This window comes from Lissotriton vulgaris, chromosome 10, assembly GCF_964263255.1.
Source record: "Lissotriton vulgaris chromosome 10, aLisVul1.2, whole genome shotgun sequence".
In the NCBI taxonomy this organism is placed as follows: Eukaryota; Metazoa; Chordata; class Amphibia; order Caudata; family Salamandridae; genus Lissotriton; species Lissotriton vulgaris.
The window spans coordinates 854388417-855541849 of record NC_141698.1 but is presented as its reverse complement, the minus strand read 5'-3'; the positions used below and the strand labels follow the sequence as shown (position 1 = coordinate 855541849).

The following is a 1153433-nucleotide window of genomic DNA, read 5'->3' as shown; positions in this document are numbered from 1 at the left end:
CAGCAAGAGATGCCCTTGTTTTTTTTTAAAGAGATCCCCTGACATTATTCTGTGTGATAAATATTTTAAGGATATCAGAAAGATTACGGTCCACTAGATTAATTTGATTTTTGACACTGTTAAGAATGGAGAAAATGTGGAGGTGGGTGTACAGTATATATCTGATTAGTCTATTCCTGCTTCTTTTTTAATGAAATGTTTATATAGTTTGAATAATGTACTTTTATGGTGTTGTTGAAATGCCGAATAAAGAAATTTTGATTTGATTTGAATTTATGCAACAGTGAGTGTGGTCCCTTGCTCTCTGCCTGCTTACACTGCAGCCAAGCCCTGAGGCTGCTCCGTGCCACCCTTACATGTACTGTCTGCTCTGCCCTCTGGCCCCTTTGCCTGCTCAGGCGCCTGTGCTCTCCGCTGCCTGCTTCATCCACCCTTACATTTACCCTGCCTGCTCAGTCCTCAGGCCTCTCTACCTGCTCAGGCTTCTGTCCTCTCTGCTGCCTGCTTCACCCATCCTTACACGTACTCTGTCTGTTAAGCCCTCTGGCCCCCCTGCCTGCTCATGCTTATGTCCTCTATGCTTCCTTTTATATCCACCCTACTCTTTCCTCCACGTGGGCTCTCTGCCTTCTGAGCCTTCTGACCCCTCTGCCTGCTCAGTCATCCATGCTCTCTGCTGCCTGCCTCAGCCACCCTGTTCTACTGCGTGGGCTCTCTGCCTGCTCATTGTTCTGTCCTCCCCTGCTGCCTACTTCTTCCACCCTGTTCATCCATGTGGGCTCTTCGCCTGCTCTGGCCTCTCTTTAGTTTTCTGTCCTCTCCGCTGCCAGCTTCATCCACCCTTCTCTTCCGCATTGACTCTCTGCCTGCTCAGGCTTCTGTTCCTATGAACATAATGTGTTACATTTGCTTTCTTTTTAAAACGCCTCATCTACTCAAACTGCATTAGGTCGCTGAAGTATAGGTGCAAGCATGTTGCATTGATCTTTGTGTATGCAAATTGATGATGCCTCTCTATGAGGGGCAGATTAATACTATGAATTGGAATCCCACTTGAAATACAGAGGTCCATATAGATTACAACATCAGCACTTACTTCACCTAATATGATCTCTTTGCATACTGTACACTCTACTCAATGCTACATAAATACACTCCACATAATACCACTCAGTACCATATAATTACAAGTCACATAATTACTCTATTCAATGCAACATAAATATACTCCACATAACTGTGCCACATAATTACACGCCACATAATTACACTCTTCTCAATGCAACATAAATACACAGCATAATACCACTCAGTACCACATAATTACACGTCACATAATTGCACTTTATTCAATGCAACATAAATACACTCCACATAATACCGCTGAGCCACATAATTACACACCACATAATAACTCTACTCAATGCAACATACACACCGCAAAATACCACTCAGTGCAACATACTTACCCGCCACATAATTACACTATACTCAATGCAACATAAATACACTCCACATACCACTCAGAACCACATATTTACACTACTCAATGCAACATAAATACACAACACCTAGTACCACTCAGTGCCATATAATTACACCCCACTTAATTACACTCTACTGAATGCAACGTACACTCCACATAATACCACTCAGTGCCACATAATTACACACTACGTAATTATTCTACTCAATGCAAAATAAATACACTCCACATAATACCACTCAGTACCACATAATCAAACATTACAATTACTCTATTCAATGCAACATAAATTCACTCCCCATGATACCACTTAGTGACACATAGTTACACACCACATAATTACACTCTACTCAATGCAACATAAATACCACTCGGTACCTGTTAGAAACAGGGTAGCATGGTGCGGAGCGGGTAGGCTAAGCTCCGGACATTGTGTAAAGCATACGCGCAGCACACACTCACAGGCGACACACTGGGCACACTACAAACGAGAACAAACCAGGTTTCATGAAAATAACTTGTGTATTCGGAAAGAGCACATTAGAATGCAATCACAGGTACATATATACTGTGCCAACCGACGCTGGGTAGCAATTCGCAGGGGATTATGTTCGAAGCAGGGCCAATCAGGCCGCTGCCAGAACCATCACAGCACAATAAGGTTAAATGTAAGACCAGCAATAAATGTGTCTCAGCCAGTAACTCCTGGCAAGATCATGAGCTTGTCGTCACAGTGCAATAAGCCTTAGGCATAAACATAGAACATCACATGAGGCATCGTCATGAGCATAAATGCATGATGCATGAATCCTAGGCCCAGCGTACAACCAGCAGTGCAAGCCTTAGGGAAAGAAAAGCATTATCAGCATGAACATAACACCTGAGGCATTTCAATAGGCACATGAGGAGGAAGTGTAAAACACAGCATGCATTCAGTCTGCACCTCAATGGCATCAATAACATTTGCATAAATCAAAGTATGCACAACATAATCTGGCATGAGCCTAGCACCTCACATTCGAATGAATCCCACTATAACATGAACACTTTGGTACAGGCATAACCTTAGCACCTCATAACATGCCTTAGGCATGGAACATAAGTCATGAGAATGAATCACCTCCTGCATTAGGCTTAAACATTTGCGCTAGGTATCAATAGGGGCATAAACGACACATCAGGCTTAATGTTAGGTACAAACATATGCAGTAGGCATAAACCTGTGAGCATGGAATGCATTAGCCTCAAGCATGAAATGAAAACATCCTGGCATGACATTAGGCGTACCCTTGGAAGCATGGAGGCATCGTTAGGCGTAAGCGGAAAGACATTACGCATAAAAATGGGCGTAATTCTCATTAACAGTGGAAGTACATAAACACTAGGCATAACCAGCAATGTTGCTACCTTGCACTTAACGCCAGTAGCAATGCACCCTATCTTTAGGCGTAGCTCGTACTCGGGGGAGGAGGGGCATAAAACGTAGTCAGTAGAGCCCCCAGGTTACTACTCTTCCATTGTAGGGCCCACCTTATTACTTGTTACGCAAACACCAACATGCCCCTCAAGGCAACTGCCCACTGTCCGGTGGGGCAGTTGAGTAAAGCGAGGCCTCAGGATGCGTCTGGCTAACTTGCGTTGTTTGGGGCCCCCTCTGGGGTTACTAAACTGAAGTGGCCCCACGTTGCGGCTGGAGACCCTCTCCTGGACTCGAATGCACAAATGCCCAAAAAGAGTACTTGCACCGGGGGCGGGCACCAGCAATGTGCCCAGACACAGCCCCAACCACTGGAAGCCTGAGCTCTACTCAGTGACAGTCCAGGGCCTCTCGTTGGGTGACCTCTGCAGTCTCTGGGTACCGACAATGTGCCCCGATAGGTCCCGCTGCCGGGACCTCTTCTCCTCTTCACCAGCGTGGCGGGGACCGGCACCGTCAGCGGGCCTCGGCCCCCTTGCCGCAGGACTCTTCCAGGCCTCAGCTGCTGCTGCGGGGCTCTCACCATGGACGGGAGCCTCGCTTGACACATGCGGGGCTCTCACCAACGCCTGGGAGCCCACGCTCTGGACACGGCCATTTACTCGTTCCTGGGCAGGCCCTGCTTGCCGTCACTCGTCCTGCCTGACTTCCGGTCGGGCTATTCCTGCTCCTCGAGCTGCAGCGGTGATACGCGAGGTAGGCTCCCGGCATAGGAAAGCAGGCAATTGCGGGGTGGACACATGTCACTTCAGCAGACAGCGGGGAGGGCTCCCGCTGCCTTTCCAAAGAGCAGCTCCCTCGGCAAGATGCGGGGTAGGCTCCCGTTACACTGAAGCACACGGCAGGGTAGACACCCGCTCCTTCTGGCGCGTTTGCGGCGTGGGCACCCGCGTAACTGCACAAATGCAGGGTGTGGACCCACGAATATATATATATATATATATATATATATATATATATATATATATATATATATATATATATATATATATATATATATATATATATATATATATATATATATATATATATATATATATCCCTCACCCCACCTACCTACCTACCAGAAAGGGCTAGAACCTTCTAGAAGGCTCTCTGGTAATCCGGTCCCAACTGGTTCTGGGGGAGGTGTAGAGCACCCTAGCTGCCAGGTTTCCCTCTAAAACCTGGGGGTGTGGGAGACAGACGCACCCCAGGGGGAGGAGTCAGCCTTGGTCACTCCGAACACAAGACCTGCAACCCACTTGATGCAGCAGGCCCAAAGCACACGGAAAAGGTGACATTTTAAAAGTGACATTTCTTACAATGGTGAAAATAAACCTGCGTACACCATTGCGCAGCATTTAATATTCACAGTTCACCCACATGCCAAACATGGCATACCTTTTCTCTCCCATGGGGGTTGTTCCTAATGTAAGCCCATGGGAGGCACAACACCCACCCTTTGCACTGCTAACCAGCGCTAAAGTGTCCAACATCCTGATCCCACCAATTTCATCACAGCAAAAAAGCTAGGGGGAAGGCAAAACGTTTCGGGATGACCTGCAAGCAGGGCCAGGTCCAACAGTACCACATAATTACAAGCCACAAAATTACACTCTACTCAATGCAACATAAATACACTCCACATTATACCACTCATTGCCATATAATTACACGACACATAATTACACTCTACTCAATGCAACATAAATACACTCCATATAATACCACTCACTGCCACATAATTCCACAACACATATTTACACTCAACTCAACATAAATACACGACACATCATAACACTTGGTACCACATAATTACAAGCCACAAAATTACACTCTACTCAATTCAACATAAATACACTCCACATAATACCACTCAGTGCCATATAATTACACGCCATATAATTACACTCTACTCAATGCAACATAAATATATTCCAAATAATACTGAGTACCACATTACATGTCACATAATTACACTACACTCAATGCAACATAAATACACTCCACAAAATACCACTCAGTCCGACATAGTTACAAGCCACATATTTACACTCAACTCAACATAAATACACTCCACATCAGAACACTTGGTACCACATAATTACAAGCCACAAAATTACACTCTACTCAATGCAACATAAATACACTCCACATAATACCACTCAGTGCCATATAATTACACGCCATATAATTACACTCTACTGAATGCAACATAAATATATTCCAAATAATACTACTCAGTGCCACATAATTCAATGCCACATATTTACACACTACTCAATGCAACATAAATGCACTCCACATAATACCACTCAGTACCACATAATTACATGTCACATAATTACACTGTACTCCATGCAACATAAATACACTCCACATATTACCACTGTACCATATAATTTCACACCACATATTTACACACTACTCAATGCAACATAAATGCACTCCACATAAAACCCCTCAATGCCACATAATTACATGCCACATAATTGCACTCTACTCAATGCAACATAAATACACTCCACATAAATGCACTCTATGCCACATACCACCAATCAACATAAATGCACTCCACATCATGACACAATTTCACTAAGCATAACTTCACCCAAAATCACAGTTCCAGGCCACATAATTCAACTCCACACATTTCCAATACACACCACATAATTACACACCAAACATATTTAAACTCCACAATCCACAATGTACCTCCAATCCACACCATATAGTTGCACCACCTGAGCACCAAACATCACTCACCACCACCATTTTGCATCAGTGCACCACCTAAGCATTACCTAAACATCATGTCACTCTGACCTCGGAATCTGGCATCTGTTGATTCTCCCCCAGTGCCCGCAGCCACTGTTTTCCAACCTCTAATCCACCGTTATTTATGTCCCGCTTCCCCATAACAAAAAAATTATAACAAACCAGCATGAGAACAGGCAGGAAAAAGTTGCTGGCAGAGCAAATACAAAAAAACTAGAAGAATTTTTTTATGTTAAAATCTTTTTGTAATCCGGTTGTTTAGTTGTATATAATGTTGTCTTGGTTTGTATAAAGATAACAAAAATGCTTAACACTTTTTATTATAACTTTTCAACATATTGCACAGCAGCCACAGTGCTCTACAACATAGCCAACAGTTCAGGCTAAACACATAATGTTCCAAAGGCGAGACCTATTGGCTGTGCCAATGCTTGTTCAGAAAGTAGGTGGAGAGTGTTGAGCAGGGTGGGTCGCTCAGAATGGAAGGTGAGGGCTTTGCACGCTGGTACAAAACGGTGGAGGCCAAGAGGTAGCAACTGAGCTAGAGGTTTGTACCAAGCAGAAGTGTTCATAACTAATTTCCGCCAACTCCGAATTCTGATGTGCTAGGGGCGTGGGGAAGTCGAGGCTTTTTTCCTTTATGTTGTGAAATTAAAATAAAAAATCTCTAAAAAAGATTGATATATCTGAAAGTGCGCTTTGGGAGTGTGCATCGTTTGAAGTGGCAACTCATTATTTTGCGATATAAAGTATTCCTAGAAGGAGTCCTTCAGTCAACGGCCTTCCTTGTATTCATCTTGCAAAAAAATCTGATTTAAATCTGCAAGAGCCACTACGTTATAAGTGATACATGAAACAGTGGTATACACTTGTAGCCACACAGCTTGAATATGAATGTGTAAACTGTAAAATTCAAGAAAAAAGAAAAATGTGTGTGCTCAATGAAACACAAGTAGTTAAAAAGTTTAGAGAGACTTTCCAAAGATAGTTGGTTACTTGACTTTTATGATAGTTTTGCCCCATTCTTATAAATAACTACTGTGGCATAGGAGATAGCATGGCTTAAGTACATGCAACATACGTATGTATTTGGTATTTATATAGTGCAAACCTGAGTGAAAGGCAGCAGAGCTTTGTTCAGGGTGAAGGCAAAGAGATAGTCAACAAGTGATTGGAGGGGTCTCTGGGTTCTGAGAGCAGAGGTGGACTAAATACCTGTGTATTATTATTTAAAGCAGTGTCTTCAGCTGTTTTCTTAATTGGGGCAGTTCTGATAGCTATGGGGATGTTTTTCACGGTTCTGGGTGTGTAAATGGAAAAGATCTTTCTCAGTTTTTTTCGTATTTGCTCGTATTTGTTTCCCGTCAGATGGTATCCTGATGGTTGGTGTGCTGCGAGCCACCAGAGATCGCAGCCTGTGGCCTCCTAGGCAGGGGTGCCAGTCCTAATGGCTTTGTAGATGAGGCAGCTGGCTTTGAAGCTGACACGGGAGGCCAGTGCAGAGTTTGAATAAAAGGGAGCAGGGCTTTGTCACCATCTAGATATGAGATTAGGAGGGCTCGAACAGCATTTCTGAAGTTGCTTCCTGTTTAACTTGTTTAGCAGGGAGAGCCGAGCTCTCATGGTTTTCATGGAAATGTCTTCCATAAGCATGAGTTTGGTGTCCAAGATGAGTCCGAGTGAATTGGCATGTCAAAGTTGTGGTTTTAATCCATCATGTTTCATGTGGTTGACCCTGGTTTGGGATAGTTATTTTGCACATTGTTCTTGGACAATAACTGGAATGCTGCTTAGATGGTGTTAAACTTCAGGTAAGTGCTGATTACCCATGCCTGGATAAGGTGTATGCAATGCTTGAGTCTTTGTATGCGTTGAAACTTTGCAATATAGATGTATATTATGTCCACATCTTCCCAAGGGGCCCAACCTAGAGATTAAAAATGATGGTGGCAAGCTGGAGCCCTGAGTTACTCTGCAGTTAATAGGGATCATCTGGGACCTGGAAGTTCCCATGTAATGAATCCGTAGGAGAACCAATGAGGACTTTGCCAGTGATTTTCCTAAACGATACTTCAAGTTGTGTATGAGGATTTGATCGTCAATGTTCAAAGGCACAGAAATAGCAGGTTGGTCATTGTGCTATTTTCTATAATTCTTAATGTTACGGTTTGCCTTCTGAAACCAGATTGTTAGTCGTCCAGTAGATGATTGGCACCGATCTTGCCAAAAAGGGTCAGTGGGTGATGGGCTGGTCGCTGGAGGGATCACCAGAGTCAAATGTAGGTTTCTCTAGGAGTGGGAATTCCTGCAGTGCATGAGGACCAACACCTATTAGGGGGCAGGTACCCTTCCTGATAATCCCCGGTGAAGTTTATAAAGCCTGTTACCTTAAGTCTTTGTTGGGGGCACCTTGACATGGCTTAAAAGGGGAGTCAATGTCTATGATCTGCTCAAACACTTGTTATCATGATTCCCTAGCTGATGGACAGTACTTTTGAGGTCTGTATGTACAAACTGAATATATTGGAATATGATGGTGCTTTCAGATTTAGTTATTCACTTTTCTCAAAAGAATCATGATTGTACATTTCTTCATATTCATTAATATTTTCATGCATAATAAACGTACATATAAAGTTACTTTTCTCAGCTGTAGCATCAACATAAACAATTTAACATAAATAGTCTGTGCATAGTAGCCCTCAAAAGCAAAAGTACCTGTTTTTTTAATACGCTACATTTTAGTAAAGAAACATTGTATTTATTTTTTTGTTGCTTAATCCTATATGAAGGCATCACGCTTGCATGCTGACCGCATTTCATTCAACCTTAATTGGACCCTCTTATTCACAGCATCTTTCAATAATCAGTAGGCGGTATTGTGCAGTTGCCTCACATAATGCAGCATGTCTCCAATTTAACTACATTACTCGCTAGTCTCCTCTAAGCTCCATATTATAAACTTGGCGATTCCTGAATCAATTACCACAATCTTACAGCTCTACATTTTTCCAAAGGTTTCCCCGTCTATTACCTTACACAGAGAACAATGTCCCTATAACCTTCTGGTCAACAATGCACTGAGTTTAAGAAAATAGCTGGTACCTTGCTGGCTACACAATCAGATAAACTCCGTAGAATGAAAACAGGCACACTCTGTCGATGATAACGATTGTTTTAATGAAAATATAAAGTGAACCAAAAGTGGCACGCAAAAAAGCAAAATGTACGGTGATCTTAATATTTCTTTATTTAACAAACAAAATTCACTAAATAATTAGGTAAGGGTTCACCTATAAAATTTACTTATATTGAGAAGGACAAAGCACACTGCAAGGGTCAAAGGAGGTGTCCCCAATAAACACCGGAAATGCAAAAAAGGCCAATCTATTCAAATATATTAATGCAAAAACATAATATTGTAAAAAAAATTGTTTAGCATCTATAATAAAATAATCAACCAGAACTTCTAATAACCACCAAAGGCCACCACATGCACCTCTTTGCAGCACAGTGAGGACCTGCTACGTTTTTTGAGTCAAAGCTATAAAACATCTGTGAATGTATCTCACTCAGCTATATATCTCATCAGCCCCCTTACACACCTCTCTTCCCTTACAGACCAGTTTTCAAACTGATGAAAGCAGAGCAGGTGTCAAGCCTAATAAAAAAACAAGTGTTTATTAAGGCAACAGAACCATGCACAGCGCGAGGTACTTTTCTCCTTTCCAAGTTGACTTTAAAGAGTGTTAAACATGTCTTCATCAATGAATGGTTTGGGGATTTTTTTAGCGATCTTGCAGGGATTTACAGGAGAATATATATTTGTATATATATTTCCTACTGGCAGTCGCCAGTAGGTAGTTATACCTAGTTTCCAGAGGAAAAGTGTTTTTTTATTTGCCAATATCCTTGGCGTCGGTTGATGAATCTTCGCAAAGATTTCAAAACTAATGCGGTGCTCTGGTCAGCTCCTGTCCTGAAAGTTTCGAGGTGATTCATCAAGCGAGGCCTGAGAAAGGGGGGTCCCAAAATGTGTTTTTTCTCTGTTAATTTCTGTAGGAACTTTAGACAAAGTTACAGCCCTAACTGCTAAACGGAATTACACCAAATTTAGCAAAAAGGTAGCTCTTGGTTCAGAAAGCGTTCTTTTTGTCAAATGGTGTATATCCGTTCAGTAGTTCCTGAGAAATTAAAAAAACTGAAAATATCTATCTGGCTGCAGCAGTGGATCAGCGAACCCTCCCGAGCATGAGCTTGATTCTGATTGGCTGCCAACACTTCAAACCAGAAATTGTTGGCAGTCCTCTTGTGACTGGAAGAACTGAGTCACAAGAAAAAAAGGTTAATAATGAAGAAATGGGGGCAGGGAAGATACACCCCGACCTCTAGGACTGCTCAAAAAAAATGAAGCGCAGGCTCCCACGCTTCATTTTCTAGAAGCCCCTGAGTTGGCCAGGTCCCAGGGACAATGCACCATTATCATGCGGGCCCCCACAGCCCCGGGGACCACCACCTCCCTGCATGGGGCTTTGTTATTATTGTGCAGGGGCCCCCGCAGCTCTGGGTATTGCCCCGGGCTTTTCATAGAAAATGGTGGGGGGAAATCCTGCCCCCCATGCTGCCCCGGGAACCACCACCTCCCCGGGGCATTCCAATATTATGGGTGGAGGGCCTCGCAAGCACCCCCCCCCCACGAGGACCATCACCTCCCTGGGGGTTAAAATGTATAAATTAGTGTGGGAGGGCTCCTGAACCTCCCCACACTGCCCCAGGGACCACCACCTCCCCTTGGCACAATCTAATTAAGGGCGGGGGCCTCGCTGGCCTTCCCCGCACCCCGGGACTGCCACCCACCTGGGGCTCCAAATGAATTAAAGTGTGGAGGGCTCCTTCCACCCTCCCCACACTGCCCCAGGGACCCCACTGGTGCACTGCTGGTGCGGCGATGAGGTCCTCTTTTGTATTGAATACCTCAGCACTAAAGTGGACTTCATCCCCCCCCAAGCAGCAGTGCTCCAGGAGGCACGTTTGCAGAGTGGTGAAAAAATGGAGCGTGGCCTCTGACCACTCTCAGCAATCCAGCTGTGTGGGGCTTACTAGAGATCACAGGAGATCTAGTTGCCCCCCAGGGACCCTCCGGAGGCAAGGGGACTTCATCCCCCAACCAAGACCGGGCCAGGAGGCATGTTTGCAGAGTGGTGGAGAAAGGGGCCTTGGCCTGTGTCCACCTCTCAGCAATCCCACTATCTGGGACTTAGTGGAGATATCAGGTAGGCTAGTTGTCCCCGAAGTACCTCCTGCAGCGAAGGGGACTTTAATCCCCATCCAAGAGCGAGCCAGGGAGCACCTTTGCAGGAAGCACTCCTGGTACCTCCTTTAAGTCCTATGCATTGGAATTCCCATGCGCTGGTTGGTGGCCCAGCCCCCTTTCTCCACTACTCTGCAAACGCAACTACCAGTTAAAGAAGCATTTGTATTGTAATAGGTCTTGTATTTGAAAGAGTTAGAGCTATTGGCGTTGTAAATGGAACCTTTTTTTTTTACTAATGTTTTTGGAGAGGAGTGGATGTGGGTTGTGTGCAGTGAAATTATGTGGCTAGAAAGTATGTGGTATTTAGTGTATAGGAATTATGTAGAGTAGGGTTATGGAGAGTAATTATGTGGTATGGTAGTCTGTGTTGTGGAGTGGTAACCTCAGGTTTAGTCTTCCTCGTTTCCACAGAAGCTAAACTATAAACTCAATGAGACAAAAAAAGGAACCTCTAAGGAGCACTTCTGGACCTAGTGAGAGGTATGAGCAGGGTCACTGGAATAATGTGACTGTTTGACTGCACTGACTTTCGCACAATTATGCATTTACTGCATTTTCCACATAATCCATCATCTACTGCATAATCTGCAGATTTGAACAAAAAAACCTTGTTTCTAGCTCAAACGGCTGAAATGTTACCAAAATTTCAGCGACCCGTGTTACAGCGTGGTGGAAGGCCCCTTTGCAAACTTAGAATGGTCACCTGTTACTTATTGCTAAATGTGGGTGTAAAATTGGTACTAATGGTGTGGAAACCACTCTTGCTTCTTTCTGCGCCTCTTGCATTTTACTGTAATTCTGGTGCTTCTTTTTGCCCCTTTTTTCTTTTCCTGCACTTCTCTTGCCTCTTTCTGCACCTGTTGTCTCTTTCAGCACCCCACTTGCTTCTTTCGGCGCACCTGTTCTCTTTCTGCATCCTCCTTCCCTCTTTCTGCACCCCTGTTCCCCTCTTTCTGCACCTCTCCTGCCTGTTTGTGCACCCCTCCTGCCTCTTTTTGTATATCTGTTGCTTCTTTCTGAAACTCTCTTGCCTCTTTCTACACTTCTCTTGCTTCCTTCTGCACCTCTGTTGCTTCTTTCTGCACTTATCTTGCTGCTTTCTGCACCTCTTTTGCTTCTCCCTGCACCCCTTTTGCCTATTTCTGCACTAATCTTCTCTTTCTACACCTAATCTTTTTCTGCACATCTCTTGCCTGTTTCTGCATTTCTGTTGCTTCTTTCTGCACTTCTCTTGCCTCTTTCTGCATTTCTGTTGCTTCTTTCTACATCTCTTTTGCCTATTTCTTCACCTCTTGCCTCTTTCTTCACCTCTTGCCTCTTTCTGCACCTCTCTTGCCTTTTTCTGCACTTCTGTTGCTTCTTTCTGCAACTCTCTTGCCTCTTTCTGCACTTATCTGGCTTCCTTCTGCACATCTGTTTCTTTCTGCACTTCTCTTGCCTCTCTCTCTGCATCTCATGCTTCTTTCTGCACCCTCTTGTTTCTTTTTGCAACCTTCTCCCTTTATGCACCTCTCTTGCCTCCTTCTGCACCTCTTTCCTTTTTCTGCACCCCTCATGCTGCTGCACTTTTCTTTCTTTTTGTGTCTCTTGTTTCTTTATGCACCCTCGTGCCTTTCTGCACCCTTCTACCCTTTCTGTGCTTCTCTTGCCTCTTTCTGTGCTTCTCTTGCCTCTTTCTGTGCTTCTCTTGCCTCTTTCTGTGCTTCTCTTGCCTCTTTCTGTGCTTCTCTTGCCTCTTTCTGTGCTTCTCTTGCCTCTTTCTGTGCTTCTCTTGCCTCTTTCTGTGCTTCTCTTGCCTCTTTCTGCGCTTCTCTTGCCTCTTTCTGTGCTTCTCTTGCTGCTTTCTGCACCTCTCTTGCTTCTTTCTGCACCTCTTCCCTCTTTCTGCACTTCTTACGTCTTTGTGCACACCTATATTGCTTCTTACTCCACACCTCTTGCCTCTTTTTGCATTTTTGTTGCTTCATTCTGCACACCTCTCGCCTCTTTCTGCACCTCTCGCCTCTTTCTGCACCTCTCGCCTCTTTCTGCACCTCTCGCCTCTTTCTGCACCTCTCGCCTCTTTCTGCACCTCTCGCCTCTTTCTGCACCTCTCGCCTCTTTCTGCACCTCTCACCTCTTTCTGCACTTCTCGCCTCTTTCTGCATTTCTGTTGCTTCTTTATGCACTCCTCTTGCCTCTTTCTTTATTTGTGTTGCTTCTTTCTGCATCTCTATTGCCTATTTCTGCACTACACTTCTCTCTTTCTGCACCCCTGTTCCCTCTTTCTGCCCCTCTTGCCTCTTTCTGTATCCCTGTTCCCTCTTTGTGTACCTCCCCTGCCTCTTTGTGCACCTCACTTGCCTCTTTGTGCACTTCTTTCTGCGCCTTTCTTCCTCTTACTGTACATGGCCTACCTATGTAGGCCTAGTTAGGAATTAGCATTTTAAAAACCTTAGAAATTCACTGCAAAAAAACACCGGCTTCAGTACGTTCTAGTTAGACATTTTACTCGTACAAAACCAGAGAAATTCAGCCATTCTAGTTAGCTCAGAGTTATGGTCCATGCAGTTTAACACAAACATCAGGGAACACCGCAATAAATCCTACGGAGATTATCCAAGCATTCTGCATAGTCAGTTTTGATGTTTCTTAGCTATGGTTTTTACCTAATTACGCCCGCACCTCTGAGTCCTGTAGTTTACAATTCATTGCGCAGGCATTATGGGTGAACATCCATACCTGTGCGCTAGTGTGTGTGATATATATATACACACACACAAGCTACACCTGTGAGAATGAACTTGGAAAAACAGGCGAACTCTGCCTTTTGAAGCAGTGTTAATTTTATTCTTGAAAAACCAGACATCACAGTGCTCATAAATCACGCAGCCCAATGCGTTTCAGAGCTCCTGCTCCTTGCTCACGGGCTCCAGGTAATGTTTGCAGGCAGATAGGTGTGGCAAAAAGAGTCCAGTCATCAGTTCCATTTAGCTTCCTTCTGGTAGGTTACGCCCTCTGGTGGGTTAATTAATGGGAAACTTCAGGGACTTGTAGTTTTCCCACATCAAAATTAATTTTCCTTCAGTGGATTCTGCCTTTAAAAACATCAAATGACACCCAAGTATGCTTTCCAGTAAGCTGCAAGCACTGGCACCCAGTCCCGGCCGAAAAGACTGCACTTCCACTCAAGGAAATGGTGGGCTGCGGCACACAGACTGTCTGTTTCAAGCGCATTGCAGGTCAAGACAGGACACAAAGTAAACGAAGTCCGGGGTTTGTGACTCACCAGAGAGACTGTCTTAATAATAACAATGGATGTTAAACTGGCGGAGTCCACTGGAGGATTATGAATTAAAGCAGCAGGATGCTGATTTAATCAAAATCAACCCACCAGAGGGCGTATCCCACCTGAGGATTATTTAAAAGATTTAATGTGCATGGACTCGGTTTTCCACTTGTTCCAGCCTGCTGACATCACCCGTGAGCAAGGAGCATGAAGCTCTGAAACGCGTAGGGCTAAATTTTAAATACAAGCATTGTGATGTCCGAATTGAATAATAAAGCACATTGCTTCAAGGTGCAAGGTTCGCCTGTCTTTTCAAGTGTGTCTTCACCGGGGGACACCATCTTTAAGCGCATATATATATATATATATATATATAATTTATTTTCAAGGAAAAGCAAAGGTTAGAACTTTGTTTCCTATACAAATCCAATTTAAACTACACTAATTTGAAAAGATTCGAAAGTTATAGTTGTAACTTTCAATTACAATTTATCCACATTCTTCAGTGTATTAGAAGTAGCACACAATCTTTTCAGCTCGCTAAATACGGACTACATCTCGCCACTCTACCATGCACTGTGTTGTGACAAAAAATGTAATTTGAGAAGTTATAAGTGTTATGAATGCTATGATTTCACATGCTAAAAGTGATATAGTATGCAAAAGTATAAACAGTGCATGGAAAAGGCATTGAGTTATAGTTAATGTAGAGTGGCGAGTGAGGTGACAAGACTGTATTTAGGGGTGGGCATTTTATAATATTCTGTAGGTGGTATGTAAATTCTAAATTGAATTGAAGCAATACAGTTTTTTGTTTGTGTATTTTAAGTTGGGTTTGTATAGACCGAATACATAAGGTATTTCTAACTAAAAGTTATGCTTAACCTTTGTTTTTTCATTGTATGTTAATTGCTTTTATTTTTTAATGTTTCAAATCTCAGTGTGGAGTGAAACTGATAAGAGTGTGATAATCGAATGTAGCACAGGAGAGTGAAGGAGACTGTTGTAGAGTGTAGTGACGTGGAGTAATCTAGAGTGAAATAGAGTGGAGTAAAATAGTGGAGTGACGTAGTGTACAGTGAAATATTATACAGTAGATTGGTCTTGTATCGTGGTTTATTGTAGAGTGGAGTGTTGCACAGTGGCGTGTCATCGACTGACGTGTTATGAAATGGAGTCTGGTGGAGGGCCATCGAGTAGATTGGTATAGAATGTGCGCTCCTTATAATAATTTGAAAGTGGTAGATAAATTGTAAATGAAAGTTATAATAATATTTTTAGAATTTGTAAATTTTGTGTAGTTTAAACTTGGTTTGTCTAGGGAAAATAAGATTTCCTAACTATAATCTTTGTGTTTTTTTTAACTGAATTTCAATGTATTTTATTTATTTTTAATTAACAAAATTCAAATTGTAGAGTTCAGTGTTGCAAGTGGAGACTTGTATAGAGTGTTGTACAGTGGAGGAGATTGTTCTAAAATCTATAGTCATAGAGTGGAGTTTTGTAGATTGGCATAGAGTAGAGTATAGTAGCATATCATACAGTGTAGTGAAGTGTTATATAGTGTAGTGGCATGGTGTCTCCTACAGTGGATTCAGGTATCAGAGTGGAGCAGTGAGTTGTACAGTGGAATGACATGTCAAACAGAGTAGGGTGTTGTAAACTGTCATTGAGTGGCAAAGGGTGTTTTAGAATGGACTACGGTGAAGTACATTGCCTTAGAGTGGAGGATCGTCAAGTGGAGCGTCCTAGAATACAGTAGAGGAGAGGGTCATGGACTCGAGTGGCGTGCCATCTTGTGAAGTGGCGTGTCATACAGTGTAGTACAGTAGTGTAGAGTAGATGGGCATAGAGTGTAGTATAACGTTGCCGAGTGAAGTTGCATACAGTTGAGTACACTGTCAAACAGTGGAGAAGAATAGACCTGAGTACAGTACAGTGGCTTAGAGCGGGACAAAGTGTAGTAGAGTGGAGTACGCTAGAGAGGTGTACTGAAGTGGTCATTCCGAAAACCCAACCAGCTTCTTTCCTGCGCAGAATATCGCCCCATCTCGCTGATCAACACTGAAATGAAACTCTTTGCACACTGTATTGGCACAGCGCCTTCACCCCTTGCTACACGAGTTAGTCCATCCGGAACGATGCAGCTTCATGCCCGCCTGCGGCACGCGACACTGTATACGATGCCTCCACCTGGCCCTGGCAGAGCACCACCTACTCACCCCGTACTTGACCCTGCTCCTGATAGACTTTGAGAAGGCTTTCAATACGGTGGATTGGGGCTACCTGGACGATGTGCTGGCTACGATGGGCTTTGGCCCTCACTTCCGACGCTTCATCATTGTCCTGTATTCGAAACCTACGGCAAAGGTCCTGACCAACGGTGCTTTCTCAGAAGCCTTCCTATCCGCAGAGGCACCCGCCAGGGATGTCCCCTCTTGCCGCTTTTATTTGCGCTTGAAATGGAACCGCTGGCGGGCCTCATATGAAGTGACCCTCAAATCCAAGGGTGGTCGTGGGACCCTCACCAGATTGACAAAAATAACCCTGAACGCGGATGATGTCCTGCTTTTTTTCACCAACCCAGTGTCCTCCGGCCCATGCTGTTTGGAGGCTCTTCGGAGGTTTGAGGCAATCTTGGGTCTGTGCCTCAACCCAGCGAGTCCACCATGGGCCCCCTCCACCCCTCGAGAGCCTGCTTTGACTGGCAGTCCTCTATCCCCCTGCGGAGACAATTGTTTAAGTATCTCGTGATCTGGATAGCCCTCCTTCCTGAACCAGAGTGGGCCCTCAAGCTTACGCCCCCTGTCACAAAAGCCAAATCAGACCTTAAACTTAGGCAATCCCTCCTGCTCAATCCCCTTGGCAGTGGGGCACTTTTTAAAAAGATGATACTCCCTTGTTTTCTGTATGGTCTCCAAAATATTACTTTCCATCTCCTGGGCAGTTGGTTTCGTGAATTTGAGAGGGTGCTCACCCAATTCCTGTGGGGGGAATGGGAGGCTACATATGGCCTTGACCCGCTGTCGAATAACTCCCTTTGATGGGGGTATTGGAGGGACCAACCTTCACCTTTATTACCTGCCCACCTGAGTCATTGTCATCCATGACTGGTTTGCTGGATGCTGGTCCGACCTGGCCTACCAGACAGAGCTTAGGACCATGGACTTCCCACAGATTTTAGCCTACCTCTATGGGACCCCCATCATGTTGACCATCCCCCTGATCACCAGGGTGGTCCTCACAGCCTGGTGCACGGCTCTGCGTCACACACAATGGGATAGGAAACTTACTCGACATACTTCATGTAGCCAGGTACCATGCCACAATGGTGTATCAGCAATCCAAGGGTTTTATCAGTGGGATCGGATCGGAATTACGCTCCTCTGGGACGTTTGGGTGTGAGACCACATTCGGGCTTTCTCTGACCTGCAACAACGCTATTCCCTCCTCCCTACTCAAGTCCATAAATGTATGCAACTCCGTCATGCCCTTACCACTCACGTCCCACAAGGTACCTCCCTTCCTGAATTCAATCCATTAGAGGCTCAGGTTATGATGGGCAATTTGGGCAAAGGGGGGTGTTGCGAATATATCGCTCCCTTGTGAACAACGGCCCTGTCACCTTAGATGCATTGAGGACTCGCTGGGAGGTATGAGTGGGTCCCCTGGAGGAAGTGGACTGGCGTGATGTCCTGATGGCTCCCAAGACCCTGACATGCTCTTTGAAACTACGCCTTATTCAGTTGTATTATCGCCACATGAATAGCTCACACCTACACGCCTACACAGGGCAGGTCTGCGCCCCTTGCTGGATTGCACACGTTGCGGCCAGGGCCCACCCGATTTTTCCCATATGGTCTGGCTGTGCCTCAAACTCACCCCCTTCTGGGAGGGTATAGAAACTGAGCTCACAAACACTTTGGGATGGCAGGTCCCACATGATCCCATTCATCTTCTTTTGTGGGTGTTTGGTGGATTAGATGGCTCTCGAGCAGTGTTTCCTGGCTACGGCAGTTGCCAAAAGAGACTTTGCGGCACCCTGGGCACATGCAAAGCCTCCCAATATACACAATTGGCGCAGAGGGATGGACTGGTGCGCGGCCCAGGAAGAACCTCTTTTTGAGGCCTAAGGCTGCCCTTTAGAAGTTTGAGAGGGTATGGGGAAAATGGTTGAACATGATGGGCTGAAATTCATGCGAACCTTACTTTTGCTCTGTGGTTTTATTCTAAGTCTGAGTGAGATGATGCAAGGGGGCTTGTATTGTGATTGGGCTTCCTTATTATTTGTTGCTGATTGACACTGATGCATCGTGCTTTTCATTGCTGTCTTTTTATGTTTTTAAATTCGCGCGGGAGACGGGACAGTGGTGTACACGCAACGCGAGATCCACCGGGCACGGACTGACCACTATCGGGATCTCTACAGAGCTCGAGGCACTGGCCATGTCCATGCGGTAGCTGAATTCCTGGAGTCGGCCACGCTGCCTGCTGTCATGGAGAGCCAGAGAACAGAGCTTGGTGCCCCGCTCCCACTGGAGGAAGTGGGAGAGGCGATCCAGGCGCTGGCGACCGGGAAAACACCGGGGCCCGTCGGCCTGCCAGCCGAATACTATAAAGCAAATAGGGATATCCTGGCCCTCCAGCTACTCCGGATGTATAGGGCATCGATTGATGCGGGCCATCTACCACCAATGCTGCGGGAAGCGTTTCTGGTGTCCCTGCCCAAGGCCGACAGGGACCCCTTGTCCCTAGGATCCTAACGCCCACTGGCGATGCTTAACACTGACTACAAGGTACTCGCCAAACTCCTTGCCGAGCGTCTGGCGCCGATGGTTCTGCATTTAGTCAATCCGGACTAGAACTGTTTCGTACCGGAGAGATCCACGTCCCTGCACCTTAGACGGTACTTCAGGGTAGCAGCTGAGGCGGCGACGGCCTGGCCCAGAGCAGGGTGCCTGGTGTTGGACTTAGAAAAAGCCTTCGATTGCCTTGAGTGGGGCTATTTGTCGGCGGTATTGGAGGTGTACGGACTGGAAGACAACTTCCTACAGATGGTGGGACTCCTGTACAGGAACCCTGTGGTCCGTGTCCGGCTTGGGCCGTGTACCTCGGAAGCAGTGACGGTGGGTAGGGGCACCTGCCAGGGGTGTCCCCTGTCACCGCTGCTATTCGCGCAGGCCATGGAACCCTTAGCTGCAGTCGTGAGACAGCTCCTGGCAGATGGTATCCCACTGGGCGACGGCGCTCATCAGATATCACTATACGCTGATGACCTATTGGTCTTTGTCCGGGATGTGGGCCACATACCGGAGCTGCTAGCCCAACTGTTAAGCCGCTTTGCCGGGGCTCCGTGTAAATGCAGGCAAGTCGTGCCTCTATGCCTTTAACAGCGAGGTTGCTGATCCGGAGTATAGCCTCCATGGCACGCGAGTCCAGTGGTGGGCGGACACGTTTAAGTATCTGGGGATCCAGATCTACCGCCAACCGGAAGACCTGCTGGACGGGAACTTGGGAAGAGCGGTGACGGCACTCAAATCTCAGATCAGTTTCTGGTCCATGCTTCCCCTAACACCCGCGGGCAGAGTAGCTCTGGCCAAAATGGTGATGCTCCCCCATCTTTTATACTATTTCGCGAACCTGCCCTTGTTCATACCTGCGCCTGAAGGGGCACGTCCCGCCACCGTCTGGCACTCGGGAAACAGTTCTTACCCACAGACAAAAGTGGATTGGCCGCTCCCTGCTTTGAACACTATTACCTGGCAGTGCAACTTCAATGTATTGCCCACTGGCTGGCGGACAGGGGTAGGGACACACACCGCCACGGACAAACCGCCCTACATGCTGGAACGGATCACCGCGCTCTTTCACCTGCTGCCGGCACCGGTGCGACCCACCCCGCTCTTACTGGCGGTGGCATACAAGTGCTTCCGCAGGGCACTGCACCTTACGAGGAAGGTGCTCCCATACGCACCTGCGGTGCCACTGGAGGGCTTGCCGGGGGTAGAAGGAGTCCTCACGCACCGCATGCTGGAGCAGTGGCAAGAGGCGGACGTCCAGACGTTAGGAGACCTATACCAAGATGGAGCATTGATTCCCTTTGAGACGCTAGTCGCAGACGCCTGGCTCCCCCCCCTCCCGGAGGGTTCCTGATGCACCGCTCCCTCACGGCCCACATAGCGGCCAAATGGGGCGATGTTGCGGAGGAGCCAGTGCAACACTTGACGGTGCAATACCTGCATGTCATGGGCAGGGGCAGACATCTAAGTGGTTTGCTGCATCCCTACGGACCCACACAGAACTAGATCTGACCCCGCTCCGCGGAAAGTGGGAGCGGGACATGGGACAAGCGCTGGCAGACAAAGAGTGGGAAAGGATCCTTAAAAGCCCAGAAATATGCGCTTTCACCAGATCCACGTATTTATAGTCCACAGGGCCTATCTTACCCCTAACTTAATAAACAGATGCTTCCAAAGGATGGACGCGTCTTGCCCTCGGTGTGGCGAGCTGAACGCGGATCTCCTTCAGCTGCTGTGGCACTGTCCAGGACTTGGCACCTACTGGAATGATATTAGTGTTCTACTTACGCGATGCACTGGCCGTGCCGTCCTTTGCAACTGGACTGAATATCTCTTACACCACATCAAGCGGTCGCCCAAGGATAAGGCATCATCCGCTTTCTGGATTTGGGGATGGTAACGGCGGCGCAACTTCTCACTAGGAGATGGAAGGCGCCCTCCTGTTGGCCAATAGTCTTCTATCCATGTACTGGAAAGCCCAACACCGTCCTCTTCCCCCCCCCCCCCCCTCCCCTCATGGCACAAGGCAATACTCAGTAGAGGAGAGGCAGAAAGCTCTGCACGACGTTGGGAAGAAGCTGGTCTCATACATTAGCGCTCTATAGCCACAGCCTGGGATACTGTGCTCATGCAGTTCTAGGAACTAGCTGAAGAGGACCCACCTCCTTCACTGTCTCAAATTTAACCTTTGGTCCCTGGCTACATTACACCCCCCCCCTTGTCCCCCCCCCCCCCCCCCAATCACAATATGCCAAGAACACCCTCTCCGTAAACCCCCCAATTAGGTTTTTGCATCATTATACAATATCACTAGTACTCCCCCTGGTTTCTTCTTCCTAGTTCTTCTGGAGCCCATCCCCGCTATTCATTAGGTCCCTCCTCATTTTTTTGGACACATTGGGAGACTGTTTCATGTGGCAGCACATAGCTGAAGGATTTAAACATTTTTCATCATTATGAGCCAGTGCATTTCACTCTGTCTATAAGGCGATGCATGAACTGAAACTGACATCAGTTACTTGCTATTTGTCTTACATACCTTGGTTTCTTTCTTGTAATGATATTGACATTTGTCTGAAGAATGCTACCCGTTTGTTATCCTGCTACAACCGCTGAAGTCTAAAGTTGATAAAACCCAAATACAAATTGTTTAATCATCAGATTTAATATGATGTCCTTCTTTTTAGATATTGTATTTATGTATTTGTTTATGGGTTCACATAATCATGTGACCATAAATGTGTATTTTTGGTTGATCATGTAATTTTTGGGCTTCATTGCTGCAATTAGTAGGATTGTGATGCTTATGAAGTCCAAAGTGAATGAAAGCCAAGCATGGCTGTTATAAAAATTAAGATTTTTTTTTCCTAATGGCCAATTATCATGTCCTCCACATAATAGTTTGTGTAGCTCACTGCTAGGGCAGTAATTCATTTTATTGCACAGGGTTCATATGAAAGATGGTTTTTGTTTGGCTTTTTGGGTCAGTTTTATTTTGTGAACCAGAGAGCATGCAAATAAAACGTATGTAGATTAAGATACATTCTGTGTTATGCATTTCTTTATAGGTTTCCATTAGCATGTGGCCATAATTGGGTCTTTCAGTTGTTCATGTAGTAAATCTGTAAGTTTACATATGCATGCTAGTTTATTTTTTCACCATTACAATGGGGTGGTCCTTTGTCCCTCAGAACCTGGGTATGTAATGTCATAGGGTTCTGTTGGGGGAGAAATAAACAATTGCTTCAAACGATTACTACTTTTGTCCTATAACTTGGACACATCAATAAATATTTGCAAACACACAAGGGTCTTATTTTGATGTGCATATTCTTATAGCAAAGTTTACAGAAACACAAAAAAATTTTTAACAGGGATGTCTACCAACAGTGACATACAAGTGAAATGATTGTAGAGTGTGATCAAGTGATTCAAGCAAGAAAACAAAATTACACAATGACATAAAGCAGTAGACTTAGTAAAATGTGTGTTACTTTCTTTATACATCTATTCAGCCATAGGTAAGTGTATTTATTGTGAATGTTTAGCAATGTTCACAGTACATAATGCCTCCCCTGGCATTTTATGGTCACCAGCCGAGTAGGTTTCCAGAGGGTAGGGACCCTTGACAAAATGAGTAGGCTGTCATCCTGGCACTAGCCCTGGTTATCTTTATGCACTCTGGGTCATCGTTTCTGAAGAATTAGCATAATATCAGAATTTCTTTATTTTCCATTTGATAATGCTGACACTGCAGTGTGTTTGTCTTTTCGTCCTATTATGCGAACCCTAGGGTGGGAAAACATGGGCCTACCCTCACTGCCCCCTGAGGGTAAATTTTAACCATTACTAGGGTAAGTAGTTAAAACCACAGCATGTCACTCATTTGCTTTGCTTTAGATCATGGTTGCATCCCACGGCCATCAGGCCATCCATCATGTAATTGGGCTTTTAAGTAACAAATGGTTATTGAAACCACTTGAAAGTTGACTAATCTTGTGTGTGGGATTTAGATTGATTGACAGACACAGAATACCAGCACCACTATGTGGTCCCTGTTGATATTGTTAAGCAAAGCAGGCACAATGTGAGATGCTATTCTGCAAATAAGTGTGACACCTAAAATAAGGACACCACTGGCATTATATAAAGCACCTCTCTGAGGGTTATGAGTGCAACTTCATAAAACACATGTTTGTGGTACTAACATTCCAGGCCATATGTTGTGTTTTTTCAGGTCCTTCTAAGAAGGCAAGTACAGCACAGTCATTGCTTGCAAATAAATATGTATGTGTGCCACGTATGATGTTCATTAGACATAATAGTGCATCTTTGGGGGATCAATTCTCTCCTGATGAAAACCCAGGATCTTTTTAGGCCAGTGGTATAGGGCAGAGACATGTTGGTGTTTTAAATTGGGGCAATGGACGCAATATCCTGAATACCCCTTATATAGTTTTCAGTCTCTCCCAGTCAATAAAGGCATAACTTGGGGTTGGATGAGGAATTTTATTTAGCTGTAAAAAACACTTTAGGAGTCAGGGTGAACCCAATGATGTAGCATGACACTACTAGAGTGGGTGAGGATTATAGAAAAGAAAAAGGTGTTTTTTCCCACCACTGATTGAGGTAGCTTATTTTTCCCTCCTTATATGAGGTGCCATTTTTAGGAGTGGGCTACCTCCAAAAGCTGCAGTCTTCCTCTTCCTTTTTGCTACAGTTTCTTCTGGTTCTCAATTATTCTCCTTTGGGTATATTGTCAACAGTGTTATTGGGAGAGTAGTTTGTTGCATACAAGATATTTTGCTGCTGTTTCCTTTCTATGTATTTGACTGCGCAATTGTTTTTGAGCAATGAAAATTATTAGGTCTAGGAATTCAATTTCTTCCTTGGAAGTGAAGTAGGTTACTGATATTCCCCATTAATTTACAGATAATTCTGAGATATATTCTTGAAGATACAGTCGTCACTGCCAAAACATCAACATATCCTCGATATATCTAGTCCAAAAGATTGTTGTAAATCGCTGATCTTTTTTTGGTCCAGAGCCTGTATTATTCAATCTTGCCCATGAGGCTGCAGGTATACCGGGAGCAAATGTGGTCCCCATCGTGGTTAGTCCCTTATTGTTGTAGGAAGATGGAGCCATTGAAAATTAAAATAATTTTACAAGCAGAAGTCGAGCATTTCCAGAACCTCTGATTCATGTCAGAGGTGTACCAATCTAGTAGAGTGCTGCAGTCAGGCTGTCGGAGTGCCTTATTGATGTGCAAAGGCACGCCACATCTATTGTGGCCAGCATGTAGCAATGTTGTCCAGTTTTTGTAGTATGTCTTTTGTGTTTTATATAGGACGGTGAACTCCTCAAGAAAGGTTGCGACTCATGGCCTAAGTATTCCCCTAACCGAGAGCAGATTGAATCTATGCCTGCAATGATGCATCGTCCTTTTGGAGAGAAATCTGACTTATGTATTTTTGGTAGTATGTATAGGGTGAACTTCACCATGGGATTCTATATACACGAATTGCTTCTCCTCCAGAGTAATAAGGCTTTTATTGTACCATTTGTCAAGACATTTTGATAGGGTTTTTTGTATTTCACTGGTTGGATTTTTGGGTAGTTTTATATGGCATGTTACATCCCCAATTGCCAATGGATCTCCACCATGCAGTCACCAGTATGTAAAATAACAATATTTCCCCCTTTATCAGCTTCTTTCATAATCAACTCTGTTATCTTTGAGATCCTTAATCGTCTTTCTGTCCTTGGTTAATATTAGATGGTAGGTATCTGATTTTACTTCTATATGTTTGATGTTCCCGTTCAAGGTCCTCTAAGTCTGCTGTGTAAAAGAGGTCTGTTGTCTTCCCTGGAGGTAGGATGGGGTTGAACGTTGATTTGGGGAAAAGAAAATTGTCTTTTGTATGAGATGTGTCAATACCTAATTCAGCAGCTATTTCTCTGAAATTAATTGTGGTATCTATTGTAGTAGTTTCTGAAAGATTAATGGAATATTTTTGCAATGCTTTATTTAAACGCTGACTGATTAATTTTAATATTAGCTTGTTCATTTCTAGGAGTTTCTACAAGGTTGTGAACTAAGTTTCTAGTTGTGTTGATATTCAAAGTACACAGTCTAGTAAAAGGAGAATTGAAAGGGCATCAAGCCACGGTCGGTCAGTTGTATTCACTAAGAGTTCTTAACAACAATGAGATTAAAAGTCGAGCAGAGTAAGTAAGGGGCAGTGGCAGAGTCTTCATACCAAGTGACACTGGGGCAAGTCATACAGTGTTGTTTCTCCAGTTCCTATTGAAGGCTACCAGTACTGGAGGCACTTAGTCTTCGTGCTCTGAATTATCTGACCTAATGAGTAGAGAATAGCAGGTCTTGCTATTTTCTGGAACACAGAACTTCATTGTTCTAACAGGAATAGGGTGTGTACCATCTTTGATACTCTTCATAGATTTCATTTTCTGCTTTGTTAGACTTCTAGAGTTAGGCTAGATCTTAGGAATAGCAAAACGAGAGTAGGATTGCTATATATTAATATCAACAATCATGGTGGAGTCATCTCTATTATTCAGTTTTGTCAATTCTTGCTGCTGCCTTATATATATATATATATATATATATATATATATATATATATATATATATATATATTATATTATATTATATTATATTATATGCTCTGGGATTGGGATACTACTGATTGTCCCTGTAACGTTTAATGTAAAAGTATTGTTACCTAGAACACATCTTGCTCAGTGGGTTCTGTAGTCAGTGGCATAGCAAGGGCTGGACAGTCCTCCCCGGGCGGTAAAAGTTCTGGTGGGAGAGGCCTCATCCCCCCTCCCCCACTCTTACCTACTAGTGTCTTAAACTCGGCCGCCGTGGCCAGCAAACGCAGGGGTGGCCATGGGCTGCAAAAAGCCCAACTACACCACTGTCTGCAGTGGTTGCAGTGTAACTGATTTTCTGATTCAGTTTGGCACATTGAGTCTTGACTGCTAGGGGGTATACAAAACAGACCTCTGTTTGTAAAAAGTGCAAAATTATTTCAATATACAATCTGATTGTGGTAGAGCACAGGTACTAGCAAACATTTTCCCAGGAGCCAAAAATATTTATCTGTGGGTGGACGAGGGGTGCACGGATGCCAGCAGGATGGTGGCAGTGGGGGGTTGTAAGGTGTGTGTAGGGGAAGCGAAGTATTAACATCCAGTAGTTGAATTGAATTGCACAATGTGGACCAAGAAAAACTTGATCAAGCCTGGTTTCCTCACTTGACCAAGTTGTGTGATCCTAAGCATTGTTTTATTCCACTTTCTCTCCTTCAGCTTCATCATCACATATAAAAGGACCTTGAAATACATGACTTCAGGATGTGCTTGGACAAAACATTCTCCTGTGTTTGATTCAATGTACTATAGTGTTGTTGATTTATAATAGCAACCCTGGCCACCCAAAGGGTACACATAACTGACTTGCCTTCTAGTTCAGTATCAGCATTGTTATCGGAGTGGGAGGGAAAAGCCTGAATGTTTCCAAGTTCATGTTTAAAAACTATCACTTTTAAGAGAATATTTCTCAATGCTCAGACCTCTAACTTTATATGGTGAAACCGTTCTGCATGTTAATGAAATACACTTTTTTAATTTTAAGAGTTCATCATATTTAAACACATCTTTAAAAATGAAGGTGGTCTTAAAGTTAAGCAGTGCAAGACACCCTGGTTACTTCCTTTCCTTAACTGCAATTAACCATTAAAGAAATGCTTGCTGTTTATTTACCATCTTTTTAATGTTAGTGCTGAGTCGAGTAAACAGAAGCTCTGTGCTGCTATTCTCCAAGGGGCCACATGTAAAGGTCTGGAGGGCTGCAAGCACCCCCTGGGCTGTGCTTTGTGTAGCAGTGTAGTAGAACATCAATGCAATCAAACCAGAGAGGCTTGAATGGCCATGCAAGGATTGAAATCCAGCCCAATGAGTATTTAGTGTTATGGTGTTCCTTAAAGGAGCATCCTTAATCTTAATAAAGTAATGAAAGTAGCAAGGGAAAATTCTATGGGCAAGGTTGTCCGCATTAGATGAACTCAGCTTGAGGTTCAAGAGGAAAGTAAAGGTGCTCAAGCATGAAGCTCAACAATTTGGGAAGAGGAAATCAGCAGAGACGAGGAGTAGAAATTTTTTCTATCGTAGCTGAGCTCTCCTTACCTGACCGGGTCACCCCCTAGCCCCTACCTTCACAAGCCCTGTGCAATTCTCTCAACTCTTTTTTTTCTGACAAAATTTCCGCAATCAAAAACAATATTCCCTCCACTACTCTGTCTCACGATTCTGTCCTCCCTATCTCGAATCCCCATTCTTTCTCTAAATTTCCCCCTATTTCCCTGGATATCTTTCTTTCACTACTTCAGACGGTGAGCTCCGGCTCGCCCAATGATTGCTGTCCCACGTCCATTCTAAGAGCTGCCTTCGTGGCCTGCCCCGGCCCCCCTCTTGATCTTTTAAACCAATCTCTTCTGTCAGGCTTTGTCCCTAATGCTTTTAAAAGCGCTGTGGTGGTCCCCATTTTAAAAAAGCCGGGTCTTGACCCTACTGCGCTGGCTAACTATCGCCCCATCTCCCTCCTCCCTTATTTGGGAAAGGTCTTAGAGACTTATGTCACCCGCTGCCTCAGTGCCTTCATCGAGGAAACTCATTTCCTCGACGATCGACAGGCTGGGTTCAGACCTGCTCATTCCACTGAGGCAGTTGTGGTGGCAGTTATGGACACGCTGAAACAGGGAGCTGACAGGAATCTGGCCCAGGCCCTTGTACTGTTAGACCCTTCAGCCGCTTTCGACACGGTCGACCATGGTATTTTGGTCGACCGTGTCAGAAATGCTGGCATTTCGGGCTTGGCCCTGTCATGGGTGGTATCTTTTCTCCATTCCCGCTCTCAATCCGTCCGTCTTTCCTCTTTTTCTGCCCCTCTATCCTCTCTTTCTTGTGGTGTTCCCCAGGGTTCTGCTTTGTCCCCGCTTTTGTTTAATCTTTATATGCAGCCCCTTCTTGTCTCTCTTCGGCAGTTTTCACTTACTGCTTTCAACTACGCAGATGATCTGCAGCTTATTTTTCCTCTCAATTCTTCTCCCTCCTCCTGTTCTAATTTTCAAAATGCCATGCTCTTTATCTATGAGTGGATGAACCTTAGCCAACTCAAGCTCAATCCAAGCAAAACGGAGCTGGTGGTGACCGGTGGCTCTCTTACTCCCTGGTCTCCCAACTTTTGGCCTACAGCTTTGGGTTCCCCTCCTTGTCCAGAAATACTGTGAAGAGCTTGGGGGTCACCATTTCTAGTGACCTCTCAATGCGGCCACACATTAACACCGTCACTTCGGCTTGTTTCTTTCATCTTCGCCGAATTGGGAAGATTCGCAGGTTTTTATCCCAAGAGGCCCTTATTCTTGTTATCCTTGCCCTCATCACCTCACGTCTAGATTATGCCAACTGTCTATACGTGGGGGTCCCTGCCTGCCATCTTTCCCGACTCCAACTGGTCCAGAACCAGGCAGCCAGACTAATTTTTCAGCAACCTAAACATCAGCATGTCACCTCTTTGCTGAAAACTTTACACTGGCTCCCAGTTGCACAGCGGTGTGTTTTTAAAATGGCCTGCACCATTTTTAAATCCTTGTTTACCTGTGCCCCTGCCTTCATCTCTTCCTGTTTGCACGCCTTTGTCCCTTCCCGTCACCTCAGATCTTCGGCTCATAATCTTCTGATCACCCCCAGGTTCAATCGCAAGAAACATGGGGGAGCCTGTTTCTCTTTTCTTGCTCCTGTTACTTGGAACTCCCTTCCTCTTGCCATCCGTCTGTCCACTGACTATTGTTGCTTTCGCAATTCCTTGAAAACCTACCTGTTCCGTCTGGCGCACGGCTAGCGGCCTTGTTCCTGAATGTTCTTCTCCCACCTGGTCTAGAGCGCCAAGAAACCAATTGGTGTACGTGCGCGGTACCAAATCTTTTTTAATAATAATAATAATAATAGACTTCAGCTAACTAAGTCAGGACTGGTTCTGCTCTACTTTTTCTAAAGATTACACAATTAAAGAATGAAAGAAGATTGTAGAAGGTTCCTTCCTATCCATTTCCACCAAACGTACTAATCCAAAGATATTGGTCCCTGGGAGAAGGCAGACTCTTGTTTTCCAGCTCTAAATCAAAGGAATAACCATCCGGAGACCTTGGATGTAACATCAATCCAGTCTGTCGAATTCAAGAGGGTCTCTCCCACCATCTCAGTCTTTATGTCCAAGGCCAAATTCTAATTAAACGTTCAGTGGTCTACTACTCAAATACAATGCAAAAGAAGCCTATTCTAACTTAACAAGGCACATAATTAGACCCCTTCAAAGAAGAGAAAAAATCAATTTGCTTGCAAGACATTTCATGGAAATGCAACATGTTTAACTTGGACCTGTTTACAAGTTAGGCCAACATGAGATTCAAAATAAATTCTTAATGAGTTAACTGGCTTCTTCCCTCCTTATGACAAATATATGTGTTATAATTCCACTAAATCTACATGTGGCTCTCATCTACTTGGATAAATAGACACTCACTGCAATTGATTAATAAAATGCACATAGATTAATACGGATAAACAGATGTTCAGTACATAGATTATATATTAAAGTGCAGGGGCACTACATTACGCTTCTCCAGGTACACGGCTGTGTGCCCTGGCTCAAATCCCCAATGCATAGAGTGGAAATTACTATCTCCAGTGCTTATGATCACTTTGGAAATGGATTACACAAACCAGACAACCGAGTTTCAGGAGTATCGAGTGTCTTGGAGAAGTATGTATCTGTTATCTCTGCTCACTGAAAGGGGAACTTTACATTGTGTTGGGCAAAACGAGAATGAGATGGTTACATGTTACGAGAACAGGGTAGATTTAAACTCGCGCATTTATAGCCATCTGCTTAACCCATACATTTAGCCATTAACTTATGCACCACAAACGTGCATTCATTCTTCAACCTACTGACACCTCTTCATTTGTCATATATTCCTCCTCACCCTTATATCTGTTTGTCCACAGCACATCTGTCAATCCATTCAAGCATTCATTCATCTATCGATCTCCACATCCACACATTCATCTGCGCAGCCAGCCATCCATACATCTATACATCTGTCTATGCAACAGAAAGTCACTTGCATCGATCGAGATCGATTTGTGTATCCTCCCACCCACCTGCATATGCATTTTATTCATGCATCCGTCAACGTATCTAACATTGCCACTAGTGCACTATTTATCCATCGATGCATTTGAGCCTATGTCTATGTTTCGATGCACCTTTGTTTGGCAGTTTCTCTTCTAATGTGGTCATCCCCCTGGCAACTATAGATATAGGGGAACAGAACTGGGTTACCAAAACTACAACAATCTATGCCGACTGTTGTCATATGGCCCCTATGTGGTGTCAAGACACTGCAAGAAATCCTGGACTAACCACTGATGGGAGGGATGAAAAGGGCGAGGGATTTTGAAGTTGCACATATGCAGAAGAACCCTCAAACCTTAAAAGTAATACAAGGGTCCTATCTGAAGCACTGCACAGTGTACTTGTTTCTTGTACAGCGTAGAGCTGATCTGAAGAAGTGGACTGTCCCCCAGATATGATATAGCTTGGATCCCTGCTGCAATTTGCTGGATTGTCTCTGTTTCTGATGTTTGTTTGAGCCAGCAAGGTCATAGTTCTAGCTCACGACTGTAGAAATAGCTTTAAAGCATGTAGTCATATACTGCTGTAGTAAAATGACATTTGTTGTGATGCTCAAATGACAATGTTAATCCCAAGATGTATACTGCAAAATACAGAAAGTTGCTGAAAGTACTTGCTATTTTAGTTATCAATACTGTGCTTCACCTTTTCATTGTTGTGCGTGAATCGCTCTAAGGAGGATTGGGCATCCATCTCCAAAATGCATGCAACAAGCAAACCAATATAGTAAAGGAAGATAATGACTCAAGGGGGTGCAATAAAGCATGAGGAGCAGGCTTTGGTAACCTGAGAGCTCATGAATCCTGGTAAAAATGGAGAGGAAGTTGGACACTAATGGGCCTTAGAAGGAAGTTTCGAATGCTAGAATCTGCCCTGAACAAGATGGTACCCACCTCTAGATGTGCATGTGTTGCACATGGTCGTGGTGAGTTTACATATTTCTCCCTAAAAAGGGTCCCACGCTATTTGTAACACATTAAGTATGTCAGTAGTTTAGAAGACATCCCATTGGTGGGTGGCATCAAGGGCAACCAAAGTTGTTTATCGACTCACTACTGGATTGTCATTCTCCTATATCCATCATGATATATAGAGCACAGCTTCTCTCCCTTGAGGGTATTCGAGGCGCTGGGAACCTTGCTGCAAGGCAGGGATCAGTTAAACAGCCACATCTTGAGTCCAGAGTTTGCCACATTGCTCTTAGTGGAAAGGGTGAAAAAGCGTGAAAATAAAATATTGATAATAAGGTTATTATCATTTTATTTTTTGTTGCTGCGGGGCTGGGTTAGGACGTGCGCGACTGGTGGCTCGGGGAGGAGGAGTGGACTGTGCACACTAAGTCCGCATGACTGCTTGGCCGGCCGTCTCGGTCTGGCCAGTCATGCCCGCTTTGAATGTTCCCCACCCAAGCTTCATTACAGCCTCGGTGGGGAACATGCACAGGCTTCCTGTCCCCATCTGGGGGCCGAACCACGGTGCTCAGGCCAATCAATGCTGCAATGCAACATTGTGTTTGGCTCTGGGGACCCTGTGTGCTTCTGGACTCTTCAGCAATGACGGAGGAGAGAAAGAGACGTACGCGGTGCAAGGAGTAGGTATTTTTCTTTTTAAACTGATGCAGAGGACCTAACAACAGTACTCTACAGTTGATGCTTACAAACTGAGAATAACCAAATACTGTTGACATGTGACTTTTATCATTTCAGGAAAAGATTGCCAAGCCTCGATCAGTTATCTGGAGACCTCAGTCTTTCTCCAGCTTCGCTTGGCCCCAGCCATTCCCAGGACAGTGAAGCTAAGAATGATGGGCCCAACCTGCTGTGTGATGGTAATTAAGCTTTTCAATTACCAAACTATATTATTTTTATTATGTGAGGTACTATAAAAATATTATAATTGTCTATTAAAATTGTGTTTAAATATATATGTAAAATGACTGAAATACTGAGTTATCGTTTTTTAGGGTCGAACCTGTGAGAGCATGTGTTAGCGAAACACTATTGTCTACAAAAAGGACTTGGAGTCCGCCCATTGCTCACCCTTTGTTGGCTGCAGTTTCCCTCTTCTTTGAAGCCTCCTTTATTGGCCAGTGCGGCCAAGCATCACTTTCGATCCATTCTCTGGATCAGGCACCAAGCACAGATTGATTAAAGTTAATCCCTGCCCACCCGACGTGATTGAGTTACTATTCATTTCCCCTCACCTGCTGCTCCCTCCATAGCGCTTTTTAGGTCTCGCCTGCCGATGCGCTTGCGCATTTGAGCTGGCGCGAGATATAGGGGCTTATCCAAAGTTTAACCAAACTGGCGATTTGATGCTGTGCCAGTGTGCTTTTAGGTCAATGCGCAAGCGCATTGACCTAAAAAGCAGGTGCACATCAAAGCTAGCCATCTGTTCCCCAGCTTGATGCCGCCAGCAGCTTTTCCTCCCCTAATTATTCACGGCCGGCCGGCCGTGTCTCCTTTCATTTTATCTCTTCTTTATTTAAACAGTCAGTGTTCATGTCTGAAACTGTTATCCTTATGCACAGGAAAAGAAAATTTAGCAGAGTAATGTGCACGCTTTTGAATAAACCCCATGAAACAAAAACTGACACTGTTAAGCAATTTATTATTTTTCGTGATTGCTAATACATGAAAAATTACTTGAACAAAACATCCCCCTTTGAAGTTGGGAAGAGTGACAGGGCCTTTTCCTGCCCCTTTCGAAACCCCTGTCCTTTTGTTGACTCGACGTCCGTGACACGCGCCTTGAAAGGAACCCTTTCCCCGTGGCGCTTTGAAACCTCTCTTTCTCCCCCCACCCTCCTGCAGCCCATCTCTGGCTGACAGTTTAAATGCCAATGCTTTCTCGCTGTCTCTGCCTCTCACTCCCTCCCACCCACATCCATCCCTGTTTACAGTATTAACTCCATGTACTCTTTACTCTCGCTACGGCTCTCTGTCTCTGCTTCTCATCATGTCTCCTTCCCTCCCCCCTTAATCTCTGGCTGACAGTAAACTCCATCACATGGCTCTCTCGCTCACTCTCTCTATACCTCTCCCTCACACCCTCCTCCTCCACACGTCTCTCCCCCCTCCCCCAATCCATCTCCGGCTCACAGTTTAAGTGCACATTTACTCACACAAACGATACCCAAAGTGCTGGTGCCTTCCCCGTGCATACCAAGCGGCCATAATTATCTGCGTTATTACAACGAACACTGAAGGAATTCATAATGGAGGGGGGATGGTGGGGATCATGGGCCAACTTTGATTAAACTGCTCCAGGTGCGGTATTATCAACTAGTCTTAGTCCATTTTATGTCACTTTTCATCTGCAATTTTTGTATCTTTTTGGGTTTAACATCTCTTTTCAGCCTACAGATTGAGGGGTAGCTAATCCAGTGAGCGTTGCTCTGATATTATTTCCCACGGAATCGCGGTGTTCGTCAAGTCCACTTTAAAAATGCTGCCTGACCCCAGTTTCCTCCTTCTATCTCAGTGTCAGTGTTGCTGCTGCTTCTTTCTTTTTTCCAGCCTGTGCTGCTTCTTTCGTTTTCCTTCTTTCTGCTCACCTTCCCATTGTCTGTTAATTCTTCACCCCACCACTCACTCTGCCATTATATGTGCTGCCCCCACCCAAATTAAACAACCACTTGTTTTTTTTATACTAGCTGGCGCGCCTTATGTTTTACTGCTTCCAACATGCAAAAGAAGTGGCATGATGCAGAGCCCATTGTGTAGCTAAAACTTTTTGTTTTTGCAAAACGCATACCATGCTTTATCTTTAATACAGCGCCTGATTAAAAAAAATATATATATATTTTACCCAGAACGCATACCGCGCTTTTTCTAGAACACAGGCTAACACTTTCAACGGAAGCATGGATAAACATACTTTTTGAAGCTGTGCCGCCTTTCTTTTGTTTTGCACGGCAGTGTGTTCCTTGAAGCTGTTTTTGCTTCCCCCCATCTTCTCCGCATTATGAGCCCTTCCCCACCCTCTGAGCACAAATTGAGCCTTTCTCAATTAAGCGGCAACGCTCCCTCATTCCTCCTCCTGTAGCCATTCCATGCTCTGCCCAACCACCTCTCTCACTCTCAACACCCCCATGTACAGGTCTCATGGGCGCCTACAAGGTATTGTACATTAGCATGTGTACTGCCAGAGCTGCGAAGAACTGCTTCCACATTGTTCCTGAATCAACATTTCCATGTCACCAGAATTGGCACTGAGTGTTGGACTCGTGGCATGGTAAAAAGTCAACGACAGACTTGAAGAAAGCTTTTGTTTCTGACAAGTGCTATTTAACTTGTGGGACTGAGTGCTCAATGCAGACAGCATGCAATCAAAGGGCGAGCAAACAAATTGCCTTGCCTTCCCTGTCTGCAGAGAGTACTGCCACTTCAGGGCTAGTCTGCTTAAGGACGCTATGTTAACCAAGAGGACTGGAGCGCGACATGAGGTAAATACAACACTGGAATTAAGGAGTAAACTAATCGCCTACCACAGAATTAGACTTCCACTCCTGCACTCTTGTATCTTCTTTTCACTGGCTCTTGCTAGTCTTTTTTAGCCTTTCAGAATGACTGAACCGTTTGGAAAAAAATGTATTTCCCTTAAATCTACTTCAGTCCTGCAACCAGCATGTCAGCCTGAACACAAGGTGGCCTGATCGCTTTACTCGTGATTTTTTTAATACTCTGAAACTATCTATGGAGGTAAAGTGGTTCCTTGTAAAGAGCTTCTTGTTGTGCCCTTCTGCCCTCTGTTAGAATCGTTTTCTGTGCCTTTCTGCCCTCTGCATCACCACATCATCACTCAGCGCCACCCCAGCATCACTCCGCACCACCACATTATCACTCCGCACCACCACATTATCACTCCGCACCACCACATTATCACTCCGCACCACCACATTATCACTCCGCACCACCACATTATCACTCCGCACCACCACATTATCACTCCGCACCACCACATTATCACTCCGCACCACCACATTATCACTCCGCACCACCACATTATCACTCTGCACCACCACAGCACCACTCTGCACCACCACAGCACCACTCTGCACCACTCAGCACCACCACATTATCACTCAGCACCACCACATTATCACTCAGCACCACCACATTATCACTCAGCACCACCATAGCACCACTCAGCACCACCACAGCACCACCACAGCACCACTCAGCGCAACCACAGCACCACTCAGCGCAACCACAGCACCACTCAGCGCAACCACAGCACCACTCAGCGCAACCACAGCACCACTCAGCGCAACCACAGCACCACTCAGCGCAACCACAGCACCACTCAGCGCAACCACAGCACCACTCAGCGCAACCACAGCACCACTCAGCGCAAACCACAGCATCACTCAGCGCAAACCACAGCATCACTCAGCGCAAAGCACAGCATCACTCAGCGCAAAGCACAGCATCACTCAGCGCAAAGCACAGCATCACTCAGCGCAAAGCACAGCATCACTCAGCGCAAAGCACAGCATCACTCAGCGCATTCATTTCACAGAAGTAGCAGGTCAAGTTCTTTACGTATGTTATCCTTCTTGTCATTTTTATAATTCCAGCATTGTAAAGAAACCATACGGAACCCATTTCATAACCTTTAAAAGCAGTATAAATAATGTCACCATTCTCGTGCAGCCACATGGAAAAGAGTACACATTTAAGTGAACGTAAAAAAAGTAAGAAAAGCTACAAATATATTGTATTTTAAATAACATCACTAAGTTTGCCAGGAACACATTGCAGTGCTCCAAGTGACAAATGGGAAAGGAAAAAAGGAAGAAAAATGTGGAGAAGTGGAGATAAAGGGGGTCATCAGAGATAACAAAGCGGAAAAGAGCACAACACACAGCACAATAAGCTCTTTCTTAAAGTGTCAAACTGAATTTCTTCCCAGAATCCATGTCGTTGATCACTGCAACTTATTGGGAGACTCAATGTGTATGAGCAATAAGGAATCCGGGCCTAGATTCACAAAAAGTCATTCAGAGATGGGCTACATCATAAAAAGTTATACTGCACTATGCAACTTTTTTGCCTCATGGTCAGGGAGCAGCACCTGTATGGGAGTGCAAGCGCACCTGCTTGTACATGCTGCGCAGCATAGTGGTGTGTGGAGCGGGCCGGCGGTACCAGTGTGTGGGTCACCAGGGGCGTCAATCTTGTAGCGTGGGAAATCGCTATCAATGACCGCCCTGGGCATAATTTTTAGCCAGTCCCCAAGCGGTGCTTTATGCAGCAGCTAGTAATGGTGACTATGTCTTGCATGTCGCACCACCCTCTCTCTCGGCGAGCGGTGGACAGACTGTTTGTGTCGGCTGTTCTAGTGCCAAGGAAAAAAAATAACCGTGACAGGTAATTGTTTTATAATTCACGAATTTCATTTGTTTTTAAGCAGGGAAACAGGTGGCTAATAGCACGCCACACATAAAAAATATATGGTGCCAAGAGGCTTATTTTTTCCATCACGCCAATCTGAAATTCGTTTTTTGTTTTTTCATCCCAAAATACAGGTTCAGGACTTATTATGGTCTGCAAATAGTGAAAAAATACTTATAGCCATCATTTATTCTCTAAACTGCAATAAGAACAAGTTCACATTGTGCTCTTCCTCTTGCGCTTTAGCTTTTGGGGTTGTTTGTCACGAATTTTGATGCAAAACATATTAGCGGCGGCTAGATATGAAGCGTTTGCTTGACTTGCGTGAATAAAATCATATAGGGAGACTCTCCAATCCACCTGGTTCTCGAGTCAGTTTGGCAGCTCTATATGATTTACTACTCAAATGTACCCGGGCAACTATTGTACCGCGCTGTGATGTTCTACGGCTACGTTTGCGCTCTATACGCCCACTTATAAAACATACATCGCTAATTAAATTGTGCCTCGGGGCTTAGATAATAGGTCAATATTACGCAACACAGAGGCACTCCTTTTTAACTTGGAGAGATAAAAGGCTGAGTAGACTGTGCAAATATTTCAATTTGTGACCAGCTAACACGGCAGATCTCTGCAACAAGCGGTTAACCTACTCAGCCGTTTTGCCATGTGCTCTTTGATTGTTGGTGTTATTTATACTCAGGGCCACTTGAAATTAAGCCACAGAGGGAACCAAATTATGCAGAGAGTTGGCTAAATTATGCGTAAAAAAGGGCAAATTATGCAACATAACGCAGCACATTTTGTGATCTAATGCATTAGTTGTTCTAGCCTGAATGACAGGGGGAGAGAGAGATGGTAGTAAAAGGGAGGGGGTGGCACTTTTCAATTCTCGCCTAGGGCAGCAAAACACCTAGAAACGGCCCTGGTCACAATAAAGTACACTAAACATAATCTGCACTAAAGTTATTTACAAAAGTTTAAGCTATTGCCATTATAAATTACAATCACTTTTATTTAAGTACTAATTATTTAAAAAAGTTAAAAGCCATTGTTATTTGTAATATCAATACATCTAAGTCACGTAAATACAAAACATGTATTACAAATGCTATAGGTGTCACATTTACGAAAGTTATAACTATTGGCATTGTAAATGACAAAGCTATTTAGCTATTTTAAAAAACAACACATCAATAAAAAAAAATCATTTATAAGACCAATAGCTCAAACGTTCCTAATGCGAGACCTATTGCATTTCCAATGCTTGTTTATTCTTGTGTTTGTAAACACCTTTTGTCCGTGACTACTAGGCAGTGAACCAATCTTGCTGCCTTGCTCCGAATTTCTGAGTTGGTCACCCCTTCTCACAGTACTGTTAGTTTTGGTAGTAGCATGAAATCAAGGGATAAACCCGCACTCTGAGCCTCCCTCCATTTGACGTGTTCGTGCAGTGCTTGTGCCCGGGCTCGCTGTATAGACTCCATCTCGTGTGGCCCTTCATGGATGGGTGACTTCCTGCTGCCTTTTCCCAGAGTTTCTCGGTTCAGAGGGCAAACAAGAAGCTTCTCTGATTCGGTTTCTGTTGTATTTTGCTATTCATTATGCAGAACTAGACCCATACTCCCACTTCCCCGTGGAGGTACAAATGGCGCACATTGGTCAGACTCCATTCCTGCAGACTTAACACTTATGATAAGTAAACATCCTGGCCCTCTGCTTAAATCATTGCAGGCATCTCCAGATGTCAAGTGAAGGCGTGGTTGTGTGGAGTGGTTTACTATCAGAACATACAAAACTTAAAAGGACATGTCCAACCGTTTAATTATACAGCACCCTGCCCTATGGGCTGCCAAGTGCCTATCTTAGGGGCGAATTAAATGTAACAAAAAGGGAATTTAAGGCTTCACAAAATTATTTGAATACCATGTTGACATGGCAGTGTGACACTGCATTCAGGCTGCAATGGCTGGCCTGGGACTTGTTTTAAGGTGCTTTATAAGGAGGTGGCACAATACGTGATGCAGGCCCACTGGTAGCATTTAACCAGCAAAACCAGCCCTGGCAAAGTGCTCAGCCGCCAAGCTCTTTGTCAGGGTCGTTTTTCGGCCGATTTTGTTACAGGGACGATTTTGTAGCTATGCAGACAAATCGGCCCTGTAACAAAAACGACCCCCAGGGGCCCAAAACCAGCCCCCCACCAGTGCAGCACACTAGGGGATTGCCCAGTGCCAGCCATGGCCAGTCCGGCCATGCGCACAGGCCCCTGGGTATTTGGTATTCCACTCTACAAGCGACTTGTAAGTAAGTTAAATATACCAATCAGGTATATGTCAACCAAATCATGTTTAGCGGAGTAAGCACATACACTTTAGCACTGGTTAGCAGTGGAAAGTCCTCAGGCCAACAGAAGCAAAATTCCAGCAAAAATTGGAGGTAAGTAGGCTAAATATTTGGGGTAAGACCGCCCTAAGGCTCACTGGTCTAACAATATCCACAAGAGCTAGGCTGCACAGAAGCAGTATCCATCCACTTGCACTCTCAAGCCAAGCCTTTCGCAGTGCCAACTTCTGCCCTTCAGTTTCAGTGCTTCAGTCTTGACTGCTGGAGTGAGGCATACCCTTCCTTTAGTGTACACATGTTGCTCCTCCCCCCCTCCCAATGCCTGCGCACTATTGTCCTTGTAAAGTGTCCTTGCCCAGGTTTACCAATCCGGTTTCATCATGGTCGAGACCAGGCAGACACCAGGCGCAGTGCACCTATTTCAATCTTTTTCTGTCTGGATCCTAGTCCTGTGTGTGCTGCAATGCACTACTGGCTATGGCTCGTGGGTGCTTTCTACCTCTCACAGTAGCTTACAAGTTATTTACAGAATAAGATGGATCATGGATTCAGGCTACAGCAGCATCAAATGAGTACATGGGTGAAGCTGGTAGCATGTCCCTTCCCCGTTATGGTTTACCATTAATCCTAACCTGGTGGTTTTACATATCCTCCAACACGCAAAGGTCCTCTTCTTGGTCATCTGCTGGTCTCACCAAATCTCCACTCCTTGGTTCAAATGTCCCAGACATCCAGGCTGCAGACCACATCACAGACAGGCATCTGCTGCACTCTGGACCTCTTCTATCAGGACCACTCAATTGCTTCTGCTGGGTTTGGGTACAACCCTTTTTTCAATCGATATATTTCAAATTCACGTGGAGGTATTTAGGGTACTTGTAGAACTTAGTCAGCCAATTATAGGAGTCCCTGAAGAGGCCATCCAACTGAGTGCCTCTCTAGACTATGCCTTTCTATGCCGGACAACATTGATAACATTTAAATAATGAGCATCTCTCTGTAACACATTTAAGTGTTCCCTGTAGGATTCACAAGATGCCAGTTTCCTGATCTTTTTATCTTCAAGTAATAAAACTGCCTACAGGGCCATTGAAAATGGAAGGGTAAGCTAAATCATCCGCTGGATAATGACAATATAATGTTGATGTCCTCTAACCTCACTTCTAGACAGTCTCCCGTAGACATTGATGGTTTTGTAATACTAATAGATTGACTTTGATGACTAAGGGCAGCTTTCATCCATATGAAAGCACAATGCCTACTTGACAAAAGGAGAGAATGATCTATTTCTCAATGTACTACACAATGAGAGCATGAAAATCGAGGTACAGGAACGATTGAAGTGAATCAGCATGGACATGAGATTGAGCTCCGAAAGATATCTGTACTGGAGTCAAAGGACAGGCACAAGTTTTTTTTAATGTTACTGATAATTGTATGGTGTGCACTGTGAGCCAGTTAATTGGCCTTGTGGTCCTTGTTGCAGACATCTGTTTTCAGCTGTGATACATCGACCAAAGAATCTCCACTGGGGCTTTTTAGTCCCGAATGGTTATCCTTACATACTATTTAATTAACGAGAGAGGTGTTTTTGCGACTCTGTGATCTTACCCATGTGAATGTCTAGTCTATAGTGGGTTGACTCTACGTGGTGATTTGCAATGAAATCTGATGTCTTGAGGTCGTCCACCTAAGATGTCAGCTATGACAATCTTTCACATGGGGCAGTGGGCCTTGTTGCATTTCAAATAACCTATCTGCTTAGTGTCAGTCTTTTTAGTGAGATGTTTGTCTTTATCCAGCTGCTGATGGCAACATGTAATCTGGAAAGGAGGGAGGGATGGATTTTATTCGAGTAAGCTGTAGCAGGGCTTCCTCTATCTTGCTTAGCTGCTATTCTCGATACAGTCTTGTTGTATATTGTTTTCCAGCCCAAAGTCACTATGTTGGGAAAGTCCCTGTAACCCAGATTCCCTGTGCCCATGTCTGCCTGCATCCTTGTTTTCCATGACCTACCAGAGATAGATTTGAGTTTCTCTTTCTTCAGTGGGCTCAGCTCTGAGGTTCTCATTCTCCAAAGTCTCCTACTCCTTGGTTTTTTGTTCCCTGCTTTCCCCAGACAGACAGGTAGGCAGAGGATTGGTTAACCAGACAGATGTACACTTTTCCAGTGAGAACGCAGTGGAGCAAGCAAAGTTCTGTAATCGTTAACCAGTGCAGGATATCCGGCTGCCCGAGGCCACGGCAGGAGGCCACTCTAGAGGGCGGCCCTCTAGAGGCAACGGGCACCCCACACCATCCACCTCCTCCGTCTGAGGGGGCAGGGACTCTGGGAGTCCCCTTCCAGGGCGCAGGCGGTGCTGTGTCATGTCCAGTTCGCGAGGTTGGGTGAGGGGTATATAGGTCCCCCTCACCACGCTGACTGCCTCTTTGACGTCACACCAGACACTCCACGGCCGCTGCCTCGCAGGTTACGCCGTCACGAAGGTTTTCGCTAGTCGCGGGGCTTGACTTAGCCACGTTGGGTTTCCTTGGTCCCCGTGGTCTGTGTTTACCAGCCTTTTGCGAAGGTTAGTGCGTGACATAGTGCGAGGTTCGGGCAGGGCAATCCTCCTGGTTGGGCAGCCAGTTCCTCAAGCCCATGTGAGAAGGCGTTTGAGATGCCTTGGGTGTGCAAGCGTATGCGGGGCAGTCGCAGTCACCTGGTCCCGTGTACCCGAAATTGATGGCCGCCTTCGTAGGCATTGTGGCTGTGTCCTTAGTTTCCGCGGGACACATTGTGCCTTTGGTAGTTATCATTTGCTGGGGCATGTGGCGGCAAGCAGATGTGCATCCGGTTTTGTAGGTAGGCACTGTGTTAGATTGGACAAGGGTGTGCTGGCGGTGGGGGGGGGGGGGGGGGGGGCGGTCAGTGCAGCTTGGAACGGGCGCTAGGGCACCTTGGAAGCAGCGAGGTGCTTACAGGCAGTCCGTTGTAGGAAGACAATTTGGGGGCCTGTTTACGTGCATGACCGTGGTGGAGGGGTGTGTCTCCTCCCCTCCCTCCCTCCCTCCCTCCCTCCTTCCCTCTTGTGTCTTTTGCCTTTCAGGATGTAATCTCCCTCATCATGTCGTTGGGCCTGGGAGCTTGTGGCGAGTCGTTGTGCCCCCCCTACCCAGTCACCAACCAGTCATTGCTTGGGGAGGCTGTTCCTTTTGTGTGGACTCCTTCCGCCCGGGGGGGGGGGGGGGGGCATGTGCTGTGGGGATGGGGGTGTGCAAATTGTCGGTGTCTGTGTGAGAGTCTGGCCCCCTTTTGGCAGTTTGTGTTCTCTCAGACACTCCCTTGAGGTGGGTGCCCCTGCCCATAGCCGTCTATATTGGAGCCCACTGTTGCCCTCCCGTCTATAGATTTGCAGTCTTCCCTGAGAGAGAGATCAGCCAACAGAACACATGAATAATCTGTCGAAGGAAAGGGGTAGTGCAGCTCTTTCGCCAGTGAGCAGAGCCGGACTAGGAACCCAAAGCAATCCTGGCCATTTTGTCAGGCCAGCCTGCTCGTGGGGTGGGGAGAGACAGGTGAGAGGTGGCTCTGATGCAAGAGTGAAGCACTACTGCTTTTGTTACTGAGGGCCGGTATTGCAGCACTGCAAAACCAGCCCCCACTGCTGCTAAACCGGCACCTACCCTTCCAGCCTCCCGGGGAAATGCCCGATGCCCACCACAGCCAATCCGGCCCTGCCAGTGAGGCATAGCTGTGCTGAAACTTTAGCAGGCGAGGAGTAGTTCTGCTATCTGTGACTTGTGAAGGATACTTGTACTAAGTGAAGAATGGGTCTCCTGAGCAAAGCGGTAGCTCTGGTGTTGTGGCAGGTGGACATGTGGGTTACTGCACCTGTCTCTGTACAGCCGACAGTCTATTCCCTGCCCTGATTATTGGGTTTTCTCAGAACTTGGTACAGGACACCTGAAGAGACTGACCAGCCGAACTGCTCCCTCTCACTAGTGTGTACATTTACATACACACGGTGCAAATTTCCTACTCTCTTACTAATCACCTAATGTATATATAGAGCCCAGAGTTGCAGAGAGTTGACAGATGTGTGAACTAGGTGGTTCGCCGAACGCTTATTTCCCTGAAGTATCTGAGCTCCTGGGATGACAGTGCCACTATGGTTCAACAGCAATAATAGCAATAAAGGTTACATTTTTGTAGGCTTAGAGGAGAGGAGGACCATGAGGGACCAGGGCAGTACATTTGGGAAGTGAAAAGAGAGCCATGTGCTCAATCAAGCTGAATGGGTTATAATAATCTTAATTTCATATTATGAATACATGAAAATGAGTGCATGCAGAGAAATTGTTTTCTTGGATGTACTGAGATGTGACCACCTCACTTCAAGTCATTACAGACACTGTGTCCCGTCATAAACCTTTAACCTACGAACCATTAATTGCAGGACTTTTGGTAAAAAAAAGTTTAAATGACGGAAATCAAGACTTGATCACCCATAATGTATTAGACAATTACACAAAAGTCCAAGACTAAACACAGTGTCTGTAATGACCCGTGGGCAGTGGGCACCCTATCTGTAAATCATAGAAACTGTAATGAAATGGAATGCAATCACTTAGTGATTCATTTAGATTAGCAATTGGTATCAATAGGGCTGTAAGTACAGTTGACCCTGCCGTAGTCTTTCATGACTTCTTTCTTGAGATAACTCAGGAAATGATGTGCTACCACTGAACAGTGTCCTGTAATTCTCTTCTGTGTGATCAAAATTGCAGATTAATCTGTTGCCTTGGTAACTGAATTCATTCGCGTTGGTTAATGGTCGGCTCTGAAAGTAATAGCAGTTGATTTTTGTAATCTAATTTCAGTAGTTACCACAGTCTAAAGCTGGGTACAGCAAGAAGCTTTGTCATAGATTTTGGAAGGTTTGACACTACTAGTTTCTGCCTAGTATACTTGTGTTTATTATCTGACTTGGAAACCGTTGTTAGTAAAATGGCCCACATTATGAATTGCGGTATCCCACCGGGAGCATCGACTCCTGGCAGAATACCGCGTCAAGCCATTAAATGTAGCCTTGTGTCTCCAGAACTGATCATTCCTGGTGAAAACACTGCATGGACAGGGGCTGCACGCACCTGCACGACCCCTGCAGCACCACAAGGAGAGCAGACCGGGACCACACCGAGCCATGGAATCTAAGATTCCTTCCTCCAGTACTGCTGCCCCCAATCTAGCAAACATGATGAGGGTCAATGTGTGTATTTATAGTATTATGTATAGAGTAACTGTTGTATTTAATTAAATGTCCATCTGCATCAGGAAGCTGGACAGAGAGAAGAGCGCAAAATTGAATATAGGGCCACATTTGTTGTACCTTTAAATGGATGTGCTCTGTCCTATTCCCTCAAAACGGGCACTTGTATGGCTGTCCAAATTGCAGAGTGGCAGATGATGGCATATAAACAGAAAATTAAGCATGAGAACCAGATGTATCAAAGGACTTTACCCATTCTGTGTCTAAGGGAAAATGCTTTAGCACTTATTGCCATAGGGTATGTATGTAATGTTTGCTGTACTCCAACTCATTTACCATGAATGCGTCCATCATTTGTAGGGTCCCATTGAAATGAAGATTCATGGAAACCTGAACCGTATTCGGATTTTGGTTCAGAAGGCACCACAAGGCTTCTCCGGAAGACCTCTACTGTATGATTAGGAGGAAGTCTTCCAGCAGCAATAGCAAAGTATCACATTAAAACATTTGCTGATCATGTGCTGCTGGGAAAGGAAGCCCCGGTATTGAGAAATGCTTGTCTGATTTGGAGGAGTCCGATGCAAAGGCCGCTGTGCATGAGCGTACGACGAGATTGAATTACAAGCCTCAGGGGGACGTAACTGAATGGATGCTATATGTGGATGACTTGTTCTCAGCGGATAGAAGACTGTCCTGAAAGCATTGAATTTTATTATGAATTGAAGGCATGCACACAACTAGGAAGTGGGCTTGTATTGGTGGGCCAATGAGTCAAGCACCACACGTGTTCTATGAATGTTATCCGTTGATTTCCTTTAAGACTCTTGAATGTTCTTACATCACCACTGTGAGCCAATGCTTTGCATATGTGTGTTAATGAAAAGAGAAAAAAATCGACATAATAAAGCAAAATAATAAAATTAAAGGCGCTAGAGTCATTATTTCTATATGGAAAACAGAACCCTACTCTTTAAGATGGCTGAGATGGGCTGATCCCAAGGCTAAACATAAGGAACTGATGATCACTGTTTAAAACAATGCAGTGTGTAGTTAATGCCGAGCAACCCTACTATATCCAGTACAAACACGCAGAGTGGTGGAATGCTGGGCTCTGTTAGGTGAATCGGAATACTTCCTATGTGTGTAATAAGTATTGTTATAGCCTTGCTCAGAAAGCATTGCCTAGCTGTCAGCTCTCTGTTCCTCTGGTGTGTGTTTCTGCTTGCGCTGGTGTGCCCAGTTGGAGCCCCGCTCCTTAGCAATTGTTTAGCTCTTACATGGTGGCTTCCTTCAGGCCCTCATTGAAGGGAGTTCTAGATACAGAGCACCACACCAATAATGAAGCGGATCCTCTGCTCAGCTGCCCTACTCCAAAAAGCCACTCTTACTTTCTTTTTCAGTGTCCCAGCTCCAGCCTGTTGCTCTGCTGAGGAGCAGGGCAAGCCAGATCAACCACAGAAGCAGAGAAAAATAAACCCATATTTTGTCTACTTATTTGACACTGGGAGAGACCCTCAACACCAAAAGTGTTGTGCGGTGGTCTGACCTACCCATTATGTTGTGGCTTCCCTTGAGTTGCTGCTCTTGGTCTCAAGGGGTACTTGCAGCCTGTAGCTTGGGCCCATCATTGTGGAGATGGATGATTGACATTGTTACCTGGATCTGATGACAAAAATGCTTAATAAATGTTCTATATACAAAGGACCCTATTACAATTTTGGCCTTAATACCATTTTAAAACACGAATAGTGTTACAAGTCCTGTGATATTACTACATATGTTAGTTTTGCAGTCCATTCATGTCCTGGAATAAATCCTCCATCAAACCTGGAGGACTTTGTCGCCAGAAACAAAGGCACGAAATTGTGGATTCAGGTGCAGAAATCAGTGTAGTAGTGCCAATTTCCGTATATTTTGCATATTCCAAATGTCTTTAGTGAACAAGTGTATAATCCCCTGGTAAATACTGCATTTGGTATTACTTCTACCCCAAACCCATTATTACCAGGTGGAGTTTTACCATATGTTGTAGTTACTCAGGACTTTCGCCATTCATAATAATGGCAATAATATATTGTTTTGTCCATAAGGTCGAAATCTTTTATCCCTTTCAGGTTTTCTAGAATTGACTGGATAACAAAAGCAGCAGAGCTTCACACTTGCATGCCCCCCCGCCCCCTCCTCCTTTCCGGGACTGGTCCAACCCAAAATGCGAGGGCTGTGATTCAGCTCCCAGTCCAGCCCTGAATTTAAGATATCACAAGGTTTTATCATACACAGCCTGTAGGGCATTCTCCACCAGAACAACATCCCCTTTGTGTAATGGACACAGTATACATTCCTAGAAGTAATGTTAGGAAAACTAGATAGATATCTAGATAGGTAGTTAGTTAAAACAATTTTCTAAAGACTGGATGTGCTGACATTTACACACTAAGCCCCTCAGAGGTGTGTACCGCAGGCCCAGTCAATGTCAAAAGGGTCCGCATCACCCTTGTGTCCAGTATGCACTGTAGGTTGAAGTGGATGTAAAGGACAATGTGAAACTCATAATGGCATCAAAGTATTTCTCTTCCGAATATTAGAGTAACTATGATTTACTCCTTCAATACATATATTCAAGAAAAGAAGTATCATTTTGTTTCCCACTTAATACTACAATACATCGGATAGTTCAAGACTTTTCAATTTTGCTTTTCTATTTGTTTGAATAAGGTTTTTTGCTGATAACAGCCATGCATAGATGCAGGGCCGTTTCTAGGTGTTTTGCTGCCCTAGGCGAGAATTGAAAAGTGCCACCCCCTCCCTTTTACTACCATCTCTCTCTCCCCCTGTCATTCAGGCTAGAACAACTAATGCATTAGATCACAAAATGTGCTGCGTTATGTTGCATAATTTGCCCTTTTTTACGCATAATTTAGCCAACTCTCTGCATAATTTGGTTCCCTCTGTGGCTTAATTTCAAGTGGCCCTGAGTATAAATAACACCAACAATCAAAGAGCACATGGCAAAACGGCTGAGTAGGTTAACCGCTTGCTGCAGAGATCTGCCGTGTTAGCTGGTCACAAATTGAAATATTTGCACAGTCTACTCAGCCTTTTATCTCTCCAAGTTAAAAAGGAGTGCCTCTGTGTTGCGTAATATTGACCTATTATCTAAGCCCCGAGGCACAATTTAATTAGCGATGTATGTTTTATAAGTGGGCGTATAGAGCGCAAACGTAGCCGTAGAACATCACAGCGTGGTACAATAGTTGCCCGGGTACATTTGAGTAGTAAATCATATAGAGCTGCCAAACTGACTCGAGAACCAGGTGGATTGGAGAGTCTCACTATATGATTTTATTCACGCAAGTCAAGCAAACGCTTCATATCTAGCCGCCGCTAATATGTTTTGCATCAAAATTCGTGACAAACAACCCCAAAAGCTAAAGCGCAAGAGGAAGAGCACAATGTGAACTTGTTCTTATTGCAGTTTAGAGAATAAATGATGGCTATAAGTATTTTTTCACTATTTGCAGACCATAATAAGACCTGAACCTGTATTTTGGGATGAAAAAACAAAAAACGAATTTCAGATTGGCGTGATGGAAAAAATAAGCCTCTTGGCACCATATATTTTTTATGTGTGGCGTGCTATTAGCCACCTGTTTCCCTGCTTAAAAACAAATGAAATTCGTGAATTATAAAACAATTACCTGTCACGGTTATTTTTTTTCCTTGGCACTAGAACAGCCGACACAAACAGTCTGTCCACCGCTCGCCGAGAGAGAGGGTGGTGCGACATGCAAGACATAGTCACCATTACTAGCTGCTGCATAAAGCACCGCTTGGGGACTGGCTAAAAATTATGCCCAGGGCGGTCATTGATAGCGATTTCCCACGCTACAAGATTGATGCCCCTGGTGACCCACACACTGGTACCGCCGGCCCGCTCCACGCACCACTATGCTGCGCAGCATGTACAAGCAGGTGCGCTTGCACTTCCATACAGGTGCTGCTCCCTGACCATGAGGCAAAAAAGTTGCATAGTGCAGTCAGGGCCGTTTCTAGGTGTTTTGCTGCCCTAGGCGAGAATTGAAAAGTGCCACCCCCTCCCTTTTACTACCATCTCTCTCTCCCCCTGTCATTCAGGCTAGAACAATTAATGCATTAGATCACAAAATGTGCTGCGTTATGTTGCATAATTTGCCTTTTTTTACGCATAATTTAGCCAACTCTCTGCATAATTTGGTTCCCTCTGTGGATTAATTTCAAGTGGCCCTGAGTATAAATAACACCAACAATCAAAGAGCACATGGCAAAACGGCTGAGTAGGTTAACCGCTTGCTGCAGAGATCTGCTGTGTTAGCTGGTCAAAAATTGAAATATTTGCACAGTCTACTCAGCCTTTTATCTCTCCAAGTTAAAAAGGAGTGCCTCTGTGTTGCATAATATTGACCTATTATCTAAGCCCCGAGGCACAATTTAATTAGCGATGTATGTTTTATAAGTGGGCGTATAGAGCGCAAACGTAGCCGTAGAACATCACAGCGCGGTACAATAGTTGCCCGGGTACATTTGAGTAGTAAATCATATAGAGCTGCCAAACTGACTCGAGAACCAGGTGGATTGGAGAGTCTCACTAAGATTTTATTCACGCAAGTCAAGCAAACGCTTCATATCTAGCCGCCGCTAATATGTTTTGCATCAAAATTCGTGACAAACAACCCCAAAAGCTAAAGCGCAAGAGGAAGAGCACAATGTGAACTTGTTCTTATTGCAGTTTAGAGAATAAATGATGGCTATAAGTATTTTTTCACTATTTGCAGACCATAATAAGTCCTGAACCTGTATTTTGGGATGAAAAAACAAAAAACGAATTTCAGATTGGCGTGATGGAAAAAATAAGCCTCTTGGCACCATATATTTTTTATGTGTGGCGTGCTATTAGCCACCTGTTTCCCTGCTTAAAAACAAATGAAATTCGTGAATTATAAAACAATTACCTGTCACGGTTATTTTTTTTCCTTGGCACTAGAACAGCCGACACAAACAGTCTGTCCACCGCTCGCCGAGAGAGAGGGTGGTGCGACATGCAAGACATAGTCACCATTACTAGCTGCTGCATAAAGCACCGCTTGGGGACTGGCTAAAAATTATGCCCAGGGCGGTCATTGATAGCGATTTCCCACGCTACAAGATTGACGCCCCTGGTGACCCACACACTGGTACCGCCAGCCCGCTCCACACACCACTATGCTGCGCAGCATGTACAAGCAGGTGCGCTTGCACTCCCATACAGGTGCTGCTCCCTGACCATGAGGCAAAAAAGTTGCATAGTGCAGTATAACTTTTTATGATGTAGCCCATCTCTGAATGACTTTTTGTGAATCTAGGCCCGGATTCCTTATTGCTCATACACATTGAGTCTCCCAATAAGTTGCAGTGATCAACGACATGGATTCTGGGAAGAAATTCAGTTTGACACTTTAAGAAAGAGCTTATTGTGCTGTGTGTTGTGCTCTTTTCCGCTTTGTTATCTCTGATGACCCCCTTTATCTCCACTTCTCCACATTTTTCTTCCTTTTTTCCTTTCCCATTTGTCACTTGGAGCACTGCAATGTGTTCCTGGCAAACTTAGTGATGTTATTTAAAATACAATATATTTGTAGCTTTTCTTACTTTTTTTACGTTCACTTAAATGTGTACTCTTTTCCATGTGGCTGCACGAGAATGGTGACATTATTTATACTGCTTTTAAAGGTTATGAAATGGGTTCCGTATGGTTTCTTTACAATGCTGGAATTATAAAAATGACAAGAAGGATAACATACGTAAAGAACTTGACCTGCTACTTCTGTGAAATGAATGCAGACTGTTCCAGTAGGCGTTTTATGCATGCACAAATTGAAAAACAATTCCCCCTTTTGCCGCCCTAGCCCTTTTACCGCCCTAGGCAACCGCCTAGTTTTGCCTAATTGTAGAAACGGCCCTGGCTGTGTCTGCAACATATGACGAGGGAACCCGCGCCCAACCATACCCTAACCAGTCTTGTCCCCTATAGCCTCCCTTCTCAAAGCTTAAAGAGACTGGTTTAATGGGGAGAAAAAGAGCTAGTAATAACCAGGTCAAGGCGTATAATGTTGGTGTATGTTATTAACTGCGGAAAACGTTAAATAGGTGTTATTTATTGCACTTGATAAATTCCAAACCAAGCAATTTTAGACTTTATTTGGTGTAGTTAATACCAAACATACCTCTTGGGTCCAAGTGCTAGAGCGGTCCACCTCGAAGCTGGGGAACAGGCTTCGAGTCTCCGGAGGGGCGCTCAACATCCTGTCATTCTAGGCAAACATTTTAATCATCCCATGCCTAACAAAATCAATGTGTTCGTCTGCAAATGTAAAGAGCTCTGATACCTTTGGGTCGAGTTTGTGCTATATAAAAACTCCCCCCAACCCCACAAAAAAAACTTGCTCCCCATTCACCGTCTCTCTCTGCTCTTTTTCCCGCCGGTCTCTGTATAACCTTTCTCTCACTCGCCCTTTACTTTTTTCCTGTTTGTCTGTTGTTCAGCTGTGTTTTTTTTAACATCCTGCATGCTTCTCTCTCACTCTTTTTCCAATTTCTATCATGTGCTCACATTCCGCTACTTTACTCACTTCTCTTCATAACCTTTCTCTTTCGTGCCCTCTTTCTTTTCCCTGTTTGTTTCTCTGTTTGATGTCAGTTCTTCAGCTGTGTTTTTATAATCCTGCATGCTTCTCTATCTGGCTCGCTCTCTTTCTGGTTAGTCTCTCTTCTCTGTCTGGTGTCGAGTCAAAATGTACTTTATTCGGTTTCATTTAGGAGAAAACCATAAAAGTATATACATATCAAATTAATACATTTTCCAGTAGAAAATGACATGAGTTATTTGTTAAAAAACACAGTAAGATAGTTACAAGAAATTTGCAATTAAAAAGCGTGCAACCAAGAGTTAAAGTGCATCAATCTTGAACTATAAATTGGTTCTGTGGCAAATACAGAATTTTAAAAACCTAGCTATATTTAAAGCTAGGAGGTCAGACTCCAGAAATTGGAGGACCATGAAATCGGGTCGACATTGGTGTGGGCCCAGACTTTTTAAAATTGGCAGTAGCCATCGCTTTTAGGTTCAGTGTAGAATTTACAAAAAAGGGTCAGCTGTAGAAGAGACTGAGAGGATATTCCATCACAGGAACTATGGCATAGCATCTTTGACCAGTCATTAGTAGTTGGAAAAGTAACAAATCAATGGAAAATATTGAGCCTAAACCTGGTCAACAGATATCTGTCATAGCTGCTTAAATTCCAGGTTAAGTAAGTCTGGATCTCCAGGGAGGTTTGAATCAACAGGGAATGCTGGGCCGAGATTTTATTGGCTTCAGCCACCAAGCGGAGATCCGCTAAGTGGGTTAAGCATTGATTTTTTAACAGTTTACTAGAGATCTGTGACAGTTCTAAAGGATTATGATATTTCTCCAGACCAAGATCATAGAAAAACTTCTTGACAAAAAAACGTCCTGAAGCCCTCCGAAGCGGTCGCTCCCCACGCTGCTCCCTGCACTGTTGCGGTATCGTAGAGCTTTTCACTGCCAAATTGCTTTTACTGCCAGATAATTGGCGAGCCAGCATTGCTCCTACTTCCATTAGTGCCTGTCCGCTATTAATATTGTAATCGTAGCGCTTTATTTTGAAAACGCGCATTAGTGCCTGTCTGCTGTTCTGCTTACATATTTATCGTAGCTCTATATTCTGAAAGCGCGCACTCAGTAGCATTGTATTGTGCTTGGCTGCCTTTGGCTGAATAATTTCATCTGTGCAAAGCGTTTATTGAAGGTTGTGCCCCAATCCAGTTTCGCTTTTTGGCCTGCTGCCATTTTGTTGTTTGTTGTTGTGCCTCCCTGCCCGGATCTCCACCCTGCTCCCGCCTCCCAGCTGATCCTCCCTCCCACCGATACTGTAGGCCTCACCATCGTGCATTAACGCTGTGACCACCCTGAAGCCCTCAGAAGCGGTCGCTCCCCACGCTGCTCCCTGCACTGTTGCGGTATCGTAGCGCTTTTCACTGCCAAATTGCTTTTACTGCCAGATAATTGGAGAGCCCGCATTGCTCCTACTTCCATTAGTGTTTGTCCGCTATTAATATTGTAATCGTAGCGCTTTATTTCGAAAACGCGCATTAGTGCCTGTCTGCTGTTCTGCTTACATATTTATCGTAGCGCTATATTCTGAAAGCGCGCACTCAGTAGCATTGCATTGTGCTTGGCTGCCTTTGGCTGAATAATTTCATCTGTGCAAAGCGTTTATTGAAGGTTGTGCCCCAATTCAGTTTCGCTTTTTGGCCTGCTGCCATTTTGTTGTTTGTTGTTGTGCCTCCCTGCCCGGATCTCCACCCCGCTCCCGCCTCCCAGCTGATCCTCCCTCCCATTGATACTGTAGGCCTCACCCTCGTGCATTAACGCTGTGACCGTCCTGAAGCCCTCAGAAGCGGTCGCTCCCCACGCTGCTCCCTGCACTGTTGCGGTATCGTAGAGCTTTTCACTGCCAAAATGCTTTTACTGCCAGATAATTGGAGAGCCCGCATTGCTCCTACTTCCATTAGTGCCTGTCCGCTATTAATATTGTAATCGTAGCGCTTTATTTCGAAAAAGCGCATTAGTGCCTGTCTGCTGTTCTGCTTACATATTTATTGTAGCGCTATATTCTGAAAGCGCGCACTCAGTAGCATTGTATTGTGCTTGGCTGCCTTTGGCTGAATAATTTCATCTGTGCAAAGCGTTTATTGAAGGTTGTGCCCCAATTCAGTTTCGCTTTTTGGCCTGCTGCCATTTTGTTGTTTGTTGTTGTGCCTCCCTGCCCGGATCTCCACCTCGCTCCCGGCTCCCAGCTGATCCTCCCTCGCCCCTCCCCCTCCACTACCCTCTTATGACAGATGCCTCCGCGCGCAGCGGTCGCGCCCCATGCGCGCCCCATGCGCCCCCCATGCGCGCCAAAGTTAAGCCCGTCTACGCCTGGACCGCGCCCAGCGCCAGACCCCCTGCCCCCCGCAATTCCCACTCCGCCCGCATAACATACGACGCCACAACCCTCTCAGCCCTTAACCCCGGCCGATTCCCAAACTGCTACCAAGCCGCCCCAGGACACTCCCATGGACCCTTCACCTGCCACTCCTGCAAGTTCGACTGCATCAAGACCCACACCAAACCCACAAACTCCAAAGAAAGCTCCGACACTAACCACCTAAAATGAATCCTGCTCAACACCCGCTCAGTCCACAGACACTCCATTGAACTCTGGAACCTACTCGACACCACATCGCCGGACGTCGCCTTCCTTACAAAAACATGGATGAACGCCTCATCAGCACCCGACACCGCCATAGCCATCCCGGACGCCTACAAGATCATCAGAAAGGACCGCATCAACCAAACAGGAGGAGGCATCGCCATCGTCCATAAGAACACCATCCGCATCACGACCAGTTCCGACGATAACCTCGCTACCGCCGAACACCTACACTTCCAGATTCACACCGACCCCAAAACCACACTCAGAGGCACCCTCATCTACAGACCACCAGGACCCCGCACACAATTCAGCGAAGACATCACTGACTTAATCACCCCTCACGCCCTCCCCTCAGAGGACTACATACTATTGGGAGACCTCAGCTTCCACCTGGAAAAGAAAAACAATAGCAACACCACCACCCTTCTGGACAACCTAGCCAATCTCGGACTCAAACAACTTTTTGACACCCCCGCCCACTTTGCCGGACACACGCTCGACCCTATCTTCACCTCCAGCAAGCACGTCTCCTTTGATCGCACCACAGCTCTCCATTGGACAGACCACAGCTGCGTTCACTTCAACTACAAAAAGACTACGATCCACAACCCCCCACAACCTATTCCTCAAAGAAATTGAAACAAAATCACCACCGACCAGCTCTTCACATCACTTCACCAAAACCCCCCAGCCAAATCATCGGACCCAAACCAAGCAGCCGCTAACATCCCACAATGGATCACCCACAGCGCCGACGAACTAGCACCCTTGAAAAACCATCTAATCAAGCAAGGCAGCAAAAAAGCCCCCTGGTTCAACGACTATCTTAAGAAATCAAAGAAGTTCTGTCGTACTCTCGAGAACCTGGAGAAAAAACCCAACCACTGACAACCTAACCACCTTCAAGAACGCCACCCGCAAACACCACCAATTAATCCGTTCCAGCAAGAAATCAGCATTCAAGGATCGACTTGACAACAATGCCCAAAACAGCAAGGAACTTTTCAACATCGTCAAAGAATTTACTAACCCCACCGCAGGCACCAACGATATCACTCCCTCCCAAGACCTCAGCGACTCCCTATCCTCATTCTTCCACAACAAAATCGCCGAAATACATAACAGCTTTGAAAACCAGTCTGAAGACGAGTCCACGCCACCCACCTCTGAACCTAAACCGCACTCTAACAACCTCTGCGCCTGGAACCCAATCACCACCAAAGACACCATCCGCCTGATGAACTCCATCCACTCTGGATCGCCAACCGACCCATGTCCCCACCACATTTTCAACAAAGCAGACTCCATCATCGCACCCCATCTCCGCGATGTCATCAACTGTTCCTTCAACTCCGCTACCTTCCCGGAAAACTGAAAACTTGCTGAACTCAGCGCCCTTCTGAAGAAACCCACAGCAGACCCCACCGAACTTAAGAACTACCGCCCCATCTCGCTCCTCCCATTCCCTGCCAAAGTCATTGAGAAAGCCGTCAACAGTCAGCTCGGCGCCTTCCTCGAATCCAACAAATCCCTCGACCCTTCACAATCCGGCTTCCGAGCCAAACACAGCACCGAAACCGCCCTCATCGCAGCAACAGACGACATTCGAACACTACTGGACAACGGAGAAACAGTTGCCCTCATCTTACTTGACCTCTCCGCAGCCTTCGACACAGTCTGTCATAGCACCCTCATACAACGCCTCAGCAACGTCGGAATACAAGGGTAAGCATTGGAATGGATCATCTCGTTCCTCGCTGGAAGAACCCAGAGAGTCCGCCTCCCCCCCCCTTTCAAATCAGAGGCCACCGAAGTCATCTGCGGCGTACCACAAGGATCATCACTCAGTCCCACCCTCTTCAACGTATACATGAGTCCCCTCGCATCCATCGCACGCCAACACAACCTCAACATCATCTCCTACGCAGACGACACCCAGCTGATCCTCTCCCTCACCAAAGACCCAAACACCTCCAAAACCAACTTACACGAAGGAATGAAAGAAGTAGCCGAGTGGATGAAGAACAGCCATTTAAAACTAAACTCGGACAAAACGGAAGTCCTCATCTTAGGGTCATCCCCCTCTGCTTGGGACGACTCATGGTGGCCACCGGCCCTGGGAACCGCACCCATTCCTACGGACCACGCACGTAACCTGGGCTTCATCCTGGACTCCTCCTTCTCGATGACCAGACAAGTCAACGCCGTCTCATCATCTTGCTTCAACATCCTACGCATGCTCAAAAAAATCTTCCGTTGGATCCCCACGAAACAAGAAAGACGGTCACCCACGCACTGGTCACAAGCCGACTGGATTACGGAAACATTCTTTACGCCGGAACCACAGCCAAACTACAGAAAAAACTCCAACGCATCCAAAACGCCTCAGCCAGACTCATATTGGACATCCCTCGGCAAGCCCACGTTTCCGGCCACCTCAAAGACCTCCATTGGCTCCCTGTCAACAAGAGAATAACGTTCCATCTGCTCACCCACGCACACAAAGCCCTCTACAACATAGGACCCGAATGCCTCCACACGCAACTTTCCTTCTACACCCCCTCCCGCCAACTACGATCGTCCAATCAAGCCCTCGCCGCTATTCCGCGCATCCACAGATCCACCATGGGTGGAAGATCCTTCTCCTACTTAGCGGCCAAAACCTGGAACTCTCTCCCCACCCACCTTCGCCTTACACAGAACCACCTCTCCTTCAGAAAGCAACTAAAAACTTGGATATTCGACAAGTAAAGCACCTCCCTCCCTTAAGCGCCTTGAGACCCTCTGGGTGAGTAGTGCGCTATACAAATTTTGGAACTTGAACATATTGGAGCCAGCCAATCTTAGTAACGTTTTCAAGTCAGAGACAATCTGTTAAGACAGATTGAGTAAAAACTAACTGGTTTGATGTCCAAAGGCGATGGCAAAAAAGGATTGGCTGGATCTTTATAATGTCGGTGATGTAGGGCAGGCCTAGTTCTTGGTGGCAACTGAATGTAGACGTACTCTGTGGGACAGCAAGGAGAAACCTTAAAAAACTGTTCTCCACTTTTTGGAGAGATTCCGCCAGAACATATCCCCACACCCCGCCTCATAGACGGTGGTGCTGATGCATTTAGCCTGGTAGATACGTATCATTTCCTCAGGGGGTCGTTTGCCTAATCTCTGTGTACAATTTACTAGGGCCATGGTTGATTTTATAAAATTGCAATTTTCTGGCCTCTATTGCTCTTCTCCACATGCCCTTTTCGTCAATTACAACTGAGTTAGGGATAGGTAGGTGTGCTCCACCCTAGAGTTATGTATATATATGTCTCTCCCTTTTCTTAATGTTCAGCCAGAATTCATGATAAACGTTTTTTTATATTAATTTTTAGATCTAAATTTGACATGAATGAACTGTATCGATTTAGTGAGCGCTGGAGTTCGAGGGGAGTGGGGGCAAAAATCACTGCGTCAGGAGAGCGGGGATCGGACGATTTTGACTAGGGGACTAGGGGTAGGTCCTGGCACCCCTCCAACATGGCTACTTCCAAGCCATTTGTGTAGAGGGTAAAGAGGAAGGGGGCCAGGACACAGCACTGTCTTACTCCCTGCTCAACCTTAAAAGGTGCAGTTAGTTCGACCCCCAGGCCAAATTTCACTCTGGCTGTAGCGTTAAGAGTAGATTTCACACAGGTAATTAACTAGCAGAGGGTCAACACCCATTCTTGTTAAAATTTACAAGAGCTTTATATGACCTACGCAGTCAAACGCTGCAGTAAGATCTCCGTAGGCCATATGTAATCTCCCACCCTTTGTGTCCACGTATTTACTCCTGAGTAAAGTCAAGTTTAGAACCTGCTCGATGGTACCCAGGCCTTCCCTAAATCCGTACTAAAGGTCAGATATGATCTTATTATCTTTCCTCCAGTACTGAAGGCGTTCTAATAAAATACGCCCCACAACTTTTCCTAAAGAATCCAGTAATGAAATAGGACAGTAACACGTTGGACTATGACAATCGCCCTTTTTAAAAACTGGAATCAGGATAGTGTCTGACCAGGATTCCAGCAAACCAACTTTACTGGTGGCTTCCAGTACCCTAAGCAGAATTGGGGCCCAAAGATCGGTTTTAAATTTGTAGAGGTCAACAGGCACCATGTCGGGGCCTGGGGCCTTACCCCCTTTGCTGGCATTTAGGGCATGCTCAACTTCAGCTAAAGTAAAATCTAGATCCAGTGAAATAGAAGAAATAGTACTATTGCTACTTGACCCTAGATCGCACTGTACTAGGGACATATTTGCTTTTGCTCCAAATATTTGCGAGAAATGACCTATCTAGGCCAATTCATCGATAGTAACTTCTATCTTACTGTTCTCCCTTGGGCCGGACAGAAATGGAGTGTTTAGGACATCCCAAAAAGCTGCGCTGTCATTTGTTACACAACTTTTATGTAGTTCTGCCCATAATTCCTCTTTGAATTCCAGTTTCCTTTGTCGTAGGGCCTTGTGATAAGTTTTCCTACATTGAATAATCTCTGCCCTGTCTCTAGGGGTTTTATTGAGGGCGGTTTTCAGGTAGAATAAGCTTTCGTACATGTTGAATTGAACAAGCCAACCTTGGGTTTAATGGTTAAGGCTTCTTTAACAGATTTGATTACTACCAATCTCCTGCGGGGTTGATCGATCAGCCAGACAGACGCTAATTGCAGTCAAGGAGTTTTTAACGACCCTTTCAGTAATCTCATCCGGATCTGACTGAGCCCACTTAATGGTGTAACCATTTAATCTGTTCATAGTCAAACTTTCCTCCCCATAAAGACTTGTCCACCTATCCTTCCCTCGTACCAACTGAAGAGAAAGGGTGATTGAGATAGGGAAGTGATCACTAAATACGCAGTCATGAGTTTTAAAATTCGATATAAGGGATGAAGCCCTACTTGCCAGAAAGATGAAATCTATACAACTAGAAGCATCTCCACCGTTGAAGGTTGGGGTTAGAGGAACAGTGGGAGATAACTCATTGCGTTGGCCAGTTGCAGGATCATGATAGTCTCGTTCAAACAAACACCAATCTGGGAGTGGATAAAGTGGGTCATATTGTTTTCGTGCTCATCTAAGAAGCCACATGTGGTATTGCCATTTCGTTCACAGAGGGGTAAATTGAAGTCGCTGCCCCAAATAATGATTGGGTTTTTTCCTTGATGGTGGTTATTAAAATCTCGAAGGAAGTCACAAATTTCCTTCAAGTCGTAATTAACTGAGATTGCTGTATCTTATTGTAAAAATAACTAGCATAATGAGGTCCAGTTTGTTAAGATCTATTGAAATGATCTGGTAGTTAGCCTCCATTTTTAGAGCAGTAATTTGCCCCACTTGTATTAAGTTATAAATATAAACCACTAAGCTTCCTTTTGCACGCCCTGATGGAGATGGATTTGCCAGGGAGAAAAAGGTTTTGTAACCATTTAGGTGAATAGGTAATACAGCCCACGTCTCTTGTAAACAAAGAATGCCATAAGTCCGCACAAATGTAAGCCACTCCCCTTGATTAATCTTAGAACGAAGGCCAACAATATTCCCAAAAATAATACTGAGTGGGATCCCTCTCGTGGAATTTGCAGCAGTGGAAAGGGCTATTAACGGGCCTTCGAGTTCCTTTAAACACATACTACCAGTTAGGGAACCCGTGTCTCGATCTAAGCCATTTTGTTTTTGGGGGGGTCTGCAGTAAAGATCTATTACCAAGATTAATTGTCAAGGGTTCTTCCTCTTGTTTGAATGAGACCGAAGTGGCTTTAGAAGTGAGAGGCCGAGGGTTTACTGCACAGACTGCTACCAAAGGGGGGCTCTGCAGTAAAGGTCTATTACCAGAATTAGTTGTCAAAGGTTCTTCCTCTTGTTCAAATGAGACCGAAGTGGGTTTAGAAGTGAGAGGCAGAGGGTTTACTGCACAGACTGCTACCAAGGGTGGAATAAGGACAGGGGTGATTGACTGATCCCTGCTATTATCTTCGTTTAAGCGGGAAATAGGCCCAGATGCACAAATTAGTTGTCAGTCCACTTCCTCTAGAAGTCATAGCCGCTCGAGCCTGTTAGCGGTTATAACAGAGCCATTTCCTTCCCCTCTAGACCTGGGAACAGGTTTGTAGAAAAAGCCCAGAGTAAAGGCCGTGATAGTTGTGGATAAAGCGGGAAGTTCCTCTTCGTGGTTTAAAAGAAAGCGAACCATTCATTGGGACCTAAAGTTTATAACTATACAATCGCACTGAGCGGGCTTTGAAGAAGGGTCAACCCGCCCCACCCCACTCTGCGAACATCAACATTTCATTTATGTGCTGAGGGTTAAAATGCTTATATTTTGTTAGCCAATCCACCACTTTATTACAAAGGGAAGGCCAGGATTCAGTCTATGCCTGTTTTAAAAGGTGGGACCCCTGTTAAGATTAGTACGTAGGGGCAGGATGCTCGTGGTAAAGCTAAATTATCTCTGCTGGGTTGGACAATAGGGTTGATAAGGTTGTCCCTTTTATCTTGCCCTTGAAAATGCATATTTTCCACCCTAGCGGTGACCTTTAGTTTAGGATCCTCTGCTATATGGCTTATTAAGATTTCTGGTTGAGGTTCCCTTTGGGGGCCAGACTTGGGCTCTTGAGAAGATTGCCTATAGCCACCCTTTTGCTTGGGGGAAGGATTCTTGCTGCTGTGGGTCGTTTCTGAGTTTTCTAGTTGGACACTGATTCAGTTGCTCTATCTTCCTCTCTATGCGGCCAAATCTGTCATCAAGGAGTGCACTCGTCTGGGTTGTCATGGCCCTAATCTGTACTTCCATGATACCTCTAACAAGATCTTCAATAGAAGCCCTCGAGCCTTGTGAGACATCTTTGGAGTTTGATGTGGATAGGTCTTTCTGCGGTTCAAAGTGGTTGGGAACTACCTCTGTTTGAGTTGCTACTGAAGCAGATCCCAGAAGACTAGAGCCATGATGGTCTTTTTTCCTTCCATCTGTGCCCCCCTTGTCTCCCTTCTGTTTTGTTCTTATTACATGCCCTTTCATTAATTTAGTTTGTTTCCGGGTTTGGGGCCCTGTCCCTGCAGAAGTAATGTTGTCAATCTCCTTATCATGTCTCGTGAGGGATTGAGATTGAGTAGCCGGGGGGAGGGTTAGGGGGGGTTTGAACGATGTTCATCTTTGAGGTTAATGGTGTAGTGGAGTCTTCCTCCCTGGTCAATGGGATCTGTAAGGTATCAAGTGGGAGCCTGCGCTCCGTTATTTGAATCTCATGGGTGAGAAGGGATTCCGCTCTCACCAAGAAGGCGTTTAAGGTGCCCACAGTGCTCTTGCGTTTCTCCATCAATCTTATTACAAATGACAAACTCACAAGTTGATATGGGCTAAATGAGCGAACTTGGATACAAACAAACTAAATAACCATTACTAAAGAGCAGAGAAAAGAAGAACGGATATCTCTGGAGGAATGAAACACGTGTTAAGAGGGACCTCGTAGAAGAGTCAGTCACCGATGATCTTACCACTCGGGTGCTAGTCCTCGAAGTATGCAGCCAAGGGACGTGGGCCTGCCCTGCCCCTGACGGGCACAGACGGGCCCGCCCGTGCCCTGACTGGCACAGACGGGCCCGCCCTTGGCCTGGGCTTCGCCCGGCGTGCGCCCATGCATGATCCGCGAATCGGGTGAAGGATTGTTATTTCAAAGAGCCAGTGGAGGGAGGGGCTGATTGAAGGCAGCTGTGTGGCACCGAGGACTCCTGGACCTCGGAGTCCCTGCAGAATGCCCCACAAGTCTCTGGTGTGATGCGTCACCCGGGAAGCGGGTGGCGCGAGCAGTAAAAGTGCAGCCGGTGGAGAGAGGGGCTGATTGGAGGCAGCTGTGTGCCCCCGAGGACTCCTGGACCTCAGAGTCCCTGCAGAATGCCCCACGAGTCTCTGGCGCGATATCTGGTTTCTTTTCTCTCCATTCTTTCTCCTGTGCTCACATTAAACTACTTTGCTCACCTGTCTCTTAATAACCTTTCTCTGTCTCGCACTCTTTTTCTCTGTTTTTGTCTCAGTTTGATGTCAGTTATTCAGCCGTGTTTTTAGGTAAAACACCTTCACAACGCAACTTTCATTCGGCATACCTTCACTCCGCATACCATTACAACGCATGCCATTACATCTTATATGCTTTTACCACGCATGCTTTTACAACGAAGTTCGTTGTAAAAGCATGAATGGAAAAGCATATGTTTTTAATATTTAAGTGTAAGGTAAGTATATGGTTTTAGTTTGGGGTGTTGGGGTATATGTTTTAGGGGTTCAGGAGTATTTTAAGGGTGTGTTTGGGGTGTTGGGGTATATGTTTTAGGGGTTCAGAAGTATTTTAGGGTTTTGGGGTACAGGGGTATTTTTAGGGTTCAGGGCTAGGTTTGGGGTTTGGGGTACAGGGGTATTTTTAGGGTTCAGGGCTAGGTTTGGGTTTTGGGGTACAGGGGTATTTTTAGGGTTCAGGGATAGGTTTGGGGGTACAGGGGTATTTTTAGGCTTCAGTGATAGGTTTGGGTTTTGGGGTAAATCGTAAATCATGCGTTCTTATATAGCGCCTTTCACCGTAAGGTCTGAAGGCGCTTGCTTTGGGAACCCGTCCTGGCCTTTCCCTGCGAGATAACCCCTCCTGGGCATCCCCAAGGTGAAAGCCAGGCATCCCATCGCGGTGGGGCCATAGTGGAGATTAAGCAAGCTATTGCCCAGAGTTGCAGAGTGTAAACCCATGATTCGAGTAGGCACCAAGGCGAGAATTATCGAGTCCGTGGACATTTTGTGCTCAGGACCCTGCCGCGTCGGGGATTGAACCCTCGTCCCGGGTCTGACCTCTGCGTCTGGGTCTGCCTCCTCTAACCGGTAAGCCACACTTCTCCAAAAATACAGGGGTATTTTTAGGGTTCAGGGCTAGGTTTTGGGGTACAGGGGTATTTCTAGGGTCAGGAAGGGTTAGTGTTGAAGGGTGGAGGGGGATTTTAAGGAGTAAGGGTGGGTTAGGATTTTGGGGTGCTGGGGTATTTAAAGGGATCCGGGTGGAATTAGTTTAGGGTGAAAAGAGGGATTTAAAAAAAAAATATATATATATATATATATATATATATATATATATATATATATATATATATATATATATATATATATATATATATATATATATATATATATATATATATATATATATATATATATATCCTACTGGCGGTCGCCAGTAGGTATAAATAGTTAGAATTTTCAAAAGTTCCATAGAGAAAAAATCCTATGTCTAATAACTTTAGCGTTTGTGGACGGAATCGTCTGAAATTTTCAGGAAAATGGCACATTTCATTTCTGAGCAGCCCCTGAAAATTTGGGGGGGGGTTCCGTCAAGGGGGGGCCAAGAAAAAAGGGGGGTCCCAAAACGCGTTTTTCCCATTCATTTTTCCATAGGGCCTTTGGCCTCACTTTTAGCTCGAACAGCTGAATGGATGTACACGAAACTTGGCAAAATTATAGGGACTGTTAGCCCGATGTGCCTTTGCTGGGTCTCAATATATGTTCTCCAGTGGATTTTGAGAAATTAACGTTTAAAAAAACAGATATATCTGTGACAGCGTCCCAGATAGCGCTCCAGATCGCGTACTTTTCGCGTAACGGAGCTTTGCGTAGCGAAGCTGATTGGCTCAGCTCCGGTGTCTGTCAACATTCTAAACAGTCCGGTGCGGCCGCCATCTTGTCTCTCGGTAGGATCGAGAGACAAGAGGATGAGAAAAATGAAGGGGGAATTTAATGAAAGGGGGCAAGGTAGACCCCTCTTGACCCCCTAGGAATGATGTTGGGGTTATTAAAGGGTCCCGTGGGGCAAATAATAAAAATTAGATTTTTCGTGGTAGAAGCGTTTCTCGGTTCGCGAACCGGGTCGCAAACTGGTAGCGAAACGTGAATTCGCCATTTTGTGTTTAGATTTAATTAAATTACTAGGTATAAGGGGGTACGGGAGACGTATCCTGACCCCTTATGTTTTCTGAGGGTGGCTGAGGAGGCTCATATATGTTGATATATGTCTTCCAGCGGCTGTGCGTGAGCGTTTTTTTTTTTTTTTGCTGCGTGACGTCTGTTAACGTTTGATTCGATGGAAATCAGGAACTGTTGACCGCCATTTTGTCACTGCGAGTAAATATTTTGTTATTTTGCAATGCCACACTTTTGTTGAGCACGGCAGCCATTTTAGATGCCTTGACCAGACCCACTCTCTGCACGCCGCCGATCCTCAGCATGGCTCCCCACCCTCGCAAGCATCTCCCCCACGCACTGGTCACCCCCGCTCTCTCTCTCATGCATGGGCCAGAAACCTCCTCCCATCTGCGCTGTTCTTCTCTGAGAATCACACCCTGTGCCCGCCCGACACCTCCCTTTCACCCTATTCACTACCGCACCCTCTGACACTCCTCTTCCTCTGTGTCCGATTGTCCAGGCCGGTCCCAGGCTATCACCTAGCCCTGCAGATGTAGTTTATGGCCCCAGCTGTAGAGAATCACCCCTCCTCAAAGGAGTTACAGTAGATCAAGGCCCCCACCCGATGAGATCCGTCACACCACACGCGTTCCTACTATCTGATAACCATCCTGTATTGTGCTTGGGGAGGGGATTCTCACTGTGAGGGTGTGTGGGTCCGAGCCTGAAGCGGAAGATCCCAGGGATGCCTCTTTGTACATCAAAGTTTTTACAATTATGTGTCACATTAAAAATATATAGCACTCCAACAAAGTAGTAGGATTATAACACTTTAATAACTTATAAATATATACAACGCAACAAAAACAGTAAATACATTTAAACATTTTTTTGAAAAAAGAAGCAACAATTGTCAGTAGCTGTGTTTTGTGCGAGTAGCCCCAAGGCAGCACAACGTGCTGAGTTCTGGACGGCACCCAGGTGATGTTCGCGGGGTGCCGCACTGGTTTTTGGTATCCTACAATGCAGCTCCGAAAAACGGCGCGGGGCGTCCCGGGGGTGCGGGGGGAGGCCTCGTCAGTAGCGGTCTGTTGTGCGAATAGTCCCAAGGCAGCAGAACGCGCTGAGATGTGGATGGCACCCAGGTGATGTCCAGTAAGTTGCTGCACTGGTTTTGGCATCCTACAATGCTGCTCCGAAAAACGGTGCGGGGCGCCCCGGGGGGGGGGGGGGGGGGAGGTGGCGTGAACGGGCCTCCCCAGGTGGAGGCTCGTCTGCTGTACTGGGGCGCCCCTTTACCGTTTCAGTTGCCATTCCGCCCGCTTTTGCTACACTGTGCCTCATCCTCCATTCAGCTGTTTATCGCCCGCTCTTGTGGCTACAGCGTCTCGCTCACCATGTAGTTGAGTTGCGCCCACTCTTGCGGTGCAGCGATAGGCGGCTGCCACAGGACTCTTAAAATGGCGGACGGCTCTTCGGATTTGGGCCTGGTCCACTAAAATGGCCCTGGGACACCTTGGAACTCGGACGTCCCCTGACCCTTGAAGATTTTACATAAGTCTTGGGGGCCCCCGACTCCTGCAGGCTTCTGGTGGGGAGCGGCTGCCATGATTGCTCGCGGAATGACCACGACGGAGCCATGAGATGGTGGTGCTCTCATGCTGACGCCAGCTTCAGTCTGAAACATCCAGAAACAAGGTGGGGCTTTCATCGTTTGGGGAAAAAAAAATGTTTTAATCCAATCAAAAGTGTTATTTTTAGGTCATATGATCAAGCCTTCCATCATTAGGAAACCAAAAGTAAAATGAACCAATGAAAAGTTTTATAAACAAGTCACATGACCTGTTATGCGGCATAGGGCTATAAAAAGCGTAGAAAATCCGTTGGCACGTGAGGCGGCGTCAGTAGCGGACCGATGTGCGAATAGGCTGAAGGCAGCACAACGCGCCAAGATCCGGATTGCACCGAGGTGGTGTCCAGCAAGTTGCCGCACTGGTGTGGCCAACCTACAATGCTGCGCCGAAAGTCGGCGTGCGGCGCCCCGTTGGCCTGTGTGGTCGCGTCAGTCAGTGGGGGCTGTTTGAGGATCTGACTGCATTGGAAAGCAATGTGATGCTGTGCGTCGCCCCCAAGATGGAGGCTCCTCGGCTGCAGTGGGGCGCCCCTTGGTGCTTCACTCGCTATCCAGCCGAGTTGCGTCCGCACTTGCGGCTACAGTAGGCCGAAGGCAGCACAACGCGCCGAGATCTGGAGGGCACCGAGGTGGTGTCTAGCAAGTTGCCGCACTGGTGTGGCCATCCTACAATGCTGCGCCGAAAGTCGGCGTGGGGTGCCCCGTTGGCCTATGAGGTGGTGTCAGTAGCGGACCGATGTGTGAATAGGCTGGAACCAGCACAAGGCGCCAAGATCCGGATGGCACGGAGGTGGTGTCATAGTTGAGAGTTCTGAGCAGCGCTTGTAACACTGTCTGAAGCTTATTTGCACCTGCTGCAGCTTCACTATTGCCCTGGTGTGGCCAAAGATCGCCCATGACATAGGCGGCCGGCTCCCGGGGTCCGGCGGAACTTTTTTCCTTTTCTTTTCTGCATCTTGTCCCACAATCCGTTTGACCTGAAGACACGACCAGGTCCCTGAATGTGTGCAGGGGGACACTATTGATTGAATCAAAATGGCGGCTTCACACAAAGCTGTTCAAGCGTTGCTGCTGATGCTATACAGACAAAAACTGGTTTTCAGTTTGTACATTCTTCAGGATTTTTCCATCCAAGGCTGGTTGAGAGTTTGTAGAATAGCTTCAGATCTTGCCCTCCCCTCTTTTGACTGATGGTTCTTGTTGCCTATCTCTTCTGTTGTCATTTAACTGAACCTTTTTTGACTGCCGAAAGGGGTTCTGGTCCGACCGCTGGTTGGTGGAGACATTTTGACTATATCCTGGACCTGCCCGGCCTCGCCCAAAATGGCGCCGGTATAAATGGGACTCGTAACTCCTTGTTGTGTACTGGTTGCACAACCTTGATATCACGAGATACGTATGCAGTTTTGAAGCACATGGCGGGCGGGGACGAGAATTGATTGAATATTTCGACATCCCTATTGATATTAAGTTCTGATGGGTTATTGATTACTGTACTATTGAAAGTTCGAATTAACGTCACCCATGGTACTTGCCCGCAAATGTAAATCTAGATAATTTTATTGTAAGTGGCCCTGTCGTATTTTAATTACAAAATGTACGTCCACCGATTCCGCAACTGTTAGACACCTGTTAGACACCTTAGTTCTTGCAACCTAATGGCCCGCTCGTTACGTTCCTCTACAGTGTAAATGTCTCCTCATCATATACAATTCCAGTTTGCTCCGTGGCCGGCCCACGTGGTTATAGGCCCGTATTTGTATACTGACATTTTCACAATAAAAGTTTTTAAAACAAAACATGGTAGTAGTATTTACATTGGTAAAGTTTTTAATTTTAGTCACTGTTTTCGAATCAGTAAAAGGCAAGTGAAATAAAGCAGTCCAATTACATGACGGATAAAAGGTATAATACGCAGGAACGCAGTAAAGATAAATGGTCAAGGGCTGTTGTGTTTTCTACTCCTGCAACATTTTCTAGAAAAAGGAATATATTTTACTTGCAGGACAGTTGTAAATTTTCCGGGAAAGTACATTAGCCTGGAACATTATAACATATATGTTTAAGAAAAAATAATGTTCGAAAGCAATAAAAAGCGTAATTTTTAGGTCATATGACCAAGCCTTTCATCATTAGAATAACAAAAGTAAAATGAACCAATGAAAAGTTTTATTAACAAGTCACATGACCTGTTATGCTTACGTTACGCGCTGCGCGCCGCGCCCCGGATCGCTTTCGGGAAGCTGCGATTCGCGCATCGGAGCACTTCCGGGTGCGCTAACGCGGCGTGTCATATAATGCATTACGCGACAACGTAGGTCCAGAATATAGTCAAAATGTCTCCACCAACCAGCGGTCGGAACACAACCCCATTCAGCAGTCTAAAAAGTTCTGTTAAATGACAACAGAAGGGACAGGCAACAAGAACCATCAGTCAAAGAGGGGAGGGCAAGTTCTTCCCTACCGGGTCACGTTGGGGGCACTACCGGAACTGATCGAATTGGTAGTCTACAGTGTTTCTGGATGTTTCAGACTGAAGCTGGCGTCCGCATGAGAGCACCACCATCTCGTAGCTCAGTCGTGGCCATTCCACGAGCAATCATGGCAGCCGCTCCCCACCAGAAGCCTGCGGGAGTCGGGGGGCCCCCAAGACTTTTGTAGAATCTTCAAGGCTCAGTGGACGCTTTCGAGAATGGGGCCCAAGCCCTAGCAGACAAGCGTCCGAGTTCCAAGGTGTCCCAGGGCCATTTTAGTGGACCACGCCCAAATCTGAAGAGCCGGCCGCCATTTTGAGAGTCCTGTGGCAGCCGCCTATCGCTGCATCGCAAGAGCGGGAGCAACTCAACTACATGGTGAGCGAGACGCTGTAGTCGCAAGAGCGGGCGGTAAACAGCTGAATGGCGGAAGAGGCACAGTGTAGCAAAAGCGGGCGGAATGGCAACTGAAACGGTAAAGGGGCGCCCCACTACAGCGTGTCTTCAGGTCAAACGGATTGTGGGACAAGGTCCAGAATGGAAGAGTCATCAAAAGGCAAAAAGTTCCGCCGGACCCCGGGAGCCAGCCACCTATGTCGGGGGTGATCTTAGTCCACACCAGGGCAACACGACTTGGGGAGGGGGCAGGAGCCAAGCGCCCCCTCCCAGTCCGCGCCACCACACCGTATGTTGAAAATCTGAAGCCATCGTTCTACAAACTCTCAACCAGCCTTGGATGGAAAAATCTTGAAGAATGTACAAACTGAAAACCAGTTTTTGTCTGCATAGCATCAGCAGCAACGCTTGCTATCAGAGTGCATGAGTTTCATGCTCGATCGATTGAGCTAGCCGGATCAGGCAACAAAAAGTATAAAATAGTTATGTAAATAGTTATTTAATAAAATGTTTTACCCTGTTACTTTGCTGGTGTGTTGTATATATTTATAATATTTGCATAGAGTTTATCGTTATTTTGGGCGGGGTGGGTGGCGGAGCCGAGCTGTCTTGCAGCCATCATGGTGTGGAGCTCAGTTCATCTCACTAGTTTCGTATTTCTCATGAAGGGTTGTTTCTAATGTTTCTATTTTAGCGAGGTCAAAAAGAGATCCCATTAGTGGCCTACTGATTTTGCTCGATTACTTTTGTTTTTTTACACGATTTTTCACTATCTGCAAAGACTAAACAGAGTATTGCGACTTTGTGCTTGTTTGTAAATAGAGAATGAACCAAAGAGAATCAATTCTAAAACAGTAAATGCTTGGATAACAATCAATCAAATGGAGAGACAAGCAGGCACGACGGATTACAACGGGGGCAAAGGCCTGCGTTAACTACCCTTCACTATCTGCAAAGAGAGAGTACTACTAAGAGAAAAGAGGGGGGGGGGCAGCGTTCAAAGCACATCAGCGTGCATAAACACGAAAATGTTTTTACCTATCACGTACTTGACATTTGACAGCTTTTGATATTTGCTATTAAAAAACCATTGAAATTCACTGAAAAAACCATAGGTTTTAGCCCATATATAGTTAGGGATTAGCATTTACAAAACCTTAATTTACTCGCACAAAACCATAGAAATTCGCATATATAGTTAGATGAAATAACTATATATCGCGCACCCGCAACCCACTGCTGATGATGTCACATATTACATCATTCATGACATGGTCAGTGACATCACTGATGACATCACTGATGACATCACTGATGACATCTCAAATGACATCACTGATGACATCACTGATAACATCTCATTTGTCATTACTGATCACATCACTGATGATATCATTCATGTGATAATACGATCAACCTCTTCAGACTCTAATATAACCTTAGATACAATCAGTGTAAACAGACTCTCACAGACTGTCACTCATCCATGGAGTTACTCACACACCTAGTCAGTCATGCAAAGAATCAATCACACCTCCATTTCCTCAACTATACAGTTATACACACCTTACTTAATCAAACATATACTAACACATATTTACTCTCTTATACAATCCCTGATACAAGTTCACAATGATCCATACAGCCACTCACACATTCACTGGCTCTTATGCACAGTTATTTATATATGTCAACTCTTACATGTACTGTGTTTTACATATGTACTTACTTTGACATGTAGCACTGAGAAATCCAATTACTCACCAATGCACTCATGCAGATAGTCAACCGCCCATACAGCTGTTTCCACATGCACTTTTGAATCAACTGTTCACACATCTATGCACAGAGTCACACACCTCCCAGCCACCCCCACACACTCACTCTCCCATACAAATATTTGGGCAACCAATCAATAACCCATATAGTTACTCATATAGCTACTGATCAACACATGCAGCAGTTTACAGAACTACAGTAATAATGATGCACAAATTAAGACAGTTTAGTCACTAACCCATGCACTCAGTGAGACACATTTAATCATTCTCTCATACAGTCAGTCATGCACCTACTAAATCCTTCATCCAAACACTTATACATCCACTCATTCTTCAATATGTAAGACATATTTTAACTTTACAGAAACATACAGTCACTGGATGTTGTCATTTGAGATGTCATCAGTGATGTCGTCAGTGATGTCATCAGTGATGTCATTTGAGATGTCATTTGAGATGTCATTTGAGATGTCATCAGTGATGTCATCAGTGATGTCATCAGTGATGTCACTGATCATGTCATGAATGATGTAATATGTGACATCATCAGCAGTGGGTTGCGGGTGCGCGATATATAGTTATTGCATCTAACTATATATGCGAATTTCTATGGTTTTGTGCGAGTAAATTAAGGTTTTGTAAATGCTAATCCCTAACTATATATGGGCTAAAACCTATGGTTTTTTCAGTGAATATATATATATATATATATACTCCAAAGTTCACCAGTATCGCGAGTCACTCTGCTGGCGGGTGCTGTCACGCATTGGTGTACCGCGTACAAAATAATTGCTCCACAGCTTTCTTCACAGATCCCTGGGTAGAAGAGAAACTGCAGCACTCACAGGTTTTTTGGCAATTTCCAACAAATTTTATTCAAGACAAACGCGTTTCGGGAAGCGTCCCTTCCTCAGTGTCATAAGGGAACGCGATGCATGGCGCCGTTTTTAAAACAATCAAAACAGTGTAATACCAGTAGACAAAGGACTACACTCTGCACGATCATGGGCGCCATCTTAGAGTGTGTTTTTGATGCGCTTTAAGCATGCATTCTCTGTATCCAAACAAAAACATACAGTTACACTTCGATATTGCCGTGTATCGGCATTGGTGTCTCTCCATAGAGAGACATATGTCCCTTGCAAACACAGTGTTACAATTACTGTTTATATGACGGAGATCGAGGGTGCGCGTCCAGTCCATGTCTCTCTTCATGAACCAAATATATGAAGATTATGTATCACTCATTGAATTATTGAATGGCATTCATGCAGGTAAAAGCCTGCTATTTTTCTCGCACATAACGTGCTTCCAGAAATTTAAATCTTGCCATGGATCGGCAATTGCAGCCAAATGGCTGCTTTTCCTCATATATAAGCAGGAAACATTCCAAGAGACATGTTCTCCAGACTCACACCACTCCATCTTGGATATAAGTGAGCTGACATTTAACACTGTACCTTGATATTATCCATGACCCCTGACTCTGCCATGTCTCCCTGATAAAGCACAGACTACAGTTTTCTCTTGTGGTGAATTAGAGAGTAACTAGGCAACTGAAAACACCCAGAAGTGTGTGTTCAAACACTTAAGACTAGATATTGTACCATTAGTACAGGCAACCTGTTTATCTGCTTTCTCAAGTTTCCTTGTTAATGTTATGCCCAGATGATGATGCCTAAACGCGACTCTTAATGTCAAAACAATAACATTTGTTTTGGCCTCAAAAGTAACCAGATAGCTGTGCTTACAGTAAGGAGCCCAATAGCCCTTTTAACACTGCAAGCTAAACTCGCTTGATCTAGGATACATATATCTCTTACATGTATCACCATTTGGTGAGCATCTCCCTACAACGTGGTGGACCCTACCTAAAGTCAGCGTAACGGGTATATGAGCCAGACAGCCCCAAGTGAATTAGCCTAAAAGAAGACAGGGTTGTCTTTAAACTTGTTTTTACTCCTTATTTAAAAACTGCCTACCCGAGAGTATGGAACGCATCTAGTGATTCTGATTGACTTGTACAATAGACCACCAGGCACTTTTTAAATGCTAAAACATTGTGCAATTCATCTTGTCCCAAAGCTCTACTAAATTTATGGGCTTTAGCAATTATTTTCACTCTGGGAATCGATGAAGGACCATATCCATTCTGACCCTTGCTACAAATAAGAGGGTATTGTCCAGGAACAGCTTTTAGTCATCCCAACAACTTTACTAATGTGTTTTGTAAAATATGACTCTTGGATTAGACTTTGCAATTGGCAGCCCTTGTGACTAAGTAAGGTCTAGATAATTTCCATGATGTCATAAGACGTCTCCTCCAAAGTGGCAAATCACAAGTCACCGTTTCAAGCAGTCACAACTCCTTTGTATGTAGCTCAGCCTTTACCAACCACTTCCTATCCGCAGCAGCATTGGCTCATAATATAATCACTTGCATACTCATGGCCTGCTTGTTGGCCAAAACCTTTAGGCACCATCTTTATAGTACTACCCCCTTACCTGTAGATTCATCAACTGTTCCAATTTAAATTCCTGGTTCAGAGTCATGTATTTGATTTTAATATCCTCTGCTCTAGCTGCCCTTGTTTAACACTGATCCCCGCAGTTAATGCTTCAGATGTATTCTGTATTTTCTCTGCTCAGTCTTTTGGTCTGTCTATTGCTCACTATTCAGCTGGACTACTGCTTCCAGCTCCTCCCCACCCTACAACAATAGGAGCATCTCAATAATTAAAAGCTTAACAGAGAAGTACCTTTAGGAGAAATTATAGAACCTAGAATCTGTAGGTTGCTATAATGAAAAATAAAACCCAAGAAAAAGTATTTTGAGATGAGTAAAAAAACGAAACATTAAAGTGTTTAAAGCTACTGCAGTGTGATAAACTGTTCTCTTGTAGTTTCGTTGCAGGAGTCCCAAATGTTCAGTAATTAATTCGTTATTGAGGTTTTTTCTGCCGGGGCCTCACTCTAAATTCATTATTTTCCGCTGTTGTGTTTTGTTCGGTAAACGTATTTGTCTGCAAAGAGGTTTGTTGCTTATCTGAAGGAAAAAACACAATTGGAGAGGTTTATTGTACACTCGCATGACAACGACCGTCCTCGAAATGTGCGGATCAAAATTAGTTGAGATGGAATATGTAGAGGGCATGAAGGCGGCTGTACTAGGAACTTTCATTCGTGACAATTTCTTTTGAATGGGGGGGGTTCAGCTTTAGAACTACATAAAAGCAAAGTAGACCCTCCACTGTAAGACATCTCTAATTCTATGTCCTTTGTAGTTCAGTCCAGTGGTGGTGGCAGCCTATCTGGGGTGGTAGGGCGGGGCTAAGTGGGGAAGGGTTGGGTAATAAAGACTTAACTGCAACTCCACTAATGCTCCCAGCTGCCTCATTGCTTCTCTTGTCCGGCCCGGATGCGGTTGGGCCTCAGGGCACTGGCACCACGCCCAATCCATACACTGTCCTCATAGGTCTGAGCAGCCTCGTTTGCCATTCAGACAATGCCTTGAAACCTGTGGCTTTTCTCCAACCCAGCTGTGCAATACAGCTGGGTTGGAGAATCATAAGTGTGCATGTATGGTTGGATGGCCAAGGCCGGCCAGCCAAACAGACATGCACACATATAAGTGCATGCTACTCCTCTTCCGTGCCATGCCCCCCGTCCCCAGCCCTATACTTATTGCGCAGCTCAGACAGCAATACATAAAAAGATAACATTGTGTTATCATTTTATTTATGATCTGCTGGCTCTGGGCAGTGGGGCGATGCTCCTCCACCATTACGAAGGAACCACCCAAGCCTAAGTCTATAATTTTGCCTCGCCTGCTCATTACCAACACAGAAGCCCTTGGAGCTCCATATTCATAACCTTTGTAGATGCAACACTTTATATACCACTGTTCGTCATTGTGGTAGTTTGTTCCATGCTTACATTTGGTGACCAGGTCAATGCCACTATTTTGACCACTTTCTATATACTTAAGTTAATCAAAAAGATTTTTCCATATATTTCACCTTCTCTGCAAAGAACAGTAATACCAGCATTAATACTGTCTAAATTAGATTACTGCAATGGGCGATATTTAAACCTACAGGTGCAGTACCTAAATTAATTGTAACCCCTCCAGAATGCTGCTGCTAGGCTCTTGTTCGGAATCCCCAAATTCCAATTTGCTAAACCAGCTCTACGGGTGCTTCATTGGCTCCTGGTCAAACAGTCAATGTCATAGCCATATGGCAAGTTTAGGGTCACCTCTTGGGGTGGCAGAAGTTTCGTGACTGTGACTTATAAACTTTGGAACACCCCGACACTGCATATTAAATCTCAGACAAACTTGCTTTGGTAAGTCACTGAAAACATGGCATTTTACCTATTAATTCAGCTCATACGCTCTGATACTCCGCAGCGCCTTGACGCCTCCGAGCAACTGTTCGCGCTCTATAAAATGAATTAACATAACAGTAAATCCCAACAATCGTGCTTGCACTGTGGCTTCTCAACAGTACACAATAGTTGGATCATGTATGTGATGCATTCACCGACATTTCAAGCACGCTCTCTGCAGCCAACGCACACATAGCAGCAACATAAGATTGAACAGATTCATGTGCTCCACATTTGGGAGCCCGAAATGGGAGCCTCCGGACTAACAAACTTCTAAGAGCATCAAAATGACCTTTCTAACTTTTGTGTACTTCATTAAATTCCAGTGCTTAATTTGTAAAATATGAAGTGCAGGTGCTCACATTTTTTTAGTAGGCCCCACCCACTTCCCCGGCTCCACCCAAAACCTCCAGTGGCTCCACCCATGTCCTTAATTGGCTCAAGCCACATCCACAAGCCTAAACACATTAGAGCTACCTCCTCACTTCTTGAGGTCCGCAAGAAGCTGAAGACCTAGTTCTCCACATAAGCACCTCGAGGATTCCACACCTGCCCAAGGGCCTGGATACCCTCTAACACGACACACATGGCCAAAATCAGGAGCGCCATGACACGTGCTACTGGGTTTGATGGAAGAGGTGGCACTGATAGAGAAAAGTGCGAAGTATTCCAAGAGGTAACCGAGTAGATGATAGAGCGCGCAGGTTACCCAGCTAGGAAATTTTACTAATACTCACCTGGGCCCATAATTTCAAACTACACACCATAACTTTAATTAGGTAACTCACGCACTACTATCAGTATAATTTGTGATTCAAATCTCCAATTCCTATATCTACAAGCTAGCAATGTAGATACTAGGAACTAAAACACATTGGATCGGGGAGTTGACTTTTGAAGTTAGGTACTCAAGAACATTCATAACATTTGTAAAATATGAAATAACCAGAGACTCTGGGTAGGTTCAAACTTTTATCAAATCATCTTCATCATCATATGTCATGAGCATAAAGTTAAAGCAAATTAGACTATCTATAATCAAAATCATGAACAGCGTATAGCTATGCAAGAGATAGAGTATGCAAATCATTCAGGAACTTAAAATAAAGGGAAGGTAGAAACAAAGGAACATGCTAAAATTAGATCAGTCTTTCGCAATTTCAGATTAAAGAAAGGGAACATACTAAACTCAAAGACTTTCGCAATTTCAAATGCCAGTTTAAATAAGAACTTATTGCAATTCGAGATTTTAATTTAGCTCATTACTATAGGGTGGGTAAGATGTTGGAACATACTATTAAATTCAGCTTATCTCCTAAAAGGGAGGGTGAGAAAAGGAACATATACTAAATAGAAACGATTTAGCATTGACTATAGGTGGGGAAAAACTGGGAACACACTAATAGACAGTAATACATGTAAATCTCATTTTAAAGGGACGGGGAAGAAAAGGAACATATGGAAATCGAGTTTTGCAATATTCTAGCAAATGAGAAAAGGAAATTCAATACTCCCTCTCTGCAAGGAATCTGCCAATAACCCCGACTGGGTTATACATTTTATCAGCAAAGTGCTTCGCCAGCACATTCACTTCCCAAAAAACCCTGATTGGGTTCTCGAACCTCCCAACAGAGTGCTTCGCAGCTCTCTGTTGTAGTCACCTATTGAGTGCGTTGGGTCAGTGACAGGTCAGCTATTCGGACAAGTCAGACAATTTCTCTAGCTAAACCTACGCTAGTTATACTATTTTTCGGGTCAGTGTACCACCCCCCAATGTTGCAAGTGCAAGGATCCCCAATTTTGATTGGACAAAGGAGGAGGATAGGACATCACACCACCTATTTTCTAGACTTTCTCAGGCTCTTTATTCAATTTCCGTACCCGTTCCTTAAATTCCAAGTTCTCATGACATATGCTTTTCGGTTAACAATGGTGAATATAACATCGTATACATTTGTTTCAATTGTAGTACAGTTCAGCTTCTTCTAGCTGGGTTGAAGTTCAGGTTCCCAGGAGCATCTTCCCAGTCAGTCAGCTCCTTGGCGGGGATTCAAAGGTCACTGCTCTGGAGACTCGCGGATCTCGCGCAGACGCAGTTTCATTCAAGATGGAGTACAGCGTGATATAATAGGCCAAGTTTCGAAGTGTACATGAAATGGAAAAGAAACCGTTTTAGAACATAGAATAAATGATTTCACTGTATACCATGAACTACTATACTACTCCCATTACTTTATAATAACTAAAGCATTAAGTTTTAAGCAGAACGAACAGCTTAGCGAAAGAGGCAATGGCAAGCTTCAAGCATGTGAGAACACAGAGCAGCCATTTTAGTTCTACTGCGCATGTGCAACTAGTTTCCCACCAACACATTGAATACGTCACGTCACATGGGTATGACCGACGCATGCGCAGTCTAAATTCCCGCGTAGCAGCGGCCATTTTAGGTTGCAAGCGTATTAATGTTAATAGACACAAGCAAGCGTCTCTCGGACACCCAAATGTCGGACAAGGGGCAGATTAATAAGACAAAACAGGTTGATTAGTTAATTAACATTATTTCGAGGTTCATGAATTCAAGCAAGTCGCTTTATGTGCGAATCCTTGCTCCATCATAGGCACCGCACCAGTCACGCGACCGCGAGAGAAGCAAGTAGGCATGCTTTTTGTCATATGATCACAATTCTGAGAGCAATTCCTCTGCGACTTAAAAATAAAAGAAAGAACAGTGCTATGATCTGAAAACATTATTGCATCAGTGCGCTTAGAAATCCCATTTGCATGCATGTGGCTTGTTAATTAAAAGCTCAATCAAGCTGAAAATAGTCAGCTTTGAGTTCAGACAGACCACGTATTGGAAAACAAGCCTTGGCATTTTGAAGACATCGGTTCGACTCTAAAGTTCAGGGAAGAAATGTTTGCTGGATGCTTCAAAGTTAAAAGATCAATGCACAGGTTTGTAATAAACAATGACAAACCCCATAATAGGCCGAGCGCGCGCACTCATTTATGACCTACAGACAGTTAAATCCAAACCCATCAATTCTGAGAGTATATCGTTTTTATTGTAATATTCATTCTAACTCTATCACTCGGGTTTTCTTTGCCAATGCCACGGAACAGTTTTCAGAACCACGGAGGTAGGGTCCACAGACAGAAACAAGATTCTGAACTGTGAACTCGTTGTTATTCTCTGCGCTGCATCTGATCATTGATATACAATCAGAACAATGTAGAACAATCCAAACGTTAAATGAACAAAGGTAATCAAGTTGCCATTTTTTAATACAAAATCAGTGCTAAGTAAAAGAAGCAGCTGAAATGCAAAGGGGCTTTCTGGCTCCTTTGTGGGAAGGGTCCGGCCCCATAAAAGCACCAGACAAAAGTACAAGAGGCATGAGGCACAGACCTAGTCCAGGGTCCCTGGTTCTACGTTCGTGTCAGAGGGGCCAGACGCCAGTGTTGTGATGGCACCAATGCACGCCACTTGTGGATGTTTTACTACCAAAGAGGGGATACAAGAGCCATTTTGCTTGCTTCCATTAGGGTCCATGGCACCCTAAAAACACTAATACAAGGTGGGCCAGAGTTCTAAGACAGGGAGGTTACAGGGCCCAACAGTTTTAAGGAATTAAGTGCCCTGAGGAGGGAGGCTTGGGGTGCCATCATCATTAGTGCATCAGGTGTGGCAGTAAATAGGCCAAGGAATGTAACAGGCCCAACCGACCCCACTGAAGCTAGCCTTTTGCTAACCCATGACACCCTTGATGTGCCAGTGACCGCTTCAAATGCAGGCATTAATGGTACAATATTCAATACAGAAGCCAGAGGAAGATGCCGAACTTAGAGGTGGCAGCGCATACTAGCTGATGTAGTGAACTTTGCCTCCCAGTGGCCGGATGTGCTGAATGAACCCGAAGCCCTTCAAGGCCCTATGTCCGTTGACTCAATACCCAACCCCCCTCCAATTATCAACAACCTATTCCCCCTTCCTAACAGCAGTGTAATGGAAAAGAAGAGCTTAGTGGACGAGTAGAACAGCAAACCACAACAAATGCTTGCCCATAAGTAATCAATCTATGTGTAATTCCTCCCAACCTCAGAATTGACTGAATGATAAAGATCCATCATCACGTCTATCCACATCAGTGTCTCCAAAAATAGATCAAGTGAACAAACACAGAAGTCCCACAATTGACCCTGGTTGGGTGGTATGATTTTGTAGGTGCCCAAAATTATGTTTTTACAAATACCAATCACACATTGTTGTACGCAAAACTTATTCGTAACTCTATTGCAGATCCCGGAAGGACCGTAGTAGTAGGAGCAGGGAGGCCGAATCACGAAGCTAAGTGCAAGGAGCAGCGCATTAACATAAGGCAGCAATTATCAACACAGCACCAAATGAAAAGGTTGTGTTGAATTGGGGATCCAGTAATTCAAAATCTGGCCCTACGAAATACCTATATCGGTGGCTCCTACTACTAACATATGAACTTATTCAAGGAAACTACAAGGTACTACAATTATGTGCAGACCTGGCAAAATGCAGCCCTGTTGAAACCCAAAAGTGCAATTGGGCAGACAGTCTCCCCGGATTTATCGGGATGAGAGTTTTGTACAACTAAGAACTTGGTCCTGAAGGTTTTTAATCGTTTCTCCAAAAACCGAAACGCCGCATCGACCCCTGTTCTTGTGAAATTTCTTTGTAAAAAACTGTTGTTTAAATTTCTTATGTATGAACTATTTGTTTGATGCGTACACCACTGATTTTTTAACATGTTTTTAAACTAGCTACTGTATAAATTGTTTTTAACTACCTGTGTTTTGCGATTGACTTGCGACTTTGAAATAAATATACATTGTTATATTTTTCTAAAACCTAACGTCCTGTCCTTTTTAAAACTGGATAAAACTCAAGGAAAGTAAGAGCATTAAATAATTCCTGAATTGTTTGTATTTAGGTGTTGGCTGCTTCACAACCTAATAGAGTTACGAATAAGTTTTGCGTACAACAATGTGTGATTGGTATTTGTAAAAACATAATTTTGGGCACCTACAAAATCATACCACCCAACCAGGGTCAATTGTGGGACTTCTTTGTTTGTTCACTTATTCTCCCCTGTCCCAGAACTGACAGATAAGGGGGCCTCCTTCATTTGTATTTCCAAAAATAGATCAGCCATCACCTCTCTCACTCGATTTACCAACCCAGCCTGTCTCACCTCTAGAAAGTTCTATGCCACACCCACTTGTGTAAAGACTTCTGATGTCCATCTATTTGACCTCCGAGTTTCGGAAAATTATCGCCACCGGAATTACACCATTTTGAAAATCAGATCATGTGTTCCCCTCTTTTTCTGCTCTGCAATTTTTGGCTTTCAATTCACTGACCCATGGAAGAATATCACGTCAGTTTAGCATATAATCTATGTGCACGAATAAACGTTTGGGTGTACGTGTACCCGTCAAAATGAAAAGTTCTTGGATTGGAGAGTCACCTTTGCAAATGGTAGCACTGCCTTTATAATATTCGATGAACATGTTGGTGCTAAAAAACAAATTACTTCTACAGGGCAGACGAAACTGAGTGAGACAAGCCGGCTGCAACAATCGCTAAAGTATTCTTTAATCTACTTCATGATTAACATTATTTGAAAGGCAGGAAAACACTGCATGATGAAAAAAATAAGAAAATGCAGAGCATCAAGTGAACCAGCAACACTTACCCTGAGCCAAACTTATGACTACGGGACAGCCGCAGCTTGTGGGCCTAGGACAGACTTGAGGCTGAAATTGTTTACCAAAGGCTTGAGCTCTTAGAATGCCACCAGCTGCACCAAGAAAGTGCAAGCGGTGCGCTTCCAGAAGCATCTGCAACCAATTTGAGCCTCCTCTGGATTCTAGTTTAGGCTTAAGACGAGTGACCTCCCCTCCCCCGCAGATTTGTAGAACCAAATCCAGCCTGAGCCCGGGCCAGCAACACCGAACTAACGGCCGCCACGCCGTCAACGGAATACTCAATTTGATTCATGAATGAATCTCATAGCTGCCAAGGTTTCAAATTCCTATGTGTGACATTTTAATATTTTCATTGTAATTATGAGTGACATTTCAATGATTGAGTGACACTTTTTCACGAGCGAAATCAAGCAATGAAGATGAGGGACACATAAATATCAGAAATTACACCCATTTGAGCAACAAAAAACTCCAGGAACATCTTAAAACTCCTGCAAAGCACCAGAAATGTTCTGTCGACGTGGGACCTGGCCCAACAGGAAGGATGTGTGAGGCCTCAACATGAACAAGTTACACACAGAGGCATCTCAGCTGGATAAGTGCCACACTCTCAGCTGATTCACGTGCAGACAGGCTGACGAGCACCATTTTGCATTGTCCAGTCACAGGCTGAGGTTTGCGCAGTAATCTCCAATACAACATAGCCGACACCGTATTATTGTCAGAAACCTGCTTTAAATTACCCCCGGCGGTTTTGAGAAATAAACCGCTAATGTAAAGGAGGAGACAGAAACACACACCTGGTCACAGCTCTAACCACGGCCTTCAGCCAGTTGCCCATTAGCTATTCTCATTCTTTTAGCATTACATTTACAACGACAGTGACATTGCAGACTATACTGTCCTGTTTTGAACATGCTGTAGATTACAGGCTGTTCATTAAGACATCACATGCCATTAACTGCAGACTACACATGTATATATTTGTAAAAGGTGGAGGGAGAGGGATGAAAAGAAAGAAGAAAATAGGAGGCGGTAGAAGAGAGGGAAGGAGGGAGACAATGGGAGTAGGGAGAGGGAGGAGGAGGTAGATAAAAGGAGGAGAGAGTTGATAGAGGGAAAGAGATAGAAAAAGAAAGGGTATAGGTGATATTGGAGGAGCGAGAAAGATGGGCAAAAATCTGAAATGGAAGTGGAAAAGCAAATGTGAGGCATTTGACATGGCTATTGCAGAAAGTAAATATAGCCAGAGGTGCGCTGGCCTGCTTGGTTAATTTAGATACGATCTCGGTTATGGGATGGAAAACGAATGTGCTGCTCTGCTGTGAATAACTGTACTGTTGCCTGGAAGCTGGACGAGCACCCTGCACCTTCCGATAAGTAGTGTGTGTGGACCCCCAAATGTGGGTCATACAAAAAGTGTTCCATCTTTGCTGAAGGGACCCTGTCTTTATAGGCTCTACAGGTTCCGCTGTGCATCCTAAAGTAAATGATCATTGAGCATTCAGGTTGCCAGGGAGTTGTGAGCAGAAATGGTTCAAGTGCAACAAGTAACCCTTTATATGTTTGCTTTGTGCTGTACATTTAAAGAGACAGTTGGCAGTGAGTTTTCTCTCCTCCGAGCCGGTGGAAATTGCTCTAGCACTGAGCTCATTCCCAGCTTCTGACTGAAAGATCCAGGGTTACCAGACCACAGACAGAATGTCGATTTTTTCGGAAAGCAGGCTGCATGCATTAAACAAAATTCCTTCGCAGCTCTGTGGGGGTCCGTCAGGGTGAAGGGGTAGTAGCTGGATGATAGGTAGCGATGTGCAGGCACCAGTGGGCACGCCGCCCATGGCAGACGTCTCCCCCTCAGACTGCACCCCGAGTCTGTTTCTCCGATTATTATATTTTTGAGCGTGAGGCGGAGGGGCCGGCTGAGAGCTTCCTTCTGTTCTAGGCCTGTGACTGAGAGGCCTGTGAGAGGCAGCCCCTGGACCATAGTGCAGCGTGTTCGGCTCTATGCCTACGGAGCAAAACTGGAGGGGATCACGCCATCACGGGGATGGGTCAGAAGGTATAGGTCAGCTCAGAGGCATGGGAATGAAGGTTAGTAATTAGGGAAAGTCTCAGGGAGGAAGACAGCGAGCAGGTACAGGTCAGCTCAGTGAGCCTCCCCCTGGGCATGGCAGTTTTAGTAATTAGGGAAAGTCTTCAGGGGAGAATCCAGCTGGGCCGGTATGAATGCACGTGTGACGGAGCAGAGTAAAATTATATTATTTATATAATAAAGGGTGTCGATCGACATTAGATCATGCAGCCACGCCAGGACACTGCAGATCTTCTGAGCCACTGACTGCAGGCAGCTGCTGATCGCGCGCTGCCTGAAGGAATTGTTCAATCGCACATACCGTGTTTAGCTGCATTTCACCACTTTCTCACGTACTTCTCTGCCAGTAATTCTTGCAGCGACTCTGCTCTGCGCGGTCGGCTCAGGCGGCAGGCCTCGAGCCACCATCCAATTGCTGTTTGCCGCCCTGCTTACTCAGTCCTCCGAGCCAGGCCATTTAGGTCCTCCAGTGACAGTCCTGACCTGATCACTGCTGCTGCAACGGTCACTCCTGTATGGCTCTCTTCGCAATTTTATATCACCGCGGGCGGCGCGGCTGAGGCTCAACTATTTACCGCAGCTTTCTGACTGAGAAGCTACATCCTTTTTGCTACAACCTTTTCCCTCCTGAGGCGGAAGCCGGGAGGTCTCCACTCTTTTCTTGCACATTTTACCTGTGTGTTGTGACTTGCTTGTATAGTCATTTTATTTCTGTGCAGTTTAGGGTAGCGCTTCGCGCTTGATTAATAAGCATTTGCTGTCTTTGTTTGAGACTTCCCAGCGCTCTTAGGCGCTTCGTTTGTTCCCTTCCCCTTGCCTGGGTATTCAGACCGCCCTCGGCCGAGTATTGACGCCGAGGGCTGGGATCTGACTTTGGCCGCCATCTTGGGGGTAGGACTCGCCGCCCTCGCGCTCTAGTAGCGCTATAAAAGGGATTCTGAGCGTTTGCTTAGGGATTACCATCTGCTACAACCTTTTCCCTCCTGAGGCGGAAGCCGGGAGGTCTCCACTCTTTTCTTGCACATTTTACCCGTGTGTTGTGACTTGCTTGTATAGTCATTTTATTTCTGTGCAGTTTAGGGTAGCGCTTCGCGCTTGATTAATAAGCGTTTGCTGTCTTTGTTTGAGACTTCCCAGCGCTCTTAGGCGCTTCGTTTGTTCCCTTCCCCTTGCCTGGGTATTCAGACCGCCCTCGGCCGAGTATTGACGCCGAGGGCTGGGATCTGACTTTGGCCGCCATCTTGGGGGTAGGACTCGCCGTCCTCGCGCTCTAGTAGCGCTATAAAAAGTTTCCCTCTTCCTCCGCGTAGCGGACGCGTACTGCGGACGCACCGGAACTGCGCCGGAGCCGCGCCAGAGTCCTGCCCGTCTGCGCCCGTCAGCGTCCCGGAGGCGCTCGGCGTGGCAGGCTCTCTTCGTCCCTACTTTCCACTACCCCATACCAACATGCTATCCTACTCATCCCAGGAGCTCCACTCCATGAACAAAGTTGCGGAGTCCTGTCACACAGTTTTCCTGGTCGCCATAGGGGCAAGCATAAATGCCCAGGTTGTAATTGGCATCTTACTAGCGTACATCCTCCCACATCTCACACGAAGGAGCGACACTTTAAACATCTTTGCCTACTCCTTAACACCAGGTCAATGCACAGACATGCTCAGGAGATCTTTGATCTCCTGACCACTGATAAACCTGCTTGTCTGATGCTAACTGAGACATGGCTCAACGAGTCTTCCCATCCTGACATTGCTGCCGCCATCCCCCCTGAGTACAACATCTTTAGGCAAGATAGAGCTAAGGGTAGAGGGGGAGGAGTGGCTCTAGTGGTGAAAAAAACATTTACTTGCTCTGTCATCCATACGGAGACCATCACGGGCGCCGAATCCCTTGCCTTCTCCCTATCCCTGTCACCCCAACAATCTGTTAAGGGGCTCCTAGTGTATAGACCTCCGGGGTCATTTTTTGAGGAACTCCAGCAAGGCATTTCCACACTTGTCTTGAGAACTGAGCAGTGTGTACTGGCCGGAGACTTCAACTTCCATATGGAAGATTGTTATGATCCGGATACTATCAAGATGCTTGATGTTACGTCCTTCCTGGGCTTGCTTCCCTATCTTTCTGGCCCGACCCACGACAAAGGTCACACTTTAGACCAGGTCTTCTCCACCCTACCGGTTGAGGTGACTGCATTGCTGCCGGTATTATGGCCTGACCACCGACTTGCTCATTTCCTAATACTAGGCACTGAGAAACCAGCAGCCACCGCTATGAGACAGCAGGGATGTGCTTTTAGGGCATACCATCGGGTGACTCCAGACCTATTAGCCCAGGCCCTTTCGAACCATCCCGTGTCCTACACCAGCGACCTGGACAATGACCTCGAAACCCTGCAGACCTGGCTCCTAGCAACACTGAATGAGCTTACCCCTGCACAGCCCCCTCGAACCGCCACCAAACGGGTCTCGGCACCTTGGTTTACTGGGGGGCTGGCACACTCCCGTAGACAATGTAAAATCGCCGAACGGACATGGAGAGCTCAGTATGATGCCGAGGCAAAATTGACCTATAGATCTATGATTAAATCCTACCATAGACTAGTCCTTCAGGAAAAAAAATGCTACTTCGCTAAAAGAATCGAGGAAGCAGCAAACTCCTGTAAGGAGATTTTCTCGATTTAGGGAATTTACCACCCTGCGATCTAACTCAGCACAGGAAGCTCCGGCTGAGACCTGGGCTGATACCATAGCCAATTTCTTTACCACCAAAATTAGGCAGATACAGGATTCTTTTCCCCCGAAGCCGACAGTCGGTCTCTCGATCTTGCCGGAGGAGCTAGTCCATTCACCCACCTCTGGCCCTGTGCTGGCGGTCTTTCCGCCTCTTACGGTATCTTCATCATTAGCACTGATGATGAATCTCAAATCTGGATCGCCACGTTATCTCTGCCCTGCCAAATTTTTAACCAGAATGGCAGACATTGTAAACCCTCTAGCCAACCCTATCCTGAATCTTTCTTTGAGTCAGGGGGCCCTACCACACTCGTGGAAACAGGCCATGGTCATCCCTCTTCTTAAAAAGCCAAGCCTTGCTCCAGAAGTCCCTGCCAATTATAGGCCCATCTCGCTCCTTCCGGCGCTCACTAAAATCTTGGAGAAACATGTTCATGGCGTGCTCTCCAATTTTTTGGAGTCCAACGAGCTACTGCACACGTCTCAATCTGGTTTCCGACCTAATCTTAGTACGGAAACAGCTCTTCTGGAGGTTTCAGAGATTGTTAAGGAGTCGCTGGATGTCGGAGGCAGGGTGATGCTCGTTATGTTAGACCTGTCGGCGGCTTTTGACACCGTCCCCCATGAGGATCTCCTCATAAGACTTCATGACATCGGTCTGAGGGGGACGGTGCTCAGTTGGTTTTGTTCCTTTCTTGCCAACCGTCGACAAACGGTCTGGTCCTCCCCTGGATCTGCCGAAATGTCGCCATTGGGAGTCGGAGTTCCTCAGGGCTCAGTATTGAGCCCAACTCTATTTAACATCTTTATGACCCCTCTGGCAACATTGGTGGAGTCCTACGGGGCCCAGATAGTTTCCTATGCTGACGACACCCAGCTTCTCTTCACCTGTCAGAAGGGCGAAGAATTCGATGGCGAAGGTATCCGTGAGTGCCTTGGGGCTGTTTTTAACTGGTTCCAACGGAACAGCCTCAAGTGCAACTCGGATAAATCCGAGATACTTTTCTTTGAATGTCCATCGGAACCGGACTGGCAAGGGTGGTGGCCTGCCGACATGTTCCCTCCTGCTCATTCTTCTGAGTCAGTCAAGAACTTGGGAATTAAAATAGACAACGGGCTCACGCTCAAATCCCAGGTGCTGACCTTCACAGGAACATGTTTCGGTATCCTCAGGATGCTCCGGAAGTTCTTTCCGCTGCTTTCTGAGGAACATAGGAGAACACTTGTTCAGGCCCTCATCAGATCCAGACTGGATTATGCCAATATCCTATATCTTGGTCTTCCGGAATACCTCCTACAGCGCATGCAGGTGGCTCAGAATGCGGCCGCACGAGCCATCTTTGGCCTGCATCGACGAGCGAGTGCTTCGAATCTACTGCAAACTTTACATTGGCTCCCCATCTGGAAGCGGATAATATTCAAGGCCATGACACTGGCTCACAAAGCTTTGCATTCCACGGGAGCCCAATACTTACAAAAGAGGCTGGCTTTCTACCTTCCGGCACGATCTTTAAGATCGGAGTCGCTTGCACTAGCAGTAGTCCCCCGTATAAAGAAAGCCCGCATCGGAGGACGGTCTTTTAGGTTGCTGGCCCCTCAGTTGTGGAACTCTTTACCTTTGTCTTTGCGTTCCACGTCCAACTTACTCGCTTTCAGGAAGAGTTTAAAGACCTGGCTCTTTACTCGCTAGAGTCTCTTAGTCCTATCTTTGGTTCTGCCTTTTTATCCTTTCATTGTTATGTTTTGTCTGTTCCTTTCTCTTAGGTCTGGAGCACAAAGTGCCGGGACACTCCTTTGGAGTAGCTGCGCGCTATAGAAGACCTATAATAACATAACATAATAACATAACAAGCTGAGCCACGCGGCGGCCGACGGTGCCCCCAGACAGTGTTGCTGCGCCATGACATTTAGACGCAAAGTAGTCCAGCCCCCTCCCTCAAGTTAACTCTCAATCAGCAGGGCATGACCCCCGCCCCAATGCACACAAGTAAATGTTTCACTTTCAGCCACTAATAATTCAGCCAACCGCGAGCGAGCCCTAAGCATGATATAATGAGAGCAGTGTGCGCTGCCAGCTGCCACTCAATTTTAATAGTTTTAAGCAGCGCTAACGGCTTGAGTGACAGCTGTGGGGCTATGCCTAAATGCGTGACAATACATTTCAGTGCGGTGATGCGGAGCACCGCACTGAAATGCGTTAGTGTCACACACGATGCGTGATACTTGGCAGAACTGGAATCTGTCTCCTCTTGGCTCAGCCAGGGCAGGCCAGGCAGGCTGAGGCTCACAGGGAGGGGTTGGGGGGACCACTATTAGGCTTCATAACATTAACTGATTAGGCCGCTGCGCAGCTTTATTTTTTTAACAACTCTACTACCAGGCCCTGCTACCACCCTCACCTGGTGCTTAACTCAAGTCTCCGAGTCGGAGTCCACCTCAACGGGGCCCAACGTCGTCCAGGTCGCGGCCCGCGCTACTGGCTACTTTGAACGGCAGCGGCCGTTGAACCACCATACTCGCTGGTGCGGTGGTGAGGTGCGGGTATGCTGGGGTGTGACAAAAGCAGGGAATGCGTGCGCATTGCTTGCAATCTGAAAAAAATCAGTGCCCGCTGCGGCGCACTGCCCCAACCCGCAGAAGATCAGGCGCCCTACCCAACTCAGTGTCCCGCCCACTGATCCGAGTCTGCTGGGCCACCAGTGCCTGATTGAGAAGAACATAAGTAGTTAACTCTTGAAGAACAGTGTGAACTTTAAACTAACTTGAAGTGACGTCATGAAGACCGAATCGGAGGATTCTCAAAGTAGAAGTGAAACAAAGTTCTTCAACATCACCACCAGTCTCTCATCAACAACACAAGCAGTACGCGAGGTAACACAGCAGCACTCCTTACGGCAGAGCAGCACAGTGCAAATAATTATAAATCAATTACTGACGTGCACTAAATGCTTGTAGCCCCGGCCTTGATAATTAACTGGCAGTGCTAAGCACCAACAAGCACCGGCACAAATTAAGCATCTCTTCAAAAGCTGAGAAGTGGTCAAAATACGTTCAGGCTCTTCACTCCTGGATAATCAAAAACAAAACTGTTTTATATCCAGGAGCAGAATTTACACGTTGATAGCAACTAAGTTAGTACTGAAGGTCTTAAACCATGTTCTGCTTTTCTGTGTGTCTGCCAGAAGGCAATAAACAAACACGATGTGTCAGTCACATTCAACAGCTTCTCCATTGATGCAGAAAGGTGAACTGCTACACAGAACCTTTCCCCCTCTACTTTTGACCCCATCTTTGTGGTCTGACATGAATGCGTCATTATGCAGTGAATGGTGACCCAGAAACACACTCAACCCAATAAAAGATGCAGACACATTGCAAAGAGGTAGATGCACTGCACTATGAAAAAGACGTCAACCGTTTACAATGGCAATAGTAACCAGTAGAAACTAACTTTGTACGCTTCTGTTCACAGCACCAGATTTGACTTTGAAAAATGGATTGGAAGCCCTATTCTGCGGATGTTCAAATCGATTGCATCCAGTGACAGAACGTACTGCTTGTGGGAAATTGGGTTGTCTGTCGAGGAGAGTGGTAACCCTTCTGAAGCACCAATCATTGTCTGGGTGAACCACAAAAAATAATAAAATGACCCTGTGCTTAACCCTCTGGTAGCTTGGCACAAAAGCAGTTAGGCTTAACTTAGAGGTAGTGCAAAGTATTTATGCAGCACACAAACGGTAATAAAGTGAAAACACAACACAAGGAAAAATTCCACACCAATTTAGAAAAAGACAAAAATATTTAAAAGAATAACACCAAAACAACAAATCCAATCAGTAGAACCGGAATTCTGAACTTTTTTAAAGTTTTCAGTAAAAAATAGCCCATAAAAGATCAAAGCTGCAACCGTGGGCAACTATTTGTGAGAGCCCGGAACAAAGTCAAAAGTTATGGCTGACTTCAATGGGGGTAGGGGCGGGCGATACAGTGTGCTCCTCCGGTGGAACGAGTGGATTTTTGGCCACTCTATGTTAGGCTTGTAATGCAGAGTTCTGGCCAGATTCCACCAACTGCAGCATGGTTGAGTTTTTTCTCCCGCACAGCTCAAAAATGGTAAGTTAGCGTGTGGCATTTGGTAGTCCCTATCGTGATTCTCAGTCACTAAGACACAAGTAGCGGCTGGCATAGCTCGTGGGTGGGGGGACAGGCACGGGTTGCACGGGGAGGGGCGGGTCAATAATTAAAAACAATTATTTAGACCTACCTTTCCGCCGGCCCGGGTCCCGCGTCTTCACTGTTCCTGCTCTCCGGTCTCAGACAGGAACAGGAAGCAGGCAGCCTTCCTCCCCTCCCCTAAGCTACTTGCAATGTCCAGTGGACCGTTGTGATTGGTCGGATGCTGCCCAGCCAGGGGCTGTAGGGGATGGCATGTTCTCCAGGTAGGCTTCAATGCAGCCTGCATGGAGAAGTGCAGATTGCGCATGACTGGTTTGGGCAGCCTGAAAGGGCCGACCAAACAGTCTGTGCACACAGGAGTGCGCAAACCACTCCTGTCCTGCTCGGCAAGCCCCACCCACCCGCAATGTGCAAAGAAACATAATAAAAGGTAATAAAAGTTATTACCATTTTATGTTTTGGCTTTCTTGCACTGCGAGAAAGCAGTGGGACCACTCTCCTCCGCCCTTGGGCACCCAACGAGATTTATCCAACACTGGTGTTTGGGCATAGTTTCAGCTTACCTTCAGACTTAGAAGACATTTCAAAGAAAAATGTCTGAGAAGGTAACGGTAAGCGGGGCAAGCAGGTGGCAGTGTCCGAGGCTGAGGTGTAATTGTTGTGGAGCTGTTAATGTCTCTGTGAAGATTTCTATTTTTGGACTTTGTCACATTTAGGAAGCTGAAAATCTCCAGCATCACAAATCTGCAGGCTGCTGCCGGCGAGACCAGATAACGTTCTGAAGAGGAGCCTCTGACTAGGATATGCTGCTGCAGAGAAAAATGTAGTGAGAGGTACTGCAAAGTCAGGCTGACCGGTGATGCACTGAGGAGGGGGGATTGGTGAGCAGGTACATCCCAGTCACATGTCTGATCTCAGACCATTTTTAGTGGAAAATATTCCAAGTCTTGGATTTTTGCTGTTTGAGCACATTAGCACTAATTTCAAGGGTTCAGGTGGACACGATTTGGAGGGCGGGCCCTTCTTCAGAAAGGGTCCAGGTGCAGGTTCAAGGTTGTTGGAGCTTTTGTGTCCCTGTAGCTCAGAACAGGGGCGGGGGGGGTAGCCAATTAGCACTAGGAATCCCTCCTGGTAGTCCTGGTACCAAGAAGCAAAAAAGACCTCAAGCAGCAGGGCAATCCTCTAAGGTACAAAACATGTGTCAAGCAGCAAGGCAGTCCTCTGAAATCCAAAGCAAGTGAACTGAAGATTTGGTTGGAGGGTACAATATTTATACCTGGCAGCAGCTTTTGAAGTGGAATAAACCTTTAGACTTCCCTCCACATCGAGTTCTGGAATTTTGTTTCCTCCCCTGCATAGGATCCGTGAGGTCTAGGGTGACCAAAGACTGGTGTCCAGTTATTTGAGAATGTGCTGGAGATGGCTCCTTTGAAATGTAAGTGGGACAGGAAACCACTCCGCCTCTCCCATCCTGGAAGGATGGCCAATCCTGAAAAACCTTTTCCCCATTTGTCCACTGTCTGGGGGAACTGTATTATTCACAGTTTTGTGTCAGAGGCTGCAGGCACCAAATGGTTAGGAAAAGAAAATGCCAACTTTCTAAAAGGGGCATTGACAGAATTTACTTAAAATCTGACCTTATGAAACTGCAATTATTCAGGGACCAATCATGACATCTCTGCCTGTTCCTAAGCAAAGGTTAGCACTTCTTAAATGTTATAAGGTAACTCCAGGTTATCCTATGGTAAAGGTAGGCCTCGCAGTAGTGAAAAACGAATTGAGGGGTTTTTCACCAAAAGGTCATGTAAAAGTTAAAAGTACATGTCCAACTATTTAAATACCCTGCCCTATTGGCTGTTTGGGGGCTACACTTGGGGTGACATATGTATTAAAAAGGAGGTTTAGGCCTGGCTAAAGGTTTATTTTGACAGGTTGAATTGGCAGTTTAAAACTGCACACAGGCTGCACTGACCGACCAGAGGCATGTTTTAAAAGGCTTTTTAAGTGGTGGTACACAGTGCTGCAGACCCACTAGTAGCAATTAATGTATAGGCCCTGGGAATATGATGTACCACTTCACTAGGAACTTATTAGTAAATGAAATGTGCCAATCGGGTGTAGCAGTGGTCAAATATTCGTACGAAGTCCAACAAAAACATATGTCCACAAACAGGAGGGGGGAAGTCAAAATGTTTGGGGTGAGGCCACACCAAAGGCTGTCAGATCTAACATTGCTACAGCATAAAATCTTAGCTGGCCTGAAGGCACGAAAAAAAGGCAAATATATGCACAACTTAGCCATAATTTGTAAGTATTTTGATAATTTAGCATTAGCTCGGTCATATTAAAATTGTTACAAGACTGTAATATGAAAATGTACTTCCTTCTTTTAAATGTCTACTGCCTCCTAATGAGAATAACAGTCAATATTATCGGGTGATTTGAAGAAACATGCCTATGTGAAGTCTGTATACATTTATTAACACATCAAGCAAAGTACAATATTGCTAGGCAAAGTGACCGTACGTCCCTTCCATAGCAGTGAGCATCTAATGCTGACCCACTCATCTAACTTTATAGGTTTTCTACATTCATTGCTGTGCATGTGACAAAGTGAAAGTCAGATTAGCAGGTGCACCGCTTTCTCATGAGAACAAAAAAGACTTTAAAAAAGCTACAAGAAATGTAAACTGACAGGCACTGTTAGTCGTTTTTTAATCCTTTTTTGGAGATGCCAAACAGGAGGATAAGCAGAGGCGGGTGCTCTTGTAAAACAGTAGTGGGCTTGGGAGGGGTTTAAAAGAAAAAGGTCACTTACCTGCATGCTGAGACATGGACTGGGAGCCTGGGCATGTTTTCCACCCAGGTTGTAGTACATCCTGGGTGGAGAACATGCAAAGTGTGCGTGACTGTTTGGCTGGCCCAAGACAGCAGGCCAAAGTAATGCACACTTAGAGAGTGCCACAATCCTCCTCCCTGCTCTGCTAGCCTCGCCCCACAACACTGCCTCAGCACTGTAAAATAAAATGATAATATTACGTTATTTTACTTTTTCCTATTTTGCGCTGCTGAAAGGCAGTGGGGCGACTCTCCTCTGCCTTAGCGGAGGAGCTGCTCCTGAGTATAAGGTTGAATATGTTCAATGACCTTGCTATCTAGAGTATAACAAGGACAAAGTACAAAAACAAGATGGCAGTTAATAACTCAGTATGGTGTTAGCAGTTTTCTTGAAGTAACAGTTTATTGAAGTAGTGTGGCTCACTGGTTAGAGGCGGCAGACCCGAGAGCAGAGGACGGCCCGGGACCAGGGTTCGATTCCCGGCGCGGCAGGTTTCTGGACCAGGGTCAGCGGACTCGATAATTCTCTCGCCTCGGTGCCCTCTCTGATCAGCGATCACACTCGGCAACTCTGGGCATTAGCTTGCCTCATCTTCCCTAACGGCCCCACCAGACCGCCGGGGATGCCTGGTCTCACCCTGGAGATACCCATTAAGGGACCATCTCTCAGGGAAGCCAGGAAGGGTTTCGCAGCGGTCGAAGCGCCTTGGGACCCTACGGGTAAGTAGTGCGCTATATAAATGCCTATACATACATATACATACATACATACATACATTCTTCACAACTGTATACTCTGCAAACCCTCCCCTCCTTTCAAATACTATTTCATTATTGGTAGCAGAGGCAGCCTGGTTCAAGGTACCCAAGTCTGAGGATGTTGTTTAGTATTTTATAGATTGTATCTGAAGAACAAATTGAGATTGTGGAGCAAAATCTACCAGATTTTTCAAATGTATCATGCAAAAATAAATGCCCTCTAGCAGAGATCGCAAGAGAAGGAACACCATAACTACAAATAGTAGAAAACAAATATGAGCAATCTTGACATTAGTTAGTAGATGCTGCAAGGGAATAACATTTTCCATTTTTGACAATTTATCAACTACATCCTGAAAAGTGTCATGTCCCTTAACACAAGACACCTTGGTAATAAGTGTCTAGTGACATTAGTGTAGAGTCTTGAGTTAGAGATGATGGGACCCTTTTGGTTCCTGACGGACTCCGTAGAACAGTGACAAATGTGGTGATGATAGAATTCCTAATGTAGAATGTTCAGTTAGCGCGTACACACTGAGGAATAAAAACATGTAATACCAGACTATGTGTGGTGTGATCCTTTGCATGGACCCGGGTTAGGAAGAATGCTACAACTGGCGACATGATAGGGGATAACATAAACTGTGCAACCGAAGAACCGAGAGTGCTCTCTCGTAGATTGCCATAGTTCAGCATACTGCTTGTGCATACCACATGTGCCTAAGTCCAAGTGAAAATCAATGGTTGGGGTATGTGGAGTCAAAGCGTCACTCCAACTATGTAAAGGCCAGTGAAGAACTTGACCAATTGAGAGACTTACTGAAACAAAATGTTCCATCTTGATGGTCACTTGAATGTGAACAAAGTTTCAAGAAAATCAAGCATACAATTGAGAATGTCAATGAAATTGCATTCTTTGATCCAAAATTGGAGACCGAGGTTGTTGTTAATGCAAGCCCCTTAGGTTTGGGTGCCATCCTTGCCGTCCACACAGGATATCCCAATGCCACAAGACGTTGTGGCGTATGCTAGTCTAAGTTTGTCATCGATGGAATGTGCCTATTCACAACCTGAATCAGAAAGCCTTGCTGAAGTGTGGACTGTGAGCATTTTCATGTATTCCTGTATGGAAAGCTTTTCACAGTTGTCACTGACCACCAAGCATTGCTCAACATTGTAGGCAATCCTGAAGCCAAGATGCATTTAGAGGTGGGGGTTGAAATTGCAAGATACGATTGTGCATCGTGCAAGAAAAGATCAAAACCCTGCTGAATACTTCTCATGTGTGCCAATACAGTGTCATGGCAGTACTTCTAAAACAGCTGATGCTTATGTTAACTTAATTGCTAAATCCAGTACCCCTGCTACCATATCGGTGGAACATATTATTGATGCCATGAGCACTGGCAGAGACTTGCTAATACTCAGACATTATTGCACATCAATCGTGCCGAAAACATACTCAACCTCTTCATGATGACCTGGAATACCAGAAATTCAAAAATGTCGAGGAAGAGCTTTCCTTTACCCCTTAAGGCATCATCTTTCGAGAGTCGAATTGTCATACCAGAGTGTCTGAAACAACAAGTTATTGAATTGGCCCATGAGGGACATCGGGGAGTTGTTGCTAATAAACGAACTCTATAGGTCTGAGTGTCGTTTCCTTGTCTTGACGAAAGAGTTGAAAAAGAATTAAGGACATGTCATTTGTGAAACTGCTTGTCATCTAAAACAACCCTGCATCCATTAAACATGTCTGATCCTCTAAAGCATGCATGGGAAAAGATTGCAATTGATTTCTCTGGACCCCTTGACAATGGACATCATCTACTAGTAATTGTTGATAAATATTCTTATTTTCTCCTTGTGAAGATCTGTTATCAACTACTCATGACCAAGTCACTGAGATTAGGAAGTATTTTTGCAACATGGGGTGCTCTTTCAATTTTAAGATCTGACAATGACCCGCCATTCAATAGTTTAATTTAAAGGTTTTTTCACTCTTTTAAATGTCAAGCATCAGAAAAGCACACCTCTTTGGCCACAGACAAATGGTGTTGTTGAAAAATGTATGAGTAGCATCAAGAAGACCATTCAGTGCACTGTGCTGGAAAAACTTGAACTCAAATCAGTTATTCAGTCTACCCTTCATGCATACAGGTCCACTCCCCATTTTACCATGGGTGAAAGCCCTGCCACCTTAATGTTTGGGAAAGCCATAGGAGCCAATTTGCTACAATGGACCACTCTGAGATCTATTGAAATTGATAAATTTCGCACTACTGATTCCTCTCACAAACGCAAAATAAATACACATGGACAGACGCTGCTGAGCTCGGAGCACCATGATCAAAAGAGCAGGCCAAATCATTGTCGGGCAGAAACTGAAATGCAAGTCTGATGCTCCTTTTGATGCGGAACCCGCTGACAGTTGTGACTAGTTTAGGACAGAAGGTGACTGCTCACCGTCCTGGAAAGTCCATTTTTTGAGATTCTTTGCATTTCAAGCACAGGCCGCAACATTTGTCAACACCAAACGTCAGAAGTGGGACTTATCCACCTGAGAGTCCGGAGACCCCAACAACTGTACCAGTGTATGTCACCAATGCCAGTCATGGCCACCACTCCTGTGTCTCTGCAGCCTCACATGACAAGATTTGGGCGATCGATTTGAGCACCAAAATGACGTATTGACTAGTTGTGATGTACATATGTATTTGTCATTTTTATTTGACAATGGGAGAGATGTAGTGTCTTGTGAGTTACAGATGACAGAACCGTTTTGGTCCCTGACTGACTCCATAGAACGGTGATTTAAGTGCTTGGGTGTGGGTGATAGAATTCCTGATGCGGAATGTTCAGTTAATGGTTACACATGGAGGAAGAAAGACATGTAATTCCGAGCAAAGTATGTGGCGTGATCCTTTGCATGTACCTGGGCTGGTTAGGACTCGGTATCTCGCAATGCCAGGTAAAGTGCAATCACACTTTGCAATAGATGGCATCAGTTTTAATAAGTTATTTCAGGGTGCCTAGTGTGACTAGCTACAAAACCAAAGGGTAGATAGGACAGAAACATTGTGTTTTTTGATATTTTGCCAAAAGAGTAGAGAGACGAATTTACAGGCTTCTTTTGAGTCTAGAAAAATATCATTCTTTGCAAGATTTCCTCAGAAGTCCATTAAGGCTTAAGGGATGTGTTTTGTACAGTCATCTGCTCAGAGATTTCTGGTGAAAATCCATGTTATCCTGTGAGATTGAAATCTAGAAACGCGATCTGCTTTTCCATTCGAATCTCCTGCATAAAATGCAGGCCTTTGGTGTTTTCAACTAGTCGGAGCAAAAGCTTATTTTAAATACAGATGGGCCTATGATCAGGGAAGAAGTTACTTTGGGCCCGATTACGATCTTAACAGACACTATAACCCTGTCACAAATGTGACTGATATCCCGTCCGTCAAATTACAGTTACATTATACCCTATCAAACTTTTTGTTTGTGACCGGTATCCCATCTGCCAAGATCGTAATCAGGCCCTTTGTGTTGTGCTCCCAGGAAATAGTCTGCTTTTCAAAAGTGTTGGTTGAACTTTTATTAGGGCCTGAACAGAAATTCTATGCTTGATCCCAGCTAGGGTCCACCGTCATTCATGGCTTATCAATGGAAGAATATGTACCATTTTATCACTTCAAATACCTCTGAGATGCTACAGCTCTCATAGTTAGATGGATGCACCTGATTCAACTATATATGGATTGTCTGGATCCTCTCACCAGCGTCTGCTCCTGACCTGAATTTGCTACCCTTATGCAGTAACTGTGTGAGTGTTGATTTGCCAAGAAATGATCTTCCACAAAACATTTACAAAAGTTAGGTTTACATGAGAACTCCAAACCTCTTCATATTTGTTGGAATAGGTCAATTTGGCAATGCCTATATCTGTTTGAGATCTAGCATGCCCTGACACAGACACCCCCAGGGACAGCTCCTTTCTAAATGTTGTTTTTGAAAAATACATGCCAACAAATGTTATGTACCATGTGATGCAGCTCTATTCTCCAGTACATTGATGATGTCTGTCAAACACGGTGCATAACGATGTACTAATGATGCACTGAATTTTTGCAGGTGCACTTATTGACATCATCTACTAACTTAGTGACTAAACATACTCTGCTTTATACATTGTTTTCTACTCATTTCAACCATGAACCCATGTCATATTATTTAACTATTTGCTCTGTTTACTTGCTCAGATAGCAAAGAGATGAGGGTGCCAGAGATGGCTATTTGGAATTGTGATTTGGGTGCTTCAATCTATGTAGTCTGCGTACATCCATTACTACACATAGAATTTGAATTACTAACGATATAAGTGGTACTGAATGTTGGGGGAAAAAGCGATTTACCTGGTTGTGTTATAAATATTTGTTTTCAATTGGTCCTTGTCTCTCTTTAATAATTTAATCACAACGCTATTGATCATAAAGGCGTCGGAATCTAGAATATGTTGACAGTAGGATTTACGGGATGTCAAGTGATCTTTTTTTTACCTGAACAAGAACCTATGTAACCTTCATATTATCTAGGTGCAGTGACCATGATAGTTACCACAAAGCATATCTAGTCAGTATCACATTCTGTGTACTGAAAATGATCTTTATAGTAATCAGAATTTATATTTAGTGTTTTGGTCCCCGGTCAATATTTTGAATACAATCAATAAGACACAACATCCTAAGAATGAGTTAAAGTTGAGGAGTATAGTCAAATCGCAACATATTCTTTCATGATATCTACTGGACCTTGTAATATTTGCAGATGTAATCTGTGTAATTAAGAAACCTAAAGTTCAACAACATAAAGTCGCTCTGCTTAATCCTTTGGCCACCAAAGATCACTTACGTTATTACCAATTCAGGTCTAATTTCATTGGTAGCACTGAATGAACAGATGCTGTCTGGTGCAAAATATAAATTAAGAACAACAGGGTATGGTGATACTTTGTCACCTCACTAGATGATTAGCCTGGTATCACCTCAATGGTTTATCAGTTTTGACGGCCCTCTACAAACAAAAACATCCAGGATGCATACCATAGAATTGGTTGGTCCTTCTGTTTAGATTTTATTGTGATCTCAAAAAAAAACATAAACAGTGTGGATAGACATGGAGAAACTGTCTATTTCTTGGGTCATCAAATTTTCTTTGTTTAACTGTATCAAACCTCATTAAAATACACCTTTACCCAGTCGGGAAACATCCTAAACAACAACGTTTTTATAACTCGTTACCTGAACAACGAATTCTAAACAACGACAATTTCTAAGCCACGACTACCTAAACCACGACTTCTAAAACAACGACTAACCCATACCACGAGTCTCTACTCGGCACCAGGAAAGGTGAGAAGCAGAGTCTCTTCTCCTGTCTGTTTAAAGATCCAAAGAACACCCAACCTTATTCACAACTGTCTTTATGTAACTTTAACGTGTTGGTTTCTATGCAACCTGTGTGGAACTGGCATGAACAGCTATGATTATTGAGATGCAACACTACCATCTTGTGGCCAAAAGTTTTTATTGGAAAATACGTTAATTTAAGGATTAATCACTACAAATTGTTTATAATTTTTTTATCTAATATTACATTTTTTAAATGTCGTATTGTGTATTTTAAAGAATATAGTGACGAAAAATGGCAATGAGCAATTTATAGATTTTTCGTGGTTAAGGAAATAGTTGTTAAATAATTAGTAGTTTGGGATTGCTCGTTGTTTCGCCTTCGTGGTTAAGGAAGTCTTTGTTAAGACAGTCGTTGTTTAATCATACATCCTACTCAGTCATCAGTTGTTCTGCCTTTTGTACACCAACATAGGCTTCAACTGCATAAAAAGATACATGCTCGGCTCTGAAAGTGGTGGATTTGAGAACCTCTTGTGCTACAATGAATTTGTTGGTGGATTTGAGGTCCTTTTGTACTAAAATGTATTTTATGTTAGGGGGCATGTAAATCCCTTGCTATGCAATCTAAGAGGATTCACTCAAAGTATGTAGTGCCAAAGTTATAAATAACTGTGACATTAATCAATAAGGGAGGAGGAGTTAAGGCTTATGGGTTCACTTAGACTCCAATGTCATTATAAATAATCCAAAGAAATGAACCTAAAAAAAAAATCAGGTGCTCATAAAAATCATGAAGGACTCTGTTGAATACCTTCACCCACTTATTCAACCTCAGAAGCGGTGTGTTGTCTCCCCTAGGGTAACATCATGGTTAGCCTCATCATAGGGTCTTCTCACCATTTTCCAGGTGAGAAACCACCCTCCTTTCTGGAGGCCAGATGTTTACCTTGAAAAAGATGCCATGTGGGGGGGTAACAATTATCTCCAATCCCAAGAGGTGCATTTAATAAAAATTAAGAGGATAGGGATAAGGTTAAAAAGAAGGCAATGTTAGGAAGAATTACTAATCCTACACATCTAGTGCATCAGTTCGACATGTTTCAGCGATAACTATCCTAGGCGGGTCAGCGTCTTTCATCAGGACCAAGTGAGTTTAGGTTGATCGCAGTGTAAGAAGAACCTGTGTAAGGGCTATTAACTTACATACATGTTTCCCCGAAGGCAATTTCTATTCAGACACACTGAAATTAAGGCCCAATCTAGTAGCCTTGCAGTGGAGGTTGCAGAGGTCTCATGGGGAAGGGAAGGACCGCTCTAGTCCATGCACATTTATGTGACCGCTGTAGTCAGCACTGCTCTGCATCTCTCCGGCCCTGTATATGAGAGAACTGTGCTTTCATAAGGTGTGAGTGCAAGTCATGCAATCATTAAGGTAGCAGCATGCACTCATCCAACCCACACACCTATTCCAGAGGATCCGTGGCAAGGCACTACAGAACTATACAAGGAGGTATGTAGGTCATGAGGAATACAATACCACTGTAATGTAAAGTTTTGTCACAAGAATGACAATACGTTTATAGTTTCAGTACAGTGATAAACTTAAATGGACATCCCTGCATGGAAATTGTGGTAAGTGTTGTGTGGCCTTACTTTCAGTTAGTAGGTTTCAGGGGTAGGGGAGGAGAAATATGTAACTATCTTTGTGAAATGAAAAGAATTTTGGAAGTGTACGTTTCTCCTTCAGATCTCTCCAAGTACATTGTTTTTGTATACTTGAAACAAATGAGGTGCACTTGGCAAATCAAATAGGCTGAGGGTTTCCATTTTAGGCTTTTTCATCAAACATAAGGCTAAAATCCAGGAATCGGAAATATACCTAGAGAGGATATGGAAGATTAAAAAGAGACTGGGAAGGTCATGCATAATTTAAAAAAAAGATGAAAGACATGTGTAGTACGGTTTAGACGAGAAGGGATGACATTTGTTCTGTTTTGAAGGTAGGATGTGATCCAGTTTAGCAGTCCCTTACATGCCACATTGTAGAGTCTTTGTATTTGAGTGTCATGGTCGACCTTGTCAAAGGCAGCTGACAGGTCCAAGAGAACTAGTGCAGCAACCTCGTTCCATCAACTGTGCTCTTAAGGTCATCCCAGATGTCAATGAGGGCAGAGTCTGTGCCTCTTCCTGGATGTAATCCTGTTTGGAAGTCTGAAGGTATGCATGTATCTTTAATTAATTGTGACATCTGGGTGAATGCTGCTCTTTCTATCAGTTTTCCCAGGAAAGGGCCATTTGTTATCGGTCTTTAGTTGTCTGGGTTTATTTTCTTTAGTAATGGGCATATGTATGACTTTTTTTTTTTAGATCTTATGGAAATATTCCAGCAGTTAAGGAATTGATGATTCTTCTTACTGGTGTGGCAGCGGAGGTAGTTAGAAAACTATTCTTGAAGGTTTTGGGGTGAACATTCGTCAGAAGGGCTGCCAGCAGGCCTTTTTTCTTTGACCAGGTCCATAAATTAATTGTGTGATATTTGTTGGAAGAATGCTGAGGCTGGGTTAGCTTACGCTTGGAGGGTGTTTTTGAAGAAGGGTTGGTGCTGTTTGTTTTTCTTGTGGTCATGTAACCATTTGACAGCTTGGCTGAGAAATCTTGACTAATGGGATGAGTTCCTTCTTGGCAATTTGGTTTACGAAATTCGGTCCGAATTTTATAGAATTCTTTATTTGCACATTAAGCATTTTGAATTCTGTCTGAATAGTATTTTTGAGTAGCTATTTTGATTGCTGATTTGTTTAACCTTTTTCTGTAGATAAAGTTTGTCTTTATTTGTTTGTTTTGAGCTAGATGCGTTTTGCAGCTTTCTAATTTCCTGTTTTATCTTTTAGCTCCGTATTTCTCCAAGGTGCCTGTTTTCTTTTGTTCTGTTGTGTGCTTAGTGGTATTTGGCTATCAAAAGCTTCCTGTAGGCACTTATATAGATTTGAACAGATTTTATTGTCTAGTTCTGTACTGGATGTTAGTTGTGTTTCTAAGTGTTCAAAATTGAGTTTGTTCCATGGTCGATAGGTGTATGCACATAAGGTGGTTTTAGGTGTGTTGCTATGAATTGTTTTATGTTGGAAAGCAAGCAAATGGTGGTCTGACCATGCGACTGGAGTAATTGCTTGAAAGTTATCTAGGTATTTATTTTCAAAAATGACATGTATGGTGTGTCCAGTGATGTGTGTGGGGTTATGGATGATCTGATGTAGGTTCAGTGCGTCTAGGCCAGTGATGATTGTTTTTGTTTGTGGTTCGTCAAACCAAATGTTTAGGTCACCAAGAATGCATAGGTTTGAGTGTACTGTTATGACGCACACAAAAGTATATCAACATACTGAATACACAAAAATGATAGGGATGTGCTTGACTACATCCAACACTTTCTTTGACCATGTGTTTTCAGATCACTTCCAACATTGTGTGTTCATCCATCTCTCTCACTTCTTCTGGATACCTCACAAGATCATGTATCTCCATGGTTGTGGTCATCTCACTCATTGAATACTACATCAGATTCTAAGGTCACCTCCCACTCAAAACCTGTCAAAGTAAATTGCAGAAAACACAGAACTAAGTTGCCTGACTTATCTTTAATTTGAGGAGTGCAGACCACATCACTCCTAACTTGAAGGCTCTACTATGGCTTCCTGGGATAAATACAAATTCAATATTCTTAGCCGGGTGCAGAAGGGCGTGAATGGCTCAGCCGCATCCTACTATTTCAGACTTTATATTTATCACCACCTGGCCACATGCCTTAGGCCATCCTCCCAACACAGTCTTGCACCACTTTCATCACAACTGAAATGGTTTGGGGGCCAGCCTCTCCACCAACATGGGTCTTTCCTCAGGATCTTCTAAGACCACATCTCAATTAAGAAATCCACATAATTTCCTTCCACAAACCCACCTCTTCCTCAGACCTTAAAAAATGACCCCTGCTGAACTGCAATTATTACCTCACTCCTGATCGAAAGTGTTTTGCAGCGTCCTTTGATTACACAAATGGTTTTCAAAAATACATGAATTAATGAAATAATTATTAGAAAAACGTCAGAGAGGATTAAGTTAGAAGAGGCCCAAGATTTTGTAAGTGGACATCAATGCACGCCATTGGAGCCTTTATTCACATATGCTGAATCTCACCTGATAAAAGTGATTTCTTACCCTCATTCCCAGAGGCTTAAATCTTTCTTTTATGCAACATATTTGAAAATAACATTAGCAGCTCATACACTACTAAACTTAGCCTTTCAATTTAAAATAGCACAGCATGTGCACAAATGGCCTATTGTACGCCTTATGCCAATGCCGGGGAGCTTTCCTCAATTTTCTTTTAGGGTTCATGGTCCTTAACCATCTAAAAGTATTTATTGAAGCTTCACAACAAAAGACTGTACCTAAAAGGTTGTCAAGTGTAATTGCTTTTAAAGGCGAGCATATTTTTCTCACTGACACGCGGGTGCCTTCAAGCGTATAACACTTCAGAGTCAAAAACACTCTTGCATATCAATTTTACCAGTGTGGCTTATTGTGTTGATGAATCTGGCACCCCACGATTAGATGTATTATGGGGCTTTAAGTCTGTTTAGATTCATGAAATCTTATTGAAGCGCAGCAACATCTAAAAGGCAAAGAATCTCAAGGCAATCCATTTATTTAATATTTACAACCTCGCTTTTGAAGGGACTGATGCAGTCTTGTCTTGTTATAAATTTACATTTTAGTGGAATTTGTGGTTACCTCCACATAAATTTTCTTTTTTTTAAATATTAGATTTTATGTTTCCGTATGCCTAGTGTGGTGCATCTTTTTTATATTTATTGCTCCTTAAAAATATTCGAGAATGACTATGCAGGTTACATGCTCTTCCGCCAGGAAGCCATCCCGACCGGCATATCTATCAATCTGTCTGGCAAACTGAACATCTCTAATAGCTCTTGGCAGTACCACAGCCAGTATACCATCAGACTGGAGATGAAGTGAAAAAAACAAGGCAATAGTCCTTCATCTATGCACCGGATGGTTATAGATCGACAACCCTGCATCCATCAGGACTGCCTCAACAATGCTCCGATTGAGGAAAGACCCAAAGCCACACCTAGTTGTACACCACTACATCATAATTCAGTAATAGTCCACTCTTGCCCTTAAAAACCAACTACCTGAAGTAAGTAAACCACAACTGGAAGATGTTAATAACAGTTTATTTCTACAAGTAAAGACGCACCCTAAGCAGGTGGTGCCTGGGTTCTTCAGTGAAGTCGCCAACGTTCCACAGCAGCCATCACTCAACCTTCCATGGGGAATACCAACTGGTCAGGAAGAGGAAGAGAGGGAAACACAGGGGACATACCAATGTAGGTTACAACACTACCCTTCCAATTGCATGTTGTCTTTGCTTTACAATGCCCCTATGGCTATCGGCTAGGTTTGTGCTACATAAATACCATATATAGAAATACATAAAGAAGCGCACATAGGAGGACACTATTCCTTACCATAAGGTAAAATCTTCCTGAATGGAGCTTTTAAAGGAGACAAGGGAGCTTTTGGAGAAAGAAGAAGAGTTTAGTTTTGTGCATGGTACAGATGGCTTTTATTTAGACAGCAGATACAAGTGATATTTTTCTAGAAAAATTAGCTAGCCCTTTTGGAAATAAAAACGGATTTCCAGCAGCCGTTTAGGAGGAATGCATGAATGCCTCTGTACGTCATAAAATTCTATTTTCTAGCATGAATTTGGGTACCCGATTGCACATTATGAACAAATTCACAGCCCAAAAGTGTCTCCAAACTATAGTTGGACGTGAAATTAGTGTGGATCTCTTTTTGCAGAAGCTGTTCAAGCTTGCAGAATCCACCTAGAAGGCAAAGTTAGTGTGCCAGCAAGCTATGCTTTCTCCGACCTAATGCATTGGATTTACAGATTTGTATCACTCTTCCTGTATAGAAAAAAAAAACATTACCTGCGAGCTCCTGAAAATGCTATGGTTCTGATAGATAAAATGCTTGGTTTGTTGTAGTCTGCCTGTCCAATCAATTGATATTGAATATTTGTTTGTTTGCTCATGGATTATGATGCAGCACTGGCGCTTGCAATAATAATGGACTAAGCACTTCAGTTTCTCAAAGGCATTTGATTGAGAATTCTCCTTTAACTTTTTTGTATGTTAATGCCACACTATATGAAGTGTGGCTGTCATCAGTATCTATTATGTGCCATCTGATATTGGAAGCTGCTAGCAAAATGACTTAAAGATATATTATCCTCGTCCTACTCTATTTACCCAGTAGCAAGTAATGTAGAATTCTATGTGAAGATTTCAGGTGGGCAGATTAGCAGACAGAGTATCTGCATGGTATTCCTAAAATTAGGAGTTGTACTCCACAGAATAGGGATTAATAGTGTAGAGACGTTTTTTCTCTCTGGTATTCTGAAAGGAATTGCTGATTTTGCAGGGTTTCATTAGTTTATTACCGGCTTAGAGCAATGTTTGGAATGGATCCTTTGTAGGGCAGGCATGGACGTCTATTCATCAGAATGCGACGGGTAGCAAAAGCGACATCACATGCAATGTGACCCCATCTAATGTCACAGGAAGTGAGATCACACAAACTTTAACCTAGTGGCTTTACCTGCTCGTGGCATCGCAAGGCATTTGACCTGATGACATCACAAAGTGACATCACATGACCTTCGGACCCCATGAAATCAAAGGAAGTGACATTACATGACTTTTGGCTTTGTTGCTATCACAGGAATCTAATGCATCTAACTTTTGGTTACTTACATTACACACTGAGGCTGGAAAAGTTCTACAGATACAAAAGCACCCTATAAACAGACCTACTTCAAATCCTATTCAAAATGCAGCTACATACATTGTTTCAGGTAGTATCTTCAGTTATACAATTAAGATACTGTAGCATTGATTAAGAACCTATCAAATAGTGTACAACAATGGAAAATATGCTACACAAGTTGAAATCTGCCATTATCAATATCAAATACCTTATAAACTTGGAAGGTTGATGGGCCTATAACGTTCAAAACAGTTCACTTGATCATTTGTTTTAGAAACTAAGGACCATAGAACTAGATCTCAGTCTTGGAACTTGGATATCAGTGCTATTTAATGATAGTTAAGTTCTCCCAGCAAACTTGCTTTCAATGACATGGTATACATACTTCTAAATCTGTGGAGCCATTAAACCTTTACAGGTTTACTATCATTCATTTTGTCTACAGAAACATGCACATCACTTGTATAGTACTTGTGTTGATCAATAATATGCTTGTTCTGCATTAGCATACCTTACCAGCAACAAACATCTTATCTAACAGCCAGAATGCCCAAAGACATGAATGCTTGCTTTACAAATGCAGATGTTACAGCCTGCAATTTAAAAGTAACTCCATTTATCACTGATCTTAAAACAAAACGTTCCCCATTATCAAAATCCTTCCCACACACCTACAGAGACCAGGAATCATATGCGTGCAAATCAGTGTATAGAAAATGTTACACAAGACAAGTGGTAGGCACTTTTTTAGAGTGCTTGGTCTGAAACCGCACAAGCTCATGATTCAGAACATAACACAATGGTTAGGGTTAACATTAATAGGAATTTATTTCTACCCAAACAAATCTTTCTTAGCAACATCGGGATAGAAAGATTCGGGGAAAAACATAACTTGTACCATGCAGCTTGCAAGCAGCTCTTAGATGGCTGATCATAGCTCACAGTGCTAGATTACGAATGTAATTTATGAACTGCACAGTAACAGAATCTATGCGACAAAAGCAGTAACCCACTGAGCTATCCAGATGAAATATTGTACTTTGATATGCATGGTACACGTTCTTTGCAGCAGACATATTAACTCTGTGCTTCCTTAGATAAGTGAAAACATTGCAGTGCCTTTAAACATGTTATACTGCTACAAAGCTTGTCCCCGCCCAACCAGCCTTGCAGGGAAATACCAACCTGTTGCAAGTCAAAGTCAAGTCAAAAGATTGTTTATTTAGATAAAAAATATTAAAAACTGTGTGAAGGCATAGCTGCATGATTGAAAATGTTCTACAAAAAGGTAATAAAAATCATTACAAATAACAATATTCCACTAGAATTTAGAAGAATACTTACACATATTTTATACATCTCTTATAAAACAGTTATTAAAAACAACCTTTTTTCTCTTAGACACGTTTTTATAAAATATTTTAAAATATTATAAAATTTCTTTAAATTACTCCAGGCTATTTTGGGGATTCTGGATTACTTTTATGTATTTCCCTAAAGCAATGGCAATTTCAATTGTGGGCATTTCTGTTAGAAGGTTGACCGCCTGTGCCCTTGTTCTTATGGCATATTTTAGAAATATTGGGCGCAGCCACAATTTACGCTCTTCTAATATTGTTATGCAGTCAAGAATGATATGCAACAAATCTCCTTTGGTGCCCAAATTACACCTGCAACACCCTTTATGATTTAACATTTTTATTTAAAATCTTTATTAGCCACGGGTTGATCCCAATTCGCATCCTTAATATCTCCTGTCTATACCAGCGATTTGGTAGAATGTCTAAGTAGGGGAACCAGTTTACCATTGACCATGATTTCATCATAAATTCTACTGATTTTTTTCTTTGCAAGGTATCCCATGTCAGTCTTTCTGGATACTTCTTGCCCGTTAATTTTCAGGTCGCTCTTAGTACACACTATTTGTTGGGTCTTTTGGCACCTCTCCACCTTTAGCCCGTCACAAGCCTGCATCATTCTTTCCCTACATTTTAGGTCACTGGTTTCGATCTCTTTCCTACACCACTGTGCAATTTTTTGCCCTTTTGTATTTTCCCATCGTTTCCAGAATCTAGTTAACGCAACTTGTACTTCTACCCCCCAAGACTTTGTTCCTATTTCCATTCTTATTGCTTGGACCATTGAGGATTGGGGTAGGGATAAGAGGCTTTTCAGGCATTTCCCTTCCTCTAGGTTACCAGACTCCTTTACCGCTCAAATAAAGGATTTCTGCGCCATAGATGATTTGTGGGGGTATCATTGCATTAAAGGTTTTTAATAACGGACGGTGTGACATATCCCCATACTCCCGATTGAACATTTTTAATCCACAGATTGATGTATGTGCTTTTGCTTTTTGGGCTTCCAGATGAGTATGCCAGTTTTAATGTTTTATCAAACCATATACCTAGGTAACGATATTCGTTGACCGTTTCCAATTTTAGATCACCTAAGAACCAGTTAAACTTAATTGCCTTTTACCAAAGCATAACATTTTCGTTTTGTCTAAGTTTACTATTAAACATTTCCTAACACAATATTCATTAAAAGATTTCAACTTTCTTTGGAGGCTGATCTCTGTCTGGTCTATTATTACCAAGTCGTCTGCATATAAAAGGCAGGGCACCTTTTTTCCGTCCATTCTGGGGCTTGCACTACCCTCAACCTCTAAACAGGCGGGTAGATCTGACAGGAATATGGAGAATAGCTGTGGGGCCAAAACACAGCCCTGTCTCAGGCCGTTTGCAATTGGTATTTTTTGTGTTAGTGACCCCTCTGTGTCTCTGATTACCTGAGCCCAATTACCTCTTTGTAATTCTTTTATTATTGTCAAAAGGTCTTTAGGGATATTTCTCTTTATGAGTTTCCCACAAGCAGTTCCGATCTACTGAGTCAAATGCTGCTCGGAAGTCAACGAAACAGCAGCACAGCTTGCTGTTTTGTTCCGTTGACTTCCTCGCCATTGCCCATAGTGCGAAACTGTGATCTATTGTGGAGTGCCCCTCTCTGAACCCTCCCTGTTCAGTGGGTACAATTGAAAACTCCTCGAATCATGCATTTAGTCGGTTTAGCACAATTTTTGAGAATACCTTCTCTCTAACATCTAGAAGGTCGATCAGTCGGTAGTTTTGTGGTATATCCGTGCTGCCTTTTTTATGGATTGGCCTGATTACTGCGCCTTTCCAGTTCGGTGGCATTATGCCTTCTAGAAGTATTACACGAAACATCTGGGCAAACAATCTTGCCCACCACTTTCTCTGATTTTATTATTATTGCAGGAAGATTATCGGGGCCTGCCGCACGGGTTAGTTTCAGTTCTCTTATTATGTTTTCCACTTGCTGTTCATGGAAATCTAATTTAAAATCATCCGATATTTCCTGCCAGGGTTGGGGCTCTGTGTACTCTTGGGGATCTCGTGCCCTATACAATTCCCTTAGGTACTCTTCCCAAGCCACCTCGCTAACAACGCATTTCATTTCTCCATCAGTTGGACCGGACGCTGCTTTTACCATTTTCCAGAATTGCCTCAGGTTTTTATCTTCAATTGATACTAACAAGTTTAACCAACATTTCTCATTATATAATCTTTTTGCATCAGAGACCATTTTTTAAAAATCAAATTTCAACTTATTTAAATATTCTTCTCTCTCTTGGGTGAATTTTTTCTTTTGTCTTCTCTGCACTGCTCGTATCTCCCTTTTTTTAGATTGGCAATCACTAGAGAACCATTTCACTCGACTAACCAGGGTTTTTGCACTTTCTTTTATCCTTTTTTAATTCTATTCTTAAGCCTCTGAACTACTTGGGCTAGCTTCTCTATATACCAATCCAAGCCCCTACTCCCGAAGTCTTCTGGTTCAGTTTTCTGTTGAAAGGCCATTAATTTTTCCTGAGACTCCTCCGTTAGTCTTGTCGTCACAAGTTTGGGGTACTCAACTTCTAATCTAATCACTTTATCTCTATATACCTTTCTCCCCCCTAGTAATGTTAGATGCAGTGGAGTATGGTCACTAATTTCACTTTGATATATCTTAAATTCCTGTACTAGGTGAAAGTTCCAGGCTAACATAACCATGTAGTCAATCGGACATTTTTATGAGCCTATTTTAAAGGTCTTTCCTGCCGGGAAATCTGTTTTGGTTCTGCCATTTAGGCAGAGAAGACCCCTTTCTGCTAGAAATTTTACTAACTCCATATCCTGTTTCGAGGGGTCGCATACTGGGAAACTTGCATAGTTTATTCCATAAACATCCAATAAATCTCTATTCCAGATATCAACCTTCTTAGGGTATAACTTATGTTTGAAATCCCCCATGATTATCAATACATCTGATACATATTTATTTAATAAACAGTCAATATCCTTTTTGAAATTTTCCACCTCAATAGCATACTCTGCAACATTGTCCCACTGCATATAAACGTTTACAACAATCAGCATTTTATGTTTCTTTCCCGATGTCAATAGTTCTAGTCTACAAGCCAATAGCCATTTACATTTCGTTTTTATAGGTGTTACTTCTCTTATTATTTTTGTTGAAACAAGGGTCATTATCCCCCCAGATGGTCAACCAAATCTTTTTCTCCTTGCTAGTCGGTTTAATTGTAGGTAGCCCTCGATGAATGGGGTTTCGTCGCATATCCAAGTCTCTTGTAGGTAGGCAATTTCCATTTTATTTACTACTTCCTTTATAAGTTCTTGTTTTCTCATTGCCAAAACCATTTACGTTCCATGTCAAGAGACTTGGACTCTGCGACACCCCATCCTATTCTACCTCGCTTAGACCACCATTTTCAATCCTTCCCTCAGTGTATCTCTCAGAGGATTCTCCTACAAAACTGCTTTGACTCCAGTTATCCCATGAATCATCCTTTCTTGTATTATTTACCACTATATTCAGGCAGCTGACATCTTCTTCGTTATCTCTTGATAACTTCACTTGTCTCCTCCCTAGACCTGCATGGCACTTCAGGAAACTACTTCCTGGGGTGCCGTTTACTTCTCTTTCTGGTATTATCCTTATTCCTACTGGAGTTATCTCCCTAGATGCTTTAATTATTGCCATTTTTACCAGGTCTGAGATCATAAGGAATCTGATGCTGAGCTACTTAGCACAGATGATATTCCGCTTATATTTCAGAATAACCACCTTGCCCAAGACGATATTATAGTCATTCCTGACCATAACACTTCTGAGCTAAACCAAAATCAGCCAATCGACGTAAGTACTCCTTTACCTAATGATGTAGCACCTCTTCACAATATAAATGTACCTTCCCCTGTATTTACACCCTTAGGATTTGATCATCACCCGATTACTGTACCTGACAAAAAGTCTAAAAAACCTCCCACTAAGGGATTTAATAGTGTTTCTCGTTCACCACCGAGAAAAAGAAGGAAGGGTGGAATCAAAAATGGGAAATGAACTATCCATTAGTAATATGTCCTCCGCGCACAAGATAACTAAGGAAGCAGGGAATGTGGAATCAATAGGGCATTTCACTGCCAATTCGATACTTGCCCCAAGTTATGAAGGGCTAATAAAGGATATTGATTGCCTTATCAAGGCTTTGATTCTCCCACTTACCGAAAGGGTCAAAAGGTTAGGAGAGAAAATGGATCAGATCTTGCAAGAGCAAAAGATAGTAGCTTGCCATAAATCCAGTGACCAAAGTAAAATGCACCCGGTAGTAAAACAGCCTCTTAGCAATCTACCCAAGCAACAAACTGCTACCCCTATATCAAACAAAAAGCCTGCCGTAGTAAAATCTAATGTACTGACGGGTACTAAACCTCTCACAGCTATTGAGAATACAAATAAGGAAAAACCCCATATAGGCATACTAAAAAAGAGGCCATACCACAAATGAACCTCTAAGCAAGTTTATTCAAACAAATAGAACAAAAACTAGAAATGTTGCTGATCTGCCCCCGGAATCTTCAAATTATGTCATCGTTCTTACAGGAGTCCCGGTCATGCCAGCTGGAAATACAGAACATAATTCCAGTCTTAAAAATAAAGTCATTTATTGGCTGCGAAAAAACAGACCACTCCCTATGCATCTAAATGGAGATATAGTTTCAGTTAGGCGATGTAATTGGGTGGGACTTAGACCTAAGGACATCGAAGGGGATGTTATCATCGTCAATTTTAAAGATCATAGACTGGTCACATATATCAGTGACTGGTTTCCAGGGAGATGTGAGGGAGGTATCTCTAAGCGTAACTTGAGCTACTTCTATCCGGAAGCTCTAATGATGCCCCCAAATAATAATAATCCACCAACGACGAACACAAACCATTTTCCTTTAAATAAACTGAGATTTGATGGTTTATATAGATCAAATTCAATCTTGAACCCAGTTCACAGACATTACAATGGAAATGACTCCCCTTTTTTACAACCCATGCCTACTTCCTATCCTCCTAAGATGTATAGATCCCATGCACCATACAGATTGAATTCAATTATGAATCCGGTTGTACGTAGCTTTCACAGCAGGAATAATAATACCCCTTGTTTTTCGCCAATGTACCCAAATCAACCATTGTTTAACAATAACAACCTCTACACCAGTAATTCCGGGGACAATTTCCATACCTATAATCCCAGGGATAATTGGGACATACCATTGTCAAATTTATTCCACCCTTTCACTGGATTGGATGAGAATGAATGACTCAATGTAACATGTTCGAGGGAAATATTGTCTGACGGGCACCTAATGCGTGGTAACGGTAATAGCGATGATATAGGTCAAGCTGATCCTGCCAGCATTCTTGAGGAGCAAAGGGTAAATGAAAACTACCATGAAACTGATAAAGGTAATGAAATCGTGGGGATGGGCCTCCCGGAAATAATCAAAGACAGTGAGCGATGTGCTAGTGGTGGATTAGATGAAATCTCTCGGAAAAAATGGTCCATAACATTTTGGAACATAGCCGGCCTTTGGGCTAAGATAGAGAATCCTGCTTGGAGGCTCTTTACTGAAAATTGTGACATCATATGCCTCCAAGAAACATGGGCAGAGGGGGAACATCATTTGAGTGGCTTCATAACAGTTTCTGTCCCCGCTGTAGCCTCGGCACATGGAAGAGCGAAAGGGGGTTTATGTATGTGCATCTCAAATTGCCTAAATTTAAAAAAATTAGAGCTCTATTTTCACACATCTTACTTTCTTATTGTTGGGGTTCATTTTAGTAGTTCTGTATCTTCCTTAATAGTTAATTTTTATAACAACATTCCTTCTGTAACTATATTGTTGGTACTTAAAACCCTGAATAGCAAGTTAAACAGTATCATCAATGGTTCTAAAAGGCTATTTACTGTAATATGGGGCGGGGATTTTAACTGTTCCTTATGTTCCAGAGGTGGAACTGGAAATTGTGGATTATCAATAGAAAGGGATGTTAATATATCCCATTTTGAGCACTCGACATTGGGGAATGCATTGAATGAAATTCTGTTCACGTACAATTTAGGGTTTGCAAATGAATTGTGTTATAACAGAGTGCCATTTACTGCAACTTTTAATGGCAGAGGAATGATGTTGACTATAGATTATATCCTCATTTCTACTAGTTACCATGATTGTATTGTTAATTATAATGTCCTGAATGTCCCTCTCAGCAATCATTTCACGATAAGGTTAGAACTGATGGATACATGTTTAAATGTGCATAAGAAAGTAGAGGTTTTTTCTGCTGATGTGGATATAAAGAGACAAAATGGGTATGCCCTTAAATGGACTAGGGTGGTCCCTGAGAGATTTCTTAGCAAACTTATGAAAGCATGTAGTATAAACTTCGCATGCTTAGACCAGGAAACTAAGGACTCTGAAATTATAATCAATTTCAGAGAGATTATTGCCAATATAAAGAAAGGACAATGGGTTGATGTTAAGGCTAACAAGTTTAAAGCTAGAAGCAATGGATGGTTTATTACGGAATGTAGCAAAGCTCACAAATTGTTAAAAATGGCTTTGCAGCAGCAAGTGGGAGATCAATCCCTGATAAGGGTTTTACGTAAGGAGTATAAAACAGCACTCAAAACCCAAAAGGAGTTTCTAAAAAATAAAGCATGGTCTGCCATTTTGGAGGCCTCAGAACTAAAGGACATGACTGCTTTTTGGAAAGCAGTCCATGCACCTTTTTTTAAGGATAGTTCAAAGGCCCGTATGGAGATAGCCGTAAGTGAGGAAGATTGGGTGAAGCATTTTGAAACTTTTTATAAAACATCAGTATCCACCACTGACCTTATAAATGAACCTATGGCTAAGGAGAAATATGTAGAAGGCCATCAACTTAACTTCCAACTTGAAGAGGTAATAAAGGGTATCAAGTCCAGTCTTGGGGGCAAGGCACCAGGGCCTGACGGAGTTCCAGTAGATATCTTTAAAAAGAATATCGATCTCTGGGCTCCGATACTTACCAGGATCTTTAATGCCACTTGCTCTAAAGGATTACTCGATACATGGTACAAATCGATTATTATCCCGATATTCAAAAAAGGTGATAGATCCAGCTGTGCCTGTTATCGACCTATATCACTACTTGACTCTACCATAAAAATTATTGGGAGAGTTATTTTAGAGAGACTTCAGAAATGGGCAGAGGAACACCATATCATAAGTGATCTCCAATATGGGTTCCGAGAAGGAGTTGGCACAACGGAGCAAGTACTTAATCTATCAATTTTGATTGAGAAATATACCACGGCGAAGGGAGGTAGACTCTATTTAACATTCTTAGACCTCACTTCAGCATTTGATTTCGTAAACCATGGCAAATTATGGACAATCCTAACTAGCATGGGTGTAGAAGCTAATATCATCAGATTTTTAAGAGAATTATATAATGGAGCTGGTGCAATGGTCAGATTTGGCTTAAAGGGTGAGTGTACAAGGGAATTTAGAGTGGGGAGGGGCGTGAGGCAGGGGTGCATCCTTGCCCCTTTCCTATTCCTATCTACATTAACAACTTAGAGGACTCACTCCTAAATGAATGTAACGATATGCCAAGTGCCATGACTCGCCGGTTACCTGCACTTATTTATGCAGATGATACGGTGCTTATGGCCAGAACCCCATTAGCTATGCAGGCCATGATTTCGTCTTTTAGTGGTTTTATGGATAAACTTGAACTTCAAATCAATTGTACCAAGACATATGTGATGAATTGTGGGGGAAACGTCCGACAAAAGAAGAAAATAATGTTTATTGGGTCAACCCCACTACAGCATACCCCAACTTTTTCGTATCTGGGGATTCTTTTTGACCATACTGGGAACTGGAACAGGGCAATACAGGCCAGAAATTTACTTTTTTCCAAATCCATAATGGCCCTTAAGTCTTTTAGCAAAAAGATGGGCAGAAAGCCAGTCAAAGAGCTGCTATATATTTATAAAAGCAGCTGCATCTCAGTAGCGTTATATGGGCTGGCATCTGGGGAAATTTAAATGTTAATAGTCTGCAAATAAGTGAAAATAAATTCTTACGATTTCTATTGTCACTTCCATCGAGTATGTCAAACTATAACTGTCACACAGAACTGGGTATCCATTTCCTGGAAGACCTAATTAAAATTCAACCGTTGCTGCTTTAGCATCGGGTATGGACTACTGAGAGATGTCATTTAAACCGACTTATCTTGGGAGATGTGCTAAAGTTGGACGGGGCAAAAAGGATAAAATGGTTACACTATATAAAAACTGTTTTTAACAACATCAGACACCCGGAGTATTTTGACGAGCCAGAAACTATGCTCAATATTACTAGGAAGACTCTCAAACAATTGTGCCTAGATTTTATGGTGAACCAAAGAGAATCAGTTGAAATGGTAAAAAAGACTGTGACTTCCCATCAAATGATTACCAAAGGAGGTTCTTTTCAGCCTTATCTAAACCTACAAATGAGTGAATTTGAAAGGTTTTTATTGATAAGATTCAGATTTGGTATATTGTTTAGATTACTGAGCTTCCCAATTACAAATAACTGGTCCACGGTTATGTGTACATGCCCCTGTGACAACGTCTCTGATCAATCGGATATTCATATTTTATTTTTTTGTAGATTTTATGTGACACCTAGAAAGAGATGGATTATGCCAATTTTAAAATATATGAATTTGAGACAGTGTCGCCCTGCATTTCTGGCTATACAGAGCTTTGAAGACATTTTTTCCGTCTCTTCCGTGGTGGCGTTTCTTATAAATGTATTTTATCTGCGTAAGACGATGATAATATGAGTTTTGCTTCTGCATAAAATACTTTGTATAGTTATCATTTTTCCAAAATTGACTGCTAATTGATGTTCGATGATGCTAAAATTTTAATGTGATTTTATGTACTTTTATGGTTATGAAATATAACCGAATAAAGTTTTCTGACTGACTGACTGACCAGGTCTGAGTGAAGTAAAACTTTTGTTATTTCGCCATTTTTATTCTTTATGAAGCCCACCTGCCTCAGATCTTTTGTGCCGATCCCATTCAGGCTACTACATTTGGCAAAGGAAATCAATATCTGTTCCCTGTTTAGTGGATTCATCTTTCTCAATTTCTTTCCCCTTTGACCTGCTTGTACCAATTCCAGATATACCCATTTATTGTTCTCCACTTCTTGTAATATCTCTATTTCGGGCTTTATCTGACTATTCTTTGGTCTCCTAAGGGGTCTCATTTTGCTTCCCACTTCTACTAGGTCTTGCAGTTGTGAGTTGTCTAATCTTTGGTTGAAGTGGGGTTGTTCTCCTGAGGGTGCATATACTCTCTCATTGGCAAAATGGATTTTTGGGGGTTTCCTATTTGGACCCTTACTACTCTGGCTCTTCCTGATACCTTTGGGGTGTTTGTTGTTGTTGTTTTAATCACTGATTGCGGGGATCCAGTCGGTACATAGGTCAGGGCAGAGGCATTTAGGCTCAGTTGTACCTCATTCTCTGGTTTCTTCCCTTTTTTCTTTCTTGTTGTACTAGGGGACCGCTTCTTACTTGCCCTATTTTCTACGGGTACCCTCACATATTCGCGGTGCCTTTTTATCAGCATTGGATATTTGGAAATATATACATTTTCTTCTGCCTCACCAGGTTCACTCACCATACTTAGTTCTGTGGGCTGGGGGGGTAACTGATGGTCTTATCATATTTGGCATATGGCTATTAACCCCCCCAACTTCTCTTCAATCTTTTTTAAGTACAGTTTTTGTGATTTTAAAACTCCATTGTTCAATAATGTTACTTCTAAAATTCCTTACAATGTTTTTTGTAACATCAAAAGTAAGTCCATCATGGTGGATGTAGGTGATGCGAAGAGATCTGAATCCTGTGGATTATTTCTTTCTGTAGTAACTTGACTTCCAGTTCTTACTGCGTCCTGTTGGGTTATATTTTTTGGGTCAATTAGATGCTGAAAAACTTGGTCGGGTGCTGCCCCCATACAGGGCTTGGGCTCTGACTTTCATTCTCCGTATTCCCTTCATTTTCTGAAGTTTGTTGTGAGAACATTTTCGGGGATGATGAAAGACGAGGTGCGGCCATTTCGAGATTTTGGCACAGAAGGGTAAGGTTTATCAATATGGGGTCCCCCATTTCTTCTTCAATCTCCTCTTCTCTTGGTCCTCCCATATCCTTCCCTATTAGGCTCTCCTCCTCAGCCCCCGTGTTTTCTCCGTTCACGGCGCGGTACTCCTCATTTTCCAGGTTTATTATTGGCGTCTCTGTAGTTTTGTAGTGTTTCCCTACAAAGTCCTTTATATATCTAGATGCCGTCGCACTATCTTTCTGATTGGATGTTGAGGTGCAGCCCCTCTTGACTAGCGTGACCTGTTTAGCAGCCCTTTTTATTACTTTCCTCTTCTTACGTTGTCCCATTCTAATGTTCGTGACGGAAACCTGACTTTCTTGACTCTCTTCCAAGGTCCTAGATCCCTCTATTAACTCACTCCTCTCTGGGCTTTCTTCAGGAGCTTCTTTATCTGATTTTTGTCTTCTTTTCGGGGCCATCTTACTCCAGTGATAATACTTTTACTCAGGCGTTGTCGCAATTATGCCCTGTATAATCCCTGGTCTCTGCTGGCGGGAGGATCTAACTGCTGCCACGTCCACGGAAATCAGATGTCCATAAGCAATCTGTGGATACTCCGTGAGCCTGCTGCAGGAACAAACTGCCTCTGTTTCACTGGCTACCAGAGCCCTCAGGCGCCCACACTAGCTCTCTGGCACTTGTTGCTACTGGCTATTAACTCTGCGCAATCACATTAGGCTCCATGTGCCACAGAAGGAGTTATCAGCATATGTAGAGCTTCTGCCACTTTGTAAATAATGTTCGCGGCTTCTACCGCTTTTTAATAAAAGTTTGTGGCTCCTGACGCTTTGGAAAAACTGCTCCCTCTGACGCATACTGAAGTCAGCCTCTTGCGGCCCCCGCTGCCTTTAAACGGCGGCCACTGCCACTGTTACCACGCTTACGGTGACTCACCCGCCCCTGGAAGTGGAAGTCGCGGTCTCCGCTCTGCAATCTAGTGCCTCCGACCGCTTCCAACACAGCCTGGGCGCTTACAGCAGGACTTGGGTGAGCAGAACACAGGCAGCTTTCCCCACTATATCCAACAAGTAATCCCGGGTCTCGGATCCGAGCCGCTGCCGCCGCTGCTTCACCTGCTTCACGCTCCCACTCCTGGGTCTCACGCAAAACCTGGAACGGACCCGCTGTTGCAGGCATGCGCGCACTTCCACACATTAGTTCATGTTAAGACTAGCACGAGAATGTAATGACATCTCGGTTGTAGGGAGCCGAGATGCACTATTTAGTTAACCAACCTGTTGCTATTCCGGTGTAGGTGATGTTTAAAACAGACAATGTCTTGTTGGCCAGTTCACCAGCACTGACAGCCATGCACATGCTGTAGCTACACGGATGCAGTGTTTGACATAAAACAATAGCAATTCATGCGTTATTCACATTACCTGACCGGTGATCCTGAAATGTGTGCTCTTTAACAATCATTCCTCCCGTTCCGCAGGGCATTTGAAAATCTTGTGTCCAGTCCAAAAACAGATGATCTTATCTTACTTTACTTGTTGCTTCTGTTATAGGTTTGTCCAGGGCCCACAACTCACAGGAGTCAAAATGACTGGCACCACCACAAGGGGAGCCAGAGAATCAAGACTCTAGTAGAGTCAGTGTTCTGACTCAATGTTCTGTCTCACTCTCACACGATCTTACCTACCCCACAGCCCACCTGAGGTCTTACTATCCGACTCTGTCAGAGAGCGACAATTAAGTGAAGCAAGTAATGCATGGTCTGGTCCTAAACTTGCATTGATTCTAGTCAGTCTCTCTAGAGTCTTGACACCCAGCACCCATACAGCAGGCACGAGTGCGACTAGACTCCGCATCAGTAGTTTTCAATAGTGAAAAACAAAATTGGCAGCATTTCATTATCAAGATATGCCACACACACCAGAGCATGTCCTGCCTTTAACGTACACTGCACCCTGCCCACAAGTGTACCTTGGGCCTACCTTAGGGGTGACTCAGATGTAAGAAAAGGAAAGGTTGGGGCCTGGCAAGTGAGTGGACTTGCCAGGTCATCATAGTAGTATGAACTTCACACAGGCACTGCGATGACAGGCCTGAGACCCTTTTGCAAGGCTGCTTGTATGGGTGGCACAATCAGTGCTGCAAGCCCACTAGAAGCATTTGGTTTACAGGCCCTGGGCACACAAAGTGCACTATACTAGCGACTTAACAGTAAACCAAATAAGCCAATTATGGAAATCACTAATCCATGACAACAATTTACAGAGGGAGCCCTTGCACTTTGGCACTGAACAGCAATGGCAATATGCCCAAAGCATCTAGACCAGCAAAAACGAAGTGCAACACACAGTAAAAACACTGGAGGCAAAGTCAAAAATACATGGGAAACCCACACTAAGGATGCCAGGTCTAACCGTGAGGAAGAAGCTTCTAGAGTCATACCTTTTAAGTGCACAGATGCTCTGTCTTCCTAGTCCTGGCTCCAGACTAACTACAGGGAGTATGCAGATGTTTATTTAGATGCAGAACACAGCCTATTAAAGTTTAAGTGGGGTTGTGCCCAGCACCGTCCTCCCATCTTGCCAGTAGTGGCCCATCCAGTCACACCTAAGCTCCCATTGTGTGTGGTTGTCTAGAAGAAATAGACAAAGCCCACCTGTCAGCTACACCCAGTCATGTGACACAGAGACCGGCTGTAGGCACCAAATGGCGGAGGCAAGAAAATGCCAACTTTCTAAAAGTGGCATTTTCAGAACTGCATTTTTAAATCTAACTTTTTAGACTAGTTCGGAGTTTAAATTGTGATTCCGCAGACACCAACTATGAACTGGTCATCACTTTCCCATTGGACATTACTAATATTACCAATATTATCCCATCGGAGTGAAAGTTCTTGCAGTAGTGAAGAACAAATGTAAGAGTTTTTCACCACCAGGACATGTAAAAGTACATGTCCTACGTTGTTAATACATAGCACCCTGTTGTCCAGGGCCTACCCTAGGGGTAACTTAAATGTGTTAAAAAGGAAGATTTGGGCCTGGCAAAAGGTTTATTTTGCCATGTCGAAATGGCAGTTTAAAGCCGCATACACAGGCTCTGCAATGGCAGGCCTCAGACATGTTTAAAGAGCTACTTAAGTGGGTAGCACAATCAGTGCTGCAGGCCCACTAGTAGAATTTAATTCACAGGGCCCAAGCACATGTAGTGACACTTTACTAGGGCCTTGTAAGTAAATTAAATATGCCAGTTGGGTATAAGCCAATGTTACCATGTCTAGAGGAGAGCGCACAAGCCCTTTATCACTTGTTGTAAGTGATAAAGTGAACAGAGTCCTAAGGCCAACAAAAACGAATTCAGCAAAAATTAGGAGGAGGAAGGCAAAAGGTTTACGGGTAACCCTGAAAAGGGCTAGGACCAGCAATGCCCAATAGAAATGCGTAGTTATGAGCCATTTCCAAACAGATCTTTTTTTATAAATCTTTTCAATCTCATCAAATGAAAGCAATCCTTATGATGTTGACACATAGAGCACATTCTGCACCAGCCTTCAACAATCTCTCTTGCGCAGTTGGATGTAACTATGCTTGGTAGTGAGGAAGATATTGAGAGGGTGGTTTGTAGCTCTATCGATTTCGGATTGGCTCGACAGTAGGAATCAGCCAGTGAGTATGAACACTGTGCTGGTGATTCGCCCAGGGCACTCCCTAAAAGAAACAGCGGAACCAATTATTTTATTTCTTCATTGCTTGTTTGTACTGCCAAGCTGAGTGGAATTTTTCCTTATTTATTTGATTTATTCACAAGTGCACGCCATAAGAACTATTAGTATGACTGCAGAAAAAGAAGCATTAACCCCTTCCATGCTGGTGACGAACCCCAGCCGTCATGCACTACGGTGCTCGTGTGCTGATGACGGCTGGGGTTCGTCATGGCCCGCCCGTGTTCGGCCGGCGGCCGCACACGGGAAAAAAAGCGGCCGCATCGAAGGGGTTAATAAATAGGTGATATAGAAGAAGAAAATAGACATTTATTTCAAAGAGGCACCTGATGCCTCTACATGTTATGCTCTACGGATGCCGTTCACCTCTGATACTGCATCTGGGATCTCACCTGCAGTCTAACAGGGACATGGTTTATGCTCACTGATCAGACCACACATAGGACGCTATGTTCTTCCAGCTCCGTTACTGCAGAATCCATCAGTTTCCACCTAGCATATGAAGCCATTACCTTAGCATCACTTCACAGTCCTATGTGCTGTCGCTATCTTTCAGTATTAGGGGAATACCGCTCTTTCTATCTGTTACGATCCTCTTCCTCCATATACAGAGCAACAACGGATTGCTGCTCAGGGTATTTTGCCAATGGCTGCCCTTTGCTGCAGGCTGCTGCTGGCATTGGCTGAAGTCTTACACCTACAGGCGTTTGAGTTAAGCATGCACTGGAAACAGGAGATCATTGAAATTAACAATGACTGTCCATCTTAAAGAACCTCCCCTTGTCCAAGCCTCCTTCTGAACAGAAAAAACAATATCAATATTGCTTTATCCAATATTTCCACACATCAGTCCTCTGCATGCAATGTTTAAAAGGTCTCCTAACTTGTCACTCCCTATTTGAAGGTATTCAACCCTATATCTTCTGGCTAGTTAAATCATGCATGGCAGCAAATAGGTGAGTGGCCATTGCTAATCTGACCCAGGAATAAAAAGCCATTTTACAACTGCACTCTACAATTCGCACAATCGTAGAGTTTGCAGGTTTTATGTATGTATCAAAGCCATTTTGTGAGTCAGAAAAGCCTTTTCAAATTTCAAAATGGGTATAGCGAAGTCACTGAATCGCAATTTGGACATGGCAGGAAAGGGGCATTCCCGCTTAATTGCAACTTGGGACCCTTGGCGACTGTCGTACTAATGCTGCAACATTTAATACCTCGCTCACATCAGAAAACAAGAGAAGTTACAATTTGTGACCACTTTTTGCAACATGTCTCCTTATATACCTGGCATCTAATTCATTCACATTACTTTTCATCTTCCTTCTCTAGACTTAGCACTCACTTAAGCTGTGAGTACATTTCTTTTAACCTTACACATCACTTAAACATTCCATAGCTTAACTACTCTGCTGTTGCTCTCCAAGCGGAACTGTAGAGCCATGATATGATGGCTAACCTCTGTTAAATCCTCTTGAATTATTGTAGTAGGAGATTTCAACTTATGGCTTTGTCCAGTTTGAAGATCCTGCTTCATTTAAGTAACTCTTTTTGACATGTGCTTCACCCGATCATTGCAGGACCCCACACGGTGCAATGCCACACACTTCATGTTGTGTTCAGTAGGAATGTAGATTCCTGATAGGAATGTAGACTCCTGGAATTCCTGTGGATTCCCTGGCACAAACTTGATGCTGACTACTTTTGTGACCTCCTCATCCAAACACCTAGTCTTTCAGATAAGCATGACAGGGTTGATAGCATCTTGTCTGACTGGCTCACGCACTCCCTTGATACTTTTATCCCAGAGTCGTAGAACCAAGTCGAGCCCATGGTTCAACGACAATCTGGCCCTGGCCCAGAAAGCCTGCAAAGTCCTGGAACGGGCTTGGACACAACAATATGATCCAGCCCTTGAAGTACAATATCGGGTGGCCATCAAAAAATATCAGAAATCCATCCAGAAGGAAATAGCGGATTATTTTGCAGATAAAATGAATAAATGCAGCAATCCTGCAAAATGCATCTTCTCCTTGCTTAAGGATCTCAAATCTTCAGGACAACCTAACACATCCCCCTTTCCTCCAACCAGCAATGTGAGGCACTCGCTGCATTCTTTATTAAGAAGGTCGAGGACATTTACAAAACCTTTCCCCACACTGCAATAAAAATAGGTCCCTCACTTCAGCCTAGCGTCGCCCCTTTACTCTCTGCTTTCCCTGCGCTCTCCCAAGAAGTCATGCGCACCATTTGCAATAAACTTAAATCAGGATCCCCAGCAGACCCCCTCAAACCGGATCAATTTCAGAAATTCCTACTTCAGCTCCTCTTCCCCCTTCTGCGATCTCATAAATCTATGTCCTCTGCTGTAGTCCCCATCCTGGAAATACACCAAGGTGGTTCCTTAACACAAGAAAACTACACTGGATGATTCAAAGCCAGAGAATTGTCATCCTAGCTCTCTCCTCCCTCTGGTATCTAAGGTCACTGAAGCTTATATTAACTCCATTCTTAACACTTCCATTGACGCTAACAACCTGCTGAATCCCCCCCAAACGGCTTCTGCCAATGTCACAGCACTGAAACTGCCCTACTGGCTTTGACAGAACATCTGCGGAGCTCATAAGATGTAGGACAAACCTCTGCACTGATTTTTCTGGACCTAAGTGCTGCATTTGACACAGTGTCCCATCCGATACTTCTGCCGGGCTCGGAAGATATTGGCATTGGTGGCTCTGCCTAGGATTGGTTTACTTCCTTTCTGTCTGCGAGATCCTTCCAAGTGTCTGTCACCGCCCCTTTTGCTTTCAGATGCAGGCTGTGCACCGAGGGGTTCCTCAAAGCTCTGCCTTGAGTCCTACTCTATTTAATATCTATAGACGCAGGCTGTGCACCAAGGGGTTCCCCAAGGCTCTGCCTTGAGCCCTACTCTATTTAATATCTATATTCAACCCCTGGCAGGGGGGCATGGCCTGACCATGTGAGCCGAGAGCTCTGCCCCAGCCCGTGTGTTATCCTGTTGAACTGGCGGCCGGGATGGGCTGAGAAGTATTAAATTGTCCCTAGAGTTCGCAAGCCGATGGTGTGATTCAGCGATTGCCGGATTCTCCCGCTGGGAACGGCGTTCTGCTGCGTTGGGCATACTATCGTGGTCTGCAGATGGTTGGTACGCCCTGGTCATGGGGAGACTGGCGGGTCAGGGAGTTACACTAGGCAATATTTATTCTCCTAATCAAGATCAGATTGGCTCTCTGGATTCCTTTTCTGCTGTAATGGCTAATAAATTAAATGGTTACTTAATACTTGGGGGGACTTAAATTGTGTAGCGGATGTTGCTGTCGACCGCTTGCACCCTCCCTTGTCAGGGTCTCAGCCACGCCGCATGGCTATGGGATTCCCCATTTGAATATCCCATTGGGGCCTTGAAGACACTTGGAGATTGCAACATAATATAGTCCGGGATTACTCTTTCTTTTCACCTGGTACACAGTAGGCTTGATACTTTTCTTTGCTTCCCTGCCTTTAATAGCTCCATTAAACACACAGAGTACCGAGGGCGCACATTGTCGGATCATAGCCCACTGAAAAATATGCACCAGCCCCCGGGAACGCGACCCCGATCCCTACCTGGAAATTAAACAGAGCAATGCTTGAGGATGCTCCTTTTCCTGGACACGTTCCCCATTAACGCCAACATAACAGCTTCTTCTTAAGTGGAGTGGGAGGCATTTAAGGTGGTCATACGGGGTCATTTTATGGGACAGTCGAGCGGTGCCCATAGGGAGCTCCATCAAGAAATACTGGACCTGGAGGGTTACAACCCCACTTTAGTTAATGTTCGGGGTACGGATGATGCTGCTCGTACTGCACTACAGACCACATGCACAAAATAGAACAATGCACTGGGGCGGCTGAGATGTTACAATTAAAAGTACTACTTGGATAGAGTGCAGAGTGAAGAGGGAAAGGCGGGCCAACTACCAGCAAGGTTAATTAGACCTGAATTAGGGGGATCGCCAATTACCCAAATTAGCTTAGAAAACGGGGACGTGGTGTACGACCCAGACGCGAATAATGACTCCTTTTTAACATATTACGAGCGATTATATGCGGCTGCGGCTTCCCGGCTGAATATAAGTGAGTTCCTGGGTCATCTACCACTCCGTACATTAGAAGAGACTGATCATGAAGAGCTGAGAGAACCAATAAATTCGCAGGAAATCAAAGGCGCCATTAGTGCATTAGCATCTGGCAAAACACCGGAGCCAGACAGCCTCCCAGCGGAATTTTACCAACGCTTTGCAGACATGTTAGCATCGCAATTAGTCAAGCTGTAATCAGCCGCGTATGAATGTGGGGAGTTGTCCTGCTCCACTCAGACTGCCCTGGTGATCCCTCTCCCGAAGACTAAGAAGACAGAGGCTGGTGTGGAAGATTATAGGCCCCTCTCCATGCTTAATCTGGATTTTAAGATCCTAAGTAAGGTGTTGGTTGGCAAGCTAATCCCACATAAGAAGACACTAGTCAACCCTGACCAGAACGGGTTTATACCCTCTTGCAGCACCTCTTATAAGCTTCACAGGCTCTACTCCATACTCTATAATGTCGAGGCCCCAACCAAACACCAGGCAGCGGTTTTATTAGTCGATCTAGAAAAAGCCTTCAACATGGTGGGTTGCGAGTACTTATTTGAGATGATGCGTATGAGCTTGGGGGAGGAGTGGGTGCATTGGGTGTGACTCTAATGTGCTGCGCCCACGGCAAGGGTTAAAACAGGCAAAACAGTCTCCAGATAGTATAAGATATCTCGCTGGACTAGACTGGTGCCCCCTTTCTCCCCTCCTGTTTGTGCTGGCAATCGAGCCTCTTGCTGAAAGGATTCACCAGGGAGGGGACGGGATTGGGTTGTCTATGGGTAGGCGGCTACACCATGTCTCCCTATACGCAGATGACCTGGTGATATAGTTGTTGGAGGCAGTTGCGAGCACCTCTGCGGCCATACAAGTTCTGGACAATTTTGCACTACTTTCGGGCCTGCGAGTCAATAAAACAAAGACATATCTGTTCCTGGTAGCAGGACCAACGCATAGACCTGAGACTTTGATGGCTGACATATTTCACTCGCTGGACGATTTAAAGGAACGAAACCTGGGCAGAGCATTGCGCTCACTGCGTTCCTGTGTGCACTTTTGGTGCACATTACAACTGGCCCGGATCTCCTATCCAAAATGGTCCTGCTCCCTCGCCTATATATATATTTCTTTGTTAATCTTACAGTCCTTAAACAAAGCAGCTGGTTCCGCAGCTTGAATGCCCTATTGCAAGAGCTGGTATGGGGAGGTGGGTGCCCTAGGTTGTCTCCTAAAACACTAAAACGCCCGCTGTCAGAGGGTGGACTAGGGGTACCGAATTTTATATGCTTGCTGCTCAGCTACAGTGACTGGCTGCAATGGGTGGATGGTGTGAATGAGGAGGGCACGTGTTTATCACACCCGGAATCCCGCCATTGCCTAGTGATGGCAAACTACTAATAGCAGCAACACCTACCCTGTACTGCTCATTATTGCAGTGTATGGCCTTCCAGGCCTGGAGATGATGCCAGGGCAAGGAGCAGCGAATCACCAGGTATACTCCTATGCTGCCCCTGGTGGGGCTACCGCATGGTGAACCCCAAATTCTCTTTGAGCGAGCTACCTTGACAAAACTCTGCTCTCGTTTGAAGAGCTGATGGAGGTTTGTGGTCTTCCCCCGAGGCCAGTTCTTACAGTATGAGGCCTTGACGCACGTTTGCACAGCTATGGAATAGAGGGAGGGAGGGAGGAGCCAGAGACACACCAGGTATTACATGCCCTGTTCACCCTCAGGTCGGCAGGGCATCTAGTGAAATGGCTATATGCTACACTGCAAACCGCGTCCGTAAGTCCCTTGAGTGGGTTACAGGCAAAGTGAGACAGAATCCGGGGCAGGGAGCTTACAGACTCAGTGACGTAGGGTCCTGCATTATCCTAAAAAAATCTCTTGCAATACACGCTTAAAATACATACAATTCAACTATACACACGTCCTACATCACACCTCACTGCCTTAACGTGACGTGTGGGGGCGAAGTCCAACAGTGTCCCAGATGCATGCACCCGGATGCAGACTTTGCCCATATGATGTGGGACTGCCAAAGTCTACATTCTTTCTGGGAGGCTGTGCTTGGTAAGCTCACGGAGGTGCTAAGTAGGGTGCTGGCTCCCACAGTGCAGACTTGTTTACTGGGTCTTTTCCCTAGGCCGCAAAAGCGTAAAGTTGGGAATAGCCTGCTAGATCTTGCACTGGGCCTAGCTAAGTGCAGAATAGCGATGGGGTGGAAGTCTCCGAGGGTGCCTCAGTTTGAGACCTGGAATAGAGACGTCATCACGTGGGTGGGGCGGAAGGTGGAGCGCTCAGCTGGGAAGAGTCCAAGGGTATGAGGAAGCAGAACAATGGAGAGAGGTGTTGGCAGCATGGGAAAAGCCTGAAGATACTGTGAGTGATGAGGCAGGTCCAGATTCAGGACAGGGGTCCTGCTCTGAAGGTGCAAACCATGACACCCCTCCACGGCCTCTGGAGGGCTCGGAGCGCTGACCTGAGTGGCAGAGGCCGTGGGAAACAGGTAGAGACCTGCTGAACAGGCAAGGGAGATATTGCGATAGATGGGGGACTCTCCTCCCGACCTCCAGAATTATAGATGGACTATTCGCACTGTGATTTCCCCTCCAAGGGTATCATGTCAAATATAATCTACTTCACTCCAGTCCTGTCTCCTTTTTGGGATTCTATTGGTAATTCACTGACAATATCTCTTGGCTGCCCCATCATAATTATTCTTCCTCTGGTTATATTCGGCCTCTTGGAGGACGTTACAGGAACCGCTGAACAGCTTCTTTTTTATGCAATTTTTCTGGCGGGAAGAGAAATATATAAGAGAAATATATAAAAAATGGAAGGAATCTTCATCTCCCTCTTTTATGGATTGGCAGTCATCAGTTTTACAGGTTTCCAGGATGGACCTTTTGAGATCAGGCAATCAAAATAAGTGAGCCTTCTGGAAGCTTTTGAAGTGGGGGTAATATTGAGACAGTGGACGTTTTTTTTTTTTTCCTCGGTCCTATGATTACGCTGCCCCGATACTCTGTAGATACCTCCGGAGTCATCAGGTTGCGCCCTATGTTGGTTAAACCCGGTAAGGCGGCTCCCCATAGGTTTCCATTTAAGCCTTTGAGAATCCGGTAACACTGGTAGGCGAGTGCCGTAACCTCCAGTTGCCTACATATCCAGTATACTGAGGCAGTGTATCGATATCTCTAGGGTAGAATGGAGCTAGTTGGGTGGAGAATGAGGACAAAAAAAAAATCTACTTCACCCCTCTGCACTGGTTTTACCTACTTCTTTTTCAGTTTTGTTTCTCTTTTTGTTATGAGGTTTGTTTTCAAAATGGAATTTAGATTACTAAAGATATGCGAGGACTCTGGACTGGTGTTGGAAACACCCATTTATAAGTTGTTGTAAACAGATTTCAGTGAAACATGTACTAGATATTATAGTCATCATCTGAGGATGTTAGTAATATGATGGACCACTGTTGATAAGTCCTACATTAAGTACTCTGGTTACAAGATGAGTAATCGCAATGGGATTGTCAGTATTGACTATAGATCGGTCTGTATTAGTTCTAGTTGTGATTTAGCCGTCATCTAGTGTACCGATCTTGCTCACAATGTTTTTCCTTTCTGTATCATATGTGTTGAACATTACAGAATGCCAATTAAAATGTGTAAAATATATATATATATTCAGCACCTGGCAGCAGTCGTTAAGGACAGGGGCCTAACTGTGGTCTCCTCTGAGGATGTCACACAGTTAGTGGTTGCGTTATCTGACAACTCCGCACAGCATGTGCTCAAATTTAAAGATGATTTAGCAGCTATACCAGACTGGATGACTTCTAACTGTCTGCAACTGAATGCCAGCAAATTGGAGATCTGTTGGTGGGTAAAAACTCATCTGTGGAGTGAGCACTGCTGGCCATGCACCCTTGGGCTCCCACCTGCCCCCAAGCATTTGGTTAAAAATCTTGCTGTATGGGTTGACTCTGCATTGACCTTTCAGGCTCAAACAAAAGTGGTAGCCGGAGTGTGCTTTGGGCTCTTACGCGGTCTTAAACCTCTGTTGGGTTTTTTCGATGCAAACACTCTCTAATATTATTCAGGCCACTGTAATATCTAGGCTGGATTACGCAAGTTCCTTGTACTTGGGGGCCAATAGAGCAGAGATACACAGCTTACAAACAGCACAAAATGCTGCAGTTTGGATGCTCCTCGGTCTGCCGAGAACATGTTCTATTTCTAATTTCATCAGCAGATTGCATTGGCTTCCGGTGGAGAAACATATCAATTTCAAAGCCCTTTGTATCTCCCATAGAATTATGAACTCCCAATCCCCCAACATTTAGCTAATCTTCTCACTCCCTACACACCCACCCGCCAGCTGCGTTCTATTAGTCAGCACCTGGCGGTTCTTCCTCTGGTAAAGAGAGCAAGGGCAGGAGGTCGCTCCTTTCATGCTCTTGCTCCTAAACTTTGGAATTCCCTTCCTGCGAGCATTGGAAGTATCCATAATCATGCTCACTCGAAAGGCTATATACAAAAAAAATCCTTAATAATCTGCTCCTCTTCTCGTCAATTTGTTTGCCCCTATGTTGGTTTGAGATCAGCGCTGGGGCAGCAATGCGCTCTACAAATCGAATTACAAAACATAACATATCGGGCTCAAAAACGTACTCTACTCTGTGATAAAATACAGATTTCAGCTTTCTACAAGTGTTTATCAACTCTTAGGCACTGTGAAGATGCCTATCCAAAGATAATCCCTTAATAATCAACATTTCATCTTGGATCCAAGAGATTCTTGATCCTGATGTCACTTTCTCCTCTCAGATTAATACTTAACCAAACCTTTTGACCACTTTACCTCAGTAGAGAATGACTAACTCTTCCTAACCTCTAAGTCAACAGAGACACTCGAGTTAAGTCACATCATGCACCCTGGTTTAACAACAGCTTCAAAGTCCTGAAACCATCACAAAACTTCCCACGTGCACGGAAGATTACAAATGCTAACTATATGCTTAATTTTAATTGACGTCATAGGCATTAGCAAATGAGCACATTTTGAATTGCCCTTTAAAAATTCAAAGGATAAGCTAAACATAACATTTGTCAAATTTAGTACAAATTCATCAAATAACAGTAGTGTTATAGGCAAATTAAAAAGACAGTTTTCCAACTCAAGAAAACTTTAAAATGCAACCTCTTCATGGACAATCTGATTATCATTCAAAATGCTATTTTCTGAAAATATACTGAACGGATTTACACAAAAGAAAGACTCTGGGTACTTTACCACTGCTAAACAGTACTAAAGTGCATATGCTCTCCATGTAAATTGTGTATGATCAGTTTTCCATGATTGGGCTATCTGATGTACTAGTAAATCCCTGGTACAGTGTGTGCCCAGGGCATGTAAATCAAATGCTACTAGTGGGCCTGCATCACTGGCTGTGCCACCCACACAAGTAGCCTTTCAAAGGTGTCTCAGCCCTGCCACTGCTGTGTCCGTGCGCATTTTCAACTGACATGTCGACCCGTTAAGTGCACCCACTTGCTATGCCCAAACGTAACCTTTTCTTACATGCAAGGCATCCCCTCAGTTAGGCCCAAGGTACCCCTATGGGCAGGGTGCAGTGTATGTGTAAGTTAGGACATGTCCCGATAGTGAAATACTCTGTATTTTGTTTTTCACTATTGCAAGGCCATCTGTCCCATAGGTTTACATGAGAGTTGCTTTGTAACATCTTACAAGCATAACTTTCCATTGGGATAAAGTAGAGAAATAGAGTTTAGGCTTCCTGAGCTCAGGATATAAAAATTAAGCATGGGCGAATTTTGCGAATCTGGTGTTCGCAAATTTTGCGAATTTGCGAACTCTCAATCCGCGAATTCTCGCGAATTTGAGGATTTTTTTTTTGTGTTCGCAAGGGTTTCTGCCAGTTCGCGAGGATTTTGTACCAGTTCGCGCTTGCGAACTTACTTGTCGGCACGCAACGGTCGCGACTATGTTGTTTCTAAGTCTTATTCATCATCACAGGTCACAGCACCCTCTGTTTCACCACTGCCACTCTGTTTCACCACTGCCACCCTCTGTTTCACCACTGCCACCCTCTGTTTCACCCATGCCACCCTCTGGTACATCAATTCCACCCTCTGGTTCATCATCATCACTGTAGATTATGGGGGGAAAAAGCAAGCACACCTGCCCTGCTTCAACTGACGTGAATTAATTTGGGGTTGATTTATTAATGTGTCCCTGTTTTAAAATTCCAGTCTGCACCTGCTTCCTTATCTGTAATTTGTTTTCTGTTGCAGTGCAATTTTTTTTTCCAGGACCTTTGTGGCCTACTTGTAGCTATTCTATGATCCATACAATTGTTGCAACTAGCAACTGAACTCTGGAGGGGCCCCAGTCAGGAAGCACTACAGGGAATGGTTACTAATGATGAATTTGAACTTTTGCACCTGCTGCTGAGAGCTTTCAGTTTAGCAAAACTCGTTTTTCTGCAGAACAGCAAATGTAATGCCAACAAACTTACTTGTGAAAGTTTATTTCTAATCCAAAAGTGATCCAAAGTCAAAAGGCCTCAAATCCAAAAAAGGGCAGGCAAATGTCAACCTGAGGAGTTACTCTGAAAAAAATCATCATTTTCAGAAGGTCTATGCTGCTTGCTAGTGGATTTCTTGTGCAGAATTGCAAATTTTGTAATTTCGCGAGTGCGAGATTGTTGCTGCCCGCCGCACCTACATGTTCGCAATTGCGAACTTACACCGCACGCCGCAAAATTGTATCACCAAGAAAAAAAAATCTGCTGCGTGCGAATTTGCGGATTTTCGGTAAATTCGCGAGCGTTCGCGGATTGCGAATTTACCGAAAATCCGCAAAATCCGCGAGCGGAACGGATTTTCCGCCCATGCTTAATAAAAATACATATTTTAGTAAAGATGATTTTGATATTGTCTGTGTTAAAATACCACTTTTAGAAAGGGGGTATTTTCTTGTCTAACCATCTATGTGCCTCTGCCTGTGACGTTTCTACTGTCTGGGTTTTAGGCTGACAGGGGCTGGTTTGAGCACTCACATTAGACAGACACCGGGAGGGGTGGGGTGGGGTGGGGGTTTAAAGCGTGTTCTTTTTTTCCTGGATGACTCATACCCAGGCGGAATAGTCCTGGCTGCATTTAGAGCAGGCGTCTCCAAACCGGTCCTGGAGGGCCCGGATCCATGCCAGATTTATAAAATTACTAAATGTATCTCAATGGGGATATCCCAAAAATATGGCATGGATCCGGCCCTCCAGGACCGGTTTGGAGACCCCTGATTTAGAGTAATGGTAGGAGTTGTTGTTTGCACCTGAATGGACTGTCTATCATTCGCAATGTTGTCTCCGCCCCTGGAGAGAGCCTGGCGGGAGCCAGCAGAACTGGATTATGTATGCCAGTGGAACTTTTTTTGTGCCAACGTCAAAGGGAAATGTGATATAAATATTGGGGCCCTGACCCCAGAACTTTAGATTACTGCTGGTCTAAGAAACCTGCCAGGAATAAGAGCTGAAAGAGCTGTGAGGAGAGACTACCACTTTGCTCTGTTCTTTGCTAGGTTGGCTAGCAGTTGCTGCTTCTGTCGTGGGCAGGGAAAGGACAGGACTGTGCTTTCTGCATCCTAAGTATCTCCAAAGGCTTGGTGTAGAGCTTGCCTCATGTTGGAAGTATCAGGGAAACCAAAGACTTCAACATCCTCTGGGTACCAACTTCTGGAACTGGATGTTTCAGCTACCACAGAGGGAAAAGGTAACCAGGCACCGTCAATGACGCCGCTGCAGACAGTAAGCACAATCAGGCCGCTGGCCTGTCTGAATGGGAGCACGATTCCTGATCAAAATTAAATAATTTATTTGAAATCGGCGCGGCACTGCCAGCATGAGAACTCGCTGATTTCAAGTACATTATTTAATGTTGATTAGGCGGCCGCCGCGCCGCCCGGCCCTATAGTGTATCACGCGCTACCTGATGAAGTCACCCCCTGCTTCAGTCCAGTAACCCTGAACCATGGCGGTCCTGGTGCCCCTGCTCGCCCTGCTGTACTAGAGTCGGCCCTGCTGCTCACGAGATGACTCACGCCTGGAAGGCAGAGACAGAACTGCTAGGGAAGGAGAGCGACGTTATAGAGGGGATAAGACATGCCCAAGAGAGAACAAGATATTACCGGAAGAACTGCGTCCGAAGGTGTTGAGAAGCACGGTGCTCAGCAGACTGAACTACTGCAACTCCCTATACTTGGATGCTCCACAATATATCCTCAGGGGGTTGCAGAGAGTCCAGTCGGCAGTAGCAAAAATGGCATTAAATAGGCAGCGCAGCGCCTCATCTACACAAGCTTTGAGGGAACTTCACTGGCTGCCTATTAAGGAGAGGGTCCAATTTAAGGCACTATGCCTAGTCCACAGAGCGGTACATGACACAGGTCCCATCCCTTTGCAAGACAAATTCTCCTGGTACCATCCCACAAGACAACTTCGTTCCTCAAGTGCCAGGCTGCTGGTTACTCTTAGATTTAAGCGATCTAGGATGCGAGGAAGGTAATTTAGTGTGACCACCGCTCTCCTGTGGAACAAGCCTCCTCAGAATATTAGACAAATGGATTCTTTACTCGAGTTCAGGAAGCACATTAAAACATGGCTCTTCCCTAGGGTTTGATCCTCTCCCTTTCTCTTTAAATGCTTGAAACTAGTTACTGACTGGTCTAACCCCTTTTTGATCAAAGCGCCAGGATAACTGTAGGGTGACAGTCTGCGCTATATAAGAATATAGTCCATTCCATTCCATAGACAAGAGAGGGAGCTAATAAGATAGACCTCGGACCCAGAGAATGAGACAGACCTGAAAGAGAATACGATAACCAGAGACGGTTGATGAAAAAACTGCATATTTCAGGTAATTAACATATCGTATGTACAACATACAGGAGCTTCAGACAAGCTAGTGTATTAAATGTATTACCTGAATAGGACACCTTTTTTAGGGGGCCAGTACATTGTGGTGCACTGCATACATGCCACTAAACCCGATTCAGACAGGAGACTCAGGAGTATTTAAACCCAAACTTGCTATATTTTGGCAGTCTCCCGCTTAGAATCGCATCTGCTTCAATACAAGCTCATGGGGGTAGTACATTCTCAGATTGTGTTTTTTTTTAACTTCCACTTTCCTCTTCTAAAAGGTTGGTATGGATAGTGCATGTAAATTCACCTCCCTTTAGCCCACCATGACTCGGCAAGAATCCGGGTGGAGGTGGTCAATTTCGGGAAGCATGACTCACTGGGAAATCAGGTTTTGTGACTCAGCGAAAATCAGAGCAAAACCGGCCGATGTTTGTTTGTGCAGACTTGCGTTGTAGTGTGACTCATCAAAAAACGAAATCTGACTTGTGTATGTAAAACTAGCCAATGTTTGTGCCTAGTCAGAAAATACAAAACCCATACCGTGACTCGACGAAAAACAAAATCGTGACTTCTGAGTAAGCAGAACCAACCGACGTGTCAGCGCAAACACAAAAAGAGGCGCCATGCTTCAGCAGATCCAGTAATGTGGAATGATGGCTGGCGCGTCCCTACTACCTCTTCTCGGCTCTGCTCTCGCTCGCCTTCCTGCTGGTGCAGAAGGCGCTACCGCTGTGCCTAGCATTGCCCACCCAGAGCGAGGACGGCAACTCCTGCGACTTTGACTGAAGGGAGGTCGAGATTCTGATGTTCCTCAGCGCCATCGTCATAATGAAGAAACGGCACTCCATCATCATTGAGCAACACATGGGGAACATCTTCATGTTCAGTAAAGTGGCCAATGCAATTCTTTTCTTCTGTCTGGACATCCAGATGGGACTGCTCTATCTCACCCTGTGCCTAGTGTTCTTGATGACCTGTACACCCCCTCTCTCCATGGGACCGGAATATATCAAATATTTCAACGACATGACCATCGATGAGGAGATTGATAAAGATAGACGGGTGACCTGGCTCGTGGAATTCTTTGCCAACTAGTCCTCGAAATGTCAGTACTTCGCGCCTGTGTATGCGGACCTCTCCCTAAAGTACAACTGTGCTGGCCTGAAATTCGGGAAAGTGGACATTGGATGCTACCCGGATGTCAGCACCAGGTATAATGTCAGCACGTCTCCTCACAAAGCAGCTTCCCTCGCTGATTTTATTCCAGGGTGTGAAGGAAGTGCTGCGAAGGCCACAAGTCGAGAAGAAGGGAAGGGCTGTACCTTGGAGCTACTCTGTGAAGAACGTGGTACGGGAGTTCAACCTGAACGAGTTGTAACGGAAATACAAGAAACTGCCCAAGCAACGGGAGATTATTCGGTTGTGAACATGCCCTAAACATGCCCTATCGTAGTTGTATCTAAAGCCTGAATGAATCTCTACAGCTACTGATGCAGTGTTACTCCGGAAATATTTTCTAAAACCATATCACCTTTCCCTGAAGTACCAAATCATACATCTACTCCTCAGTGGGGCCCATAACACCGAGTTACACACAAAACACTTCCATCCTACTTCATAGATCGGTGAGATTCAAAGGCGAGCTGCTGTATCATAGTGGAGTGTCTAAATTAAAACTAAATATTTATACTATTTACACCTACAGTTTAAATGAGTTTTACCATGGTTTTTAATAACAAGACATTTTATTTAGACACACCACCATTATAATCGATGAATTTGCTAGAAAAAATTAGGCATAGGAAAATACAAGACCATCTTAATTCTCCATTTATCTAATTTTTATAAAAAACAAAATTTAGCATGTCTAACAGTTTATTCGCCTTATTTATTTCTTTATTCAAAAATAACTTTAAAGGAGTAAAAGTTTTATCTCAAACAGTTATATTCATTTATTTCAGAGATTTCAGAAATGGACATTATTATTTAGATTTCTGGACTCAAATATTCGCAAAAGACAGATAGTTCCCAAAATTAATTTTCTCCTAACTACCCTAACTAATAACCTCATCTAAAGCTCAGTTCTCACTCAAAGAAAATAAAACATTTATTCAAGAATTCTTACATCTCAGGAAAATCAACATACCGACATCATCCCAGGAGGAAATCGGATGAAAGTTTTTTCTTAAAGAAAATCAAGACTTTTTATACCTTTTTCACTAACTTTATCTATCTACAAAAGTAACTATCAGCCCAACTTCAAGTTCTGATTGGACAATTTGAGGGTGGATGAGCATCACCTCATCATTCTAATATTTAATTTCTGTAGCATCAGCTGAATTTTAAAGAGTGCTTTGTTTGAAAGTCTTTGGCCTAGTCACATCCTCAACTAGCTACTACATGATAGTTTCCCACGATCAGTAACTCAAATGTTCATTCTTTTTGGCAGTCATCAGGACTTTCAGGGCAAGTAGTCCTTGAACTGCTTTCATTCAGGCAAAGGCAGCTCACATTCAATCTCAGCCCTGGGCTGCGCATGCTCAGTTCATCTTCCATTCACAGTTAATGAAGCAGCCATCTTTTTACTAGGCCTCACGGGCCAGAATGGGCACTATCATAGAAACAAACACAAATGCTAATTATTGAAATATAGCCCTTATGTTTACCCCCCCCCCATGCTAAGGATTTCCCTATTAGTTGTTACCTAACAAATAAGCAACCTATATGCATGATACACTTATCTCCATGTCTTTGCCACAAAACACATGAACAGAAAGCACATTTATGCCGCTTTTGATTAAATTAAAGCTTTGTATTAATAAACAACATGACGACATTACTAAATTAGTCAGTTATAGATCTCTATGTAAGCAGATTAGTATTACCACGTGTATTTGTGTGTGCATTCTATACTACGTTGATTTATATTTTCCAAACTCTCACAATTAATAAAGATTACAGTTATGAGGAAATGACTTCACAAGGGGTATACAAAAATGTGTTTTTCCACCTCGCTCCATCACTGCCAACTTGCTTGCTGGAGGCTCCGGCAACAGCAGCACTTGTTAGGAATTATCAGGAGCTGGACGGCATCCCTGGCTCTCATCCCCCATAAAACTCTCGTGCATCTTAGGAGACTGTGGCGGCTTGGTATGGCTCCAAAGAATTTGAAAAATCAAAAGGATCTGACTGCCGGTAAAGATGCTGGCAAAACACTCGGTAGTGAAACTGAGGGTGCTCAAGATGGCTCGAGTGAGGGAAAAGATTGCAACAGGAAGAAAGAGCAGACCCCGACCTCTGACACCACTGACATAATGGGGAAACTGGGGCTGCCTCGGCGCGGCGGCCCGAAAAACAAAACAGATCTTAAAAATCACGACGGTACGGTTGCCAGCGGGACACGGCTGCCGACAGCTAATACGTGCGAAGGCACAATGAGGCAGCCTTCTGTACTAGAAGCATTTGAAAGCTCATGTCCTACCTCGACGGCACCTCTAGTTGGAGCTCAGGGTCTATCTGGGATTCCTCCGCATAGTTTTTCGTCCCTCCGCACAGAACAGCAGCAGAAGTTGGTCCGGTTGGACTTTCTGGGAGGGGCACCTGGTGCATTCTGGGACAGGTAGTTCTGGAGCAATGCCTGTAGGAATGGTTGGTAGTATCCTGGGTCAGCATGAAGGCGCGGTCACTGCTGCTGCTCCGGGTGAACTATCTTAACTGCCGACCATAAACATTGCTGAAAGCAGGATTGACGGTGAGAAAGGGGAAGGGGAGAAAGCTGGGGATAAAGCGGTTTGCGACCTAGTTAATCATATCAACCCCATTAACCCCACTGAGCCCATTGTTATTGGTAAATCTGCAGCACCTATGGTGGAGGGTGTTAGTAATGAGACTCATGCAGCAACTGGCAACATACCTTAACCCCTCTCAGAGCCTTGAGATTCACTAGAATCAGGATGATTTTGTATGCAATTCGGCACATAATGAAGGGGCTAGTTTGTCATGGGTTGATGTTACCCCGCTATCCCCTGATGGGGATAAGTTAATATCCGTAAATGATGATACTGACACATGAGATGTTGGTATGCAAGCAGTCAGCTTCGCAAGGGGCACTCTGTGAGGGAGCATATGGGTGGACTCAAAAGAATTGTAGATGGTCAGCTAATGTGATACATGAAGCAACTGGTAATATGGAAAGCCAAATAAAGGGCAAGAAAGCCAGTGTAAATAGAAGCAGCAGCAATGGTGGTCAGAATGTTGTAATATGACCTTACGATTTTTGACAGTAAATATATGCGGCCTTAACGACCAGGCCAAGAGGAACAAGGTGGCAATTAGGCTTAAAACCCTACATGTGGATTTTGTGTCTATTCAGGAAACGCATACTGAGGGTGGTAGAGTACGGGTATTAGAGCAGCTTGGTTATAAACTATTGGTTCATACAATGCAGGGTTCACGAACTTGGGGGGTGGCAATATTAACCCGGAGGAAGGATGTTATGGTGCTGATCAATGGGGGCATTGGGTTTTGGTTGAATGCTCGATAAATCATTTTAAATTTACATTTGCTTCAGTATATGAGTCCACATGTGACGATGCAGAGATATTGGAAGGTCTAGATTCTAATCTGGCAACTTGGCCTCCCCCGATAATTATCAGCAGGGACTTTAATGTTACAGGTCTGGGGGTAAGCTGGGATGACCCGCTTAGTTAATACATAGGGGAAAAAAGGAAAGTTGGTTACACCTTGTCTAATTTAGTCCGCAATAATGGTCTAGTTGATACATGGCTGTACCTGAAACCACTGGAGGCAGGCAGTATTTTTTTTTCTGCCCCAAACAAGGCTGTTTCCGGCCTGGATTACTTCTTTGTGTCTAATCAGTGTATCTCCCAGGCAGGGATTGAAAAGCACCCCCAAACTATTTCAGATCACAATCCATTAGTGCTGAGCGTCAATTTTACCAAGCTGGATAGAAGAAATGTCGGGTGGACCTTCGAACGTAGGTTATTATACGACCCGATTATATCTTGTATATGAAAGGGTGGGTTAGGGAGTTTTCGGGAGCATAATCGAGGTTCCTCTAGGGATGGAATTGTCTGAGATACGTTGAAGGCTGCTGTGAGATGCCGAAATAAGGCAGGAGTTGGTTAAGCTTGAGGAAGCACCGGGGATGGCAATCCACTCTGGTGAAGTGATTGATGAGCTAATGGTGCAATTAGCTATGAAAAAAGCAGAAGCAGGGGATCACTATGCCAATAAAGCCGCTGAGATCTATATGGCGAAGAAAGAACAGAGCTATGAATTTAATGAGCGGGTGGGGCATATCTTGGCCATTAGAACCAGGCAAAAAGCTTCAGCGGGCGAGGTTTCGGAATTTTTTTATGTTAATAGGAGGGTTATTACGGAGGCAGAAGGTATAAGGGAGGTCTTTAGGTTTTTTTATCATCATTTGTATTCCGGCCGGGCAGGGGTGGTGCTGGGGGATATTCGGGAGTACTTAGACGGAATTTTAAACTAGAAAGTAGATCATAAAGGCAGGGAAGAGTTGGAGATGCCATTCTCTCAAGATGAAATAATGGGTGCTCTGCTAGATTTGCCTGCGGGTAAAGCTGTTGGCCCAGATCAAATCCATCTTGAATTTTATAAAAATTTTAAGGATGATATAGGATCGGATTTAATAGAGGTGATGACAATAGCACAAAAAGGAGGCCTGCTCCGGAATCATGGGCAGGAGCAGATGTGATTTAAAAAAAAAAAAAGATGAACCAGCTAGGGAGCCGGGTTCATACCGTCCAATCACGCTTCTGAACAGTGACGTCAAGGTATTCTCTAAAGTCTTGGCTATGCGGCTAAATAGAATTTTTAAAAACACTATTCATCCTTGCCAACATGGGTTTATATGGGACGGGTGACAACACTACATATACGACGAGTGATTATCCTTTTTGATGTAGTGGGGATCTCAGGGGATCCTATGGCCATATTACTTTTGGATGCGGAAAAGGCATTTGATAGGGTCTCCTGAGATTTTTTTATGGGAAGCAATGAGATGGTTTCGCCTCAGAGAGGGGTTTATTCAGTTGGTTAGAGTGCTCTATATGGCCCCTACTGCTAGAATAAAGGTTAATGGTAATTATACTCCTTTGTTTGATATACAACGAGGGACGCGGCAGGGATGCCCCTTATTCCCTCTATTGTTTGCTATCTTTATGGACCCTTTAATTCGTTTATTTTTGGTTAATGGTAGAATCCTCCCTGTGGTCAGTCAAGGGATTGAAACAAAAGTCCTCGCATATGCGGACGACGTGGCCATAGTCTCCTCTGATCCGAAAGGTGGCAGGAAGCGGTTGTGTCGTTAGCATCAGAGTTTGGTATACTCTCTGGTTATGCACTTAATGAATCTAAGACCCAAATAATCACGAACCATTTAATCAACTTTGAGGATCCTCGTGTTACTGACTCTGCTGTATACCTTGGGATATGGATTTCCGCGGATCTTGGAACATTGGTGGCTAAATATATAGAACCAGTTATTAGAAAGGCTAGGCTGGATTTAGACTGGTTGAACAATCTTCACTTATCGTTGGTGGGGCACTGCAATGTTATTAAAATGATCTTTTTGCCAATATTACCATATTAATTTAGAGAGATTCCTTTGGAGTTTCAGAAATTTTGGTTCATCTCATTAGAAGGTTTATTTAATAGGTTTCTGTGGGCACATGGTAAAACAAGGCGGGCATTACGGTTTGTCTTTGCCGCAGGAGAGGGGGGGGGGTTTCGGTCCCTTATCTCAAAAGTGATTACTGGGCTGCTGCTCTACAATACATGGGGATACTTGCATGGGAATGTCCCCCGGATATTGAAGGGGGAAATGAACTGCCTGATGTCTATAAATTGCTACTGGGGGAAAATGCAGGGAGGTGTGGTTTTTTAAAAATTCTCGTAGCCCAGTTACTCTAAAAAAATACTAAGTTTAAGACCCTGATTGCTGCTTCTAAGATCTAGGGGACTGTAAAAACGAAAACTGGTCTGGGCAGAGTCAATCATTATACGGTGCCATACAAAAACCCCACACTGCCAGAAACGTTCTTGGATGATACAATGGCAGGGTGGGACGCCAAGGGTGTCCATAAGGCTGGGGATCTATATGGAATTAATGGTTTTCGTCAATTTAGCAATAAACAGATGGAATTTTCATTGGAGAATAGTAATTTTTTAACTCCATGGCTGCTAAGGCAATTCCCCTCCTGTGCTGGGAATTGCTATTTGACATTATTTTATGATGAGCTGGGCTCGTCATCAGTGTACGAGGAGGCTACACCATGACGAGCCCAGCTCGTCATCAGCTTGGAAGGGGTTAAAGTACCTACAGATTTGTAGTTTTTTTGTAAAAAAACGTGGGGATTGCGGGTTTGATAGTAATGTTATTGTTGATATCAAGGAAGGAATAAGGGGGGTATTAAGCTGATATATGCAGAGGTAATAAGGTTGAAGCAAGATGATTTGATTAAACAGGAGGCCAAGTGGGCTGAGCGAGAGGGAACTGCTCCAGGTGCACTTCTAAGGTCTCTAGAGATGGTTCAGTCGATTCTCTGCTCCGCTGGGCTTCAGGCACAGCATTACAGAACTGTGTTTTCACTATATTACATGCCGGCTAGAATCACTCAGTGGGGAGTTCATCAGGGATAACCAGACCAAGGTGTGGTGGGGTGGATGCTGATCTGGTTCATATGTTTGCAACTTGTCCCCACTTGCAAGAGCTACTGAAACAAATTGAGGAATTTTTAGATCGGTCACTTGGGGTGGAAATTAAGTTAAGCCATGAATGAATTATTTTAGGAGTTATTGGTTTGGCCTATGTGGAGAACATATATCGTTTTTTTTTGTCGCTATGGGTGTTTTGAGGATCAAAATTGCATCTGCCTGGCTAGATACCCTTCCACCCACATTTCAGCAATGGCTGACTCGCCTACTCTCTACATATACAATAGAGAGGGCAATTTATGACAGAAAGGGTAGGAAATCGAAATTATTGGGACCGCGCATCTGGCTCCTTTATTAAAATGTAAAGAAAAAGAATGATTATTGCAGTTTGGGGAAGAATTTAAGGGTGATGATATTCTATTTAAATGCTGCTTCACTTGTTTTCTCTTTTCCTTTTCTCTTCTTTGCTTGGTTTCCTGCTTTTCTTATGTTTAAAATAAAATTGTGTGTTATGGAGTAGCATGAAGATCGCTGATCATGAGTAAGATGTGGCGCTTTTTCTTTTTGTCAGATGTACATATCTGCTGAAATGCTTGCTTGGGGGTAAAAAATAGTTTTTTCGAAAAACTTAGATATTAAAGAAAAAAAAAGCAACGGGAGATTATGGAAGAGGAGGAGCCCTGATCCCAACCTGGTGAGAACCCCTCCGATGAAAGCAAGAAAGACAAGTGATGCTTCCACCGGGACCATCCCCTTCCTCTCCATAGCTCGTCACCTCCTTCATTACCATGGTGGGTCTTCCCTCCCTCCCTGGCGGGTGGGGCGAAGTGGTCTGCTGATTATTGAACTGCATGGTGGTGGGATTGATAACTTGTTTTGGTCTATTTATGTTCTGTTTCTTCATCTGCTGGCTTGAACGGATGTCTGTCCGGCCTCTGCCCCATCCCTACAAGACTAACGTGCACATAGCAGGGAGCACATGGTTTCCCTCATGAGTCTTTACACATATCTGTGAGCCCTCTGTTTACGCCCCCTTTTGAGTGACGCAGCATTCTCCTTCTCCGTGTCCTCCATACTGAATGGTTCATTTCTCCACCTGATTGGGTCTACGTTGTAAATGTTTTTTTCTCCCAGAGCCTGGCGTATGTGTAGTAGGGAAATGAGTATGTATTGGGTGGGGCTGCCGGGTTAGGGTAAAGTATATTTGAGTGGCAATCTGGTCAGAAGTTACTTTATTTGTATTTTAGATTCTCTTTTAGCCCTCTCAATCTGTGGGCCCCCGGTTTCAGTAAATATAGTTCTTGTTGTTAAAATTCTTTTGCTGGACTGGGTGGGTGACCTGTCCCATGAGCTGCCAGCCCTACTCTGGAAAAGATGCAAATTCCTTATTTGTCCCATTGTGAATGAAGAAGGCAGTGAGGTTTGGAGCAAATGGGAAGACCGGAAACAAATTACAAATGCGAAATCTTACGGAGCAACTTACAAATCCAAGAAAAAATATACCAGGCTGATGGAAATTCCCTACTTTCCGGTGTCTTTTTCCAGTTATCTGCCCTCTACTTGCTGCCTCTCTTAAAGCATTGTCTTGCGCTTCCTTCTTTGTATGTTTTATTTATTGGATCTTGTTGTAGCCTTCCTCGCATCACCTCTACCTAGGAGCATGGCCTAGGGTACTTTGCAGTATGGGGTTTCCCTCCTCTAGTCCTCATTCCTTGCAGCCAGGAGGAATGTTCAACATAATTGTGAGTCTTGCACCTTTGGATAGGTTGTTTGGGCTGCTTGGACTGTGGAGGGCTGTCTGCCAGGCTGACGACCATTGTGAGGAGTTTAATGAAGTGCTTGAGACTATTACATGTTCACCTCTTATGGCCTTGCACTCTCGTTTCTATCCTTCAGAGCTGCCATGGACATTATTGGGGTGTTACTTCTGATGGGCCGCAGTATCTCCCTGGCTCTGATGGGATCAGTGCTGCTGAACCACAGGTTGTGATCAGAGCACTATTGAAGAATGGAAGGGAGAACTGAATGGGTGTGATACCGAGATGGTTTCATGTAGAACCAATAATATGTCTGTCTCCTGTCACACTGCTCCCTACAGAGGAGTTCATTAAATCATGGGTATTACAGAGTACACACCTATGACACATCACCACCTGACCTGTGATGCTGAGTCACCTGACCACCATGATGATGATGTCGCTTGTTGTGTAGAAGACGCAGCTCGCATATGTCACCGCCTCCACGCGCCGCTATTTTTTTAAGGGTGGGTGGGTTATGCTGCTAATGCACATGCGCATTGTGAAAGTGCGCGTGACTGAGGCGAGGTAAGCAGCATTCAGAACGACGGCTGAGAGGACAGCCTGGAAAGAGAGTGGCACACCCCGTAATTTAATTTCCCCTGTCTGGACTGTCGCCCGCAGGTGATTGCTTGCATCGGTGCGCTGGCCAGATCTGATTTACTTATGTGGTGGTGCCTGCATTTACGTTGCAGGTGGTCTCTGCATTACTAAAGACAGCGTGAAGATGTTTGAATAGGCTAGCGCCAACTCATGTCATCTATACCAACTCATCCAGGCCTGAACTCGTCCTCGCGTGACCTATATAGTCTTAAGGTTCTGTCACGGTGAATGCATTTCTTACCTTTGACTGGGCTCAACACTACACTGTATGGACTGAGGGTAGGGGGGGCAGCTTCACGTCATATGGGAGGAGGCCTAGATATTGATGCCCTGACTGCCTGGTGTGGTGGGCGACAGGCCTGGTGGGCGAGCTTCCTTCCTGCTGGAGGCTGAAGAGGACTATCCCCAGTTCCATTTGGCAGCTCTGGGCTTTACGCCACATTTAAGTTTAGCATTTCAAAGTACCGTTTGTTGGGAGTTGTATTCCCTGTCTCTTGTTGTTGCAGGAGCGTCATAGATCCACGGGTGTTCTTTTGTTTGGGAGAGAACAGCAGCACCCATGCCTGCTGACTTTCACACCTGTCCGTGCAGAGATTTTTAGGAGCCTCAACCATTATCATGCAAGTGAGGCGATTTAGCAGAGTTTAGGGGCACAAAGACACCCTGGAAACATATTAAAAACACATATAGACCTCCTTTGCTTGAGAATAGCCCTTAGAAGGGCCAAGGGATACCTTTGGATGGCCTGCCCCACTTGGCGATCCCTCTAGATCCCGGCTTATCATACAAAATGACATTTTGTATGGTACATTGTCCACTGATCGTAGTCACTAAGGAGATGTGGCCTACTTGGAATTTTTAGGGTGATCTGCTCGATATTGGATGCACAATAAAGATTACGGCTGATTTCTGCTCCACTAAGTCTGGTCTCTATAATTTCCAGGTTGGCCTCAGTGGGTCCTCAGTGGGGTACCAGTAGGGGCTGAGTAATAGTGGCACAAATCTTGGGGTTATAGCTCTGCAGAAATAAACTAAAGACCCTCCTCTTTAGGTAACTCCCCCTCCCCTGGCGTCCCACCAAATGGTGAATCCCAGCTAGGAGGACGCCCCCTTGTCCTGCCTGTATTAACCACCTCACCAGTCCTCTGTACTCCGACCTTCACCCCCACTTTTCTACAGAGCTCCATTGCTTTTTAGGTAGTTCTAAATAAATACCCACAGGCATAGAATTAAAAGGAGGTGGGTGTGTATAAGAGCAAAAGAATGACACAGCAGAAAAAGAATAAAAAAGACATAAGCAGCAACATACAGAAGGGAACATAGGTGACGTTTGTCAATATGACTGTAAGAGAGGGACAATCAAGTACAACAAGGTAGAAAAAAAGGAAAAATCATGGCATGAAGAAACAACAGAAAAATGAATATAATGTGCATGTTCTGGTTTAAAAAGAGATACTTTATGAGGTTAATGTATCCACTGCGGAGATCTCAGTTAAAGAAAGTGCAGTTCGACGAGTTTCTCTGTTAGAGGTCTGTGTGGTGCCTGCAGCTCACTTGTTTCAGGCCGAGTCAGTGGGATGTCTTGCTTGGTGACCATACATAATGACGAGCACCATGTGTAACCTGTTAAGCTTTCTAATCTAAGCAGGGAGGCTCCAGAGGTAAAGGTAAATGGCCTTGCTGCAGAGAAAGTTCTAGGAGTTACTGCAAACATCTGAATGTAACTAGAATGTGATAGATTCCAATCCTACAGAGAGAGATCAGCAGGTTAATGCATTCAATGCAAATATAGATAAGAGGTTCCAAACCTACTGAGAACGTTCTGTGGGTTATAGCACACATAGTTATTGATATTTTTGTGTAACTCTGAGGTCAGATTTTTCATCTCTAGTCTGATAACTCAAAGGCTGATTGCGACTACTCCAGAGATATGTCTGAGCCTGCAGGTAAGTTGTTCCAATGTAGTGAGATAGCCCCTGCCAAGCACTGCGACAGACGGTGTACTGTGACTGTTCACATGTTGCCCACTTACCTTACATAAAGTTGTACGGTGGTTGATCAGAGTGGTGCAATGAACTGTATGGATGGATTGGGCCCTTCTTTGTGTATATTTATTGCTGCACTACAGATCACTGAGCTCACATGCATACAGTGCACAACATGACCGCTTCCTAGGGGCAACATTACCCTGAAAGCAGCCAGTACAGACGGCAGTCTACCTGCACGACAGGAGCCCAGTAGGAGGGAACAGGCCACTCTCCCACAGGTGGCACTCCGGGCAATGGTAGATTGGTCTTCATGTACTTCTGGTCCTGTCTATTAAGTGGGGGACCTGTATAGAATAATTTAGTTATTTATATTACCTAAAACAATTACAAACGTACAATAAAATGATCGACATACCCAGGTCGTAGTCAAATAGAATTTCGAAATAACTTGGGACTAGATTTAATTCTTGGTGGTAAGGATATTCCCTTGCAATAGCAACAGAGTATCCTCACTGCCAAGAATGCATTTTGCCTGGCAAATTTATGTGCGGATGGGCCTATAGGACTAATAATGGCAGAGACTACTCTGTCTCCTACATGATGAATCCCCTCCGATGGCCTTGCGGAGTAAGAGCAGGCGGAGACTGAGCTGTCATTCCACCCATCTAATTTAGATGAGCTGAATTACAGGTCAGTTTTCACTGCCCATCACCTGCAGGAAACCCTGGCGGTAATGGGCAGTGAAGCGAAATTGTATTTTCCAGTTTGGGGATTTTCTTTCTGAAAATAAAAAAAGAAAATTGTTTGGGACAGAGCTGTGTCTTGCTGACGGAGCCCTGCGTCAAACGGGATTGACAGGAACTGCTCTAATGGCGGTTACCACCAATGCTTTCTACATTACCTTCAATTGGTAGTCATGTATAAGTTTGGCGGGCAAGGTAGTCTCGGCCTGGCAGGAGTAAAGTCCTAAATCAGACCAACTGAAATTACTCCATCTGCAAACATTGAAATCAGGACCTTAGCCTCTGAGTTGGGAGTGATTCACGGGCTATTCTAACAGAAAGCGGCCAAAGTAACACAAGTAACATTTCATAATAAATAAATAAATAACTACCCAAATTAAATTGTTTGCCAGATAAGACATTACAAATATGGCTTAACAGGGCCACTTTTTGCAGCATGTTTCATCTGAATCAACTCGGTTTTTTTTACATTGTTTCATCACGCTAAGGTAATCAAGTTTCATGAAGAGTTTAATCACTTCTTTACAGTTTCTTATTCCGCATTCTAACCAGAAAATTTACCCTTAAGGTTTCAAGTATATTTAAAGAAACGGGCAAAGCATAACATATGTATCAATGTTTCCTCTATAAACCCACGAGATCTATAAGATGTATTACTCTCTTAATGGGAGGGATATAAAATGCCATTGAATGAGCTTTTGCCTAAATCTTGAAGGTAGGGCTTATCTCAAATAATACTGGGGGGACGTGTGTTTTCATGATCTATAAGATTATTTAGTTTAAAATAGACCTCAAAGTTCTTATTAAAGCTAACTTCAGAGCAATAGCATTTTTAATCAGGGTTTTAAAAATCACGCATGCCTGCATCCTGCATCCGATAGATCAGTTAGTACTGTCTGCAGATGGTCACACCGTGGTTTTTATATTGCACCCAAACCATCCATAGTGGAGTTTGGGTCTGCATACCTCCTCCTGTCACAGGCTTGGAATACTGAGCTTCCAAGGAAAGATCTCTGAAGATTGAACTTCAGTATAATGTGAGCTCAGCTGACTGAATTAGGCCTCGCAAAGAGTACCCTAAAACGTCTACACTGGGCTCTGTTTGACAATCTGCACAATTGTCCCAGAATGCCACTGCCCCATAGGTAAAAGTGTGTAAGTATTGTAAGCAAACAATATCACAAAGTAATTAAGCATTTGGGGTGCCTGGGGACATGTAAAGCTAATTTAACTTGTATGTTAACTTTACCAATATATTCATACACTCTGCTCTAGCCACAACTAGCAACACCTCCTAGCTTTCCTCGAACCCATATATATGATTACAGACTCACGAATGCATTTAGAAGGATCGATTTTGCTTCAATTTGTGAAAATAAGGGTCCTACCCCTGGGATTTGTCTACAAATATTTCAATCCGGTTAACTCTGCTCATGATAATGGGAACACGTCTTTCCAGCTTCTGCGAATCCATTCACGTCCAAGAATACATTTATGGTTCCCTCTGGCTTTGAGGATAATGATTGGTGGAGTGCTGCGCGGCAGAATGGTAGTTTTGTTCCTGACCACCTACACTTCCCAGAGACTTGTAATTTGTGCCTTTTGAATCATTCCAGAAGTGTTGGCATGTCATGTGGGCAATGTTGTACAGAACGACTAACTTATTTTCCCTGTATTTCCCTGAGCCTGGTAGGAAGGCAGGCCCTTCCTGGTGGGCAGAAATACCCTGCTGCGGTGGTATATAATCGGAACACAGGGATAAATCATCTAACCAGCCCAAGGGGACTTTCAAATTGTTGTGTTGAAATGTTGCCGGTCTGGCTTCTGAAATGTTAATTGAAGATTGGTGTAAGATTATTAACAACTATGACATCATACTGTTGCAAGACACCTGGGTTTTGGGTGATGTCTTTTATGATGGGTACAAATGTTATAATCTCCATGCCTGTCCAATGCCTTCTGGCCGGGCCAAGGTGGGATTGGCTACATGGCTTAAGTTCAACATTGGTTGTGATCTTGTGCAGTTCTATTCAGGGGAGGCGGGGGAAATGCAGGCTTTTGATTTGAAGTGGGGCCTCAACTTGGGTTTGGTTCTAGTCAGTGCTTTGTAAAATATTTAGTTCCAGGGCTCTGACCAGGAAGCCACTGCAGCTTGCACCACCCATCGCCCTTGTAATCGCTGCCAAAACAGCGACTAACCATCTCTCTTGCGCGTAAATGCAAAAGTTCAGATTATTCCAGGGGCCCCAAAGCTAAAGAAATGGTTGGGGAGGCAGGTATTATCAATTTAATGTATATTGTATTCCTAAACTACCGTTGTCCTGCTAATCTCTAAAATAGATGAGCAGCGCCACCATGTGTTCTAAGTATGGTGCTAACAATTAGGTGCTGGTGCCGGGCACCGGAAACCAATTAAGTGCTGGTGCATAGCACCAGAAAGCCCCGGCTCAAATTAAGCACTGGTTCTAGTACATTTTTATAATAACTGCTTGTGACAAGGTCAACTCGTCATGGGTGTTACCTGCGCTGTGCGTTTGACGAGTTGACCTTGTCACAAACAATGGGATTTTGCAAATGGCAGCACACAGCGGGAATATACGATAGCAACGATGCGGTTAAATTTAGATATCTTTTCCCAGTTGTTGTATTTTGTGGAAATATTGATGAATAGGAGTTCAAGTTCATTTTAATGTTTGGGTTTGCCATTCAATATGATTTTGGCTGGCCATTTCAATGCAAAATTGGGGGCTGCTCCGAATCTGTCTGCATTAACTATTTTTTGGCAGTACATGATTTGGAGAGTATATGGGCTGGTCTCACTTTTACTTTTTTCTCTCTGATTCACTAATTGTGTCTATTTTTGATGCTCTCTGAAAGAATATCTATGGGTACATATGACTGGGTGGGTAACCTGATGTTCTTTAAGGTCATCATCTACTATTTACTGTGCTTTGAAAGTTGATACAATTTGAATATGTAATGAAAAATGTGCTGTAAAATTCACCATTTTGGTCTATCGTTTTGCAAACCCCCCTAATAGCGGTCGGGTTCGCACGCTGCGCGCGCTCGCTATGCGCCGGACGGGGGCTGGTCTGGCAAAATTTGCCAGGGCTGCTTACGTGTACCAGTCCGGCCTGCCTGTGGGGCCCGCATACTACATTGCATTGTATCGCACCGCAGCCTTGGGTCTACCGACGACAGTGCTTCAGCAATCATGACACTGCTGCTTGCACTGTAAAATGTCAGCACCGCAATGAGCACCGCCACACTTCGCATCGCAGCTCCCTGGTCTCACCGAAGCAGCTGGACGATATCACTGAGCTTCTGCCTGCAACTTGACCTGAGATCACCGCAAGTCGCACCTGACTTCAAACTCAAGGAGTACGACCTGCAATGCGCGTGACTTCAAGGGCCCAACTCCCCCTGCACCGACTTCCGGAACAAACAGCTGCCAACGCTGCTCCTTGGATCTCACCGCAAGATTCAACGCCTCGCGTCTCCTAAGGTACTGTTTTACGGGTCTCTGTAGCTGGCCCACAATGCCGCTGTCGGGCAGCACTGTTAGATTTGTTGTTTATGATGCAGGGATAGCCCCAGTCCGAGCTATCGACTTATTCAAAGACCTGTATATAAAGTCTATTTTTGCTTCATTGGTATTTTGGAATACTGTATGGTGTATTTTTATTGTTTTGGTCTTGTTTTACAAAGATAAATATTGCATATTTTTTCTAAAACTGGTGTGGTGTCCTTTTGTACCGTTTTCACTATATTTCTGTTCATGTGCAAATGCTTCACACACTGCCTCTGGGGTAAGCCTGACCGCTCGTGCCAAGCTACCATGGAGGTGAGAAAGGGTGATTTTAGACATTTAATCCCCTTAAATTCATTATCTTTATACACATATGGCCATTTCACAATTCAGTATAAAGTCACAATTTAATTTAATTTGACAATTGATATACAATACTCATAAAAAAACGTTTAATATCTAACTAAGCAGACTAAAACATCCATACCATATAATTAAAAACGTGGAAGAGTGAGCCATTTTAAGATGAACAGGGTTCACAATTTCCAATTATATGCACAGTATCATAGTTATCCAATTCCTCCCAGTCTTCTCTTATGCCTCCAACATTTTGAATTACTTCACTATTGACATGTAGTGAGATCTCATTGCATGTATTGTACTTTAATTTGTGTGAAGTTCTCCTATTTCTCGTTATAAATATTGTCACCTCATAAATTTTGCATTTGGTGTGAGTTGTGGTTTGCATAGCAAGTGTGTGAAACATGAACCCTGAAGTCAACTATACTGGGAACCATATTGAGTGGTTTTCAGTTTTAGCTCATAATTGTAACCACTTTAACTTTGTTTTTTGAGTGAATTTCTGAGATTGTTTTACACGTGCATAAAGGTGTTAAGACAAAAGCTAACCATAACTCTCTGTTAACTGTATTTGTTTAGGACGAAGGAAAATGTGTTTTACTGGTGTTGTATGGCTATATAGGGTTGGTGTGTGGTTGAGTTGGTGGGGAATGATAATGCTTCTATCATGTTGTATGCTACCCTCTGCTTTTTGCAGTTAGGATTGACTGCAGATCGTGCCCACAGGTCAGGTCCTGTACAAATCTCATCTTGTTATTAACTGCCACTGCATGTAGTCTTTTGCCATGTGCAACAGTGGTTTGCCGCAAGCACCAAACCTCCCATGCGGCCAGCAGCACAAGCAGGTTAAAAAAATCAGTCCCGTATTGCAGCATTCATGCCACATGGTAGCAAAGTTATCAAATCAAAGCTTTTTGACATCTTCCCCCTTTAAATTTATACCCCCTTGTCAGATTCAGATTGACCCGGAGATCGCTTCACTGGGCCCACTTTGATATACAGAAAGCTAAACCTTTATACCTCTGAATAATTTTGTTCTGATGTATCAAGAGGTTTAGTAAAAGAACACTTCTTGCACCCCTCCCCTTTAACCATGCTCCCTCTTGACAGAGCTGCATGCAACTCTATATCTCAGATGCAACCATGTCAAGTGTGTGCCAAATTTCGTAGAGATCTATGAGATTTCACCAAAGTTATTTGAAATCAAGTGTTTTTGACAATAGCCCTTTTAAATTTGCCCTCTTCTTTACCAGATGATATATAAAACCATGTCATGAATTTAACTTGCAATCAGTTTGCAAAATGTTTATGCAGCTTAATTGAACAGCTCCATCATATCCATATTTTAATACGTTCCCCTCTTAACTGTAAACCCTTGGTGCATTTTCACGAAACGTAAGAGAAAGCTGAACCTCCTAAACGTCTACCAAGTGTCCTGCAGATCCATGAAACTGCACCAAAGTCATCAATGATTTTTTGACCCTCCTTTTAACTTTGACCCTTCCTTGTCTCATCTCATAAATGATATCATAGAGCATGTCTTATGTGAGGTCATAAGGAGTGCATGGCAGAGGCACAAATTATAGTCAGTGCTCCTAAGTATAACTGCTGAAGTTCTGTGTCTTTTTTTTACTTCAAAACATTAATGTTGTTACTGCGAAATTCACCTAAATAAAACATTACTTTAATATTTGGGTTTTCAGTGAATTTCGAATTACCAAGCATAAATCCAACCCCGCAGGTGTTCGTAGTAGGTTATGGTGAGGGAGTGGCCCCTGCTTTCACACCCCTCTCTCAAATGACTGATTTGCATAGTAGTGAGTGAGGATTGACTAGCCTGTCTTTTGAGACTTCTCTTTCGGATGACAGCTGTGCGTAGTAGGGTTTCGAGAGAGACTGTCGTCTCCTTTCAGACCCCCCTCTCTGATTACGGGTGTGCTTAGTAAGGTGTGGGGAGTGACCCACTTCTGCTTTCAGACCTCAATCTCCGATGATGGGTGACCAAAGTAGGCTGTATGGCTAGGCTGGTCTGTGTTGTCAGATCTGTCTCAGATAACAGATGTGCAATTAGTGTGTGTGGAGAGACTGCCCTCTCCTTCAAGACCTCTTTCTCAGATGACCGGTTTGAGTAGTAGGGTGTGGGAAGTGAGACTGGTCTCTCCGCTGTGATCTCTCTTGCATATGACGGGTGTGCGTAGTAGTGAGTGGAGAGGTACAACTGTTCCCGTCAGACCTCTCTCTCAGATGAGGTGTGCATAATAGGGTGTGTGCATGGACTATACTCTCATTACAGACTTCTTGATCCGATAACAGATGTGTGTAGTAGGGTGTGTGGAGAGAGACTGTCCCTCCCCCTGGAGACCGCTCTCTCAGATAGTTTTTGTGCATAGTAGGATGTAGAGAGGGACTGGCCTTTCTGCCCAGAACCCTGTCATGGATGACAGGTGTGCGTAGGTAGGTGTGTACATGGACTGGCCTCTCCTTTCAGACCTCTCTCTCAGATGACAGATGTGTAGTAGGGTGTGTGGAGAGAGACTGGTGTCTCAGCTGAGATCTCTCTCTTGGATGACAGGTGTGCATAGTATGCACTGTCCAGGGGCTGTCCTACCTCCTAACACTCCTCTCTCTCATAATGAGTGTGCATAGTAGGGTGTGGGAAGAGACTGCACTCGGCTCACAACTGTTACCAAGCCGATGGGCGTAATTAGCAGGCTCTGATAAACACCATCTCAAGTAAGAATCATTCCCACAGTAACAAGTGTGCATACTACAGTGTATTTGAAGATCACCTACTCCTTTCTATTTTTCACGACCCAGTGAGTCTCACAAGATCGTAACATTTAAAAAAAATAAGAATTAAGCATTTACTCATCACAGTACGTTTCGCTTACCCACTCCTTCTCAAAAGAAAAGGCCACAATACGTACTACTACTAATAAAGTGTATTGAGAACTCGTCTACTCCTTTTTACGATCCAGTGAGTCCAGTGAGATCGTAAAAATTCCTTAAAAACAATATAGATTTATTATCTTCACAGTAGTTATCCCTTGGACATCTACTCTCTAAATCTAGGGGGACAGCATTCCTATCTGCTACCCCCTTGTATAGCTTTTTTACTTAATTGCCACAACACCTCCAATTTTGTACAGTAAACAGTAATGGAGGCAATTTCATTTCTAACATTCCAACAACCAGCTAATCAGAATGCTTGCTCTCGTAGGACTCTGCATCTCCCTCCCACAAGAACATGCAGGCTCACTGAAAAAATGTGCCTCTCAACCAATCACAGGGCTCCATTATTTATTTCACGCTCTCATGGGACAGCACAGGAATCTTGTAAGCCCACCTGCCAAAACATGCAATTACATTTGACTCTTAATATCTCAAACACTCCTGAACGGATTTACACCAAATCACAAAAAGCTCAATCTGTTGACCAAAATCTTGCATCTTGGTGAATTTGGGAAAATTCTATCAGCAGTTTTTGCAGTAGCCTTGTCTAAAGAAGTCTATAGAAAATGCATTGGGATTTTGTTATGGCACCCCTATTTTTCTCTCTCGGTTTCCATTGGATGGATTACCATGAAACTTCCCATGAAGGAGCTGAGGTAAATCAACTTTATTTATGGAAAGTTTAGGGAAGATTCATCACACGGAGCCAAAATTATTAGCAAACTAACAAATGCCCCATCTATGGAAAAGCAGACCTATCTATAACTATCTAGTGCACACACAAACCTTATTTCTTTTAACTAATACAAAATGTATTCGTTTAATAACTGTTTGCCTGAAATGTCATTACAATAAAGAACTTTAAGGGCTTTGGTATATAGGCCAATCATACATTATATTGTTTTCCCCCTCACTGAAGGTGACTCTCGAAAATAAATACCTCTTCTTGCTTTGGAAATTCAGCGGTAATCTGAGTCGTTTTTTCTCTTTGCAGGAAAAGAGGACACCCCATCCATGCTCGGCCTGTGCGGCTCTCTAACATCCGTTGCAAGTTACAAGTCACTCACCAGCTTAAAATCCAGTGACTATCTGGGCAGCCCAGCCACAGAAATTACCAGCCCTGGCCTAACTCCCTCTTGAAGATGGGGGGCCTGGGATTAACGAAGAGCCTTCTATGTTTGCTTTCTCAAAGCCACATTCTATACTTTTGATTTTCTCAGATTATTTTTGTTAGAAAGGTTTAAGTAGATGATTAAAGAATAAGATGTTCATAGTTGCTGCTTCCTTTTTATGCATTTTTTCCATGACAGCTATTGTAGTTATTATATTAATTCTAATTGCATAAATCTTGCGAGACAATATGATTGTTGCAGCTATTAAATAGATTAAATAAATGGTGGTTCTCATTTTGAAAGAACCATGGCAGAGTTAACAATGAATGTTCATATAAACCTGCATCACCATACACCTGCCTTGAGTTAGTAGCTGGTCTACTGGTGAAATCATTTACAATAAATATTTTCACTGGTGTTGCATCAAAACTAGCTAATGTCCTGAGCTCACAAATAAAATCCTAAATCTGAGTAGAGAAGAAGCTACTCTTCTCTTCGATCTATGATTATCTTGTGGCTTCCCCAACTTCTTATTGAGGCTTTGATACTAGAAATCTAGACCTCTTCTCTATTTCCAGGTCTAAGCATAGTCTCTTTCCCTAACTACACCAAGCAGAACTTCCCATGGACAATCTGCCTGCTTTGGTTGGGGGGAACAGTGCATTTGCACTTTATATTTTGCGGATTTTGTTCAAGAGGGAAAATTATTCTCACTCTATAGAAACCCCTTTAATCACCTGCAAAACACCTGTGAATCCCACAAAGATCCAACTTTCTGGATATTCTTAAGTTTTGACGACCATCTATTAGCACCTAGTTTCCTTTCCCTTTCTGACACATGGTCAACTATCCTTTTCAAATCCTGATTACAGGAATCAGGATTTCCATTCTAGGAGTATAGTTTTATGCCCCTTTTCCAAACCTGTAGTCGCAAATAAGCATGGGAATTCGCCTCCGAGGTATTCTCAAAAGAAAATATTTCACCCTCTTCATTGGTGCCTGTAGAACAGTATGCACGTCAAAGACACTCTAGTTGTAAATATTTTAATCTAAGGTTAAAAAAATAAGTCAGTCATGTTACAGAATTATTCTATTAATATATTTCCTGTTGGAAGATTTATTCAGGCTTGCCTGCTCTATAACATATAAAACATATGTATTTCATGCATAATATGTGGCTTAAAAACGAGAATACAGGGTAACAAATTGCACCTTGCGTCTGATTTGTATTGCTGTTCTCAATGGGTATCACCTTTTCAATGTGATGCGGAACGTTTTTAAGAGTTTAAAAAGATATAGCTTAATCCTTAATAAAAATATAACCGAGAACGTTTACCTCTACATACTAGTATTTTAATACCATGCTCACTTCGAAAACCACCAGAATCTGCAAGTCATCCCTCCGCATTTATTTTGGTAAACTATATATTTTTTTGTGCCAAATGTATTTTTAAAATAATGTTTACAGGTTTGGCTGCAGCACTGTGAAGAAACTACTGTTGGTCAATCCGACGGATACATGTTTATTGCTGTAGACTGTCCCTTACCAAATTCCCATTTGCAGGAAAAAAAGGCTGCCTAAATTGAAATAGATATTTAAAATCACCAATTCGGGGGAAAAGATCGTGCCGGATGAAGAAATTGGGTTTATTTTGACAATCTATCACAGTCGGCGGTATAAATAACCATGCCCGCTCTTAGTGTACTAATAACAGGGTCTAGTGGTGCCTGTTGAAAAACAGATATAATGAATCCGGCTTTGCTCTCATTCGGATATTGTGCTCATGTTCACATTGGTTGCCAGGTAATGGTAAAACTTGGCACAAAACAGTGAAATCGTGGCAATAACACAGCCATTTGTGTTTCATTCATCATTTTCAACTCCAATGTCTGAATCGAATGCAAAAGCTCACAGGACTTCGAATTCAAATTTAATGCAAAGAGTTTAGTCAATGATTTAGTTAAGGGTATGTAAAGATTGAATTACATATGGGACATAGTCTTGACAAATCCGGAGCAGTGGAAAAAAAAATAAAGTGGTATTCCTCATTTTCAAGGCCAGTGTTTAAATGAGTGGAAGAAGTAGAAGGCAACTGAGGCAAATGTAATATTAGTCTGATAATTGTTGTGCTGCTGCTAAATGAAGCTCTCCCTTAATCGAACATTATTATCCTGTAAAAGGATTAGTAAAAAAGAAAAAAGGAAAGCATTGAAAACAAGTGTTCCTTACTTATTTCAGTGGTTGTTTACTGTAGAGAAAAATCATACAATGTTTGTAAGTCAGGACAAACTAGTTGTTTCTTTCTGTAACATTTCCTATGTATCATTTTTAATGTAAGCCTCGATGTTCGATATTTATGAATAACAGGCGTATGTCCAAACAATGCTATTCGGGTTTTGTTTTTTATTGCTGAAAGTGCATAACCTTTGTCGTGGAGACATTGATGCCAGTGCTGTGTTTTTCCAGTGTTAGCCTGTAAGACACATAACTGACAGGGAGCACATGTGGTGCGACTCTCAAACAGATAACACCTTTCTCATTCGGGAACCCAAATCTACAGAATCAGGCAGGCGTGTCCACCCACAGATGCTTGTCCATTACCTTGCAATGTTTAGCATCCTCGGATGCTGTCAGGAAAACCGAATCAGATCTCCTGCTGGGAAGTGGGCCTTTTTGTAGTTCTCTGTACAGCACTCCGTGCCATTGTGATCATCATAAGCCTTATTATCTTCCTCAAAATACATATATATATATATATATATCTCCAGTATTAGGGGTGTCTTTCATAGATTCACATGCTTGAATATTCCCCGTCGTCGAAGTGGAAGTCCCACGGTACATAAATAGCAGTAATATATATGCATGTATACATGAGAAATATCATAAATAAAATATACATACATATAATGCAATAGAAATGTAAACTTGAAAAAGTACCACAGAACAGAATAGGCCCATTGAAAAGGCCAAGGGAGAATTCACTTTAGTAACATTAGTCATTATGTGTTGGTCCACATTCCAGCCAATCAGGCTGTAGCCTCCTCTAGAACCTTCTCCTCAGAAGCCCAAGTCCTCCGATTTTCTACCGCACGTCGTGTGAAGGGAGTCTCCCTGAGCTCTGCTCAGTTTTTCACCAGTTCTAGCTGTTTTTCTCTTCAGAAATGTCTTCTACTAAGAAAACCTTGTTCAAGGCTTGTCCATCCTGTGGTAAATTGCGCCTTTTTCATGAGGACCCTCACAGTAAGTGTATTTACTGTCTTTACCCGGATCATAATGCCTCTACCTGCAAGTTCTGTCGCACTTTTCCCCCTAAAACATTGAGGGATAGAGAGGCCCGTCTCCTTCTGTGGCTACAGAAGTTGAAAACATCTGAGAATGTGGTTTCTGATGCTGAGAGTCTGTCATCTGGATTTTCAAAATCCTCTCAGAAGCGTGGGTCTGAGACTGAAGTTCCCTCTCCTTTTCTTAAGAAGAGTAAAATGTTGGGTTCCTTCAAGGATGTCTCCCCACAAGACTTGCTTCAGGGCGTGCCTACGGGACCTGGCTCTCTGGCGTCTAGACCCAAGACCTTGCCCTCCTCTTCAAAAACGGGCAATGGCTCGTCGACGCGTCCGTCAACGTCTTCAGCGACTACAAAGTCAGTTATGGCGGTTTCTACGTCGACTACCACTTCTTCCCTGTCAACCAGCTCTGCAACGACGACGACCATCTCGTCGACTAGCAGCCAACAGGTGAGACTCATCTCGTCTATTATTAAGATCTCGTCGACGATCAAACCGTCGACGAAGAAATCATCGTCGACGCTCCTCCCGTCGACTGCTCCTCTGTCGACGAAGAACAAGCCATCGTCGTTGATGACTGCTGCGACGACCGGATCTTCCTCGTTGACTGCCTCGTCGACGATAACATCTTCGTCGACGGTGGCCACTCCGTCGACGACTGGTCCGTCGACGGCTACTTTCTCATCGCCGAAAGCATCTTCGTCGACGGCGAAGACTGCAACCTCGTCGACGACCTCGTCGACGACCAAAAAATCATCGTCGACTAAGAGTAAGCTGCCAATTCATACGCCTGTTTCTGCGGCGACGGCGCAAGAACAACCGGGTGGTGCTAAGACTGTGGAAATCTCATCGACTGGCTCGTTGACGAAGCACCAACCCCTACAGACTACTACCACCTTCAAAGTGGTTACTGCCTCGTCTCTCAAGACTGTTCCACTCATTCAGTTAAGTCCAGTAAGTAGTGGATCTCAGCCTCCGGAGAAATTATTTCAGTCTGGAGAAGAGGAATCCGGAAATGACTCTGAAATGGATCAAACTTATGAGCCAGCATCCAGTCCTTCTGAATTACACATTAAGTGTCAGGAGTATAGAGATGAGGATGTGGATAACGTCGAAGATGGGAATGTACTTTTTCCAATCGATACGGCAGAACCAACTACTTACGAACAGGTTACGCAAATTCCTTTGTCATTGGTGCAAAACCTGCAACATATGCTGGACGACTACAATCGTAGGTTTCCACCGTTGTTGCCTACTTCTCCGGCACCTCAAGTGCCCCGGTCTCAGTCTCCAGCGCCACGACCTCAGTCTCCAGCGCCACGACCTCAGTCTCCAGCGCCACGACCTCAGTCTCCAGCTCCTCGACCTCCGTCTCCAGCACCTCAACCTCCGTCTCCAGCACCTCGGCCTCAAGCTCCGGCGCCTGTCGCACATACGTCTCCTTCGGGTGCTTGCCCTGATACCGATAATGAGAACCAAACTCCTCATAACGCTGGGGATAACGACACCGATGATGACATGCAAGATTGGGACAATTATAGGGCACAGACACCTTCTACTCCACCGGCATCACCAAGAGCTTCACTGCCAGTGGATATCGCGAGTTTCCATAACCTTATGGTTCGTGCTGCGAAAAGGTTCCACTTAACAATCGAGGCGCAACAAACTGATTGTTTTTTATATGATTTTAAGGACTTACCTCAATGGCAAACGCATACCATTCCTATAATAGACCACATATGGGAAGAAGGTCTAAGGTTGATGGAACATCCTAATTCCATACCAGCTGTTCTGCTCAGATTGGACAAAAAATATAAAGCACCACCTACTTCTCCGGCCTGTTTGGTTTCACAACCTAAGGCGGATTCTGTTATCACTCAGGCGGCACAAAAAAGATCTTGAAATCCAGCCATACCTCTGACATATCCGCCTGATCAGGATGGCCGTAAATTAGACTCAATTGGCAACAAAAATTACCACTATGGCAGCGACAACTGTGAGAGCGTCCAACGCCTTAGCTATTCTAGGTCGCTACGACCGTCAAATGTGGTCTGAGATCGCTGGTCTGATCCCTCAGATGCCCGACTCCATCCGGGAAGAAGCGCAGGCCATCATTCTCGAAGGAGAAAAGATTTCAGCAGAAATAATCAACGGTGCCGTCGATATATCCTCCACTGGTTTCCGGCAACTAGCGGGTGCTGCAGTCTTGCGCCGTCAAGGCTGGCTAAAATCGACCACCTTCCGTCCGGAGGTCCAGTCCAGAGTTTTGGATTTACCTTACGACGGTGAATCTTTATTCGGTAAGCATGTTGATGATGCTTTGGAACTTATAAAGAAGGACACAGACACAGCAAGGTCCTTGACAACTCTACAATATCGGAAAAGGCCATTTCGTGGGGCACGCGGTAGAGGAGGAGGAACCTTTACTTTTCGTGGAACAGGCCAATATCGATCATGCAACTACAATGATAACAGACAGAGGGGCTCCTATCAGTCCCAGGGTCGTTCATCCACCTCCAGACCATACCAGCGTAAGTCCAATTACAGAGGTGGTGCGAACAACAACAAAAAACAGTGACAAATCCAAACTTTATCCTCTGGCGACTGTGCATCTTGGAGGTCAAATCTCAAAGTTCTTCTACAATTGGTCAAACATTACCAACGACCAATGGGTCTTGGACGTTGTTTTAAAAGGACATACCCTGGAATTCACGTAAATCCCCCCCCACTCGTCCACCTTCGGGTCCACCTTCTCCCCACTTCAAGGAACTGTTGGCCCAGGTGAAGCTTATGATCAAGAAAGGAGCCATAGAATTGGTACCACAAGGTCAACGTGGCAGGGGGTTTTATTCCCGTTTCTTTCTAGTAAGGAAAAAATCAGGAGAGTGGCGCCCCATCTTAGATTTGAGAGCTCTAAACAAGTTCATCGCATCAAAGACTTTTCAGATGCTAACCCTACTTCAAATCTTGAATTTCCTCATTCCAGGCGAGTTCTTTTCAACAATAGACCTTCAAGATGCATATTTCCGTGTACCTATTCACCCCAGGCACAGGAAATATCTCCGTTTTACAGTCGGCCAATTTCATTATCAATTCAAGGTCCTGCCATTCGGCCTTCGATCAGCACCGAGGGTATTTACCAAGATTCTAGCCCCGGTGGCTGCCTACCTGCGTCTACAGGGCATCCAGTTCTATCCGTATCTGGACGACTGCCTAATAAAGGCCAGGACTTTTCAGTTAACGGAACAGCACACTCAAGTCTGCACATCCCTCTTCGAAACATTGGGATTGTCCATCAATTGCCTAAAGTCACACTTTCAACCATCTCAACAGCGAGATTTTCTAGGAGCCTCGCTCGATTCTCGGCTGGGGCAAGTGTTCGTTTCACAGAAGAGACAAGATCGAATGATAAAGAAAGTACAATTCCTACGGTCAAGGCAGTACCTTTCTGTCCGGATGTACAAATCATTCCTTGGCATGGCTTCTTCATGCATTCAGCTGATTCCCAACTGCAGACTGCACATGCAAGTTCTACAGGAGGAACTAGACAAGCAGTGGAAGCAGATATCGGGGTCGTTCGAAGACAAGATCCAACTGATGCCCCGCATTCGAAGCGCTTTGGAGTGGTGGGCTCATCCTCCAAACATAGCGACAGGTCGTTCATTCAAAGACGAACCACCAACACTTACACTGACAACAGACGCTTCCCTAGAAGGTTGGGGGGCACATCTCGACGGGATGTCCGTGAAGGGAAAATGGACGGCGTCTCAGCGCACTTGGCACATAAATCGCTTGGAGCTACTGGCGATTTTCTTGGCCTTGAAGTCCTTTCAGAGAGTAGTGCAGGGACAAACATTGCTGGTGAGAACGGACAACACCACCACCAGCATGCACTACATCAACAAACAGGGCAGCACAAGGTCTCTCGTGCTATCACAACTAGCACAGGAAATATGGGATTGGGCTATCCATCGGCAAATACATCTCACAGCTGTCCATGTGCCAGGAGTGGCCAATGTTCTGGCGGACTCGCTCAGCAGAGCCCTCTCGGACAACCACGAATGGGAAATCAATCGACCAACGTTGGATTTCGTCTTCCGACAGTGGGGCTGACCACAGTTGGATCTCTTTGCAACTGCTCTCAACAAGAAGTGTCAGCGGTTTGCGAGCCGGCATCCACACAAGGAGTCGAGCGGGAATGCCTTTTCAATAGACTGGTCGAACGACTTCATCTATGCATTCCCTCCACTTCCTCTCATTCCTCGCCTGTTGCACAGAATGAGGTTCCAACCGTGTCGAATAATCCTGATCGCACCCAAATGGCCGAGACGTCCTTGGTTTTCAGATCTTCTTCTGTTCTCTCTGACAAATCCGATACAATTGCATCCTCTGTCACATCTTCTCACGATGCAGCAAGGTCAGATATGCCATCCGGACCCAGCATATCTCCAACTTCATGCTTGGAACCCGAGTACAATGAATTTGCACACATGAATATCGACAAGGATTGTAGGGCGGTGCTAGCAAGTGCTCGCGCTCCATCTACCATCAAAACTTACCAGCTAAAGTGGAAGCGTTTCTGTACTTGGTGTTCGACTAAAACCCTGGATCCCATGTGTGCTCAGCCTGAGCAGATCTTGCCGTTCTTTTTGTCATTAGCAAGATCAGGACTATCACACTCCACTCTAAAGGTGTTTCTAGCTGCAATTTCTCGTTTTCGCCATGATGGCGTAACATCTTTGTACTCCTCAAGAATAATCAGACAATTCTTCAAGGGCCTCTTTCGGATGTTCCCACCAATCCGTCGGCCCCCACCTTCTTGGCGACTGAACTTAGTTTTGTCTCAACTACTTTTGCCTCCATTCGAGCCCATCCATTCTTCCAATCTAAAATTCCTCACTTGGAAAGTGGCTCTTTTGCTTGCTCTGACTTCATCCAGGCGCGTCAGCGACATCCAAGCCTTTACTATACAGCCACCGTTTCTACAGTTCTCCAACGAGGCTGTTACTTTTAGAACAAATCCCAGTTTTATTCCTAAGGTTCCCAGTGACTTCCATCTCAATGAACCAATTGCTCTTAAGACTTTCTTTCCTACACCTCAATCTGCAGCGGAACGCTCTTTGCACACTCTGGATGTGAAGCGCTGCCTCAAGTTTTACATTCAACGCACAGCTACATTTAGAAAGACTAATCAATTATTTGTAGCATATGGCCCAGTGTGCAAAGGACAATCTGTAACCAAACAGACTATCACCAGATGGATATCGTCTGCCATATCCTACTGTCATCAACGGGCTGGCAAGCCCCTTCCTGCTCCGGCTCGAGCTCATTCCACGAGAGCTGTGTCGACTTCTGCTGCCCTCTTTGCGGGGGTACCTCTGAGACACATCTGCAGAGCTGCTACTTGGTCTAGAAGCCATACTTTCACGAAGCACTACTGCCTGCAATCAACAGATGCCGCGGATGCGGCAGTAGGTCAAGCGGTGCTGCGGAATCTTTTCCGATAAAGGTGAGCCTTTGTTTGCTACCCGCCTCCAGTCATAAAGGTTTTTTTTTTGTCATGATTTTGGTATTTATTACTTATTAAGTATATGTTTTGCCAAGACTTAAATTGTATACTTCCTTTATGACTAATGTATGATTTACTGCTTTCTACTCTTATTCAAGCATGTGAATCTATGAAAGACACTCCTAATACTGGAGAAGAACAAAAGTTACTTACCTGTAAACTGTGGTTCTCCAGTATTGGTGTCTTTCATAGATTCACATGCGACCCTCCCATCCTCCCCTCAGAGGCTCTCTTCTCCTCAAGCATTTATACTTACTTGTGCTACGAAAATCTGAGGACTTGGGCTTCTGAGGAGAAGGTTCTAGAGGAGGCTACAGCCTGATTGGCTGGAATGTGGACCAACACATAATGACTCTAATATGTTACTAAAGTGAATTCTCCCTTGGGCTTTTCAATGGGCCTATTCTGTTCTATGGTACTTTTTCAAGTTTACATTTCTATTGCATTATATGTATGTATATTTTATTTATGATATTTCTCATGTATACATGCATATATATTACTGCTATTTATGTACCGTGGGACTTCCACTTCGACCACGGGGAATATTTAAGCATGTGAATCTATGAAAGACACCAATACTGGAGAACCACAGTTTACAGGTAAGTAACTTTTGTTCATATTTTACTTTAGCATCCCTCTTCAGAGTTTTTCACCTTAGAACGACAACTGTTAAAATCTCCAGCAACACACACTTTACACATACTCCAAGGTCATAAAATGAACGGAGGTCTGACCCTGTGCAAGCTCTCGTATAGCCACATCCTGTTTGCGACCAAGTTAGTGTTTCTACTTGTGTGGTACTGCATTGCATCGCGTTGCAAGCCATCTGTATTTGAACGAGATGCAGATGAGCGCCTGTGTTTGCTCCTGAGCGACGCTTATCCGGTCCACTCTAGTCTGATGAAAATTAGCAGATGGCTGTGTTTCCAACATCTCCTACATCAAACTGCTGCGTTATGAGCCTGCTTTATCCCTGAAACCATTCAAGCTAAGGTGCACAACACATCAATGGTTCTGCTTCTCCCTTAGACTTTGTTTGAGCTTGACATTTATTTCTACCGGAAGTGCAGCTGCTGTCGCCTGTGATTGCTTACTGCCTCGAGTGCATACTGTAAAATACAGTTGCAACCCTGTTCTTTCTTATATCAGCAATTGCTCCTTTGAAATAATTACACAGATCTGTATAATGGATTTTAATTACATTAAAATCGGTTCTGGCCTATTATGTCTAGTTCAGTGGTTCCTTCTTCGGGCTCCTAAAGCTATCTTGCACAGGCATTTCCCTGCTTGTCCTTTATAATAGTTTGTTAGTTTGCAGTGTCAGTCTCCTTTCTTTTCACTTAAGGCAATTTGAGTTCCTGGATTGTTTCCTAGTTGATGGATGGACAGAACACGTTGACGCGATTATCTGGTCAACATGTTTCCGCCTGAAGCAAGTCACAATGTACCATCAAGGCATTCATCAGGACCTAAAAATAAACACACTTTCTTGTGACCTTTACTGGTGTGCATTATGGGTCTCATTCAGAAGTGCTTATAACATTGTTTGATAAAATATTAGAGAGCGCTTCACTGTTATCAATAATATCACAATCTTAACAATCCTTCTTCAGCTGCATTCAGAACGTTTCGGCTCCCACTCATACCTGCAAATTAAAATAGTTACAAATAAAAAATGTTTCTTTCTGCTTGAATGAGACAGGTGATGCTCTTAGAGTTAATGCTGAAACCCTCTCTTAAACATGAGGTGATTACAATTAATCACAAAAGCACATGTAAAAAAAACGGGCAAGTACAAATTCAATTGTGCTTATCCATTGTCAAATATACTATAGGAAACTGTTTATTTTTATGTCCTTATAACAGTCCAGTTGGTAGATTATTAGCCATGTGGGGCTAAAACATGGTAAGTGCGTAGGCTAGACAGCGAATACAATGTTCCTAGTACAGTACTGATGTCTTTAGAGAACCTGTTTCACTTATAACTCTACACATTCCTTTTGATTTACAAATGTATGCATTCATTGAAATAATATTGGCTTATGTTTGTAAACAGTATATTTCTTCACAAATAATCTTATTATGCCTATGTTACTCACATTTGTGTGTCAGCAGTTGCTGTTGACAAAACAATTGAATATTTTGTTCAGCACAGAACAGCAAACGAACTGTTAAGTCTTTTGAATTGGCACTGTCAAATTGATGACCTTGGTAGGCATGTCATGTCTTACTCATTGCCGATTGGGTTCCTTTCTTGGTGTTTATGAACCTACTTTTCTGTGTGGGGCATGATCACAGAGAAGTGAGGACAAATAAACGCTGCTCAAAAGATTGCCTGAAAATCAAGTTCTTCAGCTTGAATTTGTTATTTCAATGTGCCACCAAAGTGCTAGGCATAGTTGTGCTAAAGCAGCGTGCCTTAGGCTTTTACTTCTCTCTCACTGTAATTTCCACCTTACCTTTGGTTGTGGGAAGAAGGCATGATTACTGGATTTACGTTCCTGGGGGGGGGGAAGGAGAAGAACCCAGTTCTACTTTTTGAATACTGGTAGAAACAAAAATATCCTGCATGGCTCATGGCAGCCATGGTGTTCCCCGATTCCGGCTCACAAAGGGGAACACCATGGCTGCCATGAGCCACGCGGGATAACACTAAGGAAAAGAAAGAGACGGAAATAGGATAACCTATATTAAACACGCGGCCCGGAATTTAAAATATACTCGGAGCAGCATATAAAGACTGCTAGAATTGTATAGCAGAAATATGTAGAGAAACAAGGACCCCCTGGTAAGAATAGACTTCCTGGGTCAGGGTAAACAATATATGTAAATAAAAACCCAGGAAAAATTCAGACAACCTACTAGCACATGACTGGTGATGAACACCACATAAATAATAATCAAACACTGTTTTTACACATAGAATACAATTTAGTTCTTCATAAAAAATATTTTTTGATAAAATCAATACATGATTGTTGACAGATAGTAAAGCATTTAGCATTATATCATATGCATTCTTTCATATACATAACACTTTTTAAATATAAAAACTCTTTGATGGTTTCCTGTCTACGCGTTTCGACACCTAGCCGTGTCTTCCTCAGGACTGTACCATCGTAGTGCTGTAAAAAAATATATTTTAAATTTAAAAATTTCTTTATAATAAAGTGTTTTAGTGCAAAAACAGTTAATACTCTAAACATGACAATGTGTGCTAGGTAATGGTTCTAAACATACAATGATGATACCGCCTTGAAAATTATTATAGCTTTTCAACATCTTCACACCAGAGGAAATGAAACCCAATTATGTTAGTGTATATTTACATGGTGGGCATATTCCCAACATAACCAATAAATGTACTAATATAATAAAATAAACTTAGCTACATTATCTCATTGCAGATGATCATTTGTCTCGAAATATTTCAACAGTGACTATATGCTGAACCTAAAGTGAAGGGACATTCCAAAGATTTAGAATATCCCCCCTTTAAAAGATTTATAACAAACCGGTAAGGGCGAGCCACAGTAAAGAGTGAAAACATGTTCTCTCTTCTTGATGTAACAATTTAGGCTTACTAGACTAAATCCTTCTCTTGCTTTTTTTCACTGTTTCTTTTTCTTATCTTTTTCTTATCTTTCTACTGATTGTGTTGAAACCTATATGAATGTATGTATGGTACTATCACAAGGTGAATTGTACATCCAGAAAAATTGTTTAATCGTAAATAGTAGACCATATCAAATGGCATCATTATATATACATGTCCATGCTCACGCTAGGAAAATGTCTGACATGTATGTACACTATGTATCACATGGTATTACTAGATGTATATATCTATGCGCATGTTAGAAATATTTCCAGCATATATCTATGGTTATGTTGGGAATATGCCCACCATGTAAATATACACTGTAACATAATTGGGTTTCATTTCCTCTGGTGTGAAGATGTTGAAAAGCTATAATAATGTTCAAGGCGGTATCATCATTGTATGTTTAGAACCATTACCTAGCACACATTATCATGTTTAGAGTATTAACTGTTTTTGCACAAAATATATATTTTTTTACAGCACTACGATGGTACAATCCTGAGGAAGACACGGCTAGGTGTCGAAACGCGTACACAGGAAACCATCAAAGAGTTTTTATATTTAAAAAGTGTTATGTATATGAAAGAATGCATATGATATAATGCTAAATGCTTTACTATCTGTCAACAATCATGTATTGATTTTATCAAAAAATATTTTTTATGAAGAATTAAATTGTATTCTATGTGTAAAAACAGTGTTTGATTATTATTTATGTGGTGTTCATCACCAGTCATGTGCTAGTAGGTTGTATGAATTTGCCTGGGTTTTTATTTACATATATAGAATTGTATACCAGAGCCACATATAAAGACTGCAAGAATTGTATATTGAAACCAAGTCACTATTATCGACTGCGAAACCCGTGGATTTTAAACATCTGGTTGTATTTCCCATCCGCGACAAACGCGTGAAAGTGTCAGCTTCACGTCCACTCCTTAGGTTCCGAATGATGCTCAAAAGGGGTCCACCGGGGGCGTGGCTGAACACCAGCCAAGATGGCCGCATTCTGAGAGCTCTGTGACTGACGATCCCTCCTCTTGCAATCCGCTAAATCATCAGTACCTTTAGCAGCTGCTGCACTGCAGGATTGTGGGTCCCTTGTCCTCCGGTGCAGGCGGAATCTACCAGTGTCCAAATCCGAGGTTCCCCGGAGCGACTGTGCCGTGTTGAAGACTGCGGCCTGCTCTGGCACCAAGAACCGGGGTCTTGCGTAAGGACCGGACCCGAGGTGGCCTGCGCACTGCAACGCCTGCCGCACCCTGCTTGTAGTCCAAAACAGTATCGGAAGACCAGACGCGCTTCCGCCCCACCTACGGGACCTGCCAACGTCCCGAGTGACACCTGTCCCCCACGTTGGCCCAGGGACTCTGCTGAGCTGCGGGCGGTGGCCGTTGCCGACAGGAAGGACAGGGGAGTGGAGGAGCCTCATCAAGCCCCGCCGACACAACGCCACACAGCGCGAAAAGCCCCACTGCCTTGCCGCGGTAAGCTCCTGCTCCGGCGGCTCACTGGGGGTTAAGCGGCTCGCACTCGCGCTGGTAATTGACAGCCAGCCTGCCATTGCTCACGCATCTCGCGGGCCACTTGCAAAGACACTCCGAGGCTGAACAGAACGACGAGGGCAGGGGTGAGAGAGGGCCCTAATACGACTCGGCCGGCCCACGCCAGCAGATCGATCCTGGGGTCCCCACTGGCCGTGGCGAGGCAGAGATCTGGTTTCGAGGCATCCACAGCGGCCCTCGTTAGCCCCGGGTACTCACTGCCACCGCAACACCGGCCTAGTTGGGGGACGGAAGCTGCAAGCAGGCAGAGGCAGCGAGGAGACCACGCACCAAGGCAGAAAGCACAATAGTCCGCCAGAACCACTTAAGGGCGCACTCCGCTATTCACCCCAAGCAACTTCTTGCGCACCACAAACGACATTGGCGGCAATGAGTGGCAGGGGAACAAGGGGTCAGCAGACCTCGAAACTGGAAAAATACGCCTATAATAGGGACCCGCCGGACGCTGCGAAGGGAGACCCCGCTCGGACGCCACCCCAATCCGGGGTGGAGGGGAACAATACAGAAAAGATCACTCTCCACGACGTCATGGCGACCCTGAAGACCATGCAATCCTCAATGAGCACCATCTCAACGGACATCTCCCTGATTCTCGCCGACTTCGCGAAAAATGTCTGACCGCCTGGAGTCGGTCGAGAAGACAACTACAGACCTTGTGGGAGACACGTTGGCATTAAAGCGCAAAGTCCAACGGTTGGAAGACGACAATCTCATGCTAAAAGCAAAACTGGATGACCAGGAAGGCAGCTCGAGGCAAAATAATGTACGCCTGATTGGCGTTCCAGAATCAGAACGCGGCCTAGCCCTGGACCTCTACATCGAGGACCTTGTAACTAAGCAGCTCCAACCCAAAGGACTCTCGAAGTATTTCTCGGTGGAATGTGCCCATCGAGTCCCTGGAGGTCAGCCAAAGCCCGGGGCCTCACCTCGACCTATCCTGGCACGAATTTTCAACTTCAGGGACCGAGACGCCATTTTACAGGCAGCGCGCACTCGACCTCCTATCCAAATTGACAACTCAGAGATTCACTTCTACCCGGATTACACAGCGGCTGTGGCTCAACAACGCTGTAGTTTCACGGAGGTAAAGAAAGAACTGCGTGCTCGAGAACTTAACTACTCGATGATTTTCCCAGCGAATCTGCGTGTGGAATCCGAAGGCAAAAACGTGGTTCTTCGACACGCCACAAGCGACTCAGGGATGGAGACCAGCGAGAAATCCGAAAGACCAGAATCCGCAACGCAAACCCGGAGAAAGGAGCCCTCAACCTAACAACGACGCAGAATGAACAGGGATCGTCGCATTACAATCTCCATCATGGTCACCACAATCTTTCAATCTTTGATTCCCAAACCAGACGTCAATCCCCTCACCAACTTGTTGGTGGTTGCCGGACATGCAGAGAGAGGGTGAGGCGGAGGGCCACTTACGGAGGACCATTTACGGTAAGACTATGATTCGACAGGGCAAGACCCATGTAGGTAGGACTATACGGTTAAGACTAGCACTGCACGAGTATCTACAAAGAGGGGGAAACGGCAACGGACACAGAAGTCTCACCCCCACGAGCAAAGTTCATGTGTTGGGTCTGTAAGCACTCTGCTCAGTTGGGGAGGTGGAAGGTTCATTGTCCGCCGGGCAGGGAGGCAGGGAGGGGGGTAGGGGTTCTTTACGTTTTCACATGGTTTAGTTTTTGTTTCCATAGTCTCTATTTAAAATGGTTGGCTAATTACAGATACGCGCAACACAGACACAGTTTCCTCTTCATGCACTTAGGCTCGAGGGCCTGGCAGGAGCGACCTCCGGGAGCCTCCGGTCACGATCCCGTCAACATGACACCCACCTCACAGACACACCGCTAGACACACGGGAGTATGTTCTACACTCCCACACATCTCGGACCTCGGTCCGAATCCAGAATCCGATGACACTAATGCACTTGCTTACCGATGATCATGGCTGATCATGAGGTCTCCACACCGAGCCCCCCATCACAACCACTAGTTGCCCCCACGCTCACAGTAATATCGTGGAATGTCAATGTCCTAGGCCACAAGATTAAAAGAGGCCTGGACCCTCCAATATCTCAAGAGAAAGGCACCCACACTAGCTCTGCTACAGGAGACACATTTGGTAGGGACTACCTCCAAGGCCCTCAATCGCTGGGGCTTCAAGATGGTCGCACACTCAGAATTCTCGGCGGGTTCCCGTGGGGTTGGAATTCTGGCCCAAAAAAACGCCCCACTCCTTATCCAACGCACATCGGCGGATGACCGAGGGCGGTTTGTGGCGATACATTGTCAATAAGAGGGAAAACCATATAATATACTCTCAGTATACATTCCCCCCACGCTACACCGAGGGGCATTCCAAGACCTGGGTAAATTCCTGCTTGAACTCCCAGAAGGGGAACTGATCATTGGAGGCGACTTCAATGCAGTATCAAACACGGCAATTGACCGGCAACCCCCTCGTGGATCCACTAGAGCTGACCAACTGTTTACCGACTTCCTAAAAGCAATGGGATTGGTGGATATGTGGAGACTTAAACATCCCCATGACCGTCACTACACGTTCCACTCAGGGGCCCACAACAGTCTCTCTAGAATAGACTACATACTAGCTGTATGGCGATTCCCCCAGAAAAGATCACGGCCCTAGAGCTCCTCCCCAGAGGGATATCAGACCACTCCCCAATGCACCTCACCTACACGACACAACCCACCAGACGACAAAGAATATTTCTGATTTACCCTGGTTATCTTAAAAACAGAGCTATTTTGAAAGCACTAAAAACCTCCACCACGCACTACTTTGAGGAAAACGCTGACTCAGTAGACTAGCCCTCAGTTCTATGGGAGGCATTCAAGGTAGTCCTCAGAGGACAGGCTATTTCCACCACTGCCAGGCACAAAAAAGAACGGGCGGCGGTGGAAGCACTGGAAACAGCAGTCCAAACAGCGGAATTGGCCCATGCCTCATTTAACACGGAGGACACAGCGCACACATTAACATTAGCGTCACAGGAATACAAGGCATACGTAGAGGACATAACCAAGACAAAACTGACTGACACACAGCATAGGGTCTACGAGTTTGGTGACAAGACTGGAAAGATGCTTGCATGGATTGAACGTAAGGAAAGGGCCAATAGGTGGATTGCCACATTAGAACGCTTAGATGGCATGCGCACGACCGCTCCCCCGGAAATTGTAGAAGAACTGGCCACATATTATGAGACCGTATACACTGCACGGGGTGGGAAGACGGAGGAAGACTGCTCGCGATACCTGCAGGACTTACCCCTGCCCACACTACCGCAAGAGGATGCACAGACACTTGAGGAAGACTTTACAGGGGAAGAATTGGGGAAGGCAATAGCAGCACTACACACTGGGAAAGCGATGGGGCCCAATGGCCTACCAGTTGAAATCTACAAAACACTATCACGACAGTTGATCCCCCACATGCTCCCGATGTATAAAGACTGCCTGTCGAGAGGTGAGCTCACGGCTGACCAACGGCGGGCCACAGTAGTCGTGATACACAAACCCGGCAAACCACCTGACCAGCCATCTTCCGATAGGCCGATCTCCCTAATGAATGTGGATGCTAAAGTTCGGGCAAAAACTCTGGCGCTAAGACTACAGCCCCACCTTACAGACTTAATACACCCAGACCAATCGGGCTTTATGCCTGGTAGGAATACCTCACTTAATCTACGGCGCGTCAATGGAGTCCTACATCGTGTTCCCCAGCTACGGGAAGACGTGGCCATCCTCTCTCTTGACGCCACAATGGCCTTCGACCTGGTCAAATGGCCATTCCTATTCGCAGTCCTCAGAAAAATGGGCTTCGGCCCTAAATTTTGCAGTTGGGTCAAACTTCTCTACACCGAGCCGACAGCGCAGGTATTTGCCAATGGCCACACTTCCCGCACATTCACACTGAGACGAGGAACGAGGCAGGGATGCCCTCTATCCCCGCTTCTCTTCGCTCTTATTCTAGAACCCCTGGCGGTGCAGGTGCGAGTAGACTCCGTAATTAGAGGAATCACATGGGGGACAGGATGGGAAGATCGCATCTCTCTCTACGCGGACGATGTCTTGATTTATCTGATGTCCCCCACCCAGTCCCTGGCGGCGTTGATGGACCTGCTCAGTGCATACGGCGAGGTGTCAGGTTATACCATTAATTGGACCAAATCACTTCTTTATGTCTTGAGAGGCCACACACCGACGCTGCCCCCTGACTGCACCCTATAGACGGTCACCAGGGGATTCAAATACCTGGGAATCTTTGTCACGCCACAGGGATCCTTATTCGTGGAAGAAAACTTGATGAAACCCCTACTGAGGCTAAAATCCGACGGCACACACTGGCGCTCTCTGCCGCTTACATTGCTGGGGAGGGCCGCATTATTTAAGATGCTATCACTCCCTAGATTTCTTTATGCATTGCAAAGCACACCCTTTCCAGTCCCTCTCACCTATTTTAAGTCCATAGACACAGAAATCTCAGCACTCCTGTGGGATGGAAAGCCGGCCCGTATAGCACACTCCAAATTGATCCGGTCCTGGTATGACGGCGGGATCGCCCTACCTAGTGTTAAATTGTATTACTGGGCGGCACAATTAATAGTGGTTAATCAATGGTTGCAAGCCCCACAACTGGACCCAGCCTTCCGCCTCGACCGAACGGTACTACCACCTGACCAACTCCTGCGGGCACTATACACAAACAAACGACGCCACACCTTTACAGGCCCAACAGCCCACACGATCAAGATCTGGCACGTAGCACAGAGAGCCCTGGGATGGGAGGGAGTGCTCACGCTCGCCACGCCACTTTGGGACACGCAGCGTTTGGGGACACTGGCGAACACAAAGGGCTTCTGGCAGTGGGACTTAATTGGTATATCCAAAATCGGGGACTTATGGAAAAGAGGTGAAGTAATCACTTTCCCAGCCCTTAAAGAAAAATACGGGATGGCAGACACCGAACACTATCGATCTGCACAAATCAAAAATGCACTACAAGGGGCAATTCCGACAGGCACACAACTGGCTGAATGCTCCCCTCTGGAGGACAGACTCCTTACTGAATGCCTAGAGAAAAAAGCGATCTCCCTCACATATAGCAAACTGATCAATAACATGCCCGACCCCACGGCTGTCCTTCGGAGCAAATGGGAAATAGAACTAGGGGACATAGAGGATGAGGATTGTCTGTACGGTCTGGCATCTGCCAGGGAGGCCTCCATCCCATCACGTCTCAAGTTAGTGCAATTGAAAATATTACACAGAATATACTACTCCCGCACACTCCTACACCGGCTGGGCTGCATCCTGGAACCTATCTGCTTGCGCGGATGCGGCCTTCCAGGCACATTCTTTCATATTATATGGGACTGTCCCAGGATCCAATCATATTGGGGCCGAATACTCTCCGAAATATCAGAAGCAAGTGGTGTTGAACTATTAAGAGAACCTAGATGTTGTTTATTGAATATTTGGTCGCCCACGGACATGAATCGTGGAATGCAGACATGGGCAACTTTGGGTCTAGCCCTTGCTAAATTGAACATTGCCAGGAACTGGGGCTCGGGTGTGGCACCCACCTGCACACAGTGGGGGAAAGATATGGACATGGCCATGTCGGCAGAAAAGGCGGTATATGTTCATAGAGGTTGCCCCAAAAAATGTACTAGGATATGGGGTAAATGGAACGAATACAGGGGCCAGCTGTGCGACCCACCACAAGAAATGTCTGATATTGAAAGTAGCCCATGAAGGGGATACCCTGAAGTAACAATGATACATCGACCCAGGGGGATTTGTGCCGAAGGGAGGGCTGTGGACCATATATAGCTATCAACTGGTATGATGGGGACGGAAAAAATGTAAATGACAAAGTTATCCCTCTTCCTTGAGGTTGATTTTCGGGAGCACCCATGGACCGATGTGTTGATGTCTCTCTAGCTGTGATCAAAGGACAACTTAAGTCGGCCTGATGTATGAAAGAGAGATGTACATTGCAAAGAATATCTGTAAGTATCCTATATTTCAACCGAAAGGTCGTGTTGTGCGTCACAAGTGAAAGCCAACAAAATATGTTAAAAAAAAAAAGAAAGCAGATGCTAGACGTTTCGAAAAGCAGAGACTAGGGTTTTCCGCACAACTGCGGATCACGGTAATGGTTAATAACGCCGCCCGACCTCCGGGTTGTGGGCTAAATGGCTGTGCTATACTTATGTTATATTGAAAATGAAACATATCGCTGTATGCACTAGCGGATAATTCAGACTGAAAAGATGTATAATGTCTAGCTTTGCAACAAAAATAAAGTTTATAAAAAATAAATAAAAAAAAGGGGTCCACCTCCAGACGTCCCTAACTCTGGATAACACTACACAGAGTAATAAGGCAGTCAGGTGAGGGAAAAAGGAATTGGGGAAGGAACAGCGGGGAGCGGGAGACCTGTAACAAAAGAATACAGAGTGAACACCAGGGATACACAAACGCTACTCTCATATTATCTCACTAGCCCAAGCTAGTACCTGACAACTGTTCAGAGGAAGAGCCGGAATTCTCATACACCAATTCTTAGAGATACTCCTCTCTTAAGCAAGATGCATGCCTACAACAAGAAATCAGGAAATGTTATACAGCCATTCTCACCAGAACCAGCTCGCAATTATTATGTTACACAGAACCATACATACTGGGGAATCTAACATGCAATCTGGGCTTCCCCCCTACAGGCAAGTATGAACAAAGTTTGCTGTAGGAATTCATCAATAAGCTCTCTTACTCCAGAGAAGCGTAGAATTCTTCAGCGCTATCAACTTCCAGGCAGATAATGTCAATCCAGTAAACGCGCTTATCTCCACTGCGGCGGTACGATTATAAAACATCCATGAAACCGTGTCCCAGTCAGGAACTCTCCGCTATAGTTTTTTTAAACAGGTGACCGGCAACCATGCACATCTCCGAAAACCGCTGCAACTAAAACGCGGCTTCAAAACACACTGCGCTTTTCCCAGCGCGTCTCCTCCGTAACCTGCGCCTTCAGAAACAGTCACATCAAAACAACAGATCTGTTATCCGCGCTTGCCTTCAGCGCGATACCGGGTTTAACAGCGCTTAGTCCCGCGCTTCCATGTCCGTAAGAAAAACGAGTTTCTCAATTCGCAACTCAGGGACATATAATCCAAAACAAGAACTCCGACGACCTAATCCGTGTCAAACAGCTAAACAAACAGGATTACGCTCACTTCCTGTGGCATTGTTCTGGGTGATTTAATGTTGGCTCCTCCCACTGTCTAAGGCTTCTGGGAGTTGTAGTGTCTGGTACAAAATGGTTCGGTAGGCGCAATGGCTAGTGCCTGATAGTATTCCCTCCTCCCAAGTGCCTCCTAGTACCTGGCTTATCCGGACAACGCTGATAGAACGCCCTCACGGCCCTGGGAGCATGGACATTCGAGGAAGGTTTCCAGGAATCGTCCTCCGCACCATACCCATTCCATGCGATGAGGTACCATAGACAACCACGTCGATACTTGGAATCCAACACCTTCCGTACTTCATACTCCAGCTGTCCATCCCGGATCACAGGCGGCACCACCCGACGCCCAGCACCCACCGCAGGTTTCAACACGCTGCAGTGGAAAACCGGATCAATGCGTAAGGAGGCCGGGAGCTTCAACTTGTATGCCACAAAGCCAACTGACCTCACAACAGTATAGGGACCAATGAACTTAGGATGGAAGATGCTGCGATACTTGAAGCGAATGTTCTTGGTGGACAACCACACCCGATCCCCCCACTCTGTAAACAGGACCCACCTGTCGTCGACGATCCGCCCACGTACAGTCTCTTCGCCCGATCTAGAGTACGGCGTATCTTGCCATGTAAAAGCAACAGTCTCTCCACCTGAGTTGCCACTGCAGGTTGGTCCGTGATATCACAGGGTACTGACAGAGGAAGAACCTGAGCATGAAAGCCATGGTTGGCCTTGAATGGAGTCTCTTTGATGGAACTGTGCCAGGAGTTATTATACGACAGTTCCGCCAACCATAGCATGGCAACCTAGGAATCGCTGGCTTCTTTGGCATAACACCGGAGATAGGTCTTGAGAGTCTGATTCAACCGCTCTGTTTGACCATCCGTCTGGGGATGGAAACTCGTTGACGTGGCTGCTTCAATCCTCAGGGCCTTACACCACATTTTCCAGAATCGTGCAATGAATTGCGGGCCCCTATCTGAGACAATCACTCTGGGCAGTCCATGTATCTTTACCACATGAGAAAGTAGCAGTTGAGCTGTTTGACCGGCGGTGGGTAAATTCCTGCAAGGAATAAAGTGTCCCATTTTGGTTAGACTGTCCACTGCCACCATGATGGCATCACAACCCTAATCCAACAGTAAACCTAAAACAAAATCCAGACTTATGGTGTGCCAAGGTTGAGAGGGTGTAGGCATTGGAACTAACTTGCCTTTGAATTTGCAGTTTTCTCCTTTAGCTCGAGCACAGATGTCGCATTGCTTGATCCAAAGACAGATACCAGATTTACTGTTCTCCCACCAAAACTGTCTCTGCATCAGATGTAGTGTCTTGTTACAACCGGAATGACCAGCGACTACTGAATCGTGACACCAATTTAACGCTTTTAGTCTGAGTGCCAGGGAGGGTTAGTATAGACTGTTCTTGTAGAAGGGCAGTCCAAGCTTCAGGGTTCTTTGTGGAATCTGCCTAGCCCATTTCTTCCACCACTCCTCGGTTTGGTGAGTCTTTACTTCGTCAAGAAAGGTCTCCAACGTGATAGAGCACAGTACCTTGTCTGGAGCAATGATACCCTCCGGAACTACTGTTTGTGATTCAAGCACGTCTTCTTGTCTAGATAATGAATCAGCTTTTTTGTTTTCTGACCCTGGCCGAAACGTAACAACAAAATCGAATTCGGCGAAAAACAGCATCCATCGCATTTCTTTGCATGAGATGCCTGGCGGTTTTCAAGTATTGCAGGTTTCTATGGTCAGTGTACACCGTAACTGGATGGTTAACCCCCCACAGATAATGTCTCCACTCTTGGAATGCCTTCTTGATTGCCAACAATTCCTTTTCGGCGATGGTATAATTGAGTTCAGCTGGACTCAGTGTTTTGGACAAGAATGCAACTGGATGTAACTGTCCTGTGTGACGATTGCGTTGAGACAGAACAGCCCCTACTGCGATGTCGGAGGTATCCGCCTCCACCACGAAAGGCACCTCGATCTGGGGATGTTGCAAAATAGGTGCCGAGGTGAATGCCTTCTTCAGGAAAGTAAATGCGGCCATGGCTTTTTCAGTCCAGCAAAAAGGAATCCTCTTTCTCAGAAGGCGTGTCAGGGGCGATACCAACTGGGAGAAGTGTGATATAAACCTCCTGCAATAATTGGAGAAGCCCAGAAAACCCTGCACATCTAACATTCTTTGGAATGGGCCATTCTTGCACAGCCAACACCTTCCGTTCATCCATGCTTAACCACGATGGACTCAGTATCACCCCTAGAAACTCTACCTCGCTCACGTGAAACATGCATTTACTCAATTTACAATACAATCCGTTTTCGAGCAGTCTCTGCAGCGCCTGTGACACATGACTAACATGAATGTCTTGATTCTGTGAGTATATCAGAATGTCATTTATGTAGACAACCACAAAATTGTCTACATAGTCTTTCAGTGTGTCATTCAGAAAAAATTTAAATGCCTCAGGGGCATTACAAAGCCCAAACGGTATAACAAGATACTCTAACAAACCGTATCGTGTTTTAAAAGCCGTCTTCCACTCATCTCCCTCCCGGATGCGAACCAGGTGATAGGCCCCTCGCAGATCTAGTCGAGTGTAGACAACGGCCTCCCTCACCTGGTCCAACAAAATTGAGATCAGTGGAAGAGGGTACCTATTCCGAACAGTGTTTTTATTCAACACCCTGAAATCAATGCAAGGCCTCAACTCGCCATTCGCTTTTTTAATGAAAAACAAAGGTGAAGCTGCTGGGGAGCGAGATTGTCTTACAAACCCAATTTCGATGTAGTGATCCAAATACTCTCGCAGATACCGAGTCTCAGGTTCAGATAAGGCATAGACCCGGCATGAAGGCAACATAGCCCCGGGTGTTAAATCGATTTGACAATCATAACCCCGATGCGTGGGTAATACTTCAGCTTTAGTTTCGCTAAATACATCTCGAAACTTGTCATATTCAACAGGAAGAACTGTTTCTTGCTCAGCGGCTGTAGCTATTTGATATCCCTGTGGCAAAGCTGCTACATGTGGTTGATAAGGATGAACACAGTTAGCTCTACACTGTTCTGATTCAAAAATCACTGTCTTCTTCGACCAGTCGATTGTGGGATTATGCAGCCATAACAAAGGCATACCGAGAATCACCTCATATTGAGGTGCCTCAATGATATTAAATGTTATCCTCTCTCTATGCAAAACATTATCCCCCTTATTGACCAATTCTAATTCTTTGGTGACTTCAGTGATTGGACCAGACTTCAAAGGCTTCCCGTCTACGGCCAATACTGTCTCTGGGATGTCTCTGGGTACACGCTGTAGCACTAATCTCTGAACCAGCCCGCTATCTATGAAATTCCCAGTAGCCCCTGAATCTACCATAACCTCTATTTGATGCTTTCTCAAACTATCCGCAAGAGTCATGAACAAAGTGATATGGGAAACAGAGGTAACTATCTCAGATCCAGCCAATGAGGGTAACTGCAATGCTTGTGACAATGTGAGTTCAGTTTTCTTTGCAATAACTGGTTCTGGGGGGAATGAAAGGGGCACAGAAGTGACCGCAACTTTCTTATTGGTATAGAACCTGCCCGATGTTTTAAGTTTATCCGGGCATTCTCTTACAAAATGGCCCTTCTTCCCGCGGTACATACACAAACCAAGCATTCTGCGGTTTTCCCTTTCTGCTCTAGTCAACAGAGCTCTTACCGCTCCCACTTCCATAGGCTCAGAAGGTAGGTCTGACAAGGACAGAGAAGTTCTATTTCCCTTCTCTGATTTCTCTACCTGATCATACACCCTTTCGCCCCATCTTTCAGCTAACCTATGATCCAACCGCAACGGAAGGTTCATTAAATCAGTATACGTTGTGGGCTGAGGATCAATCTGAGCAAGAACGTCTTTCATGTTGTCCCTTAAACCCTTGTAATACAACAACATTCTTTTTTCCTCTGGCCATGCTGTTTCTGCAATCCACCGGTTGAACTTAGTTAAATAGGATACCAAATCATTCTTTCCTTGTCTTAATTCTAACAGCTCTCTGTCAGCTGAAAAGGTTGTAGCTCGTCTGTCGAAAACCCTTTCAAATTCTCTACGAAGTGAATCCCAATCAGATAGAAGAGAATCATCGTACTTGACCAAAGGAATTGCCCAATTGCCACTTCTCCAGTCATGTACGAGATAGCAAAAGCCACTCTGGAATGATTTGTGGGGAAAGAGGCAGGTTTACATGATAAATGTAACATTATCTGTGTGAGAAAAATCTGTAATTTCAATGGATTGCCCGAAAAACGCTCTGGACTAGCCAATGGAATAGGAGGAGGGACATTGACTTGGATTTGAAACGAAACCCGCGAGGCATCAAAGGGGTCCTAGCTTGATGATCTACTCTTTCTCTAAGAGCGGCTGTTTCAGCTTTAGATGCCTCCAGTTCCTGCTGGACTTGTAATACATCGTCTAGGGTCGCCATGTTTGCGCACCATACGAAACGGAAGGAGTGCTATTTCTTGGGCGCATAATTCTGTCAGCTTCACGTCCACTCCTTAGGTTCCGAATGATGCTCAAAAGGGGTCCACCTCCAGACGTCCCTAACTCTGGATAACACTACACAGAGTAATAAGGCAGTCAGGTGAGGGAAAAGGGAATTAGGGAAGGAACAGCGGGGAGCGGGAGACCTGTAACAAAAGAATACAGAGTTAACACCAGGGATACACAAACGCTACTCTCCTATTATCTCACTAGCCCTAGCTAGTACTTGACAACTGTTCAGAGGGAGAGCCGGAATTCTCATACACCAATTCTAGAGATACTCCTCTCTTAAGCAAGATGCATGCCTACAACAAGAAATCAGGAAATGTTATACAGCCATTCTCACCAGAACCAGCTCGCAATTATGTTACACAGAACCATACATACTGGGGATTCTAACAAATGCAATCTGGGCTTCCTCCCCTACAGGCAAGTATGAACAGAGTTTGCTGTAGGAATTCATCAATAAGCTCTCTTACTCCAGAGAAGCGTAGAATTCTTTAGCGCTATCAACTTCCAGGCAGATGTCAATCCAGTAAACGCGCTTATCTTCAGCGTGGCCGTACGATTATAAAACATCCATGAAACCGTGTCCCAGTCAGGTACTCTCCCCTATAGTTTTTTGAAACAGGTGACCGGCATCCATGCAAGTCTCCGAAAACCGCTGAAACTAAAACGCGGCTTCAAAACGCACTGCGCTTTTCCCAGAGCATCTCCTCCGTAACCTGCACCTCCAGAAACAGTCACAACAAAACAGATCTGGTATCCGCGTTTGCCTTCAGCGCGATACCGGGTTTAACAGCGCTTAGTCCCGCGCTTCCTTGTCCGTAAGAAAAACGAGTTCCTCAATTCGCACCTCAGGGACAGATAATCCAAAACAGGAACTCCGATGACCTAATCCGTGTCAAACAGCTAAACAAACAGGATTACGCGCACTTCCTGTGGCATTGTTCTGGGTGATATAATGTTAGCTCCTCCCACTATCTAAGGCTTCTGTAAGTTGTAGTGTAGCGTTCTAATCTAGGATCCTGATCGATACTGTAACCTTATGCCCCTATTCGGCTATAAATCCATATATTCCCTATATTGGCATAACCGGTCAAGTGCAATATTCAGAAACTCGTCTCTGGCCTCACACGAACAGAGCCACATTCCAGAATAGCTTTCTCTGCCACTTCCTTTGCAACCAATTAGTGCAATGACAGAGCAGAAGTTACTATCTGAGATTCCTAGATTAACACTCCGAGTTCTTCAACAAGATAAAAACTCAGCAAACCTGGAAATCCCCGCTTGCTGTGTTTTGATTAGTAATAGAACTCTAATGAGCACTGATAGACAATCACTTCCTAGTGACATCTTTATTGACATCTTATGTCCAGCAAACTTACGTCAAACAAGGCACCTTTCAGGTATAAATATTACCAATGTTGCCTTAAGCAAACGCTGCTGTTGTGTTCGCTGTTTGCTGCCAGCTATCTCGCTGCTGCTGAAGAAGCTGTCATGCTGATGATACCATAGCTGCTATCGCTACTGCTATCGCTGCTAACTAGCGAACGATGGTGTGGTGAACTTAGGAGCTGAACAGCCATCCTCTGCAAGAGCCCAGCAGATGCAAGCTGCCCGCGGACGCTGCCCCTCCTGCTCCTCGACGCGCTGAAGAAGAGACGCTGTCTTTCTCCTGCCGAGAAATCCAGCTCCGGCGTTTCTAGTCTACCCTTGCGGGTGACTGGGATATCGAGCCCTGAGGGAGATACCAGACCTCCATCATTCTATTCCAGAGGTATGGTGTTGACTAAACCCTTGAGAGAGAATTCTTGAAGCAAACCTTGGCAAAACCAACCTAAACTAAAGCTACTTACTTACTCCCCTCCCAAGTATTAGGCTTAGGTCAGGTACACTGGAGTAGGCGTAGTTAGAAGCACTAGTTGAGTATTTTAGCCTAATGTACATATGAATGTATATATGTTTTATTACTTTTAAACCATTGTATGGCTAAGAAACCATATCAATGCTTTTACAGTATTATTTCGCAATACTTATCTTACTGTACGTACTTTTTATAATAACAAGTCTTGCAATTGTGGCAATTCATTTCTCTTGTACGAGAAGAAAGACTGTTCAATAAATGTTACCTTTTATTGACAAACGCCCATCTCTCTATTCTCTACATATTGTGAAAGTAAACTGCACCAACCTGACTGAGTAAAATAACTGTCTATTGTTTCACACGACCCTAGAGATTGACTCTTGATCTGAGGAGCAAAGTTGTCATGTTGCACGGTTGTTGGAAAACTGAATCCCTTCTTGTCTGTGCCAGGGAAGCTGATCACTTCCTATTTCAGTCAAGAAAGTTTCCAGTGACCTCTGAGCTAGTTGGTAACAAACCCAATTAAGTTTAGCATAGTCAGTGGAGGCCTGGAAGATCCGCACTTCTACGTCGATCCTACTGTTTGTTATTCCAATGCGCAGGGCCTATTGGGAAAATAGGAACTACGCTACATGGCGCCCAACGTTTGGTAAGGCGATAAACTAACGCAAGACGTTAGAGTAACTCAGTCGTGCATATTTCACACAGACCCCTTTCTCCGGTAAATACTCCAATAGACGTCTGGAGTGGGTGAAAGGTTAAAATCCGCCCGAACTCAGTAGGAAGAGATTCCTATGTAAAGCTCTGGTTTATTCAACGTTGAAGGATACAGTGTTACAAAATATTGTGCACCTAATCTTTGTCTCCTTGGAGACCTACTCTGCAAAAAAATTTCTGACAATAAAATGTCAGACTTAGAAAACGAAACCACTGGGGGCGCAGCAGATGCGACTCAGCAGGGTCCCGACAATACTTATCCGGATGCAATTATCATCCCGGTACATTTAAGAAAGTCTATAACTTTAAAACTTATAGAAAACGGACTGATACCACAAGGTGGTACAGTAATTTTCGTGATAGAGGCACACGAATATCGACAGACAGAGGTATTCTATTCATGGATAAACTTTCCAGCGGCAAACGCTAGAACAAAAGAGTTTCACTATTACAAAATAGAGAAACCACCGGATGAGTACGCTCCTTTCGAGGAGACTGAAATCCCACTAAAATTCCAAGAGCACCTGCTCTGGTTTTATGGCGCCCTAAAACATAATGATCATATTACCAGGCTCGGTCCACTAGGTAGACCAGGAGCAACGTGGCCGGTTCTAGCCAGCTACACACCACATCCGGACATTGCAAAAATGTCAAAGGAAGAGCTGTTAGTACAGCTAAAAACATTAAATTAAAATACATAGGCAATTAGTCCAATATGTAATGCGGACTGCAACAGTCCAACCAGCTGTTAATGTACCACAGCTGACCCCTCATCAGGGGAATACTAATAAAATTACACCACAGAACATACAGTCATGTCTTGGTAAAACACCCGTAAAACGGGAACAAATTCCATTCTAGTTAGCACAGAAAATCACTCAAATAGAGGCAGTATTTCCAGATACTACCCCTATTGAGAAACACAGAATCTTGACCATCTGCCTTCCTATGGGAATCGCACCACACGTGGAGGACTGCGACACTTGGGGTACAGTCTTTGCTTCCATTTACACAAAAACACACGGTGTTCCGTCTATGGCGGTAATACCAGAAGTGCTAAAACAGATTCAAAATGAATACGGTCCAGAGCCCGCTTTAACTCTTGGTATGAAATTACAGAAAGACTTCAAGCAGGTCTCGGCTATATTATTAGCCAATATAAAAGGAGAAGCAGCATCTGTGGCGATCCGCCAGAAGTTGAAGGAAACAGATATAACAGATCAGCCAGTTGAGCTTGCCAGAATCATAGAAAAGTGCTATGAAGAATTAGGTAGAGACAGCTTGGGTGGGAAACCAGTAAAGCCCCAACTGCTCGAAAATCCTGAAAAATTATTTATTAAAAATAATTCAAACACTCCTAAAAAGAGCTGGGATGGAAATAAACAATCCACTCCCAAGGAAAAAGTTTTCCAGTCCAGAGGAAGGTCTCCTCGACGGAGGGAAAGAACTCCGACTCGAGAACACCAGTCTCCCCAGAGGGAGCCCTCTGAGAAAAGATATAACCTTAGAAATAGGGATAATTTGAAAAAACCTGATAGATATCAAAGTATTGATACACGTCCCTCTCGATCTTTTTCGCAGAAATCTGAAAGAGGACGGTCAGACCCAGGAGAGCACACCAAATCCAAAGACAAGGAACCTGTTCAGAGTAAAAAATCTCAATTTGCAAAAAAGAAGGTAGTCAGTATTAGAGTAATCAACAATGCAGAGAATACTGAGGACACAGTTGAAAAACGGGGAGTGGGCATTGACAATGTTGGACAGTGCAGCAGAAATCAGTATAGCACGCAAGATCTTGATGAGTCATCTGGAGACAGTGGACATGAATGAATACATTCAGGTTGAAACTGCCGACACCAGACTTAGCGAGCCCCATAAAATATACGAAATAACATTGCGTATAGAGGGTGATAAGACTAGGAAAATAAAGGGTCTATTTTGGGATAAACTCTCAAAAGGCTATGATATTCGGTTAGCTGAAAAAGATTGGCCCCCAGAGTTTGTCAGGGAGTGCCCTTGTGGCGAAGAAATGATTATGCCTGCCTTCTCGAATCACATTCCGATTCACAAAAAATATACATATGCAAGGAAGTGGGCAGTAGCCCAGGTACCGGCATTATATAAAAACCATGTAGGATGGGATGAGGACTCACCTCCTCACAAAATCCAATTAAAAAGTGAACCAACTGCCCAACGGCAGTATCCCATTAAGCAAGAAGCTAAAAAACAAGTCAGGGAGATCTTAGATCAACTTGAATACCAGGGGGTGATTGAAACATGCACCTCTCAAATGAACAATCCTTTGTTTCCTGTCTCCAAGCCAGACAATTCATATCGTCTAGTTTTGGACTACAGACACCTTAATGTATGTTGCAAAACGTTTGCAGTACAAAACTCGCATAGTGCAGCCCTAATGAATAACATAGTTAGGAAAAAATATAAAACGACATTAGACATATCGAATGGTTTCTTTTGTCAAAACATTGCACCAGAAAGCAGATACTTGACCGCTTTCTCAGCATTTGGGTCGCAGAATAAATTCTGTCGACTCCCACAGGGGTTCAAGAACAGCCCAGGACTATTCTCAGCTAGAGTAACAGAGTTACTACAAATACATGATGATGAGGCATTATCTTACGTAGATGATATCTATCTCACAGACGACGACTTGGATACTCACTTGAAAAGAGTGAACACCAATATACTTGGGTTCGCAGCAGAGGGTTACATATTCAACTTTAAAAAGTCTCGAATTGCCCATCTGACAGTACTATTCTTAGGATACGAATTATCAAGTGAAGGAAAAAGCCTAGCGGACAACTTCTTAGAGAAGTGCGCTGTACTCCAAGCTCCAAAAACGCTGAAGAATTTACAATCCATACTAGGTTTTCTGAATTTCGGAAGAACATACATTCTAAATTACACAGAAAGGGTTAAACTTCTCTACGAACTAATTAAACCTGATTTTAAACAAATCAATTGGACTCAAAAACACACAGAAATTTTGAGATCACTGCAAACAGACATGTTAGCTAAAACAAAATTAGATACACGTGACAACACACGCGATCTTGTAATCCGAGTCATCCCAGGAAGATGCGGATTCACGTACCTAACCTCTAATGAGGGAGAAAAGGTACCAATTTCAATTAATTCTCACTTGTACACACAAGTAGAAAAAACATTCAGTCACACAGAAAGAACTGTGAAAGCAGTGCAAATTGCATTAGCAAATGAACGAGAACTAGCACACGGCAAACGGATTAATATCCTCACAGCGGAATCCGCCTTCGAGGCGCTATTCAGCCCAGTAAACCTGCCTACAGTGTCACTGGATCCGAAATGGATACAGTGTGTAGATTCTCTAGGAGCGAAAGATGTGAAATACTATTTCGCCCCGCAATTCGAAGAACTGAATGATTTAGAATATGAAGAAGAACATCCTCTGCCAATCGAAATTCTGCCTCTCCCACAATACACCTGTATAATCTATACAGATAGATTTGTACAGCATTTCAACGTAGAGAGCAAATCCTACGATGCAGCCTGTGCGATTGTTAAAGGTCGTTGGCTGTGGGGTAAATTCAGACCAGAAGTAACAAAAACTGAATCAGTAAGAAACTGTTCGGCTCAGAGAGCTGAAATCAGATGTTTAAAGATGGCGCTCGAAAATGCAGAACGTGAATTCCCGACACTTATCGTGTGCGATTCTCATTTATGCGTCAACTCTTACAATAATAAACTGCAGAGTTGGATTGAAAACGATTACAAAGATGACACAGGTGCCACAATAAAGCATAAATTGCTCTGGAAACAGGTAGCTCTTTTACAGAAAGAACTACAAAAGGCTCACGTGATACACGCATAGAGTCTTCAATGTGATGGCATTCACGTTGCAGGGAATTCATTGGCTAACACAGCCATAGCGGAAGCAACTAAACCGGCTTCCGTAGCCACAAAAAAGCGTACAGAAAAATACATAGACGGGGAAACAATGCTGGCAGTAAAAACGACCGTAAAAGGCGACTGTGCAGCACTACCCGTGAACTATCCACTCATTTATGCATACATAATCGATGCAAACTCAGTTCCTTTTGCTCGAATCCCTGGAGTGGGGGATAGGGTAATTCCAAACACGAACAGGAGAATATTTTTAATAGCAGACGCACACATGGGTTTGGGTCCTAGGCACAGAAAGATCAAGGAATCCCTGACTGAATTACAATCAGTATACTGGTGGCCGGGAATGAGTGTACAACACCAAATATATGCAAACAATTGTGAAAACTGTAACAGGGATCGCAGTAGTGAACTATGCTACCGGCTACCAATCAGAAACAGCGTAACGCTGTCTACACCCCATCCTGCGTCCTATTAATTTTTAAGGCTGAACACACTTAAAAGATGTGGCCTCCAGCGCTCGGCTGACGCTAGAATGGTTATAAAAGATCTGCGAGTCTTTATCGGCACATACGCAATTATCACGTTCCATTCTGACCAGGGTCCTGCTTTCAGCTCTCGAGCTTATAAGGAGGCCGTGGCCAGCATGGGAATTGGGTTGCGGTATTCTTGTCCGTCGCACCCCGAAGGGAATAGTGTGGTACAAAGAAAAAACCGAGACATAAAGCGATCTATAACAGCGAAGGTATTCGGTTCAGGCGCTGGGTGGGTCAAACATTTAATAAGTGTCCAAACCAGTCTTAACAATTTGCCAAGAAAATCTCTAAAAGGTTTCAGCCCATACGAGCTATTGTTCGGAATTAGAATGAGAATTCAGGACTTAGATAGTCGGGTGTCAGTGGTACAAGATAAGAAAACAGACTTTGACATCAAAGATCGTTTTGCTGTTTTACAGGAACTGAATGAAACAAGAAAATCCTTAAGCAACATAAAGTTAAAGCAACAGCCAGATACCACTGACGAGGCACCACAAGCAACAGCCCCAGCAAGGCCTGTCTGGATTCCAAAGATTGGGGATCTAGTCAGAGAACGCGGTGAAGAAGGAATTTGGGCCTTCTTACAGAAAAGCAGTACCTGTCTTGGCAGTCACCGGAACAAGATCAGTAGTACTACCGCCCCTTGCTGGTAAAAAGGAGAACAGAGTCGTGTCTATCGACCTGGTAAAACCACAACCATGTGGCCTATAATCAACAATAGGCCCAGTGGACTCCCAAGAAACAACAGAATACCCAAACTTGCAACAATCCAAGAGGTTCAAACTGAAAGACTAATCACATTCGATCAGCCTACAGTGCACAGAGAAGGACTATGCAATAATGCCATGCAACTCGTGCCTTTTGAGACACAGATTGAAACAGTTCGTCAAGAAACACCAGTCTACAATAATGTGGCATCAGAAAGTGCTACCGAGAGACAGATTGAAAGAACAATCCCAACAATTGACAGAACTGCCTCTGGTTATTTCATCAACTTCGACAACTTCTCTGAAGATCAAAACGACCCCGAAGTGATGCCAGAAACAAAAATGACTTTTAAAGAAAAAGCAACGGAACTCTCATCAACTGAAGGAAATCTACCTTATTTCCCCTTGGTTAGAGTTCTGGTTCGGTCTAGGTGTATTTTTCCTCCTGCTTTGGCTCATCATGGTACTTTGTTTGGGAAAATTCATTGAGGGAAAATATAGTACAATGGACACAGCAAGTCAGAACATCAACCTAGTCCTCAAACCACACAGATCATCCCACGTGAAGAAAAGAGAACTGTCAACAATAAATGTCACAGCCATTCCAATACCCGGTGGGGTAGTATGGGAGAAAGCGGACTATGAGATCTATGGTCCGGTCGAGATCCTGAAGTATCCTTATCAACTGAAGGTTTCCTTAAGTGACTTTGTAAAAGCTAGTACATTCTCTGATGATTGGGACTTTAACAGTATTAATGACATGATGTCTGATTTAGTAATGTCAGCTAGATTCACAGAACATGACTACATACAAGGTTCGTCTAGTTATGAACAGTTATTCTGCTACACACATTATGGCGATCATTATTTGCATAAATCTGCACAGCCTAGAAATGTTTTTAAGTATAATCAATGGGAACATTGTGCTACACCACCGAAAAGCAGTTCTAGAACATTTTTTGAGAAATTCAAGTACTTCTCAGGGTTTAACACCAGTGATGCAGAAACGTTTTATTACAAACTGTTAGATAAAACAGGAATGAAAACAATGCTGACAAACACTAAATTAATATATTCAGAAGCATTTTATGAAAAAATGATGACATTTGGTTTTGATTATTGGAAAAATAACATTGAAACAAAAACCATTTGGGGTACAAAAGATTGGCAGGTACAAGGCCTTGAAGCACTATTCAGAACCTGCATGATACCAGAACAAATGATGTTTTTAAATGACACAATTCACCAAACATCTTGCCTTGGCCTAGCTAAGATCAAAGACCTTAACAGACCGTCTATTCCGAAGCCAATACCTGATAATGCAACAACAGAAATTGAGATAGACGTAACTAAAATTTTACATTTTAACAGAAAACATCCTGATTGGAAAAAGTGGTTAATCTGGCCTACAGACACAAACAACTGTCAAGATAGATTCCTGAACAAAACACAGAGGTTAAAAATTACCAGACAAGACCCTAGATACTCCCAGAGACAACATCCAGGGATAGTAACAACATACAGTGTAGGGAAACTCTGCCTCGAATGGCTAGGAACACCCACACTGGCTGAAATTAAGCAACACTTGTCTTTACTAAAAGATGGTGCTGATTTGCGCGATTTCATTCTTGGACCACGCAAACAGCGTCAAAAACGTTTCATAGCGGCCAGCATCTATGCTGCGTACAACGAGGCTTGGAAAGTCACACAAATTGAAACAGCTGAAAAAATACGAGAAATTGATCGTATTAATTTGGAAAAATCACTTTCTGTAGTGGACAATGGGTTAATGACTCTGTCCTCCAGAATATATTCGTTGGACAATATTGTATCTTCTGCCTTTGACATAATAGACAGAGACTTGCTAATGTTACAGCATGGCCAGTCACAATTACGTTCTATTGTACAATTAGGCTGGATGCTGCAAAATCTTCGTTCAGGCTATGTGCCTTGGCGTTTAATCAACACAACGTCATTTTCCATTTTTAACCTTACTGATAAACAAATCAGTTTGGCACAGAAAGGAGCAGACTATACAATCCTAAGCATCGAAAAACTTGAGAGATTACCATTGACAATGTCAGAGAGTCCTCTCATTGAATGGATAATACACGGAATTATCACTATTCCGATAACAACTTTCCGATTTAAAAAGTGCCTTGAATACATACCTACTGGCCAGTATGAACGATTGGGTAAAGGATATGTAAAATCAGAATGGAAATTACCATACACACATTCATGCTATAGTGACAGCGACAAAAATGTATTTCTTAGTGGTGAAAACTGTAAACGTTCACTAAGTGGTATACTTTTGTGCCAGGGTATTAATTTACACGGAGCCTGTGAAGGTAATTCTAACAACCTTTCATGCCACCAGCTTGTCACACCTGCAACGCAGATGGAGCCCTTCTTTATGCAACTTTCGAATGGGAGTTACATTCTAAGAACGGATCACAGATGTTGTGGCCTTGTTCCAGGGAAAAGTTATCTCGTAAGCGTAACATCCACGGTCAAATGCTGTATGCAAGCATTGTTCCCGAGCGGGCCTGTAGACACAAAGACTCCCATCTGGCCTCGTCTGCATTTCTATTCTATACGAATTGATACTTTAAGCAAAATGAAGTCTGTGCTTTTACAGACAACAGTGCCCATAACGTCATCAAAAGAGACGTATGATCTTCTAGTTGCAAGGACAGCTACGGAGGTTCATGATCTTTTATCAACAAATTGCCCCGTGCATTTCGTAGAAATGCTTAGCCAACTCCTTAACATGTCTAGTGCCACAGGCATCCCAGGCATATTTAAGACGATTTTTACGAGACTGCTAACACCATTTCAAGCAATTCTGGGAATCGTTCCAAATTTTGTCCACTCTGTTTTTGGCGGCATACCCCTATTTTTGGGACTTGTAGCAGGGATTTTATTTTTGACCCTCCTGCTTCGTTATGGCAAGCCACAGCACAGACATGACTCCTATGGGAATGGAAGAGACAATCCTAGCAATGCGCTACTGGGACAGAATAACTAGAGTCCTTGGATTGGCCAGGCTGAGAGATCTAAACATGACCTGGTTCCTTTCATTCAGACCGATATGGCAATCCTGCATCTTACCTGTACTACGATGTATGCTATGCGGAGATGAGTGCGTGTTGGACATCTGTCTTTCACTTCCATCAGCAGTACCAATGGATATCGATACTTTGCTAAGTTCGATAACGGCTCACGCATTGTGTTGTCCCCAGCGGCTACCAATCCTGATGACGGCATTCGTTGAGACTCCTGTGCTACGACTAGGTGGTAACAGTGGAGCGAGTGACAAAAGCAACATCACCCAGGTACGACCTTCTGTGAGCATTGCTGATCCCGACTATGATGACAGCAATCATTCTCACACTTGCCAAGTTACAGCACTATCGAATTTGGTCGAACTGTCACCTGAAATTGTAGACCAATTCTTTGAGAGCCTGTCTGATATGATGTTCTCACCCGAACAGAAATAATAACTTTGGAGAAGCATTCCGACACACAGCGTTCCCATGAACTCTGAATTCGGCCTTCAGTTTTGAACAACAAAAACTGCTAAAAGCGTTGGAACTCTATTTTCCCCGTTCAAGCAATAATTCTTTTGAATTGAACACTTTTTAATATTCACCCTTTTTTGGCACGAAAAATTCTTTGCTTAAAGTAAAAACTATTCATAGAGAACAGAAGCTTCAACTTCTATTTCTAAACACATCTAGAGACATAATAACTTTACACCAGCCTCTAGCACATTTATTGCAACGCATTTATATGTGATGAAATTCTCGCCCTTCTTCTGTTTCAGAGATATTTCATGTGTAATTCTTTTTGCATAATCGTTCATTGATTTCATATGCTATAATTTTTGAATGATTTCTATGCTTCAAAAACGTACAGTACCTACATTTTCACGTATTACAATATACGCCTATTTCAAATGCATATATGTATTTTGGGGTGGGCAATGTTACACATGCATCTTATTGCTCTAGTAATTTGATGGACATGAATTCGTGGAGTGGGTGTAGCGTTCTAATCTAGGATCCTGATCAATACTGTAACCTTATGCCCCTATTCGGCTATAAATCCATTTATTCCCTATATTGGCATAACCGGTCAAGTGCAATATTCCGAAACTCGTCTCTGGCCTCACACGAACAGAGCCACATTCCAGAATAGCTTTCTCTGCCACTTCCTTTGCAACCAATTAGTGCAATGACAGAGCAGAAGTTACTATCTGAGATTCCTAGATTAACACTCCGAGTTCTTCAACAAGATAAAAACTCAGCAAACCTGGAAATCCCCGCTTGCTGTGTTTTGATTAGTAATAGAACTCTAATGAGCACTGATAGACGATCACTTCCTAGTGACATCTTTATTGACGTCTTATGTCCAGCAAACTTACAGCAAACAAGGCACCTTTCAGGTATAAATATTACCAACGTTGCCTTAAGCAAACGCTGCTGTTGTGTTCGCTGTTTGCTGCCAGCTATCTCGCTGCTGCTGAAGAAGCTGTCATGCTGATGATACCATTACTGCTATCGCTGCTAACTAGCGAACAATGGTGTGGTGAACTTAGGAGCTGAACAGCCGTCCTCTGCAAGAGCCCAGCAGATGCAAGCTGCCCGCGGACGCTGCCCCTCCTCGACGCGCTGAAGAAGAGACGCTGTCTTTCTCCTGCCGAGAAATCCAGCTCCGGCGTTTCTAGTCTACCCTTGCGGGTGACTGGGATATTGAGCCCTGAGGGAGATACCAGACCTCCATCATTCTATTCCAGAGGTATGGTGTTGACTAAACCCTTGAGAGAGAATTCTTGAAGCAAACCTTGGCAAAACCAACTTAAACTAAAGCTACTTACTCCCCTCCCAAGTATTAGGCTTAGGTCAGGTACACTGGGGTAGGCGTAGTTAGAAGCACCAGTTGAGTATTTTAGCCTAATGTATATATGAATGTATATATGTTTTATTACTTTTAAACCATTGTATGGCTAAGAAACCATATCAATGCTTTTACAGTATTATTTCGCAATACTTATCTTACTGTACGTACTTTTTATAATAAGTCTTGCAATTGTGGCAATTCATTTCTCTTGTACGAGAAGAAAGACTGTTCAATAAATGTTACCTTTCATTGACAAACGTCCGTCTCTCTATTCTCTACATATTGTGAATGTAAACTGCACCAACCTGACTGAGTAAAATAACTGTCTATTGTTTCACACGACCCTAGAGATTGACTCTTGATTTGAGGAGCAAAGTTGTCATGTTGCACGGTTGTTGGAAAACTGAATCCCTTCTTGTCTGTGCCAGGGAAGCTGATCACTTCCTATTTCAGTCAAGAAAGTTTCCAGTGACCTCTGAGCTTGTTGGTAACAAACCCAATTAAGTTTAGCATAGTCAGTGGAGGCCTGGAAGATCCGCACTTCTACGTCGATACTACTGTTCATGTTATTCCAATGCGCAGGGCCTATTGGGAAAATAGGAACTACGCTACAGTAGTGTCTGGTACAAAATGGTTCGGTAGGCGCAATGGCTAGCGCCTGACAGAAAGTGTTTCCAATTTTGAAGTGTAGAAACAACTTAAAGGTATCAGTTTTTTTTTATCCCAGTCCTGATGAGGCCCAAGATATGTCAGGCTGAAACGGGTCAACCTTTTCTGGAGAAGCCCTATACAAATTGAAAGGACTATAAAAAAAAGTGTGAGAGTACATTTGATTAGAGAAGGACTTAGAATGTGTTGTCCATTGTTGTGCTCCCTGGTGTAAAAAGGGTGATCTCAAAACAGAATGCTTTAGAGTACATATGAGTAGCATCTGTGTTAGTGAATAGAGTAATTGAGGGATTTGTGGCCATCCATAGGATTAGTCAGCAAATGGGGTTGCTGGACTGTTCCTTAGATTAGAAAGTGTGCGTGACTGGCGTAACCAAAGGTGAAAGTATAACACCTTAGGGCATCCATTTTGTTGGAAATATTTGCCTCACACACCCATGCAGGTGTCATGCTTCATCATCGGCGTTGCTCCTTGACGGGGAGGTGGTGCAATCCCCGACGGGCTCACCTCAGAGAGGGGCTCTTTGGCAGAGATCTTTTAAATCCAACTGCCTTTTGGTGAAGTGCGGGTGTGTGGGTAGTTAGGAATGTAGCCTAGGTGGTGATTAAAATGGAGTAGAGGGTACCGGAGACTATTTTATTCAGGGGGTCCCCTACTGCAATTAAAAACGTGAATCCAATAGGCTAGGTGCCAACAGGTTAAGTGCAGTGGCCCTAGATTAGATTTGCAACGGACTGGTCAACATGTTTCTCGCATGGGAGAAGTGCCCGCGATTCATCAGGACCTCAAGTGGGTAAGAGTAAGGTCTACAAACTATAAACAACATGCAAGTGTCATGTGCCTAATGCCGCAATTGTGGGATGCTAAAAAGTTACCTCTGTAGCTTTGTCCTATACCTAATAATCAGGGACTAAAGGCCACATCAATACTCAGCGGGTCGGCGGCGATGGGTAGGTGACCAGACCAGTACGCAGTGACTGAGAGCCAAACCCTAAGGGCCCTGTCCTGCAGTACCGACCCGCTGAGTACAATTGAGAAGTTGGCTCTGTGGAAGGAATAACTAATATTTTCCTATCCATGTATTGGTGATTTTCGTATTGATTCTGGCGCATTTTCTTTTTGTTTCTACGAGTTTATATTTGCCCAGATGCGTTCGGAGTATTAGGGATACCCCCTTTTATTATATTACACTACTTTTTTAATACAGCATTATTCATTATTTTTCTACTGTTATTACCATACCAGTGCTCGATCACCAGCCCTCATGTCAATAAAAATGTATATTTTGTTGTAAATAATAATCCTTGGTATTTAGTACTGCAATAGACTATACACTCATATGGGTGTACATGGATTTCAAACATTTCTCTGAGATGCATTTATAACTGGTTTTAGTATTTCATTAGTAACTCAAATTTCACTTTATATATCTTCAATTGATTCACCTTTTGAGACCCCATTTTGTTTTTATTCAGTTATTAATTCATGTAATTATTTAGGTAAACATATTTGTCAATGCATTTCAGATCATTCAAACTCCTTCATCAAAACTGTTTCTCCAGCAAGTTACAATTGTACTGCGTTCTGCAGGAAGTGGTGAATAAATATCCATGTAATAATATAGTTCTTTCACACATCTGCCATATTTTCTTAAAAATGGTGGGTCGTCTGTTCCAGACCTTAATTTACTGAGTGATCGGCTGTATTGCTGTTTTTTCAGACACTTTAGATAAAAACTGCAGACAACATTTCAACATGCTTGGATGTATTATATATTTCCTGAGAGGCTGACCTTGGATCTTTTATCAGCACGTCTTGTGTGGTCTTGAGTGTCTTATTCACAATTCTGCCATTTAGTAATGTAAGTGCTCTTACTGGTTTAACAGCATCAACCAGTTCCATACCGTTACTCTGAAGTTGTCCTTTTTAGATCTTTCCTGTGTGTATCACAGCACTACCAGAATGCTCCTCTCTATTGCAAAAAGCACTTTTTCTGCACTAAATTGATTATCCTTTTTTCGCTAGCTTACTTTTCTAAACGTCATAATGGCTGATGGAGCAAATAGTCGTCTTTCAATTGCAAAAAGCACATCATATCTTCCAGGTCATTTAACACTCTTGCTATCATCAAATCCAGGATGTTTCTCCCTAGCATCTTTTTCTACCTTCATATGCGTTTACTACCTTGTCATCTATACAATAGCTTGGCTTTTCAAATTTGAAATGACATTTGTCTATGTAAATGACCAAATTCATTAAAGCAGTGTGCTAATGGTAATCTTTTTTAGTAAGCACAGTTGATTTATACTCAATCCATTGCATTTTTACTGATCTAGTTGTCTGCGATACATAATAGACCACTAATTGGTATCAAATTGGCGCGGTAGGGGGCAGTCCATGGCTTGCATGTAGATGGGATCTTGCAATTCATAATCTTTGATGGTTGCATAGAAACAGCACATTGTGGGCACAGACTGCATTACAGTTCATGATCGTTAATAGTCCGTTAAACTCAGATGGAGAGGACATCCTAATAAATCGGCTTGCCTAGTATTAGGCAAATACTTTAAAGACCATGTAGGTTCAATGAGTATATGTATAGTATATGAACAGATGTATATACATTGTCCGATTATTAGAGTAACAATAAAATACTTAATTCAAATGGATTTATAGTTGTAGACTAGTATGCACCAACACTGACAAGGGCGACCAACTAGATGTTAAATTCCTTTCAATTTTGTTCTCACACTTAGTCTGATTAGCAGCAGTAAAGATTTTTTTTATACTCTGCTTTGCTGACAATTCAATTCAAAGTATATTGGCAAACTATTCGCTCTAGATATTCTATTTACAGTAGTATACACCTCAGATCTGTAGGCTCACCTGATTTTTTTTTTTTAAGATGGTAATTGTTCACCTTCTCATGAAAACAACTTTTTCAAACTTAATAGTTATTATATGAGAAACCTATGATAAGAATGGATCTATTAATTTGGGACTTTTTGTTCTGGCACTGTCCATAGTGCAGCACTTCACATGGTTATAGCATTACTATCCCAATGTTAGACAAAGTCTAATCTAAAAGACTTTGGTGTTATGGTATCCATCAGTGATGAACAAAATACGTAGTCACCAGTGGTACTGGAACACATTTCAGAGTGGGGTTCTGCCATCAATGGTCATAGAAATTATGAAAAATCTAAGTGCCACACAAAGAAGAATAGTAGCAAATGAGCCATGCCAATTCAGTAGGAGAGTAGTATGGGTGTAGTATGTAGCCGGAAATACATTTTGGAGCACACTGTTGCAAACATATTACTAACGCATGGCGTGGAAGTGCACTTTCATTTAAATGCAGCATATTTTCCATTGAAATGACAACTACATTTTCACAAACATAGTTGTAGTGATAAAACTATACATGGCACAAAAGATAATGTGTGGAAATTGGGGTTCAGCAAATATTTATTTGTGAATCATCAACTAAAGTGTCTGGACTTGATCCTATTAAAATCTGTTTCTATCAAACTGCAGAATCACAAAAAAATTGCCTCATTTGTACTTTCCTAACAGCTAATATATTTTGAAATATGTGGCTAGTTCATTTAAAGATACTTACATTTTGTTGTATGTTAAAAAAAAATGACTTCCTACAATCCGTTTATGCTCCCTGTATCCCAGCAAGATCGTCATATAGTTCAGTTAACAAACACCTTTAAATTTGGAGTCAGGCAAAGAAAGGTATACACCAATCTCCATGTTATGAAATTAGGAGCAAGGTGCCAGAATACGTTGCCTGAAGTTTGACCTCGATCTTTGAAAGCACAGGAAATAGGACAAGATAAAAATACATATTTATTGCTGATTCACCTCCTGAACCTCAGCATGAATATATTTTGGGGGTGCTGCAGCACCCCTACTTCCAGTGACTGTTAGTCACAGAGCTGTTGTCACAGCCATCTAAGCTGACCACCTTAACTTAGCACCCATGTTATCAGTTTTTGAGCATTCAGGAGAGATGGGGCTCCTTCGGAGTGGACCTCTTTGCAGAGAGATTGAACATGCAACTGACAAGGCCCTTCCACTGACAAGATCCGCAGAGCTGTGGAGCAGATGCCTTCCTGCAGGATTGGTGGGGTTTGGTACCTTATGCTTTCCCTCCATTTGCTATGCTGCCCAGAGTACTTCTGCAAGTACGCAGATGCAGGTAAACTGCACTAGTGGTAACCCCAGTTTGGAGGTCAGAGGCCTCCAGTCATGTTGTAAATGACAGTTGACTTCCCTATCCTGATACTGACATTCAGTGACATAATTCTAGGACCAGGGGGGATAATTTCATACATTAGTGTAACAGGGTCTCCTAGTTTTGATAGTTTGGAAGATTTCAGGAAACAGTGAGAAATTCCAGGGCTTTCAGCATATGCTTTTTGACTCCTGTCAGAGTCCTGGGTATCAGGAATGAGAAAAGCATATTGATTTGCTTGGAAGAAATAGGCTTTTGGTGCATTCACCAGAATTGCTATCTCGTTTCAACTGATTTAGTACATGTGAATGACTACTTAACGAAATTGTTTGGATCTGGACTATCATGCAGAACAGTGAATGTCTACACATCAGAATGCATGTCTGTCAGAATTTATTAAGGAAATTATTAATCGCATGCAAGTGCTGAACCAACCTACAGTGAGGTACGCTTCCTTGTGGTATGTTAGTCATGTCTTACTAGTTGAAGTTGTATGGGGTGATAACGCTAAACTGTTGTTAAAACATATCTCTTACAAACTGACAGTTTCTTTGTCTGATGTTGTTTAGGCGAACTTCTGGCGCAAGGCCTTAGATGTCACTAGTAGGGCCTTAGATGTCACTAGTAGGGCCTTAGGGAATTTGTTTTTATATTAAAAGAAAGACAAAGACTTTGTCTACCACTGTTTTCTTTCCTTACTTTAAGATTTAAATACTTTGCATGGCTAAATGCTTGAAAGAGTATGAGAGAAGAACAGAACATTCAGGGATGTATTCCTTGCATCTGGAGGAGAATTTCATACTCTAGTGGAGCAGGGTCTCTTCATTCTGATGGCTTGGAGGATTTTAGGAGACCATGGAAAATCCCAGAGCTCTGGGCAGATGCTTTCTGACTCGCACTAGAGTCATGAGCATCTGGAACGAGAAAAGCATATCGGCTGGCTTGGAAGAAATGGGTTTGTTGGTGTTGATCGGGATTATGATTCTGTTTCAACTGTTTTAGTACATGTGATAAACTATCACTAACTGTGGAGAAGTGTGGCTCACTGGTTAGAGCAGGCAGACCCTGAAGCAGAGGTCAGACCCGGGAGCAGGGTTCGATTCCCGACGCGGCAGGGTAATGAGCTCAAATGTCCACGGACTCGATAAATCTCACTTCGGTGCCTGACCTAATCATGGGTTCACACACTGCAACTCTGGGCATTAAGCTTGCTTAATCTCCACAACGGCCCCCCCGCGGCGGGATGCCTGGCTTTCACCTTGGGGGTGCCCTGTAGGGGCTATCTCACAGGGAAAAACCAGGACGGGTTCCCAGGGCAAGCGCGGAGATACCCCTTCGGGGTCGATTCTGGCGCTATATAAGAAATATAATAATAATAATAATAATCTAACAGTTGTTTGGTTCCGGTATGTCCTACAGAACAGTGAATGTCTACAGGTCGGCTATAGCTGCCAGGCAATGCTTGGTAGATGGCATATCTTTAAACACAAAGAACTGGACAGTGGATCGATTTCTCACGAGGCACCAAACAGAAATATTTACCAAATCTTAACATAAACCAAACAATCCTGTGGGCAAACCTTTAACAGTGCTCTCTGTTCAAGAGCACCACCCTTACCACAGGGTCAAACGAACACTTTAGAACATGTATTAAAGTTGCACCACCTCACAATATAGTATATGTATTAAGCACAATTGTGTACAGTCTATCCAATAAATGCAATTCCTCCTCTTGGGATTTTTTTTGTATATTCTTCTTTTATTTGATCAATCACAGCCAACGTGTTTTGTTCTTAAACCAGAACTTCTTCAGGGCATATAATGTTCTTTGCCGCAGGTACGGTCATACAGTTATATTTACTTCCTCTTCAAATCGCAAATTGGATCCCATGTTTCATATGGTCCCTGTCGTAATATTCTAAAAAGTTCAATCCAATCCCGTTTTCCTTTTCAATTTATCTGTTTTTCACAAAAAACGACAATCTTCTTCACAAAAATAAATTCTGAAGACTCAATCAAAGAAGTAGTCTATATTCGCTCCCGGACCCGGACCCGGACCCTGCATATATATATAAAGCCTTAAGTATAGGTCCGTCTATCCAGCAATAACTCCCATACTATTGGAAAAAAACACCAAATCCGCAGCCTCTGCAGATTTGGCGTTTTTTTCCAATAGTACTTCAAAAACTTCAAAAACATCATCAAAAAACATTGATCTATCCTATCTCAGGAGCAGGAGTTAAATAACTTCTTCAAAGAAGTACCGATTTTCGCCTATCAAAGAGCAAAGAACTTGGGGGAGATACTCAAACCTAAGAAACCTGAAACAGGAGATTCATATCGGGGCACTGTGCCTTGCCATAATTGTGGACATTGTAATAACATCATTAAAGGTACCACAATTACCCATCCCAGTAAGGGTTACTAGATTAAGCTTTAAGTTTCTGCCTCATACGACTCCATGAATGTGATTTACTTACTGAAATGTCCCTGTGGATTAGAATATGTGGAAGGACTGAAGGGAAAATTAAAACCAGGTTGAACGAATATAAATCTAACATTCGCAACAAGTTTTTCTGATGCTACCCACAGCGACATTCAATTAAGATACACTATTTTGGAAACGGTCAAAAAAAGAGAAGGAGTGGACAATAACAATTTTTTGTTGCAAAGAGTAAACTATTGGATTTATAAATTAGACACCCGGAAACCTACAGGGATGAATGATAGGGTGGAACATAGTTGTTACTTATAACTTCATTGATCTTTTGAGTCTGTCTGATCATGGCACCCCTGTGTGATTTCCCACATGATCACCAAATATTTATTTTATGACTGTTCTTCTACCGATTTTGTTTTTAAAAAAAATGTGATTGATGCATTGTGATGTTTCATATATACATTGACCCTGGACATAATCCAGGAATCAGTCTTTTTCCACTGTTCTTGTGAGTGTTTTGGTGTACCTTTGGTGATTTGTCCTTCATCTTTGTTCACCATTTATTCACCCATCTTTTTGCGCACTTCAAAATGGCCCCCATATCCAGCACACGTCCCTTTATAGTCCATTCACCATTTCGGGGGAATTAGGAACCTTTGAGCAACGAAGAGGACAGGTTAGTGCGCGTTAGTTCGCTTCCCAAGTAAGTTGAGTATGACCTATTGATTCACTTTTTGCAGACTAATCGGTCACTTTTAGTTTAACCTCTTTTGAGGGCCGTTTGGATTTTTGACTTGTTACGTAGCGCATGTGTATAGTTACTCGCGTACACGTTAAACAATGCACTGATTGATTTCAGCTATCGCTTACGTCTCTAAGCATGAAACCATTTTGGAGGTTGGTTTTCACTATGTACTACACGTACACATGTTTATATTCACTTGACTGTTTTAACCATCGCAGATTCTACTAACTCATACCGTAGAATGCCGAAGCATCATTTACAAGTGCACTCCTCTCAATCGGACATTGTTTGTATTGCGTCTGAAGTTTCACATGTTCCGTATTATTAGCGGATCATTTGCACGAGTCAGTTGGTAGATCGAGTACCTTTCTCACTTTGCATATCTCTTTAACCCCTTCGGAGCTGATGACGGCTCCCGGTCGCATCAGTTACGGTGGGTGTGTGATGACGGCCGGGAGCCGTCATGACCACGCCCGCGATTGGAATGTGCCGCACAGGGGCAGAATTCCGGCTGCAGCCAGGGGGTTGAGTAACAGCCGGATTGTTTATCACACCGTTTTCTTCACATTGTCACCTCATCGAGCACCAGTCTTTATTCTACTATGAAACTAGTCACATACATTTCTCTTGATTTTGTCCTCATGTACTTATAGCGAACATTCGTTTTCAGATTCATGCTCCCTGATGAAGGCTACGATATAGCCGAAATGCATTGGAGTTGCTACCATTATGCATATTGGAAATTGTGAACAAATGAGATTTTGAGTGAATTACAAATCTGAATTGGAAAGAATAAACATTATATTCAAGAATTCCAGCAAAGTTTTTTTTTTTTTAAACGTTTTTTTGAATACGTTCTCAACCCCTGGAGGGGATCACGCAGTGACCTGGGGACGTTCCCCAATTTAGGGGCACGCTTGTTTATAATCTTAATTGGCTCACTTCTGAGCTCTGTAAATTAATTCCTACTGTAAACACCTTCTCTGTCTCTACCTACGCCTCTTCTTATTGACTTACCAACAATACATACACTCTTTCTACAAATGTCTCAGTATCCCTTTCATTAACTATGCATAATTACCTCTGAGTTCCATGAATAGCTGAATGCAGGCTTGGACTGGGACAGAAAATAGGCTGTGGTACCAAAATGAAAGTTGGCCCCATTAGCGACCAAGATACCTGAAAAAGTAGCCCACAAATGCAAATTAAGCCAGTTTTGAACATGTAAAGGCACGCTGTAAGGGCATTTTGCATGGGATGGGAGACTGCATGCTTTTGTGTTTGCTTCAAGCAATGCTCACAGCAAATATCAGTGAATTCAACAGAAAAAACGGCCAACCTGGCCATAAATGAAGCCCACAAATGGCTTAAACACCGGCCCACACACTGATCTGTAAGCCCTGCCCATCAGGCACTGCCTGATTTCCCTATAGGCCATTCTAAGCCTGGTTAAATGTTTGTAATGTCATGCCTCTTTTTTTGTTTCATTAGTTTTAGAGTGCTCAGACTCCTCTTAGACTTGTTTGAGCTATATAAAACACAAAAAAATCAAATTAACAAATAAATAGAAAATGCAATCATTTTTTCAGAGGATAGCCACCAAGAAAACGCAAAACATATAGAACTAGTGACCAGATACAACAGCCTTCAGTTTAAAAAGTGGAATACAAGAAAAAAGTGCTAACATTAATACAATTGTTTTGTTGTAAACAAACATCAAGCCATCTTGATTCCACTAATATTTTCTACTTAGCCATAATTTGAAAACACTTTGGACAAACAATTCAGTTTAATGAATGTATTTGCAAAAATTAGCCCCCAGGTGGCTTGTGGCCACCTGGGGGTTGTTCTGCGATGCTGAATACCCAAAGCGCTGAGGTAATTGACTAGTTCTTGACCTTGAAAGGGGGGGACCGTTGTCTGTCCTGAGCTCTCGCATCAGCCCATGTGTAGCCATGATCTTCTCCAGTTTAAGAATTACCTCAGTGGTGCTTGTTGTGGATATGATCTCAACCTCAGGGTATTTGGAGTGGTCGTCCATGGCTGGTATGCCTGCCGTCTGGGAGGCTGCCGAAGTCCAGGCTGACGCACTCCCAGGGAGATTTCGGCCAGGGTTCCACTCTGATCCGTGCCGCTCACTGCCCTTCTCCGTCACCTGACATGCTGCACACGACCTCACCGTGGCTTCCACTAGGTCGTCCATTAAGGGGAACCAGACATTGGTCGTAGTCTGGATTTTGTTTTGACCATTCCTTGATGGCTCACATGGGCCAGTTGCACTACTTGAGCTTTCAGGGATGTCGGTATCACCAGCCGGTGTCCTCGTAGTAGGTATACGGTGTCATCTTCGTTAAGTTCTTCTCGCACATGGTGTAGGCTGTCCAAGATGCGTTGAGCCTCAAGGGTCAATATTTTCCATTCTTCTTTGGCCCTATGCCAATTTCCATTCTGAAGAGCCGCCCAGCCCATTGTAGGCATTCATCATTCCGGGTTGCTTCTGCAATGCTTTCCAGAGATATGGGTATCGGACATGATCTGGCGGTAACACATCTCACGAATTCCTCGGTATCAGCTGCGTCCTCCATTTCTTCCCGGGTGGCTGCTCGGGGGTGTCGTGATAAGTAGTCCACCGGATTTTTAGACCCAGGCTGGTACTCCACTCGGCAATTGTGGTCTTGGAGTTGGAGCATCCACTTCTCGATGCGTGGCCGGGGCTTCGTGGAGGTTCCCGAGAAGAGGGCAACCAATGGTTTGTGGTCGGTGGCAACCACGAAGGGTTTTCCATATACATATAGGTGGAAGTGCCAGCAACCCCAATGGATGGCTATCGCCTCTTTCTCTTATCTTATCTTAGGTGCCATTTGTAAAGCGCACTGACGCCGAGGTTTCCTGGCGCTGAGAGACAGAGTGATTGAGAGGGAAACGAAAGTAGCGGGATTCTAGCTGAAGGAAAAGATGGGTTTTAAGTAGTTTTCTGAAGTTCAGGAGAGAGGAGGAAGATTTGATGGAGAGAGGGAGGGGGTTCCAGAGTCCTGGGGCCAGATAGGAGAAACGGCGGCCACCGAGTTTCTTGGTTCTGATTTTAGGGGTGGCTAGCAGGTGACGGTGAGCAGATAGGAGGTCATGCTGTGGACAGTAGGGGCGGATAAGAGATTTTACAAACGCGGGGCCGGAACAGTGGAGGGTTTTGAAAGTAAGACATGCCACCTTGAAGGCTGCCCTTTGGTCTATTGGGAGCCAATGAAGACTGTGGAGTAGGGGTTTGGCTGACTGCCATCTGGGGGTGTTATGGATAAGGCGGGCCGCTTGGTTCTGGACAACTTGAAGGCGGTGCGTCAGGGAAGATGGGAGGCCGAGGTAGATGGAGTTAGAGAAGTCCAGACGGGAGAGCACAAGTGAGATAACGACTTGGGTAAGTGCAGCGGGGGGAAGTAGGTGGCGGACTTTGCGGATCTTCCGGAGCTGGTACATGTAGGAAGATATTACCGCTCCCACCTGTGCTCTGAGAGAGAGTTCAGCGTCAATGATCACTCCCAGACTCTTTACTGCTTTCACAGGGATTGGGGGGGAGCCTAGCTCCGGAGGCCAGAACTGCGGCCCCCAGTGAGCGTGACTGAGTCCCGGGAGGAGGAGCTCAGTTTTCCCGGGGTTGAGTTTCAATTGGTTCTGGTTCATCCAACATTGGATGTGGATCATGACTGCGTGAAACGTATTGATGGCATGAGGTGAGGTGAGAGGAAGGATGATCTGTAAGTCGTCAGCGTAATTGTATACGACGATATCCCATTTCTGGAGAGATTGAATCAGAGGCCGAAGGTATAGGTTAAACAACAGCGGCGACAAAGAGGAGCCCTGGGGGACTCCACAGTGCGTGGGGGTTTTAGTGGCAGTGTAGGACCCCAGGCGGACCGCCTGTGTTCTTCCAGTAAGGAAGGACTTAACCCAGTCAAGAGCGGTGCCCTGGATGCCAGCCTGCCCGACACGGTGGAGAAGGATGTTATGATCCACCGTGTCGAACGCGGCTGACAAATCCAGGAGGACGAGGGCTTGGGGGGACCCAGCATCCGCATTGTTCCTGAGTGTATCTAGAACTGCCAAAATGTCATGCTCAGTAGAGTGGGCAGGTCTGAAACCGGCTTGATTCGGCTCAAGATGGTTGGAAGATTTGATAAAATTTGACAGGCACCAGGTGACGTGGGCCTCCATCAATTTTGAAAAGTACGGGAGGAGGGAGATGGAGCGGTAGTTTGAAGGCTCTGCGGGGTTGGCGCCGGGTTTTTTAAGGAGGGGCACTAAAATAGCCTCCTTGAAAGAAGTCGGGACGATGCCGCTGCTGAGTGCCCCGTTGAGTAGAGGTAGAATGCAGTCTGGCAGGTTCAGACATATACTTCGCAGGACAGATGGCGGACAGCAATCGTTCGGGGAACCAGATTTTACCCGGGTTGCTAGTTCCGCTAGAGAAGTGGGGTCTAGGACCGGGAAAGAGGAGAAAGTCAAACGATTGTTGGTATAGGAAACCGGTGGAAGTAACTGGGGAGAGGGGGGAATAGAGTTTTAAATTTTCGTGATTTTGTCTAAAAAGAAGGAGTTGAGGGTATCACAAGCCTCTTGAGTGGGGGTCTGGGCTGGGAGGGTTCTGTCATCCGTAGTGAGTTCGTCCATGACTCTGAACACCTCCTTAGATTTGTCGGCTGCCGACGAGATCCTGGTTGAGAAATGTTCCATTTTCGCTAGGCTAATGGCAGCTTTATATTTTTTACGCGCAGCCAGGTAGGTCTGTCAAGCTAGGCCGGAGTAGTCGCGTCTCCAGGTGCTTCTGACTGACGTGTTTTTAGTTTCAGAAGCTTGAGATCACCAGAGAACCACATATGGGAGCTGCGGTGCCTGGTGCTATTTGGGAGTACCTCTGTTCAGTCTGTTAGGGATCGGCTGGCAAACGCTACCGGGGCCCAATCTTGAGGTATTTAATCCTTAGGTTATATATGTACTTTTTTTATTGAAGAATGCAATTTGCAACACTTTTTTTCTGGGATTTTTCAAAAACAGTCTGAGGTTTGTTCGCTGCCATACAACAAAACATAGATTTACACATTTACTGAAAACACTTTTTACAATACATACACAATTGAATTAAATTAGTCCGTTAATTCAAAAACATTTACCACAAAACTACATTTATATTAAGCTCTAAGGTTGTACCCTACCAACTGATTCTACTACCAAGCCTACATAAACCTGATTTCATCTGATTTAAGCCTGGTATCTCAAAGGACTAAACTTAGTATACTGGGGTTCCGTAACAATTGTAAGTGGTGTTTTTCGACTCGCACGAAAATGGTCGAGTCTGGTATCTATGAACCACAAATGACGAGTTTAGTAAGTGTGCGCAGTTTCGCTGTGCTAACTTAAACCGTTCGTTTTGTTATGTGGGTTTTTCATCAGTACCCACGGGTTCCATCTTAGATACGGCATCCATTTTGTCTCTTGCCCTCAAGTAGCCAGCGAACGGACGTTGTCCGCTTCGCGACCCTGGGACTCCCAAGATATCTGCGGAAGACACATGTTCTTTGTGAGTGTCTTTATGATGAGGGGGTTGCTACTGTAAGGCAGATGGCGCCGCTCGAGGCTCATCTTGCCGCACGGACTTATTGTCTCAGCCGTGCATCTCATTAGGCACGTCCCTTTGATGCCTGTATCTCGTGTTTCCCGATACCTCCCCTTTTACACCCTTTTTCGATCTCCCCACTGTCTCCGTCTTCCTCTACACCTGTCCTTGTTCCTATTTCGATCTGTTTTACTGCTGATTGGAATTCGCTAATGGTGGGAAGATGGTTTTTACAGTTGGGAACCGCCAAATGTTTCCGCACTTATGTTCCGGACCTCATGTGTTTCAAAGTGACCAAAGCGACCCCTCTGGGGGCTAATGATGGGAACCGGGTTGTAAACTTTTGTGTTCAATGTTATCCTATGAGTAAAAACTGTATAAAAGGAGCGATCCACAGAACCAATTTGAAGCAGTCTCCCCAAGTTGCACGTGGTGTACTTGTCGTGATCTCTGTGTTCCCTGCAGCAAATAAACCTTGAATCTTTGACGTCGAAGGAAGTGTCCCGTGTCTCTGTGATTCGTACGCCGGAGCAGGTTACCCACGAAGGTTTCAGGTGTTGTGCCCTGGCACCGCTGGGTCTTAAAGAACCCAGTCCTTCAATACATTCTTCATTCCTTTGTATTCAAAAGAATTTTCTAAAGCCTTTGCGCAGAGTGCATTCGTGTTTACGACAAATGTGCCAAAGCCAACGCGTTTCCAAGCCTGTGTTTCATTTAACTGGCTTTTCTTCAGGGCTTATAGTTGGGTACCTGTGTAAAAATAGGGGGGATACTTTAGTGTGGGGCCTTCAAATATTCCGTCGCTGGAAGGAGGTTGTTCATAATTTTTTTATTACCTTCCTGCGTTGTGTAGACAACTCTGTTCAAGGGTATTCAGACTCTTGACTGGCGTTTTGCTGTGTTCTGTGAGATAGAATACAGAAATTGTATCTATTTTCTGTGATGGTGACATTGTATCACAAGGGTTTGTTTGAGGATCGCCCACAGTATAACGTACGTTTTTTATGGTTACAGTTGCTACATGTCATCTGATCTACGCTTTTGCGTCTCTGTGCGAAGTGGCTCACCGAGTTCTGAAACATTAAACCAGAGCGGGTTTAAATTGGTGAATCTAGTTGTTTATTAGAACCTGCAAAGGTTTTTACTAAGAGTGGCTATTACTTACTTAGAGATTTCCGTTTGCTTGCGGAACTCCGAACTCTCGTTTAATGGAGGGCGTCTCCTTTTCTTTTGATCTTTTTTGCCACATGCACTGTGGAATTTAATAAAAACGAACGAGTCAGAGAACTTAATTACCGCGGAGCGGGGTATATTAATTTCTATCTCAGCTTCGGGTGAGTCATTACCTGTATCATTCGTGTATCCTCCCGGTATAGCCACTTGCTTCTACCAGTTTGCTGCTCGAGCGTTTGTTATGCCGGTCACATGAATGGTTTTAATACAAGTCATGTGACCGGGTGTCTTTGCATCAGCACGGCTCCTAGCCCCACGGGACCAGCATCTACGGCTACAAGTGCCAATTTCCTGGGGTCAAAGAAGGCCAAAGTGGTGGTTACGGAGAGGGCTCCTTTAATCTCCCGGAAAGCTTTGGTTTGCTCGGGGCCCCACTTCCAGGGCGCGGCATCTTTAGTGAGTTCTCTCAGTGTTAGCGTTAGATTGGCTAGGTCTTGGATGAATCTCCCACAGTAATTTACCATTCTGAGGAAACTCTGGACTTTGGTGACCGTGGTGGGGGGCACCGCTTCCTTGATGTCCTTTACCTTGTCAGGATCCGCAGTGACACCATCGATCGAGAAGGTGTATCCAAAGAACTGTAGCTTTCACTTTAGGAACTCGCACTTCTCCCGATGCAGCGTGAGACCGGCGTCACTCAATCTCCGAAGTACCTGTGTTAGATGGCTGTTGTGCTCCGGGATTGTCCTGGCATGTATCATAATGTCATCACTGACATTTATCACCCCTGGTATGTCTGCAATAAGTTCTTGTATGACATTTTGAAATACTTCTGCCGCGCTGGACACTCCAAAACTGAGACGGGTGTATCAGCGGAGTCCCATGTGGGTTGAGAAGGTCGTGATGTTGCGAGACTCTTCATCGAGTACCAACTGATGGTAGCCGGACCGCAGGTCTAGTTTGGAGAACCAGCTGGATCCTGCCATTTCCCCTAAGAGGTCATCAATAGTGGTGTTATGTGGCACTCTCGCTTGATGGCAGCTTTGGGGAGTCGCATATCCATGCAGATGCGCACTGCTCCGGGCTGCTTGGGCTTTCTCGTGACTACTATGGGCAAGACCCAGGGGGTGGGGCCAGTTATGTTTTCTATTATTCCCGCCGCTTCCAGTTTAAGCTCTTCTTCGACCAAGGGCCTTAAGTGGAATGTAATTCGGCGATGTCTCGGGGCTACAGGTTGAACCGTCTGATCAATGTGGAGGTGTACCTTTTTTTCCTGTGAACGTTCCGATACCTTTGAAGACGTCTGAAAACTCCGTTATCAGTTGTTGGATCAACTCTTGGTGTACCCCAAAGGCAAACGTAACTACTCCAAGGTCCTCAGCTGCTCGGCACCCTAAGAGCATGCCTTGCCCATCTTCAGATACGAAGACATTGGTGGTGATGGAATTATCTCCATGCGAGATGGACGTCTTAAACTTTCCTCACATCTTTAGAGGTGTGTCTTGTCCATACGCGAAAACAGTGATGGCAGATGGGATCAGCACTGGTAATGGGTCTAACGTTTGATGTAGGGTGGATGCCATGAGATGTATGGTCACCCCTGTGTCAACCACGGCCATGACTTCTTGTGCGCCTACCCGGATACTACACTGAGGTAGCCGCCTAGTTCTTCGAGTGGCGGTGCCAATCATGTGTACCTTGTGCACTGTCCTTTCTTCCTCCTCATCATCATCCATGTCACTTTGGCCGGGGTCCCCTTCTGGTACGGTGTTGACCACCTGTCTGGTCTTGCAAAACTTCTTGGAGCGGCACACCTTCTCAAAGTAGTTGAAACGCCCACACCCTGAGCACCGCTTTCCTCTGGCAGGGCATTCCGGTTCGGGATGGGTTGGTCCCCTGCAGTATCCACAGGTCTTTGGCGACATTCGGGTAGCGGCTCCCGTGCCTTTCTTGGTCCATTTTGTTGGGGATCTTACGGTCACCTTCTTGACGGTCTCAGCCTTTACCGGCGCTTGGAGGGCGGCTTCCATGTGGCCGCTCGGGCCTTTGATAATTCTTTGGTGCGTCCTAGAGTCAGGATGTCCACTAGCGGTTTGCCGGATTCTTCGAGAATACGTTCCCTTAGTTTGGCAGATGCGCAGCCTTGAATGATTTGACCACGTATTTCTTCTGTGGTGTCTGCGAAGCCACAGGTCGAGGCTAGGTTCCTTCAGGCGGGCATAATACGTGTCCAGCGACTCTTCTGGCAATTGCCTATGAATCTCTCATAGTCTTGATTAGCCATGGGCTCAAAGTACGCATTCAGGGCGTTTGAGTGAGTGGTGGTTCTTCGGTGGGACTTCCACTAGAGTCTTGGCTATGTTATGGACATCTTTTCCTCCAAGGACCATGGCGCGTTTCTGATCCTTATGCACTTTGGTAGCTTTGAAGAATATCAAAAGGCGGTCCACCCTGTCCTTCCACTTCGGTACCAATGATGATGGTGAGCCCCCCTAGGAATGGTTCAATGGGGGGTATGGTGGCCAGGATCACGGTGACAACGTGCTGCTTCACTGCACCCAACTATGGTCGTGTAACAGGCTCCTTATTCCCTTGGTCAGACCTGCAGCTTAGTTGAACCACTGCTTGTTGGTTGCTTGCTTGTATTAGCCAAGGATTGTTGACTATGGGTGTCTCCTGCATGTAGTGACTTGCAAATGTCCTTCCTTTGGAAGATCTGGTTTCCACCGTGAGGTCGTGTGGGCTCTCCACCAGCTTCAGGGGCTGCTGAGGCTGTCTCTACACCTCCTCCCAGCAGATGGGGGTGTGTGAAATGCTCCTTGCCCCTCGACAGAGCAGTGATGCTGCTGGGCCTAAAGACGTGTGCTTCCACGTGGCTGAGTGCCCCCGGGGCACCGGGACAGCTGCCTTGGCCTCTCTTCACCTCTCGGAGTGCACGTGGTGTCAGGTGGCGTGTCAGAGGCCCATGGGTCACGCGTCTCCCTTCTGCAGGCCAAGCGCTACGCCGAAGGTGTGATGTATGCACACCGAGTCCCCAATGTGCCGCCGCTGCTCGGAGCTCGAGCGGTCTGCCGGGCAGGATGTACCTCGTGTGCGTTCGTGCGCTGTGTGCCTGTGCGATGTGCTGGTAGGTGCACTGCAGACAAGGGTAGCGCGTTCAGACTCGGCAGGTCGCGGATACAATGCAGCTCACCTCAGATGCCGCTGCGGCCCCCAGCAGGACTCCCGATTGTGATGCCGCACAGCATGCGGTCAACCAGGGTACGAGCGCCGCGAGCCAATGGCAGAGCTCGTGGCCGCCCCAATATCGATGGTACCGACACACACAGCGAGGGCACGCCCACCCTCATCGCCAGCTGTTGTGTCGCTAGGGGGCCAAGGTATGTTGTGGGTGGGGGACCTGGGTATCACACACGTGAGGGGCCTTACAAAGAAACACTCGGACACAGGGTAGATATGATTTGGTCAGCACGTCGTCGCCCTACTGGCTTACGTCCATGCGTGGACCCTCTTTATTCTCTAGGGTCACATGGTGTTACGCAATACGCTTGTTACGTCACAGGCGTGGCAACACTAGAACACAAAAGTCTCATGTGTGAAAAACGTTTTACCTGTGGACAGACAAAAAAAGGGAAAAACATGTCAATATGTCAGGAATGGTCATGCACATCAATACTGCTCGAAATGTCTGACTGTCACTAATTTGGATAAAGTAATGCAAAGTTAGTTACAGCACACAGAAGCTTCAGGAGCGAGGTATCCAGAGCTTTATAAAAGCTAGCATTACTCCCGGATTTCTCTGTTAATTCAGTAAAACTTGGAAATGTATGCAAAATCTGAGTGTAAACCTATGTTTTGTTAATTTCTTACTTCCCAGGTTAGAAAGTATGTGAATTGGACCCCAAATGATCAACAGTACATTTCAGGGTGTCTTTGGTCATTTATCATGAAATACCACACAATCGAAGTCCTTTTAAAAATGCTGAGTTGCCTTGAATAGGTACCCGAGTTTCCAATCATCTGGCACCCTGCACATCTACATAAATGTTTGCCTTAGCTGCTTCCTTCCTTGATGATGGGAGGTTCTGCATTATCTGGTGATATGGTGACTCCTTTCAAATTTTGATTTTGAAAACTAGCATGGCATCATCCCCACCCTGAGATACCCTTCTCCTTGGGCCACACTAGCACTTCTATGTGCTTATGGTGGCACTCAGTTTTCATAACATCGTATCCCCCAATCTAAGAGACATGCCCTCACTGCTCATCAAGCATTGCACAGTTTAGCTTGCAGTGATCAATGTCAGGCAACACTCAAAGACACTTTTGAACCTACTCCAGTTACGCATTTAATTATTTGATAGTTTATTCGGTTCCGCAACATGGTTCCCACTGGTGCTATCTAGAAGCTGGGTGGTTTGGTCACTGACACATTGGATGTTTTTGGACAGTTGCAGGAATCCAAAAGGCCAACAAACAATGATACCAATTGATTTCTTATATACATTGGGAGTGGCCAAAAGTTGCACCTGCTTGGTTTGCTTTTTGATGACGGTGACTCTCACCATGCTGCCCCTGTTTGCAGGCGTCAAGTAGGGAGGAACAAAAAGTCAACCCGGTAACTAGAGCTCTGTTTTCTTTCTGTAGGTTCCACTGCCCTTCCCTTAGCAGCAAACTGGAGACTGCTGTGGGGTGGAAGATGGATCAAGACATAAAAACTGTGATGTCCTATATGTCGGGGATTTAAAGGATATGTTATGTCACTTCCTTTACCCCTCTCATTTTGGTGGCTCGATCATATAAGTGGCAATGTTTTATTTGAATAAGTCTCCAAATACCTCGAGACTGAATAACTATGTATATTTTGCCATATGTTTACATTAGCGAGCTACTAAACTGAATGTTTGAATGTTAAGCTTTGTTTTTCAGCATCACCGTTTGAATGAGCCTATAAAGTGCATACAAAGTGTGCTCCATCTGTAAGACATTACACCAGTGAAACAATTATTTAAAGGGTTTTTTTCCACCATTAGGAAGTGGGAAGAATGCAAAAAAGCACACGTGACTGTGGCTCTTAGATGAAAAGTTAAGTTCTGGTGAAGGTAAAGTCTATGGAGAGCCACAAAGTTTTTCAACATAAAAAATATATTAAAGAAGTATGGGACGACTACAAAGAAGTACAATTGCATAGGTGTTAAAGAGAAATCCAAAATATATACACTTGTACCACTTAAGAAACAGCATAAAAAAGAAACGATCTAATGCTAAACCAGACAATGGAAAGAAAATAAATACATATGATTGCATCAGTCTTCTCGCGGGACAACCTTCCCATGCGTGGTTTGCCGACGTAGAGGCCCCGGACCGGTACAAGATTTATATAAAAAAATTAAGTGTTGGGTATATGACAACGCAAGACTGATAACATGTTGTTTTAGTTTGTATTTCTATTAGCAGCACAAACTTTCCCTTCCAACCTGCTTCTCGATACATCTGGAAAATTACTTTCATATTACTTACAGTTTCAGCGGTATGTGATGCATTTCTGTAGTATACAGCGGTTTATCTCGCATCTCTGTTTTGAGATGAATGAATCCTGACCTCTTCAGAACTCCTTTGTTTTTCAGTGTCCACAAATGTGTCTTTGAGTGAAAAGGCATCTGCTGCCGGTGGTTCGGGGGTGTAAACATCAGATTGTCCTTGCAAAAAACAAATGGTTTTACGTTACATCTATCTATTCCAGATAAAGGTTCCATGTTTTTCAAGACCATTTGAATGCAGAAAAAAATCAAATTGTGTCTGTGATTGTTGTTTTCATGATGTATCGGAAATGTTGCATGTAAATTAAACGTTTCTTATATTAACATTATCCAGGCCCTTGTCGGAGTATGTTAAAGTGCATACAAATCTTACGGAAACATTGTAAGTACTGGTTTGGCGCCCAAGGGCTGCATCTTCCTTGCAGCAAGCATCCTTAAGCCTGACGAAAGTGTACGTAAATGTACAGGGTGATCTCTGTGGGAAGCCCCAAGTGTTGTGTGTGAGGGGCAGAAGGGTGTCCTAGGCGTGTTGCGGCAGATATGGTCCACTGCACAGTCCTGTCAGCGGCCCAGTGGAGTCTCGGACTGATGGAGTAGTGCACGGTTATACAATTGGATAAGCAGCTAATGGTCAGTTTACCAAACGCTGGTCTCTTAATGGATCCTTCTTTGTATGCGATCACTTATTTTCCAAGATGATGAAGTGAAGTTCATATCGCAGGAGGGAACAACCAGGTCTGTATTGCTATTGGGAATTGTTGGTAAGGATTTACAGAGTTAAGGGGTCTACTAAAAAAGAGGCCCTAGAGATGCAGGACTTTCTGAACTTGGGTATGTCCAGAAGAGGAGCTGTTTCTGATCTGAGGGTCTTTCTATGTTGGCATGTGGGAAGATTGGATTGCAGAAAAATTGGCCAGTCACAACGAATTGATTGATTGATGTGCAATGACGATAATCTTGAAAGAGAGATGTCTGACCACAGGCATAAAGTGATCAGAATTGACAGGACTAAAATCATTTAAAGTTAGAAATTGATCAGCAGGATTACGGATCTGCTGTTGATTACCTTTGAGAAAAGCCGGAACTTTCATCAATCAGGGATTTGTGAAGCGCGCTATTCACCCGTGACGGCCTCAAGGTTCTTGGGGGGGGGGGGGGGGGGGGGGGGGGGGGGAAGGGGGGAGGTTGGGGGCGTGCAGCTCTGATTCAGCCAGGCTCTTCCTGAAGGTGTGCAGAGTGGGGGAACATCTGATGTTGAGTGGGAGCTTGTGCCAGGTCTTTGCTGCGATGTAGGAGTAGCCTCTTCCTCCTGCTCTGGCTCTGCGGATGTGCGGGGTTTTGGTGAGGTAGGCGGAGCGGAGGTTTCTCTTCGGTACATGGAAGGAAACTCTTTCGTTGAGGTATTGGGGTCCGGTGTTGTGGAGGGATTTGTAGGTGTGAATAGACTGAAGGTTACTCTCTTCTCAACGGGGAGCCAGTGGAGGTCTTGTAGGTGCCGGGTGATGTGGTCAGGTCATGGTATGCCGAGGAAGAGTCTGGCAGCAGGGTTCTAGATGGTCTGGAGTTTTTGGAGCGGGGGTTTGTTGATTCCGGCATAGAGGGCGTTTCCGTTGTCCAGTCTGCTTGTTTTGAGTGCGTGGGTGACAGTCTTTCTGGATTTGGTGGGGATCGACTTGAAGGTTTTGCGAAGGATGTGGAAGGTGTTGAAGCACGTGGAGGAGATGGCGTTGATCTGTTGGCTCACGGTGAGGGAGGAGTCGATTATGATGCAGAGGTTCCGGATGTGGGGGGGTTGCTGAGGGCAGTGGGCCACCAGGTGTTGTGCCATGCTGAGGGAGTGGGTCAGAGAACTTCTGTCTTCTCCGAGTTGGCCTTCAGACAACTGCTGCTCATCCAGGATGTGACGTCTTTCATTCCTTCCTGGAAGCTGAGTCTGGTGGTGTTGGGTTCTTTTGTGAGGGTGGCGACGAGGGGGGCCATGTAGATCTTGAAGAGCATGGGGCTGAGCGATGATCCTTGGGGTACTCCGCAATTGATCTCTTGGGGTTTGGAGAGGAAAGGCAGGAGTCGGATTCTTTGTGATTGACCGGTGAGGAAAGAGCGGATCCAGTCGAGGGCGGTTCCCTATATCCCAGCGTCTTGGAGTCTGGTGGTGAGAGTGCGGTGAGAGACTGTGTTGAAGGCTGCAGAGAGGTCTAGTAAGATGAGGGCCGCCATGTGGCCCTCGTTAAGTAGAGTGCGGATGTCGTCTGTGGCAGCGAGGATGGCAGTCTCAGTGCTGTGGTTGCTGCGGAATCTGGATTGGGAAGAGTCCAGGATGGAGTTGGCTTTGATGAAGTTCGTGAGGCGGATGTTGACGATCTGCTCTGTGACTTCAGCCAAGAAGGGTAGAAGAGAGATGGGTCTGTAGTTTTTGATGTCCGTCAGGTCTGAAAGGGCTTCTTGAGTAGGGGCTTGCTTCTGCGCATTTCTAGTCAACGGGGAATGAGATGGATTCAAAGGTGGCGTGTATGGTGCAGCATAGCTCGGGTGCTATGGTGGCGGTGGCTCTGTGGAAGATATGTGGTGTGCAGGAGACCGTGGGGTCTCCTGAGTGAATGCTCTTCATGGTGGTGGAGGTGCCTTCAGTAGTGACCGGGGTCCAGGTGGAGACGGTAGGCTGGCTGGCGTTGCTGGAGGTAGGTGTGGTTTCGGTGTCTATTCTTTGAAGTTGTCTTTGAAGGACTTGAGATGGAAGTAGGAGTCAAGTTTGTTGCAAAGGTCCTGGGAAGGTGTGATGTCTGAGGCTTCGATGGGGGGGTTTGGTGAAATCCTGAATGATGCCGAAGAGTTCCTTCAAGTTGCTGGACTTTGCGAGGATTTTGTCTTGGATGAAGGTCCTTTGGGTGGATCTGATGCGTTGGTGGTATTCTGTCATGGAGTTCTTGTAGGTGGTCCGAGCTTCCGGGGTTTTGCTGTTTCTCCATACTTTCTCGAGACGTCTGCAGGTGCGCGTGGATTCTCGGAGGTCAGTGGTGAACCAGGTGGCTTTCATGGGGCGCTGTCTATCGGAGTTTCGGAAGGGGGAGAGCTTGTCTGCACAGTCGGTGATCCATCTGTGTTGTATGTTGGCTTCAGAGATGACGTTGGTTTTGGTGGAAGAGGGATTGTGTTTGAGGGTGGAGTGACCTTGCGCCAATTCCTTCGTGGAGGGCGTGGTGTAGGTTTGTGAGCGGTGGTTTTATCGAAGGAGAAGTGTACGCAGTGGTGGTCCGTCCATAGGGGTTGCGTGGTGTGGCTTAAGTAGATGTTGTTCCCTCCTATGAAGATGGGGTTGAGGGTGTGTCCTGCCTTGTGGGTAAGGGTGGTGACAGGCTGTTTCAGTCCGATGTTGGCGAGATTGTCCTGGAGGGCGGTGGAGTTTGGGTCGCTGAGGTTGTCAAGGTGGAAGTTCAGGACCCAGAGCAGTATATAGTCCATGGAGGCAATGGCGTGGGGAGTGATGAGGTCAGTGATGGTTGTGGTGAACGTGGTCTGGGAGGTCTGTAGGAGAGGGTGCCGTGTAGGGTCGTTCTGGGGCTAGTCTGTATTTGGAAATGGGGGACGAGGAGTCATTCGTGCTGGATATGGGGAGTACAAGGGAGTTCTTGTGCGTGATGGCGAGTCCTCCTCCTGAGTGGTTGTGGCTGTCCTTCCCCTGAATTTTGTATCCGTCGGTGGATGGGGGTAGCGATGTCCGGGGGCAGAGGTGGAGTTTATCCAGATTTCCGTGAGGAAGTGGATGTCTGGCGAAAGGGTGTCGAGGAGGTCCCAGATTTCTACTGCGTGTCTGTGCAGGGAGCGTACGTTAAGGAGGCCATGGGGGTTCGGAGGTTGGTGAAGGTTCAGCGGCAGTGTCAGCAGGAAAACTGGCCATCGGTGGTGGCCAGTGTCGACAGCTTGCAGTTGTTATTTCTTCCAGGGTTGAGTGTGTGAAGGGCAGCCGAGTCGTTGCGGTGGGGAGTCGGAGAACCAGTGTCCCCGGCACTGGTGGTGCACGCGGCCACACATTGGCTGCCATTAAGTAGGGAACGGGGCGGGAGCGCAGCTGGGAGGCGGGAACCGGCAGTGGAGAGGGGCGGACCAGGGGGCAGCAGCATCGGGGAAAACTGCATGAAAAAGGATACAACAAGACAGAGTACAAAAAAGGACACAACAAGGCACAATGGATTGAAAAAGATTAAAAAGAATAATAAGGCAACAGATGGACAGGGACAATAAGCAGAAACCAGACAGACCAAAAAAGTCAAATAGAGACAGAAAACAGAAATGGCTGGCCGAGCGGACCAGCAGAAGAGCAAGGCTCTTCCACTGGACCACCAGGGATGAGACGCAGACATGAGCCTGCGGATGGAGCAGGGCCTCGAACACCTACCTGCGACAGAGAAGTGCTGGAGGCAGTGGAACAATGACAGAGCTGCACGAGGGGAGAGCAGAGTTCCCTGACCAGGAGGTCCGAGGTCTTGCGCAACTCGTTCGCGCAGCGGCCGCGTTAAGTAGAGGACGGGGGAGGGAGCAAAGCTGGGAGGCGAGAGAGGGAACCGCAAGGGGGGAGGGACTGCAGGGACAGAAGCGGCGGAAAAACAGCAAGAAAAAGGACAAAACAAGGCACAATACGAAAAATTACACGCGGCACAATAGATTTAAAAAAAATAAAAAGGCAACAGATAGACAGGTACAATAAACAGAAACCAGGCAGACAGAAAAAGACAGACCAAAAATTCCCTGACCAGTGTTCTAAATGATTTTGTCTGTTGCTCACCAAAAGAGTACTTGACCATGTTGAGTGATGGGGATGCACCCAAAGTGGTATTCCCTCTAACTTAGGAGCCTTCAGTCCCTATGGCCACCCCATGGTGTGATTAATGGTTGGGGCCAGCAGATTAATAGATGTAGGGTGTAGGCCTTTTCACATATTCTCCGGTGAGAAAAATGCCTACCACATTCCTTGTGTAATTCCCTGTAGTGAGTCATGAAGGGGCCCCTGAACCCCCCCCCCCCCCCCCCCGAATGTGTTTTGTGTGAATGAGTTGAGCTTAGGTACATGGGATGTGGAATACTCTTAGGTTTGGGTCCCCCGTACCTATGTATCTTTTAAGTTATTAGGGTGCTCCATATGGTGTAGTGAATGTCAGTGCTGCCGTCAGCCTTTTTTATGCCGGTCACCCTGCATTGCTCCTTTCATTCCCCATCCAGGTAGAAACCAATTCAAATCCAACAGACAATCTATGGGCAGATCTCATCTGAACCTGAAAGTAGCAAGGCACACTTTTATCATCAAACAGGTAGAACAAGCCAGTAAGTCAACGAAAACCCTGTTCAGCATAGTAAAATATTTTTCATCACCTAAAGCCTGTAACCAATCTCCTCTTGAATCCCAGGACCTATGCAATTCACTGGCAATCTATTTCCAGGACAAGATATCCAGAATCTACGATAATTTCCCTCAGTTAACCCGCGCAGCCTCTGCAATTCTGTCCAATCTTGAGGTTAGGGGAAGTGAAATAAACAGCTCCTTGGTGAGCTTTGAACAAACTTCCATCGAAGAAGTCTTAAAAGGCCTCTCAAATGCAACATCTGGGTCGCCTAAAGACTTGTGCCCTCCAAAAATCATGGATCTCCTAGCTACGAGCTGTGCTCCTGCTATCTGTGATATCTTTAACAACTCTATAACAACGGGCATAATCACCGTGCATGGAAAGAGGCGTCTGTGCGACCTATACTAAAGAAGTCATCAGCCGACCCCTCACACTCTTAGAAACTACCGGCCTATCTCCCTGTTGTCACTCTTGGGTAAATTGCTGGAAAGCATTATGAACAGACAACTAAGCTCCTATTTGGAACTAAGTGAAATCCTGGACCCTTCCCAATCGGGCTTCCGTCCGGCTTTCAGTACGGAAACTGCCATACTGGCAATCACAGATTCCCTCAGGCAGACCATAGATGCAGGGGGTTCATTGATACTGATCTTCCTAGATCTCTCTGTGGCTTTCGATACCATCTGTCATATAAAGCTTGCGGAGAGATTATCCGATTGTGGTCTTGGAGGGACAGCCTTGAAGTGGTTACAGCACTTTCTGTCTGAGAGAACCCAAACTGTCAGTCTTGGTCCTTATTCCTCAGTTAAAATGTCCCTGGAGAAAGGTGTCCCTCAGGGCTCCTGTCTGAGCCCCACCCTTTTTAATATATACATGGCCCCCCTGGCAAGGGTAGTGGAGCAGTTGGGTTTTGAGATCATCTCCTATGCAGATGACACGCAGCTCATGTTCACCATCGGGGAAAAGCCTGAACTAGAAAAAATCAGTTTTTACAGTGGTATGAAGGCGAGCTCTGACTGGATGACTGAAAACTGCCTTCAATTAAATCCAGGAAAAACGGAGATCATGTTGATGGGAAAAGCCTCAGACATTTGGACAGATGAATGGTGGCCTATCCAACTTGGCCTAGCTCCTACCCCCAAACTGTCAGTAAAAAATTTGGGTATAAAAGTAGATCGACAGCTATCTATGAAGGACCAAATTGCGTCCACGACCAGCGCATGCTATTAAAGCATACAAATCTTACGAAAAAGTCTTCCATTCATACCTATCCGGCATAGAAGAACACTAGTGCAGGCGATGGTAACTAGTCGCCTGGATTACGGCAATGCTCTGCTGGCAGAAGTAGGACAATCACACCTGGCCAAACTACAAGTGGTTCAAAACACAGCAGCTAGAATGATACTAAACCGCCCTGCGGGTACCCCCTCGACTCCGTTGCTCAGAGAATTACACTGGCTATCGGTGAAAAAAAGATCTGTTTTCAAAATCTTCTGTTTAACCTTCAATGCCTTGAGCAACAGAGGCCCCCTCTACCTACAAAGCAAACTCTTCAAATACTGCCCCTCGAGGAGACTTAGTTCCAGTTCTCTGGGTCTCCTCCAAGTCCCCCGAATTCACCTTACACAGACTAGCGGAAGAGTGTTCTCATTTCTTGCCCCAAAGTACTGGAACCAGCTCCCCCCAAACCCTATGAGAAATCCCCAGCTATGGTATTTTTAGAAAACTGAAACCTTTTTGTTTTAATTCACTCCCATCCTCCAATGCTCCTTTCTCAGAATCCTATACTTCTAGTCAGCACCGAGATGCCCCAGGGTGAGTTGAGCGCTTTATAAATCACTTAACATAACAGTCTGATTTTGAAATCTCATCCAATAAGTAGACCAAAGAGATTTTTTGTATCAAACTCCCTTGGACCAGTCCAGTACCAGTAGGTCAGCCTATGGCCTAGGAGATGAATAAAGCTTCACACCTTGAACAAAGAGATTGGTGTCCTACCACGCCAATCATACTCTGTATTGTTCCTAAGACAAGTGAACATCCAGCAACATGATCTGATTGGACAGAGATACTCTGAGGTTTTAAGTTGGAAACCAGACTGACAGTTCCCAGGGTGGCTGAATGCATTCATGCTATGTGACTTCTGAAGAAAAGGCATCTTGTCCTGATACACTCCCCTAAAAGTTTGGGGCTTGATTATAATCTCAGTGGCTATTTACTTGGAGACCAATCTACATTGTGCTGATTATAAGCTGAACTCTTTGGCTTATCCAGGGCTCACTGTTTAAGTAGCACTGTACAATTATGTAAAGGAAGGCTTGAATCAGAGGCAGAAGCATTGGCTGTTCCCTTTGGAGAGATAGAGAATATACTTGTTGGCGGAGGTAGAATACTCTGTTAATGAACTCTAACGGAGAGCTGAGAGTGACCACCTAGCATATGGAGACCCCTGCCTCAGTTCAAAATAAAGTCCAGTCATAAGTTCTAAAGGTTCAAGCCTGCTGAGATTGTATGCCTGCAATTATTTTCAAGTGTGACATGGGTGAGGGTAGTGTGCCTTTGCGCTTGCTGTGTGCATCTGTGAATGTCTGTGTTAGACCTGTCCGGTCTAGAATGGCCTTCCCCCTGACTTTTTGCCTTCAACCGCCACTTTTTTCTGACTTCGATTTTGCTAGCCTTAGGACTCTTGCCACTTTACCACTGGTAACCAGTGCTAAAGTGCATGTGCTCTCTTCTCTAAACATGGGAATATTGGCTCATACCCAATTGGCATATTTAATTTACTCATAAGGCCCTTGTAAAGTGCACTACATGCTCCCAGGGCCTGTGAATTAAATGCTACTGGTGGGCCTGCAGCCCTGATTGTGCCACATACCTAAATAGCCCTCCAAACATAGTCTGCCATTGCAGAGCCTGTGTGTTCAGTTTTAAACTGCCATTTCAACGTGGTAAAATAAACCTTTTGCCTGGCCTAAATATTCCTTTTGAATACATATGTCACCCTTCGAGTAGGCCTGGTCAGTCCAGAGTGCAGTGTATTTAAAAAACAGGACTTGTACTTTTAAGTTTTACATGTCCTGGTAGTGAACAACTCTTACATTAATTTTTTACTACTCCGAGGCCCATATCTACCATAGGATAGCATTGGGATAACTGTTAGACATTGCTTTGATGGTTGGCAAAGGTATTCACCCTGTCCAAGCAAAAACCACAATACTAGTAAGAGTAAGCTAGATACACAGTAAAAGATAACATATGCTCACTCTCCGGTACCTTGGCACAAATCAGTCAGGCTTAACTAAAGAGGCATTGAGTCAAGTATTTGTGCAACACACACACATAGTAACACAATGAATACACTACAACACAACTCTACACAGGTTTAGAAACATATATTCTGAACAAAACCAGGCCAAAATGACCAAAGTCCTATGTATAGAAATAGAGATAAAAATATTCCGAGACCTGTACTGGAACATGCTTGATGCAAAGAGATTTAGCCGTAGTATCGAACCATCTCTTACGGCAGATTTTCTAGAACTAAAGCATTCTCCGGCCTTAGAGGCATATTGGGATTGGATTACCATCCCAGGGGACAGGAAGAAATATCATCAGCTCAGGGTGGGGACACTACCTCTAAAAGCTTTTACCGCAAAATGGCGAGGGCGACAAAGATTAGCTTGTCCCTTCTGTCCTGATCAGCGAGAAGCCATTGGGCATGTTCTCTTTGCCTGTCCTGAATACAAGGTGCCTAGGAGATCTTGGTTAAAACCTATTTGTGTCCAGTTAGGTCTCAAAACGGGTTGTGAGGCAGTCAGGATTTTATGCACTGACAACTCCCAAGCCGTAGTTATAGCCTTAGCTAAATTTCTTTACTGGATGTGGATAATTCAGGCCCGTAAAATGAGCTTACAGTCATTTTGGCCTAATGATATTTGAAATTGTAAAATGTATATAGTGAGTAATGTTCCTTGTGATGAATTTTTAAATTTTTTTAAAATGCTTGTCTTTTTAATCAAATTTATTTGATTGTAATTCATGGATTTTATGACTGGTGGTTGGCCAATATTAATATTTATAATTGTAAATTGAGAGACAAAGTGATGTATTGTGGATTACACTAGCTGCCAAGGTTTATACTAGTTGTCAAGGAAGGGTAATTTTAAAAACGTTTTCTTCTTTTTTTAAATTGTAAAAATGTCTTTTGGAAATGTTTAAGGTTGTAAATGTCTTTTATGATTGAAAAAATCGAAATAAAGACTTTTTGATTTGACTAAAATAATATTGGTCTCAGAGGATAGTTCTTTTTATTAAATCAATTGTTTTCTTTGCAGATTTTGATAGTTCTCAGGTATTTATTAAGCTTTTCTCAATTCTTTTCTGCTCAAACTTGAAATCAGGGTGGCTCATACAGTTCAAATCTTACATAACACAGTTCATCTAACGTGACGTTCAGTACTTGGTCCACACAATATCACCACTCGGGTACTAAATACCTCTGACAAGACACTCTTAGTCTCTGTGATCTCTGTTCTGTCGATCTTGCTCTGTGTCACTTTTACCAGTTGATTCGGTTTCTTCATTTTCAGGAGCTCATTGATAGAGTAGGTCTTTTGAACTGATTGCAGAGAAACTAGGAATCTACCTAGGGATCAATGTTTGCAATAATACATTTTCTACCATGGGGTTGTCATTTCTTCTGGTTGAGTATGCTTTGACCCATCTTGTGAAGATGCACACTATGACCAGGACATAGCTCAGCTCAATATAGGCATTTTTGATGATGTTCTTTTGCATTCAATTGAAAGGACCTTTTGATCTCCTTATGTGACTCAGTGAAACGTGCAATCTTGTCCCTGCATTAATTTGTTGACATGTCACATATCAATTACTCTCTTCTTCTGCAAGCTTCCTAAGCTTTGGGTGGTACTTATTCTGTCTAAAGTGATGTTTCATGAAATTCCTTCATAAGTGTATGTGTCCATGCATGTGTTGTGTCATTGGAAACAACAAATGATCCACCAACACTGGCTCCCATCATCTGAAATTTGGATGCATTTTATGTTTTTCCCAAAATCAGCTGTGATCCAACCTTGTTCTTTCTCTGAATAATTTTCTTGTACCCTTTTTAACTCTTTCCAAGTGTAAATTATTGACATCAACATTGAATACACAGTGTCTTTCTCAAATTCACAGCTGAAAATTCCATTATATGTATAGGCTAACAGAACATTATACTGGGCAACTGAATTAGCATCTCCATGTCCCATGAATAGTTAGACTGCATGCTATGGTAAGGGCAATCGATTTTGCATCTTGTGGTCGGACTCAATCAGGGGTTCATCATTTGGTCTAACACTGGCTTGTGAACGCTGGTAATCTCACTATTGAGCGGCCACTTTTTGCTTTCCGAAAAAGCTGCAATCTTAAAGATCACCTAGTACGGGCAGCACTACCAACCCCAAGACCCGCTGCCACCCTTGACGCCCATTGGAGCCTAGAACCATTAATTGGGCATGCAAAATGCGGTAATTGTACTGTCTGTGATAGAACCATGGAAGGCAAAGAGTTTACATTTAACAACGTCTCAATCAAATTGAATTCCTTCTCTAATTGTAATACCTGTAATGTTATTTACGTGATTGAATGCTCTTGCTCAAATATTTACATTGGCCAGAACACACGAAAGGTGAAGTTGCGGATCGGTCAACACAGGAGCAGAGTGCGTTGTAAAACTCCGAATGCACCTCTGGTTGAGCACTTCACAGTAGTTGGCCATAATGAGCATGATATCAAATGGACAGTGATCAAGGTTATGAAACAACCCCCAGAGGTGGAGACATAGGCAAGATCCTCAACAAAGAAGAATTGAGAATGATTATCCGCACCAACAGTATCAGAAATGGCTTGAACCGGAATGAGGATTGAACTAATCTGATTTAGAGACAATATTGCTGTTGTACTGTAAACAATGTACTGTTAAGGTTACTGCCATCTCTTGTTTCTGTTTGCACATTTTTAAGGTGAAAGGTTCTAGTAAAGTCTAGTTATGCCATTGTCTTAAATACTCACGCTGTCTCCCTTAGAATTTTATCAATCTGTCACCCTTCTATGCTTAATTGTCACCATTATACCAAATGTACGGTGGTCACAATTACTCCATGCGTAATTGATTTTTGACTTTGCAGCAACCTGTAATGGTTGACGTACTTTCGTCACCTATGTTATTTTTATGTTATTTTTAAGTTTTATTTTTATGGTTAATTCAAGTTTAGCAATAACACAAATGATGTCGAATAGTATACATTCAATTTGTAAATTCCTAATTTGATCTTATCATGACGGGTCACACTTCCCTTGTTGGTCTAGACCAATTCTGCTCATTATTAGTCTTTCCACATTGCCTATTCCCTCACCTAAGACGGCGGCATATCACGCACCTTGCACGTTGTAGCTCGTGGGCTTTTAATCACAAGGAGTGCAGGTACGGACTGTCACTCTAAAGGAATCTCCCTTGGACAACGCAGCTTATTGGTAAGATACTGCATGCCCCTAAACTTTACACTCCATTTGTGATTTACCCATTGAGCTCTACGCCACTATTGAATTAATTATAATTGTATTTTCCCACAGTGCATTGTCACACCGCTGGAACTCCGAATTGTTTTCTGATTCATAACTGATTTCCGATTCAAATTCGTTCATTAAGGTGAGCCTTGCCACAAACTAGTGTCATACAATTGTTATCCTTAGAATGAACGGTCCGCCTAATCTTTACCTTTCGCCCACTAGATCCAATTTTGGTTCTTGTAACCCTGGACCGCCCCTACCATAGGAATTGGTTTTCTCAAAGATCCAAGGTTAGTCTGACCACCGGATCCCCTTGTTGGTTGGTTTAGTAAGGTTGTGCATAGCAAATAGTTCATTAAGCATACTATTAGCCTGTATGAATTTGAGGCTTTTTCTACTTGTTCGTTTGATAAGAGCGTGACACGGAAAATCGCCCATTAGTCATAAGGTTAGCTTGCATGGAATTGACGCATAGCCGACTTGTAGCACAAATGTAAGGTATCTTTCAACCCCATCGGGGCCACTTGGAACGGCTACTTGGACCGCATGACCTCAAGAGAACCTGGCGCAGAAACCCAACACCAGACAACATGACCACCCTCAAGCTTGCCACTCGAAAACACCACCAACTGATCCACGCCACCAAGAAAACCTAATTCAAGGAACGACTGGACAACAACGCACACAACAGCAAGGAACTCTTCAACATCGTCAAAGAGCTCTCCAACCCTAACGCCGGAAACAACGACATCACCCCATCACAAGACCTCTGCAACTCCCTCGCCTCCTACTTCCACAACAAGATCGCAGACATACACAACAGCTTCAGCACACAGCCGACGCACCCCACGACCGCACCGGCACCCCCCACCACCACCCTCCGCGTCTGGACCCCGATCAACACCGAAGAAACACAACTCACAATGAACTCCATCCACTCCGGATCTCCTACCGACCCCTGCCCCCACCACGTCTTCAACAAAGTCGACGCCGTCATCGCACCCCACCTGCGGGACATCATCAACACCTCCTTCGACACCGCCACCTTCCCGGAGAGCTGGAAGCACGCCGAACTCAGCGCTCTACTGAAGAAACCATCAGCAGACCCCACCGACCTCAAAAACTACTGCCCCATCTCGCTCCTCCCGTTTCCGGCCAAAGTCATCGAGAAGACCATCAACAAGCAGCTGGCCGCCTTCCTCGAGACGAACGGATCCCTCGACCTCTCGCAGTCTGGCTTCAGGGCCAACCACAGCACCGAGACCGCTCTCATCGCAGCCATCAATGACATCCGAGCCCTGCTCGACAACGGGGAGACTGCGGCCCCTCATCCTCCTGGACCTCTCCGCGGCGTTCGACACTGTCTGCCACCGCACCCTAGTGCAGCGCCTCAGCAACGTCGGAATCCAAGAGAAGGCCCTTGATTGGATCATCTCCTTCCTCGCCGGAAGGACACAGAGTCCGCCTTCCCCCGTTCAGATTAGAAGCCACCAAAGTCATCTGCGGCGTTCCTCAAGGCTCCTCGCTCAGCCCCACCCTCTTCAATGTCTACATGAGCCCCCTCGCGGCCACCGCACGCCAACACAACCTCAACATCATCTCTTACGCCGACGACACCCAGCTGATCCTCTCCCTCACCAACGACCCCGCCACCGCCAGAGCCAACCTACACGAAGGGATGAAAGACGTCGCCGAGTGGATGAAGAACAGCCGCCTGAAACTGAACTCAGACAAGACGGAAGTCCTGATCCTGGGCTCGTCACCCTCCGCCTGGGCCGACTCCTGGTGGCCCCCCACCCTGGGCAGCGCACCCATACCGACAGACCACGCACGTAACCTGGGCTTCATCCTGGACTCCTCCCTCTCCATGTCCAGACAAGTCAACGTCGTCTCCTCGTCATGCTTCAACATCCTGCGCATGCTACGTAAGATCTTCCGGAGGATCCCCACCGAGACCAGGAAGACGGTCACCCAGGCCCTCGTCACCAGCCGACTGGACTACGGCAACTCCCTCTACGCCGGAACCACTGCCAAACTCCAGAAGAGACTCCAGCAGATCCAGAACGCCTCATCAAGACTCATCCTCGACATCCCCCGACACAGCCACATCTCCGGACACCTGAAAGACCTGCACTGGCTCCCGGTCAACAAGAGAATCACGTTCCGACTCCTCACCCACGCACACAAGGCCCTACACAACCAAGGCCCAAGATACCTCAACAGCCGCCTCAGCTTCTACACTCCCACACGCCAGCTCCGCTCGACCAACCACGCCCTCGCCACCGTCCCCCGCATCCGAAGGGCCACCACAGGAGGAAGGTCCTTCTCCTACCTGGCCGCCAAGACGTGGAACTCCCTCCCGACCCACCTCCGCCAGACTCAGGACCACCTCGCCTTCAGGAAGCAGCTCAAGACCTGGCTGTTCGAGCAGTAGCGGACCCCCCCCTCCCCAAGCGCCTTGAGACCCTCCGAGTGAGTAGCGCGCTATATAAATGCATTGATTGATTGATGTTTTATGCTGCATCTAATTCACGCCCGCAATTTGTCGTCACTCCTTGCAGCATGCTCGGTGTTTCTACACAAGTATGCCGGTTGTTTGCGGTAGGTACATGCACCACCTTTTGCCTCCCACCACTCGTGCCTAGCCATCCATGCCCTAGACATGGTTTTTATCATACACTGGATGCAAGCACCATATCACGCAATTTTACGCGTCTGTTGTAGTCTTGACATTGACTTGGACAAGTGATACGTTTTTGGTTTGGAGGAGTACATTTAGTATTAGACCTCCTTAATTCTTCCCCCCTTTCTTTCACTCTTTTCACAGGCAATTTCTATAAACTCAGGCTTGCACTATTCATTGTCCTGATGATGATCCTGCTATTCGTTGAAAGAATCGAAACGTCAACGACTCATGTAAAACAGCATGCACAATAATCCATTGTGTTAAAAGAAGTGCATTGGCTGTTTGTAGTAAGCTTGATAGAATTTACATTTGACAAGCTACCCTTTCTTGCCTGAAATATCCTTCTGTGTTCTGTATATGTCATGTTCCTTGCAGGATACAGGATTGTGTCACACTATATTGTTGTGTTGTTCACAAATATGTTTTTTGGGATTTATTGCCTTATTAAGTTGATTGTCCGCCTGGACACTCCAAATATAGTGCTGATTCTAGTCTATATTTATCCTGCTCATATCTAACTATTTAAGGACCATTGTTCATATGTATAACTAGTGGGCCTGCAGCACTGATTGTGCCACCCACATGAGTAGCCCTAAAAAGATGTCTCAGGCCTGCCACTGCAGTTTGTTAACTGCCATATCAACTTGGCAAGTGCACCCACTTGCCTGGCCCTCCCTTTCCTTCTCTTACACATTGGACACCCCTATGGTAGGCCCAAGGTACCCCCTGGGCAAGGTGCAGTGTATGTGAAAGGTAGGACATGTACTGGTGTGTGTAACATGTCCTGATAGTGAAATACTGCCAGTTATGTTTTTCAGTATTGAAAGGCTTACTTGCCCCATAAGACAGAATGGGGAATGCTTTGTAACATTTTACAAGCATATCTTCCTATAGGGATAAGATAGAAATTTGAGTTTAGTATCCCTGAACTCAGGAGTTAATAACACATCTTTAAGTAAAAAGGGTTTTCAAATTGTGTGTTTGAAAATACCACTTTTTAGAAAATGGCTTTTTTCTTGTTCACCCATTCTGTGTGACTCTACCTAGTTGTGGCTTGACTGTCTGGCTTTGGAGTGACAGGGGATGGGGAGGTGCAGTGGATCCATGAGTCTGGATGAGTCGGCACTAGGCGGAATAGGCCTGATCTGCATTTGGATTGGAGGGAGGAGTAGCACCTGTACCTGAATAGGGCTGTGCCTGCCTTCCCCGATGTTGGCTCCGCCCCCTGTAGTGTGTCTAGAGCCAAGGCTCACACTGACAATGGATATTGTTGTGCACTTGCACAGTGCCCTCCAGAACTGGTTTGAACTGGGCTCAGAGCCCCTTGCACAAAGAGAACAAAGACATTTTGGGGTATAAGTATCAGACCCAAAACCCCAGACTTTAGATAATTCCTGGAATTCAAGAGGAACCTTTGCCAAGGAGAAGAGCGGGAGAGACTGAGGAGATGTATTTCCCTTGCTGTTTGTCTGGGGTTGGCCTGCAGTTGATGTTTCTGCCAAGGAAAGGAGAGTTCCTTTGCTGTGTCCCCTGCTTGAAGGAGATCTCCAACGGCCTGAAGTGAGCTGGCCTCCTGTTCTGAAGTTTCAGGGACAGAAAGACTTCACTCCCAGCTCCCCTGTACTCTGCTCTTGTGAGTTCTGAGGTGCCTATTCCAGTTTTGGGCTTCTGTAGGTTGTTGCTGCTGTTTGAGAGCACTACAGAAATTGACGCATTGCTCTTCTTGCGGCTGTTTTTCTGATGCATATTAATGGCGCAAAAATAATTTTCACGTATTGCTGCGCCGCTATGGCCAGGGAAGACCTGGCTTGGCAGTTTGGGCTGGACTGTTCCCATGAGGCACAGTGTCAGACTGATTTGCATATGGCCATGTCTGCATTGGGGTGGCGGAGTGAGCTAAAGAACGGTGATGGAATAAACCCAGATCAGTTGACTGGGGGTGAGTGTTTGTTTTGTCAACGCTCCGTCCATCATTCCCTTTGGTTTTTCTTTGTTCGCCCTAAGTTGGCAGGGTATGCTCAGACGTGAGTCCCTTGCTCACTTTGCCACTGGATTCAAGCAAGCCCGGCTGAAGACGGCTGTAATGCCAGAAACCGGTCCTGGGAAGCTTGGTTCCGGTCCATGGAAGATATGGCTTGGCAGTTCGGGCTGGACTGTTCCCATGAGGCACAGGGTCGGACTGATTTGCATATGGCCATGTCTGAACTGGGGTGGCGGAGTGAGCTAAAGAACGGTGATGGATTAAACCCAGATCAGTTGACTGGGGGTTAGTGTATTGTCAATGCTCCGTCCATCAATCCCTTTGGTTTTACTTTGTTCACCCTAATTTGGCAGGGTATGCTCAGACGTGAGTCCCTTGCTCACTTTGCCACTGAATTCAAGCAAGCCTGGCTGAAGACGGCTGCAATGCCAGAAACCGTCCCTGGGAAGCTTGGTTTCGGTCCAGGGAAGACCTGGCTTGGCAGTTTGGGCTGGACTGTTCCTATGAGGCACAGGGTCAGACTGATTTGCATATGGCCATGTCTGAACTGGGGTGGCGGAGTGAGCTAAAGAACGGTGATGGATTAAACCCAGATCAGTTGACTGGGGGTGAGTGTTTGTATTGTCAACGCTCCGTCCATCATTCCCTTTGGTTTTTCTTTGTTCGCCCTAAGTTGGCAGGGTATGCTCAGACGTGAGTCCCTTGCTCACTTTGCCACTAGATTCAAGCAAGCCCGGCTGAAGACGGCTGTAATGCCAGAAACCGGTCCTGGGAAGGTTGGTTCCATTCCAGGGAAGACATGGCTTGGGAGTTCGGGCTGGACTGTTCCCATGAGGCACAGGGTCAGACTGATTTGCATATGGCCATGTCTGAACTGGGGTGGCGGAGTGAGCTAAAGAATGGTGATGGAATAAACCCAGATCAGTTGACTGGGGGTGAGTGTTTGTTTTGTCAACGCTCCGTCCATCATTCCCTTTGGTTTTTCTTTGTTCGCCCTAAGTTGGCAGGGTATGCTCAGACGTGAGTCCCTTGCTCACTTTGCCACTGGATTCAAGCAAGCCCGGCTGAAGACGGCTGTAATGCCAGAAACCGGTCCTGGGAAGCTTGGTTCCGGTCCATGGAAGATATGGCTTGGCAGTTCGGGCTGGACTGTTCCCATGAGGCACAGGGTCGGACTGATTTGCATATGGCCATGTCTGAACTGGGGTGGCGGAGTGAGCTAAAGAACGGTGATGGATTAAACCCAGATCAGTTGACTGGGGGTTAGTGTATTGTCAATGCTCCGTCCATCAATCCCTTTGGTTTTACTTTGTTCACCCTAATTTGGCAGGGTATGCTCAGACGTGAGTCCCTTGCTCACTTTGCCACTGAATTCAAGCAAGCCTGGCTGAAGACGGCTGCAATGCCAGAAACCGTCCCTGGGAAGCTTGGTTTCGGTCCAGGGAAGACCTGGCTTGGCAGTTTGGGCTGGACTGTTCCTATGAGGCACAGGGTCAGACTGATTTGCATATGGCCATGTCTGAACTGGGGTGGCGGAGTGAGCTAAAGAACGGTGATGGATTAAACCCAGATCAGTTGACTGGGGGTGAGTGTTTGTATTGTCAACGCTCCGTCCATCATTCCCTTTGGTTTTTCTTTGTTCGCCCTAAGTTGGCAGGGTATGCTCAGACGTGAGTCCCTTGCTCACTTTGCCACTAGATTCAAGCAAGCCCGGCTGAAGACGGCTGTAATGCCAGAAACCGGTCCTGGGAAGGTTGGTTCCATTCCAGGGAAGACATGGCTTGGGAGTTCGGGCTGGACTGTTCCCATGAGGCACAGGGTCAGACTGATTTGCATATGGCCATGTCTGAACTGGGGTGGCGGAGTGAGCTAAAGAATGGTGATGGATTAAACCCAGATCAGTTGACTTGGGTTGAGTGTTTGTATGTCAACTCTCCGTCCATCATTCCCTTTGGTCTTTCTTTGTGAAATCCGTCGCAGAGCCTGTCGTCGCTGCAAGAATCGACGCAGCGAGGGATCGCAACTGAAGAGGGCCGACGCAGCGCCGCGTAACACCACTGCATCGATCGTTAATGCATCCTGAATTTCCACGCCTCGTACCTGTGCTGCAAGTTCTTCCAAAGCATCACCTGCGGGCCAGAACCAGCACGAAGAATCTACGCAACACTCCCCATACAGACCGAAAGCGACGCAACCCTTCCTCTTCGTGCAGTGGGTCTGTCGCATCACCTCCTCAGGGTCTCAGGAGTGTCGCATCTCTTGGTTTTCCAACGTTGCGGCTGTTTGGCTTGGTGAACTTTGACGCAACTACAGGTACTTTGGTGAAAAGTCACACATCCATAGTTTTCTATTGTACAAGTTCTTGAAACATATTGAAAGTCATATTTTTCATTGTGTGTGTTGGATTTTTGTCATTTTGGTCTTGTTTGGTTTAGATAAAGATATTTTATTTATCTAAACTGGTGTGGTGTCCTTTTGTGGTGTCTTCACTGTGTTACTGTGTGTTATGGTAAAAATACTTCACATATTGCCTTTGGGATAAGCCTGTTTTCTCGCACCAACCTACCAAGGGGGTGAGCAGGGGTTATCTAAAATGTGTATCCCCCTTACCTTGACTAGAAGCAAGGGTCCCTATTTAGGCTAAGGTACCTACCTCTGCCAACTAGAGACCCCATTTCTAACAGTCAGCCTCAGTAAAACCACTTGGGAAAGGTTTGGTATCCACGGTCTATAGCATCCAACCATCCTCAAAGGCATCCTGACTTCTCTCTGAGTTTGAGGTGGATTCATCATGCGAATTGCTCCCACTCTCTCTGGTGACGCCTTTCTAGCTCCTTTTTCAGTTATTCAGTTATGTGTCCCAGATATTGAACTTTTTTTTGGCAGTACTCCTTACTATTCTCATGTAGTGTCACTGAGAAATGAACATGACAAAAATCAATTACAGGAGCCCCTTCAGCACACACAATTTGAAAACGTATGTTGTCATGATTCGGTAACATACAACAGAGAATAATTATTCTTAGGTCCTGTACTATTTTATACTCTTGTTGGGTTTATGTAAACCCATGATCAGAGAGTTCCATAAACTTCTAATCAACTCCCTCAAAAATCCTTTGCTTAGCTTATTTTCAATTACAGGTGTAATTCCTACATCTATCTCTTGTGTCAAATTGTATGATGGGGTTCTTTAAAACATTGCAACTCGTTCTAATGTGACTTGGACTGGTTCTGCACTTTTTATTAATCTGATATCTTTCTCTGTGAAGTCCAATACTTCTGTGTTCACTGTTTCTTTCAAATCAGAGAGTAATTATTGAATTGTCGTTACTGGAAACAATCCTACAGCTGTCTGAAATTTTAAAAACTCCTACAACTTGAATCTTCTTTTCGAAGTGGGGTAGGTCTGGAACTTACACTGTTTTTACAATGTCTTCCTGTCCACACGTAATTCATCAGGCACTAGTGATCACTTTGTCCTCACAGCACATTTGAAACTTATTCAAAATGACTTCATTTCTTTACCATGTTATTCTGACTAAACACATTACATTAGCTACATGAGAAAATTATTCAAACGGGAAACATTAGAACATATTATGACAATGTACTTTGAAATGCTTGTGTGTTACATTCCTACAGTATATAAATGAGGCTTTAAGTAAGTTCTTGAATAGAGCTCTTGTTTAAAATAACATTCTACTAGCAACTAACATGATATGAGTAAGGCTCTGAGATCATTCTGAGCATCTCTATTTCACAGAACTTTTCTACTGTTATCTGCAAGGTCAAATGAAGCTTCTTTGAGCAAGCTGAAAGCCATTAATTCTATTTAGCTGTCACTGCTCTTGTGTAATTTGTTTTCAAAATGTAGAGTTAATTTAATTACAAACAATACACTACTACTGCACACGTTTGATAATTATTGTAAGTTAGAAACGCATTCAATAGTTAAAAATAAAACATAAACTAGTCACATTAACTATGAATTATACTTGTACGTTTTAACATTTGAAAAGAACATGATTTATTATAGGAGAAATGTCTGATTAAAGGCCTTTGAAGCCTTGCATTTTCATTTTGTTCTCTGCGTGTCATTTTTAAATGTCCAAGGAAGATTGTCATTTTAATTTGTTTTGGAAATCGCAATTTTATTGTTTAAGCCTTTCCTACAATTTACTTCAGGAGCCCACAAAGATTTTCCAGATATGATAAAGATCCACCTTCCTCAGATGGTCTGCTACTACTGCCACGCATTGAACACAGCATGCGCTTATCATAGCGTGAAGTGGAAATGTTTTATTGGGAGAGTTACTAAATAATTCAAGACCATCCTGTGCTCGATCACAATAGGCATGTGATGTGCATGTTAAAGGTTTATTGAGCAGTTAGTCTCATTAAGCTTCCCTTTTTCACGTGTTTGTGGTTATGCCTAGAATGGGTCTGAAATAATCTTTTGGACTCCTATTTTAGGAAAAGAAAATGACATTAGTAAATATCTTTGCTCTAATTCTATTGTTTTTGGCTTCAATATCTGTGTCTCTTGATCTGTCAGATGCAGATAGTGTTAGGTTGTCTCCTGGAATGCAAGAGAGAGCACTTTTGGAATTGAAGAGCAACTGTTTTTTACGATATTCAGCATCCAGTTGCCTTTGGCTACATCTTCTCATAGTGGAAGCGAAAGTTACCCCCACATGCGTACTTTACAAAATGAGTGGCGGTTTTATTAGATGTTTTTCTGCAGCTGCTGGAAGATGGCCGTCTGCCTCTGTCTCTACTTGCATAGTTGAATTAAGATTTTTGTTGCTGATGTTGTTGCTGCCACAAAACAATTTCCTGCCTACACCCTTTTTTAAATAGGTTTTTTTTTTCTTTTCCACATCCACTGTTTTGCAAGTGTTTGCCACCGCTTCCATCTTCTGGACCTCCTTATATGCATAAGTTCACAAAAACAGAAGCCGCAGAAGTGAAGCAATTTCTTCCAAGCATTACATTTGAGACCTGCAAGGCACTTCCAGGTTGACCATTGCAAAGAGGTTCCACAACAGTATCTTTGGGTTTTGAGGTCCTCCATATCTGTTGTCACATGTATTTTCTTGTTTCATACAAGCAAACCTCATTCATGAATGACTTCATCGATGTCTTCTATTTTGTCCCTGGGCTTAGATGTTACTCAACATTCGGTGGATTCCTACGGTGATTTAACTATCACTCACTGTCCTTACAGTGCTAGAAGCGCCAAAAGCTTTGATCTCCCTGCTTCCCTGTGGCCACTTTATATGTTGGCAATGGTGTTAGAGGATGAGGGAAGACGGTACTTATTACACAATTCTGAGGCTACCACTGAGCCTTCTGTTCACGAAGTAGGAATAGAAGCTCTACACTCTCTTGCTTCTCTCTGTAAAGCTTTCCTGAAGCCACTATTATGAACGCGTTGGCTGTAGGATTCTTAAGACTGGCACTAATAGAATAAAAAGTTGTGATAGTGCATAAGGTTGTAACAGGCTAAGAAATAACCGAGGTCTGGACTTGTGTCACATAGCACAATAGATGATCTTTTCAAGACACCAGTGAATGTAACCAATGTCTTTTATGAAATACTCTATGATCTGTAAGACATGGTCCTTCTGAAATGACTCTGGAATAGCAATCTTGGTCTACGATGATGTCCCATGGACTCAGATAAGACCGAGTTGTATTTCCTAAAAAGGATTGAATGCAGTCACACTGACTTGAAGGGAAGTTCCAGAGCAGCCTATCCTAAGATTGAACTACGGGTGGTCGTTAAGTCTACAAGTTAGCACTCTGTAACGACACAGGGAGGAAATCCTCTGAAGATGTCAAAGTAGAAGATCATACTGTGCATACACAAGAAAGCCAATAGGGTACACTGCTCAGAAGTCTCTGAAATGATTGCCACAAGTTAAATTGTAAATGTCGGTTACTCTGGCTATATTTCTTCTTGCCTTCAAAGCTGCAAATGCATGACTCCTATCCCATTTTGCGCTAGGAGTATCCCATTTTGCACTTGGAGTACACATCACATCCTCTATATGAACTGCTTTCTTTAAGTTACTAGTAATTTTCCTGAACAGTATTCGAGTCAAGTCAAGTTTAACTTTATTCGGTTATCAGATAAGAACAACCATAAAAGTGCATAAAATTAATCATAAAACAAATATTCATACATAGATCATAACAAAGACATAAAATAACCCATCTTAATTAATTCATTTAAATAATTGTCTTTCGAAATTCAAAAACAGATTTAAAAAATGCAGACAAGTGTGCAATAGTAAAAATGTTATCCGATTTTTGCAATAATAAAAATGCAGGGCGACACTGGGTACATTCCATGATTTTCAACAGGAGCACAATCAATTTTTCCTTGGGATAGTATAGAGTCTACAAGAAAAAAGGATATGTATATCTGACTGCTCTGAGGAGTCGTCGCAAGGACATTTGATCAATTGCTTAATCCAGATATTCACTACAGAGAAGCTACGGGAACGGTGTAACAGATTTAGTCTAAAACGAGTCAGTAAAACCCTTTCAAAATCTCTCATCTTTAACTTAATGTATGGTTGCATGTGATCGGAAATCATGATCAGTTGATGTGTGACTACAGTTTTCTTTACCATTTCTGATTTACGTCTTGAGTCGCACAGATGACTCATACATACGTCTTTGAGTAATTTCCTTGATATTTCACCCACAGATGGGGGATCCTCATAGTATTCGCTATGCCCTATCTTAATAAGGAAAGTTCTCACATAGGTTAACCATGCTACCCTCCCAGCATTCTCAAGACCCATAACATCCTTTAAAATAGAGCGATTGAACACACATTCCTCAGTTAACCAAATCCTATGCCACAATAATACCGGGGCAACCTTTATAATATCCTCTATATACGGTACCCCTAACTCAGCGTGACTGACATAGGTTGATACACTATACGTACTGCTAATAGGGATTTAAAGAAGTTATTCTCTACTACTTGTAGCGTTTTTGTGTTAACATAACCCCATACCCCTGCACCGTATATAGCAACTGCCACGCAGGTAGCTCTATAAACAGTTAAAAGCTACCTGACAGGATTTTTGCCCATCATTCTGCTAAATGTTTTTAATGCTGTAATAGATTTTATGAACAGTAATCTCCCGGATTGTAGTGCGTCATTCCATCTGCCTGTTTCATCAAACAGCACTCCAAGATATGGAAACATTGGTGTCTGTTTGAGTCGTTTGGAGCCGACAAATATTGTTTTATCCTTCTTAAACTTTCTAGGGCCATATGTCATACTAATGGTCTTGGTGCAGTTAATCTTTAAAGTTTAAGTTTGTCATGAAAGCTGTAAAAGAATTGACCACCTTTTGCATGGCCAACGGTGTCCTGGCCATTAAAACTGCATCGTCAGCATAAAGGAGCACTGGGACAGACCTTCTCCCAGCAAGAGGCATGTCCCTGCATTCCTCCAACAAGGTTTTTTCAAGACCATTGATATAGATTGTAAACAGAAACTGAGCGAGGATGCAGCCTTGCCGCACTCCTCTTGATATAGAGAATCGATCAGTACATTCTCTGCTCGTTCCGTACCTGACCCGTGCTGTAGCCCCCATGTAAAGTTCCCTGAGAAAATTAATAATGTCTACCTCCGCACCTAGGTTCCGAAGGACCAACCATAGCTCAGAATGGGTGACAAAGTCAAAAGCTGATTTTAAGTCAACAAATGTTAAAAACACTCAACCACCCTTTACTTTTGCATACTTTTCTAATAAAGATGCAGATTAAGACAGTTGTCAACGGTACCTAGCCCCTTCCTAAAACCATACTGAAGGTCACTTATTACGGACCGTTCATCGGCCCATAATTGCAGTCTATTTAAAATTACCCTGCCCAAGATTTTGATGGTAGAGTCCAAAAGCGAAATGGGACGGTAACAGTGGCAGCTCAATCTATCGCCCTTTTTAAAAATAGGAACTATTATTGACTCGCACCACGAGTATAATAGCCCATAGGAACAGGATGCATTAAAAAGTTGCGTAAGCAACGGGCCCCAAAGATCCATGTTGCTTTTATAAAAGTCAACTGGAACGTCATCGGGGCCTGGCGCTTTACCTCCAGCACTGTCTCTTATACTCAAGTTTACTTCACTCAGTGCAATTCCTAGTTCTAGCTTAACCCTACGCTGTGGCAGCTCAGGCCTCTCGGTATCATCGTTAAGGGCTGGATCATGATTAGTTTTAACACTATAAAGTTCTTCGTAGTGTTTGACCCACTCAGCTTCAGAGATAGCTATCTCGAGCCTAGCCTTTGTATTGTCTTCAAAAAGGGGAGCGTTTACCACTTTCCAAAAAGCAGCAGAATCCTTATTCTGCGATGCCTCACACCGTGCATCCCATGCTTCCTTTTTTACAGTGTCTTGCCTTCATTTAAGATTTTTCTTGTACATCTTTCTTCGCTTTTTCACAAGATCCGTGTCACAAATCTGAGCATTCAAAGCGCGCTTCAGTGTGGAGCAAGTCTTAGTAAAAGCTGTATCAAACCAGCTCGATTGCTTAACCTTGGGATTTTTAGTCTCTACCGACAGGGCATTTATTATATTTCCAGTTATAATTTTAAAATTGGACACTATAACCGAATCATCTGCATTGTCTTCTTGTAACATATCTAGGGCTCTAGTGTAATTTTCCCGATTCATGCCCTTATATAGATATAACTTATCATATCCTTATATAGGCATAAGAATCATAACCATATTTAGACACAGCCAATGCAGTCCAAATATGGCATGGCTACTTCCACTAAGCTCCCAGAGTACAACGAGTTGTTGAAGACAACCTGCCTTCAGCAGTACGGGACTTCCCCTCACTTCAGTATTGATTTGTCCCTGGAGTGTGTAAAGAACTTCGAGTTCTTAGTGACGTTATTATGTCCACCCTTACGTCAAACTCTGCACCTTCCAGGTATAAATATGCCCACATCTGCCCTAGCAAAACACACTGTGGTTTTGGAGCAGATCAACTAACTACTTGCCCGACGCCCTGCTGTATGCGAGTGCCAAAGGAAGCCGACCCTCCCTATTGACTCACTGAGAGAGACGCTGTCTTTTCTCCTGCTGAGAAATCCAGCTCCAGTGTTTCCCTGCTACCCTTGCAGGTTACTGGGAGATCGAGTCCTGAGAGAGAGAGAGATACAAGACCTCCTTCATTCTATAACCAAGGTACGGAGCTGATTAGACCCGTAGAGAATTCTTGGATAGATTCTTGGCTGAAACTATTTAACTCAAGGTACACCTCACTTACTTCTTCCCTTGTACTAGGGTTAGGTTAGGTCCACCGGGGTAGGCATATTTTAGATGCACCAGTTGAGTAATTTTAGTTATTATTTATCATTGTATGTATTTATCTATTTTAAGTATCTTATGGCTTAGAAATCATATAAATGCTTTTACATTATTTTTTCATAATACTCTTTTTACTGTACGCACTTTACTTCATGGCAAGTATTACGATTGTAACAATTCACTTCTCTTGCATGAGAAAGAAGACTGCTCAATAAATAACCTTTTTATTGAAAGCGCCCGTCTCTCTATTTCTCTGCACTTCTGGTGAAACAAGGCATGCACGATTGACTGAGTGAAATAGCCATCTATTGTTTCCGCGACTCTGGAGGTATATTCCTTATTCTTGGGGAACAAAGTTGTCATGTTATATGGTTGTCAGAAACTAATCCCTTCTTGTGTATTCGAGAAAGTTTCTAGTGACCTTTGAGCTAGCTGGCATTCACAATTAAGTCTAACATATTCAATAGGGACCTAGTCGACTTCAGTCCTACGTCTAAACGATCATTTGTTATTCCAATGCGCAGAGCCTATTGGGAATGTAGGAACTACACTACAGACATGCTAAAATATTAAAATTACATTCTTTAATCACTTTATTCAAAAGGTCTTCAGGTACTATTTTATTCTATTTAAGGGTGTATCCGTTCTGCCGATTGAGAACTATGTCCCAAACTTCCTTATTTGGGGCACTTATTTTAGGGGGGTCTTTACCGAATTGGGCAATCTCCAGGCTTAGGGCGAAATGATCGCTCAAGGGAGTTTTGAATTCTAGCACCTCCCCACCATATCACAATAACATCAATAAAAAATCTATGGTGGAATTTGCACCTCTGCCATTAAACGTCCAGTTTACAAGAGAAAATAATCTCATTTAAATAATTCCAGCAGGCAGTGGCTTAGGCTATCTAGCATTAAACCACAAGTGCCCTTTTCCCCATGTTTACATACGGGACAATTGAAATCTCCTCCCCAGATTACACAAACTTTTTTACCCTCCATTCCATCTGATTTCTAATGTCTTTACCCAGGCTTAAGAACGTTTGTTCAAGGGCAGCCACCAGCACATTGTTGTAAAAATTTACAACGACCAAATGTAGATCTTTTTCTACCACAATGTAAATGTACAGGAATTTATATAGCGCAAATCACCGAGCAGTTTCTAAGCGCTTGCTTAGGGAACCCGTCCTGGTATTCCCCTGTGAGATAACCCCGGCAGGGTATCCGCAAGGTGAAAGCCAGGCATCCCGCCGCGAGGGGCCGTAGTGGAGATTAAGCAAGCTATTGCCCAGAGTCGCAGAGTGTGAACCCGTGAATCGAGTAGGCACCGGAGCGAGAATTGTCGAGTCCATGGACATTCTTAGGACTCAAGACCTAGCCGAGCCGGGAATTGAACCCTGGTCCCGGGCTGACCTCTGCTTCCAGGTCTGCCTCCTCTAACTAGTGAGCCACACTTCTCCTAATTATATGGTAATATTGGTTGTTAACAACCATCTCAATCTTGCAGCACCTTAACAAGTTAGACACATAGGTACACTGACCTCCTTTTGCCCTACCATAAGGAGAGGGAATTGCTGGTGAGTGAAAAGTTTTAAAACCGCATATATGCGTGGCTTCTATCACACAAGTCTCTTCTAGACTTACAATATTGTAGTCTTTAATCACATTCAGCCATATGAGATTAGAAAGTTTCGTTTTGAGGTTTAACATTCCAAAACAGAATTGACCAAGATCTCTCTGTAAATATTGCTACCTCCGTGGCAATGGGGTCAGGAGTACCTAGGTTATCTGCTGTCAAGATGCTAAGGTTATTGTCATTGTAAACCGTGATTCCAGGACAGTCTTTGTCGTTGACCTCTGTATCTGTTCCAAGATCCTCCCTACTATTACTGCCTCTGTTGATTGCCTTATCTTGGTTTATACTATCATTACCCTTGGAAAAATATGAAATCGTGCCCGTTATGGTACAACCCAGTCAATCGACTCCCTCCAATCCATGCAGTGTCTCAAATCGATTGAATAAGGGAAGGTAGAACTCTGGCCTATGTACCCTGTTTGGTCGTCTAAATGGCATATCTATCCGATTTCGGGAAAAGAGTGGGGTACCAAACATTGAGCGTGGATAGAAATAGCTCAAATCAAAAGTTTGGATCCCACCCTCCCCGTTATATACTTCCCCCTCGCATATGAACCTTACCACCCTGGGATCCCTGAGGTCAGGGGTGTAGCTAGAGCTTGTGGCGCCCGGGGCTATCCTTCGGATTGCCGCCCCCCTGGGGGGGTGCTGGAGGAAAAACGACGGCGAGGACCTGAAAGAGGTCCGAGAGACACGTAGTATCGCTGCTAATAGTTACCTCGATCATGCAAGTTACATGCACATACAAGACACGGTCCAGGGATAGACAGCCCCGTCTCCAAAATAGTGCCGCCTGGGGCGGACCGCCCCCACCTAGCTACGCCGCTGAAGGAAAAGCAGAAGGAAACCCAAAACTTACATCAGTTCTACCTACCCTTTTTGTGACAACTCACTCATAACATCACAGCTTGTGCAGGACCCTTGTCCCCTGCCCCCTATCTGCCCCGTCCATGACCTCAGCAATGTCTGCAGACTGGTCCACCACACTGGGTTTGACCACGATTCCCCTGGCAGCACCTTCAGGATACTACAGGTGAGTCTAATGCACCCGATCACTAGACTAACTGGAGTTCTTCAGTTGGGGCAGTACCAGCCCTGCAGTGGAAGCCTTTTCACTCCACCCAATCCCCCATGAGAGCTCAGTAGAAGCCATCCCACATGCCCCTCCCAGGAGAGAGCAGTGGAGCCACCCACTGCCCCAGCCGCAGAAGAACTACATACCCTGACCGCCCCCCCATCCCAGGAGAGAGCGGTGTAACCATTCTACTCCTCCCTCCCGCCAACCAGAGAGCATTCAACACCAACTCCGTGTCGCCTAGGATCACACCAGTAAAGTAGTGTGAGTTTTTGAAGACTGTCAGTGCTCCGAAAGCCTTTCAATAAGCTGGAGTGTCAGGCCAGAGAATGCAGTAGAATGTGAAAAATGCAGTTTTTACCTACCCAGGCCAGAAGAGGGGTCTGACCCGTGGCTTATCGTAGAGACAGCCTTGACCCTGCACCTGTCACTTGAGACAGCCCTGACCCTGCACCTGTCACTTGAGACAGCCCCATGCCCGCAAAAAATATGTGAAAATCTACAGAAATATTTTTGTGGGGGGGGGAAGGGTATACTAGGAGGGGACAACCCACAGAATCTGCAGAAGGAACCGTGGCAATGTATACTAATAACAGTATCCCAATGTAATTTTAAAATGAATTGCACCCAAGGTGCCTTGTTTCAATATTCGTGATTGTTTAGAAAGCAAAGTAATTGAATGTGAGTCCTGATATCACGGTATGTGCCTGTCCTCACAAACATCTCTTGTTAGCACATGAGTAATGCCAAGGTGTCTGCACCTTCATATCGCCTGCACTCTTTTTGTGTGTGTTACTAAGAACATACAGGTGTTGCTTGCCACATTCACTCTTCAGCTATAAATGTCCATTTCAGCACAGACGTACTTTGCTGAGCTGACGCTGTAATAAAAACCAAGCACGGGCAAAGCCAAAGGGTCTTGCTTATGAGAGCCATTGCTTTGTAGCCATGCTGTACAGCAGTGCAGATGCTTTGCAGTGTGGCTAAAACAAATTTTAAAGGGCACTAATACACAGCCAAGGCTAATGCACTTTTACCCGATACTGCCCCTTAAACTATTCCAACCATCAGATATCCCAATCTTCCCTCTCACTGTCCCCATCTATCTTCAGTCTAGTACTTCTATGCTCAAATGATCCCTCCCCTTTAAACCTAACCTCCTTCACCCAAACTGCACGAAAACAACCTCTCCAACACTAAAACTACCCAATCTTATCGCTACCCCATACTTTTAGACTACCCCCCCCACTCAAACTACTTCCTATTGTCAAAGAACTCTTCCTACAGTCTAGTATCTCCACTTACTACCTTCTATAACAAAGTCACCCCTTCAAACAAACTACCCCTACCTTCACGCGAACTCCACCTTCAAACTACCCTTCGAATACTGAAACTACCTCCAGTTGTAAACTATTCCAACTCCCTCCACAGCACCGAAGCTACCCTATATATTGTCACATCCCTCCTGACCTCTAAATACTTCCAACGTTCAAACTGTCCCCACCTCCTACTCCTATACTCAGTCACCCAGTATCAACTTACCCTGGACACTCAGCATGACCCATTTTACCTGAGCTAATCTTTGATGTCACAATTTCAGCCTCAATACCCCATGCCCCTTCCTCTTGACTATACCAAGGATTTATAGAAATGGTCTTATTTACAAATATTGAAATTCACCCTCTCTCATCTTACTTTTTATTACTCCATAAATTATAATATATATGTAACAACATAATGTTGAGTAATCTAACTCTAGTTGCGTAGCACAAAACCCACTTCTTGCAAAGTGGGTGTAATGGGGTAGGAACCACACCAACAGGCCTAGAACTCCAAGCAAAGCCATATCAACTAAACTAAAGCCATACAAACTAGTGTAGCCCAGTACAGACAGACAATGGGAAATTCCTAAATATTTCAAAGCATATTAGGTGTTTTTTGCTAAAATTACACACAGTGTCAAATTTACCCTTAGGAGGCTGTCTGCATGAAAGAATTGTATTCAAGGGTTTACTCAAATCACAAAACTCATACAAACTACAAAGTATTGTTTATCTGTCTTTGCATGAATGAAAAATCATATTTATTGTCACAAATAACAGAGTTATTTGCATGTGTGTGGCGGATGCCATCATTGTGACACAATGCGCAGTAAATACAATGCAATGTTAATTTTGGTTGTGCAAGGGAGACTATTGCACATAGTTGCATAGTGTGAATCTTTGTAAATCTGCTCACAAGTGTATTGCATTTATAACGTACTAGATCAGTAAATGCATACAAACATAATTACCCCTTCAACACCCAAACTACTCCATACTCCAACTACCTCTGCCTTATATTAACCCATCCTATATTTAAACTATCCAACCTTTAAATTACTCCTACCCTCACATTATATCACCAAAACCCACACACTACAAAAACTGCCTCTATAGACCAACTCTGCTCTCCTACCTTTAAAGTAAACGTTATCATCTTAAACAACATCTTAAATGTAAAACCTTACCTTCAAAACACTGCTCCTTCTCAGACTACAGAGCCTCCTGCTCTACTAACGCATCTGACCCCCTTGCAAAGCAGCAACAACAAAGAGAAACAAAATATTCACAAGGAGGACCGGCAGAAGTCATTTTTTTTAAGACTGCGAAGAGCTGAACTATTTTTCTTGTAACTTTCCGTTTTTGTGACCCTGGTGGAATGTAACCGGTGTACAGGAGCTGAGACTAGCCTCTAAGGGGCCCAGGTTGACTCTCTTGGGAAAGTCGCCAGTCTGCCAATGTGCTCGGCTGAGAAGTGTGTGTAGTGTGGGGGAAATAGATTCACTTTAACATAGTTATTTTTCAGCCCGATCTTAATTCAGCACAGAAAGATGTTCCCGTTTGCCATGAGAAATAAACCGAATTGTGATTAGAGGGATCAACGGATCTTCTGTTGGACAGGAGAAATAATGTAGTTATCGTGTTGGTCGGAAGTACTGGTTCACAATTATACAATCCCCCTCCTGATCCTTGCGTCTACGTCTCAACCAGCTCACCCTTCTAACATGCAAAATTTCTGCGTTTGTATAGCCCGGAAATGATCTATTTCTATTAAGCCAGTAGATGACTTTATTTTTCAATTCTCTATGGGTTTCTAATTTATCCTGTCGAATCTCTGGCACCCCTGTCAGTATCCTGGTGTATGGGGCAGAGTCTGGGGGTAAATCAATACATGGGTATTAGTCTGTCTAGTCCTACTACGACAGACAAGTAATTAGTCTTCATTTACAGTAGTATTTCCTGTTCTGTATTAATCTCAGACTTTATTTCACGGCTTTACCATTGTTAATCAGTAATATTCTTGATGTTTATTATAAAACTCCACTCAATTATATATGAACTTCCAGTTAAACATTAGTCTTGATGCTCGACCTCTTGCTCCACAGTACCACAAATCCAAGATTGTCGTTCAAGAAAGTAGGATGGTTTGATTTTGATATTTTACCTTGATCTGAAAGCAACCAACTTCTTGATCTTCTTGATCTTCAAAGTAGTTTTATCCTTCCTTAGTTGTCTCCCACGGTGCAAGGTGGCATCATGTTCTATTGTGGGGACATCATAGGTTGGTTAGGTCTCCTTGTCGCTGTGTGGTCATGAGGGTATAGTATGAAAGAAATGCCCTTGTAACATGGATTATGTATACTACTCACTCACAAAATAATAACCATATCCTTGGGATGAAACCTGTTCTTACTCTTTTCTGATTAGCATATCTGTTTAGATTTCTAGTACATGTGGCGAGATAAAGGGTCTCGAGAGCACAATCTGGGTATGTAAATGCCAATTGTTTGGACTTTGGTGTGCAGTTGATGCTACTGAAGAAGTTAAAGTTGCTTGTGCTATCCTTTATTTTTTTTTGGTAAATATATTTTTATTGCAGCAAAAACAGGCATTTATGACAGTTTATGTTCACCCTTCCAGACATTTATCCGCGTGCATGTAGACCCCCATTTCAATCTTCACACAGCCTTTTAGCTCACACCCCGGAGGTTGAGCGGCGCAAATGTAGAGAAAGGTCCATCCTGGGGGTGTCGCATGGATCGGTGGAATTTGTTGTCTGGTAGATGGCAAGGCCACTTTTCGGTCCCCACAATCCCCCCACTTTTGTAACTGGCAACAGTCCCAACCAAACATCACCCCTCTCGCTAAACTCACCCCCCTCCCCTACCCATCCCTCCCAAGACTCCCCCTCTGTTTCAGCATCCCCCCCCACTCTCCCCCCCTCCCCTCTCTCCTTCCTCGGCCCCTCCCCCCCCTCCTTCCCCTCCTCCCCCAACCCCCCACCCCTCCCAGGTGTGTCAGAGTGCCACCAATGCGGATCCGCATATTCTTCTGTAACCCCGAACCTGAGGCAGATTGCCAGGAGCAAGTAACTAAGATTGACGGTCATCACGTAGGAATCAGGGGAGCAAGGGGTGGAGGTCAGGCCAACACCGCCTCAGACAGCTACTCTGCCGGAGCAGGGCTATGCGCTGGGGTATCTTCATCCTCTAGGTCTAGGAGTTGGAGGTCGAGGACCAGCCTCTCCCACACCCTGGCCCTCTCCAGTGCCATGTCGTTATCTGCTCTAAGCGCGGTCTGCATACAGAGTTCCCCTTCACAACGGGCCCATTTGTGTAGTTCAGCCTTCCATTTCTCTATAGTGGGACCCCTACTTGATTTCCATTGGGATGTGATGGTTCGCTTCGCCAAGAGAAGGCCTAGGTCCAGAAATTTACTAGTGATTTTGTTCTTTGACGTGTGTGGGAACCAGTGTAGGATGCAGTGTGCCATGGTGAATTGCAAGTCCCTCTCTGTGATTTCCCCCAGAATATCCACTACCTCCCGCCAAAATGAGGTTAGCTGTGGACAGGACCAGAGCATGTGCTGAAAGTCAGCCACGTCCGCTGGACATCGCGGACAGTTCGCCGGGTGGGACGGGAAATAAGTATGCAGTTTGTCAGGGGTCAGGTATGCCCTGTGTAGGACGTAAAAGTGCACCAGCTGGAACCTAGCGTTGCGCGTCCCGTTCCGGGCCCGTTCCGGGCCCGTTCCACTATGCTAGACCATGCCTCCTAGGTATGTCCGTCATGAAGTCGGCCTCCCACTTCGCTTTCAGAGATAGGAGTGGGGCAATAGTCTCCGAGACCATGCGCCTATATAGGCATGTGACTACTTTGACTGTCCCTGCCATCATCACTATGTATTGGCAGCCCAGCGAGAGCGGCGGTTCTGACATGCCCGTCCCCCAGTGTTTGCGGATCGCCGTCGTCAGCGCCGCGTGGAGGAGGAAATCCCCCCCGCCAGTTCAAAGCGGTCTCGCAAGAGGTCAAAAGGCAGCAGCGCTCATTCTCATATAGGTCCCCTATGGACTCCAGTCACTGCTGCCCCCAGCTCTCCAGTCGGCGCCATGAGCCCCCGTGCGGGAGTGCCCCACATAGTTTGTGGGATCTCAGGCGCATATGGGACCTTGATGCGACCCCTCCATCAGTATCTGTTCCAGCATTTCCGTGCCGTCGCAAATTCCTGGGTGAGGTGAAATTCTCCCAGCGGGAGTCCCAGGACAATCCGGGCCAGCACCTGAACCGGTCCCGCCGGCTCCCCCGATCCGTCTCCCTCTCTCCTGGCTCTCGCGACCCACTGTGTCAGCCATTGGAGCTGGGCCAAAAGGTAATATAGTTCATAGTCCGGCACCGCTAGTCCACCCTCTGCTCTGGGACGGAGAAGTGTGCTGTGTGCCACCCTGCGTCTGCCCGCCCCCCCATAGGAAGCCGATCACCATCGACCGCAGTTTCCGGAAGTAGCTCACCGGGATCCAGATCGGGAGGGTCCTAAAGAAATAAAGCAGCCGCGGCACGGTTACCATTTTAAGTAGCGCCACTCTTCCCATCAGCGAGAGTGGAAGCGTGCCCCAGAAGTCAAAGTTCGTCTTGGTGAGCCGTATTGCCGACCCGATATTGCCCTCGAGGATGTCTGCCTGATCATGAAAGATTGAGGTGCCCAGGTAGCGTAGACTCCTCTCCTCCCACGTCACTCCTTCCGTAGTCTGGGAGCAAAGCCGCGTGGGCGGGCCGGGAACAGGTAGGACTTCGTCCAATTTACCCGGAGGCCAGACACCCTACCCAGAGATTGCAGGAGGGACTTAGCCCCGCGCAGGGATGCTGCCGAGTCCGCCAAGAACATCAGGAGATCATCGGCGTATAAGGCGATGTGGTGTACTTGTCCGTAGACATCCAGCCCCTGATATGCCTGTCCCTGCCTGGCTCGTGCCGCTAATGGTTCGACCGCTGTGGCAAATAATAGGGGGGAGAGAGGGCATCCCTGGCGGGTGCCCCTGCCACCACACACATCTCCGAGATTATCCTGCCAGTTCTAACCCTCGCTGTGGCGTTGTGGTAACGTAGCGACGTCCAGTCCACGAAACCCTCGCTCAGGCCCAACATGCGCATGACCTGGAAAAGGTACGGCCATTCCAGGCTGTCAAAGGCCTTCTCCATGTCGACCGCGAACACCGCCGCTTCCTCGACGTCGTAAGTGTCGGCCTCCAAGACATGTAGGAGCCGTCGTATATTAAGCGCCGTGTTGCGGGTCGGGATAAACCCGGACTGGTCTGCGTGGATCAGCGTGGACATATGAGGGAGTAACCGCGTCGCTAGGATCATACTCAGGACCTTGTAGTCCAGGTTGTGCATGGACAGTGGCCGATACGCCATCCTGTCCCACGGTTGTTTGCCCGGTTTCAGGAGCGGGACGATGAGCGCCTCCCCAGTGGTCACCGGCAGGCTGCCCAGCCGCCTCGCCTCATTATAAAGCCATGTTAAGCGGGGCGCAAGGAGATCAGTGTAGGTGAGATAGAATTCAGTGGGGAGTCCATCAGAGCCCGGCGTTTTATTTCTCGCCATACTCTTAATGGCTACCCTCACTTCTCTCTCTTCAATTTTGCTCCCGAGCAGTTTTGCAGCGTCTTCCTCCAGCTCCGGCAAGTCTAGTCCCTCCAGGAAACCCCGGAAAGCGTCTTCCGGTGGTAGGATCCTGCTACGGTAGAGCTCTGTGTAGTAGTCATAGAAAATCCCATTAATCCCCTGCTGGTCAAAGCGCGCCGCACCCGAGTGGTCTCTGAGCTCGAGGATGACCGAGCTTCGTCGCGCTGGATTGTCCAACCAGGCCAAGAGATCTCCTGACTTATCACGCTCCGAGTGCGCCCGAGTGAGGTAGGCCTTGTAGTCAAAGCACCGCAGCCGCTCCACCGTCGCCACCACTAGTTCCCGCGCCTGCAGTAGAGCCTCCTGAGTGTCTGGACGCTCAGGTCGCACTCGTTCCAAAGCTCGGAGTTTCTCGTCCTCCCACGTAATGTCGGCCAACAGAGTTTTCCGAACGCCCGACGCCGTCGCGATGCATTGCCCCCGTACCACCGTCTTAAAGGCATCCCATTCAATTTTGGCTGAGCCCGCAGAGCCCGCGTTGACCTGGAAGTAGTCCTCGATGTTCGAGGCTATCGTGGTACGGAAAAGCTGGTCATCCAGCGCTTCCAGGCGCAGCTTCCAGGCAGGAACTCGGGGCGGCACTGCGACCAGCGCAAGTGCAACAGGACCGGGTTATGATCGGAGATCGTGCGCGTGAGATACTCGCTGTGGCACACCTCCGCATGCACGTCCCGGGAACTCAGGAAGGTATCAATGCGGACGTGCAGCTCATGAAGAGCGGAAAAGAACGAGTAGTCCCGATCTGATGGATGGCCGGCTCTCCACGAGTCAACCAGATTCCATTGTGATTGCCAAGCGGAACGCGCAAGCGCCAGTCTGCCAGTCGGTGCATTCGGAAGAGGTGGGTGCGATCTGTCCAGCGCAGTGTCAGTAACACTATTAAAGTCACCTCCCAGGAGCAAGGGTTCTACCAGGAAAGGGGCCAGCCTGTTGGACAGCAGAGAAAGAAAGGCCAATTGGTCCACATTCGGGGCGTATGTACAACCCAATGTCAGGTCCCTCCCATCCAGCTTGCCTCTCACCATGACATACCGCCCCTCTGGGTCAGTTAGTTGTTGTGTGCAGTGGAACGGAACCCCCGCCCACACCCAGATAGCCACCCCCCTGGCATATGCAGAGTAACCAGTATGAAAGACCTGTCCTCGCCACCTTCTTTGCAGTGCCTTCCCTTCCTTAGCTAACAGGTGTGTTTCCTGGAGGAAGGCAAAGTGAATACCTCGTCCAACCAGATAGGAGTGGATCTTGTGTCGTCTGTGCATAGTGTGCATACCTCCGACGTTCCACGTGAGACATTTGTAGTCTAGGTCGGGTCCCATTGCAGTACCCATCGTGCTTCACACATCCTCGCGATGACCTCTCTGTCACGCCCAGGTCCCCCCCAGTTCACCCCCAGCCAAACCAAACAAACTCCCACGGACAGACCCCCAACGTGGAAACCCCATCCAAACTCTAGTAAAGCTAGTGTATCTTAACAGTAGAGGGTTAGGGTGGCCAGTACGCCGACCCCCACAGGTCCAAAGCCCCCCGCTCCCTCTCCCTGGAGCCTCCAGGATGCCCCCCCCCCCCACGGCTCGTCCCCCCCCCCCGGCATTGCAGTGAGAAGTCTCAGGAGGGGTGGTTACCCCAGCGTCCAGCTACTGGGGGCATCCGCTACTCACAACCCAGTACCTTATAGATATGACCAGCCTCGTCCAGGCCGCATCAGCTGAGGATTCCGTCCGCTGTTTGGGGAGTCACCACCGGCAGGTCTGCCTCCGAGAGGTCCTGCGCACTGCTGGAGCCAGGACTAAGTGCACTGTTCTTTGACAGCTCCGATGCACTGCTGGAAGGGCTGGCGTCCCCCTGGCTGATGGCCGCGACCGCCAGAACCGCCTGAGCTCGTTCCTGCTGCCATCCCGATGGGGATCCAGGTCTCTTTGTTGGTGTCATCTCCGCAGAGCGCCTCCTAGGCGAAGTCATCAGGGGAGCATCCGTGCTTGACTCCTCTCTAGTGTCCAGCCAGTTCCAGGCCTCCTGCGGTGTGTGAAAGAAGTGGGTGTGGTCCCCAGCGACCACCCTAAGCCTGGCCGGGAACAGCATAGCATATGGCAGCTGCAGAGACCTCAACTTTCGCTTGACCGCCGTGAAAGAGGCCCGTTGCTTTTGTACATCTCTCGTGAAGTCCGGGAAAATCATAATCCTGCTGTTGTCAATCCGCAGGTCCGGCAGGTTCCTGGCCTTTTGGAGGATAGAGTCCCGGTCCCTGAAGTGCAGGAGGCGCATCACTATCGGGCGCAGCGGACCACCAGGTTTAGGCGGTCGTGCTGGGACTCTGTGGGCGCGTTCTAGGGCAAAGAACGGGGAGAGTCCGTCTGGAGCCACTTCAGTTCGCAGCCATCCCTCCAAGTAGGAGACCACGTCCCGTCCCTCCACTTTTTCTGGCACTCCCACGAGGCGGAGGTTATTGCGTCTAGAGCGTCCTTCGCTGTCCTCAGCTCTGAGCTCTAGTACTCGGACCCTCTGCGCCACTTCCGCCAGCGAAGCCCTCAGTGTGGTCACGTCGCCAGGCAGTTCTTTCAGGGTCGCCTCCGAGGAAGTCACCCGCTCCTTCAACTTCCTATGGTCGTCTCTCAGGAGGGACAGGTCCGAACCGATGGTGTCCATACGCTTTTCAATAGCTTCCCGCGGCGCTACAATCGCCTGCATAATGTCACTCAATGAGGGAATCACGCGAGCACGCCTGGCCCCCCGAGCCGGTAGGCAGCGCCTCTTCCTCCACGAGATGGCCTGGGTCATCTAGTTTCAGTGCTTCGAAGCCCTTCTTCCTTCTGCCTCGCACCATGTTGCCTAGTGCCAAGGCAGGTATGCGCCTGTCCCAACCTCCAGCTATTCAGGGCACCTCTGATCTCCGGCGGCGTCGCAGGCACTCAGGACCGTCGCGCCTCTCCTCTTCTCGCTTGGTAGCGCACCAGGTCGCCCTCAACCTCTGGGTGCAGGACCCCACCACACCAGGTCAGGGGGGGTCCCCCTCCAGGCACGGGGCGAGTGTCTCCCCCTCCGGGCCGCTGCAGGTTTATACGTCCTTTACCTCAGAGTGCGATGGCTAGGGCAATCCCAACTGTGCTATCCTTTATGTAATAAGCCCTGCACAGTTGCAAAGTTAGCATCAGCAAAAGGCAAATTGTGAGTTCCCTGATTTGGTTGAGAGCACCGCCAAAAGTTGGATGAGCAAATAGACCCTTCAAAGACTTACTACCTGTAAACACTCAGGAGCAGGAGTGTAGCCAGAGGAGGGGCAGGGGGATAACTTGCCTCCTTGTCGGCAAGAGCCAGGACATTTTTGGCCAGTGGAACACTGGATCTCTGAAGGTGTATGAGGGCACGTTCAACTTCTGTCTAATGACAAAATGGGTATCTCTTTAGATTACACAAATCTCTCTCAATGGCATCTGTGGCTCTGCCTGAGTCTTTGGGGTGAAACAAAAGCCTTTTTATGGCTTGCAAAATGTGTCTAAAGCCACACGACTGACTAAGGGAGTATCAGGGCTTGCTGGGAGGCTTGAGGTCTCTAGGGGGTATGCTGTATGAATCTAAAAGCACACCAACATTCAGTGTTGGCCAATGGAGAACATTTAAGGACAGCTGATATTCTAAGAGCCTCTCTGAGGAAACTTGGGGACACTGAAGCCATGCTACAAATGTCTGAGTGCACACCATGGTTGTCTGAAAGCAGAGTTTGTTTGTTGAAATATCAGATGATGGTATCTGAGCAGCTGTAGATGGGCAGCTCCACCTGTCTGAAATGTAGGTGTCAATGGGACAGGCTAAATGCCATCTGAGGACTCCAAGGGCAGTTCAGAGGTTTCTGAGAGTGGTTTGAGGTCCTAAAGGAATGGGGGGGGGGGTTTCTAGTGGATAGCTGGGAGTCTCTGGACTTCTACTGAGAATGTCTGAAGGCAGATCAATGTTTTTTAAGGACCTATGTTTGGGACCTTATGATCAATAGGGGGTGGATGAGTGTGACCGGGACTGTCAGAGTAAGCTAATGACCAAATAAGAAAGGTTGCTTAAAGGCTTCTGGCTGAGCCGTAAAGTCTCTGATCATATGCTCAGGATCACTGATTGAGGTTGGGACAGAGGTGTCTGGAGTGTGTCAAGGCATATCAAGATATTTACAACTTGGTTTTGGGTCTCTGATACCCTTCTGGAAGTGTCTGATGGCATGTCAAGTGACTCCGAGAGCCAGTTCAGTGTGTCTGCTATAAATATGTGGGCTACTGTGGATGAAATGACACTTTTGGAAGGCTATCTGCTGGTGACCGAGCGAGAATTGCGGCTCTCTGAAACACATTTGAGGGCAGATGGAAGATGTCGCTACATGAAGGTGAGCTGAGGACCACTCCTAGTCTGATGAAGGTGTCTAAAGTGGAGGGTTTTTGAGACATTGTGATGCCTAGATGCTTTAGGTGTCTATCGATCAAATGAAGGATCTTCAAGGGAAAGCTACGGAAGTGTAAGGAACAGAAGGAAGGGCTGGGGCAGTGCAAGCATCTTTGATGGCATACTGGTGTTCTATAATGGGATGCTGGAGATTTCTGGGGGCACCCCAAGAGCATCTGAGGGGAGGCCACTGGTGTTTAAGTAACAGCTGTGGCTAACTTGGGACAATATGAGTGTCAATGATGATGTAATGAGCCTAATTATGCAGGGTGTTCAGGGCAGATAAGAGGGTAGGCAGAGGCTCCGAGTAGTCTCCTGGAAATTTCTAAAAGCAGATGAAAATAGTTGTGTATAAGGACTTGCTGAGGGTTGCTAAAGGCAGGCTGGGGGTCTCTGGTGTTATCTAATAACAATATTGGGATAACTGAAGGGGGGCGAAGGCCTGACTGTGGAAATGCTCTGATCAACTAAGTTGTAGGAATGTGCACTGAGGATCTCTGAGGTTCTTCTGAGTTCATGCCACGAGTCTCAGATCTGAAGTTCCATGGGATATTGTAGGACCCGCTTGGTGCTTCTGAGAGTTAAGGGTCTCTGATGGTGAGAGTGCTGCCCATGGGACTGTTTGGAGCTGGACGAAAGTGAGTTGGGGGAAGGAGGGGCCTTTATACCTCTCTGATGGAGGTCTGGCAAAGTTTAAGAACCAGTGTGAGTTGTCTGAAGCAGGGCTGCTACAAGCATGATGGTGTCCAGATACTTGTTCTCTATGCACAATGAATCTGATGGCCTCAGGTCTGTTATTAATTTCTAGATGCAGAAGGCCAGCAAGAGGTTAGAATCGTCACCTCCCTTTCTCCAAACCGTTCTTTTGCTTGCCAGGAACGTACAAAAAAGAAGAAATGTTTTATAATATATATCCATGAGCCGGGTTTAATGACGATTGGGTGCTTTCAGTTTCACTTTCTACCCACAGTACTATGCTGAAGCCCTGTTTGAAAACTCCACAGCTACTCTGCTGAGGCTTGTGTATGAATTTCCTTCATGCACTCAATACTCCAGGATTGTTTGATAATGTGGGAGTTATTTTTAAGTAGAGGAATATTTCATTAAGGTCACGGAAGGTGAATCTGTAAATTGTTGTGCGTTTCCACTTGTGTTTTTTGTTTGCAAAGTTAGTCATCATGTATAGCCCTTTACTTTTTATTGTCATCATCTGAATAGGTCTGCTTTTTCATTGGTTTATCTGGTGTTCACATTGATATGGCTCATCATTCATGCCAACACTCTCCATTTAGGTTGAAGACTCCCGATTCTTTATTTAAACACTTTTTACTTTTGCTTTCTCCCTCTTAAAACTTTAAACTCCAAAGACAGTTAATGGGTAGTGAACTGTTTTGTTCCCAAAATCTTGAGGTTTTCTCAAATCACATTATCATGAGAACTTTACTTCTATGAAGAGTATTTGACACTCTCTGATTTGTGCCCATTATTGGATGGTCTATTTAAAAAAAGCACACACACAAAAAAAACGGTTTGTGTGCAAAATCCTATTTGCCAAGTAGGCAAATTCCATGTGAGACCTTCAGACAGTCATATTTAGGCAACACAATTTTGTAAGCTAGGATTTTAACTAGCAATATGCATGCACTGCAGACTTCCGTCTAGAGAAATGAAATTTTAATTTGTTTTTTGTGTGCCATGCTTATGTGATAAGATCTATCAGCTCCGATATATATATATATATAATGTACCAGAACTGTCAATGGCTGAACTTATGGGTGACGCTTGGATCAGCTTCTTGGTTTGGAGAAATGGCTGCTTATCTTAGGGAGGCAGTACCAGATGCCAGAATGGTGGCAAGCTGCCAGAGGTTCTATAAAAAAATAACACAGCAAGCAAGACAACAACTGGAGATCAGAAAAACCTTTTAGTTCCTTTAATAGTTCAGACCAGCTTAGGGAAAAATGAGCTTGAAGTGGGAAGGAACATGAAGTTAGTTAATAATAATTTCAGTCAATAAACTAGTAATTATTTGCATGTATAAATATATACGTATAATTATATCACCACTGATTACATTCTGGTCATGGGGTTGTAAACTAAATTATTATTTTCTGTGAACGGTGTATGTCAGAAGCGGCATGCAGGAAACAAAATCTTCCCAAAATGGTGCTGGCTGAGGATGCGAAGTGAGCTCCGCCAAACATGGACTACTCTATTGAGGAAATCAGTGCCACAGTGGCAGGACTAATGGAGGCAGAAGAACATGATACGTCTGTGGCACGAAAAGGTTAGTAAAAACTCTTACACTCTGCCTCCTCATAAGAGCTCCTAATCTAAGAAGATTTCTTGAATAGAACGGTTTGATTCAATAAGGAGGACGAACCTGACTTGTTGGTTACCAGGAGTGGTCACAAGGGTTGTAACCTTTCGAATCGATAGGATATTGCGATTCCTTCAAAAATATCGAGTCACAGATTTCTTGGACTTCGTATTCAGGGTGTCCCTCAAATAGTATAGGGTTAGCTACCTGGTAAGACAATGACTCCTTTGATGAAGATAATGTTTAAGATGGGATACATGAAAGAATGGATGAATCTTCCATGAAGGACAAAGTCTTCAGTCGTACTGTACCTATAGAGATTTCAAAGGGTCCATATTGTCTTGGAGAGAATTTGGAGCAGCAGATAGAATGTGGTAGATGATAATCAAACTTTACCACTCACCTTATAATTAGGCACTTTTTGCCTACTTCTGTTAGCTTGAGACCTCTGTTTTTCTTTAGCAATTTTCAAGTTATGAAGTACTCTTTTGTTTTAACTCTTTTATCTTACATAATTAATCTTTTACTGCAGATACAGGTTCTTCAGTGTCAAGGGGTCAGGGAAGGTTGGAGTGTGAAACCCTGTCAAGGTGCAAAAAAGAATGATACCCTGTGGGGGTATGAACATAATTGTTATATGCAAATACAGCTGAGGGTATGAGGCATTTCCAATTGCCTGCATCTAAGAAACTCTTCAAGAATTTTATAAAATCTTTGTTTGACCATTACACCAGGAATAATAACCAGACGTCAATGCCCCTCGACTGTCTAGTTCACGGCACAAGAATTTCCAAAACATAGAAACATACTGTGAGTGACAATCAGAAATGATATTTGGAGTGGAGATCTATTTCTGAATAAATGATTTCAACCATTTCTGATGATGTTGGTAGTTTAGAAAGAGCAGAAAAATGGACAATCTTGGTCACTGAGTCTATAGTATTCATGATTGTGGTGCAGATGTCAGATGGAGGAAAATCAACAATAAAGTCAGTAGAGATCTTTTTTCAAGGTTTAGTAGGAATCTCGAGAGATAATAGTAATCCTGATTTTCTTTGTGTTTCAGGATTGATTTCCGTGCAGACTTTACAGGTTTTGAATACTTTTAACAAATTGTGGTGGCAAAAAGGCCACCAACATCTTTTTCTAGACAGATCCTCAATTACATGTTCACCTCTGTGTCCGGAAATGAAGGCAAGGTGACACAATAGCAGAATACAGTGTTGATATTATTTCATAGTAATTGTTTACCTTGAACAAAATTCAACCCTTTGTTATCTTTTATCTACAAATGAGCTTTTAGTTGTTTCAATTTGTTTACTTTAAAATGTTTTGTTCATAAGCAGACTGATTTAGGAAATGTTGAGGTCATGTTATTATTAAGGTCCTGAGGGAAAATAATCCTTTCAATTGATTTAAAGTTGACATCTTCTGGATAACGCCGAGACACAGAATCTGCAATAAGATTTTCAGATCCGTGAATGTAGGCAAGTGGGAAATCAAATTGCTGAAGAAAGGAAGAATGGCCAACAGGCTTGTTGGCTTTTACTGCGTCTAAGTGCAGTAACAATTGGTACACGTATCAGGAAGGGGTAAAAGATGTGTTAAGACCTGAATAACCAGGCTTTTACTGCTTTCCTAAAGGCAAGAAGGCTGGGCGCTGTTTTTATACCAAGAGTCAGTAGGTTCCATGTTTTAAAAGCTTCAAATACAATTATTTTACCTCCCCATCATGATTGTTTGAATCTAGGCACTACTAGTAAATGTTCCTTTCCTAACTGGAGATTTCTGGCATGGAGATACTGTTGAAAATTGTGCTTCAGGAACTCTGGACCAAGACCATGGTCTGCCTTATAGGCTAGACATAGTGACTTAAAGGTAATTCTCTGTTTGATGGGAAGCCAGCGTAGATGTTTTAGCTCTTTTGATACTGAGCAGAATTTGGGAATTTTCAACAGATTTCTGGCCACAGTATTGTGTAAGACCTGAAGTTTATTAATATTGTACTTATGAGTGGTCAACAGAAAGCTATTGCAATAATCTATCTTAGACATGATTAGGAAAGTAACTAATGGCTTTTTCAGATTATTGGGTATAAACAACAAAACTCTTTAATGAGTCTGATGGTATTAAACGTAGAGGAAGTAAGTGTGTTATCGTGATCGGAAAAATGTATTTTAGTGTCAGTAAGTTTCAGGTCTTTTCCACTGGGAGGGGAATGGGGCCCAGAGTTGCTGGCCAAACTGATGGTCCCCAAAAAGATTCTTGTGATCTGAAAAGTAAGACTTCAGTCTTATCTGCATTTAATTTAAGGCAGTTGTTGTTTATGCAATCCTGGAATGCCATCATGGAGTCTACTTTCTGTGTCAGTGTCATTTTTTCGTATGGAGGCATCAGGCTGCTGCAGGATGGGAGATTTGATGAATTCAGACTTTTTCTTCTCAAATGCAGAGTTGGCATCTTTTTTCCTACAAAAGGACTTGATAATTTTTTAAACAATCTATAATTGGTGAAACAAGCTTAGAAAAGTCCCTAATGAATTTGCAGTAGTAATTTTCCAGACCAAGACAGCTCTGTGTTTCTTTCACTGAAGACGGAATTGAACAGTTGAGGGTGGCTTTCTCCTCCTTAGAATCCATCGTAATCCCTTGTGAAGAACAGACTTATCTAAAATATTCATAGAACCTTGCAAACAAGCATTTTTCAGGCTTGGCCAGCAACTTGTTCTCCCTAAGATGACGTCAAACCTGCTTGACAGGAAAGGTGTGCTGAGTGGCCTCTTTGGAAAACAATTACACTATCATCCAAGCAAACAACAGTGGAATGAAATATTGCATTTGTAAATCATTGGAACATAGCTTGGGCATACATAGGCATTACTTGGTTTTCAAAATAGCCAAAAGGTGTCCGGAAGGCAATCTTCCAATCATCTCAAGATCTAATGTGAATGAGATAGCAATCTCCTCCTAAGTCAAGTTTTGTAAAGACCTTCGCCCCCTTGGATAACCCCCAGAATATCCTAAATAAGAGGTAAGGTAAATGATCCTTAACAGTTACCCTGTCCAGACCCCTGTAGTCTATACTGGGTGAAAGTTCAGAGCTTCATTTCATTGGTACAAATAGAAATGGAAAAACCTCAGTAGGAGACCTGGATAATGCAATTACACCATTCGCCAGGTTAGCATCCAAATAGTCTCTGTGGGTTAAACCTGGTATTTGTAAAGTGCAAACTAATCACCCGTAAGGGTCTCAAGGAACTGGGGGCCATCGGGGAGATTAAGTGAGCTATTACCCAGAGCTACATGATGCTGGCTAATCTGCCTCCTGTGCTGGGGATCAAACCGTGAGCCCTGCACTCCGAAGTCAGCCACCCTAGCTGCTGTGCCAAACCTCTACCCTTTGGGTTTGACTTTCCGAAGTTGATAAAGAAAAGATTTTCCAATTAGGAACAATGGCATCTGGTAGGATGGCAGTGGCACAGACACAAATTCAATTAGTGGGGAGAGTGGCAGCTGTCAGGTAGTAGATTCTTGGAAGACCTCAAAACCTTCTTGGTAAGTAGCAGGAATTTCTGGGATCTGTGCTATAGAACGATTTACTTCTGCAGGTTGTGTTTTGGGGGGCTTTGATGAGCAGAGCAAAAGGATACACAAAATCCAGACTCAAAGTGTTTTCACAGACCAGTTGAGGTATGTGTTCTGTCTGGCTAACCAAGTGAGGCCTAAAATATTGGGGAGAGAAGATTAAATCAAAAACAAGGTTCTCAAATTGAGTGGCTATCCTACGAGGTAATGGTTTGGTACCCTCCACTACCAGGCCAGAAGCCACAAGAGCCCCATTCATGGCTTCAACAGCCACTACTACTTCCCTTGTTCTGATTGGGATGTGGTAATGTGAGACCCACTGAACGTCCATATAAACATTTGATGCTCCACAGTCAATAAGAACTGGTACTAAGAGATGTTTGGGCTGTATTAATAATTCTCCTTGTAGAAAAATGAAACTGGAAGATTGCAATGGAGATAGCAGGGGTGTCTGGTTATCACTTGCCTCTATCATCTAGGCATAAGCTCCAAGTTTCCTATGCAGGACTGGATGAAAGTCACAAATTCAGGCTGACCACTATGGTGCATGGGCTGGATACAGAGATCAGTTTGGTCCCGCTAAAAGATTTAACTTCAAACGTCTAGTGCAAAGAGTTCAGTTCACTGTGGAGGGTGCCACGAGGGGCAAGGAGAGCGTGGCAGAAGTCGTAGTGCGAAGTGCAGGCCGGGTGCCGTGGACGGTTGCTGTAGCGTGAAGATCCTGTCTGGTATCATGGATGGTCGTTGCTGGAGATTCACATTAGCGGTCACTGTAGGCTGTCGCATTTGTAGTGCAAAGTACTGATCTCGCATTTATTGCCCATAGCTGTAGAGTGAAGTCCCTGTAGTTCAGAACATGAGGCCAATCAGCTGACCCTTCGAGTCACTTTAACCTGGGAAGAAGGGTGCACTTCCAGTCGTTTATCACAGCAAGCAGGGAATCCTCCTTCTGTAGTATCCACAGGTTCAGGAGTGCACTGAAGAGTTGTGTATGAGAATCCAATATTTTTAGAAATGGTGGTCTCTAGTTGGCAAGGGGTTGCACCTTTGTTCAAATAGGTACCCTTCTTCCTAGTCAGTATAGGGGATTTACACTCCTGAAATAACCCCTGCTCACCCACTTGGTAGCTTGGCAGGAGAAGTCAGGCTTATTCTAGAGGCAGTGTGTAAAGCATTTGCACATATCCTACAGTAATACAGTGTAAGCACTACAAAAGGACACCACACCAGTTTAGGAAAATATCCAATATTTTTATATACTTAAGACAAGACCAAACATGATAAAAATCCACAATACAGTACTTACAAATCTTCAGTTATCAAAATATCCTTTTAAAACAGTTCCTTGATGTCGATAACTCCTAAGGGGGCTATCCCGGTGTTGTGAACAAACAAATCCAAACAGTTCTGGCTGACCGATACGTCGCCAGACAGCTACGGTGTCAGAAAGACCCACAAAACAGTACCTATAGAAATGCAGTCTTGCTATGGTGAAAAACGAAATGGGCTGTAATTCACTATCCGTACATGCCACACACACCAGGGCATATCCTACCTTTTACATACACTGCACCCTGCCCACAGGGGTACCTCTGGCCTACCTAAGAGGTGAGTGACATGTAAGAAAAGGGAAGGTTAGGGCCTGGCAAGTGCGCAGTGTGTGCACTTGCCAAGTCAACATGGCAGTCCCAAACTACACACAGGCTCTGCAATGGCAGGCCCGAGTTACATTTGAGGGCTGTTTGTGTGGGTGGCACAATCCAGTGCTGCAGCCCACTAACAGCGTTCGATTTACAGGCCCTGGCACACTCAGTGCACTTTACTATGGACTGACACATAAATCAAACAGGCCAATCCTGGAAAACACCAATCCATAACACATTTTACCACCGGAGCACTTGCACTTTACCACTGGTCAGCAGTGAGAAAAGTGCGCAGAAACACTACGCCAGCAAAAACAGTCAAAACCGGGAGATCAAAAAGCAAAAATTCAGGCGAAACACGCCAAAAGATGCCAAATCTAACAAATATTTATAAAGCTTTGAAGTAGGAGAAGCTTCTAGATGTTTCTGCCCCCAGAGGTGCTTGGAATTTCCTGCCTCCCTGCCATGGCCCAAGCTTGTCTGAGGGCACAATAGACTAGTGTGAAACCCTTTGTGATTGTGTGGAAGGCAGAGTTTTTTTGGTGTGCCAGTTTGGTGGGTGACAGACACCTACTCCCCCTTCAAGTCAGAGTTGGCCCATGGTGCCAACACCAGTTCTACCTTTGTCTTGCTGACTAGTAGTTATACACGATGACCAACTGCCATCTAAATCTAGTCATATGAGACAGGATACAAGCTGCAGGCACCTAAAATGGCAACTTTCTTAAAGTGGCTTTTTTTAGAACTGTGACTTAAAATCTAACTTTACAATTAAAGCAGGTGTTAAATTACAATTCTTTAGATACCAAACTCGACCTTCTTACCTGCCCTCAATTGAAAGTTATCACTTACTAAATGTAATAAGGTAACCCCATGCTATCCTATTTTAGAAGTAGGCCTCACAGTAGTGAAAAAACTAATTTTGGAGTTTTACACTACCAGGACATCTAAAACTTTAAAGTACATGTCCAGCTTTTTAAATACACTGCACCCTGTCCCCTGGGCTGTTTAAGGCCTACCCTATGAATGAAGGAAGGAATTTATAAAGTGCATCGTTTACTCCGAGGAGCATCTTGGCGCTAGAGGGGACATATGTATTAAAAAGGATGGTCAGGCCTGGCAAAAGGTCTATTTTGTCAGGTTGAAATAGCAGTTTAAAACTGCACACACAGGCTGCAATAGCAGGCTTGAGACATGTGTAAAAGCGTTACTTAAGAGGGCGACACAATAAGTGCTGCAGGCCCATTAGTAGCATTTAATTTACAGGCCCTCAGTACATGTAGTCCCACTTTATTAGGGACTTGCAAGTACATTAAATGTGCTAATTGGGTCTAAGCCAATCTTACCATCATTAAGGTAGTCAGTACAAGCACTTTAACTCTAGAATGGGTGCGTGCACAGAGTCTTAAAAGTTAACAAACAAGGATACAGGAAACAGGAGGGTGAAGGCAAAATGTTTGGAGATGACCCTGCAGAGAGTGCCAAGTTCAACTACAAAACCCACTTGTATGGGCTCATCCTCCATTTCAGATGATATTGGACAAGTTTTAAATGATGGTGGCTTTTTAAAGACCTTTGAAACAGATTGTTACCTATGTTCTAAGCGTCTCTCCTGGAAATGATTGTCAATCTGAATCATCAGGTGGATAAGATCCCGTAGGGTATGTGATAAGGGGACTCTTGCAAGTTCCCTATGACCATTTTGAAATAGAATTGGGAGGGTAGAATCAGTCCAGTCTAACTCCTTTGCTAAGCCTCTGAATTTAGAAACTGTTTCTGAAAGTCTGTTGACCTTATGCAAAGTTGTAGAATATCTTCCTAAGTGACACATGTATGGTCAGGCTGGTCAAACATCTTTCAAAGGTGCAAGGAATGTGGCCAAATCATCCAGGAGAGGACTGGCATCCTGGAATAGCCGATGATATTACTGTTGATAAATCCCACCTTTGACTAATAGTGATATGCTCCTGACAAGTGTTTCAGAAGGCCTTGAACTTTCTTGGATTGCCTTCAAATTTCAACTCTGTCTAGCCAGATCTGGATGATACAAAGAACCTGCTTGTAAAATGGCTAGAGATTGGCAAAGGGAAGTATTTTCCGAAGTTAGGTTCTAGACTTGCACCAACAGATTATTAACAGCTGTCAACAGCTCTCGTTCTTGGACCATTACCTGAGCTTTCTCTAATGGGGGAATGCGGTGGCCATGTAACCTGCCAAGGGCAGGTCTTCTGGGTGATGCTTGGATCAGTTTCTTGGTTTGGATAAATAGCAGCTTGTCTTCGGAGACAGTACCAGATGCCAGAATGGTAACATGCTGTCCAGAAGGACTCCTGAAAATAACAGAGCAAGAAGAACAAAAAACTGGAGATCGGAAAAACCTTTAGCTGGAACAACAGGCAGTGCATTAAAGAATACAGGAACTGGAGAAAGGTGGAGATTTCAGGGAGTCTAGTGAGTGAGCAACGGTATGGAATGAATTGCGGCACAACTGTACTTGATGGTGGACCCGCGGATATGAGCAGAGGCAAAAGAGATTGGCCACATTGGATCAGGAAGGAACATGTATGTAGTCAATAGTTTCAGACAATAAGTATATATATATTCACTGAAAAAACCATAGGTTTCACACCAGTTATAGTTACCTGGAAATTTTACTGACATAAAACCATTGAATTTCTATGTTATAGTTAGTTGGACTCACTATAACTTGCGTGTGTAATGCACTGCTGATGACGTCACATATTACATCACTCATGACATGGTCAGTGACATCACTCATGACATCACTGATGACACCATCCAGTGAATGTGTGCCTTTCTGAAAAATAAACATGTTTTATATATGTATATGTAAAGGTCAATGGAAGAATAAATGTTTAAATAAGTGTTTTAATGGATGTTTTTTATTTAAAAAAATGTTTGGGTAACTGGCTTATTAAGTGTATCATAGTGAATACATATATTAGCGAGTATTGTTTAAATATTTAAATGTTTTTTATCAGTGTTTCATTTTGTGTATAAGTGGCTGCATGGGTTGGTGAGTAGCTACATGTGTGTGTATATGTGTTATTAGATGTTTTTTTAGTATCAGTATGAGTGTCTGTATGGTTTGGTGGGAGTGTTACTTAGCACATAGATGCATCAATGACTAACTCACTGTTTGTATGTGTTTTTAAGACCGCATATGTGCAGGACTGTATGGGTGGAAGAGTATGTATATGTGTGTGTTAGTGAGTGAATGACTGTCTCACTAGTGTCTTTATGAGTAACTACATATGTTTTAATCTAGTATATGTGAGTATTGATGTATATAAGTGAGTATACATGAGAGTGAGAGATTGAAAGAGTTCCTGTTTAAAAAAGTGTGTGTTTCTATAAGTGATTGTTTAAGAGAGTAAGTATGTGTAAGTTTCCTTAGAAGTAATGTGGTAGTGTGTGTATAGCTGTATATGCAAATAAATGGATGTTCAATAGTTTATTTGCATGTGTGAGTATGTGTGTGAGTAACTTTTGGAAGACTGTCGGTGTGTTAACGGATGTAAAGGTGTCTCACTACATATGATAAGTGAGTACATGTATGAATGACTATATAGAACTGTTGGTGAATGAGTGGATGTGTATATAAATGGTGGAATTACTGAATTGGTTGTTGTAACTGGTATAGGTATCTCCACTTTTTTGTAAATGTTAGTTTCTATTTTTGAATATGTGTTTCAAGAGTTACATTACACTGAAAGGAGGTCTGTCACTCTGTCACAAGGAGTGAGTCATCAGTGATGGCATGAGTGATGTAATATGTGACGTCATCAGCAGTGCATTACACGCGCAAGTTATAGTGAGTCCAACTAACTATAACGTGGAATTTCAATGGTTTTATGTCAGTAAAATTTCCAGGTAACTATAACTGGTGTGAAACCTATGTTTTTTTCAGTGAATTTAATAGGTTTTTTAAATGCTAATTCTTAACTATAACTGGTGTGAAACCTATGGTTTTTTCAGTGAATTTCATAGGTTTTTTAAATGCTAATTCCTAACTATCAGTCTCACTTTATAAGTAAGACTGTTAACGCTCTAGTTGTTCTTTAGAACACTCTGGTACATTCTATCATTGGGCTATAGTTGGGCAACATATGGCTGATATTTGGGCTACATTTGTTTTTTTTGTCTCTGGTGGCCATCTTTGGGCTACATTGGGCTACATTTGGGCTCTAACATATCTATAGCCCAATGTAGCACAATATATATTTTTTTCAAAGTTAATTTTCATAAAAACCACTTGAGTATAGCAAAGGCACATCGGGCTACCAGTCCCTACAATTTTTCCCATTTTTTTTTTTTAATTTATTTATTTTTTATTTTTTTTTGCCACGGAGCGCTCCCCGTGCGCGCCCCGGTGAGCGCCCCGGAGAGCGTACTCGTTTGAAGCGCCCCGGTGCGCGAACCGGGAAGCGTCCCGTTAGCGCCAATGTCGCTAACGAAAACATGATTGTGACGTATCGTGTAGCTGCGTCCGCGTGATACGCATGGCGTAAACGCACCCGGAAGCATTCGACGCGCTTACGCGATGCGCCCCTGGGCGCGCCCCGGGGCGCGTAACGTAAGCGCGTCGGGTCATGGGACCTGAAACTAACACTTTTGATTGGATCACAACAGTTTTGTTTTCCAAATGATGAAAGACCCCACCTTTTTTCCTCATTTTCACTTTGTTGTTTGAGTGAAGAAGACCTGCATTGTGTAAGAAATGGCTTCACTGGTAGCAGCTGCAGGTGCATCTGCACCACCACCACCTCCACCACCACCACAAGGACCACCACAAGACCACATTGGTGGTCATGAAGAAGAGGACGAAGAGGAGCAGGAGGAGAGGCAATATCTGCCTGAGGACACTCCCCCATACAAACCCAAAGAACATTTTATTTGAGAGTTTTTCAAAATGCCAAGGGGTGCCAAAAAAGTAAATGCAGCAAAGGCCACTTGCCTCATCTGTGACCAAGAACTGTCAAGAGGGAACCCAAACAGGAAATATTCATTTGGGAACCACACGATGATAAGGCATATGCAGAGGAAGCACCCAAACAATTATTCAAGAGCAGAAGTCAGGCAACTGACCAAGAACCCTCCCCATCCTTCAACTTCAGGCACCTCCAACCAACCCACTCCATCGGGTGCAGAGGCTAGGGAGATGGTCCCTAATGTTCAAACCAAGTTTTCAAAATTTAAATTTGTTTGCATATATTGCAACAAAACTATATCTTATGGTGAGCAGAGCATCACTTTACTTAATCGAGCTGCAGACAACCATCACTGCAGCAAGCAACCTTAATTTTTTTCTATTTTTTTGCTCCAGTTGAGCTGTTTGCAATTCCCTGTCTTTTGTTTCACCCCAGAAAAACTACAAAAAAAATATAAAATTGTTCTGAAAATCCAAAAAAAGTTCCAAAAAACAAAAAAAAATATAAAACAACAAAAAGAAAAAAAACTGTTCTTTTCAGAACTACCTCCCATTTATATAAAATGACTTACATTTTTAATCTCTGCCATTCTCTTTTCTCCACGGTGCGCTCCCCGGTGCGCGTACCGGGCGCTCCCACCGCGCAAATCGGGAAATTTTTTTTAATTTTATTTTTTGCCCAGCGGGACCCTTTTATCGCCCCCACATCAAACCTAGGGGGTCAGGGGGGGTCTACTCTGCCACCTTATGGTCGATTCGCCCTTTGTTTTGGCCACCTCTTGTGTCTCGATCCTACCGAGACACAAGATGGCTGCTGCTCCGGACTGTTTCGAATGTTTACAGACACCCAAGAACCAATCAGCTTTTTGCGCGCAAGTCGCGTGTCGCGCCCGGAGCGCGTACCGGGGCGCGCTTATAGATATATATATTTTTTTGAACCTAAATTACTCAAAATCCACTGTAGCACATATCTTGAGACATAGCAAAGGCACATCGGGCTACCAGTCCCTACAATTTTGCCAAATTTGGTGTAAATCCATTCAGCCATTCGGGCTAAAAGTGAGGTCGACCGCCCTATGGAAATTAACATGGGGAAAACGTGTTTTGGGACCCCCCTTTTATCTCGGCCCCCGCTTGACGCATCCCCCCCAAACTTTCAGGGAAGGACTGGAGCTCGACGAGGCCATTTTGGGGAAGTTTTCAGGCAGATTCGTCAACGGGCGCCAAAGTTATTCCAAATAGAATTTTGAGATTTAACATTGAAAAACATCCTAACTATAACTACCTACTGGCGACCGCCAGTAGGTAATATATATATATATATATATATATATATATATATATATATATATATAAAGATAAATAAATATAACCTACTGGCGGTCGCCAGTAGGTAGTTCTAGTTAGGACCTAGTTTCCATGGGAAATCCGCAACATTCTATTGGGAATAACTTTGGCGCCGGTTCAAACCAGGAAGTGAAAGCAGAAAAACAAACGTGTAGAACACAAAAAGGGGGCAGGGTAGATACACCCTGACCCCCTAGGCCTGCCCAGGTGGTCCCACAAGGACCCCCAAGGCCCATATATATTTTTTTTAAACGGGTCTGTTTTTTTTCAAATTACCCCCCGGGGGCACTAAATCACGGGGGCATAGTGATAAAGAAGTGTGTGGGGTCCCTAATACCCCACACACTGCCCCGGGGACTACGCAGCCCCCTGGCGCATAATGGAGGCTCCTGGTGGGCTAGTTGGCCCCCACGGACCCCCAGTATGCAAGGGGAATTAGTTTCCCCTCTGCAAACGCGCCAGGGGGCCGCGTTGCAGAGAGGTGTAAAAAGGGGCATAGCCTCATTACATCTCTCTGCAATGCAGCCCCCTGGCGCATACTGGAGGTTCCAGGTAGGCTTGTTGGCCCCCAGGGACTCCTAGTATGCAAGGGGAATTAGTTCCCCCTCTGCAAAAATGCCAAGGGGCTGAGTTGCAGAGAGGTGTAAAAAAGGGTGTGACCTCATTACACCTCTCTGCAATGCAGCCCCCTGGTGCATACTGGAGGTTCCAGGTGGGCTAGTTGGCCCCCAGGGACCCCCAGTATGCAAGGGGAATTAGTTCCCCCTCTGCAAACGAGGGAGGGGGCTGTGTTGCAGAGAGATGTGAAAACATTTTTTTAATTTATATTAAAAATATGTAATGTAATTTAAAAATAAAATATCTAAAACTAAATAATTTAAAATAATGTAGTAAATCAGTATAAAATATATAACAATTAATACATTTAAAAATGATAATTTACAAAACCATTGAAATTCACTGAAAAAACCATAGGTTTCAGCCACGTTATAGTTAGGAATTACCATTTAAAAAACCTTTGAAATTCACTGAAAAAAACATAGGTTTCAGCCACGTTATAGTTAGGAGTTAGCATTTAAAAAACCTTTCATTTCATTTCATAAATCTTTATTTCGGTAAAAATTTTCACCATAAAAGACATTAATAACATTCATAAAATTACTAAAAATAGGGATTTGTACTTTATAAAATCATCCGTTGTCATTAAAAAACAGAGTTTCTTAGTACAATATCATGTCCTTGGTACATTAAGGTCAGTAGCCAGCCCAGAGGCAAAGTTCAATGCGCTTGGGGCTATTCACTCTGAGCTGTGCACTAACCTGGTAGAAGTGCTGAACCCGGTAGCTAGGCCGAAGAAGCCTAAGAAGAAAAGAGCTACATGGTTCAACGCTTCCTGTAGGAGAGCAAAGGCCGTACTACTAGAGTCCCTTAAAATACGAGAAACTCCCAGTAAGATCAGGGAAAAGCGGTTAGCTTATAAGTCCATCCTTCGTAGTGCCAAAATAGAATGGGACGAGGGAAACTGGTCTGAAATGACAGCCGCCCTTACACTACGAGATGCCCGAAAATTCTGGCAAATCGTTAAGCATGGCTCAGCTGAACCCCTAGCGGCAGTAGAAGCAGACATAGCACCCCCCGTTTGGGAGGAACACTTTAAAACCCTGCATAAATCATACAATCGTGACCAACTGGTGACCCCACCAGAAGATATAATGCACCAACCCAATGAAAGTGTAGCTCCCATGGATGGATTCACTTTGGCAGAAGTTAGTATGGCAATCAAGGGCCTGGCTGCTGAAAAGGTGCCAGGTCTAGATAGGTTGCCAGGGGACTTATACAAACATGAAGTTAAAATTCGGGCCACGTACCTTAGGGTGCTGTTCAACGCGATTTTGAATGGCATGCCAATCCCCCGAACTTGGCTGGGGGCAGAGATAGTCCCAATCTTTAAGAAGGGATCACCTCTGCTCCCAGCCAACTATAGGCCAATAAGCCTGATAGACGTCTCACAAAAACTGTTCGCCAGGCTGTTGTTGGACCGCCTGCTGGATTGGATGACGGAACATGATATCCTGATTCCTTACCAAGCTGGCTTTAGGGAGAAGGTTTCAACCTTAGATCAGGTATTTCGGCTTGTCCTCATTTTTTGGAAAACGGTGCAGTTGGAGGGTGGCAGCCTCTACACTGTATTCGTGGACCTGAGGGCAGCCTTCGACCTGGTCCCCCGTAAAAAGCTTTGGGAGGTGTTGGCCAAACTGGGTGTCCCTGAGGGTTTGCTGGAGATGATTGTTCGTCTCCATAGTGCTAATTTTGCCCAGGTGAGGTGTGGCAAGGTGGGAGCATTGTCTAAAAACCTTTCAAATTCACTGAAAAAACCATAGGTTTCACACACGTTATAGTTAGGAATTAGAATTTTAAAAACCTTTGAAATTCACTGAAAAAAACGTAAGTTTCACACCAGTTATAGTTAGCTGGTCATTTTACTCATACAAAACCTTTGAAATTCCCCCGTTATAGTTAGTTCAGCTAACTATAACTTGCGTGCCCGCAATGCACTGCTGATGACGTCACATATTACATCACTCATTACATGGTCAGTGACATCACTCATGACATGACTGATGACATCTCAAATGACATAACTGATCACATCATCCAGTGGATGTGTGTCTTTCTGAAAAATAAATATTTTTATAAATGTATATCTGAGAATCTGAGATTCTGAGAATCTGGCCCTTTGCGAGCGCAAATTTTGCATTTGGGATTCATCACCCCAAATGCAAAATTCGCTATTATAGAATTTGCAAATCTGCGAGGAATTGCATTTAAGGAATCTCTATTTGAGATTCCTTAAATGCAATTCATGAAACATTTAAAAATTGCGAATTCACAATATTGGGTCGCTATTTACCGCGAAGTCAAACCTCGTGGTAAATAGCGGAAACTTAGAAAAATGCACTTAAGTGCATTTTTCTAAGTTGTATATTACACACACACATGTCCTTGGGACATGTGTGTGCGTAACACCAGTATCCAATATCATTTCAGGGGTTCAACAGGGTATCCTTTGGACACCCCTGCACCCTTGAAATCGCCAACTCAAAATGCGAATCGCTAATAGCGATTCGCACATTGATATGTCTTCCCATTCATTCCTATGGGCCTTTAGGCCCATAGGAATGAATGGGGAGTTATTCCTTATTTGCGATTAGCAATTAGCTAATCGCAAATAAGGAAGCTGTAGGAATCGCAATAAATAATGCAATTCCTACATGAATCCCGTTTTGCGAGTCTGTAATAGCGATTCCTTATTAATTGCTATTACAGACTCGCAAAACATGCCGATGATGAATCTAGGGGATAGTGTTGTAAATAGAATAATGTATATATATGTGATTACTTATTTATTCTATTTTTAAATCTATATATGTATTTGCAGAAATTTGCACAAATTTGAATTTGCACTGCAAAGTATATACATAGAGATATGCACAACAAAATATGGATTGATTGAAACTGCGATGGGGAAGTGGAGGTTTCTCTCAATTAGCAACACTGATTGCGAGTAATATGGTCGACACCTCTATAGAACAACATACCTGACATTAAGCTGAAGTCTGTTGTTTATGTCCTTAGGCCCAGTGGTCAGATGACCGGTATGTGCATGTTAAATGGTGGAAGTTGTTTGACAATGTCATGTGATCAAGGGCTCAAGGGCCCTAAATGCGTCATGGCGGAGGTTGTGTTACACGTGGAATAAAATACTGGCAAATTACCTGGATGGGTCCCTGTTAGTTTTTCTGGGCAAAGGCAGAAGGAGGAAGCAAAGTTCTTTGGATATATATATATATATATATATATATATATATATATATATATGTATATATATATATATATATATATATATATATATATATATCTGATGTGATCAAGGGTAGCTCCTACCCGAAACGCGTCATGCCAGAGAGAAACAAAAGGTGATAATAAACTGACCTTGTGTAATGGATAAGCTGTGTGGTGGTCCTTGTGTCCTGCGTGCCGTGCCTGGAGAAGCAGGAAGGAATGGAATATATATATATATATATATATATATATATATATATATATATATATATATATATATATATATATATATATTCATATTCATATTCATTAATCTTTCAGACAGGACATTGACACAGGATGAATTAAAAGTACTACAAAGGGGCTTAACATTCTGTCCAACCGCCGAATTCGATTTGGTCCAGACCAGGATAGACCTGTTCAAATACATTAGGAAACTGAAACTCCCAAAAATCTTTTTGCTTCACCCAAGAAATGACACCAACATGGGGGACCAGAATAATAGCAATACTGATCCCGGAGAATTAATTGGCAATGATTTTGAAGCATTAATGACCTTATAATCTCTGGAACAAGCAGATGAAATTCTAAATACCATTGTGGGTCTAGAGATAGCAGGTGTTCCACAGCAACGGGAACCCAACAATCTCAAAAAGAAATTGAGAATATTGCCACAAACCTCATACGATGGGGTGGATGTCTTTAGTGAAGCATGGATTTACAAAATTTGGCAAAAACATCCAAGCAACAAGAGAAAGTACACTAACATCTCAAGAAAGGAATGGGAAGCCATTAAATCACTCAAAAGTGATTCTACCATCGAAATAAAACCCTCAAACAAAGGAGGGAATGTGGTGGTGTTCAAGAAGGAACATTACAAACAGGAAGCCATGAGACAACTCATGGACGGGGAGTGTTATGAGAACATACAAAGAACGGAATATATAAAAGGAACTTTGGAATATCAAAAGCTTCTAGAGGGATGGAGGGACCAAGGAATGTTGAACAAAGATGAATTTCTATTCTTACAATGCGAAGCACCGGGCATTCCCACCTTCTATCATCTCCCAAAAATGTATAAAGACTCCAAGAATCCTTCTGGGAGACCAATAGTATCTTCGATTGGGAGTCTCCTGGAAAACACCTCCAGATTTATTGACACTCTTCTGGCACTATTAGTAAAAGATTTATCATCCTATGTCAGAGACACTCAGGACTTCTTGAGGTATGAGATAATGAATGATATAGTATGGGAACCAGACATGCTCTTGATAATGTTAGATTTTACAAACCTGTACACATGAATAAGTCGTCAGGATGGTATATCAGCCATCAAATGGTTTCTGAACAAAAAACCATTACAATTTCACCAACATGAGATGCTCATGACAGTGGTCAGATTTTGCTTATATAATAACATCTTTTTGTTCTCAGGCAAATTGTATAGACAAATACGTGGAACAGCCATGGGCAAGTGCTTCGCCCCCAGCTACGTGAATCTATTTGTGGGCTAGTGTGAGAAGCACGTGGCCTGGGGCAAAGCTAATGAATGTTGGATGGATAAGATCATGATGTGGGCGAGATACATCGATTATCTCTTTGTCGTTTGGCAGGGGACCGAGTCTCTGCTGAGGAGTATGTTGCCACGCTCAACGACAATGAGCTCAGTCTGAAATTTACTAGCAACATAAACAAGACCTCGGTTAACTATCTGGATTTAGAGGTCTATGTGATTGACGACACTTTCCAGACACTGCTCTATAGAAAGCCTACAGCAGGTAATGTTGTATTACACGCAGCTAGCCACCATCCAAGAAGCCTTGTGAGAAACATACTATTTGGAGAACTCCTGCATCTGAAATGCAATTGTTCAGACAAGTGGGACTTCAACAAAGCAAAAAATGAAGCGGTAATAAGATTTCTGGACAGGGGATATTCTGATACTATTCTAAGAGACGCTGCAGGAAGGGTACAAAATATATAATCTATTGGTGGCCAGTACCAAACCAAAGGTAGAAGGACCAACTAGAATGATCATTAACTTCAACACCCAATCAGGAGAATTAGTGCATGTGTTTAATAAAAACTGGCACATTCTAAAAACTAATCACATTCTAAGGAAACACCTCCCGGAACACCCTTCCATTACATACAGACATTGTAAATCACTAGGTGATCATCTTGTACACAGCCACTTTAGCAATGCTTCCAAAACTCCAATCATGAGAAGCACAAAGGGTTTCTGCCCTTGCCTTCGCTGTGAGGCCTGTAAACATAGCAAAAAGAGACTTAGCTACAGAGGGAGACCAGACAACCCACGTCCCACAAGACAGATAACGAAGTTCCTTAATTGTAACTGACGTTACGGTGTACTGCCTGGAGTGTCCATGCTCCAAGTGCTACATCAGAAGCACAATTCACCCCACCAAAAAACGTGTCCTTGAACATTTGCGCGCGATAATAAACAAGGACAAGACATACCCAGTAGCGCAACATTTTGAGAGATATCATCAAAGCGACAGGGACCTTTTACTGTTTGGATGAGGTTGCCAGGAAGGAAAGAGGAGGGGACAGAGTGAAAACACTCAGAACACTGGAATCAAAATATATCATTGACCTCCAGACAAAGGCCCCAATAGGGTTAAATAATGAAGAAGAGACTGTGGTTACACTTATAGAGGGGTGAGTAATAGAAAATGAATGTGAATCACACAGATACAAAAAAATGTGTTAACATCTAAGCCAGAGTAGAGAAATGATGACCCTTCTTTATGCCGCACCATCTAATGTATAGATGTTGATACAAGAGATTTACTTTAATATTATCCATCTACACATGAGTGAGCCCATACAGGGCGAGATGTTCACAATGGGTAGAGTTAGTCATATGTACAGATCACTGGGCACTAACAGGTTAGCCACATAGGATTAATGCGATTCACGCAATATCCCTGAACAATTATTTGCGCCATAGATTCAGTATTATATAAAAATAAGATCAATTATAATTGTACATTTTGTTGCGGGAAAATGTAAATAGTGACGCCATATGCACAAAACACAACATGTGTATACTTTTTCACCCAATGAATTTTAATATCACACAAATGCACTTGCACTTTAGTTCTAATCGACATTTCTATAAATTGTGTCCGATTGGTTACATGTTTTAAGATGGCCGCCATGATTGTAAAGAGAAATGTAGTCAATTATTACTGTTTACCAGTATCCTATGAGGCTTCATGGTATGAAATGATCGCTTTGTTTGCACAGTAACTAACACTGACGAAGCCATAAGGCAAAACACATTTGTATGGGGATATAGGGGGTCTGTAATAAATCTTTTTTGAAATTGGATACCTATGTGCTTTTCTATCAACGCTGAAATGAGACGTTGAAGTTCTTTGGCGAGATATATATATATATATATATATATATATATATATATATATATATATATATATATATATATATATATATATATATAATTGTATGTATGTATCCAAAAACTCACGCTGTCAGACTCCTTCGTAACAGCAGCCACAGACAAAAAACAGACTTTTCAGCAGTTCATGAACAAGGGAGCAAGTCCTGAAACACGTAGAGTAGTTTGCCGATATACTAAATCTTTGCAATTAAACTTTGACTGCTGAAAAGTAGATTTGTGTCCGTGGCTGCCGTTACGAAGGAGTTTGACAGCATGAGTGTTTGGATAATTTGAGGCTTGCCTGCCTCGCCGCGGACCACCGTCGTGAGAGGCGAGGGGAAGGCGTTGCTAGTGCTTGGACACTAGCGTGTGGATTTATATATATTACCTACTGGCGGTCACCAGTAGGTAGTTATAGTTGGGACCTATTATAGGAAAACCACAACATTCTATTGCCAATAACTTTGGTGTCGATTGATGAATGTTCTCGAAATTTTCCAAATTTTTGGTTGGCTTAGTTCCGCTCCTTCAAGTTTGGGGGTGATAGGTCAAGCGGGGGCCGAGAAAAAAGGGGGGTCCCACAATGTGTTTTTCCCATGCAATTTCCCATAGGACCTTTAGACACGGCTACAGCCCGAACGGCTGAACGGAATTACACCAAATTTGGCAGAGAGGTACTCCTCAGTTCCGACTTGTGCCTTTGGCTTATCTGGTGTCAATCTGTGCAGTAGTTTCTGAGAAATTCAAGGTTAAAGTCATATATATATCTATGGGCGCGACGGATCCGCTGATTAAACGAGTATTGTCATCGTAGCATAAGCGCACCGTCACGATCACGTGCTCAATTCTAATTGGCTGTCAAGCGGTTATAAACATTCGAAACCAGGAACTGTTGGCAGCCATTTCGTGCCTCGGTAGAAGCGAGGGTTAAAAAGTCTGTGAAATATGTGTAAAAAACGTGAACAGGGGTAGGGTAGACACACCCTGACCCCCTAGACCTGCTCCGGGGGTCTCATAAGGACCCGTAGGGCAAAAAAAGTACACATTTTGTTTACAAAAAAAGTCACAGGATGCCGTAGGATCCGCGCATTTCGCCGCTGAAAAAAACAAAGCATGTATTTATATCAAGCTTATGTGTATAGATGTTGGGTGGCTCGGGTTAGTAAATATGATGCTTTCCAGTGTTCCTCTGTGTTCTCGGAAACTGCAACTTGGCGACACAACAGCATAAGGTATCGTAGAATTGTCTGTGAGTAATCATATAGAGAGGAACGTCATGATTAAAACTTGAAATATAGTGGCTCAGTGTTTTTAGTCCTTCATTCTGGTTTATAGATGGAAAAGGTACATCTGGGATTAAAATTTGCAGCGTCCTCCAATATGAGGGTCTGGTTACGGACTCTCAGGCGTCTCGACAGGTTCCGACAACCAGTTGCAGTTTCCGAGCACACAGAGGAACACAGGAAAGCATCATATTTACTAACCCGATACCTATGGCAAGCTTTAAATGACAGATACCTTAGCATCAGCGCATGGTTACCATTCTGTGCCTCAGACTGAATCATATTTTTGGCCTTTGTACGACCCTCCAGGTGAATCTAGAGTTCCCCTCTACGTATTGCGGCTGCAATACTAGACTGGTACACTCGGAACACACATCATGGCTTCCTGATGAGGGCTAATAGCCGAAACGCGCGTAGCAATTATAATCTATTTTTAGCCATGTTTTCTGAATAATATTTACCATTTTTGTATTTTTGTATCTTTTTGATTTACTAATGAATTGTACATTTAAATTGTAATTTATTGTGACACATAATAAGTACAAAGTGCACAACATGAGTATAATTGTCGGATCTAAATCAATCAATGTTAGAAGGTTAGATCTATAATAATATAATATAAATATTAATAAAGAATCTTTTAACTACATGCTACAGTGTGTATTGTTAATCCATATTCAGCACTCCCTGTTGTCAGTTTAAGTCCACCTGTCATTCATGTTGCTAAATTTCTGTCTTTTCAAATAATATAGTGATCCCGATTTAGGAACTTCAGTCGGGGATACCTCCTATTTATACACACATTGATGGCGCCCATCCCCACACTCTACCGGCAGTTAGATTAGGTCCTTTGTCCATTCCAGGCGCTTCTTGGCCTGTTTTGGCTGCATTTACCCCACACCCGCGTGCGGGGGAATGTCCCTTACTTGAATTAATTTTATGCCTCTGCTATAGCGGTTATTAGGGTTCATTATATTTCCTGCAACATGCCGGTTGGGGGCCCTGGTGTTGCGCGCATCTAGTTGGGCGAACGGGTTAAAGCATAGTCCCGTACGGGCAAGCGTCCCTAAGATAAGGATGAGATTAAGTATGGGCGAATTTTGCGAATCAGCGGTTCGCGAATTCCCGCAAAATAGTAAAAAAATCAGCTAATTTGTGGATTTCCCTACAAAATCGAGGATTTTTTGGTGATTTTGCACCACCGCTAGTGTGTCTGTGGGGGGGGGGGTGGGCGAATGGGGGGCTTCTATGCAAGTTCACATGCCTCTTGTGTGCATAAAAGGACAGGCACCAATCAGAGCAGCAGATGGGGAGAAAGAAGCTTGTGGTCACAGGAACTGCACGGGGATAGAGCACGTGAAAGTCAAGGATGCAAAGGCCTCCATCAAGCATCATAGCTAATGTTTGATGGTAGATATGGGGAGAACACACACCTGCCCAGCCACGACAAAGCGCACATTTTTTTTGGGCTGATTAACTTTGCCATCGCGCTGAAGGGCGCCGGGGTCCCTCGAGTGAGCTGTCCATCATAGTGGCTAAAGGGCGGGAAGACGGTGCACACCACTAGTGTGTGTGGGGGGGGCAAACGGGCAGGCTTCTATGCGAGTTCACATGCCTCTTCTGTGTATAAAAGGACAGGCACTGATCAGAGCAGCAGATGGGGAGAAAGAAGCTTGTGGTCACAAGAACTGCACAGGGATAGAGCTTGTGAAAGTCAAGGATGCAAAGGCCTCTATCAAGCATCATAGCTAATTTTCGACTGTAGATATGGGGAGAACACACACCTCCCCAGCCTCGACAAAGCGCACATTTTCTTTTGGGCTGATTAACATTGCCATCGCGCTGAAGGGTGCCAGGGTCCCTCGAGTGAGCTGTCCATCCTAGTGGCTAAAGGGCGGGAAGACGGTGCACACCGCTAGTGTGTGGGGGGGCAAACAGGGGAGCTTCTATGCGAGTTCACATGCCTCTTGTGTGTATAAAAGGACAGGCACCGATCAGAGCAGCAGATGGGGAGAAAGAAGCTTGTGGTCACAGGAACTGCACGGGGATAGAGCTCGTGAAAGTCAAGGATGCAAAGGCCTCCATCAAGCATCATAGCTAATTTTCGATGGTAGATATGGGGAGAACATACACCTGCCCAGCCTCGACAAAACGCACATTTTTTTTGGGCTGATTAAGAGTTACTGAATTTGAACTTCAACTCAGGCACCTGCTTTATCTATATCTGTAAGTGCTTCCTGCAGGAGCCTCGTTGTCTACTGCTTCGAGGGTCAGAGCAGGGTTAGAAAACAGCTGCAAGTAGGCAAGGAGGCGCTGCTCAGGAAGCACTTACAGGGTTACAGCAGGTGCCCAAGTTGAAGTTAATTTCTTTGCAACCATTTTGTAAATGGTTACAATGAAATTATCTTTAACTTGGGCACCTGCTGTAACCCTGTAAGTGCTTCTTGAGTAAAATTCGTCCTGCTCGCGAATTCACGGATTTTGCCGCAATTTTGCGCGATTTGCGGATTGCGAATCATGGAAAATTCGCAAGCGGAATGAATTTTTCCGCCCATACTTAGATGAGATGCCTTTTTGGCTTGCCGAGACATTTGACCAACTGGAGGCAGTATTTCCTAATACGACTCCTGTGGAGAAACACAGGATTCTGACAATTACTTTGCAGAAAGACGTAGTACCTGAAGTAACTGACTGTACCACATGGGGTATGATTTTTGCGGCAGGCTATGCGAGGTGCTTCGGCACCTCGTCAATATCTGTCCTCCTCTCCGTCATTAAGCGTGTTGAGGATGAGCAAGGACCGGAGGCGGCTGTTGAATTGGGAATGATAATCGTTGGAGTGTGTGATGTAGTTTACAATCTTGTCCTTGCTAATGTCAAGGGAGATGCAGTGAGCTTCCAGGTATCGAATGCTTTGCGTGATGTTCTTGATGCAGAGAAACCCCATCAGTTAACGAGAATTATCACAGCAGCTTATAAGACTGTTGGCCGTAATAGTTTAGGTGTTAAGCCTTTTGCCAAGACAGCGCAAAAGCAAACCCAGGCGGCGAAGTCTGACAAAGACGTCCCCCAGGTCCAAAACAAAATTGGACTAAAAATAAAAAAACAGGGGAAAAAGCAACAGAATCAGGGGTCCCGTCACGCTTCCCCTATACCTGTGTCTACTGCGCGTACTTATGAATTGTGCAACCGCGCTACAATTAAGTCACCTGATCGTTTTCAGGTTCCTGATCAACATTCTCCTCGCTCTTAGCAGGATTCATCGGTCTCATCTACCGGTGGAGAAGAAGGCGGCAGAGGAAGGGGTGCAAAGCAAGAGCAACCCTGCAAGACGAAGGGTATAGGCAAGCAGGACACCTCTCCAAGTCAGAGACTCCAGTTTCAGAAAAAAAGTTGCTGCTTTAACAGCGAGATATGCCACAGATAGTGAAAACGCAGCTTCGGAATCTGACATGGGCGCTGAAGCTGTTGGACAGCGCGGCGGAGATTACCATAGTGCGAGAGGCGCTGCGTCCTCTACTGAAGTTGACAGCGACTGACACGTGTGTTGTAGTTGAAACCGCTGACACTAGAGTGGCTCCCCCTGAAAGACTTTTTGAAATTGTCCTTTTAATTGAAGGTGATAACCAACATACCATAAAAGGGGTATTTTGGGAAAATCTAACTACTACCTATGACATTTTGTTGGCGGAGGTTGACTGGCCCACCCCGTTTATATTGGTGGCTCCACAAAGGGAGGAGGTGATCCTCCCTAGTTTCGCGCACACAGTGCTGAAGGAGCAGGCCATGCATTTTGCAGAAGATTCGGCTAAGGCGCTTGCGCCGGCTTTGTACCGTACTCACTGTGGGTGGGGCAAATTGTATCCCAGACATGAGATACCTTTACGGTCTATGCCACAGCCTCAACCCCAGTACCCCATGCGACGTGAAGCGAAGGCTCCTGTAGCAGAAATCCTTGAGCAATTGGAATATCAAGGTGTAATTGAAACATGTGTGTCTCCGATGAATAACCCTCTTTTTTTACTGTGACCAAGCCGGATGGCTTGTACCATTTGGTATTGGATTACGACCACTTAAACTCCCATTGTAGTACATGCGCAGTGCAGAATACTCACAGTTCCGCTTTAGTGGATAGTCTTGTGCACCAAAGGTTTAAAACCACACTTGACATAACAAATGGCTTCTTTGCCCACAATCTGTCCTCTATTAGTAGTCAATGGACAGCTTTTACCAGCGGTGGCAAACAGTGCCAATTCAGACCTTTGGCTATGGGCTATAAAAACATGTCCTCACGGTTTTTTGCTTGCTTACAGCATTCCTGGGACTCCGTGTGTGCTGGATAGGTTTCTGGAAGGCTTTCACCTTATGACAAAACGCTCATAGGTGGCCCCCGCTACGGCATCCATGGGGCTCGAACGGGCTGGAACTAACTAGCCCACCTCAACAGTGTTCAGCATGCACTTAATAATCTCCCTAGAAGGTCTCTGGGTGGGCCGAACCCATACGAAATGCTCTTTGGTATAAAAATGTTTGTTCAGGACCTTGAGGGTCTAGACATGGTGGCGTCTGAAATTCGTGAATATCACTGCTTGGCCTGTCTTATACGGTATTGTATGGGATGCTGTCAGATTCCAGATACACGGACCCACAGAGGGTATTAATGTCTCTAATGTACTGCGTGTTTCAATGGGGGATGTGGTAAAACAAAATATTCGTTCTGATAATTGAGACGTCCAAGCCGTAGAGGCTCTGTTTTCTGATTTGAAATATTATGTTGCCTTTGATGCTGAAGATTTGTACTTGGATTCTGCTAATTATGGAGATTTATTTTGTTACCAACACTTTGGCAATCACTCCCTGCATAAAGCAAACACATTTAGAAATGTGGGTAATTACACACAGTGGGAAAATTCCCCCCCCCCCCGTTGAAGGCAGCCCCAAAACTCTTTTGAAAAAGTTTTCATATTTTACTAATTTTATTTCAATCCAACCCTGATGCATTTTATTTTAAGATGGCTGAGAAGTCCTCTTCCAAAGTTAGACTTACCCACACTAAATTAGTATATTCTAAGTCTTTTATAAACCAATTGGCAATAGGAAGCTACGAGCTGTGGAAAGATAACATTGATCTTAAATCTGTTTTGGGTTCAAATCATTGGCAAATGCAAGGCACTGAGGCTTTGCATCGTGCATGTCTCATCCCGAACCATATGTTGTTTCTGAATTTGACAATTTCACAAACCACCTGCTTTGGATTGGCTATGTCTAAAAAATTAAATTCTCCATATGTTCCTGATTTGGGCGAATACTCCAATTGGAATAATTACACCAGTAATTCCCTTACTGATTTACAGACCATGTTGCTAAATTCATCCTTTAACATTTCCAGTTTGGATCTCAAAGGCTGGCTGTTATGGCAAAAAAGTGCAGACTCATGCCAACATCGTTTTCTGGGTTTAGCCCATGGTTATACACAAGTTAGGGTGGACCCCACTTTGTGACTGATCATTCTGTCACTATCTATTCTGTTGGCAAGCTATGTCAGTCATGGCTCAAACACTCCACCTTAGCGTCAGTTAAACTGCATTTGTCTAAATTGACTGACTCCTTTGACTTGAATGACTTTGTCAAATATCCTGCAAAAGGCGGGTCTAAAAGATGGATCTATGCAGTTTACAATGAGGCTTGGAAGCTGTCCCAAATTGAAGTTGCTCTAGGTTGCGAGCTATTGATCGGGCCAATTTAGAAAAAGTGTTTGCAGTTGGAGATAATAGGATTAACACACTTTATTTCTGAATTTACACATTAGATAATATTGTTTCCTCTGTTGTTGATATTGTGCAAGATGATGTCTCAGTTTTGTACCATGGTCAAAATCAATTGCGTTCTATTATGCAGTTCGCATGGACTTTACAAACGTTAAAGGCTGGGAAGTTACCTTGGGACCATATGAACACTTCTTCATTGTTTATGCCCTTTAATCTGACTGTTAAACAACAATTTATCTCAATGAAACCAATTCTGCAGTTTGGTTTATTTATGGGTTAATAACGCTCCCTTTCACCCTGTTTAAATTTGAAGCTTGCATGAAACACTATGCAATAGACAGATATGAACCATTAGGTAGCGCTTACCTCCATGAAGTTTGGTCTCTTCTGTTCACCTATAGGTGTTTGAGGGAGGGTAAAGAAGTTTATTTAAAAGGTGAGGATTGCACATCCACACCCGATCACTCATTGGTCTGTAGGAATTGGACCATTCTTGTAACCAGGAAGCATCGAATTTAGCGTGCATTTTAAAAAGTACACCAGCTCCGGCTATTACACCGACTTTCACGTTGTTAGCAAACGGTAGTTATTTATTATTGAATAATGAATATTGCTGTGGTATGCTGCCGGAAATTTCATACATATTGACTGTTTCCCAACGTGTTGTCTGTTGTAAAAATGTACTGTTTCCTCCTCCACATGGGAAGCTCGATGTATCCATCTGGCCTTCCATTCCGACCTTGAAAGCAGAGTTCAACAAGATGAGTCGAATAAGGGCCCCTTTGTCTCAAAAAGAAGTCACCCTTACATCTGCGCGTGAAACATTCGTCCTTCACGTTGCTAACACTGGTACTGAGGTACATACCTTATTAAACACGGATCTCCCCCTGCATTTTGGGGCGTTGATTCACACTATCTTTAATGCCTCCTAGACCACAGGCTTGGCACACTTTTTTAAAGTAGTAAGTTTTAGCCTTGTTACTTCATTCCAAGCTATATTTGGTGTGATACCGGCATTTTTCCTTTTTATTTTTTTCCAGCATCTTTGGCGGTTTCCTGTTAATTCTCGCTTTGGGTACCGGTGTACTGCTGTTAATTTGCTTACTCCAAAATGGTTGCACGATCTGTGCCCCACAACGGTCTGCCCCGGCTGCTTCAACTTCGTAACCAGATGCTCGAATACTAAGAATCGCTACCTCTGGCCATTCTGAGTGTGGCGTATGGCTTATCTTTCCGGTTTTCATATTTTACATGCGTGCAGCCAGTTTTCCACTGCCTGGATTGCAGATTTGAATGGGCCCTAGATTTGTGTCTGCAACACGGTGTCTCCTAACCCAGATTATGATCTACTAATGAGTCCCTTAGTTGCTCATGAACGAGACTGTTCTGGAGTCAGGATTATGGCCTGCACAGCGGCTCAAGGGGTCCTAGGCAATTGGAACATATGGACTGCAGCCAATGACTTCCTGGCACGCAGTTAGAGGCTCCAGCTGTTGAGGAACGTGTGTGTTCTTTTCCTTTACTGAATTGGATGGCTGAAATGTTCACTGACGATAACAACGACTTCCTGTTGGAGGCGGTTGCAACGTACTGTGCCTATACACTGTTGGATTGAAGTTATGATTTTTCTACTTCATAGACACGTAATAGACAGATTAAATTTTCTCCCTTCATTTTCTTTCTCCCTCTATCACTTTTCAGGTTACAGTGTTTTGACACTATTCATCCCTGTTGGGTTTAAAAAAAATGTTTTGGTTACTAATTCGGATTGTACTCCCAATTATCCACTTTGGCAACATTTTTAACTTGGTTCTGCCTCATTCAAACTTGAACTCTGTGCTCTACAAATTGCCCCAGCTATTGTCCGTTCTCTGATCAAGGGAGGGTGTAGTGTGGGATAGGCCTTGTTGCGCACATTGTTAAGTTAGCATAGGTTTATTAGAAGTTTAACCACCATTTTACCTTTTGCCGCTTTTTGCACATGACACTGCATATAACTGTTGTGAGTTAGGCTGCGTGAAATACTTCACATGAGAATGGCTTGTTTTCAGGATCCCTAGATTTGCTTTGTGACTCTAGTCTGCACACTGAGTTCTAAAGCTCCAAGGTTATCATAACAAGGTAGCTGTTGTTCAAAGCTGATCGGCTCACGCTTTTTAGACATAACACAAATGCAGCTGAAGCCAATGTAATTCTGGCGCCTTTAATATCACACTGTAAGCATGATTTCAGACACTTGGAAGAAGCCCGTTTTTCCAGACAGAGAGCTTTTGCAAAACCTGATGTGATACATTACTGCTGATCTTAGAGGTATTGGGTCCCCCAAACAAGCCTAAGAGACCTTCTATATTTTATAAAACATAGTTCCTATCTAGAGAGGGTGATGTACTAGGCGCTATAGGACCAATTTTCAGCATCATTGTAATATGGCTTCTCCCGTTGTGTTTTATGGAATTGTAACAATGCTGATCATATTATTTGTGATTGTATGTCTGCTTATGTTAGCGAAGATACTGCATCTTAGGGCACGTCATTAAAATAAATATTTTAACTTTGCCTGTGTCTCTATTTATTCCTGTTGTAGACTGGTATGAGAGTATAACGAAAGAGTGTTCTTGTTTCCCACCATTCCTGAGTATAACCTAAGTCGCATGTTCTGGGTTGTCTAATCATTGGTTCCTTTGCTATAGAACGAAGAACTAATGTGACACTGATGCTAGCTGGTTAGAGTTTCTAGGCACTAAGGTGAGTTTTTTGGTACACCACAATTCACTGAGGTCCTGGGTCTCTGTGCACAGTTCTGTGTAGGAGCAGAATCCCTGCGACAGTACACTGGCGTAGAGTGGGGTCAACTCATACAGGAGTGGAGTGGGGTGTTGCGTAGAGTGGAGTACAGTCTGGTAGAGTAGCATACAGTAGAGTACAGTGTTATATAGGGACAGAGCCTGGAGTACAGTGGTGTACAAGGGAGTAGTACAGAGTGGAGTGGAGTGGAGTTTGATAGAGTGAAGGGGTGTAGAGTGTCATGGAGTAGCGGTTCATAGAGTGGAGTGGACTCAAGTGGCACAAACTGGAGTAGCATAGAGTGGAATAGCAAAGAGTGGAGTACCGTACAGTGGAGTGGCGTATAGTGGAGTGTCCAAGACTGGAGAGGCATACAGTGGGTTGGAGCAAAGTGAAATAGTATGCAATGGAGTGCCATACAGTGTTCTTCTTTCCCACCATTCCTGAGTATAACCTAAGTCGCATGTTCTGGGTTGTCTAATCATTGGTTCCTTGGCTATAGGACGAAGAGCTAACGTGACACTGATGCTAGCTGGTTAGAGTTTCTAGCCACTAAGGTGAGTTCTTTGGTACATCACAATTCACTGAGGTCCTGGATTTCTGTGCACAGTCTGTGTAGGAGCAGAATCCCTGCGACAGTACACTGGCGTAGAGTGGGGTCAACTCATACAGGAGTGGAGTGGGGTGTTGCGTAGAGTGGAGTGCAGTCTGGTAGAGTAGCATACAGTAGAGTACAGTGTTGTATAGGGACAGAGCCTGGAGTACAGTGGTGTACAAGGGAGTAGTACAGAGTGGAGTGGAGTTTGATAGAGTGAAGGGGTGTAGAGTGTCATGGAGTAGCGGTTCATAGAGTGGAGTCGACTCAAGTGGCACAAACTGGAGTAGCATAGAGTGGAATAGCAAAGAGTGGAGTACCGTACAGTGGAGTGGCGTATAGTGGAGTGTCCAAGACTGGAGAGGCATACAGTGGGTTGGAGCAAAGTGAAATAGTATGCAATGGAGTGCCATACAGTGTTCTTCTTTCCCACCATTCCTGAGTATAACCTAAGTCGCATGTTCTGGGTTGTCTAATCATTGGTTCCTTGGCTATAGGACGAAGAGCTAACGTGACACTGATGCTAGCTGGTTAGAGTTTCTAGCCACTAAGGTGAGTTCTTTGGTACATCACAATTCACTGAGGTCCTGGATTTCTGTGCACAGTCTGTGTAGGAGCAGAATCCCTGCGACAGTACACTGGCGTAGAGTGGGGTCAACTCATACAGGAGTGGAGTGGGGTGTTGCGTAGAGTGGAGTGCAGTCTGGTAGAGTAGCATACAGTAGAGTACAGTGTTGTATAGGGACAGAGCCTGGATACAGTGGTGTACAATGGAGTAGTACAGAGTGGAGTGGAGTTTGATAGAGTGAAGGGGTGTAGAGTGTCATGGAGTAGCGGTTCATAGAGTGGAGTGGACTCAAGTGGCACAAACTGGAGTAGCATAGAGTGGAATAGCAAAGAGTGGAGTACCGTACAGTGGAGTGGCGTATAGTGGAGTGTCCAAGACTGGAGAGGCATACAATGGGTTGGAGCAAAGTGAAATAGTATGCAATGGAGTGCCATACAGTGTTCTTCTTTCCCACCATTCCTGAGTATAACCTAAGTCGCATGTTCTGGGTTGTCTAATCATTGGTTCCTTTGCTATAGGACGAAGAACTAACGTGACACTGATGCTAGCTGGTTAGAGTTTCTAGCCACTAAGGTGAGTTCTTTGGTACATCACAATTCACTGAGGTCCTGGATTTCTGTGCACAGTCTGTGTAGGAGCAGAATCCCTGCGACAGTACACTGGCGTAGAGTGGGGTCAACTCATACAGGAGTGGAGTGGGGTGTTGCGTAGAGTGGAGTACAGTCTGGTAGAGTAGCATACAGTAGAGTACAGTGTTGTATAGGGACAGAGCCTGGAGTACAGTGGTGTACAAGGGAGTAGTACAGAGTGGAGTGGAGTTTGATAGAGTGAAGGGGTGTAGAGTGTCATGGAGTAGCGGTTCATAGAGTGGAGTGGACTCAAGTGGCACAAACTGGAGTAGCATAGAGTGGAATAGCAAAGAGTGGAGTACCGTACAGTGGAGTGGCGTATAGTGGAGTGTCCAAGACTGGAGAGGCATACAGTGGGTTGGAGCAAAGTGAAATAGTATGCAATGGAGTGCCATACAGTGTTCTTCTTTCCCACCATTCCTGAGTATAACCTAAGTCGCATGTTCTGGGTTGTCTAATCATTGGTTCCTTTGCTATAGGACGAAGAACTAACGTGACACTGATGCTAGCTGGTTAGAGTTTCTAGCCACTAAGGTGAGTTCTTTGGTACATCACAATTCACTGAGGTCCTGGATTTCTGTGCACAGTCTGTGTAGGAGCAGAATCCCTGCGACAGTACACTGGCGTAGAGTGGGGTCAACTCATACAGGAGTGGAGTGGGGTGTTGCGTAGAGTGGAGTACAGTCTGGTAGAGTAGCGAACAGTAGAGTACAGTGTTGTACACGGACAGAGCCTGGAGTACAGTGTTGTTCAGGGGAGTAGTACAGAGTGGAGTAGAGTTTGATAGAGTGAAGGAGTGTAGAGTGTCATGGAGTAGCGGTGCATAGAGTGGAGTGGACTCAAGTGGCACAAACTGGAGTAGCATAGAGTGGAATAGCAAAGAGTGGAGTAGCGTACAGTGGAGTGGCGTATAGTGGAGTGTCCTAGACTGGAGTGGAGCAAAGTGAAATAGTATGCAATGGAGTGCCATACAGTGGAATAGGGTACAGTAGAGATGCATAGAGTAGAGTGGTATACTGTGGAATAGCACAGATTGGAGTAGTGTACAGTACAGTAGAGTGGCATCCAGTGAAGTGGCGCAGACTGGATTGGCATGAAATGGAGAGGTATAGAGGACAGTGGCGTGGAGCAGCATACAGTGGAATATCATATAGTAGCGTGGCATAGAGTGGCGTAGCATAGAGTTGGATAGCATAGAGTGGATTGTCATACAGTGGAGTTCCATACAATAGAATAGACTGGAATGGCGTATGATTTAGTGGTATATAGTGGAGTGGCATAGACTGGAGTGTCATACAGTGGAACAGCATAAAATGGAATAGTGTACAATGGAGTGATATAAAATGGACTGGTATAGAGTGGAGTGAGTTATAGTATGCTGTGGCACATTGAAATAGCGGGCAGTGGCGCAGAGTTAAACAGCATACACTAGATTGGCTTGGAGTGGCGTACAGTGGAATAGTGTTCACTGGAGTTGGGTAGAATGGAATGGCATGGCGTGGAGTGGCATAAAGTGAAATAGCATAGAGTGGAGTGAGGGACAGGTGTAGAGTGGAATATTGTTGAGTAAACTGGCGTACCCTGTAGTGTCAGTCAGTCAGTCAATTCCTTTATTCTCGATAAATTAATATCATATAAAGACAAAATAGCACAGTCATATATACAAACAATTACGGCGAAATTGAATTTAAAATGTACAGTCAGTTACAGTTACAATAAAACTCATTAAGATTAAGAATTTCATAGAATTAGAGCAATGTTTAAATTAAAACTCATTTCCTGTAGTGATATAGAGTGGAGTGGCATTTAGTGGAATAGAGTAGAGTGGAGTGTAATAAAATGGAATAGTGGAGAGTGTAGTAGCGTTGAGTGGCGTAGAATTAAGCAGTGTAAAATATAATAGTGTACAGAGTATATTGTTGTTCAGTAGACTGTTGAAAAGTGATGTGACATGTAGTGGAGTAGCGAACGGTGGAATGGCGTAGAGTGAAGTGGTGTACATAGCAGTGATGTACACTGAAGTGGCACACAGGGGAATAGCATAGAGTATAGTGTCGAAGAGTGGAGTTGGTTACAGTGAATTAGCATACATTGTGGTAGAGTAAATTGAAATGGCGTAGACTAGAGTGTTATAGAATAGAGTGGCGTAGAGTGTACTAGTGTACTGTGGAGTGGGGTAGAGTGGAGTGACAGAGTGTAATAGCATGGAGTGGTGTGGTGTGTAGTAATTGAAACAGACATGTGACAGTATGTACATAAATGTAAATATAATGTGGCAGGAATATACATTAAGAGGTGTACATATAAATGTATTGTATTATTTGTGAATGTTGTAGGAAGTGTTAAAGTTGAGGGTCACATGAGCTCCCGTCATGCTCTGTGACTGAGGCAGTTTTGGCAGGACGGCTGTCTGCGCTGACATGGTGATGCAAAGGACGCAACTATTCCATGTGGATCGTGATAGCAGTGTAGTGGGGTGGTCCCCCACAGGGTGCATGGTGTTCGGGGTAGTCGATTCCCCTTTGATGTTTTCATGCTCCACTCTGACAACTCTCCATCACTGCTCAGGAGGTCCAGACACTCTGTTCATCACCACCCCCTTTTGTAAATCGATTTTGGCCACTATAGGTGTGGCAGGGTATACTCAGACATGAGTCCCTTTCTCACTGCTCCATCAGGATTCAAGCAAGCCGGGCCGAAGAGGCTGAAATGCCAGAAACCGGTCCCCGGTAGCTTGTCTCCTTTCTGGTAAAGAATTGGCTTGGTAGTTCAGTCTGCCCTGTTCCCATGATGCACTGGGCCAGGGACAGACTGATTTGCATATAGCCAGGTTCTGAGCTGGGATGGGGCAGTGAGATAAATAACGGTGATGGATCAAGCCCTGATCTTTGGACTGGGTAAGAGTGGTCTGCTCAATTCAGACACTCTGTTCATCACCACCCCCTTTTGTAAATCGATTTTGGCCACTATAGGTGTGGCAGGGTATACTCAGACATGAGTCCCTTTCTCACTGCTCCATCAGGATTCAAGCAAGCCGGGCCGAAGAGGCTGAAATGCCAGAAACCGGTCCCCGGTAGCTTGTCTCCTTTCTGGTAAAGAATTGGCTTGGTAGTTCAGTCTGCCCTGTTCCCATGATGCACTGGGCCAGGGACAGACTGATTTGCATATAGCCAGGTTCTGAGCTGGGATGGGGCAGTGAGATAAATAACGGTGATGGATCAAGCCCTGATCTTTGGACTGGGTAAGAGTGGTCTGCTCAATTCAGACACTCTGTTCATCACCACCCCCTTTTGTAAATCGATTTTGGCCACTATAGGTGTGGCAGGGTATACTCAGACATGAGTCCCTTTCTCACTGCTCCATCAGGATTCAAGCAAGCCGGGCCGAAGAGGCTGAAATGCCAGAAACCGGTCCCCGGTAGCTTGTCTCCTTTCTGGTAAAGAATTGGCTTGGTAGTTCAGTCTGCCCTGTTCCCATGATGCACTGGGCCAGGGACAGACTGATTTGCATATAGCCAGGTTCTGAGCTGGGATGGGGCAGTGAGATAAATAACGGTGATGGATCAAGCCCTGATCTTTGGACTGGGTAAGAGTGGTCTGCTCAATTCAGACACTCTGTTCATCACCACCCCCTTTTGTAAATCAGGAGGTCCAGGGGGCATGGCGGTGTAACATTGCTCATGGCCATTCAATTTCCTTCAGAACAACTCTTTGCTAAGGCACGCATGGGGCTGGTTCATGCCCCTGTAACAGCTCTAGAAGTTTGCCCGATATTGTGGAAGCAGCGGAAAGCCCTGAATCATGAGCAGCAATGGCGGGAGCAGCGAGAATGAATAAATGAATGAAAATAGTTTTTATATAGCGCAACGTTCACTCCAGGGAGCATCTTGGCACTTTTGGACCTTGGCTGGACAGAGAGCATGGCGGGGAGATCAATGGTGCAGTGCGAGAAAAAGGCGGGATAACAGGGAGTGCTCATATTAATGCTAAAATCTTCTGGTCTGAAGTGCTGAATATCCATGTTTTGAGTAGCTTTCTGAAAGCTGGTTCATTGTCGGTGTGTATTAGTTGTGTTGGCAAGCAGTTCCAGGCCCTAGTTCCGAGTGCTGCCAGGGTTTTACCTCCTCGGGTTTTCATTTTAAAATTGGGGATGGTGAGCAGATTTTCGGCTGAAGACCGCAGAGTTCGTTTGGTTATATATGGTGTGATTTTCTATCTTAGATATTGTGGACCAGTTTCTGTGGTGACTTTATAGATGATGGTCAGGACCTTGAAAAGGATCCTTTTGTGTATTGGGAGCCAGTGGAGGGTTTTCAGGGCTTCGGCCGAAGATGACCGTTTAGGGAGCCCCAGCACCAGCCTTGCGGCGGCGTTCTGGACTACTTGGAGTCTTTTGACTACCATCTTTTGTGTCCCTGCATAAAGGCTGTTCCCATAATCTAGACGTGATAAAATCATTGCCACCTCAACAGTTTTCCTCGCGTGCAGAGGAAGCAGATCGAAGAATTTCCTTAGTGTTCTGATGATTTGGAAACACGTGCCTGCCATAGTCAGTGCCTGTTTATGGGAGGAGAGTGACGGATCAAACTTGAAACCTAGGTTTTTGGCTGTATCTACTGTGGCTGGCAGAGGGTCTGAGTTTGTGGGCCACCATTGGGTGGGGTTGAAATTGTTTGCTTTTCCGAATGGCATAATCTCGATCTTGGAGCTATTGCACCTGAGATGGTTTGACTCCATCCATTTCATGAACGATGTTAGGCAGTGGCGAAATCTTTCTTCTGCTTCGGTTGAGTTTTTGTCCAGGGTGAGGATCAATTGCGTATCGTCTGCGTATGTGATTGCTTCGATATTGAAGGAATCAATCAGAGTAAGCAGAGGGGACATGTATAGGTTAAAAAGGGTCGGGCTCAGGGAGGATCCCTGAGGGACCCCCGAGGATAGTGGTTTTCCTCTGGATTTATAGCTGCCTAGTATAACGACCTGGTTCCTGTTTCTGAGAAAAGCCTGTCCAGTAGGATGTTATGGGAGACAGTGTCAAAGGCTGCGGAGAGATCCAACAGAATCAGCACCGCCTCTTTGCCTTGATCTAGGGCCCATTTCAGAGTATCTGTGGTATGGAGTAGTGCTGATTCTGTTGAATGTCCCGCTCTGAAGCCTGCTTTTTTGGGATGTAGGCTGTTTGAGTTTTCCAGGAATTCGGTCAGCTGTGTATTTACCAGTTTTTCTGCGATCTTACTTAGGCAGGGAAGTAGGGAGTTGGGCCTTAGATTGGAAAGGGTTGTGGGGTCTGGTAATTTCTTCTTTTGCAGGGGTTTAACCGCGGCCGTTTTCCAGATGTCCGGTATTCTTGCTGTTTGAAATGCAGAGTTTATAATTTGGTTTATGACAGGGTTGACTATGTCTATTAGTGCATGGAGAACTTTCGGTGGGCAGGGATCGAACGGGGATCCTGACTTGCATAATAAGATGGCCTTCTTAGATTCCTCTAGACTAACTTCTCTAAAGCATTTGAGTTCTGCTTCAGGTTCTAGGTTCTAGAGCCCTGATTCAAGAGCACCCTTCATACAGGTCAGACCAGCAGTTTTCTGCTATACTCCCTGCACTTGACTGGACATTGGCTTCTAGGGGCTAGATATTGAACATGTTGCTTGCACCTTATATTTTTCTCTTTTTGGAGCCTTTGAGTACTGCCCATATTTTAGTTTGTTTCTCATATTCACAGAATCTTTAAGCCACTGGTACAGGCTGCTATCTGCACTTAAGTGCTCTTGAGCTAGCGCTGGGGGGGTGGCATTAGGCCCCCTACTGCAGCCTAGGACAGGGATGTGGGTCCGGAAGCAGCATATCTCGGTATAGGTTGGCTTGTTATATAATAATAATAAGGGAAATTTGTAGAGCGCCTGGTTACGCGCAACGGCGTGTCCCCGCGCTATAGTGAGTGGAATCAGCAGAGTCACAACCGCAAAGTCAGCCCGGCTTACTGCGTGTAAAGGTGAGTCTTTAACTTCTTCCTTAAGCCAAGTTCAGAGGGCTCCAGGCGAAGGTCCAGTGGTAGGGCATTCCAGCTTTTCGCGGCCAAGTATCTAAAAGACCTGCCCCCCATGCGTGACTTTTTTTATCCTGGGGACCTTCAGTAGCCCTGTGTAGGAGGAACGCAGAGCGCACGTAGGAGCGTACCGAGTAACCAGACCCTGAAGGAGAGCAGGAGAATTACCGCACAAAATGCGGTGGCACGTGCAAAGAGCCTTAAACTCAACCCTGCTCCTCACTGGGAGCCAGTGGAGGGCCTGGAGGGCTGCTTTAGATGCCGATCTTTTAGGAAGCTTCAAGATCAGGCGGGCCGCTGCGTTTTGCAGCACCTGGAGTCGGTTGATGGCCTTTCCAGTGGCCCCCAGATAGAGCAGATTGCCATAATCCAGGCGCGATATGACGAGGGCATGCACAGGCGTCCTTCGGGCTGTCGTAGGTAGGAGATCTAAAACTTTCCGCAAGCTTTTCAGGACGCTGAAGCAAATCCCCACCACGCGGCCTATCTGAGGTCCAAAAGAGAGATCCGCGTCAAGCCACACCCCCAGATTTTTTGCTTCCTGACAGGGTGTGGGAACATCCCGCAAACAGAGTGGCCACCAGGCCGATGACCACACAGACAGGCCCCCCCCTACCATGAGCACCTCAGTCTTGCTGCCGTTTAACTTCAGGCAATCGGTGGACAACCAGGTAGCCAGCTCCTGCATGCAGGCCCTGAAACTGTCCACCGCAAGACTGGGCGCGCGCGACAGGGAGATGACCAGCTGCGTGTCATCGGCATAGGACACTATGTGTAGGGCGTGGCTTTCGACAATGGGTGCCACGGGAGAGACATATAGATTGAATAGGGTAGGGCTCCGGGACGAGCCCTGAGGCACGCCCTGGCCCAAACCAAACTCCCTTGAGTAGCAGTCTTCCTGTCGAACCTGAAAGCCTCTCCCTGTCAGAAAAGACTGGATCCATTCAAGTGCAGCTCCTGATATCCCTCCATCATTCAGACACTGTAGCAAGGTGGTATGAGCTACAGTGTCGAATGCTGCACTTAGATCCAAAAGGATGAGAGCCATAGTCTGGCCCTCATCCACCCCCTGGCCTAAGGTCTCCACTGCCATCAGTAGCGCTGATTCAGTCGAGTGGCGTGGCCGGAAACCAAACTGGGTCCCGTGCAGGAGGATTGCCTCTTCCACGAAATCCATCAGTTGGGTATTTACCGTTTTCTCCACCACTTTAGCCATATAGGGTAGAAGGGAAATTGGCCGGAGGTTCTCCAGTTTTTCGAGGCTGATATTAGGCTTCTTTTGGAGAGGTAGCACCACCGCCTGTTTCCAATCTCTGGGCACAGTCCTGGTCCTGAAGGAGACATCCAAAAGATGTCTAATGTACGGCTCCAGAGCCGGCAGGCTGCCGACTAGTCATTTTGGCGTTGTCGGATCCCGTGGGGAGCCTGACTTTACTGACCCACAGATCTGCATGAGAATCTCCGGGGATGGGATGACAAAGTTAGTCAGCATGTGTTGGTCCCCCCTTGCCCTAGGAGACTCTACAAACTCAGACCCTGCTATAGGATGGATAGGGAAGGCCGAGTTTATTTCTGCTACTTTTTCGGCGAAGAAGTCCGCAATCCTATTGCAGGACTCCACTGAGCAGTCTTCTGGCGCTGTGGGGGGCTTCCCACCTGAAAGAGTTTTGTATATTAGAAACAATTCTTTCGTGGAATTCCCAGCCTCCCCAATCCTGTTGGCATAATATGCTGCTTTGGCCTTCCTAATTAGCCCATGATAGGCACGCCTCCCCATTAAATATTCCTCCTTGGTATCTGTGGCAAATGCCACCCGCCACTGCCTTTCAGCACGCTTGAGTGCTGCTTTAGCCACCTGAAGCTCGTCACTATACTATGGGGCCGTTTTTTGAGTACGGCAACCCCTTTTTGCAAGGGAGAGTGGGGCCCTACAATCTAGCACCTCGGTAATGCGCTTATTGAGATTAGCGTTAGCTGTTTCAGCATCAACAGCCCCTGGACTCCCCCCTCAAATAAGTGCTGCACTAAACTTAACTTGGGAGAAAGTGGCCCATCTCCGCCTCGGGTGGTATTGGGGAGCTGGCTCTGGTAATCTAACCCCTGGGATACGTATGGTAAAAGGTACCAAATGATGGTCCGACCAGGGAATAGGGATAGGAGTCAGGGCATCTACTTCCCCCCGTTGGCAAATATGGGGTCCAGTAGGTGGCCTCGCTGGTGGGTGGGATCTTTCACTTTTTGATCCAGCTGAAGGGCACGTAATTCTTGGCAGAGGTCCATGGCGGCTTTGTTCCCCCTGACAAGGTTATTATTACTTATTTATTTGATTGATTTAGGAGTTTTAAATAGCGCTGGCCAGACCCGAGGGTATCGGAGCACTTTACAACATTTGTAAAGTAGCAATCGAGTACAAAGAGTAGTAATAATAAATACAGTGATTGTTGACGGGTTAATGTTCAGGATTTGTCAGGTAGCAGTCGAGTAAAGAGAGTAGTGTTGATAAGCACAATAAATTGTGGCGGGCCTTGTTCAGTGGGGGGACATAGGTGTGAGTCAAGAGGTAGATGCTGTAAGAAGTTATTCTTGTCACAGTGATTGGATGCTCAGGTGGGCGAGATTCCATCGTGTGTGACCGCTCTCACTTCATAAGGGTTTGATTGAGAAAGAGTGTTTTGAGCTGGCTTTTGAATTTTTTGAAGGAGGAGTTAGTCCTGATATGGACAGGGATGCTGTTCCAAATTTTGGGCGCATTTCCAGAGAAGGAGCGTGATAAGGTTCTTTGTTTCCGGGTTTTTGAAGGAATGAGCAGTAGAGTGTTGGTGCTCCTGGGATTTCTTGGCTGCCCAGCTTTGTTGACTTTTGGAGGCCAGATAGGTGGGTTTGCCAGTGTGAAGAGTTTTGTGGGTGAGACAGGCAGTTCTGAAATTGGCACGTATTTCTATTGGGAGCCAGTTTAGCTCTTCGAGAGTGGGGGAGATGTGTTAGAATTTCTTTCCTCCGATCACCATTCTTCCTGCCGCATTTAGGGTCGCTCTGAGAGGAGCAAGGTGTGATTTTGCCGTGGCTGTGAGGGTCACGTTCCTGTAATCTAATCTGGATAGCACAAGAGTTTGCGTGGCTTGCTTAAGGTCTCTTGGGGAGATGAAGGGTTTGATTTTGTTGAGTAGTTTTAAGTTGGAGAAAGCACACCTTGCCGTGTTCTTGATGTGTTTGACCATGTCTAGGTTAGGATCCAGAGTGATTCCCAGTGATTTCACGGAGTCGGTCAGGATGAGAGTGCAGTTGAGATCGTCAATAGATTTTTAGCCATTCTGATATTCGGGGGTCTGCTCTTTGTTGGCTATGAGGAGGATTTCAGTTTTATCCTGGTTGAGTTTCAGATGGTTTTGGTAGAGCCATTGTTAGACTTCTATTAGGGTGTCATTAAGTCTTTGAATGTCAGCCCTGGTGGAGGTTTCTAGGTAGCTCTGGATGTTGTCAGCATAGAGGTGGAAGGGTACGTTGGCTTTTTTGAGTATGGTGGTGAGGGTATTCAAGGTACTCATATAGTTCGATTTAGTGCCATCATGAAGAGGATCTCTAGGGTTATCTCCGCTAAAAGCAGCCAGCAACTAACTCAGTAGAAAGCATCGCAAACATATCCCTTCCAACAAGGAAGATGAGTTTGATCTATTTAGCAGAGAACCTAGTAGTGGCTTTCTGGTTGAGGCGTCTGGACAATCCGGCAACCCAGAACTTTTTTTGCTAAACGCATAGATGAATGTGCAGCACACTAACAAACAACCACTATCTGGCTCGGCTTTGTTGTCAGCTATGGATATCAGCAACGAGATAGAATCCCCTCCTCAGAACAGTGGAATTTAGATCTCGAAGACGGCTTGCCATGTCAAGCAATTCAGGTGACTAAACTACAAACCGTGTTGGCGGAGCTCTTAAATTACATTCGAGGATGCGGAAAATCAGTCATAAGAGCTATTCTTTATATTACAGGAGTGCCGGAAGGACGTGAAAATAGCCAATCAGTCACCGCTTTAGTAATAGATCTCATCCTCAAATATGTATGTCCTGAAGTAGCAGCCCAGAAGATCGATCTTACAATCACACTGGCTCATCGTGTCCCAGCAGTCCAGCACTCCAACGCCAAGTACCCTCAAACTAACATTGTAAATGTGGTGATTTTAGAGAAGTTAAGGAACGTATTTTGGCATGTGCTATTCGAGATAAGATATATCAGACTTCTGGCAATTTCCCTTTTAAGATATTTTCAGATATGTTTGCATTTTCTGCACGACGTCGGAAGGAGTTTAGAGGCATGATTAATTGCTTCCAGTAGCTGCCCGCATGGGTATTATTCAACAATCAGAGTTCAATGTTTTGTACAAGGGGAGGGCACATATTTTCCAGTCGATTGAATTGGCCCAGGAGTTACTTCAGTCTCTACAGCACCAGGAGGGTAGAATAAGACATGACACTACTAAATAAGACTCCATGGCCCTTTGTACTTTCCTTTTTCTACTTCTCTTTTTTTTTACCTTGAGTAATGCTAATTGCATGAGGATATTATTTGCTGTTATAGTTAAGTATAGCTAAGTAGCCTAGCCCTGTGGCTGTCAGCCGCTCCTTAACTGCCTTGTCACAGTGCCCCAATTCAGGGTTGGGCCTAGGATTGGGGTTGGTTGCGAGGTCGAGTGGGAGGGGGAAGGACACTTAGGAGTAGGGGTGGATACCTTCCTAGGAACCCCAGGCAGGGAGGGCTCCTTTGTTGGAGGAAGGTGAAAGGGGTTATGGGGGTGTGTGGTTGGTGTAGGTGAGAGTTGAGGGGCAAAATAAAACAGAAAAAATAATCAGAACTGGTCAGAATCAACAGGTTGGTCAAGATCTTGTGGAAGGAGGGCATTTTCTACCCAGTCCCAGAAGCTAGAGAGCACCAGGGAGACCAGGGCGTATTCTAGTATTTTATAATGGAGCAGATTATAATAGCTTCATGTAATACTAATGGTATCAAAAATCTGAGCAAATTCAGATCCATTATAGCATGGCTGAAAGAATTGAGGGCCCAGGTAATCCTACTTAAGGAAACCCACTTAAAAGCTTCTGCCAAACTTCTGAGGACGACACAATGCATATCTCAGGTATTTTTGAATCAGCTGCACAGCAATTTGTAGGTTTGCAATTTCATTGAAGATGGTGCTACATCATTAGAAGAAGTGTACAACATTTTGCTACCCATCATGGGACATATTCTCATTGGTGTAGATTTTAATCTCATACAATGAGTAGGGTGGGACTGCTCTCGCTTCAATAAACATCAAAATAAACCAAAATCAGCTTGGGTTTTGGCCAATCTTTTACGAGATTTCTCACTAACTGATCTCTGGTGAGCGGTCTACCCTACTTAACGTGAATATACCTGCTTCTCCAAACGTTTTAACTCCGCTTCACGTATTATTTTTTTAATATTGCATAATTGGCATAAGGGAGGGTCTGGTATTTCGTCAAACCCCTTTTCGGATCACGCTGTCCCATACATAGATCTTAAAATGTGAGATTCCTGTATGGTAAAGCCACACTGGTCCTTCGACAAATCGTTGCTGACAACAAGAGGGTTGGATTGCGATCAACGACCATGCGCACCGGATTGGAGGAGTTTTGGCAGCGGAATGCTAACACCGCACATATTTACTCTATTTGGGGGTTTTGCAAAGCATTTATTAGAGGGGAGGTTATATCCTACACCACTCAGAGAAATAGAGCAAGCAAGGTGTTTCGATACCTGGATATATACGAAGGCATTGATAAATTGTCTGAGGCCAGTGAGCCCCTCTGGAATACTTTCTTTCCTAGGATTTAGTGAACCACTGCAACTACTTCCAAAAAAACTATTAAGAGAACGAGCAAACAGGCTGCCTTTTGGCATGGTGGTTAAAAAAAATCAGAATCTGAGAACCATTAAAAAGATCTGGGACGACTTCAAATTGTTTAGTTTCCGATTCCGCCCAGGTAGGAATGGTCTATGTGGAGCATTATGACCAGCTCTATACCTCGGAATGCAACCCCTCGCCCCTGGCAATTGACACATTTCTTTAATCTATTGTATTCCCTTCTCTCTCGATAAAAATATGAAAGTAATGATTGAAGCCCGTATTACACGGGAGGAAACTTTAGAAGCAATAAAGCTGCTTCCGAACGTTAGAACTTGTGACAACGATGGTATTCCATCCGAGTTTTATAAAATCTTTGCTCAACATATCGTGGATTTTTTTAGAAGTGTTCTTTAATGGTTTTTCAAATGGGGGGTGAGGTCCCTGTGGATTTTGCAGAGACTGGGATTTTTATTTTTCTTAAGAAAGATAAGCCGTCAGAACACCCGGGTTTTATAATCTGATAAGGCTTCTGATTATAAACTATTTGAATGCTATGACTAGTTCCCGCCACGTCATCAATTATACATAAAGACCAAATCGTTTTGTTGCCAGGTAGAACTTTATCAACCACTACAAACCTTTTAATACAAGCCCTAGACTATTATTCTTATAACCAGGTTGAAGCAGCTATAATTATGTTAGACGCAGAGAAGGCGTTTGAACGTGTACAGTGGGATATTCCATTTATGAGCCTCAGGCGTTTTAGCATCCCCTCCAAAGTGGTCAAACAACTAAGGATTCTCCAAGCCAAGGCAATGATAATAGTTTATTCACAGCCGGCAGGAGTAATTTTCATCTTTCGGGGCACGAGGCAAGGGTGCCCAACTGTTTACTCTTTTTGTCGAACCTTTCGCGGTGGCACTGCCAGAGCTTTGGCCACCACTGCCAGACGCTCCCAGGCTGAAGTTATTTGCTGACGACATAATTCTTTACTTGGCTGGAAATGATCGAATATAGATAATGCTTTTCGTAGGGTTCAATCGTTTTCGGAAATCGGGGGTTTAAGATCAATCAGGCCAAGTCAGAAATGCTTCTTTTTCATTGCCACCCACGATTCTTCCTAACGAAGTGCAGCAACATTTCTCAGTTTCCCGCCCCGTCATATATCTAGGTATCTTCACGTCTAACGACGTCCCTGATTAGTTTAAATGCAATTATTCCACCACTCTTAGCAAAGTTTCTGGATTCTTGAATAAGTGGCAGAATTGGCCTATATCTATTATTGGGCGAGTTGTCATTATAAAAATGTCTATTCTCCCGTTATTTGTCTTTTTCTTTTCCGTTGTTCTTATTCTGGCTGAATAGGCATTTATTCTTGAGATTGATCAACTGCTGAGAACATTTTATGGCAGGGAAAAAAACGAGGATGAAATTACAGATGCTCCATATGTCAGTTGCCAATGGAGGGCTAGCACTTCCTAGCATTCGGAACTCCTATAAAGCTACCGCCTTTGATTGGCTGAACTATGCGGCACGGGCTGCCTAATGAGTTGCTTTTATCTGCAGTGAATGCTGAGTGAACATACCGATGTAAATGTAAATGTTGTATACTTGTAAAGCTCACATCTGCCCACACAGCGGGCGTCCCGGCGCTGTATACTGCTGGGGAACCCGTCCTGGCTTTCCCTGTGAGATGGTCCCTTCTGGGCACCTCCAAGGTGAGACCAGGCATCCCCTGCATTGAAGGGGCCGTTGTGAAGATTAAGCAAGCTACTGCCCAGAGTTGCAGAGTGGAACCCAAGGTTAGAGTAGGTGCCGAGGCGAGAATTATCAGGCCCCCGGACATTTTGACCCAAGACCCTGCCGCGTTGGGAATCGAACCCTGGTCCCGGCCGATCTCAGCTTCCGGGTCTGCCACCTCTAACCATTGAGCCACGCCGATATTTTAAAAATCCCGAAGTTGCCCAAGCCCTCACAGTATAAATGTCCACACATAGTGGCAAGTAGATTAAGACAGCTGCAGGCCGAATATAGTTTCCCTTTGACCCATCTCTCTGTACCTTTATCAGAAATTAGAATAGTAGGCTATTTATTCACTCCAGAATAGGATCATCAGGAAATGAAACAAGGTGGGGTATTGTGCCCTTGGTCACTTTCTATTGGGAGGGCAAATTAAAACATGGGCTCAGATAGTAGAGGACAAGGTAAATGTCACGCCTGATTTGATATTCTCCTTTCTCCCAATCCACGAACACCTTCGGACCTATCTCCAGACAATCAATATCGGCAAAGATCATATTAGTAAAGCACATTTTGGAGTTAGACTAATAAGGGTCAGTAGTTGGTGCCAATTGTTATATACGCATGTTCACAAGTCCACTGCTGCCAGCTTCTTCCTCAGTTGTAGAGCATATTGAAGGGAGGATGGACTATGCAAGTTGGCGACGGTACAATCTTATGGCTCTCAAAGCCGTACGTGGAGCCAATTCAAACATATGGCTTTTTTTCAAAGTGGGCTGTATATTATACCCCATAACACACCCGCTTAATGTACTCGTTCGTGTTCGCTAGTTGCTTTAGATGCGGGCACACTTGCGGGGACTGGGCTCAAGTAATCTATTTTTGTCCTAAACTCTTCAATTTCTGGAGTAAGGTTATGGAGGGTTTCAGTTACAAATTAGAAAATTCAGCAAAATCTGATCTGCTAGGGGCAACATTTGAGATTCCTCCTGTTGATTGTTTCTTAACATTACGTCAACAACAGCTTTTTTACATTTGGGCACTAACAGCCAAATCGCTGATTCTGCAGAGATGGAAATCAGGGAACCCACCATAGTTTGAGCTTTGGGTCAAGAAAATGAATTGGGTTAAGAAACATGTGGAACTTTATGCTCAAAAGGTTTGCGCAATTAAAAAAGCTGAAGGCATTTGGGCCCAGTTTAAAGGGAGAGGAAATCATGAAGGGCTACAATCATGATAGGAGTAGCAAATACATTTGCTCTTTAGAGTGTGTGTATCTTGGACCAATCATGTATTTGTATCGCCGAACCCTTTTAAAATTTTTTTTTTTTACTTTGCTTGTATGAATGTATTGTTAGTTCCTGATTATCAAAATAAAGATTTTTAAAAAGTAGTGTTAAAGTTATAAATTGTAAAAAACCTATGTATACTTATCACGCGCGAGCAAAGGCTTGGCGACTTTATCTGGCATGGCAATCGCCGCTGAGTAGTACTGGCAAAACTGTACCTGCCAACCGATAGGGGCGGACTAGGAGGTCCCAACTTTGAGCACTACTACCTCACTGCCCAGCTGCAATGAGTGGCTCAGTGGTTTACTTAATGTAACCTAGATGGCACAGTGATAGACATCTCCTCCGTGAACTTTGGAGTGTCTACTGCACCTCTTTCACCTACTTGCCCATGCACCCATTCCACCAATGCGTCTGTTGCCTATGGCACTGCAGTGTTCTTGCCATTGCTTATGTCTTACCAACACAACCATGCTGTATGCGCCTTTGGTGCTGTTACTTGACATGCCCAGAGAGCACAGACCCACTCAATTAACCGAACACATACTCCAACAGCCACTCCCTCACCCATACAGCCTCTCACTCATACATACAGCCACTCACACACCCACCCACTCACCAAATACAGCTACTCACAAAGACACTTGCACATGCAGCTACTCTTACACCCACTTATTCACCCAAACAGCTACTTACACGCCTACCTATCCGCCCATACAGCCACTTACACACACACACTCACCCACTCATACAACCACTCACACAGCCACTCATTAACCCATACAGCTACTCACACACTCATTCACAGACCAATACAGCTACTCACACACCCACTTATTCACCCATACAGCTACTCTGTGAATGCAATATATTTATTTATTTTTATTTATTTTATTTTTTCCATTTGTAAGGCGCTACAGCTACCCAGAAAGGGTTTCCCGGCGCCGAGACACAGCAAAAGGATGTCAGGATAAATTTCTGGCTATTCTTGTTATTGTTAGAATAGCCAGGTCTTAATGTGCTTTCTGAACTTGACATGATTTTCCTCCTTTCGAATGAAGGGAGGAAGAGCGTTCCAGAGGGATGGTCCAAGGTGGGCGAAGGATCTACCTCCCATTTTTGCCAGTTTAAATCTTGGTACGCAGAAGTTGGCAGCAGATTGCGAGCGAAGATTTCGCTTGGGAGTTTAGGGGTGAGCCAGAGCTAGAAGGTATTTGGGGGCAGTGCCTGCCTTGATTCTGAACATGTAGTTCAGGGCTTTGAAACGGATTCTGCTTTCAATCCTGAGCCAGTGGAGTTCCCGACGGTAGCTCGAGACTCCGGAATTTTTGGGGATTCTGTGCAGTAGTCGAACTGCAGCGTTCTGGGCCAGTTGTAGTCGACTGACTACCGCTTTGTTTGAGTCAAGGTACAGAATGTTGCCGTAGTCAAGCCGTGATGTAATGAGGGCATTGACTACGGTCTTTTGAGTGGAAGAGGGCAACATCCAAATAATTTTCCTCAGCCATTTGATGATGGTAAGGCAAAGGCCAACAACTTTGTTGGCCTGTTGGCTCATGGAGAGGGAGCTATCCAAGATGACTCCTAGATTTCGAACTTGGGTCACTGGGGTGGGAAGATTGCCCATCTGGTTAGGCCAGTGTGAAGGATTCCAAAGATCTTGACGTTTTCCTTTTTTTTTTTTTTTTTAATCCTTACTCTCACAATTTTATTTTATTGAGAGTTCATACAAATACAATGCAATACACAGTAAAACGAATTTTTTCCCATTATAAATACATAAATACATATATACCATCAATGATAAAAAATTTCCTCCAATATTTAACTAATACGACAAACCCGCTGACCGACCTTCCCTAGAATTCTTAAAAATAGTAAACAGACAGCATGGCTGCAATACCCTAGAAGCCGTTAAACTCTTGCCGCCCTCCAGGCCGCTACTGGAGCCCAGAGTCGCAGACCCATTTCCCTTGTCTTAGCTCCCTTTAATTCATAAAGTGCTTCCTCAATATTATGTATACCCAACATTCTACACATCCACATTTGAAACGTCGGTGCTTCTGTATCCTTCCATGCAGCGCTAATTAAAATCCTCAATATTGCTACAAAGATAAAAACTAGAGCTTCCGCCTCAGTGCACATATTCAATTTCTCATCGCACCCAGTGATTATCAGGGTTGGGGATAGATTAATTTTAACATCTAGCAGCCCCTCTAAAAACAGCTCTATCTCAGTTTTGATAGTATTCAATTTTTCGCAACCATAAAACATGTGTATAATGTCAGCTGGTCCATTTTCACATCTAGGACAGTTGCTATCAGCCGTTTTCCCCCAGGAAAATAATTTTGCCGGTGTGTAGTACAAATTGAATAAAGTTTTATAATGTTGGGCCCTAAGAATCGAGGATCGAAGAAATCTTTTGTCCATCGCTAGGGCCTTATCCAGATCTACTTCCGGATCTCCCAACTTTATGGACCAAGCTGATTCCATTTTAACCATATCATTCATTGACCCTTCAATAAATATTTTGTATATGTCCTTAATTCTATGGCCCCCGACTTCAAATACTCCAATAATTCACATCTCCTCATCAGGGTAATACGTGGCCTTATTGATTTAATTCCGTTAACAAGCTGTAAGTACTTAAGCTCTTGACAACCTTGTAACGAATACTGCTGCGCGAGTTCTTCCAAGGATCTACACTCGTCCTTAACCATTATTTGCCCCAACGTGACAATACCCTGACTCTCCCAATACGGCCAGGGTCCATCCCTACTCAGGTTTGGGAAAAGTGTTGAATTCCAGAGTGGTGTGAGATGGTGATACCTGGGTATAGCTAGGGTTTTCTTAACAATTGACCACATGCGCCACACATCTTCCAACGTTCTATACCCAAGTTTCTTATAATAGCTCTTCTGGGTTCTCCTCAGCAACACACCTACTGCTTCACTACCCATTGTTAACTGAAAGATTGATGGTATATCTTCCTGTCTAAGGGTTGGACCCCCTGGATGAAATAGAATTGCCATATCTGTAAGAAGACATGCCCAGTGGTAGCTCCTTAGATCTGGGAGCCCCAACCCACCTCTTTCCTGTGGCAGTGACATATATCTATTTGACCTCCTTATTTTACCATAATGCCACAAGACTTTCATAAATATGGCTTCAATTTCCTTAATGACCTCATCAATTTTGAGTGGGATTGCCCTGAATTTATATAAAACCTTGGGAAACATGGTCATTTTTATGACATTAGCCCTACCAACTAATGACAACTGGAGTGAGTCCATTCTTTTTAGGTCTATTTCCATAGATTGTATGAGTGGTGAGAAATTATCATTAATTATTTTTCCGGGTTCTGCATCTATTATTATACCCAGGTAGACGACAGAGTCTACATATCTGGCATCCTGCTTAGCTACCTTTTTAGAACATAATACTTGTGTTTTATCCACATTTAATCGGTAGCCCGACAAACCACCAAGCTGCCCGGTTATATTAACTAATTCCCTCATAGCTGACTCTGGGTCGTTAGTGATGACGGCTAGGTCATCTGCATATGCGAGAAGTTTCGTCTGGAACCCATTGGTGACTACCGGATTGATGGCAGCGCTATTCATTATTTGGGTAATTAAAGGATCTATATAGAGCTCAAACAGGATTGGTGAGCACGGACACCCCTGTTGCGTACCCCTTGTTATATTTATCTTCCCAGATCTTTCTCCCATCAACTGGATTCTTGCCGTAGGTGTGGAGTACATTGCCTGGATAGTTTGACAGAATCTTGGGCCAAACCCCCTTGCCTCCAGGACCTTCCATAGAAAGCCCCATCTAACGCGATCAAATGCCTTCTCCGCATCGAGGAGGATCATTGCCACCCTTTCACCCCTAGCAGCCCCGATGTCAAATAGGGTTATAGCTCTTCTAATATGGTCGGTAGTACCCCTACCTGGGATAAACCCGTGCTGCCAGGGAGAAACCAAGGTCGCAACAATCCTCCCCATGCGAGCGGCCATGATTTTTGCATACAGCTTATTGTCACTATTTATCAAGGATATTGGTCTGTAGGAACCGGGGTTAGTCTTTGGTATCCCTTTTTTATGGAAAATCGCTATGTTGTTTTCTATCCAAGACTCGGGTATTACAATGTATTCATGACACCTTTGAACAAATCAAAGAGCATCGGAATTGTTTCGTCCCTTAAACTCTTATACATCTCTAGCGGTATAGCATCCGGACCCGCGGCCTTCCCACTTGCCAGATCTTGCAGGGCCTCTGACACTTCCGACATGGTGTTATCTTGTTCCAAGGAATCAATATGAGCCTGTTGTAACTTGGTACCCATGTCTAGCCAACTTGTATTTAGAGCCTCTGCTCCCGCCTCCTCCTGATACAATTCTTGATAAAATTTTCTAAAGGCATCTAGAATTTCACCTGATTTATCATATGTTTGACCCTCATAATCTATTTGTGTCACTGTATTCTTGGAAGCCACCTGCCTAATTCGTAATGCCAGTGCTCTTCCTGCTTGCTCCCCTGTTTCGTATAGCCTTGATCTCTGCGACTGATATTCAGCTGCCGCCTTTTTAGCTAACTGTTTCTGGATCTCTGCTTTTAAAGAATTTACTCTTTGTAGACTCTCAGTGGATTGAGCCCCTAGAATTATATCCTGTCTGTGTTGTGCCTCGGCCTCAATCAACTTGCCCATCAAAAGTTCTCTTTCCTGATTGATCCTTTTCCATACCCGAGTAGTGTAACTAATGGTCTCACCTCTTAATCCTGCCTTGAAACTGTCCCAAACAACACCCCTAGATGCGCTGTACCTATTAGCATCAAAAAAGGCCTGGGACCAAATCTTCAGAGAGAGTAAGGATTCCGGAGGCAAGATGGCGGCCGCTACTAGCGGCTGAGCGGCAGCATTAGCAAGGGCTCCGGACTTAACATGATAGTTTTCATGTATACCTCGCAGATTTCGTGAAATTCCCCTTTAAACCCTCCTCGGAAAGAAAAGAAGGAAACTGTAAAAAAAGGGACGGGGCAGATGGATGTAACATACCGTCTTTCATTAGACCTGCTTCGGGCGTTCTCGGACCTGTATACCGACAGCCTCCCGGCGGCTTCCAGTAGCAGCATACCAATCAGAGCCGGCGGAGCAGGCGGAGTTCGCGGTGCAGGAAGGCGGAGTGGCCTCAGAAGCACCAGAGGCGCCGGAGTGAAGCTCGCGGTCAGAATCAAGGCGGAGATCACGGGTTGGGTGACTACAAGGCGGCGCGGTGTGGAGGAGAAGCGGTGGCTGTGCAAGATGCCCCCGAAACAAAATAATGTTGGTAAAGTCGCTAAAAAGAAAGCGGTGGAAAATATTAATCCCGGGTCAGAAGGACAAATAAATCTGGACGAAGTTAACACCCAACCCGAAGTGAGCGGAAAAGCGAAACCGAAATTGCAGGAATCATCAAAGGAAACGAGACCACCTACAGTGAGGACCAGGTTGGCCACGGCCAATCTGAGCATTGTTGATATGTTCAATCGCGCTGGAAAGGAGAAGGAGACCAAAGCCTCAGGAGGTGAGGCGGATATCGAACTGGAGATTGATGCTGAGAAACGGGGTGAGATAGAACTGCCAGAAACCGGGATAAGCTCAAAAATGACTGGTGACCCTGAGTGTATGGTTGGAAGTATGACTCAGGGCCAGATTCCTACTCTAGACTTGGGCGTACTCTGCATGTCAGGAGGTAATGAGTTTAACCAGGGTGAGGAGCCTGGAGGCGAGACCCAGAGCAGAATAGGGGTCGATAACAGCACCGGCAACGGCCCTATAGTTAAGAAGGTTATGGGCAGCATGGGGAAAAATCATGATAGGGCACAGCCAGGAACCGTGCAATTGAGCAATATCCCCCATACAGACCTGAATCAGGAGCAAGAAAGGGAGGAGGAGAAGACTCCAAGCGAGGGCTTTGTTTCAGTACTGGAGGAGGCAGACTGGTCAGAGGATGAAGAGGAACAAAGCTCAGACATAGATGGAAGTAACCCAGAGACAGAGAGTGACCCAGAGGGAGATCAGGTTACTACTGCGGTTAAGACGTCGGCACCATCAAAAAGACAGATGAAGCTGGCCTGGGATCACTCGCCATCTACACTGCTCCAAGGCAATTCGATTTGAGAACATAACTTCGAGGACTCCCAAGAGGCTACTCAGCGAGCAATGCTGGAGGCAATTCATCACGAAATTATCGCACATCGGGAAGAGACCAGGCAGGATAGCCTGAAAGCACAAGCAGCCATGAGGAAAATGAAGAGTGTGGTCAGAAAGCTGTCCATGGCCACTGTGAATGTGGGGGATAGGGTTTCAAACCTAGAGGAAAGAGTGGTTGCCACCGAGAATGAAGCCGCTGCAGCCACTGCTAAGGTGGAATCATTTGGAGCTCAGGCACAGGATGTCCAGTGGAAGCTGGAAGATTTGGAGAATAGGTTGAGGAGAAACAATCTAAGAGTCCTTGGCATTCCTGAAGGTCGGGAAGGGGGCGATGTTAAAGCCTACATAGTGAATCTATTTGAGAAAGCTTTCCCGGAGCTGGCCAGCTGGAATTGGGCCCTAGAAATCCAGAGGGCACATCGGACACCATTCAGGATACGCCAGAACACGAAAGAAGGTGACAAGCCCAGGGCAATCTTGGTATTCTTTGGGAACTTTATCCTTAGACAATCTGTGGTAGAGAAAGCAAGACCGGATGCAAGGAGAACCGGGGAGGGGGTCACTTTTTTCGTTAGACCGGACTTTTGTCATTCCACGGTGGAGCGAAGATGGAGGCTACGACAATTATTTAGACCCTTTCAAGACAAAAAAATACAGTTCTATCTTATAAATCCGGCTCAGCTGAAAGTAATCTATTTGGGTAAAACAATGTACTTTTCCTCAGAGGTTAAAGCCCAAGAGTTCCTTGATTCTGTATAATTAATTAATAATAGGAAGTGAAGCATTCTAACTACACGTTCTTGTACTAGGGGCATTTACACGGAGGGGAAAGTGCCTACGGGGCAATAATTATAGGTTATGTGAGGATTTGAGTTGATTTATGTTGAAATAGCTGAAAATAGTTTAAAAGACACGTATTTATTTGGGTTTTCTTTCGAGGTATACACTAGTAAGTAGGTTTATTGAGTCCATTGCTATGCTGCACCCATCACATGCACAGACTCTGTCTGGGCGCCTTGCCAGGGAGGGTGCGGGGGGTGGGGAGCAAGGAGGTGGGGGGAAAGGGAAGGGGGGAGGGAGGGATGGAGGGAGGTGGGCGAGGGGGGCGAAAACATAAAAATGAAGAGAGTTTGTACTGTCAATGTGTTCATAAATGCAAGAGTAAATTCGAAACAAAGGACATATTTCCATCATGTATCTACTAGCTATCTGGACAGGTTGATGAGTTGGCAATGTTTGATGTATAGCTATGCCTAAGATCAGGATTGGATCTCTGAATATAGGAGGATTAAATGATTGGAAAAAGAGGAGTAGGTTCGAACAATATCTTAATGTGTTGGGCCTAGATATCATATGTCTACAGGAGACCCACCTACCCTGGAAGAAAAAACATTGGTTAAACCTAAAAGGCTATGAATTGCTGGCTTGCTCAACCCAGACCTCTATGATAAGAGGGGTGGCTATTATCAGTAAGGTCGGGCTAGGGGGGGCTAAAAGGTGCAAGGCGGATGCTATGGGTAGATGGGCTATCTGTGAAATGAACCTGGGTTTTACTATATGCTTGGTATACGGGTCTAACATAGATGAGTCTGAGGTCTTCAGTTGTATAGAAATTGAATTAATTGACTGGCCAACCCCTATAGTATTATGTGGGGACTTTAATATTTCAGCTAATTTCTCGGATGATAGACCCTACGTAGGCAGGAAGCCAAGAGTATACAGAGCAGTAACATCAATGATGCAGTCACATGGATTAGCTGACGTGTGGGGGAACTTAGAGACAGGCGACCCAGGGTATACCTACTTCTCGCATCCCTTTAATAAATACACGAAATTGGATTATTTTATGATTTCGACCACCCAGCTAAATAGGGTCCAAATAACTAAACTTCCAAAAGTTCTGTCAGACCACAATCCTTTAGTCTTAACCATGGATATTAACAAACCATGTAAAGCCCCTAGGCCATGGACCTTTGATAAAAAACTATTAGCGGATATGGAAGATCTTGACGTTTTCCTAAGAGAAGAATCTCTGTCTTGTCTCCATTGAGCTTTAATTGGTTTCTAGTCATCCAGTTAAGGATGTTTTGCAGCCCTGATTTGAGGAGAGAAGGGTATGTCGGACAGGATTCAGATAGGGAGAAAATAATTTGGGAATCGTCGGCGTAGGTCATGAGTGTAAGTCCAGACTTTTCGGCCAAGTCCGCTAGGGGTCGGAGGTAAAGATTAAAAAATAGGGGACTCAGTATAGATCCCTGTGGCACGCCGTGGGGGGCCTTGAAGGTGTCGGAACAGGCCAGTAGGGATGTTATTTGGAAGGTCCATTCCGCCAGGAAGGATCGGATCCAGTCAAGCGCTTTTCCGCGAACACCATTTCTGTGTAACTCCTTGATGAGGATTTTGTGGGATATGGTGTCAAAGGCCGCGCTCAGATCTAAAAGTACGAGCGCGACTGTCTGACCTTTGTCGAGGAGGTTCAGGATGTGCTCCGTAACTCCTAGGAGAGTGGTTTCTGTCGAGAAACCAGCCCGAAAACCCGATTGTGAGGGGTGTAAGAGCGAGTTTTCTTCGGCAAAGATGGATAGGACCGAGTGGACGTGTCTCTCCAAGCATTTAGAGAAGGCAGGGAGCAAGGATATGGGCCTGTAGTTGGCTGGACTTTCCGGATTTGCTGTGGGCTTTTTTAGCAGTGGCGTTATCATGGCATGTTTCCAGAGGTTCGGAACTATAGAAAGTTCAAATGAGGAGTTAAGCGTTTGTACGATGGTTTCCAAGGAGCGATCTTCCAGTTGTTTAATAATTTTAATCAGAATCGGATCCCTGGGGGAGCCGGACTTGAGGTTTTTGAGAATGGTTTTCAGTATATCGACCGATATGGGGGTCCAAGCTTTCAGGGTGTTTTTACAGGCGGGGGTATGTTCCCGGTCGGGAGAGGAGGGTGGTTCATTATTGTTGATGTTAATGTCCCTGATGATTTTCTCAACTTTTTCAGTAAAGAAACTAGCTAGATCTTGGCATTGTTCAGTGTTCAGTGGGGGAGCCGAGGCTGTGGTTTGTGCACCTGCTAGTTCTTTGACTATATTAAACAAAGTTTTTGGTTTATTAGTTGCTTCCGTGATAGTATTAGAATCAAATAAGGCTTGTGCTTTTGCGCAGGCAGTATGGTATAGATTCCTGGCTTCATGGTAGATCTTTTTTGTGTCAGGGGCAAAGTCTTTTCGCCATTGACGCTCAAGTGCTTTGCATTTTGATTTTTCAGTTTTTAAAAAGTCATTGAACCAGGGGGCAGGGTGGCGGTGTCTGTTACCTTTGATATGGGGGGGTGGGTAAACAGTGGTTGGCGGCGTCGCTGAGCCATTTTTGAGTGGCTTCCGCTAGACTGTCCATGTCGTGACCATTTGTGGGAGGGTTTTCTTGAAGTGCTGCATTTAGTTTTGCCAAGTCCAGTAACTTCCAGTTTTTCCTGGATGTAGCTGGAAAAGCAGATTGCATAGTAGAGGTGGGTGGGAGATTTATACTGAATTTTATTAAGTGGTGGTCAGACCAACAAATGGGAGTGGTGTTTTGCCATTTTAGCTCGTTGATGTTGGAGATAATGGGATCGAGCAGATGGCCCGCTTTGTGTGTCGGTCCAGTATTGACTAAGGTCAAATTTAGGGCCAACAGATCGTGCAACAAATTAGAGCAAAAGGGAATGGAAGGGTCCTCAAGGTGTAAGTTTAGATCGCCTATAAGTGAAATTTTTTTTGAGGCGATGAAGTAAGGAGTGATATAGTTGGCTAAATTTGATGCCCATTGGGAAGAATTCCCTGGGGGCCTGTATATCAATATGCATGACATCGTGTAGTTCGGTTCAAAGACATTTTGAAGAAGCCGGCTTCGCAATCAGGGATGTTTACTTGTTCTAACGTACATTTCAGGTCTCTGTTAAAAATAATTGCTATTCCACCTCCTAACTGTTTGTTGCGATCTATCCTAGTGATTGCATAATTTGCGGGGAGGGCGGTAGCGACGTCTGGGCCGGCACTCTCGTGCAGCCACGTCTCAGTCGGGAAGAGGACGTTAGGGTTTTCATCCAATAAGAGATTGAAGATGTCCAATTTATGTTTTGGTAGTGAGTGGCTGTTAGTGCTGTAAAACACGTATTTCAGTGCCTCAGTGTTGCAAGGCTGTTTGCGTTTCCTGTGCCTTCTAGCAGTGTCGGGATAGGGTTGGCGGATAGTAGTAGTAAGTTTGCAGTTATTGCAGGAGGTAACTCCTGTTTTGTGGAGATTGAGAGTTGTGTACCTCGAGTTATTAGGTGGGCGGAGCGCTCTTAGTTCAGTAGGGGATCTTACCAGCCTTTTTTGGGCGGGGGGAGCATAGTCTTCTGCCCCATGCCCCGTACTGGCCCGGACGGGCACAGACGGGCTAGTTTTTGGCGTGTCTTCGGCGTGCTGAGGGCGCGCCCGCTGCGCCTCCGAGGAGTGAGCATAGTTATGGAGAGGAGGGGGGCGTGGCTAGTTCTAAGGGGCGTGGCCTCGAGTCTCGTGGGTGGTGATGGCGGCTAAGAAATCTCCCTTCCTACAGCAGCGCTGTGAAGGAAATTGTTATCAGAAGCCCAGAAACAGATTTGCAAGAGCAGTAAAAACGAACACACAGTGTTTGTGATGTCAACGAAGTGTAAAATTACACTGTTTTTTAAAAAAAGTTAAGGAGCGACACCCCCGGCTTCCGCCATAAGGGTAGCTGTTAGTCAACACCGGCTTGTGGTTCAGCGCGGCGTTTTAAGCGTCTGGGAGGGGGCGTGGCTAGTTCTAAGGGGCGTGGCCTCGAGTCTCGTGGGTGGTGATGGCGGCTAAGAAATCTCCCTTCCTACAGCAGCGCTGTGAAGGAAATTGTCATCAGAAGCCCAGAAACAACAGATTTGCAAGAGCAGTAAAACCGAACACACAGTGTTTGTGATGTCAACAAAGTGTAAAATTACGCTGTTTTTTAAAAAAAGTTAAGGAGCGACACCCCCGGCTTCCGCCTCAAGGGTAGCTGTTAGTCAACACCGGCTTGTGGTTCAGCGCGGCGTTTTAAGCGTCTGGGAGGGGGCGTGGCTAGTTCTAAGGGGCGTGGCCTCGAGTCTCGTGGGTGGTGATGGCGGCTAAGAAATCTCCCTTCCTACAGCAGCGCTGTGAAGGAAATTGTCATCAGAAGCCCAGAAACAACAGATTTGCAAGAGCAGTAAAAACGAACACACAGTGTTTGTGATGTCAACAAAGTGTAAAATTACGTTGTTTTTTTTTTAAAGTTAAGGAGCGACACCCCCAGCTTCCGCCTCAAGGGTAGCTGTTAGTCAAAACCAGTACATTGTGTAGCTGAGATACATTATTACTTGTACAAGTTCACACGTGTAAGACAAATTGCGAAATTACTGATTTATCCCAAACACATCGAACAAGGACTAGTGTGCATGTCATCTCGACATAACATAATTGTTCTAAAAATATAATCATAATAAGTTTAAATATCACTGTTGGCTCTTAAATAAACTTATTGCATAATACTCCATAAAGATAAGGACTATCCGAAGTGAAACCTCATGGGTGAAGGTGCACCAACATCATGTCCAAGTGGGCTGTGGACTCACAAATGAATTTATTGCAAGGTGCACAAGTGAAGAGATGCCCAAGGCATATGAGGCATAGTCTTAAAAATTGTAAATCATAAACGTTTCCGTGTGTGTATGGCACATATTATTCCTAAAGGTATGGGACTATCCAATGTGAAACTTCCTAAGTAGAGGTGCACCAGCATCTAGCCTAAGTGGGCTGTGGGTAACTGAGGTCTGCCATTAAAATACCCTCTGAGAACTACCAAAGTAGCCCGATTGGGCCTATTGGAACACGCATGACTCTTAAAACAAATAAAAATATTAACTAAACGGCAGTGAGCCAAAAGTAAAGAATCTAATAGCAAATACTATAAATTTGAACATTTTCCAAATATACAGAACTAAGAGGGCACATCACTGAAACTTGCTCGGCATCATGCCCAAGTGGGGCATGGTGACTCAAGTCAGGAGTATTCATAGACCATGGATGCGTGTGAGCAGACTATCCTCATCACAGGGCATATGCAGTACCTAGGTGAAAAAACAAACAATGAAGTGATTAAAAATGGGTTAAACCATAACATTCAAAAAGACAGAATAAGCATGTTAACACCTAATATATAAGCCTAAATGTACTGCCATTTCCTCATCAGAATTATTTCCAAATGGTGCCAGTGTATCAAAATTTGAAATAAATCTAGAATCCAAGTTGCATAGTGTCTTCTCTCTTTTGCCCCCCAAACCAATGTTGGGTTCAATGGTGTCCAACACTATAAACTGGAGTAGGTTCTCATTGCAGAAGTGAATTTCCACAAACTGCCTGGCCACAGGGTATTGCTGGTTATGTTGCATTGCCCACATGTATTCTAGCACCTGTTGTTTGCCCTGTGTATGCTTCCTATGTACAATATGTTACAGGGACACAAAGCAGTAAATAGAGTATTCCATGTTGCATGTCACAAATTTCCTGATCACGAATACCTTTATGTGTTAGGGATAGTGCAGATAGAGATGCTACAACTATTACTGCAGGCTTTTCAATTTTTATAGCAGTAAAAGTCTTCAACTTGTTGTATGAGGTTTTGGGTTCAAGTTCTGTGACTGAGATCTGGCTTACACTGTCTCCCAATGAGCAACTTCTCCTAAAAGTAACTTCTGTAGAGGTGCCCACATAGCTATTCAGTGTGTCATCAGTTTTCAAAATGTGCCAGTGTTTGTTGAGGATTTTCCAGACGTAATTCTGATTAGAATAGTTCATAATGAATCTGATCTGCCTATCCCCTGCCTTGGTTGACTTAACTCCGGGGTGGAGGAGATTCTGTTTGAGTACCAGACATCCTGTGAACTGGTCCTTCTGTGCGGAGGATGGCGCCAGGCCATCTTCTCACCCGAGGTAGGAAAGCTCTCTGGTGAGAGCAATTGAGGGATTTCCTTCGGGAGCTGGGGAAGAGATTCCCCAGATCCCAAAGCTATTTCATTATTTTCTCTGAAATTACGATCGGCGAGCGTGACGCACTGACGTCATTTGAGAGAAAGTGAAATGAGCCGATCGACTTATTTCACTTTCATTTCTTCAGAGCTCAGGGGCATTATCTCAGCCCCTTGGACACTGAAGCACACAGAAGCGGTATCATTGGAAACTGTAGGAGGGTGATCCCCAAGCAGGGGTCCACTCCACTAGAAACTAGGGACTTGTTTTTGAGGGGTGGAGCTGCTGTCCCACAATTGGCTAGTTCTTCCCCCTTCCTGAGGCACAAAAATATTTTTTAATAGGCGCATAAATGGATGGGAGCAGGCCACACAAGAATCATGCCTAGCTCCCAACCTTTTTAAATAACCTCAGCAGTCTTTGTCCCTTGTTGGGGCAGATTGGAGGTGTTTTCCTCCCCTGGAAGGAGGTGGAAAGCCAATAGACCACAAGGGACTTTATTTTCAAGGGGAAGAAGCCCCACCGGTAATGGGCTAGTGCTTCCACCATCTCCAGGGCCCAATCATCCTCCTGCCCCCTAGGGGCAGATTTGAGGTTTGTACCTCCAATCTGCCATCAAGGGGGTCAGAAAGACTACTAGACACCAGGGATTCATTTTTAAAGGCAGAATGGGTGTGGGTCGGCCCCACCATATAAACCCCAGCAGTCTTTCTGTCCCTCGTCAGGAGCAGATAGGATGTATTTTCATCCAATCTGCCCCTGGCAGGGGAAGAAAGCTGACTAGACCTCCAGGGATTAAATTAGGAGAGGATACGCCACCCTGGCAATGGGATAATGCTCCCCCCACCCCTCAAATGACCCGCCACAGTCTTTCTACCCGCCCCCACAGGGTAGATAAAAAGTATTTAACTCCAGTCTGCCAGGAGGGGCAGAAAGACCACTAGGCACCAGGGAGTTTTTTTACTGCCAGAAGGTGTGGAGTCGCCTGCCCAGAGATCGAGCCTAGCCACCACTTCTAGTATGACGCCAACAGACTTTCTGCCCCTTTGGGAGCTAAAACATCCCCATCTTTTTGGCAAGAAGGGAAAATCTGATTTTGGATGCTATTTTTTTAAATACATATGGGTAGCAGGGTTGGGCTAAGTCTCAATATCATCCTACCTCTATGCTGAATGACTGCACTTTTTGTGCTTGGGTCAGCTGCCAGCTGGGAAAACCTACCAGACTCGCACATTTCTGAAAACTAGATATCCAGTGGCATCCAGGGCGGTATGATTTGCGATGAAAACCTCAAACTTAGCCTAAAATTGCACTTTTACCTTGCATTTCTGTGTTGTAAGCTTCCGGAATCTGCAGGAATCCACAAAATTCCTTTTACACAAAGTATTCGCTCTTGTGCCGATAAAAAAGCTACCCCATTTGTGTGACTTGGCCTAGTTCCCCAAACAAGCACAAATCAAATCAGGGTCAATGAGAGCCACTCTGCTAGACTCCCATTTATCTTGGTTTGATGTCTGCATGCACTAGGCTCAGCCACAGGTAGTTGGTAGGAACTTTGTGGCTACCTGCGGATACCAGAACCTTCCATCACAGACATGCTAGGAAATGTCCTTTTTAGTGAATGTTTGAGGTTTGCAAGCAATTCTGGGTAAAATAACTTGGTGAGAACCATGCATGTCACCCCATCCTGGATTTTCCTATGTCTACTTTTCAAAAATTTACAGGTTTACTGGGTTGCCCTAGGTGCCGGCTGAGCTAGGGTTCCATGTTACATTTTCCTGTCGCGGGCACGAAGCCTATCCACATAAGTGAGGTACCATTTTCACCAGAAGACACAGGGGAATGCTGGGTGGAAGGAAGTTTGTGGCTTTCCGCAGATTCCAGAATTTTCCATCACAGATATGTGAGGAAAAGGTGTTTTTTCAGTCGAAGTTTGTAGTTTGCAAGGGATTCTGGGTAAAACAGTTTGGTAAGTGCAAGGCACGTCAGCCCATCCTGGATTCCCCTAGGTGTCAGGTTTTCAAAAAGGTAGAGGTTTGCTAGGTTTCGCTGGTTTCCAGCTGAGCCAGGGTCCAAAATCCACAGCTACCCACATTTTTTTGGGGGGGCGGGACAGTTTTATATAGCGCAAACTAGACCCGATGGTACCATGAGCACCATTTGTGTTAATGATGGACACATTCATTTTTAGTGAGGCACGGGTAGATTAAGTGATTTGCCCAGAATCACAGGATGTTGAGCGTCCCTGCCGAGACTGCAAACCGGTTCCCCAGCTAGGAGGTCGACCGCTCTAGCAGTTAGGCAACATCCTCTCCCCACATCGCAAAAAACAGGTCAGTTCGAGTAGAAAAATGTGATGTTACCATGTTGCGTTTTGGGCCGTTAATTGTTGCGGGCATCAGTCCTATCCACACAAAAGAGGTACCATTTTTAACAGAACATATAGGGGAATGCTGGATGGAAGGAAGTTTCTGGATCCCCGCAGATTCCAATACTTTACATCACAGAAATGTTTGGAAAATCTGTTTAGTCAAAGTTTGAACTTTGCAAGGGATTCTCAGTAAAACAACCTGGTGATAGCCTTGCATGTCATCCCCTCCTTTATTTCCCTAGGTGATTCGTTAAAAAAATATTCAGGTTTTCTAGGTTTCCCTAGGCTGATCTAGAGTCCAAACTCAACAGCTATTCAGGTCAGTTTTGAGTGGAAAAATGTGATGTATCTTTGCTGCATTTTGGGCTGTTTCCTGTCGCAGGCACTAACCTTACCCACACAAGTGAGGTACCATTTTTATCAGAAGACATGCGGGAGCATAGAATAGTAGAATATTTATTATTATCAATTGGATTTCACTGCATGTCTGCCTTCCAAATGTAAGCCAGTGTGGAAGAAATTAGACATTTTGAAGAATACCCTTTAAATGATATGCTCATATGGGCACCCACAAATTCAGAAATGCATAAATAACCACTGCTCCTAAACTCCATATCTTGTGCCCATTTCATATATAATTACGTTTCTACCTATTTTCACTCTAAATATTTCACTGCATGTATTAGTCTATACTCCATACACAACGTACAACATTGTACGGGTCAGCTCAGCTGTTGGCTCTGGGTACCTTGAGTTCCTGGAGAACCTACAAACCCTATATATCCCCACAACCAAAAGGGGCTGGCTAACATAATGGTGCATTACCTTTGTAAATCGGCCATCGTGACAAAAGTTACAGATTAAAACATTGTCACAAATGGCTTTTTTTCTACTCGTTTTCAATATTTCAACAGTTAGTTTCTTTGGGAAAACCTTGAGGGCTCTACATATGACTCATTGCTGATTTCAGAACAGTGTGTGCTTTACAGAAATATATAGCTTTCCTTGATCAAACATGGGTTTCTCACTGGTTGCACGACAAACTAGAAGGAGGTTGAAAGCACAAAAAATGGGCTACCTCTTTGAATAATGCCAAAACTGTGTTAAAAAACAAGGTTTTGTGATTCAGCTCAACATGTTCCTGAAAGTGTGAAAGATGGTGACTTTAGCACATCAAACAGTTTGTTGATGCCATTTTTTGGAAAAGAAACCGATATTTTTATCCAGAGAACTTTTTTCGATTTTTTTTCCCTAAAAACTCAAAATGTTGCTGTATTTTAGCTATTTCCTCTGTCCTTTCCATGGAAATCTACAAGCCCTGGTTACTTTTAGAATCCCCCGGACATTGGACCCTTATTATGCGGGCAAAATGTATGGAGGCCTAAGTGGGAATTACCCCAAATTGCCAAAAAAGGCTTTGCCCTGGAAGGCGCGGGGGAGGAGGTCGGGGGAGTAGAAGGCTTAGCAGCGAAAGGGTAAACACTGGTTAGCAGGGTATCTTGCAAAAAAGGGTTCAGTGAACAAATACGGGGTGACCCTACAGAAAGGGCAAATTTTCAAAACAAGGTGTACAATGAATTGCTTAAAACAGATCATGTAAACTAGGTGGAAGTCTCTAACCTTCTGTGGCGCAGAAATGGATCTCAATCTTTAGGTTTAAGTGAGAAATGGAGGACTATATACTCTAATGGAAGCAAATCTACATTTCTGAAATAGTTTACGCAGAGTTTAGGTCGTCTTAGGCCCTAATTACAATTTAAGGGCTAAATCACGATCTCTGTTCAAATAAGCGTTTGCACAGTGAATGGACTTAAAAGTTGTGTAATAATTATCATAGTCTCGCAATTGTCCCCTAGAAAAAGGCCCAGAAACACACATTCAGTGATGACATCAATGATTACTTTAATATGTCATGAGTAAAGTAATATGGAAGGTCATAAGCAGTGCATGACGCTAAATTATAACTGGCGAATTGCAAGGGGGTTTTTATTATTTAGTTCTTATAGCATTTCAACACCTCAGCTATGATGATGTCACTTTATGCTCGGCTTTTTTGTGTGAATTATTTTTTTATATCATATTCTAAGATGAGCAAACGCCCAACCCCGTGGCAACCTGCAGCAATCCCTTGGGGATTGGGGGGAAGGCGCAAACCACCACTGCTCCTGGCCTTCCGTTGTGCGTAGTGTGGGTTGGCCGTGAGGCTTGGCCAGACCAACCCCCTGTAAGTTCCAACCCCAAACTGCGCAATGCTTCAGCCATGTACAGCAGGGTTGGACCAAGGCTAATGCCAGGCTATACGCCCATCCCCCTTTGGGCAGCCAACCCTCTGCTGGCGCCAAAACACCAACTGCACATGGCCTTTTAGTGCAGTTACACATAACTGAATAATTGCAGTGTTTTTTTTCTTTTTAATATTGTTTTTTTATTATTTGAAGATCTACACATAACTCCACTTTGCCCATTTGTATTTTTGGGAATTTCTAAGTTTTTTTAATGTAAATGTACAGGAATTTATATAGCGCAAATCACCAAGCGGTTTCTAAACGCTTGCTTAGGGAACCTGTCCTGGTATTCCCCTGTGAGATAACCCCGGCAGGATATCCGCAAGGTGAAAGCCAGGCATCCCGCAACGAGGGGCCGTTGTGGAGATTAAGCAAGCTATTGCCCAGAGTCGCAGAGTGTGAACCCGTGAATTGAGTAGGCACCGGAGTGAGAATTGTCGAGTCCGTGGACATTTTTAGGACTCAAGACCCCGCCGAGCCGGGAATTGAACTCTGGTCTTGGGCTGACCTCTGCTTCCAGGTCTGCCTCCTCTAACCAGTGAGCCACACTTCTCCACTAAGTTATAATCCTACTGTGATACATACAGCTCCACTTTGAACTTAGGTTTTCCCCTGAAATTCTATGTTTAAAAAAAATATATATACAACCCCAAAGCATTCGTCTGTGGCCAACGCCTCGCACAGACTTCGGCTGGGGGATGGCAGCAGAGCCTGGCCACAGCACTGACTTCTGTTGGAGGTCCATAGGGCGAATTCAACCCTGTATCAAAGAAAGTATCAAGACACTGTAAAATTGTCATCATCATAATGAAACCGTAAATTATCCCCATCATTACCATCTCTGGGTGGTGGTAGGCTATGGTCCGAATCAGAACCAAAAAAAGCAATGGAGCTCTGAGGGAATGTCCGAATTAGTGAAAGCATAGAATCAGACTCCCGTTGCATGGTGACCGGGTGCGCTGTAGTGATGTTGGCGTGCAACCTCGGTTCAGTTCGTGCTGAAACCGGCTCAGGTGTGCACATACGAACCACCTCCGGGTTCTCCTCTGGCAGGGTTGACGGAGGGACTGACTTAGGTCGTGGAGTTGGGGTGGATGTCTGCACCCCGTCATCAAAGAGCCAGCTGTCCGAGTTTGTAAACCCCTAAATCCTCTCTCACTTAGAAGCACGATCTGTCAGATCATGAAGGTTTTTAGTAACCCTTTTTTTAGTGATTACTAGACTAGTAATATGTAAGAATCTAGAACTGACTACATTCACATTGTTGTCTTGGCATGAGCACCCCTTCAATGGCGAAATGTGTTATTTTCTAGAGAGTCCCAAGAGAAACAACTGTAGGGCGAGTAACCGCATTTGAATGGCAAGCAACAAAAGGGTACCCTGAGGCACAGGGACTCTCTATTGTTGCAGACGGTTCCATGTAGAATACCTTTGTTTTATGTACGGTGAGAGTCACCACCTGACATGGTATACGCCATAATGAGCCCAGTTTACCTACCACAAAATTCTTCATCTATCGTGGTTATCTGACAGACACACTGAACATTGGCTTTCTTTTTTTGAGCTCCCAGCGCTCATTTACACTGCTACAGTAGCTCTAAGCTAAGTGAAGAACAACACAAGCTGTCTGCACCATTAGCAAGGAAAAGAGATTGAAATCCGACACACTGGAAAAAACCCTTCAAAGGTTACTGACAGCAACAGCTTTAACTTGATCCAGTCATTCCTAGGGCAGTCGGTCAAGTCTACAGTGTGTATGTATGTGTTATTTGTGTAGCACAAACATAGTCAAAAAGACAATGGCGCACTGTACGACATCAAAGGTAAGAATACAGTCTAAATGACTGGAGAGGTAGCTGGTTTTTGGGTGCAAAAGTGTATCGCAACTGCATCGTGATGTTGTGTTCTTCACAGTGCGTCCTCAACTGTTTTCTAATTTGGAGCATGGCAGGGGCGATCCTGATGGATATGTGGCTGTTGTTCTAGATCCTGGATGCACAGATGGAAAAAGCCTACTTTTTTTACACTTCTTTGTTTTTAGTCTGTTTGTGTATGGCTGTGGATGTTAAGAAAGCCACTCGAGTTGGTGAGATTGTCAGCCACATAAGTGGAGGTGTTGAGCACCATGGGCTTGTAAATGATGCAGCTGGATTTGAAGATGGTGCGGGTCAGGAAGGAGCGCCAGAGGACTGCCATCATATATCTTCAGGGCCTGGATCAAGGCATGCTACTGCATGGGGGATGCTCAAGGGGAGCCAGGGTTGAGTCTGGGAAACTATAGAGGAGTGCACCCAGATGTGGGGATGATGGCATGAACAGCAGTTCTGATGGCACTTAGTAGGAAGAATGGTTCCGCTTTCTTAACACCATGCGCGCGGCGGCTTTTCCCGCTGTGCGCTGAGTTTTTAAAAAACCTGTGGTTCATGACGAGCTCAGCTCGTCATGAGCGTACGACAGGCGTAACTCATGACAAGCTGAGCTCGTCATGAGCGTCGAAGGGGTTAAGAAGAGTGAGCTGATACAATGCAATCCATATAATTTTGGCAATGTGTTCCTTGAGGGTGAGTTTGGTGTTTTGTGTGAATGCAAGTGAATTAATACTGGAGAAATTTAGGATTTTATTCTCTCAGGGTACATAACTTTGAGATACAATTTCTTGCTTGTTCTTGGTAAATAAAATAAATTCTGTCTTGGTGCAGTTGAGCTTCAGGTAGATGCTGGACATCCAGGTATGGATGAGGTGCAAGCAGTGTTTGAGATTTTGGAAGTCTGGAAGAGAGGAGACGTTCAAGTAGAGTTGTGTGTTGTTTACATATTTGCAATTCCTGATGTTATCTGTGAGTAGCAGCCCAAGGGTCTCCAGGTGGCGGTTTGATAACTGGGGGGATAGAAAGGAGACCTGGGGGAACAGCACAGGCGATCAGGATCTTCTGAAATATGGAGGTGCTCATTTAAAAGTGTTGAATGGAAAAGGTAGGAGGACCAGTAAAGGACATTAACGGTGAAACCCATTCAAAACTTGAAGTGTGGAGGGGGTATGGTGGTCAACTCTGTCAAAGGTCCACAAATATCAGGAGGCAGGTGGCATCTTTATCTGTGGTCAGAAGGGCATTGTATACAATTAGTAAGGCAGCTGTTCAGTGCTGCAGACTGCTCCAAAGGGAAGATTAGTGGTTATGAAGGAGAAGGTTGGTGTGAATGTGATTATGAAGTTGTGATAATGCATTTTTGACAATACTGCCCAAGAAAGTAGGTGAGCGATGGACAGGTAGTTGGCAAGGTCTTTTAGGTCAAAGATGTAATAAGAGTGTGTGGGTCTGGCCTGTCCTGAGGGCTTCATGAAAGATGCCTTGAGTCAATGAGGCGCTGATAATGGTGATTCGGGGTGATAGACCTTCCCCAGTGACAGCTATGATGAAAGCTGGTAAGACACCATCTTACCACTTGCAGTGATATTTGCAAGAGGTAGGGCACTGAAGGATGACTATCGCGGGATGCTTAATTAGCAAAAGAATACAAAGTTCCCCAGGGAAAACTAAAGAGGTATGTGTGTGTACATATGGAAATAGAGCAGGAGCAGGGAACGGGGTGTTCCCTTGTTGGAACTAGAAGACCTCACACACCCAGTAACCTAGGTGTCATGCTTCATCATTGGTCTCCTGCTCCTCGTCAGACTGGCGCTGCAATGTCCCACGGGCGCCGTAGGCGCACTTTGTTGGAGATCTTTTGTTCAAGCCAATGGTTTGAGTGCGTGTAAGGGGTATGGTGAAGGTATAGTCGTGAGGGAATAGTGAAATTAAAAGAAGGTGAGTCAGTCCACAAGGGACTTTATTCACGTGGCTGACTCCCTTGGTTAAAATGGTGGGAGGGGATATAGGAACCGTGAGGGGCACAGTGGGCTAACTCAACCCTCTAAATAGGTCGACATGTTTCTTGCCTAACTGGCAATTCTTAAGGACCTCGGGTGCTAGGTACTACACAGTGAGAAAAAAATACACAATAAAATAAAGGAGATAGATACAACCTCACTGGGTCAATCAGGGAGCAGGCCAAATTGTCCTACTCTAGAGGGGAGACCCTAAGAGTAACTCTAAAGGGCCCCGCAGTCTGTTCCCGTGGGGCTGCTCGTTAAGGTAAGGTACCTGAAGCATGAACAGCCGGGGTGTGAAACCTACCCCCACGCAAGGCGCCCCGTCGGTGGCACAGAACAGAACTGTTCCGCACCACCGACGGGGCGCCTTGCGTGGGGGTAGGTTTCACACCCGGGCTGTTCATGCTTCAGGTACCTTACCTTATTTAGGAATTTTGTAAAGCGCTTGGTTACGCGCTACGGCGTGTCCCCGCGCTGAGAGAGAGCCTGTGAGAGGGACAGGGAGTTACAGCAGTGCTAGGCGGAAAAGGTGGGTTTTGAGGGCTTTACAAAATTTGGTCTCAGAGGGTTTGAGGCGCAATTCAGCTGGGAGCAGGTTCCAATGCTTGGCTGCAAGGAGCCTGAAAGATCTGCCCCCCATCCGAGCTTTACTGGTTCTGGGGACAACAGCCAGACCCATGCCAGAGGATCTAAGCATTCGCTCTGGTCTATAGGGGGTGATGAGGCTGTTCAAAGGGCCGGGTGCTCTGCCTCCAAAGATGCGATGGCACATGCATAAAGCTTTGAAGGTAATCCTTTCACGGATCGGAAGCCAGTGAAGGGACCTCAAGGCGGCTTTAGAGGGTGCTCTCCTAGGAAGCCTCAGCTCCAGCCGGGCTGTGGCGTTTTGCAGTACTTGGAGACGGTTGAGACTTTTGGCCGTAATACCCAGATATAATAGGTTGGCATAATCAAGTCTCGATGTAACCAAGGCATGCACAAGAGTTTGTCTAGCACCGACCGGCAGTAGGTCAAGGACCTTTCGTAGGCTCTTAAGTATCCCGAAACACATTCCAACCACCCGATTTACCTGGGGAGCGAAAGACAGATCAGAGTCGAATAGAACCCCAAGATTTTTCGCCTGTTGACCCGGCACGGGGGTTGAGCCCAGACAATCAGGCCACCATGCTGAGGACCACACAGACGCCCCCCCCCCCCCATCACGAGCACTTCAGTTTTGGACCCATTCAACTTCAGGCAGTTGTTAGACTTCCAGGAGGCAAGCTCCTGCATGCACGCACTGAAGTTGAGTGCCGCAGTTTCGGGTGCCCGTGACAGAGAGATGACCAGCTCTGTGTAACGAGCAGCCCCACGGGAACAGACTGCGGGGCCCTTTAGAGTTACTCTTAGGGTCTCCCCTCTAGAGTAGGACCATTTGGCCTGCTCCCTGATTGACCCAGTGAGGTAGTATCTATCTCCTTTATTTTATTGTGTATTTTTTTCTCACTGTGTAGTACCTAGCACCCGAGGTCCTGAAGAATTGCCAGTTAGGCAAGAAACATGTCGACCTATTTAGAGGGTTGAGTTAGCCCACTGTGCCCCTCACGGTTCCTATCTCCCCTCCCACCATTTTAACCAAGGGAGTCAGACACGTGAATAAAGTCCCTTGTGGACTGATTTCACCTTCTTTTAATTTCACTATTCCTTCACGACTACACCTTCACCAGACCCCTTACACGCACTCAAACCATTGGCTGGAACAAAAGATCTCCAACAAAGTGCGCCAACGGCGCCCGTTGGACATTGCAGTCTGACGAGGAGCAGGAGACCAATGATGAAGCATGACACCTAGGTTACTGGGTGTGTGAGGTCTTCTAGTTCCAACAAGGGAACACCCCAATCCCTGCTCCTGCTCTATTTCCATATGTACACACACATACCTCTTTAGTTTTCCCTGGGAAACTTTGTATTCTTTTGCTAATTAATTGTCTGGACATGTACACTGGACCCCATTAAACATTGTCCACATTTGGTTCCCAATTTTTGTACTAAATCGCGGGATGCTACCAGAAGTATTGTGTTTAGGAGGTGAAGCAGGTTGATGTGCTGTCGGATTTTTCGCAGAAAAAGAGATTGATGACTGCACTTGTTTTTCAGTCTGTGGGTGGGAGGTTGATACAATACTTTACTCGATGAGCATTCTTCTGTTGGCAGCTTCATTAATGTATTGGTATAGTATTTTGCTTTGGCAAATATGATGAGTTTTCTGTGTGTTGCATGGAGGGCATGTCTTAGTGGTATCCAGGTGGTGATGTGTATTCACCTACCCATTTGATAAACTGTATTTTGTCTGCTACTTGATAATATGAACTGTAGCCAGTTACAAATTTGATGGGAAAAAGTTTATCTAATCCCCTAATCTAATTTTCGAATGCAATCATGGCATTTGGTAACAAAGTTTTTTCTTCTGGAGTTTTATATAGCGCAACTTGACCCAAAGGTAACGGAGCGCTTTACATGAGCACCAGCTACGTTACATGAGGACACATTCATTTTTGTTAAGCACAGGGAGATTAAGTGATCTGCCCAGGATCACAGGATGTTGTGCATCCTTGCTGAGACTAGAACCCGGATCCCCAGATTTGAGGTGGACCGCCCTAGTCATTAGGCCACATCCTCTCCCTTATAAATGTAGCTTTTATAATTTACTATCAATATCAAAAGGGGGGAGAGAGAGAAATTAGGTCGAAATGGATTTGTTCTCCCTTGGCTAATGTTTTTAAACAAAGAGAATCCACTCTTTCAAAGGCGTGTGTATTCTCCAGTGGTGGGGAACACCCTAGTTGTTTTGATACCCCTCACACACCAACAGGCCCCTTGGTGTCATGCTTCATCATCGAGGTCCTCGCACCCCTCTCCGGGTTGCGGCGTGCTGCAACCTACGATTACGTGGGAGCACTTACAAGACTATGTGTTCTGTGAGTGAGGATTTTCTATGTGAGTGCGTGGTGAGGTTTTATTTTTAAGTGAGTGACATTAAAAAGTGCCTGGCTCGTGGGTTGACAAAAAAACTTTATTGGGCCCCCGAGCTGGTGCTATTAAAATTAAGTGTAGGAAGTATAGTATGCAAAACAATGTGCATCACCTCCTCTTTGTGTGTGTCAACATGTTTCGGTTTAAAAAAACCTTCTTCAGGACTGGGGTACACAAATCCCCACCTTACTCACGTTTTTCTACTTTTTGGCAATATTTTTATACAAAAAGTGAAATATATAGTGCAGGTAAATCAATGTACCTAACAAAACGCTGCTTGATAGCTGACCTGTAAAGAGAAGAGGATAAAACATTTTTTTGTGGTGGTCCGCTTCTTCCAAAAAACCGCGGGTATGGTGACCCGTGGGTACAGGTAACAAGGTGCCGTTTTTTTGACTGGAAAAAATATCATACTACAGGTGCAAATTGTGCCTTTAGTGACTTATAGTTAAAAACAGACAGACTCACAAACATTTAACATAAAACACACACACTAGGTTATGGCGAGTTCATAAAGTGTCATTTGTTGTGGTCAAAACGCTGTATCACCGCTGTTAAAAATGGAGTGAAAGTGAACCATTTTGATAGCTCTCCATTCATGTAACATACTGTTTTGAAGGGGTTCAGTTGCCTCATGAGCCAAAGTCCAAACGTAGGGGTCCCTCGTGCTAATCTGCTACCTGAGAGAGAAGCTTGATTAGGGCTTTTGCAGTTACTTACATTCTCGTAGTGATGGTTGCGCTGTTCAGGATATCAATACTCACCAGTTCTGCAAGGTAATATCTCCTGACCGACCCTTCCGCGGCTCTGCTGAAAGTGCCAGGATGGTGTCGGGCGGGCTTTACATACCTTTTACGGCTTCAAAAGTAATTAGTTGATTTGTTAACTACGGTATCCGGTATAGACCTATATGGATTGTCGGTTCTGCTCGCGTCTCCGAGGTTGTGCATCCCGCCAGTGCGCATGCGTCTAGCGCGTGTATCTGTACTGCGCATGCGTGCGGGTTGAACACATCAAGTGCTGCTCTCTGAGATCTGCCTGCCAGTTCATTTGCGAAGGGTGGTGAAAACCCCTTGTGATACATTAAGAAGTAAAAACGAATGTCATCTGAACCTGAATTAATCCAGAACGTTGTCTCGTCTTAACTTTAATGTATAGTTGTGCGCGATAACATTGATTCAGTATACGTTATCGTAGTGGGGAGAAGCTTCTAAAGGCATGCCTTTGAAGTGCACAAATGCCCTGCATTCTAGGCCTAGGACTAAGTGCAGGGGGTATGCAGCCCTTTTCATGGAGGCAAGACCCAGCCTGTACAAGTGAAAGTGGAGCTGGGCCCTGCTTCTCCCTTCCGCCCTGCAAGTGATGGCTTATCCAGGCACACTTAAGCTCCCCTTTGAAAGTAGATGCCTAATAGGAATACACAAAGCACAACTGTCAACTGCAACCAGTCATGTAACATAGAGACAGTCTACAGGCACTAATTGGCTAAAGCAGGTAATTGGCAACTTTCTAAAAGTGGCATTTTCAAAATTCAAATTTAAAATCTGACATTGCCATAAGTTAGGATTTTCCATTACAAATCCATAGAGACAAAACGCAAACTGGTTAGCTGCTCCCATTTGGAAATTACAGCTTATTAAATGTAATAAGGTAACTACAATGCTATCCTATGGGAGTGGAAGGACTCGCAGTTGTGAAAAACGAAGGTAAGAGTTTTTCACTATCAGGACAGGTAAAACTAAAAAGTACATGCCCAACCTTTTAAATACACCGCACCCTGCTCTATGGGTGACATATATGTATTAAAAAGGAAGGTTTGAGCCAAGCAAAAGGTTTATTTTACCAGGTCGAAATGGCAGTTGAAAAACTGCACACACAGGCTGCAATTGCAGGACTGAGACATGTTTAAGGTGCTACTAAGTGGATGCCATAATCAAGGCTGCAGGCCCATCAGTAGTATTTAATTTACAGGAAAGGGCACAGGTAGTGCCTCTTTACAAAGCACTTAAAAGTAAATTACATTTGTCAATTGGGTATAAGCTAATTCTTTCATGTTTTAAGGAGAGAGCACAAGCAGTTTAGTCCTAAGGCCAACAAAAACAGAATTCAGCAAAAGTAGGAGTGAAGGCAAAAAGTATGAGCATAATCCTGCAGAAAGGGCCAAGTCCAGCCAAAAGACTGGGTAGACTCTTCAATGCCTCGATGGGCTGCTCTACTTACACGATAGAACATGGAAGAAGAGACTGCTATGTGGTGCAAATGTCAGTTCTACGCCTCTCTGAGCTCAGTTGGATCCCTCAGTCTACACTCTCCTGAACCACTAAACTGACCCACGGGGAACCCTTCTCCTCACCTGTGGACCCTATCTGTGAAGCACCTAACCCTAACTTGCTCACAGGTGCATCCCAGTAGGCAGACAGTATTAACATGGCCAAAAATTTGATGTGGCCTAATCCACCCCTCGGATCAGACTTCTGCCCCTAACCCAAGGAAAATTCTGCCCAAAAGGAAAGCAACCAACAGAGGCCACTGACAGCTGTCAGTGTCAATAGCCAGGCCCCAGGCCATCCTGGATTCTCATACCTCTGAGTCTGAGAGTGGGGGAGGAGGGCGGTAGCCACCGGCTGTTAGGCATTCTACTTTCAGCAGTGGTATCCTGAGACTGGCCACTCAACCCGGGGTCTGTACCCAGAGAATGAACAGGGGACAGTGGTCCTCCCTCACCCTGTCCCTCTATCTCTGCTCCTGTACCCTCCGCTTTGGAGTGGTACCTCCAGAAAACTGAACTGTCAGGTCGCCCTGGCCAGCCAACTTCTCTTAGTTCTGCTGACACTGAGGGTGACTCATTCCCTAAAATGCAGTCTGTGGGTATCTGGGGACTAACTGTGATCTTTCTCTCGGTCACCTCCCCACTCTACTCCGGGGATACCAGGGCCACAGGGCAGAAGAAGTCCTGCCCATGGGCCTAAGTAACTTTACACACATAGCCGGTGTACTGGTCAGGGGAAACTAGCCTTTCGACTATCATGGTCTGCTAGCCACAGTGTCCCTCAGATCAGTGACAGGGATCTCATTCACTTTCAACTGGTGGAGGTGATGACTCCCACCCTCAGACTCAGAGGGTGCTCTGTGATCCGTTGCCCCAGCTAATGGAGATCATGGTATGGTCTATGACCTGTCCCTTGGGGCATTTACCCTGAGGCCATACTGGTCACCCCTAAAGAGGTTCCACCAGTTGGTGTTTTCTTAGGACAGAGTCCCTCCCACTGGTGTGTGTCCTAGCAGAGAACAATCAAAACAGCAGGGTTGGAAATGGGGAGAGTGGAACAACTGCCCACCAGAAACTCCTCCCTGTTTCTCAGAAGGGGAAAGGGAACCCTTTTTATTCTGGGACCTATTGGTCTCTCCCTTGACTTCCCCCTCACTCTTCTGGAGGGAACCTGAACTACCGTTCTTGGGGGTCACTCCCAGGTACCTTCTTGTGGACCCTGGTGCTGAGCCAGAAGTCTGGCTTCTTAGGAAGCTCCATGGGGTCAGTGAACCTACTATAAACAAAGTTTTGGCGCAGATCTGCAATACAAAGACTGAATATGTGCGCTCTCACAATACAATTAGAGAGCCCCTAGTAATCGTTGACCCAACCATCCAGCGCCTTACAATAGAAGTCATTCATGCTGTTTTTCCACCCCAGTGTCACTGCGCGGTTCACTATCACTACAACTTTCAGTGCACACTTGTGCGGTATGTGCACCATATATAAAATTGTACTGTAGAGCTGTTACAACTACCTACAAATATTATTTTTCACCTTATCAATTCTGTTGTGGTCTCCCTTCCTTTGTTCCCTTTGCTTGTGATTTATACTATCATTCTAATTGCCCTCCTCGAATGACTTCCAGTTGAGACATTGTTGTTTTGTTACAAACTCTACCGGTCTCACCTGGGTTAACAGGTTTACTCCTGTATTTGGTTCTTTGATATTGAGCAACTGCTGGGTTGCGAGAGTATTTCTATATACCTCACACATTAGGCTGTTAAGTAATGTGCAATTAATTTACACACTATGGCTTCCAGGTAGACCCCTGCCTACACGGATGACTACATCCAACGCATCCTAAGTGGCCCTTCTTTACTTTCACACACATCCACTACCCTTCCTGGAGCCCCTAATACCTCTAGGGCTTTAAAAGAGAAACTTGAGGACCTAAAGAAAAAACAGATACGCACCGATCTACACGCACACATGTTAACGGGATAGCGACCGCTGAGCCTGCCCAGGCCTGGTCGCCCCCACGCTCCTCCTGCTGCCTGCTTGATTGTTCCTGTGCTTCGCCTAGGGCGACCCAGCCGCCCCTGAGCCGCCCGCCCGCACCCGACTTTCCCGCCGCTGGCTCCCTACGGCCCCGCCCCCGCCAGCCCATTGGCTGCCCGCTCCCGCCACCCAGCTGACCCTCCCTCCCGGCTACCTTTTTATGTCGCTCCCACGCACGCGCAGCGGGCGCGCCGATTGTGCACCAAAGGCGTGCCAAAGGCAAGCCCGTCTGCGCCTGTACCGCGCCCAGCGCCAGAACCTCTGGCCCCCGCTGAGGCCATCCCACCCGCCGAACTTACGACGCCGCCACACTCAACGCACTCAACACAGGCCGGATCCCCGGATGCTACCGAGCCACCCCGCGACGCCCCCACAGACCCTTCAGCTGCCAATCCTGCAACTTCTCCTGCATCCGGACCTGCACCGCACCCGCCAAGCCGAGCAGCAACCACCTGAAGAGCATCCTGCTCAACACCCGCTCCGTCCACAGGCACGCCATGGAACTCTGGAACCTGCTAGACACCACATCTCCAGACGTCGCCTTCCTCACGGAAACATGGATCAACGCCTCCTCAGCGCCCGACATCGCCATCCCAGACGGTTACAAGATCACCCGGAGGGACCGCGTCAACCAGACAGGAGGCGGCATCGCCATCGTCCACAAGAACACCATCCGCATCACGACCAACTCCGACGACACCCTCACAGCCGCCGGAAATCTTCACTTCCAGATACACACCGACCCCAAGACCACACTCAGAGGCACCCTCATCTACAGACCCCCAGGACCTCGCACGCAATTCAGCGAAGACATCGCAGACATCATCAGCCCGCATGCCCTCTCCGCTGACTACATCCTCCTAAGGGACCTCAACTTCCACCTGGTGAACAACAATGACAGCAACACCACCACCTCGCCAACCTCGGACTCAAGCAGCTGGTGAACACCCCCACCCACTACGCCGGACACACACTTGACCCCGTCTTCTCCTCCAGCAAGGACATCACCTTCAGCCACTCCACCGGACTCCACTGGACAGACCACAGCTGCGTCGACTTCAGCTTCAGAAGGACCACGACTCACCATCACCCACAGCCGGTTCCCCGCAGGAGCTGGAACAAGATCACCTCCGACCAGCTCTCCACATCCCTGAACCAGAATCCTCCCGCCAGATCAACGGACCCCAACCAAGCAGCCAACAACCTCACACAGTGGATCACCAACTGCGCTGACTACCTCACACCCCTGAAAAACCATCCCAGCAGGCCCGGCAGCAAGAAGGGTTCCTGATTCAACGACAATCTCAAGAACTCCAACAACTGCCGCACCCTCGAGAAAGCCTTGTGCAAAGACCCGACCACAGACAACATGACTGCCCTCAAGCCCGCCACCCGCAAACACCACCAGCTGATCCACACCACCAGGAAGACAGCATTCACCCCCTCGCAAGAACTCTGCGACTCACTCGCCTCGTTCTTCCACAGCAAGATCGCCGACATACACAACAGCTTCGGCACACAGCCCACGCACCCAACCACCGAACCAACGCACCCCACCACCATCCTCCGCGCCTGGACCCCGGTCAGCACCGAAGACACCATCCACACGATGAACACCATCCACGCCGGATCACCAACCGACCCATGACCCCACCACGTCTTCAACAAGGCCGCCTCCGTCATCGCACCCCAACTTCGAGACGTCATCAACAGCTCCTTCAACACCGCCACCATCCCGGAGAGCTGGAAGCATGCCGAACTCAGCACCCTCCTGAAGAAACCATGAGCAGACCCCACCGACCTCAAGAACTACCGCCCCATCTCGCTCCTCCCTTTTCCTGCCAAAGTCATCAAGAAGACCGTCAACCGACAGCTTGCCGCCTTCCTTGAGTCGAACGCATCCCTCGACCCCTCGCAGTCCAGCTTCCGAGCCAACCACAGCACCGAGACCGCCCTCATTGCAGCCACTGACGACATCCGAGCCCTGCTCGACAACGGGAAAACAGCGGCCCTCATCCTCCTGGATCTCTCCGCAGCGTTCGACGCGGTCTGCCACTGCACCCTAGTACAACGCCTCAGCAACGTCGGAATCCAAGAGAAGGCTCTGCAGTGGATCATCTCGTTCCTCGCCGGAAGAACCCAGAGAGTCCGCCTCCCCCCGTTCAGATCCGAGGCCACCGAAGTCATCTGCGGCGTTCTACAAGGATCTTCACTCAGCCCCACCGTCTTCAACATCTACATGAGCCCCCTCGCGGCCATCGCACGCCAACACAACCTCAACATCATCTCCTACGCCGATGACACTCAGCTGATCCCCTCCCTCACCAACGACCCAGCAACCGCCAGAACCAACCTACACGAAGGGATGAAAGACGTAGCCGAGTGGATGAAGAACAGCCGCCTGAAACTCAACTCAGACAAGACGGGAGTCCTCATCCTGGGACCATCTTCCTCTGCCTGGGACGACTCCTGGTGGCCCCCTGCCCTGGGCAGTGCACCGAAACCAACGTACCACGCATGCAACCTGGGCTTCATCCTGGACTCCTCCCTCTCGAATACCAGACAAGTCAACGCCGTCTCATCTTCATGGTTCAGCATCCTACGCATGCTCCGTAAGATCTTCCGATGGATCCCCACCGAAACCAGGAAGACGGTCACCCAGGCTCTCGTCACAGCCGACTGGACTACGGAAACACCCTCTACACCGGAACCACAGCCAAACTACAGAAGAGACTCCAACGCATCCAGAACGCCTCCGCACGACTCATCTTGGACATCCCCCGGCACAGCCACATCTCCGGACACCTGAGAGACCTGCACTGGCTCCCCATCAACAAGAGAATCACATTCCGACTTCTCACCCACGCACACAAGGCTCTCCACGACCTGGGCCTCAGGTACCTCAACAACCGCCTGACCTTCTACACTCCCACCCGCCAGCTTCGATCAACCAGCCACGCCCTCGCCGCCGTTCCACGCATCCGAAGAGCCACCATGGGAGGAAGATCCTTCTCCTACCTGGCAGCCAAGACATGGAACTCCCTCCCCATCCACCTCCGTCAGACCCAAGACCACCTCTCCTTCAGGAAGCAACTCAAGACCTGGCTGTTCGAGCAGTAGCAGACCCCTCCTCCCCAAGCGCCTTGAGACCCTCCGGGTGAGTAGCGCGCTATATAAATTTCTTGATTGATTGATTGAATATCTGAAATCTGATACTATACCACTAGGTCTTCAAATACGCAACGTCCCAGTCATATTTACCCAAGACCACAAATTCCGTACTGGTTTCAGCCACCTTGCTACCACCTGCTCTGGGCACTGGATGGTACTAGGCATTGACACAGCCATAGAACACAGTCAGAAAGAGATTGAAGAGATTGGCAAACTTGAAAAAATATCATCCTTTCAGACACAACCATCGCTGACGCTAGGGCTCTACTGGATAACATCAACAACACTATTGCTACATTCCACACTTTTGAAAAGAACAAGAAAATAAACAAAATACAGAAAAACTACAAGCACACGACTTACCCATACCTGCTTGCCACATTTTTCAACACAACTTACCAACCAACTAGGAATAGGAACTGAGGCAGGTATAGGAATAATCAAGCCATTACTTTTTCAGACTTCTCGAATAAGTCCATCCTGGACTCAGACCCTGGGGAAGGCCCCAGCACCGAGTGTCCACAGAATAGACCCCATTTTTTTAGGCGTGAACCGTGGACGTAGACAAACACGACCCAACTATCAATACCAGTACGCGGGCGAGCGACAAACACGTCGGAAATTCTATCAATGGGGTCCGCAATAATGACTGCTCTACCTAGCTCAGCACACAATGACAAAGCAGCCCAGATAAACCATACTACTTCTAACCACACTACCACTCCACATATGGCACCCATGTTGCATCCTACAACCATTGCACAACCTATTGTTGCCACCGGTGTCGATCAAACACCCGTAGACCCTAGCATCTCTAATCGCTCCTCCATTCCCATCTTCAATCTGTCTAAACATATCTTGTCCTCAGATTGAGTTTCACCCCTCAGTAAGGCCTCTTTTCTGTCCAAGCTGACTGCAGCAACTTCTTTAAACTACAAGAGTACTTACTTCTACTTTTCAGGCGCATCCGCCTCAAACAATTTTTTGTTAATAAACCTGATTCCAACAGACCTTATGAGAGGCAGTTCCACCCAGCCTCTACTTTGCTTCCCCCTACTTCAACAATGCCACCCAAAATCCTGACTTTCGAAAGGCTAGTCATGCACGAAGTCAAGGAAATACAACATCAATCTGAATTTGTCCCATACAATCTACCACTCAGAGAGAAACAGGCCCTAAACAGCCTATGTGACAACCAACAAGTTATCAAGCGCGCAGATACGGGTGGCCTTATAGTGGTGATGAATGTGGACAAACATGCCACCGAAATCCAACTCCAACTCAACAACAACTTCCACTACCATGCCTTGCCCACAAACCCACTCCCAGACATCCGCAAACAAATATAAGCAGTTACCACCCAAGCCTTGCAGTCGGATAGTATCTCTAAAAAAGAACATGCCTTCTTGAACAACCCACACCCTAGAACTCCAGTGATTTATGTATAGCCCAAAATTCATAAGAACTCAACTGACCCACCAGGACGACCCATAGTGTCTGGTAGTGTTTCAATACTGGAACCACTAGGAAAATACATTGACTCTATCCCGAAAGAATGTGTTCCTTTGACTGACACATTTGTCAGGGACAGTACACATCTGATTAACATAATCGAAGGCAGACCTCTTGATAACAACATCAACCTTATGATAGGCCTTGATATCGAATCATTATACATCAACATAACCCACACTGAAGGCTTGACTATCATCAAACAACTCTTAGACAAATGACCCAGACCTGTCCGCACCATCTCTGAGTTCATAATGGACCTTCTACTGATTGCACTCACCAACAACTATTTTCTTTACAAAGACATCTTCTTTCTTCAGATCAAAGGTGTCTCTCTAGGCGCTTGTTTTTCCCCAAACTTTGCCATCCTCTACGTACACCAGCTCGAAACCACGCATTTCCTACCTGCACAAAACGAATTTCTCGGCAAAATCAACCACTGGCCTCGCTATATCGACGACATTCTTCTACTCTGACATGGCACACACGATGGTCTGTCATATTTCATATCTTGGCTTCACAATTGCCAAGCCCACCTCACGTTCACTTCTGATGTGAGAACCAATGATTTCCCCTTCCTTGACCTCACCCTTCACGCAGGATGGAGCCATAGGCACCAACCTATACCGTAAACCCACAGAACGCAACACTCTCTAAATGTACTCGAGCTACCACCCTAGAGCCAATAAGGATGGCCTAACTTACAGACAGTTCCTCCGTATCCGGAGAAATTTCAAGGGGCCCAGGGACTACTTCAGAGAAGGTGCCATTCTCTCTGAAGGGAAGTACTTCTTTCTCCTTCATCCAAACGCACCAACTTACGCATCCCGTTTGTGTCAACCTACAGTCCCTCATGCAACATGGTCAGTAAGGTGATAAAAAAAAAATGGTCTGTGTTGCGTACTCATGCCCCCTTCAAGGAACCTCCACTCTTCTCATATAAAAGGGGCAGTAACCTCTCTGACAAACTGGTCCATGCCATCAGCTGGCCCACAAGTGAAAAGAAAGCCCAATCTGTGATTTTCATGTGGGGTTTACCACCGATCATCAGCCATTGCAAATGCCAATCTTGCTTGGTATGCAACCTCACCTACAATACAAAGGAATTTGTCGCGGTTGTCATACATACCAACTCAAACATTTTTCCAACTGCCGCACATCATAAGTTATCTACGCTATACGCTGCCCCTGCAATCTACTGTACATCGGCCAAACCACACAGATGGTTACGCTGCGTACTTCCCAACACCAAAACCGTATAAGATGTAATGTCGAGACAGCACCACTTGTTGTACACTTCAAAGAAAGAAAAATTCTGAAATGGATTTAGTCACTTTTTCTTAAAATAACCCACAAATCAAAAAGTAATTCTCTTTTGTTCTACATTATAACAGTGGTCTACAACCTCAATACTATGCAGTCCTGAAGATGGTCTCACTAATGCAAAACTAGAAACCAAAATATCGACATACACTTTTTACTTTGATATTGATTTGTGGTTTATTTTAAGAAAAAGTGTTGCAATTGTTACAGTGAAGGTTTCAAAGTGCATAATAATTACCTTCTTGTTTCATTGCATGTATTGTATACAAGTACCCTGAAAAATTCTAATATAAAATTCAATACTTTCATATATACACTCATTTTTGTCTGTTCTACACACCTTTCTAAGATTTACTCCATATGATTGTTCGCTCTTGAACTGAGCTGTACCCGTTTACAAGAAATTGTCTAAAAGAATTGACAAGCTGAAAGAAATCAATTAGCAAGCATATCTTCCATCTTGCTCCCAAATGTTATTTTAAAATGAACTAATCATTCAATTGAATAAATCCCTTGAAGGCACATTTACCCATCCCGCTATATTGTAGTGACTCCTGGTAACACTATTGCATTATCTTGTAAATAGCTTTTTGTCTCTTCTGTTGAAGACATGTGATTGATATCTCAATTTGAATTTAATACAGCACGCCCTGTGTACTCCTTATCTCACTAGATGGAATTGCCTGGACGTTTAAACAATGGATAACCATTGATGTACTTAGCCATCATGATTGTAATTTGTCTAGTCCATTATGCAATGCACAATTAAGGTAATTCCCCAATGTGCATATGGTGACTACATGTAACATCACATCGTCAGTGGTAGCTGGCGACATTTGAAAGTGGTGGGGCGTAAACTTTCTGTCAGAGTGCACCGCAGCGAGCGAGGCCGAACATCTTAAGGGGGTTTTCCCCTGAGAAAATTTGGAAAAAAGAGTGGGTAAATGGTGCATTTTCAAGCAAATTTGAGAAGCAAGATTAATAAAGCAATTGTGCAAGTGCAGTTTTTACATTAATAAAGGGATGTCCATAGCAACATGTAGATATAAATGTTTCTGAAGCTAGGCCCTGCCAGTGCCACACACCTCTGAGCAATATACACTAATGGCAGGTGTGCTTGTGAAGTTCATTTACTAAACCCTCAAATACACTCTGTGACCCATACACTGTGGGCCAAGCTGTCTCTCAAAGGTGTAAACAGGCAAAAAATATTGGGGGGGGGGGGGGGGGGGGGCCTCGACAGCCCTTCCCCAACTTGGCCTTTACGAGCCAGTGCTTAGATTTCTAGTTCAAAAGGCAGCTGGAGAGGGCCACGTTGACGGTTTTATGTGCACTCTTCCACGCCCGCCTCAGCCGGTACTAGTGCGCGTGACACTGCACACGCTTAATTTTGCAATTGCTGTTTTACCTTGACGAGACAGCTCAGTGGGTTCATGCAGCTGCTGCAGGGATCAAGAAAATCACAGGCTCCATTCCCGGGTGAGCAGTCCCAGCCTACTATAGTTCCGAGATAGAACTGAACAGGGAAGTTATCTGTTAGTGAAACCGCATATTAAAAGATGTCAATCACTGCTTCCCCACTAGACCAAGTCATGTGAATCTTCGCACAGTGGCCTTCCTTATCTTTTAAAATCAGAAGCAGTTCACAACAGGTTAAACGCTTGAATAAAGCGCTACAAAGTTGGTTACTAACGCTGGGAAGCAGACACACGTAATATGTACCTAGCTTTGTAGCTGAAAGGCAGAAAGTGAGTGTTGTAAAGAATAAGTCATTATTCACTGAACGAGATGTAAAGACAATACAAATAAACACATGTAAAGCCCTAACCTTGCACACATCGGATATGCCCCAAATCCTCAATATGATACGAGATTCAGAGCCTCAGCTTCCGGAAGAACCTACAATTCTTGCTTTCATCTGGAGACTGTGTGGGCGTTTCACAAACATTCTGTGCCAATCAACCAGCACACTGCATTGTATTAAGAATTATGCTCCTATAGTGATTTATAGAATAACATGATTTCATTCGGGTGAAAAAATAGAGAAAATGCAACATTTGCATTACTAAGATATAACATTGCACTTCGAAAACACTTCCTATTACAGTAATTTATGTAATATTATAATTCAATTAGTATGTTACACATATGACGTCACCCCTGCAACAATGTTCAGCGTTTACTTTAAGAGAACCGCTGATCGAGGCATAAAAACGAAATAAAACATCCATTTAACGTTACCGTGCAGACGTTGGCTACAATATGCAGGGGCACATAATGCATGTATTGCCATATCCCAACAGAGGGCCCTTTATGCAGCACTTTTAGTTCCTCTGCAACTCGTGGGAGACGGGAAACATTGTTTCTTTAAAAAAAAATATTTATGACATCACGCAAACTGAACGATAAGTCTGGGCTAAAATGTCAAGCAAACACTAAGCTCGCAGGCGTAAGCCTTTTCCTGGAAGCAACAAAGGTTTCATGCACCACTTGCGCGCAGAATTTTTAATTCATGCAATTAATGTTACGCACGCTTTAATCACCTTGCTATTTTTGCCACTTGGGCTCTTCACGTCTGCCTTGCAGCTTTTCAGAATTCAATAAAACATATAAAATAGGCTGCACAGGTCTGCAGCATCATCTGTTATTGGACTGCACACTGGATCATAGTTCTGCTCCTAGGACCTTTCCCGGTACTAGAGCACACATGAACAACTTGTGCTAAGCCCTTGTCCTGTATTTGCACACAACTGACTGGTTTTAGGCGCAGCTGAAGTATTGTTTTAAAAGCAGACCTAATCATTTAATAGTATTCTGTGAATCACAGCCTCTACAGTTTACATAATTATCTAACTTTTTAGAAACCACTCATTTAGACTACATTCGAAACCAAAAGTATAATTATTCAAACATGTGCAATACTTGATCTATTTCAGAGGGGGTGGGGGGACGCAGTTTTTACTGTCGCTGCTCAATCTCCACGCATGGAGGTGGAGGCTGGACAGGTTCGGGTGGAGGACCATCCCCTGCTGCTGCGACAGAAGATCCTCCCGAAGAGGCAGTCGGATCGGGGGATCGATCGCCATGCTGAGTAGCTTGGGATACCATTATCTTCGTGCCCAATCCTGAGCCACAAGGATGACTTGGGCCCGGTTGCGCCGAAACTGCTTCAGCACTCTGGGCAGAAGTGGTATAGGCAGAAAGGCATACAACAGACCGCAGCTCCACTCGCGACGAAAAGCGTCGTCGAGCAAGTGCCTCCTTGGAAATTCCAACGTGCACAACTGATGACATTGCACGTTCTCTTCAGTGGCAAATAGATCTAGCCAAGGCTCTCCACACTGCAGAAAGAGACCTTGAGCCACGTCCGAGTTTAGACGCCATTCGTGATCCATCGTTCACCTGCAGCTGAGTTTGTCCGCCCTGGCGTTCAAAGAACCTGCCAGGTGTTGAACCACCGAGGTAATGCCTTGATGTTCCAGCCATGTCCAGAGGCATAGAGCCTCCTGACATAGGGTCCAGGACCCCACCCCACCCTGTTTGTTGCAATACCACATGGTGTGGTGTTGTCCATGAACACCTTCCACTACACTTCCCTGGACAGAGGGAAGGAATGCTTTCAGTGCAAGTCGGAACGTCCGAAGCTCCAAAAGGTTGATATGGAGCTGGGACTCCGCCGAAGACCAGAGGCCTCTGATCTCCGCCTCTCCCAAGTGGCCACCCCATCCCAGGATGGACTCATCCGTCACCACGGTGTGCTCCGGTTGGGGAAGGGAGAGGGAACTGCCATTGACCCAATCGGGATTTGTGAGCCACCACTGCAATTGTCGTGCATTGCCCTCCGCGATTTGGACATGATCAGACAAGTTGCCCTGATGCTGTGCCCACTAGAACTTCAGGTCCCACTGCAGAGCCAGCATATGCCATCTGGCATGTTGCACTAGCAGGATGCAGGAGGCCATCAGGCCCAGGAGCCGGAGGGTCATCCTCCGAAACCTGTGATAGAGGCTGAAAGATCGGAATCATAGCCTGAATGTGCCAGACTCGGGAAGTTAAACCCAAATCCGCTTCAAATCCAGTACCGCTCCAATGAAGGAGAGCTTCTGAGAGGGACTCATGTGCGACTTTGGCACGTGGATGGAGAACCCCAGCAAATGCAGGAGGTCGGCCGTAGTCTGCAGGTGGGAGACGGCTGCCTGGGGCGAGCCTGCCTTCAACAACCAGTCGTCGAGATAGGGGGAAGACTGAAACCCCTGATCTGCGCAGATGAGGTGCGACCACTGCCATCACTTTTGTAAACACCCGAGAGGCACTGTTAAGGATGAAGGGGAGCATGGCAAACTGAAAATGCTCCTGACCTACCGTGAACCGCAGGTAACGCCGGTGGGCCAGCAGGACGGAGATATGAAAATATGCGTCCTGCAAGTCCAACGCTACCATTCAGTCTCCAGGGTCGAGGGCTGCCAAGACCTGAGCCAGAGTCAACATCTTGAACTTCTCCTTCTGGAGGAAGCAATTGACGTTCCTGAGGTCCAAGATGGGGCGCAGGCCCCCTTTCTCCTTCTTGGGGACCAGAAAGTAGTGGGAACAACCACATCCTACTTCTGGCCTAGGAACGCGCTCGATGGCCCCATGGCCAAGAGGGCCATGACCTTCTTTTGGAGAAGCGCAAAGTGATTCCCTGACATGCGGTGGAACGGAGGTGGCATGGCTGGTGGGGGCAGTCTCGAAGGCGAGGGAGTAACCCCTTAGGGCGATTTGCAGCACCCACCTGTCCGAAGTGACAGAACGCCAGTGGGGGAGGCGATATTGAATCCTGCCGCCCACCTGTGTTGTGTGCACCCCAAATCTCGGACTAGGAAGGCTTTAATTCGGATGCTGAGGGAGCAAATGTGGACTGACCCGCAAGCTGGCCCCCCTATGCCGCCACGCCCGTGGTTGGTTCTGCGCAGGCTTCTGGCTGAACGATCGTGTAGGGGCGTCCCTTCCATGGCCACGAAAGGCAGACGTGGCCAGGTGCGTGGTGGAGAGACCCAAGGACTTGGCCGTAGACAGAGTCCTTGAAACACTTCAGCGCACTATCCGCCTTATCGCCAAACAGGCGAGTACCATCAAAGGGCATGTTCAAGAGGGAACTCTGAACATCCCCTGAAAACCCAGTGGACTGCAGCCAGGCATGGCTACGTAGGGCCACTGTCGTGGAGATCGCCATACCCACAGAGTCCGCGGTATCCAGCCCACACCAGATGGTGAACTTTGCGGCGTCTTTCCCCTCTGCAACAGCTTGGGAAAGTACAGCCCGAACCTCCTCTGGACACTGGGACAGCGTCTGTGCCACTGTGTCCCACACAGCTTGAGAGTAGCGGCCCAAGAGGCATGCGGTGGTGACTGATCGCAGCCCCCAGCTGGCAGAGGAAAACTATTTCTTGCAAAACTGCTCCAGCTACTTTGATTCCTTATCCGGCGGGCGGTAGGGAATGCACTTTGGGAAGTGGAGGCCTGGATGACCAGGCTCTCCGGAGTTGGATGGTTCGTTAAAAAGGCAAAGTCACCCGGTGCCGGGCGAGGACGCCTGACCATGCTCTTATCCACAGGAACCCCTACGGCTGGTCTAGACTAGGTACCCATCAAAAAATCCATTAACGCCTCATTGAACGGAAGCAGAGGCTCCATAGAGCTTGCTGCTGGCTAAGGAACTTCAGTGGGGAGGTTGGTTTTGAGAGTACAGTAGGCAGATCAAGGTCAAGGGCCTCAGCTGCTCTACGGAGCACCACAGTATATGTGGCGCCCCCCTCCATGACAGCAGGAGAAGACAGAAAACCAGGCTCAGAGGAGAGGTCAGGGCCACCAGCATCCTCGGACTCCTCCGCCCGCTCCTGTTCAGACTCGCACTGTTGTGCAAGAGGGTCCTCGGACCCCTCCCATTCGTCCCCCTCCTCGCTGCCCGAGGCACAGGCTGCTGCGGCGGGGGAGGGACAGGGGAATACAAATGGTCCAACGGCGTAGGGCCAGCTCCATGTCCCAATTAGGGTCCCAAGCCGGAGCATAATCGGGCAAGGGCGGAGGTGGGACGTATGGAACCCATTGCGGCGCCAGAGACGCCTGTGGCATCGGTGGTGGAGCGGGCTGCAAGCAAAGGGCTTCAGCTGGGACCGCGGGGCCCGAAGCCGCGCCAGCGCGAGCCCGAGGCCTGAAAAGGCGGTCCATGGCTGCAAGAATTTTTTGCACCTGGACAGGAGTCGCCGACAAACCCGGATAAGGTGGGTAGGCGGCGGGACTCACAGGCTCCAACGGAGCCGCAGGGGAAGTACCCCTGCCCCCCTCGTCCACATCCGGAGACCGACGGGGAGAAGTCGGAGAGCGTAAGCGCTTCTTCTTTTTCTTATGGCGTTTCTTACCCGATTCAGAGTGTGAAGACTTCGACCCCAAGGAGCGATGGTGATTGCTCCGAAATGGTCCCTGGAGCGACCCCTGACCTCGAACGGCGCGGAGGCGACTGCCGGGCCTCCAGCAGCTTTTGGGAACGCTCCCGCAAAGCCTTCGGAGCCATGGCCAGATAGTCGGAACATGACCGGGAGTCTAGGTCGCGCTCCAGACAGCAGAGACACACCATGGGGATTGCTCACAGACATCGTATGGTGGCAGGCCATGCAGGATTTAAACCCAGGCAACCCTACGTGGCACCAGGAGTCAAAGCCTCAAAAAGAAGTAGAGACAAAAGTCTCAAAAAGTTAGTCAAAAAGTGACTGGGGTACATGCCTTAAACGGATTTGCGCTTGCTGGCACGGAAAAAAAAGAACTGACGTCAGCGCGCATGGGTGGCGCCTAAGTAGTCTCTGTGACGTCCTCTCAGCGCCTACGATACCAGCAACGGACGCGGAGCCGCACACCGCCACCTATCGACACGCATGGGTACTACTGCCGAAAAAACTTTCCGGATCCAGTCGGACGCCTGGGGATATTCTAAGGCAGAGCTTTCCAAACTGTGTGTCCCGACACAGTACTGTGTCGCCTGCAAATGGTGGGTGTGCCGCAGGCAATTAGCATATAACTGCTGCTAATTATGAGGCATTCCTGGACACTCTGCTCTATGGTCTTTTAAAGACCTGTGAAGTGCTCGGGTGCTGCTGTGTGTGTGCCCAGGAGGCTGGGGTGAGGTGACAGACAGAGGGTCACAGACAGAGGGTCACAGACAGAGGGAGGAAGACAGAGGGAGGAAGACAGAGGGAGGGAGACAGAGGGAGGGAGATAGAGGGAGGGAGACAGAGGGAGGGAGACAGAGGGAGGGAGACAGAGGGAGGGAGACAGAGGGAGGGAGACAGAGGGAGGGAGACAGAGGGAGGGAGACAGAGGGAGGGAGACAGAGGAGGGAGACAGAGGAGGGAGACAGAGGGAGGGAGGGAGACAGAGGGAGGGAGGGAGGGAGACAGAGGGAGGGAGGCAGAGGGAGGGAGGCGGAGGGAGACAAGAGGGAGGAGGGCGACAGACAGAGGGAGGGGGACAAGAGCGAGGAGGGCGACAGACAGAGGGGGGGCGAGGCTGGGGCGAGGTGACAGACAAAGGGTCACAGACAGAGGGAGGAAGACAGAGGGAGGGAGACAGCGAGAGGGAAACCGTGGGAGACCGAGAGAGAGGGAGGCAGATCGGGATAGACAGAGGGAGGGAGAGGGAGAGGGAGGCAGATAGAGGGAGACAGAGGGAGGGAGACAGAGGGAGGAGGGAGACAGAGGGAGGAGGGCCACAGAGGGAGGAGGGCGACAGAGGAAGGGAGACAGATAGAGGGAAGGAGACGGAGGGAGACAGACAGAGGGAGGGAGGGAGAGAGAGAGCGAGACAGAGGGAAGGAGACAGAGGGAGGGAGACCGAGGGAGGGAGTCGTGGATAGACAGAGGGAGGGAGAGGGAGACAGAGCGAGGGAGACAGAGAGGGAAGGAGACAGGCAGAGAGGGAGACAGAGAGAGGGAGACAGAGGAACGGAGACAGAAGGAGGGAGACAGACAAGACGGAGACAGGCAAGGCGGAGACAGGCAAGACGGAGACAGGCAAGAGAGAGACAGGCAAGAGGGAGACAGGCAAGAGGGAGGGAGACAATAGGGAGGGAAAGGGAGGGAGGGAGGGAGACAGAGAGAGGGAGGGAGACAGAGAGAGGGAGACAGCCAGAGTGAGTGAGAAAGAGGTAGACAGAGAAGGAGAGAGGGGGAGAGAGAGATGTAGAGAGAGAGAGGGGGGGAGACAGAGAGAGGGAAGGACAGAAAGAGAGAGAAGGAGACTGAGAGCGAGACAGAGAGAGGAAAGGAGATAGGCAGAGATAGAGACAGAGACTGGGACAGACAGAGACAGAGACAGGAATGGGGCAGACAGATAGAGGCAGAGACAGGGACAGACAGATAGAGGCAGAGGCAGACAGGGACAGAGAAGGAGAGAGAGGGAGGGAGATAGGGACAGACAGGCAGATAGAGGAAGAGACAGGGACAGACAGATAGAAGCAGAGACTGAGACAGGCAGAGAGGAAGAGAGAGGGAGATAGAGGGCGACAGAGAGAGGGAGTGGGATGAGAGAGAGAAAGGGAGACAGAGAGAGGGAGACAGAGGGAGGGAGGCAGAGTGAGACAGAGGGAGGGAATCGGGGGGAGACAGAGGGAAGGAGAGGGAGACAGAGGGGAGGAGAGCGAGACAGAGGGAGCGAGACAGAGGGAGGGAGACAGAGGGAGGGAGACAGAGAGAGAGGGAGACAGAGGGAGGGAGACCGAGGGACAGAGACAGACAGACAGACAGAGACAGACAGAGGGATACAGACAGAGGGAGAAGGGCGACAGAGGGATGGAGACAGACAGAGGGAGACCATTTGCCCACTTGTATTCAAAAAAATATTCTTCCGGGGGGAGAACCCCCCCCCCCCCGAACACCCTTTAGGTGGTTCGCGCTCGCTCGCTACACTGCTTTACTGTGTTACAAAATGATGCATCTCCAAAAAGTGCGTCACCAACAAGAAAAGTTTGGAAAGCTGTGTTCTAAGGTAAGGAATCTATCACTAACGTGTCTCTTTAAGATGATATAGGGTTAAGGGTATAAGATGATAGGGTTTAGGTGTTGGAGTAAAGGTTTACCTTCTAATCTTTGGAAAAAACTAAATTTAAAGTGTGCTGATGTTCAAAATACAGTTATTTTTAGTCTGTCTCTCACAGTATCACTGCACCTAATGCATTTCAATGGAATACACTACATTTTCGATGCGATGCAATTAGAAGTGTTGAAAACAAACTGATCTATTTCTAAGTAAAAAAATCTGAATTCACAAGGTACAACCAGAGTTAATTCCCCTGAGACTATTACGTTTGTATTTTGTACCAATGCACATACAATAAGTAAATAAAAACATACATGAAATAGATAACTTAAACTTACCATAACATATATAAATATATAAGTATATGTTATAAAATCATAAAGCACACACATCCATTATACCGATTACATTTCTTTCGTTTTACAGTTAGCAATGAATTTAATTTAAAGTGTGCGGATCATTGTTAGTTATTTTTAGTCTGTGTTCAAAATAGTTATTTCTAGTCCGTCTGTTTTACAGCAACACTGCACCGAATTCAATAGAACACAGCACAGTTTCGAAGTGATGCAATTTGTAGTGTTAAAAACAAATGGATGTATTTCTAAGTTTTTAAAAAAAAGAAAAATAATGAACACGGTACAACCAGCAGTGCTGCCCAAGAAACAATAACGTTTGTATTTTGTGCTAATGCACATCACATAAGTACATTTTAAAAATCCATGAAATGGGTAACACAAAATGACCACTACAAATATAAATAGTCATAGTATATGTCATAAAATCATCAATCATAAACCATTCATGCAATTAAAATGTGTTTGAGATTTCGTTTATTAAAAGAGAACTACGCTTTTAATCTTTTATATAAAGACTATGTCATGATGCAGCCATCATTAGGAATAATTTCCTAGCAAAAATGAAACCAATTTGCTGAAAAATTTATTGGAATGGGATAAGCTAGTTTAAGTTTGAAATCCCAGCAGACTCATTTTCTATGGCTGGTTAAGAATGCATACACCTTTTCATTAAGACACATTGCGCCCATTTAAATTTGCTTAAAAAGGTGTCATGCACATTTGTTAAAAAATCATGGTATAAAAATACTATTTGAAATTCATATTATTAGACTATATGCCTCACAACTGAAATAAAATGAAACCTTATTTTCTAAAAACAATAATTATCCTCTCTTACTTTCCGGCATGTTTTTTTAGAGGTAAAATAATATATTCTTCCTCAAAAACTTGCCACTAGTCAAAGCAGTTGATAACATCATTACTTAGCTCTTAACAGGCTCTTTGCAAAATTAGTATCTTGTAACATAAGAGGACTGATTCACAAAAGATTTGTATTCACGCAGTCGGTGTTACTGACTATGTAAATGCAAGGTTTGCATTTGCAATGCAAAAAAGAGCGTTTTGAGTTGTAATGGCGATCACAAATCGCAATTATAACTATATAACTATAATTCTGTGTGAAGGCAAAAGAAAATGAGAAACCAGCAGCATTAATTTCCCATTGCGATTTGCAAATGAATGCCCAAATGCTTTACAGACATTTTTGCAACTGTAAATCAGGAATGGTTAGTGCTTACCAGGTCAGTCATCAGCAATTGTTAGAGGGCAAGCTGTCAAAATGTAGTACCTATGTAAGCTTGGGAAGGATGTGAACATTAGTAGTGCTATATAGAAGTCCAATGCACACATGCTCTGCCCAAAGTGACATTCATTATGTACCACATTCTGAGGCACTATGACTCCAGTGGGTTTGAGGACTAGGGTCACAAAGGAGCCATGTCATGAATGCTGGGCTGGAGATATGCAATCCTGTGCAGGCCTTCATCCTATCTCCTAGTTTTTGCCCAGTCACATTCAGATTCCTCTCTCATTAATATTCACGATTCATGCTTATTGCACAAGGAGTCTTTTAGGTGCAAACGCTTTCAGAATTCTTGAAACCGCAAAGGGAAAAGCTGGGTGCAGAGCAATGCAAACACTTCTCCATAACCAACCTCTTTTGAGCATCAAGCTACATTTCTCTAAACTTGTGCTGCCCTTGGATATGGGTTGCAGACGATATTAGGAGAATCCAAAGTCCACTATGTGCTGTGGAAATGTTGTAAAGTCCAATGTGATCTTTACTTATGAGTGTGAAAACCAGTTTTTTCATTGTTAGCATGGTGCGAGGATTTTACACTAAGAGAAATTTGAAAGAATTCTTCATTCAGATGGAACTCAGACGATGTTTTTAAGATAAGTACACTCATTACCTTATACCACTGAAAGACAGGCACACAAGTACTGAAGTTTGCATTTCATTTGAGGACACAGAGATAACCAGAAGCCAGCAGTTTAACCCCTTGAGCGCTCGTGACGGAACCACTCCGTCACGAGCCACGGATGCGTTGTGCTGGTGACAGAGTGGTTCCGTCATGGCGCGGCCGACCCTGCCCAAACTGCAGAAATTCCGCGCCTGCGCGGGCGTTCTATTGAGCGGGCGGGGCCGTGACGGAACCACTCCGTCACAAGCACAGCGCACCCGTGGCTCGTGACGGAGTGGTTCTCCCCCAGCGCCGCGGCGGAATTACCGCCGCGGCCAAGGGGTTAAACAGCTTACAAATAAGCTGTAAAAGAACCCAATTCAAACCTCTCTAACATTGGACTTTTGACTGGTGAGGAAAAGTGAAACAGGCCCATGAGGTAGGGCTAGGTGAACTCATTCGAGATTGAAAAGTGCACCACTGTTTGATTTTTGTTGGTTCCAATCACTGTCAAATAAACCTTTCACTCATTAAGTTGACACTGATTCAACAAAATATCTGCCAAAGGACAAAACATGATTTATCGGGCAAGCAAGGAACTTGCTGTACGTTTTCACCCAGTTACTTACTATAGTATTGGGACATACTGGATATTTGTTCGTACTCACAAATATGCTTAAGTTGTCCTGAGAGACGCCCAGGTGAGCTAAGACTGGGTTTCAGGGTAACCCCATGTCCCTCATTAAAAGTTTCAAAAATGAATGAAGTTTAAAGGCCTTGCTGTAACATAGATAGAGATCTTGAGAAGCAATACTAGGCTGGAGCTATGACGAAGTTCAAGCTGTTTTTTTTCCTAGTATTGAACATCTGAAGTACACTTGGGGCAATATGTTTGGAAGAAGGAAAGCATAGAGGAACATACCAGGAAATTGAACATGTGTTTACTCTGCAATGACTTTCGCTCCCTCCTAATTCACAAGGTGAGGGCTAATATGGGGTCCCTCTAGACCCCAAGATGGAGTCCCAATCGTTGACTGAAGAAATGTAGTTTCTTATGCTGCCTACTTTTGAGTGATTACCTACATAATGTGAGACGCCAATGGAGAAATTACTATATGAAATCTTTGCTTCTCATCAGCAGCCTGACATGAGATGCAACTCCTATACAAGATGCTTAGCAGTTTTATCAAATGTTAAGCACTTAAAGCACCTTGTCTGTTATGTCTCCACAGCCTCCCTTTAATTTTTAATTCCCTTTCTGGTCCTTTCCCTTGAATAGCCATTGGGGCTCTGAGATAGCAAACCAGAGAGTGAGTAGCATTAAAAGGTTGGGATCTGGGCACTGTACTATCTTCAGAGAATATCACAGCTGATACCACCATCAAGATTATATTGCATGTTTTTGCCTGTGACAGATTCTTCTTCATACATCTGGAGCATCTCATAGGGTCCACCCACCCCATTTTTTATCTGCTTAAGTAAAACAACTTGAAATACATTCTTCGCTGGATGCCACGTGACTTAATCCTTTTTTACTTTTTTCTTCGATAGGGGTAAATCCCACATCACACATCTTCATCCCACTGTCTCGTAGCGCACCACTTTATCACCACTTTCTTCTTACCTATGTGCCATCAGTCACTGAATACGATTTTCCATGTCACCTTTTTTATTTAAGTAGTTACCTTTCATTACGTTAATCTTTCTCCTCCCTTTCCCCCTGCTAATATTTTTTCTTTTCTTCTGTAGTTTGTATTCCTGAGATTATTGAATCTTTAGTGCCGAAAGTATTCTAGTAGTGAGGTGTACTACATCATCTCTGTGCTGTAAGTCTGGAAGCCTTCTTTTTCTGCTTGTCTTGTCTGTGTCTCGCTTTGTTAATCTAGTACAAAACAACTAAATATTTCTCTTTCAATTTATTATTCACTGAGACATTTTTATGAATACTGCTTCAGGCTCCCCTTATGTTTTCTTCGAAGAACTTGCTTGTTTGGGGGAAAACGTTGTTCAACTTATTTTTTTAAATAAATGTTTCTTGTAAACAGATGAGATTCAAAATAAGGGTTTATAAACTACTAAGGTAGCAACTCGCTGAGGGATGATTAAAAAGGTTCTACCAATTGATAGGGAGATTTTTAGATTTACCAATACTTTTCACTGTAGTTAAAGTCCTAAGTAAGATCCCAGGACATCAAAAGACTCTGCACTATAGACGTGTCACCCAGATTCAGCAAGAACTTGTACTCTTGATTGGAAATATTTTAGAAGGTCAAAACAGTTTTTCAGAGAAGCGATTCAGCACTGGCCTTAAGAAAAAACTTGAACTTTGCTGTATTTTTCCTCCTTGATCATTTTGAAGGAAGAAGCTGAAGCTTTTCCCTTTAACGAGCTCCTATCCACACCATGGGCTGTACCTGGGGCTTACCAGCTAAAATCAATACATCACCCCTGTAAATAGTGTTTATAGAAGGTTTTAGACTTAATTGAGAGACATTTGCCATATTTCTGATCCTTCTTCAAGACTGAAGATTCGCTGTGGGAAGAACACTTTACTAGTACAGCAGAATAGCCTTGAGTGCTCGTGACGGAACCACTCCGTCACGAGCCACGGACGCGCTGTACGGGTGACGGAGTGGTTTTGTCACGGCGCGGCCGCCCCGCCCACGCTGCAGGAATTCCGTGCTTGCGCGGGCGTTCTATTGAGCGGGCGGGCCCTGACGGAACCACTCAGTCACAAGCACATGACGGCACAAATTTGAATGAGGATCTAGCTGATGTTTCAATTGAAACAGACTTCAGATTCCTGGCCTACACTGCAAAGTACTTTAAGGTAGATTTAAACCTTCTTGCATTTCCAGAACCAAAAGTCTTAATGGGTGGTGCTCATGGACACAGGCTTAATGCAGAATCCTCATGTTTATGGGCAAGGTTGAATTGTCATTGGTTGAACAACGCAGAGCACCTCAAAGGAGTACTATTTTTCATATTCTTTAGCTCGATGATGAAAACCACCAAGGTGTCCACTGCAAGCAAGCAAGGAAGAGACCAAGTTGCCATCTCAGGCCTGGGTCTTACCAGGTCCCAGAGGTTTAGGTCAAGACAAAATTCACTTAGAAAGAAAACACACGTGTCAGTACTGGGCAAGAATCAGTAGTTAATTTGTATATTAAAACAAAAATTGCCAGGGTCCTTGTCCGGAGGCCACTGCAGGGTACGCCACATACTGCCCCCGCCAGCAACAGTACCAACACAACTACTAACAATCACAACTATTAGTAATTTTAAGGTATACTGAACGGAGTAATCATGTGGTGGACTGTCATAAGAGGCAGTGTTGACAATTAAGTGCTGTTGCCGAGCACTGGAAACCACCAGCTCAAACTAAGCACTGGTGAAGATGCACTGCTAGAGTGAGTGATGTGTTGGAGAATTCAGGGCCTCGGTTGGCAGGAGATGCTCCAATGATGCATTATTTAATGAAGATTTAAATGGCAAGAGAGGAGTTACCAAGGCTATGTTTGTGTTCAGCTCAAATGGTAACAAATGTGTAGCTAGTGGCTCTGTGATCTTGCAAAGTGGGTCCTTGCTCGGGGGGTGAGAATCCTATTCTTCTCAGAGCCAGTTGCAATGAAGGAATCAATGCTTTTGGCACAGTGAAGGATGGATGGGAACTGTTCTTTTGAAATACATTAAATGGCACTGAAGGGTAGAGCCTAGAAATAGAGCTGGGCTCTACTCCATCCTGTGATCAGCCCTAGCTTTTCAAGAAGCCGTAGAGTTGACTCACAAGTACATGTCTGAACGGTAAGATGTGACTTAGACCACAGGACAGCAAATTACTGGGTACACCACACTCTGAAGTAGGACCAATTTCTATACAACTATACTATTCTTAGAGGTGGAAGGTGACTTGACCCTGGCCAACAGAAAATTCAGTCTTCTGTAAATATGGATCACCACTCCTCTATGTAAGAGACAAGCAGGTACATGCATCAATCTTGGCATTTGCGATTCCTTAATTGCGATTTTTAAGGAATCGCAATTAAGGAATCGCAAATGCCTATGCATCAAGAAATCGCTAAATAAATTGCGATTCCTTAGAATTCCTTATTTGCGATTAGCATTTTGCGAATCGCAATTAAGGAATCCCTTCCCATTCATTCCTATGGGCCGGCCCATAGGAATGAATAGGAAGACAATCTCAATTTGCGATTCGCAATTAGCTAATCGCAAATTGAGATTGCGATTTCAAGGGTGCAGGGGTGTCCAAAGGACACCCTGTTGCACCCCTGAAATCAAACAATGCACATATGTTGTGTACACACATGCCCTAAGGGCATGTGTGCCCACAACATGAAAGTTAAAAATATGAACAAAATTGCATATTTCTAACTTTTCGCAAAATTACCATGAGGTCCAACCTCATGGTAATGTTTTCTCTCTAATTGCAAAATCGCAATTTTTTTTAAGTTTCATGCATTGCTTTTAAGGAATCGCAACATTGCGATTCCTTAAAAGCAATCGCACTTTAAAAAAATCGCTAAAATAGCGATTTCTTCACTTTTAGGTTGATGCATCCCAAATAGTGATTTGGGAATCGCAAACGGCCGAATTTTGCGATTCGCACCGTTTGCGATTCCTAAATCGCTTGATGCATGTGCCTGTATCAGTCCTTCAAGATCCTTGCTCCAGATTCGCAGGCATGGATTAGAAGACTGTGTCCTAGATAAGACACACTATGTCTGTACAAGTCCGCTCTAGCAAACTGTCTGGGGTAATACGCGAATAATTTGTTGAAGCAAAAACATTGCAGCGTTAGCTGCCCTAACCTAGATCGAAGTAGGCAAAGAACGGGAACTAAAAATTGCAGAAGGAGCCATAAGACACTATAGGACAACAAACACAGAGACACCGTTATGAGTTCACAACAATCAGCCGAAAGAAGCCCTCACACCCCACAAACTGAATAAGATGCATGGCACTAACAACAAAACCTGCCCAAGATGTAGTAGTACATATGCAGACTTCTTACATATGACGTGAACATGTGCAGGGATTGTGACGTTTTGTTAATCTGTGAAGGGGGACCGGACATGCCCTTTTGGACGGACAGACAGACCTGATGCAGGCTGAGGTATGTTTTCTGAACCTCTGCCCTAAATGGAAATCTACAAAAGTGACCAATAAGTTCCTGGAACTAGATCAGTATGTACAAAAGACTCACAGCGATGCAATGGCGGTCCACGGGGGTAACACCCCACTGTAGGCGGAAGAGCGATGTAAAACGATGGGCTGTTGCTGAGGAGGTGGCATTGTGAGATGAACAGAGACGAGGGGTGCAAGATAGACCGATAGCAGCCGATTGGATAGCGGTCCTTGCCTCGTTTGTGGGAGCGGAGGACAGCTGATTGTATTATTATATTTCAACTGAGACAGCGTAGGCATTATAGACATCATATATATATATATACTACAAATAGGACAATGCCACATTCATCCACCAATCCTGATTCTGACACACCTGCCAAATTGCAAATACATATACGAGATTTTTTTAGAATCAAACAGAACACTTGTCTGAAAATAGTTTCAAATTTAAAACAAACTGCAATGTAACAAATAACTGTTGCTGCATGCTATGTGATTTGATTTCCACATACTCCAAGATGCACCTGTACAGTGTTACATAAGATATGAGAAAAACTGGAAGCATTGTTAACAACATAATTATGTATGAATATATACAAGATGAAGTGCAAATAAAAACTACAAAGAAAAATACAATCATTGGAAAGAAGGAACTGGCGAGAGTGTACATCTGCATCAGGGAAGTAGAGACATCAAGGTAGTAAGTGTTAACAGAATGACAAATACCCAAGATCTCACATAGGTATGGTTAGGAGAGAAGAGTGATAACTACAGAGGAGAACCTTATTTTCTGTAGTTCGTCGCTTATGAGAAACAAACGAGTAAACATTTGTTCATACAGTTTTTCAGTGGCACAAAAACTGTCCGTGTTTCTTATAGCTTCAGAATCTACTTCTTATTTTTCTGTCTTCCAGTTCAGCAAGTCAAAACATTTACGATATTGCTATATATTTAGTTTTTAAAAAAGTACTTTAAAAATTATATAGGAAAATCTTCTGGTCATTATGGCAAAGGCAGGCATATGTTTTTTATTGAGAAAGGGAAAAAGCCTGCAAGTTTAAACAGAGCATAATGGCATACAGACATCAGTTCATACAGTTTTCCGGAAGTCCAATTACTGCCATGGCGTTTCAATGAAAGTGGTCATAGCTTCAGAATCCACCATCTTGTGTTTTGGTGTTCAATCCCAAATTGTTAACAGTCAAAGGCTTTTGTGATATTTATCTCTGTTTAGTTTCCGAAAGAAGGATTTTCCCAGTTCGTATGTGCTGATCATTATGGCACAAGCAGGCACGACTTTGATTAAGCGAGGGATCAAACCTGCAAGTGTACACCAATGAAACATTCATAAATTGCTGTATTTGTTATGCACATTATAGAAACTCAAGCAAATACAGTGTGGTATCAAGGTTGCGTATTATTAGCTATTTCAATTGAAAACAAACAATAAGGAAAGACGAATGTTAACATTATAGCGAGGCATCTAATTAATATTACCAAATAGTTTTGCATTTAAAAATTTCAATTGATTTTCCAAAATTACAATGTTCTGCAACTTGATGCTCTCCTTTACCAGAACAGAATCAAGATGCCCTTAAATTTTTTTTTTAAATGAAAGATTTATTTAAAGGGTACAGTGTGCGTGGTATGAGGGCTGGACACAACAAAATTAATTATTCTTTTTTTCCGCTCCTGCATTCACCCTGGTCACCAAGAACAGGGTTTACCTTAATTTTAGATCCCTGACATTTCAGCTAGGGATCATTAGGGTGAGGTTTGTGAGTGAGGCAGAATCACAGCAGAGGAACAGCAATCCACTGTCTACATTCTTTTATGTGTAAGTATTGTCGTGTTCTAATCTAGGACTCCGATATGTGACCTTATGCCCCTATACGGCTATAATCCATTCATACCCCTATAATGGCATAAACGATCAAGAGCAATATTCAGAAACTCGTCTCTGGCCTAACACGATCAGAGCCACATTTCAGAATCCCTTCCTCTGCAGCTCATTAGAGCAAATGACACAGCAGAAGCCACTATCTAAGATTCCTAGATTACACTCCGAGTTCTTCAACAAGATAAAACTCAGCAACCTGGGAAAGCCCCGCTTGCTATGTTTTAATTAGTAATAGAACTCTAATGAGCACCGAGAGACGATCACTTCCTAGTGAGATCTTTATTGGACGTCTTATGTCCAAAAACTTACGTCAAACAAGGCACCTTTCAGGTATAAATATTACCAACGTTGCCTTAAGCAAACGCTGCCTCAACGACATCGATGATAGCAATGGTGTGGTGAACACAGGAGCAGAACAGCTGTCCCTTACAGAGCCCAGCAGATACAAGCTGCCCACGGACGCTGCCCCTCCTCCTCCTTGACGCGCTGAGAGAGACGCTGTCTTTTCTCCTGCCGAGAAAATCCAGCTCCGGCGTTTCCAGCCTACTCTTGCGAGTGACTGGGATATCGAGTCCTGGAAGGAGATACAAGACCTCCAACATTCTATTTCAGAGGTATGGTGTTGACTAAACCCTTAGAGAGAATTCTTGAAGCAAACCTTGGCAAAACCAACTTAACTAAAACTGCTACTTACTTACTCCCTCCCAAGTATTAGGCTTAGGTCAGGTACACTGGGGTAGGCGTAGTTAGAAGCACCAGTTGAGTACGTTAGCCAAATGTATATATGAATGTATATATTTTATTCATTTTAATCATTGTATGGCTAAGAAACCATATCAATGCTTTTACAGTATTATTTCGCAATCCTCATTTTACTGTACGCCCTTTTTATAATAACTAGTCTTGCAATTGTGGCAATTCATTTCTCTTGCATGAGAAGAAAGACTGTTCAATAAATAATACCTTTTTATTGAAAACGCCCGTCCCTCTATTCTCTGCATCTTGGTGAAAGTAATCTGCACAACTGACTGAGTAAAATAACTGTCTATTGTTTCACACGACTCTAGAGATTGACTCTTATTCTAAGGAGCAAAGTTGTCATGTTTATGCGGTTGTTGGAAAACTGAATCCCTTCTTGTCTGTACCAGGGAAGCTGATCACTTCCTATTCAATCAAGAAAGTTTCCAGTGACCTCTGAGCTAGTTGGTAACAAACCCAATTAAGTTTAGCATAGTCAGTAGAGACCTGGAAGACCGCACTTCTACGTCAAAACTGCTGTTTATGTTATTCCAATGCGCAGGGCCTATTGGGAAAATAGGAGCTACACTACAGTATATGCCACTCACACTGGTCAATCACATACACCAATGCAGAAAATCGATCTCCAGCTTGAGGGCACAATCAATATGATTAGCAATAGTCACAGTGGTATTATTTCACACTATTCTGAAGTGCTGCTATAGGGACAAATGAAGGGTCAGGGCTAAATGATATCTGTCAACAAGGTGAGTTTCTCTTTCTTTGCTTCCCATTAAAAAAACTAGATAAGCGAAAGAGTTAACTAGTTCTGTGGCATTTATGAAATAAAAAGCACAGACAATTATTTTTCTTGTAAACATCAAAGGCCGCTATTACAATATAGACCAACTGAGGTTCTTTACCATTTAGGTCTGCTGTATCTGCTTTCAGAAGGAATGACTCCAGATCGATCATAGGAAATATTACAAAAAAATGGTGCTAAAATGCATTCCTTAATGCCTTGGAAAAATCTAGAAAGCTCCAATTAATGCAAAAACTAGCCAGGCAAAACACAGTGCACCAGCACAAGGAGAGAGCAGAAATGCTCCATATTTTTGTAAATATGGAGCATTTATGCTCACTCCTTTTCACACAACACAGCAGTGTACTCATCTGTACACCTTCAGACTCAGAGTGATATACCTGCCTCTGTAACGGGACACTCTTTCGTCTTCACTACATCAATGTGGCCACTACAATGCCAGGCACTACTTCATCATAGGGTGGTATAATAAGAAAAACATCTTACTGATTTTCAAATAATATAGTAACTATTTAATATGCAATTAATACTTACAAAACGACCATTAATAGTAACAGATGCAATAAAATTTAAAATAATTAATACACATTACAAATGGTAACCTATTTAAGATAACAAACATTTAAACCACATATATTCAAAATATTACGATTATTAACAATAGATAGCAATACAAGTGTAGAAGATAATACATTACATTCAATAAGAACAATAAAATGAAGGGATTGGTGGGCCCTCAAAATATAATAATTATATTGTTAGTAGGAGGATTACTATCAATAGTAATATTACCAATATTAATACGTATCTACAAGAATGTGTATACATATTTAAGTGGATGGGTAAGGAATAATAACAGGATTTTGTTAATGAGAAAGAATAATACCAATAATGAAACTGTAATTAAAGAATTCTTGTGAGGACAAAGGGTAAATACTTATAATGAATAATTCCGTATTGCTAAGAACCAGGAGGCTCTTAGCAGTATGGGAAACAAATACAGAACTCTAAAATCCACTTTACACTAAGGAAAAAAAATAATCAACAGAATTACCAAAAAATTAAAATGTGGATGTAATTGACTCATTGTGGCGGTCGCATAGGAGAGGAGCTCGGGCGCCATCCGGCCGGCGAGCAAATTCTTATGTTCCCCGTGGTTCCCCAAGCCCCCAGAAGGACGATTGAGTGGGTGGAGGGAAGGAGGTCGGCCGGCCTAATTGCATAGTGTGCCTCAGACTGCCCAAATGTGAGGCAGTGCAGGCGATGTGAGACGGGGTGCTCGTCCCACATGATGCGGCTGCATGGAACCTGGCACGATATGGTGAGGCAGTTTTTCCCAAGGGTGAAGGCTACATAAGGCTACCAGTGGATATACCTGAGCCATTAAAAGGACAGACCAGCAAACCTGAGTCCAGTGGCTTGACGCTATGGAGCCTGGTGATGGTGAGGCCGATAGTAGCATGACCGCGCCACCCAGGGAACCCAAAGCAGAGTGTGGGGGGTGATTGGGTCCTTGGTGGCCCAGAGATTTTGATGGCCTTGTGAGGGCATATGGCCACGATCCTGGCAGCACTGCAAGAGACCGCGACCGACCTGGAGGTCAAGTTTGACAAGGTGGCGCAGGATGTGTGACTTTTAAGAGCAGGCAACCCAAGCTAGCAGATAGGGTGACTGAGACGGAGTCCGCAATCACCCATTTGGCGCTGGCAATGCCTGCGAAGAAAATACATATTGAGGCATTGTAAAGGGTAGTGGGGGCCTTCGAAACTAAACGAGATGATGCGGAAATCTTGCAAACATGGGACTGGTGGGGGTCGTAGAGAAGGCGGAGGGCCCCTGCATGGAGTTGTTTCTGGAGGACTTGTTGTCGATTGTGTTGTTGGAAGAGAAGCACTCCAAGTGGTTTATGATGGAACGACCCACAGTGTACCTGGACGTCCTCTGGTACCTGGTGTGCCGCCGTGAGCAATCATGGCCCAGTTGCTGAACTTCCAGGACAAGGACATTATCCTGCAGGCCTTGGCAGCTCAATCAATCAATCGAACACCATTTTGTAAAGTGCAACACTATCACCCCTAAGGGTATCTGGGCGCTGGAGGAAGGGAACATGAATATCTTCTCCCACTTCATGAGAATTGTGCAGCGCCAGCAGGAATCCTTTTTGGGGGTCAAGCAGCACCACTGACTCCTGAACATTCAGTAAGCCCTTGTTAGACGTGGCATCTTTGGCATGGTTTCCCCAGACTTTTTGCATCTACCTGCTGTATTTTTGATGCTGTGCTGGATTTCGTTTTTGCTGGCTTTGATGCTTTGGGCACTTTTCCACTGCTGATCAGTGTCAAAGTGCAAGTGCTCCCTGTGTAAATTATAATTACAATTGGTTCTTGCTGATTGGCATATTTGATTTACTGATAAGTCCCTAGTAAAATGCACTGAAGTGTGCCAGGGCCTGTAAATCAAATACTACTAGTGGGCCTGCAGCACTGATTGTGCCACCCACAGGAGTAGCCCTGAAAAGGTATCTCAGACCTGCCACTGCAGTGGCTGCGCGCAGTTTTGAACTGCCATGTTGACTTGGCAAGTGCATGTAAGGCACTCCTATGGTAGGCTAAAGGTACCTCCCTGGGCAGGGTGCAGTGTATCTGAAAGGTAGGACATGTACTGGTATGTGTGACATGGCCTGATAGTGAAATTAAAATAATGCCAATTTCGTTTTTCACTATTGAAAGACTATCTTGCCCAATAGGATAGAACAGGAAATGCTCTGTAACATCTTACAAGTATAACTTCCCATTGGGACAAGATAGAGAAATAAAGTTTAGGCTCTCTGAACTCAGAGTTTAATAACACATCTTTTAGTAAAGATGGTTTTTAAATTGTGTGCTTGAAAATATTTTAGAAAGTAGACATTTTCTTGTTTAACCATTCTGTGTGCATCTGCCTGTTTGTGTATTGACCGTCTAGTTTTAGAGTGACAGTGGCTGAGGATGTGCATTCACTGTAGACAGCCACTGGAGTGGTTGAGGTGTGCCGAGCCCTTCCTGGATGACTCCGAGCTGAGCTGAATGGGGCTTGGCTACATTTGGAATAGTGGGAGGAGATTTCCCTGCACCTGAATAGGGCCTGTCTCCCTTGCACAATACTGTGTCCAGCCCCTGTGGTCATACTGCGCCAGTGAGGACAGAACTGGTTTGGACTGGGCTCAGAGACCCTCGCACAAAGAGAACAAAGACATTTTGGGAAATACATTTTAGACCTAAAACCCCAGAACTTTAGACTACTTCTGGAATCAAGAGGAACCTTTGCCAAGGAGAAGAGCTGGAGAAACTGGAGGAGGAGTACTGCCCCCTTGCTGTGCTGTCTGGAGTTGGCCTGCAGTAGCTGTTTCTGCCAAGGAAAGGACAAGAACTTTGCTGTGTGCTGTGTCTCCCTGCTTGAGGAAGATCTCCAAGGGCTTGAGTAGAGCTTGAAGTCTCAGGATCACAAAGACTTCACCTCCAGCTCCCCTGAACTTCCTTGCTAGTAGTTATGAGCTGCCAAAAGGTGCCTGTGACTGTGTTGGGCCTCTGGAGGTTGTTCTTGCTGGAAAAGCAACACAACTACAAGAAAATTGACGCATTGCTTTTCTTGTGGCTGTTTTTCCGATGCAGCACCCCTGTGTGAGAACAATCTCCAAGCATTGCTGCTGCCGAAACAGACGCAGCACCTGTTGCTGCTGGAAGAACCGTCGCATTGAGGGATCACGGCTGAAAAAACCTGCGTGGCACGATGCCGCTGCACTGATTGCTGCTGCATCCCGGATTTCTAAGCACCGTACCTGTGCTGCAAGTTTCCCCGATGCATCAACCAACTCAAAATTGACCCATCACTTCCCCATAGACTGGATTTGATGCATCACTTCTCCTGCGTTCGGCAGAACTGTTGCATCACCTCCCCATGGTCTCAGGAACTTACGCATCACCTTGTTTTTCAACGCTTCCCATCTCAGCGGCTCTTTGGCCTTGTGTATTTTGTCGCAACTACTGGTACTTTGACAGAAATCACACATCCATAGTTTTCTATGTGCCAAGTTGTTTGACACCTTTTTAAAGTCATTCTTATTACATGCATGTTGGATTTTTGTAGTTTTGGTCTTGTTGAGTTTAGAAAAAGATACTTTATTTTTCAAAACTGGTGTAGTGTCCATTTGCGGTGTTATTACTGTGTGTTTTGAGTACAAATACTTGACACATTGCCTTTGGGATAAGTCAGTCTGCTCGTGCCAAGCTACACAGGGGGTGAGCAGGGATTATCTAAAGTGTGTATAAGCCTTATTCTGACTAGAAGCAAGGATCCCTATTTGGACAAAGGTACCTACCTCTGCCAACTAGAGACCCCCATTTCTAACAGGCCTCTTAGATATCTTCCCAGACATGACCTCAATGTGGTTTTACTGCAGGAGATGCATTTTGGTGGGAAATAATTGTAGCTTTCTTAACAGGGGCCGGTACCGGCTCCTGGCCCACACTAGTTTCTCCAGAGGTTTGAGGGGTGTGGTTGTGCTGGTGCAAAGGTCTCTGCCACTGCAGGTGTCCTGTACCTGGGTTGACCACCCAGGATTCTATGCCGTGGTATTGGGTAGCTTCCTGGTATATCCCACCAGTCCTGCAGGGGGCGGGCTGGGGAATGGGTAAAACATGCTCCAGATGCTCTGTAGCTATTGAGGTGTGACCTTCACTTAACACTCAGGGGACAGTTGGACTGATTGACTAACTCTGGGATCCCCGTAGAAAGCTGACACCCACTTAAGTGACTTCCTAGCTGAGATCGGACTGGTGGACATGTAGAGGTTTCGTAATCCGCTCCTTTGCTTCTAATTCTATGCGGTCCATGTCTAGACTGGACTATCTTCTGGTGCTGTATCATATGGTCAGGATCTTTGGGGACACAGACTATTTGCCTAGGGGGATATCAGACCATGCCCCCATGGTGACCATGCTTGAGACGACACTGCGCAGGCCTGGGAGGGGATGGTGATTGGATCCCTGAGAGTTGACAGATGAGAACGCACAGACCTTAATTCGACAGGCCACGGGCCATTATTTTAAGAAGAATGTGGGGTTGGTAAGAGCATAAAATGGTTCTGCGGAGTGAGTTAATAGCCCATATCGCAAAAAAAGAGAGAAAGCGCCTAGAGTTGAAAGCGTGGTTGGTGCATGCAGAGGTCGGGTATGTGTATCATCCTACCATGAGGCAGGTTTGGGACCTGGAGCTTCTGTGGGAGGAGTATCAGAGACTAGTCCAACAGGAAGTACAGCATATTTTCTGAAATAAACAGGGTAGACGAAATAGTGAAGAAGACGTGGAAGCTGTCGGTTTGGCTGGCCCGGACGGAGGAGGGTCATTGATGGGTACATTAGATGACTGGCCTTGGGGGGCTCCAGCGGGAAACTCCAGATGAGATAGCCCACCCATTTGCAGAGCACCTGCATGAGGTGTATAGTTCGCAACTCGAACAGAACCTGATCGATGTGGGGCAGTTTGTGAGAGATCTGCCAGCTCCCTGCTACCAGGAGGCGGCGGCAAGTAGGACCCTAGTGGGTGAACGAATGGTGGACGAGATCTTGGTGGCAGTGTCCCAGTGTTGAAGGGCCCCGGGCCACAGTGAACAGGACGAGGTTGGGGGAGTTTAGGCTGGGGAAGAGGGCCAGACAGGGGTACCCCATCTCGCTGCTTCTCTTCGTGCACGCCATTGAGCCTGGCAACGTTATTTCAAGGTGGTGGTGGTGGTGGGGGGGTGGGGAGGGGTGATGCACAGGTCAGGGGCCTGAGGTGGAACCAAGACAGGGAGAACATGGTTTGCTTTATGTGGCTGATGTCCTCTTGTACTTAGTGGCCCGAGAACGCTCTTTGCCACGTGTGCTGGAAATCTTGAGGTTTGGTACATATGCTTGGATAAACATCCACTGGAAGAAGTAAATAGTGTTTCCACTGACTGAGAGGTTGCCACAGGGTGGGGGGGGGGGGAATGGGGGGGGGGGAGATGGTCCACTGCGATAGGAGCGGATTAGATTTAAATACTTGGGAATCCAAGTCACAATATAGCTGGAAAATTTGGAGCATTTTCTGAAGGACTTTAAGGGGGCGCTGTCCCTCTGGCAGCGACTCTGAGTCCCTGAATTAGGCTGTGCCGCTTAAAAAAAGATGATTTCTCTCCCAGAGCATTTGTATTTTCTGCAGAATTCACCATTTAATGTCCCAGACAAATTCTTTAAAGAGGTAGAAGCAACGAGTAGGTAGTTGCTTTGAGATGGGGCCCTCCTAGGATTGCCGTGTCTGTTTTGACGAAAAAGTAAGAGGAAAGGGGCGCCGCCCTCCCAAATTGGAACTATATTACTGGGCTTTCCAACTACATGTCATCAAGAAATGGGTGAATAGAACGCAGCTGGAACAGTCTATGTATGCAGACAGGAGGGCTTTCGATCCGGGGGACTACCTTCACTGGCTATATGGGACAGTAGGGTGGGCGTCTGTGCCAGACCTGACTACCCAAGTGATTAGAGCCTGGAGGACGGTGACTCGGGCTACGGGTTGGAAGGGATGTGTGATGCTGGAGACACACCCTTTAGGATTTGGCACTGCTGGTGCGCCTGCAACGGGTGGAGGGTCACTAGAAATGGGATATATTTAGGATATTCAAAATGGGGATCATCTGTGGGGAGGGGCGAATGATCCCATTCATGGAACTGTAGGCCCATTACAAACTGAAGGGGACAGTATCGCCCCTGTCAGCCAATTAAGCACATACAGTGGGAGATATGGGGTCCTTCTCCAGGAGGTGGCAGACAAGACCCCTCTAGAGTGGAGAGTGTGGGGGACAAATTTTCACAACCATGTTGTCTCTCAGATCTATGCTCCCTACTGATGTATACCCGGCCGCCACTGACCGTTCTCAGTGGTAAATGGGAAACTGATTTGGGAATGATGGAGGATGACGCCTGGGGTGAGGCCTGTCGATACCCACAGGAAGAAAACAAGTTACTTACCTGTAACTTTGGTTTTCCAGTATTGGTAACTTTCATAGATTCCCATAGCTTGTATCATTTTCCGTCGTCGGGATGGGAGTCCCGGTAAATAAGAAATACCATAGAAATAGGTACAAAAAAATAAAAAGGCCTAGGCCTCATCTCATTTTGTAGCATATCTATCTCTTTTTGCAAAAGAGACCAAATAAAATGTAAAATCAATCAGAACAGCCTCACCCCATAGAACCTTCCTGAGAGAGCCTCAGATTTTCGTAGCCTCTGTGTAACAGTATAACATAAGATGCTAGAGGCTGAGCTTTTCCAGGGGAGGAGGGTGGGTGCATGGGAATCTATGAAAGTTATCAATACTGGCGAACCAAAGTTACAGGCACGTAACTTGTTTTCTTACTCCAGTATTGGAACTTTAATAGATTCCCATAGCTTGTATCAGAATAGCGAGCAGTCAGAATGCACATTTTGTGTAATAATACATTGTTATAAATCTTGCAAGATGTATACAGTCATCAGAGATACAAGATATCAAAAGTAGACCGTGATCATCATGAGTTACAAAATGTGCAAAACCAATAAAAGGAAGGAGGGTGTGGTGGGGTGGAGAAGCAGCCGTGGACCAAGAGTTCAGTTCTTTTACACTTGGTTTATTCGCACATAAGTTTCTAGGTGAAAACAGGGACTATTGGGAGTTGTAGTTCAGGATTATTTTCTCTGCCTAGTTCCCAGGATAACAGGGCCGTTAGCTCCAACTTCTTTCCTCCTCGGGGTTCTTACGATGTCCGGCGCTCGAGAATCGTTGGAGTATGCAAGGGAAATCACAAAACAAAAAAAATACACCCGGTAAGGGTAATGGCTGAGTTTTGAAAGTATGCGTGGGGAGCAGGGGGGAAGTGTTGGGAATAAACACCCTGTCCCGTCACCTGTGAAGCAGGCTATCCTACGCGAGGGGGTGGGGGCATCTGGGGGGGGGGGGAGAGAGAGTGGTTTACATGCAGTCTACAGAGCTGGTTAACCATCCGCCACCCCGGTTCCCCCTCCCTTCGAAAGCTCAAGCCTGCTACCCCAGACCGCCCCCGTACCTTGTTGAGCCATGACCCTCCTGGGCCGTGGCTGGCTTGCTAGTGTTGCCAGATTGGGCCCGGCATTCCGTTTCTGGATCCTCCTGAGGCTTCTTCTTTGGCGTTCTCTTCCGCTGCCAGGGGTTCCTCATCGTCGTAGACGATCTTCCGCTCTCCAAGCTGGGGGCTTCTGCAGAACGTCTGTATCCTCCAGTGGTCCTCGGGGGTCCTCCGGTTCTCGACGACTCAAGCTCCTGGTGAGATGATGCTTTCCTCGGCGTCTTCCTTTTTCAGCCCGTCGTAATCAGCTGACTTGGTCACGTGCCCGAGCTTAGAGATGGAATTAAAGAAACAGTGTCCCTTTGCTGGAACAGTCTGAAAATATAGAAGGGGACAGGGAGAGAGGTGAGTGGGAAAGCGCTTTATTCCTGTCCCTGACGTACCGAAGTCCATGTCTTGTGCCTCCTCCACGCCAAACAGTGGAAGCCGGGAAATAAAGTCAGCGTTCCCGTTGGCAATACCCTAATGGTGAATCACCTCAAAGGAGAACGGTTGAAGGGAAAGGAACCACCGGAGGATCCGAGGGTTGTTCCCCTTGTTGGAGCTCATCCAGAGCAAAGGGGCATGGTCTTTATACAAAAGATAGAGGGCACCCTCCGGATAGTATCTTAATTTGTCAACCGCCCACTTTATTGCAAGGCACTCCTTCTTGATCATAGGATATTTTTGTTGGTGAGGGAAGAGTTTGCGACTAATGAAGAGAATAGGATGTTCTATGCCTTCTGGGGATGTTTGCGAGAGGACCGCCCCTATCCCATGGTCAGAACCATCAGTATGTAATAGAAAGGGTTTTGAAAAATCTGGTGATCGCAGTATCGGGGCTGAGGTAATCATGGCTTTTAGGTCCAAAAAGGGTTTTATCGCTTTTTCTGGTGGTTGTTGGAGGTCTTTAGTTTTGACATGTTTGGCAGTAAGTGTGTTAGGGGGAAGCCAACTCTGAGTATTGGGGTATAAAGCGTCTATAATAGCCAAGGAGGCCTAAGAAAGCCCTGACCTCCTTTTTTTGAAGCTGGGAAAGGGGCTTCTGTTATGCCTTTTATCTTTTCGGTCTGGGGTTCAGTCATCCCATTCCCGAAAAGAAAGCCTAGATACTTGACTTTACGAAAACAAGCCCTAGACTTATTTGCATTAATGTGTAGACGAGCGTGCTGAAGGGCTTGAAAAACCTGACAACAATGCCCAAGGTGTGACCCCCATGTGGGGCTAAAAATGACTATGTCATCAAGATATGCAGACGCATATTCTTGATGGGTGGATAACACTTTGTTCATAAGTCAGGGAAATGTGGCAGGTGCACCGTGCAAACCGAAAGGTAATATCGTAAATTCGTATAGGTCTGTTGGTGTTGAAAAAGCGGTCTTTTCCTGATCTTCCGGTTTGAGGGGCACCTGCCAATAGCTCTTAGTAAGGTCGAGAGTCGTTATGAACTGGGCATCCCCTAACTTTTCAATTAATTCATCAACCTGGGGAATGGGATAGGCATCACATTTGGAGATAGAGTTGACAGCCCTAAAGTCTATACAAAACCGGACGGAACCATCCGGTTTCTGGACTAACACTGTAGTATGGCCTAAGGCCTGCTTGCGCACATGTTATGTTAGCATGGCTTATTAGAAGTTTAAACGCCATTTTACCTTTTGCTGCTTTTGCACACGACACTGCATAGCTGCTTTTTGTACGTTAGCCTTCACAAAGGTCTACACATGAGAAAAGGTTTGTTTTCGACATCTCTAGACTTACATCGTGCCCCTAGTCTCCACAGTGAGTGCAGAAGCCGTCAAGGTTATCAAAACATGTTAGCTGTTTTTCGACATGTTCGAGTAACGCTTTCTAGACACAACATTTTGGCAGCTGTGAGCCAAGTAAGATTCTGGTGCCTTTATTATTCCACACTTGCCATGATTTCAGGCACTTGGAAGATTTCCGTTTCCAGAGATGCAGAGAGCCTTTGCTGATCCAGATGTAATTTACTCTTACTGAGCGGAAAGGTAATGAGGTTCCCCACACAAGCCTAAGAGACCTTCTATAGTTTATAATACATAGTTCCTATATAGGGAGGGTGTTAAAACTAGGCGCCATAAGACCTGTTTTCACCATTATTGTAATATGATTTTTCCTTTTGTCTTTTATGGAATTCTAACCATGCTAGCCATATTATTTTTAATCATATGTCTGCTTATGTTGGCTAAGATACTGCACAAAGATCACATCGTTACATTTTTTAACCTTACAGTGGCTCTTATTTACTCCTGTTGTGGATTGGTATGAGAGTATAACAAAAGAGTGTTCTCACTTCCCACCATTGCTGAGATGGTCCTAAGTCGCATGTTCTAGGTTGTCTAATCATTTGTTACTTTGCTATAGGACAAAGAACTAATGTGACACTGATGCTAGCTGGTTGGGGGTTTTCTAGGGACTGAGGAGAGTTTCTGGTACACCACAATTCACTAATGTCCTAGATCTCTGTGCACGGTTCTGTGTATGAGCAGGATCGTTGCAACACACTACAGGGGAGGACCAGTCACTCTGAGATGGTTTTATGACACCCAGGGACAGCATGTTCTTCACCTCCTGATTTATGGCATCCCTACTGGCAGCAGGTATCCAATATGGCTTTTGCTTAACAATCTTCTCTGGTTGGGTATGAATGCCAGGGAAGTTCGTCCCGGGAGGTCTGACAAAAGGTGTGAAAATGGACGCAAGTTTTCCAGAAGGGAAGCATCCTGTTCTTTTGTCAAGTCTGGGTTGACCACCAGTTGTGATAAGGTGGTGTCAGGGCATGCCGCCTGCTCAGCTGTATGAACGTCTTTAGGAATGGGACCCAGCCACTTTTTTTAACATGTTGATGTGATACAGTTGTGTTCTGTTAGGGGTAATCTGGATCTGATAGGAGGTTAACCCTACTTTTTGAACTATTTTGTTAGGGCCCTGCCAACTGGCTTTTGTCTTTGTTAGGGCAGATGGCATGAGTATTAACACCCAGTCTCCTACAGTTAAGTGTCGCCAATTTTTTACTTTGTTATAGTGCAACTGTTGTGTGACCTGTGCTATCTCTATATTGGCGTCTGCGAATTCCCTCAACTTATGTAGTCGCATGTGCAGACTATTTGTATACTCAAGGAAGGATTTGGTCTCTTCTTTTTCATTTTCCCACACTTCTTTGGTGATCTCAAGCAGACTTCGCAGTTCTCTTCCATACTAAAGTTGGAAAGGAGAACACCCTAAACTGGTTTGGGATTGGCTTCTAACTACGTATAGGGCTAGCGGGAGCAACATGTCCCCCTCTCGGCCTTCTACTGTCAACAGTTTTTTTAAGGTTAGCTTTAGGGTGGCGTTGTACTGTTCGCATAGTCCATCAGTCTGTGGGTGGTACACAGACGTTTTAATATGGGATATGTCTAAGGTGGCACAGATCTGTTTCATTAATTTAGAAACAAAAAGGGTGCCTTAATCAGCGAGTATCTCACAAGGAAACTCATCCGATAAAAAAGCTCCAGCAGTTTCTCTGTGATGTTCTGAGTGGTGGTTTTCCGTAGAAGAAAGGCCTCCGGATATCTCGTGTCATAATCGACCACGACCAAGGCGTACAGATGACCTTTCCTGGTACGTGGGAGTGGGCCAATGAGATCCATGCCAATCCTCTCAAACAGGACACCCACCACGGGGAGAGGCTGTAGAGGAACCGGTGGAGGCTTATAAGGGTTTTTCCTTTGACACAGCTCACACTCCTGACAGAAACGGGTGACATGATAAAAGATCCCAGGCCAGTAAAAATGTTGTAACAACATCTGCACGGTCTTCTGTGCCCCCGTGTCCTGCCAAGAGATGTGAGTGTGCAAAAAAAGAACCTGATCCCTAAAGGTCTGTGGGACTACTAACTGGGGTGTGTCTCCCTGTTTTCCCACCCTGTACAACAATTCATTTTTGATCTGAAAGGAAGGGTAAATGGGGATGGCTTGAGAAACTTGTTGTTGGGCATTTTCCCAAGTGCTTTAGAGGGTGGCATCATTTTTCTGGGCGTTTCTGAAACCTCTATCTGTTATCCAGGGTGCTTGTGTTAAAAGAAAAGGTCTTGCCTTCTCCTGAGGTTTTAAGGATCGTAGTTTATCTTTTAGCAAAAAGAAGAAAGAGGGGTTGTCTTGTCCTATGATCATTTGCTCTGGGAGAGAGGGAACAACGTCAAGTTTTGTGTCTAGAACTTGGCCATCTGGTAGTGATATCGGGAGGGTTACTAATGGATAAAAACAAACATCCCCATGGAAGCATCTATTGGGAACGGTGTCCCCGGTCTCAAGGTCTCTAGTTAGTACGGCTGACTGTAAGACTACTGATTGCCGACACCCTGAATCCAGGAGGGCCTGCAACTTCCTTCCTTGTACCATTACACGTATGTGGAAGCTATTCCCCAATTCTGCGGTGTACAATATAGAGTGAGGTACACAACCAATGTCCATAGACTCTTCTTGAGTTTTTTTCCGTGGACAGTTCCAGCAATATGCCCCCATTCCCCACAGTCGAAGCATTGTGGGTTTCTTAAGGGAGGAGGGTCAGGACGGAATTGCCGAGTTTTTGGTGGTTCAGAGTTGGGCTTTACAGGCTTCTTTTCTTGTTTCATGGGATTTCCAGTGGAACGAGTGGTCTTCTCTACTTCCCAGGGTAAAGCGCTGGGCTGAGCTCTGAAAAATGACGTGGCCATCTCTACTGCTTGTTCAGCTGATATATTATTGTGCTGTTTAAGCCATCGTTGTATGGGAAAGGAAAGGGCCTCAATAAACTGCTCCAAGTATATCATGGACATGATTTCTTCCTTGGTGTGTGTCTGGGGTCTTATCCACTTATCTGCAACCACTTTGAACTTGAAATACAGGGTTTTAGGATTGTCTGTGGAGGAACCTCTCTCCTTTCTAAAACGGACCCTGTAGGCCTCTGCATCCATGCCCATATGGTCTAGAATGATCTCCTTGATTTCCTGGTACTGTGTGTGGCCATTGGGGTTAGCGACCTGATAGGCCGCCTGGGCCTCTCCAGTAAGGAGAGGAGCCAAAAAGAAAGGTCACTTAGCCTCAGGCCAACCAGAGGCGCGTGCCGCTCATTCAAAATTTAGCAAAAAGGCGTTGGGTTCCTCTCCCGACACGTATTTTTGCAAAAAGACATTGGGGCCGTTCCCCGCACGGACTTGGAGCTGTGTTGTAAGTTCCAGGCGATCATCCACGACCTTCAACATCTGTTCCGCCTGATTCGCCATACTGTCCTTCAGCAAAGACCTGTCAGCTTGGGCTCATTTTCCATGGCTTCTCTACAACCCATTCTAATTTGTCCTGCCCTCAAATTAATTGTTGGATTAGGTTCTCCATGGTAGAGAAGGGAAAGGCATACGATTCCACTTCTGACACCACATGTGGCGTGGTGGAGAAGCAGACGCGGACCAAGAGTTCAGTTCTCTTAAACTGGGTTTATTTGCACATAAGTTTTTAGGTGAAAACAGGGACATATGAGAGTTGTAGTTCAGGATTATTTTCTCTTCCTAGTTCGCAGGATAACCGGGCCGTTAGCTCCAACTTCTTTCCTCCTCGGGGTTCTTACGATGTCAGACGCTCGAGGGTCGTTGGAGCATGTAAGGGAAAGAACAAAACAAACAAAAAAACATCCGGTAAGGGTAATGGCCGAGTTTTGAAAGTATGCGCGGGGAGCAGGGAGGAAGTGTCGGGAATAAACACCCTGTCCCGTCACCAGTGAAGCGGGCTGTTCTACACGAGGGGGGGGGAAGGGGGGCGGAAGAGAGTGGTTTACACGCGGTCTACAGAGCTGGTTAATCTTCCACCACTCTGGGTACCCCTCCCTTCGGAAGCTCAAGCCTGCGACCCCAGACCGCCCGAAGCGTCCCCATACCTTGTTGAGCCACAACCCTCCTGGGCTGTGGCTGGCTTGTTCGTGTTGCCGGATTGGGTCCGGCCTCCCATTTCTGGATCCTCCTGCGGCTTCTTCTTTGCCGGTCTCTTCCGCTGCCAGGGGTTCCTCGTAGTCGTAGACGATCTTCCGCTCTCTAAGTTGGGGGCTTATGAAGAACGTCTATATCCTCCAGTAGTCCTCCGGTTCTCGACGACTCGAGCTCCTGGTGAGACAATGCTTTCCTCTGCGTCTTCCTTTTTCAGCCCGAAGTAACCAGCTGACTTGGTCACGTGCCGGAGCTCAGGGACAGGATAAAAGAAACAGTGTCCCTCTGCTGGAACAGTCTGAAAATAAAGAAGGGGACAGGGAGAGAGGTGAGTTGGAGAGCGCTCTATTCTGATCCCCGACGTATCGAAGTCCATGTCTTGTGCCTCCTCCTCGCCACAGAGGGTTGGTAGGGAAAGCTCACCACTTATTGAAAGAGATTCCTCAGGACTGCCTGTCCCACTGCGGCATCACTACGTGCGGAGGAGTCCAAGCAGTAATGATTCGTGAAAGTTTGGGCACTGCTCCATGTCGCTGCCCTGCAAATGTCCTTGATCTGCACTCCGGCGAAGAGAGCAGCTGAAGAAGACATGGATCTCGTAGAGTGCGCCCGGACCAGCACTTCTAGGGGCTTACCAGCCGATTGGTGACAGCGCGCTGGCAATCCATGGGGCACTGAATGCAACAAAGAGCTGTGTAGATCTTTGAAGTCTTTGGTATGCAAGAGATAAAATTTCAAATACCTTTGAACATCCAGCGAGTGACGAGCCTTCTCCGCTGGAGTAGTAGGTCAAGGAAAAAAGGACTTGAGAATAACTGGTTCATTCAAATGAAAGTCTGAAGGGACATTCTGGATAAATTCCTCAGAATCAGAGTTTCCTTTTTAAACTGCAAGAATGGTTCCTTGATAGTGAGATCGTGCAGTTCACCTACCCTCCTGGTCGATGTTAAGGCAAGAAGGAGGGCCACGTTCTATGAGAGGAGTTTAAGGGCCACCCTATGAATTGGTTCAAAAGGTGGCCTCATGAGTTGAGTAAGGACTAAGTTAAGCTGCCACAGAGGTGGTGGAAGCCTAACTGATGAAAAAACTCTAAAAAGACCTTTCAGAAATTGTTTAACGATCCTTGCTGACCAGAGGGAAGGTCCAGAAGTTGCTTATCTGAAGCTAGAAACGGCTGCCAGGTGCACCTTGATAGAGGAGTGAGCGAGACCTGATGTAGCCAATGCCAAAATGTATGGCAAAATCTAATGAGGAGCAGAAGTGAAAGGATGAATGTTCTCTTGCCGGCACCACAGGCAGAAACGCTTCAATTTCAAGTGATAATTTTTATTTGTACTTGGTGCTCGGTGTGAGAAGGTGGCCTGATATGCAGTGCTCACTATTCTAGTGAACACTATGTATCAGTCCAGCAACCCTTATTGATGATTGGTTGTAAGTCAACCTTATAGACCAGCTATCCTAGTAGCGTGGATACGAGCAGTCTAAGGCTAAAGACTCGAGAGGGCGTGTTAAGCCAGCTGTTATACCACACATATACCCCTTGAACACCAAGTGAAAGGACACCACACAAGTGTTATGAAAATAAACAATGTATTTATTAAGATCACAACAGCCCTGTACTCTTTATGAGGACAGGGTACTAAGCACAAAACAAAACTCTTACGAAAATACTTAAGTTAGCACAGTATATACAAATGCCCGAGGGGCACGGAAAACCATATACTCTGAAAGTGGAATGCGAAATTACTAGCAGGTAAGTACAGTACTAATAGGCTTTGGAATCGCTAGGACTTGACTATAGAATCGTTAGATTACTTCTAGGAGACCCAGGGGACTCGGGTGCAGAGTGTGCACTCTCACGCGTGATGCGGGACAAAGTCTATGGTAGCTAGATTTCCCAGAGTTAGTGTTCTCGGGCGAACCCGACCTGGTAGGAAGAAATCGAAAGTGGATTCTGACCCTTGGATAGTGAGGCTATGCTGGGGCACCGAAATGCCGAAGTTACCTAGCCCAGGGGCTGCAGCTGCATATGTCTCAAAAGACGTTGGGAATCCTCGTAGACGGACCAGGAGCCTGGAAGAAAGATGCTGGCAGGCGACCAGTGAAGAGAGTTCGAAGTGATCCAAGCCTGGATCTTGAAGATAGATGACACCTGAAAGCAGAGGGGACCAAGTTCGTGACTACTAGCCAGTAGTCAGGTGGCACCAGGAGGGCACCGGATGGTAGTCACCTCGACTAGGTGAGTGGGTGACGCTGTGCTCGCAGATCTCACGGACCAGGAGGCGTTGTCGGCGACCAGGATGGAGGAGCGAGCTGTCCCACGATGGATGAAGCTGTCGGCGTCGCTGGACCCAGGATTGGGCAACAAAGCCTTGGCAAATTCAAGCCCATGCGGTGGACTCAAAATGGCATCTGGAGTGGACCAGGAGGGTCCGGGGTGCTTCTCTTGAAGAAGGAAGCAAGGGCCAGTCTGGAGCAACCAGACCAGCATCAGTGATGTCGTCGGGCGTCGTTCAGAAGGCCACAAGCCAGCGGGCTAGTAGCCAAACAACGCGGTGAGCAGCAAAAAGCAGAAGGGCCCCACGCAGATCGTGGAGATGCTGGAGGGCTGATCTTCGGTGCTGGAGCTGCTCAGGGTCGGGGCTTCTCGGACCCCAAAGCACTCACCAGAGGGACACTCGGCGGGCTTGTTGTGAAGAAGTCGTGCAGTCTTGGCGATCGTCGGTCCCTCGAGGTCTCGTCGCACTCACGGGTCTCAGCTTGGCTGTAGAGGTGAGTAGAGGTCAGAGGTGCCAGGGAAGCCGGGTCTCGTCGTGCTGGGTCGTCGGATTCCTGAGGAAGGACTTGCAGCAGACCGCAGTGTTCTTGATGGTGCCTGCGGATGCAGGGTGACTACTCCTTAGCCACAAGGGAGAATCTTGAAAAAGAAATCTTGATGTCCTTTCGCAGAAAGTCGTGTCTTGATTCCAAAGATGATCTAATTTGAACAGGGGGCCCGCTCCTATCTTTATACTAAGAAAAGGGGCTGACCCGGTGACTAGGTCCTGCCTATGGGTGGGACTAGGAGGGGGGTGGTTACACCCCTCTCCCATGCCGGACTTTCCCCAGGCCAGGGGCTGGTGTGCCCCTGGAACTGGTTCTGACCGGCCTATGCGTAGTGAGCACCGGGGTGCCACTCAGCAGTCACCTTCCTGTAAAGCCCTGCCTACCCAGGATACACAAAACCCTGTCTGGGACGGTGCTAGCACCGCCCTCGACAGGAAACCCTTTGTCCAGGCTCCCCTCGCTGGAAGGACTCCCAGCTGCAGGGGGTCAGACTCGTGTCTGTGGTGGCAGCATCCATTTTGTGGAGCTGAGGCTTCGTTTAACTTTAACCGGGGTTCACAGTTACATACATGTCGTGTCCCTCTAGAAGGGTGGAATGCTAACCCCGTCGCCAGAATTGGCGAGGGGTTAGTATTCCAATTCGTATGACACCTTACTCGACATGTTTTGATAAAGCAATACCAAAGATAGCATTTAACCGCGAGGATTATAATGCACTTAAGAGTATATGGTATGCGTTATCATGGAACAGCTATTAGGACTTGGTTCCGCAAGCTGCAGACAGGCTCAGCTCATGCCAGAGCACCATCTCACACGATTCCAAGCACTCTGCCTTCAGGATTGTCAAGGCCTGCCATAGGAGTGACTGATAGGAATCTGTGTGTCCATTTTTAGGGTTAGATATAGGTATACTATATCTACAGCAAAGGGTGATTACACGACTTTGCCCCAGCTGTCATGCAGCCAGTTGTGTCAAATTTAGGAGGCCAGCCAGGGGTGGCATAATACATGCTTTAGCCCCTGGTAGGCCCTGGGTACACCTATGCCCTGAGTTACAGGGTCTGATAAGGTGGCCCAGTACCAATTTGTAAATGCACCTAGGGTACATGTGGTAATTTAGAGAGAGAACAGCCAGGCTGTGGGTCTGATTGGCAGGCCCACAGCCAGAGAAAGTCGTAAACCAGTGAAACAAAAGCAAAAAATCTGGGTGATCATAGGATTGCAGACCCTACTCTCCTACATGACCCCCCCCAAACTTTGGGACAATAAGCTAACCTTGACCAGGTGAGTCTTCTTGTTCTAAGTGGAAATATCTGGAGAGCCCATCGGCATTGCCATGATCAGTACCAGGTCTATGTTCCACTGTAAAGTCCATCCCCTGTAGGGAAATGGACCACCTAAGCAGTTTGGGGTTTTCACCCTTCATCTGATTTAGCCACAAGAGGGGCTTATGGTCGGTCTGAATCTTGAAGTGAGTGCCAAACAAGTATGGCCTCAGCTTCTTCAGGGCCCAAACCACAGCAAAGGCCTCCCTCTCAATGGCTGACCAATTCTTCTCTCTGGGGGTCAGCCTTCTGCCTATAAAAGCAATGGGCTGGTCTTGACCATCAAAATTCAGTTGAGATAGAACAGCTCCCACACCCAACTCAGAAGCATCTGTTTGGACAATGAATGGTTTGGAGTAGTCTGGACTCTTGAGGATAGGTGCTGTGCACATGGCCTGCTTTAGGTCATCGAATGCTTTTTGACAGCCTGCTGTCCACTGAACCTTTTTTGGCATTTTCTTACTTGTCAGTTCATTTAATGGAGTCACAATTGATCCATAGTTCCTGACAAACTTTCTGTAGTAACCAGTCAGGCCCAAGAAAGCTCGAACCTGAGTCTGGGTGGTTGGAGGAGCCCAGTCCCTGATTGACTGTATTTTGCTCTCCAGTGGCTGAACCTGGCCTCCACCTACAAGGTGGCCCAGGTATACAACCTGTGTCTGCCCTATCTGGCACTTGGTGGCCTTGATAGTGAGGCCTGCTGCTTGCAGAGCCTCTAACACTTTCCTCAGGTGGACCAGGTGATCCTCCCAGGTGGAGCTAAAGACAGCAATATCATCTAGATATGCTGCACAGAAGTCATCCAGCCCAGTGAGAACATGATTCACCAACCTTTGGAAGGTGGCAGGTGCATTTTTCAGACCAAAGGGCATTACCACAAATTGATAATGCCCACCAGGGGTTGAAAATGCTGTCTTGGGCTTGGCATCCTCAGCTAACCTGATTTGCCAATATCCAGCGGTCAGGTCAAATGTGCTTAAGTAGTTGGCAGAAGCCACTCTATCTATAAGCTCATCTGCCCTTGGTATTGGGTGGGCATCAGTCTTAGTGACTGCATTGAGACCCCTGTAGTCTACGCAGAACCTCATCTCTTTCTTACCACCCTGGGTGTGAGGTTTTGGCACTAGAACTACTGGACTAGCCCAAGGGCTATCTGAGGGTTCAATGACTCCCAACTCCAACATTTTCTGCACTTCAGTTTTGATGCAGTCTCTAACATGATCAGGCTGCCTGTAGATTTTACTCTTGACTGGCAGACTGTCACCAGTGTCAACCTCATGGGTACACCAATTGGTCTGACTGGGTGTCAGAGAGAACATATGTCTGAAAGACTGAAGAACCTGTTTACAGTCTTTCTGTTGATGCTCAGAGAGGCTGCCACAAAAGACAACACCATCCACTGACCCATCATCAGGATTCTGAGTGAGCAGGTCTGGGAGAGGGTCACTCTCTTCCTCCTGTCCCTCATCTATGGCCATGAGCACGCTCATGTCCTTCCTGTCGACATATGCTTTGAGCCTGTTGACATGGAGCACCCTGTGGGGGCTCCTGGGAGTTCCAAGGTCCACCAGGTAGGTGACCTCTCCCTTTTGCTCAAGAATTGTGTGGGGCCCAGACCATTTGTCTTTGAGTGCTGCTGGGGCCACTGGCTCCAACACCCACACCTTCTGTCCAGGCTGATAAACAGTCAGGACAGCCTTTTGGTCATGCCAAGCTTTTTGTAGTTCTTGACTGGCCTTAAGGTTTTCAGATGCCTTCTCCATATACTCAGCCATCCTGGAGCGGAGACCAAGTACATAGTCCACTATGCTGGTTGCAGGCTTTTTGAGAGGTCTCTCCCATCCTTCCTTCACCAAGCACAGGGGTCCTCTTACAGGATGCCCATACAAAAGTTCAAAAGGGCTGTAGCCAACCCCCTTCTGTGGGACCTCTCTGTAAGCAAACAGAAGGCAGGGAATCAGGACATCCCATCTACGCCTGAGCTTTTCAGGTAGTCCATGAATCATCCCTTTTAGGGTCCTGTTGAACCTTTCAACAAGCCCATTGCATTGTGGGTGATAGGGTGTGGTGAACTTGTAGTTGACACCACATTCCTTCCACATAGCAGTTAAGTAGCTTGACATGAAGTTTGCACCTCTGTCAGAGACAACCTCCTTAGGGAAGCCCACTCTGGAGAACACTCCAACTAGGGCCCTTGCCACTACAGGTGCTGTAGTGGTCCTAAGTGGAATAGCTTCAGGATACCTGGTGGCATGATCCACTATCACCAGTATAAACTTGTGCCCTGATGCTGTCTGGGGTTCCATTGGGCCAACAATGTCGATCCCCACTCTTTCAAAGGGCGCCCCCACCACAGGCATTGGTAAAAGGGGGGCCTTTGTGGTGCCACCTGACTTACCACTGGCTTGGCAAGTGACACAGGAGCGACAAAACTCCTTGGTATCCTCATTCATGTGAGGCTAGTGAAAGTGTGAGACAAGCCTGTCCCAAGTCTTTGTCTGGCCTAAGTGACCTGCTAAGGGAATCTCATGGGCCAAGGTAAGGAGGAAACCTCTCTGAGACAAGGGGATAACCAGCCTCCTGGCCATGCCAGGCTTGGGGTCTCTTGCCTCAGTGTACAGGAGTCTATCTTCCCAGTATACCTTGTGGGTACCTGTGGCGTTCCCAGCAGCCTCAGCAGCAGCCTGCTGTCTGAGGGGTTCAAGAGAGGGGCAGTCTAACTGGTCCTTCCCCAGGTCTTCCCTTGAGGGGCCACCTGAACCCAGAAATTCAACTTGATCAAGTTCGAACTCTTTAGGCTCAGTTTCCCTCAATTCCTGTAGGTCAGCCTCCTCTGAGACTTGATCCACAACCTGGGGCAAGGGGGAAGGCAATGCCTTAACCCTACTGCTCTTCTTCTTGGAAGGTGTCTGGTCCATTGTTCCAGGATCCAGCACCTGTTCAGTGGGGCATCTTCTGGCCTGTGACCTAGTCACAGCAAACACATGTGCTGGCAAACCTAACATCTCCATGTGAGTCCTCTGCTCCACTTCTGACCATTGTGATGACTCCAAATCATTGCCCAACAAACAATCTACTGGGAGGTCTGAACTAACAACAACCTTCTTCTGGCCATTTACCCCTCCCCAGGAGAAAGCAACAATTGCCATACTATGACTGGTAGTGACATTGCTTGCATTGGTCACCAGGAAATCTGTACCTGGCATGATCTGTCCAGGGTCCACAAAGTTAAGTGTCACCATGGTGACACTGGCACAAGTGTCCCTATAGGCCTGAGCCATTTTTCCATTTATTAAAGGTGTCTGCCTGTATTTGCCCAAAGTATTGGGACTTATATCAGGGGATATATCCACATCCCCTGTACAGACAAGTCAGCCTGAGTGAGTGTGCCAACTAAGTTGTCATACCCTCAGAACCCAAGGTTAACCCAACTAAACCCTTGGGAGGTGCACTACCACTGCTGACTGTACTAGGGGGCACAGGTGCCTTAGGGGCTGCAGTGGTAGGAGTCTGCCCTCCTCCTTTCTTGGTGCACTCACTAAACCAGTGAGTTTTACTTTTGCAGTATTGGCACCACCTTTTAGATTGGCCTTCTTGATTCTTCTTTTTCTGGGGAGCCTGACCCCCACCCTCTTTGGGTTGTTGGGGACCTGTCGAAGACTTCTGGTCATTTTGTTCCCCCTTAGAATCTTCACCCTTCTGGTCTGCTTTCTTCTGACCACCTTGATTTTGGCCCTGGTTCTGCTTAACTCTTGTTCTGACCCAGTAAAACAAAAGCAAAAAATCTGGGTGATCATAGGATTGCAGACCCTACTCTCCTACACTCGGGCTTGCGCTAGCACCTCTATACACTCTGGCGAGATATTTAGATTCTGAAATTCTCGGTGGTCAGGAGCCATGCTGATAACTGAAGCGAGCTCGGTACCACTTGGCCCTGGGACATTGCTAGCAGAGAAGGAATTGGGCGCAGGTGAATTGGACGATCCAGGGAGAGAAGAAGCTCTATAAACCAAAACTGGTGAGGCCACGCCGGGGCGCCTAGAATCATCCTGCAGGGTTCCGCCTTTGGCGTCCTGAGAAGCCTTGGAATTAGTGGGATCTGAGGCAAAGCGTAAACAAAGGCCCCTGACCAGACCATCAAAAGCGCATTCCCCAATTATCCTGGATGGTGCACCCTGCTTGCGTAGAGTCAGCATTTCTTGTTCTCTGGAGGGGTAAAGAGATCTATGGGCACTGAAAATCCTTTCCAGAGTCTCTTGGTCTAAATCCCACTCGTGGCTCACCGACTTGAGGCGACAGTGTGTCTGCTGTCTTGTTGAGGGCACCTGGAAGATGCGCCACCGAGAGAGATATTTTCTTTTGGATAGCCCATTCCCAAATCTCCTGAGCTTCCTTGGATAGAAGACGAGACCTTGTTCCTCCTTGCTTGTTGACATAATGCATGGCCGTCATGTTATCTGTACGGACCAGGACAGTGGATCGTCGGATCTGCGGAAGGAAGGCCTGTAAGGCCAGACAAATCGCCCTGAGTTCTAACAGATTGATGTGGAGAAGGCGATGCTGGGGTAGCCAGCGGCCGCTCACCTGAAGGTCTTGTAAGACTGCTCCCCAGCCTTCTAGAGAGGCATCTGTTGTAATTATCAGAGGAGCTAGGGTGACCCTGAAGGTGAGACCTTGAGAGATATTGTCTCTGACCGTCCACAGCTGGCCACGTCTTTCATAGGCTGAGTTATTGTGATCTTGTCTTCTAAAGAGCCTTCTGCTTGGCGCCACTGCAAATCCAGTTGCTCTTGAAGGGGGGGGCATTCGCAACCTTCAATGTGGAATCAAGGGAATGCAGGACAAGATTGACCCTAGAAGGGACTTCTAGAGGTGAACTGAAAGTGACTTTCTTTTTAGCAAACGACAGGCAGAGGCCATCAGTCTTGCTTGCCTTTCTTTTGACGGGAACGCTTTGCAACAAGTCATGTCCAGAATGGCTTCCAGGAACTTGACCGACTTGGACAGGCACAGGACTGACTTTTCCATGTTGAGCTGAAGCCCCAGGTGACGGAAGTGCTGAGTGCATGCTTTGACAGCGTCCTCTGCTGCGTGATAAGACGGAGCTTTCACCAGCTAGTCGTCCAGGTAAGGAAAGACCTGGAGTCTCTGTTTCCTGAGAAATGCTGAGACTGGGGCTAGGACCTTTGTGAAAATCCACGGAGCGGTTCTGAGACCGAAAGGTAGGACATTGAATTGAAAGTGGCTCTTGGCTACTGTAAAGCGTGAAAACTTCCTGTGGGCCGGGTGGATGGGGACATGGAAGTATGCGTCCTCGATATCCAGGCTGGTCATGTAATCTCCTGGATTGAGGAGCCGTAAAAATGTCCTGTAAGGAGACCATCCGAAAAGAGAGTTTTACGAGATAGGTGTTTAGCTCCCTCAGGGCGCCATTTGTCTACGGTCTTTTGAACAAGCAAGAACCGGGAATAGAATAATTTTTCCCACTTGGATAGGTGAACCGGTTCTATCGCCCCCTTGGTGGGCTTCTATACGTAGAAGGTGTAGATCTTTGGATTCGGAGGCATGAGGGGATTTGGATGGTGGTTGATGTTGAAATTCCAGAGTTTGGCCTGACAATATAATATTGAGAACCCACAGATCTGATGTTATAAGTTGCCAGTTGTGGAAGTATTGGTATATCCTGCCCGCCACTGGTGTTAACAGGAGACAAAGGAACAGTAGGAAAAGCCAGGAAGCCGCTACTGGCACTTAGAGGAATCCCACCCCTGGCGTCCTTGCCTTCCTCTAGAGGTTGATCAAGAGATAGATGACTGGCCTTGTCGCTGAGAACATTGCGGCCTGTAAGAATGAGAAGGCTGAGAGTATGAGGAATAGCGCCGTTGCTGGTATCCGCCTCTGTATGATTAAAAACCTCTAACTCTCGCTCCACGGAAAGGAACCTTGCGGTATTGAAGAGTCCCAAGGGACTTTGCAGTATCCGTATCTTTCTTTATGTCTTGCAGCGCATCATCAACGTGCTTCCCAAAGAGCATTTCACTGTCAAAGGGAAGATCCAAGATCTTGTTCTGGACTTCTGGCCGGAACCAAGTAGCATAATGCCATTGTTTTCTTCGAAGGACTGCAGCCCCTGTGAGAGAGAGGAAAGCTGTAGTGGCAATATCCATTGCACAGTCAATTGTTTCAGAAGGTGTTCTTTCTCCCTCCTGTAAGATTTTTGGCATCGGCTTTAGCTTTTTCCGGCAGCTGGACCAGATACGGAGACAAATCACGCCACATCTGGAAATCATACCATCCAAGAATAGCCAATGCTTTTGCTGCTCGGACCAAGAGGCTGGACATGGAAGAGAACCTCTTCTTTAAATTATCCAACCGTCTTCTCTCTTTATCAGGTGCCGTGGTAAGAGGTGCCACCAGATTTTTCGATTTTCTCTGGGCCGCTTGTGAAATCAAAGAATCCGGTTTCGGCTGACTGACTAGACAAGCGGGGCTATCATCCGGAGCTCTGTACTTCTTTTCCAGACGAGGAAGCACAGGCATGACAGTGCCCAGCTCTTTGAAAAAAAGGGGGACCCCTAGCGAACAAATGTGCTTGCTATACGTAGGGACAGAGGCCGGCGACTTCATAACTTTTATCCCCTCATCCCAGACATGGCTCACAATAGGGATAGAGCGAACCGACTTCCCGGTTCTTTGAAGTCATACAAAAAACATTCTGACTGTACTGATGTAGTGGGCAGAGCGAAACGTTTAGAAGCCCTTTCAATTAAATTGTGAAAGCCTCCAATATCAGCTGGAGGAGAATCCACCTGATCAGGAATTGGAGAGGCGGGGTCTGGAATAATGTAGTCATCCCATTCCCTGTCCGGGTCAGGAATTATTATAGTGCCTTGGTCATCATCCGATGTATTGTCCTAGACTGTGACCACACACTGCTGAGCCTCCGGCATTGGAATATGAGGAGGCTGAGGTGTACCCGGACAAGCCAGTGGAGTTTGGGGCATTTGCCCTGTTTCTTGGCCAGAGGGCTGAGTTGAAACCTCTTCCTGTAATCCACAAGCATGAATTGCAGGTCTGTGATGAGGGAAGATGGCATGCAGACCATGTCCTGCTGATATTGATCCTGAGATCTGGATTGTGGCACATACTGTTGCTGCTCCATGTAATACTTCTCCGAGTCCTGATATTTAACATGCAGCTGAGATGGACTATCTGCATCACCATAAGGACCGTCATCGTCCTCGGAAAACTCCTCTTCCAAAAGAAGAGCAGGAGGCAGGGGTGTCGCTTTCCTTGGAGAAGTCATTTCCGGAGTAATGCGACGTCTCAGTTTAGAAACTGCCACATTTCGAATCATCGATGAGGTCGTCGACTTAGCTGCCGTCGTAGATGTTTGAGCCGTCGACAAGGAAAGAGCCACCGTCGACGGGACCGTCGTCGAGACCGTCGTCACTATCAGGCTGGAAGCTGTTGACGCCGTCGACACCATTGACGTCGTCATCCTTGTCAACGTGGAAGTAGTCATACTAGACGTCGATGACAGGATAAAAAGTACCTCTGTGTGTGGCGGCGTCGTCGACGAAGCCAATGGAGACGAGGAAACTCATCGACGAGCCCGTCACGGTAAGATGTTTGAAACCATTGTAGGCGGTATTGAAGCCATTGTCGTCGACGAGTAAACTTTTCTGTCAGCTTTCCTCTCAGGCGGGACAGAAGCTGGTTTTTTAAGGCTTTTGGCTTCTCAGAAGGCGGAGAAGAAGTAGAAGACCCTTGGCTTGTCTTCTTCACAGGTGCCACATCAAAAACAAGTCCTTCCCTCTCCTTTACACCGCAGTGAGGAGATTTGATGGGACTACACTTGTCAGACCTATAAGAGGTCTTTTGGAAGGCTTTGGAAGGGGGGCCTGAAGACGTAGAAGGTGAAGACCTATCCCTTTTTTGTGATCTCCTCGACGAAGTCGCAGATTAGGCATCATCACTGTCACTTAAAACAGGATCTTTTCGTGACTTTAATGAAGCCAAGTGAGCAGACGTCCCTCACGGTCCGGCAAGGTCTTAGTTGAGAAGGTCCGACAGATCTTGCAGTTAGTAGCTTTATGGTCCGGATACAAACAACAAATACAGTCTTTATGTTTGCCCCCCACATTAAGTCTTTTTCTGGAGCAGGTGGCACAAGTCTTGAAAAGAGCTTTCTTCTTCTTGTCAGACATGATGAAGATTTTTGAAGAGTTGAGATGAAAAAAGTTGTTGTAGTGTAAAAAACTGAGCAGAGCTCATTAGAAACTCCCTTGCACAAAATATGCGGTAGAAAATCTGAGGCTTTGAGGCTCTCTCAGGAAGGTTCTATGGGGTGTGGCTGTTCTGATTGGCTGTTCATTTTATTTGGTCTCTTTTGCAAAAAGAGGTGGATATGCTACAAGATGAGATTTTTTTATACCTATTTCTATGGTATATTTTATTTACCGGGGACTCCCATCCCGACAACTGGGAATGATACAAGCTATGGGAATCTATGAAAGTTCCAATACTGGAGTAAGTAGCAATCTGGGCGGGTTTCAGCTGGTGTAAGCTGCTTCCTAGGGCTTACACACATGGTCCTGCCATTATCTGATGGGGAGGGCGCACACAGACAGCTGTCGGAGGGGCTGTAGGCAAAAGGGTTCCCTGTTCCATGCTGTGGGCTTGCAAGATGTTGAGGGAGTACTGGGAGGCAGTGTAAGGGAGGATTTCTTCAATCCTGGGCTGCCCCCTTGCTCTTCCCCCATAGCTGGTGATGTTGGGAGTCTGGGGGAACAGGTATTGAGTAGATATCCGCTCCTGTTCTATAATGTGGCATTGATAGCAGCCGCAAGGGACATGGTCCGGAACTGGGGTGGGGTGAGTGGTCCAACAGTGGTGGAATGGGTTTCAAATGTGGATTGGTGCATGAGGGCGGATCGGCTGTTGTACTGTGCCAGGGGGTGCCCACATAAATTTGAGAATGTGTTTTTTTTTAGAAGTAAATTACATAAAAAATTACTTTGGTGATGTAATGATCCACGATGTAGAGCTGTCACACCATATGGTAACATAGATCCCTGGTGAATGCCAGGGGTGAAAAGTTTTTGGGGATTGGAGCTGAAAGGTTTGTGAGCAAAAGCGGGGATTTTATAAACATAAGATACAATCCTACATTTGCAAGTCAACAACAGGACCAAACTTAACTATTCTCTGAGTTGATCGAAGGTTCCTATAATCACAGAGTGAAATTGGTTTTGGACCTACCAAAACTTGCTGACTATATTTTTCTCAGTTTCAAGACAGTTTCTTTTTACTTGTTTCAGAGTCAGTATCATAAGGCTGCTTGGACAGGAGCAATGGAAGGCTACATCTTCTATGCGCTCCAACTCAAAATTCCTGCATACCTGGCAATGTAGTATTTTCAGAACAGTAATCAGTAAGCTTTATGTTGTGGCAAGTATACACTAAGGCTCAGATTTCTGACCTTGGTTTCTCATCTTCTGATAATTCTGAACTTTTAGTAGGTGTGCTATCACTGCTTTTCTCCATTTTATCACTGTCCACTGGATTAGAATCTGGTTCTTGAGCTTCCGGTGGCTGTTCAAAAGATGTTTCAGGAGTCGACTTTTGTTCTAGTTGTGGTTTATAACTTCTTGGGGATATCATTTCATTTTGACCTATTTCTTAGAAGCGACTGGAGATTGCCAGTACAATGCCAGTATCAGCAGCTGGGTACACGAGTGGGCCTGTTAGTTCAGACGTACTGTCCTTAACGTTGGTTTGTATCCCCAGGGAATCCGGATTTTTTAAAAACAAATGAGTAGATAGCATTCCCGCTTGCTATGACTTTGTGAGGCCAGCCAGTGTTTGTGATAAAGCACCTATGTGTCTAGTCCTAACATTGCTACTTTCTAAATAATAGGACAGACCAGATGTCCCCGACCCGTTAAACTTCATTTCCACTATTCATTCCACTACTCTGGCAGACTCCTTTTAAATCCTTTATTTTCAAGCACCACTTGATCAGTTTTGAGTTGGCCTTCACAGCCCTTATATTTCCCTCTTATGGACAAAGATGGCCACACACATGATTTCTCCTTGGCATGTTAAAATATTACACACATTTTGTCAACGTGTGTTTTGCCTCTTAGCGCAGAACTTAAATTCTTAAACAGGCTCCATTTCGCTGGGGCTCTTGGTTCCCAGAGTCATAGATTTCTGGTCAGGCACCTGTACTGGCTCCCTACCAAGACGGGACCAGTGAAAGGGCATCGAGCCAGGAAGCAACCTGCGGTATCAGCAAAGGAACATTTGGAGTGAAAGTTACCTCCACTTCTGTTCAAAGCTGGAGGCCGGTCCACCACTCTTATTGGTGTACTCTTCCATCTTGCCACCAGGCAAGCCCCGTAGCCACATATCCACTTTGAGTGACATAGGATCAAACTGCAGACCACCCACATTGGAATGGGCATCTACTGTAACAGGTAAAGCCAATAATATAAAGGAGAATTTATTAACTTAGCTCTTCCATGTGCACCGTTCAAAGAGCTGAGGATGCCTGGCAAGCTCTAAGCTGTAATTTTTTTTTAAAATAAAGGAACATCTTAAGAAGGCTAAAATAGTTTTGGAACAATGTAAAAGTAATTTGAGAGGTTCACTGGTTAATCACAGGTCTCCTTTTAAAGAGATGCTGTACACGGCCCCAAGATACCAAACTAGAATCGCCTATAAATAGCTGGGGAACAAAAGGGATCCAAGTACAAGACCAGAAAATAGACACTTGAAACTCTATAAATTATCAAAAATGCATCATCTACTCAGATTCAAGCCAAGACCCAATTCTGTAGGTGAATGAGAGATCATAAATTATGCACTCTATTTCAACTAATGCAAATGAAGTACGTTTCAGATCACTGGTATTAGAAAATACCGATAAAGAAATGGAAAGAGAGCAGACGGAGACTGATGGAAGAATCTCTTTCTGTCTTGGAATTATTATCAAAAGACAATTTTGAAATAAGCTGATAAAATCAAGGCTACACAGGAATATCTGAAACAAGAATTGGGTAAGATAAACTCAAATCTAAGGAGCTGTGACTCAGTTACAGCAGTTCTCTCCAAAAATTGTAGCAATGGCAGAAAAATATTAACAAAATTGGTTGCAGTGTCACCTCAATGACACTGTGTCATCGAGGTGACACTGCAACTAATTTTGTTTCAATTTTCAACTCCCCAAGGTCAGAGGGAGTCTACCCAATAGCACCCAGAAGAAGTTTTTTCAAACCACATACTAAATATCCAGTTTATACTAATTCACCAAGGTGTGCCCCGCTCCACGCATCTTTTCAGGAAAAATATTAACAACACTCAAAAGACTTACTGAAAACTGATTTAAAGAAACAGATGTAGCTCTAAAGAAACTCCAACACGATTAATATGCTTCATACCGATCTTTGCACTCATCATCAGCGCTGGGAAGCCTTAGGGCAGCCATGCGCTATACAAATTCCTAAATCAAACACAAAACAGAGAACCTAGATAACGGTTCTTGTAGACAGATTCTAAGATTTTTTGGTACATCCGAAGGTCTGAGGCCGGTCTCCCATGCACTGTGAGTTCAGACTAAACAAAAACAAACTTGAAAGAAGCTAGAGAATGAAGAGAGTTAAAAACTAAGTCAACTTTTCATTATAGCATGGATCTTGATTGTGAATCTTCCCAAAGGGGAAAGAAGATGCAGTATTTAATATCAGGATTTAAAATGTAGAGATACAGATAGTAAAACAGAGGAATCTGAGAGTGTTTTGGAATAAGTATTGTATCCTTTTGCAAAACATTTCTGAAGCTGAAGATTTGTTGAGGAAAATTTAAATGGGGACAAATAATGCAAAAGTATAAAATTTGGTTAAGTAACCGGTTAGAATATTAATGTTGCAGGCAAAATAAGTGTGATACTAATTACCTTAAACTCGCTAGTGGTGCTAGAGGATGAAATTTCTATGTGGATTTACAATCTATTTTAGGAGGAAAAGCTTGTTCAGGTGCTCAACCTGAAACCATCTTTTTTAACACATGAACTCAGCCAAATAGGGGAACAATTGTAAACAAAATGAAAGAGAATTGTTTGGTCATAAGACGAAGGAATAGCAGATGAGTAAACAATTAAGCACAGATGTTGAAAACATTAACACTAAATGCACGAGTTACTTACCTTCGATAACGATGTATCTGGTAGAGACGATTCTAGCTGCAGATTTCTTCACGTAAATGTAAATGTAATCACGCGACTTTGCCCAGGAGCCATCTGCGCATTTGACGTCAGCGAGGTCACATAAGTCCCACCCCAGCGCGCCTACGTCAGTTTTCTTCGGAAAACTTTTCCGTGCTAGAACGCGGAGCCATCAGACAAACTGTGGGAGTATGGGAACAGTGTGTGAAAAGCAGAAACAAGTGGAAAAGGGAATGGCGACTGACCACATCATAAGGAGCAGTTTCAACACTACAGTATTGAAAGGCAGGAAAGGAAGAAAGAACAAAACAGAACAGAGCCCTGAGCAGCCACCCTGCCAGTATGTAGACATGCCCCCCCATTGAGACAAAGACATATGCAAAACATCATGACAACAAGTAGCAGGACTACAACCCCAACCAGGAAACAATGAAGGAGAGCCAGTTCCAAGACAAACAGGAACGACAAACCTCCAAGCAACCTCAGCATAGAGGGCGACCACCCCCTCCCCCCCAAGGAACAAGGGCAAAGGCATGACCAGATGACCCCAGCCCAGAGGGTAGCAGAGGGGCCAGAACCCTTAGGAGGAACAAAAAGCGGGAAGGGAGGGGAGGGAAGAGAATGAAGGCAAGCCCCCAATCCTGGAGCAAACAGAGCAGAGGGGCACAAGATTACCTTTTAAACCAATCCACCAATGCCCCAAGAAGAGGAAGAAACAAGCAACAAGACTAATCAGCCCGCCAAAGAGCGAAAGAATGCACTCACAGAAGACACAGCCCCCACCAGGAGGCGAGTGCAGAAGACCAAGCCAAAGGTCCTCGTAGAACGGGGAGGAAAGGTGGGCTGTGAAGGAATCTGCGGCTGGAATCGTCTCTACCAGATACATCGTTACCGAAGGCAAGTACATGAAATGCGTTACTTACCTGTAACAGCAGTTATCCAGTATTGGTGTCTTTCATAGATTCACATGCCTGAATCATTCCCCGTCGTCGAGACGGGAGCCTCCGGTACATAAAAAAGTAATGTCCTATAGACATACATAGAGAAAATAGGCCTAAGGGCCTCCCCTTAGTAGCCTCTCTTTGTCCTTATGTAAAAAGGACCAAACTCTCACAGTCAGCCAATCAGCTCCGACCTCCCTCTAGAACCTTCCTGGGAGGAGCCTCAGTCCCTCAGATTTTCGTACGCACCCAGCTAGGTTGGCGTAATATTGTCAGAGAGGGATGTGAGTCCTTCCAGGGGAGGTGGGAGGGTTGCATGTGAATCTATGAAAGACATCAATACTGGATAACTGCTGTTACAGGTAAGTAACGCATTTCTTATCCAGTATTTGGGGTGTCTTTCATAAATTCACATGCCTGAATCAGAGTAGCTAGCAATCAGATATGCACATGCGTGATGTAAAGTCGCTCTGCAGACATGTTAGACAATGCATATATTATCATATAACATGGGGACAGCATAGCTGGAACATCACAAGAGCAAAGAATGTGCATACCTGGATGGCGGGATGTAGGAAGGCTCACCTCACTGAAAGAGATGGCGAAGCACCGCCTGGCCCACTGCCGCATCCTTCTGAAGTTCGATATCCAGGCAGTAGTGTCTGGAGAAAGTGTGGGGTGACTTCCAGGTCGCCGCTCTGCATATGTCCAAGATTGGCACCCCAGCGAACAGCGCTGCTGACGTGGACATCGCCCTGGTGGAATGAGCAGTAACATGATCAGTCAAAGGCCGTCCGGCCTTGTCGTGGCAGAATGCAATCGCCGAGGAGATCCATCTCGAGATGCTTTGCTTCGTAAGAGGCAGGCCCATTCTTGGTCTGCTGTATGCCACGAACAGTTGTGAAGACTTCCTGAGAGCCTTAGTTTTATCCAGGTAGAACTTTAGGCATCTCTTGAGATCCAAAGAATGTAGTGCTCTTTCTGCTGCTGTGGAAGGGTTCGCAAAGAAGGACCTAAGGACAATTGGTTCATTGAGATGAAAGTCCGAAGGCACTTTTGGTATGAATTTAGGGTTCGGTCTCAGCACCACCCTGTCCTGTCTGAACTGCAGATATGGTTCCTGAATGGACAAAGCTTGTAGCTCGCTCACTCTCCTGGCCGATGTTAAAGCGAGCAAGAGTGCCGTTTTCCAGGAGATGTATTTGATAGCTGCTCGATGAATGGGTTCAAACGGATGTCTCATGAGTTGGTTGAGTACCAGATTCAGTTGCCATGTCGGAGGGACTTTCCGAGGCCTCGGAAAGGATCTGTAGAGCCCCTTTAGGAATTGCTTGACTAGTCTACTTGACCACAGAGAAGGTCCAGTGAAAGTTCTGGTGAACCTAGAGATAGCTGCCAGGTGAACCTTAATGGATGCATGTGCCAGTCCTGACTGTGCCAAATGTAGGAGGTATGGTAATATCTGTTCAGGGGTGACAGCGAGCGGTCGCAGGCCCTGGCCTGAACACCAAATGCAGAACCTTTTCCACTTCAGAGAGTAGGTTTTGTTTGTACTGTCCGCTCTCGTTTTGCTAGGACATCCCTGCAGTCCTGTGGGATGTTTAGGTCACAGAACTCTCTGTGCTCAGGAGCCAGGCCGATAACTTGAGCGATTGGAGGTTCGGGTGCTGTACCTGTCCGTTGGACATCGTTATGAGGTTCGGGTGCTGCCTCAGACGAATCGGTGACTTGATGGAAAGTCGAAGCAGATCCGAGAACCAGTGTTGCCTCGGCCAGAACGGGGCAATCAGGATCAGGGTACAGGGCTCCGCCTTCATCTTCCTGAGGAGCCTCGGGATCATCGGAAACGGAGGAAAAGCGTACGCAAACACGCTGAACCAACCGATGGAAAAAGCATTTCCCAGTGACCCTTGTTGGGGATGCCAGCTTGCGTAGTTTGGGCATTTGGCGTTCTCCTTGGTGGCAAACAGGTCGATTCTTGGGACTCCCCATTGAGAGAAGATGTGAGCCAGAGCGTTGTCGCTCAGTTCCCACTCGTGGGAGAGGGATCTTTGTCTGCTCAGGGCATCCGCGATGGTATTGTCTTTTCAGGGTACATAGTCCGCTTTGAGCTGGATTCCGTGTATCACCAGCCAGTTCCAGATTTTCTGCGATTCGCGTGATAGAGAGAGCGAACGCGTTCCCCCCTGTTTGTTGAGATAGTGCATCGTCGTGGTGTTGTCTGTTTTGACGAGCACTGGGGAGTTCCGGATGCGTGGTAGGAAGGCCTGTAGAGCAAGATAGACAGCCCTCAGCTCCAAGAGGTTTATATGGAGCAGCTTTTCCTGTGCGTCCCACTTGCCGCTGATCCGAAGGTCCTGGAGAACAGCGCCCCATCCTTCCAGGGAGGCGTCCGTAGTGATCACCAGAGGTGTCGCCGGAAGGAGAAACGGCAATCCTATGGTTAGATTTTTGCGACGCCTCCACCATTGTAGACCTCTGGTTATTTTTGGTGTTATCCGTACAATGTCCTCGGAAGAGCCAGTACTTTGAGTCCATTGGCTCGTGAGAGCTTCCTGCAACGGGCGCATCCTGAGTCTGCAGTGAGGGATGAGAAGTATACAGGAAGACATCATTCCCAGGAGGGATGTGTAAGTCCGGACTTTGAGGTGTGTCTTTGTTGCCACAGCCGTGGCTAGGGACAATATCTTGTCCGTCCTTTCCTTCGAGGGGAAGGCTCTTGTGCACTCCGTGTCCAAGGTAGCCCCGAGGAAGGTAATTTTTGTCGTAGGGATAATGCAGGACTTTTTGAGATTGAGGGTTAATCCCAGCTTCTGAAAAAGATTGGTGCAGGCGCTGGAGGATTCGGCCGCGCCTTCTGGTGAGGGTGCTTTCACCAGCCAGTCGTCTAGGTAGGGGAAGACTTGGTGACCCAGCTGACGCAGAAAGGCCGCCACCGGTGCAAGGCACTTTGTGAAAATCCGCGGCGCGGATTTGAGGCCAAACGGCAGAACTTTGAACTGATAATGTCGGCCTGCAACTTCGAACCTCAGGAATTTTCTGTGGCGCTTGAGGATGGGGATGTGGTAGTAGGCATCCTGGAGATCTAAGGATGTCATGAAATCTCCTTTTTCCAGAGTGCCCAGGATTTCTTGGATCGTCACCATCCTGAACGATTGGCTCCGCAGGAAAGCGTTGAGCGCCCTGAGGTCTAGAATGGGCCTCCACTTGTTCTCCTTCTGTCGTACAAGAAAGAGGTGGGAATAAAACCCCTTCCCCTTTAAGGATGCTGGAACTCGTTCGATTGCTCCTTTCTGTAGCATGACAGAAAGTTCCTGGAGAAGCAGGCGTAGGTGTTTGTGCGCCCGTCTTTGGGGAGGTGTATTGGGAGGGATGGTGGTGAATTCGAGAGAATGGCCGAATCGTATCATTTGGAGAACCCACCGGTCCGTGGTGATGTGTTGCCAATTGGTGAGGAAATGGGTCAACTTTACTCCAATTTGAAAGGATGGAGAGGGTGGTAGGACTGGCTGGAGTAATTGGTCACTGGCGGCCGCCAGTGCCCCTCTTGGGATTCTTGCCTCTGAAGTTAGATCTTCCGTATGAAGATTGACGACCTTGTTGTTGCTTGTGCTGGTATTGGTTCTTGTTATTGTAGGAATACGAGGACCTGTTCTGATAGGAACCTCGATAAGAGGACTGACCTCTGGATCGGTTGCTTCGAAAGGACTGGTTTCGCGACTGCAAAGTGCCCAGTGCCCTGGCAGTATCGGTGTCCTTCTTTATGGTCTGCAGTGCCTCGTCGATCTTGTCCCCAAAAAGATGCTGGCCGTCGAAGGGCATGTCCAGCACCTTCGCTTGTACCTCCTGGCGGAACGACGTCGATTTCAGCCACCCTTGACGGCGCAGAACAGCAGCTCCAGCAAGCTGACGGAAGCCAGTCATGGCTGCGTCAATAGCACAGTTAATTATTTCCGCAGCTGAAGTTTGACCTTCCACAAGGAGAGCCTTGACTTCACCCTGGACTGTGTCAGGCAGTTCCTTTACATAAGGGGCTATGTCTTCCCAAAGTTGGCGATTGTAACGTCCCAACAAAGCGATGGAGTTGGCCACCTTGATGGTCATGGCCGATGTTGTCGTGAATCTTTTCCCAATCGTGTCAAGCTTCCTGCCTTCTTTGTCTGGAGGAGCGGACAGCGGGGAGGAAGGGTTGCGGGAGTTCTTCTGGGCCGCCTGCGTAACCACCGAATCAGGTTTGGGGTGTCCGTTGAGGCAAGCCGCCGCTGTAAGTGGGGCTTTGTATTTCTTGTCCAGGCGTGGAACAACCGCGGGCACAGAAGCGGGTGTCAGCATTAATTTTTTGCCTTGCTCCCATAAGAACTCTATAATTGGAATAGATTTAGTCGACTTTTGCGGCTGCTCTTTGAAATCGTGCAAGAAGCATTCCGTTTCAGTTGATTCCGCGACCATATGGAATCTCTTCGCCGCCCTTTCCACAAGTTTGTGGAAGCCGCCAATGTCCACAGGCGGTGAGTCCGCTTGGCGTGGTTGTGGTGAAGCAGGGGATGACGCCACATACTCATCCTCCTCATCGTGGTCCGAGTGGACCTCCTGGACCTCTCCTTCCTCTAACTCCTCCTCATCCTCATCTTCGTCTGAGGAGTCCACCACCTGAGGTTGGACCTTGTCACGGTGGGTTTGAGGGAGAGGTTGAGACTGTTTTGGGGCGGACGCCGGTGTATGTACCATAGGTGTCTGATTCCCACTGTCCGCATCCGGGAAGCGTTGCTTGTAATCTTGTACAAGGTACCGGAGGTCATTGACGAGAGTCGCCGGTAGGCATATCATGGGGGTGACCTCCGTGCGGACACTAGTGTGGACGGAGTGTTCCTGATAAGTGAACTCCTCCTGTTCCTCATCAGTGCTTTGGCATTTGACATTCAGGTCCGAGATAGAAGTAGCGGGACCCAGGTGGTCATCCTCTTCAGATTCTTCACTTTGGAAGATTTCCTGAGGTGGCTGCGTTTCCACTTTGCTCGGAGACGTTGTTTCCGGGGTAATTTGCAGCTTGGTGGTCTTGCCAGATGTAGCATTTGATCCTGTCGTCGTCGAGGGTGTCGTCGGCGGCGGTAGCGCGAGGGCCGACACCTCCACAAGTCTGGATTTTTTCCATGGTTCAGACAGTGCCATCTTCGACGACGAGTCTTCCGTCGACGGTGCCTTCGTCGTCGACGACGAGTCTTTCGTCGACGGTGTCCTCGTCGACGGTGTCCTCGTCGACGGTGGGGTGGTCGACGGTGGGGTGGTCGACGGTACCTTGGTCGTCGACAACGACTTCGACGTCGATTTTGTCGTCGTCGGTGCACTCGTCGACGGCGAGCCCGTCGTCGACGGTGTCTTCGTCGACGGTGTCTTCGTCGTCGACTCCCTCGTCGACGTCTTCATCGTCGACGGTGGGTTCTTTAGTAACGTCTTCGACGATGATGGGCTCGTCAACGACGACGTCGTCGTAGTCCTCGTCGTCGACAGGGTCTTCGTCGTCAACGACGATGTCAGTAGAATAATAGAGGAGACAGGTCTACCTGATGACGAGGATGTAGTCCTCGTCGTCGACGCTGAAGGCGACGACGCTGATGTCGTCGACACAGTGGTAGTGACTGAGGTAGTCCTCTGGGCATGTCTGGTAGATGACGGAGCAGGCTTTTTAAAGGTTTGATCTTCCTGAACAGACACTGAAGATGTCGTGGATCTTGCCTCTGAAGACTTCTTGTGTGCCTTCTTAGGAGGAGTGTCTGAGGGGCCAGGGGAAGTTACCCTAGGCCTCTTTTTAGAGACTTCTGAGGACTTGGAAACACTGCCTTCAGATGATTCTAGAGTGTCTCTGTCCTTAAGCCTGTCGAGCCAGATGAGAAGGCGACCTTCCCTGTCCCTCACGGTCTTTTTAGGGAAGGCCCTACATATTCTGCATTTGTCCGAGACGTGGTCCGGGTAAAGGCAATATAAGCACAGGTCATGCTTATCATCCACATGGATCCTTTTCTTCCCACATGAAGAGCAGGCCCTGAAAAGGGCTTTCTTCTGTGATTCAGACATGGAAGAAAGTAGTGGAAAGAAAACACTTACTGCAGAACAGTGTAGTGAAGTAATCCTTGAAGAGTTGAGATTGAAGAATCACTTTCAAAGAAAGTTAGATGATTTTGAGGAATCCTGAGAAGAGCTCAGGCTGGAGACTCCCTAGCACAACGTGCGGTAGAAAATCTGAGGGACTGAGGCTCCTCCCAGGAAGGTTCTAGAGGGAGGTCGGAGCTGATTGGCTGACTGTGAGAGTTTGGTCCTTTTTACATAAGGACAACGAGAGGCTACTAAGGGGAGGCCCTTAGGCCTATTTTCTCTATGTATGTCTATAGGACATTACTTTTTTATGTACCGGAGGCTCCCGTCTCGACGAGGGGGAATGATTCAGGCATGTGAATCTATGAAAGACACCCCAAATACTGGATAACTGATAGAGACTACTAGCCGCAGATCCCTTCACGTAGAATAGATACCAAAGCCATACCCACGAGGAAGGAGGGTCTGCGAAAGGGCCCCACCAGCTTGGACATAACGGAGGGTCCCACAGGGGATTAGTCCAGGCAAAGGGAACCCCTACAAGCAGAACACCTCAGACCCAAAGAGGGGCATAGGAAGAAGAAATGAAGGAAGAAGAAGCCCGTTCACACTCAATAGAGGAAACAAGGGCAAGGCACGGGGAGGCCGTAGCATGGCAGGCCCCTACAAGGCAACAGAACCCCCATCCAAGGACAAGGCAAGGAAGAGGAAGATCAAAAGAATGGCACAGACAGCAACAAGCAGTCGGAAGCAGGAAGAGTAGCCCGAGGCACCTAGGAAGACCGGGCGGGCTGCGCCTGAAAGAGGGAGAAATACAAAAATCATCTCAGCCCCCTGGACAGAAAACATAAGAGTGAAGAAAGTGCCCAGACACACCCCTCAGAGAGGGGTCCGCACACATGACCCAAAAAGAAGCAGAACCAGAGCCACAACGCCAAGCCGGAGACAGCAGGTCAGACCTGGCGAACAGCGCTAAAGCTCTGGAGAGGGACACCCCGGGTCGCCACCAAGGTATTCCAACCCAGTAATAAGGGAATTGCACCTACAATGTACATAAACGCCATGGAGAGCAGAGGCCAGAGGGCAACCACAACTCCCCAGCACAGAACAAGCTATACAACAGCTACCACTACCCCACATAGGGTATGTAAAGTCCCAAGACATGGGAACCCTCTTAGGAAGAAACTTCCGCAGCAGAGGACAACAGAAAGATCCGCGGGTAAACCCCCCTGCCGAAGGCTTAACAAGTAGCCAAGAGAAAAAACAGAAGGCTTAATCTCAGGGCCAATCTGGTGTAGATAACAGCAAAAACACACAGTAAGGAAGGGCCGGCCAGCAGCCAACAGAGCCACAGTCCCAACAAAAGAGTACTCACAGGCACATAAAGCACACAGATCACACAACCGGGGTGACCCGCCCCAACAAAAGGACAGCTCCCAGAAACCAGATCAACTCACAGATCACTGAGGGGGAGAAGAAGCAGGAGGAGGCCGAAGCCCCGCCAATAACGTCCGGATCGTGGAAAAAAAGAGTGCCATCGAAGGGAAGATCCACCAGCCCTTCTCGAACATTTTCCGGGAACACACTGTGCCGAAGCCAAGCATGACGGCGAAGGGCAACCAAAGAAGCCATGGCACGACCAAGCACCTCCGAAATGTCCAGAGCGGAGCAAAGAATAAACGCCGCCAGCTCCTGGCCATCCACCGTATGGTGTCTCAAATCAACACCAGCACCCTCCTGAGAAGCTGCAGATCCAAGGGACTCCGCCGAGCCCCACAAACAAGAGGAGGCCCTAGCCAGCACACAAAGTGTTAAGGACCCGCAGAGCCGCACTGGTGGAAGCGAACATATTGCGTCCTCAAAAGTCCAGCCAGCGAGCCTCACGTGATGGTGGAGACAACAGCGACGGCAGGGAGGGAAAGGCAGTCTGCAAAAGGGGGCCACTTGCAGAGGGATAGAGAGAAAGACACACCGGGTCACGTGGTGCTGGAAGGTGCCGGTGCAGAAGGGGTTGGGGCACCGGGTCCCCTGTGGCGGGACGGCTCCAAGACCCCACAAGAGACAAATGCAGCAAACCTTCAAAGAGAAGCAGGAGTTCCCTACCACCAGAGCTCTGATGGAGAACCTCCAGAAGATGATCTGGGGGGAAATGGGCAGCAGGGTCACCCATGCGCAAAATTCCCACGGCCGTGGAAATAGCGTGAATGAAGGCTGCACCCGCCTCTGTGGGTCCCCGCGGTGGGAAAAGCAGCTCCACTGTGGGCGACGGCTGTAGGTTAAGGCCGCCCTCCCCTAAGCCAATCGGAGCAGGGAGTGGCCAGGCCCGGAAAGGAGAAAGAGGCACCAAGGAGTGGGGAACCGCTCTGGCGAACACGGCAGCTGGGGTGACGGCGTGGACCCACCCTTAGAAGACAATGGGGGAAAGGCCACAATGCGGCGGTCCGCCTCCAGCGAGGACGACACCAGCAGGTGCCCAACCTCCGGGGAAGAGGGGACGTCCGAAGACGAGTCCACAACCTGACGCCTGTCTGATGCCGTAGAGTCTGCCACCTGGAGCAGGGCATCATCGTCGTCCAATGCCGACTCCGGACAGGCCTTCACCACATCACACGGCGCAGGAGACCGAGGGTAGGCCGGAGCCGAGGTGGTCAATGGACGGCCTCAGACGAGGCAGTCACCTGCGTGGAGTGACGAGAGGCACCCGGGGAGTAACAAGAAGACCCCTGCCAGCCCCAACCCATGAGGGAACGAGAAGGGCCCACCAACCCCCATGGCGGTGCCAAGGCCGACTCGACCTCCTGCGGGCCAGCTGCCGGCGAGGAGGGACGAGGGGGGCACGGGGAGGGACGAGGTGTCCCCTGCCAGCCTAGACCCATGATGGGACGAGGGGGGGTCCACCGACCCCTATGGCGCCGCCCGGGCCAGCAGATGCCAGTACCGCAGCAGTGTCACCTCGGCCTCAGGCAAGGTCACCGCCTGTCCATAGGGCCAAGAGGGGCTCGGGGATGCAACCTGAGCCCCGGCACACCCCGCAACACCACAGGGACTCCCGCAAAGCAGCAGCACCGTGGTCCGAAGGAGGGACTGCCGAAGGGCCGCACCCCAACGTCATCACATCCTCCAAGTCTGGGAGCGGCACCATGCAAGGGATCTGTCGACATCCCAGGAGGGGAAGGAGGAGGATAAGCCAGTGAGGCCTGCAAAGTGGTCACATATGTCTCCATCTGGGCTCTCCACGCCCCCTCAACGGGAAATGGCGTATAGGGGGACAATACGCAGGGCCGCATCAGCTGCGGAGAGCCCACGCCCCCAACAGGCCAGAAACAAGCCCTCGGGTACAAACTGCGACACTTACCGATAGGTGAGCGATGCTCTTGCGGCACAGGGGATGGATGAAGACGGCGACGATGATGGCTGCGTCGAAAACCTCCGCAGAGGCTGAGCGAGGCGACAAAGCTGATCTGGACATGCGAGACGAGAGAAGTTTCATGCGGCGCTCCCGCCGCGACTTCGGCTTCAGCCGTTGACACGCCTCGCAATCAGTGGAGGCGTGATCTTCCCCCAAACACCACATGCAAAGGGTCTGTCACCGACATCAGGCGTCCACACGACGAGCACATCTTAAAGCCCGAAGGCATTCGCACACTGTTCCCACAAACACACGCAATGGTGAAGGGAAAGGCATAAACAGGCCCGGAGCATGAACCGGATCCGCGATGCACACGGAAAAGGAAAAAACTCACGTAAGCTCGCTGGGGAGGGACTTATGTGACCTCGCGGAAGTCACGTGCGCGGACGAAGCCTGGCCGGAGCCGTGTGATGCTGTCCCCCCCGGCGCGCAGGGATGCTGTGGCAAAAAGTTTTCCGGATCCAGTCTTGCGCCTGGGGATCATTCTACATGAAGGAATCTGCGGCTAGTAGTCTCTATCAGATATGAATGATTTATTAGCCCATGGAAACATAAATTTGAAAATGAACTATTTAGACTAGACCAATACAGAGGTTATTCTATTACAGCAAACAACTTTAACTGACAACGCAAGCAGGTCTTAAATATTTTTGGGTTCAGGAAGCCAGACTGTCCAAAACACAGCAGTAGCTTGAAGAGTTGCAATTTTGATCAGAAAAAGCATGGGTTAATAATTACTAAAGAACTAAGAGATAATTTGGGTAAAAAGATTATAGTAACAACTTAAAAAGCATCTGCGAGGCAGTAGGGGGAGCAAGACAATAGAATTGGAGAGTCAACCTCTCACTCCTATAGAAATTGAATTTGTAAAGTTATTGAAGATTGAGGACCAAGATGGCCACAGAGTAGGAGCTGCCCTGAGGAGCTCCCGGGTTGGGGATTCCTAGTTTGGTTAATATCCCTGTTAAACCTGCAAACCGGCCATCCCTTCCATCAGCCCCGGGACCTCAATGCGCTCCTCCAAAGAAACTGAGTGCAAAAACAGAATCGCAAACGTACCTTCTTTGCAGGATCGGCTGATGAGTGTGCCCTTGATCCATTCCCAACACTGACATGATTTCAGCTCTGGTCCCCGGATCAGTCTGCCGCTGTGGAGCTGGGACATGCCGGAGCGAGCCCCCGGCATTTGCGGCTGTTGGCCCCCTCAGACTCCGCGTGCCCTGCCTTAATGTCCCAAGTCCTCCTTGTTGATGACCGGAGGGCTGTAGTGGCCGGACATTTTGACCGAGCACTTTAGCTTTATTGACTAATGCGGAATTCGCGAGTGCTGTTACCCCGCGGACCCGTCGGCTGGCACTGACACCATCCGACCGTCTAAGCTGGCCCGCTTTGGCTGCCTTCTCATCCCTGTTTGGAGCCCAGCACTGGTTCACTCGTGCCCTGCAACCCTGGCGCCAGGCAGCTGACGCCGAGACAGCAGATCCTTCGCTTCTTGCAGGAGGCAGCAGAAAAGCTGACTGTGGAGCTTCTCCGCCATCGCGCTTTACAAATCATGTGCCAGGTATTTATCTCATCATCTGGGCTTGTTTAACCCTTTTGAGGTACCTTGGCTGAAGTTTTCCCTGCACCCAAAATTGCGGCACTGTAAATCCTTACGGAGCATTTTTCATTGTTCCTGGCTCATTAACATTTCGCAACAATGAATTTTACAAGTATCCCTATAAGCAAGCATCCCCATAACTAACAGTACTGCAGCCTCAGAGTGTGTTCACTGGACTGGTCCGCATATAGCTTCTTTGTGTTCCTTGCCGATCAATGCCTGACCCTAAAATGGCGACGGGTGAAGACATTCTCGAACACCCTCCAGCGCCTGATTTTAAAATGGCGGCGCCTAAAAATTCTACGTACTACACCTTGCTTAAGCCACTCCTGATATGCTGAGAGCGACTTCGCAGTACTGTTGTTGCGCACTGAAGACCCACCTGTATCTTAATCTGCGGTGCTACATTTTTTTCTTAACTTAACTCCCTGCTACTGATATGCAGAGAGTGGCATTCCTATCCTTTGCTGCCCAGTCTAAGACCCTCTTTTAAAAACTCCTGATGTTGAGAGCGACTTTGCAGTATCATTGATGCCTTGAGATGCTACAACCTCACATGGTGTTTCAACTTAAACTCCCCTCTACAGGTAGGAGGAGAGCACCATTTCCTGCTTGTTTGCCCACTCTAAGACCTGCTTTAACACAGGGTTCCTTGAAAACTTCTACATTTCCTGTTCTTGTCTGAAACGCTGAAGCGTGCCAGAGACGTCTAACACCCTGCTTCAGCCACCTCCAATATTTTGAGAGCGACTTCACAGTATCATTATTGCTCATTGAAGACCAACCTGACTATTAGTTCGCGACACCACAATGTTACATGGTCTACAACTTATCTCTCGTCTACTGGTCTGTGGTGAGTGACTGTCCGGACTCTTGTTGCCCACTCTAAGACATTCTTTAACAATGGGTTCCTCGAAAACTTCTAGATTTCACGTTCATTTGAAACACCGAATCATGCCCGAGATGCTGCACCACCATGGTGATTGTTGAGAATTACACCGGATTGACTAACCTCAGTCACTGCTGTCCCTGGACACCCTGCTATCGGGACACCCATCCCCTCTGCTGCCTACTTGTCCCTTTGGTTCCTCGTAATCCTATAGTGCTCTACCCTAACCAATTATGTCAGGTCCTGGCCTGAACGTGAATGGGGATAACTTTTATACTCTAATCTACCCCCCAACCTATCCCAAAACGCTGCTAAATCATTCAAGCATGCCACCCTAAAAAGACACCCCGAGACGTTGATATCCGACTTGCGATGACATCGACACAGTTATTAATGACCTTATCTTCTACTCCAGAAGAATTGCCTCCTGGCACAAAACCTTTGCGCACCTTCTCAATGTTCGCTCTACCAGGAAGATTCCATACGGCACCAAGTTCACAATAGCGCCCTCCTTCACACTGCGAGCCGACCTTACTATCACGCTCTACAAAAACGGCTTTGTTCTAGTCCAAGCCTCAACCAATAGCCTCAATAAATTCACAGACCTTTTCACCCTTCTCAGAAATCATGTGCATGACACTGACAGGGTAACTAACACCCGCACCAATGACCCGCCATCCTAACGTGCCTAGCCACCCACATACCCCATCTCCAAGAGCTTCCGTCACAGTTCATCCCATCCCCCCAGCACATCGCCTGACCCTGGCTACACAATTTCCCCTACACCGAAGATCTCCTCCCACCTAGCACCCCACCCTGACTGTGAGACTAGTACGCTCCCAAAGACCTGTTTCAGACAGAGCTAGCCCTCTAATGATTCCCATCACTGATCACCCTAACCTTTATAGCAAGTCCCCTGGCACCTCCAACAGATTCCCCCCATGTCCCCTGACCACCTACCCGTCAGCCATCCACCCGAGCCGTGAGTGTGGTATGCCTCCAATTTCCCACGTTTCAGCTCGAGCCAACCCTTCTATCTTACCATGCTGCCTGTACTGCTCCTTAACCTTTTCCCTCCCGCTCCCTAGCACCTTCCGCTTATACTGATCTCGAAACTCTACACTCCAGAGTGGCTAAAAAAATACAAGAGCATCCATATCTCCATTCTGGAACTTATGAATCTCCTTCACCTTGCCGAACTCTCCCTTGCTAACCTCAAGCCCCCGCTCATATCCACCCCACCACCACTGGTCACAGAGCCTCCCAAGCAACCTCTACCTCTACCCTTGAGACATCTTCGCCCACGCAAACAATCTTGCCACCTTTCAGAGGAAGATTCCCAAGCTCTTGCCCTCTCTTAGAACTCTGCCACTGTCACCTCAACCCTGCCAGACCTCACTGAAAACGAAATACTAGCCATCCTCCATGACCACAATCCTGCCCAAATCATCCCTTGTCTATGTGATGCGAGTACTGAACATACCATCAGCACGGTCACCATCAACCACAACAGGCCGGCTACCCACCATAACAGAAATGTGGTTAAAAGCAACTTGGCACCTGTACTCCTGTCCATCCAGACCCCTGACACTCCCCCAGGACCCCCCTTATCAGGTCTTCTAATCAACGGCCGATCAGCAGTTAAGCATGCAGCTGACATTGCTGATCTCATCCTGAACAAAATCTTAGATCTAGCAATACGGAATCATAGCTCAACGAATACTCTTCTCCCTGTCTAGATCTATTAGTTCTTTCCCAACTACAATATTGCTAGCCTCGACAGACAATCAAGCAGGAAAGGAGGAGGCATCATTTGCATCTACCACTCCAGCCTCCTTGTCACGGAACTCACGGTGGACACCACTGACTCCTGCGAATTCCTCGCCCTCTCCACTCATTGCATCTGTGCAATTTGCACATCTTTTACCACCCCCCAGGTTTGAATGAGTCTTTCACTGATCACCTCTTGGAAATCATCACAACTAAGATTTCCTCCAACGCTAACAAGGTTTTCCTCAGTGATTTCAACCTGCACTGGAACGACCCTAAGGATCTTCACATCAACGCCATCAAAGATCTCCTAACCGATCAAGCCCTGACTCATGTTTGCTCTCTGCCAACTCACTCAAAAGGGGCCACCCTGGACTGGACCATCGCCAAGCAATCTTCAGTTCAGCTTATCTCCATTGACCCATGTGACTGGTCTGACCACCACGCCATTGCCTTCCTTTTACCCGGGACCCACAAGACAAAGGCACCGCGACCAGTGATTGCAAAACGCTGGATCAGAGACACCAAGAACCTTGACCACATGAAACTGGAGGCTCGCTGCAAATCTGACCTCCCACCCCCGCACATAAATACGGCCAGTGACCTCAACGATGATTACTCAGCTACTATATCGAACATTCTGGATGACCTTGCCCTACTAAAACTAAAAAGAATACAAATCAAAGACAGAAACCCCTGGTTCTCTGGATCCCTCAACACGGAGAGGAGATCCCTCCGGCAATCTGAAAGAACTTGGAGGCAGCACCCCTCTGCTGCGCATCAAACTTCTTCGCCAGGCAATAAACTCCTATAACAAGAACATCCTCAATTCAAAGAAAGAGTACTGCAGATCGGAACTGGGGAATGTCACGAATAGACCCCGCAAGCTCTTTGAACTGTTGAAGTTTTGGGGTTGCAGAGCAGGTCGCCAAACACCACTGACCTCTTCCGCCGTATCGCCCCACCCCAAAACTATCTCTACTGATGAGGGAAACAATCCCGAAACACGAGCTAGGTTCGTGTCTAAAGATGATCTAAACACAAGTACTTACTTGCACCGATTGTGGTGAAAAAACTGAAAATTGAACTTTGAACCGTTCCTGACAATACTTGAACTGCACAGACCATGATGCAGTGGGGCGATACGGCGGAAGAGGTCAGTGGTGTGCTCCCAACTCCGGAATCCCCTTTGATGGCTCCTTGTAGCCATAATAGCTGACAAGCTAGTTGGAGATGCACCTGCGCGCCAGAGGAGCAATGAGGCCCGTGACGGGTGTTTGGCGACCTTTTCTGCAACCCCAAAACTATCTCTACTGATGAGGGAAACAATCCCGAAACACGAGCTAGGCTCGTGTCTAGAGATGATCTAAACACAAGTACTTACTTGCACCGATTGTGGTGAAAAAACTTTGAAAATGTAACTTTGAACCGATCCTGACAATACTTGAACTGCACAGACCATGATGCAGTGGGGCAATATGACGGAAGAGGTCAGTGGTGTGCTCCCAACTCCGGAATCCCCTTTGATGGCTCCCTGTAGCCATATTAGCTGACGAGCTAGTTGGAGATGCACCTGCGTGCCAGAGGGGCAACGAGGCCCGTGATGGGTGTTCGGCGACCTGTTCTGCAACCCCAAAACTATCTCTACTGATGAGGGAAACAATCCTGAAACACGAGCTAGGCTCGTGTCTAGAGATGATCTAAATACAAGTACTTACTTGCACCGATTGTGGTGAAAAAACTTTGAAAATTGAACTTTGAACAGTTCCTGACAATTCTTGAACTGCACAGACCATGATGCAGTGGGGCGATACGGCGGAAGAGGTCAGTGGTGTGCTCCCAACTCCGGAATCCCCTTTGATGGCTCTCTGTAGCCATAATAGCTGACGAGCTAGTTGGAGATGCACCTGCGCGCCAGAGGGGCAACGAGGCCCGTGACGGGTGTTTGGCGACCTGTTCTGCAACCCCAAAACTATTTCTACTGATGAGGGAAACAATCCCGAAACACGAGCTAGGCTCGTGTCTAGAGATGATCTAAACACAAGTACTTACTTGCACCGATTGTGGTGAAAAAACTTTGAAAATTGAACTTTGAACGGTTCCTGACAATACTTGAACTGCACAGACCATGATGCAGTGGGGCGATACGGCGGAAGAGGTCAGTGATGTGCTCCCAACTCCAGAATCCCCTTTGATGGCTCCCTGGAGCCATAATAGCTGACGAGCTAGTTGGAGATGCACCTGCGCGCCAGAGGGGCAACGAGGCCCGTGACGGGTGTTTGGCGACCTGTTCTGCAACCCCAAAACTATCTCTACTGATGAGGGAAACAACCCCGCAACACGAGCTAGGCTCGTGTCTAGAGATGATCTAAACACAAGTACTTACTTTGCACCGATTGTGATGCAAATACTTTGAAAATTGAACTTTTTTTAAAAAAATTTTTATTTTTGTTGCAAAACATAAATAGTATCAGTAGCATCATCAGTCACATAAACACATACATTCGTAGGGTCTTATCAAAATACAAAGTAAATGTAAAGCGGTAGGCGTTGTGATAGTTCCCTGCAGTTACGTTACGAATTCGTGAAGCAAAGTGACCTGATGAAAAGGAACATATATGTACCGTGGAAATTACAGTTTGCGTTTTATGTTTTTTTCATTGTCTTTGAACAAAAGCGAACTTAAACCACAAAAAGTGCACACATAGATAGATCGGCATGCCATTGAGGTAGCTTCGACAGTATCTAGCATCACAGTCATCCTATATTGGGACCAATCAACATTCCTATGCCCCACGCCCCACTCCATCCCCTCCCCACCAAACTCCTAGTGCAAAACCATCCCGCTCCCGTGTGTGTCACCCAGCAACCACCCCCATACCCAATTAGTGGTCGTCTTCACTCTCAGATCCCTCAAGATCTTCCTCATCCAGTGGCTCACATATGTCCCCCCTATAGGAGTTCCAAGGCTGCCAGACCCCATTCCATTTACGTGGGTTATCCCTTAGTTTATACACTGCTCTTTCAGTCAGCATGAGCATGTCCATGTTTCGGATCCATTGAGCCAGCGTGGGGAGATCAGCCGATCCCCACTTCTGCGCTATGTCTCGTTTTGCCGTTACCAGTCCCACTGTGGTCCACGTTCTTGCATAAAAGGTGAGGTCGGTCGGCCCCCAGACATTCAGCAGGCACACCCGCGGGTCTAGAGTAAGTGAGGTGTTCAGTGTTTGGGCTATGGTGCGCAAAACTCGTTGCCAATAGCTAACAATCAGCGGACATTCCCATATCGTGTGTATAAACGAGCCCTCTGCCCCGCAACCCCTGAGACAATAGGGATGATCCGCCCTGTGCAGTTTATATAGTGTTGTGCGAGTGTAGTAAATCCTATGCAGAATCTTTAACTGTACCAGGCGGAATTTGGAAGATATGCCTGCTTCACGTGGGGACGCCATGGCTGCGTTCCACTCGGTTTCGTCTAGATCTCCTACCTCCATCATTCATTTGTCTTTCAGCTTCCCCAGTGGGTCAGGCATATTATTAATCAAGTTACGGTATGTCATCGATGTCGCCCCTTCCTGTAGGTAGTCTGTGAGTAGACGGTCTTCTAGAGGGGAAGATTCTGGTGGTGATGCGTCTGGCGGAATCGTCGCTTGTAGGGCGTGTCTAACCTGTATGTACCTGTAAAGCTCAGTATCCCCCTGAAAATTGAACTTTGAAACGTTCCTGACAATACTTGAACTGCACAGACCATGATGCAGTGAGGCGATACGGCGGAAGAGGTCAGTGGTGTGCTCCCAACTCCAGAATCCCCTTTGATGGCTCCCTGTAGCCATAATAGCTGACGAGCTAGTTGGAGATGCACCTGCACGCCAGAGGGGCAACGAGGCCCGTGACGGGTGTTTGGCGACCTGTTCTTCAACCCCAAAACTATCTCTACTGATGAGGGAAACAATCCCGAAACACGAGCTAGGCTCGTGTCTAGAGATGATCTAAACACAAGTACTTACTTGCACCGATTGTGGTGAAAAAACTTTTAAAATTGAACTTTGAACCGTTCCTGACAATACTTGAACTGCACAGACCATGATGCAGTGGGTCGATACGGCGGAAGAGGTCAGTGGTGTGCTCCCAACTCCGGAATCCCAATATATTTCTAAAGGTTCACAGAAACTTTTTTCAGGACATCATATCTCCTACAGGACAGGAAGTATGTATCCTCAACATCATGCATCCGGTCTTGCTCTCGCATATAATAATCTGAGTATAACTATCCATCAATCAAGATAGAGATATATATGACTATATGTCAGTCACACACATCACCCTATTAAGTATAAATTATTGTGCCATTTTTCCTTAATCTTGGTTCATTCATGCGCAATTATGGTGTATACCAGGTAAATTCTCTCTCCAGACATGAGGTTGGATATGCATGTTACAGTTAAATATAAAATTCAATACATTCTTATACTAACCTCATTCGGAATCTGAAAAATGCGTACTATGGATTTTACATCAGGTTATTATACAAATGAATCAGATTTATTAACATCTCGTATAAATCTTCAGGTAATATATGTTTAGGCAACCTATGGATTGTTTTGAATTGAAATTTGTATAAAGATATGAATCTAGGATGTTAAAACGCTTATTAACAAGGAACCAGATACCTGAGGAGTGTACATAAGTAATTGTCTCACATATGTCTCTCACAATGAAATGTACTGTATTGCTTGACTGTAGACAATTAGTTTTTTAATACTTTTTCATGAAATGTTGTTTGTTAAATGTCACCTATGTAAAATATGTATGATTGTCTGACTCTCACTCACATTGCTTTTAATATTTCAGTGCAATATATGGCCACCTGAAGAAGGCAAGCCAGCCGAAACGCGCGTTGTGACCTACCTTGCCATATTGCATAAATCACTTGTTGTGTTCCATGTTCGTCTGCTAATGGTTTTTAATGTCTATGAATTATAAACAATTTCATTCAGAACTATGTTATAAAATGAAAAAAGATATATTTGTACACAAAGAATATTTTCAAAAAAACGAAAAAAAGAATTTTTCTGACTAAATAAAAATATATTAAATAATGCTTATACATTAGTGAGTGGTGAGTTCATCTGTTAGTATTTATTGGTGTTTACATTATCTGTGGTTCATTATTCTTTGTATTTTCACTTGACTATAGACCTTTACCAAACAGTTTAGTTTCCCTATGTATAGCAAGTGTACCACTATTGTATATAGGGGTCCCCTTCTTTCCAAATTGCTTTAATCTCATAGCCTGTTCTATGAGGGGAATTTTTTGTTGTTTAGTTGTCTCACACTCATCATAATTTTATACACGATTTTACTTCTCTTGTCTACAGTCAACATACACATACAGTCTAGAGGGAGGCGAAAGTGGACAATAGTTGATAAAAGTGCTGTGATGTTGTAGTTATCAGCTGGCTATGACTAAAACAAAGTAGTGATTTGTCAAAATGGTTATAAAGTTTTTATAAAGCGTAAAGACCTAGTGCAAAAGACACCAACCTATCTTAAGGACACACGAGACCTACTGGTGCAAATCAGGGATATACCTTTCAATCAAAACACAATGCTTTTAGTAGGCCTTGACGTGGAGTCGCTGTACACCAGCCTACCTCAAGACGACACCCTACAAATGCTGGAAGATGTCCTTTACAATGAAGAGTGGAACTACCATACACCGAGACATTTTGTCCTACAGTGTTGCCAGCTAGCACTCAAAGAAAATTTCTTTGAATATAACGGAGTTTTATATTTACAAAATCATGGAACTTCGATGGGCAGTGCCTTCGCCCCTTCGGTGGCTGGACTGTACGTTAGCCATTTCGAACAACAACACGTGCTAAATGAGGTCAATCCGTACTCTTCCAGTATTCTATACTGGAAGAGATACATTGACGATATCCTCCTTATTTGGGATATTAAACTTGACCTGGAACTCTTCTTAAGGTGGCTAAATGAGAGAGACCCTTGGCTCAAATTTACATACATGGCCAACAACACATCCATTGACTTTCTTGACCTTACAATCTTTGCCGAAGACAACAAGCTGAAAACCAAAACATATACCAAACCCACTGCCAAAAACAGTTTACTTTCCTACAAAAGTCATCATCCAAAACCACTGAGGGACAATCTGCCCGACAGCCAGTTTTTACGTTTGAAACGGAACTGTACAAAGACAGATGACTACAAAGCCCAAGCTTTGGATTTATGCACCAAATTAAAACAAAGAGACTACACGCAAAGTACCATCCGTAAATGCATGAAACGTGCGAACAACCAACCTAGAGAATGTCTCCTCCAAACGTACCAAAAAGACCCTATACCGGACCTTATGACCTGTGTAACAACGTTTTGCCCATCTACATATGAGGTCCAAAAACTGGTTAATAAGAACTGGAAAATCCTCAATACAGGGAAATTTAATTGGCCAAAACCACGTTTCGCTAACAGAAGAACTAAAAATCTGCGTGATACACTGGTTCACACACGACCACGACAAATACAAAACCAAGAAATAATCAGAAATATTACCATGTCACCTGTGAGTGGCCATTACCCATGCGGAAACTGTACAGCTTGTCAATATACCACCCACTCTAAACAATTACAACTGTCAGAAACTCTAGTATGGACCCAAAAACAACACACAAACTGCAACTCCTCCCATGTAATTTATATGGCCAGTTGTCCTTGTAGAAAATTGTACATAGGAATGACATGCAGGAAAGTTAAAACCAGAATAGGGGAACATCGGAGCAACATCCGCCTAAAAAAGACAACAACCAAACTGTGCGCCCATTTTTTGGAGGCGGGCCATTCTTGTAATGACATCAGATGGACCGTCATTGAAATGCTGACGGAGAGAACCCCTAACGCGGAGAGGATTCTGCATGAAAAAGAACAGAGGTGGGTGGACCGTCTAAAAACAAATGTCACGGGCATGAATGACAATGTCCCCTGGCACCAGTTTGCTGCCCACTGATTGTACACTGATTATCAGTACTACCAACAAGATCACGCTTATGTCATTACCACTCTGACATCTACTTTATCCATTTACCTCCACATATCCTGACTGTGTTACACACTTTGTGTTACACACTTTGTGCAGCTATTAGATGAAACTCACATTTTGAGTTCGCTATATCAACGTGGCCATCGTTAATTATTAGTTTGCTCTAACAACCTCAGAGATATCTCACGAAAACGTTGATTCTCAGGACAGCTATCTGTTACATTTACATAGCGAAAACGAGCAACACCTCTGTCCGTTTCTTTGTGTCAAGAGCGCATAAAGTTGGGTTATCAAAAAAACTCCGCTAAAAACGCCCTCCCCGACACCAGCTTGGTATCCGGGGGCAGAGTCAGCACAAGCGGCAAAGGACGCTACACACGCGGGTAATGGCGGCTCAAACTAGTCAGGGAAATACTCTCTTCCCTCGAGGTAAGGAGGTTCTTATCCCAGTTTACCCTCTTTTTCCAGCTCTGGGCCTCCCCGATGAAAGCTTAAAGACTCCACAAACCGGGGTAAGTCTTCAATAGAGCTTTCTTTCAAATGGACGCTATCCGGTGTTCACTTGCGCCGCCTGTAATCACGAAGAGGTCCGCTGTTCCGTGTCTTTCTGCAACACCTTGACCTCACATTGCTTCCTTTAATTAGGTTGTCATTATTGATATTTCAACACAGCGATTACAATCTGCACAGAGGTCTTTACGCTTTATAAAAACTTTATAACCATTTTGACAAATCACTACTTTGTTTTAGTCATAGCCAGCTGATAACTACAACATCACAGCACTTTTATCAACTATTGTCCACTTTCGCCTCCCTCTTTCCTCTGCCTTTTCAGGTGACACTCCACTGTGTTATGTGTACACGCTATTTCTGCTAATATGCATTCACCTAGTAGTTTTGACTAGAGCTCACTACTGTGCCCACCCCTACTCCTGTAATACTGTGAGATTGTAGGATATTTATCCTTGTACAACATATATGTGTCTATTTTCTCTTTTAGGTTAATAAGACTAGAGTGGCTAATGTTGACCCTCCATATAATCATCTCGTGAATACCACACACAAAGTGTGAGTAGATTTTCTATGTTTGTTTGTCCTCCCTGTCCTGACGAAAGCCCCATAGACTCCGTTGAGCCATAGGGGGCTGAAACATGTCGACACCCATTGGAAATCCACACTTCTAGATCCAGTAACCCGATCTAGTACAAGTACTCAATTTATTTTAACATAAGATCTCCACCAATCCATTAAAAACTTCGCAGGTGTTGATCTTATTTTTACCAGCTTTTTACTTTTTTGCACTTATTCCTTTTTTCATCTCTGGACACTGCAACCTAGACCAGAGGAGCCTCTGGATGAGGCAGGCACCCACACTTTCTATGGTATCCAATGATAACTGCCGAAAACCACAATGTAGGGGCGGATGAAAAGAAATACACCGCAACACCGAAATACATTGGGTCTTTTGAGGATACCATAGTTTTTTCTAAACCATTGGTCTAGAATTGTCACAAGTGTCCATTTTTCCTTCTGATTAACCTTGATATGTTGTAAATAGCACATGAATACTGGAACCATCTTGTGTACATCATTTGTATATACTGATGGAAATCACAAGTACACTGTCACACATTGTGACATATAATTCTATTCACATTCCCAATGATGGTTATCCCTTATACATACTATTGGGTGAGAGTCCATCTGCAGAATCCTTCTGGGTGAATCCCTTCCCCTGTAGAAATCTGGACTGTGACCTCACAGTTACCTCTTCACATATTTATGTCACAAGTGTAGACAATCATTATGTCTACTTTTTTCTATATACTTTCGATTTATTCATAATCCGGTCTTATAAACGTTCGCTAGCTAATAGTGGTCGAACAAAATGATTATGTTTACATTTTCTATCAGTCTCTGTATAAACAGGCTCCTTTATTTAATTTATTTTATTTTTATTTTTTAGAACGAATGCAGCTATTTTTTACTGGATGCAAAGTAATACTGTATTATCCCTGTAGAATTTTCGGCTCAGTCCTTTTCTTTGCGTTTCACCGTGCCCAATGCAGATATATTGTAGTCCTTCTTCTATAGCCCGGATCTCAAGTGCATATACGTAGTATTCCGGTGCCGTCTTGATCCATCCCCAGTCCTGTTTTTATGACCATACACGCTGTGCGTGGTTATTTTTGCCTTGCGATAAATGGCGCTGAAAAACCTTATGTCGGTTACACCCTTCCAGGTCCTGGTTGGAGATACGCCGTCACGTACCTTGACCGAGAGCCATAGCTGGCCGCATTCGTCAGAAGTTATGGTAAGCTCACTGACCTGATGCCTTATAGACTCTCTACGGAAGCAAAGGCATCTTAACATATTTAACTTCACCTCCGTGCCTGTTACATATTTTGCAGAAAACAGGAATAATAAGCTGCCCTTGACCCCTGACTCTCGGAGGATCGTCTCACGAGCTAATTAGGTAAATCGTAGTTACCTTCACTTCTGATATGTGTATTTTTAGTCACGTGTTTATTTTCGTTACACCTTCTTGATACACATAGGTCGCGTATCTCCTTTGTATATGCCCGCTATAGGCAAATATTTAAATATCCTCCTTCTTGGCTTTGCTTAATGTGTCTTTTGCGCCATGAATATCACCCATTAGGAGGTATCACTATCATAAGCAGTGACGCTGTGGTCGTCTATTTATTTCAGGAATACATCTGAGCATTTATCTTTGAGCCTCTGAATCTGCGCTGAATAGCCGACCTTGTTCACAATGACCGCGCTGAATACCCGACCCTGTTAACAGTGACAATACGGGATTAACATAAAGCCCGCTACTAAGGTAACCCGGATTTTATCCCGTTTACCTATTCAGTATCTTTTTGAACATCTGTGACATTCCTACATTTATATTAAATATTTGTCACGTTTCAGCTTCTGCAAACATCTACAAGGAAACTGACACCTTACCAAACTATGTAATATCACGTCGAAGGAATCCCAACCTTTAAGGTACACCCTTTCACTGCATGCATATCCCTTTGTCTGAATGAAGGAATCACATAGGATGTTAATTTATATGGGTTCTTTTATTTTTTTATTTTTTTTATTTTTTCCTTTAATTAGATATCACTTCTAATTCAAGTTTGAAAGGACGTGTAGCCTTTCTTGCAACCTATTTTAGGTAAGCAAATTGCATTAGTCTTGTTACATATATAGCATATCTGTGACAGGAAGCATGTATCCTCAACATCATGCGTCCGGTCTTGCTCTCGCATATATTAATCTGAGTATAACTATCCATCAATCAAGATAGAGATATATATGACTATATGTCAGTCACACACATCACCCTATTAAGTATAAATTATTGTGCCATTTTTCCTTAATCTTGGTTCATTCATGCGCAATTATGGTGTATACCAGGTAAATTCTCTCTGCAGACATGAGGTTGGATATGCATGTTACAGTTAAATATAAAATTCAATACATTCTTATACTAACCTCATTCGGAATCTGAAAAATGCGTACTATGGATTTTACATCAAGTTATTATACAAATGAATCAGATTTATTAACATCTCGTATAAATCTTCAGGTAATATATGTTTAGGCAACCTATGGATTGTTTTGAATTGAAATTTGTATAAAGATATGAATCTAGGATGTTAAAACGCTTATTAACAAGGAACCAGATACCTGAGGAGTGTACATAAGTAATTGTCTCACATATGTCTCTCACAATGAAATGTACTGTATTGCTTGACTGTAGACAATTAGTTTTTTAATACTTTTTCATGAAATGTTGTTTGTTAAATGTCACCTAAGTAAAATATGTATGATTGTCTGACTCTCACTCACATTGCTTTTAATATTTCAGTGCAATATATGGCCACCTGAAGAAGGCTAGCCAGCCGAAACGCGCGTTGTGATCTACCTTGCCATATTGCATAAATCACTTGTTGAGTCCCATGTTTGTCTGCTAATGGTTTTTAATGTCTATGAATTATAAACAATTTCATTCAGAACTATGTTATAAAATGAAAAAAGATATATTTGTACACAAAGAATATTTTCAAAAAAACGAAAAAAAGAATTTTTCTGACTAAATAAAAATATATTAAATAATGCTTATACATTAGTGAGTGGTGAGTTCATCTGTTAGTATTTATTGGTGTTTACATTATCTGTGGTTCATTATTCTTTGTATTTTCACTTGACTATAGACCTTTACCAAACAACATCATATCTCCTAATACAGAGGAAACAGTAAACTCTTTACAGGAATCTAAGCCGTAACAAATCTGTTTCAAACAACAGCAGAGACTATGCAGACCATTAAGCCAAGAAGTACCAGATTTATTCAAGGATTGTGTTGCCCTTGCATCACACAAGTCACAAGGGCAACACATCTTTAAGTCAGATTTACCAAACCCCGCAAAGCCACCTTGCGTGGCCCTGCGTTGCTTGGTAATTCTGGAGTAACACAAGGCAGCGCAAGTCGATGTATTGTGTTAATCTATGAAGGGAAGACGTTATATGGGTGGAGAGTGGGTGTTTCCACGCATACATCCATGTATTTTAGCACATATCCACATAATTCCTGCACACAGTGCGCTAGCGCAGAGCGAGAGCAAGAATGTGTCATATGTTACTAAATAAGATGCATTCCTGCTCGCTCCATTTGACGCAGCGCAGCTAGCTGTCTTGCTCGTTGTGCTGCCTCAAATATTGATAAATCTGCCCCTAAAGCCGCACCGACGCCTGGCACAAATTCATAAATGACGTCTAAAAGAGATCATCTCTCCTTTAAGTATAGTGTTTAATATCATAATGCAAGGAGGGGAAATGCCTACGTCCTTTAAAATAGGTAATCTAGTCATCTTTTTAAAACCAGAAAAGATGCAGGAGAACTGCGGTTCCTACCTACCCACCAATACAATTAACAAATGTTGATTATAAAAATATTTAAGAAAATATTGAGTTTTAGACCGGTAAATATTGCCTCAACCATCATAGACCGAAATCATGTAGGATGGTAAACTTCTTGCTTGCAATACCGGTTATCATAGGAAGGCCATATATTTTGCAAGACATTTTACATAACCACTGATTGTTAGATTTCTGAAGGACAATAAGGCTTTTTACATATTAAACGTACATTTATTTTGCTAAATTCCTTCTCGCTATGCAAACAGAGAAATGGTAGGGGGGATTCAGATTGATCACTATAGCCACATTTATTTTTAATGTTAATTGAGCCCCTCTTTAGTTATGTCAGTAATAATGTATCAATGAAGGATGCTCCTGCAGTTAGCAGTGCTCTGAAAATCACATTGTACGTGAACGGCATAGCTGTAGTTACAGCCCCCAGAGAAAACCAACAATAAAATGGCATTTGACACTATTAATAGTTTTTCTAACTTCTCTGCACATAAGATATATCCCACGAAGACAGAAGCTCTAGCTATTAGCTATGAGGCTGCAGATCTCCCCTCGGAATACTGTGGCATGATAGCAATGCACCCGATCAGATATCCGGGAATACAAGGCTCTTCTGTTTTTAGATGATATCTTTCTTCTCAACTATGGCCATTTACTAATTAAGTTAAGCAAAATCAGGGGCGTAGAAAGGGAGGGGTCGCCCCGGGTGTCATGACTGAGGGGGAAGTATGCATCCTGAAGGTCGAGTGTTGCCATATACTCTCCCGCCGAAAGAAATTGGAGGATTTCTTGAAGTGTCAGCATCCTGAATGACAGCTTTTTTAGAAATTTGTTTAGGGCACGCAGGTCGAGGATGGGACGCCATTCCCCCGACTTCTTGCGAATAAGGAAAAATCTTGAGTAGAAGCCCTTTCCTTTCTGATGATGAGGTACCCTTTCTATTGCTCCCTTCCGAATCATAGTGTTGATCTGGGCAAACAGCTCTTTGAGGTGCGCTGGAGGCGGTCCTTTTGGGGAGCAATTTGGGGGGGGTTTTACGAATTCTAAAATGTGACCTCTGGCTACCACATCCAGAACCCATTTGTCTGTGGTAATTTTGGACCAATTCAAGTAATTTTGGGATATTTGTCCTCCAATTTGGTTCGGGTTGGCACAAAGTGGTGGCAGGATGCGTTCCTCACTTCTTATTGTCTCTTCCTTGATAGTTAGATTTTCCTCGAGGTTGAGAGAAATTTCCTTTCCTCTGTCTGTAAGTCTGCTGCCGATATGGCTGGAATCTTTGGTTTCCCTGGGCGGACGTATAGGAGCGCTGCTGGTTATAACCTCCTCTATTTGAGAAATTCCCTCTTCCTCTTGCTCCACAAAAGGAAGACTTCCGGTATTGTAGAGTGCCCAGCGAACGTGCTGTCAGTATCTTTTTTGATGGCCTCAAGAGCATCGTCAACATGCTTTCCAAATAAGTATTCTCCATCAAATGCCATATCTACAATCCTTGTCTGGACCTCCTGTCGAAAGGATGTTGCCTTCAGCCATCCTTGCCTCCTGAGAACAGCTGCACCTGCTAGCTGACGAAATCCTGTGGCAGCAACGTCCACTGCAGCATCAATTATCTCAGAGGAGACGCACTCTCCTTCCTGAAGGATCTTCTTCGCTTCAGTTCGATCTGGCTCGGGAAGCTTATCCACATATGGCGAGATGTCCGACCACATCTGCCTATCGTATCTCCCCAATATGGCTAGGGAGTTTGCGGCCCTAATGGTCGTAGCTGCAATAGTAGAAACTTTATTTCCGATAGAATCTAGGCGTCTTCCATCTTTGTCTGGTGGAACAGAGACTTGAGATGTTGGATTAGAAGACCTCTTTTGCGCTGCCTGCGCCACCACAGAGTCTGCTTTAGCTTGTCCGATAAGGCACGCTGGAGATGAATTTGGCGCCCTATATTTCTTATCCACTCTCGGGAGCACTGCCGGCAAAGAATTTGGCTTGGACATGATCTTTAGTCCTTCCTTCCAGATGAATTCTATGATTGGAATGGTCCAACTCTGTTTTTGTGGTGTAGACTTGAAATCATACAAGAAGCAGTCTTCTTGTTTTGACTCCATGGTTATCATGAATCTCTTTCTTGCTCTATCCATGATCTTGTGGAATGAGGCAATGTCCACGGGTGGTGACTCAGATGTGGTAGGTTCTGCCGGAGAGGGCGTGTTCGCATTATAATCATCATACTCCGACGATTCTGACCCATTGTCCAGTTCTCCTTCTTCTTGCTCCTCATGATCTGAGAACTCTTCCTCCCTTGTTTGAGGAGCTGTGACTTGCGGCGCAGATAATGCTGAACGTCCTTCCTCCAACGTCACAGAAACCACTGGCTGCGCCTGCTTAGAAAGCGGTGTCGCTGTTTTAGGTCTTGGTGTAGATACCTGAGATTCACCTGACTCTGAAGGTGGGAAGCGTCTGTAATAGTCACTGAGAATATACTGTAGATTGCGAAACAAGTCGTCAGGCATCTGCATGCCGGGAGCAGGCCTGTCTTCATGTGACGTAGGCTCTGTTTCATCCATCTCTTCCTCCATATCATCTTGAACTTTAATTTAGAGGTCAGATGGACTTCTGGCTGCTCCAAAGTTTTCATCCTCATAGGATCCTTCCTCATCGGAATCCAAAAGTTTCTCAGGTACTACTAGTGTAGATGAAATCGTCTCAGTAGTAGCCCTTTTCTTCAACAGCGTAGCTGTAGTTGCAGGTGATGGTAACGGAAACCCTGCTGTCTGCGCTGACCAGACTTGCAAGGTAGTGCAGCTTGATAGAGGCGGCGTCGATGGTACCTCCGTCTGCTGTTGAATCTGTTGTCTCGTCAACGGTATCATCGTCGACGGGGTCGTCGTCGAGGTCGTTGACGGTAGCCTCATCGACATGGTTTTCGGTGTCGACGAGGTCGTCGACGGTAACGTCGTCGATGGGGACGCCGTCGAGGAAGTCGACGGTAGCTTCATCGACGTGGACTTCGTCGTCGACGTGGATTTCATCGTCGACGGTAACGTCGCCGACGAGGACTTCGTCGACGGTACCATCTTCATCGTCGACGGGGAGCCAACCGCCGACGTCAAAATTGTAGACGAGGAACTCGTCGACGGTACCTTAGCCGTCGTCGACGGGACAATTGTCGACGACGAGATAGGCCTGATCTGTACATGAACCAGCGTAGGCGATGAGGCCGAAGACATGACAAGAGTAGGCTTTGGAGAGGAGAAGGTCATAGTGCAGGTGGTAGACGTGGCCACATGAGAGGAAACACAGTCCTTTTTTGACGTTGGAATTGTCAAAGGTGGCAACTGAGGAGGCACAGATTTTGAAGATTTCTTGGGAACTGTAGATTTCCCAGACTTCTTAGAGGGCGTACTATCCACCTTAGTAGGTGGGAGAGTCTTACTTGAAGTACTAGGCCCAGGAGCATCCAGAAAGGATTGGGCCTTCTTCGCCACCTTCGCCCTTGGAGATGAAACTTCAGTTTCAGCCTTCCTCTTAGTAGAAAGAAATGAAGAAACAGAGGCAATGCTTCCTACCTCAGACAAAGGGTCCTCCTTGTCCTTGAGTCTGTTTAGCCACAATAGCAGTCGTCCTTCTCTATCCCTGATGGTCTTAGGGGGGAAGGTCCGGCAGATCTTGCACTCCTTTGCCTTATGGTCAGGATAAAGGCAATACAAACATTTTTTGGGGGGGATCTTCCTTGAATAGTCTTTGCTTCCCACAAGAATCACAGGCCCTGAACAGGGATTTAGAAGAAGACATCTGTAAAACTTGAAGAAACTAAGTGATGTAGAAGAAAAACTGAGCAGAGTTCAGGGAGACTCCCTTCACATGACGTGCGGTAGAAAATCTGAGAGCCTGAGCCTCTGGGGAGAACATTCTGGTGGGTGCTGTCGCCTGATTGGCTGCAGTTTGGACTAACACATAATGACTAGGATAGTCACGATTGTGAAGGTTTTTTCTACTGTAGCTGGTGCTACTTTACTTTCTGGTTGGGTATTTCTGATATTTTCTATATGTATTATGGCATTTTATTACTTTTTTATATACCGTGGGACTCCCACTCTGACGACGGGAAATGATTCGGGCATGTGAATCTATGAAAGACACCCCTAATACTGGAGAAACGTAGTTATTTACAAAAGGAGTATAAGTCTGCTGAAATGTCCGTGTTGACAGCTTGTAGAAAAACGAGAACGTTTAATAACAGTCGGGAGGACTAGGAAAGATCGTGACTTAATCAGAGGGGTGTTAAGGAACTATTGAGCGTGTACTGCGTGTTACGAGGGTGGTATCATATTATTTAATTAGGGGTCAGAGGGTGAACAAATGAAAAAGGGCAACTGGGTGAAGATTACGCTTATTGAGCACCTTTTTTACTTGATGAATCGGATTTAGAATATATTAAATTGAAAATGTTGTGCATATTGTGATAAACTGTATAATCTATTACTGATGGGTTTTCCTTGATTGGTTAATTTGCAGTGACCCCTGACGAAGGGCTGGTGACACAGCCCGAAATGCATTGGGCTTTCAATAAAGAAATGCTGCTCGAAACTATTGGTTGTATTTGGATCATATTTCAGTGAAGGTCTGGATGGACACACGAAAATATCTGAAGCTTCCTAAAATGCAAATAGTGATTGATGTGGACATGACAAAGAGAAAATGAATAATTACAGATACATCATGGATTAAACTTGAGTAAAGAGAAATGTGGATTAAACGATTGGATCTAGTATCCAGTTACGCTGTGCATCCGGGTGTGGAGCGTAGATTCTGCGTTCCCCACTGCAATTAATTTTATTTAGTGCATTAGGCCAAGCACGAAAAACCTAGATTGCACGCATAAAGCACAAGGATGATCATATTGGATTGAACTTTTGAAAATTTGGTGTGCATACCACCCCCATTTGTATTACTTGTATTACTGGCATGCATCTGGACTGAATTTTACTCATCTAGTATGCTTTGAGAGTAAAAAAATACCAATGGTTATTTAAAAAACAAAAAAAAGTATATATACATGCGTGCATTGTATTTTGAGTGCTGTGACACTCATCCGATCCCTCCTCGACAGAGAAGAGACTGTGGCCTCATCCTCTTGAATCTCTCCACCGCATTTGACACAGTCTCACACCGCACCCTAGCCCACACTCCACAACGCAGGGATCCGGAACAAGGCCATTGACTGGATCTGCTCATTCCTCTCCGGCAGAATGCAGTGGGTCCCACACCCACCCTTCCTCTCGGATCTCTCACCGACCACCTGCGGAGATCCCCAAGGATCCTCCATGATCAGGGGTTCAACGTCTACATGGCCTCGCTCGCCCCCCTCGTCAGAACCCACGGACTAAACATTGTATCCTACGCAGACGACACCAAACTCATCCTCTCTCTCACCAATGAACCCGAGGTCTCCAAATATAACTTTCAAGAAAGAAAGAGAGTAGTCACCAGGTGGATGAAGAACAGCTGCCTACAACTCAATAAGGACAAAATCGAAGTACTCCTCGTGGGCCCACACAGCAAAGCCTGGAACGACACCTGGTGGCCTCCCAGCCCTCAGAAACCCCCCTCCCCCATGGACCATGCACACAACCTTGGAATCATCCTTGACTCCAAATCAAAATGGACCGCCAAATCAAAGCTGTCACCTCTTCCAGCTACCACACCCTCCGCCTACACTGAAAGACTTTGAACTGGATTCCCTTTGAGAATAAGAAAACTATCACCTATTTCCTCTTCAGCAGCAGACTAGACTACGGCAACCCACTTTATGCCGGGCTCAACAAGAACCTCACTCACAAAATCCAGAACGTCAAAAACGCCGCCGCCGGACTAGTCCTCCACCAAGCGCGCCACTGCCACATCAGCCATCACCTACGATCACTGAACTGGCACCCTGTCGAGAACAGAATCACTTTCAAGCTTCTCACCCACGCACTTAAGGCCCTCCACAACACCTGACTCGCCTACATGAACCTCCGCCTCTCGTTCCACTCACCCCACAGATCCACCGCTCAGCCCAGCTCTAGCTTGCGACGGTACCAAAGATCAAGAAGACCAGAACAGGAGGACGCTTCTTCTCCCTCCTCGCCACCAAGGCATGGTACGCCCTTCCTCTCCACCTCTGACAAACTCCAACACTCTCCAAGTTTGTGAAGGTCCTCAAGACCTGGCTCTTCGAAGAATCACCATGAACATCCAGGAGCTATGCACTCCCCCCCCCCCCCCCCCCTCCCCCCAAGCGCCTTGAGGCCCTTTCGGGTGAGTAGCTGCACTTCACAAACCCTGACTGATTGATACTTGGCCCTAAATGTTCAGTTTGATCATTTTCTGGCTAGTTGTGGATAGCCAATTTTAATAGCAGCCAAGGAAAGTTAACATTAAATTCTATCTTGGACCATGGGCCCCTTGAAATACAGCTGTGTTTCTTTGTAACATTGTTACGTGGAAACAACTATGCGGCACCACCAGCTCTCTGAGCAGATCTATGCTCATATGAAAATTACAGGAGCAGTACTGAGAGTAAGTAGGATACCCCAAAGAGACAAAGGTAGGTACAGCTTCAAGAGTGACTAATGACACAAAGTGGTAATATTTGATAGTTATTTGGGACAGTATAAAAAAGGTTAAATTGCTTAAGGACTAGAATGAAGGGGATGAAGAAATAATTTTACTCAAATCCAGTTCTTATGCACTTCCTTACATGTCATCCACATTTATCCAGAAGCACTGCAAGAACTGGTTGAGGTAGACCACTTTTACATCAACTTTAATATACACTGCCTTCAGTAACTGTCTACCATAGCAAATGGGAAGTGGAAACAGTGAGCAGCAATACCCTCAGAGAACTGGGAGAACACAGGAGTGCATGCTAAAGTCTAACCTTAAGAGGAATAAAAGCTACTTTTTTGATAGTTTGCTGATTGAGATGAATGAACAGACTTGAGTGCCACCTACGTTTTGCTCATTGTTGGTACTAGACAAGTCATATGGTGATGGATGAACTGAAGGTAAAAACTTCTGATTGATGATAAATGATTATTTAGTTTGTCTGTACTTGCAAAAGACGCAAACGAATATTACATTTGCTTTTGTTCACATGTAGGTGTTGCTTTAAGCCCATTTGTATTCACATGCTAAAGAATTGTGATATTTCGACTAAGAAATTATTTTTAGTTTGTTTTTCATGAATCATGTTGTGTTACTAGAGGAATCACTTCTAACTTGCTCTCATACAACAATCGCCTTGAGATTAGTAGTTTAATGAGTTTCTTCTTTATTACACTGGGGCTTATTGATTTTTCAATGCTTATTTTAAAACATAATAATTAAATATCTAAAGCAAGAAAGGGATTTAAATAAAATGTCTGCTAAGCTTAATGATGTTTCAATCTTAATATTATAACATAATAATAACTAAATATCTAAGGCTAGAAAGGGATTTAAATAAAATGTTTTCTAAGCAAAACACAGAGCACCAGCCTTGTTTGAGGGTATTTCACATTAATCTATAGTTTTACATGGCCTAGAGCAGAGGTTTAAACCCTTTTCAGTGTTAAAAACTACTTATGGCCAATAAAGATCTTCCAGAGCTACGCACTTATTAGAGATGCAATAGTGACCACGTGAGACAAGATTACATACGTGGCTGCCATTTGCAAGATGAACAGCCCTGATCACCTCAGTGATCAGGCACGGCTAGCAATAGTAATGTAAAAAAAGGCTTTGTCAATGTGGAATGTCTTTATATGGGTAACATATAACAGCCATAGATGCAATGGCCCAGGCTCCAAGTTAATAATATTAGTGTAATAAGCCTCCCACGTGCTGCATGATATATAACATAAACATCAGCTTTAAATATATTTTTGAAATGCATTCTTCTCCAAACACCAGCTTACGAGTTCCGAAACTACACAAATCTTCATCTCGAATACACACTTTAAAATCTTGATATATAAGTTTGTAAATTCAGCCAAGCAAAAACCTACTGTGGAGTACATTAGGTTGCAGGGAGGCGGATATAAACTCAATCGAATTATGATTGGTTTCAATCAATCAATCAACCAATCAATCAATCAAGGTATTTGTAGAGTACGCTACTCACCCGTTAGGGTCCCAAGGCGCTGGGGGGGAAAAGGAGGGGGGGGGGGTCGCTACTGCTCGAAGAGCCAGGTCTTGAGTTGCTTCCTGAAGGCGAGATGGTCCTGTGTCAGCCGGAGGTGGGTGGGGAGTGAGTTCCATGTCTTGGCTGCCAGGTAGGAGAAGGATCTTCCTCCGGCGGTGGCTTTGCAAATAAGTGGAAAGGTGGCAAGGGCGAGGCTGGCGGAGCGGAGCTGGCGGGTTGGCAGGTAGAATTCAAGGCGGTTGTTGAGGTACCTGGGGCCCGCGTCGTGGAGAGCCTTGTGTGCGTGGGTGAGGAGTCGGAATGTGATTCTCTTGCTGACGGGGAGCCAGTGCAGATTCTTCAGATGGGCAGAGATGTGGCTGTGGTAGGGGAAGTCCAGGATGAGTCTTGCCGAGGCCTTCTGAATGCGCTGTAGTCTTTTCTGGAGCTTGGCTGTGGTTACGGCGTAGAGGGTGTTCCCGTAGTCTAGGCGGCTGGTGACGAGGGCCTGGGTGACCGTTTTCCTGGTTGTGGTGGGGATCCAACAGAAGATTTTTCGGAGCATGCGCAGGGTGTTGAAACAGGACGATGAGACGGCGTTGACTTGCTTGGTCATCGTGAGGGAGGAGTCCAGGATGAAGCCCAGGTTGAGCGCGGTCTGTGGGTTTGGGGGCGGTGCCCAGGGCAGGTGGCCACCAGGAGTCGTCCCAGGTAGAGGGGGATGGTCCGAGGATGAGGACTTCCATCTTGTCTGAGTTCAGCTTCAGACGGCTGAGCTTCATCCATTCCGTGACGTCCTTCATTCCTTCCCGGAGGCTGGCCTTGGCGGTGGCGGGGTCGTTGGTGAGGGAGAGGATCAGCTTTGTGTCGTCGGCGTAGGAGATGATGTTGAGGTTGTGTTTGCGTGCGATGGCCGCGAGGGGGCTCATGTAGACGTTAAGAGGGTGGGGCTGAGCGAGGAGCCTTGTGGGACGCCGCAGATGACTTCGGTAGCCGCGGACCGGAACGGGGGGAGGCGGACTCTCTGGGTTCTACCGGCGAGGAACAAGGTGATCCATTTTAAGGCCGTGCTTTGGATTCCGGTGTGCTGAGGCGTTGTATCAGGGTGCGGTGGCAAACCGTGTCGAAGGCTGCTGAGAGATCCAGGAGGATGAGTGCAGTGGTTTCCCCGTTGTCGAGCATAGACCTGATGTCATCGGTGGCTGCGATGAGGGCGGTCTCAGTGCTGTGGCTTGCTCGGAAGCCGGACTGTGACGGGTCGAGGGATCCGTTTGTCTCGAGGAAGGTGGAGAGTTGTTTGTTGACCGTCTTCTCGATGACTTTGGCAGGAAACGGGAGGAGCGAGATGGGTCAAAAGTTCTTGAGGTCCGTGGGGTCCGCAGTGGTTTTTTTCAGGAGGGCGCTGAGTTCGGCGTGCTTCCAGCTCTCTGGGAAGGTAGCTGATGCGAAGGAGCTGTGGATGACGTCGCGGAGTTGGGGTGTGATGATGGGTTCGGCTTTGTTAAAGATGTGGTGTGGGAATAGGTCGGTGGGCAAGCCGGAGTGGACGGTGCTCATAGTGCGGGCGGTGTCTTCGGTGCTGACCGGATTCCAGGTGCAGAGGGTGGCGTTTGGGTTCGCTGGTTTGGTATTTGGGTGGTTGGTCTGTGCGCCGGAGCTGTCGTGTATGTCGGCGATCTTGCGGTGAAAGAACAAGGCGAGGGAGTCGCAGAGGTCTTGCGAGGGTGTGATGTCGTCGTTGCAGGCGCTGGGGTTGGAGAGCTCTTTGACGATGCTGAAGAGTTCCTTGCTGTTGTGGGTGTTGTTGTCCAGGCGCTGTTTGTGAAGAGGAATATGTGAATCCATTAAGTCAGTTCAGATGTACGGAGACAATGAGAGTCCATATAATAGTCGCAGTGATGTCGGTACAGTGACCTCCTTAACTCACTTTGAAGATTTTGTGCAAGGGATTCATTCTGATAAACACAATGAAGGTCAGAAACATCATGCATTACATAAAATAAATAAAAAAAAGTCAGTAAGCATGTTTATTCAAGTTTCTTTAATTATTTCTTTAGCATCTATCTAGTTTGTGGTTGCAACAAGAATATTCAACAGTTGACTCTAGGTCAAGGACGCGTTTCTTTAGCACGCAGAATACTTAAGTAGAGCATAAGAACTGCAACACCTCTCCTATCTCCCGCTCCCTGAACTGCAGCCGTCTTAAGAAAGTCGTAAAACGTCTACAATTCAACACCTAGCTGAACTGGAATTATGCGATTTTGCGGCTACAACATTTTCCTCATAATTACGGATTTGCTGCATTTGCCTCATAATCGGTCATTTGCTGTGCAATCTGCAGGTTCCAAAAGCCCCCCCCACTCAAATACGTTTGGTTTAGAAGTTACTAGAAACGTGGTGACGTGTTCCCAGGCAGTGAAAGGCCCTTCCTAAAAGATGACTGGACATCTTTCAGTAGTTTATTGCTGTATTAGGTTTTTAAATTGATACTAATTAGGTGAATTGTTTGTCTAGACAGTGTTACCATGTATAAAAATGTCAAAATAAAGAAGTAATACTGTCACAAAATGTGCTGCATGATTTGCCTTTTCTAGCAACATAATGTGGTCCCTGTTGCATTATTCCAGTTACCTAGTCTTCCAACTATGAAAAATGATTTAAATCCTACTTTAGAACTGTAGTGACTAATCCCGCTCAATAAGGACTACTCTTTTCCCCAACCAGTAGCTCATGAGTTACTGGTAGACCTCCGGCGACCTGCAAGGAGCTTTCTTGTATGCAGCTCAGTTTATTAAATTAGAAACCTTTTCTTGGTTGAATGAATACGAGTATACAAAAAAAGAAAAGTGTGCTTTTGAGACGAAAATGTGTTTATTTTTACAACTCATAATTTACAAAACATATTTAAAGCTGATATTTGTCTAATAAATCATACAGTGGTTGAGACTAATTACTAATATTATGGGGCGTAGCCAAGATGGTGGCCGCAGCACATAGACTTTAAAGACTATAAAGAGCTCTCTGGCCCACCTGTGACATATTCTCATCTATCCTCGCCATCCACTTCTATAGCCTTATAGCCCGCCGTAGAGGGCTATACCGTCTATTAAAGGCCCTCTCCATCGTTAAAGGCCCGAGCCGAAGGCGAGGGCCTTTAACAAGGGAGAGGGACTTTAATAGCCGGTATAGCCCACCTACGAAGGGCTATAAGACTATTAAAACATTCTGCCACTAGAGGGCAGAATGTTCTAACAAAAAAGAACAAAGCCTTATGGGAGCGTGAGGGGATTGGAATCCCCTCAGGCTCCCTGAAGCCTTTGTTCACAGCCAGAGCTGTGAACAAAGAAACATTGGAATGTTGGAGCTCCAGGCTTATACCAGCCATTATAAGCCCGGAGCACTCCCTTGTGTTCAATGGAGCTCCGAACATTCCAATGTTCTAATAATCCGTATTGCCCTGGTATCTAGATTGCCTGTTGTGCCGGGAGTAACGCTTTGCGGGGCGTGGAATCCCTACGGACTTTGCCGGGGGCCGTCACTGGGTGCGCGAACCAGTGTGCGAGCCGATGTGAGGCGTTGCTTGGTGGGGTGTGCTGTTCCGTGGAGGCTGTGCAGGACAGGGTTCGATACTTGCAGTGGGAGAGACGGATGAGTACCAGACCCTCCCAGAGCCACCCCACCAGTTGTCCTGCTACCTGGTTGGTGAGGGAGCATCATGCCCTTTCTGGACGATCTCAGGCGGCTGATTGAGAGTGTGATTACATGGGGTTGGCACTCCCTGCTGTCAATGAGGCCGGGTGGCTCATTTGCCTCTTAGTGCTGCCTGTCAGATTACAACCTGCACCCGTCTTGCCCGCCTCCAATCAGACAGGCTCTCGCCGGGGAATTGTGCGTCTAAGGGCTGCATGGAGATGGTGTCCATCAGAGGGCCTGCGGCGGTCGTGAGGATCCCCTGGCGGGAGACGCAATGACGTCGCTTTGGGTCTGTAGCCTAGTGTACTACCCTGGACACTGCTGCGGGGTGGCGCGGGTCTGCAGTGCGCCAGTGAGTGTGCTGCGCTTCCTGCCCCTGCCTCACGATAGCCATGATTCTCTTTACCTGGCTGCATTAGAGGGCTCAGCGGGGCCACAGCGAGGCAGTATCCCAGGTGAGAGAGCGACCTTGATGAATGTTTGACTACAGGTGCTCCTCCTCTCCAGTAAACAGGCCTATGGAGCACTATACCGAGTAGGGTACAGTATTGTGTGCATGTTTAATGTGATATGCACCCTAATATAACGTTTTGTGTGATTTAATTACATAAACCTTGACATTTAAGAGTGGTTTAGGAATCTTCCTAGGTCCTGATGAGAAGCCAGGGGGATGGCTTCGAAACATGTCGACTGCGGAGGTAATAGCCCTTCATAGCACAGTACCTCCGCTCTTTCCCCACTTTTAACCATACCAGCTAATAGGAACATTAAAGTATAGTTTTTCACATTGCCAGGTATTTTTATCTTTTTCGATTCACTTCACTATCTGACCCTTCCACTGCTACATCACATAGTATTTAATATTCAGTGCTCCCATGTCTTCGTAGGTCGCAGCACGCCCCGTCCCATAGAGGGACGGGAAGAACACGATGAAGCATGCCACCAAGGGTTCTTTTTGTGGGTGAGGGTTATTTTAACAAAGCTGTGTACTCTCCCAGATTAATAGGAGTGATACACCGCATAGGTCACTGGAAGGACCTTTCTTCTTCTGTGTATTTCCAACTAAGGGTGGATCTTTATGTTTATTTCATGTATTGGAGGGCTGCCAGGGTGCAGCGCTACCCTGGTGAATGTGACACAGCAGGCCCCTCGCTGGGGATTTTGGAAGCCTCTTGCGTCCTGCACTTTGTTTCTTAGCCCCTCTAGTGCTCGTGCTGCACGCATCTCGAGGATCGGAGGTGTGAGCGGGTCACGTTTGCTGCCAGCATCACATTCTCTTTTTTTTCTGGACGCACTGGAACCTGGTCCTTGATACTACGGGGCTGCTCGTGCTGCACCTCCCTGTAGGGTAGAGGGTGCATGCGGGCCCTGCTTGACCTTGGAGCTCTTGCTGCCTTGCACTGGTGCATGTGGGAGATCCCATTGGCTGATCCTGGAGGAATCTGTTTCTGTACCCTCCCCCTGGGTTGTGACCTGAATTGCAGCTCTACAGGCAGGGAAGGATTGGCACTGTGGATACTCGGGCATGGGCTCAAGGGCCGTTGTCTTGGTGCACTCTGTGGGCCGTTTTCTTTTTCCCCTTTCCCAGTCCACAGAGAGCACTGACAGGGAAAGGAAAGCCGTTCCACGATGATCAGCTGTGACCTCTCTTTGACTCCCTGACCTGCCAAGCAATCATGTTGATGGTGGGCTGGGGAAGGGTCAGGTTTTGCTCAGGCCTTTCAGCCATTTTCACCTCGGCCCCCCTGGGGCCCACGCAGCCCAGAAACAGTATTTGCATTAACACCTCGCCCACAGCCCTTCTCATGCAGGTTAAAGTGGGCGAGAAAAAATGGGTCTCGCTGTGGAGGCCAGGTGATGTTTGTAACTTGCACCATCCTCACCTCAGCCTCCCCCTGACCCCCATGAATGACCCAGCAGTTGTCTTTTTTGCTTTATCCCCTCCCCTGCCAGGACATTGCCTGAGGCCGTGGAGGGCTGGGAGGGCGGAGTAATTTACAAATAACTGGGGCCTCCCTGCTTTTCAGGTGCTCCTGTGCTGAAGGGCTAGGGAATCATTTTGTAATAGAAAGGGGCCTTGCTGTTGTTCGGGTGCAACTGTGCTGGAGGGCTGAGTAGGTTATTAATAGCAGGGGCCTTGCTGTTGTTCAGGTTCTCCTGCGCTAGAGGGGAATAATTTTGTAACAGAAAGGGGCCTTGCTGTTTTTTTTTTTGCTCAGCTTGTAGGCCATTGTCACCTTGGCCCTGTGTCCTTCCCAAGAACAGTATCCTCCCACTTTCATTCCTTGTGTGTGCATAGGCATATGTGGCCGGACGGCCAGAGTTGCAGAGATGGGGAATCAGGTTCGAGTCCCAGCATCTGCTCAACATCCTGTGATTCTGGGCAGATCACTTCATCGCCCAGGCCCTTCAATAAAAAAATAATGGATCTTGTGTACTGTAATTGGTGCTCATGAATAGAACTCAAATAGCCTTAGTCTTGGGCTATATTCACACATCAACTACTGGCTCTGGAACGGATACATTTTTCAGCATTCTTTACACCCCAGACTGCCTTTTCCTTGTTTGTTAATTCTTACTTTTGCTATTACATGTCCTATACCCAGAGATTCCAGTCTTACCCTTTCTCCTTGACTTTGTACTACTTGTTCTTATTCAAAGTACTTTATTCGGTTAGAAAGTATAACCATAAAAGCATAAGACATAACATTTCATTTACATTGAAGATAAAAACAGTTTTGTATATAGAACATATTTTCCTTGTGATCAGAGAATTACAGTTCATCAATTTTCGCGATATAAAAACATACTTTAAAAATGATGAAACTGATTACAGCAAGTAAAAATGTGTCCAATCTCTATAGTTCTAAAAAACAACGGTTTATAGTTTATTACCTGTTAGGGACAAAATAAGAGAATATAAATTTTCCTACAAAGTAATGTCCGTAACCAATCAATCCGACAAATGTAAACCAGAAAATAAATCAAAACGATTTTAAGTGGGTATGTTATAGCTGCTCGATACGAGGGCTCTACTACCCACCAAGTAGTCATTTTCTGCTTTCGTTCTTGGAGGTGGGAGATAGGATGTTCTAGGGTAGAAGTCAGCTAGTTCCCAGGTTACAATAGGGCTGTCTATATTTGTGGCTGCCAGCTTTGGAGGTAAGGGACGACATGGTTATTCCTGAAGTTCACTATAACCAGGTCTCCACTTATATCTTTTGGGAGAGATCCTAACCAGGCCACCCGTCTGACGTTTAAGATTCTTCCGTCGATGTTTGGTGGAAGGGGTCTGTTTTTAGTTAACCAGAATGATACCTTATTTTTTAGTTCCTGTTGGCCTTCAGTTTTTCCCTTTGTAAGCACAGGCACTCCCGAGAGGACGCACACAAATGGTGCGGCCTCCGGCGGTAAGTGTATGTTATTAGTTTTCCTTGGAAACATACATTTGTTAACGACTATCCCATCCAGGCTTGCGGCTTCTTTGTTCGGATTTACTCTAGGGGCAGGACTCTGTACTATAGCAGGTTTTGGGGTTACTTTCTGAATATTTGAGGCTGGCATGTTTTGAGCTACTGGTTGATTTTGGGCAGCAATATTTTGGGCAGTGGTTTTTGGCGCATTAGTGGGAGCTAAGGTCTGTGTGTACTTATATCCTGCTATTCTTTTTATAAGTAGTGCGTTTGCCTTGGTGGATTCCTCAATGCCCGTCAGTGTTTCCCCTATACTCTTTATTCTTTCTAACAATGGGGATATTAACGAATTAACCAAATGTTCGATCTGCGCCAATAGAGTAGCCTGTGGGGAAGATGCAGGAATTGCCAGTGTTGGACCTGCTTTAGATGCTTTAGGGGTGGTGGTATAGTCCAGTGGGGGACTTGAATGTAGTTTTTGTAGTTTCGATAGTTTCCCCGTCTGTTTAGCACCCTTTCGCTTTCTCTTAACAGAAGGAGCCTGAGGGTGCAATATCGCTTGCGTATTATCTTTAACTGATGGTGAAAGGGGAATACCCAGGAGACTTTCGTTTATTTGAGATGTTATGCTCGGCTGGGGACTTATATTTCCCCTAGGGCAGGTGGAAACACCACTTTGCACGTTTCCCTGTTCCACGAGATCATACCTGGTGTTCATATCTTATTTAATTCCCCCAATAAAGAAAAAGGTTCTACTACATCAACTGGCATCAGAGGGGATCGTTTACTAGGTGTAATTTCTATAGAGAGACGTCGTTCTGCTCTCTCTATTTCTTGATAAATTACCGTTGTTGCCCTGGTTAGGTAGTGGTCCAATGTTCCCTTAAGCAAGCCCCCCTGAGAGATAGTATTTTTAGGAATCCCTTTACGGGACATAGTGTGGCTAGCTTTTATATATTTAGCACAGGACATATCACCACAGCAAACGCCTAGAGCGTGTAGCTTAAAAGCCAATGTTAAGTCCCTTAAGGAGAGCCAAAGTGCACATTGTCAGTAGTCTCTAGGTGAAGGTTAGATCTCTTTACCTCCTTTTACCGGAAGATCTAGGGGGGTGGCCCAGCCCGGCCTCTACAAGCCCCGGACGGCCACAGATGGCCCGCCCTCTGCCCGGGCTCAGCCCGGCGCGTCCCACGGGACAGGAGGTGTTTCAATGTTTGTTGGCGCCTCCGGGCGCGTCCTGTGACTACCCAGGTGCGCCTCTGCCACTGGGGCACCTGGGAGATGTGGTCTGCTGCTGGCCGTTTCCCTCACGGCGCTCGGTGGACTAGCAAGGTGACAGACAGGTGCAGGGCTTAGCCGTTGCCTTCACAGCGGTGTGCGACCCTGCCTCCGCCAGGAAAAGAAGAAAATGCCCCCACAGAGCGGTTGGCGCTCCGATGTTTGTTGGCGCCTCCGGGCGTGTCCTGTGATGACCCAGGTGCTCCTCTGCCACTGGGGCACCTAGGAGATGTGGTCTGCTGCTGGCCGTTTCCCTCACGGCGCTTGGTAGACTAGCAAGGTGATGGACAGGTGCAGGGCTTAGCGGTTGCCTTCACGGCGGTGTGCGACCCTGCCTTCGCCAGGAAAAGAAGAAAATGCCCCCCTTTGTACTAGATTTCTGATGTATGTGATGATCAGAGTCAAGAACATAGCTGGTTGGGAAAGAGCATCTAACAACATTGTGCAGGGCGTTAAGACTGCAAGTACTCAATTTTCAGAACTACAGTGCTCCCAGGCTTTACCAATGTTACTGGCTCTGTAAGCTTTAAAAGGCTTAATTTACAAAATATTTCCCTACAAATTAGACCTCTAAGAGTAACCAAATGGTGTTTCATCAAAGGGCACCCCCGCGAATGTGGGCCAGGCCCTGCGTATGTAGGCCACATGTGCAAATGTGGGCCACTTTTTTCCTCAGTGCCTGGGCCAAATTGTGATCCCAATCTGACCTTGTATACAGGTGCTAGTGGCCGCAGTGGGGGACTCTCAGACTGGCAATGGCTGACCTCTTGCTGGGTGGCACCCCTAATGGGGAAAGATAGACCGCAGAGAGTGGTCCAACAGACTAGAATCAATGAATTCACACCCTGGGGTTTGAGTTTGGCGATGTTCCCTCCTGCTACGGGTCGACTATGACTTCTTGCTGGCACTGCAGGACCCTACTGTAGGCCCGATTGTGGCTGTAATTGAGGCCTCGATTGAGACTGTCCAGGTGAATATTGAGGTTGTATCTCAGGATGTTGGTCTTCTGAGGGTGAATCTTCGTATGGTGGCGGAGCGGTCCCTTGCCACTGAAAAAGACGTCTTCAAACTACAAGGGGTGGTCGCCTCTCTGCGAATCAAGCTGAGTGCTCTGACGGCCAAGACGAGTACCATGGAGGCTTGGCCTGAAGATTCAGAGGGATGCTCGCGCCGCTGCAATCTCTGCTTTTTTGACTTCCCGGCCGGATAACATTGATGATCCCCTTGGCCCAATTGTTCTCCTGCTTTGTGATGGAGAGAGCTTGTCGTATCTTGACACCCAAACTGCCTATTGGGGCACCCCATCCCACAGTCATTGTGAAAGTTCTTAATTATATGGACAGAGACGCTATCCTACGAGCAGGGCGACAGGATGGTGACCCTAACATTTGCAAACCACATCATCTGAATGTTCTCAGATTATTCAAGGCAGGTACAGCAGCACTGCCAAGTATTCGGAGGGGCCAAGCAGAAATTGAGAGCCATGGGACTCTGCTATATGCTCCTCAATACAGCGAAGCTGAAGGTGCTCCACAACGACCTCACACGTTTCTTTACCAGCCCTGAGGCAGTGTGGCACAGGCTGGAGATGTCTGGTGATGGGTGGCTCCTGGCGCTGCCCTCCTGCGGTCCAGGTGACTGGACAGAGGGTTCCCTTCGCTTGCATCCCTTGGGCAGACAACAATAAGGAGGTGGAGCCTCTCAATCTTCCTCTTGTGTGTCGTGGTACAGTGGGATGGAACACTGTCCCCGGAGTGATAGCAGTCAGAGAGTGACATGGTGATCGCATTGGTGGAGATGGTGACGGCCTCCAGCTAGGACGCAAGTGCCGCCGATGTGGTGGAAAAGATCCTGGAACATGTGGAGTCCTGATTTGGCGAGAACTCAGGGCCAGATGTAGGTAAAAAACATTTACCGATTTTAAAATGCCGAATTGTACCGATTCGGTATTTCAAAATCGGTAAATGGTATGTAGGTCCCAACATCTGGATTCGTTACCGAATCCTTAACAATTCTTTAATTACCGATTCGGTAAATACCGAATCAGTAATGCCCATTCATTCCTATGGGCTTTGAAGCCCATAGGAATGATTAGGCATTACCGATTCGGTATTTACCGAATCGGTAATTAAAGAATTCACAAGGGTGCAGGGGGTGTCACTTTGACACCCTCTGGCACCCCCAAAACAGGCACAGGTGCCATGTGGCAGGCATACCTGCCCTAAGGGCAGGTCTGCCTGTCACATGATATAGGTGTGCATGCACACATGTGCATGGACACCGGAATCGGTATTTTACCATCAAATTGGTTTTGATGGTAAAATACCGATTCGTTAAGGCTCCTGGGACTCTGAAGAGTCCCACCTACATATGGATGGCTTCAAATCGGTAAATTTACCGATGTTTTATTTTACCGAATCGGTAAAATTACCGAATCGGTAATTTTACCGATACGGTAAAATATTGCCCCCTACATGCCAAATCTTGTAAACCGGTCGGTAACGGCCGAAAATACCGATTTTCGGCCGTTACCGACCGACCTACATCTGGCCCCTAGAATATTGTAACAGATCTGATATACATTCGTAGTGGTTTAAGTTTACCCTTTCTGCAGAGACGCCATTGAGCTGCCTGGTGGGATGTAGGGCTCGATGGCTTTGGGTGGCAATTAGTGGGATGGGAAGAATGCACCATGGGCAGATGTGTGACAGTGGTGGATGGAGGTTGGTACTTCATAGAGCGGGACGGGCCAGCCCGGCCCCTCTACCTCGCTCCTTAATGTTTGTTTGCAACCCTCTCTTGGATCTTGGGTACTGCAGTTTTGCAGTGTTGTGGTTTGTTGTTGTAAGAGACGTGAGGCTGTCTTTTTCATGTGCGTAGCAGTGTGGCTGGAGCATTTAGTGTGTATGCACGGAGCTTGAATGGGGCTATGGCTGTTCCCCAAGTGCTGCCCCTGCCCCGCACTACTGTCAAGATTGTGATCTGCCTGAGTTCATTAGGGAGGTTTATTTGGTGATAGTTGTGAGTAGTGTCATACCTGAAATACGTGGTATGAGTAAAGTGTTGAGGGAGTGCGTGCAACTAAGAGGTGGTTGTCTTTTAGTGTGAGTGTTTCGAGTGAGTGACGCAGGTCAGGGGTGGTGGTGTACTGCCTAGTGCTGCAGAGCCGACTGGCGCCTGAACTCACCCCTCAGGAATTAGTTTAGCATTGCTTGAGTGTGGAACGATTTGTTGTTAGTGAGGGGTGAGAGCTCTGTTTGTATTTTTTACTTTTTCTTGGTTTGTTTGTTTTTCTATGCCTCCTCTCCCCCCCCCCCCCCCCCCTTGGTTTGGTGGAGTCGTTAATGGGAGTGATTTGGTTATTGCTGTTCCCTAGTATGGGTATCGGGGGTAATGATGATTACTGGGAAGGCACGAGTTGATTTTATTGTGATTACTCAGCAGAAGGGGGATTTTTTTTTACTTGTTTCAGTTTCTGGTGGCGGCAGCGGGCACACATCAAAAAAGATGAGGGGGTGCTCGGGATCAGAGGGATGGCCCACTTTAAATTAATAACATGGAATGGTCTGGGGCTTACCTCCTTTGTGAAACTGTACAGGGTGAAGGCCTAGCTTCATAGACATGGTGCACACTTTACGTTGTTGCAGGAAATGCACTTACTGGAATCAGAGGTCCAAAAGTCCACATGAAATGGAGGGGTCAGACTTATTCCATCTATGCCCGAGAAGTGATTACTTGGGTGGCCCCGCAGGTTCCCTTTCTGGTTCAGGGCTTCACAGCAGACATAGCGGTGCGATATCTCCTGGTGCATGGTCTACTAGATAGCGTGAAGGTCTGCATGAACTAGATTCTCTGTCCTTGCGCCCCGGTTTTGGAACTCCCTCCCTCTCTCTATGCGTTCTATCCCCATTTTCTCACATTTCCGTAAAGCGCTTAAAACATTCCTGTTTGCCCAGGCCTACCCCTGCTAACCTCCTTGGCCCTGTCTGTTCTGTTCTCTAGAGCTCTCAGCGCCAGGAAGCCGTTTGGCCACCGTGTGCTCTATAAATACTTTCATTCATTCATTCATGATGTATGTTTATGCCCCAAATGTAGATGATGGGGGTTTTCATCTAGAGCTGGGGCAGAAATTGCTCCCCTCTGTGAGTGTACCTGGAATTATAATTGTGTACTTGATGGCCCTCTTGACAGATCCCCACCGAGCATACCCACTAAACCTCATATGAAGGATGCACTGTATGCAGTAATGGACCGTATGCACTGCATAGACATGTGGCATGTGCAACATCCCGGGGTAAAGGAATATACCTGCTATACCCCCACACACGCCACATATAGTCGACTCAATAAGTTCTTGGTGTCTAGTGAGGTGGCAGCAACAGTGTTTCGGACGCGCACCTTGGGACACTTCCTATTGGACCACTCCCCGGTGCTCCTGAAGTGGTGATTGGGTGGGTTTCGACAGATTGTTCCCCTGTGGTCTCTCTGACCATAGAAGCTTAGAGACACTTTGTTCCAGGAGGAGCTTTATGGGTACTTTTAAACTAATTGCCTGTCCACCGCTACCAGGGGGACGAAATGGGATGTGCTGAAGTTGGTGACGCGTGGGAAGTGCATGCCCAGAACTGTAGGCATGAGGCAGTGCTTGGATAGTAAGCCGACTAAGCAGGAGAGGATGCTGACTGGCCTGCAGGGTCCAGGACCCCTATAAGGAAGCATTTTGTGCAGCTTTATTAAACGTCAAGCTCCGGATCAGAGACTTTTGGGATAGACTAGATTCCCTGACTAGACACGAACATCACTAACTTTTACATCGGGAGGGCTACAGATCCGGCGACTTTTGGCGTGGCTGTCGATGCGCGAACAACTGCCCCCACTCATACTGTTGCTCAGGCTCCCTGATTGGGTGTAAGCTACCACCTAGGCGGCTGTTAACTCCCTGTTGTGGGATCATTTGGCAATGGTTTATGGGGGACCTGCAGGTTGACACAACTGAAACTAGGAAGTTTGTAGATGGCCTACCCCTCCCATGCCTTACTGAGGTGCACAGAGAGGGTCTTGCGGAGGCACTCAGTTGGGAGGAGCTGCAGGTGCCTGTGAAGAGCATGGCACAGTGCAAAGCCCGGCGCCCAGATGGCTTTCAGTGGAGTATTATCAGGCATTTGCTAACCCCTTAGTGTCACTCTTGCTGGAGACCCTCCAAGGGTGCGGGTGTCCTACTATCCTCCATGCGGGAGGCACAGATAGTCATGCTCCTTAAGACGGGAAAGGATCCCCTTAAACCCGGTTCATACTGCCCCCTGTCCATGCTGGACGTAGATACAAAAATATTGGCTTTGATGATGTGTCTTAGTCCGTGTGGTGACCCGTTTGGTCCACGAGGACCAATGCGGTTTCATGCTGGGCAGAGGGACACATATGAATTTGAGGCAACTTTACCATGGCATTCCCTCTGTGACTGGTGTCAATATACTGGTAGCAGTGGTCGCCTTAGATATTGAGAAATTGTTCAATACCCTGAGCTGGGATTACCTCTGGGAGGTTTTGGGATGGATGAGTCTGGGCCGGTTCACCTCCTGGACACGTTTGCTTTATATTCAACCGATAGCTCGGGTCCGCAGCAGGAACATAGTCTCCGCAAGTATACTTATAGGGAGAGGCAAGAGGCAGGGATGTCTATGGTCCCTGCTCCTTTTTGCCCTGGCAATGGAGCCCCTGGCGATACTACTGCGTCAGGATATGGCCCGGTGGGGCATTGTGGTGGGGGGTGGTGGGGGGCCATAAATGCGTTGTTTCCCACTATGTCAACGATGCACTATATTTTATCCACTCGGAGAGATCAATGCCTACACTTCTGGAGGTCTTGTACTCCTTTGGGATGGTCTCAGGCCTGCAGGTCAATAGCCAGAAGTCGTTTCTCTACCCACTGGTGAGACTGGTTCGGATGGAGGCCGCTGCTCTCCCTGCTACTGCACTCCATTGGGAGTGTGACCACTGTCGATATTTGGGTAAACAAATCACCCATTTGCCTCACGCTAAGTACGCATTAAATGTGGGAGCGGTCCTTACGGGTCTAGATGCCTCCATTCGATTCTGATACCGCCTCCCCCTCTCCAATATAGGAAGAGTGACCCGTAGCAAGATGGCCATGCTCCCCCGTTTCCTCTATGTTCTACAGAGGTTTCTATGCTGCATTTCACACACACACTACTTGTACTTCCCTGAACAGCCTTCTGGTCTCCCTGGTGTGGGCCGGTGGGCACAGTAGGGTAAATGCTGGAGGTGTTAAAATTGGATTTGGAGGCTGGAGGTCTGGGGCTTCTGGATTTTGCCCTGCTTTATTTTGCAGGACTTTTGCAGTATTTAGCGATGTGGTGTGCTGAAGGCCCGAATACTGAGCAAGCCCTGCTGGTGAAGTGGGGATTGAGGGCTGTTCTACCAGGGGGTGTCTGATGATGGGCTCACAGTTGCCTGCTGACTTTCCGTTCGTAGACAGTCAGGTTGCAGGAATTTACGAGTGGGCGGTCACTCTAGTGCTCCGCAGGATCCCGTACGTGCAGATGTTTCCACTTCAGTGGCTGCACAGATTTCGCCAGATACAAAATGGTATGGGCCTTACTCTGTGGTATGATGGAGGGGGCGATCGATGGTTGGGGACCTGCATCCTAATGGTACTTTTCTCTTGCTTGCAGATGCAACTGCCTCCTGTTCAATGTTTGCACTATACAAAGATCTTGCGTACGGCACTGGAATTGTGGGTGGCTTTTCCAGGTGAACCAGAGGAATTGCAGATGTTGCTGTTACTGCTTGACCAGGGCTCCTCTAGGGGCTGATCTCGAACATCTATAAGTGCTTGAAGGTGGACTGTAGAGCTGAAGTGTCAAAAATCCGGGATAGATGGTTGGCGGGCCTGCCACTGCCCACCACAGATGGGGAGTCGCGGCAATGCCCGCATCAAGCTTACGCAATTTGATTATTTGCACCGCACTTATCTGACACCTCAGTAAATACATCAGTTCAAGTGGCGTTGTGTGGAGATGCTGCAGGGAGTCACGGGGATTCGGATCGAACCCTCAGTTAAGCATTGCCTATTGGGTGTGCCCCGACCCAGAGACAGGAGACACAAATGCAGCATTAGTTTGTCCTATTGGGACTTGTATTTTTTAAACGCTGCAGTGCCATCCTATGGATACTCTGTTCCCCCCTCTCCCAAATTGGACAAATGGAGGTCGGATCTGGGTGAATGGGGACGGCCGAGGAGCAGCAACTAGAACTGGTCCGCATTGATGAAAATGCGGAACAAGACCTAGATATCTTTAGAAACATGTTGGAGGGGTTGGTGCCAGGGACAACGCTGACTGGACTATCTGGGACTGCAGGGTACACTTCCTCTGGTGACGCCGACTTTTCATCCCTCCAGCTAATGACTGTTATGTGGAGGTGGCTGCTATCATGGAGGTGACGGGGTGTGCATGTGGCCGGGTGGGGTTGCCTGCGGTTCCCGTCTGTGGCTGGGTGTGTCCTGCGTGGTATGGGATGTTCTTCCTGTGACTGCTGTGTTTACTAGCTTCTAATTTAGATGCGGCCACCTGTTGTCATTGTGGGCTCTACAGCCTCTCCCCCCAAATCCCCCCCCCCCCCTCGCGAAACCCCTCGCATGGAGAGGGTGATAGATCCCCGTTGAGCTCCTGGGACCCTTGATTCTTCTCCCCTGTATACTCTTGCCTGACTGCCATGTGCATATATATCTGTGCGTATCTGCTGTTGCCACAGTTGCTTGTTATTCTGTTTCTTTTAACCTGTGTACTTATGAATATGATGCACTATTTACTTATGCAACTGCTGTGGAACTGTTTATTCCTTTGTGATATTGTTAGTCCTGAGTCGTTGGAACTGGTGCAGGACTAATGTAACGGCTGCCTCTGATATGCTGCTGATTGCGTGGTGCTATGTGCATTGTTCCCATATACGCCATCATGTAATGTAACATACTGTGCACGTCCTTAATAAAACAAGTTAAAAAAATATACTAATATTATTACCTTGGGGCCAGTGGCATTACAGCTATGGCTGTTATGTATTTCCTATGCAGAGGCATATCAAATTGATAAAACCTTTTTTTGATTTTACCTTCACAGCGCTTTTATTTAATATAAATCTTAAAGGAGGCTTACAACCTGCCCTTGCTTTTCATTGGTTTCTGTGCTTGCAACTTATTTTCCCTCTGTTTCTATTGGCTGTAGCAAACAATTTCCTGTTCTACGTGTGTTTCTTTTATTCGTGTTCTGTGGCCCAAGTACAGTTTTCATCCGCTTTGGTAGAATTACTTTTAAGCGTGTCAGCACCCCTGTTGTCATGACAAGATCTGCACCCTTGCTCTGAAGCTACAGCGCTGCCCGAGTGTCGTGGGCTCAGTGCGCTGTGCCAGTCTCAGTGGGGACCTTGTTTTGATCCCAGGTCTGCCTGTGCTTTGTTGGAAGCCAACGCATCCACTGCAACATGCACTCTCCAGTCCCCCAGGGCCAAAGCAGAGACTCATCCTGCAGCCAGCGCAGAATAAGAGGCCGGCGCTTGCAGAGACCCTGCTCGTGTCCATATCAAAGGTATTTGCTCAACTGAGCACGCAGGAAGTTTTAATTTAGTTAACTTTGAGAAAACCTGTCACGGTATTAAACCATTTTCAAAATTTCTTGCTAAAAGCTCACAAACAAACACAGACAAATGTGTACATCTTCAATCACGGGCACAGACACATAGGTACCTACAAACAGAGACACACAAGCAAGCAGATGTTTTCAAACATCAAACATGCATTCATACACATACTTACAAATGCTCACATGTTTTCAAATACAAACACACACGATGGACCAATTATACAACCACTGACAAACACACACACACACATAAGTACACTTATACAAACACCAGCACACACCGAACACACAGAAGCACACACAGAAATCAACACACTTAATCAAACACTGACATATTTGCTATGAAAAACAACTGCTGTATAGATGAGAATTAGTATAGCATGCCTTTGGCTCTCTGTCTTTTGAAGTCACTCCGGACTGACTCTTATTGCCTTATATGTCTATAGTGTTGAATAAAATGGTTTAGACGTGTCGAGGCGATTAGGTACGTTCAATCAAACGAAATTAGAACTCATGTTATCAGCCTCAGAAGGATGACAGGCTAAATACACTACAGTTTGCTTCAAACTCCACTTCTGGAGGAAGGGATTAGGCTTCTGTGTCATACATCTGAACTACCATCATGCCACTTTTGTCATATGCACATATGAAGGCGGTGAGCACCTGATGTCATGTTCTCATGTCACCATTTGTACGTTGTGTACGCCATTGATGTTTCGATAACAGCTCATTCAAAGCAAAGGTTTACTACCAGACGCTCATGTACTTCACAGAAAAGGCATCAAGGGCCTTTCCCTCACCTGTGGCATATTGACACGGTGGTGAGAGCCCCTACAACCTAAACGGGTGGACTTGGTTGCTTCATTGGGGTTTAGCAGCACTTGAACAACAAGTGATTTTGTTGTTTTTAACTGTATTCATTCATCTTCAAAAAGGTGTGGCTCAAACAGGTCATACTTAACACACATGAGGGATAGAATGAAGCCCCTTTGCAGGTACATGATATGGCATACTGCTATATGTCTCTGTTGATATGTTTCACAGGATTTTTAAATTGTTTGTAAAGAACGCATGCAAAATTAGTTATCCTTCGCTGACTGCTTTTTTGATGCCACTGAAACTTTAGCATGTCCGAATAGCACATTCTATATGACAATTTGCATGTTTTATTCATGATATTCTCATTGTAGGAAAGTGAGTTTCTGTTGCAGCACCCCTCCACTTTTTGTCTGATTTCTGAGCCAGAAATAATGCCTGCTCTGGGTGGAGGTGCTTCACATCTACCCACAAGCAGGAACAGCATTCAAGGGAGGTGAGCCTTAAAGGCTTCCTGCCCTTTGTTATGCTAGCCAGGGCCTCTACAGCTAGTGGAGATGCCCGCTCCCTGACCCATTCCCACTTTTAGCTGCAAGGTTGGCCGGGAAATTAGTCAGCAGGAGAGGTGTCCACCCCTCTCATCTAGGACCACTCCAAAGGTGTCCTGAGCTGCCCTCCTTTGAAAATCCTCCATATTGGCAATGAGGATTTCAGCCAACAGGATTGGGGGTATGTCTCTTCCCCAAAGAGAGTGGACAGACAAAGGGTGTAGTCACCCTAAAGGTAAGTAGCCCATTAGCTGCTACCTGCCGGCACTCGTAAAGCCCCTCAATTAAGTATTGAACCTTGATCCTTAGAGTCTTGGCGTCCTAAGGAAGAAGGACTGAAGAGCCGTACCAGCAATGAAGGCTGCAGATGACAATTGACCTGGCCCCAGCCCTACCGGCCTGACTGTAGCCCTCGAAGAAACCTGTTACAATAACGACTTGTCTTGCAAGCCCAGCAACCTCCACAACCCTGGGAGGACTGCCTGTCTTCCCTAAAGACCAAGAATTCCAGAGGACAGCTGCCCTGTACACAAAGAAACCAACAAGTAGAGCTCCAGTGCCCTGCTGAACTGCACAACCAGACCTACCTTTTTTTGCACCCGACGCCTATGAAGTGGCCCCCCTTGCTGGGGGAAATGTAGGGTTGCACCGTATCTTTGTAAATAAGGTGCATCCCAGTGTTTAAGAATGGCGTGGCGTTAGCAGGTTTTGCTAAGGCCAGGCACTGTTATTCTGTTATATAAATGGCCCTCAGTTTTCACTTTTTATACTTAAAAATTGTGATATTGCAAAATGTTTTTACTGCAACTAAGTATCTTTGGTTCCAAGTAATACACAGAAAAAAAGTAATATCTTAAAAAACAATTGGTCTCGGATTTAGTAATTGAGCATGTGTAATCATTTCTTGTCTGAGTCTGTACAACAAATGCTTAACACAGCCCTCTGATAAGTCTAATTGCTTGCCCACACTACCTCAAACGAGAGCATTAGTATTATCTGCTTTAACCTCTGAGGATCCACTGGACTCGGTGCACACTGTAGCTTACTTTGGTATAGTATATACAGAGCCAGCTTCCTACATTCATGCACTGTATTTCACTGTCAGCAGTCTTGGCCCATGGAAGTGATCAGTGATAAGTGGCAGTAGAGAAGCACATTGAACAAGAAAACGAGTCAACATGCCATTAAATATTGGCTACAGTATTTTCACAAGAAGCCTAGTGACCGTGGGGGCCTTTTGGCACACCCCTTTGGGCAATACTTGTTAGAGGGGCGGTCTATAGTGTTATGTTCTCTGTTTACCTTGTATGGTATTTGGAGTTCGTCATACATACATTGACTGCGGTTGTGTTTTTTCAATCGAAATAATAAACGTGTCCCGCTGTGTTAGAAGCTCAGATCCTGCATCGCAAACTCCATCTGATCTTTCTGGTTTCTCTGCATTTCTTCGCATTGATGCAGCTGTTCAGCTGACTTTGCATCCACTACCCTATTGTTCTGCTCTCTAACTCATCACCTCTCCCTTGTCAAGCTCAGCTTGGTATCACTGTTATTCTGCCATGCTGGTTGTCGCTAACCCTCTGGAACCACTTATGTACTCCCTCCCTGTACCCCTCTACATATAACTTGTATTAACCAACTGAAACATATAACTTGTGTTAACTGTATTCTCTAGCTTGTGCCGACTGGTGCATCAAGGTCATGGCGACTGGTGCAAATGTCTCCTATCAACCAATGCTTTGAGTTTGTAGCAACCGGTGCATCAAGTTTGCGTCCTCCAGTGCATCGAGTTTGCATCCACCGGTGCATCAAGTCTGCCTCTTCTAGTGCATCGAGTTTATATTGAAGTATGCAAGAGAAGTCTGGTCAGTAGTAGCCATAACACCTATTTGGAACTTTTTGAAGAAAGGGCAGGCCAACAGGGAAGAGTCTGGCAGCATTAACACTGAGCAGAGCACAGGGCCATCTTGCTCCCTTCAATTAAGGGGCCGGAATTGAGGAACAGTTCTGATCAGGTGTCTTTCTAAAGTGTTAATTAACAGGTAGTATTTGATTTTTTAAGTAAAAAAATAAATAAATCAATAGTCACTGTTGCAACATGGACTTGTTTTCTTCCACTACATAGTATGGCTGCTAAGTGTCCAGGAGAAGTTTTTTAATGATTCTTCTTGAAGAGAGAAGCAGTGCTGCACCATGCGCACAAAAAGGTCACCTTTCAAGAAATGTTTGATTCATTCATTTCTCCAAACCAGACGTTTTCCTTCATCTCTCTTTTATCCTCCCTTCTTATTCCTCCTATAATTTCCTCCTTCCAGTCTGCCTTGAGTCCAACCCTTCTTTCTCTTCCATCCCCTCTGCATCCATCACTCTGTTCTGTCCCCACAACGCTCCTCTTTCTCTTCCTATCTTCCTTATTAATGAAGCCCTGTTCCCAGCTCTTCTTCAATTGTCCTCCTATTTTTTAACATCCATCTTTCGCCCTCTTCCTTCCCCTCTCTTTCGCGCTCCTTTTCTCTCTTTCCTGTGTTCTATCTTTCCTTTGCCCCATATCTTTTTACCCTCCCTTCTATTAAACCCTTTCTCTCCTGGCACCCACTATCAGCTGTTTGTGTCTCCCATGGGATGATGCTTGGTCTCGAGTGCCGTCAGGTGCCGTTGGCCGTATCATAACACTTTTTTTTTAACTTTAAGATATGTTGCACAGCAACCCGCGCTACTATGCAACATGTCTAGTTTGTCTTGGCGCTAAATAATGGAAGGACACAAACTCCTGTACACATTTCTGTAAGTCTTGGGGTTTAAATATAAAATGCCTGATACCTTGTGAGTTTAGTAGAAATATCACTTGAATAGGTCTAGATGTAGCAAGTGCTTTAAATATCTGGGTACTCACCATTTCATAGCACGACCAGTTACAGCACAATATATTTACTTTCTCAGTAAACAAGTCATAACACTTTAATGGAGTTGCACAACTGCTCAACAAGCTACAACAAAAAACAGCCTATTATTAATCACATAGGCGAAACCTATTGCATTTACCAATGCTTGTTCGTTTCTGCTGAAACCCTGCACGGAGATGATCACTGCTGCTAGTCTTGTATAGATTGGCACTAATGTAATCTTGCCTAAAGTGATCACTATTACAATACTAATAATTTTAGTAGCTCGGGATGATTTCCCTTGAACATATGCACGGTGCAGTCGATGTCCCGGGGTTGTGCTGAACGGGGCAATTGCATTTCCAGTGTTAAAGTGAGTCTTCCAGTAGCTGTGCCAAGCACCAGTCTCATTGCCCAGACGTCATGTTCCTTGAGCTTGTAAAGCAACATTACCTGGGCCACTTATCAAAGACTGGATCTGTGCGCCCAGCTTTAGAAACACGTTTCTGTCCCCGATTTAAAAACCCGACTGAAACCGCGGCTGGGACTTTGCGCTTGAGAAGGCGTGTGAATGGTTTCGTCAGAAAGGCTGGCCGCAGCAATCTACGAGCAGCCTTGAGTTGAAAGATCGAATTCCCACGGCTGACCTATCGTCTGTCTGCACGAATAAAACAAACATTGGCATAGCCAATAGATTTCGCCTTTGGGACCTTATAAGTATTTAGTTAGGCAGCACAATATCCTTACTGAAACAACATTAACTGTTGCATGGCTAAAAACTTATAAGGTTCAAAAAGCGAGACCTATTGGCTATTCCAATGCTTGTTTTACGTTGTCCTCGTACTCTGTATTTTCAGCGTTATATGAAAACCCCAAAACTGCCAGTGTAGCTCTGCTTCAAGGAAGTATCTTGTTCATACTGACAGGTTGAGTTATTAAAACACGAAATACTCACCAGCAAACAACCCACGAAACCCATTTTCACAAATGATTGCATTTATTGCCCTCCACGTTGATGTAGACTGTTTCCTTGAACCTATAAGCGATAAAAACCAAATATAATTAAAATAGAGTCATATGCAGTTTCTTATACTGAGAATGTGCAGATTTAAGCAGGCGTGAGCAAACTGTTTAATGTCCGGTGACTGTGGTGGGGTCTGACCATGCATTTCATGTACCCTATTTGTTTATTTGCACAGTGAACAATACAGCCAATAACTGCTTCACAACAGGAGTAATGGGGAGAAGAGTGTGCTTTGGGGCATAAATGAACCTCAATAAACGAGCGGCCTTCTCATGAAAGTCCATTTTTATTACATTTTAGTAGCACTCTGTAATTGTACCCGACATGCGTATAAGGCTGACTGGAAAGGACATGAACCAGATTGGGTGTGTATATTAGCCTATATTAGGTCTGATTAATGGGCAAACAACTTAGCTGCCCACATGCTTTTAGCTGTGAACAGCTGCTAACGTTCTCTGCTTGAATAAGGCCCAAAGCTGCAGGGCAGGAAAAGAACAGCAAACAATGCCCTCGTGGGAGCCGTAAATTACAATTACTGTGCCGAACGGAAGGTAAAAACGCCTACTTGCAAAACTGAAGGCTACTTTACGCATTTACTTATTAATACATTCACATTAGTGGCACACAGATAAGGTGTTTATAAATAAGCAAAAGAAACAGTATACACCATTTGTAATTTTTTTTTAAAAGAATTTCAGCAGGTTTCATGACCCACCCCAGACTAATCTGAGTGCTGATCGTCTAGATGCCCTCTGGCTTGCAGCCTTTCCTCCTCTTTGCTGCTCGAAGAGATATACTGTATTTTTTTCACCCACACCTCCTTTAAAACAAAAATTCTATTTTGCAACGCTTCACTACCTCAAGATGACTTCATTAAAAAAAAGACTTCCGCTGTGACTATAGTGTGTAATGTTATTGCAATGTCATCATTAAAAAGATATTTCAATTTTTTTTATTTCTTGACAAATTTTGACAAAATTGACATTTTGTATATAAAAACAAGGCGATCATTAAAGGACTCTTCCAAAGCGTGTGTGGCCATTAAGTGGTCTATCGTGACTGTATAACAATTCTGTGTAAGAGGTGTGTCGTGACTGGCTTTGGTAGTGGGGATGGTGCAACAGCCTCCAACAAGGCAATCCGCTCCCAGAGATTACTAACCAGGAAAAGGCCACAAGCAGTCCCTGTTCTGTTTCCTTATCCCCTTGCCCGCGTCTAGCTGTCGGGTGTGTGTGATGTGGTAATCTGCCACTGTGCAGTGGTGGAATGGCTTACTACATCCTATCCTTGAACAAGACCCCTTAGGGATCAACAAATGGTTTCAAACATACACAATATTTGTAAGTCTTACACTGGGAGCTTTGTTAGGTTTCAGGCTATAACTCTGGAACAAAGATCCTTTCATAACTTGCTGGGATGCTGGCGGATCCATGAACACTCGTATTGATGTTTCTCGTTCTGATCGTTTGCACGAGTTCATGAGAATGCCTGGTTGGGGCATGTATTTGAGGCCATTCCTATTCTTCTCCTTAATGTGCTTTATTGCAGCCTTTCGGGCTACAAGAAGCTCGACTTCCCATTCATACTTTCTCAGGATCTTCTTAACCCACAAGATGTTCCACAGCACCAGTTAGGTTCCTATGTGGGCGTCCTCCATGGTCTCTTGTATGGCAGTTACAATGCAAAGTCCCTTTTCATAGGGTTTCTGAAACTCTAAGATCCTCTGTATATGTATGTAGAGTTTTGAATGTTTTTTTTCGACAAATTTATATGTTCATTCATTTGAGCAGGAGCACGTACTGGTAACCACGAACCCTTTTATTGAATGTATCTGAATTTGGAGAAGGTACATCGATGAACTCCTAGTGATATGGCGTGGTACTGAGGAAAGATGCAATGAATTTCTATCCTGGTTGAATAATCGGAATGATTTCCTCCCCTTCACGATTGAGGTTGGAAAGGACAGACTGGCATTCCTGGATTTATTAATCACTGCGACCCCAGAAGGTTTGCAGTCTGAGTTGTACAGGAAACCTTTGGCAAAAAATTCCCTGCTATGCTTCGACAGTCACCATCCCAAGTCCTTACGGGACAATTTGCAGTTTGGGCAATTTTTAAGGGTTCAAAGGAACTGTTCCAATGTAGAGGCTTTTAAAACACATTCCTTGGCCCTTAAGGAGCAACTGATCTCAAGGAAATATCCTCCAAGATTAGTACAACGCTCTCTTAAACGTGCCCGTAAGAATAATTGCCTGGCACTCTTGGAACCTTCTGTACCAAAACCTCCCTTGGAAAGGATTACCTTTGTGACTACTTTTGGCACTTTGTCTAATAATATCAAAAAAGTGGTAAAGAGACATTGGTCTATTCTCAACTCCGACAATGTCTCAATTCAGAGTCCACTGTTCTCCTTTAAGAGAGGACCTAACCTCAGGGACCGTTTGGTCCATACACGACCACGAGAGGACAGGCCTTGGGCTCTAGGTTCACTGTGGGATCTTCCTCCAGTCACAGGTCATCATCCCTGTGGGATGTGTCAATCTTGCCCGCAAACGAAAAAGACAACTGAAATAGACATCGGGACTTCCAGACCGTGGATTCAGTTCAAATTCACGAACTGTAACAGTGAGAATCTCATTTATATGATCACCTGTCCCTTTGGGTTAAAGTATATAGGGATGAAACCCGTAAAATCAGAGTAAGAATCTCTGAACACAAGAGCACCATCAGGTGCAAGAGGCAAGCAACCAAACTTACTAACCATTTTTTGGAAGCACGCCATTCATCAACGGCTTTTCAGTGCACAGTGCTTGAACAGCCCTACATCCCCGCACATGTCACTGATGTGTCCAAATATCTTTTACTAAAAGAACAGAAATGGGTTTTCAAGATGGGCACTAACCGGGAGGGTTTGAATGACGGTATACCCTGGTCAACCCTCTGATTACACACTATAACTATGCTTCAAATAGTGCAACTGAATACGAGTCATGGGTATACTACTATTCGGAATGACTCCATCACTCTGAGGAATGATGGGTGACCTTTCAGTTTTAAACCTATCTGCTGTAGCATTTAATAATAATTTTTACACCTGTAAATGTCCCTTTCGTTGGACATGTAGATGACGGCTTATAATAGGTCAGCACTTTGATACCGATTAGTCCTCTCATAATCAACTATAACGTGGAAGTGATGATCCTTAATCCCTTCTTTTCTGCGTAAATATTACAGGACTGCGGCTGGTTGTGAAGTGGCTCCCGTAGTGAAATCTTTGTGTAATTTAAGCAATAGCCCGGAGGCCTCTTGTAAACAGTATTTTTTACATTGGGGGCTTCGCTGCTTATCAAACATATTTCGCTGCTTTTCTGTTTTTGTTAAATATTTTCTCGTTATCTTGTGACGTTTCTACACTCGAACCTCTTTTTTCAATAAAGTTAATTGAAGGTCCTGTATAGTGAAAAAGAGGAAAACATTAGAAATGCTATCACACTAACATAGACATCCCGATTGGCTAGCAGGTTGCCGTCTAGGCCTATCGGAAGCTAGTTGTCATTTCAATGATGGAGTTGCAACACGTGAGCTCCTCCTGTCCAATTATGCGCCATGATATATTCTGGAGCGTTCCCGTCCGTCGGTACCTTCCCGATCGGCTTAGACGCCGGTTTCGAAGTACCGACGGACAGGTAAGGAACGACAACCGGACACTTGACTATTTTGTATCAAAATGGGTAGATGACAACGGGATTGTGAGACATTGAGTTAACGCGCTAACGGTGCAAGTTGTGCGCGGCTTCAGCAGCTTCGTTTTGCCAAAGCGTCTGATATACTTATTCTGTTTTGCCATATGGAAACAAGCAACGTGCGACTGTTTGTGCAAAAGCAGTATTGTAGCAGTCACCATGTGAAGCTGCGTCAGGCTTATATAGACTCAGAATATCTCCATCTTGTACATAGGTTGAGGGTGAGTGGTGCCTTTATTTTACGTGTGCTACTTCAATCCCTTCTAGCAAAATGATAGTTTGGGTGTAGTTAACACTGTGTTGTATTTCTGTAACTCTTTGTCACAGAGCGGTGCTTCCCCTTTTTCCTGAGCCGTGGCCAAGTGGGGTGAGGTCCATACCTCTTACAAGTATGGTAAGATGGGCAATATTTTCATTCATTGGTAGTTATTGTAGGACGCCCAATGATAATATGTGTGCACTTCCTATATGAGTTGGCATTTAATATACATTAGTGATATTTTATTAATCATAAATATGATTATAATACTATACGCTTGGTGGCCTATAGGTCAGCCCTGGGTTTGACTTTCAAATTTCTCTCTCCTCTCTTTTCAGAAAAACTGTACAAGAGGGAGCATAACACCTAGCAATATCAGGTGATCTCTGTATCTTATTCTTTGATTTTGAGCACTTATTTGTATTCACTACCACACAGTTTGCAGTAGCTGTTAGTTAATATGGTCCTGAAGAAAACAATGACGAAGTTGTCACGAGATTGCTGAAACATGTCGACCACATAGTAAATTTGTACAGTCTATATATTTGTGACTGTCAATAACGACTACTTTTTAACAGTGGGAGGTTGGGTAACACCTGAATAAAGTTATGAGTACCCCCCTACCCTATTTTAATATCACCTATTCTTCTTATTTTTCTAATTTTTCACTCGTTTGAGCACTGCAACATCAGTCCCCCAGTTTTGACATCAGAATCCTCAGAACTTGAGTAGCAAGATCACTTTAGACCTTACTGATCGGCGGTGGAGTTCCTCTCTACACCTGGCCCCCGACCGTGATAGTTGTATGGCTATCCAAGTGGTGGTCTTGACGGAATCCCAAATGATGAAGGGCGGTTCCGTGTGGTGACTGATGGGCATCCCTCTATGACCATCTCGGGGATGACCCTGGTTAGAAACACATAGTTTGAGGTTGTCTTAGGGTACCCCTTTAGGTTACAACTGAGCGTAGTTTAGTTGCAGACCCTCCGATATACAGGTTGTTATATTTTTTCGACAAGGGCCTGGTAGACATCACTCTACTTAGGCAGGTCTAACAAGGATTACCACAGCACTAATCTTCTACCCCAAGAGTTTTATCTCAGGGGATAACCAATACCAAAAACCCTTTCTCACTAAATCTGTGACATTCCATGTAACAAAATACTAGTCCATAACTCAGTGTCAAATGACCTTTAAATGCCTATTGGCTTTAATAAATGCATCTCTCAATAAATCAGAGCTGCTACATTTGTTATACATTGTCATAATAAATACATCAGACCTATGACATGAGACATAGCTTATCCCAATGAGACAATCAACACTACTTCCTTCACCACTGGCTTGCTGCCATACCACACTGAGGTATCATGTTATCATGTAATGCAACCATCCAGAACAGTTAAATATATATATATATATATATATATATATATTCAATGAAAAAACCATTGGTTTTAGGCCATATATAGTTAGGGATTTGCATTTACAAAACCTTATTTTACTCGCATAAAACCATTGAAATTCCATATATAGTTATAAGCGCTAACTATATATCGCGCACCCGCAATCCACTGCTGATGATGTCACATATTACATCATTCATGACATGGTTAGTGACATCACTGATGACATCACTGATGACATCTCAAATGACATCACTGATGACATCACTGATTACAACATCCAGTGACTGTATGTTTCTGTAAAGTTAAAATATGTTTTACATAATGAAAGAATGAGTGGATATATAAGTGTCTGGATGAAGGATTTACTAGGTGCATGACTGACTGACTGATTGAGTGAGTGATTAAATGTGTCTCACTGAGTGCATGGGTTAATGACTAAACTGTCTTAATTTGTGCATCATTATGTCTGTTGTTCTGTAAACTGTTCCATGTGTTGATAAGTAGCTATATGAGTAACTATATGGGTTATTGATTGGTTGCCCAAGTATTTGTATGGGATACTGAGTGTGTGTGTGGGTAGCTGGGAGGTGTGTGACTCTGTGCATAGATGTGTGAGCAGTTGATTCACTAGATGTATGGTTTCAAAAGTGCATGTGGAAACAGCTGTATGGGCGGTTGACTGTGTGCATGAGTGTATTGGTGAGTGAATGGATATCTCAGTGCTACATGTCAAAGTAAGTACATATGTAAAACACAGTACATGTGAGAGTTGACATATATAAATAACTGTGCATAAGAGCCAGTGAATGTGTGAGTGGCTGTATGGATCATTGTGAACTTGTATCAGGGATTGTATAAGAGAGTAAATATGTGTTAGTATATGTTTGAATAAGTAAAGTTTGTATAACTGTATATTTGAGGAAATGGAGGTGTGATTGATTCTTTGCATGACTGACTAGGTGTGTGAGTAACTCCATGGATGAGTGACAGTCTGTGAGTGTCTGTTTACACTGATTGTATCTAAGGTTATATTAGAGTCTGAAGAGGTTCATCGTATTATCACATGAATGATATCATCAGTGATGTTATCAGTCATGTCAAATGAGATGTTTTCAGTGATGTCATCAGTGATGTCATTTGAGATGTCATCAGTGATGTCATCAGTGATGTCACTAACCATGTCATGAATGATGTAATATGTGACATCATCAGCAGTGGATTGCGGGTGCGCGATATATAGTTAGCGCTTATAACTATATATGGAATTTCAATGGTTTTATGCGAGTAAAATAAGGTTTTGTAAATGCAAATCCCTAACTATATATGGCCTAAAACCAATGGTTTTTTCATTGAATTTTCAAGGTTTTGTAAATGCAAATTCCTAACTATATATCCACTATAACCTATGGTTTTTTCTGTGAATTTCATTGGTTTTTTAATAGCAAATATGAAAAGCTTAAAAATGTCAAGTACGTGATAAATAAAAACATTTTCGTATTTATGCACGCTGATGTGCTTTGAACGCTGCACCCCCCCCTCCCCTCTTTTGTCTTAGTAGTACTCTCTCTTTGCAGATACTGAACGGTAGTTAACGCAGGCCTTTACCCCCGTTGTAATCCGTCGTGGCTGCTTGTCTCTCCATTTGATTGATTGTTGTCCAAGCATTTACTGTTTTAGAATTGGTTCTCTTAGGATCATTCTCTATTTACAAACAAGCACAAAGTCGCAATACTCTGTTTAGTCTTTGCAGATAGTGAAAAATCGTGTAAAAAAAATAAAAGTAATCGAGCAAAATCAGTAGGCCACTAATTGGATCTCTTTTTGACCTCGCTAAAATAGAAATATTAGGAACAACCCTTCATGAGAAATACGAAAATAGTGAGATGAACTGAGCTCCACACCATGAGGGCTGCAAGACAGCTCGGCTCCATCACCCATCCCGCACAAAATAACGACAAACCCTATGCAAATATTAAAAATATAGACAACACACCAGCAAAGAAACAGGGTAAAACATTTTATTAAAAAACTATTTACATAACGATGGTTTATAAGATGATGTCAGTAGTGGACCGATGTGTGAATAGATCGAAAGCAGCACAAGGCTCCAAGATCCGGATGGCAAGCTCCTGGATGTTGGGTGCCATAGTTTAGAGTTCTGAATTTGAGCCTTTTTCAATGTCTGTGCTTTGTTGAATCAAATTTGCGGCTTGACACAAAGCTGACTCAAGCGTTGCTACTGATGCTATGCAGACCAAAACTGGTTTTCAGTTTGTACATTTTTCTAGATTTTTAATCCAAGTTTGGTTGACTTTGTAGAACGATGGCTTCAAATTTTCAACATACGGTGTGGTGGCGCTGACTGGGAGGGGGCGCTTCGCTCCTGCCCCCTCCCCAAGTAAGATTTTCATACGTGAAAGTACGTTAATGGTTTTGGTCCCTGAGATGCTTCGATGTCACTGCCATTCTCAAATAGCATAAGTTCTGGATGTTGGGTGCCATAGTTAAGAGTTCTGAGCAGCGCTTGTAACACTGTCTGAAGCTTATTTCCACCTACTGCAGCTTCACTATTCTCAAAGTAAGTGAGTGTCGTTTGTGGACCTGACTGCATTAGAAAACAATGTGATATGTTACCTTCCTAAACAGCTTGACGGAGGCCCCTGAGGGGCGGTGTGATGGCCATGGACTCGGAGAAGACGCTTGGCTCCGACACCCTCCCCAAGTCTTATAGCACTGGTGTAGCCTGAGATCGCCCCCGACATAGGCGGCCGGCTCCCGGGATCCGGCGGAACTTTTTGCCTTTTGATGACTCTTCAATTCTGAACCTTGTCCCATCTAGCTGAGTTGCGCCCACTCTTGCGGCTACAGCGTCTTGCCCACCATCCAGCTGAATTGCGCCCACTCTTGCGGTGCAGCGATAGGTGGCTGCCACAGGACTCTCAAAATGGCGGCCGGCTCTTCGGTTTTGGGCCTGGTCCACTAAAATGGCCCTGGGACACCTTTGAACTCGGACGCTTCCCTGATAGGGCTTGGGTCCCATTCTCGAAAAGCGTCCCCTCAGCCGTGAAGATTCTACAAAAGTCTTGGGGGCCTCCGACTCCCGCAGGCTTCTGGTGGGGAGCGGCTGCCATGATTGCTCGTGGAATTGCCACGACAGAGCTACGAGATGGTAGTGGTCTCATGCTGACGCCAGCTTTAGTCTGAAACATCCAGAAACACTGTAGACTACCAATTCGATCAGTTCCGGTAGCGCCCCAACATGACCCGGAAGAGAAGAACTTGCCCTCCCCTCTTTGACTGATGGTTCTTGTTGCCTGTCCCCTCTGTTGTCATTTAACAGAACTTTTTGGACTGCCCAGTGACTCGAACGCGCCGAGATTCGGATGGCACCGAGGTGGTGTCCAGCAAATTGCCGCACTGGTGTGGCCATCCTACAATGCTGCGCCGAAAGACGGCGTGTCCAGCTGAGTTGCGGTCACTGTTGCGGTACAGTGACTCGAACGCGCCGAGATCCGGATGGCACCGAGGTGGTGTCCAGCAAATTGCCGCACTGGTGTGGCCATCCTACAATGCTGCGCCGAAAGATGGCGTGTCCAGCTGAGTTGCGGTCACTCTTGTGGTACAGTGAGTCGAACGCGCCGAGATTTGGATGGCCCCGATGTTGTGTCCAGCAAGTTGCCGCACTGGTGTGGCCATCCTACAATGCTGCGCCGAAAGTCGGCGTGGGGTGCCCCGTTGGCTTATGAGGTGATGTCAGTAGTGTCTGAATTCTCTACAGCTGGGGCCATAAACTACATCCGCAGGGGTAGGTGATAGCCTGGGACCAGCCTGGCATCTAAAATGGCTGCCGTGCACGACAAAATTGTGGCATTGGAAAAAAGGCAAGATGGCGCAGCCGCTGGAAGAGATGTATCAACATATATGAGCCTCCTCAGCCACCCTCAGGAAACATAGGGGATTAGGATACGTCTCCCGCACCCCCTTATACCTAGTAATTTAATTAACGAAGCACAAAATGGCGAATTCCCGTTTCGCTACCAGTTTGCGGCCCAGTTCGCGGCCCGTGAAGCGCTTCTACCGTGAAAAATCATTTTTTTTTTCTTTTCCCCACGGGACCCTTTAATAACCCCAACAACATTCCTAGGGGGTCAAGAGGGGGATACCTTGCCCCCTTTCATTAAATTCCCCCTTAGTTTTTCACCTCTTCTTCTCTCTCGATCCTACCGAGAGACAAGATGGCGGCCGCTCCGGACTGTCACGCAGCAAAATAAAAAAAAGCTCACGCACAGCCGCTGGAAGAGATGTATCAACATATATCAGCCTCCTCAGCCACCCTCAGGAAACATAGGGGATTAGGATACGTCTCCCGCACCCCCTTATACCTAGTAATTTAATTAACGAAGCACAAAATGGCGAATTCCCGTTTCGCTACCAGTTTGCGGCCCAGTTCGCGGCCCGTGAAGCGCTTCTACCGTGAAAAATCATTTTTTTTTCCTTTTCCCCACGGGACCCTTTAATAACCCCAACAACATTCCTAGGGGGTCAAGAGGGGGATACCTTGCCCCCTTTCATTAAATTCCCCTTTCGTTTTTCACCTCTTCTTCTCTCTCGATCCTACCGAGAGACAAGATGGCGGCCGCTCCGGACTGTTTAGAATGTTGACAGACACCGGAGAGCCAATCAGCTTTCTGCGCGCAAAGTTCCGAAACGCGAAAAGTAAGCGGACCGGATCGCTGCCCGGAGCGCTGTTACAGATATATATCTTGATTTAAACGTTAATTTCTCAAAATCCACTGAAGCACATATATTGAGACCTAGCAAAGGCACATCGGGCTAACAGTCCTTACAATTTTGCCAAGTTTCGTGCAAATCCATTCAGCCGTTCGAGCTAAAAGTGAGGCCAACCGCCCTATGGAAAACTCAATGTAAAAAACGCGTTTTGGGACCCCCCTTTTTTCTCAGCCCCCCCTTGACGAAACCCCACCAAATTTTCAGGGGCTGCTCAGTAACAAAATGTGCCATTTTCCTGAAAATTTCAGCCGATTCCGTCCACAAACGCCAAAGTTATTAGACATAGAATTTTCAGAAATCCCATAGGGAATTAATCCTAACTATATATACCTACTGGCGATAGCCAGTAGGTAATATATATATATATATATATATATATAAAATTATAGTTGCCAAACAATAGATAACCCTTGTGAAAAGGACATGACTTGGATTATTAAACTGCAAATCTTCAACTTCATTTGTTTGTCAGAGAGGATAACCTACAGCAAAAACATAGTCTACTATGGTAATCTGTGAGATTCCATGCAACACAATATCTGTCTAAATATACCCTAACATGTCCCTGGGCATTAACAAATGCTTTTCACAATGAATTGGTCAGGCTTACTTAGTTTTAACCTTTTATAATAAACCTATAAGACAACTGGCATCTATTTTGCCGAAGAACAAATTAGGCCTATAGCCCTTATCATTGGATTTTCACCATAACCAACTCAAGACTGCTGAATTTTGGATAACCGTTCACACAAGACAGCCCTAACACATACAGTCAGAAAAGAATAAATCTACACAAAATCACAGTTGACAAAAGAATATCCAATCCCTCATAAGAGGGTTAACATACTATTATACATTTACAATATACTACATTGATAAAACGCGGCGATCTAGGCTGCGCATGTAGGCTTTGCTGTGTTCTTGCTGGAAAATTGTAATTCTTTTAATAACGCGTTGCTGATTTACCAGCACGCTGGTCTTATCATTTTTAAAACGGTAATGTGATTTCCTCTGTTGCAACTTTCTGCTGATTTTAAAAGCACGGTAACAATTTATTTTGCTCACATTGCATATTGTTCATGAGACACTCAAGGGCACTCTCACCTGCCTCTTAACCCCCTTGTGGCCCCGTTCCGCCCCGGCTTGTGCCGTTTGTGCGGAGGGTCAGGTCGAGGCACCGCACTTCCTGGCAGTGTCATCACTTCCGCCCTGCACTGCATCCTTGCAGGTTAGCGGGCTAGTGCTGCCGAGCCTTCCGCCTATTTAAAAAACTGCCTACAGCTTTGCCTCATTGATAAAACGCGGCGATCTAGGCTGCGCATGTAGGCTTTGCTGTGTTCTTGCTGGAAAATTGTAATTCTTTTAATAACGCGTTGCTGATTTACCAGCACGCTGGTCTTATCATTTTTAAAACGGTAATGTGATTTCCTCTGTTGCAACTTTCTGCTGATTTTAAAAGCACGGTAACAATTTATTTTGCTCACATTGCATATTGTTCATGAGACACTCAAGGGCACTCTCACCTGCCTCTTAACCCCCTCGTGGCCCCGTTCCGCCCCGGCTTGTGCCGTTTGTGCGGAGGGTCAGGTCGAGGCACCGCACTTCCTGGCAGTGTCATCACTTCCGCCCTGCACTGCATCCTTGCAGGTTAGCGGGCTAGTGCTCCCTCCCCTTCAGTATTTTATGGCGGTATGGAGGACGCGCAGCGGACGAGCGCAGCGGGTGCGCCGACTTCGCGCCGAAGTCGCGCACAAGTCAAGCCCGTCTGCGCCCGTCCGCGGCCGACCAGGCCCAGGGCCCCGTCGTAATGCCGTTTCAATTTCTTATACCCCTGCCGACCTAAAGTGTTTCAATCACGCTGGCCCCATTCCCGCCCGAGCCGCCAATGCGGCCCTGACATGTGGCATTCTCGTCCCTTCTGACCTCCCACCAACGGTCGATCCTCACGACCCCACCCCCCCTGCTCCTCAGCTCACCACCTCTTTATTGATCTATTATCTCAACACCCGCTCCCTCATTCGACACCAGCTTGAAATTTTTCAACTATTGCACCAAAGCTCTGTTGATATCCTTCTCTTAGCAGAAACATGGATTACCGAAGATTCTGCCCCCGATATTCTTGCTGCTATCCCTACGGGATATTATATCATGCACGCCAACCGGCCTGCTGGAAAGACCGGTGGCGGAGTGGCGGCTATCATTCGCTCTATCCATACCTTCTCGGAGATCACGATGGCCCCTATTCCTAAAACAGAACACCTGGCGTTACAATTCACTTCCCCTAAATCATCTTTTGCCTGTGTTATTGTATATAGACCCCCTGATCCTATGCCTCTCTTCCCCAAACTCTTCAGCGACGCTATCGCTCAACTGACGATCAACCATGCCAATATCATTGTAATCGGCGATTTCAATTATTGGCCAGCGGATGTCCATGAAAGCCACTTATCAGTGGAATTTACTGAACTTCTCAAAGGCATGAACCTTTCACAACATATTCACTCCCCTACCCATCTGAAAGGTCACACTCTAGACCAAGTCTGGACATCCAATCTCGACATCTCACCCCCCCAGTCTTCCCATGCTCTTGGTCCGACCACCATTTCATCTCCTTTCACCTTCATCTTCACACCTCGTGTCCTTCCATTCGCAATAAGAACAAGATGGCCCGCAATTGGAAAAGGGCTAATCTTCCTGACTTCTACGCCTCACTGGCATCCTCAGCACCATTGCCGCTATCCTCAGTAGAGAATCAGGCTGAGAAACTCAATGAATGGTTATGCCTGGCTAGCGATAAAGCTGCCCCCTTGAAAACAATCAAAACAATGCGCCCCCATGATGCTCAACGCTGGTACACGGACCAACTTAAAGCAGACAAACTCGCCCTGCGGCAAACAGAGCGCCGCTGGCGTCGCCATTACGTCCCCCAACTTAAACTCATATACACTGAGTCCTTAAAAACTTATAAAAAATCTATTCTGGAAGCTAAGACAGCTTACTTCTCACAAAAAATTCTGAATTCGAATAATAAAACAAAAGACATCTTTTCAATCGTAAATGAGCTCTCCCTTCCAGACCGAGTCACCCCCCAACCTCAGCCGACACAAGCTCTATGCAACTCTCACTCAATTCCTATTTCATAGAAAAAATAACAACCATAAAACATAACATCCCTACCCCTGCATCTCCTACGCCTCCTCCTCTACCTCCCCAAAACACTAGCACCTTGACCAAATTCCCACCGATCTCTCTACAAGAGTTTATCACTTCTTCACAAAGTCAGTTCGGGATCCCCTAATGACTGCTGCCCCCCTCAGGTTCTCAAAGGAGCCTTTCTTGCTTGCCCGGGCCCCCCGCTAGCATTACTCAACAACTCTCTTGCTACCGGAGTGGTCCCATCTTCTTTCAAGCAAGCTGCCGTTTTACCAATTCTTAAGAAACCCAATGCAGACCCTACCATACTCAGTAATTACAGACCTATTTCCCTCCTCCCCTACTTAGGCAAGATTCTGGAAACTTACGTGACCCGCTGCCTGAGCTCTTTCATAGAACAATCTTTGTTTTTGGATCCTCAACAAGCTGGATTTAGACCCCTCCATTCCACCGAGGCGGTCATAGTGGCAGTCATGGACACCCTCAGGAAAGGAGCTGACAAGAACATCGCTCAAGCCCTTGTCCTATTGGATCTCTCTGCGGCGTTCGACACGGTCGATCACACCATCTTGATCGACCGTGTCTCCAACGCCGGTATCCAAGGAGTGGCCCTTGACTGGCTTAAATCCTTCCTCCACCAACGCTCACAGTCCGTTCACCTCTCCACCTTCTCTGCGCCCTACACTCTCCTTCACTGTGGAGTCCCACAAGGCTCGGCACTATCCCCTCTTCTTTTTAATTTATACCTCCAACCGCTGTTAGCCACACTCCGCAACTCCCCGGTCACAATTTACAATTATGCCGATGATCTGCAGTTAATTTTCCCTGTCGATTCCCTCCCCCCGTCCTGCACTAACTTCCAGTCTACTATGCTAACCATAGCTGAGTGGATGTACCACAGCCACTTAAAGTTAAACCCCACCAAGACTGAGCTCGTCTTGGTGGGTGGCCCCAATCACCCATGGAATGCCTCCTTTTGGCCTACATCTCTGGGGAAGGCACCCATTCCTGTGAGCTCAGTCAAAAGCCTGGGGGTGACCATCTCCCAAGATCTTTCTTTGAGACCCCACATCAACGCGGTAACTTCTGCCTGCTTTTTCCATCTCAGGCGAATCCGCAAGATTAGTAGGTTTCTTAACAAAGAAGCCCTGACCCAGGTAGTCATTGCTCTCATCACCTCCAGGCTTGACTACGCCAACATCTTGTACGCAGGAATTCCAGCATGTCACCTTCATTGACTTCAGTTGGTGCAGAACCAAGCTGCCCGCTTGATTTTCTGCCAGCCCAAACACCAGCACGTCACCCCCTTACTCCGCAGTCTGCATTGGCTCCCTGTCTCAAAACGGTGTATCTTCAAACTGGCTTGTACCACCTTTAGGGCCCTTGAGGACGCGGCCCCTAAGTTTATTTCATCAGCCTTGTCCCGTCATATTCCTGCCAGAGCTCTGCGCTCAGCATCTTTGAATCTCCTTGAGGTCCCCAGATTTAAAAGAAAAAGGCACGGTGGCCTGAGCTTCTCTGTCCTGGCTCCCGCCACCTGGAACTCCCTACCCCTCTCTCTTCGTCTTTGTCCTAAGTACGATAGCTTTCGTACTCTCTTAAAAACTCTGCTTTTTCAAGCGGCTTATGATTAATCCCCCTTTTCCTGGATCACCGCAATCTTTATCAAGAGCGCCAAGAAACCGATGGTGATAGTGCACTGTATAAATATTTTTAATAATAATAATAATATTTTCACAAAAAATAAGTCAGGCATTCTTTGTTGGTTGTAAATGTTCATAATAAAGAAATTATACCAATAGCATCTCACATAACAGATTAGAATAATAGCATTTGGCATAACATTTTCTAATCAACAATTCAGGTTAGAATCTTTATCACTGGCTTGTCACCATTACCGATTTAGGTCAATTGTATTCTGCATATGTTTTCCACAAGGCAACTATTGGTATATAGTCATGAATGTATTATTATGTACAAAATTACAATTGGATAAAACAATTTATAATGAGGATTTCCAAATTGCATATCTCCTACCCCTAGGAATTGTCACACAGGATATCCAACACCAAACTCCTTTTCTATAATTGTAATCTGTAAGCACGACACCTGTATACAAGCTTAAACCGTGTCGTGACAAGCCACCCTTAATGGCCTAGTGGCTTTCACATACGATTTTTACAATAACAACTGCCTTTGTTATTAGTTTTCATAATAACAGATAAGGCCTGTGGCCTTGACCAATGGCTTGTCACCACAAAAAAATCAGTCCTGCTGCTAAGCATATGCTTTCCCACAAGGCAATAGTGCAAGAAAAGCACGTTCCTTCAGCAGAAGCATACAACAGTTACCCAACCAAAGTACACTGGAGAATCATTCTTTGGGTGGTGCAAAGACCCTCTCTCAGTAGTTAGAAAAGTACATAGGCAAAAACAATATAAAACCCTTCCTAAAATTGCATAAAAAGGATTCTCAAAGTGCAAACCTTCTATGTCTTGGAATTAGCACAAGGAATAACCAAAACCATTGCCTATTTAGTGAGATTTGCTGTAACAAAATAACTGCCTACAAGCATCAACACAATGTAACTACAATCCACTCTTAAAGGCCTATTGTCTTTGCACATGCTTTTCACAATAAATAAGAGAGACGTATTGTCTTTGTTGTACATTTTCATAACAAACAGATCAAGCCTATAGCCTTGATCAAAGACTTGTCACTATAACTAACTCAGTACTGGTGTGTTGAGCAGAAGCTGCCGCACAAGGCAAAAATTGCAATACGGGCACTCTTTTTCAAAGGAAGCACGAAAGTGTCCAATCAAAATCTGTACACTGGGCAAGTAACATATGGGTATAGTGACAATACCTCTCGGTAGTACTCCTGAAAGCTCTTTTTTGGGTGTTATTGCGACAGTGGTGCTCTCAAGCCAGTTCTGAACCAGAACACATTGAAAAGGAGTATTATTAAATGAACCATGAAATGTTTATCATATAAACAGGACACACCTATCATACTAATGGTTGGTTCATTGTAGGCACCTGCCCCTTAATTAGGAACTATATGGGGCACTCCATTGGACGTGGGGGTACACAACACACTTTGTAAGCTCTGAAGATGCAGAGGGCTACTGTACACAAGACACAAAACTGGGGTGACAAAAGGAAAGGATCTGAAGGCTAAGGTCACGCTGGCACTACTTTCTTTATTCCTGTTCTTTCCTTCCAGAAATCATGATTGTCATGTTTTGGTAGTACGGATAAATCAAGAATACAACTGCCAGATTGCACTGATATTTCACAAGAAATCGCAGTACTGGGCCTATGTCCCTGTGAAGTGTTGTTAGGCGGTCATGATGGCGGTGATTGAAGGGAGTGGTCTGGGTGTGGCGAACCGGCACGTCCAAAATACCCCGTGGAGGGCCACTGCCTCAGCTTCTGCACTGCTTGGACATGCAATGTATGTACCTTGATTCGCCCACCCCTCCGAAAGAAAATGGGAAGAACAAAGTAAAAAATAAAAACTGTAAATGGGTTCCAGAGGATATATTAGGGTAGGAATAAGGAAACGCTATTACATGGAACAAATTAATATAAGAAAAAAGTAGTAGGAAAACGCATCTCTTGACAACGTCCATATAATACACCAATTTGTAAAATTTATGCTTACAGTGGAAATGAAATTATGTACTGTTGACACCCAAAGTATATGTTAAATTTGTTACAGCTGTGAAATGAGGATGTTGCTGATTTTAAGGTGGTGATGAATTATTTCTATGGCTCTTTTTAATGTACTAATTGTTTGTTTTTAGAGTACTACTTTTTAGATAATGTTCCATTTATCATGTTTATTATTTTTATCGAATGACATACGTGCACTTTATCCCTGAAAAATGCCAAGCCCTATAGACTGTTTAAAAATGAAATAATAATTTTAAATTACCCCGAACTGGAAAAAGTTAATTGATTGTGGTCAACTTTATGCATTGTATCCTGGAATATTCAATTAGGTAATGTGTTGTGTTTGTATTTATTTCTGTCCTTTGTTGTAATGGTTTTAATTAATCAACAAATAAATAAATCAATCAATCAATCAAGCATCTCTTGAGTCAGAGTTTGAAGCTCAGACTCCAAACAAACAGCGCCTGGACAAAGCTGCCTGCAAACGGAGCACTTTACAGTCTGGAGAGGAGTGCAGCATTAGGCCACGTATTAAACTAATGCCACTGTCTAAGAACAGGTCGTGCTGCACTCTGCACTCTGATCTCCCTGCTTTGCGTCGGTCAGCCGATAGATGATGCTTGCCTCTATGAATTCAAACGTGCACTACCTACAGTATCCCGCAGGCCTCGGCCTCTTCTGTTCTAGTGGTACATTTCCTCACCTAAGTCATACATGACCCTGGCAGCCCTTCTTAAAATCCACGGGTGTATTCACCAATTGTTTGTTTATTGGCTATCTTTCTTGCAAGATTTTACACCAATGAAACAACGGAGGAAAGAAAGAGACCACATGGAGGGTTTCACACATCTCAAGAAGGCACTTCCTAACAATCCTGCTCGTTTTTGACCAGTGAGAGCTTTTCGAACCCCGATTACTCATTCACGGGTGTGCCAGGCGTCCTTTCCTGTGTACCCTTTACTATTTGTTTTGGTTATTTCTCGAACATTCTATTCGGAGTTATTGCTAAACATAGCTCTGTCTTTGTCTTTTTGTCAAAAATCCTCATTCAGACCGGTATATAAAAGCCTTACTCTCATTGATCGTGTTTTCGGGGGCCAGTGGTTTATAAAGGGCTCAGTGCATGTGTAGCATTGTATTTTGGCGTGACCTTGTTGGATGCAAGAGCCAGACTCTTTTTAGCAGCCTCCACCCAGGCTATAGGGGAACACCCACCAATCGCGTACCCTGATATTATTAGATCCATCAGCCATATTCAGTACAATTGCTCCCAATATCCACATCAATCAAATGCGACAGGTGTCAGGCATTAGTTACTAAACTGGTTCCACTTGTGTCTAAGTAGGAGAACCGAACTGAGAGTAGGCCTCTGCTCTCTCTGTTTTCCACCTGCCATGATGGAGTTCTGCAAGACCACGCCATGTTCTGAACCTCCTTCCATTTATATGAAGATCCTGGTTGCCATGATTTGCTCCTATGGGCTGAATGCCGGCTCATAAACGGATGACACTCAGATCGAATTCAGCTTCAGTAACTACCCAGAGTTTCCACATGCCCAAATACTTTAAGCTTCAATCACAATAAAGAATTGAAGCACAGATATTGGGCACAAGTTCCTGGTGATTAAATCCACACTACAATTAACAATTAAGAGCCCAAAAACCAAGTCCAAGTCCTGAAGAGAATCCAAGAACGGTTTGGGGTTGGAAACGCGTTGGCTTCTGAGCATTGGGGACTGTTGATAGGGTGTGCACGAGGGAATTGAATAACTATTATTTTCCCTTTCCAATGTTGACAACACCCTCCAGTAGGAGATGTATCTCCATCCTCTCACAGGCAGGACAGTAGACATGTGTCCTTAAATGAGTAATTGTCCGCCTGGTGTTCAGTGGTCAGTGTGAATGCAGGACTGGTATAATTTCAGGCTGGCATACATAATTTATTGTTATTTGTCTTGTGACCATTGGTTTGTTGTATATATTTTTTTTCACAAAGAAGTTTTGCACTATGTATGTGTTGTATATTCTTTCACAAGAAATTGTTCTAAATCATGCAGTCAAATGATTTGGAATTGTGTGATTTACTTATGTGGTGTTCCTTTTAAAAGACATGTCCAATTGATTTCTGAATGTCTGTTTGAAATATCAAAACTATGCGGAATAAATCTTACAAACTTTAGAATTAATGGTCCAAGGTTTATTTTCGAGTACTATTGAAGAACCTCCATAGGCACCTTGTTTGTGATTTCAATATTTGGGTGGTCCAGTCTGGGGAGTTACGGACCCAAGCCTTGCTTGATTACTCTAATGTAAGTAGGCAAGGCAGAGGCCTCCACCCAATAGCTGATAAAGCATGGCAAGCAATAGTAACAATCATGGCCATAAACCACGTTAGGCAGAGGAAACACTTTGAAAGAGAGAAGGCTCCCCGGGACTATCCAGCATATAATCCCAAGAAAGGAAGGTATAAAACACACATAAAAAGATATATATATATATATATATATATATATATATATATATATATATATATATATATACACTCATATATACATAATCATATACACTAATAGTGCTATGATCGGCAGAAAGGGAGGGGGGATTGGGGGGAGTTTGCACTAAAGATGTTATGATTGAATGTTGGGAACACATGTTGTTATACACTATTCTCTTCACTTCCATTCAACACTATGCTAGAACGAATATCTGTGTGAATATATACATTGCATGTATATTAAACTATTAAAAATATGTTTTTAAAAAACCATACATTAATAGGTGCCCAAGAAGGATACATACAATGACAATAACAGGGGCTATGGACCGAAGGCGAGACAAAGCCTAAATGAAAACCAGCCACATGGCCCTGTCTAAAGGGAGACGGTGGGATGGTAGTACACACCCCAGAAAACCATTGCAGCAGACAGAACAGCACTAATGACAGAACGGTACGATTAGGCAGTCAAGAGGGAATTGAAAAGAGAACTGCAAGGGAGAATCAATGGCGCTAGAATAGAGAAATAAAAAACACAGTGGAGGACTGGAAAAATGCCACAAAATCAAAGTCCAACCACAGAGCCAGTGTAAAGAAGAAAATGACAAGTGGTGAGGGAGTGCTTACGGCCTAGGAAACAGGAAGACCAGTGTTAGACCTGGCACCATTGACATGGTTCTCCCTTCCATTTTTTGCTGTTGCCTCATCTATTTCTGCGGGTGTTAGATGCTTTGGGCACTGTGCCACTGCTGTCCAGTACCACAGTGCAAGTGCTCCCTATTGTAAATGGATGTATTAATCAATGGTTCCATGTTTGGCTATTTGGTTTACATGTCAGACCCTAGTACAGTGCACTGAGTGTGCACAGGGTGTGTAAATCCAAATGCTGCTGGTGGGCTTGCAGTACTGGTTGTGCCACCCACAGAAGCAGCCTTGTAAAATGTGTCCAAGGTCTGCCATTGCAGATCCTGTGTCCAGTCTGGTACTGTCACACTTACTGGGCAAGTGCACCCACTTGCCAGTCCCTAAACCTTTCCTTTTCTTCATATCAGTCACCCCTATAGTATGCCCAAGGGCAGGGTGCATTGTAAGTATAAGGTATGACATGTCCTGGTGTTTTGTGGCATGTCCTAATAGTGAATTACAGCCATTTTCGTTTTTCACTATTGCAAGTCTATCTGTTATCCATAGGCCAGAATGGGCTGTTAGAATTATTACATTTTATAATCCTAAATGACTCAGGGAACATGGTAGAAGTTACAGTTTAGTATGCCTGAACTCAGAATGATAAAATACATCTTTTAGTGAAGTTGGGTTAACATTCTGTGTTTGAAAATACCACTTTTAAAAATTAGGTATTGCTCGCTTCCCGTATTGCCGTTATTGATGTGAATGGAGACATTAGAGTAATTGTATCCTTCATCTAAAACCCTTCACAACCTCAACTGACTCTGTGGTTGTGGCCAGATTCTCCTTTAAAATTCGTTCAACTCTCGTGACCGCTGATGATAAACGCTACGGATATCTATCTGAAAGTTATCTAACATGAAGTGATAGGAGCAGCACAGATTCACTCTCTTCCACACGAAAGGCTTACATTTGAGACAATCAAACATAAGCGGCAGTCTAATTGAGATTACATTGGTCTTTTATACAGTTCACAATTGACAACTGTCCTGAAGATGGTCTCGAAAAGTTGTATTTAGGAGACCGAAACGTCGCCCTCCACCTCATCTACCTTCTGTTCCATTCATATCTATATTGATTTTGGATAGGTGTATTTAGGTTCTGTTGAGTCACTTGTCAATGTATCTTTTATATACCTGCAGATAAATTATTTTTGAATTAACTTTATCTGTATATCAAATTATCGACCTTTTTACTATTTGATCAATTCTTTTTTCAATACACCTTTGTGTTTGTTATTCATGTTTTGTGTATGTGATTTTGATCAATGACTATATATTATTAATTATTCAATTTCTGATGAATTAATTTCACAAAAGGATCATTTACTCATCCTATTAAGTCAGTTCAAACCTCTAATTGTCATTCAAACACACTCCCTTGACGGCACTTTTACCCTTTCACTTAATCACCCAAGCCCTCAAGGGTATTTTGGGTTGCTCACTGTTTCTCAAGCATCTGGAAGATATCACGTCTATTTCTTTGCACCTGAACCTTGCCGCATTTCCCTCACTGCAACATTACTTGTTGTGGAAGCGCAACGCATCGTAAGGTACATTGACGCAAAGTGTTGCATCTTAAGAACTGAACTAAGCTAAAACTACCATCTTAAATGTTGTCAAGTGAGCGGTCTCAAGATGTCAGTTATTTTTCTCTAACACATAGCATTTAAATAAATAGCCTGTAAATTAAAAAGGTGATGCAAACAAAGAGTTAAATGGAAGCAAAACAGAACAGAACACCTTACTTGGTGATGTGAAAATGACACATATTTGCAGAAACTCTATTTCCAAACATTATTGTTTGTACACTGTATAGTTTTATCAGTAAAGCTGCATTTCAGTGGGAATGAACGTTTGAGGCCATTTCAATGTTAAATCTGCTGATTTCAAATGACAGTGTGCTAACACTTCATGCTTTAGGTATGTATTTATTAAAAGTGATAGCTTTTAAACATGATTGGAGAAACATTGCTGCCCCTGCCCTGTTGAAAATGTTAATGAACTAAGAGGCAAGTCAGGGGTCATGTGTATCCTATATGTGGCTAGATTTGTATTATATATGGAAAGAAAGTGTAGTCTATTAAATCAAACAAAGGAGTTTTTTGTACAGCAGACATGATGAACTTGCACATTTGAAGGTGTGATAATGAAGAAAATGGCGCTCAATGAATTAAATTATTGGCTCACGATCACATCATTTGAAACTAGTTTTTCAAATAGGTTGAGTAGATGATTTAAGTCCCAACACCAGCAGGTCTAATAACATTTTTGTGATTTTTCTAATGGGCAGAACAGCAAACGTCTGAAAAGAGAAAGGTACAGACAAAGAACTGTAGGCCAAGTACCATGCCAATGTCCTTGCATCTACTAGCAAAGAAGGGCACCAACAGAGTGGAAGAAAAGCACCCTTTGGCAAGTGTGAGAAAATACTCAATAAATGGGGGAGAGGGACAGAAGAACCCCTGTGTCCCAGCAAGTAACACTGTGCAGCCACTGGCATAGACACCAATAGAGTTATAAAGGTAGACACATCCCTGAGAACAACCAGGTACTACAACCTGTCATCGACAGGGTAAAATGCAGAAAGAAAATACCTGCTGGGGCAGGACACCACATCGACAGTATGTGGAGATACAAATCTAAAGAAGCCAACTGGCACAGACCTATAACAGTCCACTCAGAAGGGAATACAGGAGACTATTACCAGCCTGACTGAGTAAGGGGAAAGAAGATTACGGTATGGCAATCAGATATTAAGATATTGCTCCACTTTGACTATCCCAGAAATGGCATAAAGCGGAGTCAGCTTGAGAGCCAAGCAGATATTGACCATCGAAAGGCATGTCCACCACAGCACACTGAACAGCCTAAAAAAAGCCAGAGGGACATAGCCAGGTATGCTGGCGAAGAGCCACGGAAAGATCCATGGCCAGGCCGACAGAATCTGTAGTATCCATCCCACAATGAATCAGTAATATAGCCGTTTGATGGCCATCCTGAATTAGCTGAGAAAGAGCGCCCTGGGAGTCATTCAGGACGGAGTGGAGAAGGAGCAAGACTGAGGGAGTCTCCAGGGGCAGGAAGGTGCCTATGAGCTATAATTCGGTCATCTGAGGCCCTTGAAACGGGTTTAGTATAAGTGCCCAACAGAATATCAAAGAGGGTTTCACCAAAGGGAACTTAGGTTCAGAACTCACTTGGACCTGTTTGAGCACCCCAAGAAGGAAATCAATGGCCACTTCCACAGCAGGAATCTGCAGAACTATGTTGACTTGTGCAAAAGCTGTGCTAGCCTCCGAAGCGAGAACAGGCTCGAGGATGGGGAAGAATATAGGCCACTAGCTTCACCAAGGGCAGAAACCCAATAAAACGCCGAAGAAGGGTTAATCATGTGATCACCCACATCACCAAAATACTGGTGTGTCAAGGAAGAAGTAGCAGGGGGCTCCTCTGAAAGTGGAGGAAGGTAGCGCAAAAAGGACTCATCCACTGTCGCCCTTCCAGGTGTTGATCAGCGCTGAGAAGCCGACAACTCGTAGTCGAGGAGGGAGACAAAGAAGGGGCGATTGGTGCCGGCAACGCCGAAGTCGACACCAGCGGATCCAACATAGGCGTCACACGTAGGAACCCCAAAGGACTGTGTGCCGGAACTGAGACGGAGTCAATCATGGATTCAGAGGGCCTAGATGACACCGAGGGAGAACCAGCCGGTTAGGAGACAGTCGAGGCCTCACCAACCTACCTGGGGCCTAGAAGCGCACCAGAGGGAGATTGAGCCAAAAATGGTATGGGGGAGAGCTAATATTCCCTCATTTGAGCGAGAGTCACCAAGCCCTGGAAAATACCAACAGTGCGGCCCAGATTCTGGCTCCGACAATGAAATCAAAGGAACAGGAGGCTAATCAGGGACACCGCGTATACGCAGTACATTTGGGCAAGGCTGCAGCGCCGACTACCAACGACATGACTTACCAGGCAACTGCGAGGACAAAGGACTTCGGGAGCTGGACCGCAAGCAGTCCTCGGGGAAAAAGGAGGCCGTCGACCATTGTGTCGCCAACAGCGTCATGTGGCGCTCCTGCAACGTATACGACTGAAGATGAAGACATGAGCCACATTGCTTGAAGTTAGGGTGTGTGCCTAGACACCACATGCAGATAGGATGGTGGTGTGGGTCCACATGCAGATAAGATGGTGGTGTGGGTCGACATCGTAGACCTCGAAGATCCTTCGAAAAAGCACACTGTTCGTGGTGATAGGCCAAAATAGCCAGAGGTACCGCTCTCTGGATCCAAGCAGAAAGGAAGAAAATGACGTCCGTGCATCAGAGGAGGGTTTATGTGGACTATGGTGGATGACATTGTTACGGAGATGCTAAATGCCCTCTACTGACGTGCAGAGGCACTGATGTAGAAAAATGTCTGGATCCATTCTGGCGCCTGGGAATAATTCTAAGGTAAGGAATATGAGGCCAGATGTCTATCAGATACCTACTCGACTTTATGACAGACATACAAGTAGGGGTAGGCAAGAAAATAGGGACTGCTTGCTGCAAGTCTATTCCAGCAAATGATGCAGATAATGGAACTTTGTCAGAGGCAATACACCCACTGCATAATCTACAAAACAAAATTGTAGATGAAGGAGGTGCCCCAGATAGTTGGATCAGTGGCAGGGTTCTATCACTGCAATTCTAGATGTCAGGACTGTTAGGGGCTTTGATACCAACAATTGTGATCTTATTACTAATATATTGTGTGGTACAATTAATTCTAGTGTGTTGTAGGAGAATAGGCGCCAAGACGGGAGGGATGTTATCAGTTAGGACACAAACACAAGTAGTAGATATCCTGGGCAACTTCTATCACCTGGTGCGAAGTACAGACCAAGGTCTAAATGAAGTAGTTGAAATAGCAACTAGTGGGGGGACTGTTGTAGGAAATATAAAAGTTGAACATGCTGCAGAAAATATAAAACACGAGAAAATAGTCTTATGCAAATCAGTCTTGACCCTGCTCCGCATGGGAATAGTCCAGCCCAAACTGCCAGGCCAGTTCCTCCCTTGACCGGAAAAAAGCATCCTAGGACCGGTTTCCCTTTCTGAATCAAGTGGCACGGCATGCACGAGACCCACGTCTGGACATATCCGTCCCACTTGGGGTGACAAATGCTATTAAAACAATTGATGGCTGGAATACTGAACAATGTTAAAAACTCAACCCCAGTACAGAGACCTGGGCCTAAATCCATTCTTTATGTGCTCACCGTGCACCCCATGGGGAGCTGGGTCAAGACTTCTATATGGCTGGCTCTAAACTGGGGTGGCGTGGTGACCAAAAAAACCACTAAGGGACTTTAGGCATCTACTGAAAGAAAGTTTGAGAGAGATTTATAGCAAAAAGGTGAGAAATGTTGCCCTCTTCTATAATCAAAATAATGACTTTGGCCTGGATAGTTCTGGGCTATGATTACAAAGTGTGGAGGAGAGGAGAAGTTGTATCGGAGCTTTGCAGACATCATTCTTTTAATGGAAATAACAGTGGTTGTGTGTGTAATGGATGTTTTGTTTCAACATGTTTCACCACAAAGGTTCACTTACTACAGAAGACATCATGTTCTCCAACTTCAATTTGTCTTCGTGTTTTCACCACATCAAATGGCAATGTTGTAACAGCAGCAATCTAAAATACAAAAAAACAAATAGAGTTTCACGTATTGATAACATGCGGTCAAGTTCAAGTACTATCCTAACATGTTTCTTTCTGTTCTCTGCATTGCTTGATAGTGCTTCAGTCATACTTCTATTATTGGAACAGTGCATCCAGGACTTCAAGTTAGCAATGAAATGTAAATGAACATTAAGGCATTTAGCTACTTCCATTCCTCATATGCCAGAAAATCAAGTCAAATAATAATGATATCCACATAATACAAGTGACATCAAGAATTATCAATGATCAAAGTAAGCATTATGTCCCCAGTTGCTTTGTTATAGGTTGAGTCCCAGACTCCTCCAAGTTTAATTCTAGGGCACCCTGCAGGTGCGTCTCAATAAACACTTTGTGGGATATTCAGATTTACGATGCCACAGTAACATGCTTGAGCTAAAGGCAACATTCTCAGATTGGCAAGCGTTTGCACCTTGTCTGATCAAAGTTTAAAAGATGCAGAAAATGCACTAACCTGCTATTTCATCACAAAGTAGGGTTGCAGTAATTATTTGCTTTCATACCAGGCGACAGGCTGGGGCATTACTGGGAGTGGCCTATGTTTTGATGTCTCAAGTTGCAGAAGTGGTCCATTTCAATCCTACTCTTGTGCCAAGGCTTGATATTTCAAACAACATTCAACACATTGATTCAAACTTTCAGTTGTCCATCCAGTTAAGGATAAAACAAATTGGCTGGCGAACTTCCATATATAGTTCCTCAAACAAGGCATACCTTGCTACTGAACAGAGGGTTTGCATTTACGCCAGCAAAGACTTGATTGCTGGCAAGAGGGACTCAGCCCCAAAGAGTGTTTTTTCTATACCACGTTGTCATTCTTCCTGCTGGATTTATGACTTATACTCACAAGATCCACACTCAAGAAAAGAATTCTGGAATACACTAAATCTTGGACACAGTAATCACTGTTGTCCTTTACTGTGCATATATCACTGGAGTACTAGAACCCATTCCGGGTCGGAAATACAAACAGAACTGAGGATCCATACAAAGAGATTAGAGCCCTGAAGAAGTTGCTGAGAACAACAATTAAGCGCGACAAAACAAGTGTTGGCTAAGGATCTCAAGGTTAAACTGAAGTGACTGTTTCCTCTCAGGCAGAACTCCGAACTTCCGCCTCCCCCCTTCCGCTCCAAGGCCACCGAGATCATCTGCGGCATACCCCAGGGCTCATCCCTCATGATGACGCTGTTAAGCATCTACATTGCACCCCTCACTCACGTCGCCCGACAGCACGACCTCAACATCATCTCCTACGCCGACACCAAGCTGATCATCTCCCTCACTAAAGACCCTCACACCACCAAAACTAACCTCCACGAAGGAATGAAGGACGCCGCCGAATGGATGAAGAGCGGCCGACTGAAGCTGAACTCAGACAAGATGGAGGTCCTCATCCACGGCCCCACCCCCTCAGCCTGGAAAGACTCCTGGCGGCAGACAAAACTGGGAACAGCACCGACACCCACCGACCATGCACGTAACCTAGGGGTCATCCTCGACGACACCCTCTCCATGACTAAGCAGGTAAATGCCTTCTCCTCATCCTGCTTCAACACCCTCCGAATGCTCCGCAGGGTCTTCAAGTGGACCCACTCCAAAACGAGAAAAACAGTCACCCAGGCCCTCGTCACCAGCAGGCTGGACCACAGAAACGCCCTCTACGCAGGAACGTCTGCCAAGCTCTTGAGACGGCTGCAACGCATCCAGAACGCCTCAGCACGCTTGATCCTCGACATTCCCCGCCGCAGCCACATCACACCCCAACTGAGAGACCTGCACTGGCTCCCGATTAACAAGAGGGTAACCTTCAAGGTTCTTCTCCACACGCACAAAGTTCTCCACAACACCGGCCCAGCATACCTCAACAGACAGCTTCTACACCCCCACCCGCTTGCTCCGCTCGCCACAGTCCCTCGCATCCGAAGAACGACCGCCGGCGACAGATCCTTCTCCCACCTCGCCACCAAGACAAGGAACACCCTACCCACCAACCTATGGAAGACCCAAGACCTACTGGCCTTCAGAAGACTCTTCAAGACCTGGCTCTTCGATTAGTAGCAGGAACACCCCCCTCCCCCAAGCGCCTTGAGACCCTTATGGGTTTGTAGTGCGCTTTATAAGTGTCTTGATTGAGGAACAGGAGTGTTTTTTATTATTGTCAATGATACATAATATATACTGTTGACGTGTGCAATGGACTGTTGTTTTGGTTTATCAGGGGTTATCCACACATTACGGCGGAGGGTGGCTCTCCCCACCCTTATGCACCGCAATCATAATTGTACACTACTATATACTCACTGTGTATTTCCCAGGAGCGTCATTACCCTACACATTCCACCGACCAAGAAGTCACACACAGAGCCTTGCTTGCTCCTGAATAGCAGTCCAGTCATAATTGCTAGGGCGCAACTCCCCTGCACTTGCAAAGCAATCCTGCTCAGACATGTTTTCCTAACATTCAGCCTCATCTGTGAGGTACAGTCTTAGTTCTTAGGTTCATCATGCATGGCACTCAAGTGTGGTCATAACCCTTAGGGCGACTCACAGAAACAGTAACAAAACTGAAAGAAATGCTCAAGCCAATGCCCTTGGACCACAATGAATCCATCTGCCTGAATTCCATAACATCACTGCTTAGTTTGTCTTTGTCCTCACAGAAGGGGTCTGACCACAGGAAAATCAAGTCTGGACACTGCCCCCATAAGAGCAGTTGAGCCCGAATAGCTTGACCGTGCTATTCTGGATGCGAGCACGAGCAGCCACACATGTTTCTGGCTTTTTGTGCCTTAATGGTGAGTTGCAAGGTGGGAGTCTTGTTATAGGGAGCTCACGACTCATGCCGGAGCGGTGCCCTTTCATTTAGACAGGAAGAATGAGATAAAAAACACATTGTGAAGAACTGCTTGGTATGATGCTTCTTAACCACGAGTAATTCCTGTGGTTAGCCTTTTATGTTGTCGTCTTTGTAGCTTATCTGGGCTACTACTGGGGGAGAACAAGCATATCAAATGTATCAAAGCCTCGCCCACAGAAGTTGTTGCAGTTTTGATTTATTTCATTAAATAATCTTGTTCTTCGGTGGTGCTTTACTTATTAGTACGGGTCATTAAAGCATATACTGTTGCCCCGAAATATTAACTCAATATAATCAGTGTGGAAGAAATAAAGATGAAAGTGCCTTACTCGGTGTACTCACACTCATACTATTAACATTAAATGTTTCAACACATAAACGCTTTTAAATATGGAGAGTTTTATCCCGAATAGAGTTAATTTCCGACCCACAATGGGTAGGGCTCAAGTATTGCCTGTGGAAAGAAACTGTCCCAAATGGAATGTTTATAAAATGAATTTAAACCAAGAATGGAGATAAGTTAATCACTTTATATCTAGGCCCTGAAATAGCTGGGGATCTGGGCTGTACTGGAAACCAAAATGAGCACTGGCAAAAATGTTCAAAGCAGCCCTAGTGTGCAGGAGGCTGCCACTAGCAGGGGGCCTGTCATGATTGGGTCTCAGCTTCCCATTCAACTCTGAAAGCAGCTACCTAGCCTGAAGCCTTCTGGGAGTGACAGGATTGCCAGTGGGCCCTGCTGGGCATAGGCATCTAAACCAAAGTTTGAATCATAAAAACATTTAAGCTAAATATAAGTCAAGATTCAATTATGTACAGTATGTGATGGGAAAAGCCAGCGGTTCTTTGATAAAGCTTTATCTATAGTTAGTATACGTATTTACGGCTGTACACTCATTAAAATGAAAACTGAGTTTGCACTTTGTTCCTTTGCCCTGTTCACCTTTCTGGCGGTGCCCTTCTTTACAGTCTACACTGTTCTTAAGCTGCAGCCATCTCTAGAAGGCGAGCCGCATGGCGGCTATTCTATGCCGAGCCCAGGCAACATCTAACTTAACGTCAGGACTCGGCCCTAGTTTGGGCTCATAAAAAGTAACGTACGTACGTACCAACGTGACAACGACTGTACTTTGATTCGGAAGGTAAATATGGATGAGCATAAACTGAAAGCGACCTCGCAGTGGTAGACGGATACTAAGGAGAGGCAACCCCGGGCACCATATGAAAAATGCCCCCATTAGCGAAACATGGCAGTTTTGAACTTATAACGACAAGCTGTTTATAGTGTTTTGCAGGTTATGAAAGGCTGCATGCATTTGTGTATGCTCCAGACAATGCTTCTGGTAATATGAGAACCCTCAACAGAACAATCCAGCCCATAAAACAAGCCCACAAACAGCCAAACAAGCATTTGCAATGCAATCGGTCTTGCTTTTGGGACCTTATATGTATTTAGCTATGCAGCTCATTAGCCTGGGTGCTGAAACATTACTGTTCTTTAACATGGAGGGAAAGTAAGCACCAAACTACGTGACACAACCGGTATGGGAACACATGGAGAGAAATATTGCCTTTCAGCGGGAAATGGTATAGTCCAAAGCTCTGTTTTTAATAAAAAAAACTGTTGGGGGCCTTTCTCACCTGCTGGTTCCTCACTACAGACGCTGGTCGTCCTACCTGCCCTCCTGTCCTTCCGCCGCCGCGCTCCAAACTCCTGCGGCGGCTGGGGGGAAGACTACGCTTCTCAGGCTCCCTAGCGGCGGAAGCCGCCCACATCATTCCTGCGCTCGGAGGCGCTTTAAATCGCGCTCACCCCCAATGTCGCGGGATCGCGCGCGGGACACGACGGGAGAAGCCCAGGACAAGGGCGGGACCGTCCTAGGCCGTCAGAGGCCAGAGGAGGCCGGGCTGGGCCCACTCTCTTGGCGGCAACTTGAGAGAAGGTACTGTTAATGTCACAAAACTTATTGGAGAAATTACCTCGTATCCCCTGCATTCTCGGACAACATTGACCTTGTGTTTATTTCTCTGGTTGTACTGTTCATCTTCCTTAGTGTTTGGGCCAGTGTTATATTTGATTTATGTATAATTTGACTATGAGCAAAAGGAAGGGAACAGCCGGGACTCTAGATGATTTCATCACAAGAGCTGAACATGTTTTGTCACGTGAAATTTAAATAGCTCAGAGAAGATTATCGCTAGATCCCTCCAAACTTCCCACGTATGCGGCAATTAGGGAACAGCTCCCACTGATAACCACGAGCCCGACAATCAGTTTAGTTGATCGGCAAGAGAATGATAGCATTCCATTGGCCCATTCTAGTTCTTTAACTGGACTAGTCGATGAGAACCCAAGGGCAAGCCCTGGAATCTCGAGTCGACTACGAGGACAAAAGGTAATGGGATTAATGGTACCGAATAATGAGGACCAAATCGAAAAATCAGTGAGGGGGAAGAAATCTTGCCAAAAGAAAAGGAAAACAGGAGGGAAAGAGGGGGTTTGTTATTCGCAGGTGAAGGAAATTGAAGTTATAAGTTACAGATCCAGATCAATAGGAATACAAACCGACAACATTGAATACAATGGTTTAGGACGGGACAAAGAGATAATAGAAGGTCTTGAACAAGTTGTGGCAGATATTATTAAAACAACCCTAACTTCTGTTCACAACCAAATAAGTAGTACAATGGATGCTAAATTAAGGGACTTGAATACTGAAATTGCCCAATTAAATGCAGCAGTACTTCACCTAGGAAAAAGTATAGGTGATGGGAGAGGCATAATTACAGAAGGGGAAATTTTAATAACCACTTTGAAAATATCATTAAAAAAGTGTAGAGACCCCACTGAAACTGAAGGAATATCGAACACTCTCTGAAAGTGGGTTGAAGCAGTCCAGATAGAGTTTGCCTAAGAAATATCAAATAATCTAATGGTCTACCCCTGCAAGGCAAGAGGGCTTCCTCTGCTCTCGATAATGTAAAAACAGGACCAGTGCACAATCATTACAGGGAAATACAATATAGCCCCAAAGGGACAGATCTGATTCCTAATACAGATAGTTTGGATCTCCCGCCTGCTGCATGTCCATATGTTTTAGTACTAGCAGGTGTTCCTGTTTTAAAACGGGACCAGAAAAAAATCCTGGAACGACTTAAAGAACAAGGTTACGGATTGGTTATCCAAACACAAAAAATTCAGTATGTATAAGGTAAATGAGATATTAATGGTGCGTAGGGTAGGCTGGGTGGGGAACTCCCCGAAAGATAGACAGGGAGACTGCAAAGTTGTAAATTTTAGACATCCCCACGTAGTACGTTCTTTATTGAGAGCTCACAAAGAAACACCCATAAGCAATACTAACATTACGCACTCCCATTAGGGTATTTTTTATAAAATCCACCACAATAGAGCGGCAAAAACACCTAATATCTTGAATGACGTTGTAATTCCCAATAGATTCCAAGAGCTATCTCCGCTGGAAGCAGTGGATTGACTACATCAACTTACTGTACTGAATAGCCCAACTAAGGAAGAAGAAAGGTTAGATCCAGGGCTTATTGTGACTTTAGGAAGTTTAGGAAGGAGAAACGAAAGTGGGGATAATAATTGTGATGAGGCATTCCCTTCAAGTATCATGGTTTTAAACTCTGGTGAAAAATCCCTAATATGTTGCAACCAAAACGCTAGCCCTGGTCTAAAAATAATTTCTGGAATATTGCGGGATTGAGGAAGAATACCAGGGATCCGGGGTGGAACGAATTCATTGAAAATGGCGATATTTGCCTATTACAGGAAACGTGGGCTACTGAGATTGTGCATAGAATAGGTTATAAGAGTTTCTTTTTAGCAGCAGTCCCGTCAAAGAGAGGAATGCAGTCTAGTGGCTTAGCCATTTGGACAAAAGTTACCCTCAAGGGAAGTATTAAAAGAATAGAGACGGACTCCCCATTTATACTAGGTATAAAAATAGTGACTAACGATAACAGGGTACTCCATATATATAACATTTATAACCGGCCAGGATTGGTCTCAAATGAGTCAGTTACATTCGATCAATTGGATTCCATTTTAAGTAGAGTGGAATTGGGTATAGGTTTAATTATAGGAGGACATTTTAATTGTAACTATGAGCCTATAAAGGGGCTAGAGGCTATTTACGAAGATGAAGATTTGGCAAATGAGATTCCTGTACTATCTAGTTTAAAATATGTTCCATGTACAACATTAGCATTACAAATAATGAGTTTAATGATGACCTATGGCTTAAGATCATGCAATGGTCGTCTCCCCTCGGACATACCGATGGTCCCCACATTTTTCAGAAATAGCACTCAAAGTAAAACAGATTATCTACTATTATCTTTTGATTTATGGCAATATGCGATTGACCTTAGGGTCAAGTTTAGAGTAGAGAGTGACCATCGGCCACTTGAATTAACCCTAAAGGGTGAATTAATACCTAGTCCATTGGATTGTGATATTGTCCCATTGGCGTGCACTGACAATGTAATAATGAGTAATAATCGTTGTGCAGTCAAATGTGCATATACATTGGATAATGATGTAAAATTGGCAAATATTTATGCCATTTTTGCAAGGACCTTTGGTATTTACACAATCCCTGAAATGGTAATTGAAGGAGATACATTTTTAGATTCACACAAGGGTTTTTTTTTAAGGAAATTGTTCCCCTACTAACTAAGAAAATTAAAGTAAATACAGAGAAAGGAAATCAAAAGCCAATGGGGAAACCATGGTATGATAAAGCATGTCGTTATGCAAAAACTGAATTAATTAATGTCATCAAAAGCAAGAAAAATAGTTCTAAGGTTAAGGAAGCACGACACCGCTATAAGAGGGTATTAGACAATGCTAAAACAGTCTGGGACGAAGCAATCTGGTCAGATATGCTGGATGCAGCAAAAAGTAGGGATCCCATGGCATTTTGGAAAATAGTTGCTAATGGAAATAGGAAAGAAATGGGTTCCAGAGAAGTCTATTTGGATGAAATGACATGGATAGACCACTTCACAAAGTTATATGCAGCCCCAGAGACTATTACCAGGGGAGATGATCTGATATTAGCTAATTCGTGCGAAGGTATTTTAGAATTTAGCCTCCAAGAAACAATTACGGCTATCAACTCTGTTAAAATTGGTAAAGCTCCAGGCTTAGACACGGTTCCCGGCAACTTATATAAGCATGATATGGGCATCTGGGGCCGTATCTTAATTATTTGTGTAATTTTATAGCTGCAGGAGCCGATATACCGGACACGTGGAGGGGGGCAGAAATCATTTGTATTTTTAAAAAGGGCAACAGGAGCGATCCGGCGAACTATCGCCCAATCAGTTTAATAGATGTTTTACAAAAAGTTTATGCCAGGCACATTTTAAATCGAATTAACGTCTGGATTGACGAAAAAGAGGTTCTTACTAAATTCCAGGCGGGTTTTAGATCTAAAATTAGTACAATAGACCAAGTATTCAGGTTTTGCTGTATCTGTTGGAAATATGTTAATTTAAAAAAAGGCCATCTGTATGTGGCATTCGTCGATCTAAAAGCCGCATTTGATCTCATCCCCAGGCATTTGTTGTGGAAAGCACTTGATAGCCAGGGTCTACCGGCCCACCTCTTAGTTCAACTAATAAGATTACATCACAACCATTTCGCAAAGGTAAGGTGGGGCCCAGGTGGCAAACTCACTAGATCAATTCCAATAGAAAGGGGAGTTCGCCAAAGGTTGCGTCCTGGCACCAACTTTGTTTTCCTTATTTGTTAACTATATTCCTTCCTTTTTAAGTAATTGTAGTAACGATGCGCCGAAATTGGGAGGTGAAAAAAAATTCCAGCCCTACTTTTCGCAGATGACACCATTTTAATATCGCAAACTTCTAAGGGCCTACAATCTTTGCTTAACACTTTCCAATTTTATTGTAGCAAAAAAGGATTAGAGATAAACACTGCCAAGACAAAATACATGGCAATAAATCCACATAGTTCATTTAGGGAAAACTTGGCCTTCAATAATCAAAAGCTGGAATATGTTCAAAACTTTAGCTACCTGGGTGTTTTACTTGACTCAAAAATGCTGTTTAAATCACAAATTGAAAAGAGTAAGATGCTACTAATACAGAACACTCGTCCAATATTAAAAAGACATGGTAACAGCCTTAACAAAGCTGTGCTTTCTGCACTCGAGGTGTTTCGGGCCAAAGCGCAATCGGCAGACCTATATGGGGCAGAATTGTGGGGCCCGTCCTGTAAAAAGGCGTTTGAGGTGAAAGAGAATATATTTTATAGAGCCCTCCTAAAGGTACCAGTACGCACTCCCACAATTCCGCTAATATTTGATCTTGACATAAAGCGAAAACAGATCATCATGCTATACTTAGACCCTTAATGTTCTGGGTTAGAATTTGGACAACACCAGAGCTCCTACATTATCGAGAGGCTCTGGTGGAGATAAAGATCTAGATACCTCTTACTGCATAACATGGTTTAAACATACTAGAACACGGTTAGAGAGGGTTGGACTATCACATTTCTGGAGTAATCCATCTGAATTAATGCCGGGGTCAAGGAAGATTTTAAAAGCAATTTTTTGGGTTTACATGAACGATCATAGAACCAATGATATAACAAATGGTTCCTTGACTAAAGAATTTTTTTCGTTCAAGGCAAGCCCAAATTTGTAATTTTTTTAAAATGTTTTTTTTAAAGTTAATCCTCCTTTGGCTAAAACATATCTAAAATTTAGATATGGAGTATTGATGCTAAAATGCTGTTTAGCAAAGAGGAACAAAGATAGTAATGATAAATGTACCATGTGCAGTGAGGAAGCTAGGGAGGATATTGTGCATGTTTTGTTCATTTGTCCTGCTTATTTGACTCCAAGGAAAAGATGGATCAAACCCCTCTGTTTAAATATTGCAGAAAGATTTTTAAAAACTGACACGTGCCAAGTCTTTGTTTTTGGTATCAGTAGGTTTCTGCTAGCAGTGTATTTCCTCAGGAAAAAAGCTGGTGAAAAACTTTGAAATTCATTTGAGTTCCAATATACAAAAAAATTGATGATTTTTAAAACAATGATTTTACTGTGCCTTTTAAATTATTTATGTATAGTTTTAATTATGATTGATTGCTGCCCCTCATGATTAGAAATGTCCGTTCCTATATCAACCAATGACTGCGTAATGATGTTAAGCCTCTTTGTAAAAGCTGTGATTTTTTTTCTTTTCTTGTAACTTTTATGATACAGTGTATTGAAATAAAGAATAAAGAATAAATGAATGAATAAAAAAAACCAGGGCTTTCGGTGGTCATATCATTGAAAATATAAGATTAAAAAAAATATATTATTGTCTGTGGGTGCTCGTGGAAGACAATTTCTATGGACTGGAATCTAGAGAAAGCTAAAGTGACTCTGGTATTTTACTGACCGCTGCTGGTCGTATTCTATCAAGACAGTTAAATAGAGGCAGTTGAACAGAAAATAAAGTCCCTAAGCTGAAGCAGACTAGTCGTAGGGCTGATCTCTAGAGCCCACAACGTAAATACACATATAGATATATATAAGTATATACTAAAGTATATACAAGAGGTCTTGAATGCTTGACTTAAAAAGCAGCCCACACGCAGACCTGTCAGACCAGCCCTTTGGGCACACCTAGATTGCTCTATGGGCCAGTCTGACACTACTTTACAAATACACTTACAGTTAAATAAAAACTATAGCTTCTGCAATGCATTTATAGGAATATTCCTCTAAATATGTATAACTAAGATGCAAACTTACAGAGCCTGAAAATCCTCCAGCAGCAAAACTAATCATGAACGTCGGCTCCAGTTTATTGAACGTCCGACACAGCACATTCTTCCCATATTCATAGTTGTACCAGTAGATTGCTGCGGGGGGGGGGGGGCAGACACAGATATTAAAGGAGATTATCAAGAGCACATGTGCATGATTACACTGCGTATTATCGTTCCAAAGTACAGCAATATTTCAGCAACATAACAAACAAGTCTGGCAACTGGAAGGGTTGTCACGATGTTTGGTAGACTCAATGTGTAAATAGACTTCCATTATGTATGTAGACAAGATGGTAGAACTACATGGCAGAACAGCTAAGCCTTGCAAGCTGCAAGTGATTAAAAAAAATACTTTAGTGCACAAGGTTAATTAAAATCATTACAATATAATAACACACATGTTTAACATATAAATTCCAAAGCACAATAAAACATTCAAAACTTAAGAGCAATCTTTCAATAACTTTAAAAATAGACCAAATAAGTAGGCAGATTACAAAAGCGCTTAATACGGTTACCAAGCAGGCTCTGAATCGGCACTTACCTGCACGAACTAAACTTAAGTTGGCTGAAACATGGTTTTAACCATTTCCTGCTTGCATCAAGCAACGCTGAGCATGTAAATATGAAGTGCAACAACTCTGATGCAACTGCAGAGTCTGCATTTTCCTTCTACCTAGGCGCATTTCCATGCTGGGATAAAATCTATTGACGGAACATTACCCATTCTAAGTAATAAGAATGTTTGCTTCACGTTAATTGAGAAAGTCATTTTTAGATATTGTTGCAAAAGAGGTAAAATATAGGAATTTAAAACAATCGACCCATGAGCTTTTTTGGCTAAAATACCTTAAGGATTAGATGGAAGGCTAGTTTTACACGTTTGTTTACCATCCTTTTGAAAATGGCAAAGTAGACAGCCATACACCAAAGTTCACCCAGACCCAACTCAGTTAATGAAGATTCAAAATATTTGCGGCAAAGGTTGCCAGTTTGGGTTGCACCATCTCCTGCCATATATGGCAGTCCACAGTACTTTCTGATGCCACCTTCATCTTTTTTACTGAGCTTGATACATGCACCTCGCAGGGCTAACTGCTGCTACACAAGCCCGAACTCCAGAAGTATTTATGTTGGTGAGGTGTTCCTTGGTAATCTAAACAAATACTTAAAAACAGACACTTATGGAATCCAGCGATTTCGCGTCCTTCCCTTTACAGATTTCAGATACATATGTCAAAGACGGGCGAAACATGGCATTAATACGTCTAAGAATGGGTTCAAGTGAGGGGCAGTTTAATTTCTTATGTAGCCAAGCAAAATCAAACAAGATTTTAGGCTTCAGCTATACTCCTTGCAAGTGTAAATTTAAAGATTACCGATTACCGAATTTTACTCCCAGATAAATGTAACTGTAGACTTTTTCCAACTTTTTATCTAGAAAACATATCACCTGCTTTTTGAAACAATTAGTAAAGGTCAGCACCGTTGGAGACTTGAAATCGGCTGACCGTTTAACTGAGGTGGGTTGAAAGAAAAAGTATTCAGCCAATCATTTAAAACCACTATGTGCTGATTAAATAATGAGGGTGTCAAGACACATCCTTGTTTAAGGCCAGTGTAAGTCTCGACTCTTGTTGAGACAGTAGAGCCATCCCCCAACTTCACTACAACCCATGTGTCTGTGTTTATAATCTCAAATGTATGTCAGGACCCAGAGGAGAGGATTATGCTAATCTTTTCATCATTTGTTGCTCAGCAGCCATTTTAGATCTCAACATTATCAACATAAAAACGTAATTTCCCATAAACACTTGGGAAAAAAATGAAGTCACAACAGTCTATGCCAAATCAGGTTTCAGCCCGGGGTATCATCCCCCAGTCCTCTGTCGATAACCCTCTATTCTTTGCTGCTCGGAGCCGTGCAAGTTCAGTACAGGACTTAGGTCCTTCTTTCTTCTCTTTTGGTTTGCCAGTGACGGATTGAACACATAGTTTTTAAATCGTTTTTTTTTTTCTAGCGAGGTACACACCTCCATATCTGCGACCAGGGGGAACGCTTCAGCGCTCCTTTCGCAGCCGCTCCTGTGTGTGTAAAGCCTTCTTCAGAGGGTTTGTGGCAAGCGCGGCGATCCTTTGACCACGAGAGGGCATGTGCTCAAGACGCATGTTATGTTATGTTATGTTATGTTATGAGCATTTATTACGCGCACAGCTGCTCCAGCGAAGGAGCGTCCCAGCGCCTGACAAGGTAACAACATAACACAAGCTTAAAAGAGTAGACTAAATGGAAAAAACAGATCTAAGGAAACAAAAAAGTCTTAGCAGCCCTACGAAATGAGAACAAGTCGGCAAGGGTACGTATCTCCAAGGGGAGGGCGTTCCACAGGGCTGCAGCACGTACACGAAATGAACGACCACCGGCGCGACTACGCTTGAACCGTGGGACTACTGCCAGTTCAAGGTCTGATGATCGTAGTGAGCGACCTGGAACGTAGGGAGACAACAGGTTCAAGAGAATCTGAGCAGGGGAACCCTTGAGAATCTTGTAGGACAAACAGAGCACTTTAAATTGGATCCTCTGCTCAATCGGAAGCCAATGAAGAGAGCGCAAGGTATTGGAAACGGAACAAAACCTGGGTAGGCCTACGACTGCTCTAGCGGCCGCATTTTGCACGCGTTGAAGGTGGGTTGAGTTCGGCCTGATTTATCCCTACCAAGAGGGAGCTGGCATAGTCGAGCCGAGAAATCACCGTCGCCTGTACCACGAGCTGCCTAGTCGAGGCGTCAAAGAATTTAAGCACAGGTCTTAAGCTGCGCAGGATGCCAAAGCAGCAGGCAGCAGTGCGCTTAGTGTGGCAGACAAAGCTAAGGGTAGGATCTAGCCACACCCCGAGGTTTTTTATCTCCGAGACCGGAGTAGGAGTGGGGCCAAGCTCTGAGGGCCACCATATATCGCCCCAGAGTTCCGCTTGCTTGCCGAAGATCATAATTTCTGTCTTTTTTTGCGTTCAGCTGGAGACAGTTGGAGGTCATCCAGCTAGCAACCGCCCGTAGTCCATTCTGGAATCTTGGGGCATCCAGCCTTGAATCCCCGCTGATCGTGACCGCCAGCTGAGTGTCGTCAGCGTATGACACCACGGTCATACCCCACTGCTTGACGACCTCAGCCAGCGGCCTCACGTAAAGATTGAACAACGTGGGGCTCAGCGAGGATCCCTGAGGGACCCCAAGATCCAGAGGGTGAGATTTAGACTGATAGGGCGGAATGGCCACGCAAAAAGATCGGTCAGCAAGAAAAGAGCGGAACCACTGAAGAGCGAGGCCGACAACGCCTGCTTCCTCCAGGCACTGCAGAAGAATCCCGTGCGAGACGGTGTCAAAGGCGGCGCTAAGATCTAATAAAACAAGCGCCGCCGTTTGACCCGCATCTAGCACAGCACGCAGATGCTCCACCATGAAAAGGAGGGCTGTCTCCGTGCTGTGCCCGGCCCGGAATCCATTCTGCGTGGCATCCAAGATGTTGGCGCGCGTAAGATGGTCTGTGAGGGCAATGTTGACATGCGCCTCAGCGACTTTAGCCGGCCAAGGAAGGAGCGATATCGGGCGATAGTTCTCAGGTTTGCTGGTGTCCAAAGTCGGCTTCTTCAAGATGGGCATGACCACTGCCTGTTTCCACTTAGGAGGAACCAAACCAGATCCAAGTGAGATGTTGATCAGGGAGCGGACCGGCAAAAGGTTGAAAGAAGCAGAGTCTCTAAACAGCGTCGGCCTTAACGGGTCTGCCGGAGACCCCGACTTGACTTGCTGGGCCAGTATCTTAAAACTTTCCGGTGTAAGGCAGGGAAAAGAGTCTAAGACATCCTGCCTTGGAGGGCGATGAGACCCTTCACCAGAAGGCATGGCCGTTGGAAAGGTTTGATAGATATTTTGGACTTTTTCCAGAAAAAAAGCTGCCAGAGTTTCACAGTGTGCAGTGGAACAGGTTTCATTTGCAGAGGCCTTTTTAGCCACAAGGTCCTTGAGGGCCTTAAAATGGCTTTAGATGGGTTCGTGCTGTTACGAAATTCAAGAGCATAAAATGCCGCACAAGCTCTGCAGACAGCGCAATGATAGAATTTGACGGTGGCCAAATACATGGCTTTTTTACTGATGTCATAAGATTTCCGCCATTCTCTCTCAGCGCGTCTACATGAGCTTTTGAGCACACGCAGAGATCCATCGTACCAAGGACTGAGGTCCCGTAGTCCGCATTTGCTCGCGGTCACCGGAATAAGGGAGTCAAGGGCCCTGGTAGCCCATTCGCAGAAACGGTCATAGCCAGATTCCACATTATCTAACGGGCCCAGCGGGTCCTCAAACAAAAGACGATGGAAATCCTCGAGTTTTAGTTTATTCCAGTGTCGTCGGAGGACAACTCGAGTCGTGGATTTAAGAGGGGGCTCGATCAATGGGCACTGGATCGTCACCAAAAAATGATCCGTCCAGGCCAGAGGAGAGGGAAGAGAGATCCTTACATCTGCTAGATTCGAAAAAAAGGGGTCTAGGATATGTCCACCTACATGGGTGGGATACGAAACCAATTGGAACAGTTGCATCTCTCATATAGACGCTTTATTGGCTGTTAGCGCGCCCGGGCGGAGAGAGCGCGCCAGTGTCACTGTCCGGAATACAACCGGTTAGTGTCCATGCTGTGTGAGTCAATTTCGGTCCTTCAGCCTCGAGTCAAAAACCCCCTTGGGATAGGATCTCAGCAGGAGCGGAGGCTCCGCTTTCAAGGCAGACCGCCAAGGCTGCGTTTGAAGTGCCCATTTAATGTCCAGGGCGTCGGAGCCTGACATTTTTTCCCTCCCACTTGGGAGGGCTTGGGGTTACATTATTGTGAGCCTTTTCCATACACCCTGCTTGTCAGTGTACTCCTCAGGGGAATTTTACAGCTATTGCCCCTAATCTGATAGCATATAGAGTCCCTGCAGGCTCGCTGGATATTAGTGGGTAATCCCCACTGCCTGATATCCCTCTTACCTGGTGGGTGGCCACCTTAGATTATCTGATACTGCTTCACAAGCATTTCCCTCCCCAACGCGTGATACCCCATTGAGGATTACGGGGAGCATTACGAGGAGGGTGTTGGGTACTTTTTGGTCACACATGAGTTCTGTGATGCAGTGGGCGCCTCTATATTGCTAAAGCAGTGTCTGATGCGGTGGTTCCTCTAGAGAAGAAACTGATGGAGCAGGCGCAGAATTCCCTGCAACCCCTTATGCCAAGGGAAGACCGCCCCAGGCCTTCGGCCCCAGGACCTCTAGAGATAAAACCCTCTCCTGCCACTGACATCACTCGCAAGCATTCCAATGACGCAGGGGTGGATTTGGATGCTTTTGCCAGGTTGAAGAAGGCCTTCCTGGGTGCAAGCAACCCAGCCCTAACAGATTCTACCGATCCTGTTGAGCAATCGCAACCTAGTTGGTAAGATCCCAGGCCATCCACCCCGCCTCCTGATCCATCACCCACTATTGGGGTACCGTTGGACACCCAATCAGATTTTTTAGACCCTGAAGATCTTATGCACCCGGCTCTTCAGAGTGGACGCCCTGTGACAAAGTTGCCAAATACGTGTCCAGTAGGCTGCGGAAGCCTCTGCACAAAGAGGTCCAGACCCGCCTACGGGCTGGAGTGCCTCCGTCTGGCGCTGGATGGGCAAGTAGCCTGCACACCACATATTGATGCTCAGATGGCCACATTCCTGGTGAAGTATATAAAGGATCCAAAGAAAGGCACTGACCGTTCATGACGGTCATGTCAAGATAAGCTCATGGACGTCACAGGGCCACTAGTAAAAATCTTTGATATGGCGGAGGACACTAAGGCCTCCGGAGCCCTTATTCCCCCAGATGTACTCTCTAGCTGGGCCCAGGGGACTATCATATTCCTGGGCAATGCTAACTTCGCCATTTCGAATGAGCGGCGCAGGTCCCTCCTTATCAAGACAGACCCCAAACTAGGGAAGCTGGCCACATCTGGAGAAGTGTGGCTCAGGGGTTAGAGGCGGCAGACCCGGAAGCTGAGATCGGCCCTGGACCAGGGTTCAATTCCCCGCCTCGGCGGGTCTTGGGCTAAAAAATTCCACGGACTCGATAATTCTCGCTCCGGTGCCTTCTCGACTCACGGGTTCACACTCTGCGACTATGGGCAATAGCTTGCTTAATCTCCACAACGGCCCCACGCGGCGGGATGCCTGGCTTTCACCTTGTGGATACCCTGCCGGGGTTATCTCACAGGGGAATACCAGGACGGGTTCCCTAAGCAAGCGCCGGGAAACCCACTGCGGGTAGCTGTGCGCTATACAAGCTCAAACACATTTACATTTACACACATTCACATCTGAGGCAAGCCAGGTAGGGCAGGGAGGTATCTTTGGGGACACATTTGTTAAAGAACTGGGTAAATTTGTTTCTACTTTTTGTTCATTGGATAAGGCACAGTCAACGGTTAGCCATATTATTAGTGCACATGTTTCCTCTGGGGCCGATCGTGGTAGGGTTTGCACGGTTGGCCGTTCCCAGTACTACTCCAGAAGAAGACAGCCTTCACAGCATGGACAGTGGCAAGACTTCTTACGCTACGGTGGATTTTATCCCATCAAGGGGCGTTTCCGTTCCAGATGCCAACGTAATGGCCCTGCACTGGAGGAGCAGCCTCCAATTCTCACATTGAGTGTTTTTTTCACTTCGTGTACCCAGTTGGGGGGGGGGGGGGGGGGGGGGTAGCCAAGCACTTTTCGCAGACAACTGGGGCGCATTTACGGCGAAAGCCTGGATGCTCCAAACCATTCAGAGGTTCCACATAGAGTTCTATGGTTCGCCCGTTCAGCCTAATACCCCGCATCCCATCCCCTTCTCCGGGCAGGAAGTGTCCCAGATTGAGCTGGAAGTTCAGGAGCTTCTGAGAAAAGGGGCAGTGTGCCTTACTCAACCACATCCCGCAGGGTTCCTGAGCAATCTGGTCCTAGTCCAAAACCAAGATTGTGGCCAGCGACCGGTGATCAATTTACGGGAGATAAACAAGTGGTTGGTTTGCCACCACTTCAAAATGGAGGGCATCCACCTCCTCCAAGATCTTCTCCGCCCCAACGATTGGATGGTCTGGCAGAACTTAAAAGATGTGTATCTCATGGTACCTATTTACTCGCCTCATTGCTGTTTTGTTCAATTCCAATGACAGGGCCAAACTCTCGAGTTCACCTCTCTACCCTTTGGCCTGTTGTCAGCCCCTTGGTGTTTCACCAAGGTCCTAAGACTGGTGATAGAAAACCTCAGAGCGTCAGGCATACAAATGCAAGTCTACTTAGACGACAAGCTTTTGATGGACCAATGCCCAGGAGCACTGTAGTATCACCTTCAGCGTACAGTCCACCACTTGGAATCCCTGGGTTTTGAAATCAACCAGTCGTAATCCAGTTTGAGCCCTGCACGCGTTCCTACCTCCTTAGGGTTTGTGATTGACTCGAGAGCAGCCACGCTGAGCCTTCCGCCCAGGAAGATAGCCAAGATCCGCACGAGGTGTGGAAAACGATGGCAAGGGAAGAGGACCTCTCTACTCCAGATTGCGAGGGTGGTGGGCCTACTGTTCTCATCAATCCAGGCCATCTTTCCCAGGCCTCTTCACTTCGAGCTCTTCAACGTCTGATGGCGTTGCATCTTCGCCGCAGCCTCACGTACTCACAATGTGCCCCTTTCTCGGACGAGGCCAGGGAGGAGCTTCTCACATGGAGGCGTGGAATGGGCATGCCATTTATGGGTACTTGCTGGATTTGGTGATCGAATTCGCCGCCATCGGCACAAGCTGGGGGGGCTTGTTGTGGTCAGTTCACAACAGGCAGAGAGTGGTCTGTCGCCGAACGGTCACTACAAATCAACTGCCTCGAATTGTTGGCAGGATCTTTTGCAGTCAACTGTTAGACCAGGGACTGCGTTCAGTCCTGCCTACTGCTGAAGATGGACAACGTGGCAGCAGTCTGCTATATCAACCATCTGGGAGGCACCCGCTCCAAAGCCCTCTCAGACCTGGCCAAGAACATTTGGGTGTACTGCCTCCACCACCAATTTTCAGTGAGGGCGTAGCATCTTCCCAGGTTGGTTAATCAGGTAGCAGATTGGCACTTCCGCTAGCTGCGGGGTATAAGCTTCTGGAAGTTATGTCCGGCGGTCTTTCCAAGCCTATCCTCCCTTTGGGGTCCTTTCTCGATCGACCTTTGTGCGTCTCGCCTGGACAGCCAACTACCCCAGTACTTCAGTTGGATGCCAGACCCCGAGGGAGTCGGGACCGACGTGTTTCTGCAGGATTGGTCCCGGGAACAGGTTTATGCCTTTCCACCTTTTATGATAATCATGCGTCTCACAGCTCAGGTGCGCAGGCAGAAGGCAGATGTGGGGCTGATCATCCCGATATGGAAGTAGCAAGCATGGTTTCCAGTTCTGGCAGAACTTTCTTGGGGTTCTCCAACCCGTCTACCCCTGTTTCCACATCTCCTGAGCGATTCGGCGAGGAATCCTCATCAGCTGATGATGAGCGGCAACCTATAGTTAATGGCTTGGAGGATTACAGGACATGATGGCAGGTGCCGGGCCTATTGAGACACGCTGCTAATCTCCTCTCTTGAGCATGGGCTGACAGCACCGCCAAGAGATATCGCTCAGCCTGGTCTCGATAGGTGGGTTGGTGTCTGCAACGGAGTCTGGATCCCATGAGGACCAACGTTGTCCACATCTTGAACTTCCTAGCCTCCTTAGTGAGTGAAGGGTTGGCGTACAGATCGGTGAATACTTTCAGTTCCGCAATATCCGCTGGACATGGGGCAGTTGGGGGCTCTCTAGTCAGAGAACATCCTCTGGTTAGAAAGCTTTACAGGGTGTGAGGTTATCCTTACCCCCGGAACCCAGGTATTCCACACTGGGGGACGCAAACAAGGTTCTTGCTCTTTTATCGGCATGGCCGAGCAACCAATACCTTTCCCGGAAACCATTGTTGGCCAAACTGGCTATCCTGTTGTGCTTGATTTCCTGCCAGAGAGTCTCAGACGTTGGAGCCCTAGATATCACAGAAAGGTCTTTTACTCTGAAGGGGATCACCCTCCATGTTTCCAGGCGAACTAAAACTCAGTCCCAAGTAATCTCGTATCTGGCCTTTCCAGTGGTCCCCAAGTTATGTGTGGTGCGCTGTATTAAGGCATATGAAGCGATGACGGCGGAGCTACGACCTCACGGAGAGAGGCAACTTTTGATTGCTTTTTAGAGATCCTTTCGAGCAGTTTCCTCTCCAACCATCGCAAGATGGCAGGCGTAGATACCAAGGTTTTTGGTGCACACTCTACAAGGGGTGCTATGGCCTCCAAAGCATTTACATTAGGAGGCGTTTGGAGAACATTATGAATGCAGCGGACTAGTCCTCAGATTCACCCTTTAAGAGGGTTTATTTTAAACCAGTCTTCTCCGTTGCTGCTCTTGTGGTGGACAAGCTTTGAACTAGCATAATCCTCATCGCCAGGTCCTGACATAGAATTAAATAGTTCCTAAGTAATGTAAAGGAAAGTTTAAATTCTATTAAGAACTCGAGGGTGAGGATTAACCCACCTCTTTAGGACTGATAACCCACCCCTGTTATGACACAGGCATATTGGGGTAAGTATAGCGTTTACTGTGTTGTTTGCATTACAGATTGTTTTCATGTACGACCATGACTTGTGTTGCATTTTCTTTCCTCCCGCCATGATAGGGAAGGCTTTCCCATCTTGCTTAGCTCTCTCTCTTTATGTTGTAGGGTCGGACTCTTCGAAACAGGAGTGATTAACTTCCACGGGCGGCCTAATTGCAGGAAGATAAAAGGGCTATCGACAGAGGACTGGGAGGATTATGTCCCGGGCTGAGACCGGATTGGTTGAGGACTGTTGGCTGTTGTGACTTCATTTTTTCCCCCAAGTGAAAATTAAGTTTCTTATGTTGATAATGTTAAGATCTAACATGGCTGTTGAGCAATAAATGATGAAAAGATTAGCATAATCCTCCCCTCCGAGTCCTTAATAGAATTGAAACTTTCCTTCACGTTAGCTAGGAAATATTTCATTGCCCTCATCAACGAAGACTGTATATTCCAATTATTTTTTTTGCTTAGCCCACAGCCTTGGTCTCGGGACCCTATCAAAGGCTGTTTTTAGATCCACAAAATAGGTGTGAAGGAGAAGCTTCCCTGCATAAAACTATTTGCAATACAAACAGAAAAAGAGGTCAAGTTAGAAATCATACCACTTACTTTTTGAAAGCCCTCTGTTCTTTTGGAATGACTTTAAGACAATCAGTCCATAACTCTAAGTCTTTCAGTAACAAAGATGCAAACGTTTTTGCCTCTATATTGATTAAAGCAATTAACCTATAATTAGCAGGATTCCCTGGGGGACCAGATTTTAAAATTGAAATAAACTTCTAGAGGAGTAAGGACTTGCATTTGAGCGAAGGTAATAGTTATACAAGGACACCAAGATTTAAGACCAAAACAGCACCTTTTCCTTAAAGAGGGCTGTGTGCAAGCCATTAGGACCAGGTACAACATCTTTTGTTGACTTCATAATGACAGTGCAAACAAGGTTACCATTAAAAATGAAGTCAAACTCTCATTTCAATTTCCAAATGAACTCTGGTCATACACTACTAAAAGATTATTATTGTAGAGTTGTTTACTACCGTTAATCCAGATGTCCTCTGGTATATTTGCATATTTGCACTCTTTGATCGGTTGCTCCCTAGTGATATGCTGGTCATAAAGTTACAAAATAATTATTATTGCTTGTAGAGCATAGCCCAGGTTTTGTTCAAAGTAACATTCTTAGCTTTCCAGAATGATTATTTATAGGAAGAGCTTAGGGCTTAAATTTACGAAAAATGTAGGCTTCGTTCTTCGAGGGAGCATTTGTTTAACTTCTTCTCTCAGCGTCAGTTCTCTCTTTTAAAGTAATAGTGCTTTTGAAAACCACTGATTGTCCCTCACACAAGGAGATATTTCATGGGTTCTGACTTCACATGAATGACCAAATTGCACCAAAAGCAGATTTTTGATTTTAGACCAAGTAGCAGAGCAAACCTCAGTTGTAAGTGCTATATTTCTGGCAGTGCTCCAGATTGAAAAAAGAATTGATTGCACGTACCACAATTTGCTCTTAAATATGACTGAATCACCTTAGGCACCAAGCTTCCCACACTCAGAGATGGATTCAGACATCTTGGGAGTGGGAATGCAGTGGCCCGCTTCATTTTCAAAATACCTAAATATGAATCAGCAAGACAACAGTGAAAGTTTAAAGCCCTGTGCTTTGCGTTTAATGTAAGTCTTTGCACGGACTAGGGTCAGACAGGTTTATGAAAAGATGTAAATGGTATATTCCGGCAAGAACATTGCGCTCAAGCTCAACCTGGAACATGGTGGTCTCCCCATTTAAAAAGGTCACAGTGGGGGGGGGAGGTGGGGAGGGGAGAAGTATTTACAGGACGACAGCAATGCCTAGGAATGATTTGCCACTTTCTCTAAAAACAACTACTTCTATTTTCAGTTTTAGGAAATCACTAAAAATGTGGATGTTTACACAGGATAGATAACGTTTTCTCGCTCCTGTTTACTAAAGTGTTCAGCTCCGCTGTCCTTTGATTAGAATACTACAGCACCAAGACGCCTCTGGGCATAAGCTGCTCTTTATAAATTAAATTTACATTACATTACGAGTAGTGCACTCTGGGATAGCTAAGATGCCACACAAGGCGGAGGTCCTTATCAAAGGGGAAGAAAACCTGGTAGCTCATTGGCTAGTGACCACTTCGTCCCCCCAAAGGCACCTTATAGGCATAAATAGGGCACCCTTGGCTGCCAGACCTCAGGTCACATCTGGGCTGGAGGGAGAACCGAAGGGGGACAGCCTTGCTGACTCCTGGACCCGGTAAGAGAGACTGCACCTGCTGCACCTTGAGCTAGCAAAGAGAGAAATGCGCCTGTGGTGCCTGAGTCTCCCTTTTCTATATATGGCCAATGTGAAAGTCACTCCAGAGCCCCAGACAGAAAAGGTGAACTTCAAGGATCAGTCAGCTGACTCCCTGTTCCAGCATCAGAGCCATAAAAGCTTCGTAGCCCAATCTGACCAGGCAGTAGCCACATTCACCGAATTGCTGACCACCAACGTGCAGCCAAGAACACCACTTATCAGCACTCAAAAGTTGCAACTGACTCTGCTGAACCCAGGAGAGCCATCAGAGTGCAGATTGGTCACCAAAGACAGCCACTATCTTTCACCAGCGGAAACCGCTGGAACTTCTGTGACCGGAGGGAGGCCAGTAGTCTAGTTGTAACTGGACTTCTGCTGGACCAAAGAGGAGTTCGAGGGACATTACTATGTAGCCAAAGTCACCCCACCTCAACCGTAGACCGAGGAATAACCACAGGAACTCCACTATTAAGCGCAACCACAGCATCCTGTATTCTCAGCATCAGCATCACTCCATTGAAGTCTATAGTAGTCCTGAAATACAGTGTTGAAGTGTACTCGAGACCTGATAACTGTCCAAATGCTCTTTATTGGCTCCCCTGACCTTCTCCCTGTCAGAAGTAGTCACCAAGTCCGGACCGGAGTAATCAAACAACTCTTTACAAGTTTTAAAAAGATTTTCACACTTTACGGTTACAAATGCTTGCTTGTGCTTTGGACTAAAAATCTGAGATTTAAGTTTTACTTAACAATCTACACCTGCAGAACACTCTGGTGGAGTCTAAAAATAGAATCTATTTTTTATAAATTGGTGTTGGATTTCTTTTGTATTGTGTAACTTTCTTATTCTGTTGTTTCATACGTCTCAATGCTTCAAGCTAGTTCCTTTGTTTAAGCCTTGTTGCTCGAAGCCACAGCTACCCAGGTTTGAGCTAGAGGTTTTATAAATGTGCCTGAATGGAACCAACATGGTTTTCCGAGTGTATAATACAGTTATGTCGCACAACCACACCATATAATACACCACAAACCTCACAGATGGTGTTTATGGGTGGTGAGGGCTTCGCAAATTAAAAACATCTGAGTAATTGATAGACCATGTAAAAGATATAAATACAAAAATATGTACCCTGAAGTAAAGCGCTGAAATACATACCTCAGACAAAAATGTTTCTGAAAGTAAGAACTGCAACCATTGCGTTTACACCTTAGAAAATAGGCATGAAAAAGGCAACTTCGAAAAAAAAAGACATTCTATGAATTGCCATCGATGAAATGGTAAATGTAATTTACCCTGCACATGTCCACTAAACAGTTTATGTGAAATGGATTCTTATTAATGGTATTCCATAAAATCATTGTTCAATGAAATCACATACAACCCTCTAAGGCACCTTTTTAGAGCAAGGGGCGCACTTCCTGTAGTAGGATGGAGATGCTCTTCTGAAATCTCCTAGTGGGGAAGCGATGTTGGGAGTAGAGGAAGGAAAATGTAGGGCATAACTGCTTCAAATAATAATCAGATTGGCAGTCATTTGTTGCACAACATGACATCTGCCTGTTCCAGGAAACCTGGACAAACCCAACTATTTGTGTAGGCTATTTAAATTATTATGTCCTGCAGTTCCTGGTGGAAAACCTCAGGAGGTTTAACAACTTGGGTGCGCTAAGAGATTGGCTTTGTGGTGCAGGACTTAGAGTCTCATAATAAAGACATACTAGCGCTTAGGTTGATGTGGGGAGTGGGTGAAAAGCTTGATGTCTATAACATCTATGCAAGGGGGACCAAGGGAAGGAAATCGGAGGTGCTAGTAGCTCTGGATACACTTCTTGATCAATATTCTAGGGGCACAGATGTAATATCAGCAGGTGATTTTAACATCACTTTCGATCCTTTTTAAACGGGAACTATAATTTGTATGATGATGAAGACGATCTTTGGAGAATCCCGAAACTAGATATAATCCCAGTAAAAAAATGGACTGAAGCGGTAGTACAGATGAATTCTCTCTGCATGGAGAAAGGACTAAGGGCTACAAATGGTAGAACACAGTCAGACAGAGATGGTGTATGTACTTTTAACATGGCTCCAGTCATAGCCGCATTGATTAAGTATTAATTAATTGCCAGGTTTGGCATGCATTAAAGGACATGAAGGTAATCGAGCGGATCGAGAGTGATCATAATCCATTAACTGCAGTTTTTGAGATAGTGGTAGAAAAAGATGCTTTCCATTCTAGCAGGGAATTGATAACTCTAGATTTAGTTCCTACAAATGACATGAGGTGATTGAAATGGGTAAATTTACTAGCAAAGCCTGAAGTCCTAGATAGGATCTCATTAGATGTAGATGAAGCAATAATAGATCTGGAAAATCTTCAGGCTAACATGGCACCACCTGAGATAGTTATCGGATTTCATGCTGAGTTTTTTAAACACCTTCGTACCTATTTCTATAAAACCATTAAAAATAAGGGTACTCACCATAAGAAGGGAAGTAAATGGTTTAATAAGGACTGTAAGGAGGCCCGTAGTTCCTTGTGGAAAGCAATTAAGGAAGGTGACACGATTAAGGTTCGGTCTGTCAGGCAGAAATATATGAAAGCCCAGGAAACGGCAAAGAAACTCTGGGACGAAAATAGATGGCAGGATCTCAAATGTGCGTGCCAAACCAAAAACTATTTTGGGATGTAGTAAAATGGGGCAGAGATGGTCGGCCTTTAGAGCCGACAAATCCTGTAAGCCAAGATCAATGGGTAATGCATTTCCAATCCCAATATGCTTGCAGCATAGATGATAGGGATACGTTTGAGCTCTCATATACCTACTATGATGGATCAGCTTTTAATAAAGTTGATGTCGATACTGCTTTGGGTCTCTTGATGGGAGGCAAAGCATCAGGCCCTGATGGAATTCCAGCCAATATATTCCTTTCTAATAAAGCTAAATGGAACCGATACATCCCGATTGTAATGAATGAAATTGCTAAAAGTATGTCGGTACCAGAGTCATGGAAAGGAGCGGAGATAATCCCATTATTCAAAAAGTGGGATAAGTTATTGCCTGGGAATTACAGACCCATAAGTTTAATTGATTCATCACAAAAAATCATGGGACGCCTGGTGCTAAACAAAATCCAGGATTGGATTAGTGAGCAGGATATTTTATCATCATTCCAAGCAGGTTTTCGGTCACCACAAGTACCATTGACCAAACCTTTCATTTCACTCTACTTTACTGGAAAACAGTGGTTTTGGAAAAAGGCAGCTTGTATGCTGCCTTTGTAAATTTAAAGTCAGCATTTGACCTCGTTTCCCGTAATAGATTGTAGAGAGTATTGCAAGACCTGAAGATGCCCCAGGAATTACTATCTCTCATAGCTAGACTCCATGAGGACACTCATGCAAAAATCAGGTGGGGAAGCCAGGGCCAGGTAAACCCCCCTCTCAGAGTGAAAAGGGGGGTAAGACAAGACTATGTGATGGCCCCAACTTTGTTTTCCATTTTTATTAATGGGATTGTAAAATCCTTGGAAGATAATACAACAGACGCTCCTATACTGGCGGGTGTAAAAATTCCAATCCTCAAGTTCGTAGACGATACGCTGTTAATCGCCAAAACACTGAGCGGCCTACAGCGAGCCTTAACACTCTTCGAGGAAGCTTGCCACCTGTGGGGTTTAGAGATAAATGTTATCAAAACAAAATATATGACATTCAATCCCCATAGATCCTTTAGAGGAGCGATGATGCTGAATAAGCGTCCATTGGAGCAGGTAAAAGATTTCACATACCTAGGGGTCATTATGCAGGGCGACATGAGATGGGGCAAGCAACTGGACATGGCCACACTGAAACATCACCAGTTGGCAGGTACTCTACTGGCTGAGTTTAATGCATCATTTACAAATCCAGTCAGTCCAGTCCTGAACATTTATAATATGAAAGTTGTTAGTGAAGTACTATATGGGGCAGAGCTTGGGGGTTTTAAAAATCTTTCTTAACTGACTGTAGCTGAAAATAGCTTCCTACGGAAAACCACTAACCTGCCACAAAATACTCCAGCACAATTATTACTCTGTGACATAGGTAGGAAGGCATTGGCTGACAGTGCAAGACTACGCCCCCTGCTGTACTGGCGGAGAATTTGGTCAACCCGTGAATTGTCACCCTATGTTGAGGGCCTAAAAGATCTAATAAGAGCTGACCGTTACAAGAAAATCAAATGAGTACAGAATGTTTAATCTATACTAGTAAACATTGGTATGGTTGCCCTTTGGGAGAATCCTGAGAACACCCTGTTCCCCATGAAAGTACAACTGAAGGAAAGATACTGGGGATGGGTGGATGGCAACACTCTCAGGAAAAGCGATCCCTCGACATTGACGGGCCAATTCCTTATGGCTAAACCAACACAAAAGCTAGAATCTTACTGGGACACCATCACAAAGCCTCATGACAAAAAGCTCTTGTTTCAATTGAGAGTGGGGACATTGCCTGTTAAGTCTTTCACTGCAAGTTGGGGGACAGCAGATGACACTTCCTGCCCCATTTGTCATGCAAATTTGGAGTCTCTGGACCATTTGTTATTTGTGTGTCCTGCCTATACAGTTCTGCGGCGCACATGGTTGGCCCCTATCTGCCGAGTCTTGGGAAAATGTGAGGTTGTACTTAGACTAATTCGTACCGAAACATGGTTACCACTCGTCCTAGCCATTGCTAAAATTTTAGGTTGGGCATGGATTATAAGATCTAAAGCGATTACGGCATTATAACTAATGTATACTGCACACTGTACTCTCTAATCTTTGTAGATATGTACATATTTAAGATCAAAAGCGATTGCGGCACTATAACAAATGTATATTGTATGCTGTATTCTCTATTATTTGTATATAGGTACATTTTTTGAGAGGAGAATATGAATTTTATCCTTGTTGCTTTTATATTTTTACGGATTTTTATACTTAAGGGATATTTCCCCTTTTTTAAACAGTTTTGTATAATTGGTCATTTATTTTGTACTGGGTTCTGCTTTCATGACTATTTGTTGAATAAATGAAAACAACGGGAGAGTTAGGGTCGCTCCGTCATTCCTCTACATCTCAAAGATACTATGTAACAACTACATAAGAGTGACGAGTGGTGCAAAAAACAGAAAAATTCCAAATTTGCAACCATATGTACAATAACCGAAAACACAGGAAAGGTGTGAATTAGGTGAAAAGAAAACAACTTTTTTCTTAAAAGAACCCTCACTCACCACTAGTTGGTGACATGCTTCATCATTGGGTTCCCACTGGGGAGACCGAATGTCCCCCCAGTGTGCTTTAACGCCTGATATACAGCGGAGCTGTTTTTTTTTCGTGATAGTGTGGTGAGGTGGTGCTCAAAGTGTAGTGTAAGTGATTTAAAAGATGACCAACTGTACCCCGTACTGACTTTAATCAGGGGCCAGCTGCATCAATAAAACTAGTGAAAGAGACACTTTAAGGTTTATAAACTTGAAACCCTGTGTCCTAAAAAATTAAGGTTGTCATGTTTCTGCTGTTATGTGCCAATTCAGCTCAGCATTCCCCAGGACCAAAGATTATCCTCCGGTGGTGTACGCACACTAAGGCGCACCCTATCCTTGGGGATATGTGTGTTTAAAAAAATGAAAACTAACGGTATTACCCTTGTAGGCTCACCCAGACTTCACCAGGGCCCACAATCTGCAAGACATAAGGTTAATGCGAGCACAAATAACATGTAAATAACATATTTTTAGATCACATGATAAAAAAAATCACTGGCCAATTGTGCCACTCTCTGTTGTCCCTTAGATGTAATTACACCGTTTTCAACACCCATCTGTGATTTCAACACCAAATGAACAAATGTAGTGCCAGAAGGTCCCCTTATTTAGACCTGGTTCTGACCCACAATTTATAAGGGTTAATAATTTGCGACAAACTGCATTCTGAGCCAGTGTGAATATGTATATAATTATCAATTTCAGTTATATGCCCCCGAGTATTCCCATGGTTCTTGGTTACTCGATTTTAGATAAAATTAAAAAGAAAATGCATGCCCCAGTGGAAGTGTCGTTCCCAAACAAATGGAAAACGACAATTTTAAAGAAGGAAGGTAAGGCCGGAATTACAACTCACTATGAAAAGTAGAAAAGTTTGCTACATGGGCTCCCACGGCAGGGTTTATCTGCACGTCGTGCTTTTCCTGGGGATAACATCAGAGTGAGCAAGTTAGTCACCAGCCAACCCGCGCATATGCGGCCCATGATCCCTGCAGGTTTTGCAATGCCACTTACTTTAAAGACGACGACTCCCCACAGGCTACCTAGTTCATAGCACATACATGGCCCGGAATACACGGAACGCCGGCGAGATGCAGAAGTAAATTGCATCTCGCCGCGGTCACGTGATTGCCGTCGGAAACGTCATGACATCACAAGCCTTAAAGTGGAAGAAGCCTCGATTCTAGAGTGCCGATAAAATTATATTGAATTTCTATTAACAAACTCTCGTATTTTGACAAAAAGTCATGCCTATATTATAAAGTTGCCTACTTTAACACATAGAGAGGTAGGGAGAGTAGTTTGACACTCTTGTTCCCCGGTTAATTATCAATAAACAAAAAAAGAGTGTCTTAAGAAGTAGGCTAAACCACAGTAGGGAGCAACAGACTTAAGAGATGGGAAACAACCACACTGGGATGTTAAGGAAAGCCCTCACTCACCACCTAGTGATGACATGCTTCATCATCGGGCCCCACCAAAGAGACCGAGTGTCTCTTTGGTGTGCTACAACGCCAGAGCTACTGCGGAGCGGGATGGTGAGTTCAGGACGTGTTGAGTGAGAGTAAATTAGTGAGTGATGAGGGTATTAAAAATTGTCAGTAGTGTATCAAAAGTAATTATTTTTCTATGACCACTAAAGACCGTATTTAAAATTAGATATATGTAAGGAAGCAGTCCACTTTTAATTGAGTGGTGGATTCCTATGCGTTAGTCGACATGTTTCTTGCCATCCAAATGGTGTGAATTTACCCGGCAATTCTTCAGGACTGTGTGTGATAAACCCTGGCGGTATGGGCGCGCTAAGGCCCACCCTTACCTAGGGGCGTGAAAGTGAAAAAAACAGAAGGTGAAAAAGTGCAAAAAATTAGGAAGAATGGTTCACTTCCTAATTACTCCTGGTTTAGGAGGCTTCAATTTTACGGTTTCTGCACCAGGAAAGCAAAGGGGACAGAGACATACATGTAGGACAGAACAGACACTTAGTACTGGTACTGATTGCTACTGTAGGTCTAAGGTGCTCCAAATGGTGACAAAAAACAGCTGTGGTCAGATAGCGCTATTGTTATCACCACCTATTATCCCGGGGTTCATATAAACTGGGAGAAGTGCAGTGCACTATTCGTGATATGAACTGGGAGTGACTGTGGATTAAAAAGTGAAAATCTTCAAAGAAAATCTTCACCTGAGTGATCAAAGTAAAGGTCATGGTATGATCGCAAAAGGTAAATTAAAATGTCTCACTTAGTAGGTATTAAAATCAAACACCATGGGTCTCAGGAGGGGAGTGGAAGCGTATTCGGCACACCCTGTAACATGTCAGAACGTAGGGAGAAAGAAAATAGGCATAGCTTTGTGGTTTTGCATGGGTTTTACTCACGCCCTTGACGCTTGGCACCCTCAGTCTACCTGCATCGCCCTTGAACCGGACCCCGAAGATGTCAGAACGGGCTCTGTTTGCAGTTTAAAAGCAAAGCGGCGAGGCGGCGAATACTTCCGGGTGGGCGTGGTCTGAGGCCGTCACACGTCATCGGACGTGTGTAGCCAATCAATGCGCCGGGAAATTTGTGACGTTATGGTCACGAGGGTCCTAGTGGATGGTTGCTACGCCGTCACACGTCATCGGACGTGTGTAGACAATCAATGCGCCGGGAAATTTGTGACGTTATGGTCACAAGGGTCCTAGTGGATGGTTGCTACGCGACCTAATGTAAACAAATGGTCGCGCTAAAAGTAGGAAGTGCTCCTTTTAACCCAAGACGCCGAATGCAATCAAATGGTCGCGCTAAAAGTAGGAAGTGCTCCTTTTAACCCAAGAGGCCGAATATGGATAATGCTTTCGGGTGACTTGTATACGTTTATTAGTTCAAAGGTATAGATACAAGCTCACGATTAGGGAAGGTGTAGCAAACCTTGGCAATGAAAGAAAAGCGGCAGTGTAATATTAGTAAGGGGACACACGAAAGTTAAAGGGTGATTTTCGATAGTTACCCATACCTAGATTCATTGTACCGCCTGTATGGTGTGAAGTGCTTATGTTGTATCAGACTATGGGTGGGTTTACTGTCATCTACACTGTGATGAAGAAGAGGGATATATGATGTTACCAGCGCGTACTTTTAGCACGCATACCATTACCACAGATTTTTTACAACGCAGGTCATTTTACAACGGAAACTTTTACAACGCAATACACTACAACACAGATACTATTACAACGCATACCATTACAACGTAAGTATAGGTAAGTATATAATATTAATATATAATGTAAATAATTATTTTTGTATTATTTAATTTAGTTATTTATTATTTAATTATTAAATAATTTTATTATTAAAATTAATTTTAATTTTATCATTTGTAAATATATATTAAAAATACCCCTGTACCCCAAAACCCAAACCCAGCCCTAAAACCTAAAAATACCCCTGTACCCCAAAACCCAAACCCAGCCCTAAAACCTAAGAAATACCCCTGTACCCCAAAACCCAAACCCAGCCCTAAAACCTAAAAATACCCCTGTACCCCAAAACCCAAACCCAGCCCTAAAACCTAAGAAATACCCCTGTACCCCAAAACCCAAACCCAGCCCTAAAACCTAAAAATACCCCTGTACCCCAAAACCGAAACCCAGCCCTAAAACCTAAAAATACCCCTGTACCTCAAAACACAAACCCAGCCCTAAAACCTAAAAATACCCCTGTACCCCAAAACCCAAACCCAGCCCTAAAACCTAAAAATACCCCTGTACCCCGAAACCCAAACCCAGCCCTAAAACCTAAAAATACCCCTGTACCCCAAAACCCAAACCCAGCCCTAAAACCTAAAAAGACCCCTGTACACCAAAACCCAAACCCAGCCCTAAAACCTAAAAATACCCCTCTACCTCAAAACCCAAACCCAGCCCTAAAAATACCCCTGTACCCCGAAACCCAAACCCAGCCCTAAAACCTAAAAATACCCCTGTACCCCAAAACCCAAACCTAAAACCTAAAAATACCCCTGTACCCCAAAACCCAAACCCAGCCCTAAAACCTAAAAATTCCCCTGTACCCCAAAACCCAAACCCAGCCCTAAAACCTAAAAAGACCCCTGTACACCAAAACCCAAACCCAGCCCTAAAACCTAAAAATACCCCTGTACCCCAAAACCCAAACCTAAAACCTAAAAATACCCCTGTACCCCAAAACCAGCCCTAAAACCTAAAAATACCCCTGTACCCCAAAACCCAAACCCAGCCCTAAAACCTAAAAAGACCCCTGTACACCAAAACCCAAACCCAGCCCTAAAACCTAAAAATACCCCTGTACCTCAAAACCCAAACCCAGCCCAAAAACCTAAAAATACCCCTGTACCCCAAAACCCAAACCCAGCCCTAAAACCTAAAAATACCACTAATAAATGTTTTTAAAAAAAAGATAAACTTACCTATAATTATACTTACGTTGTAATGGTATGCGTTGTAAAAGTATCTGCGTTGTAGTGTATTGCGTTGTAAAGGTTTCCGTTGTAAAATGACCTGCTTTGTAAAAAATCAGTGGTAATGGTATGCGTTGTAAAAAATCTGTGGTAACAGTTACATACCGAAGAAGAGTAGGGAGACTGGATTGATGCCATGACAATGATGTTAGACTCACTATTTGTTCACTTAATCACAGTATTCCATGGAATGTCATCGTTCAGACCAATAAGGTGGGTACCAAGCCTGTATACCCACCTTTGTTCTTTCTCAAAGAGGCGGTTGTTCATGTTGTTACCGCTATGCAGATGTTCAATAATAGCCCATTGCATGTCATTGGTGGTATGATTAAGTTCCAAGAAATGTCTGCTCATTTTTGTGGTTAGTTTTTTGCATCTAATGTTCGAGCGGTGCTCGCCAATCCTTTGCTTTACTTTGCGGGTCGTCATGCCTACATATCGTAGGTCACAAGGACATGTGATAAGATATATCACATTTTGAGTATTGCAGTTTGTATGACCTTTTTGTGTCCATATTTTGCCTGGCTCAAGCTCCAAAGTTTTAGAGTGTACCGTGAGGTGGCAAACACTACAGTTTGCGCAGGGGAAGTGTCCAGTAACCCTTGGTAAGCCCCGACACTTGGGGCTTGAGCCAGGCTTCATCACAGTGTAGATGACAGTAAACCCACCCATAGTCTGTTACAACATAAGCACTTCACACCATACAGGCGGTACAATGAATCTAAGTATGGGTAACTATCGAAAATCACCCTTTAACCTTCGTGTGTCCCCTTACTAATATTACACTGCCGCTTTTCTTTCATTGCCAAGGTTTGCTACACCTTCCCTAATCGTGAGCTTGCATCTATCCCTTTGAACTAATAAACGTATACAAGTCACCCGAAAGCATTATCCATATTCGGCCTCTTGGGTTAAAAGGAGCACTTCCTACTTTTAGCGCGACCATTTGATTACATTCGGCGTCTTGGGTTAAAAGGAACACTTTCTACTTTTAGCGTGACCATTTGTTTACATTAGGTCGCGTAGCAACCATCCACTAGGACCCTCGTGACCATAACGTCACAAATTTCCCGGCGCATTGATTGGCTGCACACGTCCGATGACGTGTGCCGGCTTCAGACCACGCCCACCCGGAAGTATTCGCCACCTCGCCGCTTTGCTTTTAAACGGCAAACAGAGCCCATTCTGACATCTTCGGGGTCCGGTTCGAGGGCGATGCAGGTAGACTGAGGGTGCCAAGCGTCAAGGGCGTGAGTAAAACCCATGCAAAACCACGAAGCTAAGTACCGATCGTGCCATAATTAACGATGGGTGTTACATTGATTCCATGCCTATTTTCTTTCTCCCTACGTTCTGACATGTTACAGGGTGTGCCGAATACGCTTCCACCCCCCTCCTGAGACCCATGGTGTTTGATTTTAATACCTGCTAAGTGAGACATTTTAAATTACCTTTTGCGATCATACCATGACCTTTACTTTGATCGCTCAGGTGAAGATTTTCTTTGAAGATTTTCACTTTTTAATCCACAGTCACTCCCAGTTTATATCACGAATAGTGCACTGCACTTCTCCCAGTTTATATGAACCCCGGGATAATAGGTGGTGATAACAATAGCGCTATCTGACCACAGCTGTTTTTTGTCACCATTTGGAGCACCTTAGACCTAGAGTAGCAATCAGTACCAGTACTAAGTGTCTGTTCTGTCCTACATGTATGTCTCTGTCCCCTTTGCTTTCCAGGTGCAGAAACCGTAAAATTGAAGCCTCCTAAACCAGGAGTAATTAGGAAGTGAACCATTCTTCCTAATTTTTTGCACTTTTTCACCTTCTGTTTTTTTCACTTTCACGCCCCTAGGTAAGGGTGGGCCTTAGCGCGCCCATACCGCCAGGGTTTATCACACACAGTCCTGAAGAATTGCTGGGTAAATTCACACCGTTTCGATGGCAAGAAACATGTCGACTAACGCATAGGAATCCACCACTCAATTAAAAGTGGACTGCTTCCTTACATATATCTAATTTTAAATACGGTCTTTAGTGGTCATAGAATAAATAATTACTTTTGATACACTACTGACAATTTTTAATACCCTCATCACTCACTAATTTACTCTCACTCAACAAGTCCTGAACTCACCATCCCGCTCCGCAGTAGATCTGGCGTTGTAGCACACCAAAGAGACACTCGGTCTCTTTGGTGGGGCCCGATGACGAAGCATGTCATCACTAGGTGGTGAGTGAGGGCTTTCCTTAACATCCCAGTGTGGTTGTTTCCCCTCTCTTAAGACTGTTGCTCCCTACTGTGGTTTAGCCTACTTCTTAAGACACTCTTTTTATATATTATAAAGTTGGCCTGTGAAAGTTTAACCAAGCGCCTTTATTCGCTCCTCATAGGAGGCATTGTATTAGCGAATGCAAGTGCAGAGTAAGGCAGATCAAAAGGAAAACTTACTCCAATGTAAAACTTTATTGACAACATGCCATCGTGGACAGCGGCAGAGGGTGTCAAACCTGAATTCTCCTACAGGAGATGTAATTTTACAGTTGTCCAAAGGGAGAAAGCTCTATTGATTGAATTGAAAAACAGGGGCTCCTGAGTCCACCTTGAATCTTGGAGATGGAATAATCGGGACATTGAGAAATTCATTAATTAAGAACAGAGCCACAATCAAGCCGATGGAATGCTAATTTCAGGGGATATTAACAGTATAACAAGGGTTCAGTTTCTGTACAATATAGCATTCAGCTGGAAAGTGAACAACAGGGATCTACACTACCCCTCCGCCTTATGCTACCCTTCTGCCAAACTGTCATTGTCTCATCAACCGCTCGGTGATTTGCGCTATATAAATTCCTGTACATTTACATTTACATCACTGTTCCCCAAGGAATATCGTCATTGAGCCCTGACTGGTGGCTGGATAGGCGGTAAATCCACCTTTGTTCTTTTTCAAATAGACCATTCTCAGTCCCCTGATGGGAGTTGTTCAATAATTGTCCATCTGATGCTGTTTGGGGTATGCTTCATTTCTAAAAAGTGGGTCACCAGTTTGGTGCTATTTTTCTACGATGCTCACAGATGCGTAGTTTAATATGTCTCCTAGTCATCCCCACATATTTTAGTTCTCAGGGGGAGACAATCAGATATACAACGTTGCATGAATTGCAATTAATATGATTCCGTTGTGGCCACTGTCTCCCTGGTTCTAGGTCTAAAGTCCTGGTACTCGTGGTCAAGTGGCACACACTACATCCCCACAGGGAAAATGCCCAGTGACCGGTGGGAATACCCCAAGCATTCAAGACACTCTCCTCTTTATCCTTCTGATGACTTTTCAGGCGTGTGTGGACCAATGAGTCCTTCATACTTCTTGCCCGTTTAAGGGAAAAGAGAGGTTTATTCCAATCATGTTTGTTACTCTTGAGTATATTCCAATGTTTATTGATGCAACGGCTCACAGCGTTTGACACAGAGTTAAATGTGGTCACACAAGTTAGAGGAACCTCCGCATTCTTATCTTGAGGGTAATCCTCCAGAAGGGCATCCCTATGTTGGTTCTTAGCCCTCTTACAGCTTTTATTTAGGATATGATTCGGATAGCTCCTTAGTTGTAGCTTGCTGGTTAAATCCCGAGCTTGTTCTTTAAAATTCGTTAGTTCACTGCAATTGCTTCGTATCCGAAGGTATTGGACAAATGGGAGGTTTTCCCTCAAGGGTCATGGGTGGAAACTCGAATAGTGAAGGAGATTATTTTTGGCCGTACGTTTATAGTATGTCTTAGTCCGTAGTTGATCACCTTTCTTAGTAATGCTAACATCCAAAAAAACAATATTTTCTTTTGCATACTCATGTGTGAACCTCAAATGCGGGTCACAGGTGTTGACCCAATAAAAAAAGGAGTGCAAGGTGTCCTCTCCCCCCTTCCAGACAATCAGTACATCATCAATGTACCGTTGCCAAAGGATTACATTTGATGAGAAGGGGTTGTCAGGTGCAAGGATGTATTTGCATTCAAAATTATAGACATATAAACCGGCTACACTAGGGGCAAATGCACTGCCCATGGATGTCCCTGTGGCTTGGAGGTAGATGTTCCCTTCGTACTCGAAATAGTTGCGCTTACGGTGCCAAGGTGGCACACTCAACTACAAAGGAACGGGAGGTGGAAAAATCCCATGTGGATTGTTCGAAAACATCTGTTATCACCCTGATGGTATTGTCTTGGCGGATACAGGTGTATAAACTTACAATGTCTAATGACCCAAAAAACAGGGTTCCTCTGGCATCGTGATTGTTCTTAGCATAGCTAGGAGACTTTTGGTGTCCTTAATGTATGTGCTGGTTGACTGAATGAGGGGCCTCAAAAAGAAATCTCAATACTTAGATAAGGTTTCAAGTAACGATCCAATGCCTGAGACGATGGGTCGACCCGGGGGAGGATGTACGTTTATATGTGTTTTAGGAAGGGTATAAAAATAAGGTGTTTTGCCTTCCGAAGTCGTCAGAAAATCAGCTTCTTGTTTTGTAATTTGTCCATCACGTCCTGCTGTTGTTACTAGCTCCAAAATGTCTTCTCTGAGAGTGACTGATGGATCTTTGCTGAGGAGCACATAGTTGGTATTGTTATTCAGCAATTGTTTGCACTCTCGATCGTAGTCCTCCACATTTTGGATGACTATTCCCACACCTCTATCAGCACTCTTAATCACTATTTTGGTGTTATTCTGAAGTGATTGTATAGTTTGCAATTTGGTCGCTGTTAGATTTTTAAAAGATGTCAATTCTTCTAAAGCTTCCACTTCATTAAAGACAGCTTGCTCAAAAGATAGTAGCTCTGGTGGTACTGTATGTGGAGGAGGAGTAAAAGAAGATTTCAATTTAAAACCTGTAGCAATCAAGGCAGTCTGGGATGACTCTGTAGTCCGTTGTTCAAAGAAACTTTTTTTGTCTTAATTTACGAAAGAAGTCTGTCAATTCGCAGTGTAACTTAAAGCGGTCAAGGCGGGGAGTGGGTATAAAACCCAGGCCCTTCTCCAAGACTGAGCTTTCCGCTGGACAAAGAACTACTGAATATAAATTGGTGACTAAGCTCTCAGGTTGCTTGGGCCTGCTTTCTGTTCCTGAGTCTTGCTCCTCGTGTTGTCGTCCACTGTTTCTGTCTGTTCCCAATGTACCTGGTTGGGACCTCTTCGCCTGCCCCTTCCCCTCCGACCCCTCCCTAAAAAAGGCTGGGGAAACATAATCCGGCTGGTATTGTGGGTGTGGGCAAACGCTGGGTTCCACCCCATCATAGGTGGAAAAGGGGGCTGCTGAAAAGCATTATGATGGAAGGTCCCTCCCCCTTGTTGCTGATGGTATGGTTGCCAAGTTTGGAGGTTTTGATATCCCCTTCATCTACCTCGTCCCCTATTTCTCTTCCCTGTACTACCCGCACTTGACACACTGGTGTTGGAATCTTCAAACACATCTGAATTGTAATCGATTCTACTGGGTGGTACATAATCGGGGCTGGCATAGGGGTTAACTTTGGTATAGGACCAGCGTTTGAGATCTTTCTGAAATTTTTGAGCTTTTGATTGGGCTAGATTCTCTTTATATTCAGTTAGCTCTTTATTGAGCCCATCTAATCTTTTTTTGTAACCTGTAAGTGTGGTTTTAAAATTACTTTCTGTAAGTTGGATCTCAACCAAAAGTGCCTCTGAAAGGCGAAGGGCAGTTTACATGATGAGCACTCCCCAATCACGGGTATAGTGCCATGCAATCTGTGCCCATTCTTTTTGAAACATGGCATCATCGAGATAAATTCTAGGGGCATTCGTTACTAGTAGACCTTTAGGCGCTGTGTTATTCTTCACATATTCTTTAAGCATTGTGGCATGTAAAATGGCACGTATGCAACTTCTTTTTTGTTCGCCCAATTTGTCCTACTCAGTTGTCGGTGAGATCGTTTGGGCAACTAGGGGGGTCTGCAAACAGGGATGGATCCCCCAAAAGGGCATCCACCTACACTCTTAATAGGAGAGGCCAAAATCTTCCATGATGAACGTGAGACAGCATTAAAATAGAGTTAAATACTCTCACAGCTGTGCGCTGCCAAATATATGAAAACAACGGGAGAGTTAGGGTCGCTCTGTCACTCCTCTACCCCTCAAAGATACTATGTAACAACAACATAAGAGTGACTAGTGGTGCAAACAAATGAAAAATTCCAAATTTGCAACCATGTGTACAATAACAGAAAACACAGGAAAGGTGTGAATTTGGTGGAAAGAAAAAAACTTTTTTCTTAAAAGAACCCTCACTCACCACTAGTTGGTGACATGCTTCATCATTGGGTTCCCACTGGGCATACCGAAAGTCCCCCCAGTGTGCTTCAACGCCTGATTTACAGCGGAGCTGTTTTTTTCGTGATGGTGTGGTGAAGTGGTGCTCAAAGTGTAGTGTAAGTGATTTAAAAGATGACCAACTGTACCCCGCACTGACTTTAATCGGGGGCCAGCCGGCATCAATAAAACTAGTGAAACGGACACTAAGGTTTATAAACTTGAAACCCTGTGTCCTAAAAAGTGAAGGTCGACATGTTTCTGCTGTTATGTGCCAATTCAGCTCAGCATTCCTCAGGACCAAAGATTATCCTCCGGTGGTGTACGCACACTAAGGCGCACACTATCTGTGGGGATATGTGTGTTTAAAAAAATGAAAACTTACGGTATTACCCGTGTAGGCTGACCCAGACTTCACCAGGGCCCACAATCTGCAAGACATAAGGTTAATGCGAGGACAAACAACATGTGAATAACATATTTTTACATCACATGATAAAAAAATCACTGGCCAATTGTGCCACTCTCTGTTGTCCCTTAGATGTAATTACACCGTTTTCAACACCCATCTGTGCTTCCAACACCAAATAAAGAAAATGTAGTGCCAGAAGGTCCCCTTATTTAGAACTGGTTCTGACCCATAATTTATAAGGGTTAATAATTTGCGATAAGCTGCATTCTGAGCCAGTGTGAATATGCATATAATTATCAATTTCAGTTATATACCCCGAGTATTCCCATGGTTCTTGGTTACTCGATTTTAGATAAAATTAAAAAGAAAATGCATGCCCCGTGGAAGTGTCGTTCCCAAATGAATGGAAAATGACAATTTAAAAGAAGAAAGGTAAGGCCGGAATTACAACTCACTATGAAAAATGTTTGCTACATGGGCACCCACGCCAGGGGTTATCTTCACGCCGTGCTTTTCCTGGGGATAACATCCGAGTAAGCGCGTTAGTCACCCGCCAACCTGCGCAATATGCGCCCCATGATCCCCACAGGTTTTGCAATGCCACTTACTTTAAAGACGACGCTCCCCACAGGCTACCTAGTTCATAGCACATCCGAGGCCTGGAATACATGGAACGCCGGCGAGATGCGGAAGTAAATTGCATCTCGCCGCGGTCACGTGATTGCCGTCGGAAACGACGTGACATCACAAGCCTTAAAGTGGAAGGAGCCTCGATTCTAGAGTGCCGATAAAATTATATTGGATTTCTATTAACAAACTCTCGTATTTGGACAAAAAGTTATGCCTATATTATAAGGTTGGCCTGTGAAAGTTTAACCAAGCGCCTTTATTCGCTCCTCACAGGAGGCATCGTATTAGCGTATGCAAGTGCAGAGTAAGGCAGATCCAAAGGAAAACTTACTCCAATGTAAAACTTTATTGACAACATGCCATTGTGGACAGCGGCAGAGGGTGTCAAACCTGAATTCTCCTAAAGGAGATGTAATTTTACAGTTGTCCAAAGGGAGAAAGCTCTATTGATTGAATTGAAAACCAGGGGCTCCAGAGGCCACCTTGAATCTTGGAGATGGAATAATCGGGACATTGAGAAATTCATTAATTAAGAACAGAGCCACAATCAAGCCCATGGAATGCTAATTTCAGGGGATATTAACAGTATAACAAGGGTTCAGTTTCTGTACAATATAGCATTCAGCTGGATAGCGAACAACGGGGATCTACACTATCAATCAATCAATCAATCAACACATTTATATAGCGCGCTACTCACCTGTGAGGGTCTCAAGGCGCTGAGAAAGCGGGGGCGGGTGCTGCTACTGCTCAAAGAGCCAGGTCTTGAGGTGTTTCCTGAAGGTGAGATGGTCCTGGGTCATACGTAGGTGTACGGGGAGGGAGTTCCATGTTTTGGCTGCCTGGTAGGAGAACGATCTTCCTCCGGCAGTGGTTCTTCGAATCCGTGGGACGGTGGCGAGGGCGAGGTTGGCTGAGCGGAGCTGGGGGGTGGGAGTGTAGAACGAGAGGCGGTTGTTGAGGTATTCGGGCCCATGTCGTGGAGCGCTTTGTGTGCGTGGGCGAGGAGCCTGAACGTGATCCTCTTGTTGATGGGGAGCCAGTGCAGGTTTTTCAGGTGGGCGGATATGTGGCTGTGGCGAGGAATGTCGAGGATGAGTCGTGAGGAGGCGTTCTGTATGCGTTGTAGTCGTTTCTGAAGTTTGGCGGTGGTTCCTGTGTATAGGGCGTTTACGTAGTCCAGACGGATGGTGACGAGGGCCTGGGTGACCGTCTTTCTGGTTTTGGTGGGGATCCACCGGAAGATCTTTCGGAGCATGCGCAGGGTGTTGAAACATGATGACGAGACGGCGTTGACTTGCTTGGTCATCGTGAGGGAGGAGTCCAGGATGAATCCTAGGATGCGTGCGTGATCCGAGGGTGTTGGCGCAGAGCCCAGAGCTGAGGGCCACCAGGAGTTGTCCTAGGCGGATGGGGATTGTCCGAGGATGAGGACCTCGGTTTTGTCTGAGTTCAACTTCAGGCGGCTGAGCTTCATCCAATCTGCAACGTCTTTCATACCTTCCTTTAGGTTGGTTTTGGCAGTGGCTGGGTCTTTGGTGAGAGAGAGTATCAGCTGTGTGTCGTCAGCGTAGGAGATGATGTTGATGTTGTGTTGGCGTGCGATGGCGGCGAGGGGGCTCATGTAGATATTGAAGAGGGTTGGGCTGAGTGAGGAGCCTTGGGGTACGCCGCAGATCTTGGTGGCCTCCGAGCGGAAGGGAGGGAGGCGGACTCTCTGGGTTCTGTTGGAGAGGAAGGAGGTGATCCAGTCCAGGGCCTTTCCTTGGATCCCAGCGTTGAGGAGGCAGGTTATTAGGGTGCAATGGCTTACGGTATCGAAGGCTGCCGAGCAGTCTAGGAGGATGAGGGCGGTTGTTTCTCCATTGTCCATCAGGGTCCTGATGTCGTCAGTGGCTGCGATGAGGGCAGTCTCGGTGCTGTGGTTGGCTCGGAATCCGGACTGGGATGGGTCGAGCGAGTTGTTTGCCTCGAGGACTGCAGTCAGCTGTTTATTGACAGTCTTCTCGATGACTTTGGCCGGGAAGGAAAGAAGTGAGATGGGGCGGAAGTTCCTGAGGTCTTTGTGGTCCGCTGTGGGTTTCTTCAGAAGGGCGTTGATTTCTGCGTGCTTCCAGCTTTCGGGGAAGGTTGCTGATGGAAATGAGATGTTTAGGACGTTCTGGAGATGGGGTGCGATGATGGTGTCGGCTTTGTTGAAGATATGATGGGGGCACGGGTCCGAGGGGGAGCCGGAGTGGATGGAGTTCATGACGTTGGTGGTGTCTTCAGTGCTGGTGGGGTCCAGGTGTTGAGGGTGGTGGTCGCTGGTTTGGTGACCGGAGGCGGAGTCTGGGGTTTAAAGCTGTTGCGTATATCTGCGATCTTACGTTGGAAGAACGTGGCGAGGGAGTTGCAGAGTTCTTGTGACGGTGTGATGTCGTCGTTGCTGGCGCTGGGGTTGGAGAGCTCTTTGACGATGTTGAAGAGTTCTTTGCTGTTGTGGGTGTTGTTGTCTAGTCGCTCTTTGTGAAGTGGATGCATCTGTGGTCGGTCCAGTGTACTCCTTCACTATTCGAGTTCCCACCCACGACCCTTGAGGGAAAACTTCCCATTTGGCCAATACCTTCGGATACGAAGGAATTGCAGCGAACTAACGGATTTTAAAGAACAAGCTCGGGATTTAACCATCAAACTACAACTAAGGGGCTATCCGAATCATATCCTAAATAAAAGCTGTAAGAGGGCTAAGAACCAACATAGGGATGCCCTTCTGGAGGATTACCCTCAAGATAAGAATGCGGAGGTTCCTCTAACTTGTGGGACCACATTTAACTCTGTGTCAAACGCTGTGAGACGTTTCATCAATAAACATTGGAATATATTCAAGATTAACAAACATAATTGGAATAAACCTCTCTTTTCCTATAAACGGGCAAGAAGTCTGAAGGGCTCATTGGTCAACACACGCCTGAAAAATCCTCAGAAGGATAAAGAGGAGAGTGTCTTGAATGCTTGGGGTATTCCCACCGGTCACTGGGCATTTTCCCTGTGGGGGATGTAGCGGGTGCCACTTGACCACGAGTACCAGGACTTTAGACCTAGAACCAGGGAGACAGTGGCAACAACGGAATCATACTAATTGCAATTCATGCAACGTTGTATATCTGATTGTCTGCCCCTGCGGACTAAAATATGTGGGGATGACGAAAAGACGTATTAAACTACGCATCTGTGAGCATCGTAGTAATATCCGATGCCAGAAAAATACCACCAAACTGACGACCCACTTTTTAGAAATGAAGCATACCCCAAACGATATCAAATGAACAATTATTGAACAACTCTATCAGGGGACTGAGAATGGTCTGTTTGAAAAAGAACAAAGGTGGATTTACCGCCTATCCAGCCACCAGTCAGGGCTCAATGACGATATTCCTTGGGGAACAGTGATGAGGCGATGACAGTTTGGCAGAAGGGTAGCATAAGGCGGAGGGGTAGTGTAGATACCCGTTGTTCGCTATCCATCTGAATGCTATATTGTACAGAAACTGAACCCTTGTTAAACTGTTAATATCCCCTGAAATTAGCATTCCATGGGCTTGATTGTGGCTCTGTTCTTAATTAATGAATTTCTCAATGTCCCAACTATTCCATCTCCAAGATTCAAGGTGGCCTCAGGAGCCCCTGTTTTTCAATTCAATCAATAGAGCTTGCTCCCTTTGGACAACTGTAAAATTACATCTCCTTTAGGAGAATTCAGGTTTGACACTGTTGGACTTGGCCCTTCTGGCAGGTTCACCCCTAAACTTTTTGCTTTTAATGGTGACCCGGTGATGGTGATTTTTTGGGTTCTGCGCACTTCCACTGTGTCCCAGTGGAAAGTGCGTGCGCACTCTGGAGTGCGTGGCTAAGGTTGGCCTGCCCTCCCATAGGAATGCATGGGAAATGTATGTGTCCCTGGTAGTTCCTGATGCGTGGGGTGTACAGGCTCGAGTCTGGTATGTGCGGACTCGTGTGATTGAATGCTGCGAAATGATGTATGCGGCGTGTATGTGTCTAGTGTGGAAGTGCCACTTCCAGACATGGCTGTGCATGTGCTGTAAAGGTGCTGGAGCGTGATTGGCTGGAGCCGGCTGGCAAGCCTGGCTCCAGGAAGTCTGGATGGGTCTGCCCAGGAGTGAGTGGAGAGATCAGCATGAGTGATGTGAGGGAAGGCTGCACCTGGTTCCTGAATGGGGCTGGGTTTTCCCCACACAATGCTGGCTCCGCCCCCTGTGGTGCGTCTAACGACCCTAGCCTCCCTAGTGAATGAAAGGGGTGGTTGAGCCATCAAGGGTGCTCCAAAACCAGCTGCGACTGGTTTCTCCCCCACCCTGCACTTACAGACAAAGGATTGTACAGTATAAGAAGGGGCTGTGTCCCCATGAATGTTGTTCTTTTCCAGGATCCTGAGGGGGCTGCTGCTGTTGCTGGGTAGGAGGACCGCCACTTGGACTGCCTCCCTGCCTGGAGGCCCAGTGAGCTGGCTCTGGGCCCAGTCTTGCCCCCCCGGACTTCCTCAAGGACTTTGCCTGGACTTTGCTTCTGCTAAGCGCCTGGGAACGCTTTACTTGGGCCCCTAGCGCTTGAGAGCGCTTTCGTTTTGTCCTAGCGCTTGGGAGGGCTGTTGTTTTCAGCCGGTGCCCAACCGGCGTGTGCCCGCTTGATTTGCCGATTTTGAAGTCCTCTGGCGAGTGCCCACCTCACCAGGGACCTGGCCGCCATAGCGAGAGCCCACCTCGCTTTATATTTAATTCCTGGAGGGAGCCCACCCCTCATTTGCCTCCTCGAGAATCGCTGCCGCCCGGCCCGCGACCAGGAAGTCAGGCAAGCTGGGGGCGGTACTGCGGGACACCTCCGTGACGTCATTCCCGGACCACGCTCTGATTGGCTGCTGGCCCGGGACCTGACGTGCAACCAGGAAGAGGGAGCCTGAAGCTACTCGTGAAGAGGGAGAGCGGTGCCTGCCTTCCCGGGGCTCCCGGGACCGAGGGAGAGCCCCGCCTGCTGCCGTGAAGAGGAGGAGACCGGTACCTGAGTCCAGACCCAGGCGAGAGCCTACCCCGCGCTGGGCCACACCAGAAAGAAGACCGGCAGCAAGAGAACTGGTGAGTGCAGCTCAGAGGGGAAAGGGGGGCCGTCGGGGCACATTGCCGGTGCCCACGCCCCCCCCTCCGGTGTGCAGAGCCTGTTAAGGCTCAGGGGGCATATCTTTGTGTCCGAGCCCCCGAGCGGGGCGCCTACGTTGCCGGCATTTCCTGGGGGCAATTGCAAAGTTGAGACCCCCGTGAGGGACTCCACCAAGGGGGCATTTCGTGGTGCGAGCCCAGGGAGGCTCTGGGGCATTTTTGATATCGAGCCCCGAGAGGCTCACGGCGCCGCATTTGCTCTGAGTCCCCGGAGTGGGACTCCAACGAGACGGCGCCAGTCATATTTCGAGCCACGAGGGCTCTAGGGGGCATTTAGCAGTTTCAGAGCCCACGAGGCTCCTCAAAACATCCCGGGCACATTTCTCCCGAGTCCCCAGAGGGGGGACTCCAACGCCTGGGCAGCGCACCTTTGTGTTTAGAGCCCAGAGAGGCTCTAGGTGGCAATCAGTGTTCTAGAGCCCCACTAGACTCCAACCTGTGGCCCCATTCTTTGCACAGTTGCCCAGCACTTTGTGGGCAACTGCTACGTTTAGGCCCCTGACTTTGGGACACAGGGCACCCTAGCCCCCACAAGGCCCGTTGGCCTATGGACTGCCACAGGTGGTGGCTTATGTAAGTTTTGCGCAATTGGGTTCTTTGATACACCTCAATGTTTTTAGGCATCATGTGCTTTCCTTCCCTGCACCTCTGAATGTGTTTTTATGCGTCATGTGCCTTGTTCTCACACCACTGAATGTAGTTTATGCATCATGTGTTTTCCTTCCCTACACCTCTGAATGTGTTGTGATGCATCATGTGTAATGTGCTTATACCCCTACAGGTATTGTGATACTTAGGTGGTTGTTCTTGCTAGTACAGGTGGTGCTAGTGAGGTCCTAGTTCCCTGTGTGACCTGTTCCTAAGGTGGTTAGGGTTGCGTAGGTGGTACTTATCTGTTACCAGTAGTTACTGGTTGTGTACTAATTTGTGCTACAGTGATTTTATATTCTATGTTCTAAGTGCTAATTCTACCAAGTGCTAAGTTCTAAAAGTGCTGATCCCTGACAGTGGTCCAGGTGGCCCTGTCTTGTACATATCCCCTGTAAATTCTGCCCGTGCCTGTTGGCACATTGTAAAGTGTGTGTTTTATCTGATGTGTTTTGGTATAATACAAAGGCTATTTTTATATATAACCTTGTGTGGAGTTTCTTTTGTGGTGGGCCTTGGGTGTTGTTGCTGGGTGCGCGCGCAAACACTTAACCTACATAGCCTCCAAGTTTAGCCTTGCTGCTCGCGCCACGTTACCTAGAGGGTGAGCAGGGGTTATCTTGGCGTGTAACTCCCTTGCCCTGACTTAGGAGTGGTGGTCTCTGACTGACTTTGGCGCAAGCCCTGGCCAGCCAGGGACCCCATTTCTGACAGACACCCTCTGCCGCTGTCCACGATGGCATGTTGTCAATAAAGTTTTACATTGGAGTAAGTTTTCCTTTTGATCTGCCTTACTCGGCACTTGCATTCGCTAATACGATGCCTCCTATGAGGAGCGAATAAAGGCGCTTGGTTAAACTTTCACAGGCCAACTTTATAATATAGGCATGATTTTTGTCCAAATACGAGAGTTTGTTAATAGAAATTCAATATAATTGTATCGGCACTCTAGAATCGAGGCTACTTCCACTTTAAGGCTCGTGATGTCATGAAGTTTCCGATGACAATCACGTCACCACTGCGAGATGCAATTTACTTCTGCATCTCGCCGGCGTTCCGTGTATTCCGGGCCGCGGATGTGCTATGAACTAGGTAGCCTGTGGGAAGTCGTCGTCTTTAAAGTAAGTGGCATTGCAAAACCTGCAGGGATCATAGGCTGCATATGAACGGGTTGGCGGGTGACTAACATTGCTTACTCTGATGTTATCCCCGGGGAAAGCACGGCGTGAAGATAACCCCTGCCGTGGGAGCCCATGTAGCAAACCTTTATACTTTTCATAGTGAGTTGTAATTCCGGCCTTACCCTGCTTCTTTTAAATTGTCGTTTTCCATTCATTTGGGAACAACACTTTCACGGGGGCATGCATTTTCTTTTTAGTTTTATCTAAAATCGAGTAACCAAGAACCTTAGGAATACTCGGGGGCATATAACTGAAATTGATAATTATATGCATATTCACACTGGCTCAGAATGCAGCTTATCGCAAATTATTAACCCTTATAAATTGTGGGTCAGAACCAGTTCTAAATAAGGGGACCTTCTGGCACTACATTTGTTTATTTGGTGTTGGAAGCACAGATGGGTGTTGAAAACGGTGTAATTACATCTAAGGGACAACAGAGAGTGGCACAATTGGGCAGTGATTTTTTTATCATGTGATGTAAAAATATGTTATTTACATGTTGTTTGTCCTTGCATTAACCTCATGTCTTGCAGATTGTGGGCCCTGGTGAAGTCTGGGTGAGCCTACACGGGTAATAACGTGAGTTTTAATTTTTTTAAACACACATATCCCCACGGATAGGGTGCGCCTTAGTGTGCGTGCACCGCCGGAGGATAATCTTTGGTCCTGAGGAATGCTGAGCTGAATTGGCACATAACAGTAGAAACATATCGACCTTCACTTTTTAGGACACATGTTTTCAAGTTTATAAACCTTAAAGTGTCCGTTTCACTAGTTTTATTGATGCCGGCTGCCCCCCGATTAAAGTCAGTACGGGGTACAGTTGGTCATCTTTTAAATCACTTACACTACACTTTGAGCACCACCTCACCACACTATCACGGAAAAAAACAGCTCCGCTGTAAATCAGGTGTTGAAGCACACTGAGGGGACATTTGGTCTCCCCAGTCGGAACCCAATGATGAAGCATGTCACCTAATTCACACCTTTCCTGTGTTTTCTGTTATTGTACCTATGGTTTCAAATTTGGAATTTTTCATTTGTTTGCACCACTAGTCATTCTTATGTCGTTGTTACATATTTGTTGAATAAAGCATTTATAACTGACTGGCTTCAAATCATTTGCAAGACTCATCTGCCAGTTGTAATGGAGTGCCAACCTAGAAGACAGCGCAGTATCCAGTCTTCCACTGGGTGGGCATGCACAGCTAAGGGCAAACTAAAGCAGTTTGGTGGCTGTTGGAGCAGGGGAGGAGGATGACTGGTATCACTGCTGGCCCGTCCACTGTCTGTCGGATCTGTGTCCCCAAAAGGGATGGACTGCCTGTTGCATCACTAGTTGGGAAGACTGATCCTGTCTCTATGCAAGACCTCTGGAGCGCTCCTTAAATTTCCAAAACTGATGCAGAAATTGTTTGGTGGGGTAACAGCCCCAAGCAATGTGCTATAACTATACTATCATGAAAGCATTCCACATGGAATCCATCTTCTCACCAAGAGCTAAGACCCATTATGGGCATGTCCATCAGCGAAGCTTGCACATCACCGGAGAACCCAGCGGACCTCATCTAGGCATTTCGATAAACCACACTTGCACCAAACACCCAATCAAGACAATCCTTGGTAACCGAACATGCACAGATAACTTATTTGGCAGTGTCTGGCCCTTCATGTATCATCTAGGCCGAAGAGGCCCTAAGATCTTCCGGAATTGCCAGCACAGTCTTGCAAGCCATGTCAAAAGGACGTAGGTGTATTGGCCCAACAGACAGACAGACTCCGTTGCCAGACCACAATGTCCAACTGGATGTAGGAAACAAACTCTTGGCAAAGGGGTGGGGGGGATGAATCAGAATTCACCTTACTGGTGGAGGCTTGTATAACAAGGCACTCTGTAGCAGAGTGCATGTTGGAAAAATTAGGGTCAACAGGCACCAGTCTAAGGTGACTGGCCACATCCATGTTCACAGGTGGGCAAAGAACATGTTTTTGACCGAGTACCCATCAGAGTATCTGTGAGGCATCATTAAACAGAAGAAAGGATTCCAAAGTCACTAGTACAGGCACTAAGATTTCTGTTAAAACAATTGTTTCAGTCTCAACTAAGGGCAGGTGTAATGCTAACACTGTGGCTGTCTTCCAAACCATAGTTGAGAATGAGACACTTCTCTCTATTGGTGGCCCATGTGGCAGGTCAATCTCTGCCGCCAGAGAGGTATCAAGCCCACTGGAATTTAGCAAATCAAGGTATAAGGTATCATCGGTGTAATAGGAAGAAGGGACAAGGCATTTCCCTGACCATTGCACCCAGTTCAGGCACAAGGTCAGAGACAGAACCAAAAAGATAATGGAGCCTCTGCGGACAACTGTAGCATGGTAGAGGCACCAGGTTAGAGTCAAGCTGCATGTCAATCAGTTGCGCTATGTTAGCTAGTTCAGCTATGTAGCACTCCAAGCTAGACCTGAAAGTTAAAATAAAAACTGAACTAATTTTCACAATTAGACTGCTACATTTAACACTGTGCAAGTTAGATATTACTATGTCTTGTCAAAGTCAGACCCAATTGCATAGTACCTGTGCCTGTCACTGTCATTCAACAGCTACATGGCAAAGAGAAACCATGAATTGTGGCTTCTTTGATGGGAAGAGGTATCACAGGGAGACAAAAGTGCCTGGAAGGGATTGGATTCTATTTTTATCTTAGAGGAGCTGGACGAGGTAAGCCTTAGTATGAATTTACAAGTGAGAGAGAGTGAACTGGTGGCCATGCTCAGTTCTGTCATTTTGTAAAACTGAAGTCTTGCGTGCTAATATTGCCAAACTATTCTGTTTTAAATACATTATATAGTGGACATTGGTGAACAGGGATTTGTTTCAGTGCCAGTAAGATATGTCCAACTAATACTTATGGGCATTGTTAGGTCTCTCCTGAGACAGTGCATCCGCTGTTGCCTGCGAGACAGTTTGTTTACTTACTGGGGCTAAGAGCCCGCCCATTGTTTACTATTACTTGGCTCTGCACTCTCATTTGTTTGTTGCTTTTTGGTCAGCACATGCCAACTTGACGTCCTCTTCTTATGTTTGGCCCTTCTCTGAAGTAAGATCCAAGGAACTGCTTCCTTGCTCAGTGTCCTACCACTGCTCGCGCTTTGGAAGCTTCTTTTTATTTCTTGTGGAAACTCCATAAGAGTGCATGTGTTTGCTCTGTCAGTCGTCTTCCTCATCCTAGTCTGCTATTCTCTTGATGAAATTGGTTATGCTTGCCACCTTCCTTTTGCTGACCATTGTGTTACTTGTCCCCCCCCTCCTACAGTGCAACAACGTATTGATAGCTCGCTCTCTGACTCTTTCTGCTGTTCGTTGTGATGCCTGTCTCCTCCCACTGTCCCTGTGTTGGTTGCACTATCACGCTCTCCACCCGCTGTACATGTTGGCCCCGTTCACTCGCATGTTGTGTTGCTTGCTGCATCCACCGTACGACCCTCATGCATATTGTTGCATGCCTCATCCTCCTGTCCACACCCACGTTGTGTTGCTTGCCCTATTCCCTTCCGGGGTTGTGTTGACTGCCTATTCCCTCATGGCCCCCTCCCATCCTGTGTTGCTTGCCCTGTCCCTTCCACCAGTGCTGGCTGCGTCATAGCGTTTTTCCCCCTCACTTTCAGCCGTACTGCCGTACAATATGGAGAAAGATATAAGGAAAGATCAGATGTCAAGTTTTACGAGTGTCTCAAGATAGTTTTGAAGAGGGGATAAAGAAGAAGTACTCTGTTTTGTTGGGTTCGGTTTCAAAGACACCATCTAATGTAAGAGTTTTTCCATGCAGATGTAAGGATATGTGTTTAGCATTTGAGGTATGACGATAGAAATGTTTATTGTCTGCTTATTGATGCATGACTATCTCTTTATCCTGAAGCATTGAGACTAATGGTTCCACATGAGGTTTAAGTGGGAAGGGGCGAGGAATGGCACATGTGGTGTGCCACAATTAATTACTAAGACGGAAGATCTGAGAGTGTCCATTTAAACAAACTGGAATCTAGGTTAGATCAGGGTTAGGCTTTGTGGTGTTCATTGTATTTTGAATCTCTCAGCTTTCTTGCCATATCTGTAAGAGTAATACTCATGTATTGGTGTAAATGCCTGGTGATACCGGTCATGTTTATCAGGATCTGCAAATTAACACCCACAACTCACTTTCTTGTGCATCAAAATTGAAAAGCATTTGCAATTGAGCCGCTGAGAGTTTACTCACATTTCTGTTACATTCACTGTAATACAACTTGCAAGCCATTAAATAGGTCTTTTGTGATTTGATGGCTTTTCACCGTTAGCCTTTCTTCTTCATACTTTTCAGTCCTGAAACCCTAAGAGTACCATGCGACATACTATCCTTCTAAGAAGGTACGTGAACACAAAAAACACATGCTTACAAGACAAAACCACATGTTCCTCCCTACAATCTTTGCTGCATTCAAAAATAAACATTGGACAGAAGAAGGAGCAAAAACCAAAAACAATGCTTAAGTTGAAACAGTTAGACTAAGACAACCAAGTAATAATTAATGGAGCAATCGGAGACAGAAATCACTAATAGTCGAAATGCATAGAATAGACTATGTAATGTTTCAAGGGTTGCAGACACATTCCTGTGCTTGTCCTAATGGCTATTTCATAGAAAAACAATTATAATTTATAGCAACGGGGCATGTTCCAAATACAAAAAAACTTAAGAAATATGTCAGCATCAGCTATGTTTAACCTTATACTAAATGTAAAAACAATAGGCAACATGAGACATTCTCTACTCTTCATTTTGATTACCTGAGAAGGGCACATCTCGCAGAACAGTTGCTCCCCATCCCTTCCACAGAGAACGCCACCCATTCCTAGCCACGTCACCATGGATGCCATGTAGCAAAGTCTTGTACGGCTGTGGCTGGAACTGCTGCTTGGTTCGAATGAGCTCCAAAGGACTGATTACAGTCACCGCACCAACTGAAAAACAAACAAGGAATGACCACCCTGTAGGTGAATATAAAAATGGAAACATTTGACGACGAAATATCATTTCAAGCGCATTTATTTTCACAGAGTGGCGGAACTGGTTCAATATAGAGCAGCAAAGCAATTTGCAACGAGGATAGACAATACGCTGGAAACCAATCAATCAAAGCTTTATGACAGTTAAGTCTTAAAGCACATACATATAATAACTCAAAAAGATACATATACGTTAAAAAGCCTTAGATTTACAAAACAATAAAATATACAATGTGTATATACAAAGTAGAAAAAAGACATAAAAGCCATTTAATTGAAAAAGATATTAAAAAAGATCTAATCAAAGTACAGAGCAATTAATTGGGGCTGTTTATTGTGGGCAAAAGGATTTAGGTATTGCTCAACTTAAAATCAGCCAATGTGGCGCATACGTGTACTCCATAGCCAACTAAGAAATGTGGCCATTGCTATAGCAATAGATGGTGTGGAATCAGAGCAGAGTACTCTCATTGCCAGGGCACACATTCTATGGCCCAGTGATTTACATATCGGTCTTAGCCATGCACGCCGAGGGATAATGTATGTGGGGCAAGCTAAAAGGACATGTGCTACTGTTTCAGTTTGCCCTGGACAGAAGGGGCATTTATCTCATTCAACTTTGCCCCACTTTGCAGTGAAAGATCTAATTGGCAAAGTGCCTGCCCTTAACTGGAAATATAATTTCCGGTCAAAGGGTTTTGTGATAATGTCCCAATATTGCTCAAAACAGGGGGATGATTTAAATTCCATAAATGTACCCATTAATGATGAGGAGGATTGGCTGCGATATGTGTTACAGAACACCATTTCCTAGTATTTTGCCTTTAGTACTTCTTTGGAGGGAAAGGAGGCATTAGCAGGATCTGTCTATAGGACACTCATGCCCATCATTTGAAGGAGGGACTTCATTTCCCGAAACCATTTAATTGTATGTTGGCTATCTGTCAAAATTACGTCCATAATGCCTGACGCATAGTGTTTTAGTTCCTTTGTAGTTCATAGCCTCGCCAATATAAGATTGGGTGAAGTCTAGTCAGGTCCACTATGGATTTCCTTGCAAGGTCATACAGTAAGGGGCCCAAAGGGGTACTTTGTGGGACGCCTATAATTTTCCTTAAGAACTTTGTTTCTAGGACAGAGATCGACCTAAGATTTTCAAAGGCCCACAACTCTACCCCATACAATGTAGAACACAACATTTTTGATTCATAAATTTGTATGACCGGGCTTATGGGTTTAGTATACGACAGCCTATGCTGGGTGTTAACAGCCCCCGCGTTTTGGCGTAATTTTAGAGCAGATATGTCCAATTGGCCCTTCCATCCCATATCTTTTTGTAAGGTGATACCCAAATATACAAAAGACTTAACCTGTTCCAGGGGACGTTATTCATTGTAATACCACCTCTAAATGATCTGTGCTGATTAAAAGACATACATTTTGTTTTGTTGTTGTTGACTTCAAGGCCCTGCGATGTGCAGAAATCGTTAAAGCACCTCAGGGCACGTTGAAGACCACTAGGTGTTTTGGATACAATAAGTGTGTTGTCAGCAAATAATAAGATGGGTGTGCGGATACCGGCCACCACTGGGGCATCTGTAGCTACATGCAAAAAGGAGTCCACTATACCATAGATGTAAAGGGAAAATAGTGCTGGCGCTAATACGCATCCTTGGCGGACTCCTCTGCCCACGGCAAATGAATCTGTGACACTGCACTGATCACCCTATCTTATGTGAGCAAAATTATCTTCGTGTAAACGTATAATTAGTGTTAATAGATCTGCTGCCATCCCCAGCTCAGATAGCACATACCAGAGTTCACTACGAGGAACTAAATCAAAAGCTGACCTAAGGTCAACAAAAGCAACGTAGAGTGATCCTTTCCCCAGGACCACAGTACGCCAATATAACTTTATAAAATGAATAATCTGGTCCACTGTGCTTGTTTTTGCCCGAAAGCCTGCCTGAAAGGGTGACAAAATTGCATGGTCGTCTATCCACACCTGGACAATATGCAAAACCATGCAGACCACAACTTTTTGTAAACAATCTATCAAGCTTATCAGCCTGTAATTTTCTGGTCTCGACTTATCCCCTTTTTTAACCGCATCGCTGCCAGAGATAGTTTCCCCCTGTGCTGGGCCCCTATGAAAATGGGTGTGGTCGTGACGGAATCATTCCGTCATCAGCACAGCCCAACCGTGACTGATGACGGAATGGTTCCGTCACCAGCATCGAAGGGGCTAAAGATGGGTACAATTTCGGCCCCTTTCCATGAAATTGGGACTTGTGCACCTTGAGCAATGGCATTAGCCAGAATAGTAATATACATGACCCAATTAGATTTGTTATTTAGAAAAAGATCCGCGGGAATTCCATCAATGCCTGGAGCTCTACCCTCAGTTACAGCCCCCAGCGCTCTCTCTGCATCTACCGGTAAAAAGGGAGCATCTTTAAAAAATATAAACTCACATTCCTCGAATGCCCTCGCACTATCTTCCTTACTGGCATACTGAGGTTTAAAAAAGTCCACCCACTGGTGTTTATCAACATGGTTCTGTGGGCGTTCCGGATGGCCCCCATTGCCCCATTTAACAAGTTTGCAGAACTGTTTAGTGTCTCTATTTGTACACGCCACTTTTAAGTCCTGATACCTGTTCTCATCAAATTCTTTTTTAGCTAAAGCCTGGGCCCTTCTATAGTTATTATGTGCCTCTCGGACTCTCTCAGGGTTCCTTAGTTCCAGCTCAAGCCCTAATCTATCCCGTGCCACTCTACAAGGCTCATTGAACCAAGAGATCTGAGTCTGTGCAGTAGTTTTTACACTTGAGGTTCGTCTGACAAAGTGGGTGCGTAGCCTTGAGAAAAAAGTATTATGGATTCCAGTAATTTCACCCAGAAAGTCTACGTTTGTTTGCCTTCCAGCCTCAAAGCTGGCTAGGGTGTCAATCAAATCTTCGTTAATGGCTGTCAATGTTTCTGGGCTCTCAAAAAGTGTTGCCCATTTCAAATGACAAGCAGAACAAATCAAGTTCAAAGGTAGAGCATAGAGGGTTGTGATCACTTTCCATGCGCTCCTCTACAAACATATCCTTTAAGAAGTGCCAACATTTAAGATTCACAAACAGTCTATTCTGCTGTTAAAACAGCCATTATTAAAGGTATGAGCTCCATGTGAGTCCGAGGGTGTACGCCCATTTGCTGCCCTTAACCCTTTCTCTAAGCAAAACCCCTTTAGCTGGATGGCTGCATCCGTCCGTTTGCGCACCGGGGGTAGGTTCAATCTAGGGATGCCCCACCTTTCGTCCTCATCACCTACAAGATCAGATTCTCCAGGGCCCAGTGGTTCGAAGGTTGTGTTAAAATCTCCAGCGACCACGACCACTGTGTCCTGGGTATATCCATCAAGTAGTTCTCCAAAGTCAGTAGAACATTTGAGCTTTTTCCCCCAACCATACCCCAGGCATATACATTATAAATATCTATATTGATTGTAGGACTCACAATGAGACGTAGCGCAAGAATATCATTACTCTGGGTAACCAAGGGATGCATTTTAAAGCCAAGATCTTGCCGTACCCAGATAGTGAGTCCTCCTGCCGGGCGACCCTTACTTCCCTTTGTGGCCACTATATGAAAGTTAAGGTAGCCTTGGTAATACATTGGGGTGAGTAGCCACATCTCCTGGAAGAGACATATGTCGTATAGTTCTATAAATTGTTGCCAATCGGGGGAGCTCACCCTACCACTCAGACCAGCAATGTTCCATGATAGTAATGAAAGTTTTCTTCGGTTATGAGTATTTTTGACACTCCCTAGTGGATCAATCACTAGAGAGGATGCAGATGTGGATATGGCCATAGGGGTGCCTTGTTGGATACTTAATTTGGCTTCAGATAAAGTTCTATTGGGAGTGCTTGACGGACAAGTTGGCTGCAATTTAAGCACCTGCTCATAGACCGCCACTCGAGATTTTAGTTCTGTGCTTGGCTCAAAACGAGCGCCGGTCTCAGTGTTACTTAGGCGTGGTAATTTATGGGTACTTTGTTTTATTGGGGGTCAGACCAAATGGGCATTAAATAAGGGTCTACAACTACTAACCACTGGTAGTCAATCACATTCCTCAAGAAATGATAGGGGCTCAAATCAGTTACCCAAAGGAATGCCCAATGGTATCACAGGGGTTACACGCCCCCTCCCTCCTTGCCAAAACTGTGGGATAATGTCCCTATTCACTCTAGGACTTTGGTGGATGGGATTATCATAGAAAAACTTCAGTGTTAGGGAGATTATCTTCGAATTCCTATTCTGGGGGGAATAAAGATTGGGCAACAATCGCGCAATACATCAAAATGAGCAAAATTTATAATAATACAATCTCAATTTCTTTTGATTTCAAACCCAGTTTACTCTCCTTGCCATAATTATTTCATTGGCCAACATACATGTCCCCTTTTCAGTGATGTTCATATTGTTTGAGAACCAATGGAGACATTTATTCATTAGGTTTGTAGTAGTCTCAGTCTGCTCTCTTCGGAGCGGGGGTACGTTTGCCAAAACAAGGGCCAGTGGAGCAGCTGCTGGAGGGGGATTGAGAGTCACAGAAGACTGTTGCTCGGGTTGGTTTTGAAAAGTATTCGATTTTACTGGGCTACGCCCTTTGCGGCTGGAGTTATCAACAACTGTGGGTAAATAGGCGTTGGGATCAATGGTGGGTAAGTTAGTACTTGGAACCGTAGAAATATTAGATTGATCTTGACCCGGCTGAATGGCTAGGGGCACATGGCTAGTGGGAGCTTCCCCAGCAGCTCCCGGCATATCTGTAGTCTGGGGACACGTTTGGGGATTGCGAACCTGTGGCCTAGAAGGTGCAGCCGTAGGTGTATTGGCCTTGGGATTGCGTCGACTCGTGTCCAGGTCCGCTTTCCGCTTTTCAATAAGAGTACGATTTCCAATAGAGGTGCCATGATAGAATCAATTTTTAATACAATGTCCGCCCATTCGGATGACAAATTCTGAGGCGAGAGAGCTGAAGGTTTTGCAGAGATGGAATTGCTGAGAACTACTGGTAATTTTTTTGTTTGGGTCTTGGGCCTAACAACATGTGGTTTCTGGGGCTTTGCTTTCCCAAGCTCAGATGGGCCTCCAACTCTGATGTGTTTCCGAGTCCGAGGTGGTGATAGTGGTTCCTCTGATTCGTCTTGCGAAATTGCCACTATGCTTCCATCTGGTGCAGCACTAGTTTCCATACTGGATTCCAAGGAAGCATTAGTGGGTTGGATCAAGTCGCGAGGGATGCCAGGTGATAATGATTTGCAAAGCAGGGACGGGGAGATAATGGAGCCAGATGATAGTCTTGGGGGCACTGGTAATTCCCCCGATCCCAGCGATAAGCGCCTTTCAGTCATTTCAATTTCATGGGATATCACACATGTTGCTCTGGTAAGGTAGGAATCCAAAGTTGTAACAACCCCCGTGGCCTTATCTTTAAGGCCCCTTCTCCTTGCCATCGTTCTTAACAGTCAAAGAGATAAATAAAAACAGATACCTTATGTTATGGTAGAGGAAAGAGTTGTGACCTAGCCCGGCCTATTCTGGTCGATGACGGGCAGAAGATGGGTGCAAGACGGGCCCGCCCTTGGCCCGGGCTTTGCAGGAGCCCTTTTGAAGCGCCTCCTGGCGCAGAGAAGTGACGCGGCGAGTGTGCACCTCTCAGGGACTTCGGGAAGTTGAGTCCCGGGCGCGTGGGTCACCGTAGCAGTCCTCCGTGGGCTGTTCAACTACAGGGCAGCAAGTAGCGTGGAGGCAAAGGTAGGTTTCTGGGTCCCGTGCTGCGGGAGCCCTGCAGGAAATTTGAAGCGCCTCCTGGCTCAGAGAAGTGACGCAGCGAGTGTGCGCCTCCAGGGACTCTGGGAAGTTGAGTCTCGGGTGCGTGGGTCACCGTAGCAGCCCTCCGTGGGCTGTTCAACTACAGGGCAGCAAGTAGCGTGGAGGCAAAGGTAGGTTTCTGTGTCCCAATAAAACAATAAAAGGAGAACAAGGAAGAAGGAAATCGTAGAGAAATACTGTGAAAACCAACATAGGTGCTGATTGGCGAGAAAGAACCATATGATCAACTGTGTACTTGTTTCTTATTTATTATTTTTTGTACCTATGGAGAGAAATAGTTTATGGCAACACAAAAGTTTCAAAAGTATAATTGGTTCCAGTGGGAGGGAGTGCACAAGTCATGTTCGCGCTCTGTCCAACACACTTAGGGCCCGATTCACAAAGGGCTTCACACTCGTGGCGGGGGTCCCGCACTTGTGGCCGGACATCCGCATGCCAGTTTCTCACTGCGGAGTTCCTGCCACGAAACCTTTGTGAATCGAGCACTTATTGTGGTCCTGCGCTTACCAAGGACCAGAAATATCTCTTCCAGCCTTGTATCCTAGTCCAGTACATATGTAAGCAGCGCTAGTAGCCCAGCAAACTCAAGATTCCAGCCACAATAGAAGGTAGTGGTGGGGGGAGGGGGGAAGAGGGGAGGAAAAAAGAGAGAGAGAGACAGAGAGAGCATAAATATATATACAACGATAGCACCCTTTTGAAATATTATGCCATAGATAATGTAGGCCCACTGAAAAGAGGAGGAGACAGGGAGGGTGCTTTGAGGAGGTTGGAGACGAGATATATATTGGAAATGGATAGCAGAGCCCCGGGAGGGCTTAATTCCACTGAAGACTTTTACACCTGTCTTTGAGACATTTTTACCTTTCTCGGTCTCCTATCAATCCACATGGTTACTAGTGGCATTTCCATAGGATTCACCATTCAGGCCTGGTCCATGTACTTAGCATGTGTGTCCTGTTAATTATTCGGGCTGGATAAGACTGTGCTTTTAAAATATTCCAGGTCCCGTATATGTCTAGTGCTGTAATTGACCAAGTTGTGCAACGTAGCTTAGGCTTAGGCTATGGGATTGTGCAATATACAGGAATGTTGAATTTCATTTTTTTTTTGGAATAGTACTAAAAATGAGAGTAATGGTAAAAAGAAAAGAAAAAAACAATTTGATTCGTACATCACTGTTCACTATCACTTAATGCTATCTCAAAATCTAATGGTAAATGCATATCCTACTATAAGTATAAATGAGGCGAGGCTGCGATATTGTGTTGTATTTTAGATAACATTATCTCCTCTCCTCATTTCACTTTATGACACAGACAGACTAATGGCGTGTGCAATATATTTAATTATTCAAGGATGCTGCGATTTCAGGGGCTGGAAAAGGCATTTATGCAGTCATGTGTTAAAATCACCCGAAATCTCATCCTATGTATATAGTGTGATTCTAGGTCATTGTAAATATATTAACTATCAATATATATATTTTACACTGTGATTTTAACATCGTGCTTTATATGAAATAAATATTGTTATTTATTTGAACACTTTAATTGTTTGGATGACATTATTTGCACTTAGTACTATGTATTTTGCACATTGCTCTTTGCACATTACTTTAGAACTCCATAGGGGATTATCCCAGGATGTGAGTTTCTAACTTCCAAATCTGTTGTCTATGTCTAATGTTGATTGCGTTCTACATCTGACCACATTCAACCAATGACGTTGTATTCTGAATGGCACTATCACTTTAAATTTTGCCTCTTTCCCTGCATGCGTCATGTGACCAAGGCCTCTGTGAAGGCCGAAACGTTATGCTGAGGTGCGCCTTTTTCACGATTGAATAAACCACTGCTCACCTGCACTTTGGGTCTCCTCTCTTCTTCTGCGCCGTCGGTATCCAGGATTGGGCTCCAGGCGAGAGAAAGCTGAGATTGATATAGATATATAGATATAGATATATAGATATATATATATATATATATATATATATTACATACTGGCGTGTCGCCAGTAGGTATATATAGTTAGGATTATTTGTCTATGGAACTTTTGAAAATTCTATGTCTAATAACTTTGGCGTTTGTGGACGGAATCGGCTGAAATTTTCAGGAAAATTGCACATTTTGTTTCTGAGCAGTCCCCAAAAATTTGGGGGGGTTTCGTCAAGGGGGGGCCGAGAAAAAAGGGGTGTCCCAAAACGCGTTTTTCCCATGTTAATTTCCATAGGGCCTTTGGCCTCACTTTTAGCTCGAACGGCTGAATGGATTTGCACGAAACTTGGCAAAATTGTAGGGACTGTTAGCCCGATGTGCCTTTGCTAGGTCTCAATATATGTGCTCCAGTGGATTTTGAGAAATTAACGTTGAAAACAAGATATATATCTGTAACAGCGCTCCAGGCTGCGCTCCGGTCCGCTTACTTTTCGCGAAACGGAACTTTGCGATGCGAAGCTGATTGGCTCCCCGGTGTCTGTCAACATTCTAAACAGTCCGGAGCGGCCGCCATCTTATCTCTCGGTAGGATCGAGAGAGAAGAAGAGGTGGAAAACGAAGGGGGAATTTAATGAAAGGGGGCAAGGTATACCCCTCTTGACCCCCTAGGAATCTTGTTGGGGTTATTAAAGGGTCCCGTGGGGAAAATAAAAAAAAAATATATTTTTCACGGTAGAAGAGCTTCCCGGGCCGCGAACTGGGCCGCAAACTGGTAGCGAAACGGGAATTCGCCATTTTGTGCTTCGTTTTAATTAAATTACTAGGTATAAGGGGATGCGGGAGACCATTTTGTGCTTCGTTTTAATTAAATTACTAGGTATAAGGGGCTGCGGGAGACGTATCCTAATCCCTTATGTTTTCTGAGGGTGGCTGAGGAGGCTCATATATGTTGATACATGTCTTCCAGCGGCTGTGCGTGAGCTTTTTTTTTTTTTTGCTGCGTGACGTCTGTTAACGTTCGATTCGATGGAAATCAGGAAGTTTTGACCACCAATTTGTCAGTGCGATAAAATATTTTGTTATAAATGAATCCTTATTGTTAAACATTGTCTGCGCCATCTTGCCTTTTTTCCAATGCCACAATTTTGTCGTGCACGGCAGCCATTTTAGATGCCAGGCCGGTCCCAGGCTATCACCTAGCCCTGCGGATGTAGTTTATGGCCCCAGCTGTAGAGAATCCAGACATGCCAACCCTTCCGATTCAGGCGTGAGACTACTGATTTCAGTGCTAGTCTCCCGCCTCCCGATTCCTGCAAGCAAAAACCCGGGGGCATATTACCAACAACTAGCGATAATCTTTGTCTCTAACTTGTTTAGAGACAAAAATTATCGCCGCACATCGGCGATTTTTATCGCAGATAAACCTTGCTATTAGCAAGGTTTATCGCAAATGCGATAAAAAACGGCCGCAATGCATGAATATCGCTGAAAAGTCAGCGATATTCATGCATTATCCAGCAAATGCTCTTAGCCATGTTATCCACCTCCCATTGGATAACATGGCTAAAAACTGCTCAGGGCAGGTGTTAGCTTTTGGAGATATTCGCGCTTAGCGCGAATATCTCCAAAATTTGGTAATAGGAGATAGCGATGTTATGGACTGTTTCCAGTCGCTAACATCTTGGCACGCCCACTTTGCATGTCATTAGTGATAGATATCACTGACATGCAAAGCGGGGCCCAAGATGGTCGCTATCTCCTTTTAGCTGTCACTAACTGGAGTTAGCGACAGCTTGGTAATAGGGAGATCATTTTATCTCCGCTTTCTTGGCTTTTAAAGCCAAAAAAGCGGAAATAAACCCCCTTGATAATATGCTCCACGATTCCTCGGGGGTTTCAGCTGACAGGGCTTGGTATTGTGTTACGTGCTAATTCTTCCTGGAAACGTCAGAGGGTCGATGCAGGGGTTCTAGAAGGGGTGATAAACCATTTAAGCCTCATGAACAAGCGCATGGTTAAAGATCTGTGAAGTACTCGGGGCGGCGGTGTGTGTGTGCCCTCTTTCAGGAGCGGGCGGGGGGGGAGGGGGGGGGGGCACTGCCAGCAACTTGCCAGGCCAGGCAGTGTTCAACACTTGCATCACCCTTTCTCTGCCTGCTATTGCGCTCCATGCTTCGGAAAGGTAAGAAAAAGAACGTGCATTTGAGTTTGAAATGTCCGATCCTGTAGCAGTACACTTGCAAAGCACACACATGACAATAACCCGATTCAAGGCCCCATTCACCCGATTTTTTAATAATATATAGTACTCCAAAAAAGTAGGATTATAAAACTTTATTAACTTTTAAATATAACGAACGCAACAAAAACTGTAAATATATTTAAACATTTTTTGACCAAAAAAAACAACAATGGTCCGAAGCTGTCTTTTGTGCGAATAGTCCCAAGGCAGCACAACGTGCTGAGTTGTGGACGGCACCCAGGTGAAGAACCATCCCTTTTTTAAACCCCATGGTGACCAACTAAGTGCAGGTTTTACATAAAGTAGTGTTTACCTAGAGTGGTGCTGTGTAGGACAGTCTGAATGGAAATTAACCAGAACTATAACGATAACAACAACAACAATAATATAACTTTTATGCCCAAATTACGCAAACATTTAGCTAATCTGCTAAAGGGGGGAGTCGCCATTTCTTTTGATAATTTATTCACCCATCCGTAGCCTCTCTATTCTCCATTACAATGTGTTTCTTGCTGAAATTAACCAGAACTATAACCATAACAACAACAACAACAATAATATAACTTTAATGTCCAAATTACGCAAAGATTTAGCTAATCTGCTAAAGGGGGGAGTCGCTATTTCTTTTGATAATTTAGTTATCCATCCGTAGCCTCTCTAATCTCCATTACAATGTGTTTTTTGCTGTCGCTAGCTGATGAAAAAACTAAAGTGATAACTTCCTCATCCTTATTTTGTCTTTCTTCGTTCCTTAAGATGTTATCTGTGTCAACCTTTTCCGAGAATGCTGATGCGTTAGGGATTTCCTTGTGTTTCTTAATAGCATTGGTGTCTGCACACTTCTTTGTCAATTCTGTGAACATGAAAACTGCTTCATAAACAGACGATATCTTTGTTTAGTCATTAGTGTTAAGTGTGTCTGAAACTACAGTGCCCTTCTGTTTTTCTTTCTTCAGGCTCTACAGAGTTTTGTGTGTTGTTCTTTTGAGCGACAATTATTCCAGAGGTTTCAGGTTCACTTGTTTTGTCCTGCAGTGAGTTAACAGCTTTAGAGACTGTGATATTTAGCACTGCAGCTTTAATAGAATCCCAAGGACATCACTAGCCATGTCAATGCATATGTCATAGAATTGTTCTATTTGTGTCAGTTGATGTCTGCTGGCATTGTATGTGGATGGGATCTTTTATTCCTGGATTAAACTTCATTTTATGAACCATATTCTCTCCTGGAATTATTGAGAATACTTCAGAGACTTCATGTTTATTTGCTATGTCCTGCTGTGCGTCAACTGCTTCAGAGACGTCAGCCTCATTTGTTATGTTTCAGTAGATCTTGGACCTGCCCGGCCTCGCCCAAAATGGCGCCGGTATAAATGGGACTCGTAACTCCTTGTTGTGTACTGGTTGCCCAACCTTGATATCACGAGATACGTATGCAGTTTTGAAGCACATGGCGGAGGCTCGTCTGCTGTAGTGGGGCACCCCTTTATCGTTTCAGTTGCCATTCCGCCCGCTTTTGCTACACTGTGCCTTTTCCGCCATTCAGCTGTTTACCGCCCGCTCTTACGGCTACAGCGTCTCGCTCACCATGTAGTTGAGTTGCTCCCACTCTTGCGGTGCAGCGATAGGCGGCTGCCACAGGACTCTTAAAATGGCGGCCGGCTCTTCGGATTTGGGCCTGGTCCAGTAAAATGGCCCTGGGACACCTTGGAACTCGGACGCTTGTCTGCCAGGGCTTGGGTCCTATTCTCCAAAGCGTCCCCTCAGCCTTGAAGATTCTACAAAAGTCTTGGGGATCTCGACTCCCGCAGGCTTCCGGTGGGGAGCGGCTGCCATGATTGCTTGCGGAATGGCCATGACGGAGCTACGAGATGGTGGTGCTCTCATGGTGACGCCAGCTTCAGCATGAAACATCCAGAAACAAGGTGGGGCTTTCATCGTTTGGGGAAAAAAAATGTTTTAATCCAATGAAAAGTGTTATTTTTAGGTCACATGACCTAGTCTTACATCATTAGGAAAACAAAAGTAAAATGAACCAATGAAAAGTTTTATTAACAAGTCACATGACCTGTTATGCTTACGTTACGCGCTGCGCGGCGCGCTCTGGATCGTTTCCGGGAAGCTGCGCCTTGCGCACCGGAGCACTTCCGGGTGCGCTAACGCGGCGCGTCATATGACACATTACGCGACAACGCAGGTCCAGAATATAGTCAAAATATCTCCACCAACCAGCGGTCGGAGTACAACCGTTTTCAGCAGTCCAAAAAGTTCTGTTAAATCGCAAGAGCGGGAGCAACTCAACTACATGGTGAGCGAGACGCTGTAGTCGCAAGAGCGGGCGGTAAACAGCTGAATGGCGGAAGAGGCACAGAGTAGCAAAAGCGGGAGAAATGGCAACTAAAACGGTAAAGGGGCGCCCCACTACAGCGTGTCTTCAGGTTAAACGGATTGTGGGACAAGGTCCAGAATGGAAGAGTCATCAAAAGGCAAAAAAATCCGCCGGACCCCGGGAGCCGGCCGCCTATGTCGGGGGCGATCTCAGGCCACACCAGGGCAACACGACTTGGGGAGGGGGCAGGAGCCAAGCGCCCCCTCCCAGTCCGCGCCATTTCACCGCCCCTCGGGGGCCTCCGTGAAGCGGTTTAGGGAGGCACCGTATCACATTGTTTTTTAATGCAGTCAGGTCCACAAACGGACCCCACTTACTTTGAATAGTGAAGCTGCAGCAGGTGCAAATAAGGTTTAGACAGTGTTACAAGCGCTGCTTAGAACTCTGAAGTATGGCACTCAACATCCAGGACTTATGCCATTTATATAAGGCAGTGACATCGAAGCAACTCAGGGACCAAAAGCATGAACGAACACTCACGTATGAAAATCTTACTTGGGGAGGGGGCAGGAGCGAAGCGCCCCCTCCCAGTCCGCGCCACCACACCGTATGTAGAAAATCTGAAGCCATCGTTCTACAAACTCTCAACCAGCCTTGGATGGAAAAATCTTAAAGAATGTACAAACTGAAAACAGTTTTTGTCTGCATAGCATCAGCAGCAACGCTTGCTATCAGTGCATGAGTTTCATGCTCGATCGATTGAGCTAGCCGGATCGGGCAACAAAAAGTATAAAATAGTTATGTAAATAGTTATTTAATAAAATGTTTTACCCTTTTACTTTGCTGGTGTGTTGTATCTATTTATAATATTTGCATAGGGTTTGTTGTTATTTTGGGCGGGGTGGGTGGCGGAGTCGATCTGTCTTGCAGCCATCATGGTGTGGAGCTTAGTTCATCTCACTATTTTCGTATTTCTCATGAAGGGTTGTTCCTAATGTTTGTATTTTAGCGAGGTCAAAAAGAGATCCAATTAGTGGTCTACTGATTTTGCTCGATTACTTTTATTTTTTTACACGATTTTTCACTATCTGCAAAGACTAAACAGAGTATTGCGACTTTGTGCTTGTTTGTAAATAGAGAATGATCCAAAGAGAACCAATTCTAAAACAGTAAATGCTTGGATAACAATCAATGAAATGGAGAGACAAGCAGGTACGACGGATTACAACGGGGGTAAAGGTCTGCGTTAACTACCCTTCACTATCTGCAAAGAGAGAGTACTACTAAGAGAAAAGAGGGGGGGGGCAGCGTTCAAAGCACATCAGCGTGCATAAACACGAAAACGTTTTTACCTATCACGTACTTGACATTTGACAGCTTTTGATATTTGCTATTAAAAAACCATTGAAATTCACAGAAAAAACCATAGGTTATAGTCCATATATAGTTAGGAATTTGCATTTACAAAACCTTGAAAATTCACTGAAAAAACCATAGGTTATAGACCATATATAGTTAGGAATTTGCATTTACAAAACCTTATTTTACTCGCATAAAACCATTGAAATTCCATATATAGTTAGATGCGCTAACTATATATCGCGCACCCGCAATCCACTGCTGATGATGTCACATATTACATCATTCATGACATGGTTAGTGACATCACTGATGACATCACTGATGACATCTCAAATGACATCACTGATAAAATCACTGATAACATCTCATTTGACATTACTGATCACATCACTGATGATATCATTCATGTGATAATACCATGAACCTCTTCAGACTCTAATATAACCTTAGATACAATCAGTGTAAACAGACAGTCACAGACTGTCACTCATCCATGGAGTTACTCACACACCTAGTCAGTCATGCAAACAATCAATCAGACTTCCATTTCCTCAACTATACAGTTATACACACCTTATTTATTCGAACATATACTAACACATATTTACTCTGTTATACAATCCCTGATACAAGTTCACAATGATCCATACAGACACTCACACATTCACTGGCTCTTATGCACACTTATTTATATATGTCAACTCTCACATGTACTGTGTTTTACATATGTACTTACTTTGACATGTAGCACTGAGATATTCATTCACTCACTAATACACTAATGCACACAGTCATCCGCCCATACAGCTGATTCCACATGCAGTTTTGAACCCATACATATAGTGAATCAACTACTCACACATCTATGTACAGAGTCACACACCTCCCAGCTACCCATACACACTCACTCAGTGTCCCATACAAATACTTGGACAACCAATCAATAACCCATACAGTTATTCATATAGCTACTGATTAACACATGCAGCAGTTTGTAGAACAACAGATATAATGATGCACAAATTAAGATAGTTTAGTCACTAACCCATGCACTCATTAAGACACATTTAATCATTCTCTCATACAGTCAGTTATGCACCTACTAAATCCTTTTTCCAGACAGTTATACATCCACTCATTCTTCAATATGTAAGTCACATTTTAACTTTACAGAAACATACAGTCACTGGATGTTGTCATCAGTGATGTCATTTGAGATGTCATCAGTGATGTCATCAGTGATGTCACTAACCATGTCATGAATGATGTAATATGTGACATCATCAGCAGTGGATTGCGGGTGCGCGATATATAGTTAGCGCATCTAACTATATATGGAATTTCAATGGTTTTATGCGAGTAAAATAAGGTTTTGTAAATGCAAATTCCTAACTATATATGGTCTATAACCTATGGTTTTTTCAGTGATATATATATATATATATATATATATATATATATATATATATATATATATATATATATATATATATATATATATATATATATATACACACACAACCACAAGTAGGAGGAGGAAAAATGTGTCCTTTTCCTTGATTGGCTAAGTAACATATTTTGATGTACGGATGGTAGGTTGCAGACACTATCTTGAAGGGGTTCTATGTAATTCACTTTATAATACTTTCTTCTTTGAAGTAGCATGCACATTTATAGGTAAAATAGTGATATTTTATTGTACAGTAGTAAAAGAGAATGCAAAGAAAACAATGTTTGCAATGTAGGACAGTGCTTCACAAACTGGGGGTTGCGACAAACTGGTGGGTCCTGAGCAGATTTTTGGGTGGATAGCAAAAGTTATGGTCTATATGTAGATAATATTCAAAATAATGAGCCCTGTTTGTGCACCACTGCAAAGGTGCTAAACATTGTCCCTAAATCCAGTTTTGAAACAAATCCTGGCAAATATTTTCAAGCACAACTCTAGATAAATAGTACAGCATGTGTTGGTGCTGTTTTTAACCTCACAAAAACCATTTCACTATACGTGATTATACACATCCATATCACTTGTTTAAGACCTTCACACGTACATTTAGAAACATGAATATGGCCTAATGGTCAGAGCTGCCATTTAATCCTAGGAACCAGATTAGAGTCCTGGTGCTGGCCCCACATCTTTGATACTGGAAATACTATAATCGCCCGTGCTGAAAATACAATGAATGTGACCATGTGTAATGTTATCTGGTGCTCATGTAGAGTGCTCCAATGCCCTTGGCCTGAGTTTGCAGTATATTAAGAGATATATATTACCTATTGGCGGTTGCCAGTAGGTAGTTATAGTTAGGACCTATTATCCATAGTAAAATCGGAACATTCTTTTCCCAATAACTTTGGCGCCGGTTGACGAATCTTCGCGAAATTTTCAAAACTTATAGCGCGCTTTGATCTGCTCCTATGTTGAAAATTTCGGGGTGATTCGGCAAGGGGGGGCCGAGAAAAAAGGTGGGGTCCCAAAACGTGTTTTCCCCATGTTAATTCCCATAGGAAACTTTAGACACGGCTACAGCCCGAACTGCTGAACGGAATTACACCATATTTTGCAAAAAGGTAGCCCTTGTTTCAGAAAGAACTCTTTACGTTAAATGGTGTAAATCCGTTCAGTAGTTCCTTGCAAAAAGATCACACGGCTGGATGATCCTAAACACGTATTCCACACAGGCACCACAGAGCTACCTTGATTTGGGTTACTCAAAAATTGTTTAAATTACATTTTTAAAGTACAGGCTGGGTCTGCTACCCTGTATTTGGCACCTTCCGCACTGGCTAAAGGATAAGACCGGCTCCCTCTGTTGCTTATGTGGTACGGTGCCTGATGACATGCCGCATTTGCTGTGTTCCTGTGACCAATTGCTGAAAGAACGAAAGAATCAGCAAAAATACCATTTTAGCCGACGTGGAATTCGCACACGAAGACAGGCAGTTCTTGCCTGCTTTGCACCAACCGGATCCTCAGCTGAATTGTAGTCTTGTGAGGTTCATGAAGGCAGTGGTAAAGAAAATGCCAAGACTTGACTCTTAACTGTCATTAAGATATTCTTCGCAGCCCACGACTCTCAGTTGAACTGTAGTTTTGAGAAGTTCTTGATGGTAGTGGAAAAGAAAAATGTTAAAGACTGGTTTCGTAATTGTCTTTTGGATAATTCTCATACTCCACGATCCTCAGTTTAACTGTAGTCTTGTGAAGTTCATGAAGGTAGAGGAAAAGAAACTGGCAAGACTTGATTCATAATTGTCCTTTAAATAATTTTATGATCGCACTTATACCTATTCTCTGTCGTTTAAAAACTGGGGTCTTGTGATTTAATTGGAAAGGAAAAATTATGTGTGGTGATAAATTGCCTGAGGAGGGGGGCCACGAGGCCCCAGTCCCCGTCAAAATTGTTTTAAAAAACGGCAGGCTCCGGGGGATTCGGTCCCTGGGGCCAATAGAGGCCTTAGAAGTGGGGGGGCCATGCAGCCTCCCTTCCTATTAAAAAAAAATGTTTGGCCATGCCCCGGGGGATGGGGTCCCAGGGGCGGAATTGGCCATGGGAGGGGTCCCACGCGGCCCCCTTAATTTTGTTATTATTTTTTTAAAGGATCAGGCCCTGGGGGATGGGGTCCGCAGGGCCCAAAAAAGTGGACAGAAGGGAGGGGGGGGGCACACAGGCCCCCTTCTAACAAAAAAAATGAAAAAAAAGACTGATTGTGCCAGAGGCCTCGCCTCTTCCCAGAAACACACAAACGCGCCCTGTGGCGTGTTTTCAATTGGGGAATTAATTTCCCTTCTATACTGGGGGTCCCTGGGGGCCAACTAGCTCACCAGGTACCATCAGTAAGTGCCAAAGGGCTGCGTTGCAGAAAGGTAGTGGTCCAGGCCACGCCCCTCTTTACACCTATCTGCAATGCAGCTCTGTGGCGCTTACTGGAGGTACCTGGTGGGCTAGTTGGAACCCAGGGACCCTCAGGATTCAAGGGGACTTAATCCCCCAACTTAAAGCATGCCACGGGCGCTTTTGCACAGTGGTGAAGGTAGGGGGCGGGGCCTGAGGTGACATGTGTGCAAACACGCACTCTGTCGGGTTTTAAGTTGGGGAATTAATTCCTCTTCTATCCTTAGGGTCCCTGGGGGCCAACTAGCCCACCAGGCCCCTCCAGTAAGCGCCACAGAGCTGTGTTGCAGAGAGGTGTAGAAAGGTGCGTGGCCTCTGAACACCTCTCTGTAACGCAGCTCCCTGGCGTATACTGGAGGTACCTGGTGGGCTAGTTGGCCCCAAGGGACCCTCAGGATTGAAGAGGAATTAATTCTCCAACTTGAAATGCGACACAGGGCGTGTTTGCACACAGGTCACCTCAGGCCTGCCCCTTTGCTTCACCACTGTGCAAACACGCCCCCTGGTGAGTTGTAAGTTGGGAAATTAATTCCCCTTGAATACTGAGGGTCCCTGGGGACAACTAGCCCACCAGGTACCTCCAGTTTGCGCGAGGGAGCTGCGTTGCAGAGAGGTGTTCAGAGGCCACGCCCCTTTTTACACCTCTCTGCAACGCAGCTCTGTGGCGCTTACTGGAGGTACCTGGTGGGCTAGTTGGCCCCCAGGGACATCAGTATTCAAGGGGGATTAATCCCCCAACTTACAACGTGCCATGGGGTGTGTTTACACAGTGGTGAAGGGAGGGGGCAGGGCCTGAGGTGACATGTGTAAACACACCCTGGGGCGCGTTTTAAGTTGGGGAATTAATTCCTCTTCAATCCTGAGGGTCCCTGGGGCCCAATTAGCCCACTATTTACCTCCAGTAAGCGCCACTGCGCTGCATTGCAGAATGGTGGCCCAGGCCATGCTCTGTGGCGCTTATGGAAATAAGTGGTGGGCTAGTTGGCCCCCAGGGACCCTCAGGACTCAAGGGTATTTAATACCCCAATTTACAACGCACGAGGGGTGTGTTTGCCCAGTGGTGCAGAGAGGGGGCGCGGCCTGATGTCACACTGTGGAAACACGCCCTGTGGCACGTTTTAAGTTGGGGAATTAAGTTACTCATAAAGACACTATTGAGACAGTCATTCATTCACTCACTAACACACCCATACACACACTCATCCACCCATACAGTCCTCCACACATGCTGTCTTCAACACATACAAACAGTGAGTCACTCATTCATGCATCTATGCACTAAGTAATAGCCTCCACCGAACCATGCAGACACTCCTACTGATACTCAAAAAACCAACTAATAACCCATATAGACACTCAAGTAGCTACTCACCAACCCATGCAGCCACTTATACACAAAGTGAGAGACTGATGCAGATATTTACATATTTAAACATTACTCACTAACCCATGTATTCACTAAGATACACTTAATCACTCAGTTACACAATTTTACAAACAAAATCAACAATTTAGACACTTATATACCCATTTATTCTCCCATCGACCTTGAGATATACATATATAAAACATATTTAATTTTCAAAAAAACACACATTCACTGGATGATGTCATGAGTGATGTCACCGACGATGTCATGAGTGATGTAATATGTGACGTCATCAGTAGTGCATTGCGGGCGCGTGAGTTATAGTTAGCTGAACTAACTATAACAGGGGAATTTCTATGGTTTTGTAACAGTGAAATGTCCAACTAAATATAATGCCCCTGAAACCTATGGTTTTTACAGTGAATTTCCAAGGTTTTTTAAATGCTAATTTCGAACTATAACGTTCCTGAAACCTATGTTTTTTTCAGTGAATATATATATATATATACAATTGATTTAAAGCGTAATACATTGCGTATATATATATATATATATATATATATATATATATATATTTTTTTTTTGTGTGCGAGAGAGGCACCCGTGTTCGAGTGGAGCGGAGGCTGGTGGAACCTGAGTGCCGAAAAATTGAATTGCCGTCTGGCCCCGCCGGAGCAGCGTGCGAGGAGCACGACTTGGGAACTAAGCGAGATTCCGCTAACACAACCCGGGAAAGAACAACCGACCGTGAGGGAACTCGGCGGCCGGGAAATTCTGGAACGGGTGAGTGAGCGACGCTGTTATTATTTTCAAAAATATCCGGCAAGAACACGCACAGCCTGAGCGAGAGGTAGAGCCACGCGAAGGAATATTAAACCCCTCGGCAAAAGACATGTTCACAGATAGTGAGAGGGAGCAAGCGGCAGACTCTCTGTTTATTCCCCAAACAGGGGCACGGAAGAAAACCACTCCATTGCAGGCAGCAAGTGCACCCGATACATTGACCAAACTATTTGCCACCCTTGAAAAGACATACGAGCGAGAAATCTGCAAGTGGTGGGAGGCCACCAGCCTTCAAAAATATTTGGAAGTTGGGAGGGTTCCTAGGGGATTGAGAATTTTATTGGTCCCCTCTTATGAAAAACCCAACCATGAACTTTTAAAAGAGTGGTCTGAATTTATGAACGATGTTATGCAAGGGATGCTGAAACTGCTGGTGAAACACGCATGGAGTGATCGAAACAAATTGCAGGAAGAAATTAAGGCAATAGAAGCTAAGATTGGCGAAGAGAAAGACACAAAAAAATGCGAGGAGTTACGAGAACAAATGAAGAAAAGGTTAATAGACTATGAAAATACCATAAAATTGAGAAAGCAATCCAAGTTCATCCGCGATGAAAAGGATTATGCAAATGGGAGAATATTGACATTTGCACGAAAATACGACGCCCCTAGAAGAAAGTTACAACAAGATAAACTCAAGAATAGAACCCCAGCCAGTACTGAAGAGTCTGAAATTTCAGAAGACGAGTCAGTCAGAGCAAGAAGCACCATGGAATCGAGAGGTGCAGAAGGCGGTGAAGCTAGAGACGACCTTATTGAAGACAATCCTTTTTTCGAGGAGTACGAGGTCATCAGAGGACTCAGAGAGCGACCCGCAGCAACAACACACCCACCAAAAACACCAAAAGGAAAACGAGGAGGGGGAGGCGGGGCCGCCCAAGGAAGATCGACTCCGGTGGTAACAAGGAGCACCCGAGGGAAGACCTGGAAAGGACCACAATGAGTATGACAGAAAATACTATAATTAATCTCTCGGACCGGATACTGACCCCCAAAGAAGAAGAACTATTAAAACTTGGACTTACCTTTTGTCCGACTCCTGCATTCAATTATACACAAACAAGGATAGATCTTTTTAGATTTATCAGAAAACTCAAATTGCATAAACTACATACTCTGAATCCGAAAGCATCTGATGGAACTAATATTGAAGGAGAAGATCCACTAACAATGATAACGGGCAAAGATTTTGAGGCAATTGTGGTAGCACAAACACTTGTTGGAACTAGTCATTCCCAAGATTGGGAGATTCAACCTACACAGACTCTGGAGGACTGTGGCATTACTCAACAAGGTTGTAAAAGTGGAATGACTATAAAATCCAAAACGAATCCGAGGACACCACATGACGGAATAGACACTTTCCAGGAAACGGTCATTGAGGAATTAAAGTATCTCCAATTGGAAGGTTTCAATGCCAGCAAGAAAAATTTGAGCAAGGAGGAATGGGCAGAAATTCAGAATTTGAAAGAAGATGACAATATAATCATTAAACCCAGTGATAAAGGGGGAAATATCGTCATTCTGAAACGAGGACAATATGAGGATGAGGCCCTATCCCAATTAAATAACAAGGAACACTACGTGGAGATAAAACGTACGAAATACACTGAAAGTATAAAAGCATTCAATGATCTAATTAACAATTGGAAGGATAAAGGCATCCTTGATTTCAAAGACTGGAAAAACCTGAAGTGTGACTACCCACAAATTGCGACATTCTATCACCTGCCAAAGGTGCACAAGAGTAAAATTTGGCCTCCAGGCAGACCCATCGTATCTGCCAAAGACAGCCTACTAGAAAAAACATCGAGCTATATCGACAGCTTCATTGCCCCTTTCGTGAAGGATCTTAGCTCGTATCTTAAGGATACGAAGGACTTTTTGAGAATCATACAGGGTGTGGTTTGGGAAGAAGACATGATCCTTATAACTTTGGACATTGCCAGCTTATACACATCCATCAAACACGAAGATGGCCTAATGGCAATGAAAAGCTTCCTTGAATTAAGACCTATCAAGTATCGAAGCCATAACAAGATGTTATTGGAACTCACGGACTTCTGTCTCCGAAATAACATTTTTTTATTTGCAGGAAAACTGTATTTACAACTGCAGGGGACCGCGATGGGCACGTGCTTCGCCCCCAGCTACGCGAACCTTTTCGTGGGCTGGTGGGAGAAGCACGTGGCCTGGGCGGGGAACAACGAACGGTGGATGGACAACATTGTTCTATGGACCCGCTACATCGACGACTTGTTTTTGGTGTGGTGGGGCTCACGGAATGAGGCTGAGGAATATATTTCTGATTTGAATAAGAACAATCTAAATCTCAGCTTCACCAGCAGCATGAGCCAAAGTGAGGTTTTCTACCTAGACCTACGGGTCTTCGTGGAAGACAATAAAATACAAACCGCTGTCTATAGGAAACCCACGGCGGGTAATACTATACTACACTCACGCAGTTACCATCCCCGTAGCGTCATTAATAACATCCCCCTGGGAGAGTTTTTGCGAATGAAACGCAACTGCTTGACCACTAAGGAGTTTGTGAGCTCTAGGGAACAGTCTAAAATGAGATTCTCTCAAAGAGGCTATGGGAAAGGGATTCTCACACAAGCAGAAGTGAGGAGCGATTTGGTCGAAAGAAAGGACCTATTAACTGACAGAATTAGGCCCCCAGATAACAAGATCAGGCTAATAACTGACTTCTCCGAAAAATCTCCAGAAGTCTTCAATGTAATGCGGAAGAACTGGAAGATTCTAAAAACAGATCCTGTAATCGGGAAGTCACTGTCTGACCACCCTCTGATAACCTATAGAAAGGGGAAATCTTTCAAAGACCATCTTGTAAATAGCCACTATGAAAAAAGAGAAAATCACCTGTTTCCGGCTTCTATCCTTGCATGAAGTGCAAGACCTGTAAGAATTCCCAGAAAGTCAAGGAATACTACATTCCTGGCCAAAAGAGGAAAGGCAGAATAACCAAACTGGTGAACTGTAATTCTGACTACACAGTCTATTGTCTAACATGTCCCTGTGGGAAGAGGTATGTAGGGAGCACGGTGAAACAAACCAAACTCAGGGTCCTAGAACACATGAGGGCCATTTCATCAAAGGACCCCAACTACCCAGTAGCCCGTCATTTTGAACAGGAACATGACAGCAATAGCAATTTATTGACCTATTTCATCTTGGATCAGTTGGTCAGAACAGAAAGAGGGGGCAATTGGGTAAAAAAGTTGAGGACATTAGAATCAAGATTTATTATCCAGTTGCAGACCAAAACCCCGGGAGGGATGAATAATGAAGAAGAGATGTGGACCCACATCTGAACATCCCTCTCACATTTCCTTCACTCTTTTCTCAGAACCAGTAATGTAGATTTGTATATAGTTTTTCTTTAAGCAGAGCAGACTGACAAGTTACCACCAATGTTTCGTATATCATTTTAATTGTTTTTGATAAATGTAAAATGCAGTTATGAATTAGGTGATTAGATTCAGTCATCCAGGAATTGAATAGCCCATTCAGGGCTAGAATGTAAACAATGTCAATGCCCATCCAGGGCTAAATTGTATATAATCTAACTGCAACGCAATTGTGGTAACGTTTAACCATGTGAAATGATGTGACTTTCACGTAAAATTACAAGTGAAACTCGCATCTGTAGGTACTTGCGGCGCAACTACCATCTAGACTTATGGTTTAAAAGCGAGAATGAGTATTTAAGTCAATTTTTCTTTTCATGTTTCAATTGATGTGACAAATGAATTAGCTAATTTGGTTTTCTCGCATTTTGTATATATGTGTATATGTAACATAGTAGATTGCCTGTTCAAAGATGGCCGCCGCGAAAATAATGAATGCATTGCCTTATGTACCTTCGTGTATGTTAATGCACATGAAGTTAGTCACGTGATTAATGACGATCACAGTGTTTCTTGATTTAAATGTAATTTGAAAACAATGTCAGTTACACTGACGAAGGCGGCAACGCCGAAACGCGTTTGTTAACTGACTACCGAGGAGATCTTTGATGAATAAATGACTTGGCTGACCTACGCCGTATTGGCTTTGAGTGCTCTCATTTCTCTAAACCCGAGAGTTTGGGGTTTTGCATATATATATATATATATATATATATATATATATATATATATATATATATATATATATATATATATATATATATATATATATATATATATATAGATATAGATATTTTCCAAAATGCATCATTAGGTCTCATTTTAACACCAAAATTTACATGTGACCTCGTCCCATACTCTGCTGCAGAGGGGGTTTTCAGACTTACTTAAATCACAGGTATCATCAAGCTTTTTCAAAAGTCTACTGATTTTAGAAAAATGAATGCCACAGGCCAGCACCCAACTCTGGCTGTCACGAAAGATGGTTTTCTAAAAATGAGGTTGTGGTACTAAAACATTTTTTAAGCACTGCTGTTGGAGAACTAGTGAGTATAAATTCTGTGACCAAGCAGAAAATATATCTATCACAAATATATCCACGAGGAAATAAAGCCTACTCTAAAAACGGTGGCAGGAAAATGAATATTGAAATTCTAGTACCAGTACATATTAACTCAGATTTAATTACCAGAAAATGGTTCTGGTTCACACTGCAAGTGCATTAGTCACGTTTTTGCCATAGAAGCATTCCGCCGCTTATACTGAGGTGTTAAATACTACCACATAGAAATAATGTCTTTGCGTATCAAATGAAGTTGTAAAGTGCACTTCAGAGCATCCTTTCATGATAGTGTCAAGAACTGAATGATGTAATCACTTCTTTCTGTTTGTATTAATTGTTTGAGGGAAGTGCAACTCTCTCGAGTCAATGCGATGCCACCCTTCACAGCCCAGGTACATGAGATGTGACATTCTAGAATTGGTCGCAAAGATGGAAAATGCCAGGCAGCAGAATTTTTTTTTTACAACGTCTTGGCATTTTTGATGAAAGATGGAGAAAGCTGCTGAAATAAGGAACACAACTCAACCGGAATCAAGACGGAGAAAAGACTGGACAAAGATTTTCTTGAATTCTGGAGTCAAACTCAAAACTTGCTGCAGACAAATATGGCAAAAAATTACAGCAAGCTGACGACGAAGGAATTGAAAAGGTGTCTTTGCATGAGTTGCAGTGCATCCACTCCCAGTCTCAGCTTCCTTGTATGATTTAAACAGGAAGTGATGTTAAAGGAAATTCAAATGGAACCATCTTGGATTGGTATGTTTCATATAGTTATACAGAAGTGATGGCCATCTTAGTTTGGGAAAATAGGAAGGCTCACTATACACCCATGGAGCCAGAGTACAACAATATGGAGTAAGGCGGAGAAATAATGTGTACTCAAATCCCATTCATCCAGACATACTGCACTGAGGAAGGGTGTAAATATAGAGTGCCACTGCCTTTCTCAGGCAGCCGTGTAAGTCCATGGCAAAGCCTCACAAGCATATGCCGCCTTCCAATTTTAGAATAAGAGGGCCCGAGCATGCCAAAGTCACAAGGACACCATTCCCTCTGAGGTAACAAAAACAACACTGTGAAGAACATTGCTGCCTAAGAGGCAGAGATTGGTGCTGCCCATGCATCGTTGACTGGCATCACCTGTAACAACAAATCGCTTCTGAACAACAAGGGGTGCCATACCATACCTCAGCTGTGAGTGGCTCCCTTGGCGCAGTGGACTCTCTCAGCTGGTTCGCTGAGACTCCAGACTATAAATATTGGATCTTTCTCCAACAAGGGGAGAAGGAGTGCTTAGTCAAAGGGGACAAAGGACAAGGGACTAGGCATACTAGCAGGCAAGGTGAGAGATTCAGGGGAGAGGTGATAAGAGCTAGGGAAGTAGACAAAGAGAGAAAGAGTGCTAAATGGGAACATATGTAATTAATGAGTTATTATATAGTGCTGGCTAGACCCTAAGGAATCAGAGCGCTTTACATGGGGAACAATAATGTTGCAATTTACAGCAGTTAAAAGTGACATAAGTGGGGGGCGCGGCTTAGCGGGCGAAGATGGTGGATGCAGCCTTCTAGAGCTCCCACCGGCCCGACATTAATCCGCTCATTTATCCTGGCTCCCGGACCTGACCTTAGCCCACAACAGTAGACGTGGCGGCGAACGGCGGGGGGTGCCTTCCGGAGCAGCTTGTGGAGCTCCCGGGCCCCCTGGAGTGGAGATAGCAGCGGCGGCGGCCTGAGGCCTAGTCCCGGCGAGTGCAGGCGGGGCCTCGATTTTGACGACTCCCGGACGAGAGATCCTGGCGCTGGCTCGCCGCCTCGACTTTTGGACCTGGCCCTGGGCTTTTGACTGGCGACGGAGCAGGGAGTAGGAGCCCTGCAGTGCCCTCTATCGCGTGCGTAGCTGCCCGTGCTGTGGAGGCGCCGGCGGAGGGCTGCGGCCTGCACTGGGATCGGGAGACCGGGGCCTCGAGTTTGGAGGTCCCTGGCTGCTAGTGGTGTTGTACGGAGGCGGCTGAGGCGGCGAAGCAGAGGGACCAACGGCGCAGTGGCCCCGGGGCGCGGTCCTGCCCAGTGTGCCTGGAGTAGCGCTGCCGTGCTCGTTTGAACCCCGGACCGGCGGATGGTCAGAGGCTCACGCAGGGTGGTGCCCGAGACCAGAGGGCGTCCGAAGGCAGTGGTAGCGGCGGCGAGGAGAGAGAAGTGAGTGCTCCGGGGGCCCCCTGTGGGTGGACGAGGGGTCAGGGGGGCGCGGCCCGCAGCTGGTGTGCCCGAGGAATACCCCAGAGGATTGGACAGTGGAGCGAGGGGGCCCCTGCAGTCCGAAGCCTGTGGCCGGCCACTGGAGGGTCTGGAGTGGAACCACAAGGCCCATTGAAGGGCCCAACGTGACCGCGCACACACCTTGGAGATTGGCAGGTGCGGTGGTGTGGTGGCGGCGGCGGTGTGGGGGCCTGGCTGATCCGGGCAACTTGGGAGTACCCTGGGGAAGTCCTCCTGCCGGAGCAACGGTGATCCAGGGTAGGGGCAGCATCCTGAAGAGTGGGTCATAGAGCGGGGGGCATAGCCTGGCCGGGGCCACACCCTATTCTTTGGACAGGAGGGCAGAGCTGCATAGGGGCCTGGGGTGTCCATGGACAACGGAGGACGACTGCGTGGAGGAACCGGGCGCCTGGGGGCAGTGGAGACTGTCGTGTGGAGTGGCCCTTGTCAATAGCGGTGGCACGGAGACTCCCAGCTAAGGCGTCTTTATCTGGTGAAAGCGGACTAAAGAGGGCGGCCTCCCTGTGCAACTCAGAAATGACCAGAGGCGGAGGGGGCAGTGGGCCCGCCAAGCAGGGGCCCATTGATAAATACACCGGTCCTAGTGGGGGTCCTGGGGCATCTGGAGGCGGCCAGGGCACGGGGCCGGACAACGCTGCGCTCATGGCGGCGATAACCCAATCCAGGGACATGCTGGACGCCAAAATAGGCGCGGTTGGGGCTGATGTGACTCTGCTGCGTCAGGACCTTCGAAATGCAGTGACTCGCATCACGGAGGCGGAATCCAGGATCTCGAGTGTGCAGGACGATGTGGGGACCTTAAAGCAGAAAGTGGCTGAGATGGAAAAAATTCAAAGAGGCCTCGCGCTCCGAGTGGAGGATGCCGAAGGGAAGGCGCGCAGGAATAACCTTCGCTTTGTGGGCTTTCCCGAAGGATGCGAGAAGGGGAACGCTTCTTGTCCCAGTGGCTAGAGAGCTGGCTCCCTCCGGATGTTCTATCAAGATGTTTTGTAATAGAGCGTGCACATAGAGCCCTGACGCAGAAGCCGCCTGTCGGGGAGAGGCCCCGGCCGGTGATAGCGAAGATTCTGAACTTTCATGACAGAGAAACTATCTTACGGGAGGCGAGGGCAAAGGAATCTCTTACATTCGAGAACCAGAAGATAATGGTATTTCTGGACTATACTAAGATGGTACAACAACAACGACACTCCTTCATAGCTGCCAAGGCGAAACTGCGAGGCCTGAAGCTCCAGTATTCCTTACTTTATCCGGCCCGCCTACGGGTGGTATTTCAGTCACGGACTCACTTCTTTGATACCCCAGAGGAGGTCTTCAGGTGGAGGGATAAGGCAGTGAGGGTCCGGCCGCATGCCCAGCCGGGCTTGAATCCAGGTCCGTCAAGGGGTTCATCACAGGAGCGGGGCGACCCAAGTGTCCGGAGTAAGAGGCAGAGGAGGTCTAGGTCGCGGACGCGCTCCTCCTCTCGCAGTGGAACACAGGACGGAGCGCCTGCTGACTCTGACCACTCCGGAAAGGAACATTGAAGGACGTTGGGGAGCGAGTTTGTCTGCTGGTGTCGTGGGCCCCTGCTGGGAGTGATCGGATGGCTGTGCTCCGCTGATCGGACAGTTAAGGGCTGAGTTTATAGAGACTGTTCGCTCTGCATATTCGTGGTTGTGTGGGGCTGCTGGGTGGGGTTCGGGGAGCTTGTATACAGGGGCTCATTGCCTTCCACATGGGTGGGAGTTGGCGGGGGGGGGGGGTTCCTGACTGAGTGGGTAGTTCATGGGGATCCATTGGGATAGTGGGTCTCTGACCTCCCGTTGGGGGCCGGAGATGAACTATACCGCGGAAGGTACTTCAATGTTACTGAGGTATGGGGTGGGGGGTGGCGGGGAAGTTGTTGAGGTGACTTGGGACGGGGTGGGGGGTTTGTTGGGTGTGAGTTGAAGGGGGAAAGGGAGGGAGAGATGAGTTACTTTGCACAGTGATCTTTCGAGTCCTATTGAAGCAAGATGTGTGTGTGGGGCCTCAGACACTCGGACTATCCATATTTCTGCCCATAGATGGCGGTTGATACTCCCGAATCGGGCCCACAGAGGGCTTCGATGCGTGTTGTGAGCTGGAATGTACGGGGGATGCTAGACAGGATAAACAGAGGGGCAGTCCTAAGACAGAGGAAGAGAGACAGGGCTGATGTGTTACTGTTGCAGGAGACTCACCTCATGGGTACCAAGACCCTTAGCCTACAGCGTTATGGTTTTCAGCAGGTATTTCATGCTGGGTTTGCGAGGGGATCTCGTGGGGTAGCAATCTTGGTACACCGCAGGCTGTCCTATGTTCATGAGACTCAGTGGGTTGATGCGTAAGGCAGGTATGTGTTTGCCCAGGGCAAGATAGGCACTGAACGAGTAGTCTTCGCGAGTGTATATGCCCCGCCTCCACTGCAAGGAGCTCTTATAGAAAAGCTGTTCGGTGTGTGGGCTGAGATACCAGATGTTATGGCAGTGGTGGGCGGCGATTGGAATGATGTGATGAATGCACGGATGGATCGACGCAGGCTGGGGGGAGAGATGCCTTCAGACACACCTACTAAACTGAATGGCATGGTGAGAGGGATGGGATGGGTGGATGCATGGCGACACCAACACACCCAAAGTCGTGAATACACATACGTCTCAGCGGTGCATAGGTCCTTCTCCGGGATTGATTACCTGTTTGTCCCTCACGCCTGGGTTGGGAGGGTGGACTCCACGTCCATACTGCCACGCGGTCTGTCAGATCACTCCCCGATAGCGATGGACTTACTTCTAGATAGAAGACGACAGCCATTCAGATGGCGTCTTTCCACGTGGCATTTGCAACAAGAAAGCTACCAGACACATATGAGGGAGGCTATTGCTCACTACTGGAGCGACAATGATAAACCTGACACAGATGACATGACCCTCTGGGAGGCTCTGAAGCCCACGCTTCGAGGGGTGGACATTGCTTGGTGTCCAGCTGCCCGTAAGGCACGTAGGGAGGATATAGTGAAAGCTGCGGACCGGGTCAGCGACCAGGAAGAAAGATGCCACACTGGTGGGAGTGAGGAAGATGTGGGTCAACTACTACTATCACAGCAGTCGTACGCCTCATTGCTGCTAGATGAGGCTAGACAGCTGTGGCTGGCGACTCAGAGTAGGATCTCCCAGTGGGGTGATAAATCCAGCTCGATGCTATATAGGCTCTGCCAGAGCACTTTCCATGCACAGTCCCTACCGTGTCTTCGTGATGAGGCGGGGACGCCCATGACGGCCCCAGCGGACCTGGCAGCCAGCTTTGCACAGTATTATGCAGCCCAGTATGCCCCCCAGGAGCTCCTCCCGGCGGAAGATGTCGACAAGTTCCTTGCTGACCTCCCGCCACGAGCAATCTCAGATGAAGGGCGTGCTCGACTTGAACTCCCTTTGTCAGCGGAAGAGCCTGGTACAGCCCTCGGAGAATTAAACGTGGGCAAGGCCCCCGGACTCAATGGGTTCCCTTGTGAATTTTTTAAGAAATTCCACCTCCAACTAGGAACGTACTACGGTAGGGCACTGGAGGCAGCCAAGGAGTGTGGCCGACTCCCGAGGGCACGCTGAAATTGTGGTCTTCTGCAAACCAGGGAGGCCCCCTGACCTACCCGAGTCCTATAGACCAATATCGTTATTGAATACCGAAGCGAAAATATTGGCGAAAGCACTGGCCAATCGCCTCCTCCCATACATTACCGATCTTGTCCACCCGGACCAAGCCGGGTTTATGCCCCATAGAGCAACAAGGCACAACATTAGACGCGCGCAGGTGGTGGTGGAGGCGGCCCGAGCAGCGGGGATCCCTGCGGCACTTCTGCTGGCCGATATAGATAGGGCTTTCGACTCAGTAAGTTGGGTCTACCTCCGCGCACTTCTATCCCGCCTGAATCTCGGGCCCCACTTTCTATCATACCTGCAGTTATTATACACAAACCTGACAGCGTCGGTGAGAGTGGCTGGGGCAGTGTCCGATTCCTTCTCCATAGGTCGGGGCACCAGGCAAGGATGCCCACTATCGCCATATTTATTTGCCCTGGCTATGGAACCACTGGCGGCGTGGGACGCTCAGATGCGAGGCGTTGCGTGGAAGGCGGGACCCTCTGATAGAATTGCACTCTATGCGGATGACGTCCTATTCTTCCTCACAGACCTGAATAAATCTGGGCCGCTGGTCCTTGACATAATGCGGATATTAGGGGAAGTGTCGGGCCTCCGTTTGAACCTACGTAAGTCTGTGCTGTGGGTGCTGGGAGAGCACTGTGGCCTGGGGTCCTGGGCGGCGGCATTGCAGGAAGCGACGGGAGGCCTTAAATATCTGGGTGTTTTCCTGAGAGACTTGTGTGGAGTCTCCTGGACGCGCAATGTTGTGCCCGTATGGGAGCGTGTCCGATCAGACATGACTACATGGTCCTGCATGCCCCTGAATGTATACGGCCGCTCAGCCATATTTAAGATGGTAGCCCTCCCGCGCCTATTATACCAACTACAAAATCACCCATATCCTATTTCACCGCAGTGGTTCAAGCAAGTAAACACGACACTCATTCAATTTTTTTTGGGCCGGGGGAGTGGCGAGAGTAGCACTCCGCACATGTTTCCTCTCCTCGTATTGTGGCGGCCTAGCGACATCGGACATTCTGTCCTATTATCAAGCTTCCCATCTACTGATACTGAATGAGTGGTGGTATGGGGACCGGGGCGACCCGACCTATGCCCTGGAGAGGTACCTGATGGACCCTGACATGCTACATACTATACTTTACTCGGCTAGTAAGAGAAAGAGGCTCCCAGTGGTCACCCAAATAGTGTTTCATATATGGAGCGGAGCACTCCGCCGCATGGGGTGGTGGAACAGGCAAATGAGGGAAACCCCTTTGTGGCAGAATGGGCTACTGCTGGCGTTGACATCCCTACAGGGGTTCCGTGGTTGGGACGCGATTGGCATATCAGCCTTAGGCCACGTTGTCAGGGGCACGACCCTCAAGTCGTTCCAGGAGTGACTTGAGGAGTATGATATGCCCCAGACCCAGTTCTTTAGATATTTACAGTTCTGACATGCTATCACACCCACCCTGAAAGGATTGGACTCATTGCCCGAGTTTAGCCCACTGGAGGCTAAGGTATTTATAGGGGAATTGGAAAGTAAAAAGATATCTACTATATACCAAACGCTAGTTACACATTGTTCATCTTCCCTACACGGTCTGCGGACTAAATGGGAGAGTGATGTGGGTGCATTTGAGGAGGAAGACTGGAGAGAAGCGCTTGAGGCCCCGAGAGGAGCGGCCATTGCGGTACGTCTACGATTCATTCAGTTTAAATATCTACATAGAGCCTATTATACAAGGGAACGACTGTGGAGGGCAGGCCTGATTGCGTCCCCTGATTGTTTGAGATGTGGCAGAGAGGTGGGCACTTTTATACATACAGTATGGTTGTGTGATGGGCTGCGGAGGTTTTGGTCGGGGGTGCGGGACTGCCTGTCTGAGGTGTTGGGCTGGGAGCTCCCCCGTTCGCCACAGTTGGGTCTTCTCCATGTTCTGGAACAAGTGGGGGGAAATATTTATAAACAACATTTGCTGCTGTTGGGCCTCACTGTGGCCAAGAGAGATGTGGCTCGAGCCTGGAAGGACCCCAGGGCCCTCCTGGTGGGAGTGTGGAAAAGGGGACTAGACTTCTACATGGGACTGGAGCGCCCGATCTTTGAAGCCATGGGCTGCCCTCGGAAGCATTATAAGATTTGGAAGAGATGGGCAGACTATAGAGGACTGTGGCTGGAACCGCCAGCGCATGGTGGACCTGAAGAGAGTAATTTGGACGCTGATCCCGGGCGATGAGGAATACACACCGAATGTTTCTTGATATGTTTTTTTTTCTTGTTTATAGACTACTTGGACGCTGTGCAGGGGGCGGGAGGGGGGTTCCGGGTAGGGGGAGTAGGAGGGAGAGGGGAGGGGGGGACGTAGAAAAATTATTTTATCTTAAACTGTTGTTTGAATTGCCTAAGTGTGATTATTACTCTAATGCTCACAGCTCCTCCGGTTCCCGGGGCGCTGTGTTTGTCATGCAATTTTCAACAACACAATAAAATCTTGTTCTGAAAAAAAAAAAGTCACATACCGGTAAGTATCAAGAAAAGCATTTAAGGAACATAGGGGACAAGGTGAATGGAGCGAGGAAGGGTAAGGGGATAGAGGGATAGAGTAAAGGGGTAGGAGAAAGAAAGGATGTAGAGACAAGGGGAAAATCTGCCCAAGGTCCGGCTGGGTAGGTGACAGCGGGGAGGGGCGGCGTGCGGTAGTCCACAACCTATCTCCTCTTTAGCTATATGGTAGCTCCACCGGGCATCAGCCAAATCGCTTGATCTCCACAGTCTGGGGTAAGATCCGTAGGTTCTAAGTCCTGATGTGTAAGCAGGTTAGGGGATAGGTTCAAGGTCTGGTCAATGTCCAATTGTTGTCCCAGGGAAGTAAAACAACATAAAGGGGCCACTATGGAAGCCATCTTGGGATCAGGCAGGGGACTGTACTGTACACTGGTGGCCATCCTAAGGTCAGGCATCTGGCTGTTAGAGTCAAGTGAATGCTAGTTGCAAACCTTTATGCCTGGGAGTGCTGCCAACATGAATGTAAGTGAATGCTATCATCCTTTAAGATATGGACTGCCTTCGAAAGGTTTGTGTTAGACTTGACATCTTTGGCGTGGATCGCCCTAGCTTTTTGCCTTTAATCCTCTTGTTGTGCTGACTTCGTTTTTGCTGGCTTTAGGACTCTGCACATGTTACAACTGCTAAAAAGTGCTGAAGTACATGTGTTCACTCCTTTTAACATGGTAAAATTGGCTTTTACACAATTGCCACATTTAATTTACTTTTAAGTCCCTAGTAAAGTGGAACTAAATCGCTTTGCAATTCCATCTCTAGCTTCTTCTTAAATATAGTGAAACAGATGTTTGAATCCCCTAAGTACAAGACTGATGAGGAAATCCTGCAGGCTGGCCAAACATAGAAGAAACAGCACACACGGTACAGACTGTCTTTTCAGAACTCTCCCAACTCATGACCAACCAAGTTTTATGCTTAGTCCAAGCTCCTAAGTCCAGCTCCCCACTGGATCTGTGTCCACTTTATGTGATTAAACTGGTTCCAGAGATTATGGCCAAAAATCTAACCACAATATTTAATCTGATGTTCAAAACAGGCCATTTTCTTACCTTCAATAAAAAAACGAGCTTAAGCCCATTGGATCCTAGTCACTTTCATCCCATCTCACGTCTCCAGTGTGCTGCCAAGCTAGTATAAAAAAGCCAAGAATACTCCGCTATCTGACTTTATTCAGGCTAATCAGCTGTTCCAGAGATTATGGCCAAAAATCTAACCACAATATTTAATCTGATGTTCAAAACAGGCCATTTTCTTACCTTCAATAAAAAAAACGAGCTTTAGCCCATTGGATCCTAGTCACTTTCATCCTATCTCACGTCTCCAGTGTGCTGCCAAGCTAGTATAAAAAAGCCAAGAATACTCAGCTATCTGACTTTATTCAGGCTAATCAGCTGTTAGATCCCACAGTACGGCTTCAGAAGTGGGCCCATCTGCTCTGATCAAAGCTTCTGACGAGATCAGAGACGCCATGGATGCTGGAGGCAAAGCTGCATTAGTCCTGCTAGACCTTTCAGCATCATTTGATACAATCAATCATGACCTTCTGATTGACCATCTTGCCAAGATTGGACTGAGAGGGACAGCCCTGACCTTGGTGCGTGTGTTCCTCTCGGATTGTGAACAATCGGTCGCACTTGCCTCGTTTGTCTCTGAACCCTTTTCAGTGCCTTGAGAGGTCCCCCAGGAGTCCTCGCACAGCCTCAAATTCTTTAACATATATATGCTATCTCTGGCCTTGCTGATACGATCCTATGGATTTTAACTCACTTCTTACGCAGATGACACACAAATTGGTGTGTCATTAGCTAACCATGATACAGACACAGAATCTTGATTACAAAACTGCATATTGGCTGTCAGTAAATAAAAGGGCAGCAACTGCTTAAAACTTAATTTAGGGAAGACAGTAGTCATCTTCTTTCGAAAATCAGACTTTCTTCTGGTGACCATCCTGGTGGCCAGAGGGATTAGGTACCCTCCTTACACCTCTGTGAAAAGACAAAAAGCCTAGGCTTCTAAAAGGACAGTAAACTCACCTTTGGTGACCAGGTTCCTTTATTCACTGCATCGACCTTTGTCACCTTGAGGATGATTAAAAAAGTCTTCACTACATCCTCCCCCCGATTCTCAAAAAACTGTTTTCATATCATTGGTTCTATCTAAACTTGACTATTGTAATGGGCTCTATCAAAACATGCAGCAACCGCACCTGAACAAGTTGCAAATATTACAAAAATGCTGCTTTGGTATTCCCAAATTTAAATCGGTAACCACTGCCATTCACAATCTTCACTGGCTCCCGGTTAGGTATCATATTAAGTTTAAGGCCCTCTGTACCACCTTTAAGACACTCCATAATACGGGTGCCTACCACCCCAAGCAAAACTTTATATCATATGAACCCAATAGAACTCGTTGTTCTTTGGGTGACAAAACCCTGGTTGTTCCTAAATTCAAACCAACTGGGGTGGTAGACGTTTTCTCATCTGCACTGCCAAGGCTTGGAATCTCTTGCCCTTTTGCATCAGATCCTTCCCTTACCCACTTGCCTTCAGGAAAGAGCTGAAAACTTGTCTCTTCAAGAGCTAGGGATTATCCTTTTCCTCGTTCTAAACCTCAGATAGCACCAGGACACCTTCGAGTAATTGAGCGCTCTACAAATATTTTTAAGATAACTCAACTTGTGCCTGGGGCCTGTCAATTAAATGCTACTAGTGGGCCTGCAGCAATGATTGTGCCAACCACATATGTAGGTTTTTAAAGATGTCTCAGGTCTGCTACAGTAGCATGTGTGTGCAGTTGGAATTATATTATTACATTTAATAAGTGATGATTTCCAACTAGGAGCAGGAACCAGTTCCTGTTTGGTTCCTTTAGAATTGTAATAAAAAAGCCACTCTCATGATGAAGTTGAATTTAAAACTACAATTTTGAAAATTTCAATTTTAGAAATTTGGCATATTCCTGCCCTAGTAAACACAACAGATGATGGACGGAGAGCTGGAACGTTCACCCACGCACCCACAGTCTGGGTTTAATCCATTGTTCTTTTGCTCACTATGCCACCCCAGTTTGGACCCATCCGTATGCAAATCAGTCTCGATCCTTCTCCGCATATGAGCAGTTCAGCCCGAATTGCTAGGCCAGGTCCTCCCTGCCTGGAAACAAGCATCCTGGGACCGGTAGCAACCCCTCATTAGACAGGTTAACTTTAATCCAGTGGCATAGCGAGCAAGAGAACCACGTCTGGGCATACCCTGCCCTAGCCATTTTGGGACCAGATGTACAACCATTCCTCTTAGCGTGTCGCAAATTGCAATATTTTGCGACTAGCAAAATGGAATGTACTAATGTGTCTCAGACACATGCAGCGATCCCAATGGGGTTGCAAATGACCTTCCTTATCAATATTAATGTGGCAGGTCACAATTTGCGAACTCATTAGGAATGGGCAATTAGACATAGATGGTGGCCTGCTGGGGGCAGCAGACCACCATGTCTGTGTTTGCTTTTTAAATAAAGCAACTATTTTTTCCCAAATGCAGCCCGTTTTCCTTAAAGGAAAACGGGATGCGTTTAAAAGAAAAAAATGAAAAGTTTTCTTTTCATTTTTTAAGGGCAGGCAGTGGTCCGTGGGACCACGGCCTGCTCTCAAAAAACAATTTCGGTGTGAAACACGAAGGGGAAGGGGTTCCCTGTGGACCCCTTCCCATTTGCTTCTTGCTTACCACCAATCCAAAATTGGTGGTAACTGCTATTGTTTTGTGACTGCATTTGCAGTAGCAAAACCATCATACATTCCTCTGCGACTCGCTATTAATAAGGGACACCATTGGCATGCCCCTTCCTAATAGCGACTCGCAAACCCTATTTTGCGAGTTGATAATAGGTTACCGATTCGCAAAAATAGGGTTTGTACATGCTACAACTGATTTAAGCGGTCACAAACAGCCCCGTTTTCCGTTTGTGACCGCTAAAAAGGGTGGTACATCTGGCCCTTAGTTCCTGCAGCCTGTTGTTGTATCTTGCTGTTATGTAGCATGCACGTGCCTGGTTTACTTTCCTTTGGTTCTTGCATTCCATTGGAATGTCTCTCATGGAATGCTGAGAGCCAGTTTAGTTAATCTTGCAGTCACGACCAGTGTGGCTGTATGTGCTGTTTCGCTGCTAATAAACCGATATATTCTACACTACAACTGGCCTTGGACTTTGTTACACCTGTCTCTGGGTCACATGACTGGGGACAGCAGACAGTTGGACTTTGTGTATTCGTCCTAGGAAGCCACACACAATACAGAGCTTAGGTGTGCCTGGATGGACCATAGCCGGCAGGATGGGGTGGCGGTGCTGGGCGCAGCCCTACTTACAGAAAAATATGATGTGCCTTGCCTCCACACAAAGGGCTGCATAATGTTGATAGTTAGTCTGGAGCCATGGCAGGAAATCTCTGGAATACGAAAGGAAACCTCTAGAAGCTTGAAGAAAGGCCCAGGTATAAATATTGAACCCCAGACACCAACTTTCAGTACACTTCTGGGCCTGTGGATACTCTGAAAGGAAGAAGGACTACTATACTGCCAAAAGGAATGCCACTCTGCTGGATTGCTGCTCTAAAAGACTGCTACCCTGCTGTGAGGACCTGCTGCCTTCTTGCATACTGGGAAGGACTGGGTCTGCATCTGTTGAACCCAGGACCCCAGAGTGACTCCAAGGGCCTGTTGACTGGCCTCCTTACTAGAACCAAGGGGTCAGAAGGCTCAAACTATCTTGAATCCAGCACCTGACTCTGCCATCTGTGAATCCCATCCTGCTAAGTATTGTCACACTAGTCCTAGACCCTTGAAAGTGGGCCTCAAAGTATGCTGCCAGCTCATCTGTGGATCCAGCTGAACCAGTACATCACCTCTGCTGTGCGACGCAAACCCGACTCATCGTCTCTGCTGCGAGGATTTCTCTATGGCAGCTTCGATGATGCAGGACGTTGCATCACATCTTCACCGTTCCTCGTAACCGGCACATCGCCTCGGTTGCATGACACATTTTCAATACGAGACTTCGCAACACTCTGCAATCAGGATATAAGGTACTTTTGTTCAGTGGGCCTAAGGGAGTCCCTGCAGCCGGCCCGGGCTTCATTGCAGACGTGCTGAGCTTGTGATTTTGTCCCGTCTGACGCGAGCAGGGGGGGCTTTGTGCATTTTGGTGTTATATGTACTATAATCTTTAAGATTGCATTTCTCAGATTCTAATGATTACATTTTTGTCAAATTGGTTTTGTTAATAAAATGTACTCTATTTTTCTAAATTGGTGCAGAATTTTTCTTGTGTTCTATTTTCACTTTATTACTGTTTGAAGTGTTGCACAAATACTTTACACATTGCCTCTAAGTTAAACCGGACTGCTTTGTGCCAAGCTGCCAGAGAGACCTGAGCACAGGTTAATTAGGGGTTTGTAGGTGCCTCGACCTGACAAAGATTGTAGTTGGTGCTTGGGTACGGTTTCACCACACCTCATCCAGTAACCCCATTTCTTACAATATGGCTTCTGAAAGAAACCTATTAAAACAATCAAAATATTGTAAGCCATACAACCCTAACATGAAAATTGAAAAGCAAAGTTCTCCCACAATTATCTCTGCGCTACTAGCATGTTTTAAAAGATGCAAAGTTAACTGGATAGTTTTTAAATTTAACAAAATTTGAAGTGCTGCATCAAAAAACGTTAAGTATGAACTATAAATTGATGCATCTGGTTAAAGTGACAAAAAAGTCTGCTATAATTAGGAAAGCCTTCAGTTTGTCAACAACTGAAGGAAGAAACAGAGAAAGTGCCACATGATTAATAGTCTTCACCCAACTATGGCCTATAAAACGTTATTCTTATGGGACAAATTTGAGTGGGCTAATGTGATAACAATAATTTCCATTGGCTCTACACAAAGCTTTCACTAACTCTAACAGAGTCATTTAAGCAAGTAGATCAGAAATGAACATTCACCTGAAAACAAACAAACTTAAGAGAGCTTGGCCAACTAAGCAGGATCTGTATCATCTCCCCTGTTTCTACAGGTCCACTAGCTTTGGGCCCCATATCTCCTCGCTTTGTTGACTGAATGGTTTGCAGTCCCCCAACCCAGCCATTCAGTTCCATTTTGAAGGTGGGCACTCATACTGGAGTACAAGCCCACTTGTAAAGCATGTGCAGTATAGTAATATGGCATGTGAGATTTAGAAAATGATGGATAACTCCACTATGAAAGACATGTGGGATCCCTTTGCTAAATTTTTCAAGGGTCAAAGGGTTACAGAGAAGTAGGAGATTTGCTTTTTTCTTTGTTCTAGTACTGGGTAAATTATAAGTAATGCAGTAGGAAAAAGGTAACAAAACGTGTCAGCGCATTTCATTACTGAGATTAGGTAAAACAGAAATGAGTTTAGGGGGGGAGCGGATCAAATAATGGTTATGGTTGAACACAAAGATCTGCCGTTTATACAGTTGTTCACTCCTTTTTATAAACCATGGCAGGTTCATATTTTTGCAGCCAATGACTATACAGTCCTTTGTCAAATCCAATTCTGCTATGTCTCTCCTTAGCTAGCTTGGGATTGAAAATCCAAAAACACTTATTCCAAAAACGTTACTAAGCCAAGCTTAGATTTTATTGTGCTGTGTGTGTGCAAGGGAAAATTTCAACATTTTTAGGACCTTAGCGACAATGATCTCTCTCTATTAACGTGAGATCTTGCCTTTTTTGTCATCAACTGCCAGAATAGGGTTCTGAAGTAAACTATCCTTCATAAAATTAATTTGTTCTGACCTCTGGGCGAAGGATAGAATAGGGTGGGACTGTCTGAGCTCAATATCTTATTGTCTGATAGTAGATTCAATGTGACAGTGTCAACATATGCCTACAAGGATTTGCAGGCTGCCACTGGTGGACAAATGACTTTAGGTCACAGTGGTGCATTTCTAATTTGGATCAGGTTTGCTAGTTGGCCGCAACTTTCTTTGTCAGTGAGAGATTTGGGGATTGATGACTGAGAAGCTGTTTTTTGTTTTACTTTTGGATGCTCTACACTTCGATGGCCTTAGTAACACAGCTCATTTTAAAAGCTGGGCGGAATTTTTTAAAATGATACAATATTTTGTATGCAACTCAAGTAGAGCGTGCAACTTCATGGTAGAATATCTGGCTAGGTGAGCAAAGACTGTGTGTCCATATTTTCTTAGCTGTAATCCGATAATGAGTTGTAAAGGGGTATGGAACGGCCCTGGCCATAGCTCTTAAGTACAAATCTTCAGTTATCAGGGATATCATGCAACTTAAGCACAAATTTTAATGGATCCCCACTTTATTAAAGCAGTTCTATTCTGTACCTATTTTCTGCTTTTGTCCACCAATGACTAAATTATCAATGTGCTTTTCTTAAAGACCTACCTGAAGAATTCAGATATGTTGCTAGCAACACCCATGTAACCCTTCACCAAGTTTGACTTATTTTTTATTTTCTCCCTTTTCTCCGGGACTGCTATAGAAGTGATTGGATTTGAGCTCTTCACTCAGACTTAGACATTTTCCTAAAAGCTTAAGGACCATTTTTGTGGTTGATGAAGGGCTCAGCACATGGAATTCATCATCCTTAGGGTACACTTATGATGGAGATGGAATTTACTGTGACCTATAACATGACAGTGTCGAACATTGGGCTCAATATGATTTTGACAACATGCTCCACTGCCTGTCCTGCTCCTCTTTCCCTGTCAGTCCCATATATCTACCGCCTTTCACCTTCTTCATCCTTGCATCTATCTATGGAATACTGTATCTTATCAACTTAGGCACACTCCTTGATTTCTCATAGCATCATACTGCCTAGCCCCCTTTGCACTCCCAGTTCGCTCGTCACTTGTTTTTGTAGAGCACAACAGTCATCCCAAGGAACATCACTTGTCAGGATAGATGAAAACCAGTTTAGGATGAGTTTGGTTGCTTGAGGCATAAACCGCCGGGTTATGAATATTAACCTGTGGACATCTGTACTTGAGACCTGAGAAAAACCACACTTTCAGCCTCTTTCTGAAAATCATGTGCTTATCAATGAGGGGAAGTTCCAACTGGAGTTTGTTCCAGTGAGTAGCCGCCTGATAGAAAAAAGAGCGACCCCACCACTCTGACTTTTTGTATGCGTAAGGTTTTAGGTAGAGCATGATTGCATGATCTAAGGTCTTGCGAGGGGACATAGAATTCCAGTTTGTCCTGCAGGATTCTAGGCCAAAAGTTATATAAAGCTCCATGCGCATAGCATAGTAGTTTGAACTTGGATCTTTGTCTCATGGGCAGCCAGTGAAGCTCTTTCAGGCAGATTGAAGGAGAACTATACTTGTTCCTGTAACAAACCAATTTGGCTGCTGCATTCTGAATGACTTGTAGACAAGAGAAGAAGTAGTCAGCCATGCACACATAAAGTGCATTTGCATAGTCTAGATTACTGGAGTGTAAGGCCTGAGTGATTGTTTTGCTCCAGTTCAGGGGGATCCACATAAAAACTCTCCTTAGTAATGTTGGCATGGGAAAACATTTACCACACAATACTCAGACTTGATCTTGCATGCTTCGTACATTATCTCCTAGGAATCCCTGATTTTTTACAACAAGTTTAGGCTCGGGAGCAGGGACTAATGATTGGGGTAACCAGGTTGTGTCCCAAACTAGGTGCGCGTCACCAAAGAGCCGTATCTCAGATTTCTCTGCGTTTAACTTCATGCAGTGGTCCGATATCCAGCCTGCGGTTACTGAGAGCCAGTTGCTCGAGTTACTCTTAATGTTCTCATATTTTTCCTCAAAAGCTATTAGCAACTGTGTATCATCAGCTTAGGACCAGGTATTAAAACCCTATTTTCCACCACACGTGGCCAAAGCTGTTAAAAAGAGTTGGGCTATGGGAAGCTCCCTGTGGAACACTGCTCTTAATTGTTTTGGGGTTAGAGGAAAAAGAGCCCATTTGTACTGCTTGAATTCTATTAAGCAAAAATGAGTTGAACCAATGAAGTGTTTTTGGAGTGAAGCCTGTTTTCATTTAAGGTTGTCAATAGGAGATTGTGTGATATGGTGTCAAAAGCCGCCAACACGTCCAAAAGGATTGGGCGGCAGCTTTGTCCTGGTCCAGCAAAAATCTAATGTTGTCTAAAACAGCTAACAGGGTAGCCACAGCACTGTTAGAGGCCCCGAAGCCTGTTTGTGAGGGGTCAGGAAGTTCATTAGTCTCAAGATAGTCAGATAATTGTCTATTAATCAATCTCTCCAAAACTTTGGACAGGTAAGGAAGTTGGGAGATTGGTCAATAGTTCGAAAAATTGGTAACATCAACATCAACATTTTTTTGCCAGAGGGCACAAAATTGCTTGTTTCCAAGACTCTGGGAACACAGCTGTATCTAGCGAGCGATTGAAAATGTGTGTAAGGTAAGGGCAAAGAACTGTCATTAGTCAAGATTAAATGTAATGCGGGCAAGGAACAAGCATTGATCCCGATTTGACCTCTAGCATTGCCTTAGCAACTTATTCTTCTGATAAAGGGACAAAATTACTTAAGTGGGATTGAGTACCAGGATGAGGTTCCAGGGCTTCCCAATCAGCGCCCTCTAGGGTAGGCTGTTTTTGAAAGTTAGAGTAGATTTGGGGCATTTTATCAAAGAAAAAATTACTGACTTTTTCCCATTTGTCTGCTGACGTGGTCAAGGTTTGTAAATACCTGCTGGTCTGCACAGTTCCTTCACTATTTTGAATAGGTCTTTGTTTGAATAATTGTTTGCTTTGATTCTTTTTACAAAGTATGGCTTCTTAGCATGTTTAATGGCTGTGCAATAATGTCTTAACTCTACCCTATAAGCTAATTTATCCTCCTTATTTTTAGTTGTTTCTCCATTTATATTTTAAGGATTTACATTTTTTTGGGAGTCTTAGGTCGGTGAATACCACTTTTCGGAGGGGGCTTTCTTTGTCGATTTGATTAGGAGCACGTAAATCCAGTGTAAAAGTTATTTCTGAATTTAAGGTGTCAACCGTTGTCTGGACAGGGAGTGTCTTTATGGTAGTTTGGTCACTTAAAGGAAAATGAGAAGCAAACAGTTCAGGAGTTGTGAGGTTCCAGTGCCTTTTAAACCCTATCAAGGGTGTACTCAAGCTGATTTTATTGTCCGGTGAGGTGAAAGAAAGTTAATTAGAGAATGGTCAGTCCAAATAAGGGGCTCAGGTCGTCCGACCTTTATAGGCTCTTTATTGGAAAATAAGAGTCAAGTGAGTGCCCAGCAACAAGGGTGGGACCATTGACCCATTGTTTGAGCAACAGAATCGGCATATCACCTTTTAGTTGTTTGCCCATAGGGTCATCCCTGTCTTCATAAAGGATATTAAAATCACCTATAACCAGGAATTGATTGTGTTTCAGACAAGAGGGAAACAAGGCACCCAAATTTGGGCATATAGCCGGGGCGGGGGCAGGGGCAGGGGCAGTGGGTAAGAGGGGGGGGGGGGTTGTAAATAACTGCACCTCCAAACCTTTTTTGTTCCCCACTAAAGACCTGGAATGCGAAAATGTTGTGATCTTCTGGTAATGTTACTGGTTCAGGGAGACAGGTAAAACAATCGTTAAAAATGATGGCTATTCCCCCTCCCATCCACCCCTTTCTATCACATTTAAGTAATTTGTAACCAGCAGGAAGAGCAGAGGCGATATCTGGGGAATTATTGTCATTTAACCAAGTTTCAGCAATAAAAACTAAGTCTGTTTTTTCCGCTGGGTTATCCCAGATCTCCACACAGTGTTTGGGTAGAGATCTGGAGTTCAAGTAAACACAATCCAGGTTGCCTTAACTTGTACCAAACACCTGTGGTTCATCGCCTAAAACAAATCTTAAAATGCTTCCTCCTTTTGCCAGGAGTTAAGCACCAGAAGAGCGGTGGTGGTCTCATACTGTGCAGTGATCAGTAGGAGGTAAAAAACAAAGTTATATATCTTCGGAAATGCCTTATCTGGTAGACGCTTTCTAACCATACATTACTTACTGTAGAATATTCACCAGACATCAGCCTAGATTCAGTCGACAGAGCAAAGATGACGCTTGACTAATCTGCTGCATCTCTCACCTCTCCTCCCATGGTATGACTACACGGCTTGCGATTACCTGGACTGAGCCTTGTTGACTGGTACTTATGGTCTGAGCATTCGGCTGTCCAGCTGGATTGGCACCTGCATTTCCTGGCTACTTCGTTCAACCGCCAGCTTTGGTGTCTGGCCTCTGCGGAGCAGGAGAGCACACCCCGCTTTAGCAATGACTCACCGAGGAGGAAAAGTAGCAAAGATGTGATATGCAGGCCCGCCTGCTGTCGGAGCTACAGCCACCTCGGGAGGGGCCCTCATCGGAAATCCGCCTTCAACTGCCTGTGAGCCAAGCAAGGAAGCGAAGCAAGGCGGGGGTCCCGGTACAGCCAAAAAAGAGACTCAAGGGAACAAAGCATTGCTGAGGGCAATAGACTGTTCAGCGCAGTCGGAAGGTGGGTCTATACAACCTTCTATTGCATATCTAGTTGCTCCACTCACCCCCCATACTGGACCCCTAAAATGGCACTTCAAAGATAGAGGAGGATAGTGCCTCAATGATTCCTGTGACGGAAGTCAGTGAAACCATTTAAATTAGTGAAGGAGCGGGGAATAGCCATGGCAGCACTATCACGTGCCGAGCCGACTCTTCCCCCACATTTCCCTGAAGCTTGGGTCACTCAGACAACCCTGAATAAGCCCATGAGCAGTACCAAAGGGATACCTGTTGATACTGCAATGCAAGGAGCAAATGGCGGTGATGGGGGAGGGGAGACTACGGATACTGATACAATGAAGTCTAACACACCTATAGGTTCTGGGCCATCCAGTGCCAGCAATCAACAAGGGGGAGCCCTTTCCCCCAATCTGCCAGGAGAAAGGTTTTTCTCATTAAGAGACAGCTCGGACTCCTCCAAGCAAGACAGTACCTCCCTAAGCAATGATGTTCTCTTGCACTCTTTGCACTCTAGCAGCATTTCAACTGAAGATTTATGACTAACTCAAAGGAAAAAGTCCTCTAAGAAAAAGAAAAGGAAGTAAATCTGAGAACCATTGGCAGAAGTTGAAATGGGATTATTCAGATACCCAGTTAATATTTCAGGTGCATGGCTTAAACTATGACGATACTCCGAACACTATAACACCTTCTGATTTAAGAGTCCCCCCACTCACTACCATCTTTTTGTCTATCAAGCAAATGCAGGAGGAAACCCTGAATGAAAGTCGTTGGTAAGAATTGCCTCCAAAAAGTTACAAGGGGGAATCCGGAAACTAAATTAAACCTGCAGAGAGATCGCCGACCGACTAACAACTGTGGAAGGTCGCGCAGAGTCCCTAGAGAATCTCTGAAAGTGCAGAATGCCTCTCATGGAGCAAGGCATGTCTGATGTTATGTTTAAGCTGGAGGACCAAGAAAATCATCAGCGGAGGAACAATCTACTCTTTCTTGGGATTCCAGAAGGAGTGGAGGGAGGCAACCCCAGAGCCTTTACGGTGGATCTACTGAAAGGCGCATTCCCGGATCAATCCAAATAGGACTGGGATCTGGAAATTCAGCTGGAAATTTAATGCTGAAGAAACATTCACAGAGTGAGTCTGAAAACGAAGAGCAATGCTAGTGTGTTATGGCAACTTTATTTTCCATTTAGAGGAGGCACGAAAAGACCTGTTAAAGAATTTAGGTTACTGACTAATGGGGGGAACTCCTCAAGGGACACACACATGTGGGGTTGCAATTTCAGCCCATAGTGACGCATCATAGTTCAATCAAATTTGGGTCGATCCACTGGGGCAAAAGATTTGCAGGGTGCAGGCCCTCAAGTTCTGCCGCTTGTTAGAACTGGCACCTTGGCATTGGCCTTCCTTCCATTTTTTGCTGTTGCCTCATGTGATTTTGCTGGTTATAGATGCTTTGGGCACTGTGCCACTGCTGTCCAGTGCCACAGTGGAAGTGCTCCCTATGGTAAATTGATGTATGGATTAGTGATTCCATGATTGGTTGATTTGGTTTACTTGTCAGACCCTAGTACAGTGCACTGGGTGTGCCCAGGGATTGAAAACCAAAATGCTGCTGGTGTGCTTGCACTACTGGTTGTGCCACCCACAGAAGCTGCCTGTAAAAGTGTGTCTTAGGTCTGCCATTGCAGAGCCTGTGTGCAGTCTGGTACTGCCATGTTGACTGGGCAAGTGCACCCACTTGCCAATCTCTAAACCTTCCCTTTTCTGCACATTAGTCACCCCTATAGTAGGCCCAAGGGCAAGGACCATTGTCGGTAAAAGGTAGGACATGCCCTGGTGTGTGTGGCATGTTCTAATAGTGAATTACAGCCATTATCGGATTTCACTGTTGCAAGGCTACTGGTTCTCCATATGCCAGAATGGGCAGTTTGATTATTACATCTTATTATCCCAACTGACTCAGGGAACTAGGTAGAAATTCGAGTTTAGTATGCCTGAACTCAGAATAATAAAATAGATCTTTTAGTGAAGTTGGTTTTAACATTCTGTGTTTGAAAATACCACTTTTAGAAAGTAGGTATTTTCTTGTCAGGGGCAGTGGGGGTTTCGAGGAGACAGGGTGAGTCAGCACAGGGCTGAATAGGGAGATCTGCATGCAGATGGGAGGGAGGAGTTGCACCTGGGACCTGAATAGGGCGCTGTGCCTTCCCTCCACAATGCTTGCTACACCTCCTCTGGTGCGTCTGATGTCCCTGACCTGCACTGTGAAAGGAAAGAAAGGGTCTTATCAACAAAGTGCTCCAGGACTGACCAGAACTGGTTTGGACTAGGCAAAGGCCTCTCTGTCTTCAGAGAACAAAGAGAAACTGTGTATAAAAAGGGAGACCCAGACCCCAGAACTTTAGATCACTTTTGAGAAACAAGAAGAAACCTTTGCTGAGGAGAGGAACCAGAGAGACTGAGGAGAGGGATTGATCGGCAGTGGTTGCCTGACTGCCAAAGAGAGGAGAAAGGACTTTGTGCTACTTTCATTCAACTTGTGAAGTATCTCCAAGGGCTTCAGCTAGAGCTTGCCTTCTTCTGAAGTCTCAGGGACAACAGGCTTCACCCACCAGCTCCCCAAGAGTTCTTTGGAAGTGCCTGTAGTTGTGTTGGGCTTTCTGAGAGACTGCGTGGCGCAAGGAGCTAGAAGCGCGACTCACGAAGAAAAAGCAGGTCGCCAAACTGCCGCATTCGCTTCACAACACAAAAGCGCCTCGTATCGCCGGAGAAGAGGATCAACGTCGCACCAGACGCCGCCGCATCATCGGAGAACCGTGTCACAGCCGCAGTCATCGCATCGCTGGGAAAGTGTGTCCCAACTGCAAGCTGTCACATCGTTGCCGAAGTGCCTCGCATCGCCGGCGAAGAGGATCGATGTCGCATCAGACTGTGCAGCATCACCGAGAAGCGTGTCGCAGGGCCTGTTGCGGCTCAAAAGAATCGTTGAGTCACTGCACAGCCGTCGGGCGTGCACGCATCGTGTCGCATCAAGGAGAAGACGCCATTTTGTTCATTGCACCGGATCTTCATCGCATCACGGCGTTGCGAGTTACATTGCCACGGAAGCGAACTAAGAAACAGGCGCATCACCTCCCCACGCCGAGAAGAACAGATGTATCCCCAGCGCATCAGTAGGGACCCAACGCATCACCATTCTTGCATGTAAGGAACCGACGCATCACCTTCCCTGCAACACTTTGGTTGTATAGCGTTACGCATCCTAAGCTACATTGACTCAAAGTGTCGCATTTTACATCTTAAGAGAACTGAACTAATTCTACCATTTTAAGTACAGTATTGTGGATTTTTGTCGTTTGTGGTCTTGTGTTAAGTCTATATAAAAATACTTATTTTTATACTACGACTTGTGTGGTGTCCATCTGTAGTGTTGTCACTGGGTTACTGTATGTGTTCATAAATGCTTTACACACTGCCTCTGACATAAGCCTGTCTGCTCGTGCCAAGCAACCATGGGGTGAGCAGGGGTTATTTTAGGAGTGTACCCCCTTACCCTGACTAGACACATGGGTCCCTATTTGGTCAAAGGTACCTACCTCTGCCAACTAGAGACCCCCAAATCAAGCAATGGTGGTCAGTGGGGAGGATTTGGACTTGCATTTGTGACTCATATACAGTGATTGGTGAACACTACTAGTGAGTGCAAACCAAATGCAACCACATACTTTTGGTAGATTGTTTTTTCTGGGGTTTCCTATTTTTGCAAAGAACTGCCAAGTTTAACCACCATGGAGAAAGCAGCATCCATAGCATCTGTTGATTTTGATTGGGAAGAGGACAAACTAGAATGCTACAATGTAAAACAGCTAAAGCACTTCTGCAGGAAATTTAAAATTGCAATCACTGGTCTCTCCAAGAAGGATGAGTTCCAAAAGGCGCTGAGGGCCTGGGTCGAAGCAAGGAATACCCTGAGAATGAGGAGGGGGCTGAGAATGCAGATGAGCAGCTGGATGGGCCATTGGGTCCAGGTGGAAGAGAGCAACCTCTTCAGCGGGTAGCAGTGTTTCTGGCAAAAGGTCTGTCCCCAGAAGAGTTGGAGGACAGGAAAGAGTGTAGGATGCATGAGATGGAGCTAACTAAACTCAAGTTAAGGGGGCAGTTAGAATTGGCATTGCAAACTAGGAAATTGGCCCTAGAAGAAAAGAGGATGCAGTTAGAGCATGAGACAAGTTTGAGGGAGATGGAATTGAAAGCTAGAAGCTTAGAGATTACTACCTCTGGTGGCAGCACATGTCAATGTCTGTGGAAGCTAGAGTGTATATTCCTAAAGATGTGGTGAAAGAGTTTTATAAGAATGATGACATTGGGCAGTGGTTTAAAGCCTATGAGGTAGCCATGTCTTCCCACCGGGTCCCTGAGAAGGACTGGGTCGCCGGGTTGTAGGGGCGGTTCCTTAGTGAGGGGGGGGATACACTGTTAGACTTGCCCTCTGAAGTCCATAATTCTTATAGCCACATGAAAGATTCATTGATGTCCAGGTATGGGTTGACTCATGATTTGTATAGACAGAGGGTTAGAAATTGCAAGAAGTTGGAGTCAAGCACATGGGTAGAATATGTAACTTACTTTTGCAGAGCATTGGATGGTTGGGCGAAGGGTAGCAAAGTTAATGATTTTGAGGGGTTCTTTGATTTAATTGCATGGGAGCACTTGTCAAGTAATTGTTTTCCAAAGCTTCGCCAGCACCTGATTGATAGCAGGTTGACTAACGATAGGAAGCTTGCTGAGGAGGCGGACCGCTGGGTGAGCACCCGGGTTCACAAGGGTCACGTGGGAGACTCAGCCAAGAGTGGGCACGGTCCCCAGCAGAAGATTGGGGGGGACAAGGGTAAACCGAGAGAGTTCCAGAAAGGGCCCCAAAGTAAATCCCACGGGAACCAAGGGGAGGGTTCCCAGCCTCCTCCTGAGAAGAAGCACGGGGCCGACACGTAGTCCTGTTCCCAGGGGTCTCCTTAGGTGCTTCACATGTGGTGAAGTTGGCCATAAGTGTGTTGATCCCCGGTGCCCACAGTTTGGAAAGACAGCACCCACTGGTGCTCCATCCCGGCAGATGGCGAGTGTAGCCCTGGGGGGGGGGGGGTGAACGGTGTCCAAGGGGGGTGGGTCCCGCAGAGATGTTCCTTGTCTCTTTAGGAGACTGTGAGGTGGTCCCCAGGACCCAACTGCCTGATAACACTAAGTACAGGCAGTGGGTGACCATCAATGGCCATAGAGTGGAGGCTCTTCGAGACACAGGAGCCAGTGTGACAGCTGTCAAGTGTCACCTGGTGTCTGAAGAGCAGGTAGTCCCCAATGCATTTTACCCAGTTGTTGCCGCTGACAACACAGAGAGCCGCTGCAAGGTGGCTCATGTTCCCTTTGAGTGGGGTGGGGGGTCTCTGGTACTCTTCAAGTAGCTGTGAGGCTAGCCATGCCTGTTGACTATTTGTTAGGGAATGATTTGGAGAGCTCACCTTGGGCTAAGGTGGAGCGAAGTGCTCATTTGGAGATGTTGGGCCTGCCTGACTTGGTATGTGTGACCACACGGTCCATGGCAGCCAGTAGGCTGCCATGGACCCAACTGCCTGATAACACTAAGTACAGACAGTGGGTGACCATCAATGGCCATAGAGTGGAGGCTCTTCGAGACACAGGAGCCAGTGTGACAGCTGTCAAGTGTCACCTGGTGTCTGAAGAGCAGGTAGTCCCCAATGCATTTTACCCAGTTGTTGCCGCTGACAACACAGAGAGCCGCTGCAAGGTGGCTCATGTTCCCTTTGAGTGGGGTGGGGGGTCTCTGGTACTCTTCAAGTAGCTGTGAGGCTAGCCATGCCTGTTGACTATTTGTTAGGGAACGATTTGGAGAGCTCACCTTGGGCTACGGTGGAGCGAAGTGCTCATTTGGAGATGTTGGGCCTGCCTGACTTGGTATGTGTGACCACACGGTCCATGGCAGCCAGTAAGGGTGTTCAACAGGACCTGGAGCCTGAGAGGGGGGCCCAGGTGTCTGCCTTAAAGAGAAGAGGCAGGGGGTGCGGAAAAACGGCCCCCAATTTCCCATGGTCCAGGAGGAGGCAGACCCTGATGGAGATGCCCTGGAGCCTACAGGGGAACAGTGAGCTGAACTGGGGGACCTGCCTGAGCTGACCCATTGGCAGCAGGAAGGAGGACCCTCCAGCGAAGAGTTCTGCAAGGAGCAGAAAAAATGCCCTTCACTTGTGGGTTTGTGGCAGCAGGCTGCAGACCATGCAGCAGGTGATCAGTCTGGATTACATTGGATCTACTGGGAGAACGGTCTCCTGTATAGTGAGCCTAAGGTTGCTGAGCCTGGGTCAGCCCGTGTGCTGGTGGTACCCCAGCGCTTCAGAGCTTTCCTACTGGGGCTGGCTCATGATGTGCCGTTGGCAGGACATTTGGGGCAGGCCAAGACCTTTGAGAAGCTTGTCACCCACTTTTATTGGCCCCAAATGCGCAAGAGTTTAGACACTCATTGCAGGACCTGTCAGACTTGCCAGGCAAGTGGAAAGAGTGGGAGGAAGCAGAAGGCTCCTCTCCAGCCATTCCCTGTGGTCAGCACTCCTTTGAACGGGTGGGTATTGACATTGTAGGGCCACTGGACCCCAAGACAGCCATGGGTAACTGGTTCATCCTGGTCTTGATGGACCATGCCACCTGGTACCCGGAAGCCATACCTCTGAGGACAGTGACGGCCCCCGTGGTGGCACTGATGGGAATTTTCTCACTAGTGGGATTCCCTAGAGAGGTAGTGTCTGACCGAGGTACAAACTTAATTTCTAAGTATATAAAGTCACGGTGGCAGGAGTGTGGGGTAACCTACAAGTTTACCACTCCTTACGACCCCCAAGGAAATGGGTTGGTTGAGAGGTTCAACCGAACCCTAAAAGGCATGATTATGGGTCTTGAGGAACCTATGAGGCTTAAGTGGGACGTCCTCTTACAATGCCTGCTGTTTGCATACCGGGAGGTGCCTCAGAAATCTCTAGGATTCAGCCCCTTTGAGCTTCTCTATGGATAACCAGTGACAGGACCTCTGAGTCTGGTCAAGGAAGGATGGGAGCTATGTCCCAGCAAACCTACCCAGGATGCATATAGCTACATGCTGGCCTTCAGGAACCAGACTAGGCGTTTCAGGCAACTCGCTGAGGCGAATCTAGAAGCCAGCCAGGAGGAGATGAAGCAGTGGTACGACCAGAATGCCACTCTGGTAGAGCTTCAGCCTGGTCAGAAAGTGTGGGTCATGGCCCAAGTGGAGCCTTGTGTGCTCCAAGGAAGGTGGACCGGACCATTTGAGGTGGTGGAGCGCAAGAGTCCTGTTACCTACTTGGTGGACTTGCGGTCTCCCAGGAACCCCTTGCGGGTCCTGCATGTCACCGTCTGAAGCCCCACTTGGAGAGATCCGAATAGGGCATGCTTTTAAATACAGATGATGCAATGGAGGAGGAGACTGAGCCTCTTCCTGACCTCCTGTCGGCGACAGAGCGAGATGGGTCAGTGGATGGAGTTCTGCACCCTGACCCCTGAGCAACAGAATGACTGCCGCCAGTTGCTGGGACAGTTTTCTGATCTGTTCTCACTGACAACCGTCACTGATTAGTGCATACATGATGTGGACACTGGAGATAGTCCTCCTGTGAAGCACAAAACTTACAGGGTAAATGACAGGGTGAGAGCTTGCATCAAGGAGGAGGTCTCCGAGATACTTGCATATGGGGTGATTGAGTCCTCTAACAGTCCTTGGGTCAGCTCAGTGGTCTTAGTCCCAAAGGCTGCCACACTGGGTGCCACGCCAGAACTCCGGTACTGTGTGGACTACCGAGGACTCAATTCAGTCACGAGGACTGACACGCACCTCATCCCCAGAGCTGATGAGCTCATCGATCGGTTAGGGGCTGCCTTGTACTTCAGCACGTTTGACCTAACGTCTGGGTACTGGCAGATCGCCTTGGCTGATGGGGCAAGAGAGAGGTCAGCATTCTCCACACCAGATGGGCACTACCAGTTCCGGGTCATGCCTTTTGGGATGAAGAATACCCCTGCCACCTTTCAGAGGTTGGTCAGCCAGGCGTTGGCTGGACTGGAAGAGTTCAGTGCCGCCTACCTGGATGACACTGCAGTGTTCAGCACCAGTTAGGAAGAACATCTGCGCCACCTTTGGGAAGTGTTGATGGCGCTGCGGAGGGCAGGCCTCACGATCAAGGCGAGTAAGTGCCAGATCGGGCAGGGTTCCGTGATGTACTTGGGACACCAGGTTGGGAGCGACCAGGTGGCGCCCCTACAGCCCAGGATTGAGACCATCCTGGCTTGGGAGCACCCCAAGACCCAGAAAAGGCGAGAGCCTTTTTAGGACTCACTGGGTATTACAGGAAGTTTGTCAAGGGGTATAGCAGCATCGTTGCACCCTTGACAGAGCCGACTTCCAGGAAGCAGCCCAAGAGAGTGATTTGGACTGAAACCTGTCAGTAAGCTTTTGAAGCCCTGAAAGCTGCCATGTGCAGGGCGCCCGTGCTCCTGATACTCAACTTCTCAAAAGAGTTTATCGTTCAGACACCAGCTTCAGAGCATGGTGTGGGGGCAGTTTTGTTACAGATAAATGAGTAGGGCCTAGATCAACCCGTAGTCTTCATCAGTAGGAGGTTACTTCCACGGGAACAGAGGTGGAGTGCAATTGAGCGCGAGGCATTTGCTGTGGTCTGGGCACTGAAGAAGCTGAGACCATACCTTGCTGGGACTCACTTCAGGGTTCAGACAGACCACAGGCCCCTCAGATGGTTGATGCAGATGAGGGGTGCGAATCCAAAGCTGTTGAGGTGGTCCATTTCCCTACAGGGGATGGATTTCACGGTGGAACACCACCCTGGTACAGAACACACCAATCCAGATTTTTCCGCCTTAGGGATAAGAAATCCCAGGAGGTAGGGTAGTTCTCCCTACATTTCAGCTGGAGGGGACACGTGTTAGACCTGGCACCTTGGCGTGGGTCTCCCTTCCATTCTTTGCTGTTGCCTTATGTCTTTTTGCTGGTTATAGATGCTTTGGGCACTGTGCCACTGCTGTCCAGTGCCACAGTGCAAGTGCTCCCTATGGTAAATTGATGTATGGATTAGTGATTCCATGATTGGTTCGTTTGGTTTAGTTATCAGACCCTAGTACAGTGCACTGAGTGTGCCCGGGGCTTGTAAACCAAATGCTGCTGGTGGACTTGCAGCACTGGTTGTGCCACCCACAGAAGCAGCCTGTAAAAGTGTGTCTCGGGTCTGCCATTGCAGAGCCTGTGTGCAGTCTGGTACTGCCATGGTGACTGGGCAAGTGCACCCACTTGCAAGTCCCTAAACCTTCCCTTTTCTGCATATTAGTCACCCCTATGGTAGTCCCAAGGGCAAGGTGCATTGTAGGTAAAAGGTAGGACATGCCCTGATGTGTGTGACATGTCCTAAAAGTGAATTACAGCCATTTTCATTTTTCACTATTTCAAGGCTACCTGTTTCCCATAGGCCAGAACGGGCAGTATGAATATTACATTTTATAATCCTAACTGACTCAAGGAACCAGGTAGAAATTCGATTTTAGTATGCCTGAACCCAGAATGATAAAATACATCTTTTAGTGAAGTTGGTTTTAACATTCTGTGTTTGAAAATACCACTTTTAGAAAGTAGGTATTTTCTTGTCTAACCATCCAAGCCTCCCTCAGCTAGGTTGTGTACTCCTTGTCTGGAATATGAGTGACAGGGCTGGGGAAAGAGAAACTGTGTAGAAAAAGGGGGACCCAGACCCCAGAACTTTAGATAACTTTTGGGAAACCATAAGAATCCTTTGCTGTGGAGAATAACCAGAGAGACTGAGGAGAGACTATCCCTAAGCGTGAGGGATTGGCCTGCAGTGGTTGCCTGACTGCCAAAGAGAGGAGAAAGGACTTTGTGCTACTTTCATTCAACTTGTGAAGTATCTCCAAGGGCTTGCGATAGAGCTTGCCTCCTGCTGAAGTCTTAGGGACAACAGACTTCACCCACCATCTCCCCAAGAGTTCTTTGGAAGTGCCTGCAGTTGTGTTGGGCTTTCTGAGAGACTGAGTGTCGCAAGGAGCTAGAAGCGCGACTCACGAAGAAGCCGGTCGCCAAACTGCCGCAGTCGCTTCACAACGCGAATGCCTCGCATCGCTGGAGAAGAGGATCGACGTTGCACCAGATGCCACCGCATCATCGAAGAAGCGTGTCGAAGCCGCAGCCGCTGTCGTTGCATCGCTGGGAAAGCATGTCGCCGCTGCAAGCTGTCGCATCATTGCCGAAGCGCCTCACATCTCCGGAGAAGAGGATTTCACCGGGAAGCGTGTCGCAGGGCCGTTCTCTTGTTAGAAGAATTGTTGAGTCGCCGCCCAGCTAACGGGCGTGCACGCATTATCTCGCATCAAGAAGAAGACACAATTCTTGTTCATTGCACCAGATGTTCATCGTATCACGGCGTTGCGAGACGCTTCGCCACTGAAGCGCAGTAAAAAACCGACGCATCACCTCCCCATGCTGAGAAGAACCGACGCATCCCCTACGCATTAATAGGGACCCGACCCATCACTGTTCTTGCGTGTAAGGAATGGACGCATCACTTTCCCTGCAACACTTTCGTTGTATAGCGTTACGCATCCTACGGTACATTGACTCAAAGTGTCGCATTTTACATCTTATGAGAACGAAGCGAATTCTACCATGTTTAAATACAGTATTGTGGATTTTTGTTGTTTGTGGTCGTGTTAAGTCTATATAGGAATACTGATTTTTATACTACAATTTATGTGGTGTCCAGCTGTAGTGTTGTCACTGGGTTACTGTATGTGTTCTCAAATGCTTTACACACTGCCTCACAGATAAGCCTGTCTGCTCGTGCCAAGCTACCAATGGGGTGAGCAGGGGTTATTTTAGGAGTGTACTTCTTTACCCCGACTAGACGCAAGGGTCCCTATTTGGTCAAAGGTACCTACCTCTGCCAACTAGAGACCCCCAAATCTAACATCGCTTTTACTCCATGTTCAATGTATAGCAGTATTGAAGCTGACCCAGCTGGGCGAGGGACATCAATCAAGAAATCCAAGACCACATGCTCCTGGAGCGTCAGTGCTTGCGCCCTTGCCAAAACCAGTGTGCCCTGTGTGGAACCGAAGGGCTGAAGAAAGCAATGTCCATTGAGGTATCCTGGCGATTGGATCCGTGAACCAAGGTGTGAGGAGACAGCTGCTACACCAATTGGGTCATTGCCTGTGTGCAGGGAAAGGTCAGCGGTTGCTATTAACTGTACTACACCGATCAGAACATTGCCCATGTGCAGGTTGGAAGTCAGCAACCCAGTATGCCAGGTAGGGCTGCCATGAAGATTACTGCTGTGCCGACTGAGAATTAGCCTGTGTGCGGAGTAAAGTCGGTGAGCTCCTATGCCAAGTGCAGCCACAATGAAGATTGCTACTGTGCTGATTAGACCATATTCTGTGTACAGAGTGAGGACAGTGACTATATATACCAATGGGAGCTACTGGACAAGAAAAGAAGTGGGGTCCAGTCAAGACCATTGTCATTAGGAGGAGGCTGCCAAGCCTTGATTGAAAACCACCACCAGGAGCATCGCACCACCCCCACCTGTGGGGAGAATCCCAGGAAACTCACCGGCATCGGAGGAGCATCGAGGACTCTCCCGCTGCTGCCTCCGCAGGAGCGCGTGTGGGAAACTTGAGGACACCTGACTGCTGCCCTCGGGCCACATATGAAGAATTTACCAGAGACAGCCACTGCAGCTTTAGTGCCTGAAAAGGGGGCATGCCCTGAGACTCCTGTTGTTCAGTTCCTGCAGGTGCAGAAAACACAAATTTATAGGCCAGGCGGACCAGGGGGAACTTGACTACCATATAGTGTTTTGCACTGAAACACTTTTGAATTTAGTAAAGAGTCAGAATGGGGCTCCTGAGACTCAGACTACTAGTGGGGCTTAATCTGAATATTGCCTACAGTGAATGAGGAATAACCACTACTGCTAGCGAGAGGGGAATGGGTCTCAGGAACCTCCCTGTATAACACTAGAGCCCTTACGTCGGGGGATTGTGTGTATGGTTTATGAATCCATATCTCACTTTGTGTTTATATTTAAATATTCCTTTCTTCGTAAATGAAAATATTTGACTTTACAATCATTTATTGTTGCTTCTGAAGGTATTTTTAGTTGTAAGTCTGTGCTCACACCCCTGTGTCTAACCCCTCCCGAGAAGCCTTCGACTGATCGACTGTGCTACCACTTAGAATCAAGTGCTGAAGGGGCACCTGGCCCAGTTCCTCAGGATCTATTATAAGTCATGACCCGCGACTTCAGGAGTAAAAGGCCTCAACCTCCACGTTTGGGACCAGTAGCTCATGCTTGCTAAGCGGCCCCTTGAACGGGTTTCTGACAGGCACTTATCTGCAGTCCTACAATTATGGACGACAAATATATGAGATTAATCCCAATATTCTGCAGAGGGTGTTTCTACCGAGCAACTATCTGGCACTCGCTGTAACTACCATGTTAAAGAAATGCATTTATAGCCCTCATCTTTCAGTTCTTTCTCCAGCTTGGGGAGGCACATTAAGAATGTGTGATTCAGATGCCAAAAGCCAGCCACAACTGTGACTGGCCATGATCTCATACATCATCAGCCTCTTGATTCAACTGTGCTGTGGAGAGGTAGGGGTCCATGATGCGAGACAGTGCAGCCACCACTTAGGCAGCCAGACCATGCACAAACATGCCTGTGGAGATATGCTGTAGATATAATGTGCCAACAGAATCAAGCTACACCTTAGTGACCAGGCTTACCTAGGCTGAAACATGTCTGGGTTTCTAGATTTTCTGTTCAGAGGGGATTCAGCCTGGAAGTTGGGCTGGACAGTACATAGTGGTGCAGCAACAAGGCTGATTTGCGTATGGTTGGTTCCTGTCTGAGGTGACATGGTAGGCAAAAAAATGAGAATTTGATGTAGCCGTTACCAGTGGCTGAGATTATTGCAAGCCATCCACGCATTTTTTTTTCTTTTACACACTGTCACGCCCTAAAGTGCAACATGTATGCCCTGACATTGGTCCTGAGTTCATTTTGCCAAATAATCGAGCTATACCACAGTGACGACGCCTAATTAGCCCACACCTAGTCTGGGCTTCTTGTGCTCTCCTGTTCCGAGGGGACCTGGCATGGCAGTTCGGGCTGGACTGTTCCAGCTGGAGCAGGACGTAGGCTAATTCGCATATGGCTGGTTCCTGTCTGAGATGACATGGCGGGCAAAACACATAAGGGACTGGGAATGCGCTCGAGTAATTTTCAGTGGCTGAAATTAGCATTCCAGTCATCACTTTTTCTTTTCTTCTGGGAGGATACATGTAGCAGGTCCCTCATCAGCTCCCTACTCTGACTACACAAAAGGAACCAATATGTTAGTAGTTAATGAGATACAGGCACTATGTGTAAAGAATAATTTTGCATTTATCACCATATATTGTATGACTTACATCTGGCAACAGCTCCAGCAACTAGAGCAGCAATGCTGACATCGCTTATAACTTTCCTGGACAGGATTTCTCGCAGCTGGTCATAGCAGGTGAAGTAAATGGCTGTAGCTGGTATTGCCATCACTCTGAAATGAAATACAACTATAAGCATTACTTGGCTCTTCACATTTGCTGCTTTTTAAAACACGCACTATCTTTTGAGAGGGCATCGGAGGCTAGCTATGCACCAGGATTTCAAACACTGTGTTCATCGGTAATGTGTTCCTTCAGACACTTCCGCAACCACCCACAATTACCGCCTGTGGTATAAGTGTAAATTTCCTTCTTTTACCTGTTAATGGGCAAGATGCTGCTTTGATCTCCGATAATTGTACAAACATGTTTTCTTCATGGTAAAGCAAGATCCTTTAAAGGAAACTTTCTGTTTACTTCTCTAGTGTACTCCACTAGTTTACCTTGTCTCAAATTCCATCTTTGTGAACCCACGTTTTAGAAAACAAAATGCATTTCCAGTTTATAAACATGCTACCAAAAAAGAAGTGGAAACAATGTAAAAGATTTTGATGATTCTTCTGTTCTACTTCCGGAAATACTCATTTGTGATGGATAACAATTCCTTGACAATTTTTAGCTTCATCATTTACCCTGCAAATAAAAAAAAAATTACCACCGCCGAGGCAGCTGACTCCTCCACTATACCTGCTTTTGTAAAACGTCTATTACCAGGGACGTAACTAGACCTGAACTTTGAGGGAGGCGAATAGTTCGAGTAGGGGGGTTTGGGGTATAATTGCAAGTAAGGGGGCGGGGTAACACTTCACGCCCTAACACTGTAATCAATGCGGCAAAGCGACCTCAGAGCCAGTGTGGCAAAATGAAGTAATAAACTGTGCATTGTAAATATAGTAGACAAACCCTATAAGATTAGAACAAATGTGTTTTTGTGAGTTGACATAATATAGGCTACTGCCCGTGATCCTTGTAAAGGAGACTGAGTGCAGTTTCTACTGATTTCAATATGAAGCTTTTTAGAACTGTTGTTTCCTAAAGATATTTCAAGATAATACCACTTTTTGCAAATTTGCCCACAATTCCTCCTGTGGCAGGACAAAGTGCCTGTGAAATATTTACCAATGCAGGTCCAGGAAGGCAGTTCTACCTCTGGACCAGACTGCATGTCAGGATATTCTACATTTGTTTGAAGCTGCACAATTGCATGAATGCTTCCAGATTTGCAAGTCACACCCCCAAAAGCTGATTCTGGTGGGTGTGATTAGGAAATCACAGGTTTGATTTTCAATCCACCTTTGCTTCCTCCTGAGTGTGAGTGCAAATTAGCTGTCTATATTATGTGTTAATTACTATGATGCGAACCTACAGTAAACTAAATAAAAACAAAATAGTTGTTAGTACATCACACTGAGAAGTTTCTCAAGGCATCTGTCTCCTTCCATCTTCATCTCCATCTAAGCACCAAAAAGTGAAAGGCTTTTCTAGTTGTCATGAAAAGATGGGAAAAATGTCCTCTCCAGCAAAAACATGGCATTCCTGACTATGCAGAAAACGGCCGACTGGCCAGCTAGATAGAGATCAGATACAGCATTTCATAAAAAACTGGGAAAATCTACTTCAGACACATGGGTTCTAGAGGTAATAAAAAATAAGTATATGCAATGCAATAGGTCTCGCTTTATTAAAGTTTGAGCTATTGGCATTGCAAATGCGTGTTGGTTTAGCTTACAGCTCCTGTTACAAAATCTGGTTTATGCCATCTCTTGTAATAGGGAGACAATGCAGTCACACCCTGGAGCTTAAATGGAAAAAACTACTTACACTCATCTCGACTAAAAACCTAAAACCACAAGAAGAGACTTTAAATCTAACATACAAACATCAAAATCATCTTTATTACAAACCAAATAAAAGAAACTAATTATCAGACAAAAAAACTATTCCGCTTTGCCAAAACCTAAACAGTCACCTGTAAAGATGATGAAATCCACAAGAAATAGCAAATTTTTTTGGAAAGACACACATTGTTAGCAATTTAAATCTTTGAACAAAGGCTAACTCAGATCTCATCGCATCTGGACCAGAACTGAAAATAATCTCAGATTCCTGCAGCCTGATCTGGACCTCCTGGAGCCTGATCACTTATGAACCGAGAGAGAGAGAAATTAGGATCGCCACCAAACCACCCGCTACCTCTATGGTTCTATAACATCCAACCAAGGCAAAGTATCATGAACACCTCTATCGATCAGTGAGTGTTCCATACCGGGACATCATAAGATCCGGCCTGAAAATGCTCAAAGCTTTCCCTGATAGCAATGAAAACTATTCACCACCTCACAGTCCTGCCCTTCATTACTATGAATATGGAAAAATCTTGAAACAGTTCACCAAATATTAAGAGAATAAGGGGTTGCAGAGGCACTCTAGAGACCATAAAGATAAAAAACCCAGGGCTCACACTGCCATGGAAGTTAGTGAGTTTAAGAAAGCAACAAGAAAACTCAGGTGCTAAGGCCAAGTGACAGGACCTAAACAACTTTTATTAGCAGTAGACTGAGAGACTAGCATAAGCTACAAGCAGCCGCGATAGCAATGAGGTATGCACCTTGATTAACCTATGGAGCCCTGCTGGCGCAAAATTGTTTTACCAACGGACAGCTAAGTTCAGTATGACAAGCATAGAAGTGATCAAAGACCTAAGGTTCTGGCATGCACTACGCATTCATATAAAAGATCAACAGCAGAATCATGATGGCATTCCACTGGAAAATCGGGTGCTGTCCAAAGGCATGTCAACTAGACCTAAAGGTCTGCTATCACTTTTTCTGATTTTTCGAGGCCTGGAAGACATAGCCTGACATTTTACCTCCGTCTTTGAAGCGCAGCAAATTAGACAATATGAACACAGAAATGTAAAGGTATATTTACTTATTGCTTGGATTTGCATGACCCAGCAAAAATCAGCCCCGAACAACAGTTTGGGAACCAATGGGTTAGGGAGTTTTAGACAACAGCCTTTGCATCGCAACAACTTCAATGCATGCTTCATTGTGCAAGACATAAAATTCAAAGTCCCGATTATTGGAAAAATAAGAAAAGTCTTCTAAAGTTGTGCCCTAAAAGAATATTCTCTCATGAGCACAGCTGCTCTAAAAAGTCAATAAAACTTGCCTAATTTTCTGCACACGCCACGTGCAAAAAGAACCTTAGTACCCAGATTGCAGTCAACACAGAGCACATATCGTAAGCACCTCCTATTTAATTTGTTAGATGCAGGCAAATAGAGATGTTGCAGGGCTGATAAGAGTTATCATTCCAGTCCTATTCAGGTATCTTCTTGAGAGATATAAGATCAATGCAAGTGGTGGGTATGTACTTGAGGAATATGTGAGGCAACCACGAACACAGCTCCTAACCTCTAAAACGGACAGGTCACTTCTAGTGTCTTGTCCCATATCGCGACACAGCAGATTAATGTCGGAGAAGAAATGTGCAAAACTTGTTAGACTCCAGGAATTCCAAAAGATCGTTCTAGTACATAGAGAGCAAAACAATACCAACGATATACACAGAAAACACCCGTGTTTGTTTCTTAGGTGGCAAAGTCTAACAAATATACCACACTCTACATTACTTCAGCCCATTAAAAAATTGACAGCTGATGTATTTCGATGACAACCTTTGTAACTTGCTAAGAGGCTCTTAAAAGGTCCATAGCCCACAGCGTACTAGGCATCATGACAGCCCGCTGCATACCTGAATCCTGTTCCATGTTATCCATAACGTAACTGGCAAAGTAACACAGAAGGATGTTGTGCGCTGGCCCACAAATCTGCCCCAGCTCCGAGCACATGTATCAGTGATGCCACGTATCCCGAGCCAGTGACTTGAACTGCCCATCGGAACCCCCTACCTGTCACGTCGTGATGCAGTCTAGTAGTTGGGGGGCGGAGCCGGGAACCAGGAACAGGAATGGGAGGGACAGGAGATCGAGGGGCAGTTAAGAATAGAACATGAATGAATAAAGAAGTATGGAACCATACTCTCCGGCTCCTGTAATGATTGAGGGGAAGGCATGACACTGGCGACGAGGATGGGATAGTAACTGAAGCCCCACACTGCCTAAGAACCCTGCCGCCCGTAGACGGCCAAGAAAACAGAGAGCCTGCAGCCTGTGTCAGCGCAACGCGTGAGGAGCGCGAAGATGAAATGCCCCACACGCCGCGCCTGAATGCTGCCTTTCTTGAATGACCAGTAACTGAAGAAAAGAAGGGAGCTGCCCGCCGAGCACGGTGAGTCTGCAGCCTGTGTCGGCATAGCCTGCGGGGGCTCGGAACCAAGATCACATCCAGCAGTGCGCGCGTATGCTGCACAAAACGCGAAGATTAGCGCTGCTCTAAAGAAAGTGCTGCCCGTGCCCCAAACCTGCTGATCAGCACAGCGGAGGCATTGCCCGCTTACCTGTGTGCCTCCAGAGGGTGATTGCCCGTTTGCCTGTGTGCCTCCAGAGGGTGACCTGACACCTGAGAGTCTGCAGGGGTCCCGACGCGATGCTCAGAAAGAGCGCGAAAAGAGAAAGTGAAGACCGGACTCGAGACTGCCTGCCGACAGCACCAGAGAGGTTTGGGGTGAGTCCTGAGCATTTGCGCTCCCACATAATGAGCCAGCAAAAATAAATAAATCAGAGACTTTGAACTCAGCATTTACACGAAGAAATCTCGAGCAGATACAAGCAGAGTCTGTCTCGAGCGGCGGCCATCTTAGAGTCAGGCGCCAGCCATAGGCCCCCATTAGACTGTACGTGTCGGCCATGGTAGAGTCAGGCAGTTGTAGAATCTGCCAACAAGTGTGAGAACATACAATTCTTGAAGTCAACAGAAAACATAAGCAAAGGCAAGAGGCCTAACAAAGAAACAAGCACAGGCAAGTGCAAGAAGGAAATAAGCAAGATGCAAATGACGAAACAAGACTGACACACACACGACAAGCATTGATGAATGCACGACAAACAAGTAATAAAACAAGACTGCGTAGACACAAGAGATGGAATGAGGAAACAAGCACAAGTAAAAACAACGGTAGAGTGAACAAGCACAAGTGACCGCAGGAAACAACCAGTGGTGAAGACTAGAGGAAACCACAACATGCCTTGGCAAATACAAGAGAACAAGCCCTAATGAGCACACACGACCAGTGCAAGCAAACACGAACGACCAAACACAACAACCACAAACAAAGAATCATACCGCCAACGGCTGAGTGGCGACCAAGCTGATCTCAAGAAATTAAGTCCGTTTACCTGAAGCTTGCATACTACACCATCGTGAGCGAACACGAACGACCAAGTGACGACCAAGCTGATCTCAAGAAATCAAGTCCGTCTACCTGAAGCCTGTGTACCACACCATCATGCCTATGAGGAAAGACACGCATAAACCCAATCCCTGCATTGGAGTACCTCCTCCAGTGGCACAGACCAGCGCTCACTGTTTAGGTCCTGAATGGTCCAAGTGGCTGGAGTCGGTGGACGAATTCCTCACAACGATCGGTGAGTGGAGGGATAGCAGACGTCGACTACTACTGCTTCAGCTGGTGGGTCACGAAGGCCGACGTCTAATCAAAACATTTCTAGCAAAAGACACAGAGACATATAGGGGACTCAGAGAGACGCTGCTCGCTCATTTTTATGCGAAGGAAGACGTGGATCATGCACGCATTGCTTTCAACGCAGCACGGCAGGAACCATTAGAACCCTTACCAAGCTTTATTACCCGACTGCAACGTCTAGTGACATGTTGCCACTTCGACACCTTCACAAATGAAGATGCAATCCGACTGCGGGTGATTGAAGGCTGTTCGAAACCCGACACCAAGCGCAAGATCATTCAAGGGCGGTTCTCGCTAAAAGAGATCATCAGGAGAGCCGAAATTGGAGAGCGGGTCACAGCGAGGGAAGCGTCCAAAGAATTCCATCAAGAAGCAGGAAACAAAAAGAGAAGAAAGGAGACACTCCCCATGTCCGCGAGGAAAGCTCAGGAGTCAAACAAAACCCGAGAGAGGGAGGGCGAAAGCGGACTAGAAGCAAGACACCATGAGAGACAAAGTGACAGGGAAGCAGGAATCGGACTAGAAGCAAGACACCATGAGAGACAAAGTGACAGAGAAGCAGGAATCGGACTAGAAGCAAGACACCATGAGAGCCAAAGTGACAGGGAAGCAGGAATCAAAAAAAAGAGAAGAAAGGAGACATTCCCCATGTCCACGAGGAAAGCCCGGGAGTCAAACAAAACCCGAGAGAGGGAGGGCGAAAGCGGACTAGAAGTAAGACATCATGAAAGACGAAGTGACAGGGAACTCCCTGAGTCACCAACACAAAGGACAACGGATAAGGGTGTGCGAAAGACTGGGACGACCAGGAACCGTGACAACCGGTTTGACATACCGCCGAGAAGCCACCCAACACACTACTCTGGAGACATGCCAAGCAGTGACACGGACCACACAGAGGAGGCCGAAGACAGTCTACTCAATGGTCTTAACAAACACTACAAACACCGGCGAGGGGACAAGTCACGTCCTATTCGGAAACCAACATACTACTCCGGAGAACCATCGAGCAGAGACACAGACCACACAGTCTACTCCGGAGAACCATCAGGCAGAGACACAGATTGCACAGAGGAGACCGACGACAGTCGACTCAACAATTATGAAGAAAGGACCAAACACCGGCGAGGGGACAAGCCACGTCATCCCCAGAAACCGATACGCACGTACACTAGAACAACTCAAGATACATATGCTCAAGCCATTTGTGATCTGGAGAAAACAGAAAAGAGTCAAATACTCCAAGACCAAACCAAGGAAGTAAACACGTGGCCAGCAAACAACCCTCGAACAACTCAAGACGCATACGCTCAAGCCATCCGTGATCAGGAGAAAACAGAGAAGAGTCAAACATCTCAAGACCAAACCAAGGAAGCACATACGTGGCTAGCAAACAGCCCCGTCATAGCAATAACTCAAAAGATGCACCCAGAGGAGCATCTCCTCGATAACGTCGACTCCAGGAGTGCGTCGTTGACCGACTCAGAAAGCATGTCCGGACAATCACTGAAATCAACAGAGCCCTGGTACCGACAACGGTCACAGTGTCCACCATTTGAAAATACAGTGGAAGCAAAGGCCGCCTTCCCTGTCCAAAGCAACACACCTCAGGCCAACAACCAGCAATGTCTGAACTCCCCACAAGACAACATGCCATGTCAGCCCCAGGAACACCATAATGTGAAGAACACACCGTCACCATTGAAGGGGTCAGCAAGGCTTACGCAAAAAGGACACAGAAGAAGCACAGATGCAGGTGACTGTACCCGCTGGGCGGAAAAGGACCACCCAGTCACCATACCCAGAGGGGCCAACACGTTGGGGAAGAGAGGGCCTCATCATCAGTCAGAAGGAAAACGTGCATCTGTGTTGTCTGAGATGCCTGTTCAAGGACAGGAGGACAGTGTTGTCTTTGACCGAATAAGACAACGAGAAATAGAAGTGCATGCAGGCGCGCGGAAGAAAACTAAAACAACGGACACACGTGCAAGCGATCAATTGCCGCTCAAACAAGAACTACAAAAGAATACGAACAGCCGACATCTAGTGGAGCTATCGACAACCGCATCTCAAGAAGCGATACTCCTGTCAATGCAGCCGGAAAGACACAATGAAGTGTCTCCAACAGACTGCACCCTACTGACACCTGAGAAACGGACCGAGTTTGAGCCTGTGATGGAGATGTGTCTCATGACTCAAACAGGCGGGCCGCCACCCCGTGCAGCTGATCAAGATATCATAGAAGTGTCGGGAATCAATTTTGTTTGTTAAAAAGGGGGGAGATGTCACGTCGTGATGCAGTCTAGTAGTTGGGGGGCGGAGCCGGGAACCAGGAACAGGAATGGGAGGGACAGGAGATCGAGGGGCAGTTAAGAATAGAACATGAATGAATAAAGAAGTATGGAACCATACTCTCCGGCTCCTGTAATGATTGAGGGGAAGGCATGACACTACCCTCCCCAGCCAAACCCCTGGCGTAGAACTAACCGGTAGAACTCACCATCCTCTCTTCCGTGACACCAGGTTACTATGGGCAACTACGTCACCCACGCACGCCGGGAACATATGACGAATACAACGCGAGAGGAGGATTAAGAAAACAAGCACGGAATCGAAACCCGAACGCAGCAATCGAAACTAGTGGTGCGCGCGAACCACAGAGGAGCGGGGGGGGCATGGCCACGGCAGCAAGGCGAACGTGCGCTGCTGCACGTGCTAGCCACAGTCGAGAATGGGCGTTTCAAAGGCGGCGCACTGCAACGCTAGGCGCGAGACCTAAACAGATATCAAATCAAGTTCTCCAGTATTGGTACAGATTCTTGGACCATACATATTCCATGACCATAGAAGGGGTTCTACGAGCACTCAAGAATTCAGAGTTGAGGTTGTGCTTTTAACATATGTTCTTTATATGACATCCATTTGTCCATTTTGGCCTCGCCAACACGTGTTATGTCTTTTGCTGACAATGTTGCAGCAAACTTTGGCAGGGCAACAAATATACATATAATCACATTTAGGCAGGAGCACCTAAATCTATGAGCTCCCGCCACCCGTGTCAGAGACCCATTAGGCTCCTTGTGTTTCAGAAATTAGATGTGATCAAATTTGGTTTTAAGTCTGTCAGAGTGGATACCTAGATCCTAATTAGAACATACTGATTCACTTTATAAAGTCCATTAATGTGCCATAAGTTGTAACAAACCGAGTCTGTTATCATTTTGCATTAGATCAAGGTGTTAGTCGAGTCACTCTATGGTAATAGTGAAATCGAAGTCATTGTAATAGTCAGAAAAGGTCTGAAGCCTCACCTAGTCTTCAGGTGATGTATGCAATAATAAATACTCCATGGCCATGTTTTGATTCTAAAAGGCTTGGTGAACTTCAAGCCGTACTACCCCTGTTACAAAAGTAACTAATAGTTCATGTATCCAGACAGGAATAGGGGATCAGAAAATGCTGTATAGTTTTTCTGATTCCTAAGTCAACGGGGATTCCATAGGATCATTGGCCCCAGTGGAATCAATCTATGTGTACAGAAGATTCCCTTCGAAGTAAAGACCCTGCAGAGAAGAATTCCAGTGGTTCCAAAGGGAGCATTCACGTTAACGATCAAACACTTGGATGCTTACCTTTATATTCCATAGCTACACATCACAAAAAATAGGGTCTTGCTCTTTACATGGTAGCTTCCAATGTTGCTCTTCTCCAGCTTAACAATGGAATAGAGGACTAGCTTCTAAATGCTCCTTCTCCAGGATAGACTTTGAAAAAAATAGAAGCTCTTTGCACTTGTAAGATGCTGCAAGCGTTTCTTCTGAAAATGCCAAACAGAGCCATCCCAGAACAGAACTTTCATTGGAGACTGTTAGACCTGGCATCCCTGGCGTGGTTTCCCTTTTTTCTGCCTTCAGACATCTTGTTATTGCTGACTTTGTTTTTACTAGCCTTTGGATTCTGCACACTTTACCACTGCTGAGAAGAACTAAAGTGCTTGTGCTCTCGCCCTAAAACTTGGTAACATTGGCTTAACCGCAATTGGCATATTTAATTTACCTATCAGTCCCTAGCAATGTGCATTACCAGTGCTCAATGCCTGTAAATTAAATGCTACTAGTGGGCCTGCAGTACTGATTGTGCCACCCACTTAAGTAGCCCTTTAAACATGTCTCAGGCCTGCCACAGCAGAGCCTGTGTGTGCAGTTTAAACTGCTATGTTGACCTGGCAAGTTAAAGCTCTTGCCAGGCACAAACCTTTTTTTAATACATGTAAGCCACCCCTAAGGTAGGCCCTGGACAGCCCAGAGGGCAGGATGCAATGTACTTAAAAACAGGACAAATACTTTTAAGTAGTTCTGGAAGTACAAAACTCTTTAAATTCGTTTTTTAGTACTACAAGACCCATATCTCCCATAAGACCACCGTAGGATTACCTTTTTAAATTTTATAAGCATCATTTTTAAATGAATAGATATCACTGGTTCATGTTTGGTGTCTCTGGAATATTAATTTAAAATATATGATAAAGTTGGATTTTAAATCACAATTCTGTAAATGCCACTTTTAGAAAGCTGTTTGATTCACTCTGCCGGGACGATGGACTAAGATGGCGCTTTTTATAAGACACTTCCCTTACAGCTTTTGTTTCAAGTTATGCCAATAACTCACAGCAAATTGATGGCACAAATGTTCTTTGGATTTCAACACCTACTTCGGACCAATTAATTTAAAGTCCGATATTGATCTATTTTCTAAAGGGTCCTCATTCCACATAAGCATCTTTCTGTCCTGAAGATGGTCTTTTAGATGTATCACACAACAAGATCGAACCGTTGACTAGCATAACCATTTTAATAAATGAAACAATATCGTTGAACAAAACTTCTTTTTGGTAATAGGCATTAGAAATGGGTAATTAATTTACAGAAGGGGCTAGCAGATATTTTTCACTTTAAAGATTGTTAATCTCTGTCACTTCTGTGTATGTAAATACTGCTGTGTACCCTTTAATTTGATTTAATGGATTATAAATTGCTACAAAAAAGAATACACCCATTGTTTTTTACTTTTGATTTATTTATTCCTGATTATACAAATTGATTCATAAAATTCATATGTTTGAGGCCACTACTTCGGGTACTTATAAGTGATATTGTCAAACATTCCTTCAATATATCAAAATAAAATCCCTTGTAGGCACCTTTACTAGACAAAATACATTTAGAAGTTGCCATTTTCTTGCCTGCAGCCTGTCTCTGATCATATGATTGGGTTTAGTTGGCAGTTGGGCTTTGTGTATTCCACCTACATAGCCACACACAATGGGGGACTGGGTGTGAATTAGTGGGCTATCCTGACAGGATGGGAGGGAAGAGCTGGACTCAGCCTCACACCTGAATAGGTTGTGTCCTGTCCTTACTCAAAGGGCTGCATACCCCTTGTAGTTAGTCTGGAGCTAGGGCTGACAAGGCAGGGCCTCTGTGCACTTCAAAAGCGTGTCTTTGAAGTCTCCCTTACTTCAAAGGCACTACTGGGTATAAGTACTGGAACTCAGATACTTCCACTTCAGTACACTTCTGGACCTGTGGATATTCTGCCAGGAAGAACTGCCACTCTGCTGGACTACTGCTTTGCTGTGCTGACCTGCTACCCTCTTGCCTAGGTGAGAAGGACTGGACCTGCATCCCTTGAACCAATAACCCAGAGTGATTTAAAGGGCTAGTTGGCTGGCCGCCTGATTTGACGCCTCCGGGACCTAACAAGTTTCCAACCACCTTGCATCTGCACCTCAGCTCTGCTTCTGAAGTCATAATAAGAGAGACATCCATAGGCACAGTGGTAGGAGCCCGTAAGACGATATTAGTGGAGCTCACACAGGTGGAAGAGACGTTGGGTCCCCTAGAGAGAGCAGCGGTAAACAAAGAGGCAGGCCACCAAGCTACAAGAAGCTAGGATCAATTACACAGACCTATTAGAGCTCCTACTTGTAATATACTATAGAACAGATATTCAACGAACCTATGTTGAAGCTGACAAATCTGGAGCACATTTGGCTCACCTAGTAAAGCCCCCACCACAACCAAATTCGGAAACTCGCCATTAACACACCCAAGAACATGCCAGCGGACACATAACTAGATATAAACAGAGCCTTTCTTGAATATTATACTGCCCTTTATACTCCCACCACTGGCTGGATCGGAGCCCATACAAGCGTTCCTCAATACCTTGAACCTTTGCAGAGTAACAGTTATAGAGAGGGAACAAACTATCTCCTACGACAGCACAGGCACTGGATACTTCACTTTTGAAACTCAACAAACACCCCACAAATATGGTATTGTACAGCCCTCTTTCCAACCTTAATACGGAATACAATATTCTCAGTAAAGTCTTAGCTTCCCGACTGCTTCCCCTACTCCCTAACTCTTTCACAGTGATCAATGTGGCTTTATCCCCAATCGTAACACTTCTCTTATTATTCGCCGATCACACCACGTGGACACAGCTCATGAGCACCTCGACTGGGTCGGGCCGTATATCACTAGACCTCAGACAGGCGTTTGACATGCTTAGCTGGGAATATATGTCTGCAACCCTTACACACTATGGCATATCTCCCACATACATCTACTCGGGCCCTACAGCCCGAGCACGTACAGGTCAATGTGTCAGCACCTTACCTGATACAACAAGGTGCACACCAAGGTTGCCCCCTTTTATCGCTGTTGTTTGTACTAGCATTGGAACCCTTGGCTCAGCACTTATGCCAGAAAGTCAGTACCTTGGGCATCCACATAGGACCCACCACACACACCATCTCGCTATATGTGGGTGAAATGATAATATATATCAGAGACTTCTGTCTAAATATGCACACCCTGGCGAACCACTTTGACCTCTTTGCGTCCCTATCTGGATTGTGAATTAATGAAAATAAGTCCTATGCTTTCTCTTTTGAAAATACCTACAACAGTCCAAAGCTGCCTTTGGGGGAGATGCCGCTACAACTGGCCCCTCGAATGTTTCGATATCTGGGAGTACAAATATATCGGGAAACGCTTGATGTCCTTGAAGGTAACTTGCTCAAAACTGTCAAGTCCCTCCTATCAGGTAGGCTTCAAAACCAGGTTGCCATTGTTCATAGCAGGCAGACTGGCCCTAGCCAAAATGGTAATGTTGCACCGATTTCTGTATTACTTTGTAAACCTACTGATACTGATGCCTGTCCCTGCACAATATTTTAAACTCTTAAACACTATTAATCGATTTAATATGGGCAAATGGCCCACACAGGGTTGCTCTAAGCAACTCCATCTCCAAGGAGGTATGTGCGCTCCTGACTTTAAATATTATTGTATTGTGGGACAACTTCAGTGGCATTCCTTCTGGTTAGCTGGCATTAACCTTCCTGAAATTGAATACACTAAAGACAAACTTAGACGAGGCATACTCCATAGATATGTCCAGGAGCCACCATCCCAACGGATGGACCACCACTACTACTACACATAGTCCTCTCCTATTGGTGAATGGTGCTCACCACAAATCCCTTATGCCCCAAACACAGTACTAATGGGGCTCACCATCGGCCACTGGGACGCCAACAACCCATACACTACTAACATGGACGCAAGGAGGAGTGGAGATGGTCTGCGATCTTTTCGTTAGATCATGCAGACTTTATACATGCTCCTAATTTACCACATACTCAGTGGCGGCTCCTCCATGGGGGCATTTGGGCGCCGCCCCCCCTGCTTTGTCGCCGTGCGAGAAGGCAGAAACAAATGGTAGTTATTACCATAATAACTACCATTTGTTTCTGCCTTCTCGCTGTACCTGGTTGAAAGAGTGGGCGGCGTTACTCGAGGGCAGGGGGGTGTGGCTTTTCCACTGTTGTTCATACTAACTGCTTGGGCAGTCTGAGGCCACCCAAACAGACAGTATTAACAACAGTGGGCAAGCCACTCCACCCTACCCTCGAGTAACACCTCTCACTCTCCCTGTTCTCTCTGTATGCTGCAGCGTACAGAGAGAAATGACGCGGGTGGGGCAGCCGGCCACACCAATCACAGCGCTGACTGAGGTGGAAGGGAGGGAGGCTGCCTGCAGCCTTCCTGATGACGAGCTCAGCCCAGAGGAATTCAAATGCAGCGACGGCGGGAATCGGAAGTCTGGAGTCTCAGTCAGGACTTAAGAAAAGCGCAGCGGGAAGCCAAGGTAAGTTATTTATCCCACCTCCCCCCCCCCCATCCACTCCGCCGCTACAACCCCATTTCCACCCCCCCTCCCTTCCCCCCGCCCGTAATGCCGGCCGCGACTGCCTGACCATCTGTTGGCCGAAACGGACCCGTTCTGTTTTCTTTATTACAAAAGCCAGTAACGTGATTCATATTCGTGTTCGAGATGTATTAAAGTTGTCAGTAGAGTTGTTGCTTCTGAGCTGTTAAATGTGGTACGTTATACACTAAGCCAGCCTATCTTCTAATTGTTAAGACTCGAGTAAAGGCCGTAATAATATTTATTTTATTCTGAAATACTGCTATCTTTTTTTTAAAGTAGAGATTTTTAGGTCGAGGGACCTTGGCTCTCACTGCGAAGCAGTGAGGGGCGGAGTCCCGAAGAATTTATGTTTTGGAGTTAGGGGGCTTGGAACCCGCCTCTCTCCTCCATTCTCCTCCATTGGCTGGCTTCCTAAACGGAGGCCAGCCATTGGAGGAGAAGGGAGTCACTCCCATAAAGCCCGTCTCTTTCGGATTCGGGGACGTGTTTTTGGCGTTCTTTACACCTGTGACGTCATCTGTCACTCAGAACGCCAAAAACACGCCCCCGAATCCGAAAAATTTCGGATGTTTGCAGTCGCCATCTTAATTGTGTCCCTTGTTTATCCAACTCAAACCCGACCGTCCCAAGCGAGGAGCAGGTCTCTATCTTTCCCAGGGAAGCTGCAGGCGTCTCCCTGCCCCCATTCCACGAACCAGGGTGCACTGTGACCCTCTCACGGCAGATAGGGGACCAGTTCATCAGGTGGTTAATGGGGATTTACAGAAACACCTGATCCAATAGGCACCATTAGGGACTCGGGTTAAGTGGCCCCGCATTCCGCAGCTGTGGAAGTCTCTGCGCGAGCGCTTGTCCTCCCTGGACACCCGGGCGGGGTGCGGCGCGCGCATCATTCCACCTGCCTATCATGGAGCGCGGCGGGCCGATAGGCCAAAGTGCCACTGTTTTGTCTTTCCACTGTTTAGACTATGGGTTATATAGGCACAGTGCCAGCTGGCGAATCCAAGTAAATGCGCCCTTGATATGCACGTTTGCCCAATTGAAGCTGCTCTCGTTGCACAAGAACAGACCTCCTCTGGTGACAGCCACCGATGCCACTTGTTTGCAGCGCACCGGCTGCTTCCGTTCCTGCTCCATTCAGACACACAAGGTTGTACTTGGCTGGAAGTGGCGGGGGAGGTGGGTCTGTTATCTCTGTAATGGACCTTGGCACCGGGAGAGCTGAGGCCCACTCATGACTCCCCCTCCCCCTCACCCCCCTACACACACACACACTTAGCCAGACTTTGCCATCCTGGGAATTTCGGTTTTCCTGCCTTTGCCTCGCTTCTTAAAAAGCGTTGAGTCACAACTCTATTAGGTCGCATCGTTGTGACCTATAGCTTTGCCAATGTTTCTTTTAGCCACACCACACTGCATTCGCAATGTTGTGTGGCTAAAGTTAAAAAAATACCTTTGATAATATAAGAGACACGATAATAAATGGTTGGGAAGAGTTCATTGTTAAACCGAGTATGAGTGTGTGTGTGTGAGAGAGAATGGGAGAGAGGAAGTGAATGAAAGAAGGAGAAGTAGAGAATCAAAGAGAAAATGAGCGAGAGAAAGGAGGTGAGATGAAAAAGAGAGAGAGGTGATATCGGGACATCAAGGAGGCCCGTAAACTAGAAAGAAAACAAGAGAAAACTGGAAAAAAAGTGACAGAAAGAACGAGAAAAGAAGACACATGGATGGCAAAGAGACTGAAAAGTGTGCGAGAGAATGAACGCGAGGGAGTGATCTAGACTGGGAAAATGAATGGGGTGAAAGGCAAAGAGAAAGAGGGAGTGATGGGGAAAAGATAGATAGAGAAGAAGCAAAGGGGGCTCAAAATCTACAAAGGGAATCCTTTTATGATGTATAGCACTGTACTCAACAATGTTCCATCTGTTTAACACAGTGGGAACTTTGATCTGTCTTTATAGTTATACATTGGTCATACAGAAACCGGAAATACACCGACGTGCCCCTAAAGGTGGGTCCCAATATACTTTGTGCTGACTTCAGTTTCTTTTCGGCTTGGTTTAATTGAGCAAGAAGGAAGGCAACAGGCAACATCTGCAAGTTCTTTCTTTCCACCTGTGACACTTGCAGTGCCTACGTCTCATGGCCCCGTCCTTAAGTTGTTTGCACTTTGACCTCTGCCTTGACAGCAGAAGTTTCCTGCGGCAAAAAGCCACTACGTGCCTGTCTCCACCGCAGAGCGGCAGAGAAGCACTTTTACCAACCATCAAGGGGAGGGTTCTTCGCTTCAAGCACCAACGGACTCTAACAAAAACTTACCTCAAACGAGGCTGGTGACAATAGAAATATTGCCTCACTAGCATAGCTGCTGATAGCGGTCCGGAAAGGGTTTAGAATTGTCACCCCTTTTCCCCGATTGTGCCTGGATATCGGTTTTGATAATAACGAGCTGCAGGGGTGCTGAAATCGTGGATGCAGGCGAAGCCCGAACAGGTTCTGACCTGCGAGGAGGACTTGGCGATACTCGGGACTGCCCATGGTGCGGGGTCGCCTTGGAGTACTGAGATGAGCCGCTGACGGGCGCAGAGGCTGCCGAGCCCGGAGCCAATGAACCTTTCCTTCCCCTGCGAGGTGAGGCTGTGAGCCGGAAGGTAAAGCGCCGTAGGGGGGTGCTGCGGGCTGTCTTGCCGGACACCTAGCCCACCTGACCACCGCATCCCAGGGTCGGATTGAGATCACAATTCGGCCCGGGCACTGACGAAAAAAGTGGCCCACATTCAAGAGGCGTGGCCCATATTTAAGGGGCGTGGCCCACATTCAAGGGGCATGCCTTTCATGAAACACTATTTGCACAGACAAGGAATGAAAGTGGGAGGATACTGTTCTTGCACAGGACAGAAGGCAAAGGTGCCAATGGCCTACATGCTGAGCAACTAAAAAAAAATAGCAAGACCCCTTTCTGTCACAAAATTATTCCAGCTCTCCAGCACAGGAGCACATGAAAAGCAGCAAAGCCCCTGCTATTACTAACCTACTTAGCCCTCCCCAGACCTTCAGCTCAGGAGCACATGAACAGAGGTAAGGCCCCTGCAATTAGTAAATTAATCAGCCCTCCAGGCCTCGGGAAAATGTCCTGGCAGGGGAGCACAAAACACAGCTTTCTGGGTCATCCAAGGTAGCCAGGTAGCCAGGGGGGAGGCTGAGGTGAAGCTGGTGCATGGCATGGGAAGTGCCTTCCCAGTGTGTTCTGGCAGTTTGAGTGTTTACCATTTACTGTAGTATTACCCTTGTATCTGTGTATGGTACCCTTTTGTAACTTACACAAGTCACTTTTCTCTGGTATCACCCTGTATGCTACCTCTCACTTTTGTTTGCTTTAGATACTTGCACAAGTGCCACCATTGCCTATGTAACGTTTGTACTTGTGCTGGAGTGTCTGCCATTTATTGCAGTATTATACCTCTACTTGTACTTTGTACGCTTTTGTAACCTGCACACATATCACTTTTTCCTCCTGTAATGTACCGATTGCTGCCTCATGTATTTTGGTTGCTCACTATTGTCACTTTTGATTCATGTAACTTAACGTTTGCTTTTGTAATTTGTCCATTTGTAATTTTTCTCCTCATGTATTATTGCTGTTCCTTGTGTGAAGCGCTCTGACACCTTCAGGTAAAGTTCGCGCTATATAAAATTGCATAAATAAATAAATAAAATAAAAAAATTCCAAACATCACCTGGCCCCCACAGCAAGACCCATTCTTCCTCGCCCACTATGCCCTGAATGTGAAGGGCTGTGGGCGAGGTGCTAAGACTAACACCGTTTCTGGGCGGCATGGGCCCCAGGGGGGCCAAGGTGAAAATGGCTCAAAGGCCTGAGAAACACCTGGCCCCCAGGGAGGCCGATTCTTGCAAACAATCACCCCTCCCCAGCCCAGCCTCAGCTTGATTGCTTGGCAGGACAGGGGTGAAGGAGAGCCCACAGCTGACAATCGCTGTCTGGCCACACAGCGAGGCTGCTTTCATTTTCTCTGTCTGTCTCGTGCCCTCCGTGGCCCGTTTTTTTTTCTCGCCTTTCCTAGTCCACTCTCTGTGGACTGGGACAGGGGAGAAAAAAACGGCCCACAGAGGGCACTGAGGCACCGGCCCTTCGGCCCATTCCCGAATGCCCGCCTTGCCAATCCGCCCCTGCCGCATCCCCAGCAAGGGAGACAGACTGCCTACCTGCTGCCACCAAGAGGCTGGTGTCGACCCCATACACTCAGTAGACCGTGACTCTGGGCTCCCTCCTATATGAGGAGGTCCATTACAGCAGCGGGAGCCCAGGACTTGAGCAGTCGATCCGGGTCGAGGACCAGTGCATGAGGTGCAGATCTGACTGCCACCCGGCTGAGGAATGAGCTCCCCTGGCGAGAGTCAGGCGGACGGAGAAGAAGAGAAGGGCCTAGGCGGTGCGGAAGACCTGGCCTGGTTGTTAGGTGCAGCCCTGGAAGTAGGGCCCCGGATCGACTTGTGGGCAGAAGGTTGGTGACGGCTAAGGGGGGGGGGGGGGGGGGGGGGGGGCGGTGGTCGATAGTGAGGCAGAGACGATTGCCCAGAGACAATAGTTTACTGGCTTGCTCTCAGCACAACTGAATCCCTGGAGAACAGAAGTGAGTGTAGAGGAAGAAATTCGCCCCCCCCCTTGCCTTGTGGACCCCAGACCTGAGCTCTTGGCCGACCCCCTCCCTCCGGCAATCAGCACCTGCACTTTAAATGTACAGTTGGAGCTAAGTGACTTGCAATACTGCCTGAGCGGGGGCAGAAACTGACCTGGTGCCCCTGGGGAGCATGGGCAGCATCTATAGGAAGGAAACCTGAAACGACGACCCTGGGCACGTAGGATTGACATGTTGGTGGCGTAGGTGGCTGTGGTCGGCTAACCCGATGGCACCAGGAGCGAAGAAAGGTGAAACTAGAGATCCCTGGAGCCTGCATACTGAAGAACTCTATCCCGAAGCCAGATACGCCCAGATACGGTCCTGGTGCTGCACTTACAGTGCACAAGCAGGGGATTAACACAAACTAGAAATGGCGTCCAGCAAAACGAAAAAAGAATGCTCGGTCAAGAATCCCTATTAAGTCCGGCGCAGGTGGCTCGGAGATTAACCCTTCTCCGTCCGGAGACCTCACAGAGTCCGGGCTGGGGGGCACTGGCGCTCCTGTCACACACGACTTCTTGACTTCTTAGAAACCTTAATCGCCTTGCTGAAGGACGACCTTTGCGCAATGAGGAAGGAGCTAGCCCAGGAGATCGGAGAGGTTCGGAGAGACCTGGACACGATGGGCGACAGGGTTGATACAGTGGAGACGCAAGCCACAACGAGGGATGAGGGATTGATCAACTCCAACAGGAGATACTCCATTTACATGACCAGCAACTAAATCTCCAGGCTCACGCGGAGGACCTCGAAAACCGCTCCCGTCAAAATAACATACTTATTCGAGCAGTTCCTCTGGGAGAGGAGGTTTAAGACATTGCTGCTTATGGGAGGAACTCTTTCGTTTTATCCTGGGAGCCCCGCCAGAACAACAGATCAAGGTGGACATAACTTACAGAATGGGTCTGAGAAGAGCGGCGATGGCCCCCCGACGGACATCCTCATGTGTGTTCACGACTTCCAGCTTAAAGAGCGAATCCTCCGAGAGGTCCTAGAAAAACACATGTTGAGTTCCGGACCTCCAGAAGCCTCTTGTACCAGGGCTAGGGGGATTCCACAGTGCAGACGAGGAGGGAGTTCACACCAATCACTGTCCACCTATGCTCTAGGGAGATCCCCTACTCCTGGGTCCATCCTTTCCAAATGATTTTTAAATGGGATGGGAAAACGCATCAAATCCGCACACTGCAAGAGGCTAAACGGCTGTTGAACCTACCTGATGATGACCTGAGCACCTCAACACATGAGGAACCCAATAGAATGTCCCAGAAGCCAGGGAGATAGTGGAGGGTCGGTCAGAGTCAGCCTCGTCTCCGGCCGGACACAGAGACTATAGCTGAAGAGAGACAAGCGGTCATTGCCTCTCTGGAAATAGACTCTGTCAACGTGGACTGAACACTGCCTGATTAAGCTGGTGGGGCGGGAACAATTGCTTCAAGGCCCGCATGGTGCATCTTCCCAGTTCTTATTACGGGGGCTCAGGTGAATCGGGGAGGCGGAATGGGTCCTGCTGACATCTCACGCCTACCCATTGGGTTTTCTACCCAGGGCTATCACTCGGTTTGCCAGTTCATGTTATATTTTACTTATGATGTTATGGGGTTATTTGACTTCCCTCCCCCTCTCACAGACGTCTTCTTGCCCATGGTGACTCTGGCCAGTTTAGGTTTCGGACCCACAGCATCTCTATACACACAAACGAGGCTGCCACCGCCGGTACTATACCCCTATTGACATGTATGGTGCCCCAAGGAAATCACTTACATGACTGCAACCCTTAAGATGATCTCACTTAACTTTAAAGGCCTTTACAGCCCAATTAAAAGGCGGGTGCACACATCTGTTTCCTCCAAGAGGAGCACCTATTGTCAAGGGACACTCATAGATTACGCTCCAGGGGGCCAGTGTATCGGAAGCGCAGCAGACGAGCGCAGCGGGCGCGACGATTGCGCGCCGAAGGCACGCATAAGGCAAGCTCGTCTGCGCTCGTCCGCGCAGAGTCCAGGCCTTGGGCCATTCCCCCTACACCCCAGGCACCAGAGACTAGGCACTACAATGCCAAAACTCTTCTTAGCCTATGACCCCGTGCTACGAATTGTGCACGCCACGACTACGCAGCAGAAAACATTCCACAAATATGTCCCAAATGCAATTCAACACTTAAACCTAGGCCCGCAGCTGCACTAACCCATGATTATCATATGCTCTTGTTAAATTGCAGATCCCTGCCGAAACATAGGACAGAAATCGCCCTGTTATTACAAGAACTCTCCCCGGATATAGTTTTCCTAACGTAAACTTGGCTCACCCCAGAGTCCGACCCTGCCTTAGTTAGCGCTCTCCCTCCTGGCTTTCAAATGACGCGGAAGGACCGGCCTGATGGGAGAGGGGGAGGCCTAGCAATTATTCATAAAGAACAGTTTCTGTGTCGCATCATCCCCAAAACCATCCCTGATTGTGAGAGCCTCGCATTCAGTATCGACCTCTCACCAAATAACTGTTTCTCCGGAACTCTTATATACCGCCCCCCCGGTCCCCTTAAACAATTCCACATCCTTCTTCCGCAGACTGTCGCAGAACGCGTTAGTACCGCGTCTTGTTTTACTTTGCTAGGCGACCTTAATTTGCACTTTGACTCTGCGTTAGATCAGGTAGTCACCACACTGGCAGATGACCTAGCTGTATTACAACTTACTCAATACGTTAAAACCCCTACCCATGTCAAGGGTCACTTACTGGACCCAGTTTTTAGCAACTGTGCATACTTCACAGCTGACCCACCAATCCCCCTCCCGTGGACAGATCACTTTCTGGTGCCCTTCACATGGACCACACTCAAGCCTCTGCAGGCTGGACCCACCACCAAAATCACTAGAGCCTGGTCCCGTCTTTCAATTGACGGCTGGTCATCCAAGCTCGTTATCAATCAACCCTCTTATACTGACGATCCAGGCCTAGCCAACCAGGCCTACGTTAACTGGATTTCGCAATCTCTCGATAACACCCTGCCAAAAAACGAAATCACGCTAAAACGTGTCCACAAAACGGATCCCTGGTACACGGAGACTCTTAGGGACAAAAAACGTATATGTAGGAAAAACGAAAGACGCTGGCGTATAGACTATGCACCAGAAAGTAAAATCCGTTATCGAGAATCAATCCGAGAATACAAAGAGTAAATTAGAACCGCCCAGACTACTTATTTCTCGAACAAAATCCTCCTGGCCAAATCAAAACCCAAGGAAATTTTCCATATTGTAAAGAAACTATCAAAACCCCCTCCTAGCCTGCATGTCACAAAATCCATAACTCACTGCAACGATGTTGCTGAGTATTTTCATCAAAAAGTTAATAACATCTACTCCACCTTTCCCCCCAGCAAGATCACCCCCCCAACTCAATCCAACGCAGTTCGAATTACCCCGGTCCCTCTGCCTCAACCCACTCTGGATCACTTTCCCCCTCTGGATATTGCTATTCTTGAAACCCTAGCCCGCAAAGTAAAAACCGGCTCACCTGATGATCCAGCCCCGCCAGATATCGTAATGTCAGTATCTCAAATCACTCTCCCAATCCTCAGGGATGTACTTAATGCTTCCATTACCTCGGGCATAGTCCCTCCAGATTGGAAACAAGCCATGGTCCGCTCACTATTAAAAAAGCCTAACCTAGACCCGCAAGACCTTAGCAACTACCGGCCCATCTCCCTGCTCCCGTGGCTGAGCAAAATCCTAGAAAAATTCATTAACCACCATCTGGTGAACTTCTTGGAAGACGCCCAGTTGCTTGACCCCACTCAAACGGGATTCAGACCCAGACACGGGACCAAGACCGCCCTCCTCATGGTCATGGAGGAGTCTAGAAAGATCCTGGATCAGGGAGGATCAGTGGCAGTGATCCTCCTTGATCTCAGCGCTGCCTTCGACACGGTCAGCCATGACACCTTGCTGCACCGTATGTCCAGTATCGGCATTAAGAACAAAGCCTGGCGCTGGTTTAAATCATTCCTGGAGGACAGATCCTTCTGAGTCTTTGACGGGGAAGTGGTGTCCACTAGTAGACCACTGAGGTGTGGAGTCCCCCAAGGCTACTCTTTAAGTCCCGCCCTCTTTAACATCTATATGAGACCACTGGCCGATGTCGTCCGCCGTTTTGGGATTAAGATCATCTCGTACGCGGACGACACACAGCTGGTGGTCTCACTGGCGCAGGTAGCTCACACACCAGCGTCAGACGGACTTAGAGACTGCCTTAAAGAAGTAAAAAGCTGATTGTCCGTCCATCATCCCTTAAACTGAACGGGGACAAGACGGAGTTGATGCTTCTGGGCCCCTCCGATCCCCTCTTTTTCAACTCCCTGTGGCCCTCTGATTTAGGCCCTCCTCCAGCACCCAAGGACAACATCAAGAGCCTTGGGGTATGGTTGGACCAGTCCCTCTTCTTCAAAACCCAGGCCACTAAGCTCTCTGCAACCTGCTTCGGCCTCCTCAAAATGCTCAGGAAAATCCTGCCTCTCCTCCCTATGGAGGCCAAACAGGTAGCAGGGCTTGATACAGTCCCGCTTGGATTTTAACAATGTGTTATACCTAGGCGCCCCAGACTATACTCTTAACAGACTTCAGACAGTTCAGAACTGTGCGGCCCATCTACTGCTCGATCTTCCCTGCACACAATCAGTAAGGGCCGGTCTGGTCCACCTTCACTGGCTGCCAGTACGTCAAAGAATTCGTTTTAAATCCTTGTGCATTGCCCATCAAGCCTTCTGGGAATCGGGTCCAATGATCACCCGGGATCTGATCACCCACTATGTTCCCACCAGAAATCTCCGATCTGGCCATACCTTCTTAGCTACACCTCTCAGAATAAAAAAGACCAGGTCGGGCGGGAGGACGTTCGCATATAATGCGGCCAAGACCTGGAACGCTCTCCCGCTTCACCTCCGATCCAACTCCAACCATTCCTTATTCCGAAAGCAACTGAAAAGTTACCTTTTTAACCTTCCCTACTAACTCCCAGGCAGCCACTCCACGAGGTCCTTCCTTTTACATTCTCCTAGCGCTTGGACGCCTCCGGGCAGCAATTCGCGCTCTACAAATGTACTTCCATTTCCATTTCCATTTTAGTTTCCTCGAAGTTCCAAGGTAAAGTGGGACTCAAACATGCTGAAATCAGGGGTGGACTGCTGGCCCACACATTCACACTAGGCCTGCATTCCTCCACCACCGGTACAGAGAATCCCCTGAACGATGGCCAAGAAAAATTCCTCCAAGAGGCGGTGACAGAAATATCTAATTCCCTTGATAGATCGTGGGTCATAGGGGGGACCTTAACTTAGCTTTTGATAATGACTTGGACAGGTCAAGCCAGCGACACGGACAGACGGGGCCCTCACTACAAATGGGAAGCAGCTTCTGACTGAGGCAATGCTGACGGAAAAATGGAGGTCCCAACACCCGTCTGCTAGGAAATACACTTTCTACTCGCACCCCCACAGGAATGTCAGAATTGACTACTTATTAACCAATAATACAATGACCCCGCAGGCACAACAGGTTGAGATTCTCCCCTGCGCCGTGTCGGACCATTCTGCAGTGTGCATGTCTTTGGCTCTTCCTGGCCCTCGATAAGCTCGTCGTTTCTGGCAACTTAAAGAGACGATGCTCCAGCATCCCACAGTAATCCAGTGGATTACTGAGTCTATAGCGGACAACTTGTAACTGAATGCCACACCAGATATCCCCATTGCTACATTATGGGTAGCCCTGAAGGCAGTAGTCAGGGGAGAGTTCATAGCTATTACCGCCTATGACAATAAAATCCGGAGGGAAAAGAGGGACTAATTTACCAGCAAGATGAAAGAGCTGGAGCGTTTACATCAGAGGACAGGAACGCCTAGGTTTTGGAAACAGATTAAGGCGGCACAAGCTCAGTTGGCAGGCCTGGACATTGATAGGGCTGAGTATGCAGCGCTTAGGCTCAGACACTCCTTTGACACTGCAGGGGACAGGAGCGGGAGACTCATAGCCAATTGATTGAAGGCACAGCGACAGGCCTCTAACATATCCGTGGTTACCGACCACCATAGGCACAAACAGGCCACTGATTAGGACAATGCAGAAGCGTTTTGGCAATACTAAGCCACCTTATATGAGGCTCCGAAACTCCCGAATGATGGCCCCGCCCAATACTTAAATGGCGTGAAGACAGCCAAATTAGTCTCGAGTCAAATTGAAAATCTTGAATCTCAGACTGGGTTGGTGGATGTCATTTCCACCATTTCTAGGCTCAAACCGCTTAAATCTCCAGTCCTGGATGGGTTCTCCTGCACATTTTATAAAACCTTCTGTGCCACATTGGCCCCGCTATTTGTTAGGGTATATAATTCCATTGGGTTGTCTTCCCCTACCCCACCCACAATGCTGGAAGCGCCGGTCACTGTAATACCCAAGCCTGGGAAAGACAAGTGACAATGTGCGTTGTATCGTCTTATCTCTCTTCTCAATGAGGATCTTAAAATCTTTACTGGGATCCTTGCACAGTGGCTCTCCCCTTGCCTCCCCGGGCTGATAGACCAGGACCAATCGGGTTTTGTCCCGGGTCGCCAGTGCTTGATAATACTAAGCGCTTCCTACACATTATAGACAAATCCGAAAGTTTGAGGTCTAACACATGATCCTCTCTATAGATACTGAGAAGGTATTTGATAGGGTGCATTGGCCCTACCTTAAAGCAACCTTGTGCCACTTTGGCTTACCAGAGAGATTCATAAACTTGGTACTGAGTAGTTATACCAATCCCACTGCATCTGTTCGGGTGGATGGCCTTATTTTGCATCCCTTCCCCATTCAACAAGGAACAAAAGACAGGGTTGCCTGCTCACACCACTCTTGTTCGCCATCTTTATGGAGGCCATTGCTCAAAGAGTGCATGCCGATCCCTTAATATCCAGGGTGAAAGAATATAAAATCAGCTTATACGCCGATGATGTGATCGCCACCTTGGAAAGGCTAGAGATCCCCCAACTGCCCTTATGACCGAGCTAGAACGCTTTGTACAAGAAACCATAGCCTATCTAGGCCTTCAACTTGCAGCTAGCATACAACCACCACCTCTCTGAATTACATGGCGCTCCTGCGACATATACGTGACTGCCTCTCTAGATGGAGACTACACTCGCTGTCTTGGCCGGGTTGTATAGAGGCAATAAAAATGACACTACTAACTAAGATAATCTTATTTCAGACCCTCCTACTGGTCCCAGCCCTCTAGAGCGTATCACTCGCTGTAGAGAGATTTAGAGTGTATTATTTGGTATTACTTAGTACCAGCGCTCCAGGTTGCATAGAGACTTTTGCTACAGGTCTCCAACCGCCGGGGTTTAGCCATCCAAATCTCAAAGACTATTATAGAGCAGTGCAGCTGAGTCCCCTGGTGGAGTGGTCTCGTCCAGAATCAGAGAAGCATTGGCTATTCATGGACATAGCTTTGGCTAGACAGCCACAATGGGGAGTCCCCTTTCTCACAAAAGCAGCTAGGCCTCACAACCTATATTTATCAAAAGTCACGCACTCTACCCCATTAGCTTGTTACAGGGTTGTTGTTTCTCGAGTGCTCACTACATTTCCGTCTCCATTTACGCCATTAGTCCAAACCCCCAAGTTTACAACTGGACTTGATGCAAGAGAAAGAATTTGCACATTGGACGAAGGAGACAGTTACGAAAATAGCAACATATTGGTATCTCACCCCCTCCACCCCCCCGTATCTCCACAGAGGCAATCTAACACGTAGCCCCCAATGCTGGAGCGTGTGCTGTTCCCTGGGCACCCTGACCCACCTGCTGTGGAACTGCCCTCAAATTTTCGAATTACTGGAAGCAGGTATTAGACGCTATTGCTGCTCACTTTGACACCCAGATACCCTGCTTTCCGGTCTACACCCTCTTAGGGCTTCCTAATCCTCTTACCTTCTCTCCTAGGTCACAGAGGGGTAAGCAGATAGCACTCGCACTGGGACAGCTCTACAAAATAATCTATCCCACTGGGGAATGACGACTTTTCCTACCTACCTTGGTTGGCTCCACAGATTGTGGTGTATTTTTTGAATGGAAAGAATTTCTCTCAGGCTCTCCAGCCCAGAGGCCTCTTTATAGGACCTCTGGAGACAGTGCTTGGCGCTGCTGACCTCGGAGTTTAAAGAACTTATGTGCCCAAGATATCTGAGACTGTTGAGCCTAGCAGATCCACCGCAAACAGCACCACGGACATAGCCTGCAAAGAGACATCAACCCCAAGTCAAGGGGCAAGCCCATAGACACTTACAGTAAAGGCACTATGCTTCAAATGGGGGGGGGGGGTATGTTTCATGTTTCTTGTCATCCAAGCTTACCCGACCTGCAGCAATATCCACAGAGCGATATGTAATCTGGAATGTTGTATGTTTTATTTGAAATTACTAATAAAGACATTTAAACATAAGATAGATGAAACCCATAGTTTGGATGACAAAAAAAAACTCCCACTCTAGCCATCCTTGTGCATAAATGTGAGATTGTATAAGGATGCCAGGTAAGGTATTATCATTCAAATTTGAGGCATGGAGATGAGGATTTGCTATGTATGGCTCCACCAAAAAAATCTGCCACTGCTTTCAATAATCTGCCACTGCTTTCAACTGCAAAGCATTGTCAGATTATTTTGGGGGTCATACATAAGATAAAATTATAGATGGGTAATTGGGGTTCTAAGTGACATCATAGACAACTCGAGCTTCACCTTGGTTTTTATTTATTTATTTTTATTTTATGCGTTTTTATATAGCGAGACTTTACCCGAAGGTGTCAGAGCTCTTCACAAAAGGAACAGTAATGGTATATGAGGAGAAACGTGCAAGTGAACAAATTACAACAGCAAACATTAAGTTACATGAGGCAAAAGTGACAAATGTGAGCAAACAAAATACAAGAGGTAGCAAATGGTACATTACAGGAGGAAAAAGTGACATGTGTGCAGGTTACAAAGGTATACAAAGTACAAGTAGCGGTATAATACTGCAACAAATGGTAGACAATCAAACACAAGAACAATCTTGTCTATTTGACATCACTCAGAACCCTCAGTAAAACCATCCTTGTAATTTACTGTTGCCCATCTATAATGATACATATTTAGGGCTGACGAACAAATGTTAACAAATACAAGTTGCGTCCTAAAGCTAAGAGATACATAAACCTAAACAGCATTGGGTGCTACCTTAAATTGCAATTAGAATGCAGCGTGGAATCAGCCATGAGGAACACTGGCCAAGATGAGCACCTATCTTGACTTACTAAAAGACTCTTTCTGTAACCCATGGTCCCAAGTTATTGGGTTCACTTGTCCCTTTTTAGGGCGAGGTACTATCCGGTTCGTCAGAACCGGAAGTAGCGAGTCTTATGTTTCTTAGTAGGTAGTTCTTAGTGTAGCACGTTAATGCTCATCGATGTGAACGGACGAGCAGGGTTCGAGTCCCGGGTTGGTCATAAGTAATAAGCAATTTGATCCAGACGCTGCCCGAGCATTAATGTTACTCTCGCCTGGCAGAAAGCTTACCTCGGTCCCATTCGTCCTTTTGGCGTGTTGGCCTGTATTGTCGCACCATGCAGCAGAGGCGTTTAGTAATTGGCGTTGCACATATGGCAGCGGGGGTAGCGAGTCTAGGCCATTCATTCAGGGTGTAGCGTGCGTCCCAGGTGCTTAATAGGGGGACCCCAGAAGGAATGCGCGCGAGCGAATGCCAACGTTTTAAACGAAAACATAATGCTTTTATTGCAGAAGAAACATACAGGATGTGGCACAGAGGCAAGATAGCATATAAAGATATGCCACGGAGTTGCCACAAGATGCGCTACACTCCCGTTGTGTGTTCGCTCCTAATCACCAATTGTAAGATAACAAGGGGTGATACCGTCTCTCTGTGGCAGTATGTGTCCTCGCCTGGCGTGGGTTCCTGCTAGGAGGGCTCACGACTTACAAGACAAAGGCTTGTTGCCCTTGGCCATTCAAATGGCGACGTAGGTTTTAGTCATCCCGGACAAAGTATGCAAATCCGCTCTCCTCACTAAGAAGACCGATAAAAACTGCCTCACAAGTGGGCCGCAGAGAGTAAAGGGCCAGATTCGCAAGCTTTTGCTCCTATTTGCACTAGCACAGATGAGCAATCATAATTTATTTTATGCATGAACAGACCCAAGGCGGGCAGGTGTAAATGCGGTATGATTGCGCAATATATGTTTTGGCAGTAGTGTCCCGCTGCAATAGGCTTTATTTTAGGTGGGAAGAAGGGTGCCAATAACGCTGCTTGCGGCGTACCGTTTTGGAATAGGGAAATTAAGTGATGTGCGTCTGGCACATAGTGCATTACCTGGTGCGCGCTAATCTTGCTGCAGAGATTGCACAGCGAAATACCTAAATTCACAGGACATAAAACATAATAGCCCGTCGGAAAATGAGAAATGTACGGCACGTGTAATTTATATAGTGTATGACTAGTGTCATGGTCGGACTGTGACAGGGCAACCTGGCAATTATCCGCTGGACTAGTCAGTCTAGTGCTCTGCACATTGGCGGCATGGGCCTATGTATTGGCCCAAAGCGTCAATTACATTCACGTGCATCGCTGTCCTTGCTGCGACTGCCTCAGGGGGCTCGGCCTCCTCCCCCCTCTTAGCCGGGAATACTTCAGGCCGTTGCACCCTTCGGGGAGCAAGCAGGTCACGAAGGGGCGATAATTTTCAGTGAGCTGGTATTAGCCTGGCGACGATCAGTTAGGCTGTGCAACAAAGGGGACTCATGAATAAGAACAGGATTTTCAGGATAAGAATTTATGTTGTACATCATAGAGACAGGGAATTTACTTTTGACCAAAACACCGATTTTCTCTTGCCGAGAGGTCATTTGCAGGCCCCCGGGTACTTCACACGAGAACTTAGGGGGGAAGAATTTTCAGTTGGCTTAATTATCAGCCTCTGTGGCGCTATCTGCAGGGCTTCGGCTATTAATAGATGGGTTGGTGGTTCGTGCCCAGCCAACTTCAGTTCGTAAATTCATGCTCAAATTGTGCCCGGCTAATTAATCCATGACGCATTATCTGGTAGCACATGCGGGATGGTATTCATGAGCTGATTAACGATTGTACACTTATAGTGTTGTTTGTATCTTCCATTAGCTACAGAGCCTGGTGTTGCCATTCAGGTTTGCCGAGGGAGACGTTATGGATAGAGCCACTCAAAACAATTATTTGTAATGTGAGCCCCGTCAGAGTAAGAATACTCAATGGAGTTTACTAGCTATAAAGATTGTATGTACCTATACTCGCACATCCCGCCGATAAACAAGATGGAATCTCATCACAGATTAAAGGAAATTATATTTTATCTACAGTAGATTAGACGTGGCCTCAGATGAGCACATGGGGATGTGAACTTCGATTTTGAATAAAAAGTTAGGATAAAATGATACGAAGTGGAAAGGATACGGAAGTTACATTAGTTTTACTGTGAAATTACACAAGTATCCAAACACTATGGGCTCTCCCTCGATGGCCAGGCTCGTTGCCCACGAAACAACCGTACAATTGTTGCGATGATCTTTCAGAGGTTATCCATGTACATCGGAATTTCTCTGACTGATTGCATGTCTTGCTCATAACAGCGGAATACCGAGCTATGATTGATTATCTCGGTGTACGGGGTTTACGGCTTGAATCACAGACATCACTTGAGAGAACCCCCCGAGTTAGGTACGTGCTTTAGGAAATGCAATCGCCCGAAACAGTGGTACAGCATCGCCCGGCGCGGATTACATACCGGTGTTTCAGCACAAGGTCTTCATCGAGAGGGCTACAGTAAACAGATGAAATGCGGTAATCTAATGACCACATACTTATTCCACGTGGAATACTGCATGGTCGGAATAATTTATGTAGTATGCCATCTATTGATGCCCAATACGAAGCATCAGAACATATAACTAATAGTGAAGCACCATTTGAGATAATTTAGATAAATAAAAGTGCAGAAATGATAACACCATAAAGGAATGATTACTATTCTAATTAGATGGTTTATATAGCACGCCTTGTGACAAACTTTTACAAATACACTTTGCAACTAACAGATACTACTATTGGACAACCCAAGGGAACTCTGTTATCAGCCTCGCAAGGATGAATGTACATGCGGGTGCTGCAGGGACTTCAAATTGTGACTACAATACAGCATGCAGGGTAGCAGATGGCGTTCATTATGTGAAGCTATCGCACTGACTGAAATCGAGATAAAAGATCGGACTGCAGGAAGGAATAGTTCTAAAGTGTTTCAATTCAATTCATTATAAAGAGGACAAAAAGGCAACTTGCACGTGTAAATGGCATGGCAGCTGTAAGTGCAGAAATAGGTCCAGGGAAGAAAATAAGAGACCTGTACATGGCTGAGTCCAAACTGGGGTGTTGGCTTCCTGCCGTTAAACTAATCGGGCCTCTTTAGTGTCAGGTCTGAGACGTATTCTTTGGCTTTGTAGGCTCGGTCGGAGCCATAAACAAGTCAGAATAATGGCCCTGTAACTTTTCCGCATTGGGTGATCTTTCATCTGCCCTGAGACCATATCCTTGTGCAGAGGCGTGTGTTAGAGGGGCCGGTGTGACTCTGAAAATGCAGTGCGCCACACAGATGCGTCACAACTCAAACTCACTGAATTATTTCTAGGACCAGCAGGAAATAAGCACATTTTAAAGATTTGTACAGATTACATGTTGGAGGAACTTCAAATGCACAGGGCGGCCAGAAGGACTCTGCAACTGATGACACCACAGTGATGCTGCTGACATCACACAACTAATGGCAGTATTAGGTCAGTGAAGGCAGGGGGGGCAACTGCCTGTGGCTCAGTTGGTTAAAGCGCCTGTCTAGTAAACAGGAGATCCTGAGTTCGATCTCAGCAGTGCCTTAACGTTCATTTTATCTCAGTAGTTTTCACGTGTCCTCAGAGGACCCACAGCGGAAACTTGAGCTGTGTTTTGATTCTCGCTGTGCACGAGGTCTGCGGCTTGAATTGCATGCACCCAGTCGGAAAACCCCGAGTTGGATGCACGTGCTTCAGGAAATGCAATCGCCTTCAACAAGCACATCTGTTTTAGGCACTAGGTCTCCATCATGAGGCTCAGTGACAGATAAAATGCGGTAACGAAACGATTTGAACCCGTGTTTTTCAAGTTTGTCGGAAATACATAATATTAGTATCAGCGAACCGCAAATGATCCATTTAGCATATCCTGGTGTTTTCGCTACGATACGAGCAAGAGCACTCCTGGTATGAACACATTTCTGATCTACACACGGCATCCATCTTAGATCATGGCCGCCATTTTGTGTTTCCTTGCCCTCACATATGCAATAGCCTCTGATCACTTCATTCACTCCACTTTGATTAAGGACACGTAGCCTTAGCCGGAGATTCACCTCTTACGTGACACGTGCACCTTAAACCAGATCACGCTGAAACTGCATGACTCGACAAAGGTTGCCTCCTCTGCCCGAGGCCAGCCCACCTGAACTGGTTTTCCTGTCCATTGTACCTGATCATGATTAGGCGGCCGAAGCCGGTAGCCTTGCCCATTTACAACCCACAAACATCTCTTATCCCGCTTTTCTATCTTCTGCACCTGGCTCTGCTCCTTTCCTTCTGGGCCTTTATTAGGGGGAGGTAACGAACTTTATGATGAGGCGGTCCGGCTCTTGAATACAATATTGACAAGGGATTGTGATGGACTGGTGGGAACCCCTCTTCGTGATGTTTGGTATCAGATATTATCGACAGTTCCTGTGTAACGCCAAATATTTATTGTTTAGAGACACAAAAGGTTTGGGAATGTACCGACATGTGAAATATTTGCCTAGAGCACAATTTTTAGTATATAAGGAGCAACCCACCTTGTACAAATCGAACAGGCTCCTAGTCTCTGCCCGTGTGTAGATTCTGTGACTTCTGTGTCCCTGCAGTAATAAACCTTTGGTCTTTGACGCCACCATCGAGAAGCCCGTGTTTCTGTTCATTTGTGCACCAAGGCAGGTGGAACTCCGGGGTCTTTGGGTGTTGTACCCTGACACCTCTGGACGGAACCAAAAAGTCCAGAACTCCAATTGGCGCCCAACGTGGGGCGACGTCATTCGGTACCGGTCCAAAAGCCTGAAGAGTTCGAGAAGCTTCGTGTGAAGATTCCTGAGGGAGGCGCCCCACTTCATCGATCCCGGCATATCGCAAAAGTGGCCCTGAAGTTCTCTTCCACGAGGGTTCCCGTTCAGGACGGCTGCAGTGGGCCGTTGCCTTGACCGTCGCCCTGTCTTGGACCCGAAGTGGTGCAGTCCTTAGTACAGCGAAACGTGACGGGTTTCTCCTTGGTGACGTCTTCAGTGCCTCAGTTAAGTATTTAGTGATAGCTAGCTGGTTACTTTTGTGAGGATTGTTAAAAATCCTTGATCGGTTCTTGGTTTGGTTTGGTTTTGTAAGATTATCTTTGGTTGTTCTAATTACGATAATCTATTTGGTTCAGTTTTGGGTATCGATACATCAGTTTGGTTTTGGTAGGCCTAAGTTCTTGGTTCGAGTGCACATATTTGTTCCGTGTTTGTTTGTTTTGTGTTCCGGACTGAAAATGGTAAGTCGGAAAATGTTGTCTTGTTTTAGTTGCAACAGTGACTCACGATTGGAGGACTCTTGTCTGGTTCCTCCGATTGGGACTCCCCTATATGATTTATATTGTAAGTATGGCGTGGGTCCTATAACTTATAATGAGATATGGGTCCGCTATTGTAAGAAGGATGGTGTCCTTAGTTGGCCACTGCATGGTAGTTTTGAGCAAGAGATTCTTGACAATTTAGAAGCGAAATTGTTTAGGAAGAAAGCCCGGCCGGCAATGTTTGACTCTTTCCGTTATTGGCGGAAAGAATCCAAACAGAGAGAAATGAAAAGGTTGAAAAAAGAGCAAAAAGAACTAGAAGAGTTAACTCTAGAGCAAGCGACTAAACAGTTGCAGGCTAACGAGTGTGAGAAGGCCATAGATGTAGCCATTAGAGAGCATAACTTAGCGATTGACAAGTGCTATCCTGCCTTGCCATCGAAAACAGCTAAGATACTGGAGGAGTCCGAAAACGATCCTCTGTTGTCTTATCTGTTACGTTCGCCTCCACCGTATGCACAAGGTGCTACGACTCCACTCATCCCGAATGTTCAATTGCCGGTTGCTGGACAACCTGGTGTTCCTGTTCCTCAGAATCAAGTTCCTGTAACTCCTGTGGTTAATGTGAATGTTCCTACGGCTCCTCCTCTTCCTGGGTTGCCGACTTCTATACCTGTATCTGCCTCGCTTACACCTACTATTCCACAAACTATTTTTCTCGATACTCCTACTGTTCCGCTATCTGTTCCTACCTCTACTGTGTTTTCTACGTCTGCGAGTGTGTTGACTCCACTTTCTGTCCGTCGAAGAATCACTGATTCTGTTTCTAATATTCTGTCTCCTTTCTATAAAACCTTGATTAAGAATCCTACTCCTGACTCTGTTCAGAGACGGAGTCAGCTTCCAAGTACTGAGGAACGGGGAGTTTTAGACTCCACGGCTCTCAGATGGATTACGAAAGTTAGAAGATATAGTACGAGAGATGTGTTAGAGACATTTATGCAATGGGGAGAGCCAACGCAACGGTACGTCTTTGATGAGATGTGCTCGTTGTTGCGTGAGGAAATAGAAGAAGACGATGTCGAATCAGATTTGGAAGATTTAATTAAAGTTCAAAAAGAGTTTGCTGCAGGAATGATAGTGGGTGATAATATAAAAGAAGCGATGGAACTCATTTTAAGTTTTAGGAATGATCCATCTCTTCGTTCGCCGAGAGATTTAGAAAAAGGTAAAGTGAAGCCAAGTCGCCAATATCCTATGAGGGAGGTTCCTCCAATTTGGCGCGAAGCAGTACAACGTGATGATAATGCGGGTATTGCAGCTGCTCCAGCACAGTTCCAAAGAGTATGGATACATATTCCGTGGAAGCGAGCAGAAGTGTTAGCAGTGAAACAGGCCTTGCCAGATCCACGTAAGAATCCAGCCGGATATTACAAGGAATTGACACAGACAGTTGAGGCTTGTATAATGAACTTAGCCGACATTGATATGTTGTTTGGTAATGTAGTTCCGCAACCAGTGTGGGCTAAAATTCGTAGAGAGGATCATCAGGCTGCATTAGGTGGTGATTGGGCAGCTATCACTGCAGCAGATGGTCAACAAACAGGTGGTGCGAAACCCGAACCTTTGATTGCTAATCTGCCAGGTAGAATAATAGATTTAATGAAGACTCTGATGCCAGCATTGCGTGTTAATTGGGATAAATTATCCGCATGCAGGCAAAAGAAAGACGAAAGCGTCTCCGACTTCTTCACGAGGTTCGAAGAGACTTTTGTAGACCATAGTGGTCAGGACATGAGCACTGAAGGAGGACAGAGATTGTTTGTCGATAAATTTGTGCATAATTTGTTACCTGAATTATGCAATAAATTGAAAGACTCAGAAAGTGCGTGGGCTGTATCTACGACAGCGCAAATACTTGCGACTGCACAGTACTACGAAAATAGGGATAAAGAGGAAAAGGAGAAATCAGAGAAGAAAACGAAAGATTTAAAAACTAAAGTTCTTCTGCAACAGGCGTATCCGCCTCGCACGAATCAGACTAATATGCAACAGAATTCGTATCAAAAGACAGATTATAATTCGACCAGGCCTCAATACCAGTGGAATCAGTGTGCGTACTGTAAGAAAGAGGGTCACTATAAAAATGATTGTCAGATTTTAGCGCAAAATAATGCGGCAGCAGCTCAGAGAGGTCGTGGTGGTTATGCGCAGAATTCTAGAGGTCGAGGACGAGGTGCTATGCCTCCACAAACGAATGATCGTCCTTCTAATCACTTTGATCAACGAAATGTACAGTCAGCTCAACAGAATAGATCTCAGCAATATCTTGTTGAGGATTATTGTGAAGTTGAAGAGGGTTTTCAACAAAATGGGTACTAGGACAGCCATGGACAGAGAGAGGGAGTAGTATCAGTTCCAGTGGATCAGAGTGGGCCTTATGTCGCAGTAGCAACATCAGGTGTAGTCGAACCGTTTCTGTTGGATACTGGTGCCGCAAAAAGTTCTATCATTCATGCGAAACTCCCTGGCGCACCTTTGTCTGGCTCAACAAATGTTTCCGTAGGTTTTTCAGGCGCCCCTGTGTACAACCCGATATCTGGTCCTTTGTCTATTTCTGTTGGACCGTGCCAATTGAAAGCACCCCTGATTTTGACGACAGGTTGTAATGAAAATCTGCTTGGTTTAGATTTGTTAAAACGACTATATGCGACATTGTACTGTTCTCCGGAAGGAGTACAGCTTACTTTGGGTAAAAGACTCATCTCTCCGATGTACTTGTCAATGGACGCACTCCCGCCGGAGCTACGTTCACTCCCTGATTCTCTTTGGGCGACTGGTCCCAATGATGTAGGTCTACTAGAGATTCCACCGTATGTAGTGACTTTGAAAGCGAATGTAAAATTTCCAAGAAATCCTCAATATAAAATATCGAGTGAAGGTGAGCGTGCACTTTTATTGATTGTGCAAGACTTGATTAAGAAGGGTGTAGTTGAAGAAACTAGAGGAAATGTCTGTAACAGTCCTGTATTACCGATTCTGAAACGAACTGATCCTACAAAGCCTCCAGTTTATAGGTTTGTCATAGACCTTAGAGAAGTTAATAAGATTGTAATTCCGCAGTTTCCTGTAGTGCCAGACATTACTGCCTTGTTAACATTGATTCCTGCCACAGCTACGTGGTTCTCAGTTATAGACCTTAAGAATGCATTTTTCAGCATTCCGATAGCTGAAGAAAGTAGGGATATTTTTGGTTTCTGTCTAGGAGGTCGCAGTTTCAGATTTAAACGCGCTCCACAAGGCTACTGTGAAAGTCCATCCATTTACAGTCAAGCTTTAAAAAGTCAGCTAGATTCTTTTGTCCTTCCTCCAGGCTCTGCCCTAGTACAGTACGTAGACGATCTTCTAGTGGCTGCCGATGACAAGGAAACTTGCAAAGCAGCTACAATTTCGTTATTGCGTCATTTGTCTAATTTAAATCATAAGGTGTCTCCTTCCAAGATGCAATACTGCTGCCAAGAAGTAACCTACTTAGGTCATCTCTTGTCAAAGGAGGGAAGGAAGTTGACCCCAGAAAGAATAAAAGCAATTACGCAGATGAGTGTTCCACGCACACAGAGGGAAGTACGTGCCTTCCTAGGTATTACCTCTTACTGTAGGCAGTGGATCCCAAATTTTTCTCTTTTAGCAAAGCCATTGGTAGCTTTGACTGGGAAAAATGTTCCGAGTCCGGTGCCATGGTCTGATGAATGCCAAGAGAGTTTTACTGAATTACGAAAAGCTTTGTGTTCAGCTCCTGTATTGGGCACACCTGATTACAGTAAGCCATTCACGCTCTACGTTCACGAAAGAGAAGGTTGCGCGTTGAGTGTTCTGACACAGAAATTTGGTGACAAACAACGCCCTTGTGCGTATTTCTCATCAACACTAGATCCGGTAGCTAGAGCATTGCCTAGTTGTTTGAGGGCTACAGCGGCAGCTGCAGCTTCCATTCGACAATCTGCTGGTTTGGTGATGAACAATATGCTAGTGGTCATGGTTCCTCATGCAGTGGATACACTCATGAACCGAACGAAGACACAACACCTTACTAGTGCGAGATTATCTGGTTACGAGCTGACATTATTAGCGAGTCATATTCAGATCAAAAGATGCAATGTATTGAATCCAGCAACATTGTTGCCGACTGATCAAGAGTCGAGTGATTCTGAGCCACATGACTGTTATTTCAAAACGGAGGAAGAGACAAAAGGACGTATCGATTTAAAAGATACTCCTCTATCCGACCCAGATGGTACGCTGTATGTGGACGGGTCATGTTTTAAATTGGAGAATGGTGATGTGACTGCTGCCTACGCGGTAACGACTTTGAAGACGATTGTGGAGACTGCAAGAGTGAGTCAGAATTCTGCCCAAGCTGCAGAGATAATAGCTCTTACGAGAGCGTGTGTTTTAGCTGAGGGAAAGAGAGTGAATGTGTTTACAGATAGTCAGTACGCATTTGGCGTGGCCCATAGTTTTGGCCGGTTGTGGAGAGAAAGGGGTTTCATTACGTCCCATGGGACTAAGATTCAACATGGTCAGCTAGTTAACGACTTGTTGGAATCTCTAACCTTACCGACTGAAGTTGCGATTGTGAAGTGCAGTGCTCATAAAGCAATCACGGATGATGTTGGTCGTGGGAATGCCTTTGCTGATGAAACTGCTAAACAGACAGCTAGAGACACGATGAGTAGAATGTATGTTGCAACGTCTGCAAGATGGATCGCTGAGTCTGGAATGTGTGAAGATACAATGGAAAGTGTGAAAGAGATTCAGAAAGAAGCGACTGAGGAAGAGAAACGTGTATGGAGAGAAAGTACGGGCAAATTGGACTCGAATGGATGTTGGATCGATTTGACAGAACAACAGCGTTGGATGTTGCCTGATGCGTATGTGCTTGCAGTAGTAACGATGGCGCATGGAGTGGCGCACATAAGTTCTAAAGGGATATGTAAGATGTTAGATCCGGTCTGGAAGAATGAGGGGATCAGTAAGTGTGCAGAGAGAGTGGTGAAAAATTGTATGGTGTGCTTGATGCATAATCCTGGCAAGGGAACTCCAACTCCAGCTGGTCATTTCGCTCCTCCTTCCTGTCCCTTTGAAGTAATACAGTTAGATTTCATTCACATGGAACGCTGCAACAATTTAAAATACGTCCTGGTGGTGGTTTGTGCTTTTTCCAGGTGGATAGAAGCATACCCACTAAAGGACAACACTGCTCTATCAACTGCCAAAATTCTTCTAAAAGAATTTTTCCCTAGGTACGGAATGCCACGGATTGTATGGTCAGATAACGGAAGTGAGTTTATAGGGAAAGTTATGCAGAGTGTGTGTGCTGGTCTAGGATTGAAACAAAAATTTCATAGTGCGAACCATCCCCAGTCTGCTGGTTTAGTCGAGGGTTACAATGGCACCCTCAAGCTTAAAATAGCCAAAATACAAGCATCCACAGGTTTGGCTTGGCCAGACGCACTTCCTTTGGCCTTGTTATCAACGAGAGCAACAGTGCATTCTAGAATAGGGCTTTCTCCATATGAGATTGTATTTGGCCGCCCGGCAAATGTCTGGGGCGTGCCAAGGCCTAAACAATTCTGTTCCATTGAATATCCTATGTTGATAGACTACCTTTATGACTTGACTGCTAAATTAAGTCTTATTCATCAACAGGTTTTTGATGCTTTGCCAAAGCCTCCGGAGAGTCCAGGGCATCAACTGAAACCGGGTGACTTCATTGTGGTCCGGAACTTCGCGAGGACAAAGAATCTTCAGCCTCGCTACATCGGCCCCTTCCAAATCCTGCTGGCAACGAGGACAGCTGTACGTGTTGCTGGCCGCAAGCACTGGATCCACGCTTCTCACGTAAAGCGTGTTCCACTGCCGCTGCCCTACGACGACTGGGTGAAGAAGGGAATTGGTGCCTCCGAATCTGAAATAACTCCAAAATTTGTCCCTTTCAGCGATGCCGATTTGATTATTGACACTTTGAAACGTGACTCTCCTCCTGAAAAGACTGCTTTGAACATTGAACATTTGTCTCCAGCATCAAAAGAAACTTTGCCATCTGCGAACTTAAACTCTACAACAGCTGCTAGTGATACACTATTTTCCGATCAAACAGTACCAGGAAGGAAAAAATACAACCTTAGAAGCCATAAAACGAACTAATAAAGCAGGCAACTGCATATTGTGATTTTGATATTTATATACATTGGACTTTTGCTTTTCAGCCAGGAAGTTTGCTATTGTTTATTGTTTTTTTAATTGCCTTGCCGTCTGGGTAGCCGTAGGGTCGTGGCTGTGTGCCTAGTTTGAATTTGCAGGGGTCTGACACAAGGTCGATCTTTCTGTTGGTTCTGGGAACTCCCAGGGCTGATAGAGGCATTTTCATCTACGTACACATCATCAGTGGTCGCGAGCGGATTGTAGAAGATGGAACTTCCTGCGCTGCAACGAGAAAATGTGATTTACGTTCGCAGAAACAAACTAAATAGAATTCTTCACAGCAAATGTTTCTTGATGCAATGTGCCATTACATTTTTGATTGTTTTAGCAACATTGGTGGGTGGAATTGTCTTTAGCATAAATTTGATTTTTGTGCCAGTTTCTACAGTGCCTCCCCTTGATCCAGCTATTTCTACTGTTTCTTCTATACACTCTTTTCACTCATTTCCAGAACATGAGCAAGTTCGACGCTCAGAATTCATTAATAATACTTTTGTACAGCTCTTGCACCAACACCAACTGGTAGTTAACACTACAGACTGCTGGGTGTGTGGCTTGATACCTCACACTATGGATAAAGGTATTCCCTATCTGGTTTTGCCTTTCAGCTACAATGGATCATTTCAGGCCCTTCAAACCATCTTTGCTTATGCCCTTGAAACCTATCCTCCACGTCCACCACGCTCCACTAAATATAACTCTGCCAACAAAGCTTTAGTCCAGGGAATTATTGACATGATCAAAGACGTCAATAATACTCCATCTTACCCTAGAGACGAATTGCGAGTATATTTAAGTTGGAATACTTCAGAGTATCGCCTTAGTTTAGGAGAAAGCAAGCGTAAAAGCTCAACTCCAATCTGGGTCGTACCTCACCGAGGTCAGGTCTGTTTGCAAGGTAATGGGAGAAATCCGAGAGCTCAGCTAGGGAGGAGTGAGTGCGTAGAGACTTATGTGTTTCCGGCTAACTCTTCCCCTGCCTTCCTTACTGCTAGGGGTACCTACTTCATCTGTCGAGACAGAGCTTATACATGGTTGCCTACTGACTTTTCAGGTTCATGTTATATTGCTCGATTGTTGCCTCCGACATACACTGCTTCACCGGATTACCACAGAATAAGAGTAGCTAGAGGTGTTTTCAGTAAGGAAGATACCACTGGTCAGGAAGCTGGAGACTTCTTCAAAGGCTTCCTTCCGTTCTGGGGGCCTATGGCCAATAGTAGAAACATACGTCAGCTAACACGGGTAGTTGAATCTACTATTACCGAAACTGCTGGTGCCCTTAGCAATCTGACAGCTGAGCTTCAGGCGGATAGGCTCATGACATTGCAGAACCGTATGGTTCTAGATGTTATACTTGCAGATCGAGGTGGGGTATGCAGAATGATCCAATCGAGCTGCTGTGTCTTTATTCCTAATAATGCTCCAACAGTTTACGAGGCGATCTCTAAGTTGCACAAGATTTCGGACTCCATACATGTAGACAAGGGAAACTGGTCCTTCATGGAGTGGGTTTGGACTCTGATCTCAGCGTGGGGATGGAAGGTTCTAATGGTCATTGGTGTCATCTTAGTATTCCTATTCTCATGTTGTCTGATTATCCAGTGTGGTCCTGCTCTGTGTAGTTTTTGCGCTGCAACTTGTCTCAGAAAACCACCTGCGTTTGGAGAAAAGGCACGAGAAAGGATGATGATACAACAACATGTTACTGACCTGATGAGTATAGAACTAGACTCTGATATAGACTGAGTAATTGCCTATGTAAGGGCAAAAGGAGGGTCTGAGGTTCCGTGACGATTTGAACCCGTGTTTTTCAAGTTTGTCGGAAATACATAATATTAGTATCAGCGAACCGCAAATGATCCATTTAGCATATCCTGGTGTTTTCGCTACGATACGAGCAAGAGCACTCCTGGTATGAACACATTTCTGATCTACACACGGCATCCATCTTAGATCATGGCCGCCATTTTGTGTTTCCTTGCCCTCACATATGCAATAGCCTCTGATCACTTCATTCACTCCACTTTGATTAAGGACACGTAGCCTTAGCCGGAGATTCACCTCTTACGTGACACGTGCACCTTAAACCAGATCACGCTGAAACTGCATGACTCGACAAAGGTTGCCTCCTCTGCCCGAGGCCAGCCCACCTGAACTGGTTTTCCTGTCCATTGTACCTGATCATGATTAGGCGGCCGAAGCCGGTAGCCTTGCCCATTTACAACCCACAAACATCTCTTATCCCGCTTTTCTATCTTCTGCACCTGGCTCTGCTCCTTTCCTTCTGGGCCTTTATTAGGGGGAGGTAACGAACTTTATGATGAGGCGGTCCGGCTCTTGAATACAATATTGACAAGGGATTGTGATGGACTGGTGGGAACCCCTCTTCGTGATGTTTGGTATCAGATATTATCGACAGTTCCTGTGTAACGCCAAATATTTATTGTTTAGAGACACAAAAGGTTTGGGAATGTACCGACATGTGAAATATTTGCCTAGAGCACAATTTTTAGTATATAAGGAGCAACCCACCTTGTACAAATCGAACAGGCTCCTAGTCTCTGCCCGTGTGTAGATTCTGTGACTTCTGTGTCCCTGCAGTAATAAACCTTTGGTCTTTGACGCCACCATCGAGAAGCCCGTGTTTCTGTTCATTTGTGCACCAAGGCAGGTGGAACTCCGGGGTCTTTGGGTGTTGTACCCTGACACCTCTGGACGGAACCAAAAAGTCCAGAACTCCAGAATGACCACACTTTTATTACAATATTCAAATATCATAAAGTTGAATGGGCTGGGGAATTGTACTGATTAATGTTCGGGGTGCCTTTGGTGTTTTAATGCACATCTTGTTAGTTAAAGTAATATTGGCACGGCACAACTGCCGGTGACACATTTCCATACATGGGAAATGTTTCCAATTATCCCCCGAACAGCAGTGATGCGGCTGCTCCATGGTGATCTCCAGTCGCGACGTCACGGTTACGGCACGAGCTAGCGTGTGGACTGGAGATGGGGTTGGGGCTGGCTCTAGGGGCAGAGAAAGAGTCAAGCATTTCTACATCAACGTTCACGAGTAGAGTCAGTATACGTGGACCATTGCGTGGACGGAATAACTTATATACCATGCCAGCCACGGTTGTCCAATTTAATGCATCACAACATATGCATCACAGCAGAATGCAATGAGGAGACCATTGAGAAGTGGAACCTGGAAGCCACTGAAAGCTCGAGCCTGAAGCATGGCTCATGGTCCTGTTGAAGACTTGATCCCATAATGAGAAGAGCTTTCAGGCGACTTCTGACTGCCACCTTCAATCTATTCAGAATGTGGCCTTACAGCCAGAGCTGCTGACATTAGACCTGGGGAGCCGGGTCGGAGTTTCCCCATCAGCTCTTTATCTTGAGTGTCTCAGCTATTCACCAAATCTTCCCATGGCTAAGAAACAAATGGGTGTAACTTTGTGTAATGCGAAGCGGCTAAAAGCCCTCTGTTGTGCTATCCAAAATGCACAGAGGTAAATACAGAGTAGAGTGCTGTGGAGTGCTGTGGAGTGCAGTAGAGTGCTGGGGAGTGCAGTAGAGTGCTGTGGAGTGCAGTAGAGTGCTGTGGAGTGCAGTAGAGTGCTGTGGAGTGCAGTAGAGTGCTGTGGAGTGCAGTAGAGTGCTGTTGAGTGCAGTAGAGTGCTGTTGAGTGCAGTGTGCTGTTGAGTGCTGTGTGCTGTTGAGTGCTGTGTGCTGTTGAGTACAGACTGCAGAGTGCTGTTGAGTGTGTCTGTGGGAAGGTGGCTCTGTGTAGGGTGTAGCTATTGGCATTGTCAATGACAATGCCATTTATATAACGATTAAGCTATTGGCAATGTAAATGACAATGCCATTGATGATTTAAAAAAAAAAAGAAATGTCATGAGCAATGCCAATAACTCTACCTTTAATGATGCCGAGACCATTGCATTGTAAATGCTTGTTACTTTATCCCCTTCCTATGTTTCTTTTTACCACCTTTTCATCATACCTTTTAAAGGAAACATCCTCATCCACGCACACAAAGCACTACACAACACCGGACCTACATACCTCAAAAACAGACTCAGCTTCCACACCCCCACCCGAAGCCTCCGCTCAGCCAACCTCACCCTCGCCACAGTCCCTCGTATCCGGAAAGCCACAGCCGGCGGCAGATCCTTCTCCTATCTCACCGCTAAGACCTGGAACGCCCACCCTACCAGCCTACGACAGACCCAGGACATGCTGGTCTTCAGAAGACTTCTCAAGACCTGGCTCTTCGATCAGTAGCATCCCCCCCCCACCCCCAGCGCCTTGAGACCCTCACGGGTATGCAGCGCGCTTTAGAAATGCAGTGATTGATTGATTGATTGATTGAAACACTGTATTTTCTTGTTAGCACTAATTACTGCTTTCTCAAAACCCTTCGGAGGTATGTCTGTTTCCTCGAAATTATAATGTTATTGAATACTCCACGTATAATTCAGTTTCTTGCCCTTCACTATATCTAAAATGTATTCAGGTTCTTGTTTCATTTTAACTATGAAGAGTGGGCATGTATTGAAGAGGGAGCAGTCTAGAATGTGGAACTTTCCTCCGAACACCTGTCATTTCTGAAGGGAGGCAACAGGAGAGCGGTCTGCTTTCAGCTGTGTGTGCCACCTGAAAGGTTAGGTCATGGTTTTGATGCTCAAAAGCTTAAGTTTGTACTTCTTTTTCTTTGCAAGCGAAAGGACAATATGTTGACATTTTGCTCTTTTTTATTCTCCAATTACAAATCTGGCCTTTTCATAAAGGAATGGGAAAAAATCGAAATCCAAACAAAAATGAGACTCTATCAAGCAGTGTTGATAAACAGAATCCACGCAAGTTAAACAAAAATTGCTTGAGTCGGTGTGAGACAACCAACATTGAAAAGGCGGCGTTCTGCTTGATGGTGAGAATGCTGGAGGAGCACGCGGAGCTTTGAGAACCTAGAGAAGGTTCAAAAGGCAACAAAAGACGGCCACCTGCTCCTGGTGGCAACCGTTAACATTTGAGTTTGTAATTCCACAAATACCAGCAAAATTGTAGGCACAGTTGATCTTAAATCAAAAGAAACTTTCAATTATGTGGTCACGTTTTTAGAAAATGTCATAAACGTGTGAAACTTTCTTCCTTACGTGAGATTTCTCTATGGGAAGGCTACTATTTCTCAGTGGTATGTTTGTTGCAGTTGATGGTATTTCCTAATTTCTACATCAAATGCATTATTATTATTCTTGGCTTCATTTTTTTCGACTTGGATATATCTCCTCTTTCAACAAACTGTATTAATTTAGGATTTAATGGTGTTTCCATTTAAAAGTGGCCTCTAATTTTTGTTATGAGGGTATTTCTATGAATAGATTTTTCGTTTGAATTGTTAATCCATTTTACGGTTGTATGTGTAACTGACCAAAAACGAACTTGATGACACCGGTTCTGAAGATCCATTTTCGCTAACAGGTTTCAATTAGTTTTTCTATTTTGATGACATTCATCAGGTTGAAAAAAAACAAGCTGGTGAATGTCTTTCATTGCGAAAAATCTGAAGTGCAATACATTTTTTGGTAATTAAATTTTCCCTCATGTACTGTTTTTCCTTTTTTTCTGTCTAACCCACCATCCTGATCAAACCTGGGTCCTTTTTTTTTTATTCAGGAAGGGACTTTCTCCTAGTACCCTTAATTCTCATCTCTTGTTTTTTGGCTCAGAACCCACCCAACACATCCACCCCTGTAGCATTGCAGAGACCTTCCTAAAGGAATGAAAACACACAGAAGTAAAACCACCCCTCAAAAAACCATCTGCAGACTCGGAGGAGCTCAAGAACTACCAGCCCATCTCCCGCACCCTTTTCCTGCCAAAGTTCTGGAAAAAGCTATCTACCATCTGAGGACAAAAACATGCTGAATCCATCACAATCCAGATTCCATGCAAATTGCAGCACAGAAACCGCCCTAATCGCAGCCGCGGAGGACATGTGGGCTCTCCTAGACCAACGAGAAACCACAGTCCTGATCCTCCTCGACCTCTCCACTGCCTTTGACACTGTATCCTGCTACACCCTCCTAAAAAGACTCCACCAGATGGGGGATCCAAGGGGATGCCCTCAAATGGATCTCATCCATCTTCATCGGAAGAGCACAGAGCTCCCGCCATATGCCCTACACCTCGGGCCCAAAGGACATCATCTGCAGCATCTCCCAAGGGTCCTCACTAAGCTCCACCCTGTTCAACACCTATAAGGCCCCCTTGGCCAAACTATTCAGGACCTATGGTATGAACATCATATCATGTTTGGACAACACTCAGCTCATCCTCTCCCTATCCGCAGATATCGCTAACATCAAGGCCAACTTCCGCCTGGGCATGAGATGCGTCCCCAACTGCGTGGAAAACAACTGCCTCAACCTCGACAAAACAGAGGTGTTCAGGAGCAACATATCCCGTAGGATGACTCTTAGTAGCCAGCAGAGCTGAAACCTTTCCAGTGGCGTAGCAAGACCTTTTGCGGTCCATGGCATCCGAGGGTGAGAACATGGAAAGGGGGAGGGGGAGGGCTGGAAAGTCCTGCGTTTGCCTCTCTGCAACAGCGGCCCTGTAACGGAGGCCACCCCGCCCCACCCCACCCCCGCTACGCCACTGGACCTTCACTCACATCTACAGAACAACCCAGGAACCTAGGCATCAAAGTAGACGGCAAACTCACCATGAAAAAACAGATAAACCTGCTTCCTTACTTTCCGCGTGCTCTGAAAAATCTTCAAGTGGCTCCCCACCAACTCCAGTCGCACGGTCACCCAAGCCTCGTCACCAGATGCCTGTACTATGGCAACACCCTCTACGCGAGTATCACCGCACAGCTGCTAAACAGACTACAGACCATTCAGAACTAAGCTATCAGGCTTGTCCTTGACCTCCTAAGGCAGGCCCACATCACACCTCACCTCAGAGCACTTCACTGGCTTCCCATCAAGAAAAGGTGGCTGTTCAAGATGCTAACCCATGCCTATAGGGCTCTACACAACCAAGGACCAGCCTAAATCAACCACAGGTTAAAATTCCACCAACCCCTCAGACAACTGTGCTTCACCTCTATTGGCAACCCTCCCCGCCTACCTGAAACAGAAGTGGTGGCAGCTCTTTTCTCCTACTTGGCCACCAAGGTATGGAACGCCCCTCCCCCACCCTGCAGGAATTCAGGAAAGGTCTGAAAACCTGGCTGTTTGATTAACCTACAGCAGCAGCATCAACCCCTAGCGCCTTGATAACGTCACAGGTGATAAGCAGTGCTTTACAAATCCAGTTTAATTCCCTCACCCCACGTCTGTTTCTACTCTCTGGACTCCTACTAGACTTTTCACACCCGCCCTTGTTTACAGTACTTATTTTTGATCTTATCTTTCTGTTGCTAACTTGTTTTTTCCCCTTGTCAACTCTTCTTTTTTCACTTGTCTGGGTTTGCAGTACAGGAGGAATCCTTTTGGTTACTTTTCCCTTTAACTTCAAAATAATTATTCATATAAATCCCTTTAAGAATTTTAAGAAGTGTTTGTTATATTATATTCCAGATCAGGGATTTTTCAGAAATTGATTTCCATATTTAGGTAGTTGCCTAAACCGGACTTCTGTCTCCCTGGTTCTGTCAGGCTGGCAGTCTTCACTATGGAAATATGAGGCAGAAGCACGATGAAGGTCTATGCAAGCACTCCACAGTAAGGAAGTTTTAAGCATCAATTCAGGCAATTTCTAGATCCAATATTCTATATGTATCAACATACAGACATAAAAAATGCAATAAAATACAGGTTTTACTTTTCAACAAACTGGGTTCTGCACAACTCCTTCCATAAGAAATTGTGATCTAATCAAGCATGGTCCATGCTATATATCCTCGAATGGGTGGTCAGGTAATGAACTATTGGCAGTCTTAGTTAAATATTTGTCAGTGACAATACAACATTTTGAGATCATTGGACAACTGTGAAATTGAAAATGGTAAAAAGTGAGGAGAAAAGCCAATATGCAATGCATGTATGGGAGGGGCATTACTTGGAGGAATACAACGAACATTAATCCATAGAGTAGAGAAATGACTGCATTTTGATAGAGGGCAGCTCTTTTAAATCTAAGCAGTGTCATACTGCTGACACTCCAGATGAATTAAAAAACATAACTAGTAGTCATCTAATGAGTGTAGTTTTCCAGCTGACTGCAATTCATGCATTTTTTGTAGCAAGACTGGCGGGGCTGGAGAGCTGCAGACAAATCTCCTGGAAGTGTGGCAGACTTGGAGACTGTTTGTCAAAACAAAAATGAGATACAGCTGAACACTAATATATTTTATGCAGACAGCTATTTCACGATGTTGAATTTAAGGCTTTTTCTCAAGAATCAGCAGAAATATGCTACTGATTAGGCAAAAACTGGCACATCCCACTAACTACACATGATTGTTTTTTTTTTGTGGCTGTATGTTTATATGCTGTCCTAGCTGTTAGGGACAGCAGAGCTCTTTGCAGAGAGCCTGTTGGCTGCACCTGGAGTATCATGAGCAAGAGGTGTGTGCTAGAGTTGAGGATGAATTTCAGAAACCACGTTCTAGTGAGGAAGGAAAATGGCAGGAAAACCAGATAGTGAGATTAAAACCATGTTCTCCATGTTGGGAGGTTATCAGATCAAAGGGGTTGTTCCCCTTTCTGGGTGCATTCTTCCATGTGGACAGATGGCTATTATGGATTTGACTACCATTCACAAAGGCTTTCCTAGTAAGAAACAAAGCAGTATATGTGGCATAATTTCCTGGAAATTATTTCATGCGAAGCAATAGGAGATGGAAGCTGGACTATGTGGAGAACTTTATCTTGGAAGTTGAAAGTTGGATGACATACTAAGAAAATTGGTGAGGGAAAAAAAGATTAATTTCGTTTTTCCCCCATTGGAACCTTTTAGATCCATGGGATAACATGGGAATACTTTATTAATAAAGTATAACTACTGCTAGGGATGCGCAAAAATAATATTTAAAGTGCTTGAAACATTGTTAATGGTAACTCCGACAATTTACTGCTGTAGAATGTACCATAGCTAGTGCAGAAAATAAGTGATTAACCTTTCCATCCTCGGAGCCCATATTTAGGTGATAAGTGGCCTGAATAGAGACAGAGGTTATCTGGTAGGGAGAGATCTGCACCTGCAGAGAACTGGTCAGGAAGGGGCTGGGTAATCAAACTACTCTTCAAAGAGAGCAAGACAGGTAAGAATGCAAGCCAGGCCTACCCCCAAGCCCATACTCTCTAGCAAGATGGGACCACCAAGAGTGGAATTTGCATAGGGTCTGGAAGGGGGAGTGTTAAGGGAAAGGAGCCATACCAGTATGTTGGCTCAACCAGGACTTCATTCCACAGAGAAAGATTCTCCATTTTGAAATTTAAAGTGCAGTACTTTGTAGGACAAACATATGCCACACTATGGAGGAAGCTGCCATGCTTTTGGGTGGCACCCTGCACCCAACTGGAAAGTGGTGCCCCACCCCCCCACTTGTCGCCCCAGCACATTGGAAAAATATGTTACAACTGCACAGCAACTCAGATCTGCTGCCTGAAATTACAAGGAGGGGGACTGCCCTGCTGGAACACTGGCCTGCACAAAGAGAACTGCACCAAGAATGACTGCACCTCGGGCAAACAAAGGGACTACAGCCCTTGCTTCAAAAAGAGAAGGATTGGAATCCCTGAAAGCAACAGATTAAAAGAGCCTCACCTGCCTCATCTCCAGCAAGAAAAACCCAGCTGAACACCTTTAGTTGGACTTTAAAGGATTTGGCCAGGTGCACTGTGGGAATTGTAGCCCAACTTCCAAGGAGCAATTCAGAGACTCCAGACGTTTGGAGCAACATTTGGAAAAAGCTCCACAAGGTGACTGACCTGAAGTCGAGATTCAAACAGACTACCATGCACTACGACCTGGCCTGGATTTCAGGTTTGTCACACTGAAAGCACCAGAGCTCAAGACTTCTAGGAGTTGACTGGGGGCTCCCTCGGAACCAAGCTGATGAAGCTGCTCTGAATCTGACCTGCTGGAGATGCCCAATCGACGGCGAGAGAAAATCCTCCAGAAAAGTTTATTAGTGCGAAGGTAACATTTTGACTGAGGCTTCCCGCTTAGTATATCTGACAAGGGCTCCATTACAGTCGGCCTCAAACTTTGACTTTGTCCTGCTCAAGCACGACCAGATGTCCCAATTTGCGCTATTGGGTTATTAAGCAGTAGAAAGTGTTTATTCATATAAAAAATCATATCTCCGGCTCACTACATTAGATTTTTGTCATTTTCTTGTCATTGTGAAGATAAAAATAATTCCCATTTGTAAAAATTAGTGTTGGATTTTCATTGTGTGTTAGTACTTACTTAATTAATTTATTGGTGTTTTTCAAATACTTTACACAGTTGTCTCCTAAGTTAAGCTTGCCTGTTCGTTGCCAGATACCAGTGGTTGAGAAAGGGAATAATTTACTGAGACCTTGTCCGGACCTATTATTGTGTTGGTGGCCTTATTGCTAGTGGTTGGTGCAGACTTAATCCCACTAATAAAACACATTTGATTTCCAGCGGTCAGGATACGTACTTGTGTTTGAATTACACCAAACAGTAAATTAAGTTAAGATCTTTAAAGATCCTCTAAATTGACGTAGAAAAAAAATCAGATTTTTGAGATTTGGACTAAACTGTTTTTGATTCAATTTTCGATTTTTCTAAATTGTTCTATATCTGTTTGCAAAGTTTTTTCTTAACCCAAAACTAGGGATATCATAAAGTTGGATCTGGCTAATCTAACTAACCTCACAATAGCTGAGCTGAGAGTGTAGGGCCAGGGGGCTACCTGCTGCTCATAGAATCCGAAAGGCAGAGTTGGTTAGGTCCCTTAAGGCCGGGGCAGATTCTGCTCTAGAGAATGAAAGGGAGGGGGTAAACGACCCCTCCATCAACCTCTAGTTGGAGGATGACAACGTGTCCCTTGCTTCTAGTACTAGGTTCAGGCACTCAGCTAATGGTGAGAGGGGAGGCTCCAACAACGAGAACTCAGAGGTGTCTCTTAGAGAGAGAGTTGGAAGCTCAACTTGCTTAAATAGCGGTAGAGAAGGAGAAGCTGGACCTAGCTAAGAGGAAGTGGGCAAAGGAGGAAGAGCACAGAAAGTTTACTCTACTTACTTAAGTAAATGAAAAAATGACAATTTGAAATGAAATCAAAATCAAAAGGATTGATTCATAAAAACCAGATACTGCTCACATAGTGTTCTATTCGTGTGTGAGGAAGACAAATAGATAGGTTTACTAATATAGCAGCATTGGCATCTTTTTGTAGTAGGTCAAACAATAGCAAAAGGAATGCCTAAGTGTGAGACAAGCGGCGAAATGCCCTCGAGTCGTATGCATGTATGTGTAGATATGTTGTACTGTATTGATAACTTGAGAAGTCAGATTGATACAGCAGTGTGTATAAGAGACTTTTAAAAAAACGCAATCAACTCGAGTAGCAATCCAAACTTCTAGGGCAAATTTCCTTGAAGGCAGGATCTATTCGGAGCAGAAGCATTACAGTTGTTTAAAGTTTTTAAAGTTGCCATCACAAATCACACATACAGACTGTAATCTTTAAAAACAGGAGGACCTCTACCAGATGCTGCCAGCTCAGAAACATCACTCATTCTCTAGAACACCAGTTCTGAAAGTGAGGCAAACCATTAGAAATGTATTACTGTTGACTGGAAAAATAATGTGTAATATTGTACAGGGAAACCTTGGATCCTGACTTACAGGGTTGGGGGAAGTCCAGCCCACAGGGCCTTGACACCTTCATTTCGAATAATCTGAGCAAAGGCATCCTATAATAAAGAAAATACTGATTAAATGGCATAGATCACAGCTGATGCAAATACAGATAATTATCCTCACAAGTTTCGTAGTCAAATGATCACATTTAAAATAAAAAGCTACATCTGTGTGGCAAGAACACCATCAAATACCAATGTTCTGTCTTTAGCCCAGCATCCATTACTTTGAGATAATATCTTTTTCAGCACGTAAGGGCAGTAAATACTGCGTAGCAATGAGTCAAGACATTATAAGAAAATAATTAATTAACGACATAGGGGCACATACATCAAGATAAGGAATTGCAATTCCTTAATAACGATTTTTAAGGAATCACTATTTAGGAGTCGCAATTCCTTATGTATGTAGGAATAGCAAATTAATAGCTACACATTCCCGAAAAGAGAATCGTGAATTGCAGGGCCCATAGGAATGAATGGGAAAGCATTTGCAATTTGCGATTATCAAATAGGTAATCGCAAATTGCGAATGCAATTGCAAGGGTGCCAGAGAGCCCTGATGCACCCCCAAAAAAGGTAAGTGTGGGCATGTGTGTGCGCCACATGGTACTTTGAAAAATGCAATTTTGTGCATTTTTCTAAGGATTTGCAAATTACCATCAACTTGATGTTGATGATAATTTGCGAATCCTTAATGCAAAGTCGCATCTTTTGAAATGCTTCATGCATTGTATTTAGGGAATCGCAAATTGCGATTCCCTAAATGCATTTGCAAAATAGGTAATCGCAATTTTTGCGATTATGATTTTGCGAAGGCATTTAGGTTTGATGCATCGGAAATGACTTTTTGCCGGTCCCAAACGGGTCGATTCTGCAAATCGTCCTGTTTGCAACTGGTAAAAAGCTTGATGCATGTGCCCCATAGATCGCAGTAGGTGTGAATACACTCAATACAGATAAATACCATCACACGTTTCGAGGTCAAATTATCACATTTAAAATAAAAAGCCAAATCACACAAGGGCATAGGACTTTAATATCATAAACTATAAATAGATATTGTGTGTAATGCGACCATTAGTATTAAAAACCGCGAGCCCTTTACAAATAAAAAACATCGATAGCTATTAAACAATTTCTGCTGCTGGCCTGTTTGAGTAGAGAAAGCAAAAGAAAATTCATATTTCTTAACTCATACCTAATAAAATGAGTCCGCTTCATGGAAAGAAGCAGATTTAGGACACAGAGGGTGCAACAGCATCAACAGAAATGTCATAAAAGGTAGCTTAAAGTAAGCTAGGGCTTGCACATTTGCAGGAAGACAGAAATTACATTTTTACACAGTTGAACTTGAGTGATAACAATGTTCTTTATAAATATAGGGTGATCCAAGTTAAATAGCGTAAGTAAAATGGGAGAAAATAAGAGTATGGAACTAACTGCACTGACATATTGTCAAAGGAGTAGCATGTGTAGCAGCCTTACACCCCTTAAGGTCCCACCTCTATGTCCTTGGAGGCACAGTGATTTTGCAGTTCCAATATTTCCTTTGCTCCAACCACCATCCTCTTCTTAAGCAGCCTTAGGGGCTCAGGACTATTCTTACCCTCAACTATTTATTCCTCAGCTCACTGCTGAGGAGTGGGGAGTAAACTGCCTCTTCAGCACTCCACTTTGATGCAGTGGTGCGGGTTTCTGCAATGAATGTTTGGAAGATAAAGAACAGGAGGCCCGGTAGAGACGCGTAATCCCCATATACTGGGCTCTGCTAAAATAGCAGGGAAACAGTACAATTCTGATCCCTGTCTTACTGTTGGAAAAATGTTAAAGCAACAACTTTGGTCTGATTGCTCACTGGAAACAGGCACCAGTTTAGCTCTGTGATCGCTGATTTTGTGCCGAAAATTCTGATCCTGTTCCTGTAATGACACCAACACTCCTTTCGGCCCATCTTATTATGGTGAGGAACAAACAGGAAATTACTTGTCAGGCACCCTGGTATTTTTAGTTACAGCTTAGAGTTCAGGCAAACTGTTTGGGTGGAGGTCTCTGGGCTTAGGTGCTACAATTGTCAGGGTCCAATTGTGTTGTTGCACATTCCTCGAGAATGGATTCACCCAAGAACCATTGTAGGGGTAAGTATAGAGGAAAATGGAGGATTGTGCCCTGGCTCGAAGTGTAGAGAGCACTGGAATGAGAGTACTGAGTCATGTGGTATGAAATGAATTTGGGTACTCCCCATCAATAAAGCGATGAATGATGCTAGTCACCTTGAATTTAATTCCGCCTTGTATAGGCAGTCAGTGTAGAGATTTCAAAAGTGAGGTGGACATACAGACCATCTTCAGATAGGTATGTTCAAACTAAGTGAGTTTTCCTCATATAGAAGGTCCAGGAAGGGTTGACCAATGCACCCAGAGCTTTCATTTCAATTTTGCACTGTGAGGAGGGACTCACCGAGGTAGTCCCATGGGCAGACTCTTCCCATTGTCCACGAAGGATCGAGTGTGTCGGGTCGACATCAGGAGTCCCGATCCTGATTTTGAATCTCCATGCCATCTTTCCGTGTCTCTGCAGAGAGCCGGCAGTCAAGACCCGGAAGGGGTTAGGATCAACCCAGGAAGTAACTTTGACCCTCCAATGAAATGCGGAGAACGTGAAGAGGAGGGAGAACTCTCAGCGTGACCGGACCAGCGTGAAGGAGCCCCGAAAAGAAGACGGCGTGGAAGAGGAGCCGGACGAGCCGTGGTGCGAGGACTGGTGGAGTTCCCCGGAGGATGCTGGAGAGCGGCCGTGACTTTGGAGAGTTACGGCTGGGCCAGTGAGTGGGGTGTTACGGGAGTCGGAGGGTGGAATAAGGGGAGGTGGTAACAGGAGGGGCACGGGAAGGTGAAAAGCTCATAGCACTGAAAGCCTGCAATATAGTTCTTGGCTGTAATTCATATCCTGACTTTGATGCACCTTATGCGTACCTACTTTGTACCTAAATCCTGCCTGAACAACCGTTTAGCGTTCCGGTTCTTACCCTACCGCCTGATATATGGTTTCTGATTGGGGTTTGAATACTCGGTTACTCATCCAAATAGGATGTGTTGATCGATGTCCTTTAGTTTCCAACATCCAATGTTCTTTAATACCATTCCCCTTTATTAATTCACTTGACCCAAGAAAGACCCAGAAACGAACACTGTGTGGTGTGGTGACGGTTTATAACCTTTAAGTCACGTAGGAACTAGTGTTCTGAGAGCCCCTTTTTTTTTTTTTTTTTTTTTTTAAACCTTTATTTGGAGATAAGCAAGAAAAATAGGAAGTGCATTCATGTTACATACAGTCGTAAATGGCCAGTACAACATAGCGAATCAATCAATGAGTCCGGATGACAGGGTAACATATGAATCAGTGTAGTCAATAACGGATGATGGCATACATCATTCAGAAATGGGCGGCCCAGAGTGCACACTAACAGGATGATATGTGAAGGCATGGACAGGCATTGGCAGTGCAAAAAGAAAAAAAAAAAAAAAATCCAAGTGAGAGGGAGATTTACTCCGTGCCAACTGATACCAGTACCCTCCACGCATGAAATGGTCCAAACAGGTCCCCCCTTGTCCGCTAACTGAAAGCATACAGGCATTGGATCGCCAACGCTACCACATGAGTGACACAGAAGGGAGGACAGCCCCCCAACCCCGCAAGAAAAGGAGACACTTCACCCCCCACCCAATACCTGAGGACCAGCAAATGCAGTATCATATCTCAGTCACTACGCTGGCGTTGACCAACCCCAACCCGGTCCTCATGTTCAGAATCAGAATCCTGCACAGCCCTAGTGAGGAGGTATACCTGTAGCGGGCTCCAAAAGTCCTTGGGTCTACACCTCACGGGCATCAGTTCAGAGTAGACATTATATTGGTCCTGACAATAAATGAGATCACTCAACCAATCCTTGAAGCGCGGCACTCTGCCACGACCCCAACAACAGGCCACCCTGCGCTTGGCCAATAACAAGGCCACGTCAGCAAATCTACGGTGGGGGGCAGGCACGTCCCTGGAATAACCCAGTAACATCACTAAGGGGTCGAACGGCACTCCATCCTCCGTCATAACCTTGCATGGACTTGGGCCCAGTACTCCAGAACCCCCGCACAACCCCACGCCAAATGCAGAAAGTCGGCACCCTCTGCTCGGCACCTAGCGCACCTGTCATCTTCCGCTAAATGAAACCGAAGTTTCCTCACCGGGGTGTAATAATACCTCTGGACGAATTTGTAATGTATGATTTTCAGGCGGCAACTAGAGGAAACATTGGCAGTAAGACCACAGCAGTACTGCCATTGCTCGTCAGTAATAGGGACGCCCAGCTCAGCAACCCACCGCTCGCGTACACGACTGGACGGGACAGAGCGCTGTCGACGAAGAGCTCCATACAACTTCGATACTAGATGACGACCATCTGAGACCAGAAGCACGTGGAGAGGGAGGGTTACCTCCGGCTCCGAAGGAAAATCCGGCAACAAGGCGCGCAAGCCCTGTCTCAGACGAACATAATAAAACAGCTCCAAAGGGGAGCAGGCAACAGCTCCAAAAAAATGAGCCTGGGTGCGAAAGGCACCCTCATGAAAAACGTCACCCCACGTAAGAATGCCAAGCCGCCTACACAGCCGTTGAAACCCCGTTTCCAGCAACAGAGACAGATCAGGATGATAGGATAGAGGCAGTGCCGGCGAATAGAGAAAGGAAACGCCCAACAAACGCGCCACCCGTTTCCAGGCGTCTACCGTGCATGTCACCGTCGTTTGATGCGTGTCCACATCTGACACATTGCCCAGTACCAATCCCTCCAGTGGGAGCGGATGGGCGACCCAATGTTCAGCCGCAACTTGGGGCATAAACGGCGTGGGGCGCATCCAATGGTAAGCATAATGCGTCTGAGCGCTAAGATAGTAAAGCTCAAAATCAGGGACGTCAAATCCTCCATCAGCATAGGGCAACGTAAGGGTAGCCCAAGCCACTCGAGGCTGTTTGCCCCCCCAGAACAACCGAATGAGCTCAGTACGAAGCCTGCGAAAAAAGTAAGCCCCAGGGTGATACGGAATATTTTGAAATAGATACAGAAACCGGGGCAGGACAACCATTTTGATAAGGGACGCACGACCAGCCATGGAAAGAGGCAAGGACATCCATGTAGTGACGTCATCTGCCAGCTTAGTAATCGCTACACCATAGTTAAGCCTGACCGTCTCCTCGCTGTCCAATGACACAACAATGCCGAGGTACCGCAGCTCTGAATCGCACCACTCCAAAGGGTAGTCAAGAGGAAATCTACTCACCGCCGCAGTAAGCGGGAAGAGTTGGGATTTCTGCCAGTTGATGTGGATACCGGAGACACCCCCGAAAGCGATCAACTCACGCAATAGCGCATTAAGGTTGTCCTGAGGGTCCTTTACATAGAGCGTGACATCATCCGCATATAAAGAGATCCCGACCTGACGCTGAAGACAATTGAAGGCGCTCTGCTGGTGTAACTGGCGAATCCTGCAGGCCAAGGGCTCAATGGCAATGGCAAATAGGAGGGGCGAAAGGGGACATCCCTGACGGGTTCCCCTAGTAAGAGGAAACGGGGGGGATAGCACACCATTCACCACCACTCTCGCCATCGGGTCGGTATATAAGAGCTTGACCCACGAAATAAAGATCCGAGGAAACCCCATCCGGCATAGAACATCAATAAGGTAGCCCCATTCAACGGAGTCAAACGCCTTAGTGGCATCAAGGAAGATGGCAGCGACTGGGAGATCCGGAGCAATGGTCGAAATAAGGGAAAACAAAGTCCGAAGATTGTGGGAAGTAGCACGACCAGGTACAAACCCCGACTGATCGGGCAACACAATAACAGGCATGAGCTCGGATAGTCTCACCGCCAGGACCTTTGCGAGTATTTTGACATCGCAATTAAGCAATGAGAGGGGCCTATAGGAACCCACGTCCAGGGGATCCTTACCCGGTTTGAGCAGCGATGTAATAGCGACCTCTCTCATGGAGCACGGCAGACGTCCCTCCTCCAGGGATTCCTCAAAAACCTCGCGGAGAACGGGGGCCATGATGTCCACATAACACTTATAGAATTCAGCAGGAAGGCCATCCAGACCAGTGGCCTTCCCGTTATTTAGAGACATGATGGCATTCCTGATCTCCTCCACCTCCAGTGGTCTACCCAAGAACGCCCGATGATCGTCCGACAACCAACAGAGCGCCAACTCATCCAGGAATCCGCCATATCGTGTCTCCCCAGATTGCTGTGTCGTGTACAGTTGGGTGTAATGGTGAATAAAAGTGCGTTGAATCTCCGCAGTGTCCCGACAGCGAGTGCCATCCGGCAAAACCAATTCCAGCACGTCCGAACCATACCTTTGATGTCTAGTTAGCACAGCAAGGACCTTCCCTGGCCTCTCCCCTTCACAGTACCTCCTCGCCGTCCAGTACTTCCCCCTATGTTTAGCCTCCCTGGCAGCCTCTTCCTCATACTCGGAGAGCTTGGTGCGGAATTGGCCCAACAGATCGGGATCAGAGCCAGCCTGCAACCTGCGTTCCAAATTGCGTAAATCCCCTTCCAAGCCCTCGAGAGTTCGAACAATCAATTTAAGCATCCCACAGCTTTTGGAGATAGTGACACCACGGATCGTAACCTTGAAAGCCTCCCATATAACCTCGACACTGTCTACAGAGCCCTTGTTCCTCGGGAAGAACGCCTCTACCTCCTCGCCAAGTTCCGCCTTGAACACAGGGTCAAGCAAGGCAGTAGGAAAAAGGCGCCAAGGTGGGCGCGGCCTATGCAGCCCGGGCACCGATAGCACAACCTTCACAGGGCAGTGATCCGAATACGTACGAGCCAGATGTATCGCCTCCCGCAGACCAGCCACCAGCCCCCTGGAGAGAAAGACATAGTCTAGCCTCGCCCATGAGCGTGCATGCGCAGTGTAATGAGTGCCCTCCCTAGTAGCAGGGTGAGAATACCTCCAGCTGTCGATCAGTCCAGCCTCCTCCACAATACCACGCAAAACATCTCTAGCTTGCACATTGTACTGAGGACATCCGTCCAACCTATCCACCTGAGCCTGAAACGCAAAATTGAAATCCCCCCCCCCACACAATGTGAGAGGCATTGACAGCAAGCACATGGCCCCACAGAGTAAGGAAGAAGGCTGGCGTATCAACATTAGGAGCATAGCAATTGACAAACAGCACAGTGATCTGCCCAAGCCGCCCCCATAGCAGTACATAGCGCCCCTCAGGGTCTCCCAGAGATCCCAGTTCTTGAAAGGCGAGCGATCTTTTAACAAGGATAGCAGCCCCGCGAGCATACGAGGAGTACGAAGCAAACATCCTAGCCGTAGCCCACCGCCCACCAAAGCTGGGGGCAGGACCAGGCCGCAGATGCGTCTCCTGCAAGAGGGCCACATGAATAGCATGCCTATCCAAATACTGTATCACATTTCGACATTTCCTGGCATCATTAAGACCCCGTACATTCCAGGACAATATTGATATCTTGTCTATAGTGTCAGTCGACATTAGCCATGATCCGGGCACCATAGTACCCAGCGATAAGGGGCAGTGTGCCCGACTCCCAGCGCCAGCCAGCAGCAGGTCACCAGCCAAGGACACAATCGCCCCCCCACCTACACTCCACACACATCCCAGCCATCTCCAAACCAACCAAACAGAACCCCAACAGCCCCCCCCCAACAGCACCATCCGTGCAACAGGCACACAAGAAATACAACACGCAGCGCACAGCATACACAGCTCAACCGGCCCTCAACACGCACACGCATCCCCCATGTAGCGCGCTCACTACCATTCAGCCAGCGGAGATAGCGGCCATGACTCCCAGGCCTAATGAGCACGAAGGCTTGGGTCTCAGGTCCAATACCGTCCAAGATGACAAGGGACCAGCCGGAGCAACGGAACCGGAGCCGTGCTTGCACACTCAGACAGCAGAAGCAAACAGCGCAACAGCCCAAGGGACCAGGCCGAGCACGTGTCGCCCGCATCTTTCCCACCCCCGCCTCCCACCTGATGAAACCCCAACTATCAGGCCATTCAAACCCCAACCCCCCTCCATCCCCAAACACCCATCCAGACAACCATCAAAGGTCTAGAAACCAAACCAAAGGTACTAGTGGGGTACACCCTCTGGGGAACCCTCTAGAGGTGCACAGTACCACTCCCACACACCACGCCAGTGTCCGAGCCAACGAGTCACACACGGCCCAAGCGCAGCGCGGGGGGGTGGGCGCCCAGAGCGCGAATAAAAAAGGCGCCAACCAGCGGTCCCATACTGACCCCAAGAACCGCCACACTAGCATAAATCAGCAAGCAGTCACGGTTATGCCCCACAATACACGGGAAGGTAGCACCGAGGCCACCCAACCAGTCAAGGTGTAGGTGCACAAGGCACGTGCCAACAACGTCTCATAAATGCTAGATCACCCCAATCAGGCGACTTCCTCCTCAGCTGCCGAATGTTCGCCCTCCGGGTCCCGATCGCCTCTCCGATCCGCAGCTGCTCGTTCACGTTTGAGGCGTTTCACAAAGTCCTCAGCATGCTGTGGGTTAGTGAAAAAGTGTTGCTTAGCCTGATGCGTCACCCTCAGCTTAGCAGGGTAAAGCAAAGCATAGTCCACTTGTAGTTCTCGAAGTTTCTTTTTCACCCCTAGGAACTTACGACGTTGGTCCTGCACCATCGGCGTGAAATCAGGGTACACGGTGAAGGACACCCCATCAAAGGAGAGGGCACGCTTAGTGCGGGCAGCCTGGAGGGCAGCGTCCCGATCGCGATAGTTTAGAAGTCGTGCAATAATGGGGCGCGGTGCAGCCCCAGAGGCCGGCCGAGGCCCCAGTGACCGGTGCGCTCTCTCGACGATGAACTGTGACGAGAAGGCATCCGCACCAACGGCACCCACCAGGAGTCTCTCCACATAAGTCTCCATTTTTCCCACATTCGTGGACTCCGGCACACCTACTATACGTACGTTGTTGCGCCTACTCCTCGCCTCCAACTCCTCATTCTTAGCGGCAATTACCCGCAATATATTATCAATCCTCGCCAACTGTGTGGTATGAGTAGCAGCAGTATCGTCGTAGTCCGAGATGCGCTGTTCCGCCGTTGTTAGGCGTTCCTCGTGCACATCGAGCTTCTGCACCACCGCATCCATGCGCGACGACAGTTTGTCCACTTTGTCCACTATCGTGGCAAACCCTTGCCTCATCTCTTGCATCATTTGTTGAAAGTCCGGGGCTTGCGGCTGCGGTACAGTATCAGCGACCGGCTGGGGGGGAGACCGCGAAGTCCCAGCTTCCTGCTGCAGCGCGTTCCCCTCCTGGCCACCCCAGAGTCAAAGGATAATTTGGATTGCTTAGTGTCCGGTTTCCCCATGATAAGGCGCTATCAGCACGACGGGGCACACAAATCAATAAGGGCCAGTTCCAGTCACGCGACCATTCGCCACAATCGGGGGCACGAGCAGGCATGGACGCCCCGCCACTCCCAGCGAAACAATGGCCGCCGCTACCCTCAGGCCAAAGGGTTCGCCACCCAGGCGCTCAAACGACAATCCGCGGCGTCTCCACAAGTCAATAGTTCCAGGACAGGCAGAGGTGGAAGCCGACATCCAGTTCCATCCCAGGGGAGCACTTCGTAGCGTGCCCGGCCGGCTATCAGGTCCGGAGGAGAGAGGAAGGGCCGGGCCTCCACCCCACGTGCGAAGCCTCGGGCTAGCGTGGAAAGTGTCGCCGGGCTACGGAGCACCCGACATCCAGAGCGCGAGTCGGGGAAACTTTGAGCGCTCGTAACTTCGGCCAGCAAGCTCCGAATGGCACAGGAGTTGGACCGTGGGTGGCCGATCGATAGTGCAGCAGATCTATAGGGTCAGATCAGGGCGCAGTGATGGTCAGCAGGATCAATAGGCGGATAACAGCTCCGGGCAGCAGGAGCCTCACGACAGTGCGGCCATTCTGCAGTGCGCCCTCTAGCGCCCCCCCGAGCCCCTTTTTTCTTGCCTCTTTTATGAGCCTCCGGAGAAACCCTGTGGACTCCGATGAGGAGGAGCCTGGAACAACAGCCCTAACAGCCCTACTTCAAGAGGAAGAAACGCCGGAAGAAGAATACAGTGACTCACTGACCTTTGTTTCCCCTGAACCTAATCCAATTATTAATAAACAAACCTGTTCGCACCTATCTTCAGCCTCCACGCCTGTTTATCCGACCTGCGCTCCCACATGCACCCAGGCGTTTCACAGATTGAGAGCGATTACGGCAGGAGCCAAACTCATGGGGCCACAGTGAGGGATCCATAAGATACTGGTCCGTCCAATGAACAGGATCTTAATATTTTCATTGTTTTAAACCAGTGTAGCCCTATTTGTTTACTGACTTCTGATAAGTAGTTATACAGAGAATTTTATCTCTGGAGTGGCCTCTCAAGCATAGTTGAGGGTTATCAGCTTACATGTTCAGTTGTAGTCCATCTGCGAGTATAAAAGCTGAAAAGGACTAACATAAAGATTGATTAAGTAGGGTGAGCGAGCTAAGTCTGAGGGCTGCCACAAAGGGTTCTTACTGTCAAATGAAAAAAAAAGAGCTGTGCACCATCTTCTGTGTTGTCAAAGAGCGAAAGGAGGTAAACCATTATGTACTTATCCCTCTAACGCAAATCCTTAGTGTTGGACAGGCCACGTGTAAGGCTTGCTCCCTCCCCGCACGACCAGGCCCGAGCCCGGCTCTTCAGGTGTTACACGCAACAACCACCCGTTTCCCGTCTCCTATTGGACCCCTGCCCCTGAACATCTCCACATCATGGGCCCGATTCCCTACCGGCCCTCTCGCCCGGCCTGGGCGCCATCTTGGACACAGCACCACGAGGCCGCGTGGCCTCCGATCGACCCAAATGGGCCTGGCCAGGCCCCGACATACCGGCACCACCATCCACCCAGGAGGTGAGCGGACTACTTGGCAGGTCAATGGGAGAAAGAGGTGTCGATGGCTCTCCCCCACCAGGTGCCGATCGCCCCCAGCTCCCCCAGGCGCTGGCTCCACCCCCCTGCTGGGTGTCTGGACTCCCTCATCCCGGACCTCCCGACCTCCAAGTGCGAGGGTCCGGACATCAAAGGGCGCCAGACCTATAACTGGGGCAGCTCCAGAGCAGGAAGGCAGTTGTATCCTGGAGTCGAGAGACGCAGTGAAGAACTCATCCTTGACGGACTACTGGCGCTGCCGTAGCCCTGCCTTGCGAACTATCGACCTGCCTGCTGGCGCTGCCGTAACCTTCTGAAACCTTCATCGTCGTCGGGACCTGCTGGCGTGGCCGCGGACCGTTTGTAACCACCACCTTCATCGGGACCTGCTGGCTCCGCCGCGGACCGTCGCTACCTTCAACCATCCCGGGACCTGCTGGCTCCGCCGCGGCCCGATCATCTAGAACGCCGAGCTCGAGGATTGTGAGCTATTTCATCTACCACCATATCCACCAGATTGGTAACAAGACTGTCCCGCTACCCCCTTACCCAACCAAGAGACTAGAATAGAGGGGACCCCTGAGTCCAGACCTCCTTGTACCATTTCACCGTACTTAAAGAATTGCTTATAAAGTAACGTTGAACCTTATCCGTGTGTGGTGTACATCTGTGGGGGGGGGAAGTTACTTGTCTGTACGATCGCTGGAGACGGCTCTCCCCGGAGACCTCTCCCCTTGTCCTCGGCCGACCCTCCCGGTCCGTCTAACATTGGTGGCAGCGGCGGGATCCAAATCAACGCGTAATCGTACAGAGAGTAGCTCACCCCACGACAAAACCACAATGTCAACCAAAGAAAGCGGATCCACCGAAAAATTCCAGATGGAAAAATTGGAAGAATACAGCCATCGTGAGTTGAAACAATTCTGCATTGAACTAGGTATCGCTACCACCGGTCTGAGTACTAAAGACGATTTCAAGCACGCCATTGAGTCATGGGCAGAAACCGGGGCCGTCAGACCCCCGGACCAAAATGTCGCAGCAGCAGAGAAAGACACCACGGCTCCCGAGGAGCGAAGAACGGGTCTCTCGCAAGATGAGATCCAAGAACGAGAAAGAAACCGACTACATGAACTAGAAATGGCCCGGCTCAAAATGGATGGCGAACTCAAATTAGCCGAACAAAAACTGAACCTGGAACATCTGCGGCTCCGAGAAGAACGGGAAGAGAAACAGAGACAAAGAGAGCTCGAAGAGAAGAGACTGGCGTATGAACACGAGCGCAAACTAGCTGAGATAGACTTACGCAAGCAGAACAAAAAATTAGGGGTGCCCGAGCAACCGCGCACCCCGGGGGCAACAGAAAAGAAGGTACACATCCCCAAGGATGTCGTGCGAGAATATTTCCGAGATGACGACATACAGCAATGGTTCAAGGCCTACGAGATCGCTATGACCTCCCACCGGATCGATCGAAACGAGGGGAGCCGGTCTATGGGGGAGGTTCGTCAATGAGGGCCGCGATGCCCTGCTACAGCTCCCAGACCATCTGATGACCTCCTATGACCACATGAAAGCTACCCTCCTCACCCGCTATGGGCTCACACCCGAAATGTACCGCCAGAGGTTCCGAGACTGCACCCGGATCCCGGGTACAACTTGGGTGGAATACGTGAACTATTTCAGCAGAGCCTTCGAGGGTTGGATCAAGGGAAGCAACGTAACGACCTACGAGCAACTCTTCAATCTCATGGTATGGGAGCATCTATCAAACAACTGCTTCGTCGAGCTCAGGCAGCACCTCCTCGACAGTAAATTGACTGATCCACGGCAGCTCGCCGCCGAGGCTGACCGGTGGGAAAGTACCCGAGTGGGCCGAAATGGGTCACATGAACAGAACCGGAACAGCCACGGTCAGCACCGTCCCGAGGAGGAGGAGGGGGCCAGGGACGAGGAAGAGACAACGCCCCGGCCGCTACCAGCACCCCACCCCCGGCCAACCGGGGCAACACCCCGGCGCGGCCGGGATACAGAGCCAATGTCACGTGTCACCGATGCCAGCGAGTCGGCCACTACGCAAACGACCCGAATTGCCCACAGAGCCAGACTCCGAGACCCCGCCAGATGGCTGCCGCCGCCCTGGGGGAAGATCAAATCTCCGAAGAACAAGAGGAGTGCGAGCAAGAACACCAAGAGTGGGAGCCAGCCGCCATGGTTCTAGCATGCCTAGGGGGAAAAGACATGGTTCCGCGGGTCCCCCTGCCCGCCAACACCCGGAAGTACAGTCGGTGGGTGAACATTAATGGACGCCGGGCCGAAGCCCTACGTGACACCGGGGCCAGTGTAACGGCCGTCCGCTGTCACCTGGTGACCCCAGAACAGATCCTGCCGAACGTTCTCTGCCCTGTCCGTTCAGCCGACAATTCGGAGAGTCTATGTCGGATGGCCTGCGTCCCCTTCGAGTGGGGAGGAGTCTTCGGCATGTTGAAAGTGACGGTCCGAGATGATGCCCCCGTAGACTGTCTCCTGGGAAATGATCTTGAGAGCTCCCCGTGGGCCGCCGTAGAGAGAAGAGAGCACCTGGGGATGTTGGGCATCCCGGACTGGGCGTGCGTAACCACCCGGTCCATAGCTGCCCGTGCCATCCCCCGACCCGAAGAACCTGAATGGCCGGCACCTCCTCCCCCGGTCGCTCCAGTAGAAGACACCGACCGGGCCGTCCCCCCAGAGCAAACTCCCGAGGGGCTCGCTCAGCCTCAGGACCTTCCCGACCTGGCTCAGTGGCGTCAGGAGGAACAGTTTCGCCACGAGCAGAAGACCTGTCCCTCCCTCGAGGGACTCCGCCAACAAGCCCTCGCCCAGAGTGCCGGGGATACCTCCGGAACCCATTGGGTCTATTGGGACAATGACCTGTTGTACAGCGAACAGAGAATCGCAGAGTTAGGGGCCAGTCGAGTGCTAGTGGTGCCCCTCCGCTTTAGAGACTTCTTGCTAAACCTGGCCCACGATGTCCCCCTGGCTGGCCACCTGGGTCAGGACAAAACCTACAGTCGCCTGGTGACCCACTTTTTCTGGCCCAAGATGAGGAACGATGTACTGCAGCACTGCCGATCTTGCCCCACGTGCCAGGCCAGCGGGAAGAGCGGCCGCAAGCTCAAAGCACCTCTGCAACCTTTTCCAGTGGTCACCACCCCGTTCGAGAGGGTGGGGATAGACATTGTGGGGCCCCTGGACCCCCGTACAGCACAAGGACATCGGTTCATCCTGGTCCTGGTGGACCACGCCACCCGCTACCCCGAGGCTGTTCCCCTGCGAACTGTGACAGCCCCGGTAGTCGGCCGGGCCTTGATGGGGATCTTCTCCCGGGTGGGCTTCCCCCGAGAAGTCGTCAGCGACCGGGGCACAAACTTTATTTCAAAATACATGAAGTCCCTCTGGCAACAGTGTGGGGTCACCTACCGATTCACGACCCCCTATCACCCTCAAGGAAACGGACTAGTTGAGCGGTTCAACCGCACGCTCAAAGGGATGATTGGGGGGTTGGAAGAGCCCCTCCGTCGCCAGTGGGATGTGCTACTGCCGTGCCTCCTCTTTGCCTACCGAGAAGTCCCCCAGAAGTCCCTCGGCTTCAGCCCGTTCGAACTCTTGTATGGACACCCTCTGCGAGGGCCGCTCAGCCTAGTCAAAGAAGGCTGGGAAATGCCCCCTCTAAAGAACCCTCCAGATGTTTTCAAGTACCTCCTAACCCTCTGCAACCAGACCAGACGGTTCAGAGAGATGGCAAAAGCAAACTTGGAGGCCAGTCAGGAAGACATGAAAAGGTGGTACGATCAAAATGCCTCCTCCATCGAATTTGAACCCGGCCAACAAGTGTGGGTCATGTCTCCCACCGAACCGTGCGCCCTGCAAGACAAGTGGACGGGACCCTTCAAAGTAGTCGAGCGCAAGAGCCCTGTCACCTATCTCATCGATATGGAATCTTCACGGAACCCCCTCCGGGTCCTCCACGCCAATAGACTGAAACCCCACTTTGTACGCTCAGAGCTCAGCCTCCTGATGGCAACAGACAATGGAGCCGAGGAGGACTCCGAACCCCTCCCTGACCTCCTACGGACTCGGGAGGACGGTTCCGTGGACGGGGTCCGACTCTCGGAGGCCCTCACCCTGGAACAGCGCCAAGGCTGCCGAGACCTCCTGCTGCAGTTCGCCACCCTGTTCTCCCTCACCCCAGGGGTCACCCCTTGGTGCTTACACGACGTGGACACTGGAGACAGTCCCCCTATCCGCCATCGGGCCTACCGCGTACCAGATCGGGTACGGGCTTGCATCCAAGAGGAGGTGGCCAAGATGCTCACGCTCGGGGTCATCGAGCCCTCAGACAGCCCCTGGGCCAGCCCAGTGGTACTGGTCCCCAAAGCGGCCTTCCCCGGCACCACGCCTGAGCTCCGGTTCTGCGTCGACTACCGGGGCTTGAATGCGGTGACCAGAACAGACGCACACCCCATTCCCCGAGCAGATGAACTAATCGACCGCATGGGAGCTGCCCGCTACCTCAGCATCTTCGACCTGACAGCGGGCTACTGGCAGATCGGTCTCACACCCCGGGCCCAAGAACGATCTGCCTTCTCCACCCCGGATGGCCACTACCACTTCAAGGTCATGCCATTCGGCATGAAGAATGCCCCAGCAACATTTCAGCGGCTAGTAAACCAGGTCCTGGCGGGACTCGAAGAATTCAGCGCCGCCTACCTGGACGATATCGCTGTGTACAGCCGCCACTGGTCCGACCACCTCCACCACCTCCGAGAGGTGCTACAGGCCCTCCAACGAGCTGGCCTCACGATCAAGGCCAGCAAATGCCAAATTGGCCAGGGGTCCGTGACCTATCTCGGGCACCAGGTGGGAAGCGGTCTGGTGGCCCCTCTGCAACTAAAGATCGCTGCCATCCAGTCTTGGCAGCCCCCCATCACCCAGACCGAGGTCCGCGCCTTCTTGGGACTCACAGGCTACTACAAGCGGTTCGTGAGGGACTATGGCAGCATTGTGGGGCCCCTCACGGAACTCATATCCAAAAACCAACCAAAGAAGGTCAACTGGACCCCAGACTGTCAAGCGGCCTTCGAGAAGCTGAAGGCCGCCATGTGCTCCGCCCCTGTGCTCCAGGCCCCCGACTACAGTCGGGAATTTATCGTCCAAACGGATGCCTCCGACCATGGCATTGGGGCAGTCCTTTCCCAGCTGAACCCCGAAGGACTTGACCAGCCAGTGGCTTTCATCAGCAGACGGCTCCTAGCCCGAGAACAACGCTGGAGCACCATCGAGAGGGAGGCCTTCGCCGTGGTGTGGGCCCTCAAAAAGCTCCGGCCTTATCTCTTCGGCACCCACTTCCGGGTACAGACCGATCATCGGCCCCTGCAGTGGCTAATGCAGATGCGGGGGGAAAACCCGAAACTACTGCGATGGTCCATCTCCCTGCAGGGGATGGACTTCACTGTGGAACATCGACCCGGGCAAGACCACGCCAACGCAGACGGCCTGTCACGCTTTTTCCGCCTCGACGAAGAGAGTCCCCAAGAGGATGGGTGACTCTCCCCGCCTTCAGCTGGGGGGGGACGCATGTTGGACAGGCCACGTGTAAGGCTTGCTCCGTCCCCGCACGACCAGGCCCGAGCCCGGCTCTTCAGGTGTTACACGCAACAACCACCCGTTTCCCGTCTCCTATGGGACCCCTGCCCCAGAACATCTCCACATCATGGGCCCGATTCCCTACCGGCCCTCTCGCCCGGCCTGGGCGCCATCTTGGACACAGCACCACGAGGCCGCGTGGCCTCCGATCGACCCTAACCCTGGGCCTGGCCAGGCCCCGACATCCCGGTACCACCATCCACCCAGGAGGTGAGCGGACTACTTGGCAGGTCAATGGGAGAAAGAGGTGTCGATAGCTCTCCCCCACCAGGTGCCGATCGCCCCCAGCTCCCCCAGGCGCTGGCTCCACCCCCCTGCTGGGTGTCTGGACTCCCTCATCCCGGACCTCCCGACCTCCAAGTGCGAGGGTCCGGACATCAAAGGGCGCCAGACCTATAACTGGGGCAGCTCCAGAGCAGGAAGGCAGTTGTATCCTGGAGTCGAGAGACGCAGTGAAGAACTCATCCTTGACGGACTACTGGCGCTGCCGTAGCCCTGCCTTGCGAACTATCGACCTGCCTGCTGGCGCTGCCGCAACCTTCTGAAACCTTCATCGTCGTCGGGACCTGTTGGCGTGGCCGCGGACCGTTTGTAACCACCACCTTCATCGGGACCTGCTGGCTCCGCCGCGGACCGTCGCTACCTTCAACCATCCCGGGACCTGCTGGCTCCGCCGCGGCCTGATCCTCTAGAACGCCGAGCTCGAGGATTGTGAGCTATTTCATCTACCACCATATCCACCAGATTGGTAACAAGACTGTCCCGCTACCCCCTTACCCAACCAAGAGACTAGAATAGAGGGGACCCCTGAGTCCAGACCTCCTTGTACCATTTCACCGTACTTAAAGAATTGCTTATAAAGTAACGTTGAACCTTATCCTTGTGTGGTGTACATCTTTGGGGGGGGGGGAGTTACTTGTCTGTACGATCGCTGGAGACGGCTCTCCCCGGAGACCTCTCCCCTTGTCCTCGGCCAACCCTCCCGGTCCGTCTAACACTTAGCAATCTACTCAAAAGAAAAGTATGGTGAATAGTTTCAAACGCTGCGTCAGATCACAAGGCATTGATCCACCTTGCAGATGTCACCTAGTACAGCTATGGTGGCTGTTTCAGTGCCTCTGTCAGGCGAAAAGCCCGCTTGGACACAATTCAGCACATCATTAAGTTCTAGAAATGAACAGAAGATTTTGCTACAAAGGACTCAAATATTTTAACAGCTGTTGGAAAAATTCTAATAGGATGATAGTTAGCAGTGTTGGATTGGTCCACTATATGTTTCCTAAAAAGGGAGATAATAATGCCGGTCTTAAATAAAAGAGAAAAAGACCAGAAGATAACTGTGTGTCCAAGACAACAAGTAGAAAATAAATGCAGCAGAATATCTTTGATTTTAGGGTGGAAGCAGAGAGAAATAAGATCAAGCAGAAACCCAGACTTGCATTGTTCCAACAATTGGAGTAAGGCTGGCTGATCTAAGAGTTGATTATTTGGTTGAGCAACACCATGAGAAAGTTCTTTAGCAATATAATCTCTAAACCTGGTGATTTTTGACATAAAGAAGTCAGCTAACTCTTCACAGGATATGGATATTTGAGCTGAAGACTAGATATATGATGGCAAATGAGTGGAAGACATGTCATGAATAACTTAAAAAAAAAATTTTCATTATAATTGGCCGCTAAAATTCTAGACTAAAAGTAATGATTAAGGGCCTATTTAATGGGTAATTAATAGTTGGTAACCAGATTGGTGTTGGTATTTTTTTACTATATTTATGTCAATTGTGTTTTTTATAGAAAATGTATAGAGTGCAACTGTCACTCCAGGGAGCATCATGGCGCTACAATGGAAACGAAGAGAGGACCAGGGCGGCGGGAATTTCTGCGAGGTCAAATGAGTGACGCAACTAAAGTGCCCGAGGCTCCAAAGATCCTTGTTTTCAAGGATTTCCTGAAGATAGATTCTGTCTGAGAGAACCGGAGATGGATGGGTAAGGAATTCCAGGCTTTGGTACCTAGGACTGCCACTGATTTGCCACCTTCAGAAATGAGATTGAAGCTAGGTGGCGTAAGGAGATTTGCTGATGAGGATCTTAGGATGAGCTGCGCAACATACGGTTTGACTCTGGCCCTAAGATAATTGGGTCCTGATGACCTAAAAGCTCTGTAAATGAAAACCAGGATCTTGAAGAGGAGTCTCGAGGTAATTTTAGGACAATGCGGGCTGCTGTATGTTGAGCTATCTCTAGTTTCTTCAGGATAGATTTTTTGTCCCCTGCATATAAGCTGCTACACTACTCTAGTCTAGACGTGATCAGCACTTCTGCAACAGCCTTTCTCGCCACACCAGGTAGTAAATCAAAAGTCCTGTGGTATTGTCTTCAGTTTATTTAGCAGTGCATTAAACTAATTTAATGGTATAGATACAGGATGGCAAATCAGTGAAAGTCATATTAAAGCATTAAGGAAAACAACAAATACTTGTTAGGAGATATCCTAATGATCAGAAGTGCTGAGTCATTTAAAGAGCTGGGTGAAAACAGAGATTGTGAGCTGATTTTTAACAAATGTGCTTACCCCGAGATCACGTTTCTGAACAGGGCATTTCAAACAAAAACATTGTAGCTAGAATGACTTCAACCTATGCTCTCTTTTAACCAGGTATCAGTTGTTAATAGAATATTAAGATTTCTATCAGAGGGGGCGTGGCTTAGCGCCCGGCGCGGACGGCAGCTCTGATGTGAGCGCTCCGCACCGGACGGGAGATTCGTCTGCCGTGCACTTCCCCAGCCGTACCTCGGGAGAAGACTCGAACGGCGGAACATGAGGGACGTGTGTCGGCGCTGTTTGTGAAGCGCATTTCGGCACTTTCCCCTCTTTGTCGGCGGATTCCTGTGTGGTCGCGGCTCCCGGACGGCCGCGTCCGCCATTTTCTTTCTAAGAAGCGCGTCTGACGCGCTGCCGATTCACGATGCTGCTGCCTTCCTGGGATGCCGTTTCTCCACAGGCATGCTCGTGGTGAGCTAATTTCGACATTTCTCTTATTTCAGTACGCCTGACTTGCTCCTCTTTGCTCCCACGGGCTTTTTCAGTAAATGCTTTGACTTTGGCGGCCATTTTGCTTCTTATGGACTTTCTCTTCATGTAGCTCACCTACAGAAAAACCTGTTCTCTCCTTGACAGTCATGCAACACCTCCTTTGGTCCTCCCCTGTCTGGGTCTCACCCTGCTTCTTCAGTTTTTTCCGCTAATTGCGCATTTTCTTCAACGGATATCCACTTCAGCCACTTATTAACAACTTGGTCATTGTGCTTCATCAGTTGAGACCTGCGGATCTCTACAATGACCTTTTAACCCAAGGAAGTGAATATTTGTCACCCGTTGACACTACTGCCTGCGTCTGAGGTGCACTGTCTCTAGGCTGCTTGATTTTCCTTTCAGAGCCACTTCCCTTCCTATGGAAAAAAGTTCAAGTGGTCGTGTCTCCAAACCTCCACGACGTGTCTTCATTAAGAACTCGAAGGTCTTCTCTGCATTGGCACGCTTGGAGGCCTCTCAGGACACTATCCTTCAAATGTCGCAGTCTAGTGCAGAGCGCCCTGTTCGATCTCCAGGGAAAACCACAATAAAGCGTCTGAAAAAGGGTCCTCCATCACCGACCGGCTCCACCTCTGAGGTATCTATGGAACTGCTGTTGGAGGAGGTACGTGCTCTACGTCCTTTCATGGAGGACACTAATTCCAAGCTGCAGATCCTCACAGATAATTGGACGCAAATGGATACAAGAGTGACGACCGTGGAGCGCACTGTCTCCTCCCTCCAGGAATCATCCTCCAAGGTGACACACATGCAGTCTCAGATATCATCCCTTCAGAAGCAGGTTGAGGAGCTTGAAAATCGTAATCGTCGCAATAATCTTCGGATCTACGGCCTGGCGGAGAATTGTGAGGGGAATGATCCTGTTGCCTTCTTCAAATCTTTCCTGCCCAAGCTTTTGCACCTACCTGAAGGCACCAATCTCAACATTCAACGAGCGCACAGGCTCGGTCGTATATCTTCCTCTACTGCTACTTCTTCGAGACCAAGAGGTGTCATCATGTACTTTCTAGAATACACCGATCTTCTTAAGGTCCTTTCAGCGGCCCGTGCTTCTCCTCGCCTCACGTGGTCAGGATCCACCCTTTTCTTTGCGCAGGACTACGCCAAGGCCACAGCCACACGCCGTAAAGCTTTCCTGGATATGCGACCAGAGCTTCGCTCTATTGGAGCTAGATATGGCCTTTTTCACCCATGTCTTTTCAGAGTCACCTACAATAACAAAACAACGACCTATGAAGATCCTGTTTGCCTCCGGAGCTTTCTGAATGCATGTCACACACCGGATATGGATCTCTCTGGCTCCTCATCGGCTTTTCCTCCTTGACTCTCAGGACTTGGTGTGGATTACTCTACCAACACGTTCGGTGTTGATGTCATCTCTGCTTAAGCTTGTCCTGTTGACATACTCCTTATATATGTCACCCTTCTCGTTGTTATTTGATCTCCTATGATTATATTGATTGTTCTTTTGTTTTGCTGTTTCTGTTTCATGTTTTGCTCTTCCTATAGCAATTTTTCATTGTCTTTTTTCCCTCATGTTCTTTCTATTTTTCTTCTAATACTTTCTCTTCTCCCTCACAGGTTTTACAATTCACTGTTGTCTCCCCTTCGGTTTGACGGTTCGTTCAGATCGGTTGTCTTGCCTCCTCCAGTTGGCGCTCCCCCCTCCACTTTTTCTCCTCGTCTCCGTTCCCCTTTGGTCATCCCTCCCCAGTTCATCCTCCGTAAGTATGTTTTCCTTCCTCCCCTCGTTATCTGATATTTTCTTCATATTCTTGACCTTGGTTTTTCACCTGAATCTCCTCTGTTACACGGTGTCCTTTTTTTTCTTACTACCTTTATTTTTCCTGTTTTCTCCTTTTTCATGTCCTTTTTTTGTCCCTTCTACTCTTCTATTTTACCTATCTACTCGACTGTCTTTCACCATCACTTTTTTCCGTTATCTTGGTATGCTCCATTTATTTTCTTTCCTTCTTCTTTTCTTCATCCTCTTCTCACCTTTTCTTTTGATGTCTGCTTTCTATTCTCTCTGGGCTACCAGCTCTAAATTTTATACCTTACCTTCTCTTTTTCATTCCCTTACATTTATATATTTTTCTTCACTTTCTTTCTTTTCTGGACTCTTCTTTTCCATCTTCCCTCTCAATAGTTTCTTTACATCTCTCCCAATATGTCGTTAAAAGTAGTTACTTGGAATGTTAAGGGCATAAATTCTCCCATTAAACGGCAGAGAATTTTATCGCATTTGGCCCGTTTAAATGTTGATGTTGCTTTTTTGCAAGAAACCCATCTGTCTGCTGCAGAATCTGTTAAATTGAAAAGGGGATGGGTGGGTGATGTTTATTATTCTCAGGGGGATGGTAAACGTAATGGAGTAGCTATTTTATGTCACAAGAAATTGTCGCATTCATTGCTTGCTCAGGAATCAGACGATTTAGGCCGCTGGGCATACGTTAGACTATCTATTAAGAATGTTCCAATTTCACTTCTGAATGTTTATGCCCCTACTACTGGTGATCCTACCTTCTGGCATACCTTCTCTCACCATATCACCAGATTTATTGACGATAATTTTATCCTAGCGGGAGACTGCAATCAGCCTCTCGACCCCTTTTTGGATAGACACCCTAAGGCCCACTTTATCCCTAACAAATCCCACAAACTTTTTACCCAAGCTGTTTCTCCACACAAGCTCACCGACGCTTGGCGACTGTGTAATCCAGATACACAGGAATTCACTTTTTACTCTCCCTGTCACCATTCCCAATCCCGAATTGATTACATTTTTGTTACCCACAATATTGCTCAAACCCTTACTCATGCAGAGATTGGTCCGATTCTACTTTCGGATCATGCTCTCACTTTGGTTCAGCTTGACATTATCCCCAAATCAGTCGGACCCAAACGCTGGCGCTTCAATAACGCCCTTCTTCTAGACCCCAAATTCACCGCTTCTTTCACAACATTCTCAGATTAATTTTTTTTGTTTAATAATACTCCATCCATTCCCGAGCATACCATTTGGGATGCCTTTAAGGCTGCGGCAAGAGATTTTATAATTGGCTTTGTGGCAAAGAAGCGAAAAAATGCCCGCAAATTTACAACAGATCTTCTTCTAGACATTAAGAGATTGGAGCATTCTTATTTTACTTCCCGTTCGCAAGACAGTTTAACAGCCCTGGTTACTGCCAAAATGAAATTCAATAAGAAATCCACGGAAGATGCGTCTTTATACCTGCTGAAATCGAGTGCAAAGTTTTATGGAGGCAAAAATAAGGCTGGGAAAATTTTAGCCAATTATTTGAAGGTAAAACATAACAAGTTAAATATTGAATCAATTTACGACACACATTCTGTTCTTAAACATAAAGATGTGGATATTCTTGCCGAATTCTCTGCCTTTTACCACACCTTATACACTTCCGAAACCCACCCCTCTTCTCAGTCTTTGGACCGCTTTTTCTCCACCATACAGAAACCATCCCACTTTCCCCTTGATCTTTCTCACCTGGAGTTTAACATTTCCCAACAGGAATTACTTACAGCACTTTAGAGTCTCCAAAAAGATAAGGCCCCTGGTCCGGATGGCTTCACTGTTGAATTTTTCTTCCATTTTCCGAAGATTCTCTTCCAAAACTGCACTCCCTTATTGACTCTTTCCTTACCTCAGGTGCCTCTTCAGGTTCCTTTTCTGACGCACACATATGTCTGATACCCAAAGAGGGAAAAGATCCTCAATACTGTAAAAATTATAGACCAATTTCTTTGGTTAATATTGATTATAAAATCTTTGCAAAATCTCTAGCGGCACGTCTTGACCTTCTTCTCCCTGATCTTTTGGGTGAGGAACAGTCAGGCTTCGTTAAGGGTCGTTTTATTACAGACAACACTAGACTATTATTTAATGTCTTAACTCAATCCCGTCATTCACAACACTCTCTCGCAGCCATCGCCCTGGACGCTGAGAAGGCGTTTGATAGGGTTGAATGGACTTATCTATTCCATACACTCCAATGGTTTGGCTTTGGTCCTACATTTATCTCCTTGATTTCCTTACTTTATTCGAATCCGCGGGCAGCGGTATGTGCCAATGGTCAAATTTCCTCCTTCTTTGACCTGAACAGGGGTGTTCGTCAAGGATGCCCTTTATCTCCTTTTTTATTCAATTTAGCTTTAGAACCCTTCCTTTCCAAACTTCGTCAGAACCCCAATATACAGGGCTTTCAAATCTTAGACTCTCAGGTTAAGCTGGCTGCCTATGCGGATGACATCCTTCTTTTTATTTTTAATCCCACTGAATCAGTTCCCGCTTTCCTTGCTGAAGTGCATGCCTACTCTCAAATATCGGGTTATAAACTTAATAATGATAAATGTGAGATTCTACCATTGACAAAGTTTACGTTTAAACCTGACTTTGCCGCCTCACACTTTACATGGAAATCCTCTCATATTAAGTACCTTGGCCTGCATATTACTTCCTCCATTCCAGATACTGTCTCCCTCTGTTTAGCCAAATGCACTCAAAAATTAGTGGATTTAACTTCCAAGTGGCACCCCCTCTACTTATCCTGGTGGGGACGTCTGGACACTATTAAAATGATGTTATCTCCCATAGTCCTATATACCATTTCTAATATTCCAGTGTCCATTCCTTCTAATTTTTTTAAAAAAATTAATTCTATTTTGACATCCTTTCTCTGGAACAAGAAAAAACCCAGAATGTCCCTGGCTCGACTGATTAGGCCTAAAGTAGAGGGCGGAGTTAACTTCCCAGATTTTCCTGCTTATCATAGGGCGTTTCTGTTACGACAAGCTTCCTTCTGGTTGCAAGTCCCACTGATAGATGCCCTCTTTGGACTAAATTCGAACGCCTTCTTCTCTCCCCCTTTTCGTTTTCTGAGTATCTCTCCTTCTCACGCAAACCCTCCTCTATCTCTACCCCCATACACAAATTCACTACTAAATTGCTCCTTTCCTCCTCCCACCCTCCTCCCTCTACGCTTGCCGACTTTCTCTCTTCTACTATCTGGCATAATACCTCCCTCCTTATTCGTAACAAACCCTTCTTTTGGAAAACGTGGCATTGCAAGGGTTGCTATGGATCTCCCAACTTTTTTCACAATCCTCTTTTATACCTTTTGCTACTCTCCGTTCCCTCTATGGTTTACCTGCCTCCTCCTCCCGCAACTACCAACTGCTTAAAGATGCTACTTTAGCAGTTTACATTCAACTGTCTCGGCTACCCTCCTCTCCCATTGCTTATGATTCCACCACTTTACTTCATACTTTTTTACGCACTACTCCTAAGGCCTCTTCCATTTATGTATATCTTCACACTACTGATTCTATCAGGCCCAAATCCAAGGTAGAGGAATGCTGGGAACAGGATTTCTCCATCTCTTGGCCAATCTCACTATGGGATAAGATATGGAATAAGATTCGCAAATCATCAAGGTCAGCCACGTTGACGCAGTCCTTGTTTTTCATTTATAACAGGCTTCTCTATACACCCTCTGCTCTTCATAAACGTTTTCCAAATACCTCCCATACATGCTGGTCTTGCTCCTCCTCGCATGCAACATTATTTCACATGTTATTCTCATGTACCTTTGTTCATGATTTCTGGATACAAGTTTGGGCTCAAATCAATGTAATATATCATACATGCATTCCTTTTTCTGATGTTAACGTTTTCTTAGGAAGCCTTTCCCCCTGTTGGGATGATGTTGAAATGAAACCCCAAATTATTGATTTACTGCTGGCCGCTGCGTTCCAGCAGATAACAGTAAACTGGAAAGACTTTTCCAAAATTTCTTTTAAGGCGTGGTGGTTTAACGTTTGCCACAACCATAGGCTTGACACTGCCTTTGTTTTCCCGGCTAACATGGCTACAAAACGCATGGACTTATGGCTTCCTGTCACGCTTTATTTGGATTCTTGTGCAGCTCGCAGGTTTACTCTACTTCCCTCACAACAAGAAGTTCTTAAGCCTCCTTAATTGCTCAATACATTCCATTTTTCCTTTTTCCATTGTATTGCTTTTCAATTTCCTTCAGATATTTTCATGCTTTTATGGTCATTGTTTATTATTCCTTTTCTTTTTTGATTCTTTATGTCCAGATTTTGCTTTTATTACTATTTGCAATTTCATGCTTGCTTTATATACCACAGTTTTTCATTGTTGTATATTTTTACTGTATCCTATGCTGACACCTTGTTGTTTCTTTTTTATTACCAAATAAAATTTTTCTTGAACTTAAAAAAAAACAAAAAAAAAATATTTCTATCAGAATGAGCCCATTTCTTTCTAATGCATTTTCATTGCACACTGAAGGATGGAATGATAATTTAGTAATGCTGCTTTTAACCCCTGCTAGGAGGGTAGAGGAAGTGAAGGGTGGTGGAGTCTCTTGACAATAACTGGAAGACAGAATGTTCAAGGAGTCAAGGCGTAAGATAATGTGATCAGGCAGTAAGCCTTACCTAGACCAAAGTGTTAACAGATAGGAGCTTGAGCACACTGTGTGCGGAGGATGACCTTTGGGAATGACCGGATACAGACGGGCTTGCCTTTGGCATATTAATGAAGTCTCGCTGTACAGGGACACATCTGTCAGGATTCTGACATCCTGCCGTTAGGTGGAGCTTACAAGGCCCATGTTGAGTTCTGCTTTTAAAACAGAATTTAACAGAACCCTCTCCTACCCCTTGCCTGCCAAGCTCTACTTCATAATCCATACCAGGTTTCAACACCACCATCCTGATGTATCACGTTCCTTCTAGTGTTTTCTGTTGCCCACCCCCACCTAGAACACATGTTGGTTGTTGGGCTTTGTTCTGTATCTGGGCTCCTGGATCCTATAGTTAATCTGACACTTTCAGAAATTAATTAGGGACTTTTCTCTTTTTTTGTCTCCGTTCCTCAGTCCATTGTAGACATTTTGGTTACTCTTCTTGTGCCTTCTGTTTTTTCTGGTTCTCCACTTTTCAAGTTCCAGTTCAACCTTCCCTTCATCTGTGATTCCTAGCATCGGATTTATTCCTTGCACCTGTGACCCTCTCATTAGCTTCATACCATTTGTATTCAGTTAGCTCAGTGTGCACTGGTTCATAACAGTCCTTACTGCAGAGGCTCCCTTTGTGCTTCAATGCATGCCTGCTGCTCTGCTACCAGGCTTCCTCTTTGATCCTGTGAGCTTTGTTTTTCCTTATTTCTTGTTCCACTTTTCCTGTTTTTGTCTACTTAGTTTTATCTCTTTTTCTACCGGGCCTCTCTGTTCTTGTGGCTGCAATTGTTCCTAGTTCTAACTGCACACTTTCTGACTTGACCTTGTTCTATAAATATTCTTTGCCTGGTGTTCTGGAGTTCCCTGTCCTCTCTATTGACTTCCATTCCTCCCTTGGAAACTGCAGAGTGCAATACTGTTGACATTGTGCGTTCTCGGCGGAGGCAAACAAATCCAACCAAGGCTCTCCCCATTCTTGGAAGAGACCTTGCAGCACCTCAGGATGAATTTGCCATTTGCGCTCCACTATGCATCGTTGGTTACGTTTGTCTGTCCAGGCGTTCAGAGAGCCCACCAGCTGGTGAACCACCAAGGATATAACCTGATGTTCCAGCCATGTCCAGAGCTGCAGAGACTCTTGATAAAGGATCCACAGCAATAGTACATGGCAGTGGTGTTGTCCGTGAACACCTGAACCAGCATACCCTTGATTGAAGAGAGAAAGGCCTTCAATGGCAGTTGGATCTCTCAGAGATCCAACAGGTTGATGTGGAGACCGGGTTCCGCCGGAGACCAGAGTCCTCTGATCTCCACCTCTCCCAGATGACTGCCAAGCCCAGAAGTGACGCATCTGTCACCACAGTCATCTCTGGTTGGGGATGAGAGAGGGGTCTACCGCTGACCCAATTGCCGTTCGTTAGCCACACTGCAGGTCTTTTGCGGTTACCTTTGAGATCTGCACCATGTTAGAGAGATTCCCCTCATGCTTTGCCCATTGGAACTTCAGGACTCGCTGCATAGACCTAATATGCCAGCAGGCATGTGTCACACGAAGGATGCTCGACAGGATATACCAGTAACTCCACAGGTCCCAGAACAGCTCTAAAGAATGGAAGTGTCTGCGAGGGAGTCAGGTGTAACTTCGGCACGTTGCTAGTGAACCCCAGCTAGTGCAGAAGGTTTGCCGTAGTCTGGAGGTGGAAGATGACTTCCTGGGACGATCCCGTCCTCAAGAGCCAAATGTCAAGGTAGGGAAACCATGGAATTCCTGACCTTCGCAGATGAGCTGCAACCACCAGCATCACTTTTGTGAACTGGGCACTTGTAAGGCTGTAGGGGAGCACGGCAAACTTAAGGTACACTTGGCTTACCATGAACCGCAGGTGGTGACTGTGGGCAGGAAGCATGGGGTTGTGAAAGAAAAGCATCCTGCAAGTCCAGCTATACCATCCAGTCTCTTGGGTCCAGAGCAGAGAGGTCTTGCGTGGGCATTTTGAATTTCTCTTTTTTCAGAGATTGAAAAGGCATAGGTATGGTCTAGACTAGGAAAGAGTCCTCCGTCCTTTTTGGGCACTAGAATGTAGTCGGAACAGCAACCATGACCTACTTCTGATGCCGGCACCTTCTCTATAGCTCTCTTGGTGAACAGAGCTAACACCTCCTGACGAAACAAGGAGAGGCGGTTGTCCATCAGCTTGTCGATGTATTTGGCATGGGTGGAGGGGTGGTCACAAAGTGGAGAGAGTAGCACCTTTGGACGAGCTGAAAAACGCCCAACGATATGATGTAATTGACATCCGGTGGTGGAGGTGATGGCGCATCCTGCCTGGGTTTGAAGGCTGCTGCTGCTGGGGGGTGGACTGGCTCCAACTCAGGCTGTCTGTCCCACATGGTCTGTGGGAACCACATCCTCAAAAATATTGAGTAGATTGCTGGCCAGTGTGGTGTGTAAAGATGCAGTTGGAAGCCCCTTCTATGGACATAAAAAGGGGTGGAAGGTGGACTGAGGTTGCCATCAAAGGGCATGTTCATGAGAGAGGCTTGGACATCCCCCGAAAAGCCAGAGGTTCTCAGCCAGGCGAGGCGCTTAAAGGCCGATGACGATGAAATAGCATTGCCCAGCGAGTTGGTCGTATCCAGTCCACATCTGATAGTGAACTTGGTTGCGTCCCTCACATTAGCAATAGGATGAGAGAGTACGGCTCAGGTCTCTGCAGAGGCTATGGGCAGCACTTGCGTGACTGAGTCCAGATAGCATGGGAGTATCGGCTCAGGAGGCACTTGGTGTTCACAGACCGCAGTACCAGACTGGCGGAAGAGAGCATCCTCTTCCCGAAGGTATCCAGCTGTTTGGATTCCCAGTCCAGCGGAGTCATAGGTAAGGAGCAGGGATGATTTTGAAGGTGGAGGCCTGGAGCACCAACCTCTCTGGGGTGGGTACTGGTTGAGGAAATTGGGGTTCCATGGGGCACAACAACAGCAGCAGGCAATCGTACTCTGCACGGGAGCCCCTGTGCAGGGCTTGGACCAGGCCCCAATCAGGGCGTCGTGAGGGCTTCACTGAAAAGAAGAAGTGGTTTGTATAGTGAGACTCCCGGGTGATGCACCGCCATCAAAACATTTGTCTTGACTGCCACTTAGGGCAACTGAAGGTCTAAGATCTCAACTGCCCTCCTCACAACCATAGCGAATGAGACACCCTCCTCTATGGCCACGATAGGGGGAAGAGACCATACACCAGATCCTCGCATCAGTTGTCCTCGGGCTCCTCTAACTGGTATCCATAAGGTCTGCAGACCCCTCCCTATCCATTCTCCCAATCCGGGTCTATCATAAGAACAAGGCACTGGCTTCGTAATGGGGAGTCTGTCCCTAAACCCCCCGTCCCCCTGTCAGATATGGAGCCGGCATCGGACGACGCCTGCTCTGCTCTGTATGTGAGTTGGGGATGACTCTGGGGATGGTGCCATTGTGGAGTCGGGGAAGTCGGCACTGGTGCTGGGGAAGATCGAGGTAGCTTGAATTGCACTGCCTCGGATCAATCAAAGGGGCCCAACTGGAGCCGGGGGCAAACCCCTTGGCGGAAGACTAGTAGGGGCCCCTCTGAGTCAATGGGGCCTAAAGGCGCTCCAGGGGGACAGGCCGCCCAAATAGGAGGTGCATGGCCTCATAAAATTCACCTAACTGGGTGGGGTGCTCTGGCTCCTGGAAACTCTGGGAGGCATGTAGACGACTCACGCGCCACCACAGAACTAGGTCTAAAGTGCAAAAGCTCCCTCGTCTCGTCAGATGACTTCAACGGACATGAGGTTGAAGATCTCTTCAACTTCTAGCTCTTCTTGTGTTTTTGGGACCTATCAGACAACCTCCAGCGCTTGGAATGGATTCACGACTGCTCCTGGGACCTTCCTCTTGAATGAGATCATGAGCGTCGAGGATCAAGCAGCGAAGAGCAGCTAAAGCTTGAGAGACTGCTCCCTCAAGGCCTTAGACTGCATGGTGCAGCAATTGGTGCACGTCTTGGCATTGTGGCCAGCATCCAAACACCAGAGGCACACCAAATGCGCGTCAGGCACTGACATCTGTTGGTGGTAGGTGCCACACAGCTTGTAACTAACTTTCCTAGTTGACATCCTTGATGCACCAGGAAACAAGTCTCGAAAATATTTCGATAAAACATCAAAAAAGGTCAGTCTCTTCATCAGAAAGAAAAGAACTGATGTTAGCCCTATATAGGCACAATGTTAGCTCTATATAGGCACCACGCATGTCACTTCCGGCACGGATGATTGCAACAATGCCACATGGAGTGAAACAACGCCATCTACAGGTGCACGAAGTACTGCTCACAAAAAAGTTTCCTGACCTAGTCTAGTGCCTGGGTACTATTCTATGGTAAAGAATCTGCGGCTAGAAGTCTATATCACGTTTTTACATGCATTTTCTCCAGTTCCTGGAAGAAAACCTCTAATATTTTCCACCTTCTCAGAGCAGTAGGAAAGTGTTAGTGGGAAGGCTGGTGCAATGGGATCATGGCAAGGTTTAAAACACGCTTCAGCTGATCCGGGGAACAGTGTCTACTCTAGGTGCTGCGGTGGGGGTCAAGTGGGGGGGGCTGGGCATTGATGCTGTTAGCAGTCCCTTCACCTGCTGCAGTAAAGACAAGTCTGGTGTCCCCTATCCTGGAATTATTGTGTCTGAAGTTTGCAGACCTGATAATTCAGGGACCTGATAATTCAGGGCCTGGAGACCATTGTAATTGAGAATGTAATTTCCACCAAGAGTTTTTGCTCTGGGTGAAATTTTGCCACATGTAATGAGAAATAAATTAGAATAAGAAATAGAATGAAAAATAATTATATCTTCCTTACCATGGTTCCGCTGAAACGACCAGATGCCTTATACCAGGCCATGCTGTTCCCATTTTCACAGATGCATAGGTGATCCATCAGCCCATTGCAATAAACAAAACATTTCCCTAGAGAATGGTTCCAAAGAGAGACACAAGTAGAAATTCATAATGCAGTACTGTGTTGAGTTTGTAAATTCGAATAACAAAGGTGACAATTTCCACAGATAGCAGGTTTCAGAAGGAACATTCCAGGATGATCTCTTCCGTGCAGTCTACAATATTATAATGTATTTTCACTTTCCTCTAAAACTACAGGCATTATATCGCTTTTATACAGCACATTATATGTTTCACAGAAGGAACTTCATGACAATGTGTGACAAATGAACTTGGGAATGCTGGATGAAAGAGCCGGCTGGCATCAAGAGATAAAGTAATGCCCAAACCTTGTAAATCAAGTCATAGATCCGTGTCAAATATGATCCTTTTGTTTATGTCATTTAACAAACGTAAATTTTTTAGAACATTATTCAGATAGCATTCAGAATTATGGCCAAAAGAATCAGAAGGAGAGAACACAGAAGACTAATCAGGATCGACTTCTGTGTACCAGTCATAGGCGATATCGTTAGATGATCACAAACAACTTTTTACTTTGAATGTTGAGTGCAGGATGGAGGATGGTTGCTGCCCACGAAGTAAAAAGGACAGCACCAACCCACTTCTTTTTTCTCAGCTCCATTTGGCCACAGGGCCTATCTAAGAGGGGGGGTTGCACAGTGTTTCTGTAATGGAGAAACCCCTGTAGAATGTACCCACATACTGCACTGTGTGCACCAGTCCCAACATTTCATTCTGAGAGCAGGACAAGGTGTGTTGTATCTAGAATATCTTCTGACATGGGAAATCCTTGCCCACCCTGGTTATTTCTGCCGCCAAAATTACAAGTACTGTGAATACAAGCAGGAGCACAACTCAAGCTTTTCCAAGGGCAGAGACCTGTGTGGATTTGTCAGGATGTGATGCGAGATGCGCTTCCTCTGCACCAGAACAGGTGACGTCCTAGTCTGAATCACTTAAACATGTGTGTTTTCGGCAGCAGAAGATGGAGAGATGCAGAGCATAAGCACTGCCTGGACAGAAGCCTCAATGGAATTATGCCATCCTGAACACTGAAGTAGAGGCGCAAAGGATTAAATGCCCCAAGGTGCCACAGGACTCTAACAAGATTTGCAAATGGTGGTGGACACCTTGAATGCTTAGAGCATAATTCCTTGTGGTACTTAGTTTCCTTGATAGGTAATCATGATACACAGTTGCTGTTTTCCAGGACTTGCCTTTTAGAAGTTTGAAATTCTCATAACCTGTTATTTGGAGAAGTCGATGACAGATCTCTCTGGAACTGGATGAGTATTCTCGCTCAATGCTTGTATAAACATATATATTAGCAATTGTTTGTTTTTGTAAGTGTCGTCCATTAAGATTAGAAACTCTATTTTACAGTTTATTCCATGTTACAAATAGTTATCAATTAGGTTTAAGAACTCCTATTGTGCACTGTTACCATGACAAGGAGTGGGTTGTCTGGACTAGGAATCAAAATTAATTTGATTTGCTTCTACAAGAGAAGTCACACGAGTAAAAACTTGCAAAGGCTATTTTCCCTGTTCTAGAACAATTTTGGTATGAAGATCTAGCTCAGAACAAGTATACAATTGATGAATGTGTAGGCAAGACAGATGATAATAATCAATGTTTTTCTTACCACAGTTCTTAACCCGTTAAAATGAATGTAATCAGCCCTACAGAATGTTATTGCAGAATGCAGAAGGAAGCGCTCTAAAGCTAACAATACCTATAAGTGGAGTGTGCAGTCATCATTTCAATTTTAATTATATCAAAGATCAAGAAACATATTTTCAGTCGAGTACGGAGATTGTAAAATACAGGGAGTGACAGCAGGTATATCATATACAGCATTAGTAGCCAGTTGCTAAAGTAATTGCCAAACGAAAAGACTTATGGGGCCGTATTACGCATTGGCATTGTTTGCGCCTGACGCACCGTAAACAAGCATTTACAATGCAATGGTCTTGGCATTGTTAAAGTTAGAGCCATTGGCATTGCCCATGACATTATTTTTATTTATGTTTTTGTTTTGAAAACATAAATAAATGATATTGTCATTTACAATGCCAATAGCTTAATAGCTCGCAAATGCGAGACCTATTGCATTTGCACCCACACAGAGCCACCCACACAAAGCCACCCACACACACATACAGAGCCGCCCACAGAGAGCCATTCATATAGAGCCACACACACACACACAGAGCCACCCACACAGAGCCACCTACACAGAAAGAGCCACCCACGCGCACACAGACAGAGCCACCCACGCACACACAGACAGACAGAGCCACCCACGCGCACACAGACAGAGCCACCCACGCGCACACAGACAGAGCCACCCACACACACACAGACAGACAGAGCCACCCACGCGCACACAGACAGAGCCACCCATGCGCACAGAGACAGAGCCACCCACGCGCACACAGACAGACAGAGCCACTCACAGACAGAGCCACACACACACACAGACAGATTGAGCCACACACACGCCTGCCCAAGTTATGTGATCAGTTGTTACTATTACTGCATCCAGATATCAGTGTACTTGTTTGTGATTGAATATCAGTATCATCATGATATACTAAACACAGTTTTGAGTTGGAAATGGAAAGTAGCATCAAAAGAGATAGAAGCTGAAATTATTGGCAAACAGGTCACCTTGTTGTAAATGGGTGCCACTGGTCTAACTGCAAAGCGTGGGGTTGGGGTGGGGCTGAGGGGTGGCGGGGGCCTTCTTCATCGGCACCAGCGCCAGAGGTCCTTAGGCCACAGTTTATAATTCCACATTGAAATGGTGTCGTTTTAAAATACGATTTGTCAATTAAGTTTTACTTTGCGGAGGTCGATAAAATAAACATATTTAATAACTGCACCAATTTACTGAGCACCCAGAGATGGCAGTGTTCGCTCTATGTGCTATAAATATTAGAGATTAAGAAAGACGACATTGTTAGGTTAAAAATCAATTGTATTAAAATAAAAAAGTAGATTCAAAGGCTCCGGAAGTCAGGTTTTAAGTTCAAATGTCTAATTCTTCAATAGATAGATGAGCGCCTCCACCCCATTTTGATTTTTTATAGAGAACTCATGGGAAAGATTACGTCCCGTAAATTCATGTATTTCTTCGAATAACAATTGTTTAATAGAGCTTTAAGTCGTGGGAACTCGCGTGTCCTTCGAGTGGGAATGAAAGGGGAAGTCGATCGCTGGTTTAAAGCAATGTCTGCAGAGCGTTTTGTAGGCGCGGTATAGGGTCGGAGTCTCCTATCCAAATTCACTCAGCCTTTCATCCACTGCACGACTGGTGAAATTAGTAACATGTAGGTGAGGAATCTTACTAAAGCTTCAGATACAATTCAAATTAAAACTAGTGTTTTTACCGAGAGAGCCAGCTCAGTAAATGAACACACATGTGCTGTGAGCAGACCTTGAATGCCCACCGATGTCCCCTAACCTTTGAAAGTTGTGTTAACCCACTTGTTGTTCGAATCAATCCACAAGCCTCACCCCCGCTCCCCAGAGAAGGTCTGTCTGTGATCAACGGCAGCATTACTGTGACACCCAATCTCACCTGTGGTGGAGGCTGGGGGTCCTGGAGAGCCGCAATGCCCCGGTGAGTGGGTGCTATCGAGGTCCGCCCCCGCGGTCAGCTGCGCAGCGCAGCGCAGACCCCAGACTCTGCTCTGGCAGCGCTCAAAGAGAAGAGGACGTCGCAGCACATACGCCATCTTCCTTTGTAGATGGAGAAGTTCTGTTCTTACCCAAATTGTCGATGCTGTTTACAAGCGCCGTGCATGCCAATGGGCAAATATATCAGCCCCTTCATTGAAAACGTGGATGTAATGCAACAGGGTGCTCATGTAAAGCGCTCTGATACCTTTGGGTCGTATTTGCGCTATATAAAACAGCCCCAAAAAAGAAAACACATGCCTTTCTGCTGCCGCGGGGGGGGGGTCGGGGTGGAGGGGTTGCGGGCTACTGGGGAGAGCGGGACCGGGACGTGGGGGTGCTGGGTGAACTCGGGCAGCGCTCGAAGAGGCCGTCGCAGCACATACACCATCTTCCTTTTTAGATGCAGAAGTTCGGTTCTTACCAAAATTATCGATGCTGTTTACAAGCGCCGTGCATGCCAATGGGCAAATATATCAGACGCCCCTTCATTGAAAACGTGGATGTACTGCAACAGGGTGCTCATGTAAAGTGCTCTGATACCTTCGGGTCGTATTTGCGCTATATAAAACAGCCCCAAAAAAGAAAACAAAAGACACAGACAGTGGGCGGGGGGGACGGACAGCGGGAGGGGGGCAGGATACAACCACGCGGACCGGGACGAGGTTAGCAATGACGAAAAACATCTGTGTAAAAAATTTTTTTAAAAAAAAGTAAACGCCCACAATGGCCCACCTCTGAATGACGAAACAGAGGGGGCGGGGCTTAAAAAACCAACAAACGCCCACGAATCTGCTCCAAGAATGATTGACATCATTCTCTTCCAATGGCTAGCCTCCATTTATGGAGCTAGCCAATGGAAGAGAGAGGCGGGTTAAAGCACCACTTTTGAAGTCATAAAATCTTCGGCTCCGCCCACTGCTTCGCAGTGCGATGGTAGCCTCGACTTAAAAAGGTGCGCTGGGCGCAAACAATGCCAATGCACCCTATTATGATCTATGCCCTGCACCCAGGTCAGCTGCAAACTGGCGCTTCCCTGGGGGCAGTGCATTCATGTGAAAACACGTAACTGCCGCTTCGTGTTTTCACAGTGCTGGCGGATCCAATGTACTTTCAAAGGGGATTAGAGATCCCCTTGCAGGCGAGTGAAGTCAGTGACTGCATCCGTCTGCAAGGGGATGTCTGGGGGGTCCATGGGACCCCCTTTACTCCCTGCAGAGGGCTGCTGTCAGTGCGCCACCTTTTGGGCTTCTTTAGCTCAGCGCCTGCGTCTGTAATATGGTGCAGGCCCAGAGTCTATGGAATCCCCTCATTTGCATAGGACACGCCCCTATGCAAATGAGGGAACACCCTCTGAATGTAGTGCTGGAGCATTAAGTCCGCCAGTGCTATCGGTATTATAGAAGGGGACGCACAGGCATCTGCGCCCCTTTCTATAATACTAAGGTGCCCTGGGCGTACAAAGCGGGTGCAAACGCCGGTTGCGCCCCCAGGGCACCTTCTGTAATACGGCCCCTGGTCTTTACAGATCAAGCCTTCTGTAGCGCAGAACAGGCTCAGCTGTGTAACCAGGCAGTGTGATGATACTAAAAATCTCTGTTTTTTTCATGTCCCATTCCCGTTTCCTCGGGTATACTTGGAATCTACATTTGGTAAGCTAAGGTTGTTTATGGGTTTCGGAGTAGCATGGAAGCTCACATCTCTATTGTTGGATCTGAAATGTAGGGTTAGGGCTTCTTGACAGATTGCCTGGTGCATGTGATCACAGCAACCCAGGTGATGGGTTCCAATACTACACTGTCTCAAATTTTAGATTTAGTAAGTAAGCTACAAAGGAGATCAACAAGAAACTAGTTATTTGGTAAACCGTCACAAGAAAGACGCTAGCTAGTCAGGTTTAGTTACCTACAGAACCTACAAGGCTACTGAAAACAGGGCCTTACCACCATCTAAGCAAAGCAGTTATGTAAAGTAACTGGCACACTGGAATGCCTAAAGTAAAAAGTAGAAAAGCCAATGACTAAAGGGGGCCGATCCACGGCCCACTCTCCCTACACTCCTCCTTCCTGTATGTTTTTAAAGACTTGATGGCATGAGCTCATCCAGACGTAAAAAGTAACTACATGAAGTCAGCTGGACATGGAGCAGTTCTAGAAAAGAGGGGTGTTCAATCCACTGAGACCACTGCAAGTTAATTGAAGAATGGGCTAAAGTTTGAAATTAAGGGGCACTGGATTAAAATATGCAGAAACACGTTTTACCTACCAACGAATCCCGTGTACTACTGGCTGAAAATTAATATTGAGATTAATACTGAGAACCTCATGAAGAAGAGGGTAGAAAACTATGAAAGGGAGTGAACAGAGAAGCTAGGAAGGGTTCTACATGTAGCCTTAATGTTATACTGGGAAACATTCTAAAATTGTGGATTTCATTAATTGTTAGGTTCGTATGGTAGGGCTTGGACTTCAGAACGGACTTCACATGGCTAAGCTCCAGTACCATCAATACACCAACTGAACAGTCACTAACTAAAGGAACAAATAAGAGACAATAACTGTCTTCTCTCTTTTACTATTGAGTACCAATGAAGAACCTTAAAAGGTTGTTTCATTGAAGTAAACAAGGTCACTCAGTCAAAACCACAGCCAGTGCTTTCATAGACCATTTACAAAAAGGAATTTCTACTGTTATAGCCCTATTCCAGAAACATGAACATACGGTTTCATAAACTAGGATGCCAGAAGCAAGTTATACATTTACCCTACCAAAACCGAATAAGACAAGTTACAAGTTGTGCTGTTTGGGGGACGAGGTCAAGACAAAAGCAAACACAACATACTTCAGTTTCAGATGGATTGTTTATGCCATCGGCTGTTAAAGGCACAGTTGAAGAGGAGTATTGAAGACCTTGAGGTCCCTTCTAACACTGACAGATTTAACAGAAACATGCCTCTTGTGGAATAGTTTAAGACTGCCAAGCGACCTTTTGTATGTAGTCACACCAACCACTACTGTGTGAATTCTTAAAGCGGGAATCCTCCACTTGACTGTGAATTGAAGTGATAAAGAAATTACATTTACCATTAAGAAGTCGTAATGTTGAATTACTGAAGAAGACATCAGAGATACCAACCTCATATACCAGCCTTTGCTACAGCTAGAGTGTACCAATGCCCTCTGCCTACTTCTCTAGCACCTAGGGGATATTAGGAGCACCCTTAGCATGTGTGATAGGACGTGGTGCGGTATTCCCATTCTTAATGAACAAGCATTGGCAAAGTCGATATGCCTCTCCAGGGCAACCATGCAATAGATATTAAAAGTGCTCAAGGATTTAAAAGTGAAAATGCTACAGTTTAAAAGTGACGTGCTTATGCTTCGAGAATAAAAAAAGGGAAAACATTATCAGTTGCAAAAATCAATAAAAGAAAAAGGATAAAAGAAAAAGGATAAAGCAAAAATGAAAGCAGAGTTTGACCCATCAGCCCTGGCACTCAAGTGGACTACTTTTTAGGTGGGGTCCGCCTGTAAAAGACCCTCACAGTAAAGCAAACCAATGGCTGAAGTAGGCTGACCCATTGCTCTATGGCTGTAGGCTGCGATGGGTGGAACCAAAATATGAATGACATTTAACAGACCAAAAAAGATGAAGAGGGGTGGACTTAGGCTTATTCGGAATTCTTTACAATACTGGGCCTGCCGAAACATCTTAAGCTGTCTGTAGGACAGATCTAAACACAAACCGCAAATGGATCCCTTAAAACTGCTCTCGATGCCAAAGAAAGACACTGACAATAACCTTCTAGCTGACATCTTCCACATTGCATCAACGAGAATCTAGACGCCCACAGACTGCTGTAGTTGTGTTTCAAGGGATTTCATGCGCACATTTTCAATGAGAAGAGGAAGCCTTCGGTCTCAAGACTTCAAGCTGCATCTCAGAGCGACATTATAACCTAAAATCAGCGTCACTATAAACATGAATGTCACAAAATAAGTGAAAGGGTGAGCGAGCGTGTTGGGCCATTGACAGTATGCACTGCTTGAGGCAGGCAGCTCAGACTTTCAACAGGTTTAGACAAAAACACAATGGTTCTGTCAGATGTACAAACAATTTCTTTGTTAAGTTGTAAATCCAAATATTCTTTGTGCATTTCACAATAGAAATTTAATATGCAAGAACACACAGCATAATTCTTACTTTAAAAGATGTTTCTTATTACAGATATCTTGCATGAATCAAACAATTCGAAAATGGCTGTCCAAGAAAGAAGTGACACAGAATCACATACAGGGTGAAATGCTTTTAAGTTACTAGAAGTGACAAGTGATGACCGTGCTATACAAGGAAAGGTGGGATGATATATTCACGTATAAAACATAGATTTTCATCGGTCCATTTTTGAACTCAATAGGCACAACAAAAGGAAAATGCTACTTATCAGTATGCATTTGTTCTTGGCATGTAGAGCTGCAGAGTTACACACTATGCCCGGATGTTTGCAGTTTGTTTTGTTGTAGAAAAGTCTTTGGAAGTCATGGGATAGGTGACTCCTCCTTTGGATAATACTGCAGCGGTTCCATCCCCAGATTGTTTTTCACCATTAGGGAAGTGATGGAGCTGTTCAAGAGGTAGTGATGTCCATGTGATTTGTATCTAATTAAGATAATATTGGAACAGCTAAGGGTAGGCGGGTTGGTGTGTGTAACTCTGCAGCTCTACATGCCAAGAAAAGATGCATACTGGTAAGTAGCATTTTCCGTTCGAGGCATATGAGCTGCAGATTACACACTTTGCAGTTTGTTTTGTTGTAGAAAAGTCTTTGGAAGTCATGGGATAGGTGACTCCTCCTTTGGATGATACTGCATCGGTTCCATCCCCAGATTGTTTTTCACCATTAGGGAACTGATGGAGCTGTTCAAGAGGTAGTGATGTCCATGTGATTTGTATCTAATTAAGATAATATTGGAACAGCTAAGGGGAGGCGGGTTGGTGTGTGTAACTCTGCAGCTCTACATGCAAAGAAAAGATGCATACTGGTAAGTAGCATTTTCCGTTCGAGGCATATGAGCTGCAGATTACACACTATGCATAGATTGTATAGCAGTACCCACACCTAGTGGCGACCACCAGTATCTGTTGCAGTTGTTTGAAATAGTGTTTTTAGTACAGCCTGGCCCACAGTGGCTTGTTGTTGGTGTGTGTAACTCTGCAGCTCTACATGCCAAGAAAAGATGCATACTGGTAAGTAGCATTTTCCGTTCGAGGCATATGAGCTGCAGATTACACACTATGCATAGATTGTATAGCAGTACCCACACCTAGCGGCGACCACCAGTATCTGTTGCAGTTGTTTGAAATAGTGTTTTTAGTACAGCCTGGCCCACAGTGGCTTGTTGTTTAGTTTGCACATCTACACAGTAAAGCTTTGTGAATGTGTGCCGTGTAAGCCATGTAGCTGCTTTGCATATATCATCTAGGGGAAATGTTCCCTAAGAATGCCATTGAAGCCCCTATTTTCATTGTAGAATGGGCTTTTGGAGGAACTGTTAATGTACGTTTGGCTTTGTGGTAACATATTTGTATGCATTTAACAATCCACCTAGCAATCCTTGATTTTGATATGGGGTTGCCTTTATGTGGCGGTGAAAAGGACACAAAAAGTTGTTTTGTTTTACGAAAAGTTTGTGTCCCTTCGATATAGTACAGTAATCCTCTTTCGACATCTAAGGTGTGAAGAACTCTTTCTGCGACTGAGGCTGTGAGAAAAATACAGGCAGCTCAACTGATTGATTTAGATGGAATGGTAAAATGACTTTAGGAAGGAATTTAGGATTGATACGAAGAACCACTTTGTTATGATGCATTTGCAGAAAAGGTTCTTGAATGGTAAATGCTTGCAGTTCACTAACTCTTCTGAGAGAAGTAATTGCTACTAGGAAAGCTACTTTCCAGGTTAGGAATTGCAATTCACATTTATGTAATGGTTCAAAGGGAGGTCCCATTAATCTTGTGAGAACAATGTTTAAGTTCCACACAGGTGCAGGTGGCGTTGAAAATGAAATGAAATAACTCTTTTATAGCGCATGGCTACCCGGAGGCATCCCAGCGCTTACACCTACAACAAGAAAAAGGTCAGAGGTGGACGGGGTCAGAAATCGTTAGTTTATAGGGAAGGGCCAAGTTTTTATTTTCTTACGAAAATAAAGATGATTGGGCTCCTGTCGAAGAGGGGGGGCAGGGAGTTCCACAACCTTGAGGTGTTGTAAGAGAAGAGGCGACCTCCCGTACGAGCCTTATTGATTCTGCTGACTCGTGCCAGGTTGAGGTCGTTAGAACGAAAATTTCTGGAGGTTTTGTGTGTTTTGTTCAAATTGGCCAGAGTGTGGGGGCCTTTGCCCTGAAGATTTTTATGGGCAATACAGAGGGCTTTGATGTGTACCCGTTCTTTTATAGGTAACCAGTGGAGTGATCTCAGCGCTGGCTTGGCTTAGGAGCGGTGGTTAGTGCTCGTCATCAATCTAGCGGCAGAGTTCTGCACCACCTCTAGTTTCTGGATTACAGAAACCGGGGTTCCCAGGTAGAGCGCGTTACCGTAATCCAGCCTCGACAGGATCATGGCTTGGACCAAGATTTTTTTGGCTCTGTCAGGAAGTTGAGGGAGGATTTTACGTATGGATTTAAGCAAGCCAAAGCAGGTGGCCGCGGTTTTTCTGGCTTGTACTTTAAATGTGAGATCGTCATCAAGCCAGAAGCCCAGGCTCTTGATCAGGCTTTTTGGAGTCGGGCTAGCACCCATAGAGGGGGGCCATAGCGTGGGGGAATTGAATGATGCCTTCCTGCCCAGTAACATCAGTTCAGTCTTTTGATTATTAACCCCTTCGCTGCTCATGACGAGCTCAGCTCGTCATGAGGCACGGTTGAGCTGTGCTGATGACGAGCTGAGCTCGTCATGAACAATGGGAACACATAACAGTCAGCATATGAGGAGAATTGCTGCAGCAGCGATGGTGTTAAGTTTTAGCTGGGACAAGCCCATCCACTTTGATACCTCTTCGAGACAGTTACTCAGACTCGGGTGGGACAGTTCTGGGAGGAATTATTCTTTTGAGTCCTTCCATGAAAGCTTTTATAGCTGGTACTCTAAAGAGAGATAGATGTTGTCTATTTTGTAAGTATGCTGCAATGGCAGCGAGGTGTAGTCTGACAGATGTATAGGCTAAATTACACTTCTGAAGGTGTAATAGATATCCTATGATGTGTTGAATAGACACGTCTAAAGGATTTATTTGGTTGTTTTGGCAGTATATGACAAACAGTTTCCACTTAGCAGCATAACATGCTCTAGTAGTGGGACGTCTAGCTTCTTTGATAACATTCATACATTCTGGAGGAAGGTTGAGGTAACCAAACTCCATGACCTCAGGAGCCAGATCGCTAGGTTGAGCTGAGCTGGGTCAGGGTGTCTGATCTCTCCATGGTTCTGTGTTTATTTATTTATTTATTTTATTTTATTTACTGGCTTGTATAGCGCTGGTATCGACTCCCATGGGAGCATCTCCGCGCTTTTGACATCTGCCACAGTGCGATCGGGAGAACGTGAGCTGTCTAGGAGCTGAAAAGGAGGGTCTTTAGCATCTTCCTGAAAGGAAGGTATTCTGTGCAAAGCCTTAAGGAATTGGGAAGGCTGTTCCAAAGAGACGGTCCAGCTATTGAGAGAGCTTTACTGCCCTGTCTTGCCTTCCTTGCCCTAGGCACTACTAGAAGGCCTTGTTCGCTCGAGCGAAGAGGGCGGGAGGGCTTGTAGGGGACAAATTTGGTGGCCAGGTATGTCGGACCCATACCATTGAGACTCTTATGTATGGTACAGCATACCTTGAATTTAGCCCTCTGTCTGATGGGTAGCCAATGAAGCTTTTCCAGTAGGGGTTTAGAAGGGGAGCGAGGTGGCGCATTTAGGACTAGCCGGGCAGCCGTATTCTGGACTACCTGCAGTCTTGCCATAACTCCCTCATTGGCAGCTAGCAACAGGCCGTTACAATAGTCAAGACGGCTTATGACTAGTGCCTGTACCAATGTTCTTCTGCTGGCATCTGGCAGGAGGGGGAAGATTTTGCGTAGCATACCAATTATGTGGAGGCAGGATCCCACCACCTGGTTGGCGTGTTGCTTGAGGGAAAGTTCCTGGTCCAGCCGGACCCCCAGGTTTTTTACAGATGGTTTCGGCTCTGGTACTGGGCCAAGGTCTTGTGGCCACCAGTCCGGAGTCCAGAGTTGTCTTACCCCCCCAAACAACAGGACTTCCGTCTTTCCAACATTGCATTGTAAAAAGTTGGAAGACATCCAGTGTGCTACCGCTTTCATTCCCAAGGAGAAGGAGTTCCTGACTTCGGGTGTTAAGGTTTTAAAGGGAAAGAGGAGTTGAGTATCGTCAGCATAGGATATAGGAACAAATCCATATGCTCTCAAGATGTTAGCCAGGGGTGCCACATATATGTTGAAAAGAGTTGGGCTCAAGCATGAGCCCTGTGGCACCCCCTTGGTGATCTCAACTTCCTCTGACCGAAAATTGCCCATGATTACCTGTTGGGTCCGATTGGTTAGGAAACTCCTTACCCATTCGAGGGCTTCATCTTTTAGGCCGATGTTTTCCAGCCTGGTCATGAGAATGGGGTGAGATACGGTGTCAAACGCCGCAGACAGATCTAGTAGTACCAGGATGACGGAAAAACCCCCATCCTGGTACATATGCAAATCGTCTGCGACTGACATTAAAGCGGTCTCCGTACTGTGTTTGGGCCTAAAGCCCGATTGCGATGGATCCAGTACTCCTGCAGACTCAATGTATCTCGACAGATGTTTATTCACATGTTTTTCTGTGATTTTGCCCAAGAAGGGGAGTAAGGATATTGGTCTGAGATTGTTAAGCTCACTCCAGGAAATGGTGGTATTTTTCCTGAGAGGTTTAACCAATGCCTTTTTCCATCCAAGTGGGACCTGCCCTGTACTAAGTGAGAGATTTATTAATCTCTGGATGGTAGGTCCTAGGGCTTTAGCTAGAGTGGGCATAATACGTGCTGGGATAGTGTCTGTGGGGGAGCCACTCTTTATCTGGGACGTAAGCGCCAGTACTTCCTCAATCTGAATAGGGGGGAATACAGATAGGCGTGGAGATAGGTTGAGTTTTTGGTGTGGTACTACAGACATGTGCAACAACGTGGTGTACCACGGTTGTCTGGCCCAAGTTGGAGCGACTAGAATGAGCGTCAGGGAATGTTGTTGTAGTTTGCGTACCACTAACGGAAGTAGTGGGAGAGGAGGAAAAGCGTACGCAAATAGTTTTGACCAGTTCATCCATATTGCATTGCCTTTGGACAATGGGTGTGGGTATCTGGCGGCAAAGTTTGGGCATTTTGCGTTTTCGTGGGTGGCAAAGAGGTCTATCTGAGGTTGTCCCCACATTTGAAAGAACGGATGAAGAACTTGTGGATGAAGTTCCGACTCGTGGATCTGCTGTGTTTGTCGACTTACCAGATCTGCCATAGTGTTTCGTACTCCTGGGACGTGTTGAGCTAAGAGGATGATCTTTAGTGGTATAGCCCATCTCCATATCTGCTGTGCTAACTGAAAGAGCTGCAGAGAGTGTGTTCCTCCTTGTTTGTTTATGTAGTACATAGCTGTCATATTGTCTGTGCGGACTAAGACAGCTTTGCATGACACTTGAATTTGAAATGCTTTTAGGGCTAGAAACACAGCTAGCAACTCCAAGTGGTTGATGTGGAGTAACTTTTGTTGCGGTGTACACCTGCCTTGCATGGTGTGATGCAGTGGGTGAGCTCCCTAGTCGGAGAGCGATGCGTCCACTGTCATGACTATTTGAGAAACAGGCTCTAGAAACGGTCGCCCTTTGGAAAGGTTTTTGGTGTTCCACCATTGCAGAGAACGATGAGTCTGACTGTCTACCGACACTAGGTCTGTTAGTTGACCTTGAGCCTGGTTCCATTGGCGTGCTAGGCACTCTTGAAGTGGATGCATTTGCAGTCTTGTGTGAGGTACTACAAATATGCAAGATGCCATCATTCCTATGAGCTGCATGAACATTCGAGCTGGTAGTGAGTGTTGCGGTTTGAATTTTGTTTGAAGAGTTTGTACACTTGTTATCCTGGCTGTAGAGGGATACGCTAATGTTAGTTGGGTGTTTATTGTAGCGCCGAGATATTGTTGTATGTGCGAGGGTTGCAGATGCGATTCGGTGTGATTTACTGTGAATCCCAAGTCGTGAAGCTGTTGAATAGTAGCGTGAGTGTGTTGTACACACTGGCTGTATGAGCTGGCTTTTATGAGCCGGTCGTCTAGATATGGGAAGAAATGAATATGTTGTCTTCTTAAGTGTGCTGCTACTACTGCTAGGCATTTGGTAAACACCTTTGGCGCTGTTGTGACTCCAAATGGGAGCACTTTGAACTGGTAGTGCTGCCCGTCTAGCACAAGTCTGAGATATTTTCTGTGCGTTGTGTGGGTGGGAATATGGAAGTAGGCGTCCTTGAGATCTAGAGTGACAAGGAAGTCGTTTAGTACCAGAAGTGGAGGGACTTTTGGAGTGTGACCATATGAAAATGATCCGACTGTATGTAAATGTTTAAAGGTCTGAGGTCTAGGATGGGTCTTAGAGATCCCTCCTTCTTTGGTATTAGGAAATATAGGGAGTATACTCCTTTGTTTTTCTGATGCTCTGGAACTATTTCTATTGCATTTTTCTGTGGAGGGATATTACCTCCTGTCTGAGCAGTGTTAAATGTTCTTGTGACATTTGACGCTGCTTGGTTGGTATGTTTGGGGGGTGGATGTTAGTTCTAGACATTAACCTGACTGAATTATTTGGAGCACCCACCTGTCTGATGTGATGTTTTCCCAAGCTGGCAGGTATTGTTGAAGTATTCCCTCGACAGGAGTGGATTGAGACGGGGGAAGGGGAAGGGAGTTATTGGGCAGGGGTAGAGGCAGAGCGGGAGTTGTTATTTTTACCTCTGCCTTTGTTTTTGTTATTGTTATTGTTACTGCCCTCATATTGAATGTGGGTACACAAATCAGTCTGTCCATTTTCTTAGGTTTCTCTTCCAATAGCGTCTCACGTTGTCTGTACCATGCCCTTTTTCGTGCCCTCTTGAGGAGGCATTTGGGGTACCCTCTATCCCGTAGTTTAGTGATCAGCAAATCTGTTTCTTTGAAATAGTAATTACGTCTAGTGCAGTTCCTGCGCAAGCGTAAGAATTGCCCATAGGGCAGATTGTCCCGCAGGTTTCTAGGATGGTGTGAGTTGTATTGGAGGAGGGTATCCCGATCTGTCGGTTTTTTATATAGGTTCATCACAATTCTGTAGTCTTCTACTTCAAATGTCAGGTCCAAGAATGGTAGCGAATCTTTACTGTATGACATAGTGAATTGGATATCTGTTGAACGGTTATTTAACCATGTGTTGCGGGGGTGACGCGGGAAAAGGAAGGGCACGGAGACTGGACCTGGGTATGTATGGTTTTATTTTTATAAAAGTCTTCTTTTTCCTTTGAGACAGTCACTCTCTTGCTAATATGGCTGGGTTGGCCCCTCCTCCTGGGTTCGGATGGGGTCTTCTGCTCTCTCTCTCTGGGTCCTCCGTTGTCCGCTCTTCCTCGGTTGCTCCACCGAAGTACATGCGTGGGGAAAATGAGGACCAGTATTAGGTAAGGCTCCTTTATAAACTTGTACCCATGGGGAGCCCGGGGTGTGACAGGGACACAGTGAATCTATCAGTAGGAGTAGTGACAAGGGGGGTGGGGGGGGGGGGGGTTGTTTGTGGAGGATAACAGACTATTTACACAATATCAGAAAGATCTTCAAGTTCTCTTCTGTTCCAGTCCAAATCATCACAATATCATTGATATATCGGTTCCATTTTGTTATGCTGTCTATATGTGGGTTCTCATTGGAGTATATGTATGAGTCCTCGAAATCGTTCATGAACAGATTAGCCAGGCTAGGAGCTAAACTAGCTCCCATCGCTACTCCTCTGCATTGAAAAGTAAAATGTGTTTTGAAAATCGAAATAATCTTTAGACATAGCAATTTGTAATAATTCAACCAAACATTCAGTTGGTATCCAGTGAGGTGATGGACGAGTGTCCAGGGTTTATCTAATTACCTCAATTGCTTCTTCCTGTGGTATGCTGGTGTATAGCGAACACACATCTAATGTAACAAATAGCTGTGTCAGTTTATTGAAGGGATGATTTTCAAAGATTTGAATTGTGTGCATCGTCTCTTGAAGAAATGACCTAGTTTCCAAAACAAATGGTTGTAGTAAACTGTCCAGGTATTGGCTCACTGGTTCCAAACCTGATCCACATCCAGATACAATTGGTCTACCCAGTGGTTTACTCATACTTTTATGTATCTTCGGGATGGTTTATATAGTAGGGATCCTAGGGTCAATTTTGTTAAGGAATTTAACTTCAGGTTCAGAAAGGAAACAGTCTTCCAACCCCTGTTTGGTAAGGTACTTTATTAGTTTCGCAATTTCATCGGTGGGTTCTGCCGTTTATCGGTATTCCGAACAGATACAGATGCTAATTAACATTCGGCATATCCTTTTTCTGAGAGATATCCCTTCTGGTCTGTATTAGATACACCCGCTGCCACCATTTATGTGCACATTCGCTCGTTGTCCACAATGGGAGTCTCTCATGTTTTACATACACAATGAGGATGTCAGACGCTTGGCGCTGACAGTGTAAGAGCTTCATTTTTACCACAATGGTAGTCACCATGACTAAGACTTAAAATAAAATACCCACCCAACAGAGCTCACTGATAGACATAACACCGTTCTATGTCTGTTCACGCAGCCTGTATTGGATTGATACTCTTCACATACGTGATTTACTCAAGGGCTTGGTACTCATAGGGGGTCCCTATTGCCTCCTTAGGTGTTCGCTGCAGCGGCACCCATACCTAATTTTTCCACTGGCTGGTGAAGAAATTCATTCATTGCTGAAGGTATGTACAGAATCTGATGCCCCTTTAGCTATTGCATATGCCTATGTCCATGTACTGATAGTCACGTACATATCTCCACAGAAAAACCACAATTATGGATATCTTTGGGAGGTGTCAGCTGATACCCCGTTTTCAGACAGCTATTGAAGACATCTCTAGCTCATCCAGTTCTTTAAAGCTATTGAAGACATCTCTAGCTCATCAAGTTTTCAGGTTAGCATGCTAATTGACATAGCCTCCTTCCTTTTCTTTTAATTTTAACACACACCAATTTCTAAAGTCCTCCTTAACATTTGCAGGCTGTCCTCCAATCCCCTTGTCCTGATGAAGACCCGCCCAAGATGCAAATAAGTCTGCACCACATTTTAGGGTCCAAACGTCGATGTTGTGTTGTCAATCCGTCCATGTGAAGTCACAACTCCAAAAAGAAAATTGTTTTTGTTGTGCCTATTGAGTTCAAAAATGGACTGATGAAAATCTATGTTTTATATGTGAATATGATATAGGCAGGGGAAACCCAATAAACCCTTTGAGAATGTCGTTATGACTGAAATTTAACATCTATTCAAACAACCAAAATGGGTCCCTTACAACCTAACCAAGGAACAACAACAGGCTTTATTCCATCTACAATCCCTCCCTGATACCATCATTAAACCAGCCGATAAAGGCGGGGGTATAGTGCTTGGGGATGAAACAGCCTATAACCTAGAACTGCAAAAACAACTTTCGGTTGAATCCAACTACCGCAAATTACCATGTAATCCCACTCTAAAATTAGAGAAAAGAATCCAGGATCTATCTAGGAGTGGTTTTGATGGAGGTTGGTTGAGTGAAAAAGAGGCAGCTTTCCTTATCAATAAGGCGCCCACGGTTCTGGCAATTTATATACTGCCGAAAGTTCATAAATATCAGACTTGTCCTCCTGGCCGCCCAGTTGTGTCAGGGTGTAATTCCATCTTGAAACCCCTGGCCCAATATGTGGATTTCTTCATCCGTCCTTTTGCCACAGAGAACAAAAACTATATCAGAGACACAATGGCGGTTATCAATAGTGTTGAGAATATTCCATTCAATAGTGACAAGGAACTTTTGGTGTCCATGGACATCGAAAGCCTGTACACTAATATTCCCCAGGATGATGCTTTGACCATCCTGTTGTCTCTACTTGAAAGTAGACCAAGACCCCACTCAGTTCCATCAGAGTTTATCATAGACTGTATATGTATCCCTTTATGTGAAAAAAATTTCATCTATGACAGAACTTTCTATCAACAACAGAAAGGTGTAGCTATGGGTGCAATTTTTGCGCCGGACATAGCAAATATCTATGTCTCTGATTTCGAAGACAAGTTCATTTATGACATGAATAACCCTTTTGCAGCACATCTTAGATGTTGGCTGCATTACATAGATGACATTTTTTTTTCATTTGGCATGGTAACTTTGAAGAGCTAATCAAATTCCATGAATGGATTAATTCCAGAAACAACAACATATAGTTCACAATGGTTTCAAATAAATCCAGCATGGATTTTCTAGATATTTCTATCAAGGTAAATGAGGAGAAGACCCTATATACTACTCTGTTCACCAAACCCACGGCTAAAAACACCCTCTTGAAATACAACAGTTGTCACCCTCAAGCTTTACGCGATGAGTTACCCTTCGGGCCATTTCTACGCTTACGTAGAAATTGCTCTAGGTGAGTCGACTACTTCAGAGAAGCACAACAATTGAAGATCAAATTGCTTGCTCGTGGGTATCCTAACAGATTATTGAAACGCTCATTAAAGCGGGCATGGTACAATGACCGAGAATCACTTCTTCAGGTTAAGGCAAAAACAACTGAACCCAAGCTTGTATGTGTGACCACTTTTGGCACATCTAGCAATTCTATCAAAACATCAATTTCTAAACATTGGTCCCTTCTCTCAGACTTACCTGAACTTGTCGACAAACCGATGTTGGCGTTCAAAAGGGGTAGAAACCTGAGGGATAGGTTGGTACATGCTTATAGGAATAAAGAAACCCACTTAGTGGATAATACGAGACAACTTAGTCCACTGCAGGGCCATTTTAAATGCAATCATTGTACAGCCTGTGCTACCACGAAAAATACCAAACAATTCACTCTGAATAACAAAACCTTTGTCTTAAGAAACTTCTCCAATTGCAACACAACCAATGTTGTTTACTGCATTGAATGCCCATGTGGCTTGAAATATTTCGGTAAGACATCACAGCCCTTCAAAAAACGAATTCTACAGCACCAATCCAGGATCCGCTGCCATACAGAGAATGCTCCACTCGTTGATCACTACTCTGCCAAAAAACACAGCGAATATGAGCTGTTCTGGTGGGTAGTAGAGGCTGTTAAGCCTACAATTAGGCAACCGAATGTTGACCATCTGTTGACACTCAAGGAACAACGTTGGATTTGTATGGAAGAGTCGGTGAAATTTGGTTTAAATTCCAGTACAGAATGGCATGCACTGGCATGCCTTATCTAAACCAACTTCAGCAGTCATCTTTTGCGTCTCTCCAACCATTGTGTAGTATCTATAGATCAGTGATTCTGCATACATATTGCCTAAGATTATTTTTACAATACGTTCGCTATTCTGTGGCACTTGGGTCTATTTACATGTCACTTTTTGGCACGTAGGTCTAAGCACATGTCAATTTTGGTACATACACGGATTTGTTTTAAAGTCTGACAGAAAAGCTTTTTACGTCTCTGTCATTTTTAATTGTCTCTAATATAAATGGCTCTCATTTGTCATCTGAAATTTCCTGATTACGTTGATTTATGTCCTTCCTTGCACCATCATAATCTGTTTAACCAGTACCAACACCTTTCCAATATGTCTGCTGAGCTGACACGTTTTTTAGCTATCTATTAACTTCAACATAGAGACTTCATTGAGGTTCTGGTCCATAAGTGCAGACATTAATTTTATGGAGGTTTTGGCCCATAAGTACAGATTTTAATTTCTGTGACTTTTAAACCCTTATGTCCGTGTAGTTATCGAGTTTAATTTTTGCCCCCGGTGGGCTCACTTAATCAGCAGGGTTCTTACTCAATATGGCGACTGTGGCTTCATTGATTCACTAGCATGGGAGTTTGACTAAGCTAGCCCTTCCTCGATTCCACATTAGTTTAAACACTTCCGGTTCGGAGGGTTTAAATGCCACAGGTTTCTAGTAGCCTTGATTACTTTTGTCATTCTATGACCCGGCATGCCGACGGAAGACGCTACATGTACAATTGCTCAACCCGACTGATGCGAGTAAGTTAGTTTCGTTATTCTGTTTCTTTCCTTTTTTTAAAATAGTGGACACCACTTTGATGGATGCTACTTCATAGACTATCATAATACATACCGGTCTAAATGCCGGATGTCTATATGATTAGCGCTAGACTCGGCCATTCGATACCGCGCAATTCTATGCAACATTTCATTTTACATAGCTCTCTCGGTTTACCATGGGATTACGTGTTCGGAAGTTGCCTTTTAGCTACTATGCTCACGGCACGTTGTTACTGGCTTATACAATATCTTGGTATATTATGCCTTAAACATTGTTACATATATGCCATGATCCTTCTCTCTAAATGAGAAGGACTATCCGACACGTTGATTTCGTTAGTAATATACGATTTGTTCACCCTTATTTTTTATACCTCTTTAAATGCCTTACATTATATACAGGCTATACAAATATCTGCATACTAAGACGTATTGCTTACATTCATAGGTTGCCACAGTTACACTGAGTTTTCAGTTACCAGCTTTTCCAGAACTATTCATTATCGAGCTGTTATATACCTTATCGCAGGTAGACTTTAAATCAAGTCTTTTTCATCAGGTTGTCATTACACAGACCTTTAAACCAAACTAATATAGGCTACATATCCAACTAGATTCATAGTCATCTGTTGGATTTCTTTCCTTGTATTCCTTGCTGTCCATTGAAATTTGAAGCAAGCCTCTTCGGAAATTTCAGGTGACAAATGTGGATTTTTCATCAGTGATTTACCGCAGTGGTTATTTAATTGCATGTATAGTCTGTAGGAGAAAAAATCTTCTCCTATATTTGTTTTGTTTTAAATACTGTTGCACAAATGTCAATACTGTATTGTGTTCCAACTATGCTTTCAAGACATAATAATGTACAGTTTCTCTCTTGCCAATGTTGACGATATGAGAATCTCGATCTATATATCATGTGATGTATCTTCCTGAATCATTATGTTTAATAAGAATTACAAAGTAAAGTTTATAATTAACTTTTTTTAAAGAATGTCTCTACTAAGCATTACTAGGAAGGGGTAACATGCTTAGTAAAATTGGGCACCAGGTTGTTGCCTGACACACAGTGTTTTAAGTTTTTTTAAATTGATGAAACATTGATTATGTACAAGTTTAGTGATTTTTAATATGTATTGTTAGTAATATGGATTTATTGTTTTAATATACGGGGTTTTCCCAGCAACGAATTGTTTTGTCCTGATGATGGTCTACATGACGACTGCATACTAGACCGAAACGTCGACACTTCCATCATCTCCAGAAGCGTTGCGTTGTCACCAACATACGACCATTGTTTATTGATTAATTTGGTTGTCTGTTAAACACTAAGGAGTTGATGTTCAGTTGTGAACTGATGAGTAGATGTTACATATACCTCCGTTCATGACCGTCTTTGCTTGAATTTACTTCTCTGTATTCATCTTCCCAGAATTTGATGCTTTATTACTAAATACAAACGTTTTTTGAATATAATTTATTTCTTCCGTGTGTTCTTTTTCCTTCCTCTGATTTATTCCAGTTAACTTTTAAGTGTGATATCCTGTGGATACACTTGAGTTTGATACGTTTGTACGACTCCTAATTGAAACCTATTGTTTTCTGAATCAAATCCCTTGTAGCATACTTTGACCTTTATTATATGTGAATATGCCATCCTACCTTTCCTTGTCTAGCATAGTCATCGTTGTCCCTTCTAGTCACTTAAAAGCATTTCACCATTTATGTGATTCTATGTTACTTCCGTCTTGGACAGCCATTTTCGAATTGTTTGATACATGCAAGATATCTATAACAAGAAGAATATTTTAAAGTAAGGATTGCACTGTGTGTTCTGTCATTTTGAATTTCTATTGTGAAATGTGTAAAGAATATTTGGATTTACAACTTAACAAAGAAATTGTTTTGTACATCCGACAGAACCATTGTTTTTTGTCTAAACTTTAGAACCCAGGTTCTGAGGGTCACTGGGTCACCCCATTATATTTAATTGCAGACTTTCAACAGGAGCAGCCATGGATTTCACCCCGTCTTGGAGGGAGACTCACTCATCTAAGTGCTGTATCTAAACATCAAATGAAGCACTGTTGTCTATCACTAGACAATTCCAATGTTTGGACACAGATGCAGCAGCTTTAACTCATTCATCTTCAGCAGGAAAATGTAAATGGAGTACTTTGCTTCCAAGGGGAAAACAAAAAGTAAGTCTTACCTTTGGTAAATGGCTTGGTCTGTGCTTGCAAGCGAATCTTTACAACATCGAGAGGTGCCACTAAAGGAAATATAGAAATATAGACATTAATTACCTGTTTAATCAAGAAATTGTTTGAATACATTGAAAATTCATTTATGATATGCTCTTAAGGCTACCAAGGTGACTTGAACTGCAGTTGCTCTCACGCAACTCATGGAGCGCCTGGTAAAGGGCTTCTTTTACTCTTTCACTGTTTTACCGCTTTTAAATCATTAAGCTCAGCACTCTAAATACGGCAGTTGTAGAGCACCTGGGAAAGAGCTTATGTGTTTTAAGATATCTTTTTGCCTGTTTGTAGTATTTTCATTTTGATTTGAACATTAGTATTGCCTAACCTAATTTTTAGCTCACCTGTTGCACTGCAAAACTGTGTCCCTCCCCGGTCCAACGCGGATTGTTCCGTTTGTGTGGAGGGAGGTGCCACCTACCGGAAGTGACTTACGAGCACTTCCGCCTGATACCAGAAGTCAGGTTAGCAGTCTATCTGCATACCTCTATACTTAAACCGATGCTTGGCCCGACGCGCACTCAAGGCGTGCCTAAGGCCAGCCTGTCTGCGCCTGGACGATGCCAGGAGCAGGAACCCCTGCCGGTTTGGACTCAAAGCTAACAAACGGGACGAATGCTTTCCGCACACACACTAACCAGGAGTTGGTCAAGATTAAAAAAGACTATGCCGCTAAACAGATAGCCAACAAGGCATGCACTATATCCACAGAAGCAGTAGGTCCATTCTCATGCAAATCCTGTAAATTCCAAAGTATAAAATTAGCACAGCCACAGAGTGATACCATTATGACTGATCAGGGAATAAATACCCCCCACTGTACCAGTGATAAGAAGTGCTCTCCATGACTTACAGCAGCGAAGGCTGGAACTGTTTTTGGCTAATGTTAGGTCTTTGCCCAAACACGCAGTTAATATATGGGACCTGCTTTCCTCCACACGCCCTTATATAGGGTTCCTGACAGGAACCTGGACTAAACCTTGTTCTAACCCTGCAATTGCTGTGGCACTTCCAGATGGTTATCACATACAAAAACTGGACAAACCGCATAGGGAGGGGGAGGAATAGCCATTGTCTACAGGGAACCCATTAACATTTCCATCTTAGACCAAACTTGCTATGACCCGCTGGAGATTTTAGTTTTCAGAATTGATTTACACACATGACTTAGCTGGAAAGGAGCTTTAGTATATCGGCCCCCGGGACCACTCTCTAACTTCACAACTCATGAAACTCATCTCCCCAAATGCTATCTCAGCCAGGAATTTTTTGCTTCTCGGTGATTTTAACGTGCATAGCGAAAACCGTGGTAACCTAGAGTCGGCCATACTTCTGACAGACCTGTCCACACTCAACCTAACTAAAATAAATGATGAGCCTACTCATCAGGCAGGACACATGCTAGATATAATTCTAACCAACTCCCCCAACATTTCTGACGGGATGACTTGCCCCTTGACATGGTCAGATCATTCAGTGATCGAGTTCCGAATTAACTGTTCCAAGGAACAGACTGTCCCCAAACCATATTCTAAAAAAGAAGTTATAGACAATGGCATAAACTTACGTCGTAACAGTTCCAAGCTTCTTTTATTCCACCACAAACCTCTGAATCCGATAGAGGAGCGCCTAGCTTCCTTCAATACCAGCTTGCTATTCACTATGGATCGCTTAGTTCCCCTGAAACAGTGCCCCACTACCACCAAACGAGATCAGACAGATATAGTACAGAGTCCGCGTTGGTTGCAGTCACCGATAACATCAGATTGCTGTTGGATAATGGTCAAGCGGTACTTTTGGTGCTGCTTGATCTATCTGCAGCATTCATTACTATCTCCCACCAGACTCTACTTAGGAGACTGGGAGACATAGGCCTTAAAGGGATTGCCTTGAAGTGAATGGCTAACTTTCTGTTTGACAGAACTCAGACAATTAACCTAGGTCCCTTACGCTCACAGACCATCAGGGGGACCAAGGGACTACTACAGGGCTCATGTTTGAGCCCTACTCTATTTAACATTTATCTTACTCCCCTGGCGAGACTACTGAGGAATTTGGGATTCATTCCTTTATCCTACGCTGATGACAAACAACTTCTACTCTCCTTCGACAAAACCAATTCCAAAATTCAGACCACCTTTTCAGAGGGTATGAAAGTAATCGCGGAATGGATAAAAGACAATTTTCTTCAGCTTACTGCAGCAAAGTAAGAGATTATGCTGTTTGGTGAAGCAACGGTAAAGTGTTCCCCTAGCTGGTGGCCAGAGGAACTAGGTTCTGCCCCATGTCCAAAAAAGGTGGTAAAAAACATTGGAGTTCGATTAGACCACAAACTCACTTTGGGGTACCACTTCCACCACTGGAGCAGGCTTCCACAGCCTTAGTCTACTCAGAAGAGTGCTCCCTTTCTTACCACTCTCCACACAGAAAACCTTGATCCAGGCATTAGTACAAAGCCATCTGGATTATTGCAACGCTCTGCAGATTTCAGCTAATGAAAGCTCAAAAAGCAAATTGTAGGTAGTCCAGAACACTGCGGCCCGCCTGGTGACCAATCCCCCCCCCCCCTAGAACTGCATCTCTTCCTCTTCAAAAACTGCACTGGTTACCAGTCCCTCTTTTCCACTCTCAAGAGTTTGCCTTGCACCAGGGTGTACCGCAGGGGGCAGTGTTAAGTCCCCTACTGTTTAACATCTACGTCCAGCCTTTGGCTGTGCTGGCAAAGGGTAGGGGCCTGTCACTGGTATAGTATGCTGACGACACCCAGTTGGTGATTGCATTCTCCAAAAAAAGTGCACCAATTTGATCAAGTTCAAAGAGGACCTCTCTGCGATTACGGACTGGATGGCGGTGAATTGTCTGCAGCTCAACGCCAGTAAGTCCGAGATCCTGTTGTTTGGGAAGGATCAGGGTTTGTGGTCTGAGCAGTGTTGGCCGGACCGCCTGAAACCTGCTTCCTCGACCAAGGAGACAGTGAAAAACCTAGGAATTTGATTTGATAGCGGCCTGATTTTTGACGCCCAGTCCAAGGCAGTGGCGGGGGCTTGTTTTGGACTCCTGCATGGCCTTAGGCCACTGCTGGTTTTTTTCTCTCCAAAGGTTTGCCAAACTATTCTTCAGTCTACAATTTTGTCAAGACTGGATTATGGCAACTGCTTATACCTGGGTGCGAACAAGGCCAGAGTCAAGCGCCTTCAAAGGGCTCAGAATGCCGCCGCCGCGCGCAAGCTGGTGGCCCTCCCCAACTCTTGCTCTGTCTCACATGTACTTCGGAAACTTCACTGGTTGCCGGTGGAGAAACTCATCCAATTTAAGGCACTCTGTTCGGCTCATAGGATTCTTTCGCTTCAGGCACCCGTGGAGTTAGCGGGGTTGCTAGGGCGGCGTCCTTTGAGATCGGCTGCCTCAGCTCTGGCTTGTACTCCGCGTGTCCTGAAAGCCAGAGCGGGTGGCCGTTCCTTCCGCAGTCTGGCTGCACAACTCTGGAACTCGCTTCCTGTTTCCATCAGAGTGATCCAGAACCACCTTGCGTTCCGGAAGGCCAAAAAGACCTGTCTTTTTCCGGCATAAACCCCCCTGCTCTCTGGTTCGTGTCTTGAAGTTCTGCCACCTGCGCTGGTACGCCCCGTCGCTCGGGCAGCTATGCGCACTATATATCTGACAAATAAAATAAATATTATTCCATTGTTTCGTATTAGAAAGAGTATTTAACAGCAGAATCTCAAGATTAAAACACTATTAGTACTGCATGCTTTCTAGCTGCAAGACTTTTCATGTCAGGAGTCCAGATGTTGTTACTTTAAGCAGGGTTTGTGTTGAACTTGGCCCTTTTTGCTGGGTCATTCCTAAACTTTTTGCCTTTCTCCTAGTCTTTTTTCTAACATGGTGTTGGTGGTTTTAACACTCTGGGCACTTTAGCACTGGTTAGCAGTGCAGAGTGTGGGTGCTCTTTGCCCTCCATAGGCTAACAATAGGCTATTTTGGCCTGTTCTATAGCGGCCTTATATTCCTCTAGAGCTAAACAATAGTCCTTCCTATGTGTTGTATTGTAATCGGATCTTCAGGTACGTTCCTTGTGCCTTCATTTAAAATTAATCTGTTTTAGCTCAGCCGAATACCAAGGAGATGATACCTGCCTCCCTCTTGAGTGCTTAGTGATTTCAGGTGCCAATCGGTTTGCTGCCAGGCTAAGCCATTTGTCAAAATTGGTAGCTGCCACGTATGACATGCATTCTAATCAATGTATATTTGATGGTTTGATATTGATAACGTGAAGAGGGGTACTCTACAGAGATGGATAAAGAGATAACATTCTTCAACCAATGAAATTATTCATCATTATTGTGTGGGTCTCTCGTTGGCAATGGTTTGCACCTTTGTCCAAATAGGGACCCTCGCTTCTAATCAGTGTAAGGGGCTACACTCCTAAAATAACCCTCCCTGCTCACCCCCTTAGTAGCTTGGCACGAGCAGACAGGCTTATCTCAGAGGCAGTGTGTAAAGCATTTGTGAACACATACAATAATACAGTGAAAACACTACAGAGGTACACCACACTAGTTTAGAAAAATAAGTAATCTTTACTAGACTTAACACAAGACCAAACGACAAAAATCCACAATACTGTAATTAAAATAAGTCTTTACAATGGTAGAAATAGCTTAGTTTAATGTGGATGGTAAAAGCAACACTTTACTCTCAAAGTACCTTAGATGCGTCAATCAAAACAAACAAAAGGGTCCCAGGGAAGGTGATGCGTCGGTTCCTTGCTTCGGGGGAGGTGATGCGTCGGTTTCTTACTGCAGCGCAGGGGAGGTGATGTGTCTGTTCCTTATCGGAGAGGAGGTGATGCGTCGATTTCTTACTGCGTTCCGGTTACAATGCGAAAAGATGGCGCCTTGATGTGATGCGACGATCCGGTGCAATGCGACAAAATGGCGTCTTTGATGCGACAACGTGGATACGATGCATGCACCCCCGACGGCCTTGCAGCGACATCGTTGAACTTTGGAGCCGCGACAGGCCCTGCGACACGCTTCTCCGGTGATGCGACGACAACCTCTGTGGCGGCAGCACGCTTCTCCGGTGATGCCACATTCTTCTTCTGCAATGGGACGGTGAACAGCTGTGGCACGTTTATTCGGTGATGCGACGCAACTGCTGTGGTGGCGACACGCTTCTCCTCGTTGCATCGCGCTACCAGCTCCCAGCAACACGCAATCTCTCAGAGGGCCCAGACAACAAAGGGCTTCTCAATGCAGATAGAATTCCCAACAAGGGAATTCAGGGGGATCTGGTGGTGAAGTCTTTGTCTTCAGAACAGGAGGCAAGCTCCGTCACAAGCCCTTGGAGATCTTCCACAAGATAGTAAAAAATTCACACAAAGTTCCTTTTCTCTTTTCCTTGGCAATAAAGTAGCCACTGCATGCCAACCTCAACAGCAACAGCACAGGGGCAGTAATCTTCCTTCAGATTCTCTGGTTCTTCTCCTTGGAAAGGGTTTGTCTTGATTACCAGCAGTGATCTAAAGTTCTGGGGTCTGGGCCCCAATATTTATAACGCCAAATCCTTTGTTCTCTGAAGGCATAGAGTGTCTTACCTAGTCAAAACCAGTTCTGTCCTCCTGGGTGCAGCTTCCTGACAGGAGGTGAAGACAGCTTTATTTGAGAGCAGACCAAGCCAAGGTAGCTGAAAGGAAATCTCCTCCCCCTACTCTCTATTCTATAAGGGCTCAGGTCAGTGAAAGGAAATCTCCGCCCCCTACTCTACATTCTATGAGGGCTCAGGGTATTGAAAGGAAATCTCCTCCCCCTATTCACTATTCAATGCAGGTCCTATTCAGCCCAGCCCTGACCCATCAGACTGCTGGAGCCAAGGCCCTCTCCAGCCCCCCGTCACTCACAAACCAGACATGAAATACACAAACCTAATAGAGATGGATGGTCAGGCAAGAAAATATCTACTTTCAAAAAGTGGTGTTTTCAAACACAAACGTAAAAATCACCTTCGCTAAAAGATGTATTTTAAAATTCTGAGTTCAGTCATACTAAACTCTAATTTCTACCTTGTTCCCCGGGTCAGTTAGAATTACAAGAGGTAATAATCAAACTGCCCATTCTGCCCTATGGGAACAGGTAGCCTTGCAATAGTGAAAAACGAAATTGCCTGTAATTCACTATCAGGACATGCCACACACATCAGGGCATTTGAAATACAATGAGCCTGCCCATGGGGATACCTTGGGCCTACCTTACGGGTGACTAACATGTAGAAAAGGGAAGGTTTAGGAACTGGCAAGTGGGTGCACTTGCCAAGTCCACATGGCAGTCCCACACTGCACACAGGCTCTGCAATGGCAGGCCAGAGCCATATTTTACAAGCTGCTTCAGTGGGTGGCACACCCAGTGCTGCAAGCCCACCAGCAGCATTTGATTTACAGGCCCTGGGCACACATGGTGCACTATAATAGGGTCTGACAAGTAAATCAAATAGCCAATCATGGAGTCCCTAATCCATTACAACAATTTACAATAAAGAGCATAAGCACTTTAGCAATGATCAGAGTCATAAAACCATCAACAATAGGTCAGAAAAAATATAGGAGGAAGGCAAAAAGTTCTGGGATGACCCTGCAAAAAGGGCTAAATCAAGCAATCATTTTCTGAAAACAGCTGCAATCTGTGGATTTATAATCTTTAAACTTCTTACTTTGTAGCACAGATAAAGTGAACAAAACACATAAAGGGGTACACAGTCAAAACAAAATATGACAACACATTATTTTACTGTAGAGGATTAGACAAAACATTTATATAAGGAGTTACAAAACTATAAGTTTATTCATCAAAAATTGATACTCCTTGCATTGACGGCGCGAGTAGGAGTGTACAGTTTGTATAAATAGGAATTCTGTTAAAAGTGAAGTGAACAAAACATGGTGAAAACAGAATTGAAGGTTGGATTATGCTGCCACCTACTGGCCTGTCTGCTAAAGTGCAGTGGCTGTCGGTTAATTTAGAAATATCAAATTCCGCTAATTGCGACGAACATCAGTGGTCAAATCGAAAGAAGTTAAATCCGGAGCATATCGGGAGATTATTTAAATCACGGTTCTTTACAATAGGGTGCTTTTACCACACAGCTAATATTTAACTGTTTACATATATAAATAGGCACACATATGTATACACATGTAACAATTATTATACAATGGCAATCACCTCGTTTCCTTACTAAATTTCTTATTTTCAGGAGCGAAGCTTCGAGGAGTGTGTGTGTGTGTGGGGGGGGGGGGGGGGGGGGGGAGTGCGGAGGGGGCTGGGTGGTAGGAATTTTCTGGACCCTCTTATCCATACCCCATTTGTGTTGCTGTGCCTAGTGACCTCACCAGGAATGGATTACACCAGGGTCAACAGAAGTCCCGCAGTTCCGATTCAATGACAGCTGCCATATGTGGTATCCAGTTGTATTCCCCTAATTTCCTGCACTGATACATCATTGTCCAATTATTAAATAACTTTCATTAAAAGTTTAAAAAAATGTAAAGTTATATTTATATATTAACTTTAACATTATGTCTATAAATTAAAATATTTTAAATGAGCTTTAAAGATACCTTACCTTAACATTAAATATGTTATATGCACATGTCCTCATTATTCCTGCTGGATTTTCTTCATGGAAAAGCTCATAAATCTTCATTGTCTCCCTATGCAAAAATATGCCTTGCTTGAACCCCTTTCTTTCTTAACTAGCGATCCCGTTTTCCGTTTTGATTGATTTTTACAGATGAATACAAACGAAAACGATTGTGTTTCCCGTATGAGTTTATTTTTAAAAGCAAAACAAAAACATGCGGATAATTCGACTTCTTTTGAGTGACTCTCCAAGCTGAGTTGAACGACTTTCAGGCCAATAGTTGTACATATTGGCAGCATGGGGAGGTACAAATCTCAATGAGATTTGCTTAGATTACTGCATATATGTATTTGTGCTAAAATGTTTTTTTTTAAAGTGAGCTTATTATCTTATTACATGTTTGGCTGTGTAATGTGCTAAAACCTGACAGGCATTGAAATATAAGTGCACGTTTATCCATTGAATAAATGCAGATATATTAAAGTAATCAACTCATTTGTTCATAAAGCACAAAATAAATATGGATAGATACCAATAAAATGTCCCAAAAAATTAATATGGATAAATACAGATGGAAGTGTTAAAATATAAATACCAAAATACCTGGAGCCCTGATCATAACCCATTGTACAATATAGGATATTCTTCCCTTATCAGGAAGCTCTTTAATTTTTAGGTCTCGCGACCTATCGATGCGCGCAAGCGCATCGAGCGTAGCGAGAATTCATGTGGCGAAAACATCTTCAAACCAAAGGGCTTTCAGCCCCGCGGTTTTCATGCAGTGCCCGTGTACATGCACGCGCATCGCATGCAAGCCCAGCCCAGTCCTCCCCTTATTCACGCCCACCCACCAGGCTCTCCCGCCCCCATCAGGCTTCTCTCCCAATCCGCCTGCCTCCCCTCGCGCATTCACGCCTCCCACCAGGCTTTCCCGCCCCCATCCGGCGTTCACGCCTCCCACCAGGCTTTCCCGCCCCCATCCGGCTTCCCTCGTAATCTGCCTGCCCATATTCGCCAACGGCCTCACCTCCCTGTTGGTTGGACGTTGGATGGGGGATGGTTGGCAGCCCCCTGTCTCTTTCTGCACTCCTCAGTCCCACCAGGGAGCTCCACCCGATGCTTCCCTCAAACCTCCTGTGTTTTCCGGACCCGTCCAGCCCACTCAGCCTGGCCCTTCCTCTGTTGATGCCTGGGGCTCACACTGGGTCTCCCACCATCACGTTCTCCAATTTCACACTCCACTCCGTCCATTCTCGCACTGGCCGGTATGGTGTCTGAATTGTCTCCTTCATTACCCGTTTCCCCGGTCTGTATCTTGAGCTTGTCGTGGGCCCTCTCACTCCCCTCCACAGTCTCTTTCTCTGGGGTTCTCCATGCTTTACCAGCATGCGACTGCAATCGTTGGTCCTGGGGCGCTTCCCACTATCCCCCTCCGCAGGCTGCACTACAGTCTTGTATTGTGCCCCCTCTCATCCCTCCGGATGAAGGTCAGTCCTCCACTTGCGGAGTCGCCTCCCACCTGAACTGCTGAAGGCCCCTCACCACCGCCGTCCTGTGCACTTTGCAGCTCCTGCTATCCTACGGCAGAGTCTCTATTTCTGCTCCTAGGCTCCTCTTCCGACTACGTTATTCACTTGCGCCTTCTTTGTGATCCCTGCACTGTTTCGGGCTGCAGAGCGTGGCAGGCAGGGCCATGAGTTCTCTCAGGCCTGTGGTTGCTCCAGCTCACCTGCAACACCTCTCCATTTCAAGCACCACTCGCGTTCTCCCATTCATCACAACCTCCTCAGCTCTTCCTATACTTGCGCGTCTTGGGGATATCTGGAATCCCTACCCCCGTTATTACCTCTGGACTCAGACATCCAGTGCACTCCCTGCAGCCCGCCTTCGCTGCTGTGATTGCGCCGTCTCCACGCCTCCGATCTCACTGAGTACTCTGCCCGCGGGCTCTCGACTTCAGCACTCGTTCTGCATGGCAGGGCGCCATTTTGTCTGCGGCCTCCCGGGATCTTCCTTTACCTAATCCCGCTTTTCTCGCAATCTGCGGCACGAGACTCCCCCAAGGCCTATATTACTTGCTCTGGGGCTCTTCCACTGCTGTTCCATCAAGGGTTTAGTGAGGCTTGGACTCAGGATTCTGGTGGATTCCTAGGGCAGAGCTCAGCGGTCTACTCCCGGCTTCATCAGGGCCTAGCCAAGCCCTTGAGGAAGAGGGCCTACTGTGGCAGCCATTAACCATGTATTCCACTGGGTGGCCCTCAAGTAACATACAGCCATGCTGATGTCTGAATGAGCTTTGAATCCCTCCAAGTCACCCTGGACTCCTTTATTCCATCTTGCTATTGCTGCTGCCATCATAACTTTATCTGGTTCAAATGTAAAATTAACAATTGCTCCTCATCGGTTGTCTGTACTCCTCCATTCTAATTGTTTATATTGTTGCATACATGCTATCACAAAAGTGTGGGTTCTCTTCTCTCCAAACCTCAGGGAAATAATCTCATTCATAGTTTTTGCTCTCCTCAAAATCTGAAGCAAAGCCCCGCCCAGACTGCAAAACCTGCTTCTCAGCTACAATCAAAAATACATGAAACACTTCAAAGTTGCCGACTTCAAATTAATCTCACACAAACTCAAATACTTATTACATAGTTTAAAAAAACATTACCTCCATCTCAAATAACTATACCCAGTCCTTCTTTGCCTACTTTAATATCATGCTCTTAGGCACTCTGCGAACTCAACTATTCTTATTTATCAACCTGTTTCTAACAAAGAATGACTGGCCACTACAGTGAACGTATAACAAGTCACAGTCTTAGAACTCAATCCGTTACTATACAACTCAGAGAGAAAATTAACCAGATTTACCACAGAAGCCTCAAGAAGAATCAAATTCCTCCCCAAGCACCAGGGTACCCACGTTCTCCATGCCTGTCCTTATACCTTCAACTGCTTAATTCCACATATCCTCTAAGAAAGAAGATTCTGTGTCTCTGTTCTCTTATAAGTTAATTTTTATTCCCCATCTACACCTCTTAAAAGCTCTTTGTCAGCTCCGATTAAACATGTCTCCTCCTGCACCATCGTCATCACACATTTGTAAATCATGGCTGTGACATCCAAAATGGTGTCACCACCATCACTCAACACACTCCCTGCCTCATCAACAGACTCTGAATCTAATGGAGGAAAAGGATAACCCATGCTTTTGCTCCAATCCTTAAAAAGTATCTCTCACCAACACGGCACTAAGGGACACCAACACAGCACTCAGGGACACCACCACATCACTGATGTACACCACAAAATCAATCAGGGACACCACCACATCACTCAGGGACACCAACACACCACTCAGGGACACCACCACACCACTCAGGGACACCACCACACCACTCAGCACCATAACACCATCACTCAGCACCGTCACACACCAGAAAAGTCACACACCCTCACTCACCCTCACCCTCACACACCCTAAAAATAACACACCCTAACGCTCCCACCCCCTTACACTCACCCCCTCAACCTCACCCCTCACTCCCTCAACACCCCACCCTCACCCCCCTCACCCCCCCTCATTCACCCTAACACACCCTCACCCTCTCACACACCCCTCACACACCCCATCACTCACGCTCTCACACACCACATCACACACCCCCTCACTCACCCTCTCACGCACTCCCTCACTGACTCTCTCACACCCGCTCAGCCTCACCCTCACTCTCCCTTACACTCCCTCACCCCCTCAACCTCCCTCACTCTGCCTCCCCTCCCCTCACACTCACCCTCACCCTCAACTCCCTCATACTAACACCCCTCATCCACAACAATGCCACGAAAAGACGCAACACTACTCAACTACGCAACGCCACTCAACTACGCAACGCCACTCAACTACGCAACGCCACTCAACTACACAACGCCACTCAAGTACGCAACGCCACTCACATACGCAACGCCACTCAACTACGCAACGCTGCCCACTCACCTACGCAACGCCACTCACCTACGCAACACCACTCACCTACGCAACACCACTCACCTACGCAACGCCACATACCTACGCAACACCACTCATCGACGCAACGCCACTCATCTACTAAAAGCCACTCAACTACGCAACGCCACTCAACTACGCAATGCCACTCAACTACGCAATGCCACTCAACTACGCAACAACACTCACACATGCAACGCCACTCACACATGCAACGCCACTCACACATGCAACGCCACTCAACAACGCAACTCAACTACGCACACATGCAATGCCACTGCCACATGCAACGCCACTCACACATGCAACGCCACTCACACTGCCAACCACACTCACACAGGCAACGCCACTCACACAGGCAACACAAATCACACAGCCAACGCCTCACACACAGGCAACACCTCTCACACAGGCAACGCCACTCACACAGGCAACGCCACTCACACAGGCAACGCCACTCACACATGCAACGCCACTCACACATGCAACGCCACTCACACATGCAACGCCACTCACACATGCAACGCCACTCACACATGCAACGCCACTCACACATGCAACGCCACTCAACAACGCAACTCAACTACGCACACATGCAATGCCACTGCCACATGCAACGCCACTCACACATGCAACGCCACTCACACTGCCAACGCCACTCACACAGGCAACGCCACTCACACAGGCAACACAAATCACACAGCCAACGCCTCACACACAGGCAACACCTCTCACACAGGCAACGCCACTCACACAGGCAACGCCACTCACACACGCAACACCACTCACACACGCAACGCCACTCACACACGCAACGCCACTCACACACGCAACGCCACTCACACACGCAACGCCACTCACACACACAACGCCACTCACACACGAAAAACACTCACCTTGCCAATAGATCGCGCAGTACGACAGGTGGAACTATTACAATGGCAAATAACAATGCCTTTCACTGTTGTTATCATTTTGAATACATAAAGGGCTTTGTCATTTACACAACCAATAGCTCAAACTTTCCTACTGCGAGACCTATTGGCAACGCCAGTGCTTGTTTTATTATTCAACTCATGCTTTATGTTCAGCCTTGGATTGCACTGCTGGATCAAGTGGAGGATTTTCCTGATTTTCTGGCTGCAAAAAAACTGTAACAAGCTCCCTCTAGGTCTGCATCAACTGACAGACTTTCCAGCCCCTCCAAAACTACTTAAACCTGTCTTTCCAAGAAACCTACCTAGTTTGCTGTAAGTCTGAAGAGTTAGTTTTGGCAGTACCAATGTACCTGTAGAGGGTAGCAGTCTGTGCATGCAAATCTACATAACATAACAAGAAGGTGGCCTTTGATTCGATTTCTTTAGCCTAGTTATTGTAGACTGAGAATCTGAAATAAATAATTAAGGTTAATGCAATCCTTGCTATTTGGGTTACCTACTCTTCAATAAGATTCCCCAGTGTAGAAAAGTGCCCCTTTTTGACATGGTCACCCCCACTTTTTGCCTGGTAAATGATGTGATTTTGACTGAAAAAGCACTAGTTTACTGCTAACCAGGTCCCCAGTGCCAGATCCCCCCAAAACTATTCAATTGTGTCCCCAATTGGCAATACCTTTAGCACTTTCGATAAGTCCCTAGTAAATGAAACCCCTAGTACCTAGGGCCTTAGGTACTAAAGAGGGTCCCCAAGGGCTGTAGCATGAATTGTGCCACCCTAAGGGACTCTTCACCAAACTCTTTCAGGGCTGCCATCACAGGCTGTGTGTTTTGATCCAGACAAAAGTGTAAACATGACATGACACATCATGTGTCCCAGGTCCCCTAACACTGCATATAGTATATGTAAGTCACCCCTACAACAGGCTTTGCAGCCCTGAGGCAGGGTACCATATATTACATGAGGACATATCTGCCTGAGCAGATACGACCCAGTGCTGTTCAGCTCCACTGCTGCCAGTACAAGTGACCAGTGAAGTAATTTTAATTTCAAATGATTTTATTAAGAATTATTGGAAATAAAACAAGATATGACACTTGGCTGTTTGTAAATTGGTGACGTTGTACATCAATAACAGAGTCCGAGGAGATGATCTAATGCTCGCACTTTCAGTTTAAGGGGACGTTTACAAACAGACAGCAAATTATAATACAAATCAGAACAAATCAATATAGAAACGAATAAAGAAGTAAATTAAATCAATTCAAAGCAAGCAATGGTTGGCTTGCATGTCTGTAGAATGGATAAGGAGCAAGTAGTTGTACAGAGGTGAGACGAGGAAGAGAATTGTTAAACGAGTGTGAGTTGGTGTAAGCAGAGTTGAGCGGTATACGACAACCTATGATGACTAGCAGATATAGGGACATGATGTGAGAGGGAGAAGACCAGTTGGGAAATTCTAGCGACCTTTCGAGTCAGAGTAGTTTATTTGTGGCAAAGTAGTTATCAAGTTTGTCCCAGATATGGTTGACAGACGATTTCCAGGGAGATTGCTGGAGGGCGATGTTATCTGCGCCCCTGATATGGATAATCCAGTTATTCCAACTTTTCGGTTTAAATCTTTTTTATTAAAGAAAAGAAGAAGACTGATCATGCATACAGCAAGTCGCCGACAACCCTTTGGCGGGCCGGCCGCATGACTGAACTATTAATCGGTATGCAAGAGTGAAGCATTATAAAACTATGAATACACATTAGATTACACAGCAAGTCGCCTACAACCCAGACTGGGCCGTCCGCGTAGAGTGGCAATCATATGTGGTAGATGCAATTTTAGAGCTCCTTCAACTGGTAAGATCACTATAGAACAAATAAACTCTAATGTAGAACGATAAACAAGAGAATAGAAAAGAAGAGAAGTATAAGGGGAAGAGCCCCCCAATAACCCTAGGGTTAGTCCAACTTTTGAAGGAGGCTTTTTTAGTATACTTCAAATTATTCAGGACTGTTCTTACTGCAGAGGTGAGGAGAAGATCCAGTAAAGCCTTATCTTTGCTGGTTTTCTCAGCACTGAAATTAAAATCCAAAATCAGGGAGGAGAATTATCTTTTAAGTTGACAGCCAAAGAGCTTAGATAAGAACTTCAAAACTTTGTCCCAGAACTTTGACAGAGTTTTGCAATGGAGGATAAGGTGGGGTCACTGTGAAGTAATTTTAAACCAAATGTAACTTTCGTCATAGGTTAGGATATCTTTTTAACACCAGTAAACTCTTAAAAACACTTACACTCACTAGATGATGTCATGAGTGATGTCATTTTCGATGTGAACAGTGATGTCACTGACCGTGTCATGAGTGATGTAATATGCAAGGTCGTAGGCAGTGCATTGCAGAGGCTTAAGTTAGCTCAGATAACTGTAACTGCTGAATTTCACTGGTTTTGCACAAGTGAAATCTGAGCCCTACGATAACGTTCCTGTGACCTTTGTTTTTTCCAATATATTATATATATATATATAATATATTGTCAGCCGCAGAGAGTCAGCCGCAAACTTCATGTTTAGAAGCGCAGCCACTCGACAAACCCAGTCAAATAAAACAGCTACACCAACTGCCCCCGGAAGTACGTTAAAAACACTATTTTCAAAGCTTGAAAAAACTCAAGAGAGAGAAATTCGAAAATGGTGGGAAGCAACGTCACTGGAGAGGTATATAGACTGTGGGAGAATACCAAGGGGACTGCGCATCTATACCGTTCCGTCTTATGAAAATCCTGATCCTGCATTGCTTAAGGATTGGGCGGAATATACGGCAGAGTCAGCCAAAGGAATGGTAAGGATACTGATAAAGTACGCGTGGAGTGATAGAGAGAAGTGTCTCCAGGAAATAAAAGATATTGAAGAACTAATATCTAAGGAGAAGGACTCTAAAGAAAAAGAAGATTTGAGAGATACCATGACTAAAAGAATCAAAAACTATGAACTGACTATTCGAAAACGCAAACAATCCAAATTCCTTAGAGACGAGCAAGACTACCTCACAGGGAGGATTCTAACATTCGCCAAAAAATTTGATGCCACAAGGAAGCGCCTGGCACAGACGAATGCCAAACCAACCGAAGACGAAACTGAGGAGTCGTAAGTCTCAGAGGGGGAACAAGTGGAAAGCAATACAGAGAGAAATGAGTCAACTGAAGATCCTTTTTTCGACGAGTTCGAAGTCATAAAAGAGACCCACCTCCGCCCCCAACTACGAAACCACCCACCAGCAGCCCAACTAAAACAAAGAGGAGGACGCGGAGGGGCAAGAGGGGCAAGAGGTGGTGGCCAGCAAGCGACAGCATCCCCAAGAGTCACCAGGAGCGGATCAAACTGCAAGAAGCAAGGGATGAGCAAGACAACAACATCATAAACCTTTCAAAACGAGTGCTAACGGAGGATGAAACCACCATCCTTAAGAAGGGTTTAAGCTTCTGTCCAGCTAGTGACTATGACCCAGTGAAAACACGGATTGATCTTTTTAAATACACGCGGAAACTGAAATTCAAAAAAATCTTTCTCCAAAAATCTGAGAATGAAATGACAACTAGCAATTTCATAGCTTCCACAACAGATCTAGATAGGACTCTATCTTGTGAAGAACTGGCAGATGCTTTGCTGAGACCAACACAAGAACTTATGTCGAATACCAACATGGATGTGACGCAATCACGGAACAACATAGAACAAAAACGTGACCCAAGTCACTGGAAAAACAAATCTAAGAAATTACCAATCTCCAGTTATGACGCAATAGATCTCTTCAATGAGGCAGTCCTAGAAGATCTAGGCAGAGTTGCATCTGCCACAAAAAAACAGATAAATCAAAAGTCATCTAATATAACTAAAGGAGAGTGGCAAGCGATCAGAGCATTAAAGGAGGACACCACGATCGAAATAAAACCTTCTGACAAAGGAGGGAACATTGTCATTTTCGAACGAGAACACTACCTGACAGAGGCTCTAAGACAGCTAAAAGATAGAGAATGTTACACTCCAATAAGAAGAATTGAGTATAACAAGAACATTTTGGCCTTCCACAACATGCTGGATGACTGGCAAAAAGAAGGCATGCTGTCAAAGGATGAATATCTCTTTTTGAAATGTGAAGCACCAGTACTACCAACATTTTACCACCTACCAAAGGTGCATAAACATCCAACTAAGCCTCCTGGACGCCCCATTGTGTCCTCAATAGGTAGTCTTCTTGAGAATACCTCCAGATTTATCGATTCTTACCTGGCACCCTTTGTCAAAGACCTTCCATCATATTTGAAGGACACTCAAAACTTTCTTAACGTCATGGACAATGTAACATGGGACTCAGAAATGCTACTTATCACCTTAGACGTGGTCAATCTGTACACCTCGATTGACCATGAACAGGGTTTATGTGCGATCAAATGGTTTTTAGACCAAAAACCGTTACATTTCAAAAGTCACAGTAACATGATTATGTCAATGACCAGATTTTGTTTGTACAATAACATCTTTATTTTTGATGGTACCTTATACAATCAAAGAAGGGGCACTTCGATGGGCTCGTGCTTCTCCCCCAGCTACGCGAATTTATTCGTGGGCTGGTGAGAGAAGCACGAAGCCTGGAGTGACTCCAATCAAACATGGACCGAGAAAATACTTATGTGGACAAGGTATATTGACGACCTTTTTATAATCTGGCAAGGGGATCGTCAATCTGCAGAAGAGTATATTACCATACTAAACAACAATACGCTCAATCTCAAATTTACCAGTACCATAAGTGCTACCAGTATTAACTATCTGGACCTCGAAATCTTTGTGTATAACAACACCCTTCACACACGCCTGTATAGGAAACCGACAGCAGGCAATGCGGTCCTGCATGCCAAGTCTTACCATCCCAAAAGCTTGGTTAAAAACGTGCCTTATGGGGAAATGTTACGCCTGAAGAGAAACTGCTCTCTGGAGAAAGATTATAAAATAGCAGAGAGAGAGGCAAACATGAGATTTGAGCGAAGGGGTTATAACACTACTACCCTAAAACAAGCCAGTGTCAAAGCCTCAGGAACTAACAGGAGGGATCTCCTGATTCCTAAAACTAAAACGGAGGCTCCCGAAGAAGTACGCATGATCACGGAATTCAGTACCAAATCGGGGGAAATAGTCAATGTTTTCCAGAAACACTGGCACATACTCGCTGCAGACAAAATCCTGAAGAAAGATCTGCCAAAAAGACCACCAATAACCTATAGGAGATGTCCCTCCCTGGCAGATCATTTGGTCCACAGCCATTTTAAATCTCAGGCCAAAACCATCAAAATATCACAGTCAGTGGGGTTCTTCCCTTGTCTTAAATGTAAGGCATGTAAATTCAGCTGTAAAACAACAGAATACCCAAATCGTACAGGTGACAATAAACCGAATATTAAGATCAAACAGTTGTTGAACTGCAACTCGGAATACACGGTACATTGTCTCACCTGTCCATGTAAGCTGCGATACATCGGCAGCACAATAAAACCGGTGAAACTCAGAGTTCTCGAACACATGCGGGCTATTACCAATAACGATAGATCCTATCCAGTAGCCCGCCACTTTGCACAAGAACATCAGAGCAAATGGGAGAAACTGAGCTTTTACTGTATAGACCAGGCCCCCAAATTGGAACGAGGAGGAGACAGAGACAAGTCTCTTAGGATTTTAGAATCCAAGCACATCATTGGCCTCAAAACCATCACTCCTTGGGGACTGAATAACAACGAAGAACTTTGGGTACACTTGTAAATAGCTGTAAAATTAGGGATACACAGTGGACTTAGAAACTGAACAAAAGAAACTTTGCCACTTTCCCTATGACTATGCCTTTTCATTTCTATTCTCATGTATCTCTTGCACATGGTCAAGTATGCCCATTCAGGGCTAAATAATGAACTCAAAATAATGAACGAGAATTGAGCGAATGTAAATGCTTTATTTCTGTTTATGATCAATTTCACTGCGAATATGTATATGATTTAAAAAATGAATAACAACGTTCAATGGTTTTTAAATGAGCACTAAGCACTTTTACACTACCACCACATATAAGTCATGGCATATGTGATAAATGCACGTTACAATATGGCGCCCACCACATTGAGAAAAATTGTCCTTTCTCTATTGTTATTGTAAATGTAATTGACCAATGACTTTAAAATGGTGGTTTTGATTTCATAACAAACGTTGCACTGACGAAGCCTGCAAAGGCGAAACGCGTCTGCGAAGGGTGAAGGGGGGTGAAGGGGGGTTCTGGTAATTAAATTTTGCAAAACGGATACCAGTGTGCCGGCCCTTTCTTTTTTCTGACACCGCATGGAGCCAGGAAATGTGTAGCTATATATATATATATATATTGGTTACGAATCCGCATTCACTGCGATCAAGGATGGCACTGACACCGTGAATTCGACTCAAGTAAAAGTTTTATTCCATCAAGCTGCAACAGACGCGTTTCGGCGGAAGCCTCCGTCTTGCTCACTTCATCTGCCATGAATGACGCTATCAGTTATATACATTCTAGCACATACACAGTTACCTCACTGTGATTGGCTTAACGTTGCCTTGGTTACCATAGAAGTGACGGTTTTCTAAACAACAGACATAGAAGAGTTTAGTGCATACAAAATGCAAATTATAAACGTAAATTCCCCAAATCTTCCTTGAAGGTTAACCCCAGAATTGTGCATTTATAATTTCGTGCAAATTGCCCGATTACCAAAGTAAATTTAAAATACATTTGAATAACGTAGATGTCTACCAAGTGGTATACTGGTTACTTGCACATTTTGAAATATTGGTGTCTGTGTCAGCGTATGCTAGCTAGGGAGAGGAACACCTGATCCTACACACGCGCTATGGAAATATGCACATTCGTGTAACTCCATATGATATTGGTAAACACACGCTTATGTAATGCATTATGTTTGGTAGAGGGCTTGATTAATGACTAATAATAAGTTGACATTCGGTATACCTACGTGTGTGTTTAAACAATTCACATTGCACCTGCAGATGAATACGTATACCTAGTGACCACGCCACACATCTCACCCTGCCCTTTACTATAGAATATAAACAGACAGTTGTTTCAAATATAGAATTTGCAGGAAAGGATACTCAAAAGAGCCTCGTCTCCAAGTGGAGTGAATGAACGTGTGAGGCACTATATATATAGTACAATATGTGGCTGAAAACACACACTTATATACCTTTAAGTACATCTCTGTCCATTACCCTCAGATTGATTACAAACATTGATGTAGATGCAGTCGGTCTCCCTTAGTGTTGAAGCAAGGTCATTATGTGCTATAATAAAGTAAAAAGTGCCGAAATGAAAACAAAGTATATACATAAGTGAAGTTGCAAATGTTTGGGAGTGGGTTGGGTTAAGGGAGTGGGCTACGCTGAACTATAGGTGTACTGTCAGTGCTTCATCTGCATTTAACCCATTAGGGATCTTGGAATCCAAAAGAATTATGTATCTGGATTCCAGACGTCGTAAGGCCAGTCTGCGGTTCCCCCCTCTGATATTTTTTGCAATACTGTCGATGACAAAGTATTTGATGTTGTTACTGTTGCCCGAGTGTGATTTGTTAATGTGTCTGGCCACCGGGTATGTTTCATCGTTGTTACTTATGGCTCGCAAGTGCTGTAGGATTCGGACATGTGCCGGATGAATGGTGCTTCCTACATAGCGTTTTCCGCATTTGCACACAAGGACGTAAACTGCATACTCTGTTTTGCAAGAGTAGCAGCCTCTGATGATAAAGGGCTTGTTTCTAAACGGGACTTTGACTTCTCTGGTGTTAATTCCTTGCTTACACGCTTTACACTTTGCGCACTTCGTGAACCCTTTCTGGCTATGTAACCATTAAGGTGGCTTAGTTATAGTTGGTGCATTGCATACCAGCTGGTTGCACATCGACTTGGCCTTCCTGAAAGTGATTGATGGACTTCTACCATTCCAACGACCTATTACTGGGTCATTCTGTACCAAAGGCCAATGCTTCTGTAAGATTTTTCTCACATGATTGTGGTAGGCGTTGTAACCCGTTCACAGCCTGGGAATGTCTGGTAAAGACTTACTCTGTTTCTCCTTCTTATCTTTTTTGTCTGCAAATAGGAGATCCCTTCTGTTTACATTCTTACATTTCTGATCTGCCTTTGCTAACGTTTGGGGGCTATAACCTCTCTTGCTGAGCCTCTCAAATAAATTAGATTTGGCTTTGTTGGCACCTGCCTGAGTGCTGCAATTGCAGATCATCCGTAGACATCCTGCGTACGGAATGGATTCTTTTAGTTAACCGGATGGAAACTTTGTGCATGAAGCACAGCATTTCCCGCTGTTGGCTTTCTGTAAGTTCTAGTTTGGATTTTATTCTGGTCTACATATTTATTTATTTATTTAAGTAGCTTATACAGCGCGCAGCTACCCCAGAAGGGGTGTCCCGGCGCTAAAACAGAAGCTCAAGAGTAAAATAGAGAACCAAGAACAAGTGCAGGACTAAATTCATGACCTGGAGAACAGCCACGTTTTTAATTTACTGCGGAAGAGGGATTCAGACGGGCAAAACCTGAGGTCAAGTGGGAGGCAGTTCCAGAGTTTGGCAGTCATTACGCCAAACCCTATTTCGCCCATTCTGGATCGTCGGAAGCGTGGAACAACCAGGAGACGTAAATTGTTAGATCTCAGCGATCTAACTGATTGAGATATTACCACTCGCTTTTCCAAGTATCGTGGCCCAAGACCATTGAGAGCACGAAAGGCGAGGGTGAGGATCTTGAATTGAATGCGACTGGCAATAGGAAGCCAGTGTAGCTTTTTGCAGTAGGAAGCAACCGACTGACGATAGGGGATATTACCAATCAGTCTGGCCGCCGCATTCTGCACAATCTGAAGACGATCAATCAGATATTGAGGGGCGCCGGCGTACAGGCTGTTGGCGTAATCTAGATGAGATGTGATGAGGGCCTGAGTGATGGTTCTACGAGCGTCTAAGGGGAGGTACGGGAAGATCTTTTTAATCATGCGAAGTTTCGCAAAGCAAGCTGAGGTGACCTTGTTGATTTGCGCTTTACAAGAAAGCGAGTCATCGAACTGAAAACCCAGGTTGCGTGCTGATTGAACAGGAGTAGGCGGGGGGTTAAGCACTGTGGGCCACCACAGGCAGGGGGATATCAGAGTTTTCTGGTAAAGAAATAAGACCTCTGTCTTATCAGTATTGAGCCTAAGGTGGTTGATGGTCATCCAGGCACAGATATTATCCAGACATTGGCGGAAGTTGGCAAAGGTGGAGTCAGAGGGATCTCTAAAAGAGAATATCAGCTGAGTATCATCAGCGTAAGAGACCACTCTGACCCCACAAGACTCCACCACTCTGGCCAAGGGTGCAAGATAGACATTAAAGAACAGAGGGCTCAGGGCAGAGCCCTGCGGGACACCACACAGAAGGGGTTTACCCTCTGACTTAAAAGGCCTTAGCACCACCTTCTGAGATCTACCCGTAAGAAATGACTCAATCCAGGATAATGCAGAGCCATCAATTCCAACCTGCCTCAGACGATTTAGTAGGATTTTATGTGAAACCGTGTCAAAAGCGGCTGATAGGTCGAGGAGGACCAGCATGGCCTCCTCGAACCTATCCACACAATCACGGATCGTCTCGGAGACCTCCAAAAGAGCAGTCTCGGTACTGAAGCCCGCTCTAAATCCGGATTGAGAATCGTGCAGTAAGGAATTGTTTTCTAGGTATTCTGTCAATTGTAGCTGCACGGCCTTTTCCAGAATTTTTGCGGGTTTGGGGAGGAGGGAAATGGGGCGGTAATTGCTAAATTTTGCAGGATCAGCATCCGGCTTTTTCAGGATGGGGACCAACAAAGCCTCCTTCCACGCAGTCGGAAATTTGCCATGATAGAGAGAGGCATTCCAGATAGAAAGAAAGGGTCTAGCCAGTAAGGGGGCCAGGTCACCCATGACCTTGGCGGGGATTGGGTCGGAAGGAGAGCCAGATTTGCACTGGGTAAACAGCCTAAGAGCAGTCTCAAGAGTCAGCTCGTTAAAAGACTGCAAGGATGCAGTTTCAGGGGCCCTAGCCAGGGGGACCGGGGAGGGCTCCTCGGTAGGAAACGAGGTTCTGATTTTATCAATTTTCTCTAGAAAGTAATCAGACAGTCCATCACATAGTGCCTGGCTAGAGGGGTTCTGAGAGGCCCTGGCGGGAGGGTTAACAAATTCCTTAACAATATTAAAAAGGGTTTTTGAGGAGTTCTTAGCGTTAGAAATTTGTAGAGAGAAATAGTCTCTCATGGTAACTCTTTTTAGTTTAAGGAACTTTTTCAGAGCGGTTTTGTAAATCTCTTTAAATTCAGGGTCATAACTCTGCCGCCACTTGCGTTCTAATATTTTGCAGCGGCTTTTTTCCTCACGGAGGGCCGGAGAGAACCAAGGGGCAGAGGGGCGGGTTCTAGCGGAAGTAATTGGTTTGAGAGGGGAAATGGAATCAATGGCACGGAGCAGCGCGGAATTAAGTTGGGACACATTTTCATCAATATCACTAGACAAAGGGTCCGGTTGATAGTTGAGTAGGGGGTCCAAGGTCGTGCAGGTAACTTTATGCCACTTTCTTCCCGACTCTTTACCAAGAACAGTAGGTCTAGGTCCAGAACTTAGCTCTAGGTCAAAAGGAACAAGATGGTGATCTGACCAGGTAAGAGGGAGAGGAGGATGAACTGTAATATTCGAGAAATTGGAAAAAATAAGGTCAAGTGTGTGCCCAGCTATATGTGTTGGACCCTTTACTAGTTGAAGCAAGTTCAAACTCTGCATAGTTTCTAACAGGTAGTTGGCCTGCGTACAGAGAGAGTTGTCCACGTGGAGATTAAAATCTCCAAGTACTAAGAAGTGTTGGTGCTTAAGGGAGAGATCAGCCATCAGGTGGGTTAGTGCAGTTAAAGAGAGAGACGAAGCAGTAGGCGGGTTGTAGACTAAAATACCCGCCAAGATTACCGCCGCGGTATCAGCAATAGTAAAGTACATAGCTTCAATCATCCCTATATTCATCAGTTTGCTAATGGACAAGTTAAGGTGGGATTTTAGGATGATGGCGAGGCCGCCTCCTGTTTTGCCCCCTTCACGATTGATGCCCTTCAAAAGGTAACCCGGAGGGGTAGCCAGATGGATGTCAGGGTTAGAGGTATCCCTGAGCCATGACTCAGTAAGAAACAAGATATCCCAGGCGTCCGATACAATTGACGTCCAAATCTCATTAGAATGACGAGGCAAGGAGCGACAATTAATCAGACCTGCTTTCAGCGTCGAAAGGTGGGTCAAGCGCTTAGCCAAACTGGGAGGGGGAGAGGGGCGTTTGCACCATGGTGGGAGAGTAAAGTTGCATTGTAAACAGTAAAAAGGGGCGTCCTCCAGGTGGCAGGGACTGCAACGCGTAGTGGACGGACAAGTCGTAGGTTTTAATTGAAGGAGCTGGTCTCTGTTCCAGCAAATACGACTAATGACAGCCCGACCGCCAGGGGGACATACAATTCCAGATCAAGAAATTGGATTGTGCCTGTGCTTGTGGAGCATGTAAATCTTAAATTGAGGGTATTCTCATTGATGGCTGCTGCAAATGCTTGACCGCTCTCCTTTGACCCTTTCCATAGGATAAAAATATTGTCTATGTAGCGCTTATAAATTATCACATTTTCACCTATGCTTGCTGCCTGGGTTATTGCCAATACTTGCTCCTCCCACCAGCCCATATGCAGATTAGCATAACTGGGGGAGAAGCAAGTACCCATGGCTGAACCCTGTAGTTGTTTGTAATGCAGTCAATCAAATATAAAGGTGTTATTGGTTAAGCACCATTCTACCATCTGTAGTAGCATAGAGGTGTGTTCGTACAATGCAATGGGTCTCTTATTAAGGTGATGTTGTAGTGCTTTAAGCCCATCTGTGTGTCTGATGCTTGTATATAGTGACTGCACATCAAGAGTAATCATTACATATTCCTCATTCCAATTTAAGTCATAAATTTTTCGGAAAAAGTCTCCACTGTCTTGAACATATGCAGGTAGATCTTTCACAAATGGTTGCAAGAAACTGTCCACATAAATGCTAGTATTTTCAAAAAGACCACCTATGGCCGAGATTATTGGTCTCCCCGGGGGTTGCATAGCGTTCTTATGTATTTTTGGTATCAGATAAAGCTGGGGCGTGGTGGGATAATCATTCTTAAGAAATTCAAGTTCCTGTTTATTTATCGAGTTCATGCCTTTCCACTTATAGAGTTCCGCATGGTAGCGTTCTTGAATTCCTACATTCAGGGTGGGGCTTACTCTGCAGTAACATTCACGGTCTTGCAATTGTGTCATCGCTTCACCGTTGTACATCTTGAGTGGCCAAAGTACTATATTTCCGCTTTTATCAGACCATCTTACCACTATATCCGGTCTGCCCTTGATTTTAGTCATGAGATTGTTATATTCGAATCTCCTGTTGTGGTCTTTTGTACAGAAATTCTTCGTGCTCATAAGAGATAGTTCCTTTAGTTCTTTAATTACATTTTCAGAGAATAAATCTAATCCGTCTTTCAGTAAAATGGGCATAAATATAGATTTGAGTCTGAAGTTGGTTTTCGTTGTGAGATGGGTATTCAAATTCGATTGGGCGGCTATATCCCCTGCTGACAACTGGCTTAGTGATTCATCGTATTCTAATGCAATCATGTCACTCAGAACCGCCATATCTGCAATAGCTAGTGTTTTTCTGTTTCTGGACCCAAATCTTTCTCAGAGCGCAATTCCAAAAATACTTCTGCAATTTTAATTTTCGTAGGAATTGAAATAGATCTATCTGCGTTTGGGCATAATCAAAGTTTGTTACAGTACAATAAGTTAATACTAGAGACGGAACTTTAGTCTCTTCCTCAGTTAATTTTAAATCCGTTAGGTTCACAACAGTATTGTCCATATTTCCCAATTGCTCGTCTGCCATTATTGTTTCTTGTTCTTTCTGTAATTGGGCTTGGTTTGTTTTGCCACCACGTTTCCCCCAAGCCTCATCTTTGCTGGTTTTCTCAGCACTGAAATTAAAATCCAAAATCAGGGAGGAGAATTATTTTTTAAGTTGACAGCCAAAGAGCTTATATAAGAACTTCAAAACTTTGTCCCAGAACTTTGACAGAGTTTTGCAATGGAGGATAAGGTGGGGTCACCGTGAAGTAATTTTAAACCAAATGTATCTTTCGTCATAGGTTAGTATATATTTTTAACACCAGTAAACTCTTAAAAACACTTACACTCACTAGATGATGTCATGAGTGATGTCATTTTCGATGTGAACAGTGATGTCACTGACCGTGTCATGAGTGATGTAATATGCAAGGTCGTAGGCAGTGCATTGCAGAGGCTTAAGTTAGCTCAGGTAACTGTAACTGCTGAATTTCACTGGTTTTGCACAAGTGAAATCTGAGCCCAACGATAACGTCCCTTTGACCTTTGTTTTTTTCAATATATTATATATATATATATTATATATATATATATATATATATATATATATATATATATATATATATATATATATATATATATATATCTCCAAAGAATCCAAATTGCTGACCCGCGCTATATCGAGCGCCACTCGCCGCAACACTGGACACAGACCCAAAGTAAGTGCTCAAGATGATTTTATTTTCCCGATGCCAAGACGCGTTTCGCAGCACACAGCCGCTTGCTCACTTGACAAATTATGGTTGCTCAGGGGAGTACTTTTAAAGTGACAGTGCACACAATCTTATCACGTGATCTAGTCTACCATAGAAATAGAAAACATATTGCTGACATTCTGAAGTAGTTAGATTAAATATCTGTACAATACGTATTTAAATACATAAAAAATTACCACCATTGGCAATTCAATCACACTAAAATAGTATATTTCCATAATGAACATTTTACAATTTCATTAGTTAACATTTTCGTTTTGTATGTATTCAAACCCAAACTGTTATTGTTATGTCAGGATAAATTACTACAGTACAGATCACCTGAACTAAAGACCTATTATGTGAATATAGTGTGATAATGTGCTAAAGTGCAAAAGTGAAATAAAACAATGAACTTATTTTTATCATTTGATTGATATATACGAACATCAAAATGTTTCTCATGCAATTCAAGCAACTCATCAATGATACATTGTTCCTAACTGGAGACGAACAACCTTAATATAGATCAATTGGTAAATATATAAATATATAAATACATCTACAAAAAGGGGAACATTTCTGCATATATATTGAATTTCTTGTGTTTCAATTAATCAAGTTCATGACTGTGGCAGCGGATCCCTGCTTGTTTACACAGATTAAAATACCTTAGATCCTACTCATGATGGTATATGATATGTAAAAACATTCAGCTCAAATTCATTTACCCCTAGTGTTGTTTGATAGCAGGTGGGTACAATCCTAATATTACCTTGATGAGAAAACACTGCTCCAAATGCCATTTTTAATTGGATGCATCCTACACCAAGGTTTATAAGAGAAAATATACACATAAATATACAATTTATACATATTAAATATTAAATATCAAATGTTAAATACTGAGTTGGAATAAATATAGACTATATAATAATATGATAATATAAAAAACCTATTTAAAACCAAGGTAAAATAGCAAGATTCTATCCCTTCCTGGTATATGCACATGTCTTCACTGAGACCGCTATTTATGTGTACGGATATGGGATTTCTAACAAACAAGCCTGCTAATTGTTGTCTGTGCTAATGGGGTTGTGCTGAATTAGGAAATAGTAAAACCGTAAACTGGACTAGGTGGATATCTAAATATTTAGATCTTACAGACATGTGTACATGTCCTCCGTAATGTTTAATCCGTTCGGGTGTTTAGTATCCAATTGTAATATATATCTTGTTTCCAGCTTCCTGAGTTTACCTTCTCGATCGCCGCCCCTTCTATTAGGTAGAACAGCATTGATTAAGAAGTAGGTGAGGCTTTTGTTGTTTGATTGGTGACAATCTTTAAAATGCCTCGTCACTGGATATGTGTTATCTACATTATTGATGGCTCTAAGGTGTTGGACAATTCTAACATGGGCCTGAAGTTTTGTGCTACCAACTTAGCGAAGACCACATGGACAGGATAAAACATATACTGTATATTCTGTCTTGCAGGTTAGCAATTTCGATATTTTATAGGGTCTATGGCTAAAGGGAGTTGTATATGCCATAGTATTAATTCAGTGAGTACATGCCTTACATGTTTTACAACGGATAAATCCCTTGTGTGTTAGAAGCCAGGAGGTATTGGCCATAATTTCAGGATTTGATTCTACCAAACAATCCCTCATCGAAGGAGCCCTACTATGCGTAATGGACACCCTCCGCAGAAGCAGGGGCCCTATTACGGGATCATTCAGAACTAGAGACCAGGTTGTTTGTATTATTTTGTCAATTTCTTTGTGCTGACTGCTATAACTCATGATTAGGCGAAATTCTGGAGTAGTCAATTTCTTACCTTTAGGGTCACTACATACTGAGTGTTCATGACATGCGCTGGCTGGCTTACGATCTAGTGAATTTGTTTTCACGATTACTTGTTCCACAGTTTACGTGAGTAACCTCTGCTTAGAAAGTGCTGCTTACTCTGTTCTTGAGCTACTGCTAATTCACTGTTGGCACTGCAGATGCGCTAGAGTCTAAGCATTTCGCCATAAGGAATACTGTTTATCAAATGGCGTGGGTGGGCACTTGTGGCATGAAATACCGAGTTACCTGCCGTTTTTTTACGGTAAAGCCTAGTGTCTAACATGTTATTCTCAACAAAGACCTTAGTATCAAGGAAGTTCACACTGGTTTCGCTAATTTTGGCTGTAAATTTGAGATTCAGGGAGTTTTGATTGATCTGAATTATAAACTGATCTACTTCATCTTTTGTGCCTTGCCACACTAAAAATAAATCATTGATGAAGCGAAGCCATACTTTCACCTTGTTCTCTATAATCTCTGCGAATTGTGTCTTAAGGACCAGCTCCTTCCATCTGCCCATATGCAGACAGGCATAACTGGGGGAGAAGCTGGCCCCTATTGCTACTCCTTGAATTTGTTAGAAAAGCAAGTTATTAAACATAAACATATTATTGTGTAAAAAAAATTTGATCATAGCAATTAACATTTCACTATGTTCTTGATAAATATGAGATCGCTGCTCCAAATAATGCTGTGTTGCTATAATGCCATCCTCATGTAGAATACTTATATACAGTGCTGATACGTCAAGTACGATAAGTAAAACATTTGGACTCCTTGTAATGTCTTTGATCTTGTTAATAAAGTCACTTGTATCTCGCACATACGACGGCAATGCGTTTACAAAACCTTGAAGAAAAAAGTCAACATAAACAGAAGTATTTTCAAGTAAGCTACCACGAGCACTGATAATGGGACGACCTGGAGGTTTTTTGCTACCCTTATGAATCTTTGGAATAAAATAGATTGTTGGAATAATGGGATTATCATTCCTCAAATATTTAAATTCCTCATCACTTATCAGGTCCTTTTTGCGCCACGTCGATAGTTTTGTATAGTAGGTCTGATATGTTGCTTTCATGGTTTTTATGTCAGTTCGTGTATAGCAGTTCCTATCATTTAGTTGGTTATATATATATATATATTACCTACAGGCGGTCGCCAGTAGGTAGTTATAGTTAGGACCTCGTTTCTACTCAAATAGCGTTTTTTATTTTTGTCAATATCTTTGGTGCAGTTTGACGAATCTTCACGAAATTTTCAAAACTAATGGAGCACTCTGATCAGCTCCAGTCTTGAAAGTTTCGGGGTGATTTGTGAAGTGGGGGCAGAGAAAAAAGGGGGGTCCCAAAACGCGTTTTCACCATGTTTATTTCCATAGGAAAAATTGGAACAGGCTACAGCCTGAACTGCTGAACGGAATTACATCAAATTTGGTAAAAGGGTAGCCCTTGGTTCAGAAAGACACCTTTTTTTTAAATGGTGTAAATCCTTTCAGTAGTTCCTGAGAATTTTTCAAAAGTAAAATATCGATATCTGAGCACCGAGGATGGTTCGTGAATCGTCCCGGGCACGAGCTTCACTCTGATTGGCTGCCAACATTCCAAACTAGGAAGTGTTGGCAGCCATCTTGTGACTCGGAAACCGAGTCACAAGAAAAGAGTGGAAAAAAGGTTGAAAAACAAGAAAAGGGGGCAGGGTAGAAACACCCTGACCCCCTAGGCCTGTTCAGGGGGTCCCACAAGGAACCCCAGGGCCAAAAAAGCATTTTTTTTTAACGTCAGAATTCGCTTTGGGATAGCGAATCCTGCCATTCTATATATATATAGTTGTGCGTTATTTTTCTAAATTGGTGTGGATCTCCTTATTGTGTCGTGTGCATAATCTATTGACTATTGTGTGCATTTGTGAATGTCTAACACTCCCCTCTGATAAGTTTAAGGATCCTGGACCACACTATCCCTTTGAAGAGCACTCTGGGATTGCTAGAGCATGCCCCTGTCCGTGCACAATACATCTACTTTTTATATATATCATATAAAGAGCCAGCATCCTACACCTGGTTACATATTTCTACAAGACAACATAGTGTTATGAGCTTTTTAGCAAGCAATTTGTCTAACAAAATGTGTTTTTAATTCAGGGGGATGATATAGGAGATGTAAGTGGGTAGCAATGTGAAGTGAGATAAACAGTGATATTTTGATTCAGAGGTAGTTGACGTGATAGATACTACGGCCCTGCGAAGGAACGTCTTTAGGGATGAATGCAATGTAACTGCCATGGGTCATTTTTTGGTCTTTGTGAATGACGGTCTAGACCTCTGGAATAAGAAAGTCGCTTATCACTTGTGAAAGGTTGTAAGACCTGGCAGCCTTAGAGTGGTTTTCCCCCTAACTTTTTGCCTTCCTTCTCCACTTTTGGGTCGAGCCTAACGCAGCACGAATGCGCGGCTCTGAGAAAGGGGCGCTTGGAATTACTCCATACATTCAGAAAGCTTTCAGAAAGCTTGTCCATGTGGTTGTCACATCAATTGGCCTTTGAGTATGGCGTTACCTACAAAGCAGAGAGGAAGGACGCAGCTCCTTATCCTAGAGTGAAATGAATGAATGAATGAAATTTAATTTGTAATGCGCGAACTTAGCCCAACGGGCATCAAGGCGCAGTGCATACGTATACATTCATACAAGACCGAGATGCTTTAATGATAGGCCTGAGAGAAGAGCCAAGTCTTCAAAAGTTTCAGAAAAATGGCCAGAGAGGGTTGGTTAGAGAGTTCGGGAGGGAGGTTATTCCACAATTTGGAAGCTAGGGTGGAAAAGGCTCGTCCACCCCATCTAGCCTTTTTGAATCTGGGAATGACGAGCAGATTTCGCGAGGAGGACCGTAAGGATCTATTAGGAGAGTAAAGACTGACAAGAGTCTTTATACCTTCGGGGGCAGATCCAAACACAGCCCTGTGGGTCAAACAGATGAGTTTGAAGGAAATCCTGGCGTGTTGCAGATGTAAGCCTGGGCAGCGTTAGGGCCATCCTAGCAGCAGAGTTTTGGACTATCTGGAGACGATGTAGGGATTTCTTGTTTATGCCCCTCTATAACGCATTACAGTAGTCGAGATTGGAAGACACCAGGGCGACTGTAGCCTGCTTACGAGCGTCAAATGACAAAAAGGGGTCAATTTTTTCAGCATGCGGATGGTATTGCAGCAGGTGGATACTGTTCTGTTGACCTGAAGGTCGAAGGAGAGGGCCGAGTCCATGAGGACACCAAGGTTTCTGGCCGCGTTGGAAGGTTTAGGGCAGTCACCCAGGGAGGGGGGCCACCAGTCTTCGGACCAGATTTCGTGGTTTCCTCCAAAGACTAGGACCTTCGTTTTCTCCCAATTGAGCTTTAGGTAGTTATGCACCATCCATTGCGACACTGCCTCCATGCAAGATCGAAATTTGGAGGCAGCCGCTGAGGCCTGTGGGGTGGTGGAAATGATAATCTGGGTATCATCTGCATAAGACAGTATTTGATATCCAAAAGATCTTATTACCTCAGCAAGTGGGGTTACGTAGATGTTGAATAGCAGGGGACTCAGGGAGGAACCCTGAGGAACCCCACATTGCACGGCCTGAGAGGGGGAGAGGAAACTACCAAGCTGGACCCTCTGTTGTCTTTGGGAGAGAAAAGATGACAGAAGGCTCAGAGCAGTTCCCCCTTCTCCTATCCCCTTCAGACGATATACCAGGATGGAAGGGGATAGGGTATCAAATGCTGCTGTAAGATCAAGTAGCACCAGTAGTGCGGTCTGCCCTCTCTCCACTTCGGAGCGGATGTTGTTAGCTACGTCAATGAGGGCAGACTCGGTGCTATGAGCAGCACGAAGCCCGTGCTGGGAGATGTCAAGAAGGCCCATCGTCTCCAGATAGGTAGTGAGATGAGAATTGAGGTGGGCCTCGAGTATCTTTGCTGGGGCGGGAAACAAAGATATTGGCCGGAATTGTTTTAGGATTTCAGGGTTTAGGGAAGGTTTCTTTAAAAGGGGCTTGACAACCGCTGATTTCCAAGGGTTGGAAAAGACCCCTCATCTATAACCATGTTCATAACTTGCAGAAGAGATGGAAGAACCGTCTCTCTACAGGACTTCATTAGCTTTAAAGACATGGGTCAAGAGGCGAAGATGATTTGGTAGAGTCAAGGAGGCGATTTAAATCGTCAAGTGTCAGACGTGGAAATTTAGAAAAATTAGACAGGGGGTCCGATTCAGGGGTTTCATTGTGTAAGGAAGGAAAGGAAAGGGGCAGGAGTGCACTATTGGAATCTAGTTCAATATTAAGGGAAGTTAAAGAGGCATGAATATCAGAAATTTTGGTGAGGAAGAAGCTTGCGATGTTGTTGCAAAGCTCCTGGAACTCGTTCACTGATTCAATGGCTTTAGGTACTGAAAGAGAATCAATCACTTTAAAAAGCTCTCTGGATGATTTAAGTGAGGTGGTGAACTTGCTGAAGTAGATCTTTTTTCTTCAGCTATGGCCTTTTTATATTCTCTCAGGGCAGATTTATGTAGATTTTTCCCTGGAAGGTCAGGACATGCATAACAGGCTCTCTCCTTCTGTCTGCATTTCTGCCGTAATGATCTAAGATGTTCCAAGAACCAGGGTGTCGAGGGACGTTTCCGAGTGGAATAGTATATTTTTAGGGGGTGCTAGCAAGTCCACAGCGTTTGAGAGAGTAGACGACAGGCCTAGGGCAGCTTCATTAGCATCGGGTAGAGAGAGAGGATGGTTGTTATCTGCTAAAGAAATGTATTGCCTTTCAGAACGCACACAGCACGCCGCCCTGCTTTTCTTTGAAATGCTTGTTTATTTAATTTCTGTTTATTTTCCAAAGATTGTTTTTAGGTGACCGTCTACTTAACTAAACACGGATTTGACCGTGCGGCAACAGGCAGAGACCTATCCTCCTGATTATCATACGGTCTACCCCCATACACCTGTCGTGAAAAAGACCTGCCGTGTCCACCAACTGGGGCGCATTAGGGTCGAAACGTCGACGCCCACCTGTGGGGGTGCTGAGTGGTGCTGCTGAGTGGTGCTGTGGTGGTGCTGAGGGATAATGTGGTGGTGCTGAGTGATAACATAGTGGTGCTGAGTGATGCTGTGGAAGCCCTGAGTGATGCTGTGGAAGCCCTGAGTGATGCTGTGGTGGCGCATAGTGATGCTGTGGTGGCGCATAGTGATGCTGTGGTGTTCCAGAGTGATGCTGTGGTGTTCCAAAGTGATGCTGTGGTGGTGCTGAGTGATGCTGTGGTAGTGCTGAGTGATGCCGTGGTGGTGCTGAGTGATGCCATGGTGGTGCTGAGTGATTTCGTGGTGGTGCTGAGTGATGCGTGGTGGTGCTGAGTGATGCTGTGGTGGTGCTGAGTGATGCTGTGGTGGTGCTGAGTGATGCTGTTGAGGTGCTGTGGTGGTGCTGAGTGGTGCTGTGGTGGTGCTGAGTGATAATGTGGTGGTGCTGAGTGATAATGTGGTGGTGCTGAGTGATAATGTGTTGGTGCTGAGTGATGCTGGGGTAGCGCTGAGTGATGATGTGGTGATGCTGAGTGGTGCTGTGGTGGTGCTGAGTGATGCTGGGGTGGCTCTGAATGATGCTGTGGTGGCGCTGAGTGGTGCTGTGTTGGTTCTGAGTGATGCTGTGGTTGTGCTGAGTGGTGCTGTGGTGGTGCTGGGTGATGCTGTGGTGGTGCTGAGTGGTGCTGTGGTGGTGCTGAGTGATAATGTGGTGGTGCTGAGTGATAATGTGGTGGTGCTGAGTGATGCTGGAGTAGAGCTGAGTGATGATGTGGTGATGCTTAGTGGTGCTGTGGTGGCGCTTAGTGGTGCTGTGGTGGCGCTGAGTGATGCTGTGGTGTTCCAGAGTGATGCTGTGGTCTTCCAAAGTGATGCTGTGGTGGTGCTGAGTGATGCTGTGGTAGTGCTGAGTGATGCCATGGTGGTGCTGAGTGATGCCGTGGTGGTGCTGAGTGATGCGTGGTGGTGCTGAGCGATGCTGTGGTGGTGCTGAGCGATGCTGTGGTGGTGCTGAGTGATGCTGTGGTGGTGCTGAGTGATGCTGTTTAGGTGCTGAGTGATGCTGTGGTGGTGCTGAGTGGTGCTGTGGTGGTGCTGAGTGATAATGTGGTGGTGCTGAGTGATAATGTGGTGGTGCTGAGTGATAATGTGTTGGTGCTGAGTGATGCTGGGGTAGCGCTGAGTGATGATGTGGTGATGCTGAGTGGTGCTGTGGTGGTGCTGAGTGATGCTGGGGTGGCTCTGAATGATGCTGTGGAAGCCCTGAGTGATGCTGTGGTGGCGCATAGTGATGCTGTGGTGGCGCATAGTGATGCTGTGGTGTTCCAGAGTGATGCTGTGGTGTTCCAAAGTGATGCTGTGGTGGTGCTGAGTGATGCTGTGGTAGTGCTGAGTGATGCTGTGGAGGTGCTGAGTGATGCCGTGGTGGTGCTGAGTGATGCGTGGTGGTGCTGAGTGATGCTGTGGTGGTGCTGAGTGATGCTGTGGTGGTGCTGAGTGATGCTGTTGAGGTGCTGAGTGATGCTGTGGTGGTGCTGAGTGGTGCTGTGGTGGTGCTGAGTGATAATGTGGTGGTGCTGAGTGATAATGTGGTGGTGCTGAGTGATAATGTGTTGGTGCTGAGTGATGCTGGGGTAGCGCTGAGTGATGATGTGGTGATGCTGAGTGGTGCTGTGGTGGTGCTGAGTGATGCTGGGGTGGCTCTGAATGATGCTGTGGTGGCGCTGAGTGGTGCTGTGTTGGTGCTGAGTGGTGCTGTGTTGGTGCTGAGTGGTGCTGTGTTGGTGCTGAGTGGTGCTGTGTTGGTGCTGAGTGGTGCTGAGTTGGTGCTGAGTGATGCTGTGGTGGTGCTGAGTGATGCTGTGGTTGTGCTGAGTGATGCTGTGGTTGTGCTGAGTGGTGCTGTGGTGGTGCTGGGTGATGCTGTGGTGGTGCTGAGTGGTGCTGTGGTGGTGCTGAGTGATAATGTGGTGGTGCGGAGTGATAATGTGGTGGTGCTGAGTGATGCTGTTGAGGTGCTGAGTGATGCTGTGGTGGTGCTGAGTGGTGCTGTTGTGGTGCTGAGTGATAATGTGGTGGTGCTGAGTGATAATGTGGTGGTGCTGAGTGGTGCTGTGGTGGTGCTGAGTGCTGCTGTGGTGGTGCTGAGTGATGCTGGGGTGGCGCTTTAGTGAAACTGGGGTGGTGCTGAGTGGTGCTGTGGTGGTGCTGAGTGATGCTGTGGTGATGCTGAGTGATGCTGTTGTGGTGCTGAATGATGCTGTTGTGGTGCTGAATGATGCTGAGGTGGTGCTGAGTGATGCTGTGGTGGTGCTCAGTGATGCTGTGGTGGTGCTGAGTAATGCTGTGGTGGTGCTGAGTGGTGCTGTGGTGGTGCTGAGTGGTGCTGTGGTGGTGCTGAGTGGTGCTGAGTGATAATGTGGTGGTGCTGAGTGATAATGTGGTGGTGCTGAGTGATGCTGGGGTAGCGCTGAGTGATGATGTGGTGATGCTTAGTGGTGCTGTGGTGGTGCTGAGTGGTGCTGTGGTGGTGCTGAGTGATGCTGGGGTGGCGCGGAGTGATGCTGGGGTGGTGCTGGGTGGTGCTGTGGTGGTGCTGAGTGATGCTGTGGTGGTGCTGAGTGGGGCTGAGTGATGATGGGGTGGTGCTGAGTGATGATGGGGTGGTGCTGAGTGATGCTGGGGTGGCGCTGAGTGTTTATGTGGTGATGCTGAGTGGTGCTGAGTGATGCTGGGGTGGTGCTGAGTGATGCTGGGGTGGTGCTGAGTGGTGCTGTGGTGGTGCTGAGTGATGCTGGGGTGGCGCTGAGTGATGCTGCGGTGGTGCTGAGTGGCGCTGTGGTGGTGCTGAGTGATGCTGTGGTGCTGCCGAGTGATGCTGTGGTGGTGCCGAGTGATGCTGTGGTGGTGCTGAGTGATGCTGTGGTGGTGCTGAGTGGTGCTGTGGTGGTGCTGAGTGGTGCAGTGGTGGTGCTGAGTGATAATGGGGTGGTGCTGAGTGATGCTGGGGTAGCGCTGAGTGATGATGTGGTGATGCTGAGTGGTGCTGTGGTGGTGCTGAGTGGTGCTGTGGTGGTGCTGAGTGATGCTGTGGTGGTGCTGAGCTGTGGTGGTGCTGAGTGGTGCTGTGGTGGTGCTGAGTAATGCTGTGGTGGTGCTGAGTGATGCTGTGGTGGTGCTGAGTGATGCTGTGGTTGTGCTGAGTGGTGCTGTGGTGGTGCTGGGTGATGCTGTGGTGGTGCTGAGTGGTGCTGTGGTGGTGCTGAGTGATAATGTGGTGGTGCTGAGTGATGCTGGAGTAGCGCGGAGTGATGATGTGGTGATGCTTAGTGGTGCTGTGGTGGCGCTTAGTGGTGCTGTGGTGGCGCTGAGTGGTGCTGTGGTGGTGCTGAGTGATGCTGAGGTGGCGCTGAGTGATGCTGTGGTGGTGCTGAGTGGTGCTGTGGTGGTGCTGAGTGATGCTGTGGTGGTGCTGAAGGATGCTGTGGTGGTGCTGAGTTATAATGTGGTGGTGCTGAGTGATAATGTGGTGGTGCTGAGTGATAATGTGGTGGCGCTAAGTGATAATGTGGTGGTGCTGAGTGATAATGTGGTGGTGCTGAGTGATAAAGTGGTGGTGCTGAGTGATAATGTGGTGGTGCTGAGTGATGCTGGGGTGGCGCTGAGTGATGCTGTGGTGGTGCTGAGTGATGCTGGGGTGGCGCTGAGTGATGCTGTGGTGGTGCTGAGTGGTGCTGAGTGATGCTGTGGTGGTCACATCATGTTCACATTTAGACAAGTGTTTCAGAGGGTTGAAGTAAGATGAGCAATCTGCCAGAAACAAATGGGGAAGAAAGGAACTGACGGGGAAAAAGCTGCGGCAGCAATTTAGGGCATTACATCAAGAGTGAAAAAGGATATCGTGCAACACTAAAATGACACCGATATTAGGAACTGTTCTAGAAATCCTGTGGTGAAGATGAATGCTGCAGAGAATGACACCCCATACCAGACTAGAACAAAGAATGATATCATTGCAAACAATATCATTTCATGTTACGGAAAGCCGTGGAAATGTTGGTCCATACATAAATGTTGATGGCAGCACAAAGTGTGAGTGGATCTTCTAAACTATCAAAAAGTAACTTAATCTTCTAATTGTGTACGAGTATTTGTTAGATTCCATGACAGAGAGGGTCTGTGAAGGACGGAGAGGCGACAGGCAGAGGCCATGCGCGGCGGACATCAAAGGAAGGGTGGAAGGGGGAAAACTGATTAGCGAGTGAGAAAAGCCAGAAACACCAGGGGGGGAGGAAGCAGATTGCCTTGAGAAAAGCTAGAAACACCAGGGTGGCGGGGAAGCAGAATGCCTTGAGAAAAGCCAGAAACACCAGGGGGGCAGGGAAGCAGATTGCCTTGAGAAAAGCCAGAAACACCAGGGGGCAGGGAAGCAGATTGCCTTCAAGCTTTAAGCAAGCCCCTTTTACAAAAGCTCTAGACGTGGCAGCGAGTGGGAGGGAGTAAGGGGGAGCAGAAGCCTTTAATGGTACAACTTTGAAATTATGCAACTAGACATGTTAAAAAGAAACTGATGCTATTTCTCAGTTTAAAAACAAAAATCAACAAGGGTCAATCGTAGTGACTTGCAACCGAGGCTGCAATTACACCCTTGACATCACACGAGTTCAGTTGTTTAATGCCCCTCCTTTATCACTAGAACACTACTGCACTCCATCAGACACCTAGCTTCCTTACCTCGGGCACCCTGGTCTCCCCTGCTTCCCTCGTCCCTTCTAACCCCTTCACTTGTTAATTTGATACTTAAATATGGATTTAAAAAGAACAAATCCAGATGGAACGATTCTTGTATTATTTTTAATATTGTGTTTATTTTAACGTGTATGCTTAGTGTAAATATGGACGAATGATTCCCAATGAAAGTATTTTATTATAAAAAGCAGCAGTGCATTGCCTCTTAATTCACCAATGCCCTAATTAGATAGTCTAGAGCTCATGGGAGTAATAAGCAATGTAATAGCACTTGGTAAAGCGGGGTAACAGTTCTGAAGCACATAACATAAGAGGAAACTGAGCTACAAAGGAATTTGCTCTAGATTACATGATTCGCGCAAGCTATGATTCGTCGGGCTCTTTTTCTGGCCCGCCCAATGAAGCAACCGCTGTAACAGGCTCTTGGCTACCGCAGAGAGCCTTAGCGTGGGAGCTTGCTCCAGTGTGCCACCACAATACCACAGGACTAGAAAAAGTGTCATTTAACTGTGAAGTTGCACTTCAGCGCGTAAGCAGTGCTTTAAATGGGCTGGTACTCACCGGTACTGAGTACCGGGACTTCTTTCCCCCCTCCCCCCCCCCAAGAGTACCGGTACTTCTCCGTCACAAAATAGAGTACCGGTACTCACTGTCATGCATAGTAATGTGAGCATGCATCGCATTTCTACACTGCGGCGCATGCTCACACATTGGTGATTTCACACGGAGGGCAGAAATGGCTTGGCTCCAAGGCAGGGCGACGTGTGCCCCAGGCGCGCAATGCCCATTGGACTTCAGCCCAATCACGTTAGCGCCAGGACACCTCCGGGTAACGGAGCGCTCTATAAATGTGAAAAATAAAAAAATAAATAAATAAGAAGGTACAGAACACATTCAATGATTGCTTTTTGTCAAGCATCTGGGCAAAGTTTACTAACCCCACAACTTGAGATCCCCCATAGTAGGGAAGAATCCCAATCCTCCATAACCCAGCTGCAAAAAAATTTAACTTATCATATTACATCTGTAATTCTTGAAACCACACCTAAAAAGTAGCCTTGATCCAATATGATGCTTTTTTAAATGTTAAAAAAAGATTTAGAAAATGGTCTTGAGTAACTTAATTTTACTAGAGGTTTTGCAGAAAAATTGGGGTTAAACTGGTTTTTAATGTATGGATTTGACTAGGTCAGTTTGCAGCTCATTATCAGATTAATTCACTTGTCAGACTTTTCATATGGCTGCCAACTGTACAGTACTGTAGTTAGGAAAGAGCTGGTAAAATAAAAGGAGTGGACAGGAGCTAGTTAAGAGGACATAGAGCACAGACTTCCTTGAGATCGACACTCTTGTGAAAAACTTGGCTGAGGAGCAATCTAGATGTGAGAGTAACAGCTAGCCGTTGGCAGCATTATTGAGTGAAAAAGGGTCAGGGGCGTGCATTCCAACACTACCTAGCTGCGCACTGCCACCACAGACATTGTGACTACGCTCATACTGGTCCATATCAGGCTAAGACTCAATGGGGCTGTGCGGCCCAGATGTAGGTATCCGGCCAGTCAATAGCTTTGCCTCCACATAGTCTGGTCATAGGCCTCTGATAATTGAAGATGCCAGGTCTTTGAAGGTGGGGCTTGTTCTAGGGATTGTGGTGCTGCTGCCTCTGAGCCAAACCTCCTGAGCCAAGGCCAGAAAGAAGGATCGCTGGTTGCAATTTCACGCGGCCAGGATGTCATGTAGGTATTCGCTATACCTGCACCTATAATAACTGCTATGCAGTAATTGGGGGAAACATCCTTTACCACGTGGATTTTACTCCGCAAGGCTTTAACAATGCGTCCATTACAACGCAAGTCGTAACCACGACTTGCGCTAGAGGATTAAGAATAGTATATTTACTATTGCAACACCTTCCCTAGTGGCCACGGGGACTGGTGTTAGAATAGTAAATTATACTATTCTCAATCCGCGCCCCCAACGCAAGTCGCGGTAACGAGGGACGCGTTGTTAAAGCACGCGTTGTGACGGTACACGTCGTACATCCAGTAATTTGACATGTGCTCAGCTTGCTAACGCAATATTTTACCTTTCCCAACATACAAAGAGCTATAGATGCTGCTGCTAAAAGAGAAGCACTAGGTGTGCCAAATATGTGAACAAATTAACAGATCAATAAAATGTTTTTATTTTTAATATGAAAAATGTTGTCTTCTAGTTTGTATTTCAATCAGAATCAAGCTATTTACTTTAGTAGCAAGCAAAACACAATGCTGGCATAAGTTGAAGTGAGAACATCTTACCAATCAATGATGTTAGCAAAGCCCCGGCAGAGGAAGCAATAATCTGTTGAAAGGCTGTTATTTTATGTGGCTTAATATCCAATTCACCAGTTTCCATTTTCTTCTTTCAACAGGGAAGGCCTAAATAAAAATATTCAACAGGAACATACTTCAAATACTGGGGGTTTCCAAAGTTATTTAAACACAGGAATATTACATAAGACACAGAGTAACAATAAAACGAATACATGTGAAAGAAAAAAGTTTAAACACAATCCACCGTTGGACAAATAGATGGGAATGCTTTGTTTGGAGAACACCATTAATCTACTTCAATAAAGTATTGCAGCGACTTGCATCTAGGGAGGTAGACTAACTCCAGAGGCAAAGTTATGAGTACTTCCACTACAACCCAAAAGAGATGAGGGGCTGAGAATGAATATGTGAAGCACTGGTTGGGAAAGGAGTAAAGGGGGATTGCAGGTGCTAGGAATTCCAGTGGACGGAGAGAATACAGTGAATACAGGCCAGCACATGTTGGTAGCAGTGAAATTGTTATTGTGGCACAACTGGAGAAAGTGAAAACAATTCCAAAAGTTGTTTTGCATCTAACATTGATAAGAAAAAATGCTATTACTGTCAAACACTGTGCTACCAATGAGGTTAGGATGTGACGTCTGAATGCAGGTTCAACCAAAGAGACAAAGTGAACGCAATACTGGTGTTGTACACCTCTGCTTTAGCATTGTAGACAGTAACCAAACTTGCACATTTCTTCAAGCATGTGTTTATTTGTGAATACGTAGTTTACATAGTCAATAGCAGTGTGACAACCACTCTTCCTGCATATATATTAATCAATATTAGCCTAACATAGAAAAGTTCTTCACATTCTTTAAATTATTAACATCAGTCAACACATTTTTCGTCCCATTGTGAGCTGCCTGTGACAGGGTAGGCATCCTTTGAAGTGAATTAAGTTCCTGAGCACTGTATAGATGGCCAACTTGTAAGGGGGAGGTCAAACCCTCTCCCTTTGTCTCTGCTCAGGGAGCCACTTCCCACTCAATCAAGGAGCCATTCAGCTTCTGGGCGACAGTGAACCCTGGCATAAAGGCTCATTTGTCTCCGGCAGGAAAATTAGAACTTTCTAAAAGTGACATTTTCAAAATAGTAATATAAAATCCGACTTGACCATTAAGTTGTATTTTAAATTACAATTAAATCATTTTTCTAGCCCACAAATCAGGACAACCTGCGGTAAATAGACCCCCAATATTGCTGTATAATGGGTCATACTTACATTGCGTGACAGAAAGTACCTTCACTTTACTCAGTTTTGATGGGCTGTTGTATACAAGGTTAAAATATGTCAGCTGAATACGCCATAATCTTACAGACACAGCCATTACTATGGGAGCCATTTGCATGTCCACCCAATCTGCATCATCTAAGGGCCCAACGTCCTGCACCAATCATTCTCAAGGGGCCAGATGTATTGTTTAACAATGTACAATATAAAACCGATACCTTAAATACATTTCCCCACAATGACTGATGATGTAGGTTGGCCTTCTACGGGGTCGTCCTCTGGAAAGGACATTAGGTCTCCCTGGTGTGCTTCCAGGGCATGTGCCAGCTGCAGATATATGTGAAATAGTGAGTTGTTCAAAACATATGTCTCTACCAAAGATGCAAATGTGGCCACCCGTCCCTACATCTCCCAATCTAGTAATACCTCTGAAGTCCCAGGAATGGAAGCCCTCAAGTTATACACTATGCCTAAGGCAGGTGCCACACCACAGAAGAGTCTCAGCTGTCAAGACCTTCCCTCATCTGATCCATGTAAGTGCTTGGTAACAGCATAATAAAGTCAAGGTGTCTGGGAAAAGTTTGAGGAGTTGATGATTGTCCACTTCAACCCTTTTAGCTTGACTTCCAGCGCGCAGAATTGCCTCTCTGACTTTGAAATGCAAAAGTTTGGCAACAATCGGCCTAGCTGAGGGCGTAGAAGGGGCATGTGAGCAGGAACATGATGGGCTCTTTTTGATGGAGAAAGAAGGGGAGAGTTTGTGTAGCACCACAAAGATCCAAATCCAGTTTTTCCAGGAACTCAACAGTGTCTAACCCATCAAAGCTCTCAGGCATTCCATTCACCCCGACGTGGCACTCCTTCCGCATTTTCTGCCAGGCCCTCCAGGAATGCACTCGACTGTTAGATCCTGGAGCTGCTGCTATAAATCGGATGCCATTCTGACTGAGTAACCTCTTTGGTCAGCGTTTTTGGTATTCCCAACAGCATCAATTTTTGCTTCAAGTGAAACCGTAGTTGTCCTATTCACGTTTAGGACAGTCTAGATTATCCAACCCAGCTACACAACAGTCTGCTGTGTCCTAGTCCTGACGCTCTGCTAACGGTTGGGCACCTAGTAGGGCCGACTTGGGCTTTCCTATGGCGTCTAAACTCTATAGCAAAAGTTGGTTGTGAGGTGCTGCAGGCAGCCAAATGCGATGAGATGGAAGAGGATCCATCCTCATATGAGAGGGTATCCAAATTGCATGATGGGTTATGAGTAGCTGATGTTAGGCCCACTTGCCGCAACCAGCAATCCCTACTAAAACAGCAGCCAGCCAGTGACCATAGCACGCTCAGCCAGACTCTGCATAAGGTTCAGCCCATCACTGTGCTGGGCTACTTCACAGAGACCCTGCATAGTAAGCTTGAGTTCTGGGATACAGTGTCAAAGATTAATTACAAACCAGACCCAAACAATGGTAGTCGAATCAACCAAAAAAATGAAATAAATTGAGTAATGATCTCCCATTTATCTGGCCATCTGGGACTCAGAAATAGTCACTAAATAGCCTAAATAACGTAACACACTTTAATGAAAATTATACACAAACGTACAGTCTATAAACTAAGAGGGTTTGAGCAGGAAACAGGGAAGTTAGAAGGGTGAGATGCACTATCAAGGCAAGGCTCTATTATTGCTCTCAGCTGACTTCATGATTCAAAAAATAATGTATTTCAAGTAATATTTATAACAATAGCAGACGTGAGGAGATTTTTTGTGGCCAACTTTGCTTTTAAATGTCAAGCAATATGTTCAAACTACTTCCATTTGAGCATAGATTTAGAGTTCCCATTCTGAACTTGTGGGTCTTTTGGGACTGTTGCCTGTTACACCCAAACTCTGACATACAGAATCCATGCAGTATAGTATATTGGCCAAAAGTCAACAATGTACTGTAGGTTTAGCAGTTGTGGGCCTTTTGATGAAGATTGCGCATTTCCCTTCATTATCACTGTTGCTCTCTTCAATAGATTAGTATGCCATATAATTTGAATACATGGAATACTAACATTTTTTTATAACTGACACAGGTTCTCAAGTCACCTCAAGAATTTAATCTGCCTTATGTAAAGAATTAGTTGTGGAAGTTTGTCGGTTTACTAGTCACCACCCTCATACAGGCAGACAGACTGCAAATATTGTAATTGGTTTAATGTTTCAAAGTCATGTCTTGCAACAATAAGAAGATTGTCATAAAATGTTGCGGTCAACAGAATTAACACATAATAGCACAGAACATTCCACCACAGGGATGTGGGACTGTTGATGCTTCAGTTCTGCCCAGAAAGGCCAATATCAGGATTAATGGGAGGCTAAATGGATCCAGGTACCCACCATCCAGGCACCCCACCACAGGAAATTCCACCAAAGTCACTTGCATGCTCTTTTACAAAGTATTAGATTTATTACAGTAGATATAATTAGCATTACAACTGTAATATAACTAGCAATAATAGTACCAATGATCAGTGAGATAGTGTTCTCATGGCACATACATTACCTAAAGAAACAATATACAAGCCAAATTAAAAGAGGATATTCAAAAAGTCAAATCATTAGACTGAGCAACAGAGTGCTCTGCATGAGAAGTCCAAAATGTGCTAAGTGCCCATAAAATGTGCTTCTCTAAAAATTAGCTCAAATGTGCTTTGCTAAAGTATGTTCTAATATGTGCTACTTGGCAATAAATGTAAGTCTTCTTATAGACTGCTGCATAATACCAACAATTCATGCATATAGACTAAAAGTAACTGTGCCACATTTAATACATAACATTTTGTCAGCACCAGGAACTGAAATGTCACATTAAAATAAAAAAAATTTCTCTTGCTTTCCATATGGACAACTGTATCTTCAAAATACGATACGCTATCATTTTCTGTTTGGGAATTTAATACGTTCACATAACTTTCCACCGAAAGGAAAATAACAGCCATTAATTAATTTCTGGGCACAACCAGAGCTTGAAAAATCCACTTGCTATCGCGAGCCAGATTTAATAAGGACGGGCTATTTTTAGGGCCTTCTCACCCATTCTGGCAAGCTGGCAACAGGTGTTCTGCTTGCTCACAAAGTGAATGAGCAATAAAGATGCCTTTAAATCTTACCTTGTCACATTTGCTGGGCTTTCAAAGGCAGAGGTGAAAAGTCAGTTTGTCTTCTTACATTTACTTTACCTTTCTGTGACTGAAGTTGGAGGATTTTGTAAAGTGAGCTTTGTAACCATTGCATTGTGCAAAGCATGTGAAATGAAAGGCTGTAAGATTTCAGGCTTTTTTCCTAACATAACACCGAAATAGTTAACAAGTGAACTGTTCAAACATTTCAAATATATTTCACTAATTATGAAGACACTTTTGTAAGTCTGTGGTGAAAATGTTTTGTAGGATCAAAACAAATCATAACACTTTACTAGGTGATGTGCACATTTTTTTATATTTTTGCTGAACCCCAATGTCTAAACATTGATTATGGATTATACAGTTTTATCAGTAAAACTACGTTAGTGGGAAAGTTCTGTGGCCATTTCAATGGAATATGATCTGTAAATGAATGTGCACTACCACATCATGCTTTATTAATGTATTTATGAAAAGTTCGTTTTTAAACATGAACTGGGAAATATTCCTGCTCCTGCCCAGATGCCAATGCTATTAGTGAACTAAGAGGCAAGCCAGAAATCATGTGTAAATTATATGTGGGAATGATTCTTATTATAGATGGAGCAAATGTTTGGTCTTGTAAATAAGGAGTTTTTTGACAGCAGAAATAGTGAACTTGAATATTTGAAGGTAATCTCTTCTTTGATAATGAAGAAAAAAGCGGCTCCATAAGACAAAATATTTGCTTAGGATCATACAATTTGAGACCAGTTCAAGGGTAAAGTATATTAGGTAGGTCGATTAGATTATTCAAGTTCTAGACCTGCAGGTCTAGGAACATTTTTATGATTTATCGAGCCCTGAATTTTTTGCACATCATCCAGGCGGGAGATAGAATCATAAAATATAATAGTTGTGAGAATATTTGCAGTTCTGTCAAAACATGCTTCAGATTTCAGCCTTCTTATGTTACATCAGCGAATCATGGAACGATACAAGAGACCAAACAGTTTAAATAAAACCAAATTTTTATACTTTACAGAGAAAGAATAGCTGCACATTTGTAGCACAAGTTTGAAGGCTTACTGTGTTAAAAACTACAAAATAAGGTCATGTACATATAATTTTTAACTGTCGTTGGCTATGTGGAGTGCTGGAAGTGAGTACAAAAGTGTAGTTTGTGAATATCGAAAAGTAATATACTTTCTCAAAAGTGAGAAATTACTCAAAAGTGCAGTTTGTGTAGCAGGTCCACAGTATCTAAACTGTTGAACAGGCTATACATAAATGTGAAGCTACTCACACCACTCTGCTCATAGTTAACCTGCAAGGACTTTTGGTCGAGGTACTTTACATGGTTAAAATGTGCGACATGGAAACTTTCTGAATATTCTCTAGATTTAACCTTAAAAACTATTTATCACTGTAGGTTTGTGGAAACTGAGAACGTGATCCTTTTCCTAACTGGTTGAATTATGGCAGGCAGCTAAAAGATCCCTCTGGCTCTAAAGGTTAAGTCTATTAACACGTCGGAGGAAATGCACTTTTCAGGTAACTGCAAGCAAACTCCATTGCTACCTTACAAATAGTGCTTGGATTTAAAAAAATGGGGATGTATCTAAAAGAGGTGTAGCCAATTATCGTACCCAGGAATCCTTTCCAAGAGGCATAGCCTATGAAATTGAGGGTGTGACTTAAAATATGTAAACTAAAATCATGTGCATCACACACAATGCCAGATGACCCCTACTAGGGTGCCTTTGTGTCAGTTTCTGTTATTGTATCTAGACACATTACAATGGACAAATACCCAAATCAGCCAGACCTATTGGCTATGGCAGAGCTTGTTAGTAGGACCAAATAAATGAGTAACAACAAAGGTTTTGTAATGAATAATTAAAATTGATCATGTTTCAATTCTGAAAATATGAAACTGTGAATGAAACATTACCAAGGTCTATGGAAGCGATAGTGGTTTTCGGAATGTCTCAGTCACTCCCATTCTTTCTTTCACACCACTTTACTCAGCAGTCTCTCACTCTGATAGACACAACCTTTTCCTCCCAACATTCCAGCAATATCGTCTATTTCTCACACATCATCTCTTGCCTGTTAAGTAATGTCTTTACATTCTCACCTTCTGCCCATTCTCCAAAATTCCAAGGAACAAAACTCGCCTCACCTTCGACATAAAAGGCATTACAATCAGCTATCGAAGTTGACCCAGTCTAATTTTCACACATGAAAGGATCCTGCATGATGCATCCTGTCGAAAGGACCTGAAATAAGAATGCCACCTGAACCATTTTCAGGACAATTTCCGACATAAATCAAACTGAAGTGACAGAAGCCGCAAGCAGCGCATAGCCATGAGATATCCTGCATAACCCGCGCATAAACAACATCAGACAACACAAATAATATTTTGTTCAATGAAAGCAGTTGCGTGAAAGGGTCGTAAAATGCACCTTTCCTTCAAATAATGTCACCCGAGGTTTTCCTGCACATAACTACGTATTTATGAGAAACGTAAAACATCCGGTATTAAAGGCAAAAAAGCAGTGCACAAACAAATCTGCGGCTCGAGGGGTTGGTAAAGTGTTAGTTGTTTTGTGGGGACCTATAAAGTAATCAATCACTGTGGCTCCAGCAACTAACTTGCTTCAGGCGTTTAACAACCATCAACAAACGTGTTAGTTTGCCTTCTCCAGGTGCCTTCACAACACCAGGGGAAACAAAACATCGATTGACTTTATTTTGGTCACAAAGGAAATCATCGATTGAAAAGTACGGGTGGCAGCTGCAAACTAGAGACATCAGTGTGTCATTGTGACTGGTGCCCATGTAAAGCGCACTGATGCCAAGGGGTCGAGTTTGCGCGATATAAATATGCAAAAAAGAAACATGCACGTGCAGGCACAGACCAGCACAAAGACACAAACACACGGCCTCCATTAGACCCACAGATACCAGACTTGAAGCCTCGGAGGCACCTGCACAAAGAGGGACCCATGCACGGACCATCATAGCAGTTCACTCACACACAGTCACGCCAACTTTAAACAAGCATTTACAATGCAATGGTTTCGCCTTTGGAAAAGTTAGAGTTATTGGCATTGCTCATGACATTTCTTTTTTTTTTACTTATAAATAAATGGCATTGTTATTTATATTGCCAACAGCTCTCACGGCCCACACAGCTCTCTCAGCCCACACAGCCCACAGCCGACACAGCCCACACAGCTCTCAGCCCAACACAGCCCACACAGCTCTCAGCCCAACACAGCCCACACAGCTCTCAGCCCAACACAGCCCACACAGCTCTCCCTTTAAAAAAATCGATGCTCTGCATACATGTTAAGCAATCGTCTTACTCCACCACCATTAAGAACAGGTAGCCCTTTCTCACCGTATCATATATCCATTACTGGATTTTTTTGATAAAGGTCGCATGATCATATCTATGGTCAGATATACTTTTATGTAAAGATATATAAAGAGAAAAGAGTTGTAATGTCGGTGCCCAAGCAACTGATAGCCTGCAGTCTGAATCAAGGGCCTTTGAAATTAAAACACTTATGAAAGTAAGTCCAATATTGCTCTGAGCAAAGTCAAAACTCACTTTGTGTATTTTGTAAAGAATGAGTAACAATGGGTCTTGCAGACAACTGAGCATTTGTGTGGCATGTGGGAAGATAATTAAAAGTGAAGTAAAGAGGGGAGCGAGAAATAAGCGGTAGGGAAGAGGAACAAAAACAGAAATGAGGCAGTGGAAACAATAAGAAATAAACGGAAAAGAGTAAATAAACCGCAAATTGGCAAATGAAAGAGTCATAGGACAACAAACTAATCCGAGAGGGGGGGAAGTGGAAAAGAATGAACGAGACAAAGAAGAGCGGAAAACGAAAAAGGGTTGTACTGATAAAATACAGAAGAATGATGGAGGAAAAATAAAGGGAAACTGGACAAAGTAGAGACATTTATTCTGAGTTGAAGCTGGGTAAAGTGTAAAGGAAACTGCAAACGTGTGACAGGTGGCGCTAAAAAAGTGGAAAGACAATGTGAAATCCCAGTAGTGGAAAAGCATTCAGAGAAAGGCTGAGCCTGTGGAGAAAGTTCCAGCTGGAGGGGAGGGGGCGGATTCGAGCACCCTCGGAGGAGACAGACTTGGCATGTGGGCCGTGAGTCAACCAAGTAGTTTTCGAGAAAATTGAAAAATGCAAAGCGTTCAGTTAATGTGCAAAGTACCATGCTTTCTACAATGCAGGATAGAAGTCATGTTATGTTTTTGTTGGGTATGGAAAAGAAGAAGAGGACTCCTGTCAAAAACACTGTAGAAAGTTGTAAAAATGTTGTTACAAATGTTATTTTCTTTAGTATAAAACTCGGTATGCCGCTTCTCAAATGTATTTACTTCTTAACAGCGATGTTTTGCCTCTAAATGCATTGCCATGTGGCTATGTAATTGAAATAACATTCCCTCCCCATTTTGAACTAAATTGTGCTTTTCATGTCGAGTTATGTTGCTTTTAGGTTTAGGCAGCATGCAACGCCAGACACCCCTCAGAATGCACATGGAAACAGGCCTTTAGCTGGAACTCTCACGAAGCAATAGTATATATGTTTGTAGGTATGTATGTGGGCTAATTGAAAAGGACACATGCTGATGGGGAGAGTTGTTTCAACCACCACACAACGGAATAACGCCCTAAACATGTGATATTAGGGTGGTGCTAAAATTGCCCGGCTGCCCCCCTTCTGTACCCATTTCTGTGCAGCAGTCCTGGCAGCGAGGGGAGGCCTCCGGCGGGCAGAAGAGGAGAGACAGGTGGCGACTGGAGTGGTGCTTCGTCAGCACAGCACAATACAGTATGTTTACAGCATTCGGAGGGGGGGGGGGGGGGGGGGGAGGGTGGGAGGGGGATGACGATGTGTCCGTCAGCCCTCAGTTCGAAACTGAATGCAATTCTGTAGGTCACGCTACTGCCTCCTCGCGTTTTACCACTTACACTGTGACACACATATTAAAGAACAAGCACTGACAAAGTCAACACTTCTTGGCTATGCCAGAAGCTTTTGCTTTGCCAATGTCTTTCAGAGCAGTGCAGCTGCTGTGCAGCACGGCTAAAGGTTAGACAAACTAGCAAACGAGAGACCTATTTCATTGCAAATGCATTCCGCGCCATGTTAATAAAATAAACTAGTTGGCATGCACTGTGACTGCAGTTGGATTTATAAGGCATTGTACCACCCGTCCTGCTTCACTAAACCAAAGCGGGACACCTTGTTCCCGTGTTACAGCGTCGCTGATCTTAAAGCAGTTAAAGCGAGTCGCAGGACCAGGACATGCTCGAACATATAAGTACATATGACGCACTTCAACGCTTGTACATTCTTGATTTATTACTCCCACCGTCTCGAGTATTGCAGCCAACCATGAGGGTCACTGGTTGTAACGGACTGTGATAATGACCAGCGTTTAATACATAAAATATCAACAAACGGTCATAGCGAAGTGCCGCCGGATTCCGTCCTAGTTTCACATTGTTCACCTCCCTAGGTAACAGCATGTCTGTGGAGCGCCGGATGTATGTTTTCCCGCATTGTATGTGGTCGCATATCGCATGAGTTCATGTATGATGCTCCAGGGTGTATCATGTTAGTGGTACACCTGTAGTTGTTTTATAAGTGATGCATTTATTGGACCTGCTGCCGAACTGGATTGGTAATACCTTTCTCTACCTGCATGAAAGTTTCCACGCTGCGACGCCGGGGCTTCTTTCAAAGAGAAGGTCGAGGTCAAATTTATACAGTCGACTCGTAAAAGAAAAACACAAAACCTCAAGGAAGGTTTGCATCCATCCAGGTGTTTGCTTTCTGAAAGAAATGCCTCCGCGTAGCAGGAGAGGTGCGGGGATGGGCGCGCGAGCTGCGTCGGAGTGGCACCGGATCTCCACTGTCCGTGCCTCCGACATGAAGCTCTGGTGCATGAGGAGGTTTCCCATCCTGGAGTGGGCGCCCCGCTACAGACTGAAGGAAAACCTAGTCCCAGACACAGTTTCCGGGCTGCATCTGGCTGTTTATCAGGTAACACACGGTGATTGTACTGCAGATACCGTTACAATTTCAAAAGTGATGTTTATCATTAACGCTATAACGTTGTTTTTAGCGTTCTTTTTATTGATAAGAATTTGCTAAAAATGCTTAGAGTAATAAAACTCATCAGATCAACCCACAAAAAATCTGTTTGGGAACACCAGAACGAAAGGAATTGAAAATAATAGGCTCCCGTTTTTCAGTTTCTCAAAAATCCAAACCAAGCACGCTTCTGGGATCATCTCAACAAATTAAGAAATGGCAACGTAAGCAGGGAGAATGGGGTAGAGTCTCTTCCCCGCCCCCCTCCCGGGGTGCCGTTCTTACCTGCTGGACGGGGGTGTTGGGCCCCAGAAACCTGCTGGAACCGTTTCGGTAGGGTGAGGGGGCCAGGAGCCGGGTCCGGGTGGAGTGCAGCCGCCGGCCAGGAGCCGGGTCCGGGTGGAGTGCAGCCGCCGCGCTGAGTCTGTGTCCGGGCTCCGGGGGCGGGGAAGGAGGAAGGCGGCCATGAGCAAACAAGCGGGAGGGGGCGGGAAAGGGGGAGGAGAGACGCTGACGACGGCCTTGGAGCAGGAAGGCGGCCATGAGGAAAGAAGCTGGAGGGGGCGGGAAAGGGGGAGGCGAGACGCGGCGGGCACCAAGAAACAAGCGGGAGGGGGTGGGAAAGGGGGAGGAGAGACGCTGACGACGGAAGACGGGTGCCGGCAATGCCGGACCAGACACGGGGGCGTTCCCGGCGTCGCGTGACGTCGGCAAAAGCCAAAGAATGTCGGGAACGCCCCCGTGTCTGGTCCGGCATTGACGGACAGGCCCCTCGTCCAATGGCAAGGCTCCGTTTACGGAGCCAGCCAATCAAGGACGAGGGCCGAACAAAAGCCACACTACAGTTCTCAACAGGATTTCGCCTGCGCGGAAAAGCTGCGCAGAGCGCAGCTTCCGCTAGGCGAAACCTAAAAAATAAATAAATAAAGTGAGAGTGGTGTCCCTAGCGGGCGCCGTGCTCAGTGAAGTGATAATATAAAGCACACGTGTGGTGCGCGCCGGGATGATTAAAAACAGATGTCGGAACAGATAGCACATACACGTAACCGCAAGCTTTAGGCCATGGGCGGATACATACACACGCCTTTGACCATTTGCGTGATGTCGATTCGATTCAAAATCTTTATTCGAATATTTGCAAATTCATAAAAGCAATACAAACAATCCCAAATCAAATTACCATGGTTACAAATAGTTTAAAAAACAGCACACTATAAAATACAAATCAATTATCAGTAGGGTTCAGAAATGTACTAAGGGTGCTCCATTGTTTTACGGAGATGAGTAATTACTCTTAGAAAAGTGCTAGTGCGGAATATCAGCTCTTCATTGTTCAGAGTTAACAACATCAAATTAGATTCCTCCAGAGAAAGTGGTCTGTGCTTTTTAAAATACGGTGCTAAAAACCATTTAAGATATTTTTGATAAAATTTGCAAAAGAAGAAGTGTAAGTCAGTTTGCAGACTCATGTCATCACATGGGCACAAATTATTTCCAGATTTTAAGAAAGAGTAGCCTAATGGGAAACATAATAAAAATCTGACAGTGCCTGCCCGGAGTCGAAAGAGTAAAGATCTTTCCCAATTTGTCATTGGCAGCGTAAGGCACAATGGGATTGGTTGTGTGTACAATCTTTATTCACATAAGCCTTGATTGTTGGTTTGGTTAGTTCCCTTGCCAATCTTTCTTCATTATAAAGTGCGTACAGTGCGGATTTTAAATTATTTTTGTCTTTAAGCTCAATTTTGCTAGGGTCAAGAAAGAGGTGTCCTTTGCCTACGCTACTCAGTTTTTTAAAAACTCCAGAGAGCCAGGGGATTAACATTTCTTTTTCGCAGTTAAGGCAGTCTCTTATGATGTCATGGGTTAGGCCAGCCAAGTTATTCTTCCAGATAGCGAGCCAAAACATTGCCGGTCTGGAGGCAATAAAATCTGATATATGGTGCAGGTTCAGTTCGCAGTGGCAAATGTATTCTGAAGAGGAAATGGGTGCTCCGAGGATTTTTCTACAGAAGCGGTTTTCCTCAGTCTGGTGTTTTGCCCAGACCCCAGATCTCTGCCCCGTAAGTAGCTACTGGCACACATTGTGATTTAAAAAAAATTTAAATTGCCTTTGTGGCATCTACTTTCTTAGGCCGTGGAAGGCTAAGAATAGAGTTAATGGATTTTGAGAACTTGCTCGTGGCGTGGACCAAATGTCCACTCCACGAGCCGCTCGCAGCAAAAACCATCCCTAGGTAGGGAAAAGTGTTAGTGGAGTAGAGTTTATCAGAACCCACCGAAATAACACTTAGTTGTCTCTTCCCCGGGCCACAAGACATGATAAAAGATTTTTTTAAATTTACTTTAAGATCAAGTTTTTCCATGTATTGAGCAAAGTATTTTACCAAACTGCGTAAAGCATTCGTAGTGAGACCCATGAGCACCCCATCATCTGGGTAAAGCAGAGTCGGTAGCAATCCCCCCCCCCTTATTTTTGGGACATCTCTAGTTGCCAATTCTAGAGATTTGTTTAATCCATTTATGTAGATAATAAATAACATGGGTGCTAAAACGCACCCCTGCCTGACTCCTCTTTCTACCTTCATGGGCTCTGACACTTCCCCCGCCATCCCGATCCTTACTTGTGTCCTTGTGTCAGTGTGCAAATATGCAAGAAAGTGTACAAGCAGTTCGTCTAAACCGTATTGACCACAATTTTTACCTATTTACTAGGTCAAATGCGGACGATAAGTCCATAAATGCTAGGTAGATTGGTGTCGACCGAGCAATGGTATATTTACCAATTACTAAATTTAGATTTAGACACTGCTCGGTTGTTTCAACCCCACTCCTGAACCCCATTTGGCAGGAGTCTAAGATCCCTGTTTCATCTACCCATTCATTAATTCTATTGTATAATACTCGCCCCAGGATTTTAAAGGTATTATCCAGGAGCCAGATGGGTCTGTAATTTGTTGGGTCTGTTCTTTCTCCCTTTTTATATATGGGCACTATTATGCTTGTGGACCATGTGTCAGGTATTTCCCAGAAAGACACACGCCTAGACCAATACAAAAATAGCCACAAGCACGAGCTTGTGAAAACTGCTGGTCAGCTCCAAGAGGCCGTAATCCTTAGAGAACGCATGCGCGCTGGCTCTAAGGCTCGACCTAAAAAGGGGCAAGAATATGTATAAGCAATATACTGATCTAAAATAAACCAATCTGCCTCTTTCCCCTCCAAATTCCTATAAAAGAAAACTTGATATTGAATCTTTCTTTCTCGACAGCATATGACTGACATAAATTTATGTCATCATGTAGTATTCTAAATATATAGATTTGTCATATTAGTTATGTATGGTCTTTGCTTTGGTTACTGTATCCTCTGTAACATTCTTAGATTCATACCATGTCATGTTGTGTTTCATTATTCTAATTGGAATCCTTGTCTGGTTAACATGTTAATGTCCAGGAATTATCTAGTAGGAATGTGTTGGATAATGACTGTTCCTACAATTTGTCCAATGTAATCTTGACCATTGATAAAGGTCAGGACATTGTTATGGTGGAGGGTCCTTTTTAGGGCTCGGGCCTCGCCTTCCACGAAGTGGAGGCGGAGCTTGCGAGCTCTTTAGTATTTAGAAAAAAAAAAGTTCAGAAAGGGCTCCGGCTGGCACATTCCTTAGTTTTGTATGGCATCTGCCTAGTGATTCGTCTTCGCTGTGCTGTGTATTTAGTAGCGTTGACGTGATAGGCTGTATGTAATGTACGCGTGCCCGATTTGGCATATTCTGTGCGCGAACGAGCACGGAGAGTGATTAATCTTAATTAGGAGCTGTCAGAGTGCCCGTGTAATGCAATCCAGATGTTGTGCGCGCGTTCACCATCTAGCAGTGCGTTTGTCGGGCGCGCGTCAAGCAATGCGAGACGTCAGCACATGGTCGTAGGCAGCACGGAGGGCCAGTCCGGCACTTTAGGGACACATGTCCAGCACTTTTGTGCTCTGAGTTCTAAGGGATCCCCCAGTGCTGTAGAGGCAGACGCCGTATTCCCTGTTTGCAGCCCCAGGCGCTGCTTCCTGCCCCAGCTGAGTTTGATGAAATCTCTTGGCATTCCAGCAAGTTTAATGGGCTGCTGTCTCCCAGCCTGGGACCCCTGGCAGACCGACGGTATGTCTGTGATCACTATTCCTGGCTGGACAGAGATTTTAGGCAGTATTTTAAAGAGCCCTCTTCATGCATTACCCCATTATTGTGTCATTCACGTTTCTTCCCGCCCACTACATATGACTTTGCAGAAATTGACCCACTAAAGCCGATGATAATGCATATCTACAGGCTAGCGATGACAGCGCATATCTACAGGATAGCAATGACAGTGCATATCTACAGGCTAGTGATGACAGTGCATATCTACAGGCTAGCGATGACTGTGCATATCTACAGGCTAGTGAAGCCAATGCATATCTACAGGCTAGTGAAGCCATAGCAATGACAGTGCATATCTACAGGCTAGCGATGACAGTGCATATCTACAGGCTAGCGATGACGGTGCATATCTACAGGCTAGGGAAGCCAATGCATATCTACAGGCTAGTGAAGCCAATGCATATCTACAGGCTAGCGATGACAGTGCATATCTACAGGCTAGCGATGACAGTGCATATCTACAGGCTAGCGATAATAATGCATATCTACAGGCTAGCGACGACAGCGCATATCTACAGGATAGCAATGACCAGTGTTCCCACGAAGCCGCGCGCCTGTGCGCCCGCGCAGATCCGTGCCCCAGAGCGCGCACTTCTGTGTCTGTGGCGCGCACATCCCCAAGGGCAATCATGCCGCCGCTGCATTTAGCAAGTGCTCCCTCTTGCTAAATGGCTTTTGTTTTCTAGAGTGCGGCTGTTGGGGTCTTTGTGTTAAAGGCAGAGCCCGTCAGAAGCTGCGATTAAGCACAAATCTGCCCGCAGCCACACTCTTGAAAACAAAAGAAATGCAGCACCAAACGCAGCGTGTGCTTTTAGAATCACTTAAAATCACACGCTGTGTGTGTAAGCTTGCTGCATTTCTTCTCTAAATAGAACTGGGCTGCGGTGTGATAGTGTGCCTTTTTTAAGTTTTCATGTTAATTGCCCATGAAGGGCGCTGCCATTAACATGAAAACATTAACAGAGGCGCACAATCACCCCGCAGCTGCGCTCTATTATGAGAAGAAATGCAGCAAGTTTACAAACGCGATATTTTCTTCCAGGTCAACCACTATTCTACGAGAAGGGCTCCAGCACACTGCCTCCTCGCCCCATCCACCACAAGGACAGCGCTTGCCTCCAACACAAGAACCCCATCTTACATCCCCCTTCCACAAGAAGGGATACTACCCCAATCCAGTTTCTCCCCGGCCCCCTCCCTGAGTGCTCACTGAACGCCTCCACAAGGAATAGGGCCCTTTTCCCATTGGGCCCTCTGCAATGAGGGCTCGTCCGGTGTATCCACTCCCTCCGCAAGATGGGCCTTTGCACAACACCCACCCAGGCCTGTCCACAACAAGTCTCCCCCACCCTCCGATTCATACATGGGCATGTGCCCCCTGCACCCATCAGAAGTGCAGCTCCTGCCCCCACCCTCTACTTCTAACACATGCGGGCTTTCAAGCACAGGCTGCGGACCTGGTTATATGTTCCCGACTGTCACATAAAACGGAGTTGGGGGAGACACCAAGACAAGAGGTAGATGTTTCCAGAGCCCAGACTGCGTCATAATTCCTCTCATAGCGAATGTGTGAAGAAGCGTTGGGATTAATTGGGAAGGCTAACCCCACCCACCTTAATTTATTGCAGTGTTTATATAGTGTTCTCCACAGTGTGCGTTGTGACAGGAACCAAGGAGTTGTGTCTACTTGCAACACAACAATACATCGAATATAAGAGACACGTAAGCCACACTGTCTTAAATAATTATGCAAGCACAGACACAAAACACACTCTGAGGCATACACACGGAGAAACATCACACATAAACAAAGATACAAATATGCATGCACATACGTAAACACTAAGCTACATAAACGGGAGTATATCACAGGCACACATACAAGCTAGCACCCACCTGTACTGACACAGACGTAATTAAATAACCAAACATGGACGCACACCACACGCACAAAGAAATACATGGACTCACAAAGTAACATACACTCATAGAAACACAAATGCACACATGGACACAAACCCATACCAAGAGACACACACACTGGCGCAGCCATATGTACATGGGCACACGCCATGTACAAAGAAACACACATATTAACACAGCCACACATACACGGGCACACGCTATACACAAAGACACTCTCCCACGCACATTTACCTACATGCGCGCACTCGTGCAATATCGGGCAGGCATTGTTCCTTCCACAGGAGTCTGCATTCGACAGTTACAAATCGAACGCAGCTAGTCAAGCACAAGCAACGTTAATTTAAACAACTTTGTCAGCATACACACAAGGCAACAGCATCGTGTTGGACATGTGTATCTCTGTATTATATCAGTAAGAACGTCCTAAAATACAATATATCCAAACAAGTCCGTTCATCTTGTGCTGTGATTAAGGAGGGCGTGTGGCTGGCTTTCGGGCATCTTCTGCCATTTTTGAGGAGCACAAGAGAGCTTTGGGCTTTTGCTCTCGTTCCATAGGAACAATGCCAGACATGTTGGCAGCTATTCAAGTTAAACACATGACCCAGTAAACTGAAGCAGATTATGCTTTTTGATTAAAAAAATGATGATGAAACAAAAAGTTTATGTTGGATAATGGTTGAACGGTAGGCCAATGGAAAATGAAGTACACACCACCCCTTGCCTGTATCTAATGCCCAGTGGTCTTGAGTCATTGTGGACGCAGCAAAGGGACAGGTTATGGGTAGGACGACGATCCCACATATGAGTGTTAAATGCGCTATTTGGAAGTGATGGTGTGGGTGCGCAATTAAAATGTGTGTTGCGTAGTATTAGCTGAGCTCATTTGGTTCTGGAAATAGTGCTGAAAAAAGAGCCCTTGTAAATGCATGCAGGGTCATCTTTACAGGGTACCCTGTGTTCACAGCTTCTCTCCTTAAGAGAACAGACATTCTTCCTTACAAATGTGGGCCAGTGGTCGATGTGCAGTGCACAGAGCGGCTTTCCTTCAGAGTGAAGCTAGGATGGCTGCACTCGGTTGTATAAGGCTGCACTCGGTTGTGTAAGGCTACGAAACGTGTAAATAAGATGTATGCATGGGACATGTTTAAAAGGGTACCATTTGAAGAAGGGGTTATCTCCTTAAGGGCAGACCCCCTTAGCAAATAGAGCCCAGTGGTCAGGCCTTTCTTCAGAGTGGGTACGGGGCTTGCTGCCCTCAGTTGTTGTGTAAAGCAGGGCTGAAGAAATGAACTTTGTACATGTGTGCAAGGGATGTGTTTCCGGGCTACCCTCTGGACACGGATTCTCTCCTTAGGAACATGTAAGTTTTTACCCAATAATATCTAGTTGTCGGTGCGCAGTGAAAGCTGTGGCCTCCCTTTAGTGTGGGGCGCAGATGCTCGTGTAAAGCAATGCTGAAGAAAGTGTTTACGGAGTCCCCTCTCTCCTTAAAGCAAACGTTTTTAGTTTTTTGGGGTACATTCACCTCACAACAGACTCCCACACATACAAATGCCTTGCAATACACCACACTCTTCACCGTGTGCATACTTCAACAAGTGCTACGAAGCGGCAGTCTGTCACAAGGTGGCCCTTTGCCAGTGCTTAATTTGTCACTAAAGAGGTGCCAGGGTTCTTATTAGGCGGCAGATTTTTATAAAATGTGTGTTGTTTGCCTTCCTAATAAACAGCATAGTATGTGACTTACAACTCATACACACATCCGCTTCCAGACGTGCCTTTTACGCACATCCATATGTATCCCCAATGGCCATATCTACTTTGTCAGCACTCGCGTTTATTTTACTTTCAAAGGTAACTTCCCCCGCAATGCACATGTACCCAGCCAGCTGCAGTTCTTTCTTGTTTGTGGGTTGCCTACAGCCGCTTTGCTACTGATTAATTTGTAAGAAAACAGGCACCACAGCTTTTATCAAACGGCAAGCTTTACACAAAAATGTTTTTCAGGAATAACTTGCACAAAATCGTACAAATAAGTTTTTTATTTATTCACCACGCCTGTCCTCAGCACAATACTGTAACATCACGTTACATTCGCATTTTAAAACGCTACAACTTGGACTATAGCCTAAAGTCCCTGCAAATTGGAAGGCACCTTTCTGAATAGCTCGCTTTTATTCGTTACTTGTCTGTGAGGCCATATTCTGCCTTTGTTCACTACTAAATTGACCTTTTACACTTCACTCTCACATTATATGTGGAGTTTTATCTACCACTAACTAGACCCAGAGGTATCAAACCGCTTTACATAAGCACCAGCTGCATTAAATACACACGCAATCATTTTTGTTAGGCACAGGGAGATTGACAGATTTGCCCAAAAAACCACGGGGCATATTACCAACAACTAGCGATAATTTTTGTCTCCAACTTGTTTAGAGACAAAAATTATCGCCGCACATCGGCGATTTTTATCGCAGATAAACCTTGCTATTAGCAAGGTTTATCGCAAATGCGATAAAAAACGGCCGCAATGCATGAATATCGCTGAAAAGTCAGGGATATTCATGCATTATCGAGCAAATGCTCTTAGCCATGTTATCCACCTCCCATTGGATAACATGGCTAAGAACTGCTCAGGGCAGGTGTTAGCTTTTGGAGATATTCGCGCTTAGCGCGAATATCTCCAAAAGTTGGTAATAGGAGATAGCGATGTTAGGGACTGTTTCCAGTCGCTAACATCTTGGCACGCCCACTTTGCATGTCATTAGTGATAAATATCACTGACATGCAAAGCGGGGCCCAAGATGGTCGCTATCTCCTATTAGCTGTCACTAACTGGTGTTAGCGACAGCTTGGTAATAGGGAGATAATTTTATCTCCGCTTTCTTGGCTTTTAAAGCCAAAAAAGCGGAGATAAACCCCCTTGATAATATGCCCCCACATTCTTGAGCATCCCTGCGGAGACTCGAACACCAACCTCAGTCTACCGCCATAACTGTGAGGTCACATTCTGTCCACATTGTGCCTTTGTTCACTATGTTCGCTATTCATGTTTCCGGCGTGTTTTTAACCTTTTTATGTATTTATAAATATGCTAAATAAATGCATCAAGTGATACACAACTCGAATGCGCATTTGCAATATTAAAGGCTGAATGGCAATTAAGAGCCCAGCCACAGTCTGCACAGGGGAAAGAGCTTGAGGCAGCTGACGATGAATTGCACACCACGACCGATCTGTTTTCTTCAGTTACGAGAGAGAAGAAGTTATTTCTTATGACCTTATTATTCGAGATAACTGAGGACTCATTGATTCCAGGCAGTCAGTCACATGAAGCAACCCAGAGAGGCTGGCCTGTATATTAAGCTGCACAGCTCCTTTACACTGATTCGCACTCACACTTCTTTCTCCCTCATCGCTGCTAGAGCCCCTTATGTTGTGGACAACTCCTGCACAACAACCTACTCCCATGTTTCTGTCTCCTGGTGTTGCCACCTTGCCTCGCACAGCGCACCAAGCACTCCTCTTTGCACAAATACCTTGCCCAGACTGCAATCAATGGATGTTTTCCATTATGAATTTCAAAATGGCCAGCATTAAATCTACCAAGGTTATTGACAGAATCCATGATGGGTTAGCTGCCAGGAATTCGGAGTTATAAAAGGCCCTCTTCCTGCCTGTATTGACATCACAACTTTGCCCTAACACTTTGGCGGATCCCTGCTGTTGGTTCTCCTGATCTAGTGGGTTATTTTCCATCTTCTCTACAACTGGATCTTAGGACTTCGTTGTATCTGCCTTCAGCTTTTTACTTATGAGTTTTTTTTTCTGGACACACTCTCACGTTGTTCCAAGACTTTTCCTCAAGGAGGATCCTACAAGGGAGTAGCCAGCAAGTGAAAAGATTCCCACTTTGCACCATAATCTGCAACTTTTCTGCTAGCATGTCACCCCACCCGAAGTCAGCGCCTGGTGCTATTGCACCGCCCTAGAGCCACCTTGCTCAAGGGTCCTGTGACCTCAGTGACAGAGTCACTGTCACTCTATGGTGTGCTGCTTCATAGGCCTGCCTGCAAGACTGGAGGTGAACTTCGGTATGGATTGTGGTTGACAGGCCTTTACGGTTAACCCATTGTTGCCACTGTTAGGGTAAGCATGATGGTGCATAGACAACAGGGCTTCTAAGGTATAGCAAGGGCATGTGCTCCCTCAGGAGGGTGATCTGGTGACCTGGTCATGAAGGCTGAACCTGGTTCCCCAGTTCCAAACTCAGCAGCTCTGACCATAGTGCCACATCCTCTCCTCCACTGAACACCATACTGCCCCATTGATAGAAACTTGCACTGCCTTCAGCTACAACCCGATTGTGGCTCGCTATAAACTCCTGGATGCGACACAATTAAAATTATGCATTAGACGAGAGTAATATGCTACCTAAAAAAAGTTACAAAATGATGGAGAAAGCAAATACTCATAAGTAATGCAAGTTTAAGTAAAGCATGTGAAATGTAAGTCGAACAACATGGTTACCTTGACGCTTTTACATTAATTGTTCAGATATCAGTGAGTGCTTTTGCCAGCGGCAGAGCAGAAGTGGACACTCCTTCTCTTCTCTGGGCAAGAAGGAAGAGACAGAGTCCTTTTTAGGTTTTGACTGGCCATGCGCTTTGCGCATGTGCCAAAAAACCTCTTGAGTTGTGTGTGTGGCTTTGGGTCGGCCCTCGTCATTGATTGGCTGGCTCCGTAAACGGAGCCTTGCCATTGGACGAGGGGCCTGTCCGTCAATGCCGGACCAGACACGGGGGCGTTCCCGACATTCTTTGGCTTTTGCCGACGTCACGCGACGCCGGGAACGCCCCCGAGTCTGTCCCGGCATTGAGCCGGCACCCTTTCCTGCTTGCGTGAGTGCTTTCCCGTCCGTGTCCCCTCCCGCCCCCCCCCCCCCGTGTCCCCTCCCGCCCCCCGTGTCCTCTCCCGTTGCAGGCTGCAGGAACACGGAGCACGGAGCTTCCCCCGCCGCCGAATACACGCAGGCAGGCAGCAGGAGTCTGGAGGCTAAAGGCTGGATGCTGAGTCGCTTCTCACTAAAAGCGAAGGTGAGTGAGATGGTGTCCTCCTCTCCCCACCTCTCCTCGGCTCCTCAGCTCCTTGTTTTAATGTATTATTTATTTGGTATTTTTGGAATTGCGAACAATTGTCACATTTCAAAGTTGCATTCATCCCACAATAATTACATCAGCGATGTGCAGAATTATCAGATCACTCCGCGTCACTCAGGGCGCAGTGTTCCAGTTCTGGGCCCTTCTTTTACAAATCAATGACCCGCTGTCTCGGTTCTATTGGTCAATTAAAAGGAACCAGGACCACTACTCCTCGAATGCACAGAACTCTTAAAGAAAAATCCTGGACCCCAGCATTGCGCTCTTGCTGAAGCGTAATCTATGGATTTAAAGAAAGGTAGGAAAATGCACTCGCACCACTTTCTTATATCCTTGTGCCAACTTGTGACCGAAGAGCTCCATCCACCCCAAAAAACGTTTCTAATTTCCTCTGCGTCACATTTTTGTCTTCTTCAATTTAACACTGACAAACGTGGTGTTGAAAAATGACTCCACGTCACAGCGTCCCCACTTATCTAGTCTCGGGATGCCATTTTATTGTCACCGAATGCCTTAGTCCGGAGAGTATTTCAACCGCACCAAAACTACATTTCCCAGAAATCAGTGGTATCCCAAACAGAAGAACGGAAATTGCGAGTCTTTGTGACATGGAGCCGTTTGGTATCACCCAGAACCCCAGGGGATTTCAGGTTCTTGCTTGCCCAAGGGATACAGCGGCACTTAAATACCTACAATCACATAATGCAAACCAAACTATCTGCCCCCAAACAGCCAGGGAGCTGAGAGCTTTGCTCCTCCCAGCTTCAGCGCCGAGGGGGGTGGGGGGCGCAAAGGTCTGGCTGCTACCTGCTGACCCGACAGATAGGTCCTCTCTGATGTAAATGTGATTATAAAATTCAGCCCGCTTCCATTGGACACACTTTCACCCTCTGCGCCTCCCTAATCCCCCTCCCCCCGGGCGCTGCCACCTCGGGTGTGCAGGGCCGACCTGCACTTTATCTGGCTGCGATTGAGCTGCTAATTGCCGGGCCCGGGAGATCTGAAGATTCTGGGCCATCTGCCGGAATTTCATTATTCCAAAACTGTTTGCTTTTTCCCCTTTCTCCCCCACTTGCTCCCTGCCCTCCCAGTCCCCGCCCCCTAGTCTTTCTCCCCCAGGCCCCCCCATCGCTGGACCTCTGTCTCTTTGGCTTTGCATGCGAATGGCCCGCTGATGGCAGCAGCTCCCCGGGGCCTCCGTGATGCCTTGTAGTTTCTGATCTGCAGAGGCTTACAGGGATCAGAGAGGCTCACTGGCTGAGCCGGGATCGGATGCCAGGGTGCTCGTGTCCCTCTGTTCTTTGGCGCTTTCCACTTCCCATGGGCGAATTTCAATCCAGAGTCCAGGGGGCAGATTTACAAGCCCCTTGCGCCACTTTTGCGTCACGTTTCCCATATTAAAAGTGACGCAAAAGTGGCGCAAGGGGCTTGTAAATCTGTCCCCAGGTATTTATATGGTCGCTGATACTTCTGGGGGATGACTGATGAGATGAAGGGCCCTATAGCACACCTACATCCCACCCTATCTTTTGATCCTACTGCACTTTGCAGGGTGGGGTGCTTGAGCACGTGGTTTAAGCCTTGCTTGATATAGGGCAGTCTCCCTGACCTGCTGCTAGAATCTTTTTTTAAATATACTTTCCGTGGGTTTTAGCTCTACCCAGGAGAATATCCCTCCTGCACCTTAAGCTGTTGGCTGTTTGGTGATCATTCCACTATTTGGAAAGTGATTCTTTTGGAATGAGTGACTATTTTACACCTGAAAAGTTCACCCAATCATCACATTGTTTGTCACATTCCATTCTTTATCTTTTATATATAATCTATACAGTAAGCACTTTGCTTGTGTTGCCCTCTGGAGGGTGCCTTGCCTGACAGTTTGGGATACACTGTCCCAATGAGAGCATTTTCTGTTACTAAATTTCCCCCAAAAGTTCCTTAGGAGTAATATATCTCAAAATGTTATGTACGATGTGTTGGTAGAATGTTCTTTACAATGTACCCATTGCCAGGGATTTCCCAAGTATTCCTTTGAATAATAATTGAATAATACAAAGATCTATTATATGTTTTAAAGCCACAGCATATAATACCATTATTCCAGAGAGATTGCAGGGGTCAACCCACCCCGAGCCACTATGTTATATTTGAATTTATCATTACTTGGGGACATGACTCCCATTACGCCGTATTGCTTCTCAAAGGCAACTGTTGCAGAGCCAAGTGGGCTGTTGAAAATTGTGTTTTCTCCACCTGCCCCTGTTGCCTGCTTGTGCCTCCGTTTTCGTGCCTCCGTTTTCATGCCCCTGTTGCCTGCTTGTGTCCCTGTTGCCCGCTTGTGCCTCCTTGTGCCCCTGTTGTCTGCTTGTGCTTCTGTGTGCCCCTGTTGTCTGCTTGTGCCTCTGTGTGCCCCTGTTGCCTGCTTGTGCCTCTGTGTGCCCCTGTTGCCTGCTTGTGCCTCTGTGTGCCCCTGCTTGTGCCTCTGTGTGCCCCTGTTGTCTGCTTGTGCCTCTGTGTGCCCCTGTTGTCTGCTTGTGCCTCTGTGTGCCCCTGTTGCCTGCTTGTGCCTCTGTGTGCCCCTGTTGCCTGCTTGTGCCTCTGTGTGCCCCTATTGCCTGCTTGTGCTCTGCTTGTGCCTCTGTGTGCCCCTGTTGCCTGCTTGTGCCTCTGTGTGCCCCTGTTGCCTGCTTGTGCCTCTGTGTGCCCCTGTTGCCTGCTTGTGCCTCTGTGTGCCCCTGTTGCCTGCTTGTGCCTCTGTGTGCCCCTGTTGCCTGCTTGTGCCTCTGTGTGCCCCTGTTGCCTGCTTGTGCCTCCGTCTGCCCCTGTTGCCTGCTTGTGCCTCCGTCTGCCCCTGTTGCCTGCTTGTGCCTCCGTCTGCCCCTGTTGCCTGCTTGTGCTGTGTTGGTGTGTGTGGAGGGCTCTGTGTGGCTGTGTGTGTAGGAAGCTTTGTGTGGCTGTGTGTGTGGAGGGCTCTGTGTGGCTGTGTGTGTGGGGGGCTCTGTGTGGCTGTGTGTGCGGGGCTCTGTGTGGGGGTGTGTGTGGGGCGGCTCTGTGTGTGAGAGAGAGAGATTTGTTTAAATACCAGGATAATTGCCGGCAGCAGCACCCTTGCCGTGTAATGCCTTGTACTACATCTGTGTTAGCAGTCGCCTCAGGCTGTTGTTTTTTTTTATGCAGGGGACGGGATTTGATCATGCCCATTACGCCGTATTGCTTTTCAAAGGCAACTGTTGCAGAGCCAAGTGGGCTGTTGAAAATTGTGTTTTCTACACCTGCCCCTGTTGCCTGCTTGTGCCTCCGTTTTCGTGCCCCTGTTGCCTGCTTGTGCCCCTGTTGCCCGCTTGTGCCTCCTTGTGCCCCTGTTGCCCGCTTGTGCCTCCTTGTGCCCCTGTTGCCCGCTTGTGCCTCTGTGTGCCCCTGTTGTCTGCTTGTGCCTCTGTGGGCCCCTGTTGCCTGCTTGTGCCTCTGTGGGCCCCTGTTGCCTGCTTGTGCCCCTGTTGCCTGCTTGTGCCTCCGTCTGCCCCTGTTGCCTGCTTGTGCCTCCGTCTGCCCCTGTTGCCTGCTTGTGCTGTGTTGGTGTGTGTGGAGGGCTCTGTGTGGCTGTGTGTGTAGGAAGCTTTGTGTGGCTGTGTGTGTGGAGGGCTCTGTGTGGCTGTGTGTGTGGGGGGCTCTGTGTGGCTGTGTGTGTGGGGGGCTGTGTGTGCGGGGCTCTGTGTGTGTTTGTGTGTGTCATTTGCGATAGATAAAGCTAGTGGCATTGTAAATGACAATGCCATTTATTTATGTTAAAAAAACATAAATAAAAATAATGTCAAGAGCAATGCCAATAGCTCTAACTTTAACAAAGGCAAAACCATTGCATTGTAAATGCTTGTTCTTTTCTACCCGCCCTGCCCCGAACGGCCAGCAACGCCGAGCCTCATCTGTGGGCCTTGGCTATTTCTGCCATCCTGGGACACATGTTTAAAATAAAAAAGCAGGGCAATGGAATCTATCAAATTAAAGAAGTAGACTCACAGGAAGGCTGGTTGGGGCACGGCTAATTGACCTGTTAAATTCTGGCCTGCCTGCTCAGCGCTGTTCATGAATATTATATCCCTGACGCATAACATTTTAAATTTAAAGGCACAGTTGCATGCTCTCAAATGTAAGACAATTTGAGCGTGCTGGTGCTGCCTCATTAGCAGTGTGCTTCAATTGCAGTATTGTCAGAGGGGCGCTAGAATATGTGACTAATGCACTTTAATGCAGTGATGCGGACACTAGCATTAAAATGTGTTAGTCAAAAGCCTGATGCAGCCCTACCCCAGCCCTGAAACTGCGAAAAGTAAAATTATAATAACGGTATTATAATTTTATTTTTCCTGCTCAAAGACAGCATTGGTTAAAGTTTTCATATTAATCACAGCGCCCATCATGAGCTGAAATCAACATGAAAACTTGAACAAATGCACACAATCACCCTGCAGCCCAGCTCTATTAAGAAAAGAAATGCAGCAACATAGCTGCTAAGGTTTCAAATTGCTATGTGCGACAGTTTCAAACCTGCCTTAAAACAGTTCACGTGGATCCATATGTTAGGAAATGCACTGTCTTTTCACTTTTTTAAACAAAAGTTTGGAGTGATATTTTGCGCTGCGCACACACGTGCGCGTGGTTACTGGCGCACACAGCCTTGGTTTCAGCGCACAGAGACCTTACACTGCCGCACACAGAGGAAAAAAATTAGAGGGAACATTGGCAATGACAGCGCATATCTACAGGCTAGCAATGACAGAGCATATCTACAGGCTAGTGAAGCCAATGCATATCTACAGGCTAGCGATGACAGTGCATATCTACAGGCTAGTGATGACAGAGCATATCTACAGGCTAGCGATGACAGTGCATATCTACAGGCTAGCGATGACAGTGCATATCTACAGGCTTGCGATGACAATGCATAACTACAGGCTAGCGATGACAGTGCATATCTACAGGCTAGTGAAGCCAATGCATATCTACAGGCTAGCAATGACAGTGCATATCTACAGGCTAGCGATGACAGAGCATATCTACAGGCTAGTGATGACAGTGCATATCTACAGGCTAGCGATGATAATGCATATCTACAGGCTAGCGACGACAGCGCATATCTACAGGATAGCAATGACAGCGCATATCTACAGGCTAGCGATGACAGAGCATATCTACAGGCTAGCAATGACAGTGCATATCTACAGGCTAGTGAAGCCAATGCATATCTACAGGCTAGCGATGACAGTGCATATCTACAGGCTAGCGATGACAGAGCATATCTACAGGCTAGCGATGACAGTGCATATCTACAGGCTAGCGATGACAGAGCATATCTACAGGCTAGCGGTGACAGTGCATATCTACAGGCTTGTGAAGCCAATGCATATCTACAGGCTAGCGATGACAGTGCATATCTACAGACTAGTGAAGCCAATGCATATCTATAGGCTTGCGATGACAGTGCATATCTACAGGCTAGCGATGACAGAGCATATCTACAGGCTAGCGATGACAGTGCATATCTACAGGCTTGTGAAGCCAATGCATATCTACAGGCTAGCGATGACAGAGCATATCTACAGGCTAGCGATGACAGCGCATATCTACAGGCTAGCGATGACAGTGCATATCTACAGGCTAGCGATGACAGTGCATATCTACAGGCTAGCGATGATAATGCATATCTACAGGCTAGCGATGACAGCGCATATCTACAGGATAGTGAAGCCAATGCATATCTACAGGCTAGCGATGACAGTGCATATCTACAGGCTAGTGAAGCCAATGCATATCTACAGGCTTGCGATGACAGTGCATATCTACAGGCTAGCGATGACAGTGCATATCTACAGGCTAGTGAAGCCAATGCATATCTACAGGGTAGCGATGACAGTGCATATCTACAGGCTAGCGATGACAGTGCATATCTACAGGCTAGCGATGATAATGCATATCTACAGGCTAGCGATGACAGTGCATATCTACAGGATAGCAATGACAGCGCATATCTACAGGCTAGTGAAGCCAATGCATATCTACAGGCTAGCGATGACAGTGCATATCTACAGACTAGTGAAGCCAATGCATATCTATAGGCTTGCGATGACAGTGCATATCTACAGGCTAGCGATGACAGAGCATATCTACAGGCTAGCGATGACAGTGCATATCTACAGGCTTGTGAAGCCAATGCATATCTACAGGCTAGCGATGACAGAGCATATCTACAGGCTAGCGATGACAGCGCATATCTACAGGCTAGCGATGACAGTGCATATCTACAGGCTAGCGATGACAGTGCATATCTACAGGCTAGCGATGATAATGCATATCTACAGGCTAGCGATGACAGCGCATATCTACAGGATAGCAATGACAGCGCATATCTACAGGCTAGTGAAGCCAATGCATATCTACAGGCTAGAGATGACAGTGCATATCTACAGGCTAGTGAAGCCAATGCATATCTACAGGCTTGCGATGACAGTGCATATCTACAGGCTAGCGATGACAGTGCATATCTACAGGCTAGCGATGACAGAGCATATCTACAGGCTAGCGATGACAGTGCATATCTACAGGCTAGCGATGACAGTGCATATCTACAGGCTAGCAACGACAGCATATATCTACAGGATAGCAAAGACAGCGCATATCTACAGGCTAGCGATGACAGAGCATATCTACAGGCTAGCGATGACAGTGCATATCTACAGGCTAGTGAAGCCAATGAATATCTACAGGCTAGCGATGACAGTGCATATCTACAGGCTAGCGATGACAGAGCATATCTACAGGCTAGCGATGACAGTGCATATGTACAGGATAGCAATGACAGCGCATATCTACAGGCTAGTGAAGCCAATGCATATCTACAGGCTAGCGATGACAGTGCATATCTACAGGCTAGTGAAGCCAATGCATATCTACAGGCTAGCGATGACAGTGCATATCTACAGGCTAGCGATGACAGAGCATATCTACAGGCTAGCGATGACAGTGCATATCTACAGGCTAGCAATGATAATGCATATCTACAGGCTAGCGATGACAGCGCATATCTACAGGATAGCAATGACAGTGCATATCTACAGGCTAGCGATGACAGTGCAGATCTACAGGCTAGTGAAGCCAATGCATATCTACAGGCTAGCGATGACAGTGCATATCTACAGGCTAGCAATGATAATGCATATCTACAGTCTAGCGATGACAGTGCATATCTACAGGCTAGCGATGACAGTGCATATCACAGGCTAGCGATGACGGTGCATATCACAGGCTAGCGATGACGGTGCATATCTACAGGCTAGTGAAGCCAATGCATATCTACAGGCTAGTGAAGCCAATGCATATCTACAGGCTAGCGATGACAGTGCATATCTACAGGCTAGCGATGACAGTGCATATCTACAGGCTAGCAATGATAATGCATATCTACAGGCTAGCGATGACAGCGCATATCTACAGGATAGCAATGACAGTGCATATCTACAGGCTAGCGATGACAGTGCATATCTACAGGCTAGCGATGACGGCGCATAGCTACAGGCTAGTGAAGCCAATGCATATCTACAGGCTAGTGAAGCCATAACAATGACAGTGCATATCTACAGGCTAGCGATGACAGTGCATATCTACAGGCTAGCGATGACGGTGCATATCTACAGGCTAGTGAAGCCAATGCATATCTACAGGCTAGTGAAGGCAATGCATATCTACAGGCTAGCGATGACAGTGCATATCTACAGGCTAGCGATGACAGTGCATATCTACAGGCTAGCGATGATAATGCATATCTACAGGCTAGCGACGACAGCGCATATCTACAGGATAGCAATGACAGTGCATATCTACAGGCTAGCGATGACAGAGCATATCTACAGGCTAGTGAAGCCAATGCATATCTACAGGCTAGCGATGACAGTGCATATCTACAGGCTAGTGATGACAGAGCATATCTACAGGCTAGCGATGACAGTGCATATCTACAGGCTAGCGATGACAGTGCATATCTACAGGCTTGCGATGACAATGAATAACTACAGGCTAGCGATGACAGTGCATATCTACAGGCTAGTGAAGCCAATGCATATCTACAGGCTAGCGATGACAGTGCATATCTACAGGCTAGCGATGACAGAGCATATCTACAGGCTAGCGATGACAGTGCATATCTACAGGCTAGCGATGATAATGCATATCTACAGGCTAGCGACGACAGCGCATATCTACAGGATAGCAATGACAGAGCATATCTACAGGCTAGCGATGACAGTGCATATCTACAGGCTAGTGAAGCCAATGCATATCTACAGGCTGGCCATGACAGTGCATATCTACAGGCTAGCGATGACAGAGCATATCTACAGGCTAGCGATGACAGTGCATATCTACAGGCTAGCGATGACAGAGCATATCTACAGGCTAGCGGTGACAGTGCATATCTACAGGCTTGTGAAGCCAATGCATATCTACAGGCTAGCGATGACAGCGATGACAGAGCATATCTACAGGCTAGCGATGACAGTGCATATCTACAGGCTAGCGATGACAGAGCATATCTACAAGCTAGCGATGACAGTGCATATCTACAGGCTAGCGATGACAGAGCATATCTACAGGCTAGCGATGACAGTGCATATCTACAGGATAGCAATGACAGCGCATATCTACAGGCTAGTGAAGCCAATGCATATCTACAGGCTAGCGATGACAGTGCATATCTACAGGCTAGCGATGACAGTGCATATCTACAGGCTAGCGATGACAGTGCATATCTACAGGCTAGCGATGACAGAGCATATCTACAGGCTAGCGATGACAGTGCATATCTACAGGCTAGTGAAGCCAATGCATATCTACAGGCTAGCGATGACAGTGCATATCTACAGGCTAGCGATGACAGTGCATATCTACAGGCTAGCGATGACGGTGCATATCTACAGGCTAGCGATGACGGTGCATATCTACAGGCTAGTGAAGCCAATGCATATCTACAGGCTAGTGAAGCCAATGCATATCTACAGGCTAGCGATGACAGTGCATATCTACAGGCTAGCGATGACAGTGCATATCTACAGGCTAGCAATGATAATGCATATCTACAGGCTAGCGATGGCAGCGCATATCTACAGGATAGCAATGACAGTGCATATCTACAGGCTAGCGATGACAGTGCATATCTACAGGCTAGCGATGACGGCGCATGGCTACAGGCTAGTGAAGCCAATGCATATCTACAGGCTAGTGAAGCCATAGCAATGACAGTGCATATCTACAGGCTAGCGATGACAGTGCATATCTACAGGCTAGCGATGACGGTGCATATCTACAGGCTAGCGATGACGGTGCATATCTACAGGCTAGTGAAGCCAATGCATATCTACAGGCTAGTGAAGGCAATGCATATCTACAGGCTAGCGATGACAGTGCATATCTACAGGCTAGCGATGACAGTGCATATCTACAGGCTAGCGATGATAATGCATATCTACAGGCTAGCGACAACAGCGCATATCTACAGGATAGCAATGACAGCGCATATCTACAGGCTAGCGATGACAGAGCATATCTACAGGCTAGTGAAGCCAATGCATATCTACAGGCTAGCGATGACAGTGCATATCTACAGGCTAGTGATGACAGAGCATATCTACAGGCTAGCGATGACAGTGCATATCTACAGGCTAGCGATGACAGTGCATATCTACAGGCTTGCGATGACAATGCATAACTACAGGCTAGCGATGACAGTGCATATCTACAGGCTAGTGAAGCCAATGCATATCTACAGGCTAGCGATGACAGTGCATATCTACAGGCTTGCGATGACAGAGCATATCTACAGGCTAGCGATGACAGTGCATATCTACAGGCTAGCGATGATAATGCATATCTACAGGCTAGGGACAACAGCGCATATCTACAGGATAGCAATGACAGCGCATATCTACAGGCTAGCGATGACAGAGCATATCTACAGGCTAGCGATGACAGTGCATATCTACAGGCTAGTGAAGCCAATGCATATCTACAGGCTAGCGATGACAGTGCATATCTACAGGCTAGTGAAGCCAATGCATATCTACAGGCTAGCGATGACAGTGCATATCTACAGGCTAGCGATGACAGAGCATATCTACAGGCTAGCGATGACAGAGCATATCTACAGGCTAGCGATGACAGAGCATATCTACAGGCTAGCGATGACAGTGCATATCTACAGGCTAGCGATGACAGAGCATATCTACAGGCTAGCGGTGACAGTGCATATCTACAGGCTTGTGAAGCCAATGCATATCTACAGGCTAGCGATGACAGCGATGACAGTGCATATCTACAGGCTAGTGAAGCCAATGCATATCTACAGGCTAGCGATGACAGTGCATATCTACAGGCTAGCGATGACAGAGCATATCTACAGGCTAGCGATGACAGTGCATATCTACAGGCTAGCGATGACAGTGCATATCTACAGGCTAGCGATGATAATGCATATCTACACGCTAGCGATGACAGTGCATATCTACAGGATAGCAATGACAGCGCATATCTACAGGCTAGTGAAGCCAATGCATATCTACAGGCTAGCAATGACAGTGCATATCTACAGGCTAGTGAAGCCAATGCATATCTACAGGCTTGCGATGACAGTGCATATCTACAGGCTAGCAATGACAGAGCATATCTACAGGCTAGCAATGACAGTGCATATCTACAGGCTTGTGAAGCCAATGCATATCTACAGGCTAGCGATGACAGAGCATATCTACAGGCTAGCGATGACAGCGCATATCTACAGGCTAGCGATGACAGTGCATATCTACAGGCTAGCGATGACAGTGCATATCTACAGGCTAGCGATGACAGAGCATATCTACAGGCTAGCGATGACAGTGCATATCTACAGGCTTGTGAAGCCAATGCATATCTACAGGCTAGCGATGACAGAGCATATCTACAGGCTAGCGATGACAGCGCATATCTACAGGCTAGCGATGACAGCGCATATCTACAGGCTAGCGATGACAGTGCATATCTACAGGCTAGCGATGACAGTGCATATCTACAGGCTAGCGATGACAGTGCATACACTCACAAGGAGACCACAGCCAGCTGAGGTGCAATCTGCTCCCACTCACAAGAACGACATCACAGGCAGCAGCAGTGCAAGCTTCTTACACTCACAAGGAGACCACAGGCAGCAGAGGTGCAAGCTTCTCACACTCACAAGAAGGACATCACAGGCAAGTGTTGCAATATTCTCACACTCACAAGGAGATCACTGGCAGTACACACCACATGAACACACTCCATAACACATAGCAACAATACATTGGTATTTACAATGCCATTAGCTCAAACTCAAATAAATCCGAGCCCGATTGCATTTCTAATGCTTGTTTGTCATGCGGTTATTGGGGTCAAGTTTCTCCAGGACATTGCAAAACAGGTGCCCCTATTACTGTTTTGGCAGACAGCACTTTCTACTTGTTATGGTATGCCTCCTTCAAACTAAATGCCCCTGATATATGTCCCAAGGCCTTTGGTGACAAGGAAAGTGATTTCCTGGGATTTTTTCCATGCTGATTTGCAAATTTTAGGCAGAGTTGTTTACACTATGATTTATGTGACCATTAACAGAAGGGATACAGTTGGCTGGCTGGATCAAGCAAAGTTAGGCATACATCTTAGACCTTGTCATAGGAGCCCCATCATACTTGGGGAAATGCCTTTACTTTACTTTTCATTAATGATGACTGTAATGTTGATGTTCTAACTGTGATTAATGTCTAAATTCCTGAGTGTGTTTAAAAATGTGATAGGAACAGTTAATGGGTGAGAATACAAGATAAAACTGAACAAAAATGCAGTGCTTATTGTCCACAAGGTCAGACCTGTTCCAATCAGTGTTCGGGCAGATTTGGGAAAATTGTTAAATAAACTGGAAGGGATAATTAGTCACACTGATTCTTTGTAATGGATATCTCCTATTGTTCTAGCTGAAAAAAAGCAGAGATCTTCGTCTCTGTGTGGACTTAAGATTTTTTAAGCACAATATAATAGTTAACGGACACCCGCTTCCTCATATTCATGAAATTTTATCCAACATAGGTTAAGCTAAATATCTTTCGATGACAGATCTACACTCTGCTGACCACCAGATTGCTTTGAATGCTAAATCCCAAGAGCTCACCTCATTCATAACACCATTTGGGGCTGATAAGAATTTGAGACTACCTTTTGGTTTTGCCTTAGCAGCAAACATTTTTCAGAAGGTTATAAACATTCTTTTTAAAGACCTCAAGAATGCACAAGCCTTCCACGATGACAATAGCATTCTTGATTTCAGAGGTATTACGGTTCAACCTGAGAAGGGTACATTTCTTGTTAAACACTTAGATTACCTTGGTGTATAATCCTTAATCGCATCAAACCTTAGTTTTGCAACGTTGAGGCTATTCTTAATGCACCTTCAACAGTCAAGAGTTGCTTTGAGGTCATTTCTAGGTTTGTGTGAGTATTATATGCGCTTTGTTCCATTATATGCCTCTGCAGCATTTGAGGAATTTACTTTAGAAAGGTGTCAAATTCATGTGGACTGATTAGATTAGTGAGGCTTTCACCAATGTCAAACAACTTGTTGTGAATGCTCCAGCTCATAGCCCTTTTGCTGCAGGTCAAAAGTGTATTATTAGTTGATGCCAGCATGAAAAACATCAGTGCAGTGTTTGAGCAGAGAGTGAAAGAAAAAGAGATCACTATAGCATTTGGGTCCAAAACCTTTCAGGAGGCAGAGACACACGACAGCACCACAGAAAGGGAGGCGTTAGCTTGTGCCTAGGCTGTCCAGAAATTTTAAACGTTATTTGTGGGACTGTTCATTTGAAATCTACACTGACCACAAGCCACTTGTTTTTTTTTCTAATATATTGTAATGGTTTAGGCAAAACGTCTTCCCGCCTTTTACGTTTTCTTTCCAAACTGCAAGAGTACGATTTTACTATCAAGTATATGCAAGGGGAAGCATTTTAGGGCAGATTCCCTTTCACATTTACCTTTACGTACCAGGGATGACATCAAGGATTGTGAATGTGTGGTTGCTGCTTTGGATGTTGTATCTGCTTCTAATAACTTAATTTCTGAAAAGGACTGGGTGTAAGCTATCTCTCAAGATACGGTGTTAAAAAAGCTTACAGAGTATATCAGGAAGGGTTGGCCTCCCATTCGTGCCCTCTCTGATGATGTAAGACCCTTTGCTCTAGTTTCTCCTGAGCTTTCAATTGAAAACCAAATGTACACAAGAAATGACAATTTTATTCCTTCTTACTTGTTGAGACCAAACTTGATTAAAACTGCTCATTAAGGGCATTTGGGAAGCATGGGCACTTGTAAAAAAAATTGAGGGAAAAGTATTGGGGGCCTGCCATGAATGTGCGGGTGGCATCATTTGTAGACTTGTATCCCCAGTGCTTTCTTTCTGATATGCATTAGAAAACTGTACAAAACATTTCCATCCTGTATCTTTACCTGATGGTCCTTGGTTGAAGGTGGCCTTAGATTTTGCTGGTCCTTTCAACATCTACCTTTCTGTAATAAGTTCTTGATAGTTCTTATTGACTACCTTTTGAAGTGAATATATATTTATTTTGTCAAGTCTGCTTCCACTAAGTGCTTTACGTTTTTTTCAAGATGTTTTTTCGCTTGAAGGAACTCCAAGGGAAATAATAACAGATAATAGCATCCATTTTGTCTCCTCACAAATTAGGAAATTTATTTCGAAGTTGGATGTACAACATCTTCAGGTTGCTCTGTATACCCCTTCGGGAAATGGTTTGTTGGAAAGGGCCAACCGTTTCATTAATGGGACTTATCCTCAGGTGTTGATGTGAAACAATTCTTGAGAGAAAAGGTCAATCATTAGAACACCACTTCTCATACAAACAATGGTTTCACTCCCTTTGGAATTATTAAGGGGGAGGAAGAACAGGTCTAAGATTCTACTTGGTTGGTTGGATACTCAGACAGATTAGAGAAATCAAAACTTGGCTACTGTGCCTTCTTTACAGAAAAGTGTTCTTTTGAAACAACAATAACAGAAACTCTATTTTAATATTACTAAACATGTTTCTGAAAGGGAATTTGTGGTGGGTTCCTGGGTTCTCATCAAGAAACCTGTTCAATTCAGGAAAGAGGAGTCTGTTTTTTTTCTCTCCCTTTAGAGTTGAACGTGTAAGTAAAAATGTTGTTCTTATGCAGGGAAGTCTTATCAGAACAAAATTATCTTTTTCCAAGAAAACTTGATAAAAAACACCAAGTATCATAAATTTAGTGCAAATGTCTCTGAACCAAACTACAAGTCTCAGTACTCCAACTTGTAAGGACCCGAGGATAGTCCCTTCACAGTGTCCATTATCCCTAGATAGGAATTCCCCTCTCTCTGTCCTTCCTCTTTCTTCGCTGCTCACGCAGCCAGTTAAGTGTTTATCTTTTACTCCTGGGGTATTGTTGTGTTTCTGCCTCAGGTTGGGGGTTTCTTGTGTATATTTTGGGGTCTGTTGGAGCGCTGTTGCAGCTTTAACCTTTCAGAGCCCCGAGTGCGTCGGGGGAGCGGTTTTCCGCTTCTTTCGCGACCTTTATTCCTATTTTCGTTGTGCGGTGTGTATTGGCCGCTAGAGGGCACTGCGGCGTCTCGTTGGTCTTCAGCGCGGTTTTCTCCTCAGAGGAGCCGCGCTGAGGGGACCAACGAACGCGGAGCCTTGCCCTCGTGTCCCCTCACATACACCCGGTTATGTCTGGGTCTGTAGCCCTTACTTTAGTGATTTTGTGTCACTTTGAACACCCTGCTGAGGGTCTGTATTGCGGTTCTACCGCGTTTATTTCGGTTTTGCCGGTTTCAGCACTCCATAGCTCCAGGTGTGGTAGCGCGCTGTGGGGGGGCAGACCTGGTCCCTTGTGGTGGATCAGTGCGCTGTGTGGGGTCTGAGTGCGCCTTAATTGCAGTCAGTCCCTGACGCCCAATATTTGTACAGTCCTTCGGTCTGTCTGAATACCTGTTGACCGCCACTTCGTTGGGGCAGTGTTTGTGAACCCATTGGGTGTCTCTAGGTCACGTTAACGGTGGGGTTGACTCCCAGGGTGGCTTTAGTCATGGAGGATGAATATTATGAGGAGTCCCATTCATACCTGAATGATGATGAGTTCTATCAAGCGGTTGATAGTTCCATTTACAGGTGTGTGACTGAGGTGGTTAGCCCTATGGAGGACCGCCTTTCAGCGCGCATTGTGGAGGAGTGAGCCAAGTTAGCTCGCGCTGACCTCCCAGGCCCTTCAGGGGAGCGTCCCCCAGCCCCGAAGAAACCTTGCAGGGAAGGGTCTTCGGAGCGAGCCCAAGGGGTGGATAAGGGTGCCTTCGTGATGCATTCTTAGCTAAGGCGACCGCGCCTCCCGTGGAGCAGCCCTCTGCCCCTGACCCAGTGGCACCTTCTGAGGTTGCCCCTTCCTCTCCTGACAGGGATTCCCCAGATTCGGATGAGGATGGTGAGTGTGAGCGTTCCTGGCGACCTTCGGGCTCGGTTGCTGAATTGCCTCGGGATAGCTCGGGCATGCTGGACCCGGATGAGATAATTCATCCGCGGTCAGCTGCGTGGGCCCCGGGCGACAAGGTGGCCAATTTCGTTGTGAGCAGGCTGCGCAAACCACTAGAAAAGGAGGCCAGGGGATGTTTACGGGGAGAATGCCCTAGGCCGTCTTTAGAAGGCAAAGTGGCCATGACTCCAGACCTTGATGCCAAGATGGCAACCTTTTTGGCAAAGTTCATGAAAGACCCGCGCAAGGGCATCGACCGATCTTGGCGGTCCTGTCAAGATAAGTTGCTGGAAGCGGTGGGTCCGATCACCAAAATACTGGATATGGCGGAGGAGGCAAAGGTCACGGGTGCAACTATTTCCCCGGAGGTGCTGTCAAATTGGGAGCAGAGGGTGATTATTTTCTTGGGTAACGCCAACTGCACCCTATCGACGGAACGCCGAAGATCCTTTTTAATTAAGCTTGGCCCGAAGCTGGGGGATTTAGCTTCTTCGGAGGCGGGTGCTGTGGCCCAAGGGGGTCTCTTTGGAAAGCCCTTCATTAAGGAGTTGGGCAAGTTCATCTCCACCTTTACCTCGCTGGATAAGGCAAGGCACAATCCAGCATTAAGCGCGTTTTCCAGCAGCGTTTTTCCTCCGGGGCTGGTCGCAGCAGGGGCTGTGCGACCGGCCGTGGCGGGCAGAATGCTGGCAACAGAGGGCAAGGCTCCAGACGAGGGCAGTATAATACATCTGCCAACTATACAAACTTCTATCCCACCAGAGGACAGCGCTTTGGAGGTCGCGGCTTTCTGGGGGGAGTGGGCACATCTTACTGCGGACGCGTGGGTGTTACAAACAGTCCGCGGTTTCCATATAGAATTCTACGATCAGCCTTTTCAGGTGAGTGCCCCACCTCCGATGGTGTTCTCAAAGTCCGATGCGTTGTTGATAGACGAAGAGGTCGCGGACCTGCTTCGCAAAGGGGCCGTTCGTCGTTCAACACGTCATCCCTCGGGGTTCATCAGCAACCTATTTCTTGTGGACAGGCCCGGCGGAGGCCGTAGTCCAGTTATCAATCTCAGGGAGTTCAACTGGTGGCTGGTGTATCGCCACTTCAAGATGGAAGGGATCCATCTTTTGCGCGATATTCTTCTTTCACAAGATTGGTTGGTGCGGTTGGATTTAAAGGACACTTATCTGGTAGTTCCCATTCATCCCCCGCACCGCCGTTTCCTGCAGTTTGTCTGGAAGGGTCAGGTGTTCGAGTTCGTGGCCCTTCCTTTCGGACTGTCTTCCGCTCCTTGGTGCTTCACGAAAGTGTAGCATCCGGTGGTGGAGTTTTTGCACGGACAAGGCATTCTGCTCATCGTCTACTTGGACGACATTTTGCTTTTAGACCAATGCCCTCAGAGGTTGCGGGTACAGTTGCAACTGGCAGTGTCACTTCTGCAGAGGCTGGGGTTCATTATCAACGAAGCCAAGTCGGTTCTCGTTCCCTCTCAACAGATAGAGTTCTTAGGTTTCATCATCGATTCTGTCGAGGCCAACCTCAGTCTGCCGGCTCGCAAATTGTCCAAGATCCGGCATGTGTTGCGACAGAAGGTGGGGAGGTCCCACACGTCTTTGAGACAGATCGCCAGAGTGGTGGGCCTTCTGTCGTCGTCCATTCAGGCGATTTTCCCAGGGCCACTTCATTACAGGGCCCTCCAGCGCCTCAAAGCCTTTCACTTGCGCAGAGGTTTGTCTTACGATCAAGTAGTTCCTCTCTCGGAAGAGGTGAAGGAGGAGATGACGTGGTGGCTTTCACACATGGAGGCCTGGAATGGTCGGGCGATTTTTGGTTCAGTCCCAGATCTGGTTATCGAATCCGATGCCAGCCGGGCCGGTTGGGGCGCACGCTGCGGAGATTTTTCCACAGGCGGCGCCTGGTCGCCGGAGGAGCAGAGGTTGCACATCAACTGTCTGGAACTTTTGGCGGGGTCCTTTGCCGTACGTTGCTGGACCAAGGATTCAGTGCAGTCGTGCGTCCTGCTGAAGATGGACAATGTCTCAGCCGTGCATTATGTCAATCATCTGGGAGGTCCTCGGTCCCGTGTGCTAGCAAACCTAGCGAAGGAATTTTGGACCTATTGCCTGGACAATCATGTGTCAGTACAGGCGGAGTACTTACCGGGCCAGTCCAACCAGGTGGCGGACTGGCACTCCAGATATCTTCGGGATTTCAGTCAGTGGAAGCTGGATGTTCAAGTTTTTCAGTGGCTGAACGGCCTTTGGGGTCCTTTTTCGATCGACCTCTTTGCGTCTCGGTTGGACCATCAACTTCCGAGGTTCTTCAGTTGGAGACCGGACCCGGCGGCGGAAGCCACGGACGCGTTTCTTCAGGACTGGAGCCGGGAGTCTCCTTATGCGTTTCCTCCCTTCGCCATGGTAACAAGGGCAGCGGCACAACTTCGCCGCCAAGGGGGAGAGCTGGTCCTAGTGACACCGCTCTGGAGGTCTCAAGTGTGGTTTCCAGTTCTTCTGGAACTTTCTTGGGATTCTCCAATCCTACTCCCCCAGTTTCCTCACCTGCTTCTCAGCCCGGATCAGGAACCTCATCACCTCCTCGTGCAGGGTTCTCTCCACCTCATGATATGGAGGCTTTCAGGGGACGCTGGTCGCTCCCAGGGCTTTCGCGGCCGGCTGAAGGACTTTTGTCAAAAGCCTGGGCTCCCAGTACGTCGAAGCTCTACAAATCCACTTGGACTAAGTGGGTACGTTGGTGTCTTCGACGAGGCCTGGATCCCTTGGTCGCAGGAGTGGTTCCCATTCTAAATTTTCTAGCTGAATTAGCTACGGCGGGTTTGGCATATCGCACGATTAATGCCATGCGTTCAGCGATTTCTGCTGCGCATCTGCCGGTGGACGGTTCCCCTGTGGGTGAACATCCTTTTGTATGCAGGCTTTTACGGGGAATCCGGTTGTCCTTGCCGCCGGAGCCTCGTTACTCCGTCCTCTGGGACGTGAATGTAGTGTTGAACCGGTTTCTGTCCTGGCAGGCTAATAGATACTTGTCTTTAAAGGAACTGTCGGCCAAATTGGCCATGCTTTTATGTTTGGTGTCGTGCCGCAGAGTGTCAGACTTCGAGCACTGGATGTGTCCGCACGGGTGTTTTTCGCCTGTTGGCGTCCCCTTTACGATTGGCAGCCGCACAAAATCTGGTTCCAGGACGATTACGTATCCTGCTTTTGTGGATGTTCCGAAAGTGTGTGTAGTGCACTGCTTAAAAGCGTATGAGGACATCACTTGGGATCTCTGCCCTCCGGGCGAGCGTCAGTTGTTGATTGCCTTGCGAAAACCACACCATGCAGTCTCTTCCCCCACCATAGCCAGGTGGGTGCGCTGGGTCATGCAGGAAGCAGGCATAGATACTAAACGTTTCGGAGCTCATTCTGCCAGAGGGGCCATGGCCTCTAAGGCTTTTGCAGTAGGTGCACGGTTGGAAGACTTGATGCGGGCGGCGGATTGGTCTTCAGAGTCCACTTTCAAGAAGTTTTATTTCAAACCAGTGGTGGATGTTGCCCGTTTGGTGGTGAGTAAGCTTTAAACTAGCCTAATCCGAGCCTCCGGTCATGCCATAGAATCGAAATTTGCCTAGCTAGTGTAACGGTAAGTTTCAATTCTATTAAGGACACGGAGGCGATGATTATCCCACCCAGATCGTCCACATGTGACGTCCCACCCGTATATCAGTAAGTACGTAGGTTTTCCAGTTTTCTGTACTGTTGGATTCATGCCTGAAGTTGTCTCTGCTTCTGTTTGCTGACATGCATCTTGTTGTACAATGCTGACGCGGATGCGTTTTCCCACTAGGAAATGATGGTGCCAAGCAGGACCAGTGAAGATGAAGCGTAATTCGCGAAGAAAGAGGAAGGACAGAGAGAGGGGACTTCCTATCTAGGGATAATGGACACTGTGAAGGGACTATCCTCGGGTCCTTACAAGTTGGAGTACTGGGACTTGTAGTTTGGTTCAGAGACATTTGCACTAAATTTATGATACTTGGTGTTTTTTCTCAAGTTTTCTTGGAAAAAGCTAATTTTGTTCCGATAAGAGCTTTTCTTGGGCTGCTGTGTTTTTGTATTGTTAATAAATGGCGGAGAAAGAAAAGCATAATCCTCGCCTCTGTGTCCTTAATAGAATGGAAACTTACCGTTACACTAGCTAGGCAAATTTCGATTCTAGCTTGAGTCACAGGTGATAACCTTGTCAGATAAGAAAGCCCCCACTAGCAACAAAAGAAGAGTAGGCCAGAAGAACCCATGCACAAAGAAAACTAAATCAAGGTCAACTAGCCCCCAAACTAGACCTATAGAGGAAGAGGTTTTTGAAGTTCAAGGGGCCCAAAAGGTAGCTCCCCCAAGCTGGATGGCTCAGGTGGTCACTGACCTACAAACATCTTTAGAACTATTTATAGTTAGCCAGATCAAACCACTAGCCAGCAGATTGGATAAACTCATAAATTATCTATACAAGAGTGAGTATTCCCATATCAGAAACCAGCAAAGTCCTACAGTCTGTCATAACATCTGACCGCATTGTGAGTAATCCACAAAGTGCTACAGAGGATTTAATAGCCTTAGGTCCATCAATACAAACGAATGCCGCACCCCGCCAGGTGGGAGGTACTAGTGTCCTAGACAGAGGGTCTAGCATGCCACCAGCACAACTACACAAGAAAAAAACGTTGACTAATAAACCACCAGAAACAACACCCAAGCCGAGAAATCAACCCAAGACCAACCAATCCCCTACCTAGTATAAATCTCCCGCCTGAGGCATGCCCCTATGTAGCAGTACTTGGGGGAGTCCCAGAATTGAAGCCAGATCAGTCAGAGTCCCACCCGGAACTGAAAAACAAGACAATAGCTTGGCTGAATGAGAACAGACCATTGTTAGGGAATAAAAGTGGAGAAATCTTGCATGTTAGAAGGTTGAATTGGATTGCTAGAAAAAGCAAAGATCTGGTGGGCAATTGCATTATTGTGAACTTTAGGGACACCAGACTAGTGGAGCACATACTAACTAGTGGCTCCTTTCATCCAGCAAGTAACATAAGAACGTTGCCGCTGGGATATTTTTACCCCCTGTAATGTCCCCCCTTGACACAGGGCATTACTCGGGGAGACCGGGGATGGGTCAAAATGTATATGGGGTTCGAGGCTATCCCATGAATGGGGCTGTGATGAAAGATCAAGACGTTCCCAACTGGGGAAACAGATTTGGTCCCCTTATGTCCTTAGAAGATAATGATTGACCACGAATATCATCAGATCAAGTAGTGGTACCGACCAGGAGTGAGGGCGCCAAAACTTGCTTATTGGACCAGGCAGGAAGAGGGTTGAATGGGAGTAAAAATGATGGCTGGCTACAACCCCCTTTGAGCAAAGTATTTTACTCACTAATAAGTCCCAATAGTGAGATACCCCAGGAGACTGAAACCCAACCCAGCAACGGAACATGTAGTATATGGAAAGAGAAGCCGAGGGGGGTACCAGCACAGTCACTAACACAGAGTTCGGGATACAAATTATACCTTTAAGCACTGAGGAAGGGTCAAGAGTCCAAAGTCAGAAAGATAATAATTTAGTCAGGGAACCTCAAGTGTGGGGGGACCGGGGGAGCTACAAATATTATCTTGGAATATTGCAGGCCTGGCAGGGAAATTTAATAACTAAGAATGGAGGCAGTACATCAGTGGGTTTCACATAATTAGCCTACAAGAGACCTGGGAGGTTGACAGTAATCCCTTCCACAAGGTAGGGTACAAATGTTTCTTTGTGCCAGCTCAAAAAGCTAGCTCAGGAAGAGCGATTGGAGGTCTATCACTATATGTGGCCCTAAACCTGGAGGGAGTCTGGAAAAATCCCTTGTGGTCCTCAGACACCCTCCAGGCGTTGGGTTTCACAAGTAGTGGGTTAAGGTTGACTGTTCAACCTATATAATGCAGGATCTACAAAAGGAAATAATCCTACATTAAAAGAACTGGACTATAGACTTCATCAGGAAGTAGCTCAGAGAAAAGGGGCTTCAGAAACCACTACATTAATAATGGGTGATTTTAATTGTCACATGTGCCCAACCCAGTTCCCATTGAATGTAGACTGGTCTCGATGTCCGATTGAGAAGGGCCCACACTTTGCACACTCTCCTGAGGGAACAATTCTTAGCAATCTTCTAAAGACCCACGATCTGGAACATACGATTGATCTGGTCCGCCTGGAGGAAGATGGGTCCCTCACTCCAACTTTTAAAGGGAGAGGATGTTCCTCTTATATTGATTATAGAATAGCTTCCAAGCAAGCAAAAAATTGGATTAGTACAGTGGGGATTGACTGGAGTGCCTTTAGCGATCATAATCCGCTAACCGCAAAATTAACACTGCGGGTCGACATAAGTTATTCCCCCAGGCAGACAGCGAGTTGAAGGCTACCGATCACGATAGGCGACTTAGATGGTCAAAAATCGATGGGGAAGCCTTCTATAAAGATTTAATGGCAAAAGGAAAAGTACAGATTAACAAATGCCTAGATCCCATGATAGAGGGGAGCAACCTGACCAGGGCATTCAGTTCAGTGACCAAATTGGTAGAGGGTCTACTGAAAGTAAAAGCACCCATCAGGAAAAATACGCAGCCGAGATGGTTTGACAGCCAGTGCTCGCGAGCCCTGAGAGACCTAAAATCCAGTCTAAAATCTAAGCCCAGGGATAATTTAACAATAGTTCAGTGCAGGAGAATATATAATCATGCGCTGAAACAAAGAAAGATCACTCTTCAAAATGAAGCATGAGCTGACCTAAGAGAGGCTGGAGAAAGAAGGGACGTGACTCAATTCTGGAGGATTGTAAACAACCCATGCTTTCAAGATAGTGATACCCCAGGGATTGGGACGAACATCTTACCGGAACAGTGGGTATCACATTTTGAGGGACTGTACAATCATAACCAGGATTTAGAGCTGGAGAGTGGGTGGGCTGAACAAGAGGGCCCAGTCATTGAGTTCTCTCTAGCTGAAATAACACAGGGGATTCAGGGCCTCACACGTAACAAAGCCCCAGGCCCCGACGGTTCCCCACCTGACCTGTATTTGAGTAATGTTGATCTTTGGGCTCCCATCCTTACAAGAGTAATAAATGCGGCAGTCTAGCATGGCTTACCTCGCCCATGGTCTACTGCAGTTATTGTTCCCACCTTTAAGATGAGCAATAGGGATAACCCGCAATGTTATAGACCAATCTCCCTGATTGACTTTTCACCCAAAATCCCCTGCAGCGGCTTACAGAATGGACAGAAGATCATCACACTAGAACAGAAATCCAGTACGGATTTAGAATAGGGAGATCTACAAGTGACTAATGCCTTAACCTTTACTTGCTGGTCACAAAATATACCATAGCCAGAAATGAAGCTATGTATCTGGGGTTTATGGACCTAGCAGCGGCTTTTGACCAGGTTAACAGGAAAAAGTTGTGGTGCCTGATGAGGGATATGGGTATTGACCTAGGCTTCATTAACATCCATAGAGAGCTGCACCGGGACACGACAGCCAAGGTTCGTTATAACACGGAGGGGGGGGGCGGGGGGGGGGGAGGGGGGACTCGGAATCATTTCCCTGCACGAGCGGAGTGAGACAGGGCTGCATTCTCGCCCCCTTCCTGTTTTACATTAATAAGCTAGAGCAGGCTTTGACTGACCTGACTACAGATTGTCCGAGAGTAGGACTGCGCCACATACCAGTGCTTTTATACGCGGATGACGCAGTCCTGCTTGCTCGCACCCCGAGGGGCTTACAATGTTTAATCGACGGATTTGTTAAATTTATGGGCAACCTAGATCTGTCAGTGAACCTGAGCAAGTCCTTTGTGATGTTGGCTGGAACCAAGCCCTGTAAGAGGTTCTCTTACAAAATAGGGAACCACACACTTGAAAAGGTACAGTCCTTCTCTTATCTTGGGTTGCTTTTTGACGGAGCACTAAAATTTAAAACCCTAGTGTAGGAACGTTGCAATAAATTAATATCCACAAATGGGGCAATAGGAAATTTTGGTCATAGGTTAGGCCGCTGGTCGCCGGAACAGGTCATGAACCTTTATAGCTCGATAGGCTGCTCGAAAGTCACGTACGGATCAGAAGTGTGGAGCTACGTAAATGTAAACCAACTGCAACTGGAGGAAAATAAATATTTGAGAAGGATTTTAAAAATGTCCCCAGAGTACCCCAGCTGCAATTGTACATAGTTAATTGGGGATACCTTTCATAGAGGACCAAATCAAGTTAAGACCGATTTCGGAATGGTTAAAAATCTGGGTAAACCCTGATGCAGAACTAAGCAGACAAATTTTGAAAGATTGTCTGCTCAGGGACAAAGGGTTACAAATACCACGGCTAAAGTACGTCAAGGTTACCTTGGAGGGTATTGACCGGAAGGACGTCAAGGTTACCTTGGAGGGTATTGACCGGAAGGACCTTTTCATTAACCCCAGCACTATCTCACACCCTGATAAACTGAAAATCAAAAGAAGGTTGTCTGATCAGTTTTCCACACTTAGAGCTGAAGAGGAGATGACTAAACACTCTGTAGCTGCCCACAATTTTATAAAGAACAATGAGGGCATGGAGCCATATCTGTTCTTGATGCATAACGCACAGGATAGGTTTTTAATGACTCGTTTTAGGTTCAATTTATTACCACACATACTGGCTGATCCACCAGGTTTTACATTGTCAATTGAGCAGAAGGGTGCCTGCAGCTGCGACAGTCTGTCTCCGCAAGACACCCTTCAATTTGTACTATTGTGTCCGTTTTTTAAGTATCCTAGGCGTAAGCTTTTGGTGGAGATTTTAAAAAAAGAGAAGTTCTGTAATGCCAAAACTGCTTTACTTTTTTTGCAAAGAGCCAACGACCCTCTGACCCTTTGTTGTGTGAGGAATTTTATCAAGACTGCTGTAAGGTTAAGAAAAACAAGAGGAGAGGGCTAATTAATTGGCCATTGAAGAATATATTTTTACCTGATTTTAAATGCAAATTAAGATGGAGTTCAGATGAAATTTAATACTATTTTTAATTCTGTAGATATGTGTACTTTTATGATGTTTTTTAACCATCGAATAAAGAATTACTGAACTGAACTGTGTTTGACCATCCTGGGTTTGTGCAGAAACTCCACAGAGTTTGTTTACAAATGAAGTTTCCCCACGTGTTTCTGCTGCACGTGTTACTGATGAGCTCCAGATTAGTTTTTTTGTTCTGATGTGTCTCAAACTGTATTACCTGAAAGTTTGATGTGCCCTGGTGTATCAGACTCCACTTCTAATTTAGAGATTTCTTGTACTTGAAGGATTTCGACATTAACAGTGCGTTTTAAAGATTATGATTCATCGTAATTGTTTCCTTTATGGGGGAGGTGATGTAATGTAAATATATAGTTTTGTCGTATTAGTTATGTATGGTCTTTGCTTTGGTTACTGTATCCTCGTTAACATTCTTAGATTAATACCATGTCATATTGCGTTAAATTGTTCTAATTGGAAATCTCGTGTGGTTGCCAGGAGAGCGGTCAGTTTACACTGAACCTTCTCCTGAGCAACTGGATACTTAGCCTTGGGTCCTATCTCTTGGACTTGTGGAATAATATCTTTGGACACGTTTCTCACGGTCTTTGCCTCGGGCTGCCAACTCAACAAATACTACACATGTATTGGTAAAGGTTCACTGGAACAGCTTCACTTGTCAACTTGTGCACTGAAAAGTGCACAATCACTGCACAGCTGCTTGTATTCAGATCAGTGAAGCAGGTGTCTTTAAGTAAGACAACGCAGAGAACGGAAACCGGGGCTCCGTGCCCGTAATATTACCTTGAAGACCCCAGACCATATGTATCTCTGCTCACTCCTCGACACTGCATCTGCTGCCGCGCCTCCTTTTACTCCCTCGTGTTCAGCGTTGAACCTCGACCCTTCTACTATGAAGCAATACCGCGAAAGGGTCATGCGGGAGGAACGCCGCGCCGATAGGTGTGCGCCTGCACAGGACGCCGTGCGGACAGCACCAATGGGAAACCGCTAAAAATGACATTGAAGCGCGAGGGACACACGGCCAAAAGACGTCTACAATACTGGTATCAGGCGTTTGACAAGTGTTCAAGGAAACTAAGAAAGGACTAAAACGTCAAATTGATCCCTGAATTAAATTAATCTGAAAACAGAAGTAGGGCAAGGCTACCCATTAGTGGAAACACGGTGCTTTACTTAGTTATAGTGCTATTTGGAATTTGTACGGGCATCTCTCCTGCTTGTGTTTTCTAATTAGTCTGCTTTTTGTTTCCATGATGTGTCCCGGGCCGCTTTGCACATCGAGTAGAAGCACTTTCAACACACATCGAAACGCTCAGGCTTTGCTAGTAAAAGCGAATAACACACAAAAAAAGACTTTTACCAAGGTGCCGGAGACGGAAGGAAATATATGTTCCCAATGCCGTAGGATCCGTATTCTTTCAAGTTTTTAATTCCAGTGCCCGTGTAGAATCAGCTGTTCGATGCCTCGTTTACTTGCATCACAAAGTGGTGAATCTAGTGATCCACTGAGGGACTACGGCGGGAAAGTGCGAAGTTTGGACTAACTTGAGTAAATCGCCGGGCGAGGAACGGAGACCCAGTACAACTCCTTTTTTACATCATGTATCAACTCTAGCACACGTTTGGTTGCAGCGGGTGAGTCGGTTTCATTCACCCGATTTTTTTATTTTAAATCTCCCACGTCCCTGTCCTAAAATGTTGGCATGTATGGTCGTTATAGGTAAACAGTTGGAGACGGAAAGGTGTTGTTCCTTTCTTGACACCCTGTTGCTGTGTTTAGGGGGCAGGAGTGTCGGATTCAGGGGATTGTGTTTGTTGTTTTTAAATATTTTGATCTTTTTAAAGAGCAACACGGAGACAGCCTGCTGTCTGCCCTGCCCCTTTCAAAATTTGACCCGCCCCCAACTGTTTATATTTGGGGTCTGACACTCAAACGCCTGGAGTATGTTTGTTTTCCGCATGATTGCTTTTATGGATAAGTGTACGGCTTCATACTTTTGAAGGTGCTGTTTTTTATTGTTTTAATATAATGGTTGTTGCTATTATCGTACGGTAGCACTTTGAAATGCAATATGTGTAGTATTTCGCAGTAGAAATTAATAAAGTATTCTTTTAGAGTATTTTTTCGTTATTTATAAGGAAATAGTATGTTGTGCACGCTGTCACTTTAAAATGTTAAACGTGCAATATTATGTTGTAATTACCGATGGTTTGATTTGATTGGTACATTTTTAAATATTATATATGGTACAGTTTTTATATTATGTGAAGGGAAGAGGCTTTGATTGCATTGATTTTGTTGTCAATTAATTTAGTTTTTAACATTATGAAATGTGAAGATGCTGTGATTTGCAATGATTTTTATTAATTAAGCAATAAAGATTATATACTTTGAAGGTGCTGTTCTGAGCAGCAACCGGCCGATCTTGGAGGATTGCTGGCCTTCAATATTGACAAAATTCCTTTGCAGATTGCAATGTAATTGTGACTTTTTCTACGTGTATGGAAATTTCTCGCGCCGGAACGTGGTTTAACACATTTCTGTATTTATAGCAGGTTTATTAATAAAGCTTAACGTTTGCTTTTGTGTGTTTAAGTTGGATCACTTATATAGCATAACTAATTCACTGCAGGGCTCGAAAAATCATTAACATTTTACTAGACCACCTAAAAAATGTCCTCGACGTAACTGAAATACACTTGACCTCGTTTCTGGAAGTGGAGCAAACGTGAAAAGTTAACAAGATTGAAAGGCATTTTTATTGCTCATTCACTTTGTGAGCAATAGATGCCTTTAAATCTTGCTATATTGTCGCATTTCCTCAGAGACAGAGGTCAAAAGCCAGTTTGTCTTCCTACTTGCCAGAAAGGGCAAGTAGGACCTAAAAATAGCTTGCCCTAATTGAATCTGGCTCACAAATGCGAACGGGCAAGTAGATTTTTGGAGCTCTGCACTGGGCCTCTGGTGTAGTTGCACTTACTATTAGAGAACTAAAGCAATGCGGCTCTAATGGGCACACATGCATAATTACGTTATGTGATTTTTCTTTTCTTAAACTAGACAACAATGTGAAAATTTACGTTGTGTAGTATATTTTATTGTACCAACTAATGTGCTTTGAAGGAAGCCTGCCAGAGAAGTTCATGTTATGTTGCAAGTATTGAAAGCTGATGCCGCTTGCTGGTTCAGCTGTGCGCCTATTCATTTTCAAATGGTTAATTGTTCAATCATGCATTCCCCCTTGAATTTAAGTTAAAGGGGATGTTTGTTTATTAATTTTGGTTGGATTTGTTTTAGCGTGTTTTATTAAGTTTTTGTTGGTTTTTTTGTGATGATTGGTTTTTGTCATGTAACTTTTTTTTAGTTCAGTTCCATGTTACCACCTCATTATTTATTTATTTATTTATTTATTTATCTCATGATTTTCTACTTTTCCAAAACTACTTCTGGTGCCGATTTGAATTAACTAACTGTAAGCGGTCCGGGTGTACAAGAGAAAAAGGAACGGGGTCGTCTTTAGACTCTTTCCAAAGTACTTTTTATTTCAGGTCTTAGGTCGATTTTCTTTATAGAGAAGTTTCTCTTAGTCAAGGTTATAGAAATGAAAACAAAAAAAATATTAAAACAAAACAACTGATGAGGAATGTCTGCCTCAGGGCAGAGCTTCTACTTCTTTTTCTGTACTTGGTCTTTGGACTTGCTGCTCTTCTCCTCGCCAGGCTCCAAGGAAGGTGAAGAGCAAAAATGAAAGGGACAGGGGTTAATCACACCTGTCTTTTTAGCGGCTACAGTGTGCTACCATCACCAAACGTGTGAAAGGGAACAAGGCTAAAGAGTAAGGGGAAGGGTGTGCCAGGGAGGGAGGCCGGCAATATCAGTGCTGCCCCTTATCACCCCACCAGAATGCGCCTGATCCAGCGCCCCTAAAGAAAAACTGTCTCAGCAACGCTACATATCTCCACATTACTCACCATTAAACATGAATCACTTACCAAGGCCCATAAACCAATGAGACAATTTTTGAGCAACTGAATCATGTGACCTAATTAAACAGTACTATTCACAAACTATTTACAAAATTATATACAACTGCAGTTTATTTCTTCTAACCATGGTTTAAATCATATAATCATTTAATTAAGTCACTAAGGTAAATGGATCAACTGATGGTAACTAGACCATGAATAAACAAGACCAGCTTGTCGTTTCAAAATCGAATTCATTTATTTTATTATTCAACACAAAGAGCATCTTTAAAATTAGAATTCTTTTTATTAGCAAAACATAAGCATCATTTTATCAAGGTAAGGCATATTAGACTGACATTTCAAAACGGATCAGTTTGCATGGATTGAAGCAAATATATAGTTTTGTTCCCTAAAATTCTATTTCCCTGACTAAAACTCACTTCACCTAAAGAAAGGTAATTTTTGAAGTAGCTTATTCTTACGTGCGCCAAAAGTCCGACAGCACATCACGCCCTTCAGGAATCAGGAACAAGCCAGCAGGCCTCCTCCCATGAGGCCAGGTTTTATACCTTTTCTCTATCTAAAACGAACTAATTCTGCATTCTTTCAACAAAATTCAGGCTTCTAATTGGCTGGTTCACGTCAGTCCACTGTTAGGTCATTTATTTCTGACCAAGTCCGGGGCACATCATAAGCCCTTATTGTTCTTAGATTTACCATCCTTCTAGCTTCCTCGGAAATGCAACAAGTATCCGAACGCAAAGTTCACTTCCTACTCTTGGCAGGCTTTCCAGGCTTTTTGTCCTTGGTCCTTTCAGCAAGACCACAATCGACTCGACCAAATATGCTTTTGAATTAATCTTCAAATAATTTTAGCAAAATAGAATTCTTCTTTCAGCACGTGAGTGAAGGCTTCACTCTGTTCAAGTTTCATATTTTCTTTCGGCACTGCCATCCATTTTCTTTTAGGCCCACTCGGGAACTAATATTTAAACAAACACAAAACATCGATTAATTAGAGAATTGAGACCCATTCTGTTACCCACCCCCTTTGCTAATTATCAAAAACCCATTAGTTTATGTTGCCTAGCTTTAGCACACAAAGCAGCATTTTGTATTTACCATCTTCTTTTTAGGCCATCACGATTCTCCACGAGCCTTTGCCACATAAAAGGCATGACATAAACATAAGCACATAGAATAGGCACATGCTATTAATTAATTAAATTAATATTAATTAATATTTGACAAGAACAATAGACCAGGTTAGTTTATTATTTTCACGTACTTGCATTTGCAACAAAGAGCTTATGAATTAGTCCCATGTGTCGTGTAATGCATTTTTAATCTAGGTTGATTAGTACATTTCATGCATAAACTTATTAATACAATTATTTATTATGGAAGTTTAACTTTACGAGTCAAAACATAACACATTTCTGAACCTCGCTCCATCAACTCCCTTATCTGCTGATTTAAAAATCACCAAACACCCAACATTTTCAGCAAAAATGTATTTTTTAAACATGTTTTGAATATTCACTGTGTTAGTTTTTTCTAAACTTTAGATTCAGCAGTTTGTCTACAACTCTCATATTGTGCTCTTCGAAACTCTTCTAATTCAATTTCCTTCTCTTGTTCTTTTCTGAGTTAATACATTCTTCTCTTTTCCCTCACATACTTCTTTCTTCTGTGTATCATGCAACTCATTTTTAGCAAAAGCATCACTATGACTATGATTATTACAGGATAAAGTATTTTGCCAATAATTGAACTGCCAATCTCTTGAAACCAGTTTCTGATTGCTGCAAATCTTTTGCTCAAGCGTTCTGAAAAATTGTCATCTTCTAAAGGTTCTATTTCAGAGTGTATCTCTGTGATATTTTTGATAAACATCTCTATGTTCTGGCTCTTATCTGGGATATATGTGCAGCAATGCTGGGCATGTAAAATCCCACAAACTCCTCCTTCTTTTGCTAGCAGAAATCTAATGCAAGACGGTTCTGCATTACCATGCTTCTCATGGCAACAAGTTCTGTGTCAACTAATTGAAATCCACTTGCAGTGTCTGTGGACAATCTATCTACAATTGTAGATACTTTACGAATCTTATTTGCATTCAGGGTTATTCCTACCATAGGAATGATTGCTGTCACCCATGATTTCTGAAAAACTTTCCCTCCCGAACCTATTCAGGTGTTTGCCAATTTCAAATGGACCTTTTCCATTTCTGTCTACATGAAAAATCTTTGAAAAAACGAAACCAACGTAGCATGTCCATACCAGTGGCCTGGGAGGCTAAAGTAAGCTTTGTTCCCACAAACAAAATAAATTCCAGACAAAATTGGGTCTTTGCCACCTTTAAATCCCCATCCCCCTATGATACGATAAGGGTCTTCACACTGACTTGCACCCACAAAGTAGTTATCATACAAAGTATTGTCTCTTCTAATGCAGAATTTTCCACTAACAGGTTTATCTATGTGGATAGCAGCATTCTAATTTCTACCATTGAGCTTTTCATCCTCAATTTGCCAAAACTTAGATTTGGTTTGTTTCAGCATCTCATTCCTTTTGTAAATCGCCCTTCTCTCCTCAACCATATTTAAGAAAGATTTTTCTTCAGCTCTCATTTTGCATGTTAAATTGTTTTTAAAGGCATATTCATATGTGAGTTCACTAGTCACTATAAAGAACTCCCTCATCTGTTTGGCAGGTCTTACTTTGTTCAAGCTATTTACAACTTTTAAGTTTGCAAAAATCTCGTGATAATCTGAGTAGTAATACTCCAGACGACCTGTTTGATAGAACAAACTGGCTATAACACTACATGAAATGCATAAGTAAGGGGTAGCATGTTATACGTAACCCCCTCTGAAACAGAAGCAGGAAGTTTCACACAGATGTAGCAGTCTTTCACATCCATAACTTTTACGTATTCAGATAGAAGTCTAGAAAATGAATTACTAGAAAAATCACCAACTGATCTATCTTGGTGGATCTCTGGTTTGTGCTCAATGACTTGATTAGTCTTGCCATCATGATTAACTTGTTTAGTTTTAGCTTTACTTGTCATGTTAGCTTTGTAAATTTCTTTATCCACTCCAAAAGGAAAAATGACAACCAAAATCAACCAAACCAAAATTAATAGAATCACACAAATAGAAGACATTTTACAACATCTTCTAAAGATAGAACATCTCGAATTGTTGTTAACATAAGGCATCTTTTACTTTAAAACAAGAGCCTTTCACAAAAAATCAAAAAACATTTTTTTTTAAAATAAGAAACTTCTAACAGCTTTTCTTCGACCTTGCGTCTTACATCAATGTGTTTTTCCAGCTAACACAATTTCTTCAACCTTGTCACCTAACACAATTTCTTCAGCCTTGTGCCAAATCTAAAATTCAGCTTGATAAAAAAGCAATTTTAATCATTGTCACTAGTTTCTTCTAAATCTTCCTGACCACTGCTACTTATTTCCACTACTGTTGGTATAATGATGTACGTCCACTCAGGGTACTTATACTTCTGATTAGGCTTTAACACTCTCTTTGCTCTACTGCTAATTACTTCTATTTTCTTTCCTATTTGATTTTTCTTGTAACAGTCACCTTTTTGACTTGATAGCTCATTAATCTGTTCTTTTGACTTATTCACTAATTTGAATTTCAGACCTTCCTTTTCATTAGGCCAATTATCTCCTTCTTGAAAGTTTCTTCTTTGGCTCAGTTTGGTTACATTCAGCTCTCCAAGCTCTTTATCTAAAATTCCTTATTTTGGAATCTTCATCGCTTTCATCTGATTCAGTTTCTGAGACTTTGAATCTAAATTTAGGATCTTCTTTACTCGGCAGTTTCACTCTGTTAGGAACATCATCCTTATAGCTGGTACTTGGTAATTCGTCTTCTTCTTCTTCAATTACTTCCAACTTCCCAGTTTCAGAACTTTTGTTCCTGCTTTCAGAGCTTCCAATCTGCTTTTCAATACTCTCCTGATCTTGATTCTTTTCTGGCTCAGATTCTTTTTCTGCTTCTTTTTCTAGCAGATCTTCATAATTTTCAGAATCTAGAATCACAATCTCTAGATCTTTTTCATTCAATGCCTCATCCGCATTTGAATTTTCCAGATGTCGACTTTCTTGTTGATCTTCTGAATCTGGATTTTCTTCAGGCTCTTCTTCAGAATCTGGATCTGTTGTTATGTCACTATCCTCATCAGGATTTTCTGGAGCTGGCACACGAATTGTGTGGCTAGCATGAATCCATCTTTTCAGACCCTTACACTTTACTGCATTTGTGGTGACCAGTATTACCTGTCTTGCTTTCTGCCACCTGGGTACTAGACAGTTCCTTCTCAGATGTACTTTTGTTCTCACCCAGTCTTCTGGTTACAGATCATGAGCTTGTTCTTTCTCCTTGGTTAGCACTTCAGTTCCCACCTGATGGAACACAGAAGTCACCACGTCAGAAAGGTTCTTGCAATATTCCATAATTGCACTTTCATTTATACTTAGTAGCTTATTAACTGGAACAAATGCTTGTCTCATGACTCTGCCCATGAGGATTTCATGAGGGCTTAGACCTGTCTTTTTATCTGGTGTACTCCTCAAAGTCATCAGAACAAGTGGAAGTGCATCCGTCCATTTAATTCCTGTAGCTAAGCACATTTTGGCAAGTCTATTTTTTATTGTGCCATTAATTTGCTCAACAACACCTGATGCTTCTGGTCTGTAAGCACAGTGTAGCTTTTGTTTTATATTCAGGGCTTCACAAATCATTTGTAGCAATCTTTTTAAAATGTGTGCCACGATCAGTTTCAACCGTAACTGGAAAACCATACCTAGGTATGATCTCGCTCAAAAGCAATTTTGTCACAGTAACTGAGTCATTGTGACGAGTTGGGAACGCTTCCACCCATCTTGAAAACAGACAATCACTAAGACATATCTTAATCTTTTCTGGGGTGGCATGTCAATGAAATCCATTTGCAGCCTGGTAAAAGGACCACCCTCCCGTCCTATGGTTCCCATGCTCACAACTGTTTTTCTGTTTGGATTAATTTGTTGGCAGATCGAGCATCTCTGGCAAAGGAATTCTGCAATAATCCTGAATTTTGGATTAAACCATGTTTGCCTAAACAACCTAATCATTGAATCTCTACCTAAATGTCCTGGACCATGATACATTTGTGCCATGTCAGCAATCATGCAGTTTGGCATTATTGGTCTGTCATCTTTGTAAACCCAAACCTCATCTTCTCGCTGTCTGCAACCTGCTTTTAGCCATGTGTCTTTTTCCTCATCATCTGCCTCATCTTGTAGATCTTTTACACCTTGCCATGTATCAACTGCAGATGTTAGCATAAGTGAGTTCAAAACATGTTCCTTGTCTTTTTCCCGATTAATTGAAAAATTGTTTTTCGCACAATACCTCACAATCTCATCAGCATAGGAGTTACCCTTAGTAATATAGTCCTCGCCCTTTTTGTGTGCTGCACATTTCACAACAGCAATTTTGTCTGGTAACTGAATGCCATCGATCAATCTTTTGATTAATTTTGCATTCCTGATCGGTGTTCCCGCAGAAGGCAAATAACCTCTCTGAGACCAGAGCTGGCCATAGTCCTGAACTATGCCATATCCATACCGACTATCCGTCATTATGGTACTCTTCAATCCTTTTGCTCTTTCACATGCACGTATCAAAGCAATTAATTCTGCCACTTGAGCTGAACGAATTCCTTCAAGACAGGAAGCTTCAACTACATCTGCAACTGTGCAGACAGAATATGCTGCTCTCAGAATGCCTTCGTTTGTTCTCAAACAGGAACCATCAACAAAGTAAACAAAATCTGATTCAGCTAGCGGGACATCTTTAATGTCCTCCCTTTGTTTGGTGCAATATTCTAAAACATCCAAGCACTCATGATCAATGTCAGTCTCATTTTTGATTTCAGTAATAGTACCATCAGGCAATAATGTGGAAGGATTTAAATTCACACATCTTGCTATTGAGACATTATCTGTTCCCAGAATAATCTTTTCATATTTGGTCAACCTGTTACTTGTCAAATGCTGAGTTTTGCTTCTGGTAAGAAGAATTTCAACTGAATGGGGTACATATACTTTTACAGGAAAGCCCATTATTATTCCTTCACTCTGTTCTAGACTTACACTTGTTGCAGCCACTGCTTTTAAGCAACCTGACAATGCTTTTGCAACAGGATCAAGAACAGCTGAGAAATAAGCAATTGGCTTTCTGTGTTTCCATGTCTTTGAATCAGAACTGATAATGCACATCCTTCCCTTTCACTGCAGAACAGCTCAAATTCCTTGTCGTAGTCTGGCATCTCCAAGCCTGGAGCTTCACACAAACTTCTTTTTAGCTGCTCAAAAGCCTCTAACTCAGTTTCTGTTAGGGTAATCGGGTCTTTTATGTCTGCTTTTGTTAGTCTCTGCAGTGGTTTTGCAATTACCGAAAATCCACTAATCCATTGTCGACAGTAACCTACCATTCCTAGAAACATTCTGACCTGTCTCTGTGTTGTTGGAGGTTGTATTGCTCGAATCATTTTTATTCTCTCAATTGTCACTTGTCTTATTCTGTGACCAAGATATTTTACTTCTTGTTTGCCAAACAGTAATTTTGCAGGTGACACTTTATGTCCTTCATCTGTCAAATTATTTAAAAGAGTAATGGTATCTGTTACACAATTGTCTCGTGTTTTTGCAGCCACTAGAAGATCGTCAATGTACTGAACTAATGTTGATTTTCCAGGCAACTCTAGATCTTCCAAGGATTTCTTTAACAACTGATTAAAAATGGATGGACTTTCTGTATACCCTTGAGGGATACGGCACAACTGATTAAAAATGGATAGACTTTCTGTATACCCTTGAGGGATACGGCACCATCTTGGAACCTGAACGCAAAAATGTGTTGGCTTTCTGGATGCAATGGAACAGTAAAGAATGCATTGCATAGGTCTATGACCGTATACCATTCTGCATCATGTGGAATCTGATATAGAATTACCGCTGGGTTTGTTACAATTGGGCAACATGGAACAACTATCTGAATAACCTTTCTCAGGTCCTGAACAATCCTGAAAGTTCCATTTGGCTTTTTGCTCCCCATAATCGATGAATTACATGGGCTGCTCTCAATTTCTTTTAAAACACCTTGTTTTATGAATTTTTCAATTACAGGAATGACACCCTCAATAGTTTCAGCTTTCATTTTATACTGAGGAATGTTTGGGTAACCTACTCCTTGTTTTACAGTCATTTTTACTGGGTCCACATGTTTCATTAAACCCATTTCATCTCCAGTTAAATCCCAAATTTTAGCATTGACTGTCTTTCAGTTCTTCAGGTAAATTATCTTTGTCAAAAGCAGGAAATAATTTACTTTCTTCTGCTTCAACCATTAGCATTGTTAGCTTGTAAAGACCATCTTCTTCCTGAGTTTGGAGCTCAATACCATCCGGTGAGCAATATATTTTGCAATTCATTTTGCAAAGAATGTCCCTCCCTAACAGGTTTACAGGACTGCTGTTACAGACTACAAATCTGTGCTTGTCTTTTGAATTTACCAATTTCAACTTTAACTGGTTCTGTTAAATCTTTTTTAATCTGTTGATTAGCTACGCCAACTACTTGGATGGTATCACCAGAGAGAGGAAGGTTTTCTATTTCCACTGATCGAACAGTAGAACGGGTAGCACCAGTGTCCACAAGAAAAGTGATTTCTACATCATTCACTTTACCATTTACAAATGGACCAGACTGGTCTACCTCAAGAGTGGCTCCAAGCACACACTCTTCCTCCTCTCTCAGGCACCGTCATGAGTAATCCTCAGAATCACTCCCTTCATTTTCCTTTAACCAATATTGTTGAGAAACATTTGACACATTCACTCTTGGCGATCTGTTTACCTGTTCACCTCCACAGAATCCTGTTTCATTACTGTATCTATGCACGTTTACACAGTTTGGAAGTGGCGGTTGTGGAATCTGACTTTGCTGATTCTCTAACTGTCGCTGTAGCTGCTGACTTATTTCATTTAACTGTCGCTGTAGCTGTTACTGTTGATTTATCTCACTCTGCATCTGTGGATTTAATGATGTATTTTTAAAATTTCTGGGCGGATTCTTACACTCTCGCTTCCAGTGTCCAATTTCGCCGCAATTAAAACATGGGAGCTTTTGCTAAAGCTCTTCAATATTACCCATCAATTTTGGTTTATTAAAATTACCTTTAAATTTCCCTTGATTCTGATGAACATTTTTATTTTCTACGGTCGCTATTTGCTGTTCAGCTACCTTCACTTGTGCCCACATAGCTTTTTCCTTAAGCTTTTTCTGCTTGGCATCTCTCATCACTGCAGTATTTTGCTTTTCTCAGGATGTCATCAACTGAGAGTGATTGCCAACCTACATTTCCATTTCTAATCATCTCACCAATTTCAGGTCTCAGGCCATAAACAAATCTGTATAAAAAATGGCCCATGTCTTTTTCACTTAATTTTTCATAGCCACTGTATTGTTTAAATACCAGCAGTAACCTTTCATAAAATGAATGAACTGATTCGTTTGGTTCTTGATTTGTTCTGTCAATTTTAACCCAATCAACTTCTTTTGGGGCAATTTTGTTTTTCAACCACACAATTACTTTGTCATATAAATCCATGACATCTGCTGAAGGAGCACCTGTTACTTTATCTCAAGTAGTTTCTTCTTTGGGCCAACTTACAGAAATTTTACATTCTGTCCAAAGATCTGATGGGACAATAATATCAAAGAATCCATCAAGATCAATCCACAGAACTTTTGAAACTTTAATAAATCTATCCACTTGTCGATACCATTCCACTGGCTTTTCTCTCAACCAAGGGAAATCATTTGTGAACAGTAAAATGTCCTGTCTTGTACAAGGGACATGCACATACCCTCCGCCAGCTATTTCTCTCATTGGAAACTCGGTAGCTATTTCTCCTCTTTCTCTTCTGTCTTCCTCTCTTTTCTTTGTCCATTTCAGGCTGGTCAGAGTGCTCCTGAACTGGTTGGGGGGGAGCGGAGGGGGGGATGTGTATTGTTGGGGAGGAACAGACCAATAAGGCTGTGCTTGTCACCCCTGGGGAGGGTGGGGTTTCTACCCATTTTTTTAACAGGTTTACATGGTATATTTGTTTACCTGTAGCCCGATGGGGTAAAAATACACTATAAGTGACTGGTGTTACCTTTTTCTCTAAGGTATATGGACCTTGCCACTTCATCAATAGTTTATCCTCTGTGGAGGGAAGCAATATAAGGACCTTATCCACTGGTTGGAACTCCCTGAGTTTGCTGTTACGGTTGAGGAAAAACAGCCAACTAATAACGAGTGCCCAGGCTGCTGGCGCAAGACGCCTCTAATTTCCCATAGTAAGTAATTACCAAAATAAAGAGACAGGCGCTGGAAGCTGGAACGCAAGAACAGGTTTTATTTCTCATGAGGAGAGCCTGTCATTTCGGACACACACACAGAATGTCTTCGGGAGGTGCTCTAAACGCATCCTCGAGGCCTGGCCTCTTATACACAGGTTTATGGCTTTATTGCATGAAACACATTCTTGTTAATACTTTGATGTACGGAAAGACACCCTCAGAATCCCGCTTCAAGCCTGTTCCCACGCATATTCACAGTAGAAGTCCCCACTCCGGTCATAACAGGTGACAATGGTCACGCAGCTGGGTGTTCCGCCAATTCCCGGAAAGCGTATGGTTGATCGGATCTCATGGGGTGGGGGCTTTGATCAGTTGGATCCTTTGATGGGGGAGCTTCCTACTGTATGGGGGGACAATAAACCGCATCCGCGGGGCTAGGTGACGGCCTGGGGTCGGCCCGGACAATCTGGCACAGAGGAAGGGGTTATCAAAGGAGGGATGCCCATGAAAGGAATGAAGGGAGGTGTTGAGCTGAGAACAGGATGGGGCTCCGAGGCAGGGTGGCGCTGGAGAGGGGTTTATGGCCCAAGCATGTGAGAGCGGGGGCTGTCAGCGCGCGGGGATGATAGCGAGGTTAGGAGAGAAAGAGAGATGCACTGGCTACCAACAGTGGGCAGAGAGTCCATGGGTTTCAAAATGGTTGCCACTTACGCGCACAAAGGGGCCTAAAAAGGGACAAGATGGCGCAGATAATGTTGACATCGCAAACCAGATTTTAACAGTCCTCCCTTTTCAACATATCTAGCCAGCTTGCCTAGCCGATATCTATTCTCATCAAATTCTTAACCACGATATCGTACAATGCTTTCAGGCGTTCTCTTTCAAAGTTCAGAGTCTTAGAGCAGATGGAAATAATCCTGCTATTAATGCTGACAGAATCGTACATAACCATATGTAGTCAATGTGATAGGCGAGGAGGCAGTGCATACAAAATTACATTTGCTGTGTCATACGTTAGACCCGGAGATGGGGACCTTACTTAGATGGTGAAGGAAGCTCGTTCGAATATAAACATGATGTCATACAAAAAATGTTCTGGCAGAATAAGGCCTGTTAAGTACATCGCTTGAGGTCTAGACTCCATGGGGGTCAAACTAGACAGTATATTCATGTGCATGACTGGCGCTCTACAATCATTATTATACAGAGTTAACTTTTTTTTTTTTCTCAGTTATCCACGTACGGCTGAAAGTGACCGATGCACGGTTTCGAAAACTCGATTGGGTGATAGTCAATACAAGGTGGTTGGGAGAGGAATTCAACTTAATACAATACAAGTGACAGTCAGGGGAGTGTAATGTTCAAAATGGGTTCTTCTTTCCAGTGTCTTATTACAGCGATATTTACAACAAGGGGTGGTGAGGGACAGAGTCTCTGAATTAAACAGAATACTCTCACCCAGTCAAGAGATCAGGGCTAGATCAAATATGTCTGTTGCAAATTAGTCTGTTCCTGTCCCAGTGCATGATGGGAACAGGGCAAACCAAACTACAAAAGCCAATTCTTACACTGGGAAGGAAACAAGCTACCGGGGACCGGTTTCTGGCATTTCAGCCTCTTCGGCCCGGCTTGCTTGAATCCTGATGGTGCAATGAGCAAGGGACTCACATCTGAGTATACCCTTCCACGCTTAGGGTGGACAAAAATATTTACAACAAGGGGTGGTGAGGGACAGAGTCTCTGAATTAAACAGAATACTCTCACCCAGTCAAGAGATCAGGGCTAGATCCAACACCGTTTTTTAGCTCACTGCACCATCCCAGTTTCAGAACCTGGCTGTATGCAAATTAGTCTGTTCCTGTCCCAGTGCATGATGGGAACAGGGCAAACCAAACTACAAAAGCCAATTCTTACACTGGGAAGGAAACAAGCTACCGGGGACCGGTTTCTGGCATTTCAGCCACTTCGGCCCGGCTTGCTTGAATCCTGATGGTGCAATGAGCAAGGGACTCACATCTGAGTATACCCTTCCACGCTTAGGGTGGACAAAAATATTTACAACAAGGGGTGGTGAGGGACAGAGTCTCTGAATTAAACAGAATACTCTCACCCAGTCAAGAGATCAGGGCTAGATCCAACACCGTTTTTTAGCTCACTGCACCATCCCAGTTTCAGAACCTGGCTGTATGCAAATTAGTCTGTTCCTGTCCCAGTGCATGATGGGAACAGGGCAAACCAAACTACAAAAGCCAATTCTTACACTGGGAAGGAAACAAGCTACCGGGGACCGGTTTCTGGCATTTCAGCCTCTTCGGCCCGGCTTGCTTGAATCCTGATGGTGCAATGAGCAAGGGACTCACATCTGAGTATACCCTTCCACGCTTAGGGTGGACAAAAATATTTACAACAAGGGGTGGTGAGGGACAGAGTCTCTGAATTAAACAGAATACTCTCACCCAGTCAAGAGATCAGGGCTAGATCCAACACCGTTTTTTAGCTCACTGCACCATCCCAGTTTCAGAACCTGGCTGTATGCAAATTAGTCTGTTCCTGTCCCAGTGCATGATGGGAACAGGGCAAACCAAACTACAAAAGCCAATTCTTACACTGGGAAGGAAACAAGCTACCGGGGACCGGTTTCTGGCATTTCAGCCTCTTCGGCCCGGCTTGCTTGAATCCTGATGGTGCAATGAGCAAGGGACTCACATCTGAGTATACCCTTCCACGCTTAGGGTGGACAAAAATATTTACAACAAGGGGTGGTGAGGGACAGAGTCTCTGAATTAAACAGAATACTCTCACCCAGTCAAGAGATCAGGGCTAGATCCAACACCGTTTTTTAGCTCACTGCACCATCCCAGTTTCAGAACCTGGCTGTATGCAAATTAGTCTGTTCCTGTCCCAGTGCATGATGGGAACAGGGCAAACCAAACTACAAAAGCCAATTCTTACACTGGGAAGGAAACAAGCTACCGGGGACCGGTTTCTGGCATTTCAGCCTCTTCGGCCCGGCTTGCTTGAATCCTGATGGTGCAATGAGCAAGGGACTCACATCTGAGTATACCCTTCCACGCTTAGGGTGGACAAAAATATTTACAACAAGGGGTGGTGAGGGACAGAGTCTCTGAGTTAAACAGAATACTCTCACCCAGTCAAGAGATCAGGGCTAGATCCAACACCGTTTTTTAGCTCACTGCACCATCCCAGTTTCAGAACCTGGCTGTATGCAAATTAGTCTGTTCCTGTCCCAGTGCATGATGGGAACAGGGCAAACCAAACTACAAAAGCCAATTCTTACACTGGGAAGGAAACAAGCTACCGGGGACCGGTTTCTGGCATTTCAGCCTCTTCGGCCCGGCTTGCTTGAATCCTGATGGTGCAATGAGCAAGGGACTCACATCTGAGTATACCCTTCCACGCTTAGGGTGGACAAAAATATTTACAACAAGGGGTGGTGAGGGACAGAGTCTCTGAATTAAACAGAATACTCTCACCCAGTCAAGAGATCAGGGCTAGATCCAACACCGTTTTTTAGCTCACTGCACCATCCCAGTTTCAGAACCTGGCTGTATGCAAATTAGTCTGTTCCTGTCCCAGTGCATGATGGGAACAGGGCAAACCAAACTACAAAAGCCAATTCTTACACTGGGAAGGAAACAAGCTACCGGGGACCGGTTTCTGGCATTTCAGCCTCTTCGGCCCGGCTTGCTTGAATCCTGATGGTGCAATGAGCAAGGGACTCACATCTGAGTATACCCTTCCACGCTTAGGGTGGACAAAAATATTTACAACAAGGGGTGGTGAGGGACAGAGTCTCTGAATTAAACAGAATACTCTCACCCAGTCAAGAGATCAGGGCTAGATCCAACACCGTTTTTTAGCTCACTGCACCATCCCAGTTTCAGAACCTGGCTGTATGCAAATTAGTCTGTTCCTGTCCCAGTGCATGATGGGAACAGGGCAAACCAAACTACAAAAGCCAATTCTTACACTGGGAAGGAAACAAGCTACCGGGGACCGGTTTCTGGCATTTCAGCCTCTTCGGCCCGGCTTGCTTGAATCCTGATGGTGCAATGAGCAAGGGACTCACATCTGAGTATACCCTTCCACGCTTAGGGTGGACAAAAATATTTACAACAAGGGGTGGTGAGGGACAGAGTCTCTGAATTAAACAGAATACTCTCACCCAGTCATGAGATCAGGGCTAGATCCAACACCGTTTTTTAGCTCACTGCACCATCCCAGTTTCAGAACCTGGCTGTATGCAAATTAGTCTGTTCCTGTCCCAGTGCATGATGGGAACAGGGCAAACCAAACTACAAAAGCCAATTCTTACACTGGGAAGGAAACAAGCTACCGGGGACCGGTTTCTGGCATTTCAGCCTCTTCGGCCCGGCTTGCTTGAATCCTGATGGTGCAATGAGCAAGGGACTCACATCTGAGTATACCCTTCCACGCTTAGGGTGGACAAAAATATTTACAACAAGGGGTGGTGAGGGACAGAGTCTCTGAATTAAACAGAATACTCTCACCCAGTCAAGAGATCAGGGCTAGATCCAACACCGTTTTTTAGCTCACTGCACCATCCCATATAATAACGGTGATGGATCAAGCCCTGATCTTTGGACTGGGTAAGAGTGGTCTGCTTAATTCAGACACTCTGTTCATCACCACCCCCTTTTCTGAATCGTTTTTGGCCACTATAAGTGTGGCAGGGTATACTCAGACATGAGTCCCTTTCTCACTGCTCCATCAGGATTCAAGCAAGCCGGGCCGAAGAGGCTGAAATGCCAGAAACCGGTCCCCGGTAGCTTGTCTCCTTTCTGGTGAAGAATTGGCTTGGTAGTTTGGTCTGCCCTGTTCCCATGATGCACTGGGCCAGGGACAGACTAATTTGCATATAGCCAGGTTCTGAGCTGGGATGGGGCAGTGAGATAAATAACGGTGATGGATCAAGCCCTGATCTTTGGACTGGGTAAGAGTGGTCTGCTTAATTCAGACACTCTGTTCATCACCACCCCCTTTTCTGAATCGTTTTTGGCCACTATAAGTGTGGCAGGGTATACTCAGACATGAGTCCCTTTCTCACTGCTCCATCAGGATTCAAGCAAGCCGGGCCGAAGAGGCTGAAATGCCAGAAACCGGTCCCCGGTAGCTTGTCTCCTTTCTGGTGAAGAATTGGCTTGGTAGTTTGGTCTGCCCTGTTCCCATGATGCACTGGGCCAGGGACAGACTAATTTGCATATAGCCAGGTTCTGAGCTGGGATGGGGCAGTGAGATAAATAACGGTGATGGATCAAGCCCTGATCTTTGGACTGGGTAAGAGTGGTCTGCTTAATTCAGACACTCTGTTCATCACCACCCCCTTTTCTGAATCGTTTTTGGCCACTATAAGTGTGGCAGGGTATACTCAGACATGAGTCCCTTTCTCACTGCTCCATCAGGATTCAAGCAAGCCGGGCCGAAGAGGCTGAAATGCCAGAAACCGGTCCCCGGTAGCTTGTCCCCCTTCTGGTGAAGAATTGGCTTGGTAGTTTGGTCTGCCCTGTTCCCATGATGCACTGGGCCAGGGACAGACTAATTTGCATATAGCCAGGTTCTGAGCTGGGATGGGGCAGTGAGATAAATAACGGTGATGGATCAAGCCCTGATCTTTGGACTGGTTAAGAGTGGTCTGCTTAATTCAGACACTCTGTTCATCACCACCCCCTTTTCTGAATCGTTTTTGGCCACTATAAGTGTGGCAGGGTATACTCAGACATGAGTCCCTTTCTCACTGCTCCATCAGGATTCAAGCAAGCCGGGCCGAAGAGGCTGAAATGCCAGAAACCGGTCCCCGGTAGCTTGTCTCCTTTCTGGTGAAGAATTGGCTTGGTAGTTTGGTCTGCCCTGTTCCCATGATGCACTGGGCCAGGGACAGACTCATTTGCATATAGCCAGGTTCTGAGCTGGGATGGGGCAGTGAGATAAATAACGGTGATGGATCAAGCCCTGATCTTTGGACTGGGTAAGAGTGGTCTGCTTAATTCAGACACTCTGTTCATCACCACCCCCTTTTCTGAATCGTTTTTGGCCACTATAAGTGTGGCAGGGTATACTCAGACATGAGTCCCTTTCTCACTGCTCCATCAGGATTCAAGCAAGCCGGGCCGAAGAGGCTGAAATGCCAGAAACCGGTCCCCGGTAGCTTGTCTCCTTTCTGGTGAAGAATTGGCTTGGTAGTTTGGTCTGCCCTGTTCCCATGATGCACTGGGCCAGGGACAGACTAATTTGCATATAGCCAGGTTCTGAGCTGGGATGGGGCAGTGAGATAAATAACGGTGATGGATCAAGCCCTGATCTTTGGACTGGGTAAGAGTGGTCTGCTTAATTCAGACACTCTGTTCATCACCACCCCCTTTTCTGAATCGTTATTACAGCGAGCCATCACTGGTAGGCTCTCATAGTTATTCTTCTTTCGTTGGCACTGTTGAGCACCGGCGGTGGAGCTATGCGTCCAGCTCTAATCCAAATTTCATGTTGCAGGGTGTGGCCAATCTTTGCTCTCGGACCACAGTCCTGTTCGTCCTGTTCCCTAACTAATCTATCATAGGTGCCTTTAGGCGGGGTACCCGCATTCCGTTCTTCTTTCGTGGCAAACCCTATTCTATCTTTGTGCTGTGTCTCTTCTTCAAGGCAAATTCAAAATTCCGTATGGAAAAGGGGGGGATGCGGGGCGTGCTTTGGGAGGCCGAGGGAAGAGAGGGTGGAGTGGGATCAGATCTGAAATGGACCAAGGGGAGCAGAAACTTCAAGCAAGTGGGCCCTTCAATCGGGCTCAATGGGCTGGGACTTCCGGCACGAGGTGATCAATAAGCAGGGGGCTTCTGGACAGCCCTTCTTTCCATCACTTTCCATGTTTGAGAATGGTGCCTCATCCCGTACCTCTTTGCTCCGTGGCTCCACCTTGGTCGAGGTTATAGATGTTCCATGATCTGCAGCCAGGTTGTGCGTCACGTCCGACCCCTCTCCTCCGACAACTGTATGTTATCTGTAAATAAGTACAAAGAAACAAGACTTAGGGAGCTGGCAGGGGAATACGTTTACACACTTCGATCTCTCTCTCAACCCCAAGTAGTCGGGGGAACATTTATCGGTCACACTAGGGTGGATGTCCATTAATCCTTACATCGGGGTCTGCTGTTCACTCATGAACCAGTGCTGTGGTGCAGGTTTGCAAGCATTTCTACAAATTTCCATCATCATGTTTGTTAGGTGTTGATTCCTGTTACCTTAATATTGTGGCAAGAAGTCTGATATCTATCAATTACATGGTCTATCAAATTTAAACCGGTTCCTCCGGTAGAGACTCGTTTTTCTAAAACAAATCCTGTTGAGCTATTTTTTTCCTTCAGGGCCTGCTAATTTTATGAGAAGTATGTAGATGATTTATCTCTTAAAACAAGGTCATCAGCTATATTTCTTAAAATGTTCTGGGACGGCTAGTACAGAACTGGGACTGTTCTGGGAAAACGGGGACGTTTCAGGCACTCTACTCTTGTGCAATAGGTGGGGTGATCTGAACGGTGAAGGTGGTGTCATTAACACTAAAACAAAAACCACTGACATGTAGCTCCTTGGGTGGGCCAGATTAGGAGACATCATTAGTCATACCTGTCCTTTCTTTCTCAGCCAATTAAGTTCCATCATTTTACAGAGAGGAGAGGCAGTAATATGGCAAAATACGATCGTTTTGTTTCTGTCAATTTGTTCGAACACTATCGTGTTCGGCCAATTATACATGTGCCGGCGAGGTACAGGGTCGTCAGTTATTCAAGAGAGAGAGAGAGAGAGAGAGAGATCTTGTGCGCATCAGGTAGGATATTCGGTACACGTACAACATAGAACAGCACGGGTCAGTGTCACGTATAGGAACACAAGTTGAGGGAAACACAGATTCAACGTTTACGTACACCTGAATACCGGATGGGATGTGACAGTACATACATCAAGTACGAGAGCCTAAGACAAAACACAGTTATTTTTGACAAAAGGACTTTTTCATGCATGCTGCGCATTCTCAGTATTCCACCTAATTCATTTGGGGATCGAGCTCTTTTATTCTCCTTCCTTCCTAATAGTAGACATTTTGTTGGTGGCTTCATTTCAAAAATACTCACTCCCTTTTCACTGTTCGGACACTAGTCCAGTCGTGCTTATACTCACGGTGGGGTCTCCCAACCTCTTGGAAAATGATGATCCAAGCTGAGGTAAAGGATCGGTGTCAGTCGGGCGTGCATTGGTACAATTCTGATTTTTCTATGAGGATAGAGGAAGAAGGGGTAAATCTATAACATGACAATATCCCTAATTTCTGGGTTGAGGGGGGGTTTCGGATGAACCCCAACCCGGGGTACTCTTAACTTCTCTTATTTAGTCAGCACATAAATCGACTCGCTGGTGCGCATTACTGTGGTTGTATATTTGTGATATCAGTTGGAGTCGGGTTCATCGTACTGCAATGACCCTTCAACTCTCTGGTGTGAGCCACCCTCCTATTTACTAGCTTCCGGGAGATGGAGAGTCGTTTCTTTAAGTTATGATTTACCATATTCGGGCTTGTTTTCCCATCCCATTGACCGTTAGATCCACACTTCAGTCCTACAAAAACGTTCTCTTCATCGACCCAGACATGTGCAATACATACACATTCATACCGTACAATCAGGGCACGCATGCACAGTCATACCATACAATTTTTCACGCTCCCAGAGATTGTCTCTGCACTCTACGCGCCATCTCATAGCGCTAGTCTATATCTTTCCCCGCATGGAACACGGTGCGGTCCATGTCTACTCCATTCTTCAGTCGGGACTCCGATGTTACCTACAGAAAAAGAAAAGCGGGGGAGGGGGCAGCATTCAAAGCACATCAGCGCGCATGAACACGAAAAAGTTCTACTTACCACGTACCCAACCTATCTCTCTGGGATGCAGTTCCCGGCATTTCGGCCTTGAAGCCCAGAGGAACTGGTAGTGTGGCCAAGATAACCAACGATAGGCCGTTTATTACATGCTTCCGGGGAATTTACATTTGTAGCGTAATTAGAGATTCCTGATTTGAAAAGGGGGGGGGGGCATTTTTGACCCACGAAGGGGCTGCTAAGAAAGAGGTTCGATCTACTGTCCTATTCATTGATATATTTAGATATCAGGATCTTTACCGGTTGCTGATGCTGCAAGAAGGTAGAATACAACAGATCTTGACTATCCTTTTCGCATTATTTTCTGCGTACTATATCTTTTTTTTTTTTCTTTATAATCAGAAATGCCTCATTTTACTTGTCCCTAAATTCGAGTTTCTCCTTCATATATTTGTTTCTCAATTAGTCGTACATTATGGGACAAAATACCATACCTTATATTCGGCAAATAATTTAAGCTAAAGCCAACCATTTTCTAATAACTCTAAAAAGACAGGCACGATGGATAAAGATCTCATTCAGTCCTAAATTCAGACAAAGGGTCCGCATTATCTGTTTTTTACTATTTGGTAATAACAGCCATTATTCAAAACCTTACCAACCTAGACAACTGTTATGATGCTTGTTATGATGCTTGTTAGACCTGTCTGGCCTTTTGCGTAGTCCCTCCAATTTATTATTTATTTTGCCCCTCATGCCTTTATTTATTTTTGTGTCCACTAGATTTTTATGGTGTTGGTCTGGGGGATAGGTGCTCTTTCTCCCTCATAGTTTTTCACCTCAGGCCTAGAGGCCTTTCCTGACAGGGATTAGTACAGATCCACAAAATGGTGGCTTCTAACTTTCACAACTGACACACCTGAGATCTGTCCCATTGGATAGCATAGGGCATTCCAGAACCTTCTGGTCCCTTCTGGACCTTTGAGGGTCAGCCTATAAAAGGCGGAATGCTGGGCAACCATTTTGTCTTGCCAGTGAGGAACAGCTAGAGTGAAGGCTGAGGTCTGGAAGGGGTAGGGTCCTTAAGGGTGGACTGCTCTACAAGGGTTGCCCTCTGACTGGTTTAAGAAGAAAACAACGGTGGAGGATTCCCAACAGAGCAGCACCTAGTCAAATATTCTCCCAAAATTAATTCAAACCCACATTGTAGTATATGGGACAATATGTGTGCACACTTCAAAAAACACCCACCGTTACAATGTTGGTTCAAAACATGAACTATAAAGTACTTTAAACAAGGTCAAGGTGCACCACTTCAATGTTTCCAGAAACTGTTAGCTCTGATAAGGTTAACAGAAAAAATCACATTAGTTGTTACTTGTATTCTTTACAAGTTCTTTTATTCAATTCAGTCGAAAGTGAAAAACACGCACAGGAGCTACAGCCGACGCGTTTCGTCCTCTTGGGACTTCTTCAGGGCGAAATTAATCTCAAGATAATATTCTTAGGTCTTCTCCCGTGGTTATTGGGTACGTAGGTGTGTCCGTGACGTTCTAATATGCTGAATGGAGCATCCTGTTTGAAAAGCAGTTCTCAGTGGAGGAATCTAGTTTGTCAGAGCCGTTCTTGTTATTAGGCGGTGTATATCTGTTTGTAGTCACATTCAGCCAATATATTCCTACAATGAGAGGTATTTCAATCTTGTGCATACAATTTTCATCAAAGTGTGGATTATATTCCAAAATAGTGCTGGAACCAGGGTAGTAAGCATGGAATGAAGATACTGTCTGCCGGTACCTGACGGAGGAGGACGTCGTGTTACAAGCTGACCTAGGAACCAGGGGATGCTTTAATTCACTTTATTAAGAGTGTTCAAGCAGGAGGATTAACAAATATTTCCCCTACAACAAGCACATAAGAATAGACCAGACAGTATCATTCCTGTTGTCCTAGCCGAGTTAGTTTCGTCCTGCTGACCCTGGACAGAGAGGTGTCCCCAGTTAGGTGAAGGGGTCAATCCCAGTGGACTGTGGAGCTGCGGAGATCCCTGCTGTGGGGACCAAACAACGAGTTCTCCTGTGCACCTGTTCCTGTCCAGTATGGAGGGTTAGTGGGTTTCTGCTGTAACTAGAGATTTGGGGGCCCAACCGTGAGGGATTCCACCTCTAACCCCCCTCTCTATGGTGTGAAGCAGTCTCCTGCCCTGCGTGACGCCGAGACCCCCTTACCGGCGTCTGGCCGTGCAGCCTGTAAGCAAACCTCCCCACTCGTGAGGAAGAGGAGTGGGGTGTCAGGGTTTATTGTGGCTGAGCAGTTTTCCCTGATTCCGCCGTGAGCGGGACCCCTGGGGGCGCCGATCGTGCTTTCGTGACAGCGCTGCTGTAAGAAGGAGAGAAGGGGGCTGGTTGTGTAGTATCCGGCGCCACTGCGCATATGCCAAGCTGAACTGGTTATCCTTCACAGGAGGGGCCTAGGACCGAGCAGGCCCGCTGCGGAGCCACTACCCGCGTCAGGCAGGCGGAGCAGACTCAGTTTGCGGTCCGCTTACTTCCCGCGCATGCGCGATTGCGCCTTCGCGGAGGAAACCCTGTCAGCAGCCGGTGAGGAGATCCTCGGGGAGCGGCTCCGTCGAGCATCGGGCTTCCCGCCTAAGCGCTGGGAGCTACATCAAGGAGGGCCTCTGCTTCTCTGAGAAGAGAGGGAGCGGGGAGGCCCGGTTTTCAAAGGAGAGCGCACTTCAAGCGAAGGGGTGCGACTGGTGTGCCCTCTTCCCCTGCCTCCGCTCTAACGAGGAGGAGCGGTTTGGTGCGGGAGAAGAGGGACGAGGGGCCGCGACATCGGCCTGAGGAGACTGGTTCCTTTTGTCTTTCCCCCCAGCGAACGGAGACACAGGCCCAGTGGGCCCAACACAAAACGAAGTAAGGAGAGGTTGTGAGGGGGAAGTTGGAGGCTATAGAGTCTCTCTTAAAGAAGCAAAGACTTCCGGTTGGCCATACAAGGATTGGGCTAGTACTGGGTAATGCCCATCTAGTTTCTTGAAAGGATCTTCTGAGACTTAATTTTGAATGCAGGATGTTCCCCTTTTGTGATTAAATAAATATATACCAACCCCCTGTTTGACAGCTCTAGTGAAGAGCTTGCACAGAGTAACTAAAGTGAGTAAGGCTAGCCAACTCTTCTGGAGTCAAAGGTGTAGAGGGGGTAAATGTATAAATCACTTCAGAGAAGTCAAGTCCAGTAAAGTTTGGAGGAGTCTAAACACTGCTCTTTGGAGACTAATGTAATGTGCTGTTATGTTGAGAAACTGATTAATGAAATAATTTGGCAACTGTTGAAAGATTAATAATTCCCCTGCTTGACATATGGTATTGTACTGCGTTAACTGAAGTTTGATACTAGACAAAAGAGCAAAGTATATTTTTATAAAACAGCTCATATTTTTACACAAACATTGGTGTAGTGTCATTTTTGAGTGATATTGCATTGAATTACTGCTGGGTGGTTTGCAACCTTTACACATGTGCCTCTATTGATATTGTCTTACCCTAGGCCAGGCTACCCTAGGTGACCTGACAACATTAGGTTCGAACAAATTGGTGTCTAGCAGTGGGATCTTGACTGTGGTTGCGACTACTTTGCAGTAATTGAGTGTAATCCACTAGCCTACACCTGGAGTTTTCTTCTAGCGGCCCTCCTAATTTTTACTTTTGTGTTTTTCAAATTTGTTCCTCGTGGTGGGGTGGAGGTAGCTTCAGGTTGCCCTTGTAACTCAATTTTCCTTGTGTGTCTAACTTTGAATTGCCTTTTGCAAAATGGAATTTGCACTGGAAAAACTGGACACTTATTCTGTGGCCCAGCTAAAAGATTTCTGCCAACAAATGGGGGTATTTTTTAAGCATGGTGCCAGGAAGGGGGAACTCCAGACCAGTTTAAGGGCTTGGGTGGAAGCACACAGAGAAGGGAAGGAGGAGGATGAAGGGACAGACCGGGACACGGTTGTGGAGATAGATGGATTATTCCACTCCGAGGTGGAAAACCTACTCCCAGGACCAGTGTCCTACTCTAGGAGGGGCAGTAGTGTCTCCGGGGGAAGCTTGACCGAAGCAGAGCTCACTGACAGGAGGGAAATGAGGCAATTGAAATGGGAGTTGGCCAAGCTGGAGCAGGAGAAGGAAGAGCGGAGGATGGCTCATGAATTCAAGTTGAAAGAGTTAGAACTCCAGGCCCTGCAACGGGGACCCTCTCCTATTATGAATGGTGGCAGCGAATCCAGAGAAACAGCCAGGGAGTCCAGACCCTATTTGCCTAAAGACCTTATTGCTAGCTATAGTCAAGGGGATGATATAGCCAAATGGTTGGCTGCCTACGAGGTCTCCTTAAGAGCCCATGGGGTGCAGGAGAAGCACTGGGGGGGGGGGGGGTGGTCTTTATAAGTACATGCCTCCTACTGGTCGGGACACCTTGCTGGCCCTGGAACCAGAGGAGCAGACCAACTACCCCACCATGAAGCTAGCATTAGTCAGGAAGTTTGGGCTAACCCCAGAGAAATATCGCCAGAAGTTCAGGGGGAGCCACAAGTTAAGCACCCAGAACTGGGTGGACTTCCTTGATTATGCAAGAAAGGCATTGGAGGGCTGGGTAAAGGGCAGTGAGGTGAAAGATTATGAGGGGTTGTATGATCTATTTTTGAAAGAGCACCTACTCGAGAAATGCTTTCCCGAGCTGCGCCAACACCTGGTGGATAGCAAGCTGACTAACACCCGGAAGCTTGCAGAGGAGGCGGACATCTGGGCAAGTACCCGGGTGTCCTCAAAGGGGATTGGAGGGGATTCCCAAAAGGCCGGCAATTGTGGCGCCCCCCAGAAGAAGGAGGGGGGAGATAAAAAGCGGGAGTTCTCTAAAGGTCCCCAAAACAATCTTCAGGGGAAGGGAACAGGTTTCACCTCTAAGGCAAACCCGCTCAGAAACCCTAATCCTGGCCAAAGCCAGCAGCCAAGGGTTCTCCACTGCTTCGAGTGTGGTGGTGTTGGACATTATAAGGGAGATGTCAGATGCCCAAAGAGACCACCCCCTCCTACCGGAGGAAAACCCCCGGGAGTAGCTAGTGTAGCGCTCGGGGAGGAGTTGCCCTTAGATAAGGGGGGTGAGTGGGCGGGTGTCACCTTAGTGTCCCTGGGAGAACGGGAGATGGTTCCTAAGATCCAGGTGCCCCCAAATACTGCTAAGTATGGGCAATGGATCACCATCAATGGCCAGAGAGGGGAGGCTCTGAGAGATACAGGAGCCAGTATGACTATGGTGAGGAGTCAACTGGTGTCTCCAGAGCAGGTGGTTCCCAATGTACTCCACCCCGCCGCGATGGCTGACAGCAGAATGGGCCACTATCCCGTGGCTGAGGTAACCTTTGAGTGGGAAGGGGTTGCAGGTTCACTTCGAGTTGCCGTAAGCCCTGCCGTGCCAGTTGATTGTCTGCTGGGGAATGATATGGAGCACAACGCTTGGAGAGAGGTGGAATACCGGACACACTCTGCGATGCTGGGTACACCTGACTGGGCCTGTGTGAGCACAAGGTCTGCGACTGCCCGGAGAGGGAGTTCGCCTGGGTTGGAGCCTGGAACAATGGCCCAACCCGCTGCCAAAAAGGGACAGACCCGAAGACAGGAAGAGCCTGCTTCGGCTTCCACACCCCATGTGACAGATCGGCCACCTGCGATGGTGGACCAGGAGTCCGTGGAGGGGGAAGTAGTCTCTCTGGAGGACCTACCCATCCCTGCTTAGTGGAACGTGGAGGGAGGGCCTACCAGAGAGGAGTTCTGTAAGGGCCAGAGGGAGTGCCCTACCCTTGAGGGACTGAGGCGACAGGCTGAAGCCCAGGCAGCAGGGGACGTTGCGGGACGTTACCGTATTTACTGGGAGGATGGACTCCTTTACAGTGAACCCAAGGTACCCTTACCTGGTTCATCAAGGGCCTTGGTTGTCCCGCAACGATATCGAGCCTTTCTGCTGGAATTGGCTCATGCAATACCCTTGGCAGGACATTAGGTCAGGACAAGACCTTTGCTCGGCTTGTCCTCCACTTTTACTGGCCTCAGATGAAAGTGGCGTCCAACACCTACTGTCGGACATGTGTATCCTGCCAGGCCAGTGGGAAAACAGGGGTGAAGCTGAAAGCTCCCCTGGAACCACTTCCAGTCGTTAGCACCCCCTTTGAAAGGGTGGGTATCGACATTGTAGGGCCATTGGATCCACCGACAACAGCTGGTCACAGGTTTATCCTGGTTCTGGTGGATCATGCCACACGGTACCCAGAGGCAATCCCTCTGAGGACTGTCACTGCACCTGTGGTGGCTAGGGCCCTAATGGGGATCTTTACCCGAGTGGGTTTCCCCAAAGAAGTTGTGTCTGACAGGGGGACCAACTTTATGTCAGCATACATGCGGGCAATGTGGAAGGAGTGTGGAGTGACCTACCGGTTCACCACTCCTTATCACCCCCAGTCGAATGGACTGGTCGAGAGGTTCAACAAGACCTTGAAGGGCATGATCAGAAGTCTGCCTGAAAGCCTGCGGAGGAAATGGGACGTCCTCCTACCCTGTTTGCTATTCTCCTACAGGAAAGTGCCACAGAAGGGAGTGGGCAGCCCCTTCGAGCTTCTGTATGGGCACCCTGTACGCGGTCCTCTCAGCCTGGTGAAGGATGGATGGGAAAAGTCTCCCAGGAAACCCCCCCCAGGATGTGGTGAGCTACATGCTGGCCTTCAGGAGCCAGATGGCGAAGTTGTGGAAGCAAGCTTCTGACAACTTGGAGGCCAGCCAGGCAGTGATGAAGGAGTGGTATGACCACAATGCTCACCAGGTGGAATTGGAGCCTGGCCAGAAAGTGTGGGTGATGGAGCCTGGAGAGCTTAGTGCCCTCCAGGATCGCTGGACAGGCCCCTTTGAGGTGTTGGAGAAGAAGGGTAAGGCCACATACTGAAGGACTGGGTTCTTTTGGACCCAGCGGTGCCAGGGCACAACACCTGAAACCTTCGTGGGTAACCTGCTCCGGCGTACAAGTCACAGAGACACGGGACACTTCCTTCGGCGTCAAAGAGTCAAGGTTTATTTACTGCAGGGAACACAGAAGTCACAGGAAGTACATCGAGTGTAGTTCGGGGAGACTGCTTCAAATTGTATTTGTGGATCGCTCCTTTTATACAGTTTTTACCCATAGAATAACATGATACACAATAGTTTACAACCTGGTTCCCACAAGTCGCTCTCAGAGGGGTCGCTTTGGTCATTTTAAAACACACAAGGTCCGGAACATAAGTGCGGAAACATTTGGCGGTTCCCAACTGTAAAAACCCATCTTCCCACCATTAGCAAATTCCAATCAGCAGTAAAGTAGATCGAAATAAGAACGAAGACAGGTGTAGAGGAAGACGGAGACAGTGGGGAGATCGGAAAGGGTGTAAAAGGGGAGTGTCGAGAAACACGAGATACCGGCATCAAAGGGACGTGCCTAATGAGATGCACGGCTGAGACAATAAGCCCGTGCGGCAAGATGAGCCTCGAGCGGCGCCATCTGCCTTACAGTAGCATCCCCCTCGTCATAAAGGCACTTACAAAGAACATGTGTCTTCCGCCATATCTTGGGAGTCCCAGGGTCGCGAAGCGGACAGCGTCCGTTCGCTGGCTACTTGAGGGCAAGAGACAAAATGGATGCCGTATCTAAGATGGAACCCGTGGGTACAGATGAAAGGCCCACGTAACAAACGAACGGTTTAAGTTAGCACAGCGAAACTGCGCATACTTACTAAACTCGTCATTTGCGGTTCATAGATACTAGACTCGACCATATCCGTGCGAGTCAAAAACACCACTTACACTTGTCACGGAACCTCAGACGCTCCTTTTGCCCTCATGTAGGCAAGCACTAGTCGGAATCATACTCGATATTCATCAGACCATCAAGATGTCGTTGTAGCATAGCTCTGTCCGATCGAGTCCCCTTGGTAACAGATGGTTGTCTCATACACGTTGTAGCACAGAGGCCACATAAGGCAGGACCACACTGCACACAAAGGCAACACGTGAACAGGAACACTACCACAACCCCGATGATCGTCAGAATCTTCCAACCCCAAGTCGACACCAGGCCCCAAAACCAACCGAGTAGCGTCCAATCCCCTACATCCACGTGTATGGATTCGGAGATCTTATGCAACTTCGAGATGGCTTGATAGACAGTAGGAGCATTATCTGGAATGAAAATGCAACAGCTCGAATGGATCACTTTACATACCCCACCGCGATCTGCTAAGACAACATCTAAAACCATACGGTTTTGTAATGTCATAAGTCTCTCCGCCTGAAGTTCTGTGGTGATATTACCAAGGGCACTGGCAGTAATATTAGCTGTCGATTCTACCACTCGAGTCAAATGTCTCAGGTTCCTACTATTAACCATAGGTCCCCAAAACGGGAGGAAACCCTTGAAAAAGTCTCCTGCCTCTTGACCGGCAGTATCCTCTTCGCTAATTACGCCTCGTACTACTCTAGTCTTATGATAATCGGCATCTACAGTAAACGTCGGAGGCAACAGATTTGCAACGAAACATGAGCCCATGAAGTCTGCGGGCAACCATGTGTATGCACGATCATGACGGATAAAGTAGGTACCCTTGGCAGCCAGAAACACCGGGGACGGGGACATTGGCAGGACGTAACTTTCAGTGCAAGCACTTGCTCCAAGTGAGGCTTGCGAGCCACGATCCACAAGACAAAGATTACCAGTGTGGGGTACGACCCATATTGGAGACGAGCTTTTAAGCTGCTTTTCATTAGTGAACATACTATATTCCCCTCTACTTAGGACCCTAAAAGCTTGTACCTCTTCTCTAGGGATAAGAAAAGGATCATGGATCTCATCTTCCATATCCTCTATAGCCATCGATAGCAGCCTCTGATACGAGGTAGGACCAAAGTTGGGGGAACGTTGTTCTGGAGTGGGGTGGAAACCCAGTGCGCTTCGAAACATTGTTTGGAATGCTCGAGCTGACCCTTGGGAACTATACGGTAACACCAGATATGGAATTCCCTTACCCGTAGTATGTGGCATCAACCCACACACCCAACAATTAGTAGTGTTAACCACTAACTGATGCTGATGGAGGAGCTGGATAAAGGAATTGTTGCGGAATTCTACACGTCTAGCCTGTTCGTGTTCTGGTAACATGTGAAAGGAATGAGGAGAAGCAGTAGAAGTAAGGTTAGGGTAAGGAGTAGGAGTAGGGGTAACAAGGAAAAAGTAAGACATAGTGTAATACACCCCACCCGCCAAAAATGCAGAAGCAGTCAAAAACAAAACAAACAATTGGGATACAAAACATTTCGTACGACTAAGTTTCTGCAGCTTGACTCTATACGCCTGAGCTCCTTCCAAATCATTCAGCTTCGAAAATGCCATTTCCCTACGACCGTCCGCAACGTTTCTTGACGCACTTCGTTCTGTGCAGCAATAGTCAATCCCCAGGAGTTCCTAGGAACCGACGGTCTTTAACCTAGCGTCAAGACCTACTGTCCAGAAGGAAGTACGCGCGCGGCCCTACGGCCCTCAATACACAATATGTATTTATTTAGCACAATATCTCTCAGCTGTGGAAGGAAAAAGATACAAGGAAGAAGCTTGATATATATATATATATACACAAAACAATTTTCAATGATATGAATGTTCACAATTGATCATGGGAAACGAAGATATTGCAGTTATCAATTTCAGCAAAGCAAGCAAATTTATTTGTCCTTAGTGTGAGATCGCAAAGAATATCGATGTTTCCCTGGACGTGTCTGCTCGTCGAACAAAGGATCTGTTGAAGAGACAGCGTCCTGCTGATCAATTTGTTGGTCTGGTCTTGAGTCTTTTGCTGACAAGTATTCAACAATGGCTTTCTGCTGCGCTGAGGGTTCCTCAACAAGCTGTGCGTCGCTAAAAGGTACAAACGCCGGCAATGTTTCTGTTTCTGTTGACGCAATGCCTTTCCTTACCCACGGGTCTGCCGGCAAAGGAATAGGGACTCGCTTACAGTGGGTAGCATGTACCCAATTTCTCCGCCCCTCAAGACGAACGGCAGTCCTCGTGGCCAGGAGCACCTGGTAAGGTCCGGTAAAGCGGGGGTCCAGATTGTTTTTGCGTGAAAAATTTCGGGCAACCACCCAATCCCCGGGCTGGAGCTGGTGGCCTGGACCCTCCGTCTGCGTCGGCAAGGCGTCGTAAACCTGTTGATGAATTAACCTCAGTTTATCAGTCAAGTCATGTAAGTAATCAATTAACATCGGAAACTCAAGATCAGAGAATACACCTGGCCTAGGAACCCCCCACACATTCGCAGGACGGCCGAACACTATTTCATAGGGACTAAGCCCTATTCGGGAGTGTACAGTCGCCCTAGTTGACAGTAATGCTAGAGGCAAAGCATCAGGCCACGAAAGTCCAGTCGTAGCCTGAATCTTCGCTAGTTTTAGTTTAAGGGTGCCATTGTACCCTTCAACCAATCCAGCTGACTGGGGATGATTGGCGCTATGGAATTTCTGATTGATTCCAAGGCCCTTACACACACTCTTCATCACACTTCCAACAAACTCACTTCCGTTATCTGACCACACGACTCTAGGCATTCCGTACCGAGGAAAGTATTCCTTCAGTAGGATTTTCGCAGTAGACAAAGTAGTATTATCTTTGAGGGGATAGGCCTCAATCCATCGGGAGAATGCGCAAACCACAACCAAAACGTATTTCAGGTTATTGCATCGCTCCATATGGATGAAGTCCAATTGGATCACCTCAAAGGGATACGAAGGAGGAGCAAAACTGCCAGGAGGAGTTGGGGTTCCTTTGCCAGGATTGTACATTATACACACCATACAATTCTTCACCAAACGTTCAGCACACTTAGTAATTCCATCATTCTTCCACACATCAGCCAGCAACTTGCAAATACCTTTCGCGCTAATATGTGCTAACCCATGTGCCATTTGCACAACGGCCAGTACATACGCATCAGGCAACATCCATCTTTTCTGATCCGACAAATCAATCCAGCAACCATTCACATCCAACCTTCCCGTACTTTCTTTCCACTTCATCTTTTCAGTGTCGGTGGCCTCATTCTGAATTGCTTTCACACTCTCTATAGTATTTTCACACATACTTGATTCTGTAGGCCACCTAACCGAACTCGTCACATACATTCGAGTGCTAAGGTTCCGAGCAGTCTCCTTAGCAATCTCGTCTGCGAACGCATTACCACGACCAACATCATCCGTCACTTTACGATGCGCACTACACTTAACAATTGCAATTTGAGCAGGCAAAGTCAATGCATCCAAAAGATCGTTCACAAGCTGGCCATGCTGTATTTTCGTGCCATGCGACGTCAAGAAACCACGTTCTCGCCACAATCGTCCAAAACTATGCGCTACTCCAAAAGCATACTGACTATCGGTGTACACATTCACACGTTTACCTTTTGCTAATACACATGCTCTAGTAAGAGCAATCAGTTCTGCAGCTTGGGCAGAATTCTGATTCAGTCTCGCAGTCTCAACAACAGTATTCAATGTCACCACAGCATAAGCAGTAGTCACATCACCATTCGGCAACTTAAAACATGACCCATCCACATACAGGGTGCCATCCGGGTCTTCCAATGGGGTGTTTTTAAGGTCCACACGACCTTTTGTTTCCTCCTCTGTCCGCAAGTAACAGTCATGTTCTGTTACTGCATCTGACTCTGCACTAATTGGTAACAAAGTTGCCGGATTGAGGACATTACAACGTTTTATCTGAATGTGGCTTGCCAAGAGCGTCAATTCGTACCCAGACAACCTCGCACTCGTCAAGTGCTGAGTTTTCGTACGATTCAAAAGAGTATCGACTGCGTGCGGAACCATCACCGTAAGCATATTATCCATGACCAATCCTGCTGATTGTCGGATGGAGACCGCAGCTGCCGCAGCTGCTCTCAAACAACTCGGCAATGCTCTAGCTACCGGGTCTAAGGTCGAGGAAAAATATGCACATGGACGTTGTTTACCACCAAAAGGTTGTGTTAGAACACTCAAAGCACAACCTTCCCTCTCGTGGACATATAACGTGAACGGTTTACTGTAATCAGGGGTACCTAACACAGGAGCCGAACACAATGAATCACGTAATTCAGAAAAACTTTTCTGACATTCTTCCGTCCATGGTAAAGGAGTCGAAACATCCTTGCACGTAAGAGCCACCAATGGTTTCGCTAGCAATGAAAAATTAGGAATCCACTGCCTACAGTACGACGTGATACCTAGAAAGGCACGCACATCTCTTTGGGTTTGTGGCACAGCCATGCGTGCAATCGCTGCAATTCTCTCTGGGGTCAATCTCCTTCCCTCCTTTGACAATAAGTGACCTAGGTAGGTTACTTCTTGACAACAATATTGGAGTTTAGAAGGTGACACCTTGTGATTTAACTCACAGAGATGTTGCAGCAGCGACACTGTAGTAATTTTGCAAATGTCCTGAGTATCGGCAGCCACCAATAGGTCATCAACGTATTGGATTAAAGCCGCACCAACCGGCAACCTAAACGCATCTAGTTGAACCTTCAAAGCTTGACTGTAAATCGATGGACTTTCACAGTAGCCCTGAGGAGCGCGTTTGAACCGGAAGCTACGTCCACCGAGAGAGAAACCGAAAAGGTCCCTGCTCTCTTCGGCAATCGGGATGCTGAAAAACGCATTTTTCAAATCAATCACCGAAAACCATGAAGCAGTAGCTGGAATCAGAGTCAGTAGCGCCGTGATGTCAGGCACAACAGGGAATTGAGGAACCACAATTTTATTTACCTCCCGTAAATCGATAACAAAACGATAAACAGGTGGTTTGGTAGGATCAGTACGTTTAAGAATGGGCAGTACAGGGCTATTGCACACGTTTCCCCGAGTTTCTTCAATGACATCTTTCTCGATCAAATCATAGATGATCGCTAACAAAGCTCGTTCACCATCAAGGGAGATACGGTATTGGGGAATACGTGGCAATCGCACATTAGATTTCAACTGAACAACGTAAGGGGAGATATCAAGTAGGCCCACATCATTTGGACCCGTCGCCCACAAAGACGCAGGAAGAAAATCCAATTCCGGTGGAAGCTTATCGAGAGACAAGTACATGGGAGAGACTACTCTCTCTCCTAACGTAAGCTTTACACCCGCAGGAGAACAATACAAAGTTGCATACAAACGTTTAAGCAGATCCAGACCCAAAAGATTTTCGCCACAACCAGTAGACAAAATCAATGGAGCTTCGAGCTCACGAGGCCCAATTTTAAGGGGCAAAGGGCGCGAAACTGGATTGCTAACGGGGGCGCCAGAGAATCCAACGGAAACATTTGTTAAGCCAGACAAAGGTGCGCCAGGGAGTTTCGAATGCATGATAGAACTTTTCGCTGCACCAGTGTCCAACAGAAAAGGCTCAACGACGCCCGATGTAGCAACTACGACGTAAGGCCCTCTCTGATCAACCGGAACTGATACCACTCCCTCTCCTTGTCTTTGGCTGTCCTAGTAATTACTATCGTCAGTTCCCTGATCGACGTAATAATCGTCTACATTATACTGCGCAGATCGTCCTTGCGATGATCCACGTTGATCGAAACAGTTATTAGGATTAGATGAATTGTCAGAACGGTCGTTCTGAGCACCACGACCTCTACCACGCGATGCGTTCTGTGAACCACCGCGACCTCCTCTAGACGAAGTACCACTAGTACGGTCATTCAAAGCAGGACAATTAAATTTAATGTGCCCCTCCTGTCTACAATAAGCACATTGATTGTACCCTAACGAAGATCTTTGGAAAGAAGAATCATTACGCGGCTGCGATCGATTCGATTGCGACTGCGATCTATTCTGCTGAGGCGCATTCTGATTAGAACGCGGCGGATATGCTTGTTGTAACAACACTTTAGTTTTTAGTTCTTTCGTTTTTTTATCAGCACGGTCATTTTCCTCTTTTTCTCTATTTTCGTAATATTGTGCCGTAGCCAATATCTGAGCTGAGGTAGAAACGGCCCACGCACTTTCTGAATTTTTCAATTTATGGCTCAAGTCGGGCAATAAGTTCGACACAAACTTATCCACAAACAACCTCTGTCCACCCTCAGTACCCATATCCTGTCCACTATGATCAACGAATGCTTCCTCGAACCTCGTAAAGAAGTCTGAGACACTCTCATCTTTCTTCTGCTTACAGGCTGACAACTTGTCCCAATTTACCCTCATAGCTGGCATAAGCGTTTTCATTAATGTAATGATTCGCTGGGGAAGAAGTTCAATCAACTGATCGGGTTTAGTAGCAGCCACTTGTCCCGCGTCTGCCGCTGTAATGGCAGCCCAATCACCACCTAATTCATTCGCGTGATCTTGGTGACGAATCTTGGCCCATACCGGTTGCGGTACGACATTGCCAAACAACATGTCGATATCGGCCAGATTCATTATCGTAGCGTCTACGAGCTGCGACAATTCCTTGTAATACCCCGCAGGATTTTTGCGAGGATCAGGCAAAGTTTGTTTCACCTGAAGCACTTCCGATCGTTTCCAAGGGAGGTGTATCCACACTCTCTGGAAATGCGCCGCCACTGGAGCATTAGCATTAGTATTATCAGCGGGTATCCAAACTGGCGGAACTTCACGCATAGGATATTGGCCAGACCCATCTCCTTTCTCAATGTCCTCAACGAACAATGCATGAGGAATAGGAGCGGGACGAAGAGATAGCAACCGCTCAATAGCACGTCGGACATTAGTGTCGACTATCAGTCCACTTGCGAACTGAAGCCGAAGTTCGGACAGGGCGGACAGCACCTCGTCAGGCGCATTGGCCACTATCTGATCATGTAAGAACTTACACATTTCATCAAACACATACCTCTGAGTAGGTATGTTGAATTGATCAAACGTTTCGAGGACAACACGAGGTGGATTTCTAACAGGGTTTATCATCCAACCCATCGCCATATTGTATAGCGCAACACGTTCTCTATTACCAGGAAGCTGACTACGTCTCTGAGGACCATCAGAACCAGCAGAGCCAAAAACAGGTCCGAGCGACTGGAAGAAGTTTGTCGCAAGGGGAGAATCACGATTACGAGTAGAGGGAGAAGAATAAGACACAGGACTAACAAGAGAAGGAGTAGAGACATTAGCAACAACAGGGGTTAACAACACAGGAGTAGTAGCGGGAACAGGAGTATGTGGAAGCGGAGGAGCAGTAGGAATAGAACCAGGCAAAGGAGCAGGAACAGTCGGAAGAGCGGGTGCAGGTTGAGGAACAGGTGGAGGAATAACAGGTGGAAGAACAGGTACGGCAGGGACCACAGGAGCTGCGGTACCCTGTACGTACGGAGGTGGCGACTTCATAAGATAGGACATTAAAGAATCCTCAACTGCCTCTTCCTTCTTATCCGACTCCGTAGGCAAAGCAGGATAGCATTTGTCTATGGACATACGCTGTAACCTCTCAAACACTTCCTTATCCTTATCCTCCTTATCACGCTGGAACTGCTCAGCTTTCTTCACTATAGTAGCAACATTATCTCGCTCACTGCGTTTATTTTGTCTGATTTCTTTCTGTCGAGCTTCTTTGCGCCACAACCGAAAGGCATCAAACATGGCCGGCCTAGATTTGCGTTCGAACAACTTTATTTCCAAATTATCTAAGATCGACGCTTCGAAGCTACCGTGAGGTGGCCAACGAAGATCGCCGTCTTTCTTTGTATATTTTATCCAATAATCGTTAAAAGCAATCGGGCCTAGCCCATGTTTGCTATATAAATCATAAGTAGGAGTTCCAACCGGAGGTATCGGACACGAGTCCTCCAGCAGGGAATCCGCACCACAAGGTCTAAAGCAACTGAACAAAGTACTACGACCAGGCATCTTGCACACTAGCCGAGTTTCACAAACTTCAAGGGTTACGGGATTTCGGGATTTACCAAGTCCCAGTAAAGAACAAAACCCTCGGTCTTTGGCGGCTGCAGTCGTCAAACAAATACAACAACAACAAAGTACGCTAGCAAAGTGTCACCGACAAAAACACTCACACAGCGTGTACAACAAAGACACCCGCTAAAGTGTCTACAACAAAAACACTCGCTAAAGTGTTTACAACAAAGACACTCGCTAAAGTGTCTACAACCAAGAACTCTGGGAGCGACCCACAAATACTTAACTCAAAGATCAATGGCGTCCTCAGGAAGGCCCGTCAATCGTCTCGCTATACCAAGGTCTACGCCAGGCGCCAAAACAGGTCTACAGTCAGGGCAGCAGTCCGTCGCAGCCGTTAGGAGGCGGGAATCTTCGCGGGAAAAGTCTTCGGGCCACTTATTTCGACAACAGGATCGATGAAGCGGGGTGCACCTTCCCTCGGAGATTTCACACGAAGTTCCTCACGATCGTCGGGCTTGGACCGGTACCACTGATGCAGCCCCACGTTGGGCGCCAACTGAAGGACTGGGTTCTTTTGGACCCAGCGGTGCCAGGGCACAACACCTGAAACCTTCGTGGGTAACCTGCTCCGGCGTACAAGTCACAGAGACACGGGACACTTCCTTCGGCGTCAAAGAGTCAAGGTTTATTTACTGCAGGGAACACAGAAGTCACAGGAAGTACATCGAGTGTAGTTCGGGGAGACTGCTTCAAATTGTATTTGTGGATCGCTCCTTTTATACAGTTTTTACCCATAGAATAACATGATACACAATAGTTTACAACCTGGTTCCCACAAGTCGCTCTCAGAGGGGTCGCTTTGGTCATTTTAAAACACACAAGGTCCGGAACATAAGTGCGGAAACATTTGGCGGTTCCCAACTGTAAAAACCCATCTTCCCACCATTAGCAAATTCCAATCAGCAGTAAAGTAGATCGAAATAAGAACGAAGACAGGTGTAGAGGAAGACGGAGACAGTGGGGAGATCGGAAAGGGTGTAAAAGGGGAGTGTCGAGAAACACGAGATACCGGCATCAAAGGGACGTGCCTAATGAGATGCACGGCTGAGACAATAAGCCCGTGCGGCAAGATGAGCCTCGAGCGGCGCCATCTGCCTTACAGTAGCATCCCCCTCGTCATAAAGGCACTTACAAAGAACATGTGTCTTCCGCCATATCTTGGGAGTCCCAGGGTCGCGAAGCGGACAGCGTCCGTTCGCTGGCTACTTGAGGGCAAGAGACAAAATGGATGCCGTATCTAAGATGGAACCCGTGGGTACAGATGAAAGGCCCACGTAACAAACGAACGGTTTAAGTTAGCACAGCGAAACTGCGCATACTTACTAAACTCGTCATTTGCGGTTCATAGATACTAGACTCGACCATATCCGTGCGAGTAAGATCCAGGTGCCCCCAAATACTGCTAAGTATGGGCAATGGATCACCATCAATGGCCAGAGAGGGGAGGCTCTGAGAGATACAGGAGCCAGTATGACTATGGTGAGGAGTCAACTGGTGTCTCCAGAGCAGGTGGTTCCCAATGTACTCCACCCCGCCGCGATGGCTGACAGCAGAATGGGCCACTATCCCGTGGCTGAGGTAACCTTTGAGTGGGAAGGGGTTGCAGGTTCACTTCGAGTTGCCGTAAGCCCTGCCGTGCCAGTTGATTGTCTGCTGGGGAATGATATGGAGCACAACGCTTGGAGAGAGGTGGAATACCGGACACACTCTGCGATGCTGGGTACACCTGACTGGGCCTGTGTGAGCACAAGGTCTGCGACTGCCCGGAGAGGGAGTTCGCCTGGGTTGGAGCCTGGAACAATGGCCCAACCCGCTGCCAAAAAGGGACAGACCCGAAGACAGGAAGAGCCTGCTTCGGCTTCCACACCCCATGTGACAGATCGGCCACCTGCGATGGTGGACCAGGAGTCCGTGGAGGGGGAAGTAGTCTCTCTGGAGGACCTACCCATCCCTGCTTAGTGGAACGTGGAGGGAGGGCCTACCAGAGAGGAGTTCTGTAAGGGCCAGAGGGAGTGCCCTACCCTTGAGGGACTGAGGCGACAGGCTGAAGCCCAGGCAGCAGGGGACGTTGCGGGACGTTACCGTATTTACTGGGAGGATGGACTCCTTTACAGTGAACCCAAGGTACCCTTACCTGGTTCATCAAGGGCCTTGGTTGTCCCGCAACGATATCGAGCCTTTCTGCTGGAATTGGCTCATGCAATACCCTTGGCAGGACATTAGGTCAGGACAAGACCTTTGCTCGGCTTGTCCTCCACTTTTACTGGCCTCAGATGAAAGTGGCGTCCAACACCTACTGTCGGACATGTGTATCCTGCCAGGCCAGTGGGAAAACAGGGGTGAAGCTGAAAGCTCCCCTGGAACCACTTCCAGTCGTTAGCACCCCCTTTGAAAGGGTGGGTATCGACATTGTAGGGCCATTGGATCCACCGACAACAGCTGGTCACAGGTTTATCCTGGTTCTGGTGGATCATGCCACACGGTACCCAGAGGCAATCCCTCTGAGGACTGTCACTGCACCTGTGGTGGCTAGGGCCCTAATGGGGATCTTTACCCGAGTGGGTTTCCCCAAAGAAGTTGTGTCTGACAGGGGGACCAACTTTATGTCAGCATACATGCGGGCAATGTGGAAGGAGTGTGGAGTGACCTACCGGTTCACCACTCCTTATCACCCCCAGTCGAATGGACTGGTCGAGAGGTTCAACAAGACCTTGAAGGGCATGATCAGAAGTCTGCCTGAAAGCCTGCGGAGGAAATGGGACGTCCTCCTACCCTGTTTGCTATTCTCCTACAGGAAAGTGCCACAGAAGGGAGTGGGCAGCCCCTTCGAGCTTCTGTATGGGCACCCTGTACGCGGTCCTCTCAGCCTGGTGAAGGATGGATGGGAAAAGTCTCCCAGGAAACCCCCCCCAGGATGTGGTGAGCTACATGCTGGCCTTCAGGAGCCAGATGGCGAAGTTGTGGAAGCAAGCTTCTGACAACTTGGAGGCCAGCCAGGCAGTGATGAAGGAGTGGTATGACCACAATGCTCACCAGGTGGAATTGGAGCCTGGCCAGAAAGTGTGGGTGATGGAGCCTGGAGAGCTTAGTGCCCTCCAGGATCGCTGGACAGGCCCCTTTGAGGTGTTGGAGAAGAAGGGTAAGGCCACATACCTGGTGGACCTTAAGACCCCACGACAGCCCCTACGGGTGCTTCATGCCAACCGACTCAAACCCCACCATGAGAGGCCCGAGGTCATCTTAATGATGGTGACTGATGGGGGAGAGGAAGCGGAAAGCGAACCTCTCCCAGACTTGTTCTCGTCTCAAGAAAAGGATGGGTCCGTGGAGGGAGTGATTCTCTCCCCATCCCTAACTCCTGAACAGCGGGAGGACTGCCTCCAGATACTGGAGCAGTACTCTACGTTGTTCTCCCTTGTCCCGGGAAGGACTCACCTGTGTACCCATGATGTGGACACAGGGGACAGCCCACCAGTGAAGTCAAAGACCTACCGGCTGTCCGACAAGGTGAAGGCTAGCATCCATGGAGAGGTTGCCAAGATGCTAGAGCTAGGAGTTATAGAACGTTCCAACAGCCCCTGGTCCAGTCCGGTGGTGCTAGTGCCAAAAGCCGCTCCACCAGGCACCACCCCAGAACTGAGGTTCTGTGTGTATTACCGGGGACTGAACTCAGTTACAAAAACTGATGCCCATCCGATCCCTAGGGCGGATGAGTTAATTGACCGGCTAGGAGCTGCCCAATACCTAAGTACCTTTGACCTCACTTCAGGGTACTGGCAGATCTCCTTGACAGATGGAGCAAAGGAAAGGTCAGCCTTCTCCACGCCTGAGGGAAACTTCCAATTTTGTGTGATGCCCTTTGGGCTCAAGAATGCCCCTGCCACTTTTCAGCGGCTGGTGAATCAGGTCCTCTCCGGGATGGAGGGTTTCTCCGCTGCCTATCTGGATGACATTGCTGTCTTCAGCAGCAGTTGGGAGGACCATTTGCAACATTTGCAAGCCGTTCTCCAGGCCCTGAAACAAGCTGGATTGACAATCAAGGCCAGCAAATGTCATATTGGGCAGGGGTCGGTTGTGTACCTTGGACACTTGGTGGGTAGGGGGACAGTGCAGCCCCTGCAGGCAAAGATTGAGGCAATCATGGCCTGGGAACCCCCCAAGACACAGACTGAGGTCCGAGCTTTCCTGGGCCTCACAGGCTACTACAGTCGCTTTGTGAAGTGGTATGGCACTATTGTAGCGCCCCTCACAGAGCTCACCTCAAAGAAACAACCTCGACGGGTAGTTTGGACGGAGGCTTGTCAGCAAGCTTTTGAAAAACTGAAGCAGGCAATGTGTGCAGCACCGGTCCTGAGGGCCCCAGACTTCTCCAAGGAGTTCATTGTCCAGACAGATGCATCACAACATGGCATTGGGGCAGTGTTATCGCAACTGAATAGAGAGGGCCTGGATCAGCCTGTAGTCTTCCTATCCAGGAGACTGCTTCCCCGGGAACAGAAGTGGAGTGCAATTGAGAGGGAAGCTTTCGCTGTGGTGTGGGCTCTGAAGAAGCTGCGGCCATACCGGTTTGGCTCGCACTTCCTGGTTCAGACTGACCACCGACCCCTTCGTTGGCTGATGCAGATGAAGGGGGAGAATCCCAAGTTGCTGAGATGGTCCATCTCCCTACAGGGAATGGACTTCCGGGTGGACCATCGGCCTGGAGTGGACCACTCCAATGCAGACGGTCTCTCTAGGTACTTCCGCCTTAGTGATGAGGACTCCCAAGGGGTTGGGTAGTTCTCCCCACTTTCAGCTGGGCGGGACGCGTGTTAGACCTGTCTGGCCTTTTGCGTAGTCCCTCCAATTTATTATTTATTTTGCCCCTCATGCCTTTATTTATTTTTGTGTCCACTAGATTTTTATGGTGTTGGTCTGGGGGATAGGTGCTCTTTCGCCCTCATAGTTTTTCACCTCAGGCCTAGAGGCCTTTCCTGACAGGGATTAGTACAGATCCACAAAATGGTGGCTTCTAACTGTCACAACTGACACACCTGAGACCTGTCCCATAGGATAGCATAGGGCATTCCAGAACCTTCTGGTCCCTTCTGGACCTTTGAGGGTCAGCCTATAAAAGGCGGAATGCTGGGCAACCATTTTGTCTTGCCAGTGAGGAACAGCTAGAGTGAAGGCTGAGGTCTGGAAGGGGTAGGGTCCTTAAGGGTGGACTGCTCTACAAGGGTCTCCCTCTGACTGGGTTCATCACCCCCCCATTCCTGTTGCCCTAGCCGAGTTAGTTTCGTCCTGCTGACCCTGGACAGAGAGGTGTCCCCAGTTAGGTGAAGGGGTCAATCCCAGTGGACTGTGGAGCTGCGGAGATCCCTGCTGTGGGGACCAAACAAGGAGTTCTCCTGTGCACCTGTTCCTGTCCAGTATGGAGGGTTAGTGGGTTTCTGCTGTAACTAGAGATTTGGGGGCCCAACCGTGAGGGATTCCACCTCTAACCCCCCTCTTTATGGTGTGAAGCAGTCTCCTGCCCTGCGTGACGCCGAGACCCCCTTATCGGTGTCTGGTCGTGCAGCCTGTAAGCAAACCTCCCCACTCGTGAGGAAGAGGAGTGGGGTGTCAGGGTTTATTGTGGCTGAGCAGTTTTCCCTGATTCCGCCGTGAGCGGGACCCCTGGGGCGCCGATCGTGCTTTCGTGACAGCGCTGCTGTAAGAAGGAGAGAAGGGGGCTGGTTGTGTAGTATCCGGCGCCACTGCGCATATGCCAAGCTGAACTGGTTATCCTTCACAGGAGGGGCCTAGGACCGAGCAGGCCCGCTGCGGAGCCACTACCCGAGTCAGGCCGGTGGAGCAGACTCTGTTTGCCGGTCCGCTTACTTCCCGCGCATGCGCGATTGCGCCTTCGCGGAGGAAACCCTGTCAGCAGCCGGTGAGGAGATCCTCGGGGAGCGGCTCCGTCGAGTATCGGGCTTCCCGCCTAAGCACTGGGAGCTACATCAAGGAGGGCCCCTGCTTCTCTGAGAAGAGAGGGAGCGGGGAGGCCCGGTTTTCAAAGGAGAGCGCACTTCAAGCGAAGGGGTGCGACTGGTGTGCCCTCTTCCCCTGCCTCCGCTCTAACGAGGAGGAGCGGTTTGGTGCGGTAGAGGAGGGACGAGGGGCCGCGACATCGGCCTGAGGAGACTGGTTCCTTTTGTCTTTCCCCCCAGCGAACGGAGACACAGGCCCAGTGGGCCCAACACAAAACGAAGTAAGGTGAGGTTGTGAGGGGGAAGTTGGAGGCTATAGAGTCTCTCTTAAAGGAGCAAAGACTTCCGGTTGGCCATACAAGGATTGGGCTAGTACTGGGTAATGCCCATCTAGTTTCTTGAAAGGATCTTCTGAGACTTAATTTTGAATGCAGGATGTTCCCCTTTTGTGATTAAATAAATATATACCAACCCCCCTGTTTGACAGCTCTAGTGAAGAGCTTGCATAGAGTAACTAAAGTGAGTAAGGCTAGCCAACTCTTCTGGAGTCAAAGGTGGAGAGGGGTAAATGTATAAATCACTTCAGAGAAGTCAAGTCCAGTAAAGTTTGGAGGAGTCTAAACACTGCTCTTTGGAGACTAATGTAATGTGCTGTTATGTTGAGAAACTGATTAATGAAATAATTTGGCAACTGTTGAAAGATTAATAATTTCCCTGCCCGCCATTCAAGTCAGAGGCCACTGAAGTCATTTGCGGCGTGCCACAAGGATCTTCACTCAGCCCCACCCTCTTCAACGTATACATGAGCCCCCTCGCGGCCATCGCACGCCAACACAACCTCAACATCATCTCCTACGCTGATGATACTCAACTGATCCTCTCACTCACCAAAGACCCTAACACCGCCAAAACCAACCTACATGAAGGAATGAAAGAAGTAGCCGAGTGGATGAAGCACAGCCGTCTGAAACTGAATTCAGACAAAACAGAAGTCCTAATCTTAGGTACCTCCCCTTCCGCCTGGGATGACTCTTGGTGGCCAGAGGCACTTGGAAAAGCACCCATCCCGACGGACCACGCACGGAACCTCAGCGTCATCCTAGACTCCTCACTCTCGATGACCAGACAAGTCAACGCCGTCTCATCATCTTGCTTCAACATTCTTCGCATGCTCAAAAAAACATTTCGCTGGATCCCCACCAAAACTAGAAAAACGGTCACCTACGCACTGGTTACAAGCCGCCTGGACTACGGAAACACCCTATACGCCGGTACCACCGCAAAACTTCAGAAAAAACTCAAACGCATCCAGAAAGCATCAGCCAGACTCATACTAGACATCCCGCGTAAAGACTACATTTCTGATCACCTGAAAAACCTCCACTGGCTCCCCGTCAATTAGAGGATAACATTCCGCCTCCTAACCCACGCACGCAAAGCACTTTACGAACTTGGACCCGATTGCCTCAACACACAAATTTCCTTCTACAACCCCTCCCGCCAGCTACGCTCCTCCAACCAAGCCCTTGCTGCCGTACCTCGCATCAACAAAACCACCATGGGAGGAAGATCCTTCTCCTACCTGGCAGCTAAAACCTGGAACTCACTTCCTATTCACCTTCGCCTCACTCAGAACCACCTAGCATTCAGAAAGCAACTTAAAACCTGGATATTCGACAAGTAACTCCCCACCCTTCTTCAAGCGCCTTGAGACCCTCTGGGTATGTAGCGCGCTATATAAATTATTTGACTTGACTTGACTACTGCGTTAACTGAAGTTTGATACTAGACAAAAGAGCAAAGTATATTTTTATAAAACAGCTGATATTTTTATACAAACATTGGTGTAGTGTCATTTTTGAGTGATATTGCATTGAATTACTGCTGGGTGGTTTGCAACCTTTACACATGTGCCTCTATTGATATTGTCTTACCCTAGGCCAGGCTACCCTAGGTGACCTGACAACATTAGGTTCCAACAATGCTGATTCCACAATTTCTTTGAAAACCTTTATTGTGAAAATGTCAGTATACAAATATGGGCCTGCAACCATATATGCCGGTCACGGTGCATACTGGAAGCGCATAAGGTAAGGAGAGATTACACTGTAGTATAAAAATACGTAACGGGCGAGTCATTTAATTGTGATAAACTAAATCTGACCAACAGTTGTAGGGTCCGTGAACGTTAATTTTATAATTGAAAGTATAACGGGATCAGCTGAAATACAGTCATCCAGAAAAACACCGCTGGCTACTATCATGAGTAACACCACTTTGAAGCTACGATAATACAATAATCAATAATGAAAGACCAACATCAATAGGGTTGTTCGCCTGCCCGGTCAGTACCCTTCCCCCGCCCGCCATGTGCAAAAAAGACCGTATACACATCCCCTAACATCCATGCTAAGTAACTGGAACGTCATAAGGAGTTGCAGGTCCCGCCTACATCGGCGCCATTTTGGGGCGAGGCCGGGCTGGTCCGGAGTATTGTCCAAATGCCTCCAACAACTAGCGGCCGGACCAGAACCCCTTTCGGCAGTTCAAAAATAATCCTTAACGCCAACAGAAAGGACAGGCAGTATGAGCCGTGACTCAAAGGTGGGGAAAGCAAAAATCTTCCCTACCGGGTCACGCTGAGGTTCCACCGGAACTGATTGAGTTGGTAGTCTACAGTGTCTCCTGGTAATTTAGACAGAAGCTGGCGTCATCATGAAAGCACCATCATCTCGCGGCTACTCCGGAGAGCGGGACAGCAGGCATATTCCTCCGCCGATGCACTGAACGCCGATGCATTGAATCAGCCTCTCTCACAGCACCAGATGGGGATAAGGCGGCGATCACCCAGGGCGGAGGCAAGTCAACGGGGAATGATCGAGCAATTGTGGCGGTTGCCCCCATCGGAAGTCCGCGGGAGTCGAGGGCCAATGACTCCCGTAGTCCCTGCAAGGCTGAGAGAACGTCTTCAAGAGTGGGGCCCATGCCCGAGCAGGCAAGCGTCCGAGTTTCATGGTAGCCCAGAGCCATCCCAGTGGACCAGGCCCGAATCCGGGGAGCCGGCCGCCATTTTGAGAGTCCCGCAGCAGCTGCCCTTCACCACGGCCACCGGAGTGGGTCCCCCGGCCAGCCAACCGCGGGGGCCCACTGAGTGGAACACTAAGGGCAATCTTGGTGCAGGAGAGGAACCTCCACCTGGGTGGGTCGTCCGCGCCGCCTCTTCGCGGGGCGCCCCACGCCATCTCCTGGCGCAGGTATATGAGATGGCCGGACCGGGCAACGAAGGGGGGAGCCAGCATCAAGGCATCCCCCGCACACCTTGCTGGACACCACCCCTGGGCTATCCGGGGACGTGCCTCAGCGCGTTGTGTTGCCTCCGGGTTGTTCGCACAACGGTCCTCCACCTTAGGCCACCACTGAAGCCACCTCGCCGGCTGATGGATTTTGTAAGCTTTCTATAGCCCAAAGCCGACTAAAAAGTAGCCCAAAAGCAGCCCACTGTTGCTACCCTAAGGCAGGGGCAGCGTCAAGCAGACGGTGAATGCATTGGGGTTGATGTTGCAGCAGGCTGCCATGTAAATATTTGTTTTTGTTTAATAAAGCGTTTTGACATACTACTTTGTTGGAGTGTTGTGTATATATATTCATAATCTGGCAATTAGCACAAAAAATGTTACCGCGTAACCAGGGAAAAATATAGCCCAATTGTGCGTGATCTAGCCCAATCTGGCAACGCCGAGTATCAGCAGATTTTTATTTGTATAGGGTTTGTTGTTATTGGGCGGGGTGGGCGGCGGAGCCGAGCTACCTTGCTGCCATCACGGTGTCGAGTTAGATTCCTCCCATTAGTTTCATATTTCTCGTGAAGGACTGTTCCTAGTGTTTCTATTTTAGCGGGGTCAAAAGGATCCCATCAGTGGCCTATGATCTTGCTCGATTCCTTTTGTTTTTCTTAGCGAATTTTATGCCATATTTTGCTAGGAAGGTACAGCGGCTAATCCGTATTTTATATATATGTCCTCTTTATTAGGGGTGCCCTCCGGTGGAGCCGGATGAGCTACCTCTAACAAATGGTCCGGGTAGAACCAATTACCAATCAGTGGGGAGAAGATAGGCATGACGGGTTGCAACGGGAGACAAAAGTCTGCACTACCTAGCTTTTCACTGCTTGCAAAGACTAGATAGAATATCTCTATTCCACATTATTTGTAAGCAGAGAATACCTCTAAAGAACCAATATCGAACAACCAATGTTCGGACAATCAAACAATCAATGGCGAGAAAAAAAATAGGCACGACGGGTTACAACGGGAGACAAAAGTCTGTGTTACCTACCCTTCACTATCTGCAAAGTAGGATAGAATACTTTTATTCTTCCCCGTTTGTAGACCGAGAATTCTCGAGAGAACAATCCTCGAACAAACAATGTTCGGGCAAACAATCAATCAGTGGGGGAGAAAAATAGGCACAACGGGTTACAACGGGAGACAAAAGTCTGCGTTACCTACCCTTCACTACCTGCAAAGGGAGAGAAAATCTTTCTATTCTTCTCCGTTTGCAGACAGAGAATCTCCAAGAGCAACCAATGTATCAAGTAGCGACCAAGGCTAAACGAACCAACCAACGAATAATACTAGTATTTCCAAACAATTCCAATGCAAACAATCAATCGATTAATCAATCAGATGGATAAAACCATCCTACCAATCAGACGTATTGACGTCCTACTTAACCTTACCCGGACCACGTGGACAGTTCTTCGCCTTCCCCTTCCAGCGCCCGATCGTCCTCTTACTCCAATTTTACCGCAGCACTCCTGTGGGATCCCAGTCAGGACAGTAGGTCACTCGAGAGAGGTCAGTTCAGAATCGGTGAAGTTCATTCGATCGGCAGCCAGACGAGGGTCCTTTCAAGGCAGGTATACTCCGATCGTTTAGGTGTTCACCCCGTCGTCAGGACCTCTCTTACTGAACCCATATGTCGGTGATGGGCCCCGCGTTGGAGCGCCAATTGAGGAAAAACAGCCAACTAATAACGTGTGCCCAGGCTGCTGGCGCAAGACGCCTCTAATTTCCCATAGTAAGTAATTACCAAAATAAAGAGACAGGCGCTGGAAGCTGGAACGCAAGAACAGGTTTTATTTCTCATGAGGAGAGCCTGTCATTTCGGACACACACACAGAATGTCTTCGGGAGGTGCTCTAAACGCATCCTCGAGGCCTGGCCTCTTATACACAGGTTTATGGCTTTATTGCATGCAACACATTCTTGTTAATACTTTGATGTACGGAAAGACACCCTCAGAATCCCGCTTCAAGCCTGTTCCCACGCATATTCACAGTAGAAGTCCCCACCCCGGTCATAACAGGTGACGATGGTCACGCAGCTGGGTGTTCCGCCAATTCCCGGAAAGCGTATTGTTGATCGGATCTCATGGGGTGGGGGCTTTGATCAGTTGGATCCTTTGATGGGGGAGCTTCCTACTGTATGGGGGGACAATAAACAGCATCCGCGGGGCTAGGTGACGGCCTGGGGTCGGCCCGGACAATCTGGCACAGAAGAAGGGGTTATCAAAGGAGGGATGCCCATGAAAGGAATGAAGGGAGGTGTTGAGCTGAGAACAGGATGGGGCTCCGAGGCAGGGTGGCGCTGGAGAGGGGTTTATGGCCCAAGCATGTGAGAGCGGGGGCTGTCAGCGCGCGGGGATGATAGCGAGGTTAGGAGAGAAAGAGAGATGCACTGGCTACCAACAGTGGGCAGAGAGTCCATGGGTTTCAAAATGGTTGCCACTTACGCGCACGAAGGGGCCTAAAAAGGGACAAGATGGCGCAGATAATGTTGACATCGCAAACCAGATTTTAACACGGTCATTGTACCTCTTTTGTGTTTCTTGGTCTTCCCGCATATTATCGTGTACCAATTGCGATTCTCCTATTAACATGACCAGAGAATCCGGATTTCATTGAAGACACAGGGTCTAACATTATGCATTAATCCTTCAATGCAACTCACAGCTGCTTACATCATAAAGATAAGAACTAGAATGTGATGACAACATAGCAACAACATACGGCATGAGCAAGAGTAGAGCTGCCTCTTTTAAATGCAATGAAGCAAGGAGAAAGTCAGCAAAATCGAGGTGCAACTTGGACCAAAAGGCGATGAAGAAGGTGAAAACCAAGGAAGGAAGTGAAGGCAAATCCATGAAGATCCGTTAGGTCGAATTATCTGAAAATAAAAGTGAAAAATTAAAAGGTTGAAAGAACCTTGCAAGGAAAAAGCGAATTGTAAACATGAACATGACCAAATAACATCATATGAAGTGTAAATAGTCAAAAAGGCAAGGAATAGATTCTCCGTCCAAGGGAGGGAGGGAGGGATAATGTTAGCCTCCCTGTCTTTAATGAAATCCAGATTCTCTATCCGGGAGGATAGAAGCTGCTTCTAACTCCTGTAAGGAGATTTTCACCATAGTGAGAAAATTTACTGCTCCTCGCTCCAATACATCTCAAGATATGCCCTCTAAATCCTGGGCGTCGGATCTCGCGATGTTTTTCACCAGCAAGATTAGACTCATCCAGGACTCATTTCCACCGGCGGCGTCCAGGTGGCGGGTTAACTCTGAGGATGACCTGCGCCTCTCGGTTCCAATGGGCCCGGTGTTGGCCGTTTTTCCACCTATTTCAGCCCCTGCTTCCTTAGCGCTGATGGGCAATCTTAAATCTGGGTCGCCTTTGGACCCTTGCCCTGCCAAATTTTTGGCAACAATAGCGGAAGTGATAAATCCGCTGGCGAATCCAATCCTGAATCTCTCGTTGAGCCAGGGAGTGGTTCCGCAGGCCTGGAAGCAGGCAATGGTTATTCCATTGCTGAAGAAGCCTGGCCTTGACCCTAAGGCTCCGGTTAATTATAGGCCGATTTCCCTGTTGCCGGCTCTCACGAAAATCCTGGAGAAGCACGTACATGTGGTGCTGTCCAACTTTCTGGAAGCGCATAAGATTCTGTACGCCTCTCAATCTGGTTTCCGCCCGAACCTCAGTACAGAGACCGCGCTCTTAGAGGTCTCAGAAACCATCAAAGGGGTTCTGGACGCTGGGGGCAAAGCCATGCTGGTGATGTTGGACTTGTCGGCGGCCTTTGACACCGTCCCCCATGATGGCCTTCTCGCAAGACTCTATGAGATTGGCCTATGGGGGACGGTGCACAGCTGGTTTTCATCCTTTTTAGCTGACCGCCGGCAAACGGTCTGGGCCTCCCCAGACACCGCCGTGATGCCGCCACTGGGAGTCTAGCTTCCACAGGGCTCTATATTGAGCCCGACCCTTTTTAACCTCTTCTTGTCCCCTTTGGCGGCGCTGGCGGAGTCGTTTGGGGCCCGGATCGTATCCTAGGCCGACGACACCCAGCTCCTCTTTTCTTGTGAGAGAGGAGGAGACTTCGATGGAGAGAGTATCCGGGATTGCCTTGGGGCTGTTTTTAAGTGGTTCCAGCTGAACAGCCTCAAGTGCAATTCCGATAAGTCAGAGGTACTCTTTTTTGGGTGCGTTGCGGAGCCAGACTGGCATGCTTGGTGGCCCATCAGCATGTTTCCTCCGTCTTGTTCATCCCAGGTAGCTAAGAACCTGGGGGTTAAGATGGACAAGGGCCTTACGCTGAGGTCCCAGATTCTTGGAGTGACGGGCACCTGCTTCGGCCTCCTTAAGATGCTGCAGAGGTTTTTGCCTCTGCTGTCTGAGGAACATAGGAAGCTGACTGTGCAGGCTCTGATAGGCTCCAGATTGGACTACTCCAACGTCCTCTATCTGGGCCTGCCAGAGTATCTGCTGCAGCGGCTCCAAGTTGTGCAGAACGCGGCCGCGAGGGCTATCTATGGCCTGAACAGGCAAGCCAGTGCCGCTGGCCTTTTGCAGTCCGTACATTGGCTGCCCATCCGTAAACGGATTGCGTTCAAGGCTTTAACCTTGGCTTACAAAGCTCTTCATGCTGTGGGAGCACAGTATCTCCAAAGGAGACTGGCCTTTTACCAACCGGCTCGCTCCCTCAGATCAGAATCTTTGTTTCTGGCGGCTGTCCCGCGCGTAAAGAGCTCGCACGGGAGGCCGCTCCTTTGGACTGCTGGCGCCGCAGCTGTGGAACACCTTGCCGCTGGCACTCCGGGGAGCTACCAGTCTGCTCGCATTCAGGAAAGGCCTAAAAACCTGGCTGTTTGCTCTCAAGGCTTTTTTCTTTTCTTCTCTCCCTTTTGTTCTATGCTCTCCAGTGTGTATTTATTTCTGTGTTGTGTTATCTTGCGGTAGGTCTCGCTATTAAAAGCGCCGGGACACTCTTTTTGAGTAGCCGTGCGCTATATAAAAACAAGTAGAACATAACATAACATGTTAATAAGAGAATCGCAATTTCATTACAAGACAAGGAGGCGACATTATGCATATTCGTAGCCTTGAAGAACAACGTCGGACATATGTTCAATAGGTTTACAATAATGATGAGAAAAAGTAGAGGCATTGGACCAATTAGCAGCTTCCAGGATAACAGCCAACTTACCACCAGACCAGAAGGACTTTCTAGCCATGGCACCTCTGATAGAATGAGCTTGAAATTTGAAAGGTCGATACCAGCAAAATTCATAGCTACTTTAACCCATCTGGCAATAGAACAGGAAGAAATGGGTTTAACAAAAGAAATGAGAAGTTGATTAGCATCAGGAGGGCAAAGGTCTTTCATTCTGGAATCGTATTCTTTCATACAATCAACAACACAGTTTTTTGCAGTAGTCAAAACTAGGGTAAAAAATAGTCAGACATGGTTGTAGTTCTCCTAAGGATTTCAAACTTAACACCAAACATGTCATAACATCTATTAGAAATATCTAGTGCTTTCATATCGGAAACTCTATGACAAGAAATTAAACATAAGAGAAGCAAGTTTAATGGAAAGACATTTCCTGTTAAGGAGAGAATTATCAGGCCAAGAGCAAAAAAGGTCAAGCATACGTTTAACGTCCAACACAGATTGGTATTTAGGCCTAGGAGGTCTTTTTAGCCTAATACTCTTAAGAACTCTACAAATAATGACATTCTTACCTACCGTCTTACCGTTGACAAGAGAATGTCCAGCGGAAATGGCAGATCTATAACAATTAATTGATCTATAGGAGAGGCCATTGTCGAATAGTTCAACAAGAAAATTGACTATATGGACGATAGAAGTCTCAACGGGATCCAAGTTCCTCTCCATGCACCAACGAAACCATTTTCTCCAGATGTTATTATATCTGTAGTGAGTTCCTGGTGCCCAGGATTCTCAGAGGAGAGTGAGAGCAGATGACGAAAGTCCAGACAACTCGTTAGATTGCCTGACACTTTCCAGGCAAGAAGGTTCAAACTCCCTGAAAGAACCAGGTGGTGATCTTCTCTGTTTGTGTTTAGAACCAGACCTTTCGATGCAGGGATTAGGAATGGAATGTCGCATGAAAGCTCCAGAGCTATGGGGAACCATGCTTGAGAGGGCAAGAAAGGAGTTATCAGGATTAGTGAGCACTGATCCTGTCTCACTTTTTGAAGAACCCTCTGGATCATGGCGAACGAAGGAAAGGCGTAAGGTCGAAGAGGGGACCATGGTTGGAGAAAGGCATTCACTGAAAGAGCGCCCGGTTCTGGCATCCAGCTGAAGTATTGGGGTAATTTGAAAGTCAATCTGCTGGCAAAAAGGTCCTCATCGAATGGGCCCTAAAAAAGAGAGCGAGAATTGAAAACGTTCACGTTGAGTTTCCAATCGCTGAAATCTTGAGGGAATCTCGAGTTCCAATCCGCGGAGAAATTAGATTTCCTGGGGAGATATTCTGCTCTCAGAGAAATTTTGTGTTCCAAACAGAACATCCAGAGTTTCTTGGCCAAATCGGAGAAGTCTGCTGATCTTGTCCCACCAAAGCGGTTGATATAGGAGACTGCAGAGACTTTGTCCCTTTTCAAAACAACGGATCTGCCCTGAAGAGAGTGTTTGAAACTCATTAGGGCATAAAGACAGGCAGTCGGCTCTAAAAAGTTTATATGGGAGGACTCCGCCCGAGACCAGACGCCACCGGTGTCTTTGTCGAGGAGACGTGCACCCCAGCCATGCAGGCTGGCGTCTGACTCAAAGATAAAGTCCAGAGTCGAATCGAAGATAGCTTTTCCGTTCCACGCATCCAAATTGTCCAGCCACCAAGAGAGTTCCAACCTCGCTTGTTGATCCAAGGAAACAAGGTCCCCGTACCACAGACCGGATCCTAGGGCATTGGCTTTCACTCTCTGGAGGGCACGATAGTTGAGGGGTCCGGGAAAGATGGCCTGAATCGAAGAAAGCAAGCCCAGGAGTCTGGCCAATTCTCGAAGAGTGAGGGCTTGCTGTCTTAGAGCAAACCTGATCTCCATCCGAATTTTGGCGATCTTCTTGTTGGGAAGTAGGGGGAGACATTTGGAAGTGTCCACAGTGAAACCTAGGAATTCTAGAGATTTTGAAGGGGTAAGAATGGATTTTTCTCTGTTGCGACTAGCTGAGATAGGCATCCGTGACCAGGCACTGGAATGGATACATTCGTATCTGTCCCAGAGAACACAGAAGGTGGCGCTGGGATCTGTATCTTCAACACCCAAAGTCCTCAGTTGTGGCGTCCCTCAAGGGTCGGCACTCAGCCCCCTCTTGTTCAACATCTACCTCGCCCCACTCTTTACGTTGATTGCCAATTGGGGTGTTAAGGCAATTTCATATGCCGACGACACCCAATTGGTATTTCCATATTCAGAGGTGTCAGAGGAGTCCTTCTCGAGTTTCAAGGGCTGTCTCCAAGATGTGGCCTGGTGGATGAATACGAATAAATTAAAGCTCAACGCCAATAAAATGGAAATTATCTTTTTTGGGAAAGGCCTCCCTCCACCCCCAGAGCTATGGTGGCCAGCGGAAATGGGACAAGCCCCCTCGCCCAGCCTGACAGCAAAAAATTTGGGTGTGCGGTGGGATGACAGTCTGTCTTTTACCACGCACATCCAACAAGTAGTCAGATGCTGCTTAAGCAAACTGAGGAATCTTCGCAAGATTCTGAGACTGCTACCAGAGAGCTCTCGTAAAACAGTAATCCATGCCACAGTGACATCTAGGCTGGACTACGCCAATGGCCTCTACCTGGGATTACCAAAATACTTAATTCAAAAACTTCAGTTGGTCCAAAATGCGGCTGCGAGACTGTTAATGAGGATTCCTTTTAAGTACTCAGTCTCTCTGCATCTTCGATCACTTCATTGGCTACCAGTTGCCAGCAGAATAAAATTCAAGGCACTTACGTTGGCCTTCAGATCTCTGTTTGGCACCTGCCCAAAATACCTGAAAGCCCGGCTACCGAGATACTTCCAGGCCTGTGCGTTACGTTCCAACTGCCGCGTTCAGCTGGCTACCCCTCGAGTAAAAAGGGCGCGACTGGGGGGTCGAACTTTTTCGGCAAATGTTGCGACACTGTGGAACACATTGCCCCCAGCAATTCAGCAAGCCCCCTCTGAAATCTGCTTCAAGCGGCTACTAAAAACCTGGCTCTTTACCCAACCGCACTAGGCATCTTCACTTCAGTCCTCTTGGTTAACTGTGTTCTTTCAGCGCCGGGACACCTCCTCGTGAGGTAGCTGTTCGCGCTATATAAAATGCTGTATTATTATTATTTATAATGAAGTCAAGGTCCTCTATGAGATTCATGGCGAACCTGAGATCTTCCAAGAGCTGAGAATGAGTTTGTGACATGATGAGAATATCGTCTAGATAGATAATGAGGCGAATACCTTTCGATCTCAGGAGAGAGACAATTGTCCTCATGATCTTGGTGAAACACCAAGGAGCGGATGAAAGCCCGAAAGGGAGGGCTTGAAATTGGAAGAGGTGACCGTCCCATATAAATTGAAGAAAGGGCTGATGTTCTTCTGCCATAGGGATGGTAAAATACACATCTTTAAGATCCAATTTGACCAGCCAATCTCCCTGAAGGAGAAGGTCTCTGAGGAGATGGATGCCCTCCATCTTGAAATGTCTGTACACACGGTATTTGTTTACCTCCCGAAGGTTTATAACCGGTCTCCAACCCTTGTCCTTCTTCTCGACTAAGAAAAGCATGCTCACAAATCTTCTTTGAGACCAAAGAACCTCGATAATAGCACCTTTCTTGAGCATAGAGGAAATTTCCTCTTTGAGAATTTTTAGATGTTCTAAAGGAAGAACCAAAGGGTTGGATGCAATAGTTTGACATGGAATATCCACAAAATCTATTTTGAACCCCTGAACTGTCTCGAGAACCCACGGGTCTTGGGTCAAGGATCTCCAAATGTGATAGAAGTGTTTGAGCCTTCCCCCGACCCTGAGGATGCAAAACGGTGGGGCAGATAGCGCCTTTATGTGAGAGCGCGGAGACATCCGCGTCGATTAACGCCTCCTCGTGCTGGGAAAACCAAATCGGGTTAGGCCGAAACGCATGAGTCGGATCGTCACAGAACTCTACTTGAAAGCCTTGCACAGTCTGCAGAACCCAGGCATCGGACGTTATTGTCCTCCACTCATTCAGAAATTTGGTCAGACGGCCCTCACACTCGCACCAGAGAAGACGTGGAACCACTTACCGGAGTTAGAGGTGTTGTCTCCACCACGGAAACCTCGGCCTCTGGAGAGGCGCCCTCGGGACGGGTAAAAGTTGGAATACCGTGCCTGGTTGTAGGATTGCCCCTGCCTGGAGCCTTGCCCCCTAAAGTTGTTGCTGTTGGTGGGGGGCTGGCCGGTAGAGCGGCCCCTTCCTCGACCGGCCCCACGGAAAACCCAGGATGGAAAAACCTTCTTAATGGGCGACTGGGCCCTGTCCAAAGATGTGAACGTGTACAAAAATTTACCCAGCTCCTTTATAAAAGGTTCACCGAACAAACCTCCCTGGGCAACCACCCCGGGCTCAGTCGGCAAAGTCTCCTAGTTTTGGGTCCACCTTTATCAAGAAAGACTGCCTACGTTCTGTCCCTTGCTCACTGCACCACCAGGATTCAAGCAAGCCGGGCCGACGACGGCTGAAATGCCAGAAACCGGTCCCCGGAAGCTTGTCTCCTTACCAGTGAAGAATTGGTTTGGTAGTTTGGTCTGCCCTGTTCCCATGAGGCACGGGGTCGGGCTAATTTGCATATAGCCAGGTTCTGAACTGGGGTGATGCAGTGAGCTAAATAACGGTGATGGATTAAGCCCTGATCTCTTGACTGGGTAATAGTGGTCTGCTTAATTCAGACACTCTGTTCATCACCACCCCCTTTTCTGTATCGTTTTTGGCCACTACAGGTGTGGCAGGGTATACTCAGACATGAGTCCCTTGCTCACTGCACCACCAGGATTCAAGCAAGCCGGGCCGACGACGGCTGAAATGCCAGAAACCGGTCCCCGGAAGCTTGTCTCCTTACCAGTGAAGAATTGGCTTGGTAGTTTGGTCTGCCCTGTTCCCATGAGGCACGGGGTCGGGCTAATTTGCATATAGCCAGGTTCTGAACTGGGGTGATGCAGTGAGCTAAATAACGGTGATGGATTAAGCCCTGATCTCTTGACTGGGTAAGAGTGGTCTGCTTAATTCAGACACTCTGTTCATCACCACCCCCTTTTCTGTATCGTACGTTCTGTTGAGAGCGCACAATCAGCGTTCTCTAGAAACACTACTATCCTTTGCGCCCACTTGGAGAGAGCATCTGGAGAGATTACGGCCCCAGTAGACTTGGCGTCCTCCACCATGTCCAGTATCATGGTGATGGGGCCATGGGCAACCAGGAGTTTGTCCTGGCACGCCCACCAGGACCGACCTATCCCTTTCTTGGGCTCTTTGATGAATTTTGCGAGAACAGTCGCCATCCTGGGATCGAGCTCTGGCGTTTGCGTGACTTTCCCGTCCAGAGAGGGGCGAGGACATTCTGAGCGAAGGCGGCTGCGAGCCTCCTTGCCCATCGGTGTGCGGATTCTGCCTGATACATAACCGGCCACCTTGGTTGAAGGTGTTCATTCAGAGGACTTTGGGGGCATTAGCAGTTCAGGATCTAACATATCAGATTCTCCATTGGTACCCTACGGGTCGGAAGGGCCGGGGTCTAGAGGGCCCTGGTTCCTCGTCAGTATCCCCTTGAACGTCATTGTCAAACCACTGGGAGGGACTGGGTGTGTCCACAGGTGCCGCGGAGGGAGAGTTGGCTAAGGGAGGGGGTTGCTGGGGGGTGTGCTCTAGAAAGGCTTCTCTCAGATGCTCAAGTGTCTTGGTCCACGCCGGCCACCTTGGGCCGCTTAGCTGGTACAGGATCAGTAATGGAAATCGCTTGCGGCATAACAGAATCTTCCCCCGCAGGTGGGCCCATTTAGAACAAAACTGCTCCAACTTTTGACATAAACGCTTCTGCACGGGAGCCATGACCTCTTCTACGGCGCGGTAGATGGAAGCGTCCACCGCGTCGTAGAAATTGTCATCCCAGGGCAGCTGATCAAGGGGATCCTCCTCCCAGTGCATGTCTCCCTGCTGTGAATTGACCAGAGTACAATGACTCACCCACTGGCTTTGAAGCTGCAAGCCTAGTGGCACCCCCACAGTCAGTTGACTGAATATGTATGTGCTGGGGACCAGCGAATTGTAACAGGGACAAACTGCAATTGAAGGAGGAGGCACCCAGAAGTGCCTCAGTGACACTCTGCAGAATTATGAAAAAGCGGGGAATTCACTGAGAGACTTGTCCCAGCAGGCCCCAGTTCAAGGCCAAAGTGAATATACACCCAGCGGGCTTGAAAGTCAAGCACACACAGACGCAAACCTACTCGACAAAGTCGAGCACCAAATTAGCCAGAGCACCGCTCTACAGACCCTCCAGTTTCCAGGGGTGTGAGGCAGCCAGGCAACAGCGGGCGGAATGTCAGGAATGTGAAGGATGAGTAATTCCGCGTGCCGTTGCCAGCGAGTGGAGCTGATGCGGTAGACACGTGCAACAGCACCCTTGGCGGCCAGGGGGAGGACCGCGCCTCACCACAGACAGTCAGCGGACTGCGTAAGCCCAACATCGGACCTGTGGGCCGAGGCGAACACCATTGTGACCTGAAAGACACAGAAAAACACAACACTTGGCTGACCGAAGCCCGGAACAAGCTGTTGTGTGCTGGAGCGGCCCCATAGCGGTCAAACTCAGAGGACTGAGGTGAGCCGCTACAGCGCACCAGCGCCTCACTCCAATTATCGCGCTCACAATGGTAAAACAGTGGCAAAGCAGTATAGAACCTCATCAGAACATAACAGCAGGCATGGCACTCGGAACGCGGTCCAGAAGCTGCCGAATACAAACAATCTTGAAGAGAACAGAAAACACTCCTCTAAAAAGAAAGAGGATGAGCAAGGGGATGACTAAGGTCTAGGCTGTGGTTCCTGGACAGTGATTGGCTATTTCGAGGTTGTTACTGCTTTTAATAATATTACAATAGGTATACATAAGGAATTGAGATTAAAAAATAAGAACCAAAGGAACAATAACCCCTTAGATGCTCATGACAGAACGGTTCCGTCATTGCGTCGGTTGGCCTGTGCTCATGACGGAACCGTTCCGTCATGAGCCCGTTGGCTCATTAGAACCTTCAGCACAGCGTGAGAATTCGCGCGGCGCTGAAGATGTTAAGGTCTTCTGCCCACAATGGTTTAATCAGGAATGTTCGAAACTGAACAGAGCTTTGAAGGATGAATTAAAGGTTAAACCTAGAAATGGCAAAAAAATTAGAAACCTTAGAAAATGTTATAAACAAGCTTTACATGCCCGGAAAATAGAGATAAGAGAGATGGCTTGAGAAAACCTGGTCCAAGCAGCTGATACTAAAAATTCCACTCTCTTCTGGAAAACCACAGACCAACTGTGGTGACTCCAGAGGATTGGTTGCTGTATTTTGAGGGAATTTTTAACCCCACTAAATGTTGCAATATAAAGGACAAGGACGGTAATATAATCTTGCTAAAAATTGGCAAGATTGATTTTATTACTGTAGACGAGATTAGAATTGCCCTACAAGATTGTGCAAGTGGGACGACGGCAGGGGTCCAAATAGACATTTTTAAACATATTAATTTCTGGTCCCCCATTTTAATAACATTTTTAAATGCTGTTAGTGATGGGGCGTTGCCCGCAACATGGGTTGAAAGTGTGATTGTCCCAATTTTTAACAAGCATTTGCAATGCAATAGGTCTTGCATTAGGAAAGTTTGAGCTATTGCTATTGTAAATGATTTTTTTTTATTTATGTGTTGGTTTTGAAAATAGCGAAATTAATAGCTTTGTCATTCACAATGCCAATAGTTTTAACTTTTGCAAATGTGACACCTATGTCTTGTCTTTTCTCACAACCACGCTATCAAAGCAAATGCTGTTTTATTAGAAATATCTTACAACGGCCTGTCCGTGTAAAATAAATGATGATGGTCACCTTGGCTCTAAGCTACTTAACTCATGCTGCATTTTTCCAGTGTTTCATATAGAAGGCAGTACGTACTACTGCTTCTGGTTTTCCTTCGGCAACACTGTCAGCAAGCATTACATGAGAAGCACATCTTCTACACAAAACATGCCACGTTTTTCAGCATTTCGTACAGAAGGCAGTACTGCTGCTGGAGTTACTTCGTCAACATGGTCAGCAAGCATTAAACGATTTACATGAGATGCACAGCTACACGAAAGCTTACCTTTCTGCCTCCGTGGCTTGGGGAAGGTCCATCTGAGCTCCTTGTCAACTTCCAGTGTTTCTGGGCAACTCACTTAATCCCCCGCTCCACAAAAACAAAAACGAGACCTATTGGCTATGCCAATGCTTGTTGGAATTGACGAGTGTGAATAAATCATGGAGTTGGACTTGGAGTGGGGCAGTTGTGCAGGTTGACATGTATGAAACTGTGCTAGGGGTGTTTAGATATGGGTTTTGTGAACGTGCTGTCAAATTCCCCAGGTCCGCTAGTCCAGTTTTATTTTTGCTTTGCATTCTGGGAGTTGTAGTCCTAATTTTATAATCGTTTGAACCGGCTACAGGTCCCTGAAAGTACCCAGCCCTGACTGAGGAGAGTGTGGCCTATCGACACAGCCAGCCCAGTGCGCTCGTGCAGAAATGAGGAACTCGTCACCTCTTTAAACCTTTAGGGATGTGCCCCATCATGGACAGGTGCCCACCTGGGGCAAAAAGTACATAAGTCACATAAATGCATAAAATACAACATATAAAATTGCCCCTTCTCATTTCTGCAGCTGTTCTTGCGTTTACTATTTCTGTAGGATGGACACGGCTTAAGGGAAAGCCCCTGGTGTCCCCGCTGAGCTCGCCTCGTAATCCATACGAGTGTGGTGTCTTTGTGGTAATCAACATTATAAAGGTCTCCCACCCACGTGCACAAACAGTACAGCGTCCCCCCATAGCTGAAAGTATTTGTATTGTGTAAAACTGTGCTGTGTGGAGGGAGGTGGGGGCGGGGTGTTTACGGAGTGATAATTAGTATTTGAAGTTGCTCTACATGTTGGGGAGTGGAGATGGGATGCAACCCCCCCAAAATGGAAACTGGTTTCATATTTGGGAAATGGTCTGTTCCACGCTATAGAAGTGCTTGGTCCAAGGAAGGCATGGCTTGGTAGTTCGGGCTGGACTGTTCCCATGAGGCATATGGCCTGATTTGCATATGGCCATGTCTGAACTGGGGTGGCAGAGTTGGCTAAAGAACGGTGATGGATTAAACCCAGATCAGTTGACTGGGGGTGAGTGCTTGTATTGTCAACGCTCGTCCATCATTTCCTTTGGTTTTTCTTTGTTCGCCATAAGTTGGCAGGGTATGCTCAGGCGTGAGTCCCTTGCTCACTTTGCCAATGGATTCAAGCAAGCCGGGCTGAAATGACAGAAACCAGTCCTCGGTAGCTTATTTCCGGTCCAGGGAAGGCATGGCTTGGTAGTTCGGGCTGGACTGTTCTCATGAGGCACAAGGTCAGACTGATTTGCATATGGCCATATCTGAACTGCGGTGGCAGAGTGGGCTAAAGAACGGTGATGGATTAAACCCAGATCAGTTGACTGGGGGTGAGTGCTTGAATTGTCAACGCTCCGTCCATCATTTCCTTTGGTTTTTCTTTATACAGTAAAGCAACGAGAAGTAAAAACACCTCCATAAGACAGCAGAAATGCTTCACATCCACTGTATAAAGAGCCGTATTACAGGATTACTGCACCACTTAAGACAGACGTTCTTCTTCACCGTACGCAGAGACACATCTTGAATAGTCGCTCTGGGCCTCTTTCTGTGTATTTTATATTTATATCAACAGTGCACTTCTGCACTGGCATTTACAGTGGCCAGTGCAAAATCAGCACTTGCACTGTCTAGCCTTTGAAAAAAGTCAATTGCGTTAACTTACCAGTAAAAAACAGGTGCTGTTGTGAAAATGAAATAGCCGATTGTATATCGCTCAAGGCAAATGCCGTATTATTTGATCCATCTTTTAAATTATATTTAGTGCACACTGCTCAGCACGTGCTGCGAATGAATCAAAAGTTACTGAAAATGCTGCGATATTTGTTGCTGTACAGTAATTGGTCACCTTTCTGTTGCTTATTGCTGTAATTGGGAGATAAACTGCTGCTGATGAGGTGCTGATAGAGCGCGCAGGTCACCCGACTAACTAATGCACACTTGGGCCCATGAAAATTACTTCCAGATTATTTATTTATACTTATTTAATCGGGTAACCTTACACTCTACTACCAGTAATTCAGTTCACTCCTGTTTGCTTCCGTGTACCTGACTTACCAATCCTCGGAACAGGTACCTATGATCACAATGGATCAGGGAGCTAGCTGTGAAAATAAGTAGACAACACAAATACCATGTACAATTGAAGAATGTTTGTACTCTTTATAATAACCACAGACTCAAGAAGTTTTGAACGCACTTTATCTAATCATCATCATCATCATCATCGTCATCATATGTCATGAGCATAAGATTAACACAGATCAAACTATCTATGACTAGAATTAGAAATATTGTAAAGCAATGAATGAAGGTAAGAATCATTTAGAAATTTGAGAAATAAAGGGAAGGGAAAATAAGGAACACGCTATTTTTGATAAGCAGATTTCCACAACTTCACTAAAGGCGGGTAAAGAAAGGGAACATACTAATCAAAGTAGACTTTCGAAATTCACTAACGGTTCAGAGGAAATTAAACTTAGACAATTTTGATTTATCCAGATGTACTTATCGTCTATAGGGAGGTTAAGAATGGAACAACTATATATGCAAAACGATTTAGCATTTGACTAAAGGTAGGTAGAAAAGTGGAACATGCTAATAGACAATAATGCATAAAAATCTCATTTATGGAAAGACAGAGGGAAAAGGACATATGCAATTTTGCTTTATTTAGGACGTTAGGAAGGAGTTTAGAATGACTAACACCCACGTAGATTATAACTACCTAGGATAGATTGAAGACTAACCCTGGCCACGGGTCAGTTGAAAAAGGCGGTAAAGGACCCTCAAGGACTTAGGTTGCCAGTAGGCGAGCAGGTACAGCTCATGGACAGTCAGGACAGGATAACCCCAGGATTTGGATCAGGACCTGGTTCGTCTAAGGGTACGACCAACACCTGCAGCTTCGGTTGCAATGGCTGCGCTACTCCCTCTCTGCAAGGAATCTGCCAATAACCCCGATTGGGTTCTCGAATCTCCTAGCAAAGTGCTTTGCCAGCACTTAAGGTTTCCCAAACCCCGATTGAGTCTGTGGAAAATACGGACAGAGTGCTCCGCAGCTCTCTGTATCAATCACCTATAGAGTTCGTAGGGTCAGTGACTTGTCAGCTATTCGGACAAGTCGGACAATTTCTCTAGCTAAACCCAGGCTAGTTATACTGTTTTCGGGTCAGTGTACCACCCACCAATGTTGCAATTGAAAGGATCCCCAAGTTCTGATTGGGTGAAGGAGGAGGTTAGGTCATCACACTACCTGAAATCTAGACTTTCTCAGGCTTAATATTCATTTTTGTACCCACCCCTTAAATTCTAGCTTCCCATGACACAACATTTACAGTGAACAATGGAGTATACAGCGGTAAATACAATTGTAGCAAATTTAGGTACAAGTCAGCTTCATCTTGCTGGGTTACAGGTCGGTTCTCATGAACATCTTGGCTTTGGCTGCCAGCTGGCTGAGTTCCACTGCAGCATGGGTTTCTTTCCCTCATCACATGACAAGTACCAGATAGGCTCTTCAAGATGGAGTAGCAAGCGCCTCCCAGGCCCACAGAATACGATATATGGAAAGTAAGCGAAAACAATTTAGAAATACAGAAAAAATGATTACACTGTATACCATGAATGGCTACACTATACCCCTTACTTTATAATAACTATAGCATTAGGATAAGTGCAGAACAAACAGCTTTGCAAAAGCGGCATTGCAAGCACGGAGCATATGAGAAAACAAAGCGGCCATGTCCGCTGTATTGCGCATGAGCAAACACTTTCCCACCAGAACTGCGAGTGCGTCACATCACGTGGTTATGACCGACGCATGCGCAGACTAAATTCCCGCAAAGCAGCGGCCATTTTTAGAGGCAAGCATTATTACTGTTTAGTAAACACATAGGCAAGCGTCGCTGGGACACCCCGTGTAGTGTAAAATGTGCAATATTAGTAAGACACACCGATTGACTACAAAGTTAAAGTTATTTGATGTTCTTGAATACAAGCAAGTCGCGTAACGTGCGAATACTTGCACCATCAGTGCAACCTTCACCCAAACAGTAAAAACCTGTGTAAAAAAGACAAAATAATGAAGCAATACTTTCACAAACTGGGCCGCATTATGCGAACATAATTTTTCCTTTTTATCTGAATTATTTGGTGAGGACTGCTGCATTTTTTGGTCTTCCTCTGCTACACAATTACAGAGCCCTAGCTATATGTCCGCATCTCTATGCATTCAACGGGTGAGAACGGTTACATGGGGAGACAGACGCTTCCTGGTAGCCGCCTCGAAGCTCTGGAATACCTTGCCCCACCATATAACAAGCATTAGAAATGCAATAGGTCTCGCAGCATTAGAGTTAGTGCTTTTAGAATTGTTTATGGGTTTTTTTGTAAATCTTTAGCATGAGGTTGAGGGTGAGTGAGGGTGAGGGGTTGAGGGTGAGTGAGGGTGAGTGAGGGGTTGAGGGTGAGGGTGAGTGAGGGTGAGTGAGGGGTTGAGGGTGAGTGAGGGGTTGAGGGTGAGTGAGGGTGAGTGAGGCGTTGAGGGTGAGTGAGGGTGAGGGGTTGAGGGTGAGTGAGGGTGAGGGGTTGAGGGTGGGTGAGGGGTTGAGGGTGGGTGAGGGGTTGAGGGTGAGTGAGGGTGAGGGTGAGTGAGGGGGAGTGAGGGGTTGAGGGTGAGGGTGAGGGTGAGTGAGGGTGAGTGAGGGTGAGAGGGGTTGAGGGTGAGTGAGGGTGAGTGAGGGGTTGAGGGTGAGGGTGAGTGAGGGGTTGAGGGTGAGTGAGGGGTTGAGGGTGAGTGAGGCGTTGAGGGTGAGTGAGGGTGAGGGGTTGAGGGTGAGTGAGGGTGAGGGGTTGAGGGTGGGTGAGGGGTTGAGGGTGGGTGAGGGGTTGAGGGTGAGTGAGGGTGAGGGTGAGTGAGGGGGAGTGAGGGGTTGAGGGTGAGGGTGAGTGAGGGTGAGGGTGAGTGAGGGGTTGAGGGTGAGTGAGGGGTTGAGGGTGAGTGAGGGTGAGTGAGGGGTTGAGGGTGAGTGAGGGTGAGGGGTTGAGGGTGGGTGAGGAGTTGAGGGTGAGTGAGGGGTTGAGGGTGAGTGAGGGTGAGTGAGGGGTTGAGGGTGAGTGAGGGTGAGGGGTTGAGGGTGGGTGAGGGGTTGAGGGTGGGTGAGGGTGAGGGGTTGAGGGTGAGTGAGGGTGAGTGAGAGGGTGAGGGTGGGTGAGGGTGAGTGAGGGTGAGTGAGGGTGAGTGAGGGTGAGTGAGGGTGAGTGAGGGTGAGTGAGGGTGAGTGAGGGTGAGTGAGGGTGAGTGAGGGGTTGAGGGTGAGTGAGGGTGAGTGAGGGGTTGAGGGTGAGTGAGGGTGAGTGAGGGGTTGAGGGTGAGTGAGGGTGAGGGGTTGAGGGTGGGTGAGGAGTTGAGGGTGAGTGAGGGTGAGTGAGGGGTTGAGGGTGAGTGAGGGTGAGTGAGGGGTTGAGGGTGAGTGAGGGTGAGGGGTTGAGGGTGGGTGAGGGGTTGAGGGTGGGTGAGGGTGAGGGGTTGAGGGTGAGTGAGGGTGAGTGAGGGTGAGTGAGGGGTTGAGGGTGAGGGTGAGTGAGGGTGAGTGAGGGTGAGTGAGGGTGAGGGTGAGTGAGGGTGAGTGAGGGTGAGTGAGGGTGAGTGAGGGTGAGTGTGGGTGAGTGTGGGTGAGGGATTGAGGGTGAGGGGTTGAGGTTCTGTCATCAGACTTTGACCCAGAGCAGGAGTCAGAAATGCAGAAAACAAAGAAAGCAAAAATGGCAAACCCTGCACGATTGAGATCGTCACAGGAGTGGAAGGAAGAGGCGTGAGGTAGAATCCAGAGTAAGCAGCCTTGGTATTAAGCAGCGATCTCTTAAGAAAAACTTTTGGAGTTACACTTTCAATTTTTATAATCGAATTAAGCACTGGGGTTAGATAGATGTGTGTGTGGGCCGAAGGGCGTTATGTTGCGATGGCCTTGCATGACGTGCAGATAAATCAGTTGTGTTTAATCATCTGTGGGCTGTCTGACGTGTTCTGGCGTTTGTTTGATGTTGGGCTGCTGATGTGTCACATGGGCGGGCAGGCCAGTGTCTCACAGTGGATTCTGCTTGTATATCCGGGTTTTCCTTTGTGTTGTTGGGGGTGGCTTTACATGGCACTGGGAGGTGTTTGCATTGAGCGGCTGCCTGGACGGACAAAAGGTGGTGCTTAGCGGGACAACGAATGCTGCCTTCTCTTTTGTTTTGGTGCTGTCATGTATGATGGTGTCCGCCTGAAATGACGTTGTTAGGGACGTGTGTACAGCATCGGTGAATCGACTACCATGGTTGAAGATCTGGAAGGCTTTCCTTCTCTGACGCTGGTTCTGGTCTCTGTGGCGGCTCCCTGTCCCTCGGAGCGAAACAAACAAGGCATCTTTGTGCTTTTTCCCTTGACCCAGTAAGCGCAGCACGGCTTATTATGGCGGACTTAAATGGCGCTCTGGATTGAGGTATTGAGAGCAGAGGGGGAGGGGCGGGGGGACCTTATGCAAGATCCGGATTCGTTGTAGGTGCAATTGGCGTTGGAAGCAGAAAGGAAAGATTGTTGATGCCTTCTGGTTAAGGGCCCCATCAGGATGTGTTTGGGTGGTGAACATGGAGGAAGTGCCGCCCGAGCATGAATACGTGTTACTGGGTATTCTGTTTACCACTGTGCCATGCCGTTCTCAGGCGGGGGAGGGCGGGTTTGGAATGACGAGCTCGCGAGGCGGTGTTGGCGGGGAGGGGGCGGAGCGGGGGAGAGGGTGTGTGTGAACCGAGACGGAGGGGAGAGAGGGGAGGGGGAGGAGAAAGAGAAATGCGACACGGCGGGAGGGGGCGGAGCGGGGGAGAGGGTGTGTGTGTGTTGTTAGGAGACGGACGTGCACGCGCCCGTGACTTTTAAGGTCAATGCGCATGCGCATAAGCTTAATGCGCATGCGCATTGACCTTAAAACTCACGGGCACTGCAAGGAATCGCCACGATTCCTTGCAGTGCAGATAAAGTGTGGATAACTCGCAATAGTCTCGCTTTGCTCGATGCGCATGCGCATCGACAACAGGCGAGACCTAAAAAGCAGTTCCTCACTTATGATTTTCAGAAAGCAAGTGAAGACATGGCTATTCATCCAATAATGCACAGGAGGTGCCTCTCTGTCTGCCCAGCGCCGAGACACCATTCGTGGTATTTGTTGCGCTTTATAAGTTTAATAAATAAATAAAATAAATGTGTAGTGCTGGCTCGCCATTAAGACATTGAAGTCAGCTGCTTTACGCCGCCGTCACCTCTAACGGCCACAAGTAGGCGCCAGATTGCAACAAATAGCCTTGTTATAAAGGGAAACAAGTCGCCTAAATGGCAACATACATTTTTTCCGGAGTGTCTAAAAGTAGGAACACCAACGCTGCAAAACATCCACACACACAAGACAAACAGTGACTATTTCGAGCGAAGCGAGTTAGTGAATACTTCTTGGAACTAGGCTCCTAAGACTTCCTCAAGTTAGCTCATCTGGAAAGCCGTGTGTGGCCAAACACGACGCTCACGTCCTCATTCGATTTAACTGCAACAGATGCTGATATTCCGTAAAATGCCATTGAGCTCCAACGCTAACAAACGCGATGTAACTTTCGCGAGGCGTCACGAGACGCCCAGTGGGTAGCGGGTGAGGTTGGCGCCTCTGGGAGGTCACCTGAGGGGAGAGGTCGGTTCCTGTCGCTATGAGACGAGGTCTCGAGCGTCCAACACAAATAGGTTTTCTAGTCCCTGTTGAGATGCGCTTGACAGAAGGGAGTTCTATTCAAGACAACGTAGAAAGCTGTAGTAAACATGCTTGATCTCTAATCTACCATATTACGCTGTATCAATGCCTGTAGTCAGTGTTTAACAGCCTAAAGCATTCTGGTAGTTGTAGTTAATAAAAGCAGCTGGGACAAACAAACCAGATAAAATGGTTTGCAAGAGGAAATCCATGGCCTGAAGCACTGTGTCTTTAATGACACGGAATCCATTGAGATGGCCGTTCACTCAGTTATCAGTCCTGTTTCTTTTCACAGACACCAAAACATCAACCACATAGTTGGCAGCCCAGTCTCTCTGTATCTATTGCTAATTATTGCCGTCCCTTAGGCCGTAGTGTCCTGCTTTTTTTGCGACAATGGGCTCGCGTAGTTTGGTCTCGCGCGCGTTAGTGCATGGCAGTAGAGTGGTAGCATTTTGGTGCAAGTACATTCCTTTCTTTTTCTTGCAGTCGTTTGAAACCTCGTCACCATGGTAACGCCCAAGCGTTGTGCTTGTGCGTGCATAACGTGATCACTATTAGGTTTTTGCCGCAGTTTTTGCTAGTAACTTGTGTACATTATTTTACAGGAAGTGCATGTACGCTTTGTTTTTCCACGCGAGTGCCGCAAAAACAATTACACTCGTTAAAAAAACCTGATTACTAAAGTCCCCATATTCATTCACTAAGAAGTGCTCCTCACAGCGAACTACTGACCTTACGCGTGTGTTTTGCAGCTTTTGCATGAATTATGCATGTCCGGAGCGGGAAGCCTATGTGACCCCGATGCTTTTACACACATTAAACACAATCTGAGGACAGAGGGGTGGATTAGTGGTAAAGCAAGAACAAGACTAGCGTGTGCACTGGCGAAAACGAAAGCTGTGGTGGAGTGGGACTTCTGTCTTCTGAAGCCCGCGCTCACGGAGTGCCTGGCAGAGAAGCAGTGGAGACGCGGGGCTCCCATGCCCGAGGGAGAGCCCCGCGGAGGCTGAAGAAGTCCTGAGTGGCGCCGATGAGGTGAGTGGGGTTTAGTTGTAGGGGGGGAGGGGTGTGTGTGTCTCTGTACGCTTGTGTGTGTGTGTGCGCGAGCTCGTGTGTGTGTGTGTCTGCTGGCGGGAGGGTTGTCTCTATGTGTGCGTGCGTGTATATGTGTGCGTGTGTGTCTGCTTACATGGAGCTAAAAGGGAGACAGGAGATGGTGAATGAGCCCGTGACCTGATCCGGGCTGCGCGTGCCCATCTCTTGTCTCCCTTTGCTCCTTGTAAGCAGATCCGACGACAATAGGCCTCGCAGCGACATCACTTTGCGATCATCGCAGGTGCGAGACCTAAAAAGGGCAATAGAGCTAGTGCTAAATGTTACCGACTGATTTCCCTCCTTGAATGTGGATTCAAACTCCTGGGCAGAATTTTGCTTGTCAGGTTGGAGCGTTGGGTAAAGGAGGGGAACATATTAACTGAATCACAACCTTATCTTATATTTATCAGGAATACGCAACAGATTTTATTTGACTAGACTAAGGCTAAGAACATTGCATTTTCAGATAGCATTCCCTAAGATGGGCAACTGGAGTGCAAACCCCCCAATGTGCCCCTGCGATAGTGAATCTGCCCAAAGAACATTGCACTTTGTACTGTTCTGTAATTTTTACAGGGATCTTAGAAAATCAATTTTACGCCCACTTTTTATTTCCAATAAGTCATACTCCTATAAAACCGCTTTTTATTTTATTTGTAACTTGGATCATGTCACGATTTGTCATGCGGGAATTGCCTTCACCCAATTAGCTATTAAGTGAATGAAAATGCTCTCATATCTGGAATCACTTGTCTATGAGACTGATTAGTTTACTAAATATTAGGTCTTTTTATTTCAAGATTATTGTAGTTCTATGTACCCCATGAAATGTTTATCCATTATAATGGAGTTCATATATCATTGATGAAATATGTATTTTTTTTAAAAATAAATCTTTTTATGAGGGGGGAACGGGGGATTGTAACTCGATGAAATGTTTTTATTGTTATATTATCTTCCTCAACCTGCTTTTAATATGTAGAATGCTTTTATGGATATTTTTTTAGGTCTCGCTATTCGATGCGCACGCATCGAGCTTGCGAGGATATAGGGCTTTAACCAGAGTTAAACTAACTGGGCGATTTGGTGCTGTGCCCGTGGCTTTTAGGTCAATGCGCAAGCGCATTGACCTAAAATGCGCGTGCACATCTCCAAATCGCCGTCTGTTCCCTCAGCCGCACTCCAGGCCCCTGCTGCTTTCACACCCTCTCCTCTCCCCGCTCCGCCCCCTCCCCTGCCCGCTGTGTCGCATTTCCCCTCCCCCTTCCCCTTCTCTGCCTTCCCCCTCCGTCTTGTTATACATGTGCTGCTCACTCACTGCCCCACAGCCCTTTTTCCATACACTGCCCCACACAGTGTTCCCATAGTCACTTTTCAAGTACCAACATCCCTTGGTCTGACCTCCCACGTATCAGCACCCCCAGTGTGCCATTTCCAGGCCGGCGGCGATATTCATGACCAGCCTGCTTTCCAGCCTCCTGTGTCTCCGCAAGTCTGTTAGCTCCCAGGGCAGAGTGCTTCCCACATTTTCATCAGCACACAGCACCCACGGTTTTACTAATTCCTGAAATACTCTCTTTCAGCTCCCTCCTATCTCTTCCCTTTATCCACTACAGTGACTCATTTGCCATACGGCTGATTCAACCACTTGCAATTAAAACTGACACATCACCTTCATTTGAAAGGTCACTTTCTATTTTGTTAGTTGATGACTCACTTCAACAAAAATTCAGACATCTTCTTCCGCTTTTCAATCTCGCATTTTAGGATAGATGAGTGAGGGCATATACATTATTATATTTTATAAAAACATGTTTTCCTTCATAAACTAGTTTAAAACCCCTTTGTTCATTTTTTAAAGATGACTCCAGTATTATAAAGTCTACCCTCTGTTTATTAAAATCAGATTCAAACAAGACAAAGACTCATGCGCAGATGACCATTTATCTGTCACACAAATTTTATGTTACATATAACATGACATGAAACAACACACCACCACCAATGTTGGTATTTCCCGAAAGCTTTGCTCAACACAATTTTTTTTACTGCAATCATGCATACATCATTTCAGTCTCAGATATTCACGTATTCTCGTAAGGAAATGCCAAATTTGTGGTGCTGTGTGGCATAGGGCTAGAAGTTGGAAAAGACTGGTCACAAAAAAGTGGTTGGAAATTGAGCAGCAACTTTTATACAGTCAGTCTTTAATTTGCGATGCAATTTCTTGAATAATAGGCTGCCTTGCAAAATCCCCAGTGTTAAGGGGTTGCAGAATGACCTGCCAAATTAATATTAATAAGCACGCTGCTATTAGTATCGTCTTGTGTTTAGCCACTAAACACAGGCATGGTGGTCTGCAAATAACAGACCACTATCCCTGGGGTTGGATTTCCAAATGGGAAACATCTTATTTTTAAAGCAGCCCATGTTCCTTAGGACAACCAGTGCTTCTTTTTAAAAAGAAGAAAAACTTTCCCATTTGTGAATACATCAAGGCAAGGATGTAGTGAGCTTACGGACCACTACATACTCCTAGAGGTTGACGAACAAGATACTCACCTTTGGTAACGCTCTTTCTGGTAGAGACTTTCGGCCAGATTCATGAAAGACCCGTTTTGCGAGTCTGAAATAGCGATTCATAAGGAATCGCTATTACAGACTCGTAAAACGGGATTCATGTAGGAATCGCAAAATTAAATGCGATTCCTACAGATTCCTTATTTGCGATTAGCAATTTGCTAATCTTGCACAAAAATAGACAGGCCCACTTTGAAAATATTGTCTCTAGTTACCGCAGCTAATGAGGGCAGCGGCCATGATGTTTTTAGGTCTCGCTATTCGATGCGCACGCATCAAGCTTGCGAGGATATAGGGCTTTAACCAGAGTTTAACTAACTGGGCGACATCCACCGCCACATCCACCACCACATCCACCACATCCACATCCACCACATCCACCACCACTTCCACCACCACCACATCCACAACCGCATCCACCACCACCACATCCACCACCACCACCGCATCCACCAACACCACTTCCACCACCACATCCACCACCACCACATCCACCACCACCACATACACCACCACATCCACCAACACTTTAACCACACCCACCACCACCACATCCGCCACACCCACCACCACTACATCCACCACCCCATCCACCACCACCACCACCCCATCCACCACCACTGCATCCACCATCACCACCGCATCCACATCCACCGCATCCACCACCGCATTCACCACCACCGCATTCACCACCACCACATCCACCACCACCACATCCACCACCACATCCACCATCACCACCACCACCTCCACCATGACATCCACCTCCACATCCACCATCATATCCACATACACCGCATCCGCCACCACCACATCCACATCCACCGCATCCACCACCACCACATCCACCACCACATCCACCACCACATCCACCACCACACCCACCACCACCACATCCACCACCACATTCAACACTTCCACCACATCCACCACCACATCCACACCCACCACCACATCCACACCCACCACCACATCCACACCCACCACCACATCCACACCCACCACCACATCCACCACATCCACCACCACATCCACCACCACATCCAACACATCCATCACCACTTCCACCACCACCGCATCCACCACCACCACCACCGCATCCACCACCACCGCATCCACCACCACCACCGCATCCACCACCACCACATCCACCACCACCACCACATCCACCACCGCATCCACCGCCACTTTCACCAAACCCACCTCCACCACACCCACCACCACTACATCCACCACCCCATCCACCACCACCACCCCATCCACCACCACCACTGCATCCACAACCACCACCGCCACATCCACTGCATCCACCACATCCACCACCACATCCACCATCACATCCACTGCATCCACCACCACCACATCCACCATCACATCCACCATCACCTCCACATCCACCATGACATCCACCATGACATCCACCGCCACATCCACCGCCACACCCACCACCACTTCCACCACCAGTTCCAACACCACTTCCACCACCACATCCACCACCACACCCACCACCACCACATCCAACACATCCACCACCACTTCCACCACCACCACCGCATCCACCACCACATCCACCACCACCGCATCCACCACCACATCCACCACCACCGCATCCACCACCACCGCATCCACCACCACCACCACATCCACCACCACCACCACATCCACCACCACCACCACATCCACCACCACAACCGCATCCACCACCACATCCGCATCCACCACCACATCCACATCCACCACCACATCCACCACCACCATATCCCCCAGATCCACCAACACCACATCTATGTGTGTGTGTGTGTGTGTGGCTGTGTGTGTGTGTGTAGGTGCAAATGCAATGTTCTTGGATTTTCATCACAATAAAATAGACTGAACATAATCTTCACAAAAGTTATTTACAAACGTTTAAGGTATTGCCATTATAAATTACAATAACTTTTATTTAAGTATTAATTATTTACAAAATTAAAAGCCATTGTTATTTGTAATATCAATACATCTAAGTCACGTAAATACAACACACATTGCATTACAAATGCTATAGGTGTCACATTTGCGAAAGTTAAAACTATTGACATTGTAACTGACAAAGCTATTAATTTTGCTATTTTCAAAACCAACACATAAATAAAAAAAGTGTCATTTACAATACCAATCGCTCAAACTTTCCTAATGCGAGACCTATTGCATTTCCAATGCTTGTTTATATACCGAATAAAGCTTGTTTTTACTTGATTGGCTATTTGGACTGAGGGATATGGTGTCCTTTCTTTGTTTTTTTTTGTTGACCACTTTGTCCCGAGGGTGTTTGGTAAATGTGGTCTCAGTCTGAGTTTTAAAATGGCTGCTGTTGGAATAAAGCATTGGAAGTACAGCATAATCCAAAGCCTCCGGTCCTGACATAGAATCACCTCGCACTGTGATTCTTCTGCTGAACTTGTGCATCCTATCCTTTGTGCTGCCTTCATCCCACGCTGTTTAAATTACCCGAGTATATCCTGTCAAACGTTTAATGTGGGCTTACATTTACTATCTTAAATATTAATTATGTTACTGTTGCAGGTACCTTGCCCCGCACATAAAACAGCTGGAAGCATGTAACGCTTTCCAAAAATGAAACGGAGTGATTTGAATAATGGATCCAAAGGAAAACTGAACTGTAAGTTAAAGTATTCCCACCTAAAATGACAAATTCCAGATAAACCATTTATTGTTTCATAATGTGTCATTAAGATCACTGGCCGACGCACAATTCTTTTTACTCTTGTGGATGCAGGCCGTGCTCAAGGGAAAACGGGAAAAAATCAGCAGCCTCAGAGACTTGAAAATAAATTATCAGTTAAAACAGAAGACCCAAAGTGTAAACCACTCTCCGGAAAAGTGTTTTACCTTGATTTACCGCCCAACGTCTTGTCTGAAAATTTGGAAAAAGACATTAAGGCTTTCGGAGGGGTAGGTTACACTTGCATGCGATTACTGCTGTATGACTTGCAGCTGCTGATCTTGAAACCTGGAAGGTGTTCCGAAACATTAACTTCTGTTTTCAGGTCCGAGCAGAGAGCCTTTGTTAATGAGTAAAAACGTGTGTGGAAGGGCGAGGGGGCTCTAAGAGATGCTAATGGTATACAGTTACTTTTGTGTGTTCCCTGGTCTGTATTCAGGAATGCAAGTGTTGTGCATCAGTCATTTGTGTGCTTTGTTTAAACTCGGCCTACGAATAGAGATTTTCTAGACCTTTACATCAATGCCACTTAAGGTTGGGTGTGATATTGGGTATTGTGCCCATCTTTCTGTTGGGTTTCCCACAGGTTGCCTTGGACTGTGTTGCCGCAGCAGGTTAGCTCATAATAGTCCAGCGGTAGATTTCTTAGCAGAGATACCCCTGTTGAACTAGTTCTCTACAATGCAGACGGCATATATTTGGAAGAGTAAAGGCAGTAGTTTACTGGCTGCTTTCACTTACAAACAATCCATTACAGATTCACTTTGTGCTCTACCTTCAAAGCAATAACTTAATGCAATTTCCAGACCCTGGTTAACAATCAGTGTTAATATCCCACAACCCAAAATGCCCAGTATCCTTCCAATAGCATGGAGGATTGGAGAGTGTCCCCTGCCTATTGGCAAAACAGCATCAACACTGCTGTTCTTGCAACATCGAGGTGCTGATGCTGAAACCCATTACTGACAAGTCACTTGCTGGCTATTCTAGCACTATTCTAGTCACTTTTAGCACCAAACCTTCCATTGAGATTGACGTAGCCAGTGCCGTAAGGCTTCAGTTGACCCATCAAAGAATTAACAAATTCTAGCATTGTACACAAAATTTATAAGGAAAAAATGATGATTGGTTACAGACACACACTCTTTTTTTTTTTTTTTTTTTTTAAAGGTTCTTTAGTAAGACTTGATTGGTAGACTATAAAATGTGATACAGTTTTGCCAAACTCTTAGCTGCATGCAAGCTTACAGCCGCAAGGCGTTCTAAGCACTGTAGGTAGACCCAGTCCCAGTCCCAGACTACCTTGGTGAAACAGAAGAAAGTGTAAAAATCCTGAATGGGCCTCTTCTTGTCCTCCAACTTTGAAATGCAGGAACAAGAGCGAGAGTATACCTGACCAAGCATCAAAGCATCTTATGAAGAAATGTGTGTGGTAATATGCTAGACTTGACCACTCCAGAAGATAGTTAATAGACCTGCTTAACTATAGACGAGCACTTAGGGTGCAGTGTCCCTTTAGTAAAGTAGAAAGGTCTGATTATTAAATGGAATTATTAGGTATCAGCAGGGACTCTAATTTACCAAGCATTAAACATTAATAGCAGGAACTCCATTTTCTTTTATAAAGTGTATTTTTCTTTTGGAATGACAACATTTAGGCATTTATCCAAAATGCAGGGATTGCCTACTATTTGTTTTCATTCACCAGTGTGGAACAATCCACTCTTTTTTCTAATATTACTGACAAAGCTTTGTGTCAGTGGTCCAGACAATGGGTCATTTAGGTGGGTCACCTGACTGAAGCAAACCAACTGCTCTTGTTTGAGGAATAAGATTTCGATATAAATTCAGTGATCAATGGTTAAATTAGCTGCAATTAGGAAAAACTGCTTCCAGCTACAGCACAAATGTGAATTGTATCTGTAGAGATCAATCTAGTCTTGTAAACCTTTTCTGAACCTTCTAGTATTACTGCTTATTACAAAACTGTATGGGATGATACAACATCAAATATAGATAAGCATTCGTTATCATGGTGCAAGGAATTAAACATTGATATTAGAGTGAGATTAATCAGCAGTGCACTTAATAATCTAATAGCACATTTTGATGCTTGTTAAACTCCATTTTCAGAATTTTCCACTGTGTACATATGTACTGACACTCCTGGTCACTTTTACAAAAAGGATTGATTACTACATCTTCCTGTCTAAGGTGCGGCGAATTAGATGCCAATAGCTCACATATATTTGCTGACGGGACAGCCTAGGTTCTCGGAGAACATACATTCTAGAATTAAATTAAATATGTAACATCAATTATCAACATTCTGCCACCATTCTCTTCCATAGTGGAGTTCAGAATGATCTATGATTTGTGATCATAAACCATTAATGGCTAGTACAGTGGCATTTGCTTTGTTAATTAATGCGCTGGCATAGAAGGAACAGACCCACCCATCCGTTTCTCCAGTGGTGGCAGGAATATATCCCAGGTCTCTTATTTGAAAAAGTCATTGCAATAAAGAGCCATAGCCAATATTTAAGATATAATGAGGTCCCATAAGGAGGAGTTTCTACTTAAACATTTAAAATCAAATTAGTAATGTTTCTATTTATTTATAGTGTGATGTGTAATATACTCAGTATATGATAATGGTTAATTAACTGTGAGGCTGTTTATATTGTTTTTACTTATTTACTTAAACTTTTCTTTTTGTTTTCTGTGTATTGTTTTCCCAATAAACAAATAAAGTTAAAAGAAATGACACTTACACCTAAGTCGTGTTATTATCAACCACAGCGAAAACATGTTTTCAAAATAGAACAAATTATAACCAGAGAATGTTCAAGATGAGCACAGGAATATGCAAAACGAGAAACGGCAAAATGAGGACTATTTATATTCCTAAATTCAGTCAACCTTTGGGACAAACAAACCAATGAGCAGTACACTGAGGCAGGCTACAGTGCGTGCTTGTGTAATATTTGTGTTTTTTTCCAGCAAGTATAATCACTTTAGTAACGGACTGAGATGTCAGCACAAGTGTCCCCACCCAACCCCCCTTTCTATGACCACACCAGCTGCAGAAAGTGCAACAGTGGTATGGGCTGGCTAATGGTGCAGTTTTTGTGAACAACTTTGTATATCAAAATCTCAAAGGCTGTAAGCATTGTAATCATGTACTCTCTTGGCACCAATTTTTCAACATCAGTTGACTTGGGTGTAGCAGTAGTATCTCTGTCACTCTGAAGTATATAATCATTCATAGATTTATACTGGTGAAACAAGTGTAGTAGTATGCATAAAGTGGAGATCCAACGAGTTGGAACCTCCGCTATGAGTTTTCCTCTGTGTGTAACACAGTGCTAGAAAGCTGCCCTTTGGCCAGATAGTTTACCTTCTTACAAATTTCTGTGAAAAAAGATAATTCTCAGACCAATATAGAAATTGTCTTTCATATTGCAGCCTGTCCTCTGAATTTCCAAACATAATTTGTTTCTACATACTATTTTATGATTTCCAGTTACTGTATCCAGATCCTAAAGGATTGTTGTTTTTTTGCTCAGTCCGATTTGGTAAACTTTGTATTTAATCCCCTTCCATATTTCAATTCTCATATTATCTGTTGTATTTATAGTTTCTGAAGAACAAGTAAAAGTACATTATTTAAGCTTAAGCTCTAGTTCTAGGTGAGTGTGGTGCAAAAGTGTAAAGACATGTTTCCCTCCCATCTTTGGCAAAGGCGAGCAGGGACTTTTATTTAGTAGACTGGTAACGTTACTACAAGATTGAACACACCACTGACACCACTTACTTGATTGACGAGTCAGGAAAACAGTTTTAACAGTGATCAAAAGAGAGGCAGCATTCCTTCCCCCAGCATTGATCCTCCTAAAATAATGTTGTACTCCGATTCCAATTTTACGCCCATCATGTACCCATCCTTCATGTCTCTAATGATATTATCTGCACCTGCAGTGCGATGCTCATAATTGAGAGGGGGAAATCAGAAAGGTATGAAGAAGCGGTGCTAATGGACATAGAACTCAAGGTATCATAAATAATGTTTGGGAAGTGTTTTAAGATTTCAATTTTGAATATATTGCTGTAGTGTTTGTGTGAAATGCACTCAAGTAAAAGATTGAACCTTCATCACATGCTGTGTTTAGCTGTTCTAAAATATGTAATTCCACTCATTTCAGACAGTAGAAGGATTTCTCAGCAAAGACATAAGTTATCTGATTTCTAATAAAAAAGAAGCAAAATTTGCCCACTCTGTCAGACACTTCTCCCCAGAAGGAAGTCCAGAACCTGCACAGAATGCTGGAAATAGCTTGTCTTGTCCAAACAATAAAAGAAGCGGCCTGGATAGAAGTCTACAGAATACTTCGGTGACTGTGAGTTTTTATTTTAATTTTATTTTAAATACTAATGAGGTGAAGACATTGCTGCTTGCCCTTTCATTATATATTTTAAACACCGAAAAACCCTGTCATACCATAATAGAGTGACTTCAGATATTTTTCCCTTGAGTCTTAATTGTGGTTAGCCATAGAAAGCGATGAAGCTTGTGTTTCTGAATGTTTCGGATGTATCTGTTTTGTTTGGCTGTCACAGTGGCAATATAATTGTACGTGATGTTCGAATAATTGATTATCGGGAAAATTCGTAATTGTACTTCCTTCTCTGAATTTTCCTGGCCAGTAAAAATGTGGAGAAAGCAGTTGTCTCATCTTCAATACTGAAAAGCACGCAACATCCAGGACCTCTTTCATTATGGGTTCTAACACGGATATTGCAAAGAAGTACCACACTTCTGTCTTCGCAACAGGCTTCCAGTGAACCACCTGTGCTAGACCGATTAATCTCCTTTTTAGGTCGAACCTAGAAGCAGTTAACTGCTCTGTGAGGCATGCTGTATTCCCTCTTTGGAGATTGAACACGCCCACCGCTTTTCATTGGTTACTTGGTCTGCCTTTACCAAATTCCATAGTTTTCATTTGTGAATAGTGTACGTTTGTCCCGCCTTGTGGCTGTTTTGTTCCGACCCTCGCTACTGCTCCTGCTATGTTGAGCCTTTCACTGTCGACCATACTTTTTGTTTGTGTGGACTACTTTTCCCTTTTATTCCTCTTTTCGCCGGCACACAGCACTACTTAACTTGCGGTTCATGAGGTTTGGTGTTTCCATTCCAACTGCGTTCCACCGGCAGAGCCCGCGTTACATGCAACTTGTTAACAACTTTCGAGAGCGAGTCTGGACCACCAGATGCGCTGTCTGCAACCTGTCGCTTTTTGAGCAGCCCCCGATCATTGTACTACGAGGCGTGCTCATCATAGATCAGCTCCTGAAACTAATTAGTGGTGGCTATGAGCCCTGCTCCCGCAACCAAGACTACAGTTTCTAAAGATAAAATGCCACCCCCTCGCTCTGCTTTCGAGCCACGCTGCGTGCAATTTTTAACACAGTGCTAATCTGCTTGTGGGGATAAGTGGGTTGATGACCTTCCCCCCCCCCCCCCCCCCCCCCCCCCCCCATTCCCCCCTTCCTGGAGAAAGTGTTGGGTTCTATTTCGCTAACTAGAGTACTCAATAGCGCTTCTGCCATGACAGCCCCACCCTTCACTGTCAAATGAAATTTGGAGTTCAGTGAAAGCAACAGATGAGCCATGGGTCTGCGGGGGTGAACCTGAATAACAAGGAATGAGTTTGAGGGAAGGAACCTGGTGCAAGGAGTATAAGAGAGTGGAGGGAAGGTCTGTACAGGTTAAGTCAGGAGTGGCAGAGACTTGCAAGTAGTCATGGCGGGAGAAAGTAGGGGATACCAGTGGGTGTAAGAGAATGGGAGACTAGCTGAGAGACCTGGCACTGTCTGTGTTGTGGTAAGTGTTATGGCGAGTGCAGATCGCCTGGGAAGTTGCATGACAGCTTGACAGCGCCAACTTCCTGCACCCACAATGCATTATTTTAAAAGTTTTCTCCAAGCAGTAAAATGTTTAAAACTTCCCTCTGACGGCTTTTTTTCACACCGGTATCCAATACCGCTTCTCACCTGTTCCATTGTATCATGCTGTGCACCAGTACATCTTTCGTGCTGCTCACATTTGCATGCTTGTGTGTGATACTGCATCCCGCGTAAACATCTTGGATCGCCCAACCGTACCAGCTTCATGCGTCAACTGCTTCAATAGCTGGGCGTAGTGAGAGCCAGGCAGTGTCTAGCCAGGGTGGGGGTCGTGTGTGAAATGCCTATCTAATGTGTCCTTCTGCGGGCTGCCCGTTGCTTGATGTGTCTTTAAGGAGCCTGGTGTTTGCAAAGAGCATGCAGGACACCAGACGAGGATAAAAAGATGCAGAACCTTTTATGTGACCTGGGGCGCTACTACACTCCAGCGGGGACAGGGGCTTGATAGTGGGAGATTGGAGCAGTACAAATATGCTTTTTGAGAAGGGGCAACAGTAGACTTGTACACATACTTGACACCAAGTGTAATGCGCTTCCTAAAGATCACATTGGGAAGTTTTGGGGGATGGGAGGGGAAACTGATCTGCAGCGAGACAAGTGGGTTGGACCACATACTTGCTGTCTGTGGGAGTCGTGTTGGTACCAAGTCTTATTCTTCCATTCCTAGGTGAGCAACATTCAGATTTACATGTTTTCAGCCTAATTAAGAATTTTCCCTCTTATATTTAAGACCCTTGATTCTACTAAGTGACCTAGAGCTGAACAGTCAATAGTCTTTCTCTGTGACTCCCAACAATGGTTCCAGCCATCCAGTGATCACTAAATCCCTCATTCTTTAGCACCTCTATCACATTTGAGCCCCTTATTTCAGGGGCACTTAATCCAGCCTCGTCCACAACCTACGCTCGGCTATCAAGGTCAAAGAAGTCTCCAGGTACATTCTGGAAATATATTCGGCCACTTCCCACATAAAACACAAGTTGGATGCACCAACTATTGACTCCGTTTCTAATGTATGTGAGTGGCAGAGAGTAGAGTATATAGCCTAATGACTAGGAACGAGTCTGTTGGACAACCCACCTCTGCTTACCAAAATTCCACGCCCATCAGATGCTCTGTATATTACTAGGCTGTCTGCATCATATAGAGACAATATCCCTACAATTCCGTCAGCAAGCTCTCACAGCACAACTCTAGCAGCCCACTTCGCTCTGCTGACAGCACCCTTCAAAAAGACCTATGCCATGTGAAGAAATAAATGTTTTTTTCCTGCATGTTCTGTGTAAAATACCTAAGAAACATCAATGCTTTAAGCATATTTCTATCTCTCACAAGCATTGAACCAAGAAACCTTAAAATTAGAATCCAACAGATAGCTAAGAGAGAAGTCTGTGCTTGGTATGGTATGCTTGTAGAAAAGTGTAGAGACTGTTAGGCCATTTCCCAGTTCATACCCTTTCATTCTGACATTGAGTAACCTCAACAGAACAACATAAGCCGACTTCCAGGTCTTTAAACATCTAATGCCATGATAGTTCTTCACATATCAGTCTACTGTTACTGTAATCTGGAATTATGCTGATAAATTCAAAATACCTTATCAAGCCCGTCATTTGTCTTTTGGCTTAGACACAGAGGTCATGCCTCAGTCATTTTTACATTCCATTGCCCAACCTTGAAGCTAAAATAACGTGGTTGATGCCTTTTGTTGCTGCTTTGGGTGCAGATATCTGTGTTCCAGATGGGTCTATGAGTACTTTAACATTGAATACATGCAGTGTTGTCTCAATTTGACCCATTTCTTAGGTTGATTGAATGGTTGAGCATTGAGTTGGGTGATGGCAGGATCAGTTATTGTAGGAATATTTGTATACATGAGTTAACAATTGCTCTGATGTTACTATTGCTAAATACAAAGGGAAATATTAGGTGTTTCTTCAAAGCCTGGTCTGTGATATATTGATGCATGGGATGTTATATTGTGTTGTAGATTGAAAGAAGATCTTAACAAAATATTTAAACATGTTCTTTTTTTAGGCACGGATAAGCAGAGGAAAATCGTTGGTGGAAAAAGTCATCAAAGAGCAAGTAGGTTGATCTTAATGTTTTACTGCTTGTTTGGGTGACATCTAAAAACAAATTTCCATTAAAATGTGGAAAGGTAAATATTTTAGAATCCTGCCCACAAATGTGTCTGTCAAACATATGCATCTTACCTGTGTGAATACCTTGCAAAAATCATCTGTATCATAGTTATTCTATTATTTTGTCATCCATTTCTGGTGTTTTGCCAAATTGTACAGTTCTGTTTGCTGTTTTATTTTTATCAATAGCTTATTAGACTGATGTTGCTCAGTCTCATGATTTAAATTGTTGGGCCTTAATGCATTACGTTTTTGAGAACTTCCTTATCCATCTGTTGTCCATTTCAATTTCAGCGCCTGTCATAAAGCATGCAGCCTCAAATTAGTAATTGTTCTTACACTTAGTTGAGGTTTGTTAGCACAAATGGTTGCACTGAGTAGAGTGTATGACATGCCATAATATATTTTCATTATTCCACCTCGTGTTTCCCACCCAATAAAAATGTATGTATGTTGAAGTGATTAGTATTCCTATCTTACTTCCTGCTGAGCTGTTCCACTGCTATCAGAACTGCATTTCTTTGCACAACCTTCCACTGCCCTATGTGACATAAATGGGTCTTTCCAACATCCCCCAAAAAATGAACATTCTATACTTGGTTGGCTCTACCATTAGGAGGACTCCATTTTTATGTATTAGGTTTCCTAAAAAATACTAGCAACAAAGCATCATCGAAATTAAAAACAGACATGCTAGTATTTCATACTCTGTTAAGTTAAAGCCCGAACATATAGTAAACATTTCATCAAATTTGTAATGAACATGAATACTTCCGGGTCATAAAGGACGTTCAAAAACTAGTTAAAATAATGCATGAACCTGTATTCTTGAGTCATTAGTTCATAAGGTGCATAGCATATTTCCAGATATCTAGTAACTCCCAACCCCCCCCCCCCCCCCCCCTTTTTAGGTCGAGCAATTTATTGCTCTGAACCTATTGGGTTGAAAACAACTTCTTTGACCAAGCAGATTTCTCACAATGCATGTTGTGTACTGGAGCGTGATGCTTCCCCAGGCACGCGCTTGGCCTCACTCACACCCCATATGCCTGCTCCCCCTCCCCCGCCCCCCACGCCTCGCACCAGACTTCATTGAAATGCGCTCCACTCGCTCGCTGCCCTGCCCCCCACCACCTCCCCCCCCCCCCCCCCCCCCCCCCCAACCAGGCTCTTGAAGCGCGACGCTTCGCCGGCGCTTCCCTACCACTCGCTCACTCCCCTGCCCCCACCCCCATCCGACTTGTTTACTACTGCCTCCCCACCGTGGCTTCTGCTCGATGTCCACCAGCAGCTAGGCTTTTTCTGGTAGGATGTTCGTTTTGTTTGTGCTTACTTTTACGGGCGAATGGGTTTGCCGCTTCCCACACCATAGAGAGTGAAATCGCTCTCAGAGACAGTCTTTCTTATTAAACACTGCCACCCTGTGGCCACCACTGGCATTTAGTTTTCACTTGTTTTAATGCAGTATGGTGTCCGTGCTGTCCTTTGATCCCCTACCAGTTGTTATTCTTTTGACTGTCGTCTCTCCTTCTCCACCCTCTCTAGCCCGTCTCCTTGCCCTGGTCAGTGCCCCTCTCCTTCTTGTCCCGGGGCCCCTTCCGCCTGTCCTAAGCGGCTCACCCCTCCCTGCAGTCCTGGCCTCAAACATCTCCCCCCCCCTCAGCCCCGTCAGGCACTTTCTGCTTCTCTGCCCCAGGGTCCCCCACTTCACTCTTTCCGGAGCAGCTGCTCGCTTCCTCTCCAGTCCTGCCCTCAGACGGCCCCTACTCCCCCAACAGTCGGCGGCTCTTCCCCGGACCCCCTTCTTGTGTTACTCAGAACCCCCTCCTTCTAGACCCCTCTTCCCCACCCGCCTTCATCTGCCCTCAAACCTCTTGCCTCTGCCTCACACTCGTGCACCTCCTGCCCACTCTTTTCGCCCTCTTTTATTTTCTGCCCACTCTTTTTTTGACCATTCTCCCGTCCGTTTTAACCCTAACCCCAATCTTTCTTTGACATCTCTCTTTACTCCGGTTTCCTTCTTTCCCACTCTCTGACAACTTTATCTTTCTCTCCCTCTTAAAGTTTAACTAGCCTCCACTCCCCTACCCTCCCCTCCTCCCCCTTCCCTCCTCCCCCTTCCCTTCCCCTCCTTCCAGCCCTTCCTGCCGAATCCCCTCTTGTCCTGTCCTCTCCATCCCTCTCCCACTGCCCTCCAACCTCTTCTCTCTAAGTCTATCTATTTCCTATACCCCACCCCTCTTTCTCCACATCCTCCGTGCTTGTTGTCCTAGCATCTTCCACTTTAGACTACTTCCTATCTCTGAAACTATTATTTTTACCCCCAGATTCATTCTGGATGTTGTAGTCAGATGCCAGAAAGAGCAAAACTAAAACAATAGATTTATAACAAGCTGTGCATGAGATTCGTGCCTCTTCCTTTTATCATTCTACTTTGGTTTTGGTGCAAAATTGCACAGTACATTTTAATATATAACCATTTAGAATCCGTAAGGATATCGGAATGGAGACACATTTTGACTGTTTTAGTCTCCTGCATGTCTTGCAGTCTTGAGATAGAGGTTTTTGTAGGTCTCGCTGAGCCACACACACCACCCTACACACAACCCCACACACACCCCCACCCCCACCACCCCCACACACACAACCCCCACACACAACCCCACACACACAACCCCACACACACACACCACCCCACCCCCACACACAACCCCACACACACACCACCCCACCCACAACCCCCCCACACACACAACCCCACACCCCCATCCCACACACACCCACACACCCCCATCCCACACACACAGCCCCCATACCCTCACACCCACAACCCCAACCCCCACACACATATATATATATATATATATATATATATATATATATATATATATATATATATATATATATATATATAGACTGAAGTTAAAGTTGCTTCCAATTAGGATATTTTTTTTAATGACTACTAACTGAAATTTTAAATATTAAACGTCCTCAGGGTAATCCCATTTGCAAAGAATGATATTGCCCAAGATTGTGTTGCTGTCAAGGATTGCAACCCCTTTCAGAGCAGCTGAAGCAGAAGGAGATCCCATCAACAGAAAAACCTGTTTCACCCCCTATTTCTCAAATGAACACTCTTAATGGTGGTTTAGTCATTCGTCCCTCTGAGGAGTAGACCATTGCCAAAACGTTACACAGTCCAATCTGATGCCAGGATTTGTTTACCCACACATGGCTCTTCAAAATGTTTTAGAACTGTTTATAACAAAGAACGTGTCCACAAAAACATGTTGTGTATTTTGCAGTTTCTAAAAGTAAAGAAATTATCCATTATGATTCATAAATTATTTTTTTAAATCCTCACTCTTAATTTTAGAGAACACCCCATATTAAACCTTAAAAGTATTTCCTACAGCATAACTGTGCATCTTGAAATTTCCTCTCTCTAGTTGACAAGGCTATGTTTAGAGTTCTTGGCCAGTGCTCATCGCTGTGTAGCTGGCCAGATACAACCACCTTTTGTATCTGAAATACTTTAAAATGTTAAGAATGTAAAATAAGTACAAAACATATTTTTGTTTTACAGGAGATCATACCTGCAAATAGTGTCCTTGCCAACGCTTTGTCATGGGGTGTAAAAGTGATTCATGTTGATGGTATGTAGCTTAAATAGCATGGGTAAAAAGCATGAATTGTTTGTACTTGATTAAAGATTTATATGAAAACATGTATGTATTTCTTTCAGGACCAAGTATAAATATTCTTATTTTTAAATGTGCGTGATATGTAAACAAAATGTCTTCAATCTCTGGATGTGGTTGTTTCAAAGCATTACTACCTGTTAGGTGGTTGCCTGATATACGTAAATGTGGGTCTGTGTCTTGCTAATTCTCGTAAGCTTAACCTGAAAAGTCACCCAAAACTCTGTGCATCACAGATTTGTCCCAATATATGACACAATCAAAATAAAGAAGTTGTTCATATAGTGCTTTTACATTCAAATGATAACCTAAGCAATTCAGTGAAAGAAATCTCTGCTAAAGTGATATGATCCCAGATCAAAACCTAATAATGCCTGAAATAACCAGAATTGGTCTGCTACACAGACCTCAACTTTCAACACACAATGAAAACTATTACTCATCCACAAATGGACTGTACGTAAATGCTCAATATTTACACCTGTAAACAACTGTAGTCTACAGTGCAACATTGTGTATTAACACATATTCACACAAAGAAATTCTACTGTACCCATAGTGATGTCATTGCTAATGTGATATGTAATGTTACCATTGAGGTAATTTTTTATGACATCTAGGGGATCATGAGCAGTCCTAAAGCTTTCATGAGGGGGGTTGCAGACTGATAAAGTTAACTTATGTCATGTAATGTCCTGAGGATGAACACTGCTCGGTGCAAATCTCGTGTGGCGGTTTGGGAGTATGTGCTGTTTGATTTCCTATGTATTGCTGCAAGGAGCATTCTTTGGACATATTTTGTACCGAAGAATGTTCATGCAGTAAAGTAAAAATCATATTTTTACAATTTTCTACGTCCATGCCTTTAGCAGAACCTTTCCCTGGTGTGGAGAAAGAATCTTTGAACCAGCATTTTGAGCTAGTAAAGTTTTGGTGAGGTAATCAGCAGTTTCCTTTGCCTGTTGTGCTCTGCCAGTAATACCGAATTAAAATGGTTATCATCCTTGTTTGTCTTCGAGAGGTTCAGAGTCGAGGCCATTTATTAACCTATTTACATCTTTGTTGGTATTAAGCTAGCATGGATGATTTTAGATTTTCTTATCTTTTTTTAGAAAACTGTCAGAGTGTAACATTGGAGGGAAGTGCCTGCATGGAGTGTGTGTAAGGTGTGTTCCAAGACGCAGAGCAAGTCAAAGTTAATTTCTGTTTGAATCTGAGGGAGTGACAGGGGGGGTTCCAATCTTATATTTGATTTGGCCCTAACACTTTTGAGACTTCAAAAGAGGATTCGTTTCTGTTCTAGATGTCTTGGTGTGTTGAGTTTGTTGGTGTCGTAGGTAACAGACCCTGTTTAAAAACACTCAATCAGGCTTCTACGGGTAGCCATTTAGGAATAGCTGTGACAGGGTGCATGTGATCAGTACATCATAATCCCAAACCTAGACAGCCTTTTTTAAATCATTCTCCATTATGAAAGAGGGAGCAGGAATACTTGATGTAAGAACTGCTTTATGTGCGACTCTAGTTGTAGGTTGGAGAATAAAGTGTCGGTGATTTAGCTTCTTTTAAAGCGTTTAGAGAGATGCGTCCAGCCTCTGGGTTTAGGTGTCCACATTAGTTTGGAGAAGAGGTTTTAGATTTCTTTGATAACATCATTGTTTGTATTATGGGTATGCAGCTGTTCTAAGTTATTTGTGGAATCAGTGGTGAGGTGCAGGCGAGTATCCCCCTCCTACAAATAAGAGAATCCTAGAACTTCCAAAAACTCTTAGTGACTGCATGTAGATTAAGTTCACTGAGAGCAAAAGTGAAACCTAGTAGGCTTAGTATGAAACCTTTGTTGTAGGTGAGATTTTGCCTTCACAGTGCATACGTTAGATTCGCTTCATTTTCACTGATGCACTAGTCTTTGAGCCTGTATTGCACTACGCAATACACCTACTTCCCTTATTGAATGAAGCCTTGCATTGGCTAATACCCCCTTATTGTATTATGCATGGCTATTCGCAATTATATTGGTTAATACCCACCCGCCCTCTCTAATGTTTTATCTTCTTTTCCTTTTTCCTCTCTTCTCTCCCCCCTCCCCCACTCCCTTCCCCTTTGGTTTACCCGCCCCCTCTCCTTCCCTTGTCCCCCACTTATGCATAATTATTTGCCTTATTTAGGCTATCTCTCAGGCATATAGATCTCCCTGTCCTGATAATGATTATCCCCCTATTTTAGTTGGGAATCGACACATCGTCGACACTCACACCTTGACTCCGATAAGTTTATTACGATCACAAGATGGAGCACAAGATGTTTCTCACACTGTGACTGTTGTAAATATGTATTGTTGAAAGTCACCATAGATGCAAATGCCTGAGGTCTGGAAAGATGTTGATTTCCATACCCTGTCCTTTGTACCCACTGTATTGTAATCATATTGTGTTCCTCCTGTTCTTTCAGTGGATGTTTAAATAAATACAATTCTTTCCATTTGGATTTATAACAACACAGCCCTATTTGTAGTCCTGTGCCCATTACTTCATGTTCCTTTGGTAGGGACCACTATTTCTTGTAATATAGTAGCTGGTGAGATTTAAGGCATCACGATAAGTTACTACAAAGGAAATTAAAGTCTCCATTATACTTGTTAAATTTTTCTGTAAATGAAGAGGTAGATCCATGTTTAGAAGTAACTGTTTTTGTGTTTGTTGGTGGGCATTGGAAGGCGGATGAGGATAGTCTGGGCTTTCGGTGAAATGTCAGGTTATTCTAGTGGACAAATACCACTCCACTCACAGTCTGATATTTTAGGAGGGGTGTCTGGATAGGAACATTGAGTAACCATCTGGTATGAGAATGTAACAGACAGATTCAGAGTATATAGTGATCCATGTATCTCTGGAGTAGACTGTCCAATTTACTGTTCCCTTTTTTACTGCTGTATCATTGAATACTGTTGATTGACCGGATTTGGAGTTAAAATACAACTATTCCAATGTTGGTTGGATTATGTTGGGGAATATACATTTATCAACTGAAACATCAAGTCTCATTTGAAACAGTATGTATATAAATGTTTCCTCCTCTTTACAGATGTTAAAAGTTATATTGAACAAAAGAAGGGGTGTGCTAACATCAAGAAACCAGCCCCTGCCGCCAAGGTTGTGGTAAGTACGCCTTATAAATGAAATAATGGAATCATTTACATTTGCAATGACAAATTAAATCCAAGCTGGTTGCTACCTGTATGGTGAGGCGTGTTCCCTGACATCAGCGGTGGAGACTGTGTGGATCAATGACACACTATTCATAGAAGATCAGTGGTGTCTCCTTACCAGGTTATTGGATGACTGAACAACTGGTTGCAGCTTATTTTGTAGTGCTGTTGCAAGAGCTTTAAATCTATGCCTTAAGACTGACAAGCGGTGACTACTACTTTCTGCAGGGGATGCGTGGCTAAAAGTTGTGCGTGCTCCCTGAATGGTGTGTTGTTGTTACCAACTCTGTTAGTAACCACCTGGTTGTGTTTGAAGTGTGGGTGAGGTGAAGACCGGTACCCAAGCCCTGATGAAATTGTCAAAAATAAGTGGCAATGAAACATGTTGGCCTTTCTAACTGGAATGGTCTAACACATGCTCTTCTTTTAATCTGAGTGTGTTCACTGCGATCTATAAAGTATGTGTACGTTCACGTGAGTCACAACTCATTTTAGCTTGGAGAAGCAAGTTTCTTCTTTCTCACCATGGGGTCTGATTGGCTAAGAATGACATAAGCATCGATATTGCATTCTCTTTCACTTTTTTTATTCACCTCTAAAAATGAGTACACTACCTTTTTTCTTTCTTCACGATAATGAAAGTTACCAATGATGATAATGTGAGCAAACTGGTGAGTACCAACCAGCAGCTCCCTTGGTGATGCTTACGTGAGGTACTTTCTAACCTCTCACACTTTTTCTAGTTTTGCTCATGATATGAGGTGTTATTTAGTGTATTGACAAACATTTTCTATTTGAACACTGGGAACTCGGTATGACTAGCATCTTGGCGAAACCAGCTTTTTGGCAGAGATAGTTTCAGACTTCCCCTGGTACTCTAAAAAAAAAAAAATAGTGTTCCCTCATAATCAGTCTTGTGTATTATGGTTTTGTGAGTGGAGGGCGACCTGGTTATTTTCCCATCGTTTGCTCCCCTTTTGTTGATGCTACCTGTGTGCAACCAAAGAGATTTTAGTTGTACTATAAATGAGAGTTGGGCTGGAGTTGGTTTATTCAATGTGGTCCATGAGATGGAACACAGTTTGGTTGATGGTTATGTAATAACTGGGAAATTTGGGAAATGTGATTTTTCTTTTAGAAAGATACCTTACTCAATTCTTTGTTTCTATTTTGGCCCACTTATTTCCTGCTAAATTCAATGGAGGAGTGTCTGTAAACTTTATAAACATTCTTCTCCTTTGGGATCTATTGGTCCCGACCTGCACACCCCTGTAGCTCCCTTTAAGATGGTGTTTAGGAGCGACCCTGGACCTGACTGCCTCAGATTTGAGGAAGAAACAAGAACCAAAGAGCTGTGCTGACCCAGGAAGAAGAGACACCATCTGCTTTGGCCCCAGCCCTACCAGCCTGTCCCTAATCTGACCTGTTTGGTTACCCAATAACAGGGAAATGTGGGAAAGAATGTGATTTTTCTTTAAGAAGGATACCTTAATCAATCCTTTGTTTCTGTGTTGACCCAGTTATTCACTGCTAAGTTCTGAGGAGGGGTGGCTGTAAACTTTACAAACCTTCTTCATCTCTTGCTTTCTTGAGAATGGTAATGCACATTGGCTGTGCCAAAGAGGGACCTATAAAGAATAGGCACTTCCTCAGTGATTTGAGATATAAGCATATCTATTGCAGCAGCCAAGTAGCATATTAGATTCCTAATTAATTTCCTCATTTATAGTGTTTGCAACATGACAGAAGTAATCATTTCTGTTGTTATTTCCGCTCTTTGGATTCTAAATGAGTGTAATGTTTTCAATATTCTAATAGTTGCAAATTTACCTGTGTGAGCATCTTCAGTTTGTAGCATGTGTTGGAGACCACACTCTGTGCCCTGTCCTGCCATTTTATGTCACTTTTGAAATATAACAAGTTGTTTTATGCAAGACTTGAGGTTTAGTTTTGAGGATGAATCCAAAATCCTTGACGTTGCAAAAAGTTGATGTCTACTACCTTACTTTGGTGTTTTTTTTCCGCCATTGAGTTTGGAACAAAACAAAAGTTGGGTGTGCTGCTTTGGAGCCTGTTTTTTGACTGGAAAAACTGGATGTTGTGCAGTTCAACCTACAACACATTCTTACATCAGCGTGCCTGATACTAAACATCTCTTCATCAGTGAATGGCAAATCCAACATCCATACATTCTTTGGGACTATGCCAATTTGATTCTTTTGATGTCATAAGAAGTTGGCACAATCCAATTGGCATCAGGGCTTTAATCTTTGCATTCCTTGATATGATGAAGAGAGCAGACATTTGTGTCAGCAGCTCTCTGGAACTGGTATTTCAATATGTGAGCCTACTAGGCAGGCATCTAACACCTACTTGGAAAAAAAACAAATATCATTAGTAATCACTCTCTGTAACTACTTTTCACTGTACGATCACTGTGGGCACCAAACACAGCCATCTCTTCTGTTTAGAATGTACATGCATGTTATCGGTAAGATCACTTTGGGATTGTTTAGCTACCTTTTATCGCATCCATCACATTAGCAATTGATTTGCCAGTGCCTAGAGTAGAGCGTAAATACAAAGCTGCTGCTCTACAAATTCCACTTTTTCTTACTGTATACTTTTCTACTGATTCTGTGGTCATGTATACTGCTCTGAATTGATAACAAATGGCAACAGAATAGTTCCAACCTCGAAAATATGTGCCTTGAAGCAGCGGATAAAAGATTTGTAGTTGCCCCCCCCATACGCTGTTGTATATTGCAAACTCGCAAGCTTTGTTCAGCCACTATTTCCTGTTTAAGTGGGAAAAGATGGAAAAAACGTTTCCAACATCTTTCGGAAGAGAGCAGAGGAAATTGTCACAGAAACAACTTCAACACCAAATGCTCTCAAAATGTAGCACATACGTGATGCTGCTGTGAGTATATGTATACACACATACCATATTTATTTGAATTATCATTATCTGGCACCTTTTATTTGGTACACAGAAACATGAGGGAATTAAAATAATTAATAAATTAGAGGACACCAATGGGCCAAGTTTTTGCGTACCCTCTACAGCCTCTCCCTTTTTAGCAATGCTAAAAGTATGGCACAACTCGTCTTCCATAAGACATTCTAATCAGGGTGACTACCCTTAGAGAAGGACAGCAACAGCTAACAATTGGATATTATTAATGGCACAGAATGTCTACTCTACGCCATTAGATTATCAGAGATACCAAAAAATATACCTCAAACAAAGTACAAGATCAACAAACATCCAATATCTCCTCTACTTGGAGAAATGTGCTTACTTTTAAAAGAGCAAAACAAACAAGATGATGGACGGAATGTTGCACAATGGCAAAACATTCGCCCCCAGTCACAGATCTGGGTTTAATCCATCGTTATTTTGCTCACCAAGCCACCCCAGTTCAGACATGGCCATTTGCAAATCAGTCTTGACCCTGTGCCTCGTGGGAACAGTCCAGCCCGAACTGCCAAGCCATGTCTTCCCTGGACCAAAATCAAGCATCCTAGGACCGGTTTCTGGCTATCAGCCGTCTTCAGCCAGGATAGCTTGACTCCAGTGGCATAGTGAGCAAGGGACTATGCTCAGACGCGAGTCCCATTCTCTCCACACCACTGGAGTCAAGCTATCCTGGCTGAAGACGGCTGATAACCAGAAACCGGTCCTAGGATGCTTGATTCCGGTCCAGTAGAGACATGGCTTGGCGGTTCGGGCTGGACTGTTCCCATGAGGCATAGGGTCAAGGCTGACTTGCATATGGCCATGTCTGAACTGGGGTGGGGTGGAGAGCAAATAAACAATGGATTTAGGCCCAGATCTCTGTACTGGGGTGAATGTATGACATTGTTCTGCATTCTGTCTACAGATCTAGTAACTTAAAACATCTACTCGACCTAACTGTAATGCACTTGACCTCTGTGAGCAAATGTGACAAGTTAACAAGATTTAAAGGCATTTTTATTGCTCATTTACCTTGTGGGCAATAAAAAAAACTTTAAATCTTGCTATCTTGTCACGTTTGCTCTGCTTTCGTAAACAAAAGTCAGTTTGTCTTTCTGTTTGCCAGAAAGGGCGAGGAGGTCCTAAAAAGAGCTCGCCCTAATTAAATCTGGCTTGCAAATGCAACCGGGCTAGTGGATTTTTCGAACCCTGCATTAGCATGATTGTGCATGCAACTATCAAAATATCGCACCCATATATTGTGGGTGCCCATATGGTCTATTCTTTGTGCTCAAATAGTGTCATGAACATGCCACACACTATAATGGGTGACACCACTCGTAAAATAGCACTTGAGAAACAAGACACCATATGACAGTACAACATAAAACATAGAAAAGATAATCCATGTGTCGTATTTCTGTAGATGCTATATTATTGCATTATGGTCAAAGCCAGGGTTAGAGGGGCTTGTAGCCACACTCTAAGAGAGGGAGGGGAGTAAAAGTTCTATATATCATGTACTCTTGTTGCTGCTTAACAGGTGGGTAGCGTACTCCATCTGTAGGAAAAAAAGAAAGGAAGCCCCCCCCCCCCCCCCCCCCCCCCCCCCCACGTACTTCGGAAAAGCCACCTCTGGTACACTAACCTACTACTCTCCCTGGAGACCTCATAATAACTGGTGCATAAGCTGTGTCTTTTTAGAAAAACCTTTCCTAACCATGCGGCGGGAAAAAACGCACTGTCATTCTGCTTCATAATATTAGACCGCTCGGTTAGTTCAACCGCCGTTGCTGGAGTAGTGGCAGCGCCATGTTGGGAGAATTACCATCATGAAAAAACATTAAGTTACTGGAAATGTATGAGGAAAGGAGTTGATCTTAACATGTTTCACGTAATGCAGAATCGAATCCAGCGAAATGCATACAAAAACATTGGGAATTGCACAGGTATAGTATTTCGCCGTTTCCTTGCCCAGAAAACAAGTCCTACTTGGGGGTGGTTAGATGTAATGACTACTATCTAAGTGTGCTATTACTTCAACCAGGCTATTCGCTTATAATGTTGAGCAGATGCTTCCCATGTATGATAGTTTTATTCTTATTATTGCATGCATGTACCCGTGAACACAGCAGTTAGTATTTTACAACATATTTCAAACTAATGGCTGCTTTGTGGGTTCTTTTCAGCTGCTGAGATGTCCCATTATCCGACAGATGTTATCTGAAGAGTATCTGAAGAATAGTAACGCACTATTATCCCACTCAGATGTACCATTGTTAGGCAGATGTATGTTAGAATCTCGCAATGATACATTCCCTGTGTTGTCCCGTATTTCTAATCATGTGTAAGCAGGGGGTCACTGTTTGAAAGTGTCTAGTCTCCATAACACAATATTTTGGTGTGGGACTCCTTCATAGTTATTGTTGGATTGGTCTCTAACGATTATGTCCTCGTGTGATTGTGTACTCTAAAAAACCAGGGTGTTATACTTAGTTATAGAGACTCTTAAAGATGTCTCCACTAGTCTCAATGTTGTGCATTTTCAACGTAAGAGGCCCCACGGGATATTGTCATTAAGTCCCACGGTGTCAGTGTGAAGTTCGTACACCCCCCACTGTTCTTTTTCCAGGAGTCCGTGTACCAAATTATCACTATAACACAGGTGTTCAAGGGGGTTGTCCTTGAACACCTGTGTTGTAGTGATAATCTGGAATAGTTCGAGACCCATCTAACAATAACTATGAAGGAGTCCCACACCAAAATATTGTGTTATAAAGACAAGACACTTTAAAACAGTGACCCCCTGCTTACACACGATTATTAAAACGTGACAACACCGGGACTGTATCATTGAGAGATTCTAATGTACATCTGTCTAACAATGGTACATCTGAGCCGATAAGAGTGCGTTGCTATTCACCGGGAATGCATCAGTGAGAGATCCTTCAGATAACATCTGTCCGATAATGGGACATCTCAGCAGTTGAAAAGAACCCACGAAGCAGCCATTAATTTGAAATATGTATTGTAAAATACTGACCGCTGTGTCCATGGGTACATGCATGCAATAATAAGAATAAAACTGTCATACGTGGGAAGCAACCGCTCAACATTATAAGCGAGTTACCTGGTTGAAGTAATATCTCACTTAGGTAGTAGCCATTACATCTAACTGCCCCCTAGTAGGACTTGTTTTCTTGGCAGGGAAACAACAAAATACTATACCTGTGTAATTCCCAATGTTTTTGTATGCATATCGCTTGAATCCATTCTGCGTTACGTGAAACACTTTAATAGAACCTCCTTTCCTCATACATTTCCAGTAACTTAATGTTTTTCAGGATGGGACTTCTCCCAACATGGCGCTGCCACTACTTCGGCAACGGCGGCCATTTTGAACTAACCGAGCGGTCTAGTACTATGAAGCAGAATGACAGGGCGTTTTGTTTTCTCACCGCATGGTTAGGAAAGGGCTTTAGAAATGGAAACGGCTCATGCGGTCTCCAGGGAGAGTAATAGGTTACTGTACCAGAGGCGGCTTTGACGAAGTAAGTGGCGGGTGACTTCCTTCTTTTTTTTCCTACAGATGGAGTATGCTACCCACCTGTTAAGCAGCAACAAGAGTACATGATATATAGACCTTCCCCCCTCCCTCTTTTACAGTGTGACTACAAGTTTCACCATGATGCAATAATATAGCATCTACAGAAGTAAGTCACATGGATTATCTTTTCTGTGTATTATGTTGTACTGTCACGTGGTGTCTTGTTTCACGAGTGCTATTTTATGAGTGGTGTCACCCATTACAGTGTGTGACATGTTCATGACACACTATTTGAGCACATAGGATAGCCCATATGAGCACTCACCATAAACAGATGCGATATTTTGATAGTTGTATGCACAATCATGCTAATACGACCGGCCAGCACGGCTAACAGGAGACTGTTTTCAATATATCTTTTTGCTTTCTAATTACAGACGAGGATTAATCACTAGAACCGTATGTATACAGTGCGCTTTAGGTGTGCATGGTTTGTGTTCTTATTACAGGATTCACTAGGAGTGGTACACACAGAGCTGGACCTCATGGAGTCCTGATGAAGAGCTTTTACGGGAACAGCTCGAAACATGTTGACAAAATTGACACATTACTGAGACAACCAGGCTCCTTAAGGTCAGGTTTCTTCTCAGTAAAAGGCCCCTGATTTTTAACCATACCAACTAAGGGCGGTTATAAGAGTGGCCAACTAGTTAGGTATTTTTACATTTTCTTTCCCTTTCCACACCACATCACTGCACTACACATAGTCTGCAATACAAAGTGCTCCTACGTAAGTCATAAGTTGCAGCATGCCTCAAACCGTGAAGGATTGGGAGGAACCCCAATGATGAAGTATGCCAACTAGGGGCAACCCTGGTGGTTGAGGGGTGTCTTTATAGACAAGGGATTGCAACAAATTCTTGCTGTATCCTATCAAATTCCCTAAGTGCAGGTTTTCTTCGATATACTCGATTTTTGTCTAACTACGTAACTGTCAGAAGGATAAACCTAGCCTCTACCTCTGCCTCCCTCTACTTTGGCAAATAAAATCTAAGATATGGCATGTAGCATGGATACAAAAATGATAAATTACTACTGGGCTCAGAGTATCAGGGCAATGGGATTTCCAGTATTTTTTTTTAAATTGTATTTAACATGTGTTTATTCTTTGTTTTGTGAAAGACCTATGAAGATCTGCAAAAATATGAATCCGGAAAACCTCCTCACATGTTGAAAGATGACAAATCACGTTCCATAGAGCGTGTTGAAAGTAGTAAACTGAATGCATTTCTTTCTGTGTAATATTATTTTTATAATTCCGACCATGCCAGTTAAACTGTTCTCTTTTCTAACAGGGTAAAGAATCCAACAATCCGAAAGTAAAATGTAAGTATTATCATGTTGACCATTTTTAGAGCACAATCCAGTTGAAAGGGTATGAGGGTTTTAACTGCAGTTCTATTGTTGCTTTCTGGAAGAAACAGTGGGTGCTACCAAGCCGCTTTTTTGTGGGCAGTGTGTTCTTTGATGGTGAGGTTGATGTCCCAGATCGATCCAGGTGACTTAGCATTCAATGAAAGTTGTTAGAAGCAGTCAAGGTTCATATTATTGAGTCAGGATGGTACTGTTTCTTGTTTGTTATTTTCAGCTAGCAGGAATTCTATCTTGGTTGAGTGAGATAAGCTACACTCCTGCGTCTGTCATGCAGTGCTCATAGGCGCACATGATATCACTAATAACATTTTTATATGACGTACTTGATGGCATCATTGGTGACATTTCAATCAATGCTGTTTAGGTTCACAGAAAATGTTGCCTGTGACATCATCCATGATACTGCTGTAGATGACTTCTGATTTCTGTAATCCTATGGAAGATGATGTTGTTGTTGACATAATTTAATATGTATTATTTTAATAATGATGTTTACTTTTAACTTACTGTTTTTGATGTACTTTTAAAACGGTACTGAATAGATTATTATTAGATATGGTTATGTTATTTTGCAATATATGCTGGGTTTATTGTAATAATTTTTTTTGCTCTATAGATTAGTTATAGAGCTTTTAGTTGCATTATGTGTTATATATTGAAACTGGTGTGTGGGTCTTTGTCACAACATTTGTGGCTTCACAGACTAAATGCTACTCTGTTAGAGAATGGTGCAGCGTATATTGCTATATCGGTTCATGCAAATTTGAATGTGCAGGCTTTGGTTGGGTTTGGTTGTACATATGTGATCATAGGACACTCGTGGTGTAGTTGTATTTCATGGCAGTGTTTTTCATACGGTAGATGTGTGCAGTAGCATAATTGTTTGTTTTAATTTTTTATTTTACGGAGTTTTATATATCGCAAACCTGACCCAAAGGTATCCGGTATCCGAGCGCTTTTTATTAGTCACGGGGAGATTTAGTGATTTGCCCAGAATCGGTATACAGACATAATATTGAGTCAAAAATATAGAATGACACAAATATCGAAGTAAAAATATAGAATGGACAAAATATCGAATGGACAGAATATAGAGGTGAAAAATATCGTTTTGAAGGTAAGTAATTTAATATCGATTTTTAAAATATAGAAAGTTAAAATATCGAAGTATATATTATAGTAATTAAGATATATCAAATTTTTAATATCGAATTTATTTAAGTGTATTTTGTTATGTTATTTAATTTTTGTGTAAGTTAATTCTGTAGCGGGTTGTGGGTTTATAGGGAAATAGGGTGGGAAGTAATTTAATTTCAATTAATTAAATCTATTTTATTTATTGATATTTATTTTGAATTAATTGTTAATTAATTCGTAATTAATACATTTTTAATTGGTAATTCATTTTTAATTGGTAATTAATTTTTCTTAATTAATTGATAATTATGTTAATTTCATTAGTTTATTTTCCGTAGCGGGTTGTGGGTTTATAGGGGAATAGGGTGGGAAGTAATTTAATTGTAATTATTTAAATCTGTTAATTTATTATTGGTATTCTTTTAGAATTAATTATTTTTTATTTGGTAATTAATTAATTTTTAATTGGTAATTAATTTGTATTAATTGGTTAATTGATAATTATGTTAATTCAATTAATTTATTTTCCGTAGTGGGTTGTGTGTTTATTGGGGAATAGGGTGGGAAGTAATTTAATTGTAATTAAATTAATCATTTTTATTTCTTTATTGGTATTGATTTTTAATTTATTGTAAATTAATTGTTGATTGGTAAATAAATTGTATTAATAAGAAATTAATTTTAATAACTAATATTTATTTGTATTTTTATTTGATTAATTATTACATAATTTTAAATTTGTAATTTAGTTTAATTAATTTTTTATTGGTATTGATATTTAATTTATTTGTGTTAATATATTAAATGTTTACTTTTCCTACGGTTAAACTCACTAGCGTAGGCATAGTCCCCCTCTTGCTCCTTCCTCTCCTCTTAGACTTAGGTTCTAGCGCCGGGACACCCCTTTGGGGGTAGCTGTGCGCTTTATAAACTACATAAAATAAATAAATAAATAAAAATAGTCATTTTTACCCCTAAGCTATCCAACGCTTTCCCTACTGTTGCACCCTCTGGAGTGGGAATAGTAATTTTTACCCCTACGCTAACCAACGCTTTCCCTACTGTTGCACCCTCTGGAGTGGGAATAGTAATTTTTACCCCTACGCTATCCAACGCTTTCCCTACTGTTGCACCCTCTGGAATGGGAATAGTAATGTTTACCCCTACACTATCCAACGCTTTCCCTACTGTTGCACTCTCTGGAGTTGTAATAGTAATTTTTACCCCTACGCTATCCAACGCTTTACCTACTGTTGCACCCTTTGGAGTGGGAATAGTAATTTTTACCCCTACGCTTTCCAACGCTTTCCCTACTGTTGCACCTTCTGGAGTGGGAATAGTCATTTTTACCCCTACGCTATCCAACGTTTACCCTACTGTTGCAGTTGCTGGAGTGGTAATTGTAAATGTTAACCTCTTGCTATACTACAATAAAAATATTGTATATTTGTAATTAATATTATGTTAATATATATATATATATGTTAAAAAATTAAATTATATTTGTATTTTTTTTAACTTACATTAATTATTTGATTATATGTAAGTTATTTAAGTATTTATAAGTGTTTTAATTAATTATAGTTATTATTTTATTAATTTTAAATTATTTTTAAGATATTAAAATAAATGCAATATTTTTACTAAGTATATATTTTTTTCAATATTTTTGATTCAATATTTTTGTACTTACTGGTTTGAAGATAGGAATTCGATATTTTGTCTTTCTATATTTTTTCTTCAATATTTTTTTCATCTATATTTTTGCATTCTATATTTTTTCAGTGATTCGCCCAGAATCACAAGATGTTCAGCGTCATTGCAGAGACTCCAACCTGGTTTTGCAGATTCGTGGTCGACCGCCCTAGCCGTTAGGCCAACTCCTCTCCTCAAATTGTTCTAATCATTACTGTAGTTCTGTGGTACATTTTGGTCATAGTTTCATGTGGATGTGCAGCAGTGAGTGCTCTCTCTGTTATTTTTAAACATTGGTTTATAGCTTTCTGTATACCTTAATGCAGGCTTTTTAATACATATCTTTTTTATTCTAGTTGTAGGCTCATTAATGTGTGAAATACTTTGTATAACTATATATAGTGTATTCGTAAGCAAAGTGTGTTGTTCTGGAATAAATTGATTATTAGTTAGCCTGTTGTAGATAGTATTTGATTTGTTCATTATAATTTTCCTAAAGAAAAGGTAAAATAATTGGGGTAGCATTCGATGTCATCAGTGATGTAATTTGAAGTCATCAGTCCTGCACCCTTTGATGCATCGGCGCTACTTGCCCACAAAACTCTAAACCTATTCCACCAAACTTTATATGGATTGTGATGTCACAGTTGTTAGCAAACATACATTTTTAACGCCACCTTTTAACTGTCCCTCCTTGATGAATCTGCACAAATTTAAAAAGCCCAAGAATAAGCTAAACATCTACCAGATTTCATGCAAATTCGCCAACCGCGGTAAAAATATGCCAATCAAAAATTGCAGCTTTTCAAATGTCAAGATATCTCTATTCCTAACCCTTGGAAGCCCACCAACAATGTAATGTATATCTAAAATGATGCCCTGAGACGTTCAGAAGAGATTACGAAATCAGGTCATTTGTTGCACATGAAATAAACTGTGGTAAGCATCACATTCACAAGACCTCAAGCAATGAAGAATAGGGAGATTTTTACCATTTATCAGCCCATATATAATCAATAGTTACTTCATGCAGTGAAGTTTTTATGCTAAAAATACTAATATTTAACAAAAGATAAGGAACAAAGGCAATGAGTCCAATTGGGAGACATCTTTGATAAATGTAACAACCACTGGATGGTAAGAATCGCATACAAGGCATGAATGCTAAATATAAATAACAGTAATTAAATGAATGATAAAGTTCATAAAGGACTGACAATAACATACCAGATAGAGGGTCAGAATTCATAATCACAATGAAATATTATAGGGACAAAGTCCCAGTGAGCTAGAATGCAAGCTGCTCGACAAAAACAAGAAATATTTCAGACAGTCAATAAACAAGCATTTGCAATGCAATAGGTCTCGCAATACTGAAAGTTTGAGCTATTGGCGTTGCTAATAGTAATGCAACGCCAATAGTCAAAACTTACAGGAATGCGACACATAAAGGCGCTTCGGCATGCTGTGGTGAGATGCGGGAGGGGTCTGAAGGCGCCGCTAACCGTAAATATGTAAAGGCGCTTCACTGGTTCACTTTTGCAAATTCTTATGAACTGCTTACTATTCATTTTGCTGCTAGTTAGATATATTTGATCTGTTTATGCGAGAAACAGTATTTTAAGTTTTCTAGCATGCATAACATTTTTGAATTAAGTGGAAAATGTGCAAGATCTGTAATTATGTGAAAAATTTCACAATCTTATAATTTCAGTGGCCCTGCTTATAGCTATAAATTCATAACAACAAGTTTTCTCAACAATGCAGCCACATTCTGCCCTGCTGTCTCTATCTTCACGTGCAACCTTACTTCTAAAAGAACTGTGCAATTGCCATTAGGCGACAGGGGGCTACATGAAAACAATAAAAAGCAGGAACAAAACAGTGACACACAACTGAGAGCAGAAATATTTGACAAACTAATTCTAAAGCAAAGTCACTTAGAGACACTTAAAATCTGGATTGAGATAATTGTCTAATAAACAATAAAGGGGGAAACAAGGCTGACGGGGCCTAACTGTTATGGAAACTTTGCGATCAAAGCAAGAAAGGAATTTGTGACGGGTTTAATTACATATTTCTGAACTTCAAGCGAGTTTCCAGGTAGGATAATTGCTACTGTCGAGCCGTAGCAATGGTTGTGCAGAATTCACGAGGTTTACCTGGCACCCCCTTTGTCGTTGACATGTACCAGCTGTACGCGTCTGCAGTGTGTGTTTACCACAGCACGAGGGAGGGTGTTAAGCTTCAGTGTGAGCACTGGCCGGGGGCAGGTGGAGGCATAGACAGGGCTGTGGAGATCAGGACGCCGGGAATGTGAGACGTGGCGAGGGTCTAGAACTACAGGCAAAGTGCCCAGCACTTTCTGACGGAAGGGACAGTCCGAGGGCAGAGGTCGGGAGGTGACTGACCGCCTCCCAGCCTTCAGAGAGATGAGTCGTAGGAGTACGACTGCTTCTGAAAAGCAGTCGAGTAGTGCCTTCGGAGCCCACCTACCCTCACCACAATAATAATAAAAAAAAAGTGCAAAGAGCCAAAAATATAATCAAGGAACGTGGTCGAACAGTGACGTGATCTCAATCACACATAGTGTCAGAAGGGGTTATCTCTTCCTTGGATCTCCACAGGGTGCTCTATACCCTCCCTTGCTTCATTTCCGTTCCCTCTCTCATGAGACCCCTCCTTTTTTGTTCCCCTTTAGCATTTTGCAGTGTCACACGGTCCAAACAAGCAACTAATGTGACCCCCATCAACAGCGTCCTCAGCACATTCTTAAGTCTCCTCAAACCTGCTTTCTTATTCTGTCCTTCTGCGGCACCCAGATACAGCCTAAGCGTCGTGGTTGGCTCTATCCAGGCTACCAGGGGCTGTTGTGTATGCTGCAGTTAGTTGCTCTTCTTTCCTGAAGCACTCGTTTTATCTCCTCAGGAATTATTTATGAATAGGATTTTAAGCGCTATGAATAGAAAAGTTGCGTTTACAGTGTATGTTATACTGGAAGTACTATTTTGCCACCCGCACACCTGCATAGTAAAAGCGGGAAGGCTCATGTCTATGACCCTTCAGAGTGCTAGATGCACGCATATGTCCTACCTGGGTTCAGTGTGTGACTGAGATCATGCATGTGAGAGGGCGACCACTGCTGAGTACAGCAGCAGCACCTGCCGCTAGGAGAGCTCCCGAAATAGCTGGGGTGGTGTGTGTGGCGATCTCAGAGCGGGGCGACGTGGATGTGTAAAGGCACTTTTAAGCGGGACTCAATAAAAAGTAGAAATGGCAGTCTCAACTGCAAAATAAGCGCTCTGAAGTTCGGGCACCATGGATCATTTTGCTGACTCTGTGTACGAAGCTTTCTTTTAAAAGTTTCAGAATGCTGTGGTGGGAGGTGGGCGGGTCTAAAGGTGCCGCTGACCGCAAATACATAAAGGCGCTTTGGCATGCTGTGGTGGGAGGCGGGAGGTGACTGAAGGCGCTGCTGACCGCAAATACATAAAGGCGCTTAGGCATGCTGTGGTGGGAGGCGGGAGGGGTCTGAAGGTGCCGCTGACCGCAAATACATAAAGGCGCTTCAGCATTCTGTGGTGGAAGGCGGGGGGATCTGAAGGCGCCGCTGACCGCAAATACTTCAAGGCACTTCGGCATGCTGTGGTGGGAGGTGGTAGGGGTCTGAAGGCGCCGCTGACCGCAAATACAACAAGCAGGGAATTGAAACCACTGGTGCGTGCGCACCACAAAGGAGCATAGGAGAGGGAGGGTGGCAGCAAAGCGAACGCACACTACTTGGAAGCGCATGTTTAGTATTAGGTCTCAGATGCCGCTGCTGCGCGTAACAGACACCAATGGGACATGGGCGGATACATTTGTAAAGAAGCTGGTACCTGCACACGCCTTTCACCAATGGTGTGGTCTCTTTTTTACAAAGACGCACGCCACAGCCAATAGCAGCTGACGAAAACAAAAGCACACGCACAAGCGTGTGGTCAGCTTTCAGAAGCCCCTACATGAGGTCTCTCGCTGCACGAGCAGTGCTGTGCACTGCTAGGCGCGAGACCTAAAAATAGTAAACAAAACTGCCACAGATAATACCAATACCAGATTGAACCACAACTAAATTACCTTACAGAGTGTCCGGATCAAATTATGGTGAAGTAGTTGAAAGCGAAGACCAAGAGACTGATTGAAACATGCTCTTTTCACTTGATGGGATTACACTAAAAAACATGGAAATAATTTCCAAGTGCAAACTCTTCAATAAATTGACGTTTATGTGTGATATATTGGGCCTAGTGAATCCACGTGACATCACCCAGGTGCATACCAAAGACTCTTAGATTCTTATCTCGTTTTAAAAGGAAATCATTCAAGTGAATCAGGCTCCTTGAGGAGCAGTAGATGATCCAAGTTTCTCTTCTTGTACAGCATTCTTGTATTTTCTACTTGTCGTCAAAACACGACTTCTTGTTGAGCCCTTCTGGATATTGTTTTTGAGGAACTCATCAAGGGTGCTCTCCAGGAAAGTTTTATGGACAGTCTAATGCACAGTGCTCAAAGTCAATGATTTGATATTGGATGAAAGCAGTCAATGACTTTGAAGACTGTCTTTAAAGGATATGGACTCACCCTTCACAATGTCATGACCTAGCCAGAGAGCACCAGCACATTTTAAATCTCCTTATTTGTATTGTTGGGAAAACATCAAATCATATTTTCTTAACTTTTCAACTGTTAATATTTTGTAGCCTGCCTGCTCACTTTTAATGCATTTCATGTTGCCGTATTTAATAGTTATGGGGAAGTATTCATATTTTGAGCTGTTTATCCATCTATAATTAAATCTGCACGATTGCTTACATTGTAAAAACTATTACTGTTCAATTTCATGTTTCTATGGGGGAGAATTAGAATTAGTAACACAATTTTCCTACTAATTGAATTTTTTAGCAGGACGTCTGAAGAAACCCTTTGTGAAAGTTGAAGACCGGAGCCGGTATTTAAAATTTTAATCTTTATGTACACTAAATGTCAAAACCAAATGAAGTAAAATTACTTAGTATAACTTTAATTTGAGATATTTTTATGAAGCATTCTTGCAAATGTAACCGAAATGCCTGACTTTTGGATACTTAATATTACCAGCAGGAGACTGCTGTTGATGGTAAGTTACTGCTCCCATTCCACTTGATGTACCTCACTCCCTACTTGTAGCACTGCCAACCATGATTGGTAGAATACAGATGGGATTTAGCTCTTTCGCTAATCTTCTTCTCTGAGTCTTACCGATGCACCTTTGAGTTCTCTTTTGTTTATTCTCTTACTTGATTCATACACCATTGTCATGCTGGGAGACCAGGTGTTAGAAATTCAGTTATTGTTTGAGGGGGTGGAAAGCCATCTCGAGCAACAACCACAATCCTTATCATGGTGAGACACAAAAGTCACTAAATTAAACTGTGCTTAACCCTCTAGCGGCTTGGTACGAAAGCAATCAGGCTTAACTTAAAAGCACTGAGTAAAGTAAAAGCACAACACAAGAAATATCCCAGATCAATTAAGAAAAATAGAGACAATTTTAATATGTAAAATGTCACCCAAATAAATCCAATCCCGTAGAATCGGAGTTGCGAATTTCTAGATTTTTTGTGGAAAGTAGTGGCTAAAATATCAAGGCGCCAAACGTGGAAATCTTGTTGCACAAGACGAGGTCAAAGTTTAAGGCCGACTACGATGGAGCATTGGTCGGATACAAGGGAGGGATTGAGCCTTGGCTCTGCTTACCTCCTGGCTCACAAATTATTTTCAAGAAAGGTCCAGAAGGTAGAGTTGTACGGGGCAAGGTAGTAGGCTTTGCCCTAGGAGGAGTCTTCGCCGGCCGAAGTCGTGGTAAAGATTTCTTTCTTTGGACATTACAAATTGACACTGGAATGAAGCTTTAGGCTATAGCCAAAAAGGACTCCTCGAGGACTCATAGTGTGGCAGAGAGGTTGGGTTGAACATGATTTGCTGCTGTGGAGACGCTGTGACCAGATCGAGACCCTACCTGTTTTGGCCCGCATCCCGGCTCGAAACCCCAAACGCAGCTCATTTACCTCTATCTGATCACTCCGGCTTTCCATTACCTTCGATCCTTCCTGGCAAGTCACTCCCTTCTCCTGACCGTGAGCGCTAATTTAACTTCCCTGGTAAGCATGCATTCCCGCCACAACTTGCTAGACACCTGGCACCCTCTCATATCCAGAAGGGTCCCTAACAGTCACAGCATCATCCCCATTGTTTGGGCTCTTCACTCTTGTGCCATTGCGCATTGCAGTGCCTCATCCCACATGAGATCGAATACTCTCTCGACGTTGAGGCCACGCTCCCCACTCAGGGCGTATGTTCACTGGCCATTTTTGCCGATCACAAAGCAAATACAGGCTATTGTAAATAGGCATTCTATTTTAAAGGTCGTGAAGATGATCCCAGCTCCTTCTTAAGGGATCGGAACGCCGTAAACACTCTGTACACCATATATACTTTTCAAATTGTTATGATAAATGTGCAATGGTGCCTCATACATTTTGTTTGTTCCATTTGAAATGGGCTTTAAACAAACAAACTTTTTGCCTGAACCCCTAACTTTATGTTGTACGTCCTTTCTTGCTAAGTTGGATGCAGGCTTGTGTCCCACTTATATTGTTTTTCGTGTATTGTCTGTGAAACATTCTTTAATTGCATATTAAATCCCTGTCCGGTTGGACAGAGGTATATAGTACTGACTGAGTCTATATTTATTAACTTGAATCTGATTGTCTAGGGACCATTGTCTTTAGAAACCGTGGAGAAAAACATAGCAGAAGTTACCGCGAAGTCAGGCCAAGTGACGATGCACCTCAACAGATCGTTTGGCAGATAGGTACTGGTCTTCTGTCTGTTCTCCAAGCACATTTTAGTGAATGTTTTTTTAGGGTTAGGCAGGGACAATACCTCAAGCACCACTACCAAGGATCCAGGACTTTAAAGATTGCCGAGCGGCCAAAAATAGTAAGAGGCATACGGGACCACGTCTTTATCTCCGTTCTAACCCGGTCCCAGACCGGCACTATATTGCGCTCCCAGGAGACCACAGCAGATTCAGACAGGAACACTCGTAGGTACTGAAGGCCCCCCGCCGCCACCTGCAATGCTGGCGCCCACGGTCCGATACCCGTACGGTCCCCCAGCACCCAAGGGGTGGATTTACGCAGATTCAAGACCAGACACTTCACCAAAGATTGGCATAATCTCCAAGACACGCGGTCCCGACCTGTTAATGTTAGTGATGAAAAACCGGACATCATCTGCTAAAACGCAATCTTATCTGATGGCCCACCGTCCCAATCAAAGCCTTTTATCTGTGCGTCCATGCGCACCGACGCCGCCAACGGCTCCATGGCCAGAGCAAACAAATACGGCAATAGGGGGCATCCCTGCCGAGTACCCCGCCCTAAGTGGAACTATGCCCTATGCCGTTAGTTCCGTGTAGAGTAGTTTTAGGTATGACAAAAAACGGGGCCTTAGATTAAGACGTGGCAGCAGTGCAAACAAATAGATCCAGCTTTAGGAGTCGAACACCCTGTCCATGTCCGCCAACAGGAGCGCCGCCTGCTCCCCAGTGCCTCTCACCGCCTCCACTGCGATGTGTGCACGTCTAATATTATGGCTTGTCGCCCTATGTGGCATAACCCCAGCCTGGTCTGGATGGACCAGCTCAGTTATATAAGGGAGGAGACAGTTCGCCAGCGCTTTGGCCAGTATCTTCGCTTCTACATTGAGGAGGGAGATAGGTCGGTAAGACTCATGTCTCTCCGGAGGCCTGCCTGGCTTATGGAACACCACAACCTCGGCATGTCTCCAATCTGCCAGAAGGCGACCCTGCTCTCTAGCCGCTTCCAGCGCAGCCCTGTAGTGTGTTCCCAATTGGAGATGGTAGTTCTTAAAAAATTTACTCTGAACCCCATTGGGCCCGGGTGCCTTTCTGGTATTAAGCTGTCCCAAGGCCGTGTCTAGCTCTTCCGCAGTTAGCGAGAGTTCAAGGCGCTCCCGTACTTCCTCCGACACTGCACGTGGTGGTAAGTCCGCAATAAACGTATCCACTGCCTCCGCCGGGAGGTACTCCCACTGAGCATATTGTGCGCCATAATATAGTGCAAAGCTATCCGCTATCTCTTTGGGGTCTGTAATCTAGACCCCGGCCGCATCCGTGATCCCAGGTAGCTCCTGCGCCCGTAGCATGTTTTGGCAGAGCCTATGGAGCATAGTGCCTGACTTATCCCCCCACTGATATATTCTGCTACGTGTCGCCAGCCACATTTGCCGAGCCTCATCCAGTAACAAGGACGCATAAGACTGTTGTGCTAGTAATAGCTGCCCCACCTTTCTACCCTCCTGTGCTCTACTACAGCGCCCCTCTAGTGTCTCAACCTGTGCAGCGGCCCTCACTAACTCCTCTCTACGCTGCCAATGAGCTGCTGCACACCAGGCGATGTCTATCCCGCGCAGTGTGGGCTTCAGGGCTTCCCAGAGTGTCACAACATCCGCCACCGAACCCATGTTATCCTCCCAGTAGTGGGCTATGGCTTCGCTCATATGTTTCCTATAATCTTCCTGTTGGAGGTGCCACATGGAGAGTCGCCACCGGAAAGACTGCTGCCCTTTATCCAGCCATACATCTACCGCAACCAGAGAGTGGTCTGACAGCCCCCGAGGTAGTATACCCGCTGATTTCACCCTACCGATTGCCGCGCAAGGGACGAACACACAGTCTAATCGAGAAAAGGACTTATGGACTGCCGAGAGATATGTATATACCCAATCCAGGGTGTGAAGATACCGCCAAGCGTCTACCCAGCCCAATCCCCTCACCATATCGCCTAGTCTAGTGGATGTGTCCGCTGCCTGTCCACCCCTGGTCTATAGCGATCCATCCGACCATTCATGACGTCATTCAAGCTCCCCCCCCGATCACTGCTAGAGCCTCAGGAATTTCTGCCCACACGGCAAAAAACTTTTCCACTAGCGACCACTGCAAGGGAGGCGGGGCATACACGCTCCCCAGTACCAGGGGCTCCTCACCAATCATTCCCTTAATAAAGATGTATCTGCCTTGCGGGTCAACCCACTGCTTTGTGTGGACATAGGACAACCTGCGGTGCACCAGAACGGCCACCCCCCTGGACCCTCTAGCAAACCCAGTATGGTAAACCTGTTGGTAGCCATAGAGCTGTAGATTAAGCGTTTTGTTGCCTAACATATGTGTCTCTTGCAGCAGCATGACATCCGCACCTTCCCTTTTCCCCCATCGCAAGACTGCTCCTTTCTTTACTTTGTCAAGCATTCCCCGCACATTCCAGCTAAGTATCCACATGGACGCCCTGGGGGTCAGCGGCGTGGTACCCTCACCCGCCATTCAGGGGGACGCATTCCAGGAGCCCCGTAGACGGGCCTAGAGGTCGTATACACAGCCATTGTTGAGACCTCAAATGTATCGTGCAGAACAGACCAAACCCCCTTCCCTTTCCAACTCCCCCCCCCCCCCCCCCAACCCCCCACCCCCATACCTAAAAAAACTGAAGTACCTGTCGCGACCTGGGCAGCCCCCGGTCCCAAACCAGGACCCGAGACCGTCCACACCAATGGATCCCCAAGAACCTACCCATTCACCCAACTCCCTCCCCTAACAAGCTACAAGCCCAGGGAGGAGGCCCGCCCCAGATGTATCTACCCACCCCATCCCCAATTGCCCCATAACCTCGTGTTCACGGTTAGGTAACTATCGCTGATGCCCATTACGGCCCAATGGCTGCTTCGGCAAAGCGTCTCTGACACTTACACCCAAGGGGGAACAAACACACCAAAGTTCCACCTTTCGTTGGACGAGTGTTCAAGGATCTGTGAGCGGATGCTCCGGGGCAGCCGTTCCACCATCCGCTTCTCTCCCTGGATCAGAGCACCTCCTGGACCTAGACCTCCAATTCCCCTTAGTCCGCGAGCTCCGCGCTGTCTGTGCCTGCGATCCACCCAAGGAGGAGTCCGAGTCATGACCCGGCGGTGTATGTGCCCTCAGCTGTACAAAAGAAGTGGGCCCGAGACTGAAACACCACCCGCAGGCGGGCCGGGTAGAGCAGGGCATAGGGAAGCTTAGAATCCCACGAACCTAAGGTTGTTGCGCCGGGCCTGTCCTTCTGCATCTTCCACTCTAAGGGCCAGACCTTTCTGGACACTCTCCATGTCGGACACTTTGCGTTTAAGTGTCGCCACATTATCTTCCACCCCGAGATTCTGGTTTCAGCCTCCGTGATGCGTGCCACTGCGGCACCTATTTTCGCGTCCAGCATATCCCTTGACTGGGTGATCGCCGCCATCAGTGCCGCATTGGCTGGCCTCTGGCTGTTCTGGCCCCCAGTGGCTCCAGCTCCCCCGCTCGGCCCGTATATTTATCGATGGGCCCTTGCTTCGCGGATCCACTGCCACTCCCGCCTCTGGTCATGTTCTTCGAAGGTCGGGGACAACCTCCGCCGGGCTAGGCCACCTGTACCCCCGGATTACCCCTCCAGTAACACCAATGGTGCGTCAGGCTCCCCGATGTCTCCCCCGGCTTGATGCTCTATCCAGCGGGCTGTGCCAATGAATTGCGCACTGGTCACGCCCCACCGGAATATCGATCCCTAGGCCTCACGCTGTCCAGCAACTGCCCCCGGCCACCACCTCGCGTTTAAAGTACTCACGTTGCCACTGTTCTCCCTGGGGCTGAGTTACCTATGCCGTATCTGCCAACGTGTTCCGGCGCATAGGTTGTCCGTTCAAAATTCTCGTGGCGCTGAGCTTCAATGGTGCCACTCTATTCCCGGCCTCGCTATGCCATGTCCCTTGCACCTTGAGTCAATAGGAAGAGTCCCCGACCCCCAGAGGGCTGCAGGCACTCCCTATGGGCGTCCTCTGCCCCCGGTTTCGCCCCAGGGCTTGGGCATATAAGGGACCCACACTGAGACCAGCTCTCCTCAGGCCCTCTCTTCACTCTTGGTAGGCCTCAGTGTCGACTATGCACTCTCCGGTGGCCGCGCCGAGGGCCGACCTGCCCTCCGATCACAGGCAAATGCAGTCCGCCTTCCGGGTGCCCCCTGTCGGCCGGGACCAAACTCCAGTCCCTGTCTGTGCTCCTGGCAGTAGGCCCCGCTGTGGGAGTGCTCCGGCCCCTTCGCCCGAGGTCCCAGCTTCTCGCACAAATGGTGGCCCAGCGACAGCAAGGCCACCCCAGCTGGGGGTCTCCGCTGCCTGCCAAGGATGTTTTGTGCCCTCCAGGGCCCTCCGCCGCTCGTCGCCACCTGCCGTGCCCCCAGGTCGGGGAGCGCGAAACTCGAGGCCCCGGCCAGGCCTCAAGTCGTCACTCTGCCTCTTGCGTCGCAATGGGCCCCATAGCTCCGCAAATGGCACCGGAGCACCGCCACTCCGTTCAGGGCACTGCGCCACTTTCTAGGGCAACGAGAACAAGAAGGGGGACAGGATAGTCGGCGGATATATGATGGGCTGGACGGAGCTCGTCTAAGCTGCGACGGCCCGCCAAGCCACGCCCCCTGGTTACACACTTCTTGGTCTGAAGTTATTCTTTTAATGTGTATAAATTGTGAGAAAGGTAAGTGCTGTTTTAACGATAGAGGTTGAAAGCTACTAAAGCGTAGTGTTGTTTCTGTCTGTCGGTTTCCTGAAAACCTTTGTAGACAAACCTGCAAGAAATTATTCAAGATGAGCATCCAGATATGTGATGCTGAGATTACTGATTGTGTGTATTAACTGTATTCTTGGATTATGGTTTTTCACTGTGTGTTTATATTGTCTCAATAGTATTCCTTGACCCTTCCATATTTGGAAAATGTCACCAATGTATCTCAAGTAGGTGACTAGGTTTTCCTGCCAGGGTTTGCAGTCAAAGATGATTTGGTTCTCAAATGTAGCCATGAAGATGTTTCCCATAGCTTGGGGCTCCAGAAAAGCCTATTGATGTGCCAAACGGCTATAAATAGAATATGTCCTTCCATACAAAATAACAGTGAAACAAGCAGAAATTAGGTATCTCAAAGATGAAATCCTTGATTGTTCGAATAGCATCATCTGTGTTGTAACAATGCCCATTCTACCGCCTACATTTACAAAAGATTTATTTTACCAGGTGGAAATGACAGTTTAAAACTTCACACACAGTCTGCAATGGCAGGCCTGAGACATGTTATAAAAGTCTACTTTAGCGGGAAGCACAATGAGTGCTGCAGTCCCAGGGTACTTGTAGTACCATTTACTAGGGACTTATAAGTAAATTTAAATGTGGCAATCATTTGAAAGGCTACTTTTACCTTTTTTAGGGAGTGACCACAAACACTTTGGCACTGATTAGCAGTCTTAGCGCCAGAAGAAATTAATTCTGAAAAACAGGAGTAAACTCAAAAAGTTGGACACATAACTTGCCTGTTGCCTCCAGTTTCTTCTTGTTCCAGACTGATCTAGTGACAACGCTGCTGATTGGGTTTTCTCAATTGGGTTTTCCTGCTTACCATTCTTCCAGCTCCCGCCACGACCTACGTAATGCAGGCCGCAGGGTGTGGAAATTTTTCAAACTTCTATTGGCCAACTGACAAATGTTTACAGAAATCTACTTGCCCTCTGTAAATATGTGCTTAGCCTACCTACTCCACAAATCACTAAGCTAGGTCTGCACAGAGAGAGCCTGCACTGCAATCAGTACAACATACGTGCAATACATATTTCAAATGCCATTTCAATTATGCAGTGAATGGTGATGCACACTTATATGCAACTGGCCACTTTCCTACACCTCTAACCCTGCTACCCCCTCCAACCGGGATTGGAAAACTTCAACACTTGGATCACCAATTGCGCTGACAGTATCGTTCCCATCAAGAGCAACATCCAGAGTATACCCTCCAAAAAGGTCAGCTGTTAAACCCAAAAACTCCAAACAGCAAAACGAGAACACAAACGATTGGAGAGGAAATGGCACACCAGCAATGACACCCAGACAGGCCAGCCTTCAAGACCTCCCTCAAACCTCTACCACCGCTGTCTGAGCGCAACAAAGAAGACAGCCCTTGCTGCACGCATTGCAACCAGTAGCAACAACACCAAGGAACTTTTTGACAACATTAAGGAATTCTCCAACCTGGCTGCCAGCGCAAACAACACCACACCCTCACAGAAGCTTTGCGACAACCTCTCTAACTTTTTCCATGACAAGATCGCATCCATATACAGAAAGTTATAACCCCAATCCATACCTATGGACTTCCTTGATAGGTACGCCTCCACCGTAACCAACACAAACCACACCCTGTCCACCTGGAACATCCTCTCGACCAAGGACCCCACTTCCAACATGAAATCTATCCACTCAGAAACTCCCACAGATCCATGCCCGAACCACATCTTCAACCTTGGAAACCAAAGGTAGGCCAGGATCTCGCCACCTCTATCAGCACTACAACATTCCTCTCCTGGAAACACACCTTTTCAAACCACTACTCGAAAAAACATCCACCAACCCCAACAAACTCAAAAACTGCTGACCAATCTCCCTGCTCCCTTTCCCAGTGAAGGTACTGGTAAATATTATTGATAATTAACTCATGACACACCTGGAGCAGAACCAGCTTCTCAACGCCTCCCACTCCGGCTGCAGCAGCGATCACAGTACCGAAACCACTCTGATAGCAGCCACCGATGAAACCCAAACTTCTTGCCAGCCTTTGACACTGTATCCCTTCACACACCGATCGCAAGACTCCACCAAACTGGCATGAAAGGGGATGCACTCCGGTGGATCACCTCCAGCCTCACCGGAGGAACCCAGAGGATCCCACCTCCCACCTTTCTCCTATGAACCCAAGGAGATCACCTGCGGAGTCGTACAGGGCTCATCCATTAGCCCCACGCTCTTCAGCTCATATATGACCTCGCTGGTCAACATCGCCATCATTTTCTACACAGACGACCCTCAACTCATCCTCTCACTCACTGACGATCCCGCCACCACCACAACCACTTTCCACATTTGCATGACAAACGTCGCTGACTGAATGAAGAACAACTGCCTGCAGCTGAACACAGATAAGACGGAAGTACTAACCTTTGGCAACAGCAGCAACACATGGAACGACTCCTTGTGGCCATCAGATCTAGGACCTGGACCTACATCCTCCAACCACACCAGAATCTCGGAATCATCGTGGACAACAGGATCACCATGAAATATCACATCAGCTTTGTCTCCTCCGCCTGTGTCAGAAGATGCCAGCACAAAACTTCCACAGGGGCTGACGCAAAGCCCAATGCCCCTCCACCAATGAGCATACCCACAACTTTTACACATGACAGCATATGGCAACAGCGTGGAAGGAAAGGGGAAGTGTAAAGACCAGAGAGATTTCCTTGTAGTGAATCGCTTTTCTCGATTCCTATTCTGCTTTTCTGTGATTATTATTTTTTTTTAAATCTGATTGCACCCTACAATGTAACTGTATTTAAGAAATAAACTTTTACAAACACATTGGATTTATTTGTTAACAATAACTAAATATAGGTTATATTCTAAACATTCCTCAAAGGCTCTTTACTAAAGATTCGTAGTGCTAATTCCTCTCTCTTATAAATAGTGTCTACTTCGAAGTAACACTTGAAATAAGGAACTCAATTGTCTTTCTTTTAAAGGAAGAATTTGATGACTCAGGAGAGAGTTCATGCTATCTGACAGAGACACGTTAGTGATAGATTCCTTAACTTAGAATATCCCCAGATGTCTGACCGGATCCGGAAAGTTTTTTGTCCGCAGTACCCTTGTCCGTTGGAAGGTGGCGTTGTGCGGCTCCGCGTCCTTGCTGGCGTCGTATGCGCCGAGATGACGTCACTGAGACTACGTAGGCGCCACCCAGTCGCACTGACGTCAGTTCTTTCTTTTTCCACGCCAGCAAGCGCAGATCCGGTTAGAGCACGTACCCTAGTCACTTTTTTGACTAACTTTTTGGGGAGTTTTGTCTCTACTTCTTTTTGAGGCTTTGACTTGTGGTGCCACGTAGGGATGCATGGGTCTTGGACCTCAGGAACGTCAATTGTTTCCTCCAGAAGGAGAAGTTCAAGATGTTGACTCTAGCTCAGGTCTTGCCTGCCCTCGACCCTGAAGACTGAATGGTAGCGTTGGACTTCTAGGATGCATATTGTCAAATCCCCATCCTACCGGCCTTACCTGCGGTTCACGCTAGGCCAGGCACATTTTCAGTTTGCCATGGTCCCCTTTGGCCTAACCAGTGCCCCTCGGGTGTTTACGAAAGTGATGGCAGTGGTCGCAGCTCACCTGCAAAAATCAGGGGTTTCAGTTTTCCCCTATCTGGACAACTGGCTGTTGAAGGCGAGCTCGCCCAGGCAGTCGTTTCCCAACTCCAGACTACTACCGATCTCCTGCATTTGCTGGGGTTCTCCATCAACATGCTGAAGTTGCACCTGAGTCCCTCTCAAAAGCTCACCTTCACCGGAGCGGTTCTGGATTCGACGCGGTTTTGTGTTCATCCTCCCGAGCAGCGAGTCCGGGATATTCAGGCTATGATTCCCATCTTTCCGCCTCTATCCCGGGTTTGTCAGGATGACCCTCCGGCTCCTTGGTCTGATGGTCTCCTGCATCCTGCTAGTGCAACATGCCAGATGGCATATGCAGGCTCTGCAGTGGGACCTGAAGTTCCAGTGGGCACAGCATCAGGGCAACCTGTCCGATCATGTCCAGATCTCAGAGGGCACTGCACGACAATTGCAGTGGTGGCTCACGAAGCGCGATATTCTAAGTTTAGGAATCTATCCCTAACTAATGTCTCTTACAGATATATCGTTACACAAGTAGTAACTTGTGCTTATTGGCCAGATGTATCAAATGGTTTTGCTAATTCTGTTTCTATGGGGAAATATGTTGATACATGTGGCCTAAATATCTTTTCTTTTTTGCTAACTTGCAGAGACTCAGAATTCTTCATATTTAGAATATTCAATAGTTGAGAAAATCTCTATTTACATCTTTTTCTTCTGAGTATATGTATATATATATATATATATATATATATATATATATATATATATATATATATATATATATCTATCTTACTTGGTTTCTCTCTTCTTTTTCATTAGGCACCTTGTTCTTTCTTAACTTGTCTTCTCAAAAGTTTGCTTTAGATTGCCAATCGTAATAGGAAGAGAATTGTCTTAGCCAAAACTTTTTGTTACCCACATCATCAAGGACTTGCAATTCTGAGCACGTGCAGAAAAGAGGCTACCTTAAGACTTGGGCTTATTCATCAGGAGGGTAGTGTGAGTTGCCGTTAGGAACACGAGCAGAAAACGGGACACTACCCAAACTTTCTTTAAAATATCCACTCCTCAGCAGAGATAGTCCTGCTCTTATAAATATCTATTAGTCTATTTTAAAGTCTGCAATGGAGGAACAAGTTGTTAATTCTTTGTATTTGATTAACAACTTATCAATTGACAATGTCAACAGTAATCAGGAATTATCTTGGAAAAGTCGTGCATAGCACTTGCGCCGAAAATGGGAAGCTTTTCTTTTATAAGCTAAATTTTCTTTGGGTGAAAGCACGAAGGAGAGACACTACCGGTCTCTCTCAAATGACAGTTGAAGTGCACAGAACTTCTCTTGAGCATGCATATTGCAGACTGTGATATTGCAGATCTGCACATGCCCAAAAGACTAGACCGCTCAACTTCAATCCAAGAGCCATTGCCAGTAAGAGTGTGAAAAGTCTGCAAACACTTCCTTAACGCTTTTGTATATGATGGCGGAATCCTTTTCCAATGCGGGTATTTCTGCATTTTTATTAATTTGACATTCCTTTGAGTTTTATTGCTTCTCTTCCAAATCAATAATAGAGTTCCTGACAGTCTGCTTCCTCATTCTGCGCGTGCTATTTAAGATCTTCAAGTGGCTACCACTAAACACGAGACGCACCATGACACAAGCCCTCGTCACCAGCCGACTGAACTACAGCAATGCCCAATACCGTTGGTGGCAAACCTCACTGTGCTTGTTCTTCTGGTGTGCGCAGCTGAGAATGGCCACAGGGCTTGGCTTATGGCTAGGCACTGTGCTCAACACTCCAGTGGATCCAATAACACCCCTGTACATGGCCTTTGGCTGCCGTCCTAGGCTAGCGGCCAGTCCCTGCACCCTACCCCCAGCTGCCCTTGCTTTAAGTTGCGCAAGGCCTTTCGCTCCTCTCCCTTTCGTATTTTTCTCTCTGCCCTATGCCTTTTCTCTCCTTTGTTTTTTATTTTGATTTTTAAGTGCTGTTTGGCAAAGATATGTGATTTATTCACTCAATAGCAGACAAATACATTACTTTAAATGGCAACCCCTGCAGTTATGCTTTGACTTATGAAGCATGTTATTTTCGGCATTTTGTTCTGGGGGTAGTACTTGAAACTTTCACACCTTCATATCTTCACCCTCTTAATGCCACCCGCATCACTCCCCTTCGTTTGGATACCTCAGAAGGCTGTGTACAACTGGGATTGGGGTCAAAGTTGGTTTGACCAAAGGAGCATCCCACACTCCTCTGTGGCAGGATCTGTGTAGACCAAGCCGGAGGCTATTCCCTACAGCAAATCACAGCTTTAGGCACTTACAGTGGAGGTTGACTACCCACAGCAGTTTGGGTACAGGCCAGACCCTGACGAACTTGCGCTGCATGCAGCCAAAGCACCATCTCAAATCCTATGTGAGACATTGTCTCCAGGATGTGCACAAACCTTGTATAAACATTACATATGGTATTTTTTTTTTCACAACCAATTTTATTGAGCAAATGAGCAATAAAAAGCGTGGCATCCCCAAGACCGAAGATCAACACGACAATATCGGTACAGTAGATCACATAGGCAGCAAATGTTTAAACAGGTCTTAAGAATAGGCTCAGTATGAAAAACCCCCTCTAGCCCACCCTACCCCTCAACCCCGACCCCCCCAGCCCCAAAACTCCACCCCCACCAACCACACGAGTACATATAGCAATAGAATAAAATGTGTAGGTGCAGCGCAACTGGAGCGTCACTGCTTCGGGCCAACAATGTCACTGCAGTCAAATGTCCTCCTCTCGCTCCGCTGGGGGATCCAGGGACAGACCCCGGTAGTCGGCCCATCGCTTCCAAATTTTGTAGTGTTTGCGCGGGCAGCCCCTCGCCTCAAAGATCGGCCTTTCCAGGCCCATGAAATAATCCAGCCCAGCTTTCCACGCAGGGGGGGGGGGGGGGGGCCTCACCGCTTTCCACGCCCGGGCCAGATCCCGCTTGGCCACGACAAGCCCCAAGAGCAACAAATGGCGCTTATATATGTTCCCCCCAATCCCCTCCATGATGTGCAATAATCCCAGCCGATGTGTACGGGGAAGGTCCCAGCCCAGGACCTCGGACAGACAACTCCACACACCCCTCCAGAACCCAGCCAACCAACCACACAGTATGTATCAGGGACCCAGGCACCGCCCCACAGCGCAAGCATTCCGGGGATGCAATCAACCCAGCTCTCCACAGCCGTTCACGAGTATAGTAGGCGCGATGCAAGTATTTAAATTGGATGAGTCGGAGCCGGACAGCGATGGCGGTTCCACGTGGGGATTCTAGCGCCTCCCTCCAATCGTCCTCATCGAGAGGGCCAATGTCCACCTCCCATGTCGCCCGAAGAGAGTGTAGGGTAGAGGAGCAATGAATGACCAACGTCTGGTATATCCGGGAAACCTTTCTGTCCCCCAGGTCCCCCATAAACACTTTCGCCTCAACCGGGCTGAATTCCGGTAGGGAGTCTAGGCTGGCGATGCTCGGGGTGAGGGCATGGCGCAGCTGCAAGTAACGAAAGAACTGGGACTGAGGCATTTGGAACTCTGTACGGAGGTCCTCAAATGATTTAAGGGTGGTGCCGGACATGACCTGGCCCAGTAGCGTAATACCTATGGCTTCCCAGCCCTCAAAACCGGTCAGGGCCGCCAGCTCCGGGAGCAAACCATTGTGCCAAAGCGGCGTCTCGGCCGTTAACTTGCCCCACCAGCCCATGCGGCACAGGGCCTGCCTCCACACAGCAAAGACCACTCTGGTAACCGACGGCAACACACGGCGCAGGCGAGCTGAATACAGAATGGTGTGGAGTGTATGATCACCCATGAGCGACCGTTCCAAGGCATACGCCGGATCCCCCCTATCGCTGTACCACCATTCATTAAGAATAAGTAGTTGGGAAGCCTGGTAGTAGGAGAGGAGGTCCGAGGTGGCCAGGCCACCACAATACGTAGACAAGAAGCATGTCTTCAACGCCACCCTGGCCGCACCGCCAGCCCATAGGAATCGACCCAGCACAGAGTTAACTTGACGAAACCACTGTGGGCCGATAGGGTACGGGAAATTCTGAAGTTGATACAGGAGACGCGGAAGCGCCACCATCTTAAAGATGGCCGATCTCCCAAAGATGGTAAGCGGCATCCTGGACCAAGTCTTGACATCAGCCTGAAACCCGCTCCCACACTGGCAGGACGCCACGAGCCCAAGCCACGACGCACGACTCCGATAGGAAGATGCCCAGATACTTCAGACCATCCGTTGCCACCCGCAGTCCCTCAGCCCAGGGGTCAGTCACAACTCCGCCACCCAGCACCCACAGGGTCGATTTATGAAGGTTGAGTCGAAGACCAGAGATCTCGCCAAAGACGCGCATGACCTCCAGAACCCGGGGACCCGAGCGTTGTAGGTCGGTGAGAAAGAAGAGGACATCGTCCGCATACAGCGCAATCCTATCCACCAGGTCGTCGTTCCAGACAAATCCACGCAGCTGGGCATCTGCCCGCACCCGGGACGCCAGGGGCTCCATAGCAAGGGCGAACAGGTACGGGGATAGAGGGCAACCCTGCCGAGTGCCCCGACCAATGCGAAAGCGCCTGGAGGTGGCCCCGGCCACTCGGACCGAGGCCGTGACGTTAGTGTAGAGCAAGCGCAGGTACGACAAGAACACCGGGCCTAGGTTAAGGCGGGTCAACAGGGTAAACAGGTATGCCCAGCTCACAGAGTCAAAGGCCCTGTCCATATCCGCCAGTAGGAGTGCCGCCTGCTCATCCCGAGCGCCCATGGCGTCAACCGCCGCCTGCGCCCGCCGAATATTATGACGAGTGGCCCTACGGGGCTTACATATGGTATTTTAACATCGGTTGGCACTTTCCATGACAATTGTGCCACTTACTCATGATAATTGCATTCATCATAAGGAGGCTCTGTGTACACTTTTTGTCACCTATATGTCATTTAATAGTGTAGTCAACCTGTTAAATGGATGTTTGGAACCTGGCATCAGAAACATTTTTGATGCACACACACATGGTTTCAAGAGCCAGCCACAGATCTACATTTTAATTAACACTCAAATTGATCATTGGCCTCTTGAGAGCTATACTATGCATGAAAGAATAAGCGCACTTGTCACTAAGCATCTGCAAATTCACCATTTCCACTATCCCCATTTATAATCGTGAGAGGATTCTTCACTCTAAGCGTTAGGAATGCTCTTTTGATCTGTTTTCAGAAGTGATGAATTGCATAACATCCTCTTGTTTCTATTTGATGAAGAATTTTTAGAAGTATTTCCTTTTATTTCTCTTGAGCTGCAAAATTGGTTGTGGTAGCACTGACCTTTTCTAGATCATTTTAATACCCTGTGTTTAGGGATAAACAACCAACTTCAGTTAAGCTCCAATAATTACAAAATGCAGTGGCACAGCTTCACTTTAAGGTGCCCAAATTATGTTCTATCACAAAGAAGACCCAGGAATTAAATTGACTGCCAGTAGCTGAGACTGTCCAGTTTAAGGCTCTCTGCCACTTGCCCCTTTACCTTAAAAAAACTTTCAAGTAGTTCTCCCCTCTGCAAGGATTGTGATCTTCTCTTTCGAAATTTGTAGTCATCCCAAAAATAAAGAAGGCCAGCTGGGGTGGCAGTAGTTTCTCATTCTTAGCCAGCAAACTTTGGAACTCTCTACCTCTATCCTTAAGATCTCAACCTAGTCTAACTCTCTTTAGGAGTTGTGAAAGACCTGGTTCTTTGTCTCTTTTTCTAAATAAGTTGTTTTGAGGTTCTGAGCGCACCAAGACACTTCGGTTTCACGCGCTCTAGAAAATGTTTGCTTACTTACTTTTTCTTACCAGATAGTAACAACATTTGCAAATAGAAAGAGGATTAAGCTTGAGCAAAAATTACCACCTTGAAACAAGCAGCATCCACATTCCAGGTCCCTGACAATCTTCTCTGTTGAAGCTACAGACCATCTTCTTTGCTAACTCATTGATGTTCATTAAAGGGTGGGTCTTTACCTATGACTTTGGCAGCCAAGATGTGAATACTCTCACTTAACATATGACAGCAAGATCTGAGTATAAAACTGAAATTTGTAAATTAAATACAATCTGTGCCGTAAAAGTAGAACAAGCCTGAAGACTATCCAGCAGTGGAGGCAACATAATACAGTTTGGCAAGTTGGAGGCATGAGGTGTAATGCAGCTAGAGATCAGGCTTTTGCCTCAAGCACAAAGTACCAATATGAGCTAATGCTTCATCAAAGACCCATTTCCGCTCTGTGCTGAGGCAGTTCTATGAAGCTTGAAATAAAGCTGCCAGCCTGGTTAAGGAAATGGAAGTTAGGAAAGGAACTTAACAATGTCTGGTGGGAGTTCTCCACTGATGAGTGCATTGCGAAGGCCCTTGGCTGAATATTAGGAGAAACTATACAGGGGCTAGCTGGTAAGGGATATTCTTGTAGAAGTGCGTGTTCCAAGTTTAACAACTGAGTTGAGAGCTAGATTAGAGAAAGATATAAAGATTTCAGAAATCCAGTTCTAAAACTAATCCTGGCTGCATTTTTCAAACACCTCTTTACTCATTTGGGGGAATTCAAGCATAACATGCTTTTAAAGGCAAGAAGGGAGGGGAAACTCCTGGCAAAGCTTCAGCAAACCATTGTTAATGGTCATACCCTAGAATGAAAAAAAAAAGTCTGACTTTTCCTCCTATTGTCCCATTTCCCTGCTCAACAACAAGACCAAGGTGCTGGCAAATGCACTAGCAAACAGATTCCTTAGGGTTATCACAGCTGTGTCCCCTCCCGACCAGTCAGGTTTTTTTCTCCAGGCACTCCACAGGGCTGAATCTTTGCACAGGGGGCAGACGTGATAGATGAACCCCTGTGCGTCCAATCCCTGGGTCCTGAAAAAAAGCATTTGATTCTGTTGAGTGGGATTTTCTCTTTCTGGTACTTGAGCACTAAAGATTATGACCTGAATTCCAAGATTAAGTTAAACACTTATATAATCAAACCACGGCAGCAGCAAGAATGAATGGGGTCCTCTCACCGCTCTTCAAACTAAAGAGGAAAGCTAGGTTGAGGTGCCATCTCTTTCCACTCAGATTTACACTATCCATAAATCCCTTGGCATATTGGGTTACAGGATACCCTCAAATGAGAGAATGGGGATGTTGCTTGTACGCAAGCAGATTTGTCCATGGAAATTCAAGCAAAGTCGCCAAATTGCTACAGATAGTAGAGAAGGAATAATTAAATATTGTGGATATTTTTCAGTAAGTGAACTAAGCCTCAATATATATAATAGTAAAAAAGAAGAGATGGGTCTTGGAGAAGTAAGGTCTTTTGATTGATTGGACAAATGATACAACACCCAATAACATAAATATAAATGCTTTAAATACAGCTCTTGCTGATCTGTAGCTAAAGGAGATCCAGTGGATAGATTATGTTGTAAAGAATTAATACGAGTAAAGCAATAAAAGCTTTTTAAAAAAGGAAAATAAACTGGTGAAAACTGAAAGTCAGAGTGAGGTGTAAGTAAGCTTGTTCCATTAACCCACTGACTTCCTCCCTTGTCACACAGCTGTGCTATGCAAAGTTACAATTTAGTTTTTTCACCTAAGGTTTCCCACATGCAATCATTTTTTTTTTTTTTGCCTAAGATGCCTTGAATCTTTAATTCTAATTTATATTATGAAATCTCAGTACGGAGCACACTAGTCTATAATTTAGTGTGATTTTAGAATGAATATGATGCTAACTTTGAGCCTCGGAAGGTTTGTGACATATAATTGATTTTTTTGTATTTGTGTTTCTTTTCTCAATATAGACACTATAGGCCATTTTATTTGCAACTGTCCAGCTTTCCAGTTGTTAATTATTCAGTTGAAAAGACATGTAGTCCCTTTGATGTGGAAAAAAAGATTTGTACTGCACAAAAGCAAGCCCAGGCTACTTTGAGGTATGTTGAACTGTGACTTTTTAAATGCTTTAACTTTTTACGATTTTGAAGCCAATCAACATAGTAAAACTCAATTGAAATTCTATGACAGTCCAGTTTTACCAGGCCACAGTTTATTATATAATATACTTGTGACTATACTTTTTTCTGTTCCAGCTGTACATCCTAAAATTAGGCCACATAATTGTTGCTTACAATAAGATTGCATTATTTACTTCCACAGATTACATGTGTGATCGAAATAAATATTTTGTGCCCTTTTTGGTATACCCTCCCCTGTATTGCATCCTGTCCTCCTTATCCAGTGTTGAACTTCTTCTCTTTTTTATGTATCACATATTTACAATGTACCACCCAGTTATCCCTGGTCTCTGACTTCCTCTTTATATTCCTTCCTACTGTTAACACACACCTTTGGTAGCTAATAATAAATATGTATAGTAAGGAAGATCGTGTGACGCGGAAGAAAGGCAGTAATCCGTGACACCACATTACAAAGCTGTGATTGATAACAAGGTTAACCGAACAATTTACATGCAACAATCTTTTTTTTATTGCTAACTGCTTTGCCCCAACTTACTAAACCAGCATTAAGTATTTTCATCAAAAATTACAGGAAGCTAATTTTGTTAACACCAAGTACCTTATTTTATCTCTTCCTAATTGGAAATTACGCTATAGAATGTAATAAGGTAATCCCATTATGTGCGGGATAGGCCTGGCAAAAGTGAACAAGCATTTGCAATACAATAGGTCTCACATTTGCGAGCGTTCGATATTTTGGCGTTGTAAATGATAATGTCTCTTACCTGTGAGTTTTTGTTTGGACTGTAGTGTAGTGGATGTTTGTGGTTTGGTGTGGAATTGTGTGGGTTGTTTTGGAATTATTAGTTATGGCATGATGTGTAAATTTGGGGTGTGTGTTGTGGAATTGGGTTTTGTGTGTGGGGTTCAACTTGTGTGGCATTGAGTGAAATGCTTATTCAAATTATTTGTAATAATGTGGAGTGCATTTATGTGGATTTCTGTTATGTGGCATAGTGCATTTATGTTGTATTGAGTAGAGTGTGCAGTGTAATTATGTGGAGCTGCGTGCTATTATGTGGAGTGTAAATATGTAATTCCGACTCCAACTATCCTGTGGCCCGTCATTTTAAACTAGTTCACAATAATAATCTCAATGATTTGAGATATTTTGTTATTGAGGCAGTTCCTTTCTCCAAAAGAGGTGGTGATAGAGAAAGGAAATTAAGTCCATTAAAGAGCCATTATATTGTACTTCTTAATACTAAAATTCCGAACTGTCTTAACATGGGGGAAGATTTACATCACTTTTTATAACACTCTTTATAACCTTTTTAGATATAATTTTATTATATCTATGAGGTGTTGATTGTTTTGTAGCTTTTAAGGTGACATGCTTGTCCCCTTTTAGTCCTTCTCCTCTGGATTTTACCTCTTCTGAGCCTAAATGAATTGATCTTCTCTATTACTTATTCTTTTATGCTTTGTTCTTAACCGTGTTTTTTACTGGTTTTACTGTTTTTACGGTTTTACCGGTTTTAGGCGTGCTGAGTATAGGGTATAGGAATCAGGTGGACTTCATCTTGATTGTGAGTTAGAATTTTACTTGAATATTTTTCTGAGAATAGTAATTATTGAAATTTTCGAATTCTTTGAAGTATTTGAGCGATCTGTTGGTTCCTTCCGTTCGATGCATCAGAGTATTTGTACTCTGAAATTTTCATTCTGTGCCATTCGGTTATGCTTAATATATATATATACAGCAATTTTGCACTTTATTATATCTTTATGCTGCTAATTGTGTGTTGAATAACAGTGAAATATATTATTTTCCGTTTTATTCACTCTATGCACTTTTTTAGCACTTTGCACTTTATCTCGTTTAGTGTCTGCTATATTTACCATATGTTTTACATATGTATTTTTGCTTTCTACAATCTAATATGATTTTAATATGGATTGCTATTGGTTCTTTTCTTTCCCCTATGACTAGCCTCAATAGAGAATTGATGTATTAGGATTAAGACAAATTGGTATTAACAACAGGGAACTTGCCCTGTATTAGCCTCGAACCTCCTTGGTTTTGTTTCAGTGCCTTAATATTAAGATTTGAATATTTTGGCTTAATCATCATTTTACACTTTGTAAATTGATTATTTACACTGATCATGATGGTTTTACTGGAGAGTGTATTTCTATTTTCTCTCCTGTACATATTTGAATGTTTACCTTTTGTCTTGCCTTCTATTTGCACTATGAATGTTATGGTGTAGTATTTTCTCTATGTCTATGGTTTTAAGGGGGTGGGGCCTGATCGGACCATTCTACAGTATTTAAACCTTGGTCTCTTTGATCATGTCATGTGATCAAGACCGGGTTTTCCGGTCGAAACGCGTCATGCTGCTGCCCATTGAGGAATAAAGCACTTCATTGCACTGTCTACGTTGGTAGTCCGTACCTGATTTCTGTGCGTCTCTTCGTGCCTCAGGACTGTGGATTATACATATATATTTACTCCATACTCCATACACATACTTTTTTTCTCTCTCTCCCAACCGGTTTTCTGGGACAAAGATGTCTGCACTGTATTAAAGGCCCATACAGGGTGAAACAACGGGATGAGGGAACAGACTACAGTTGAATATGCCCATACAGGGCAAAACTAAATAGAGCATGTAAAAGTGCAATAGGGAATGTAATACCTAAGAGAAGGAGGATGTTGACATGCAATGCTGTTCATGAATAAACACAATATTGACATGATATATTGGAATAATGAACAGCGTGAAGTTGGCTAATGGCAAGAAGAAAAATATGAATAATTTTTTTTTAATAGCCTACCTCCTACCTCTTTCTCGCACATGAAGGAATTGCACATTTGTGCTATAATGAAATGTAATTGAGACAATGTTGAGTAACACAATGTTGTTCTATTTTAATATTGCACGAGCACTTTACTGTCACCAAATCCCCCTTCATTGAGTGTTTTTAATGTCTTTTTATGAAATACAATATTGCACATTGTAAGATGGCCGCCGAGAGATTCTCGGCAAGGTTAGTCCTCTCTCTATGCTTAGGGGGGGGGAGGGGATATAATGGTGATTTACACGAAGTTATGGTTGACACTGACGAAGCCTAAACGTTGAAACACGTCTGTCGAGGGGGCAGGGGGGTCTGCCAATAAATCTTCTGTGGTGAACATCGACTTGGAGTGCTGTCTATTTTTCACTTGTTGAGCAAGAGTGTGTGGCAATCATATATATATATATATATATATATATATATATATATATATATATATATATATATATATATATATATATATATATATATATATATCAAAGTGAAAACGAGATCACCTCTGAGTATGAGACTGACAACGAGAGCAATCAGAGCACAGAGACATCAGGTCCAGCACCAACCCCAGCACAAGAACTGGCTTTTTTACGACTGCAGCGCCTCAGAACTCTACGTCCACGGATTCCGCCAAACCAGGAAGACGGGGGTGGAAGGAACCGATCGAACGAAAAACGACAACAAAAAGCAGGAGGAGAAAAAACAGGAGATGGGGGACAGCAGGTGCAAAAACAAAACAAACCAGAATACAGATGCAACAGACGCCGATGATAGACACAACAAATGACAACACAGTTATCAATTTATCTAACCTGGAGCTGTCACCACAAGAACTGGAAATGTTATCACTGGGATTAACTTTCTGCAGTAACACTAACTTTGATTATGCTCAAACACGTATTGATTTGTTCGTATATGTCAGAAAACTAAAACTTCAGAAATATTTCTCCAATTCAAGCCAAAACATTTCTGAGACTCCCAAAACGATTGACCCTAACCTAATGCTCAGTGTGGCACACCTGGAAACATTACAAACTATGATCGATCTAGAAAATCAAAACGAAGATGAAAATGATGCAGTTACGCCAAGTGGGGCAGCCATGAGCTCTGACATAGACATTTATCAAACAATCGAAACAGGATTCAAACCAAAATCAGTATTTATGCCAGCAATGCCTAAAGATGGGCTAGACCTATTCTCTGAGTGTGTGACAAAAGACCTGAAAGAGTTGTCAGTACTGAGCACAAAACAACAAAACTTTCAAAACCAAGACCACACACGGAAATACAATGATGTAATGGCAAAAATCAAGGCAAGATCCAACATTGTTGTTAGATGGTCTGATAAAGGGGGCAACATAGTCCTATGGCCCCTTGAAATGTACAATAAGGAAGCACAAAGTCAACTACAAGACCGAGAATGTTACACAAGGATCACCCCCGCACACGTGATAGGTATACAGGAGAAATACCATAACGAACTATATAAGTGGCGAGGGAAAGGTTTGCTGAGTAAAAAAGAATTTGAGTTTCTGAAAAATGACTATCCTGTAACTGCCCAAATGTATCTCATTCCCAAGATACACAAAAATGACAAAATACCACCTGGAAGACCTATCATATCTGCAATTAGGAGTTTATTTGAGAACACCAGTGTATTTATAGATCACTTCTTGCAACCAGAAGTAAAAAAACTCCCTGCCTACATAAAAGACACAGGTGATTTCTTAACCAAGATATATGATGTCAAGTGGAATGAGAAGTATCTATTCATGACTTTGGATGTCCAGGCACTCTACACCAGCAATAGGCACAGAGACGGTCTAAACGCTATCAAACATTATCTGGGGAAAAGACCGATAAATCTATTTGAACATACAAATATACTGCTGGAAATGACTGAGTGGTGTCTCACGAACAATACATTCATGTTCGATAGACTGCATTACAAACAGGTTCAAGGATCAGCCATGGGAACTTGCTTCTCCCCCAGCTATGCGAATCTGCATATGGGCTGGTGGGAGGAGCAGGTTCTATGGGTACTATACCCAGAAATCATGACCAACAATGTGATCATTTACAAGAGATTCATTGATGACATTTTTATTTTGTGGGAGGGCAGTGTGGAGAGTGCGATGCAATTTGCTGAAGGTTTGAATGAAAATGCATTGAATTTAAAATTCACCTGTAATACCAGCACTGTAACAATACAGTTCCTTGATGTAGAATTGTTTGTTCAACATGACAGAATACAAACTCGAACCTACTGCAAGCCCACAGCAGGAAATGTGATTTTACGCACCCCTTAAACAATCAATCCCTTCCGCAGAATGTCTAAGAATGACACGTAACTGTAGTACCACCGATGGTCTGAGTGAAGCTAAACAGAACCTGTTCTCGAGACTTCAAAAGAGGGGGTATACTAGCAGAACTTGTAATAATGCAGAAGCTAAATGTAGCAAAAAAAACCCGACATGAACTGTTGTTCCCAAGTGTGACGGAAAAAAACAGCGGCAAACAAGACAGGCAACCCCCGAGGTTGATAACTGGCTTCAACCGATACCATACGAACCTTCGTAAAATCTTAAGAAGGCACTAGCCATTAATCCGCAACGATCCAACCATAGGTCACACAGTGGGAAAAACACCACTGGTGTCATTTAGGAAAGCCAAATCAATGTGCAGCGAGTTAGTCTGCAATGCCCCTGCCCTCAAGAAACAAGCTAACTGGTTACAATCTCAGAAAGGGTTCAGAAAATGCAGTAAATGCAAAGCCTGCAACCACAGTATAAACACCACCAATGTGGAGGTACCTTTCAGGAGTTTTCCGTATAAAATCAGGGAACTCTTCTCATGCAAAACTGAGTTTGCAGTGTACGTGCTCACATGTGAGTGTGGTAAAAGATATGTGGGATCCACCATCCACCCAGTACACGTAAGAATTCTGCAGCACCTACGTGCGATCGCAAACGATGACCAAGCATACCCAGTAGCGAGGCACATCCACCCAATACATGCAGGCAATGCGGCAGGTCTAACCTACTTTGTCATCGACAGCATACCCAGAAATGTCAGAGGCGGGAATCGTAAACTCGCTTTACGCCGCCTGGAGTCGAGATACATCATTCTCTTAAACTCCAAAATCCCTTCAGGATTGAATGCGGATGAGGCCTTGAGTGTCCACATATGAACCAGCATGTGAGTCCTCCTAGTCTTTCCTTAGTACCCCTTAAGAACATCTGTTGTTCACAAAAAATTTTATTCACGTATATTCACCTCACATGTAAACAAGGGTTATGCACAAACTCCTATGTGGAACGTCACCCCACCTCACGCCACCTCACTTGAATCCATTACCCATTAACTGCACGTCTTTACTTAACAAAACCGATGGGCAGGTATATGTGGGTTCAGCATATCCTCTATAACTAACAGAGGACACGCTCGATTAAATATTCTACATTGAGCTGCTCGCAAATATGACATACAAGTGTGGGTCACCGCCATAAACCACAGTACCATACAGGCACTGGCCTTATCAGCTACTAATGAGTAGAGAGCCAAACACTGTCTCAACACTCACGGCGATCAGTACGCTGCACGAACGATGTACCAGGCCGAATCAGAATAAACAAACCACCGGCCTTCTCGATCAGTACGTCCTTTTGCTCTCACCTCCTGTGTGAGCGCCCAATTACAGACCCACATACTCCCAACATAGTAGAATCAAGCCAATCATGGCCCGTATGTTATGCACATGTTTTGTTACCAGGGGCTGTTTTTCTGTAAACAGATTCTGTTATACAGAATAATAAATTGTTATCGTAAGAGGTGACGTTAAATGGCAACAAACCTATACGTACTTCATAAGGTGTATTTTGAGCACATATCTAATGGTTTTATAATTTTATAATTTGAATGTAAAATGTATGTTAGCGATGACAAGTGAAGAAAGACTAACATGAAACTTAAATGTGCAAGTCACCAACTTGTCTATGTTAATACACAGGGTGTAACCATGTTCACCATAGCAACAGCCAGCTGTAACTGGTTTGCTAATTGACCACATGACAACTCTTACATGTATATATATGTTAAGATTGAACAATGCAGATGTTAGTGAACAAGGCGGGAGTAAGCAGCCGAAACGCGTCTGAGCAGAAACTGAGCATGTAATAAATCGTTTGGATTGAGATTCACGGAGTCCGCGCCTTCTTTGATTGGAAGTTTGGTGTGGTCAATAATATATATATATACACAGCTGGAGGGAGTGTGTTTAAAGGATAATGTTCAGGCGGATGACTAAAGCAGGAAAATACAGGGACCCTGCTTTGCGGGAGAGCCTGTTGTGTCTGCAACAGCAGCTAGGAAAAAGTTACTAGGAATATAGTACTTCCCAACTGTAAATAAGACATGTTTCTGTCTAGCTGCCCTTTCTGCCGAAAGCACAAACTGCTTTCACCTGAGCTTACAATTTAACCTTTTGCTCAAAGCAACTTCATCCAGTCACTTAATCAGAAAGAACCCCGTGTCATCCAAAATCCAACTACCCCTCGTGAACTTGACTGACTACGTATCATATAATCAAAAAATCAAAGTGAAGGGAGAAGGAAGACGTTATCCATTCAGCTTCCTTACTACTGTTATTAACCACGGGTAAAACCTCCGGCTGGACCACTAAACCCAATGATTATGCAAACACGTGTCTACAGTAGCGGAGAATCAAGATATACCGCTCTTATTACCAACCCTACACGTGCATGAGGGTTTTTTTAATTGGGACTTTTCGGAACGTAACCTGCATACCCTGGTAATGCAGGACAAGTGATCCTTCCCCCTTGATTTTTTGATACGTATCATATAAACCTTTTTTACAAAGCAGTCCTAATTATTCAAAATGGACTCCCACCTCCCACTACTGGTGATTTGTACACAGCGATGCTGTTTAAATGAATGAAAAAATTAAATAAAATAAAAGACATAAAGTGCAGTCGCTAAACCAACTCACAATAACAAAATGCTTTATGTATCTTCATTTGACCCAAAAATTATTAGATGTCCATGCAGTATGCGATTAGCACAATATTCCTCCATAAGTGTTAGAAAAACAGTCCATGAGTCCGGTTTTATCTCCTTATCCTTGAATTAAAGCAGCATTATCAGTGAAGTTTTGCGTGGAAGATCGAAAGTCTTCATCATTTAAGGTTCGGGTGTATACTGCTGGTGAGGCAAGAAATTAATTCACAAATACATACAGGAGTAGTAGTTGCACACCATTGTTTGTCCGTTTTCCACGAGTAAAACAATGGTGTGCAACTGCTACTCCTGTATGCATTTGGGAAATGAGTTGTTTTGCCAGGTCGACATGGTAGTGTAAACTGCAAACACTTCTGCAATGGCAGGCCCGAGGCATGGTTAAAGGGCTACTTAAGTGAGTGGCACTATGGGCGCTGCATGCCCACTACTAGCATTTAATTTACAGGCCCTGGGCACAATGGGTACCACTTTACTAGGGACGTATAGGTAAATTAAATATGCCAAATGAGGATGAACCAATATCACCATGTTTAAGGGAGAGAGCTCATGCACTTTATCCCTGGACAGCAGTGGTAAAGTGCACAGTCACAATATCAGCAAAATGGAGGGAGGCAGGCAAAAAGTTGTGGGAAAAAATATCCTTAGGCTGTCAGGGCTAACAAGATGTGTGATACTATTGGCACAATATCATGTTCCTCCGTCTGCTGTTATTCAGGATAGCCTTCCCTCAACTCAGATGAGCCTAATCAAATGATGGTGGGTTGATTAGGATCTAGGGGGTTCCTCCTTAGGGCTTGGCAATCACTTAGAAGAAGGTTTAGATATGGCAAGTGAAGCTGGGTCCTAAGCCACCTGTGACTAACATGCGATTGCAACACTTACAAGGTAAGAGATATTGTGTTAAGTGTACAGTACTTGGCGCTTACTGCAGGGCCTAAGCTTAGACCAGGATTCCTGAGGTCTCTTCAGACCGTGGGAAAGTTAGGAAGTGGATTCAATGAGCATGTTCATTAGACAGTCCCCAAAATTGCTGTGGGGGATTTGTCTGAGCTTAGTTCTTATTTCGACTCCTAGATTTTGCCAGGTTTAGCTTTCCATGAAAAAGGTCTATTTGAGTCACTCCTCTGAGGGTTAAAATCTGTTAGTATTGAAAGCCCTCTTTTTTATTTCTCCTCTTTCCAGTTACTTTTTTTTTCAGCTGTGTGCGCGCGCATGCTGGCTCCCTGCCAAAGCTTGTTTAGATTTATAATTTTCTTTGTTGTGATAGGAACATTCAGCAACATAAAGTATGTGCTACGATACAACAGATATGAATATGTGAATGGCATGAGAGTCTGTTGTATGTGAAAGTGACAGGACAGCTGGGCACCAATAAAACACGTGTTCCCATTCCAATCTGGGCACCACCACCCTTTTAGCAGCTGGAGGAAAAACACAAGGGCTGTTCTCAACAGCTTCGAAGAAAAGGCAAGTCTCGCTGTTTGAGCTTTTAGATTACTACAGTGCATGTCTAATCTTTCTCATGAGTCCTACATTCACCAGCGATTGAATGTTATCTGGAATTAAGAGATGATAAAGTCTGGTGAAAAGAGGATCGAAGTCCCCTTGTACACATTGTGTTAGAAGTTGCAAATTTTACTAGCGTCTATATATAATGTTTTGCAGCGCTTTGCTTGTTGAAACAGCTGTGCAAAGCTTCAAGTAGTCAGTAGCTGAGCTCTAAGCCCGCCGTAATCACGCTTAATTTCCGTGATTTTGTGTTACACTCTTGTTATGGAAAACTCATGCGATCATGCCATCAAGCAAAATCCCCAAATTGAGATTTCATTCGGGTAACAAACTATTGCAGGAGAACAGGAACAAAGGATCAGAACACAAGCAGCTGTTTGTGTCATGGGTAATTTTCCTAGTCTTTTTTTGGATCTAAATATTCAAAATAATGCAAATATGTATTTCGCACAAAAAAGTGCAAAATGCTGGACTGGCATGTTACATAATGCATAATTTTGCTTAATTTTTTGGGCGATATGCATTTCGTGTTACACGCTTGCCATGTGAAATATCGTTGATTTCTCCATTGCGCAACACCCCCTATTTAAGATTTTATTTTAGAGAAAAGCCCATCGCCGGAGCACAGGGACATAATACAGAACACAAGCAGCTGTTCGCGTCACGTATAATTTTGAGCTTTTTTTTGTGCACGAAATACTATTGTGTTCAAAGTAGATGCGAAGATACATTTTGTGGAGAAAAAATATATATATAGTGCTAAATGCCAGACGAAAGTCCCACTATAATACATCAATCCATTTAATTTATTGGACATTTCACATACGTTTTGTAAAGTAACTTACATGTATGTACTTTTACGTCTACTAGGTCCTCACCCGTGCTATGCTCAGCACATGCATTTCCCTGATATACACTTTCTTCGTGCCAGTGACCCATGTTTTTACCTTCTCAGCTAAAGACAGAGCAGCCACATGGTGTATAGATAACACAATGTTTCGTTTTAGCCAGGATTATTCGAAGTATGCAGCTTCCCCACAGCGCAGTGTCTCCGATTACAAGACCAACATAAAGCCCTGTCACCAAATCTTCACTCTGTTTTGCTTTGCCTTGTCCTCTTGTTTAATGAATGAGGCCGTGGTGTCGTCTTGTATTCAGAGCTCATGGAACCTGTGACTTGACATCCTTGTTGTCTTTGTGCTCCACCCGGTCTCCACGGAGACACCCAAGAAAACCCTTGTCTCGAGAAAGCCGCGCCTGTGGCAGGTGTCATAACATCTCCACTAGCCTCGCTGCCCACACTGAGGGTATACTGAGACAAGGACATCAGAGAACCGTGGACAGGAGCCGCATAGGGGAAGAGACTGGAGAAGTGTGGCTCAAATTGGAGAAGTGTGGCTCAAATTGGAGAAGTGTGGCTCAAATTGGAGAAGTGTGGCTCAAATTGGAGAAGTGTGGCTCAAATTGGAGAAGTGTGGCTCAAATTGGAGAAGTGTGGCTCAAATTGGAGAAGTGTGGCTCAAATTGGAGAAGTGTGGCTCAAATTGGAGAAGTGTGGCTCAAATTGGAGAAGTGTGGCTCAAATTGGAGAAGTGTGGCTCAACAGGAGAAGTGTGGCTCAACAGGAGAAGTGTGGCTCAACAGGAGAAGTGTGGCTCAACAGGAGAAGTGTGGCTCAACAGGAGAAGTGTGGCTCAACAGGAGAAGTGTGGCTCAACAGGAGAAGTGTGGCTCAACAGGAGAAGTGTGGCTCAACAGGAGAAGTGTGGTTCAACAGGAGAAGTGTGGTTCAACAGGAGAAGTGTGGCTCAACTGGAGAAGTGTGGCTCAAATGGTTAGAGCGGCAGACCCTGATGCAGATGTCTGGCCCGGGACCAAGGTTCAATACCCGCCTTGGCGGGTCTTGGGCTCAATTTCCTCGGACCTGATAGTTCTCGCCTCGGTGCCTATTCTAATCATGGGTCCCGCTCTGCGACTCTGGGCAATAGCTTGCTTAATCTCCACAACGGCCCCAAAAGCGCTGGAATGCCTGGTTTCACCCTGGGGGTGCCCAGGAGTGGACACTCACAGGGAAAACCACGAAGGGTTCCTCAGCGGTATACGTACAGCGCCGGGACACTACCTCAGGGAAGTAGCTGTGCGCTCTATATATGCTGGTTCATTTACATATAAATGCCGGTACATACAAAAGGTCGCAGGGGGAGAGAGAGAGAGAGAGGTCCATCCCACCACACACTACAGGGCGCGCCACCTGGATCTAAGGACACGCGTGGAGACAGCACAGAGGGTTAGTGGTCCGCGTGCATCAGATGTTAGAAAGCTGAGGCAGTGTATCAAAGGCAGAGAGGACCATCGAGAAGCCCATCAGATGAGTTGGCTGCTTCAATAAACTGCTGGTAAATTGTTTAAGTGTAACTGGGAATTGAAGGGTGTAAATCGATTTGTCATTGGAAGTGTTTTGGTAACAGCTGGTGTAGAGGGCATGTTACTGGAACCATGTCTGGCTGTTGGGCTAAGGATTTTTCAATTGCGACTTGTCTGAGATCAAATAGTGTAGTTCATGTATTATTGGGAGTTTGTCTTGTACTGGTTGGTATATGGCATACGTCAATATTTGTCTGCCTGTTGCTATTTGATTTAAAGACGCCCCTACAGCAACTCGACTTATGCTAGATGGGGTGAAGATTTTCTCTGTTATTGTGTCTGATGGTGAAGCAGGTGTATCTTTGGTGGTGCAACTGATTTTATATTGCAGAATTAATTTCTCATCAGCAGTCTCACACAGCTCTGATGATGCACCTCACGCAGGGGCTCACAGCTGTTATTATTCACACAACTCTGATGATGCACCTCACGCACTGGGCTGACGCAGTTATTATTCACACATGTCTGATGATGCACCTCAGGCACGGGCTCACAGCTGTTATTATTCACACGTGCTGTAAGAACACGGGTTAACCCAAAGAGTCACTGGGACCTGGGCGGATAGTTTATACAGACAAAGTGGTCCCAGATAATCGAACAATTAACTCGGCAGTAAAATCACTTAAGTGAATACAAAGACCATTATAAAAACATTGTTTTTAATCACAACGTGTATCGTAAAAAATCATTCATAAAATAAATACATAGTAAATCGCATATAATGCCCCTAAAGGATGGAAAAGGGAAGGGTAGTGTTGGGATAGTGAAGGTATGGGAATTGCAACAAGGGTCACTGAGACCTGAATACACCAGAAATAATGATAAGTTAACACAATGGAAAAAATAACGCATCAATTGATTGAACAATCATGCCTCAAATAAAGTAGAATCACAAATGATAAATCAAGGAAGAGGCTGGACACAGGAGGAAGTGTCGAAGTTTCGACCCAAGTAGATGCAGGCGTAGTGTAAACCTTGCTAAAGGGTCTTCATCAGGACAGGGGATGTGGAAAATGCGGCAATGAATCTTGAGTTGGTACGGAGGTGCAATGAGTTAAGTTCAAAAACAGTAGGCTCTCAAGGGTGCAACATTGTGGCTGCATCTGATATGATTGTACCGGTTTGCTATAGACAGCGTCTCTCAGTGACGAATTGTCAATCGGAATAACGCGTCTTTTACTGATGCCGTGTATGGTATTAAGATGACGGAGCTTTGCGTGTTATGGAAATCTGTTGGGAGGTGAAACACCGCAAAGAGCGGGGGTTCTGATGTAGTTGCTGTAAGCGGCACACACTAATCGCCGTTGTGTTGAAAGGCAACCGGTTGTTCAGGGGTCGTTTGGATGACTATTGCTCCTCAGAATCCCATTACAAGCCTGTGATCGCATCCCGTGTAAGACCTCGCTCTCTGGATGTAACGACCAAACTACGACCCCTGAACAACCGTTTGCCTTTCAACGCAACGGCGATTAGTGTGTGCCGCTTACAGCAACTACATTGGAACCCCCGCTCTTTGCGGTGTTTCACCTCCCAACAGATTTCCATAACACACAAAGCTCCGTCATCTTAATACCATACACGGCATCAGTAAAAGACGCGTTATTCCGATTGACAATTCGTCACCGAGAGACGCTGTCTATAGCAAACCGGTACAAACATATCAGACGCAGCCACAATGTCGCACCCTTGAGAGCCTACCGTTATTGAACTTAACTCATTGCACCTCCGTACCAACTCAAGATTCATTGCCCCATTTTCCACATCCCCTGTCCTGATGAAGACCCTCTAGCAAGGTTTACACTACGCCTGCATCTACTTGGGTCGAAACGTCGACACTACCTCCTGTGTTCAGCCTCTTCCTTGATTTATCATTAGTGATTCTACTTTATTTGAGGCATGATTGTTCAATCAATTGATGAGTTATTTTTTCCATTGTTTTAACGCATCATTATTTCTGGTGTATTCAGGTCTCAGTGACCCTTGTTGCAATTCCCATAGCCTCTCTATCCCAACACTACCCTTCCCTTTTCCATCCTTTAGGGGCATTATATTTATTTTATGAATGATTTTTTACAATACACGTTGTGATTAAAAACAATGTTGTTATAATTGTCTTTCTATTCACTTAAGTGATTTTACTGCCGAGTTATTATTCACACAGTTCTGATGATGCACCTCAGGCACAGGCTCACAGCTGTTATTATTCACACAGCTCTGATGGTTCATCTCAGGCACGGGCTCACAGCTGTTAATATTCACACAGCTTTGATGCGCTCTCTAATACTCTTTACTAATAACTCTCCTACTCACTATCAACTTCTCACTCTACTACTTACTGTGTGTGTGGGTGCTAATGCAATAGGTCTCGCATATGCACTTGATGATGCTATTGGCAATGTAAATGACAATGCCATTTATTTATGATTTAAAAAAGAAAATCATGAGCAATGCCAATAGCTCTACCTTTAATGCTGCCGAGACCATTGCATTGTAAATGCTTGTTATATTTCTTTGGAATCAAAATCAGTTGAAGACGGCCGCCCTGGGCACCAGGCGAAGCTGTAGGTTGACTAGAGGAGGGGCTACCCCACCAGGAAGTGCTGAAATGCCATTGAGGATCAGAGAAGTTGCCCATCGTCTCTCTTACAGTGAGTGACCGAGTTGTAGAACCTGCCAAACCTTCAATACCTATTGTGCCAAAAGTGAAATTGTCCTCATATGGGTGCGTCATTGCTGAAGAGCTACTCTCCACACTGGCTTCCGAATCACCTCCTCAGAGGAAGCTAGGGCCTGCGGTTTCTTTAGGGCTTAACAGTATATTACCTCAAAGATCATACTTCAGTATTTTGAAGTTGAAAAACGTGTCACCTATTTCTCTTTTAGCCTATTTACTTTGATTTTTTTTTCATTTCAACGACTTGTTTCTTTGGGAAAACCTTGCTCATTCTCCAGACAGCCTCCTGCTAAGATCAGAAGTTTGTCTTGTTTACAGAAGCGTATAGCTTTCTGGGCGGAACATTTTCTTTTTTTTTTAACTATGTCCGTTTCTGAAAACTGGGAAACAGGTGAGGTTTTTCACAATTTGTCATGAAAAAAAGACGTTATTACACATTTTGCTATTTTCTAGGGCAGGGCAACTCCAGGGGAACTAGCAGTCCCTAGTTTCCAGTACAATTCTAAACATATCGAAGGGGATGGGGTAGAGGTGGGGAATATACAAATTTGGCCATATCAGGCTCTCATAGGGTCCAGATTGGACTATGCCAATGCTCTATATCTGGGCCTGCCTGAATATCTCCTCCAACGTCTGCAGATCACCCAGAACGCGGCTGCGCGTGCCATTTTTGGCCTTCATCGTCGCACTAGCGCCTCTAATCTTCTTGTATCCCTCCACTGGCTTCCGGTGCGGAAGAGGATACTGTTTAATACCATGACTCTTGCCCATAAGGCCTTACATGGCACTGGTGCCAAGTATCTTCAGAGGAGGCTGGACTTCTATCGACCTGCACGATCCCTCAGGTCAGAAACCTTGGCCTTGGCTCGGGTACCACGCATTAAAAAGGCTCGGCTAGGCGGCCGGTCTTTCAGCTTCCTTGCTCCTCAGCTATGGAACTCGCTACCGTTGTCTCTGCGAAACACCTCTAATCTGCTTGTCTTTAGGAAAGACTTGAAAACTTGGTTGTTTGCTGGATAATTTTTCCCTCCGGGTGCCCCTTTTCTGTTATTGTTATGTTTCTTGCTCTTTTTCATGGTCAGGAGCTCAAAGCGCCGGGACACTCCTTTGGAGTAGCCGTTGCGCTATAAAAGTCCCATTTTAACATAACATAACATAACATATCTTTTGTGTGGGAAAATTATGAAAACTTAACCCCAGATTACCCAAATTTCAAAACCGAGATTCAAAAGATAGTCCGCACTTAAGGGATTGGAATAATTTATACAAATTAAAGTCTTGGTAGCATAACATGCAAACATGCGCATTAAAATTGCCAGAAAAATGGCCATCAATAATAAATATGTGCTCTACCTAACTTTTAACCTTTATTGTTTTTGTCATAATTCAATATCAACATGTTATATTTAATATAAAGTTTGCATCTTACATTTCAGCAGTCTAAAATTCATTCTGTCCACAGTAATTTTAATAAGCAAGAAATTATTTTACTTTCTCTGTTCCAAAATGCCAATATTTCTAACCTGTTGATGTTAGCAAGAATGACTTCTTAAAATGATATAATCACTTTTCTGTTCCTAGAAATAAAACAAATACAGAGCGGGAAAGTGAAACTCAAGCGCTGCCAAATTTTAAGGAGAGGAAAAAAAAGGGGTACTGTGAGTGTTGTTTGAAAAAATATGAGGATTTGCAATCTGTAAGTATGGATCTCAAATTCATGACTTTTTTTTAATAACATTAACTGAAATTTGTTTTAAGTTTTTGTTTGAAACTGTTCTATGCGGTGTAAGCATCTAATAAAAGCCAAAAGGTAGTAAATTATACCCGTAAACTATGTAATACAGATTCATAATTCATATGACTACATTTCAGTCATGTTTGCAGAGGACGTGTATTCTGTTTAATTTTATGTTTCATAGATGGGTGCAGACCAGTCAATATTTTCAATCAGGCACTATCTTACTTCAATCAACAATGTTTTTAAATTGGTTTATCCCTATGCAAAACATATATATTAATAGGCCAAATGTATTACGTCGCAAATTTATTGCACCATATTTAAAGCATTGGTCCTATTTCTTCCTTTGAAATAACTTAACTTAAGATAAAACTTCTTAAGGCTGCCCACAATATCATCAACCGAGCTGGTTACCCAACCATGTCTACAATGAAATAAGAAAAAGTGAATAGTGAAGTATGTAATAACTAAACAAAAAAAACTTGTCCCAGTGAGACTGTCCTCCTATATCTACATTTTCAATCTATTTTGCATTTATATATCAGCTGTTTTTCTCACATGTCAAATTACTTTTATGATTGCTATGAGCTATTGTTTTCATAAAAAAATAACAACAAAAGAGTGTAACTTTGGTTGAGAAATACACAAGTAATGGAGCACAAGAAAGAAAACAACACCAATTACGTTTGTTTAGAAAGCCCTCGCTCACCGACCTGGTCGGGGACATGCTTCATCATCGGGCCCCACTGGGTGTGACCGAATGTCACCCCAGTGTGCTTCAACGCCAGATTTTACTGCGGAGCGGATAATGTGAAGTTGTGAGGGCTAAGTGAGGGTTACGTGATAAGGGTGTCGTGGTGAGTTTAAAAATGCCTCGATTGTATAAAAAATTGATTTAATGGCTGATCAACAAAGACATATTAAAAAATGTGTTGGTAAACACAGCCAACTAAATTGAAAGGTCTGTTACCAATATCATTAGGTGATGGTCAACATGTTTCTGCCAAATGTTTGTATAATTAACCTGGCATTCGTCAGGACCTATAGTGAATAAACCCCTGCGGTATGGGCACGCTAGGGCCCACCCTACCAAGGGACGTGAAAGTAAAAATTCGTCGGTGCAAGTGCAAATGAGGAGGGGGCCACACCGAACAAAAAACCGGGAAGCACAAACCCTGCTTGTCTCTGGGTTAGAGACTTCAAAAATAAAATGCACTTGGAAGGTGAGAAAGTGTCACCACATAGACCGCGGGAGGGGGTTGATGGCGTATTTGGCACATCGCCCTCAACGCCAGGCACCCGTGTGTAAACCTGTTCGAACCCTCTGAACCGAGTCTCGGCGATCAGACTCGGTTCAGAGGGTTCGAACAGGTTTACACACGGGTGCCTGGCGTCGAGGGCGATGTGCCAAATACGCCATCACCCCCCTCCCGCGGACTATGTGGTGACACTTTTGTTGATTTGTTATTGTTTTCATAGTCTTTACTTACAGTAATATCATTTTTTCACAATCACTTATTAGGAAATTCCACTTTTTGATAATATTTGATGGAGTTGATAATTTTTAAGAGTTATGGCTTGTTTCTTGAATGTTTTGAGGCGTGCTGAGCATAACTAAATGTGTTACCCTATTTGGAACAGTTATTTTCCCTGTCGTTTGGTGCTACATAGTGTACCCGCAATTTAAATTTACAAAGAAGTGAATGCTCCTCTTTCAGAGGAATAATTAATTTCAATAGTTCACAATATAGTTATTTTCTCAATCTTTGACTTCATAAATAACCAATCAGTTGTTTTTGTTTTAGCCTCAGTTTGGGATTCCAGTTTATCATCTCTACTTTAAGCCAGCGCTCACCAGGTTCATGCAAATGTCAAAGCCATATTAAGAGAAAGCAAATTTCTAAGTAACATGTTTTTTAACTGTTGTTCCTTATGATATTTTGGGTAAGCAATAAAACCCTTCAATAGCGTTATCATACCGCTGTACGTTCTTACTGCAGCATGATCGCCTACACCTCCTGGATTTCCTACCTTTATCCTTTATCCATTTATCCATGCCCTTCTTTTTTTATTTTCTGAATGCACTGGTAATTCCAGCATCTCCTATTTCCGTTTCATCCGTCTTTTTTTGTTTTTTTACCTGCGGTTCTCTCAGCTAGCTTTTTTCCCTTCTTGACAGCTTTCTCTTCCACACCTCCACATAATTTTATTATTCTCTCTTTAATCTTTCACGATTCTTGCATACTCTCCTCTATCAGGTGCTGTTCTTCTCTTGATGTTCCTCTTTTTCCTCATGTGCATGTTATTCTCTGTTCCCACCCTTTTCAGAGCATGAAGGATACAGCTACACTTCTCATTTTACTGAGATCAGGAATCAAACTTCCAGTCGACCATGTCCATTTTTATGGGGCTTCAACAGCTAATATTTTAGCAGGTCTCACCTTAATATGTCAGAGGCCTTAAGCACAGAGAATGGTTTACTGGCTGCCCTGCCCTATTATGACCTTGAAGTTTGTGTGTAAGGACCTCTTCTTCCAAAATAGAATAACTTAGTAATACTTCCTTAATGAATCACAAATTAGACTCAGCTTGCTCTTTGACCATTTTACATGGTGTTTGCCTAGATTATTTAGGGTCTTGTCTATAATGGATCTGTCTCATTAGCAGTTAATTAATGGAAGGAGCAACAGCTCAAATAGCAATGGGACAGAGTTTATTGAACCATAGTGACTGTTCCCCTTGTTGAAAATCTAACCTTAAAAAGCAAAGGCTTCCAAGTTCCACAGAGGAATACACTAGAATTGCACAGAAGTTGACTATAACTCTTGCAATAGAATGTTTTGTTTTATACGAACATCATTTTTAGAAACATTAATAATTGACATCAATATCTGTCAGTATGACTTAAAAAGATGTCTCTATGTATTACAAGTTTATCACAAACATTTCAATTTATTTCAGGTGTCTTTGATTATTTGGCCCTTTTGCTGGTAAGATTCTCGTGTTGCCTTAAAATTGGTGACATCAGCATTTGGATTGCCAGTCACCTGTACCTGATACTTCTAACTTTCTTGGTTTTTGCTCTATTTCTCTCAAGATGTGGATGGTCCCACCCAAAATATACAGTGATACACCTAATATGTTCTCTACCTGATCGTGGGTACTACCCCTATTTCTCTACTTTGGTTTGGTCAGACCACTTTATTAAACCATTTATCTTGTTGTCTCCCACCCCCCCACCCTACTGGCCTGCTCCTAATAAGACTATAGTCGAAAGTTGAGCTCTCAGACCATGACGCCTCGCTTGTCTGCAATCTACCTTCCTTTGGCCTACCCATATTGGAGACAGTGAAGCAGACTAATTCACCTACCACTGTTTCTCTGGATTCACTTATGCCTTTGAAGCCTTTAAGCAGCCACTGACACCAGCCTCCCACGTCTTAGTTTAATCTTGAACTTTGTGATAAAAACTTTGCTGATAAAGCCAATGCAAGCATTACTCTCCTTCCTCAGGCTCCGTTTATAATGTCACTAGATAACAAATTAGATCTGGGGGCCAAGTATTCTAAACACCCCCCCTCCCCCCTCCACATCAACTGTGTCTTCTCTTCCTGCTTTACCATATTCGTCTGTTCTGCAGAATCACTCCACTTTTGCATCTACTATCTCTCCAAACTGTGGTCTAAGCCATCATTCTTCCGCATTTAGACTACTGTTATTTTCTCTAGATGGGTCTAAATGCAGCTTCAATTGCTAGATTGTCACGAATATGAAGGTCCAGTTATCTTTCACCTCGCTCGAATCTTTATTCCCATCATGTTTTCCTGCTGTGGCGTTCAATCTCTTGTCGCATAAATCTCCAATTTCTTAACAGTATTTTTTTAGACATGCTAATACTCTATTCCCAAGTTCTTCCTCCAACCATCTTCTTGTGGTCCTTAGGATAAGTCATAATCCTTGAGGTGGTCTTTCTTTTTCTTTTTTGACAACCAAAGTCTGGAATGCTCTACTTAGATCCGCGTTTGATTTACAATGAAAGGCCTTAAAGACTCCTCTTTTAATATCTGTCATGCCACTTTTTTGTGTATTTTTTATGTCGAGCCTATCAGCGCACGTGCTGCGAGGCTTGCTGTAATCCCTTCTATGGGCTTTGACACATCCTCGCTGCTGATTGGTTAAAGTGTTTGACCTTCCAAAAAGCTTATTTCTTTATGGTGCTTAGCGTTATATGTCCCACCTTCCTGTGTCTCGCTCCTCCCCTGGAGTACTGGCATATTACCTGTATCCTCACCCTGTAGTCCTTTTCCCTTTGTTTTTGCCCCTTTTTAAAAAAAATGTTAACCCTCGCACTCTACGGGGCTGTGTGGTTCTGTGTAACCCACATCCGTATTGCCATCTCTTGCACCTGCAATCTCTGCCTTCTTCATGCCCCTCTAATTTCCTTACTCCTCTGTTTCATCCATGTTTCTCTCCCTGCTCTCATGTTGCTTCAACCCTTTCCGGTCCAACCCGCCTTATGCGCACACACCGCATCACCTCCTGCCAGTTGTTGTTAGAGAGGCCACATATTTCACCATCATCCCCTGGTTGCCTCTGATGCTGTTCTTTAGAAGGTACCAAGTTAGTAAGAAGGAGACCGCTGTGATCTTGTGCACTGCCTGCACCCCTGCCCCTCTGTGAGTCACTTAAGCTGCTCCCTCTTCCCAGGTCAAAAGAATAGCAACAGGCAGTAGGGCTGCGTCTTATTATAGCTGAACATGCAGCTTAGCTGGATCAAGCCCCTTCTGCAGAGCTTCATGTACTCCCCGTCAAAACAGGGGGTTCAGGGACAGTTATTTAGGGCACATCCAGCTGAAGTGTAATGATGAGGCAGTGACCCCATCATGATAGACAGTACGGCAAATTAAAGAAATAACCTATGGGCAGAGACTAAGAGCAGTTCAAAAGGAGCAAATATCAGCAGAGTGTAACAAAAGATCCGGCATTTATCACAGTCAGATGTAGAAGAAGAAAAAGCCTGTGAGGCGGCATCTGCAAGTTTCTCAGGAGACTTCCTTGCCAGGTTGTGGAGCAGAAATTCTGTTACTGATTGAGTGCTCATGAAGAGATCTTTGCCCTGGTAGGGTATGTGAAGTCAGGCGGGATATAACCGGGCATACAGGATGTTCGTTTAGCGGAGCTTCTGCTTGATCAGTAGGAACTTATGTCTAGGTTCCTGGACTGCCATGGTGAAGTCTGGATAGAGCATGTTTGCATTGCCACCAAATTGTAGATTTCACACTTCTACCTGGCCATCCTAAGAGCATTATCTCAATCCTGTAGTGGAGGAGATGGGTAATAATTGGGAAGGCTGGAGCGCCCAGAGGCAGTCCGGTCACCAAGGATCGATGGCCTCCATTTTACTGGTGTTGACAGACTCGGTTACTGCCATTATATGCAGATTGTTGCGGTGAGACTGCTTCAAGATCTCCATTCTGCGCCGCTAGGACTATAATAACTTTTTCCTTATTGAACATGGTGTCTCCCTGGGAGGAAATGGTGTCCTCCTGTAGGAAAGTGCCCCTTTTCTGTTTACACAGCCACCCCCACGTTTTGCCTAGTACATGATGTGATTTCAACTGGAAGTGCACTGGGTTCCTGTTAAGCAGGCCCCTGTGCCTGATCTCTTTCTCCAAAATTGTGCAATTGTTTCAACAATACCTGAGCACCCTCTGTATGTCCCTAGTAAATGGTACCATGTAGGGCCTTATAGTAAGCTGGCTCTGTATATACTGTACCAAAATGAGGTATAGTGTGCACAGAGACCAGTGGAACCCCAAAGGTAGGCAGAGGTAAAAGTAGATAGCACCATACTCTCTATTTGTGGTAGTGTGAGCGAGCAGTAAGGCTTTATCAGAGGGTAGTGTTAAGCATTTGTTGTACACACTCAGGCAGCAAATGATGTCACACACTCAAAGACTGTGCTCAGACCAATTTGTTTGTGTAAAACATACTATTTAGTTGTATTTATTTTCTAGAACCAAGCAAGCTTGGTACAGGTAAGTGCAAATGGCACTCTTCAAGGCAGGTTGAACAATACAAGCAAGCTGAACGAAAATGTCTGTTACAGTTTTGTAAATCTTTTCAATACAGTGGAAATTATTGTTAGATTACTTTATAGATTACTTTTCTACTCAGTGTGATATGCCTAGATATCAAACCGCAACATTTCCTAGAGAAAAGGTAAGAAAAGCAGTTTTCAATTATTTGCAGTTTTTCAAGTTCTCACACAAAACCAACTCCACACTTGGAACAGTTTTCTATGGAGAAAATATAGTTATCGGTTGACAGGTAAGTACTTGGTTGTGGGAGTTGGTATTCTTGGGTTAGACCGGAGCGAAGCCAGACTTGCATGTCTATGCAGTTAACGGGCAGCAACTGCGCTTGTATTCAGGGTTGGTGTGACTAGCGATTGGAGAACCCCTCCCCCCCCCCCCCCCCCCCCCCCCCAGGAGGTGGGTTGCCAGTATGAATGCTGATGGCAACCACCTAGCTCAGAATGAAATACTAGTGAGGTAAAGAATGGCCCGAACCCTGATGAAATTGCCGCAAGATATTTGGTAATGAAACATGTTGGCCTTCCCTAATTGAAGAGGTTTGCAACATTGTGTTTTCTTTTTTAACCTGAGTGGGCTCACGACATCTAATTAAGTTGGCATTTTCAAGTGAGTTCCAACTCATTTTTGCTTGGAGAGAAGTGAGTTTTCCTATTCTCTCACTATGGGGTCTTAGTGGGATAGTACACGACAAGCATTTGTTGTGCATCCTTTCACACATCACTATCTATTCCCTCCTTTTTTACACCTCTTAAAACTCGTATTGACTCTGATTTCAATTTTTCACTGTCTCGAAAGTCACCAATGATGAGAAAACATGAGCCGACTGGTGAGCACCTACCAGCAGCTCCCTAGGTGATGCTCACGTGAGGTACTTTCAGACCTTTCACATATTTTTTCTTCGTATGCACTAACATATGGGAATATAAGTGGGATGGATTGACAAACAGTTACATTTGAACACCAAGGCCCATCTGCTAGTGGCATTCTTTAGAAGTCAGTTTTTGGGCAGAGATTTCACTACCCTGCCCTTGGGACCCTTGGAAAGATTACACGTCCATGTACAATCGGGTCTTTTTTATATAATAATTCTGGGGTTAGAACCAGGGTTCCCCCCAGGGTCAAGGATGCACTCTCAAAGCACACTCAGCGGCACCAGGGCAGCTGGGTGCGAAGTGCTGAGGCCCAATGTTATCCAATGGGGGATAGAGGCCTCTGGTTGGTGGCTGCTCACAAGCAGGCCACAAGGTTGTGGGAACAAAGCTCCTGGTGTTAGGCTCAGGGCAAAGTAGGATCCGAGTTAGCACCCAAGGTACAACCGCAGCGGCACAGGGCTGGCTGGGTGCAGGGTGCTGTTTTGGTGTCGGGTGCCCTGTTGTTTTCAATGAGAATTCTCCGGTTGCAGCAAACACTGCAGGTTCGGGGACAAAGATCTTCTTGTGGCAAAAAGAAGGCCAAGACAGACAACCATGAAGTCTGTATACTTTGTCTACCTGAAGAACATAATCCAAGGACCTGTCCTCACTGCAAAACCCTGTCGGGAAGAACTCTGAAGGACAGGGAGAGAATTTGCATCTATGGCCTGGCACATAGGTCATCTAGAGGAAGGTCTCCGGTAAAGAAGGGCTCCAAGAGGTCTTGAACACCGTCTAAGGACAAGACTTCCCGCCCTTCAGCTTCAGCGTCAGGCTCGGCGCTGAGAAAAGATCTACTGGTGGGTCATTTATCTAAAAAACGACCTTCGACAGCGGATTCGCCGCCGAGAAGAAGAGATTCAGGTATGTCGACGTCCAGAATTCAATACCTTCCGCCGTCGTCAACTCGGCGACGATCGGTGTCAAGGACTAAGACCCCTCCGCTGTCGTCAACCCGGCGACGATCTGCGTCGAGGAGCACGAGCCCTCCACCGTCGTCAACTCGACGAACGGCGTAGAGGAGCATCACACCTCCGCCATCGTCAACCAGACGACGATCGGCATCGAGAAGTGTGACCCCTCTGCCGTCGTCGACACGACGTTCGGCGTCGAGAGCCCAGAGTCCTCCGCCTTCGACAACCAGGTGTCGATCGGCGTCGAGGATGAGATCTCCATCGTCGGCGTTCGTTTAAGAGGGTGCCAAATATCCCTCCGCCGTCGGTGCGTAGAACTTCGACGTCGAGATTAGCTGCTCCTCCGTCGTCCCAGCGACGTTCGGCGTTGAGAGAGAGAAATGCTCCGTTGTCGGCTGCACATCGCCGTTCGACGTCGAGAGATCACCGATCTTCACCAGCCTCTCACCGGCATCACTCACCGTCGAGGCATTCGACGTCAAAACACCCGACGTCGAAGCGGCAAGAATCGAGGAAGCATGCAGGATCGAGGTCGAGGCCCTCTTCAGTAAGATCCAGAGAAGGATCGAGGATTCTGGTGACGGAGTCAGCATCCCGCCACTCATCCTCAGCCTCTCCAGAGGCTAGACGTCCTGCTCGCAAGTCACCTTTGCGACGGACGGAGCCTTCTTCTACTGGGGAGCAGTTGTCCCCGAGTTGGAATCTGCCATTACATCACTGGCGGGATTCAGGGGCTACGAGGCGGATGCAGGAATACGCCAGTCCTATGCACAGGTCTCCTCGTCAAAGACTGGTTGAAGAAGCGGACAGACACAGCCCTCCCAGGCACAGATTCCAAGCTGAGAGATCACCTGTGAGGAGGCCTGCTACGTCTCGTTCCCCCAGAAAGGAGGACCGCTCAAGCAGATCACGGGATAGCAGGCACAGTGCTGATCGCAGGAGTAGGAGAACACCATCTACTTCTTCTACCTCCCTACCTACTCTTCAAAGAGGGATTATTCCCCCACGCTTTCGGATAGCCCTGTCTCTAGGGTCTCACTGATTGATGACATTAATATCTATCATGATGTCCTCCAGAGGGGAGCTCAGAAACTCAACATTGCAATGTCTGTTCCCCAGGTCACCACGACAGTGATTTTTGAGACACTTCACCAGAAGTCTGAGTCTCGTCCATCGCTTCCATTGGTTCCAGGCATTGTGGAACCTGTCATGGACATATTCCTGTCTCCAGCGACCATTAAGGCGGTGCCGACTCGCATCCAAAGGAAATACAAGCCAGCTACCTCTGACCCGGTCTTTAAGACTGATCCCCCTGCAGACTCTGTGATCGTAGCAGCAGCACAAAAGACACATGCGGTCACTGCTACCTCTTCAGTACGTCCAGATAAGGACAGCAGATCCCAGGACTCGTGGGGGTCGCAAGGTCTGCAGCTCTGCCTCTGCCTTCTATACTGAAGGTCTCCAGTGCGGCAGTGCGGCCGCGCTTTTAGGCAGATATGATTTAGCCTTAAAGGATTCCATGGAGCGCTTCAAATCCAAACTGCCAAAAGAAGACCAGAAAGACTTTGAAGAGACACTGACAGAGGGCTGTCTGTTTGCGAACCAGATGATTAGCACGGCTGCCGATGGCGCAGTGCTTTCGGTGCATTCGTATGCGCATGGAATATGCGCCAGAAGGTCGTCTTGGTTACGCTTGACAGGCCTCAAACCCGATGCACAGCAACACATCTTAAACCTTCCATTCTCTGGTTCCTCTCTCTTCGGCTCCCACACTGACGAAGAGATGAGTAGAATGAAAACCGAGCTGGATACTCTCAAAGCGATCAGCTTGGAGAAGAAAAAGGAGTTCAAGCGCCGATACATGACCAACCAGCGCAAGGGGGCTTAACAGAGGGTTCAAACCCCTCAGTGGTCCCAGAACAAGAATCAGGGCAAGTCCCAGTTTTATTGGAGGAAAATCTAACAGAGGTAGAGGGGTCACCAGCAACAAGCCTCTACTACAGCGAGAGGAGGGAAGTCCTGAGCAGTGGCTTCCTCTGGCGCTTTTGCCCACTCAAGTGGGAGGAAGTGATTCTCAACATCTGGCAGAGTGGTGCAGCATCACAAAAGATTGTTGGGTGCTGAATATACTGTGCAATGGATACACACTTCGTTTCTGTGCGCTCCCAAAGAACATTCCTCCAAAGAAGTCTTGTCCTCACCAGCTCGATCTGCTCCGAAGAGACATGAAGGCTCTTCTTCAAAAGCAAGCTATAGAAGAAGTACCACCCTCTCAAAGGGGAAAAGGAGTTTACTCCATATATTTTCTTGTCCCCAAAAAAGATCAGGAAGACAAGTTCCAACCCATCCTGGACCTTCGTCTACTAAACAAAGTCATAGTAAAAGAGAAGTTCCGCATGTTAGCTATTCACCAAATATGTCCACATCTACAAGTAGGGGATTGGATGTGTTCGGTGGATCTGCAAGATGCATACTTCCATATTCCAATTGCACTACGTCATCGCAAGTACCTATGGTTTGTGGTCGGCAAAGAACACTGTCAGTACAAGGTGCTGCCCTTTGGGCTCAAGTCGGCCCCACGAGTCTTCACCAAATGCATGGCAGTGGTGGCAGCCTTCCTACACAAAAAGGGACTCTTCGTCTATCCATTCCTGGACGACTGGCTCCTGAAAGGCCCATCTCCTCTACAAGTAGAAAGCGACTTACACGTTTGTCTGCAACAATTGCACAATCTCGGCCTCCATGTCAACATGGAAAAGTCAGTGCTACTTCCAACCCAGTCCATCCACTACCTAGGTTCCATTCTGGACACAACCTTGGGAAGAGCGTTTCCTTAGGAGGAGAGACTTTTTTCGATGCAGCAGAAGTGCAGGATTCTGCCCGAGACCCACAGTCCGACAGGTAGCCTCCCTGCTGGGTTCCATGGCATCCTGCATCTTCCTCATACCACACGCCAGGCTGAGGATGCGTCTGTTGCAGCAGGCGCTGTAGGGCCAATGGGATAAATCGAAAGGACGCTGGGAAGACCGGATCAGTCTTTCCCAGGCAGCGAGATCTTCCATCAAGTGGTGGACTCGGCCTCTGAATCTGTTGGTGGGGGTTCCTTTTCACCAACCACTCCCGGCACAGTCCATAGTGAAAGACACGTCTCTCCAAGGCTGGGGGGCACACATGGGGTGCCTTCAAATACAAGGTCGGTGGTTGGCACAAGAACAGTCCTACCACATCAATATGCTGGAGCTGCGAGCAGTGCATCTCGCTCTCAAAGCCTTTCTCCCCGCAATCGAATCCTGCTCGGTCCTGGTACAGACTGATAACACAACCACCATGTTCTACCTGAACAAACAGGGCGGCACGCGATCACGCCTTCTCTCCCACTTGTGGGACACCCCCGCGCCGCACGGCCACCAGCTGCTGCGTGTGCCCCCTGCCGCCCTCTGCCTCGCTGCCGCCTCGTTTTGCCGGCTCCCGCCGCTGCGAGTGGTTTTTCTTGTTTTTTTTCTTGTTTTGTCGATTATTTGTGCTTGTCTGGATTAACTTGCTTTTTTCCCTGTTGTTTGCGTTCATTTATACCTGTTTGTACTTTATTGTAATTTTCCTCCGTGTTGCCCTCCTTCCTTGTTGTCCGCCTACCTCGACGCCCCCCGCCCTCCCTTCCCGCCACCGCCGCTTGTCCCCGCCCCTTTTGCCTTCTGTAACCCTCCCCGCTCCCGCCTCCCAGCTGCTCCGCCCACCCGCGCACTTCGCCTTAAATGGCGACCGTGCGAACGCGCAGCGGTCACGCGCAGCGGGCGCGCCGATTGTGCGCCGAAGGCGCGCCAAAGGTAAGCCCGTCTACGCCTGGACCGCGCCCAGTGCCAGGACCCCTGGCCCACGAAGACCCCGACCTACCCGCCTGACGTACTCCGCCGCCACCCTCACCGCTCTCAACACCGGCCGACTCCCAGAATGCCATCTAGCCACTCCACGACGCACCCACGGACCTTTCAGCTGCCACGCCTGCAGGTTCTCCTGCAACCGGACCAGCCCCGCACCAGCACCCGCCAAGTCGAACTCCAGCAGCACCCACCTCAAGTGCTTCCTGCTCAACACCCGCTCCGTCCACAGACACGCCATCGAACTCTGGAACCTCCTAGACGCCACAGCCCCCGACGTTGCCTTCCTCACGGAGACCTGGATGAACGCCTCATCAGCTCCCGACATCGCCATCGCCATCCCAGAGGGCTACAAGATCGTCCGGAGGGACCGAAACGCCAACCAGATGGGAGGAGGCATCGCCATCATCCACAGGAACACCATCCGTCTCACGACCAGCATCGACAACACCCTGACCAGCGCCGAACACCTGCATTTCCAGATCCACACCAACCCGAACACCACCCTCAGAGGCACCCTGATCTACCGACCCCCTGGACCACGCACGCAATTCAGCGAGGACATCGCCGACTTCATCAGCCCGCATGCCCTCCCCTCCGCTGACTACATCCTCCTGGGAGACCTCAATTTCCATCTGGAGAACAACAACGACCACCACACCAGCACCCTGCTCGACAACCTCGCCAACCTGGGACTCAAGCAACTGGTGTCCACCCCCACCCACCTCGCCGGACACACACTCGACGCCGTCTTCTCATCCAGCTCAGACATCGACTTCAGCCACGCCACAGAGCTTCAATGGACGGACCACAGCTGCGTCCACTTCACCTTCAAGAGAACGACGACCCACCAACACCAGCAACAGACCGCCCGCAGAAGCTGGAACAAGATCACAGCAGACCAGCTCGCCACCTCCTTGAGCCAACACCCTCCTGCCAGCTCAGCGAACCCCAGCCAGGCCGCCGACTACCTCACGAAGTGGATCAGCAACTGCGCGGACGAACTCGCCCCGCTGAGGACCCCGCCTAGCAGACCCGGCAGCAAGAAGGCCCCATGGTTCACCGACGAACTCAAGAGCTCCAAGAAGAACTGCCGAGCCCTCGAGAAAGTCTGGAAAAGGGAACCGACAACGAACAACAGAACCTCCTACAAACTTGCCACCCGGAAACACCACCAGCTGATCCGCGCCGCCAAGAAAACAGCATTCAAGGACCGGCTGGACAACAACGCACACAACTGCAAGGAACTCTTCAACATCGTGAAAGAGCTTTCCAACCCCAGCGCAGGAAACAACGACATCACCCCATCGCAAGACCTCTGCAACTCCCTCGCCTCATACTTCCACAACAAGATCGCGGACATACACAGCAGTTTCAACAACCAACCAACGCACACCACGACCGACCAGCCACCCCCCCCCACCACCACCCTCCACGCCTGGACCCCGATCAGCACCGAAGACACCATCCACACGATGAACTCCATCCACTCCGGATCACCGACCGACCCCTGCCCTCACCACGTCTTCAACAAAGCCGACGCTGTCATCGCACCCCACCTGCGAGACATCATCAACACCTCCTTCGACACCGCCATCTTCCCTGAAAGCTGGAAACACGCCGAGCTCAGCGCTCTCCTCAAGAAACCAACAGCGGACCCCACCGACCTCAAGAACTACCGCCCCATCTCGCTTCTCCCGTTTCCAGCCAAAGTCATCGAGAAGACCGTCAACAAGCAGATGGCCGCCTTCCTCGAGACGAACGGATCCCTCAACCCCTCACAGTCCGGATTCCGAGCCAAACACAGCACCGAGACCGCCCTCATCGCCGCCACCGATGACATCCGAGCCCTGATGGACAATGGAGAAACAGCGGCCCTCATCCTCCTAGACCTCTCCGCGGCATTCGACACGGTCTGCCACCGCACCCTAGTACGGCGCCTCAGCAACATCGGAATCCAGGACAAGGCGCTGGAATGGATCATCTCCTTCCTCGACGGAAGAACACAGAGAGTCCGCCTACCACCGTACAAGTCAGAGGCCTCCGAAGTCATCTGCGGCGTCCCCCAAGGATCATCACTGAGCCCCACCCTCTTCAACGTCTACATGAGCCCCCTCGCGGCCATCGTACGCAAACACCACCTCAGCATAATCTCCTACGCCGACGACACCCAGCTGATCCTCTCCCTGACCAACGACCCCGCCGCCGCCAGAGCCAACCTGCACGAAGGGATGAGAGAGGTAGCCGAGTGGATGACGACCAGCCGCCTGAAACTGAACTCGGACAAGACGGAGGTCCTCATCCTGGGCTCCTCACCCTCCGCCTGGGACGACTCCTGGTGGCCTCCCGCCCTGGGCACCGCACCCAAACCGACAGACCATGCACGAAACCTGGGCTTCATCCTGGACTCCTCCCTCTCCATGACCAGGCAAGTCAACAGCGTCTCCTCGGCGTGCTTCAACATCCTACGCATGCTACGGAAGATCTTCTGGTGGATCCCCACAGAGACCAGGAAGACCGTCACCCAGGCCCTCGTCACCAGCCGACTGGACTACGGCAACGCCCTCTACGCCGGGACCACCGTCAAGCTCCAGAAGAGACTCCAGCGGATCCAAAACGCCTCAGCCAGACTAATCCTCGACATCCCACGATCCAGCCACATCTCCGGACATCTGAGAGACCTTCACTGGCTCCCCGTCAACAAGAGAATCACCTTCCGCCTCCTCACCCACGCACACAAAGCCCTACACGACCAAGGCCCGAGCTACCTCAACAGCCGAGTCAACTTCTACGCTCCCAAACGCCACCTCCGATCAGCCAACCACGCCCTCGCCGCCGTCCCCCGCATCCGAAGAGCGACTACAGGAGGAAGGTCCTTCTCCTACCTGGCCGCCAAGACCTGGAACTCCCTCCCGTCCGACCTGCGCCTGACCCAAGACCACCTCTCCTTCAGGAAGAAGCTGAAGACCTGGCTGTTCGAGCAGTAGCGGCTCCCCCCCCCCAGCGCCTTGAGACCCTACGGGTATGTAGCGCGCTTAATAAGTGTCACTGATTGATTGATTGATCTCCCGGGAGTCCCGGGCGATCTGGCACTGGCTACTCGCTCGGATCCTCTTGGTGGTAGCAGTGCACCTTCCAGGAAAGTTAAACATCAAGGCAGACGCACTCAGCAGGCACTTCGAAGAGCAACCAGACTGTGTGCTAAACGACGAGGTAGTGGCGGACCTTTTTCATTGCTGGGGTCGTCCAACTATAGACTTGTTTGCAGACGACAAAAACAAAAAATGCCACGCCTTCGCGTCCAGATTCCACCGTCCAGGGACAAGGGGGAATGCATTCTTGATGGATTGGTCAGGGACATTTGCCTACGCATTTCCTCCCCTGTCTCTGATTCCGAAGGTGGTTTCCAAGCTCATCAGATCGGACATGGAGATGATCCTAATAGCTCCGGACTGGCCACGGCAGTGGTGGTACCCAGACCTTCATCTGTCTGTGTGTCCACACAGACGTCTACCTTGCAGGCCGGACCTGTTGACCAAGATGGGCGGGAGAATTCTGCATCCCAACTTCCCCTCGCTGAGCTTGACCGCATGGCTCCTGAAGTCCTGCAATACGGACATTTTAAAAGAGGCTAAGAGGCCTTCCACAAGAGCGTCATATGCTTTCAAATGGAAGAGGTTTTATCTTTGGTGTAGGGAGCGTCACCTTGACCCTACGAAAGGGCAGGAGGATGTTATTCTTCCATACCTTCTTTCCTTAGCAACATCTGGGTTGAAGTATGCTTCTATTAGAGTGCACTTGTCAGCCATTACGGAGTATAGGAAATCGCTGAGCCAAACATCTTTCTTCCAGATGCAAGTGGTCAAGGACTTCCTCCAGGGGTTGAAGAAAGTTTACCCCCCCCCTGTTCGAAATCCTTCTCCTCCTTGGGAGTTGAACCTAGTGTTATCCAAGTTGATGAGACCTCCTTTTGAGCCCATCTACAAAGCCTCATTACAGCATTTATCTTGGAAGGCCACTTTCTTAGTTGCCATTACATCAGCGCGCAGCAAGCGCTGTGTACAAAAGAACCTTATACTGTTTTCCACCACAACAGAGTAGTCTTACGGGCGCATCCATCTTTCTTATTGAAGGTTGTGTCTGATTTTCATATTAATCAGTCCATTTCTCTACCATCCTTTTTTCCAAAACCTGAGACCCCGGCTGAGCGGTCGCTGCACTCTTTGGATCTCAAAAGAGTGCTTACATTTTATTTGGAAAATACCAAGGGCATTAGGAAGTCGGATCAGCTATTTGTCAATTATGGTTCCATGAGAACGGGCTTTCCAGCTGCTAAGAGATCCATCTCCAGATGGATCGTCTCCTGTATTAAATTGGCTTATCAGCTAGCGGGCAAGCCTTTACTGTTGTCACCTAAGGCACACTCTACTAGGGGGAAAGCGGCCACAGTAGCTTTCTTACATGATGTCCCTATGTCAGAGATTTGCAAGGCTGCAACCTGGAGATCAGTTCATACCTTTACAAGGCATTACTGCCTAGAATCTGATTCCAGGGCTGATACTCAAGTAGGACAAGCCTCCTTGAGGAATCTATTTGGGTAGCCTGCTACCTGCACAAGCTTAGTTTTTCTAGGCTTATTAATGATATTACTGCTTTGTTGCTTCTTTGCCCGCAGGGAGATGAGGTGAGGCTCGCTATTCTATTCTAATGCTTATGACTATTGATGAGGATTCCCTGGAAGAGAAGGATTAGTTACTTACCTGTAATCCTAGTTATATGTGCCCCACATATATTTAACCATGAATTAATGCAGGATCTTCATGATCTTCGTGAAGAGGGTGACATCACATCGCAACCACTTAGCCAAATACCTAGCCAACATGTACGTGGGCCCCTCACTAAGTTTAAGTCAAAATCCAAATTTTGTCCGATCATGCTTAGTGATAACATAGATATCTTTCACGACAAGGTAACACAGGAACTTAAAAACTTGTACAAAAAGCAGAATGAAGCGAAAAGAAGATACACGGCAAGTGATGATGCATATCAGAAGCTTATGAAGAAGTTGAAATCCAATAAGAACCTAATCATACGCCAAACAGACAAGGTTGGGAACATCGTTCTCTGGCCGTACATTATGTACATGGAGGAGGCAATGAGCCAACTGAGTGACACAAATTGTTACAGGCGTAGTGAAATGTTAACAGTAAAAGCATCTTGGGACACCTTCTACTCTAGCTTAATAGCTTGGAAAAGTACCGGACTGTTATCAATTGAAGAGTTTCGCTTTCTCAAAAATGACAACATGATAATGCCTGTGGTATATTTTATACCTAAAATCCATAAGAACTGGACCTGCCCTCCAGGTAGGCCAATAATATCTGCATGTGGTAACATTATGGAGAATGCAAGCAAATATGTTTAATTACTTCCTTCAAGAATCTGTACTTGCATTGCTATCCTTTATATTGGACACTGGGGACTTGCTTTGCATATTGAAAAATGTGATATGGTGTGATGATATGCTATTGATCTCTATGGACGTTTCCTCCTTATATACCAGCATACATCATAGGGATGGTCTTAAGGCAGTAGATTACTACCTTGGGCAACGTCCGATTTGTTATTTAGAACATAAGATGTTAATGGCTATAATCACCATGTGCCTTGAGAATAACTACTTTCTGTTTGGGAAACACGTTTATCAACAGATCAGAGGCATGTGTTTCCCCTAGCTACGCCTGCCTACACATGGGACTATGGGAAGGGCAGGTATTATTATCAGATGACAACAAATTTATTAGTACCCACATAGTTCACATGTTTAGATACATTGATGATCTGCTATTTTTTGTGGAAAGGGACGGAGAGCGAAGCCACAATCTTTATTGACTCTCTTAACAACAACAACATGAATTTGCACTTTACCAGTCGCATTAGCAAATCCTCAGTGTTTTTCCTTGACGTAGAAATATTAATCTCAAACAATCTCCTCAATACCAGCGGGCAATTCCCTGCTACATGCGGAGAGTAATCACTCTGCCCAACTAATCCGCAGCATCCCATATGGAGGGATGCTGCGGATTAGGAGAATTTGTGCGTAACAGCACAAAGGGAGTGTCGATTAAGATTCATTGAGAGGGGTTACAATCCTCTTATGATCGACAAAGCAACAAGAAAGAGCAAATGCACAAGATAGGTCTCAGGCGTTGGAGACTAGACGTGAGATTAGATCATGTTCAGGAGAGGATCAACCACTGAGGCTAATATTAACATGTAGCAATCAACATCAAGCTATCAGAAAAATTGTTACAAAGAACTGGCCTCTGATTAGGAATGACCCCGTACTAGGGGGGAGACTAACCCGCTCTCCCAACTTGACCTTTAGAAGAGCTAATGCTATGAGCAACATTCTAGTCTCCAGCAGTCCAGAAATAAAAACTAGTGATCCGTGGATCTTGGGAAGCAAAGAATTTATAAAATGTGCGACATGTAAGGCATGCAAACAAGGGGTTAATAAAACAGAATATTTCAGCCCCTTTAAGAGTAGACCCATTAAAATAGATAAGAAACTGACATGCTGAACCGAATTTGCCATATACGTGCTGGAGTGTCCTTGTGGTTTAAAATATGTGGGGAGCACAAAACCCCAGTGCCATAAAAGAATACTTCAGCACTTACGAGCAATTAAGAACGGCGATAATACATATCCTGTTGCCAGGCACTTTGAAGCAATGCATTCCAAGAACTCAGATGAGTTGAGATACTACATGTTCAGCATACTCTTACCACCTTTATAGAGAATAACAAACTGCTGCATGACTCCCAATCTGGTTTCCGTGCTAACTACAGTACGGAGACAGCTCTTGTGGAGGTGACCGACGCCATCAGGGAGACGCTTGATCTTGGGGGAAAGGCCATGTTGTCTTGCTGGACCTGTCGGCGGCATTCCACACCGTCCCACACGCCGGCCTCCTCCGAAGACTCTGGGAGGTTGGTCTGCGGGGGACGGTGTTGGACTGGTTTCAATCCTTCTTAACCGACCGTCGGCAGGTGATCTGGGCTCCTCCGTTCTCCGCGGAAATGCCTTCGCTAGAGGTGGGGGTGCCTCAAGGATCCATCCTGAGCCCCACCATTTTTAACATTTATGTGGCCCCTTTGGCGAAGGTCGCGGAGGCATTTGGAGCCCGGGTCATTTCATACGCTGACGACACCCAGCTCCTGTTTACCTGCAGGAAGGGAGAGGTTTTTAATGGCGACAGAATCAGAGACTGCCTGAGTGCCGTTTTTGCATGGTTTCAGCACCAGAACCTGAAATGTAACTCGGATAAGTCCGAGTTGCTCTTTTTTGGTTGTGCTGAGGACCCTGGATGGAAATCGTGGTGGCCTTCCGACATGTTCCCCCCTGAGAAACCATCTGCCCAAGTAAAAAATCTGGGTGTGGTATTCGACGACAGTCTTTCTTTTCGTCCCCACATCACGGGCCTGGCGGGGAAATGTTTTGGTATCTTGAAGATGGTGAGGAAATTTCTCCCACTGCTTTCCCTTCAATATCGCAAGAACATCGTGCAAGCACTCGTGGGTTCGCGTTTAGATTACGCTAACGCACTTTTCGCTGGTCTGCCTAAATATCTGGTATCCAGATTGCAAGTTGTCCAAAACTCGGCGGCCAGAGCCATCTTTGGCCTCCCACGGAGAGCCAGTGCCTCTCTACTGCGCGACAGGCTGCATTGGCTGTCTATCCCCAGCAGAATTAGTTTCAAGGTCCTTACGTTGGCGTTTAAAGCCCTCCACTGCATTGGCCCAGCTTACCTCAGGAAGCGGATTGTTCGCTACGTTCCCCGGAGGAGTTTAAGATCTGCTGACCTGGCTAAAGTGGAGATACCAGTGATCAAACGCGTGCGGATGGGAGGCCGGTCTTTCCAGTTTATGGCGGCCAGGTTGTGGAATGAGCTCCCTCTATCACTCCGCAAGGCTAATAATCTTCTGGCCTTTAGAAAGGAGCTCAAGACGCTCCTATTCTCCACCTAACCAGTGGGCCTACAGTGTTTCTGCCGCTGAGTTTTTCTTGGTTATGTTCAGGACTCTCTGCCAAAGCGCCGGGACACCCGATCTGGGTAGCCGTGCGCTCAAGAAATACAGTTCTAACATAACATAACATAACATAACATAGTGGATTGCATTCCCCCTTTGAGGAAAGGGGGTGATAGAAATGCCAAATTAAGAAAATTGGAGACCAAGTATATGCTTGAGATGGATACAAAAAGTCCGAATGGTTTGAATTCCACAGAAGATTTTTTTACATTTTTATGAAATAACTCTGTTTTAAGTGTAGATATCTTCTAGTGTATTGTACATCTATGAATTCAAAATTTTGCCGCTTGCTGAAACATATATATTTAATACTGATTTTAATCACTTTTATACTTTAATATGGTATGGGTACACATATTATTTACACTTGCACTTTATTTGGACAAAATGTTGATTTGCCCACTGGGGCTCAATTAATCGTGTGACACTGCCACATAATCATTTTATGACGCTAGCTTCAAATGTGCGTTTGAATTTTGATGCTTCATATAAATTGTTGCGGTTTTGTTAATGAGGAATTCTAAGCACAGATTTTAATTAATTGTGTTTTATTAATGGATTTTTCTACAAGGTGATATATTTTTTTTTAAATCGTGTTTATGATGAAAGTTACTACTTTTTTAAATATTTGTTATAAATATTTAAATCTTGCATCTTTGCACATATTTTGAAATGTGGCGCGCTTTGACTTTCTGTATTTTACAGATATAACTGTGTGGTAGTTGACACGTAGTCTGTTGTCCGTTTTCATTGCACTGTACTTTGCACTTGCACTTTAAATTGAATGAAGCTTCCCCATGTGACTTGTCATGTGATCAAGGTCCGAGCAGGACCGAAACGCGCCATGGCGGAGGTGCTGGGTGAAAGAAAATAAAATATTGCAGCACGACTTTGGGTCCGCGTTGTCTCTTTGGAGAAAACATTCCTGTGGTGAGACGATATATATATATATATTTCCACCATACATGAATAACATGCATTAGAAACATGAGAAACAACAACAAAGCTTGTTTAGAAACTGTTTTAATGCTCAGAAAGCAGTAGAAATTCTCATAAAACACTGAAAGCCTAGAAAGCTTCCATGCTGCATTGCAAATACACAGTCTAAAAAGACTGAAAAGCTAACCTGTAGCTGCATAGCAATAAACTTACACCGTGCCTTTAAGGCACTCCTGACCCCCAGCTTCTCATCATGCCTCAGGGATGACAGTTAGGTCAGTTGTTCTTTGCGGAGACTGAATAAACCAAAGAACAAAAAGGTTAACAATATTTCCAAAGTATAGTAGTCCTTTGCCCGGGGAGGATACTCCCACACTGATTCCAGTGTTGGGTTTAATAATGCCTGCACCAAGAGAGCGCCTTAGATGTGCCACCTTAAAACCTACGAGCTTCTGGTGTGTTGGCTAACTGCTTTCTGCTAGCCTGCCACCCAAAACAGATTTCTGACCTCCCCGGGTGAGGGCCTATGTTCTCAGGAGGTCAGAAACCAAGCCTGCACGAGAAAAGGTGTTTACACCCCCTCCCTCAGGATGACCTACTGATTAGCACTCCTAGGCCGGCGAGCTTCAAAGAAGTGCCCACCTTTGAAATTCAAATCTGGCTCCCCTCACAGGAGAAGAGGCTTCCCCCATTTGTCAAGAGCACTTTGACAACTGGGCAGGCGGGAAATTAGCTAGTTAGATATGCTAGTACCGTCCCTAATATGGCCATCTTTGTGTTGGTACACATAGGAACTCTGGAACAGAGTTATGCCCACAGGAAGTGATCATATCAGGGACGTAGTGACCCCAGGAGTCAGTAGCCCATTGGCTATCCCCCTACACTCCCCTAATGCTCCTAAATTCAGTATTTAGGGGAGCCCCTGGTACCAGAATTGCAGATCCTTCTGACCTGAAAGAAGACTGACATTAAGAGAATTAAAGCAAGTACAGAAACCCAGCAACTGCCCTAGCACCAGCCCTGCCGGCCTGCCTGCTGACTTTGATAATTACACCAATAGACGACTTGTTCTGCTGCTGCTGATTCCCCAAAGCCCGGGAGACCTGCCAGCACTTCACCCTGGAACCAAGACCTCCCAAGAAACAGCAGACCTGCTTCCCTACATCCTGCAGGCATCAAAAGACTCCTGCAGGAATTTTCTGAACACAGAAATACAACACCTAAAGACACCACTGCACCCGTCGCTCCAAGCCTGAGTTGCAGTGGGCGAATTGTGTCATCCTACAACACTACACGCCACTTTACTCCATGCAACTACATTCTATGATACTCTATTGCAGTACGCCATTCTATGCCACTCCAGTCTACACCACTCCACCATCCATTATACGCCCCTTTACTTCACTCAACTTTTCTGCACTTTGCGCCACTCCACTCTAACCCGGCACCACACTATTCAACTCTGACACTCTACGCCACCTTTATCTACAGTACTCTAAAATACTCTACGACACTCCTCTACAACACTATTTGTCATTCAACTCGACTCCACTGTACACCATTCCAATCTACCCTATTTCACGCCCCTCTGCAACACCATACTCCACTCTACAACACAATATTTCACTCTATGGCACTCTACTCCACGTCACTGTACTCCACTCTTTGATAATCTGAAACGACTCCATTCCATGTCACTACACGCTACTCTATCCCACTCTGACACTCTACTCCGACACTCCACTCCGACACTCCACTCCAATCCCTTCTACGACACGCCACTCCTCTTTGCTCCACTCTGTGCCTCTCCACGCTCTCTACACTACGTCACATTAAGCCACTTTACTCCATGCCACTCACCACACTCTACACAACTCCCTTCTACAACATTCCACTCTACTCCGCTTGACACTACTCTACTCTTTTCCACTCTGACACCGCTCCACGCCACCTTACTTCACTGTGCCCCACTCCAGGACACCTCATGCTTCTTCACTCTACAACACTCCACTCTAATCTATTCCATTGTAGGACACTCTACTCCACCTTACTCCACTCTACGTTCATGGAAGTGCGAGACCGATCTATAGATGTGCCCGGACAGGACCAGAAGCTTGTTTGCCTACCTCGTTGCTCTTTTGAATGGTTTGTGTAGACGGGCCTATCGCTAATGAATAGTGTCCCATGGGACCTTCACAAATAGCGTTACAGATGTATATAACACCAGGGATATTAGCATAGACCTTTTCATTCCCTGGTTAGTTAATCAATAGTCTCCTTTTTGGTGTAATTGTGGAAAACGTTTACACTCGCCAGTTAAGTTTCGCTTGATGTCACCTTCCAACAAACTTTGCTGCTTCCACTGGTACGATTCCTCAGAATGACTTTTTGATGTCGGACGGTATGCATCGTAGTCTGTTGAAAACTCTGGCCCCTACATTCTTTTTTGCCTGTTAAGGAAGTATATTTGTATGAATGCTTAAAAGATCAAAGCAATTGGATCGAATAAAGTTCTGATAAAGTCCTATCTATAAAAACTGATTCGGAGTGTACTCTGGCTATTGCGATAATGTTGTTTAACTAGTAGATTGTTCACAGTTGTATTTATTATTTGAGTAATTCTAGGCCTTTAAAGTGTGCAAAGCTAACTTAAGTCAGAATGCTGAAATAATGAGTACAGTTACGTAGCTCACTTAACGATTTATTGCATATGTAATCCCTGATAAGGATTTAGCTCATTTGTACTCATTGCATTGACCTCGGTACAGTTAATAGCTTATTGTAATATTTGAATGTATGATTTTACGTTTACATTTAGATCTCTACAGTGGATAGATTGTTTCACTGAATGGTCTTAGCGAAAAGGGAAGAATGTTGTCCAGTGAGCAGCGTTGCAAAAAAAAACAAAAAAACTTTGCTACACAATCTTCGAATCACATTGCATAGAAGTGTAGGGCACTTCTAGATGGATACGTCGCTGATGGTTGATCTTGTTGCAAACTGGCAACTGTCAAGGAATGATTCCTCGTTTGATCCCAATTAGCTGATAGCATTGCCATGGGTATGCCCAGACTTGGGTCCCTTGCTCACTTTGCCACTGGATTCAATTTATCTGGCTGATGACGGGTGACACACTGAAAGGATGCTTCTTTCCAGACCAGGAAGGACCTGGGCTGGCAATTTGGGCTGGATTGTTCCCATGGGGAGCAGGGTCATGACTGATTTGCATATGGCTGGGTCCAAACGGGGGTGAGCAAAATAACAATGGATTAAACCCAGATCTGTGACGGGGGGTGAATAGTTTAACACTACATCCATCATTTTATTTTGTTATGTTGCTATTAAAAATATACATGGGTGTAATAACGAAGAAAATTTGTATAGCGCAAAGTGTGTCTTGATACTTGCACATATATAAGTACAATATATCCTATATACTGTATATTGAGTAGTCATTCTATAATCTTTGCCTATGTTTACCACCAAATGCAACATATTTTGTTACCTATTCGATGAGCCCTTACTGTTCTTCAAATACATTTTTTTAAATTCTTTTTTAAACCTTGCCTTCTTTCAAAGAGACTGATAAATTTGCATGATTTAAATTTCTTTATTTTTTTCCTAATTGGCATGTGAAGTGATATAGAATATGAGTGTTTCCCTTTGTATACTTGCAGAACTGTGTGACATCCACTTAACTCCTTTGACTTCTTACAACTTCTTTCCACCTGGACACAGCTCTGGCAAAAACACTACTATTTGTCCTTTGTATGTAGTTACTACACAGAGTCTAAACAACTTTCTCCTTTTATGTATATATGACAAGACCGGTTTTAAAAACTCTTTTCAAAGATATTTTGTGGACAATACCAATACTGGTCAGGTGTTTGACTACAAGTGGACTTCTTGACAGTCTTATTTGCTTGCATCTAATTTGATTACCTTCTTCTTGTCTTTGTCCCTCTGCTGGAGCAGTTTCTTTACCACTTTTTTCACTGTATGGCTTGTATCCCTCCGCAGCTTAAATTGTAGGAACTACTTTTTTCTTTTTTTCCAGCACTTCTTGGAGTGCATGTGTTTTCTTTCTCTTTCCCTCTTGTGCTGCTTCCCCGTGAATCCCTGCCCCACTTTTTTTTTTAAACAGATTTTATTGTGTGAACTCACATGTCGTGCATCTCTCTGACACCCAGAGACAAATGCCACCATCAATGTGTCGGCTATATCCGTAGTCACATGCATAAACCTGAACCTCCCCCCACTGATGAAGTAGTACCACCAGATATAATCAAAAAGCAACCCACCCTCCTACTCCCCGCACCCACTCAGCGTGCCAACTCTCCCACCTGACGCATAAAATAGTAAAACATTACATCCCATGTATATTCCATACCAACTGCCACTGTTCCCAGTCTGTGACCTCAAAGCGTTGGGAGGGTGACCTCCTCGGGTGGCGGGTCAAGGTCCAGGCACCGATAGTCTGCCCACTGTTTCCAAATTTTGAAATGCTTCCGGGGACAGCCCCTTGCTAGGAATACTGGTTGTTCCAAGCCCATGCAATAGTCCATTCCGTTCCTCCAGGCCGTGAGTGACGGTGCCTGGAGGGACTTCCATGCCCTCGCAATGTCACGTTTCGCCAGCGTGAGTCCTAACAACATTAAATGACGCTTATATCTGTTCCCACCAACCCCGGCCATGACATGCAGCAGTGCTAGTTTGGGGTCCCTCTGTATCCTCCAGGCTAATACTTCATCTAGGCAGCGATGGAAACCATCCCAAAACCTTTGTATCGATGTGCAGTCCCACACCCTATGCAGTAATGTGCCAGGCTCTGACCCACAGCGAAGGCAGTCGGGGGACGCCACTAGTCCCGCCTTCCAAAGCCGCTGTCTGGTGTAATATGTGCGATGCAAGTATCTGAACTGAATTAGAGGCAGGCGCGTGGATATGGCTGCTCCCCTGGGACTCGACCCAATCCTCCTCGTCCAGTTCCCCGATATGCCGCTCCCAGCGGGTTCTAAGGCCACTCAGGTCTGCGGTGCAGTGCTGCACTAACAGCTGGTAGATTCGAGATAGTTTTTTGTCTGGCAGCTCCCCCATGAAAATTTTCGCTTCAATGGGACTAAATTCAGGGATCTGTTCCAAGCCCACTAGGGAGGGTGACAGAGCATGGCGGAACTGGAGGTATCTATAGAACTGGGTGCGGGGCATTCCGTAGTCCTCATGTAAGTTCGCAAAGGATTTCAGGGTATCGCCGGATAGGACGTCGCCCAGGGTGGAGATACCGATGGCGTCCCAGCCCCCGAAGCCCGTCAGGATATCCAACTGTGGGAGCCTTCCTTTGCGCCAAAGGGGGGTTTCCCGCGTAGGGACATGCCACCAGCCCGTCCGCCGCAGCGCCTGCCTCCACACGTGAAAGACCACCTGCGTGGCCGACGAGAGGGATCTCCTAAGGGGGCCAAATACAGCAGCGTGTGCACGGACGCCGAACCCATTAAATGCCTTTCGACAGGGTAGGCCGGGTCTCCCCGGTCACCATACCAACAGTCATTCAGCACCAGTAGATGCGCTGCCTGGTAGTATGAAAGCACGTCTGACGTGGCCAGGCCACCAGTGTAGGTTGATAAGCATGTCCGTAGAGCCACTCGGGCCACGCCCCCTTCCCACAAAAATGTACTCAAGGCTGAGTTAAGCTGCCGAAACCAGCGCGGGGGGGGTCACATGCGGATGATTCTGTATTTGGTAAACGAGGCGTGGGAGTGCCACCATTTTAAAGATTGCAGACCGCCCGACAATGGATAACGGCATCTGCGCCCAGACCTTCAGGTCTTCGCATACCCGATCCCATACTGGGGTGATGTTGCGGTCCCGGGATAGTGCCGCGTTCTAGGACAAAAAGACCCCCAAGTACTTCACTCCATCCGTCGCCAACCGGAGGCCCGACGCCCAGTCCCCATCACTCCACTGGTCGCCCAGCAGCCACAACGTGGATTTGCCCGAATTCATGTATAGGCCAGAAGTCTCGCCAAAAATCTGCAAGATGCGCAGCAGTCGCGGGCCAGAACGGTCCAAGGCAGTGAGGAAAAATAAGACTTTGTCCGCGTACTGGGCTATCTTGTCGGTGAGACCAGGTTCCCACCGGAATCCCCTGAGCTGAGCATCAATGCGCACCCACACCGCGAGGGGCTCCATAGCGAGCGCAAATAGGTATGGGGAGAAGGGACAGCCCTGACGCGTCTCCCTCCGGACCGGAAACGATCGCGACACCGCGCCCCGACCCGTACCGAAGCCGTGAGGCCTGTTTATAGTAAGTGGACATACGCTAAGAACCGTGGGCCCAGATTTAGGCGGCTCAGCAGGGCAAAGAGATATGTCCAGCTGAGAGAATCAAATGCCCTATCCATGTCCACTAGGAACAGTGCGGCCGGCTCTCCCAGTCCTCTCCAGGCCGACACTGCTGCCTGAGCCCGCCTGATGTTATGGCGGGTAGCCCGCTGGGGCATGAACCCGGCTTGATCCGGATGTACTACATCCGTAATATGTGGCTTGAGCCTGGTAGCAAGAACCTTCGCCAAGATTTTGGCTTCAGTGTTCAGGAGCGATATAGGACGGTAAGAGGCATGGCTCTCCGAGGGTCTCCCAGGCTTCAGAAACACCACCACCTCGGCATGACGCCAGTCTGGCGGAAGTGAACCGCTCTTGCATGATTCTTCAATCACAAGTCTAAGAAGCGGGCCCAGTTGAACCGAAAACCTCCGGAAAAATACACTTGGAAATCCGCTGGGGCCCGGTGCCTTGCCCAGGTTTAGTTCGCCCAGGGCGGCGCCCAACTCCTCATCTGTCAGAGGCTGATCTAGCGGGTCCCTGACCTCATCCGAGACAGCTTTTGGCGGAAGATCATCTATAAAACGCTGAACAGTGTCAGCCTCCAAGCACTCCCGGGGGGCATATAGGGCCTCATAATACCCGGCAAAACTCTCCGCCATCTCCACTGGGTCTATCATGGGCTCCCCCTCGGGGGTAGCAATGCGAGGTAGCGGCCGGGCATGCATGATGCCCTGGCAAAGACGGTGCAACATTTTGCAGGACTTGTCGCCCCACTGGTAAACCCGACTACGAGTCGCCAACCAGGCCTGCCTCGCCTCGCCCAGCAAGACCGAAGCGTATTGTTGTTGCGCTAGCACCAGCTGTCGCCGTGCCGGCCCGCCATCCGCCTCTCGGGCTCTGCGCTCCAGTGCTTCCTGCTCCGCCTCCCGTCGCACCAAGTCCCTACGTCTCTCCCTTCTGGCCGCCACGTACCATGATATGTCCACTCCTTGCAAAGTAGGCTTCAGCGCTTCCCAGAGAGTAGACGGGGAGTCAACGGACCCCCTGTTCACAGATAAATAGTGATTTATTTCCACCGTCGGGTGCGCTGTTTATTTATCCAGATTCAAGTGCCAGGCCGACATCCGCCACCGAAAAGGCTGCGTGGCCGGGCCGACACGCAACGCGGCTAGCACCGGCGAGTGATCTGACAGGGCCCGCTGTAAAATGTCCACCGATGCAATGCAAGAGGCAGACCCCCTAGGGATAAGAATGTAGTCCAACCGGGAGAACGAATCTCGCGCCGCCGAGAAGTATGTGTAGTCCCTTCGCGCGCCATGTTTGTGTCGCCAAACGTCTAGCCAGTCCAGCCCTGCGATCAGTGCTGACAGTTTGGTGTCGGTTACCACTCTCCCTTGATCCTGATCCGCCGCCACCTATCGCAGCCTTTGTCAGCAACATCGTTCCAGTCCCCACCCACAATAGACAAAGAGTCAGGAATTTCGCTCCACAGGGACATTATCTTTTCAACCAGTGGCCACTGCAGCGGCGGTGGGGCATAGACGCTACCAAGAGTCACCCTATCTCCCCCTGCACTATCACATATCTGCCCTGTGTGTCTGTCCAAGTGCGCTTATAGATGTATGGCACCCTGCGGTGTATGAGGACTGCCACCCCTCTAGAGCCCCTTGTAAATCCGGAGTGAAACGCCTGGTTGTAACCCAAATGCTGCAGACACCGCGCTCTGGTGCCCAGCAAATGAGTCTCCTGCAACAAAAGAACATCCACACCCGCCCTCTTGGCATGCTGAAACACGGCAGCCCGCTTAATTTTGTCCAGCATCCCTCTCACATTCCAATCCATGACCCGTAGGGATCCGGGGCCTACCCGCCCTCCCTCCCTAGCAGCAAACATCTGCACAAGACAGCAAGTATAGGACTAAGAGTTCCAGCATCCAGCCAACATGGCACATGGCAATCAGTAGGCAGTAGAGCGCATGCAAACAAGTCCCCCCCCCCCCAACGCCCCCCACCAACTTCTCAAGAACCCCCATCCTCCCCCCCCCCCCACCTCCCAAACATGGAAGCACCTGTCGCGGACGGATGCCGACCAAGCTCACAACAGGGGAGCAAGCGCCGCCTCCTCCAATGGATCCCCAAGTAACAACCCATAGGAACCAGGCCGTCACTCCCACCCTCCCATGTTGAACAGGACGGGCTCCCAGCCTAAGTCTACATTGCACCCGGGCTTCCATTACGAACATATACATTGATCAGCGTTCATGTCCCACTGTCTTCAAGGCACTACAGGCTGCTGATCTTGTGTCGGGTCGACCTGGCGCGCGGCCGAGCCTGAGCACGAACTTCTGCCTGATCGCCATCCCCTACGTCGCTGACGCTGGCTCCTTAAGCCCTCCTTGGCGATCCTACTCGAGGAAGAGTCTGACTCTCCGTCCCTGGCAGTGTTCAGCCGGATTTTGACCGTCTCATCAGTCCATTGAAACACTTCTCCTGGTGTGTCAAAGAACAGCGTGCGAGACTTATAGACAACTCGCAGCCGCGCCGCATGGAGTAACGCATATTGGAAATTCAGATCGCGGAGACGGGCTTTGGCAGCAAGGAAGGATTGGCGCTGCTGCTGCACCTGCTTTGTGTAGTCCCAGAAAATCATGATAGTGGCGTTGTCGTGTGTGAGGGTACCCTTAATTCTCGCCTGCCGGAGGATAGTGTCCCGATCCGCATAGTTCAGGAATTTGGCAATGATCGGTCTCGGGCGCGCACCGACTGGCTCGATGGGCTCTTTCCACCACGAAGCATCTTGACAGGGCGTCCGCCGGAATCCAGCCCTCAAGCCACTGCGCTATGAAGGTCTCTGCAATGCCCTTTTCACACCCTTCCAGGAAAGCCAACGAAGCGCAGGTTGTTGTGTTGGGCCCGTCCTTCCGCATCCTCCACCCTCAGGACCAGGTCCTTCTGCACTTTCTCCATGTCATCGACTTTCCGTTTAAGGGTAGTCACGTCGCCCTCAACCCCAGATATTCGAGTCTTTGCGCTTGTAATGCTTTCCACCGCATTCCTCAAGTCTTGTCGGAGAAGGGTCACGTCTGCCCCGACTGCCCCTATCTTGGCATCGAGCATGTCCCTCGACTGTGTGATTGTTGCAAGCAACGCCGCATTGTCCGGGGCGGGTGCCGAGGGGCCACCTGTTCCCACCGCCTCCGTGAACTTGTCGATGGGCCCATGTTTGCCCTGTTCCACTCCGGCTCCTCCTCGTGTCATGGCTAGCTGATAGTGCCGCACTGGATGAGGATCCTACTGGTAGCTTGATTATTTCCGCTGCTGACTAGGCCTGGAGGGCCAGGCTCCACCCCAACCAACGGGTATGAGTCAGGAGACCGTATCCACAAGCACTGGCCCAGTGTTGCAACGAGCCGGTCCTGGCCGCGTGCTCGAGTGTCCCGGGGACCCCCACCTAGGTACCCCCTGCTCAGCCAGCGCCCCTCCGGTCACACACAGTCTCTGGGTCCTCCCCACCGGGGCCCGATCCGACCCCCGAAATCCAACCTGGGGGGAGCGCAGCACTCACCACTGGGCAGGACGTCAGTAGGCCCTTTCCTTCCCACCGGGGCTCTCCGCTGCCGCCGTGATGGGTGCTCGGCTCAAGATGGCGGCACGCTCTGTCAGCCCCTCTTGGACTCAGTCCACTCTCATCGGTACGGGGTAATGTGCCTCCCCGCAGGCTCCCAGTGGCAATGACACCCCACAGGTCACCAGTCCTCCCCACCGGGACCCGGCTAGGTCCCCAAGTATTCACAGTGCACACCAGCAGCCCGGTCAGCTAACCGCTCATGCTCCCGGGGGGGGGCGTCCGTCCAGCCAGCAGGGGGTCTCGCCGGACCTGCACCTGCCGGAGCCGCCCGCTCCCAGCCCTCAAAAGGGACAGCAGCTCTCAACACCGCGGCCGACCGCTCTCAGCCTTCTGTCCCACGCCTCTGTCCAAGCGCCATAACCGTCTGGGCTCGTAACTGTAGGGTGGCGGTCCTCCGCTGAAATGGCCGCCTCCAGTGCTCCCCCACCGGATGCTCAGTGGGGCGCCCCCGCAGCTGCCAGGGACGACGGAGACAATAAGGCGCGGAAGGGCTCCGGGTCACCCGAGTCCCCAGGAGAGGTCGCGCACCAGGTCCCTCCCACCGCAACTCCAGCAGACCAACCAGGCAGCGCCAAAATCGATGTCCCTGCGGCACGGGCCCCGCCGAGCTCCACCGGCCCGGCCGCACCACTCTGTGAAGTTATCCACTGGGGATTTGCCACCGGAGCACTGCCGGCGGGGACCCGCTTTCTGCTCCAGGTATGAGTGCCGCACCTCTCTCCACGCCAGCGGCAGCGGGCACGCCTGGACCTGGAAGCCCCAAAATCGAGGTCCCGGCTGCCTAGGCCCCAGCGGACCTCGCCGGACCCCGTTGCGTCGCCCGGCCGCCGCTCCTCCTCCCGGGCCTCTGCGAGGCTGAAAACGCCACAGAGTGTAGTCCTGCGCCTCCGCTGCCGATTACCAGCAAAAGGGAATTTGTGATGAAGCCCAGGGCCAGGATAATTGTTAGTAGTATGTCAGGCTGGTCGGAGCTCAGGCTCTACACGACCGCCATGGTAGCCGGCTTGGCCACGCCCCCCTGCCCCACTTTTTCCATGTTCCTCCTACCATACTCCCACAAGCTCATCAGTTACTTCTTTTTTTTTTAATCTTATGTTTTTTCCAGTCTCCCCTCCAGCTCAATTATTGCTCAACTGTCCTCCGCTCCAATATTAACTTTTCCTTGTTCTTTCAGTTCTCCCCACCCCTTACTGTAGCATTTTCTTTAAAAATAAATCAGGATTTTTTTTTCTATTTTCTATATCCCCAAGAGCTCTGTTATATAGTCACTTCTTTGTGCACTTTCACGCTTATTTGTTTTATTTACTGCTCCAAGATCGTCCTTGTCCATCATGAACTAATAGCAAAAAGTCTTGTTCTTGCTGATCCTATTCCACTTTGGCAAGCAAGCATTTTCTTTCCCATCATTTTGCAGATGTGGGACAGCATTGACAAAAAACATTGGTAAAGCCAAACGGGTATAGTAACACCATTGAAATGCAAGACCTATCGGCTTTGCTATTGGTTGTTAAACATTACTTGGTCCTAGTCTCTACAAAAAGCTCCTGGAAATTTAGTCTTATATATTGGGTCATCAAAAACTAGAAGAAACTGTAAACACAAGTGATTATTCGCCAGTAGAGTCATCAGCAGTTAGTAACTTCATCTGTAAGTAGAGTAGAGCATTGTGTGTTAAATCAGAAATAATACTGTGCCTATTTTTATTTCAGCATGTTGAAAGTGAAGAACACAGGACATTTGCTGAGAGTGACCAATATCAAGTTGTAGATGATGTGATATTCAAGTTTCCTTATGACTTTGTGGAATGCAGAAATGAGAAAATCAAAAGGTATTTGATCTTTCCAGTAAAGGCTAACGTAGGCAACCTTTAATTGCAAAATGTGGTACTTTTTATTATATTTAATATGAACACATATATGGCTTGCATTATTTAATTTTGGGGGTAATGAATACTTATGTATTAGCTTTGTAAACAGTTTGTGTTGATATTTTTTCAGTAACAAGCATTAATTTGAGATTGAGGTTGGAGGATGAATATCCAGTGCAGAAATCTCAGACTTTTATCCCTAAACTTATTTTTGGAAAAACCTTGATCCTGTATTTTCTGGAACTCTGATGTAAACCTCTGATTTTCTTTCCTCTTATAAAACAAATACTTTTGAAGATATTGTAGGGGAGCCCCTTTTATTTACCCAACTTAGCCCTTTGTCTTTCATCTCTTCCAAAACTCAAACCTAAACCTCTCAGTAATCTAACCTAATTCCTGTCCCCAAGACCTATGCCTTAGTAAATTCTTTACCTCTCTTTCACTCGGACGTCCCTAACAGTTGCCCTTGCCTTGAGTCAAACCTTTGCACTAACCATAGCCCACCCCCAAACCTTATCCTAACCGTAAAATTAATCTCAATGGTTCACAATTAACGGTACCCACCTTTTTAGATGCTTATTTTTCTTCGGTGTTTTTTGTAATCTAGCTATCTTTTATTGTTTTTGCTCCAAGATAAGAATGTCCACCTGCCCACATATGTGCCTTATGGTTCTTTATTTGCTAAATAACGGTTTTCGAAAATGGTTTTTCTTGTTTTTCTTTTTTTTTTTTAAATATTATTCCCTTTTGTAAAATGTTGAGCTTGTGACAGAAGAATTCCTACTTTTGGCAATAAGCTAAATAATCCCAGGCGTTAGGCTTGATGTTTTGCTTAGCTGCCTTTCAGCTGAAGCAGTGCGGCAGGCAAGATTTAAGTTGGACACTTCATTATAGCGTAAGGCTAGATATTTTTAGAAACAAGTAAAGGTTGTTAGTCAACTTCTTCCCCAGCTTTGCATCTTCCATTAATTCACACATTCCCCGCTTCCGGACTTGGAGTATTTTTATACATAAGCAGTATATAGTATCTACATGCTTTTAAAAAACTGTTGTTTTTTAGTTGTACATTCACCTCATATTTAACTGACCAAACTTAAGATACTGAAAGGAATGTGTTGCGCTCTGAAGGACCCAATTCTGAAGAATGATTCTAACTGTGGATTCCTCACCTTGTGAATATTTCCCAGGCATTAAAACATATCCAAACACTTTGAAATCAGTACTCTTGCGCATTGGTATGTCGCGCTGTGTATCTCCACCTATGTGTGTGAAAAACAGTTACTGCTTTTCTGCGCTTCTAGACAACGATCTTATCCTTGGTCTTCTGACTGAGCCTTTTCATCAAATTATGCAGCATGCAAGAGAAAATGTAATCTGTCAAAACATGGTTTTAACGACACGTAGGGACTGTGCAAACAGTTATCTGTGATGATGTTAGACCTAAAAGTCTTAGAACGGTCTTTCACTCTCCTCTACCCTCCCTACCCCAATGTTTTGCCTTACTCTACTTTTCTGATCTCATTTTTGCTCGTTTTTGGACTCTCTGCACGTTACCACTGCTAACCAGTGCTAAAGTACTTATGCGCGCTCCCCTAAACATGGTAATATTGGTTCATCCCCAAATAGCATATTTAATGTACTTATATGTCCCTAGTAAAGTGGTACCACTTGTAACCAGGGCCTGTAAATTGATTGCTACTAGTGGACCTGTAGGACTGATTTTGCCACCCACTTAAGTATCCCTTTAATTACGTCTCAAGACTGCTATTGCAGAGCCTGTGTGTGCAGTTTACACTGCCGTGTTGACATAGCAGAAGTAACCTCTTGTTAGGCCCAAACCCTGCTTACCCCCTCCCCTGGCAATACTCTGTTTATTGTATTGGTATGCATATTTTAAATGCTAATAAAGATCTTTTTTTTGTGGATTCCTAATTAAAATTTCATAGATGCCAAACATGAAATGCGTATATGTCCCCAATCAAAAGTTAGCATTTATTAAATGTAAAAACGCAGCCTAATGTTTCCTATGGGACAGGTAGACCTCACAGTAGTGAAAAACTAATTTAGGAGTTGTTCACTACCAGGACATGGATAACTTAAAAGTACACGTACAACCTTTTAATTACACTGTAGCCTGCCCCATGGGCTACCTTAGGGGTGACCTATATATAATAAAAGGCGAGTTTAAGGCTTGGCAAAGGGGTTCTATTTCCAAGTTGAATTGGCAGTTTAAAACATGTGCCAGGCACGCCACTGCAGCCTGGATGCATTTTTAAAGAGCTACTTAAGTGTGTGGCACAATATGGGCTGTAGGCCCACTAATAGCATTTAATTTATTGACCATGGGTTTATAGTATACACTCTATAATGGACTCATAAATAAATTAAATAGGCCAATCCGGTGTAAGCCAATTTTACCATGCTTAGTGGAGGAAGCACAAGCACTTTAGCACTGGTAAAATGTGCAGTCATAAGGCCAACAAAAAGAATGAACTGAAAGGTAAATACAAAATTATGGGGTTGACCCTGCATAGAGGGCCATGTCCAAAACACTTCCTCGTTGGTGAAATGGAAGAAAGTTTAAGTATCTTATCTTGTCATGAGATAGGAATTCAGTGTTCGTTGCACATGATAACGCACACCTAAGTTCCTCCTTTTTAAGTTAATATCTTCAGCCCTTAGAGCCTTACTAAGCAGTATTGTTTCCAGTGACAAAGGTCAATGACACAACATTTCACTTGAGACTTGAAGTGGCTTTCTAGATTCTGGCAGTGAGGTGCCTCTTGTGATTTTCTTTCTTTGCTATAAATTCATTGTATGTCATTTATGGTTGAATCGTCCCGTTAATGTTATGCTCATGAACTACTGTCAAGCCTTGTGAAATGCAACTTAAACACTCATCTTGGAATGTGAAGAAACTTTCTTTGAGCTATCTACTAAAAATGGCATGGACTCTGAAGTCACAGAGGAAGTCCTGTGTGTTTTTTTTTTGTGAATTTAGAAGTGACAATGTTAATATGATGTGAAGATTTTAAGAGTGTTGTTTTAAAGCATAACAATTCAACAATGCATAAGTTAAAGGAAGCACTTATAAACTTCACAAGAAAGTGCTGCAAGTATTTAATGATAAAGAGGGTATTTAGAATTGATTATTTAAGACTAGTTGTTTTAGAGTATTTTTTGTTTCATGTGTAGGCATTCGTGCATGGATAGTAGAATGGGCTACGTAGTACCGGAGATTTCTTTCTCATGTGTATGTTTTTTCTATAATCTCATTCCCATTTCCCCCAATAAGTTTATTTTCCAATCTCATTAAGAAGTATGAATACCTAAAATGACTCCTGCTCAATAGGATGTAGTAGTAGTGCTTTATGCTCTGCATATCTCCTTGCTCACAAAGTATGGAAATAAAAGCTACACACTCACCCCCTCTTGTCGACTCTAATAAAGGTGAAATGCAAGTAGCTTGGCTGTTTACCTGTGCTTTCGTATCATGTAGCACCTTATAATTTTGGATTCCTTGTATCTAAGAGTACTTTAATTTCAAATACACTGTTGATGATCCACCACTTCTCAACATCTGCATAATCTACATTCTAGCATTGATATACAGAAATATGTTTACTATAAAAACAAATTCTTCTCATATAGACGTTTTTCTTGTTAGCATAGTTGATTCACTGTTGCATGGAAGCAAATCATTTCTTTCTTTCTTTAATAAACCTTTCTTTGATTTTTAGGATGAAATGTAGTACTTCAACAAATATCCCTATTGAAAATGTTTTAAAAAAGGATCAACTGGAAGAAAGACTTTATAAAGTGAAAGTTTTACTACAGCAGCAGAAATGTACAAATATACCTACACAAACCATACAAACATTTGAACCTGATGAACACTCCAAAGAAACATTGAACAGTTGTTTACAAAAACCTGCGCCAAATTCCAAAAATAGTCCTCTTAATTTTCATCATACATTCCCTTCAGAAGTAGTGAATAAACCTGAAGTGTCTGAAACTGACAATTATGAATCTGCAAATGGAATTATTGCAACATCAAATTGTTTAAAAGAACTTATTAGAGACAATGAAGGCTACATGGATACATTGCCGGATGTTTGCGACGATCATAATGTAACAAATGAAAGGAAACTGCTGTTAGATAAGAATCATTTAAAGGAAGGAGACACTGACATACCTGAATATAATTCTGTGTCTCAAGCTCATGTAAAAGATTGTGGTGAAGCACAAAGAAGAACTCCAAAATCTAGAGGAAGACTGTCAAAGCGTAAAGTTGATTGCTCATTGAATACACCAGCAAAGTGTTGTAAAGTACAAGAGTTTGATGGAGAAAATTTATCAATGACGGAAATTGGGAAACTCCCCATCGGATGTCCGCCAAAAAATGCCTCCTTCCTTTTGGCATCAGAGGATGTTAAAAACGTAGATTGTGAATCGGTGGTTAGCAACCCCAGTAACCCTAAACTGGAAAATCAACACTTGAAAGACTGTTTCAAAGTTCATGATAGTGGGTTGGTTCCAAGCTGTTTTCCTCTGGACGATGCCTCATTAATTTTCTCAGAAAACAATATCCAAAGATCCCCTTTTGATACAGTGGTTTCTAAAATACCTAATGCATTTGTGTTGGGAACTCCGTTGAAAGATAATTTTACAATTCATGAAGAGAACCAGATTCCACCAAATGATTATCTTAAAGATGCTACATCTGTATTTCCAGCAACGTATTTGCATGGTCCCAATAGTAGTAAAACCAAAAATAATGTTGTTGGATTGCAGAATCTTCACTTGAAAGAAAAGTGCATAAATCTACAAAACCTTCCTGTAAATGAGTCTCAGTTTATTCTTAAGGCAAATGATTTTAAAACTAACTTTCATTCAGTTGCCCTTAAAAGTGCTAAGAGCCACGGACTGAAGAATTGCCCGATCAACGATAACAATACAATTCATGAAATAGAACATAATCTGCAGGAAACTCCTGTAAATACTGCTTCATGCTGCACTGCAGTGGATGTTTCTACTAACTTGGAATTGGGGAATCAACAAATGAGTGAACAGTGTACAGTTCGCGAAGTTGGGCAGGATATTCAGGATAAGACTATGAATGGCAACTCATTTATTTTGCAAGCAAATGATTTTAAATCTATTGGTATTGATCCAGCAGTCAGTAAAATATTTAACAGCTTTGAGTTGGAAAATCACAGAATGAAAGAAGATTGTAGGCTTAACCAACTGCGGGAGGATATAACACCATCTCTTGTAAATGAACCTTCATGTATGGTGGCAGCAAGCAATGTAAAAACATCAGGTGGTGATCCAGCGTTTGATAGTTTTTCTAGTAACTCTGAATTGGAAAATCACCAAACAAATGTTCATTGTACTATTCATGAAATTCTACAGGACCTGCAAAATCCTTCTCTGAACAATGGCTCCTTTAGTTCTCCAGCAAAAAACATAGCTAAACAAGATGTTGATCCAGTTGTTATAAACATTCCCAATGACTGCAGATTAGAAAAGGACTCCATTAAAGACAATTTTGCATTTAATAGAATGGGGCCAAAGCTACAGATGTCCCCACTAATGGATGTTTCATTTGTCATTCCAATAACAAATAGAAAGATAGACGCTGATTCAATTGGTGACAACATTCCTTGCAATTTGAATATAGAGAATCACAAAAAGAAAGAAAATGGCAGAGTTCATAAAATGGAGCAAGATCTACAAAATTCTGATACGGATGATCTGCGTATTTTTCCAGGGAAGGATTTACAAGATGTATACCTACTGGTTGATAAAAGTTACAACTGCTTCATATTGGAGAAACAGAATTTACAGATGTGTAATTCCCCTGTGAAAGATAGTTCATTTAACTTTCCAGCAATTCATTTCCAAGCACCAGATATTGACTTAGTAATTCGTAAAAGTGCAAAAAAATCTTTATTGGAAAATTTTGACTTGAAATACACTTGTCCAATTCATGCACAAGAGCATATTTTACACAACTCCACAGAAAAGAATATCTCATTCAGTTCCCCCGCAAAGGATTTAAAAATGTCATGCCTTGAGAGTGTGGCTGGTGAAATGTCGAATAGCTTCACACTAGAAAATCAAAAATCAAAGGACAATTGCACAATTTATAAAATCAGGCAGGTTGCACCAAATTCACCCTTCAATGATTCTTCATTTATTTTGCCACAAAACATTTTGAAAACATCCGACTTGCATCCCTCAGTAAATAACATTCTTACCAGCTTTGAGATGGAAAATCATCACTTAGAAGGAAATTGCACATTGCATGAGCTGGGAAAGCTTCTCCACGTTTCTCCTGTAACAGATGAACTATTTATTTTCAGCACCAAAAGTTTAAAAGCTTTGGTTTCTGATTCAAAAGGTGCAATTACTCATTGTTTTCTGTTGAATAATTATCCATCGGGTGAAGGTTGCACAAATCAAGAAACCGGACTCCTCCCACACAATTCTACTGGAAAGGAGCACATATTTGACATTAGTACAAATAACATGTCTCCTGGAAAAGTGGTAAGGAAGGTGAGAATGTCTTCAGGAAGGACTAAAAGAAAATATTTAATACATAATGTTGATTTTTGTTCTCAGCTTGCCAATGAGTTGCCTGCTAAAAAAAAAGACTATAGTGCCTTAGGTTTTTCTATAGAACAGTGGCTAGAGTTGTTTCAGACAAGTGAATCCCAAGCAACATTTTTAGGATTTTCAGTTTACTCTGAAAGAGACGGGGCAGACTGCTCAGATGTCTATTGGGAAGAGCAGACAAATGGTACTCCAGTTGATTTGTTGGACTTGTTTCAGACAAGTGAAGCACGTTCTGATTTTTTGGGCTTTATTTGCTCTTCTGAAATAGAGAGTACAAGTTGCTCAAATGATTACTGTGGCGAACAAAGCGCTAGCACCTCAGTAGAAAGTGTTTTAGAATCTTCTAATTATCAGACAAGTGAACCTCATTCCGATTCTTTGGAATGCACAAGCTACACTGAAAAAGAAGTTACAAATTGTCTAACCAGTTTTTGTGAAGAACATAGTACTAATACTCATATGGAAAGTTTATTGAAGGTGTTTCATACAAGTGAAAAACGGTCAGAATGTTTTGTGTTAGCAAACTTGTCGGGACAAGAAGGCCCATGTTGTCCAAACAGTCCCATGAAAGATCAAGAATGCATTAATCCTTAGTCACTGTCTGGATGCTCTATAAGCTTATTTTATGTTTTTTATGCTAATTACAATTCTGCATTTCTTTTAAACCCACCCCATGTGGTTTGTATTATTTTACTGTAAATATGTAAAGTGGTTTTAGTATTTTAAGTTTTTTATTGCAATGGTTTTATCAAAGTATAAACCTATGCTTGCCTCTATCTAAGAGGAATAAAATACTCTTGACATTTGTCTATTGCATTTGTGATTTATGGTTTAGTTTAAGTGATACTACATTATTTTTACTGTTGAAAATAAGTAATTGTAGATATGTTTGTATTGAAAAGTGAAGGGATAGGGAAATACTATTTTGAATTAAAATTTCTTCCTTTAGATTTATGACTTTCTAAAGTATTGCTTCAGATCCTGAGTGAACTCAGAAATCTTGAATAGTCACACGGTAACATTCACCATGGCAACAATACCACAGACGTCACTACAAATACGTTTATGAAACCAACTCATCTCATTTCCTTCCTCAGAAACCATGCTTTCTCCCATAACGTTGTTTTTCCAGTCTTCTGGGGATTGAAAAACAGCTTCATGCCGAACTTGTCTTTGATGTGTGCAGTTTCTGCCTCCAAGTCCACCAGGAATAAGCAACAAAAAAGGTGACCAAGATCCTAGATGCCCTTTCCCACCTGGGTAGGGAAGGCCATCTCTGTCTTTTTATTTGCGCTTTCTTCATCTACAATACTGGTTTGCCTTTTTAGTGAAACTTCATTGAACAGCTATTTCAGAGAAAAAAATATCACCTAAGTTATTTTTAGAGTCCAGGGGCTCTTCCTCCTCCATACTAAATTAAGAGAAAGGGTTTCCCAAGCAAAACCATATTTGAGAACAGGATATCTAGATCAAGAGTTTGAGGGATACTTCTAACTGCAGATTTCTCACCTTGTGAATACAACAGGTGCCAAAAAATCGAAGTTTTTTTCTCCGAAATTCCCTTGTATGCCGGTAGGTAACGTTGTTTGACTCTGCGTCACTCCTAACCTGAAAGTGACTTCAGGGCTACAATATAACTGCCACCTCCACATGTCTACATCCATTACATTTTTTCTGCATTTTACGACTCATATCTGGAGCTTGCTCCTCCGATTTCTGTCACCTGACAGAAAAGTATTCCAAAATGTTTACTGTGTGCAAGGGAGCTTTGGCCCTCTAAGACTACAGATCTCTAATACTGCAAGGATTGCCCCTAACAGATGTCTGTGATGAATCTTCATGAAGTCGGTCTCTGGTGGCTCAGCTCCTCGCATGATTTCAATTTTGCGACAAATGTGCTTGGATATATCCAGAGGTCCTATGGGACTGCTAGGTTTTAGACCGGTCATCCTTGGCCCGACTTTTTGCCCTTTCTCTCACATTTTTGTTGATTCTATTTTTTAGGTCTTAGGACTCTGAGCACTTTACCATTGCTAACCAGTTCTAAAGTGCATGTGCTTCTTTCCTAAACATGAAGACATTTGTGTATACCTGATTGACATCATTGTTGTACCGGTAAGTCTCTTGTAAAGTGGTATACCATATACCCAGAGTCTGTACTTCAAATGCTACTAGTGTGCCTGCAGCACACATTGTGCCACCCACACAAGTAACCTTTAAAACCTGTATAGGGCCTCCCTCTGCAGTCCCTGTGACTGCAGTTTACTACCACTTGGACTTGACATTTACAACTACTGCCAAGCATTAAACTCTCTTTTTATTATTTCCCCTCTAAGGTAGACCATAAGTAACCACAAGCGCAGGGTGCTATGTAAGTAAAAGTTAGGACATGTACCTTTATTTTTTGCATGTCCTGTGAGTGACAAACAGCCTATTTTGTTTTTCACCACTGTGAGGCCTACCCCTCTCATGGGCCAGTATTGAGAATTCCTTAATGTACTTTTAAGCTATAATTCCCAATCAGAGAGGAGTAGATTTTTCATGTCTGATATGTTTGGAATGGTAATGATAAATGCTCCTTTCTGGTGACGTTGATTTAACATTACTGTTTTAGAAATGCCTCTTTTAGAAAGTTAAAATTTCTTTGTACTTGATGCTTCTTGTGCCCGTTAGCCTACCTTTACTACACATCTGGGTTGGGTGAAAGGTACATTTTGTGCATTCACTCTAGATCACCAAAAACACATGAAGGTGAGGTTCATCTGCATTCTGATGGGTCTTTCTAGGCAGAGAAGGAATGGGAAGGGCTGACAATTACACTTCAATAGGTAGTGTCCTATCCACACATAAAGCACTGATTTACTCCCTAGGATTAGCATGGAAGACAGGACTAGGTTGTAAGAAATACTTGTGCGCTTCAGAGAGCGATTTTGAAGTCATCCCCTACACCAGTGGCACTTTTGGGTATAAGTAATGGGTCTCTGACAACTAAAATAAGACACTTCTGGATATTGAACTGAACCTCTGTCAGAAGGACTGCTTTGCTGCTTAAATGACACAACTGGACCTCCTTTCTGATAGGACTGCTTTTCTGCTTGTTCACTGCTGCACCCTAACTCTACCTGAAAGATTCTGCCTTCCCTCCAAGTAATTTCCGAAGGCTTGCTGTCTTGCCTCCAGTTATTCTGAAGTCTCAGAGACACAAAAGACTTCCTACAATTCTGCTTGTGCTGCTGGACACTGCCTTCTGTGACTCCTACCCTAGCCTGAGGTGCCCTCTCCAAGCTCTGGGCCTCAGAAGTGGATTTTGTAGCTGTTTTCATCAAAAACCTGTTGCATTGCTTCGCCTGCGTGTGAAAGTCCGCCTCATCCCCTTCAATGCAGAGGCTGCCCAAAGACAGCAGTTCCACAGCCTGTGTGGCTCGACGATGACGCTTAGCATGGCAACGATCATTGCATTCACTTGAGCGGAGTTCGATAACCCATACCCCCTTTCAACAGTTTGACGACGGTGCAGTAGACTCTCTACGTCGACAAAAGCTCTATCTTCAGTGGGACCTGTCTGTGTCCTGTTGTCATCCTGTTGTTGATCGCAGTTGGCCTAAACTTTGGATTTGCACCAATCCCTCACGACCTCAAGTAACCTTTTGACCACTAGTGACTTATAAACACTCATTTTGACTAATCTGTAAAAATTAATATCTCGACTATTACTGATTGGATTTTTGTCCTTTTGATCTCATTTTGTTCAAAGAAATATTCTCTATTTTTCCAAACCTGTGAAGTCTTTTTTATGTGTATTGATTGTGTTACTGTGGGTGTGTATGTTGCGCAAATCCTTTACACATTGCTGTTGTAGATAACTGTGCCAAGCTACCAGAGGGTGAGCACATGTTATCTTATTGTGTATCTAGCTTACCCTGACTAGAGTGGTGGTTACTGCCTGGCCTGGGTGTATACCTCAGCCTTCCCAGAAATCCCATTTCTAGCACAAAGCTAGACTCTCCCAGCACCGTATGAAGGCCTGGTCCCACTCAAAGTCGAAGAACACTTTCTCAGTCCTGAAGTTGTTCAAGAGAACAGTCTGCGACCTACTCTAAATCCTCATGCAAGTCAAAGAAAATAAAACATTATAAATCCATACATGGCTCCCCTTCTTCACACCACTTTCGCCAGGAGACGTCGTATGGACGTCGGGATACCTCAGGATCTTGGTCCTAGTCGCCCACTACAGAAACTCCTACTTCACTTGTCTGGATCTGGGCAGTGTTCCTGGGTCTACTGGTGACTCCATAGCAGATTAAAGCCATCAAAGAGGCTATGTTGCTGATTTTTGGTAACCTTCCAGAGCTTTCTGGTGTGCCTTTGGGCCACATGGATCGGAGGACGTTTCCAGTAGTGTTATTTGTAGACCGATTAATCCCCAACGCAGATTGTGCCTCTCAATTCCACTCTGGGGTCTGCCCTGATTCCTGGGCCTATGCCTACTCTGACTCCTTATATGGTGTCAAATAAAATACCGGCTCTGTTGGAAGCTGGAGTCCCAGTCCTGCACCACTGTCACCAAATGCGAGACCCAGGACTCCTCACTCAATGTTAGGCCAAGTAAGGACACCGTTTGAGAAAGCACTGCTCACCCCCTTAGTAGCTTGGCACAAGCTGCCAGGCCTATCTCCAAGCCACGAGTGTACAGTATGGACAACCACACCCACAACAACCCACTAGTGACACCACAAATGGACTCCACACGAGTTTTATAAAACGAGTATAAACTTTATATAAATTGATATACGATCACACCACACAATGCAAAAGCCAACAATAAAGGTTAATATTCTTTACTGCTGGCTGGTAGGTTCAAATCCCAACCTCTGCTTTCAAAATACTATTCTGGTCGCAATACTAGAATCACACACGTTGCAGTGGACAAACCATAATGCACTGCGTATCAATACAATCCTGTGCTGGGCAAAAGAGAAATAATACAATGCGTAACGATACACCCAGGTATCTTGCAATGGGAGAAATAATACATTGTGTACTTCTACAATCCTGTACTGCGCAATGAAGGAATATTGCAATGTGTCACACCCCAATCACGTACTTTGCAATGAAGAAATAATGCAATGCGCACCGCCACAATCATGTACTTTGCAATTAAGGAATAAATCTGAAAGAAACAGGTTAGTATTAGACTCCTTACCTTAGAATATCCCCAGGCGTCAGACTGGATCCGGAAATTTTTGCGTAGCAGTACCCTTGCGCGTCGGTAGGCGTCGTCTGCGGCTCCGCGTCCGGCGTCGTGGGTGCCGTGATGACGTCGTCGGAGTACTTAGACGCCGCCTCCGCGTGCTGACGTCAGTTCTTCTTTTTTCTGCGCCAGCAGCGCAGATCCGGAGAAAGTGGTCAAAAAAGTCATTTTTTGACTAAACTTTTTACAATCCCTTTTGATCATTTTTCTCGAGTCTTCCACTCCGGACGATGTCAGGTTTCAAACACTGTGAGGACTGCGGCCGACTGATGTCGGTCACCTACCCTCACCGTCTGTGTCTCCACTGTCTCAGCGTCTACCACGATGACAAGACCTGCTCCGACTGCTGGGCACTGACTTCGAAAGCTAGGCGGGAGCGGTCCTGCAAGCGGCTCGAACTCCGACAGTCAGCACCGCGCCGCGAGAGGTCCCGGTCCGGACGGAGGTCGAGGGACCGGTCGTGGGGTCAGAGTCATCAGAGCTCCGGGAGTCGACATCACTCCTCAGGTGCGAAGTCGTCAGGTAAGCACAAGAAGTAGAAGAGACGCCATCGCTCTTCCGACCCCCCGACGCGGCCGGGGGTTCGGGTGACACTGCCCACGCGTCTGTCTGATTCTCGGGTGTTGCGGCCTGCCCCATACCCTCCGGTCCCTGGGCAGCACGCGATGCCGGAGGAGATCGAGCGCTTCCTCATGGCCATGAGGTCACTCACTCCTCCGGCGGGCTCCGTGGTGCCTTCTGGGGGCCCTAGCGGGTCGGGTGCTTCGGCCGTCGGGGGCTTCGGGTTCGACGCTGGCGCCTTCGGGTTCGGCGCCGCAGAGCCCCACTGGATCTGCTTCTGGATCCAGGTCGTCGCCGGTTGACCTCACGACCTCACCGGTGCCGGTCCCCCAGGTGTCACCTCCGGCGCGGTCCTCGGGCGGCGCCGTCACCGATGCCTCCCTCGATCCGGTTCCGGCGTCGGAGCGGCGCCGCTTTTAACGCCGCTTGGAGAGTTTTACTTCAATGAACCGGCCCCATCTTTTGACAACCCTGATTATCAGGGGATGGGTGATGAGGAGTATTGGGAGGGGTCTGAGGACCCTCTGACACGTGAGTGTCAGTCCCAGGAGGACTGGACAGGTGGACTTGAGGATGCCAGTGGTCTGGACACCTCGCCAGACACTGTTTTTTTCTCACCTCCTACCGTGGCTACGGAGGAGGGGGCAACCTACAGTGTGGTATTGACGCGGGCGGCCAAGGCCTTGGGCCTTGAGCTCCCCGTCGCGGCCTTAAGGACTAGCCTCCTCACTGAGGTCCTTAAACCGCAGTCAAGCTCGGCCGAGCCTCTGCTGCCGTTTAATGAGGCCTTGACTGACATTCTTTTGGGCACTTGGTCCAGGCCCGCTACAGGTTCGCCTGTAGATAGGAACGTGGCCAGACGCCACTGCCCGGCCCCGGGCGACCCATGTTTCCTGTCCACCCACCCCACCCCGAGAGCCTGGTCATCCAGGCCTCAAATTCCCAGACCGCATTCCCGTCGGCTCCGCCGGACAGGGAATCCAAGAGGTATGAGCAGTACGGCAAGAAGGTATTCTCCTCCCTGAGTCTGGGACTGCGGTTTTCCAACACTGCATGCCTCTTGGGCCGCTACACCCACTCTCTGTGGGACACGGTCGCGGATGTGCTGCCAGAGTGCCCATTGGAGGTACGGGCCAAACTCGGCCAGACCCTTGTGGAAGGCCGGGACGCGGCACGGTATTCTGTCCGGTGTGGGCTGGATACCACAGAATCACTGGGCAGAGCGATGGCAACGACGGTGGCGATTTGTCGACACACCTAGTTGAGGTCCTTCAACTTTTCGGCCGATGTCCAGAATACACTCATGGACATGCCGTTTGATGGACGTCGCTTTTTTGGCGACAAGGCAGACCATGCGCTTGAGCACTTAAAGGACTCCAGGGCTACGGCCAGGTCCTTGGCCTCTCGGCCCCGCGCCAGCAAACGGGTGCCTTTCGCTCCTTTCGTGGCCAAGGAAGGGGCGCCCCCACACGTGCTGCCAGCCGCGCACCGCAGACTAACAACCAATGCGGTGGCGGCCGTGTAAACCGCCGTGGCGGTGGTGGGGTACAACAGCGAGGTCAGTCCACACCTTCCCCCGCAGCATCCGCCTCAAAACCCTCCTACTCTGTGCTTTCAGGCCCATGTGACGCCAGTGGGGGACAGGGTTCGCCATCACTTCCACCACTGGCGCACTGTCACCTCGGACAGGTGGGTGCTGCAAATCGTCCGAAGGGGCTACTCCCTCCCCTTCGAGGCGACCCCTCAAGCCATGCCACCGCAATACCACTGCGTATAGGGGGATCATTTGCGACTTCTGCAGGAGGAAGTTACAGCCCTCTTGGCCAAGGGGGCCATCGAGCGCGTTCCTGGGCCAGAAGTAGGGTGTGGTTGCTACTTTCTGGTACCCAAGAAGGGCAAAGGGGGCCTACACCCTATCTTGGATCTACGGAACGTCAACGGCTTCCTCCGGAAGGAGACGTTCAAAAGGCTGACACTGGCTCAGGTCCTAGCTGCCCTGGACCCAGGAGACTGGATGGTAGCGTTGGACTTGCAGGACGCTTATTTCCAAATCCCCGTCCTGCCGGCCCACCGGCGCTACCTGCGGTTCACGGTAGGCCGCAAGCACTTTCAGTTTACCGTGCTCCCCTTTGGCCTTAACAGCGCCCCATGGGTGTTCATGAAGGTGATGACGGTGGTCGCAGCTCATCTGCACAGGTTAGGGGTTTCAGTCTTCCCCTACCTCGACGACTGGTTGTTGAAGGCGGGCTCGGCCCAGACAGTAGTCAGCCACCTCCAGACTATGGCAGACCTCCTGCACCAGCTGGGGTTTTCCATCAATGTGCCGAAGTCACACCTGTGCCCCTCTCAGAAGCTCCTCTTCATCGGAGCGGTTCTCGACTCTGCGCAGTTTCGGGTTTATCCCCCCGAACAGCGGGTCTGGGATATTCAGGCTCGGATTCCACTCTTTCAGCCTTTATCCCGGGTCTCGGGCAGGTTGACGCTGCGGCTTCTGGAGCTGATGGCCTCCTGCATCCTTCTGGTGCATCACGCCCGGTGGCGGATGCGGGCTCTGCAGTGGGACCTGAAGTTTCAGTGGATCCAGCATCAGGGCAACCTGTCCGACCATGTCCTGATCTCGGAGGGCACTGCGAGAGCTGCAGTGGTGGCTCACGGACCGCGATTGGGTCAGCGGCAGATCCCTCTCCCTTCCCCAACCGGAGCACGTGGTTGTGACGGACCCGTCCCTCCAGGGCTGGGGAGGCCACATGGGAGAGGCGGAGATCAGAGGCCTCTGGTCTCCGGCGGAGTCCCGGCTCCATATCAACCTTTTGTATCTGCGGGCGATCAGTCTAGCACTGAAGGCATCCCTCCCCTCTGTCAGGGGGAGTGTAGTGCAGGTGTTCAAGGACAACACCACCGCCATGAGGTACTGCAACAAACAGGGCGGGTGGGGTCGTGGACCCTATGCCAGGAGGCTCTGCGCCTCTGGCAATGGCTTGAACATCAGGGCGTGACCCTGGTGATTCAACACCTGGCAGGTTCTCAGCCGCCGGTGCATGATGGATCACGAATGGCGTCTGAACTCGGAGGTGGCGCAAGGTCTCTTTCTGCAGTGGGGAGAGCCTTAGTTGGATCTATTCGCCACAGAAGAGAACGCGCAATGTCATCAGTTCTGCGCGTTGGAATTTCCAAGGCGGCACTCACTCTGCAACGCTTTTCAACGCGAGAGGAGTTGCATTCTGTTGTACGCCTTTCCGTCTTTACCACTTCTTCCCAGAGTGCTGAAGAAGATCAAACGTGACCGGGCCCAAGTCATCCTTGTGGCTCCGGACTGGACACAAAGGTACTGGTATCCCGAGCTACTTAGTATGTCAGTCGTTCCCCCCGGTTCGTCTGCCTCTTCAGGAGGGCCTTCTATCGCAGCAGCAGGGGACGGTCCTCCACCCGAACCTGTCCAGTCTCCACCTCCATGCTTGGAGATTGAGCGGCGACAGTTGAGGCCATTTCACTTGCCTCCTGAGGTCTGTAATGTTATTCTGGCAGCCAGGAGTACCTCCACAAAGTCGGTATACGCCTGCAGGTGGAACAGATTTGTGGCATGGTGCACAGCAAAAGCTGTGGATCCTCTCTCTGCCCCTCTTTCTGAGGTTCTACTCTTCCTTCTTTCTCTTGCCCAGCAGGGCTCTGCTCTGGGCACTATCAAGGGCTACCTTTCTGCCCTTTCAGCCTTTCTAAGGCTGCCTGATCAACCTTCTTTGTTCAAGTCCCCTATTGTAACTCGTTTTCTAAAAGGCATCACACACATGTTTCCCCCTGTTCTGTTTGTGATGCCCCAGTGGGACTTGAACCTGGTTCTAATCTTTCTGATGTGCGCTCCCTTTGAGCCACTTCACAACTGTCCTCTCCGCCTTCTTACTTTGAAGACTGCTTTCCTGGTTGCCATCACCTCTGCCAGGAGAGTGAGTGAGCTCCAGGCTCTTTCCTCCAAACCTCCTTTCCTGCCTGTCCATCCGGACAAGGTTGTGTTGCGGACTAGACCCTCTTTCCTGCCCAAGGTTGTCACGGCCTTCCATATCGGACAGTCTATCACCTTGCCCACCTTCTTTCCGCCACCGCATCCCTCAAAAGAGGAAAAGCAGCTCCACCGTCTGGACCCAAAACGTGCGCTTTCATTCTATCTGGATTGCACACGCCAGTTCCGGGTGGATCACCAACTCTTTGTTGGTCACGTGGGTGCTAAGAAGGGACGGGCGGTGCACAAGAGGACCATCTTTCGGTGGGTCGTCTTGTGTATCAAGGCATGCTACTCCTTGGCTAAGAAGGAACCTCCTGCTGGGTTGAGGGCCCATTCCACTCGGGCCACGGCGGCAACTACTGCCCTGGGTCGGGGAGTCCCCTTGCAGGACATTTGTCAGGCCGCGACGTGGGCCTCGCTGCACCCGTTTGCAAGACACTACTGCCTGGACAGTCACGTCCGGGTGGATGGCTTCTTTGGCCATTCCGTCCTCCAGGACTTTCTGGTGTGATTATTGGTTCGCAGACCCACCACCAGGTTGGTATGGCTGGGGTATCTATTCTAAGGTAAGGAATCTAATACTAACCTGTTTTTTTTCAGATGAACAAGTTACTTACCTTCGGTAACGATATATCTGTAAGAAACAGTAGTTAGTATTAGATTCCTTACCGCCCCACCCATCCTCCCCGTTCTGCGAACAGATATCTAGGGTTAAGGTCATCCTCTTTTAGGGCCTTAGTTTCAATTGCACCAGTGTTGGTTTTTAACATGGCTCTGCGTTTCTGGTGCGGAAAAGCTGTGTCTAAGAACTGACGTCAGCACGCGGAGGCGGCGTCTAAGTACTCCGACGTCATCACGGCATCGACGACGGACGCAAAGCCGCAATCGACGCCTACCGACGCGCAAGGGTACTGCTACGTAAAAAATTCCGTATCCAGTCTGACGCCTGGGGATATTCTCAGGTAAGGAATCTAATACTAACTACTGTTTCTTACAGATATATCGTTACCGAAGGTGAGTAACTTGTTCTGCAATGCTGAGCTACAATCATTTACTTTGCAATAAAGAAATAATGCAATGTGGGCCGCTACAATCCTGTACTTTGCAATGGAGAAATAATGCAATGAATAGCGCTACAATCGTATACTTTATAATGCAGAAATAATGTCAGGTGTCATAAGACAGTCCGGCAGTTCGTTCGCATCAATATTGGCAATGTGTATTATGACAATCCGCCTCGTTAATATCAGTTGCCCCCCTACACACACACACACACACACATATCAATGATGACATAGAGTATAGCTTCTCATTCGGGCCCCAGTACTGCCACTCCTTTAGTCAGTACGGGCCCCAATCTGAGCCGAAGCAAAGGCTCGCGTTGCCAGAAGGACAGAGAGGCCGAGAGAGTGTCCCTCCGAGCCCGCACCCTGTCCAGGCAGTGATCCACTTTACCTGGGGGCACGACCCCACTCTCCTCTCCTCCTTCAGTGAACTGGGCCTTCTGTGCAGAAATTTCTCAATGGGCCTCAGCGGCTCAGCCTGGCAGCTGCCAGTACGGGCCCCAACTTTTCGGAAGGTCTCAGGCAGCCGCAGGACACATGCCTCTGAGATTACGTTACTCCGGGTGCACGTTCACCACAGCACCCCCTGGGTCTCCTCTGGCACAAAGCCACACACCCACAATGCTGATAGGACTTCACGTCGACTCAGAGTGCACATTTCAGCCGGCTCTCCTTCCTGCGGTCTCAGTTGGCACCAAGACACGCACACCATGCTGCAGAGACTCACTTTCTTCCCTTTGCACACGATGATCAGCCGATCACCTCCACAGTCCCAGGTTGCACCAAAGCACGCACACTGCTTTCCTGAGACTTACTCCAACTCCGGTGCCCCGATATCCAGGCGCTCTTCTCCAACGCCTTAGGCCGCACCACGACACACTCACGAACCCTGCACGTCCGAGACTTCCTTCACCTTCAATGCACATGCTGACCAGACGCTCTTCACCAACGCCTGCGGCCCACCACGACATGCACCCAGCGCAAGATAGACTCACTTCAACTTCGATGCACACGTTGACCAGGTGCTCTTCACCAACGCCCCCTGTGCACCACGACACGCACCCTGCGTGTCTCACTTCTCCTTGTGTCCAAGATCACAGGAGACACCTTCCGAGGCTCTCAAGCTGCCACAACACGCGCCCACCGCGTCGCTTGAAACTCCTCTGGAAATTAATATGTTCCTGAATTTCTAAACTGGGAGACAACTCACCTCAGGCCCTTGGGGTAACAAGACCCAGCACTAAGCACAGTCTTCTTCAAGCAGGGGGACCCAGCGAACACAGCACAGTTCCAACAGCCTCTTCCTTGGTTAAAACAGCAAACTGCAGCCCAGCCCCAGATCACAAAGCAAGGTTTGGTCCTTCCCAGCAGTCTCTTCAGTTGTTCCTTCCTTAGCAGAGGTTCCTCTTGACCATGAAATGGGTCCAAGCCTTTTCAGTCTCAATCCATTTCTATTCCAACGTTCAGGGGCCTCCGCTCTCATAGTTATACCCCTAAATGTCTTTGAAGTTCTTTATGCTCAGGAGTCCCTGGTCCTTGCCTAAATCAGTTTTGGGTGTCTCCCTCCTAGTGTCACATTTCTCCCTTTGATACTGGGGGTCTGGATCCTTAATCACTCAGCAGGAGGTGGGTCAATTGGTTTATAACAGCAGCCCAGGCCTTTTGACCTCCCAGGCTTCTCCTCCCCCTACTATCCAAAGGCAGTGCAGCATGGTGCCATCTCAATCCCTCCCTGGGTCAAGACCTCTCCCAGCCCCTCTTACCTCTCAGATCCAGGCAGTCAATCAACATTCAGCAGAGACACACCCAAATGCTTAAATCACAAAACTCTGCCACTTTCTAAAAGAGTGGTTTCTGAACACACAGTGTCAAAACCACTTTCATAGAAAGATGTGTTATGACCTTGTGAATTCACACTGCACCCTGCCCAGGGGTTACCCGGGACCTACCACAGGGGTGCTCACTATGTGCGCAAAAGGCAAAGTTAGGCCTGACAAGTGCGAGCCTGTGTGGCTCGACGATGACGCTTAGCATGGCAACGATCATTGCATTCACTTGAGCGGAGTTCGATAACCCATACCCCCTTTCAACAGTTTGACGACGGTGCAGTAGACTCTCTACGTCGACAAAAGCTCTATCTTCAGTGGGACCTGTCTGTGTCCTGTTGTCATCCTGTTGTTGATCGCAGTTGGCCTAAACTTTGGATTTGCACCAATCCCTCACGACCTCAAGTAACCTTTTGACCACTAGTGACTTATAAACACTCATTTTGACTAATCTGTAAAAATTAATATCTCGACTATTACTGATTGGATTTTTGTCCTTTTGATCTCATTTTGTTCAAAGAAATATTCTCTATTTTTCCAAACCTGTGAAGTCTTTTTTATGTGTATTGATTGTGTTACTGTGGGTGTGTATGTTGCGCAAATCCTTTACACATTGCTGTTGTAGATAACTGTGCCAAGCTACCAGAGGGTGAGCACATGTTATCTTATTGTGTATCTAGCTTACCCTGACTAGAGTGGTGGTTACTGCCTGGCCTGGGTGTATACCTCAGCCTTCCCAGAAATCCCATTTCTAGCACAAAGCTAGACTCTCCTAGCACCGTATGAAGGCCTGGTCCCACTCAAAGTCGAAGAACACTTTCTCAGTCCTGAAGTTGTTCAAGAGAACAGTCTGCGACCTACTCTAAATCCTCATGCAAGTCAAAGAAAATAAAACATTATAAATCCATACATGGCTCCCCTTCTTCACACCACTTTCGCCAGGAGACGTCGTATGGACGTCGGGATACCTCAGGATCTTGGTCCTAGTCGCCCACTACAGAAACTCCTACTTCACTTGTCTGGATCTGGGCAGTGTTCCTGGGTCTACTGGTGACTCCATAGCAGATTAAAGCCATCAAAGAGGCTATGTTGCTGATTTTTGGTAACCTTCCAGAGCTTTCTGGTGTGCCTTTGGGCCACATGGATCGGAGGACGTTTCCAGTAGTGTTATTTGTAGACCGATTAATCCCCAACGCAGATTGTGCCTCTCAATTCCACTCTGGGGTCTGCCCTGATTCCTGGGCCTATGCCTACTCTGACTCCTTATATGGTGTCAAATAAAATACCGGCTCTGTTGGAAGCTGGAGTCCCAGTCCTGCACCACTGTCACCAAATGCGAGACCCAGGACTCCTCACTCAATGTTAGGCCAAGTAAGGACACCGTTTGAGAAAGCACTGCTCACCCCCTTAGTAGCTTGGCACAAGCTGCCAGGCCTATCTCCAAGCCACGAGTGTACAGTATGGACAACCACACCCACAACAACCCACTAGTGACACCACAAATGGACTCCACACGAGTTTGATAAAACGAGTATAAACTTTATATAAATTGATATACGATCACACCACACAATGCAAAAGCCAACAATAAAGGTTAATATTCTTTACTGCTGGTTGGTAGGTTCAAATCCCAACCTCTGCTTTCAAAATGCTATTCTGGTCGCAATACTAGAATCACACACGTTGCAGTGGACAAACCATAATGCACTGCGTATCAATACAATCCTGTGCTGGGCAAAAGAGAAATAATACAATGCGTAACGATACACCCAGGTATCTTGCAATGGGAGAAATAATACATTGTGTACTTCTACAATCCTGTACTGCGCAATGAAGGAATATTGCAATGTGTCACACCCCAATCACGTACTTTGCAATGAAGAAATAATGCAATGCGCACCGCCACAATCATGTACTTTGCAATTAAGGAATAAATCTGAAAGAAACAGGTTAGTATTAGACTCCTTACCTTAGAATATCCCCAGGCGTCAGACTGGATCCGGAAATTTTTGCGTAGCAGTACCCTTGCGCGTCGGTAGGCGTCGTCTGCGGCTCCGCGTCCGGCGTCGTGGGTGCCGTGATGACGTCGTCGGAGTACTTAGACGCCGCCTCCGCGTGCTGACGTCAGTTCTTCTTTTTTCTGCGCCAGCAGCGCAGATCCGGAGAAAGTGGTCAAAAAAGTCATTTTTTGACTAAACTTTTTACAATCCCTTTTGATCATTTTTCTCGAGTCTTCCACTCCGGACGATGTCAGGTTTCAAACACTGTGAGGACTGCGGCCGACTGATGTCGGTCACCTACCCTCACCCTCTGTGTCTCCACTGTCTCAGCGTCTACCACGATGACAAGACCTGCTCCGACTGCTGGGCACTGACTTCGAAAGCTAGGCGGGAGCGGTCCTGCAAGCGGCTCGAACTCCGACAGTCAGCACCGCGCCGCGAGAGGTCCCGGTCCGGACGGAGGTCGAGGGACCGGTCGTGGGGTCAGAGTCATCAGAGCTCCGGGAGTCGACATCACTCCTCAGGTGCGAAGTCGTCAGGTAAGCACAAGAAGTAGAAGAGACGCCATCGCTCTTCCGACCCCCCGACGCGGCCGGGGGTTCGGGTGACACTGCCCACGCGTCTGTCTGATTCTCGGGTGTTGCGGCCTGCCCCATACCCTCCGGTCCCTGGGCAGCACGCGATGCCGGAGGAGATCGAGCGCTTCCTCATGGCCATGAGGTCACTCACTCCTCCGGCGGGCTCCGTGGTGCCTTCTGGGGGCCCTAGCGGGTCGGGTGCTTCGGCCGTCGGGGGCTTCGGGTTCGACGCTGGCGCCTTCGGGTTCGGCGCCGCAGAGCCCCACTGGATCTGCTTCTGGATCCAGGTCGTCGCCGGTTGACCTCACGACCTCACCGGTGCCGGTCCCCCAGGTGTCACCTCCGGCGCGGTCCTCGGGCGGCGCCGTCACCGATGCCTCCCTCGATCCGGTTCCGGCGTCGGAGCGGCGCCGCTTTTAACGCCGCTTGGAGAGTTTTACTTCAATGAACCGGCCCCATCTTTTGACAACCCTGATTATCAGGGGATGGGTGATGAGGAGTATTGGGAGGGGTCTGAAGACCCTCTGACACGTGAGTGTCAGTCCCAGGAGGACTGGACAGGTGGACTTGAGGATGCCAGTGGTCTGGACACCTCGCCAGACACTGTTTTTTTCTCGCCTCCTACCGTGGCTACGGAGGAGGGGGCAACCTACAGTGTGGTATTGACGCGGGCGGCCAAGGCCTTGGGCCTTGAGCTCCCCGTCGCGGCCTTAAGGACTAGCCTCCTCACTGAGGTCCTTAAACCGCAGTCAAGCTCGGCTGAGCCTCTGCTGCCGTTTAATGAGGCCTTGACTGACATTCTTTTGGGCACTTGGTCCAGGCCCGCTACAGGTTCGCCTGTAGATAGGAACGTGGCCAGACGCCACTGCCCGGCCCCGGGCGACCCATGTTTCCTGTCCACCCACCCCACCCCGAGAGCCTGGTCATCCAGGCCTCAAATTCCCAGACCGCATTCCCGTCGGCTCCGCCGGACAGGGAATCCAAGAGGTATGAGCAGTACGGCAAGAAGGTATTCTCCTCCCTGAGTCTGGGACTGCGGTTTTCCAACACTGCATGCCTCTTGGGCCGCTACACCCACTCTCTGTGGGACACGGTCGCGGATGTGCTGCCAGAGTGCCCATTGGAGGTACGGGCCAAACTCGGCCAGACCCTTGTGGAAGGCCGGGACGCGGCACGGTATTCTGTCCGGTGTGGGCTGGATACCACAGAATCACTGGGCAGAGCGATGGCAACGACGGTGGCGATTTGTCGACACACCTAGTTGAGGTCCTTCAACTTTTCGGCCGATGTCCAGAATACACTCATGGACATGCCGTTTGATGGACGTCGCTTTTTTGGCGACAAGGCAGACCATGCGCTTGAGCACTTAAAGGACTCCAGGGCTACGGCCAGGTCCTTGGGCCTCTCGGCCCCGCGCCAGCAAACGGGTGCCTTTCGCTCCTTTCGTGGCCAAGGAAGGGGCGCCCCCACACGTGCTGCCAGCCGTGCACCGCAGACTAACAACCAATGCGGTGGCGGCCGTGTAAACCGTCGTGGCAGTGGTGGGGTACAACAGCGAGGTCAGTCCACACCTTCCCCCGCAGCATCCGCCTCAAAACCCTCCTACTCTGTGCTTTCAGGCCCATGTGACGCCAGTGGGGGACAGGGTTCGACATCACTTCCACCACTGGCGCACTGTCACCTCGGACAGGTGGGTGCTGCAAATCGTCCGAAGGGGCTACTCCCTCCCCTTCGAGGCGACCCCTCAAGCCATGCCACCGCAATACCACTGCGTATAGGGGGATCATTTGCGACTTCTGCAGGAGGAAGTTACAGCCCTCTTGGCCAAGGGGGCCATCGAGCGCGTTCCTGGGCCAGAAGTAGGGTGTGGTTGCTACTTTCTGGTACCCAAGAAGGGCAAAGGGGGCCTACACCCTATCTTGGATCTACGGAACGTCAACGGCTTCCTCCGGAAGGAGACGTTCAAAAGGCTGACACTGGCTCAGGTCCTAGCTGCCCTGGACCCAGGAGACTGGATGGTAGCGTTGGACTTGCAGGACGCTTATTTCCACATCCCCGTCCTGCCGGCCCACCGGCGCTACCTGCGGTTCACGGTAGGCCGCGAGCACTTTCAGTTTACCGTGCTCCCCTTTGGCCTTAACAGCGCCCCATGGGTGTTCATGAAGGTGATGACGGTGGTCGCAGCTCATCTGCACAGGTTAGGGGTTTCAGTCTTCCCCTACCTCGACGACTGGTTGTTGAAGGCGGGCTCGGCCCAGACAGTAGTCAGCCACCTCCAGACTATGGCAGACCTCCTGCACCAGCTGGGGTTTTCCATCAATGTGCCGAAGTCACACCTGTGCCCCTCTCAGAAGCTCCTCTTCATCGGAGCGGTTCTCGACTCTGCGCAGTTTCGGGTTTATCCCCCCGAACAGCGGGTCTGGGATATTCAGGCTCGGATTCCACTCTTTCAGCCTTTATCCCGGGTCTCGGGCAGGTTGACGCTGCGGCTTCTGGAGCTGATGGCCTCCTGCATCCTTCTGGTGCATCACGCCCGGTGGCGGATGCGGGCTCTGCAGTGGGACCTGAAGTTTCAGTGGATCCAGCATCAGGGCAACCTGTCCGACCATGTCCTGATCTCGGAGGGCACTGCGAGAGCTGCAGTGGTGGCTCACGGACCGCGATTGGGTCAGCGGCAGATCCCTCTCCCTTCCCCAACCGGAGCACGTGGTTGTGACGGACCCGTCCCTCCAGGGCTGGGGAGGCCACATGGGAGAGGCGGAGATCAGAGGCCTCTGGTCTCCGGCGGAGTCCCGGCTCCATATCAACCTTTTGGATCTGCGGGCGATCAGTCTAGCACTGAAGGCATCCCTCCCCTCTGTCAGGGGGAGTGTAGTGCAGGTGTTCAAGGACAACACCACCGCCATGAGGTACTGCAACAAACAGGGCGGGTGGGGTCGTGGACCCTATGCCAGGAGGCTCTGCGCCTCTGGCAATGGCTTGAACATCAGGGCGTGACCCTGGTGATTCAACACCTGGCAGGTTCTCAGCCGCCGGTGCATGATGGATCACGAATGGCGTCTGAACTCGGACGTGGCGCAAGGTCTCTTTCTGCAGTGGGGAGAGCCTTGGTTGGATCTATTCGCCACAGAAGAGAACGCGCAATGTCATCAGTTCTGCGCGTTGGAATTTCCAAGGCGGCACTCACTCTGCAACGCTTTTCAACGCGAGAGGAGTTGCGTTCTGTTGTACGCCTTTCCGTCTTTACCACTTCTTCCCAGAGTGCTGAAGAAGATCAAACGTGACCGGGCCCAAGTCATCCTTGTGGCTCCGGACTGGACACAAAGGTACTGGTATCCCGAGCTACTTAGTATGTCTTTCGTTCCCCCCGGTTCGTCTGCCTCTTCAGGAGGGCCTTCTATCGCAGCAGCAGGGGACGGTCCTCCACCCGAACCTGTCCAGTCTCCACCTCCATGCTTGGAGATTGAGCGGCGACAGTTGAGGCCATTTCACTTGCCTCCTGAGGTCTGTAATGTTATTCTGGCAGCCAGGAGTACCTCCACAAAGTCGGTATACGCCTGCAGGTGGAACAGATTTGTGGCATGGTGCACAGCAAAAGCTGTGGATCCTCTCTCTGCCCCTCTTTCTGAGGTTCTACTCTTCCTTCTTTCTCTTGCCCAGCAGGGCTCTGCTCTGGGCACTATCAAGGGCTACCTTTCTGCCCTTTCAGCCTTTCTAAGGCTGCCTGATCAACCTTCTTTGTTCAAGTCCCCTATTGTAACTCGTTTTCTAAAAGGCATCACACACATGTTTCCCCCTGTTCTGTTTGTGATGCCCCAGTGGGACTTGAACCTGGTTCTTATCTTTCTGATGTGCGCTCCCTTTGAGCCACTTCACAACTGTCCTCTCCGCCTTCTTACTTTGAAGACTGCTTTCCTGGTTGCCATCACCTCTGCCAGGAGAGTGAGTGAGCTCCAGGCTCTTTCCTCCAAACCTCCTTTCCTGCCTGTCCATCCGGACAAGGTTGTGTTGCGGACTAGACCCTCTTTCCTGCCCAAGGTTGTCACGGCCTTCCATATCGGACAGTCTATCACCTTGCCCACCTTCTTTCCGCCACCGCATCCCTCAAAAGAGGAAAAGCAGCTCCACCGTCTGGACCCAAAACGTGCGCTTTCATTCTATCTGGATTGCACACGCCAGTTCCGGGTGGATCACCAACTCTTTGTTGGTCACGTGGGTGCTAAGAAGGGACGGGCGGTGCACAAGAGGACCATCTTTCGGTGGGTCGTCTTGTGTATCAAGGCATGCTACTCCTTGGCTAAGAAGGAACCTCCTGCTGGGTTGAGGGCCCATTCCACTCGGGCCACGGCGGCAACTACTGCCCTGGGTCGGGGAGTCCCCTTGCAGGACATTTGTCAGGCCGCGACGTGGGCCTCGCTGCACCCGTTTGCAAGACACTACTGCCTGGACAGTCACGTCCGGAGGGATGGCTTCTTTGGCCATTCCGTCCTCCAGGACTTTCTGGTGTGATTATTGGTTCGCAGACCCACCACCAGGTTGGTATGGCTGGGGTATCTATTCTAAGGTAAGGAATCTAATACTAACCTGTTTTTTTCAGATGAACAAGTTACTTACCTTCGGTAACGATATATCTGTAAGAAACAGTAGTTAGTATTAGATTCCTTACCGCCCCACCCATCCTCCCCGTTCTGCGAACAGATATCTAGGGTTAAGGTCATCCTCTTTTAGGGCCTTAGTTTCAATTGCACCAGTGTTGGTTTTTAACATGGCTCTGCGTTTCTGGTGCGGAAAAGCTGTGTCTAAGAACTGACGTCAGCACGCGGAGGCGGCGTCTAAGTACTCCGACGTCATCACGGCATCGACGACGGACGCAAAGCCGCAATCGACGCCTACCGACGCGCAAGGGTACTGCTACGTAAAAAATTCCGTATCCAGTCTGACGCCTGGGGATATTCTCAGGTAAGGAATCTAATACTAACTACTGTTTCTTACAGATATATCGTTACCGAAGGTGAGTAACTTGTTCTGCAATGCTGAGCTACAATCATTTACTTTGCAATAAAGAAATAATGCAATGTGGGCCGCTACAATCCTGTACTTTGCAATGGAGAAATAATGCAATGAATAGCGCTACAATCGTATACTTTATAATGCAGAAATAATGTCAGGTGTCATAAGACAGTCCGGCAGTTCGTTCGCATCAATATTGGCAATGTGTATTATGACAATCCGCCTCGTTAATATCAGTTGCCCCCCTACACACACACACACATATCAATGATGACATAGAGTATAGCTTCTCATTCGGGCCCCAGTACTGCCACTCCTTTAGTCAGTACGGGCCCCAATCTGAGCCGAAGCAAAGGCTCGCGTTGCCAGAAGGACAGAGAGGCCGAGAGAGTGTCCCTCCGAGCCCGCACCCTGTCCAGGCAGTGATCCACTTTACCTGGGGGCACGACCCCACTCTCCTCTCCTCCTTCAGTGAACTGGGCCTTCTGTGCAGAAATTTCTCAATGGGCCTCAGCCTGGCAGCTGCCAGTACGGGCCCCAACTTTTCGGAAGGTCTCAGGCAGCCGCAGGACACATGCCTCTGAGATTACGTTACTCCGGGTGCACGTTCACCACAGCACCCCCTGGGTCTCCTCTGGCACAAAGCCACACACCCACAATGCTGATAGGACTTCACGTCGACTCAGAGTGCACATTTCAGCCGGCTCTCCTTCCTGCGGTCTCAGTTGGCACCAAGACACGCACACCATGCTGCAGAGACTCACTTTCTTCCCTTTGCACACGATGATCAGCCGATCACCTCCACAGTCCCAGGTTGCACCAAAGCACGCACACTGCTTTCCTGAGACTTACTCCAACTCCGGTGCCCCGATATCCAGGCGCTCTTCTCCAACGCCTTAGGCCGCACCACGACACACTCACGAACCCTGCACGTCCGAGACTTCCTTCACCTTCAATGCACATGCTGACCAGACGCTCTTCACCAACGCCTGCGGCCCACCACGACATGCACCCAGCGCAAGATAGACTCACTTCAACTTCGATGCACACGTTGACCAGGTGCTCTTCACCAACGCCCCCTGTGCACCACGACACGCACCCTGCGTGTCTCACTTCTCCTTGTGTCCAAGATCACAGGAGACAATTCTAATGTGAAAACGTTCCTGCGGTGGCCTACTAATTCAATTATGCAGCTAAGTTTATAAATATCTAATCAGGTGACAAAGAATAGAAAAATACTGAATTTATTCAAAACGTGTAAAAATTTATTTTTCTCTTTTTATCTTTCAATTCATATGAGTTCTGTTATCAATCAGAATTCACAAGACATACATTTTTCAATTCATATCAAAAAGTTCAGGACAAGTACAGTTAAATCATAAATATCTACAACAAAAAGAATTCTATATACAACATACAAAATTATTTAATAATAACCCTTGGTAACACTCATGTCTCTCAACACACTCACGTGCTAGCAATCATACCACACTCAAAACTCCAAACTAGGATGGTGAAAAGGAACTGAATTGCTATTTTAGCAAGATGACAACGCTAAAAGGAGTTGGGCCAAGATGTCACTTAAGGCCCCCGTCGCAGGTCTACGCGCGTTTCGGCAGCTTAGGCTGCCTTCATCAGGACCATTTTCATCATGACTGTGCAGAAACCAAGGGATCTGGAAGAGATATATATATATGTATATTTACAAAAAAATATGTATCACCGTATTGTCACCACCAAAACATTTAGACAAGTTAAATTTGTTGCCCAACAACAGGGGCTCAACAACATGACCACAGCAAGAAGGAATCTAAGTTCAGCAAGACCTAAGTCTGTTAGAAAAGAAGACCCAACCTAATGCATATACCTGAAATTCTAGACATGGTGGTATATCTAGGGCTAAGCCTATGATGCCACACTACCAGTCATGTTAATCAAAGAGGTAAATTAGTAATTCTAGATTATCATACAAAAAAAGAAAGTGAAAAAAGTCTCAAACCTCAAACTATACTCTCAATTACTCATCTTAGTTCTCCTCCCATAATTATGGAATTATTATCCCGAGTTTATTATTCTGGTTTCAGAAAATGATCACCATATTGAAATCTTGGAGCCCCGCGACAATGTGTATCTCTCGATGGTAGGGCCTTTTATTTTAATTTGTCCTTTTCTGTTTTGACTAAATTAATTACATCTCTCTTAGAACAATAGTACTCTCAATCCTCTCTAATATGTCGCCCACAGCTCTGTCGGATGCCCCTTAGCTTCCACAGTTGGGGTGATTGGTTTAGACAGTCCTACCTTTATTTTTAGTAGTGGGTAGGATTGCTTCAACTAATAGAAACTGTGCGCGCTACTCAGTCCCTTTGTTATGTCTAGTGGGTGACGCATCGATACGGCGTATACAGAAAGCGACCCCACGTGACAAAATCAGCCCTATAGGATCCGCTTTAAAACCTAGGATCAGTCTATGCCAGGAAATCTCCGGCGAAGGAGGCTTCGTGCGGTGTGAAGATACGGCTCGAAACTGCGGTCTACACAGGGTAAGTGAACTTCCACGTTTAGGATAATGAGACCCGCTCGAGTAGGTTTCTTCTAAATCTAAACTACCGGCATTCCCGGCTGCTCGTCAGTTACATCTATGCCTCGGCTGTGCCGGACTGACATGCCTCGAGCAGCTGCGTAATTTCAAGGGAAACATATCGAGCATAGCCCGACTAGCACGAGTGCTGTATGTCTATGACAGTGCATAAACGCCGACATGCATCCTGCGCCAGAAAGCACTTAGGCTACTAACTATATGCCTACTATCATAAAATACATCAGGGAGAGGCTTGCTTTTTACAGCAAATGTCTGGATACTCTGAGTCACGCCGTATTGATAGGACACATTAACGTGTTCTTATTCCACTTTGCAGGGGGCTGACTGTGGAACTACCTCAACATATATAAAGGACCCCTCACGGACATTGAAGTAAGATCATGCTGTATACTAAGATGTACTTGTTGATATCTGTGTCAGCTTAGACAGGGCGACTGTGTGATAGATATTTTAAAAGGATTATTTACTACGAATTTCTTTTTCTATTATGATTACAGATTATGGTGCAAAGCATCCCAGCTGAACGTTGAAGCCCTAAGCCTCCTCCTAATCACAACCTTCTGTGAATAAGCCGTAAATCTTCTCAGAAAGTTAATAAGTTCCTCAAACCCTTAAAGAAAGGTATTTACCTTTTGGTAATCTTGTAAGCCTAAATAGATATGGATTCCACTTAAGTGGTTGCAATGAACCTCACCCCTAAATGTTTATTTAAGATAAAATATGAGACATCTCTTCCCTGCAGCTACCTACTGGCGGCATAGGACGTCCTGCCCCCTGAAACGTACTGAAGACGTTCTCTGGTGACTCTATTGCTGTGTGATGTGATTGGTAAGCTCAAGGGCTACGTCCTTTGGTTGAACTAAGATGAGTAATTGAGAGTATAGTTTGAGGTTTGAGACTTTTTTCACTTTCTTTTTTTGTATGATAATCTAGAATTACTAATTTACCTCTTTGATTAACATGACTGGTAGTGTGGCATCATAGGCTTAGCCCTAGATATACCACCATGTCTAGAATTTCAGGTATATGCATTAGGTTGGGTCTTCTTTTCTAACAGACTTAGGTCTTGCTGAACTTAGATTCCTTCTTGCTGTGGTCATGTTGTTGAGCCCCTGTTGTTGGGCAACAAATTTAACTTGTCTAAATGTTTTGGTGGTGACAATACGGTGATACATATTTTTTTGTAAATATACATATATATATATCTCTTCCAGATCCCTTGGTTTCTGCACAGTCATGATGAAAATGGTCCTGATGAAGGCAGCCTAAGCTGCCGAAACGCGCGTAGACCTGCGACGGGGGCCTTAAGTGACATCTTGGCCCAACTCCTTTTAGCGTTGTCATCTTGCTAAAATAGCAATTCAGTTCCTTTTCACCATCCTAGTTTGGAGTTTTGAGTGTGGTATGATTGCTAGCACGTGAGTGTGTTGAGAGACATGAGTGTTACCAAGGGTTATTATTAAATAATTTTGTATGTTGTATATAGAATTCTTTTTGTTGTAGATATTTATGATTTAACTGTACTTGTCCTGAACTTTTTGATATGAATTGAAAAATGTATGTCTTGTGAATTCTGATTGATAACAGAACTCATATGAATTGAAAGATAAAAAGAGAAAAATAAATTTTTACACGTTTTGAATAAATTCAGTATTTTTCTATTCTTTGTCACCTGATTAGATATTTATAAACTTAGCTGCATAATTGAATTAGTAGGCCACCGCAGGAACGTTTTCACATTAGAATTGTTGCTTGTTCCCCTCTGTTCCTGGGCCACAACTTATTTTTTTGAGGGGGTCCCTTCTTACATGTTGCCAAGATCACAGGAGACACCTTCCGAGGCTCTCAAGCTGCCACAACACGCGCCCACCGCGTCGCTTGAAACTCCTCTGGAAATTAATATGTTCCTGAATTTCTAAACTGGGAGACAACTCACCTCAGGCCCTTGGGGTAACAAGACCCAGCACTAAGCACAGTCTTCTTCAAGCAGGGGGACCCAGCGAACACAGCACAGTTCCAACAGCCTCTTCCTTGGTTAAAACAGCAAACTGCAGCCCAGCCCCAGATCACAAAGCAAGGTTTGGTCCTTCCCAGCAGTCTCTTCAGTTGTTGCTTCCTTAGCAGAGGTTCCTCTTGACCATGAAATGGGTCCAAGCCTTTTCAGTCTCAATCCATTTCTATTCCAACGTTCAGGGGCCTCCGCTCTCATAGTTATACCCCTAAATGTCTTTGAAGTTCTTTATGCTCAGGAGTCCCTGGTCCTTGCCTAAATCAGTTTTGGGTGTCTCCCTCCTAGTGTCACATTTCTCCCTTTGATACTGGGGGTCTGGATCCTTAATCACTCAGCAGGAGGTGGGTCAATTGGTTTACAACAGCAGCCCAGGCCTTTTGACCTCCCAGGCTTCTCCTCCCCCTACTATCCAAAGGCAGTGCAGCATGGTGCCATCTCAATCCCTCCCTGGGTCAAGACCTCTCCCAGCCCCTCTTACCTCTCAGATCCAGGCAGTCAATCAACATTCAGCAGAGACACACCCAAATGCTTAAATCACAAAACTCTGCCACTTTCTAAAAGAGTGGTTTCTGAACACACAGTGTCAAAACCACTTTCATAGAAAGATGTGTTATGACCTTGTGAATTCACACTGCACCCTGCCCAGGGGTTACCCGGGACCTACCACAGGGGTGCTCACTATGTGCGCAAAAGGCAAAGTTAGGCCTGACAAGTGCTTGCACTTGTCAGGACATCATGCTAACTTGGCAAAATGCCGCAGGCCCTACACTGCAGGCCTAAGTTCCCTTCTCCACGCACCTTTGCATTAGTAGCCCTGGCACACACAGTGCACATCACTAGGGACTTTACAAGTAAAGAAAACTTACCAATCATGGCCAACCAATTACTATTACACTTTACACAGGTATCCCTTGTTCTTTGACACTTATCAACAGTGGCAAAGTACCCAAAGCATCTAAGTTGGTAACTCTGTCAGGAAAACGGTCTAGGGGAAATTAAAAAGTTTAGGGAACTTTAGCCAAAAATGCCCAGTCCTACAGATTCCACCGCAGCAAGCCAGCAGTGACGCTGCCAATGCTGTGAAACTGTAGTCCTTTCAGAATTGGAGGCAAAACCGCTGTGTAACCTTTTCTACAATCTTGTTTCAACTCTGACACGCTTATGCTACCCCACAGGTTTCTAGAACTAAAGCCCCTTAATGATGGTGGCAGTGACAAACTGCAAATATATGCAATCTTTCTGGATCTCCAGGAGGATTTTGGCCGTGACACTTCACCTGACATTTGTCTCAATTCTCCTCCTCCTCCCTCTGGAGGAATCTGTCTCATTTGCTATGGTTGTAAGAAGGACGGCAGAAGTTCCTCATCTCCATCTGCCCTCATTAGAGGTTAACACAAACGTGCCTACAAAGGTTCTGCGGCCAGAACAGACTTCTTCGTAACCATTATTGAAGCCCTCAAATACACCTTTTTGGGCACCTGGGTAAAACCAGCATCTTGCCCTTCTGTCAACAATCAAGTAGCCCATGACTCAAGCCAGCTCCTGGGGACCCACCTTTCCTCCTGCAGCACCCAACACCAAGGAGCTGTGGTTGAGGCTTTCACAAGTCATCTAAACCCAAATGTTTTTCAGATCACTTACCAGACTCTCTAGCCTGCCAATGGAGGCATTCAGCAAAGTTATGTTCTGCTCAGCCAGATTTTCTCTCAGGTCCATAAATTCGAGTTGCCTCCTGGGATATTACTTTCACACATTTTGGGACGTGGTGAGCAATATCTTGCCTGGAGTCCCAGGCGACCTTTATGCAAACCTCCCAAAAATAATTCAGGATGGTCAAAACTTGGCGAAGCTTGAGATCTGGTTGTGCCTGGATATTACATACTGTGTGAGTAGGAAAGTTGCTTTGGTGCCAAGCATGAATTAGATCCATGGACTTCTGTAGTGATGTCCAACCATCTCTCTTTGACCTGCTATTTGATGGCACCCGTATGTTTGGAGACAAGGCAGACTCTGCATCAGAGCACTTCCAAGAAAGCAAGGCAACTGCACTCTCCCTTGGCCCTGCACTGCCAGTCTGTCGATTCCCCTAATAATATCGTGCTTTTCGAGGCTTTAGAAGTTTGACACAACAAAGGTCACAACAGACTTTCCCTTTACAAGAACAGACCTTGCAGTCCTTTCGAGGTAGAGGTCGGGGTTTTGGTGAACAGCATCCAGTCCCATTTTGGTATCAAGCTACCAAATCCCCAGCCCCACCCACATCTGCTGCAAAACTCTTTAGTTTGCCCCCTTTGACGCACTGTCATGCTGTCAAAGTCTGAATACGCTGTTATCTCCATGACTGGCAAATCACTGCATTGGATATGCTTTAAATTCTTTGACGGTTATGCCCTACCCTTACTGTCCATCCATTAAACATACCACCTAAACCACAACCGCTTGTGTCGGACCATTTGCACAAGGAATTCCAGCCTTTCATGGACAAGGGTGCTATGCAGAGGGTGCCAGCATCAGAGGTCGGGCTTACCTGCTACTTCAGTTACTACTTTTTGTCAAAGATGGACAGTAGACTTTGTCCTGAACTTCTTCCTCAATAAGACAAGTTCAAGGTGTTCTCTCTGCCTCACATTCTGGCCGGATCTAAAAGACTGGATGGCGGCGTTGGATTTGAGGGATACCTATTTTCACGTTCCTGTCCTGCAGTCCCAGAGACTCCACCTGTGGTTTCAGGTGGACCACAAGCACTTCTCAATGCTCTCTTTTGACCTCACCAGTTCACTTGATGTTCGTGGAAGATATAGCGTTGGAGGTATCTGTCCATCTTTGGAGGCTGTGAATACCCGTTTTACAATACCTCGTCGACTGGCTGCTGAAGGCAGGGTTGCCTAAAATAGTCATCAGTCACTTCCAGATGACTACCATCCTGTTAACTTCTTGGGAGTTCTCCTTCTATGTGATGAAGTGTCTCCTGCCCCGTTCACAGAGGCTCCCCTTCATTAGAGCTATCCTAGATACTGTGCTATTCTGAGTTTTCGCTCCACCTCAACAAGTCCGGGATATTCAGTGTATGATCCTGATGTTTCAACCTTTGACATGTGTCTCAGTAAGATCAGGTCTGAGGCTTCTTGACCTCCTGCATTCTGGTTGTGGACCGCACCAAGTTGAATATGCATGCTTTGCAGTGGGCCCTGAAGACTCATTCTGCACAGAACTAAGAGAACCTTTCAGATTCTATCCAGGTGTCGAAAGAGACTGCAAAATATCTACTATGGTTGTGGATGGCCCGCATTTGGACCAGCGGCAGACACCTCTCACCTCACCCAGAGCTAACGTTTGTGACACATGTATAGAAGCAGTTTTGAAGATGTCATCTTGGAAAGATTGAGAAAGGAGGGGTTTGGCCCTGTGGGAAAGAGGGTAGGTTGGGCCTAAAAGTACAAAACGGGGGATTTTTACCTATGCCTCTTGTGCTAATTAAAACAATTGATGCATGAAAAAAGGATAAATCCAACTTTATTAGTTTATCCTGACACTTGATTTATGTCGTTTTCTTTTCTGATGAATTATAAAACTGATTTCATTTACAGCAAGAGAAAGAACATCATCAACTTCACATTATGCCATACAGAAATGTTGAAACACATAAAATTCAATATTTACAGTGAACATGTGAAAATAAACCTATTTAAATACAGGACAAAAAGTGCTCTCAAATTTCAAAAAAACAATCAATATCATCAAATCATTCAACAGTTGCCAAGAAACAGTACAAAAAAACTGCGAATGACAAATGAATTCACAGGGGGTAAAAAGGACTTTCTGATACCACCCACGTCCCTGTTAAAGTGTTATTCTATTTAAATTCGTTTTACACAGGGAATAAACAAATGCCATTGGCATATTCTCTATAATGAATAAATGGATGCCGACGCGTTTCGAGTCTCAAGGTCTGAATCACAGGACTCACATCAGGGCAGGATAAGTCGTATCCATGGGAACTGTTTACAAAAGAAACAAGCATTTGCAATGCAATAGGTCTCGCATTAATTAAGTTTGAGCTATTGGCATTGCTAAATATTGCAACACCAATTGCAATGAAAGTCTATAAATTGTAGGCCACAAAATGGTGTATTTATTTTTGTAGCAAGGGTGGCATGCTGCGCTTTAGATGAATATGTTTAAAAGTAAAGTGCGCCATACTGCGATTGCTGCAATGGTTAATTGTGGATTGTTGGACTTGGCCCGTCTGGCAGGTCCGCCCCTGAAGTTTGGTGCTTAGTATATGTGTCCGGGGAATGGTGATTCCCCCTCTGAGTGTGTGTGTGGTGAGAGAGACCTGCCTCCCATAGGAATGCATGGGGAATGGATGTGGCCCTGGTAGTTCCTGATGCGTGGGGGCGTGCCGGGTCGTGTTTGGTATGTGTGCGCTCGTGAGGTTGAATGCTACAAGATGATGTATGCATCATGTGTGTGACTAGAAGGGAAGTGCCACTTCTAGACTTGGGTGCATGTGTGCAGTAGGTGTGCTGGTGTATGATTGGCTGAAGCCGCCTGGGCCTTCCCCACCAGGCTGGCCCCACCCCCTAGGGTGCGTCCAGTGCCCCTGACCTGGCCAGTAGCATGAAATTCCTTATAACCAGTTCTGGCTGGTTCTCTCCCTGCCTGCCCCTTTTGGAGACAAAGGGAGCTCCTGTATAAAAGGGGGGTGGGCCCTCTTCTCTCTCTCTTCCTCTCTTCCTGCTCGTCCTGCCTGGAACCCTCCCAGGGTCGTGCTGCTGCGTGGGCTCAGGGTTGGCTGGCCTCCCTGGGCCCTGCCCTGCTCCTGCACTGCTGATGTCCCTTTTTCCCTTCTACAAGCTGATGTGCTCCCCCCTGAACTCCTGGACTTCCTATGGACCCTGCTTTCTATGGCCCTAGCGCTTGAGAGCGTTCTCCTGCTATCCTAGTGCCTTGTGGCGCTCATTCCCGCTTCTAGCGCTTGGGAGCGCTTTCCTGTCGTCTTAGCGCCTTGGGGCGGTGCCATCCGGCTGTCCTAGCGCCTCGAGGCGCTGCCGTTCTGCCCCCAGCGCTAGGAGCGCTCTATTCCTCCAGCCGGTGCCCACCCGGCATATGCCTGTCGTGGGAGGGGGCCCGAGCCCCCAGCGAGTGCCTACCTCGCGTTATTGCCTTCCTGGCTGCCTTATCGAGGGAGCCGGGCCCTCGTCAATTTCCCCTGTGTTTCACCGCCGCAGCCCGGGACCCTGCGTGAAGCCCGCCCCCGGGCCGCGCTCTGATTGGCTGTCGGCCCGGGCTGAGCTGATGACGTTTCCCCGGGCCGCGCTCTGATTGGCCGGCGGCCCGGGGAGCTGTGGGGACGACCGGAGAGAGCCACGAAGGCAGGGGTCGGCGGGAGCCTACTCCGCGCCCCTGCGTTCCACCCGAACCACTGCCGCTTCCCCCCCGGGGGCCCCCAGGAGCGAGAGGGAGCCCCGGAGAGCGAGGAGGACCGGCGCGTCTGCCCGCCGACGGTGAGTGCTGCCGGAGGGGAGGCGGGGCGTCGGAGCACATTGTCGGTGCTCGCCCCTCCCCTCCAGCGCGAGTACGCGTGTGCCTCGAGGCCCGAAGGGCCCCCAGTGATGCCGGGTCCCCCGAGGGGGGCCCCGCCTGCCCAGTTCTGATCCCGAGCCCGCGAGGCTCCGTCACGGCCCCCATTGATGCCGGGTCCCCCGAGGGGGGGCCCCGCCTGCCCAGTTCTTGCCCTGAGCCCCGTGAGGCTCCGTCACGGCCCCTGGGGCCCCCAGTGATGCCGGGTCCCCCGAGGGGGGCCCCGCCTGCCTGCAGTTCTTGTCCCTAGCCCTGCCTGGGCCCCGAGTGGCCCCACCACGTGTCCCTGGCCCTGCCTGGGCCCCGAGTGGCCCCACCACGTGTCCCGGACCCTGCTATGTCCAAGTCCCCCAGCGGCCCAGCACTTAGTGGGCCGCTGCCACGTTTAGGTTTGCCCTGGGCCCCTTGCAGCCCACTCAGGACTCCGAGACTCTAAGGCGCCCTCGCCCCAGGAAGGCCATCTGGCCTAGGGGGCGCTACTGACTATTATCAATGTGTTGCTGAGACTGATTATGTGTTGCCCTGCTGATGGGGGCCTCTGTTGTGTTATGTACCTTGCCATTCCTTCCCTCCTGTATAACCTTGCCTCATGTATGTCTATGCTGGTTAGAGTGAGTTCTATTGCTGGTTCTATGAGACCCCGGGGCGGGACGTATTCTATGCTAAGCTCCTGGTGATTGTGTCCTAGTCCTAGTCCGAGGAAGCTCCCAGTGAACATGTGTTCTAATGCTAGATCGATCATGTGCCTACTCCTGGCAGGGGCCCCTTGGCCCTGCCCTGTTCTTTCCCCTTGTAACCCCTGCCGTACCTCGAGCCCCTTGTAAGGTGTATGTTCCTATGTGTCCTTCGTAATACAAAGACTATTTTCATATATATATTTGGTGTGGAGTTCCTTTTGTGGGGGGGCCCGGGAGGTTGTTGTTGGTGGGTGCGTGCGCAAATGCTTCACACATGTCCTCCGAGATAGGCCTGACTGCCCGCGCCGCGTTACCTAGAGGGCGAGCAGGGGTCGACTTTACATAGGAGTGGTGGTCTCTGACTGGCTGTGGCGCAAGCCCTGGCCGGCCGGGGGTCCCATTTCCTACACTGGTGGCTAGCGGTGGGATCCGGACTTGTGTTTGCGCAGTACCACAACGATAACTGGCCTCCCTACAAAACTCTGCATTGTAAATGGTCGCAAAGAAAGGAGATTATTGCTTTTAAGAGGTTACTTAAATGTCTGTTCTGTGAAAAATGTATTCTGGTACGCTATGGGTTAGGTGGCCCTAGCTCGGGAGGGTAGATCAACTCCCTAGTGCAATGGGTTTTTCTGGATTCACCAGAAGGGTGGGATCCAGTGGTGGCAGCGTAATTGTGTTCAATGTGCATGGTCCCTGTCCCTTCCCTGGAGTAATGATACCTGTGCCACATGGGTCGGGTCAGGTTGCTGAAAATGTCTGTTCTGTGGAAATGTTTAATGATTAATAGAAATACCCGTTCTGTGGAGAGTTTTTTTAAGGTTACTTAAATGTCCGTTCTGTGGAAAAATGTGTGCGTATGCACTGTGAGTTAGGTGCCCCTAGCTTGGGAGGGTAAATCATCTCCCTAGTGTAATTTGGTTTTCTGGATTCACCAGGAGGGTGGGATCCAGTGGTGGTTGTGTAATTGTGTTCAAATGTGAAGGGTCCTTGTCCCTAGAGTAATGGTACCTGTGCCCCGAGGGTCGGGTTGAGGAATCAGGGGCGGTGGAAAACTGTCTTACCAGTCTAGGGGACGGTGTGTGGATGAATGTTGAGGTGCACGGAGTAATGGAGTGTAAGTTCTCTGGGATGGGGAGCTTGCTGAATCACCGATAATCCTGTCCTTCCTTACCCCGTTGAATGTGGTTGACGCATCATGTGTTCCGTATCCCGCTGGATGCGTTTTAGGCGTCAGGTGTCGCCCTGGCTGAATTTATCTTAAGTGGTATCCCTGTTGTGTTCTAGGCGTCAGGTGTCGCCCTGGCTGAATGTATGTTAAGTTGTATCCCGGACAAGGAAGACCTGCTGGCGCGGCCGCGGCTTGCCTTGGGGAGAGCTGAACACTGAGACTCCTCTTGTTGCGTTTTAGGCGTCAGGTGTCGCCCTGGCTGAATTTATCTTAAGTGGTATCCCTGTTGTGTTCTAGGCGTCAGGTGTCGCCCTGGCTGAATGTATGTTAAGTTGTATCCCGGACAAGGAAGACCTGCTGGCGCGGCCGCGGCTTGCCTTGGGGAGAGCTGAACACTGAGACTCCTCTTGTTGCGTTTTAGGCGTCAGGTGTCGCCCTGGCTGAATTTATCTTAAGTGGTATTCCTGTTGTGTTTTAGGCGTCAGGTGTCGCCCTGGCTGAATGTATGTTAAGTTGTATCCCGGACAAGGAAGACCTGCTGGCGCGGCCGCGGCTTGCCTTGGGGAGAGCTGAACGCTTAGTTCCCAGGTGGAAGACCAGTGGAGGGAGGAAGTTCCAAGACTGGTAGGAAAGTGTGTTCTGAGGGTGTTTCTCCTGGGAGAACGCGGAACCTCAGAAGTAGAGGTAGGGTGGGGCATTCTTGCCCGTGACCTCTGGCAAGCCTGGGGGTGCGGACCCTAGGTGGAAGGAACAGTGGTAGTCGTGGCTACCCTGAGAAAGGGAGTGGAGAAGGGCTATTGTGGGCCCGGGGTTACCACCCCCCACTTCGGATTAGCAGGGACCAGTGGTATCTGGATGGCTTAGGGCCTGGTCCTAGTCATGGACAACTCAGGAGTACCAGGTGGGTAGCCTGGTTGGGCCTATGTCTTCATTTTTTTTTTCTTTTTTTTTGTTGTTGTTTTGTTTTGTTAACTTTTATTATTTTTAGTCTGTGTATGTCTATCGGTCCGGCGGTGCGGGCCGCGTCCAAATTCTATCGCCCTGCAGCAGGGAAGTCCATCACGGTAGTGATTGGTCTGCCCTGCGTTTGGGCTGGGAGGGGCATGTGTTGGACTTGGCCCGTCTGGCAGGTCCGCCCCTGAAGTTTGGTGCTTAGTATATGTGTCCGGGGAATGGTGATTCCCCCTCTGAGTGTGTGTGTGGTGAGAGAGACCTGCCTCCCATAGGAATGCATGGGGAATGGATGTGGCCCTGGTAGTTCCTGATGCGTGGGGGCGTGCCGGGTCGTGTTTGGTATGTGTGCGCTCGTGAGGTTGAATGCTACAAGATGATGTATGCATCATGTGTGTGACTAGAAGGGAAGTGCCACTTCTAGACTTGGGTGCATGTGTGCAGTAGGTGTGCTGGTGTATGATTGGCTGAAGCCGCCTGGGCCTTCCCCACCAGGCTGGCCCCACCCCCTAGGGTGCGTCCAGTGCCCCTGACCTGGCCAGTAGCATGAAATTCCTTATAACCAGTTCTGGCTGGTTCTCTCCCTGCCTGCCCCTTTTGGAGACAAAGGGAGCTCCTGTATAAAAGGGGGGTGGGCCCTCTTCTCTCTCTCTTCCTCTCTTCCTGCTCGTCCTGCCTGGAACCCTCCCAGGGTCGTGCTGCTGCGTGGGCTCAGGGTTGGCTGGCCTCCCTGGGCCCTGCCCTGCTCCTGCACTGCTGATGTCCCTTTTTCCCTTCTACAAGCTGATGTGCTCCCCCCTGAACTCCTGGACTTCCTATGGACCCTGCTTTCTATGGCCCTAGCGCTTGAGAGCGTTCTCCTGCTATCCTAGTGCCTTGTGGCGCTCATTCCCGCTTCTAGCGCTTGGGAGCGCTTTCCTGTCGTCTTAGCGCCTTGGGGCGGTGCCATCCGGCTGTCCTAGCGCCTCGAGGCGCTGCCGTTCTGCCCCCAGCGCTAGGAGCGCTCTATTCCTCCAGCCGGTGCCCACCCGGCATATGCCTGTCGTGGGAGGGGGCCCGAGCCCCCAGCGAGTGCCTACCTCGCGTTATTGCCTTCCTGGCTGCCTTATCGAGGGAGCCGGGCCCTCGTCAATTTCCCCTGTGTTTCACCGCCGCAGCCCGGGACCCTGCGTGAAGCCCGCCCCCGGGCCGCGCTCTGATTGGCTGTCGGCCCGGGCTGAGCTGATGACGTTTCCCCGGGCCGCGCTCTGATTGGCCGGCGGCCCGGGGAGCTGTGGGGACGACCGGAGAGAGCCACGAAGGCAGGGGTCGGCGGGAGCCTACTCCGCGCCCCTGCGTTCCACCCGAACCACTGCCGCTTCCCCCCCGGGGGCCCCCAGGAGCGAGAGGGAGCCCCGGAGAGCGAGGAGGACCGGCGCGTCTGCCCGCCGACGGTGAGTGCTGCCGGAGGGGAGGCGGGGCGTCGGAGCACATTGTCGGTGCTCGCCCCTCCCCTCCAGCGCGAGTACGCGTGTGCCTCGAGGCCCGAAGGGCCCCCAGTGATGCCGGGTCCCCCGAGGGGGGCCCCGCCTGCCCAGTTCTGATCCCGAGCCCGCGAGGCTCCGTCACGGCCCCCATTGATGCCGGGTCCCCCGAGGGGGGGCCCCGCCTGCCCAGTTCTTGCCCTGAGCCCCGTGAGGCTCCGTCACGGCCCCTGGGGCCCCCAGTGATGCCGGGTCCCCCGAGGGGGGCCCCGCCTGCCTGCAGTTCTTGTCCCTAGCCCTGCCTGGGCCCCGAGTGGCCCCACCACGTGTCCCTGGCCCTGCCTGGGCCCCGAGTGGCCCCACCACGTGTCCCGGACCCTGCTATGTCCAAGTCCCCCAGCGGCCCAGCACTTAGTGGGCCGCTGCCACGTTTAGGTTTGCCCTGGGCCCCTTGCAGCCCACTCAGGACTCCGAGACTCTAAGGCGCCCTCGCCCCAGGAAGGCCATCTGGCCTAGGGGGCGCTACTGACTATTATCAATGTGTTGCTGAGACTGATTATGTGTTGCCCTGCTGATGGGGGCCTCTGTTGTGTTATGTACCTTGCCATTCCTTCCCTCCTGTATAACCTTGCCTCATGTATGTCTATGCTGGTTAGAGTGAGTTCTATTGCTGGTTCTATGAGACCCCGGGGCGGGACGTATTCTATGCTAAGCTCCTGGTGATTGTGTCCTAGTCCTAGTCCGAGGAAGCTCCCAGTGAACATGTGTTCTAATGCTAGATCGATCATGTGCCTACTCCTGGCAGGGGCCCCTTGGCCCTGCCCTGTTCTTTCCCCTTGTAACCCCTGCCGTACCTCGAGCCCCTTGTAAGGTGTATGTTCCTATGTGTCCTTCGTAATACAAAGACTATTTTCATATATATATTTGGTGTGGAGTTCCTTTTGTGGGGGGGCCCGGGAGGTTGTTGTTGGTGGGTGCGTGCGCAAATGCTTCACACATGTCCTCCGAGATAGGCCTGACTGCCCGCGCCGCGTTACCTAGAGGGCGAGCAGGGGTCGACTTTACATAGGAGTGGTGGTCTCTGACTGGCTGTGGCGCAAGCCCTGGCCGGCCGGGGGTCCCATTTCCTACATGGATGCGTTAACAATTGCTGTGTGCACCGATGGCTGGTGGTGTGTGTACCTGTAGAAATTGTGCACTGATGGCTGGTGGTGTGTGTGCCTGGTAGAAGTGTGCAGTGCCGGCTGATGGTGTGTGTGCCTGGTGAAAGCTTGCACTGACGGCTGGTGGTGTGTGCGTGGTGAAAGCGTGCACTGATGGCTTGTGGTGTGTGTGTGCCTGGTGAAAGCGTGCACTGATGGCTGGTGGTGTGTGTGTGTGCCTGGTGAAAGCGTGCACTGACGGCTGGTGGTGTGTGTGTGCCTGGTGAAAGCGTGCACTGATGGCTGGTGGTGTGGGTTTGGTTGTGGTTGTGGTTGGGTGTGGGTGTGGGTTTGGTTGTGTGTGTGGTTGTGTGTGTGTGTGTGTGTGCTTGTGGTTGTGTGTGTGTGTGTGCTTGTGGTTGTGTGTGTGTGGTTAGGTGTGTGTGTGGTTGTGTGTGTCACTTTATAGTTCAGAAGTAAAAGTACAGGCTCGGGCACGCACTGGGTTCTTATATTAAACCTGGGAAGTTAAGTCCCAGCTTGGGTACGCGCTCAATGCTCTCAATATTCTTCCTAAAGTAAAGTTGTGGATGGGGCACGTGCTGGACTCATATTGCTAAGTGCTCCCTCAGTTAGGCGCTGGATACTTACATTGTGCCAGGAAAAGTGTAGCCTTAGGGCTTGAGCGGTTGACCTCAAAGCGGGGGAAGCAGGTTTGAGTCTTGGCATCAACGCTAAAAATCCTGTGATTCTAGGCAAATCACTTAATCTCCCCATCCCTAACAAATATGAATGTGTCCATTTAACGAAACTGATGCTCCTGTAAAGCGCCCTTATATCTGTGGGCCGTGCTGTATAAAACATAAACCAATTTGTTCTTGACTCGGGTACGTGCCGGATTCTAAATGTATACATTGCTTGTAAAGTAGCTCTGAGGGCACGCAAAGTATGCTCATCTTATGAATAGTTACTAAATGCTCGCTCCGGCAAGCGCTGGCTGCTTACACTATGCCATGGAACTAAAGTTCTGAATCGGGCACGAGCTTGACACCTGTAATCCTAGCAAAGTAAAGTCCATCCCCCTACACCCCCCCCCCCCCCCCCCCCCTTGATCACTCGCGGGATGCTTACAAAGCACCAATGAAGTAAGTTTCCCCGCGCACTATTTACATTTATTGAAGGCCCACTCTGGCACAGCAATGAAAAAGCAATAGATATGAAAACTCGACAGTTCTTCTGGAAACAAAAGCGTTTAACATTTACTGTTGCCTTTCTATCGCTGGCGTGGACAACGCTCTTATGGTGTTAAACACAAATTATTTCTGTGTTTTCCGTAATAATGACGTGCATTGGCAGTCTCTAGAGAAACTGTGCATTGCAATATAATTCTCAAAAAAATGCTGAAGTGAGCATAAGTCTGACAGAGAAATACGATGTATACTAAAAGGTATTGGCTGCCCATGTAATTCTGCATATGTTCAAAGTATACAAAGTCATACATTCGTAGTTTATATGTATTAAACTCAGTGCGCATAGTCTGTTGGTTCAACTAAACGAAGCCCTCCTGTGGGCAAAGCAAACCCCAAACACTAACCACACCCTCTGCACAGAAGAACGCTGCGAGGTCAAGTACCTGTATAACAAGCGTTAGCAAAGCAACCAATCAAGCGGAAAACGAAAGCAGTGGAAAACTAGATGTGCCGGCCGGCCAGCAGTGAATAATTAGGGGGGAGAGAGGGGAGGTGCTGGGGAACAGATGGCCGTGAAGCAGGGGGCGGGGCAGCGGAACGCTCTGCAGTCACGGCCTGCGGCCGTGAATAAGTGACGGCGGGGGGGCGAGGCAGCGGAAGCCTTTGATGTGGCAAATGCTGCTGGCAGGGGGAAGCTCGTGCACGAGGAGCTTGTCACGTGATTTGCTTCTCGTGAACTATTGAAAATCCGGATCGTAAAAAGTGGATGGACGGCATTAGGTCTCTCTACGAGACCTAAAAAGGGAGGAATACTTTTTAGAAAATGAGCCTCCATCCAATGAGGATTACTTCCAAAAAATGCATCCAAAGATGCAGCATACTTTAAAAGACCAAGGGTGCACTGGTCTTATTGAAATGTCATCAAATGCCGTGGGAGTCACACTGCAATAGAGTGAAATGCAAATGAGGGCTCTGCGTTAAAAGTGAGGGCCGCATCCAACTTGTGGGCAAAGAGAGAATCTGAGGAATTTACCTTTATTCTTTTGAGTCTGGTAATGCGTTGAAAAACCAAATCGGATGTGGTTCCTTATTGTGTGGCCTAGCTGCAGGTATCTCAATCACTCACTCCCCCGACCCCAAACTCATAGTCCCTCTGTAGAGTGTTGAACGTTCTATATGCCCGCCCCTTCAAACATTCCGTAGAAACTCCAGACTAATAAGATACCATTTACTATTGCTTCGTAGCTCTCCCCTACTTCCTTAAGTTCGTCACTTTTCCAAAGCCGGGTCATCGCCGTCAACTTATCATCCTTCCGAGATATTTGGTGGCTGCTTTCCATGCACTTATCATGGATTTTGTGTGCACTGGTAGGCCTACCTCTGCCCTCCCATTTTAGAGTAAAGGTAGGTAGCCTCTGGCTCCCATGGCGGCTCTATCAGCTCTGTATGCTGTTTCCTCTCTGTCACTGAACACCCACCCGTTCACTGTGACTAATTAAGAAGCCCAGTAGTACAGCCTAGCATCTGGTATCACCAGTCCCCCCTCATACGCTCCTCTCAGCCGTTTACTCATGGTAAATCGTGCCCCCTCCCCCGTTGGGCGTTGCTAATGAATTTCCTCAATTGATTCCCCAAGTTTTGCTCCAAGAACTCTTGTTGACTCCTGGTCATATGTATCCATAGGTATTTAAACCCCTCTGTTTCCAGTGGGACTCTACATCTAGAGGTTAATAGCGGACGGGTCTCCTATCAATGGGAAAAACGGTGATTTATCCCAGTTTATACGGTACCCAGAATGTTCACCAAAAATATGAAAGATTTATAATATCCTATCTATAGATTACCTCGACCTCCTTACATATAGTAGGATATCATCTGAAAATAGGGAAATACGTTTGTTCCACTCATCCCCCACCGGGATGCCTCATATTAGGGGTTCTAACCCACGCTGCCAGGGGCTCCAGGGCCAATGCGAACAACAGGAGAGACAGCGGGCACTAGTCCCTTTGTGGAGGCTGAACGCTATAGGCACTGTCTCATTTACTCTCACTCCTGCCAATGGCTGTTCATATAGCAGCCTTACTCACCTGATAAATTCTGGTCAAATCCCCAGACGAGTCAGTACTCCCACAAGTATGACCATTCTACTCTATCAAAAGCCATCCTAGCATTCAACGATTGAAGTGGTGCCAGTTCTGTGACATCTTCTGTTGTGGTATGCAGAATCCCAAACAACCTAAGCAAGTTCAGTCTGGTCCCCCTGTTCAGCATAAAGCTGGATTGATCTGAATGACCAAGGGAAGAGATCCCCCACCAAGTCGTGTTGACAGAACTTTTGCCAATACTTTTATTTTGTAGTTTTTGTAATGTTTAATTATTTGTGTTTTATTGTGCGCAAACTTGACCCTTTAGGGCACAGGTACTCATAGTACGGGCCGCCAGCGGCCCAGCAAGCCTCCCTTGGCGGCCCGCGGACTTTGCAGTCATCGTATCTGTATTTTCTTAAAAATGTTTTAAAGAGTGTCAGCAAACACCGCAGCGCGGACTCCGAGACAATGCTGCATGGGGGCCGGGTGATTCACAACAATGCCTCATTAGCAAGTAAATGGTCTTATAAAAACCTGTGAAGTACTCTGGTGCAGCTGTGTGTTCCCGGGAAGCTGGGGTGAGGTGACAGAGGGTGACAGACAGAGGGAGGGAGACCGAGAGAGAGGGAGACAGAGGGCGGAACACAGACAGGGAGGAGGGAGACAGAGGGAGGAAGACAGAGGGTGTGAGTCCGAGGGAGACAGTGGGAGGGAGACAGAGAAAGTGACGGAGACAGAGGGTGACAGACGGAGGGAGGGAGACAGAGAGTGTGAGACAGAGGTAGAGGGAGGGAGGGAGACAGACCAACAGAGGCAGAGACAGGGAGAGGGGCAAGCAGACAGAGACGGAGAGGGAGGGGGACAGGCAGAGACTGAGACAGAGACAGCACCAGCCTTCAAACAGGCACCGGAGTTCTGGGCTGCACTCTTAACTCCGCTCTTCAATCACACCTATTTGACCGCCGCAACCCCCGACTCTTGGAGGGGCTCTATACTGTTTCCAATCTTCAAAAAAGGTGACCGTCTAGAGCCGTCAAATTACAGGCTCATTGCCCTGCTCGATCTGGAGGCCAAGACCTATGCACGCCTGTTACTCAACGACCTAGAAAAATGGGCAGAAGAGGCAAATATAATACCCACGTACCAGACTGGCTTCAGGTCTAAGGCATCTACTATGGATAACGTCCTAGCGCTATCATATCTCTCCGCCCAGGCAACCTCGAAGAATCACCCCCCACTATTCTGCTGCTTTGTAGAATATAGTACAGCGTTCGACAAAGTGGACAGAAAACGCATATGGTGGAAATTAGGAAAGTGGGCGAGACCACCGAAACATCTAAAGGCAATTATGTCACTATATGAGGCCACCTGGGTGCGGGTCAAAACAAGCGCTCGGACAGTTTCCTCCAAAATAGCCACAGTAAATGGGCTGAAACAAGGGTGTGTCCTGGCCCCCATCCTTTTTAATTTATACACCGCGGACCTGGGAGAGGCCCTAAAAGGTGCCAGCCTAGTAGTCCCCAGACTAGGAAGAGTGAGGCTACTGGTTCTACAGTACGCTGATGACAGGGCTATAATGGATCATACGAAGATTGGCCTACAAAGAGCATTAACGGCCCTAAACAGTTTTAACATCGCCAATAGTCAACCAAGGGAAAACAAAGGTCATTATCTTCGGGTCCTATCATCGGAAACGGCATGCACAGTGGCAGCTGGGAAATGCTCAAATACACTCGGTGGCCTCATATAACTACCTAGGAGTCTGGTTCTCGGAACGGGCCAAAGCAAATGTACACCTAAATGTGCAGGCCTCGAAAACCAACAACGTAACACATCTGTTAAGACAACTAAGTCAGAACCTGATCAGTCCATCTGCTAGCCCAATTCTGATAGCCCTAAGAGCAAAACTTCTTCCATCAATCTCCTATGGTCATCTTGCCTTCCCCGGGAAGCTGGCGCCTTTCTCAACTCTGCCCAAGCTAAGGCCTACAAGTCGGTGCTACACATACCTTTACCGGCAAGAAGAACCAGGCTGAGACTGGAACTTGGTCTAGCAAGGCCAGACGTGATCGGCGAGGGGGAGCTGATCAATCTGTATCAAGGATATTAAAGGCCCTGGCTAACTCTCTAAAACATCATCTGAGATCCATCTTTGAAGACTCAGCTTCGACATGGCACACCAGGCTGGGCAACGCAATCAAAGTTTTTATGATAGCGGAAGAAAACTTCTCTCGGCAGGACATCCCACTGACTGCCTGGAAGAGAGCCATCAACAAACAAGTGCACGAAATCTCTTTCGAACTCGATTACAAAAGCCTACGCTGTAGCCCCCAATTGGAACCGCTAAACAACTCCTACACCGTGGGAAAAGCACAACCTTATCTAAGTGAGGCCGTCACAACACAGGTCCGAAGTAAAATTCTATTTATGAGGCTGACCACGCTTGGAATAGCAGACTTCAACCCTGCGTGGGCTCATAGAGGGGACTCCAAAACCTGCAGGCTGTGTACCTACACAAGGGAATCCTGGCTGCATCTTCTCTGCTGCTGTCCTCATCTCAACAATGAACGCCGGCGATTGTTGCGTCCGATTTGCCTCAATCAGAACATAAAAACATGCTCGGAAGCATCGGCCTTGTGCCTGTCAACCACCAATAAAATTACTCTAGCAAGATCGGCAAAATTTGTTCATCAAATCAGGCTAGCCCTAAAAGCCAATACTGAGAGCATTTTAACACCTGGGAAGTCCACTGCAAAGGCCATGGATCAAAGCTGAAGTGATCTCATTAGGTAGTATCATCGACAGTGCCATTTGTACGTCCCCCAAAGAAAGAAACACCTGTGGTAAAGACTAACTCCAGGCATATAAGGCCGGAAAAAGCCCAATTTAATGGCCCTAGTCAGGGGCTGCCTGATCTTTTTATTGTATTTGTTTTAAACTGTTCTTAATCAATACAGGACCACACACTTTTATAAGCAAAGAAGTTTACAATTACTGTTCTATGTACTTTCTCTTTTTACTGTAACAATTTTAATTAATTGTACAGTTAATAAAAACTTCAGACTGAGACAGAGGGAGAGGGAGGGAGACCATCAGAGAGAGGGAGGGAGACCGAGGGAGGGAGACAGAGAGAGAGTGTGAGACAGGGTGTGTGAGACAGAGGGAGACCGAGAGAGTGGGAGACAGACAGAGTGGGAGACAGACAGAGTGTGTGAGACAGAGGGAGAGAGAAAGAGATTGAGGGAGGGAGGGAGGGAGCCAGACGGGGACAGACAGACAGACAGATAGAGGCTGGGACAGGGGCAGACAGATCAAGGCAGAGACAGACAGAACGAGACGGAGAGGGAGACCGAAGAAGGGAGACGGGGACAGACAGATAGAGGCAGGGACAGACAGATAGAGGCAGAGACTGAGACAGAGAGGGAGGGAGATAGAGAGAGGGACACAGAGGGAGGGAGACAGAGAGGGAGACCGGGGCGAAGACAGAGAGGGAGATAGAGGGCGATAGACAGAGGGAGGAGGCCGACCGAGAGAGGGAGACAGGGGTAGCAAGACAGAGGGAGGGAGGGAGACAGAGTCAGACAGGGAGAGAGAGAGAGAGAGAGAGAGAGAGGGAGGGAGACATAGAGATGGATTTAGAGATAGAGGGAGGGAGATAGAGAGAGAAAGATGTGTTTATGCTGATTCTGGTTGCTCAGTGGACGAAGGCATCCGCCACAGGGGCCTGTGTTCAACTTCATGGTCACAGTTTTTTTTTTTTTTTGCTCTAGCCCTGCCCCCTCCCTCACTGACCCTGACCCACCGGTGTGGCCCTCGGCCACAAACCACACTGTAAATTTGGCCCCGAGAGAAAGTTTGTGAGTGCCCATCCTTTAAGGTATCAGAGCGCTTTACAGGATTCACAAGTTGTATACAAGAGACTTTGCGGGGTGGATACATTTGGGATAAACACAATTAAACTTGACCCGTTACCGTATCAGAACGTATTACAGGATTCACTAGTTGTATACAAGAGACTTCGAGGGGGGGTGGATACTTTAGGGATAAACACAAGTAAAACTATACGAGAAACAAGAGGTCCCAGATCCCAGGGTGGGATGCCCGAAGGTGCCAGGTGGATAGCGTCCGGAAAGACCAATGGGAAGCAGTAATAGCGTCTGGAAAGACCAATGGGAAGCAGTAAACAAAAGCAGGACAAGGTCGCGGAGGCGATTTCAGGGCAAAATTTAGTAGAGGAGTTTGCCCATTAGGAAGGTTTAGGCATCCTTTTTAAAGAGTGCCAAACATGGAATTCTTCTAATGGTGGGTGGGAATGAGTTCCATATTCTTGGTGCGGCCCCAAAGAAGGCCCATTTGTAAGTTGTTTTTTTTTCTTTTCCCCACAAGTGTGCTGGTTGGAGCAAGAGGTCTCTGGCGGAACAGGAGTTTCTGGCTCCTCCAGATTCCACAAGTTTCTGGGCAAGAAATGCAGGGGGGTTTAAGTGCAGAGCCTTGTGCGTGATACATGATAATTTAAGTTGGATTCTGGCCTTAAGAGTAAGCCAGTTCAGAGCTTTCAGGCGCTGTGAAATGCGGTCGAATTTCCTTGAGCCTGTTAGAAGTCTGGCGGCCACGTTGAGGCAGGCTTTTATTGGGACCTGGGAGGTCTTGGGTAAACCCAAAAGGGTAAAGCAACCATATTCCAGTCCAGAGATGACTAGTGCCCAGACTGCCATTTTTAGGTTGGGAGTCTTGAGGAAAGTTTTCAGTTTCCTAAGGTAGCTCAGGTGAAATCTGGCTGATTTGGCCATCGAATTGATGTGGTCACGCATGTTCAGGCTGCAGTCAAGGGTTATTCCATGGGATTTGGCAGAGTCTACTATGGTTGGTGGGCTGTTTAAAGCTGTGATCACCTTGATCCATTTCTGAATGTCATTGTTTGTTTTGGGTGGTGAGATTAGGAGAAATTCTGGGGTTTTTTTTGCGTTTAGTTTGAGCTGGTTAGAGGTGAGGCATTGGATTGTCACTTTCAAGGCCTCATTCAGGGAGAGAATCTCCTCAGGAGAAGAGATTTTGATGTAGATCTGGGTGTCCTTGACATTCATGTGGTAGGAGATATTTACAGTGCGTAGTACTTCATAGTTAAGGAGAGAGATTGGTCTGTGGGACCCACACTCATCTAGTGGCTTCCCATCCTTTGGAATGACCACTATTAGTCCTGACCTTTCATCTGTGGGCAGTACTCCACAGATATGGCCTCTCTATACATGTCTAGGAGATGTGGTGTCCATATGTCGAGCAAGCACTTGTATAATTCATCTGGTAATCCGTTTGGGTCCACCACCTTCCATCGCTGCTGAGTTGATTTCCTCTATCAAGTCGTTATCTAGTACAATTCTGTCTTCATTGGAGACATGGGGCAGGACTATGTCACGTTGGAAGTCGCCACATTGTGCTTCGGAGGACTCAGTTGTGGGTGAGTAAAGTGTTTTGTAGTATGGTGCAACTACTTCTGTTATCCCAGCTTCCAGTCGTGCCCCTTCTTGATTAATAATTCCTGCGACCTATCTATGTAATGACTCCTTCCTTTCTAGCCATGCTAACTGTTTATTGGCTTTGTTTCCCACCACATAATCTGTGCTGAGTGGCTAATACTTGCACCCTAGCGCTATTTTCCAACCGCTTACTTAACTCCCTCTGGCATAGCCTTAGGTGATGCTCTACTCCTGATGGAATTCCTGACTCTTGCCCTAACTGTTCTTCCAATTCTTGAATGATCGGTTCCAGGGAGTGACACTGTAGTGTCTTTTCCTTTTTTTGGACACCTATTTGAGCTTGGACGTAACCCCGCACCACCACCTTAAAAGCGTCCCAGATCGTCAACTTGGAGTTTTCAGAACCCTCGTTTTCTGCAAAGAACTGTTCCGCACTGAGCCTTGTGTGTTCTTTGAACTCCTCATCCTTTAGATACCAGGTATCTATCCTATGTGGTAGCGTGAAGTCCCTCTCTGGGACTATAAGCTGTGCCTCTACTGGAGAATGGTCCGACACACCCCACACCTCTTCTGTGACTCCCTAGAAATGACCTAGATAGCTGGACTACGTGATTAAGTAGTATAACCTTGGAAACCCTCAGTGAGCCGCTGACGTGTTTGTGCATTGTTTGAGGGTTAGAGGATGATGACGTCAGATGTCACCCAGTTCCATGGTGCCCAAGATGGTTCTTAGGGTTCCCGGTCGGTGCCCTGTTGACCCCTCAAGTACATCCATTTCTACTGAGATCACATCATTCATGTATGCAGCTTAGTTGGGACATAAACCAAGCAGAAGTTAAGAGGTCGCCCCTCCCAACGGCCTCCCACTACCACAAATCTGCCCAGGTGATCTGTCTGCGTTTTCTGTGGTACAAAGGGGAGTGATTTCTTGCATAGTGTCCCCACCCCTCTAGAGCCTGTTGTATACACTGTATGCGCCACTAGTGTGTATCCCATCTTATTCAATGCCTTGCAGTGATTGCCTTTTAGGTGCATTTTCTGAAGTAGGACAACGTCCGGGCCACGCTTTTTAATAAATTGCATTACCACAGCGCTTCATTTTGTCATTGAGGCCATTAACATTCCATGACCATACTCTCAGTGTTTGAGTCTGTGTGTCGACCATTTTATTGCCCGTCTCTCTCCCTGTCACCCACCTTTTGTCTGCTAGCAAAATGCTTGTACATCTTCCCTGTTCTGCTAGCTATGCGCTGTGCTTTTAATCTTATTTGCATCTGTCCACTTCTTATTACAACATGAAAACATATAGAACCCTAACTCTTACACCAATGTTGACCCCCCACTCTGCTACCCTGCTAAATTGGCTGCGTATCCCCCAACTGCCCTACCCGCAGAGCACCTGTCGCCCAAACCAAAACATTAAGTTAGAACACAAAACTTAGGGGGGTGTTTCAGCCGGGTCAGGACACTGTGTAGCTATCCAACCTTCTATACTCCTTGTCCATACCTCTTTTTAGCAGATAGTCCCCAGGAGTTCTAAGTTGAAGATTTGTTTATTGGGTGGCTGGCTTAGGTGGTATGGTACAGATCTTGTATTAATATATGGGTCCCCCTCCCCGCTTCGTACTCAGTATGTTGTAGTAGAATTGCCATTGTCCTAAGCATCGGGGCCCTATGTGCCCGTTCTACTGAAAAGAAGTTGGGCAGTCCTTTGGGCTGTAGTGTATTCGTAATGAGGTCTTCCACAAATAGCTCCTTCTGGGACACCCACCACCCTTATGTTTTTCCTTCTGGCTCGCCCTTCTTGGTCCTCTAACTTTGCTGCCATTGCCGCTGACTATTACGTCCACACTTGTGCCTCGTTTTGTCTTGTAGTTGAGTTATTTGTGTTGCTGCTTCTGAAACGTTGGTACTCAGCTTATGGAAGTCCACTCTGAGTAAATTGACCTCAACCATCACTACGTCTATTTTAGGTTCCAGGGTGTTTTTTTACATCTTTAATTGCTGCAATAAGGGTACCCGGTGAGGTTTCTCCCTCCCAGCCGCCCTCTGACTGTTGGAACTTCCGGGGAATAGCATAATTGTCCAACTTATTGGAATACGACGGTCCCATGCCCTTCGGATCCCCATCTTTGCTCTGTTTTATGTAAAAGGAGCGCCAGGCACTTACTATACCCTTTACTTGCTGTCTGAAACCGCACTACTACCGCCGCTATTATCTCGACTCGGCGCTGGGCCTAAGGACTTTCGCAGTTACTCTGTCCTGGCTGTGGCCAAATAGTTTGAGGTTCTATGTCGTTGGGTGGTTCTAGGTGAATTACTTGGGCTTATTATGGGCAATTCTTGATTAGGCCAGGTCTTGTGTCCGCTGGCCCCTACCAATCCGGTTGCATTCACTCTGCCTGCCGTCGCTCCACGTAGCCCAAACCAGTGGCATTTTTCACACAGCAACTGTATCGACGAACCTGGCTACATTCCAGAATCTATGCATGTGTGTGTGCTGCACCGGCCAGCAGAGCAAGAAGGAGCGATAACTATCTGCTGGTCCCCTCTCTCTTTTCATGTGTGCGAGTCTATCCATTCATCCATCCATCCAGGGCCCCTGTCCGGCTTCGACGACCTAGTGTTTTTTTATAAAATGAGACTAAATGTTTGAAATCTCGTCACACACTGCACGGAGGCTGCAAAGCTGAGCTGGCCAAATGAAATTCTGGGAGCACAAGGGCACACTGTTGAGCAGTGGGTTGGCTGTTTCCAAATCCGCTGAGCCGAGGATTCACCTCCCACCAACCCAGACAGCAGCCCCAGAGATCCTTATACAGTTTTCTTATAGTTCGGACCACTGGAATTACGCAAATCTGGGCCTGCAGTATTTTATGACAGACGCTTTAAGGCAAGTACAACTGGGGACATAGGGCCCATCCTTCCAGAGCTACAACCAACCCCCTTTCCTCCAGCTCTCCTCGTGCAGTGATCTTTCTCTCACCCTACTGCCCCTTGGTCGATTTTTGTATCAGAACCTCTCCCTCTTCAACTTCTGACACTGTCGCTCTTCTTTGTGGATTTTCGGACCCCATTTATATTACGTTGCACAGGACACAGTTCAGTGCATTCATGCAGGGGCACAACAAATCATGACCTGATAACCGAGCGCAGCTGTGCTACGTCGTGGGAATTCTCGGGCAGCCACACGCTACCACAAAAGCATTAAGATTTCCCAGGCTGCTCAGGCTCCCACCCGGAGGCGCCTTCACCTTTGCTTCGCTTTCCCATTCACTGCGGGGGCACGCTGGTTGTGTGCCTGTCCGGAGGGCTCCACACTCCGTAGTACGTCATTGCAGATTGTGCGAGATAAGCCGCAAACCAACAGCTTTCTCAGATCACCCAATGACAGAGCTGTACTGGCGCGTGCAAGGCAGCATGACGAAGCTTCTGATAAGAAACTTCGTCACGAAAGCCGTAATGCAGGCGACCGAGTCCGAAGGGGTCGTCTGAAAACCGGACAGGGCGGCAACGAAAAACCCTCCTTTCCAATGGGAAGCCAGCGTTTACCATGAACGCTGACGCTACCCAATGGAAAGGGGGGTCGGGGCTTAGAGTCCCTTATGTTGTTTACAAGATCTCTCGCAGGGCGGGGCAGCTTCACTGCCACACCCACGCTCGACCTAAAAATGAAACATGGTCCTAAATATCCCTTATTAAGAGTAATGAAGAAACATGCTGGAGACACATCTATAATGGTGAGCCACTCTATTTCTGTAGGGATTTAGAACAAAATGACACTAATTTGGTATCACGAGACAACGGCCTAGTTGGAACTAGCCATTTTAGCAGGGTTATCCCCAAACTTTTTGCCTACCTCCTGTATTTTTTCTGACCTGTTTTTGTTGGTTTTATGACTGGGCACTGGGGGGCTCTAACTCTTTGCAGAACTCACCTGGGTCTTCTGGGACACTCGCCACTCGCCACACGCCGCCGCTGGGGCCCAAACGCTGCCTGTTCCCCCTGGCGCCAGTGATTTCCAGCCACACAGCCGCCGGGGAACTACAGCTCCCAGCAGGCCGAGCGGGTCACTTCCTGTTGCAGCGCGCCCGGAGGCGCAGAAAAGGAGGAGGCTCCCACTGAGGAGCGGGGGCTCTAACTCTTTGCAGAACTCACCTGGGTCTTCTGGGACACTCGCCACACGCCGCCGCTGGGGCCCAAACGCTGCCTGTTCCCCCTGGCGCCAGTGATTTCCAGCCACACGGCCGCCGGGGAACTACAGCTCCCAGCAGGCCGAGCGGGTCACTTCCTGTTGCAGCGCGCCCGGAGGCGCAGAAAAGGAGGAGGCTCCCACTGAGGAGCGGGGGCTCTAACTCTTTGCAGAACTCACCTGGGTCTTCTGGGACACTCGCCACTCGCCACACGCCGCCGCTGGGGCCCAAACGCTGCCTGTTCCCCCTGGCGCCAGTGATTTCCAGCCACACGGCCGCCGGGGAACTACAGCTCCCAGCAGGCAGAGCGGGTCACTTCCTGTTGCAGCGCGCCCGGAGGCGCAGAAAAGGAGGAGGCTCCCACTGAGGAGCGGGGGCTCTAACTCTTTGCAGAACTCACCTGGGTCTTCTGGGACACTCGCCACACGCCGCCGCTGGGGCCTAAACGCTGCCTGTTCCCCCTGGCGCCAGTGATTTCCAGCCACACGGCCGCCGGGGAACTACAGCTCCCAGCAGGCCGAGCGGGTCACTTCCTGTTGCAGCGTGCCCGGAGGCACAGAAAAGGAGGAGGCTCCCACTGAGGAGCGGGGGCTCTAACTCTTTGCAGAACTCACCTGGGTCTTCTGGGACACTCGCCACTCGCCACACGCCGCCGCTGGGGCCCAAACGCTGCCTGTTCCCCCTGGCGCCAGTGATTTCCAGCCACACGGCCGCCGGGGAACTACAGCTCCCAGCAGGCCGAGCGGGTCACTTCCTGTTGCAGCGCGCCCGGAGGCGCAGAAAAGGAGGAGTCTCCCACTGAGGAGCGGGGGCTCTAACTCTTTGCAGAACTCACCTGGGTCTTCTGGGACACTCGCCACTCGCCACACGCCGCCGCTGGGGCCCAAACGCTGCCTGTTCCCCCTGGCGCCAGTGATTTCCAGCCACACGGCCGCCGGGGAACTACAGCTCCCAGCAGGCCGAGCGGGTCACTTCCTGTTGCAGCGCGCCCGGAGGCGCAGAAAAGGAGGAGGCTTCCTCCGCGTCGCGGAACGCGCGCGGGACCGCGCCGGGCTAAGCCCGGGCAAAGGGCGGGCCCTCTGTGGCCCTCAGAGGCACGAGGAGGCCGGGACGGGCTATCCCATTTGGACTTCCAAGAAGAGGTAAAGCCATTTACTGCCAACTCCATTGACTATCACATTGGATTGTGACTGTTTCCCCTACCTACAAGGGAGCGGATATTTAAAGCTTTCCCCTAGCCACAGCTGTTTGTCTTGTTTTCATACACATTAAACATACCCAGCATGGATCCTTCTATGAAACCGTCCAATACAGCATCTAATCCCCAATGGCTAGATAACCTTAATAGTATGTGTAACATCAAGTACTCCCTTGTTACATCGCCCTACCTGGTTTCTAACGCCAGTCCGCTTGTTCTCAACGATAGTACACAGGGGCCTAAACCGTCTTACGTAAACTTAACAGCAAACAAAACAACTCCCCTTAACGTCATATCTGGAAAAAGGAAACAAGATGGGGTTGGAGAAAGTGGGTCCCAATCCAAATCACCAACATTGCAGCATGTGTTAACAGAATCAAACCCGCCTGCTAACATGGCTCTGCTAATCCAGGAGATGGGTAAAAAAATAGATGACCCAGTATCCTCTCCCCAATTGGTCTTATTGACCATGATGGAACAGTTGATTCTAACTATCATTCACCCCCTGATCGACAAAATTAACAGCTTGGGGGAAAGACTAACGGGGATTGAGGAAACTGTTAAACATAACCAGCCATACACAGCAACATCCAAGTGTTTACCTCAGGCCGGGCAACCTAATTTGCCTAATCTAACTGTGCAAAACACAGCTTCCCCAACACAAGTTACAGTCTCCACTACTGTGTGCTCACCCGTCCCTAAACCACTACCCATACCTACCTCTGAACACATTTTTGAGCCAAAATCAAAAAGCATTAAGACCCCTCATATCAATCTTCCCCCAGAGGCCGCTCCATACGTGTCCATCCTGTCGGGGGCTCTTCCCCTGAAACCTGGTAAAATCGAGAGAAACAGTGATCTGGTAAATAAAGTTAAGTTCTGGTTATCGAAAAACAGACCCCTACCCCATAACCTCGATGGCAGAATAGTCAGCGTGAGGAGAGTGGGTTGGTTGGGTCCCCACCGGAAAGACATCTGTGGGGATCTCATTCTAATTAGATTTAGGAGCAGACATGTTGTCCCCTATCTACAGTCGTGGCTGCCCCAAGAAAGTGATGGCCCTATAACAACTTGGGACCTACACGACTTTTACCCAAGTGAATCATACAACTCCTATCGGGATCAGTCTGCCAATCACAACCCAGAGCTGGCCCATAGATCCTGGCCACTAAACGAGCACAGCTTCCACTTTCATAACCTTTTTCCTCACAGACTATTTAAGTTTAGCAACATACCTCAATCTAACTTTTCCACCCCATACAACAAGTGTCATTATTAGGCGGGTGCATAAAATGTAAATAACTAACTGGATCAGTTAACTTTATTTTACTTAATCCAATGAGATGTTTGTTGACCCTTTTAAATGTATGTTGTTTATTATTATATGACTGTATATTTTTTTTACACTGTATGCTTTTATGGTTGAAACTAAACCGAATAAAGCTTGATGATGATGACTGGGCACTTTCCCACTGCTGACCAGTGCTAAAGTGTATGTACTCACTCTTGTAAACTTGATGAAATTGGTCTGCACCTGTTTGTCATATTTCATTTACCTGTAAGTCCCTTGTACAGTGGTATCCCATACACCCAAGGCCGAAACTTAAATGCTACTAGTGGGCTTGCAGCATTGTGTATGCCATCCACCAAAGTAGCCTTTCAAACCTGTCTCAGGCCAATGTTGCTGCAGGGCCTGCACGCACAGTTTACTGCTGCATTGACGTGGCATGTAAAGTGGTTGACACGTCTGAAACTCCCCTTTTACTACATATAAGTAACCGCTAAGGTAGGCCCTAGCTAGCCCTATGGACAGGGTGCCATGTAGGTAAAAGGTAGGATATGTACCTCAACTGTATGGCATGTCCTGGTAGTGACAAACAACCTATTTGGTTTCTCACTGCTGTGAGGCTGCCCTCTCATAGGTTTGCCTAGGGAATTCCCTGCTATGTGCTTCAGTGGTAATTTATAATATGAAAGGGGTACTGTGGCCATGTTTGGAATAGTAGTAATAAATCCTGCTTACTGGTGAAAGTGGATATATTACTATTTTTGAAATACCACTTTTAGAAGTTGCAATTTCTGTGAGCTAATGGTTCTTTGTGCTCTGCATGGTTGTGTATTCAACGTCTGGTTCAGACTGACAGGAGAAAGGCATGTGCATTCACTCTAGACCCGGGGTCTCCACACGGTCGATCGCGAGCTACTGGTAGCTCATGGTGACCCCGGGAGTAGCTTGTTTAGCCCTTCATGGGCTATTAGCTTTTCTGGATCCATTTGCCCACCCTCACCCAAACCAGCCGCTCAGATTGGAGCTAAGCTGGGGGTGGGGGCGGGCAAAGAGGATGACGCTCCTCTCCTGGAGCTGCAGACTCTTCTCGCGAGAGTCTGACTCCTGTGACGTCATCGTTACCTGAAAACGCGCTGGCATCGCACTGTCTGCCATTGTGCGATGTGTGCTAACGCGGAGCAGTACGGAGCAGAGACGTGACTTCGACCGCAGGTAAGCTCAATGGACAAGCAGATAGATAGTTTAGTGACGTTGGATTCTGTTTTTTTTATGAATGTGATGTTGAATAATTCCCGGTGCTACACTGACACGCCAGGCACAGGCACAAAAAACGCGTGGAACAGAGGGCAGAAGGGCACAAAAAATAAAGCAAAACGAGTGGAACAGAGGGCAGAAAGGCTCAAAAAACAAGGGGTAAACGAGTGAAACAGGGCAGAAAAGCACAAAAAAAGAGGGGAAAACGTGTGAAACTTGTCAGAAAGGCACAAAAAACAAGTGGAACAGAGGGCAGAAAGGCACAAAAAACGAGGGGAAAACGAGTGAAACAGAGGGCAGAAAGGCACAAAAAACGAGGGGAAAAAGAGTGGAACAGAGGGCAGAAGGGCACAAAAACAAGGGGAAAATGAGTGAAACAGAGCAGAAAGGCACAAAAAATGAGTGGCACAGAGGGCAGAAGGGCACAAAAAACGAAGCAAAAATGAGTGGAACAGAGGGCAGAAGGGCACAAAAAACGAGTGAAACAGGGCAGAAAGGCACAAAAAACGAGGGTAAAACGAATGGAAAAGAGGGCCGAAGGTCACAAAAAACAGGGAAACAGAGGGAAGAAAGGCACAAAAAACGAGTGGCACAGAGGGCAGAAAGGCACAAAAAACGAAGCAAAAACGAGTGGAACAGAGGGCAGAAAGGCACAAAAATGGGAAAACGAGTGAAACAGAGGGCAGAATGGCAAGAAAAACTAGGGGAAAACCAGTGAAACAAGGAAGAAAGGCACAGTATGGGCTCTGATGAAATTAGGCTTAAAGTCAATGAAACTGGGCGTGGGGGGGTCTCGGAAAAATGAGCGAGGTGCTTCGCGTTCAGTAGCTCATGACGATTTTCACTGGCCAGAAGTAGCTCTGACTACACATAAGGTTGGAGACCCCCTGCTCTAGACAGTCATTAAGTGGGTTGAGGTTTGTCCTGCCTTTACTGGGTGACTGCGCTGGGCTGAATGACCTTGGCTGCATTTAGATGGGTGGGTGGAGTTTCCCTTGTACCTGAATAGGCCTGGTCTGAATTTAGAGTGGTGGGAGGAGTTGCACCTGAATAGGGTTGTGCCTAACTTTCACAATTCCATCCATGCCCCCGTAGTGTGTCTTGGACAAGGGCTTGGGTTTAGGATGTGAGTAGGGGTGTTATGCACTTCTGAAAAGTGCCCCCAGCATAAAGACTTTAGAACTTTAGGTACAGGGTCTGTGACCCCAGGACATGAAACACTGCGTGGACTTGGAACCAGCCGCTGCTGACCTGCCACTACAGACTGCCCCAGAGGAGAAGCTTTTATGCTGCCCGGAGAAACCGCCACTTGAGCTTTGCTGTGCTGACCTGCTGGATGGAATGCCTCTTGGCTTGCAAGGAACCTGTGTGCTCGCCTGCTACCTTCTACCTGCCTGTGGCCCCAGTGATCTCCTGGGCTTGGTATCCTGCCCTGCGGTACTTGGAAAGTCAGCGCCTGGTGGGCGTTTTCCTTTGTGGGCAGACTAACCAAGTGGGCAGATCGCTGACCTCTCTGGGCACTTAGGCTGATATAAGCCAAGTGCATGCTGTGCACTTCATAATTCAATGAGTAGCTTGCTGTCTACTGTACCTGCAGGTGCCTTCCTAGCCAGGAGAAGCACTCCATTCTGGGAGGCACCAGGAGCCTCAGGTAACAAATGGCTGTGCCCCTGCCTGCAGCGAGTGTGTAACGTTGCCTCTGCTCTTGATGCCAGCACGGTTGTTGGGCATCAGCGTCATGGTCACTGAACACCGGAAAGAAACCTGAGGAGCTGGTCAGTCGCGCTGCACTCCGGCACGGGGAGCCCAATCTTGTGTGAGCAGTCTCTAATGTCCAGCTTACGCCTTGCAGAGACCGACGAGGCTACGCTGAGGGAAGGAGGATCCCTGCTGGGATCAGAAGAGCCGAAGTGTGGGCTTGACTGGCAGCTGCACCGCACGGACGCAGGCAGCTGCCTGGAGGCTGTGACTGCCGGAGAAGGACTGGGTGAGATCTCCCTGCATTGGCCCCATGCTTTCAGGTCACTCGGCATCAACAGCAACCTGCCCGATCACGGGTGGTTGCTTGCTGCACCATCTGACTGGGTGGCATTGTCGTTTCTCATTGGCCTCAATGCGGGAGACCCCGGTAGCTCTTCCCGCGAGATGCGGCATTGCCTGCCCCTACCTTGTGTTGGAAACATACCTTTGGGGGCGCCTGGCTGCCGTGTTAGTAGCGTCACCGGAGCTTGGCGTGAGGGCGGAGTGAGGCCTCGACGGAGTCCCCTGATCCCGGAATTCAAAGGAAACCCCAGAACCTACTGTATTCCCTGTAATGGGGGCACAGATACTTATGTGCCCCACGTTGTGTGTGGGATTTCAATATAAAGTATAGTAGGAATGCAGGAAAGCTGCACCAAATGCATTTATGGAGATGTTGGGTAACTTGTGTGGTTTCTTTCCTCGGTATGGACAAACTACTGCATACTATGCCTTGAGGATAAGCATAATATGCTCAGCACATGATTTATGTTTTCCCTAACTTGCTTCAGTTTTAGGCCCTGATGTGTGCTAATGTCGATTTTACGTTACATAGGTCGGAATGTCTTGCATTATTCAAGAATTTTACTTAGATGTGTAGTAATGATAGTTTTATAACATGTCCAACCTACAAGAACTTACTGGATTGCACAAACTGGTACGGTTATGGCAATTGCCTGGTTGGCAAAGTGATTTTATGCTCTGTGTAGTGTCATAAGAAGTTCCTAGTGGCACAGTGTTTTATGTGATCATGGCTGTGTGTGGGTATTTTTTTGTTTTTGTGGTTGTGTTGTGCAGAGCTGATGCTTTACGCATTACCTCTGGAATAAGCCTGACTGCTCTGCCAAGCTGTCAAGTGGGTGGGCAGGGGTTATCTTGTGTAACTCCCTTACCCTACCTAAAGTGATGGGTTCTGTCTGGCGTCGGTGCATACCCTAGCCAACCAGAAACACTATTTATAACAATCCTACAATAACATTATTCATTTTTTGCATGTCTTGTAATATTTTATTTTTCTGATTTCTTTTAATTTCCCCCCTTTCCTCTGACCAATTCCTTTAAATCCTTTCACATTTTCTCATTTATGCTGGTTATAAAGTATCCAATGTTTTCTCACGGTCACCGTACCCATACATTAGACTTAATCTTCGTTCATTTCAATTCTGTAATTTCTACACAATCTTTCTATTAAAAGTCACATCATATTAATTTGCCAATTCCTCAAGCTTCTCTTATGCATCACAAGCATACTTTGTTGCTTCCTTATTCAGGTCTCTCAATTCTTCCTCATATGATAATACTCTATACAAATAGTAGCATTGATAATTCCTCCAAATTCGACTTTGTCTATAAATGTCAATCTACTTTGTCAAACGCTCACTCAGTGTTAGTACTAATGTACTAGGTCCTGTCAAAGCATTTCCCTACTCTCCAACTCCTCTTTCCTGTGATCTTGTTCCATCATTATACGTAGGCGGTATCAAATTCAACACATCATCTCAAATCCATCCTAATCAGAATTGCTAGAAAGCTATCCATCACTTTTTCAGTTTTCTTTTTTCACTTTTAATATCATATTTATCATTTGTTTTCTTTTCATGTTTCTTTAACAATCGCTGGCATCACTTGCACTCCCTCTTTTATGTTTTCTCCCAATGCTTTCTTTTGTGTACACCATATCACATCGAACCAATTGCTTACGTTTTTAACCTAGCGTTTCGTCATTTTCTTGCACTCCTTATTTGGTACCTGAACCCATTCTTTCAGCGCCTCAAATTATAAACGTGTAGGTTATGTCTTTACCTCATACTTAGCATGCCTGAATTCCTCGATCTGTCACATATTAAAAGTGCCATTCAAAGGAGTTTCCAGATTTTTGTCATCGGAGGTAATCTTATTTGAATCTCTGAGCCATAAATACGTATGAAGTCCTGAGTTAATTAACCTTAAAAGAGCAAGTGAAACCTCTGGTGAAACCGTAACTCCTTAAAATAACTGGGATGTTAGACTTCATCAGAGCAGCACCCATGTTCACTCAAATGGTAGATTGACTATACGTATTACCACCACAAACAACCAACCAATGACAATCCAATTTCAAAATGAGTCTTGAAACACTAAGTACAAACAAAACAATGACCTTGTCTGCCAAGTGGCATTTGGGATGGAAATCAGATTCACCACAAGCTTGCAAATACGCACGAAAAATGGCTCTAGATTGAAGGTGTTCAATTGTATAGAGATAAATTGTGACAGCAATAATCTATTTTAGGTCAGTGGGCATATTCCCGTGTGTAAAGAAATTAACCTAATAGTTCAAACGCAGCTAAACCATTAAGAATTTATAGGACTCAAACCTGTAAACTTTGACGTGATGCCGCATGCCTTCAGAAGACAACTTAAATGTTTATCAGAGTATCTTAAATTTATTTGAATTTGCTAACCAAGTAAAAACAAAAAACAAAACAATTTCAACTATTACTACGCAATTCAAATTTCAACTTCAAAGCTAGCATTGCATGAAACACAATTAACTGTGACACCACCGCAGTGTAATCAGCAACCCTCTACAAAACCAAAAACTGTTGGTACTTTTTGCCATTAAAATTCACGATAAAATTGATCTGGGCTTTGTGAGTCCTAAAGAACAACATTCCCCGACATAAATTAGAAGAAAACCCAATCAATCATGTTTCTTATTAGGCATGACTACTCGCCTGTTAGGGTTTCAAGGTGCTGAGTGTTTCAGGGGGGACGGGGGCAGGTGGGGGGGGGGGGGGCTGCGGTTCAGTTTACCAACCAGGTCTTGAGGTTCTTCCTGAATTGCGGCAGCAATGATGATTGCCTGAGGTGCAATTGCAAGGATTTTGAGGTCTTCTCAACGAGGTAGGAGAAGGTTCATCCTCCAGCAGCAGGCATTCGGTTCCATGTGATGGTGGCTAGTGCCAGTTGAGTGGAGATGTCTGGTGTGAGTGTTGGAGAGTCGGTGGTTGAGTCAGAGAACCCACATAGTATAACACACAAATGAAATCCACACAAGTCATGGTTCGAATTTAAATGAGAAAGGTGTATTTAACATTTAGAGATCATATCAAAAGGCAATGATTTGTCAATTAATTCAAAATGTAAATAAATGTAATTCAGCATAGGCAGTGGGAGCTGAACCCTGTTCTAGTCACAGCTAGAACCGAATATAGCATAGCGCAAAGCAAATATTGAATCCAGAGCAGATGGTCATAAGTGCCACTCAGTTTAAAGGCAGGAGAGAATCATGAGAAATCTCCAAGTATTGCATCAATAAGAAGACTGACATGGAGTCTGTCTGCAACGGGGCGTGGCTTGGAAGCAGATGGAGCTGACTGTGTGAGCGCCGAGCTCCGCTTCCATCCCTGGGTGATCCTGTAAATTATTGGCCCCCTGGACTGCCCGCGTTCAATGTGTGGCTGCGGGGGGGCGCGGACCTGCCCCGGCTCCTGATCCTCGACTGCCGACCCGTGTGTTGTGGGATTTCGGCAGGATTTGCCCCAGGACAGTCCGCTGTGTCGAAAACTAAAGTGGCGGCAAGCTGGCCAGAGAACAAAGGCCATCACTATGGGACAAGCTGGGGCTGTTAGCCGGAGACACACAGAGAGGACCGGCAGTTCAGAGAAGCGGAGGGCCGGCAAAGGGGCTGCCTGCTGCGGAGCCCAAAAACCCTGACGACCTGAGAGCCTCGAGACCCAGTGGGCGGGCTGCACGGGTGGATTGGCATAGGTCGCGGCTGCCCAGTGGGAGTGCGGGGCCCCGGTCATCGGCCTTTGGAGGGCAGCACTGTTAGAAGGGGACAGGCTACGAGCCGCGCTGTGGAGGATGGCGCACAGGTGAATCGCGGCTCAGCCGTGGAGGCCACATGACGGTGGGCCGGACCGGCGCTGCAACATAGATGGGGATCCTGCCCTGGTGCACCGGAGAGGCGGACATACACCGCAGGCAGCGGTGATCAAGTGAAGGAGAGGGCGGGGACGGAGCGGTCCCGCGGTGTGGCGCAGAGCGGAGGACGTGGGCTGAGTGGCAGACCGGAGGTACCTCGCTCCTACTGCGGTGAGTGGGGGACAGCCTGTTCAGCGGACCCGGGCAGCGGAGGTCGCTGCGGGGCTGAAAGGGACAGCCGCGACCTGTGTGCTGTGGTGGGGTGAGGGAGAGGGAATTGGGGACTGAAGGAGTCTCCGCCCCCGTGAACAGCGGGTTGGACGGGGATTACCCCCGCTGCAGGAAGAGGAGCCCACAATTTATCCTGGCTAATTTCTCAAGCTGAAAGAGCAGAGTGGAGAGAGGCCCAGCCCGGGCACGCCATGGACAGGGGAGATGTACAAGAGCTGGATTAGGTGGATCGGCCCAACTACGGCGTCCAGATGTCGCATGGGCAGGGGAACGAGCACAGAGATCTCATTAACAGTGGCGGCATGAGACAGTGGGAGTAATGCTCTGTTGAACGGCTGTGGCGGAATAAGTTGAGTGGTGTACTGAGACCATCAAGGAAGGGGAAATAGAGACCCTACGGTGTGGAAACTTCTGGACTTATTGTTGTATCATCTGTGCTGGTGTGAAGAGCCTGACCCGGCCTGAGGGGATTGAGGACCACTTGTATTGTATCGGGGGATTGGGACATTGCGCGATCCCTTTCTCATCAGTCCACGCTTCAGTGCCTAAACTATGGGGAAGCCAAGAGGGAGACCAGGGGCGGGACAACAACCACCGGACGAGGAGTCCAGATCGCAAACTGATACGGAAGAAGCGGGCCCGTCGCAAGACCCTGGGATGCAACAACAATTTGACAAGATATTGGCAGCGATTGCGGACTAACGCACTGCCCTGCAGCAGGACATTGCGCAGGTGGCAACGGGGTTGGGACTCCTGCGAGCTGACCACTCCAAGTTGGTTGATAGGGTGAAACAAACAGAGGATGCGCTGTTGGAGGTGGTGCCGGCCCATAAGGATTAAACAGCAAAATGGCGGACACACTAGAGCACATACAAGCCTTGGAAAAGAGGGCAGAGGACGCCGAAAGTCGTAATAGGAGGAGCAACATACGAGTCGTGGGTCTGCTGGAAAAAGGGGAAGGGGCAGACATGGTGAAATATCTGGAAGAATGGCTGCTCACAGTGGTGGCGGTGGAGGTGCTGTCACCTTTCTATACGCTTGAACGGGCACACTGGGTGCCGGTTAAGCACCCGCTGCCTGGGCGCCCACCTCGCCCAGTGGTGGCCAAATTGTTGCACTTCCGGGACAGGGACCTTTTGCTCCAGAAGGCCAGAACAGATGGTCCATATCTCGTGGACAACAGTAAAGTGACGATATTCCCGGATTATACCTCGAAGATCCAGCGCCATCGAGCCTCCTTTAGGACAATCAAAAAAGAACTGAGATCGGAAGGCATTCAATATGCGTTACTGTTCCCGGCAAAGTTAAAGATAATGCTAGATGGTGCCACGATGTTTTATGACACTCCGGAAGACGCTTGGGCGTGGCTACAGACATACAGAGCTGGAACGGACCGCAGTGAACAGGGCTACGATGAGTCTGGTGGAGGCCTCCCTCAGCAGCAATCGCTGCGCCTCTAATGTACCCGACAAGATCGGCGGAAACCTTCACAGGCAGAGACTGCACTGAAAAGACAGGAAGCACTTGATGCGGTACTGGCTCTGTCAGGCGAACCTTTGCTGCAATCTCCGGAGGGCACAGACTCGGAAAACGGCAGGGCCCAATCAGAGGCCGAGGCCGAGGAAGCAGAGAGTTTTAGCTTGCAACAGGTCACTCCGGCGACGGCAGACGGACTCTTGGATGAGTAATTGCCCATTCCACGGTATTGGGTTGGCAAAACTAGGGCCAGAGATGGAGACTCGTTCGCAGGCATTGTGTTATAGTAAAGTGGATGCTAGACGAAGACCTGGGGGATGTTGTCTGGGTAGCTGGGTTGGGGTGGGCCGTCGACCCCCGCGAGCTGCACCTGAATTCTGCTGACACAATGCGGGAGTTCTGGGGGGCTAACTGTTATTGTTCGAGGGGTGGGAGCGGGGGCAGTTCAGTTTGCAAGGGTCCCCTGTTGGCTCAAAGTCCTCCCCACAGCCCATAAGGCGTGCCTACAGTGACTACTGATAGGCTTAGGTGTGAATTACGAGTTGAAATGATTTGGATGGGGGCTAATAATGATGTTCTAGGTCCTGTTCTTGGGGGGAGGGTGGGTAGTTAGGGTATGGGGGAAGGGTGCGAAATGTTAATTGCCGGTGTGTTCTGTTGTTTACGAGGGGAAGAGTGCAGATTGTGGTATGACAATGGGGGCAGCACCTGATTTGCATTGCATCACATGGAATGTACGGGGTCTCCACACGATGTCACACCGACACAAGATACATGCATATTTAGTTAGGAGAGGGGTACACGTAGCGATGCTCCAGGAAACGCACCTTACTAAGGCAGAGGGACTGGCATTGCATTGCAGGTGGAGAGGGCAGATATTCAGCACTTCATATTCAGCATTTGCGAGGGGGACACTGATCTGGATCAGGGTGGTAGTCCCATTTCAAGTACTAAAGCAAACAATAGACTCTGAGGGAAGATTCGTAGCAGTCCAAGGACGTCTGTATGGTAGAGAGGTAGCGTTTTGCAGTATTTCTGCACCGAATGCGGACCAGGCACGTTTCCTAGACAGGATTTCCGGTGTGTTAGTGCAATATTTGGCAGGTCCGATAGTGCTAGGCGGGGATTTTAACTCGATAGTGGATCCATTGCGGGATAGATCGCACCCCCCCTTGCTAGATTCCCTGGTTCATAAACTATCGAAATATAGGCGGGATTGGCAGACTAAGTGGAACTTGGTGGATGTATGAAGGGTTCACCACCCGCAGGATAGGGATTATTCATATTTCTCGTCTCTGTACGAGCTACACGTCTGGCTGGACGCAGTATTGTGCTCACAGCCGGTTGTGGCTACTGTAACCAATTCAGAGTACCTTACTAGGACACTATCTGACCATAACCCATTGATGGTTACCATGCACTGGACGAGGGAAAGGTCGGATGAACCGACTTGGAGATTATGCCCAGAAATATTGGAGGATCCTGTGTTCCGAAGAGAAGTGGGTGAAGGGATTATGCATTATTTTGCTGAAAATGTGGGCACATCTTCCTCCAGAGCAGTAGAGTGGGATGCCTTTAAGGTGGTGTTAAGGGGAATCTGTATAAGCAAATATGCTGGAGTACGGAAAGCACTGCTACAGGATGTGGAAAGTGCAGAACTAAAATTGAGACTGGCAGAACAAATGCAAAAAGAGAGACCGGAAATGCAGGCCGAAGTGACAGACGCTAAGGAAGCTGTGGCAGCGGAAGTAGAGAGGCTGTGCTGCTTTGATTATAAGAGTTAGCTTGCAAAGACCCATGTAGAAGGGGACAAGGCGGGCACCCTACTGGCATGGCTGGCCAATCCGACGCCGTGGGAGTCACCAATATTGGCACTAGCAACAGAGACTGGGGGTGTAGTGTACTCGCAGAAAGATATAATGAACAAGTTCCAGGAATTCTATGAGACATTATATGGGAGCAAGTTGGAGGAAGGGGAGGAGGATATTGATTCCTTCTTGGGGACTCTGCAGCTCCCACAATTGGAGAAGGAGCAGGCAACGTAACTGGGCAGAGCTATAACGATCGAGGAGATTCGGAGTGCAGTTAAGGGCATGGCCCATAACAAGACGCCAGGGGTTGATGGGTTGCCAATAGAGTTTTATTTACATTATATAGATTTACTAGCGCCCAAATTATTGGAAGTTTATGGAGAAGCCCGAGACTTCGGGCACTTGCCGCTGTCAATGAGGGAGGCGCTAATTGTTCCACTGCTGAAGCCAGGAAGGGAGGGCACGGATACGGCTGCATATCTGCCGTTATCGATGCTGTCCACGGATTACAAGATTCTCAGTAGGATCCTGGCTACGCTCTTGATGCAGCATATGACCAGGTTGATACATGAGGACCAGGCAGGATTTATTCCAACTAGAAATACCACCACGAATATACGGAGGTTGGTAAGAGTTATGGGGGCAGCCCGCGTTACATCTCCTATGGCGACAATACTGTCGGTAGACGTGGAAAAGGCTTTTGATAGCCTGGAATCGCAGTTCCTTTCCAAGACAATGATGTGCTTTGCACTGGGAGACGCCTTTGTGGGCTTAACAACAGTGCTATATATATCTGCAGGGGCCGGAGTGAAAGTGGGGACGATGATCATATTGCCCGGGTATTTAGTGGCGCGCGGGACTCGGCAAGGTTGCCCATTGTCCCCACTGCTGTTTGCCTTAGCGATAAAACCGCTGGCGGCGATCGCCCGGCTGGGACAGTGGTATGAAGGCTTGCCATATAGGGGAAAACTACAACACATTTTGCTCTATGCAGATGACGTGTTAATGTTCCTGGCTGATGAAGGGAGAGCACTAGCGGGAGCAACGAGATTGTTGGTGGATTTTGGTTGCATTTCCGGGTTAAATGTGAATTGGTCCAACACTTGCCTGTTCCCAGTAATGCCAGGGAGAGGGACGCCGGAACTACCGCGGGCCATGCGATGGGAACCGTCTTGCCTGAACTATCTAGGGGTAAGGGTCTATCACGAAGCGGATGATATTCTGGATGGCAACGTAGGGAGGTGTATACGTGCACTGACAGGGAGCATGGCGTTCTGGAGTACTCTGCCGTTGTCTGTGATGGGGCGGACAGCTCTGTTGGAAATGGTTTCCCTCCCTAGGCTGTTTTATTTATTTAGAACATTATCAGTATGGGTTCTTGGCTCATTATTCAAATTATTGCAGTCCATGGTGGTGGGGTTCCTTTGAGGATCGGGAAGGCGTAGAGTAGCGCTGAAGACAGTGATAAGACCAAGAGCAGAAGGAGTGCTGGCGTTTCCGGATCTGGAGCTCTATTACCTAGCGGCGCAGCTTCAGCTCCTTACACAAGCGGTGGCAAAGGAATTTAGGGGACCGGAGGACCTGCGGGGCAGGGGCATACTTAGGCATATCTTATCCTTCATAGTTCTACAGCAACGTTTAGACCTCAGGGATCTCTCCCTAGAGGAAATACGCTAAGACTGTGCTGGAATCAGAGTCACCGGCGAGCAGGTGTTTCTCGCCCTTATGCACCTGAAATCCCTTTGGGAATGGTTACGGCGTTCCCCACGGGGAGACTGGTCGTCCTTGCGGGACTGGGAGGGGGCTGGTATTCACGTCCTCAGAGATCTATATGAAGATGGTGTGATGCTCTCGTATCAGGCGTAGCAGGAGCGATATGACCTCCCTAGGGGTGGATTCTTGATGCATGCTGCCCTGGTCTGTGTGTTATAAAAGCACTGGAAAGGGGGGCTGGCGGAACCTGCAACGACGATGGCGTGCCAATACGCGGTAATGGCGGCGGGTACTTTTAAGGCTGTTACGTGCCTTTACGCGAGAATGCTGAATGAGAAATTGGTCCCGCTCGACACGCTAAAACTAAAATGGAAAGCGGGGATTGGTAAACCTATACCAGACACAACGTGGGATCAACTATTGAGCACAGCATGGAAAAGCACCAGGAACGCGCGTTTTCAGCTAGTACACTTTTTTATCATACATAGGGCATATTTGACGCTGGGCAAGATAATGAGATATTTTAATGTTGAGCTTGCGGTGTGTCCCAGGTGTGCTGGAATAGGAGTGAAATTGGAACACATTTTTATGGGAATGTCCGAGATTGGGGAACTACTGGAGAGAAGTGGGGGATCTCCTGAATTTGGTTACAGAACGTAATCTAGAATTTGACATTGCTACGTGTGTATTATACTGGTTTCCACACCCCCCCAAAATGAAAGTGACAAGTAAATTTGGAGACATGGGCCTGGTGCTAGCGAAAAGAGAAATTACAATGTACTGGAAGTCTAATGAAAGTCCCAGTAGCAGGAGATGGAGAGCTGAGTTGTTAAAATGGGCTAGCACAGAAGAGGCAGTCAAGCTTAGGCTGGCGCGACGCATGAAGGCATTGGAAACAGCACGAGCATGGGGAGAACTGGTCCGCTCTCTGGTGGAACAGCAGTCACGAGAAGATCAGGGACAACACAATGAACCGCAGGAAGACACCGACACGCCCGAAGGGGGGAATCCTGACTAGAGGCCGCACACTCCATGTGAAATGTATCCGTCGACAAGTTAGAACACACCGACACCGGGGGGGGGGGACAGAGAGGGGGTAAGGGGTGGGCAGCGAAACAAGAGGTTGGGGTTGGAAGGGGGAGGAAGGAGCTGAAGGAATTTAATGTAATTAATGGTTGGGACTGTAGGCTGTGATTTTATACAGGAGTATAGGCTATCTGAGAACATGTTGCTTGGACTCAGTTGCTAGACAATCAACAATGAAAGACTATCTGGTTCCTATGGCAATACTCTGTCTCAACGAGGGGTGGGTTGGGGGGGGGGGTCTCTTCTTTTCTCTTTGAGGGGTTAATAGTAAGATGTACGATTGTTTTGGAAAATATAAATAAAATGTGTTTACAAAAAAAATGGAGACTTTCTGTAACAGTTCTAAAACATATCAGCAACAGAGATTCAAGATTCAAGGCCTCACCATGGTGTAGAGTGTCACTGGGGATTGTACTAAATAAGATACGTTTATATAAAGCAATTATCATTTAGAAGTTCATGTACCAAAAGAAGCTCACTTTAGAAACCCCCCGCCCCCAACTTAATAAAACAATTAGGATTTATAACCTACATTCAAGTGTAAATGACATTGTATTACAGATTGAAAATATGAATAAACCACTGTTCTAACCGTGAAGAAAACACATTTAAACACATTGTATTTGTGTGTTCCTCTGGCAGCGAGCTTGTAAATTATTAGAGCTAAAATAAACATTTCCACAGGAGAGAGCACATTTTATCTATGTAACAAAGTAAAGGAAAAACATGGCATTAACTGAATCATGAACACAGCAGCTTTTAAAAGCCAACTTTTCCGTGCATTCAGGCTGAGACCGAATATTTGTTTTGCGGTGCACTTGTGCTAACCTAAACACACAATTTATTAAATACCGGAGGACGATTTAACTCAGTGCATAGACAGAGAAAGCAGAAAGTACTTTTAAAATGTGCAGTGTAGGATGTTGCAAATAAAGCTGAGGCCTAAACATGTCAACTTTTAAATGGTTCATCATGAAAATAGAGCACAATTACATTATCTGTGTGTCCTTAATGTTATTTAAACACACAATCTTATACATTCTAAAATATCTTCATCACTAGTGGACTGTGATGTCTACAGTTTGACAAGTTTTAGTTGTAATGCCCTCTTTTTGTATTTTCTTTTTTTAAACTGGCTGAGCATATATGTTATGCACTGAAACCAACTAGTCCTTTGTTTTATTTTTGTTTATTTTTTAATGAAAATACTGGTGTTGTGTGTGGGGGGGGTGGCTTACTATCAGGTGGTGGCCAATGACATCAAAGGAGAGGGGGATGACTTGGCGTGGTTCCGGATTTGGGTACTGGATAGCAGAGTGAATGTGCAGCATGTGAATCCAGAGAATTCTCCAGGCTGCAGTATTCCCCCACCTAAGATTTCCACCCAAGGTCCAAGCTACTATCTCTCTTGTACTGTGTAAACTTGATTACGCCAATGGCCTCTACCAGGGATCATCTTTATCAATTATGAAAAGAATACAAACGAAATCAGAACTCTACTGCCAAACTACTTCTACATGTAAAGCCACATCTCCCCTGACTTGACTTCTGTTGCCAGAAGATCTACATTCAAACTGCTTTGTATCACCCACAAAGCAATACATGGAACAGGAGTACTTTTCATCAAGAATAAAATCACTACCTACGTACAACTAAGGAACCTCTGCTCCACATTGGCACCTCACCTCAAAACCTCAGCATACAAAAAAACCATGGGCTGTACACCCTGTCTCTGTTCAAGCAGCCAAACTATGTTATTCATTGTCCCCAACTATAGTACCATTCACAACACTCATTGGGGGTGGACTGGTAGGTATAGTAAATGGAAAAAGAGAATTGCTCTTTTTCTTGATGTCTCCTCACTCACCAGGGTTGCCCCATGGTGACATGCTTCATCATAGGGGCCATCCCAGTCCTCTACGGACTGGGGCGTGCTGCGACTGACGAATCAAATTCAAATTCAAAACAACTTTATTCGGTTTTCAGTATGAAAGCCACAAAAGTACAAATTTATACAGTAAAAAACCATTAAAAACGTTAAAAATTCATGGTATGTTAAAATTGAAGTCTCTAATACTGGACGAAGCATTTACTCGAGTCCATATTAAGGCAGATTCTGTGTTTCTCATAAGTTCATACGATGTTTAAGGCACATTCTAAGGTAGTGTGCCACGGATTTTGACACTAGGGTGTTCTCCAAAAACTGCAATGCCAAGTATGCTGGACGGCATCTTCTGACCTTCATTACTTTTAGAATAGGTAAAATCCACCTCTTACGGAATGGCGTATAAAAAGTGCAAAAGAAAAGGACATGAATTGTGGACTGAGGGGATTTGAAGTCGCAAGGGCACGCTGTTATATTATGTGTCCAGTTATTCTGAGTAGGAAATGAAACCATGATATGGAAAAGATTAAACCTGAAACGGGTAAGAAGTAGTTTTTCAAAATGGGTCAGGTCTTGCTGCAGATATGGTTGTATAGATGGAACAGTTTGTATCATGAGGCAGTGTTGTACTGATGGTTTGCCTATTTCTGTCATCATCTGTAATTGGGTTAGGTGAGACAGGCATGTCTTTTTTAGTTCTTTTTTTGCTATGTCCGTTACTGACTGCGGATCGTCAAAGAACCTCAGGAGGCCAATATCTGCAAGGAAAGATTTTACGTAGTTTAACCACTTTATCTTTTCCATATGCTCTAGGTTCATGCAGTCCTCAATAATTGCTCTTGTAAGTTTGCATTCGTCTGTAGCCCATATTCTACGCCATAACATTATGGGTTGGATCTTAATGAGATCTGAGATGTGGTCCATTCCAAGTTCTAAGTGGCATCCAAAGGTAGTCGTGCTCTTTGGGACAGCTAATAAGAATTTGAGGAAAATGTTTTCAATTTTTTGAATTTGATCTGCGTTTGCTATTCCCCAAACTCCTGCTCCAAAGATGGCCGTGCTATCGAATCACGTAGGAGCACTTATAATTTGACTATGTGCACTCGCCCTGAAGCCGGCCTGGTATGGACTTAGTATCTCCATCTCCTCTATCCAACCCTGTATTCGGTCCAAAGTTACACGTCCCATGAGTTTTTGAGTGGTGTCTATTAGACTGATGGGTCTATAGTTTGAGGGTAGGAGAGGGCAACCTTTTTTATGTATAGGGACTATCTCTGCCCCACGCCAAGTGTCCCGGGGGTCCATGCCCTTCAGGATGGCATTGAACAGGGCTCACAAGTAGGGGACCCAAATTTTGGGTTCCATCCGGAAGAGATCCCCGGGTACTTTATCTAGGCCGGGGGCTTTATTGGGCTACAGTTTAATAATAGCACGCTTCACTTCACCCAGGGTGATCTCACACACAACTTCCAGCTGGAACTCCTGGGAAGGCGTTGGAGAGACAATAGAGTTGCCCACTTCATTATGCTTACCATATAGTGCCCCAAAGAGTGTTTCCCAAACTTCGGGCGCTATATTAGGTTCTAGGGCGGGTCGCCCTCCCCTATCCCCGGAACTTACTATTGCCCAAAATGATTTCAAAACTTTATCATTCAGGGCCATCCTAAGGGCTTCCCACTTCTCCACTTCCCAGTTTTTCTTTTCTGTTTGGGTAATCCACTTATACCTTGCCCTAAGCTGTATGATTGCTGGCCTTTCCTTTGCCTTCACTGCTTTTAGGAGGTCCTCTTTGGATTTGCTGCAACTTGCGCCAAACCAAGGACATTTAGAACGGTTATTTTTACTTGGACTTGTCACTGGAAAAAATGCATCAAGCAATTTTGCCGTTAGCTGCTCATGGATTTTTAGGGGCCTGTCCTGTAAGCCTGTTTGAGACTCACCGCTTCCTACCTCCCCCATTTCGGTTAACAATGGTAGCACATGCTGATATATGATGGCTAGTTTGGGTCGGGATTGCTGGATGTGACTCCATCTCACTCTCCGCCTATTGTTAGATAGTGTTAGTGCATTAGGCTCTCTATTAAGCATTGGTGGGGGATTGAACAAACCCATACTCCCTGCTTTTAGAGTCATTACTGGGGCATTATGGTCTCTGTCCTGCCTCTGGTGGACATAGAAATCGAGGACCCTATCCCAGGTTCTAGTCTCGACCAGAATATAGTCAAGCAAGGAGGCCTGCCCCTCTCTATTAAACGTGAGCTGGCCCGGTCTATCAGAGTTGGTCCCCCCCATTGCAAGCCCTCAATGAGAGGGCCAAGGTGAGCGAGTTAAGTTGCATTACCAGTGGTGTCCAGGCTTTAACCGGTGGAATCTGTTGGTTAGGTATTGACCAATGCTGGTCCTCCTCAGTGAGCACGTCTAGGGATGGATCAATAACAGGCTTGAATTGGCAGTTAAAATTGCCTCCTATTATCAACAAGACTGCTGGGTCCAGAGATGATATAAGATATCCCAGCTCCTCTGTGGCACACGATTCCTGTTTGTTGTTCACAGGTCTGGAGTAGACATTGATTAGGGTTATTTGTGTCTATGAGGAGAGTGTTAACAGAACACATTGGACGTCATTGGTGGAGGATGTAATCTCCTCGGCTTTAACGCCAAGATGTGTACCCACCCAAATATATAAACCGCCTGACGGTCTCCCCCTCGTGGTAGCCAGAATATTAAAAGAAGCGAAGCCTGCTCTCTGATGTTCTTTCGTTTCCCATGTCTCTTGGAATATGCAGATATCATGATTATCTACAAAACATCCCCAATCTGGACAAGGAAATTTGTTCTTAAGTCCAACCAGGTTCCAGGACAGGATCCAGATACTGTTATCCTGTGCTCTGGCTCTACTCTGTGCGTCGGTCGGTGTCGGTATGACACAGGGCCAGCAGATCACTGGGATGCGGTCCATGTGAGTTGCCAGGTGTCCCGCCCTGTTCTCCACTAGGGCCACTCTGTATTACTAAAGGTGATACAACCATGGCCCCCCCTTTCTAGGTAGTCACTGATGCTGAACCAGAGCACGGAGCACCGTCTGCACTACTCCCACCAACCAAGCAGGACCCACTAGACTCCAATGCTGCCCTTTGTGCCTGCCACATGATTGCGGGGTATATATCGTATATCATATTGATATCTCGTAAATCAATAGTAATAAGATGACATTTATATGTTCTTTGATCAAAGTCCGAAAATTATGAGAATTTAAACTCGCAATAACGAATACAACTACCTCCATTAGTTTTTTACTGTAGATGGTAATATTTGTCAATATGAGTTGAAAGTTCTAATAATTCCCAGAGTTCGATCATCTTTCCGAGTTGTTCTAGGTTAAACAGCAGAGAGATAATGTATGATTTTGAATGTAAAATGAGAACCATACAGACAAAAGATGCTGCAGTATACATCAGAGAATATATCAATATCATCTTAATACTATTGATTCATGGTGTAGTATATCTTTCAATCATGTTTCAAACAAAATAGCTTTTTTTAAATTCTTTAGGACACCCCCTAACAAAGGACTGTATGTGGTCCGAAATGCATTGGGGATATTTGAAATGCACCGTATTCCACTGGTGATAGGGAAGTGTTAGAAATTCAGTTCCACTAGTCGGGGGAATCACAAGTACACCCTAAATCAACCTGTCCTACCCTCTGGTAGCTTGGAACAGAGCTGCCAAGCATAACTTTGAGGTTTTGTGTAAAATATTTGTGCAACACTTCAAACAATAAAACGGTGAAAAGGACACACAAAAAAACTCCACAACCAAGTTAGAAAAATAGACTTTGAGTTAATAAATAAAACAAGACTAAAATGGCAAATATCCAATAAGTAGAACTTGAGATATTGAATTTTAAAGATTGAACTGAAAGATAGCACTTAAAATCAAAAAGCGCTATTTCATCTGGTCACGCTGGACCAGTTAAACGTTCAGGCCAACCGCGTTGGAGCCCAGGCTGGCTACAAGGACCCAATTAGTCCTGCTGAACAAAATACCTTGAATCCTGATTGCTGTTCGGTGCGTGGATCCGCTTCGATGATGGCAGAACAGAGCATCGGTTCCGAGAAGGGATGAAGCGGCGGTGCGAGGTTCTGATGCATCGAGAATCGTGTCAACGGAGCTTGCAATGCAAAGACCAGTGTCAAGGATGCGATGCACAGTGAAGACGATGCATCCGTTCCGATTAGTAGTGAAGCTGCAATTCCGAGGTTCAGCATCGTTTAGGCTTTCATTGACTCGGGTTGCGAGGCTCTTGCGTTAGGAAAAAAGTCTCACAGTGTTGGTTCCACAGGCAATGCGTCAGTCCCAGATGAGGGATGCAGCAGTGATGCAAGTCTTTTGCGATGGGTCGGATCTATGCAACAGCGGCGATGAGTCGGTTCTGCTCAAAGATGCTATGCTCAGCTGATGGGATAATTCTGTTCTGCTTGGGGATGCATTACTCAGCAGAGGATGGTTCAATCCCACTGGAAAAGCACCTTAGGCCCACTTACAAAAGCCCAGGACTGGGGTGGCACTACTTAATAGGGCAGACTCATGAATGGCAGAGTCCAGGTGCAGAAGTTACTTAAGTGGTGGTGTCGAAAGTCCAGTACTGATACCCAGTTTCGCCTTTGAAGTGGGAGAGACTTCAAGGACTGGCCTTTGAAGTATGTCTCAAGCCTACCATTGCAGTCTGTGTGTGCAGTTGTAAACTGCCGTTTCAACCTGGCAAAATAAACCTTTTGCCAGGCCCAAAACGTCCTTTTTGAATACATAAGTCACCACTAGGACAGGCCCTGAACATCCTGTACGGACAAACAACAAAATTAAAGGTTGGCTGAGATTTGAAAACCTTTGGTGAGGTGGTACCTTAAGAGATAGAGCTAATACTAGACTAAATCCTTATTATTTGTTTGTTTATAGGTACCATATCTGCTGGTACCATTCATCAAACTGGTACACTGTTGCTGTTGAGTAGACGAGCCACAGCCTCTTTGACTCTACACGCTCTCCCCATATCGACCCCCTTCCCCCTGGGATTTGCCACCGAAGCAGTGTCTCCTGTAAACAGAGGGCAAGTCGCGGGAGGATTTGAGAACTAGCGTCGCCACCCCATTAGTCATGTGGGATCAGGGTAAGTGGCTTATGACCTACAATTGACACATTTTATTTTTATTTCACCAATACACTTGAATCAGACAAATAACTCAATATAAAAATATGTACAATAACATTAAAAAAAAACACATTAACAGTTTGAGAGCCTTCAGCAGAAGGACTAACAAAAATGAAGAGTGAGAGAAAAATGCCTCTTCCCCCCAAATGGGACATGAGGAGTAATTGTGGTTTGAAAACCGATGTAAAGGCAAAGATATTAAAAACAATTCTTTATTCAAACCTCAATGCTTTATGGGCGTATTGCACTTTGAAGGACCAGAAAGGAAGGTGTCAGAGAAGTACATTGAATTTGTATTTTCACACTATGGAACCACTGCTGAAAAAAGTTTTATACCCTTCTTCCAATGTCTTTCTGCATACAAAGTCAATGTGAAAACTGATTGTCTTGAATAAGGATCAGTCTCTTGTTAGTTTCTCGTCAATAGTCCTGGTTCTTTAGCTATAGGAGTGACAATGTTAGATAAGTGATGATAGTGGTGGGATTTCTAACAGCACATGAGATGAGGAAAAAGGATGAGTCACCATCCTATCCTGAAATCCTGTGATTTACCCCCCTCCCTGTCCTCATTTTCCCATTAACCTCATTCTTTTGGTTTATATAGGAATGCAGAGTAGATGTTTTCCCCATAAACTCATCTCCCCATTAAGGGTATTTTAAAGGCTGCATTTGGGATTAACATAGGGCAAGTGGGTGGTATTTCAGTCTGTATCCCTTATATAGTTGTCATTCCTTACTTCTTTCTAATGCGCTCCAATGGCCATGGGATCAAAACAGGCAGGAACTGGAGGAGGAGCCAAGCTGGCGACCAAGATGGCTGCTTAGGCTCCCGGCTCCGTAGACCTCCTCATCCTGCTACAAGATCCTGCTAGATATCCTGTGCCTATGCAACGCTCCCGGGTAGACTAATCGAAATAACGCCATATCGTGGGACCCCGAAAGTTCCACCAGCTTCGAGAACGGAGAAAAGTTGTCTTGAAGTTTGCGGCCTACATCAGCTTTGGAGCCCGGGCCCCGAGTAGAAGTGCAGCCGCTACTAGTTGAACAACGCCGGCCATAGGAGTTCGGGAGGAGCCGGTCCACCGGAACGGAAGTGAAGTTTTGTCCGATCTTAACATTAAACATCCGAACTGATTGGCGCCGAAGTGAAGCAAATCAATGATACTGCGGATGCAAGTTGAGTAATTAATTGACGGAGCCCGGAACATGAACGGCTTTGAGACCGTCTCAAATGCGACCCGATGGATGCGGGCATATCCTGAAGACGGCTCCGAAATATCCTTGCACACAGATGGGTTGGAGCTTGTGTCATCATTTTTTTAACTCTAGTGGGTCTATCCCAACGGGCCCGAAGGATAGACCATGACCGAAATGTATGAATCTGCACCCAATATCGACCTTCGTAATATTTGGACCCGATCCTCCAAGGTGTCCAAAAAAAGTCGAACGGATGACTTGGGACAACATATCCTAACTAAGGGGTCTCCGAAACCCGACCAGAATATCGCTAAAGAGGGGGAACAATCAGCGCTGGCCAGGGTTGAACCTACGCTTGGCGCTCTAATGGCGGGTGTCGGTGGTCGTCACCTTTCCCTGAACCGGAGAGCCCAAGCCCTGGAACACAAATTTGGAATGCGTTGCTTTTGAATCGGGGCATATGAAAGCAGCTTTTGTTCAATTTAATGACACTGTGAGAGTAACGGCGTCCACAGCAACCGGACTAATCAATGCCATCAACCCTATACAACGAGAGATGCGTAAGACTCTGGACTGCAAATCAGCTAATGACCGTGTACTGGGAGTTCCTGCTGAGTTGGAGTGTTCAATATTGATATTGACGGAGGGAAAATCGCGCCATGCAATACATCTGACGGCTCATGTGAAGACTCAGGAGTGGTTTGACAAGGTGGCCCTCTCTCCCTTTCCGAACTCAGTGCAACTGGACTTGAAACAACGTCAGGGGTTCTTATCGGCGCGGATGGGACCCAGTGACAATGAGACTGAATATGCCCAGTTGTTTCCGGCTCACTCCTGTGTTCAGCCAAACAAACACCTCTGGTCCTTTGAATCTTTCAAGATGGCGGCTGTTTGGTTGAAGAACATTCGATGCCTGATCGAACGGGCCAAGGCTGAGAACGGCTTATCGTTTCAAGACATTTGTTCGAGTGGTGGCTGTGCGGGACTCACTTTATAATGTTGGTACCGGGAGACGATGTAGGCGAGTAATGAATCCCCCAATCTTAGCCCGATTGTGTAATCGATAATATATCCGTAATGAGGGGGAGGCTTAGAACTAGAGGGGTGGGGGAGGCCGAGAGCCTGTACGAAGGCCCTTCTCCATTTACTATTTTTAGTTTTTGTAGATTAGATGGGGCAACAGGCGCACTGCTAGTTGGGGTCTGGCGTAAGCTACATGCTGGGGTGCAGGGAGGGGGTTGGGGTGTTGCGCACGTTGCATTTTTTATTTTTATTTTCTTTTCTTATTTATTAGTTATCCTGACTCTGTTTTCAGTATTAAGATGACAATGCGAGCTTTATTATTCTGATTTGTCTATTTTCTGCATACAAATGTCTGTGATTTATCCTGTTCATGATCTTAGTATCGAGGGGCATAATGAGCTTTAATATCCTGATTTTGTGGGTGGCGGGACCGGAGGGCAGCACGCTTTTGTATAGGGTGAACTCCATTAGTTTCATAATCTTGATTGACTAAGAGTGTAGAAGTCTCAGTTTCCTGCTTAATGTGCCGCAAGTATCCTGATTTTTCAACTGTTTGATCCTTTGTATGTACCTGATGGCATTGCACCTGATACGTTCTTATTGTTTTTTGTTTTTAATATCAATAAAAAGATTTATAAAAAAAAAAAAAATAGGCAGGAACTGAACTGCTTTATTTCCTGTATCCTTGTCCAGGTATGTGAGCTTTTGACCTTTCTTTTCTGACGCAATAAATAAGACCAAAAAGATTGTTTGCCTGTCTTTTCCATCAGCGCTGTTACCTGGACCAAGGGACCCCATGTTATCTGCTGTTGTTGATACTATGGTAATTTGACAGCATCGCTGGTGTTCCATCACAGTTTCAGGTTGGACTGACTGCTGAGACCCCAATATCCTGAAAGAGGAAGTGCTTAATAAAAAAGGGCCTGTGACCCATGTGTGGGAAGGCCCCCCATGAAATGGGGACTCTAAAGTATGATGATTAGACAGTTTAAAAGAATATCAGTGCTCCAGAAAGGTACCCTTCAGGCGAATCACCTAAAATGAATAGGGCTGCAGTGCCAAGAGCTTCCAGAGGAGTAGGAGTCTGATATATGTGTATTTACGTAGAGAAAACCAGATGAGAGGGGTGTGATCAGTATATAAAGAACCATCTACCCAACAGATTTCCCACAGACCCTACTGCTCTTTGATGGAGATTCCTTTCCAATATTGCAGTACGCTAGTACATATGGTTCATATTGTCAATTATATAGTATAGTAGTTAATGAAGGCTGTTGTCAAACGCCTGGGATAAGAATCTCCTATGTTCTACAACTGTAGTGCCTGTTTGTAATATGAACAGTAATTGTAAGTCAGAGCATTGAAGCACTTGCTCTCTTCAGATGACATGTAAAAGCGTCTTCTTGGGGTCCCCATGCTACCTTAAGTTCATTTTCAGATGGGAAGGTATAGGTTAAGAATAAGGTATGAAACTTCTTTTGTAGTCTTGAACTCCAAAAGATACCCAAACCTCTTTTATGGAAAGTGTTGGACCTGGCATCCTTGACGTAGGTTTCCCCTAACTTTTTGCCTTCAGTTCTCCTGTTAAGCTGGCTTTGTTTTTGTTGGCTTTATGACTCTGCATACTTTACCACTGCTAACCAGTCACAAGTTCTTGTGCTTTCTCCTTAAAACATGGTGGAATTGGCTTTTGCCCAAGTGGACTATTCATTTACTTATAAAGTAGTACTACATGAACCCAGGTCATGTAAATTAAAAGCTACTAGTTGTACTTCAGCACTGATTGTGCCACCCACTTCAGCAGTTCTTTAAAATGTCTGAAGCCTGCCATTGCAGTTTCTTTGTGCAGTTGTAAACTGCCATTTCAACTGGGCAAAATAAACCTTATGACAGGCCCAGAACTTCCTTTTTAATGCATAAAAGTCACCCCTAGGACTGGCCATGAACAGCCCAGGGGACAGGGTGCGGTCTATTTAAAAAGTAGGACATGCACCTTTAGGTTTCACATGACCTGGTAGTGAAAATTTCCTAAAAAAAATTCTCACTACTGCAAGGCTCACCTCTACCACAAGAAAACATCAGAATTACTGTATTACATTAACTAATTTATAACTAACAATTGGTTGCAGGTAGACAGCGCAAATATGGTGTCTAGAGGATTACACTTAAAATACCAATAGTAAAGTCGCATTTTTAATCACAATCTGAAAATGGCACTTTTCTAAAGATATCAGAATTTCTAGAACCTCTGTTCTACACACTAAAGGCACTACTATGCCCAGAAGGGCTGCCGGCTAGTCCTGTCCAATCGAACTTATACATAAACCTTGACAAATGTTATTTGGTAAACAAAATGTAACACAAAGTAAGTAGATGAATCAGTTCTTTAATCCAGTGATTTATTTTTTAGTAGCAAATTCTTGATGTGAAAAAAATGAAGGCCAAACAAATAACAATGACATATTTTACAAATTGCTCATACGGAGTATGACATTTGACTTTTTTTGGAAGAGTCAAGTATAAGTTTGATTAGACAGGACTAACTGGCAGCCCTTTTGGACATAGTATTGCATGCAGTGTATAGAACATAGGTTCTAGAAATTCTGTAACTATTCATATGTAGGGCTTGAGTGGTTCTCCAACAGAGTGTGCACACAACATTCAATTAAAACACAATAATCAATCTCAAGCTTGATTTAAGAACCAGAATCTTGAGTGGAACACAACCTATTTCAAGTATCATAACCCCTTTTCTAAAGGTGGCATTTTCTTGTCCTAACCATTTCATTTGGTGCCTGCAACCTGATCCTGGGTCATATTACTGAATGTATCTGGCAGTTGGTCTTTGTATATTGCTACTAGACAGTGAGACAATGGAAAGATAGGTGTTGGCAGGATAGGCCGCACTGTGTTAAGGAGGGGCGCGAGCTATCATCTACCACACTTTCACATCACACAGGTCCTGCCTGAGCAATCACAATGGGTGGGATGCCTGAGACCTCTGGGGTGATAACCTCTAGATAACTCCTCCACTTCAAAGTGGATTCCAGGTTTAAATATTGGACCCTTAGAACCACTCATCAGTACACCAACGTATCACCTCTGCTGCGTGGACTCACCTAGCGCAAAGACTTTGCATGACACGTCGAAGCCGACACACTTCAACCCAAGAACATCGCCTCACCCAACGCAGCCCATCGGAACCACTGCCGCATGAGCTTCTCCTTAAACAGGCCTCTGCTGTGTGATGCATCCTCTACACAGAACTCTGCATCTCTTTGCAACCAGTAATATGCTACTGTGTTCAGCACACTAAATTGTGTGTCCCTGTGGCCCGCCCTCCCTCGTGGCCGGCCTGAACTTTTGACCCTGTGCCGCTCCGGCACAACCAGATAACCCCAGTTGGCGCATTACGCTTTTTGGTGCAACTTTTTCACTTAACTCTTTACATTTGCTTATCTCCGGTTCTACTGATTGGATTTTTGTGGTTTTGGTCCCGGTTTATTTATTATATTTACTAAATTGTTCAAAGATAATGTGAGATTTTTCATGTGTGATTTTTTCTCTGTATTAATGTTTGATGTACTAAATAAATATTTTACACATTGCCTCTAAAGTAAGTCTGACTGCTCTCTGCCAAGATTATAGTTTGTCCAATTGTTTCAGGTTACAACTCCATTTTAAGACCGTTAGCTCTGTATGTTGATCTTTTTCATCAAACCTTTTACCAATAATAATCCATCTTTTATTCTTGACACAAGTGAAGTAATAAATACTGTTGAAAATTTCTTTTGATCCACAAAAAGATATTCTGGTACTATGGACATAGAAAGTCTTTACACAAATATCCCACAAACTGGAGTATTGCAACTTATCCATGGTTTATGGTAAACAGGACTTGCCCATATTAAGTTCCCACTTCATTTATTTTGAAATGTGTGGAGTTATCTTTCAGTCATAACTACTTCATCTTTGAAGAGCAATTTTATTAGCAGATCAAAGTTGTGGCGATGGGAACAGTTTTTGCTCAAAATACTGCTATTATCTATGTCACGGATTTTGGATCTAAATTCATTTATGCTCCTTCAAACCCTTATTTACCTCAGATCACTAAATGATTAAGGTACATTGACGATGTCCTGTTAATTTGGCCTGGTGGCACGGACTCACTTATTGTATTCCAAGGATGGTTAAACACCTTGTATCCTAACCTTCGTTTCGCACTTGAATATAACTCTACAAGCATGCATTTCTTAGAGGTAACCATCTAAGTTGAGAACAATAAACTATATACCACTTTATATACTAAAAGCACAGCTAAGACTACCTTGTTTAAATATGAGAGTCACCACCCCTCAAGTGTTAAAAGAAAGTCTTTCCTTTGGACATTTCTTGAGTTTGTGACACAATTGCAACCAGAATATCCACCACTTTTTATAAGCTTAAAATATTAGAAAAACTTAAAGCTCTAGGCTATCTTTATTGATTGTTAAGGGGAGCATTAGGGGCAGGGCATAATGACAGAGTTTCGCTGGCAGATTAGAGATAAACCAAAGTATTCCAGGCTTATATGTGTCTCAACATTTGGGACCCTCTCTTACAAAATCAAGTTATTCATACAGAAACACTGAAATTTACTAAATGATGAATCCATCTTTCATGAAAAACACGTTTGCCTTTAAGCAATATAACAACATAAAAGGCAAATTTCTTAAAGCATATACAGAACCTAGGAAAAGCACTATAAAGCAGTGTTTAAGCTTATCAGTCGTCGGATATTTTCAGTATGGCCTGCAACACCAGCACTTAAGACTTTGTTATTAATGAGCTCACTTTTACCATCAAGAACGTCTACAACTAAAACGCAACCAATTGTGATCTAATGCATTCCACGCCCTTGTGGCCTAACGTATATTGGCAAATCCACACAACCTACACGGATATGCTTCAACACCAGTCCCGTCTCCGGTAGAGAACAGAACATGCTCTTCTAATTAAACACTTTTCTTAGGTTAATAATTCCAATAGAGGCATGAAATGGGGGGTGGTCAATGTAGTGAGACCAACCAGTACAGCCAACAACATTGATTATTTATTAACAGTTTGTTAGAGCAAATGGATTTGGAAGCTGGACAGTGTAATAAAGGGCTTAAACATTGGAGTGGAATGGCCAACATTAGAAATAAAAAAAAGGTTTTTAGAATATTGCTATAGGATTTTTTTTGGGTTAATGATCTTCTCAACAGACCTGCTTTGCCTCATTCAATATTCAAAAAGCATTTGTTGTTGATATGCCCCCCTTTCTTTTGCCTAAAATGAAAAAACTTGATATAGATCTGTTTTTCTTCATGTTTTTCGTCATGACTGTTTCGTTTCATTTCATTATTAGATCATTTGACTTTTTTATATCTTTGATCATACCAAGGATATGGTTTATTGCCCAACTTATGATTTATGATTGATATGCCAATCATTTCTTTCAACATGTTTGCCAATTCCCTGTTGATATTTCCTCAATCTGACTTTTCTCATGTGTTAGGCAAATTCTTTTTGTGAAATAGTCTATGGCTTATTGTTTTGATATAAAACAAAACATTTTGTATTTGAATCATACTTGTAGAACTGATGGAAATCACCTTTGGAACACACTTTTTGTTGTATTTATTAGGCTCTTTTGCAATTTTTTGTTATATTTGATGCCTTTACATTCTCTTCAAAGATGGCAGCGATTGTCAAACTGTATATTCTTGTTGTTCAACATAGCTATCTAGTGTGACAATATTATATGGGCATAAATGTTATACTATCAATCCACCTCGCTTGGATACGTTTTGTAATTTTCACGTTTCAAAGCTTTTTTTTTATAACAATGGACACTGCCTTTTTCTGTTAGTGATCTGAGTCCATATGCAAATAATCTTTTTATTCGACTCAATATCGCTACCAGAGTCTGCGGTCTACATGCTTAGTTCTGACTGTACACCAACTTTACAGTCAAAATGGAGCCAAAAATGCACCACTTCACTTTACCGATGGCACACAGACGGACCGGTAGCTCCTGTACGAATAGATCAGGAGAGGTGAGTGCTTCCTCTAGTTTTGTTTGTTGACTCTTTGGATTTGGTTCACTGCACTTTAAGGATCACATTACATTTTCAGCTTGCCCCATAAATCATTGCTGTAGCAACCTATCATGACTCCATAAGGTATTCTTAATCCAATTGTTAGGTGAGTGGAAATTGTATGTGTTTTTTCCTGTGAGATGATAAACTTGAAGATTGATTGTTGCCATGCACATTTGCTTCTAGAGTATATAATTCATTCTTGAGGAACATACGCCTATGATCTAAATCTCAAAGTAGGAAACCTTCTTATGTTCTTTTTAGTATAGATGCTTTGAGATCCATCACAACTTTTTAGTGATTGACCTCTGTCTTGTAGCACTATCACATTTACTTTGCTTGTAGTGCAACACTTGTGAGCTACACTATTGCCACGTCAAGGGCACTTGTTTCTGTGCAGGTATACTTTTGTGAATATCCTTTTTTAGGTCTCGCCTACGCAGCGCTGCATAGTAGACCTTTATTGATGGATTCTGTTTTGGCCCCAAAAAGGTACACGCGTTGCATTGTTTTCAATGGCAACACGTGCACGTTTGGCGATTACCTAGCGGGAGCAAGCCTTGAAACCTTATAGTTGCTGATCGTTCCCGCAAGGGAAAGAGGCGCAGGCCCCCTCTCCTCTCCCCTCCCCCTGCGGCCAGTGCGAGGCACGCAGGCTTTTGTAATTAGATGGCAGATAGTTGCCAATGTGTGTGTGGCACGAGCACTACTTGGAACAACAAAGCTGCTTTTGGGTGAATGGTTTAAAGATAAACGTAGATACGATGCCCTGTTTTGTAGGTAGTATTTGTTAACATACTTATATTTCAACAGGTAACAGACTGTGGTACTAAAGGTTTACGTAAACTGGCCAGAGCAGCACAGTTTGCTTAACTAGTTGAAACGTGAGCCTATTCACAGCTTACAAAATGGATGCCTTGGATGCATTGCGCTCTCTCTGCTCTCCCAGGGGCCCTGCCTGTCTCCTGCGCATACGGTGCCTGGCACTGCTGCCTGGCTCTCCAGTTACAGGGAGCTCTGCCCCAATCAGTGCCTAGGGGAGTACAAGGTGGCCTCCACTGATGTCCGGGCCGGTCTGAAGCGGCCAGGAGATGGCATGGCCCCAGGTCAGCAAGTTCACTTGCCGTGTCCCCCTCCTGCCCCCTTTCTGAGAGAACCGTGCCCCCGTTTAGCTGTGGCTGTCCCTCCCCTTTCATGGGGTGCGGCTCCTGTCTGTCCGCCCTTAGCTTTATTCGCCCCTATGCTCCCGCAGCCCCCCTTCTGCCCTTGGTCACTAGCCTGTTCACAGCCCTTTCTCCACTCTCTCCTCAAACTCTCCCCCCTCTGCCGACCTTCACACCCGCTGATGCGCCATCTCCTACCTGCAGCGCCCCGGCTGCCTCTTCAGGCCTAGGTGTGCCGTCCCCACCTCCACGCCTCTTCCTCTCTTCAGAGGGCGCTGCACACCCCGGATCCACGTTCAACAGACTTATTTCTACCATCGCCCATATTCAATAGTTAGAATAGTTAGTTGCGAGTGCACACTCCATGTTAGTTAAAAGTGTATGCCTTGCCATGACATATAAATCCTCTATAATTTCTTTCACTACCATTTCGGTCCTTTGGTCTAGATAGGTTGAGTCTGTAGTTTTCAGAATAGCTTACTAGTGCAAATGATACTCACAGGAAGAACCGTTCTCCACACAGTACAGCTGTTGGTTATGGCGCCTGTTGAGAGCCTAGAGCAAATGAATCCCTCTAAGTAATGCATATGGGAAGAGATTAACTGCCTTGCAATATTCTTTACCACCATCCTTCAGCAGGAGAGGTGAGAGCCTTGTTCTCCTCCTTAACTTCATTAATTCAGCCTAACCATGCTACTCCTAAATGCAGGTGGCTTTATTCTATGTTCTGCAGTTCTCACCACCAATATTATTGTTTGCGCGCATCCTAAGCTTTTGACAATTTAGTTTCTGGCATATTGCCACTGCATGCACCTAAGAACTGCAAAGGGAAAGACTCAATATTTCCACCAGCCCATCCCCCAACGAATCCCATTGGTCTGTGCCTTGACTTGTGGTTATTTGAGTTGAAGTGAATGGATTATTCTCCACATGTCAAATCAAGTACTTTTTTGTATTAATATACTTAGATAGTTTTGAGAATAGTGAAACTTTTTTTAAATTGCGGGTGAAAATGTAAGGATCAAATTTTTACACGCTATAGGCAAAATGGAGAGCAGTCTGGAATCATTCTAAAAGTGAAATGTATTGGGAAGAGAAGACCAGGATTTTTGCTGCACTTAATAATTATAATGTACAAAAAAGGGGGGGGAAAAGGAGGTACTTAAGAACAGGTCGTCCTCCTAAAGAGATTAATGTAGCAAAAAAGAGCCCAATGTCTGGGTTCAGGGACCTGTCTCGTGTGGTGGCTAACTTCCAGATACTATCTTAAGTGTAGCCCAACAAGAAAGAAAAAATGTCTTTCTTATAGTCCCCTCACTCACCGGAGTTTCCTCACGGTGACATGCTTCATCATCGGGGTCCTCCCAGTTCTCTACGAAAAGGGGCGTGCTACAACTTGCGAGCTACGTAGGAGCACTGAGTAGTGAAGGACTATGTGTGGTGTAAGGAATGTGAAGTGGAGTGGATGGGTGTGTGTGTGTTTAAAAATACTGTGCTAGTGGGCCTCAATGTTTTATTCTGCTCCTAGACCAGTATGTTAAAAATGGGGTTATACTGTGTACCAACCAATAATGTAGTTGGGTTCAGTATTCGGTCGACATGTTTCACGCTACCCCCAGCGTTTCTTCAGGACCATACAGGGACCAGCCCTGTATTGTACCACTCCTCAAAAAACCTAAAGTTAGGAATTTATTAGTGCAACATATATTTACAGTGATTAACGTTGTCCCTATTCGGTACATACGTGGTTCTACATACATACGCTTGACTTTTAAGGCGAATGTATAGTTCAATGGTGAACTTTTGTTGGTGCTTAATAGCACATCATGGTCTCTTAGGGGGGCGGTATTGCCTCGGTGGAAAACAATGTTCCTAATCAGCAACCCGCGCCGTGTTACCTATCAGCTTCCCCTCGCGAAGATGCGGTCCGAGGGGAAGCTGATAGGTAACACGGCGCGGGTTGCTGATTAGGAACATTGTTTTCCACCGAGGCAATACCGCCCCCCTAAGAGACCATGATGTGCTATTAAGCACCAACAAAAGTTCACCATTGAACTATACATTCGCCTTAAAAGTCAAGCGTATGTATGTAGAACCACGTATGTACCGAATAGGGACAACGTTAATCACTGTAAATATATGTTGCACTAATAAATTCCTAACTTTAGGTTTTTTGAGGAGTGGTACAATACAGGGCTGGTCCCTGTATGGTCCTGAAGAAACGCTGGGGGTAGCGTGAAACATGTCGACCGAATACTGAACCCAACTACATTATTGGTTGGTACACAGTATAACCCCATTTTTAACATACTGGTCTAGGAGCAGAATAAAACATTGAGGCCCACTAGCACAGTATTTTTAAACACACACACACCCATCCACTCCACTTCACATTCCTTACACCACACATAGTCCTTCACTACTCAGTGCTCCTACGTAGCTCGCAAGTTGTAGCACGCCCCTTTTCGTAGAGAACTGGGAGGACCCCGATGATGAAGCATGTCACCGTGAGGAAACTCCGGTGAGTGAGGGGACTATAAGAAAGACATTTTTTCTTTCTTGTTGGGCTACACTTAAGATAGTATCTGGAAGTTAGCCACCACACGAGACAGGTCCCTGAACCCAGACATTGGGCTCTTTTTTGCTTAATAATTATAAACCACGTGACAAACTGAAGTTCATTTGTTGCTTAAGCATTTAGTGTCACTATCAAAGTAAATCTGTGTGGAACAACACTTGACAATAACATGCAGGCAATACACTTTCTATAGAGTAACACTTATACCTGAAATAAATGTTTCTGAGTGAAAATTGAGCGGCATTTAGTAAGCTTGTTACCATGAAATCAGCTCTGGCTCTACTCTGTGCGTCGGTCGGTGTCGGTTTGACACAGGGCCAGCAGATCACTGGGATGCGGTCCGTGTGAGTTGCCAGGTGTCCCTCCCGGTTCTCCACTAGGGCCACTCTGTATTACTGAAGGTGATACAACCATGGCCCCCCCTTTCTAGGTAGTCACAGATGCTGAACCTGAGCATGGAGCACCGTCTGCACTACTCCCACCAACCAAGCAGGACCCACTAGACTCCAATGCTGCCCTTTGTGCCTGCCACATGATTGCGGGGTATATATCGTATATCATATTGATATCTCGTAAATCAATAGTAATAAGATGACATTTATATGTTCTTTGATCAAACTCCGAAAATTATGAGAATTTAAACTCGCAATAACGAATACAACTACCTTCATTAGTTTTTTACTGTAGATGGTAATATTTGTCAATATGAGTTGAAAGTTCTAATAATTCCCAGAGTTCGATCATCTTTCTGAGTTGTTCTAGGTTAAACAGCAGATAATGTATGATTTTGTACGTAAAATGAGAACCATACAGACAAAAGATGCTGCAGTATACATCAGAGAATATATCAATATCATCTTAATACTATTGATTCATGGTGTAGTATATCTTTCAATCATGTTTCAAACAAAATAGCTTTTTTTAAATTCTTTAGGACACCCCCTAACAAAGGACTGTATGTGGTCCGAAATGCATTGGGGATATTTGAAATGCACTGTATTCCACTGGTGATAGGGAAGTGTTAGAAATTCAGTTCCACCTAGTCGGGGGAATCACAAGTACACCCTAAATCAACCTGTCCTACCCTCTGGTAGCTTGGAACAGAGCTGCCAACCATAACTTTGAGGCTATGTGTAAAATATTTGTGCAACACATCAAAAAATAAAACGGTGAAAAGGACACACAAAAAAACTCCACACCAGGTTAGAAAAATAGACTTTGAGTTAATAAATAAAACAAGACTAAAATGGCAAATATCCAATAAGTAGAACTTGAGATATTGAATTTTAAAGATTGAACTGAAAGATAGCACTTAAAAGCAAAAAGCGCTATTTCATCTGGTCACACTGGACCAGTTAAACGTTGAGGCCAACCGCGTTGGAGCCCAGGCTGGCTACAAGGACCCAATTAGTCCTGCTGAACAAAATACCTTGAATCCGGATTGCTGTTCGGTGCGTGGATCCGCTTCGATGATTGCAGAACAGAGCATCGGTTCCGAGAAGGGATGAAGCGGCGGTGCAAGGTTCTGATGCATCGAGAATCGTGTCAACGGAGCTTGCAATGCAAAGACCAGTGTCAAGGATGCGATGCACAGTGAAGACGATGCATCCGTTCCGATTAGTAGTGAAGCTGCAATTCCGAGGTTCAGCATCGTTTAGGCTTTCATTGACTCGGGTTGCAAGGCTCTTGCGTTAGGAAAAAAGTCTCACAGTGTTGGTTCCACAGGCAATGCGTCAGTCCCAGATGAGGGATGCAGGGGTGATGCAAATCTTTTGCGACGGGTCGGATCTATGCAACAGCGGCGATGCGTCGGTTCTGCTCAAAGATGCTATGCTCAGCTGATGGGATAATTCTGTTCTGCTTGGGGATGCATTACTCAGCAGAGGATGGTTCAATCCCACTGGAAAAGCACCTTAGGCCCACTTACAAAAGCCCAGGACTGGGGTGCCACTACTTAATAGGGCAGACTCATGAATGGCAGAGTCCAGGTGCAGAAGTTACTTAAGTGGTGGTGTCGAAAGTCCAGTACTGATACCCAGTTTCGCCTTTGAAGTGGGAGAGACTTCAAGGACTGGCCTTTGAAGTATGTCTCAAGCCTACCATTGCAGTCTGTGTGTGCAGTTGTAAACTGCTGTTTCAACCTGGCAAAATAAACCTTTTGCCAGGCCCAAAACTTCCTTTTTGAATACATAAGTCACCACTAGGACAGGCCCTGAACATCCTGTACGGATAAACAACAAAATTAAAGGTTGGCTGAGATTTGAAAACCTTTGGTGAGGTGGTACCTTAAGAGATAGAGCTAATACTAGACTAAATCCTTATTATTTGTTTGTTTATAGGTATCATATCTGCTGGTACCATTCATCAAACTGGTACACTGTTGCTGTTGAGTAGACGAGCCACAGCCTCTTTGACTCTACACGCTCTCCCCATATCGACCCCCTTCCCCCTGGGATTTGCCACCGAAGCAGTGTCTCCTGTAAACAGAGGGCAAGTCGCGGGAGGATTTGAGAACTAGCGTTGCCACCCCATTAGTCATCCGGGATCAGGGTAAGTGGCTTATGACCTACAATTGACACATTTTATTTTTATTTCACCAATACACTTGAATCAGACAAATAACTCAATATAAAAATATGTACAATAACATTAAAAAAACACATTAACAGTTTGAGAGCCTTCAGCAGAAGGACTAACAAAAATGAAGAGTGAGAGAAAAATGCCTCTTCCCCCCAAATGGGACATGAGGAGTAATTGTGGTTTGATGTAAAGGCAAAGATATTAAAAACAATTCTTTATTCAAACCTCAATGCTTTATGGGCGTATTGCACTTTGAAGGACCAGAAAGGAAGGTGTCAGAGAAGTACATTGAATTTCTATTTTCACACTATGGAACCACTGCTGAAAAAAGTTTTATACCCTTCTTCCAATGTCTTTCTGCATACAAAGTCAATGTGAAAACTGATTGTCTTGTTGTGTGCTGACTAAAATAAGGATCAGTCTCTTGTTAGTTTCTCGTCAATAGTCCTGGTTCTTTAGCTATAGGAGTGACAATGTTAGATAAGTGATGATAGTGGTGGGATTTCTAACAGCACATGAGATGAGGAAAAAGGATGAGTCACCATCCTATCCTGGAATCCTGTGATTTACTCCCCTCCCTGTCCTCATTTTCCCATTACCTCATTCTTTTGGTTTATATAGGAATGCAGAGTAGATTTTTTCCCCATAAACTCATATCTCCCCATTAAGGGTATTTTCAAGGCTGCATTTGGGATTAACATAGGGCAAGTGGTTGGTATTTCAGTCTGTATCCCTTATATCGTTGTCATTCCTTACTTCTTTCTAATGCGCTCCAATGGCCATGGGATCAAAACAGGCAGGAACTGGAGGAGGAGCCAAGCTGGCGACCAAGATGGCTGCTTAGGCTCCCGGCTCCGTAGACCTCATCCTACTACAAGATCCTGCTAGATATCCTGTGCCTATGCAACGCTCCCGGGTAGACTAATCAAAATAACGCCATATCGTGGGACCCCGAAAGTTCCACCGGCTTCGAGAACGGAGAAAAGTCATCTTGAAGTTTGCGGCCTACATCAGCTTTGGAGCCGGGGCCCCGAGTAGAAGTGCAGCCGGCTACTAGCTGAACAACGCCGGCCATAGGAGTTCGGGAGGAGCCGGTCCACCGGAACGGAAGTGAAGTTTTGTCCGATCTTAACATTAAACATCCGAACTGATTGGCGCCGAAGTGAAGCAACTCAATGATACTGCGGATGCAAGTTGAGTAATTAATTGACGGAGCCCGGAACATGAACGGCTTTGAGACCGTCTGAAATGCGGCCCGATGGATGCGGGCATATCCTGAAGACGGATCCGAAATATCCTTGCACACAGATGGGTTGGAGCTTGTGTCATCATTTTTTTAACTCTAGTGGGTCTATCCCGACGGGCCCGAAGGATAGACCATGACCGAAATGTATGACACGGCACTCAATATCGACCTTCGTACGATTTGGACCTGATCCTCCAAGGTGTCCAAAAAAAGTCAAACGGATGACTTGGGACGACATATCCTAACTAAGGGGTCTCCGAAACCGGACCGGAATATCGCTAACGAGGGGGAACAATCAGCGCTGGCCAGGGTTGAACCTACGCTTGGCGCTCTAATGGCGGGTGTCTGTGGTCTTCACCTTTCCCTGAACCGGAGAGCCCAAGCCCTGGAACACAAATTGGATGCCGTTGCTTTTGAATTTGGGCATATGAAACAGCTTTTGTTCAATTTAATGACACTGCAAGAGTAACGGCGTCCACAGCAACCGGACTAATCAATGCCATCAACCCTATACAACGAGAGATGCGTAAGACACTGGACTGCAAATCAGCTAATGACCGTGTACTGGGAGTCCCTGCTGAGTTGGAGTGTTCAATATTGATATTGACGGAGGGAAAATCGCGCCATGCAATACATCTGACGGCTCATGTGAAGACTCAGGAGTGGTTTGACAAGGTGGCCCTCTCTCCCTTTCCGAACTCAGTGCAACTGGACTTGAAACAACGTCAGGGGTTATTATCGGCGCGGATGGGACCCACTGACAATGAAACTGAATATGCCCAGTTGTTTCCGGCTCACTCCTGTGTTCAGCCAAACAAACACCTCTGGTCCTTTGAATCTTTCAAGATGGCGGCTGTTTGGTTGAAGAACATTCGTGTGCCTGATCGAGCGGGCCAAGGCTGAGAACGGCTTATCGTTTCAAGACATTTGTTCAAGTGGTGGCTGTGCGGGACTCACTTTAAAATGTTGGTACCGGGAGGCGATGTAGGCGAGTAATGAATCCCCCGATCTTAGCCCGATTGTGTAATCGATAATATATCTGTAATGAGGGGGAGGCTTAGAACTAGCGGGGGTGGGGGAGGCCGAGAGCCTGTACGAAGGCCCTCCTCCATTTACTATTTTTAGTTTTTGTAGATTAGATGGGGCAACAGGCGCACTGCTAGTTGGGGTCTGGCGTAAGCTACATGCAGGGGTGCAGGGAGGGGGTTGGGGTGTTGCGCACGTTGCGTTTTTTATTTTAATTTTATTTTCTTATTTATTAGTTATCCTAACTCTGTTTTCAGTATTAAGATGACAATGCGAGCTTTATTATTCTGATTTGTCTATTTTCTGCATACAAATGTCTGTGATTTATCCTGTTCATGATCTTAGTATCGAGGGGCATAATGAGCTTTAATATCCTGATTTTGTGGGTGGCGGGACTGGAGGGCAGCACGCTTTTGTATAGGGTGAACTCCATTAGTTTCATAATCTTGATTGACTAAGAGTGTAGAAGTCTCAGTTTCCTGCTTAATGTGCCGCAAGTATCCTGATTTTTCAACTGTTTGATCCTTTGTATGTACCTGATTGCATTGCACCTGATACATTCTTATTGTTTTTTGTTTTTAATATCAATAAAAAGATTTATAAAAAAAAAAAATAATAGGCAGGAACTGAACTGCTTTATTTCCTGTATCCTTGTCCAGGTATGTGAGCTTTTGACCTTTCTTTTCTGACGCAATAAATAAGACCAAAAAGATTGTTTGCCTGTCTTTTCCATCAGCGCTGTTACCTGGACCAAGGGACCCCATGTTATCTGCTGTTGTTGATACTATGGTAATTTGACAGCATCGCTGTTGTTCCATCACAGTTTCAGGTTGGACTGACTGCTGAGACCCCAATATCCTGAAAGAGGCCGTGCTTGATAAAAAAGGGCCTGTGACCCATGTGTGGGAAGGCCCCCCCATGAAATGGAGACTCTCTAAAGTATGATGATTGGTCAGTTTAAAAGAAAATCAGTGCTCCAGAAAGGTACCCTCCAGGCGAATCACCTAAAATGAATAGGGCTGCAGTGCCAAGAGCTTCCAGAGGAGTAGGAATCTGATATATGTGCATTTACTTAGAGAAAACCAGATGAGAGGGGTGTGATCAGTATATAAAGAACCATCTACCCAACAGATTTCCCACAGACCCTACTGCTCTTTGATGGAGATTCCTTTCCAATATTGCAGTACGCTAGTACATATGGTTCATATTGTCAATTATATAGTATAGTAGTTAATGAAGGCTGTTGTCAAACTCCTGGGATAAGAATCTCCTATGTTCTACAACTGTAGTGCCTGTTTGTAATATGAACAGTAATTGTAAGTCAGGGCATTGAAGCACTAGCTCTCTTCAGATGACATGTAAAAGCGTCTTCTTGGGGTCCCCATGCTACCTTACGTTCATTTTCAGATGGGAAGGTATAGGTTAAGAATAAGGTATGAAACTTCTTTTGTAGTCTTGAACTCCAAAAGATACCCAAACCTCTTTTATGGAAAGTGTTGGACCTGGCATCCTTGGCGTAGGTTTCCCCTAACTTTTTGCCTTCAGTTCTCCTGTTAAGCTGGCTTTGTTTTTGTTGGCTTTATGACTCTGCATACTTTACCACTGCTAACCAGTCACAAGTTCTTGTGCTTTCTCCTTAAAACATGGTGGAATTGGCTTTTGCCCAAGTGGCCTATTCATTTACTTATAAAGTGGTACTACGTGTACCCAGGTCATGTAAATTAAAAGCTACTAGTTGTACTTCAGCACTGATTGTGCCACCCACTTCAGCAGTTCTTTAAAATGTCTGAAGCCTGCCATTGCAGTTTCTTTGTGCAGTTGTAAACTGCCATTTCAACCGGGCAAAATAAACCTTATGACAGGCCCAGAACTTCCTTTTTAATGCATAAAAGTCACCCCTAGGACTGGCCATGAACAGCCCAGGGGACAGGGTGCGGTCTATTTAAAAAGTAGGACATGCACCTTTAAGTTTCACATGACCTGGTAGTGAAAATCTCCTAAAAAAAATTCTCACTACTGCAAGGCTCACCTCTACCACAAGATAACAACAGAATTACCGTATTACATTGACTAATTTATAACTAACAATTGGTTGCAGGTAGACAGCGCAAATATGGTGTCTAGAGGATTACACTTAAAATACCAATAGTAAAGTCGCATTTTTAATCACAATCTGAAAATGGGACTTTTCTAAAGATATCAGAATTTCTAGAACCTCTGTTCTACACACTAAATGCACTACTATGCCCAGAAGGGCTGCCGGCTAGTCCTGTCTAATCGAACTTATACATAAACCTTGACAAATGTTATTTGGTAAACAAAATGTAACACAAAGTAAGTAGATGAATCAGTTCTTTAATCCAGTGATTTATTTTTTAGTAGCAAATTCTTGATGTGAATTTTCCAAAAAATGAAGGCCAAACAAATAACAATGACATGTTTTACAAATTGCTCATACGGAGTATGACATTTGACTTTTTTTTGGAAGAGTCAAGTATAAGTTTGATTAGACAGGACTAACTGGCAGCCCTTTTGGACATAGTATTGCATGCAGTGTATAGAACATAGGTTCTAGAAATTCTGTAACTATTCATATGTAGGGCTTGAGTGGTTCTCCAACAGAGTGTGCACACAACATTCAATTAAAACACAAAAATCAATCTCAAGCTTGATTTAAGAACCAGAATCTAGAGTGGAACACAACCTATTTCAAGTATCATAACCCCTTTTCTAAAGGTGGCATTTTCTTGTCCTAACCATTTCATTTGGTGCCTGCAACCTGATCCTGGGTCATATTACTGAATGTATCTGGCAGTTGGTCTTTGTACTTTGCTACTAGACAGTGAGACAATGGAAAGATAGGTGTTGGCAGGATAGGCCGCTCTGCGTTAAGTAGAGGCGCGAGCTATCATCTACCACACTTTCACATCACACAGGTCCTGCCTGAGCAATCACAATGGGTGGGATGCCTGAGACCTCTGGGGTGATAACCTCTAGATAACTCCTCCACTTCAAAGTGGATTCCAGGTTTAAATATTGGACCCTTAGACCCACTCATCAGTACACCAACGTATCACCTCTGCTGCGTGGACTCCCCTAGCGCAAAGACTTTGCATGAACGTCGAAGCCGACACACTTCAACCCAAGAACATCGCCTCACCCAAAGCAGCCCATCGGAACCACTGCCGCATGAGCTTCTCCTTAAACAGGCCTCTGCTGTGTGATGCATCCTCTACACAGAACTCTGCATCTCTTTGCAACCAGTAATATGCTACTGTGTTCAGCACACTGAAGTGTGTCCCTGTGGCCCGCACTCCCTCATGGCCGGCCTGAACTTTTGACCCTGTGCCGCTCCAGCACAACCAGATAACCCCAGTTGGCGCATTACGCTTTTTGGTGCAACTTTTTCACTTAACTCTTTACATTTGCTTATCTCCGGTTCTACTGATTGGATTTTTGTGATTTTGGTCCCGGTTTATTTATTATATTTACTAAATTGTTCAAAGTTAATGTGAGATTTTTCATGTGTGATTTTTCTCTGTATTAATAAGTCTGACTGCTCTCTGCCAAGATTATAGTTCGTCCAATTGTTTCAGGTTACAACTCCATTTTAAGACCGCTAGCTCTGTATGTTGATTTTTTTCATCAAACCTTTTACCAATAATAATCCATCTTTTATTCTTGTCACAAGTGAAGTAATAAATACTGTTGAAAACTTCTTTTGATCCACAAAAAGATATTCTGGTACTATGGACATAGAAAGTCTTTACACAAATATCCCACAAACTGGAGTATTGCAACTTATCCATGGTTTATGGTAAACAGGACTTGCCCATATTAAGTTCCCACTTCATTTATTTTGAAATGTGTGGAGTTATCTTTCAGTCATAACTACTTCATCTTTTAAGAGCAATTTTATTAGCAGATCAAAGTTGTGGCGATGGGAACAGTTTTTGCTCAAAATACAGCTATTATCTATGTCACGGATTTTGGATCTAAATTCATTTATGCCCCTTCAAATCCTTATTTACCTCAGATCACTAAATGGTTAAGGTACATTGACGATATCCTGTTAATTTGGCCTGGTGGCACGGACTCACTTATTGTATTCCAAGGATGGTTAAACACCTTGTATCCTAACCTTCGTTTCACACTTGAATATAACTCTACAAGCATGCATTTCTTAGAGGTAACCATCTAAGTTGAGAACAATAAACTATATACCACTTTATATACTAAAAGCACAGCTAAGAATACCTTGTTTAAATATGACAGTCACCACCCTCAAGTGTTAAAAGAAAGTCTTTCCCTTGGACATTTCTTGAGTTTGTGACACAATTGCAACCAGAATATCAACCACTTTTTATAAGCTTAAAATATTAGAAAAACTTAAAGCTCTAGGCTATCTTTATTGATTGTTAAGGGGAGCATTAGGGGCAGGGCATAATGACAGAGTTTCGCTGTCAGATTAGAGATAAACCAAAGTATTCCAGGCTTATATGTGTCTCAACATTTGGGACCCTCTCTTACAAAATCAAGTTATTCATACAGAAACACTGAAATTTACTAAATGATGAATCCATCTTTCATGAAAAACACGTTTGCCTTTAAGCGATATAACAACATAAAAGGCAAATCTATTAAAGCATATACAGAACCTAGGAAAAGCACTATAAAGCAGTGTTTAAGCTTATTAGTCGTCGGACATTTTCAGTATGGCCTGCAACACCAGCACTTAAGACTTTGTTATTAATGAGCTCACTTTTACCATCAAGAACGTCTACAACTAAAACGCAACCAATTGTGATCTAATGCATTCCACGCCCTTGTGGCCTAACGTATATTGGCAAATCCACACAACCTACACGGATATGCTTCAACACCAGTCACGTCTCCGGTAGAGAACAGAACATGCTCTTCTAATTAAACACTTTTCTAAGTTTAATAATTCCAATAGAGGCATGAAATGGGGGGTGGTCAATGTAGTAAGACCAACCAGTACAGCCAACAACATTGATTGTTTATTAACAGTTTGTTAGAGCAAATGGATTTGGAAGCTGGACAGTGTAATAAAGGGCTTAAACATTGGAGTGGAATGGCCAACATTAGAAATAAAAAAAGGTTTTTAGAATATTGCTATAGGATTTTTTTGGGTTAATGATCTTCTCAACAGACCTGCTTTGCCTCGTTCAATATTCAAAAAGGATTTGTTGTTGACATGCCCCCCTTTCTTTTGCCTAAAATGAAGAAAATTGATATAGATCTGTTTTTCTTCATGTTTTTCGTCATGACTGTTTCGTTTCATTTCATTATTAGATCATTTGACTTTTTTATATCTTTGATCATACCAAAGATATGGTTTATTGCCCAACTTATGATTTATGATTGATATGCCAATCATTTCTTTCAACATGTTTGCCAATTCCCTGTTGATATTTCCTCAATCTGACTTTTCTCGTGTGTTAGGCAAATTCTTTTTGTGAAATAGTCTATGGCTTATTGTTTTGATATAAAACAAAACATTTTGTATTTGAATCATACTTGTAGAACTGATGGAATTCACCTTTGAAACACACTTTTTGTTGTATTTATTAGGCTCTTTTGCAATTTTTTGTTATATTTGATGCCTTAACATCTCTTCAAAGATGGCAGAGATTGTCAAACTGTATATTCTTGTTGTTCAACATAGCTATCTAGTGTGACAATATTATATGGGCATAAATGTTATACTATCAATCCACCTCGCTTGGATACGTTTTGTAATTTTCACGTTTCAAAGCTTTTTTTTATAACAATGGACACTGCCTTTTTCTGTTAGTGATCTGAGTCCATATGCAAATAATCTTTTTACCCGACTCAATATCGCTACCAGAGTCTGCGGTCTACATGCTTAGTTCTGACTGTACACCAACTTTACAGTCAAAATGGAGCCAAAAATGCACCACTTCACTTTACCGATGGCACACAGACGGACCGGTAGCTCCTGTACGAATAGATCAGGCGAGGTGAGTGCTTCCTCTAGTTTTGTTTGTTGACTCTTTGGATTTGGTTCACTGCACTTTAAGGATCACATTACATTTTCAGCTTGCCCCATAAATCATTGCTGTAGCAACCTATCATGACTTCATAAGGTATTCTTAATCCAATTGTTAGGTGAGTGGAAATTGTATGTGTTTTTTCCTGTGAGATGATAAACTTGAAGATTGATTGTTGCCATGCACATTTGCTTCTAGAGTATATAATTAATTCTTGAGGAACATACGCCTATGATCTAAATCTCAAAGTAGGAAACCTTCTTATGTTCTTTTTAGTATAGATGCTTTGAGATCCATCACTACTTTTTAGTGATTGACCTCTGTCTTGTAGCACTATCACATTTGCTTTGCTTGTAGTGCAACACTTGTGAGCTACACTATTGCCACGTCAAGGGCACTTGTTTCTGTGCAGGTATACTTTTGTAAATATCCTTTTTTAGGTCTCGCCTACGCAGCGCTGCATAGTAGACCTTTATTGATGGATTCTGTTTTGGCCCCAAAAAGGTACACGCGTTGCATTGTTTTCAATGGCAACACGTGCACGTTTGGCGATTCCCTAGCGGGAGCAAGCCTTGAAGCCTTATGGTTGCTGCTCGTTCCCGCAAGGGAAAGAGGCGCAGGCCCCCTCTCCTCTCCCCTCCCCCTGCGGCCAGTGCGAGGCACGCAGGCTTTTGTAATTAACTGGCAGATAGTTGCCAATGTGTGTGTGGCACGAGCACTACTCGGAACAACAAAGCTGCTTTTGGGTGAATGGTTTAAAGATAAACGTAGATACGATGCCCTGTTTTGTAGGTAGTATTTGTTAACATACTTATATTTCAACAGGTAACAGACTGTGGTACTAAAGGTTTACGTAAACTGGCCAGAGCAGCACAGTTTGCTTAACTAGTTGAAACGTGAGCCTATTCACAGCTTACAAAATGGATGCCTTGGATGCATTGCGCTCTCTCTGCTCTCCCAGGGGCCCTGCCTGTCTCCTGCGCATACGGTGCCTGGCACTGCTGCCTGGCTCTCCAGTTACAGGGAGCTCTGCCCCAATCAGTGCCTAGGGGAGTACAAGGTGGCCTCCACTGATGTACGGGCCGGTCTGAAGCGGCCAGGAGATGGCATGGCCCCAGGTCAGCAAGTTCACTTGCCGTGTCCCCCTCCCGCCCCCTTTCTGAGAGAACCGTGCCCCCGTTTAGCTGTGGCTGTCCCTCCCCTTTCATGGGGTGCGGCTCCCGTCTGTCCGCCCTTAGCTTTATTCGCCCCTATGCTCCCGCAGCCCCCCTTCTGCCCTTGGTCACTAGCCTGTTCACAGCCCTTTCTCCACTCTCTCCTCAAACTCTCCCCCCTCTGCCGACCTTCACACCCGCTGATGCGCCATCTCCTACCTGCAGCGCCCCGGCTGCCTCTTCAGGCCTAGGTGTGCCGTCCCCACCTCCACGCCTCTTCCTCTCTTCAGAGGGCGCTGCACACCCCGGATCCACGTTCAACAGACTTATTTCTACCATCGCCCATATTCAATAGTTACAATAGTTAGTTGCGAGTGCACACTCCATGTTAGTTAAAAGTGTATGCCTTGCCATGACATATAAATCCTCTATAATTTCTTTCACTACCATTTCGGTCCTTTGGTCTAGATAGGTTGAGTCTGTAGTTTTCAGAATAGCTTACTAGTGCAAATGATACTCACAGGAAGAACCGTTCTCCACACAGTACAGCTGTTGGTTATGGCGCCTGTTGAGAGCCTAGAGCAAATGAATCCCTCTAAGTAATGCATATGGGAAGAGATTAACTGCCTTGCAATATTCTTTACCACCATCCTTCAGCAGGAGAGGTGAGAGCCTTGTTCTCCTCCTTAACTTCATTAATTCAGCCTAACCATGCTACTCCTAAATGCAGGTGGCTTTATTCTATGTTCTGCAGTTCTCACCACCAATATTATTGTTTGCGCGCATCCTAAGCTTTTGACAATTTAGTTTCTGGCATATTGCCACTGCATGCACCTAAGAACTGCAAAGGGAAAGACTCAATATTTCCACCAGCCCATCCCCCAACGAATCCCATTGGTCTGTGCCTTTACTTGTGGTTATTTGAGTTGAAGTGAATGGATTATTCTCCACATGTCAAATCAAGTACTTTTTTGTATTAATATACTTAGATAGTTTTGAGAGTAGTGAAACTTTTTTTAAATTGCGGGTGAAAACGTAAGGATCAAATTTTTACACGCTATAGGCAAAATGGAGAGCAGTCTGGAATCATTCTAAAAGTGAAATGTATTGGGAAGAGAAGATTAGGAATTTTGCTGCACTTAATAATTATAAACCACGTGACAAACTGAAGTACATTTGTTGCTTAAGCATTTAGTGTCACTATCAAAGTAAATCTGTGTGGAACAACACTTGACAATAACATGCAGGCAATACACTTTCTATAGAGTAACACTTATAACTGAAATAAATGTTTCTGAGTGAAAATTGAGCGGCATTTAGTAAGCTTGTTACCATGAAATCAGCTCTGGCTCTACTCTGTGCGTCGGTCGGTGTCGGTTTGACACAGGGCCAGCAGATCAATGGGATGCGGTCCGTGTGAGTTGCCAGGTGTCCCTCCCGGTTCTCCACTAGGGCCACTCTGTATTACTAAAGGTGATACAACCATGGCCCCCCCTTTCTAGGTAGTCACTGATGCTGAACCAGAGCACGGAGCACCGTCTGCACTACTCCCACCAACCAAGCAGGACCCACTAGACTCCAATGCTGCCCTTTGTGCCTGCCACATGATTGCGGGGTATATATCGTATATCATATTGATATCTCGTAAATCAATAGTAATAAGATGACATTTATATGTTCTTTGATCAAACTCCGAAAATTATGAGAATTTAAACTCGCAATAACGAATACAACTACCTTCATTAGTTTTTTACTGTAGATGGTAATATTTGTCAATATGAGTTGAAAGTTCTAATAATTCCCAGAGTTCGATCATTGTAGGAAGGGGGGGTCTCTAGTTGGCGCAGTGCAACACTAGCGACAAGCAGGGACTCTCTCTTCCTCGTCAGGGCTGAGGGTTACCTTCAAGACAACCTCTGCTTACCCTCTAGGTAGTGTGGCTTAAGCAGTCTTAGGCTAATCTCTGGGGCACATAGGGTTAAACATTTGCAATATTACACTGTCACAACCAACCCACCACACAATGACACCAAACTGTATTTGTAAAAATATATATCTTTATATAAATGTCAAGCAGACTTGTAAATACAGTTGTCAAACTTTCAATAGCGGTTCCAGGTTACTTAAGTTCAGGTTGCCACAGTTCTTTCTCAGCAATAAGCAATCTTTTGGGCCTTCTGCCCAGGTTCAACAAGGTTCAGTGTCTTGTAGCGCCTCAATGCGCTTTCCGCTGTCTCCGCCCGCTTCAGAGAGGAGATCGGGCCCGGCCGGCCAGAGTTCACGCTTCCCGCGTGGGCTCCGAGGACCAGGAGCCGCGCGAGCCTCGGTTTCAGAGGCGGCTCGCGTTGGGAGCAGATAGCGCGGTGCGAGCTCGAGTTGCAGGACGCTCGCACCGTGAGGATACAACACAGTACCTTTCCAATTCTTGTGGAGCGGGCGGCTTCCAGGAGAGCTGTCCCACGTCGCGTTGCTTTTCCGGGGTCGCTGTTCGCTGCGGCTCTCAACCGGGCAGGTCACGGTTCATCCGGGGCGGCGGTGTTCAGTGGCGGCAGGGTCCTTCCTTCGTCGTTCGCTCCGACCCTGGAGGCGGCGGCTGTGTGGTGGCGGCAAGTGGCAGTACGGTCCCCAAGTGCAGGACGTACCCAGCCAAGTGCTGGTTCAGCTGTGCGCTCACAGCTGAGCTGTCGGGCAGGATACCGACCAGAGGGGGGTTCTCACAGGGCGGCTGTCCGTCTTCGCAGGTGGATTGACGGCTCGAAGCGCAGTCAATTCGGGAGCTTGGACCGGACGGGTCCTCCTTCACGTTGCTCTCGGGCTCCCGGTGCAGATGCGGTCACGGGGTTCGGGCCAGCGGCGGCTGGACCTCACGTTGCTCTCGCTGTTGCTTTGGGCCCCGGTCACGGTGCTTGGGGGGATGTCGATGCCTTGGATTACAGGGAGCGTGGAAGGCTTGTCCAGCGCTCCCAGACTCCTCCGTCAGTACTGCAGCGATAAGCAGCACACACAGTCGTTTTCTTCAGGGTGTAGCGCCCACTGGTCCTGGGGCGCCGGTCAGGGGGCAAGTTCAGCAGCAAGCCCTTGGAGATCTCTTTAGCAGAGTTTGGCACAAAGTTTCAAAAAGTCTTCTTGTAGTCTTTTCTTTTTCTCTCCTTCTGCAGCAAGGCACCAGACACAGGCCAGAGACAGCACTCCGCCTTGTCCTTCCAGGTCCTTCTCGTCGGGCAGAGTTCCTTCTGTAGCACAAACAGGATCTAATTTACAAGGAGCAGGGCTCCTACTTTTATACTGCATTTCTTTTGTTCTCGCAGGCCAGGGGGGCCTTTGCATAGCCACTTTCAGTCCTCGAGTACTCTGGTGGGTGTAATCCGGCTTCTGCTTTCAGTGTGAGGGGCAGGCGCATCAGACGCCCCACAGGAGGTGGAGCCAGTATTGTGTGGACAGGGGCAGCCAGAAGTACCTTGTTGATGAGGCTTCGCCCTTCCTGGGCCAGGTGTCCGCTGAGTCATCAGTCGCTCCCCAGGAGGGTGGAGCCAGCATTGTGGTGGCAGAGCACAGCAAGATTCAGAGTCAAGAGCCACTCCTACCTCCCACTAAGGTGTCATCTTCGCATTCACCACCTGTCATCCCCCAGCCCTGTCACTCACACATCCCAGACAGTCAGGTACACATACCAGCAGAGGCGGGCTGAAATGGTTAGGCAAGCAAATGCTAACTTTCTAAAAGTAGCATTTGCAAACACAGGATATTAAAATAAACTTTACTAAAAGAAATATTTTATTCTGAGTTCAGGCATACTAAACATGACTCTCTACCATGCTCCCTGAGCCTGCTGGGATTATAGCGTGTAATAATTCCAGCAGCCCATTCTGGCCTAACGGAAGCAGGTAGCCTTCAATAGTGAAATACGAATTTAGTTGTAATTCACTACTAGGACATGCCACACACATCAGGGCTTGTCCTACCTTACACCTACAATGCACCCTGCCCGCAGGCCTACCATAGGGGTGACTAATATGCAGTCAAGGGAAGGTTCAGGGGCTGGCGAGTGGGTGTACTTGCCCAGCCGGCATGACAGTACGAGACTGCACGCGGGGTCTGCAATGGCAGACCCCAGACACATCTTAAGGCTGCTTCTGTGGGTGGCGCAACCAGCGCTGCAGGCCCACTAGCAGTATTGGCATTCACAAGCCCTGGCACTCCTAGTGCGCTTTACTAGGGACTAACAGTAAATCCAATGCACCAATCATGGACATCAATCACATGTACAATTTACAGTAGGGAGCACTTGCACTGCGGCACGGGTCGGCCGTGGCGCAGTGCCCTGAGTATCGGAAAACCAGCAAAACATCGGAGGCACACCAGCAAAAAGTGGAAGGGAAACTCACGCCAAGGTGCCAGGTCTAACATGTGTCCCCTCCAGCTGAAATTTGGGGGGAACTACCCTTCCCCAGGGAGTTCCACATCACTAAGGCGAAAAAATCTGGACAGACCGTCAGCGTTGGCGTGATCTGTGCCAGGGCGGTGTTCCACCGTAAAGTCCATACTCTGTAGAGAAATGGACCACCTCAACAGTTTCGGGTTTTCAACCCTCATTTGCATCAACCATCTGAGGGGCCTGTGGTCCGTCTGAACTCGGAAGTGAGACCCAAACAAGTAGGGTCTTAGCTTCTTCAGCGCCCAGACCACAGCAAATGCTTCACGCTCTATTGCACTCCACCTACTTTCCCGTGGAAGTAACCTCCTACTGATGAAGGCTACGGGTTGGTCAAAGCCCTCCTCGGTCATCTGTGAAAGAACAGCCCCTACACCATGCTCTGAAGCGTCTGTTTGCACTATGAATTCCTTGGAGAAATCAGGAGCCAGGAGCACGGGCGCCGTGCACATGGCAGTCTTCAGGGTGTCAACAGCCTTCTGACAGGTGTCAGTCCAAATCACATTCCTGGGCTGCTTCTTCGAAGTCGGCTCTGTCAAGGGGGTCACAATCGTGCCATAGCCCTTGACAAACCTCCTGTAATACCCAGTGAGCCCCAGGAAGGCTCTCACTGCAGTCTGGGTCTTGGGGGGTTCCCAAGCCAGGATGGTTTCAATTTTGGGTTGCAAGGGTGCCACCTTGCCACTCCCCACTTGGTGTCCCAAGTACACCACTGAACCCTGCCCAATCTGGCACTTGCTTGCCTTGATTGTGAGGCCTGCTCTGCGCAGGGCCATCAACACTTCCCAGAGGTGTCGCAGGTGTTCTGGCCAGGTGCCACTGAACACCGCGATGTCATCCAGGTAGGCGGCACTGAACTCATCCAGCCCAGCCAACACCTGGTTGACCAATCTCTGAAAGGTGGCAGGGGCATTCTTCATTCCAAATGGCATAACCCGGAACTGGAAATGCCCATCTGGTGTCGAGAATGCCGACCTCTCCTTTGCCCCATCGGTCAAGGCGATCTGCCAGTACCCAGACGTTAAATCAAACGTGCTGAGGAACCGGGCAGCCCCTAGCCGATCAATGAGCTCATCAGCTCTGGGGATGGGGTGCGCGTCAGTCTTCGTGACTGAATTGAGTCCTCTGTAGTCCACACAGAACCGGAGTTCGGGTGTGGCTCCCGGCGCAGCAGCCTTCGGGACCAAGACCACGGGGCTGGACCAAGGACTGCTGGAAGACTCAACCACCCCAAGGGCAAGCATCTTGGAGACCTCCTTCTTGATGCAGGCCCTGACCCTGTCAGTCACTCTGTAAGCCTTATGCTTCACAGGTAAGCTGTCTCCTGTGTCCACATCATGGACGCACCAATCTGTGACACTCGGAACCAGGGAGAACAGATCTGGAAACTGCCCCAGCAACTGGCGGCAGTCTTCCTGTTGCTCGGGGGTCAGGGTGGGTGAGAGGTTAACTCCATCCACTGACCCATCTTTCTCACAGGCCACTAAGAGGTCAGGAAGAGGCTCCGACTCCTGCTCCATTCCGTCATCAGTTGCCAACAACATGCCCACTTCGGACCTTCTTAAGTGGGGCTTGAGGCGGTTGACATGTAGGACCCTCAAAGGGTTCCTGGGCGTCTTCATATCCACCAAGTATGTCACTGGGCTCTTGCGCTCCACAACCTCAAATGGGCCTGTCCACTTATCCTGAAGGGCACAGGGTTCCACTGGGGCCAGGACATACACCTCCTGTCCAGGCTGAAGCTCGACCAGAGTGGCATTCTGGTCGTACCACCGCTTCATCTCCTCCTGGCTTGCTTCCAGATTTGCCTCGGCAAGTTGTCTGAAGCGCCTGGTTTGGTTTCTGAAGGCCAGCATGTAGCTATATACATTCTGGGGAGGTTTCCTGGGAGATTGCTCCCAGCCTTCCTTTACCAAACTCAGTGGTCCTCTCACGGGGTGACCGTACAGCAGTTCAAAGGGGCTGCACCCTAGGGACTTCTGTGGTACCTCGCGATATGCAAAGAGCAGGCATGGTAAGAGGACGTCCCACTTACGCCTCATTGGACCTTCTAGGCCCATGATCATGCCTTTCAGGGTTCGGTTGAATCTCTCAACCAACCCGTTACCTTGGGGATGGTAAGGCGTGGTGAACTTGTAAGTTACACCACACTCTTGCCAAAGGGACTTCATATACTTGGATATGAAGTTGGTCCCCCTGTCGCTCACCACCTCTAGAGGGAATCCTACTCGTGAGAAAATTCGCATCAGTGCACGTCCCACCACGGGGGCCGTCACTGTCCTCAGAGGGATGGCTTCAGGGTACCGGGTGGCATGATCCACCAAGACCAGGATGAACCTGTTGCCCATGGCTGTCTTGGGGTCCAGAGGCCCAACAATGTCAATACCCACTCGTTGGAATGGCGTACCGACCACAGGGAAGGGTTGGAGGGGAGCCTTGTTCTTCCCTCCGCTCTTCCCACTTGCCTGGCAAGTCGGACAGGTCCTACAATAAGCATCTGAGCTCTTGTGCATTTGGGGCCAGTAAAAGTGGGTGACAAGCCTGTCATAGGTCTTGTCCATCCCCAAATGTCCTGCTAAAGGCACATTGTGAGCCAGACCCAATAGGAAGGCTCTGAACTTCTGGGGTACCACCAGCACACGGGCTGACCCAGGTTCAGCAGCCTTAGGCTCTGAATACAGGAGGTCGTTCTCCCAGTACACATAATGTGTTTTGGCCTGAACACCATTGGCCTGGTCTGCAGCCTGCTGCCGCATACCCCCGAGAGAAGGGCATTCTTTCTGCTCCTTGCAGAATTCCTCCCTGGAGGGTCCTCCTTCTTGCTGCCAATGGGTCAGCTCAGGCAGGTCCCCCAGCTCGGCAATCTGTTCCCCTGTAGGCTCCAGGGCATCCCCCTCAAGGTCTGCTTCCTCCTGGACCGTGGGAACTTCAGGGGCCGGTTTCCCGCGCCCTCTGCGCCTTCTCCCTAAGGCCGGTTCCTGGGCCTCTCCTTCAGGCCCCAGGACCTCTTGATCACCCCTACTGGCTGCCATCGACCGGGTGGTCACGCACGCCCAGTCAGGCAGACCCACCATCCTCAGGTGAGTGGTCTTCTCCACCTTTTCCCAAGGGGAGTGCTCCAAGTCATTCCCTAGCAAACAGTCAACAGGCATGGTTTTCCTCACACAGACCTGCAGAGTACCAGAGACCCCCCCCACTCGAAGGGAACTTGAGCCATCGGACACTGACTCTCTGAATTATCAGCGTTGATAACCCTACAGTAGGCATGGGGTACAACCTGCTCTTGAGACACCAGGTGCTGCCTTACTGCAGTCACACTGGCTCCTGTATCTCTAAGAGCCTCCGCTTCCTTACCATTGATGATCACCACCTGCCCATATTTCTTAGTGTTAGAGGGCAGGTAGTTCGTAGGGATCATCTCACTGTCTCCTAGTGAGACTAGGGTCATGTGAACGGGATCTCCACCCCCCGGGACCATCACTTCTTCTCCTAAGTGAACACTAGTCACTTGACGGGGCGGAGCACCAGTGGGTGCGGGTTTTCCAAACAGGCGACACTTGGGGTCACTGGAGATGTGCCCCGGCTCACCACATTTGAAACAATTGAAGGGCCCCTTTGGAACAGGTTTACCTGTCGGGGCCCCATTCTGCTTTGGGGGTGGGGGAGGCTGAGAACCTTTCTGCTGGTCCCCTTGGGGATTACTTTGGGGGCCTTTTTGGAACCCTTTCTGTTTTCCCTTGTCCCCCCCACTCTTCTGCTGGGGACCCTGCCCACCCTTGGCGGAGTCTCCCATTGGACCCTTGTGGACCCTGGTGCTGAGCCAGCGGTCCGCCTCCTCAGCAAGCTTCCTCGGGTTGGACAGCTTGCTATCGATCAGGTGTTGGCGTAACTCAGGAAAACAGTGATCAGACAAGTGCTCCCATGCAATTAAATCAAAGAGACCTTGAAAATCATTCACCTTGCTACCCTTCACCCAACCATCCAGTGCTCTGCAAAAATAAGTCACATACTCCACATACGTATTCCCAGGCCGCCTAGTACACCCCCTAAACTTCTGTCTATACATTTCAGGGGTAAGCCCATACCTGTTCATTAAAGCTTCTTTCATGTGGGAATAGGATCTCTGGTTTTCAACGGGCAAATCTAGCAGGGTGTCCCGCCCTTCGCTAAGGAACCTTCCCCACAACCCCGCTCCCCAATCCTTGTCAGGGACCCGGTGGGAGGACATGGCTACCTTGTATGCCCTAAACCACTGTCCTATGTCATCCCCCTTAAAGAACTCTTTAACTACGTCTTTAGGAATGTGCACTCTTGCCTCTACCTGCACCGGCGTTGTGCTGCCACCAGAGGGAGGATGATCCAAGTTTCTCTCCTTTAGACTCATCTCCCTCATTTTCAATTCGTAATCCATTTGGTGCTTTCGCTCTTCCAGCGCCATTCTTTTGGTTTCAAGCTCCAGTTGGATTTTCAATTCTGCCAGCTTCCTTTCATGATCCCTCGTTTCTTTCCTGTCCGCCAGCTCCTCTGGCGACAGTCCTCTACCAAAGCTGTGCAGGCTGTCTTGTTTTTCGAGATCCACCAGATCCACAGGTGCACCCTGCTCCTCAGTTGCATCCTGATCCTCAAGTGCATCTTGATCCTCAGGGGACTTTCTAGACTCAATCCAGGCTTTCAGGGCCTTGTAGAGCTCTGGTTTGTTCTTGCACCCTGCGTGTGGAACCTTGAGTTTCTTGCAGAAAAACTTCAGCTCATTCTTTGTGTATTTATCCAGCTTTGCTGCATCCCATTCCACCTCCAACATCTCAGAGGTCATGGACTCCGCTCCATCCAGGCTCTTTGTGCCCGGCATGGTTTCTTCGCTAGGGATCTTCTCTTGGCAAAATTGCAACAAAACCTGTGGCAAAGTAACTGGACTGAAATCACTGTGCAATGGTCAGAAGTTAAGGTATAAACACTGCAAATGTAAATTCGAAAATCCTCACCGCTGCGTCCAATGTAGGAAGGGGGGGTCTCTAGTTGGCGCAGTGCAACACTAGCGACAAGCAGGGACTCTCTCTTCCTCGTCAGGGCTGAGGGTTACCTTCAAGACAACCTCTGCTTACCCTCTAGGTAGTGTGGCTTAAGCAGTCTTAGGCTAATCTCTGGGGCACATAGGGTTAAACATTTGCAATATTACACCGTCACAACCAACCCACCACACAATGACACCAAACTGTATTTGTAAAAATATATATCTTTATATAAATGTCAAGCAGACTTGTAAATACAGTTGTCAAACTTTCAATAGCGGTTCCAGGTTACTTAAGTTCAGGTTGCCACAGTTCTTTCTCAGCAATAAGCAATCTTTTGGGCCTTCTGCCCAGGTTCAACAAGGTTCAGTGTCTTGTAGCGCCTCAATGCGCTTTCCGCTGTCTCCGCCCGCTTCAGAGAGGAGATCGGGCCCGGCCGGCCAGAGTTCACGCTTCCCGCGTGGGCTCCGAGGACCAGGAGCCGCGCGAGCCTCGGTTTCAGAGGCGGCTCGCGTTGGGAGCAGATAGCGCGGTGCGAGCTCGAGTTGCAGGACGCTCGCACCATGAGGATACAACACAGTACCTTTCCAATTCTTGTGGAGCGGGCGGCTTCCAGGAGAGCTGTCCCACGTCGCGTTGCTTTTCCGGGGTCGCTGTTCGCTGCGGCTCTCAACCGGGCAGGTCACGGGTCATCCGGGGCGGCGGTGTTCAGTGGCGGCAGGGTCCTTCCTTCGTCGTTCGCTCCGACCCTGGAGGCGGCGGCTGTGTGGTGGCGGCAAGTGGCAGTACGGTCCCCAAGTGCAGGACGTACCCAGCCAAGTGCTGGTTCAGCTGTGCGCTCACAGCTGAGCTGTCGGGCAGGATACCGACCAGAGGGCGGTTCTCACAGGGCGGCTGTCCGTCTTCGCCGGTGGATTGACGGCTCGAAGCGCAGTCAATTCGGGAGCTTGGACCGGACGGGTCCTCCTTCACGTTGCTCTCGGGCTCCCGGTGCAGATGCGGTCACGGGGTTCGGGCCAGCGGCGGCTGGACCTCACGTTGCTCTCGCTGTTGCTTTGGGCCCCGGTCACGGTGCTTGGGGGGATGTCGATGCCTTGGATTACGGGGAGCGTGGCAGGCTTTCCCAGCGCTCCCAGACTCCTCCGTCAGTACTGCAGCGATAAGCAGCACACACAGTCGTTTTCTTCAGGGTGTAGCGCCGGTCAGGGGGCAAGTTCAGCAGCAAGCCCTTGGAGATCTCTTTAGCAGAGTTTGGCACAAAGTTTCAAAAAGTCTTCTTGTAGTCTTTTCTTTTTCTCTCCTTCTGCAGCAAGGCACCAGACACAGGCCAGAGACAGCACTCCGCCTTGTCCTTCCAGGTCCTTCTCGTCGGGCAGAGTTCCTTCTGTAGCACAAACAGGATCTAATTTACAAGGAGCAGGGCTCCTACTTTTATACTGCATTTCTTTTGCTCTCGCAGGCCAGGGGGGCCTTTGCATAGCCACTTTCAGTCCTCGAGTACTCTGGTGGGTGTAATCCGGCTTCTGCTTTCAGTGTGAGGGGCAGGCGCATCAGACGCCCCACAGGAGGTGGAGCCAGTATTGTGTGGACCGGGGCAGCCAGAAGTACCTTGTTGATGAGGCTTCGCCCTTCCTGGGCCAGGTGTCCGCTGAGTCATCAGTCGCTCCCCAGGAGGGTGGAGCCAGCATTGTGGTGGCAGAGCACAGCAAGATTCAGAGTCAAGAGCCACTCCTACCTCCCACTAAGGTGTCATCTTCGCATTCACCACCTGTCATCCCCCAGCCCTGTCACTCACACATCCCAGACAGTCAGGTACACATACCAGCAGAGGCGGGCTGAAATGGTTAGGCAAGCAAATGCTAACTTTCTAAAAGTAGCATTTGCAAACACAGGATATTAAAATAAACTTTACTAAAAGAAATATTTTATTCTGAGTTCAGGCATACTAAACATGACTCTCTACCATGCTCCCTGAGCCTGCTGGGATTATAGCGTGTAATAATTCCAGCAGCCCATTCTGGCCTAACGGAAGCAGGTAGCCTTCAATAGTGAAATACGAATTTAGTTGTAATTCACTACTAGGACATGCCACACACATCAGGGCTTGTCCTACCTTACACCTACAATGCACCCTGCCCCCAGGCCTACCATAGGGGTGACTAATATGCAGTCAAGGGAAGGTTCAGGGGCTGGCGAGTGGGTGTACTTGCCCAGCCGGCATGACAGTACGAGACTGCATGCGGGGTCTGCAATGGCGGACCCCAGACACATCTTAAGGCTGCTTCTGGGGGTGGCGCAACCAGCGCTGCAGGCCCACTAGCAGTATTGGCATTCACAAGCCCTGGCACTCCTAGTGCGCTTTACTAGGGACTAACAGTAAATCCAATGCACCAATCATGGGCATCAATCACATGTACAATTTACAGTAGGGAGCACTTGCACTGCGGCACGGGTCGGCCGTGGCGCAGTGCCCTGAGTATCGGAAAACCAGCAAAACATTGGAGGCACACCAGCAAAAAGTGGAAGGGAAACTCACGCCAAGGTGCCAGGTCTAACAATCATCTTTCTGAGTTGTTCTAGGTTAAACAGCAGAGAGACAATGTATGATTTTGTACGTAAAATGAGAACCATACAGACAAAAGATGCTGCAGTATACATCAGAGAATATATCAATATCATCTTAATACTATTGATTCATGGTGTGGTATATCTTTCAATCATGTTTCAAACAAAATAGCTTTTTTTAAATTCTTTAGGACACCCCCTAACAAAGGACTGTATGTGGTCTGAAATGCATTGGGGATATTTGAAATGCACTGTATTCCACTGGTGATAGGGAAGTGTTAGAAATTCAGTTCCACCTAGTCGGGGGAATCACAAGTACACCCTAAATCAACCTGTCCTACCCTCTGGTAGCTTGGAACAGAGCGTCCAAGCATAACTTTGAGGCTATGTGTAAAATATTTGTGCAACACTTCAAAAAATAAAACTGTGAAAAGGACACACAAAAAAACTCCACACCAGGTTAGAAAAATAGACTTTGAGTTAATAAATAAAACAAGACTAAAATGGCAAATATCCAATAAGTAGAACTTGAGATATTGAATTTTAAAGATTGAACTGAAAGATAGCACTTAAAAGCAAAAAGCGCTATTTCATCTGGTCACACTGGACCAGTTAAACGTTGAGGCCAACCGCGTTGGAGCCCAGGCTGGCTACAAGGACCCAATTAGTCCTGCTGAACAAAATACCTTGAATCCGGATTGCTGTTCGGTGCGTGGATCCGCTTCGATGATTGCAGAACAGAGCATCGGTTCCGAGAAGGGATGAAGCGGCGGTGCAAGGTTCTGATGCATCGAGAATCGTGTCAACGGAGCTTGCAATGCAAAGACCAGTGTCAAGGATGCGATGCACAGTGAAGACGATGCATCCGTTCCGATTAGTAGTGAAGCTGCAATTCCAAGGTTCAGCATCGTTTAGGCTTTCATTGACTCGGGCTGCAAGGCTCTTGCGTTAGGAAAAAAGTCTCACAGTGTTGGTTCCACAGGCAATGCGTCAGTCCCAGATGAGGGATGCAGCGGTGATGCAAGTCTTTTGCGACGGGTCGGATCTATGCAACAGCGGCGATGCGTCGGTTCTGCTCAAAGATGCTATGCTTAGCTGATGGGATAATTCTGTTCTGCTTGGGGATGCATTACTCAGCAGAGGATGGTTCAATCCCACTGGAAAAGCACCTTAGGACCACTTACAAAAGCCCAGGACTGGGGTGGCACTACTTAATAGGGCAGACTCATGAATGGCAGAGTCCAGGTGCAGAAGTTACTTAAGTGGTGGTGTCGAAAGTCCAGTACTGATACCCAGTTTCGCCTTTGAAGTGGGAGAGACTTTAAGGACTGGCCTTTGAAGTATGTCTCAAGCCTACCATTGCAGTCTGTGTGTGCAGTTGTAAACTGCCGTTTCAACCTGGCAAAATAAACCTTTTGCCAGGCCCAAAACTTCCTTTTTGAATACATAAGTCACCACTAGGACAGGCCCTGAACATCCTGTACGGACAAACAACAAAATTAAAGGTTGGCTGAGATTTGAAAACCTTTGGTGGGGTGGTACCTTAAGAGATAGAGCTAATACTAGACTAAATCCTTATTATTTGTTTGTTTATAGGTACCATATCTGCTGGTACCATTCATCAAACTGGTACACTGTTGCTGTTGAGTAGACGAGCCACAGCCTCTTTGACTCTACACGCTCTCCCCATATCGACCCCCTTCCCCCTGGGATTTGCCACCGAAGCAGTGTCTCCTGTAAACAGAGGGCAAGTCGCGGGAGGATTTGAGAACTAGCGTCGCCACCCCATTAGTCATCCGGGATCAGGGTAAGTGGCTTATGACCTACAATTGACACATTTTATTTTTATTTCACCAATACACTTGAATCAGACAAATAACTCAATATAAAAATATGTACAATAACATTAAAAAAACACATTAACAGTTTGAGAGCCTTCAGCAGAAGGACTAACAAAAATGAAGAGTGAGAGAAAAATGCCTCTTCCCCCCAAGTGGGACATGAGGAGTAATTGTGGTTTGAAAACCGATGTAAAGGCAAAGATATTAAAAACAATTCTTTATTCAAACCTCAAAGCTTTATGGGCGTATTGCACTTTGAAGGACCAGAAAGGAAGGTGTCAGAGAAGTACATTGAATTTCTATTTTCACACTATGGAACCACTGCTGAAAAAAGTTTTATACCCTTCTTCCAATGTCTTTCTGCATACAAAGTCAATGTGAAAACTGATTGTCTTGTTGTGTGCTGACTAAAATAAGGATCAGTCTCTTGTTAGTTTCTCGTCAATAGTCCTGGTTCATTAGCTATAGGAGTGACAATGTTAGATAAGTGATGATAGTGGTGGGATTTCTAACAGCACATGAGATGAGGAAAAAGGATGAGTCACCATCCTATCTTGGAATCCTGTGATTTACTCCCCTCCCTGTCCTCATTTTCTCATTACCTCATTCTTTTGGTTTATATAGGAATGCAGAGTAGATTTTTTCCCCATAAACTCATATCTCCCCATTAAGGGTATTTTCAAGGCTGCATTTGGGATTAACATAGGGCAAGTGGTTGGTATTTCAGTCTGTATCCCTTATATCGTTGTCATTCCTTACTTCTTTCTAATGCGCTCCAATGGCCATGGGATCAAAACAGGCAGGAACTGGAGGAGGAGCCAAGCTGGTGACCAAGATGGCTGCTTAGGCTCCCGGCTCCGTAGACCTCATCCTACTACAAGATCCTGCTAGATATCCTGTGCCTATGCAACGCTCCCGGGTAGACTAATCGAAATAACGCCATATCGTGGGACCCCGAAAGTTCCACCGGCTTCGAGAACGGAGAAAAGTCATCTTGAAGTTTGCGGCCTACATCAGCTTTGGAGCCTGGGCCCCGAGTAGAAGTGCAGCCGGCTACAAGCTGAACAACGCCGGCCATAGGAGTTCGGGAGGAGCCGGTCCACCGGAACGGAAGTGAAGTTTTGTCCGATCTTAACATTAAACATCCGAACTGATTGGCGCCGAAGTGAAGCAACTCAATGATACTGCGGATGCAAGTTGAGTAATTAATTGACGGAGCCCGGAACATGAACGGCTTTGAGACCGTCTGAAATGCGGCCCGATGGATGCGGGCATATCCTGAAGACGGCTCCGAAATATCCTTGCACACAGATGGGTTGGAGCTTGTGTCATCATTTTTTTAACTCTAGTGGGTCTATCCCGATGGGCCCGAAGGATAGACCATGACCGAAATGTATGACACGGCACTCAATATCGACCTTCGTACGATTTGGACCTGATCCTCCAAGGTGTCCAAAAAAAGTCAAACGGATGACTTGGGACGACATATCCTAACTAAGGGGTCTCCGAAACCGGACCGGAATATCGCTAACGAGGGGGAACAATCAGCGCTGGCCAGGGTTGAACCTACGCTTGGCGCTCTAATGGCGGGTGTCTGTGGTCTTCACCTTTCCCTGAACCGGAGAGCCCAAGCCCTGGAACACAAATTGGATGCCGTTGCTTTTGAATTTGGGCATATGAAAGCAGCTTTTGTTCAATTTAATGACACTGCAAGAGTAACGGCGTCCACAGCAACCGGACTAATCAATGCCATCAACCCTATACAACGAGAGATGCGTAAGACACTGGACTGCAAATCAGCTAATGACCGTGTACTGGGAGTCCCTGCTGAGTTGGAGTGTTCAATATTGATATTGACGGAGGAAAAATCGCGCCATGCAATACATCTGACGACTCATGTGAAGACTCAGGAGTGGTTTGACAAGGTGGCCCTCTCTCCCTTTCCGAACTCAGTGCAACTGGACTTGAAACAACGTCAGGGGTTCTTATCAGCGCGGATGGGACCCAGTGACAATGAAACTGAATATGCCCAGTTGTTTCCGGCTCACTCCTGTGTTCAGCCAAACAAACACCTCTGGTCCTTTGAATCTTTCAAGATGGCGGCTGTTTGGTTGAAGAACATTCGTGTGCCTGATCGAGCGGGCCAAGGCTGAGAACGGCTTATCGTTTCAAGACATTTGTTCAAGTGGTGGCTGTGCGGGACTCACTTTATAATGTTGGTACCGGGAGGCGATGTAGGCGAGTAATGAATCCCCCGATCTTAGCCCGATTGTGTAATCGATAATATATCTGTAATGAGGGGGAGGCTTAGAACTAGCGGGGGGGGGCCGAGACCCTGTACGAAGGCCCTCCTCCATTTACTATTTTTAGTTTTTGTAGATTAGATGGGGCAACAGGCGCACTGCTAGTTGGGGTCTGGCGTAAGCTACATGCAGGGGTGCAGGGAGGGGGTTGGGGTGTTGCGCACGTTGTGTTTTTTATTTTTATTTTATTTTCTTATTTATTAGTTATCCTAACTCTGTTTTCAGTATTAAGATGACAATGCGAGCTTTATTATTCTGATTTGTCTATTTTCTGCATACAAATGTATGTGATTTATCCTGTTCATGATCTTAGTATCGAGGGGCATAATGAGCTTTAATATCCTGATTTTGTGGGTGGCGGGACTGGAGGGCAGCACGCTTTTGTATAGGGTGAACTCCATTAGTTTCATAATCTTGATTGACTAAGAGTGTAGGAGTCTCAGTGTCCTGCTTAATGTGCCGCAAGTATCCTGATTTTTCAACTGTTTGATCCTTTGTATGTACCTGATTGCATTGCACCTGATACGTTCTTATTGTTTTTTGTTTTTAATATCAATAAAAAGATTTATAAAAAAAAAAATAATAGGCAGGAACTGAACTGCTTTATTTCCTGTATCCTTGTCCAGGTATGTGAGCTTTTGACCTTTCTTTTCTGACACAATAAATAAGACCAAAAAGATTGTTTGCCTGTCTTTTCCATCAGCGCTGTTACCTGGACCAAGGGACCCCATGTTATCTGCTGTTGTTGATACTATGGTAATTTGACAGCATCGCTGTTGTTCCATCACAGTTTCAGGTTGGACTGACTGCTGAGACCCCAATATCTTGAAAGAGGAAGTGCTTGATAAAAAAGGGCCTGTGACCCATGTGTGGGAAGGCCCCCCCATGAAATGGAGACTCTCTAAAGTATGATGATTGGTCAGTTTAAAAGAATATCAGTGCTCCAGAAAGGTACCCTCCAGGCGAATCACCTAAAATGAATAGGGCTGCAGTGCCAAGAGCTTCCAGAGGAGTAGGAATCTGATATATGTGTATTTACGTAGAGAAAACCAGATGAGAGGGGTGTGATCAGTATATAAAGAACCATCTACCCAACAGATTTCCCACAGACCCTACTGCTCTTTGATGGAGATTCCTTTCCAATATTGCAGTACGCTAGTACATATGGTTCATATTGTCAATTATATAGTATAGTAGTTAATGAAGGCTGTTGTCAAACTCCTGGGATAAGAATCTCCTATGTTCTACAACTGTAGTGCCTGTTTGTAATATGAACAGTAATTGTAAGTCAGGGCATTGAAACACTAGCTCTCTTCAGATGACATGTAAAAGCATCTTCTTGGGGTCCCCATGCTACCTTAAGTTCATTTTCAGATGGGAAGGTATAGGTTAAGAATAAGGTATGAAACTTCTTTTGTAGTCTTGAACTCCAAAAGATACCCAAACCTCTTTTATGGAAAGTGTTGGACCTGGCATCCTTGGCGTAGGTTTCCCCTAACTTTTTGCCTTCAGATCTCCTGTTAAGCTGGCTTTGTTTTTGTTGGCTTTCATGACTCTGCACACTTTAGCACTGCTAACCAGTCACAAGTTCTTGTGCTTTCTCCTTAAAACATGGTGGAATTGGCTTTTGCCCAAGTGGCCTATTCATTTACTTATAAAGTGGTACTACGTGTACCCAGGTCATGTAAATTAAAAGCTACTAGTTGTACTTCAGCACTGATTGTGCCACCCACTTCAGCAGTTCTTTAAAATGTCTGAAGCCTGCCATTGCAGTTTCTTTGTGCAGTTGTAAACTGCCATTTCAACCGGGCAAAATAAACCTTATGACAGGCCCAGAACTTCCTTTTTAATGCATAAAAGTCACCCCTAGGACTGGCCATGAACAGCCCAGGGGACAGGGTGCGGTCTATTTAAAAAGTAGGACATGCTCCTTTAAGTTTCACATGACCTGGTAGTGAAAATCTCCTAAAAGAAATTCTCACTACTGCAAGGCTCACCTCTACCACAAGATAACAACAGAATTACCGTATTACATTAACTAATTTATAACTAACAATTGGTTGCAGGTAGACAGCGCAAATATGGTGTCTAGAGGATTACACTTAAAATACCAATAGTAAAGTCGCATTTTTAATCACAATCTGAAAATGGGACTTTTCTAAAGATATCAGAATTTCTAGAACCTCTGTTCTACACACTAAATGCACTACTATGCCCAGAAGGGCTGCCGGCTAGTCCTGTCCAATCGAACTTATACATAAACCTTGACAAATGTTATTTGGTAAACAAAATGTAACACAAAGTAAGTAGATGAATCAGTTCTTTAATCCAGTAATTTATTTTTTAGTAGCCAATTCTTGATGTGAATTTTCCAAAAAATGAAGGCCAAACAAATAACAATTACATGTTTTACAAATTGCTCATACGGAGTATGACATTTGACTTTTTTTTGGAAGAGTCAAGTATAAGTTTGATTAGACAGGACTAACTGGCATCCCTTTTGGACATAGTATTGCATGCAGTGTATAGAACATAGGTTCTAGAATTTCTGTAACTTTTCATATGTAGGGCTTGAGTGGTTCTCCAACAGAGTGTGCACACAACATTCAATTAAAACACAAAAATCAATCTCAAGCTTGATTTAAGAACCAGAATCTAGAGTGGAACACAACCTATTTCAAGTATCATAACCCCTTTTCTAAAGGTGGCATTTTCTTGTCCTAACCATTTCATTTGGTGCCTGCAACCTGATCCTGGGTCATATTACTGAATGTATCTGGCAGTTGGTCTTTGTACTTTGCTACTAGACAGTGAGACAATGGAAAGATAGGTGTTGGCAGGATAGGCCGCTCTGCGTTAAGAAGGGGCGCGAGCTATCATCTACCACACTTTCACATCACACAGGTTCTGCCTGAGCAATCACAATGGGTGGGATGCCTGAGGCCTCTGTGGTGATAACCTCTAGATAACTCCTCCACTTCAAAGTGGATTCCAGGTTTAAATATTGGACCCTTAGACCCACTCATCAGTACACCAACGTATCACCTCTGCTGCGTGGACTCCCCTAGCGCAAAGACTTTGCATGAACGTCGAAGCCGACACACTTCAACCCAAGAACATCGCCTCACCCAAAGCAGCCCATCGGAACCACTGCCGCATGAGCTTCTCCTTAAACAGGCCTCTGCTGTGTGATGCATCCTCTATACAGAACTCTGCATCTCTTTGCAACCAGTAATATGCTACTGTGTTCAGCACACTGAAGTGTGTCCCTGTGGCCCGCACTCCCTCGTGGCCGGCCTGAACTTTTGACCCTGTGCCGCTCCGGCACAACCAGATAACCCCAGTTGGCGCATTACGCTTTTTGGTGCAACTTTTTCACTTAACTCTTTACATTTGCTTATCTCCGGTTCTACTGATTGGATTTTTGTGATTTTGGTCCCGGTTTATTTATTATATTTACTAAATTGTTCAAAGTTAATGTGAGATTTTTCATGTGTGATTTTTCTCTGTATTAATAAGTCTGACTGCTCTCTGCCAAGATTATAGTTCGTCCAATTGTTTCAGGTTACAACTCCATTTTAAGACCGCTAGCTCTGTATGTTGATTTTTTTCATCAAACCTTTTACCAATAATAATCCATCTTTTATTCTTGTCACAAGTGAAGTAATAAATACTGTTGAAAACTTCTTTTGATCCACAAAAAGATATTCTGGTACTATGGACATAGAAAGTCTTTACACAAATATCCCACAAACTGGAGTATTGCAACTTATCCATGGTTTATGGTAAACAGGACTTGCCCATATTAAGTTCCCACTTCATTTATTTTGAAATGTGTGGAGTTATCTTTCAGTCATAACTACTTCATCTTTTAAGAGCAATTTTATTAGCAGATCAAAGTTGTGGCGATGGGAACAGTTTTTGCTCAAAATACAGCTATTATCTATGTCACGGATTTTGGATCTAAATTCATTTATGCCCCTTCAAATCCTTATTTACCTCAGATCACTAAATGGTTAAGGTACATTGACGATGTCCTGTTAATTTGGCCTTGTGGCACGGACTCACTTATTGTATTCCAAGGATGGTTAAACACCTTGTATCCTAACCTTCGTTTCACACTTGAATATAACTCTACAAGCATGCATTTCTTAGAGGTAACCATCTAAGTTGAGAACAATAAACTATATACCACTTTATATACTAAAAGCACAGCTAAGAATACCTTGTTTAAATATGACAGTCACCACCCTCAAGTGTTAAAAGAAAGTCTTTCCTTTGGACATTTCTTGAGTTTGTGACACAATTGCAACCAGAATATCAACCACTTTTTATAAGCTTAAAATATTAGAAAAACTTAAAGCTCTAGGCTATCTTTATTGATTGTTAAGGGGAGCATTAGGGGCAGGGCATAATGACAGAGTTTCGCTGGCAGATTAGAGATAAACCAAAGTATTCCAGGCTTATATGTGTCTCAACATTTGGGACCCTCTCTTACAAAATCAAGTTATTCATACAGAAACACTGAAATTTACTAAATGATGAATCCATCTTTCATGAAAAACACGTTTGCCTTTAAGCGATATAACAACATAAAAGGCAAATCTATTAAAGCATATACAGAACCTAGGAAAAGCACTATAAAGCAGTGTTTAAGCTTATCAGTCGTCGGACATTTTCAGTATGGCCTGCAACACCAGCACTTAAGACTTTGTTATTAATGAGCTCACTTTTACCATCAAGAACGTCTACAACTAAAACGCAACCAATTGTGATCTAATGCATTCCACGCCCTTGTGGCCTAACGTATATTGGCAAATCCACACAACCTACACGGATATGCTTCAACACCAGTCACGTCTCCGGTAGAGAACAGAACATGCTCTTCTAATTAAACACTTTTCTAAGTTCAATAATTCCAATAGAGGCATGAAATGGGGGGTGGTCAATGTAGTAAGACCAACCAGTACAGCTAACAACATTGATTGTTTATTAACAGTTTGTTAGAGCAAATGGATTTGGAAGCTGGACAGTGTAATAAAGGGCTTAAACATTGGAGTAGAATGGCCAACATTAGAAATAAAAAAAGGTTTTTAGAATATTGCTATAGGATTTTTTTGGGTTAATGATCTTCTCAACAGACCTGCTTTGCCTCGTTCAATATTCAAAAAGGATTTGTTGTTGACATGCCCCCCTTTCTTTTGCCTAAAATGAAGAAAATTGATATAGATCTGTTTTTCTTCATGTTTTTCGTCATGACTGTTTCGTTTCATTTCATTATTAGATCATTTGACTTTTTTATATCTTTGATCATACCAAAGATATGGTTTATTGCCCAACTTATGATTTATGATTGATATGCCAATCATTTCTTTCAACATGTTTGCCAATTCCCTGTTGATATTTCCTCAATCTGACTTTTCTCGTGTGTTAGGCAAATTCTTTTTGTGAAATAGTCTATGGCTTATTGTTTTGATATAAAACAAAACATTTTTTATTTGAATCATACTTGTAGAACTGATGGAAATCACCTTTGAAACACACTTTTTGTTGTATTTATTAGGCTCTTTTGCAATTTTTTGTTATATTTGATGCCTTAACATCTCTTCAAAGATGGCAGAGATTGTCAAACTGTATATTCTTGTTGTTCAACATAGCTATCTAGTGTGAGATTATTATATGGGCATAAATGTTATACTATCAATCCACCTCGCTTGGATACGTTTTGTAATTTTCACGTTTCAAAGCTTTTTTTTATAACAATGGACACTGCCTTTTTCTGTTAGTGATCTGAGTCCATATGCAAATAATCTTTTTACCCGACTCAATATCGCTACCAGAGTCTGCGGTCTACATGCTTAGTTCTGACTGTACACCAACTTTACAGTCAAAATGGAGCCAAAAATGCACCACTTCACTTTACCGATGGCACACAGACGGACCGGTAGCTCCTGTACGAATAGATCAGGAGAGGTGAGTGCTTCCTCTAGTTTTGTTTGTTGACTCTTTGGATTTGGTTCACTGCACTTTAAGGATCACATTACATTTTCAGCTTGCCCCATTAATCATTGCTGTAGCAACCGATCATGACTTCATAAGGTATTCTTAATCCAATTGTTAGGTGAGTGGAAATTGTATGTGTTTTTTCCTGTGAGATGATAAACTTGAAGATTGATTGTTGCCATGCACATTTGCTTCTAGAGTATATAATTCATTCTTGAGGAACGTACGCCTATGATCTAAATCTCAAAGTAGGAAACCTTCTTATGTTCTTTTTAGTATAGATGCTTTGAGATCCATCACTACTTTTTAGTGATTGACCTCTGTCTTGTAGCACTATCACATTTGCTTTGCTTGTAGTGCAACACTTGTGAGCTACACTATTGCCACGTCAAGGGCACTTGTTTCTGTGCAGGTATACTTTTGTAAATATCCTTTTTTAGGTCTCGCCTACGCAGCGCTGCATAGTAGACCTTTATTGATGGATTCTGTTTTGGCCCCAAAAAGGTACACGCGTTGCATTGTTTTCAATGGCAACACGTGCACGTTTGGCGATTCCCTAGCGGGAGCAAGCCTTGAAACCTTATGGTTGCTGCTCGTTCCCGCAAGGGAAAGAGGCGCAGGCCCCCTCTCCTCTCCCCTCCCCCTGCGGCCAGTGCGAGGCACGCAGGCTTTTGTAATTAGCTGGCAGATAGTTGCCAATGTGTGTGTGGCACGAGCACTACTTGGAACAACAAAGCTGCTTTTGGGTGAATGGTTTAAAGATAAACGTAGATACGATGCCCTGTTTTGTAGGTAGTATTTGTTAACATACTTATATTTCAACAGGTAACAGACTGTGGTACTAAAGGTTTACGTAAACTGGCCAGAGCAGCACAGTTTGCTTAACTAGTTGAAACGTGAGCCTATTCACAGCTTACAAAATGGATGCCTTGGATGCATTGCGCTCTCTCTGCTCTCCCAGGGGCCCTGCCTGTCTCCTGCGCATACGGTGCCTGGCACTGCTGCCTGGCTCTCCAGTTACAGGGAGCTCTGCCCCAATCAGTGCCTAGGGGAGTACAAGGTGGCCTCCACTGATGTCCGGGCCGTTCTGAAGCGGCCAGGAGATGGCATGGCCCCAGGTCAGCAAGTTCACTTGCCGTGTCCCCCTCCCGCCCCCTTTCTGAGAGAACCGTGCCCCCGTTTAGCTGTGGCTGTCCCTCCCCTTTCATGGGGTGCGGCTCGCGTCTGTCCGCCCTTAGCTTTATTCGCCCCTATGCTCCCGCAGCCCCCCTTCTGCCCTTGGTCACTAGCCTGTTCACAGCCCTTTCTCCACTCTCTCCTCAAACTCTCCCCCCTCTGCCGACCTTCACACCCGCTGATGCGCCATCTCCTACCTGCAGCGCCCCGGCTGCCTCTTCAGGCCTAGGTGTGCCGTCCCCACCTCCACGCCTCTTCCTCTCTTCAGAGGGCGCTGCACACCCCGGATCCACGTTCAACAGACTTATTTCTACCATCGCCCATATTCAATAGTTACAATAGTTAGTTGCGAGTGCACACTCCATATTAGTTAAAAGTGTATGCCTTGCCATGACATATAAATCCTCTATAATTTCTTTCACTACCATTTCGGTCCTTTGGTCTAGATAGGTTGAGTCTGTAGTTTTCAGAATAGCTTACTAGTGCAAATGATACTCACAGGAAGAACCGTTCTCCACACAGTACAGCTGTTGGTTATGGCGCCTGTTGAGAGCCTAGAGCAAATGAATCCCTCTAAGTAATGCATATGGGAAGAGATTAACTGCCTTGCAATATTCTTTACCACCATCCTTCAGCAGGAGAGGTGAGAGCCTTGTTCTCCTCCTTAACTTCATTAATTCAGCCTAACCATGCTACTCCTAAATGCAGGTGGCTTTATTCTATGTTCTGCAGTTCTCACCACCAATATTATTGTTTGCGCGCATCCTAAGCTTTTGACAATTTAGTTTCTGGCATATTGCCACTGCATGCACCTAAGAACTGCAAAGGGAAAGACTCAATATTTCCACCAGCCCATCCCCCAACGAATCCCATTGGTCTGTGCCTTTACTTGTGGTTATTTGAGTTGAAGTGAATGGATTATTCTCCACATGTCAAATCAAGTACTTTTTTGTATTAATATACTTAGATAGTTTTGAGAGTAGTGAAACTTTTTTTAAATTGCGGGTGAAAACGTAAGGATCAAATTTTTACACGCTATAGGCAAAATGGAGAGCAGTCTGGAATCATTCTAAAAGTGAAATGTATTGGGAAGAGAAGACTAGGAATTTTGCTGCACTTAATAATTATAAACCACGTGACAAACTGAAGTGCATTTGTTGCTTAAGCATTTAGTGTCACTATCAAAGTAAATCTGTGTGGAACATCACTTGACAATAACATGCAGGCAATGCACTTTCTATAGAGTAACACTTATAACTGAAATAAATGTTTCTGAGTGAAAATTGAGCGGCATTTAGTAAGCTTGTTACCATGAAATCACTATGTCTACCGCTATTAGTAACTTTCTCCAGGTACCCTCAGTGTATACAACTTGGTGCACCAATTCAAATATTTCTCGGGTGTCTTCACTTAATAGTAGGGATCAAACTCTTAGCTCGCTGATAAATATGAGATTTTTAAATGTGACATGTGCAATGGGCAGATTTTTAATTGCCATACAGGAGTCATTGAAGGAATCGGTTATATAATTTAAAAGGGGCGGGCAGAAATGTGATGTCACCAATATTCAGGGATTCCCTGGGCCCTCGTTATTTAGGCTGGATGTACAAATGTATACCTAATGTATAGGTGACTCCTTCCCCTTGCCAATGATGAACTAGATACTCCCTATGGTTTGGTCGAGTTCCTTTTGTCGACTATCAGATTTTATTGTGTTTTATACTGTTTTTACGGTTACAGGGTCTGTACAAATCAGTTTTTAATTGTATGTATTGCAGCATTTTCTTTTTATGGCTATATATGCCAAATAAAACTATAATAAACAACAACAATTTATAACTGAAATAAATGTTTCTGAGTGAAAATTGAGCGGCATTTAGTAAGTTTGTTACCATGAAATCACTATGTCTACCGCTATTAGTAACTTTCTCCAGGTACCCTCAGGGTATACAACTTGGTGCACCAATTCAAATACTCCTCAAGTGTCTCCACACACAAAAAACAGAATCAGAAATAAGGAAAAATACCAAAATGTAGAACAATGAACTTTGCAAGGCTGTGGCTAAATATATGCTCTTTGCCTCAAGCTTTGCTTTTTTACGCCTCTAAAGCTACTACGTACGTCTTAAACCAACCGAATGTTAGCATGAAATCGGTTTCGCTATTTTGGCATGGCAATTCCTCTTTAATGTTAATAGCCATAAACATGTTAATCTTAGTCATCATGGCATTTCAATAACTCCAATGATTGTTATAGTTGAGACTTGTTCAAATGTCTCACAGTTCAAATCACCTTGTGAGTTTAACTTGGGCTGAAGTTGATCCATAAAACACAGCTGTCAAGCGCATAAAAAGCGGACATTATAGCTATTGTGAAGAATAAATATATAAAATAGAATATAAAAAATCAAATGCACAGACAAACCAAAATATAAAGAGACTTAGAACAAGAAAATTACTTATTTTTTTCTCCTTATTCAGTTCCTAAGCGTCTCAAAATCAACGCATACTACATATAATCGGCCCGTAGCACTCACATTTTTCTGTGTAGCACTTGGCATTTTACCTTTTGTTAGCTCCCTCTTCGAGTTCCCATCATTACGTACACCATGAGAAGAAAGGGCACTCGTGTAGTCTGAATAACACGTGTGTGCATTTGAAAATACCGAGGTCGACATTTGAGCTAGGTATTACAAACGCTAACAAGCATTGGCATAGCGAAAAGGTCTAGCCTTTGGGACCTTATACGTGTTTTGCTATGCAACAGTTGATGTTGTTGCACCAAGTATATTGTGCTGCATAACTAAATACTTATAAGGTCCCAAAGGCAAGACCTATTGGCTGCCAATGCTTGTTTATATTTGTTATATTTTCATCAGTTCATGTGGTGTCATCTCCCCATTTCCATTTAGCTATTTTTGTCCTGAGGATTGTCTTGCGTACTTTGGACAATTAAGACCAACACATCGCCGCCAAGTCCACATCTTGTCATAGAACCACAGGATCTTCATCCACAAATTGTTTATTTTCATTGGGGACTGGTAATATTGATTTATAATCGGATTTAGATGGACATGGTCACTGTATGTTTTGATTTTTTCCTGCTATATACCACTTGAATACATGTATAGAATATAGAGATTTTTTGATCATTGTATAGGCCTGTTGTCTTTAGAATTATTCACCTGATAATTTGTATACTTAATCAATTAGTTTGATGCTATTTGTCACTATTTGGACAAGCAATTAATTTCTAATTTAGGTATAATGATTTCTAAATGATTCAATTGTTGGCCATTTACCTTTACTATAGTTAATACCCAAACTCGCAAGGGGTTTCTGGGTTGCAGTTTTCCTTAATTTATTCTTGACATCCGACAGCAAGCGGCGTTTGGCACATGTTGCTTTGGTATCTATTATACAAAGATGTTTTGTACTCAGCATCAGACGGCGCTGGCAGAGTCAAACTGACATCAGCACACATGGGTGGCGCTTATATGAGGCTCCATCCAGTCACTTCCTGGGCAGAACGAAGTCTGTGCATAGCTGCATGATTCCACCAGGTGGCGTGCACGAGTTCCAGATCCAGTTTATAGTCTGGGGTCTAATCTACAGATGAGGAATCTGCAGTTAGAAAGTGTTCACCAGAGAGACCATTGACCAAGGGTAAGTCATTTGTTCTTTAGGGATAGTGTTCCAAGCTGTGAGGCTTTAAGTGTTGTCGCTCCGGTGGCTAACAGATATCAATCTCAAAGTTTTAGGATTCTGTTTGTGGTGTCTTGAACCACGTTATGATTCCAGGTCCTGTGGGAAGTGTGATTGTAAGCAACCCAAGGCCAAAAAGGAGCGAGAAGCTAAACTATTTCTGATCAGGGACTCGAGTTAAGTGTTGCCAGGTCCACTCACCTGGTAGCCAGGTACTGCAGCAGCAGAGATAGTCCTACCTCTCACTGAGTGTTTAACCCTCCAGGCTGACGAAGATAACAGCCGTGGGTGGTGAAACACTGGGGGATGTGGGAAAAACAAGGAAAGGATTCTGTGTGCCATGCTGTAGCTCACTCCAGGTATGTATCAAAGATGGGAGAGTATTTTCCTGGCTAGGATCCCTTACATCAGGGAAAAGTCTGGAGTGTATCCTTAACGAAATAAGAGGAAACACATTGGAGAGAATGTGGCCAAACGGCAAGGGTGGTCGACCTCTGGGCTGGGGAACCAGGTTTGAGTCTCTGCATGGGCGCTCAACATTATGTGATTCTGGGCAAATCACTTAAATATCCCCATGCCTAACAAACAAATTAATGTGTCTGTTTGTAACGTAATGGTGCTCATGTTAAGCGCTCTGATACCTTTGGGTCTAGTTTGCGCTATATAAAACTCCACACACAAAAACAAGATGAATAGGGGCATGCGGTGTATCATGCATTCATTCACAAAAGAATAATAATCACACGCGCATACACAGATATAAGAAATTAAGTATCCTCAATACTTACTCCAAAACTCAGATACTCAGAGGAAATGGAATGACATACAACAAAAATAAAAGAAGTTTAGTGTTCCAGGAGCCTATGTCTAAAAACACTTCTCCAATTATCATCATAGGAGGGCGCAAAAGACTCCAAGCTGTTTCATCAACAGCAGAAAAGGCTAGTAGACAGGCGGTAATGAGGAGTAGTCCTAGTCAAGTAGATGAAAAATTCTAAAGCCAGGGTATCCTAGGAAGTTAGAAAAAAATAGCAGACAGACTCGAGTAATCCAACCACAGAATGAACATAATGAAAAAAAAGCAAAACAATTAGCGTAAGGTCAGAAATCCAAAAATCGGTACAAACACGAATACCCCAGACTCCGTTGGGAAAGGTGAATGTAATGGCCATAAAATGAGGCAATCACTGGAGGTCCAACGGGCTTCACAGAAAGGAGATGTACAATATATCTAGGTAGTAAGGGAAATCCACAGTAATGCAGCAAGAATCCTTCCTGGAGGGGAAAACGAAACCAAGCATCTTGGGTCCAATAGGCGGCCGTTTTTTAGTCCAGGCTCCAGAACCTAAGGTTAGAACCTAGGGTTGCAACCTCACGTGAGTCTCTCTGCATTTTCTGCTAAAGGGTGTTCTTGCTCTTGAAATCAACAAGTTACTCTACTCTGTAACTAACACTAAGATTTGAAAGAGGACAACGATGTGGGAGAGTCCATTCACGTCGTACAACAGGTAAGAGGCTGTATACCATTCTCCACACCCCTCACACATACCGGCAAAACAGAAAGTGAAGTGCTATGTTGTGCCGGTATTCATTTGGGATTTAACAGTACCCCAAAAGGCCTTCACACAGTACCTGGTTTGGATGGATTACAGGAATTGAAAAAGTGAACGGGGCCTGCACATGATGGGCTGGTTCCCAAGTATGCTCCTCAGGAGGATAACCCTTCTAATCCACCAAATAGAATAACCTGCCCCAACGTCTTCTTGAATATAGGATATGCTTAACATCATGTTCTTCCTGCCCATCAATTACCAGGGGAGGGAACCCGTCCTGGCTATCCCTGTGAGATGGTCCCTACTGGGTATCTCCAAAGTGAAACCAGGCATCCCCGGCGAATGTGGGGGCCGTTGTAGAGATGAGGCAAGCTAATGCCCAGAGTTGCCGAGTGTGATCCTTGGTTAGAGTAGGCACCGAGGCGAGAATTATCGAGTCCGCTGACCCTGGTCCACGACCCTGCCACGTCGGGAATTGAACCCTGGTCCCGGGCCGTTCTCTGCTTCCGGGTCTGCCGCCTCTAACCAGTGAGCCACACCACTCCACTACTGGTCAGCATAGAGAGTAAGCAGTGGAGATATTGTTCCATTGTCTGATTAGTATGCTCTGTTTGGCCATCAGTTTGTGGTTGATAAGCCAAGGACAATCGTAAATCAATATATAAGGTACTGCATACATCTACAAAAACTGGATATAAACTGTGTGCCTCTATCGGAAATGATAGCTGTTGGTAAAACATGTAGTCGTATGATGTTTTGAATAATCGTGTGGGCCATCTTAAAAAAAAAAGGTCTACCACCACAAGGACCATGGTATACCCAGCTCCTTTCGGTAGATCGGTGAGAAGATCTGTACGAATGGTGTGCCATGATACCGTGGTTATAGCAAGTAGGTGTGAGAGACCTACTGGGGGTGTATGTGATGTTATTTGCAGCACATGGGACAGGAAGACACAAACATCTGTATGTCCTGTCTAATCCTGTCTCACCAGAACGAGTGTAGACTAATTTCCCTCGTTTTTGCAATGTGTGGATGACCAGACAATGATGAACTGTGACTCCATAACAACACAGAGTTTTTTTGATTTGGTGGTACAAGAAGGTGTGAGTCACAGTATAGAATCCCTTCCTGTAGAGTGTACCTAGAATCGGTCAACAAGGGCGGCCAATCCACTTTGGCCTTGTTTGATATCAATTAGAAATTCATCATGGGAACTATAACCCACTATCTTATCCTCAAAAATCATGAGAACGACTTCTTTAGTTCTGATGGGATGTAAATCAGAAATGTATATAAGGGAAAGAAGATTGGCTTTTACTTGTGCTGCTGGACGATAAAGTCATATTTAGTGAAGAACAGCACCCATCTCATTTGATGACAGGTTAGGGTACGTGCATAATGGAAGAATTATACATTTTGATGGTCGGAAATAGATGGTAATGGGATGCCGAGACCCCACAGATAATGTTGCCACTCCTGAAAAGCTAGTTTATTAGCAAGGAGTTCCCTCTCAGATATCATGTAGTGTTGTTCAGCTGGGAGGAGTTTATTTTTTTAAAGAAGGCACTGGGATGTATTAATCCAGCTTCTTTATCACCTTGGGATTATACCCCACACAAAGCATATTGGGAAACATCTGCTTCCACAAAGAATGGAAGTTGGGTGGCAGGATGTATCAACACTGGAGCTGCTGTGAATTTGGTTACTAACAATTCCAGGGCTTTATGTGCCTCTTTGGAGCATTGAAAGCAACTCCCTTTTTTAACAGTCTAGTAATGTGAGTGATATTATCCAAGAAATGAGTAATAAAACGCTGATAACAATTGGTGAACCCCAATAATGCCTGTTCATCCTTTACACAGGTAGGAGTGGGCCAAGAGGTGATAGCTTCAGTCTTTTTAGGGTCCATCTGAATCCCTGCAGATGAGATGACAAACCCCCCAAAATCTACTTTGAACACATGTTAAATGCATTTGTCTAATTGAACAAACAGATGGTTGTCTCGTAATTTCTGCAGCCCCTGTCTAACATGGTGTTTGTGATCCTGTGGATTTTCTGAGAAAATCAGAATATCATCAATGTAAATGATAACACTTATATCCAGGTACTCCCTGAGCACTTTGTTAATAAAAAACTGAAATGCTACAGGGGCATGACAAAGAACAAATGGCATGACATAGTATTCATACAAACCAAATTTTGTGCAATGGGCCATTTGTCTCCTTCACCGACTCTAATGAGATGGTAAGCTCCTCGAAGGTCAAATTTCGGGAATACTGTAGCATGTTGCAGCTGGTCCAGTAAAACAGGGATTAAGGGAAAGAGATCTTTGTTCTTTACGGTCACACTTATTTAGGGTCCGGTAATCTATGCATGCAAGAAGATCTCCCTCCTTCTAAGGCACAAACAGAAGATACAGGAGAGGGAGAGTGCCTAGTGAATCTGTAAGACAACTTTTCATCCAGATAGTTAGTCATGCAAATGCTGTGTCTCAGGTCCCAATAGAGCATAGAGGGAAATGTGGCCCCAGGTACCAAATCAATGACACAATCATAACTACTGCGGGTTGTACGGCTTTACAACGCGTGCTTTTACACCGCGTGCCATTACAACGCGTTTCTTTCATCGCAAGTCGTTACCACGACTTGCGTTGGAGGGGGTGCGGACGTAGGAATTTTTTTATTTACTATTCCAACACCAGCCTACGTACAGTAGGGAGGGTGTTGGATAGTAAATTATAAAATTCCTTGTCCTGCAGCGCCCTCTAGCGCAAGTCGTGGTAACGACTTGCGCTGAAAAAACCGCGTTGTAACGGCACGCGTTGTAACAGCCGCGTCGTAAAGGCTGTTCCCCCTACTGTGTGGTGGACGTTCTATAGCCTTGATTTTGTCAAATACATTGGCGTATTGCAGATATGAACTACGTATGCTTGTGTTCTCAGAAGCCACGCTAAAAACACAAACAAGCGGAGAGGCCCATTCTATAGCTTCCCAAGAGCAATGTTGTAAACAATGTTTGTAATGTAGTGTAACAGTGCGTTAAGTCCAGTCTATCCCGGGGTTATGTAATTGTGACCAAGGTACCCCCAAGATAGCACCAAATGCAGGTGTAACAATCAGGTCATAACTAAAATTCTCTGAAATACCATTATCACAAATCAACAGAAAGGGTTCCGTCTGCATGGTGATCAATCCAATTCAGTACCATTTATAGATCTAACTGGTTCAGGTATCCCTTTCAGTACACAAGGGATATTATGAGTTCTGGCTAAATTGATATCCATACAATTACCAGTAGCCCCAGAATCCAACAGGATAGGAAGCACTGTTCGTTTTGTGTCAGAAACAATCAACGTCACAGTAATGGTAAAGTGACGAAGCACTCTTGCCTCAAACCTTACTAAGCCATGTGAGAACTCCCTTCCTTGAAACCTTTGTGCTCCATGCACAGAAAAAACACCATGTTCTACAAAAGCTACCGATTTCTTGGAAAAAAGACCCTTGAGTTTAGCAGGACAGTCACAATCATAATGACCTCTCTGACCACAATACAGACCAAGATTCAAGGACCATCTTTTCTCTTTCTCATCTTTGGTTAAACGGCCTCTGATGCAACAAAACTGCATAGGCTCTGGAAAAACATTGGTCTTTGCCTCTTCTTTCCTATCCCCTTGATACATAGAAAAACCCTAGGGGAACCAGATTTCCCTTTTTATTCTCTGTTTGTTTAATTGGTGATCTAATTTAACCACATGGTCTAGGAAGTTTGCACAATTGTTGGCTGGGATTCCACTATGTGCCAAAATGTCCTTGAGATCATCACAAGGACCTTGATAAAACAAAGACGTTTTTTTTCCTAGCGGCCAATGCGTTTCAGAGACTAGGTGATTAAAACTAGATATATGCATTAGTAAATCCTATTTTCCTTGTCGTAAAATTTAGATCGTCTGTGTCACTTGCATGCATAAAGGTGTGTTTGGCAAGATTATACAAAATCGGGTTATCATTCTCAATCAAATGTATTGACCAATTAGTGGCCGTGCCACCTTGATAGGAGATAATAAATGAAACTTAGCGGCTACTTTAGCAAAAGCTGTGAGTTTACAAAGGAAGTGAAATTGGCATTGGTTCATAAATATTGCAAACTGACTACTATCGCCACTAAACCATTTGGGCACTGTCAATGGCACTGGTACAGGAGTAACCACAGTCAAGTTTACAGGCGGATTACCCCAGCTGAATTGAGATTTGTCATAATGAAAAGTGGCGCGTTGCAAAACAGGGCACAGGGTTTTTGTTTTGGAATGGCTCCGGTATGCGGCCCCCAGGGTTTACCCCTAGTTTTGTAGGAATGTAATTCTCCCTTTAACACCTGATTTTCTTGTCTTAACTCATGGACCTCTGTCTGTATAACAGACCAAGCCATCGTAAGATCCTACAGCGTGTGCCCTGCACCACCATTTCCCATACCACTAACCTAATCAGGGAGCCCTGTCTGATCCATCTCCGCTCGGGCAGCACACATTTCTTGGGCTACATTTTCTGTTTCCAGGTCCACTCACCTGAAAGCCAGGTACTGCGGGAACGGTGATAGTCCTCCTTCTCACTGAGTGTTTAACCCTCCACACTGCCCAGGATAACAGCTGTGGGCAGTGAAACACCAGGGGAATAGGGGGAAAAGGGGAACACAAAGAAAGCATTCTGTGTGCTGTACTGCATCTCACTCAAGGTATGATTTCAAGATGGGAGTCTTATTCCCTGGCTACCATCTCTTACTCCATGGAAAAGTCTGGAGCATATCCTTAAAGAAATAAGAAGAAATACCTAGGGACATGCAGTGTATAATGCATTGATTCACAAAAGGATAATCAATTCTGGCACATACAAAGATATTGACTTTTCTCACCATTTACTTTAGAATTCAGACAACACGATTCCAAATCCAGTGGTAGATCATCCTTTGGTGGTTCGGCTTCCGTCACTAACTTTGGGTTCAAGGTTCGTCCAGAGTTAATAAGTAAATCACTGTTCAGTAGACATATTGCCAGTTTTCCTGGCCCCACACGTTGACCCTGTGCACATTATGGCTTTCACCAAGGTTATGCTGACATTCTTTCAAAAATGTTCTTTCCTATATCCTTCTGGTGAAGCGTGTTGGGCTTTTGAGTTGTTCAATGCTATTGACCCTGGGCTCGACCCTGATGACAGATGATTTCTTCTAACTCTCTGTAGGATAGGGAATTAAAAAATAAACCCATGGGGAAGTTGATCTTCTGATTGAGGAGTCTTTCACTAAGCTCAGTTAATACAAATTGCCATCTTTGGCCCAGTATTCAGGTTCCTGGGTCTCATGGCTCAAATTGCAGTCCCCATTCATCCTGAGTAACCTCTTTGATCATATCACAGAAGTTGTGCATGATGGACAGGATGTAGCAAGGCAGATATTCCATTCTGAACACTGTCGAACAGTGTGCTCTGTCTATGGGTTCCTTGGACCTCATTCACTGCCATACTTGCATGCGTTCCACTATATTTTCAGGGGAGGTCCAGGCATCCCCAATGAAGCCATTCGATGTGGGCCCACCTCTTTGGCGATAAGGCCTATTTGGCTATTAAGTGCACCAGTCAAGGACTGGCAATGGTCAATTCTTTGGCCCTGGCCTTCCTGGTATGGCAGTTCCATGAACAAAATTCTGAATTCCCTGACTATTCCCCAGTTATGTCCTTTCAGAGACATCAGTTCTCCTAGCCTGTTCAGCCTAGCAACAAGTTCTTTCAGCAGTATAAGTTGTCTGGTGGAAGAGAATTACACTCTGGCACACTCCAGCAAGTCACTTTACCCCATACTTGAAAAAGCATGTGTGGCCTGTGAGGAGGAAGGTGTCTTATCACTTTGAGTGATGGCAGTGTATCACCATGGACATTTTGGTCCTGCAAATTGTTTGCAAGACTATGCCCTTTATCTCTAGGGCTCCCCAACCTCCATGTGTTCCACTTCTCAGTCACCTCTCATCATTTGTGCATCCTGCAGCAAGATGAAAAACAAATGCAATGGAACTGGTGCCAGCAGCAAAGTCCAGGATGGGACAAGGTTGCTACACTCCATCTGTTCTTGTTCTCAAGAGAGACTGGGGCCTCCAGCCCAGTTTTGACATTTGCATTCTGAACTGCTTCCTTAAAAAGGCACATTCCAAATGCATTCCATATTTCAGATGTTGCTGGCTTTGGGGCAAGGGGGCTGGATGCTGTTCATAAACTTGCACAAATCTTATTTTATAAACATTCGACATTTCAACTGCTTCCTTTTGGAAGGTATGGTGTGTTTTTAATTGCACTTGCATGTTACGCATGAGACATTTTACTTCGGGTTTAAGATCTACCCAAAAACACCTTTTTTCTTATTGTGAAACACGAGTGCACAAACATTTCTTACACTGCATTTCCCACAAACCACCAGGTCACTGTCATTGCGTATGATTTTGTCTTGGGATTTTAGTCAGTTAACCCTGTCACAGTTTTGTATAAATAAGTGTGTATCCACAGTGTTATAACAAATCTGAGACTTTATACAAAAACACCTGAAGGTTTCACAGTTGTGTTTATTCTTCCTTAACAGTATGAAAATGCCCACGATGAAGGGCAAACTGCCCGAAATGCATTGGGCCAAAGAAAAAAAGAAATGATGACAATGTATAAACAGATGTGAAAACAACATCTAAAGAACCTGAATACATTTCAAAGGATATCTCAATAAAACTTTATTAAAAAAGACAACAACTTTTCAAGGAAATTGCTTTCTGAGTGCATTTGGGGACGTTACTCTCGGTTGGAATAACGGAACAGTATTCAAATTTTGACTTCCTCTACTCAGAAGGAAGTACTCAAATAGCACCAACATACTCACAAAGAACCAGAACACCTTTGTACCCACCAAGGAGCACGTTTGTTCTTCTTGTTTTCAATTCTGATCCTGTAGTTGAACAGGAAGTGCCTGCACTATGGTGTATTTCTCAACCACTATCTGTGGTCTTCTGTACCTCATGTATTCACGAAAGGGGTGTCGATAGTGGTGGTGCATTTTCACAGGCTGGGGGAAGTCCTCTGTGTTCTCGTAACTTGACAATCGACTGCTGAAGGCGTCAACTACAGCTGGTATTAAACCGCCTTGAGTACACATTCTCTCTACTGTGTAACACCTTGGCTGCTAGAGGTTCCCCTCCCCCCCCCCCCCCCCCCCCCGGTGCTGGATTCACAGAGTTCCCTTTATTCATGACAAGCTCAGCTCGTCATAAGCAAAACTCAACCGTGCCTCATGACGAGCTGAGCTCGGCATGAGCAGCGAAGGGGTTAAATTGGTGTTTTCTGTCAACCTTTCTAAGTTAAGCCTCCAGACTTCTCAGTGACTGCTCTTTATCATAGCAGAACTGGGCATTATGTACCTCAAACCCTTCCCATCTTTCTATTGGGTTAAGGTCATAGAGGCTATGATCCCAACATTTTGGGAGGGAGATCTTCTAGCCCTCACAGGCCTACTTATTCTGGGCCTCTTTGCTTACTGTTTCTGCTAATGAATTACATGTTTCGAATAGAGCTCATAAGTCGGAGTTCCAACCGGAGGTATCGGACACAAATCCTCCAATCGGGAATCCCTATTACAACCACAACAAAATATCTTTCCAAGTCTGCTAAGACCAGGCATCTTCGCTCACTAGTCTAGCTTCAAACTTCAAGGGATTATCAAACTCGATAGTCTCGCAAATACACGAGTCCCTCGGCTTTGGCGCTTGCAAGTTCCAAATCAAAGATCCCTAAGGATACCCAAAAACTAAGGACTGGGAGACGCTCCACTCATACTTAACTGAGGTATCGATCACGTCACCAGAAGACCCGTCTATCGTCTCGCTCTACAAATCATCAAAGGGTCCAAGACAGATGGACAGTCAGGGTAGCAGTCCTTCGTAGCCGTCGGAAAGCGGGGAACCTCGCAGCAAAAACTTTCGGACCACGACGACATACAGGGGTCGGTGAAGTGGTTGGCCTTCCTTTAGAATTTTCTCTCGAAGCTCCTCACGATCTTCAGGCTTGGAACGGTACCACTGAAGTCGCCCCATGTTGGGCGCCAACTGAAGAACCAGGTTTTATAACCCAGCGGTGCCAGGGGCACGCCCAAAGTCTTCGGGTTCACCTATCTTAGAATACAGAGACACGGGATACTTCTCGGTGACGTCAAAGATCAAATTTATTGGCTTCAACCAGGAACAGAAGTCTACGAAGTATGACACGGGTAGTTCGCTAGAGACTGCTCAATTTTCTTATTGCGAGACATCGTCTTTTATGCTGAAAATCACAATTCTGGCAAACATCAATTATTTACAAACTATCCAATCACAGGTGACATTGCAAAAGGTATCGCATAACGACAAGCCCACTTTTCAGTTGTCCAGCCCACCATCAATTACACGGGAAAACCCAACATTCTTGCTCGGACAGGCCGGACTAACCCAAAATAAAAGGACCACAACCCAAATCATAAATAGGCCATAAAAGAAGGAACAGAAACAGATGAGAAGGGTGTGTGCGTGCACCATAAACTCAGCAATGTCCTGCTCTTTGATCTCTATCTTGAGCAGCTGTCGAACAAGGAACTGGATCAGCAAGGTTAGCTTCGGGCAATGAAGTCAGTTCGCTGAGGTCATCTAAAAGTCAGCTAAAGGTGTACGTGTCCAAAAGACTCGTTCGGCCGTAGTCATCGGCCTATGTGAGGGCAACCACAAAATGGCTTCCGTACACAAAATGGAACCCGAAGGTTTAGAACCAAACCTCTGAATACATAGTGAATCCATCAATCGAACATGACGAAAACGCTCGTACTTGCCACACTCATCATTTGCGGTTCGCTATTACCAAAATCGTCACAATACCATGACCTTTATGAAACAGGTTCAAAATCACAGAACCTCCACAGTCAACTGCTTCTCGACGGCCCATTCCAACTTTTGCTCACCTCATGAGACCATAGTTAAGTGCCCTAAAACTCACCGCACTTCCTCCATCCTAAGATATTTACTGTCTTTGTCACGTGGTGTCACGGTGAGCGCCGACATAGGAAATAAAAACAATGTATCCTAATGAGGACTGACTTAAATCCCTATTACACATCTCTCCACCCTTTTGCATATACCATTTGAAGCATGCATAATACTTAATGAATGTGCATAACTTAGTCTATATGCTCACTGTTCCATAATAAACTCCCATATATACCTCATAAAGTGATCTCAAAATGGTAGTTCTCCTCAATTGTTTGTCCTATTCACCAGCTGAACATCATAGAGCATGAAATCATTATGCCATCCCGAGATACTTCCGTTATACGTTCAACACAGTGATGTAGTATATGTAAACACATGCAATAGAAGGGAGATTTCAAAGCAGTTATCTCTCTTACTTGTTATAACAGGTCTTCATAGCAGTGTTTAATAGTTATCAAAAAAATACTCCACATGACAGAGTTAGCCTGACTGGATTCTCTATAGGTTTTCCATGTTTACAAAGGTGTAGTCCATATAATAAGGATATTGACACATATATAGAATTTTCATATTTATTATCCAAGTCTCTGCGTATAAAACAAGGCTCATTACAGCTGCATGGAGCAACTCTCGGTTCCCTAATCAGCTGCTATTAGTGGAGCCAAATCTCCCACGTGCATATATCTTTACTGAGATTATTTAATCATAGCTAAAATGCATAAATATATGTATATTACACCAACCAATAGGATGGACTTATCTTCAACCCAGACACTGGAAGTCTCCCGTCTAATTATAACTTTTCAAAGATTACCTCAAAGTAGCTGGACCACATTCAAATGTCTAGAGTGTACGAATCAGTAGGTCTCACCTGTCTTCAACCAGGGCATTAAGGGTATATCAGCTACAAAAAAAATCCAGGCTTTCTTTATATTCATCCATCCTCTCAACCAAGACCAGATATATGCGATCTAAATAATTAGGATTTAGTAGTGGATATAACTTGCCCTCAGTTTTTTTTCATTAACAACTGTCTGATGGGTACTTAAATTAAAGATCCAAAATAGTGCGCAACGTTTTCTGATACTAAGGTAATTTCCACCTTTTGTATGTTAAGTTTTATAATATCTGTGTCATTTCAGTTTTTTTCTCAATATGCAATGTCAGTCAGTCAGTCACAGAAAATATTAGGCTACCAATAAAGGTTACCAAACACAGTGAGCTCTGTCAGGCTCACGCTCTCTCTCTCGCTCTCTCTCTCAATATATATATATATATATATATATATATATATATATATATATATATTGTGGCTCGAAATTCCCTCGTATTGCAGGAAAAATAAGCACTCACGGGTGGCGTTGTCAGGGATCATTTATTTTCAGAACAAACGCGTTTCGGCGGTCTGCCTTCCTCGGTGTTACAGACACACCGAGATAGCCGTCTTTTAATCATACCAGTACAGGGGTAAACATCAACAATGGACACTACAGAAAGAGTAAAAGTTTACGCCATCATGTAGTATATGATATATACATTTCATTACATTCTTACAAACGCTGATGCGTTACAAAGAGAGCGTTAACACAATTTTATTTGTAATGCTTTCACATTGGTAAATTCAAAACTTCATTATATGTAATTGATTGTATATAATTAATCAATTAATCCATGACATACATTGGTACTGTCGCCGTATTCTCAATATATACCAATGTTAAGCGATGCCGAATGCCACCACATGCACTCTTATCGTGTATTTATAATTGATTGTATAACGTCCTATTCCTTGAAATCTAACCGTGGATCAGCAAATGTCCATTACTTACTGACATACCCTCATCGTACCAATTACTAGACATGTTCCAGGTAACCATCAACGGGGGACAATTTAAATAGCTTGGGAAAAAGGCGCCATCTTGTGTTATGTGACGTTATCCCAATCTTTTAACTGCACAATTGCATTATACACAACCTGATATCACAATATAGTGTATAGATAGTTCACATTGAGAATACACAATTAGAAATTAAAAATTGTATTAAAGATCCATTATCTTATTCATAATAGCATACCCTAATAATAATATTATATTGCTATTGGTGAACTTGCAGTGTTTCTTATCTGCATACTCATATTGTGTATACCAGCCAAATAGCTGGTATACACAATAAGATGGAATGCGGCGCTCCTGGGGCCTGTTTGAACACTCCTGAAATCCAGAACTGATCCTGCTACCGAGCTGAGTTGTCGCTCGGATTCTGCATGCTGCCGGGGGTTTGGTGAAACTCCCATCCCGATCCGACGCCGACAAGTCAAGATCTGGGGACAGGGAAATCGGGGCCGAGACGCCTGGAAGGGGAGAAAGCAGCACCGGCCCGAGTGGTTTGTTGGCTGGCGGAGGGCACCCCTGAGCGGCGCTGGGTGGAGTGATGCGGTGGCGCACACCGGAACAACGAGGGTGCCCGCGTCCCTTGCCCCCACCCCCGCTGCCCTGCAAGGAGAGACGATCCCTGCCCACTGGAGACGTGGTGCTTGGGCCCCACGGAGTGGAGGTGAAGGGTCTGGGCAGCCGCGACATTGGTAATCGCGACGGCGGCAGCTACCCTCATCTCCCGCCGCACGCCTGCATGGCGGTGAGGGGAGAGGAGGCGGGCGGTCGGCGTACAGCGGTAAAAGCAATGGGGGGCCCGGCGGAGCGAGGCCAAGGGCAAATTTGGAGCCCTAAACGGGAAAGATCAGTGCAGGGCCCCTGCTGAGACCCCCGGATACAGCGCAGAAGGCCAGCCCTAGTGAGGACCTCCGGGCCTAGAGGGCGCAGCCTAAGGAGTTTCCTGGGTGGAGTGGTGCGGAACGGACGCCGGGGGCCCGACAAGGGGGGCAGCAGAACAGCACCGGGATGAGGCCCAAGAAACCTACGGTGACGCAAACGAACACTATAGACGAGTACACGACGGAGCAGGGGGAAGGGGCCTGGAATCATGGAGGAGGCATCGGAACCTTCTCTGTCCTCCATAATGCTGGCCATACAGACTCTGGGCACTACGCTGGAGTCCAAAATGGACAAGATGGCAATAGAACTGACACTCCAGCGAGCAGACCTCAACAAGACCTCGGAAAAGGCCAAGCAAAATGCCACGGACATAGTGGACCTCCAAGGGGCGCCCAAGCAACTGCAACAACAGGTCCAGTTACTCGCCCATAGACAGCGACAGTTGGCGGACCGGCTGGAGGATCAGGAAGGGAGGGCCCGAAGGAACAATCTACGGGTGGTAGGTGTACTGGAGACAATGGAGGGGGCGAGCGTGGACCTATTCCTGGAGGACCTCATCCTGAACCGCCTACAACCCAAACGACTGTCGAAATTCTTTGTTATAGAACGGGCACACAGAGCACCGATCCCGCCACCACGACCCGGGGCCCAGCCGCACACCATCATCGCGCGGATTCTCAACAATAGAGATTGTGACGCCATCTTGCAGGCGGCCCGCCAACATGAAGACTTACGTATCGACAACGCCACAATTCGAATTTTTCCAGACTTCACGCTAACAGTCCAGCAGGAGCGCCGCTTGTTTGATGGTGTTAAAAGAAGGCTTCAAGAACGTGGCATCAAGTACATGATGTTCTTCCCACCGCGCCTCAAGATCTTGGCGGATGGAAAGTCTTTCTTTTTTACCTCCCCGGAGGAGGTTCACGCCTGGCTGGAGGACCACGGACACACGGTGAGGGGCCCGAAGGCAGGGGACGGATGGAGGAATACAGCGTCGAGATCCCCGACCTAGTCTACAGGATCCGCTAGGAGAGACCACCGAAGACAGGGCAGCCCGAGGTCGTCGGGCGAGAACAGGCCCGCAGCCTCTCGGCGTCTCCAGACATGGGGTGAACTGGTTAGACACCACCTGGAAGGGCTGACCGCCACTTTTGGACACGTAACGTATACAGGGGCTTGTGTGACTGTTCGAACTGAGACATTGAAAGGGGGGAGGTCACTGATCTGGGGGGCGCCTCTAGAGGAGGGGGTGTGGGGGCATTGGATGTCACATGGGCGAAAATAATGAGATATGCTGGGGGAGGGGCTCCGATTGCGTTAAACAAGAACACTTTCTGAATCGGGTTGCCATTCCGGGCGATGACATAAGGTGAGGTAGATAATACACTGCAACGGGAGGGTCTGGCAAGGGCTTCAGGAGTTGGACTTTGTTGCAGCACTCACCTACTAGGTTTTTCATTTTAAGGACTACAGGCTTGTTGAGGGTTGTCTGGCACTGTTGGCCGACGTGGCAGAGTAGCAGGGAGGGTAGATGATCAGGGGATTTGGGGGGGGGGGGGTTCTTCAGTTTTGAAGGTTTGTTTCTGTATTATGTATGGGTTTTGACTCCATTGGTCCGATTAGTGGACAGGCGGGAGGTGGGTGGCGGGGGGACATGGCTATCGACCCCTGCACCAGGCAGACTGGAGGGATGCGATGAATACTCCTAAGGCACAACACATTAATGTAATATCCTGGAATGTAAATGGTCTACAAAATAAGATCAAACGCACAGTGATGCTCCAATACCTCCACAGGCATGATGTCGTCCTCCTACAAGAGACCCATCTACTGGGGAACCACTGTAGGGCCCTTGATAGATTTGGATACACCTTACGCGTGCACTCTGGTTTTACCACGGGCTGTGGGCATTCTTGTAAAAAATTCCTTACTACTGGTTATAGGGAAGCGCTGGCTGGACCCCTTAGGGAGATACGTAGCCCTTACTGCCCAATGGGAGGGCCGAACACTGAACCTTTGCTCCCTTTACATCCCTCCGAAACTTCACGCTACCACTACTGACGTTGGAAAATTGCTTTTGGAGCTCCCTACTGGAACGCTGGTCCTTGGGGGTGATATGAATGACGTCATGGCAAGGGACCTTGATAGGTCACAGGCTACCCCGGTCAGAGGAGGGGTGAGTCATCTCAGGGACTTCAAGCAGGCATGGGCCTGGTGGACCTGTGGAGGGCACATAACCCAAGGCTTAGACAATACACGCATATCTCGGAGGCGCTTATTTATTTACACAGACTGCTTGCATGGGCCTCTTCCGGGAAGGACGCCATAGGGCAAGGGGGATATCTGATCATGCGCTGGTGGAGGTACAACTGGTGGGCCCTAGGAGTGATAGGAGCGTGCCCCAGAGACTGGACACCTTTCTCTTTAAAGACCGGGAATTCCAGGAAAAATTCAGGGAGAGGGTGAATATGTACTTCGCAGAAAATGTTGGCTCAGTTAGCTCCCCTGGGATAGTCTGGGAGGCGTATAAGACAGTGGCTAGAGACGTCGTGCAGGCGAAAGTCGGACGCCGCCGTAAGGAAAAATATGCACAAATAGATCGGCTAGAGCAGGAGCTGAGGGCACTGGAGGAAGGGAGGGAGCCTGCCAGGAGCGGGAACAAGACAGGCGCCACAGGGCGAACCTTCTGAGCAAGGAGCTCAGAGATGTCCTTACGGAGCAGGCACGTTCCCGTGCACTTGCTACTCAGCGCTGAGTGTATGACTTGGGAGACAAAGCCAACAAAATGATGGCGTGGTTGGAGAAGAGAGACAGGGAGCAGAATTGGGTGCCGGGGATAGAGGGGCCGGGGGGAACGGGGTGCGACACTAGCTCGGCAATTGCAGAGGAGTTTGCGCTCTATTATGACCGATATACCGGTCCCAAACGAATAGGACGGAACAAGAGTGCCTGGATTTCCTGACCCCCCTGCAGCTGCCAATACTGGATCCAGCAGATAGGGACATCCTAGATTCCGATATCACGGTCAAGGAAGTGGAGGAGGCCATGGGAGACTTGCAAACGGGGAAGACCCCGGGACTGAATGGATTCCCAGCGGAGGCGTTTGTGTGTGTGGCCAGTAGAACGGCACCGCACATGCGCAATATGTTCAGCGAGGCGAGGGAGGTAGGACAACTTCCGAAGGATTTATGATTAGCAACAATCGTGGTGATCCACAAGGCCGAAAAGCTGCAGAATGAGTGCAGCTCCTACAGACCTATATCCCTCCTTAACTACGAGACGAAGGTCCTTGGCAAGATCCTAGCCAAGCGACTGGGAGCGGTCATACAATCACTGATCCATCTGGACCAGTCTGGCTTCATGCCACACAGGAACACGCGGCCTAATCTACGGCGTCTGTTTGGAGTTCTCCATGTAGTGTCCGTACGTTCCGAGGTACCGTCAGCACTACTGTCCCTTGATGCCCATATGGTTTTTGACAGCATGGAGTGGCAGTACATCTACGCAGTCCTGAAAAAACTAGGGTTCGTGAGAATTTCCGCTCGTGGGTGAAACTGTTGAATACGGAGCCGCTCGCTCGGGTCCGAGTCAACGGCGCTATGTCACGGGAGTTTCGGCTAGGGCGTGGTACGAGACGGGGCTACCCCCTTTTCCCGACCCTATTTGCCTTGGCTTTGGAACCGCTGGCTCACTGGATTCGGGTGGACTCTGGAGTCTGGGGCATAGACTTAGGAGGAGGATGGGAGGAGCGCATATCGCTCTATGCCGATGACATCTTGTTGTACGTAGGAAGACCGGCTGTATCCATCCAAAGGTGGATGACCATCCTGCGCAGCTTCGGGGAGTACTCCGGATACCGTATCAACTGGGGCAAGTCCTTGGGCTATGTCTTGACGGGACCCCAACTGCAGGTGATGGAAGATTGTAGGGGTCTGGAGTGGCGAGGCGTGTTCCGTTATCTGGGAATATGGGTCACTCCATCGGACACCAAATTCATTCGTCTAAATGTGCTGGCACAATTGGACCGACTATGCACTGATGTGGCGCACTGGAAAGATCTCCCGCTCTTCCTGATGAGACTGGTCGTCTTATTTAAAATGATGGCCCTCCCACGGTTGATATACGTTGTGCAGAACTCGCCCTTTCCGATCCCGGAACATGTATTCAAGTCGGTGGAAGCGGAGCAACGCTCCCTGTTATGGAATGGGGAATGCCCCAGAATAGTCCTGAAAAAGTTACAGCGAGGGACATATGAGGGAGGTTTAGCTGTTCCGGACATCCGATTGTACTATTGGGCGACGCAGCTGATTATCGTTAACGGCTGTGTGTTTTTGGCTCCCATTAGGAACCTACCTATAGGATAGACCGTATGGCCCTGGGCGACGGAACCTACTTAGCGGCGCTTCACACCAAGGGTAGAGGAAGCCGGACCCTGCCGCCCCAGGCAGCAGTGGTAGTGGGGGTGTGGAAACGGGCAACAAAGCTGTTGACCTGGGGGGCGAGGCTCACGGAGCACACACCGTTGTGGAGTGGTGAATTTCTCCGAGAAGTTGTGAAACTGAGGGAACTCCGCCAGTGGAGTTTAATTGATATTGAGGTGTTGGGAGATGTATGGAAGAGAGGGACTATGGTGGACTTCACAACTTTGCAGACCGACTTCCAGATGGGTAGTGGAGAGTTCATGCACTATCAACAACTCAGACATGCATATACATGCCCACATAAGCCAGGGGGATCTGCTGCCTGAATATGCCAAGCTTGAAGTTAGGCTATTGTTAGATCCCATGATTGATAAGGCTATCTCCCTTACCTACAAAAAGCTGGTGAATAACCTACCGGACCCCTTAGGACCCCTGAGAGAAAAGTGGGAGTCAGATCTTGGGCTATTGGAGGACGACGACTGGAATGAGGCCTTGCCAGTCCTAGGGAGGTGGCGATCCGAGCCAGATTCAGGCTGGTCCAGCTGCGCATCCTACATAGGTCCTACACCCCACGTACACTGCACTATAGGTTGAGGTTTGCAACTTCACAATTTTGCTTGCGGGGCTGCGGGGAGGGCACTTTCTTCCACATTTTATGGGACTGTACCGAAATTCGAGCATACTGGGTCTGGTTAACTGACATTATGGTGGAAGTAGTGGGGGCGGAGGTCTCTCTGGAGGCCCGATGACACATCTTAGGAGTGACAGGTGAGGTTACATGGCCATCATGGGATAAGAAGTGATTGGCCCTGGCAAGCATGGTAGCCAAGGGACACATAGCCAGGCTGTGGGGGAGTGACCTGCTGGCAACGGTGGAGGAATAGGAGCGGGACCTGGACTAGTGCCAGAGGGCGAGAAAGTTTTCTATAGTAGCCGGGGTTGCCCCAAGAAGTGGGAGAAAATCTGGATGGCATGGAGGCGTTAAAGGGGGGAATGGATGAGCACTCAAACTGACCGGCGGTGGGGGGAAGGGATGCTTGCAATTGACCTTTTCTTGTTTCTTCTGTCTAAGGAGTTGGGCCGTAGACATGGCCTGAAGTGCACGCTGGGAGCGCAATCAATCTCAACTGAGGGAACCAAGTGACATTCGAGGGATCGGGGGAGGGGGCGATGTAGGGTCTAGACTAGGTTACATGGGGAAGGGATGGTCTAGTTAGGGGATGTGGTGGGGGCCTAGGTACTGCATGTGGGTTCTGTAGGAGCTTAATCCGTGGCCATGAGCCGCATTTGTTACTGCTGAGGGGGGTTTTAACTAATTGTATTGTACATGCTGCCAATGATCTTCCGACGTAAAGTGATGTGCTTTGTAATGGAGTGTTTCTTGTAATAAAAAGATTTTCCAAAAAACATATTTGAATGAATTCATGTTTTCCTGAAGAAGGTGATGATAATTCGATCTATTCACCAAAACGCTGCATCAACAGATATATTCTTTTGAGCATAGACAACTTAAAGGAATACATTTAAATATACCATTTGTTCTTTCTTCGTTTTTATATATTCTTTTTAGCATGAGATTTTTTTGGAATCTAAATGTTTTAATAATGGAAGGATATTTTATGTATTAGATGATTATGAATATGTAATTTATGTATAAAATACAAACTGTTTGCACAAGTATTTTAATTTATTGGATTATTTATCCAAACACATTGGCGACTGTTATCCAATCAGCCTTTGTATCTATGTTCAAGTGGGATATAAAATAAAAAGATTCACAAAAAGTATATATATATATATATATATATATATATATATATATATATATATATATATATATATATATATATATATATATATACTTCAGCTCCGTCCATCACCACCCCCCCCCCCCCTTTTGTACTGCTTTTGGCCGCCATAAGTGTGGCAGGGTATGCTCAGACGTGAGTCCCTTGCTCACTTTGCCACTGGATTCAAGCAAGCCGGGCTGAAGACGGCTGGAATGCCAGAAACCGGTCCTCGGAAGCTTGTTTCCGGTCCAGGGAAGACATGGCTTGGCAGTTCGGGCTGGACTGTTCCCATGTGGTACAGGGTCAGACTGATTTGCATATAGCCATGTCTGAACTGTGGTGGCAGAGTGGGCTAAAGAACGGTGATGGATTAAACCCAGATCTTTTGACTGGGTGTGAGTGTTTGATTGATTCAGATGCTCCGTCCATCACCACCCCATTTTGTACTGCTTTTGGCCGCCATAAGTGTGGCAGGGTATGCTCAGACGTGAGCCCCTTGCTCACTTTGTCACTGGATTCAAGCAAGCCGGGCTGAAGACGGCTGGAATGCCAGAAACCGGTCCTCCGAAGCTTGTTTCCGGTCCAGGGAAGACATGGCTTGGCAGTTCGAGCTGGACTGTTCCCATGAGGCACAGTGTCAGACTGATTTGCATATAGCCATGTCTGAACTGGGGTGGCAGAGTGGGCTAAAGAACGGTGATGGATTAAACCCAGATCTTTTGACTGGGTGTGAGTGTTTGATTGATTCAGATGCTCCGTCCATCACCACCCCCTTTTGTACTGCTTTTGGCCGCCATAAGTGTGGCAGGGTATGCTCAGACGTGAGCTCCTTGCTCACTTTGTCACTGGATTCAAGCAAGCCGGGCTGAAGACGGCTGGAATGCCAGAAACCGGTCCTCGGAAGCTTGTTTCCGGTCCAGGGAAGACATGGCTTGGCAGTTCGGGCTGGGCTGTTCTTATGAGGCACAGGGTCAGACTGATTTGCATATAGCCATGTCTGAACTGGGGTGGCAGAGTGGGCTAAAGAACAGTGATGGATTAAACCCAGATCTTTTGACTGGGTGTGAGTGTTTGATTGATTCAGATGCTCCGTCCATCACCACCCCATTTTGTACTGCTTTTGGCCGCCATAAGTGTGGCAGGGTATGCTCAGCCGTGAGTCCCTTGCTCACTTTGCCACTGGATTCAAGCAAGCCGGGCTGAAGACGGCTGGAATGCCAGAAACCGGTCCTCGTAAGCTTGTTTCCGGTCCAGGGAAGACATGGCTTGGCATTTCGGGCTGGACTGTTCCCATGAGGCACAGGGTCAGACTGATTTGCAAATAGCCATGTCTGAACTGGGGTGGCAGAGTGGGCTAAAGAACGGTGATGGATTAAACCCAGATCTTTTGACTGGGTGTGAGTGTTTGATTGATTCAGATGCTCCGTCCATCACCACCCCCTTTTGTACTGCTTTTGGCCGCCATAAGTGTGGCAGGGTATGCTCGGACGTGAGTCCCTTGCTCACTTTGCCACTGGATTCAAGCAACCCGGGCTGAAGACGGCTGGAATGCCAGAAACCGGTCCTCGGAAGCTTGTTTCCGGTCCAGGGAAGACATGGCTTGGCAGTTCGGGCTGGACTGTTCCCATGAGGCACAGGGTCAGAATGATTTGCATATAGCCATGTCTGAACTGGGGTGGCAGAGTGGGCTAAAGAACGGTGATGGATCAAACCCAGATCTTTTGACTGGGTGTGAGTGTTTGATTGGTTCAGATGCTCCGTCCATCACCACCCCCTTTTGTACTGCTTTCACAGGAAAGCAGCATGCTCATTGGCTGTCAACACTTCTAACCAGGAAGTGTTGGCATTCATCTTGTGCTAGGTAGACCGAGGCACAAAAGAAGCAGGAAAACAAACGTGTAGAACGCAAAAAGGGGGCAGGGTAGAAACACCCTGACACCCTGACCCCCTAGGGCTGCTCAGGTGGTCCTAGAAGGATATTTACATATTTAAAAGTTATCCGCTAATAGAATTAGCATTTAGAAAACCTTTGAAATTTATTGAAAAAAACTATAGGTTTCACGCCTGACATAGTTAGGAATTAGCATTTAAAAAGTGGTCTCAGAAGGATATTAACATATTTAAACGTTATCCGCTAATAGAATTAGCATTTAAAAAACCTTGCAAATTCACTTAAAAAAACATAGGTTTCAGGTCATATATAGTTAGGAGTTAGCATTTAAAAAACCTTTGAAATTCACTGAAAAAACCATAGATTTCAGGCCTTATATAGTTAGGAATTAGCATTTAAAAAACCATTGAAATTGCTCCTATATAGTTAGTTATACTAACTATATTTCGCGCACCCCCAATCCACTGCTGATGATGTCACATTACATCATTCATGACATGGTCAGTGACATCACTGATGGCATCTCAAATGACATCAATGATGACATCACTGATGACCTTAGACAAGAGAAAGAATGTTAAGGGAATAAATATAGACTGAATAGAACTATATTTTTATGAAATGTCCATCCGTACAGTTTTAATATCTTTATAAAAATAATCACAGTGGAATAAGACACAGAGTGTGATGGACGTGGGACACCAGCCGATGTCCGACTAACACACTGGAGGGGCACAAACAAGGGGGAAAAATAGTAGGCAAAATCGGGTCATCTGAATATCAAGAGTTATAAACAGATAATCCACAGTATACACATATGCATGAACAATTTATGTCAACTATGCATTTAGTGCATTTAGGTCGACGACGTTTCGAACCATACATAATATTGGTTGATCCTCAGGACAGAAAATGATTGCCTAAAGAAATAACAGTTTCAGTTGAACCCACTGTGTGGGAGTCAATATGCCATACAATAACAAGGGAAATAAGTGGGGGAGTAGAAGAAAAGGAGACATAAAAAAGATAAAACATGTCAGTTAATCAGACCCTTATCACAACTACATATGCTGTGCACGACTCATACCATGCCAGGGTGTCGACGGCGACGGAGTGCGGTGCATACTGGATAAATGCAGTGAGCTTAGAGTTGTAGGAGCGAAGTGAGTACATTCAGGGGGGCACAACTTCCCGAGTGTGGCTCGGACTGGCGGTAATAAAAGGTGAAGCGTGTCGCTATAGTGAGGGGGGTATACGAAGTCGGTTTGAATCTCACAAAGCAAGCAATTGGTGATGGGCTATGAAGGAGTGCAGGGGTGAGGGACTGTGAGGATATGGTTTCAAAGGACGGTAGCACGGGGGCTTACCAGTGGAATGGAGCTGAATTGGGTTCAGCGCGGTATACAGGATGGAGCAATTTTCTGGGGAGGGAGGAATTAAACAATTGCACAATTCCAAAAACGTCAAAATGACCTCGAGCAGGCTGCCGCCGGTGCGGGAAAAACTTACTGCGAGGTAAAGCGAATGAAAGAAATCTGTAAGAAAAGAGGAGAAATTGAGCTAGGGCAACCAACACCGGTTAGGAAATAAATAACCTTATGCTCTGCTTGATGAGCTTACCAGCAGGAACGGTGCCCTTGTCCAACGATCTGTGGGTGGGGGGGAGGGGGGGCGGAGAGGAGATTACAAATTGTCACTTCAGTATGACATTGCTTAATTATTGTTTGGCTTATTGTAAATATGTCACTGTGTGATTGTGCACTGCGGCACTACGAATTTCACTTTTTTCATTTTTCGAGCTTCTAAGCTCTCCCCGGTGCATGCCTTAATTAATATTGCGGACCCCTTGCCCCCAGTACACTCAAGAGGGCCGCCGGAGGCACCCAATGTATCCTTCGTCTGTTTCTAACATGAAACATTACGCTCCCAACCTAAAATGGCCGACACTTTTTGCTGCGCTCCCATTGGACATACGCGTTCACGTGACCGGAAACGTTTTCCTTATTGTGGTTACACTCTGCCGAATGCGATTCGTGAAGACTCCTCACGCTATGCAAGGACCCCCATTGCGGACCTGCATTTTTCTACTATCCGGTAAGCGCCTGCAGATGCGCGTCATGCCCGAGGATCATGACACCTGGATTTAGTACTCGCCCTCATTATTTTTGTAATCTCCTTCCCCGCCCCCCCACAGGTCGTTGGACAAGGGCACCGTTCCTGCTGGTAAGCTCATCAAGCAGAGCACAAGGTTATTTATTTCCTAACCGGTGTTGGTTGCCTTAGCTCAATTTCTCCTCTTTTCTCACAGATTTCTTTCATTCGCTTTACCTCGCGGTAAGTTTTTCCCGCCCGGGCGGCAGCCTGCTCGAGGTCATATTGACGTTTTTGTAATTGTGTAAATGTTTAATTCCTCCCTCCCCAGAGAATTGCTCCATCCTGTATATCGCGCTGAACCCAATTCAGCTCCATTCACTGGTAAGCCCCCGTGCTACCGTCCTTTGAAACCATATCCTCACAGTCCCTCACCCCTGCACTCCTTCATAGCCCATCACCAATTGCTTGCTTTGTGAGATTCAAACCGACTTCGTATACCCCCCTCACTATAGCGACACGCTTCACCTTTTATTACCGCCAGTCCGAGCCACACTCGGGATGTTGTGCCCCCTGAATGTACTCACTTCGCTCCTACAACTCTAAGCTCACTGCATTTATCCAGTATGCACCGCACTCCGCTGCCGTCGACACCCTGGCATGGTATGAGTCGTGCACAGCATATGTAGTTGTGATAAGGGTCTGATTAACCGACATGTTTTATCTTTTTTATGTCTCCTTTTCTTCTACTCCCCCACTTATTTCCCTTGTTATTGTATGGCATATTGACTCCCACACAGTGGGTTCAACTGAAACTGTTATTTCTTTAGGCAATCATTTTCTGTCCTGAGGATGAACCAATATTATGTATGGTTCGAAACGCCGTCGACCTAAATGCACTAAATGCATAGTTGACATAAATTGTTCATGCATATGTGTATACTGTGGATTATCTGTTTATGACTCTTGATATTCAGATGACCCGATTTTGCCTACTATTTTTCCCCCTTATGTGCCCCTCTAGTGTGTTAGTCGGACATCGGCTGGTGTCCCACGTCCATCACACTCTGTGTCTTATTCCTTTGTGATTATTTTTATGAAGATATTAAAACTGTCCGGCTGGACATTTCATAAAAATATAGTTCTATTCAGTCTATATTTATTCCCTTAACATCCTTTCTCTTGTCTAAGGACCACTGTTTGTGAAAATAAGTACCTACCCAAGGTCCTTAGCGTATTGCGCCCTGGGTTCCCTTGTTTTGTTCAAATAATATCACTGATGACATCATCCACGTGACAATCACATACACCTATTCATACACTAGTAAAATCTTTCATCACTCTTTGTAAAATACAGAGTATCATATTTGAATCCATTGACACAGCAATACAAGTATCTAAAAACCCACTCATTGATTCCTATATGTATACACACATCTAATCACTTACCTGTAGATTCACTCATACATGCTGTCAATAAACAATAGAACACTATCAAAAATACTTATACACCTATATCGACATTACACACCAAAACACAACCTATTCAAATATGAAGTTATCCTACTCCCTTATGCAAACAATGGATCATACTTACATACTTATTTAGCTACACACTTATACAAACACCACTTCATCTATTTATAAGTCAAATTTAGTGTAGAATAAAATCATTATTACAAGTATACAGTTATCCATACAGTCACACACACAATCATTGAATCTTATGTATACTTATATGCATATACACTGCCTTTTATTTTTCTAGTTTATCTACTGAATCAACTATTCACACATCTTTGGGCAGTCACGCACCCTCCACCGAACCACACACACATTCACTCTCCCATACAAATACTCAGTTAACTAATCAATAACTAATATAGACTTTCACATAGCTGGTAACCAACTGGAGAACCAGTTTACATAACAACTGACAAAGTGATACAGATATTCACACAGTTTAGTCACTATCCACTATATTTAGTGAGACACTATAAATTGTTAAAGTCCTCCATCCAAATATTTATTTTTATATATCCACTCATACTTCAATGCAAATTGCTATATATATATAATGCATATTTAAATAACGAAGCAAACCTCATTCACTGGATGATGTCATCAGTGATGTCATCATTGATGTCATTTGAGATGTCACCAGTGATGTCACTGACCATGTCATGAATGATGTAATATGTGACATCATCAGCAGTGGATTGCGGGTGCGCGAAATATAGTTAGTACACTAACTATATAGGAGCAAATTCAATGGTTTTTTAAATGCCCAACTATATAAGGCCTGAAACCTATGGTTTTTTCAGTGAATTTCGAAGGTTTTTTTTAATTCTAACTCCTAACTATATATGACCTGAAACCTATGATTTTTTAAGCGAATATATATATATATATATATATATATATATATATATATACACATACATACATACTAAGCATGGGCGAATTTTGCGAATCTCGCGTTCGCGGATTTGCGAACTCGCAATCCGCAAAATCCGCGAATTCTCGCGAATTTGCGGATTTTTTTTTTGTGTTCGTGCGGGTTTCTGCCAGTTCACGAGGGTTTTGTACAATTTCGCAAAACGCGAACTTACCTGTCGGGTCGCAAGTTTCGCGAACTTGTTGTTTCTACGTGTCCAGCCTGTTTGGGACACTCTTCTTCATCACTGCCACTCTCTGTCACCACTGCCACTCTCTGACTACTCATGCCACCCTCTGGCCCACCCATGCCACCCTCTGTTTCATCACAGCACCCTCTGGTTGTCCAGTCAGTGTACATTATTGTGGCAACGCAAGCACACCTTCCCTGCCTCAAGTGACCTGAATTAATTTGGGGCTGATTAATGTGTCACAGAATATTTTTTTAGCTGGCACCTGCTTCCTTAGTGCTTCCTGATTAGTGATCTTTTGCACTTGCTAAGTGCTTTCATTGTTGCAAAATTAGTTAACACCTGCCCTGCCCCAACTGACAATAATGAATTAGGGGCTGATTAATGGATTTGAACCTCCAGCCTGGCTCCTGCTTGTCTCCCTTAGCTGTAATTCAGGACCTTTGTGGCATATGTGTAACTATTCTGAGGTTCAGAGCAGGGTCACATAATAGTTGCAACTGGCAACTGAACTCTGGAGGGGCCCCTCAGGAAGCACTACAGGAAATGGCTACTAATGATGAGCCTGAACTTTTGAACCTGGTAAGTAGTTTCAGTTTTGCTAAGATCGTATTTCTGCAATTTTGTGCTTATTCGCGGGGCGCGAAGTTGTACTGGGAAGCCGCGAACTCACGCGAACAGTGCGAGCAAGCCATGAAATCCGCTGCTCGCGGATTTGCGGATTTTGCGGGAGATTCGCGAATCTCACGGATTGCGAATTTACCGAAAATCCGCAAAATCCGCGAGCGAAACGGATTTTCCGCCCATGCTTAATACATACATACATACATACATCTGTTTTACTGTGTTTAATGGCTTTTCAAGTTTTGGAATGAGAAAGTTTCTGTAAAATTCCTATTATTTGTCATTGGCCTTGGATGATTTGCTAGGCTCCCACTTCTACAGGCCTCTAAAAACCTATGTTTTTGGTGAAAAGGGAACCTTTTGTTGTTGTGTGGATTTTTTCCCTTAATCCATTTCACCCAAATGGAAGTGAAAGTCCTGCAGGAGTCTATCGCATTGACCACCTCCCATAGGGTCTGGCATAATTATTGAATTGTAGAAGGGCATGTGACCCCATCCCTGAGCTAATTAAGGCCCTGGGGTGCCCATCACCTGGGGCCGGTTCACTTACTGTCACCCTGGGAGCCCACACCGGGACACTTTTTCCTGCCCCGCAAGAGCACGGACAGGGAAAACTTGACTTCACCCACCCGATGGGAACTATAAACATGCTTCCTCCAGGTGGGAACAAACATTTGTTTTCCTGCAAGACCCATCATGTGGACAAACAACGCAATAGTCAGTTTTGAAATTAACATCCATCATTCCAGAAGAGCACCCACAGTGGGCCCAGCATGCCTACAGTGGAACAACCTAATAGGGGCGGCTGGACAGCCACTGTACACTAGAACAAACCAGAACCCACAGGCATGCTGGAACGTGGCTTTGAGAATTTCAACAAGTCGATCACCAACTTTACTGACAATCTGCCCCACTGAACAAAGCAACACAGCAAAATCCATAACGCAAACCAGCTGGTAGACAGAAGACCTCAAAATGAGCAAGCAACACTGAAAACAACTGGAAAGGAAATGGAGACCTGGAAGGGGGAAGTAGAAAAGATGCATTCAAAACTGCCCTGGAGAGCTACACCTAGCTCATTCGAGAAACCAAGAGGAAAGCCCTACTCTATCTAATAAACACCAGCTCCAAAAGCAGCAAAACAATATTCATAATCATCAAAGATTTCACCACAACCATAGCTGTCACCCGAAACATCAACCTTTCACAAGATCTCTGCAAAGACCTCTTGAACTTATTCTGTAGCAAAATTGTGACCATATACAGCAACATCCCCCTGCAACCGCCCCCCTCCAAGCCTCTCCAGAAGTCTTGAGTGATAAAGGAAGGCAACACAATCACCACATAGGACACCATTAGCACAGAGGAAACCACAACAATCATGAAGTCCATTCACTCCTGGGTCCCATTGGACCTTTGTCCACACTATGGCTTCGACAAAGGAGCAGTTCTCATCAGTTAGGCACTCATCCCTATCCTCAACACCTTGATCAGTACAGTCACCTTCCCGGAACCATGTAAACACATAACCGCCAAGGCCCTCTTAAAGACACCCTCAACTGCACCGACCAATATCGCCAATTACCGACCAATATCCCTCCTCCCCTACCCAGTTAACGTCCTGGAAAAAGCCATTCGCAAGCACCTCTCCAACCACCTCACCAAACATCGGCTTCTTGACACCACACAATCAAGATTTAGACTCAACCAAGGCACAAGAACCTCCCTTATAGCAGCAAAGGATGACATTTAGATGTTACTTGATGGGGGGTAATTCCCTCATCCTTTCAGACTTGTCAGCAGCCTTCAACACCATCTCCCACCCCGTCCTAATCTAACGTCTCCACGAAACAGTCATCCAGGAACTCACCCTCAAATTAATCTGCTTCTTCGTCATTGGAAGAATCCAAACCGTCAACATTGCCCCAGGCCGCTGAAGCACAAGATCTTATTTGCGGAGTTCCACAGGGCTCCTCACTCAGCCGAATGCTCTTCAACATCTGCATGACCTCTCTAGCGGTAGTCATATGAGCTCACAACATAAGCATCCTCATTTAAGTCGACAACACACAACTGACAATGTCCCTCTCAGACATAACACCCAACACCTGGAACAAGTTCAACACATACCTGATAAAAGTAAACCACCTGGATAAAAAATCCAATTGCCTCACATTGAACTCTGACAAGACTACGGTGGTAGCCTTTGGGAAGAAAAAGACCTCACCCTGGGACTCCACCTAACAACCCCCCAAACTTTAGACTCTCCACCCATGCCCTGCCCGCAAGTGAGAAACCTCAGAATGATAGACAACAAAATGGACATGACCATCCAGGTCAATGCAGTTGTTTTGTCCAGCTTCCACACACTAAAGATGCTGAAGAAAATTTTCAAGTGGCTTCCAAACAACGCCAGGAAAACATTCACCCAAGCTCTCATCACAAACAGTCTAAACTATGGAAACATCATGTGCGTAGGGATTACCAACCAGTTCAGAAGAGGAATGCAGACAATCCAAAACGCAGCAGCCAGACTAGTCCTCAACCTGCCAAGCCGAGCCCAAGTCACACCACACCTCAAGGATCTTCACTCACTCCTGATGCACAAGGGCACACACTTTAAACTCTACCCACACCTATAAAGCTCTCTACAACACTGGATCTGCATACCTGAGCAGCCACATTCACTTCTACCAACCTCCCAGACACCTCTGCTCTGCCGGCCGCTCACTAGCACACCCCCCACATATAAACACAGTGCAGTAGCCCGTGCCTTCTCCTACCTAACCCCTTAAGCCTGGAAAAACCTCCGTCAACACATCAAAACCTCCTCCTCTCTTCTTGACTAATGCAAGAAGCTGAAGACCTGACTTTTTTAATAAGCCCCCATAGCTGCCTCACTCACCTGGAACTTATCACCTGGATACACTCATGGGTAACTAGCACGCTATAAAAACACAGATAGCATAGCATTACATGGTACTGCTCCTTCACCTTTCCTGTTCATGCTAGTGACTTTTTACTACACTATGGGTAAAGTATCTCATTGCCAAATTATTCCCAGTAATAAAATGTTTCATTTCCAAGCGGCTATAAACAGTTCCTGAGAGTGGTTTCAAATCCTTACCGTTTTATGATCTATTGCATTCTGGAATGTGCTGATGCAGTTTAAAATGTTGTTACTAGTACTGCGAACATTTAGAAGGCTTTTCCAATAAGCTAAAGAAAATGTATCCTTTATTTTGATCGTTTCAATAAGTACATCACTTACCTCAATTATTGATAATACATTCAACCCATCTAGTGGGTACACTTGACAAACTCATTCATGATGTAAATTTATTTTCATAGTTACTTTAGTTACTCTATTGAAGCTCTGTCTCAAACATATTCTGACATTTTCATAATATCAGCTGAAAATTGAAAAAGCAACGTAAAGCTCACGCTGGGGTTGTGTGCACTTCTGTTGTAGCACAACCAGACACGTCCTAAGTGAATTTAGTCTAGGTGTATATTTAATTACTCATTTTTATTGTGTTCTGGTGTAACCCTGTTTTTAATTTTATTATATAGCATGATTTCAATTATCATAATATACACATGGTTGCCGCCTCTATTATATGTTTGCTTTATTTCACTCGTAAATTATTTTACCAATCTAATATGGTCTTTATGTACTCAGTCAACTTGGATAACTTTCGTCTAACTGTAGTCTATTTTTGATGGCTCTAAGGTGTTCCTAATTCTTTTTCATTGGAAGGGGCGGGCATTGCTCCTGTTACATCTGAGCCCACATGAACATTCAATGATGTACACTACACACATATTTTTTCATGTCAGTCATAAGGAGAAGTGAGGGGAATATTTTCTCAGTTTGACCCACAAAACCTCGAGCAAGACGTTTAGGGCCATATGCATGAACACATTTTTCCATTGACATAGAATGGGCAAAACCCTTTGATGCTTCTGGCCCTTAATTCTAAATAACTGGTGTGAGATCCTAAAGTAATACTTGAAATAATCACGTTGCCCTCAATATCAGAATTACATTTTGTTTTTTTATTGAAATATGTAGAACTTCATCGGTCCTCACGTGTTTGCAACTGTAAGCCTGACAATGTGTCACTTCTTCGAGTCTTATTAATAACAACATATCATCAATTCAGTTGCTCATTCAGTTGGTGAATGAGTCGTTGTAAAGGTCGTTTCCCGTCCAAACAAGCCTGACTGAACTCAATAAAGGTTTTGCAAGTATTTTACACGATAAGGCCACATAGCCATATCATATATACACCCAGATCCTCAGAAGGGGATACCCCGAATAAGGAACACAAAAAGAAGTTATACATGTCAAAAGTTTTAAAAAAAGAGTAGATCTGTTGATTAATCAGAAACAAAGACAATATCCATCCATCGGGTGGGTGACTTGCCCGCATGGAAAGAGTAGAAGTGATCATGCTCTTTACACAGCTCTTAAGAGGCCCTTCGTGGTGAATGAGTCGTTGTAAAGGTCGTTTCCCGCTGAAGATATTTGAAAGATAAAATATTTATGGTCTGTTAAAGCCTCTTAAGCGGGCAAGTCACTTCTATATTGTTTGATCTTTGTTTCTGATTAATCAACAGATCTACTCTCTTTTTTAAACTTTTGACATGTATAACTTCTTTTTGTGTTCCTTATTCGGGGTATCGGGAAACGACCTTTACAACGACTCATTCACCACGAAGGGCCTGAACCACGATTCCTTAACAACCACTGGACCTGAATCACAAGTCTTTTAACCACTAATGCACTAACAACTACCTCTGGCCAGTAGATGGCATTCTTGGATTGTATATGAAAGATGTATTACTATTGCTAAAATGATGGTTGGCTGTATTTTATATGGTTTTGTAGAGTGGATGTTTTTTTTTTAAAAACAGAATAGGTTTAGGAAACCGTTTTTTAAAATAGTGTTTACTATGTGAAAACGTGTTTGAATCTCGTTGTAAATGCATTAAAGGTAAAGGCATACTTGCAGTAAAAAAAAGGGTTGCAAGTGTATTTTTAAGGGTTTAGGGTGAGTATGGATTTTTGGGTGGCAAGGGTAATTTTGGGATTTATGGTGAGTATGGGTTTTTGGGTGGCAAAGGTACTTTTTACGGTTTGGGTGGGCGCAGGTATTTTTAGGGTTTAAGGTGAGTATGTTTTTTAGGTGGGAAAGGTAATTTCAGGATTTATGGTGGGTCTGGGTTTTTGGGTGGCAAAGGTACTTTTTACGGTTTGGGTGGGCACAGGTATGTTTAGGGTTTAAGGTGAGTATGTTTTTTGGGTGGCAAGGTTAAATTTTAGGATTTAGGGTGGGTATGGGTTTTTGAGATTGCAAGGGTATTTGTAGGGTTTAGGGTAGGGATGGGTTTTGGGGTGGAAAGGGATTTTTTAGGGATTAGAGTGGGTGTGGGTTTTTGGGTGGCAAGGGTAATTTTAGTTTTGGGTGGGTATGGGTTTTTGGGTGGTAAGGGAAATTTTAGGGTGGGTATGGGTTTTTGACTTGTAACTATATTTTTAGGTTTAAGGGTGGGTAGGGGTCTTTTGGTGTCAAGGGTAATTTTAGGGTGGGTATGGATTTTTGGGTGGCAAGGGTAATTGTAGAATTTAGGGTTGGTATGGGTTTTTGGGATTGCAAGAGTATTTTTAGGGTTTATGATGGGTGTAGGTTTTTGGGTGGAAAGGGACTTTGTAGGATATAGGGTGGGTATAGGTTTTGGGTGGAAAGGGAATTTTAAAGGTGTGCAGTACCAAACAGCAAAATAAGAAAGGCACAAAACATGAAAGAACACAACATCAATTTATAAAAGTAGAGTGTATTTATATGAATACATTTTTAGAATGGAAGATGAGCAAAATTGACCAGAGGGTTCCAGAGATATGAATTTCCAAAGATTGTATCACTTTTAATTTTGACTGCAAACTAATATTGGTCAACAAAATGTTTGGAAACTTTTCGAAAGTTTGTAAAAGTTCGCTCGACTACTCCGGCCCAGCTTGGACAACCAAATCTCACAGGATAAAGGTCGGGGAGGCCGATGGGCTAGATTTGGACAGTTACCTTGCCACTAGAGCATTTTCTAGACAAGTTCCAGACTTCACAGCCTGACCGCCATAGATTTAAAATGTAGTCGTCCTGATGCAGGACATGCAGGATGAAATAATGCTCAAAGATGCTCCCCTTGTGGTGCTGTCGACCGGGGTGCCTTTGTGGTGGTTCCTCATTCCACAGGTGATATGTGGTGACTTTGACCACAGAGGTCACGGTCCCACTAAGTCCTCATTCCGGTAGTTCAAAGATGGGCAGCTGGGCTTCTGGTCTGTGGATACAGTGGTTGGAGTCAAATACTTTGGTGGGAGCTAGTGTCCATCTTGGGCGACCACTTTGTACTCTGATGGTACTCCCAGGTCCAGCTGACTCAGGTGCAACTTCTGGCCATAGAGGATTGGGGGTGGCCAGCGGCAGCATGCAGCAAATCTTCTCTGTTGGCTAGCAACTTGCAGGTTTGGGCTACCTTAGCTCTTTTGTCCCTGGAGATGGTGCTGTGGGATCAGCAGGCTGATCCTTTGTGTCACTTCGTTTGTCTGGAGCCATTGGTAAACTTTTCCCTGCGATAGGAGGCACTGGTACAGTCCAAACTTTGCTAGCCCAAAGTGCAGCAGGGGCAGTTCAGCAGATGGTGTAGCCTGTCTTTCCACAGTTCCAAGGGCAGCAGGCGGTCCTTCTTTTTTACTGTTTCCAAATCCCGCATGATTTGAGTATCAGGGTGCCTTGGTGCCATATTTATCCCAGGAAAGTGCCTGAGGCAGCTACTTGGGCATTAACTAATGGACTACCAGATACCCTCCCTTCTGGTGATGACTTTCAGACAATTTGTGCACCTAACAATCCCAGAGTTCACTATTCTGCCCTTTCCCAAGATGTTGGCAGCCTTCCTCGGCTGTTAGGAGCTTGGAAGCTCACCCTAGAGGTGTAGCTACCTATGGGCTACATGCCCACGGGAAACTGGTTTGGGCACTGGTTTCTCCCTCTCTGACCTTGTCTCCAGCTTGTTTACCTGAACAAAGGGCAGCCCTCAAGAGTGTGAATACCATTCCTCCACCCTTTGAAGCTCACTTTTAGGGCTAACACCCAGAGTGGCTTCCAGCAAAAGGGAAGTGGCACCTCTCCCTGCAGCGAGCTGCTATTGTTTCCAAGCCAATGAGCCGTTCACACTTCTCCCTAGGAGGGCAGAAATCTGTCTGGGTCCCAGTGCCTATGTGATGCTACTGGACCAGCTGGAACTTTCTAAAAGTTGCATTAGTTTAAAAGTGAAATTAAATTCAACCTGGGCATCCGGTTGGATTTAATGCCACAATTAATTTGATTTTATATAGTTCCCAGTTAGGTAGTCCCATTCAAAAGTTAACCAGGCTGGGGTACCAGCTGGTAACCCAGTGTTAGCCAACGGTTACTAACTTTTTCACAGCAAAATGATAATTTGCATATTTTGCTGCTAAGACATATCTACGCATACATGTTCTACTTAATATTATGCAATCACCCTGTCATAGTGCTCTCTAGACCTTCTTTAGGGGAGACTTACATATATTATTAAGGGAAGTGGTGGCTATGCCATTGGCTTGAATGGCAAAGTCAAACTGGTCGTGTACCACTGCCCTTTCAGTCTGCAGTGGGAGCCATTTGGTAACTTGGTACAGACAGGGTGGCACAATGAGTGCTGTTACCCTGGGTGGACACTCTGCCTTACCTGTCCTTGGTACCCTGGATACCATATACTAGTGATTTATAAGTAACTATTTGTTAACTTGGGGTAACCAATTTGACATACAGTTTGTAAAGGGTTAGAAGACTAGCACCGAGGTCTGATTAGCATGCCTCAGTGCACTCTGAGTTGAATAAACCAGCAACATCAGCCTAAAAATGTTGAGGCATTTCGTTACACCCCTCATCTGAGTCTGTGCTTGCCAGCTTCAGTTTGTCTCATTGTTTCCTTGCCAGATAAGCAATTTATTTTAATTCTTAGTATTTCTCCACATGGAATGCTCCATTTCAGCTTTTTTTCATGGTGGCTCGCGTCATGAAGGATACTGTTTGTGGAGGTTTCCATCTCAGATACTGTGGTTTCAATGTTCCTACTTCAAGGAGGTTGGTTTTGTTCAGAAAGTCAACTTTTTTTCAGTGCTGATGTGCTGGATAAGCCGAATGTTAAATTCATTTGCATTTAGGCTTTTAAATTATTCCATGCACTAGCGTTCTTCTATCCCAGGTCACCTATCTAGGTAAAGTGATGGACTTGGGGTATTTGATCAAGGGATGTACTGAGGGGGATTTGGTGAAGTGCTACACTGAAGGCTATATAGTGAAGGATGCAGTGGCGGCTGGCATGGCTTACAGGTGGTGAAGCATGTGTGGGGGGATGTTTAGCGGGCGGGGAACAGGATACATTTTTAAATAATAAAAGAAAAATACGCTTACCTTGCCACCGGGTCCCATGCCTCCACTCCCCTCCGTCTCGGACTCCAGGAAACAACCAGGCTCCCCTTACAGATCACAACGCTGCAATGCAGAGTTGTTATTGGTCTTAGTGCCATGGTTCAGTGCTCAGCCAGGGACTGGGGGTCTGAGAATGTTCTCCATGCAGGCTGTATTGCATCCTTCATAGAGAACAGGCAAAGTATGTATGACTGTCTCTGGCCGGCCAAGCAGTCATTATGCACTCTGGGGGTTCTACCACTCCTCCCCTGCTTTGCTGCCCCGCCCCCTCGGGCAAAGCTGCAGCAGCAGGAGGACAGAAGGAAATGACAATAACATTGTGTTCTTATCATTTTTTTACTGCTGCAAGGCAGTGGGGAGACGCTTCTCAGTGGAGGAACCGCCCCTGCCAACGGGGCTTTTTTTCTCAAAGTGGTGCACTAAGTGGTAATTGATTAAGTGATGCATAAGAAGTGTTTAGTGAGATAATGCACCGGATGGTATTTGGTAAAGTTTGTCGCCGAAGTGTATTTGATACTGATGGGGGTAAATGCACTGATGGATATTTGTTGAAATAATGAACCGATGTCCATTTAGGGAAGTGATGCAGAGTTGTGGTTCATGAAAGAATGCACTGAGTGGTGTTTTATGAACAGATACACTAAAATCGGTATAGATATTGTTGGAGCACAGAGTATTGGATGAGGGGTGCAGTGAGGTGATGCACTGGGGGTATTTGGTGAAGTTATGTTGTGAAAACATTTGCTGTACTGATGCCATGGGGTGTATTTGGTGGTTTGATGTTCCAAGACGTGTTTGGCGAAGTAATCCACCTAGCGGTATTTGATGGGTAGTCCACCTAGTGGTATTTTTAGGTCTCGCCTACGCAGCACGCATGCGCTGCTTAGGAGGAGACCCTTAGCCATCGGTCTCCTTTTTCACCCACAACCGTGTACGCAATCCATTGCCTTCAATGACAACGCATGCACGTGTGGATTCACTTGCGGGAGCGAGCGCCACCATATGGTAGCAATTATTGCTCCCACAAGTGAATCGCGCAGGCCCCCATCCTCCCCCCTGCTGCCGTGCGAACTTCTTTTTTTTACTAACATGTAAATGAGCTTCTAGGATCTGTGTTTACAACACTTATTTTATCTCAAGTCCTCGATGTTTTCTTGCACTTTTTATGACCTTCCTTTGCATTGAAAAACAACACTTCTTGGCATTGTTTTGTATAAATTAAGAATTGGCCTTCTGGCAAAGGCGGTCCCTCCTCTGTTGACCACTGGCTTGTCCCACCCACGTGATGGTGCAGGCCGGCACGGTGCACTGTGCTCTTCTGTTTGTGGTTTTGGCTCTGCGGTGGAGGCTCGAGCCCATCACTCCTGCGCCCTATCGCGCTGTCCTCGCGGCTGCCGTCACTGTCCCCGAAGCCCAGTGTGCCACTTACGCATATTTATCAGGTTCTACCCTTCATGGCGCGCTGCGCATTACTTCGCATCATGCAGGGTAGGTCAGCAGATGAGATTGTGCATTCATTAGATGCAAAGGCTACGCCGTGCATAAATACAAAGCCCGGAGCGCCGGCCTAGGCCATCCACTGCCATTTGCCTGGACTAGAACAACAGCCTTTAGCGCGCAAGAAAGGTTCCCTGTGTCTCAAATTGGTTTGAGTAGCGCAAATTCACACCCACGAGGAAGCAATCGCAATGCGGTATCCACACCAGATCACGTCTGTGCAGAGCAGAGTATGTCTGTAAGGCAGAGGGGGTTAAAGCAGTGACATTGTTTCTAATGTGGGTGCCTTCTTGTTTCCTTCTTCTTTTTTAAAATAACTAAACCAATAGTAATAGGCTATTTGCTTTATTAGTATAATTTTAAAAAGAGCTGATGAAAGCAGGGTCAAACGATGCGTGGTAGTGAATCTATCTGATGTCCGGCGCAGGCGCACAGAGACAGTTGCCCCGGTCATCAGACAGATTGTCCAGGGCCGACGACAAAGTCTGAGCTCTGGGTTCTGTGGCCTCACATGCCCAGGCGCCATCTCATTCGTAACATGCAGCAGTGTCACCTTTAAAGGTAGCCCCAAGCACTTTAGTGTTCAGCCCCATAGTGCCCGGGTCTACATGTCTATTAAACCGTCACTGCATTCTTCCATCTCATCACAGGTTGTTTTATTGTTAGAAGCATCACTCAAGCCTCCCCTAAGCTGTGATGAGCTGGCAAAGTGAGGTTAACAAGCATTGGCATAGCCAATAGGTCTCGCATTTAGGACCTTATAAGTGTTTAGCCATGCAACAGTTAATGTTGTTGCACCAAGGATATTGTGCTGCATAGCTAAATACTAAATATTGCACTAAATAAGAGATGCACGGAGGAGTGTTTAGTGAATGACACATTGAGGTGTGTTTCATAAAGTGATAAACTGTGAGCTGTTTGGTAAAGTGTTGCACTGGGGGGTCTTTGGTGAAGTGATCTTCTGAAAGTTTTTTTTGAAGTGATGCACAGAGAGCTGTTATGCGAATCGATGCTCCTGGGTCTTTTGGGAGATTAGGTGGTCTGAGATGTTCTTTATCAAGTGATACAGCGAGACAGGTACATTCATGTTTGAGTAGTTATTTTATTTCACTATCAAAGGTGTTTCAAAGGCATCCTCGAAGGAGTCCGAAAATGCCCATAGCAATTTATCTTTTATTTCAAACTGGTTTTGACCAACATTATTGACGGAAAAGCTCAATATTTTCATTTTAGTTTACAAAGATAAATTGATTTAGAGTCTGACTTTGGCTTTTTTGGAGCAATGTTGGCAGCTATTCTAATATAAATATCGCATGTCAATGGGGCAGAATTTAGAAAAATTCTTTGCGGATATTGAACAGGTGTGAATGCGAAAATGATATACTTACTATGAACAGAATTGCATTTGGAGAGTACAACACATTAGGAACAAATGGTCTAGGATGGCAACCAAGAGGCCTCTTTGTGGGTTATCCTGCCCATGAGTACTTTATGCACGTGTTTCTCCAGAACTTTGGAGAGCTGGAAGCTGAGCAATGGACTGTAATTAGCAGGAATGTTAGGGCCTGCGTTTGTTTTTTTCAGGAGCTGCAGAATTTTTGGCTGCTTCCAGAGTGGTGAGACAAATTCTGTTTCCAACGAGGAATTGAGTACCTTATTTGTCGGTACATTTAGAGTGGCTGCAAGAGCCGATACCAGTAGGGCTGGGTACGCATCTCTAGGTGAGCCTGACTTAAGGCCCAAAAGATACGTAAGAGAATCCTCAAGTTTAATGGCAGGGAACTGTAACAGTGGTGGGCCCAATGAAAGTAAAACGGGGGGAGTTGAGTAATGCTTTCCACCTGAGTGTGAGGAGCGGAGGTATCTTCCCCCTGCTCCGTGGAGAATGACTTCTGGATTAACGTAATCTTTTCATAGAAGAAACGGGCCACCTGGTTCGTCCAATTGGCTGATAGCTGTACTTCATTGTTTACTGCTTTAGGACCTGTGAACGATTTATTGATATTGAAGATTTCCTTGCCCCTTTTCTTAGTTATTGCAATCCTACTCTCCAAATAACTCATTTTGGCCAATTTTGCCGAATTGTAATGTGATTTGAGAGTGTCCTTAGAGGTGATCTTGTCATCTGTAATATATTCCCTACACCACTTTCTTTCTAGGCCTTTACACCTAACTTTTACTGGCTCTCAGAGATTCTTTGAAATAATGTGCTGAATGACACGGCCTTCTAGATGTGCGTTTTGTCAAGGGGTTGACTGCATCTATATTTGTCTTAAGCCATGTTTCTATGGTGTGAGCATCCTCTGCGGGGCTGCGCAGGGCTGCCCACTGAGTGGGTGCTAAGGAGTCGAGCGTCTCCTGAGAGATGGCAAAGATACTTTATGGAGGGCTCTGTAAGTGTGTACCCCCTTCCCTGCCCAGGTGGGATGTCTTTCCCAGTGATGGGTACCCTAAAGTTCATGAGGAAGTGGTTGGATCATGTTAACGGGATTGGGGGATCCACCTCTATCTGCAAGTCGCAGCAGATTTGATCTAAAATGTGTTCCAGTTTGTGGTTAGGACACATGACATATGGTGTGAGATTACATGCCGTCATCATTTCAGAAAACGCCATCACATGAGCGTCACAGGGCTTATCCCAGTGCAAGTTGAAGTCTCCCCAAGATAGTAAGATGCTTGTATCTTAAGACCAATGAGGTGATACATTTGTATAAAGAGTTAATGAAATTTCTAGGTGCGCCTGGTGGTCTATATATAAGTGACCCAGCAATGCCTATCTAATCGCATGATTTTATAGCCTGCGGGAATCGATGACGCAATGGTGGGGTTTGAAGAGTCTGTTAACAGGTTTCCCTAAGGAACATAAGGTTGGGGTGCTCATCTGACAGATCAATAATTTGATCTTCATGTTTTTGCAAGAAGCGTGTGTTGAGGAGTATGGCTTTGACAAACTCCCTCTGTCTGTCAGGTTACTTGTCTTTTTGTTATGGACTAGGCTCGATGGACTATCCACCTGTCCATTGTCCGGAGACCAGTTGCAGTGAGGGCAGGTGAACGCAGTACTATTGTCCATGCTAACCGCTATGCTAGAACATTTAATCAAGATTGCCAATGTTAAGTAATGATTCTCTTTCATAGCTGATCCTATGTGCTGGAGCAGCGGTGCTGCGGGCAGCGTGGCCTGCGCAAGCCACCTTCTGGATGCTGATGGGCGCAGATGGGCTTGCCTGTGGCATGCTAGCTGCGCGTCTGCTGTGCGTCCGTGGCATCCCCAGGTTGAATACCCTAAGGATGAGGAGATAGGGTGGTGACTAGAGCGTCTCCCTGCATGATGAAAGCGAGCGCGCAGCAGAGACACACTAAACTCCTGAGGCGGAAAGCCGGGAGATAGCTTCACTAGTGTTTTTAACAATTGTGTATTTTGAATTGCTTTTAAACTTACTCACTCTCCCTTCTGGGAACTGGTTGGGAAGACCTTTGGGAAACTTTGGCAGTCTCGCGCAGCTGATTGGAAGAGCTGCAGCGGGAACATACTATTTGCGCTGTCGCCATTGGCCAGCGGATACTGACCACGCCCCCTTTTAAACAGGCCACACCCCTTTTTTTAATAAATCATGTGCTTTCCCCGTACGCGCAGCGGATGGGCGCAGCGGGCGCGCCGTCAGCGCGCCAAAGGCAAGCCCGTCTACGCCCATCCGCGATCGGACTGCGACCGCGGCCAGCCATGCTGCTCTGGAGGTGCCTGTTGGGAGCCGGATTGCCTGGTCATCTGCAGACCTGTGTGCGTTAAACATCCACCAAGGCTGCAGAGCTCATTTGATGATGTTGGAAGCGAAGTCTTCACCCAAAACATGTGAGCGCTGCGGGTTTACCCTAGGGGCCTACGGCAAGGTGGTTGGTGAGATACCTGCAAAAATAATAGCGCCAAGGTCCGTTTGCTTTAAAGCAGCCCTTTTAAATTGCAGATCGCATGAGTGGGACGCTCTGTTTTTAACAGAGACCTGGCTCAGGGAGGATAATATGACGGCTATTGCACTGGCTATACCTACGGGCTATAAAATGTGTTTTGCTAATCGAGGTGAGGACAAGAAAGGAGGAGGTGTAGCAGTGATAATTAAGGCAGTCTTTACGCTTACCTCATCTACCCCTATACAGATATCAGGAGCTGAAGGCCTACATTTTGGTATCCAGATGGGCGCACAGGTCACACTAGCGGGGTTATTAGTATATCGCCCCCCGGGAGGTTCTATATCCAGCTTGGAATCATTGCTGGATATGATTATTCAGAGTTCACTCTTACACTCCCATTTTCTTCTTCTAGGGGATTTTAATGTTCATGTGGATACAGATAATTGTATCCTAGCTGAAACTTTACGGTCCACTTTGTTGACTGCTAATTTGACGCTTTGTAATGAGGGCCCTACACATAACGCTGGTCACACGCTAGACCTTATTATTAATAATGGGGATATTGTAAAGGTTGAGCCGGCCATGCCGCTGACTTGGTCTGATCATTTCCTTATTCCCTTTATGGTGGAAATAGTTACGTCTAGACCGGCTATGAGTAAATGTACTTTTATTAAAAGGCAGTGGAACAAGCTAGTCCCTGCGGCAATGGGCCCGGCCCTGGGTCTGAAAAAACCTGTTTTAACGGCTGACAGTAACACTGATGCGCAATTATTCAATGATTGGATCAAGAACATGGTGGACTCAGTTGCACCCGCCAAACATGCAACCTCACAAAGGGAGTCCCCATCGGCCCCCTGGTTCTCGAGTGACCTCAGAGCCGAAAAGAAGGCATGTAAAAAATTAGAGAGACTATGGAGAGTAAGGTATGGAGAGGCAGAAAGGGACCTTTATAAGGAGGCACTAAAAAATTTGCAGAAGTCAGTGAGAAGGGCCAAGAAAGCCTTCTTTGCAACCTCTATTCGAAAAGCTGAGCACTCTAGTAAGGAAGTTTTTAAAGTGGTACAGTCCTTTTTTAAACCTAGCTGCATAGAAAGGGAGGTTTCCCCATCCTTATCATTGTGCAACAGTATCTCGGAGTTTTTTGAGGGTAAGATTCAAAAAGCGTACGACTCCTTTGGCCCGGAGGTCAGGACGGAGAAATCAGATACAGTAAAAAAAACAATGCCAGGGGTAGCACTCGAGCAGTTCCTTCAGATAGATTTGGACTCAGTTATCAAGGAGCTACAAAAATGTAAATCGGGCTCTCCCGATGATCCCTGTCCGCCTAAACTTTGGAAATCTATAACTGAATTTGTGGCTCCCACCCTTCAGTCCATCTGGAATGGGTCCATTACTACAGGAGTATTCCCGGATGCTTGGAAGCATGCCACTCTTCTTCCACTAAAGAAAAAAGCAAATGGGGATCTGCTGGACCTGGGTAACCTGCGCCCAATTTCTCTTTTGGCGGCCCCAGGAAAAATGCTCGAGAAGTTAATCCAGCGCCAGCTTAACAAATTTATTGAGGACAATGATGTCCTACATGAGACTCAATCAGGCTTTAGACCGGGCTTTAGCACGGAGACTGCACTCATTGAAGTGGCAGAATCTGTGAGGTGGTCAATGGATGCAGGTGAATCAGCTATGCTGGTTCTCCTGGACCTGTCGGCCGCCTTCGATACGGTGGATCATGATAGGCTCATACAACGCCTAGCTAAGATAGGGCTAAAAGATCAAGCACTTGGATGGGTTCAGTCTTACCTATCACTGAGAACACAGACGGTGGCATTGGGTCGCATGGTATCTAAACCCACCAAGATAAAATGTGGCGTTCCTCAGGGGTCGGCCCTGAGCCCGCTTCTATTTAATATTTACTTGGCACCTCTGTTCACACTCATCTCAAACTGGGGTGTCAAGGCAATATCTTATGTGGATGACACCCAGCTGGTGTTCCCATACTCGGAGGTGTCGGAAGAAGCTTTCGCAACTTTTAAGGGGTGCCTCCGAGATGTGGCCATTTGGATGAACGCTAATAAACTTAAATTGAATGTTGAGAAGACAGAGGTCATTTTCTTTGGCAAGGGATCGCCCCCCCCTGCAGAGTTTTGGTGGCCGGTGGAAATGGGGATGTCCCCGGCGCCGAGCCAGAGCGCAAAAAACCTGGGAGTCCGCTGGGATAGCAGTCTCTCTTTTGATTCTCATATTCGGCAGGTAGCAGGATGCTGTCTATCCAAGCTGAGGAATCTGCGCAAGATCCTGAGACTTCTACCAGAAGAGTGTCGTAAGACTGTAGTCTATGCCTCAGTTATATCGAGGCTGGACTACGCCAACGGACTCTATCTAGGTCTTCCCCGATATTCAATCCAGCGCCTACAGTTGGTGCAGAATGCGGCTGCGAGACTGTTGAGGTGTATTCCCTTCAAGCACCCTGTCTCTCCGCATCTTCGGGCACTGCACTGGCTTCCAGTGGCCAGTAGGATCAAGTTTAAAACCTTGACGCTGGCCTTCAGGTCCCTGTATGGCATCTGTCCTAATTATCTGAGAGCCAGGCTACCTAGGTATCACCAGTCGAGGACCCTCCGCTCCAATGGGCGGGTGCAGCTTGTGGTCCCCCGAGCGCGAAGAGTGCGGCTGGGTGGAAGAACCTTCTCGGCCAATGTGGCGGGGCTATGGAACTCTCTCCCTCCTGCATTACAACAGGCCCCTTCTGAAACTTGTTTTAAACGACTGCTAAAAACCTGGCTATTTACTACACTATGCTAAGATCTGCCACCTGACTCATGGCTAGTATGTTCTCATAGCGCCGGGACACCTCCATGTGAGGTAGCTGTTCGCGCTCTTACAAGACTCATTATTATTATTATTATTATGATGGCGGTTAGTAGATGACTCACCGAAAGGGTGAAGCCTCAATGGTAATCCTCCCGCCACACAATCAGCAAACGCTGCAGAGGGCCGGGGAAGATTATCTTGAAAAGAATGTCTGCACTGGAGACTTAGTAAGTGTCCAGGCAACAAAGTCTGTTCAAGCACGCAAATGAATATACTAGTCAGGTGGGCTTAAAGTCATCCCCCTGCAACCATTTGTTTGTTTCAGTGACCTTTAATAATCCTTGTTTCTTAGGGGTCAGTCCTACCTCTTTGTCCCCTTTTTTCCCTTTCATTTCCTCCCATGGAGAAGGGAGCAAGTATGGTATCTTTACACTTTGGTTGTTTATCTGTTGTTTGGGGGCTATATTTTCTTATTTCCTGCTTGTGTTACACTGTGGGTGCATGGTTGCCTTCTGCGACCGTATTTTATTGCATCTTTCCTCCCGCCCCCTCCTTCCTCTGTTGCCTGACTTCAAAGTAAGCTAGAGAAGGGAATCTCGGATCACAGGGTCACCAGCAACAAGCACAGGCCTCCACTTCTCCGTTGACATTGCCTGGGCAAGGCCGAGGGCTAGGATAGCTTGCGCCGCCGTTATGGCGGTCGCACCAGTCCCCGGGGTGAAAAGAGGGGGTGGGGGGGGGGGCCGCACCAGTGATGACGCAGCGCCCCCACCCCCTTGTTGACCTATAGGGAGTTCGCCTCAAGCACGAACCAGGCCATAAAAACTTCGAGGCAGACAAGGCTAGACCAGCCTGCCCAGGGATCCTCACATTAAAAGGGGTTCGCGGGGAGCAGAACAGTCTCTTGTTCTTTTGCTCCCCACAGGAAAGGAGACTGGGCCTGATGTGGCCCGTTATCTTGTTACTTCTTTGTTTTTCAGGTTTCATCCAAGGAGCAGTGTTCAAAGCAGGAGGTGTGCTATGGAGCGGTTCATCGTGTCTGGAGGAGCCGTGTGTGCCGCCGGGAGGGGAGCTGATTTACAGCGTTAGGACCCCGCTGTTTGTTGGGAGCGGTGAACCGGCTGAAAAGAGGGGCTCGTCTCCAAAAGTAAAAGGTACACAGGAGCAGCGGAGGAAAGACGCACACCATTTACAAGCAGGGCGCTCTGTTGGGGGTAGGTGCTCGTGATGAGAGCACTCCCGGTACCGTAGCGAATTGTTTTAGCCCATTCTACGCGCACGGGGGTAAATAGAAGTTTAACAACTGCTGTGCAGCTATTCCCCTGCACGCTCGCTCACCTTTGTAGCCAGCGAATTTGCGCATTGAGTATTTACGGGCAAAATAGAGCGCTCCGGTGAGGCTTTGCAGCTACCACGGGGGTTTAAGTTTTGCGGGCGCCTCGTGGGCGCAGTGTTTTGTGGGGCAATCCTGACTGAAGGTCAGGGAGCAGAAGGGGCAGCTGAATTGTAAATTGCCAGAATTCTGCAGGCAAATTTAAGGCTTTGAGGAGCCAATAAGGCGGGTGAAAAGGTGTGTGTTTTTGATTTTGTGGGGCTGGCAAATGGAACTACATAGGCACATATTGGGGTCAGGGGACAGCACCCCATTTTAAACAGGGTTAAAGACAGTTTTCCCAGGAGTGCGAGTTCAGTGTGTGCTTCAAAATCTTGAGAGGGTTTTGGTCTGTGTGGCGTTGGGGGCACACTGTATTGGTGCGCGGGGGGCCCGCGCTGCGCAACGAGTATTGTTGTTTCCCATAGATTACAGTGCTCGTCAGTGGACAAGTTGACGGTCGGGCGGACGGAGACAGTTTCCTGCCTACGGACTAAGGACGCTGGTGGACAGTGGAGAGCTGGTGGGAGTTCTGGTGGGCAGCGCCGGCAAGCCAGTATTTTCACCGCTTCCAGGAGCCACAGAGGGTTTGAGTGGGCAACTCACCTGAGCCTACTGGGTTAGCCAGTGGGTCGTGGCTCTGGTTGCGTGAATGCACAGGCTGGCTGGGGCTGCTGCGTCTGCCAGGTAAGAGTTGCCGCGGTCGTTTTGGGCTATGTGCAGGGCTTAAGTAGAGGGCACGTGCAATCAAATCCGGTCAGGGAATTTCCTCTGCAATAGCCACTAAGGTGCTGCAGAATGAGAAGCGGTCACGCACAGATGTCCTGCTGGAGGCTTTGATGCAGCAGGCCCAAGTCATGGGGCAGGCCCTCAATCAGTTGCAGGAGAAGGTAGATGGTCCCGAGGTAGTAGAGGGGAGGCCCAGGTGGCCTATTGTTCCGCCTCAGCCTTGCTCCCCACCTTTGCCTAAGCGGAACAGGCTCAAGCCCACCAGGAGAGGAGCGGGAGGCCCCGGGGCTAGCCCCTAGGGAGTCCATCCCACTACCGCAGGCACCCTTGCCAAGCACTCAGGGTGGTGGGGGGTCATGTATACCAGTGCCTGCGGGGCCACTAGAGGGCCAGGCCCGTTTCCCAGTGGTCCCTTGTGGGAGGATCCAAGAGGGGCCACGCCAGAGCAGCCGGACATAGTGCCCAATTTGGCGGCAGTACTCCCATGGCTAGACAAGGTGGGGAACTGGTCGCACGCTGAGGGGCCTCCAACACCGGAGGTGATGCAATAGAAAGGGCCCGGCAAAAAATGTCTGAATTGAGTAAAGAAAAGCTAGATGGGGTGCCGGCAGTACCGGTGGGGGATACAACGCCCATGGTACCGGCCACTGACTGTAATAACGTGTCAGTGACTGTAAACACACCAAAGGACACAGGAGCACAAAAGACGGCTAATGCAGCAGCACCAGCAGGCTCGAGTAAAACTTTGCCTCCTTTAGGTTTGGGGTCAAAGCGTTCCGCTAGGGAACATTTGGGGCGATATTTATCTCAAAAAACCAAAGAAAAGATCTGGAAGGGGGCATATGTGAGCATGTTTTCCCTTTTGATAGACGAGGCCTAAAGGGATGAGGCAAGGAAGAACAAGGAATGGACACATCACAAAGAGTGGTCAAACATAATTTTAAAATACAGGATAGAAGAGACCTTGGCCAATTGTATACAAGGTTTCACTATGTACATGGCAGTCATGTTGGAGCATTTCCCAGAGGTTGGGTCCGAGATGGCATGTTAGCAGAATAGGATCACCCTTGTGCATGCAACGAAAGGGGGCGATGGGTGGAAAGAATATGATAAGGCTTTTAGAAGGGCAAAGGCGCAGGACCCATTATGAGGTTGGAACCAGACCGATATGTTTATTCATTTTAAACATTTAGTCCAAGTCAGACAACATGCGAGGGGAGACACAAGACAGCGGGCACTTTCATCCCTTTAGAGCAGGCCCCGCCGGAAACGCCGGGGGGTTCGCAGGAAAATCAGGGGCATAGGTACAAAGGGTGTCTGTTTTGATTACAACAAGAGAACCTACAGTAGAGCACCAGGTACATGTAAGTTCAAGCATTCCTGTGGTTTCTGTGGTATGGCGTCCCACCCTGAGTCTAGGTGTTTCAAAACATCCAGAGAGAAAGGGGTCAAGAAGCAGGAATGAGGAGGCACACCTAGAAAAGGCTAGTTCACCGCTTAACGTCAGCCCCATGATTCCCTGGTTAGACATGTACAACTGCGCTGAAGCTGCTAGGATGATCAGGGAAGGTTTTATAAAAGGTTTCAGGATAGCTGTGCAGGGCTACAATGGGGTGGCACACTGCAGGAACCAGCTCTCGGTTAGGTCCAATGAAAGTATAGCAGCAGCAAAAATTCTGAAAGAAGTAAAGCTGGGTAGAGTGGCAGGCCCTTTTGAGGATGTCCAATGGATGATTTTGTATGCTCACCTGTGGGGGTGGTAACGAAGAAGGTGCGAGGCAAATTCAGACTGATCCACAATCTTTCAGCGCCAAGGGGTAATTCTATGAACAATGCAATTTCAGACACATTGTGTAGCGTAAAATATGCATCTTTTGACCAGGCAGTAGATATGCTCAGGTCTTTAGGTCAAGGGACTTTATTGGCAAAATCTGACATTGAGTCCGCTTTCAGACTACTCCCTGTGCACCCTTTAGATTTCCACCTGCTGGGATTCCAATTCCAAGGAAAGTACTACGTGGACAAATGTATGCCAATGGGTTGCTCGGTATCCTGTGCCTATTTTGAGAAATGTAGCTCTTTTCTAGAGTGGGCTTTCAGGAGGGACACGGGCCACTAGAAAGTGCTACATTACCTCGATGATTTTCTTTTCTTGGGCGCACAAGGCTCAGGGGAATGCAGGGCAGCATTATCAAAGTTCTGTGCCCTCATGCAAGAGTTTGGTGTGCCATTGGCACCCGGTAAGACAGTGGGTCCAAGCATAACGATTGAATTCCTAGGGATTGAGCTAGATTCTGTTAATGGGGTGTCTAGGTTACCAGCTGAGAAGGTTAAGGATTTCAGGGGCGCGTTACTGCACTGCCTAAGCAAAGAAAAGGTTACATTGCATCAGTTACAGCAGGTAGTAAGACAGTTGAATTTTGTACTACGCATAATCCCAATGGGGCGCCCATTTTCCCGCACCATTGCGCAGGCCATGTCAGGCCTCAGAGAGAAGCATCATCACACCAGGCTATCCGGGGAGGTCAGACAGGACATGCTCATTTGGAAGTCATTCCTGCGCGATTTCAATGGTAGAGTGGTGTGGCCTAGCTCCCCCAGGTCCAGTCCGGAATTGGGCCTGATGACCGATGCAGCAGGTAGCGAAGGTTTCGGGCCCATTCTGGGATGAGAGTGGGTGGCACAGCGGTGGCCAGGATAGTGGAGATACTCTGGGCTCATGGGTAACATAAGCTTCCTAGAGCTCTTCCCAATCCTGGTGGCACTGTCTGTATGGGCTGAGCGGCTGAGGGACCAGTCTGTAGTATTCTGGTCAGACAACATGGCGGTGGTGGAATGCATTAACAGCTAAACTGCTAAGTGCAGTATGATACTGCGTTTGTTGAAAGAAATGTTTTACAATGTATGAAACTGAATGTCCTTTTTAAAGCCAAACACATGCCAGGTATATTGAATCATGCACCTGATGCATTGTCTTGTTTTGAAATGCAGGCATTTAGGTCACACATCCCAGATGGAGCGGTACACCCAACACCTTTCACAGAACAGCTTTGGCAGCTTGGTGCCCCCAATTAAAGGACCTCGTGGCAGCTAGCCAGGTGCCCAGAACGGGAGCTCTTACGAAGGGGCGTTTGGGTCTTTTTCTTATATTTTGGGGGAAAAGTGGGAACACAAGTGGCACGACCCTGAGTCAGTGGTGGCTTATCTTGCTTTTATGAGGGAGCAGGGGTGCACGGTAGCAGGGTATAGGCGGCATATCACAGCAATATAATTTTTTGCCAAAGTAAGATGCAGGGGGGATCCCACAAAGAACTTTGCTGTGCGCCAGGCTTTGAAAGGCTGGCAATGCTTGCAGAGGGGACAGCCAGATGTCAGGAGACCCGTAGGACTTGAAACATTAGCTAGTCTAATGGTGGCCCTGCCGCAGGTTTGTGTATCCACAGGCGAGGTGGCGATGTTTCAAGCAGCATTCTGCCTCGCATTTTATGGCACATTTAGGGTAGGAGAACTAGTGCCAAAGAGCAAAAGGGATTGGCAGGGTGGTCTACAGGTAGGACATGTAAACTTAGGCAGGGACTCTGTGCTGATCTCCATACATAAGTCCAAGACTGATCAGGGAGGCAGGGGGAGAGCATAGTACTACACAGGGCAGGGATTCATGAATGCTTTCCCGTTGAAAGTCTTGAGGCCTTTATAGTACAACGGGTGCGAGTCACAGGAGGGCCTCTTTTGATGCATAGGGATGGGGCAACCCTCACTATCTTTCAGTTCAAAAGAGTCATGGTTCTGGCCATTCAAGACGCCGGGCTGGATGCGGCTAACTTTGGGACCCACTCTTTCAGGATAGGGGCAGCCAATGAGGCAGTAGCCAGAGGGCTGAGGGACGAGCAAGTCAAGACGATCGGTAGGTGGTCCTCTAACTGTTATAAGAGAAATGTGCGGCTGCACATGCTTTAGCTTGTGTTTCTGGTTGTTTACATGCTAACTGTGATTTCCTTCACCCTGTGACTCAGAGAGGAGATGATATTAGTTCACTATTACAGAGTGCTATGTGCAGTTTGGTACATTTTAGCCTACCGGTGTGGCTATGCATTTATCTATGTTTCTATTCTCCACGTTACTTGCAGTTTCTTCATCCTGTGACTCAGGCGAGAAGCCTGCATTGGTTCTCAACCAAGATAAGAGAAGGCCACTGTGCCAACCAGAGAAATGACAGACAAGCTACGAACAAACACCAAAGGTGATGGCTCAAGTTCACTCTTGGCCCCAGGGAAATTTGGGTTTTGGGGAAATCATATGTCTGCCGTTTGAAAACTTTCTTTTCAGGGGCCTACAAGGCAAGGGCTCATCAAATGAGAACAAAGTTGGTATTTTTTGGACAGGGCGGCTTGTGCGTGGGGCAATTCAGGAAGCTGGTGAACCGCGCTTTAAAGGAAAGTAAGGGACCATCTGCGATCTGGATCCTGCACCTAGGGGGTAACTGCTCCTTCAACTCCGCCACCTTCCCGGAAAGCTGGAAACACGCTGAACTCACCGCCCTTCTGAAAAAACCCACAGCGGACCCCACCGAACTCAAAAATTACCGCCCCATCTCGCTCCTTCCTTTCCCGGCCAAAGTCATCGAGAAAGCTGTCAACAACCAGCTCGCCGCCTTCCTCGAAGCCAACAAATCCCTCGACTCCTCACAGTCTGGCTTCCGAGCAAAACACAGCACTGAGACCGCCCTCATCGCAGCAACAGACGACATTCGAACTCTACTGGACAATGGAGACACAGTCGCCCTCATCCTCCTCGACCTCTCTGCAGCCTTCGACACAGTCTGCCACAGCACCCTTTTACAACGCCTCAGAAACATCGGAATACAAGGAAAAGCACTTGAATGGATCACCTCGTTCCTCACCGGAAGAACCCAGAGAGTCCGCCTTCCACCATTCAAGTCCGAGGCCACTGAAGTCATCTGTGGCGTACCACAAGGATCCTCACTCAGTCCCACCCTCTTCAACGTATACATGAGCCCCCTCGCGGCCATCGCCCGCCAACACAACCTCAACATCATCTCTTACGCGGATGACACTCAACTGATCCTTTCTCTCACCAATGACCCCAGCACCGCCAAAACTAACCTACACGAAGGAATGAAAGAAGTTGCCGAATGGATGAAACACAGCCGTCTGAAACTGAACTCAGATAAAACAGAAGTCCTCATCTTAGGTACATCCCCCTCTGCATGGGACGACTCTTGGTGGCCGGAAGCCCTTGGAAAAGCACCCATCCCGACAGACCACGCACGGAACCTAGGCGTTATCCTGGATTCATCACTTTCAATGTACAGACAAGTCAGCGCCGTCTCCTCATCCTGCTTCAACATTCTTCGCATGCTCAAAAAAACATTTCGCTGGTTCCCACCGAAACCAGGAAAACAGTCACCCACGCTCTGGTCACGAGCCGACTGGACTACGGAAACACCCTCTACGCAGGTACTACAGCTAAACTCCAGAAAAAACTCCAACGAATCCAAAACGCCTCAGACAGGATCATATTAGACATCCCGCGTAACGAACACATCTCTGGTCACCTGAAAAACCTCCACTGGCTACCCGTCAATAAGAGGATCACTTTCCGACTTCTAACCCACGCACACAAATCACTCTACGATATCGGACCAGAATGCCTCAACTCTCGACTGTCCTTCTACACCCCCTCCCGCCAACTACATTCTTCCAGCCAAGCCCTCGCCACTGTACCTTGCATCAACAAGACCACCATGGGAGGTAGATCCTTCTCATTCCTGGCAGCTAAAACATGGAACTCACTCCCCACTTACCTTCGCCTTACCCAGAACCACCTAGCATTCAGAAAGCAACTTAAAACGTGGATATTTGACAAGTAATTCTCCTCCCCTCCCTAAGCGCCTTGAGACCCTCTGGGTATGTAGTGCGCTATATAAATTCTTTGACTTGACTTTGACTTGACTATTTGGCCCAACTGGGGTGGAGGGTGCTAGTGGAGGACCTGCTCACCGAGGTAGGGTGGTTGGCAAAGAGGTGCCCCGAGTCTATAATCGCAACCAGAAGACGTTTTAGCTTGGGTGAAGAGTATGGGACGCAGGACATGACCTTCCTAGTGGGCTGAGGGGGAGGCCAGATAGTCGAGCAACTATGCTAGCCTGTGGCGGTAAGGTCATGATTGGTAAGCATAGTATTCGGTCCTTAGCGGTCAGCTCCATGTAACTCCAGGGGCAGTGACAGTTGGTAAGTAGGCTGTCGAGGTGCGGGGTCCAGGGGAGTCATTCTTCCCAGTGGGCCTGTGGCCACCCCCGCATGCGCATGCACATCAGGGCACCAGTATGCAGAAGTCTGCAGCACCCGTGATGGAGTTTAAGGCTCAGGGCGTAGGGGGGGCCCAGGGGAAAGTCTCTGTCCAATAAATTGTACCCCTTGCGCAGCCTTGTACTCCGGTGGAGTATTTTTGTAGTTTACTGGGATCTGGGTGCTGCCAGTCATTGACCTTGCCGTAGGCTCTAGAGGGGACACGCAGAAAGTGAATACATGCATTGTTAGATTTACGGTAAGAGTGTCTTGTGTATTAGAATGTTGTTAATGTTGGCCACATTGCAGCATTTGTCCAACAATGGATCTGTACTTTCTGCGTAATCATTGTACATAAATGTGAGTAACTAATGTTTTTTAATTTGTAATAAATACGGCCGGGGGGGGGTCGCACCCCCCCAATCCAAACTTGGTGTGGTCTTAATGATTTTGACTAAGGGGAGGGAGGGGCAACCATCCCCTTAGATTGATGGTTCCAGTAGAAAAGGCGACTTAGGTAAGTACCAGGCCATATGTCTCTGTACAACTGGCAGCTGATCTAGGCCCAGATGTAGGTAAATCTGATTTACCCACTCTAGAATACCGAATTTTATCTATTCGGTATTCTAGATTCGGTAAAGCAGATGTAGGTAAAAATTCGATAATTTTTACCGAATCTGTATGATTCGGTAATTGCCATTGATTCCTATGGGCCTGTGGGCCCATAGGAATCAATGGCAATTACCGAATCGGTAAATACCGATTCTGTAAAATTACCGATTTTGCAAGGGTGACAGGGTGTCACTTTGACACCCTGTTGCACCCCTGATTTCGACTTGTGTGCCATGTGACACACATACATGCCCTTAGGGCATGTCTGTGTGCCACATGGCACAGGTGTACATGCACAGATGTGCATGTACACAGGTATTCGTTATTTACCATGCAATAGAATTACATGGTAAATAACGAATCGGTAAGGGCCTGTGGCACTGTTTTCTGTGCCACCTACATATTGATTTACCGATTCGGTAAATTTACAGAATCGGTATTTTACCGATTCGGTAACTTTACCGATTTGGTAAATATACCGATTCTGTACATTGTAAGGCCCCTACATCTCCATTTGTAAATACCGGTCGGTAACAGCCTAAATCGGCCGTTACCGACCGGTATTTACCGACCTACATCTGGCCCTAGGTGTTTAAATATATTTTAGCTGCGGACGTTCCTGTAGTCTCTCCATGTTGAAGCAAAGTGAAGCCCTGCCCTGCCACTCAGATGCATTGTTAGACGCCGCCCTGCCCAGCTGCTGTTCAGCCCGCTTCCTCGCTGCCTGTCTCACACACCACAGGTCTGTTCACCGCACGCTTTCCAGCCCGCATGTAGTCTAATTCCTGCCTTAAATGTACTGCTGCTGCCAACGCAGCCTCCAGACGCAGGCCGTATTCCAGGGCACCAGGTAAGGGAACAGACCCAGCTGTTTCAGGGGCCACGTGTACCTGCACTGGCTTTTGTTTGCTCCACAATGTTTTGGTGTGTGGCAGCAAAGATGCAAGTATCGCCATCATCACTCCCGCTGATCCCCTCCTCAGCTGACTTCTTTCCACACCTTTTTTTTCTTTTTAGAGTGGGTGGTTGGGTGAATAGTTGAATAGACCAAGGATATTGCTTTGCACATACTCAGTTGAGCTTTATTTCCACTGTATTGAGTGCATTTTCTTTAAATTCCCGGCTGCTGTTGTAAATAATCATTATTCAACTCCTTTGATTCGAATAACAAAACACCATTTTTTTATATTACGCCAGATTCATTTAGCTAAAAAACACACAATATATTAAAATATATTAATGAATTGAGTAGTATGACAGGTTAAGTCATATTATGCCACTCAGTCTTAATAGCATTATTACACACATCTCCTGTATCAAAATTCTCAGGTTTAACTCCCCAGGAGTTCTCATTCTAAGTCGGTTTCCACTCCACAGTGAAACCACGCCTCAAGTTTATCACCAGGCCTGGTCTAGGATTTTCTATTTGGGAAGTCAATTGGTTCAGCAGAGCGTTGACCAGGACAGACATTGGCACTCCTATGAACCCAAGCCCCGCCTCTCCTATGCTCTCTCCATCTCTTGCCCATTCTTGTCAAACATAGCAGAAGAATCAGGTGTGCAGTATAAGCGTCTAAACAACTTAAAATGTAGTCATGCTTTTTTAGTGGACACAAATTGTTGCGTGAGCGGTAATCTTACCCAGGAAAGGGGTCTGTTGAACCTTTAGTTTTGGGATTTTTTTAAGAACACTGGCTGAGCTGAAAGCCTTGCTTCTTTAAGTGGCTAGTGCACTGATCACACACAAGCACTTCACAATATCTTGGTGTTCGTTCAGATAAAACCCTTAAAACTGGGAGTTGAGAAGGGAAAACTTGGTTTGTAATGCAAGACTGCTGGTAGGTTTAAATCAAGGTCTGTTTATCAGTGATGTAACAATAGCCCCCGGGGTGCAGGGGTCCCCCGAGCTCCAGGGCCCCCTCCAGCACTGTGCACAGACGGGCCTGAGAGTGGCTCACTGGGTCCGGAGCATGGGGGAGGGGGGACTCCATGCACTTTGCAGTTGGGTCCCCTACTAGTTTCGTTATTCCACTGCTGTTAATATGTGTCAAGTTCTGTAAGTATGCTTTCGGTGTGTATGTGGCAGTACCGTTTATGCGAGTCTTGCACAACACAGGACAGTTCACAAGTTGTGATTCCTTAGCCTTCAGTAGTTTAGTTTCGCTGCCACTGTATAGCTGGGGTATCTGCTGTCTGAAACCGCACGCTAACCACTTCTTTTCTAGGGTCAGATCTACCACTGATTCATTACCACTCATTTCAGCAAATGCTGTGCTGTGCTGTGCTGTGCTGTGCTGCGTGAAAAGGAGAGAAGAGTAAAGTACCATATTCACAGAAATATGGCACTCTCCTTCCCTTTGCCTAGTGCTGGTGCTTAAATCAGCTGCCTTGCGCCACAGAGACATCTTTGAGCCATAGTACAAGGGTGTCTCTGAGAGTGTAGCATTGGTTTTGCACTGGAAAGATAGCCTTCCAGTACAAAATACCATGCTTAGACTAACTTTAACCCTTTTCCCTCTTTGTATGTGTGCTGTAAAGTGCAGCACATGTACAAATGCGGAAAAGGAAGGAGAAATTAAAGCAATTCTCATTCCTTGCGCCCACTTCAAAAGGGTGCAGTTTTCGGATGCTAAACCCTGTCTACTTTATTTAGTAAATAGGGTTTAGAGTCAGAAACCATGGGTGGTTGAATGGGAATGCCCAGGCACCACCCATGGTATGCCCCCTTGGCGCTAAGTATTGCAAAGAGGCGCGATGCGCAGCTTCGTGTTACTTTAACATAGCAAATCAGAGAAAAAAAATTGCGCCGATTTGCAGCACTTTTGTGATCGCTTCTTTCACAATCGCAATCGTTTCTTTCAAGTTTTCAAGATCTGATGGCTACCTTGGCAGTCAACCACTCTTCCATCGTTGTTCTTGGGGATTTTAACTTCTGGCCCTCTGACCCCGCTGAGTGTGCCACTTCCAAGGAGTTTTCAGAGTCACTTCGCTCTCTTAACCTCACTTCGGCGGTCCATGCCCCTACTCACAGTCTAGGTCACATCCTCGACCAAATTTGGTACCGAGATTGCCCGGTCACATCATTATCCATCTCTCCCTGTACTTGGTCTGATCACTTTCTGATTACTTTTTCTTTGTCCCTCCTCTCACTCTCCAAGCCCCCCCCGCTAAAAACGTCTGGGCACGATCATGGAACTGCGTAGACGTAGCGGCCCTGTCTGCCACATTATCCACGTCCAGCCCCGATCTTTCAGGGCTGCCATCCGCTGGACAAGCGGAATCCATCAACGGCTGGCTGCGGGCTGGCTGCGACTCAATCGCCCCTTTAAAGCGCATCTCGTCTCAGCGCTCCAAAGATGCCAACCGCTGGTTCTCCGACGATTTGAAGACCCAAAAACGTAATCTCCGCCAAGCGGAACGCCTCTGGCGGCGGGACTATTGTCCTACTTCAAGAAACCGATATATCACTCTCCTAGCCCAATACAAGAAATCTATTTTGGAAACTAAGAAGGCCTATTTCTCATCTAAAATCCAGCTTGCAGAGAATCGGCCTAGAGAAATATTTTTCATCGTTCAAGATCTTGCCTATTCTGATAGGGCCTCACTTAAACCGTCTCCCTCGCAACCACTCTGCGACTCTCTCAATTCCTTTTTTCTTGACAAAATCAGCACGATCAAAGCTAAGATTCCCCCTCCATCCCCCTCCTTTACCAACCCTTGCTGTCCCCCAGTCGCAGCACGTCTTGATTCAATCCCTCTTCTCACGACTGATTCTTTTTTCTCCATTCTTCCGCTGGTCAAATCCGGCTCCCCTCTTGACCCCTGCCCAACTTACATCCTGAAACAGGTCTATTCCTCCTGCCCTTCACCGCCCCTTACGTTCCTCAACAGTTTGCTATCCCAGGGTATTGTCACTCCATCACTTAAATCTGCGGTGATCGTACCTATTTTAAAAAAACCTGGTGCAGACTCCTCTGACCCAGCAAATTACCGCCCTATCTCTCTCCTGCCTTTCCTGGCAAAGGTGCTGGAACGCCATGTTGTCAGTACTCTGAGTTAATTTGTGGAAAGGAATAGTGTCTTGGCTCCCAGGCAGGCTGGATTCCGCCCTGCACATTCTACTGAGTCAGTGATAATATCTGTCCTGGACAACCTCAGGGAGGGTATGGATACTAGTCAGCCCCAGGCCCTGGTCCTCCTTGATCTCTCCGCCGCGTTCGACACGGTGGACCACGCCATCTTACTTTCACGTGTCGAGGCGGCGGGAATCGGAGGGTCAGCCCTGTTGTGGCTATCCTCCTTCTTGAGTGGGCGCACTCAAGCAGTGCGCTTGGGTGAGTACTCAGCTGACTTTCGCCCAGTCCAGTGGGGGGTTCCCCAAGGATCCTCCTTGTCTCCACTGCTATTCAATCTTTACATTGCCCCCCTTATTTTTGCTTTACAGCAGCTGGAGGTCTCTGTCTACAACTATGCAGATGATCTCCAGCTTATCTTCTCTCTCTCTTCTTCCCCCGTGTCAATATCTAATTTTCAGTTTATCATGACTTTTATCCAGGACTGGATGAACTTCAACCACCTGAAACTCAATCCCGACAAAAAGGAATTGGAGCTGACGTGTGGTTGTTCCAGTCCTTGGTCCTCTTCCTTCTGGCCTCTCTCTTTAGGTTCCCCACCCACTCCCGTTCCCTCTGTCAAGACCCTTGGGTTCAAACTCAATAATCAACTCTCCCTCCACTCCCAAGTTAGTGCGGTTGTTTCCTCAGCTTTCCTCTCCCTCCGGACAATCCGCAAAGTCTCCCGGTTCTTTTCCCCATCCGCCCTCAAACTAATACTTTTGGCCATGGTGACGTCCCGCTTGGACTACGGCAATGCCCTCTATCATGGCATGCCAGCGTACCTCGTGAGGCGCCTCCAGTTGGCCCAAAACCAGGCGTCTCGTCTGGTATTTAATCTACCCAAATCTCAACATGTCACACCCCTTCTCAAATCCTTACACTGGCTCCCTGTCCGGCAACGTGCCCTATTTAAGTTGGGCTGCATCATCTTCAAAGCCCGGTCTGGTTCTGCCCCGTCTTTCATTAGCACGGCTATTCACGATTACACCCCGTCTAGAGAATTGCGCTCTGCTACTCACCAACTCCTCACTGTCCCTCGCTTCAAACGAAAAAAATGGGGAGGCTCCAAATTTTCTACCACAGCCCGGCCTTTTGGAACTCTCTCCCATTTCATCTGAGATCCTGCTCCGAGTACCCCACTTTTCACAAAGATCTCAAAACCTTCCTTTTTACCCAAGCTTTCCCTTCTTAATCCTCCCTGTCCCTCAGTCTTTCTGTCCCTTGAGTAGTAGTATTACATAGCGCCAAGAAACCGCCTGGTGTACGCGCGCTCTAGAAATATTTTTAAACTCAAACGCAATCACAGCATAAAATCTTAGTAAATCTCCCCTAGGTGTGGTTCTTGACCCTTCTGCTGAAAGCAGCAATGGGGCGGCAGATTGAGTTCTTGCTGCTGTCGATCACTTCATTCAAAACCTTCATCCGTGGAGTCAGGCTAGCAACCCCTCCTCTTTCGGTCTACCTTCCTCTCAGATAGCTTATCAGACTGATGAAGAGATCTGGATTGGCAGTTCGGGCTGGACTGTTCCCATAAGGAGCAGGGTAAAGACTGATTTGCAGATCGCTGGGTCTAAACTTGGGTGACATGGTGAGCAAAAGAACAATGGATTTAACCCAGATCTTTTGAATGGGGGTGAATGTTTGATTTGTTCCACATTCCGTCTATCGTTGATGTTTCTTTTGCTTTTTCACCGTAAGTGCGCTGGGTAATACCACTAAACCGGTCCCAGGATGCTAGTTTCTGAAGGAGGGATTACCTGGCTTAGCAATTCTGGCTGAACTGTTCCCTATGAGGAGCAGGGTAAAGATTGATTTGCATAGGGCTGGGTCTAAACTGGGGTGGCATGGTGATTAAAGGAATGATGGATTTAACCCAGATCTCTTGACTGGTGGTGAATATTTTTCTGCATTCTGTTCACCATTTTGTGTGTCTTTTGCACTGGTTACATCAGCAATGAGGCTCAACGCCTCATTGTCTGCTGCCACTGGCTCCCACATCTCTTTTCCATCATCACTGGCCTTTGGGGAATGGAGGTGGATGGTCTGAAGACATTACTTCACATGACGGCTGTGAATTTTTCTCAGTCAGATTACAGTAATAATGTTTACACTACCATTGCTTCTAAACGCACATGCCAATATGGAGCCCATGAGCATCCACAGGTAGTCGAACGTCTCATGGAAAAGTGATTCACGTGCAGCAGCACATGAGAAAGACCTTGACAACAATAGCACTTCTTTTATCTACATGCCTCGAACAGGCTGCTGCAAGGGAGGAGAATGAGGTCACACGAATTCCCAAATTCCCACAGACATTTCTGATCTGCGTTAAATGGCTCTTTAATCAAATCAGCCCAGTATATTGGTAAGTGAATCTTGATCAGATCTTGCACTTTTCATTCTAGCCAGGCTCCTGTTTTTCTCCCCTGGCCTGAAGTTTGGGTGCTTGGTATAGCCCTCAAACATGCCATCTTCCTCCTGATTTATTTTGATGGAGGGGTAGCTCGTAGGTTAATCATGAATCATTTTGTGGAAATACCCTATGTGCTCCTTGTTATTGCCTGACCGGGACAAGGTCTTTTCGTTAGCCTTCAGCATGTCCTCTTCATATGTAGACTCAATTTGTTGCCTTGTGCTTTGATCCGGTAATAGCTGCACAGAACTGTATTCAAAAGAGGTGTCTGACAGGACATGTGCTGAAGGGTCCTCTAGGTCCTTTCTTCCACAGCACACCAAGAGCTCAGCAAAGTCTTTGTGTGTGGTCTCTCGGGATGAGGGATTCACATGACGTGACGGAAGCGAAGCACCGATTCGTTACCACCATTAAATTCTGGGCAAGATGCTAGGGATTTTGCAGTGATCTGAGTGATATTAGCACTGACCTCTTGCATGAGGTTATCCGTTAGCGAGTGTGATAGATCTTGAACCTTCTTCTTGACTCTAGCACTCTTACCCTGGAGGTGCAGATCAGCAAACAGTCCACAGGGTGTGCTGGCCTTCACAACTTCTTGACCTGATCCTTTGTGTTACTCTTCATTGCTGGGCTCACTTGTTTCCAATAGTTGCTGCTTCCTGCACATCCTCGGTTTGCTGTATGTTGAGTCACTGTCTTTCCAAATCCTTCTTGTAGTTCTTCCTTTTCGTCACTGATAAAATCCACCCATCCCCCAAACATGCCCCTTTCTGTTGCTGCTTGGGAGAGACCTGTTGAAGGCAGGGGAAACCCAATAAACCCTTGTAGGCTTGGGCACAAAGTAGTTTCAGTCAAGGGGTGCTACAAGGGACTTATTTAGAAAAGATTTAAGTTAAATCATGAGTTGTACATATGTAACACACTCTAGTGTATCCACAGGATAACCGTCTTATATCAACTAAATAAAATATATTAGTGGAAGGAAGAGGGAACACATAGAGCAAGAATTGTATTCAATGTTCAAAATTTTTTTACTGCAACAAAAGTAGGGAGACAAATACAAACAAAGTAAAGCAAAAGGTCATGAACAGAGGTCAATCAAATTTTCACTACAGTTCATAACTAGGAACATCAACTCCAAATATTCAAAGACACAACCTAAATTAATTAATAAAAAATGGTTGTGAATTGGTGACAAAGCAACGAAAAAGGAGATGATGGAATGACCTTTTGCTTTACTTTGTTTGTATTTGTCTCCCTACTTTTGTTGCAGTAAAAAAATTTTGAACATTGAATACAATTCTTGCTCTATGTGTTCCCTCTTCCTTCCACTAATATATTTTATTTAGTTGATATAAGACGGTTATCCTGTGGATACGCTTGGGAGAGACCAGCATGCTGAGCTTCTCCTAGTTGTGCTCAGCAGCAGCTGACACCTGTAGTGAACGCAGGAGCACTGAGGCTTGGTCGAGATGCTGTGTTACAGCTCTGAGTTCAACAGATTTGGTCTCACTAGACTATAACACTGACCAAAACCCACCACCAAACACTCATGGCATGCCTCACAACTCTTGACATGTGATGCCTTGTTAATTTTTTTTCTGTGATGTCTACACTCACTAGTGCCATATTTTTTGTCCTCCACTCCTTTCCTTATCCGTATCTTATTTTTCTACCCCTTTCCATACTTTTTTTCTTCTGTCTGGTGCCCATCCTCTGTGCCCACCGTCAGCTGGTGAGTGTTCATTGCCTCTCTGAACACCTGCCTTACTTTGAAGTTAATAAGGTTTCAAAGAGAAGAGAACCCAATCCTTCTCTCGCTCTCTCTTATTCTCTCTCACTTAGTGGCGGCTCGCTGAGGGAGTGCTGTGACTCGGGGGAGGGGCAGGGTAGGGGGGGAATGGAGTTCAACAAATGACGGACAGGAGTGTAAGGTAAGTAATTAAATCAATAAAACTATTTACCTTGCACTTGCTGCACCGCCGAGTTGGCGATGCAGCGAGCGCAAGGTAAATAGTTTTTTTAATTTAACGCCTTCGACGCTCATGACGAGCTGAGCTGAGCTCGTCATGAGCCACGGCGCTCCGATGCTCATGACGAGCTCAGCTCGTCATGGCCCGTGGAACGCTCAGGTGCGAGGAGAATTCCCCCACTGTGCTGAACGTTCCACGGAGCCAATGCACCTGTGACGAGCTGAGCTCGTCATGAGCACAGGAGCACTGTAGCTCATGACGAGCTCAGCTCGTCATGAGCATGCGGGCGCAGTGCACGCCCCCCTCTCCCCCAGCGTTGCGGGGTAATAACCCCCGCAGCGAAGGGGTTAATTACTTACCTTTCTCCTGTCCGTCGTATGATGGACTTCACTACCCCCCACCCTGCCCTTCCCCCGCACCGCCTCACCACCCCACGACACTGCCCCCGCGACACTGCTCTCACTCCTCTACCTTGCTCTGTCACGCACTCTTCCCACCGCTCTCATGTGTTTGACTTCAGGTCTTTGAGCACATTTTCTTTCCTGTGCCTTTTCAAGGTTTCTGTCCCTCAATCCCACGCTCTTCTCCTCTACTTGGGGTGTCTTCTGCTCCCTCTTTATGCGTCCGTTGCCTGCTCTCCCTTTCTTTCTCTCTCACACACACTGTATGCTCCTCTGTCTGGAGTTCATTCACCTCTCTGTCTTCCTATATATTCTGTGCTGCCCTCACCCCTATCTATCCACCACGCCACATAATTCCACTACACAAACCCATTCCACACCACACAATTCCACCACAGCTCCCATACATCCACTTCAAACCAAAGCACATGGGTAAAAGACATTGTCATTTACAACGCCAATAGCGCTAACTCTCCCTAATGCGAGCCCTAGTGCCATTGACAATGCTCGCTTTAATATTATTATTGCAAAGTGCTAATAGGCTAATTGAGGCAGGTGGCTGCACGACTTCATTTCCCATCACACCACGCGCCTTCCACTTTCCGTCTCTCGGCATGTAGGGCGATTCTGCAGGGAGCTAGATATTGATGTATTCTAGGATGTGGTTCTGCATGTGGATGAGAAGGGAGGCGCTTGAATTCACTTAGCCCCAGCCAGCCACCCAATGCAGTAAAAGCACAGGAATCCTAATGGAAACCAGTGGAACACAATGCAGCAGAGGCGGCAGTGAGGAGGCGCACGTTTAGGGGGAGATACTGGGCACACGGGAGCGTGAAATCTCGCCTTTTCGGGGGCATGTGGAGCCCTCGGTGATGCTGCACGCCAGCAGCGCGCACGGCTAGCCATGCAGACGCAACGCCTCGGGATCACGATGCTGTGTGTTTTGGGGGTCTTGGTGTACTCCAGCTGCCAGTACCTCCAAGCAGGTAAGTTTACGGTGCTGCAGCAGCCGTGCTTGCCAGCGGCGCGGGTTTCTTGCAGAGGGATGCCTGGGCAACGCGCTGGGATGCTGGGGAGGCGCAGCAGCATCCTCGGCTCGGGCAGACGCGGAGATGAGCTGCGGCCCCCGGCAACCAGGCTGGACCTAGTAGCCCCATTCGCGCGGGGTGGGGTGGGGTTGGGGGGGATCTCCCACTGCCCCTGATGGAGGTCTAACGCCCGGCTTTGCCTCCCTGCAGGAGACGCCTTGCTGGCAGGGATGCGGAGGAGGGACCCGGACAGGTTCTCGGATCGGGAGGATGTGATCCCGCTGCGCCTGGTGTACCGCACGGCCGACGACAGCCAGACCCAGTACGGCGCCCTCAACACCCGGGTCCAAGGGGGCCCCGCAGAGCAGGTAACGGGGCACTGGGAGCGCACGGGATGTAGAACGGGACATGCGGTCGGGCCGGGCCGGGCTGCACAGCGGCGCAGCCAGCCCCAGGTGACAGGAACCGCAAGGCCTTGGGCCCGCCTCCTGCTGCTGGGTGCAGCCAGACGCGCGCTCCAGCCCTCTCCTACCTGCCTGCCCGTCCGCAGCTCCTTGGCTCTGAGAACCCCTGCCCCACAGAGAGGGCCACTACTTCACTGCATTCATTGTGGCCTTTAAAAACATCGCCGCTGCTTAATCTTGGTTGGCAGAGCAACCACCGTGTTTCTGAGGAAGTCTCTGTGTTAAAGACCAAAAAACAAAGTCGGGTTTAGGCTCCAATCAGTAAGGCTGAGCCCTGTACAAACAACAAACAAGTGTATAAAGCAATGTAAAATTTGGAAATTCTTGTAATTTGTGAATTTTTTCTTGTTTGGCTTTTGTTTTCGGGTTGCCTTCATATGTTGTGTACAACTATGAAATACTGAAAGGTGTGTTGGGTGTGGGTTTGCTGGAATGTGTGTGGATTGGAAACAGTGGATGGTTGAGAGGAATGGTGGATGTGATATGGTGATTGAGTTTGAAAGAGAGGTTGGTTTGGATCAAGGTAGTGAATTCGTGTTTTGTTTAGACAAGGTAGTTTGTCAAAATTTTAAATGGATCACATTTTCTTCACCTGAGTAAAACGTGATCTTTTGAATACATTTTGAGAAAATCATATTGAAACAGCAGATTCAAGGTGACATTGTTTCAATTCTATGCGCCGTTAGAAATGAGAGAATTGAAGATCAGTATTGGCATTTTTATGTTTTCTATATTAAAGCCTGCAAATGTCACTGGGTGTTTTAGGAGGGTTCACGAGGATGCCCACAAGAGTACCTATGGGCCCCTTTGGTAAAATATGTTCTTGCGCTAGCGTAGGGCGTTTGAGAGCGAGTATCTCATTCAGAGCCCTAATTTTGGCCTCCTTCTGTCTGGGCTCGGTCATTCTGCCCAAGAAATGCTGATCAGTCCGCAGCCTCGAGGACCTCAACTCCACATAAATAGAGAAACACTTCATATAGAGCATATGACAATTTTAATAAAGCACCATATGTTCAGAAATGAGCACTGGGCATACGATTAAAGCATCGCATCGTGAGCTCCGAACTTCACACTGTGCCTCTATGTAGCACGCTGGGTGCAGAACTTAACATTGTGCGCCTCCATATTTTAAGAAAATATTTTTTCAAAGCACCACTTGTTCAAAACTTGACATTGTGTATACCCACACTTTAGTAATGCGCCACTTTTTCAGAACTTAAAATGGTGTGTACCCACTTTTAATAAAGCATCACTTGCTAAGGACTGAACATTGCGCATACCCCACTTTAATAGAGCACAATGTTGACAGAACTTAACATTGTTGTCCCCACTCAGACTTTAAGAAATTACAGCATGTTCACAATATCACGTGCATACATGCACTTCAGTAAGTCTCCACTTGGTTAAAACTTAACATTGTGTACATCCCCTTTCAATTAAGCACCACTTGTTCAGAACTGGACATTGTGTATACCCCACTTTAACAATGCATACAATGTATGGAATCTAATGTTGTGAAACACAGACTTTAAGAAATGACAGCATGTTCAGAACTTCACATGTGCTCACTTGCACTTTAAGCACCACTGGTTTAAAACTTAATATTATGTATACCCCACTTTAATAAAGTACTATGTGTTCAGAGCTGAACATTGTATATTCCCCACTTTAATAAAGCAAAAATTGTTCAGAACTGACATACCATTGTGTGTACCTGCACTTCAGTATAGTTCCACACGTTTAAAACTGACTGTTTCTTATGTCCCGCTTTAAGGGGTAAATTATTCCGGTGTTTCAGGACGCGCAATGACCCAGTGCTATAGAAGACGCCCATACATGCGCACTAGCGATCATTCTAGTGTGCCTCAAAAACATCTATATGTAGCTATTTATGTGACACATAATTCATGAAAATATTATTATTTACTCAAAACTGAAAACAACATCTTACTAAACCCTAATTTTATTCACATGAAATTACGGATCCATAAAGTAGTTACAATCTTAAAATCCAAGCTAATCTTGTTCCATAAACACAATGTTCTCTTGAAAATTACCTGGCACTTGGTAGAACTGTTTTACCACGTGCATGGGTCATATTAATTGCCAATTTTTGGATCACATGATTGAGGTGTAAATTACCTTATGGATTTGTGTTATAGAGAGAGACATACCACAAACATAATATGACATCTCTCAGACGTTAAACTGTAATGTAGGAACAACCTTTACTGAGGATTTGCTTTGGAGGCATGCCCTCCCCCCAAGTAGGAATAGGTGATAGTGTGAATTTATTTAGATTGTCGCTTCCCAGGACAGAAGTTTGTTTGGCAATGTCAGCAACGTTTGGAGAAAGTAGCGGCGATTTACCACATCAATAATCTCTTAAAAATGAACAAATAACGTCTTGAGAAAGTGGGCTTGACTGCGAAACATGTCAGCTGTTTCATTGTTTTTAAAAAATCCTGTATACAATGATTCTCTGAACCCAAACTAACAATTTTGTATGAACCAGATAATCAAACACTGAAATAATACCACGAGGTAGTGGACACTTTTTTTTATCAGAGCACTGTACCTATTGAACAATATTAGTTTGGGTGTTATGAAAGTAACATTGTTATGGTTCAGTAATTTTTATGTCAATAACATGAGGAACATGTTATTGTCCTGACTGAATAGCCGTAATATTATTTGCACTAATTTGAGGGCACCCAATGTCTTTATGCACAACGTTTTAAGAGCTGTACTTTGTATATGCCAATCACTTTAAAAACAACTTGATTTCAGAACTTAACATTGTGTATAGCGCACATTCATTAAGCAACATGGTTTCAGAAATTTACATTGGGTACACCTCCAATTTAATAATGCAGAGTGTGTTCAGAACTTCCATTGTGTATACCCTCAGTTTAAAAAAGAAAAGTTTATACTGTGTTTACTTACCCCTTCTTAATAAAGAACTGTGTAACCAGAACATCACATTGTATATACCCACTTTAAAAAACACACATTGGGCCTGATTCACAAAAACGAATACACTTTAATTCGTAGGTTTACGTCTATGTGTGGCATATTGCTGGTGTATTTTAAGTGTTTAAATGTGAGTCATATTGGATGGCGGCCACAAAGGTTAGAGTGGAGTGATGTATCCTTTAATGGCTGATAATAGTGTACAGTTGGCTAGATCCCATGGAGGTGCATCCTATCTACTGTACTAAAGTTCTGTTTAAAGCATTGTTTGACACTGTTGAAACATGGGCATGTGGTGATCTGGATTGATTTCACTGTTGTTAAGTAATTTCGAAAGCAACCACGCGCTGCAGCTCAGCATATAGTGCATCCGAAACTGTTCAACTATTTATGAGTTATGCATTTGCTCCCTGGTTGTAAAACAATAGTCATAAATGATTGAGCAGATGTTAGTGATTTGCTCTTGCATATTGAACATGGGTCATTTTTTGTGAATGCTGGTGTCAAGAAGGTGGGTGCACGGGGTGGGGCGTAACTTGTAAATAGTGGCGTACTACTTTATGTGGGTTCCCTAACATAAGCCATGTGCTCAGCAATGTGCCTTTTGCATAAGGGTGGGAGCATTACCTCATGTTGGGGTAAGATGGGTGACCGTCTTCGAAGCTGATGGGCTTTCAATGTGTGGCTGCCTTGAGATGGGTAATATTGGTTGGGTGAAATGATGGAGGTGTCCTGAGATGTCATGTTCTCGGAGATGTCATATTCATAAAGGCTGGTGTACTACCATATGCGAATGTCAGAGATGGTCATACTTATAAGGACTAATGGTATGTGAGTTTTCTGTGATGGGTCACGTTCATAAACATTTCTGTGCTAATGTGTTTGTGGTGCCCTGAGATGGATCAGTTTATGAGGGATGGAGTATTATCTCATGGGAGGGATAGAAATGGGCCACATTCTTCAAGGCTGGTGTGCTAACATGATGTGGGATCGGTGAGATGGGTCATGTTGGTCAAGATTGGTATACCAATATGATGTGGATGCCATATGATAGGTTATGTTCGCTGAGATGGGTTCTAGGCATAACAGCTGGTGTACTAAGGTGATGTAGGTTCTCCGAGATGGGCCATGCGCCCTGAAATGGGTCATAGTTATTAAGGCTTGTGTACTAATATCACACGCTGCCCTGTTTGTTATTTTTTGCATACCAAAGAGAGTCTAGTGACATGTTCCTAGTTTCGTTTTTTGGCTTCATACAGATCTAATTGTCAAGAATACTCGTGCCATCAGTTCTTCAAATAATGCAGTAAGATGTACCGAAAGAGACTTGGCTTTGGGACAGCCCCCTTCATCTATTGACTTTCAGATGTTTTTTCCTAATGGTTTGCCATTGCTTGTATGGGCTGTCCATCAAGGTTCTGGCATTCAGTGGATGGTTAAATTGTCCCATTTATGTTCCTATCAGATTTTGGTGATGGGGCATTGATTAGCTTTTTTTAACATTGCAGGTGCAACATGGCAAGCAGCTTGCAATTCAGAGCCAGTATGTCACCTTTCATGTGCTTACTTTACTGGAATGATATTTTACTTGTTATTTTTTTCTAAGGAAGCCCCTTCTGTTTGGATGAGTTTGCTTGTCATAAAGACAGTACTATTCAGTTATCAATTTTTCTTTGCTGTTATAACATGTTGGAGTTACTACTTTTTTAAACACGAAGTAAAGAAGCATGTGCTAGGAGGCTTTCTTAAATATGCAATGAAAATACTGGTCCTTTGTCAAAAGTACCTATTATGCAATAATTTTGCTTGGTATGCTCTTTAAGTTCATCATTTACGGCAACTTATTTTCTGTTTTTTTTTCATGGTCGAAGTATTTATAAATCCATAGGATTTCAACTTAAAGTATAAAGAGTCTATTAAAAATCAGTACCTGGAGTGATATAAGGAAATAAGAATAGAAGCCGCGCTTGCTTTACAAACAGTTGTGCAATACGCCCGGTGTCAACAACCAGGTGTTTGGAGCCTTACTTGTGCTTGGTAGAAAATTCATTTCAGTGGCATTCGCTAAACTTTTTCAAGTTAAATATCGTAAATTTTAAGGTGGCTCTCCCGGTGCAAAACTGCTGGTACTGTGATTTACCCCCATGTAGATGCAATAACATTATTAAACAAAGACATTGGCACTTTAATATGTTTTGCCCTCTGTATCAAGGTCCCCATCAATGTTTTTTTGGCCCTAGTATGGCATAGCTCAAAAGTCAGAAATTACCATCTTGGAATAGAACTGTTGCAAAGTTTTACTACTTTAGATATTTGCTACGCTGTTTTAATTTTTTTTAAATGAGCTTTAACCATTCGGAAACGTTATGAAGAGATAATTGTTTGAATAAATGTATGTATTAGTAATATATATCTCTGATAGGTTTGGCACCAGCCATTTTATAAACTTCTATGTATTCTTCCATTGGTTATTATTCCATTTATAAGACAGAGATTTTACTTTTAAATTGGAAACTTTGATATATTTGATGCGTTTCTCTGTAAATTTCATGAATGAACTGTGGCTTTTATGGCATGATGCTGAATAAAAGTTTATTTGATTTCTTTTCATAACATTTGTCTTTGAGGGTACAACTTGACTCTTCTAATGAAGTCTGTTCAGCAAAAGGACCATTTAAAAATTATTAAGGAGAAGCACATACGCACTATTTTATTAATAGATCATTTGTTTTCTTCTCCTGCATGAATGGATTTTTAAATATTCTATACACCAAGTGTATTTAATATATTAATTGTATTCATATGATTTATCAATCAATCATCTATATTTGTATTGTGCTACTTGTCACCTGTGAGGGTATCCAGGCGCTGGGTTGCAGAGCTGAGTCAAAAAGCAGTCTTGAGACTCTTCCTGAAATCCACCAGTGAGGGTGATGTCTGGAGCTGGAGGGGAAGGCCGTTCCAAGACTTGGCAGCAAGGGAAGAGAAAGAACGCCTCTGCTGTGGCTTTGGCAGATACGCGATGTCTGGGCAAGGGAGGTGGAGCAATGCTTTCTGGATGGTTGGTGGAAGTTCAGGCGGTGGATTATGTATGCTGGTCCTTGGCCATGGAGGACTTTGTAGACGGGTGTCGATATCTTGAATTGGCTTCTTTCCTGGAAGTGGAGCCTGTGAAGGTGTGAGGTGTGGGGTGACGTGGGTCCATTTGGGCAGGTTGAAGATGAGTCTGGCCGCTGAGTTCTGTATCATCTCTAGTCTCTGCACGAGTTCGGTGGTGGTTTCTGCATACAGTGCACTGACGTAGTCCAGCTGGTGACTAGGGCTTGAGTGATGGTTTTCCTTGTGCCGATGTGGAGCCATTTGGAGCATGGGAAGTGGGTGAAAGCAGGCAGAAGAGACTGCGTTGATCTGTTGCTTCACAGTGAGTTTGCTGTCAGGATGATTCTGAGGTTGTGAGCGTGGTATGTCGCTGTGGTAGTGGGTCCAAGTTTGGTGAGCCACCAGGTGTTGTTCCAAGGAGAGGTGTTGTTGCCAGAGATCAGCACTTCAGTCTTGTCAGTGTTAAGCTATAGACAGTTGGTCTTCATCCAGTTGGCAATGTTCTACATGGAAGTTGGCGGTCTTTGTGGAGGGGTCTGATGAGAGTGAACGGATGAGTTGGGTGTCGTCGACATAGGATATGATGTTGAGGTCGTGGGTTCTGACGATGTTGGCTAGAGGTGTCATGTAGGTGTTGAAGAGGTTGGGGCTGAGGGATGAACCTTGAGGGATGCTGCAGATGGTGCTTTGGGGTTCTGAGGTGAAGAGAGGGAGGCAGATTCTCCACCTTCGTCCTGTGAGCAATGATGTGATCCATCTGATGGTGTCTCCCTAGATCCCAATGTGTTGTATCTCTTGATAAGTTCGTGGTGGGATACTGTGTTGCACGCTGCAGAGAGGTCAAGGAGGATAAGGACTGCTGATTCTCCCCTGTGGAGTAGGGTGCAGATGTTGTCTGTGGCTGCGATCGGGGCAGTCTTGCTGCTGTGTTAGAACAGAATTCGGATTGGGAGGTGTCAAGCAGGTTGTTTCTCACCAGGCGTTTGGTGAACTGCTGGGTGACTTTGGTGGGGAAAGGGAGCACTTCTTGATGCAAGGTCTGACTCTGTGTGTTTCCAAGTGTCGGGAAAGGTGGCTGAGGTGATGGATGCTGTTGAGGATGAAAGTATGTTGGCGGCTAATATACTTGCTTCTGAGGTTGAAGAGGTGGTGAGGCAGGGGTCTCTGCATGCTCCTGAGTGAACGGAGTTCATGATGTGTATGGTGTTGAAATGGTGAGCTGATCCCATGCAGTGAGTACCTGATCGTAAAAGGCTTCCATTGGGGTGACGAGAATGTAGAGGTCAGTGGGCTGGTGCTCAAAGTTCTCGTAGATGGTGGATATCTTGTTTTGAAAATGGTCTGGTAGAGCCTCACAGAGTTCCTGCGATGGAGGGATTGTGTTCTCTGTGGTCGTAGGGCAGGAGAACTCTCTGACGATGCTGAGGAGTTCCTTGGTGTGATTGGCGCTTGCTTTGATGCAATTTGCTAGAGCTTCTTTTTTCACATCTTTGACTTAGTGGTGATATTTTTGGAGGGTTGACTTGAAGGGGGCTCTGTCTGTGGTATCTCTGCTGGTGAGCCATCTTTTTCCAGTTGTTTGCAGCCGCATTTCATTGCCCTGAGTTCTGGTGTGTACCAGTGGCTTGTTTGATGGGGGTGACTGGGTGGGCGTCGTTGATGATCAAGGTGGTCAAGTTCTGAACGGCTTGTTCCAGGTTGGTTGCGGGGTCAGGCTGGGTGTTGAGGGCGTCCACACATTGCCTCTGTGTCCATTTGTTCCCGATGTGGGAGGAGGAATTGAGGGAGCTGGTGGCAATGCATGGTGACCCTGTGATGGTGAAGTGGACGATGAAGTGGTCGGTCCAGCTGAATTCTGTGGCATGGCTGTAATGCACCAATATGGCACTACAGCCACTTTGCAGTGGAGTTGAACGGGTCCTTAAGGCGAGGAAGTACCAAACAAGGTTCCCAAGGATCAAAGTGTTTCCTTCTAAATTCAAATTTACAATGATTTCTAAACCAAGATTCTAAGGGGAAAAAGCTTCCTAACCTGTATTATCCACCACACCATACACAAACTACCATAGATACTTACCATACATATCTTTCATACTAACCTCCCATACTAAACCTATCATATCTTACCTACCTATCAATATATAAAATAACATATATACTATACTTATGCTACCTACCTACCTACCACACTTCTATTACCACGTATAACAAATCATACCAAACAACGATATCTAAACATAACCACCAGCCTTAGGAGCCTTGCACACCTACCATACCTAACAGGCAAACCTATTATGCCAAGCATAGCTAATCTACCATACTTAACCTATCACTTGTCCTGATGTGGCAGGTTTGTGTGAATCCTGGAAATTAATTAACCCTGTCATTAAATTATTATTATTATTATTATTAAAGAGTTTTATATCACGCCTGGTTACCCTTGGGCATCCCCGCGCTCATCCAGAGAGAGACGCCATAACATGAGACACAGGAATTAGGCAGGGAACAGATGAGTTTTTAAAAGTTTGCGGAAACGTAAGAAGCTAGTTTCAGCGCGCAGGTACAGGGGAAGGGAGTTCCACAGGGTGGCCACGTTAATGGAGAATCTTCTGCCACCAGTTCTTGCCTTCCTTACCCTCGTAACCTGCAGCAGATGTTGATGGTCAGAGCGGAGGGAGCGGGAGGCCTTATAGGGAAAGTAACACAACCTACACATACTAATAAAATATCTTTCATATCCTAACCTTTTGCACTATAATGCAAACGTATATTCACACACCATCTTGTAAACTACCAGGCTACAAACAAAATCCTTAACAAAGACATAAGCCTACACACACCAATACTCTGGCAACTACCACTGGGTAGCTCAAAAAGTTAACATTAAACATGTGCAGTCACAGCTCACTCAACTTCAAACCTTACTAACACTTTAAACATACTTTATAAAATGACTAACAAACTAAAAAACAGTAGACAACAGATTTCTACTAACACTTTTCACTTGCTTGCTATCTACTTTGGTAACATTATGCGACTGTACAATTACAAATCCAGTATTTGTAAAGCACAAACAATTACCCAAAGGTGTCAAGGCGCTGGGGGCCGTCGGGAAGCTTAAGCGAACTATTGCCCAGAGTCACATGGTGCTGGGATGACCGACCCCGAGTGCCGGGGATCGAACTGTGAACCCCCGTGTTCCAGCGTCAGTCGCCCTGGCTGCTGCGCCACACCTCTTCCTTACACTATTTGCACTATTAATCTAAACAAATGCATAACCACTATTAATAAAACAAAACAACAACTTTGCTTTCAAATGCATTTAAAAGTCATACAATTCCATGTTAATATTTTTATTCTAATGTCAATACTTATGTGTCTACTGCAATACAAATGTACTGGACACGAATTAAACATATTACACAAGATCTTTCTCTTTCAACAAACCTAATAAATATAGAGAGAGAACTCCTCAATTAGTCAGGGCTCTAGCCCTCAACTAATAGCTCCCCATGCCCCCGAAGCCCGTCTCACTAAATTTCCCCTCTTGGATGCTCAATCTCTCTTCCCCCTTATGAATCGTGTGAAATCAGGTTCTCCAGCAGATCCTTGTCCTCCGAGAATCTTTCAACTGGCTGCTGCCAGCCTAGAAGGCCATATCCTTAAGCTACTAAATGCCTCTTTGGAAACAGGCTCTCTACCTCCCGCGCTGAAAGAGACTAGAGTTACTGGAGAAGTGTGGCTCAATGGTTAGAGCGGCAGACCCTGATGCAGAGGTCTAGCCCGGGACCAGGGTTCAATTCCCTGCTTCGGCGGGTCTTGGGCTCAAAATTCCACGGACCTGATAATTCTCGCCTTGGTGCCTATTCCAATCATGGAGTCCCACTCTGCAACTCTGGCCAATAGCTTGCTTAATCTCCACAACGGCCCCCACAACGCTAAGGATGCCTGGCCTCCACCTTGGGGGTGCCCAGGAGTGGACGCCTCACAGGGAAAGCCAGGATGGGTTCCACAGCGGTATTCGTACAAGCGCCTTGAGACCCTTGCGGGTGAGTAGTGCGCTATACAAGTATCAATTTACATTTACTCCCTTACTTAAAAAGCCAGGAGCTGACGCCCCAATCTTTAAAAACTACAGGCCAATTTCCCAGCTCCCATATCTGGCTAAGGTACTTGAACAGCACATAATCAAAATACCCTCCACCTTTTTTGAGGAACATAAACTGCTACATTCTAGACAGGCTGGCTTTAGAGCTCATCACAGCACGGAGCTGGTGATGCTATCTGTCCTGGATGAGCTGAGGGTCATGGCTGACAAGAAAGTATCGAGTGCCCTGATCTTATTAGATCTGTCAGCGGGGGGAACATCACTTACAACGCATTTTTTACAACGCACTACCATTACATCGCAACCATTACAACGCATACCATTACAACGCATTGCGCTGGGGGGCGCTCTGGGATAGGGAATATATTTAATTTACTATCCAACACCTTCCCTGCTATCCACGGGGACTGGAGTTGGAATAGTAAATTAAATAATTCACTATCCAGCGCCTAAAAGCATTATGCGTTGTAAGGGACTGCGTGGTAAAAACCGCGTTGTAAAGGCATGCGATGTAAAAGCATGCATTGTAGTGACACCAATCCGTCAGCGGCATTAAATACAGTCAGCCATAAAACCCTCCTGACCCGACTCGCTAACGTGGGCATAGAGGGACTTGCCTATCAATGGCTTAAATCCTTCCTGTCCAATCTGACTCAGAGGGTGCAGCTAGGTGATCAGGTATCGATCACCGGCTTCTTGACTTGTGGTGTTCCACAGGGCTCTGCGCTGTCCCCCCTACTTTTTAATTTATACTTACAACCTTTGGTGGAGACTCTAGCCCAATTGGACTGCCAGGTTTTCAATTATGCAGATAACACCCAGCTCCTTGTACGGATTAACAACTCTAGTTCAGCTCAGAAACACGTACAAGAGATACTACGTTTCACAGTGAGCTGGATGACTGACAGCTCACTTAAAATAAACCCAGATAAGAAGGAAATTTTGGTCGTCCCACATAACAATAGCCCATGGGGTGATCTGTTTTGGCCACGGGAGCTGGGAGTTGCCCCAACCCCAGTCCCAGTGATAAAAAGCTTGGGAATTAAAATCGATGCCGAACTCTCAATGAATAATCAAGTGTATGCAGTGGTTGGCACCTGTACAGGGCTTATGAGGTGTTTACGGAAACTTGTCCCCCTCGTCACCACAGCTTCTCTACCGGCAATCGTCTCGGCTACAATAATCTCCAGGTTGGACTATGGGAATGCCCTTTATATTGGCCTTCCTTGGAAACTGACAAGAAGACTGCAGGTCGTGCAGAACGATGCAGCACGCCTTATTTTTGGTCTACCAAGATGTGCTCACGCTTCTCCACTGCTCCTGAAACTACACTGGCTCCCTATTAGGCAGTGAGCAATTTTTAAGGGCCTTTGCATTGCCCATAAGGCCATCTATGGTCAAGCCCCGTCTTATATCAAGGACAGTCTGATAAATTACATCCCTGCTCGAACTCTCCGCTCTTCTGTGGCTTGTCGCCTGGTCACCCCACGCTTCCATTCCACCCTCAAAGGGGGCAGAGCTGTTTCCACCTTGATACCACAGCTCTGGAACAACTTACCCGAACACTTGCACAGGGAACCAGTCCTCCTTCCTTTTAGGAAAAAACTCAAGACTATCTAGTTCTTGGAGGCATTGACCATGAAATAATTCGTCCACACTAGCTCATACGCACTGTTTGCGTAAACTCCCCCCTCGAAGCGCGAAGAGACCTGATGGTGAACCAGCGCTATATAAAAGCTATTTAACATAACATAACATAACCATGCCAAGCTGGGTATTTGACCTGGAACAGCTGTAAGGCCTAAAGCATTCAATACCTTCCTTAGTATACTGATTCATAAAAGAATAAGGTTTAAATAATTGTAATCTCTCACTTGTTAAAGAAGGATTTATTCGCCTTAAAATGCATTTGACTCATATTACCCTAAGAAGCTTTTAGGGGTAGCCTAAGTTAAAACAATTAACTCCACATGTCAAGATGTACAAGACTCTAAGGAGGGCTCCTGATGCTGCAGCCCGCCAGTTTCTGGAACATCGATATAAGTGAATGCTGATCACTATACCACCCCCTATTGGTATCCCCATGCTCGAAATCACCTATATGAGTGTTCCATGAGTTGCCTGGAGAGCCAGCATGGAACTGAGGATTTCGAACTTGAGCTTCTTCTTTGGTCTCCAAATAAATGCCACAGCTTTCTGAAAAGTGGCAGAAGTCAAGTCTTATGACTAGAACTTCCCATGATGGTGGGTTGACTGTAAACCATTATTGGAGATTCTCAATCTAGGATAGTGTTTGAGTCTTTCCTGTGATGTCAGTTCATGTTTAATCATATATAAGAGAGACAGTCACAAGAAGAAGATATGTTACAACTCATTTATTCCCATATTTTCCTTTGTATTCTTAGCCCCCTTGCTACTTTGTGGACCATCTTTGTCCTGATATGATCTACTTCTACATTCAGGCTGAATGTAGATAAGAGGAAATATCTAGTTATACCTTTGTTTTGGATTGTCATGTTTTGTTTGAAAATGAACTATTTGGTATTTGGACTTGAGTCTGCCCTTGTGGTTGGCTGTAATTTGAATCTGCATTTAGCTGAGATTATGAACCTTCATTTGTTAAGTATACATGCATATTTAAATCATAGTGTGTTCCTTCTTGCATCAGAGTCACTCTAGTTTGTGTATGATCTTTATAGAATAAATCACCAATCCTGAAATCTCAGCTTCAGATCTACTGATCAAGATGAAGCCATCTAGAAACCTCTCCCCTTTAGTACTGACACTAACCCTGACGAATGGAAGGGAAAGAGAGAGAAGAGGGTAGGGTGGGTAATGAGGCGATTTAGGTGATAAGCAAGGAAGTAAGGTGGATATATGTGATAAAAAAGGTAGAACTGAAAGAGAGTGGAGCAGATGGAAAGAAAGTGTTGTTAATTGAGGCACACCTAGAGGTTTTGAGGGGAGGATGAGACGAATATAAGGGCCTCATGAAGAACTTCTGCTGATGATTGGGTGAGCAGAGGTGAAAATAATTAAAGGAGGAAAGAGTTGATTTGAATGCAGATATGAAACCATAGTATGAATATGATCTCATTTAAGGCTTGGTGGGGCAATGGTCTTCAACAAAATGATGGAGCCCCTTCCCTAAAATCTGCAGTGACCTTTTCATATTTAGAGGTAGGCAGAGTTAACACTTTCCAACAGCAAGTCAACTGCTAACTCTAATAATGAGCAGCCTTCATCCAACAACTCACCCATCACAGGATCGCTGATGAACTCTCAGCTTTTTTCCCACAGATTTGCCGTGCCTGGGACCGCCATGTGAGGCATAGCAATCTCAGCCAGGAAAAGAGCAAAGTGCCTTTGCAGCACAGGGAGTAAACTCTGGCTGCATGATAACACTGTCTTTTGCTTCTCAGAAACAGTGACCCATTTTAGAAGTTTATTTTTGAACAGCAAAGAACAATGCTGAGCAGGCCGCCAAAACAAGGCAGTGTGCTTTCTATTCTGATGGACGCACTTTTGGCAAAGCAATGCCCGCTAGGCAGGCCCGGATCTCTAAATGTAGGAAATCAACGATTAGCTTTGGGCATTTTAAGATGCATCGAAAGAATCGTTTCTCAAAAAGCATTTGCACAATTGATGTGGAGGCATGGAGGACATGGTGCTGTTTACCTACTATCCTGAGTCTTCCTCTGAAACCAACTGGCACCCCTTCTGCAAGCCTGAACACTGTGGAGTCACTGCTGGTGCACTCAGGGATGACAGGGGCTCTTTTAAATGCTGCAGGAGCCTCCTCCCAACCCTCCTGCATATTCACTTGTTGTCGGGTAGGGCAGCAGTCTATGCAGTCAGTTCCCCAAAATGTGCACAGCCTGTAAAGAGTTTAAAACCTTCAAACATGCACATTTCAACTTACCTCAGAGAGTCATTGATGGGATGGAGATTTCCTCTGCATGGCAAACTGGCATGCTTCCCTGCCCTGAGCACCCATCTGAATAATAAGCTGATATCCCGATTTTTTGGCTCTGGAATCGAAACAAATCTAGCGTGTATGCAGACGCATAGGTCTGTCTTTGGAAATATGAGGTCCATAATCTGTACTGTGACCTGTAGGGGGTTCACTAAGCATGATCGCATAATGGGTGTAGGACTACTGCGCATGCTCTGGGTAAATCACGTAAAGTGGTGCTGTCAACTTTCCAAGTTTTTGTGAATCAGTAGTGTGAATAGATCTTTTTCTCAGGGTCAGGAAGGGGAGAGTTACTGGCACCTCTCATGCACAGGTCTGCTGTTACGTGAACCCTGAACTGACATTCTGTATGGGTGCTGAATGAATGTCTCCACAGTAGGACTCTGTGTGTGTAATGACTCTAAGTGCTATTGGCCAATGGGACCCATATTGGATGGACGCTGCTTTAGCATTGCACAAGATGTTGGGTGATACCATTTCCCCGTGAGGTGGAAAGCATTGACTGCATTCCTGTGGTTGGAGGATGGAGATCCATTTACTGAAATGAGGGGATCTGGAGACGGGCTGCCTTTAAAATTCAATGACGCGCTTGTTAGCAAAAGGCTGCTGACTAGTTCTGCCTGAGCTCTGCCATTTGGTAAAAAGCATGGGTAAAGGATCAGACTTCAGTTTCTGTTGATCAAGGTGAGGATGTTGTTTAGTTAAAGCCCGCTTTGGGAAGACTTTTGCTTGGGGTCAGCAGAAATGCGGTTGTATGTCAATACAACGCAGTGTTTACACAGCACTATAATTACAATGCTGGTTTTACAACGCAAGTCGTTACCACGATTTGCGCTGTAAAGTGCTGGACTTAGGAATAATAACATTTACTATTCCAACTCCAGCCCACGTACAGTAGGGAAGGTGTTGGAATAGTAAATCTACTATTCCTTAGCCTAGAGCGCCCTCCAGCGCAAGTCGTGGTAACGACTTTCGTTGTAAAACCAGCGTTGTACTGGTAGTGCGGTGTAAACACTGTGTCGTAATGGATGTTCCCCCAGAAATGCTATTTGCTGCAAGATCCATCACATCGGAAAACGTTTGTGTCTGAGTAACTGCCACAAAATGTTCCAAACTAGTCCTGATACCTTAGACAGTGGTTCCACATTCCCTGTATGGAAAATGTTAAAAGTTTGGTTCCAGTTCCAAGTTCTTCTTGATCAAGCCAGTTATTCATGACCAAGGAAAGAAGTCCTGTATGGAGTACTCAAAGGAATGCTTTGCGACGTGGGCAGGCATCTGAATGACAGCCCTCTTCACCTCCTTGAAGTGAGGGGGACATCGCATGTAGTCTGCACAACTTGATGGAGGAGTTGAAAGTCTGTGTAGCACTTAGAAGTCTGCCTACCTCTCAGAGAGGAAAGAAGTGAGCTTGACTTTGCAGGAGGATATACTGACCAGGAGAAGAAGCCAGCTCTGTGGGCTACGTGCAGATCACCCAGAAGTTGATAACTCCTGAAGCTGACCCATGTCAGGATGGGTCTCCCATCTCCGCCACTGCAGTCAACCATGCAAAGAAATCAACCCTGAGAAGAAAGAAAGAAGAAGAAAGAAAAAAAATATTTGGTAGAGCGCACTGCGGCCAAGCGGCTTCCTGGCGCTGGGGAACCTGATCAAAGCTCACAGAGGGAACCCAGGGAGACTAAGAGGGGAATGCCTGAGAGAAAAGAAAGGTTTTGAGGGCTTTGCGGAAGTGGGTGTAGATGGGGATAGAGCGAATGGAGAGTGGAAGACTATTCCAGAACTGGGGGGCCAGGACTGAGAATCGGGTACCCCCCGTTCTGGATTTACGGAAGCGGGGGATGTGCAGAAGAGAAAGGGAAGAGGAACGAAGAGTGCGGCTGGGGGCATGAGAGGAGATGAGAGAGGTGATGAACAGGGGAGCAGAGCGGGAATGAGCCCGAAAGGCTAGACAGGCCAGTTTAAAGAAAGATCTGAAACGAACAGGAAGCCAATGAAGGGACTTGAGAACAGGGGTGATATGAGAGGATTTAGGGAGGGAGAGGATGAGGCAAGCAGCTTGGTTTTGAATTAGGGTAAGGAACCATGTTGGAGTTCCTAAGTTCCATAGCATACATTTCAGTTCTCCATGACAACGGTACCAATATTTATTAGTCCCACCTGCATACATTAACAGGATCCAAAAAGCACAATTCTCCAGGTGTCTTGTATTAAATATGTTTTATATTTGAATTTGCCTCTCGAAGAAATTCTAGCAAATCATCCCAAGCGTACTCAGCACAGCTTAGGGTAAGGAACCATGTTGGAGTTCCTAAGTTCCGTAGCATACATTTCAGTTCTC

The 1153433-nt window shown here is 45.7% G+C and overlaps 4 protein-coding genes and 1 pseudogene across 5 annotated transcripts in view; 4 read left to right on the top strand and 1 right to left on the bottom strand.

The window, feature by feature from the left end:
* Positions 1–156399, top strand: part of RUNDC3B (RUN domain containing 3B) — a 345682-nt gene extending 189283 nt beyond the window's left edge. Inside the window, exons 4-5 of the mRNA XM_086939839.1 lie at positions 32099–32220; positions 153904–156399. Of these exons, the coding sequence (XP_086795965.1) occupies positions 32099–32220; positions 153904–154049 (268 nt within the window). The 3' untranslated portion in view covers positions 154050–156399. The remainder of the gene's footprint in view (positions 1–32098; positions 32221–153903) is intronic.
* Positions 132345–141670, top strand: LOC147688899 (thioredoxin-related transmembrane protein 2 pseudogene; annotated as a pseudogene).
* Positions 156400–352612: 196213 nt separating the features above from the next.
* Positions 352613–771956, bottom strand: SLC25A40 (solute carrier family 25 member 40). Its single transcript, XM_086941797.1, has 11 exons — positions 771768–771956; positions 724423–724542; positions 684078–684137; positions 661731–661837; positions 630541–630608; positions 579113–579237; positions 520916–521089; positions 479865–479974; positions 469073–469154; positions 443188–443268; positions 352613–353503 (listed from the first exon to the last, which is right to left on the bottom strand). The coding sequence occupies exons 2-11, from the start codon at positions 724517–724519 to the stop codon at positions 353385–353387; spliced, it is 1023 nt and encodes a 340-aa protein (XP_086797923.1). The 5' UTR covers positions 724520–724542; positions 771768–771956; the 3' UTR covers positions 352613–353384.
* A 506-nt stretch (positions 771957–772462) lies between these two features.
* DBF4 (DBF4-CDC7 kinase regulatory subunit) lies at positions 772463–951718 on the top strand. The gene is made up of 13 exons (XM_086941796.1): positions 772463–772622; positions 846056–846152; positions 846270–846445; positions 850421–850615; positions 854220–854270; positions 857913–857982; positions 861112–861185; positions 869100–869130; positions 876952–876997; positions 895249–895380; positions 911486–911600; positions 944134–944252; positions 948032–951718. The coding sequence occupies exons 2-13, from the start codon at positions 846107–846109 to the stop codon at positions 951504–951506; spliced, it is 4530 nt and encodes a 1509-aa protein (XP_086797922.1). The 5' UTR covers positions 772463–772622; positions 846056–846106; the 3' UTR covers positions 951507–951718.
* A 184455-nt stretch (positions 951719–1136173) lies between these two features.
* Positions 1136174–1153433, top strand: part of ADAM22 (ADAM metallopeptidase domain 22) — a 1128810-nt gene continuing 1111550 nt past the window's right edge. For both annotated transcript variants that reach the window (XM_086941795.1, XM_086941794.1), the window contains exons 1-2: positions 1136174–1136430; positions 1136683–1136840. In XM_086941795.1, the coding sequence (XP_086797921.1) occupies positions 1136349–1136430; positions 1136683–1136840 (240 nt within the window). In that variant the 5' untranslated portion in view covers positions 1136174–1136348. The remainder of the gene's footprint in view (positions 1136431–1136682; positions 1136841–1153433) is intronic.

Coding starts and splice junctions, on each gene's coding strand:
- DBF4 (XM_086941796.1), top strand. CDS start 846,107: ATGAAACGGAGTGATTTGAATAATGGATCCAAAGGAAAACTGAACT. Junction 850,616..854,219: donor TACAGAATACTTCGGTGACT/GTGAGTTTTTAT, acceptor TTCTTTTTTTAG/GCACGGATAAGCAGAGGAAA. Junction 854,271..857,912: donor AAAAAGTCATCAAAGAGCAA/GTAGGTTGATCT, acceptor TTTGTTTTACAG/GAGATCATACCTGCAAATAG.
- SLC25A40 (XM_086941797.1), bottom strand. CDS start 724,519: ATGGAAACTGGTGAATTGGATATTAAGCCACATAAAATAACAGCCTTT. Junction 684,138..724,422: donor TTTGCTAACATCATTGATTG/GTAAGATGTTCT, acceptor TATTTCCTTTAG/TGGCACCTCTCGATGTTGTA. Junction 579,238..630,540: donor GCTGGACTTCCCCCAACCCT/GTAAGTCAGGAT, acceptor ATTTCATTTCAG/AGTGATGGCAATACCAGCTA.